At 44.5% G+C, this 1,153,433-nt stretch overlaps 1 protein-coding gene across 6 annotated transcripts; it reads left to right on the top strand.

The window, feature by feature from the left end:
• The first annotated feature begins 599,140 nt into the window (after nt 1–599,140).
• PCMTD1 (protein-L-isoaspartate (D-aspartate) O-methyltransferase domain containing 1) lies at nt 599,141–1,106,829 on the top strand. 6 transcript variants are annotated; one of them, XM_086965739.1, is made up of 8 exons: nt 599,176–599,324; nt 652,866–652,958; nt 737,204–737,411; nt 748,887–749,316; nt 812,599–812,701; nt 854,219–854,390; nt 964,669–964,792; nt 1,104,090–1,106,829. In XM_086965739.1, exons 4-8 carry the CDS (start codon nt 749,010–749,012, stop codon nt 1,104,458–1,104,460), a joined length of 1,077 nt encoding a protein of 358 aa, XP_086821865.1. In that variant the 5' UTR covers nt 599,176–599,324; nt 652,866–652,958; nt 737,204–737,411; nt 748,887–749,009; the 3' UTR covers nt 1,104,461–1,106,829. The 6 variants fall into 6 exon arrangements, with proteins under 6 accessions (XP_086821864.1, XP_086821863.1, XP_086821868.1 ...); XM_086965737.1 differs by lacking the exon at nt 652,866–652,958 and having other exon boundaries at nt 599,147–599,362; XM_086965740.1 differs by lacking the exon at nt 652,866–652,958.
• Nucleotides 1,106,830–1,153,433: the final 46,604 nt, after the last annotated feature.

Genomic DNA, 1,153,433 nt, shown 5'->3' with positions numbered 1-1,153,433 from the left:
CCAATAAAATGTCATCCTTTACATTTTAGTTGCTAGGCTCCTATTCAATTGTCTTCTTTTCAAATCTGTCTCATTCTGTTGCAGCCTTCTCCTGTGTGCTGCTGCTCCTTGCAATCAAAATAGTTAGATTGTGGATTGTGGGCCACAGCTTTGTGTTTTGGTCTAGAAAGTGTGCTAGAAAGAGTAGCATTGACAGGGACTTGGGTTTGTCTAATGTGGATATTACTTAGGTTGGTCATAGAGGGTTAAAGTGACATCAGTTGCTTCCATTGGTTGAAAGGATTATTGATTGCCAACATCCAGATCACACGATTGTGCACTGTGGTGGCAATGACCTGGGCACTCTTACTGGGGTAGGGATTGAAATCCTAATAAAAGATACCTGATGGTCAATTAATGAAACTTTACTCTCACACTGCCTTGGTGCTTACCAACATACCTCAGAGACAGAAACTGAAGTGTTCAGCTGAATTTTGTCCACAGATAGACAATGTGTCATGTCGCTCCCACAGACATTGGTCGCTCGCATGCCTCTACTACAGACTAGAGGGTCATACTAGCTAAATGCTCATAATATACTGGGTGTCAATGCTGCACAGGACTCATCAGTAGTAATAACACTGGCTAAAGAGTATAGCATACTAATAGATGTTTTTCAGTATGCATCAGTGGAAATGCTGCACAGAAGCATGGAGGGGGTGGTACTGGCTATTGGTATGATACATTGACAAATTCTGAAAAGTGTAACTGCTGCATAGAAACATAATGGCACTTTCTTGGTATGTTACAACACACTGTACAATGCCCAAAGTGTCCTCACCTAATAAAGCCCAGCTCACACAGCACAATAATGCCAGCGCTAAGGCTGTAGGTCATCTTTATTTTGTGCTTCAATCTCATTGTCCTTTGTTAATTTTCATATCCTGCTTCATACACACTTTGCCTCTAGTGATCTCACGCTTGTTGTTGTAAGGGTGTCCAGGCAACACTTTTGTCCCATAAATACCAGCCCCACAATGCACCAGATGCTTGTAGTGAAGCGTTTCAGCTCCAGCTGGCACCACAAGCGTTTTTGGGACTCTGTATCCCGGTAAGGCATGTCTTTTCACATGCATTTTTGTTTTCACTATTGTCACAGTTCAACGGACTAAGTAATTACAGTTCTAAGTCTTTATGCTCCATTTTGGAGCATTTTGAGCAAAAGTGGGAGCGCACATGACTAAATTTGATGTAGCACTCATTCGACAAGGAACATGTCTCATGGAGTCTAATACACACATTACATGGTTAGTTTTCACAACATTGGGCTGAGTACAGAGATTGTGTTTAACACATTGGAGAGTTGTGAAGGTGCAATGGAACAAAAGCTATAATACTTGTTTATGCTTTTCAGGAGTGCCTGATTCTAGTCCATTGAGAACTTATCACTAGCACAGCTTTAATTGATCCAAGTAATGAGAAGGTTTTGATGCCACAGATGTTGACAATTCTTGATTATGTTACCTCAAAAGGCTTCCAGTCGCTGAACTGTTGTTGTCACTCACGACTCTAAGAATATGAAACTTCCTTGAGTTAGACTCAAAGGTTTAACAAATTCTTTTGGCAGGTAAGGATGTGTAGTGTATAACACATGCTGACACCTAATATCTGTTGTTGTGAATTTGCTTGTATCCTGTATTAAACACCCGATGCTGTCTGTTTCAGGTCTCCCTCCCTGCAGTACCCTCGCTAACACCCTTCCCCTCATCAAGCCACTCTGGTCCTCTGGTTGTAGTTATTGCACAGAGTTAGTGCTGCTGGAAAGTGGGCTTTGGGGGTTCTGCTCTTGAGGAACTCCGCTCTTGCCTGTAAGAACAGCAAGCCCAACTGTATACTGTTCCTCCTGAGCAGTATCGCCAAAATGCCCACTCTAGAGAATCTCTGTGAACTAGTGTGTAATCTTCAGAAGGAAGTAGTGGCTGCTTGTGCTAAGACTACAAGGTTGGCCACCAGGGTGATTCAGCTACAGCAGTAAGTTACACTCACACGAGATGGTACAGTGCCCGTTAGGAGTAATGTACTAGATTCTTAGCCAGTGGTGTCAGTCACCATGCTCACGTCAGTTCATTTAGCTCCTCCCGAGTGATATGCCAGAGATCCCATGCATGTGCAGACATTTTTGAATCAACTACAGTTATATTTTATGGTGTGCAAACTGCACACCCAGATGCACAGTCAAGCGTCACCTCCTTGATATCCCACCTAAGTGGTTATGCGGCCAAGTGGGCTTCTTTATAACTGGTGAAATTTCAAAAAAGAATTTGAAGGGGTCTTTGACCGCAGAAATTAGACTGGCTCAGCGGATAGAGAGTTATTGGAACTCAGACAAGAGAACAAAGACCTGGTAACTTATTTGACACAATTTAATCATTTGGTTTCTAAGACTTGGTGATATCAAGGCTGGACTATGCCAACGCTCTCTATCATGGCATTCCAGCATACAGCCTGCGAAGACTCCAGTCGATCCAGAACCAGGCGGCCCGGCTGGTGTATGGCCTCCCACGCTATCACCACTCCAGCCCCCTTCTTAGGGAGCTCCACTGGCTTCCCGTTAAGGAACGCTCCCTTTTCAAGACCGGCTGTATGGTCTTCCAGGCCCGCCAGGGCACTGCCCCCGCTTTCATCTCTTCATTAATAAAAACCTTATGTTCCCGCAAGAGAGCTCCGGTCTTCCTCTAAGTCCCTTCTTCAGATCCCACGCTTCACACGCAAAAAGTGGGGTGGGGCCAACTTTTCCACCCTGGCTCCAACATTTTGGAACTCCCTCCCTGACCATCTCCGTTCTGCTACCCAGTATCTCTCCTTTCGCAAAGATCTAAAAACTTTCCTCTTCAATCAGGCCTTCCCCGCTTAGCTCTTCATTCCTTTCCCTCTTGTCTTTTCCCTCAGTTGCCGAACCGCCCACTAGCGCCAAGAAACCGCATGGTGTACGCTGCGCTCTAGAAATGTTTTAAATTAGAAATTAGAATTGCTGGCCTCAAGAGAAAAAGTAATCTCTTTTTCATCAGGGCTTAAAAGAGAAGCTTAAAGATATGATTGCATAAATCGATACACAGCTGATCAGTTGTGACAACTTAATCGCTCTAGCCCTAAGGTTGGATCACTGAATGCATTAAAGAAAAGGTTGATAAAAGAAAAGATTAAGCTGTGGCCATTCCCTCAACCAAGAGAAAGAGTTAACCCAGGGACAACAGATGCAGGAGAACCCATGGAGATAGGAGGCCTTAGGAAACATCTGACTGCAGAGGAAATGGAACAACATAGTTGCAATGGATAATGTCTGTATTGTGGTAAAAAGGGCCACCTTGTTAAGGTATGACCAGCACACCCCAAACATTTTGGTCCCAAATAAACCTATGCTTCTACTATGCCCTGGAAATTTGTAAACTAACCTGCTCGGTAAACAGGCAGGAGGGTTTACTGAGACTCTTTAAGTTCACTCATGATCAAGCCATAGCAAACACTTAACATGTTTCTGCTCCACATTTGACATTAAAATGGCAATTGCATATCAATGATGAGTGAAGAACCATAGTTCTTCTGATGGATTACAAAGCAATCAGGAATTTTATTGATCAGCATACTGAGCCCAACTGCAGATACCGACAGTCAAGCAAACCTGATCAGAAAAGTGAGGTCTGTGGACTGCGCCTTATTAATGCCAAGGCTCATTACTCAAATGATTGAAGTGGAATTGTGGTGTATACAGGATACTGATTATCACAGGGAATACATCCATTTTGACTTCATTGCTGCTCCTCAATTTGGCATCATAGTTGGAGGCCATGGCTAACAAAACATAATTCATTAATTGATTTGGCCAAAAGGAGCATAACATTCACTTCATATTGGTATCAAATAATTGTTTGGTCCATCCAGCTTCAAAAACGAGCACAACACACTCTGTAACCAACTTCAGTAATTTGATCACCATGGCTGCTGAACAAGATTTTGACTTACCTACAGAGTATGCAAAGTTCCAGGATTCGTTCAGTGCTTCTAGCGCCGAGACCTTGCCTTCACACAGGGCACATGACTTCCAGGTTGATCTGGTTCCGGTAGCAAAGATCCAATGTAGTCTTATTTATGTGCTGATAGAACAAGAAAATCAGCATCTCTGAGAATATATCGACAAGTACTAGAAGAACTGGTTCAGAGTCACCTGCAGCTTCTCCATTATTCTTTGTACCCAAGGCAAATAGCGAATTAAAAAGATGTATCGATTATAGGGCCACAAACTGTATCATGATCAAGAACCGTTACCTTATTCCACTCATTCCTGTACTATTAGACGATGTACAGACCGTCAAGATCTAGATCAAACTGAATCTAAGAGGTGCGTACCATTTGGTGCATATCTGGCGAGGTGATTAGTAGAAGACAGCTTTTAGGACTTTTCGAATACTGTGTAATGCTGTTTGGCCTTTGTAATGCACCAGCAGCGTTCCAGTTCTTTGTAAACGATTTCCTCCACGAATACCTTGACCCTTTTGTCATAGTTTTCATCAGTGATATTTTTGCCTTAGTCGGACTCCCTGAAATCCCATGTAGATCATGTGCAAACCATCCTTGCAACACTATGAACCGATGGTCTCTTTTGAAAGCTGACTAAGTATGAATTCCATACAACGAAAGTGGAATTTTTAAGGTTCATTCTAACACCTGATGGTATCTCAATGGCAGACAGAAAAATACAAGCCATCACCACTTGGCCTACCGCTACCCCAGTGAATTATATTCAGAGATTCTTAGGCTTCTCCATTTTTATCAGTGGTTTATTGATACGTTCTCTGATAAAGTTATGCCTTTAACTAGGCTACTCAGGAAAGAAACTAAATTCCTTTGGACCACTGAAACTGAGCATGCCTTTTGTACCTTGTAACAAGCCTTTATTATGGCACCTATCCTAAAACATCTAAATACCACTCAGCCATTCAATATGGAGTTGGACGCTTCTGAGAGATGCTAGCTCTGGTCAACTACATCATGTGGCTTATCTCTCCAAGAAAATGTTACCTGCAGAACAAGATTATACAGTCAAAGAAAAGGAACTACTTGCCATCTGTTCCTCCTTCAAGGAATTGCACCAGTATTTGTTAGGCACCCACCACCGAGTCATACTTTAAACAGACCATTGTATCCTCCAATTCTCGCAATGTGCTAGAGCTCTAGCACCACAGCAATTGCATTGAACCTCATTCGTCGTGGAGTTTAATTTTATCATAACCGATTGTTCTGGCAAAGCCAATAACAAAGCAGATGCAAGACAAGTGCCCACACCTGTGAAACAGGTTTTCCACATACCACCAATGATTTCACGTCTAAAGACGCTGTAAACAAAATCAGTCAAGCCTTGCCATTGTCACAGTTGAACTCTTAGAAATAAAATGATTTGAGTCGATCAATCAAACATGATGTACCTTTTCAAGGAACAAAACTATATGTCTCCGCACTGTCATTGCAAAGAATAGCCCTTAAATGGTGTCATGATGATCTCAAGTCTGTTCACCCAGGCCAAACTTGAACTCTGGACCTAGTCAGTAGAAGCTTCTGGTGCCAAGTTGGAGGCTACACACCATACGCTATATGAGTCTTTGTGATATATGTAACAGAATCAAATCAGATTGCACTCCAAAAAAAGGTTATTTGCAACCATTGCCTACCCAAAACAAAGTCTGGGAAGATAAATCAGTGGACTTCATCACTGCATTGCCCAAAGACCAAAAGAAAGACTCCATTCTACTGGTTGTAGATCGATTATCCAAGCAGGCTCATTTCGTACCATGCAGAGGGTTACCCATTGCAGCATAAACTGTGCTAATCCTATGCTTAAAAACTTTGATAGAAAAGCAGACATTTGAGGTGAGCAAATTTAGAGTGTGGCTGGTGTTGAGGGCGCTCTATACAGGAGCTGCCTTCCACCTAAACTTCTCCTTCTTTTTTGCATAATTTATGCATCACTCTATGCCTGCAAGGGTATTGTTTTGACTTATACTGGGCGCTCCCTTGTGTCTGGACAAAGCTAAACCTCTCTGAAGAGCTGTAATTACAGCGAAGCACATGTCAGGAGTTGCTTTTATTCATTTCAGGTTGGCTTGGATGGAATTTTACCAATCCAAAGCTGTAATATTGTGCCTGGAGTAGTAAATGGCTTTTGTTATTTTACAGCTCGGCGTGGAAAGCACTGTGCTAATCCTATGCTTAAAGACTTTGCTGTACAAATGGCAAAAGACTTAGTCCATTTCTATCTCGGCGTGGATAGCACTGTGCTAATCCTATGCTTAAAAACTTTGATAGAAAAGCAGACATTTGAGTTATGCAAATTTAAAGTGTTGGTGGTGTAGAGGGTGCAATATACAGGAGCTGCCTTCCACCTAAACTTGGGAACTACCCAGAGTTTTCTCCTTCTTTTCTGCATAATTTATGGGTCACTCTATGCCTGCAAGGGTATTGTTGCAAGGGTATTGTTTTGAGTTATACTGGGTGCTCCCTTGTGTCTGGACAAAGCTAAACCTCTCTGAAGAGCTGTAATGACAGCGAAACACTTGTCAGGGGTTGCTTTTATTCATTTCAGGTTGGCTTGGATGGTATTTTACCAATCCAAAGCTGTAATAGTGTACCTGAAGTGGTAAATGGCTTTTGTCATTTTACAGCTCAGCGTGGATAGCACTGTGCTAATCCTATGTGTAAGGACTTTGCTGTACAAATGGCAAAAAAAATTTGTCCATTTCTATCTCAGCGTGGATAGCACTGTGCTAATCCTATGCTTAAAAACTTTGATAGAAAAGCAGACATTTGAGGTGAGCAAATTTAGAGTGTCGCTGGTGTTGAGGGCGCTCTATACAGGAGCTGCCTTCCACCTAAACTTCTCCTTCTTTTTTATATAATTTATGCATCACTCTATGCCTGCAAGGGTATTGTTTTGACTTATACTGGGTGCTCCCTTGTGTCTGGACAAAGCTAAACCTCTCCGAAGAGCTGTAATGACAGCGAAGCACATGTCAGGGGTTGCTTTTATTCATTTCAGGTTGGCTTGGATGGTATTTTACCAATCCAAATCTGTAATATTGTGCCTGGAATGGTAAATGGCTTTTGTTATTTTACAGCTCGGCGTGGATAGCACTGTGCTAATCCTATGCTTAAAGACTTTGCTGTACAAATGGCAAATGACTTTGTTCATTTCTATCTAGGCGTGGATAGCACTGTGCTAATCTTATGCTTAAAATTTTTGATAGAAAAGCTGACATTTGAGTTATGCAAATTTAGAGTGTCGCTGGTGTAGAGGGTGCAATATACAGGAGCTGCCTTCCACCTAAACTTGGGAACTACCCAGAGTTTTCTCCTTCTTTTCTGCATAATTTATGGGTCACTCTTTGCCTGCAAGGGTATTGTTTTGACTTATACTGGGTGCTCCCTTGTGTCTGGACAAAGCTAAACCTCTCTGAAGAGCTGTAATGACAGCGAAACACTTGCCAGGGGTTGCTTTTATTCATTTCAGGTTGGCTTGGATGGTATTTTAACAATCCAAAGCTGTAATAGTGTGCCTGGAGTGGTAAATGGCTTTTGTCATTTTACAGCTCAGCGTGGATAGCACTGTGCTAATCCTATGTTTAAGGACTTTGCTGTACAAATGGCAAAAGACTTTGTCCATTTCTATCTCAGCGTGGATAGCACTGTGCTAATCCTATGCTTAAAAACTTTGATAGAAAAGCAGACATTTGAGGTGAGCAAATTTAGAGTGTCGCTGGTGTTGAGGGCGCTCTATACAGGAGCTGTCTTCCACCTAAACTTCTCCTTCTTTTTTGCATAATTTATGGGTCACTCTTTGCCTGCAAGGGTATTGTTTTGACTTATACTGGGTGCTCCCTTGTGTCTGGACAAAGCTAAACCTCTCTGAAGAGCTGTAATGACAGCGAAACACTTGTCAGGGGTTGCTTTTATTCATTTCAGGTTGGCCTGGATGGTATTTTACCAATCCAAAGCTGTAATAGTGTGCCTGGAGTGGTAAATGGCTTTTGTCATTTTACAGCTCAGCGTGGATAGCACTGTGCTAATCCTATGTTTAAGGACTTTGCTGTACAAATGGCAAAAGACTTTGTCCATTTCTATCTCAGCGTGGATAACACTGTGCTAATCCTATGCTTAAAAATAGAAAAGCAGACATTTGAGGTGAGAAAATTTAGAGTGTCGCTGGTGTTGTGGATGCTCTATACAGGAGCTGCCTTCCACCTAAACTTGGGACCTACCCAGAGTTTTCTCCTTTTTTGTATATATATGAACCCACGTTAATCTGCAGTAACACAGAAAGTTTGATATCGGCGAGTACAGTGTGCACATCGGTTAGACCGGAGGTCAACACAGTGATCAACCTATCCGATAACATCTTAGATAAGGCTGAATTACAATTATTATCCTTAGGTCTTTCATACTGCCCCAAAAACTCGTTCAATTATGTCCAAACTCGTGTTGACGTGTTCAAGTTCATCCGCAAACTTAAACTTAAAAAACATTTGAAGTTATCGAATGCCCATGTGAGAGCTTCTGAAATTGTGGAAAAATCTCATCCTTCCAGTGTGTTTTCAATATCTGACACTAATGCTTTGAAAGTTGCACAGGAGTTGGTTCTGGAAGAAGATTTTTTGGCTGGTACCACTCTACAGAATTTGGCTATTGCTGGCATCATTACAAATCAACCTTGTGTCACCAAATTCAAACCTCCTTCCACATTCTATCCTGTGATGCCTAAGGACAATACAGATGCCTTTGGAGATATAGTTGTGGAGGATTTGAAAAAACAACAGTGTACCATCTCACGGAGAACCAAACGTATTAAATACGCAGAGAAACAGTACAATAAATTGATGAAGAAAATAAGAAGCAACTCCAATCTCATAATAAACAAAGCAGACAAAGGGGGTAACACTGTTATCTGGCCCCCTACACAGTATCTGGCAGAAGCTGAAAGGCATTTGAGCGACCAAGCATGTTACAGAAAAGGCAGCTTTATTGATATCATGCGCCTAAAGGACATGGTTCACAAAGAACTCAATCAATGGAAGCGGGAAAGATTATTAAGCAAACAAGAACATGTTTTCTAAAAAATGATTTCCCGGTTACACCTTTTTTTTATCTGATCCCTAAAATTCATAAGCAGACTACTCCGGTCCCTGGCCGTCCCATTATTTGAGCTCAGGGCAGCTTGTTGGAATCTATCTCACGTTATGTAGACCATTTTCTTCATGAATATTTGGAGGCATTGCCTTCGTTCATCAAAGATACGGGACATTTTTTGTCTAAAATTAATGATATTGTGTGGAATAGTGAGTCTGTATTGACAGCCTTAGATATAGACTCTCTCTTTACAAGTATTGCCCATAAGGATGGATTAAATGCAATCAAATTTTATCTGGGGAAACGAAACATTGCGTTTAGTCAGCACAGTAATATGCTATTAAGGATGTTGGATATATGCCTCAATAACAATTATTTTCTGTTTGATAGGGAAATGTATCAACAGTTGAGAGGAGTGGCTATGGGGGCATGTTTCTCCCCTACCTATGCATGTTTACATGTTGGGTGGTGGGAGGAGCATGTCCTCATGGGTTCACTCGCTAGGTTGTTCCCTAATAATATTGCCCATTTCTGGCATTTCATTGATGACATTTGTATGATTTGGAGGGGTTCGGTAGAATCAGCGGCTGAATTTGTCAGAGTAATCAATGATAATCAATTGAATCTCAAGTTTACATCTCAAATTAGCACCACCATGATTTAAATTTTTAGACGTTGAATTATATGTCTTAGATGATAAACTACATACCCGACTCCACAGAAAACCAACGGTGGGCAATTCTATCTTGCACGCAAACAGTGCACATCCAGGTCATTTAGTCAAAAGTATTCCGTACGGGGAATTTCTACGTATACGTAGAATATGTCGTTCTAATTCAGATACGGAGAAATGTCAGAATGAAGCGTTTTTAAGATTTTGTGCAAGAGGCTATCAGACATCCTTATTAAAGGAAGCTTTGACTAGAGCAAATAACATGAACCGGGAAGAATATCTCACTTCCACTAGTGCTAACAGAATTGGGCAAGAGCTCACATTAGAAGCCCCTGACAGGATAGTTCAAGTTCAAGTTCAAGTTCCAAAATTTGTATAGCGCACTACTCACCCAGAGGGTCTCAAGGCGCTTAAGGGAGGGAGGTGCTTTACTTATCGAATATCCAAGTTTGTAGTCGCTTTCTGAAGGAGAGGTGGTTCTGTGTAAGGCGGAGGTGGGTGGGGAGAGAATTCCAGGTTTTGGCCGCTAAGTAGGAGAAGGATCTTCCCCCCATGGTGGATCTGTGGATGTGCGGAATTGCGGCGAGGGCTTGATTGGACGATCGTAGTTGGCGGGATGGGGTGTAGAAGGATAGTCGCGTGTTGAGGCATTCGGGTCCTAGGTCGTAGAGGGCTTTGTGTGCGTGGGAGACGGAACGTTATTCTCTTGTTGACAGGGAGCCAATGGAGGTCTTTCAGGTGGACGCAAATGTGAGCTTGCCGAGGGATGTCCAATATGAGTCTGGCTGAGGCGTTTTGGATGCGTTGGAGTTTTTTCTGTAGTTTGGCTGTGGTTCCGACGTTATGGGTGTTTCCGTAATCCAGTCGGCTTGTGACCAGTGCGTGGGTGACCGTCTTTCTTGTTTCGGTGGGGATCCAACAGAAGATTTTTTGAGCATGCATAGGATGTTGAAGCATGATGATGAGACGGCGTTGACTTGTCTGGTCATCGAGAGGGAGGAGTCCAGGATGAAGCCCAGGTTACGTGCGTGGTCCGTAGTTATGGGTGCGGATCCCAGGGCCGGTGGCCACCATGAGTCGTCCCAGGCAGAGGGGGATGACCCTAAGATGAGGACTTCCGTTTTATCCGAGTTTAGTTTTAAACGGCTGTTCTTCATCCACTCGGCAACTTCTTTCATTCCTTCATGTAAGTTGGTTTTGGTGGTGTTTGGGTCTTTGGTGAGGGAGAGGATCAGCTGGGTGTCGTCTGCGTAGGAGATGAAGTTGAGGTTGTGTTGGAGCGCGATGGATGCGAGGGGACTCATGTATACGTTGAAGAGGGTGGGACTGAGAGATGATCCTTGTGGTACGCCGCAAATGACTTCGGTGGCCTCCGATTTAAAAGGGGGGAGGCGGACTCTCTGGGTTCTTCCGGCGAGGAACGAGATGATCCAGTCCAATGCTTTTCCTTGTATTCCGACGTTGCTGAGGCATTGTATGAGGGTGCTATGACAGACTGTGTCGAAGGCTGCGGAGAGGTCAAGTAGGCTGAGGGCAACTGTTTCTCCGTTGTCCAGTAGTGTTCGGATGTCGTCTGTTGCTGCGATGAGGGTGGTTTCGGTGCTGTGTTTGGCTCGGAAGCCGGACTGTGAAGGGTCGAGGGATTTGTTGGATTCAAGGAAGGCGGCGAGCTGACTATTGACGGCTTTCTCAATGACTTTGGCAGGGAATGGGAGGAGCGAGATGGGGCGGTAGTTCTTAAGTTCAGTGGGGTCTGCTGTGGGTTTCTTCAGAAGGGCGCTGAGTTCGGCATGTTTCCAGTTTTCCGGGAAGGTAGCTGAGTTGAAGGAACAGTTGATGACATTGCGGAGATGGCGTGCAATGATGGAGTCTGCTTTGTTGAAAATGTGGTGGGGACATGGGTCGGTTGGCGATCCTGAGTGGATGGAGTTCATCAGGCGGATGGTGTCTTCGGTGGTGATTGGGTTCCAGGCGCAAAGGTTGTTAGAGTGCGGTTTTGGTTCGGAGCTGGGTGGAGTGGATTGGTCTTCGGACTGGTTTTCAAAGCTGTTATGTACTTCGGCAATTTTGTTGTGGAAGAATGAGGATAGAGAGTCGCAGAGGTCTTGGGAGGGAGTGATGTCGTTGGTGCCAGCGGTGGGGTTAGTAAATTCTTTGACGATCATGACCATCTTGACCTCATAATTGGCTTAACATGTTTAACCACATTGTCTTCCCTCTTTATTAATCAGTCAGTGACCCATGAGATATAACTGAGGCAGGGATCTACCTCTATGTCACGGCTGATATTGCACTTTGCAATTTGTACGTTTGTTTGCACGATTTCTTCATGAATTTTAGCACTTGCACTTTAAAGAACGTTGGGGCAGTATGTCAGTATCAATTTCATCTGGTACTACATAACTCGTTTTTATCCTGTCAGGTTTTGCGCAGAGTGTTTCACAGTTATGAATGTAGAAATAAGTAGGGGTGGGCGGCCAGCTACGCTCCGTGCACGGAGTGTGCGTAGTGCCGCCCACTCCGCATTTTGCGGAGCTGGCCGCCGCGTTCCCCGGGGCTCGTTATCTTCCGTCTTCCGTCTTTTTCAGTAATGCGCATGCGCGGGCGGCCGCGCATGCGCATTTTCACGAGAAAATGCGCATGCGCGGCCGCCCGCGCATGCGCATTACCGAAGAAGACGGAAGATAGCGAGCCCCGGGGACGCGGCGGGCAGCGGCGGCAAGGTAAGTGCTTTTTAAATTATTGCATTCCTTTATTTTAAAGTATTTAGGGAGGGCGGGAGGGAGGCGGGTGGCGGGGCTGGCGGCCAGTGGTTTTGCGGTGTGGGGCTACGCGGAGTGCGGAGGTGGGCGTAGTTTCTCGCCCACTTCGCGTAGCTCCGCGAAGCCCCACTCCGCGAACTCCGCCCAGGGTTAGAAAAAAGTATGGAAATTCGCGCTATCCGTGGTCCATTGTAAATAGTGATTATAATCTTATTTATAATGTTGTGAAGACAGCTAAAGAAAATAGAGAAAAAAAATTGTCATTTTAAACATATAAGTCAAACCCGGATCATTTATCAAACAGGATATTTTGTAATCATTGTATGTTTTCTATGTCCATGGATGGGAACGCCACTTGTTTGTTAATTGTGCACAGTATTTAAACACTGGTATTGGTTCCGCTAGGCATGTGATCAAGTCTACAGTGACGTAGCCGAAACGCGTCATGCTGGCGACAAGGGGTCAATAAACAACCTTTGAATTCTACTTGCAGCGCTGTGGAGTGGTCTGTACCTGTGTTTTCTCTTCTTCGGAAGTCACGAAATATCACCCAGATGTAGCCCAAGTATAGCCCAATGACAGAATGTCCCAGAGTGTTCTAAAGAACAATTAGAGCGCTAACAGTCCTACTTATTACAAAGGTATAGCACACCTGGAGCCATCGTGATGGGAATAAAGTGGTAACTCTTAAAACATTTAATTTAAAAAGGAACAAAATGAGGGGGTATATTATGCAATAGAAGGTATTATTAGTGCTGCAGAAAGAAAAATTAGGGCACATTTTGAGTGACTTTTCAAATCCTCTTCTATTTCATTAAAAATTCTGACATGCAGTCTCCCAAAATGGCCACCAGAGACAAAAGAGCCCAAATGTAGCCCAAATATCACCCAGATGTAGCCCAAGTATAGCCCAATGACAGAATGTCCCAGAGTGTTCTAAAGAACAACTAGAGCGCTAACAGTCCTACTTATTACAAAGGTATGGCACACCTGAAGCCATCTTGATTGGAATAAAGTGGTAACTCTTAAAACATTTAATTTAAAAAGGAACAACATGAGGGGGTTAATTTTGCCATAGAAAGTATGATTAGTGCTCCTCTTCTATTTCATTAAAAAAATTCTGACATGCAGACTGAAACATGCACTTTGAATACCAGCAGCAGACGTCCCTGGTGAGCAGTAGCTTTACTACAGTGATCTAATGTGCAACTAGAGTGCTAACATTCAGAATTTATGGCAAATGTGTGACACATCTGAATGCCTTCTTGATGGAACCAAAGTAAACAAGCATTGAAAATGCAATAGATCTCGCCCTCGTTTAAGTTAAAGCCATTCTGTTTGTAATGAGGGGGCTTTTTAGCTTTGCTTTTATTAGTGTTTTTTCAACTTTCATGTAAATAACATGCATCTGTATGCATATAAGTATATGTATGCATGCATTTATGTTTGTATTTATATAGATATGCAGATGATATATGTTTATATATGTATGTATATATATATATATATTCACTGAAAAAACCATAGGTTATAGACCATATATAGTTAGGAATTAGCATTTACAAAACCTTGAAAATTCACTGAAAAAACCATAGGTTATAGACCATATATAGTTAGGAATTTGCATTTACAAAACCTTATTTTACTCACACAAAACCATTGAAATTCCATATATAGTTAGTTGCACTAACTATATATCGCGCACCCGCAATCCACTGCTGATGATGTCACATATTACATCATTCATGACATGGTCAGTGACATCACTGATGACATCTCAAATGACATCACTGATGACATCACTGATGACAACATCCAGTGACTGTATGTTTCTGTAAAGTTAAAATATGTCTTACATATTGAAGAATGAGTGGATGTATAAGTGTCTGGATGAAGGATTTAGTAGGTGCATGACTGACTGTATGAGTGAGTGATTAAATGTGTCTCACTGAGTGCATGGGTTAGTGACTAAACTGTCTTAATTTGTGCATCATTATGTCTGTTGTTCTGTAAACTGTTGCATGTGTTGATAAGTAGCTATATGAGTAACTATATGGGTTATTGATTGGTTGCCCAAGTATTTGTATGGGAGACTGAGTGTGTGTGCGGGTGGCTGGGAGGTGTATGACTCTGTGCATAGATGTGTGAGCAGTTGATTCACTAGATGTATGGTTTCAAAAGTGCATGTGGAAACAGCTGTATGGGCGGTTGACTGTGTGCATGAGTGTATTGGTGAGTAAATGGATATCTCAGTGCTACATGTCAAAGTAAGTACATATGTAAAACACAGTACATGTGAGAGTTGACATATATAAATAACTGTGCATAAGAGCCAGTGAATGTGTGAGTGGCTGTATGGATCATTGTGAACTTGTATCAGGGATTGTATAAGAGAGTAAATATGTGTTAGTATATGTTTGAATAAGTAAAGTTTGTATAACTGTATAGTTGAGGAAATGGAGGTGTGATTGATTCTTTGCATGACTGACTAGGTGTGTGAGTAACTCCATGGATGAGTGACAGTCTGTGAGTGTCTGTTTACACTGATTGTATCTAAGGTTATATTAGAGTCTGAAGAGGTTCATCGTATTATCACATGAATGATATCATCAGTGATGTGATCAGTAATGTCAAATGAGATGTCATCAGTGATGTCATCAGTGATGTCATTTGAGATGTCATCAGTGATGTCATTTGAGATGTCATCAGTGATGTCATCAGTGATGTCACTGACCATGTCATGAATGATGTAATATGTGACATCATCAGCAGTGGATTGCGGGTGCGCGATATATAGTTAGTGCAACTAACTATATATGGAATTTCAATGGTTTTGTGTGAGTAAAATAAGGTTTTGTAAATGCGAATTCCTAACTATATATGGTCTGGTGATAGCCAGTAGGTATATATAGTTAAGATTTTTTCTCTATGGAACTTTTGAAAATTCTATGTCTAATAACTTTGGCGTTTGTGGACGGAATCGGCTGAAATTTTCAGGAAAATGGCACATTACGTTTTTAAGCAGCCTCTGAAAATTTGGGGGGGGTTCCGTCAAGGGGGGGCCGAGAAAAAAGGGGGGGCCCAAAACGCGTTTTTCCCATTCATTTTTCCATAGGGCCTTTGGCCTCACTTTTAGCTCGAACGGCTGAATGGATTTGCACAAAACTTGGCAAAATTGTAGGGACTGTTAGTCCGATGTGCCTTTGCTGGGTCTCAATATATGTGCTCCAGTGGATTTTGAGAAATTAACGTTTAAAAAAACAGATATATCTGTGACAGCGTCCCAGATAGAGCACCAGATCGCGTACTTTTCGCGTAACGGAGCTTTGCGAAGCGAAGCTGATTGGCTCTCCGGTGTCTGTCAACATTCTAAACAGTCCGGTGCGGCCGCCATCTTGTCTCTCGGTAGGATCGAGAGACAAGAGGAGGAGAAAAACGAAGGGGGAATTTAATGAAAGGGGGCAAGTAGATCCTTCTTGACCCCCTAGGAATGATGTTGGGGTTATTAAAGGGTCCCGTGGGGCAAATAATAAAAATTTGATTTTTCGCGGTAGAAGCGCTTCTCGGTTCGCGAACCGGGCCGCAAACTGGTAGCGAAACGGGAATTCGCCATTTTGTGTTTCGGTTTAATTAAATTACAGGGTATAAGGGGGTACGGGAGACGTATCTCGACCCCTGATGTTTTCTGAGGGTGGCTGAGGAGGCTCATATATGTTGATACATGTCTTCCAGCGGCTGTGCGTGAGCGTTTTTTTTTTTTTGCTGCGTGACGTCTGTTAACGTTCGATTCGATGGAAATCAGGAACTGTTGACCGCCATTTTGTCACTGCGAGTAAATATTTTGTTAAAAATAATTGTAAAAAATTAATCTTTATTGATCAACATTGTCTGCGCCATCTTGCCTTTTTTCCAATGCCACACTTTTGTTGAGCATGGCAGCCATTTTAGATGCCTTGACCAGACCCACTCTCTGCACGCCGCCGATCCTCAGCATGGCTCCCCACCCTCGCAAACATCTCCCCCACGCACTGGTCACCCCCGCTCTCTCTCTCATGCATGGGCCATAAACCTGGCCCCATTTGCGCTGCTCTTCCCTGAGAATCACACCCTGTGCCCGCCCGACACCTCCCTTTCACCCTATTCACTACCGCACCCTCTGACACTCCTCTTCCCCTGTGTCCGATTGTCCAGGCCGGTCCCAGGCTATCACTTAGCCCTGCAGATGTAGTTTATGGCTCCAGCTGTAGAGAATCACCCCTCTTCAAAGGAGTTACAGTAGATCAAGGCCCCCACCCGATGAGATCCGTCACACCACACGCGTTCCTACTATCTGATAACCATCCTGTATTGTGCTTGGGGAGGGGATTCTCACTGTGAGGGTGTGTGGGTCCGAGCCTGAAGCGGAAGATTCCAGGGATACGTTTTTGTACATCAAAGTCTTCACAATTATGTGTCACATTAAAAATATATAGCACTCCAACAAAGTTGTAGGATTATAACACTTTAATAACTTATAAATATATACAACGCTCCAACAAAGTAAACACGTTAAAAAAACTTTTTAAACAACTATTCACATGACATTGCTTTAACCAGGATAGACAAAGAAATGACACAGTGATGTAAAAGTTTCTGAAAGAAATGCCAAGAACGTCCCATGTGAAAGTGAATTTTATCTGGCAATTTTTTTCTTTTCCTTCTCATGAAAAGAAAGTTAATGCCAGGTTCGTTACCTGCCTCATCTGCCAAAAAAAAACTCTCGAGAGGGACCGAAAAAAAATATAGCTATGGTAATCATACCATGCATCGGCACATGGAGAGGTGGCACCCTCTTAATTATTGTAAAGCACAACTTCGAGATTTGATGGATAATCCGCGACCGGCAAAAACATCCACCAATGACTTAGCAATAAGTGAGTCAGAGGCAAAGGAAACGGTCCCAAATCTGTAAAAGAACTTTAGGCGGATGAGATTGACTTGTGTAGCATGTGGAAAATTAATTTCATGCGGAGAGATGAGTATTACTTTAATAAATAGATCATATGAAAATCATCAATGTCCAAAACGTCCTAGAAAGTAATTTTTGTCATTTTTGAGGAAGAGAGATAACCTACAGTGGTACGGGGTCGTTTTCGTTCGTACTAGGGGGGCCAGGTGACATTCGTTCGGGTGGCTTAGGGGCATTTAAAACAACTTCCCTGATACAGGTACCATATAAAGTAGAGGCTAAATACCAGGATCTTTATCGATTGCTTTATGCTGTAGAAAAATGAAAAACACACAACAAACCTGCACCATTCATATTTTCAATGTTTCTGCGTACTATACTTTTTAACCCTTAACTAATTGAGCTGCTTCATTTCACCTGCTTTTTAAAAAAAAATAAAAAAATCGGAAACAGTGGCCATTTCTTTGAAACTTACCAATCTACGCGTTACAACTACGTTTGCTTTTTCAAAAACCTTTAATAAAAATGTTGGTGCCCAAATACGGGCGTACAACCCGGTGGGCCGGCCACGCAGCAGGCTGGAACTGTAAATGGGGGGGGGGGGGTATTTATTTGTGGAAAACATAACAGAGAGTCAGTGGTCGTTGATTTCATAGTAAAAAGTGCGACAAGTGCAACAAAATCATATTGATAATTCATTGTGAATACCAAAAGTACCAAAAGTGTCGACAATTCGAACCTTCAATAATAAATACAGTAATCAATGATGCATTAGAACTTAATATCAATTCATTGTTCGAACGTGTAATCAGTCTTATCCCATATCAATTCATGTGCTAAAAACTGCATACATATCTCATGATATCAATGCTGAGCAATCGGGGCACAACAAGGAGTTGAGAGTTTCATTTGTACCGGCGCCATTTTGGGTGAGGTCAGGATGGTCTAAGTATAGTCAAAATGTCTCCACCAAGTCGTTCGGTAGTCCAAAAGTTTTTGTTGAAGGGTAGCAGAGGGGACTGGTGACATGAACCATCAGTGAATGTGGGGTGGGAGGAAACAATTTCTCCTACCGGGTCATACTGGTGTCCCACCGAAACTGATCAAGTTGGTAGTCTTGCAGGATTTTGATCATTTCAAGACTGAGGCCGGCGCCGGCATGAGCGCGCCGACGTCCCGCGGCTACGTCGTGGTCGTTCCGTGGGTGATCATGGCAGTCATTCCCCATCGGGGGTCGGGGGCCCCCGTGGCTCTTATAGAATCTTCAAAGTTGAGGAGAAGGTTTCTGGACGCAGGAAACTAGAAGCGTCGTTGCATCGCAACAGTGGACGAGATCCTCGCTGGGTGAGCGGAGCATCATTGCCTCGCAATAGTGGACGAGACCTTTTGTCGGGTGAGTGCAGCGCCGCTGCATCGCAAGAGTGGAGGAACCCTTTTGTTGGGTGAGTTGAGCGTTGGGGGTGCAGCTGAGGGGCCCCCACCTGTGGGGGTGGGAGAGGCTCGTTCGCGCCGCCTCTCCCTCCTAGCGCACCCCACGCCGACACTTGGCGTTGATATCTGTGATGTCCGGATCAGGCGATAAGAGGGGCGGGTCGGAGGCAGAGGCAAGACATCCCCCCCCCGTGGCCTGCAGGGCGTTGCTTCAGGCCCAAACGGGGAGCTCATATCAAGCACACGTTGACTGAAACTTCATGGACTCACGTCAGGAATTCAAGGCAGCGAGCACGTCGCCAAGTGTAGGAAAACCTTTACAGTATTCAGCAAACGTGGCGATAAGAGGGGGGGGGGGTCGGAGGCAGAGGCAAGACATCCCCCCCCGTGGCCTGCAAGGCGGCAGAAGAAGGGAATCGGGAGACCAGTACATTTTGGGCCATCCACCCCACGGCTGATGGCGGTTAGGCGGGCCCCGCCCTGCACGTGTCTAGGCCTCATCTTCCGGATGGGCGTAACCGTGGTCCTGTTGCACTTCGGGAGTTTCCGGAATGGGGGTAGGTATCTGCTGATTTGTATCTATTTCATGTTACCGTTAATGGGCGTTGCGGCGACAGACATGCTTGGAGCAGTGGGGGGGTGGCGGAGCCTAGCTACCTCGTGGCTGCCGTAACGTCAAGCTTGGCTTTTTTCACCACTTCCATGTTTCTTAAGGTTTTGGTGAAATTGTTTTTGATGGTAAAATGATGTGACTCCTGCAATGTGTCGCTTTTGCGGAACAGATATATGATGTAATTGTGTTGTTCATGTTACGGTGTACATGTAAAAAATGATGCATAAGTGTTGCACGGGAATTGTAGATACTCTCCTATGTGTGCTTGGCAATTTCAAGTCACTTCCCCCGGGTTCATGTGCCTTGTAAATACGTCCCCATGTGTGTCTGGTCATTTGAAGTCATTTTCCTTGTAGTGTAAGGCTCTTGTAAATACGCCCCCATGTGTAAAATTAATTAATTTGCCCTTAAATGTTGCGTTTTCGGTAATTTTACCGATTCGGTAATTTTACCGAAAATGCAAGATTGAAATGTGGGTAGCCAATTTTCCATTGGCACATGGCTTACAGAATCGGTATTTTACCATGGAATACAAATCCATGGTAAAATATCGATTCCTGTGTACATGCACATCTGTGCATGTACACATATGCCATGTGACAGACAGACGTGTCCTTAGGGCATGTCTGTGTGCCACATTGCACACAGGTCCGTTTTGGGGGTGCTAGATGGTGTCAAAGTGATACCCCCTGCACCCTTGACAAATTCGGTATTTACCGATTCGGTAAATACTGAATCGGTATTTGAATTGAATCCTATGGGCTTCAAGGCCCATAGGATTCAATAGCAAATACCGATTCGGTATTTACCGAATCGGTAAATACCGAATTTTTAAGGAATCGGTAATAAATCAGATGTTTGTACTTACATCCCATTTACCGATTTTGAAATACCGAATCGGTAAAATTCGGTAATATTCGGTATTTCAAAATCGGTAAATGTGATTTACCTACATCTGGCCCTAGGTGTATTATTGTTTTACATAAAATGTTTTAAAACTTTGTTTGAAATCAAATGCATGCACACTTAGGGCCAGATGTAGGTGGTCATTTCAGGCCATTTACCGACCGGTTACGGCCGTTTTCGGCCATTTCCGATCGTTAAATGGCAAATCGGTATGTAGGGGCTTAAATCCAAGGCCACGTGTAGGTAAATCTACATTTACAGAATCGGAAAAATTATTTGTTCGGTAAAATACCGAATCGGTAATTTTACCGATTCTGTTAATTTGTTATGTAGGGGGGAGTCTTCTGAGTCCCAAAGGCCTTAACGAATCGGTATTTTAGCATGAAATCAAACTTCATGGTAAAATACCGATTCCGGTGTGCATGCACATGTGTGCTCGCACACCTATGTCATGTGAAAGGCAGACCTGCCCCTAGGGCTGGTTTGCTTGCCACATGGCACCTGTTCCTGTTTTGAGGGTGTCAAAGTGATACCCCCTGCACCCTTGTGCATACTTTTTTTTTTTTATAGCATTGTCGAATCTAGTTCTTACTGGTATTGATTTACTGTTTGGTAATAGTGGTTAATAACATTTTTTATTATATTTCACCAAAGATTCAACTCAGATTATTTGGGAATTAGACAATGCCGTCTAAGGATAGAATTCGAAAGGCTACAAAACGTCAAAGACAGCTTGACCCCGGGAGCCGGCCGCCTATGTCGGGTGCGATCTCAGGCTACACCAGGGCTATAAGACTTGGGGAGGGGGTCGGAGCCAAGCGTCTTCTCCGAGTCCGTGCCATCACGCCGCCCCTCGGGGGCCTCTGTCAAGCGGTTTAGGGAGGTACCGTATCACATTGTTTTCAAATGCAGTCAGGTTCACAAACGGCCCCCACTTACTTTGAGAATAGTGAAGCTGCAGCAGGTGCAAATAAGGTTTAGACAGTGTTACAAGCGCTGCTCAGAACTCTGAAGAATGGCACCCAACATCCAGAACTTACGCCATTTGTGCAAGGCAGTGACATCGAAGCAACTCAGGTACCAAAACCATGAACGAACACTCATGTATTAAAATTTTAGTATTGATGCTTGACTGAGGCCAAGGAGATCAGAGTGCATGAGTCTCATGCTCGATCGATTGAGCTAGCCGGATCGGGCAACTAAAAGTATAAAATAGTTATGTAAATAGTTATTTAATAAAATGTTTTACCCTGTTACTTTGCTGGTGTGCTGTATATATTTATAATATTTGCATAGGGTTTGTTGTTGTTTTGGGTGGAGTGGGTGGCGGAGCCGAGCTGTCTTGCAGCCATCATCGTGTGGAGCTAAGTTCATCTCACTAGTTTCGTATTTCTCATGAGGGGTTGTTCTTAATGTTTCTATTTTAGCTAGGTCAAAAAGAGATCCCATTAGCGGCCTATTGATTTTGCTCGATTCCTTTTGTTTTTTAAAACGATTTTTCACTATCTGCAAAGACTAAACAGAGTATTGCGACTCTGTGCTTGTTTGTAAATAGAGAATGAACCAAAGAGAACCAATTCTAAAACAGTAAATGCTTGGATAAAAATCAATCAAATGGAGAGAGAAGCAGACATGACGGATTAGAACGGGGGCAAAGGCCTGCGTTAACTACCCTTCACTATCTGCAAAGAGAGAGTGCTGCTAAGAGAAAAGCGAGGGGGGGAGGGGGGGCAGCGTTTAAAGTACATCAGCGTGCATAAATACGAAAATGTTTTTACCTATCACGTACTTCACATTTGACAGCTTTTGATATTTACTATTAAAAAACCATTGAAATTCACTGAAAAAACCATAGGTTTTAGGCCATATATAGTTAGGAATTAGCATTTACAAAACCTTAATTTACTCGCACAAAACCATAGAAATTCGCATATATAGTTAGTTGCAATAACTATATATCGCGCACCCGCAATCCACTGCTGATGATGTCACATATTACATCATTCATGACATGGTCATGGGTTTGCGATATAGTTCTGATTCAAGGCCAGTGGGGGTGGATGTAATCAAGAGGTCAAGAAATGCCAGATGTGATCTGCTTAGTTCCATTGTGAATTTAAGGAAGCGGTTTCTTTCGTTCAGCCAAACGTGGAAGTTTTAAAGTTCATCCTCATTACCTCGCCACACTACTAGAACATCATCGATGTAGCGCTTCCACAGGCGCAAGCTGCCTGTGAAAGGATTAGTATCTGCAAAGATGCTTGAATCTGTGTACATACAGATTAGCGAGACTAGGGGCAAAAATACTGCCCATACTAGTCCAGCTAATTTGCAAGAAGAGAGAGTCCTCGTACTGAAAAAAGTTCTTAGTCATGACCAGATTAGCCAAGGTCATAATCAGCCTGACTGGAGTGATGGTGTTAAGATCTCTCTCAGCTAAAAGAGCCTCTACAACCTCAAGTGTCTCAAGCTGGGGTATCGAAGTGTATAAGCTCTCTACATCGAACGATACCAAGATGTCTAAGTCTCTATCGTAGTCTATCTCAGGAAGAAGCCTGAGAACATCCTTCGTGTCCTTTAAGTAGGTGGGCATTTCCCTCACCATGGGTTTCAGAAAGACATCGACAAAAGTCGATAAAGGTTCCATTAGGGAACCTATCCCCGAGATGATAGGACGACTGGGGGGCGGACGTTGTGTCTTATGTACCTTTAGGAGCTGGTAAAAATAAGGTGTCCTAGGATTCACAGTGCACATGTATTGTCCTTCCTTGACTGTAATCCACCCCTCACTGAGGGCTTCCTCCACTATCTGGCTAATCTCTCTGGTGAGTCTCTCTGTAGGGTCTATAGTTAATTTACGATAGGCCCTGGCGTCATTCAGTTGGCGCAGGCATTCATTCCGATAGGTGTCTGAGTCAAGTAACACTATTGCACCACCTTTGTCCGCCGATTTGATAACCACGGATTGGTTATTAGCCAAGTCTCTGATTGCTTCTTGCTCCTTTCGTGATAAGTTGCTAAAAGGTTTTTGATCCTGGCGGAACAGTTCTCTCAGATCATGGTCCACTTCTTCCTCAAAGGTGAGCACTTTCGCCGGCAGGCCCACTGTAGTGGGGTGGAAGGTTGATGGTTTTTTCAGACCTGTGTTGTCGTCAATGCTCTGGCTCTCTCCAGGAGATAGGTTCTTGTTGGCAAATAGGTAATGCAGCCTGATTTTTCAAAAAAACTTGCCCATTTAAATCTGGGCAATGAAAGGGTCGCCTCTGTTTGTGGAGACAAAGCCCAAGCCCTTATTGAGAACCTGTTCTTCAATGTTAGTAAGTTGGTGAGAGCTAAGATTAATCACAAGGCTGGCCCTGTCGAAGTCCCCGCTTGGTCCTGTATGATTTCCTTCCCGCTCCTCAGATCCATAGTCTGGGGGAGCAGGTTTCAGCGAACCTGGCCTTGTTGAGGTGTTTGTTGTCGGCACCGTGTCCTCCGGCCAGACCCTAAAAAAGGCTGTTGGTTGTAGTTTTGATAGAGTTGCTGTGGGCCGTAATGTCCCATCATGGGAGGATAAGGTGGAGGCCCCCACGGTGTAGGTTGCCACCAAGGGGGTCCTTGTGGTTGAGCAAATTGTTGGTCCATAACATCTCCAATTTCTCCTGTTGTTTCCTCTCCCCCGGAACTTGGTCTGGATGTTCCCCTGGTTAGATGAATCCGAGTCACTTGAACCACCATCAGAGCTGGAGGTGCCATAGCTGGATCCTCCTTTACAACCGTTCTTATTGAATGCTGTTGGAGTGTACTCATCGCTGGTGTAAGGGTATACTTTTCCATAGCAAAGTTCGCTTGGTCCTTTTTAAATTTCTCCAACTTTGTGAACAAAATAGAGTCACGGAATTCTTTACTGGTCTTGTTGCCATCTTCCTGATTCTTAGAGAACACCTTGCTGGAAGAGATAGTAATCTTGATCTGACCTTCTAGGACTTGAATCTCAACTAGAATTTTATCCATGTTTTTTTTAGCTGTCTTGATGATCAGTACCAGCCAGTCGCATGTACATCTCCACGCTATGAGGGACCAATCTTTTAAAAATTCTTTGTCGTCTAAGAATAGGCGCGGAGCGTTGTTCATTATAAGTCCGCTTGGGGCACAATTACCACGTAGGTATTCCACCATGGTGATACCATGCACGCAAACCCTCGCCTGATTCTTCTTCAATATGAGGACTTTAGCCCACCCCTCATCTGTGTTGACCTGTACTGTAGGTAAGAGATCCAGCTTACTAGGATTCTCTGAAAGTATGTTCTGTACCTCTGCTTCGTCAAATGCCAGACCCAAATTGGTAGCCATCATCGGTATTGGTAGTATAGGGAAATGAATAAATAGTGGTGTTTCTACGCAGCTAATACAATGCCTCAACTCTAACGCAAATCCCGTGTAGCCGGAGTGCAGTCTATAATAAATTAAAAGAGAGAAAGGATGAAGTGGTATGGATGCGTGCGAGTAGTTGGCTACTCTGGCGACTACAGGATACTAATAGTGCTTACATTAGAGCGCAACATATACGGACGTTAGTATTCCCTTTTGACTGCCTCACACCAGGGTTGTAACCCGCAACACATAGCTGATTTTCAGAAGACACGTTTGGCTCACAGCGGCTCGCATTGATATCAGAGCTAGACTCGTGTGGACTGCATTTCACCGATATGTCTAGTAATATGCATCCACTCACAACGGCACATGCCAAGTCCATGCGGCATGATTGACATTACCAATGCGCCAAAGGAAAAACGTTCACCACATTATGGGCATATTGATAAGGCGGGGAAGCAGCAATAATCTGATAAACCCATATGGGGCAATGAATTCAATTTGAACAAAGTTAGCCTAGCTAAGGCGGTTAGTGTTATTTTAAATCGTAGCTTCAGAATTCTTTCTTCTGTTTTGCCTGAATAGAGCGGTGCTCCGTTTTACCTGCGCTGTGGCCAGGTGAAGTGGGGCTACATTCTCCTACTAATTGGGTGAGTGATTCATATTTTTAGTATACTCTATAGATATCGCTCTCATGATATACCAATTACAGGTAACATGATACCTTGCAGTGTACATCCCTGACTTGTTAAACCAAATTAGCAGGCATATGATCATATAAAGACATCACTAATGATATGTACATATCTTTTCTCTCTTTATGTGTGTGTGTGTCTGTCAACTTGTTGCACTCCGGGATTTTGAAAACAGGAGAATTTCAGGTGACAATTACTATGTTACTTCACATTTACTTTTTTCACAACACTCAGTAGTAGCATACTAGGTCATGATGAAGCAGTAGGTGACCTATGGGCCCAAGGTAAACTGCAGAAACATGTCGACCATTACTTCCATCCGAGTAGTTATTTGTTAACACTACCATTTGCACTGTTTTTTATCGTTGGGAAAAGGGAGGTGCCTATTAAAATATTTTTCCTCCTTCTTACCCAATTTTATATTATCTCACTTTCAACACTTTTTGATTTACACTATTCAGCACTGCTATTCAGTTACCACCTGATACCTAGTTAATATCATACATACATTGGGACTTACATGTCTTCCACTAGGTACGTTTTCCCACTTGCTATATGAAGGTTCCCAAATGATGTAGGGCGGTACAGGTTGGGATTCTGATGGGGATTTCTCTATGCACTAAGAGAGTACCCAGTGATAGATTTTGCTGTCTCATTGTCGCAATTGAGATCACTGCCTAACAGACACACTGCATTTATCTTGTTTCGACCCCCTGCTACTTGTTAGTTGGTAGTTACATAGTTATAAGGGTTTTAGCATTGTTTGGTTGTTAAATATTCCCTTGGACCCCCCTCTTTTTTGTTGTTATAATCTTAATGAAATTTTCCAAACTAATGCTTCGTTCATATCAGCTCCTATTTTGAAATTTTGGGGGTAATTCGTCAAGGGGGGGCCGAGGAAAAAGGGGGTCCCAAAACGTGTTGTCTCCATCTAGTTTCCATAGGGAACTTTAGACAAGGCTACAGGTCGAACGGGTGAACAGAATTACCCCAAATTAAGCAGGGAGAAGGGTCTTGGTCTAGAAAGCATGCTTTTGTTTATTTGGTGTAAATCCATTCAGCATATGTGGAGAAATATCAAAATTTACAGATATCGAAATTTGAGAATTCTGCCATCTGATTGGCTGTGGTGTTACTAGCACAAGCTTGCTGCTTATTGGCTGCGAGCGGTTGCAACTAGGAAGTATTGGCAGCCATTTTGTGATCCTGTTGAAGCAAGTAAGTGGGAAAAAAAGACAAACAAAGTAGGAAAGAGGAGGGTAGGAGCACTGTAACCCTTCTCCCTGCCAAATTTGGGGTAATTCCATTCACCCAGTTGACGTGTAGCTTTGCCTAACAATTCACAAATGGGAGGTTCGTATTTAAAGCACACTGTATTTTACTTGAAGTTCGTGCTATCTGAAGTCAATACATTTATTTTGCAGAAGTGAGGGACACTTCTGTTTGAAACAAAAGCGCTTTCAGTTTGCTCAGTTTAATGTAATCTGTTTTCAAAGTAGGAATTGAAAGCCAAGTTGAACTTTGGGAGTTACTTTGTGCGGGTGGGAATAATCACATACAACATGACAAATAACATGTACACCTAGCAGACACAACAACACTACGTACTGTGGGAACCGTGACTAGCCATGTACACAAACCAAACATGGCATGGCACCTGTTCCACACAATGCAGAATGCGGGGAGAGAGGGTAGCAAAGTATGTGCGAAGGTGGCAAGTGACTATTGATTATAAAAGTATACAATGCAAAGTGTTTATGGGATGTGCCAGACAGACTTGAGTATGCAGAGCATAGCCATGTACATGCCAACATACACTGATGGTTTATTGAGTGAAGTGGACAGTGGACACAACCATGATAGTACAGTGACTAGGGAAGATTACAATAACATAGCGCGTACGTGTCCCCTCCCTCCCAAAACTGTAGCGTAGTGGGCTGGCTCGGCGTACGCAAGGCTGGCGTAGGAGTATCAATAAAAGGCCTGTTTCTCTGGGTGTTGTTCTCTTCTGGAATGGCGAACGTGTCTGCCAGGTATGTGTAGCTTACACCGCCACGAGGATGATGCCGTGAGCAAAGGTGGCTGCGTGAATGATGCTCTCAGCCTGATTGTACTGAGAAACCGTCATGGCCACTGCAATGCACATATGCCCCACAGTTCACCTTTTGACACCGCCGCATGTGAAAGAGGGCCCACCACGTGCTGGCGGAAGCTGCTGGGCCTAGGTCTGCGAGCTCAGAATGCTCCCGAGATCAACTGCGACACAGGCAAACAGCACCCAGCCTGAGGCCCAGCACCGTGGATTGCTCTGCATACTATTAATACAGTAGTCCAACAGGTACCAACAGTGGAAAGGTGTCATGATTCCACAATGGACGATGTTAGAACTGCATCTGAGAGTGGAGGTGAATGTACTCCCTTCAACCAGGTGCAACCAACTCTAGGTCCGAACAGTGGAACGTTGTCTTGATCCCACAATGGACGATGTTAGAACTGCATCATAGAGTGGGAATGAAGGTACTCCCTTATACTAGGTGCAACCAACTCTAGGTGCCAACAGTGGAACAGTGTCTTGATCCCACAATGAACGATGCCCAATATTACTTGCTGCTTGGTTTTACACAACTCCCTCCGTTGAGGTGCATCAGACTCTGTGCTTCTGTAGCTAACTGCTGCATATGATTATTGTGCTTGGTTGATAGCAGTCGGTGGAGTACACCGCGTACAGCAGGTCCGAACACTGAAACGGGGTCTTGATTCAAAGATTGAGGATGTCAGAAGTTAAAGTGTGTGATGATTTCTGTGTACCCCCTCCAATCAGGTGCAACCAACTCCGTGCTTCGGAATCAAACTGCATGTGGCTGTGAAGCATTAATGACCACTGCCTCCGGCCTGCGCTGCAGTCAGCAGGGCAACAATTCAGATTGAGTGGTGATTGTTTAATTACAGAATCCAGTAGGCAACAAACTACAACGTCTATTGAAATATACACTATATCCTTTTAGTATACTTGCTTGAATACCTTTTTTGAGATAAGTTATAGGTTTAGTACAATGACCAAATTCTTCTTGGTAGTGGAAAAGAACACTGAATAACAGTCTACGCTTTGGACAGCAGAGATCACAATTCAAATTGTTTTTATTTTTTATTGCAGAGTTTTTTTGTAATTTACGTTGTTGTGTTTTGTGAAGAGGAACTGAGAAAAAGTATTCATGGATGTCTGTGCTAGCTACTGCCTTCAGTTTACACAGTAGACAGCAGTGTTCACAATTCAGATTGAGTCGCTATTGTATATGACGCAGTCCTGTAGGCAAAGGGCATTGCTCCAGTGAGCTCTGTCAGCACCACGCATACGCATCATCGCAGGCTCCGCACACGCTTTTTGTTGCTTTGTTTATTACAAACTGGGCAGCTCAAGTCAATGCCATGTGGCTGTGGGCCCTTGATGACCGCTCTCTCTGGCCTACACTGTAGACAGAAGTATTCACAATTCCAATCGAGTCACTATTGCAGATGATGCAGTCCTGTACGCAACAGACATTGCTCCTAGTAGTTACCGCCCTCAGCACGCATAATCGCTGGCTGTGCAAATGCTGAATGCTTTGGATGTGGCTATCTTAGTGCACTAGAACTGATGGACCCTTTATGATACAATCTTTTTGTGTATTATTTCAGATCTAATGCCTGTATCTCAGTATACCACAAGTAATGGTTATTTTGCAATAGAATCTATTGTGTATTATTTCATATCTACTGTCCCTACCTTACTGCAGCACAAACTAATGACCCTTTTATTATTGAATCTCTGTGTGTGAACCAATGATTACTGTTGTAGTTGATGCTACAAGCAACCATTCCCTGAGGGCTGGTTTACACTCACCCCACATGCATTCAGCACAGACGTCACTGGATATGTGACCCTGTTAATGAAAAGGAGTCATGTGCACATACCCGTACCCACTACCACTATCTTTCTCTGTCCGTGTGTTCATTATCTATGCATGATACTGCCCCTGGGCCATACCATGCTACATTGTGCTGTGGACAGCGTATGCACCCATGTTACCTCTGGTAGTGGGGAAAACTTGGGTTATGTAACTTTTAGGTGCATGGCTATCACAGGTGGAAGGCTACTTTACAGACCATGAATATTGATGAAGCTGATGGTTGCATGTTGTGTGTAGTGTAAGATATGTGTACATAGCAAAACGTTTTCAAAAAATCTCTTTAAGCAGAAGAGGTATGTCTCACCAAATGCTGTAAAGAAAATGACTAAAATGGGTGGCGTTCTCCAACTGCTACAATGGGAAATGTTATGAACTGATCAAATGCTTTTTGTAAGGTCACATGGCAATCGCGCACCCAGCGCGCAAGGAGACCGCACCTAACGCGATTTTGAGAAAATATATTTACCATAATTTAAGTGTATTACAGTTAGAAATATATAAATGTTTAAAATATTTTAGATTATTGCTTGCTCTCATGTACACTTTAAAGTTATTCAGATATAGATTTGAGACTTAAAAAAACTAACACCCTATCAGCGTTTAGGACGTATTTCTTAAAAGAAAGGCAAAACTGATTTCAACTGCGTTAGGAGCGTGTTTACAGTAGTCAATAAATGGTTGACCGGCCATCTTTAAGAGTGCGTCGTACTGAGCTATGAAGCTCCGCTGGGTGGAGTCGATGCTACATAAGATATTACAGAAATAAATATAAGGGGGCTGTTAACTTTGTTATTCTGTTCAGAGGTGGGGGTCTGTCCTTTAACTGAAGATCCAATAAGAGATGGTAGCTAACACTTGAATGAAGAGGCGACCCCGTTCACCGGACCTAGAGCCGGCCCCGCTGTCCCCAAACTAACCCCTCTAGCCACCTTTTCTGATCTCTTATCTGTCACAAGCGGCCTCAGCCCATGCAGGAGACATTAAACCTCTGTTTGCGCAGTCGGTCGAGTGTCTGGTGTCAAAGGATGGCTGGTTATACAGCGACTGGTTCACAGCACCTCAGCACCCGCTTTGAAGAGAAGTGAGGCAAACACGCCTGCATCCTGCAGCCAGCCAGCCGAGCGTGGTTCGAGTCACTGCGTGCTGAGCAGGAGGCAGCCGCTGCACTACTAACACTTTTGGCACGCATGCGCCCGATGTAAAGCATCACACGTATGAGAGAGTCTGGACAGGTCCGGCAAAAAAAGTGTGAATGCAGGCAGGTAATCATGAAAAAAAAGCATTTACAAATGCAATAGGACTCGTATTTATGTGAGTCCTATTGCATTGTAAACAAAAATGCGTGCGCTGAAGAAGGCAGGAACGGGAGTGGGTGGGGGTGGTGGTGGTCAAAGAAGTCACAGACTTTGGGAGGGAAGAGGGGGAGGCAGGGGAACAAAAGAGTTGCTGAAGTAAAGGGGATAATAGCCATGTAAGGATAAAAATAACGTCATGGCAGTAAGGAGGCGGGACTACTACGCCGGCAACAAAAGAGAATGCAGCATTTCAGATTTGAGCTAATCAAAAGCATGGGCAGAAAGTGGGTGGAGTTTCCCCCACAATACTGTATACAGCATCTCTTGCTGAGACAGCGCATGCGCTGCCTAGGCGAAACCTAAACATGAGGGAATGGCGTACCCGGCGCGACTCCATACGTCTATGATGTAACACAGGGCCTGACAGCGTGCATTCATCATATACGCAACGTGCAGCGGGTGCGACCCCATACGTTCATGACGTAATGCACGGCTTGGTACTGCATACCCTTAACATACCACTGTAACAGTTGGCGCGATCTCATATGTATATGATTTTTCACGGGATGCGCTGCCACTAGCCTGTCGGATACGAAATGCGCATCCTTTACGAGTTTAGAAATATGGCGGATAGGATTCGCTTGCAGATGGAGCATGGTAAACTACTGGTACGGGACATAAATAAATAGATATACATATTTTTTGGGAAGATATAAAACATTACATCATTTTTAAAGTTAAAAAAAGATAATAGAGTTCCAAAATATTACAATTCTTTTTATAAATATTAAAATATGAAATTAAAATTTAAAAAACCATTGAAATTCACTGAAAAAAACATAGGTTTTGCAGACGTTATAGTTAGGGATTAGCATTTAAAAAACCTTTGAAATTCACAAAAAGAACATAGGTTTCAGGGACGTTATAGTTAGTTTGACAATTGACTCATATAAAACCAGAGAAATTCCCAGTTATAGTTAGTTTAGCTAACTATAACTAGTGCGCCCACAATGCACTGGTGATGATGTCACATATTACATCACTCATGATATGCTCAGTGACATCACTGATGACATCTCAAATGACAGGGATTTTGGTCGTCTATACTTTAGTTCTGGTGTCCTCAGTGATGATATCAGTGATGTCACTGACCATGTAAATATTGATGTAATATGTGATGTCATCAGCAGTGCATTGCGGGGTTACGAGTTATAATTAACTCAACTAAGTATAACTAGAGAATTTCTCTGGTTTTATATGAGTCAAATGTCCAACTAACAATAACGTCCGAATTTCTCTGGTTTTGTATGAGCGAAATGTCCAACTAACTATAACATCCCTGAAACCTGTCGTTTTTTCAATGATTTTCTAAGGTTCGTTAAATGCTAATTTCTAACTATAATGTCCCTGAATCCTATGATTTTTTTCAGTGACTTTCAAAGGTTTTATTACGTGATAATTTCTAACTATAAAGTCCCTGAAACCTATGGGTTTTTTCAGGGAGTTTCAAAGGCTTTTTAAATGCTAATTTCTAACTATACCATTCCTGACACCTATGTTTTTTTTTGTGAATTTCAAAGGTTTTTTAACTGCTAATTTCTAACTATAACGTCCCTGAAATCTATGGTGTTTCAGTGAATTTCAAAGGTTTTTTAAATGCTAATTTCTAACTATGCCTATAGAGGTAGATCATGTGCAGAAAGAGGAAGAAAAGCGCAGAAAGAAGCAAGAGAAATGCTGAAAGAGGCAACAGAAGTACAGAAAGACGAATAAAGGTGCAGAAAGAAGCAACAGATATGCAGAAAGACCAACAGAGGTGCAGAAAAAAGCCTTGTTACAAAGTCATCCTTTGTCCCCAACATTTTGCTGACTGGTACTGGTGGTAACTGACTCTGACTAACCAGGCCCGGAGCCAGTGCTATGCTGAAAGAAACTTAAAATACAGCGAAAACACCTATATACACTAGGGTACACTATGGGTTGGGTTACCCTTGTGAATGGCATGAGGCCTTAGTACATAATAGGGCAGGGGGATTAAAACAACCTCTAAGTCAGAGGTACAGAAATAGGCAAGAGAGGTGCAGAAAGAAGAAAGTGAAGTGCAGAAAGAGGCAAGAGAAGAGCATAAACAAACAAGAGAAATGCAGAAAGCGGCAAGAGAATTGCTGAAAGAAGCAACAGAGGTGTAGACAGAAGCAAGAGAAGTGCAGAAAGAGGCAAATTGAGGTGCAGAAAGATGCAAGAGCAGTGCAGAAAGATCAAACAGAGGTGCAAAAAGAGGTAAAAGTGGTGCAGAAAGAGGTAGGAGAGCTGCACAAAGAGGCAAGAGAGGTACAGAAATAAGCAGGAGGGGTTCCATAAAGAAGGAAGAGAGGTACAGAAAGAGGCAAGAGAATTGCTGAAAGAAGCAACAGAGGTGTCTAATGAAGCAAAAGAAGTACAGGAAGAGTCAGGTGAGGTGCAGAAAGAAGCAAGAGCAATGCAGAAAGACCCACCTGAGGTGTAAAAAGAGGCAAGAGGGGTGCAGAAAAAGGTAAAAGGGGTAAACAAAGAGGCAAGAGAGGTACAGAAAAGGGCAGGAGGGGCGCAGAAGTTTTGGAAGAGAAGTGCAGAAAGAAGAAACAGAGGTTCACAAATAGACAGGAAAGGTGCCGAAAGAGGGAGCAGGGGTGCAGAAAGAAGCAAGAGAAATGCAGAAAGAAAAAGAGGGGTACAGAAAGAGGCAAAAGGAGCGCGGAAAGACGCAAGAGAGGTACAGAAACAAGCAAGAGAAACGCAGAAAGAGGCAAGAAAATTACTGAAAGAAGCAACAGAGGTGTAGAAAGAAGCAAGAAAAGTGCAGCAAGAGGCAATAGATGTGCAAAATATGGCAAGAGAACTGCAGAAAGACGTAAGAGGGATGTAGAAGGAGGGAAGATGAGTGCAGAAATAGACAACAGGGGTGGAGAAAAAAGCAAGAGAGGTGCAGAAAGAGGCAAGTGAAGTGCAGAAAGAAGCAACAGAGGAATAGTAAGAAGCAAGAGAGGGGCAGATAGAGGGAGGAGGGGTGCAAAAAGAGGCAAAAGGGGTATAGAAATTAGCAAGAGAGGTGCAGAAACAAGCAAGAGAAGTGTAGAAAGAGGCAAGAGATTGCTGAAAGAAGCAACAGAGGTGTAGAAAGGTGCAAGAGAGGTACAGAAGGAAGCAAGATAAGTGCAGAAAGAAGCAAGAGAGGTGCAGAAAGAGGGAAGACAAGTGAAGAAAGAGACAACAGGAGTACAGAAAGAAGCACAAGAGGTATAGAAAGAGGCAAAAGAAGTATAGAAAGAAGCAACAGTAGTATAGAAAGGAGAAACAGAGGTACAGAAAGAGGCTGCTAGAAGGGTGCAGAAAGAGGCAAGACAAGTGCAGAAAGAAGCAAAAGAGATGCAGAAGGAGGCAATAGAACTGTAGAAAGAGGCAAGAGAGTTGCAGAAACAGGCAAAAGGGGTGCAGAAAGAGGCAACAGGTGTGATGGAAAGACGGTAGAGGGGTGCTGAAAGAGGCAAGAGGGATGCATACATTTGAAACAGAGGTGCATAAAGAAACAACAGGGGTGGAGAAAGAGGCTGCTAGAAGGGTGCAGGAAGAGGCAAGACAAGTGCAGAAAGAAGGAAAAGAGATGCATAAGGAGGCAATCGAACTGTAGAAAGAGGCAAGAGAGTTGCAGAAACAGCCAAAAGGGGTGCAGAAAGAGGCAACAGGTATGACGGAAAGATGAAAGAGGGGTGCTGAAAGGCAAGAGGGATGCATACATTTGAAACAGAGGTGCAGGAAGAAGCAAGAGAACAGCAGAAAAAGGCAAGAGAGGTACAGCAAGAGGAAGGAAAGGCGCACAAAGAGAAAAGAGGGGTAGAGAAAGAAGCAAAAGGGGTGGTGAAATAAGCAAGAGAAGTGCAGAAAGAAGCAACAGAGGTGCTGAAAGACTCAAGAGACATGAGAAAGAGGTTTGAGAAGAGCATAAATAGGTCAGAGAAGTGCAGAAAGAGGCAAGAGAGGTGCAGAACAAAGAGAGTGAGGTGTAGAAACAGGCAAGTGAGGTGCGGAAAAATGCAAGAGAGGTACAGAAGGAGGCAAGGGAAGTGCAGAAACAGGTAAGAGAAATGCACAAAGAGGTAAGATAGGACCAGAAAGAGGCAAGAGGGGTGTAGAAAGAAGCAAGAGAAGTGCAGAAAGAGGCACGAGATCTGCAAAAATAAGCAAAAGAGGCAAGAGAACTGCAGAAAAAGGCAAGAGAGGTTCAGAAAGAGGAAGGAGAGGTACACAAAGATGCAAGAGGGGTACAGAAAGAGGCAAAAGGGATACAGATAGAGGCAATAGTAGTGCAGAAAGAAACAACAAATGTGCAAAAAAAAGCAACATGGGTGCAGAATGAGGCTAGAGGGGTGCAGAAAGAGGTAAGACAAGTGCAGAAAGAAACAACAGAGGTGCAGAAGGAGGCAAAAGAACTACAGAAATAGGCAAGAGAGTTGCAGAAACAGGCAAAAGAAGTGCAGAAAGAGGGAACATGTATGCAGAGGCAAGAGAGGTACAGAAAGACAGAAGAGGGGTTCCAAAAGAGGCAAGAGGGACGCATGCATTTGCAACAGAGGTACAGAAAGAAGCAAGAACAGTGCAGAATGAAACAACAGAGGTTCAGAAAGAGGCAAGAGTGTAGTGAAAGAGACAAAAGAAGTGTAGAAAGAAGCCAAAGAGGTACAGAAAGAGGCAATAGAACATCACAGAGAGGCAAGAGGGGTACAGAGCGTTAACAACTTTAACGCTCCCACCAAGTCACAGCAAAGGAAATCGCTTCCAGCAAGCAAGAGCTGACAAAATGCTCTCCCTAGCTGGAAGCGGAGCAGAATTGCTTTCATACAGAGGGAGCTGCATGTTTAGCTGTTCTCTGTCTCTGAAAGCAATGCTGGCTTCGGCAGGAGGCAGGGAGGTGGCAAGGATCGTGGAGGCATTCAGGCTCCCTAAATGGTCCGCTTTCCTTCATTTGAAAAAAGGGCGGGCCCGAGTGATGGGGTCCCCTTCGCCACCCTTCCACAAAAAATATTATATGAAATTAAAGGCCAGGCCCCAGGGGATTACAAATCATTATGTATTTATTTAAAAAAATATATTTTTATTTAACAAAAATGACAGACATTTCACTCAAGTGCTGAAAATCATTATGTATTTAATAGATAAAAAATATGAGATGTTCTGGCCCACTGGAGGGTTGAACTCTTTACTCTCTAAATGGTCACTGACATTTAATAATTGGTTGCAATTTGTGTATATATTTGATCAGAATACGTGAGTATTTGTCCCGATTTAGTATTTTAAGAACATATGAAATTACAAATAGGAAATAATGTATGCTAATTTTTATTTGTTTCACTTCTTGCACTATTATCACTTATGTCATTATTTTGCACGTAGGAAATTTTATAAATTACATACTCCCAAATGCTTAGCGAATATGGAACAGGAAGTTGTAGGAAATACATGTGTATTTAATTGGCCCCAATAATCCGCTAAACTCAAACCAAGAACAAGGTCTCAGGTAGACTGTAACGTGCTGGTTGTGGTATTTTGCCCGTAAAAGAATTGATGTGAGGATTAAAGTTTTCAAAACATCTTGGTGAGTGCGATCCATCTTTCTTTTGGGGAAGGTTTTGTGATATAGATATATACGCATTTTCAAGGTACGTAAATGTGGTGTTAGGAATATTAAATCTAGTGAAGTATGGCAGCCTGTGTGGGACACCAAACATCTACAATTTACATCCAGCACACGAAAACATACATTAAATGACCCACTTCCCATTTATTTATGTGTAAATCTCATGCAATTAAAATACCATGTATAACATTAGTTTAGTTGTTATGGTCACATATGGGACCCTGAAGAAAATGGCACTGATGACTTAGAGCATACCACAGGAATTCTTGGAGCAATTAAAAACAAAAGCAGTAGAAAGAAAGTGTAACCTACTTTTATCTGTCATTATACTTAATCTTCAGCCTAACTTATTAACTATTGCTTGTTATTTCCTCTTTGGATTATTTTTGTGCAGGAAAGTATCCCATCTTGCACTAAAACAATTGTGCCTGTAACGCAGGTACTCTTCCGCTTCAGTTCAAGTTGCCTGAGTTGTCACTAGGCAGCACACAGTGTGCCAGCGGAAGGAGAGAACAGAAATCCTCCACAGCTTTATAAATATGGGCTGCACCCCGTTGCGTGAAATAATGGTAAATGTGCCCCATGTGTTTACTCTTCTGGCCACGCAACAAGTTCTTCTCAGGTGATTTGAAGAAAGCAGAAGAGCAAAAGTTGGCTTAGACACATGGCAAAAGAAACAATGGATGATTGATTTGTTTTCCTACAATCAGCTAGTTTTAGAACAAAATGATGTTTTGTTCAGGATAAAATCTGGTAGCCTATCATCATCTTGTTAGCCTGAAAAAAATGTAAATATTTGAAGACATTTCATCTAAACACTTATTATGGAAAGCATTCCCCTAATAATTAGAGTTTGGTACCCAACACATAACATTAAGAAATTAGCTGAAAGAAACAAAATAAATAAACAACAAAAAAATAGAATTTCATTATATTTTCCCTATGGCTGAGTTACCAGTTTTATGCATATCAGCCCGGGATCTGGAAAACAGCCGTGGTCCTTAGAAAATAAAAGGCATGTGCTGATTGCATGCTTTTGTCGCTGGCTGCTTTGTACCACGCTCTGTAATTATCATCGGGCAGAGAATTTTCTTTATGCCTGTGCCGCACAGCTGTTTATGAGTGAAACAGCAACTGTCAAGGACTGCGCAGATGGGCCCAGTTTAACCATTTCCTTGCAGTATGTGAAGCTGGGGCAGACGTGTTCTTGAATTACAGAAGCAGCTGGTGGCACCTGCGTTCGCCTCGAGCACTTCCTGTTCCGAAGCTGGCAAGTCTACAACTTCTTCTCTGAGCACCCTTTCAACAAAGTACAGGGCTTTGCAATGCAATTATTGCCACCTGATATTTCTTTCTGCTAGCTGGAACATGAACGCCATGACTCTGTGCTTTTAACCGGCCTGTGACAGAAGAGCGACATTTTAACTTAATCCATTGTGGAATGAAAAAGGAATAGTTTGAGCCACATGCGGAAAAACACAACTTAGTTTGCTTTGTTGGATTTCTCCTGAAGTCATGTCTAAACATTGGTGGGTTTATCCAGATTCGGAAGCGGGTGACCTATGTACAGCATAAACAAAGAGTGTATCAATCACCTTTCATCTGGGGGTAGGTGGAGAGACATGTAGCAAAGTCATACTTCTTGCCCTGATCACCTCCATTGTTTGACAGATGCTGATGGTTACTGACTCGTAGAGTGCCCTGGGATCTGCTAACCAGTCCAAGTACTCTGTCCTAGAACTGTATATGGTAATTGATTTAATTATAATTGCCCAAGACAACCATCCTATAAGTCCCTAGTATATGGTAGAGCATGCAGGTTTAGAGACCCCAGTGGACATAATTCACTTAAGTGTAAACTGGTGCGTTGTCTGGTGTCATTTTAAAGTCAGGCCTACCTTGTATCCTAGTTTTAAAATATAACTTTGTCCAAATTCAACTTTGGAATTATAAGTACTTCCAAAGTCCATATATAAAGTTATATGAAGCAGGGACATTATAAAACACATTTGAGATGACCTGGTGGGCAAAAAACAGCCAGTCATTTTTCCCCATTGTAGTGCTGCTAGCTCCGTAAGATAACATGGGGAGGTGTTAATAAACTTGAAAAAAGTCTAACTTTAGCTAGCAATACAATTCAAGTTATCAAAATAATAGTTACAAAAAATCCAATAACTTGCCAATGTCAGATTCCTTATAACTATTGCAGGAAATTTGTTTTAGAAATTACTATCCTGAAGATACCTAAACCAGCCCATAGAAGCCTCTTTTGTTTGGACAGCCTCTGCCAGCCTGAGCTATACCTCTCCAAAGCGCAGGTTTGAAGAGGCCTGGGGCTTAAACAATACTGCCATTTGGTGGGAGGAGATTTGCTTCCTGGTGAAACCAAGGCCAGGAAGTGGACTGGGGAGATAAACTGAACTGCAAGAGGTAGAAGACCAGATATCTCAAGACCCAGGCCAGCCCCACTTCCTTGATCTCTAGTCAGATGGGAGTCCCTCTAATTAGATTTGCAGAGGTTCTGGAAAGGTTAGCTACGCCTGTAGGTTTGGTTAGCGAGACCCGCACTCCAAGGAGAGAATTTCTCCATTTTGATTTTTGGAGAACTGTGCAACTGTGACAAAGATATGCTACATATCCCAGGAACTTGTCATGACAGAGGGTGGCAACTTGAATCCCATTGGTTCGGGTGTCCCCCTTCTTGTCAGCCAGAATGGGAAATACATATGGGAGATCTGCAGTGGCCTGTCAGCTCCTTGCCTGAAACATCTGGAGAAGAAGAACTTCCCTGCTGGACCCTTGTACTGCACCACAGAGGACTGCACCTGCTACACTCAAAGGCTCAACACAAGAATGACTTTGCCTGTCTCTAAGGATAAGTAGTAGACTCCCTGAGCAGCAAAAAGGAGAAATGTGCTGGAAGAAGTCACCTGAAACATCCACTGAAGAGATAATTCCAGCTGACCAGCTTCTCCTGGATTTTCCTGGACTGACCACATGCATTGTGGGAGTTGGAGTCCTACACCACAGGATGAAAACAAGAGCTTCTGAACCCTTCGCCGGTGCTATTGGACCCTTCATGACCCTCAATGAACCTTTCAGAATAAGATCTGAAAGTTCGGGAACTTTTTGCCAACTTTTGTGTAAAAGCTCCAGAAGAAGACAGGCATTGACGACAAGAGTCAGGCCAGCAACATCGAAATACAACTCAGCCTGACCACGCATGTTCGCTCCGTTGAAAGCTCCGGAGTTCCTCACCATTAACGACAAAGACAAACACCTCCAGGACCCAGTGAGGCATTGCACTGCAGCAGGCTTATCCGAGGACCTGATCACTCAACTGTAAGTCAAAAAGCTCCATAAAAAGTGACTAAGCCTGAAGGCAAAAACTTGACCGGGCCTGACCGCTCATCATATTCGTCCCACGTTCAATTGCAGTCATCCTGAAACTTTGATTTTTTGCCCCGGTCCAGAACAACCATATAGTCACTGTTGGCGCTTTACAATTTTTGGCGCAAGAAAACCCATTTTTTAATATTTAACTTTAAAAAATAATTTGTCGAGTTGCTTATATTGGATTTTGTTATACATTTTTTATATAAATATTCTCTATGTTTATAAATTGATTTTTGTTGTGTTGTGTCTTTTACTTCGTTACTGTTTTGGTGATATTAAATGCTTTACACACCTGTTTCCTAAGTTAGGCTTATCTGCTTGTCTGCCAAGCTACTAAGAGTTGAGCAAGGATTAACTAATTGAGACTTGACTGGACCTTATTAGTGATTGTGGTATTATTAATTGTTGTAAGTACCTACCTGCACCTACTAATAACCCGCCTTCCAACATTTGGTGTGCAGTGCTAAGATTTTGCACTGGTGTTTGATAACATCATTCAGTATTTAATGGAGGCAATTAAAAATCCTCTCATCTAGGACAAGCATTGGTTTTGCTTTTTAATTTGGACTAATATTAATTAACTTTTTCATTTCGTCTAAATTGGTCTAACTTCAATTTGTGCAACAGGTTTTTGTGTGTGACACAACATCCTTATGCGTTACAAAGCATGCCATTACCCCGCTAATTTTACTAAGCAAAATCTTTTCCAACACAGGGCTTTACACCGCAAACCATAACAATGCATCCCCAAAGTAATGCCATGATGGAGTTAAAATAGTGAATTAGGTTGTAATGAGGAATGCATTGTAATGGATTGCGTTGTAAAGCCCTACATTTTAAAAGATTTTGTATGGGTGAAAAATGTGAGGTAATGGCACATGTTGTAAATGCTTGTGGGGTAAAGTGTTATATTCTGATCTGGCTAGTCTACCCACTCTCACAGTAGCAGAGCTTCGGAAACTGCCTAAGGCAATGAGGGTACCAGCTCCCTCCAATTCTACAAAAAGCGAGCTGATAAAGGCCCTTACAGCCTGGACAGAGGGCCAGCTGGCAGATCCATCCTCTGACACAGAAGAAGCTCTAGAAATAGAGAAGAAGGTGGAAGACGATGCCTCAGACCTCAGTGATATGGAAGCAGAATGCCTGTCCCCCCATACAGTATCCAGGGCCCTGCCAGAGTAATTGGAATGGAGGGGGCAGAGGATCCACCACAGGAGGAACAGGACTGTCCTTCAGACCAAGAGAACTTGTGGCCCACTTAGCATATACAGCTCTAGAGGCATAGAAGTTGACACTGGTCAAAAAGTACTGGGCACGTGAAGAAAAGAGATGGTGATAGTGAAGAAGAGACAGAGGTGTCCAGGGTAGTGGGCTTGACCCAAGACTGCCAAAGGGGATTATCCCTAAATATTAGGAAGGTGATGACACTGACAAGCAGCTGACAGCTTTTGAGAGGGCCCTTAAGATGAGGAGGGTTAACTCTCTATATTAGCCTGCACTCCTGTGGGAGTTGGTTCTAGTAGCAGAGAGAGACAGGCTTTTGACCCTCGAGGGGAAGGAAACGGAGTCCTACTTCCACATGAAACAAAGCTTAGTCAGGAGATTTGGTCTCACCCCTGAGCAGTATAGGGTGAGATTTTGTGACACCAAGAAAGTCAGTACCCAATCCTGGGTTGTCTTTGTAGACACATCTATGAAGGCCATAGAGGGCTGGATACAGAGTAACAAGGTAAGTACCTATGAGGGGTGTAGGAGAGTAGGGTCAGCTGTCCTATGGTCACCCCAAATTCTTGCTTTTTACTTTACTGGTTTATGACTTAATGTGGCTGTGGGCCTGCTATACAGACCCACAGCCTGCTGTTCTCTCTCTAAATTACTGCCAATGCACCCTAGGTGCATTACGAATTGGAACTGGTTCACCTTATAGGCCCCTGTAACAGTGTACCATAGGTACCCAGGGCATAGGTGTAGCCAAGGCCTACCAGGGGCTGCAGCATGTATTATGCCACCCCTGGTCTGGCCTCCATATTTGACACAACTGGCAGATCACTCAGCTGGGGTAAGTTGGTGTAATCACCTCTTACTTAGATATAGTATCCCTATATCTAACCTTAACTGGACACATGTTAACCTATAAGCCACTCCTATGGAAGGCCTCTGCAATCCTGGAGGCAGAGTGCGTGGTTTCATGTGAGACGGTGCTCTAGCATGAGCTGAGCCTGTCGGCAGCTGTCGGGAACAACTCCCTTAGCTGTTCCGGGATATTGCCATACCATATACTCTTAAGTGCATTATAATCCTCGCGGTTATATGCTAACTTTGGTTTGGCTTTATCAAAACATGTCGAGTAAGGTGTCATACGATTTGGAATACTATCCCCTCGACAGTTCTGTTGACGGGGATAGCATTCCACCCTTCTAGAGGGACACGACATGTACATAACCTGAACCCCGGTTAAAGTTAAACTCGAGCCTCAGCATCACAAAATGGATACTGCCACCACAGACACAAGTCTGACCTCCTGCTGCTGGGAGTCCTTCCAGCGAGGGAGGCTTGAACAAAGGGTTTCCTGCCTTGGGAGGTGCGAGCACCACCCCAGACAGGATTTTGTGTATTGGGTAGGACAGGGCTGAATAGATTGAGACATGCCTGGGGCACACAAGGTGTCCCCGTGCATAAGCCAGTCTAAACCGGTGCTGGGGCTTCCCAGCCCCAGTCCTGGCGCGGAGCTGGACAAAGGAAAGGGGGTGTAACCGCCCCCCTTCCTGGTCCCACCCAGAGGACGGACCTAGCAGGTGATCCACCCCTCAGATTGGAAATAAGAGTGGGAGCAGTGCCATAGCACCTCAGATCATCCTGAATCAACTTGAAACTAAGAAGACGACTGGACTTCGACATTCTGCTGCACGTAAGACTGAAGAGCATCTCCCTTGTGGCCTAGGAGTGGCCACCCTGTGAATACAGGCACCATCCAGCAACTCGACATCGGCTTTGCCGCAGTCTCCTGCCGGAGCCAGAGGCCAGAGCCTGACGAGACTCAAACTCCCAGACTTCTCAGAGCCCGATCCACAGTCCCTGCAAAGAAGGGGCCCGTGGAGGCACAGAGAGACGTGGGACCGGACATCTTGAAAGACCCCTGAGAAGCTGACTGCGCAGCACTCGAGGCACCCTTGACGCTGTGCTTTGGGGATTGAGAAGCCCCACAACCGAGCAGACCTTGCATCGAAGATCAGCCCCTCAGCATCTCCACGATCTGCGTGGGGCCCTTTTGTATCGTGCCACTCGACAAGCCATCCCGGCCACTTGCCACGTGGTCAGCGGCCATCTTGGTGCTGAAACCTACAATTTAAACTACGGGTCTGGTTGCTCCAGACTTGCCCTCACTCCTGTAAAAAGGAGCACCCGCTCTGACCTTGCTGGTCCGAGTGAGAAGCTTGCATCAATTCCTGCGTGGCTTGCATTAGCCAAGGCCTGTTTGCTCTGATCAAGAAGCCCACACCGCCAACAGCTATTGCCTTTGTAGGACAGCTAGTGACCAATGCCTGGACATCCTTGACCTCTTCGTGTCCACGTGGCTGCAGAGACAATCTTCACCTCATCGCCTGTTTGCACCCGACATCGCCTGGTTCCATCCTGGTTCCACGGTAGTCACTGGCTAGTGACTTTGAACATTGTCCCCTCTGCTTTCAGGTCTTCATCACTTCAGATCCACCCTTGGATCCATCGGAACTCTTCTCGTCTCGACGCCTGCAGCATCTTCAGCTCCAAGCACCATCGACCTGCGTGACGAAACCCAACACTATTTCGCACCTGTGCACCCGCTTCCTGTGGGTGAGGTAACTCAGCAACGCCAGTGTTCCTACACTGGTACACATCTCTAGTGCTTAGGTCTAAAGTTTTGTCCTTCTAGGTCAGCCGGAAGGTTCCTTAAACACCAACTTTGTAACCTTTAGGCACCATTGACATTACATTGGTATATGCGTGCACTTTCCGCACTGCACCCGAGTTCCGCGGGCCTTTCCCAACTTCTTCACTGTTAGTCCTGAACAGCTCCAGCGATTCCCAAGGCCCTAGGCCTACTTCCTTTCAGCTAGGTGGTTCTTATACCACTATTTTAGTATATGGTTTAGGTGGCCCCTAGGGCCCATCCATATTGTGCACTTTTGTGTATTTAAACTGTGTTTTGTTTTAACGCATTTGCTTCTGTGCTCATAAAGAGTATAGGGGATTTTGTAGTAAAAAAAAAATATATATTTTCAATATATATCTGTGTGGTGTCCTTTCATTTGGCTTTCAAGGGGATTGTGTATGGTAAAACAGCTCGCTTCACATGCCTTTACAGAGTTTAGCCTAAGACTGCTTTGTGCACGCTACTAGGATAGCTGGTCTATAAGGTTGACTTACAACCAATCATAATAAGGGTTGCTTGGCATGGTACAAGGTGATCACTAGAACTAGTGAGCATCATATACCAGGCCAACTTCTCACATTGGTGAGCAGCGGTTGGGATTTGAGCTTGCTGTTGTTTTACCATTACAATCTTTGAGAGTATCATTTGAAAGATCATACAGTTACCTGCTAGGTACATATAAAACAAGACTAGTATACTTAAGTTCTACTGAACTTAGTTGTTGTAGAGGATAGGGAGTAGCACACCCTGACTACAACTACTAGATAGGTTTAGTAGGTAAACACCAGTGTAGGTAGATTGCAACATATCCACCCACACTAGAGCATTGTCTGGAGCAGAGGGGTCCACTGGGACTGTCCCTGTTGAGAGTGACCCTCCAAGGGCACCATCCAAATTTGCTATGCTTAATTTCAAGGAATTGAGGCAGCTTTGTGCCTCAAGAGGTCGCAAGACAGGGCCAACCCCTACTACAGACCACCTTAGAGAGCTGTTAGACCAGTCTGAAGCTCTAAAGACCTCTAAGGCAGACCCCACAGGGAATGCTGATGGAGGCTCTCCCACTGAAGATGACAATACTGACACCCCTATCCCTGTAGTCCAGATAGATGAGGATGACCAAGTCACTGGAGATACTCAGCCTGATGAGGAGGAGGAAGAAGAGGAGACAGAAGGGGGAGCAGTGACTCTGATGATGGTAGAAATAGTCAGGTGCCAGCCAGCAGGCTTACCCAGGCTAACTTAAGTGTATTTGGGACTGGGCTAAGGATGACCTTACCCAGACCCCCAAGTGAACTTAACCAGGAGCATAGGAGGAGGAGGAATCACTCAGGTGAATCCAATACCTCCCAGGCTTCTAGAGGTTCTCATGGTCACTCCAGAAGGGGGATGACTAGCCCTCAGAGAAGGGAACATGAGGCCAAAATGAGAGAGGCTGAGCTTAGGATCCAGAAGCAAGAATTAGAGGTCGCCCTGGCCCAAGAGAAACTTGCTGGAGCAAGACAGCCTAGAGAGAGTGGGTTAGTACCCACTGGTGGCAGCATTATCACAAAGGATAAAGACAGGTCCTATGACAATAGAAACCTGAGTAAGATTGTGCCCCCCTACAAAGCTTGGGATGATATCCACAAATGGATGACTGCACTTGAGAGAGCCTGCAGAGTACAGCAGATCCCTCAGGTGCAGTGGGCAGCAATCTTGGGGCTCTCCTTTGAAGGTAGAGGCCGAGACAGACTCCTCACAGTTAGTGATGGGGATTCTAGAAACTACCTGGTCCTGAAGAGTTTTCTGATTGATGGGTTAGGCTTATCCACTGAACAGTACAGGTTAATGTTCAGAGGGATCCAGAAGACACAGACTCAGGACTGGTCTGAATTTGTTGAATGTGCCACTAAGGCTCTGGAGGGATGGTTGCTGGGAAGTAAGGTTACAGACCATGAAGGATTGTACAATTTGCTTATGAGAGAACACATTTTAAATAATTGTCAGAACCAGCAGTTGCATCACCATTTGGTTGACTCAGATCTGACCTCTCCCCAAGAATTGGGAAAGAGGGCAGACAAATGGGTTAGAACCAGAGTTAAGCAAAAGAACCAGAACCAGAACCAGGGTGGTGACCAAAAGAAAACAGACCAGAAGGGTGGGGAGCAGAAAGCTAAAGACCAGAAGTCTTCAACAGGGCCCCAAACTAATACTGAGGGTGGGTCCCAAACTTCCAAGAAGAAGAAGAAAGAAGTTCAAAGAAAACCCTGGTGTAGTACATGTAAAAACACCTCTCACTGGACAAGTGAGTGTAAAAAGGGTGGAGCCCCCAACACTGCAGCCCCTAAGGCACCTCCACCCACTGGTACAGTTAGCAGTGTTGGTCCACAAACTAAGGGGGTAGTGGGTATCACCTTGGGAACTGAGGGAGATTCTAGCCTAGTCAGAACCCCTACACAGGCTGTTCTGATTTGTGATGGGGAACTAGATTGGACCCCTACTATAAGCCCCAGTAATGTGGGCAAGCACAGACAGACACCTTTGATTATGAAAAAGTGGCTCAAGCATACAGGGACACATGTGCCAGTGTCACTATGGTGACACCTAGCTTTGTGGACCCTGGACAATACATACCAGGTGATAATTACCTGGTGACCAATGCCAGCAATGTCACTACTACACATAGTGTGGCAATTGTTAATTTCTCCTGGGGAGGGGTAACTGGCCTAAAAAGAGTTGTGGTTAGTGCTGATCTCCCAGTTGAATGTTTGTTGGGCAATGACCTGGAGAGCTCTCTATGGTCAAAAGTTGAGTACAGGACTCATGCAGAGATGTTAGGGATATCATCAAATGTCCTTGCCGTGACCAGGTCACAGGCCAAAAGTGCCTCTCTGAACCTCAGGGCTTGGATCCTGGAACAATGGAGCAAGCACCTTCCAAGAAGAAGAACAGGAGGGTAAAGGCTGTGCCTTCCCAACTGCCTACAAGTGAGGATCAGCCTTCACAGGAAGATGATCTTGAGACCCCTGAAGAAACTGTCCCTGAAGAACTTGAACCTGATTAGGTTGAGTTTCTGGGGACAGGGGGGCCTTATAGGGCAGACTTGGGGCAGGCTCAGTTAACCTGTCCTTCTCTTGAACCCTTCAGACAGCAGGCTGCTGCTGAGGCTGCTGGGAATGCTCAATGTACCCATAGAGTGTATTGGGTTGATGGGCTCCTTTATTCAGAGGGTAGAGACCCCAAGCCTGGTGCAACCAGGAGGTTGGTTATACCTCTGCAATTTAGGGGCTTCCTTCTTACCTTGGCCCATGATATTCCCTTAGCAGGACACCTAGGCCAGAATAAGACTTGGGACAGGTTTGTCCCTCACTTTCACTGGCCTCACATGTCTGAAGACGCCAAGGAGTTTTGTCGCTCCTGTGTAACCTGCCAAGCCAGTGGTAAAGCAGGTGGCACAACAAAGGCCCCCCTGATACCACTACCTGTGGTGGAGGTTCCCTTTGAAAGAGTGGGGATTGATATTGTAGGTCCAATGGATCCCCCTACAGCATCTGGGCACAGATTCATACTGATGGTGGTGGGCCATGCCACCAGGTACCCAGAGGCAATTCCACTTAGAACCACAACAGCTCCTGTTGTGGCCAGGGCCTTATTTGGAGTTTTCTCCAGAATGGGGTTTCCTAAGGAGGTAGTATCTGACAGAGGTGCCAACTTCATGTCAGGATACTTGACAGCTATGTGGAAGGAATGTGGTGTCAACTACAAGTTCACCACTCCTTATCATCCACAGTGTAATGGGCTTGTTGAAAGATTTAACAAGACCCTAAAGGGTATGATCAAAGGATTACCAGAAAAGCTCAGGCGGAGATGGGACATCCTTCTACCCTGCCTTCTGTTTGCTTACACGGAGGTCCCACAAAAGGGGGCTGGCTTCAGCCCCTTTAAATTGTTGTTTGGGCACCCTGTAAGAGGACCCCTATGTCTGGTGAAGGAAGCATGGGAGTTACCTCTCAAAAAGCCTAAACAAGACATAGTGGACTATGTACTTGGTCTCGGCTCCAGGATGGCTGAGTATATGGGGAAGGCATCCAAAAACCTTGAGGCTAGCCAAGAATTACAGAAAGCTTGGCACGACCAAAAGGCTGTCTCGACTGAGTATCAGCCTGGACAGAAGGTGTGTGTGTTGGGGCCAGTGGCCCCAGCAGCACTCAAGACAAATGGTCTGAGTGTTGAGAAAAAGGGAGAGGTTACCTACTTGGTGGACCTAGGAACTCCCAGGAGCCCCCACAGGGTGCTCCATGTCAACAGACTGAAGGCTTATGTTGACATGGCAGACATGGGCTTGCTCATGGCAACAGATGAGGGGCAGGAGGAAGAGAGTGACCCTCTGCCAGACCTGTTAACTCAGAACCCTGAAGATGGCTCAGTTGATGGTGTGGCCTTAGATGGCAGCCTCACTGAACATCAGCAACATGACTGTAGACATGTTTTGCAGTCATACAGACATATGTTCTCATTGACACCCAGTCAGACTAACTGTTGTACCCATGTGGTGGACACTGGTGACAGTCTTCCTGTAAAAAGCAAGATTTACAGGCAACCTGACCACGTCAGGGACTGTATAAAGACTGAGGTGCAAAAGATGCTGGAATTAGGTGTTATTGAGCCTTCAGAGAGCCCCTGGGCTAGCCCAGTGGTTCTGGTCCCCAAACCTCACACCAAAGATGGCAAGAGAGAGATGAGGTTCTGTGTGGATTACAGAGGAGCAACTGGGTGTCTCCCAATAAAATGACCCTCATACACGTGTGTTTCTCTCTTGTTTGTTTTCGTTAGCGGTATATGAGGTGTCCCCGCTTGTATCACACGTGCGTGCGTAATCACAGGGTCAAGTCATTTGTGTGCACCCTCCACCAGGAGGTTTTACCTTAAGTTTTAAGGCAGTAGTGATCGTGGAAAAAAGTGATTAGGATAGTGATAAGTGATTTAAAAAATAGTCCAGATATCCAAGAACGAAAAATTTATTAAATTTGGAATCGGGCTATTGTTAAAAAGAGGTAAGTTCGTGCAGCTCTGGAGTTTTTCGCAGGACAAGTGATCCTTTCCCCCCTTTTTGATGAAACGCAATTCAATGGAGTCTGAAAGGATCTAATCTCTCACTCCCCCCAATTGATTACCTGGATTACAGAGGACTCAATGCTGTCACTAGGACAGATGCACACCCTATTCCAAGGGTAGATGAGCTCATTGACAAGTTGGCTTCTGCCAAATATTTGAGCACATTTGATTTGACAGCTGGCTATTGGCAAATCAGATTATCTGAGGACTCCAAAGCCAAGACAGCATTTTCTACCCCAGGAGGACATTACCAATATGTGGTGATGCCCTTTGTTTTGAAAAATGCACCTGCCACCTTCCAAAGGTTGGTAAATCAAGTCCTTACCGGGTTTGATGACTTTTGCGCAGCATATTGTAGTGTAGTTCCTAGTTTCCCACTAGGCCCTGCGCATTGGAATAACATAAACAGTAGTATCGACGTGGAACTGCGGATATTCCAGGCCTCCACTGACTATGCTAAACTTAATTGGGTTGTGTTACCAACTAGCTCAGAGGTCACTGGAAACTTTCTTCTCTGCATAGGAAGTGATCAGCTTCCTTGGCACCGACAAGAAGGGATTCAGTTTTCCAACAACCGTGCAACATGACAACTTTGCTCCTCAGATCAAGAGTCAATCTCTAGGGTCGTGTGAAACAATAGACATGTATTTCACTCAGTCAGTCTAGTGCAGTTTACTTTCACGAGATGTAGAGAATAGAGAGACGGGCGTGTATCAATAAAGGGTTAACATTTATTGAACAGTCTTTCTTCTCGTACAAGAGAAATGTATTGCCACAATTGCAATAATTGTTATTATAAAAAGTACGTACAGTAAGATAAGTATTGCGAAATAGAACTGTAAAAGCATTGATATGGTTTCTTAGCCATACAATGGTTTAAAAGTAATAAAACATATATACAGTCATATATACATTAGGCTAACATACTCAACTGGTGCTTCTAACTAAGCCTACCCCAGTGTGCCTGACCTAAGCCTAACACGTGAAAGGGGAGTAAGAAAGTAGCTTTAAGTTAAGTTGGTTTTGCCAAGGTTTGTTTCAAGAATTCTCGTCTAAGGGTTTAGTCAACACCATACCTCTGAATAGAATGATGGAGGATTGGTATCTCCTTCAGGGGTCTCTCTCGATATCCCAGTCACCTGCGAGGGTAAACCGGAAACGCCGTGGCTGGATTTCTCTGCACGAGAAAGGCAGCGGGTCTCTTCGGCGCGTCGAGGAAGGAGGGGGGACAGCGTCCGCGGGCAGCTGGAATCTGCTGGATGTCTTCGCAGAGGGACGGCTATTCAGCTCCTTAAGCGTACTGCACCATAGGTCGCGCTTTAGCAGCGATAATGGTATCAGCAGCTTCACCACCACAGGATAGCAGGCTGCAGCGACAGAGTGCTAGATTTACCAACACGGGGTCGTGCAGGCAGCTGGCTTCAGTAGCTCGTACAACAGGCATTGCTTAAGGCAACGTTGGTAATATTTATACCTGACAGGTGCCGGGTTTGACGCAAGTTTGCTGGACATAAGACGTCAATTAAAGATGTCACTAGGAAGTGATAGTTATCAGTTGCTCATTAGAGTTCTATTACTAATCAAAACATAGCAAGCGGGGATTTCCAGGTTTGCTGAGTTTTTATCTTGTTGAAGAACTCGGAGTGTTATCTAGGAATATCAGATAGTGACTACTGCTCTGTCATTGCACTAATTGGTCGCAAAGGAAGTGGCAGAGAGTCATGCTGGAATGTGGCTCTGTTCGTGTGAGGCCAGAGATGACTTTTCAGAAAATCGCACTTGAACGGTTATGCCAATATAGGGAATAAATGGATTTATAGCCGAATAGGGGCATAAGGTCACAGTATCGATCAGGAACCTAGATAAACACGCAACACCCACTCCACGGGTTAATGTCCATCAAAATTACTAAAACTAAAGCAATTAGATGCATGTGTAACATTGCCCACCCCAAAATACATAAATGCATTTGAAATAGGCGTACTTGTAATACATGGAATATAGGTACTGTACGTTTTTTTTAAAGCATAGTAATCATTCAAAAAATTATTGCATATGAGATCAATGAACGATTATGCAAAAAGAATTACACATGAAGTATCTCTGACAGAAGAAAGGCGAGATAAATCATCACATAAAAATGCATTGTAATAACATGTGTGCTAGAGGCTGGTGTAATGTTGTTATGTCTCTAGATGTGTTTAGAAATAGAAGTGTGAAGCTTCTGTTCTCTAAGAATAGTTTTTACGTTAAGCAAAGAATTGTTCGTGCCAAAAAAGGGTCAATATTAAAAAAATTGTCCAATTCAAAGAATTATTGCTTCAACGGGGAAAAATAGATTTCCAAAGCTCTTGGCAGTTTTTGTTGATCAAAACTGAAGGCCGAATTCAGAGTTCATGGGAACGCTGTGTGTCGGAAAGCTTCTCAAAAGTTATTGTTTCTCTATGGGTGAGAACATCGTATCAGACAGGCTCTCAAAGAATTGGTCTACAAATTCAGGTGATAGTTCAACCAAATTAGATAGCGCTGTAACTTGGCAGGTGTGAGAATGATTGCTGTCATCGAAGGCAGGACCAGCAATGCTCACAGAACGTTGTACCTGGATGATGTTGCTTTTGTCACTCGCTCCACTGTTACCACTTGGTTGTAGCACAGGAGTCTCCACGAATGCCGTCATCAGGATTGGTAGCCGCTGGGGACAACACAATGCGTGAGCCGTTATTGGACTGAGCAAAGTATCGACGTCCATTGGTACTGCTGATGGAAGTGAAAGACAGATGTCCAACACGCATTCATCGCCGCAAAGCATACACCGTAGCACAGGTAAAATGCAATTTTGCCATATCGGTCTGAATGAAAGGAACCAGGTCATGTTTAGATCTCTCAGCCTGGCCAATCCGAGGACGTTAGTTATCCTGTCCCGGTAGCGCATTGCTAGGATTGTCTCTTCCATTCCCATGGGAGCTATGTCTGAGCCGAGGCTTGCCATAACGTAGCAGGAGGGTCAAAAATAGAATCCCTGCAACGAGTCCCAAAAATAATGGTATGCTGCCAAAAATGGAGTGCACAAAATTAGGAAAGATTCCCAAAATTGCCTGGAAGGGTGTTAGCAGTCCCATAAAGACTGTCTTAAATATGCCTGGGATGCTTGTAGCACTAGACATGTTAAGGAGTTGGCTGAACATTTCTACGAAATGCACGGGGCAATTTGTTGATAAAAGGTCATGAACCTCAGTAGCCGTCCTTGCGACTAGAAGATCATACGTCTCTTTAGATGACGTTATAGGCACAGTTGTCTGTAAAAGTACAGATTTCATTTTCCTTAATGTATCAATTCGTATAGAATAGAGATTCAGACGAGGCCAGATGGGAGTCACTATGTCTGGAGGCCCGCTCGGGAACAATGCTTGCATACAACATTTGACCATGGACGTAACTTGTACTAGATAACTTTTCCCTGGCGTCAGGCCACAACATCTGTGATCCGTTCTAAGAATGTAACTCCCGTTTGCGAGTTGCATAAAGAAGGGCTCTATCTGAGTTGCAGGTGTGACTAGCTGGTGGCATGAAAGGTTGTTTGAATTTCCATCACATGCTCCGTGTAAATTAATACCCTGACACAAAAGTATACCGCTTAGTGAATGTTTACAGTTCTCACCACTAAGAAATACATTTTTGTCACTGTCACTATAGCAAGAATGAGTGTATGGTAATTTCCATTCGGATTTTGCATGTCCTTTACCCAATTGTTCATACTGGCCAGCAGGTATGTACTCAAGGCACTTTTTAAATCGGAAAGTTGTTATCGGAATTGTGATAATTCCGTGTATTATCCATTCAATGACAGGACTCTCTGACATTGTCAATGGTAATCTCTCGAGTTTTTCGATGCTCAGGATTGTATAGTCTGCTCCTTTCTGTGCCAAACTGATCTGTTTATCAGTAAGGTTAAAACTGGAAAATAATGACGTTGTGTTGATTAAACGCCAAGGCACATAGCCTGAACGAAGATTTTGCAGCGTCCAGCCTAGTTCTATAATAGAGCGTAATTGAGACTGGCCATGTTGTAACATTAGCAAATCTCTGTCTATCACATCAAAGGCAGAGGATACAATATTGTCCAAAGAATATATTCTGGAAGACAGAGTCGTTAACCCATTGTCTACCACAGAAAGTGATTTCTCCAAATTAATACGATCAATTTCTCGTATTTTTTCAGCAGTTTCAATTTGCTTTACTTTCCAAGCCTCGTTGTAAGCAGCATAGATACTGGTCGCTATGAAACGCTTTTGACGCTGTTTGCGTGGTCCAAGAATGAAATCGCGCAAATCAGCACCCTCTTTTAATAAAGACAAGTGTTGCTTAATTTCAGCCAGTGTGGACGAAGTTTGCCATTCTAGGCAGAGTTTCCCTACACTGTATGTTGTTATAATCCCTGGATGTTGTCTCTGGGAGTATCTAGGGTCTAATCTGGTCAGTTTTAACCCCTGTGTTTTATTCAGGAACCTATCTTGACAGCTATTTGTGTCTGTAGGCCAGATTAACCACTTTTTCCAATCAGGATGTGTTCTGTTGAAATGCAAAATTTGTGACACGTCTAACTCAATATCTGTGGTGGTATTCTCAGGTATTGGCTTCGGCATAGACGGTGTTTTAAGGTCTTTGATCTTAGCTAGGCCAAGACAAGATGTTTGGTGTATTGTGTCATTTAAAAATAACATTTGTTCAGGTATCATGCAGGTTCTAAATAGTGCTTCAATGCCTTGCACCTGCCAATCTTTTGTACCCCAAATTGTTTTCGTTTCAATATTATTTTTCCAATAATCAAAACCAAATGTCATCATTTTGTCATAAAATGCTTCTGAATATATCAATTTAGAATTTGTCAGCATTGTTTTCATTCCTGTTTTATCTAACAGTTTATAATAAAACGTTTCTGCATCACTGGTGTTAAACCGTGAGAAGTATTTGAATCTCTCAAAAAATGCTTTAGAACTGCTTTTAGGTGGTGTAGAACAATGTTCCCATTGATTATACATAAAAACAGTTCTAGGCTGTGCAGATTTATGCAAGTAATGATCCCCATAGTGGGTGTAACAGAATAACTGCTCATAACTAGATGAACCTTGTAAATAATCATGATCTGTGAATCTAGCTGACATTACTAAATCAGACATCATGTCATTAATACTGTTAAAGTCCCAATCATCAGAGAATGTACTAGGTGTCACAAAGTCACTTAAGGAAACCTTTAGTTGATGAGGATACTTCAGGATTTCGACCGGACCATAGATCTCATAGTCTGTCTTCTCCCATACTACCCCACCAGGTATTGGAATTGCTGTGACATTTACTGTTGACAGTTCTCTTTTCTTCACGTGGGATGATCTGTGTGGTTTCAGGACTAGGTTGATGTTCTGACTTGCTGTGTCCATTGTAATATATTTCCCTTCAATGAATTTTCCCAAACATAGTACCATGATGACCCAAAGCAGGAGGAAAAATACACCTAGACCGAACCAGAACTCTAGCCAAGGGGAAATAAGGTAGATTTCCTTCAGTTGATGAAAGAGTTCTGTTGCTTTTTCTTTAAAAGTCTTTTTAGTTTCTGGCATCACTTCGGGGTCATTTAAATCTTCAGAGAAGTTGTCGAAGTTGATGAAATAACCAGAGGCAGTTCTGTCAATTGATGGGATTGTTCTTTCAATCTGTCTCTCGGTAGCACTTTCTGATGCCACATCATTGTAGACCGGTGTTGTTTCTTGACGAACTGTTTCAATCTGTGTTTCAAGAGGCACGAGTTCCATGGCATTATTGCATAGTCCTTCATTATGCACTGCAGGCTGATCGAATGTGATTAGTCTTTCAGTTTGAACCTCTTGGATTGTTGCAAGTTTGGGTATTCTGTTGTTTCTTGGGAGTCCACTGGGCCTACTGTTGATTATAGGCCACATGCTTGTGGTTTTACCAGATCGATAGACACGACTCTGTTCTCCTTTTTACCAGCAAGGGGCGGTAGCACAACTGATCTTGTTCCGGTGACTGCTAAGACAGGTACTGCTTTTCTGTAAGAAGGCCCAAATTCCTTCTTAACCGCAATCTTTTCTCTGACTAGATCCCCAATCTTTGGAATCCAGACAGGCCTTGCTGGGGCTGTTGCGGGTGGTGCCTCGTCAGTGGTACTTGGCTGTTGCTTTAACTTTATGTTGCTTAATGATTTTCTTGTTTCATTCAGTTCCTGTAAAACAGCCAAACGATCTTTTACATCAAAGTGCGTTGTTTCTTCTTGTACCACTGACATCTGACTATCGAGGTCCTGAACTCGCATTCTAATTCCGAACAATAGTTCGTATGGGCTGAAACCTTTTAGAGAATTTCTTGGCATGTTGTTAAGACTAGTCTGGACACTTATTAAATGTTTGACCCATCCAGCGCCTGAACCTAATACCTTTGCTGTTATAGATTGCTTTATGTCCTGGTTTTTTCTTTCTACCACACTATTCCCTTCCGGGGTATGACGGACAAGAATACCGCAACCCAATTCCCATGCTGGCCATGGCCTCCCTATAAGCTCGAGAGCTGAAAGCAGGACCCTGGTCAGAATGGAACGTGGTAATTGCGTATGTGCCGATAAAGACTCTCAAATCTTTTATAACCGTTCTAGCGTCAGCCGAGCGCTGGAGGCCTCATTTTTTAAGTGCTTTTCGTCTTAACTGTTAATAGGACGCAGGATGGGGTGTAGGCAGCGTTACGCTCTTTCTGACTGGTAGCCGGTAGCATGGTTCCTTACTGCGATCCCTATTACAGTTTTCACAGTTGTTTGCATATATTTGGTGTTCTACACTCATTCCCGGCCACCAGAATACTGATTGTAATTCAGTCAGTGATTCCTTGATCTCTCTGTGCCTTAGACCCAAACCCATGTGTGCGTCTGCTATTAAAAATATTCTCCTGTTCATGTTTGGAATTACTCTGTCCCCCACTCCAGGGATTCGAGCAAAAGGAACGGAGTTTGCATCGATTATGTATGCATAATTGAGTGGATAGTTTACGGGTAGTGCTGCACAGTCGCCTTTTACGGTCGTTTTTACTGCCAGCATGGTTTCCCCGTCTATGTACTTATCTGTACGCTTTTTTGTGGCTACGGAAGCCGGTTTAGTTGCTTCCGCTATGGCTGTTTTAGCCAATGAATTCCCTGCAACGTGAACGCCATCACGTCGAAGACTCTGTGCGTGAATCACGTGAGTCTTTTGTAGTTCTTTGTGTAAAAGAGCTACCTCGTTCCAGAGCAATTTATGCTTTATTGTGGCACCTGTGTCATCTTTGTAGTCGTTTTCGATCCAACTCTGCAGTTTGTTATTGTAAGAGTTGACGCAAAAATGAGAATCGCACACTATAAGTGTCGGGAATTCACGTTCTGCATTTTCGAGCGCCATCTTTAAAGATCTGATTTCAGTTCTCTGAACCGAACAGTTTCTTACAGATTCAGTTTTTGTTACTTTCGGTCTGAATTTACCGCACAGCCAACGACCTTTAATGATCGCACATGCTGCATCGTAGGATTTTCTCTCTACGTTGAAATGCTGTACAAAGCTATCTGTATAGATTATACAGGCGTATTGTGGGAGAGGCAGAATTTCGATTGGCAGAGGATATTCTTCTTCATATTCTAAATCATTCAGTTCTCCAAATTGCGGGGCGAAATAGTATTTCACGTCTTCCGCTCCTAGAGAATCTATGCACTGTATCCATTTTGGATCCAGTGACACTGTAGGCAGGTTTACTGGGCTGAATATCGCCTCGAAGGCGGATTCCGCTGTAAGGATATTAATCCGTTTGCCGTGTGCTAGTTCTCGTTCATTTGCTAATGCGATTTGCACTGCTTTCACAGTTCTTTCTGTGTGACTGAATGTTTTTTCTGCTTGTGTGTACAAGTGAGATTTAATTGAAATTGGTACCTTTTCTCCCTCATTAGAGGTTAGGTATGTGAATCCGCATCTTCCTGGGATGACTCGGATTACAAGATCGATCGTGTTGTCACGTGTATCTAATTTTGTTTTTGCTAACATGTCTGTTTGCAGTGATCTCAAAATTTCTGTGTGTTTTTGAGTCCAATTGATTTGTTTAAAATCAGGTTTAATTAGTTCGTAGAGAGGCTTAACCCTCTCTGCGTAATTTAGTATGTAAGTTCTTCCGAAATTCAGAAAACCTAGAATGGATTGTAAATTCTTCAGCGTTTTTGGAGCTTGGAGTACAGCGCACTTCTCTAAGAAGTTGTCCGCTAGGCTTTTCCCTCCACTTGATAATTCGTACCCTAAAAATAGTACCGTCAGATGGGCAATTCGGGACTTTTTAAAGTTGAATTTGTAACCCTCTGCTGCGAACCCAAGTATAATGGTGTTCACTCTTTTCAAGTGAGTATCCAAGTTGTCGTCTGTGAGATAAATATCATCTACGTAAGATAATGCTTCATCATCATAGATTTGTAGTAACTCTGCTACCCTAGCTGAGAATAGTCCTGGGCTGTTCTTGAACCCCTGTGGGAGTCGACAGAATTTTTTCTGCGACCCAAATGCAGAGAGAGCGGTCAAATATCTCCTTTCTGGTGCAATGTTTTGACAAAAGAAACCATTAGAAATGTCTAATGTCGTTTTATATTTTTTCCTAACTATGTTATTCATTAGGGCTGCACTATGCGAGTTTTGTACTGCAAAAGTTTTGCAACATGTATTAAGGTGTCTGTAGTCCAAAACTAGACAATATGAATTGTCTGGCTTGGAGACAGGAAACAAAGGATTGTTCATTTGAGAGGTGCATGTTTCAATCACCCCCTGGTACTCAAGTTGATCTAAGATCTCCCTGACTTGTTTTTTAGCTTCTTGCTTTATGGGATACTGCCGTTGGGCAGTTGGTTCACTTTTTAGTTGGATTTTGTGAGGTGGTGAATCCTCATCCCATCCTACATGATTTTTATATAATGCAGGTGCCTGGGCCACTGCCCATTTCCTTGCATATGTATATTTTTTGTGAATCGGTATGTGATTCGAGAAGGCAGGCATAATCACTTCTTCGCCACGAGGGCACTCCCTGACAAACTCTGGGGGCCAATCTTTTTCAGCTAACAGAATATCATAGCCTTTTGAGAGCTTATCCCAAAATAGACCCTTAATTTTCCTAGTCTTATCACCCTCTATACGCAATGTTATTTCGTATATTTTATGGGGCTCGCTAAGTCTGGCGTCGGCAGTTTCAACCTGAATGTATTCATTCGTGTCCACTGTCTCCAGATGACTCATCAAGATCTTGCGCGCTATACTGATTTCTGCTGCACTGTCCAACATTGTCAATGCCCAATCCCCGTTTTTCAACTGTGTCCTCAGTATTCTCGGCATGGTTGATTATTCTAATACTGGCTACCTTATTTTTCTGAAATTGAGATTTCTTATTTTGAGCAGGTTCCTTGTCTTTGGACTTGGTGTGCTCTCCTGGGTCTGACCGTCCTCTTCTTTCCGAATTCTGTGGAAAAGATCGAGAGGGACGTGTATCAATACTTTGATATCTATCAGGTTTTTTCAGATTATCCCTATTTCTAAGGTTATATCTTTTCTCAGAGGGCTCCCTATGGGGAGACTGGTGTTCTCGAGTCGGAGTTCTTTCCCTCCGTCGAGGAGACCTTCCTCTGGACTGGAAAACTTTTTCCTTGGGAGTGGATTGTTTATTTCCATCCCAGCTCTTTTTAGGAGTGTTTGAATTATTTTTAAATAATTTTACTAACTCTCTATATGCTTTTGTTAATTCTCCTATGTTAACTAAGAGTTCTTCTTTAGACATTTTTGTAATGTCAGGATGTGGTGTGTAGCTGGCTAGAATCGGCCACGTGGCTCCTGGTCTACCTAGTGGACCGAGCCTAGTTATGTGATCATTGTGTTTTAGGGCGCCATTAAACCAGAGCAGGTGCTCTTGAAATTTAAGTGGAATTTCAATCTCCTCGAAAGGAGCGTACTCTTCCGGAGGTTTCTCTATTTTGTAATAGTGAAACTCTTTTGTTATAGCGTTTACCGCTGGAAAGTTTATCCATGAATAGAATACCTCTGTCTGCCGATACTCGTGAGCCTCTATCACGAAAATTACTGTACCACCTTGAGGTGTCAGTCCGTTTACTATAAGTTTTGAAGTTATAGATTTTCTTAAATGTGCCGGGATGATTATTGCATCCGGGTCTGTGTATTCGGGACCTTGCTGAGTCGCATCTGCTGCGGCCCCAGTGGTTCCGTTATTTTCTACTGACATTGTATAAATGCAGGTTTTGCAGAGTAGGTCTCCAAGGAGACAAAGATTAGGTGCACAATATTTTGGAACACTGTATCCTTCAACGTTGAATAAACCAGAGCTTTACATAGGAATCTCTTCCTACTAAGGTCGGGCGGATTTTAACCTTTCACCCACTCCAGACGTCTATTGGAGTATTTACGGGAGAAAGGGGTGTGAAATATGCACGACTGAGTTACTCTATAAGTCTTGCGTTAGTTTATCGCCTTACCAAACGTTTGGGCGCCATGTAGTGTAGTTCCTAGTTTCCCACTAGGCCCTGCGCATTGGAATAACATAAACAGTAGTATTGACGTGGAACTGCGGATATTCCAGGCCTCCACTGACTATGCTAAACTTAATTGGGTTGTGTTACCAACTAGCTCAGAGGTCACTGGAAACTTTCTTCTCTGCATAGGAAGTGATCAGCTTCCTTGGCACAGACAAGAAGGGATTCAGTTTTCCAACAACCGTGCAACATGACAACTTTGCTCCTCAGATCAAGAGTCAATCTCTAGGGTCGTGTGAAACAATAGACATGTATTTCACTCAGTCAGTCTAGTGCAGTTTACTTTCACGAGATGTAGAGAATAGAGAGACGGGCGTGTATCAATAAAGGGTTAACATTTATTGAACAGTCTTTCTTCTCGTACAAGAGAAATGTATTGCCACAATTGCAATAATTGTTATTATAAAAAGTACGTACAGTAAGATAAGTATTGTGAAATAGAACTGTAAAAGCATTGATATGGTTTCTTAGCCATACAATGGTTTAAAAGTAATAAAACATATATACAGTCATATATACATTAGGCTAACATACTCAACTGGTGCTTCTAACTAAGCCTACCCCAGTGTGCCTGACCTAAGCCTAACACGTGAAAGGGGAGTAAGGAAGTAGCTTTAAGTTAAGTTGGTTTTGCCAAGGTTTGTTTCAAGAATTCTCGTCTAAGGGTTTAGTCAACACCATACCTCTGAATAGAATGATGGAGGATTGGTATCTCCTTCAGGGGTCTCTCTCGATATCCCAGTCACCTGCGAGGGTAAACCGGAAACGCCGTGGCTGGATTTCTCTGCACGAGAAAGGCAGCGGGTCTCTTCAGCGCGTCGAGGAAGGAGGGGGGACAGCGTCCGCGGGCAGCTGGAATCTGCTGGATGTCTTCGCAGAGGGACGGCTGTTCAGCTCCTTAAGCGTACTGCACCATAGGTCGCGCTTTAGCGGCGATAATGGTATCAGCAGCTTCACCACCACAGGATAGCAGGCTGCAGCGACAGAGTGCTAGATTTACCAACACGGGGTCGTGCAGGCAGCAGGCTTCAGTAGCTCGTACAACAGGCATTGCTTAAGGCAACGTTGGTAATATTTATACCTGACAGGTGCCGGGTTTGACGCAAGTTTGCTGGACATAAGACGTCAATTAAAGATGTCACTAGGAAGTGATAGTTATCAGTTGCTCATTAGAGTTCTATTACTAATCAAAACATAGCAAGCGGGGATTTCCAGGTTTGCTGAGTTTTTATCTTGTTGAAGAACTCGGAGTGTTATCTAGGAATATCAGATAGTGACTACTGCTCTGTCATTGCACTAATTGGTCGCAAAGGAAGTGGCAGAGAGTCATGCTGGAATGTGGCTCTGTTCGTGTGAGGCCAGAGATGACTTTTCAGAAAATCGCACTTGAACGGTTATGCCAATATAGGGAATAAATGGATTTATAGCCGAATAGGGGCATAAGGTCACAGTATCGATCAGGAACCTAGATAAACACGCAACAATATCTGGATGATATTGCTGTCTTCAGCTCCACCTGGGAGGATCACCAGGTCCACCTGAAGGAAGTGCTAGAGGCTCTGCAAGAGGCAGGCCTCACTATCAAGACCACAAAGTGCCAGATAGGGCAGAGTAAGGTTGTGTACTTGGGCCACCTTGTAGGTGGAGGCCAAGTTCAGCCACTGGAGAGTAAGATCCAGACCAAAAAGGACTGGTCCCCTCCAACTACCCAGACTCAGGTCAGAGCTTTCTTGGGCCTGACTGGGTACTACAGGAAGTTTGTTAAGAACTATGGGTACATTGTGACGCCTCTTAATGATCTGACATCCAAGAAGATGCCCAAAAAGGTTCAGTGGACAGTAAACTGTCAAAAGGCATTTGATGACCTGAAGAAGTCCATGTGCTCTGCACCTATCCTGAAGAGTCCTGACTACTCAAGAGAGTTCATTGTCCAAACAGATGCTTCTGAGTTGGGAGTGGGAGCTGTGCTTTCACAACTTAATGTAGATAGTCAAGACCAGCCCATTGCTTTTATTAGCAGAAGGCTGACCCCCAGGAAGAAACGTTGGTCAGCTATTGAGAGGGAGGCCTTTGCTGTGGTGTGGGCCCTGAAGAAGTTGAGACCATACTTGTTTGGCACTCACTTCAAGATTCAGACCGACCATAAGCCCCTCTTATGGCTTAATCAGATGAAGGGTGAAAACCCCAAACTACTCAGGTGGTCCATTTCCCTACAGGGGATGGACTTTACAGTGGAGCACTGCCCAGGGACTGACCATGGCAACGCAGATGGTTTCTCCAGGTACTTCCACTTAGAACATGAAGACACAACTGGTCAAGGTTGGTCTAATGTCCCTGCATTTGAGGGGGGGGGTTGTGTAGGAGAGTAGGGTCTGCTATCCTATGGTCACCCCACATTTTTGCTTTTTGCTTCACTGGTGTATGACGTAATGTGGCTGTGGGCCTACTATACAGACCCACAGCCTGCTGTTCTCTCTCTAAATTACTGCCAATGCACCCTAGGTGCATTACGAATTGGAACTGGTTCACCTTATAGGCCCCTGTAACAGTGTACCATGAATGTCTGACATAATATCGACAGACAGAATATCGAAATACAAAAATATCGGCACAAAAATATCGACATCAAAAATATCGGAGTCATATCTTCATAAAGGTAAGTACAAAAATATCGAAAAAATACTATCGTAGTACAAAAATATTGAAGTTAAAAATATCGTTTTTTTAAATGTATTAATAATAATGTAAAAATAATTTTAAAATACATATAATTTTACAAATATTAAATAAAAATATTAAAACAAAATTAAAACTAATATATATACATTTAAAATAAATAAAACACTTAATAATTTAATGTCATTTTCTTTTTTTTTTATTTCATTTAATTGATTTAATGTAATTTTTTTTCATTTTTACCCTGTACACCTGTACCCCAAAACCCCAAAACTGACCCTGAACCCTAAAAATATCCCTGTACCCCAAAAACCCCAAACTGACCCTGAACCCTAAAAATATCCCTGTACCCCAAAAACCCAAAACTGACCCTGAACCCTAAAAATACCCCTTTACCCAAAAACTGAAAACTGACCCTGAACCCTAAAAATACCCCTTTACCCAAGAACTGAAAACTGACCCTGAACCCTAAAAATACCCCTTTACCCAAGAACTGAAAACTGACCCTGAACCCTAAAAATACCCCTTTACCCAAAAACTGAAAACTGACCCTGAACCCTAAAAATACCCCTTTACCCAAGAACTGAAAACTGACCCTGAACCCTAAAAATACCCCTTTACCCAAAAACTGAAAACTGACCCTGAACCCTAAAAATACCCCTTTACCCAAAAACTGAAAACTGACCCTGAACCCTAAAAATACTCCTTTACCCAAAATTAATTAATATTATTTAATTACCAATTAATTATTAATTAACAATAACAATAAAGTAAATATATTAGCACATTAGCTGTAATTAATTTAATTTAATAATTAATATTATTTTTCCCAATTAATTAATTAAGAATAACAAAAAATTATATATTAAACAAATTACTCTAATTAATGTAATTAACTAATTAATATTAATTAATTACCAACTAATTAATAATTAAAAATATGTACAAAATTATATTAATTAATTAACTAATTAATATAAATTAATTACCAATTAATTAATAATAAAAATCTTTACAAACATATATTAATTAATTAATTATTATTAAATTACTTCCCACCCTATTCCCCTATAAACCCATAACCCGCTACAGAACATATTTATCAATTAATCAATTAATTAAAATTAATTAAAAATTAATTAATTAATAATTCCTACTAATTAATAATTAATTTAACATAATTAAATTACTTCCCACCCTATTCCCCTATAAACCCACAACCCGCTACAGTAGTAATAGACAATATTTAATTAAATTACATTAAAAATAAATAATAAAACATACTAAATACAATATAATATACACTAAATTTATTTCAAAATTGATATTAGTAACATCGAAGTTATTATTTCGATATTTTTGACATCGATATTTAAAACTTCGATATTACTGATATCATACTAATATCGATATTAAGACTGTCGATATTACTTACCTTCGATATTTTGTCCCATCGATATTTAAACTTCGATATAATTGTATATCGATATTTAAAAATCGATATTTTGTCTGTGTACCGTGTACCATAGGTACCCAGGGCATAGGTGTAGCCAAGGCCTACCAGGGGCTGCAGCATGTATTATGCCACACCTGGTCTGGCCTCCATATTTGAGACAACTGGCTGATCACTCAGCTGGGGTAAGTTGGTGTAATCACCTCTTACTTAGATATAGTATCCCTATATCTAACCTTAACTGGACACATGTTAACCTATAAGCCACTCGTATGGAAGGCCTCTGCAATCCTGGAGGCAGAGTGCGTGGTTTCATGTGAGACAGTGCTCTAGCATGAGCTGAGCCTGTCGGCAGCTGTCGGGAACAACTCCCTTAGCTGTTCCGGGATATTGCCATACCATATACTCTTAAGTGCATTATAATCCTTGCGGTTATATGCTAACTTTGGTTTGGCTTTATCAAAACATGTCGAGTAAGGTGTCATACGATTTGGAATACTATCCCCTCAACAGTTCTGTCGACGGGGATAGCATTCCACCCTTCTAGAGGAACACGACATGTACATAACCTGAACCCCGGTTAAAGTTAAACTCGAGCCTCAGCATCACAAAATGGATACTGCCACCACAGACACAAGTCTGACCTCCTGCTGCTGGGAGTCCTTCTAGCAAGGGAGGCTTGGACAAAGGGTTTCCTGCCTTGGGAGGTGCGAGCACCACCCCAGACAGGATTTTGTGTTTTGGGTAGGACAGGGCTGAATAGATTGAGACATGCCTGGGGCACACAAGGTGTCCCCATGCTTAAGCCAGTCCTAACCGGTGCTGGGGCTTTCCAGCCCCAGTCCTGGCGCGAAGCTGGACAAAGGAAGGGGGCTGTAACCTCCCCCCTTCCTGGTCCCACCCAGAGGAGGGACCTAGCAGGTGATCCACCCCTCAGATTGGAAATAGGAGTGGGAGCAGTGCCCTAGCACCTCAGATCATCCTGAATCAACTTGAAACTAAGAAGACGACTGGACTTCAACATTCTGCTGCACAGAAGCCTGAAGAGCATCTCCCTTGTGGCCTAGGAGTGGCCACCCTGTGAACGCTGGCACCATCCAGCAACTCGACATCTGCTTTGCTGCCACCTCCTGCCGGAGCCCAAGCCTAGAGCCTGACGAGACCCAGACTCCCAGACTTCTCACAGCCCGATCAACAGTCCCTGCAAAGAAGGGACCCATGGAGGCAACGAGAGACGTGGGACCGGACATCTTGAAAGACCCCTGAGAAGCTGACTGTGCAGCACCAGAGGCACCCTCGATGCTGTGCTTTGGGGATTGAGAAGCCCCACAACCGAGCATCCCTTGCAATAAAGATCAGCCCCACAGCATCTCCACAATCTGTGTGGGGCCCTTTTGCATTGTGCCACTCAATGCACCATCCCGGCCACTTGCCACGTGGTCAGCGGCCATCTTGGCAACGAAACCTACAATTTACACTGTGAGTCTGGTTGCTCCAGATTTTCCCTCGCGCCTATAAAAAGGAGCTCCCGCTCTGACCTTGCTGGTCCGAGTGAAAAGCTTGCATCAATTCCTGCGTGGCTTGCATTAGCCAAGACCTGTTTGCTCTGATCAAGAAGCCGACACCGCCAACAGCTAGAGCCTTTGTGGGACAGCTTGTGACCAACACCTGGACATCCTTGACCTCTTTGTGTCCACGTGCCTGCAGAGACAATCTTCACCTCATCGCCTGTTTGCACCCGACATCGCCTGGTTCCATGGTAGTCACTGGCTAGTGACTTTGAACATTGTCCCGTCTGCTTTCAGGTCTTCACCACTTCAGATCCACCCTTGGATCCACCGGAACTCTTCTCGTCTCGACGCCTGCAGCATCTGCAGCTCCAAGCACCATCGACCTGCGTGACGAAACCCGACACTACTTCGCACCTGTGCACCCGCTTCATGTGGGTGAGGTAACTCAGCAACGCCGGTGTTCCTACACTGGTACAGACCTCTAGTGCCTAGGTCTAAAGTTTTGTCCTTCTAGGTCAGCCGGAAGGTTCCTTAAACACTAACTTTGTAACTTTTACGCACCATTGGCATTACATTGGTATATGTGTGCACTTTCCGCACTGCACCCGAGTCCCGCGGGCCTTTCCCGACTTCTTCACTGTTAGTCCCGAACAGCTCCAGCGATTCCCAAGGCCTTAGGCCTACTTCCTTTCAGCTAGGTGGTTCTTATACCACTATTTTAGTATATGGTTTAGGTGGCCCCTAGGGCTCATCCATATTGTGCAACTTTTGTGTATTTAAACTGTGTTTTGTTTTAACGCATTTGCTTCTGTGCTCATAAAGAGTATAGAGGATTTTGTAGTAAATAAATATATATATATTTTCAATATATATCTGTGTGGTGTCCTTTCATTTGGTATTCAAAGGGATTGTGTATGGTAAAACAGCTCGCTTCACATGCCTTTACAGAGTTTAGCCTAAGACTGCTTTGTCCACGCTACTAGGATAGCTGGTCTATAAGGTTGACTTACAACCAATCATCATGAGGGTTGCTTGGCATGGTACAAGGTGATCACTAGAACTAGTGAGCATCATATACCAGGCCAACTTCTCACAAGGGGCACTACAATTTGTTCATGAAGGAGCACATAATGACAAATTGTCCCTCAGAAAAGTTATGCCACTCTCTAGCTATCTAGCCCCAGGAAACGGGTGAGACAACAGATGAATGGGTTCACACCAGGGTAACCTAAAAGAACCTAGGAGGTGATCAGAAGAAAGGAGGAAATGTCCCCTTCCAGGGGAAAGCCCTGCTAAAGCCCAGCTATCTCATAAAAAATAAAAAGACTCCTCTAAAGGTCCCCAAAAACCTGCAGAAGGAGGGGGGGGGAGTCCCTTACCCAGTCCACTTTCACGGGGACAGAGTTCCCAGAAAAGTTTTTTGATCCTACAAAGGCAGGGAATTTTTTTAAATGCTTGCAGCTTGGACAGAAAAGGGGCGATGAAGTCTGCTCAAAGAAGCCCCCCACTGATGGGCAGTCCCAGGTGATTGCTAGTGTAGATGTAGGGGTGGAATTTGGCCCAGAGATAGGGAAGGGGTATACAAAGGCGACCTTAGTTTCCATGGGTGGGGTGGAAGTTGCAGCCCTGACAGCCTTGCCTCCAAGCATGGAGAAGTACACACAGAGGCCACAGATGAAAATTTTGAGGCAGAGGCATAGGATCTTGGAATGTAGGAGCCAGTGTTACCCAGGTGGAGGACACATGGGTATCCCCAGGGCAGAGCCTAACTGGTATATTCCACCAGGTTACCTACGCAGACAGCAGAGCCAAGCTCCATTGCATGGCACTGGTGAATCTGGAATGGGGAAGTATGACTGACCCTAAGAAGGTAGGTGTGTCTCCTGCCCTCCCAGTAGAGTGTATACTGGGATATGATCCTGAAGCTTCTAAATGTTCAGAGGTGGAAAATAAGGTCCAAACACAAATTCTGGAACTCTCTAAGTGGGTATGTGGTATGACTAGGTCACAGACTGGACACCAGAGGAGTGCTAGACACTTGGACCCTGTGACGTTCAGTCAAGCCTCCAGAAACAATAAATAGGGCACAGGGTCTGGTGAGCCATCCCAAGCAGATCAGGAGGTCCAGGAGGAATCAAACCCTGAAGGGGAGGATCTGCCTCTGAGGTAGGGACTCCACCCCTGCAAGATGTGTCTGACTTGGTAAAATTGCAAGGAGCTGGTGGTTCCCTCAGAGAAAAGTTTTGCCAGAGGCAAACAGATTGTTCCACTCTTGAGCGCCTGAGATAGACTGCGTCCAGGCAAGAGAAGGGTGATGTTAGTGAATTCCATAGTTTTGAAAAATGGGTTATTGGTAAAGGTACATATGTACCTAGCGCTAGTAACAATGCCAGCAACATAGTATTGGGCCCAGTAAAGTTCTTTGTAAATTAGCCCCTTGCGCAACCCTTGGTAACTGACAATGAGCAGTCAGACCTAACTTAGGAGACTGGAGTGTAAAGCATTTAAAAACATAAATTCAACAAATAAGTAAGACACAATACAAAATAAAAAACTCACACCAATTTACAAAACTAGGAAATACTTTTATGAACAAATGGACACCAAAATGACAAGAATCCAATGCAGGGAACGGGAGATATGAATTTTAAAAGATTTACCACTTTATAGTGCTTAAAACATATAGCGCCACTCTAGGACAACTGGTCATGCTTGACAGGGAGAAAGTAAAATTTGAAGCCAACTGCGATGGAGCCCTGGTCGGATACACTAAGCGGGTGGCCCCAGCCAAAATGTTACCTCCTCAAGCTTTTTCTTCCGACGTCGCTTGACTCTCCACAGCAGGTTGGATTTGATGAGGGTTTGCTTGATTGCCTTTCTGCGAGGCCCTGTAAAATCCTAGAAGTCTGGAGTTCAGGATGTACCAGTGGATGAACCTGAAATCCTGGCCGGGTTGCAGTTGAAGATAGTTGAATATCGACGTTGGGTCAGTCACCCCATAGAGCTATGTGGGTTCCAAGTGTCCTAAACACCAATCCAAAGGTCTGGAATCTCCTAGATGTTCTCTGGGATGTCTGGGCTACAGTTTCCACAATGCATCTAGCAAAATGCTTAAAGGTCCACTGGAAGCACTCCAGGATGGGGACACTTGGTCGAGATGATGCAGGTGGGCTCTTTTAACCTGTAACTTGCAGGGAGTCCACTCCTTAATCTTAATACGTCTTGAAGCAAGGCGCTGTCCCCAGGGCTGCAGTACCAGATTCTGCAGCAGGTGCAATGATTCAGAGTACAGACATTTGGGTGCCGATCCAGATTCTAGCAGGGCACTCCTTCATCTCCCTGTAGCTTCAGGCAGCAGATCTGAGAGACTCTGCAACTCTCACACATTCATTCAGTGTTCTGAAGTGACAGGCAGGGGGGAACCTCTGTCCAATGAGATGCATGACAAGTTCCTCCAAAGTGTGGCATCTTCTTGTCCCACAAAACACTGCACTTCCAAAATCCAACATGTATGATTCATCTCTAGAGGAGTAAGAGCTGGCTAAACTAACCCATAATGTGACTCATTTCCATTAGCTCTCCTCCACTTGACCTTGGCAAAAGTCTAGGCCTAAATCTGGCCTGGCATTCCTTACTGATCTGCTCTCTCTTTTAGCTCAGTTTGATTTACCCAGTCCCTTCTGCATGACACATCCTCCTCAGCATCAGAGCTCTCGTCAAATCTAATCAAAGAAGCCTGGCTAAGCCTGTTAAGACTTACCAGTAAGCAGAGACCACTAGAATCCTGGATTTTAGCGTACAGAAGAGAATGTTCCCTCTTCTGTACTAGTTATGATAAATTCAACAATGGCAAGTTGTTGATTTTATCAATGTCAATCTGTTAAGTCTTTGAATTAAATGTCACTCCTTTCCTAGCAATAGTTACACATATATAAAACATTGCAATGTTATCCTATAGACCTAAGTATCTACAATGGGGAGGAAATGAAATGGTCAGTTTTACCCTCACCAGGGCATATAAAAAATATTTTCTATAGTACCTGTTTATAGGTAAACATCCCCTCCCCACTCCTGGGACACCTAGAGGAGACCTTGGGATTACCTAATATTTAGAAATAAGATCGATTATCACTTTTAAAGTGTCCATACTACTGAAGTTGAATTTGCATACAATTTACTCTTAACCCCTCCCCTGCTGGTGACGGAACCGCTCCGTCATCAGCCGCAGTCACGCTGTGCTGATGACGGAGCGGTTCCGTCACGGCCCGATCGGCGCCTGCGCGGATTCCGCGCCTGTGCTGGGCATTCAGTTAAGCAGGCGGGGGCGTGACGGAAACGCTCCGTCATGAGTACAGCTCAACTGAGGCTGGTGACAGAGCGGTTCCGTCACCAGCATGGGCGCGCCGCGCGGCCCCCCCGCCCCCTTAGCGCTGCGGCAGAATAGCCGCCGCAGCGAAGGGGTTAAAGACAATCTGCAAATCTAGGCTGTATTTAAAATGACAGCAGACTCTCAGCAGTGCACACATGTAAGTGCAGAAAATCTGCTTGGCCTCTAAACTTTCCTGCCATATTATATACTAGTGACTTATAGGTAGTTTGAGCTCCCTAGCCCTATTATATACTAGGGACTTATAGGGTCCGTCCATACCAATTGCGAGAATTAGCTTTTAAAGACATGCTGCAAGGCAGGACTGCCTTTAAAAGGTCAGCAGCTATACAGCAGCACACACATGCTAGTACAGGAAATCTGCCTGTCCTGTACACTTCCATGTCTTATTACTAGGCAGATTTCACCCCCTCACCCCATTATCTACTAGGGACGTATAAGGTCAGTCATTGTCAATTGTTAGGGTACCCTTTAACATGTACCTTTTTAAAACTAGCTCGGGCTCTGGACTTTGATAGCTGAGTCCAGAGTACAGTCAGAGTCAGTTACTACCAGTATCATTCAGAACAAAATGGGGCTGAACAGGGCAAAAGGATGACTTTCCAATACAAAGGTTTTGCTGGTAGGATGGAGTCCTCGATACTGAGGACAGGGTCCCCAAACCAGGAGCAACCAGGAGAGTGGTGGTCCCCCAGAAGTATACAGAGTTCCTCCTCACCTTAGGTCATGACATCCCCTTGGCAGGACATTTGGGTCAGACCAAGATTTGGAATAGTCTGGTCAACCAAGTGAAGGAGTGCTGCAACTCCTGTGTCACCTGTCAAGCTAGTGGGAAGACAAAGGGCAAGCCAAAGGCTCCCTTAATATCACTTCCAGTGGTTGGGACTGTGTATGTGGGGATTGACATTGTTGGTCCCCTACATCCACCCACTGCCTCCGGGAACATAAATATCTTTGTGGTAGTGTACCATGCCACCAGCTGTCTAGAGGCAATACCCCTTAAAACTTTAACTACTCCCACAGTGGCCAGAGTCCTACTTGGTATCTTCTTCGCCAGAGTGAGCATTCCAAAGGAGGTGGTCTCAGACCAGGGGAGTATCTCTATGCCCACCTATCTGAAGGCAATGTAGGATGAGTGTGGTGTTACCTATAAGTTCACCACCTCATATCATCCCCAGACCAATGGTCTGGTGAAAAGACTTCCAAAGACCCTGAAGGGAATGATTATGGGCTTATCCAATGAGCTCACTCGGAGATGGGATGTTCTCCTCCAATGCCTGCTGTTTGCTTACAGAAAGGTGCCACCGAAAAAGGGGTAGGTTTTAGCCCCTTTGAGTTACTGTTAGGGCAACTTATAAGAGGGCCATTGTGTTTGATGAGAGAAACTTAGGAGAAGCCTCTCAAGGAACCAAAACTAAAAATGCTGGACTATGTGCTAGGCCTGCAGTCCTAAGTGGCAGAGTGCATGAGTAGGCAAGAAGTAACCTGGAGCGTTGTAAGAGCTCATGGAGCTCTGGTATTACCGGAAGGCTACTATGACTAAGTTCCATCCAGGACAGTTGGTATGGGTATTGTTAGAATTGGGGGTCTCTGGTTGGCACAAGTATGCACTTGTGACAAGCAGGGACCATCTCCTCTAAGTCTGGGCGAAGGATGACCCCTTTAGAATGACCCTTGCTCACCCTCTAGGTGCGTGGCGTGAGCAGCCAAGGCTATTCTCCAGGCGTTGTTTAGTTAAGCACTTGTAACCATACACACAGTAAATACACTAATCCCCCCACAAATGGACACCAGGCTTGTGGTTGTATCAAAATATGGCTTCTTTATATAAAAATATGTATGCAGGCAGATATTTAACACAAGACCTTAAATAACGTTTTTTATACCACAAGTTGTCAATAGGCAAAGCTTTTTCTTCTGTTTCAGTTCAAATGGAAAGTTCTTTGATAATTTGCTTCTACTGCGGATTTCTTAACTCCAATGTTCCAACAATAGTTCTGTTACACGTTATCTCTCTTGGGGTCTTAAAATCCACAGTTCTCTCAGTGTTATCCCCCTTTAACAGATAGTCTCTTTCCGTCCCGTGGCTTTGGGACCCTCCCCGGGCCTTCGGCGTGCCTTGCAGCGCCTTTCCTGCCTTCCGCGGGGAAACTGACTCGGCTTCTACCGCGGCTCACGCATCGGGTGTGAGCACGCCTGTGCCGGCCCCGGCTCTTCCTCTCGGCTCGAGGACAGAGTTAAAGGCGGGCCGGCCCAGCGGTGCGGGAGGGCTCCGGGAGCAGCGCGGCCGGCAGGGGGAGGCTCGGAGTCCCTGACGGGGAGTACAGACAGAGCACTCAGCTCTCACTCACCCGCGGGGGCTCCGGGCACTCGGAGACTTCTCTACTCGGCTCTCCGTCGAGTAACAGCTGGCTGACGGGGAAAGAAAGCGTTGCGGGCCCAGAGCCTGAGGGAGACTTCGATGAACACTTCAGTCACGTGGATCAGAGTCTGCACAGGCTTGTGCGACTCCAACGATGGGGGCACTCTTGGATCCTGACGCCAGCGGGCGTATGCAGGCAGGCAGGCGCGGCCCACGACCCTTGGCACGACGGTGCGGGGGTCTCCTCAGCGGGGGCAGCATGGCCTGTCAAAACCTCGGGGATTGCGAAGCGGGGTCACAGGGCACGGACTGTGCAGCTGTCGACCCGGCGTGGATAACAATCCACAAAGGAAATTCCGGCGGGAGGGGTGAGGGCACTTCAAGGCACTCCAGTAGCAGGCAAAGGGGCAGAGGAGCAGGAAGCCAAGCCTGGAGGCAGAGAGCGACTCCAGTCGGAGCGAGGCTCTCACAGGGCAGAGGCTGGCAAGCTCCCGAGTGCCACAGCCCTAGGAGGGGGCGATGAGGGGCGCAGTCTGGCTCCAGCAGGGAAGCACACACGGCTCGGAAGTCAAGACGAGCAAGAGCACCAAGGACCCACTAGTCCTGGGGTCCAGATCAGGGGGCAAGCTCAATCAAGCCCTTGGAGAATGTTTAGAGCACAAAGCAGCAAAGTCTTTCTTCTATAAGTCTTCTCCTCTCCTTTCTCAGCAAGGCAAGCAGCAGGCCAGTCCTTCCAGCGTCTTCTTCTCCTTCTAGTCGGGTAGAGGTCCTTTGTGGTAAAACAGGATTCTGATTTACAAGGAGCAGGGCTCCTACTTTTATACACAGTTTCTTTTGTTCTCACAGGCAGGGGGGGCTTTGCATACCTGCTCTCAGCCTCTGAGCACTTGTTGGGGGTACTTCTGGCTTCTGCATTCAGTGTGAGGGCAGGCACATTAGACGCTCCCAGGGGGGTGGAGCCAGCATTGTGTGGACAGGGCCAGCCAGGAGTACCTTGATGATGGGGCTTCGCCCTTCCTGGGCCAGGTGCAGGCTGAGTCATCAGTCGCTCCACAGGGGGGTGGAGCCAGCATTGTGGTGGCAGTACACAGCCAGATTAAGAGTCAAGGGCCACTCCTACCTCCCATTAAGGTGTAATCCTTGCATCCACCACCTGTCATCCCCCAGCCCTGTCACTCACACAACCCAGACAGTCAGATACACATACTGCAGAGGCGGGCTGAAATGGTTAGGCAAGCAAATGCTATCTTTCTAAAACCTTTTGTCAGTGGAGTAAGGTCCTATCTGAAGGACACTACGGATTTTCTAGCTAAAGTGGAGGATACGGAATTCGACCCCGAATCTGAAATCATGGTCACAATGGACGTGACGTCCTTATATACACAGATCCTTCAAGACGAGGCGCTTGAGGTGATAGAGATGTATTTGGACACCAGAGAGAGACCGCATAGAGTACCGACCAAATTTATTGTACAACTGGCTGAATTGACATTAAAAAAGAATTATTTCCGATTTAATGATCAATTTTATATGCAAATCAAAGGGACGGCCATGGGCTGTCCGTATGCTCCGGAGGTAGCCATTTTGTATATGGCGCAATATGAACAAATGTTCATTGAAAATAACAATCCCTTCCAGAAACACATTAAACAATGGCTACGGTACATCGACGACGTGTGGCTCCTGTGGCAGGGGAGCCACACCGAGTTGATGTCCTTCCACCATTGGCTTAATAATAAACATCAGGATATCAAATTCTCCCTCGAACAGAGTAAAACTGTCATGACGTTCTTAGACGTCCAAATCACTTGTTCAGAGGGGCACCTCAAATCTTCTCTCTATCGCAAAAAAACAGACAAAAACACCATCCTCCATCACCGGAGTGCTCATCCACGGAACTTGAAAAGTAATCTACCGTACGGACAATTACTCCGGATTCGGAGAAATTGCTCAAGTCTGGAGGACTTTGACCACCATGCCGAAAAGTTCTGTGATGAGATGATCACCCGGGGGTACCCCAAGAAGATGCTAAAACACTCGTATAAAAGGGCCCGCTATACGCCAAGAGAATGTCTTCTGCAGAATAAAACAAAAAGTGATCTTGAACAAATGGTGTGTGTCATGACCTTTGGGCCAGACACACATCGGGTCAGACAAATGGTCCTAAAGAACTGGCATCTGTTGGAAGAACTGGAGTGCCCCTTCCCCAGGCCTATTTTTGCCTATAGAAAAAATAGGAGCATCGGCCAACACTTAGTACGTGCCGATATTGCTACGCCCAGACCCAAACAAGATCTGTTATCCAAATGGGGTCTCAAACCGGTTGAGGGGCACCACAAATGTGGTAACTGCGTGTCCTGTGGGTCCTGCCTGGAGGGCTCCGAATTCCAACACAAGCAAGTAAAATGGACCAACAAAGGGTTCTCCAACTGTAGGACCAAAAATGTTGTGTACGCCATCACCAGTGGTTGCCCCAAACTCTATATAGGGAAGACTAATCAGCAAGTAAACACTAGGATAACACAACACCGATCCCGTATCAAAAATAAAGTGCTCAGCGCGCCAATGGTCCAACACTTTGTTGATAAATCACATGCAGAAACTGACTTCTCTTGGACAGTGTTGTATACAATGCCCACCAAAAAAGGTCTTGTCGATATTGAGGAAACCCTGCTGCGCAAGGAGGCCTACCTGATCATGAGATTTAACAGTGCTCAAACTGGACTGAACAGTATGTCTGAAGTATCAAGGCTCTAATCCTGTTACTTCGTAATTTGTGCAACTTGTCCCAAACTACATGTCCCAGAATTCCATGCGCCAAATAAAGGTTTATATCCCCGCCCTAAACATGGCGTTGCTGTTTCTGAATCGAACCTGGGAGTTTGACGACGGAGCGCCTACTGAACTGGTGAGTGCTCCGCACAATAACCGGCGGCTAATCTCACATCCGCAAACGGAGACGACAACTTACTAGTCTCTCGCCTTTGTTTGACAGGCTGCAGGCCGAGGTATGGGAAAAAGTGCGGCTTTATTCGAATCCGCTTCACCTTGATGTACGAAGTATCAGCAGCTTGATCGCGATCTCAAGACGCGCAAGTTAAGGTAATTTAGATATGAATCTATTCCGCGTGCTGCCTGTAGCGCAAATAGTATGGATTTGAGCAGGCTCTAAAACATTGCTACGCTCTCTCGCCCCCTTATCAGATCGATCAGCACGCCTGAATACCTGAGACCTTTGAAAAAACGCTGTGTCTCCAGGTAGGCGGTTTAAAGTCTAAAGCCTAAAATCTTGGTTGTTGAATATCTTTGCGCATTTTAAATGTGTGAGTCGGTGCAATAATCTAATGTGGCGACTTTGGTTCGCACTTTACAGGTGAAAAGAAGGAACGACAGGACAATGGAATGAGAAAGGGACAGGGAGAATACTTGGTACTGTCCTAGGTATGAACCTGAATTTTTCTTTGATGTTTTGCGGGTTCGCCCGCGTGTGAACAAACTTAAAATGCATTGTTTGCTCGCATTCTAAGCTTGATGTTATCTTACAGATAACAAGGTCCCGCTACAAGTATTGGTGCTAACAGATCCCCGAGATAAGGCCTTCGGAGTCACTTTCAGGTACTAAAAGGGCCAAGAGGGGCATTGGGGGCAGTCACCCTGGTAATGAGAACATTTGGTGACATGTCGCTCTCCTTTTGTCTTTCTTTTTAACACACACCTTTAGAACTACATTGAATGAGCCCTGATGAGAGTCCGTCAACCTGTCTTACGGTCTCGAAACGCGTCGGCATCATTGGAGGAATTTGTAAAGGATACAGAATTTATTTCTGAGTCTCACTGACTACTGATTAATTTGTCTATATTCTTCCAATGTTTCTCCTGAACGTGTCTCTTTCACTGAGTTGATATACTGTTTTTGGTTGAGTAAATGTTCTAATTAGTTTATTGAATGTTTCAACACGACCATTTACTATGAAAGGTGTATCATATTAATTGTGTGTTTTTGTAACTTGTTTTGTGATGTATATTCCTTTTGGTTGCATTATTGTATAGAAGTTGTTACATGTTGAGTGTCTTTCTCAGACAACCCGTCTGAGTTTACATGTTGAAATTTCTAAAGTAAAAGGTAAAAATAAATATACCGAACAAATCTGCAATTCATTTTCGATTTGTTTGCTCGTAGTAAAGAGCATTGAGAATTGGTGGGGGTGGCACTTGTTTTTCAAAAAATTGTATATGGTCCAGCCTACCCTACGTCCCGGGACCTACCTCCTTAACTTTAAACATCTTTCTAAAAGTAGCATTTGCAAACACAGGATATTAAAATAAACTTTACTAAAAGAAGTATTTTATTATTCTGAGTTCAGGCATACTAAACATTATTTTCTACCATGCTCCCTGAGCCTGCTGGGATTATAGAGTGTAATAATTCCAGCAGCCCATCTTGGCCAAAGAGAACAGGTAGCCTTACAATAGTGAAAAAATGAATTTGGCTGTAATTCACTATTAGGACATGCCACACACATGAGGGCTTGTCCTACCTTACACTTACAATGCACCCTGCCCTAGGGCCTACCATAGGGGTGACTAATATGAAGTTAAGGGAAGGTTTAGGGGCTGGCAAGTGTGTGCACTTGCCCAGCCAGCATGACAGTACCAGACTGCACACAGGTTCTGTAATGGCAGACCCTAGACACATTTTAAAAGGCTGCTTGTGTGGGTGGCGCAACCAGCGCTGCAGGCCCACTAGCAGTATTGGCATTTACAAGCCCTGGCACTCCTGGTGCACTTTACTGGGGACTGACAGTAAATCCAATGAACCAATCAGGTATACCAAACACAGTTACACTTTATATAGGGAGAGCATATGCACTTTAGCACTGGTCAGCAGTGGTAAAGTGCCCAGAGTCATTAAACCAACAAAAACAGGTCAGAGAGAGTATTGGAGGAAGGCAAAAAGTTCAGGGATGACCCTGCCAAGAGGGCCAAGTCCAACACAACCCCCTTCCAGCCAAAACGCAGGGTAGACCAATCACCACTGTGATGGGCTTCCCTGCTTTGGGCGATAGAACCTGGACCTGGCCCGCAACAGCAGGGGCACATTTCAGTTCTACGCCAATCTGAACCTATTTCAAATCCTCTGTCCATACTCTCAGGGTCCACCCAGCTACTCCATGGGGCACCCTTCTCTTCCCCTGTGGACACCACCTGTGCAGCCTCTAACCTTAACTTGCTCACAGGTGGGTCCCAACAGACAGTCATCAAATCACAGTGGCCACTGACAGTAGTCAGGGCTGAGACCCAGGCCTCATGCCTCTCAGGGCTCCCCAACCTCTGTGGCCTCAGAGAGCGGGGGGCAGTAGCACCAGGTGCTTGGCACCCTTTGTCCACTCTCCCTCCTGTCAGGTCAGGTATGTAATCCTGGCACTGACCCACCAGCTCCAGGCCTGTACCTGGCAGCTGGACCAAAGACTTGGGTGGGCTCTCCCACACCCGGTCCTCCTCCTTGGGGCTCTGTACCCTCCCACCTGGAGTGGTACCCCCTTCCAGAATTGTCAGGGCACCTGTGGCAGGTGATCTGCACAATTCTCCCACCAGTTCAGGGGTGCTATCCTGCAACTGGGGTACCAGGTCAGGGGGGACACCCTGCACCTGGCCCTCTATCATCGGGTCTAAACCCTCAAACTGCACCGGGGTCAGAGGCAAGGACTCTCTCCCTCTGCACCCCCTTCCAGAGTACTGCCCACTCCCCACTGGAGTGGTACCCTTAGAAGTGACATGGGTCAGGACACTGATTATAGTGGTCCCACCCTCCAGGTCAGACAACACCTGAACCTGGCTCTCCAACTCAGGGACCCAACCCTGCAGTTGAACACTTGCCTGGCGCACCAGGACTTCCCGGGGAGCACGCATGCCCCCCCCTGAGGGTGGCACATAGCTCATGTGCCGTGCGACAGTCTGCCTGGCGCAGATCTCCCAGCCTCTGTCCCTCTGACAGTGCGGGAAGATCCCCCAGGACAGAAGTGGTGTCCCCATGGTCATTCACTGGGGACGCAGCCCTGATGGCTGGCCCCTGACCCACTGGTTCTTCCACTGGGGACTCTTTTCCCCTCTCGCCCCTCTTTCTGGACTTCTGCACCCTCCCAACTGGAGCGGTACTGCCAGACACCAGAACTACTGGAGCTCTGTCTACAGAGCCTCCACGTTCTCTAGCCACTGGGGGATCCCCCTCAACAAACACAGTTACACTTTATATAGGGAGAGCATATGCACTTTAGCACTGGTCAGCAGTGGTAAAGTGCCCAGTCATTAAACCAACAGAAACAGGTCAGAGAGAGTATTGGAGGAAGGCAAAAAGTTCAGGGATGACCCTGCCAAGAGGGCCAAGTCCAACAGGTATTGAAGGCTGAAGCTCACAGGACCCTCCAGAACAAATGGACTGGGCCCAATCCAATACTGGAGAAAAAGAGTGAAGTTGCCTACATGGTGGAACATGGCACCCCCATGAGCCCCCACAGTGTACTCTATGTTAAGAGACTGCAACCCCACCACAACAGGACAGACATGACCATGCTGATGGTTACAGATCAAGGAGGGGAGGAGAAGAGTGAGCCTCTACCAAACCTCCTCTCCACCAATGTGCAAGATGGGGAAGTATAGGGAGGAGTAAGGGCTGGCTAAACTAACCCATAATGTGGCTCATGTTGATAGACCAGCAGCAAAAAGGCTGCAGACAAATGTTGAAGCAGTATTTGGGGCTGTTCTCCCTGGCCCCTGGGCTAACCATTTAGGGTTGCCATGGTGTTAACACTGGTGACAGCCTAGCTGTCGAAAATAAGTTGTACTGGTGGTCTGACCAGGCCAGAGCCAGCATTATGGCTGAAGTAGCCAGGATGCCTTCGCTGGAGGTAATTGATCCCTCTGACAGTCTATGGGCAAGTCCAGTAGTATTGGTGCCTAAATTTAATCCCCAAGGGGGGAGTAAGAATTAAGGTTTTGTGTGGACAACTGATGTTTGAATGCAGTCACCAAGACAGACGCTAAACCCATACCTAGAGCTGATGAGTTCATTGACAGGTTGGGTGCAGCAAAGTACCTGAGTACATTTGATCTGATCTCAGGTTACTGGCAGATAGCCCTAAGTCTAGAATCAAAGGAGAGGTTGGTATTTTCCACTCCAAATGACCACTTTCAGTTCAAAATGATGCCCTTTGACTTGAAGAATGCCCCTGCAGCCTTCCAAAGGTTAATGAACAGAGTTCTGTCTGGGATGGAACTTTCAGTGCTGCTAATGATGATATAGCTGCATTCAGTTCCGCCTGGGAGGACCACCTAGTTCAACTGAAGGAAGTACTACAGGTCCTGCAGCAGGCGGGCCTCACAATCAAGGCAAGCAAATGCCAGATACGGCAGAGTTCAGAGCTGTCCTTGGGTCACAATGTTGGTGGAGACCATGTACAAGCCTTCCAGCCCAAGATCCAGACCATCCTGGATTGGGAGGCTCCTGAAACTAAGTGTCAGAAGGCCTTTGACACTCTGAGGGAGGCTATGTGTTTAGCGTCAGCCTTACTGGCCCCTCATTATTCTAAGGAGCTTGTGGTACTGACAGATTCTTCAGAACAAGGAATTGAGGCAGTGTTGGGAAAAGAAAAGGAGGCGGGTCAGGCTCAGACAATTGCCTACATTAATTAGCAGGTGACTACTCCACAGAGAGCAAAGATGGAGTATCATTGAGAGGAAAGCCTTTGCCGTGGTCTGGCCCCTGAAGAAGTTTTAACCATGCCTGTTTGGTACGCACTTCCATGTTCAAACACACCACATACCTCTCAGATGGCTCATGCAGTTAAGGGGGGGAACCCAAAACTGTTGAGGTGGTCCATTTTCCTACAGGGGATGGACTTTACAGTGGAGCACAGAGCTGGGACTGCCCATGCCAATGCAGATGGACTTTGCAATTCTTCCACTTAGATGATGAGGCCAAGCAGGTTGTAGGTTAGTTAGCCATCACCTTTCATCTGGAAGGGGCCTGCAGGAAGGTCATCCTTCTTGCCCTGATCACCCTAATTGTTTGACGGATACTGTTGGTTACTGACTCTGAAAGTGCCCTGGGCTCTGATAACCAAGCCCAGGGTCAGTGATCTATCCTTAAAAGTTATATACTAATTGGTTTAATTATAATTGGCAAATACAACCTACCTGTAAGTCCCTAGTATATGGTAGGGTATGGCAGAGACCCCAGTGAACTTGATTTACTTAAGAGTGCACTGCTATGGTGGGTGGTATAATTTTAAAGACAGGCCATCCTCGCAGGCTGGTTTTAAATTAAAACTGCGTCCAAATTTGACTTTGGAACTAAAAGTACTTCTAAAGTCCCAAACTACTTTTTTATTATGTATAAGTCACCTAAAGTCTGCCCTAGATTCCCAAAGGGTAGGGTGCCTTGTTATAAAAAGCAGGGACATTATAAAATGCATTTTAGATGCCCTGGTGGGCAGAAAACAGCCAAAGTTATTTCCCCCATTGTAGGGCTGCTGGCTCAATAGGCTAACATGGGAAGGCATTATTAAACTTTAATAAAGTCTAACTTTGAATGGAAGTAGCTGGCAACATAATTCAAAGTATCAAAATACTAGTTACAATAAATCCAATACCTTGCCACTGTTATATTTATGATAGCTATTGCTGGAAAGCAGCTTTTGAACGTACTATCCTGAAGTTAAAGTACTGTGGCAGCCTTTTCTGTTTGGCCAGCCTCTGACAGCCTGAACGAAGCTGCTCTCTTGAGCAGGAGTGAAGAAGCCTGGGCTGAAACAATATAGCCGTTTGGTGGGAGGAGATTTATTTCATGGAGACGCCAGGGTATAGGAAGGGGATTAGGGAGATAAACTGAACTTCAAAGATAGAAGAACAGATGCCACAGGACCCAAGCCAGCTCCTACTTCCTTGAACCCCAGCCAGATGGGAGTCCCTCTACTTAGATTAGGACAGGAGCTGGAAGGAGAATGTATGGAAAGGTTAGACAGATCTGCACTCCAAGTCTCAATGTTTTTGAGAGGTGATTAAAAAAACAGAAGCCACCTCCCTGTGTGATTCAGCGATAACTCTATCAAGTGAGCAAGAAGCAAGCATGTCGCAGGTCTTGGCCAGGACCTGCTTTCCTTCAGTACAAGTCCTCTCTCTTTTATCTTTCATTCCCCAATATTTAATATATTTGCTTGTAGTTGTGTACAGTTTTGAATGTTCCTTCCTGATTTACATTTATATTATATGGTCTTAAAAGTACAAAAAGCTGACTGCCAATAGTTCATAATAATCAATATAAACTGTAAACAAATCAATGAAACCATTACTAAGTTAGAATAAATGTCTTTCATGAGTTGACCAATTCAGAGACCATAAAAATCACACCTTGCAGAATGTAACAACATTGTGCAAGCTTGCTAAATGTCCTTAGCAGAAAAATAGCAAAACTATGGAAGAGTTTAATGAATAACCACAAAGCATTACAACCTCCTCCAACCCCGCCAGTACCAGACTCACCATCATCCAGACCTTAGTCACCAGCCACGTGGACTAAGGCAACACTCTCTATATGGGAATCACCTCACACCTAGTAAAGAGTCTTTAGACCAAACAGAACTCAGTCACCAGACTTGTACTCAATCTTCAGAGATGGGCCCACATCAACCTGCTCCTTGGGAATCTCCACTGAGTCCCTGTCAAAGAGAGGTGCCAATTCAAGATGCTCACACAGGCTTAAAAGACCCTACACAATAAGGCATCGGCCTACATTAATCACCGTCTAAATTTCCACCAGCCCTCTAGACACCTGCCTCACTCTTCCTTGCACACACCTCTGTATCCACCAAAGCAAGAGCAGCAGACCCTCTTTCTCCTACCTTCAGGAAGGATATGAAGACCTGGCTGCTTGACTGATCCCATCCAGTAGCGGAAACTTCAAGCACCTGGATACCCTCACAGGTGATAAGCAGCACTCCACACATCCTATTTGATTGGTTAAAATCCTACTTCTTGGCAACCTTCAATGCCCTGGACATGAACAGTATCAGAAAACTAGCTAACAAGCTTAACACCTTCAGCGCGGCGCAAATTTTCGCGCTGTGCTGAAGGTTCGAAAAACGGGCGTGGTCGTGACGGAACGGTTCCGTCATCAGCACAGCCCAACCGACGCTGATGACGGAACTGTTCCGTCATAAGCATCGAAGGAGTTAAAGGCTATATTCTTCAAGCAGATTGCATGTCTAAAGCTGAATGTATTCTGACTACAGGTCATTGCTGATTGCTCTAATGATGAAACATCCAGAGGGTCAAGGCTCACAGCATTGTCTAATTTGTACATGAGTTAGAGAATTGGTGCTGGGGCCCAAAGGTTTGCTCAGAAGTCCGCAGCCAGATCCATTGAAGGTCCCGCTGCTAAATACCAAGGTTGCGTAGTCTTGATTCTACCACATACCTCTTTAATCCACTACCACGCACTCCCTTCCTCTTTATCACACTCTTGCAGATTTTATCATCCCTGTTTTGTTCCTTTGTCACTGTTTTTCCATTTTCTCATCCGCATCCCTTCCCCTTTTCTCTCCCTCTTGCTCTGGATCAAAGTCTATTGAGGACAAACAAGTGCCAGTTCCCAAAAAATGAGTACTAGTAGGCTACACATGCAATAACCGTCTCAATTGAGCTCTGAGCCATAGCATGGGTAACCTCATGGCCTGTGCTTAAGACATGAGGCACTTGTAGCAGGACAGGCCCTGTGGTTACTCTAAGCAGTTACGTTTGACTATTTCAGATCCATTAATTACTGTGACATTATTCAGATTAACTAATTCAGAGATCCAAGATTTTGTTTTTATTAATATTGCATTATGTTTTGTTTTACATTATTCTTTATCAGATAAAAAAAGGAAACAACATACAGCATAGTATCAGTTGGAAACCATATAGGTCTATTCAGCAGAACGGAAATACCACTGTAAAATGTCTAATATATGGATCACAGAACATGAACAATAAAAGAAAAAGAAGATGGGGAAAAATAGAATTATAAAACACTCAACTTTCAGTCCCACACAAAAACAACGGTACAAAAGGGGGTGGTGATGGACGGAGCATCTGAATCAATCAAACACTCACACCCAGTCAAAAGATATGGGTTTAATCCATCACCGTTCTTTAGCCCAATCTGCCACCACAGTTCAGACATGGCTATATGCAAATCAGTCTGACCCTGTGCCTCATGGGAACAGTCCAGCCCGAACTGCCAAGCCATGTCTTCCCTGGACCCGAAACAAGCTTCCGAGGACCGGTTTCTGGCATTCCAGCCGTCTTCAGCCCGGCTTGCTTGAATCCAGTGGCAAAGTGAGCAAGGGACTCACGTCTGAGCATACCCTGCCACACCTATGGCGGCCAACAGCGGTACAAAAGGGGGTGGTGATGGACGTAGCATCTGAATCAATCAAACACTCACAGCCAGTCAAAGGATCAGGGTTTAATCCATCACCGTTCTTTAGCCCACTCTGCCACTCCAGTTCAGACATGGCTATATGCAAATAAGTCTGACCCTGTGCCTCATGGGAACAGTCCAGCCCGAACTGCCAAGCCATGTCTTCCCTGGACCGGAAACAAGCTTCCGAGGACCGGTTTCTGGCATTCCAGCCGTCTTCAGCCCGGCTTGCTTGAATCCAGTGGCAAAGTGAGCAAGGGACTCACGACTGAGCATACCCTGCCACACTTATGGCGGCCAACAGCGCTACAAAAGGGGGTGGTGATGAACGGAGCATCTGAATCAATCAAACACTCACACCCAGTCAAAAGATCTGGGTTTAATCCATCACTGTTCTTTAGCCCACTCTGTCACCCCAGGTCAGACATGGGTATATGCAAATCAGCCTGACCATGTGCCTCATGGGAACAGTCCAGCCCGAACTGCCAAGCCATGTCTTCCCTGGACCGGAAACAAGCTTCTGAGGACCAGTTTCTGGCATTCCAGCCGTCTTCAGCCCGGCTTGCTTGAATCCAGTGGCAAAGTGAGCAATGGGACTCACGTCTGAGCATACCCTGCCACACTTATGGCGGCCAACAGCGGTACAAAAGGGGGTGGTGATGGACTGAGCATCTGCATCAATCAAACACTCACACCCAGTCAAAAGATCTGGGTTTAATCCATCACCGTTCTTTAGGCCACTCTGCCAACCCAGTTCAGACATGGCTATATGCAAATCAGTCTGACCCTGTCGCTCATGAGCAGTCCAGCGAGAATTGCCAACCATGTCTTCCCTGGACCGGAAACAAGCTTCCGAGGACAGGTTTCTGGCATTCCAGCCGTCTTCAGCCCGGCTTGCTTGAATCCAGTGGCAAAGTGAGCAAAGGACTCACGTCTGAGCATACCCTGCCACACTTATGGCGGCCAACAGCGGTACAAAAGGGGGTAGTGATGGACGGAGCATCTGAACCAATCAAACACTCACACCCAGTCAAAAGATCTGGGTTTAATCATCCATCACCGTTCTTTAGCCCACTCTGCCACCCCAGTTCAGACATGGCTATATGCAAATCAGTCTGACCCTGTGCCTTATGGGAACAGTCCAGCCCGAACTGCCAAGCCATGTCTTCCCTGGACCGGAAACAAGGTTCCGAGGACCGGTTTCTGGCATTCCAGCCGTCTTCAGCCCGGCTTGCTTGAATCCAGTGGCAAAGTGAGCAAGGGACTCACGACTGAGCATACCCTGCCACACTTTTGAGGACCAACAGTGGTACAAAAGGGGGTGGTGATGGACGGAGCATTTGAATCAATCAAACACTCACAGCCAGTCAAAAGATCTGGGTTTAATCAATCACCGTTCTTTAGGCCACTCCGCCAACCCAGTTCAGACATGGCTATATGCAAATCAGTCTGACCCTGTGTTTCCCTTATGAGCAGTCCAGCCCGAACTGTCAAGCCATTTCTTCCCTGGACCGGAAACAAGCTTCCGAGGACCGGTTTCTGGCATTCCAGCCGTCTTCAGCCCGGCTTGCTTGAATCCAGTGGCAAAGTGAGCAAGGGACTCACGTCTGAGCATACCCTGCCACACTTATGGCGGCCAACAGCGGTACAAAAGGGGGTGGTGATGGACGGAGCATTTGAATCAATCAAACACTCACAGCCAGTCAAAAGATCTGGGTTTAATCCATCACCGTTCTTTAGACAACTCTGCCACCCCAGTTCAGACATGGCTATATGCAAATCAGTCTGACCCTGTGCCTCATGGGAACAGTCCAGCCAAAACTGCCAAGCCATCTCTTCCCTATACCGGAAACAAGCTTCCGAGGCCCAGTTTCTGGTATTCCAGCCGTCTTCTGCCCGGCTTGCTTGATTCCAGTGGCAAAGTGAGCAAGGGACTCATGTCTGAGCATACCCTGCCACACTTATGGCGGCCAACAAGGGTAAAAAAGGGGGTGGTGATGGACGGAGCATCTGAATCAATCAAACACTCACACCCAGTCAAAAGATCTGGGTTTAATCCATCACCGTTCTTTAGCCCACTCTGTCACCCCAGTTCAGACATGGCGATATGCAAATAAGTCTGACCCTGTGCCTCATGGGAACAGTCCAGCCCGAACTGCCATGCCATGTCTTCCCTGGACCGGAAACAAGCTTCAGAGGACCAGTTTCTGGCATTCCAGCCGTCTTCAGCCCGGCTTGCTTTCATCCAGTGGCAAAGTGAGCAAGGGACTCACGTCTGAGCATTCCCTGCCACACTTATGGCGGCCAACAGCGGTACAAAAGGGGGTGGTGATGGATGGAGCATCTGAATCAATCAAACACCCACACCCAGTCAAAAGATCTGGGTTTAATCTAACCCTGGGCGTAGTGGGCGTAGTGGGGCTTCGCGGAGCTACGTGAAGTGGGCGAGAAACTACGCCCACCTGCGCACTCCGCGTAGCCCCACTACGCACCACAGGCCTCCCTCCCGCCCTCCCTAAATACTTTAAATTACATCTGTAAAAGAATTAAAAGGCACTTACCTTGCCCGCCGCTGCCCGCCGCTGTCCGCCGCGTCTCCTCGGCACCCTCTCTTCGTGGCTTCCGTCTTGGGTAATAATGCGCATGCGCGGGCGGCCGCGCATGCGCATTTCTCGTGAGAAATGCGCATGCGCGGCCGCCCGCGCATGCGCAATATTACCCAAGACGGAAGCGACGAAGAGAGCGAGCCCCGGGACGCGGCGGGCAGCGGCGGGCAAGGTAAGTGCCTTTTAATTCATTTACAGATGTAATTTAAAGTATTTAGGGAGGGCGGGAGGGAGGCAGGTGGCGGCCAGCTACGCTCCGTCTGCGGAGCGTGCGTAGTGCCGGATTCAACGCCTGCTACGCAAAATGCGTAGAAGCCGGCACTACGCACACTCCGTGCACGGAGCGTAGCCGCCCGCCCACCCTTAGTTTAATCCATTACCGTTCCGTAGCCCACTCTGTCACCCCAGTTCAGACATGGCGATATGCAAATCAGCCTGACCCTGTGCCTCATGGGAACAGTCCAGCCCGAACTGCCAAGCCATGTCTTCCCTGGACCGGAAACAAGCTTCTGAGGACCGATTTCTGGAATTCCAGCCGTCTTCAGCCCGGCTTGCTTGAATCCAGTGGCAAAGTGAGCAAGGGACTCATGTCTGAGCATACCCTGCCACACTTATGGCGGCCAACAGCGGTACAAAAGGGGGTGGTGATGGACGGAGCATCTGAATCAATCAAATACTCACACCCAGTCAAAAGATCTGGGTTTAATCCATCACCGTTCTTTAACCCATTCTGTCACCCCAGTTCAGTCATGGCTATATGCAAATCAGTCTGACCCTGTGCCTCATGGGAACAGTCCAGCCCGAACTGCCAAGCCATATGGATCACAGAACATGAACAATAAAAGAAAAAGAAGATGGGGAAAAATAGAATTATAAAACACTCAACTTTCAGTCCCACACAAAAACATCAGCATGTCTGAAAAAACCCCGCCATACATATCACACATTGACCATAGGGCGATATAAATCACTCTCCCACCTCCAGGACAGCCATATTGATGATGAGGAAAAGAAATAATACCATTAGGAAGAAACAAGCAGGTGATTGATATGCCTCACAGAGTTGTTCAATGTCATCTCTTACTATCTAAGAGGTGAAATGGATGATTCTGCACATGAACCCCCAATAACTCATATACCAGCATCCCTATGTAGGTGTGGAAGGAAGGAAAGGAAAAGAAACAAGAAGAATGAGAGAAGCAAGAGAGAAAAGTAGGTAGGTGGCAACAGTCCTCTTGACTACCCTGTATGATTCTTGTAGGTGGAGAAAGGGGCCCCACACATCGTCAAATAGGGATATTTGATCTTGAAGTTTATATATGTGTCTTTCGTAGGTGGCCAAGCAATACAGATCAATTAGCCAATCCTGTTGTGTTGGCACCTGTGGAGACCACCATTGTTGATGTATACGTATCTCGGCAATCATCGCCATCCACCTCCGCCAGTGTGAGGTTGTGTCATCTATTCCAAAGCGTTGTGCAAGAGAGCAAGTTTGACCGAGGATCGAAAAGGGATAGCAAGAAGGGTCGTGAAGTGTCAGCCAGATGTCCTTCCAATATTGTCCTAAGTGAGGACATGACCACAGAATAAGATGGAGTTCACCGCCTTCCTCAGCAAATCTCCAACACGTGTTGTGCAGTAGTCGTTTGACTCTGTGCAACTTGTAAGGAGACAAGTACCAGTCATGTAGAATTTTAAAGTGGGAGAATTTTACCCACACCTCCTGTAGCAGGCGGTTGTGAGTGGTCAAGAGTTCAGCCCAGCCTTCGTCAGAGTAATGACCCAAAGACATGCCTGCCAGGATATATTGAGTGTCTGCTGCGTACTACAGGAGTACATATTGTCTATAAGAATCTGGTTCAAATTAGAGACTGAACCCTGCAAGAGGCCACAGAACTGTATGTAACCCCAGAGATTAGAGTCCTGAGAGAGACTGGGTCCTTACCAATACCTCAAAAACAATGCCATAATTGCCAATGTTTCCAAAGTTGTGATTAGGACAAACCAAAATCCGATCGCAATGACAAAAAAGATCGAAACGTGTCTTCCACAAATAGTTCATTGATCATCAGAATCACCCTTCCTTCCCATTGTGGTCATCGAAGCATCACCCAACCTCAAGTAATCATTCCAGTGGAGAAGTGTGTTGTGTCTTTATGATTAGATTTGTTGATATGCAAGAACCTCTGAGAGTCTTTCCATTTGGATCAGACGGCGTTCAATGTGGGTAGACATTGGTCTGAAACAGAGGCACTAGAGTTGTATCAGTATTCCCTAATTGACGGGAATTGCTTTCCAAGGACACCCATACCAGTTGACCATCGGCAGGTATTGATAAATAAACCAATTACGAGAGATGGTGTGCTAAGTATTATAAGTATATATGCAGCAAGTGTAGACCCCTGGCTCATGTATTGGTTTGGAGCAGGGCCGGTTTAAGACTGTGATTCCTTCCTGACCATACAATGCCTTGATGTGCTTGTTCAATGTACTCAGGATTGCGTTTGAGACCAGAAACAGCAGCACGTCAAAGATAAAGTTAAATCTTAGCACCATCGCCATCTTTACTATCTTTACCCTTCGCCAGAGGAAAATATGCAGGCATGGTGGGCACAGGTAACAGTGTGGGGAGGGGCAATAAATGACGGGATAAGGAAAGTAAAATAAAAAAATTAAAAAACACTTACCTTGCACTCGCTGCATCACCGAGTGGATGAGGGCATGGTAAGATGTTTTATTTATTTTGCTTTCCCAATACCATGGTCTGTCAACAACCCCCCCCCGCCCCAACCCGCCCACTGCCACACCCCTCGTAGCGCATGGAGATATGCACGGTAGACCCTGGAAATCATGTTCCATTTTTGTCATCAAGAGGTCTAAGTAATCAGTCACAATGTTGGCGGTCCCTTGGAAATGACAACACCTAAATCCTTCAGCCCATCTTTTTCCACATGAAACTGAAGCAGTCATCCAGGGGTTGAGGCCCTCTGTAAGTCATAGGCAAGGCATCACATTTAGACCAATCAATCTTGTAACCAAAGACAATGGAGAAGGCATCAATAAGGGCCATTATCTGTGGGAACTATAAGCCAGGGATGCTAAGGGTCAGAAGGATATCGTTGGCATTTAACAGTTTTATTACATCCCGCCGGTTTTTCCACACCAACTATATACTCATCTTTTCGAATAACAGCTGCCTGGGGTTCTGGTTCTGTAATCTCCCCATCCAGAAATGCTCATACAGAGTAGGTAGATGGTGCTCAAAGAAGCACTCTTCAGACGAGAGGTCTGTTGGTGCCTCAGAACAATAGAGGGAGCCAAGAAAGTGGATGAAAGCATGCGCCATTACTATGGATTTAGTCACCAGCCTTTCCTCTGCATCCCGATCACTGGAATGACCTGCTGAACCTCTGACGGTCGCAGCGGCACTGCAAGAAGTCCAATAGCCTTTTCCCCCTGTTTACCTAAGGCATAACAGCACTTGTTTGACTTGTGTTGTAAAGTATGCATTTAAGACATATTTGACAGTCTCTAAGTGGTGGAGAAGATGGGTTGTAAGTTTGCTCTTGTACCATTTGGTAAGGGTGCTCACTTCCCGCTCTAAAGAGTGCTAGCTTCTCCAAAGCCTCCTAATTGTGTAAGGCTGATTCCTTCAGGAGGTTGCCTCTCAGAGTGGTCTTTCCAGCTGCCCATAGGAGTTGGACCAAGGGGGAAGGTGGGTTTGTTGTCTGTCAAATATTGATGGAGATAGGTCATGTTTTTTGTTTATCCTTGGGTAGTAAGTAATGAGCCAGGTTTAGCCTTCACCTTTTGGAGGTGGGAGAAATTTGTCCCAGATCCAGCATTACCAGGGCATGGTCCCTGATCCCACTCGCAGCTATACTAAATCCCACAGAAAGGATAAAGCAGCGTGGTTCATAAGGAAGATATCTATCCTGGAGCAAGCGTGTGTGCGCTGGACAAAAAAGTATACTCTCTATCCCATGGGTGCATCAAGAGCCAAGGGTCAGTCAAGCATGATCCTGTAAGACGTTGCCCAGAAAGGCCTGGTGTTGTGCATTAGGCGTGTCTGGGGGACCAGCATGGTCTAAGTGCGGTTCAAGCACTAAATTCCAATCTCTCTATGATTACGTTGACATTGCCCAATTCTGCCAGGACTCTAGAGAGGTAGAAAAAAAGGGCGTTCTGTTCTGACTGGGGTCATAAATGGATCCTACTACTAACGTCGTGGCCAGCATTTTCAGTTTTTCGAAAATGTAGTAACCTTACACGTCTTTGAATTGTGTGGGGGAGGGTTTAATGTATGGGAATGACTCCCCCCGCACATCTTTATGGATGAGGATAGTTTTGATGAGTACATTATGAAGTGGGGATCCCTAAAGAAGCTGCTACTAACACTCTTTCCCAGCCAGTCTCTCTGCAACTTCTCAGATTCCAGGTCCAAAAGGTGTGTTTCCTGAAGTTGGGTTATGGCAGAAAACTTTGAGGCGAGATATGTGATATGAGATAGTAGCGAGAGGGAAGCACCCCTCTTGCTGCCGCTTTTGTTACAGGCGGTTGATTTTGCAGCACTGCTGCAAAACCGGCCTCCTGTAAAAAAAAATAAACGGCTCCCAGGGGTCCAAAACCAGCTCCCACCCTTCCAGGACACCAGAAAAAAGCCCGGTGCCCGCTATGGCCAGACCGGCCCTCTGTGTGTATGTATGTTTATGAGCGCTGTCATTTAAGTCACTCTGTGCTCCTCGGTTGAAGTAAAAGTGTAGTCCTCCTCAGACTTGAAAGTAAAATGTTAGACTTGCAAGTAAAATGCAAACTTGCAAGTAAAGTGCCATTATTTGATTTTGTAATACTAGTAGCAGAAAAATATGTAAGCTATGGGCTAAATCGGAGGCCCTGTGGGGTTTTTCAAGGAACTGGATAAAAGTGCTCTCGGTTTTTGAATCTGTTAAAATATTGAAGATCTCTCTGTCCAATGATTACACCCTCTCATTTCAGTAACTGGGAGGGCAGAAAAAACTTCGAAATAACCCAGTAATTCTGATTGATCGGTATCCGATTTTTGGCACTCGGAAAGGGCGTATTGACTGGTGCTAGTCGGTGGTGAAATGTGGACAAAAAAAAGTGTATGTCTCGTTTTTGTTGCGAAATGTTGTCTCGGTTTTTGGTTTCCACGTTCTAGTCGCCATACCTAAATGCTTCGTTTGATTTTCAAGCACATCTATGGATTAAAATCTGTATTAATCGTAGAGTAATGGCTGCTCTTGAACATGCCCGCTGTACGAGAACACAAATGTGGCTCACGAGCTAATATTACACCCTTGATTCCTCTATCCCACACGTGTTTCCGGTTTCTGTTCGTGGATGCAATGCAAGACTACGCTCCATTGTGGACGTTCGAAAGGTCACTCTAATCACTGCCTAAAAGGTTGCCATGGCTGTGAGAAAACAAATCTCTGCGCAGCAGCAGCTACCTCCCATTTCTTCATACATAAACACAGCATTTGCATTGTTTAACCTGCTGCCCTGAACAGTTTAAACAGCAGCAGGCACCAACTGTCTACTGCCAGACTGACTACCCGCTGCTCAATACAGCTGAGGCCCAGAAGTTATAAATATTCAGTCAAAATCAGTTATATTAAGTTAACTAAAGTTCATGTAATATGAATTCACACACACTAGCTGATTGATGGGCAACGAAATGTGATGGAGCCATAATCATAAGATATATTGTGCATCGCAGAATCTGCTACATCCCAGCCAGCTGAGCCACTGCAAGAAAAACGCAACGCAATGTCAAACCCAATTGGTCTTTCGATTGTAGAAGTCAACATGGTGTGTATGTGTCTGTGTGTGTGAGAAAGAATGTCTAGGTAAATGTACAAATGAGTCCATGGTTGGAGAGATGTGGGAGCATAGCTAGTTTTAAGTATGTTTTATTAATGAGTGCTGGATGAGGGTAAGTAAGTGCATGGAGAAGGCAGGGAAGTTCAAGCAAACGTACAGGCTGAAACTGCACATTGATAAGGCTATAGCAAGCACATGCAATGCAATAGGTCTCATGTTCACATGAGTTTGAGCTATTGGCATTGTAAATTACATTGTTTTCTATTTATATTTTGGGTTTTTAAACACAAATATAAAGCAATGTTATTTATAATACTAACAGCTTAAACTCTCACAAATGCGAGACCTAGAGCCTACTTGACCGCGTGTTAGATTGTAAATATCAGAGGAAGAGACCAGCCTGCAGAGTCTTCAAAGTAGTAATAAAGAGTGAAGAGAAGAAGATGTGTATGTGTTGTAAATTACACAGACACAAAGTGTGAAGTGAGAGTTACATATGATACGAGCTATTAACACTAACAAAGCACTCCAACACCTTTCGCTCTGTGATTACACTGTGGCGGCTCCGGCGGAAGAGCGGGAGGGAGCTATTTCCTGCCCTCTCTGTGATTTGAGTGTGCAGTGTGGCATTGCGTAATGCCATTGCTATCTTTGGCCTCATAAAAATACTCCAGCTGTAGTAGGGCCCTGGCTTAACCTCCTGGTGCAGGACGGGCTATGCTTTATGGCAGGCATGGACGGAGGTAGGGATGGTCTCAGCTGCAGCTCTGTCCTTGTACAGTGCCCCTGCTATTACCAGTGTGCGAGAGGCACTGATGTGGTGGTTTTGGTATTGGTGGTGGTGATATTGGTGGTGGTGGTGGTAGTGGTCATATTGGTGGTGGTGGTATTGGTATTGGTGGTGGTGGTACTGGTTTTGGTGGGAGTTGTGATGGTATTGACAGTGTGGTACTGGTATTGTTGGTGGCATTAGTGGTGGTATTTCTATTGATGGTAATGGTGGTGGTATTGGTGGTATTTATGGTGGTATTGGTGGTGGTTGTGGTGTTGTATGGCGTTTTAGGATCCGAGTTAATTTTCCCGATTCATGCCCTTATATAGGTACAATTCACATTGCCCTAATATAGGCATATAAATCATTCCCTTATTTTGACATAGCCCATGCAGTCCAGATACAACCATACCAAAATGTCACAACGATTTCTTAGGAAATCGGCTTAAGCAGTCAGGGACCTCCCCTTGCTTGAATATTGATTTGTCCAAGAACTCAGGTACTTTAAAAAGAACTACTATTCTCTTGGGGTTCTTTACTGACGTTATTATGCCCGACTTTACATCAAATAGGCACCTTCAAGGTATAAATATGCCTTCACTTGCTCTAACAAGACGCGGTGGTTCGGAGCAGTTCGACTATCTACTTGCCCGATGCAGCTCGCTACAGCAAGTGCCGAAGGAAGCCGACCCTCTGGCTGATGCACTGATTGAGAAGCTGTCCTTTCTCACGCTGAGAATCCAGCTCCAGCCTTTCCAAGGCCCCTTCACGGGGTGTTGGGAAATCGAGTCCCAAGACAGAGATACCAGACCTCCTTCATTCTAAACTAAGGTATGGAGCTGATTAGAACCTAAGAGAAATCTTGGATATATTCTTGGCAAAGAAAACGAAACCTATGCTACACCACACTTACTTCTTCCCGCGTACTAGACTTAGGTTAGGTACACTGGGGTAGGCTGATTGTAGAAGCACCAGTTGAGTACTTTTAGTCATTATTATTTATGTATGTATTCTCATATGGCTTAGAAACCATACAATGCTCTTACAGTATTATTTTATAATATTGTTCTTGCTGTACACATTATACTTTGCAGCCTGCATTACGACTGTAGCAGTTCACTTTACTTGCATGAGAAAGAAGACTGTTTAATAAATTGTTTCATTGAAATTGCCCATCTCTTTATTTCTCTGCACCTCTGTTGAAACGAAGCATGCACGATTGACTGAGTGAAATACTTATCTATTGTTTCCGCGACTCTAGAGATACATTTCTTATTCTTGGGAAACAAAGTTGTCATGTTTCTGCGGTTGTCATAAACTAATCCCTTCTTGTGTATTCGAGAACGTTTCTAGTGACCTCTGAGCTAGCTGGCACTCACTATTAAGTTTAATATATTCAATAGAGACCGAGTCGACCTCAGTCCTACGTCTAATCTATAAGATATATTATTCCAATGGGCAGAGACTATTGGGAATATAGGAACTACACTACATGGTGCCCAAAGTTTGGTAAGGCACTAATTTAACGCTAGATACTGAAGTAACTCAGTCGTGCTTTTCTCAGAGACCCCTTTTTTCCCGTAAATACTCCAATAGACGTCTGGAGTGGGTAAAAGGATAAAATATCCACCATAACTGAGTAGGACGAAAATCCTATGTATTAGTTTTTGGTTTGTTCAACATTGACGGATACAGTGTTCCAAAATATTGTGACCTTATCTTTGTTTCCTTGAAATTTTTGCGCAAAAATTCATTAAACAATGTTGCTTAACAACAACAAAAAACGTGACCAGTGGACCTGCAACAGTTGCAGCCCTACCAGGCTTAGACATTACGGGCTTTAATGAAGATGACCCGGATGCTATAATCATCTCGGAAAATTTAAGGAAAATCATCACTATAAAACTTATAATAAATAGCCTATCATCAAGAGGTAGTAGGGTAATTTTTGTCATAGAGGCACATGAATATCGGCAGACAGAGGTATTCTATTCATGGATTATGTTCCCTGAAGGAAATCCAGTAACACATGTGTTTCACTTCTACAAAGAAGAGGAACATCCAATGGAATACATTCCTTTTGAGGATGTTGAAATTCAACTAACATACCAAGAGTATGCGCTCTGGTTTAAAGGCACCCTACAACATCAAAATCACATTACCAGGCTCGATCCACTTGGTAGACCTGGAGCAGTATTGCAGGTTTTAGCCAGCTATACACCACATCCTGCCATTGAAGAAATGACAGGTGCAGAACTATCAGTTCAACTGAAGCAACTAATCAAAATCCATAGACAATTGGTTCAATATGTCATGCAGACTCTAACAGTCCAACTTTCTATAAGGATTCCACAACAAACCCCTTACCAGGTGAACACAAATAAAATCACACCACAGACTATAAAATCAGTCATTGGTAAATTGCACGCAAAACTGGAACAAAATTCCATTCTGGATAGCTCAAAAAATTACTCACATCGAGGCAGTATTTCCCGATACTAGCCCTCATGAGAAACACAGGATTCTAACAATCTGTTTACCAATGGGGATCACACCACACCTGGATGACTATGACACTTGGGGTACAGTCTTTGCTGCAATCTATACAAAAACACATGGTGTTCCATCTATGGCGGTTATACCAGATGTCCTGAAACAGATTCAAAATGAATAGGGGGCAGAGCCTGCTTTAAATCTAGGTATGAAACTACTGAAAGATTTTCAATCAGGTCTCAACAATAATATTAGCTAATATTAAAGGTGAGGCAGCATTCGTGGCAATCCACCAAAAGTTAAGAGAATTTGATGTGACTGAGCAACCATATGAACTGGCCAGAATTATTGAAAAATCCTATGAAGAACTAGGTAGAGATAGTTTGGGTGGGAAACCAGTTAAACCCCAACTAACTGAAAATCCTGAAAAGGTCTTTATTAAAACTCTCTCACTGTTCCTAAAAAGAAGTGGGAGAACACTAAACAAACTTCTAAAGAGAAGCGTTCTCAATCCCGAGTATGTCTACTCAAAACAAGCCTCTGAAAGGAGGTAAACCTCAGTAACAGGGATAATTTGAGAAAACCTGATAGATATCAAGATACTGATACACGTTCCTCTCATACCTTTCAGACTTCCTCACAGAAATCGGAAAGAAGAGGATGGTCAGAACAGAAAGAATAACGTGTGAAGTTCAAAGACGATCATCACGTTCCAAAAAATAGGAATACCCAATTCACCAAAAAGAAGGTAGCTGGTCTAAAAATCCGACATGCCGAGGATCTTGAGGACACAACTCAAGAATGGGTAGTGGGCCCAGACAATGTTGGACAGCGCAGCAGAAGTAACCATAGTGAGTAAGATCTTGAAAGATCATCTGGAGACAGTGGACTTGAATGAATACATCCAAGTTGATACTGCAGATACCACGGTTAGTGTACCCCATAAGTTATATAAAGTAACACTCCAGATGGAGGGAGATATAAGTAGAAAAATAAGAGCACTCTTTTGGGAGAAGCTCTCTAGGGGTTATGACATTATTCTAGCTGAAAAAGACCGGTCATCTGAATTTGTCAGGGAGTGCCCACATGGCAAAGACATCATTATGCCAGCCTTCTTCAATCATATTCCATTCATTATGCCAGAAAATGGGCTGTAGCCCAAGCTCCTGCATTATGCAAAAATCATGTAGGATGGGATGAGGATTCCCTTCACCATAAAATACAATTAAAAACTCAACCAACTGCACAAATGCAGTACCCAGTTAAGCAAGAAGCTAAGAAACAGGTCAGGGAGATCTTAGATCAACTTGAATACCAAGGGAAGATTGAAACATGCACATCGTCCATGAACAATCCTTTGTTTCCTGTCTCCAAACCAGACAATACATATCGTTAGTTTTAGATTGCAGACATCTAAACTCTTGTTGCAAAACTTTTGCAGTATAAAATACCAACAGTGCAGCACTAATGAATAACGTTGTGCGTAAAAAATATAAAACAACATTAGATATTTCTAATGGTTTCTTCGGTCAAAATATCGCTCCAGAAAGTAGGTATTTGACTGCTTTTTTAATAATGGGGACACAGCGTCATTTCTGTCGTCTCCCCCAGGGATTCAAGAATAGTCCAGGGTTATTTTCAGCAAGAGTAACAGAGTTACTACAAACATATGATGATGAGGCATTATCATATGTCGATGACATCTATCTAACGGATGATGACTTGGATAGGCACTTGAACAGGGTGATCACCATAATACTTGGCTTCGCATCTGAAGGGTACAAGTTCAATTTTAAGACATTACAAATTGCCCATTTAAACATCCTTTTTCTAGGATATGAATTATCAAGTGAAGGCAAAAGCCTGGCAGCCAACTTTTCAGAAAATTGTGCGCTGCTCCAACCTCCAAAAATGCTGAAAAACGTACAGTTGATTCTAGGTTTCATGAATTTTGGAAGAACCTACATTCTAAACTACGCAGAAAGGGTTAAACCTCTACGTATTAATCAAACCTGATTTCAAAACAACTAATTGGACTAAAAAAACACAGAAATTTTGCGTTCAATGCAAACAGACATGTAAGCAACAACACATTTACAGACTTGCGTAAACGTACGCAACCTTGTAATCCAAATCATTCCAGGAAGATGCGGATTCATGTACTTAACCTTTAATGAAGGAGAAAGGGTACCAATAGCTTATAAATCACACTTGCACACACAAGCTGAAATGAAATTCACTTCTACAGAAAAAATTCCGGCAGCGGTTCAAATTGCTGTAGCAATAGAGAGAGCCATGGTACAGGGAAAATGCTTTATGGTCGTAACTTCTGTACCTGCCTTAGAGGCAGTGACAAAAGCGAGCATTCCAAATGCAAAGGTTTTACATCCGAGATGGATACAATGGGTTAATTCTCTTGCTGCAACAGACGTTGAATATGTTTTTGACCCCTATTTGAAAACACAAGAATTTCTACAATACGAACAAGAATGCCATCTGCCTACTGAGATTCTGCCTCTAGAACAGTACGAATGTATAATTTATACAGACGGATCAGCACAGCCCACAGTTGGGGGATGAACAAGCTTATTGTCAGACTCCACGCTGCCGGATCCGGTTGATGCACATATGACTCCACCTCCCTATCTCACCAACACGCCCGTAATAACAACACAGCGTGTTCGAGTGATAAGGCGAGGGAAAAAACAGGAAACAAACAAGGAGGGGACGGAAGGGGGCTGCAGGGAAGGGACAGCTGGAAGACAAGAAAACAATAATACAGGTTATTCGTATTCACCTTGCCACCCTACACTCTCTAGGTCTTACTGAGCAAGTGTATCTGTTCACCTTTTTGAAAAGAAGAATTCTCCTCCTCCTCCCTGTATTCCTCAATGTTGATGTTCGCCACACTAGTCCCTAGAGAACACAAACACTGTTAGTGTCAAGCCACTTCCTGATTCAACATATAATACTGTTCACAGTGATGAACCTACCCTGCCTTGTATTGACGAGTGTCCAAATTATAACCAAGTGAATATCCCCAAACCCTATGTGAAAATTGCTACAATCCTTTTCCTCAAATGAGTCTGTTTGCATATGTACAATAATCTCCAAACGATACTTGAAGGACACGGTAAGACGTAGCCTCAATACTACTGTCTTCCGCTCTCAATTTCAGTCCCTGCTTTCCTGGTTGTCCAGCTCCAAATACGGAAAGGTGTAGGATCTCCCCCCACTACCTTCCGCTTTGGCACTTGCCTTAATAAGCACTAGTGTCTTTCTTCAGAACGGAAGTACGCAGAAAGACCAGACCGCCGTACTCCGTTCTCTAAGGGGCAATCACAATCCTTTGATTCACTCCCACGATCTAGCGCCTTACTCCTTAGGCTTCAGAGCCAGTCCGCCTGAGTCAGGATACAACACAGCCTTTGACAACAGACGCGTTAACTGCACGCGTTCTTGCTCTTTTACTCACGGTACTGTAGCGGCTGAGTAATCCTCGGGGGATCGAGATAACCTGGAAACGCCGAGCCCACACTGCCGGTGAAATGTCTTAGGGCGCCGAACCTCGCGCTCCGAGGGAAACAAACAAAAGCGCCGACCTCGCGCTTAACCAGCTGTTCTTCGCGCTAAGCGCCAAACGAGCAATCCAAAAACCAAAGTCTCCTCAACCAGGATTAACCTGCAGTTCTCTACTCTAGCATCTCCCAAACACGGGAGAAACACAAAATCACGAACAACGTGATGAGGGGCCGTCCTGCTTATATGTTGCCCCGCCCCCACTCAAGAGTTCTGGGAGATGTAGTCCTGGTTTAGGTGGCGCTGCTTGGCCAAGCCTGACAGAATGTCCCCCTCTCTAGCGCCTTTTAGGGCCCGGCTTATTTGGAAATCTCCTGTGGAAAGAACGCACAGCAGCAGGAGCATGCACGTCCGTGCTTCGCTCCCAAGAATCATCCTCAGCGGAATACCCCTTCCAGGACACCAGGTATTTCAGCACACCCCGGCACCACTTGGCGTCTCTGATACTCCTCACTTCATACTCCATACCACCATCACACAACACTGGCGGGGGGGCTACTCTACGTGAAGTAAGGGCTGGTTTCAACAACTGCACATGGAATACTGGGTGTATGCGCATCGACCCTGGCAGTTTCAACTTATAGGTCACGGGGTTCACCTGTTTCACTATGGTGTATGGGCCTATAAACCTTGGGTGAAACACGCTGCGCAATTTAAACCTGATGTTCTTTGTAGACAGCCATACCTTATCCCCCACTACATACTGGCGACTCTCTATCCTGTGACGATCCTCCCATCTTTTGTACACCTCCTTTGCTTTGTTCAGATGTACCTGCACCCCCTTATGGACCCTTCTCAGCATCAAAATTCTTTCTTTCACTGCTGGCTGGTCGCTAAGATCAGAGGGTATGTCAACTGGCAGTGTATTAGCATCGAAACCATAATTGGCCTTGAAAGGTGACATTCCTGTCGAGCTGTGCCATGCGTTGTTATAGGCCAGCTCAGCCATCCATAACAGATCCACCCAAGACTCATGAGCTTCCCTAGCATAGCATCTCAGGTATTTCTTTAGCGTCTGGTTCAAACGCTCAGTCTGCCCATCAGTCTGTGGGTGGAAACTGGTAGATAAGTTGGACTCTATTTTCAGGGCACTACACCACATGCGCCAGAAACGTGCAATAAACTGCGGTCCTCTGTCGGACACGATTACCCTAGGAATACCGTGTAGTCTGACCACATTGCTAGCCAGCAATTGGGCCGTTTGGCTGGCATTCGGGAGAGTCTTACAAGGGATAAAGTGTCCCATCTTGGTGAGACTATCTACCACTACCAACACGGCGGTTGAGCCCTTATCCGTTGGAAGACCCGACACAAAGTCCAAGCTGATATGCTGCCATGGTTGACTGGGGGTAGGCATAGGTATCAGTTTCCCTGCTTTCTTGGTGGTCATCCCCTTGGCTCTAGCACATACCTCACAACGGGCCACCCACTCAGTAACATCCTTACTCAGGGTTGCCCACCAGAAGTGTCTTTTGACAGTATCGAGAGTTTTACGTATACCAGGGTGTCCTAACAGTTCCCCTTCATGACACCAGCCAATAGCTTTCTTCTGCAAAGGGATTGTGGGTAAATACAATTTTCCTTGAAAGAATGGCAACCCTTCTCTCAATTTGCAATCCAGTCTGTCATGCGCCCATGACCCCCATCCACCCGGATACTGATAGTTCCTCACCTCCTCCAAAAATGATTCCGCCCTCACCACACACAGGACCTTCCCTGATGGTATAATGGCCTGTTTTTCATCCCCACACTCCGCTGGCATTGTTTGTCTAGACAAGGCATCAGCCTTCCTATTCTCAGACCCAGGGCGGAAAGTGACCACAAAGTTAAACTCTGCAAAAAAGAGTGTCCATCGCATCTGTCTCGCTGTCAAGTGTCTAGCAGAGGACATAAATTGTAAATTCCTGTGGTCTGTGTACACAGTAATGGTATGCAGGGCCCCCCATATATAATGCCTCCACTCCTGGAATGCTCTCTTAATGGACAGCAATTCTTTTTCGGCTATGGTGTAATTGAGTTCAGCCGAACTCAATTTCTTTGACAGGAAGGCCACTGGGTGCAACTGACCTGTACTACTGTCCCTCTGTGACAGTACTGCCCCTATTGCTTCGTCCGAAGCATCCGCCTCAACCACAAAAGGGTGTTCTAAATTGGGATGTGACAGCACCGGGGCAGAGATGAAAGAAGATTTAAGAGTTCGAAATGACTCTCCTGCAGCCTCTGTCCACTCGAAAGGAACCCCTTTTTTCAACAATTTCGTAATGGGCACTGCCAGCAAGGAGAAATGCAAAATGAAGCGCCGGTAGTAGTTAGCGAAGCCCAGAAAACTCTGAACTTCCTTCACATTCTTCGGTACCGGCCAATCTCTCACTGCCTCCACCTTGCGCTCAGACATTTGCAACCCAGAGGGACTAATCATCACTCCTAGGAACTCCACACAGTATACTCCAAACTCACATTTGCTGAGTTTAACAAAAAGGCTATGTTCCCTCAATTTCATCAACACCTGTTTGACCTGTTCCACATGACAACCTTCATCCATTGAGTACACCAGGATGTCATCGATGTACACTACAACGAACAGGTCAATGTACTCCTTCAAAACGTCATTGATCAAAAATTGAAACGCCGCCGGGGCATTACACAGCCCAAAGGGCATGACCAGATATTCATATAGGCCCTACCGCGTCTTGAATGCCGTCTTCCACTCATCCCCCTCACGTACCCTGACCAAGTGATAGGCTCCTCGCAAATCCAAACGAGTATAGATCACTGCCTCCCTCACTTGATCAATCAGTACCGTGATGAGGGGGAGAGGGTAACGGTTACGAACGGTGTTTTTATTCAAGACGCGGTAGTCCACACATGCCCTCAGATCACCATTGGCTTTCGCGATAAAGAAAAGAGGAGAGGCTGCCGGGGAACGGGATGGTCTTATAAAACCTATTCTTTCATAATGATCGATGTATTCCTTTAAGTGCACAGTCTCAGGAACAGATAAAGCATACACACGGCACGTAGGAATCACTGCCCCGTCAATCAAATCAATCCGGCAGTCATAAGGTCTATGGGGCGGCAACTCCTCAGCTTTGCTTTCGCTGAATACATCCCGAAATGCTTCGTATTCTTTCGGGAGGGTCACCTCCTTCTCAGCGGCTGTAGCCACCATAAACTGCAAAGCCAACACTGCTACAGGGGAATGCACATACGGTACCAGGTGTTCCTTGCAAAACCCAGAAGAGAAAAGCACCGTACGAGACTTCCAGTCGATGGTAGGGTTGTGGAATGTAAACCACGGCATCCCTAAGATGATTTCATACTGGGGTGCCTCTATGATGTTCAATTCTACCCTTTCCACATGCCTTCCCTCTGACACCTCAATAGACAACTCTACCTCAGCCGTTTTTTCCGTTATCAGACCGGATTTAATTGGCTGACCATCTACGGCTAAAACCTCCTCTGGGTTGCCTCTTGGTATTCTAGGTATCATCAAACGAGCTACCAACCCATTATCTATAAAATTACCAGTGGCCCCAGAGTCCAGCATGATCATCACTTGATGGGATTTGTGTTCACACTCCAAGGTCATGTCTAATACCAGGTGGGACTCGGTTTCCCCTATGCCCGAGGAAGATAGAGATGTAAGCTTCCAATCGGGGTTCTCCTCTTTAGTAGGTAACGATACCAAAACCTCCTCACTCTCTCTGGCTGTATTGGACACCGCTACCCTTTGGTTCCTATTCCACGTGTTCGAAGTTTTGGGTTTAGAGGGGCACTCGCGTACATAGTGGCCCTTCTTCCCACAATACATACAAAGGCCTTTTACCCTCCTACTCTCTCTTTCAGTTTTAGACAATGGGGGTCGAATAGCTCCTATCTCCATAGGCTCTGCCCCTGCCTCTGCGGAACCCAGGGCTCTCGTAGGAAAACTCACGTTACGGGCGTAACCCCTGTCCCATCTTCTTCGATCCCCACTCCGCTCCGTTAGCCTACCATCCAATCTCATGACCAAATTCACCATATCCACACACGTCGTAGGTTGAGGATCTATGTGTGCAACTGCGTCCTTCAATTCCTCCCTCAACCCCTGATAAAACAGAGTCATTCTTTTGCCCTCTGGCCACTCAGTTTCGGCAATCAGACGATTGAATGTAGTCAGGTAAGTAATCAAATCACTCCTACCCTGCCGCAGGGACAACAACTCTTTATCCGCACTGAAATTTGTGGCCCTCCTGTCAAAGACTTTTTCAAATTCTTCTCTGAATGCTGTCCAATTGGACAACATGGCATCGTCTCGTTTTATTAGAGGGACTGCCCAATTGGCCGCATCACCCACCAAATAAGATATGGCAAATGCTACCCTAGAATGGTTATTGGGAAAAGAGGCAGGCTTACAAGAGAAATGGAGCATAATTTGCGTCATAAAGGCCTGCGTTTTACTCGGATCCCCCCCATACCTCTCAGGGGTGGCTAACGGGATAGGAGGGGGAACCGTAACCTGTATCTGCGCAGGACCTGTAGAAAAAGGGTTCTTAGATAATTGTTCTACCCTATCTTTAAGTAGCACAGCCTCTGCTTTGGATGCTGCCAGTTCCTGTTGAACCAAAACCAAGGCCCTCAACACATCATCCAAGGTGGCCATATGTACTCTCCAACCCGACCCGGCAGAATGCAATTCGTGGGTTCGTGATTCTGTCAGACTCCACGCTGCCGGATCCGGTTGATGCACATATGACTCCACCTCCCTATCTCACCAACACGCCCGTAATAACAACACAGCGTGTTCGAGTGATAAGGCGAGGGAAAAAACAGGAAACAAACAAGGAGGGGACGGAAGGGGGCTGCAGGGAAGGGACAGCTGGAAGACAAGAAAACAATAATACAGGTTATTCGTATTCACCTTGCCTCCCTACACTCTCTAGGTCTTACTGAGCAAGTGTATCTGTTCACCTTTTTGAAAAGAAGAATTCTCCTCCTCCTCCCTGTATTCCTCAATGTTGATGTTCGCCACACTAGTCCCTAGAGAACACAAACACTGTTAGTGTCAAGCCACTTCCTGATTCAACATATAATACTGTTCACAGTGATGAACCTACCCTGCCTTGTATTGACGAGTGTCCAAATTATAACCAAGTGAATATCCCCAAACCCTATGTGAAAATTGCTACAATCCTTTTCCTCAAATGAGTCTGTTTGCATATGTACAATAATCTCCAAACGACACTTGAAGGACACGGTAAGACGTAGCCTCAATACTACTGTCTTCCGCTCTCAATTTCAGTCCCTGCTTTCCTGGTTGTCCAGCTCCAAATACGGAAAGGTGTAGGATCTCCCCCCACTACCTTCCGCTTTGGCACTTGCCTTAATAAGCACTAGTGTCTTTCTTCAGAACGGAAGTACGCAGAAAGACCAGACCGCCGTACTCCGTTCTCTAAGGGGCAATCACAATCCTTTGATTCACTCCCACGATCTAGCGCCTTACTCCTTAGGCTTCAGAGCCAGTCCGCCTGAGTCAGGATACAACACAGCCTTTGACAACAGACGCGTTAACTGCACGCGTTCTTGCTCTTTTACTCACGGTACTGTAGCGGCTGAGTAATCCTCGGGGGATCGAGATAACCTGGAAACGCCGAGCCCACACTGCCGGTGAAATGTCTTAGGGCGCCGAACCTCGCGCTCCGAGGGAAACAAACAAAAGCGCCGACCTCGCGCTTAACCAGCTGTTCTTCGCGCTAAGCGCCAAACGAGCAATCCAAAAACCAAAGTCTCCTCAACCAGGATTAACCTGCAGTTCTCTACTCTAGCATCTCCCAAACACGGGAGAAACACAAAATCACGAACAACGTGATGAGGGGCCGTCCTGCTTATATGTTGCCCCGCCCCCACTCAAGAGTTCTGGGAGATGTAGTCCTGGTTTAGGTGGCGCTGCTTGGCCAAGCCTGACACTTATAGTGCCTCGTGCGCGATCGTTAAAGGTTGTTGACGTGATGGTAAATTCTGATCTATGGTCACTAAAACACAATCTCTCGGAGATTGTAGAGCTCAGCAAGCTGAACTACAAGCATTCAATATGGCGCTTGAAAATACTGATCGCAAATTCCCCACACTCATAGTGTGCGATTCTTATTACTGCGTTCAATCTTACAATGAATACTTGCAGACCTGGATTCCAAACGGTTTCAAAGATGCAAAAGGTGGCACTGTCAAGCATAAATTCCTTTGGGAACAAGTAGTTCAGTTACAAAAACAATTACAAAACACTCAAGTGATTCATATACTGAGTCATCAACGTGATGGCGTTAACGTTGCAGGGAATTCATTGGCTGATGAAGCCACGAAGGCAGCTGTGCAAACGGCTTCCGTAGCTGCAATCACTCGTTCAAAAATGAATATAGACGGCAAAATAATGATAGCTGTCAATGCCACAAGCAAAGACAGTGGTAAAACATTACCAAAAAGCTTTCCACTCAAATACTGGTATATAACTGATGCAAATAGATAGAGTCATTCCAAACATGGAACATAGATTAGGACTAATCTTAGCAGCACACGAACCGCTTGCCTCTGTACACGCAGGTGTTTCCGCCACAGTATCGTTATTAAAACAGAGATACTGGTGGCCGCGCATGAGGAAAAAAACAAGAAACTATGTTTTGGAATCTGTTATCTGCCAAAAGATAAAAGTGTCTACAGTGAAACGTCCTGCGCAGACGCCCTTGGTAATATCAGATAAACCATTAACTTGTGTTTACCTGGACCACTGCGGTCCCGCCACAGTATCGTGATTAGAACAGAGATACTGGTGGCCGCGCATGAGGAAAAAAACAAGAAACTATGCTTTGGAATGTGAAATCTGCCAAAAGATAAAAGTGTCTACAGTGAAACGTCCTGCGCAGACGCCCTTGTTAATATCAGATAAACCATTAGCTTGTGTTTACCTGGACCACTGCGGTCCTTCACAGAGGGATGGCAACTATAAATATATCATGGTCGCAGTGGATTTGTGTTCAAGATTCATTTGGATGTGGCCTCAGCGCTCGGCTGACGCTCAAACTGTAATAAAAGATTTGCGAGTCTTTATTGGCACATACGCAGTCGGCACGCTATATTCTGACCAGGGTCCTGCATTTAGCTCAAAAGCTTACAAGGAGGCCATGGCCAGTCTGGGCGTTGCATTGCTGTATTATAGTCCATTGCATCCTGAGGGAAATTCGTTGTGGAGAGAAAAAAACGGGACATAAAGCAGTCTTTAACAGCTAGGGTATTAGGCTCAGGTGACGGGTGGGTTAATCATCTAATAAGTGTCCAACGTAGTCTTAACAATCTGCCAAGAAGTTCACTGGGAGGAATCACTCCATATGAAATCTTTTTTGGAACAAGAATGATTGTCCAGGACTTTGATCGTCACACTTCAGTGGTAGAACAAAAACCTTTTGATATCAAAGACTGTTTGGCTGTTTTGCAGGACTTAAATGAAACAAGGAAAAGTCAAAACAACACATTACAGAAGCCAACGACCACTGAAGGGGAACCACCCATCCCAGCAAGGCCTGCCTGGATTCCAAAGATTGGGGATCTAGTCAAAGAACAGATCGTGGACAAGAAGGAATTTGGGCCTTCTTGCAGACAACCAGTACCTGTACTAGCAATCCACGGATCAAGAACAGTGTTACTACCGACCCTTGCTGGAAGAAAGGAGAACAGGTTTGTATCCATCGACCTGGTAAAACCACATCATGTGGCCGATCATAAGTAGTACGCCAAGTGGGCTCCAAAGATGTAGCAGACGACCAAATCTGGCTACTATCCAAGAGGTTCAAACTGAGAGACTCATCACCTTTGAAAATCTGCAGTGCAAAAAGAAGGACTATGCAACGAAGCCATGGAACTTGTACCTCTTAAGACCCAAATAACAGTTCGTCAAGAAACGCCTGTCTACAATGATATAGCGTCTGACTATACTAATATGACAAGCGATCAAGTAACTCCAGCGATTTCAAATAATCCTGATGCAATACCTACAATTGACAGAACTGCCTCTGGCTATTTCAAAACCTTTGATATGTTTTCCAAGGATCCCAGTGAATCAGAAACAATGCTGTCACGTCGTCCCCACAATGATGAGGCAGACAACATGCTTTATTTAACGAGCTTTATTTAACATGACCCTTCCTCTTCTATCCCTACTCTATACTGCCACTTTCCTTTCACCTCCGCTCCTCCCTTTCCTGTCCCTCCCACATCTCCTCCCACCAACTACTAGAATGCTAAGTCACGTTCTTACATCTCCCCTCTTCTTGAACAAATACACAGTCAATCATGCTGGCAACAGCTTGCTGCCTCAGTGAGGGTGTGAACATATGTACAGTTCTTCAATCAGCCGTGCAGGTTTGCAGATGGTTTGTCTCGGTTTTCAATAAGCTTCTGAGTTCCCGCCTTCAGACTCAGCGAGATTCTCGGGTCTCGGCCGAACGTCACCAGCTATGGCACTCTCACCAGCCAGGGTCCTCGACAGATTAGCAAGGGCGTTTTCTACTGCAGATGGGCACTTTTGACAATCTGACACATTTCTCGCAATCCTCTTATTTTCAGACTCCGATGTGATCATAGTTCCCTTTTGTTGGATGACTATTAATGGCTCAGCTCGATAGCGGCAGTCTGTTTTCCTTTGTGGATCTTGTATGACTAACACCCGGTCTTCTTCATGAATGGACGGGGTTCTGGCTCTCTCCCGAGCATCCTCATATGATTTCATTTTCTCTTTGTCTTTTCTGGTCAGTGGCAACAATGTCCTCATGTTCAAAGTCACGCATATCAGACTGTAAGACATCATCTAAAGTGGGTATCCTGGTCCTGATTGGTCGCCCCAACATGAGAGTAGCAGGGCACTTGTCAGTGGTCGCATGTGAAGTTGTTCGGTAAGTTCGCAGGACTTCGTTTGTTTCGATGCTTCACGAGAACAACAGTCGGCTCTGGGACCCATTTACTTGCTCTGTTGGCCTCACCCATTCCCACTTGCGTTCGGGACTGTTGAAGTCTTTGACCATCCGGGCATCTGCATGTTCCTTTCTCATCCCCTTCTCCTTGAGAATGACCTCCTTCTGTCAACACATTTTGCCTTTCTTACAGAGTCATGAGACAGCCTTTTCTCCACATTTTGGGTAATGTCCCATACATTCATTCTCATTCTGCAAGCCCTTTGAGTCAGCCTAGCACACCCCCATCAGGGGGAAGGTATGTTATTCATGTCTTGATATGAATGTAACTGACATGACATGTTGCTTGGTGGAGTAAGTGAATGTTCTGAGTCATCAGCATGTGATATTGTGCTCTGGACAGGGAGAACGTTCTCTGATTCCATTGTCCATTCGGGTGATTGACGCCATGGGCGTTTTCTTGATCTTGATTCTGTTGACCCGAGTGATTGTACAGACATGCTTTCTGAATCGGAGGAATATTCTACTGATTTCCTTTGAGGACGTTCTTTTGGGTGTGTTTTGACTGGTAAATGTCTTGAGCTGGTAGACTGTGATGAACTGCTCCTGGAGTCGGAGCTATCTTTGGGACATTTCTTTGGGTACATCTCTCGAAGTGTCTTATGTGCTCTTGCAATGAAGGGATTGTTTGATAGCCAAGTGTTTATTTCTTTTGTTTGGTCCCAGGGCATTTTGTTTCTGCCCTGCTCATGTGATGTTAATTGTCTCCTCTAAGATTTCTCATTGTCATGAGTGTCTTGAGTGCTTTTGCATACCCATTTCCGGTGTCTGAGTGAATTGCCTAGTCTTATGTGGTTTGTTTCTTCTTCTCGCTCGTTGGGCGCACTGATGTCTGTGTCATGTGTGTGATGTATCCCACGGCTTGCTGCTTCTTCGGAAAAGTCTGAGAAGTTTGATGAACAGTGGGTTGCTCGGGTGTGTTTGTATACCGGTTTCCAGAGTTGGCGTGACTTGGCAAATCTTCTGTAGTTTGTCTTTTCTTCCCACTTGTTGGGCATGCTGTCATCTGTTCCATTTGGGTGGTCTGTCCCACTGCTTGATGCTTCTTCCGAATAATTTGGAACGTTTTGTGAATGCTCCATGCCCAAGCACCAAATACAAATATGGGACTTACTACAAACATCTCAAACCGATCTGTTTTTTTTTACAGAGACCTGGCTTAAACCCCATACAACACCTGCCATAGCTTTAGGGGTTTCTCAAGGGTACAAGTTTTTAAACATGGATCGTCCAGATAAAGTAGGCGGTGGAATAGCCATTGTATACAAAGACTATTTGAAAGTTACTATCTTAGAACAAAAATGTAGTCCACATATGGAAAAATTGGTTTTTAGAGTAATTACTGCCACAAGAGCAACTTGGAAGGGAGCGCTAGTTTATCACCCACCAAGACCTAGCTCAGGTTTTACTCTTTCTCTTATGGAGCTTTTAGCTCCTCATTTTAGAGCTAATGAAGATTTTTTTGCTCCTTGGCGATTTTAACATTCACACAGATATCCTAGAGCTTCCTGAAACTAAACCCTTGCTTGCTGACCTGTCCACTCTAGGCCTGGAGCTGCAGAACAATGGACCTACACATAAGGGAGGCCATTCTCTAGACCTGCTTTTCTCAAACAGCACCAAAATTCAGTGCCAATCCACTGTCCAGCTAGATTGGTCAGATCATTTCTTGCTGGATTTTTGTATATCGGAAGTGGGCAAGCGCCCTAAAAAGAATACTCTTCCACCAGCATGGCGTTGACAGTGGCACAGAGTAATGGTGGAGGAGTTACAAAAGGTCTGGGAAAAACCTAACCTTATGGCAACAGATGATGTGGAGGGCGCCAAATTCAATCATTCTATAACTGTAGCAATAGATAAATTGGCCCCCCTGAAGTTGCATAAGCAATTTCCTATAAGTAAACAAGAAAAATGGTACACTGAGGCACTGAGAGTAGAGAAGCAGAGCTGCAGGAAGATAGAGAAAAAATGGAGGAAAGCGCGCACAGAAGAAAATAGTAGAGCACATCGCGAAGCTCAGTCCAATTATTATAAGAACATAAAATTGGCACGGAAGAACAGCTTCATTCAGCAACTCGCAGAGGCGGGCAATTCCTCTAAGGAATTATATAAAATATTACAAGCATTTGTAAAACCGACAGCCTGTGATAGCCCAGACGACAATTCTCAATCCTTATGCAAGAACATCTCTCTGTTCTTTGAAAATAAAATCAACTCAATTTACGAGAAAATTCTGAAGGCTCCCAGCCATCAAAGTAACATTTGTGCTCCTATTCCTCCACCTATTCAAAGAAACGTCTCCCTGACAGCCTTTCCACCAGTCGGTGAATTAGACCTCCCCTCCCTCATTGCCAACATAAAGTCAGGATCGCCCGATGACTTTATACCAGCAAAAATGATGGCCCCCCTGAGCACTCTTCTTGGACCTCAAATCCGAGATATAATAAACCAATCTCTCAGGGAAGGACACGTGCCTGGGGAATGGAAAAAAGCGGTGGTGAACCCTATCTGGAAGAGTGCCGCACTTCCATGGACAGACCTTTCTAACCTCCGACCCATCTCCCTCCTGCCATACCTTAGCAAAATGACTGAGAGGCATGTGAACACCCATTTGTCGAATTACATCGAGACAGCGAAGGGCCTGGACCACTCTCAATCTGGATTCAGGCCCAATCACAGCACCGAGTCGGCCCTCATCTCAGTGACCGATAACATCAGGATGTCACTGGATGAGGGGGGATCAACGATTCTGGTGCTGTTAGATTTATCTGCTGCCTTCGACACGGTGTCGCATGAAATACTTCTTGGTCGTTTGAAGGAGGTGGGCTTAGGAGGCATGGCTCTGTCCTGGTTGGAAAGCTTTCTTTCGGGTCGTCTACAAGGAGTCAAGTTGGGCTCCCATAATTCAACCTTAAGGAAGCTCACCAAGGGAGTGCCACAGGGCTCATGCCTAAGCCCCACGCATTTTTACGTGTATGTGGCCCCCTTGGCGCACATTGTAAGAAAATACGGGTTCACCCCGGTGTCGTATGCTGACGACACCCGACTCCTGTTCCCCTTCCAGACCCTCACGCCCGCAATTCAAAAATCTTTTGCAGATGGGATGAGAGCAGTGTCAGATTGGATGGCACAAAACTACCTCCAGTGTAATGTAGCCAAGACGGAAGTCAAGTTGTTTGGTGGGGCTACTCTCCTATGGTCCCCAGAATGGTGGCCCTTGGAGTTGGGACCTGTCCCCAGCCCGAAACAAGTTGTTAAAAATCTTGGAGTACGTCTGGATCAAGCACTCCTATTCAAAGAACATACCAACCAAGTCACAGGAGCATGCTTCCGCGTTATTGGGCTGTTACGGCATGTTTTTCCATTCCTGCCAAATAACCATAGGAAAACACTAGTCCAGACATTAGTAATCAGTAGGATGGACTACTGCAATGGCTTGCTTATCGCGGCTAATGAGGAACAAATAAAAAAACTACAAGTGGTCCAAAATACTGCTGCGAAGCTGGTTCTTAATGCTCAACCTAGAACCCCCTCTCGTCCTCTTCCTCACCAGCTTCATTGGCTGCCAATAAGGCAATGCATAGAATTCAAGACGTGTTGCATAATACACAGATGTCTGTTTGGCACAGGACCCAAATACTTGAGGGAAAACTTTGTACCATATATCCCTGGATGCACTTTACGCTCCAGTAGTCATCAGTTACTACAGGTCCCAAAGTTTAGAAGAACCAGACAAGGAGGTCGCGCCCTCTCCTACAAAGGCCCTGTTCTCTGGAATTTTCTCCCACCCATGCTGAAACAAATCACCAATCTAGAATCCTTCAGGAAAAATCTCAAAACCTATCTATTCACTCAGTTTTGAGAAACATTTTTCTGCTACCAGCATATGATCATGTTTGAGTCTACCAGATAGGAGCACAAGCGCGGAGATATCCCTTCGGGAATTGACTCAGGCGCTATATAAGAAAATAAATAAATAAACAAAAATAAATATATCAGTTTGGCTGTCACAGTCCCGGACTGTCCCGGTCTGCCGTTTGCTATCCTCCACTGCCTTTTGTATTGTTAAATCTGCCTTTTGTATTGTTGAATATGCCTTTTGTATTGTTGAATCTAAGTGTTTCTTGTCACTATGTCTATCATGATGTCTTGTCTCTGGTCTGCCTTTGCCCTCACTCCTTCTGGCTTTTTTGGTTTCTTGGGCTTTGTTCTCTGACCTGAGAAACATCTCCTCTCTCTTGTCTTCCTTTCTTGCTTTGAGGTGCAATTCTCTTGCTTTGGCCTGCTCTCCAGCTTCGGCCTTCCTGATGATTTCCTTTAGCGAGAGCTGCTTTTGAAGGATCTTGCGCTTCGTGTCTGGTATTTAACAGCCCTCAATCACCCGAGTCAAATTGCTTCCTCATTTGTGAATGTATTGAAATGGCAGTATTGTAACAGACTTTGTAACCTTGTTATGAAGTTTGGTAATGATTCCCCTGGTTCCTGCCGTGCTGCGTTGAAGATGATGCGTTCATGATCCACTTCTTTCTTTGTGTTGAAATGGGCGCGTGGTGTCTCTTTGAGTTTTCCATATATTTCTGTGTCCTATGCTGAAAATGTTCTGATTAGGCGTCGGACTTCATGACCCACCAGCTGAAGTAGTAGTAACAGACGTTTTCCATCTCTTCGCTCACCGGGTGTTACAAGAAATTCATCAAGTGACTCCAGCCATCGGTTCCATTTGGGATCCAAACTCTGGATACCGGTCTGTGATACTGGGGGTGGCACTTCAATGCAGGGGTTAGATTTTTGTGTTTCTTTTCGCACCAACATGATTGAGGAAAGTTCTAGTATGATAATGTCACAGGACTGCTCACTTTGCTTTCTGTATTGTTTGCTGGCCCTCTTCTGTCGAGATCTTGCGTATTGTTGTTTTCCTTTGATTTTGGGAAAACTCACTCACAGGTGACCACTGTGTTTTGTCCGCCAGTTTCACCTTTTCCTTATAGAGATATTCCAGCTTTTATGTCTGTCTCAGTAGGCTTCAGTAAGTTAGGCTTGGATTGCCTTAGTTCAAAATGGTCGCCACTCAGCTGCAGGTGATTTATGCTTCCTCAGCACTGGCACTTGGTGATGTCGATATCTTGCTCCTTTTCTCAAGACTTACTTTGGGTTAACAGCCACTTTGGTTGATGAGAGAAAGCTTCCCTGACACTTGTTTACTCGTGTTTCTAGATCATTTATTTTCTTTCTTCCTTTAATTTCAGTTACTTATCTTCACTTGGTGCTGAAAATTTACTTCGGGACTTGCACTTGCTCGTGCTTGTTACACTCAGGATTTGCTTTTGCTTGTGCTTGTTGCATTGCGCTCTGAATCCCTGACAGGGGATTGGAGGAGTTGCCTGACTCCAAGATGGCCGCCGCTTTTGAAATCTCGTTTTCAACGAGATTTGGCTCTACATTACTCCCAGCTCTTCTTCATGCCAGCGATCACTCACCACGCTGAATCTCCACTTCGGCACACTTGCGAAGGCCAGGACCACTGCACTTCCTCACAGGCAAGCCTCTCAGGCGCAGGTAGGATCGGGGTGGGCTCCCGACATCGGTACCTTCTCACCTACGCTGTCCTCAACTGGGGTGGGCACCCAGGCTTAAGCGCACAACAGCGCCTGCAGGGCCACGCTCCACACGACCTCCAGGTCGCGGAGCCTCAGTTCGCGGAACTCGGATCCCAGGGATGCGCTGCCGACGGTTGCACCTCTGCCACGGCACACGCTTGAAGGAGGGGGCACGTTTGTCACGACGGCGACACTGCATAAACCACACAGGACCGGGTCAATTACCTCAGGGAATTAGCGCATTTGCACAGCGCTCTCATCCCAACCTTTCTTCGCCAATTGTAACGTTGTCCCCACAATGACGAGGCAGACGACAGGCTTTATTTAATGAGCTTTATTTAACATGACCCTTCCTCTTTTATCCCTACTCTATACTGCCGCTTTCCTTTCGCCTCCGCTCCTCCCTTTCCTGTCCCTCCCACATCTCCTCCCACCAACTACTAGAATGCTAAGTAACGTACTTACAGATGCCAGTAAAAATGTCTTTTAAAGAACAAGCTACAGAACTTTTTCGTCAACTTGAAAAGACTTATCTGGTTTCACCATGGGTTGAACTCTGGATTGTGTTGGGTGTACTTTTTCTTCTACTTCGGTTGACTCTTGTATTAACTTTGGGAATGCTGATAAATGGAAGATATAGTAAAAAGGACACAGCAAGTAAGAAAATCAACTTACTCCTCAAACCACACAAATCTTCCCATCGTGAACAACGAGACTTGTCATCAGTAAATATCACAGCCGTTCCTATATCAGGTGGTATAGCTTAGGACAGAACCGATTATGAAATCTTTGGTCCGGCGGAGATGTTGAAGATTCCACACCAATTCAAGATTTCCTTGAGTGACTTTGTTTCATCGAGTACCTTTTCTGATGATTGGGACTTTGAGACTGTTATTAATATGATGTCAGACTTAGAAATGTCTGCAAAATTTACAAATCATGAATACTTAGAATGTTCATCAGATTATGAACAAATGTACTGTTATTATCTCTATGGTCATCATTTTTTTAACAAATCTGAAAATCCACAAAATGTTTTTACTTATAACCAATGGGAACATTGTCCTACGCCACCAAAAGGTAGCTCAAAAACATTTTATGACAAATTTCCATACTTTTCAGGTTTTATTGTCTCAAATCCAGAAGCATTTTACTTAAAAAATGTTAATTAGACAGGACTGAAAAGTATGTTGACGAATACAAAGAAAATTTATTCTGCAGCTTTTATGCTCAGCTGTCTAAAGTTAGGTTTTGACTTTTGGAAAGACAACATTGAGACAAACACTGTCTGGGGCACAAAAGACTGGCAGGTGCAGGGATTAGAAGCTTTATTTAGAGCCTGCATTATTCCAGAACAAGTCATGTTTTTAAATGACACTGTTCAACAGACATCTTGTCTTAGATTAGCTAAGATAAAAGATTTAAACAAACCGTCAATACCTACACCTACACCTGATAGTAAGGATACTACAGAGGGGGTGGTCGACGTAAAAACTATTTTACTTAAAAATAGAACTTTCCTGATTGGAAAAAATGGTTAATCTGGCCCACAGACACAAGCAGCTGTCAAGATAGATTCCTGAATAAGACACAAGGGTTCAAAATCATCAGGCCAGATCCAAGATATGTCCAGAGACAACATCCATGGATAGTAACATCATACAGTGTAGGCAAACTATGCCTTGAGTGGCTACAAAAATCTACACTAAAAGAGGTAAAACAACACTTATCTTTACTTAAAGATGGCATTGATTTAAGGGACTTCTTACAAGTACCTAGGAAACCGCGTCATGAACGTTTTATATTCGCTGGTATCTATGCCATTTATAATGAAGCACGGAAAACAACTCAAGCAGAGACTGCAGAACGAATAGGAGAAATTGATCGTATTAATTTAGAGAAATCTCTCTTTGTAGTTGACAATGGGTTAACAACTCTGTCATCCCGAATGTATTCTTTGGACAGCATAGTATCCTCTGCCATTGACATAATGGAACAGTACTTGGTCATGTTAGAGCATGGTCAGTCACAATTGCGTTCTATAATGCTTGTAGGCTGGACGTTACAAAATCTTCATTCTGGCTATGTGCCAGGGCGTTTAATCAACACCACGTCATTGTTTTCTGAATTTAACCTTACAGATGAACAAATCACTCTGGCAAAGAGAGGAGCAGACTATACGGTGCTGAGCATTGAAAAACTGGAACGATTACCATTAACTGTTTCTGAAAAACCAGCGACAGAATGGATAATACATGGGAAAATCACTCTGCCTGTGACAATTTTTAATTTTCAGTATTGTTTGAAACATATACCAGCAGGAGTATATGAAAGGTTGGGTAAAGAATACATCAAGACATCCTGGGATTTACCTTATATACACAGATGTTGGAGTGGGAGAAAAGAAGTGTTTCTTAGTAGTACAAACTGTAAAAATGCACTAAAGGGTACACTTTTATGTCAGGGTATTAACTTACACGGGGCCTGCGATCGTTCTTCGACCAACTTATCCTGCCACCTGCAAGGTTCTCCAGCTGCAGTGATAGATCCAATTTTTAGGCAGCTTTCTAATGGAAGTTATATTATGTTGAATGATCACAGCTGCTGTGGCATGTTGCCAGGAATACCCTATCTCGGTAACATGTCAGCCAGGTTCACTTTCTGTATGCAAGTATTGTTTCCTAAAACCAAGACAGACGGGGAGTCGCCGTTATGGCCTTCACTGAACATCTCTACTATACGAATTGATACTTTAAGCAGAATGAAAGCCATTCTTTTACAAAAAACCGTGCCACTGACCTCGTCCAAAGAAACGTATGATCTGCAAGTTGCAAGCACTTCTGCAGAGATACATGCCCTTCCAACGACAAACTGCCCTATACATTTATTAGAAATGTTAGGTCGTATCTTAAACATGTCTGATACCAGTGGTATTGTACATGTATTTAGGACAATTTTTTGGGGACTGTTAGCACCTTTTGAAGTTGTCCTTGGCCTATTTCCAACCTTCGTGCACTCTCGTTTTGGGTCTCGTAGCAGGAATACTATTTTTATTCTTTCTGCTCCGATATGGCAAGTCAAATCACCAGCGACACCCAGTGTACCTTAGAGAACACTCTCCTGGCAATGAAGTGTCGTGAGCGCATGTTACAGATTCTGGGCTTGGCTCGTTTAAGAGATCTAAATACCACGTGGTTTCTATCATTCCGACCAATCTGGCAAGATTGTATCTTACCTGTTCTACGATGCCTGCTATGTGGAGAAGAATGCATGCTAGACATCTGTCTGACACTCCCATCAGTCCTGCCAACAGATGTTGATGCTTTGCTTGAACCGGTAACAGCGCATGCACTGTGTTGTCCCCAGCGGCTACCAATCCTGATGACGGCATTCATTGGAATCTCACAGACGCAAACTGCAGACGGTGAGATACGTGGAGCGACAGGCCCACAGGTACCATCTACTTCAAACATTGCTAATACGGCTGGCAAGGATGCTTCTCATCTTTGTACAATCAATCTGCTTAAAGAGGTAGTCCAACTTTCACCTACAGTAGTAGATGAATTCTTTACCAGCTTAGAAGATTTGATGTTTTCTCCAAAGAATAAGAATGACTTTTGAAATTAGCACACAGTGTTCTGTGGGATTCTGTATTCAACCTTCACTTTCCAAAACAAACTTCCAACTTTGGAACACTTTTTCTCCATTATTTGACTTTTTTCCAAATTGAATTATTATTTTTTTGAGCACAGAGTAATCTGCTCAAAGTAGAACTATTCCTATAGAACAAGAATTCTTTGAATACTTCCAAGAGACAATATTTCACGTTGTCCACAACCAAACGAATTATAAATGAGGTCATGGAATTGTCTCAATTTTTTTCATCTGTATTGAAGAGCCATTTCATAAATATTTTTTTTCATGGTTCTTCGTTTCTTTTAAATGTCATCTATATGCTTTGATTGAAACATTGCTTTAAAATGCATACAGCACAAATGCTCTTTTCGTGTACAACCATTTCAAATGCATTTTTTTGTATTTAGGATGGGGGGTTTTAACGCGTCATGTTTTAGATATGTTTTATGTGCTTAGAACTTAGTAATGTCTTCCATAATAAAGTGGAGTGGGTGTTGTATGGCGTTTTAGGATCCGTGTGAATTTTACCGATTCATGCCCTTATATAGGTACAATTCACATTGCCCTAATATATGCATAGAAATCATACCCTCATTTAGACATAGCCGATGCAGTCCAAATACAGGCATGGCTACTTCCACCCGTACCAAAATGTCACAACGATTTCTTCTAAAATCGGCTTAAGCAGTCAGGGACCTCCCCTTGCTTGAATATTGATTTGTCCAAGAACTCATGTACTTTACAAAGAACTACTATTCCCTTGGGGTTCTTTACTGACGGTATTATGCCCGACTTTACGTCAAACTAGGTACATTCAATGTATAAATATGCCTTCACTTGCTCTAGCAAGACGCAGTGGTTTGGAGCAGTTCGACCATCTACTTGCCCAATGCAGCTCGCTACAGAAAGTGCCGAAGGAAGCTGATCCTCCAGCTGACACACTGATCGAGAAGCTGTCCTTTCTCTTGCCGAGAATCCAGCTCCAGTGTTTCCAAGCTCCCCTCGCGGGGTGTTGGAAAATTGAGTCCTGAGACAGAGATACCAGACCTCCTTCATTCTAAACTAAGGTATGGAGCTGATTAGAACTTAAGAGAAATCTTGGATAGATTCTTTGCAAAGAAAACAAAACACTACACTTACGTCTTCCCGCGTACTAGACTTAGGTTAGGTACACTGGGGTAGGAGTATTTTAGAAGCACCAGTTGAGTACTTTTAGTCATTATTATTTATCTATGTATTTTTATATGGCTTAGAAACCGTACAATTCTCTTACAATATTATTTTATATTATTGTTCTCGCTGTACGCATTATACTTTGCAGCCTGCATTACGATTGTAGCAGTTCACTTTACTTGCATGAGAAAGAAGACTGTTTAATAAATACTTTTATTGAAAATGCCTGCCTCTCTATTTCTCTGCACCTCTGTTGAAAGGAAGCATGCAAGATTGACTGAGTGAAATACTTATCTATTGTTTCCGCGACTCTAGAGAAACATTTCTTATTCTTGGGAAACAAAGTTGTCATGTTTATTTGGTTGTAAGAAACTAATCCCTTCTTGTGTATTCGAGAAAGTTTCTAGTGACCTCTGAGCTAGCTGGCACTCACTATTAAGTTTAATATATTCGATAGAGACCTAGTCGACCTCAGTCCTACGTCTAATCTATAGGATATATTATTCAAATGCGCAGAGCCTATTGGGAATATAAGAACAACACTACAGTGGTATGGGTGGTGGGGATATTGGTGGTGGTTGTATTAGTGGTGGTATTAGTATTGGGTGTTGAGGTATTTGTCGCATTGGCGGTGGTGGTATTGGTGGTGGTATTGGTATTGGTGGTGGTAGTATTGGTGGTGGTGTTGGTATTGGTGATGGTATTGGTGGTGGTGGTATTGGTGGTGGTGCTGGTGGTATTGGTGGTGGTATTGGTGGTGGTGATGGTATTGGTGTTGTTGCTAAAAAAATAGGCTTTTGAAAACAACTGTCAGGTGGCTTTAGTGCAGATGAAATGCAACAGATGTACTGTTGCCAGCTTCAGCCCATTATGTGCTACGTGGAATTCACATGACTTAATTTGCGAATCAATTCTAAATCCATTTTACTAGGGGTGGTGGGGTTGAAACAGACAGAAGATAATGCTGGCTACAAATGATTGAAAGGGTGCGCCCTTGTTATGGGGGCAGCTGTGCTGCTTAAAAAAACACACAAACGGTTTCAGCTCAAGCAGCGCATTTACGGCCTGCAGTAAGAGAATCTCTATAAAGTAAATAGTGCTTACAGACTAAATAACAGGTCCCATGTAACAACCAAAGTATGTGCTACCTGGAATTCACATGACTTAATTTGCTAATAGTTTCTAAATTCATTTTACTTAGGGCGGGCGGGGTTAAAACAGACACAAGTAATGCCAGGTTAAAGTGATTGAAAGCGGGCGCTTGTGTTACGGGGGGCCTGTGCTGCTTAGAAAACACACAAGCTGTTTTAGCTGAAGCAGTACATGTACAGCCTGCAGTCAGAGAAACTTAATATAGTAAATAGTGATTAAAGACTAAATAACAGATCCTGTGTAAAAACAAAAGTAAATAGGTCAGTAGCCATGGGTGGGTACACATGAAGACAAGGCCATACTAAGGAAGGACTAACACGCCTATGAATGAACTCGAAGGCAGCATTTATGAAAGACAGTCGGAGAGTGGGTGCTGGCTTGTCTCCTATTCTCTACTTGCGCGCTGCCATTAGGCTTGACCTGAAAATGACAAAAGTAGAATGTTATGCTAGTTAAAGCATTGCACCAGTGCGGCGCATATCAGTTGAAGCATTTACTATAGCAACATCAACAATGGGCAACTGAAGCAATGTAAGTGGGAAGTCGCCAACTGTAAACAGTCAACAACACATGCTGAACATTCTAATGGATCCTTCTCTCACACCAAAGTGGCCCGCACCTCTCTCCACATGGGAAAGGGTGCCTCATATTCTTTTTTAAATCAATTTTCCATTCAAACAAAGAAGTCAAATCAATAGAAGATATTGGCAGTTTCAACAGATAATAATAATCCTCATTTCTGGATGCTGAAATAGAGTTACCTACCAGTGAACCTTTCAATGCACAGGGTATGAGGAGAAGTCTGAGGGCCAACAAAGGCCTAACCCTGTGCATCATCTTGATCTGTCCCAACTATCAGTTTGTAACCCAAAGACACTACTTGTGAACCATGGACTTCACTAAAAAGTGAGCTGAAGTATAGTAGAGCAATGTCTCTCACTGACAATGGGCAGAAGTGTATTTTAACAATAATGATTCTGGCCACGGGAACCTACACAAACCTATGAACTTAGCATTGATTGCTAGACACCATTGATATGCCACAAGTTACGAGTTCACACAAGTCATTAATCAATTGCTGATTACTTGACATTTAAAATTAGTATTTTCAAATGATTAGGCTATGTTGTTATACTAGTGCTGTTTAATATTCTCATCTTAATTTACCAAACTCTTTGCAATTCCAAGTCTGCCAGATTGTCAATGTTCTGGTAACGGCAGGCTTTCTTGCAGCACGCATCTTTATAAATATGAGATTGCTGCCTAATCATGTACAGCATACCAGAGGCGGGTGGATGTTAAAATAAATCAAATATCTAGAATAGCCATTTTTGGAATTGGGAAAGCACACCAACATTTGGTTTGATACCAATTAATTGAAAGCAGGTAAGTAAAGGCACACAGATATATGCATAGTATGGGCCAGATTTATCAATCTTTTACTTTAATTAGAGTATCAGATCTATGGCACGTAAGAACAAGATCAGCACATGCTGTCTAAAGGGAATGTTCAGGGAGCAATATAGAGAATTACGGTCTCTCTCAAATCTAGATAATATCCCCATATCGACTACCTTGTGCCAAGTTGGAGGGGTAAAACTAAGTTGTCTATCATCTCCTTGTGTATGCTTTGTTCACCCTAAGTTGGCAGGGTATGCCCAGATGTGGGTTCCTTGCTCAGTATGACACTGGATTAAAGCTAGCCTGGCTGATGATAGGTGTTACCTTGAAACCGGTCCAATGAAGCTTGTTTCTGGTCCATGAAAGACCTGGCTCGGCAGTTCGGGTTGGGTTGTACTTATGAGGAACAGGGTGAAGACTGATTTACATATGGCTGGGTCTGAACTGGGGTGGGGAATTGACCTAAAGAACAATGATGGTGTCTGAAATGCTTCAGCGCTCCGTCCATCATCTCTGTATGTTTGCTTTGTTCATCCTAAGTCAGCAGGCTATGCCCTGACGTGGGTCCTATGGTCACTTTGCCACTGGATTCAAGCTAGCCTGGCTGATTAGGTGTTGCCCAAAAACCGGTCCCAGGATACTTGTTTCTGGTCCAGGGAAGACCTGGCTAGGCATTTCAGGTTGGGTTGTTCCCAAGAGGAACAGGGTCAAGACTGATTTGCATATGGCTGGGTCTGAACTGGGTTGGCGAAGTGAGCTAAAGAGGTATGACAGAATCAATCCAGATCTGTGACTGGGGGTGAGTGTCTGAAATGTTTCAGCACTCCGTCCATCATCTCCTTGTGTTTGCTTTATCCTACTAGTGGCACCAGGGCGATTGAAAGTATGGGCAACTGTGCAGTCAGACGGGGTGCAGTCATTGCATGCCCTCAACCCGAACATGGGAGAGAATGATAGAAGCTGGTAGGCTACATCTGTAGAGCGCCTACCAGGGCAATGTCAATAAATGGAATACCCAAAGTTTCATCCGCTGTATCAAATATTGCAGAGCTGCTATTGTCCAGGGGCTCGTATGCTCTATTAAAATCCCTGACAATGATAAGGCCATCATTTGACACAGATTTTCTATGAGGAGCAGGCTTGTGTATGGGCTGAGATTCGCCACTCCCTGTAATCCCTTGGTTATAAACAATATAGTTTTAGTATGGGCAGGAATCGGCCCCTATAACCGGGATACCTAATATATCCTGGGACACAGTATCAAGGAGGAGAAGTTTAACATTCAATGTAATGCAAACCCAGATTAGAAGTCCCACCAACGGATGGCCTTTTCCCACTGTAAGAAGCAGGTTTAAAAAAGGTGACAAACCCAGACCTGTGGACGGATTCAGTACGCCAAGTCTCCCGAAGGAAGTACAACAACGGAGTTTGGTCCTGGGACAGGGGGCAGCTGGACCCAATTTACAAGTGGAAAAAAGAAATATTGCTGGCCCACCTCATTATTTAGTCTCACTATAAGTTTTAAGAGACAACAAACAAATAACAACGTCTCTTTGTTTGTATGGGGAATTTTATTTAACCCTTTTGTTCATTATTTTTGGAATGATTTAACAAATCAGTAGGCGAGAAGAACACACCATACACCTATGTACAAATACAACACATTAAGACATATTTCACAAGTGCTAACAAATATCACATAAAAAATAAATCAAACATTCATCAACAAACTCCTCGTATGAGAAATCAATAACAATTCTATGTGCGCAAATAATTATTCTTTGCGAGATAATCAACAACCGTTATTGAACCCAAAAGGTTGTAAAAGATTAGACAGACATCAGAAATTGATCCATAATTAGTCTTGACCATCAGAGCTGCACCCAAAAAGTGCAATTATTTAAAACTCTCTATCTGTTGTTTGCCTTGCCAACGCGTTTCGAATCTGTCAAGGATTACAGATTCTCCTCAGGGCTCTCTCAATGTTTTCAATCTAAACAAAAAATATAAAACGAAGTTTGTTTCAGTATTTACACCTTATTTACAAAAGAACGTTTTTACAAGGACCCCTAGGGCTGGTTTGACTTTGCTGAACTAATTACCTCTATGGAGAATGCGGGGGACTCTCGTGGTGGTGTTTGTTCACGAGGGGTTGCCGCAGAAATCAATGATAATGGGAGGTATTCTGAAAAAATAGTAGTAATGAAGACTTAAAAAGCCATCTGGGCCAGTGCCAAGCGACTACAACAGACCTAAAGCAACACGTTCATACCTTCTTCAAATGCTGCATTGAATGCGGTATTAAATTCTCCGTGTGCTCCTTTTATGCTTTCTTTGCGACCTGTAAAGTATAAAGGTCCGGCTCAGTATTGGCATAAATTGTGTTAAAGTTCGTTAAGTATTGCGGGAATGGTTAAAAGCCACCTACCCAATTTATTGGTAGTAGACACGGGGCGTCAACGACCGCCATTCCGTGTGTTGATTGTCTAAAACTTGCTATGTCAGTCGCGTAGTCTTGTTCCTCACCGTTCTATCAAGAAACTTTTCTCTCGCGCTGAAAGACAAAACCGGGGCCTTATGGTCATTAACCCAGTATAATGTGAGGGCACCGCAGTCTCACGCATAAGGAGTATCGCGGACGCTCACCTTCCTTCGACCAGAGCGAACCAGGAAATGAAAACGCAGGAGCAGCCGGGCGGCTGTTCAGGGCTCCTACATCATTGCAAGCCCACAGCTAGGCATTGTGGGTATTGTAGTTTCCGACCTAGTGGGTGCATGAATACATTACAATCTCGAAATTTCAGAGACTGAGTTCAACCCGGTTTGGGTACTGTTGAACTTCAGTATTAAATAAGCCTCTTTTTTCAAGAGGATGTGATCAATATTGATCCCCGTTTTTGGTTGATTGATACTGAAAAGTACTGTCCAAGTGAAATCATTTTCCCCGTGTTGTTTTTCGGAGAAATGTTGGACCAGGGGCGCAGTTAACACTTTCTTTTTAATGCGTGACCTATGTTGTGTCATGCGTACATTGACCTGCTGATTGGTCTTGCCAATATAAATTTTTTGGCAGGAACAGATTATGGCGTAAACAACATTTTTTGTTTTACAGTTGGTAAAACTGGTATGGGTCCAGGATATGTTAGAATGTTGAAAAATCGTGCCCTCAATAGTTGAATCGCAAGCGATGCAATTTCCACATCTGTGGTGTCCCTCAATGGGTTTGAGACCCCATGTTGATAACAGGTCACTTTTAGGTTTGGCCAATCTTACGTCCGCACGGACTAGTAGTTGGCCAATATTCTGGTTTCTTTTGAAAGCGAATATGGGACGGGGAATCGGTGTCTCTAATTGTTCCAGTAGATGCCAATGTTTCAAGACCATTTGGCGTATGTTATGGGTTTCTGGGCAGAATGTCGTCACGCAGACCAGATTCTGAAGGTCACGTTCAACTTTTGTTTCAAGAAGGGTCTCCCTTGGTGTACAACGTGCTCTTTTAAAAGAATGCTTTAGAAGCTTTTTAGGGTACCCGCGTTGCGTTAGTTCTTCACAAAATCTTGATCCATGTTGTTCAAATTGTGTTAGCTCTGAACAATTTCTCCTTATTCGCAGGAGTTGTAGAAATGAGAGGTATTGACGGGTCCTTAAAGTCCACACTTTTTAAGAAAGAAACGGACAGGAATACCATACTCCATTATGGGAGTTCACATCCCAGAAATTTGAGAGCAAATTTGCCATATGGCCAACTCCTGCGAATAAGGAGAACAATTAGAGACACCGATTCCCCGTCCCCGTAGTGTGGGACCGCCGCACATCTGGCGGGCGGTCCCAGCACTGCTATGATGGCGGGCAGACTGATGTCTGCCCGCCATAATAATGAGCCCCTAAATGTCAACTCTTCGGATTTCACCAGTTAGGATAATATTAATTCCCATCTTGAAAACCCCCATGATAATGATTCAGACCATATTTGTGACTCCTTGGCTAGCTTAGGTCTAAACCAATGGGTGGAGGGCCCATTCAATTAGCAGGAAAGCAGGGCAGCTATTCTTCATCTAAATCTAGCTAAAAAAAAACCTGAACAACTACAATTGATCCTCTCATATGACATGTCACCTTGGCATAAAAATAACTCTGAAACACTAAATACCGTTCTAGTGCAATCATTGCCTGAGACAATCAGGGATCTTGATACTGCTTCTAACAATCATCATCTATGGATCAATTCCACTCAATCTTCTTGTTCCAGTCAAAGCTTATAAAAACCACAGAACCTCCCTCATAGAACCTTGGTATGATGACAAACTTGGCTTTGACAGGAAAGGAATTTGCACATCAACTACAACCCTCTAGAATTACTAACTTTCCATTTCAGCATATAAGGAGATGATTGCAAAAGCAAAATCCAGCTATTTTACAGCTAAAATCCAATCCTCCCTAAACTCCTCTATGCAACCTTTTAAGGTGGTAAAACAACAAACCCAAAGCTAAAAACACCAGCACTGATCAGGCATTTTTTTAATACCTTAGCCTCTTTTTACGAGAACAAGTTTGAGACTGTCTACAACCTGCTCTCCTCTAATTCTCCACTCAATGTCCCTTCTGAAAGGCTGGATTCTTTGGCTGCTCAGGATTCAAATGCACCTATCTCAATCAACTTGGCCAGACTAGTCAACATCACAATCTTTTTCTAACGTGCCTGAAGGCATTGTCCCATTAGAAAATGCCATAATGGCCTCTCTTTGATCCCTATCTATAGCATCTGTTAAGTCCCTACCTAGGTTAAGTCAGGTGCGCCTTTTGATCTCCGTACTCCCCCCCACCCTGAATACTTCAGCTTGCACCAGATTTCATATTCAAGCACCTCACAGATATCTTTTATTCTGATGTTTGGTATACAGACAGAATATCGAGTTAGAAATGTTGACTTACACAAATATCGAGTTGGAAATGTCGCGACACAGAAAAATCGACAGCAAGAATATCATGGTCAAGAATATCGACTTTAAGGTAAGAAGTCATTATTATCGATTTCAAAAATATAGTTGTTTAAAATATTGATTTTTCTATCAGTGTTAAAAAATTTAGCATGTAATTTAAATGTTTGTGATCTATTTTTTTGTATAAGTATTGTTTTTATTTTTTATTATATGAGTTACATTTTAGTAGTTATTAATTATATTTCATTTACATTTTGTGTTTTTTACTTCTGTAGCAGGTTGTGAGTTTATAGGGGAATAGGGTGGGAAGTAATTTAATCATAATAAGTTAATGATTACTTTTTATTTATTCATATTTATTTAATTTATATTTTAGAATGTTAATTATGGGAATTAATTTATTATTAATTAATTAATATTTGGTTGGTAATTAATATTAAATAATTAATTGGTAATTAATTATGGTAATTATGTTATATGTTTAGGCGCTGGTTGTGGAGATTATAGGGATAATGGGTGGGAAGTAATTTAATTATAATAAATTAATGTTTTTTTATTTATTAATATTTATTCAATTTAGATTTTATAGTGTTCATTTTGGGAATTAATTTATTATTAATTAATTATTAATTGGTTGTTACGTATTAATTTATTAATTAATTTGTAATTATTTTAATTGTGTCATTTTCTTAGGCACGGATGGTTGGGTTTATAGGAGTAAAGTGTGGATAGTAATTTATTTTTAATTAATTCATAATTATTTGTTAATTAATGGTAATTAATTATTAAAATGTAAATATGGCAATTATATAAATAATGTAAGATGTGAGTTGTGGGATTTATAGTGGTTAAGGGTGGGAAGTAATTTATTTTAATTTTTTTTAATAAGTAGTTGTTAATTTATAATAATGTATTAATTTAAAATTATTTATGGAAATTGTGCAACATTTTTTTGGGTGTGGGTTGTGGGGTTCATGGGGTAGAGGATGGAAAGTAGTTTATGTTTAATTAATTAATAACTAGATGATCATTAATAATAATTTCATCTATTGATACTTAATTAGGGTAATTGTTTATTGTCTTTGTGTGTGGGTTTTGGTTTTATCGGGTAATGCTTGGGGAGTAAATTAAGTCTGGTATGTTTTAATAGGTTTTTAAATAAATAATATTTCTTTAATTGATAATAAATTATGTTAATCATTGAGGTAATTTTTTTTAATTAAGATGTGTTTCGTGAATTGTGTGGTGTTATAGGGTAGGAAATAAAAAAGATTACATTTATGTAATAATTAATGTTTTGTTTATAACAAATGAATAATAGTTATTTGTTTGTAATTTTTTTGTTTATTTAATATATTATTTCTAGGTATTTGTCATGTCTATTTAAAATTGTTAATATTTTTATTTGTTTTATTTTTTGTTTTCTAAAATATTTTGTGTTGTTTTTTTATATTTTGTTTGTTTTGAATTTTGAACTGACTCGAGTGGGAATATCAATTTTTACCCCTCTCCTATCCAACACTTTCCCTATTGTTGCACTAACTGGAGTGGGAATAGTATTTTTTGCCCCTCAGCTATCCAACACTTTCCCTACTGTTGCACTGACTGAAGTGGGAATAGCATTTTTTACCCGTTTGCTATGCAACATTTTCCCTACTGTTGCACTCACTGGAGTGGGAAAAGTAATTTTTATTCCTCCGCTATCCAACACTTTCCCTACTGTTGCACTAACTGGAGTGAGAATAGTAATTTGTACCCCTCTGCTCGCTATCCAACACATTCCCTACTGCTGCACTCACTAGAGTGGTTTTAGTCATTTTTACCCCTCTGCTCGCTATCCAACACATTCCCTATTGTTGCACTAACTGGAGTGGGATCAGTAATTTTTACCCCTCCGCTATCCAACATTTTCCCTACTGCTGCACTGACTGGAGTAGGAATAGTAATTTTTACTCCTCCGCTATCCAACACTTTCCTTACTGTTGCACTCACTGGAGTGGTAATAGTCATTTTTATTCCTCCGCTATCCAACATTTTCCCTACTGTTGCACTAACTGGAGTGGGATTAGTAATTTTTACCCCTCGGCTATCCAACACTTTCCCTACTATTGCAATCAATGGAGTGGAAAATGAAAGTTTAAAGACTTTGATATACTTTAATGTTATAATTTATAATATAATGTTTTATTAGATTTTATGTTACTGGTGTTTGTATGTATTTATTTGATTTGTATATATTTATAAAATTATCAAATAAATAAAAAATAATAGTTTATTAAAAGTAACATTTTATATACATATGTTTAAATGTTTTTAATTACATTTATGTGTTATATTATATGTATATTAAATCTTATAATTGTAATTATATTATTTAATATATGTAATATTATTTGTATATACACATTAAAAACGATATGTTGTACAACTATATCTTTTACATATTTTGGGGTCAATATTCTATTAGTGAATCCTGATATTTGAGAGCGGTTATGTTGAATCTTGATTTACTTATTTAGCACTGTTCCTTTAACCTGTGCATTCTCTTGGATTCTTCATTATCTTTGTGTTCTTTCTCCTTGCTTTGTGGAGTCAGTTACCTGCTAGCCTGGAGAGGGACACCAGTTGTATTCTGCAGCTTGTCATTAAGTATACTTCTGTTTTATAAGTTTATTGTGGACATCCAATCTTTTCCACTACAACATTTTGGCGATTTTTGGCTAGCAGAAGATGAAAGAAAACTGAAGGGAAAGCTGAGAAGAAATAACAGATGGTGAAAGAAAACAAAGGAAATGCTAAAAAAAAATAATCAACTGGGGAAGAGAACGAGGCATGATTTGGAAATTTGCTGGAGGAATTGACAGTGAAGTTCAACTATTTCAACTTAGTGCGCTGTAACCGTGTAACTGATGGACCGTTTTGGGAATCAAATGGATTTTAAAAGGTTATGGAAAGCGTCATTAAGAAGTCTTCATGAAGAACGATACAATGAAACCTACGTACATGCGTGAGTAAAGTCTGCGTGTGAATTTAATATTCTTTTGGAAATTTGTTATTTTCCGATAACGCAGCAGTGCTAGTTACTCAGTGTGCGACATTTAAAAACGAAGTTAACGCTTACCACGAGACTCCATCTCTCAGAACACTGCCATTGCTATTGTTTCTTGAAGACGCATTGAGTTATGACTCGCCTCGTCACGTCCTAACGTAGTGACGTCTCTGCGTCCAACGTAGTGGCGCCCCTTTTGTAAAGACATGTTTGCTGAGCAATGCGCCGAAGGAAACTTGGTGTGAAACGCTGAAGAAAAGCCGTGTGAAACGCGGCGTAATACTGAGGAAGAAACAAGCTGGGCATTTCGTTTTCGTTCAAAACGGTAACGTTTTAATTTTAAAACTTAGTTGAGCAAGAGAAAAGATTATTTTTTTTATGGGGACAGCTGGTCATTGCGTGTACGATCATTGAAACTTCCTGCATTCCTACCAAGTGCATGTATTACTGCAAGAATCTGTAACGTTTTTATTTAAAAGCTTTGCTGAGTGAGAGTAAAGAGGAATTTACAGTGGAAATCGAGGTGTGTACTACTACAAGGAAGACAAGGTACACCCTATTAACAAAAATGGATAGCAACAGTGTGGTAATGCCACCATTATTTTTGCAACAAAGCGGCGATCCTCCCATAGAGTGGGAGGAATGGATTGAAGTTTTTGAGAACTATATTGAGGCTATTGATGGAAAAGATTTTAGCGCTACAAGGAAACGAGCATTGCTATTGAGCACTTTGGGGAAAGAGGGCCAGCATGCTTTCAAGTTTTTATCTCCTGGCACAAATGCAGAAGGGAAAGTTTTATCTAATGTGTATTTGGAGGCGAAAGCAGGTCTAAAAAAAAGATATTCGAAGGAAGTGAATATTGTCAAGGCAAGGCACAAGTTCTATACACAACCTCAACGACAAGATGAAAGTGTTGATCAGTTCGTTACTCGACTACGTGAATTGTCCTTGAAGTGTAATTTTGGAAATATCAGGGATGAAATGATAAGAGACCAACTTATTGTCCAATGCAAGAACAAGAAGATGCAAGAAAAACTGTGGGCAGCAAAGAAGCCCTCTTTGCAGAATGCAATTGACATTGCAAAAGTTGTTGAAGAGTCGGGTGCATGCATGAAGGAGATGGAACGGAAGGAAAATATGAAGGAGAATGTATCGTGTATTGATTCCTTGGAGGAAGTGGGTGCTGTTGGTAGTAAGAAATCCTATGAAAGGAACAAGAAGAATGTGGGGAAAAGGTTTAATAATACCTATAGTATTAATGAATCATACAGAAATAGAGAAAAGATGTGTTCATGGTGCGGTAGTACGTACCATACTGCTGAATACAAAAAATGTTTTGCGTTAGACAAGGATTGTATGAAATGTGTGAAGCGGGGACACTTTTCAAGAATGTGCAAGTCTTTGGGAAGAGGAAAGATTGCTGTTGTCCAACAAGAACCGGTGGATGTGGCAACGATTGTTGGCATAGAGGGAGCTGACAAGATTTTATGTGTGAGTGATGAGGAGTTAGAGATGAATCCCAGGAGGAAGATAAGACCCAAAGCTATGTTTGTGATTGATAGTGAGCAGGTTGAGTTGATGGTTGACTCTGGGTCATTCTGGACCATCATTCCTTTTTGTTTATTTATTATGAAGTGGCCTAAGGTTGAGTTAGAACCAAAGGATATCAATCTTGGTGGGTTTCAAGGTGAAAAGATTGATATAATTGGATTTATGTCCGCCAACATTTCATTCAAGGGCAGATCGGTTAGGGGAAAGGTGTATGCTGCTCAAGCGGGCCCACCTATATTAGGCTGGGGACATCAGTATGATTTGCATATTGTGTTGAATCCGAGAGCGAAAGACCAGGTGATGATGGTGGATGAGGTACCTACACAGTCGATTGTTGATGGAATGCCTGAGATTGGTGAGTTGAAAGGTTATGCACACAAGATCATGCTGAAACCGGATGCTGTTCCAATGCAACGTAAAGTTAGGAAAGTACCCATTGTAGCTAGGTGCGAAGTCAAGAAGATGTTGGGTGAAATGTTGAAACAGGGGGTTATCGAGCAGATTGAAACCTCAAGCTGGATTTCGCCAGTTGTCATCACGACCAAATTGGATGGCAAGTACAGATTCTGTGTTGACTTGCGCACATTAAATCGCAACATTATTGTAGATAGTTTTCCCCTTCCGAATATTAATGAGCTGGTACTATTATTAAAGGGAGGGAAGTTTTTCTCCAAATTAGACCTGCATAGTGCCTTCCATCAGATCAAATTGCATGGTGAGTCGAAACATCTTACGGCGTTTATCACATCTGAGGGCATTTTTCAGTTCACAAGGATGCCGTTCGGGTTGGCATCGGCAGCAGGAGTGTTCCAGCGAATGATGGGTTCTGTGTTGAAAGGGGTGAATAATGTGGTACATTTTCAAGACGATGTGTTGCTTTTTGGGAAGACAAAGGAGGAGCTTGATGTGATCTTGAAAGAGGTGTTGGACAGGATGGAGTCTGCAGTTTGACGTTAAGGAAGGATAAATGTAAGTTTGCTGTGGAAGAGGTAGAGTATTTGGGTTATACCTTGTCAGCTGAGGGAGTGAGACCTAAGCGCGATTTGTTGGAATCTATAAGGAAAGCACCGGCGCCTGTTGATAGAGATCAGTTGAGGTCATTTTTGGGCCTTATAGAATACTAGCGGCCCGTCCCGACGTTGTCCGGGTAAAAAAAGGCTAGGCAGCAATGGTTTTAGTATTGAAAATAACATTTACTTCAAAACTTCATGGTACACCACATTTCGTGTTTCATGAGAATCAGGAAGTAGAATAAACTGGTTGTCGGAATTCCCCGACCTCGATAGCGCGACATATAACTGTCCATGAGTGAAGCAGTCCTCTCGTACGTCTATCCCAATGACTTTGTATGTCTGACCTTGTGATTTTTTAATGGTGGATGCAAAAGCAATGTTAATAGGGAATTGTAAGCGTTTGAATTGAAATGGTAGAATAGTAGGGATCATGGGTATCCAGGGAATATGGGCTAACTGTCCTGCAGCAGGGCCAGTGAGAATAGTAGTCTCTATTACATAAGGTAAAAGAGATTCAACTTGTAGGCGCGTCCCATTGCAGAGATTTGGTGGATGTAGGTTTTGTAATACCATGATAGGAACACCTACTTTCATTTGGAGTGTATGAGGGGGAAGCCCTGGTTAAGTGAGTGGAGGAATTCTTGGGGATAATGCACAGCGTCTTGTGTATCTAATACTGTATCAATGGAATTATATATTGTGGTTTCACCTGGGAATAGTTGTAGTATGTGTTCATTAATGTGATGCACTGCAGAGTTTCGGGCGGCAACTTTAGACCTTTCGCACATCCATGTGTAATCTTTGCTGAGAAGATGCTTGATGTCTGGGTAAACATGTTGTATGAGTTCATGTAGTGTACAGAGACGCTTACCTAAGTTTTGTATGTTGGTAAAGCCATTTGTGTCAGGTATGTCTCCGTTGGCCACTTCTATTAGAAGATCTGCAAATTGTGTATCTCCACCTCCTAAATGTGTCCTCATGTTAGTGCGCAAGGTAATAGATTGTACAGAGTTCCATAGGTGTGATGCTTTTAAGCATGATTTTAGTATATCAGCCCGCGTTCCTGTAGGCACCACAGGAAGAGTTTGTCGGAAGTCACCAGCAAACACAAAAGTAACACCTCCAATTATGTTGTATGAATTTCTAATGTCTTTGAGAGTTCTGTCAACTGCCTCAACATGTGAGCGGTGTGTCATTGTACATTCGTCCCACATGATAAGAGACACATTTTGAAGCAGTGTCCCCAAAGGTCAGTTTTTCCGAATAGAGCATATTGAATCCTTTTCAAGGGAAACTGTTAGAGGCAGTTCAAAGGTAGAATGTGCTGTTTTCCCAGCTGTTAGCAAAGTGGCAGCTATTCCAGAGCCAAATTCCCAGAAGATCGAACTTTGGCAAGTATGAGGCTACTTTTCTTCCTTCTCTCTTTTTGCATTAAGTGAAGGAAAGAGGATATGTTGTATCTTGATTTACTTATTTATCACTGTTCCTTTAACCTGTGCATTCTCTTGGATTCTTCATTATCTTTGTGTTCTTTCTCCTTGCTTTGTAAAGGCAGTTGCCTGCTAGCCTGGAGAGGGACACCAGTTGTATTCTGCAGCTTGTCATTAAATATACTTCTGTTTTATAAGTTTATTGTGGACATCCAATCTTTTCCACTACAACAGGTTACTATCAAAAAGAATTGAAAAGAGTCCTAATAACTATGGCCCGATCTCTCGTCTTTCTTTTCCTGCAAAGATTGTAGATAAGGCTATTAATACAGACTTCTGGAAGATACCCAATTCGATTTCAGAAGCCAGCATAGGATTGAAATGGCCCTAATCACTGCCTCAGAGGAAATTAGACAAAACTTGGATGCTGGTTAATGCTGCTCTGACGGTATTAGATTTCTCTGCAGCATTTGACATAGTTAATCATGTCCTGCTTAATGACCCTCTTTTTACTCTAGTAATCAGGGGCAGGGTTCTTCAGCTCCTGAAATCTTTCCTCTCAGATCAAGAGGAATTTATCGCCCTGGACGAGTTCAACTTCTCCTCTTTCTCTCTACCATGTGGGGTCCTGCTGGCCTCATCTCTGAGCCTTGCTCTCTGTACGGGGTTCGCTTGGCCAAAATGATCAAATCTTTTGGCTTTGCAGTGCTGTCCTATGCAGATGGCTCCCAGATTGTGGTGTTCATGGCCAGAAATCCTGATGGCACAGCATACAGATTACACAACTACGTGCTACAGTTAGGGACCTTGATGTCCCGCAATTTTCTCAAACTAAGCTCGGGTAAGACCAAAGTGCTCTTCTTTGGCCGAAATACATCATTTTGGTCTCCTAGATGTTGGTTTGATGGTCATATCAATGCCATCACTTCGTTCTTTTTCATGCTAAGAAATCTCAGGAAACCCCTTCCCTTCATCCCATCCGATTTATGGAAAGAAGTAATCTCTACCCTCATTATTTAAAAAATTGTTTACCTTAATGCCTTATTTACCAGCATCCAGAAAAGATGCTTACTAAAATTACAAATTCTTCAGAATGCGGCTGCCCGATTACTCCTGGGAATTCTCAAGTTTCAATCAGTTTCCCAAGGACATTCCCAGCTTCTCTGGCTTCCAATAAAATACATATTGACTTCAAGACTCTCTGCATCACATTTAAGGCGCTGCATGACTTGGGACCCAAGTATCTTAGATAACGGTTCCAATGGTACATTCCCAGTAGACCACTCGGATTGTTATTAGTTCATAATCTTGTAGCACTCAGATTTAAAAGATCTAACTGAGGTAGGAGGAGCTTTATTGCCCATGCTCCTAAGTTTGGAACTCAATGCCTCCAGATCTTAAGAGAGAAACGGATTTGCTGTCTTTCTGCAAAGCTCTTAAAACCTGGATTTTCAATACTTAGACCTCCTGTTTTCTGCTTAGATTTTGTGACCTGTCTACTAGAGCTTTAGCACCTATACATCCTTGGGTAGTACAGTGGTCTAAATGTTTGCATTTTCATTTCATTTCAATAGAAATTATTCATAGATGCTCCCCAGTCAGGATCATCCAACTTAGATTATACCATGGCCACATTCCAAGATAGCAGCTTAGTTATCAGCAGTTTCTTGGCTTGGGCATCCAGGGGATGGGTCGAGGGGACCAGATTCCTATCACTTGCATTTAGTCCATCCCTCTTGAGCCTGGGATCTGATGTTACTACCTCCCTACGGGCTGGGTATTCTGTAGCCTCAGCAGAGGTTAATGGGGGCCTAGTTCCCAGTGGGTCCACCATAGAGGTGCCCAAGATAGTAATGGGGTAAAGATTTTGTTGTGGGGGACCATCTGGGGCTGGATTTAACTTTAAATAAATGGTAGTGCCTGAGGGAGGATCTTTGTGTAGTTCCAAACAGACTAACTCCTCCACTAAGGTTTTTGTCTTAAGTGTTAACTGTATCACATCAAAAGACTCTAATTGGGACAAGGTGTCACAATGACGCCTGGTATATCAGAACGTATAATCGAGTAGCAATGCGAACATCCCTGATGTAGTGAATACACTTGTTGATCAGGGAAGGCTCATCCTCATATGTGCCTTCGGGTAACTTAGGGGTGCTACCATATACGAGGTGCCTGAAGTAGTTTCCTGTGCAATTCTCTTCTTACCTATGGGATGGGGACTGGGTGGAATATGCTTGTGGGACTCTACTCCTCAGCTCAGCTGGAGCTTATTAGCTGCCAGTGGGGAGGGCACTGTAGGAATGGTCAGTGGCAAAGATCTAGGAGGGGGACTATTAGGGTGCATGCTTTTTGTGTGTGGAATGGCCCTCTTTGTTTGGTTGTCCCCTACATATTGTCTATGCACCTATTGAGCTCTGAAATCAGGGCAGAAAAGGTAGAGGACACATCATCTGCGACAGGTGTATGTAAAGGTCACTCGAGCCTTAAAAGTTATAATCTATTCTTAGAGCTGCTTAATTAGGGTGAAAGTGCCAGCAGAATCCATACAGGTGCTCCCTAGGTGTGACCCTATCATAGTTGATGGTGGTGCAACATCCAAAGTAGGACCTAAAGATGACTCCTCATTTTCTAGTTCAAGTGGTTTGCATGATTTGAAGCCAGTGGGTACTCTTCTGGGCTATTTCCTTGCTTTATAAGAGGATATGGTAGCAAGAGAAGCAAACCTATTAGAGTGCATGGGTATTATGACCGAGGGTCATGCATCTTTAGTGGACACAGAGATTTAATGGGCAGGTGGGGAGAAGGTTGAAAAGGGGTAACTTGGGCATCTACAACCTGCTCAGTGGAGCTAGTGGCAAGAGATGTATCCTTCTTTTTCCTAGTGAATATGAGCGTGACTTTATCACATGTTTTTAGAGGTGTTCCAGCCTGATCCCCCCTCCAGAAATGACTCAACTCCTTCGATTAAGGTGTCAATGTCATCAACATTTAGAGTCGGGCATGACTTGGCCAAAACGATGAATGCCAACAGCTAGCTGCTTTGGATTTTCTTCCCCACTAGAGACTCTGCTGCTTTCTGTTTGCCCATACCTGGGTCTCCCATGGGCTGCAGCTGAAAAACATGTGATATGGCAAAAATTAGTGTAAATGGACGACACTAAGGGGCGGTTAGTCTCTAGATTGTCATTTGACACTCGGGTTACAAACACACAAATAAAAATGCTTCTAAACCAATGTACTACCGCACCCAGAAATATAATCAGCTACACAAGCTTAAAAAGAGAGGTATGAGATGTTCCTATGACTTGTAAACAGAGACTCCACACATCACAGGGCCTGGGGTGGGTGGCCCTCCACACATCACAGGGCCTGGGGTGGGTGGCCCTCCCCTGCCTTTCTGCCTCTTAATGGGCTATGGGTTTGCCCTTGGCGTGGGCTTTGCCCTTCACCACAGTTTTATCCAGGTGCGGGCCACAATCGTCCAGTACGGAGGCAAGTGTTGGTGCTAAATTGCGATTCTTCATTGGCAATGCTGCTGCTTGCAAGGTCCTCCTCCTGGTGCCCTCGTTGATGCAGGTAAATGAAGTCCTTGGCTGTTGTCCTCATACCCGGTGAACTAGTGCTCGGGCTATATAACGCTTCCTGGTGTGCACAGCTGCTCCTACTTGCAAGGACTGCCTCCTGGGCCCTTGGTGATGCTGGAAAATGAAGTCTCTGGCTGTTTCACTTTTGGGTGGTGGGACATGTGTCCATGGCAGTTTTTTCCTTCATGAGCTTCTGCCGAAAACTGCCTGTGTGTGCACATAACAGGAGCACTGGTTTAAAATACATTTTGTAAAAGTGTTGTATTAAAAAAACACACATTGGCCCACCGCTTCTGTCAGTGAACATGGTTATTTTTACAGTGTATGACCACATTGTGCACAAGCAAAATGCCATCACTCAAAGTGACGGGAACCAGTGCCTGAAGTGGGATGACCTGTTGTTCCATTCAGTATGCTGTGTTGGGCGAAGCAAAAATGTGAATGGCAGCTGAACGGACAATAGATGAGGACGGGTGCCTGAAAGCCCTTATATGAAAGTATATATTACAGGTTTTCTTTGTAAAATCAAAAGGTCTTAGTTAATGCCAGACCTAACTACTTTACCAACTAAAACAGTGTTTAACTAAGTGGAACATAATTTTTAAACTTGAAGCAAGGGGTGGGCGTGCATCAGGTAATGAAGCCCTCTCCAGTGTCGGTATTTTGTCTTTTGGTAAGCTTTACACCAAAGCGCCAGCGAGCGCTTACATCCAGTTAATGGCTACGCGATCGCTTGTGCATGACGGTAACCCACGTTACCCTTTCTTTCCCCAGCTAATGTGACGCCGTATCCGATCCCTCGGACGCGCACGTCCCGACTGGGAAGCATCTTTTTGAGCATACACGCGCTACTCAAAGGTAAGCGCATAGACCCACTGCAATAACCAGCCTAGGCACAGTCATGTTGGAAACGCGCAGTGAGATTGAGAACACCTTATTTTTCTTGCAGCACCTTTCGCTCCCTCTTCACTGGGAATACATCTGTTTCCTCTCGTTTTCTGTGGAGACTCGTCCCACTTGTCGAGGTAGGCTGAGGGAAACTGTGCATTGGTTGAGATGTTGATCTCGCAGGTTTTGGTTAGTGATGATTTTTTCCTCTTTTCTTTCTAGTTAGACTGTGGTCCTGAAGAGAACCCCCAGAATTATAGGGTTCGAAATGCGTCGACCTGACCCGGTCCCTTGTCATTTGTTCTATATGGAATGCACCAATTGATTGAAATATCGCTTTTTTCTAAAAAAAATTGAAAAAATTTGATTTATGTGTAAAAACTAACAAACAGGATTGTTTTTCATTTTACACAATTGTTTTCATGACACTGGGACCAGTATGAATGTGGTTTTTGTATGATTGGATGGCCAAGAATGTGTTGAGTGTGAGTTTGTTGGAACTATGTACATACCAATGTGTGTTTTTTGTTTGTATATAAATGCATAATATTATTCATGTTGTTTTCTCATGCACTAAAAAGACAAAAGACTAAAAATAATAACAGTCTTCAGAAAAGAATTAAAGTAAAAGTTGCAATTCTAGAAGCAAGTGTTCATGCTATTTTTTCATGTATGCTTTATTAACGGTTGTGTTCTAAGAAATAGTTTCTCAGCACAGGCAGGTGTATTGCTTTCTCAGTTTATTGTTGACTCAGCCTTGCTGAGTTTTGAGTCAAGACCCTTTTTTTGTTATTTAAAAAGGTATTTTGTCTGAGAGCAGATACTCTGGGACACAATACCGACATTGGAGAGGCCGGACTTGGCCCGGGGAAAAGCCTTTCTGCATCCAGAATGATTGCCTGGAGCACCAACCTTGTACATCTTCTATATTACTTTTATTCGCCTTAGAATCTTGATCACAGGCCGGACCCGGCCCTGTGAATTTCCTCTGCACCCAGTGTACCTATGTGGAGCACCTCATCATGTTACAATTTTACATTACGCTATGCTACTCACCCTAATGTAAGCCCTGATGAAGTTCTCCATGTGAGAACGAAATGCGTTGGCTGAGTGTAATTCTCCTATATAGTATTGACTACTCAATTTGAAATAAACCACATATCGATTTTCTGGACTTCCTTTCCTGACGCACGCCCACCCCTTGCTTCAAGTTAGGATCTGGAACACAGAGGCATCATTTAACAGCTGATGCCTGGGCTTGTTGCGCAGGACTTCTACTGAATATGAAACTAGCGTCAGGTGCAGAAACAATAGTCTGCCATTCAAGTCTCTCTTTTGTTGCAGAATTTTAAGACTACCTACTTGCTTATAACTACTTATTTAAATGCATATATACCCGCACCATCCTCAAAATGTATATTGATTATTTATTAACCATTATGAACCTTAGCCATTGAGGTGAAGTCTCTGGGGTTCCCCTAGACGTTATTCCATTGGGGAACATAAAATTAGAGTACCTGGGAATGATAATGAGTCATTGATATGTAATTCTGAAGGCAGCTGCATGCCGTCCCACAACAATGCCCTTGTGTTTTAATCAAGCAAGTGATTAATGTATCCTCTCTATTGTTGCCCTTTGCCTTGCTGCTCAGTCTATGTGACGTCATCAGAATAGTTGAAGAGGATTTGAGTGGAAGAAGGAAACAGTTGGTGTGGAAGGGTTGAGCGGCCAGGAGTCTGCTCCTGGTGGGGCATAGTATGAGGCATAACTTGGATTCCATCTGAAGAATAAAGCTGGAAGAACCTTACGCGTGGAGTAAGTAAGACCAAAGGAACTAAAGACATTAAGGACTCTAAGGTAAAAGAATTTGTTTCACAGTGAAACATGTGTATCTCAAGCTATCTGGCACCAGAACCCCACCAGTGACCACTCCACCGGTCGCCCACTACCCTGAGGTGCTAGTTCTTACCTGCCTGCCTGCTGTCTACTGCCTGCCTATCTTGGAGGAAGTGTGCGTCTCCTGCTCCTTGGGACAGTCGTCCCCATCCTGTTACTTGAGGGGAATCTGTCCATAAAGTGCAGTTCCCTGAGCAGCGACCTGCTCCTGCCTATTTGTTTTTTGCCTCCTCCAGACTGCCAGTTCCTGCCTGGTTCTGTGTTACCCCCCGCTCTGCTTATTACTTTAAATATGTTTCTGCCTGCCATCGTGCTGGTTTGGACCTCTCACTGCACAAGAGAGCTTACGTGAAGACCCTTCATTTCTAGACCTCATGGAGCTTGGGTTTATTTGAGCATGTTGAACTTTCTTTTGCATGGTGCTGCTCATTGGACCTTTATTCCAATTCCTGGTAGGGAATTTTTTCTTGACATTTTTATTCCTTTGATTGTTAGTATCTGGCCAGCTTTACACAATTGGTGGTTTAACCGCAGCCCTGGCATTTGAAAATAAACTGTGCCTGTCTTTCCGCGCGCCCTTGCCTACTTCTGTGATGGCTTCATGCATCTCTTTTGACTCTTGTTGCTGGGTTCCATGGACTCAGTGACATCGCTTCCAGCTCACACCGCATTGCTGATTCTGCACGTTCTGCTTCTCCAGTTCGCCATGAGCCACATGCTCAATGTCTGGAGCATGCCTCCATCTTGTGGTTGTATGAAGCTGTTTGCATTTAATGTGTTTCCCTGTTCCTTGCCAACCATGTTCGCGCAATAACCACTCCACTCTGATGTTTTAGCGTGAAAGGCCATTTATTAGGACAGGGTTGATAATCAATTCAACATAACACCCATAAACAGTTAACAATCCCCCCTCAATTATTCCGCACATCATCCACTCTCATCCTCCACTTACTCAACTCCCCAATTCACGCCATGACCTCTTCACTTATATCATTTACTTCCACCCTTCTCATTTAACCTCCTCCAACATCTACAGTCATCGCACTCATGCCTGCCTCACCCCCATCCTGCACCTGTATCCCCCTCCCCGGAAGGGTGATTCTGCCTGTCATGGACTCACCACCCCTCCCAAGTACCGCCAACCAGGGAATCCCCGGAGGGCGGTTACCTACCCCACCCAACTAGTGCACCTTTTCGTCCTCAGTCACGCCGACACCAGATAGACTCATTCCACAACAGACTGATAGCATCCCGCATTCCCATCAAATAATACGCATTTCCCATGTACGAAAGGTGCACTCCGTCGTCTCGGAAAAGAAGAGGTTCCTCCAGCCACAGGCCTGTGTGAGCAATGACTTTGATCCCTTCCTCGGCACAAAATAGTCTCATGGCCCTATTCAACTTACGCCACGCCCTTTCAATGGCTGCCGGCTTCAATGCCCCCCTCCAAACACGTCGTGGCACAAACTCTGTCCAGACAATACAGGCGCCAGCCAGATTGCTCCTCATGGCTTCCAAGTCCAGCTGCATCAAATGTAGCAATGCCACTCCCCACTGCTTGACTAGGTAATTTTCCCCCAAATGGAGCACAATCATGTCTGGGCAACCCAGCTGGGCCACCTTCCTCATCAGCCAGGGCAGCAAATCGCCCTAAAGCATGGCACTCTTACCCCACCACTGGATCTCATGATGGCTGCTCCTCAGTCCAAGGCTACGGCTGTATACAGTCTGTCTGCATATTTTGAGGCCCTGTGAACAAAGGAGTGCCCAACGATCCAGGTAACCGTCTTGGCCCCTGGCCCCCGGACGCAACCAACGAAGAAAAAGAGATTAGCACACACAGCAAAAGCCATAACCGTGCCAAAATGGATGCCCCAAACAACTCCCTCAACACCCTCCCCCCAAACTCAATTGCGCATGTAGAGTTCACAGCAGCGAGACCGCCAGCGCCCAATCCTCCTAATGGCATCCCAGGACCACCCCAAATGCGCCGCCGCCGTGGCTGCACCTATCCGGAAAGGAATGAGTCCCGTACGGAGAAGGCTCCCTACCCACGTGTCGCAGCGCCATCCGCAACACCGCCAACATCTGAAAGCAAGACACCCTCCGCTGAGATGCACGCCAAAATATCTGCCCCCCTGCTGCAAAACTCTCTCCACTCGCGTACCGGAGACACGTCCATGCAACCATTCTCTCCCAACCATACCCGCTTGCCACGTCCACCTTGATCTGTCTTGGAAGGCCCCAACCAGATGCCCACACGTGACTCCTCCAACCGCACGACCTCAAACTGCCGCCAAGGTGCACCCCTCACTCCCAACAACTCAGACACCCGAAAAGCCCCAAAGAACATCCAAATCATGCACAAACGAAACAATGCCACCTCCTGGTCATCATAACAACACAGGGGCAACTCCGCCAACAGGCCCTGCAACAACTCAAATGCGATGGCCTCCCATGGCCCCTCCCCGCCAACCCCCCTGCTCACGCCCCCCACCTTTTAGGATTCTACTCAGTGAAGGAGACTTAGCTGGATCAAAACCCAAATAAACCATGCTGTAAAAGGAAATCCCTGCCAGTTTGCCTGAAATTGTAGTCTGAGACAGCCCCTTATCCATGCAATGTAACACAAAACGAAACACACCCCGTTAAAATTCACTTTCAGGCATATGCCACGTGCTCCTGGTCCAACCCAAAAACGCACCAAATTCAGACCATGCCAATCTGTAGGAGCGCCTCGTGGAGTCTGCTATGGATTTCTCAACCAACCCCACTACTCTCACTCCCCCCAGGCCCAGATACCCTCCGGCATCTTGGTCTTGCAAGCTTCCGCTCCCGGCGCCAGCCTCCTGAAACGCTGCCACTGCGAACGAGACAACGCATCCACAATGTCATTGCTTGCACCTGGGACATGTTGCGCGCGAAACAGCACATTGAAACGCAAACACAGCAGCATGAAGCTTTGCAGCAAGCACAGCACCCGCAAATCCCTCGCCCTCTGGTTGTTCACCAAATCCACCACCGTCCTGGAATCCAAATGAAAAAGCACCGACCTGTTCTGAAATTCCGGCCCCCAAACCTGCAACGACACCAACAAAGGAAAGAAGTCCAGAAAGGCAACTCTCCTTCCCTGCCACAACCAATGATCCGCCACTGCTCTGCACACCATCTCCCGTCCCAGAAAGTTCCAAAACCCGCTGCACCTGCCGCGTCCGAATAAAGCTACACCTGCCACACCATCTTATCATGTCCAAAATCCATTGACACTCCATTGAAATCCTCCAAGAAGGCCAGCCAAACTCGGAGATCCGACCGGACCCCCAAAGTGACACGAACCCTGTGGTGAGGGAGCACTGTCCCTGACATGGCCATGCCAAGGCGCCTACAAAAAGTCCTTCCGGCCCTCACCACCCGGCACGCAAAGTTCAGCAAACCCAAAAGACGCTGCACTGACCGCAAATCAATCTTCCGGACCTCCACCACCTGCAACAGAAACGCCTGAATCTCCGACACCTTCTGATCCGGCAAGCGCGCCGGCCATGCCAGTGAATCAAGCTCGATACCCAAAAAGGTCAAACAGCAACTAGGCCCTGTTGTCTTCTCAGGCACCAAAGGAACTCCAAACAACTGTGCCAAACTCTGAAACTGCGCCAACGCCTCCCCACACTCACCAGTCTCTCCACGTCCCACAAACAGAAAATCATCCAAATAGTGTGACACCAGCCGGTGTCCACTCCGGTCCACAAAGGCCCGCAGCAGAAAGGAACTGAAAGTCTCAAAGAGCGCACAGGAAATCGCACACCCCATCGGCAAGACCCTGTCCACAAAAATGGCCCCCCCAAGCTGCATCCCGAGCAAAGAGAAATCCATCGGATGAATGGGAAGGAGGCGAAAGGCCGACTTGATGTCACATTTGGCCAATTCCGTCTCCCCATCCACACCTCCGCACCAATCCAATGGCATCATCGACCGACGCATACAACACCCTGGAGTCTTCTTCCGCAATGAAATCATTCACCGAACTCCCCTCCGGCCAAGACAGATGATGGATCAGCCTGAACTCCCCTTGCTCCTTCTTAGGGACCACACCCAAAGATGAAATAATCAGGTCCGACATCGGCCACGTGTCAAACGGGCCCGCAATCCTGCCTTCCCTCACTTCCTTCTGCAATTTCTCCTCTACGCCTTCGGCAATTCCTTCCTAGATCTCAGATTCTCTGCCCACCTTCTCTCCCGAGGACCCTGATACCCTACCCAAAAACCTTCTGTAAATCCCCAATGCAACTTCAAAGCCGCCTCTCTATCAGGGTACCGAGAGAGCCATGGACCCGTGGCCACCACATCAACCGGTGTAGGGGCCCTTTGGCCCAGACTGTCCCCGGCCCCTTGTAATCTTCCAATGTTCGGAAGGAGTGGCCAGCGTGAAACACTGCATAACCGGGTGACGCCTCCCACACTTGGAACACTCATGCTTGAATCTACATGGGTGTCACGTGCTGAAGCCTTTATTAAAATTCCAACATGCTCCAATTGTGACTCCCCCAGACTTGGGCTGCTGACCAGCATTCCCTGTGTAGGTAGATTGACTCCCTCTTCCTGTGGAAGATCCCTGACCACCCGCCCAAGACTGAGCGGGACGCGACTGAAAAGACCGGTAGGCAACCGGAAGGCCACTCGCCGTGTGAGTAGATGCCGCTGCCTGGGTAGATGACATCCATTGAACCCAAAGCTCCTGATCAATATCCCCTAAGGCTTGTCCGGGTTAACACTAATCCTGGCCCTAAACTCCTCATCATAACTGAGCCAGGCAAATCCCCCAAAATGCAACTGAGCTTTCCTGATGACAGCCATATATTTGAAAAGAGCTATCGCCCTGTCCCCATGCTTCTCACAATAAATACTGGCATAAATCAGGAACCCCAACGTCCAATTTTCCATCGTAACAGGCACCCACGGCCGCCGCGTCAACTCCCATTCCTCCTCCTTGGACCCCTCCTTGGCATGAATCTCTCTGTGCAACAGTTTAAAGACATCTATGTACGTATGCTTCCATATCCTCGACCTCGTTTTCTCCGACAAATGAGACCCAAGTGGCATCGCCAAGCCCATATAAGGCAACTTCTTCTTATGCTTATCAGGTTCCTCAGGTTTATCAGTTTGCACACTGGCGACCACCACCTGCACTTTCCCATCCCCCACTTTCCCCCCAGAAACCTCCTGTGCCACCCCATCTCTGACAGACCCATCGCCTACCCCCACTGACCTGCACGCCTTCTTAAGACCCCCTTTGGCCCCATCTACCCACACATCCTACCATGCGCCCTCACCTGAGAGTTTGATGGGCACCTCCCGGTCCGTCCACCTGGCCTCCGCTGTCTTCAGTCCCACCTGCGAGACCCGAAGGGTACCAGTCTGTGTCCCCTGAAACACACCAAATGTTGCTGTTGCCACTACATCCGACCCCAAGCATCCGTCCTCACGCAACTCCCCTTCTACCAACTCCTCATCACCCTCATCATAGTCCAATTGCTCCTCATCTGCAACTTCAACGACAGCTCTCCGCACCTCGCTCACCACTCTCTTTGCACCCTTTCCTCTCACACCAGGCAGAAACTCGCACTCCAGAACAGCTCCCGCCCGATCCTGTGATGGAGGGCAGGCCACCGCGGACCCCCCTGCTGCTTCGCCCCGGCGTTTGGAGGCCATTTTGCGCCACACCGGCCTGCCCTTGCCTCTGCCAGCTGTCACCACTGGCATGTGTCCCCCTCCCCCCAGGCTGTTTGCGCCTGAGGGGGCCCGAGCGCCTTCAGGTTTTGATGCTGCCAAAGCATTCCCTGTCCCCTCTACCAAGACCCATTTGCCGCAGTGCCCAGTGGCCCCCCTACTCTGGCCCCTACCTGCACCTATGCCCAGCCCAGGCGCCAGGGGTACCAGCCCCCCGGGCACCCCCCCAACCAGATTCCCTCGCTGCGCATAAAGCCTGCCATTTCTGCTCTATCTCCTCTATGATGCGGCGCTGATTCCGGGCCCTCTCCTCCGGGGACATGCCTGCCCACCATAACGCAAAGGTGTCCTGGCCCACCCCACCACCAACTGAGCCTGCACCCAGGGAGGGGCTGGGGGCCCCCCCTCCGATGTGTCACGCCTGCCTGCCTTGTGTTCACCCTCAGGGGGCCCTTCCCCTTGGAACCCTGTAGCTTGACCACCCCTTTCTTCCCACAGGACAAGTCCACAGGTTGCTCCACCGCCTCAGACCCCTCCTCGGAAAGACACAGGACAAACTCCTCCCCTGCAGGCTCCTCAGTGGCACTCTCCCCCTCACTGGCCACACTAGAGTCCTCCTCTACCTCCCCAAAGTCCTCCCCGGACAGCACCTGGACCTGAATGTTCCTATGGGCACTGTAGCCTACCGGGCCCCCAGACCACCCCTGACCACCTCGTGGTGCCGGCCCCCCCTGCCTGTTATTAAAGGATGCTCCAATGCAGCCGGCTTGCTCTGTGCGTGCGCGGGCAGGCTCACACGCCCCCGCTATGCTTCCCCACCTCCACTGGTTTGCCGCCCTGGCCTATTCTCGGCGGCGGCGGCTCATCCTGGCAGACCGCTACCGCCGCCGCCACCCCCGCGGAAGCCGAGCAAGGCGTCTGCATCATTCTGACCCACGCCTGCTTGAGGACACCGGGCTGAAGGAGATCAGATCTCCCAGCCCGGCTCAGCACCAGAAGCACGGCGCGAACCGCCGCCGCATCAGGTTCCGCCATAACCGCCCCTCACAAGCGCGTCACCGCCTACCTGCCTGTCGGCTTAAGTAGATGCTGCACCGCCTACGAGGAACCACGCTCACACCGGGGCACCGGAGGATCGTGTACCTGCCACCTCAGCACAACTCCACCTTTAACACCCAAGCCAAGGCCTACCCTAACGCTTCCATCTTAAACTTTTCCTAACCTAACACTGTTGGTGCTGGGACAGGAAGAGGAAGGACTTCCTCCCCTATCCCCTTAAATAACCTAGCCCTAGCTCCCACCCCTAATCCCACCCCTAGCCTACCTCCACCCTGTCCTAGCTATCGTGCAAACACCCCAGGGGAAGACTGGTCTGCGGACCTCACTTCCCCTGGAGGCCACATTCTGCCAAACAAGTTTTTCCATCACTTCAGTGTTACAGCTGTCTTACGGTTTACATCTTGAGGAGGACAAACTGTGAGGCGTTTTCTGATGTCTGGTGACCGCCTCCTAACCTTGTGGACATATGGTGAACCAGCTGGATAAAGGAGGAAATTAGGGATATTTTGGCAACCACAATGTTTGTTTTAAACTGATGAAGTTTTCTGCTGGTCATTCCTGTCGGATAAACATGGAAATTAGTGAAGCGCAGGCAAGTCAGACTTTCTTATGTTTAAATATCCTTCTATTTTTGAGACTTTCGGGAGAAGCAGACTCTTCATGGGATCCTTTCCTTGCCAGCATACTTTTCTTTCAATCCTTTGTCATTGCAGCAATTTGGCAAGTTCCAATAAGGAAAATCTTTTAAGTGGTGATGTATAGGGTTGTGTTGTATACCTGATTCTGTATGTGTATGTAATTGAGGGTGAGAGAGTGCAGTGTCCTCGTCTTCCATCTGTATGAATAGAGGGAGAGGGAGTGTAATGACCCTGGTCATGTTAGTGTATGCCTTTGAGTAAGTTTTGTCTTGTGTGAGGTGTTTGGATAGTGCATTGTGGGTGCGCACGTAAGAAGACTCCTCCTTATGGAGCTTCCCTGACTTATTGGTTTTGGTGATACCCTTTGTTTGGTTGTTGCCTCGTGTTGTGGTAAATTTAAATTACCTATACTTAATTTATGCGGTAAAGTTCAATAAGAATAACTCAGTCAAAAATAAGAGGCAGAGTCCGTGGCATCTGAGTTTAGTAAGGGTTTTATTCCTTAAAAAGGAATTGGTTCGAACCAGGTATCATGTTCCATCACCACAAGGGTTCAGGAAGGGAATGGACATGAACATGTACAATGTTTTATTAACGGAACATCATATATATAGTCAATGCATTTACAGTAGAGATTGATGCAGAAGGCGTAACAGCTGAGAGATACGAGATAAGAACACATGTACGTAACAGAAGGCGTGCATGAGGGCGTACACGAAGGTGTGTGCTAGACAACGTCACTTGAAACTTATCACAGGTGGGTGGATCCATAGAAGAATCCTGCAGTGTCAGCAGAAATACATGGCAGAGATGCGCGCGCAGCAGCATGACGTGTGATTGACGTGGAACTGGAGGGTGAAGGGGACTTGACATTTAGCCCTATATGAGGAGACAGAAGTCTGGGGTGTCAGAACAACCTAAACCCAAATCATATCTATATCTTGTGTTTGAGGAACTGTATTATCTAGAAGGAAAGGTCTCTCGGGCAGAGGCTATTTTATACTGACAGCTAGTGCGTGCATATGCGACTACGTGTCTACGTGTAAAGCAAGGGGGCCATGGGCCTACCATGGTAACAGGAGCTATGAATTACTTGCATGGAGACAGAAAAGCCGGGCCCTTTGCTCTGCAGCTGGGAAGGATGTTTTCCTAAACTACTAGACAGGAATGTATTTTCGAGGAGCGGAGCAGATAACTTGAAGGCCGAATACAGTCTTGGCAGGCAGGCAGGCCGAGCCAGGCACTGCTCGCCGCACAGGGAGTAAGGCAGAGGTCAGGAAGCAGCAGACTGTAGTTTTCAGAAACAGAAGGCAGAAAGGGCTCGATGGCAGGAATCAGGGCCTAACTCACCAGAGCTAGTAAAACATGAAAAGTGCACCATGTAAAGACGTTGGCAAGGCACACTTAGGAACCGAATATCCGACCCATTCATGGTGGATCTGAAAGAGGACATGTTAACGTTGGACGCAAATGTATTTGCGTCTTCATAGCTGGAAGTGGAGGGAACATACATGTACTTGAAGCACGTACATGGAGCCGTTGGGGTCTACGATAGGGGACACAATTGACCATAAAATTCATATTACCTCATTCCCTCCTTGTCCCCTACGGACCCTTCATGATATATCAATCCTCATTAATCTATCAATCTGTTCATGTAACATCATTTGCTCTTCTTTCTTCTTACGATGTTTTGAATGGGGACTTGAATGAGGAATACATGATGTGGCGCACAAGCCGCAAATCGCTAGCCCACATTGCAAACATAGGCAACAACTGAATACTATGAGAAGGGCAATACCTAGGAAGGATAGGATCTTCCATCCCCAGGCTGATAACACGCTCCAGAACCAACCGGACCAAGTCCAGGTGCCTGGATCCTGGTGTATCTGACTTGCAATCTTGTGAAGACGAGTTATGGCTCTATATACTGATGGCGCGTTTTCTGGAATGAAAACACAGCAGCTCGATCCGATGACTCTACAGGCTCCGCCCCTATCGGCCAGGATGACGTCAAGGACGAGACGATTTTGAAGAACAACAATCCGCATAGCAGACTGCTCCTCTGTTAAGTTACCTAGGGCGGAAGTAGTTTCATTCACTACTGCTTCGAGGGTTCTGGTTAATTTACGTATCAGTTTACTATTAAAGACAGTACCTAAGTAGGGAAAGAAACCTTTATTGAAATCTGTATACTGCTCCCATGCCGTTTCAGTATAGTCGACAATCGGGAGATCTCTCTGTGGTCTATTGTGTACTAGATGGGTGTCCCTATGATAATCAGGAGGGGCTAGGAAAACGGGTGGCAGAAGGAATGCAATGTAACAGGTGCCATCCCAATCTAGAGGTAAACGTATATATGCGGTATGACTACAAACGAAGTAGGAATGACGGGAAGCTTTAAATGTAGACTTGCCCTTATCACTGAATTCGATCACAGTAGTACATTTACTATGACCCAGGTGTACTGAACCATTCTTTCTGACACATAATTCACCTTTGACTGGTAATACTGACATAGCGGGCAAGACTGGTTCGGTTTCGGATTCAACATTCAGGATCATGAGGTTAAGTGTAAAATTACCTAATCCATATACTTCGTTTTCCAAATCAGTCCCTGTCCTTTTGGGAAGACCCTCCTTGTCAGGGAAACATACTTTATGCAGAACTGTGTTCAGATTTCCCCATACCCAGTTGCCCTGGTAAACTACGGAATCAGAATCTAAGGAATTAATTAAACTAAACCATGCACCACAGGAACCATTATGTGTGAACGGGTACGGGAAGAGGGGCAGAACTCCCTTGTATTTCTGATAGGGAGGGAGTCGGCCACATATCCAACAATTGGTAGCATTGCTGGTCTGATGGGAATGATGTAACATACTAATGAATGTGTTGTTGCGCAGCGCAAGTCGATAAGATAACTCATGCGGGGGCAGTTCACTGAAAGAGTGCTCGACACTGTCATTTGAAGAAGAATGTCCACGTTTGAAAATAGGGTGATATATGTGTAACAGTACACTTGCAGCAATAATCATAAGACTCAGAAAAAACATAATCAACAATGTCACTATACAGTGACTACGAAGAGATTTACAATATTCACGTTTCTTGAGCTGTTTCTGTCTATCTCTCTCTCTGTTGGGGTCTAGGGGATACATGTCAGAAACACGTCTAACCGATTCACCTAGGGGAGGACTTAAACAATCAAACTGTCTGACTTGCTAGACCTCAATTTTAATTTATATTCTTGAGAAGAAGTTTTCTCGGCCAAGGGGAGTTTGGAGTCAGTCTGTGGAGGAGGGCAGGGCTGGGAGTTTAGATCTGGCTGTAGTCCATGGCATTTTTTGATATGACTCGAGTGAAGCCAACCCTTGCGGCCCTCGACTTTGATCGCTGTCCTTGTGGTTAGAAGCACTAGCTTCGGTGCCTGCCAACGGGGCTCCAGCGGACTGCTCCTGTCGAAATTCCTTACGAAGACGAGGTCCCCCGGAACAACTTCATGCGGCTTCACCTCGGTGTTGTCGGGAAAAGCTGCAGCAACCTGTGAACGACATGATTGTAGTGCAGACATCAAGGAAGCAAGGTAATCTGTCAGCATGTTACAGTCAACATCAGTGATTTTGCGAGGCAGAGGCGTCCCCCACATATTCGGTGGCCTACCAAAGACCACCTCGTACGGGGATAGCCCTGTTCTAGAGTGCGCGACCATTCTCATATAAAAGAGTGCAACTGGTAAAGCTACTATCCAGTCGACACCTTTCTCTCTACAGATCTTGGCAAGACGAATTTTCAGAGTCTGATTATGTCTCTCTACGAGACCTGCTGCCTCGGGATGTCGGACACAGTGGAACTTCCATTGATAGCCGAGCAGGAGAGATACCTGCTTCATAAGCTCGGACGAGAATGGCTGACCGTTATCGGAGTATACGATGCGGGGCAAACCATATCTGGGGAAAAATTCACAAACCAGCTGTTTGGCAGTGGTCGGAGCAGTGTAATCTGGGACTGGATATGCTTCTGTCCAACGGGAGAGTGCACATACAACTACGAGGACATATTTGAATCCTCGACAACGTTCCATCTGGATATAATCCATCTGGAGGACTTCAAAAGGGTGATCGGGAGGATGAAATCCACCTTGCTCTACGGGATTGCTTTTACCTGGGTTGAACTGACAGCAGATCATGCAAGTACGCACTTTCTGTTTGGCTGCTGCTCGTAAATGTTTATTGAACCAGAGGTTTTGAATACTGTCTAACATGGCTTTTTCTCCTAAATGTGCAGGACTGTGTACTGTGTTAATGATAACTTGAACCATAGAGTCAGGGAGGAACCATATAGATTTTCCCTTCGTCATCCATCCCTGTTCTGTCTGGATCCCTCCTAGTTCAATCCATTTCTTGATTTCGTCTGGTGTAGCATGTGTCTGTATGTCAATTACATCTAAGGCGGGATCCTTAACTGTCATACAATGTGTCGGTGTCTGGACTATTGTCTTTGTCAGGTCAGTTGCGTAAGTCTGAGTCTGAGCTGTATGTTTGGCTGTTCGGTCTGCCAGGTCGTTACCCTGGGAAATTGAATCTGTGACTTTCGTATGTGCCTTGCACTTCATGATGGATATCGCTGTAGGCAGATGTATTGCATCTAACAGAGTTTGAATGAGGGGACCGTGCTGAATTTTGGCTCAGTGAGAGGTCAAAAAACCTCTCTCTCGCCACAGTACACCGAAGTCGTGTACGACTCCGAATGCATAACGTGAATCTGTGTACATGTTAACTCTCTTGTTCTTTGCTTGAATACAGGCTTGGGTCAGAGCGATGAGCTCTGCTGCTTGAGCTGACAAGATGTCTATACAATTTGTTTCTATGACTTCAGTTTCTGTCGTGACTGCGTAGGCTGCCACTAATTCTCCTGTACTTGTTCTCATACATGAACCATCCACATAAAGTGTCAGGTCTGGATCTAGTAATGCGGTGTCTGTCAAGTCTTGTCTGGGTTTCGTCGTGATGGTAATGACTTCAATACAATCATGTGCCAATGGGTCTGCCTCACTTAATGGCAAAAGTGTAGCAGGGTTCAATGTGTTGCAGCGTCTTATTTCTATGTGTGGCTGAAACAATGTCAATTCATAACCTGTCAGTCTTGCTATAGTCAGGTGCTGAGTCTGTGTTCGGTTTAAAAGAACTTCCACAGAGTGTGGAACTTGTACTGTCAATTGATGTCCTAACACTATGGAATCACTTTGTCTGATTGCTAGAGCTGTCGCTGCTACTGATTTCAAGCACGCAGGCAGAGCCTGGGCCACTGGATCCAATGTACTAGAAAAATAAGCACACGGTTTGTATGAACCTGCTTGATCCTGAGTAAGTACTGACAATGCAGTACCTTCACGTTCTGTGACAAAAAGTGTAAAAGGCTTGCTGTAACATGGTGTCGCTAAAACTGGTGCTTGACATAAGGCTTTCTTTAAGTCGTCAAAAGCTTGTGTATGTTCCTGAGTCCAAGGGAGGACAGTCGATGTCGCTGCCTCCTGGGTTGTCAACTGTATGAGTGGTTTCGCTAGAAATGCATACTGAGGGATCCATTGTCTACAGTAAGAAGTGAGGCCTATAAAGGCTCGTACCTCCTTTTGTGTCTTGGGTTGTGACATGTTTATAATTAACTGAATGCGGTCAGGTGTTAGCTGTCTCCCCCCTTTGGACAGCAAGTGCCCAAGGTAAACCACTTGCTGAACACAGAATTGCAGCTTCGAAGGGGACACCTTGTGTCCCTTGTCAGCCAGGAAATGCAAAACCATCAGTGACGCTTGCTCACATTCAGGTTCGCTGCGGGCGGTGATCAGTAGATCATCGACATACTGTAACAGGGCAGTGTTGTCAGGCATGTGTATACTGTCTAGTTGTCTTTTCAGTGCTTGGCTATAGATGCTGGGGCTTTCTGTGAATCCTTGAGGTGCGCGTGCAAATTTGAAACTTCGACCATTTAAACAGAATCCGAAGAGATATTGGCTTTCTGAGTCAATGGGGACACTAAAGAAGGCGTTCTTCAGATCAATTACAGTAAAGAACGTTGCTTCTGAATCAATGGCAGTCAATAAAGACGAGATGTCTGGGACCACGGGGTACTGTGGTACGATGCATTTATTCAATTCGCGCAGATCGATATCTAATCGATAAACTGGGGGTGCATTTGGGTCAGTACGTTTAAGAATTGGAATGATGGGGGAGTTACATAGATTCGAGTCGGTTTCCACAACCACTCCTTGTGCAATGAGCTCATCAATGATTTTCAGTAAAGCCGCTACAGCATCTGGAGGTAACTTGTATTGTCGGATTCGTGGTAAGACTACTCCTGGTCTGAGTGTGACTCGATATGGTGTAATGTGCATACAACCTACATCAGTGGGGCCTTGTGCCCATAAATGTGCAGGAACATTCTGTAATCTGGGATCAATATCTCTCAACACATAGTGACCCTTAAAGTCACGTAAGAACAATCTTACTCCTTCCGGAGAGCAACATATCACAGCTCCTAGAGCTTTCAGTGTCTTGATACCTAACAAGTTTTCTGGACATGATTTCGTTAATAACAAATCTGTAGTGCGAGACAATGGACCAACTAAAAGAGGTACTGGTTTCGATACTTCATTTACAATAGGTTTGCCTGAAAATCCAAGGGAAACATTCTGGGAGCCTGAGAGGGGTGCCCCTGGGACCTCGTCATGACTTATCGTTGTTCGGCTTGCCCTTGTATCAATCAAAAACTTCCTATCTTTTCCTAACACTTGGCTATGTACGTAAGGACCCTCTTGATCTACAGGAACCTCAATAAGAGGCAAGCCAACCTCCCTCTCTAGGCTGTTTCATGTGTATCGCTGGTAATCGGGATAATCTGTTTGCGCATACTGGTACATCTGTTGCGTTGCATGTTGTGTTGCGGCAATGGGCTGTGGCTGTGGTACTGCTACGGTCTGTACTGTCTGTTGTGAAGCTTGCATAGGCTGGATATTCTGTGGTACTTGTTGTTGGGCCTGGTCCTGTCTAGGAGGACGCGGTCTTTCTTTAGTTTTACCTGTAGCTATATTGTGTTTCAAAACTGCACAATCGTTTATATAGTGACCTGGCTGTTTACAATAGTTGCATGTCCCTTTAATAGGGGCTGCTGAATTATTGGACTGTGTCATACCCTTTTTCTGGCCGTCAGCTGGAACTGACTGAGCAACTAACATTTTCATTTTCGTGTCTTTCATACGTCTTTGTTCGTGATCATGTTCTTCTCTAATTCTGTTCTAGTGATACTGTAACATTTGTAACATTTGTGAAGGCGTGTTTGCTTGCCATGTGCTCTCGACTTTCAGTACACGATTCTTAACTTGGGGCAGAAAATTTTCGACCAATTTGGATACAAAAAGATGTGGATATGACTCACTACTTGCTTTCAGGCCACTATTAATAACAAAACATTTCTCAAATCGGGAATAAAAATCACTAGTGTCTTCATCGGGTTTCTGTTTGCAGGCTGAGATTGCATCCCAGTCCTCCTTTTTCGTTGCTAACAAACGTGGCAATACTTGTACTAACAATCCTGGTAATGCTTTAGTTTTGTCCCCAAGCCCTAAACCTGGGGTTCTAGTATTTTCTTCGTTCTCTAATGCAGCCCAATCAATCTTTGCGTCACCCACCTCCCATTCCTTTTCTTTGAGTTTCTCATAAATACCGGCAGGCAATAATACTTTCAATATTTTCATGACGTCGGGATAGGTATAATCACCCATGAGTAACATGTCTTTTATTTCACGGTGAAAACCTGCAGGGTCTTTATCGTGACTAGGCACTAGTTTCTTCATTTCTAATAGTTCCATTTTAGTTATGGGCGTGTACACAAACACACGTCTAAAGGTATTATCATCATTCCTGACTGGATACACTTCTCGCAAGGGATTCTGTCTGTCTATGTAATACATTTTTCTTTCTACTGGTGGAGCTGGAACAAACTGTGGATTCAGGAAAGCACTGTATCTGTGCCGGTGCTCTAGAATTACCTTAATTAAGTCTGTACCTAGGCCTCTCCATTTATTCATGAGTAGCTCTATTAATATATCAGGTAGGGGCCCCGGATCAGAATGTTGGCTTTTATACAATATAAGGAGATGTTGTATCATGTACATACCAGCTAGTCACTGTTCGTCGGGCGAAAGATTCAAAAAGGTCTGTGCTAATGCGTCATCACTATATTTATCGGAATTGTCAGCCCATTGGACTGCAGATCTGGGTAATTCTTGTTCATCCATGGAATCGAGTACATGGTACCCCATTCGTTCTTGAAGTACTTTATCGGTAGCCTGAAACAAATGTTCAGGAGTCTTTGGATTTGACATAGCAGTGTGAAAAGGTCTCTTACTTTCTGGACGTATCGGTTTATTAAAGGGTCTACCCCTCCCTACATAGGCTATTGTTCCTCTATCTTCTGTCTCATCCTCGGGTTCCTCCTCTGAGGATTTATTTGCATCAGATTCTGCTTCTCTTTCAGCTTTCGCTTTTGCATGGAATACTACTATTTCTTTACGAATCTTTCTATACATGCTCTCTATACAATTTTGTTTATCGTGTTTTCCATCTGAAATATTCTGACTCCATGTAGTTAGTACCTTCATCTCTTCTTGATTTGCACCAGGCCTGTCTCGTTCTCTTATGAAACAGTTTATGAGGAATCTTAGTATTAGGCTCTGAATATCGACTTTCTGGTGCGCCATGGCCTCGTGAACACATTCCGGACCCTCCCCCGTCTGAACGAACTGATATATCCTGTCTAGATTAGCTTTTATTCCTGGAAGCAGAACTAAGAAATCTGCAGCACGTCTTATACGTATTGAGGCTAATAACATGTGACCATCTTTGCCTGGTATGGGGTCATATCTACAATATGTGATAAGTTCTTTCGCTTTTTCACTGGTAATCGGTCTCGGAGTACGTTGCATTGCTAGTTCTCTAACATCTAATCGATGTACTGGTGGCGGGGTCTGGAAACCTCCTGATGCACCTCCTGAAGCGGAGGCTTGACCATGATCTGTCGGTAGGGCCGTGTCAGGCCCAAAAGGATTTTGCGGATTAATAGGATTAATGGGGTTTGCAGGAAGTGGTGGAGGAGTGTCCTGTCGTTGGGGATGGCGGTCAGGGGGTGGTATGCGTGCAAGCGGAACATTGATATATTCGGGAGCTACATCGTCTAAATAGGAAGAAAGGAAAATATCCTTTGTGGTCTTGTGACGTAATTTAGTCGGAACCAATGGAGGGGGAAGATCTTTTGGTACTTCCGGGGTCGCCTTGGGCAAGCCCTCGGCCAGGACTGGATACAATCCTGTCATAATTGCATTTCTACGTCTATCGTGTTGTTCTATTCTAACTCGTTCTCCTTCTTCTAGTAGTTCTTTTTCTTTGGCTTTTTCGGAATCCTCTTTACTTCTCTCTGCTTTTCTAAGTGCTTTCTCTGTCCGTCTGTGCGATTCTTTACGCCATAATTCAATGGCAGCTTTTTGTGACTGTCTGGCTTTCTTTTTCCATAACGCTTCTTCTACTCTCATGATGCACTCGGCATCCCATGTCCCTGTAGCAGGCCATCTCTGATTCTCTGCTAAATCTTTGGTGTAATCCACCCACAAGTCGAGATATAATACAGCATCTAAGCCGTGTTTGTGGTACATAAAATACCCTGGAGTGTCCCTGGGTGGGATGGGAACAGCTTCCTCGAGTATCCCTTTTCTAGTTCCTATCTGTCTTAGTTTGGAAAACAGCGGCATGTTTCAGCCGTGCTACCTGGTACTTGATACTTACTAGGACTTGGACACAACTAATACATTAAACACGATAATGTAGATCGAACAATCACTCATACCACGACATTAAAAACACATTTAAACATTTTGAAAACGAACAACAATAACTAGAGTAAAACTAGCTACCTCCATACTTGATATACTGCTAAACAGTACAGATACACCGCTAAACAGTGCAGACCGGGTCTGTGTACCCAAACCCGTCTTGACCGGGCACAAACTAATGCACCCGTCTAGATGCGTCCCCAGCAACGGTACTCACCGGGAAGCACGGAACAGAAGGCCTCGGAAACTCGACACTGGACTGGACCCTGGACTTGACTGGACTGGACTCGACTCAATTCGTGACGTAGGTACTTCAGAACTTCGGAACTGGTGGGCCTCTGAATACCTCGGACTTTGCTCTCTCAGCTAGGCTCTGGTCGGGATCCTCCGCACTCCTCACCGCCTCGTCTGGGTGTCGATCGCAGCCTCAGTCACCTCCGTTGGCCTGAGGGAGATACAGGAAATCCTGCGGGTACGCGTAGTTGTCCGTCCGGCTGTGGCAGGGGACCAGGCCTGCAACGCACCGCCGGCGCGTAAGGTGGGGGAGGGGTCCCTGTTCGGGCGCCAATTATGTGGTAAATTTAAATTACCTATACTTAATTTATGTGGTAAAGTTCAATAAGAATAACTCAGTCAAAAATAAGAGGCAGAGTCTGTGGCATCTGAGTTTAGTAAGGGGTTTATTCCTTAAAAAGGAATTGGTTCGAACCAGGTATCATGTTCCATCACCACAAGGGTTCAGGAAGGGAATGGACATGAACATGTACAATGTTTTATTAACGGAACATCATATATATAGTCAATGCATTTACAGTAGAGATTGATGCAGAAGGCGTAACAGCTGAGAGATACGAGATAAGAACACATGTACGTAACAGAAGGCGTGCATGAAGGCGTACACGAAGGTGTGTGCTAGACAACGTCACTTGAAACGTATCACAGGTGGGTGGATCCATAGAAGAATCCTGCAGTGTCAGCAGAAATACATGGCAGAGATGCGCGCGCAGCAGCATGACGTGTGATTGACGTGGAACTGGAGGGTGAAGGGGACTTGACATTTAGCCCTACATGAGGAGACAGAAGTCTGGGGTGTCAGAACAACCTAAACCCAAATCATATCTATATCTTGTGTTTGAGTAACTGTATTATCTAGAAGGAAAGGTCTCTCGGGCAGAGGCTATTCTATACTGACAGCTAGTGCGTGCATATGCGACTACGTGTCTACGTGTAAAGCAAGGGGGCCATGGGCCTACCATGGTAACAGGAGCTATGAATTACTTGCATGGAGACAGAAAAGCCGGGCCCTTTGCTCTGCAGCTGGGAAGGACGTTTTCCTAAACTACTAGACAGGAATGTATTTTCGAGGAGCGGAGCAGATAACTTGAAGGCTGAATACAGTCTTGGCAGGCAGGCAGGCCGAGCCAGGCACCGCTCGCCACACAGGGAGTAAGGCAGAGGTCAGGAAGCAGCAGACTGTAGTTTTCAGAAACAGAAGGCAGAAAGGGCTCGATGGCAGGAATCAGGGCCTAACTCACCAGAGCTAGTAAAACATGAAAAGTGCACCATGTAAAGACGTTGGCAAGGCACACTTAGGAACCGAATATCCGACCCATTCATGGTGGATCTGAAAGAGGACATGTTAACGTTGGACGCAAATGTATTTGCGTCTTCATAGCTGGAAGTGGAGGGAACATACATGTACTTGAAGCACGTACATGGAGCCGTTGGGGTCTACGATAGGGGACACAATTGACCATAAAATTCATATTACCTCAGTGTGAGGTGCTTGGAATGTGCGTTGTGGGTGTGCACTTGAAGTGACTCCTTCTTAAGAAGCTTCTCTGACTTATGGGTTTTGGTGATACCCTTTTTATGGTTGTTGCCTCATGATACCCAGTGAATGGTTGTTGCCTCGTGTGAGGTGCTTGGACTGTGCGTTGAGGGTGTGCATGTGAGAAGACTCCTTATGAAGCTTCTCTGACTTACAAGTTTTGGTGATACCCTCTGTATGGTTAATGCCTCATGTGAAGTGCTTGGACGGTGCATTGTGTGTATGCACGTGAGAAGACTTCTTCTTATGAATACTCACTGTTTCAGAGAATGGAATGTTTTTCTTGTCCTTTAACTATCTTTTCTAGGTGGGGTTTGGGCAAGTGATTTTTTATGAATTAGTGGGACATGTTTAATGTGTGTGTTTCATCTTGTATACAATCAACATCTGCTAAACATGTCTTAAGTGTGTGCTATGAACTTGCATACATTAGTTTTTCTATAATTATTATAAGAGGGGAGATTTGTTGTAAGCTATTACTTGATTAATGCATATTCCCTATTAATGTCCTTTGCCTTGCTGCTCAGCCAATGGTGATGTCATCGGAATGTTCGGAGTTTTTGAGTTGGAGAGAGATTGCGTTGGAATGGATGGGCTGAGCAGCGAGGAGGCTGCTCCTGGTGGGGCCTAAAATGTATCTAACTTGTTTCTTGTAAAAAACCAGCAAGGAAGTAACATGATGAATAAATCTTCTATCCTGCTTTACATCACTCGGCCTACATATCATTCTTCCTTGCAACACCTTTCTTCATCAGTTTTCCTTGTGTAAGCCTCGCATTCAACCTTAACCGTATTTCCCTTGTCAGATTTGGGACATTTTGTACTGGGGATCGAAATAAAAGTTGTTAGGGTTGGCCATAGACCTTGTGTGACTGGTTTTCTGTTTTTGTCCATCTCAAAGAACAAACTTACATGCATTTGAAAGCATGGGCAAAGTGGCTCAGGGCCTCAGTCTTTCAGGAGGCCCCCTGATAGAGCCAGCTCTGTCTGCAGAGTCTTCATCTGATGCCCTTGAATACTTCTTAAACAGATTGTTTTAAATACTGTTTTCCTGTTGAAAAAATGTTTTTGTTTCTTCTATAAAATGTTTATTGGCATATTACAAGAAAACACATACAATAGACTAATATTGCAGAGTCTGTGATATAAACAGAAGCTGAACACCCCAAAACCAGAAAAAAACATAGAAAATGGCAATGAAAATTTACGTATATGAGTACATTTGGTAAATATCCTTCATTTTCCAATTAGGATACAGAAATACAAAAAATTGATATTATGGTATATGATGTGAATGTAATCATTCATTTCCAATCTTTATTTCGGCCATTGGCCATAAAAGATAAACAATACACATATACAATCACAATAGAACAATACATTAAAGATGTAAAACATTGGAAATGCATATGCTAAAAATACTGTAAAAACTATGCATCTAAAATTTAGGAGGGACACCTTTAAAATACGGTTGCGAGTGTGCCAGACATTAGTAAGAAATTTTGTCAATGCAAAGACAGTTGGGCCTGAAACATCAGATTTTAAAATCCTGTACATTGGGGCATATTCCCTACAGCCCATGTTTCTAATCAATGGGAGGAGCCAATGTTTTCTCGCTACCATGTAGGCTGGGCAGAAGAAAGCCACGTGTAAGTCAGTTTCCTCCATGACATCACAGGCCGGACACTGCTTTGTGGTGGGAGGCGATGACCAGGAACTAGTAAAAGACCGAAAGGGCAAAGTGCCGTATCTCCATTGGAGAAACAGCTTTCTGGCAAGCACAGGGGAAATATGATCCAAAACCCTCTCAAACCTATAAAGGTCTTTACTTTGCAAAAACACAGAGGATAAAGACCCTTCTGCCTGGCCATCTAGGGCCCTAGCTAATTTTTGTTCATGATATACGTTAGCCAGGGACCTTTTGGAGATGTTTAATGCGGCATTGGCAGGGTCAATCCATAGATCCGGGAGCCCTATTTCCATACAAGTGGATTGGATGTTTTTAATCCAGGGGATCCGGAGCGCTTTTGGGTGGGTCAATAGTTCCACCAATTCCGCCCTATATGCTGCAAGATCATTACTGCTCCACAGCCTATGCCAGAAAGCTATGGGTCTCAAACTTATTTCATCAGCTATTGGTCGTAGACCCAGATCAAGCCTCAAGGGAAGGAGCGGGGTGCTGGGCGGAAGCGCGGCTATCTGTCTTATGAACTTGTTTTCCGTTAGTGACAGGCTACGGCAAGGTGTGTGTCCCCACAGTTCCGCCCCGTACATGGTCGCTCCCCTGGCCTGGGCCTTGTATATCTGGATGAGCGCCCCCAGCGGGCGGTATGAGGAGCCGGTCATCATCCGAGCGATGCCCCCAGTGGTTTGTGTCAGTTTGAGGTTCGCCCTACTCTGATGGGATCCCCAAGACATGGTTTCGTTAAGAGTCACACCAAGGTATTCAAAGGTGGCAACTCTCTCGAGCCGTGCTGCTCCCAATTGCGGATTCGGCCGCAATTTTTGGCTCAGATTCAAAACCATGAATTTGGTTTTGGCCGCATTAATTTCTAGCCCCCTGTCAGTGCTGAAGGCTACAAATGAATCGAGGATCCTCTGTATCCCCATAGGGGTTTTGGATAGCAGCAGGGTGTCATCCGCAAACATAATTGCGGGCACCCTGCTGCCATTCAATTTGGGGGCGTCGGTGTAGTCAATGGCATTCAGGTGGGCGATTACCCCGTTGACGAAGAGGCAAAACAGGGTCGGTGCCAACACACAACCCTGCCTTACCCCTCGGTCAACGGGGAATCTATCAGTAAGTTCCCCGGACCTCCCACACCTCACTCGGGCATAATTATTATGGTGCAGCCTCTGTAGGATTGATAGAATGTCCGGGGGAACGCCCATCTCTGCCAGGACGCTCCAAAGTTTTCCCCTGGGCACCAGGTCGAAGGCGGCCCGTAAGTCCACAAAGATTGTGTAGAGACTAGCGCCCTCGAATATTGCTGCCCTCCAATAGATGATGTTCAGTCTAAAAACCTGGTCCACTGTGGATACACCCTTCCTAAATCCCGCCTGATAGGGACTAAGGACACCCACCTCTTCCATCCAGTCCTGTAGCCGATTCAGCAAAACCCTGCCAAACAGTTTCTGTGCTACGTCAATTAAGCTGATGGGTCTGTAGTTGGCTGGGAGGAGGGGCGAGCCCTTTTTGAAAATGGGCACCACCTCTGCCCCCAGACAAGTACTGGGGATTTCCATGCCGCTAAGAACTCCGTTGAAAAGAGCGGTAAGGTAGGGGGCCCGAACAATGGGCTCCTGTTTAAACAGGTCCCCAGGTAGGCCATCCAGTCCCGGCGCCTTTCCCGAGGCAAGTCCTGCAATGGCAGCAGTGACCTCACCCAGCGTTATTAGGTCCCCTTTATAATCTGGCCAACCAACCCCGGTATCAGCGAAAATTTCTCCCGGCTCAGAGCTGTATAGGGACTGGAAATGTGCCTGCCACACCCCTGGAGCAATGTTAAGCTCAATTGCCGATTGGAGGTTTCCAGACACCCCACTCACTATCCTCCAAAACAGACGGTGATTTTTGATCGCTAGGGCCTTGGTAATTTCTTCCCACTGATTTTCCTCCCATTCGGCCTTAGCATGGGCAACGAGTTTCTTGTAGGCCCGCCTACTTTCTCTTAGATTGTCCCCCCCTAGACCCTCCTTGATAAATCTGAGGAGTTCTCCTTTTGCCCGTCTGCATGCTGGATTGTACCATGTTGGTTTGCCTTGCCGCCCCTTACTTGGCTTCCGTGAGCTACTAAAGAGATGAGGGGTCGCAGCTTTTATAAGGTCCTCATGAGCCTTATACAATTTAGCCTGGGACTCTTTATTGTTAGCCTCGGTATCCAAACTCCCCACAGTTTCCAGGATGGGAGTTATCCCATCATAGAGCATGGGAAGTTTGTTCTTACTTGTAACCAAATGCTCCCACCTGATTCTTCTCCTGCTATTTTCCAGGAGAAGCGCAGGTTTGTTCCCTTCCAAAGTGATCGTGGGAGTTTGGAGACCAGGGTGGACAAGGTCGAGCTCGAGTGCATTATGGTCGCTATCGGTCCTCTCCGATACCCTAAAGTCTCGGATTGTCGGCCACTTCACTATTTGGGCCAGGACATAATCCAAGCGAGACTCTCTTCCCACTCTATTATAGGTGGTTCTGCTGGGAATGTCAGATTTCATTCGCCCGTTACAGGCTCTAATTCCGAACTTTAGGGTAAGGGCTGTGATTTGTAGTGCAAGTGGGGTCCATGCCTTCGGGGGGGGAGCTTCTACCGAGGGCACTGCCCGGCATCTGGCCTCTTCTTCCGATGAAAACCCCTCCAGAAGACCAGGGAGTGGCTCAAAATGAGAATTGAAATCCCCTCCCACCACATAGAATGAATCACTCGGTAGCTCAGATATATAGTTCGTAAGTTCATCTATGGTCGGTGATTCCTTGGCAATTCCCACTGGCCTAGAATAGATATTGATTAACACAAGTTTAGCTTGGTTGGGCCAGGATAATGAGACCACAAGAATATCATCAGAGGTAGCCGGTAACCGTGTTGCCTCACAGCCTAGATGAGATGCAACCCAGGTCGTGAGCCCCCCTGACGGGCGGCCTTTGCCCTCCCACCTTGCTGGAATGAAAAATGACAAGTAGCCTTGGTGACCATAGTCTTCTCTAGCCCAGGTTTCCTGGAACATACAAACGTCTCCAGTCTCAATGTAATTTGCCCAGTCCGGATCGGCCAGTTTGTTAGCCAGTCCAGCAACATTCCACCAGATTAGCCTCAAGTGTTCAGGGGTGTCAGTTGCCGTGCCAAGGGGGTTGGAGGGGGTGGTTTTAGACACTGGATCAATCAGTAGTTCAGGAACATTACCAACAGTGTCAGGAACATTACCAACAGTGGAGGCGGATGGCTCAGGAAGTCTACAAGAGCCATTATCCAGAGTCACTGGTTTGTAAGCAGAAAGTCAATCAACCCCATCCAGGCCATTCAAACAGTTAAAACGGTTAAAATGAAAATAGGGTGTCTCAGGCAATTGAAAATTTGGGCGTTGCGCATAATCCTTGTGTCTGCGCCTACGTTCCACCCTTGTCCATTCATCATGCGGTGGATCAAAGTGCATGCGGATAGGAGGGAAGAAAAAGGATACTGGCAGAGTTTGAATAGTAGAATCCAATGAACGATTCACTCCTTCACAGATATGCAAGACAGTGCCCGGATCTATGAAAGTTACCAGAATACAGTCCCCTATTATTGTTTTTCTGGTCTTCCCTAGCCAGGGGACCCTTCTAACCATAATAATCTCATTGTTAAAATGTGGTGGTAGGGGTCGGTTCCAATTTAGCCATTTAATGACCTTTTTCTTCAGGGATTGGAAGTCTTCATTTTCTCCTGTTCGTAGTTGGGGGGCGCCTGCTAGCACCACAGTTAGCCTGTTAGCTTCTGGAGGCAAATCTGGTCTCCGTGGCCTTGGGACTGGCCGGACCGGAGAGGGAGAGGAAGTACTGACAGCTTGGGGGAGGCCAGCATTGGTCCCTGTCTGTAAACTGTGAGGGGCAGGGTCTATTGATTGTAAAGGCCTATTAGTTGGGTTATTGCGCGGTGCCTGGACTGGAATAGCCATTAGTGGCTGCAGGGGGTGGGCAGTGGGAGCGCCCTGAGGAGGGACTTTAGTGGCACCCTGTAAGACTCCTGTTTTAAGAGGGTTGCCTACGGGGTGATTAGGTCCCACATTTTTGGATTGCTTACTAACTAAGGTGTTCAAGGTAGTAAGAGATGCCTCTAGAATGGTAAGCCTGATCTCAACTTTTTTCAAGCTATCACTAATGGGCTGCAAAAAGGAACGAAATAAGAATTCTATACTCCCTAAAGATGTGAGAGAGGGGTTTATATTAGATGTATTAGCCACTAAATCGCTGTTAGTAACAGCTGTGTTGGGGCTTGAATCCTTAGGGGGGGCAGCGATAGGCGAGATATCATTATCCTTGCCAGATGGAAGTGCGGTTTTATATTTTTTACCAAAATCTAGATGAGATAGTTTGGTTTTCCCCAGCCCCCCCTTGACTTCCTACTGCGTTTGCTAGGTGGAGGCCTGTGCAACTCCACCACAACACTTTGCTTTGGCTTGCTCTTCTTATTTATGTTCAGAGGGGGAGTTTGGGTAACCAAGTTCACTGGGATATTGGATGGTGGGGATGGAGTAGTCTCTATAATCTTTTCAGACGACATACCAGGGGTGCTTGGAATATCCTGTAGTAGGAGGGGAAAGTCCTCCAGAGTTGGTAGATTTAGGCTATTGGAGGGGGTACCCTCCTCTTGAGAAATGGGATACGGGATAATTTCTGTCAAGGGTCTACTCTTCATTGATTCAATGGAGCGCCGACGCTCCGCCCTACGCCTCTCCAGAGAGTTTTCTTTGCCCCCATCTCCTTTGGCGGATTTAAAATAATTGTCCAGCGTCCCTGTATTGCTTCCCCCCTCCCTTAATGGAGTTTCACGGGGTGCCGGTGAGGGCATCACCCTAATCAGAATTTCAGTTCAGCTGAGGTTGTAAGGAAAAAGTAAGGGATATGGCCCAGCCCGGCCTCCTTTGGCCCCTGACGGCCACAGACGGTCCCGCCCTTGTCCCGGGCTTCTCCCGGGCGCGCTCCCGCTGAGCGGGATTAGTGGTCGGCTTTAAACTCAGTTACTGCTTGCTGATTGGTTGGAGGACAGGGGGGTGTGGCCAGCGGGGAGAGCAGCCCAGGTGTGTCGAATGGGCGCGCAGGGGCTCCTGGACACTGGAGTCCCTGTCTGCGTGCTCGCAGCCCCGCCGGCTCACTCACCTGTCCGCGCCTCCTTTTCCCAGCTCAACACAGGATCAGCAGCAAAGTTGGCAGCCTCTGGGGGACAAGGCGCTGCGGGACCCGTGAAGCGGGTCCGGCGAGGTAGGATTCAAGAGTCAGCTGCGGCTGCAGCAGTCTAAATAGCGCGGATTCCTCCAAAGGGGCAGATTACAATCCAAGGGTCAGCTCTGCGGTATAGAAGGGTTCCCTGAATGTGAATGTAATAATTGGAAGGATATTAAGATAAGACTCATTGAGCTTGTAAAAGCTAGGGTACCATGAAAGCTGTGTCGTATAATCACCGAGTGTGTTAGAACACTAAATAAGGGAAGTATCTAAGAGCATAATGGATTAAAAGAGGAGGGAATAGAAGTAGCAGCACAGGGACCAGGGAAGGGGGGGTGAGTGGGAGTTGAAACTCAGCGTACTATGCATGATGCCCGATGCACACGTGTCTATGTTCTTCTGGTTGTTGTTGGGAAGGGAGAGAACAATGTCCCTGCAAACTGACAGTGAGAAGATCATCATTTATTACATGAGGAGTTCATTAGTCAGCAACAAATTTGCTCCAGAGGCAGTTAATAAACTATCATTTTACTCCAAATCTAACCTTTTCTTTATATGTTCCTGACCTGCTCAAGCGGAGTGAAGGTAGCTTGTAGCGCTATATTATCAGGTGACCCAAATGTCATAGAAGAAAATAGCATGCCAACAGAACACAGGTAGAGACATAGGGTTTGACCAAAAGGAAAAAAACAATTCATTTCTGCCAGCTATTTTCCCATGAAAGATTGTAATTTGTTATAAAGAGCCCTGATGTGTCCCTGAATCCTAAAAGCTTCAACTATTTTATGTGGTTTTAAAATAGTGACATGTTTGTTTAGAAAACACATATCTGAAGATATTTTTAAAAAAATTACATTTAGGAAGCTCATTTTTACACGATAAATCAGAAAAGGAAGTAAGATGCCCTTCTGCATCCATAAAATGACCCAGTTGTGTGATTCCAGAGAGGCTCAGTTTCCCTTCCACACTATCTTGAAAAATTGCTGGAAGAATACCTTCAGCTGACAGGGGTGTGTGAAATGAGAGTCTGTTCATCTGAAATTTTTTACAGACAATCCTCCAAACTTTAAATAAAGACGTCAAGATCTTAAAGCGAGTTCTTTTATAGTAACTACCATCGACCCTTAAAAAGAGACAATTTTTTGCCTGAGACCCAAGAACCATCTGATAAATTAATGGAGCTTCAGCAGGATTAACCACTGCCTCCACCGTTAACATAAGTCGAATATTGGCTAAGATACAGACGTAATAATAAAATGTAAAATTAGGAACAGACCACCCCTCTCTGTCACGGGGAAAAGTCATAAATCGTGCTGCCCTGCGTGGTTTCCCTGGGGCCCAGAAAAATCTGGAGCACAGAGACTGGATTTGTCATAATTGTCAGTGTGATATTTCCAGAGGTACTGATCTAAAAAAGTATAACACTTTCGGCAAACCATTCATTTTGAGCACATTTGCTCTCTCCACCAGCAAAAGATGAAGGCATTGCCACCTGTCAAGAGCTTGTTTAATGCTTCCCATCAGAGTCCCCCAATTGATTTAAACCAGCTCTCTTAAGCATGTCCGTATCTTAATACCAAGATATGTAACCTCCTTAACGACTCTTGGATCATTATTGATGTTCTGATTAGTACAGAGAACCTGGGTTTTAGATGTATTGAGCTTATAACTGGCAACACGGCCAAACTTATACGCAAGGTTTTCAATTTTGGGTAACGCTGTCGTTGGGTCAGATGTTATAATGGAGATGTCATCTGCATATGCACAGACTCGATACTGATCCTGGCCCACCATAAAGGGTCTTATCCTGCTCCTCCACTCAAGCATGTCTAAAAAAGGATTGATATAAAGCTCAAACAAGAGCGAAGAACAAGGACAGCCCTGACGTGTACCTCTCATAATCTGAACTACCCTAGATGTTAAACCCATTGAGCAAAGCTGAGCAACGGGGGAGTGATACAGGACCTGCAGAGCCTGGATATCACCAGGAGGAAAACCCATCACAGATAACACTTTCCACATAAAGTTCCACGAGACCTGATCAAACGCCTTCTCGCGTCGCGAAGCACTATTCCAACATCTCTGGCCTCAACTTGGGCAATGTCCAATAAGGTGATAAATCTTGCTATACGATTCACCGTCTCCCTCCCAGGGATAAAGCCATGCTGTCTGAGGGAGACTAAGGGGGAGATAACCTTAGCTAGTCTATTCACTAGAATTTTTGCATTTATTTTCACATCACAATTTGTCAATGAGATTGGACGGTATGACCCTGGGATATCAGAAGTCTTATCCTTATTTTTAAACACAATAATGGTAGCTTTGCTCCATGATTTAGGTTTAAATCTTTTTATTATTGGAAGACAATGCAAAGTAGTAAAGCAGTGTGGTTACACCAGGTACGCGTAGGAATGCTCAGCGGAGGCATGATGTGCAAGGCTATACTGGTAGTAACAGCAATGTCCAACCTGTCGGGGACGAAAATGCACGGAACCAAAAAAAATATTAGAACTAAAAAAAGCCAAGAAAAACTCCCCCCGCCCTTAGCCCAACCCCCTCTTCCAAACCCCCTTCCTCCCTCCCCCCACCCAGTCCAGAGCTCCCAACAGTCTCTCTACTGCTCGTTCGTTCAACTTCTGAGCGTCTCATGCCTCGAGTACCCAAGGGTCTGTAGCTAAGGTGCCATCAGGCGCAACAATTTGAGATATCTAGGACATGTTAACTCCGTGAATTCAGTCAGCAGTAGGGCCCTAAAAAGTTGCCAGAGTTCCTCAAATTGGTCCCCCTTCCCTGCTGCGGTGAGTGACAGCTTCTCCATACCCAACACATGCCACATCCGGTGGAGCCAGCCTGTGGTGGTAGGGACATTGGTGGTACACCAGTGCGTAAGGATGTTCTGCAGGGCAGACCCGAGGGCTATGGTCATTTGACGGCCCCTGCGAGAGCGCAGTGGGTAAGTTAGTGCGTTGGGAAGGCCAAGCAGAATATAAGCAGGAAAGCGGGGTATTTCTGTCTGGAAGTGTGCATCTACTTCATCTAAGATGTATGTCCAGTATGATTGGATGAGCGGGCATTCCCACAGAATGTGTATCAAAGTTCCGGTGTGCCCACAACCTCTCCAGCAGAGCTTATCTTTGGAAGGATCCATTTCGGATAGCCTCTCAGGGGTGTAGTACCAGTACAGAGATATTTTAGTAAGTGTCTCAGTGAGTCCCATGTGGCTGAGTGCCTAGCCCAATATGCAATGTTCCCCCATTCCTTATGACTCAGGGATCTACCCAGTTCCTTTTCCCATCGTACCCTCCCAGGATTGTAGATGTGTGTGGTTGGCGTCTGAATCAGTTTATAAAGGTCTGAGATGAGCTTGGAGTTGGAGGTGCACGAGAAGAACCAGCGTTCATATGGGGTGAATTTCCTGTCAGCTGATTCTCGGTCTTGCGGCTGCAGCGCCCAGTGACGCACCTGCAAATATCTCATACGCTCTGTTTCGGGGAGGTTGTATTCCTGCTTAAAGAGCTGGAAAGAAAGTATCCCCTCCGAGCTGTATATATGATACAGGAAGCGGCAACCTGCCGGCCTCCAGTGTGCAAAGACCCCTTTAGCCGTCCCAGGGGTGAAGTCGGGGTTGTCCACCAGGGGCGTGAGTGGAGAGGGGAATGTAGTCAAGCCATGAAGTATGTTAGTCGCATCCCAGACTTCTAGGGGAACCCGGGTTATGGAGGATGCATAGAGGTTGGCCGGCCTATAAGCTCGTGGCAGAAACGGTATCTCCTGCAGCGGCGCCCGCCACTGCCTGATCCTGAAAGAGCCAGTGTCTGTCGGACTCCCATTTGCTCCATTCCACCAAATAGCACAATTGTGCTGCCTTGAAGTATTTATACAGGTCAGGAACGCCCAAACCTCCCTCCTCCGGAGCCAAAGTGGCGAGTGTTCTCTTCAGCCGGGGCTTCCGACCTTGCCAAATAAATTGGGCTAGGTCCGATTGGGTTTGTCGTATCCAGCCTGCTGGAGGCCTAAGTGGTAAGGCACGAAAGAGATACAAGATTTGCGGCAGGATGGTCATCTTAACTGTCGTGATGCGGCCCAGCCATGATAGGGGAAGATGTCTCCACTGATCTACTTCCCCTCTGATGGGGGTGCGCAGAGTAGCGTAGTTGGCCGTGACCATTCTGGTCAGAGTTGAGGCTAGTTGGATTCCCAGGTATGGAACTGTATCTATAGCCCATTGAAGGGTAGGAGGGTCTGTAGATAATCTCAGGTCGGGACAGTAAGGGACAGGTCTAACGCTATAGATTTGTCTGTGTTCATCTTAAATCCAGACACCGTAGCAAACGCCTCAAGCTCAGCAATGCAAGCCGGCAACGCCGTCCGCGAATGATCCAAGGTAAGTAGGACATCATCCGCATAGTGGCTGATGGTGTGAAGATTGCCGCCGAATTTGATGCCATGAGCATCCTGCTGTTGCCGAATCCGATAAGGAAGGGGTTCCATGTAGAAAGCGCAGAGGAGTAGTGACAGTGGACACCCTTGTCTCGTCACTCTCTTGATAGGGAACGCGGTCGATGCGTACCTATTGACTCTCACTACTGCGGAGGGCGCGCTGTAGCAGTTGAAGATTAGGGTTCGAAATTTCTCCCCTACCCCGAACTTGGCTAGTACCATTTCCAGGTAGGGCCAGTGGACACGGTTGAACGCTTTCTCAGCGTCGACCACCAATATCATGTGTTCCCCAGGTATTCGGGAAGCTTTTTCAATCAGGTGGGTGACTCTCTTTGTATTGTCAACCGTCTGACGGTCAGGGACAAAGCCCGCTTGGTCAGGTCTACTAAGCCTGGCAGGTGGGCGGCCAGACGCGTGGCGAGGATGCTAGTGTATAATTTGATGTCAACATTAAGGAGGGAGATTGGTTGATATGCCCCGCATTTGGTTCTGTCCTTCCCTGGCTTTGGGATGACCGAGATAGAGGCACGCAGGAGATCTGGTGGGATGGCTCCTGGGTCCGTGAACAAATTAAATAGGCGAGTGAGCAACGGTGCTAGGGTGGTGCAGAAGGTCTTGTAAAAGGAGGAGGAATAGCCGTCTGGCCCAGGTGCCTTCCCCACCTTGAGACGTGCGATCGCTGCGACCACCTCCTCGATGCAGATGTCTCTCTCTAGCCATTCCGACTGTTCCGGTGCCAGGGATGGGAGTTTGACCAAGTACAGATACCTAGTTGCGGCAGCGACATTCGTAGGTGTGCCCTCGTAAAGTTTAGCATAAAAATCTCTGAACGTCTCTGCTATTTGCGCATCCTCTAATACAACAGACCTGTCAGTAAGTGCGAGTTCCTTCTATTCTGAGCCGATTGGCCAGTAACTGCCAACATCGTTCCCCACCAGTGTAATAGGCCTGTCCTGCATATTCCGCCCGGTCAGTATCAAGAGCCGCAAGGTGACCCGGGCCACCTTGAGCTGTTTCCAGAATCTCGGGGGCCCCGTCTGCTGGTGCATGTGTTCGAGTTCCTGCACTTTTAGAGTGAGTTCTTCCCTTTTTTCTTGTCGCATTCGATTATCGGCTGAGGAGATAGCAATAAATACCCCCCGAAGGACAGCCTTCAATGCGGCCCACTGAGTTGCTAGCGTGGTGTCTGAGTTTGCGTTGTGCCGTAGGAAGTCTTGTACGGATTCTTTAATCTGTTTCACTACATTCTGTCTATGCAAGAGCGTGTCTCGGAGTCGCTACACTCTAGGAGACGTTGGAGACTGCGACACTCTAGGAGTCATGGAGACCGGGGCATGATCCGACAAGGATATGACTCCCATATCAACCAACGAGGTGAGAGAACTCACCGGATTCGTCACTAGAAAGTGATCTATGCGTTCGTACGATTTGTGTGCCGCAGAGTAGTGGGAGAATTCTCTTTCCCCAGGATGCCGTTGTCGCCACAGATCGTGTAAATCAAGGTCTCATAGCCTATCAGTGCAAGCGGCCGAGAGGCTTCTAGCGTGGAAGGTGCGTGGGGAAGACCGGTCTAAGGTCGCGTCAAACACGACATTCATGTCTCCGCCTATTATAATGTGTCTATCCGAGGTCGCCGCTATTTCTGTGAGGGCAGTGTGTAGGAATTTCTCTTGACCTTCATTGGGACTGTACAAAGAGCCTATTGTGAAAGTCACCCCTCCCAGGGCCACACGGTACACCAGGAGTCTGCCCCTTAACTCTGCTATTTTGTGGAAGTGCTACCCCGGCAGTTTTAGTGGTCCTGCAGGAGAAGTATTGTCCCGGGAATGCTCGTGAGCGAAGCCTGTGACAATCCCGGGCCAGCAGGTGCATCTCCTGGAGGAGGCAGATATCTCCATGTGTACTTTACAAAGAGGAGAGGATTGCTCGTCTTTTAACCGGGTTGTTGAGTCCCCGCACATTGAGTGTCAATACTTTAAAGGTGTTAGGCATCGCGGTGTGTGAGGTGGTGGGATGAGGCTATGGCATCCGGCAAGCGACCCATAGCAATGAGTGAAAAGGAGTCTCTCCGAACAGCAAGTTCCAAGCAGTGTGGAGGTGTAACCAATGTGCTTATACAAGAATTGAGCTCTGGACTCCCCCCTCAGTCCCCCCAACTCCCATCTGACTCCCTCCCTAACCCCAACTGGCAGACCCCCAAAGAGCAAAATTATCCCCTTACCCTCAGTCTCAATCAACTCCCCCCCAACCCCCTCGTCCTCCTACCAATCCCCCCACACCAACCCCGTAGAACACTACTCATAGTCTCGGGCCTATAGGAACAACGTTCAGGTCCGTAGAGTGTCAATGTGGAGGGTAACGTGGCAGCGGCTGACTCAGCGCCCCCCCGCCCCTCTCCCCGACAGAGCTACAACATGAAGGCATGCCCCTTGATAATAACACCTTACAGTTTGGTCGTTGTGTTGTCGTCCACCTCCTGTACTGCCGCTTCTCGCTCCTGGGCGGCTGTGATGGGGTCAGGCCTCAGAAGAGACCTGGGGACCGCCACCTCCGCACAGTCTGTCACCCGTCTCCGGTGCGCCGCGGGCCCCCGTCCTGTGATCTATGCGGAGAGGCCTCTCTAGATCCAGCTCCCTCCGGTAAATCAATGTCCAGCAACAAACATGTGTCTCAGAGTGATCTGAGTTGGTGTAGTGACCCCTTCCACCTGAAAATGAGGGGAAACGGGTGACCCCAAGAGTATGGCACTCCATTGTCCCTTATGAAGTTTGTGGCAACTCTGAAGGCCTTCCGCTTTTGCAGAGTAATGGTTGAGATATCTTGGAAGAGGGCCACAGGGTCTCCCCGGAAGTGGATAGGCTGTTTCAATTGGGCCTCTCTCAAAATGCGTTCTTTCAGTGATAAATCGGGGAGGAAAGCCAGAATGTCCGGAGGGGGGGGGGCGGCGAGCGCCGCGCTAATCCGACTCTATGTGCGCGGTCGATACAAATGTGAAACTCACCGGATTCTCCGAGGATCTCCCGGAACAGCTCCTGCAGGTAGTTGACCACGCTGTTTCCTTCTGACTTCAACGGCACACCCCGGACCCGTATGTTGTTTCTCCGGGAACTGTTCTCAAGATCCTCCGAGTGCGCTTGAAGGTCCACCTGTTGTTCCTGAAGACGGAGGATCTCCTGTTTCAGCCGTTCTGCCTCCATTCTGCGGGTCTGGTCCGCTTCCTTCACCGCTGCCACGCGCTCCCCCAGGCCATCTACATCTCGGCGGAGCTCTCGCTGCTCCCCGCTAGTTCCTGCTTCAGGGCCTGAAAGTCGTCCCTAAGGGTGTTGGAGAGGGAGGCCAGGAAAGCTTTTGTGATGGGAGCAGATTCGTCATCCTGGCCTGAGAGGCTGACAGGCGCCTTAGGGGATGATGACACCTGGGCCTTCTCTCCTTTTGGAGCGTTTTTGTGGAGCATATCAACGATGTTGCGGGACCCCCTGCGCTCCGCGTTAGCCATGACGCCGGTGGTCCGCAATCACCTAGTGTCCAGGAAAGGCTCTGTGAGAGTCTGCGGGTGGCACCACGGCGATGTCGGGGCAGGAAGGACTCGCTAGGCCTGTGAGTTCGTGTCGGTATCCAGGAACGTGCTCTGTCTGCTCCACTGGGGGACCTCGGGTATTTCCGTGAGCCGGACAGCGCAGATCCAGGTCTGTTATACTCCTGCGATGGCAAAGAGCAGATGCCCGATGTCTGCGTCGAGGTCCAAGTCGCAGAGTTGTGGGGTCCTCCCACTTGGGTCAGCCGTGTTCCCCTTATGTATTTCAGCCACTCTTGCGGCCAGTACGCTGGGGCGGGTGCCGGGTCCGAAGGGCATCCACCGTTATGCCGCATCCTCAGGGGTGCTCCGGTCTCCCCCGGGGCCCCCCAGCGTGAGGGCGGACCACAAGGGGTCAACCGCAGGAAAAGGGTCCAATGGGCCTCGGATTAGGCTCGGGAGCGAGCTCCAGCGCACGCAACGGCTGCTTAATGTCTCTCAGGGCGAGCGCCTGGCCTGCGGGCTGTGATCCCTCCAGGCTGGTATGGATCCGCTCAAGTGGCCGCCGGTGCAACTTCGCTGTAGGCCCGAAGCCTGGGTCTCAATTTTCAGGCCTCACCTGGACGGTCAAGCAAGTCGGGCGCTGGCTTCTCTCTTGTCGATTCCGAGATTGGTCGCTAGGCGCCCAGTGTATAGGGCTGTTCGGGCACCGGCGCTCCGCAACCTCGTCTTTCCTGGGCCCCCGGATGGCAGCCGGGCTTTCCACTGGGCCGATGCCCTTGTCTCCGCCTCTGCCGCTGCCAATCTCGCTCGCCTCAGCACAGGACAATCTCCAGGAGACGGAACCAGCCGCTACATTCCAGACCGGAGGGCCAGGTGTTCCTCAGAATGGCTCGCGCCCATGCCGGGCGCCAAGGCTGTAGCTCCGTGTCGTTCTCCTCGGGCGCCAGGCCCCAAGCTGGGGGCTCGAGTGAGTAAGTAGCCCGCCCAGTCGCCACCGGGTGCCATTGCGGTCGGCCTCAGCCGTGCACCAGCCACGGGTGGCCCGGGCCGTCCGTCTGCTGTTCCGAGGGTGGCAGTGGCTGCAAGCGACCCCCCCGCTCACGCCGTACCGGCCACAGGGGGCAAAAGTCACTCCAGGCGCTGAGCACATTCGGGTGCCATTTCGCTGTCCTACGCCGGCAGGAGCTCCCGTTGTATGCCTCATGGCTCCGGCGGGAGTCACAGCTCAGATCATTGAATGGAAAGCACCGGAGCAAGGTACCGTGCTTTGGGGCCGTGAAATATGTGATTTACTGTGTGTATTGCCCTTGTGATCTCCCGGCTGAACTATGCCAATGCCCTGTACAACGGCATTCCGGCCTATAGCTTACGAAAACTCCAGCTTGTGCAAAATCAGGCGGCTCGGTTAGTGTACGGCCTTCCCCGCTCCCATCATTCAACGCCACTACTGAAGGCGCTACACTGGTTGCCTGTTCGGCAACGTTCCCTCTTTAAAACCGGTTGCATGGTTTTCCAGGCACGCCAGGGATCAGCCCCTGCCTTTATCTCCTCCTTGATAAAGGAATATGTCCCCACCAGAGAGCTCCGATCATCTTCCCAATCCCTCCTACAGGTACCCCGCTATAAGAGGAAAAAGTGGGGAGGGTCCAATTTCTCATTTCTGGCACCCACCTTTTGGAACTCCCTCCCCGACCATCTACGATCGGCCAAACATTACTCCCTCTTCCGCAAGGGCTTGAAAACCTTTTTGTTCAGTCAAGCTTTCCCACAGTAAATCCTTCTCTTCTTATCTCTCTGCTCCTGCCTTCCATGCCTCCTAAGCGCCAAGAAACCGTTTGGTGTACGCTGCGCTATACAAATATTTTAAATTCCAATTCAAATTGAATTTAAGGGGCAGATCACGCTATTAGAAGGGCGATATGGGGTTCAGGGCCGTGGAGCCTCGCAGGCCACGTCTGGTCAGGCCGCCATCTTAGCCACGCCCCTCGCTCCATGATTTAGATGTAATACCAGTTTGAGCAGCCTGACATACTGGCAAGAAATATGTTTTAAGGTCTTGAAAGAAAATCCGATACAGTTCTGATGGAAGCTTATCTGGCCCTGCCGCTTTGCCCCGAGTCATAGAGTTAATGGCCTGTTCTAATTCATTCACTGTGATAGGACTGTCTAATGCTCCAACCTCCTCCTGCACTAACTGCTGACATTGAACATCCAAAGCTCCAAAACCAGAGTAATCAATTTCTCCATCCTGTTCAGTATAGAGTTTTTATTAAAAACTATGAAAATTCTCTAGCATCTCCTGGCGGTTATGTGTAAGTCTACCCAACGCATCCTTCATACCTTCTACCCTTTGTGATGCTTCTTTGGAGTGTAGCCTTTGGGCTGAACAGCGCCCTGTAGCCTCCCCAAACTCATTGCGCTCTTTCTTAAAAAGCTGATATTTCATGGCAATCTCCTTGCTCCATGTCAGATTAATGTTGGCCTTACATCTGGCCACTTCAGTTTGCACCTCAATAAGATTAATTCCAGACCGAATCTCACGTAATAGGTTTCCCTCTGCTAGTTTCAATCTATCATATAGCTCCTGAATCATACTTTGGCTTGTTTCTGTTTGTACGATCCGAAACTCAGCACCTCCCCTCTAAAGCAAGCTTTAAAAGTATCCCAAATGTTCCCACAGTTTGTAGAATAACAGTTTACCAAGAAGAAATCTCTGATCCATGTACTCATATGCTCAATAAAACCACTATCCAACAGAAGCTTTCTATCAAACATAAATACCCTTGGTATCATGTTGCCACCCAATGCTGGGATATCCACAACAACTGGAGAATGATCAGAAGTAATTCGGGGAAAGACTTGGATTTGAGCTTTAGTTAATAATAATGGAGATATAAAAAAATAATCAAGCCAAACTAGTTTATCAGGTGGGTAAGAATGAAACGTATAAAACACCTTAGGTTTCCGACCCTTATACTGCTGAGTGCCTGCTAATAACTCAGCGAGCGCTCAATTAATGTTAAAGTCCCCGCATAACACCAGAGGAGTGGGCCAAGATGCAAGTTAAATATTTAGGTGTTCAAGAACTAGGGCTTCATCCAGATTAGACCCATATATTGCACATATCATAAATTTAAAGCCCCCCTGTTATGCATTCAACAATTGCCTACCTCCCATAACTATCTACCACTACACGTCCTGGCATTTGTGTGCCAGGTTTAGCCAGTACGGCCACCCCCGATTCATAGTTGTTTGTTGTGAGGTGGCTGAAAGTGTATACCCTAAGAATAATAATACTTTGCGATTCCACCAAAGGTATGTGTGACTCATGAATGCATATAAGATCTGGTTATATCACGATGAGCTCAGCAGCAACTCTTTGCCATTTATTAAAGTTATTGAGTCCTCAAACCTTAAATGAAAATATTCGAAGCCCTACTTTAGCCATATGATAGCTATGGATACAATCCCTTAAATAATTCTTTTACAATAATTTTAGTATTGATCATTTTCACCAAGTCAAAGATACTGTGGATTAATTTTCTTTTTTCCTCCCCCCTTCCGCCCCCCTCTCTGAACCCACTCTCCTTTATTCCTCCCCCCTCCCCTTCCCCTTCCCAACAAAGAGGCAGTAGGACTCATAGACCCAGTGATGACAAGCTCCCGCTGCCCGGGGTCCCCGGTCCCACACTCAAAAGACACGCTATGAACAAATAAATCGAACAATATATCAGCCATTCGGCATATAAAAAAAAACAATGCCCAATTCGTTAACAGCGCATACTTTGCTAAAAGCCTAAGTACTTTTGAACCAAAAAGCAATTGAAAAGAGAGAAAAAAGAACAAAGATTGTCAGCCATACAATGCCCATACTTAAGCAAGATATAGTCATTATGCTGGCCACCCCTCAATATTAGAGACCACATCATCGTGTATAGATCATTCCATTTTAGATAGAATTCAGATATTCCTTAGCTTGAACTTCCGAGGTGACAAATCTAGTATGGTCTTTAAACAACACCTTTATCTTCGCGGGGTTAAGCAAAAAGGTTTGTGCCCCCTTGGCCTGAAATAATGAAATAGGCTGGCGAAGCTGCCATAGTTTTCCGACCGTATAGTGACAGAAATCAGGCCGAACAAAAAATTCCACACCCTTTCCTACTCTCTTTCTATCAGAGCGGGCAAGCTCATACAATTCCTCATGAATAGAAAATTATGAAGGGAAATTTGAATTGCTCGAGGCTTTCCAGATTGATTAGCGTGAATAGAAAAGGTAATCGGTGCGCCCTCTGCACCTCTCTCTGCCAGTCCCAATAATTACAATCCGGAAAAGCTTCAGAAAATAATTCAATTTCAAACTTGCGAGGATCTTGGCCCTCCACCCCCTCTAGAATCTGACAAATTCTGAGATTATTGCGACAAGCGCGGCTTTCTGAATCAACTAGTTTCCATTGGATGTCGTCTTTTGTAGAGCGCAAGGTCTCTGTTACCATCTTCTGTACAACCAGTTCATCCTCTAGGGTTGAAATCCTAGCCTCCGCTTCATTGAGCCTCGTTGTAAATTCATTACAAGTCTTTGCTATCCGCCATACTATGTTCTGTAATTTACAGCAAGAGCTCTGTACCTTCTGGCTTTCCATCTGTGTTTCCTCCCTATGCGCCATCATAGTTTGATTAATCAAGGTTAGCAAGATCTCTTCAGATGAGTCTATGGGTTTACCTTTACCCACTTCTGCACCGGTGCAAGGGCCATTTTTATTCAAGAGGGAAGTGTTCCACTGTGGAGCGTCATCAATATTGGTACTGTCCACTAATGCAGGGCCCTGTCTATTAAGCATGGGCGCAAAATCCGTTCCGCTCGCGGATTTTGCGGATTTTCGGCAAATTCGCAATCCGCGCACTCCCGCGAATTTGCCAAAAATCAGCGAATCCGCGAGCGGAACGGATCCGGGGGGCAAAAGTTCAAGCTTCAAGCTTGTAACTATTTTAGAACGGCGCCAGCAAGCTGCCAGCACCATTCTAAAATAGTTACTAAGTTAGCTACAACAGGAAGCACTAATAGATAAAATGCAGGTGCTCGAGCACCTGCTTTATTTTATCTATTAGTGCTTCCTGATGAAGCTAACTTAGTAACTATTTTAGAATGGCGCTGGCAGCTTGCTGGCACCATTCTAAAATAAAACAGGAGTGGGGCAGAGGGCAGAAGGTCACAGAGTGGGGCAGAGGGCAGAAGGGCACAGCAACGAGTGGGGCAGCGGGCAGAAGGACACAACAACGAGTGGGGCAGAGGGCAGAAGGGCACTACAACGAGTGGGGCAGGGGGCAGAATGGCACAAAAACGAGTGGGGCAGAGGGCAGAAGGGCACAAAAAATGAGAGGGGTGCAGTGATGAACCAGAGGGCGCATCGGGGTCTCGAACAAAAAAAAACCCGCGAACACGCAAAGCGCCCCGCGAACACACCAAGCGCCCCGCGAACCCGCAAAAATAAAAAAATCCGCAAATTCGCACAAGTTCGCGAATTTTGCGGATCACAAATTCGCAAATCCGCAAATTCGCGGATCGCGAATTTGCAAAATTCTCCCATGCTTACTGTTTATTCTCATAATTTTTTCGCACTGTACCTGGGCTAACATCAGACATATTCCACTCTATGTCATCTGGCTGCGTACTGTTGAAATCGCTACCACCTGCTCATTGTGGTTCTTCACAAATCTTAGAGCCCAGCTCAAGATCATCGCTAGAGTTAGAATGTTCTGATAGCAAATAAAAATGATAACCAGAATCAACTTCCTTCACAGGTACCTCTATAGTCTGAGAGTCTACATCAAACTCTGTGTGTAAAACTGTTGCAGAAGTGGTAATTGCATGTGCCAATTTTCCCTCGCCATCAGGAACGCTCCCCCCTTACCGATAGTTATTAGCGGTAGAAGATTCATGTCAGTGCCACTCATATTCTGAGCCGTTCGGGAGTCAGAACTTTTTTCCCCTTTCCTTTAGCACTGGAAAAAAGCTGGGGAATAGAACGTCTACAACTGACACCTTTGTGTTTATCTATGCTAATTTGTTCCTGAGCCGTGTCCCCCTTGCTGCCTTTATGACCTTGACTTGCCTGCACAGGATTACTGGGGGGACGGCTCCAGCCCCTGCTCCACCACCATTTGAGTCAGCCAGGGGGCGAGCTTTCCCTTTCGCAGCCTTCAACGGCATCTCTGGACCTACGCAACGTGATCCTAATCGGCCTCCGTGGAAATCTTCCGCCATGAAGAAGTCCAGCCGATCACTCCCGCAGACTCTCTGCAAACGTCGCTGAACCCCAGCCACGGCAAAGCTCAGTGTAGCAATGATGATCACAAGATTCCAGTAGATAAGTAGGTTCTTTATTAGGACCTCCTGTGCTGGATAATTCAAAGGTTTGTACAATGCATCTGTTACAATTCTAGATTGTACTTACATCATACTTACACGCATAGTATTCCATCTTAAAGCGATATACTACACAATCCCCCTTCTTAAAGGGAAACACAAAAACAAAAAATAAAATAAAAATATATAACTTCAACTACAATCAAACATTTCAAAACATTTAGGCTTTTTAACTATCCTTCCACTTGAGGTTTTGACAATATTATCATCAGGAACAACCTTTGCAGTAGTAGATAACTCCAATGAATTTTCCTTCAATTGTGACTCAGAATCAGGTACAGGAATACAATCAGAAATTACTGACTCTTCATTCACAAAATCAGGAATAGCATCATGAGAAACACCAGGTAGAATATTACCAGAAAAATCAAATTTCTGACTGCTACTAGGTGTAGTGTTATTGTATACATTTTCAGTAGCATTGTCATCACCATGGGATACTGGTGCAAGACGGCTAAAATGCCAAACTTCGCTATTTTGTAACAAAGCAGTGTTGTTCATAACTTTGACAACCAACCTAGGCTCACTAAATTTACTCTCACCTTTAGTAACCTTCCTAGCATTCTTTACTCGCACCCATACACCTCTACACAACTTTACTTGCTTAGCTCCATGTTTAGAATCATAGTATATTTTGTTCTTCAATTGAGAATCTTTGATGGAGTCTCTAATTTTAGGTATATCACAATTGGTCCTCCCACTTTTATTTAACCAACCAGGATTGATTTTTGAATTGGGAATCCTACCTCTCATTAATGAAAATGGACTTTAACCCGTGGAACCATGAATGGTACTTCTGTAATACCACAGCAATTTTTGTAATTCACCATCCCAAGATAAATTACTTCTATTTGCTAGTTGTAGAACCCCTTTAATACTACGGTTAGCGCTCTCAACTATACCATTTCCACTGGGATGGTAAAGAGCAGTGAATCTTTGTTGTACACCAGAAGCAAATAAATAATTCTTCATCTCAAGTGATTTGAATTGTACACCGTTGTCAGACAAAATACATTTGCGAAAACCTTCTCTTAAGAAAATTTAATCAAGAAATGTACTAACCGTTTTAGTATTGATTACATTAACAACACTGATTTCTAACCACCGAGAAAAGGTATCAATCAACACTAAAATATACTTCTGCGTTCCATCTTGCCAAGTTACTGGTCCCATGAAATCAATAGCAACAAGTTCCCAAGGAAACTTGGACAGTCAGGAGAAGCTAATGGTGGATTGAAAGTTTTAAGTGTCTTATCAGAAACCTCACACTTTTCACATGATCTTACACACCTTTCAACTTCTACCTCCATTATAGGACACCAGTACAATTCTTTTACACGTAACTTTGTGCGGGTAATTCCAGAATGTCCCTCATGGCAAAGATCAATAATTTTCTTCCTAAGATATCTTGGTGGTACAATCCTATCGCCACGAACAACTAGCATATCTGAGAGACTGAGTTCATCCCGAACTTCCCAGAAACCTCTTAAATCACCATTGACAATTTTTTTATCCATCCCACTCCAACCTTTAATGATTAGCTGTTTTAACACAAGCAGAATCTGATCAGAATTTTCAGCATCAAGCCATTCATCCTTAGTAAAACTACTTAGGGTATTGTCAAAAGAGATATGAGCCACAGAGTAATCATTCCATGAGTTCTTGTCTAATTCAATTAATGGCAAGGACATACGGCTCAAAAAATCAGCAGTGAAGTTTTTAGTACCAGGTACATACTGTATATCATATATGAAATCCTGCAACCTCATAGACAATCTTGCTATCCTAGCCGTGGCATTAGTGAGACCATCAGTTGTCAGTAACTTAGTTAAAGGTTTGTGGTCACAGCAAACTACAAATTTCCTGCCCCACAAAAACTTCCTAAAGTGTTCCAATGCCCACACAACAGCAAGTGTTTCTCTCTCAACCACAGAATAACGTTCCTCCGTAGCAGTGAGTGAACGAGATGCAAATGCTATAATAATTTCTTTGTTGCCTTCGTCAATTTGGGTTAAAACACTACCTAGACCTTTGCTACTGGCATTGGTTGTGACAATGGTTTTCGCACAGGGGTCAAAGCTTTGTAGGCTAGGTGCTTGAGCAATAGCTCTCTTAATCTCCTCGAAAGACTTTTGGCATGACGTACACCAATTGAATTGTGCTTTGTTTTTAAGCAGGGACCTCATGACATGCGTCTTTTAGGAAAACTTATCAACAAATTTTGCATAAAATTCTGCAAGTCCTAAAAATGATCTAAGATCATCTTTGGACTTGGGTGCAGGGGCATCTTTGATTGCACTTACCAGACTAGCTTTCGGCCTAATAGCAGAAGAACTAAATTCATATCTTAGATACGTGACACTGTTTTCAGCAAATTTACATTTTGATGGTTCTGCCGTGACACCTTTACTCTGTAAAATACCAAACACGCTTCTCAAACGCTTATCATGAGTTTTCTTGTTTGGTCCCATAACAAGGATATCATCCTGAAAAAATACTATACCTTGCATATCACCATATAATTCCTGCATGAGTCTTTGAAATGCCGCCGCAGCGGACGCCAAACCGAATGGCATGTGGCAGAATTGGAAACAGCCAAAAGGAGTGCAAAAAGCTGCGAGGTGCTTGCTCATGGGGTGTAACGATATCTGGTGGTACGCACTAGATAAATCAATGGTCGAAAACCATTTGGCTCCTCTGGACAAGGTGAGCATTGCATCTATCCTCAGTAGAGGAAATTGATCAACAATAATGTTATCATTTAAATATCTCTGATCAATGCACATGCAAATTTTGCCATTGGAGCGTCTAGCAATCATGATTGGAGAAATCCAATCGGACGCCTCAATGGTTTCAATTACACCTGCATTTAACAATTTGTTAAGTTCTGCCTTCACTTCATCGTGAACAATTAATGGAATGTGTCGCACTTTATGAATTTTGGAAATAGCATTGGGTTTTACTCTTATCTTATGGGAAAATCCTTGAAGATTACCAATGCCACTACCAAAAACTTCAGGAAATTCTTCCAAAAAGCATTTTTTTGTGTTTTCAGATTCACATACAACTAAAACTTGTTCAGGACTGTTAGGATTTAGTATTATATCCAGAGAACGTTGGTCCTTCCAACCCAATACAGGTGGTCCATCCTTAGCTACATATATCTTACATACAGACCTTCTACCTTTAAATTCAAACATTAAGGATCTAAAACCCTACATGTCAATTGTTTGTCCAGTGTAACTCTCTTGATCTCACATCAGTCGGTTGTAAATATGGGCCAATGGTAGTAGCAAATTTTTTATCCCACGTAGACTTAGGGATAATAGTGAACGGAGATCCAGAATCTGCAGCAACTTGTAAATCTATTCCACCAAAAGAAACTATACACAAAGGTTTGTTACTGTCACCGCCTGTGATGTTAACCACAACATGTTTCGAAGAATGTTCAAATTTTCAAAAGAGTAATCATCATCAGATAAATCAGAGTCATTGTTGGTTTCACAGCTCACTCTTGGTTTCTTTTGAGATTTTCTTCTGCATAATTTAGACAGATGACCTACTAGTCCTCATACTGAACACTTAGATGACTTGGCAGGACATTTATCAAACCTCACCGTGTGTGATGTACTGCCACATCTGTAGCACACAAAACATTGAGCTGTGTTCTTTCTTGGGGTAAACATTATGTTGAGGTCTCCAATTTTGGTATGGTTTGGATTGTTTGTAATTATAACTTTTATCCTTTCTAGTATCATTAATTGTATTCACAGTTACAGGATCACTGGAAAGAGAAATTGCTTTAGCACATCTTTCTGAAAGTTCCGCTTTTTTAACTAAGGTTATTATATCTTTAAGACATGCATCACCCTCTATCCATAATATTTTTGTTCTTTGTACACATGACTAGTTGATCTCTAATCATATCGTCATGTAAAGAACCAAACTTACACTTAATGGCTAGTATTTTCAAAGCAGATACATAGTCTTCAACAGACTCATTGACGTTTTGTTTACATTTGTAGAAAGTGCATCTGGAAACAGCAACACAAACAATTGGTGAATAATGATTATCTAAATCAGTAATAGCACATTTGAAAATATCTAAATCACCACTTGCTTCAGTTTTTTGCATTTGTAAATATACTCTTAACCCTTTAGGTCCTAAACAGTGCATTAAAATGATTTTCTTTCTTTCAGGAGACAACACACTGCCATTATCTTCTAATGTAGCTATATAATTTAAAAAATATTCTTTCCAGTCTTGCCATTTAATAATTGGTTCTCCCGGATTAATTAAGAATTCCTTTGGATCACTTAAAGTAATGCTGGAATTAGTATTTGAAGTAGAGGCTGTACTGTTTTCCCCATTCATTTTGTATAATTTATGAAGATGATGTGCCCAACAAATAAATAAATAATAATAGTCTTACTTTTCTTTTCAAAGTTACCTTCTTTCTTTTTTTTTTTAAATGCGATCCAGTGCCAGTACAAAAATAATGTTGGTAGAGACGAGTTTAAAAATGTTGTTAACAATGAGCCGGTATTAATAAAATTGAAACGAGAAACAAAAAGAAAATGGTTGTTCGTGTCACGTGACAGCGTGACTCTTGCGCTAGCTCAAAAGCGTCAGCACGTTGAGGAAAGGACTCGATCCCAAAGCATCAGCGTCAGCGCGTTGAAGTAGTGAAGAAATGGAGTGCCTCCGTCACAGAAGAAGCTTCGCAGAAGCATGTGTGGAGCGCGTGTTGCAAATCGTAAGTAAACAATGGCTGTGCTGGTTGGAAAGAGTCGTTTGAGACACGCATACGCTCGCCGATGGCAATCAAAAGTAAACAGCTTTTGTCAAATGAAAAGCACTCGCTCACCAGTCTCAAGTAGTTGATATAAAAATGTTAGGAGTCAATAAAAATTGTACATGACTAAACTTACGAAAAAGTTGTCGAACATGCTCCGCTTCTGTGAAAAGTGTATTTTTTACCGGGATCAGGTTGTTGCACTGTCGATCAAGAACACTTCAAACAGTGGAAGAATTTCACTTTCTTGTTACTTGTCTTCTTCACTGGTTTTGGGCACGTTGTCCTTTAAAGAAGCTTGAAATTATCTAATTGAAGATAATGAAGTACCGGAGGTCTTCCGTCCTCGTTGCCAAATCGGTGTAGCAATGTTGATCACTAGATTCCAGTAGATAAGTAGGGTCTTTATTAAGACCTCCTGTGCTGGATAATTCAAGGGTTTGTACAATGCATCTATTACAATTCTAGATCGTACTTATATCATACTTACACGCATAGTATACAATCTTAAAGCGATATACTACACTCAGCATTCCAGAGGAGGTATTCACCCGTCACCACCGTACCCGGGTAGGGTTTCCTGTGAATTCTACCGGTGTGTTCACTCCCACGCTGACATACCACTGTATTTTCCAGCTCCTTTCTGTGGGCAAAAAGCTCAGAGCAAGAGATAGGCACCTTCGTTTTTAGCCTCCGCATAGACCGAGGAACTTATGCGCTCCTTTGTTCAAACAGTATTTAGTTACATTTCAGTTGTGAAATGTTTCTACAAAGTACATCCAAAAGAACTGACAAGCGCCGTGCAGTGCCGAGATTGAGATAGCTGTCATTTTAAGTTTGAAAAGCTTTATTGAGTTGAAGAAAACAATGTAAAACATCTGTACAATAGCACACATAAAGAGCAATAGGAATTAAAATAATTGTGGAGAATAATGTGCCAATAAACAAGAAAGGCCCCAAAAGGGGAAAACGCTATACAAAGAAAAAATGCTTTTATAACTTTTCATTTTGTGGGGAAGGAAGAGAGAAAGAAAGAGGAAAGAAAGGGGAAAATGGGGGAATGGAAGGGGAACAGCAATAGAAAAATATATGGTAAGAGAAATAAAGAGGTATGAAATACAAAGAAGTTCACAGTAATAATAATAACAGTAATACTAAATATAACAATAACATGAGATCAAGAGGCACTTTTAGATAAAAAGTCTGTTAAAGGGGACCAAAGTAAATCGCGTTTTATCAACAATGGAATAGAAGAAGCACATGCACGATCTAGTCTATGATGATGGCAGAGCAAATTCCACCAAGCATTATAAACCACGTTTGTAGTGTCTTTCCAATTAGTGGTTATAATTTGAAAAGCGATAGCTATGCAAAGATCAATAAATTTACGAGTATGGAGTGGGACATCCCAAACTGGGGCCAAACCACCCAGGAATACAGAAGAAATAACAAAGGGAACATTAGTAGATAAAATCTTATTAAGTGTAGACCAAATGTGGGACCACATAAGTTGGACCTTAGGACAAAGAAAGAACATGTGAACAAAGTCACCAGGAGTGCATGAACAGGACCAACACTTCTTAGTGTCTAACAATTTAAATTTAAACAAGTCACAGGGAGTATAAAATAATCTATTATAAAAAAAATAAAGGGTTTGTGTGGTACTAGCGGAACGAGAGGTGGAATGAAGTTTGGACCAAATAGAGTCCCAGGTAAGTGAGGGGAAAGTTTGATTGAGGTCCGATTCCCAGATAAGTTCAAGATTAGTTTTAGGCCTGTCAATAAGTGAGGGAGAAAGTAATTTATAAATAGCAGAGGCCTTAAGGGGAACCTGAAAGTTAGGTGGAGAGGCAAGGAGGGGAGGTAAAGAGGATGAAGGAGTGTTGTGTAGGATAACAGTGGATAGTTTGGGCAGAAGTTCATGAAAGTGTATGCAGTATTTGTTAGAGATACCGAAGGAGTCACGAAGTGCTGGAAAGGTTAATACGGAATTGTCAGAAATAAGATGGCGGTAAGTGAGAATTCCTTTGTCAAAAGCTGTCGGTTTTAACACTCCATTCTATGTGGGGACAGGTAAGCTCATGAGCGGTCAGCTCACATGTCCAAACTCTCGGACGCCATCTTGCCCCTCCAAGCCCGCTCTTCAATCTTTGTACTGAAGCAATACACTACTATCTAGTCTCTGATATAATGATCAACAGTAGCATCAAATTCACAATGTCACTCCAAAACTTTGATCGAAGCTACAATAGATACAAGGGGCTCATTTGGTAGATGACAACATGTTTAAAGTGTGCCTGGTCTGGTGGCTCAGTGGACTAATGCGTCCATTGCAGAGGGCCTGTGTTTGACCTCATAGTCACAGGTTAAAATCCCGGCAGGGCCTTTCATCCATCTCAATAAAATGAGTACCATTGAGTTGGGTAACAATAGCGCCAAGAGACCTCTGGGTTAACAGAACCTAATTAGCTCTGACACAAGGTTTCTTCAGCTCCAGTTCCTCCCGTTCCAGTGATAACCTACCCAAAAGAAATTTCTTAGTCCAGCTCAAATCCTCCCTTTTAATAAAATCAGGTGACAAATACATTTCTGGGCGTCCCAATTTTGTAAACATTTCTTTGATATAAACTAACCAGGGTACCCTATCCACCTTCTCCAATGACATACAATCTCTTAAAATAAGGTGATTCAGTGAAATCTTATGATTCAACCAGGTTTTGACCCAGCAAATCAGAGGGGCAACTTTCAGATGATCAGTAACATAACCCAACCCCAGTTCGGAGTGCAGAGAAAATGCAGGGGGAAATTGGAGAACTACCAGTAGGGATCTTAACAATTTGTTTTCTGCAACCTGTAACTTTTCTTGAGGTAAAAAGCCCTACAGTGAGGCACCATATGAGGCTATAGTCGACATTTGGATTTATAGACCTTTAAAAGTGCCTCCATAGGTCTCGACCCCAACCGCTTCGCAAAGCCCAATAACGCTGCCATTGACCTAGCTACGGCGTTACACTTTGTCTTCTGCTGAGGTCCCCATGTGCCTCTTTCATCAAAGAGGATCCCAAGATATGTGAAGACAGGTACCCTTGATACCTCTGTGCCGTTGCATAAAAAAGGTTTTCGTTTTAGGCCCCTGGGGCGTCTACCAGCAACCATGATGTGTGACTTTTTGTTGTTAATCTGCAGATCTAAGGATCCCATAAAGTCCCCAAAGGAATCCAACAGCCTCTGGAGACCCAAACCAGTTTGGGCCAATAACACTGCGTCATCTGCGTAAAGGAGGACTGGAATTACAGAATCTCCTACACGCGGAACATCGAATGATGCCCCCTCTAAAGACTTATCAAGAGCATTATTATATAAAGTAAAAAGAAGGGGCGCCAGGGTGCAACCCTGCCTAACACCCCGCTTAGAGTTAAAATGACTAGTGCATCCCCCCTCCCTTGAAAACCCTGACCGATGCTAAAAGCTCTTGGTGAATTGCGGCTAAAAAATTTACTAAAGATGGGTCAATCCCTATACTCAGTAAAATTGCCCACAGCTTTGCCTGGTTAACCAGGTCAACGGCCGATGAAAGTTCCATAAATCCCATGTATAGCAACCCTTCCTTTGCCTGAGTATATTTACTTATTAAAAGATGCAAATTTAAGCATTGATCAAGGGTGCTTCTTTTCTCCCTGAACCCGTATTGGAGATTAGAGAGGACCCCTCTCTCCTCCAGCCAATCTCTAAGCTTATGCAGAATGACTGTGCCCAAGATTTTAACAGCAGAGTCTATCAAAGAGATAGGTCTGTAGCAGGAGGGGTCACTCCTCAGGCCCTTTTTAAAAACTGGGATTATTATTGAAGTAGCGCAAGATGCCAGGAACCCATCAATACTAGACGCATTAAAAACGTTAGTTAAAATCTTTGCACAGTATTTGGATAAGGTCCCATATAGGTCCGCTAGGACGCCATCCGGGCCTGGGGCTTTATTTTTGGAAATCTCCAGGATCGCTCTTTGAACCTCGTCTTCACTAAATTTAAGAGGTGGAGCTGGTTAATATTATTATTTGGGTTTTGTAAAGCGCGTAGTAACCCATAAGCCTCCCAGCGCTAAGATCCGGACAGTCAAGAGGGTGACGTAGGGAGGAAATCAGGGGAACAGGTGGGTTTTCAGAAGTTTTCTGAATCAAAGGTAGTCTGGTTCCATCCTTAGAGTGCGGGGGAGAGTGTTCCACAGGCGGGATGCGTTCACAGAAAAACGCCGTCCGCCAGTGCGTGCCCTCTTCACTCTAACAGTGGTGATAAGGTGTTGGTGGTCAGAGCGAAGGGATCTTGTGGCTTTGTAGGGCCTAATAAATTTGCTAAGGATGGGAGGGCCTTTGTCCTGCAGGAACTTGTGGGGCAGGCAGAGGGCCTTAAATTTGACTCGCCCTCTCACTGGGAGCCAGTGAAGATGTTTCAGCGCTGGTTTGGCCGAGGATCTGGCCGGAGTGTTCGTAAGGATCCAAGCTGCGGCGTTCTGGATCCTTTGCAGTTTGTTAAAGGTTGCTTCGGGGGAACCCAGGTAGATGGCATTGCTCTAGTCCAGCCTTGACAGGATGAGGCCTTGGATGAGCAATTTCTGGGAGACAGGTGGGAGTAGGGGCAAAATCTTCCTGATGGATTTAAGGAGCCCAAAGCAGGTCCCAGCGATCTTTTTGGCTTGGGTCTTGAAGGACAGATCTTTTTCGAGCCATATTCCTAGACTCTTGATCTCGGTCTTGGGGGCTGGGGGTTTGCCAAACAGGGGGGGCCAGATGTTAGGGGGGAGGGAAAGTCCCTTTTGGCCCAAGAGTAGAATGTCTGTCTTCGATCCGTTGAGTTTCAACGACGAACTATTCATCCATCCTTGAATTTCTGAGAGGCAGCTATGGAGGTTGGATGGTTCCTGGTTGGGATGAGATAGAGACACCACTAATTGAGTGTCATCGGCGTAACTGATAATTTTCACTCCGAATGGGATGACCACCTCCTTCAATGGGGACATTTAGACATTAAATAATGTCGGGCTTAATAACGAGCCCTGAGGCACTCCACGTTGAAGGGGGGTTGCGGGGGAGCGGGTGTCGTTCTCCCAAACCTGGAAGGAGTGCTGGTCCAAGAATGATGCGAACCAGGCCAAGGCGGAGCCGTCCACCCCGATGTTTTTGAGTCGCTGGATTAAGACCCAGTGGTTGACAGTGTCGAAGGCTGCACTGAGGTCCAGGAGGATCACTGCCACTGATCCTCCTGCGTCCAAAATGATTCTGGCCTCCTCCAATGCCGCAAGCAGGCGGATGTCCGTGCCCTGTCCCGGGCAAAAACCTGTTTGCGAGTTTCTGAGAAGGTTGTTAGTCTCTAGAAACTGCGAGAGCTTTTTGTTGACTAGTTTTTCGGTAATTTTACTGGTTCCGGGGAGGAGGGAGATTGGCCTATAGTTGGCCATGTCCATGGGGTTGAGTGAAGGTTTTTCAAGGAGCGCCTTGACAACGCCCGCTTTCCAGCTGGGGGGGACTTTTCCCTGGAGCAGTGATGAGTTGATGAGGTCAGTTAGTGGGGGGGGCGATTGTGGGGGCCACTTTTTTTAGAATGCGTAAGGGCACCGGGTCGCTAGGGGAGCCGCTTTTGATTGTCGCTAGCGTAGTTAGGACCTCTTCAGAGGTAACCGGGCCGAGAGAGTTTAGGTGAGCGGTAGTTGGGGACGAGTTGGTGCAACCCTCCTCAGTAAGACTGGGGTCGACAGGGGGTAGGGAGGTGAGAATTTTCTGGATTTTCTCATCAAAGAATTTGGCTAGATTGATACATTTCTCTTCCGAGGTGTTGGAGTCTGGAGGTTTCTCTGATCTTGGATCTGGAACTTTGAGTAATTCCTTTAAGATGGTAAAGGTTTCCCTGGCGGAGCTGGATGAGTTTTTTATCCTTTCCTCAAAGAATGTGCTTTTGGCGTTGCGTAAGGCTAGTTTGTAGTTTTTCAAGGCGGTGCAGAAGGCCATTTTTTATCTGTGGATTTGTACTTTCTCCATGTGCGTGTTGTACAGTGCTTAGTTCTTCCCTTGGGCTAGCACTCTAGATCATTGTGGATGTTCCTAGTTCTGGAGTTCTCATTCGCCCTGTTGGCGGTTGGAGCTCTGGTCAGTAGAGGGATGGTCCTACCTGTTCTGTGCTGCAATAAACCTGTTTCCTGGAATACCTGTTCGTGGCATCTTATTCCTACTTACATCATTTAGCGACTTGGACTGGTGATACATCTGGCCACAGCTTCCATGTCTGCAGCCCAAGAAGGATTTATGGAACAGTAGCCTCCAATTTCCTCACGAACCCCGTGTGGTACATAGCGTGGTGCGACTCTCTTGGTGCGACTCTTCTTTGCTGAGGCGATCGTTATTATCGGATCATTTAGGAATATTTCCCTTCAGAGATCTCCGATGTCGGGGTGAGTGACGTCAGCCCCTTCCAATGTCTCCTCAATGACACTGAGCGCGATCTTCGCGTGACTTGGTGAGTCCTGTTTGATGTAAGCGCTTATTTTTACATGTTTAAAAAGTAATAGAATAAGCGGACTATTTTCCTTTTACCTCAATTATATACTGTATCCTAGTTTTCTTGTTACAATTGCTCCGTGGTTTACATTCTCCATTTTCACTTGTGTCCATTTAAGACTGACCTCATGGCTCAAGCAGTCAATGTTGCTCTTCCGCCGCAATTCTTGAGTGAGCCAGGGAATCCGTCTTTAACATGGGAAGAATGGATAGTCATGTTTAATAATTACATCCAAGCTCTAGATGGAGAAGAGTTTTCGCCTAAGCGGAAAAAAGCTCTTTTAATGACCACTTTGGGCAAAGAAGGACAGCGTCTTTTTAAATACTTACCGCAAGCATTACCTTCTGGGTCAGAAGCTGATTTTGACAAATTTAAAGAAGCGGTGACAAGTCTTGAGATCAGATTTGGTAAAGAGGAAAACCTTGTACTACAAAGATATAAGTTCTATAAAAACAAACAGTTGGCAGATGAGAGCATTGACGAATTCGTTGCACGACTATGTGAACTATCTGTAAAATGCAACTTTGGTCAAATGGCGGATGAAATGATTAGAGACCAATTAATTGTTCAAGCCAACAACAGGAAAGTCCAAGAACGATTATGGGCAGCGAAGAATCCAACGTTGAAAGTTGCGATAGAACTGGCTAAAGTTGTAGAAGAAAGCGAAAAATGTATGAGAGAGTTGCAGAAGAGTGGTGTGGAAACAAAAGTTGCGGAAATTTCCAATAAGAGTGTCCATAGTGATATTAGTGATGATGAAGCAATGGCTATTGCTATTGTCAGGAAAACGGGTTATATTCTCCAAAAAAAGAATATGCAACAATCATCAAGTAACAAGAATACTCAAAAAATGTGTTCAAAGTGTGGAAGTTTTTCGCATGCCTCAGATGCAAAATTCTGTTTTGCGAATAACAAGGAGTGTCTGCTGAGTGGAAAGATGGGGCACTTCGCAAAGATGTGCAAAAATAGAAATAGCTCAAGAGTGACTGTAGTCAGTGAGTGTGGCGATTTGAAACGTGATATGAACAAGATATTAGTTCTACGTGACACAGTATGCTCTTGCAGGGATCGAAGGGGAAATGCTTTTAAAGCTGATTTTAAAATTGATGAGAAGGTTGTAATTCTCATGGTTGACACAGGTTCAAAATGGACCATCATCCCACTATCTTTGATGAAGAGTGTTTGGGGTGAAAGAGTCTTGAAAGAGTGTGACATCTTTCCGTCTGGATATCAAGGTGAAAAAATTGATTTGTTGGGCTACTTCGAAGCCAAGATTGAGTTTAAAAATAGATCAGCATCTGGAAAAATATATATTTCAACAGAGGGACCGGCCATAATAGGTCGTCACCACCAGTATGATTTACATATTGTAGTTGATCCCAGGTCTGATGATCCAGTGTCTATTGTTGTTAACCCGTCAGTTGATGAGATACTGGACAAATTTAGAAATGTTTTTAGAGATCAGTTAGGAGAACTCATAGGCTATTCCCATCACATAATTCTCAAGGAGGATAGTTGTCCTGTCCAACATAAGGTGAGGAGAGTTCCTTTCGCATTGCGAAAAGAAGTTAAGGCTACTTTGGAAGATATGCTTCAAGGTGGCATTATTGAACCTATTGAAGCGTCCCCATGGATCTCCACAGTGGTGATTTCACAGAAGCCAGACAATAAAATTAGGTTCTGTGTAGACCTGCGCTCGTTGAATAAGTGTGTAGTTGCTGATGTGTTTCCCCTACCAAACATCAGTGAACTAGTCTCGGCACTCAAAGGGGCCAGGTTCTTCAGCAAGTTAGATCTAAAGCATGCGTACCACCAAATCTGCTTAGATGACAAGTCAAAACATTTGACTGCTTTCATTACCAGCGAAGGGACCTTTCAATTCACGAGGTTACCCTTCGTACTTGTCTCAGCCGCTAGTGTATTCCAAAGACTTGTTTCTGAAGTTTTTAAAGGTCTAGATAAAGTGTCATACTTTCAAGATGACATCCTGATCTATGGAGATTCGTTAGAGGAGCACAATAGGATCCTGCAAAGTGTATTACAAAGAGTGGATGATGCTGGCCTAACATTGAGGAGGGAGAAGTGTGCGTTTCTTTTGAAGGAGATAGAGTACTTAGGTTTTTCCCTATCTGAAGATGGCATTAAACCTAAGAGGAACTTATTAGAGGCCATTGAACTAGCTCCCTTCCCCGTTGACAAGGATCAACTTCGGTCCTTCATGGGTTTGATTGAGTTTTACTCGAAATTCGTTAGGGATTTCTCTTCAAAGACTGCTCCTCTGAGATACTTGTTAAAGAAAGGTGTTAAATTTAATTGGACTGCTGAGCATGAATCTTGCTTCAATATGATCAAAGGTGAGCTTAAGTCTGCGAATGTTCTTACCCCTTTTGATACTGCTCGGTCCTCTATTTTGATGGTTGACGCCAGTGCTGTAGGTCTCGGTGCTGTCCTTTTACAAAAACATGGAGGTGTGGAGAAGACCATAGCATTTGCGTCTAGGCCGTTGTCTATCTCAGAATCCAATTACTCAGTCATAGAGCGTGAAGCTCTTGCTGCTGCTTGGGGCACGAGCTATTTTAGGACCTATTTGTGGGGGTACAAGTTTATTCTTCGTACGGACCATAAACCCCTTTTAAATGTCTTGGCTCCAGGTGGTGCTGGAAAAGGGTCTCCAAGGTTGGCGAGATTGGCCTCTCGTTTACAGGACTACCAATGTGAGATTGAGTTTGTTTATGGTTGGAAAAACATCCAAGCGGATTGCTTGTCGCGTCTTCCTGCGCGATCCACTAGCTGTGATGGTTCTGCTAAGGATGATATGGATGATCTAGCCGTTGCTATAGCTGAGGATATTTTGTTTGTGGGAGGTGGTTCCTTTTCCCATGACGAGTGGGCAAAAGGTATGGAAGAGGATCAAGTCTTAAAGGCTGTAATTAATCTTGTCTCGAAGGGTGCAAGGAGGGAGAGCACTGTCGATCCTCAGGTTAGACCATTCTTGAAGGTCTTGGATGAACTTTCCTTGGAGGGGAAAGATATTCTGATGCGGGGTGATCGCTTTGTTCCTCCTGGTCCATTAAGGAGTAGGATTCTTGACTTAGCTCATGAGGGCCATTTGGGCCAAAGCCTCACACAACGTCGTGTTAAGGAAAATTTTTGGTGGCCCTCTGTCGATAGTGATGCGGTGGACTGTGTGCTGAGGTGTAGTTTTTGCAAAGAAGGGGAGAAGCGTCTGAAAATTTTGGGTTCACAGTCACCTCAGAAAATTGGTTTTGAAAGTGTGCCTTGGCACAGTGTCTGCTTGGACTTTATAGGCCCTATGAGCGAGTTACCCTTAAACCAACGCTATGCCATTGTTATGATTGATTGTTACTCGAAGTGGTTGTGTGTACAATTTGTGAGGGAGATAAACACTGATACCACCATTAACTTTCTGAAGGGTGTTTTCTTGAATGAGGGTTATCCTTCTGTTCTTATCTCGGATAATGGCACTCAATTGACGTCTTCGAAAATGGCTTCGTTTATACTTGAGTGTGGTATCAAGCATCAAAAGACAAGCCTTTACAATCCGCAAGGAAATGGTCTTTGCGAAAGAGTAAATCGCCTTGTGAAGGGGGTGATCCAAATGTTTGTAGAGGGTGGTTGTTTTTCACATGAGCGTGTGCAGGAGCTTGTCTGGGTGTACACCTCATAAGCATGGTGAAAAATCTCCTTTTGATAATGCGTGGGCGTGCTCCAGTGACAAGGTTGACCCCTGCTTGGTTAAGATGCTTAGATGATGAAGTACCCCTATCCCATAACAATGTTCCCTTGCCTATCTCTGTGGGTGATCTTGTTAAGGTAAAGCCGGGTAGGTGTACTAAGGGCCTTGGCAAGTTTAGAGGTCCCTACAGAGTTAAGAAAGTTTTTCCACATTTTGTTGATCTGGCCAATGGTGAAAGTTGGAATTATAGGAGAGTGGCACTATACCAGAAAAAAAAAGTTTTTTCTTCTTCTTCTGATGATACATTGACTAGTGAGTCGGGAGGGTGCAATGGATACTTGTTGACTTCAGGTGGTGGTTCTTCTTCCACCTCTCTGCCAACTGCACGGGGGGAGGTGGGTAGTGGTGATGCTTCGACTTCTGTCCCTACTAATTCTGTTCCCACCATTTCCCCTTCTTCCTCGTTGGATGTCATATTGAGGACCCCTCGTTCTCGCCGTCCACCCACCTATCTGAATGACTATGTACATTGATTTGTTCTGTACTTTCTTTTGCATTTTTTTGTTTCTTTATTTTCCTTTCCTATTAAGGGGAGAAGATATGTTGTACAGTGCTTAGTTCTTCCCTTGGGCTAGCACTCTAGATCATTGTAGATGTTCCTAGTTCTGGAGTTCTCCTTCGCCCTGTTGGCGGTTGGAGCTCTGGTCAGTAGAGGGATGGTCCTACCTGTTCTGTGCTGCAATAAACCTGTTTCCTGGAATACCTGTTCGTGGCATCTTATTCCTACTTACATCAGTGCGCTCTGTTCTTTTGCACTCCTTCCGCGAGAGGTTAAGATCAGGAGTGTACCAGGGAGCCGGGTTCACTCTTTTGGCTCTTTTCAAGGTGGTGGTACTAGGGAGAAGATTGTCCAATGAGCGGGTGAGCCAGGAGTTAAACTGACTATCTGCGGTGACTGGGTCGGAAGCTAAGGGGGGGGGGGGTAGTGATCCTGAGTGTGGCAGCCCATTCTTCTGGCGAGAGTCTGTGCCAGCGTCGTTCGGTAACCCGGGTTTTAGACAGAAGGGTAGGTGGGACAGAAAGGGGCCAGTGAATGGGTATAAAAAAGTGACCTGTCCAGGGTAGGGGAAGAGGAGTGAGAGTTTTGAGGTCAGAGATGTTAGTGCGGACTGGATCCAGAAGGTGTCCTTTTTTTAGAATGCGTAAGGGCACCGGGTCGCTAGGGGAGCCGCTTTTGATTGTCGCTAGCGTAGTTAGGACCTCTTCAGAGGTAACCGGGCCGAGAGAGTTTAGGTGAGCGGTAGTTGGGGACGAGTTGGTGCAACCCTCCTCAGTAAGACTGGGGTCGACAGGGGGTAGGGAGGTGAGAATTTTCTGGATTTTCTCATCAAAGAATTTGGCTAGATTGATACATTTCTCTTCCGAGGTGTTGGAGTCTGGAGGTTTCTCTGATCTTGGATCTGGAACTTTGAGTAATTCCTTTAAAATGGTAAAGGTTTCCCTGGCGGAGCTGGATGAGTTTTTTATCCTTTCCTCAAAGAATGTGCTTTTGGCGTTGCGTAAGGCTAGTTTGTAGTTTTTCAAGGCGGTGCAGAAGGCCATTTTTTATCTGTGGATTTGTACTTTCTCCATGTGCGTGTTGTACAGTGCTTAGTTCTTCCCTTGGGCTAGCACTCTAGATCATTGTGGATGTTCCTAGTTCTGGAGTTCTCATTCGCCCTGTTGGCGGTTGGAGCTCTGGTCAGTAGAGGGATGGTCCTACCTGTTCTGTGCTGCAATAAACCTGTTTCCTGGAATACCTGTTCGTGGCATCTTATTCCTACTTACATCATTTAGCGACTTGGACTGGTGATACATCTGGCCACAGCTTCCATGTCTGCAGCCCAAGAAGGATTTATGGAACAGTAGCCTCCAATTTCCTCACGAACCCCGTGTGGTACATAGCGTGGTGCGACTCTCTTGGTGCGACTCTTCTTTGCTGAGGCGATCGTTATTATCGGATCATTTAGGAATATTTCCCTTCAGAGATCTCCGATGTCGGGGTGAGTGACGTCAGCCCCTTCCAATGTCTCCTCAATGACACTGAGCGCGATCTTCGCGTGACTTGGTGAGTCCTGTTTGATGTAAGCGCTTATTTTTACATGTTTAAAAAGTAATAGAATAAGCGGACTATTTTCCTTTTACCTCAATTATATACTGTATCCTAGTTTTCTTGTTACAATTGCTCCGTGGTTTACATTCTCCATTTTCACTTGTGTCCATTTAAGACTGACCTCATGGCTCAAGCAGTCAATGTTGCTCTTCCGCCGCAATTCTTGAGTGAGCCAGGGAATCCGTCTTTAACATGGGAAGAATGGATAGTCATGTTTAATAATTACATCCAAGCTCTAGATGGAGAAGAGTTTTCGCCTAAGCGGAAAAAAGCTCTTTTAATGACCACTTTGGGCAAAGAAGGACAGCGTCTTTTTAAATACTTACCGCAAGCATTACCTTCTGGGTCAGAAGCTGATTTTGACAAATTTAAAGAAGCGGTGACAAGTCTTGAGATCAGATTTGGTAAAGAGGAAAACCTTGTACTACAAAGATATAAGTTCTATAAAAACAAACAGTTGGCAGATGAGAGCATTGACGAATTCGTTGCACGACTATGTGAACTATCTGTAAAATGCAACTTTGGTCAAATGGCGGATGAACTGATTAGAGACCAATTAATTGTTCAAGCCAACAACAGGAAAGTCCAAGAACGATTATGGGCAGCGAAGAATCCAACGTTGAAAGTTGCGATAGAACTGGCTAAAGTTGTAGAAGAAAGCGAAAAATGTATGAGAGAGTTGCAGAAGAGTGGTGTGGAAACAAAAGTTGCGGAAATTTCCAATAAGAGTGTTCATAGTGATATTAGTGATGATGAAGCAATGGCTATTGCTATTGTCAGGAAAACGGGTTATATTCTCCAAAAAAAGAATATGCAACAATCATCAAGTAACAAGAATACTCAAAAAATGTGTTCAAAGTGTGGAAGTTTTTCGCATGCCTCAGATGCAAAATTCTGTTTTGCGAATAACAAGGAGTGTCTGCTGAGTGGAAAGATGGGGCACTTCGCAAAGATGTGCAAAAATAGAAATAGCTCAAGAGTGACTGTAGTCAGTGAGTGTGGCGATTTGAAACGTGATATGAACAAGATATTAGTTCTACGTGACACAGTATGCTCTTGCAGGGATCGAAGGGGAAATGCTTTTAAAGCTGATTTTAAAATTGATGAGAAGGTTGTAATTCTCATGGTTGACACAGGTTCAAAATGGACCATCATCCCACTATCTTTGATGAAGAGTGTTTGGGGTGAAAGAGTCTTGAAAGAGTGTGACATCTTTCCGTCTGGATATCAAGGTGAAAAAATTGATTTGTTGGGCTACTTCGAAGCCAAGATTGAGTTTAAAAATAGATCAGCATCTGGAAAAATATATATTTCAACAGAGGGACCGGCCATATTAGGTCGTCACCACCAGTATGATTTACATATTGTAGTTGATCCCAGGTCTGATGATCCAGTGTCTATTGTTGTTAACCCGTCAGTTGATGAGATACTGGACAAATTTAGAAATGTTTTTAGAGATCAGTTAGGAGAACTCATAGGCTATTCCCATCACATAATTCTCAAGGAGGATAGTTGTCCTGTCCAACATAAGGTGAGGAGAGTTCCTTTCGCATTGCGAAAAGAAGTTAAGGCTACTTTGGAAGATATGCTTCAAGGTGGCATTATTGAACCTATTGAAGCGTCCCCATGGATCTCCACAGTGGTGATTTCACAGAAGCCAGACAATAAAATTAGGTTCTGTGTAGACCTGCGCTCGTTGAATAAGTGTGTAGTTGCTGATGTGTTTCCCCTACCAAACATCAGTGAACTAGTCTCGACACTCAAAGGGGCCAGGTTCTTCAGCAAGTTAGATCTAAAGCATGCGTACCACCAAATCTGCTTAGATGACAAGTCAAAACATTTGACTGCTTTCATTACCAGCGAAGGGACCTTTCAATTCACGAGGTTACCCTTCGTACTTGTCTCAGCCGCTAGTGTATTCCAAAGACTTGTTTCTGAAGTTTTTAAAGGTCTAGATAAAGTGTCATACTTTCAAGATGACATCCTGATCTATGGAGATTCGTTAGAGGAGCACAATAGGATCCTGCAAAGTGTATTACAAAGAGTGGATGATGCTGGCCTAACATTGAGGAGGGAGAAGTGTGCGTTTCTTTTGAAGGAGATAGAGTACTTAGGTTTTTCCCTATCTGAAGATGGCATTAAACCTAAGAGGAACTTATTAGAGGCCATTGAACTAGCTCCCTTCCCCGTTGACAAGGATCAACTTCGGTCCTTCATGGGTTTGATTGAGTTTTACTCGAAATTCGTTAGGGATTTCTCTTCAAAGACTGCTCCTCTGAGATACTTGTTAAAGAAAGGTGTTAAATTTAATTGGACTGCTGAGCATGAATCTTGCTTCAATATGATCAAAGGTGAGCTTAAGTCTGCGAATGTTCTTACCCCTTTTGATACTGCTCGGTCCTCTATTTTGATGGTTGACGCCAGTGCTGTAGGTCTCGGTGCTGTCCTTTTACAAAAACATGGAGGTGTGGAGAAGACCATAGCATTTGCGTCTAGGCCGTTGTCTATCTCAGAATCCAATTACTCAGTCATAGAGCGTGAAGCTCTTGCTGCTGCTTGGGGCACGAGCTATTTTAGGACCTATTTGTGGGGGTACAAGTTTATTCTTCGTACGGACCATAAACCCCTTTTAAATGTCTTGGCTCCAGGTGGTGCTGGAAAAGGGTCTCCAAGGTTGGCGAGATTGGCCTCTCGTTTACAGGACTACCAATGTGAGATTGAGTTTGTTTATGGTTGGAAAAACATCCAAGCGGATTGCTTGTCGCGTCTTCCTGCGCGATCCACTAGCTGTGATGGTTCTGCTAAGGATGATATGGATGATCTAGCCGTTGCTATAGCTGAGGATATTTTGTTTGTGGGAGGTGGTTCCTTTTCCCATGACGAGTGGGCAAAAGGTATGGAAGAGGATCAAGTCTTAAAGGCTGTAATTAATCTTGTCTCGAAGGGTGCAAGGAGGGAGAGCACTGTCGATCCTCAGGTTAGACCATTCTTGAAGGTCTTGGATGAACTTTCCTTGGAGGGGAAAGATATTCTGATGCGGGGTGATCGCTTTGTTCCTCCTGGTCCATTAAGGAGTAGGATTCTTGACTTAGCTCATGAGGGCCATTTGGGCCAAAGCCTCACACAACGTCGTGTTAAGGAAAATTTTTGGTGGCCCTCTGTCGATAGTGATGCGGTGGACTGTGTGCTGAGGTGTAGTTTTTGCAAAGAAGGGGAGAAGCGTCTGAAAATTTTGGGTTCACAGTCACCTCAGAAAATTGGTTTTGAAAGTGTGCCTTGGCACAGTGTCTGCTTGGACTTTATAGGCCCTATGAGCGAGTTACCCTTAAACCAACGCTATGCCATTGTTATGATTGATTGTTACTCGAAGTGGTTGTGTGTACAATTTGTGAGGGAGATAAACACTGATACCACCATTAACTTTCTGAAGGGTGTTTTCTTGAATGAGGGTTATCCTTCTGTTCTTATCTCGGATAATGGCACTCAATTGACGTCTTCGAAAATGGCTTCGTTTATACTTGAGTGTGGTATCAAGCATCAAAAGACAAGCCTTTACAATCCGCAAGGAAATGGTCTTTGCGAAAGAGTAAATCGCCTTGTGAAGGGGGTGATCCAAATGTTTGTAGAGGGTGGTTGTTTTTCACATGAGCGTGTGCAGGAGCTTGTCTGGGTGTACACCTCATAAGCATGGTGAAAAATCTCCTTTTGATAATGCGTGGGCGTGCTCCAGTGACAAGGTTGACCCCTGCTTGGTTAAGATGCTTAGATGATGAAGTACCCCTATCCCATAACAATGTTCCCTTGCCTATCTCTGTGGGTGATCTTGTTAAGGTAAAGCCGGGTAGGTGTACTAAGGGCCTTGGCAAGTTTAGAGGTCCCTACAGAGTTAAGAAAGTTTTTCCACATTTTGTTGATCTGGCCAATGGTGAAAGTTGGAATTATAGGAGAGTGGCACTATACCAGAAAAAAAAAGTTTTTTCTTCTTCTTCTGATGATACATTGACTAGTGAGTCGGGAGGGTGCAATGGATACTTGTTGACTTCAGGTGGTGGTTCTTCTTCCACCTCTCTGCCAACTGCACGGGGGGAGGTGGGTAGTGGTGATGCTTCGACTTCTGTCCCTACTAATTCTGTTTCCCACCATTTCCCCTTCTTCCTCGTTGGATGTCATATTGAGGACCCCTCGTTCTCGCCGTCCACCCACCTATCTGAATGACTATGTACATTGATTTGTTCTGTACTTTCTTTTGCATTTTTTTGTTTCTTTATTTTCCTTTCCTATTAAGGGGAGAAGATATGTTGTACAGTGCTTAGTTCTTCCCTTGGGCTAGCACTCTAGATCATTGTAGATGTTCCTAGTTCTGGAGTTCTCCTTCGCCCTGTTGACGGTTGGAGCTCTGGTCAGTAGAGGGATGGTCCTACCTGTTCTGTGCTGCAATAAACCTGTTTCCTGGAATACCTGTTCGTGGCATCTTATTCCTACTTACATCAGTGCGCTCTGTTCTTTTGCACTCCTTCCGCGAGAGGTTAAGATCAGGAGTGTACCAGGGAGCCGGGTTCACTCTTTTGGCTCTTTTCAAGGTGGTGGTACTAGGGAGAAGATTGTCCAATGAGCGGGTGAGCCAGGAGTTAAACTGACTATCTGCGGTGACTGGGTCGGAAGCTAAGGGGGGGGGGGTAGTGATCCTGAGTGTGGCAGCCCATTCTTCTGGCGAGAGTCTGTGCCAGCGTCGTTCGGTAACCCGGGTTTTAGACAGAAGGGTAGGTGGGACAGAAAGGGGCCAGTGAATGGGTATAAAAAAGTGACCTGTCCAGGGTAGGGGAAGAGGAGTGAGAGTTTTGAGGTCAGAGATGTTAGTGCGGACTGGATCCAGAAGGTGTCCTTTGTCATGGGTGGGCTCTAGATTAACTAGTCGGATACCAAATGACATAAGGTCAAGGAGGAGTTCGGAGGCAGGAGGAGTTGTGTGGGCATGTGAGCAAACTCTTGGGAGGCACTACCCTCACTGCCATAACTTCGACTAAAGTGTGAGAGCCATATTTCGTCTGGAATCACACAGTCTAGAATTGAGTTATCCTGACCTGAGAAGAAGGGATGGTTGATGGCTGCCCAAAATTTGCTGCTGTCCCTTAGAATATCTGATGACAAAAGATTGTTCCAGGCCTCAGATTTAATTTCATTTTTCCGGTTAGCAATTACCAATTTATATGTCCTCTTTAAATTGGCAACAAACTCTCTATCTCTAGGTTTTTGTTTTAATGATTGAAGGAGAGCCCCGTGAGCTTTGGAGCAGCTACCATCAAAACATCTATATTGGTTAATAAATTTCCCTTTAGTTTTTACCTTCAGATCCTTTTCAATCTGAGTGCAAATGGAGACGTGCGCATCAATAATTTCCCTACTTGGGGCAGAACTATCTAGACATACAGCCAAAAGTGCATCAGCCTTAATTAAAAGATCCTCCATAAAGGCTTTTGGACCACCCTAGCCCAATTGAGCCTCCTACCTTGGTCTTTTGGGGTTAAGTTGCTAGTATCTGTAAAAGTCTTATTCCTGCTGTCATTAACCTCCCCAAGATCCAATTCCAGGGTTACTGGGTTATGGTCACTATACACAGAGGCAACTACTTCATAGAGGGTTGCCCTTGCTAACACATCAGATGAAACAAAAATATAATCAATGGCCGTTTTGGTTTCTTTACCCTTGAATGTAGGAACCCTCACCTCCCCCAGATCACATGCTACCTCGAAGAGGCTCATGTTGGCTAGGAGGTCCTCCAGGGCCTCTCCCTGCCTACTATGTCAAAATGCGGGACCACAGACCCTGGGGGTCCTTGATGGCTATCTAGAAAACAATCCCAACTACAGGAATGGATATTAAAATCACCCATGATGATGATTTCGAATAAAGTCTCATGTGTTAATTTATAATCAGTCAAAAAACCCGCCAGGGAACCTAAATGTTGATTCCTCAGGTCCTTCTCACTGGCGTTATAAAAATTAATTAATAAAATAGTAGGGAGATCCGGACCAGTCCACTCAAGAATTAATATGTTATTGGAACTGGACACCAGCATTTTCAGGGGACCACTAAGTTTTAAAGATATAAGCAAAAGTAAGCCTCCTTTTGGTCTACCCCCTAATCCAAGAGTTGCTCCCACAACAAAGCTAGAATGCCCATCCAAACTAAAGCTTTTAGATGTATCCCATGTTTCTTGTAGGGCAATGATATCGCACTGTTTTATAAAATTAACCCAGATGTCATCAGTGCGTTTTTGTCTAATTCCAGCCACATTCCAGCTAAGAATTTTACAAGTAGAAACGCAGCCTAGCACCCTGATGGGTTCCGCGAAGTGTTGATTTATATCCTGTAGTCAATCATTATCATTCATATTAGATAATGGGGAAAAGTGATTTACCAGAGCTATGTCTGTACCCCATTCAGTTAGTGAATTGGCAGAAAGACTAGGAGAAGTCGATACTAGTCTCTCCTCTCTCTGGGTGGGCCCTCCTGCTGGGTTACTTTGGGAGACAGCGTGAGGCTGAATCAGCCTAGGGGCTTGATTTTTCTGTGCGGGCAATGATGGTTGTGTATTGGCTACCAGAGGATAAAAGTAGCCCAATGGGAGTGGCCAGATACCAGAGCCACCGATAACTGAGGCATCCAAAAACAGTCTATTCGCAACATTGCAACTATTGAAATTGACCACCACACAATCCCCCAATATGGTCTTATTACGCTTCCCGACCCACCCGACCCGTCTCGCCATAATAATATGGGATGAGATATCTAAACCACCACTACTAAGCTGGGTACACCAGGTTTTTTACTTCCCAATAATATCTTGTGTGGACTCTACCATGTCGGTACTTAAGGGGGGTACCCTACCTAAAACAGCCACCAAAGGAGCAGCTTCTGGTGGCAGATGTAAGGTAAATCCCCTAGAGGGAATAAGCCTATTACTGCTATGGCATGTCCTGGGAGATTCCACCCCCCCAGTAACCATAGTCCTAGCTTCAGCCGTAATATTTGGGTGCATGCTTCCCTTTGTCATATTAGTAACCCCCGACATTTCGCAATTAAATGCGGTTATAGGGCGCACTTCGGGAAGGGTGATTTCGCTATGGACCTGATGCGTCCTCATAGGCCCATTACAAACAAGGTCCTCACATGGTTGTTTAGCCAGACGTTGTCGATCCCTATACTCTTTTATAAAATTATCGATATGTTCACATTTCTTTAATAAACTAGCAATGCAAGTGTTAAGTGTGTCCACAATGTCTTTGGCTATGCCTGTAAGAACAGGCTCCAGCCGTGATTCAAACAGTTCTTCCACGAGCACCGCCAGTTGGGCAGGGAGACTAGAGTCAATGGTTTATGGGACGGCTCCTGCTTTTGGCTTTTTAGTGGTCTTCTTAGGCCGCCTTTGTTTTCCCTCAATGCCCGATAGTGCTTGACCGGAGGGATCCCCCCCTTTGTCACTAATCAGGCCTTCGAATGCAGCTACACCACTATTAGACACATGTGATTGATTATTATTCACCACAAGAGGGTCAACAGGAATAATAGATACCGGAGCCGGTATAGGCATGTTAGATGAGTCCTCACATATAGTGGCAGGGATATCCAGGCCAAGTTCCTTCTCAGCGTTGGCAATTTCAACACTTAGAACCCCCACCGCCGATGTTAAGTACGAAATAATGGACTCGGATTTCCTCAGAACTTTCACCTTCTTACCTTCCCCTTCACCATTGCTGTCCTGCTTACGCTTCCCCATCACTGGAATCAAGTGGGGGGCCCATCCCGGCCTCTTCTGGCCCCTGATGGCCACAGATGGCCCGCCCTTTGCCCTGGCTTCGCCCGGCGCCCGCCCTCGTGGCGGGAGGAGCTAGCTCTTTAAATCCCCACCGGTAAAAGGGGAAGGGGCCGGCAGCCCGGTTGTGGCCCCCGCTGGCAGCTGGGAGGTGTAGGCGGTCTGTTTCCCCCTGCGCTGGCTCTCCTCTCCGTGAAAATCACACCAGCGATGCGTCTCCCGCGGAGAGCAGTTAATAAAGCACTCAGTGGAAGGGGGAGGGGCTGGCAGCCCAGTCGTGGCCCCCGCTGGCAGCTGGGAGGAGTAAGCGGTCTGTTTCCCCCTGCGCTGGCTCTCCTCTCCGTGAAAATCACACGGGCGATGCGTCTCCAGTGTGCACTGTTTTTACATTAGTATTCAAAATGTAGTTCTTAGTCACACTTTTATTTGTGCATCCAAAGTTACTTTACATTTATTCCAAGTTCAGCATGACTCTAATGCTGAATTTATTTACTTACGTGTCATTAATTTGTAGTTGTATGTGCACAAACAACACGTATTAATGTGCACAAATGAATACTATGCTTTAATTGATGCAAGAAGACCAATATTTCGTTCTGCATCAAATATAGTGTTTACATTTCTGCTTGCATGTCTTTTTTCTAGCAGGTACTTTCACATGGTTTGTTAGCTTGAGAATAGATGTACCACTGTACTAGCAATAGAGAGCCTGAGAAGAAGACTCTGACAAAGAACATGGAGAGCTAGAGCATTAATTGTAGTAATGTATTGAGGTGTCACAGGTGCCCAAGGGAGATGTTGTTCTCAGGACTGGCCTGGGAGGGTCTGCTAATGTTGCAATTCACAAGGAGAGAATGGAAAGGACATTGGAGCCCCTGAAGGTGTGAGCAAGAGGTGTTACCCAGAAGATTCTTGTGGCATTAACTAGTGTTCCCACAGGTTGATGTTGGTCACTTTTCCCTTTGACTTTGAGTGGTACAGACCTTTATGCTTACCCCTCTGAGTCTTTGCAAAGTGTGGCTTAGGCTAACACTTATTTTCCTATCCCTAGAAGACTTTTCACTGAGCTTCAGAAATGCTGACACCTTCCCGCATACTTCGAAAATTTTTCTCTTTTTATGAGTTCCCCCGACTTGATGAGACTCTTTTAGATTAAATTACCTTTAATAGTTGTAGGCTCTAGATTAGAGGACAATTAGATACCACTTATGTTTAAGACAGATCGAAGACTCTTCTCTGACCATGAGATTCTGCTGTTAATTCTTTATATTGCTCTGAATTATCTTGTTTTTCTCATACTGATTTGCCTGAACTTCTATTGGAGGTTTAGCTAGCAAGCTGGTTTTCTGTACCTTTACAGCACAGTATTGAGATCTATTTACATTAAGTTAACTTGAAATAAATCTTCTTCACTTTATTTACAGATTCCTGGGCCTTCTTGTGAAGCCCAATGGGTTACACTGTTAATTAGATGTGTTTGACGAAGTGCAAACTCCCTTCCCCTCTCAGTCGACAAAGAAGATCGTCACAAAACCAACGGTAAGAGATTGGCCTAGCATTGGATCACATACAATGTGGCCTTCACAAGACAAGCAAGATAGCACAATCGAAGAGCTCCTCACAGCCACAATGATTAAGCTTGAGGGAGATAGTGCAACATCTTCCAAAATATAAACAAGTAAGCAAAACAACACCACTGAGTAACCGATCTGCAGGGATGAGAAACTCAACAAGAGCTTTATGACCCAAATATTCAAGGACTTCAGGAAAGAAATAGGTTCAGGGTGGACAAATATGACATAAAACCTCTCAGAAGTTTGTAAAGACGTTGATGATTTGAATCAAAGAGCCATCTCACTGGAACCAGCACAAGATAAGACACATGTACATCTTGAAGAGGTCTGCGATCACTTTTTTGGATTACAGGACTAAGTGCTACAGATGCAGGAAAAACAAGAGCACCTGGAGAACAGATCCCGGCATTCCAATTTACGCATTTGAGAAGTCACACCGGGGATAGAAGGTAAAGACATTAAGCAATATATCCAGTAACTCGCAGAGATGCTCTTAGACAAATATAGCTTGGATCCCCTCTCCATCAACTGAGCACAAAGGGCAGGCCTGCCATCCCAGAATTTATGAACAGTGTGGTTCCATCACTATACAGATATGGAGGGAATACTGGAAGCTGCGAGAGGAAGGGGCCTGTTTTGTTACAATGGTGATTCTCTCCCAAGTTTTCAAGATGTGTTCTCAATCACACTTGCCTACCAACCCTTCACCATGTTCCTCAAAGAGCACAAAATAGATATTAGACCTGTCATCCCTCAAGTGGTCTTCCTCCAGACTTTTTGTGTTTTACCTCCTGTTTCCTGATTCTTTTTGTTGAACATAGAACTCTAAGCACTTTACCTGTGCTAAAGTGCATTTGCTTCTCCACTAATTATAGTGACATTGGGGTATACCTGATTGGCATATTTAATGTACATGTAAGTCACCTGTAAAGTTGTATATCATATGCCCAGGGCCTGTAAGTTAAATGCTACTAGTGGGGTGCAATGAACTAGAAAAAGTTGCTGACCCCCCACTTTGATTTTTTGTCTCCAAAATTAAGAGCACACAAACAAAGAAGAATCTTCTGTTTGTAGTGTAACTTTATTTTAACCCTTTTGAAGTTGTCAATTTTTTTTCAAGTTTTCATGAGTGAGAAAAACACTATAAAAAACATTTACACATATATACATAACTACTTCACATCATGCATATATACATTTTATACACAATCTTCTTCTCAAATATTGCGATTTTTTATCCACAAATAGTTATTCTTTGCAAGATAAATATCAACTAAGATGACCACAAAGAGAAATAGCAAAAGAAATTGCTTAAAGAAAGATCAAAAACCAACTTTGAAAACTACGTCAAAGTGATATACAATAAAATCCTGTTGTCTCTCTTTTATGCCTGCCGACGCGTTTCAAATCCGGAGTTTAAAATTTCCAGATTCTCATCAGGGCTCTTTCGTTGTGGTCAGTCTTCGTGTATGGACAGGCGGTCCCGCGGGTCCACTTTTTCTAATGAAACTGATACAATCCGCGACCTTTTATTGGGACGATTCACCTCTTTTTTGGTGAAACATATGTTTGAAGAACTCGGTTGTTCATGTGTCGCTCTTCAAATGATCTGGCTTGCTTATAATGAAGGCGGGGGTTGCGGATGTTTGACGCTATGGCTCCTCCGCGTAGCTAACACCAACTAGTTCGATTCAGACACGGGGGTTGTGGTTTAGACTCCTCCGCGTTGCTGGCGACAGCATTACTTAGTTGCGCTGAATACCTTTCAATCCCTGCTACGAGCCGGAGATGCGAACCTTCTTTCAACCAAGGTGATTACAAGCCAATAATCTAACACTCTGCTCCAATGCCCCTAGACACGTCAAAGTAACCAAATACAATGTGAGGGGACTTAAAGATCCCCTTAAGAGGCATTCCATTCTACAGGTGCTGACTAGTCTACCCACAGGCATAGGAATGCTCCAGGAGACCCACCTACTGCATCAGGACTGGCTTCCCTTAACAATATTGTCAGTCTATTGCCCCAATCACGATCAGGAATGCTTCCTCACCTACAGCATACACACCCTACCAGCATAGTCCCCCACCCTGATCCTGGTAGAGGGTAACTTTAATCTTCGCTTGGATGGTACAGTAGTCAGGGACAGAATGGGCCATGGAGGAACGGCTATCCTTTCTCCAGTCGGTAGATCCCTGTGATGAGTCTTACAGATGCATGGAGATACAGACATCCATGGGGGTTGGACTATTCACACTACTCAGGGGCCCACAAGACATATGCACAAATGGACAATCTCCTAGTAAATAAAACAGCTCTTATCTAATTTGATTGAAGCTGAGCAAGAGTCAATGACGTTTTTTCGATCATAGCCCAGTCACATGTTCCCTCTTGTATACCCTGACAGGATCCCTCAGAATAGGGATGTCCTGAAAGCTCAAGGAAGCCCTTCTTAAAGACCCAATAACAGTAAACAACATCAATAAGAACATCATTTAATACATTACGCACAATGACACAGGGGACACAATGACAGTGACGCAGTGGGATGCCCTAAAGGCTGTGATCAGTGAGTGATTTATCACAGATGCGTCTCACTTATAAGAAATGAGAGACGACCTGCGTCAACGGCTCCTGATGGACCTGAAGGAACTAGACGGAGACCAAAAACATACACACTCCTAAAAAACTTGGTGGAAAATCTTCATGTTCTGAGGCCAGCTCAGAATGCTTGAGATAGACAGGGCAGCTTGCTGTCTAGCAAAACTAGAGAATAAACTCTATGAACAGGGCAACTAATCAAGCAAGCTACTGGCTAACCTTCTGATAGCCATGGAAACAAGTAATGCAATCACAGAAGTGAAGTGACGCTTGGACATTTCCACATGCTTGACTATGATGAAGCAGAATGCTTTTTGACATACTATTTTACCCTGTACACTCAGTGACCGACACACTTTCTAGCAAAATAGGCTTTCGTCTATGGAGTGGTTCTCCCCAAGCTTTCCAGACCACATAGAGACAAACTGTATAAACCCCTAGCTAAAGAAGATATTATGAAGGCCATTGCCAAACACAAGGGGGCGAAAGCCCTAGTCTCAGATGGCTTAATGACATCATTTTACAAATGTTTTGGCCCCATTCTACTGCACCTCCTGCATAAAGTATATCAGGAAATGATAGGGGGGTGACACCTTCAATAGCAGAATCCCTGATATCACTCATACTTAAACCAGATAAATAACCCAGCAATGGTAGTCCAAACCACTCAATATGCCTGCTACATGTCAAAGGAAAAATATTCATAAAAATTGCATCCCTGCGCCTTCAATCTTTGATCATCCACCCAGACCAATCAGGATTTATCTTAGAATCCAAGCGAGTGATTGCATCGAGAAAGCCATACACTTGATAGATATAGATAGAACAGGAGCCAAGCAGTCAATCCTAGTCTGTCTGAATGCTGAGAAAGTTTTGACTTGGTAGACTAGGAATTCATGCCCGATATCATCCACTGGATGGGATTCAGTGACTCATTTATTAACTGGCTACCAGCTGGATACAGGGGCCCCAAGGCGCACATCAGAATGAATGGGACTCTTTTGGAATGGTTGCCCATCTCAAGTGGAGTGAGGCAGGGATGTCCTCTCTACCTACTCCTGTTCACAGCAACGCTAGAGCTGTTGGCCCAAAAGATCAGGTACAATCCCAAGATATAAAGTATTTGGTTTAGGATGCCGAATATTAAACTATGTTGGCTGACGAAATCCTTGTTTTCCTGATAGATCCAAGCCACTTCCTCCCCCACCCCCTAAAAGAATCAACAGACTATCAGACTGTAACAGGTTTCAAAATTAATCTCACAAAATCGGTGATCTTCAACCGCTCCACCCCGCAACAGCTAGTGGATAAGCTGCAGCTGACAACCTAGATTCGATATGCAGCCTTATATTTGAATATCTGGGGATAGCCTTGGCATCCATGTTGTATAAAACTAAATACTCAAACTCCAGTCGCTGAAAAATTCTGTCCAGCTGGACCATAACAATTGGAAACACAAACCCCTATCCTTATGGGGTGGATAGCTGTATTTAAAATATCGATCTTTCCTAAGATCCTTTATCTCTTCTAAACCCTGGTCCTATTGTTCCCCAAGGACTAAACTTAGAAACTACAGTCTACCTGCCATACGTGTCTCTGGCACAGTAAAGTGACTAGTTTGGCCAGATACTAGAGCTTTCTCAAACCCCGGGAGGGAGGACTAGCTGTTTAAAGTCTCTCATACTATTATGCAGTTTCACACCTCTGATATCTCTATCATTGGACATGTTGTAATGCCAACAAGGGATGGTGCATGGTGTACCATACATTGTCAACAGGCACCCTTTGGGGAGGACAGTGGAGTAAAAAGACATAGAGAAATCCCACACTATACAAATCCTTTGTTACAAGAGCGCCATTGGAGTTTTAGGATAGATGGGCCGTGAGAAGGAGGCTTAATACAACTTACCCATCTACATTTACCCCTCCTGTGGGGAAATATGGACTCCACACCGGGAACGCCCAGGGAGCCGTATCGGCTCTGGCAGAAAGGCGAGCATGAAACCCTATGGGATATATTTGAAGGAGTGTTGGACAAAATATTGAATTAAAAATATCATGTAACGAGGGGAGGAGCTACGCTGGCAAACAAGATGGCTGCGTAGGTTCCCGGCTCCGCCGACCTCCGTGTCCCACCACAAGATTCTGTACATTATCCTGATTTTACGCCCAGCCCTTGTGTGAATGAACTGTTCCGCACTCCGATGGTGAAATCCGGAAACTTTTATCGGCTGGTTTGACGAAGCTGCATCGAGTTGAAGATTGTGGCCTACTCCAGCGGGGAAGCCGGGGCCTCGAGTACTTGCAAAGCCGGGCTGCAGTGCAACAACATCGGCCAGGAGACCCAGGCAGGGTCCGGTCAATCGGAGTGGAGGCTTCTTTTATGCCTGAATTTGGCGGCGATCGTTTCCTTTGCTCAGCATTGATGGAGGAGTGACTTTGCTTGCTGTTGACTGTGGGTGGGGGTCCCCGTCCCGCAGACCCAGTGTTGGTGGATCGGTTGGTCGGGGTCCCGGCCTGCGGCATTAAACGGGGTGACCGCGGCCGCAGATAACGACTGGTCACCCTCTACACTTGCCCGTTCGTGATCCTGTTAGTCCCCCCCGGAGATGCCAGATTCACCGGATTGTGATTGGTGTCGGGCGTGAGACTATGGATCGAACGGTGCCTGAGCCATCGCTGAGGTCAATATTGGCAGAGATTTGGGCGTTTCATTCACATGTGGATGTCTTATTGAACAAATTGGATGCAAGCCTATCTGAGATGCTGCTTGTGGAACCGGACCCTGCCTCACTGTTGGAACAGCAATCTGCAGTCATTCAAGCCGCGACCATTTTGACTCCGTGCGAGGACCCTGTGAAGAAGCGAGTATTGAAACCATTGGATGGTGCCCTGGAGGACGGTGTTCCCGAGGTTGTGAGTGTACCACCGAACCTTCCATCACTATTGACTTTGGAGGTATCGAAAGGCGTTCCCCTCCCGGAGACTATTGTTGTTGACTTTTCTTTCATCTTGTGGTCGTCTTCTCCCTTCTTGGTGACTTTACGACTCCGGGGAAAGATACATTGGGACTGTCCATCTAGGAGTAAGAGATTTTCTGCGTCTGAAGTTCTCGTGGACTTACTGTCTACGAGTTGTAATGGATTGATTCTCGATGACTTCCTTCTCCTCTATGACTCCTTTGTGTGCTTTTGGGTCTCGCTGAGGGGGGTTTGTGTGCTGGTTCGGAAGGGTCAAGGTTAAGATCAATTAGATCGGGACGGTTTGGAGTGGCTTTTATGGGTGTTCGACCTGCAACTGTTTGATTTATGAGGCTGGGCGGTGTATCACTGTGCCCCCTAATTTCTTCTATAAGGGCTGTCATACATTGGTCTTTTTTGCGACAGGGGGTATCTGTTTCTGGCTGGGGGACTAAGGGGGCTGGGAGCCCATACGGATATGCCCTCTTCCATTCTTTTTCCTACTTTTAGGGTTTTAGTTACTTGGGGCGACAGGCACCCTGCTAGTTGGGTTAGGCTGTAAACATCTGCAGGGGTGCAGGGTGGGGGGTTGGAGGTTTTTTTTTTTTGCATTTATTAATTTCTATAGCCTTTTTCTTCCTACCTTTTCTTTCCTTTAGGATCAGTATAGCTCGCGAATCATTCTGATTTTTATCGTGTACTGGTATTTAGTGCTCATGCTTCTTACGTTATCCTGATTCCCGGGTGGGCACGCCCTGAGAACTGGCGCTTTACGTAAAATGTATATTGTATTGTTGTTCATATGCTTTGGCGCCAGCGTTCCAATTATAGCTGTTCCTACATGCATATCCTGTCTCTTGGCCTGTCCCCCGTATTTTTCTGTTTGATTGTATGGCACCTGATCTGGGTATTTAGATAATATAAAATGAAACCTCTGTCTCATCCTGGGACTTAGTTGTGCATTCTAATACAGGTTCTATCCTGAATCGCTGCCAGACCTCAGGGTTGTCGGCTGATGAGCTGTGTCGTACCGTGATATAGTGGGTCCCAATTGTGTTTAGCGGCCGGCCCCTGCGGTTGTAGGCCCATGCTTGTATTTTTATTGAATGCTACAATAAAGGTTTTCCCAAAAAAAAATATATATATATCATGTAACATAAATATTGTATCAAGAATATTGTGACACAAATATCATTGTCAAAAATATAATTTTTGGTGTTGTATTTAATATCTATGTAGTTAATATCATTGTTTTTAATATCAATTTTAAGTGATAAATTGTGTGATATATAGTGTATTTTTGTTTTTACATATTTTTTATGTAGTATAGTAATTGTTTCAATTTTTTTTAGAAGATATGTTTGCAATGTATTTTGATTTATTTTTTTGTTTAGTAAAATATGTTTTAGGAGCGGGATGTTGGGTTTTTAGGGAATAAGTGTGGGGCATATTTAATAAATAATGTTTTACTGTATATATAGTGTATTGTTTATTTTTAAATTTTTTGTAAAAAAAAATCGGAGCTGGATGTTTGGTTTATAGGGGATGAGGGTAGGAAGTGTCTTATAAATTTAAGGGCTTTATTACGAGACTGTTGGTCTAGGGACCGCCAGACTTGCAGGGGCACAGCGGTGGCATTTTCCGACCACCCCATTATGACTAGGATGGTCAGGCTGCCCTGGAACCATCGCAACCAACCGATATCAGAGGTCCATGCTGGTGGTGCAGCAGTCTTGAAGCCTCAATATGCAGGGGCCCACCAAGCATATTACGAGTTTCCTTAATGCCACACTTTTCATGGCAGTGTGAGTGCCATGAAAAGTGCGGTGGTGGGAAACAAATTAGCCACTACAGGCCCCCTCGTGCTTCTGCAAAAAATGGCTGCACACAGGGGGGCACAACATGTCCCCCTCTGCGTGCATGCACCGCAGTACCTGCCGTGCCGCCCATGCCGTGCAGGTACTGTGGTGCATGCACCACTCCCTGCTCTTAAAAACCATTGTCGCTGCCAATCTAAAATTGGTGGTAAGGCTATTGTTCTGCGACCACATTTGCGGTTGCAAAACAATCTTACATCACCTGCGACTTGCTATTAGGAAGAAACACCCTTGGCATGGCCCTTCCTAATATTGACTCGCAAAACATATTTTGCGAGTTGGTAGTAGGTTACTGACTCTCAAAATAAATTTGGTACATGCAACAACCCTTTTTAATGGTTGCAAACGGGCTGATTTCCCGTTTTTTTCAACATACATTTATAAATATTTTTCACAGATACATTTTACATGCATTTTCATACTGTTATTGAACATAAATAGTTTTAATATATATTAAATACTATTATAGATATTATATTAATATTTAATATATACTTTATCATTTTGTATTAATTTCTGGAACATTGCTGTAGATGTGTTATATTTTTTAACATTTGTAAACATTTTAATCATCATTTTTATAATACTTTTGCAATTTTCCTCATTGATTGTTTTTATTTTCACTAGGTAGCCATTTTTTTCTACCGCCTGCTAAATTTAGTAGTCTCTTGCTTTTCTTTTTGGATCGTTTGTGGAAGAAAGAAATCACAGTTGGGTGCTGCTATTCATTGGCAAAGGTAAGTACATTTTTACCGGTTTTTAAGGTGTTTGTAAGATAGAGAGGAGGTAGGACAGTGGGAATAGGCAATTGTAAGTGTGTTGTGCTATTGATATGTATTTACTTTGTAGTGAAGTAGGCCTAGTTTTTTTTTGGTCCTCATACATGGCATAAGACATGTGGCTGGGGCTGTGTACATATGAACTGGGACGACCATAACAGCACATCTACCCCAAAAACTAAGGCCTTGTTGAACTATATATCTGGAGATATAAGCGATCTGACTGAACTCCAGCATCGTTTAGTATGCCTTTATCATTGGACTTTACTATGTCACCTCTTCTTTATAAACTCCCAAGTTTGAGGCGCCCCTATTTATCTTCTTCTGATAGCATCTCCCATATTGGTCTCCACATTTTAATCCGTCTGGATGAGCCCTTAGCACAGTCTAATCTACAGGTATTTTTAACATACAAAATCTATTCTCTTAATGATGGTGCCATCTGTATTACCCCTTTCATGCATATTTCTCTACGTGCCATAATTATCAATGCAAATAGTAGATGTGCTTGAGGTATGTTCGCTATGTAATTTTTATTACTTCTATGCAATATCCCAAAAAAAACAAGTTCAAGGCTTACCTGGATTTTAACTCCTAGTGTTTTAGAGGTAAACACACCCACCTCGATTCAGAAGATCTGGAATAACGGACATTGCCTTAGCATGTGAACATCATCTGCATTTTCCAACCCACACTTAGGATAGTATCTTCTCGTGCTTTCACCCATTTTGTCCAGCTTCTTTGTGGACCAATAAGCTCTGTATAAAGTAAAAAGATGATTTCTTCTTAAAGGTGCGGGTCTAATAGTTGACCAAAGTGCTGCATATGATACTTGCCATAAAGTGTGGATATCTGCGTTCAGCATGTCCGTCCCCCATATCTCCTCTGGTGCAGGTAGCGCATTGTCCATCCGCCTCCACAAGCATCCAGTACCACTTGGACACTTCCTTTTTAAAGGCTAGATTTTTCGCAAATTCTCCCTCCCATTCTGACTCCGAGCCAATCTGGCGTTCGTTTCGGGCCCAACTTATCAATTGAAGATATTTAAGTCTTGGTAAGGTATAGTTAGTTTTTGACGCAAGTACATTCCAAGAAATGAGAGAATTATTTTCAATTACCTCCCACCAAATTGTCAGGCCCGCCCTCAATAAAGGAAGAGCTAAGACATCTGAAAGACATTCTGGAGGGCCTGGGGAATTCCAAATTGGAGCTTTACCGCTGTAGTATAGTATGCCTATGACTCGTTTAATTTGTACCCAGACCTCACAGGCTGCTAACAAGACCTTGAACCTGATCTTTTTAAAGAGTTTTGGATGACCATATTTGAAAAGGAAAACAGTTCCTTCCTCCGGGAGATTCATTTTAAGACCCGTAGATAAAGTGGAGTATTTTGTGCATTATCCATAAGAATATGTCTGGTGTTTTAAAAAAAAAAGAAAGCCCAGTGGTATAATTTAAAATCCGGCAAAGCGATTCCCTCATCCATTTTCTTTTTACGTAATTTTTTCCATGCTGTTCTCACAGCCTTGTTTTTCCACACAAAGCTGGTCAAGTCACTTTTCAGTTTCTGTAACCATTCTGTTTTAAAATGTAATGGTAAAGCATTAAAAATAAAAGTAAACTTTGGGAGAATCATCCTTTTAATCAAATCAACTCTGCCCAGAACAGATAACGGCAAATGCATCCTTAATTCTAATAAAGCTTTGGTTTCCAGGAGCAGTTTCTTAAAATAAATAAGGGCTATACTGTCCAAGTCCTTGGTTATCTTGACCCGCAAATATCTAAACTCTGGTTTTTCTAGTTGAGAATTTGTTAGCCCATTCCAAGTCATAGTTTCGGTTTTATCCTTATTTACTAGATAACCAGAGATTGTTACAAAAATTTCCATCATGTCCATTTTACGGGGTAGTGAGGTCCCGGGACTCGGTGTATATATCACCAAGTCATCCGCATAAAGTGCTGTTTTTATATTGCAATCTTGGGGGCCCATTAGGATGGCGGGCGGATTGCCCCCGCCAGCCTGGCGGGTGCAATCCGCCCGCCATCGGCACCTAAATTCCCCCTGCCATATTAGGATGGCGAAGGGGACCACGGCGGACGGAAAGACCGTCCGCCACTTTTCCACCCCGGTCGCCTTGCGGCCGTGGCGGAAAAGGTTTAATATGGTAGCGGTTTCTATGAGACACCGCCAGCCATATTAGCATGGGCTTAGTTGGATGCCTTTCCATGGCGGCGAGTAGTCCACGGAAAGGCATGCAGAGATACCCTGCGGGGGCCCGTTGCGGGTCCCCAGGGACTCCGGAGGGGTGGGGGTTGCACATGGGGGGTACCTATGGTACCCCCCAGCATTACAAAGTACAACGTGGCAGGCACCTCGCGGTGCCTGTCACGTTGTGCTTTGTAATGCATTGCATGTATCTTCAGCATTCCGGCAGGCGGTGCATTCAGTACCGCCTGCCGCAATGCTGAAGATACAGGATGCACCCGCCACTATGGCGCATCCTAATGCCCCCAAAGGGACCCTCGCCATTATGGCTGGCGGTCCCTTGACACAACAGGATGACGGGCGGGCAAAGTCCGCCCGTCATCCTAATGGGCCCCTAAGTATCTAAAGGGGGTAAACTTAGTTTCCGATCTAATCCTTATGGCCAATGGCTCTATATACATATTAAATAATATTGCCTAGTCCCACGCCCTATCTTTATTTGTGATGAAAGTGATCCATTTACCACTATCCTAGCTGTTGGTACCCTAGGTTGTTTTGTTTTATAACTCCATACAGTCGGGCTAGTTTGTGTTAGGTTTGTAGCATTAAATATTTGTGAAAGTAGTTTTTGCATTTGTACTGTATAAAACCATAGTGTTTGCAATTCAATATTATTTTAACATTAATAAGTATTAGAGAAACATAATACTCAAATTTTGTATTATTTTGAATAAAAAAACACTCAGGGGCAGATGTACGGCCCTCGGTGTTTGCGACTCACAATGAGCATTTTTTCGCGACTCAGAAACACTGATGTACAACAGTGTGCGAGACACTGTCCGCAATTCCCAAATGATTCGCAAAGGACCTGCTTCTTCATGAGGTAGGCCACATTTTCCCATGTCTGTGACTGCTTGTTCAATAAAGCAGGTTTTAAAATTTAAATGCCACCCGTTTTCTTAAGGGAAAACGGGATGCATTTAAAAAATAAAAATTAAACATTTCAGTTTAATTTTCTAAGACCAGCCAGTGGTCCCTGGGACCACTTCCTGCTCTTAAAAACCATTATAGCTGCCAATCAAAAAGGAGAAGGGGTACCCTGGGAACCCCTTCCCATTTGCTACTAGCTTACCACCAATTTAAAATTGGTGGTAAATGTGATTGTTCCGCAACCACATTTGCGGTTGCAAAACAATCTTACATCACCCTGCGACTTGCTAATAGGAAGGGACAACCTTGGCATTCCCCTTCCTAATAGTGACTCGCAAAACCTATTTTGCAAGTTGGTAGGAGGTTACCAACTCACACAATAAATTTGGTACATGCTACAACCCTTTTTAGTGGTGGCAAACGGGCTGATTTCCCATTTGTGACTATCAAAAACTGTTGTACATCTGGCCCTAATTGCAATTTTTTCATATTTTATATATATATTCGAAAGGAAAATTGTTTTTTAAATGTAATATATAACACATTTTTAATAATTGTTAAAAAAATACAGAAGAAATGTTTCCGAATACATTTTCTCAATATACATGTTCATAATTTTTGAAACATACATTTATAAATATTTTTCACATACACTTTACAGACATTTTCATACTGTTATTTAACACAAATAGTTGTAATATATATTAAATAATATAGATATATTATTATTTAATATATACTTCACCATTTTTTATTAAGTTCTGGAACATTGCTGTAGATGTGATATATTTTTTAACATTTGGAAACATTTTAATCATAATTTCTATAATATTTCTGCAATGTTCCTCATGGATTGTTTTTGTTCTCATTGGGTAGCCATTTTTTTCTACCCCAAACTAAATTTAGTAGTCTCTTGCTTTTCATTTTGGGTCGTTTGTGGAAGAAAGAATTCACGGTTGGGTGCTGCTATTCATCGACAAAGGTAACTACATTTCTACCGATTTTTAAGGTGTTTGTAAGATAGGTAGGAGGTAGGACAGTTGTGTATATGATGTGTGGTGTTATTGGTGAGTTTACTGTGTGTTTTATTGTTTTTTGGGCTGCTATTTAGTATTGTGTAGTTTCATTATGTGTTCTAGGAAATAAAGTGTTTTTAATGTAAGTTTTGTGTATTACAGGTATTAATGTCTAGTTTTGTGTAGAGTAATATTATGCATGTGCATATTTGGAAATGGAGTGTTTTGTGTGGGTCGATGTTTTAAATATTTATTTGAGGTTTCATCTTCCTGAACCTTTCTAAGGAAAGTCGGACATTCTTCTTTTTTTTTTTATGAAATCTGAATTTGTTTAAAAAAAAAATGTATTTAAAAAAATATATTTCCTTGTTTTCTGGGTTTCTTGGAGTGGTTTGTTTTTCTAAAAAAAATTTAAAAAATTATGGAACCTACAAACTGTGGATTGCCTTTTGGGATTGGTTGTTTTTAAACAACGTTTTTGCTTTTTTGGGAGGCTTTTTACTATCATTTGAACAACTTTTTGCTGGATTACTCTTTTGGAAGTATGCAGATTTGGAGAGTGATCTGCAGCAACAAAATCGCAAGTTAATTTTATTAATTTACTGTGGGTGGGAAATGTTATAGATTTAAAATTATGTCATGTTGATATATTTATTATGTTGTTCAGTTGAAACTATGTGATGTATTTTCAAAATTATGTGATGGTAGTTTGTTAGTTTGTTTAATGTATTAAAACATGTAAAATATTTTCCAAATAATAGTAATAATATTTTTATTATCTCAGTGAGTAATCAACATTTTGAATTTTTTCCACTGATATAATATTAATCATTTACTACTTTTTAAAATAAATATGTTTACATGATTTTGGTACATCATGTTGTAGTTTCTTAGATGCATGGTAGAGTTTATATGTGGTTTAGAGGACAGATTTGGCTTCTAAGTAGTCTAGTCCTTTGATGTTTATAAATATGTTTACTTTGAGTTGCAGCATTTCATAAATTTTCCTTGTTTGGTTAGTTTAGGACAGATTTCGGAAACAGATTGTTCTATACTAAGTTATTTGTAGATTTGCTCTTGACATAAAGATGAGTCCCAATGGACTGGCACATCACAACACTATTTGTATTGTAAACTCAGATTGCCTTGTAAGGATCAATGTAGACACTCACATATTATCTCAATAGTTCTACATCTCACTTCCTTATGCATGTCACCAGTTAGTGAATGAGTGTTCGGAACCACTATTACAGATGAACCATCGACTTGCAAATGCACACTGGCCAACATGTAGGCACTAATTCAGATGGCAACAGTGATGTTTCAATAGTAACTATTGAAGAGTCACTGCATGTACTGTTCACTACATGTCCATGTCACATGTAATAGGGCCACCATCACCTGAGAGACATTAGTTAGGGGAGTTCACTCCTCAACAGGGAAGACAAGTTGCATGTGTGTTATCATTGTCACCCAGAACAACTTACAACATGTGATGATCACTCACTGCCCCTAGCCAGGTGTCTGCTCCAAAAATAAAAAGCGGATGTGGACAGGAGCCTTCTGTGTTCCTGGTCATAAAGACAATAGGCACAGCATAGCAGCAGGCACCTACTACTAGAGCTACACAACCAATGACTCATCTTGTGTGTGGCATATGGGCCACCACCCGTCTTGGGTTGATCATGCCATCCTGTTACACACAAAGTTGTCAAAGTAACATGTATGACTCTGGCTGGGACACCTCCCTTTGCCGCTGCTGTTGGGCCCTCAACTGCCCATCAAGCTCTGGATAGGCCACCACCAGTATTCGGGCCTTAAGGGAGGGCAGGGTTCGGCATGCGCCCCTTCCATGTTCCATGTTAGGAGGACTACCCCAGCTGAACCTCCATGATCTTCCGGTTCCAGCACGGCAGGTCCTCCCCATTCCCCCTGCAGTGGACACCATCCCGGTGGAAGGCCCCCAGGGTTTGCATGGCTATCCAAATGGCTTTCTTCTGATGGGCGTTGACCTGTTTAAATGCAATAGATGTAGAAACAGATTGTAACTGGAACTTTAAGGATATCTGTATGCATGATACACATTTCTTTTCACCTAGAACAAACATTTATCACGTGTCAACACAATACATGTGTAAATGTCACATGCTAAGCACTACTAACATGAATACACACTTTTGTGGTCATCTGCTGACTCACCTCAACCCTGGTCATGACCTACACTGATTGAGCCAGCCCAGTGACATCATGTAGGCCAATGCCATCCTACATGCACTGTGAAGTGAGGTACAAAGGCACACAACCCACCATTTTTACCTTCTGAAGGATGAACTACTTGTGCATGAGTGTACAGACACCTTCAATGATAGGCCTATTGACTCGCAGCAGAAGATCAATAGAGCCCAGTGCCAGAGTATACACAACATCCTAACACTAAGTTCACATTGAACGGGCTGGCATGTGTGTCCCTGAGAGATTTCTTCTTGGGGGATGTGTGGACATGTGGACTACTTATTAGGATATCTAACTATGTAACAATATGTTTGCGTGGTATTTTCTGCCATCACAAGATGCACCTTTTGCCATATGTGGCACTATAACATGGATGATATTCAACATACCATGATATGTGTTGTATGAGTGGATGTACTTAGGCAAATCTAAGGAATGACATTTCAAAATCTATTCAGAAGTTACCAACTATCTGAACTGTTCATGTGTCAGATGTGCAATACAGTGTACAGTGGAAGCATGACTTATGAGGAAGTCATAACAGACTTGTGTGAATATAGGGAGTGTCATAGGTGAACCCCAGTGAAAAGAAATATCAGGTCAGGGGGTTATCTCAGTCACTATTCCAAATATGGTCCATGGAACAGCTATCAAGGGTTACTAGTGATGTCAAGAAACTCATTTTGGGAACATTGATGTGTCTGCATAGCTACAGGGAGATTAAGCATAAGTTACCTTGCCACTGCAACTCTGCTCCAGCCTGGCCCATGGTTTAGACTGTCTACAACTCATTGTCAGAACTTTCTCTCTGCAGGCTGAGCATTGTGACATTACATGAACCTCATGTTTCCAGCAAATTAATACATAAATGTGATTATTCCGCCCATCTAATATGTGACCATAAGGCTGTGTTGCACCCTGAATGGGTCTGTGAGGTATATCTCCCTCCTACACAACAGTTTTGCCATGTCAGATTTGGGCTGAGTGATCTGTGGGACTGTAAACATGGCTAACATACTCCTCAAATGCTCCTACCAGTATACAGAAGAACTCATGTTGTAGTCTATATATATCTTTGCACATATACAATGATGTGATGTGGGAAATCATGATAGGTACAACAGAATGTAGACATACATATATATGAGCATATAACACATGTCCAATATAGGGATTGTTGGAAATGGCCCTTTTTGCAGGGTTATCCCCAAACTTTGTTTGTTGGCTATAGGGCTCTGGGCACTTTACCACTGCTGATCAGTACTAAAGTGCATATGCTCTCTCTGTAAATTGGTATTGTGATTGGTTCTCCCTGATTGGCATATGTTTTTACCAGTAGGTCCCTAGTAAAGTGTACTGAGTGTGCCAGGTATGGTAAATTAAATGCTACTAGTGGTCCTGCAGCACTGATTGTACCACCCACACGAGTAGCCCTTAAAAGATGTCTCAGGCCTGCCACTGAGGTGCCTATGCGCAGTTTGTTAACTGCCATATCGAATTGGAAAGTGCACCCACTTGCCAGGCCCTATCCTTCCCTTTCGTATATATAGGGTACCACTATGGTAGGGCCCATGTACGCCCTGGGCAGGTCGCAGTGTATGTGAAAGGTAGGAAATGTACTGGAGTGTGTAACATGTCCTGATTGTGAAATACTGCCAATTTTGTTTTTCACTATTCAAAGGCTATCTTGCCCCATAGGACAGAATGGTAGCCCTGAACTAAGAATTTAATAACACATCTTTTTAGTAAAGATGGTTTTTAAATTGTGTGTTTGAAAATACAACTTTTAGAAAGTGGCTATTTTCTTGTTAAACCAACCTGTGTGCCTCTGCCTGTTTATGGATTGACTGGCTTTGGAGTGACGGGCTGGGGAGGTGCAGTGGCTCCAGGAGTCTGGATGAGTCAGCACTAGGCTGAATAGGCCTGATCTGCATTTGGAGTGGTGGGAGGAGTAGCACCTGTACCTGAATAGGACTGTGCCTGCCTTCTAAAATGCTGTCCCCGCCCGCTGTGGTGTGTCTGGAGCCAAGGCTCACACTGACAATGTATGTTGTTTTGCACTTGCAGCGTGCTCCCCAGAACTGTTTTGAACTGGGCTCAGAGCCCTTGCACAAAGAGAATAAAGACATTTTGGGGTATAAGTATTAGACCTAAAACCCCTGAACTTTATATCATTCCTGGAATTCAAGATGAACCTTTGCCAAGGGGAAGAGCTGGAGGGACTGAGGAGAAGCACTGACCTTGCTGTGTGTTGTCTGGGGTCGGCCTGCAGTTGCTGTTTCTGCCGAGGAAAGGAGAAGGACATTGCTGTGTACTATGTGCCCTCCTTGAAGGAGATCTCCAAGGGCCTGAAGTGAGCTGGCCTCCTGTTCAGAAGTCTCAGGGACACAAAGACTTCATACCTGAGCTCCTCTGAACTCTGCTGCTGTGCGTTCTAGCCTGCCAAGAGGTGCCTGTACCAGTTTTGGGCCACTGGAGGTTGTTGCTGCTGTTTGGGAGCTGGATGAAATAAGAAACTTGAAGATCTGCAATAATGGATGCATCAGTCTTCTTGTGGCTGTTCTCTCGACCCACCTCCATGCCGCTGCAAAAACTGTTGCAGTGCTGCCGCCGCTGCAAGAATCAGCACATCGAGGGATCGCGGCTGAAGAGGACCGACGCAGAGCCGCTCAATGCCGCCACATTGATCACTGATCCATCCTGGAATTCCACGCATCACTCCCCATACGGACCGGATTTGTTGCAACTAGTCCTCTGCATGTCACAGAACTGCTAAAGAAACCAAATCTTGACCCCCAGCTGCTACAAGAATTACCGACCCATCTCGCTCCTGCCATATCCAATTAAGATCACGGAACGGCTGGTCAGTAGGTCCCTGTTCCTCTTCCTGGAGACAAACAACATCCTAGAAGACGAGCACTTTGGGTTTAGACCAGCCCATGGGACCGAGTCAGCTCTGTTGATAGTCCTGGACAACCTGTGAATGAGGGCGGACAGGGGTGATTTAGCAAATCTAATTCTGCTGGACCTGTCCGCTGCGTTCGACTTGGTGAGCCATGACATCCTACTGACAAGGCTGGAAACCTTTGAAGTAAAAGGAACGGCACTCAACTGGCTGCACTCGTATCTGGCAGATAGATGGAAGGCAGTGGCACTCCCTCCATACCAGTCTGAATTTGCCAAAGTCCCACATGGGGTCCCACAGGGGTCCGCCATCAGTCCCATCCTTTTTAATGCCTACATGCAACCCCTGATCGGCATCATCAAGGCTTATGATATCAGCGTGATCAACTTACGGGTGACACGCAGCTGATGATCTCCCTTGATAGTGCCCATGCAGACTCACTTGAGACCTTTCACACCTGCATGCAGGAAATGGCAACATGGCTAAAAAGAAACTCGCTACAATTTAATAGCGGAAAAACAGAGATCATGCAATGTAAAGTGGGGAGAATTGCCAGAAGCCTGCCTGCAGACTTCTGGCCTTTAGCCTCAGATGGACCACTGACACCAGTGCAAACGGTGCGGAATCTGGGGGTCAGCTTCAACGAGAAGTTAAACCTGGAGAGCAACGTCAATAAACAGGTGAGCAGCTGCTTCACCTTCATGCGGGGCCTCCGAAAGCTGCTGCCTCTTCTTCCTGCAAAGACTAGAGCAACTGTAGTCCGGAGCACCATTCTTAGCCGCCTGGATTACTGCAATGCTCTGCTACTGGAATCTCCTACATATCTGATTTCCAGACTCCAGAGTATCCAGGCGGCAGCAGCTAAACTGGCACTTTCACGAGCCCGCCGATCCTCCACCACTTTAGCACTGGCCGACCTACACTGGCTGCCCGTGCCTCAGAGGATCCTCTTTAAATCTCTATCTACTGTTTTTAAAGCAGTACACGGTCAGGGTCCTAAACCACTACAAAAAAAGTTCCAATGGTATGAGCCCACACAGGCCCTTCGCTCCTCATCTACTAACCTTGTCAGAATACCCAGAATCAGGAAAGCAACCCAGGGTGGCAAAGCCTTTAGCATAGCAGCAGCTAACCTCTGGAATAGCCTTCCAATTGCGATTAGGAAAACCAGTAAATTGTTGCCTTTCCGCAAAAAGGATTCACAAAAGGGGGTGGTGATGAACAGAGTGTCTGAATTAAGCAGACCACTCTTACCCAGTCCAAAGATCAGGGCTTGATCCATCACCGTTATTTATCTCACTGCACCATCCCAGCTCAGAACCTGGCTATATGCAAATCAGTCTGTCCCTGGCCCAGTGCATCATGGGAACAGGGCAGACTAAATTACCAAGCCAATTCTTCACCAGAAAGGAGACAAGCTACCGGGGACCGGTTTCTGGCATTTCAGCCGTCTTCGGCCCGGCTTCCTTGAATCCTGATGGTGCAGTGAGAAAGGGACTCATGTCTGAGTATACCCTGCCACACCTATAGTGGCCAAAAACGATTCACAAAAGGAGGTGGTGATGAACAGAGTGTCTGAATTAAGCAGACCACTCTTACCCAGTCCAAAGATAAGGGCTTGATCCATCACCGTTATTTATCTCACTGCACCATCCCAGCTCAGAACCTGGCTATATGCAAATCAGTCTGTCCCTGGCCCAGTGCATCATGGGAACAGGGCAGACTAAACTACCAAGCCGATTCTTCACCAGAAAGGAGACAAGCTACCGGGGACCGGTTTCTGGCATTTCAGCCGCCTTCGGCCCGGCTTGCTTGAATCCTGATGGTGCAGTGAGAAAGGGACTCATGTCTGAGTATACCCTGCCACACCTATAGTGGCCAAAAACGATTCACAAAAGGGGGTGGTGATGAACAGAGTGTCTGAATTAAGCAGACCACTCTTACCCAGTCCAAAGATCAGGGCTTGATCCATCACCGTTATTTATCTCACTGCACCATCCCAGCTCAGAACCTGGCTATATGCAAATCAGTCTGTCCCTGGCCCAGTGCGTCATGGGAACAGGGCAGACTAAATTACCAAGCCAATTCTTCACCAGAAAGGAGACAAGCTACCGGGGACCGGTTTCTGGCATTTCAGCCGTCTTCGGCCCGGCTTGCTTGAATCCTGATGGTGCAGTGAGAAAGGGACTCATGTCTGAGTATACCCTGCCACACCTATAGTGGCCAAAAACGATTCACAAAAGGGGGTGGTGATGAACAGAGTGTCTGAATTAAGCAGACCACTCTTACCCAGTCCAAAGATCAGGGCTTGATCCATCACCGTTATTTATCTCACTGCACCATCCCAGCTCAGAACCTGGCTATATGCAAATCAGTCTGTCCCTGGCCCAGTGCATCATGGGAACAGGGCAGACTAAACTACCAAGCCAATTCTTCACCAGAAAGGAGACAAGCTACCGGGGACCGGTTTCTGGCATTTCAGCCGTCTTCGGCCCGGCTTGCTTGAATCCTGATGGTGCAGTGAGAAAGGGACTCATTTCTGAATCATTTTTGTCCACCATAAGCGGGGAAGGGTATACTCAGATGTGAGTCCCTAGCTCATTGCACCATAAGGATTCAAGCAAGCCGGGCCGAAGACGGCTGAAATGCCAGAAACCGGTCCCCGGTAGCTTGTTTCCTTCCCAGTATAAGAATTGGCTTGGTAGTTTGGTCTGCCCTGTTCCCATGATGCACTGGGCCAGGGTCAGACTAATTTGCATATAGCTAAGTTCTGAGCTGGGATGGTGCAGTGAGCTAAAAAACGCTGATGGATCAAGCCCTGATCTTTGGACTGGGTAAGAGTGGTATGCTTAATTCAGACACTCTGTTCATCACCACCCCCTTTTCTGAATAATTTTTGTCCACCATAAGCGTGGAAGGGTATACTCAGATGTGAGTCCCTAGCTCATTGCACCATCAGGATTCAAGCAAGCCGGGCCGAAGACGGCTGAAATGCCAGAAACCGGTCCCCGGTAGCTTGTATCCTTCCCAGTATAAGAATTGGCTTGGTAGTTTGGTCTGCCCTGTTCCCATGATGCACTGGGCCAGGGTCAGACTAATTTGCATATAGCCAAGTTCTGAGCTGGGAGGGTGCAGTGAGCTAAAAAACGGTGATGAATCAAGCCCTGATCTTTGGACTGGGTAAGAGTGGTCAGCTTAATTCAGACACTCTGTTCATCACCACCCCCTTTTCTGAATCACACCCCCCTTTTCTGAATCATTTTTGTCCACCATAAGCGTGGAAGGGTATACTCAGATGTGAGTCCCTAGCTCATTGCACCATCAGGATTCAAGCAAGCCGGGCCGAAGACGGCTGAAATGCCAGAAACCGGTCTCCGGTAGCTTGTTTCCTTCCCAGTATAAGAATTGGCTTGGTAGTTTGGTCTGCCCTGTTCCCATGACGCACTGGGCCAGGGTCAGACTAATTTGCATATAGCCAAGTTCTGAGCTGGGATGGTGCAGTGAGCTAAAAAACGGTGATGAATCAAGCCCTGATCTTTGGACTGGGTAAGAGTGGTCTGCTTAATTCAGACACTCTGTTCATCACCACCCCCTTTTCTGAATCATTTTTGTCCACCATAAGCGTGGAAGGGTATACTCAGATGTGAGTCCCTAGCTCATTGCACTATCAGGATTCAAGCAAGCCGGGCCGAAGATGGCTGAAATGCCAGAAACCGGTCCCCGGTAGCTTGTTTCCTTCCCAGTATAAGAATTGGCTTGGTAGTTTGGTCTGCCCTGTTCCCATGATGCACTGGGCCAGGGTCCGACTAATTTGCATATAGCCAAGTTCTGAGCTGGGATGGTGCAGTGAGCTAAAAAAACGGTGATGGATCAAGCCCTGATCTTTGGACTGGGTAAGAGTGGTCTGCTTAATTCAGACACTCTGTTCATCACCACCCCCTTTTCTGAATCATTTTTGTCCACCATAAGCGTGGAAGGGTATACTCAGATGTGAGTCCCTAGCTCATTGCACCATCAGGATTCAAGCAAGCCGGGCCGAAGACGGCTGAAATGCCAGAAACCGGTCCCCGGTAGCTTGTTTCCTTCCCAGTATAAGAATTGGCTTGGTAGTTTGGTCTGCCCTGTTCCCATGATGCACTGGGCCAGGGTCAGACTAATTTGCATATAGCCAAGTTCTGAGCTGGGATGGTGCAGTGAGCTAAAAAACGGTGATGGATTAAGCCCTGATCTTTGGACTGGGTAAGAGTGGTCTGCTTAATTCAGACACTCTGTTCATCACCACCCCCTTTTCTGAATCATTTCCGCAAAAAGGTCAAGACCTGGCTCTTTCCTAAAGTATAACTACCATAGGAGCAACAGTATCTTCCCTCCATCCTTGCCCCTATGCTGTTCACTTCTTAGTTGCACCTTTTTCCTAAGCGCCAGGATTCCCGTAGGGTTGCAGTGCGCTCTATAAATGATATAAATAAATAAGATATTACAGGCATGTGAGGGTCATATTGAGGTGGATGGTGGATGGTGGATGATGGATGTAGATGTTTAACAGTAGACATATATGGAATGCTTCATGAAGCTGTTGTGTTTTGTTAAATGACTTCAGCCTAACTCTTCATATATATTACTCTGGACACAGTGACCAGTGTCCAAATATATTTTAACCCCTCACATAGGTACCATGGGAGAGGGAGGAGATGACCGCCTCCCCTGTACCGGTCATTTCCAGACTTTCAGACCATTGAAGAAATTGTGTTTGAATCATCAAACAAAACTGAAGTTATGTTATCAGTTGGAGCATGACCTCCTACCTCACATCAATTATCCTACATAACTCACACCAATTGTGAAACTCATGTCAGTATTGCATTTTCTGGCCATAGGTTCCTTTCAATTCACTGTCGCTATTTCTGGTGGTATGTTACAACCAATGATATGATATGATATGATAATAGGATTTTATAGAGCGCTCGTTCACCAATGGTTTCTTGGCGCTAAGTTTGGGGAAGCGTGGACAGACAGAGCGTGTAAGTTATTGGTCGTAGGCCTGGTAGAACAGCCATGTTTTAAGAGCTTTCCTGAACATGGGGTAAGACTCAATTTGACGTAGTGCAGGTGGTAATGTGTTCCAAAACTGGGGTGCCAGGAATGTGAATCGAAGTCCACCGTGTTTCTTACGCTTGAAAGACTGGGGAATCAGGAGATTGGAGCTGGCGGAGCGAAGGGTGCGGCGGGGGATGTAGTGCTGAATTCTGTTAGCTATAAAGACTGGCCCATGGGATGAGAGAGCTCTGTGGATCAGACAGCCTAGTTTAAAGAGGCAGCGTTGGGCAACTGGAAGCCAGTGAAGATTTTTCAGAAGGTGTTTTACGTGGTGTGACCTAAATTGGCCGTGTACGAGTCTGGCCGCTTGGTTCTGCACCAGTTGAAGCCGCTGTAGCCGATAGGCAGGAATCCAGGCATATAGGGAGTTGGAATAGTCTTTTCGTGACATGACTAAGGCCAGAATGACCTGGACGAGGGCCTCAAAGGAGATAAATCAACTGATTTTTCGAATCCTGCATAAGTGGAAGAAGCAGGAAAAAACCACAGAATTAACCTGTGTCTTTAGGGAGAGATCGCTACTGATTGTGACCCCGAGACTTTTGACCGCACTGACTGGGACGGGTGGAGGGCCCAGGCCAAAAGTTATGGTTCCAAGGATTAAGTGAGGGCCTAGTGAGTACAAGCTCCGTCTTGCCTGGATTTAATTTTAGTTGGCTTACGTTCATCCAATTTCTGATGGACGTCATCGTGGACTGGAAGGTTTCAATTGAGGATGGGGAGGGATCAATGGTAAAGATGAGCTGGATGTCGTCGGCGTAATTAAAATTAGCTATATCTCTCCCCCGTAAATCTGCTATCAGTGGCAGGATATACAGATTGAATAGAAGCGGGGAGAGGGAAGAGCCCTGGGGGACCCTACAAGTGAGTTTCTTTTTCTCCGTGGTGAAGTCGGAGAGGCCGACGGCTTGGTGGCGGTTGCTAAGAAAAGAGTTGATCCATTTTAGGGGGATGCCCTGGATGCCGGCGCCCTCGACTCGTTGGATTCAGTGGAGTGTTCGGGTCTGAAACCCGCTTGGTGTCGGTCCAAGTAGTGCGAATGTTCCACAAATGCACTAAGGCAGCTTGTGACGTAAGCTTCCAGGATTTTTCCCAGGAAGGGTGAAAGCGAGATGGGTTGGAAATTGCTGGGTACAGTAGGGTCGGCCCCTGCTTTTTTGAGAATGGGTCTTACTTCTGCCATTTTAAAACAGTTAGGAACAATGCCTGTGGACAGGGAGTTTTGAGGAGGGACAATGGAATTTCGGGGAGCTGGAGAAAGATCTCACTGGTAATGTGAGGGGGGCAGCTATCTGTGGGGGAACCGGAATGGACTTTTTTCAGGAGGGAGAAAAAAGTATCTTGCGTGATGGGTGGAAAGGAGTCAAATAGGGACGGGTTGTGATATGTCTGAACAGATTCCGCGGGAGATACGTTCTTGGGAATGCTGGCTTTGATTGTGGCATTTTTATCAAAGAAGTAAGAGTTGAGAGAGTCGCAGAGCTTTTGTGAAGGGACTGGTTTGGTGGTGATCCGGTCAGGCTTGACAAGCTCGTCGACGATAGACAAAAATTTCTTTCGCTTTGTTGTCCGAGTTACGGATTTTTAATGAGTAATAATTTGATTTAGCTTTCAGAATGGCAGCTTTGTATTCCTGAAGAGCCTTCATGAACGAGGAGTTTTTTTATGGGGCAATATTTCTGTCTCCACTTGCGCTCCAATTGAGGCAGGGTCAGTTTCATCTCTTTTAGGTTGTTTGTGAACCAGCGTTGAGCGTCATGTGGTCTCCTACAGTTTATCTTCTTGAGTGGGGCCATCTCTGCCTGCGGCCAGCCAGGCATTGGTCATGGAGGGATGGTTGGGAATCATTGGGCAAGGGGCTGGGAGGCTTAGAGGGAGCAGAGCTTGGCAATGTCAACCCTGCTCCAGTTCCTTGCCTGACCGGTCCCTGGGAGAGGGGTTTTCACAGGGGAGAAGATCGGGAGGGAAAAGGAAATGAGATGGTGATCCGACCAGGTGCAAGGGGTGATCTGTATATCTAAGATCTCCTGATTGGATGACCATACCTGGTCTAGTGTGTGCCCTTTGATGTGAGTGGCTACCTTGATGTGTTGTGTGAGGTTCATCCCGATCAGTAGCTCCGTAAAGGCCACTGAGGAAGGGCACTCGCGTGCATCACCTGGCCAGTAATTGAAGTCACCTATGACTAGTAATCTGGCATGATAAATGGCAAGTTCTGCGATTGTGTTACCAAAAACTTGGGGAAAAGTGGGCATATGACTGGGAGGTCTATAGACTAACGCACACACCAGGGGGGAGGCGGAGGAGTCAAGTTTACAGAAAAGGCAGTCTACCAAAGGGAGTTTAGAGGGAGGTAAATTTGTGGGCTTGTGATATTATGGCCGCCACTCCACCCCCTGCCTTTGACTCAGATCTATTGGCCTGAAGAGCGTAGAAGTTATTTGGGATGGCTGCCAACATATCTGGGGATGATTCCTCAGTCAACCAAGTTTCGGTAAGGAGCAGGATGTCAGGCTTATGGGTGTCTAAAAGATAGATCTCTAATTGATGCTTGACCATTGATCGGGTATTAAGGTAACAGATGCACAAGCTGTTATGGGTCTGTGTTCTCAAAGAGGAGGGGCGTGAGGGGAGATCCAGTGGTAGGGGGGGTGGTTTCCCCAACCATGGTTTTAGGCGATAGTATCCCATATTCCAGCATGGTTTTCCTGGTGTCAGTGGGATCCAATGTGCAGTCGTGTATGGCAAGAGGTTCTTACAGCAATGTTGAGACAAGTGGACAGCTACAACCTGTTCCACAGACTTGAGGATATAGCCACTGTGAAGGCTGATTTCTATATTTTTGGTTGCATCCCACATGTGACTGGATCCATCGATGGCATACATATTGACTTAGTACCACTGCATACCAGGGACAAGTATACTGAAACAGTAAATACTATCATTCTATCAACGTGCAAGTTGTCTATTTGTATATTTCAAACGTCTGTGCCTGGTTCCCCTGGTATGCACATGATTCCTTCATCCTGTGGAAAAGCACCATACACTAGTTGATATCACTACTACTACATAAGAGGGCCTGGTTTTTAGGTAAGTGTGATCCTTCTTAGGTGTTTGTGGGTAATGTCAGGTATTCTAATCTGAAAGTGTATAACTCATTGTTGCACATCTTTCATCTAGGAGACCCAGCATATCCCAATTGTCCATGGTTGTTAGCACAGCTGAGGAATCCTACCATGCCAGGGGAAGTCCGCTTCAATGAGGCCCATCGAAGAACATGGCAGCCAGTGGAGGTGACTCCTGAAAGCCAGATTCAGATGTCTTGGCAAGACTGGTGGAAAACTTCTCTACTCACCCAGGAAGGTGTTTAAAATCGCCTTGGCCTACTGCATTCTCTACTACATTGCCCTGTGATGAAACATCCCTTACATCATAGAAGATGCAGTCCAAAAAGAGAAACCAGGTGAGGAACCTGAAAGGCCAAATGATAAGGATGATAGTGGTGAAGAAGAAGGAATGGACTTGTGTCAAGATGTCATCAGAAACCTCTTCTCCTGAGTCTAAGTATTGTGCAAGATGTGATGACATTGACTATTATGGCAACATGTGTTGTGATGTGAGGACGGTGTTAACGCTACGGACTATGAATATAGGGCTCTGGCAATATCTAGGGAAAGATGTTTGTTTTTCAAAGTTACAAAAGCAAAAGTGGAAGGTGCACACAATTAGAGTCCAAAGGAAGGATAGTGTATTGTTTATCTTCTTCTTTATTTAACAGTTTTTTTCAAATACAGGCACAGCCAACGCGTTTCGTTCCATTAGCCTTGTGGAACTTCGTCAGGGCGAATTGATTCAATTTTGGGATTGGAATCTATTCAGACCCACCTTGTGGATCACAAAATAGCAGATTCTGGGTCTTCAAAGGCATGTAACCTTCGTATATTCAGAGAAGGTGTTGAAACTGGATACAAGTGGGTACGCCCAGTAGATGTTCACATGCTATATCCCGCAGTGTTCAGAGTAAAAAGGAACTGGGTATAAAGATAGTTCAAGGTGGGGTGGATATACGCAGGGAATCTAATAATCGCAACGATAATTTCTTGCTCTTCCCTCTAATGTCAGGCTCCAGTACGGGCATAAATTGAAGAAGAAGAGGCCACCGGTCCGTAGTAAAACTCGGTGTTCGTGGTAATAACCATTGAGCACCTGCAGTCGGGTGCTCCAATTTCGTGTATCGTCTCGTGGCGGCGTCCCGGAAGAGCAAGAAATTATCGTTGCGAATATTAGATTCCCTGCGTATATCCACCCCACCTTGAACTATCTTTACACCCAGTTCCTTTTTACTCTGAACACTGCGGGATATAGCATGTGAACATCTACTGGGCGTACCCACTTGTATCCAGTTTCAACACCTTCTCTGAATATACGAAGGTTACATGCCTTTGAAGACCCAGAATCTGCTATTTTGTGATCCACAAGGTGGGTCTGAATAGATTCCAATCCCAAAATTGAATCAATTCGCCCTGACGAAGTTCCACAAGGCTAATGGAACGAAACGCGTTGGCTGTGCCTGTATTTGAAAAAAACTGTTAAATAAAGAAGAAGATAAACAATACACTATCCTTCCTTTGGACTCTAATTGTGTGCACCTTCCACTTTTGCTTTTGTATCTTTGACTTAAACACCTATTGGTAGCAGGTGTAGGAAGAAGTGTGCACCACCCAGAACTTAGAAACACAGAACTAGTAGTGCTTGACCTGGTCTGCTGCCTTGACCCTTTTTGGTATTTTGTTGTTTTTCAAAGTGTAGCTTTGTTTAGCTGTAAAATGTTGTCTTTGACTGTGTTCTCCAGGAGTTGACTATGCAATTTGTGCCATGTGTATAGCTGTGTATAGCTAATCCCTCCCTGTGTTGGTCTGTTTTAGATTCCTTCGCCTTGGCATCTTTATTTGAGCATTGCAGAGTTGTGACATTAGCATGTACATGATGCTGTTCAGACATATGAAGTGGGCATGGATTGGTCTTGGGAATGCCAGTCACAGAGTTTGGGTGGACTTTGCCAGTACCAAGACAGCTCGAACAGCGATAGGATGGAAGTTACATGGCTTCCATTTGACTTGTTCCTTGTGGTGTGTTTGTCCTAATGCAATATGTGTGCCAATTTGTGATCCAATACAATATTGTGTTGGGCATAAAACAAGCTAATTAGTCTTTACATTGGCTAAATCTCCATTGTGTACAAACTGCATGTATCTGATGATGTGTCTCCTCATTGTAGGCCAAATCGCTTGTGGCACATCACTGACATTTGTTAGTCAAGTTCATCCAAATGCAAGCAATACTCGATTGGAATTAATCCGTGGACAGAAACCGTTCTACTTACAAGTCGGTTTATTCTTTATTTGATGTGAGGTTCCTTTTGTGAGGTAGGCAATATGGCTCCAGATGATTATGCAGCCCTAATTTAATGTTGGGTATTGTAGAGGATATTGGCAGATGTATGCCCTCCTTCCATGTTGTGAAGCTCTGCAACTACGTGATCACTGACACAGAAGAATTGAGTCATGTCTTATTTGGTATGTTTCTGACATCATGTCAGCCTATGATTTGAACAATGGAATAATGATGTTATCAGACCAGGCACTTGCATGTATGTGTTGCTGTAACATGCTAGTGGTCCAGAGTTGAACATCATTTATATACTACATACCCATGCTTCCAGAAGTACCTAGCTCTGGCATTGCAAATTTCACATGGTACTACATGCACAGTGTTATATGTGAGTTACAACAGGAGACAATGATTTGGTGACTTGTGTATTTAATTAAGCGAACAAAGATGAAACCCAAAGTATGCTAAAAATTCAACAGTGGAAACCAGAACTGAAGTAGTCAGTTATGGTGAATGTAACCACATTGTTTGGAGTGCAAAGTCCAACATACTACTCCCATCAAATATGGCAGAGTGGGAAGAAATAGTCCACAAATTAGGGTTGAGGGTTCTTACTGGTAGTTGTGGGTATCTTGCCATCATCACCTCCTGGATTTTTATATGAACATCACCTCTTTTTGGTGGAGGGAGGTGCACAGCTGCTAAGAAAGGGGTGCATGCATACTCCTTTGAGAGGGCCTTCCATCCTGTGGGTACAGCAGATGTTGATAGCCTTGTTGGACGTTTATCACAGGAAGAGGGAGATACAATTGGAAAAGCCCTGCATAGGGTGGTAAAATCCCCCAACCAGGGAGGTCATGTTGGTGTTGAGGGCTGCCACCTCGGTGTGGATGCTGGCAAGCTCCTGATATGTGTCCCCCATCTGCTTAATTTCCTGGATTTTGGTAAGTACCTGGCCCATCACACCATGGGTGATGGCAGCCTGGGTGTCTGTGGCCTCAATAGGGTCATTTTGTAGACCCACATTTACCCTCCCACTATCTCTATTCCCACGGGCCTGTGTCCTTGGCACAGGCTGAAACCTCCCACTGGGCCCTGGTTCCTCAGTGACTGGGGAGGTGATAGCCACCTCAGAATTCAGGACTGAGGGCATAGAATGGAACAGGGGTTGCCTTTCTTGTTGCAGCTGTGTTGGGAGGTGTTGTTGTGGGTACATTAATCCCCACTCTTACCGTCTACCTAGGCTGACCAGATGGGCGAGGACTGTCATCCACGTCCACATATTCAATAGTGTTGTCATCACTGAAGGCTTCATCCTTGTGTGGAGCGAAAGTCTGTTCGGTGTCCAACCTCTGGCCATTTGCTGTGAGCGATTGACCGTTGAGAAATAGAGAACATTGTTATTGGTAGAAGTGAGGTATCTACATCCACGTTGTTTGTGTCAAAGTAAGTAGAGACTTAGGATGCAACATAATAGGTAGGGATTAGTATTGTCATCTGTTTGTGTGGAGTTAAAGTTGGTTACTAGACATTTTAAGACATTCAATACATATAGTAAATGTGCCGATATGTAACATTTTGACTTTAGGGATAGAAATGACATCTTCAAACATTTCAACCAAAACAGAGTAGTTGTCACGTGTATTTGACCATTCCAAGGCATAGTTATGTACAATACAGGCAAACACACACCTTGGTTGTATATGTAGCCTTATTCATCATGTGAGGAATGCTGAGTCAACGGCTCACCTGCCGCTGCTAATCACCTGAGTTTCCTTAATAGCTTAATATATATTAGGAGATCCTAATCACATCAGGGGGCGGAGCAAGGTGTTCTTATCTACATCGAGGCAGGTTTGCCTACGCCACAGTACACGAAGCAGTTGGAGAGGAGCGCAGACGAAGGCAGACACGCCGAAATGCATTCACTATGAACAATTCTTCAATAAAGTGCTTCTTTGAATTCTCCTCATGGGTCACTATTCTTTTTCGAAGGCCACACATCTGTTCCTCAGCGGCCTCACTTTGCTACCCCCCGGCATTGACCGAAATTCTTTACCTAATCACGGGTACCATATTTCTTCATTTAGAATACGTTGTACCGCATGAAGCACCTACCCCCTGCCCGCCGAAGGGTAATAGGAAAATCTCACAAGTAAGCCTGCCACATGCCATGCAGTATCTGTGACCATCTCCATGTTACATGTTTGTGAGTCTTGTATGTCTTATGATGACGTAATAATCACAGAGGGCTACCATAATGTGGCCCTAGCCCTAAAATAATGCGCATATGAATGTAGCAGCGATGAAACCTCGCAATTCCGCAAACTTCTGAAATATGGCAATAAACATAGCGATATTGCATGCAAAGTTGCACACACCTATAGACTTTGATATAATACTATCCTAGCCCTAATGATAAGCGCTCACGTTCACAATATGATCACACTTTTCGTCTTTTGAAGCTTTTCCAAACACCACTGTGGCATGCAGTATGTATGCACTGAGAGTCTGCACGACGTAACAGGCTAGTAAGGACAATTTGCGCCTGATGCCCTTCTATTTTATTTTCTCTCCCCACAGGTTTTTGTATCTATGCTCCTCATTTTTGAGAGCACCCCACCTTTGGTACACCTTACCTCTGGTCTTTTAAGGATTTAGGATAGGGTGGGTCTTTTAGGGTCCTCATACCGTCCATTTCCTTGGTCCTGATGAATACCGGGAATCTTCCCTAACGGTTGAAACATGTTGACCAACGCACTATGAACACATATTGAGATACGTAGATCGTAACTTCCCTTCCAGTATCTCACTTTTATTATTTTATCATTGTCCGGTTGCTTTTCAATAAAATTCATTCTTACAAAGTTAAACCAGGACAATTTTTAACACCTTTTTTGCACTTACACCCCACATCCTGGTCCACTGTATTACAGGTGTCGAAGCACACCCTGGTGACGCTAGGCCACCAGGGTGGACCCCGATGATGAAGCATGTCACCACTAGGTGGTGAGTGAGGGTTTTTTAGAAAAGGAATAAATATTCCAATTTTGGAAAACCTTCAGCCTACACATCGGGTGATACTCCTTCATTTGTTTTTCAATATCCAAGACCAGGGGAACAGGAGTATTCCTCGTCCATCATAAGTGGACACAATCCCTTACTCTCTCTTTTGTTTTCTCTGAAGGAGTTTCCTGCCATATTTCCATGCGACAGCCAGTACGCATTCAAGTGAACCCATGCAGCACAGGAGGTCAGGACGTTCTGGCAGGCTCGGTCAAGCTTTTCTACATTTTCATTGTGGTCTCAATCCCTCCAGAACACACCACGACGCCCAGGTGACACAGCGGTTAGCAGGTACTCATACTTCCTTTTCGGGTGACCGGGATTCCTGTGCCAACCCCCGTGAAAGGCTCCAGGCGAGAGGGTTGCAGCGGGTAAATGTGGGGATTTGAGGGGGCACTGGACTGTCGGATTGCCTCACTTCCCAACATGCTTTCACTTTGTGCCTGCTCATGATGTCCATGCAGTCCGTACTCACAGGACAACACAGGAGAGCCCAATCACATCAGGGGGCGGAGCAAGGTGTTCTTATCTTCATCGAGGCAGGTTTGCCTACGCCACAGTACACAAAGCAGTTTGAGAGGAGCGCAGATGAAGGCAGACACGCCGAAATGAATTCACTACGAACAATTCTTCAATAAAGTGCTTCTTTGAATTCTCCTCATGGGTCACTGATCTTTTTTGGAGGAGTTTACTGCCATATATTAGGAGTATGCAGTTGGTATGTTGTCACTCATGACTTCAAAAGTTTAAGCTGTTGAGACCAGGACACAAAAAAGCAAAGTATTCAGACATGTGTCTCAGCAGAGCATGATTACTGACGATCAACTGTAATATGCCAGACAAGGGAGAAGGGGCTAAAGGAGTATTACATACTGGTTAGAGTTACAGTCACAGAGCCTCATGGTAGTTGTAGTGCAATCTAGGTAGATTTGCCAACTCTTGACAAATGGTGTCTTGCATGATGAGTGAACATAAGTTGTAACATGGCAGAAAAGTGAGAAGGGGGAAAAAGAGTATAGCATATTGATTGGAGTGCCTGTCACAGGGCCTCATGGCAATTATAGTACGATCTATTTCAACTTACCAACACTTGACAAATGGTGACCTGTATGATAAATAAACATCAGTTGTAACATGGCAGACGTGAGAAGGGGCAAAAGATGTAAAGCATCTTGTTTGGGGTTACATGAACAGGGCCCTTATGGTAGTTGTAGTCACCACAATCTCACATTGTGAACACTTGAAAAATGTTTAGTGTAATATACCCTTTGGCAACATGCATTTGGGATGGGTCATACATAACATATTAACACATATCATGGGCCCTAGGATTATATTTTTATGGTATTCCACTTACAGACACCATTTTAACATGTGGCATATCATGGAGATTGAGACATGTACTCATATATACATTGACACAGACAATCCAACATCTCTGATACTTTGAGTATTGCACAAAAGCAAAAGCATAGTTGAGAACAAACAGAACATTGTGATATTGTTACAGTTATTGAAGTGTAACTTACCAGACTGCACACCCTCACCCTTACTGTCAAGCCCTCAGAATGTAGGATGGCCAAGACCTTCTCCTACATAAACAGAATCTGGTGGTCTAAGCTAAAAGTCAAGGTACAATCACTGATTTAGTAGCCCCCAACCTGTGTATGTCACCCATCAACCCCTCACTCATTTGGTCAGTCTAATACATAGGAAAGTGACTGTTATGAACAGAGTTGGATTTCCATCAACTGCCCTTCGTGGCCAGTGTCATCATCTGGATCTCCTTCCTTCCTACCACAGCACCTCTCAGTCAAAGAGAGAGAATTTGTGGATCATATATCATACGAATCACTCACAACTCTTAAAAAGATACACATGAGACCCAGTGACCCGCTTGGTCCATAGTTTGTAAAGTGTAAACCTGGAGTCTACACTAGGACAGATTATTGAAAGTGTTAGTGCAGTGCAGTGCATGTGAAGGTTTAAAAAGGATATGGAGGAAACAACCTATTTTATTTTAATATCACTTCCAAACCTATTAAAAAAGTGCAGGAGAGGCTTGTACCAAATACGCCGCTGATCTAATTGGTCTACTAGTTTCAGCCAACATGGGTCAAAAGCCCTGGCTTTCTTCAGGACCCAAACTTTATCAAGCTACTGCATTAATGACACAAAATGTTTGTGCAAAATATAATTATCTAATTAATACCTCCATACAGAAAGGGCGACCTTCACGCCTGTAAAGAATGGTGACATAAAAAAGAGTTTTGAGCATAAGAAACAGTATACACAATTCTTCTACTATGTCTTGTAAAAGTACCTTATTCTTAGTGTGAGGACAGATTAACTCACCTGTCTTGTGCGAGGTATTGGCCTCACCTCACCTGGTAATCACTCAGGTTTCTGAGACCCCGCCCTGTAAGAAAATCAATTTACTTATATGGAACATGTCTTCAGTCATGCTACTGGGTTAGTTCCACTAATATTCCCAGTCCTTAGTTTTAAACTAACATGAAAAAAACTTTTTCTCTTGAAAAACAACGCCTCTAACTTCATTCTCCGGCCAGCCAGCCTCAGTGTCATAATTCTATAAACAACTACTGTTCTACATTGTGCATTGATTTTTCTCAATGCCGCAGTCTGTGCCCCTTTGCCAGCCTGCTTTGGACTTAGGTATGATGTGTTTTAAGGCGGGTATTGATGGTAACTGGCCTTTTTATATGTTTTGGTACGTGGGGTAATATATTGTTTTTAATATTTGTGCTGTGGGGTCTTGGGAACTGGTGCTTGCTTCCCTTATATTTTCTAACACTTCTCTCACTTCTATTTCTGTTACATTGGGAGGGTGATTGTGCTCTTTTATCTTAATTATTACAGTTCTTTGGTAGTTGCCCTCCAATAACTTGCATTAAAATAATATTTGTTATATTTCCATTTAATATGTTGAGCAGAAGCATTTTCTTCACTACATATGTACTCCATATAACAAAGTAAAAGTTTCCCCTTTTATGATGTAATACATTTTACACCATGTGTCATTATGTCTGCATTTAGTATAAACATGTCTTTTCGGAAGATTTTTCTTTGACAAGCTTCTTGAAACTGTTTTTTTCAGTTTGAAGAGAAAAGGTAGTTTTATTAATTGCACATATTATATTTTTGATGTTAAATAGATTAAGCGTATTCAGAGTTTTAGCTGTTGCTGTTTGAATACGCTTAAAGCAGTTATTTAGATATACTTACATTTTTTGTGGTCTTTGATGTGTACTTGTTGATGGAGTTTAGTGGAAGGTTGAATAATCTGTAGAAATGATAAATGTAAATAAATATGTTAGTAACTGTTTATGAAGAATTTTTTTTTAAAGTTAAAATGATTTAACTTCCTATTTTAAGGATAATTGTTACTTTCTTGGAGAAGTGGATGTATGGTTGCATTTGTTGCATGCTTCTCTTTTGCAGGGAAAAAACATCAGAGTTTCCTCCTCTTCAAATGTTTAGGATTTTGTTTAGCTATTTTTTGGTTCAATTACTATGGCTTTTATATTGTTTGTTTAATTGTTTAAACAATTGTATTGATCACAGTTTTGTATAGCTTCATATGATTGGCTGTTTCAGCTTCCTTTTAATTATGTATTCTATTATGTAATTATTTGGGAAATGCCAATTAATCTTTTTATGCTATTTTTCAATATAGCTCATTTTATTTAATATTATATATATATTTACTTTAAAGTAAAGAAATAATATTGTTGGTAAATATAAATATGTTTTGTGTATAAATTGGATATAAATATGTGCAATTTATAATTTAGAGGAGCTTTATGTTGATATATATTAAATACATTATTGTGGTTAAGTAAAATGTTACATTTTATTTATAAATTGTAGTTATTATTGTAGTATACATTTTTTGTTGTTTGCTTAAATATTATGTTTTTTGTATTTTTTCACTGACACTTATTAACTCTGTTAACAATATTTATTTTGTTGATATTGTTGATTTCTATATTTTTTACATAGTCTATGGTTAGTTACGTCACAATATTTTTGTTCATGATATATGTTAGATTAGATATTTTTACGTCTTTATTTAATTCTATGATATTAGTGACTTTGTTAATTAAGTATAGGGTCTTGATTTTTTAGTTTACAATATTGAAGTTTTGATAATTCTTTAAATCAATATGTGATGTCTCGATATTGACAGTGAGCCATTTGAAGGGGACCAAATCAAACCTGTTGACCTGTTTAGGGAGGAATATGCCCTCCCAGAGGGTGCGTGATACTGATATTGACAGCTGCATCACTGGCTCTTCAACCCAACAGTCAAATTAGAAGGGACACAACCCTTGACACCGTTCAAGAAATACCTTATCATGACCACAAGTGACAATCCTGTTATATTTAGAATACATCACATCCTCAATACACAGCATGTGAGAGACAAATTCACAACTTTTAGATGAGTCACTGGGAGGAGATACTCCAGCATGCGACTAAAGTGGACTCACACATGGCCGGGTGGAAAACAACACTCAGCCTAACTAGGTGGCACTATACACCAATGCTTTTGGCCCAGATAAATAATGAGTGAAATGCCAAAAGTTGGAGGGGGGCTGGGGAGAGGGATCACTAACTCCCATAATTTGATCTTACCCAAAGATCTAACCATTCTGGGATGGGGCTCTCTAGGCAATACAACAGATAACAGTTTTGGAGCGGGCCTGCTATTTCAGACGTAAAATGGATCAGAAGATTATGGTGGTTTAGTGCGGATGGAAAAGCTCTCTAAAGGTGCAAGAGGATAACTTGATGTTTTTACTAACCAATAGGGGCCGCTTTTACAGTGCTTTCAATTAGACTATAAGGAACTTAAATGCCTGAAAATACATGTTCATGTGTGTTCTCAATGATTTTCACTCAGTTAATTTCCTTTTCTCATCAACAGTTATTGTCATGATTGTTTCCTGATGGGGCATTTTCTGCGATTGTTACTGGGCTCAACACCTCACATTGCACGACACTTCCGATATCCATCCCTGGCTGGCTGCAGTGTGGGTGTGGTTTTAACCACTGGCAGCTCGTAATGAAGAACTCTGGGAGCTAAATAAGCGCCTGAGGCTGGAAGTTGCTGATTTTGCAGGTCCATTCTACAAATATTGGTGCTGAGTGGCTGTCAGACCTTCAATTCAATCAATCCATGTTGTATGTGCCCTGAGAGCCAAACAACGCTGGATTGACAAAATAAATCGCCCCTTGAACAACTTTTGGAGAATACTGAGTCACAAGCGGAATTTCAAGATGGCTGCTGACTCAGAAAACCCTTTTGCGGTCTAGTTGTTTTGTCCCCCCACATGTATACGAGGTCTTGGTGAAGCGCTCGCTTAATGACAAATGCGCACTTCACGAGTTAATTCTGGAGTCGGACCCTAGCCTTAGTGCTCCGTGACGAACCTGTTATTCTTGCCCTAATAGACTCGCGTTGGGTTCTTTGAAGTTCCTCATCCGCTGATTCTCGTCGGGCCGTTGTCTTGCCTGATTACATAGCATTCTGACAATTCCTGCAAGAAATAGGCGTTCCTTCAGAACTAGCCACTCCTCTCACTATTTTCCTGTCAACAGTTGAGTTGTTGATAGAAAGGTCTCCACCGGCAGCTGGAAAAACAGAGAAAAGAAGAAGAGAGATAAGTAGTTATATGTTACGTACCTCCTTGAATAGCAATGTTGAATAAATAAACAGGGACTTGATATAAAAAATAAGAAAAGACTAAAAGAAAAGTACTCACCAAAATATATGTAATGTTAATGCTAACAATCTGTACAAAAGAAGAGATAGTTAGATAATAGGTTTAGTGTATAATTAGAGAGAGTAGGCTATACATTTAAGTTAGAATAGAATAGGATAAGTTCTGGTCATTCACACAGAGAACAATATTGGAAGAGTAAAAGCCAACTAAAAGCAGGAGATAGTGAGAATCTAACAGTGCATTAAAATATTGGCAATAATAAATTAGATAACATAAGTAATCACATTCTTGTTTAACAGTTAACATTCTCCAAGGAACAAATAAGAGAACAGAAAGAACAAAGAAAGAAGAGAAGCAAGTTATCTGGAACATTAGGTATGCTGTAGATTAGAATAGCAATTATACAATTAGAGTACAATAGGAAGTACATTACTTTATTTCTTTAGTGTTATTCAGGACTTCTCAGAAGTATCAGTCTGCGGGATGGACTAAGCAAAAGAAGCTAAATAAACAATTCCAGAGCAGTCTCTTCTGTTGTTTCTTATTTTATCCACTCCACCTTCCCCCCTAGAGGGTCCTTGAGAGTCTCGTTATATAACGGACTCTGATGTACCTTTTGAAGGGATTCAGGAAATTAGCAACTTTCTGTTCCTGTGCAAGTTTGGTGGTAAGGGTTAACTTATAGTTCTTTACAGTAGCTATGGATTGCATGTTTTGTGAAAGCAGCATGTCTTTTTGGATGGCCTTGCTTACATATATACCACTCCTTCCAGAATATCCTTCACTAGGCAATCTTGCAAGACAGAGGTGTTGAAGTAGGTCACCAACACTGTGCAAGTCTTGCAGACACAGAGGAAAACCTACCTCAACCAAAGCTCTAAAGAATCTCCCCATACCCTTACAGGAACTCAAGGTGAGTTTCAAGCTTGAATTTTTGAAGTTACCTGCCTGCAACCTTGACGCCCGTCAGAGCCAGCATCAGAGGGAGAGGGGGAAGGACTTCATTGCTCAGACTTCCCGACTCCACCATCAACGCAATGGCGCCCGGAGGCTCATAAATTACAGTGGCGGCTCCCGCAGCGCGGACCATGCCTGGGCAAAGCCTGGGCCAAGCCTGGGCCAAGGGCGGGCCTGTCTGGCACCCGTCAGAGCCCGGAGGAGGCTTGGCTGGGCCTCCCCTCTTGAATCTGTCTTCCAGGGTTTTGCACACCCAACACCACTTCATTTCATTAATGAGGCTGCAGTACAGGGAAAACAGGGAACAGCAAGCCAGGCTCTTGACGTATACAGAACGGTCCTTACAGGCCCAGATCTATCAGACAGCACCACAACAAGGTAAGCACTACTGGGGCACTACAATAATTTTAACAGCTTGGTTTCCAATGTATCTATGACTGTGTGAGAAAGGGATAGAGGATTAAAGAGGCCCCTAATGTCCATTCATGTCAACTAGGAACATCTGGATATCCTTATTTGATACCCTTATTTGACATCTGGACTTTATCCTCTTATTACTGGTTTTCCTTCTTTGGAGTTTAGCAGAGCAAGGATACGCGTCGGCTGTACTGTGCTTTTTCTATTTGATGAAATAAAGAGATCAAACTGAGGAACATCTCTTTTCGTTACTTATTGGATTTGTACTATATATTTGCCTTTACTGAACCATGTGTTGTGGTGCACCTGTGCTTTGTAGTTTAATTTCTTGAGTTCCTGAGGGAACAGGCACTGTAACAGTGGGAGCTTTTTGGTGTGCTCAGAGACCCCTGTGTAGACAGAAGAGTTATTTTTAGGTTAGGTGCTGGCATTGAGAAGGTCCCACTGCTGGCTTGAGTTTTGTCTGTATCTTTTTCCCTTCACTAGCACTAACCAGCTCTGTATTTGAAATTTTGATAGATAAGGTTGAGTCTCCACAATCTACCTGGAGTTGAACCATGCCTAGCTTTAAAGACAGACGGCAAGAATTGGCTCAGGACCTCTTTGCTACTGGTTCAAAACCAGTTAGCAAAAATATACCAACTATAGAGGGCCTGAAAAGTAAAATTTCAAATACTAGAAAAACAAAAAAAACATGAAATGTCTGGATGGTAGGACAGCACTACTCTGGAAAAATATATAGAATTTGAAAAGATACCCCAGGGCCTCAGAATTTTAATCTTCCCCACTTTCGAGGACCTTGATAAAAACAACTAGAGGATTGGGAAGGAAATCTTCAGAACGCCTCCTTTAATATGATATGGATACTGATTAAGAATGCAGAAAAGAAGGGGGCAAAATTACAACAGGAAATTGAGGAGCTAGAGAAAGAGATAGAGATGTCAGAAATTAAAGAAACTGTTAAGAAAAACTATGCCATTTTAGATGGAATCCTTGAGGGTCATCAAATGTACCTAAGGGATAAGAAGGTCAAAAAAATCAAAAGAGATGATAAGGACTTTAAAGATGGGAGAGTCTACACCTTCTCACATAGGTACGACAATGTTAAGATACCTGGTGAAGGCAAAAGACCTTGGGAAGAAACTCTGGAACTAACCTCTGCTAGTAGCTTAACCTCCCTATCGTCTGTTGCTAGCTCTGTGGCTACGGAAGACTCAGTTGGGATAGTGGAGACTTAAAACAGGCCCAATAATTTTTTATTGGAAATGGAAAGATTGGGACTGGGTGCAAGACCAGCACCCAAGATCATCAAATACAAGGAGGGGGAGGAGATGGCAGGAATGTAAACAGAAAGAGAAAACCAAATTCAGAACCAGTGGGAAGAATGACCAGGTCAAAGAAAACAGGGAACTAGTGGGTCTGAATCATAAAGAGGAAATGGGGGTAGAAAAGCTAATAATTGTGAACCTGTCGGACAGAGTGTTGTCTAATGATGAAGTGTCAGTTTTAAGTAGGGGACTGGGCTTCCGCCCCAATCAGATGGGGGGGTGATGTTGATTTATTTGTTGACTTGTTAAAATTTACTAGAATTGAAGGATATTTTTGTGTGGAATCCCACTACTAGTGTTAAACCCATGATTGAAGTTGTCTCTTCAACACATACTGTACATGATATAAATGTCATTCAAGCAATGATGTCTGTCAAGTTGGAAACTTCTGTTGAAATGGATCTTATTCGAAATGAATTGGATATTGTGGAGGATGTGACTGTTGATAGTGGCTTGAAACCCAAGTCCAAATGTATCCCTGTAAGTACACACCCCAATATAGATATATTCAGAAGTAGGGTAACTCAAAGGTTCCATCAACTGTTGGAACACCCCATTCGCCCCAACCTACGTAGCGATAATCTAACTGCTAATGAGGATGCAGCCCTAGGAAACTTGAAATCTGACACTTCTATTGTCATACGTGAGGCTGACAAGGGGGAAATGTGGTCATAATGGATAAGATAAGTTATATGAGGGAAATAGACCGCCAATTAGCAGATACATCTTGCTATACCAACTTATCAGGTAACCCTATCAATGCCTTAAGTGCTCACATTGATATGAGACTTATAGAATGACATGAGGTTGGTCTATTAAGTGAAGAGGAGTGTAGATACCTTTCAGTTCTGGAACCATCCTTTCCTTGCATTTACGTGCTGCCCAAAATTAATAAGGGTGGCCCCTTTCCACTGGGTCGACCCATTATTTCTAGGGTTAATTCACCCACAAAAAAACTTTCTAAGTATGTGGACCTCTATATATAGCCTTTGGTGCAAAACCTTCCGGCCTATATAAAGGACACCAACTGGGACCGACATGCATCTGCATGGATGGAGCATGTCATTTTCTGGGACAGGTACATCGATGATGTCATGCTTTGGGATGGGCCTGGCCTATATCTGATGTTATACTATACTTATCTGAATGATAATCCATTCAATGTCCGGTTTAAGATCAATCACAGCAAACACGCAAATGACTTCCTGGATGTCACCCTTTTTATACAAGACAACCGTATACACTGCTGGACACACAGAAAGACAACTTCCTGTAACAGTACATTGCACTTTTAGAGCTCGCATCCCCAACATGTCATTGACAACATCCCCTATGGGGAAATTATCCGTATGCGACGGAATTGCAGCACAGAGGAAGCCTTTTTATCCAATTTAAGGGAGATAGAGGAGCGTTTTATAGAGAGAGGGGATCCTGAGAGCATATTGAGTAAAGCACATAGAAAGGTAATGAAAGTTCAGAGAACAGCAACCTTAACAACAAGACCAAATAAAAGAACAAAAAAGCCCCAATTGCTTTCAGCACTTAATTTAATAATAACAGCAGTAGGGTATACAATGTCCTGAGTAAACACTGACACTTACTGGTGGATATACCAAGCCTACAGGGCACGCTTGCTACAAGACCGAAGTTGATGTATAGAAAGGGCCAAAATTTAAGAAATATGTTGTGCCCCAGTTATGTTACCACCCCTAAAAAATCAACCTGGCTCACGCCCACAACTAAAGGCTTTTACACCTGCAGAGAATGCAATGTTTACAAATTGGGTAGAAATAAAACCGAAGTGTTTTACTTTAACACCAAACGCAGATACACTATTGAACACCTAATAAACTCCAATTCCAAATATGTGACGTATATTTTGGGCTGCCCATGTGATAAGATCTACGTGGGTGACACCAAAACGGCTCTAAAGATAAGAATACAAGAGCATGTTCGAGCACCACGCAATGGGGATCTCTGATACTCCCTTACGTTTCATATGCAGGAAAATCATACAGCGGAAGAGAATCTTTGCTTTATTGGAATATACCATGTACCTGACCACCCCAGGGGTGGAAATAGGGAATTAGCCTTGAGAAAAAAGGAAGCAGGCTGGATATGTAGATTGCGATGTGTGGAAGTGTGTCACAATAGTTATGATGAATTGCACTTTTTAGAATAATTCTGACCAGTTCACATGCCTGTGTTCCTATCTGTATATGAAATCTGTTGCTTCTTATTTGCCTTTGACCTATATGGTACCCTGTGAAGTAGAACAAGATAAATGAGAAAACGAGGTTGACAGGACTTACTGGCAGCATTGCGCGCCCGACAGTTAGACAATGAGCAACATAATATTGGCTACCCCTACTAGTAACAAAATAATTATGTATACTCTTTCTCCTCATTAACTCTATTGTCTGTAAACTGCATAAATGATCAAATTTATGATGACTCCCTCTCCCTTTCCCTCCCCTTCCTCTTTTTGTTAACAAATATGGGATCATATTTGTATAATGTCTTACTGTTTGGGAATCCTGTATGTCAATGTGTAATGTATTCATTATGTATGTAATTTTGTGAACAGTGGTTTATCTTACCATTTCTCTCTTGCTTTCCCTACATTCCTCTTTCTTTGAGCTTATTTCTTTCTGTTTATACACCATGTCTGTCTCACATCACTCTGGTCTTTTATTGAATACTCTGGTCTTATATATGAATACTATTAGCTTGCCCTCACCCAGGTCTAATCCCTCAAGGCAACTAGTTTATCTCCTAAATGTCATTATGTCTCTCAATATTCCTCACCTAACATATACAAATTGGGGACATAACGTTGATCTTTTAACACCAGAACCTGGGCTGCTATGGAAATTCACAAGGTCATATCATCAAGCCCATTATCGCTGCTTTAGCAGCAGTTTCCTGCTGATAAAAGCGGTGATAATGTATTGCCTTTACTTGATAATATGGCCCTTTGTTAACCTATTTTGTTACCTGAATATCATAGCTCTCAGTATCTTCACTGGGAGCACACTAGGCGCGAGAACAATTTAGACCAAGATGGTGGCAGCGCTCCTCCAGGCTTGGGAATCGGATTTATGTTGTAAGTGAAAACCTGCGTTTTTAACATACACAGGAACTTTGTTCGTCTTAATTTCTTTCAGACTTTCTTGCAGTCTGAACCGGCACATTGTCAGAAGGATTTGGGGGCCCACTTATACCGTAACACAGTTTGTGGGGCGCCATGGAAAATCGGAAGTTTGTAGATATGTAGTGCGTATTATTTATTCCTATTTCGATACATCATTATTACGACGTTATTTAGTTATATTTAAATGGAAGGCTGTCTTTTTATATTACAACTCAGCTTTCCGGATAAAACTATATGATATTTTGACCGTTACAAGATGGCCGCCGTATTATTAACAACAGTCACATGATGTGGACGCAGTGCCTTGCGTCGGCCTGACACAGGTGTTCGAGTTTGTCTGCGCTCCGCACGCTATTTAAATCGACTGGAGGAACAGGGATTTATTGCTTGCTGGAGGGATTTCCGTTTGGATGCCGATCTTGCAGGCTACTGGTGCTGATCGTAACTATCAGATTGCGGTGAGTGTGACATTTGGGCATTTTGTTCTGCGCTCTATTTCCTGGGGCGACGTGTACGTTATTTATAGTATATTACAACCTCTTGTCACCTCTTAATCCTCCGAGGTTGGGGAGGTTTGCGCCCTCTCGTTTGACCACGGGTTTATGTACCACCCTCTGGCGATCTCAGGGGGGAGCTCTTGAGTTTAGAAGTCAAGCCATGTCGGCATTACCAAGTCTCTTGCATTTCGCCAAGGGTGGAGTTAGTGGAAGGTTTTCATACTGAGAAAACTCTTTATGCACCTGAGGGGGTGAGGACTTTATATGTTATACAGGGTGTTTTATTGACCTTCACTTCACAAGCTTAAGGCACAGAGGGGCATTCCTAATAGTCTTGTACGATGTTGATAATGTACATGCTTAGCAAGAGATTTCTGATGACCTAGGCACCTATCTATCTTTTAGATACTGGTACTCCAGCTGTAACAGGCATGGTCTGTATATTTGCATGCTGTTGGACGGTCGCCACTGTTTTGAACCGCTGGTAGGTAAGAGGGCACTACCTAAAAAGAATCATAGGCTTTTTCGAACAAATTTCTACATAGTGGGATCTCGCTTAGTGCAGTCTTTAAACAAAGGAATTGTGAGTCTATTGAAATAAGATGCTCGCCTTATTATGTTGACACTTGGTCAGAATTATTGAAATACAATTTGTAGGCTTATGTCACCATGTGAGTCTCAGTACCTTGAACATGGGAATGGTCACAATTTTAATATAATTCTCTAGTCCCTGCACAACTACACTTGATTTGGGTTGAAGGTATTTACCATGTGAGGCTTTTAATGGGTATATTTTCCTACATACAGATTGAAATCTAAAATCGGCAAAAACAAGAGGGCGGTGCTGCTTGTGGGCCTCTTATTTGCGGGTCGAATGCCTCACTCCTTGGGACTCAGCTTTTAGTACACCTGGACGGCTTCCGCCTCATAGTGTTATTTTTAGTGTGAAGGTATGGGACATTTCATAATATTATTTATAGCATGTCTACTAGATGATTTACTGCCACCAGGCAATCTTAATAGGCCTTGTCTAAAATGGTCATATTCTGGGTCCCAATTATTGGTTTCACTTTTCTACTCAAAGAATGAATCCTGACTTCACATAAGCCCTCAAACGGAATTGTGCTTTGACCTAGTATTTGCTTGCCGGATTCTTTTACTTCCTGAGATTGGTCGTGACCTGTGTCTGGACGGCCTCAATATTTTCCTTGTTCAGTGAGTGTGGAGCATCGGGACTATGTGTAGTAGAGCATACCTTACCTTCAGTACCATTGACAAGACTGGGGAATATTTATTTATCTTTCATCTATTACTGTTTATATCGTAGATCCTGCCAGACGATTTATTTTCCTCGTGTGCAGCACTCTGCTTATACCCCCGCTTATCCATGGAGGTTCTCTAAGAATTTCCACTCAGCAGTGGGTATATATGGTTGTAGATATTTGGACCTGATTTCATGTTTGCCTTGATTGCCTTGATGGTCAACATAATAGGAGTACGTATGCTGATGGAATATGTAGCACAGGAATTGTCATTTTTTCTGCTGACCTTTGGAGAGACTCAAGATGTATGGGTGGTCTAAGCTCTAAATATTTCTTCTTCACCTCATGCGTACTTTCTCCGTCTTGAAGCATATATAGTCCCTCCCCTTAATGTAGTCTCTGTCTGCCTCTAAATCTCTTTCCTCATAAATTGCACACTTCCTTGTGGCTTCGCCAGGATGGAGGCAGTGCAAATTGTAAGACTATATCACAACATGTAAATTGATATCACTGTAATGCCTTTTTAGAATGCAACTGCCATTGTGGCTCATGAGATCTGTGAGAATTCAGAACATGGGTCTGAGAACTCAAGAATGAACATCAGATGGAAATAGGAAAAAGTTTACTGATCAGGCTGTCTGTCTATGTATGTCATCTTATCAGTAGATTTGATCAATATGATGTAACATTGTATCAAATGTAACTTGGTCTAGTGTGTTTTTAAAAAATGATGTTCGTCCTTGTTTGGTCTTATATGATGTCCTTTTTTATACATGTTTTTATATGTATTTTTTATATATGTTTGTTATGTGTTTGCATTTAACAACCCTGAAGAAGTCCTGCACTGGGAAGAAACGCGTCGGCTGTATTTGATGAAGTAAAGAGATCAAACTGAGGAACATCTCTTTTCGTTACTTATTGGATTTAGACTATATATGTGCCTTTACTGAACCATGTATTGTGGTGCACCTGTGCTTTGGAATTTAATTTGTTGAGTTCCTGAGGGAACGGGCACTGTAACTGTGGGTGCTTTTCGGTGTGCACACAGACCCCTGTGTAGACAGAAGGGGTAATATTTATTCTTTAGTTATTTTTAGGTTAGGTGTTGGCATTGAGAAGGTCCCACTGTTAGCTTGTATCCTTATTTGATACCCTTATTTGACATCTGGACTTTATCCTCTTATTACTGGTTCTCCTTCTTTGGAGTTTAGCAGAGCCAAGGATACTTTTTCCTGGGAACTGAATAACAGCCTCACTACCACACACCCTATTGAGTTGGAAGCCATGAGGAAACGTAAGACAGTAGTAGTAAATCATGCAGCTCCAGCTATTACGACCATGGACTGCTTTTTCCAGAGAGCAGCAGGGGTTCTTGACAAGGAAATAGAACTGGGGGCACGATGACTGTCACGGTCACCGGTGAACCATCTGTACCCCCGTCTCTGTTCCTGCATGCGGTTTACACTGCTCCCCGGAGGTGGCTGATCTGGTAGTTTCTTCTTCATTCGCCCCGGTCCATAAAAAGCAAGGGCTAAACAATTCTTGGAGAGATCGATCTAAGGTTGCAGAGAAGTGAGCCGGCAGGCAACAGTCAATTCTGGTGCCCACATCAGGTAATAAGGTACCTGTCCAAAATCAACCTTCTCTCCTTCAAATTTGATGTGCAGGAGGGGCAGACTCGAGGGGGGTTGGATTTGGAGCCAAGGGTAAGTGTACCACCCTAGGGGCCAAGGCAAAATTTCTTAAAGTGGATAATCCATTACCCTGCACCCAGGGAGAGGCTCCCATCTCGAAAGATTTATTGGCAGCTATGCTGGAAGCATGTGTGGGTTCCCTTCTTGAGGGTTCGGACACTAAACTAGAACCAATGAAGCAAAGACTGTCCTCCATCAAGAGAGAATTTACCAACTTATCTCAACTTATCAAGACCTCCAACTTTATCCCTAGCACTAGTGATGCATCTGCAGGTCCGTTAACTACTACAGATGAGGCCCGTAAAACACAGACTATGCAAAACAGGAGCCTCATCCCTCCATCTACGCCCCCCTCATTTTAATGGCCTGCATCTATTCTATACAGATGGAATACAGGTGAGGGCATGCCCCCAGGATTGTTCTAGTTCCGAGACCTGTCATCTTAGCGAGTTGACTTACAGCAAGAGGCTGGTAGGAGGGGAAGCCTTGACTACTGCTACCGGGGTACAGGACACACCGTACCAGGGACCAAATTCTATCCATCTCCCTCCAGAAGCAACTCCTTATGTGTTGCCCTGGGAAATGTGCCAGTGTTGAAGCCGGGTGTTACTGTGGACTTTTCTCAGTTAAAGAATAAAGTCCTTCACTTTCTCAATAACAATGCACCCCTGGGTTTCAGAGTGGTGAGGCACATCATCATGGTACGGAGGGTGGCCTGGATAGGAGGTACAAAAAAGTGAAATGGTGGTGATTGTTTAATCATCTACTTTAACTGGCCCCACATGGCAGAAAGAATTTTTCATGCAGCTAGCCGCTGTAAAAGTAAGGGTCCATTTACCTACATTATGGTACTCCCTTTGGGCTATTTTTACACACCTTCACCCATGGCACCACATTTAAGGAAACCAGTTACCCCGGCTCTTTTCAAGTGGGTCATGCCTCTTCCCAAGTCCCACTTTTTAACACATTTGCACCACTGGGGCAACTCGACAATTGTGATTGCCTGGAAGGGCCAGTATCTACAATCTCCAAGTCCCCTGTCCCACAACCAGATCTCATGTGCCAGTCGGCTCAATGGAGTTTCAGCAGTCATGATCAAGACATTATTCTTTGTAACATTATTTCCTGGAACAAACGTGGCTTGGCCAGTAAGTTTGTAGATGCAGAATGGCTGAGTTTTATCGACAATTCTGATTTTTTGGACGGATTCAAGTTTTTTTTTACATACCTGCAACCCTTTCAAGGGCTGGACAACCGAAGGGGGCCTTTGCAGTTTATGTGTCGCTTAGGATAAGGGGTGGTATTATGGACCTGAATACCGACAACATATGCCTTCAGGCATTATTATTTTCACTGGGGTCATGCAGATTACTGCTTTTGAACTTTTATAATGCTGCATCTTCCGTTCCCGAGGTTTGTAATGTTACTCGACTGGGCACTTTTTTGACTAATTTCACATGTGGAGACCCAAGGCGGCAGGGTTCTGGAGGAATTGAGGGTTCCTCCTGCCCTCCTGCTGCAGATGAGCACTTTGAACATAGTGGGCATGGGAACAAATTAAATTCCCTAGTTTGTGACCTGGATTTGCAATCAACTGTGGGTAAATTGGATTCAGAAGTTGGGTTTGGAATGGAGGAGCAGTGGAGATGGGGTACTTCAGCCCCTCGGATGGAGGGAGAAGGCTCAAATGGGAGCAGATTTGCCCAGACTCCTTGTATGAGTCCCTCTTGAGTGAGATTCAGATTTGTCGGGATGTGGAGGTAGAGTCTGACAAGTACATCATCCGCGCCTTCAAATCTATCTCCAGCTCTGTTACCGAGTTATTAACTGTCCCTGCACCTACAGCTAAACAGGAAAAGGCACCTAGATGGTTCAATCCAGAATGCTCATTTGCTGCAAAGGGAGGCTTAGATTAGCGTTGCATGCCACCCCCAGGAACAGCTCCTTAGTTAGAATTCGAAGGAAGCAATATAAGATAGCCATGAGTAAGCATAAGGAAGCCCTGATGGAGAAAGCTTGGGATAAGCTCATGGAAGCATCAACTACCAAGTGTAGCACCAAGTTTTGGAGCATTATCAATAGCCCTTTTTTGAGAGTAGAGACCGCAAATGTACTCGATGCACACAATACAGAGAATGATTGGGTTAACCATTTTGAGGGCACGTTTGAGGGAGCTTTGACTTTCTACCATCGAGAATGGAACCAAAAACAATTCTATCTGTAACAGAGGATGTAGTAAGGTGTGGCATCACTGGTATTACCCACAACAAGGCCCGGGGACTTGACGGAATCCCTCCTGATCTCTATTTGTCAGATGGGAAGTTCTGGGCACCACTGTTTACTTCTGTAATTAATGCGGCCGCGAGGTCTGGCATTTCTGCCTCCTGGGCCACTTACATGATTGTACCGCTCTGCAAAAAGGGAAACAGGTACAGTACTCTCTGTTATAGGCCTACATCCCTGTTCGATTCAGTGGTCAAAGTGATCGGGCGGTTCCTGCTGGGAAGATTATCGTCTTGGGCTCTTCACAGTAACATCTTGTCGGAGACCCAATACGGCTTCCGTTCCGGCCGCTCTACAATTGATCAATGTCCAAATCTTTTTATGACAATGAATAAGTACACAGTAGCCTGCTCTGGTACCATCTTTTTGGCCTTCATGGATTTGTCTTCTGCATTCGATTGTGTGAATAGAGGTAAATTGTGGCAGACCCTTTCCTCTTTAGGGTTGGAGAGGGAAATAGTCTTCTTCCTACACAACCTCCATCAAGACACTAAGGCGGCTGTGCGTTATTTGGCCGGCTTGATTGTGCCACGCTCATTTCCCATCAGGGTAGAGTCCATCAGGGTTGTATTTTGGCTCCGTTTTTATTTAGCCTTTATAATAACAATCTAGAGAAAACCCTCTTGGAAACCAAGGTGGACTTCCCTCAGGCAGAACAGCTGGCCTCCCAGTCCTGTTATATGCAGATGATACTGTCCTGATGGCCAGGACTGAACGAGGTTTGCAAATACTTATAACCTCCTTCACGCAGTTTATGAGGGTACTTGGATCTGAGGATTAATAATTCCAAATCATATATCATACAAGTAGGGGCTCGCCAAGTAGGCTATACACCTTCAGGTTAGGGCTTACCCTGATTCCTAGGGTAAGTGTGTTCTCCTACCTGGGGGTACTCCTGGATAAGGATTTGGGGCCCCAACTGACACGCAAGAGAAATCGTCCCAACTGGAAGACTGCAGCAATTTTTTATTTTGCCACCAGACTAGGGAAAAGACCGGTGGGGGACCTTCTTAAGCTCTACTGGGCTAACTGTATCTCACAGGCTCTCTCCAGCAGTGAAATATGGGGATACAAAGACACAAACAATATTCAAATTCCAAAAAATGAATTCCTGAGACGTTTGTTATCATTTCCTCGGGGTATCCCCTCTTTCACTACGCATGAGAAGCTTGGTATGCCCTATATCTCCAATCTGATAGCTTTTCGACCAGTGTCACTCTGGCTAAAAATCTGGATTGGGGTGGGGACCTCGCTAAATAAAGTAATCCTAAAAGATTGTCTGGCTGTTGATCACGCACCTAGGGTACCATGGCTTAAATATATAGAAAGGAGCCTTATGAGTGTGGGAAGAGGAGATCAATGCAACGTGCAAGAAAGATTTAGCTCACATTAATATGACTTTTATTGTATGCCAGACCATGGTAAGGGAGAAGAGGGAGCTCCTAAACCCCAGCGCACGTCACTTCATCATGTTAAGGACCTCCGTGATGGCGGAGCCATATTTGCTGGGGCTCACAAACTCATATGATCGCTTCCTCCTGACCAGGTTCCAGTTCGATCTGTTCCATCTTCTCCTAGCACATCCCAGGGGTCAGAATAAAGGGCAAACTGTCTCGTCCTGTGGCTGCGATGGTAAATCTCCGCAGCACATGGTTCATTTTATGATGTTCTGCACAATTTATGATATACCTAGAAAATCCTTTTTAATTCCCATTTTTTACAGGCCAACTTTAGACAAGTACTGCCTGCTTTTATATTTCTTCAGATGTTGACGGGCAATACAGTTTTTTATGTGCTTAATTTTTTCAATCTGCTATTAGGCTTAAGGCGATTTGTGACTAACCCACCTGACCATACTCACTAAACTTGGCACTATGCACTTTAGATACTTTTAAGTGCTAACAAAAAGTAAAAATATATTTTTTTCAATGTTTATGGGATGTTGAATTGGGTAGGTTCCCGTTTGGATTGTATGTATAATATCATATTTTATCCTGTGTTTTACTGTGCTTTTATGGTTTTATCATATGAGACCAAATAAAGATGTTTGACTTGACCTGAGTGTCAACTCATAGAGATTGAACCCAAAGATATAGATATTTAGGGATTATATCGTACAGATCTTTAAGCAAAGCAATAGTGTGATAGGAGTCACACTAGGAAAATGGAAAGACTGAGACAATCAAAGGCATTCTGTGAGAAAACTTGAAACTGCAACTATAATAATAACTGGAGACAATCTGTGTTCCTATTAGACAATAGAACAAAATCAAGGAGAAACAAAAGAATCTAGTGCAAACGCTATGGATCAACAGATGTGAAAGTCTGTTTGTGGAATTCGAGCAATCAGGTGTTAAAATTGAAAAGACTGAAACTTGACAACGATTCACTCCATTAACTCGACTTCATGAGCTGTACCTCAAAAGATATCTTTGAATAACACTTGATCCAGTAACAGAGAGGAGTAAAGCCAGAGCAATGAAAAGAATTGAAGAACAGGACCCACATGTTGAAAATAAAAAGTGTACATTGCCACACTATAACGTTGCCAGTTTATGAGTTTGAAATACCAAGGAACGTATGTGTGCCTTCTAAACAGTCGAATGAGTAAGAGTTTGTCCTCCTTCCTCCCATTACCCTTTCCCCTGTAGAACATTTGTCAATTAAGTGTGCCTGCTTAACCAGTGATATGTTGTCCTGAGAAGGAGAAGGAAGGGCAGGCATTCTTTGTTTCCATCAGAGCTAAAAATCCAGGTTAGAGCTTGTTACAGATTTCCTAGCCCACATTTTATTTCCGTCCCAAGTAATGGATACTGTTGCTGCTTTATGAACAATAATGGGAACCCTGGCTGTCCTCCAGGTGGATGTTACATCTGCACGTGTAGAAACCAAAGGCTGTGGGCAGGGTTATATTAAATAAAACAACCAGAAGGGGATGTTAGTTTAGAGGCAGAGGTGAGAGCCAGCATAATCCATTCAGACTTGAATAGGGGCTTGAAAACATGTTTTTGCTATTTATAAAAAGCAATTTGTTACCTAATCACTATTATGAAAAGGCACAATATGATGTACTGTGCATTCCAGTTAACAAATACTGATTTCTTAAGATTGGCTTTTTGGAAAATACGATTCCTTATTTAAGATTCTCTTTTAATTGCAAACAATGAATCAGTGTTCACAAATTGGGAAAGTGGTAGTGCCTGCAAATGATGACATCAAAGATTCAGGAACTGATCTGGAATCATTCATTCTGAGCATGGAAGAGGTGCCGATCTGTGGAGCTCCTAACTACAATTGAAAGGATAGAAAATGTCCACCCAGGGGCCACAGGAGGAAATTAGCAGGAACATGAAAAGAAAATGTAATAGGTAGTTGGAAATCCTTCTGAGGTAGTGGAAAAGGTTGTTTGGGACGTCCTCCCTTACAATTCAAAGTCAACCAAAAAAGAAATCTGGAGAGAAATCCAAAGCAGCATAAATGATGGAGAACCCAGGTCACAGGCAACAACATCACATTGAGTCAACTCTCCAGCCTCAGGAGTTTGCAATATCAATTCTTCTGCAGTAAGGAAGTAAATTACTGGTATTTACATGTTAAGCAGTTTATTAACTTTCAACATTTAGGGGCCTATTACGATGGTGGTTGAAAAGCCTCCGGCCATCAGTCGGTTTCAATTCCGACTTGCTGATTATGAATCAGCCGGTCGGAATTGAAATCGGCTGGTCATTCCGGCTGGCTTTTGACGGGCTCAAGGAGCCCGTCAGCCAGTCAGAGAACAGTACATAATACCAAAGGTGGTCTTTCCAGCCTTGGGATTATAATGCAAGGTTTCCGGCAGGCTTTACATGTCGGTCTTTCTGACATGGAAACCCTGTTGGAAAGCATGTTTGGGGCCCCTAGCAGGGCCCACCTTGTGTGCGTGGCCTCCGGCAGGGGCCGATGGGGCCCCTATGGTGCCTACTGTTAATCCCTGCAACCCCTGGCAGGCACCTTGAGGTGTCTGCTAGGAGTTGAAAGGATTTACACCATCTCCCATTTCCCTATGGGAGCATGTACTGTGGCTGGTTCACAGCTGTAACACGTGCTCCCACAGGTAAATGATGGAAAGCGACCAAACAGTGTTCGGTCACATAGAAATCAGGAGGTCGGGACCGCCGACTGGAGGTCAGTCGGTCCCGTTTAAGAGAAGGTGTTTGGCGCAAGCAATTCCACCCGGCATCGTAATTGGCCCCTTATTATTAAAATATGGAATGTACATAACTACTCACAAAACTTCATTATAAATAATTACAAATAACAATCCATGTCTGTTAACAGAGAATTAGAAATGTAGTCCATCATTTTTTAAAGATTTAAGTAAAAACAAATATTTTGCAGATACCTGAAGAAAAAGTTCATGAGATGTAGTTTATTTTCAAAAAATGTATTACAAAAATTAAAATGTTATTCAGTATTAGAAATTCAAAATGTATCTGTAGATTATCTGTTAAATATAAATCCAGGGACATATTAATCTTCATACCATGCATCTCAGCAAGTCACCTTGCTGTGTGATAGAGAAAGGGCATAACTATGCTGTACTTAACATTGTACAGCGCAGTCCTGCCTTATCCCAGCGCTGGCACACAATGGTTGCCTGGTGCCAATGCAGGCATTCTTGCACCATGGTGCAAGGGTGCCTGCATTGCTAGGAGGATTATTTCCTCCTGCAGAAAAACAATCCCCTGAGGCATTTTCCTACTTCTATGTGTGCTGCAGAATGCATCATTCATAGAAAGAGAAAAAACAAGGATAAATAAAAAGAAATTCTTTGTTACGCGTCATCTGGGGAGGCTTATCAGTTTTGGTGCATTCCCAGGTCTACCACTTATGGTAAATCTAGGAATGCGACAAAATCTATGTGTTTTATGTGGGAACACCCACGCACCACCAAAAGAGTGACTCCCTGGGGCATAGTAACACAACACAGTGATTTGCATTGTGCTGTGTTGTTACCCGGCTATATCAAGGCACTCAGGGACATGCAAGGCGGACTTGCATACTTGATAAATCACAGCTTAAGGGTTTTTTTGCTTTTGCACCCCATTGCCTCATGCAAAAGCAATTCAACCCTTGATAAATATGGCCCCAATATCGGCAGAAAGGCATATGTCCACAGATAGAACTGTCATCGCAGATCAGACAGACAGAAACAGTAGATAAAACATCTTGCATAGAAGATCTGTATGTTATTGAACATTGGAAGGTAGAAGGTTCTCCTACCAGCAGAGATGATAGACATGTGGAGGAAATGGTCACTATGTTGCCTACTATTAATGAACCTTCATTGATGCACCTTATATTGCCAAGGTACCCCCTATAGAAAGTGCTACATTTACATCTAGACATCAGTATGAACTGAGACAGCACAAGGAATCTAGGCAAGTGAGGTGTGTATTACTGGAAAACATGCCACTAGAGACTCTAAGAGCATCTTAATTTCAAGCCCTGAAACATCAATATTAACATTTCTGCAAAAACAACATATAGCAACTTGTGAGTTCAAAGGATTGCCTAAATGAACAAAACTATATCCGAGTACACTAACGTTATCCAATCTGGTATGTAAAGTACTACTCCGGCAGTGATGGATTTGTTGTGTTGAATGCTCTTTTACAGCCATTCCATGAGCATGCATTGAATGGCTGAGGTAGGATAGTTACTTTTTGAGTCTTTGAAGAGCTGGCTGGTGAGAAGAATCAACTGGCTGCTCTGGGAGGTTGCTTGCTAACAAACTGGAATGATTGCATTGCTGGCTACTAACTTTCCCTTAAACTGAACATAACATAGCAACGATTTAACCTCCCAGAAGAAGAAACACATGCTTTTTTTTAGAAGAGCCCAGAGCGAACCCTGCACCTGCTGCTGACAGACAAGAGTAAGGACTGATGCAGCGTTTATGGGCCCGTTTGTTGTCCCGGGGGATTTGATCCCCTCTGTTACGGAATCACTAAGGGGTAGATTTACGAGAAACGTTGGGAATGTCCACCCTGCATACATTATACCCGACGCATGAATAATGTGATGCAGGGCATTACAATGTGATGCATCTCCCTAGATGATTCATGTTGTAAATTTGTTGCATTGTTTACCCCGCTGTGCGTCACAAAAGTGATGCAACAATGGGGGAAAAGTGTCGCAAGGGGCTTGTAACTCGGTCACTCAGAGTTAAGGAGTCAAGTAGCTCTACATAAAACGATAGGGATAAGGCACAAGAGTATTAGCAACACTAGCAGTAGTATTGAATGACTGACAAAATATCGAGTGCCACAATATCAAGGTACAAAAATATTGTAAAAAACTATCTAAGTCAAGAATATTGACATCCTATCTACATCATGGTAAGTACAAAAATATTGGCAAAAAAAATATTGATGTCTAAAATATCGTTAAAAATATTGTTTTATTTTAAATGTTAAAAAAATTAAAATAAAGTAAATGATAAATATAATTAAAAGAAACATAGTTAAAAATATTTTAAAATGTTTAAAAATCATAACTAATACATATAGGGGTCGAATCCGATTCGGTAAAGTCCCCTACGAATCGCCTTAAGGAGCATTTTTCCCATACGAATCGTACACCTTCAACGTCCCCATATGTACGATGAAGTACGATCAGAACCCATAGCAGTTCTCCGTACGATGAAGTACGGAAGACCATGCGTCCTAAAAATACGTACAAATCACATTCGGAACACGACGTCCGTACAGATTGAAGCAGCTTTTCACGAACCAGCAAGTACGATTCGTTACGACAACACTCCATACGACTCTTTTTCTACGGGAGTATAAAACGTCAGTAAAAGCATATTTCGACTTGTACCGCGTGTGACACAGACCCCCCCTGGTACGCGAGTGCACCCCATGATTGCAGGGGTACAGTGCTTAGGTGTATGGTGCATCGGGGTACGGTGCATGGGTGTATGGTGCATGGGGGTACGGTGTGTAGGTGTACGATGCATCGGGGTATGGTGCATAGAGGTACAGCGCATAGGGGTACAGTGCGTACCCCCATGATTGCAGGGGTACAGTGCATATGTGAATGTGTGGTTCTCCGTACGAATTGTTCATACAACGTTCTCGTTCCCCGGTCCAGATCGTACTTGTCGGGCCGTACAGCATGTTTACGATTCGTACGGTTCACCATGAAGGTCCTGTATCGTACGGATTTTCCCTTGCTTTTCGTACGGTTCGCACACATTCGCACGTATACTTTTCCTACGGATCGTACTACGCGATTCGGATGGATTTGTACGATTCGTACAGAAACGGCTATGAATACTATTCATCGTACGGATTTGTTTCCCGAATCGGAATCGACCCCATAATGTTAACATGAATTAAACATATACATATAAAATATAATATATATACTGACTTTAATATTCGTAAATAATTTAATAACTTATACTTTGTTAAAAACATTTGATAAATTATAAATACATATATACACATACAAAAATAATATAAAAATTATATATAAAAATATAAATTAAAAACTACAATATTTTTAAAACTTTTTAAAATCAATTATACACAACATTAACTAAAAGAATACAGAAAAATATTGGATGGCAGAGGGAATAAAATTACTATTCCAATTCCAGAGAGTGCAACAGTAGGGAAAGTGTTGGATGGCGTGGGGGTAAAAATAACTATTTCAACTCAAGAGAGTGCAACAGTAGGGACAGTGTTGGATGGCGTAGGGGTAAAAATTACTATTCTCTTTCCAGAGAGTGCAACAGTAGGGAAAGTGTTGGATAGCGTAAGGGTAAAAATTACTATTCCCACTTCAGGGAATGCAACTGTAGGGAAAATGTTGAGCGATAGGGTGACAATTATTATTCCCACTGCAGTGAGTGCAACAGTAGAGAAAGTGTTGAATAGAGTAAGGGTTTAAAATTACTATTCCCACTCCAGTGAGAGCAACAGTAGAGAAAGTGTTGGATAGTGAAAGGGTTAACATGATTATTCCCACTCCATGGAGTGCAGCAGTAGGGAAAGTTTTGGATAGCTTAGGGGTAAAAAATACTATTCCCACTCCATAGAGTGCCACTGTAGGAAAAGTGTTGGATAGCGTAGGGGTAAAAATAACTATTCCAACTCGAGAAGGGTGCAATAGTAGGGAAAGTGTTTGGATAGTGTAGTGGTACAAATTACTATTCCCACTACAGTTAGTGCAACAGTAGGGAAAGTGTTGGATAACGTAGGGGTAAAAATCACTATTCACACTCCAGTGAGCGCAACCGTAGGGAAAGTGTTTGGTAGCGTTTGGGTTATATTTGCTATTCTAAACTCCAGGGAGTGCAACAGTAGAGAAAGTGTTGGCTAACGTAGGGGTAAAAATTGCTATTTCCACTCCAGTGATTACAACAGTAGGGAAAGTGTTGGATAGCATAGGGGTAAAAATTACTATTCCCAATCCAGTGAGTGTAACAGTAGGGAAAGTGTTGGATGGCGAGGGGTTATAATTGCTATTCCAACTCCAGAGAGTGCAACAGTAAGGAAAGTGTTGGATAGCGTAGGGGTTAAAAATAACATACTTATCAATTATTTTCTTTTTTAATTAAATAATGAATGAATAATAAATGAACAATAAATTATTTACAAATACCAATAAAATAAAATAAATGATTGCTTTAACAACATTAAAGTACTTCCCACCCTATTGCCCAATAATCCCCTACCCCGCTCTGCATAAAAACGGACACAATTAAAATAATGATAAATTATTAAAAATGAATTACGAATTATTATTTAATTAACAATAACTCAATTATTATTAAATATTAATTAATAATTACCTAATTATAATAAATTATTCCCACCCTATTCCCCTATAAAAACACAACCCCTCCTAAACTAAATTAACACAATTCATATATTGATCGAGTAATCAATTATTAAAAATGATTTAACGATTAATAATTAATAAACAATAAAATAATTATCAATACCCCAAAAAAATTATTCATTCATTTATTATAATTACTTTACTTCCGACCCTATTCCCTTATAAACCCACAACCCGCTCCAATAACAATTTAACACATATAATATAATGATCAATTAATCAATTAATAACAACTAATTACCAATTAATAATTAAGTAACAATAAATGAATTATCAATCCCAATAAATTAAAATAATCATGACTTAATAACAATTAAATTACTTGCCACCCTATTCCCCCCTAAACCCTTAACCTTCTACGGAACTAAAATGCAAAATGTCATTAAAAATAATTAATAATTTCTATAAATTATGATTTAATTTACTATAATTAAATTACTTCCCACCCTATTCCCCTATAAAACCACGAGCGGCTATGGTACTAAAAGGCAAAATTTACTTACAAAAAAATGATTAACTTCTCAACATTTACTACATATATTTAAAGAAATACAAAACATAACAAAATATGTGAAACACATACATAAAAAATACATACTAAAATACATAACACTAACATAAACATCGATATTTTTGCTATCGATTTTACTAACTTCGAAATGAACAAAAACAATATTTCTTACCTTCGGGTCGATATTCTGGTCGCCGATATTCTTGATGATATTCTGTCCCTACAATATTTAAAACTCAATATTTATGTAGGTCGATATTAAAAACTCAATATTATGTCTGTGCACCGTAGTATTGCAGAAGCTCAGTCAGGAGTCCTCAGTAACATCGAAAATAAGTGTAGGTCCAAAACACATTCAGGAGAAAGTACAGGACATAGGGGAATATCTTAAAGAGTCCATTCAAAGGTAATGGGGATTTGGGTTGTGGTACATGTAGGGGTCCAAGGAAGGTTCTGCACAGGACATGCAGAAAAGGGGGGTCGGCAAGGAAAATCTGAAGTTATCTGCAGGATTCAGGGCACGTCTAAAGAGACAGTAGCTCCAGAGAATGTTGGTATCCAACAGGGTGGTTAATAGGTTATAGCCTTCAAATTTATGGGGGACACCTTTTGGTTGCATCATCAATAGAAGTCCATTTTATGTAGAATATTTACAACAAGGGGTGGTGAGGGACAGAGTCTCTGAATTAAGCAGAAATCTCTCACCCAGTCAAGAGATCAGGGCTAGATCCAACACCGTTTTTTAGCTCACTGCACCATCCCAGTTTCAGAACCTGGCTGTATGCAAATTAGTCTGTTCCTGTCCCAGTGCATGATGGGAACAGGGCAAACCAAACTACAAAAGCCAATTCTTACACTGGCTTGGTAGTTTAGTCTGCCCTGTTCCCATGATGCACTGGGCCAGGGACAGACTGATTTGCATATAGCCAGGTTCTGAGCTGGGATGGGGCAGTGAGATAAATAACGGTGATGGATCAAGCCCTGATCTTTGGACTGGGTAAGAGTGGTCTGTTTAACTCAGACACTCTGTTCATCACCACCCCCTTTTCTAAATCATTTTATGTAGAAGCCATACATTGCAGGGTGCAACAGTAGGGAAAAATACCACACTGAACACGTTGTTGAATTCCTTTCCCAGATATGTATCTATTGCTGTTACAAGAAATGTATCTATTCAAAGTATCAGCGATTATCAGCGGGAGTGCGGTACGGCTCGGCGGTCACTTCGGGACGCGGTGGCAGGGCATTGCAGAAAGGACAGAGAGCGGTTGGCTGGCCACCATCTTGGTGTGGTATTCTACGCAGCAGCTGCTTGGCCTTATCTCGAGGTGACTGGGGTCCCTGGTGACGCTTGGAGCCTCATGTCCCGGCTGACAGCTGGGCCTTGTGAGTACTCTCTTGCCTCTGGCTGTAGTGCTTGGTAGTGGCCCGCATTCCTCATCGTCTCGGTGCCCGGACTTTCTCTCACCACCCGCCCCCCTTGTGCACATGTCAGCTGGGGGTTCGGTGGTCTTGTCAGGTCGCACAGGGGGAGCACATTGCTCACCTATAGCGAGGGAGGCCCTTGGAGATGGGGGTGAGGCGGCCCGCCAGCGACCTGGTGAGCTAAGATTTGTACCGGAGGAACCCAGGCAGGACTTAACTGACTTTAATATGGCGCCCAGGCAGGACTTGCCTGACCTTAACATGGTGCCCGCCGCATAGGGAGGCAGCATGCAGGTTTGACACTGACTTCCACGCTGGGAATCTTCATACAGGCCTGCTTGGAGTTGTTGACCAGTTGCAAGCAGGAGCTTTGAGCTCTCTACCCCCATCAGTGGAAATGGGTGTCAGCTTTGGATTTTGCAGGTGTTGAACCTGGTCCCCAGTGTTGGGGAGGGGCACATGATTGTTTCTTCTGAAGAAGGAGGAACGCCCCCCGGGGAAGTGGTGAAGTACCATCACTATGGAGGTGCCTGGGGACCCAATACACTCTTTATTCTAAGCCGAAATATTCCTTAGAGAGCCCTCTCAGGACAGTGCCTGACCTCAAGATGGCATCTGGTTTTTGTTTGGACTGCGGTATCTCATCTCTCCAATTCCCCCGCTTTATTATGACATTCTCTGATTGCACCTGATCATTATCCTGACAGCGGAGTCCAAGCACTATGTCCGATGCCCAGTGGAGCTGCTCCGTTAAGCTATAGAGGAGTCTGGCCTGGGTTCATCCCCTCGGCCGTCACCTGCCCAGCCGGACTTTGGGCAAAGTTTCTCCCCGTCTCCCTGTTTTTTCTCACATTCTTCCCCTGACGAATTTCCGTAACTTTGCTTTCTTTTTTCCTATGTTTATTTTGCTCTTGGAACAAATGTAACTTGTAACCTATAACTCTGAACCTCATGTAAATACTGCCTGTACCTGCCTAAAATGACTGCCGCAACAAACCCTCCTGCGTCTCTCCTGACCTTATTTCCCTCCTCCCCTACCCCTCTCCGCTCTACCCTTTTCCAGTTTCCTGCTAATGACCTTTGCCCTCACCTGTCCTGATCCTTAGTCCCAACCCTGTTTATCTGTGAATTTTCCCTCGTCAATTGAGATCTAGCTATTTTGTCTGATGCCCGATGGAGCTACCTGGTTTAGCTATAGGGGAGACAGGCCGGGGATTACCTCCTTGGTTGTCACCTACCCAGTCGGTCTTTAGACAGACTTCCTTTCGTCTCCTCCCGCATCCTCCCTCTATTTATGTCTCTCCTTCTCTCCTCTCTCAATATATTGAGACTGAACTATTTTGTCTGTTGCCCGATGGAGTTACCTGGTTTAGCTATACGGGATATGGGCCGTGGATTCCCTCCTTGGTCGTCACCTACCCAGTCGGTCTTTAGACAGACTTCCTTTCGTCTCTCCTTGTTGTCTCTTCCCTTTTCCCCCTTTCTCATCTCCCATGTCCCCTCCACTACTTTTCTCTCTCCTTTCTCTTCTCGCCTAATTGTATTGCATATTTTTCGATGTATTGTGTACTTGTTGATCTTTTTCTGTTACATTGTTTATTCTCATGTAAAGCGCTCTGATACCTTCAGGTTTAGCCAGCGCTATATAAAACTCTTTAAATAAATAAATACATGAGAACACTTTCAAAAAGAGCAATTCAGAAAAATACAGGAGCACAGTGAATTATACAGAGAAGAAAAGCCCTATGAGAACAATGCTAACATAAGAGTTCAATCAATGATGCACATTTAATGTGTGTGTGCACATTTAAACATATTTAAATATAATATTTCTTATATTTACTTTTGAATGTACTTTCATATACTTTTAGTTCATATTGCAAGTCACACAGTAAAAAATGAAACTTCACAATAGCAAGTATGCCTAGGAACGGCATTAAAAGTACATACATGTAACATTGATGCATACATTCAATAAACGTTGTTGTTTGACCTGTACTTATAGGCTATATTCATTAAGATCATTTAAAGCTAAGAACAATATCCCTAAGATTTACACAGACAATATAGCACACGTTTATAAATCATGTGCAAGGCTTCAGCAACAAAGTAAAGACAAACTTACTAAGGTTTAATCCTTGCAATATAGCACACATTACAATCCATGAATCTTTTAGTTGTTATGAAGCTTATATGTTTTATTATTACATGTTATTCACTGTATTTATCAACATCAATGATTATTTCCTAATTATTTTATGAAATGCATCTCTTATTCAGTAAAGATGATTCTTAAGTTAAACATTCAAAGGTATTTCTTTTCGACACTAGTAAACATTCCATAGGAGAACTATAAATTCAACAGCAGTGTCAAACATGTGCATGGATCATTATGACACGTAGGACTCATGTGCAAAGTGCACATTCATTTTATGGGCCAGGTATAATTTACATTTATGTTTTAGTGAGGTGTAAGGAGTCGTCAATTTTGCGCTGCACCAGCACTGAGGCAGAAATAACGCTTATTAAAGTCACTCTAAGCAAGCACATCCTCAGTTTCCAAGGCATACCATGTTGTGTCACACAGTGATCTGCTCATTGGTAAGTGTGAATGGTGCTTAACTAGTTAAAAATCCCCATTGAATAACCCCCACTAGCTTGTGCTGCCTGCCTTGGTTGGAAATTACCTCTTGCCTGCGTAATCACAATATCAAATGGACGTACATCCTTCCCTACACTGAAAACATGATGTCTATTGAGGAAACAGTAACTTGTCAATTTGGTCTATGGAGTAACACTGCAGCACTCACTGATATCTCCACGTCATCTTTCACAGACACTGAAGAGCATTATCTTGTAATAAAGAAACAGTTCGTGGCAATATGAATAGTACAGCAATAGTGCGCCATCTGCTGGTTGCTTTATGTCAGTCTATAAACTTCCCTACTGACAGACGACAGAGCCACAACTACAAGGAATTACGAAGAGAGACACTGCAGCCATTCTTTCTTTTATAACAGTAAACATTAGGATGTACTCTATTAACTTTGTTTTTTAAAGGACATATTTTAGTCGGATCCCAGGACAATGGCGACTCCATTTTTTTATTTGAATTTATTGTTTTGTGCCTAAAAACTCTAGAGGTGTAACAAAAGTGATTTCGTTTTTTATTTTAGTTCTTTATATTAATTCATCGTTTATGGTGTTAGTGTACATGTATATATTATTTCTTAAAGACATTTCAGTTTAACAAAATTGATTTGATATTTTGTTATATGAGGCACACTTTGTGCCTAAAATATAGAACAATATGTCTCAAAGGACGCCTCCTGTAAGTTTCCTACCTTATCCCAATGAGCCTGAAACCTCATGGGAGGCATGAGTGGATGCTTTTATGGTGGTTGTATTAGCCTCTGGGAGTGAAGTTTATACAGGCTATAGAAACCATCTTACTACCATGTCTGAGGAAGTAAGGTTTAAGAGTTTATCTAACTCTTCCAGGTTTAGATGTAGGTCAAGTGGGTGATAATTTGTCTCTGTGTGCCAAAACGTTAAAGAAATTAGAAACTCATTTCGGGTCTAGAACCAATGTTATTTTAGAACTATACAATTGTTTGTCTGGGGCTCACGGTGACAATAAGACAATGGATTATTAAGAGTTTAAGAGCTCAGATAGTAGATTGTGCATTTACTGGGATGCAAAACCAATATATTAGAGTATAAATGATGATGCGCACACCTAACAAAGTTATTCAACAAAGTTGCAGAATGAAAGAGACGCCCCTCTTGTAGAGGTTCTATACTGTGCCTGGGGGCTTCTAAGTGTATTAAAATTATGAACGAGAAAAAACATAAACTATCTAAATTTGCATGCAACAGGAACGAAGAAAATGACGATGATGATGGATTCATTAATGTTGTTAAGCCCATGAATCATGAATCAAGGTTTAACAACAATGTAGAAAAACAGGTACTAACATAAAAACAGCTGAATGAGGGCCAAAACGTTTGTTTTAGATGCCTTAGCTCGAATAACTGGACACATGATAAGCAAAAAAATGTACTGCACGAAGTGCAGGCAAATTGATTTGCAGAGTGTGCAAAAGCAGTACGGACATATTTTAGTAATCAAAAGGTTGTGAGCACTATAAATGGTATGATCTAAAATGTTAGAGATTCGGGCAAGACTAACTTTCATGTATTATATGTGGAGGAGAAACAATGTGGTTAAGGAAAAAAAGAGAGGATTATAACTCACATTGTGAGAAAGTTATATATGTGGTACATGATATATGTAGGGAGCTGGCTCTTTATATGGTGTACCAAAAAGACGCACACCATGCAAGGAGTCCAGGTATTCCCTTACTAGTGGATAGTGGTGTACTCTAGCAATCCCAAGGTGCTCTTCTAGGGGGTAGTGTGGTCGAGCAGCCCAAGGCTTATCAGAGAGGAGTGTTAGACATCTGTTGCACACACCGCCAGTAAATGGTACACACGGCTCAATAAGGAGTGCCACACCAACTTATAAAAATAATACTTATCTTTACATAGCTTTAGGCATCAAGATCATTAAAATCATGTCAGCATTTTTTAAAACAGAAGGTTTGAAGAAAACAGGTTTTTGATACTTTAAATCGCAATTTAAAATACACGCTGCATATGGTCACTTAACAACTAATTACGGGATCCTTCCCCGTGTCTTAAGGTTAGCGTGGGGCAAGGTCCAAGGCAGCACCAGCAGGTCACCTCGGGTTCCACTGGAGCGTCCAGGTGCAGAGGTGAGTTTTTTCAGCGTCAGGTGATTTTGTTACTTTAAATCGTAATAGAAGCACTTCGGGGTAATGTTAACCTCTGGAGGAAAACATGTATTGCATTTGGGCACTCAAAAGTGACTTACGGGACCAATCTTTTCTGCGTAAGGGGAGTATGTGGCATGGTCCAAAGCAGTACCAACAGTTCACTTTGGGGAGCACTGGGGTGGCTGTTACAACCAAGCCTTATGCTACTAGTGAAGGGAGAGGTGTGGCGCCGTGGCCAGGGCGACTGACGCTGGAATCTGGGGATCACGGTTCGATCCCCCGCTCTGGCGGCAGGTTAGCCCAGCACCATGTGACTCTGGGCAATAGCTTGCTTAATCTTCCCGACGGCCCCCAGCGCCTAGAGACCCTTACGGGTGATTGTGCGCTTTACAAATGTGGATTATATTATATATATACTAGAACACCTAGAAGTCAAAGTTTGCATGGAGAATCTAGTTTGACATCTCGTCCAGTTGAAAAATCTTTCCCAAGAGCTGTGAGGCATAATTCATATATTAAAATATTGTACAAAAAAATTTACATTAAGGGCCCGATTCCGATCCTGTCTGAGAAGCCCTCCGTATGGCTCGGATCCAGAGGGCTTTCCAGATGAAACGTGTGCCAGGCGTCCAAGCCAGAGAGTACAATGCATCCATAAGCATACGGACTCAATTCGCTCAAACTTCTATTGAAGTCTATAGAAGCCTGCGTACAGATGCATACACAGGCTCACATTGCAGAAAATAGGTGGGTGGGGAAAAGCATACACCCTGTGGTGGGCGTCCCATGGTGCCTGCCAGACTGTGCATGCTTGGATAGGGGAGACCCATGGGCACCCCCCCTGTGACCGATTGAGAGGGCCCCGGTAAAGGGGGACCTGTTACTGCCCCCCGAAGTACACTTCCCGGAGCTTTTTCGAGTCTGGATCCTGCTGATCGACGTGTGCATTGTACTTGGTCGCTCGGAAATCAGACCCATTGCGCTGCACGAGTTGACCATGTTGTAGTAATCTGGAGGGCTTCTCCGATGGGTACGAGTCGCTCAGAGCGCGAGGCGTTATTCACATCGTACTTGCTCGGACATACAGCGGTACGAGTCGTTCAGAAACCGGGGCTGCGAATCGAACTTGCTCGCTACGGATCTCGTTTGGACTTTGGAGCCCTTCTGAGCGAGATCGGAATCGGGCCCTAAGTAGTCACAGAAACGGGTATATTTTGCTTTACTGTTATGGTATAGAAATTCATTTTGATTTCAAAGATAAAATTAAGAAAATACAAAATTATTGCAGGAAACAATTTTTTGTGTTGGGTTTTTTTTAACCTAAAAAATAATTGTTGGTCACAGAAATTCTGTATTGTTGACCTGCAGCACCTCTGTAAAAATCTTGTTAGGGAGGTGGAAGTGCAATCATTGTTTGAAACTCATTGCCAGAATCATTGGAGACTATTTCTGAAGTCATGTCTTTCAAAATTGCTGTGTTGTGTAGCTCTGCATATGTAGCAATAATTTCATAATAAGGTGCTGGGTCATACACTAATGTACCATCAGACTCATGAGGACAAAAAAACTCTCTTTAGGTAATCCAAATGTGCTTTCTATAATTGATCATGTTTGCTTGACTTGTGTACATTATTGTGCCTCCTCTCTCTAGCCAATCTTGGTTGGAATAAGGCTTAGGAATCAATGGTCATAAGCATAATGGGCTGTTACCACTGTTCCCAATAACGTGCGCTCATGCGCGCGCGCACCTCTGTTACATGTAGCGCGCAGTGTTGTGTGTGGAGCGCGCACACACACAGCACATCAAACGAGAACGTTTGCGCCACTGCTTTTAAAAAGCGAGTAATTTTGTACAACAACAGTGGTCCTTACAAAATGAACTTTAAGAGCATTCAGATCAATTATAGTCTTCAATAAGCACTGTAAACATTAGTGTCCAGCCGGATACATTTAATCAATCAAGGAGAATATTTTGGGTAATCGTAATGTTGACATACAATACAGTGGGACACAATCCTGCATCCAATTTACATGGAAAAAAACATAGGACGAGGCACAATCCTGTGTCAGGTCCACACAAAAGTTTACATAAACAAGAACAATGTAAAATACAAACAAGGGGTATTTTCAGGCAAAAGTGGTGAGGTTTATCGGTGAGTGATGTTTAAAAAGGGCCTGGCTCGTGGGGTAAGCTCAGTATTCATTTTATTGGGCCCCCGGGCTGGCGCTATTAAAAGGTGAAAGAAGTGGAGGTGTGGTATACAGGGCAATGTGCATCACCTCCTGTGTGTGTGTGTCAACATGTTTCAGAGTCGGAACTCCTTCAGGACGGGGTCCACAAATCCCCACCTTACTCATGTTTCTCTACTTTAAAAAGGTGTTTTATTTACAAAAGTGAGATCTAGTCAGGTTATGCAATGTACCTACAAATTCTGTTATTTGTCGAAATTCAGTCGACCTGCAAAAGAAGGGGACAAAACATTTTTTTCTGATGGTCCACTCCTCAGCAAAAACTAGGCTCAGTGACCTGTGGAAAAAATAAAATGGTGCGGGCTCCGATCTCTAGACAGGAATGTCATTCTATTCCACAAATAACAGAATTTGTAGGTACATTGCATAACCTGCACTCACCGATAAACCTCACCACTCAAGCACATAAAATTAAATATAAAACCTTCACACACACCACACATAGTCATCCAGAATAGTGCTCCCGCGTAGTCGCAGGTCGTAGCACGCCGCATCCCGTAGAGGGGTGCGAAGACCCCAATGATGAAGCATGACACCAAGGGTCCTTTTGGTGTGTGAGGGGTATTTTACCAACACTGGGTGCTCCCAACCAAAGTAGGGAAGCCCTTCCATTGTAAGAGTGGATTCCTGTTGTTTATACACAATGTCTGTGTATGGATTTGCCTAATGGATTAGAGATGGGGGAGAAAGTGTTTACACAGGCAATTCTATTGACCAGGTCTCTGGTTTTGGGACTTAGTAGGACCTCCCTTGGGCAGTACCAGGCTCTTTTGAGTGCGTTATGAACCAGTTTCTTGGGGTAACCACGATCCGTCAACTTACTGGAGAGGATGGAAGCCTCTTGGAAATAATGTTCTTTGGCCAAGCAATTCTGTCTAATTCTTAGAAACTGGGAAAGTGGCAGTGAATCCCTAGGAGCTTGTAGGTGATTACTACTATAATACAAAATACCTTCTGAGTGATAGATGGTCAGGTCTAAAAAAGCTATTGATAACTTGTCAGCCGTGAGGGTGAAGGTAAGTCCAGAGCAATTGTTGTTCAGCCAGTGTAGAAATTGGTTAAGAGTGTCTGTGTTGTTGTGCCAGATCAGAAATATACTGTCGATATATCTTTGCCAGAGTATGATTTCAATGAAAAATGGGTTGGTGGGTGAGAGGATGGTGTTTATTTCAATGTGGTCCATAAAGTGGATGGCCAATTTGGGGGCAAAAACTGCACAATGGATGTAGAATCGTTGTACACGAATATCCCACAGAAGGAAGCACTGCTGGTTATCCAAGATGTACTCGATTCAAGACCCCGCCCGCATCCAGTGCCAACCATTTTCATTCTCCAACTTTTGTAATTATGCCGAACACGCAACTTCTTCATGTTCGAAAATCAGTTCTACCAACAGGTCAGGGGAACTTCTATGGGGACAGTTTTTACAACTAGTCCTGATGATGATCCCAACATACGCTTTTTTGAGATCGAAACGCCGTCGACCTTGTGTATAGTTTCACGCAGTTGACCATTGTGTCTTAATTTGTGTGATAACTATTGTGGATAGCTTGTCTATATCGCCATTTTACCTTGAGCTGCCGTCCAACTGTTGCCTGAAAATACCCCTTGTTTGTATTTTACATTGTTCTTGTCTATTTAAACTTTTGTGTAGACCTGACATAGGATTGTGCCTCGTCCTATGTTTTTTCTATGTAAATTGGATGCGGTTAGAAACATAAGTAATATTGACCGTCTCACCTAGAAAAGACTGATTTCCTTTCTTTAAGACTATGTTAGAAATCTGGTTTCTCATTGCCAAAAGTATGAACCGTGTCTAAGCAGGAACCACAATCCAAATCAGGGTAAGTCAGTACCACTCTAAATTAACCTGTGCTCGCCGTCTGGTAGCCTGGCACAGAGCAGTCAGGCTTAACTAAGAGAGAATGTGTAAAGTATTTGTGCACACAACACAGAGTAACACTGTAGAAAACCACAAAAGGACTTCACACCAGTTTAGAAACACAACCAATATTTTTATGAGTAAAACAAGACTAAAACACTGCATACATTAGCAGATACGGACACCCAAACTTTGGTGACCCTGAATTCTTTTGTCCAACTGGTAACACATATTTTCCCTTTCACCTGTTAACATTCTCCGGGGAGGAGATTTAAATACATACCTAGATCCTGATGTAGATCGGTCCATGACTGTGGACTGGCAATGACAAAAGGCAGCGTGGGTGGTTCGGAATGGGATGGAGGAATATGGGCAGGTAGATTTGAGGTTCTTGAGTCACCCAAATCAGCAAGAGGGTTGTTTTTATCTTCTGTCCTTGTAATGTGATCTAGATTGGATTGCTGGCTTATCTTTGCAGAAACTTGCCCATGGGTGAAAGACGTACAGCACATGCCCAGGACACTATCTGACCATGATGAGTTTAACACTGCCTAACATAGTCCCTGCTCCATTCACATGGCAGTTATTTGCCACATCAGGCTGAGGTATTGAGGGCGATCCGTAAAGTGCGTGTGCAGTCTGAGTGCGTGTGGTGAGATTGGCCTGCCCTCCCATAGGAATACATTGGGAATGTGTGTGTCCATGGTAGTTCCTGATGTGTGGGGAGTACAGGGGCGAGTTTGGTATGTGCGAACTTGTGAGATTAAATGCTGTGCGATGGTGTGTGCATGTGCAGATTTAATGTGTCTAGTGTGGAAGTGCCACTTTTAGAAGTTGCAAAAACCACAGTTGATGGACAGAATGTAGAACAATGTCTTACATTCACCCCAGTACAAAGATCTGGGCCTAAATCCATCGTTTTTTTGCACTCCACACCACCCTAGGTCAGACAATGGCTATATGCAAATCAGCCTTGACCCTGTGCCTCATGGGAACAGTCCAGCCCGAACTACCAAGCCATGTCTTTCCTAGACCGGAATCAAGCATCCAAGGACCGGTTTCTGGCTATCAGCCTTCTTCAGCCTGGATAGCTTGACTCCAGTGATGTGGAGAGCCTGGGACTCACGTCTGAGCATACCCAGTCCACTCGGGGTGAAAATTGCAAAAACCACAGTTGATGGGCAGAATGTAGAACAATGTATTACATTCATCCCAGTACAAAGATCTGGGCCTAAATTCATCATTTTTTTGCACTCCACACCACCCTAGGTCAGACAATGGCTATATGCAAATCTGCCTTGACCCTGTGCCTCATGGGAACAGTCCTGCCCGAACTACCAAGCCATGTCTTTCCCAGACTGGAATCAAGCATCCAAGGACCGGTTTCTGGCTATCAGCCTTCTTCAGCCTGGATAGCTTGACTCCAGTGATGTGGAGAACCTGGGACTCACGTCTGAGCATACCCAGCCCACTCGGGTGAAAATTGCAAAATCCACAGTTGATGGACAGAATGTAGAACAATGTCTTACATTCACCCCAGTACAAAGATCTGGGCCTAAATGCATCGTTTTTGTACCGCTTTTGGCCGCCATAAGTGTGACAGGGTATGCTCAGACGTGAGTCCCTTGCTCACTTTGCCTCTGGATTCAAGCAAGCCGGGCTGAAGACGGCTGGAATGCCAGACACCGGTCCTCGGAAGCTTGTTTCCGGTCCAGGCAATTGCTGGCTTGGCAGTTCGGGCTGGACTGTTCCCATGAGGCACAGGGTCGGACTGATTTGCATATAGCCATGTCTGAATTGGGGTGGCAGAGTGGGCTAAAGAACGGTGATGGATCAAACCCAGATCTTTTGACTGGGTGTAAGTGTTTGATTGGTTCAGATGCTCTGTCCATCACCACCCACTTTTGTACCACTTTTAGAAGTTGGCATGTCTCTGCAGTGAATGTGAATTGACTGTCTGGCTTGTGATTGGCTGGGGCTGGCTGGTGTGCCTGGCTCCAGGAGTCAGGATGGGTCTGGCCGGTGGTGAATGGGGAGATCTGCATGTTGATGGTAGGGAGGAGTTGCACCTGGGACCTGAATAGGGCTGTGCCTTCCCTCCACAGTGCTGGCTCTGCCCCCTGTGGTGAATCTGATGTCCCTAGCCTGTCCTGTGAATAGGGAAAGGGGCTGAGCAAAACAAAGTCATCAAGAACCAGTTTTAACTGGTCCTCCCCCTGCCCTACAACTTTAGACAAAGGGAAATTGTGTATAAAAAGGGGCTGTGACCCCACATGAAATGTTCACTCTTGATCCTGACTTGAGGGGAGCCTGCTGCTGCTGCTGGGCATTAGTAGGAACTGCCACTGGTAACTGCCTCCCTGCTAGAGGGCCCTGTTAGCAGGCCCCTCGGCCCAGCCTTTGCCCCTGCCTTTTTCCTTCTAAGACTTGCACTGGAGACTTTGGACTTCAAGCACCTGGGAAGCGCTGTACCTTCAGCCTGGGAAGTGTCTGATTGTGGTGCCCCCCCCTTTTTTTAGAGGAGCAGTGCTGCAGATCTTCACAGCATCATGGAGCTGCGATCAATTTACAGAGGGAACCTCTGGTGTGGGAATCCCCTGCAAGGGCTCTGATCGAGCGGGTGTCTATCCCGCAATCTGCCATAGTTGGCGCGGATGCCAACCCGTGGATTTGCCAGTTTTATATCCCTAGCGGGTGCCCACCCCACCAAGGACCTTGTGCCATTGTTTTTTTATATATATATACCCCTAGCAGGTGGCCACCTCGCCAGGGGCTTCATAGCAGAACGGGAGCCTATCCCGTATTGCACTGCATCACCGCCGCAGCCCAGGAGTTAAAAAAACATTGCGGAATGCTGCCGCCGTGACCCGGAAGCCAGGCGGCCCTGCCTGGTTGGGGCGGGGCCGCGTGACGAAGAGGAAGTTGCCGGTGAAAGGGAGGATGGGAGCCTACCCCATCTCCCAGGGCGTCCCGTGCCGAAGAAGAGAAGCCAGGCCAGAGTCAGCGGGGCTCTCATGAGTGGGAGAGAGCCCCTCCTGAAGAGGAGGAGGTCTGGGGACACGGAGCCCCGCGGTGTGGTGCCTGCCCCCTCCACCTTGCCGATAAGAGAGAGCCCCAGAGGAGTGGGAGCTCTCTGGAGACTGCCGTTCTGCACCAGAGGAGTTTGGTAAAGAGGGGGCTCGGGGTTGTCCCTGTTGGTTGTACGAGCGGCCCCACTAAGCAGCGGGCCGCTCCAACAGTGATGGCAGTCTTTGTTTCAAAAGCCCATGGGTGGCTCTATCCTGGCCATAATAGTTGCCCCGGGCCCAGAGGGGTCCAAGCTTAGTGATTAGGGGGCATAGTGGTTGCTCGTTCCCCGCTGCATTATTTAATTACCAAGGCCCATGTGGCTTCCATGCTTCTGGCCCCATTATTTTTAGAGACTGAGGGCTCCAACCAGCCAATCTTGTTTTCAGAGCCTAGAGGGCTCCAACATATGGCGCAATCTGTTTAAAAGGGCTACTGAGAGCCCAGGCCGCGTTTTCTACCTTTCACAGCTGCCCAGCAAGTAGTGGGCAGCTGCACCGTTTAAGCATTCCATTTTTAGGGGACATGATCTTTGGGATTATCCAGCTGCCCAGCAATTTGTGGGCAGCTGCCACGTTTAGGCTGCTCTTTTCCCTTGTTGCTTTCGCTGCGTGCGCAGCCAGCCCGGACATTCTGGACTAAGGGCATTTGAGCCCCATGGAAGGCCAGTTGGCCTGGGGTCAGTATCCTATGTGATTTTGGCGCAAGGTGATTGCCTACTGTGGTTGTGATAATGAGGTTGTATAGTTTATGCTAGTGAGTTTATGTTTCCTTCGTGATCTATGCCTAAATTGATTAGGATTGCCTAGTGTGTACCTACCTTCTTACCAGTGGTTACTGGTTGTGTTCTACAAATGTTATTTTGTGCTACAGTTATTCTAAGTGCTATTTCTACTAAGTGCTATTTCTGATAGTGGCCCATGTGGCCCTGTCCTGTGTATATAATCCCCTGTAAATACTGCCCAGTGCCAGTTGGCACAGTGTAATTATGTGATTATGATCTAATGTGTTTATGGTAATACAAAGGCTATTTTCATATATAACCTTTTGTGGAGTTCCCTTTTGTGGTGTGCCTAGTGTGTTGCTGCTGTGTGTGTGTGTTGCGCAAACGCTTTACACATTGCCTCCGGGATAAGCCTGACTGCTCGTGCCAAGCTACCAAGGGGGTGAGCAGGGGTTATCTTGGCGTGTAACTCCCTTGCCCTGACTAGAGTGGTGGTTTCTGCCTGGCTTTGGCACAAGCCTTAGCCAACCGGAAATCCCATCTCCCTAAAAAGACAGTGTGAGCACCACCCAGATGCAGCAATACAGTCTTCCATCAGAGAACACCTAATTAAGCTTGATATGCTCACATTACAGGATTTGCAATATTGTCCTAAGAGCCAGGTCTCAAGAACTTATCGGAAGGGTGGTAGACACGGTCACAGCATTGCACAAATATTTAAAACGCAGAGAGGAGCATATCCTATTGTAAAAATCATAGACACAGAAGCGCATACACATTATTCTACTCCATCTATACAATAGGTCGTTCAACAGTTTTATGCAAGACTATATGATATCCACTACTCCGCCACCCTGGCTGAAATAGATCAATACTTTGGGGATGCAGCACTTGCTTGGCTATCACCTGGCCAGCGACAAATATCTCCTCCAGCCTGTGACGATTGAAGATATTAAAGATGCTATATGCACTCTCCCTAATTGAAAGGCATCTGGCCGAAACAGGCTGACAGGAGAATTTTATAAAGAATTTACAGAGCTACTCGTGCTGCCATTGCATGCCATGTACAAGGAACCATATCAGAGACAAATCGTGACAATATCCTTATGCAAGGCCATGATTGTGACACTACTAAAGCCGGATAAGTCTCCAGGCCACTGTGAGTCTTATAGACCACTCTCCCTCATAACTATTGACACCAAAATATTGCCTACGGTGATAGCAGTGTGCCTACAGCCGCTAATTTGGAATCTTATTTTACCAGATCAATGCTCTTTTGTACCCGCCCGCTTGACTTCCCGTAACCTGCATACTATCTTTGCACTGTTGCACCAAGTAGAACCCACAATGCAGAGGCAGCTGTACTTTTAGATGCTGCTAATGCCTTTTATTCCATCACATGGGACTACATGTTCAAGGTTATGGGCGGTATGAGAATACCTGAGACATTCCTATGCTGGATACGCCCTCTATATTGGGAACTGATGGCCTGTGTGCAGGTTAATGGATATGCAGCATATGGCTTCTGGATCGCAGGGGGGCACGTCAAGGTTGCCCTCTTTTGCCACTTATGTTGACACTTACTATAGAGCCACTGGCATGCATCATTAGGCAGAAACATGCAGATGCCGCACTTAAGTTCCTCTTACAGCCACTGAGCATATTATCCTTATATGCTAATGATATGATGCTATTTATCAAAGATCCATCCGTGAACCTCTACCCAGTAGTTTGCGAGTATATTACATTTGAATATTATTCCGATCTATGTATGAATTGGGAAAAATCCATCAAAATCCTGTTCCCACTAAAGCTTGCTACGCTTGCTTGCTATTCAGCAGTGTGCATTGGAGTTCCCACTAGTGGGGAAAACTGACCCTGTCAAATATCTAGGGGTCTGGATACATAGGGACCCAGAAACAGTCCTGAGGGCGAATTATGGTAGGGTGATTACCAAGCTGGAAGATCAAATTACCAGATGGATGGCACTCCCTCTATCATTGGCAGGTAGAATCGCTGTTATTATGGTCCTGATTCCGATGCGGTTAGGAAGGCCTCCTAACGGTATTTGCTCCTTCCGAATCGGATCAGGAACGTGTCTTTCTAACAGACTCAGAAAGGTTTACAACCAACCGAGTACAATGTGAGTTAGGCATTAGGCATATCCCAGTCGGAACCCGACAGCATTCAGAATGACCGAGCTGTACGGAGCAGAATCGTACATCCCTATTAGCTGCATTTCTGAAGGACCCAGTACGATGCTAAATTCAGACAGCCTTTCTGAATCGTCTCAAATCGGTAGAAGAAATCAGATTTTGGGGGCCTGTAGTGGGCCCCCCTGCACCCGGAGCCTTCCTAATTGGGCCCTTGGGGGTACCCATTAGTCCCCCTTTACCAGTCATGCACAGTGGGGCAGGCACCAGAGGGTGCCTGCTACACGGTGCCCAATTTTCCCCAGCCACCCCTTTCTTCAATGAGAGACTATTCATTTGTGGGAATATAGGCTCCCATTGAAGTCAATGGGAGTCAGACCGAATCGTATTTGGAAGCATCCGGATGCATCGTACTTGGTCGGTCGGACTCTCCTGATCCAAGTCGGTCGGAAAACATTCCCAAACCCATTTGCTCTGTAAGATTTCCAAATTGCATTGGAAACAGGCCCTAAGATGGCAGTCTTACCAAACGTTTTATATTTATTTATTAATATCCCTATTGTCCTCACAGAGTCCTCCCTTAAAAAGCTGCGATCACTGCTGGTCACATTAACATGGGTGTATAGGAAGTCAAGGATTAGCTAGAATATTCTTTTGCTACCCTATGCTGATGGAGGGTTCTGAGCCCCGGCCTTCCATCTGTATTATCTCTGTGCTCAGGCGTACTTTGCCCACTTTTGGTATGCAGCACATGACGTCACTCCACATGTTGTGGTCGAACATAATGACCCCTACCCGGAATTCTGCACTCAGAGATAAACACACTACATACCACAGTTAATGGCCTGGTGTGGACTGGCAAAGCGAGCAGGGAAATTTCCAATATATGCTTCAGCATTCCTGCTACAGAACCACCCTGAAATATCAGTAGCTCAGGAAGACAAGTCACTTTCGCTATGGAATGAGGCGGCCTTGAAGACCATGGAAGATGTATACCCTAACAGCACTTGTTTGGCACTTGACGACATTATAACGTTGCAAGCAAACACCCCGTTACTGAGATTTTTGTATTATCGTCTTCGTGTGCCCAGGTGCACCATTAACCCACAATTTCCTGATGAGCCCCCATGCTTGCCACGCTACAGGTCCTCCTTACCAGCACTATGCGCCAACATCTCATCACAAAACTCTATAATGTGGCACAAACAGACAGGAAACATGTAGCTGGGGAGGTGCTCGTGGAATGGAATGCTGTGCTTATACAGCCCCTGGCTGATACTGATTGGAAGTTTTGTTATGTGCAACTACACACACTCACCTCCAAACTTCAATCTGAGAATAATTAATTTACATTTTCTACATCAAATGTGTTATACCCCCATGAAACTCTATAAATATGGAGTAAAAGATACTGCAAGCTGTGTAAGATGTGTTGCAGTGGCTGCACATTTCCTGAACCTGGCCTGGACGTGCTCATTGGTGCTACAATACTGGACACACGTCACAAACTCATTGTCGGATATGTTCTCAGAGCGGGTGGGATGTGAACCTGTGGTTTGCCTATTGGGACTACTTAAAAATGTCCAACCACTCAATCTGAGATTTATATCAGTGAGCCTCATTCTGGCTTAGAGAAGGATAGCAATGTATTGGGGGAGCAGGGCTAAGCCTACAAAGACAGCTTGGTTATCTGACATAGTCTATTGTAAAGCACAATTAGAATTAAATGTAGAGGGGCTGCAAAGAGCATCACAGTCTAGAGATTACTGGGGTCTTCTAACCGCATATTTACTGTCCATGTCTGAGGAAGAAAGTGATGTGTCTGTCATGGGTAGACCAAAATTCTGTACTTATGGAATTGTGGGGTGCATTGGAGTAATGTTATTATCTAATGTCCTTTCCAAAGTGGTGTTAGTGGGCGATGTGGGCCTGGGCGATGTGTATGTTGCATGGGTTATATCTCTCTTGTGAGTGCAACATGTTATCTGTATCCTACATGTAATAGTAATAAAAATGCAATAAAAAAAGAGATTTTTACACAAACATGGAATCTGACAGCAATGTGTAGCACATCAATCTAATAGATAGATGGAGCAATTCATCCGAACACTTGAATTACTACATTGACACCGACCAACAAATGTTGATGTCAGGACCCAAGATGAGATTCACTACTGATGTTACCTCCTCTTATGTTAGGAATGTCTGGAATAAGGAAGAGTTCTGGCAAGCCACCCGTGCATTCAGAGTAATTGACCTTCTTGGTGCAGATTAGGACATGGCCCATGCAGCTCCCAAATGTCTCTTCGGCATGTCAGACGTTCTTCTGTAGCAAAATGGGGGCTCTGCAATTACTGTGCCACATTTCCAATCCAAACTCTCACAGAAGCACTTTCCTAACTTTACAAGATGACATAATAAATGAGGCTATGAGATTTACACTTTGCCTGAAAACTGTCTCTTGCTGGGTTCTCTTTTCAGTGTTTTCATTCGCACCCAGACTCCTTCGAGGGGCATGTTTGTTGTTTTTATATTTCCTCCAGAAATTCCCTTGCTCAAAGTCATTCTTCTGTACATTGTACTTTACTCTAGGATTTCCTCTCCCTGGTACTGTTTCCTGGTGGTGTCATTCTCCTTCTGTATTTCATTAGTTTGAGCAGTGCAGCACCCCAGGGTATCCTGAAGGACTCACAGTAATGAATGCATTATATATTGAGCACTACATTTTAAATATAATAGAAATATTTCAATCTGTATGAAAATGCTGATTTATATTTTTGAAGTCTTGCTGCAGAAATCTTTATCTGTTTATCACAGACATTGTAATCAATACTTCTAAACTTCATATACAGGGGTTCAAGTTCTAGGCTAGCTTGGGACGACTCCTGTTGGCCCACATCACTGGGGACACCCCCTGCACCCACCAACCACGCATGCAACCTCTGTGTCATCCTCGACTCGAAACTCACCATGACCAAACAAGTCAACGCTGTCTCCTCCTCCTGCTTCAACATCCTCCGGATGCTCCGCAAAATCTACAGATGGATCCCGACAGACACAAGGAAAACAGTCACCCAGGCCCTAGTCAGCAGCAGACTCGACTACGGAAATGCCCCCTCCGCCGGAGCCCCGACCAAGCTCATCAACAGACTGCAAAGAATCCAGAATGCCTCTGCACGCCTGATCCTCGACGTCCCATGCCACGACCACATCACCCCCCACCTGAGGAACCTGCACTGGCTCCCTGTCGACAATAGAATCTCCTTCAAGCTCATGATCCACACACAAGGCACTCCACAAGACCAGCCCAGCCTATCTCAACAGTCGACTCTCCTTCTACGTACCCAACAGGAAACTCTGCCCTGCAGACCTCTCCCTGGCTACCGTCCCACGCATCGGTAGAACCACAGCCGGAGGCAAATCCTTATCCCACTGTGTCGCCAAGACCTGTAACACCCTCCCCCTCATCCTACGACAAACTGAAGACCTTCTAACCTTCAGGAGACAACTCAAGACCTGGCTGTTTGGCCAGTAGCAACAGCACCCCTTCCTCCCCACCCCTCAGTGCCTTGAAATCCTTGCGGGTATGTAGTTCGCTTTAAAAATTATATGATTGATTGATTGATTGATTGATTGATTGCTGCCTATTCTTATGGAGAATTTAGGTTTCATCCTTGTTTTTGATATTTTGTGTGAAACAGTCCACTAGTAACGTCAGGAAACTATGTTTTCTTTTTTTTATCCTCATCATAGATTTAACACTTTATGGAAGTGCATGCCCTGTTCCTTTCTGTCTTTCTTTTCTCTTTCCATCTCTCTCTCCCATCCCTGTTTTATTAAGCATGTCCTCATGCTCTTTCACTGGTTCACCCAACCTCTGCTGCTCTCTCCCCACCTTGCAGTCATGTTTCTCCTCCTTCCAACACTAAGCACTGCTGCAGCTAGGCATTGCTCTCTCTCTTTCTCTCTCCCTGTCTCTCTCTCTCTCTCTCTCTCTCTCTCTCTCTCTCTCGTGTGATGTAAGAAGATGCAACCTACAGTTAAGCAAAGTGGCAGCCATCTTGGAAGTCTATTTTTTTTAGACTTCTAAGCTTACTGTCAAGTTGCAAGATGTAACGTGGTGATGCACATATTAGCAACCATCTTGGATGATGAACAACAAAATCTACACGATGGCCACAGCTTTCTGTCACCCAATGTTGTATCTTGAAATGTGGCAACCACTATGAAAGTCAAAAGTAAACTTCCAAGATGGCCTGTCACTAGTAATGACTCTGCTATTGCCGGCTCAATTTAACAATTCAGAAAAATGGCTCTTTTTGCATGATCATCACATTTTCTGTGGACTGATGATGCTTGTCTTTTTAGTATGTGCACATGGACTGTGCTAACCAAGCCCCAGTGAATATGCTCAGATCATTAAAACATATTGAAAATGATTACTCTCCTAGCTAGCATACTTAACTTACATATAAGTCACTAGTATATGGTACAAAGTGTACCCAGGGCCTGTAAGTTAAATGTCACTAGTGGACTGCAACACATATTGAGCCATCACTAAAGTAACAGTGCAAAACATGATTGCAGGCCTGACACCAGTAACCTGACTGTACAGGTTTAACCTGCAAATTCAACCTGTCCAAATAACCCCTTTGACAGATCTAAAACTTCTTTTTAAATATTAGCATGTAAACACCCTAAGTAACCCTTAATGATCAGCAAGACACGGTGCATGGTATTTAAAAGTTAGACGTGTAAAAATTTAGTGTAGAACATGTCCTTTTGATGACAAGGCCCCAAGCGCTATTTTCACTGTAGCAGTGGTAGCTGCTCCAAAGGAAACCATTGGGAGTTAAAGTAAATGAATATTGTTTTCTCCACTTAGGGACCAGCTAAGAAGTTCATTTTTAGAGTTCTCAAAATATTTGTTGCAAATTCAATTTATTATAAAGTCGGATTTATACTAAATATTTTGTAAGAGTTACTTGTGACACCTTTCAGATGTATGGTGGTCTTCCCCCAAACCATTTGCTTTTGCCCTCCACTTTTTGCTGAAAATAGTTTTGGTTGGTTTTAGGACTCTGTGCACTTTACCATGGCTAACCAGTTGGACACAGCCCCACTTGCTGCTGTATAGGCTGTGCTCTGGATTTACATAAAATACTTATCAACTCTGCATTTTTCATGCAGCCAGTTTGGTGCCAATGCAGGAGAAGCATGAACCTTCAAGCACTTCAAAGGGAATACTCTAGAAATGTCTCCTACTTCAAAGAAGGCACCATGTATAAAAGGCCGACCCTCAGACATACTCTTCAGTTCAATTTCTGGACCTGTGAAAGAACTCTCAGAAGACTGCCTAATTCCGTGCCTGCTGCATACTCCACAAGACTCCTTTGCTGCACCTTGAAAGACTGCTTTGCTATTTGGAGTCTTCCTTGCACCCTCAGTGGCCTGCCTGATGCTTAAACCCTGTTTCATCACTTGAACCCAGGACTTCCAGAGTGGCTCCAAGGGCTTGTTGGCTGGCCTTTTTGACAGAGCCTCAGGAACAGACTTCAACCATACTGAACCCGCACCTGGACCTGCCTGAGTGAGTCCTAGCCCCCCGCTCTCCCCAAGTGGTGACCCTCTAATTCTAAACCCTTGGTGGTAGTGGTGCTAAAAGTGCCCAGATAGCCAAAATCAAGAACTTGGGACTTTAAAGCTTTTGGATAAAATCTGCTCTGAAAACCGCTGAAAGACCAGGACCAACCTGCTTGTTTATCTACCCAAGTTGCAGCGCTTGTTGGCCTGACTTTGTGGCAGTTACTGCTATATTCTTCTCCGCAGCAGCACATCTTGTTTAGCAGACCTTCCACCAAGGGGTACCCGACCTTGTGGAATTCTTGTCAGCTACAGCCTCCAGCTGCTTCCTGCTGGAGATCTTCAATTTCCACAAAAGGGACTAAGGGGCATATTTACAAACCCCTATTGCCACAGGAACGTCAGTTTTAGCAACGTTCTGGGCTTCGCCTCATTTACAAGGCAGTTTAAAGCCACTTAACGTGGCTTAACAGCGCCTTGTAAATAAGGTCCCCTTTAATGCTATACTTGGCGTGAAAGGGGAGCGCAATGGGTTTTGTGGTGGTAGTTCCACCGCAAAACCCATTGATTTTGATGCTGCCCCATATTTACAAGGGTGAAGTACATCTGGGGCAGCGCCAAAATTAAGACCAGGGCAAACCTGGTCTTACCCAGGAGAAAGGAGGAGAAATGTTTAATTTCTCCTCATTTTTGCTGTTTCCATGTGTGCTGCGTAGTGCAGCACACCTAGAAACTGCAAAACGCCATTGATTGTTTATGTGAAGGAAGATGTCCCTTCCTGCACATAAACCATCATAAAAAAATTGATTTGCAACTTCTTTGTGTGCTGCTTAATGCAGCACACATAGTTTGTTTCAAAATGCCATTTCAGATTGTGTAGAATGGGTCACCTTCCTGCATATAAACAATAATTCCCTGTAGCGTAGTTCCTATAGTATCCTTCATGCAGGATCTACACAGTTTTTGGATAACATATAATGTGAGTCTGGTGGCAGACTGACTCTGTACACCCCCGTCAAGTATGTTAGACTATTTTTGCATTAGCTAGCTCACAGTGCCACTAGAATCTCCTTTTATCAGAGAGATTAGTTTTTGGCAACCTCCAAACAAAACAAACCCTAATTCCTTGGACTCGTGGAAACAATATACTACTTTTCACCCAGTCACTCGTGCTTGCTCGTTTTCTCTTATTTATTTATTTATTTATTTTTTGCATTTGTAATGCGCGCTGCTACCCACAAAGGGTTTCCCGGCGCCGAGACATTGTAGATGAGCAAAAAGGTATGGAAAGCAGAAAGTGGACAAATCATTTCTCAAAAAGCCAGGTCGTGATGTTTCTCCTGAATCTTGCATAAGTGTCCTCTTTACGGATGCGAGAAGGGAGTGAGTTCCATAGGATGGGACCTAGATGGAAGAAGGACACCCCTCCCATTCTTGCCAGTTTAACTCTGGGCACCCTAAAGTTGTCTGCTGATAGGGAGCACAGATTACGTGTAGGAAGGTAGGGACTGGCTAGCTCTTGCAAATATTTAGGTGCCGTGCCGGCTTTGATCCTGAACATGTAGCTCAGGGCTTTGAATCTAACCCGGTTCTCAACCCTGAGCCAGTGAAGTTCCCTAAGGTGTTTTGATACCCTGGCGGTTTTCGGGATTTTACACAGTAATCTTGCGGTGCAATTTTGGACAAGTTGCAGGCGTCTTAGGACCGCCTGATTTGAGCCCAGGTAAAGGATGTTGCCGTAGTCAAGCCGAGATGTTATGAGAGCGTTGACTACAGTCTTCTGGGTAGCAGGGGGCAGCATCCACAAGATTTTACGCAGCCATTTCATGATAGTAAAGCATATACCAACGACTTTATTTGCTTGTTGTTTCATAGAAAGTGCATTGTCGATGGTAACCCCCAAATTTCTAACTTGAGTGGCTGGTGTAGGGAGATCACCTAAAATGGCCGGCCAGTGGGAAGAACTCCATAAATCTTTGTTTTTCCCCAGAAGGAGAATCTCGGTTTTTTCCCCATTTAGCTTCAGCTGGTTGTTAGACCTCCAGCCGAAGATTTCATGGAGACCGAGTTTAAGTAGGGAAGGGGCAAGGGGATCGGATTTTGATGATGAAAAAATGATTTGCGAATCATCCGCATAGGTCATTAGGGAGAGTCCAGACCTTTCTGCTAGATCAGCCAATGGGCGAAGGTAAAGGTTAAAAAACAAAGGGCTCAAAATCGAGCCCTGGGGGCACTCCATGTGGGGCACTAAACGTGTCAGAGCATGCAAGGGAAGAAGCAATCTGAAACGTACGTTGTGAAAGGAAGGACCTAATCCATTCCAAAGCTGCACCCCCGATACCATTTCTCTTGAGTTTGGCCAGTAGGTTATTGTGAGAAATGGTATCAAAGGCCGCACTCAGGTCTAGCAGAATGAGTGCGACCTTAGAGAGATACACAGAAGAAACAGTCTGGCATGTTTACAAAAAGAATTTTTTCTACCGTTGTTCTTATCATGTAAAATATATGCGCTGCTACAACTGTTACAAAGTATCAATCAATCAATCAAAAGAACTTTATTCGAATGTTCATAGTAACATCCATAAAAGCACATTTCAGTAAACATACATTAACACATAAAATCCAGATATTGTTAAAAACGACATAGAATAGAGGATCGCAAGCAGAATATACAATCAAAAAATTTTGGGGGATATAAATAATTATGTTGGTTAAAATATTTCTCTCAACAACACAGTTACCCCTCCATGCTTTTCCTAAATTTAATTGCAAGTTTTAAAAAGCTACATACAAATAAGGTGCAATCACAGCTTAAAAGTTGGAGGTAATAAAGTGCTGGTCTAATTTGTGCAAAATTCATTTGTTTGAGGCATGGTTTTAAATATAGCTTCCGTGGTACAAGATAGAAGGGACAGATGAATAAAAAGTGTGCCAGGTCTTGCGGAGACTTTTCGTCGCAGCCGCAAGCTGGCAACTCTTGGCCTCGATGGGCCCCCCTCAGTACGGCCAATAAAAGGTGGAATAAATCTAGGCGAAACCTCGTGAGAAGAAAGCGATCATAACCTGACAGGGGCCATGACAGGTATGGTTCCATGCGCACAGAGGTTTTTAATAGCACATGTTTCCGGACGCTGTCTTTCTTTAGTTCGACCGCCTCCCGAGCTAAGTACCTGGGGCCTCATTTATGAAAAGTGACGCATCGCTGCGTGAAAACAGCGATGCGTCACTTTTCACTGCGCACTCCTTGCGACACCAATGATGCGTCATATTTAATGTATGACGCATCATGTCGCAAGGACTTACAGATACGTTAGTATTTCTGATGCATCTGTAAGCGCAAAAGTGACGCATTGCTGGAGTGTGTCACAAAAGTGACGCATCTCCAGCAATGCGTCCTTTCACATGGGGAAAGCCCCATGTGAAAGGGCTTGCGTCAGTCTTACGCCTGCTGTGAGGCAGGCGCAAGATTTTGACGCAACCGCATCCTAAAAGTGACGCAGTGAAATCTCATAGATTTCACTGCGTCACTATTACAAGGCTTTTTGCGGGGGAACGCCCCCTCTGCATACATTATACCTGACGCAGGTATAATGTGGCGCAGGGGTTTAAAAAGTGACGCATCTACCTAGATGCGTCACATTTTAAATATGGCGCAACAAGGCGCATGTTTTACGCCGCAGATGCGTCACAAAAAGTGACGCATCCGCAGCGCAAAACTGACGCAAGGCCTCATAAATGAGGCCCCTGGATGCAATGAAGGTCTTCTTCACAACAATTACATCAGATTTAGTGATAAGCTCTGGGGTTGCAAAAAGGTCGGGACGCCCTAGTTCAGATAAACATTTACTGATATATTTAATCCAGGGGACTTTGGACCCGTTTTCCCATGTTAGTGCTTCTTTCAGGATTTTTGGGTAAGGGGTATGTCAGTATTTATCCAACAGTTTAGCCAACAAAGTAAGGGATTTACGGCTATCCTGTCGCATAAATAGGGCATGCCCAACTCTTCATGGACAGAAACGTTTGCTGTTCCCCTCGGAACCCTCAAAACCCGTTTTAAAAAACTATTTTCTGCAACTCCCAGGCCTCTAGAGGAGGTGCACCCCCATAGCTCACTTCCATAGCATGCAATAGCGGTGCTCTTAGCTTGGTAAAGTTGGAGCAATGCGGCCACCGGACTATAACCCATTTTTCTTGCGAAGTCAAGTATTGCTGCGTTGGCTCTGGTTACCTCTCCCAATTTCCTCTGTACTGCGGGTCCCCAATTTAGCTGGTGGTCAAAGAGGACACCGAGGTAGGAAAATGTTTTGGCTACAGGAATTTTTCCCCCATTAACATTAAATGAGTTTGGCTTTTTATTCTCAAGGCCTACCTTCATGACATAAGATTTTGAGTTGTTGATACTCAGGTCCCGGGACTTCATAAAAACATGGAAAGAATTTAGCAGGACTTGTAGGCCTATTGCAGTCCTAGATATCAGGACTGCGTCGTCCGCATAGAGAAGAACTGGCGGACCTTTCCGGCCGACATAGGGGTAGTCCACTCCTGTACTTAAAAAATGCTCTTCTAGATCATTTATGTATAGGTTGAAGAGGAATGGGGCTAGAATACACCCTTGGCGGACGCCCGACGTATTCCAAAATCCCTCGTTACTTTTAAGTCTTGTGTATATCTGACATTTGCTCTTGTGTGAGAGTGCATGTCGGCTAGTAAGTTAATCAGGTTCTGCTCTACGCCCATTTTTGCCATGGCATCCCATAGCCTACCTCGGTCTACACAGTCGAAAGCCGACGATAGGTCCATGAATGCCATGTGAATTGTAACTTTTCGGGCCATAGTGTATTTTCCTATGATCATGTACAGATTCAAACACTGGGTAACCGTTGAGTGTCCAGGCCTGAAGCCGTATTGAATTGGAGAGATTACATTATTTTCATCTGCCCAAGCTACTAGCCTTTTTAAAAATTCACCCCCCACTACTTTTACTACAGAGTTAATTAGAGATATTGGTCTGTAGCAGAGTGGGCTGCTGCGGTCTCCTTTTTTAAATACAGGTACTATGGTGGAAATCCCCCACGACTTAGGGCAACCAGAAGCTGCCACTGCATTGACTACAGCGGTAAGAACAGGAGCCCATAGTGATGGACAAGATTTAAAAAGATCAGGGGGAAGGCCGTCAGGCCCTGAGGCCTTATTGCAGGTTAGGCCTTGAATTCCTTTTTCAACCTCATTAATTGAAAAATGCAGAAGTTTCTCCATAGGAGTGATAGAGTTATACTCAGCTTGTGGCTCGTTGCTTTTAAAAATAGTACTAAAATGGGTGACCCACTCTTCCTCTGGGATATTTGTGCCAAGAACAGTGTTACTTGGATGATCAAACAAAGGTTTATTGATGATCTCCCAGAACTTGGCACTGTTACCCAAAATTTTAGGATCTAAAAGGGACTCCCAGGTGCTTGCCTTTACCTCTTTTTTCCGTGTCGCAAGGGATTTATTATAGTTGGCGCGCATAGCCTTGATACGTGCCGAGTCTCTAGGTCTAGCTTTTAGGGCCGTCTTAAGGTCTCGGCTGGCTTTGGAGCAGGAGTGGTCAAACCATTTTGGGTTATTTCCAGCATGCCCATTTGCTGGCACCATCAACAAGGACCCTACTGTTGCTACGACCCCCTCAAATACAGACAAAGTTTGTCCAGGAGATGATGTAGGTGACACACAGATTGAAAGTTCGGAGCTGCATAGATTATTGATTGAGGTATACAAGTTATCACAATTCACCATTGTCCATTTCAGGTGGCGCTTTCCATTTGTGCACTTAATAGTTCCCCGGCCTTCACAGCGCTTTCGCAGGTCAAAAATGCCACTACCCAGTTTGATGGAGATGGGGTTATGATCACTATGGACGTTCATTTGAATACGAAAATCTGAAGCAAAGTTGGCAAGATCCGTAGATAATAGGATATGGTCTATATATGATCCGTTTGAATTACTTTTATATGTGGGAACATGGAAAAGTGTGTGCTCCGCCGTCTCAGACATAGCTGCAACTAAGTTGTTTTCATTCATCAAAATGTTAAGTTGAGTTCCAACTTGAGAATGGTCAAAGTGAAAACCTTTCATGCTATTACACCCTAGATATCCCATGGGCGTCACTCCTGGATTCCCACAGGGATGGGTATTAAAATCACCAGCAATCAGCAATTTGCTTGACAAGTTCCCCACATTTTCTCTCAGAAAGTCTCACAGCTGCAGTAAATTACATTCTCCATACTGGTTTACTGCATTATAAAAATTGATCAGGGTCAAGGTATGTTTACCCCTCTTTAGCTCTAAGACTTGAATATTCCTGTTGCCTGAGTGACGGATGTTTTTGTGACAGATAAGAGCCAAATTTATGTAAATTGCCAGACCCCCCTCTGCTCTTCCACTGCTCGAAGGTTCGGCTGGGGTGAGGAAGCTTTGATATCCCTCGATGTGAACATATTTTTTTTCTGCCAGCCATGTTTCTTGGAGGCATATTACTGTGTGTTGTTTGGCAAAAGACAGCCAAGTAGGATCGCAAGCTTTATTGGCCAAGCCTATCGTGTTCCAGGAGACCAGGCTTGTGCTGCATGATGGTGTTGTGTCTGCATCTATCGCTATATCTATGTTTACAGTGTTAGATATATTTGAGTCAATAAACTCTGTTCGTGTAACTACCTGTTCTTCCATAGTATTTTGGTTATGTTCTATATTGGTTAGTTCGCGGCTAAGGGCCTCTGAATAGTCTATGGACGAACTTGACCGATTTTGTAGAAGCGGACTCTCTAGTGAGGTTCTTGTTTCTGGGCCCATCTGGTCAATTAATAATAATTTCTCAGTAATGATAAGTTCATTCAGTCCCTTTGTATCAGCGTCTTTGTCAGGTGTTATATCATAGTTTACGTGATCATTGTATACAGGGGGGGTTTGCGTTACAGGTAGTCAGTCGACCCCCTCCAGGCCACACTGTTCATAGAAGGCATTAAACCTGTTTGAAATAGGAACATTGTATTGGTTATTCAGATAGGTTGAATAGGGATATTCGTGTTGGAGTACTTGGTATGATCCTTTCCTCCTCTCTGGGTACAGTGCAAGGTGATTTATGGTTCTATAATCCCTGGGTATGGCCCGACCTGAATATAATAGGTCATCTGGGGTGTAGTGGCCATAATTACCTATAGTATCCCAGTTTTGGTGTTGGTTAGTGAGGGTATAAGGTCTCCCCTGTTCCGGTAGAAGATGTGTGTGCATATTATTTGACCCGGGACCGTTTGAGGGATAGAAGTAACTGAGGTCCATAGTACGAATCTGACTATTGGTGGGGCCATCCCTCCATCTGCTAATATGACTTGCCACGCGAATGTCTCTAAAAGTTACAGTAATGCACTCGTCCTCAGTAGACTTAAATCTATGACCCACCCAATCTACCCTCCTGACATGGGATATTTGTCCCATGACAAATGACCGTCCTGAGTCTTCCAGAAGCGGTCGCTCCCCACGCAGCTCCTCGCACCGACTGCTGTGGTATCGTAGCGCCTCACACTACCAGCGCATTGCCAGCTTGCCTTTACTCGCATTGCTATTAGTTCACTGCTGCCTGTTTAATATTCAATCAATTGAGCCTTGAATACGCGCTTTAGTGCCTGTCTGCTGCCGTGTGAATTTAACTACCGGAGCGCTATATTTAAAAAGCGCGCAGTCAGTAGAATTGCATTGTGCCATTGGATTAGATTATTTATTTGCATTATTGCAGAGCGTTGTCCTCAGGTTGTGCCCCAATCCAGTTTCGTTTTTTTGCCTGCTGCCATCTTGTAGTTTGTTGTTGTGCATCCCTGCCCGGACCTCCACCCCGCCCCCGCCTCCAGCTGACCCTCCCTCGCCCCTCCCCCTCCACCATCCACTTATGACAAATGCATCTGCGCGCAGCGTTCACGCGCAGCGGTCGTGCCCCAGTCGCGCCGAAGGTGCGCCAAAGGTAAGCCCGTCTATGCCCGTCCGCACCTGGGCCGCGCCCAGCGCCATACCCCCTGATACTCTCAAATCCCACCTCACCTGCATTACGTATGATTCCGCCACCCTCTTTGCCCTTATCCCCGGTCGCACACCACATTGCTGCAAAGCGACCCCAGGACACACCCACGGACCATTCGCCTGCTACTCCTGCAAGTTCACCAGCACCAGGACCCACACCAAATCCACTTCCTCCAAACACAGCTCCGACTCTAATCACCTGAAGTGCATCCTACTGAACACCCGCTCGGTCCACAGACACGCCACTGAACTCTGGGATTTACTCGACACTTCATCGCCGGACATCGCCTTCCTTACAGAAACATGGATGAATGCCACATCAGGGCCCGACATCGCCATTGCCATCCCGGACGCTTACAAAATCATCCGAAAGAACCGCACCAACCAAACAGGAGGAGGCATGGCCATCGTCCATAAGAACACCATCCGAATCACGACCAGCTCCGACGACAACCTCGCGACCGCCGAACACCTTCACTTCCAGATCCACACCGACCCCAGAACCACACCTAGAGGCACCCTCATCTACAGACCACCAGGAACCCGCACACAATTCAACGAAGACATCACTGACTTCATCAGCCCACATGCCCTCACATCCGATAACTACATTCTACTGGGGGACCTCAACTTCCACCTGGAAAAGAAAAACGACAACAACACCAACACACTTCTGGATAACCTGGCCAACCTCGGACTCAAACAACTTGTGAACACCCCCACCCGCTTAGCCGGACACACGCTCGACCCCATCTTCATATCCAGCAAACACATCTCCTTTGATCACACCACAGCTCTCCATTGGACGGACCACAGCTGCGTTCACTTCAGCTACAAAAAGACCACGACCCACAACCCCCCACAACCTATTCCTTGAAGAAACTGGAACAAAATTACCACCGACCAACTCTTCACATCGCTCAACCATAACCCTCCTGCCATATCATCGGACCCAAACCAAGCTGCCACCAAACTCACACAATGGATCACCCACAGCGCTGACGAACTAGCACCTTTGAAAAACCACCAGATCAAACAAGGCTGCAAAAAGGCCCCCTGGTTCAACAATGACCTTAAGAAATCCAAGAAGTTATGTTGTACCCTCGAGAAAACCTGGAGAAAAAACCCAACCACTGATATCCTGACCACCTTCAAGGATGCCACCCGCAAACACCACCAACTGATCCGATCCACCAAGAAATCAGCATTCAAGGATCAACTCGACAACAACACCACAACAGCAAGGAACTATTCAACATCGTCAAAGAATTTACCAACCCCACCGCCGACACCAATGACATCACTCCCTCCCAAGACCTCTGCGACTCTTTATCCGCCTTCTTCCACAACAAAATCGCCGACATACACAACAGCTTTGAAAACCAGTCCGAAGAACAGACCACTCCACCCACCCCCGAACCAAAACAGCATTCTCACACCCTTTGCGCCTGGAACCCAATCACCACTGAAGACACCATCCGCCTGATGAACTCCATCCACTCAGGATCGCCAACCGACCCATGTCCCCACCACATTTACAACAAAGCAGCCTCCATCATCGCACCCCATCTTCGCGACGTCATCAACTGTTCCTTCAACTACGCTACCTTCCCGGAAAGCTGGAAACATGCCGAACTCAGCGCCCTTCTGAAAAAACCCACAGCAGACCCCTCTGAACTTAAGAACTACCGCCCCATCTCACTCCTCCCATTCCCTGCCAAAGTCATTGAGAAAGCCGTCAATACTCAGCTCGCCGCCTTCCTTGAATCCAACAACTCCCTCGACCCCTCCCAGTCCGGCTTCCGAACCAAACGCAGCACCGAAACCGCCCTCATCGCTGCTACAGACGACACCTGAACGCTACTGGACAACGGAGAAACAGCTGCCCTCATCCTACTCGACCTTTCCGCAGCCTTCGACACAGTCTGTCATAGCACCCTTATACAACGCCTCAGCAACATCGGAATACAAGGAAAAGCTCTAGACTGGATCATCTCGTTCCTCGCCGGAAGAACCAAGAGACTCCTCCTCCCCCCCCATTCAAATCAGAGGCCACCGAAGTCATCTGCGGCGTACCACAAGGATCATCACTCAGCCCCACCCTCTTCAACGTTTACATGAGTCCCCTCGCATCCGTCGCGCGCCAACACAACCTCAACATCATCTCCTACGCAGACGACACCCAGCTGATCCTCTCCCTCACCAAAGACCCAAACACCGCCAAAACCAATCTACACGAAGGAATGAAAGAAGTAGCCGAATAGATGAAGAACAGCCGCTTAAAACTAAACTCGGACAAAACAGAGGTCCTCATCTTAGGATCATCCCCCTCTGCCTGGGACGACTCATGGTGGCCTCTGGCCCTGGGCACTGCACCCTTACCTACAGATCACGCACGTAACCTGGACTTCATCCTAGACTCCTCCCTCTCGATGACCAGACAAGTCAATGCCGTCTCATCCTCATGCTTCAACATCCTACGCATGCTCCAAAAAATCTTCCGTTGGATCCCCACCGAAACAAGAAAGACAGTCACCCACGCACTGGTCACTAGCCAACTAGATTATGTAAATACCCTTTACGCAGGAACCACAGCCAAACTAGAGAAAAAACTTCAACGCATCCAAAACGCTTCAGCCAGACTCATACTGGACATCCCCCGTCAAGCTCATATTTCCGGTCACCTGAAAGAACTCCACTGGCTTCCCGTCAACAAGAGAATAACATTCCGTCTCCTCACCTACGCACACAAGGCCCTCTATGACCTAGGATCCGAATGCCTCAACACACGACTGTCCTTCTACACACCCACCCGCCAACTACGATCGACCAATCAAGCCCTCGCCACAATCCCGTGTATCCATAAAGCCACCATGGGAGGAAGATCCTTCTCCCACTTAGCGGCCAAAACCTGGAACTCTCTCCCCACTCATCTCCGCCTTACACAGAACCCCCTCTCCTTCAGAAAACAGCTAAAAACCTGGCTTTTCGATAAGTAATGCACCCACCCTCCCTCAAGCGCCTTGAGACCCTCTGGGTGAGTAGTGCGCTATACAAATTCTTGAACTTGAACTTGTCTATTAAAATGTGAGGGAAGAGGCCTATGTGTAGTTAGCCAATGGCTCACTTTATTTTTTAATTCCCCATATGTTTCTGTTTTCCCCTCACCCAGTTTCGGGACACCTATCATTACTATTGTGTAGGGGTGAGACACAGGGGGAAGATTGATGTGGATTGGCTTTTTAGCTGGTATCCGGTTTGGTTTCTCAGGGAGGTCATTTGTGGGGATATTTTGTGATACTGTGGGCCTTAGAGGCCCGGGCTGGTCATTTTGTTTATCAGTACATAGACCCTCTGCCGCCCATTCGCTCTCATCATTTTCAGTTGGAGGGGACTCAGAAGCTATATTGGGGTCTACTCTACAACTACTACTGGTGCAGTATTTTCGTGAGCGCTGGAGTTTTTGTTTGAGACGTTTGGGGCTAATGCTGCAGATAGAGGGGGTAGTGTCTGTTTGGTGTTACCATTGTGAGGTGGGTTCTTCGATCGTACAGTCTTATTATTAGTCGGTTTTGATGGACATTTAACCGACGTGGGGTTCTCTTTTGATGGCGGTGATCTAAGTATTTTTAACATTGTTGCAGTGTTTTTGTTTTGTGTAACTTCAAATTTCTCAATGATTTCCTCCAGCTTAATAATTCTTTCTCGTATAGGGAAAAGGAGGGACCTTATTAAGTGTTCCAATTGGGTCAAAAGTGTGTTATCACTTAAAGTTAATAAATCAGTCTGACATGACTGGTCAATGCTAACTATTATGTTTTCTGCCTGTGGCTCTTTTGGCTGTTTGGACGCCATCAGATTAGGTGGTAGTGGGGTCTGATGGTTAGGTATATTACTTGTCAGTTTGGTCGATCTAAAATTAGACCAAACGTCCTTCGCTAAGAGCTTGTGTTTACAAAGGGGTCGGGATATTATCCTCACGTTTGATTTTAATTTTTTCCCTGTTCCGCCTTTTGGGCTTAGTTGTCGAGCTGCCTTTACCGCGGGCGGAAATATTTATAGGTGGTGGTCCCCCCGAATATTCCTCACGTGGTGAAACTAAAGACATAGCTCTAGAAGGAGAAGAAGGGCCCGAATTGTCCTGTGGGCTACAAGTCGGCAGCAGACTACTCTCCCCGCTGTTACAAATTATTGGTGTACTTGTATCTGGTAATGAGGTTTCTCTGACTTGGGTGTTAGGCAACCCTGTAAAGGATTGCATTAAAAGTGACTCCTGGCAGTTTATTGTGATGTCAGAGGTATTAATGGTGGTTGTGTTTTGTAATGAAAGATTGGGGAAACACAGATTAGGAGTTAGCGAAAGACGTCTCTCTGTAGTTTGAATAGCGTCGGCCACAACACCTATAGTTTTCTGTAGCATTATGTCAATAGCAGTGAGGGTAGGAAGAGGTGTAGTAGGGGCCACTTTGTTCCTAGTGGAGGATCTTGTGGCGATGGGTGTTTTTTTGACTTTCATCATGTTATTGGTGAATGACGTTAATTATTAAGTTTATCTGCTTTGATACAGTTGCCTCTAATTTGATTCATAAAAATGAATCAAAATTAAAGTACCACTGTGCATTCAACCAAGAAGAGAAGTATTTGTTTTTAGCGTACAGTCACCTGGTGCCATGGGTCACGTAGCTGGCTGAAAGGGGGGTAGCCCATCCCGTCCTCCTTGGGCCTCTGAGGGCCACAGAGGGCCCGCCCTTTGCCCGGGCTTCGCCCGGCGCAGACCCGCGCGTGATCCCGCGGCGCGGGGCTGCAGTGAATTTAAAGCGCCTCCGGGCGCCAATCAGCTCAAGTTACTTCTGGTGCTGGGGCGCTGGGGAGCCTGGTAGATGTGGTCTCCCTCCGCTCGGCGGCCGCAGGATGACGATCAGCGGCGGCGGTAGGGAGACACAGCAAAACAACAGTCACCAAGGGATTAGGGGTCCAGAAATAAGCAGCAACACAGGTACGCAATGCCCCCAAAACAGTTTCGCCGCACCACCCGCTCCACCGGGGCTGCAGTGAATTTAAAGTGCCTCCGGGTGCCAATCAGCTCAAGTTACTTCCGGTGCTGGGGCGCTGGGGAGCCTGGTAGATGTGGTCTCCCTCCGCTCGGTGTTACAAAGTAGCAGAGATATAATTTCAGCAGTACAGTGAATAAAAAGGAATAGTACATTTCTACCATGTTGCAATAGTCATGAACAGATACATGAATATAAAATGGATTTATAAAAGATAGTGCGAACTCCTACGATGCCTGTCTAGATGTACCTAAGTGTACCTAGCATGTGAGTAGGTGCGAAAGAGCCTAAGCCTAAAAGCCTAAAAGCCAAGTATCCCACTAGGATTTAGTCGAACCTCATTACCTGAATAGTGAGAGCGTGGGACTTCGTCCTGGACTCGAATTGGACACCACGCAAGGGATAGTCAGGCCACTGTAAGCTGGAGCGATTGCATGACGGAGCTGCAGCATCTCTGGTCAGTGTGTTGGTGTGAAGTGTCCGCCCCTCTTCCTTACTGATAGCATGTTGTGCTGTATTTATACAGTCCATGTACATGTATTATCTATTGTTTAGTTTGATGATGACATTGGGGATTAAACCTTGTGCGTGGATAGGAGAGGTGAAGTATATCCCCCGGGTATCGTTCTCTTAAATTATTCATATGTGCCAAGGATGACGTCTTAGCAATATCGACTGGGAAGAACCCTCCCTCAGCATGGAAGTGGGTGAAAGGTTAACAGCCTGATTCATTAAAGGTAATTGCGCTCGCAAAGCGCCAGATTCTGAGAATCTGGCCCTTTGCGAGTGCAATTTTTGCATTTGGGATTCATTATCCCAAATGCAAAACTCGGTAATAGCGAATTCGCAAATTTGCGAGGAATTACATTTAAGGAATCTCTATTTGAGATCCCTCAAATGCAATTCATCATCCATTTTCAAATTGCGAAATCGCAATTTCGGGCCGCTATTTACTGCGAGGTCAAACCTCGTGGTAAATAGCGAAAACTCAGAAAAATGCTTTTAAAAGCATTTTTCTAAGTTGCATGTTGCACACACACACATGTCCTTTGGACATGTGTGTGCGCAACCCCTGTTTATATTAGCATTTAAGGGGTGCTACAGGGTGTCCTCTGGACACCCCTGGCACCCTTTAAATTGCTATCTTATTTGCGATTAGCTAATTGCTAATCGCAAATAAGGAATACTCCCCATTCATTCCTATGGGCCTTTTGGCCCATAGGAATAAATGGGGAGTTATTCCTTATTTGCGATTAGCAATTTGCTAATCGCAAATAAGGAATCTGTAGGAATCGCAAAAAATGTTGCTATTCCTACATGAATCCCGTTTTGCGAGTCTGAAATAGCGATTCCTTATGATTCGCTATTTCAGACTCGCAAAACCTCCCTATGATGAATCAGGCTGTTAGTCTATTAAAGGCATCAGTCCTTATAAGGTGTTCAGTCCCTATAAGGCAGTATGTCCTTATTAGGAGTTATGACCTTATAAGGCTTGTTTATATGAAATGAAGGGGAGATGTAGAGAATGTGTACGATGTTCTCTGGACCTATATTAGGGTACCAATTTGAAATATAACATCCCTTCAGCGCATGCACTCTTGCACTATGGAGCTAAGGTGCCTGTGTTGGCACTAGGCAGCTAAATTAGCGCCAGAGCAGGGGGAAACGCAATGCTGCAATGTATTCTTGCAAATGCGGTGCAGCCCTGAGTTTCAAAAGTGGCAGAGCATGCCGTCAAGCCAAGGAGGCTAAAGTCACGCTCTGCGACTTCCTTGCAAATATGCCCCCAAGTCTGAATTTAGAAATCTTCAAACAACTTCGTCCAGCGGCCCCTCGACAATGAATCTCCCCCCTCGGACACTGCCTGCAGCCGTGCTCCACTGAACTTTACCTTCTCAGAACATTTTCTTGGAAATTTCTTCTAAGTCTGAAGTAAGCACCCAATCCACTCTAAGAGGCATATTTACTTGTAAAGTGGTGAAGCATGTCGTTAAGCCAAGAAGGCTAACGTCACGCTCTATCACTTTAGAAACGCAGGGCTGCACCATATTTACAAGAATATGGTGCAACCTTGCATTTCCCCTTGCGATGGCGCTAAATTTAGCTGCCTAGAGCCAAAGCAGGCTCCCTTTCACAATAGTGCAAGGGTGTCTGCATTGCAAGGGAACATTGTTTATGTACAGAAGGTGTCCCTTCCTGCACCTCAACAATATTTAAATGGTGTTTTGTAACTTCTATGTGTGCTGCTCATAGCAGAACACATATAAGTTGCAAAATGTCATTTTTTTTAAATGATTGTTTATGTGCAGGAAGGGACACCTTTCTGCACATAAACACACAGAAAAGTTGCAAAATGTCATTTTTTAAAAATGATTGTTTATATGCAGGAAGAGACACCTTCCCGCACATAAACAATACTTGGCATTTTGCTGTTTTCATATGTGCTGCACGCTCAAAAACAATTAGAACTCAAACATTTCTCCTCATTTCTCATGAGTAAGACCAGGTATTTCCTGGTCTTAATTTTGGCGCTGCCCATGTTTACTCCACCCCAGGAGGGCGATCCCCAAGCAGGGATCCACCCAGTAGACACCAGGGACGGGGGAGCGGCCCCTTGGGCAAAGGCCTTCAGACCACCCCCATGAAAAAATTGGCATCATTCAGTCTTCAGTCTTCTGCCCACCCGGGGGGGGGGGGGGGCAAAAAGCCCACTAAACGCTAGGGTCTTTTTTTTTGCTCATTTGTTTTCAGGGTGGGGGCTGCCTGAAATGTGCACGCCAATGCCCCCACCCCCACCACCATTACAGCCTTTCTGCCCGGGAAGATGGGAGCAGTACCCCCAACCCACCCACCCCCTGGGGGGGCAGAAAGCCCACTAAATACCAAGGGATATTTTTGGGTGCATTTGTTTTATACCGTGGGGGCTGCCCGAAATGGGTGCGCCTATGCCCCCACCACCATTACAGCCTTTGACGCCAGGGATTTTACGTTGCCATATGCAATTAAGGAGGGGGCTGCCAAAAATGGGCATGATAATGCCCCACCCCCCTGCCACCATTACAACCTTTCTGCCCCACTGGGGGGCATATGGGGGCAGTAGCCCTCAATCGGCCCCCTGGGGGGCAGAAAGCCCACCCCTCACCAAAATTACAGCCTTTCTGCCCTCCTGGGAGGCAGGTGGGAGCTGTAGCCCCCAATATGAACCCCAGGATTTTTTTTGTTTTAATCGTGTAGGGGCTTCCCAAAATGGGCATGACAATACCCCACCCCCAGAGAAACTCCAGTCTTTATGCCCCCAGGAGGGCAGATGGGGCAGTGGCCCCTGATCTGCCCCCTGGGGGGGGGCAGAAAGCCCACTAGGCGCCAGCAATTACGCTGACTTTTTTTTATGCGTGGGGGTGGAGCTGCTCAAAATGGTCATACCAATGCCCCACCCCTACAAAAAGTAGCCATAGTCTTTCTGCCCCTTCTGGTTTCAGAAATCAGTGGGTTTGGTAGGTTTCCCTAGCTGGCCGCCGAGCACAGGGCCAAAATCCCGGGACACCCCCCCTTGCAAAACAAGGTCATTTTGTGATAGGCAATTTTGATGTTGCCTCAATACGTTTTGGGCCCTTGCCTGTTGCGGGTACTTGGGCCTCCCGCACGAGTATGGCTTCATTTTTATCGGGAGACCTGGGGGAATGCTGGGTGGTAGGAAATTTGTGTCAGCCCAGTGATGCCACAACTTTCCTGCACAAAAATGTGTGGGAAAGGTGATTTTTTCAGCTAAATTTGAGGTTTGCAGGGGATTCTGGGTAAGAAAGCTTTGCGGGTTCCATGCAAGCCATATCTCCCTGGAATCCCCAGGGTGTCTAGTTTTCAGAAAAGTTTAGTAGGTTTCCCTAGGTGGCCGCCGAGCACGGGGCCAAAAACCCAGGTGACCCCCTTGCAAAACCATGTTGTTTTGTGATAGGCAATTTTGATGTTGCCTCAATACGGTTTGGGCCCTTGCCTATCGTGAGTACTTGGGCCTCCCACACGAGTGAGGCACCATTTTTATCAAGAGACCTTGAGGAACGCTGGGTGGTAGGAAATTTGTGTCAGCCCGACGATGCCACAACTTTACCAAACAAAAATGTGTGGGAAAAGTGATTTTTTTCAGCTAAATTTGAGGTTTGCAGGGGATTCTGGGTAAGAAAACCTTCAGGGGTCCACGCAAGCCATACCTCCCTGGAATCTCTGGCTGACTAATTTTTTGAAATGTGTGAGTTTTGTAGGTTTTCCTAGCTGGCCGCCGAGCATGGGGCCAAGAAACCCAGTGGACACCCCTTGCAAAACCAGGTCGTTTTGTAATAGGCAATTTTGATGTTACCTCAATACATTTTTGGCCCTTGCTTGTTGCGGGTACTTGGGCCTCCCACATGAGTGATGCACCATTTTTGTTGGGAGACCAGGGGGAACGCTGGGTGGTAGGAAATCTGTGTCAGCCTGGTGATGCCACAACTTTTCCACACAAAAATGTGTGGAAAAAGTGATTTTTTTCAGCTAAATTTGAGGTTTGTAAGGGATTCTGCGTAAGAAAATGTTGGGGGATCCATGCAAGCCATACCACCCTAGCTTCCCACGGGTGTCTAGTTTTCAAAAAATGTATAGGTTTGTCAGGTTTCTTTAGGTGCCGGCAGAGCTAGGGTTCAAAAACTACAGCTAGGCACTTTGCAAACAAACATTGCCATAGCCAATAGGTCTCGCCTTCGGGGCCTTATAAGTGTATAGTTATCCAGCACAATATTCTTGGTGCAACACCATCAACTGTCGCATGGCAAAACACTTATAAGGTCCCGAAGGCGAGATCTATTGGCTATGCCAATGCTTGTTTTAAGCAAGTAGGGGAACAAAAGGAGGCTGGAAGCAGCAGGAGGGCACAGTGGGGGCCAAAGGAACATGTGTGGGTGAAGTTTTTAAAGCAGGTGGGTAGCGGATTCAATATGCGGATGAGTGGGTAGAAGCAGCAGTGGGGGCAGGAGTGTGGGGGAAGATTTTTAAAGGGGAAGGCAGCACTGGGATGTGGGGCAGAAGCAATATGGTGGCACAAGTGAGGAGCAGAAGCAACATGGGGTGTTGGTGGAAGAGGCAACTTGGGGGTGCCATTGGGGTGATCAAACGGACGAAAGATCGAAATGTGGAACTGGCATGGTAAAAGGACAAAGGGAGAAGGCAGCACAAGGGGATTGAGGGTCAAGTACACAGACCAGAGGCAAGAACAGAGAGCCCAGCATAGGGCGGAGAGTTTGGGATGAGGGGGGCATAAGGAAGGAGATAGCTGGAAAACACATGCACTCTCGTAGAATGATTGAAAAAAGTAGGTCACTGAAAAGCTGCAGGGGAAGTACTTAGTAATGCATCCATGCTCCAGGGAAGGGACAACCAAAGGACAAGAAAAGGAAGGAAAGCCAGCAGTGATAACAAATATGAAGTAGGCCAATGAGTGACATTGAAGCCAGCCAATAGAAAGCAACAGACGAGCTCTAAGCCAGCTGTAAGATACCAGTATGTCTAGCAACAGACAGCGCATGTGCTGTCTTTGATGAAACCTAAACCAGTTTCAAGAATGAGGCTATTGAAGCATGGAGGACAAAGGGTTACTAATTGAAACTTAAGAATCCAGGGGTTACAGTAGCTAGCCTATGGGTGGTTTAGCCATGATGTGCACAGTTTGAATTCATGGAGGGAGCAATGATTTGTGTTTTAGAAATGTAAATAGTTTATTTTTGTGGAATAACCAACTTGCTATTGTGACTGTCCAATATATCACCTCTTAAGCATTTCAAGGAAAAGTTCAAGTTGGACCCGCATTTTATTGTTGCAGGGTCCTCATTTCAACGCACACAGCCAGAAAGCTCTCAAGTCCTGACAGATTACCGCCCCATGATCATTGCATTGTTTGTAAAGCGGCTTCCGTTGCCGGATGGCGCCTTGCAGCTTCCTGTGCAAGGAACTGGAACAGATTGTGTATCTGCCTCCAGAATCGAGTGCCCGCTTCGTGCCCCGCCAAGCTTCCTCTGCCTGTAACATTGTTAAACAAGCAGCAGCTGTTTTCAAGCACACTCCTGCTTGTGGCGGCATCCGCCTTGCCGGAGCGAGCAGTGGCCAATTAGCCCTGCTCGCTCCCGCAAGGTGAATGCCGCAAGCACGTGTGTGCTTCCAAAAAGAGCAGAGCGACGGCTAAGGGTCCTCCTATGTAGTGCACGCATGCTGCGTAGGCAAGACCTAAAAAAAGGGTAATTTTTCACTGTGGAAATGTGGTGTGTCCACCTTGCATTTTGGGCTGTTTCCTGTCGCGGGCACTAGGCCTAAGCACATAAGTGAGGTACCATTTTCCTTGGAACGTTGGGTAGGTGGAATTTAGTGGATCCATGCAGATTCCATAACTTTCCACCACAGAAATGTGAGGAGAATGTGGGTTTTTTTGCACAATTTTTTCAGGTTTGCAAGGAATTCTGGGTAACAGAACCTGGTGAGACCCAGTCAAGTCACCCCATACTGCATTCCCATGGGTGCCTAGTTTTGAAAAATGTATTGGTTTGCTAAGTTTCCCTAGGTGCCGGCAGAGCTAGGGTTAAAAAACTACAGCTAAGCACTTTGCAAAAAAAGTGTCCTTTTTTTCGTGGTGAAAATGTGGTGTGTCCACCTTGCATTTTGGGCCGTTTCTTGTCGCGGGCACTAGGCCTACCCACACAAGTGAGGTACCATTTTTCTCTGAAGACTTTGGGGAACGAGGTGTTGGAATTTTATGGATCCACGCAGATTCTAGAACTTTCCACCACAGAAATGTTCGTTGGGTTCTTGGTGAACCTACAAGTCCTGTATATCCCCACAACCAGAAAGGTCCAGCAAGTGTAACAGTATATTGTTTTCATACAGCTGTCATAATTGGGGAAGTTACAGGTGAAAACGTTGACACAAATGGCTATTTTTTCAACTAATTTTCAATATTTCCTATAATTAACTGTTAGTTTCTATAAAGAAACCTTGAAGGATCTACACAAATGACCCCTTGCTGAATTCAGAATTTTGTCTACTTTTATAAAATGTATAGCTCTCTAGGATCCATTATTGATTTTATACCCTTTTCTACCTTTAACTGGAAGGAGGCTGAAAACACAAAAAAATAGCAAAAATAGGCTATGTCCCCGAAAATTGCCAACACTGTGTAAAAAATTTTGGTTTTCTGACAAAAGTCTGCTTGTCCCTGAAAGATGGACAGATGGTGATTTCAGCATGACAACCCCTTTTTTGATACCATTTTCAGGGAAAAAAACAGACAATTTCATCTGGAGCCCTTTTTCCCATTCCCCCCACCCCCCCAAAAAAACATGTTGCTTTATTTTGGCTATTTTCTGGATTTCCCTCCAGGGGAATCCCCATGATGTTGGAAAAAATGACCCAAATTTGGCGTGGATATCTTATGTGGTCAAAAAGTTACAGGGGCCTATGCGCAAACTACCTCAAATAGCCAACAAAAAGCTTAGCACAGGGAAAGAAGGCCTAGCAGCGAAGGGGTTAAGCTTAATTGCTTTTGTGCCAAGTTGCCAGTTAAGCATAGGTTAATTTAGTGACTTTTGTGATTCACCCTGACAGGGATTGCAGTTGTTGCTTGACCAGGGTTACCCCCCTGGGCAACCAACAACCTAATTCCTACAAAAGTCACCTTTTGTCTCCCTAAAACCTCAAGAAGCCCATCTGTATGGGCTTCCAACTGTCACCAAGGAGCTCAAAAACTCCTTGATTACATGGGAACATGCTCCTAGGGCTGAGACAAAGGCCTTAGTTGTTGGTGGGAAGTTTCTGTACTTTTACAGGATGACTATCAGAGTAGACAATTCCAATTAATATAACTATCTTCATAAAGGTGGATACTGTCACTGGCAGATTTAGGTAACTGTGGTGCCTACCCCTCTTTTGTTCTTTTAGCCAGCCAGACAACTATCCCAGTGAGAGAGGATCTACCCCCAGGGCCACAGTGGAGGCGTTCCCTGCCATAGATCAAGGGTGGCTCTCCACAGGGGAAGAAAGGTTCTGCCATGTTGAATTTAGGTAATTAAACAACAAGGGGTGGTGATGGACAGAGTTTCTGAATTAAGCAGAATACTCTCACCCGGTCAAGAGATCAGGGCTAGATCCAACACCGTTTTTTAGCTCACTGCGCCATCCCAGCTCAGAACCTGGCTATATGCAAATTAGTCTGTTCCTGTCCCAGTGCATGATGGGAACAGGGCAAACCAAACTACAAAGCCAATTCTTTCACTGGGAAGGAAACAAGCTTCCGGGGACCGGTTTCTGGCATTACAGCCGTCTTCGGCCCGGCTTGCTTGAATCCTGATGGTGCAATGAGCAAGGGACTCACATCTGAGTATACCCTTCCACGCTTATGGTGGACAAAATAATTAAACAACAAGGGGTGGTGATGGGCAGAGTTTTTGAATTAAGCAGAATACTCTCACCCAGTCAAGAGATCAGGGCTAGATCCAACACCGTTTTTTAGCTCACTGCACCATCCCAGCTCAGAACCTGGCTATATGCAAATTAGTCTGTTCCTGTCCCAGTGCATGATGGGAACAGGGCAAACCAAACTACAAAGCCAATTCTTTCACTGGGAAGGAAACAAGCTTCCGGGGACCGGTTTCTGGCATTACAGCCGTCTTCGGCCCGGCTTGCTTGAATCCTGATGGTGCAATGAGCAAGGTAGCTTGTCTCCTTTCTGGTGAAGAATTGGCTTGGTAGTTTAGTCTGCCCTGTTCCCATGATGCACTGGGCCAGGGACAGACTGATTTGCATATAGCCAGGTTCTGAGCTGGGATGGTGCAGTGAGATAAATAACGGTGATGGATCAAGCCCTGATCTTTGGACTGGGTAAGAGTGATCTGCTTAATTCAGACACTCTGTTCATCACCACCCCCTTTTCTGAATCGTTTTTGGCCACTATAGGTGTGGCGGGGTATACTCAGACATGAGTCCCTCTCTCACTGCACCATCAGGATTCAAGCAAGCCGGGCCGAAGACGGCTGAAATGCCAGAAACCGGTCCCCGGTAGCTTGTCTCCTTTCTGGTGAAGAATTGGCTTGGTAGTTTAGTCTGCCCTGTTCCCATGATGCACTGGGCCAGGGACAGACTGATTTGCATATAGCCAGGTTCTGAGCTGGGATGGTGCAGTGAGATAAATAACGGTGATGGATCAAGCCCTGATCTTTGGACTGGGTAAGAGTGGTCTGCTTAATTCAGACACTCTGTTCATCACCACCCCCTTTTCTGAATCGTTTTTGGCCACTATAGGTGTGGCGGGGTATACTCAGACATGAGTCCCTCTCTCACTGCACCATCAGGATTCAAGCAAGCCGGGCCGAAGACGGCTGAAATGCCAGAAACCGGTCCCCGGTAGCTTGTCTCCTTTCTGGTGAAGAATTGGCTTGGTAGTTTAGTCTGCCCTGTTCCCATGATGCACTGGGCCAGGGACAGACTGATTTGCATATAGCCAGGTTCTGAGCTGGGATGGTGCAGTGAGATAAATAACGGTGATGGATCAAGCCCTGATCTTTCGACTGGGTAAGAGTGGTCTGCTTAATTCAGACACTCTGTTCATCACCACCCCCTTTTCTGAATCGTTTTTGGCCACTATAGGTGTGGCGGGGTATACTCAGACATGAGTCCCTCTCTCACTGCACCATCAGGATTCAAGCAAGCCGGGCCGAAGACGGCTGAAATGCCAGAAACCGGTCCCCGGTAGCTTGTCTCCTTTCTGGTGAAGAATTGGCTTGGTAGTTTAGTCTGCCCTGTTCCCATGATGCACTGGGCCAGGGACAGACTGATTTGCATATAGCCAGGTTCTGAGCTGGGATGGTGCAGTGAGATAAATAACGGTGATGGATCAAGCCCTGATCTTTGGACTGGGTAAGAGTGGTCTGCTTAATTCAGACACTCTGTTCATCACCACCCCCTTTTCTGAATCATTTTTGGCCACTATAGGTGTGGCGGGGTATACTCAGACATGAGTCCCTCTCTCACTGCACCATCAGGATTCAAGCAAGCCGGGCCGAAGACGGCTGAAATGCCAGAAACCGGTCCCCGGTAGCTTGTCTCCTTTCTGGTGAAGAATTGGCTTGGTAGTTTAGTCTGCCCTGTTCCCATGATGCACTGGGCCAGGGACAGACTGATTTGCATATAGCCAGGTTCTGAGCTGGGATGGTGCAGTGAGATAAATAACGGTGATGGATCAAGCCCTGATCTTTCGACTGGGTAAGAGTGGTCTGCTTAATTCAGACACTCTGTTCATCACCACCCCCTTTTCTGAATCGTTTTTGGCCACTATAGGTGTGGCGGGGTATACTCAGACATGAGTCCCTCTCTCACTGCACCATCAGGATTCAAGCAAGCCGGGCCGAAGACGGCTGAAATGCCAGAAACCGGTTCCCGGTAGCTTGTCTCCTTTCTGGTGAAGAATTGGCTTGGTAGTTTAGTCTGCCCTGTTCCCATGATGCACTGGGCCAGGGACAGACTGATTTGCATATAGCCAGGTTCTGAGCTGGGATGGTGCAGTGAGATAAATAACAGTGATGGATCAAGCCCTGATCTTTGGACTGGGTAAGAGTGGTCTGCTTAATTCAGACACTCTGTTCATCACCACCCCCTTTTCTGAATCGTTTTTGGCCACTATAGGTGTGGCGGGGTATACTCAGACATGAGTCCCTCTCTCACTGCACCATCAGGATTCAAGCAAGCCGGGCCGAAGACGGCTGAAATGCCAGAAACCGGTCCCCGGTAGCTTGTCTCCTTTCTGGTGAAGAATTGGCTTGGTAGTTTAGTCTGCCCTGTTCCCATGATGCACTGGGCCAGGGACAGACTGATTTGCATATAGCCAGGTTCTGAGCTGGGATGGTGCAGTGAGATAAATAACGGTGATGGATCAAGCCCTGATCTTTGGACTGGGTAAGAGTGGTCTGCTTAATTCAGACACTCTGTTCATTACCACCCCCTTTTCTGAATCGTTTTTGGCCACTATAGGTGTGGCGGGGTATACTCAGACATGAGTCCCTCTCTCACTGCACCATCAGGATTCAAGCAAGCCGGGCCGAAGACGGCTGAAATGCCAGAAACCGGTCCCCGGTAGCTTGTCTCCTTTCTGGTGAAGAATTGGCTTGGAAGTTTAGTCTGTCCTGTTCCCATGATGCACTGGGCCAGGGACAAACTGATTTGCATATAGCCAGGTTCTGAGCTGGGATGGTGCAGTGAGATAAATAACGGTGATGGATCAAGCCCTGATCTTTCGACTGGGTAAGAGTGGTCTGCTTAATTCAGACACTCTGTTCATCACCACCCCCTTTTCTGAATCGTTTTTGGCCACTATAGGTGTGGCGGGGTATACTCAGACATGAGTCCCTCTCTCACAGCACCATCAGGATTCAAGCAAGCCGGGCCGAAGACGGCTGAAATGCCAGAAACCGGTCCCCGGTAGCTTGTCTCCTTTCTGGTGAAGAATTGGCTTGGTAGTTTAGTCTGCCCTGTTCCCATGATGCACTGGGCCAGGGACAGACTGATTTGCATATAGCCAGGTTCTGAGCTGGGATGGTGCAGTGAGATAAATAACGGCGATGGATCAAGCCCTGATCTTTCGACTGGGTAAGAGTGGTCTGCTTAATTCAGACACTCTGTTCATCACCACCCCCTTTTCTGAATCGTTTTTGGCCACTATAGGTGTGGCGGGGTATACTCAGACATGAGTCCCTCTCTCACTGCACCATCAGGATTCAAGCAAGCCGGGCCGAAGACGGCTGAAATGCCAGAAACCGGTCCCTGGTAGCTTGTCTCCTTTCTGGTGAAGAATTGGCTTGGTAGTTTAGTCTGCCCTGTTCCCATGATGCACTGGGCCAGGGACAGACTGATTTGCATATAGCCAGGTTCTGAGCTGGGATGGTGCAGTGAGATAAATAACGGTGATGGATCAAGCCCTGATCTTTGGACTGGGTAAGAGTGGTCTGCTTAATTCAGACACTCTGTTCATCACCACCCCCTTTTCTGAATCGTTTTTGGCCACTATAGGTGTGGCGGGGTATACTCAGACATGAGTCCCTCTCTCACTGCACCATCAGGATTCAAGCAAGCCGGGCCGAAGACGGCTGAAATGCCAGAAACCGGTCCCCGGTAGCTTGTCTCCTTTCTTGTGAAGAATGGCTTGGTAGTTTAGTCTGCCCTGTTCCCATGATGCACTGGGCCAGGGACAGACTGATTTGCATATAGCCAGGTTCTGAGCTGGGATGGTGCAGTGAGATAAATAACGGTGATGGATCAAGCCCTGATCTTTGGACTGGGTAAGAGTGGTCTGCTTAATTCAGACACTCTGTTCATCACCACCCCCTTTTCTGAATCGTTTTTGGCCACTATAGGTGTGGCGGGGTATACTCAGACATGAGTCCCTCTCTCACTGCACCATCAGGATTCAAGCAAGCCGGGCCGAAGACGGCTGAAATGCCAGAAACCGGTCCCCGGTAGATTGTCTCCTTTCTGGTGAAGAATTGGCTTGGTAGTTTAGTCTGCCCTGTTCCCATGATGCACTGGGCCAGGGACAGACTGATTTGCATATAGCCAGGTTCTGAGCTGGGATGGTGCAGTGAGATAAATAACGGTGATGGATCAAGCCCTGATCTTTGGACTGGGTAAGAGTGGTCTGCTTAATTCAGACACTCTGTTCATCACCACCCCCTTTTCTGAATCGTTTTTGGCCACTATAGGTGTGGCGAGGTATACTCAGACATGAGTCCCTCTCTCACTGCACCATCAGGATTCAAGCAAGCCGGGCCGAAGACGGCTGAAATGCCAGAAACCGGTCCCCGGTAGCTTGTCTCCTTTCTGGTGAAGAATGGCTTGGTAGTTTAGTCTGCCCTGTTCCCATGATGCACTGGGCCAGGGACAGACTGATTTGCATATAGCCAGGTTCTGAGCTGGGATGGTGCAGTGAGATAAATAACGGTGATTGATCAAGCCCTGATCTTTGGACTGGGTAAGAGTGGTCTGCTTAATTCAGACACTCTGTTCATCACCACCCCCTTTTCTGAATCGTTTTTGGCTACTATAGGTGTGGCGGGGTATACTCAGACATGAGTCCCTCTCTCACTGCACCATCAGGATTCAAGCAAGCCGGGCCGAAGACGGCTGAAATGCCAGAAACCAGTCCCCGGTAGCTTGTCTCCTTTCTGGTGAAGAATTGGCTTGGTAGTTTAGTCTGCCCTGTTCCCATGATGCACTGGGCCAGGGACAGACTGATTTGCATATAGCCAGGTTCTGAGCTGGGATGGTGCAGTGAGATAAATAATGGTGATGGATCAAGCCCTGATCTTTGGACTGGGTAAGAGTGGTCTGCTTAATTCAGACACTCTGTTCATCACCACCCCCTTTTCTGAATCGTTTTTGGCCACTATAGGTGTGGCGGGGTATACTCAGACATGAGTCCCTCTCTCACTGCACCATCAGGATTCAAGCAAGCCGGGCCGAAGACGGCTGAAATGCCAGAAACCGGTCCCCGGTAGCTTGTCTCCTTTCTGGTGAAGAATTGGCTTGGTAGTTTAGTCTGCCCTGTTCCCATGATGCACTGGGCCAGGGACAGACTGATTTGCATATAGCCAGGTTCTGAGCTGGGATGGTGCAGTGAGATAAATAACGGTGATGGATCAAGCCCTGATCTTTGGACTGGGTAAGAGTGGTCTGCTTAATTCAGACACTCTGTTCATCACCACCCCCTTTTCTGAATCGTTTTTGGCCACTATAGGTGTGGCGGGGTATACTCAGACATGAGTCCCTCTCTCACTGCACCATCAGGATTCAAGCAAGCCGGGCCGAAGACGGCTGAAATGCCAGAAACCGGTCCCCGGTAGCTTGTCTCCTTTCTGGTGAAGAATTGGCTTGGTAGTTTAGTCTGCCCTGTTCCCATGATGCACTGGGCCAGGGACAGACTGATTTGCATATAGCCAGGTTCTGAGCTGGGATGGTGCAGTGAGATAAATAACGGTGATGGATCAAGCCCTGATCTTTCGACTGGGTAAGAGTGGTCTGCTTAATTCAGACACTCTGTTCATCACCACCCCCTTTTCTGAATCGTTTTTGGCCACTATAGGTGTGGCGGGGTATACTCAGACATGAGTCCCTCTCTCACTGCACCATCAGGATTCAAGCAAGCCGGGCCGAAGACGGCTGAAATGCCAGAAACCGGTTCCCGGTAGCTTGTCTCCTTTCTGGTGAAGAATTGGCTTGGTAGTTTAGTCTGCCCTGTTCCCATGATGCACTGGGCCAGGGACAGACTGATTTGCATATAGCCAGGTTCTGAGCTGGGATGGTGCAGTGAGATAAATAACAGTGATGGATCAAGCCCTGATCTTTGGACTGGGTAAGAGTGGTCTGCTTAATTCAGACACTCTGTTCATCACCACCCCCTTTTCTGAATCGTTTTTGGCCACTATAGGTGTGGCGGGGTATACTCAGACATGAGTCCCTCTCTCACTGCACCATCAGGATTCAAGCAAGCCGGGCCGAAGACGGCTGAAATGCCAGAAACCGGTCCCCGGTAGCTTGTCTCCTTTCTGGTGAAGAATTGGCTTGGTAGTTTAGTCTGCCCTGTTCCCATGATGCACTGGGCCAGGGACAGACTGATTTGCATATAGCCAGGTTCTGAGCTGGGATGGTGCAGTGAGATAAATAACGGTGATGGATCAAGCCCTGATCTTTGGACTGGGTAAGAGTGGTCTGCTTAATTCAGACACTCTGTTCATTACCACCCCCTTTTCTGAATCGTTTTTGGCCACTATAGGTGTGGCGGGGTATACTCAGACATGAGTCCCTCTCTCACTGCACCATCAGGATTCAAGCAAGCCGGGCCGAAGACGGCTGAAATGCCAGAAACCGGTCCCCGGTAGCTTGTCTCCTTTCTGGTGAAGAATTGGCTTGGAAGTTTAGTCTGTCCTGTTCCCATGATGCACTGGGCCAGGGACAAACTGATTTGCATATAGCCAGGTTCTGAGCTGGGATGGTGCAGTGAGATAAATAACGGTGATGGATCAAGCCCTGATCTTTCGACTGGGTAAGAGTGGTCTGCTTAATTCAGACACTCTGTTCATCACCACCCCCTTTTCTGAATCGTTTTTGGCCACTATAGGTGTGGCGGGGTATACTCAGACATGAGTCCCTCTCTCACTGCACCATCAGGATTCAAGCAAGCCGGGCCGAAAACGGCTGAAATGCCAGAAACCGGTCCCCGGTAGCTTGTCTCCTTTCTGGTGAAGAATTGGCTTGGTAGTTTAGTCTGCCCTGTTACCATGATGCACTGGGCCAGGGACAGACTGATTTGCATATAGCCAGGTTCTGAGCTGGGATGGTGCAGTGAGATAAATAACGGCGATGGATCAAGCCCTGATCTTTCGACTGGGTAAGAGTGGTCTGCTTAATTCAGACACTCTGTTCATCACCACCCCCTTTTCTGAATCGTTTTTGGCCTCTATAGGTGTGGCGGGGTATACTCAGACATGAGTCCCTCTCTCACTGCACCATCAGGATTCAAGCAAGCCGGGCCAAAGACGGCTGAAATGCCAGAAACCGGTCCCCGGTAGCTTGTCTCCTTTCTGGTGAAGAATTGGCTTGGTAGTTTAGTCTGCCCTGTTCCCATGATGCACTGGGCCAGGGACAGACTGATTTGCATATAGCCAGGTTCTGAGCTGGGATGGTGCAGTGAGATAAATAACGGTGATGGATCAAGCCCTGATCTTTGGACTGGGTAAGAGTGGTCTGCTTAATTCAGACACTCTGTTCATCACCACCCCCTTTTCTGAATCGTTTTTGGCCACTATAGGTGTGGCGGGGTATACTCAGACATGAGTCCCTCTCTCACTGCACCATCAGGATTCAAGCAAGCCGGGCCGAAGACGGCTGAAATGCCAGAAACCGGTCCCCGGTAGCTTGTCTCCTTTCTGGTGAAGAATGGCTTGGTAGTTTAGTCTGCCCTGTTCCCATGATGCACTGGGCCAGGGACAGACTGATTTGCATATAGCCAGGTTCTGAGCTGGGATGGTGCAGTGAGATAAATAACGGTGATGGATCAAGCCCTGATCTTTGGACTGGGTAAGAGTGGTCTGCTTAATTCAGACACTCTGTTCATCACCACCCCCTTTTCTGAATCGTTTTTGGCCACTATAGGTGTGGCGGGGTATACTCAGACATGAGTCCCTCTCTCACTGCACCATCAGGATTCAAGTAAGCCGGGCCGAAGACGGCTGAAATGCCAGAAACCGGTCCCCGGTAGCTTGTCTCCTTTCTGGTGAAGAATTGGCTTGGTAGTTTAGTCTGCCCTGTTCCCATGATGCACTGGGCCAGGGACAGACTGATTTGCATATAGCCAGGTTCTGAGCTGGGATGGTGCAGTGAGATAAATAACGGTGATGGATCAAGCCCTGATCTTTGGACTGGGTAAGAGTGGTCTGCTTAATTCAGACACTCTGTTCATCACCACCCCCTTTTCTGAATCGTTTTTGGCCACTATAGGTGTGGCGGGGTATACTCAGACATGAGTCCCTCTCTCACTGCACCATCAGGATTCAAGCAAGCCGGGCCGAAGACGGCTGAAATGCCAGAAACCGGTCCCCGGTAGCTTGTCTCCTTTCTGGTGAAGAATGGCTTGGTAGTTTAGTCTGCCCTGTTCCCATGATGCACTGGGCCAGGGACAGACTGATTTGCATATAGCCAGGTTCTGAGCTGGGATGGTGCAGTGAGATAAATAACGGTGATTGATCAAGCCCTGATCTTTGGACTGGGTAAGAGTGGTCTGCTTAATTCAGACACTCTGTTCATCACCACCCCCTTTTCTGAATCGTTTTTGGCCACTATAGGTGTGGCGGGGTATACTCAGACATGAGTCCCTCTCTCACTGCACCATCAGGATTCAAGCAAGCCGGGCCGAAGACGGCTGAAATGCCAGAAACCAGTCCCCGGTAGCTTGTCTCCTTTCTGGTGAAGAATTGGCTTGGTAGTTTAGTCTGCCCTGTTCCCATGATGCACTGGGCCAGGGACAGACTGATTTGCATATAGCCAGGTTCTGAGCTGGGATGGTGCAGTGAGATAAATAACGGTGATGGATCAAGCCCTGATCTTTGGACTGGGTAAGAGTGGTCTGCTTAATTCAGACACTCTGTTCATCACCACCCCCTTTTCTGAATCGTTTTTGGCCACTATAGGTGTGGCGGGGTATACTCAGACATGAGTCCCTCTCTCACTGCACCATCAGGATTCAAGCAAGCCGGGCCGAAGACGGCTGAAATGCCAGAAACCGGTCCCCGGTAGCTTGTCTCCTTTCTGGTGAAGAATTGGCTTGGTAGTTTAGTCTGCCCTGTTCCCATGATGCACTGGGCCAGGGACAGACTGATTTGCATATAGCCAGGTTCTGAGCTGGGATGGTGCAGTGAGATAAATAACGGTGATGGATCAAGCCCTGATCTTTGGACTGGGTAAGAGTGGTCTGCTTAATTCAGACACTCTGTTCATCACCACCCCCTTTTCTGAATCGTTTTTGGCCACTATAGGTGTGGTGGGGTATACTCAGACATGAGTCCCTCTCTCACTGCACCATCAGGATTCAAGCAAGCCGGGCCGAAGACGGCTGAAATGCCAGAAACCGGTCCCCGGTAGCTTGTCTCCTTTCTGGTGAAGAATTGGCTTGGTAGTTTAGTCTGCCCTGTTCCCATGATGCACTGGGCCAGGGACAGACTGATTTGCATATATCCAGGTTCTGAGCTGGGATGGTGCAGTGAGATAAATAACGGTGATGGATCAAGCCCTGATCTTTGGACTGGGTAAGAGTGGTCTGCTTAATTCAGACACTCTGTTTATCACCACCCCCTTTTCTGAATCGTTTTTGGCCACTATAGGTGTGGCGGGGCATACTCAGACATGAGTCCCTCTCTCACTGCACCATCAGGATTCAAGCAAGTCGGGCCGAAGACGGCTGAAATGCCAGAAACCGGTCCCCGGTAGCTTGTCTCCTTTCTGGTGAAGAATTGGCTTGGTAGTTTAGTCTGCCCTGTTCCCATGATGCACTGGGCCAGGGACAGACTGATTTGCATATAGCCAGGTTCTGAGCTGGGATGGTGCAGTGAGATAAATAACGGTGATGGATCAAGCCCTGATCTTTCGACTGGGTAAGAGTGGTCTGCTTAATTCAGACACTCTGTTCATCACCACCCCCTTTTCTGAATCGTTTTTGGCCACTATAGGTGTGGCGGGGTATACTCAGACATGAGTCCCTCTCTCACTGCACCATCAGGATTCAAGCAAGCCGGGCCGAAGACGCCTGAAATGCCAGAAACCGGTCCCCAGTAGCTTGTCTCCTTTCTGGTGAAGAATTGGCTTGGTAGTTTAGTCTGCCCTGTTCCCATGATGCACTGGGCCAGGGACAGACTGATTTGCATATAGCCAGGTTCTGAGCTGGGATGGTGCAGTGAGATAAATAACGGTGATGGATCAAGCCCTGATCTTTGGACTGGGTAAGAGTGGTCTGCTTAATTCAGACACTCTGTTCATCACCACCCCCTTTTCTGAATCGTTTTTGGCCACTATAGGTGTGGCGGGGTATACTCAGACATGAGTCCCTCTCTCACTGCACCATCAGGATTCAAGCAAGCCGGGCCGAAGACGGCTGAAATGCCAGAAACCGGTCCCCGGTAGCTTGTCTCCTTTCTGGTGAAGAATTGGCTTGGTAGTTTAGTCTGCCCTGTTCCCATGATGCACTGGGCCAGGGACAGACTGATTTGCATATAGCCAGGTTCTGAGCTGGGATGGTGCAGTGAGATAAATAACGGTGATGGATCAAGCCCTGATCTTTGGACTGGGTAAGAGTGGTCTGCTTAATTCAGACACTCTGTTCATCACCACCCCCTTTTCTGAATCGTTTTTGGCCACTATAGGTGTGGCGGGGTATACTCAGACATGAGTCCCTCTCTCACTGCACCATCAGGATTCAAGCAAGCCGGGCCGAAGACGGCTGAAATGCCAGAAACCGGTCCCCGGTAGCTTGTCTCCTTTCTGGTGAAGAATTGGCTTGGTAGTTTAGTCTGCCCTGTTCCCATGATGCACTGGGCAAGGGACAGACTGATTTGCATATAGCCAGGTTCTGAGCTGGGATGGTGCAGTGAGATAAATAATGGTGATGGATCAAGCCCTGATCTTTGGACTGGGTAAGAGTGGTCTGCTTAATTCAGACACTCTGTTCATCACCACCCCCTTTTCTGAATCGTTTTTGGCCACTATAGGTGTGGCGGGGTATACTCAGACATGAGTCCCTCTCTCACTGCACCATCAGGATTCAAGCAAGCCGGGCCGAAGACGGCTGAAATGCCAGAAACCGGTCCCCGGTAGCTTGTCTCCTTTCTGGTGAAGAATGGCTTGGTAGTTTAGTCTGCCCTGTTCCCATGATGCACTGGGCCAGGGACAGACTGATTTGCATATAGCCAGGTTCTGAGCTGGGATGGTGCAGTGAGATAAATAACGGTGATGGATCAAGCCCTGATCTTTGGACTGGGTAAGAGTGGTCTGCTTAATTCAGACACTCTGTTCATCACCACCCCCTTTTCTGAATCGTTTTTGGCCACTATAGGTGTGGCGGGGTATACTCAGACATGAGTCCCTCTCTCACTGCACCATCAGGATTCAAGCAAGCCGGGCCGAAGACGGCTGAAATGCCAGAAACCGGTCCCCGGTAGCTTGTCTCCTTTCTGGTGAAGAATTGGCTTGGTAGTTTAGTCTGCCCTGTTCCCATGATGCACTGGGCCAGGGACAGACTGATTTGCATATAGCCAGGTTCTGAGCTGGGATGGTGCAGTGAGATAAATAACGGTGATGGATCAAGCCCTGATCTTTGGACTGGGTAAGAGTGGTCTGCTTAATTCAGACACTCTGTTCATCACCACCCCCTTTTCTGAATCGTTTTTGGCCACTATAGGTGTGGCGGGGTATACTCAGACATGAGTCCCTCTCTCACTGCACCATCAGGATTCAAGCAAGCCGGGCCGAAGACGGCTGAAATGCCAGAAACCGGTCCCCGGTAGCTTGTCTCCTTTCTGGTGAAGAATTGGCTTGGTAGTTTAGTCTGCCCTGTTCCCATGATGCACTGGGCCAGGGACAGACTGATTTGCATATAGCCAGGTTCTGAGCTGGGATGGTGCAGTGAGATAAATAACGGTGATGGATCAAGCCCTGATCTTTGGACTGGGTAAGAGTGGTCTGCTTAATTCAGACACTCTGTTCATCACCACCCCCTTTTCTGAATCGTTTTTGGACACTATAGGTGTGGTGGGGTATACTCAGACATGAGTCCCTCTCTCACTGCACCATCAGGATTCAAGCAAGCCGGGCCGAAGACGGCTGAAATGCCAGAAACCGGTCCCCGGTAGCTTGTCTCCTTTCTGGTGAAGAATTGGCTTGGTAGTTTAGTCTGCCCTGTTCCCATGATGCACTGGGCCAGGGACAGACTGATTTGCATATATCCAGGTTCTGAGCTGGGATGGTGCAGTGAGATAAATAACGGTGATGGATCAAGCCCTGATCTTTGGACTGGGTAAGAGTGGTCTGCTTAATTCAGACACTCTGTTCATCACCACCCCCTTTTCTGAATCGTTTTTGGCCACTATAGGTGTGGCGGGGTATACTCAGACATGAGTCCCTCTCTCACTGCACCATCAGGATTCAAGCAAGCCGGGCCGAAGACGGCTGAAATGCCAGAAACCGGTCCCCGGTAGCTTTTCTCCTTTCTGGTGAAGAATTGGCTTGGTAGTTTAGTCTGCCCTGTTCCCATGATGCACTGGGCCAGGGACAGACTGATTTGCATATAGCCAGGTTCTGAGCTGGGATGGTGCAGTGAGATAAATAACGGTGATGGATCAAGCCCTGATCTTTGGACTGGGTAAGAGTGGTCTGCTTAATTCAGACACTCTGTTCATCACCACCCCCTTTTCTGAATGTTGAATTTAGGTAGCAAGAGTACGTTGGGCACACAAGAACTGCTGCAAAAGTGGATAAAGTTACCCGGGAGAACCTTTTTCCTATTGCTACTGCTGATGATGTCACATATTGCATCACTCATGACATGGTGAGTGATATTACTCATGACATCACTGATGACATCTCAAATGACATCACTGATGACATCAACCAGTGAATGTGTGTTTTTCTGAAAATTAAATATGTTTTATATAAGTATATCTGAAGGTCGATGGAAGAATAAATGGGTGTATAAGTGTCTAAATTGATAACTTTTTTGTAAAATTGATTGTATAACTGAGTGATTAAGTGTATGTTAGTGAATACATAGGTTAGAGAGTAATGTTTAAATATGTAAATATCTGTATCATTTTCTCACTTTGTGTATAAGTGGCTGCATGGGTTGGTGAGTAGCTACATGAGTGTCTATATGAGTTATTAGTTGGTTTTTTGAGTGTCATTATGAGTGTCTGAGTGCCTGTATGGTTTAGTCGGGGGTATTATTTAGTGTATAGATGCATGAATGAGTGACTCACTGTTTGTATGTGTTGAAGACAACATGTGTGCAGGACTGTATGGGTGGAGGAGTGTGTGTATGGGTGTGTTAGTGAGTGCATGACCGTATCAATAGTGTCTTTATGAGTAACTACATATGTTTTAAACTAGTATATGTGAGTATTGGTGTATATAAGTGAGTATATGTGAGAGTGAGCGATTGGAAGAGTTCCTGTATAATTAAGTATGTGTTTCTATAAGTGATTGTTTAAGAGAGTAAGTATGTGTAAGTTTCTGTAGAAGTAAGTGAGGTGGTGTGTGTATAAGTGTATATGCAAGTAAATGGATGTTTAATACTTTGCCTGCATGTGTGACTATGTGTGGGGGTAACTCTATGGATGAGCGGCGGTGTGTACAGGATGTATAGGTGTATGGGTACATATGATGAGTGAGCACATGTATGAGTGACTGTATAGGACTTTGGTGAATGAGTGGATATGTGTGTAGATCTTGGAATTACTGAATAGGTATGTTGTAACTGGTATTGGTATGTCCATTGTTTTGAAAATTTTAGTTTCTATTTTTGAGTGTGTGTATCAAAGGTTATATTAGGGTGAGAGGAGGTTTGCCCCTATATCACAAGGATGATGTAATCAGTGGTGTCATTTGAGATGTCATCAGTGATGTCATGAGTAATGTCACTGACCATGTCATGAGTGATGTAATATGTGATGTCATTAGCAGTGCATTGCAGGCGCGTGAGTTATAGTTGGCTGAACTAACTATAATGGGGAATTTCCATGGTTTTGTACGAGTGAAATGTCCAACTAACTATAACGCACCTGAAACCTATGTTTTTTTTAGTGAATTTCTAAGGTTTTTTAAATGCTAATTCCTAACTATAACGTGCCTGAAACCTATGGTTTTTTACGTGAATTTCTAAGTTTTTTATAATGCTCATTTTTAACTATGACTACAGAGGTAGGACATGTGAAGAAAGAAGAAAAAACGCACAGAAAGAAGGAAAAGACATGCAGAAAGAAGCAACAGAAGTCCTCAAAGACAAAGAAAAGTGCAGGAAGAAGCAAGACACGTGCAGAAAGAACCAACAGAGGAGCAGTAAGAGGCCTTGTTACAAAACGATCCTGTTCCAATAACTTTTTCAGACGGGTACTGGTGGTAACTGACTAACCAGGCCTAGAGCCAGTGGTATGATAAAAGTGAAAACACCTACATACACCAGGGAACACTATGCGTTGGGGTACCCCTGTGATTAGCATGACCTCCTCTGTAAGCCCCTAGTACATAATAGGGCATGGGGATTACAACTACCTCTTAAAAACGTGCCATGGGGCGTGTTTGCACACTGGTGAGGGGGGGCTGAGGTGACATGTGTGCAAACTCGCCCTGTGGCCCCCCCTCCTACTATTTGCAAAGCCCCGGGGGTGGTGGTCCCCTTGGCGTGTGGGGGAGCCTGAGCCCCCCACACAGGAATAATTTAGAAAAAAAAGAGCCAGAGGGTGGGGGTCCCAGGGGCAGCAGGGGAGCCGTATGGCCCCTGCAAATTTATTAATAAAAGCTGGTTGCCAGTAGGTAATATATATATATATATATATATATATATATATATATATATATATATATATATATATATATATTACCTACTGGCGGTGTTGAGTAGGTAGTTATAGTTAGGACATAGGTACCATAGGAAAATCGCAACATTCTATTCCAAATAACTTTGGCGCTGATTGACTAATCTTCATGAAATTTTCAAAACTCTTGGGGCGCTCCGGTCCGCTCCTATCTTGAAAGTTTTGGGGTGATTTGGCAAGCTGGGGCTGGGAAAAAAGGGGGGTCCCACAATGTGTTTTCCTCATGCAATTTTCCATAGGAAACTTTAGACACGGCTACAGCCCCAACTGCTGAACGGAATTACACCAAATTTGGCAAAAAGATAGCCCTTGTTTCAGAAAGAGCCCTTTTTGTTAAATGGTATAAATCCTTTCAGTAGTTGCTGAGAAAATTGAAATAAAAAAATATCCATATATAGAGGCGCGCAGGATCCTCTCACCCTGCAGATCAGGATCTGCGCACCCTGCTGATCACAAGCTGCAATCTAATTGGCTGTCAACACTCCAAAGCAGGAACAGAAAAAGCAAGGCGCAAAATGAGAAAAGGGGGCAGGGTAGAAACACCCTGACCCCCTAAGCATGCTTAGAGGGTCCCACAAGGACCTCCAGTGCCAAAAAAACATTTTTTGTTTTAAAACACCAAGATGCTCGCTGGGTGTGCGGGCCCAGCCACGAAAGTGAAAAAAATAAAGCGCGGGCACCCGCGTTTTGTTAATAATTAGCCCCCGGGTGGGCCAAGTCCCGGGGGCATCACTAAAAAATATGTGCGGGCCCAGGGGGACCCCTGCAGCACCGAGGACCGCTACTCCCCGGGGCTTTTAAAAAATATTTGGGGGGTACACTCAGCAACCCCCTAGCGCTTGTTTTTTAAATGGTTGGGGTGCCTCAAAGGCCCCCAAGCCTCCGGGACCGCCACCCCTGGGGTTTTTCTAAAATATTTGCGGGGGGCTCATGGCCCCCCAGCCCTGGAGACCGCCACCGACCGTGCTTGTTTTTTAAAAAAAAATAACTAACCTGTGTGGGGGGGCTTGAGCCTCCCCACACGCTCGGGGGACCGTATCTCCCCAGGGCACTAGGTATTCAAATTGGTGGGACCACCAGCACCCCGGGGCTTTTCAAATGTTGTGAGGGGGGCCACGGGCCCACCTCCTGGAGTCTTTAATGACCCTGGGGACTGCCACCCACCAGGGCCGGTTCCTGCAGTGTCTTGGGCTGCCCACCCTCGGGACACTGCTGTTTGCTACTGTAGGGCGGGAGCATGTATCTCGCCCTACCGTAGCAAGCTATGCTTTAGATTTTGGAAGAGAGAGCAGGGACACCTGCTCTCTCTTCCAAAATTGAAAGCAGAATTGCTTTTCCACACAGGGAGCTGCATGTTAGCAGCTCCCCATGTGGAAAAGCAATGCCGGCTCCTGGAGGGGGGAATAGATATTAGTGGTAGGAGCCAGTTCTTTTTTTGGAAAAATGTGGAGTCCCAACTCCAGAGCGACGCTCAGCGCAGCCCCCTGGTGTGAACGTGCTGGATGCGCGACTCCCAGTGCAGCCACCTGGTGTGAAAAGCACTGGGTGCGTGACTCCCAGCTGGGCCCCCTGGTGGGAACGCGCTGGGTGCACAACTCCAAAACACGCTGGGAGCGCGACTCCAAGCAAAAACATTTTTATATTTTTGTAATATAAATCTAGGTTATATGTTTGGTTCTTGGGTGGCTCTAAAAAGAGCCCTTGTGTTTATTGGGTGATTGTGGTAACTACAAGTAAGTGCAATAAACAAAAAACTTTCATGGAGGGTCCAAGGGGAATTGAGATTACCGACCCTCTAGTGTCCTATCCCCCAATCCAACTGTACTAACAACAAAATGGGATACTAGTGGTCAAATGATATGTGGCTAAGAAAGAACCAAAGTGGCATAGGCTGTGTCTTCTGTGTGTGACTCCACAGTGTACAGAAAACCCATCAGCCCACCCAATGGCGGAGCATCATCATCTGGGATTTTATACAGGCAAACTGGTTTCTCATCCAGGTGTCCCACTAGTTATTATCGTGAGACATCCTCTGAAGGATCCACCAGTGATGTAAAACAGCCAAAGATAAAGATGCTGTGGTGCTGAGAAACAAATTGCAGTGTTGAAAAAAGTGAAAAAAATGAAAGTGAAGCTAAAATTAACTATTATGATGCCAAAGAACAAATTTATTGAGGGGTCATCATAATTTCAAGATTAAAAATAGTGTTTGGATAGTATGAATAGATGGTAACTATCTTGTAATGTTTAAATAGGTCGACATGTTTCAGCCATTTAAGGATGGTAGGTAGCCCAGTGGCATTCTTCAGGACCAATAATAGAACACTACTGCAAAAAGTGCGAAAAGGTAAATAATTAGAGAAACCCTACCATTTTGCAGAGTTCCAGATTCTGGAAATGGTGTCTCTGAAAGATAATTCGTTTCCTGCAAAATAATGTAGTTATACCTACTCAGAGGAACTTTTTTTTCAATCATTGTAACTTGTGTATGGTGCTTAGGGGGTGTTATACTGGTAGTGAGAAAGTAAATTTGTGCATATCAAATCAATTTGGTATTTGTAAAGTGCAAACTACTCACTCCTATGGGTCTGATGGTGCTGGGGGAAAAAGCTGAGCTGCTGCTGGACTCGGGGATAAAGCCGCTAAACTACTGACCCCTACCAGTCTGAAAGTGCGGGGTACGGACTTTAAGTGAGGTATTGCCTAGAGTGTTATGCTACTAAATTGAGCTGCTGCTGGACTCAGGGATGAGACGTGAGCCCAGACTGTCTGTTCTATGGTGTGAAGTCATGTGCTCTGGGTGCTGTGCCACACCTGTCCAAGTAGTGTCAGCAATATTTTATACGTAGCAGGAGGAAGTTTTGTTTGGAACACAGTAACTTGAATATGGTGCTTATGTGGTGTTATAGAGGGAGTGCGAAGGTAAATCAATGCAGTATTTATAAAGCGCAAACCCTATGGGTCTGAAGGCCCTAGAGGCCAGCGTGGAAATTATGTGAGCTATTAAGTGAGCTATTGCCCAGAGTCACATGGTGCTGAGCTGAACTGCTGCCAGAGCAGGGGATTAGCTGTGAAACCTGTGCTCTGAACTCATGTTTTCTGGCTGCTGGGCACACCTGTCCAAGTAGTGTTAGCATGTGTGCATACGCACTAGGAGGAACATTTGTTTTAAATAGTGTGACGTCTGTAGGTTTATTGGGGTGCTACCAAGGGAATGTGAAGTTGAATTCTGCCATTTTGAATCAATCCGGTATTTGTAAAGTGCAAACTACTCACTCGTTTGGCTCTGCAGGCGCTGGGGACCAGCTTGCAAATTAAGTGAGCTATTGCCCAGAGCCACATGGTGCTATCCTGAGCTGTTGCTAGAGCCGGTGATCAAAGCGAGAGCTCTGTGCTCTAAAGTTAGATGGGTTGGACGCTGTGCCACAGCTGTGTGGACAATACATTTTGGCAAGGGTTCGGGATTTACCATTACCTGGCCCTAAAATAGTGGGCCTAAGTTGTCAGGTATAGGGTGGCTCTAAAAAGAGCCCTTGTGTTCATTAATTGGAGCTACATGTAGGTGCGAATGCACAACTTCAGGGTATTCAGAAAAACTTGATTTGTGACGTGTACTCCATCACTTCTGTAGATATCAGCCATATCAAACCTTATGTTGTTGTTGTAGATCAACCCCATTCTATGGTCTCTGAGGTATGAGGACACAGCTTTGTTGACATTCTTCATAGATTTTTAATCTGAGGAGAAAATTGTTCTGACCATTTCCACTTCTGTCTTTGGCATATATTGGAATACACAAAGACAGTTTTAGGGGAAAAGTAACATCAATTGTCCAAAGATGTCTTTCATAAGCATTTCCAAACCTACCCCAGTCAATGTGCCTAGGTAATTTCCACCACAATGCACTATCATGAGATCTGGTTGTGGAAGATGCAAGGAGGTTTTAACCAAAGGTAGCAATTGGTGCCACTTAAATCCTCTCTGTGCAAACCATTTAATGACCACATTTTGTAAACCTAGGTCTAAGTCAATACGTCTTTGTTCTGCATACCTCTTGCACCAGAAAACATAGCTATGTCCTATGATCCACTTTAGCATTTTGAAGATATGGCTTGAAGGTATGGAAAGATGTCTGTAGCTCATGCAGTTCCTTTGTAGAATAAGAGATATGTTTAAAGATGGGGAACTACTTTTTTTTGCAATACAAAACGTTACCTGATTGGGATATGAAAAGCAGTGTTTTTTAAAAGTAGGGTGCACATTCGTTTTGTGGAAAAGCATCTTTGTGATTGGTTACGAAAAAGCAGTTTCAACGTGGAGTACATATCAAAGGATAACATTTGCTCAACTCAACAACACCTGCTACTTGCGTTTGGAACAAAGCGATACCAAAGGGGATGATGGACAGAGAGGTAGAGCAAATCAAACACTCACCCCCAGTCAACTGATCTGGGTTTAATCCACCATCATTCTTGAGCTCACTCCACCACCCCAGTTCAAACATGGCCATATGCAAATCAGTCTGACCCTGTGCCTCATGGGAACAGTCCTGCCCTAACTGCCAAGCCATGTCTTCCCTGGACCGGAAACAAGCATCCTGGGACCGGTTTCAGGTTTATAACCCTCATCAGCCAGGCTATCTTGAATCCAGTGGCAAAGTGAGCAAGGGACCCATGTCTGGGCATACCCTGCCAACCAAGTGTGAACAAAGCGATATTAAAGGGGATGATGGATGGAGCGTTAGAGCAAATTAAACACTCACCCCCAGTCAACTGATCTGCATTTAATCCATCATCATTATTTAGCTCATTCCACCACCCCAGTTTAGACATGGCCATATGAAAATCAGTCTGACCCTGTGCCTCATGGGAACAGTCCAGCCCGAACTGCCAAGAAATGTCCTTCCTCTTCCGGAAACAAGCATCCTGGGACCAGTTTCGGGTTCATAACCCTCATCAGCCAGGCTATATTGAATCCAGTGGTAAAGTGAGCAAGGGACCCACGTCTGGGCATACCCTGCCAACTTAGGCCGAACAATGTGATACCAAAGGGGATGATGGACGGAGCGTTAGAGCAAATCAAACACTCACCCCCAGTTAACTGATCTGGGTTTAATCCATCATTCATTAGCACATTCCACCACTTGCATTTGGAAGGCACTGTTCGAATTTAAAACAATTGTGAACTTCTAACCTGCATGTGCGATGTAATGTTCGAGAAAATGTTGCAAAAAAATATAGTTAGGTTTAAAAAAATAGATGAACTTTTAACCTGCAAGTGTTGTGGAATGATCTAGAAAGTGTGTTGATAGAATATGTTGCACTGCTGACTTTTATGTGTCGTTGAATATGAAAATAACTGTTTATATGGAAAATTAAAAAGAAACTAATAGAGAGAAGTTTTGAAACCTAAAAGTATCAAGGAACTATTCTAATTTGTTCTTTCCATTTATTTATGTGTGGAGGAATACAATTATAGACACAACAGCACCAGGAAGAGGAAGAAGCAGGGAGTGGGGGGACGGGGGGAGATGGGCACAATGGCAGACATGCACAATTAAGTGCAGCACAAGTATAGACAAACAATGGCCAAAATGAAACACACCAAAAAGGAGCACAAGTCACACAACCCGGCAATATCACACCACTGAATGAGCTTAGAAGTGAAAAACACGCTGCATTCATACAGGATATGTACAAAGGCTGGTCGTGGGTGTTGTGGGATGTCTACGACCGTGGTCATCATGGATGAGATGCCCAGCACGTGGAACATGGGCCGGTTCACTGTGTGTTACATTGCCAAACAGCTGCTTCTCCTTCCCACGAACCCCCACACTTTTGTACGGTGCGCTGTTTTATCCTGTGCACTCGAAAGGCACACCATTATAATGGCTATTGGTGCATGGGCAGATGCATTCCAACGACAAATGACAGTGCCGTTTGGTGGTGGTGCATGCCAATTTACTGTAAAACAAAATTGTCCCACATATTTGCCACTAAGTTGGTAAGCAGTGGACTAATGGTACCAGGTTAATTTTCTTTATTTAGCAATACCAATCACACAGATGTAAATGGAACAAGAAGCTAAATTCTAAGACATAGGCCAACCAATATAATCATTTAACCACCGAAAAATAAACCACTATAGCACACAATACTTCAATTCAGGTCACGATATTAAAAAGAAAAGCCAGAAAATTGTTTTTGGGAAAAATATATATACTTTGTGTATTTATTCAAGTATTAACAGTTTGTCACAGTCATAACAAATCATTTAAAAAATATACATGAGGTATATTGAACATTTCATTAAAAGCATAAAAAGTCACGAAGAATAGACAAAACAAACATTTGTTTAAAAGTTCGTAAGAACAGGGGTCGACGCGGCGTTTCGGTTACGGGCTAACAATAAACAACCTTCTTCAGGACCAAGTTCTAAAAGGAAACAGAAAATTACTTTTTTTGCATTTCCAATTTTTTACAGACAAAGCATATTTCCAAAACAACATTACTTAATGGCTAAACTGTTCGGTGGTTGGCAGTAGACAAAAACTGGTGATTTTTAAAATTATTGGTATTGTTAAAGCACATAACCTAATAATAGGTGCACCATTTAGTGAGTCCCAAAGTTTATTTATTGTGGAGACCTATGTGTTGAAGACATCTTATTCTTCATGTCTAACAGTCAACAAAAGTTACCTGTATTTAATAAAGGCTTCCAGATATATCCTGGAGTGCCGGGAGCCGGTTGTAAAATCCGGTCAATAACTGATGTGAATTTGCGATGCTTTTGATCTAACATACGCTGTATTGATCTCTGGAAGTGATAATAAAATATGGATCAATAATTTGTGTGCTCTTATTTATCTTTTCTGTAACAAATAAATATAGCACGTCACTACCTTGTATTTGTACAGGGAAGAATCACACTCTGGTAGTAGGAGCCACCGATATTGGTTTTCAAATATGCTGTAGATAAATACACATCTTTTACCATATTGTAATCAAAGGAGTGATTGTCAATTGTCATGTAGGATTCTAATTGTTTAGACTTACCCAGATTTCAATGACTGGCAGCTTAATATTTTCACGAGCTTTTCAATTGGCTTGTGTATCAATTTTGGCGTTCATACCCTGGCGGGGATTCTCCTGCCACTATTAATATAAAGGATGGAACTTTTGTTAGGATCGCTATTTGTTTAATGATACTCATTTGTAGTTTTAACGTAAAATATCTAATCACTGCCTCTCTATTGATTCAGTATATACTCTCATAATGCAAGTTTAAATAACAGATTTGTTACTGGCTGGCATATTATCAGTACTATTTTCTATTTAAGACATAGCGGTGCAGTTGCACCCATTGATGTGACCTTTACATCCATTGATCACAATCATTGAACATATGTTAATGATGTTACTTTTTGTGTTGCTACTCTTATATACGTTGTTATATACTATATATTTAGCGTTGGTATCTTGCCATGGCATAAAAATAAATAGCGCGTCTCATTCATTATTGTGTCCAAAACTCGACAAACTATATTTGGGTTTGTGGCACCGTCAGAGTTAGGATGCAGATTTTAATCCTCAAGCGTATGATAGTAGTTTATCCGCTAAGGGTTTGCCTAAAGCATTTAAGTACCCACCCGCCGATCTGATAGGCTGAAAATTTATAAAAACCGATGATTCATTAGGCACAGAACAGCCGGGAGGCTAAACCGATTCTGTTCAGCGCGAGGCAAGTTAGCTCGGGACAGGGTCGGTCGCGCTCTGCTTACCTGGTACTTAGGATTCGGCCTCCCTGCTCCTACTCCGTCAGCGTTTTCTCGGTTCTGGTCGGTTTGAAAGTATTAGGGACACGCAACTATTGGCTTATTTATAATACGGCGTTCCTGATTGGGCGGTCAGTCTCCTGCTTGTCGGTTGGTTGACGGGATGTCACCTGACATTTCGTTTGTAAACAAACACCCGTGAGTGGCGCGTTAGATAGCGTGATTACCGCGATATAATTAGTTTAATATACGCGATAATCTAACGCATTTAGGTGGTAATATATGGAAATTGGGGGTAGTGTGCAGGGCTCGAGTGATGTCTGCTTACAACTCGAGTGTAATCTATAGGAAACGTTCTGTATTGTCTCATAGACCAGAGTGGAAGCCATCGGTTATTGGGCTTACTCACTAGTCTATCCCCTACATTAGGGTTGTGTCCATCATAAAGACGTGTGGGGCATTAAAAAGCATTAAATGCTGAAAGATACGTTAGCGCTCAGTCTGCACATTGTACAGCTAGGTGCCACGGTGTCATATATGGTGACATGCTCGCGCTCAACACACTGTTGGTGCAGCTAAATGCTGCAAATTCATTACTATAATTTGAGATACTTCAATCTTTGGTTGGCACATATGTGTTATCCCTTAAAAAAATATTTGAAGAGTATCATATGTTAAAGGGGTTGATATCACTTTATAATGCAAGTATATACATATTAAGAATTTATTGATATTACACCCTTGATATAAACATCGGGACTGTCTCATGCCTAATCTGATTTAATCATAGTTTTCCTGTTCAGTTAAATTATCTTTTCCCAATCTTCTCTGCTGTTGAGGCCGGCGCGGACACTGTTACACTTAGACATGTAAAATTGCTCGCGTCTTTTTCTTTTTTGGGTCAAGTTACCGCCTCTTGTGCTTAGACTAACATGCTCAAGGCAGCACCAGCGAAGGTCATTAATTTCATGTTTGGCCATCTTCCAGTGTTCAGTTAGAGGGGCCCCTACCTTACTTGTACGAAGAGCTGATCTGTGCTCATTCAGTCTTGTTCGGACTTCTCTGGAGGTTTCCCCTATGTAAATAAGTTTGCAAGGGCAGCTGATGAGGTAGATTACACTACATGTTCTACAATTCATGAAACTCGTTGGTTTTAAGACAATATCTTTGATGGTGATAGCATTTCCACGAATGATGTTTTTACAGTTACTGCAACCTGAACAGGGGAAAGTGCCTGTTGGCATCGGTGCATTGTCAATACAGGGTTGGATTGCTCTCTTGGGTTCCCTATATGTGTGAACCAAACTATTTCTGATGGTTCTGTTCCTTCTGTAGGAGAACATAGGTTTGGGTAGTCTGTTTTGTTGTTTGTCGTTTACTAGATGCCAATTTCTATTGATTATGTTCTTGAGTTTGTTGCTAATTGGATTATAGTTGGTAGCAAAGATAATAGGCTGGTTAGTGGGTTCTTTCTTTTCTTTGGGTTGGAATAAGTTCTCACGGTTGAAATATTTGGCACGCTTATATGAATGTCTAATGAGTCGTTTGGGATATCCGCGTTCTAAGAATTTAGTTCTAAGGACACTGGCATGTTTTTCGAAATCTTGGGATGTTGTACAGTTTCTCTTAAGCCTCAAAAATTGACCGAATGGAATATTGTTGGCTTGACTAGGTGGATGGTTACTTTTATGATGGAGCATAGTATTTCTGTCAGTAGGTTTTGTGAAAAGTTCTACGTTTAGTGTTCCATTGGTGTTTTTAATGATCAGGTCAAGGAATTCACAACTGTTGTTATCTATGTGTGAGGTGAATTTAAGATTATTGTCACCAAGATTGAGCCATGTGATAAACTCTCTAAGTGTCTCTATAGGGCCCGTCCAGATGAAAAAGACGTCGTCTATGTAACGAGACCACTCAGAGATGTTTTCATAGAACGGTGATACTGTATTGAAAATGTGGTGTTCTTCAAAGTTTGACACATAAAGACATGCCAGACTAGGGGCACAGGTGGCCCCCATGCTGGTCCCCTTAGTCTGTCTGAACAGTTGTTTATTGAATAAGAATAGATTATTTTTCAATACCACAGAGATACAGTCTATGATGAACTGTTCGTGGGCTGTGAGGTCCCTATCGTCTTTATTAAGCATAGAGGTGATAACTTCTATTGTTGCGTTTTGGGGAATGTTTGTATATAATGATTCAATGTCTAGTGTAACTAGAAATTGAGAGTGGGGGTCAAAGGTTAAACCTTCTACCTTGTGAATGATATCTGTTGTGTCCTTAGTGTACGCTTTTTGGGTGGTGACCAAAGGTTGTAGAAAGACATCTGCGTACTTACTAAGTGGTTCCGTGAGGGACCCGATACTGGAAACGATAGGCCTCATTGGGGGGTTCAGGATATCCTTATGGACTTTTGGAAGTCCATAAAGGGCTGGGATAATTGGGTCCTGATTGAGGAGGAAAGAAAATTCCTCTTCGCAGATTACATCGTCATCTCTGGCATGTTTCAGTAGGTTAGCAATTGATAGTTTCAAAGATGTCCATTCATCCATATGTGCTAACATATAATGTTCCTTATTATCTAATAAGTTCAGCATTCTATTGTTATAATCGGGGGTGTCCATCACCACGATGCCACCCCCCTTGTCTGCCGGTTTTATGGTTAGTTCAATGTTGTTTTGTAATGTCTGTAATGCTAATGTCTCGTCTTTACTGAGATTGTGGCAGATCCAGTGTCTTTGTTTCAATAAATCATCCACGCTCTTATCAACGCTACGCTCGAAGGCTTCGATGTCTTTAGGAATCATGTTAATACTGGGGGTCCACACTGACTTGTTTTTGAGGCCTGATTTGTTGTTACTGGGGTGTTTTTCTTTTCCCTCAAAGTACATAGCTACCCTGATTTTTCTAAAAAAACTTTGAAGGTCTCTCTCCAATGAATATCTATCAATGTTGGATGCTACTGCATATCCTAATCCTTTTTCTAGTAAGGTGATTTGTTGGTTGGTAAGTGTATATTTGGAAAGATTGATAATTGGTGCTTTGGTATGACTAATTAGTCCCAGTGTTTCTGACTCCGTGTGTTTGGACGTCGTTGGAATTGGGGTGTCGCATTGTAATTCCCTCGCCCTCGGCCTCTTCCCTTCGGGGGACCGAAATTTTGTTGGCGCTGTTCCAAAAAAGAAAGGCTATTGGGGTTGGACATGTTAGGTGTTTCTCTATCTTTTGTATTACCGTTATCATTTTGTTGTTCCCCCTCCGAGTCCGAGCTCGTATATGAAGTATCAAAGAACCTGACTTTTTTCTGGAAAGTGCGAGGTTGATTTTGCCATGGTCTACGTTGTGGATGGTTCTCCCTACTTCTCTCATAAAAGTCTTTCTGTAGGTACGGATAGACATACTCCGGGTTGTAGTTAGAGATGTCTTTACGTAATTTATTACTTTTCTTATTGGCTAGGTAGTCAGTATAGCTGGAAACATCCTTCTCTATTTCATCTAGTTTCTGCTTTGCTTCTTGGAGTGCTGAGCTGTTTAGTTTGGTTTCCATTTCTTCTATTTCTTTGCGCTCCACTACTAGTACCTCCTGGGCAGTCTCTATAATAAGGATAATCCAATCGCGACTACAGCGATTTGCCACCAATGTCCAATTTTCTATAAATTTTCTATTATTTATAAAAATCCCGGGTTCATTACCTACTTGAAGACCTTTGGGAATCACTCCTTTCTTGCAATACTCTACTAGGAATTCTGCGTGTAATTCAGCCCTAACTACCTTCTTTTTTAAATTCCATAGAGCACGCCACTGCTCTTCGTCTGATTTATCCAGGCGGACTGTGGAGATGTTTTTCACTGAGGGGCCATTGATTATCTTATTGAAATGATCTTCCGTGTAGCTGAGTAATTTTATACCTTCCATGTGATCCCCTATTTAGGTGTTTTTTTTCTAAATGATGGTCTAACGGTACAAGAAGGGTGAAGGAACCGTAAGTGGTGATCGTGTAAATGTGTGTGTCATGAGATGTGCCTCCTCAGCTAACTAGCTGGGTATAGATCATAAAAAGTAAAAGGAGGCCGCCTTATCTGTCAAATTTGGGACAGGGGAGGTGTATTGTAAAACAAAATTGTCCCACACATTTGCCACTAAGTTGGTAAGCAGTGGACTAATGGTACCAGGTTAATTTTCGTTATTTAGCAATACCAATCACACAGATGTAAATGGAACAAGAAGCTAAATTCTAAGACATAGGCCAACCAATATAATCATTTAACCACCGAAAAATAAACCACTATAGCACACAATACTTCAATTCAGGTCACGATATTAAAAAGAAAAGCCAGAAAATTGTTTTTTGGAAAAATATATATACTTTGTGTATTTATTCAAGTATTAACAGTTTGTCACAGTCATAACAAATCATTTAAAAAATATACATGAGGTATATTGAACATTTCATTAAAAGCATAAAAAGTCACAAAGAATAGACAAAACAAACATTTGTTTAAAAGTTCGTAAGAACAGGGGTCGACGCGGCGTTTCGGTTACGGGCTAACAATAAACAACCTTCTTCAGGACCAAGTTCTAAAAGGAAACAGACAATTACTTTTTTTGCATTTCCAATTTTTTACAGACAAAGCATATTTCCAAAACAACATTACTTAATGGCTAAACTGTTCGGTGGTTGGCACTAGACAAAAACTGGTGGTTTTTATTATTATTGGTATTGTTAAAGCACATAACCTAATAATAGGTGCACCATTTAGTGAGTCCCAAAATGTATTTATTGTGGAGACCTATATGTTGAAGACATCTTATTCTTCATGTCTAACAGTCAACAAAAGTTACCTGTATTTAATAAAGGCTTCCAGATATATCCTGGAGTGCCGGGAGCCGGTTGTAAAATCCGGTCAATAACTGATGTGAATTCGCGATGCTTTTGATCTAACATACGCTGTATTGATCTCTGGAAGTGATAATAAAATATGGATCAATAATTTGTGTGCTCTTATTTATCTTTTCTGTAACAAATAAATATAGCACGTCACTACCTTGTATTTGTACAGGGACGAATCACACTCTGGTAGTAGGAGCCACCGATATTGGTTTTCAAATATGCTGTAGATAAATACACATCTTTTACCATATTGTAATCAAAGGAGTGATTGTCAATTGTCATGTAGGATTCTAATTGTTTAGACTTACCCAGATTTTAATGACTGGCAGCTTAATATTTTCACGAGCTTTTCAATTGGCTTGTTTATCAATTTTGGCGTTCATACCCTGGCGGGGATTCTCCTGCCACTATTAATATAAAGGATGGAACTTTTGTTAGGATCGCTATTTGTTTAATGATACTCATTTGTAGTTTTAACGTAAAATATCTAATCACTGCCTCTCTATTGATTCAGTATATACTCTCATAATGCAAGTTTAAATAACAGATTTGTTACTGGCTGGCATATTATCAGTACTATTTTCTATTTAAGACATAGCGGTGCAGTTGCACCCATTGATGTGACCTTTACATCCATTGATCACAATCATTGAACATATGTTAATGATGTTACTTTTTGTGTTGCTACTCTTATATACGTTGTTATATACTATATATTTAGCGTTGGTATCTTGCCATGGCATAAAAATAAATAGCGCGTCTCATTCATTATTGTGTCCAAAACTCGACAAACTATATTTGGGTTTGTGGCACCGTCAGAGTTAGGATGCAGATTTTAATCCTCAAGCGTATGATAGTAGTTTATCCGCTAAGGGTTTGCCTAAAGCATTTAAGGACCCACCCACCGATCTGATAGGCTGAAAATTTATAAAAACCGATGATTCATTAGGCACAGAACAGCCGGGAGGCTAAACGGATTCTGTTCAGCGCAAGGCAAGTTAGCTTGGGACAGGGTCGGTCACGCTCTGCTTACCTGGTACTTAGGATTCGGCCTCCCTGCTCCTACTCCGTCAGCGTTTTCTCGGTTCTGGTCGGTTTGAAAGTATTAGGGACACGCAACTATCGGCTTATTTATAATACGTCGTTCCTGATTGGACAAGCAGGAGACTGACCGCCCAATCAGGAACGCCGTATTATAAATAAGCCGATAGTTGCGTGTCCCTAATACTTTCAAACCAACCAGAACCGAGAAAACGCTGACGGAGTAGGAGCAGGGAGGCCGAATCCTAAGTACCAGGTAAGCAGAGCGCGACCGACCCTGTCCCGAGCTAACTTGCCTCGCGCTGAACAGAATCCGTTTAGCCTCCCGGCTGTTCTGTGCCTAATGAATCATCGTTTTTTATAAATTTTCAGCCTATCAGATCGGCGGGTGGGTCCTTAAATGCTTTAGGCAAACCCTTAGCGGATAAACTACTATCATACGCTTGAGGATTAAAATCTGTATCCTAACTCTGACGGTGCCACAAACCCAAATATAGTTTGTCGAGTTTTGGACACAATAATGAATGAGACGCGCTATTTATTTTTATGCCATGGCAAGATACCAACGCTAAATATATAGTATATAACAACGTATATAAGAGTAGCAACACAAAAAGTAGCATCATTAACATATGTTCAATGATTGTGATCAATGGATGTAAAGGTCACATCAATGGGTGCAACTGCACCGCTATGTCTTAAATAGAAAATAGTACTGATAATATGCCAGCCAGTAACAAATCTGTTATTTAAACTTGCATTATGAGAGTATATACTGAATCAATAGAGAGGCAGTGATTAGATATTTTACGTTAAAACTACAAATGAGTATCATTAAACAAATAGCGATCCTAACAAAAGTTCTATCCTTTATATTAATAGTGGCAGGAAAATCCCCGCCAGGGTATGAACGCCAAAATTGATACACAAGCCAATTGAAAAGCTCGTGAAAATATTAAGCTGCCAGTCATTAAAATCTGGGTAAGTCTAAACAATTAGAATCCTACATGACAATTGACAATCACTCCTTTGATTACAATATGGTAAAAGATGTGTATTTATCTACAGCATATTTGAAAACCAATATCGGTGGCTCCTACTACCAGAGTGTGATTCTTCCCTGTACAAATACAAGGTAGTGACGTGCTATATTTATTTGTTACAGAAAAGATAAATAAGAGCACACAAATTATTGATCCATATTTTATTATCACTTCCAGAGATCAATACAGCGTATGTTAGATCAAAAGCATCGCAAATTCACATCAGTTATTGACCGGATTTTACAACCGCCTCCCGGCACTCCAGGATATATCTGGAAGCCTTTATTAAATACAGGTAACTCTTGTTGACTGTTAGACATGAAGAATAAGATGTCTTCAACATATAGGTCTCCACAATAAATGAACTTTGGGACTCACTAAATGGTGCACCTATTATTAGGTTATGTGCTTTAACAATACCAATAATTTTAAAAATCACCAGTTTTTGTCTAGTGGCAACCACCGAACAGTTTAGCCATTAAGTAATGTTGTTTTGGAAATATGCTTTGTCTGTAAAAAATTGGAAATGCAAAAAAAGTAATTTTCTGTTTCCTTTTAGAACTTGGTCCTGAAGAAGGTTGTTTATTGTTAGCCCGTAACCGAAACGCCGCGTCGACCCCTGTTCTTACGAACTTTTAAACAAATGTTTGTTTTGTCTATTCTTTGTGACTTTTTATGCTTTTAATGAAATGTTCAATATACCTCATGTATATTTTTTAAATGATTTGTTATGACTGTGACAAACTGTTAATACTTGAATAAATACACAAAGTATATATATATTTTTCCAAAAAACAATTTTCTGGCTTTTCTTTTTAATTTCGTGACCTGAATTGAAGTATTGTGTGCTATAGTGGTTTATTTTTCGGTGGTTAAATGATTATATTGGTTGGCCTATGTCTTAGAATTTAGCTTCTTGTTCCATTTACATCTGTGTGATTGGTATTGCTAAATAACGAAAATTAACCTGGTACCATTAGTCCACTGCTTACCAACTTAGTGGCAAATGTGTGGGACAATTTTGTTTTACAATACACCTCCCCTGTCCCAAATGTGACAGATAAGGGGGCCTCCTTTTACTTTGCATGCCAATTTACAACATCGACTGCTGCAGCCCTTGTGGCAGGCCACACTAGAACACAGAGACACACTTACCGCACTTCCTGTACACGGACATGTCCGAGATACCCCATTCCCCTTGCCGGATAGGCACACCCCTGCACAGACCTGTGTACGCCAGACCAGCACACACCGGTTGTTCATGCAGGAGGATGCATGCGTAGCTAAATGTCCAGGGTCAATGCCAACGCTAAGGTGACAGCACACTGTGATGTGGCAGTGTCCATGCCCATCATGCTAACACATTGACCACAGGGACACACTTGCTTAGATGCGGGTTCAGGGGACGTTGGCAGTCCTTGGGTTGTTGCGATAAGTGTTCTGACCCTCATGGGTATCCGTGTATCATGCTCATTGGCTCTATGGCACCTGTGGGTGTTCCAGTTTGGTTCTTGGCTATTTTCCCTTTCATGCTGCAGGTAGTCGTCCTGCTTAACACCAGCAGAAAGCAGGTGTAAAATCCCTGGTGCTAACGTGGCTTATCGCCGGAATTTGTTTCGCATTGCAATACAATGAGATTTATTCATTGATTTTGTGTGTACACTGTAAGTGCAGCCACTACCTCACCGCAATTCAATACAGGATTTTAGCACTTAGTATAAATAAATCGCAAAGGTGCACCTCGTGTCTTTTTGCACAGGAATGGCTAGTCTACATTTCATTATCAGCACTTTAATGCAGGTAAAGTTGAGATAAATCTAACACACTATTCAGAAGTTGGTGCAAACTGCAGATTCACCAGTATTCCCGTGATAAGTGCCCCAAAATGTAACATCATCAAATAATATTAATAAGCACAAGAAAGAGTCACACAGCAGTTAAGAAAACAACCAAAAACGTTATTTTTTTTTTTCAAACTTTCTTTTTTTATAAACATATATATAAACGATAAACAATTTTCAAAGTTTATTTTTTTATTAACATATATATATATATATGAACGATAAACTAATAAACAAAATGTAACAAAAATAATACAAAACAACAAGGCGGAACACTCCTGTTGGGGCCATGGATGTCGACGACAGAGCCTGGAAATAAAGCACAAAATAAGGACTGTGTAATGCGCATATCAAAGGAGTGAGACAGAGAAACAGAGAAGGAAAAAAAAGCCAGAGAGAGACTCTACTGCCCACGCGCATCCATGAGCAAATAATTACTAATTACCTGGTGCCACCAGAGTGTGCAGCAGTGGGCACTCCACGTGCTCGTCTAAACTCCGCGGATCTCACATATGTCCCTGAGTCCTGAGTCATGAATGACGGAGACCACATCAGCTTCTCCGCGGATCTCACAGATGTCACTGAGTCCTGAGTCATGAATGGAGGAGACCACATCATCTTTTTCATGGCCCGGCATGACAGCAGACAACAGTTAGATCTCAAATACTCTGGTGAATAACCAGGTCTTCAATCCTTTGCCGAACTCCGTGTAGATTGAGAAAATCGAAGATTAACAGGGAGGGCATTCCAAAACCTGGGGGCCAAAAAAGAAAAGCTTGAACGCCCATGTTTTTTCCTGACAAAATGTGGGACAACCAGGAAATTCTTGGAGGAAGACCGTAGATTCCTTGAAGGAGTGTATGTTACAAGCCTGGATGCTACATTTTGGGGAGCCAAGCCCGCCAATGATTTGAAAATGAGACATCCAAGTTTAAATTGGCATCTATGGGCAACCGGCAATGAGTGCAGTTGCCTCAGAAGCGGAAGGGCGTGGTGGAATCTAGTCCGACTATAGATCAGCCTAGCAGCCTGATTTTGAATAAGCTGTAGTCGGCGTAGTTCAAAGGCAGGAATGCCAAAATATAGAGAATTGGCATAATCAACCCGAGAGATAACAAGGGCAAGAAAAATAGACTTGAGTGCCTCGATCGTGAAAAACTTGGAAACCTTCCGGATGGTACGAAGTCATAAGAAACAGGAGGAAACAATCATGCTTATTTGGGTGTGCATGGAAAGATCAGCACTGATTTTAATGCCCAAACTATTCACCGATTTATCCGCAGAAGGGGCTGGTCCGAGACAGAAAGGCCAGAAGTTAGAACACCAGGGATTGGGTGAGCCTCCAATCAGGACTAACTCAGTTTTGTCGGAATTTAACTTCAGATGGTTCATGCTCATCCAATCCTGGATAAAAATCATAGTATTCTGGAAAAGGGCAACAGAGCCAGGAGAAGAAGAAGGAGAAAATATAAGTTGAAGGTCATCAGCGTAATTAAACACTGTGACCTCCCGGAGATGCGGAGAAAAAAGTAAAGGGAAAATATAAAGGTTGAATAAAAAGGGGGGAAAGGGCAGAGCCTTGGGGAACACCACATGTTACCGCTCGGGGAGTAGAGGAAAAGGAAGAGAGCTGGACCGCCTGTTGGCGGTTCTCCAAGAAGGAGGAGTCCCAACTCAAGGCCACATTCGAGATACCAGCACATCTGACACCGTCGACCAAAAGGAGATGGTCGACCGTGTCAAAAGCGGCCGATAGATCTAGCAATATCAGGGCCTGTGCGGATCCATGATCAGCACTCACTCTCAGGTCATCAAAGACCGAGAGGATAACTGATTCTGTAGAGTTTGAGGGGCGGAAGCCGGCCTGATAGGGATCCAAGTAATTGGAGTCCTCAATAAAAGAACTCAGACAATGGGTAACATGTCTCTCCAACACCTTGCCCAAAAATGGAAGCAAGGAGATGGGGCGGAAGTTAGAGGGGATAGTAGGGTCAGCCCCAGCCTTCTTCAAGACAGGAACGATCTTAGCTGACTTGAAGAGATTAGGGACGACACCCAAGGCCAAAGATTCATTGAGGAGGGCCAGAGGTAGATCGGAGCAAAGCTCTCACACATGTCGCTGAGTCCTGAGTCATGAATGACTGAGACCACATCAGCTTCTCCGCGGATCTCACAGATGTCGGTGAGTTCTGAGTCATGAATGGCGGAGACCACATCATCTTCTCCACAGCCCAGCAGATCTCACATATGTTGCTGAGTTCTGAGTCATTAATGGCGGGGACCACATCAGCTTTTGGTGCCGCTAAGCCTGTGAGATGGTTACGAACGAACAGGTAAAATCCAAGAATACTTTCTTTAACCCCCTGACTCACCGCATTGAACGTGGCACAAGTGTGGCGCTCAAATACTATTTTTGATCGCCGTACTGTTTTTTCAGGAGGCAGTCTAACCCACGCATTGACCGTGTCCTCCTCTGAGCGACTGACTATTTATGGAGGTAAGCGACCCGACATAGTCCAGCTTACCTTGCTCCTCCGACACACCCCCCTTTCCTTTTTTGTAATTCAATACGGCATGAATATGTACAATGACTTCTTTATATATATATTCTTTTAGGCTGAACCTAGAAATCACCTCTTCTACCAACATGTAAACTGCTGATTAATTCTTTTCATGAGAGGTAATCAACAATAATGTTAAGCTGACATTAACCAATCTTAGACATTATAATAACTCTTGAAAAACCTCTAAAATTGTTTCCACTTTATGTTCTTTATGTGCAGGCAATCCGTTTTTTAGAATCTATTTGAAACGGGTTTTAACAAATACCGAAGCGCAATTCATGTGCTATGTGAGGAGACTTCCACTCTGCCTTATTTTGTTAATGAGAGCAATAGTGGTAAGTTCACAGAACAGAAGTACATTTTAACATCTAGAACCAATATGTATAAAATGTAACGGTGTCATTATCCTGTCTCCAGAACCTAGACGACAGCACTCAACTAGTTTTATGAACTTCTCCAGCTCGACTTGTTTGAACCAAACAGGTACAAAAAACTACTTGTGCCATCTAGAATTAACATGCAAACTATATGCGAATGAGATTGTATTATCCTGCCCGATCCATCCACAATTTTTATAAATTGGATAATATAAATAATTCCTCCAAATTCATAAATCGTTTTCTGTTTTATGTGCAGGCAATCTCTTGCTAGTATCTATCTGTACCGCATGGTAACTAGTATCGAAGCGCAATTCATGTGCTATATGAGAGGAATCCACTCTGCCATTTTTGCTAATAGGAGCAACAGTGGTAAGTCGACAGAACAGGATTTTGCTTCGACATTTGAAACTAACATGTATATAATGTACCAATGGTAACATCCTGTCTCCCTACTTAAGGTGACAGCATCCAGTCAGTTTTTAAGAACCCAATAATCCCTCCAGTCTGACCTGGCTTTGATTTCTAAAAAGTACAAGGGGTAAGGTTTTGAAATAAAACCACTTGTGTTAATTAGAATCACCATGTACATAATACCTCAATGATATGTGAATACCCTATCTGATTAATTTAGGTGATCCATCCACCACTCATATGATCTGACCATTGGGCCATCATGACTGTTTGAGAACTTCCAGTGAACTGGGCGCAACAGTGACCAGACGATTTCTCATTTTCCACTAACCCAGCCTCTCTCGCCTGTGGAGAAAGGTGAGCCAAAGTTAGATTCAGTGGAATCTTTAACGTAAAGGTACGTGCCTTTGGCACAACGTGACAACACGTTTTTAATCAATGAACTGTTCTTCAATTACCCACCCTCCTTGTAATTAATCGACAGGTAGGGTTTGTTCTAATTTGGTTCCTTAACTATTCCCTAGGAGGCGCCCACCCACAACGTTCTACGCCCTGACGAAGACCCTACTTGTAAGGAAAACTATCCTACGGCTATTCTGGGTCGAAACGTAGACTACGTAATCCTTGACCGACTCCGATCCCAAGCAAGACATTAACAGCTTCAGCGGAGTTAGGCATTTGTCTATCATCAATATTTTAGGACTCTTTTGAGCCTCCTGTGTGGCCTTCCATCTAAAGGACCATATATATGCAGTCTTGAAAATTTATAATGATGACTTGTCACTGAATGATACAGATTACCCCTACCCTTTTTGACACTTCCCTCACTGACCCCTTCCCCCTTCCTGTTGTGTATGTGGGCACGTATATTTAAACCTGAGATGTTTATAATGAAATGTATTATGAGTTATAACCATTGAATGAGATGGATATGCAAATCTGGATTAAATTCATTTGCATCCAATAGCTTGGCTTTCTGAGTTTATTGTATACTAATTGGAATTAAGTTTGAATCATTTTGTTTTTGGTCTTGGACCCCTTCCCTTCATACTGATAACTTACCCAGGTCCTATTGACTTTAGTGGGTTAACCCTGTCTTTCCTTCACGTACTGAGTCATCAATGGCGGAGACCACATCAGCTTTTGGTGCCGCTAAGCCTGTGAAACTCAAGTCCATGCCACGTGGTGGTAGACCCCTGATGGCCACATGAGCTTCGGGTGGCACTAACCCGGTGCATCTGAAGTCCACACCAAGGGGATGGTAGGCCCCTGACGGCTATACAGATCAGGGTGTGACTAACCCTCTGCACAACTTTTCATGGTCTCTTTGTGATTGAGACTTGTGGAGCGTCTACCATCCAGTCAGCACCGGCAATAAAGGATGTGACGTTGTCGATCTATTATATTTGCATGGTGACATGGCCTGTGACGCATGTGGCGGATGGGTGTAGTGTGTGTGCAAACCTGCCCTCAGGGAGTGGCCGTGAGATGTTGAGAACTAGACCACTAAACTGCACAGCAACAGCGAGTACGCCTGTGACAGCTAGCTATGTGGGGCCACCGTCGGAACATAATCAGAGTAGCATGGCGTGGTGTATGACGGAACAGGGCAGGGATAGGTACAATGATGTGGATGGCTTGTAGTACTGCGTCTGTGAGTCGAGTGGACTGGCCACAGTTGTATATATATATATATATATATATATTCACTGAAAAAACCATAGGTTATAGACCATATATAGTTAGGAATTAGCATTTACAAAACCTTGAAAATTCACTGAAAAAAACATAGGTTATAGACCATATATAGTTAGGAATTCGCATTTACAAAACCTTATTTTACTCACACAAAACCATTGAAATTCCATATATAGTTAGTTGCACTAACTATATATCGCGCACCCGCAATCCACTGCTGATGATGTCACATATTACATCATTCATGACATGGTCAGTGACATCACTGATGACATCACTGATGACATCTCAAATGACATCACTGATGACATCTCAAATGACATCACTGATGACATCTCATTTGACATTACTGATCACATCACTGATGATATCATTCATGTGATAATACGATGAACCTCTTCAGACTCTAATATAACCTTAGATACAATCAGTGTAAACAGACACTCACAGACTGTCACTCATCCATGGAGTTACTCACACACCTAGTCAGTCATGCAAAGAATCAATCACACCTCCATTTCCTCAACTATACAGTTATACAAACTTTACTTATTCAAACATATACTAACACATATTTACTCTCTTATACAATCCCTGATACAAGTTCACAATGATCCATACAGCCACTCACACATTCACTGGCTCTTATGCACAGTTATTTATATATGTCAACTCTCACATGTACTGTGTTTTACATATGTACTTACTTTGACATGTAGCACTGAGATATCCATTCACTCACCAATACACTCATGCACACAGTCAACCGCCCATACAGCTGTTTCCACATGCACTTTTGAAACCATACATCTAGTGAATCAACTGCTCACACATCTATGCACAGAGTCATACACCTCCCAGCCACCCACACACACACTCAGTCTCCCATACAAATACTTGGGCAACCAATCATTAACCCATATAGTTACTCATATAGCTACTTATCAACACATGCAACAGTTTACAGAACAACAGACATAATGATGCACAAATTAAGACAGTTTAGTCACTAACCCATGCACTCCGTGAGACACATTTAATCACTCACTCATACAGTCAGTCATGCACCTACTAAATCCTTCATCCAGACACTTATACATCCACTCATTCTTCAATATGTAAGACATATTTTAACTTTACAGAAACATACAGTCACTGGATGTTGTCATCAGTGATGTCATCAGTGATGTCATTTGAGATGTCATCAGTGATGTCATCAGTGATGTCACTGACCATGTCATGAATGATGTAATATGTGACATCATCAGCAGTGGATTGCGGGTGCGCGATATATAGTTAGTGCAACTAACTATATATGGAATTTCAATGGTTTTGTGTGAGTAAAATAAGGTTTTGTAAATGCGAATTCCTAACTATATATGGTCTATAACCTATGTTTTTTTCAGTGAATTTTCAAGGTTTTGTAAATGCTAATTCCTAACTATATATGGTCTATAACCTATGGTTTTTTCAGTGAATTTTCAAGGTTTTGTAAATGCTAATTCCTAACTATATATGGTCTATAACCTATGTTTTTTTCAGTGAATATATATATATACATACATATATAAACATATATCATCTGTATATCTATATAAATACAAACATAAATGTATGCATACATATACTTATATGCATACAGATGCATGTTATTTACATGAAAGTTGAAAAAACACTAATAAAAGCAAAGATAAAAAGCCACCTCATTACTAACAGAATGGCTTTAACTTAAACGAGGGCGAGATCTATTGCATTTTCAATGCTTGTTTACTTTGGTTCCATCAAGAAGGCATTCAGATGTGTCACACATTTGCCATAAATTCTGAATGTTAGCACTCTAGTTGCACATTAGATCACTGTAGTAAAGCTACTGCTCACCAGGGACGTCTGCTGCTGGTATTCAAAGTGCATGTTTCAGTCTGCATGTCAGAATTTTTTTAATGAAATAGAAGAGGATTTGAGAAGTCACTCAAAATGATCCCTAATTTTTCTTTCTGAAGCACTAATCATACTTTCTATGGCAAAATTAACCCCCTCATGTTGTTCCTTTTTAAATTGAGTGTTTTCAGACTTACCACTTCATTCCAATCAAGATGGCTTCTGGTGTGCCATACTTTTGTCATAAGTAAGACTGTTAGCGCTCTAGTTGTTCTTTAGAACACTCTGGGACATTCTGTCATTGGGCTATACTTGGGGTACATCTGGGTGATATTTGGGCTACATTTAGGCTCTTTTGTCTCTGGTGGCCATCTTGGGAGACTGTATGTCAGAATTTTTTAATGAAATTGAAGAGGGTTTGAGAAGTCACTCAAAATGTGCCCTAATTTTTCTTTCTGCAGCACTAATCATAATTCATATGGCAAAATATACTCCCTCATTTTGTTCCTTTTTAAATTAAATGTTTTAAGAGTTACCACTTTATTCCAATCAAGATGGCTTCAGGTGTGCCATACCTTTGTAATAAGTAGGACTGTTAGCGCTCTAGTTGTTCTTTAGAACACTCTGGGACATTCTGTCATTGGGCTATACTTGGGCTACATCTGGGTGATATTTGGGCTACATTTGGGCTCTTTTGTCTCTGGTGGCCATTTTGGGAGACTGCATGTCAGAATTTTTTAATGAAATAGAAGAGGATTTGAAAAGTCACTCAAAATGTGCCCTAATTTTTCATTCTGCAGCACTAATCATACTTTCTATGGCAAAATATACCCCCTCATGTTTCTTTTTAAATTAAATGTTTTAAGAGTTACCACTTTATTCCAATCAAGATGGCTTCAGGTGTGCCATACCTTTGTAATAAGTAGGACTGTTAGCGCTCTAGTTGTTCTTTAGAACACTCTGGGACATTCTGTCATTGGGCTATACTTGGGCTACATCTGGGTGATATTTGGGCTACATTTGGGCTCTTTTGTCTCTGGTGGCCATTTTGGGAGACTGCATGTCAGAATGTTTTAATGAAATAGAAAAGGATTTGAGAAGTCACTCAAAATGTGCCCTAATTTTTCATTCTGCAGCACTAATCATACTTTCTATGGCAAAATATACCCCCTCATGTTGTTTCTTTTTAAATTAAATGTTTTAAGAGTTACCACTTTATTCCAATCAAGATGGCTTCAGGTGTGCCATACCTTTGTAATAAGTAGGACTGTTAGCGCTCTAGTTGTTCTTTAGAACACTCTAGGAGGCTGCAGTAGAACACAAAGGAATCAACTGACAGTCTCTGTCCTTGTTGGATGTACATGTTTTACTGAGAATGTCAGACTTCATTTTCACATGACTGAGAAAGATAATGTGAATTTACAGAAAATATGCTTTCAGTTTAGCTTATAGATCCCCTTTAAAACCACTGTGGGAAAATCATGAGATATTAGTTTTCTTTCAAACAATATTCATGATATCACAGCAGAAGGTTTTTTCACATGGTAAAATCACCTTAGAACCCACCACAATTCCTAAAACGAGTATGGTACCATCAACAAATGATTTATAATGTAACTAAAGTCCTAAAACCCTCTATTAACTACAATGCTTTTTAATGAGGTGCTATCATGTATATTGGTCCAAGATGGCTGCCAACACTTCTTGGATGAAGTGCTGACAGCCAATCAGATCAGATGTGTGGTTAGGCTCCGCCCAGATATATATCTTTTTTTGAACCTAAATTACTCAAAATCCACTGGAGCACATATATTGAGACCTAGCAAAGGCACATCGGGCTAACAGTCCCTACAATTTTGCCAAGTTTCGTGCAAATCCATTCAGCCGTTCGAGCTAAAAGTGAGGCCAACCGCCCTATGGAAATTAACATGGGAAAAACCCGTTTTGGGACCCCCTTTTTTTCTCGCCCCCCCCCTTGATGAAACCCCCCCCCAAATTGTCAGGGGCTGCTCAGAAACAAAATGTTCAATTTTCCTGAAAATTTCAGCCAATTCCGTCCACAAACGCCAAAGTTATTAGACATAGAATTTTCAAAAATCCCATAGAGAAAAAATCCTAACTATATATACCTACTGGCGACCGCCAGTAGGTAATATATATATATATATATATATATATATATATATATATATATATATATATATATATATATATATTTATATATCCATGAAGCTCATCACACGTCACAGATAACAAACTGCCAAATCACAGAGTGACGAAGAGTCGACCCAAAGAGTGCTGGTGCAGAAGTGATTTATTCAATCAATGCCAGCGCTGCCGCCATGACGCGTTTCGCCTCTGAGGAGGCTTGATCACATGACAAACTGCTCGCCATAATGCGGAACATTTAAAGTGACAGTGCTTCAAGTTAATTCATAGACAAGGTAAAAATACTGTGCAAAATAACGCCGTTATCTCTTTATTGCTAGACAAATGCTAGAAATAGAAATAAAAACTGTTGATCGGAGTAGATAGTATTTAAGACTGTTGATCACATCCTAAAACCAACTACACATGATACATATCTGTTTACACAATATAAGAAAATGAAGTTGATCTACCTAACTGAACATGACAACCAACTGTGTCTATGTGAGGAAATCAACGGGATATGCATATATATCAAATATAAATACTATTATTGTGTAAAAACAGTTTTATATACATATATACAGAGAAACAGCGTTAGATGTAGAAACACTGATAAATAAATATCAGAGATGCTACTTCCTTGTCAACTTGTTTGGATCATTTAAACAACAATCTAAATAGAGCCCAAGTGGGCCTGTCACCTTAACAGTGCCTGCTAAGACATATGTAGTGCAAATTAGTGATTCTGCAAACTAACAGTATAAAGTGCATTGTTTTTATATAAAACAGCTGATTCCTAATATTAAAAATAGAAGGATTAAAAAATTAGTTACCAAAGAGATACAAAAGAGCCACCACTCTGTCAAAGTTTTAAATTGCAGAAAAAAATGACTGTAACTAGGGTAGGGTTATATATTATCCGGACAGGTCTTATGGGCATACAGTTGGAATCTAAATGCAGGTGTAAAGGTCTTCCCTGTCATTTAATCCATTCGGATTCTTTGTATTGAGCTCCAGTATATATCTGGTTTCAAGAAGACGGAGTTTGGCCTTGCGGTCCCCTCCTCTTCTTGAAACCTCCACTGAATCAATTAGAAAATACTGGAGCTGATCAGGTATGCCTTGGTGTTTAACTTGAAAATGCCTGGCAACCGGATAGTTTTGATCATGTCCCGAAATTGCACGTATGTGTTGGAGTATCCGTTTGTGGGTGGGCAGTTTAGTGCTGCCCACGTATTGTAGCCCACACGGACACTCCAACACATAAATGACGTATTCGGTTCTGCAGGTAAGCCACTTGGAAATGGCAATGGGATTTTCACGAAAAGGGCTTTTAAAATGTGTCCTATTGCTACTGAAACGGTGGGCTTTACATTGCGGACAAGTTTTGAAGCCCTTCTTGAGTGCCATCCAAGTGTTAGAAGCCCTCGGTTCTAAGGTGTTGTTGACTAATGCTTTAGACATGGAGGGGGATTTGCGGAAAGTGAGCACTGGTTTGTTGCTCACTTTATGCCCGATGACAGGGTCACTTTGTACCAAATTCCAGTTCTTATATAGAATTTTCCTCAGATCCCCATGCTGTCGATTATAAGTCAAAATGACTCGTGGGGAAGCTGTTTGAACCCCAACTGCCAACTGGTTGTCTCCAAGGATGGTTGGAGCTAAGCCTGTGAAACTCAAGTCCATGCCACGTGGTGGTAGACCCCTGATGGCCACATGAGCTTCGGGTGGCACTAACCCTGTGCATCTGAAGTCCACACCAAGGGGATGGTAGGCCCCTGACGGCCATACAGATCAGGGTGTGACTAACCCTCTGCACAACTTTTCATGGTCTCTTTATGATTGAGACTTGTGGAGCGTCTACCATCCAGTCAGCACCGGCAATAAAGGATGTGACGTTGTCGATCTATTATATTTGCATGGTCACATGGCCAGTGACGCATGTGGCGGATGGGTGTGGTGTGTGTGCAAACCTGCCCTCAGGGAGTGGCCGTGAGATGTTGAGAACTAGACCACTAAACTGCACAGCAACAGCGAGTACGCCTGTGACAGCTAGCTATGTGGGGCCACCGTCGGAACGTAACCAGAGTAGCATGGCATGGTGTATGACAGAAAAGGAAAAGGCCAGGGATAGGTACAATGATGCGGATGGCTTGTAGTACTGCGTCTGTGAGTCGAGCGGACTGGCCACATTTGTATATATATATATATATATTTTCGGCATAGAACGTCCGTGGCCACAGCATGCAGCAGCAAAAAAGACGAGGCAAACCCGATTTCTGTGGTTGTGGTAAGTTTATTCAAGTTCAATCCTCATCACCACTCCGCCATGACACGTTTCGGTGCAAACAGCACCTTGATCACATGACAATCATTGCAAGGCGGGCGTGCTCATTTTAAATTGCCTGGAGCCAATCAAAATAGCGTCATAGACATAGACGACATATTGTTAAAACCAATTACTGCATAAATGCAATCACTGTATATGTACACATAAGTGCGGCAGAAACTCATATTTTTACACAATAAAATACAATTGGTAAAATTACTGAGTGATGTGCAAAATCATGCTGTGCAAAATTGAATTTAAATATAAATATAAAATCCACTAAATAAATAGATACATATAAATATATATTGCTAAAAATTACAAAATTCATATATATACACATATTTGCATATGATTGAAAATGTCTCTTATAGGTAGAAGACGGTTAAAATAAATAAATATATATAACCAATCCGCTAAAAGTTAAAAACCCTATCTTTTAAAGAGTTCTGTACTACCTCAGAGAAATGCATGATACAGGAAAAAATTCATTATTGCATAGTGCATGTACTAATCCTGTTATGTACACATATTTGCCTGCTCACGTATACAATGCATTGGTGGTATTTAATCAGTTCCCAACTCCATGGCAATTGTGCTACCCCGTGAAAATATGTGAAGAAAAAAAGTGCAATTAAAATGTGATATATGGTCTGAGGCAGCTACTATTCATTTAAAATCATGGTATGCTAAAATGGACTAGATACAGATTCTATTTACAGGTAAGTATGGCAGTCTTCCCCTGCATTAAGACCATTAGGGCTCTTTGTGTCGAGTAAAATAATATGTCGTGTTTCTAATCTGCGCAGTAATAGATCTCGGTCCCCACCTCTCCTCTGGGGAGGGACTGTGTCTATCACAAAATAGCGCAGATCTGCAGCCTTCTTATTGTGCACAGACTCAAAATGTCTAGCTACTGGATACGCTGCGTCACCATTGGTGATGGCTCTAAGGTGTTGGAGTATCCGTTTGAATACTTGTGGCCTTGTACTTCCCACATATCGTAGGCCACAAGGGCACTCCAACACGTACACAGCGTATTCAGTGCGACAATTCAGCTTGTACCTGATGGTAGTTGGTATTAGGTGAAAGGGTGTAGTGTATTCCTTCTTGCTGACTCCGTTCTTGCAAGCCTTGCAAGTAGGACAGCGCAAGAACCCTTTGCTCATGTCCATCCAAGGAGTCACTGCGCGGATTTCTGGACTGCTTGAAACTAGAAGACTGCCCATAGATCTATATATATATATATATATATATATATATATATATATATATATATATATATATATATATATATATATATATATATATATATATGTATATATATATATATATATATATATATTATGCGGCCTTGATCACATAACAGCGCTAAGTGAATGTAGCAGCTTAAATAGGCAGGTAAAAGATAATGTTGCAATATGTGGTAAAGCATACAAGGTGCAAATGCTTTACGGTAATACATTTAGAATTTGTGATGGTGACAGTGCAAAAATATACTTTACTGTATTTATGACAGTTTTGAGGCAGTGACTGTGTGTAGAATTTGTGATGGTGACAGTGCAAAAATATACTTTACTGTATTTATGACAGTTTTGAGGCAGTGACTGTGTGAACAACTGGTTTACTGTAATGCCAAATGCAGCAAAACAGTGTTAGCTGCTTCAATGCCCTTAGAAATGGTAGAGTTAGTCGGATTAACCTCAAAGCTGAGGAAACCAGGAGAAATGAAGACAGACTCACAGGTGCGACGTGATGTTACTGAAAAGAAAAGAAAATGGTGAGAAGTAAGATTTTAAAATTTGAAAAGAATAAGACCCGCATGCCTCGCTGATTTGAGCCACACGCAGTGAAATGACAAAGTGAGATGCGAGTGCCATCCCATGGTAGTCCAGGGCATGTGCCCCACTGTCTGCATAATACGAGATCATAATGAGCTAGACGTTTATCACAACAATGTTGAAACCCACAGAGGGAAAAAAGATTATGTATGCAGCAAGAGGAATGAAAATTAAAGGAAAGTGGCAGAAACATAATGATGATCGCAACACGTCCTACTAGGTATATAAATAAATACCGAAAACAATATTAAAAAATGAAACACAAGAAGGGCATCGGCCACGGAGAGTCATAAGACTAAAGACCATAGTGCAAAACTCTAAATACATATTGTAATAAACCATAAAAAGGAAAATAAATATATAAATAAATATCACAACAGGTCCGCTGTGTGGTATCTGGAGGAGTACGTCACTAGGAGAGAAGTAAAGCTCCATGTATGTAGATGAGTTCTGTCTGTACAACCAGGAAATGCCTCATAAGTTACTGTTAAAAGTGGTTAGTGAGTTGGCGATAAGTGGTGCAACATAGTATAATGTGGCAATTAAGTGTAAAATGCAACGTCTAAGAACACATAAATATATATACCAAATGATAAAGTCAAGAGACAAGGTTCAATACTGAACTATGATCAAAAACACAGCCGGATTTCTAGAAAAACAATATCTCTATGGAGAAATCGATATAACTATGTACAAACACTGACCGCATAATGCGCAAAAATACTAACTCCATAGTGGAGGAAACAGTCAAAGCACAGACGCGTGAAAGTGTACAAGGCAATAAGAAAGACAGAGAGCAGAGCTGAAAAAGAGACACATATGCATCATGAGAGGTAGCAGCAAGGTACAGCAAATGAGACAGTGAAGATAAGATGGTCATGATTTGAGAGCAAACAAGATGAAACGAGAAATCAGTACGTCAGAGGAGCAATAGGCAAATAAGGAACTGATGTCATTGGTAACAAGGCAAACCAAAGTAACAGCGTGATGCAATGACAACTCAGAGGTAATTGTATAAATCCTCACTACTGTTGAGCCCATAGGAGGCCTTAGTATCAAGCTCTAGAATGTAGCAAGTTTCAAGTTGCCTCTGTTTCTTTTCGCGGTTACTACTGCCTCTCAGTACTGGTACACTGTCAATCACAATGTATTGAAGGTGATGAAGGTTGTTGTTGTGTGCCTTTCTGAAGTACCTAGCCACAGGGTAACTCGGGACGTTATTGACGTTTGCCCTAAGATGTTGTAAGATTCTTACATGTACTTGGAGCTTGGTGCTGCCTATATACATAAGATTGCAGCTACATTGGAGGATATAGTGTAGTGAGGGCAGACCTCTGTTTGCACACATTGTTATGTTAGCATAAGCTTATTCGAAGTTTGAACACCATTTTGTCTTTTTGCTGCTTTTGCATGAGACATTGCAGGTAGCTGTTATTGCAAGTTTTGAATTTGTGAATATCTTCACATGAGAATGGGTTGTTTTCAACATCCCTAGACTTACATCGCAACCTTAGTCTGCACAATGAGTTCTGAAGCCTCCAGGTTATCATAACAATGTTTAGCTGTTGTTTGGGCTGATCGGCTCAATCTTAGACACAAAATACATGCAGCTGCAGTTTACTGGAATTCCTGTGCCTTTAATATGGCACTTCATACATGATTTTAGACACTTGGAAGAATTCTGTTTCCAGAGAGACAGAGAGCTTTGGAAGATCCTGATGTGGTACATTCCTGCTAAAGACCTTCTATATTTTATAAAACATTTTTCCTAGCTAGGGGGGGGGGGGATATAAGGCACTATAGGACCTGTTCCCACCATCATTATAATATGAGTTCCCCTTTTGTGTTTTATGGAATTGTAACAATGCTGCTTGTATTATTTTTAATCATATGCCTGTTTATGTTCACAAAAATACTGCATCTTAGAGCATGTGAGTAAAAATAAATATTTTAAACGTTACCATGTCTCTTTTTAACCCATGTTGCGGACTGGTATGAGAATAACAAACAAAAGAGTGTTCTTGATTCCCACCATTCCTGAGAGTAACCTAAGTTGCATGTTCTGGGTTGTCTAATCATTAGTTACTTTGCTATAGGACAAAGAGATAATGTGATGTTGATGCTAGTCGGTTAGGGGTTCTAGGTACTAAGGTGAGTTTTTTGGTCCACCACAATTCACTGAGGTCCTGGGACTCTGTGCACGGTTCTGTGTCTGAGCAGAATCCCTGCAGCAGTAGACTGCGAAGTCAGTTCTACTGGTGTACTTACGTTGCAAAGTGATGGGCTTATTGCAGAATTTGGCAGTTACTTGAGTGGTGTTTATGTCACACCTACAAGCTCTACATAAGTTACACTTGCGGAAGCACTTGACATCAGAGAGCCAGTTAGATTTATTCATGACCTCAGGACTGCTTTTGACAAGAGCGTCTCTCATGGAGAACGCTCTGGGGTAGGTGACAATGGGTCTATTGGCAATCATAAGGCCAAGAACTGGGTCAGTTTGGACAATACGCCAATGTCGATTGACGATGGCCTTAATGGCTCGTTCCTCTCTGCTGTAAGTGATAATGAGACATGTGTCTACTATGCCCCGGCCTACATCACCAGTGTTGTTATCAGAGTAGTCTAACTCAGTGAGACACTTGGGAGCTAGGAGTATGTTTCTAGGTACTGAGTTGGCCCTGGTTCTGTTTTTATGGAGTGATGATCAGCTGTAACCTCTGGCTACAAAGCGATTGTGTGCCTCATCCTGACAGTTGATGAGATCAGATTCTGAGCTACATAAACTCCTCAGTCAGAGCATCTCACCATTAGGTTCCTAGCTATTAGGTGTTTGGGGTGATAGAGCATTGAGTTCCCTGCAGTGCTCTTGCGATGAAGTTTGGAATGTAGTTCACCTTCCTCAATGTAAACAGTGACATCAAGGAAATCAAACTCACTTTTGCTGATGTGGGCATTACACTCTAGTTTAGAGGTGTTACAGTTTATAGATTTAACAAATTCCTGGGCACTGTCAATAGAACCATTCCATACAAGAAAGACGTCGTCAATATACCGGAACCAACTAACAATGTTAGTACTACAAGCCTCCCTGTGGTCAACCCTAAGTACCTGTTCCTCCCACCAGCCAACTTGCAAGTATAGCTGGGAGAGAATTAGGCACCCATGGCAATGCCATGCAGCTGTTGGTATACAGTTCTGTCAAACAGAAAATAGTTATTATTGAGACACCATTTGATCATAAAAAGCAATAGATCATTATGACAATGTCATGTAATAGGGCGTTGCTGTAGAAAATATTCACATGCCAGTAGGCCATCACAGTGATTTATGCTGGTATAAAGGAACGTTATGTGCATCAATATCAGGATGTAGTTTTCAGACCACTGTAGGCCCACAATCTTGTTCAGGAAGTCACCGGTGTCATGCAGGTATGAATGAACAAGAATTGTGCCTCCACAACTGTAAAAGTAAATATGTCGTTTATGGCATATTATGCCCTTGTCTACTGTTGTATATAGGCAAAACCAGCCAAGAGGTGCGGCAGCGCATCTCTCAACATAAATCGAGACTGAGACACAAAACTGAGAATGCACCATTGGTGCAACATTGGACACAACTTCAACATAACATCAGTGACCTCAAATGGACGGTGTTATCACGGATTGAAAAAGATCCCCGTGGGGGAGACATGGATTCTCAATTATCCAAAAGAGAGGCTTATCTTATCCTTAAATTCGACACCGCTACATCCGGCTTGAATGAATTGAACGAAATATTCAAACTATGAAATCCTTCCCCTTTTTTTTGATCTGTCAGTATGTTAAGCCTTATTCCATTCCGGGTTTTGGTTCCGTCCTTAAAAGCGCGCGATGGACTCCTATATAGTTGAGCTAGCCACAACCGTTAGGTGTGTGAGACGCATGCGCCAGAGAGTAGCACCACTTACAACGCCAGTAGACCGGCGGCTGCCGGCTGACCGCACTAGTAAGTAAACGAACCATCTTCGGCTTTTTTCTCCTGATAGTGCCACAAAAGTTTTTTACAATCCTGCCTGTTTGTTTCAGGTCGGACTTAAATTTTCTGAACGTGACAAAATTAGCAATAGTAGAAAGCCTGATTGATTCCCTAGGCGGTAAGCGCTTGTTGCTTATATATTATTTCAAATTATGGCAATTCTTTCGTGCTCGATTACATCCTCTGCCTTATCCCTTCGATATAGGTTTGTTCAGCCCCTTCAGAAACTCGGAGCGTTTCCGTCCTCCGTTGTGTAGAATTTAGCCAATCTTCGTTAACGCACCACGCTGGAAAATCCCAGGTAATATGAGTTCGACAACCATACCCCACTAAAAAGGTGGAAAGCGTAGTGCAGTCGATAAACCGCTCTTTTCTCTCTGTTCAGAACGGACGACAAATCCACCGTGAAACTTCAAGGCCAGCCCTCATTATTGAAGGAACTTCGTCCTTTGTTCTTCAAGCTCCTGCCGGTCGTTTTGTAAGGACACCAGGCAAGTACGATTGCCGACTATGTTCCAATCTCTCCACTCCATCGAGTTACATAAGGTTAATCTAGATACTTGCATTTTTATTTTTAGACATCAAGACCTCTGCTTCTACCCACGCACCAGCTCAAAGTTTACGTAGTCTCTCGTGGTAAGAAAACAGAAACACGGAGAATCACTTTGTTGGGTTGTCTGATGCTGAGTCTGTCGATTGCTTTAAAAACATTTATGTCTTGTCGATTAATTTTTCTTGTAAATACTTGTTTCCTGTTGGTAATTTTTTCCTTTTTGCATGGTTGTTTTTCCCTTTTATTCAGATACTACAGAAGGCCCTGAGGAGAATCCCTTACAAACCATCGGGATTCGAAACGCGTAGGCCCCTAGCCACAACGTGTCTGCCAGAGCGACAAGAGTTGATTTGTTTTTCCTTAGTCGCTAGTACAATACTGTCTCCTATCATTAAGAAGTTTTTTTGTTTGTTAACTTGTATAGGATTGTACAATACACAACTGTTTTGTTATTTGTGCTTTGAAAAAAGGTTTTTTCGCAGACAGTGGCCTATTGTTTGATTTTGTAGTATTTCTTGGTGTACAATTTTTAATCGTGTTGCTTATTCCCCTTGTCCCTGAATGGTGTGATTGTGTTTTGAATGGATGTGACATGCGTGAAACCCTGTATGATTGATGGTTTACAAATTACGATCTTAGCTTCTTGTGTCCTTTTGTAAATACGTCCCTGTGTAAATGAAAATATGAAAATTTTCTGCTTGGTTTAAATTTTGTTTAAAATAAAAAAACTATTAAATAGTGCACCCCGTTCATACATTTTTTGAGTTCAGGCTTGGACATTAGTTGTTTAAATAGTATCCATATCAGCACTGGCAATTCTTTCTGTTCTTTTGATGCAGGTATGAAGGCAGAGAGTCAACAAAATCCTGTAAATAAAAATCCATGCATCTGGACATGTTCTCACAGAGGCTATTACATACTGAGATGATAGGGCGCCCAGGTATAGGTGAGGTACCCTTGGGTAATTTAGGGAGAAAATACAATACAGGCATAGTTGGTGTCTCATGGTGGAGGAATGAAAGGGGGCTTGAATGGACTGATTACTTTGGCAGCAGTGTTAAATCCTTCATCACGCAAGAGTTGGGTGGTAGTAACAGGGGTATGCTCAGATTCAAGTTCACTCATAGTTTTAATGGTAGCAATGTCAGAGACTGTGAGGTTGCTGGTAGTGCCAGCTGAGCTGGGTGGGACAGCAGTAGGAGGAGTGTTAGAGTGCTTGTAGATATCTACACATGTCTTGCTGTAGTTAAAACTACTCTCATCACAGTATGTAAGACCCAGGGAAAGAAGCAGATTCTCGGCTTTGGTGAGAACAGTGTCAGTAAGATTAATCAGTGTGTTGGCTTTGTCCTTCATTAGCGTTGTTCTGTCTCCTGTTGTTGTTTGGCCTTGTGTCATTGTGCTTCCTCCTTTCGCGCCTTCTTTTACTGTGCCGGTGTCTTGTTTCTTTGGCGGTCGTGGGCGCAGTGTTTGGTCCTGATCCAATCTTAAAAAATCAGGCTCTTCGGCTAAGGAAAAGTTATTAGCTGTTAACTCACCATGAGTTGGTGTGTCACGGCCCTCTTCAGAGTTGGTGCCACTGCCCACTGCAGAGCTCAGATCAGACATTGAGGAAGCATCAGACATCATATTGCCACCCTGAGCCCGTGCATGGTTGCTGTGAGTTTGTTAATCCGTTGGCGTTTCACAGTATCAAATGCATGCAAATGTGAAAATGTGCCCGGTCTCGTAGTACGATTTGTCCCATACAAATGTAAATGCTTTTCTTGTCTTGATAACTTTTTGCTGTTACTTTGGCCTTGCAGTGATCTCCTCCTGTCCTTTGGTGATGAGATCTTGGTGACTGAATATATACAGTTCGCCATTTACTTTCTCTATTTCCTTTATTGTGGCGAGACGATCAACGTCAGGGTATTCGATCAGGATGATGATGGTAAGCCTCATGGAAGCGTCCAGGTTACTCTCGGCCCACTCCTTCAGCACGAGTGGGTTATATATATATTCATTTATTTAATGTATATTTGGCACTATAAGCCTGAAAGGGTATTGTTTTGAATTACACTGGGTGTTCCCTTGTGTCTTGACAAAGCTATACCTCTGGTATTTTACCAATCCAAAGCTGTAATACTGTGCCTGAAGTGGTAAAAGGCTTTTGTCATTTTACAGCTCATCATGGAAGGTTCTTTTCTAATCCTATGCTTAATGACTTTCCTGTAAAAATGACGAAAGGCTTTGTCCCTTTCTATCCCAGCATGGATGGCACTGTGGTAATCCTATGCTTAAAAACTTTGCTAGAAAATTAGACTTTTGAGGTGAGCAGATTCAGAGTGTCGCTGTTGTTTCAGGGTTCTCTACATTGGAGCTGCTCTCCACCCTCATTTGGGAACTACCCAGGGTTCTCTGCTTTCTACTTTGCATAATTTATTCAGCACTGTAAGCCTGAAATGGAATTGTTTTGACTTATACTGGGTGCTTCCTTGTGTACGGACCAAGTTATACTTCTCTGAAGAGCTTTAATGAGAGCAAAAGACATGTCAGGGTTTGATTTTATGCATTCAAGGTTGGCTTGGATGGTATTTTACAGAGGCTTAGCTGTAATACTATGCCTGGACTGGTAAAAAGTTTTTGTTATTTTACATCATTCATGACAAGGTCATTGGCATCACTGATGACATCATCCAGTAAGTGTGTTTCTAAATGTTTCTGAGACTTAAAGATATAAAAAGCTGCTATATAAGTTATATGACTGTTTTTTGTACTACTAATGAGTGATACAACTTTTAATATATGTCATCTGAGTAAAACTGTGATTGTCTGTATCAGTGTGGGAGTGCGTGTCTGAGTAGCTGTATGGGTGTATGAGTGGCTGTATGAGTAACTGTATGGGTGAATAAGTGGGTGTGTGAGTAGCTGTATGGGTGAATGAGTGACTTTGTGAGTGACTTTATGGGTGAGTGAATGGGTGTATGAGTGGCTATATGGGTGGGTGAGTGGCAGTTTGAGAAGGTGTGTTTTTGTGTTATAAGCTATATGTGTGATAGAGTGGCTGTGTGATTGGCTCTATGGGTGGATGAGTGTGTATGTGAGTGCCTGTATGGGTGACTAGGTGGGTGTATGAATGGCTCTATGGATGAGCGACTGAGTGTTTAAGTAAATGTATGGGTAAATGAATAGCTGTTTGAGTGGGTGTACGGGTAAGTGAGTGGGTGTCTTAGTAACTGTTTTGCACAGTAAGTATCTGTATGAGTGGCTTTATAGGTGAGTGAATGGGCCTGTGGGTACTTGCATCAATGTGTGAATGGGTATGTTAGTGGTTTTGTTGGTGAAAGAATGGGAGTGTGAGTGGATGTATGGGTGAGTGCGTAGCTCTGTTAGTTGCTGTAAGGGTGAGTGAGTGGCTGTATGGGTGAGTGAGTGGTTGTGTGATTGACTGTGTGGGTGTGTGAGTAGGTGTGTCCATGGTTGTCTGGGTGTGTGAGTGTATGAATGGGAGTAAGTTGCTGTATGGGTCTGTGAGTGGGTATGTGAGTGGTGTTGTGGGTGTGTGCGTGGCTGTATGGGTATGTGAGCAGCTGTGTGAGTAACTGTATTGGTGAGTGGTTATGTGAGTGGCTATATCATTGAGTATGTGTGTCTGTCAGTATTTGTATGGGTCTGTGAATGGGTATGTGAGAGGTTGTGTGGGTCTGTGAATGCATATATGAGAGGTTGCATAGGGGTGTGTGTGGATGAGTGAATGGTTCTGTGTATGGTATCAGTGATGGGATTTGATAAGTCTCCAGTGACGTCACTGGCCATGGCATGAGTGATGTAATATGTGAGGTCATAAGCAGTGCATTGCGGGCCATACGTAATAGTTAGCTCAGATAACTATAATTTCTGAATATCAATGGTTTGGTATGAGTGAATTCTGAGCCTAACTATAACGTCCCTGTAACCTTTGTTTTTCAGTGAATTTCCAAGGTTTTTCATGTTGTTCCTAACTGTAATGTCCTTGTAACCTTGGGGTTGTCTTAGAGCATTTCAAAGTTTTTTGATTTTATTTTCTAACTGTAACCTCTCATCTTTATGAGTGAGTATGTGAGGGGCTGTATGGGTCTATGAGTGGGTGTGTGAGTAGTTGTATGGGTCTGTGAGTGGCTGTGTGAGAAGCTATATGGCTCTGTAAGTGGGTGTGTGAGTGGCTTTATGGGTGTGTGACAACAAAGATCTAAATCTCTAGTAGCTGCAACTGGGGCACCTGCTATGTTTATATTTGTAAGTGCTTCCCCTTGAGGTTTCATTTATGTGAAATGAGAATCAGGGTCAGCACGGAATCTCATCGGCCCCCTTTAAAACAAAAGTGCACAGTTTTGCATATTTTTAAATTAGGAAGGGAACCACTTGGACCCTCCGGAGCTGATTTCGGCCCTGGGGACCCATCCCCCATTGCCAGGCCTACACTTAATGGGGCTCATGTGACCCCCTTCCCGGGCACATTGTAGCCCCGGGGACCCCATTCCCCAGGAATCAGAAATGATGCGAAGGGGCCTGCAAGGCCCCCCTTGCTGGGCCAATTTTGGCCCATGAGATCCCAACAACCCATCTCCAGCAGAAGCCGGCTTTGTTCCTTCACATAGGGAGCAGCCAAGAAAGCTTCTCCCTGCACTCAGAAGCAATTCTATCATCGGTTTTCCTGCCCACTTGACAGTGAGCAGGAAAGCAGATGAAACGTCTGCTTCCAGCTGACGGGAGCAGTTTTCCTGCTCCTGCCCATTGGAGTGGAGTTACTATTTGCTCTCACTTGGCAGGAGGTGTCATAGCTCCCACCAAGCAAGAGCAAACTGTTTTGGGCACCCTGGGACATGGGGAGCCGGTCCTGCAGTGTGGCGGTCACCAGGGCCTTTAGTGGCCCCAGGAAGGGGCTGCCTGTCCCCCAACTTCATTTCCCACAGGCTGTCCCTGGGGAGTTGGTGGTCCCCTTGGCTGTATATGGCCAGAGAGGAGGGGCCCTGTGGCCCCCTCCCCCTTTGCATCTGGCCATGCTCCAGGGAGATGATGGTCCCTGGGGCCAAATATGACCCAGGTGGGGGGCAGCGCAACCCCCTTCATTCTTTCCTGTATTTCTGTACCCTAGGGAGATGGTGGTCCCCAGAGAAATTATGAAGTATGAGGGTGGTCTGCGCAGCCCCACTCTTTTATAATTTTTTAGCCTGGGTGAGCCATTGGTCACTAGGACCTTCAAAGACCTAGAAGGGAGGTTGCGTGCCATCCTCCTAATTAATAAATAAAGCCCTGGGTAAGGTGGCAGTCTCCAGCATCAAAACTGGAAAACTGGACTTGGAGAGAGGGCCCCATGCGCCCCCCCCCCCATTTGTTAATAAAATGAATGCCCCCCGGGACCTGGCCCATCCACGGGCTGAAAGAGAAACAAGTGTGGGAAACTGCAAGATTTTCAATTTTTGTTGTGAATTCGCGAATCCTCACAATTTTGTGGCAAACCTTTTTTTTTTTTAGAAAAATACTTTTTTGCCCTGGTGGGTTCACTTGGTACCCCAGCACCAGGGCTAGGGGGTCAGGGCATTCCTTCCCTCCCCCCTTTTGTTTATTTTTACATTTTTATTTTGGGACTCTGTTGATGCCGAGCCCAAAAACGGCTGTTAACACTTCCTGGTTGAAGTGTTGGCAGCCAATCAGATCTCTGCACAAGATGGTCAGTGGTCAAGAATTATTCGTGCACCTAGATATATACATTTAGATTGTATTTATTATCTCCAAAACTTGTGCACAGATTTAAACCAAATAACAAAAAGGGCGCCATTTGGACCAAGAGCTACCCTTCTGCTAAATTTGGTGTAATTCCGTACAGCGGGTCAGGCTTTTGTCATGTATAAAATCTCTTTGGGAATAAATAATGGAAACACACTTTTTTAACCCCGCCTTTATTTTGGTCCTCACCTCGCCCCAAAACTTTTGATGCACAATTAGAATCAACTGCACACTTTTTTAAGGGAAATTTCATGAAGATTCGTCAAATGGCGCAAAAGTAATTGGCAAGCCAAAAAAAGTTTTTCCTATGGAAAATAGGTCCTAACTATAACTACCTACTGGCGACCGCTAAATACATACATCTAAAAATGTATGTACATATAGTTATTCATGTTTCACTTACCTTACCATATACTTAACTTGAGTTGTAAATGTATGCATGGTAAATATATATGCTTGGTAAAGGCATGCATGGTAAAGTCATTGTTTTGTAAAGGGACTGCCTTGTAAATGATGCATGCTAAAGGCATGTGTTGTTCGATTGTACACCTGCTGTTGAGACCTGTTAAGAGAACCCAATGAGCTGGGCCATTTATACCCAGGATATAGAAGTGGACTCCAAGGGTCAGATGGCTGGCCTCACATTAAGCTACAGGGTCACAAAAGTTGCAAGAATCCCACTTTGCTGAAAGAGCCCAACTGCCTAATTTCAATTGGACCTGCCATACACCCTGCTGGTGGCAACTATTGGAGTGAGTCCTGACCTTCAAGGGCTCTTTGCTAGGTCATTGAATGTTGGTGAGTGTTGTAATGTACTCCTCACTCCTTGCCGCAACTTAAAACTCTAAAAAATCATCTCTTTTTCCCCCTATTGGATTTTTTTGGTTTAGCTGTCATTTCATTCATAAAAATATTTCTTTATTTGCATAGAAGTGGCATTTCTATTGTGTTGTGTGGTTGGCATTTTGACTGTTTTGGAACTTCTATACTCCTTATACATTTTCTTGAGTTAGGTCTGTCTGCTCTATGCAGTATCTACCAGGGTTTGAGCTGATGTTTAAATTAATGAAACCTTTTCTCGACCTAACAAGAGCAGTAACATTATTATTTGTGGTGGACTACAATTTATTCCAACTAATAATCAACTTTCTCAAAAACCAGCAGTGGCCAAGCCAAAAGCGGTAAAAAGCATTGGCAAGGAAAACCATTTGACACTGCCACTGCTTGTGTACATTATTACATACATGGTAGATTTGCTTTGGGATGTGGACGAGCCATGAATGAGTATCTAGGACTACTGTCTGTCCCTTTCCTACCCCTTCAGACCTGACTCCCTTTAGTATGATAAAAAGTACATTTGCCTTGAACAAATTATTAGTATTTTTGTTGAGAGACAAGGGGGGTGACTGTGGCATCCATCTTAACTTATAAGTCCTAACAGTCAAACTGACGATATCTTGGTTTGTAAAGGAACATGAGGACATTCCCTCCCACCACTCCACCACTCTTGTCAACTCATCTGCTTTTCCCCTGGGCTACACAATACGAGTGGCCCTGCCCACAGCTCCCACATGGGCCACTGATATGATAGAGACAGGAGAGGTGGGCTGCCAGCAAATAAAGACTTTCGACAAATGAGTAAATTAGCAAAAAAGGTGGGAGTTTACCATATTGTAGGCAGTCAAGTACTCAGGATGGATCATCTCTGAGACAGGAATTGAAAGATGCCTACTGAAACTATGATTGGAACTATTAAAACTGCCAGGAGTTGTGCCATAAGGGTCACCAGTAACATCTTAGCGTTGAAGCAGTATGAAGGGGACCCAATCAGAGAATGAAGTGGACACCAACCAAGGGAAGGATAAAGGGAATGTATTGCCTTAATCATTCCATGCTTTGAACAGTCCAGAGGGGATGCAGATGGCCGCAAGAACTGGAGAGCGATGATATGAAGTTTCAAGTGAACTCCTTTCCCAGCTTAGTCCTCAACAGCTGTAACATCACTGCCATATTACCAGCCATGGGGATTCAGCAACAGGGCTGGATGATACCTCAGGAGAAGCAACAGAACCCACTTAACTTCTTCTTGACTTTCCAGCCCTTTGCCCACTGATTTGTCCCATGAGGTTATTTCAAGAACTCTTGAAGGAGGGATAGTATGTACTACCTAAGATCCTATTATGTCATCATGGGATGCGCAGCAGGGCAAGCTCGATTCCAGACATGGTGCTCACAGTAATAATAAGCTAAACTAAATCTGAGTACATGTGAGTGTTTGTTCATGTGTGCATGCATCCACTTGTTCCCGCCACGGAGCACAGAGTCCAACAGCTCCGCCATATCACTGTCATCTAGAATAGAATCAATGTTCAGGCAAGCAAAGGGGATTGAGGCTATTATGCCCGCACCGGTGACCAAGTTCCTAATGTATGCATATATGTGGGTGCAGATGGTCTGGGATACAGTCCCCTAGATCCCAAAAACATAAAACAAAAATCCTTTTTGTTTTACACATCAAATTACACAAGTTGACCCTGCACACCCGAACAATTAGTTAACACAATATAAATGCTTGATATGCATATGTTCACAACGAGATCCAATTGTTCTCCCAAGAATATCCAAAGTCAGGTTTCTTCTTTAAGCAATCCTTTTATTCACAATTGTAGATAAAAACCATAGCCAATGCGTTTCGTCCGAAACCGGACTTCTTCAGGGCTTAATTTAAATATATCTGTATGGCACAGCTTCAGGGTGGTCTTTAAACTTGTGTTTTCAGAAATGATTCGTATGTGTGGTCCCGGCGTCTCGTAGTTCGTGCGGTCGTCTGGTGGGCAGTTGACTACAGTTTGTCAGCCGACGACTTCGCTACAGCAATGACGACGACGCTGCTTGCACCGTGAACTGCCAGCGCCGCAATGAGCACCGCATCACTTTGCACTGCAGCCCTGGTCTCACCGACGCTGCTGGACGACAGTCACCGAGCCGCTGCCTGCAACATGGCCTGAGAGAACCGCACGCTGCACTTCGCATCGTAGACCCAACGCCTGGTGATGCCGTCGCTCCAGACTTAAACTGCAAGGAGTTCGATCTGCAATGCGTGTGACTTCAAGGGCCCGATGACTCCTGCACCGACCTTCGGAACCAACGCATGCGGACGTCGGCTCTTCGGGGCTCATCAAGAAGGGGCCCATGCCCTGCCTTTTTAAAGGTACTGTTTTGCGGGTCTTCCCGACACCTTAGCTGGCCCCCGATGCCTCGATCAGCAAGAACTGTTTGGATTTGTTGTTCACAATGCCGTGATAGCCCCAGATGGAGCTATTGACTTCAAGGGACTTTATTTCAAGTCTGTTTTTGATTATTGAAGATTTCTGAGAAATGTATGGTGGTGTTTTATCGTTTTTGGTCTTGTTTCGGATATATAGAGATATTGAATATTTTTCTAAACTGTTGTGGTGTCCTTTTGTAATGTCTTCACTGTATTACTGTTGGTTATGTGCACTTGCTTTGCACCAGCTGCCAAAGGGGTGTGTAGGGGTTATTTTAGGAGTGTAACTCCCTTATCCTGACTAACAGAGCGCTTAACAATTACATTGTAGCAAAATTACGACAGGAGGGAGAGGCATCAACACAAAGACAAAAAGAAAACAAAAAGAAGAAATGCACTTGTCACAAGAGACATGAGGACAACAATGTAGATAATAATAACACAGTAAAAGCGATATACTTAAAAACAATATTAAGCATTGAGGACATCATAGGCTAATAAATAAGAGTAATCAATGTGTGATAACTCCCAGCTAGCAAGGAATTTCTCTTATGCTCCATGCAAGGAATAATGGTGTTATGATCAAACTAGATGGAGAGAGCAAACTCCATAACCAATGGACTAGGGGGACACTTAGGTTAAAATAGATGTCAAGGAATATGTTTAGCCATCAGCTATGGAAGGAATTTAATCATAAGGAAGATACTGGCTTCCTTCTTGAAGGATGAAGTAGAGTGAATTCTTCTAATGTAAGGAGGAAGCGAATTCCAGATTCTCGGGACAGATTTTCAGAGCGCTTTACAGGAGCACCAGTTGGATACAGATGGAAACATTCATTTCTGTTAGGCACAAGGAGATTAAGTGATTTGCACAGAATCACAGGATGTTGAGTGTCCATACCTAAACTCGAACCTGGGTCCCCAGCTTCCATTACAAGACGGGAGGCTTGATTATGGAGTCTCTTTTCTGCTATTTATTTTCAGTAGCACATTTAAAGCAGAATACATTTCTCCTGGGCAGGAAGTAACATATGCTTTGGCAGAGTGCAAGGTGCTGGCAGTATTGTTTGTTTTGTTTCTAAACATCACTTGCCTTTTCAAGGGTAGTTTCAGTTGACGCTGAGGCTCCATTGAATCAGAATCAGACTAAAGTTTATTGTTTAGTTAAACAAAACCATAACAATTTGTTGATGAATCGTGATACATAGCATCATTAAAATGTACATTAAAACATATGCTTAAAGAAGTTTTGTATCACATAAGTTCCCTCTACATTCAGTTACAAATAAGCGAGGCATAGGATAACAGATAAGAAAACAAAAACGGGGGTTGGAGGGTCTAAGGGAAGTTTATAGACCTACCCAGGTTGTTATCCCCTAATGTACAATATATAAATACACAAAAACTTGGGTGTCTGATAGGAAACAAATGTGTTTCAGGAACCATACATTATATTGAGTCAACAAAAATGTCTGACTAAATAACCAGATGGATTCTAAATAAAGTTTTGACAATCCAACTCATGTGACCACCAGCAAAAGTAGGTTAGATCCAAGATCCAGAGATGGATTACCATCAAAATCTTGTTGGTGATCTGATTTTTCTCATCTGGTCATCCACAGGGCTGGGCTGGTGTGTCTCCAGATCAGCGAGACTACTCCCAGGACCGCCTGGTAGGACTGGGGTCGAACCCACATTCGCCCGTTTGACCATGCGTGGGATCACCAAATGGAACAAAGAGCAGTGCAAAAATGTAAAGGTGTACGAAAAAATGAAGTTAAAAAAGAATAGAAAGCTCACAGCAAGGGAACTTTAATGACCGTGAGTTTCTTTCTGTTTAAAAACCAGAACAGCGCAAAACCACAGTGTAAACAAATGACTGCTTAGGGGCCAACATGTTTCTGCCATACAGGGGAAAACTCCCTTGGCTTTCGTCAGGGCCTCTGTTCTTATGGACTATTGCTACTGCTAGTGAAATTCACACTCTTAAAGAAAGGAAAAAGGAAATAACAGTGACAACTTTAAAGGATATAGGGCCAGATGTAGGTAAAAAATTTTTACCGACCTCTTAAATACCGAGTCATACCGACTCGGTATTACCGTGTCGGAAAATGAGATGTAGGTAATGAAGGCGGTAACAAATACCGACTCGGAACCAGTCGGTAATCGGAAACGGTATTTACCGTCTCGGAATATACCTACACGGTAAAATCCGAGACGGAAAAGCCCAAACCGATCCACCGGTGCCACGGCCCATAGGAATGAATGGCAACTTCCGACCCGGTAAATACCGAGTCGGTAAACACCGACCCGGTAATTACCGTGTCGGAACTACCCGCCGAAGATTTTGAAACTGACAAACATGTGCGCCTGTGAACCAATCAGGTACTTCAACCACACCCAAATTTCAAGCCACAGGGGAACTAACCAATCAGATCCAACCACCACACCCCAGTACTTGGGACAGGCCACGCCCATGCAGGTGCAGAAACAAACAGTCAGGAGAGCAGGAGGACAGAGTGTGGAGCAGCCTTACCTGAGACAGAAATACACTGCAAGATGGAGAGCCAGGAGGCACAGAGAGAAGCTGCAGAGCGCAAAAGGAAGCAGAAGTTCAGCCAGGAGGAACTGCAGGTGCTGATTTCGGAGGTCGTCAGACATCATGGCAGAATTCTAGGAAAGCAAACTCTGCATGTTGCAGAATCCATCAAACGCAGCACCTGGTTGGACATACAAGGCAAGGTAAATGCCATTGGTGTCACCCACCGTGACCTAGAAGACCTCAAGAAACGGTGGTATGACATCCGCATTATCACCAAGAAAAAGCTTGCTGCCTACCGCAAGGAATGTGATGGTACAGGCGGAGGACGTAACAGAGGCCCCAGACTCACCGACATCGAGGAGATGGTTGCATCCACCCTTGAGAAGGAATGTATACACGGAATAGGAGACGCAGACAGCTCAGCAAGAGGAGCCAAGAAACCAGGTAAGATGCAAGAACACTATCATTTACCCTTTTACCTATTCCCCTCACATGGCAAATCAGACTCCACAACAGGTTCAACTAATGTCCTGCAATGCATCCTGTGAAATGTAGTCACGTGTAGATCAGAGCAGTCAGCGTGCATTGCAGCAAGGGGAGCAACAGACAAGTAGCATAGGCAAATGAGAGACAGGCTAAAGTGCAATAGAAGTGTATTTTATCACATGACACAGGTGATCAACATAACTGACTCAATGTCCATGTCTGTCCACAGGAGAGTCAAAGCGCAACACAGCTGAGGTCAGAGAGAAGAGGAGGGAAGGAGCCGGACCTAGCACATCTCACGCAGGCCAGGACCAAGAGCAGGCAGCCCCGATACCTGAGGAGGCAATTGCTGAAAATCCACAATCCCCTCTCCTATTCGGTAGTCAGGACACAGGAGCGGCAGAACTATCACCCACCCCCACATCACCATCCCCAGTGCTGGGAAGAGTCAGGAGCCATGATGTGCCCCCTCGCAGAATACTGCAAACATCATCGGAGGAGGAGGAGGGTGGCACACAGGACAGAGGCAATACCGAGCAGCAGCCCACTCCCAGAGTCACGCGGGCCAGTGTCCGAGGGCGACGTCCACGGGAGGAAGAGGATGTGCGGCAAGTCCAAGGTGTCTTCTGCGGACTGGAGGCCACCATGGTGAAGGTGCAGCGCCTGCAGGCGAAAGCAATGATGGGGGTTCAGAGGCACGCACGCACAACAAATGAGAAACTGGATGCAGTAGGCAAGGGCATAGGGGACATGGCAGAGAGCATGCAATCCATGGCGACAGGAATATCGGATATCACACAGTGCATGACTGTCCTGTGTGACAAATTGGACAGGGACCATTTGGCGAGACGCAAGGCCCGTGTGGATGCGCGCAAGCAAACCACGGCCCTGAACACCTTTGCAACTGCCATAGTGCAGTGCTGCAACAATTTAAGTGAAGGCATGGCCAGGATGACCTCTGCAATGGAGCTGGTGCTCGCGCAACAGACTGGCACTGGAGGCGACACTTGTGCTGCCGAAAGCGAGGGGTCCGCCAGCAGGAGTGGTGCAGGCAGTCCTGTGCATGAGTTACGGAGGAGTGGCAGGCGTGGTGGAAGTGTGACAGGCCAGCGTGAGGACATAGATTCACAGCCACAGCAGCCCCGCCCTGTGGCCCGTGCCCACAAACAATGACTTATCACTCCAACCAAGGCTGTAGTCACGGTGGTGTTAACCGTGACATCACACTCATGGAGTGTTTGTATTAGTGAGCCCAATGTGAGCTAACAATGCTGTGGCGTAGTGAATATTAAACTACTTCAACAAAGTTACATTCATGCCTGTGTCTCTTTACTCACTCAGAAATATTGTTGTGTAACCTCTGCCCGTCTCAGTCTCCCATCTGTAGCTGCTGCTGCCACTGAAGCTTGGGGCTCTGCCACCTCTGGGTCGTCATCAATGTTCTCATGATATGTGAGCTCCACCTCAGTGCCTTGCTTGGTGGCGAGATTATGCAACATTGCACAGGTCGCTATTATTTTGCAGCAGATGATTGGGGTGTACTGCCGTGCACCTCCACTCTTGTGGAGGCAGCGAAACCTGCTCTTTAGGAGCCCAAATGTGCGCTCAACTACGTTTCGTGTGGATCTGTGAGCCACGTTGTATCGCCTTTCACTCCTGGTGGATGGGTTGAGGTAGGGAGTGAGCACGAAGGACCGCAGGGCATATGCACTGTCGCCTAGGGGGAGAAAGATAGACATTAATTGCAAGTACATGAGACGTAGATCTAATGTGAGTGTCAGGGTGTGTCAATGTGATTTACCTAGCAGGTATCCATTTCGAATTCTCCGGCAAGTAGGCGCGTGTATATTCCACTGTTCTGGAAGATGAATGAATCATGGCTACTTCCGGGGAACTTGGCTACGATGTCAGTGATGAGGTTACCTGCATTACATATGACCTGGACGTTGATGGAGTGCGTCGATTTGCGATTCCGGTATATGTGCTCTGTGGCTGCAGGTGGACAGAGTGGGACGTGGGTGCCATCGATGCAGCCGATCACGTGCGGGAAGTGTGCCAGGTGATAAAAGTCAGTCTTGGTTTTGGCTAATTCTGCCGGTGTAACAGGGAATGAAATATAATGCCCCATCCTCTGCATCATGGCGTCAATAAACCGCCTGAAGAAGCGGGACAGGCAGCCCTGGGACACGCCACCCACTGCAGCTATCACACTCTGGTAGCTACCTGAGGCCAGCAGGTGTAAGCTACATAGCACCTGGACATGAGGTGGGATCGCATGGGCCCTGGGTGTTGGGTGGTCCAGGAGAGGGTGTAGGTCCCTGATCAATTGCTTGATGGTGTCTGGGTGTAGCCTGTACCTCTGCAGTATTTCAGGCTCTGTCAATTGGAACAGTGTAATCCTCTGCCTGTACACTTGTTCCTCCCTTAGCCATTCTCTCTGTCCTGCTGCCTGTAGTCTCTGCCGTCTTGCTATGACGTAAAAAGCCGCCATCATGGGTCCTGAGGTGCATTTTGGGACTTTTTTTATAGCCCTCCCTTGGTTACCACCTGCTTTGAATGCATGGTAAATTCCGACTAATTAATACCGATTTTTCGGCGGAATCGGTATTTTTCTGCTTACCTACATCTCCATGGCTAATTTTTACCGTTCCTGATTTACCGAGTCGGAGAATACCAACTCGGTATTTATGTATACGGTATATTCCGACACGGTAATTTTACCGGGTCATTCTTACCGAGTCGGTATGTTTCCGACTCGGAATTTCACAACTCGGTAAATCATGGCCTCCTACATCTCATTTTCTCGGTAACGGCCGATTTTACCGATTTTCGGCCGTTACCACCCGGTAAAAGCCTACCTACATCTGGCTATTAGTCTCTTATTCCTCCTTGTCAGCTGGTGTGTGCATCACCTACAAAAGTGAAAGGTGGTGTAAGTGCATTGGATATAAACAATATAATATAGTAAGGAAGGGAACATAATAGTTCCTTACTCACCCATCTTGACAGGGGAAGTTACCTCACCTCACCTGGACCAAACTCAGAGTAAGGGAGGCCACGCTCTAGGGACAAGAAAAGAAAGTCCAAATCAAGATTCAGCTAAAAGACTGGGCTTAATTACTTATTTGGAATCCCTATCAGTATCTTTTCCTGAGCTCTATTTTCTGACAGCCGAAAGTTAGCTAAGCTCACCCACAGGTCCTTAAACTGTCTCAACTGGATAATTAGTTATCTTGAGTAATGTAAATGAGCTCTCAAATTACCATGTCTCATAATCACAGGTTACACTCACTTCTCCGTCGTTGCCCCGAGTGAAATCTGAGGTTGGGGGAGGCAACGAGTCGGAGGGGAGAGGCTACCCTTATAGGTACATCTTGCTCAGTGTGCACCTATCGCCTGACGCTATCTTAACCCGCCTCTATTCAGCAATAACGCCAGCAGCGCGCCAAAACTGATCCGTTTCGTGGTTTGTTATTAGTAAAGACTCACGTAATCGTAAGGGGCTTAGGTAGTCTCTTGCGGCCATTATCGAAGGTTTGTTATGGTTTACGCGGAGCCAAGATGCGTATTACCGCGAGATTTCGACTGAACTACAGAAGGAGGAGAATGTAGTTCGTAGAGATCGCACGCGAGTGAAGGGTGCATTTGTATTTCATATGCACGGCGTGCATGTCTATTGGACACAAGGCTCCGAGATAATGGGAGTTGTAGTCCAAGGTAGAGTTTGTGCAACACCCAAAGGTGCAATGTTTAGTTATTTCAAGCACTAAACGATCGAAAATACCATGCCTCGAAATATTGGGATTAGTGAAGCCAAAGATGCAGGATAGATATAAGATTGTAATTAATGGTAGATGATGTGTTGTGATCTATGACTTAACAATGGGCTGATAATATATTTCAATCTATAATTCAACCACAGTATAATGGAGGCACGGAACACATTGTATCCAGAGGGAAAATCCACTCATAGACTATGTAAATGACAATAAAGATCTGAATACTAAACTTCTTTTGTTGAGAAATGTCAATAGCAAATTTAAATCAGAAGTTGTTTAGGGGTCAAATTAGGGGAACGCCCCTCACAAGATAATGTGAATTCTAAGCACAGTGAGGTGGAAGATACCCTTCATGATAGTCTGAAAATGTATACAAAAAGAGATTTCTTTGCTCTTATATAGATCTATATGTCTCATTCAAGGAACCATGGTGGCCTGATGTTATATTCATACACCAAAGAATGTGGCTGGAGAGCTAAGGCTATAAGTGCAACAAGTATGATGTGCTATCTTGAATCATAATGTGGTCCACGGAATTTCATCCTTCAAACCCCGGGAATCCGTGGATAATCGAAATATCCATTTTTGTTCTTTTAAGAACAAGTATCTAGCTGTGTCTCCAATGTGTGACGGTATGAATGGCTTCTCAAGGACTGTCCAGGAGAAGTCAATTTCACTGAGATTTAGCTCTATCCAATGTTTGGTCAGTCTGGAAACGCTTTTTTTGCAACTAAAAATATATATACCAAATGATAAAGTCAAGAGACAAGGTTCAATACTGAACTATGATCAAAAACACAGCCGGATTTCTAGAAAAACAATATCTCTATGGAGAAATCGATATAACTATGTACAAACACTGACCGCATAATGCGCAAAAATACTAACTCCATAGTGGAGGAAACAGTCAAAGCACAGACGCGTGAAAGTGTACAAGGCAATAAGAAAGACAGAGAGCAGAGCTGAAAAAGAGACACATATGCATCATGAGAGGTAGCAGCAAGGTACAGCAAATGAGAAAGTGAAGATAAGATGGTCATGATTTGAGAGCAAACAAGATGAAACGAGAAATCAGTACGTCAGAGGAGCAATAGGCAAATAAGGAACTGATGTCATTGGTAACAAGGCAAACCAAAGTAACAGCGTGATGCAATGACAACTCAGAGGTAATTGTATAAATCCTCACTACTGTTGAGCCCATAGGAGGCCTTAGTATCAAGCTCTAGAATGTAGCAAGTTTCAAGTTGCCTCTGTTTCTTTTCGCGGTTACCCCTGCCTCTCAGTACTGGTACACTGTCAATCACAATGTATTGAAGGTGATGAAGGTTGTTGTTGTGTGCCTTTCTGAAGTGCCTAGCCACAGGGTAACTCGGGTCGTTATTGACGATTGCCCTAAGATGTTGTAAGATTCTTACATGTACTTGGAGCTTGGTGCTGCCTATATACATAAGATTGCAGCGACATTGGAGGATATAGTGTAGTGAGGGCAGACCTCTGTTTGCACACATTGTTATGTTAGCATAAGCTTATTCGAAGTTTGAACACTATTTTGTCTTTTTGCCTCTTTTGCATGAGACATTGCAGGTAGCTGTTATTGCAAGTTTTGAATTTGTGAATATCTTCACATGAGAATGGCTTGTTTTCAACATCCCTAGACTTACATCGCAACCTTAGTCTGCACAATGAGTTCTGAAGCCTCCAGGTTATCATAACAATGTTTAGCTGTTGTTTGGGCTGATCGGCTCAATCTCAGACACAAAATACATGCAGCTGCAGTTTACTGGAATTCCGGTGCCTTTAATATGGCACTTCATACATGATTTTAGACACTTGGAAGAATTCTGTTTCCAGAGAGACAGAGAGCTTTGGCAGATCCTGATGTGGTACATTCCTGATAAAGACCTTCTATATTTTATAAAACATTTTTCCTAGCTAGGGGGGGGGGTGGGATACACGGCACTATAGGACCTGTTCCCACCATCATTATAATATGAGTTCCCCTTTTGTGTTTTATGGAATTGTAACAATGCTGCTTGTATTATTTTTAATCATATGCCTGCTTATGTTCACAAAATACTGCATCTTAGAGCATGTGAGTAAAAATAAATATTTTAAACTTTACCATGTCTCTTTTTAACCCATGTTGCGGACTGGTATGAGAATAACAAACAAAAGAGTGTTCTTGATTCCCACCATTCCTGAGAGTAACCTAAGTTGCATGTTCTGGGTTGTCTAATCATTGGTTACTTTGCTATAGGACAAAGAGATAATGTGATGTTGATGCTAGTCGGTTAGGGGTTCTAGGTACTAAGGTGAGTTTTTTGGTCCACCACAATTCACTGAGGTCCTGTGCACAGTTCTGTGTCTGAGCAGAATCCCTGCAACAGTAGACTGCGAAGTCAGTTCTACTGGTGTACTTACGTTGCAAAGTGATGGGCTTATTGCAGAATTTGGCAGTTACTTTAGTGGTGTTTATGTCACACCTACAAGCTCTACATAAGTTACACTTGCGGAAGCACTTGACATTAGAGAGCCAGTTAGATTTATTCATGACCTCAGGACTGCTTTTGACAAGAGCGTCTCTCATGGAGAACGCTCTGGGGTAGGTACAATGGGTCTATTGCCAATCATAGGGCCAAGAACTGGGTCAGTTTGGACAATACGCCAATGTCGATTGACGATCGCCTTAATGGCTCGTTCGTCTCTGCTGTAAGTGATAATGAGACATGTGTCTACTGTGCCCCGGCCTACATCACCAGTGTTGTTATCAGAGTAGTCTAACTCAGTGAGACACTTGGGAGCTAGGAGTATGTTTCTAGGTACTGAGTTGGCCCTGGTTCTGTTTTTATGGAGTGATGATCAGCTGTAACCTCTGGCTACAAAGCGATTGTGTGCCTCATCCTGACAGTTGATGAGATCAGATTCTGAGCTACATAAACTTCTCAGCCAGAGCATCTCACCATTAGGTTCCTAGCTATTAGGTGTTTGGAGTGATAGAGCATTGAGTTCCCTGCAGTGCTCTTGCGGTGAAGTTTGGAATGTAGTTGACCTTCCTCAATGTAAACAGTGACATCAAGGAAATCAAACTCACTTTTGCTGATGTGGGCATTACACTCTAGTTTAGAGGTGTTACAGTTTATAGATTTAACAAATTCTCGGGCACTGTCAATAGAACCATTCCATACAAGAAAGACGTCGTCAATATACCGGAACCAACTAACAATGTTAGTACTACAAGCCTCCCTGTGGTCAACCCTAAGTACCTGTTCCTCCCACCAGCCAACTTGCAAGCAAGCAAGTATAGCTGGGAGAGAATTAGGCACCCATGGCAATGCCATGCAGCTGTTGGTATACAGTTCTGTCAAACAGAAAATAGTTATTATTGAGACACCATTTGATCATAAAAAGCAATAGATCATTATGACAATGTCATGTAATAGGGCGTTGCTGTAGAAAATATTCACATGCCCGTAGGCCATCACAGTGATTTATGCTGGTATAAAGGAACGTTATGTCCATCAATATCAGTATGTCGTTTTCAAACCACTGTAGGCCCATAATCTTGTTCAGGAAGTCACCGGTGTCATGCAGGTATGAAGGCAGAGAGTCAACAAAATCCTGTAAATAAAAATCCATGCATCTGGACATGTTCTCACAGAGGCTATTACATACTGAGATGATAGGGCGCCCAGGTATAGGTGAGGTACCCTTGGGTAATTTAGGGAGAAAATACAATACAGGCATAGTTGGTGTCTCATGGTGGAGGAATGAAAGCTCATTCTTGCTAATAAGGCTCTCCATCTTGTAGCCGTGGAGTTTCTTTTTTAAGGAGACTCTGCTTTTGTTGTACTCCACTAAAGTAGTTTCCTTATAACATGTAATGCCACATAAGTGTCTTTGCGCTTCTTCCAGGTACAGATGCTTTGGCCATAGAACAACATTACCCCTTTGTCGGATTTGTTCACGACAATCTGAGTATTGCTGCGTAGTTTTTTGATAAGGGCAAATTGTGGTATAGCACTTTAAGATCCTCTATGACGACATCGTTAAAGGTATCTATACCGGCACTTGGCATCATATAGGTGTAAACGTGGAGGGGGGCTTGAATGGACTGATTACTTTGGCAGCAGTGTTAAATCCTTCATCACGCAAGAGTTGGGTGGTAGTAACAGGGGTATGCTCAGATTCAAGTTCACTCATAGTTTTAATGGTAGCAATGTCAGAGACTGTGAGGTTGCTGGTAGTGCCAGCTGAGCTGGGTGGGACAGCAGTAGGAGGAGTGTCAGAGTGCTTGTAGATATCTACACATGTCTTGCTGTAGTTAAAACTACTCTCATCACAGTATGTAAGACCCAGGGAAAGAAGCTGATTCTCGGCTTTGGTGAGAACAGTGTCAGTAAGATTAATCAGTGTGTTGGCTTTGTCCTTCATTAGCGTTGTTCTGTCTCCTGTTGTTGTTTGGCCTTGTGTCATTGTGCTTCCTCCTTTCGCGCCTTCTTTTACTGTGCCGGTATCTTGTTTCTTTGGCGGTCGTGGGCGCAGTGTTTGGTGCTGATCCAATCTTAAAAAATCAAGCTTTTCGGCTAAGGAAAAGTTATTAGCTGTTAACTCACCATGAGTTGGTGTGTCACGGCCCTCTTCAGAGTTGGTGCCACTGCCCACTGCAGAGCTCAGATCAGACATTGAGGAAGCATCAGACATCATATTGCCACCCTGAGCCCGTGCATGGTTGCTGTGAGTTTGTTAATCCGTTGGCGTTTCACAGTGTCAAACTTGCATGCAAATGTGAAAATTTGCCCGGTCTCGTAGTCCGATTTGTCCCATACAAATGTAAATGCTTTTCTTGTCTTGATAACATTTTGCTGTTACTTTGGCCTTGCAGTGATCTCCTCCTGTCCTTTGGTGATGAGATCTTGGTGACTGAATATATACAGCCCTGATCTTTGGACTGGGTAAGAGTGGTCTGCTTAATTCAGACACTCTGTTCATCACCACCCCTTTTCTGAATCGTTTTTGGCCACTATAGGTGTGGCAGGGTATACTCAGACATGAGTCCCTTTCTCACTGCTCCATCAGGATTCAAGCAAGCCGGGCCGAAGACGGCTGAAATGCCAGAAACCGGTCCCCGGTAGCTTGTCTCCTTTCTGGTGAAGAATTGGCTTGGTAGTTTAGTCTGCCCTGTTCCCATGATGCACTGGGCCAGGGACAGACTGATTTGCATATAGCCAGGTTCTGAGCTGGGATGGGGCAGTGAGATAAATAACGGTGATGGATCAAGCCCTGATCTTTGGACTGGGTAAGAGTGGTCTGCTTAATTCAGACACTCTGTTCATCACCACCCCCTTTTCTGAATCGTTGAATATATACAGTTCGCCATTTACTTTCTCTATTTCCTTTATCGTGGCGAGACGATCAACGTCAGGGTATTTGATCAGGATGATGATGGTAAGCCTCATGGAAGTGTCCAGGTTACTCTCGGCCCACTCCTTCAGCATGAGTGGGTTATATATATATTCATTTATTTAATTTATATTTGGCACTATAAGCCTGAAAGGGTATTGTTTTGAATTACAGAGGGTGTTCCCTTGTGTCTGGACAAAGCTATACCTCTGGTATTTTACCAATCCAAAGCTGTAATACTGTGCCTGAAGTGGTAAAAGGCTTTTGTCATTTTACAGCTCATCATGGATGGTGCTTTTCTAATCCTATGCTTAATGACTTTCCTGTAAAAATGACGAAAGGCTTTGTCCCTTTCTATCCCATCATGGATGGCACTATGCTAATCCTATGCTTAAAAACTTTGCTAGAAAATTAGACTTTTGAGGTGAGCAGATTCAGAGTGTCGCTGTTGTTTCAGGGTTCTCTACATTGGAGCTGCTCTCCACCCTCATTTGGGAACTACCCAGGGTTCTCTGCGTTCTACTTTGCATAATTTATTCAGCACTGTAAGCCTGAAATGGAATTGTTTTGACTTATACTGGGTGCTTCCTTGTGTACGGACAAAGTTATACTTCTCTGAAGAGCTTTAATGAGAGCAAAAGACATATCAGGGTGTGATTTTATGCATTCAAGGTTGGCTTGGATGGTATTTTACAGAGGCTTACCTGTAATACTATGCCTGGACTGGTAAAAAGTTTTTGTTATATTACATCATTCATGACAAGGTTATTGACATCACTGATGACATCATCCAGTAAGTGTGTTTCTAAATGTTTCTGAGACTTAAAGATATAAAAAGCTGCTATATAAGTTATATGACTGTTTTTTGTACTACTAATGAGTGATACAACTTTTAATATATGTCATCTGAGTAGAACTGTGATTGTCTGTATCAGTGTGGGAGTGTGTCTGAGTAGCTGTGTGGGTGTATGAGTGGCTGTATGAGTAACTGTATGGGTGAATAAGTGGGTGTGTGAGTAGCTGTATGGGTGAATGAGTGACTTTGTGAGTGACTTTATGGGTGAGTGAATGGGTGTATGAGTGGCTATATGGGTGGGTGAGTGGCAGTTTGAGAAGGTGTGTTTTTGTGTTATAAGCTATATGTATGATAGAGTGGCTGTGTGATTGGCTCTATGGGTGGATGAGTGTATATGTGAGTGCCTTTATGGGTGACTAGGTGGGTGTATGAATGGCTCTATGGATGAGCGACTGAGTGTTTAAGTAAATGTATGGGTAAATGAATAGCTGTTTGAGTGGGTGTACGGGTAAGTGAGTGGGTGTCTTAGTAACTGTTTTGCACAGTAAGTATCTGTATGAGTGGCTTTATAGGTGAGTGAATGGGCCTGTGGGTACTTGCATCAATGTGTGAATGGGTATGTTAGTGGTTTTGTTGGTGAAAGAATGGGAGTGTGAGTGGATGTATGGGTGAGTGCGTAGCTCTGTTAGTAGCTGTAAGGGTGAGTGAGTGGCTGTATGGGCGAGTGAGTGGTTGTGTGATTGACTGTGTGGGTGTGTGAGTAGGTGTGTCCATGGTTGTCTGGGTGTGTGAGTGTGTGAATGGGAGTAAGTTGCTATATGGGTCTGTGAGTGGGTATGTGAGTGGTGTTGTGGGTGTGTGCGTGGCTGTATGGGTATGTGAGCAGCTGTGTGAGTAACTGTATTGGTGAGTGAGTGGTTACGTGAGTGGCTATATGATTGAGTATGTGTGTCTGTCAGTATTTGTATGGGTCTGTGAATGGGTATGTGAGAGGTTGTGTGGGTCTGTGAATGCATATATGAGAGGTTGCATAGGGGTGTCTGTGGATGAGTGAATGGTTCTGTGTATGGTATCAGTGATGTGATTTGATAAGTCTCCAGTGACGTCACTGGCCATGGCATGAGTGATGTAATATGTGAGGTCATAAGCAGTGCATTGCGGGCCATACGTAATAGTTAGCTCAGATAACTATAATTTCTGAATATCAATGGTTTGGTATGAGTGAATTCTGAGCCTAACTATAACGTCCCTGTAACCTTTGTTTTTCAGTGAATTTCCAAGGTTTTTCATGTTGTTCCTAACTGTAATGTCCTTGTAACCTTGGGGTTGTCTTAGAGCATTTCAAAGTTTTTTGATTTTATTTTCTAGCTGTAACCTCTCTTTTATAAGTGGGTATGTGAGGGCTGTATGGGTCTATGAGTGGGTGTGTGAGTAGTTGTATGGGTCTGTGAGTGGCTGTGTGAGTAGCTATATGGCTCTGTAAGTGGGTGTGTGAGTGGCTTTATGGGTGTGTGACATCAAAGATCTAAATCTCTACTAGCTGCAACTGGGGCACCTGCTATGTTTATATTTGTAAGTGCTTCCCCTTGAGGTTTCATTTATGTGAAATGAGAATCAGGGTCAGCACGGAATCTCATCGTCCCCCTTTAAAACAAAAGTGCACAGTTTTGCATATTTTTAAATTAGGAAAGGAACCACTTGGACCCTCCGGAGCTGATTTCGGCCCTGGGGAACCCATCCCCCATTGCCAGGCCTACACTTAATGGGGCTCATGTGACCCCCTTCCCGGGCACATTGTAGCCCCGGGGACCCCATTCCCCAGGAATCAGAAATGATGCGAAGGGGCCTGCTAGGCCCCCCTTGCTGGGCCAATTTTGGCCCCTGAGATCCCAACAACCCATCTCCAGCAGAAGCCGACTTTGTTCCTTCACATAGGGAGCAGCCAAGAAAGCTTCTCCCTGCACTCAGAAGCAATTCTATCATCGGTTTTCCTGCCCACTTGACAGTGAGCAGGAAAGCAGATGAAACGTCTGCTTCCAGCTGACGGGAGCAGTTTTCCTGCTCCTGCCCATTGGAGTGGAGTTACTATTTGCTCTCACTTGGCAGGAGGTGTCATAGCCCCCACCAAGCAAGAGCAAACCGTTTTGGGCACCCTGGGACATGGGGAGCCGGTCCTGCAGTGTGGCGGTCACCAGGGCCTTTAGTGGCCCCAGGAAGGGGGCTGCCTGTCCCCCAACTTCAGTTCCCACAGGCTGTCCCTCGGGAGTTGGTGGTCCCCTTGGCTGTATATGGCCAGAGAGGAGGGGCCCTGTGGCCCCCTCCCCCTTTGCATTGGGCCATGCTCCAGGGACATGATGGTCCCTGGGGCCAAATATGACCCAGGTGGGGGGCAGCGCAACCCCCTTCATTCTTTCCTGTATTTCTGTACCCTAGGGAGATGGTGGTGCCCAGAGAAATTATGAAGTATGAGGGTGGTCTGCGCAGCCCCCCTCTTTTATAATGTTTTTGCCTGGGTGAGCCATTGGTCACTAGGGCCTTCAAAGACCTAGAAGGGAGGTTGCATGGCCATCCTCCTAATTAATAAATAAAGCCCTGGGTAAGGTGGCAGTCTCCAGCATCAAAACTGGACTTGGAGAGAGGGCCCCATGCGCCCCCCCCCATTTGTTAATAAAATGAATGCCCCCCGGGACCTGGCCCATCCACGGGCTGCAAGAGAAACAAGTGTGGGAAACTGCAAGATTTTCAATTTTTGTTGTGAATTCGCGAATCCTCACAATTTTGTGGTAAACCTTTTTTTTTAGAAAAATACTTTTTTGCCCTGGTGGGTTCACTGCGTACCCCAGCACCAGGGCTAGGGGGTCAGGGCATTCCTTCCCTCCTCCCTTTTGTTTATTTTTACATTTTTATTTTGGGACTCTGTTGATGCTGAGTCCAAAAATGGCTGCTAACACTTCCTGGTTGAAGTGTTGGCAGCCAATCAGATCGCTGCACAAGATGGTCAGTGGTCAAGAATTATTCGTGCACCTAGATATATACATTTAGATTGTATTTATTATCTCCAAAACTAGTGCACAGATTTAAACCAAATAACAAAAAGGGCGCCATTTGGACCAAGAGCTACCCTTCTGCTAAATTTGGTGTAATTCCGTACAGCGGGTCAGGCTTTTGTCATGCATAAAATCTCTTTGGGAATAAATAATGGAAACACACTTTTTTAACCCCACCTTTATTTTGGTCCTCACCTCGCCCCAAAACTTTTGATGCACAATTAGAATCAACTGCACACTTTTTAAGGGAAATTTCATGAAGATTCGTCAAATGGCGCAAAAGTAATTGGCAAGCCAAAAAAAGTTTTTCCTATGGAAAATAGGTCCTAACTATAACTACCTACTGGCGACCGCTAAATACATACATCTAAAAATGTATGTACATATAGTTATTCATGTTTCACTTACCTTACCATATACTTAACTTGAGTTGTAAATGTATGCATGGTAAATATATATGCTTGGTAAAGGCATGCATGGTAAAGTCATTGTTTTGTAAAGGGACTGCCTTGTAAATGATGCATGCTAAGGGCATGTGTTGTTCGATTGTACACCTGCTGTTGAGACCTGTTAAGAGAACCCAATGAGCTGGGCCATTTATACCCAGGATATAGAAGTGGACTCCAAGGGTCAGATGGCTGGCCTCACATTAAGCTACAGGGTCACAAAAGTTGCAAGAATCCCACTTTGCTGAAAGAGCCCAACTGCCTAATTTCAATTGGACCTGCCATACACCCTGCTGGTGGCAACTATTGGAGTGAGTCCTGACCTCCAAGTGCTCTTTGCTAGGTCATTGAATGTTGGTGAGTGTTGTGATGTACTCCTCACTCCTTGCCGCAACTTAAAACTCTAAAAAATCATCTCTTTTTCCCCCTATTGGATTTTTTTGGTTTAGCTGTCATTTCATTCATTAAAAATATTTCTATATTTGCATAGGAGTGGCATTTTTATTGTGTTGTGTGGTTGGCATTTTGACTGTTTTGGAACTTCTATACTCCTTATACATTTTCTTGAGTTAGGTCTGTCTGCTCTATGCAGTAGCTACCAGGGTTTGAGCTGAGGTTTAAATCACTGAAACCTTCAATCGACCTAACAAGAGCAGTAACATTATTATTTGTGGTGGACTACAATTTATTCCAACTAATAATCAACTTTCTCAAAAACCAGCAGTGGCCAAGCCAAAGCGGTAAAAATCATTGGCAAGGAAAACCATTTGACTTTGCCACTGCTTGTGTACATTATTACATACATGGTAGATTTGCTTTGCGGTGTGGACGAGCCATGAATGAGTATCTAGGACTACTGTCTTTCCCTTTCCTACCCCTTTCGACCTGACTCCCTTTATTATGATAAAAAGTACATTTGCCTTGAACAAATTATTAGTATTTTTGTTGAGAGACAAGGGGCGTGACTGTGGCATCCATCTTAACTTATAAGTCCTAACAGTCAAACTGACGATATCTTGGTTTGTAAAGGAACATGAGGACATTCCCTCCCACCACTCCACCACTCTTGTCAACTCATCTGCTTTTCCCCTGGGCTACACAATACGAGTGGCCCTGCCCACAGCTCCCACATGGGCCACTGATATGATAGAGACAGGAGAGGTGGGCTGCCAGCAAATAAAGACTTTCGACAAATGAGTAAATTAGCAAAAAAGGTGGGAGTTTACCATATTGTAGGCACTCAAGTAGTCAGGCTGGATCATCTCTGAGACAGGAATTGAAAGATGCCTACTGAAACTATGATTGGAACTATTAAAACTGCCAGGAGATGTGCCGTAAGGGTCACCAGTAACATCTTAGCGTTGAAGCAGTATGAAGGGGACGCAATCAGAGAATGAAGTGGACACCAACCAAGGGAAGGATAAAGTGAATGTATTGCCTTAATCATTCCATGCTTTCAACAGTCTAGAGGGGATGCAGATGGCCGCAAGAACTGGAGAGCGATGATATGAAGTTTCAAGGGAACTCCTTACCCAGCTTAGTCCTCAACAGCTGTGACATCACTGCCATATTACCAGCCATGGGGATTCAGCAACAGGGCTGGATGATACCTCAGGAGAAGCAACAGAACCCACTTAACTTCTTCTTGACTTTCCATCCCTTTGCCCACTGATTTGTCCCATGAGGTTATTTCAAGAACTCTTGAAGGAGGGATAGTATGTACTACCTAAGATCTTTTTATGTCATCATGGGATGCGCAGCAGGGCGAGCTCGATTCCAGACAAGTTGCTCACAGTAATAATGAACTAAACTAAATCTGAGTACATGTGAGTGAGTGTTTGTCCATGTGTGCATGCATCCACGTGCTCCCACCACGGAGCACAGAGTCCAACAGCTCAGCCATATCACTGGCATCTAGAATAGAATCAATGGTTCAATGAAAAATGTTAGAACCTTTTTTCCAATCTGGAGTCTAGTAAAAATATAATCTTCTGTCTGTGAAGTATGCGTAGTGTTGTGCATATGTAAAACTGAGCTGGTGCCATGATGTGTAGATCACTAGGGGCAAAACCCCAATGTTTGGTTCTGTCCTGGTAATGTGGAAAATGAATAAAAGGGCCTCCACTTGTGGGATCAGCAAATGGGCAACAGAAGTAGAACAAGAAGTCACCTACCACTATCACTTGGAGCACCCATTGGATAAAGAAGCGGCGAACATAGAGAAATGCTGAACGGTTGAAGTTGTTAAGCTTGTAAAGAAACTGAAAAACTGCAAGGTACCACAAAGAGATGGAATACCTAATCAGGCATCAATGATACTCCCAAATACACTGATGGATTGTCTAGCTGAGCTTTTCAAAATATGTATGCAGAACCAGTACTCCAAGAAAGCCTGGAAAGAAGCAAGAGTCATTGTATTTACCAAGCCTGTGAAATCACTTAAAGATCCTTATAAATCTTCTATCTGGCTTATCAAAGCTCCTCAAAAAGGTAATTCTATCTTGCCCCAACAACTTTGCATCTAATAATCTATAAAAGGAACAGTTTGGGTTCCATAACAACATTTAGCAGCTCATCAACTTATCAGAGTGGTGGCCACAATAACCCCGGGATTTATAATCAATAAACAAACTGGAGTAGTCTTTCTGGATGGAACCAAATTAAGTGACTGAGTATGCCACACGGGACTGATCTGCAAGCTCATTACGCTCAAATTTCCAAGTACCTGATAAACCTGCTGACTAGCTACTTGTCAGAATGCACTGTTCATGTTACAGTACAAGAGAAGTGTTCAACAATATGCCCTATTCTTGATGGAGTGCTTCTGAAGTCAATTCCTGGAAAATTTCTCTTCAATCTATTTACAAATGATGTTTCCACAGACTTTAGGAAAACAGACCTTGTGCTTTGTAATCTCCCAGTCTTTTAGTGAAACTAATTGTATAAGAACCTTGAAACATCCCTCATCATAATACCGGGATGGTATAGCAACTGAGAGATAAACCTCAACACAGGCAAATCCAAAGCAATATTATTCACCAGCAAAAGGATCAAGGAGCATTTACAGATCTGCCTCAATGGAGAGAAGATATAGTGAAAAAACAGCAGTTCCTACTTCTGGGCTACACGTGACTTCACATTCAGCTGGAGAAAAAAAAATTGAGGTAACTCACCAGACAGCACAAACCAAAGTGGCTGCACTATACCCTCTTTTGCTGCCTACGGCAATGCCCATGCAGAGCAAGGTGTGCACAATCCTCAAAATTATTCAACCCACAGTGAGATGTGCTTCACCAGTTTGGAGCAGTTGCCTGGAGAAGAATCGGAAATTTCTGCAAAAACTACAGAACGGGCCCTTCAGACAGCAGCTGGTGTTCCTTGCTTCACAAAAACAGCAGACCTCCACAGTGATTGAGTGTTGAGATGTTGTATGACCATCTCCACATACTCAATGAGAAATGTTACGAAAGGCTAGATCAAAAGGAAAACTCACTGATCGAAAATCTTGCTGACATTTCTGCAAATCCTTTTGACTGCTATCTGCACCCCACACAGTGATGACTGTGTGAACCAGTTCACCTGTGACAATAAGTCACAGATCAACAAGAAAACTAATGTGTGACTGTTAAAAATCCAAAGTGAATATGAAGTAATGGAGCTCAAGCCTCAGTCTCCAACAACACCACAGTCACATAGAATGTGACAGCCAGAGAAGAACAGACCAGAGCCGGGTTCTAGTGAACAACACCAACTGCATACACCATCAGTGGAGGCTCCTCCACTATGGAGGAGGAGCATTGCTTCACTGCTTATAAGCAGTGCCATGTAGCATAAAATGATAATAACTTTAAATTATTAACATGTTATGCTTCCTGCTGCTTTGCAGGGTGGGCGGGCTGGTGGGCAGGGCTGCTATGTACTTTGAGCAGGGCAGGGAAAGAGTGGTTTGCCCACTCCTAAGTATGCAATGACTGTTTGGTAGGCCCTCTCGGGATGCCCAAACCAGTCATGCACACTTTCCCCGTACTCCATGTAGTCTACATTACAGCCTGCATGGAGAACAAGTCCAGGCTCCCATTCCCTGGTTGAGCGTCCAACCAGGACACGCTAAACCAATCACAATGCTGCATTGCAGCGTTGTGATTCCTCAGGGGAGACTCGGTGCCTACCAATCACAACGCTGCATTGTAGCATTGGGATTGGTCAGTGGAGCCTGGCTGTGCTTTCGTCCGAGACGGAGAAGAGCAGGAGCGGAGGCACGGGGCCTGGTGCAAGGGTAAGTTTATTTTATTTTTTAAATACTTTTTTAAAAATATGTGCGACCCCACGACCTCCCCCTCCCTGCGACCCACCCGCCACACCATCTGCAAACCACTCCAGCCGCCACTACACACCATATTGTCTGCTCAGTCATTTACCATGCAACAGTACGGTATGCAATGGAAAACATGAAAAGAATTATTGTGACTTGTCAACTGCCCGGTTGGAAATAAACTAAACTAGTTAAAATTCATTCAAATAGCAATCCTGAATCAGATTACTCACCCATGCAAAAAATCCCAAAACAAGCATAACCAAAGCAATATTATTCACCAGCAAGAGGATAAAAGAGCAACCACAGGTCTTCCTCAATGAAGAGAAGATATAGTGAAAAAACAGCAGTTCCTAATTCGGGGTTACACTTGGCTACAAACACTGCTGGAGAACCACATTGAGATAACTCACCAGGGAGCATCAGCCAAAGTGGCTGCACTGCACCCTCTTCAGCTGCCTACATCAATGCATATGCAGAGCAAGATGTGCGCAATCCTCAGAATTATTCAACCCCCAGTGACATATGCTTCACCAGTTGGGAGCAGTTGCCTGGAGAAGACACGAATATCCTTGCAAAACCTACAGAACTGGGCCCTTCGGATAACAGCAGGTGTTCCTTGCTCCACAAAAACAGCAGACCTCCACAGCGATTGGGTGTTGAGATGTTGGCTGACCATCTCAACAAACTCAATGATAAATGTTAAGATAGGCTCACCAGATCAAAAGCAAATCTCACTGATCTAAAATCTTGCTGCCATTTCTCGAAAACAATTTTGACTGCTATCTGCACCCCACACAGTGATGATTGTGTGAACCAGTTCACCTGTGACAATAAGTCACAGGTGAACAAGAAAACTAAATTGTGACTGCTAAAAATCCAAAGTGAATATGAAGTAATGAAGCTTAAGCCTTAGTCTCCAAAAACACTACAGTCACATAGAATGTGACAGCCAGAGAAGAACAGACCGGGGCAGGGTTCTAGTGAACAACACCAACTGCACACACCGTCAGTGGAGGAGCATCGCTATAGTGGAGGAGCATTGCCCCACTGCTTTTAAGCGGTGCCAAGAGGCTGGAAAAGATTACTTTAATTTATTATCATTTGCTTCCTGCTGCTTTGAGGGTGGGTGGGTGGGGCTGCTCTGCTCTCAGAGCATGGCAGGGGAGGAGTGGTTTGCCCACTCCTAAGTGTGCAATGACTATTTGGTCAGACCTCTTGAGCTGTCCATACTAGTCATGCACACCTTCCCCATTGTCCATGCAGTCTGCATTATAGCCTGCATGGAGAACAAGCCCAGGCTCCCATTCCCTGGTTGAGCGCCCAACCAGGACGCTCAAAACCAATCACAAAACTACATTGCATTGTTGTGATTGGTCAATGGAGCCTGGCTGTGCTTTCGTCCGAGACGGAAAAGAGCAGGAGTATAGGCACGGGGCCCAGCGCCAAGGTACGTTTATTTAACTTTGGGGGTAACATTTATTTAACATCATCCAACATCTCCCAAGAGCAATAGTGTGAAAATGCACAAAGGAGAAAGACTGAAAAACTGCCATAAAGATACACAGCAGGAACCGGCAAGAAAGAGATAAAGGAGGAGGGGATGTCTGGAAGTCGGTTAAAGAAGTGCTTATTTTGAGACTGTGTTTTCCGGTGCTCAGGACCAGCACTTAATTGGCAGCACTGGCACTTATGATAGTCTTCCACATGGTGGGCTGTGTGTCTGATTTAGAGTGAGCACGGGATGCTGTTGTTTACTGATTCAATATACCTTAAAAATGACAATTACCTGCCGTCCATGCTAATCTTATAGATTTGGGGGCCTGGAATAGTTAGAATTGTAACACTTGTAGGGGTGTGATGGCTGGTTTCGTACTGTCATTGGTAGTAGCCCTACCAGAGGTAATGGATGGTGGAGGCTGCAGTGGTCTCCTGATGAGGGCCCTGACACTTAGGGGCAGATTTATGAATGCCTTGCGCCGCCGGTGCGTCATTTTTAACATGGGAAAAAGTGACGCACCGGTGGCGCAAGTCCTTCATAAATCTGCCCCTTAATGTTTTACAAATTAAGCACTCGGTTAAAGAGGCAGGCGATTGATTCCAGAATATTCAACCTCGGGTTTCTGAGCAAAGCGCTATTTTTCTACAAAATAAGCACTAACAACAAAGATTACTAGATCTTCTTTGCACTTGTATCTTCTCACATCTTGCGGTTACGTTTCTACTACGTCAGGTTGCGTCTAATTTTGTAAATGGAGGCTGTTGTTCTAAAACTGAGCAGTAGAACGAAGAAACATTACATCTTTTCGTAGAAAGTGAAACTGGTCGCACTTTAATACCTATTCGCTCTACAAACACACTGCACAAAGTTCACCACGACCTAAATAGAAATTAACAAAAAAAAAGGTAAAAGTACTTTTTTTCGGGATTATGTTCCGACAATTCATGTATATGTATGTGCCTACACTGCCACCTTGTGGGTGAAGTTGAGCTGAAGTCTTAAATATCGGATGTTAGCAGAACGAGGTAAATAAATGCAGAACTTCAGAGCGAACTCTAATTAATTCATGTCCGTCTTTTCAATATGTTAAAGAGCGCCACCAAACGTGTGTAATAAAGAAGTGCATAAACTATATTTATGTGAAAAGGACTGTTTAAGTTCCATCTCATCTTATTGGAAGCCTCAAACATGCTGTAAATCGAACTCTGAGCGAACATGTCTTTCAATTTATCTCTCCTGTCACTCACACCTGTGATGCATGGAACAACGTTTTCAGTGTCTATACCTCTCCTCTACCCCTACGAATTGAGACTGTAGTGAACCATCCGTTTCCAGTCAATGAGCAGGGGAAGGCCGTCCTTTGTGCCTCAAACACGCATGACGGCCGACAAATCCATTTACAATAATAAAAGGAGCTGGCATGCTCGCGGCTCTTTTTAACATTTTTTTATATATATAGCGCGAACATTACCCAAGGAGTATCAGAGCATGTTGGAAATGGCCCTTTTTGCAGGGTTATGCCCAAACTTTTTGTTTCTTCCTGCTAATTTTTTCCTGACCAGCTGTTGTTGGTTTCAGGACTCTGGACACTGTTCTACTGCTATTCAGTGCTAAAGTAATGTAAATGTAAATTGATACTTGTATACCGCACTACTCACCCGCAAGGGTCTCAAGGCACTTGTACGAATACCGCTGTGGAACCCATCCTGTCTTTCCCTGTGAGGCGTCCACTCCTGGGCACCACCAAGGTGGAGGCCAGGCATCCTTAGCGTTGTGGGGGCCGTTGTGGAGATTAAGCAAGCTATTGCCTAGAGTTGCAGAGTGGGACTCCATGATTGGAATAGGCACCGAGGCGAGAATTATCAGGTCCGTGGAATTTTGAGCCCAAGATCCACCGAGGAGGGGAATTGAACCCTGGTCCTACGCTAGACCTCTGTATTAGGGTCTGCGGCTCTAATCATTGAGCCACACTTCTCCTCTAAAGTGCATATGCTCTCTATGTAAATTGTTGTTATGGATCGATGATTGATGATTTCATGACTGGTTATTTGATTTACTTGTCAGTCCCTAGTACAGTGCACTGTGTGTGCCCAGGGCTTGTAAATCAAATGCTGATAGCGTTCTTCCAGCACTGGTTGTGCCACCCACAAAAGCAGCCCCTCAAAGGTAACTCAGACCGCCACTGCAGTGCATGTGTGAAGTCTAGTACTGCCATGTCAACTTGGCAGGTGCACCCACTTGCCAGGCCCCAACCTTCCCTTTTCTTGCATGTGAGTCACCCCTAAGGTAGGCCCAAGGTACCCCTGTGGGGAGGGTGCAGTGTATGTGAAAGGTAGGACATGTCCTGATTGTGTGGCATGTCCTGATAGTGAAATACTGCCAATTTGGTTTTTACCTATTGAAGGGCCATCTGGCCTATAGGAAAGCATGGTAGTTAATTTATAACATCTTATAAATATAACTTCCAATCGGGACCAGATAGGAAAATAAAAATAAAGTTTAGTATGCCTGAACTCAGAATCTAAAGTTGCATCTTGTAGTAAAGGTGATTTTTTACGCTCTGTGTTTGAAAATACCACTTTTAGAAAGTAAGTATTTTCTTGCTTAGCCATCCTGTGTGCCTCAGCTAGGATGTGTACTGACTGTTTGGCTTTCGAGTGACATGGGCTGGGGATGTGCAGTGGCCACAGAGAGTCTAGTCTGGATGAGTCAGGGCTGGGCTGAATAGACCTGGGCTGCATTCAGAGTGGTCGGGGAGATTTCCCTTGCACCTGAATAGGCCTTTCTGCCTTGGACAATGCTGTCTCCACCTCCTGCTGGTAAGCTGGACCAGAGATGATCAAACTGGTTTGGACTAAGCACAAACACTCTCTGCCCCCAGAGAAAAAAGGATTTGGGGCTATAAAAAGTGGGGCCCAAACCCCTAAACTTTAGAACTATTTTCAAACCAAGAAGATTGCCAAGAAGAAGAGCTAGAAAAACTGTGAGGAGAGAATACCACTTTGCTGTGTGCTTTGCTGTGTTGACCTGCAGTGGCTGCTTCTGTCTTGGGCAGTGAAAGGACTGGACTGAACTTTCTGTAACTTCTTTTTTGTGAGTTTCTCCAAGGACTTGAGGTAGAGATTGTCCCCTGTTCAAGAAGTCTCAGGAACAGTAAAGACTTCTAGTTTTTCTGCCATCAGCACTGGGGACTGTGTGTTTTGTGCTGCAACAGAAGAAAAAGCAATTGGACACCATCAACAACGCCACTGCCGACTCCATTTTCCGAAAGCACCACAGAGGGCACCGCCACACTGCATCCCTGGTCTCACCGAAGCGGCCACCTGACGCCGCCATCAAGCAGAGGCTTGCACCGCAACCTGTGAGCACCACACTTTGCACCACCTCGCTTCATGCCGCTGCCTTGGTATTCGCGATGACTCCGCCCTACACCAACATCTACGCTGCTGCTTGCACCGTGGTCTGAGGGCACCGCTCGTAGGTTACACGACACACCGCAGTCTTGGCCCATCGACACCGGCGCAGTTGACTCCAGTTTGTCAGCCGACGACTTCGCTACAGCAATGACGACGACGCTGCTTGCACCGTGAACTGCCAGCGCCGCAATGAGCATCGCATCACTTTGCACTGCAGCCCTGGTCTCACCGACGCTGCTGGACGACAGTCACGGAGCCGCTGCCTGCAACATGGCCTGAGAGAACCGCACGCTGCACTTCGCATCGTAGACCCAAAGCCTGCCAATGCCGTCGCTCCAGACTTAAACTGCAAGGAGTTCGATCTGCAATGCGTGTGACTTCAAGGGCCCGATGACTCCTGCACCGACCTTCGGAACCGACGCATGCGGACGTCGGCTCTTCAGGGCTCATCAAGAAGGGGCCCACGCCCTGCCTTTTTAAAGGTACTGTTTTGCGGGTCTTCCTGACACCTTAGCTGGCCCCCGATGCCTCGATCAGCAAGAACTGTTTGGATTTGTTGTTCACAATGCCATGATAGCCCTGAACGGAGCTATTGACTTCAAGGGACTGTATTTCAAGTCTATTTTTGATTATTGAAGATTTCTGAGAAATGTATGGTGGTGTTTGATCGTTTTTGGTCTTGTTTCGGATATATAGAGATATTGAATATTTTTCTAAACTGGTGTGGTGTCCTTTTGTAGTGTCTTCACTGTATTACTGTTGGTTATGTGCAATTGCTTTGCACCTGCTACCAAAGGGGTGTGCAGGGGTTATTTTAGGAGTGTAACTCCCTTATCCTGACTAACAGAGCGCTTAACAATTACATTGTAGCAAAATTACGACAGGAGGGAAAGGCATTAACACAAAGACAAAAAGAAAACAAAAAGAAGAAATGCACTTGTCACAAGAGACATGAGGACAACAATGTAGATAATAATAACACAGTCCAAGCGATATACTTAAAAACAATTTTAAGCCTTGAGGACATCATAGGCAAATAAATAAGAGTAGTCAATGCGTGATAGCTGTAAACAAAGAGTATTGTACAGAGTTCCCCGGTGGGAGCCAGTGGTTTAGCTCAGGTTGATTTTTCTCTCACTGATTAAGGGGGGTGAGTGCATGGTGTAGACCCTTTACAGAATATAAGGATACCTCACACAGGTTACCGGCAGGATAGCAACTGTCATCCCAGCCGATGACCGTCCAGCGTCATCATTGGTATCCTGCTCCAACGGCAGGCTGGCGGTGCAATGCCCGTCGGGCAGCGTGGGGAGCTGCACTTTGGCGGAGATCTTTTATTCCGAGCCAACGGGTGTATGCGTGTGAGGGGCCTAAAAAAGTGCAATAGTGAGCGTGAGGGAGTGTGTGTTAAAAAAAGTCAGTAGAGTCCATTGAGGAATACTTTAATGGTACGGCTCACTGCTTTGTTAAAAATAAAGGGTTATTAAGGAGTGATGGGCAATGGGACCAATCCTTATTCAACCCTTAATGTAAATGCGGTCGACATGTTTCTTGCCGTAAGGGCAATTCGTCAGGACCTTGGTGCTCATATGATTGCTGGGGTCCTCTCAAATTAGAGGACTCCGGTATACGACCTGTACAGTGTCGCACAGAAAGTAGTTCCTTGCGAGGGACCTCCTGGGAACTAGGGAGAAAATAAGCAAAAGTTACTAGTATTGAAGTTTATTGTGCCCAGAGTACATCATAATGGTGCCTGTATTCACAGTATTTACAACAAGGGGTGGTGAGGGACAGAGTCTCTGAATTAAACAGAATACTCTCACCCAGTCAAGAGATCAGGGCTAGATCCAACACCGTTTTTTAGCTCACTGCACCATCCCAGTTTCAGAACCTGACTGTATGCAAATTAGTCTGTTCCTGTCCCAGTGCATGATGGGAACAGGGCAAACCAAACTACAAAAGCCAATTCTTACACTGGGAAGGAAACAAGCTACCGGGGACCGGTTTCTGGCATTTCAGCCTCTTCGGCCCGGCTTGCTTGAATCCTGATGGTGCAATGAGCAAGGGACTCACATCTGAGTATACCCTTCCACGCTTAGGGTGGACAAAAATATTTACAACAAGGGGTGGTGAGGGACAGAGTCTCTGAATTAAACAGAATACTCTCACCCAGTCAAGAGATCAGGGCTAGATCCAACACCGTTTTTTAGCTCACTGCACCATCCCAGTTTCAGAACCTGACTGTATGCAAATTAGTCTGTTCCTGTCCCAGTGCATGATGGGAACAGGGCAAACCAAACTACAAAAGCCAATTCTTACACTGGGAAGGAAACAAGCTACCGGGGACCGGTTTCTGGCATTTCAGCCTCTTCGGCCCGGCTTGCTTGAATCCTGATGGTGCAATGAGCAAGGGACTCACATCTGAGTATACCCTTCCACGCTTAGGGTGGACAAAAATATTTACAACAAGGGGTGGTGAGGGACAGAGTCTCTGAATTAAACAGAATACTCTCACCCAGTCAAGAGATCAGGGCTAGATCCAACACCGTTTTTTAGCTCACTGCACCATCCCAGTTTCAGAACCTGACTGTATGCAAATTAGTCTGTTCCTGTCCCAGTGCATGATGGGAACAGGGCAAACCAAACTACAAAAGCCAATTCTTACACTGGGAAGGAAACAAGCTACCGGGGACCGGTTTCTGGCATTTCAGCCTCTTCGGCCCGGCTTGCTTGAATCCTGATGGTGCAATGAGCAAGGGACTCACATCTGAGTATACCCTTCCACGCTTAGGGTGGACAAAAATATTTACAACAAGGGGTGGTGAGGGACAGAGTCTCTGAATTAAACAGAATACTCTCACCCAGTCAAGAGATCAGGGCTAGATCCAACACCGTTTTTTAGCTCACTGCACCATCCCAGTTTCAGAACCTGACTGTATGCAAATTAGTCTGTTCCTGTCCCAGTGCATGATGGGAACAGGGCAAACCAAACTACAAAAGCCAATTCTTACACTGGGAAGGAAACAAGCTACCGGGGACCGGTTTCTGGCATTTCAGCCTCTTCGGCCCGGCTTGCTTGAATCCTGATGGTGCAATGAGCAAGGGACTCACATCTGAGTATACCCTTCCACGCTTAGGGTGGACAAAAATATTTACAACAAGGGGTGGTGAGGGACAGAGTCTCTGAATTAAACAGAATACTCTCACCCAGTCAAGAGATCAGGGCTAGATCCAACACCGTTTTTTAGCTCACTGCACCATCCCAGTTTCAGAACCTGACTGTATGCAAATTAGTCTGTTCCTGTCCCAGTGCATGATGGGAACAGGGCAAACCAAACTACAAAAGCCAATTCTTACACTGGGAAGGAAACAAGCTACCGGGGACCGGTTTCTGGCATTTCAGCCTCTTCGGCCCGGCTTGCTTGAATCCTGATGGTGCAATGAGCAAGGGACTCACATCTGAGTATACCCTTCCACGCTTAGGGTGGACAAAAATATTTACAACAAGGGGTGGTGAGGGACAGAGTCTCTGAATTAAACAGAATACTCTCACCCAGTCAAGAGATCAGGGCTAGATCCAACACCGTTTTTTAGCTCACTGCACCATCCCAGTTTCAGAACCTGACTGTATGCAAATTAGTCTGTTCCTGTCCCAGTGCATGATGGGAACAGGGCAAACCAAACTACAAAAGCCAATTCTTACACTGGGAAGGAAACAAGCTACCGGGGACCGGTTTCTGGCATTTCAGCCTCTTCGGCCCGGCTTGCTTGAATCCTGATGGTGCAATGAGCAAGGGACTCACATCTGAGTATACCCTTCCACGCTTAGGGTGGACAAAAATATTTACAACAAGGGGTGGTGAGGGACAGAGTCTCTGAATTAAACAGAATACTCTCACCCAGTCAAGAGATCAGGGCTAGATCAAACACCGTTTTTTAGCTCACTGCACCATCCCAGTTTCAGAACCTGACTGTATGCAAATTAGTCTGTTCCTGTCCCAGTGCATGATGGGAACAGGGCAAACCAAACTACAAAAGCCAATTCTTACACTGGGAAGGAAACAAGCTACCGGGGACCGGTTTCTGGCATTTCAGCCTCTTCGGCCCGGCTTGCTTGAATCCTGATGGTGCAATGAGCAAGGGACTCACATCTGAGTATACCCTTCCACGCTTAGGGTGGACAAAAATATTTACAACAAGGGGTGGTGAGGGACAGAGTCTCTGAATTAAACAGAATACTCTCACCCAGTCAAGAGATCAGGGCTAGATCCAACACCGTTTTTTAGCTCACTGCACCATCCCAGTTTCAGAACCTGACTGTATGCAAATTAGTCTGTTCCTGTCCCAGTGCATGATGGGAACAGGGCAAACCAAACTACAAAAGCCAATTCTTACACTGGGAAGGAAACAAGCTACCGGGGACCGGTTTCTGGCATTTCAGCCTCTTCGGCCCGGCTTGCTTGAATCCTGATGGTGCAATGAGCAAGGGACTCACATCTGAGTATACCCTTCCACGCTTAGGGTGGACAAAAATATTTACAACAAGGGGTGGTGAGGGACAGAGTCTCTGAATTAAACAGAATACTCTCACCCAGTCAAGAGATCAGGGCTAGATCCAACACCGGTTTTTAGCTCACTGCACCATCCCAGTTTCAGAACCTGACTGTATGCAAATTAGTCTGTTCCTGTCCCAGTGCATGATGGGAACAGGGCAAACCAAACTACAAAAGCCAATTCTTACACTGGGAAGGAAACAAGCTACCGGGGACCGGTTTCTGGCATTTCAGCCTCTTCGGCCCGGCTTGCTTGAATCCTGATGGTGCAATGAGCAAGGGACTCACATCTGAGTATACCCTTCCACGCTTAGGGTGGACAAAAATATTTACAACAAGGGGTGGTGAGGGACAGAGTCTCTGAATTAAACAGAATACTCTCACCCAGTCAAGAGATCAGGGCTAGATCCAACACCGTTTTTTAGCTCACTGCACCATCCCAGTTTCAGAACCTGACTGTATGCAAATTAGTCTGTTCCTGTCCCAGTGCATGATGGGAACAGGGCAAACCAAACTACAAAAGCCAATTCTTACACTGGGAAGGAAACAAGCTACCGGGGACCGGTTTCTGGCATTTCAGCCTCTTCGGCCCGGCTTGCTTGAATCCTGATGGTGCAATGAGCAAGGGACTCACATCTGAGCTAGCTTGTTTCCTTCCCAGTGAAAGAATTGGCTTGGTAGTTTGGTTTGCCCTGTTCCCATGATACACTGGGCCAGGGACAGACTAATTTGCATATAGCCAGGTTCTGAGCTGGGATGGTGCAGTGAGCTAAAAAACGGTGTTGGATTAAGCCCTGATCTCTTGACTGGGTGAGAGTATTCTGCTTAATTCAGAAACTCTGTCCATCACCACCACCCCCTGTTGTTTAATCATTTTGTCCACCATAAGCGTGGAAGGGTATACTCAGACGTGAGTCCCTTGCTCATTGCACCATCAGGATTCAAGCAAGCCGGGCCGAAGACGGCTGAAATGCCAGAAACCGGTCCCCGGTAGCTTGTTTCCTTCCCAGTGAAAGAATTGGCTTGGTAGTTTGGTTTGCCCTGTTCCCATGATACACTGGGCCAGGGACAGACTAATTTGCATATAGCCAGGTTCTGAGCTGGGATGGTGCAGTGAGCTAAAAAACGGTGTTGGATTAAGCCCTGATCTCTTGACTGGGTGAGAGTATTCTGCTTAATTCAGAAACTCTGTCCATCACCACCACCCCCTGTTGTTTAATTATTTTGTCCACCATAAGCGTGGAAGGGTATACTCAGACGTGAGTCCCTTGCTCATTGCACCATCAGGATTCAAGCAAGCCGGGCCGAAGACGGCTGAAATGCCAGAAACCGGTCCCCGGTAGCTTGTTTCCTTCCCAGTGAAAGAATTGGCTTGGTAGTTTGGTTTGCCCTGTTCCCATGATACACTGGGCCAGGGACAGACTAATTTGCATATAGCCAGGTTCTGAGCTGGGATGGTGCAGTGAGCTAAAAAACGGTGTTGGATTAAGCCCTGATCTCTTGACTGGGTGAGAGTATTCTGCTTAATTCAGAAACTCTGTCCATCACCACCACCCCCTGTTGTTTAATTATTTTGTCCACCATAAGCGTGGAAGGGTATACTCAGACGTGAGTCCCTTGCTCATTGCACCATCAGGATTCAAGCAAGCCGGGCCGAAGACGGCTGAAATGCCAGAAACCGGTCCCCGGTAGCTTGTTTCCTTCCCAGTGAAAGAATTGGCTTGGTAGTTTGGTTTGCCCTGTTCCCATGATACACTGGGCCAGGGACAGACTAATTTGCATATAGCCAGGTTCTGAGCTGGGATGGTGCAGTGAGCTAAAAAACGGTGTTGGATTAAGCCCTGATCTCTTGACTGGGTGAGAGTATTCTGCTTAATTCAGAAACTCTGTCCATCACCACCACCCCCTGTTGTTTAATTATTTTGTCCACCATAAGCGTGGAAGGGTATACTCAGACGTGAGTCCCTTGCTCATTGCACCATCAGGATTCAAGCAAGCCGGGCCGAAGACGGCTGAAATGCCAGAAACCGGTCCCCGGTAGCTTGTTTCCTTCCCAGTGAAAGAATTGGCTTGGTAGTTTGGTTTGCCCTGTTCCCATGATACACTGGGCCAGGGACAGACTAATTTGCATATAGCCAGGTTCTGAGCTGGGATGGTGCAGTGAGCTAAAAAACGGTGTTGGATTAAGCCCTGATCTCTTGACTGGGTGAGAGTATTCTGCTTAATTCAGAAACTCTGTCCATCACCACCACCCCCTGTTGTTTAATTATTTTGTCCACCATAAGCGTGGAAGGGTATACTCAGACGTGAGTCCCTTGCTCATTGCACCATCAGGATTCAAGCAAGCCGGGCCGAAGACGGCTGAAATGCCAGAAACCGGTCCCCGGTAGCTTGTTTCCTTCCCAGTGAAAGAATTGGCTTGGTAGTTTGGTTTGCCCTGTTCCCATGATACACTGGGCCAGGGACAGACTAATTTGCATATAGCCAGGTTCTGAGCTGGGATGGTGCAGTGAGCTAAAAAACGGTGTTGGATTAAGCCCTGATCTCTTGACTGGGTGAGAGTATTCTGCTTAATTCAGAAACTCTGTCCATCACCACCACCCCCTGTTGTTTAATTATTTTGTCCACCATAAGCGTGGAAGGGTATACTCAGACGTGAGTCCCTTGCTCATTGCACCATCAGGATTCAAGCAAGCCGGGCCGAAGACGGCTGAAATGCCAGAAACCGGTCCCCGGTAGCTTGTTTCCTTCCCAGTGAAAGAATTGGCTTGGTAGTTTGGTTTGCCCTGTTCCCATGATACACTGGGCCAGGGACAGACTAATTTGCATATAGCCAGGTTCTGAGCTGGGATGGTGCAGTGAGCTAAAAAACGGTGTTGGATTAAGCCCTGATCTCTTGACTGGGTGAGAGTATTCTGCTTAATTCAGAAACTCTGTCCATCACCACCACCCCCTGTTGTATTCACAGTGACAGTGATGTGTGCTCAGCGGATAAAAACTGCATGATTCATGGCAGTGTATAGAGGTACTGTGAGAGAAGAGAGATGACAGATACAGAGCGGGAAGGGACTACGTTCTGTAATAGACTGGAATGCTGTTCAGTTGTAGCATGCGTCATGGTGAAAAGGCTGGATTCACGGCGGTGAGACATGCTGAATAGGGTGTACTATAACCAGTTGAAGCCAATGTTGAACCCTAACAACAGTCAAGTGGCGTGAGGAGCCTGTGTCTAAAATAAAAAAAGACTAAAGATTTTAGAAACAATAGCAAAAACCGCACAGCAAGATTGATCATGAATGATTTGACACTCTGTCTTTACATTAGGTTCGAGGTGCGCGCCAGTGTGATAATCGGGATCAACCGGGAGGACACAAATGACGTGCCATGCTTGCCGTGTGCACGTGAGAGCAAACACAATATCACAACATCAGGGATGCGCCTACCCGTTTGGTTCCTTCTGAAGGTCTCACGAGCTGTCCAGGTGGGGCCAGCAGCGAGTGAGGAGAACCTACAGGGAGAGTAAGGCATCCCGCGGGACCGTTAGGAAAGTGAAGCCATACGGTAGCCCGTGGAATGGAGTGCAGCTGAGTGGTGAGCTGCAGCGCGTCTGTCAGAGCACACGCGGAGTTCGGGAAATGGCTCCACACCTTACCTCAAGAATTGCTGTTGGCAGGCATCTAGGCACCTACCCCTCCCACGAGTCCGCCAAAGTCGGGACAGCCAGCGAAATTGTGGACCCCTGGCCGGTGCAGATAAGGGAAAGTTGCGCGCGCACCAAGGGGGTGTGTCCCTCCGGTTGCTAGGCAGCGGCACGCGGGAGAAGAGAGCAAAGAAGGAATTGCTCAGACAGCGAGGCAAGTGTGATCCAATGCGGGGGCCATCTTGGAAAGGGAAATGTGATCTAGTCAGACGTGATGGTAATCGTCTGGATGTGGACAATGTAGTCCCGAATGAAGACTATCTGGCGAGAGTCGTCCAGGGCACCCCATCATTCAGCCCCAGTTCATCGCAATGTAGGCGATGTACCCATCTTTGTTCGAGTCTGAAGAGGGCTTGTTGATTGATGGTTGGTAAACATTCGAGGACAGTCCACCGAATGTTTTCTGGGAAATGATTGTTCTCTTTACAGTGTTCATAAAGCTTGGTGTGTGTCTTATGACACCGAATGTTGCTGTTGTGCTCCATTATCCGATGTTTAACAGGGCGCATGGTCATCCCAATGTACATCATCTCGCAGGGGCAAATCAACACATAGATGCACCTGGAGCTGTTGCAATTGGTATGTTTGTTCATTGTCCATGTGAAGTTGCTTTGGAGTTCAATGGTTTTGCCCTGGATGGTCTGGGGGCACACGACGCAGGAACCACAGCGATAATGCCCGGTTACTGGAGGGAGGTCCCAGAGAGTATTAACGGCTTGGGTGTTAGATTTCTTAGGACGGGTGTGAATTAGGGTATCCTTTAGATTTGCAGTCCTCTTAAATGCAAAACGTGGGCGCGTTAACTCCATCCCAGCAGAATTGAGAATGCCCCAATGTGAATTGACGGTCTTTTTAATGAATGATGAGTGTTTCGTGAACTAGGTCACGCAGGTAATCGTGTCGTCTTGTTCTTTGGGATACACCTCTAGAAGGGATTCTCTATTGTTGTTGAGGGCTCTTTTGGTGGAAGTTTTCAGAAGACGTGTGGGATAGCCCCTATCCCGAAGTTTGCTCTGTAAGGAATGTGCTTCCTGTTTGAAGTCAGTAGTAGAGCTACAATTTCTCCGAAGGCGGAGAAATTGACCGAAAGGTAAATTGTCCCTCAAGGATCGCGTGTGGTGGCTTGTATATGGCAATAGACTGTTTCTGTCGGTGTCCTTCTTGTATAGAGTGGTACTGATAATGGTTGGTTCCAGGGATATGGTAAGATCCAAATAGGGTATTGATTCATTGGAGATTGTGCCTGTGAACTTTAGAAATGGGTCTTGTTGGTTTATCCACGCACAAAAGGCCTCACATGTCGCTCGGTCACCCTTCCAGAACACCAGGATGTCATCGATGTATCGTCGCCAACACGTGAGATTTTCACGGAATGGATTGTGTTCTGGGGGGTAAATGCAGTTTTTCTCAAATGATGCCATGTAGATACACGCCAGGCTCGGCGCAAAGGTCGAGCCCATCGATGTTCCACGCACTTGGTGGTATAAATTTGATTCATATTTGAAAAAATTCTCAGTTAGTGCAATGTGTGCCAGCTCCATTATGAATGATATCGGAGTAGGGGACACCCAATCCTCTTGTCGTAGAAGTGAGTCTACTGTTTCCAGCGTTGCTTGTTGAGGTATATTTGTGTACAACGCTTCCACGTCGAGGGTAAGGAGGAGATCGATATCTTCTCTGCCGTCCATATCGTCGATGAGACGTAATACATCTCTGGTGTCTTGTAAATAAGACGGGATGAGTTTTACCAATGGCTGGAAAAATGCATCGCAAAATTGAGACAGGGGTTCCAGAATAGAACCGATGCCGGACACAATTGGTCTCCCCGGGACTGGAGTGGTGCCCTTGTGTATTTTGGGCAGGGTGTAAAAATACGGTATGACTGGGTCCGTTGTCACCAGGAATTCTGCCTCTTTCTTGCTGATCCACTCATTTGTCTCTGCTTCAATTACAAGAGCCATCACGGTAGTGGTCAGTCGTTTGGTGGGGTCCTCCGTCAGTAGTCTGTAGTGGGTTGTATTCGCTAATTGGCGTCTACACTCCCGGTCATAATCGTCATAGTTTTGTATTACCTTAGCTCCCCCTTTGTCAGCTTGCTTGTTGACAATTGAGGTGTCCTTACCAAGGGAGGTTGCTGCCTGTCTTTCAGCATTGGAAAGGTTGTTAAAGGGTTTGATAGAAGGTTTGGTCTGCATGGTTCTCAGGACTGCTCTTTTGAAAGTCAGGACTTCCGGTGGTACCATCCCATCAGAGGGGGTGAAGGTGGAAGGTTTCCTTAAACCTGTGTCTTCACTGGGGACTTCAGGCCGGTTGTCAAAGAAGGCCCGGAGGCGTATCTTCCTGAAGAACTGCTTGAGCTCAATCATTTCCTGAAAGGAGTCGGGGATCGGGGTGGGGACAAATCCAAGGCCTTTTTCCAGGACGCTCTTCTCTGTCGGGGAGAGGGTTCTTTTTGATAAGTTGACGATCAAACTCGTCTCCCTCTGGTTGTTGCGCTCCTAGTTTCCACCCCTGTTGGTTCTGGCGTCTGGTCCTGCCACTGTACTCCCTTGCGCCCGCCTCGCTTTCGCCCTCTTCCTCTGCCCCAACCTCTGCCTTGAAAAGGAGGCGGATTAAGAGGGTAGAATTGCGGGGGACCTTGTGGGTAGAAGGGATATTGCCACGGTGGTGTTAGATGGGGTGGGCCGTGGAACACTGGTCCTTGGTGGTATCCTTGTTGCCAGGGACGCGTAGGTCGTACATTCCTCGCCGGGTAGCCCCCACTTGAGTCACTGCTTGTGGAACCACGTCTGGTGTCCGTGCCAGAATTATCGTCTGAGGAATAGTTACTCTTCTTCCCTTTAAAATCATCCTTAAGGTAGGGATATACCTTCTCCTTAGCGAATTTGGCTATGTCCTTCTCCAATTTAGTAGTTTTCTGTTTGAGTAAAAACTCATGGTGTTCAGCCATCTCTTGGTTGATCTCGGAGAGTTTTGTGGTGAAAGCTGTTTTACTGTTTTTTGAAGTGGCGTTCTTCATGGTTGCTTCCAGGGCAGAAATTTTCTCCTGTAACGCTTCAGACAATCGTTTCGCAGTTTGGCTAATCAAAAAAAGTAGGTCCTTGGTGCATTTCCAGGAAACCTGGCACCAGTCTACTTTGAAGCGTTTATTGTCCAGAAATAATCTAGGGATAATATTTACAATTAAGCCCTGTGGTGCTATGTTGCTCCTCAGGTACTCTGTCATCATAATCCCATGGATCGTTATTCTAATTAGTTCTTTCTTCATTTCACTCAGTATGGACCACTCATCAGAGGATGCTCCAGATGTGGCAGCAGGGGGATTGTTGAGTAGTGATGGCGTATTCCGTAGCGCTTCAGCTATAGTGTCTTCATTAAAGCTAAGACCCGGGACATCCTCCATGTTGAGGTGTGGTGTGGATAGGGTGCCCTGTACTACGTAAGCCAGAACAGAGTGTCAAAAGCAGAGTGGTGTTATCACAGTGTATACTGTTGCGGTTTGGCCCAGAGTGGCGAGAACTCCTCGCCTCTGGTAACCTCAGACAAAGGATTCCCATGCAAAACGCACGCTGAAGTTGATATCAAACAGGGGGAATAAAAGTGGACGATTTTAAGTGGGTTCCAATGTACTCGTCCTAGGAAGCAGTAAACAAAGAGTATTGTACAGAGTTCCCCGGTGGGAGCCAGTGGTTTAGCTCAGGTTGATTTTTCTCTCACTGATTAAGGGGGGTGAGTGCATGGTGTAGACCCTTTACAGAATATAAGGCTACCTCACACAGGTTACCGGCAGGATAGCAACTGTCATCCCAGCCGATGACCGTCCAGCGTCATCATTGGTATCCTGCTCCAACGGCAGGCTGGCGGTGCAATGCCCGTCGGGCAGCGTGGGGAGCTGCACTTTGGCGGAGATCTTTTATTCCGAGCCAACGGGTGTATGCGTGTGAGGGGCCTAAAAAAGTGCAATAGTGAGCGTGAGGGAGTGTGTGTTAAAAAAAGTCAGTAGAGTCCATTGAGGAATACTTTAATGGTACGGCTCACTGCTTTGTTAAAAATAAAGGGGTATTAAGGAGTGATGGGCAATGGGACCAATCCTTATTCAACCCTTAATGTGAATGCGGTTGACATGTTTCTTGCCGTAAGGGCAATTCGTCAGGACCTTGGTGCTCATATGATTGCTGGGGTCCTCTCAAATTAGAGGACTCCGGTATACGACCTGTACAGTGTCGCACAGAAAGTAGTTCCTTGCGAGGGACCTCCTGGGAACTAGGGAGAAAATAAGCAAAAGTTACTAGTATTGAAGTTTATTGTGCCCAGAGTACATCATATGGTGCCTGTATTCACAGTGACAGTGATGTGTGCTCAGCGGATAAAAACTGCATGATTCATGGCAGTGTATAGAGGTACTGTGAGAGAAGAGAGATGACAGATACAGAGCGGGAAGGGACTACGTTCTGTAATAGACTGGCATGCTGTTCAGTTGTAGCATGCGTCATGGTGAAAAGGCTGGATTCACGGCGGTGAGACATGCTGAATAGGGTGTACTATAACCAGTTGAAGCCAATGTTGAACCCTAACAACAGTCAAGTGGCGTGAGGAGCCTGTGTCTAAAATAAAAAAAGACTAAAGATTTCAGAAACAATAGCAAAAACCGCACAGCAAGATTGATCATGAATGATTTGACACTCTGTCTTTACATTAGGTTCGAGGTGCGCGCCAGTGTGATAATCGGGATCAACCGGGAGGACACAGATGACGTGCCATGCTTGCCGTGTGCACGTGAGAGCAAACACAATATCACAACATCAGGGATGCGCCTACCCGTTTGGTTCCTTCTGAAGGTCTCACGAGCTGTCCAGGTGGGGCCAGCAGCGAGTGAGGAGAACCTACAGGGAGAGTAAGGCATCCCGCGGGACCGTTAGGAAAGTGAAGCCGTACGGTAGCCCGTGGAATGGAGTGCAGCTGAGTGGTGAGCTGCAGCGCGTCTGTCAGAGCACACGCGGAGTTCGGGAAATGGCTCCACACCTTACCTCAAGAATTGCTGTTGGCAGGCATCTAGGCACCTACCCCTCCCACGAGTCCGCCAAAGTCGGGACAGCCAGCGAAATTGTGGACCCCTGGCCGGTGCAGATAAGGGAAAGTTGCGCGCGCACCAAGGGGGCGTGTCCCTCCGGTTGCTAGGCAGCGGCACGCGGGAGAAGAGAGCAAAGAAGGAATTGCTCAGACAGCGAGGCAAGTGTGATCCAATGCGGGGGCCATCTTGGAAAGGGAAATGTGATCTAGTCAGACGTGATGGTAATCGTCTGGATGTGGACAATGTAGTCCCGAATGAAGACTATCTGGCGAGAGTCGTCCAGGGCACCCCATCATTCAGCCCCAGTTCATCGCAATGTAGGCGATGTACCCATCTTTGTTCGAGTCTGAAGAGGGCTTGTTGATTGATGGTTGGTAAACATTCGAGGACAGTCCACCGAATGTTTTCTGGGAAATGATTGTTCTCTTTACAGTGTTCATAAAGCTTGGTGTGTGTCTTATGACACCGAATGTTGCTGTTGTGCTCCATTATCCGATGTTTAACAGGGCGCATGGTCATCCCAATGTACATCATCTCGCAGGGGCAAATCAACACATAGATGCACCTGGAGCTGTTGCAATTGGTATGTTTGTTCATTGTCCATGTGAAGTTGCTTTGGAGTTCAATGGTTTTGCCCTGGATGGTCTGGGGGCACACGACGCAGGAACCACAGCGATAATGCCCGGTTACTGGAGGGAGGTCCCAGAGAGTATTAACGGCTTGGGTGTTAGATTTCTTAGGACGGGTGTGAATTAGGGTATCCTTTAGATTTGCCGTCCTCTTAAATGCAAAACGTGGGCGCGGTAACTCCATCCCAGCAGAATTGAGAATGCCCCAATGTGAATTGACGGTCTTTTTAATGAATGATGAGTGTTTCGTGAACGAGGTCACGCAGGTAATCGTGTCGTCTTGTTCTTTGGGATACACCTCTAGAAGGGATTCTCTATTGTTGTTGAGGGCTCTTTTGGTGGAAGTTTTCAGAAGACGTGTGGGATAGCCCCTATCCCGAAGTTTGCTCTGTAAGGAATGTGCTTCCTGTTTGAAGTCAGTAGTAGAGCTACAATTTCTCCGAAGGCGGAGAAATTGACCGAAAGGTAAATTGTCCCTCAAGGATCGCGTGTGGTGGCTTGTATATGGCAATAGACTGTTTCTGTCGGTGTCCTTCTTGTATAGAGTGGTACTGATAATGGTTGGTTCCAGGGATATGGTAAGATCCAAATAGGGTATTGATTCATTGGAGATTGTGCCTGTGAACTTTAGAAATGGGTCTTGTTGGTTTATCCACGCACAAAAGGCCTCACATGTCGCTCGGTCACCCTTCCAGAACACCAGGATGTCATCGATGTATCCAACACGTGAGATTTTCACGGAATGGATTGTGTTCTGGGGGGTAAATGCAGATTTTCTCAAATGATGCCATGTAGATACACGCCAGGCTCGGCGCAAAGGTCGAGCCCATCGATATTCCACGCACTTGGTGGTATAAATTTGATTAATATTTGAAAAAATTCTCAGTTAGTGCAATGTGTGCCAGCTCCATTATGAATGATATCGGAGTAGGGGACACCCAATCCTCTTGTCGTAGAAGTGAGTCTACTGCTTCCAGCGTTGCTTGTTGAGGTATATTTGTGTACAACGCTTCCACGTCGAGGGTAAGGAGGAGATCGATATCTTCTCTGCCGTCCATATCGTCGATGAGACGTAATACATCTCTGGTGTCTTGTAAATAAGACGGGATGAGTTTTACCAATGGCTGGAAAAATGCATCGCAAAATTGAGACAGGGGTTCCAGAATAGAACCGATGCCGGACACAATTGGTCTCCCCGGGACTGGAGTGGTGCCCTTGTGTATTTTGGGCAGGGTGTAAAAATACGATATGACTGGGTCCGTTGTCACCAGGAATTCTGCCTCTTTCTTGCTGATCCACTCATTTGTCTCTGCTTCAATTACAAGAGCCATCACGGTAGTGGTCAGTCGTTTGGTGGGGTCCTCCGTCAGTAGTCTGTAGTGGGTTGTATTCGCTAATTGGCGTCTACACTCCCGGTCATAATCGTCATAGTTTTGTATGACCGTAGCTCCCCCTTTGTCAGCTTGCTTGATGACAATTGAGGTGTCCTTACCAAGGGAGGTTGCTGCCTGTCTTTCAGCATTGGAAAGGTTGTTAAAGGGTTTGATAGAAGGTTTGGTCTGCATGGTTCTCAGGACTGCTCTTTCGAAAGTCAGGACTTCCGGTGGTACCATCCCATCAGAGGGGGTGAAGGTGGAAGGTTTCCTTAAACCTGTGTCTTCACTGGGGACTTCAGGCCGGTTGTCAAAGAAGGCCCGGAGGCGTATCTTCCTGAAGAACTGCTTGAGCTCAATCATTTCCTGAAAGGAGTCGGGGATCGGGGTGGGGACAAATCCAAGGCCTTTTTCCAGGACGCTCTTCTCTGTCGGGGAGAGGGTTCTTTTTGATAAGTTGACGATCAAACTCGTCTCCCTCTGGTTGTTGCGCTCCTGGTTTCCACCCCTGTTGGTTCTGGCGTCTGGTCCTGCCACTGTACTCCCTTGCGCCCGCCTCGCTTTCGCCCTCTTCCTCTGCCCCAACCTCTGCCTTGAAAAGGAGGCGGATTAAGAGGGTAGAATTGCGGGGGGCCTTGTGGGTAGAAGGGGTATTGCCACGGTGGTGTTAGATGGGGTGGGCCATGGAACACTGGTCCTTGGTGGTATCCTTGTTGCCAGGGACGCGTAGGTCGTACATTCCTCGCCGGGTAGCCCCCACTTGAGTCACTGCTTGTGGAACCACGTCTGGTGTCCGTGCCAGAATTATCGTCTGAGGAATAGTTACTCTTCTTCCCTTTAAAATCATCCTTAAGGTAGGGATATACCTTCTCCTTAGCGAATTTGGCTATGTCTTTCTCCAATTTAGTAGTTTTCTGTTTGAGTAAAAACTCATGGTGGTCAGCCATCTCTTGGTTGATCTCGGAGAGTTTTGTGGTGAAAGCTGTTTTACTGTTTTTTGAAGTGGCGTTCTTCATGGTTGCTTCCAGGGCAGAAATTTTCTCCTGTAACGCTTCAGACAATCGTTTCGCAGTTTGGCTAATCAAAAAAAGTAGGTCCTTGGTGCATTTCCAGGAAACCTGGCACCAGTCTACTTTGAAGCGTTTATCGTCCAGAAATAATCTAGGGATAATATTTACAATTAAGCCCTGTGGTGCTATGTTGCTCCTCAGGTACTCTGTCATCATAATCCCATGGATCGTTATTCTAATTAGTTCTTTCTTCATTTCACTCAGTATGGACCACTCATCAGAGGATGCTCCAGATGTGGCAGCAGGGGGATTGTTGAGTAGTGATGGCGTATTCCGTAGCGCTTCAGCTATAGTGTCTTCATTAAAGCTAAGACCCGGGACATCCTCCATGTTGAGGTTTGGTGTGGATAGGGTGCCCTGTACTACGTAAGCCAGAACAGAGTGTCAAAAGCAGAGTGGTGTTATCACAGTGTATACTGTTGCGGTTTGGCCCAGAGTGGCGAGAACTCCTCGCCTCTGGTAACCTCAGACAAAGGATTCCCGTGCGAGACGCACGCTGAAGTTGATATCAAACAGGGGGAATAAAAGTGGACGATTTTAAGTGGGGTCCAATGTACTCGTCCTAGGAAGCAGTAAACAAAGAGTATTGTACAGAGTTCCCCGGTGGGAGCCAGTGGTTTAGCTCAGGTTGATTTTTCTCTCACTGATTAAGGGGGGTGAGTGCATGGTGTAGACCCTTTACAGAATATAAGGATACCTCACACAGGTTACCGGCAGGATAGCAACTGTCATCCCAGCCGATGACCGTCCAGCGTCATCATTGGTATCCTGCTCCAACGGCAGGCTGGCGGTGCAATGCCCGTCGGGCAGCGTGGGGAGCTGCACTTTGGCGGAGATCTTTTATTCCGAGCCAACGGGTGTATGCGTGTGAGGGGCCTAAAAAAGTGCAATAGTGAGCGTGAGGGAGTGTGTGTTAAAAAAAGTCAGTAGAGTCCATTGAGGAATACTTTAATGGTACGGCTCACTGCTTTGTTAAAAATAAAGGGGTATTAAGGAGTGATGGGCAATGGGACCAATCCTTATTCAACCCTTAATGTGAATGCGGTCGACATGTTTCTTGCCGTAAGGGCAATTCGTCAGGACCTTGGTGCTCATATGATTGCTGGGGTCCTCTCAAATTAGAGGACTCCGGTATACGACCTGTACAGTGTCGCACAGAAAGTAGTTCCTTGCGAGGGACCTCCTGGGAACTAGGGAGAAAATAAGCAAAAGTTACTAGTATTGAAGTTTATTGTGCCCAGAGTACATCATATGGTGCCTGTATTCGAAGTGACAGTGATGTGTGCTCAGCGGATAAAAACTGCATGATTCATGGCAGTGTATAGAGGTACTGTGAGAGAAGAGAGATGACAGATACAGAGCGGGAAGGGACTACGTTCTGTAATAGACTGGCATGCTGTTCAGTTGTAGCATGCCTCATGGTGAAAAGGCTGGATTCACGGCGGTGAGACATGCTGAATAGGGTGTACTATAACCAGTTGAAGCCAATGTTGAACCCTAACAACAGTCAAGTGGCGTGAGGAGCCTGTGTCTAAAATAAAAAAAGACTAAAGATTTTAGAAACAATAGCAAAAACCGCACAGCAAGATTGATCATGAATGATTTGACACTCTGTCTTTACATTAGGTTCGAGGTGCGCGCCAGTGTGATAATCGGGATCAACCGGGAGGACACAAATGACGTGCCATGCTTGCCGTGTGCACGTGAGAGCAAACACAATATCACAACATCAGGGATGCGCCTACCCGTTTGGTTCCTTCTGAAGGTCTCACGAGCTGTCCAGGTGGGGCCAGCAGCGAGTGAGGAGAACCTACAGGGAGAGTAAGGCATCCCGCGGGACCGTTAGGAAAGTGAAGCCGTACGGTAGCCCGTGGAATGGAGTGCAGCTGAGTGGTGAGCTGCAGCGCGTCTGTCAGAGCACACGCGGAGTTCGGGAAATGGCTCCACACCTTACCTCAAGAATTGCTGTTGGCAGGCATCTAGGCACCTACCCCTCCCACGAGTCCGCCGAAGTCGGGACAGCCAGCGAAATTGTGGACCCCTGGCCGGTGCAGATAAGGGAAAGTTGCGCGCGCACCAAGGGGGCGTGTCCCTCCGGTTGCTAGGCAGCGGCACGCGGGAGAAGAGAGCAAAGAAGTAATTGCTCAGACAGCGAGGCAAGTGTGATCCAATGCGGGGGCCATCTTGGAAAGGGAAATGTGATCTAGTCAGACGTGATGGTAATCGTCTGGATGTGGACAATGTAGTCCCGAATGAAGACTATCTGGCGAGAGTCGTCCAGGGCACCCCATCATTCAGCCCCAGTTCATCGCAATGTAGGCGATGTACCCATCTTTGTTCGAGTCTGAAGACGGCTTGTTGATTGATGGTTGGTAAACATTCGAGGACAGTCCACCGAATGTTTTCTGGGAAATGATTGTTCTCTTTACAGTGTTCATAAAGCTTGGTGTGTGTCTTATGACACCGAATGTTGCTGTTGTGCTCCATTATCCGATGTTTAACAGGGCGCATGGTCATCCCAATGTACATCATCTCGCAGGGGCAAATCAACACATAGATGCACCTGGAGCTGTTGCAATTGGTATGTTTGTTCATTGTCCATGTGAAGTTGCTTTGGAGTTCAATGGTTTTGCCCTGGATGGTCTGGGGGCACACGACGCAGGAACCACAGCGATAATGCCCGGTTACTGGAGGGAGGTCCCAGAGAGTATTAACGGCTTGGGTGTTAGATTTCTTAGGACGGGTGTGAATTAGGGTATCCTTTAGATTTGCCGTCCCCTTAAATGCAAAACGTGGGCGCGGTAACTCCATCCCAGCAGAATTGAGAATGCCCCAATGTGAATTGACGGTCTTTTTAATGAATGATGAGTGTTTCGTGAACGAGGTCACGCAGGTAATCGTGTCGTCTTGTTCTTTGGGATACACCTCTAGAAGGGATTCTCTATTGTTGTTGAGGGCTCTTTTGGTGGAAGTTTTCAGAAGACGTGTGGGATAGCCCCTATCCCGAAGTTTGCTCTGTAAGGAATGTGCTTCCTGTTTGAAGTCAGTAGTAGAGCTACAATTTCTCCGAAGGCGGAGAAATTGACCGAAAGGTAAATTGTCCCTCAAGGATCGCGTGTGGTGGCTTGTATATGGCAATAGACTGTTTCTGTCGGTGTCCTTCTTGTATAGAGTGGTACTGATAATGGTTGGTTCCAGGGATATGGTAAGATCCAAATAGGGTATTGATTCATTGGAGATTGTGCCTGTGAACTTTAGAAATGGGTCTTGTTGGTTTATCCACGCACAAAAGGCCTCACATGTCGCTCGGTCACCCTTCCAGAACACCAGGATGTCATCGATGTATCGTCGCCAACACGTGAGATTTTCACGGAATGGATTGTGTTCTGGGGGGTAAATGCAGTTTTTCTCAAATGATGCCATGTAGATACACGCCAGGCTCGGCGCAAAGGTCGAGCCATCGATGTTCCACGCACTTGGTGGTATAAATTTGATTCATATTTGAAAAAATTCTCAGTTAGTGCAATGTGTGCCAGCTCCATTATGAATGATATCGGAGTAGGGGACACCCAATCCTCTTGTCGTAGAAGTGAGTCTACTGCTTCCAGCGTTGCTTGTTGAGGTATATTTGTGTACAACGCTTCCACGTCGAGGGTAAGGAGGAGATCGATATCTTCTCTGCCGTCCATATCGTCGATGAGACGTAATACATCTCTGGTGTCTTGTAAATAAGACGGGATGAGTTTTACCAATGGCTGGAAAAATGCATCGCAAAATTGAGACAGGGGTTCCAGAATAGAACCGATGCCGGACACAATTGGTCTCCCCGGGACTGGAGTGGTGCCCTTGTGTATTTTGGGCAGGGTGTAAAAATACGGTATGACTGGGTCCGTTGTCACCAGGAATTCTGCCTCTTTCTTGCTGATCCACTCATTTGTCTCTGCTTCAATTACAAGAGCCATCACGGTAGTGGTCAGTCGTTTGGTGGGGTCCTCCGTCAGTAGTCTGTAGTGGGTTGTATTCACTAATTGGCGTCTACACTCCCGGTCATAATCGTCATAGTTTTGTATGACCGTAGCTCCCCCTTTGTCAGCTTGCTTGATGACAATTGAGGTGTCCTTACCAAGGGAGGTTGCTGCCTGTCTTTCAGCATTGGAAAGGTTGTTAAAGGGTTTGATAGAAGGTTTGGTCTGCATGGTTCTCAGGACTGCTCTTTCGAAAGTCAGGACTTCCGGTGGGACCATCCCATCAGAGGGGGTGAAGGTGGAAGGTTTCCTTAAACCTGTGTCTTCACTGGGGACTTCAGGCCGGTTGTCAAAGAAGGCCCGGAGGCGTATCTTCCTGAAGAACTGCTTGAGCTCAATCATTTCCTGAAAGGAGTCGGGGATCGGGGTGGGGACAAATCCAAGGCCTTTTTCTAGGACGCTCTTCTCTGTCGGGGAGAGGGTTCTTTTTGATAAGTTGACAATCAAACTCGTCTCCCTCTGGTTGTTGCGCTCCTGGTTTCCACCCCTGTTGGTTCTGGCGTCTGGTCCTGCCACTGTACTCCCTTGCGCCCGCCTCGCTTTCGCCCTCTTCCTCTGCCCCAACCTCTGCCTTGAAAAGGAGGCGGATTAAGAGGGTAGAATTGCGGGGGGCCTTGTGGGTAGAAGGGGTATTGCCACGGTGGTGTTAGATGGGGTGGGCCATGGAACACTGGTCCTTGGTGGTATCCTTGTTGTCAGGGACGCGTAGGTCGTACATTCCTCGCCGGGTAGCCCCCACTTGAGTCACTGCTTGTGGAACCACGTCTGGTGTCCGTGCCAGAATTATCGTCTGAGGAATAGTTACTCTTCTTCCCTTTAAAATCATCCTTAAGGTAGGGATATACCTTCTCCTTAGCGAATTTGGCTATGTATGCGTTATAGCTCCCAGCTAGCAAGGAATTTCTCTTATGCTCCATGCAAGAAATAATGGTGTTATGATCAAACTAGATGGAGAGAGCAGACTCCATAACCAAAGGACTAGGGGGACACTTAGGTTAAAATAGATGTCAAGGAATATGTTCAGCCATCAGCTATGGAAGGAATTTAATCATAAGAAAGATATTGGCTTCCTTCTTGAAGGATGAAGTAGAGTGAATTCTTCTAATGTAAGGAGGAAGCGAATTCCAGATTCTCGGGACAGCGTTTCAGAGCGCTTTACAGGAGCACCAGTTGGATACAGATGGAAACATTCATTTCTGTTAGGCACAAGGAGATTAAGTGATTTGCACAGAATCACAGGATGTTGAGTGTCCATACCTAAACTCGAACCTGGGTCCCCAGCTTCCATTACAAGACGGGAGGCTTGATTATGGAGTCTCTTTTCTGCTATTTATTTTCAGTAGCACATTTAAAGCAGACTACATTTCCCACAATACTGCTCTCCTGGGCAGAAAGTAACATATGCTTTGGCAGAGTGCAAGGTGCTGGCAGTATTGTTTGTTTTGTTTCTAAACATCACTTGCCTTTTCAAGGGTAGTTTCAGTTGAGGCTGAGGCTCCATTGAATCAGAATCAGACTAAAGTTTATTGTTTAGTTAAATAAAACCATAACAATTTGTTGATGAATCGCGATACATAGCATCATTAAAATGTACATTAAAATATATGCTTAAAGAAGTTTTGTATCACATAAGTTCCCTCTACATTCAGTTACAAATAAGCGAGGCATAGGATAACAGATGACAAGAACATAAAACATGGTCCTACTCTCATAACGTTTTATATTATGTTCAGTGATTGTTAATTTATTAGTTTATTATACAGTTCATTGTCCATTCTCTCTCAAAAAAAAATAAGGCCGTTTTGCCAGGCCACTAGCCTTGTTTCAGTACTTCATCGTGATTAGTTGAGCATTTTATTAATCAACAGTTAAGCTTTTGATCATTCCGATCGAGATATTTTAATATTGCAGTTCTACAAGAACGAATGCCTCTTGCGTTAAAAGGTTCCTTTAGCAATTTATGGCGATCCTGGATTAGAGCTGGGCAGATGGAAACTAAGTGAATAAAATCCTGTATTGGTGATCCACAAAGACTGCATGACATTGGGCTCTGGTATTTCCAGCTTGGCTGGTCTGCATTAGATGTTAATTTTCCAAAACGTATTGCTAAAAACTTGGACTTTAAATAAGAAGAAAAAGGCTGACCCAAGTATGTTACTGGTTGCAATTTTGTATAGGATTGCAAAACCATCCATGCGTGGGCTCGCTTGCTTAGGATGGCTTATCCTCCATTAATGAGTTGTTTTGCCTCCTTCTTTAAGATTTGCTGAAAGGAAGTAAATGGAAGATTCTGCTGCCAAATGTGTACCGTGTTAGTGGACTGTAAAGATGATTGAAGATACTCGAAGTAGGAGGACTGTGGTACGCCTTGTGGTGAACACCATAAACCGCCTGCCAGAGAGCTGGAGAGGCTTAATAATAAATCCATTATTTAAGGGTGTGGAGCGAACCTTGCATTCCAAGGTGCGTTGTTGATGTCGTTTTTTAGGTTGCGCCAGACTTTGTACCAGGTTTTTATTGTTACGTAACTTCTGTACAGCTGTGGCAGCCCAAATTCTAACTGGACCTGCGCCCGGTGAGGCATTAATAAGTAGCAAAAATACTTTTTTGTATGCTCGTGCTTGGCGGCTTTCTAGCATTGCAGAATCTTTCCCATGCTGAACTTCACTTCCCTATGCTAAAGTGGGTAGAAGTTTTGCTTTCATGATCGCTAAAAGTGGAGTGAAAAAGGGTCCTTTTAGACTTTTTGATATTGAGCAAAATGCAAATGTTAGGCCATTTCCCCTTTTTTGTATTGCCTCATTCTGTTTTTGAACGTTAATCTTTTGTCCAAATTTATCCCTAGATATTTGTAGCTGCTAATTACTTCCAGTTTCCTGTTACTGAGTTTAAATGGTGATTGTTTATGGCTAGTGCAACCTATAATCTTAGCTTTCATTTTTATAACATTTATCTCCAGCAAGTTCTTCTTGGCGAAGGTCCCCAATTCATCTATCGATCTTTGCAGGCCAATTCTAGTGCGGCTTACAAGGACTATATCATCGACATAACATAAATGTCTAATACGTAGTGTTCCCAAGCGAGGAGGATGTGAGTTGATTTCATCTAGCTTTGGTGATAAGTCAGCCATGAATAAATTAAATAGGTGTGGTGCTAGAACGCATCCTTGCTTTAGGCCCTCATTTGTGTAGATTTTAATTGTGAGCCTCTTTCAGTCAGCGCGTTTCACTTGCATTCTTGTATCCATGTATAATTCCATTAATGGTCTCAGTATTGCTTCTGGCAGGCCCCATAGCCTTAGCTTATGGCATATGCCTCTGTTGACTCAATCGAATTAAGTTTTAAAATCGATGAAGTATTAAAACATGTTCTTTCGTTGTCGTAAGCATTTGTCTGCCATTAGACCCAGCGTGAGAACATTCGTGATGGTGCCCGTGCCTCGTTGGACGCGGGACTGGTTGATGGGAAATATTTTATTACTCTTGGACTAGCTTATTAAATCTGCCAAGATTAAAGAGGTGTAATACTTTGCTTCAGCATCAATTAAGGCTATCAAACAGTAGTTGGCTGAGTCAGTTCGCTCCCCACCCTTAAATAATGGATTTATTATTAAGCCTCTCCAGCTCTCTGGCAGGCGGTTTATGGTGTTCACCACGTGAAACAGGCGAGATAACTGTACCACTCAAAAGTTGGGGTCTTGCTCGTAAATTGCCTGGGGTATGCCGTTTGGACCTGGGGCTCTGTCTAACCTGCCTTGGCTATTACTTTGGCAATTTCATCTTGGGAGTAGTGTATGAATGAATGTTTTATACTTCCTGAGTCATTGGAGGTCTTAATTGTGATATACGTTTTGTCCTCCTGTTTTTTGTGTTCCTGCAAACTCTATTATTTGTGTCTGTTCTCGTTGATTAGTTGGACTTAATTGTACTAGTATGATTTGTTTCTTTAGTAGTGGGAGATATGGAGATACCTGCGCTGCAGTCACTCTCTCATATGTTATTGAGAAGGTTGTGATTAGATAATGTGCCCAGTCTTGTTCTGTGACGCAGGTCATATTTATTACTTTTGGTGTTCTTGCAAGGGAGTTTACTTGATTCCAAAAGGCTTTGGGATAGATCTTTTAGTGTTATACAAAAGCTTTGACCAAAAATTGTCCTGCTGCATTTTGGTATCCTCCCAGATTTGATTTTTTAAACAGTTTTTTAGGTAGTTGTATTTGTTCCCATTTAATATTTGATGGATTGTTACCCCTTGTGGATCTGATAGCAGCTTGTAGTTTTTTCCTTAAAATTCTAGCTGTCTGACTCAAAAATCTGTGTTGTTTAAGCGTCGTACTTCGATGTAGATTTGTTATTTTAGCATCCTCAGAGAGATTTGTTATAATGGTAGCCCAGGTTTCTATCATCGAACTGTTTTGGGAGTCTTGAGATGCCATCAGTTCCTGAAGCCCTCTCTGTGATTTGGGAAACTGTGCTACTAGTCACTCGTAATTGTTTAATAGTTATCAATGTTGTAGTACCAACCTCGGGTGCTGCTTTCGCGTGCCTTGGAAATGAGTTTAGCAATTTGAGATGTTGATTGGAGTGGTCACTTTCTGTGGAGTATATAATCGAAAATGCCTTTTTTTGCGCTAACAGTGGTAATGTAACAATCATGTTGTCTAAAATAGAACTAACATTGGAGGGACTTTAACCCCTTCCGTGCTTTGAACGTCCAACGGTCGTCGCGTGCACTACCTCGCTGGTGCTGCGCACGACCGTTGGACGTCCGAATCCCGTTAGCGCGATCGAACGTCCGTAATGGGGCGGAATGTTCGACACGCGAAACGGGTTAATAGCGGTATAGCCCATCTACAAAGGGCTATAGGGCTATTAGAACATTCTGTTACTAGAGGACAGAATGTTCTAACAAAAAAAACAAAGCCTTTTGGGAGCGTGAGGGGAATGGAATCCCCTCAGGTTCCCTGAAGCCTTTGTTCACAGTCAGAGCAGTGAACAAAGAAACATTGGAATGTTGGAGCTCCAGGCTGATACCAGCCATTATAAGCCGGAGCACTCCATTGTTTTCAATGGAGCTCCCAACATTCCAATGTTCTAATATTTCATAATGATTCTAGTACTCTGGGGATGCATTGTCCTGCAGCTTGCGCTTTGCCCCTGCTATATTCCATGACAGGATGTTTATCGGCCAATGTTCATCTATGCTGTGCGCCCATCTGGGTCATACTCTTTGTGCTGGCAGTAGGGGGTCTTTATTATCCTCTTTACCTCTTGTGCCACATAATACTGAATGAACTGGCCTTGTGCTGGAATGGTTGAGTGTGGTGCTTTTCTGCTGTATCAGGGGTAGGGGGTAACCTTTTTGGTAGGAATAGACTAAGATATGCCTCAAACTTCAAATTGAGAAGAGTTGTTAAAAATGGCTGACACCATTTCTTCTGACTTCCAAGTTGACAGAGTTTTTTCCATTCCTTTGTTGACCACTTGTTTAATGATTCTATTGATAGCAGGTCGGTTGAAGATAGGGGCTTTATTGTTGGAATAGTTGCCATAAGGCTCAGGACATTGCCTCTATTTAAGTAGTCTTGTGGACCTTGTTAGGTATATTGTGGGGTTAATAATATCTGATTGTTTAAATGTTGTGTTCGGTCATTGGTTCTCAGTTGAGCTGTGAGGGCTGGGCTACTGCTTTGATTTCCAGGTTGTCCATTAAGTTCTTTGCCTCGCTCTTTAGCACGCTGTGGATTTATTTTTATCAAAACCCCGTCACTCTGTTCTCTACCAGGTTGGAACCCTTTCTGTAATCTGATTTCACACCTTCCTCTACGGGGGATATTTGTCACCAGGCGAGGACGTAAATCATGAACTGTACTATTAGACTAGGGGCCAGCCGCTTCTACGTTTTTTTTTTATAGCTTTATTAGTTGTTGTCCGGAGTAGGTTGGTAACTTCCCTGCTGATTCTATTTGATGTGCCATCAGTTGCATTTGTGCTATTCGTGGTGGGCGACGTTTTACTGTCCATAGGATTCCTTGTTGTTAAATGAGTTGCATTTTGTCCGGGCCCACCGCACGGGGAACTCTTGTGTGCCTTTTTAAAACCAGATGAGTTGCTTGAAGTAAATTATTCTCCAGCTAATAGGCTTGACGTTTTCAGCATCACCTGTTCTTTAAAATGCGTCACTCCTACTTCTTTGTGACCTCTGTTTGTTGCAATAATGGTTAAGGACTGATTATTTCCTCTTTAAAGTTAAAAATTGGGTAAAGGCCATTCACCTGATGGTCTATCTCCTTGTTATTATGGAGGTGCTTTCTGGCCTTCCTAGCACGCTTCTTCTGTCTTTTCGTGAAGCGGCTGGAGGTATTTGAATGGTCAGTCTGGAGTTTATTGGCCGGTCCGCTACGTATCTATGCGCGTTGTCACAAGTAACAGATGGTAATGATAGTGGTTCTAAAGTAAAAAACGTTGTCGTCAATTCCTTGTCTGTGTATCCCTTTATCCATTATTTGTTCAGTTTGTTTCATGATTATGATTTACAGGGTTTATTACAACTTTCTCAAAGTGCTCCTGTAGGGCTGATATTTCTATTACTGATTGTTGTTGGCCTTCCAATTGAAGAGTAAATTGTGCCTGCCATGGGTTCAAAGTGATGGTTCCAATCGCCTGCATTAAATCTGTGTTGTTTGTTATTGAGAGAGATTCAATCCAGGAATCGTTAGGATTTTGTACAGGATTGGTGACTGCCTGGGTGTTGTTTCACCGGTTGTTGTCTAGGAGTGGAGTGGTCATTAAGTTTACCAGTGTTGCCGGTGTTGCAGGTAACTTCCAGAATGTTGTCTGTCACTGGTGCAATCCTAGGCGTGGACTCGGCTGTATTGATAATGTGCACTTGAACTTGGCTGATTTGCCTTTTACTGCCACAATGATTTATTTTTTCTGCATCTGGTTGCATTTAGATGGTGATGGTGGCTTGAAACTGCTCCCTCTTCCGTTGCTATCGGTGTTATTACGGCGCTACCCTTTGAGACCTCAACCTGTGTGGATTTTCGTTTATACGGCGTCAGGGGTTTAGGAAGTCCCTTGATTTTGACAGGTGTAGAATAGATAACTGCTGTTGGATCCTTAAGGAAAGTAAATTTCCCAGTGGGATTCATTGATCTGAAAATTTAGTGCGTTGGTGATATTAGCGTAGCGTAGCGTAGCGTAGCGTAGCTTCGGGAGTTTGAGTTAATTCTGTTGAGTTTCCCAATGGGATCTTAGTGCTTTTTGGTTCTTGCTTCGGCTTGGGTTGCTTTCTGACCCTGCCTGATCTTATTTTTCGTTAGCTGAATAGTAGCTGAAAGGTACAGTAGTGTAATTACAAGGGACAGTCGCAGTCCTTGCTGGCTCTTCTACCAGGCTTTAAATAGATGGTAATAATTATTAAAATGGCAAATTGCTTGTTTTTACTCCTAGTCTGCTTATGTCTGTTCAATTCAGCACCCCCTTATAGGTACTTGTTGGACTGCACCCACTCCTTGCTTGCCACTACAATATAATGCATGTGCCTTCATGGATGCTTTAGCCCCTGAGGAGGGGGATGTGGCTGGAACGGTAGATCTCAGGGTCCAAGCGCGCTGGGCACTCTGGGTGGAGCCTCAAGCTGCACCCTACCTAGCTGGGCCGCTTCTGCCGCTTCACCCTGGGCTCACTCCCAGCAGCCGCCCGCTAATGGCGCTCACCACCCCCAACAAGCCACCCCAACCACCTAACGCTGTGCTTGCCGCCCACTGCTGCCGCCTGGGCTCACAGCTCACAGCTCCTACATCGACCGAAGGATGCTTCCACTCTCCAGCAACAACACGGCACGAGACGGGGAGAAGTGCGGTGATGACAAGGGATCCACAAAAAGTGAATAAGGCTATCAGGAGCACTGTGGGGGGGGGGGGCGAAACTCGGTCGTGCTTGGCTGCCTGTAAAGAAGCAAAAATCAGCGGAAGCCGCAAGACTGCGAGGCTGCGGTTCTGCATCCTCCTCCACATTCACTAGCTTACTGCAGTCCGCGGTCTGGGTGAAAACTCCATTGGATTGAATCTGTAATTGGCATGTGTCTGCACTAAGGTCTGGTCAATTTCAATGAGTTTCAATGTTCATGCAAGGTTAGTTTGTCTAGCATGATTGTTCTTTTTTTTAAATGTTTTTATTAAAAAAAAATCATATAACAAACAGTGTGAGTCTACAACATGAAGCATATAGCAGCAGGGTATACATTTGTGTGGGTTTAGCTCCAGTGTTCAGCATCCAGCACACTCGTACATTTTAATATTTTTTTATCCTCATCCCTTATTGGCAACTCATGATCATATGAATGGCTTTTCTTTGAATAGCCTGAAAGCCTTTTAACAGGTTAGCAATTGTTTTTATGCTATCGGTTATAGTCACTTGTGCATTGGGGACGTTAGTTATAGATAGCTCAGCTAACTATAATGGCTGAATTTCTTTGGTTTTATACAAGTGAAATGTCAGCCTACCTATAATGTCTCTTTAACCTTTGTTTTTTTCTGTGAATTTCTAAGGTTTTTTAAATGCTAATTCCTAAATATAACATCGCTGAAACCTGTGTTTTTTTCAATTAATTTCTAGGGTTTTGTAAATGCTAATTCCTAACTATAATGTCCCAAAAACCGGTTATTCTTTTTCAGTGAATCACTATGATTTTTTAAGTAGCAGTCATGTTTGCAGAGTGGTGGAGAAAGGGGGCTTGGCCTCCAACCTGTGCTCAGGAATTCCAATGCGTAGTACTCACTGGAGGTACGAGGAGGGCCCCTTGGCCCCCAAGGGCCCTCAGGAGTGAAGTGGACTTCCTTTCCCAAACAAGTAGTGCCCAGGGGGCACATTTCCAGAGTGGTGGACAACAAGATGGTGGTCACCGGGGCTTTGTAGGGGGGCTTGAGCCACCCCACAATTTAATTTTAAATGTAGCCCACAGGGCTCTGTGGAGGGGGAGGAACCCCCCAAAAGTATCTTTCACAATTCAGCCCCGGAAAGGTAGCAGTCCCCGGAGCTGGTGGGCCAGGTGGCATAGCTACCACGTTGAATAGATAAGCTCCATGGAGGCGGCGGTCGCCTGCATGTGCTTTCATCATTGCCTCCGAGACCTGGCCCACCGTGTGCCTAACTAAATGAAGCGCAGGAGGCAGAGCTTCATTTTTTTTCCGGCTGAGTCCGCTGACCCAACGTGAATCCCGCCAAAATGTTGTTTTACAAAAATATTTTTGGGCCTTGTGAGACCCAGAGCAGGTCTATGGTGTCAGGGTGTTTCTATCATGCCCCTTTTTCTTAATTTTTTATGTTTTTTGGCCTTATTTCTTGTGACTCGGTTCAACCAAAGCAAAATGAACAATTGATGGACAGAATGCAGAACAATGTCATACATTCACCCCAGTACAGAGATCTGGGCCTACATCTATCATTTTTTTGTTCACCATGCCATTCCAGTTTGGACCCAGCCGAGTCACAAGATGGCTGCCAATACTTCCTGGTTTGAACCAGGATCGTAGGTTCGAGATCGGGAGGGTTTGCGATCCTCCGCGGCCAAATTTGTATAGCTGAGAAATGTTTACATTTCTGTTGACTACTGAATGGATTTACACCATTTAACAAAAAGAGTGAACTCTGGACTAAGAGCTACCTTTCTGCAAAATTTGGTGTAATTGCGGTCAGCAGTTCGAGCTGTAGCTGCTCCAACATTTTCCTATGGAAATTACAAAAGAAAAAAGCGTTCACCTGCTTCAGCATACTACGGGGACTGAGGCCCATGTTGGGTTTCTTCGATCCACTCACCCACCAGTTAATAGTCCAGACGACTATTCTGTCCAGGCTCATTGATTCTAACTCTCTCATGTTAGGTGACAGAAGTGACTCGTCTACAGCGAGTCCAGAATGCAGCGCCCGAGTCCTGTTGAGGCTCCCTAGAACGTGTTCCGTGACGGGTGCAATGCGCTGCCTGCACTGGTAAACCTGACTTTCAAAATACTAAAGCTTTCATCCCCTGAGATTCTGTCCAATCTGCTGGTTCCCTATGTACCCACCCGCCAGCTAAGCTCTGCTGAGCAATACTTGGCTACGGTCCCTCGAGTGAAGCGCCTCAGAGAGGGGGCCGGTCCTTCCGGTATCTTGCTGCTAAACTATGGAATTCCCTCCCTATTCACATCCGTTGCATGGATTGCTTGCTGTCCTGAGTGATGTCACTGACCATGTCATGAGTGATGTAATATGTGACATCATCAGCAGTGCATTGCGGGCCCGCGAGCTACAGTTAGCTGAACTAACTATAACGGGGGAATTTATATCGTTTTGTACAAGTGAAATGTCCAACTAACTATAACGTCCCTTAAGCCTATGGTTTTTCAGTGAATTTCAAAGGTTTTTTAAATGCTAATTTCTAACTATAACATGCCTGAAACCTATGGTTTTTTCAGAGAATATATATATTCATTATCTACTGGCGGTCGCCAGTAGATAGTTGTAGATAGTTATAGTTAGGACCTAGTTTCCATAGGAAAAGCTTTTTTTGTTTTCCCAATAACTTTGGTGCCGGATGATGAATCTTCGTGAAGTTTTAAAAACTCGTGGGGCACTCAGGTCAGCTCCTATCCTGAAAGTTTTGGAGTGATTCGGCAAGCGGGGGCTGAGAAAAAAGGGGGGTCCGAAAACATGTTTTTGACAGATTAATTTCCATAGGAAACTATAAACACAGCTACGGCCCGAACTGCTGAACGGAATTATACCAGATTTGGCAAAAAGGTAGCCCTTTTTTTAGAAAGAACTCTTTTGTTAAATGGTGTAAATCCATTCAGTAGTTCCTGAGAAATTAAAAAACATAAGAGGTTGAAAAATGCATTTCCCAGAGGAAACTTTAGACACGACTACAGCTCAAACTGCTGAACGGAATTACACCAAATTTGGCAAAAAGGTAGTTTTTGTTTTTTCTTAAATGGTGTAAATCCGTTCAATAGTTCCTGAAAAAAAAATATTTAGAGGCACAATGATTCCGTGGACCATCTCGACCACACACTTTATTCTAATTGGCTGTCAACAATCCAAACCAGGAAGTGTCGGCAGCCATCTTGTGCCTTGGTAACCGAGGCACAAGAAAACAGAAAAACCAAAGGTGAAAAATAACAAAAGGGGGCAGGTTAGAAACACCCTGACCCCCTAGGCCTGCTCAGGGGGTCCAAAGGGGACCCCCAGGGCCCAAAACAAAAGTGTGGGCTCCTGCGTTTCATTGTATTGAAGCCCCCGGGTGGGCCAGGTCCTGGGTATTATAAAAAATGGCTGGGGGGCCAATCCCCCACACTGCCATGGGGACTGTCACCTCCCCGAGGCTTGATAATTGAGTCAGAGTCAGTTACCACCAGTACCCGTCTGAAAAAGTTGTGGGCACAGGAGGATTTTGCAACAAGGCCTCTTTCTGCTCCTCTGTTGGTTCTTTCTGCACATGTCTTGCTTCTACCTGTACGTTTCTTTGTCTTTGTGGACTTCTGTTGCTTCTTTCTGCATTTCTTTTGCTTCTCTCTGTGCGTTTTTTCTTCTTTCTTCACATGTTCTACCTCTGTAGGCATAGTTAGAAATTAGCATTTAAAAAAACCTTTGAAATTCACAGAAACAATCATAGGTTTTAGGCACTTTATAGTTAGAAATTAGCATTTAAAAACCTTAGAAATTCAAAGAAAAAACCATAGGTTTTAGGGACGTTATAGTTAGTTGGACATTTCACTCGTACAAAACCATATAAATTCCCCCATTATAGTTAGTTGAACTAAGTTTAACTTGTGCCCCTGCAATGCACTGATGATGATGTCACATATTACATCATTCATGACATGGTCAGTGACATCACTGATGGCATCACTGATGATGTCATCCACATGAAAATCTGATCCTTTTCCTCACACTGTAATATAACCTTTCCTACACCCCCTGTACCAGTTACTACATACACACTCCTAAGTCTACATACACATACACATCCACTCGTTCACCCATAGAATCGCTCATAAATGTAGTCACTCATCAAAAAAGACTATCATAAGCACTCATACATGTATACAGAGACTCACAATCCACCACTCAGCCAGACTTACACACCTAATCAGTAATGCAGAGAATCAATCACAATTTCATTTAATGACCTAAACTGTTATAAACACACATCAGTTATTCAAACAGAAACAAATCCATACTTACTCTTTTCTACAATCACGGATACAAGTACACACTCATCCACGCAGCGACTCCCACAATTACTGACTCTCATATATAGACATTTGTATACTTCAACTCTTACATATGCAGCCTTTTATATATGTAGTTACTTGGACATGTAACATTCAGACATCCATTCTTTCACCAACACACCATACACACACTCACACTCATACAGCTGTTTCCACATGCACTTTTAAACCCATACACACAGTGAATCACCCATTCAAACATCTATGCACAGGCTCACACACCTCCCATGCACTCACACACACACACAGGCACCCATACAGATACTCAGACAACCAATCAATAACCCATATATATATATCCCATTTAGCTACTCACCAACCTACGAAACTGCTTACACACCAACTATCAAACTAAACTGTGTGAATGTCTGTGTCAGTCACCAACCTGTGCATTCAGTAAGACACATGTAATCACTCACTTAAACAGTCAGTCACATACCTACTAAATCCTCCATCCAGACACTTATACACCCACTCATTATTAAATACACCTTGGCATATATATAATACATATTTACATTTTATACAAACACACATTCACTGGATGACGTTATCAGTGATGTCATTTGAGATGTCATCAGTGATATCACTGACCATGTCATGAATGATGTAATATGTGACGTCATCAGCAGTGCATGGAGGGGCGTGAGATATAGTTAGATCAACTAACTTTAACGGGGGAATTTCTATGGTTTTGTATGAGTGGAATGTCCAACTAACTATAACGTCCCTGAAACTTATGATTTTTTCAGTGACTATGTATATATATATATATATATATTCAATGAAAAAACCATAGGTTTTAGCCCATATATAGTTAGGGATTAGCATTTTCAAAACCTTATTTTACTCGCATAAAACCATTGAAATTCGCATATATAGTTAGATGCGCTAACTATATATCGCGCACCCGCAATCCACTGCTGATGATGTCACATATTACATCATTCATGACATGCTCAGTGACATCACTGATGACATCACTGATGACATCTCAAATGACATCACTGATGACATCACTGATGACATCTCAAATGACATCACTGATGACATCACTGATGACATCACTGATGACATCACTGAAGACATCTCAAATGACATCACTGATGACATCTCATTTGACATCTCATTTGACATTACTGAGCACATCACTAATGACATCATTCATGTGATAATACGATGAACCTCTTCAGACTCTAATATAACCTTAGATACACTCAGTGTAAACAAAAACTCACAGACTGTCACTCATCCATGGAGTTACTCACACACCTAGTCATTCATGCAAAGAATCAATCACACCTCCATTTCCTCTACTATACAGTTATACACACCTTACTTATTCAAACATATACTAACACATATGTACTCTTTTATACAATCCCTGATACAAGTTCACAATGATCCATACAGCCACTCACACATTCACTGGCTCTTATGCACAGTTATTTATATATGTCAACTCTCACATGTACTGTGTTTTACATATGTACTTACTTTGACATGTAGCACTGAGATATCCATTCACTCACCAATACACTCATGCACACAGTCAACCGCCCATACAGCTGTTTCCACATGCACTTTTAACCCATACATCTAGTGAATCAACTGCTCACACATCTATGCACAAAGTCATACACCTCCCAGCCACCCACACACACTCAGTCTCCCATACAAATACTTGGGCAACCAATCAATAACCCATATAGTTACTCATATAGCTACTGATCAACACATGCAGCAGTTTACAGAACAACAGACATAATGATGCACAAATTAGGACAGTTTAGTCACTAACCCATTCACTCAGTGAGACACATTTAATCACTCACTCATACAGTCAGTCATGCACCTACTAAATCCTTCATCCAGACACTTATACATCCACTCATTCTTCAATATGTAAGACATATTTTAACTTTACAGAAACATACAGTCACTGGATGTTGTCATCAGTGATGTCATCAGTGATGTCATTTGAGATGTCATCAGTGATGTCATCAGTGATGTCATTTGAGATGTCATCAGTGATGTCATCAGTGATGTCACTGAGCATGTCATGAATGATGTAATATGTGACATCATCAGCAGTGGATTGCGGGTGCGCGATATATAGTTAGCGCATCTAACTATATATGCGAATTTCAATGGTTTTATGCGAGTAAAATAAGGTTTTGAAAATGCTAATCCCTAACTATATATGGGCTAAAACCTATGGTTTTTTCATTGAATTTCAATGGTTTTTTAATAACAAATATCAAAAGCTGTCAAATGTCAAGTACGTGATAGGTAAAAACATTTTCGTGTTTATGCACGCTGATGTGCTTTAAACGCTGCCCCCCCCTCTTTTCTCTTAGAAGTACTCTCTCTTTGCAGATAGTGAAGGGTAGTTATCGCAGGCCTTTGCCCCCGTTGTAATCCGTCGTGCCTGCTTGTCTCTCCATTTGATTGATTGTTATCCAAGCATTTACTATTTTAGAATTTATTCTCTTTGGTTCATTCTCTATTTACTAACAAGCACAAAGCCGCAATACTCTGTTTAGTCTTTGCAGATAGTGAAAAATCGTGTTAAAAAAAAAAATAATCGAGCAAAATCAGTAGGCCACTAATGGGATCTCTTTTTGACCTCGCTAAAATAGAAACATTAGGAACAACCCTTCATGAGAAATACGAAACTAGTGAGATGAACTGAGCTCCACACCATGATGGCTGCAAGACAGCTCGGCTCCGCCACCCACCCCGCCCAAAATAACGATAAACTCTATGCAAATATTATAAATATATACAACACACCAGCAAAGTAACAGGGTAAAACATTTTATTAAATAACTATTTACATAACTATTTTATACTTTTTGTTGCCTGATCCGGCTAGCTCAATCGATCGAGCATGAAACTCATGCATTCTGATAGCAAGCGTTGCTGCTGATGCTATGCAAACAAAAACTGGTTTTCAGTTTGTACATTCTTCAAGATTTTTCATCCAAGGCTGGTTGAGAGTTTGTAGAACGATGGCTTCAGATTTTCAACATACGGTGTCGTGGCGCGGACTGGGAGGGTGCGCTTGACTTCTGCCCCCTCCCCAAGTCGTGTTGCCCTGGCGTGGCCTAAGATCGCCCCCGACATAGGCGGCCGGCTCCCGGGGTCCGGCGGAACTTTTTGCCTTTTGATGACTCTTCCATTCTGGACCTTATCCCACAATCCGTTTGACCTGAAGACACGCTGTAGTGGGGCGCCCCTTTACCGTTTCAGTTGCCATTCCGCCCGCTTTTGCTACACTGTGCCTCTTTCGCCATTCAGCTGTTTACTGCCCGCTCTTGCGACTACAGCGTCTCGCTCACCATGTAGTTGAGTTGCTCCCGCTCTTGCGATGCAACTATAGGCGGCTGCCACAGGACTCTCAAAATGGCGGCCGCCTCTTCAGATTTGGGCGTGGTCCACTAAAATGGCCATGGGACACCTTGGAACTCGGACGCTTGTCTGCTAGGGCTTGGGCCCCATTCTCGAAAGCGTCCACTGAGCCTTGAAGATTCTACAAAAGTCTTGGGGGCCCCCGACTCCCGCAGGCTTCTGGTGGGGAGCGGCTGCCATGATTGCTCGTGGAATAGCCACAACTGAGATACGAGATGGTGGTGCTCTCATGCTAACGCCAGCTTCAGTCTGAAACATCCAGAAACACTGTAGACTACCAATTCGATCAGTTCCGGTAGCGCCCCAACGTGACCCGGTAGGGAAGAACTTGCCCTCCCCTCTTTGACTGATGGTTCTTGTTGCCTGTCCCTTCTGTTGTCATTTAACAGAACTTTTTAGACTGCTGAAAGGGGTTGTGTTCCGACCGCTGGTTGGTGGAGACATTTTGACTATATTCTGGACCTACGTTGTCGCGTAATGCGTTATATGACACGCCGCGTTAGCGCACCCGGAAGTACTCCAGTGCGCGAAGCGCAGCTTCCCGGAAGGGATCCGGGGCACGGCGCGCAGCGCGTAACGTAAGCATAACAGGTCATGTGACTTGTTAATAAAACTTTTCATTGGTTCATTTTACTTTTGTTATACTAATGATGAAAGGCTTGGTCATATGACCTAAAAATTACGCTTTTTATTGCTTTCGAACATTATTTTTTCTTAAACATATATATTATAATGTTCCAGCTAATGTATTTTCCCGGAAAATTTACAACTGTCCTGCAAGTAAAATATATTCCTTTTTCTAGCAAAAGGGCGTTTCTTCGTCCCATGACGGAGCCGTTGAGCAAAAGATGCTCGGCCTGCTGTCTTAGTCACCGATACGCCCGAATATCAGATTCTTATCGATCACTTTATGTTGCAGGAGTAAAAAACACAACAGCCCTTGACCATTTATCTTTACTGCGTTCCTGCGTATTATACCTTTTATCCGTCATGTAATTGGACTGCTTTATTTCACTTGCCTTTTACTGATTCGAAAACAGAAACTAAAATTTAAAACTTTACCAATGTAAATACTACTACCATGTTTTGTTTTAAAAACCTTTATTGTGAAAATGTCAGTATACAAATACGGGCCTATTACCACGTGGGCCGGCCACGGAGCAAACTGGAATCGTATATGATGAGGAGACATTTACACTGTAGAGGAACGCAACGAGCGGGCCATTAGGTTGCAAGAACTAAGGTGTCTAACAGTTGCGGAATCGGTGGACGTACATTTTGTAATTAAAATACGACAGGGCCACTTACAATAAAATTATCTAGATATACATTTGCGGGCAAGTACCATGGGTGACGTTAATTCAAACTTTCAATAGTACAGTAATCAATAACACATCAGAACTTAATATCAATAGGGATGTCGAAATATTCAATCAATTCTCATTCCCGCCCGCCATGTGCTTCAAAACTGCATACGTATCTCGTGATATCAAGGTTGTGCAACCAGTACACAACAAGGAGGTACGAGTCCCATTTATACCGGCGCCATTTTGGGCGAGGCCGGGCAGGTCCAGGATATAGTCAAAATATCTCCACCAACCAGCGGTCGGACCAGAACCCCTTTCGGCAGTCAAAAAAGGTTCAGTTAAATGACAACAGAAGACATAGGCAACAAGACCAACAGTCAAAAGAGGGGAGGGCAAGATCTAAAGCCATTGTTCTACAAACTCTCAAGCAGACTTGGATGGAAAAATCCTGAAGAATGTACAAACTGAAAACCATTTTTTGTCTGTATAGCATCACCAGCAACACTTGAGTCAGCTTTGTGTGAAGCCGCCATTTTGATTCAATCAATAGCGTCCCCCTGCACACATTCAGGGACCTGGTCGTGTCTAAAGGTTAAACAGATTGTGGGACAAGATGCAGAAAGGAAAAGGAAAAAAGTTCCGCCGGACCATGGAACTTTCGGCGCAGCATTGTAGGATGGCCACACCAGTGCGGCAACTTGCTAGACACCACCTCGGTGCCATCCAGATCTCGGCGCGTTGTGCTTCCTTCGGCCTACTGTAGCCGCAAGTGCGGACGCAACTCAGCTGGATAGCGAGTGAAACACCAAGGGGCGCCCCACTGCAGCCGAGGAGCCTCCATCTTGGGGGCGACGCACAGCATCACATTGCTTTCTCAAACAGCCCCCACTGACTGACGCGACCTCACAGGCCAACGGGGCGCCCACGCCGAATTTCGGCGCAGCATTGTAGGATGGCCACACCAGTGCGGCAATTTGCTGGACACCACCTCGGTGCCATCCGGATCTTGGCGCGTTGTGCTGCCTTCGGCCTACTGTAGCAGCAAGTGCGGGCGCAACTCTGCTGGACGGCAAGTGAAAAGATAAGGGGCGTCGCACTGCACATCAGGTGCCTCCACCTGGGGAGGCGAGAGAGGCCAGTTTGCACCACCTCCCCCCCCCCCCAGGCACCCCACGCCGACTTTCGGCGCAGCATTGTAGGATGGCCACACCAGTGCAACTTGCTGGACACCACCTCGGTGCCATCCGGATCTCGGCGCGTTGTGCTGCCTTCGGCCTATTCGCACATCGGTCCGCTACTGACGCCGCCTCATGTGCCAACGGATTTTCTACGCTTTTTATAGCAGCGCGTAACGTAAGCATAACAGGTCATGTGACTTCTTTATAAAACTTTTCATTGGTTCATTTTACTTTTGATTTCCTAATGATGGAAGGCTTGATCATATGACCTAAAAATATCACTTTTCATTGGATTAAAACATTTTTTTTTCCCAAACGATGAAAGCCCCACCTTGTTTCTAGATGTTTCAGACTAAAGCTGGCGTCAGCCTGAGAGCACCACCATCTCGTGGCTCCGTCGTGGTCATTCCGCGAGCAATCATGGCAGCCGCTCCCCACCGGAAGCCTGCAGGAGTCGGGAGCCCCCAAGACTTTTGTAAAATCTTCAAGGCTCAGGGGACGTCCGAGTTCCAAGGTGTCCCAGGGCCATGTTAGTGGACCAGGCCCAAATACGAAGAGCCGTCCGCCATTTTAAGAGTCCTGTGGCAGCCGCCTATCGCTGCACCGCAAGAGTAGGCGCAACTCAACTACATGGTGAGCGAGACGCTGTAGCCGCAAGAGCGGGCGATAAACAGCTGAATGGCGGATGAGGCACAGTGTAGCAAAAGCGGGCGGAATGGCAACTGAAACGGTAAAGGGGCGCCCCAGTACAGCCGACAAGCCTCCACCTGGGGAGACCCGTTCACGCCGCCTCCCCCCCCCCCCCCCGGGGCGCCCCACGCCGTTTTTCGGAGCAGCATTGTAGGATGCCAAAACCAGTGCGACAACTTACTGGACATCACCTGGGTGCCATCCACATCTCAGCGCATTCTGCTGCCTTGGGACTATTCGCACAACAGACCGCTACTGACGAGGCCTCCCCGCGCACCCCCCCGGGACGCCCCACGCCGTTTTTCGGAGCTGCATTGTAGGATACCAAAAACCAGTGCGGCACCCAGGTAACATCACCTGGGTGCCCTCCAGAACTCAGCACGTTGTGCTGCCTTGGGACTATTCGCACAAAACACAGCTACTGACCATTGTTGCTTCTTTTTTCAAAAAAATGTTTAAATGTATTTACTGTTTTTGTTGCGTTCTATATATTTAAAAGTTATTAAAGTGTTATAATCCTACTTTGTTGGAGTACTATATATTTATAATGTGACACGTAATTGTAAAAACTTTGATGTACAAAGAGGCATCCCTGGAATCTTCCGCTTCAGGCTCGGTCCCACACACCATCACAGTGAGAATCCCCTCCCCACGCACAATACAGGATGGTTATCAGATAGTAGGAACGCGTGTGGTGTGACAGATCTACTGTAACTCCTTTGAAGAGGGGTGATTCTCTACAGCTGGGGCCATAAACTACATCTGCAGGGCTAGGTGATAGCCTGGGACCGGCCTGAACAATCGGACACAGAGGAAGAAGAGTGTCAGAGGGTGCGGTAGTGAATAGGGTGAAAGGGTGGTGTCGGGCGGGCACAGAGTGTGATTCTCAGGGAAGAGCAGCGCACATGGGAGGAGGTTTCTGGCCCATGCATGAGAGAGAGAGCGGGGGTGACCAGTGCGTGGGGGAGATGCTTGCGAGGGTGAGGAGCCATGCTGAGGATCGGCGGCGTGCAGAGAGTGGGTCTGGTCAAGGCATCTAAAATGGCTGCCGTGCTCAACAAAAGTGTGCCATTGCAAAAAAGACAAGATGGCGCAGACAATGTTTATCAATAAGGATTAATTTATAACAATTATTTAAAACAAAATATTTACTCGCAGTGACAAAATGGCGGTCAACACTTCCTGATTTCCATCGAATCGAACGTTAACAGACGTCACGCAACAACAAAAAAAACGCTCACGCACAGCCGCTGGAAGACATGTATCAACATATATGAGCCTCCTCAGCCACCCTCAGAAAACAAAAGGGGTTAGGATACGTCTCCCGTACCCCCTTATACCTAGTAATTTAATGAAATCGAAACACAAAATGGCGAATTCACGTTTCGCTACCAGTTTGCAAACCGAGAAGCGCTTCTACCTCGAAAAATCAAATTTTTATTATTTGCCCCACGGGACCCTTTAATAACCCCAACATCATTCCTAGGGGATCAAGAGAGGTCTACCTAGCCCCCTTTCATTAAATTCCCCCTTCGTTTTTCTCCTCCTCTTGTCTCTCGATCCTACCGACAGACAAGATGGCGGCCGCACAGGACTGTTTAGAATGTTGACAGACACCGGAGAGCCAATCAGCTTCGCTACGCAAAGCTCCGTTACGCGAAAAGTACGCGATCTGGGACACTGTCACAGATATACCTGTTTTTTAAACGTTAATTTCTCAAAATCCACTGGAGCACATATATTGAGACCCAGCAAAGGCACATCGGGCTAACAGTCCCTATAATTTTGCCAAGTTTCGTGCAAATCCATTCAGCCGTTAATTTGCGAACCGAGAAGCGCTTCTACCGTGAAAAATCAAATTTTTTAAATTTTCCCCACGGGACCCTTTAATAACCCCAACATCATTCCTAGGGGGTCAAGAGGGGTCTACCTTGCCCTCTTTCATTAAATTCCCCCTTCGTTTTTCACCTCTTCTTATCTCTCGATCTCACCGAGAGACAAGATGGCGGCCGCTCTGGACTGTTTAGAATGTTGACAGACACCGGAGAGCCAATCAGCATCGCTTCGCAAAGCTCCGTGACGCAAAAAGTACGCGATCTGGAGCGCTATCTGGGACGCTGTCACAGATATATACATTTTTTAAAACGTTAATTTCTCAAAATCCACTGGAGCACATATATTGAGACCCAGCAAAGGCACATCGGGCTAACAGTCCCTACAATTTTGCCAAGTTTCGTGCAAATCCATTCAGCCGTTCGAGCTAAAAGTGAGGCCAAACGCCCTATGGAAATTAACATGGGAAAAACGCGTTTTGGGACCCCCCTTTTTTCTCGGCCCCCCCTTGACGAACCCCCCTCCCCCAAATTTTAAGGGGCTGCTCAGAAACAAAATGTGCCATTTTCCTGAAAATTTCAGCCGATTCCGTCCACAAACGCCAAAGTTATTAGACATAGAATTTTCAAAAGTCCCATAGAGAAAAAATCCTAACTATATATACCTACTGGCTATCGCCAGTAGGTAATATATATATATATATATATATATATATATATATATATATATATTCACTGAAAAAACCATAGGTTTCACAACAGTTATAGTTAGCTGGAAATTTTACTGACATAAAACCATTGAAATTCCACGTTATAGTTGGTTGGACTCACTATAACTTGCGCGTGTAATGCACTGCTGATGACGTCACATATTACATCACTCATGACATGGTCAGTGACATAACTATAACTGTTGTGAAACCTATGCTTTTTTCAGTGAATTTAATAGGTTTTTGAAATGCTAATTCTTTTTTTTCTTTTTTTATCCTCATATTGCGAAGCTCTATGTATTTGGAGTTTCAGGTTTCTGCCTCTTGTTCTCTTACCAACACTGCCCCTTGGTCACTCGTGAATGGGGAGTTTGTCATCTACACGATGCTTTCAGAGGAGTACCCTTAAGCCATTACATAGTACCAAATCTGGTTTGGATGTGTGGGAGTGAGCTAGCCATCTAGGCTACTCGACAAGTATCATACTTGTCCACCAGATGTTGTTTCGCATTAATCATGGGACCGTGCGTACTAACCCTATATTGGAGTTTAGATGATTTTCAAAGATTTCCCAATATTTAAATCTCTTACTGGTGTTTCCCTTCCTGTCTAGTTTGTTAATCCTTAAGACAGAGTTCATCCAGTCTCTATGTGTTGGTGGGGATGGCCCAACCCAGTTAATACAAATCTCCCTCCTTGCAAGAACAATTAACACAAAGAGAAGATTTTCCTGACATTTGGTTAATCCCCCTCCATCTATTGTGTCTTCAATCCCAAAAAGAGTAAGGGTTGTACTTACAGTTAGCTGTTTATGCATGATCATGCTCATGGTCTTACCCACTTCTTTCCAATATTCTTCCAATAGGGGGCAGTTTCTGAACATGTGGACGTCGTCTGATTTTTCTTCCCCACATTTCGGGCATTTTTTTACGCCTGCGATTTTAAATATGGACTACTTTTTCGGTGTCCAGTATGCGCGATGTATTGTGTATAGATGGTTTCTTTTTAAAGCTGCAGACTTTAGAGTTGACCAGCATTTTTCCACAGATTTTTCCCAGATTCTATCCAGATCAGCTAAGTGTATATCTCTCCCCCAGATTTGGTCCTCTATCTTCATGTCTCCCTCTCCTGCAGCTATAAAAGCCCAGTACCACTTTGCCACCTCCTTGGTTATGGGTAGGTTTTTTACCATTTCCCTTTCCAATTTTTCGTTCTCTTGATTGTTTATAGGGATGGTTTTCGCCCAGCTTGAGATATATTAAACGTACCAGAAAATCAAGAAGGGTCAGACATTAAAAAATATGTGGTAGAACTTTTGGCAGAACATTTTCCCTGGGCTGACAAAGCACTGTTAGAGGAAGACATACAGAGAGCACATAGAGACCCATTTGGTAAAAACAAAGAAAGGAAAACGTTGAGGAAATTACTTATTAACTTCAAAACCTATGTGCTAAAAGAAAAAATCTTGGGAGAGGCACTGAAAAAGGGAAATTACAACAAAGACAACTGGACTTTCAGAATCAGATCTGACATGTCGAAAGCCTCCCAAACCAGACAATGGGAGCTGGGAAATCTAATGCCAGAACTACAACAACTCAGTGCCACGGTACAGATGAAATTCCCTCCATCACTGAGAATAATGTGGAATAAAATGAGGAACATAAGAGACCCAGAAGAAGTTAAATCCCTCATTGAACTCATTGAACTAATAAGAGAGCAAATCCGAACCGAAGAACCAATAAGTTAAAGAAGAAATTTTTCGAGAACCATAAGAACAGTAGAACATAAGTAGAACAATGGTGCAAGGCTTCGCAACAATCATAAGACACACACAGGTCAAGAGTCACGAGTCAAGAGCTACCAAGGGTTATGAAGATAACCCAAAGAAAAGAAGATGGAGGCTTCCCCTGGGAGGGTAACGACAAATCACAAAAAAGAAAACATAAAAATTACACGGAATGGAAAAAGGGTGGGGAGCAAAATAGGGAAAAAAACAAGAAAACAATCCTCATAAGTCGAAGAAGATGGAAAATCAATAAGGAGTTTTTTATCATGAACAACAAAACATACATTAGATTAGAGGGGAATGTGACAAAGGGAAACAGGATAGATGAGGAGTACAAATAAAGAATTTAAAATACTCTTCTGGAATGTAAACGGTATGAGGACAAAAAGCAGGAGAAACAAAATCCTGGAGTATCTCAGAACATCAGAAAGTGAAATAATAATATTACAAGAGACACACCTACTGAAAGAGGAATGGGCCCAAGTAACAAAGACCCTAAGATGGGTAGATTCATACGTATGTACCACACAAGAATGCAACATTAAAGGGATAGTGATAATCATTAAAAAATCTCTCAAAGCTACCCTGGATTCAGCAGAAGTAGACTGTAAGGGAAGACGGGCAATAGCAAGAGTCAAGATAGGAAATAACCCATTCACAATAGCAGGATATTATGGACCTAATCTAGATGACGCAGACCCTCTACGGAAACTCTACTCTCACCTACTACAAACTACCTCCCCAATAATTTTGGGAGGTGACTTTAACCTTATAATGGACCCCAGCATTAATAGGTCCCCACCAGGGAGGCAGGCAAACTTACCGAGAATGAGGGAATGGATCGGTATTTACAAAAGAGACCTAGAACTGATAGACATCTGGAGGGATAAAGGAGAAAAAAATCAACCATTCACGCTTCATAACAAAAAATTGGGGCATAGGTCGAGAATTGACTACTTCATTATTGACCGAGATCTGTCAGGAAGTGTAAAAAACCTAGCTCACCTCCCAGCTCACTTATCAGACCATTATGCTGTCCAGCTAACACTTCAAGTAATGTCAACTGAAATTCAAAGAAGATTCAAGGTAGAGAGAGCAATATTACTTGACCAGCAAATTATGAAGGAAATTGAACTGGAAACAAAAAGGAAGGAAATTGAACTGGAAACAAAAAACTTTTTCGAAAATAATAAAACTGGTACGACAAAACAGGTCACTTGGGACACATATAAAGCTGTTTTAAGGGGAAAGGTATTAAGTTTGGGAGCATATAAAAACAAAAAAATGAGACAAGAAATAACAGATCTGGAGAAAAGTATTAACTCCTTCGATACCCAAATAGTAGCGGAACAAGACACAACTAGGAAAAAAGAGCTAGAAATAGAAAGAAAAAGCAAGAAAGAAAAATTTGAAGACATCCTAGAAGACAGAGTGCGTACAAAGTGGGAATCAAGCAAACTAGCAAATCATGAATACGGGGAAGGCTATGAAAAGTGGCTTTCTTGGAAACTAAAAACAGACAAAGCCAGGAATAAAGTAAAGAGAATCCATCAAGAAGGTCAAACAAACCAAAGCACAGAGGAAGACACAATCAGACGAGAGTTCATGAGATTTTTTGCTGAGCTATACACGGAAGATACAAACCCATAAGAAAGCCAGATAGACTCATATTTAGAAGGCATCCCATCTTTAGCCCTTACGGAGGAAGAGAAGGAAGAACTAAATAAAGAGATCTTAACAAGTGAAGTAGAGGAGGTTATTAGAAGCCTAAAAAAGGGAAAGGCAGCAGGGCCGGTCGCCCTACCAAATGTGATATATATATTGCATTAAGAGATATCCTGCTTCCACACATTACGGAGTTGACAAATTTGATCCTCAAACAACAAAACAAAATACCCGATTCCTGGAATGACGCAATTATCACAATCATTTTAAAACCCGGTAAGGATCCTACTAGGTGCGAATCATATCGTCCTATTTCGCTGCTCAATGCAGACTACAACATTTTTACAAAAATAATGGCAGCCCGATTAGGAAGGGTAATGACCCAACTTATAAATCCTGACCAAAAGGGATTTGTCAAGGGGAGACAATTACATGAAATTACACATGAACTTTTGAGTTCTATTGACATAGCCACGCAAAAGAAAGTCCCCCTTACCATACTCACTGACGATGCCGCTAAGGCATTCGAGCGGAAAGGGTCTGGAGGAAACAGTACCTAGACTCTGAGAAAATTGCATTTAGGTCTGCTATGCATAAATATAAAGCTCAAATTAAGATAGCGAAAGCGACCTTTCTTGAACTCACTCTGGATCAGGCCCCAAACAAGGCTCAGGCCCTTTTTAAAATCGTTAAGGACCTGGCTCACCCTACGTGTGTGGCTAGTGCTGTCCCCTCGTCGCAAGCTCTTTGTGACTCTCTTGCGGATGCCTTTGAGGAAAAAATCCGTAAAATCCTAGCAGGTCTGCAGGACCCACGGAATTCCACCACTGAGGAGGGAGCTCTGGAGGAGATGGCCAGTCGACCCCTGCAGAGGGCTACTAATCTCTGTCAGGAAGCTCCGGTCACGCCCTCCAGTCGACGCCGACCAGATGAGCAGCCCCCCAGCTTGGGAGCTCCGGCGGCGGAAGCCAGTCGACCCCAGCTGAGTAGCCCTCCTTTCTTTCTTTTGGATCAGGCCCTCAGCTTGGGAGCTCTGGCGACTGCGGCCAGTCGACCCCAGCTGAACTGTTCTTCCCCCGCAGCCCCTGATTCGGCTCCCTGCTTGGGAGCTCCGGCAATTGTAGCCAGTCGACCTCAGCAGGGTAGCCTTCTTCTTCTTCCTGTGGAGCCAGCTCTCAGTCTGGGAGCTCCGGCGAGCGAGGCCAGTCGACCCCAGCTGAGTGGCCCCTCCGTCCCCACTTTGGATCAGGCTCTCTGCTTGGGAGCTCCGGAGACCGTAGCCAGTCGACCCCAGCAGAGGAGTCCCTTTTCTCCTTCCTTGGAGCCGGCTCTCAGTTTGGGAGCTCCGGCGAGCGAGGCCAGTCGACCCCAGCTGAGTAGTTTCCCCCTTCCATCCCTGAAGGAGTTCGGCGACTTAGCCCTGATGATTTCTTCTGGTTCGCCTTTGGATCCTCTCCCTCCAAGACTATGGAAGGTGTTTCAAGAGGACCTCTTCCAGCCCCTGCACGCCATCTGCTGTCAGTCATTCGAGACAGCTACTGTTCCAAGCTGCTGGAAGAAGGCAGTGGTATCCCCGCTTTTAAAAAAACCTACGCTCGACCCTGCTTGCCTCTCTAACTACCGGCCAATTTCCCTGCTCCCTTTTCCGGTTAAAATTATGGAAAAGCTGGTCACCCGCGCTCTGTCCAGTTTCCTAGAAGGGAACAGTTGGTTGGATGAGACGCAATTCGGCTTTCGCCCAGCGCATGGGACGGAATCCGCGTTGGTGACCGTGCTAGACAATCTGCGGGCGCGAGTCGACAGCGGTCGGGCAGCATTCTTGGTGCTGCTCGACATGTCGGCCGCGTTCGACACGGTCAGCCATCCCACCCTGATCTCTAGGCTGGAGGAATGCGGGGTCAGTGACAAGGCCAGGGATTGGTTAATCTCCTATTTGGACTGCCATCAGCAACGGGTTTCGTTACCCCCCTTCAGTTCAGAGGAGCGGAGAGTGGGACAAGGAGTACCTCAGGGCTCGGCCATCAGCCCCATACTCTTTAATGTCTACCTCCGCCCCCTAGTCCAGCTCATTAAAACCTTTGGTATCTCCACATTTAATTATGCGGATGATACCCAGCTGGTCTTTTCTCTGGAGGGACAGGATGCAGTCACACTGGAGACCTTTCACCGGTGCATGCAGGCGACAGCGAAATGGCTCCGGTTGAACTCGCTACAGTTCAACGGAACAAAGACGGAGGTTTTACACTGTTCCACGGATCGAGTTCCTCGCGATCTCCCAGTAGACTTCTGGCCTCCGTCCTTCTCAGAGACGGTGTCTGCGGCACAATCAGCGCGCAATTTAGGCGTCACTTTTGGGCCTAACCTGCAGTTGGATCTACATGTGAATAAGATCTCTTCAACATGTATGATGCTGATTCGCATGCTGCGCAAGGTCCTTCCTCTCCTCCCTGCGCAAGCCAGACCAGAAGTAGTGCGTTGTACCATCCTAAGTCGACTTGACTATTGTAACGCACTACTTCTGGAGGCCCCGGTAACACTCCTGGGCAAGTTGCAAAGGGTGCAAAATATTGCTGCTAAACTCGCCCTTTCTCGCCCCTACCACAGTTCTTCTACGGCAGCACTGCGAGAACTTCATTGGCTGCCAGTTCATCTACGGGTGCGCTACAAAGCAGCATGTATTGTGTTCAGGGCTATTCATGGCCTGGGCCCCATTCCTTTGCGGCGAATGTTTGCCTGGTATTGTCCATCTAGAGCTTTACGCTCCTCGTCATCCAGGCTACTGGTAGTTCCACGATTCCAGAGAGTGAGGATGGGGGGCCGCTCTTTCAGAGTAGCGGCAGCCAAACTCTGGAACTCTCTGCCTATATCCTTGAGAAGCCTTGGTGATCTCTTATCTTTTAGAAAGGCTCTAAAAACTCATCTTTTTCCCAGGATAGGCTGAGCTACTGTTTTCATTGAGTACGGGTCAAAGCGCCAGGATGCCCTTGGTGGTGACAGGTTGCGCTATACAAGTATGCCACAATACAATACAATACAAAGTTAACTGGTCCTTCCTAGAAAAAGTCATGACCAAAAACAACATAGGTCAACCTTTCATGCACGTCGTGAAACAAATCTATAAGACACCAAGGTCAAAAATCCTAGTTAATGGCAGTCTCACAGAGGATGTGAACATAGGAAGAGGAACTAGGCAGGGATGCCCTCTCTCGCCCCTGCTTTTCAACCTATATATTGAACCGCTGGCGAACAAATTAAGAAATACCAAAGAGATTACCCCCTTCAGACATCAAATGTGGGAAAAAAAGATCGCACTATATGCAGATGACCTGATGATTTTTACGGACAATTATGTCAACTCTAAGTCAGCTATAGAAGAGACCATAAGTGAGTTTGGGAAAGTGTCAGGTTATTTGGTAAACCATTCAAAAACCGAAATATGACCTGGAACACTCAGTTCAAAAGTCCAAACATCAGGAAGGAAATAAAATACTTAGAGATTCTAGTGAACCATGAACTAGAGAAGATTCCACAACGTAACCTTAACAAGGTCACAGGAGAGGTGAGAAAGTTACTTAAAGTGTGGTCCAGTTTACCATTAAGTCTTATAGGAAGATCGAATATCATCAAAATGTCAATTCTGCCCAAGTATACATTCCTTTTTAATACCATTCCTCTGGAATTTGGAAATTCCCTTTTAAAAAAAACACAGGGGGATATCACCAGCTTTATATGGGCCTCGAAGGGAACCAGGATTTCATGGAAGAAACTCAGGAGGGGAAAACAAGATGGAGGATTATCAAGCCCAGATCTGGTGGAGTACTATAAGGCGTTTCAGTTTAAAAACATACCCTGCTAAAAAGTCATCAATACTACCCTAAATATCTACAAGCAATGACAGAAACAGAGGATCTTTTCAAATTTGGTCATCCTAAGTACTTTAAAAAAGTTAAACTGAAGACTTTAAGGGAGGCAGCAAAGTTGTGGGTACAAATCAGAGCAAATTTAAACATCCAATACTGCAGTGCAATGGCCCCTATATGGGACTCACCGGGAACCCCAGAATGCCTAAAAGACTCAATGGCAACCCCCTTGAAACAAGCCAATATCAACTTCTGGGGTCAACTATTAAAAGGATCAACTCTGATTACATGGGAAAAACTCCAAACAATTACCAATGGATCAGTCTCCAAATTTAAATATTAAATGCTAATTCTTAACTATAACTGGTGTGAAACCTATGGTTTTTTCAGTGAATTTCAAAGGTTTTTTAAATGCTAATTCCTAACTATAACTGGTGTGAAACCTATGGTTTTTTCAGTGAAGTTCATAGGTTTTTTAAATGCTAATTCCTAACTATAACTGGTGTCAAACCTATGGTTTTTTCAGTGAATTTCATAGGTTTTTTAAATGCTAATTCCTAACTATAAGTCTCACTTTATAAGTAAGACTGTTAGCGCTCTACTTGTTGTTCTTTAGTTCTTTAGAACACTCTGGGACATTCTGTCATTGGGCTATAGTTGGGCTACATCTGGCTGATATTTGGGCTACATTTGTTTTTTTTTGTCTCTCGTGGCCATCTTTGGGCTACATTGGGCTACATTTGGGCTACATTCGGGCTCTAACATATATATAGCCCAATGTAGCCCAATATATATTTTTTCAAAGTTAATTTTCTTAAAAACCACTGGAGCATATATCTTGAGACATAGCAAAGGCACATCGGGCTACCAGTCCCTACAATTTTTTCCAATTTTTTTTTATATATATATTTTTTGTTTTCTTTTTTTTTGCCCTGAAGCGCTCCCGGTGCGTGCCCCGGTGAGCGCCCCGGAAAGCGTAGTATTTTGAAGCGCCCCGGTGCCCGAACCGGGAAGCGTCCCGTTAGCGCCAATGTCACGATCGAAAAGAACATCGTGACGTGTCGCGTAAGCGTGACGTATTGCGTAGCCGCGCGATGTGTCTTATGACGCGCTGCGTAAATGCACCCAGAAGCGCTCCGTGGCGCGGCCCGGAGCGAGTAACGTAAGCGCGCCGGAGCGCGTAACGTAAGCGCATCGGGTCATGTGACTTGAAAATAACACTTTTCATTGGTTCTCATCATTTTTTTTCTCCAAATAATGAAAGCCCCCTCCTTTTTTCCTCATTCTTACTTTCTTCATTGAGAGAGCAAGAGCTATTTTTCAGCAAACAATGGCATCACTTGTTGCTGCAGCTGGTGCACCCCCACCACCAAGAATAGAAGGTCCACCACCACAGTTTCTTGGAGGACAAGAAGAAGAGGAGGAAGAAGAGGAGGAGGATGAACAACCAAGGCGCTTCCTGCCTGAAGAACCAAGACAAAGGCACGTTAAAGTGCACTTTATTTGGCAATTCTTTTCTTTTCCTGAAGACCAGAAAAAGGTGAACGCCCACAAAGTCACCTGTCTTATTTGTGGCAAAGTTCTCTCCAGGGGCAATCCCAAAAAGAAATATTCTTTTGGTAATTTTACCATGATCCGCCACATGGGGAGGTGGCATCCCAATAACTTAGCCCAGGCTGAAGTACAGGAACTTCGAAACAACCCACCCCCTGTGGCCAGCACTTCCTCTACTGAACCCTCACTTTCTGGTCGTGAAGAACGCCAAATGGTGCCAAATATTCAGCAAAAATTTAGCAACCTCAAATTTGTTTGCATTTTCTGTGGCAAAACATTATGTTATGGTGAACTTAGTGTCACCTTAATAAATAATGCTGTAGACAACCACCAATGCAGCAAGAAAAGGAAGCAGTAATTATTTTCTTTTTTTTTGCTCCTGTTGAGCCATTTCCAATTCCCTGTTTTTTGTTGTTTCCCTTAAAAAAAAACCAAAAAATATAAAATTGTTCAAAAATACAAAAAAAATGTTCAGAAAAATATTAAAAAAAATATCAAACAACCAAGAGAGTAAAAAAAAGTTCTTTTCAGAACTACCTCCCATTTATAAAATATTGCAAAAAATTTTAAACTCTGGCATTCTTTTTTCTCTTTTGTCCGCTTCCCGGTGCGCTCCCCGGTGCGCGTCCCTCCGCGACAATCGAAAAAAACCTAGGGGGTCAGGGTGGGTCTACCCTGCCCCCTTATGGTCATTTCCCCCTTTGTTTTGGCCACCTCTTGTGTCTCGATCCTACCGAGACACAAGATGGCGGCCGCTCCGGACTGTTTCGAATGTTTACAGACACCCGAGAGCCAATCAGTTTTCTGTGCGCAAGTAGCGTGGCGCGCCCGGAGCGCTCCCCGGAGCGCGTACCGGGGCGCTGCCATAGATATATATATTTTTTTGAACCTAAATTACTCAAAATCCACTGGAGCACATATCTTGAGACATAGCAAAGGCACATCGGGCTACTAGTCCCTACAATTTTGCCAAGTTTGGTGGAAATCCATTCAACTGTTTGGGCTGAAAGTGAAACCGTCCGCCCTATGAAAATTAACATGGGGAAAACACATTTTGGGACCCCCCTTTTATCTCGGCCCCCACTTAACGATTCCCCCCCAAACTTTCAGGGAAGGAGCGGAGCGGGCCATTTTCTTTGAGAAATTCGCGAAGATTCGTCCACCGGCGCCAAAGTTATTCCCAATAGAATGTTGCGGATTTCCTATGGAAAGTAGATCGTAACTATAACTACCTACTGGCGACCGCCAGTAGGTAATATATATATATATATATATATATCCACGAAGAACTCCAAACACGCCACTTCCAACCACACAGATCGGTGAAGCGCTAAGCAGGAGACAGACCACCAGATTGGATAACAGATCTTTAATCCAGGTTAGAAGTTATTTTGCAGGAAATGCATAACGCGTTTCGGGCTACAAGCCCTTGTTCACATGCATAAAACTGTCTGTAACATCTTTGCTTTTTATAATGCCAAGTGAACACCGGTGCAAGCCCCTCCCACACATCATGTGATCATAGACAAAGTAGATATACTTCTTGCCGCGACATGTGCAAACAAGCTCAATAAATAGTATAAATACTAGTATCAAACATGTTATCATTGTTTGTTTAAAAGCAATAAAAACTATTACCGGATAAATCCGTTAATTGCTTTGGTTCTTTTCTATTTTGTCACAAACAAACACCCATGTAAATCATGGGTGGGGCGGACCCTTATTTATTGTATGTCACTAACTTACTCAGGGGTGGGCATAGACCAGTGAATAAAGTGTAAAGTGCTAAAAAAGTGTAAACAGTGCATGTCCTAAAGTGCAAAAATCACATTGATTTTACAATTTATTTACAAGAGAAGAAATAAAGTGCATAGTACATGATATAACTATCTGCATTTAGAAATGGTTATTCCATGCTAGCTACACAGATGGACAAAAGTCTCATTCTGTATGATAAAAGCTTGATAAAAAACATTTCATTTTATTAACAGGGTTCATCATAAAAAGTGATAAAAAGTGATACTACCAACACCCTGTGTATAAAATAGTGCTAAAAATTGGAAATATCATAAATTATTTAATATAAATAAATTTGTACAAAGGGGTTGATACTAATGAAGATTGAAATCCCTGGCTAACAGGGATCCTGACTAGCCAGGGCAAACAGAGCAAATATATGTCCAAATAGATAACCTTAACAACTGGTTCTGCGTATCCCTTGGTAACAGGGAACCTGACTACCAAGGGTGACATAAATCATATTGGTTCACAGGAGAAACACAAGAAATATTAGACGGTAACAAACAAGGACCAGCCTACAGAAAAGTGTGTAAATCTTCAGTGTTGTTGAGGCCGTTCGGCCACTTGCCATCGAATTCCAAGATCATATTTGATTTGAGTTGTCTGAGCCTCAACTCTCTGTTACCGCCTCTTCTCGGTTTAGGCACTGCCCCTATAACAAAGTATGTTAAACAGTTAATATCTTTATTGTGTTTCATCTCAAAGTGGCGAGCCACTGGGTAACTGGGGTCAATATGTAAAATTGCACGTAGATGTTGCAGAATCCTAACGTGCACCTGCTGCTTGGTACTACCAATATAATTCAAGCCACAGGTGCACGTTAGGACATAAACTGCAAATTCTGTCTTGCAGGTGTATTGGCCCACAATATCAATCGCCTTATCACTGAAAGGGGTAGTGTAATTAGTTTTATTTACCCCAAATTTACAGGCGCAGCAACGGGAGCATTTACGAAAACCACCTGCAGATTGTAACCAATTTGTTTTTTCTTTTAATTCTGGACATGGTTGATCCAGAACCGCGCCCATGTTTCGCGCTCTACGAAAGGTTACAGTTGGTTTCTGTGGTAAAAGGGCCCCCAGGATGTTATCAGATAAAACAATAGGCCAGTTCTTGTTAATGATTTTTCTGATCTTGCGCTCCTGGTCACTAAAAGAGGTAATGAATCTAGGGCAAGATTCGAATTTCTCCTCTGATGAAGTAGTAGGAACTACCTCTTCACCAATGACAGGTAACAGGCTTTCACGGGTCTTTAGATCGGCTTTAGCCAAAGCTCGATCAAAAGTTTTCATTGAGTATCCCCGCTCCCTCAGTCGTACTTCTAATTCCAGTACACACTGCCTGAAATCCCTCTCAGAGCTGCAAATCCTTTTTAGTCTGAGAATTTCTCCGTAAGGAATGCTCTCAATAGTGTGTTGTGGGTGTAGACTGGAGGCATGCAGGGTAGTATTACCTGCGGTAGGTTTTCTGAATAATGTGGTTTATAGTTTCATTGAGTCATCAATATAGACTTTAACGTCTAAAAACTCCACCTGGCTTGCACTAATGTGCGATGTAAACTTTAAATTCAGGGAGTTGTTGTTGATTTCCTCAATGAAGGAGACAGCTTCCTCCTTTGTACCTTGCCACACAATAAAAACATCATCGATGTACTGCAGGTACTTAATCACTTTTTCATTGACCCACACTCTGTGTGTCACATTGAGGACCCACTCCTCCCACCAGCCGACGTGTAAACACGCATAGCTGGGGGAGAAGCAGGCCCCCATTGCCACGCCTCTCACCTGTCACCAAATCTCCTTCCCAAAGGAAAAATAGTTGTTTCTAAGACACCACTCTATGAGACTCAAGATTGCCTTGTGTTGTTGGTAGTAATGTGCGGGTCTCTGGCTTAAGAAGTATTTTTCTGCATTAAGGCCATCTTCATGTGCTATACTCGTATATAAAGATTGCACATCAAGTGTAATCAGCAACATGTCTTCCTGCCATTTAATTGATTCTATTTTCTTAAGAAAGTCCGTGGTATCACGGACATAGCTGGGTAGCTTTTTAACAAAGTCCTGGAGGAAGAAATCTATGTATTGGCCCACCCTTTCACCCACACTATTTAGTGCAGATATAATAGGTCTACCAGGCATCGGTCTAATGTCTTTATGCACTTTTGGTATCAAGTAAAATGCAGGGATGGTCGGGAACTCATTATGCAGGAACTTGAACTCATCCCCTGAGATGAGTCCTTCCCTGTGCCATTGAGGTAATAACTTATACAGATTCTCACAAGCTTTACCATAGTCCTTATTGCTAGATTTAACATAGCAATTGATGTCATGTAATTGTCTATGGGCTTCCCTGATATATTCTGTTTTAGGCCATAAGACCAAGTTCCCACCCTTATCCGCAGTCTTGATAACAATGTTAGGGTTAGTACTTAGCTTCTTCATAAGGGCATAGTAATTAGCATGTTGTTGATTAAATACTTGCCTCTTGTTCCTGTTAGTCGATTTGTAAAGAGATTTGATTTCCGTGGTGATACAGTCATGGAAAGTATCAATCGCATCTTTTGCCATCAAGGGGACAAAGTCTGAATTGCCTTTAAATGGGGTTAGCCCTGCTCCTTGCTGTGTCATATGTATTTTACTCAGTCTTCTTTGAGTGGACAAATCCACTTCGGGTCCCATTGGTTGTGACTCCGTCGCTGCATTGAGATCGTGCATGTCAAGCAGTACGGGGACATCCGCTGCTGAGACTTCAGGATCCCCTGAAGTTGCACTCGTAGGGCGGGCATTAGTTCTAGTTGTCAAGGATTGTAGAGTGAAGAACTTTTTTAATTTTAGATTGCGTATAAACTTGAATACATCAACTCTTGTCGGGGCATATTTAAACGATTGTGCCGGGCAAAAGTTCAATCCTAGCGAAAGTAGTTGTTCCTCGGCTTTACTAAGAGTAACATCAGTGAGATTGATGACAGCATTATTTCTTAATGCTTCTTGTTGCGCCATCCTTGTTCTTTCTTTTTCTGCACATTTTTGTTTTTGTTTTTTTCGTCTTTCGTGCCTCCTTCTATTCCTTCGGCTCTAATTGCCTTCTTTTGCCGAGGGCGTAAGGTTGACAGTCTTTCCGCCACTAAAAAATCCAACTCTTCCTCCATATTAACACCTTGGCTGCTAGGCGTTTTCCCCCTCCTGTGCTGAAAATTGCCATTTTGCTGGTGTCATGACGAGCTCAGCTCGTCATCAGCACAGCTCAACTGTGCATCATGACGAGCTGAGCTCGTCATGAGCATCGAAAGGGTTAAGGATGGTTAGCGGTTGCTCATTGAATAGCGAATCTCCACTTGAAGCGCTAGAAAAGGCATCAGACCCTTCAGAAGTCACACTTCCCGCATCGTCAGCTTCTTTACTGCCACTTGCCCCTCTATTAATAGGATTATCCGGGGTCTGTTTTTTATTTTCTTTTGCGCTGTACTGCTGGCGCTTGACTTTGTTGAATTTACGCGAGAAGGTGAAGATCTGGCCATTAGCATAATCCACCTGATCTCGTGCAAACTTGCTTATTTTTCTTGCCTTAATTTTGTCCCTATGTTTTTTTAGTCTGTCCATCATTTCCTCTTTCAACTTTTTTATGTCTTCAGTTTCGGTTATTTTATTTATTTCCTCTTGGATAGTATCAATGTTTTTCAAGATCTCTGCGCGGTCAATTGCAGCATATTTAATGAGAATCCGAACCAAATTCATAGAAGCATCAAGGTTACTCTGCCCCCATTCCTTGAGCATCTGCGGGTTCGGTCTTTCAAAGCTCGGAGCGAGCAGGATTCGAAGACCTCGCGGCACACGCCCGGCAGCCACATATTTTGACAGGGAGTAATGTTCCCACCACTTGGTGATTTCCTGGCGTCTCTCTTTCTCTACATTTCTATATAACGTTTTGATATTGGTCTCCTCCCGGGTCGCCGTGTTCACAGGAGCATGATTAGTCATAGCGTTTCCCGACGCAGAGATCTGTTCAAACAACCCCTCTGCCTCCTCCTCTCTCGCAAGGAATTCCTCAGCGGACATGCTTTCCTGCTCTTGAAACTTCAACACTCCGTAATCGCTGGTAAACCCATGCTCTTCAGCTTTCTCTTGCAGCGTTAGTTACAACAATCCCACACAGGTGTGTGACCTCCCCACCTCAGCACTGCCAATTGCCGCTTCAGGACTCACCGCGTCGCTGCACCCGTCAACCGTACGTGGAGTCCTCCGACTCAGCTGCAGACTGCCGGTTGCAGGCGTACGCTGTAGAAAATCTCTTTGGGTGCTCTAGGGGGTGTTCGTTTGATATCCACACGGATTAGGCAACGAAAAAGCTTGAGGACGAACACCGCTTCAGGGGAGGGGGTCCGTGAACGAAAGCAAGCTCACTATATATGTGTGTGTGTCTTAGTGAATGCATGGATTAGTCAATAAACTATGTAAATATCTGTATCAGTCTGCCTGTTGGTATGCCTGTTGGTATGTAACTGGCTGCATTGGTTGGTGAGTAGCTATGTGAGTGTCTATATAGGTTATTTCTTGGTTGTCTGAGTATATGTATGGTTACCTGAGTGTCTGTGTGGGTTGGTGGGAGGTGTGTGACTCTGTGCATGGATGTGTAAGTGGGTGATTCACTGGGTGTATGGGTTCAAGAGTGCATCTGTGAAGGGCTGTGTGGGTGTGTTAATGTGTGTATGGGTGTGTTGGCGAGTTAATGGATGTCTCAGTGGTAGATGTGTGAGTAACTGCATATGTGAAAGGCAGTATATCTGAGTGTCGGAGTATATAAATGAACTTGGTGTTGAGAGTGAGTGATTGTGACAGTGGCTGTATGGATGAGTGTGTGGTTGTTGGACCTAGGGAACACCCAAGTCACATAAGGTAGCTTGGCACTAAATGGGAAGGCCTAACTCCAAAGTACATGTGTTAAGTTTGCTTCTCACCCACTCAGTAACTCAGTGCCCATCCATTCAAAAATGACATTACACCTTTCTTTTTATAAAAGTAGAAAAGCTTTATGATCTTTTTTGTTGTTAACTTCTTACTTTGTGTTCAAATGCTAAATCAGTACCACAGTTACAATGAATTCAGTGCATTTACGCTTCTTGTTTCTGTAAACTTCCTCACTCCCTCCTTCTTCAGTTACTTTTACATTTCTGGCTTTACAATAAAACAGTTTCAATCATTAATTCACAATACACCCTGGCTTAACACCCTGGGAATATCCAAGCAATAGGAACCTGGAATGATACCTTGGTACCCACTGTGTGACACTTTCCCTACCATCAGGTGAGTAACCCCAGGGTTTCAGATGCCAGGTTCAATGCTGCAATCAGCTCATTTATAGCTGACTCAGGTGTTTGAATTAGACAAGGTCAAGGTTTTTCCTCCCCTTCTACCTCTGAAAGAGAATACAACATTAGACCACAATCCCCATCTTTATCAGCCACAGGGGTTCAGTTCTCTTCTTCAGTTCAGTTGTTTTCCCTCGCTTCACTTATTCTTATTTACTCTTACTCCTGATAACTTTTAGTCTCAGTCTTCCCCAAATCTGTCAGGGCTGGCCTCTCAGTTATCCAAGGTATTAGGGGGCAAGAAAGATCTCTCTTTCGGTTTCACGGTTGTTCCCCAGTCATACAGCAACCCTCCCCTGTCTCCACCTTACTTGGGGGCCAGTCGAGTAATGAGCCGTTTCAGCAAACCAGCCCTTAGTCACCAGATCTCCTTTCCCAGCGGCTCCTCCCTCGTGGGCCGGGTCACTTGAGCTCCAAACCGGCACCGAGGGGAGGCCTGCCTGGGACTAGCGGTGATTCGGCCGCTCGCGCCGTCTCCTCAGCTTTCCTGATGATCGCGCCACTGAGCAGGCGCAGGGAGCAGTGTCTCGGCAAGGCGCCGCCTCTCTTCCTTCCCTCCGGCAGTCAGCCTGCGCGCTGATCGGCGCTAACTCGCTCTTCCACAACAGTCGGCCACGCTACCCCTGGGACTGCGCACTGGACAGCGCCACCTCCGCAGACACTATCCTCTTCACCAGTGACTCTCCGGGCAGCACAGGTCGCCTAACTTATTCCTGACTCCTTCTCTTGGGAACCGGTAAGGCGGACCCATGGGGCTTGCCACAGTCAGCAGGCAGTGTCTATGAAGGCAGGGGAAGAGGGGGACTCGAGGGAGGCCAGCAGTAATTACGAAGCCGCTTCCCTCAGATGTAAAAAACAACGACAGGGCTCGGTCAAGGGCTAGGGGGGAACGTCCTCACGAAGAGGTTGTCTACCTTACAGATAAACGAACTACTTCTTGCGAGCCCACCTCCCCACGCCACTGCCTCACTCCTAAAACTCTCTGGACTTCACAAAATGGCTACCCTGTCCCTGGCCTTTTATAGGCTGACCACCAAGGGTCCAGCAGGGTCCAGAAGATTCTGGAAGGTCCCTATTCTACCCTATGGGTCTTTCTCCTAGGGTGGCAGTTATGGCAGTTAATGGCCACCATTTTGTGTATCTCCTAGTTTCTAGTCGGGAAAGGCACCTAGGCCTCAGGAAAAAGGACTATGAGGACAAAGAACACCTAACCCCTAGGACAACACCTCAAAAATTCAGTGGACATAAAAAGATAAAAAAAGGTTTGAGGGGCAAAAAGGGGACAAAATAAATAATTAATTAGGAGGGACTACCCAAAGGCAGACAGGTCTAACAGTGGTTATATCAGTGATTGTATAAGAGAGTAAGTATAAGTTAGTGTCTCTATGAATAAGTGAACTTTTTTTGTATCACTGTATAGATGAGTAAATGGAATTGTGATAGATTTTTTTCCATGACTGACTAGGTGTGTGACTAACCCTATGTATGAGTGGCGGTGTGTAAGTGTCTGTATAGGTGTATAAGTGCATATGATAGTGCTGTACTGATGAGTGACTGCATGTATGAGCCACTGCATGGGTAAATGAGTTGATATGTGTGTAGACCTAGGAATCAGTGAGTGGGTATGTTCTAACTGCTATTGGTCTGTCTATGGTTTCCATATTGGTAGTCTGTATTTTAGAGTAGGTATATCAAAGGTTATATATGTGATGTCATCAGCAGTGAATTGCGGGGGCGCCAGTTATAGTTAGCTGAACTAACTATAACGGGCAAATTTCTCCAGATTTGTATGAGTGAAATGTCCAACTAACTATAACCTCCCTGAAACCTATGGTTTTTTCAGTGAATTTCTAAAGATTTTTAATGCTAATTCCTAACTATAACGGGCCTGAAACCTACGTTTTTTCAGTGAATGTCAGAGGTTTTTTAAATGCTATTTCCTAACTATAACGTCCTGAAACCTATGATTTTTTCAGTGAATTTCAATGGTTTTTTAAATGAGAATTTATAAGTATAATGTACCTCAATCCCATGTTTTTTTTATTTACTACATATATATTTATAAATGAAACAAAATCTGAGAATAATTAAAAGTTTGGAAAACTATATTAATTGTTTTTTTAATATTCGTGCACCGTTTGCACACCCTAAATGATGTGAATACCTCGCTACAGTACCTTTCAGAAGTCGTGCCGGCATCGCGCAGTGGTTGCAACTTTGGCGTAAATCAAAAAGTAAGAAACAGTATTAAAGAAATTATCAATACATATTTTAGTAACAGTGTTTGACTAGTTTAATTTGGAAATCTTTTTAGAAACAATTTTTTTAGTATATATAAACGATATGAAATTTGACGTGTGCGTGAAGTATGCATGTACTGTAAGCGACTGTCCCTGCACGTATTTCCTGGGTCGCGCCTGGATCGCGACTTTGGCGTATTTTCAAAAGTGTGAAATCTTACTATATAAAGTTCAAATGTCAGATTTGTAAAAACACTTTCACTAATATCCTTTGTAAAATATTGTATAAACATTTATTTATAGTTTATAATTACGTATACAATATTTCACTGGTGCGAATTCGTAAGCAATGGGTGTGCGCACCCTAAGCGGCTTTGTGTTAGAAGGAAAATAAACAATCCGATTGGTTTAAAACATTTTTATTCTGTATGAGGGAGGATCTAACCTTGTGATATTCCTCTTATTATTTGGCTTTCTTGGTGACAAATCCTGTTTCTTGTTACTCTCTTCCTTTTTTCCAATTGTGTGTGTTTTTTTTAACACTATGGCTTCTACCCAGCAAGACATTAACCCCTTGGATTTGGAGGAAGAAGAAATTGTTGAACCGGTGAAGAAGAGGAAGGAGAGTATTGTAAGGACCTTCTTCTCAGTAGCAGAGGGTGAGAAGAAAAGAAACAATCTGAGTGGTTTAAAAATGTTCATTCTGAGTAAGGGAGGATCCATCCTTGTGATATTCCTCTTATTATTTGGCTTTCTTGGTGACAAATCCTGTTTCTTGTTACTCTCTTCCTTTTTTCCAATTGTGTGTGTTTTTTTTAACACTATGGCTTCTACGCAGCAAGGCATTGACCCCTTGGACTTGGAGGGAGAAGAAATTGTTGAACCGGTGAAGAAGAGCAAGGAGAGTATTGTATAGGCCTTCTTCTCAGTACCAGAGGGTGAGAAGAAAGTTAACACCCGTAAGGTAACTTGCACAATCTGCGAATGCAGATGGTCCAAAAAAAAAATACTTGTGCGGAACCAGCAGTATTAAAAAGCATCTATAAACTCTGCACCTGGTGCACCTGGCTAGAGAGCAGAGGAGGAGACAACTTAATGAGGAGGCACAACAGGACCCAAACTCCCCTTCTACCTCTTCACAGCAAGTTCCTCCAGCACCAGGGCTCCACATCACCCGTGAACCTTTTGAAATGGAGATCAGCTGTAAGAAGCGTGACACCAAACTCTGCATTGCAGAACATTGCATCGATGTTGTTACAGCTGCCTTAAAAGCAAATTAATGTTTTTTTAAATGTGCTTTTCTTTTTGTGAAACAGCATATTTCCTGTTTTTAATTTTGTTATGTTCTTTAAAAAATGAAAAACACACAAAAAAGAAAAAAAGGTTTAAAAAATGTATATATTTAATTGTTAAAAAAAACGGTTCTTACGGAACCACATCTATTGGTTAAAAAAAGAAAAAATTCTAGAATGATTGCATGAGAGCAAGGGCACTGTGTGCGTGATTGTGGTACTGCGTGTGTGATTGCATCATTGTATCGGTAATGCTTGGGTTATTCCATGAGTACATGGGTAGTGCTTCGGTGAGTGTGACAGTCATTGGTCAGTGCCTGGGTCATTGCATGACTACATGAGTACTGACTGGATGATTAGAGTACTCCAAGGATAGCGCATGGTGAATTTGCAAGTGCTTGGGTATTGGCGGAGTGATTGGATAAGTACAAAGTACTGGCTGGGTGATTGGATGAGTGCATGGGGAGTGAGAGGGTGATTGCTGGACTGCATGGGTACTACCTTGGTAATTGAAGGAGCGAATGTAGTGTGTAGGTGGTTAGGGGACTGCAAGGGTAGTGCACAGGGGATTGTAGCGGTGCATGTGTTAGTGTCTAGGTCATTGCATGAATACATGGGTACCGACTGAATGATTAGAGTACTACAAGGAGAGTGCATGGCGAATTTACAAGTGCTTGGGTATTGGCAGAGTGTTTGGATAAGTACATAGTAGTGGCTGGGTGATTGAAGGAGTGCATGGGGAGTGACATTGTGATTGCTGGACTGCATGTGTACTACTTGAGGAATTGAAGGAGGGAATGAGTAGTGAGTAGTTGGTTAGAGGACTGCATGGGTAGCGTGCAGAGGATTGTAGCAGTGCATGTGTTTAATTGTCTGGGTCATTACATGAGTACATGGGTACTGACTAAATAATTAGAGTACTGCAAGGAGAGTGCCTTGTGAATCTATAAGTGCTTCGGAAATTGCGGAGTGATTGGATGAGTCCATAGTACTGGCTATACCAAAAACAAGAGTAGAAAATACCTTAAGACAACACTCCACTGAATGCGCATTACACATTGAAATTCACACTGATGTTTATGATCATTAAAGTGTGGAAGTACTTATGAATGTAGGGTCAGTGATTCCCTCTTTTACGTCCATGTTGCTCAGGGTTTGGGACTTGAGTCACAGGGTGTAACATTATCGATTGTGCTCTGGATGGTGCCGACACTACAACGGAGACACACCCATCACTTACTCGCTTTTCCAGCCCAGGACAGAACCACGCCCAGATCTCAGGGGTCATTGTTCACACCCCTATGCTGGACTGGCATACGCCAGGCTAGCCCACTTCACTTACGCTTACAGGGGGAGGGAACAACAACGCTATATGTCCCAGGTCGTCCCTGAAGTGATATGCTAATCACAGGTCTAGTTATCAGCATGCCACAGCCACTCTCTCAGGGCTGGTTTACACCCACACCACATCCATCCAGCATGGGTGTAACAGGACATGTGACCTTGTCAATAAAAAGGGCCGGGTGCACTTGCTTGATGTCGTTTCCACTCTATCAGAGTATGTTTGTGCGGTTATTATTTATGCATGAGGGCCTAGGGACCTACCACATCACATTCCCCACTGTCAGAGGTGACATGATGGCGTCCACACCTTAATATTCAATCTTAAAGGGCCCATGACTTGAAGTGCACATAGTTAATGGCAGCCGAGGCACTTTGGCCGACTAGGCCTCCCGCAACGTGTCGATTACTTGAGGTACACATAGTTGTTGACAGCTGAAGTATTTTGGTCAAAACGGTCCTGCCGCCACGTGCCGATGACTTGAGGTATGCAGAGTTGGTGACAGCCAAAGAATTTTGGCCGACACGGTCCTCCCGCCACAAGGCGATGCCTTGAGGTACACAGAGTTGGTGGCAGCTGAGGCACTTTAGCAGACACGGGCCTCCCGCCACGTGGCGATGATTGAGGTGCACAGAGTTAAGGGCAGCCAAGGCATTTTGGCCAACACAGGCCTCCTGCTATGTGACGATGACTTGAGCTGTACTGAGGTAGTGCCACCAGAGCTGGGCGGGTGTGCAGCCTGCGATGATGCATAGGCCTCGATACGCCATCCTGGCTATCAAGACCTAATTTGAATTGTGAGCTCAGCTGGACCGCGTGCCCACCAAAGGCAGCAGCTTGAACAAACAAGACTCCTCTGCACGGTGCAGCAGGATGCGCGGGCCTATGCCGCAGAATTCAGCGACGGCTGAGGAGGTTACGCCAGAGTAGCCCACTCCACTTACGATTACAGGGGGAGGAAACAACAACGCTATATGTCCCAGGTCTTCCTTGTAGTGATATGCTGAACACAGGTCTAGTTATCAGCATGCCACAGCCACTCCCTCAGGGCTAGTTTACACCCACACCACAACCATGCAGCACAGGCGTAATAGGACATGTGACCTTGTCAATAAAAAGGACCGGGCGCACTTGCTTGATGTAATTTTCACTCTATCTGGATATGTTTGTGTGGTTATTATTTATCCATGAGGGCCTAGGGACCTACCACATCACATTCCCCACTGCCTGAGGTGACATGATGGCATCCGCACCATAATATTCAATCTTAAAGGGCCCATGACTTGAGGTGCACCTAGTTAATGGCAGCCGAGGCACTTTGGCCGACTAGGCCTCCCGCAATGTGCCGATTACTTGAGGTACCCAGAGTTGTTGACAGCTGAAGCATTTTGGCCAAAACGGTCCTGCCGCCACGTGGTGATGACTTGAGGTACACAGAGTTGGTGACAGCCAAGGCATTTTGGCCGACACGGGCCCTTCCGCCACGTGGCGATGACTTGAGGTGCAATGAGTTAGTGCCATCAGAGCTGGGCGGGTGTGCAGCCTGCGATGATGCATAGACCTCGATACGCCATCCTGGCAATCAAGATCTAATTTGAATTGTGAGTTAAGCTTGACCGCGTGCCCACCAAAGGCAGCAGGCTGAACAAACAAGACTCCTCTGCGCAGTGCAGCAGGATGCGCGGGGGCCTATGCCACGGAATTCAGCTACTGCTGAGGAGGTTACTCTGGCATGTGGTGGGCCCTCTTGGAGACACACCGCTGGTTGCAGGTGAGCATTGAGGTCTGGGTGTGCAGGGCCGGGCAGTCATCGCTATGCGGCGACCCGGTCTGGAAAGTAGGGCTGGGGTGCTTGAGGAAGATGTAGAAATCATGCACACTGTCTGGGAAGTTTGCGACGACATTAGTGTACAAGCCCCAGTGGTCCAGTTTTGCCTTCACATTGTTAGAAGGCGTGTGGTTTCTGTTGTGATGATTGTGTGCAGTGTCGGCAGGGGGCACAAGTAGTACATATGTGCAACCAATTGCCCCCAACAACATTTGGGAAGACTACTATGGCGTGTTACCTTGCTTTGTCTCCAGCTGTTCCTGCACAGTGTGGGTGAAGTGAAGCTGCAGGTGTATCAAGCTGAGATGAACCGTGATGCTTACAGGTATGAAAAATCCTGCATAATGAGACCGTAACAGAAGTTTGTGTGGTCCTAACCTTCCTTTTCTTTCCTACGAAGGTTACGACCACACAAACTTCTGTTACGCTCTTTTTGTGCAGGATTGATCGTACCTGTAAGCATTCCGGCTTGTCCAAGTGCAACATATTGTACCAGATTACGTTTGTGACCATACTACCGCTTCACCATTGTCACCATTTATCCAACAAGTTTCTGAATCGGGAATTTCTGAATCTTGAATTGTATTGGGATTTCCAGGACGATCTGCAGTTATTTGGATCCACAAGTTGCCCTGATGATGTTCCCCGTTGGGAATGTCACTTATTGCTTGATGTTTTCATGTTGTTAATTTATGTTTTTGTAATAAAGTACTGTTTTTCCACTACTGTTGACTACTGGACTTCATGACCTGGCGCACATCCATTTCAGAAACCACATTCTTGGATCTGGAGAACAGAGGCGCAATTCAACGGCTGGTGGTTCGGGTTGGTTACGCAGGAAGAGTACAAATTGGGACGAGCGTGTCATGAGGATACAGGGGCCTGTCGTTCCTTTTGTGGGCATGCATCCAAAACATGTGTGAGGAAGTTTAATAGGGCTGGCTGAGATACTCCTCCAACTGTGGCAGTTGTTGGTTCGAAGGCACCAGAGGCCATCAATTGCAGCACAGCCACCAGCTTTGTCTGCGGAGGGGTGTTGGTTGTCTGCTGTGTTGGTACCGTCAGCCTGTGGGCAATGTGGCAGTGTGCACCAACTTGAGAATGGGGGGATAATTCTTTTGCCACTTTTGCTGCACTAAACTGCCAATAACTCAGAGATAAGTCCCCACTGTTGGGTTATAGGGTGGCTCTAAAACGAGCCCTTGTGTTTATTAGGAGTTTGTTGTAGCTACATGCGAATCACATTAAAAGATTTAGTTTTAAAGTGAACAGACAAGAAAAGTGGGCAGGGCACAAACCCCCTGACCCTCTAGGCCTGCTTAGGGATCCCACAAAGTCCCCCAAGGCCCAGAAAATCTTTTTTTTTTTTAAAAAAGCAGCTGGGTGTGCAAATCTGGTCAAAAAAAAAGATGGGGTGTATTCTCAAGGACTTATCACTGAGTTATCTGCACTTTAGCACAGCAAAAGTGGTGAGAGAATTATCATTCCATTCTCAACCTGGTGCAAACTGTCAATATAGCCAGTTTTCCAGTGATAGCTTCAGCAAAAAACATCACCATGGATGAGAGTGAGAACTTACGCTAATGATATGCAGAGTAGCCGTTCCCATGCAAAAAAACACAAAAACGCCACTTCCCGATATTTTCAACGACCAGCCAAATCTGCAATGCAATCCAAAAACAGGCAATAAGATGCTTTAGCAGTAGGAATTTAACACTTGCCTTTTACTGGTGTAAAACAGGACGACTACCTACATTATGGAAGGGAGCAAAGCCCAGAGCCACATCTGAAGACCAACACATGTCATGGAGCTACTGATCATGCATATCGGACACCAATGACGGCCACAACACCTACTGCCACCACCCCCAGGAACCCCCCGATTGCCACCGAGGCAGAACAGGACAGCGGATGTTCCAAAAACAGTGTGGCCCCTCTGCCACATAATAGCTGAATGTTGGGAGAGGTGGGAACCAAGTATGTGTGAACGAGGCAAGTCACCCATGAATTAGAATGCACACAATGCCAAGTGTGGCAGTGATGTGCTGGACAGACATCACTATACAGAGCACAGACCTCTCCATGTGGACATATACTGCTGGTGTTTGTAGTATTGTGGACAACCATGCAACCATGTTACCTCAGACAGTGGGGAAGATCTCGGTCATGTAGCTGTCCCCCACTGTAAGCGAGGAGTGGGCTGGTCCAACATACGACACTTCAGTGCAGGAGTGTGAATAAATAGGCCAGGTCTCTGGGCGTGGTTCACTTTTGGGAAGGGTGGTGGCCCTCACCCTGCCACAAGGCCAACGCTGTACCGCCAGCCTCCTCGGTGCAGCCCCCCTGCGAACCCAGCAGCACAGCACTGCACAGTTATGCCTGTGCTAACTACTGCCTTCACTCTATACTGCCGACAGCAGGGCTCCCAATTCACATCGAGTCACGATTGCATATGATGCAGTACAATAGGCAACAGACATTGCTACCAGTGCGGCCCGCCCGGACCACACATCATCGCTGGCTGTGCACACGCTGAGTGCTTCAGGTGCCGCTAACTCTGTGCAGCTCAAGTCAACGCCACGTGGCTGTGGGCCCCTTTCTCACCACTGTCTCTGGCCTACACTGCGTTCAGAAGGGCTCACAATTCAAACTTAGTCTTGATTCATTAATTGTAGAGTCCATTAGGCAACAGACATAGATATCCAGTGCAGCCCGCCTGGACGACGCATCATCGCTGCAGCGCACATGCTGAGTGCTTCAGGTGCCACTAACTCTGTGCAGCTCAAGTCAATGCTATATGGCTATAGGCCCTTGCTGACTGCTGCCTCTTCCCTACACTGCGGTCAGCAGGGCTCACACTTCAAATTCTGTCTTGATTCATTAATTGCAGAGTCCAGTAGGCAACTAACTATAACGTCCCTGAAACCTGTGTTTTTTCAGTGAATTTCTAAGGTTTTTTAAATGCTAATTTCTAACAACAAGATTGTACTCAGAAGATCCAATATTTTGACATTGTATTCCATACATATTTAATCTTTTGTTCCATACACCTTCACTGCGGTCACAAGGGCTCACAATTCAAATTCAGTCTTTATATATTAATTGCAGCTTTGCTGACTGTGCACACGCTGAGTGCTTCAGGTGCCACTAACTCTGTGCAGCTCAAGTCAACACCACGTGGCTGTGGGCCCTTCCTGACCGCTGCCTCCAGCCTACCCTGCGGTCAGCAGGGCTCACAATTCAAATTATGTCTTGATTCATTAATTCCAGAGTCCAGTAGGCAACAGACATTGCATTCAGTGCGGCCGGCCGGACGGCGCATCATTGCTGGCTGAGCACATGCTGATTTCCTCAGGTGCCACTAACTCTATGCAGCTCAGGGTTGTGGGGTCTTGCTGACTGCTGCCTCCGGCCTACACTGCAGTCAGCAGGTCTCACACATATCCAATCCAATCCTGACCTGCAAGAACACACCTTCATCGCTGGCTGCGCACACGCTGAGCTCTTCAGGTGCTACTAACTCTGTGCATCACAACTCATGGACCCTTTATGATTGACTTTCGTGCTGTAGATACCGGACGTAACAATGTCACCTCAGGCAATAGGAATATCCCAAAGGGACATTAACATTTTTCTCACATAAGCATGCTCTTCTCTAGTGGACCAACCTCGGTGCACCACAAGTCATGGACCCTTTACGATAGAATCTTTTGTGTGTGATTTCCGATCTGTAACCCCTACCTTAGTGCACCATAAGTCATGGACACTTTATGATTGCATCTCTGTGTGTAATCCAATGATCACTGTTGTAGTTGTTGCCAGCACCAACTATTCCCTGAGGGCTGGATTACACTTACCGCACACGCATCCAGCACAGGCGCCACTGGACATGTGACCCTGGTAATAAAAAGGGCGCACGTGCACATAGCCAGTTCCACTATCTATCTAAATGTGTCCGTGTGTTGATTATGTATGCATGATTGCCCTGGGCCCTACCACATTACATTGTGCTGTTGACTGTGCACACAACCATGTTACCTCTGGCAGTGGGGAAGTCCTCTGGTTATGTAATTTTGTCTGGGTTATTCTAGGAGAACGTGGGTAGAGACTGGATGATTAGAGTACTGCAAGGAGAGTGTATGGTGAATTTATAAGTGCTTGAGGATTGGCAGAGTGACTGGATAAGTAGATATGTTGGCAGAGCCTAACTCCAAGCACGAGCTTGGCTCTAATTGGCTGCCAACCAGCGGCAACCCCGGCGGAGCATCAGGATTGCAAACCAAGCCTCTGGAGAGCCAACGCTATGCACAGAGCATGAGTAGGCACTGCACCGGTTCCTGAGGCACCTGCCTTCTTTGCCACGGGATCTCCACAGCCTTTGCTCTAGTACCCTGTGTTCCCGCCCACTAAAATCTGGGCCACTGGCTAACAGGACTACCGTACGGATGCCTGGAAAATCGAGTCCAGGAGTTTGGAATTCTCATTGTGGTATACTGCAATTCTTTCAGTGGATAACCTCAGAGGTCGTTGATCCCTGGATCAAGGGATTCTGAATGTTGCATCCCCGGAGTCCCTCCCACTGGATCCCAGCCCCACAACTAGATCATTGACATACGGCGGATAGAATTTACGGAATTCTGTAAGCATAAGCGGAGTCATCAGTGCCGGCATACACCAGTCAGGGGCGCAACTACTGCAAAATTTCAGGGGAGGCTGATAAAAATTTCGGGTTGGGCTAATTCTTCCAGTGATAGGCAGAGTTGAGATGCAGGGGCTCTAAGAAGTGGTGAAAAACACAACAAAGCCTCTTTAACATGTAAATGGTCTTTTAAAGACCTGTGAAGTACTTGGGTGTTGCGCTGAAAGCCGCGCACCCAGCACGTTTACATTAGGGGGCCGCACTGAGAGTCATGCACCCAGAGCGTTCACACTATGGGGGTTGCACTTACAGCCGCGCCCCTAGCGCGTTCACACTAGTGGGCAGTGCTGAGGGCCACGTTAGGATCGCCACTCCAAACCTTCCTTAAAAAAAATAGTCCACTTCAATAAATTTATATTCACCCCGAGGACCCCATCCCCAGGGGCATGCCCAAATTCTCAAATATTTTTATTAATCATGATAATGGGGGACTGTGTGGTTCCCCTCCCCTTATCCACTTCTGGCCCGGGGGACCCCATCTCCCGGGGCGTGGCCTCTTCGTTGGGGACCATTGGGGGAGCCCCTATGCCCCCACGGTCCCCCCGGCTCCCTGCTTCCTGCAGGAACCGGCATTGCTTTTGGGCAAGGGAAGCTGCTAACATGCAGCTCCCCTTGCCCAAAAGCAGTTCCGCTTTCCTTCATTGAAGCAAGAAGAGGTTTTCCTCCTCCCGCTCCAAAGTAGGGTTTGCTATGACAATGCGGGAGACTTGCTTCCACCCTGTCATAGCAAACTACAATGTCCCGGGGGTAGGCTCCCCAGGACATTGCAGGAGCCGGCCCTGGGGGTGGCAGTCCCCAGTGCCATCAAGGGCGCCAGGAGGGGGGCCCTTGCCCCCCTCCCTCTATTTTCAAAGCCCTGGGGAGGTGGTGTCCCCAGGCTTCGGGGGGCCCATGAGGCCCCCCTGCATATTTAATTAAAGCCCCGGGAGTGTCGATCCCCATTGCTTGGGGGGCCTAGGAGGCCCCAAAATAATTACAAAACAAGCCCCGGGCAGGTGGTGGTGCCCGGGGCTGTGGGAGGTCTGTTTGCCCTCCGGTACCTAATTTACATAGCCCCAGGGAGGTGACAGTCTCCAGGCCTGCAGAGGTCCCGCAGGCACCCGCAATATAATTATACAATTGCCCCCGGAACCTGGCCCACCCGGGGGCTCATTTAAATGAAGTGGGGGACCCCCAGTTTCTTTTTTTTATGTTGTCCAGATTCGCGCACCCAGCGCGCATTCAGACATTTTAAAAAAGGGCCTGGGGGTCCTTGTGGGACCCCCTTAGCAGGACTAGGGGGTCAGTGTGTTTCTACCCTGCCCTTTTCTTCTTTTAAATCTTTTTTCGACTGCTTTCTTGCAACTCTGTTCTACTGAGTCACAATATGGCTGCCAACACCTTAGTGGTTTGGAGTGTTGGCAGCCAATCACAGTGAACCTTGTGGTCATGGCAGCCAATAACAGTGAAGCTCGGAGTCGGGAGGGTGCGCAAACCCACCGCTGCCCCAGATATCAAAACTTTTCTATTTTTATTTTCTCAGCAAATACTGAACGGATTTACACAATTTAAAAAGAAACGCTTCATGAATCAAGCACTACCATTATGCGAAAGTTGGTGTAATTCCGTTCAGCAGTTCGGGCTGTAGCCTTGGCTAAAGTTTCCTATGGGACATTTATTTTTAGACTTTTATTTTTTGAATTTCTCAACAACTACTGAACGGATTTACACCATTTAAAAAAAGGTCGCTTTCTAAACCAAGCGCTACCTTTTTGCCAAATTTGGTATAATTCCGTTCAGCAGTTCGGGCTGTATCCTGTAATAACATTTCCTATGGAAATTAACATGGAGAAAAGACTTTTTGGGACCCCTTTTTTTCTCAGCCCCTGATAGATGACTCACCCCCAAACTTTCAGGATAAGAGCTAACCTGGATAGACCGTTTTTTGGTTCGATTCGTCAAAAAACGCTTTTCCTTTGGAAACTAGGGTCTAACTATAGCTACCTACTGGCGACCACCAGTAGGTAAGATATATATATATATATATATATATATATATATATATATATATATATATATATAAAGATTCCTAATACAGGTATAATTTGTGAGGACTTCCATGTGATTACAAATGCACTGTGGGAATTGAAGTTGCTTTATAAAGTCACGTGATGTAACCTATTTGAGGACACGCCCGAGCGCAATATGGCGTTTGTTACATACCCGTGAGCAAGGCTCCTACCTTACCTGGGTAAGGTTACGGAGAGGCACGTGAACACCTATCTCTCTCAACATCTTGAGGCGACGGACGGCCTGGACCATTCTCAATCAGGGTTCAGGCCAAACCACAGCACAGAATCAGCTCTTCAGACAGTGACCAACAACATCAAAATGGCACTGGATGATGGCAGCTCAATGATTCTGGTGCTGTTGGACCTCTCCGCCGCTTTTGATACGGTGTCTCACACGGTGCTCCTCAGCCGCCTAGGTGAGGTGGGAGTAGAAGGAGTGGCTCTGGCATGGATGAAGAGCTTTTTGACTGACCGTTATCAAGAAGTTAGGCTGGGCTCCCACAAATCCACCCTTAGGGAGCTCAACAAGGGAGTGCCGCAAGGCTCGTGCTTGAGTCCTACACTCTTCAATGTGTATGTGGCCCCCCTAGCCAACTTAGCAAGATCTTTCGGCTTCACCCCTGTGTCGTATGCCGACGACACCCAACTCCTTTTTCCCTTTAAAAATCTTACACCTGCAATAAAAAGATCTTTTGCAGATGGCATGAGAGCCATTGCAGAGTGGATGTCATCTAACTGCCTGCAGTGTAATGTAGGGAAGACGGAGGTCATGTGTTTTGGACAAGCGGCGACACACTGGGCATCCGATTGGTGGCCATTAACGCTGGGCCCTGTCCCTACTCCCAAGAGTACAGTCAGGAACCTGGGAGTACTTTTCGATCAGCAGCTCACTTTCAAGGGCCACGTTAACCAAGTTGCTGGAAACTGCTTCCGGGCTATTGGTATGTTAAGACGTGTCTTCCCCTACATACCGGACCATCATAGAAAGACGCTTGTACAGGCTCTTGCCATCAGCAGGGTTGATTACTGCAATGGTTTGCTCCTCGGAGCTAACGAAGAACAACTCAGTAAACTGCAGGTAATCCAAAATACAGCTGCAAGGATTATCCTGAACGCCCCCCCAAGGACACCCTCACACCCCCTGCTGATGAGACTCCACTGGCTTCCAGTGAGGAAACGAGTCCAGTTTAAAACACTGTGTACTATCCACAAGAGTATGACAGGGGAGGGTCCAAAATACATGACCACGATTTTTCAGCCCTACGTTCCTGGGCGCCTTCTGCGCTCCAGTCATCAGCAGCTGCTGCAAGTACCCAGAGTAAAAAAGACCAGACAAGGTGGCCGTGCATTAGCTTATGCCGGACCAATACTCTGGAACTCTCTGCCCCCGGAATTAAGATCTCTCTCCAGCCACCTGACCTTCCGGAAAACTTTAAAAACCTACCTGTACCCTACAAATAATGCCCTGTAGTTTCCTTTTAGGTGGGACCCACAATTTATTCAGAACTCTCCCTGTTGCAGCAATAGCGCGGAGATACCCCTCCGGGGGTCTAGTCTGGCGCTTTACAAGAATATAAAATAAATAAAATAAATAAATAAAGGCTATGGAGCCGAAACGTTGGGGCCAAGATAACAAGCGCTGCTGGACTGAGAAATAAAATTCTGCTTCAGTAATGGGCCTCACTTTGTGTCTACATGGTCATGTTTGGAAGGGCTGCTCCGCGCCCTTGTGTGAGTCCGCCCTGTAGGGTCCGGGGCTCTGGTAACGCAAGACAGTTTGTTGGGATATATATATAATATATATATATTTATATATATATATATTCATGAACAGTCCACTCCACTCAGGCTAGACAGAAGACCAGCACGCCATACCTTCAGCTTCCAAAGTTTATTAAATTAGAGCCCCTACCCCCACAACAGACGCGTTTCGCCCGGAGGCTTCGTCAGTGTTCACCCGTGTTGCAATACAGAACGCCATTTAAAGCCAACTCGTCATAGAAATCAACGACGGTTTGTTATTTTCAAAATACAGTATTTGGCAGCCATCTTGTAATATGCAAATAACGCAAAGATTGTAAACATTTCATGGCGTACAAATGACATAAAGTGCTCAGTGCAAATTTTAAAAACATTAGGTAACCAATAAATGTATTTATCTAAAGTGCATGCATGTTTCATTTTTCGACAAACATAGGTACATCCTGCCTATTGTACTGTGAGTACTCAATCTCACTAACGTTATATTTTGCCATTGATATTACATATAGGCAGAACTACTTCCCCAGATTTGAGCCCTGAATGGGCTGTTGTACCCCTTCTCAATTTACTAAGTCCCTATCGCCCTGAATGGGCAAAAATTCAGAAGGGGGGGGGTTGTTTTATAGGATGCAAAGGTTTCATAGAGAGTGTGGAACTGCAAGGCCATTCTGAGAGGTGTGGGAATTGTATGATGTTAGACAATATATAGTTCTTATTCCAGATGCACCCACATCTCCTCATTGTTGTTCAAACCCCAGGGAACTGTAGTTTTTAACCCGATTATGTATTTTAACTCTAAAGTGCGGAGTCTTTTTTCTCTGTCACCACCCCTTTCGCTGCGTTCCACTTGGTCCATACAATAGAAGATTAACAGATCCCTGTTGCTTTTGTGGAACTCAGCGAAGTGTCTCGTTACGGGGTAGGCCTTATCCCTGTTAGCTATTGCCCGAAGATGTTCTAGGATTCGCATCTTGGTAGGCTTGATCGTGCTGCCTATATAGCGTTTTTTACAGGGACAGGTAAGACAATAAATAGTATACTCAGAGTTGCAATTGAGTAGTTTCTTAATACATCTCTCGGGTTCATTTTCATCAGTTTTACCTGGGTAAGTTTTTGTTATCTTACTGTTTTTACAGGCCTTGCAGGCTCTACATGGAAAGAATCCAGTGGATCTTGTAATTTGGACAGGTTTCTTCTTTTGTGGCACAAAATGGCTATGGACAAGATGGTCCCCCAGAGATTGGCTCCGTTTGTATGTTAAAATGGGTCTTTCTGGAAGGATTTTGCTCATTACCTGATCTGTTTTGAGGATATGCCAATTTTTTTGAAAAATGTGCATTATCCTGCCTGACTTAGAGTTAAATGTGGTGATCATTCTAGGATTATCCTCATTCTTCAACACCTGTTTGGGTATCAGTAGTTCATCCCTTTGGATTTTATTTGATTTCTATTCCGCATTGAATAATGCGTTCCGAGAATATCCTCTGATCTTGAGCCTTTTTGTGGCATCTTCCTTGGCCCTAACGTACTCCTCCTCATCCGAGCAGTTTCTCTTCAGGCGAAGGAATTCGCCATATGGTATGCTTCCTACAAGACATTTCGGATGTTGGCTCGCTGCATGTAGGACCGCATTACCGGCCGTCGGTTTTCTATACAGCCTGGTCTGTATTTTGCCATTGTCTACATAAAAATATATATATATATACATATATATATATATATATATATATATATATATATATATATATATATATATATATATATATATATATATATATATATATATATATATATATATATATATATATATATATATATATGTAAATAGCAAATGTCCTTTTTCGGGGGAGCAACAAAATAGCTGGTGCCGGCGGCGGGTTCAGGACAATCCGGCAATTATTTGATCAGCAAAGCCTTTTCAAAAAAGGACGCCCACTCTATCTGGATGATTCAAAGAATAGGTTTATTGACCCATCATCTTCCTCTCACTCCTACGCATTTCGAACTTTAACAGTTCCTGTTCATGGTAGCATTACAAGTCCTTCATTATTTTTTAGCTTTTTATACCAAGTCACCACGTCTACATTTAAGAAGCAATATGGGCTTGGTAGTTATGTACTTCTCAAATTATCCTGGGACTTCACCAGTTCGCTTAACGTTTTTCAACCGCATATCATGTTTACCTGAGTGGTGAACTGTGCGTGAAGTTTGTGCCTGCATTATTTTGCATGATGTATATATTTCTTCACGCTTTAAATGCCAGTCTGAGATTATATGGCTGAGTGCCACCTTGATACTCACTTGCTAGTGAGTCGATTTATTTTAATCTAAGTGCTTGTGTGATTTGCGGTATGTACTCAACGTCTCACTTGACGGCAATGTCCCGGGATACAAATCTAACTACCAATCAACATATAACATTTAAGGATGCCTACAACTCAATGTTAATTATTCAATACTATAAACGTAGAAGTGTATTAAAACAGTCTTTTAAGTCAATGGTCAAGAGTTCATGCAAGGTTCCTAAAAAGATATATATAACAGAGAATTATTTTACTTTGCTTTTCATAACCCCTTTTGCAACCTTTGATGTATATTCCTTGCATATACATGTCAGAGTGGCATGATAAGATAGAGTTTTACATTTATTGCTTTCGAAAGTTCATATCAAGTAGTGAAAGTATTCACTTCTGCTGTTCTAATTCTAGTTACAAATGTACATACATTTCTTCGTCCCCATTTAGACCTTGCGGAATTTTGTTTTTAAAACGAATGATTAGTTTTGATTCTAAGCGTCTTAATTTTTGCAGTTGATTACTTCCTCTTTCATGCTCCATTATTGTTGCAAAGCCTGAATATTTGATGTTTTGCCATGTTTTGTTATTGTGGCTGATCATAGGTTTGGCTATGGCATATGATATATCTTTGTTCTGAATCGCTCTAATATGTTCAAAAATTCTTTTTTTTAAAGCGCAGATCGTTGACCCAATATAACACTTGCCATAGTCACATTCGATGAGATAAACTACAAACTGTGATTCACAGGTAATTTTTGATGATATTTCAAAGATTTGTCCCTTATATAGATTTCAAATTCCTTCCTACCTTGCATGCTTTGCATGACATGCATTTAGTGAATCCTCGCTGCCGCTTTGGTAACCAAGTTTCCGTTTTTTTGATAGTAAAATGACTGTTCACCAAAATGTCTTGGATGGATGGAACTTTTCTATATGAGATCAGTGGTTGGTCCCCAATCATGTTTCCAATATCCGGGTCCTTTTTGAGCACATTCCAATATTTCAATAAGGTTTTTTTGATCTGATAGCTTTCTTTTGAGTAAGTTAAGATTAGTCGAGGTTTCTCCTCAATATCTCCTTGATTTTGTTTATCCTTATCAATCATAGTTTCCACTCTGGTTTTTGCTCTGGCTCTTTGTTCTCCACGGATGATATCCCTATGTTTGTAGCCTCTTTTTGAGAACCATATTCTTGTTTCTTTGAATTTGTTCTCCTCTTCAGTTGTTTCCGAACAATTTCTTTTCATACGGAGAAACTCCCCATATGGGATACTTTGTTTTAATGATATTGGATGAAAGCTTGTGCCATGCAAGACACTATTCGTTGATGTTTTTTTACGAAATACAGTAGTTTGCAATTTACTGTCTCTTATGTACACTCTTGTATGCAAAAAGTCTATTTCTTTTTGTTGTATATTAAATGTGAACTTGAGGCCCACTTCATTTTCATTCAAAATTGCCATGTATTCGAGGAGTTTTGATTTTGTACCTTTCCACAGAAGGAAGAGGTTGTCTATAATCCTCAACCATAGTACCACATGTGAGGTATATGGATCGTTTTCTTCTCTCCAAGCTATGCATCTCTCCCACCAACCCATGGTGAGATTCGCATAGCTTGGAGAGAAAGAAACTCCCATTGCTGTTCCACGCTTTTGTAAATACATTTTGTTGTTAAAGGTAAATACATTGTTCGTTAAGCAAATTTTGATCATCTCCATGATCATTTGTGTGTGTTTAAGCTCTCCAATTGGTCTTTGCTTTAAGAAGTAAGAAATGGCATTTAGACTAATTTGGTGGTCTATAGATGTATATAAGGAAACAACATCTATTGTTGCCAGCAAATATTCAGGTTGCCAGCTTGTGTCCATCAATATCCTTAGAAAGTCCCCCGTATCCTTTATGTAGGAACTTATTGTGGGGACTATGGGAGCCAAAAAGAAATCGACATAAGATGCCAGATTCTCAAGTAAGGAGTCAAAACTAGATATTATTGGTCGTGCCGGTGGATTGTGAGATGTTTTGTGCACTTTTGGTAGGAAATATATAGTAGGGGTTATTGGATTGGTGACTGTAAGAAAGTTTTTCTCATCTTGATTTAATAGCCCCTCTTCATACCATTCCATAATTCGGTTGTGTATTCGCTTTGTCATTTCTGGAATTACATAACTTGATATTATTGTGTAAATTGTTTCAACATTCAATTGTCGATTAGCCTCTTCTACATAGTCTATTGTGTCCAAAATGACAATATTTCCACCCTTGTCGGCTGGTTTAATTTAGATGGTGTTGTTTTCTCTTAGTAATCGTAGTGCCTGTCACTCATTCCATGAAAAATTTTCCTGTTTTGTTTTTATGTTTTTCATGGTATCCAATTCCGCCACTACTAAATCATGAAATGTATCGATGCGATTTCCCGGGTGGAGTGCTGGACAAAATTTTTATTTATTCTTAAATTTAGTTTTTGCATGATAGTTGAATTCTATTCCCATATGGGTTAGGACTTGAGTGTTCGTTATTTCTGTTTCCTCTATTTGGTGTGCCAGTTCATAGGCCGTTCTGAGGCTTGGTATTTCAGAAATAACCAAAGTTTGTGGCTGGTTATGTGAGTCAACGTATTCCTCTATTGTCGCCGCTGTTGTTCTTGTTGGCATTTTTTAAGCTTTAATTTACAAATGTATTTATACATATCTATTCGTGTTTCCACACTGTCCTGATGTTTGTCTGGACAAAATGTAAGTTTTTATTTAATAGTTTTTGTTCTGTTTTTGAAAGGTTGTAACTGGACAAATTTATGATCAGATTGTGTTCCATATTCTCTTCATTTTCAGTGTTTATTTCCTCACTGTTGTCCGATTGCGCAATGGGTATCTTTGTTTTTCTTCCTCCTCTGGTTTTGCGATTTGATCTCTGTTTCCGAAGATGCTTAGAATCAAAACTAATCATTCATTTTATAACCAAAATTCCGCAAGGTCTAAATGGGGATGAAGAAATGTATGTACATTTGTAACTAGAATTGGAACAGCATAAGTGAATACTTTCACCACTTGATATGAACTTTCAAAAGCAATAAATGTAAAACTCTATCTTATCAGGCCACTCTGACATGTATATGCAAGGAATATACATCAAAGGTTGCAAAAGGGATTATGCAAAGCAAAGTGAAATAATTCTCTGTTATATATATCTTTTTAGGAACCTTGCAGGAACTCTTTACCATTAACTTAAAAGACTGTATAATACACTTTCAAGTTTATAGCATTGAATAGATAACATTGAGTTGTAGGCATCCTTAAATGTTATATGTTGATTGGTAGTTAGATTTGTATCCCAGGACATTGCCGTCAAGTGAGACGTTGAGTACATACCCGCAAATCACAGAAGCACTTAGCTTAAAATAAATCAACTCACTAGCAAGTGAGTGTCAAGATGGCACTCAGCCATATAATCTCAGACTGGCATTTAAAGCGTGAAGAAATATATACATCATGCATAAAAATGCAGGCACAAACTTCACGCACAGTTCACCACTCAGGTAAACATGATATGCGGTTGAAAATAATTAAGCGAACTGGTGATGTCTCAGGATAATTTGAGAAGTACAAAACTACCAAGCCCACAATGCTTCTTAAAGGTAGACGTGGTGGCTTGGTATAAAAAGCTAAAAACTAATGGAGGACTTGTGATGCTACCGTGAACAGGAACTGTTAAAGTTCGAAACACGTAGGATTGAGAGGAAGATGATGGGTCAATAAACCTATTCTTTGAATCATCCAGAAAGAGTGCGGCGTCCTTTTTTTAAAAGGCTTTGCTGACTTTATATATATATATATATATATATATATATATATATATATATATATATATATATATATATATATATTTTAAACACACAAAGTTTGCCACGATTTGAGTAGCCCAAACAGCTCCGTATTTTATGCAGTGAGGTCACAGCCAGCTCTCAGTCACCAAGCTGGCAAAGTGCAATTTTCATGGCTCTACGCGTTTCGAAATCCCTTTCTTTTTCACGAGCCTGGAAGGTACTGCAACAACAGCCAAGGTTTTGGATCAACTGCTTTTTTATTTAAATAGACCCCGCCTTTCTGAGCAGAGTCTGCAGCTTGCACAGGTGTGTGCCTTAGTGCATCATGGTATTTGCAGTTCAAAAACCTCACAATATTTCCCAAGTGGGTGTCGCAGTTGCAGAAAATTAAATTCAAAGTGTCCCCCAAGTGGGTCATTGTCAGTCTGATAACAGAGCCGGCTGCTTTAAACAGAGCACTCACTGGTAAACGGAATTGTCCTTAGTGCAGCGCCAGCATTTTCAGCGCCGCAGGTCCGTGTTCAGCGGATGGGCTTCCTCGCGACTCGGACAGAGCCGCTGTTAATTAAACACACAAAGTTTGCCACGATTTGAGTAGCCCAAACAGCTCCGTATTTTATGCAGTGAGGTCACAGCCAGCTCTCAGTCACCAAGCTGGCAAAGTGCAATTTTCATGGCTCTACGCGTTTCGAAATCCCTTTCTTTTTCACGAGCCTGGAAGGTACTGCAACAACAGCCAAGGTTTTGGATCAACTGCTTTTTTATTTAAATAGACCCCGCCTTTCTGAGCAGAGTCTGCAGCTTGCACAGGTGTGTGCCTTAGTGCATCATGGTATTTGCAGTTCAAAAACCTCACAATATTTCCCAAGTGGGTGTCGCAGTTGCAGAAAATTAAATTCAAAGTGTCCCCCAAGTGGGTCATTGTCAGTCTGATAACAGAGCCGGCTGCTTTAAACAGAGCACTCACTGGTAAACGGAATTGTCCTTAGTGCAGCGCCAGCATTTTCAGCGCCGCAGGTCCGTGTTCAGCGGATGGGCTTCCTCGCGACTCGGACAGAGCCGCTGTTAATTAAACACACAAAGTTTGCCACGATTTGAGTAGCCCAAACAGCTCCGTATTTTATGCAGTGAGGTCACAGCCAGCTCTCAGTCACCAAGCTGGCAAAGTGCAATTTTCATGGCTCTACGCGTTTCGAAATCCCTTTCTTTTTCACGAGCCTGGAAGGTACTGCAACAACAGCCAAGGTTTTGGATCAACTGCTTTTTTATTTAAATAGACCCCGCCTTTCTGAGCAGAGTCTGCAGCTTGCACAGGTGTGTGCCTTAGTGCATCATGGTATTTGCAGTTCAAAAACCTCACAATATTTCCCAAGTGGGTGTCGCAGTTGCAGAAAATTAAATTCAAAGTGTCCCCCAAGTAGGGGCTACTCAAATCGTGGCAAACTTTGTGTGTTTAATATATATATATATATAAATATATCGCAAGCAAATAACTCCTTCCACTTCCACCAAAGCCAAAGCCTCGGCGGCGAAGAAAGAGAAGCGAACCACTTCTTTGTCAGGCAAGATGTTTATTTCAACCTAGCAGCAGTCAACAGATGACGCGTTTCGGGCTCAGGCGCCCTTGATCACATAAAGGCTGTAAGTGTTTGGAGCCATTTTAAATGACATGCCCTTCCCACCCAGGTCACATGTTCAGTAAGTTTAATGATGAACATAGCAAACAGACTGCATGATTCATATACAATCGATGTAATTTTGCTACTCCTTAATGCCATAAACCATATTAACATGACCTCAACAATATTTCCGAACATATCTATATAAATAACGGAAACTTATATTATTAAAGGTTGACGTCAAGAAATCTTTTTGAAATCGCAATATAATTTCAAAACTAAAACGTCAATTTGGAATTCCTGGATAAATCCAATTACACGTTTAAAAAGTGCAATAATTCATTATAGCTGCATAAATGCATATAATCACTAACTGATTTGTGACTTTGGTTTTTAGAAGGACTGTGCATAAAGAATAAAGTGCATAGCAGAGCTAATTATAGAATTTATCTACAAGTATACCATGTGCAATTGATGTGTTATTTCGTGTGAAAAATAAAATGGTTACAAAATAAAAATACATCTTGTAACCAAACCCCGGCTGAGACATGACCCAGAGTGGATATGCTAAGAGATGGCATCAGCTTTTGTTTGGAAGTCATATTCTTCCCTCGGAACAAGTCCAAGGTGACCACTTTTCTTATACCAATAATGCCTTCCCTCTTATATAATGTCTCTGCCATAGTGTGAATAAGTGATACAAAAGAGTGACCACCGTCATAAATCATATGTCAAAGAACACTAAACATTCTTATATTGACTACGAAATTAACAATACAAACACAATTAAAGAGTAGAATATCTGTATCCAGGCCAAAAACAAACTCAAAAATATACAATATGCCTCACTACGCTTAGGGCAACAATCAGAATACATAATTATAGGCATGTGTACATGTCTTCGGTGTTATTCAGACCATTTGGGAATTTGCTGTCGAAGTTAAGAATAAATTTAGTTTCCAATCTCCTAAGCAAAGCCTCTCTATTCCCTCCTCTGCGTGGTTTAGGGACGGCAGATACCACATAGTATTTTAAACAAGATAAATTATTACCATGAACTTGTTTGAAGTGGCGTGCCACTGGGTAATTGGGATCACTATGCAGGATGGCACATAAATGTTGAAGGATTCTCTCATGTACCTGTAGCTTTGTACTTCCGATGTAATTGAGTCCACAGGTACAAGTGAGAACGTAAACTGCAAATTCAGTTTTACAGTTATAGTTTCCCATTATCTTGTGTGGTATAGGACTGAATGGAGTACAGTATTCTGTTGTGCTTGCCCCAAACTTGCACGCCCGACATGAGGAGCATTTATGGAAACCATCTTTAGGTTTAACCAATTAGGTTTAGTTCTAACCTCAGGGCTTGTGGGGTCTAACACAGCTCCCATGTTTCTAGCTCTGCTGAATGTTATAGTGGGGCTAGATGGCAGACTCATCCTCAGAACGGGGTCAGTGAGTACTATTCCCCAGTTCTTATTGATGATGGATCTGATTTTACGTTCGTTCTCAATGTACGCTGTGATTAGTCTAGGACATTGGACCTTTTCGACTGTCCCGGAGATTGTTGGTAGGTCAGATAAATCATGCGGGACAGGCTCTTCCTCTCTGGGGGCTGGAAGTAGACTGGCTCTAGATCTAGAAGATGTCTTAGCTAGAGCCGATGTCAGGATCTTGTCAGAATAGCCTCTAGCTTTTATGCGTCGCATGGATTCTGCCGCACAAACGTTGAATTCGACATCCGTGCTGCATATCCTTTTCAGGCGTAGCAATTCCCCATAGGGGATGCTCGCAATCAAGTGCCTGGGATGGGCACTTGAGGCACTCTTTACCATTAACTTAAAAGACTGTTTTAATACACTTTCAAGTTTATAGTATTGAATAGATAACATTGAGTTGTAGGCATCCTTAAATGTTATATGTTGATTGGTAGTTAGATTTGTATCCCAGGACATTGCCGTCAAGTGAGACGTTGAGTACATACCCGCAAATCACAGAAGCACTTAGCTTAAAATAAATCAACTCACTAGCAAGTGAGTGTCAAGATGGCACTCAGCCATATAATCTCAGACTGGCATTTAAAGCGTGAAGAAATATATACATCATGCATAAAAATGCAGGCACAAACTTCACGCACAGTTCACCACTCAGGTAAACATGATATGCGGTTGAAAATAATTAAGCGAACTGGTGATGTCCCAGGATAATTTGAGAAGTACAAAACTACCAAGCCCACAATGCTTCTTAAAGGTAGACGTGGTGGCTTGGTATAAAAAGCTAAAAACTAATGGAGGACTTGTGATGCTACCGTGAACAGGAACTGTTAAAGTTCGAAACACGTAGGATTGAGAGGAAGATGATGGGTCAATAAACCTATTCTTTGAATCATCCAGAAAGAGTGCGGCGTCCTTTTTTTAAAAGGCTTTGCTGAATATATATATATATATATATATATATATATATATATATATATATATATATATATATATATATATATATATATATATATATATATATATTATATATAAAATCAGCAAAGCCTTTTAAAAAAAGGATATATATATATATATATATATACGCAAAAAAGAAGAAGAGAACTCTGGGTAGTTCTCAGTTTAGGTGGAAAGCAGCTCCTGTTAGAGCACCCTCAACACCAGCGACACTCTAGATCTGCTCGCCTCAAATGTCTGCTTTTCTATCAAAGTTTTTAAGCATAGGATTAGCACTGTGCTATCCACACCGAGATAGAAATGGACAAAGTATTTTGCCATTACTACAGCAACGTTTTTAAGCATAGGACTAGCTCAGTGCTGTCCTTGCCGAGCTGTACAATGACAAAAGCCATTTATCACTCCAGGCACAGTATTACAGCATTGATTTGGTAAAATACCAACCAAGCCAACCTGAAATGAATAAAAGCAACCCCTGACACAGTGTTTCGCTCTAAATAGATCTGCTCGCCTCAAATGTCTGCTTTTCTATCAAAGTTTTTAGGCATAGGACTAGCACTGTGCTATCCACGCCGAGATAGATATGGACAACGTCTTTTGCCATCCCTACAGCAAAGGTTTTAAGCATAGGATTAGCTCAGTGCTGTCCTTGCCGAGCTGTACAATGACAAAAGCCATTTATCACTCCAGGCACAGTATTACAGCATATATATATATTTATTCACTGAAAACAACGTAGGTTTCACATACGTTATAGTTAGGAATTAGCATTTAAAAAACCTTAGAAATTCACTGAAAAAAACATAGTTTTCACACACGTTATAGTTAGGAATTAGCATTTAAAAAACCTTAGAAATTCACTAAAAAAAAAACATAGGTTTCACATACGTTATAGTTAGGAATTAGCATTTAAAAAACCTTAGAAATTCACTGAAAAAACCATAAGTTTCACATACGTTATAGTTAGCTGGACATTTCTCTCATACAAAACCTTTGAAACTCCCCCGTTATAGTTAGTTCAGCGAACTATAACTCACGCGCCCGCAATGCACTGCTGATGATGTAACATATTACATCACTCATGACATGGTCAGTGACATCACTCATGACATCACTGATAACATCTCAAATGACATCACTGATGACATCATCCAGTGAATGTGTGTGTTTCTGAAAATATTATTTTTTTATATATGTATATCTAAAGGTCGATGGAAGAATAAATGGGTAAATAAGTGTCTGAATGGATTTTTTTTTTAAAAATGATTGCATAACTGACTTATTAAGTGTATCTTAGTGAATACATGAATTAGCGAGTAATGTTTACATATGTAAATATCTATATCAGTGTCTCACTTTGTAAGTGGCTGCATGGGTTGGTGAGTAGCTACATGAGTGTCTATATGGGTTATTAGTTTGTTTTTTGAGTATCAGTATGAGTGTCTGTATGGTTCGGTGGGGGATATTACTTTCCATATAGATGAATGAATGACTGACTCACTGTTTGTATGTGTTTTGAAGACAGCATGTGTGCAGGACTGTATGGGTGGATGAGTGTGTATATGGGTGTTTTAGTGAGTGATTGACGGTCTCAATAGTATATTTATGAGTAACACATATGTTTTAATCTAGTATATATGAGTATTGATGTATATAAGAGATTGTATGTGAGAGGGAGAGATTGGACGAGTTCCTGTATAAATAAGTTTGTGTTTCTATAAGTGATTGTTCAAGAGACTAAGTATGTGTACATTTCTGTAAAACTAAGTGTAGTGGTGTATGTCTAGATGTATGTGCAAATAAATGCATGTTTGAGTATGTGTGTGAGTAACTCTCTGCATGAGTGTCGGTGTGTAAGGTGTATGAGTACATATGATGAGTAAGTACATGTATAAGATACTATATAGAACTGTTGGTGAATGAGTCGATGTGTATGTAGATGGTGGAATTACTGAATAGGTTGTTGTAACTGTTATTGGTATCTCCATTTTTAAAAAAAGTTACTGTCTATTTTTGAAGGTGTGTATCAAGGGTTATATTACACTGAGAGGAGGTCTGCCACTCTTTCACAAGGATGATGTCATCAGTGATGTCATCAGTGATGTCATTTGAGATGTCATCAGTGATGTTATGAGTGATGTCACTGACCATGTCATGAGTGATGTAATATGTGACATGATCAGCAGTACATTGCGGGCGCGTGAGTTATAGTTAGCTGAACTAATTATAAAGGGGAAATTTCAAAGGTTTTGTATGAGAGAAATGTCCAGCTAACTATAACTTATGTGAAACCTATGTTTTTTCAGTGAATTTCTAAGGTTTTTTAAATGCTAATTACTAACTATAACGTGTGTGAAGCCTATGTTTTTTTCAGTGAATTTCTAAGGTTTTTTTAAATGCTAATTCCTAACTATAAAGTAAGTGAAACCTATGGTTTTTCAGTGAATTTCGAAGGTTTTTTAAATGCTAATTCCTAACTATAACGTGTGTGAAACCTATGGTTTTTTCAGTGAGTTTGCAAGGTTTTTTAAATGCTAATTCCTAACTATGACGTGTGTGAAACCTATGTTTTTTTCAGTGAATTTCAAAGTTTTTTAAAATGCTAATTCCTAAGTATGACGTGTGTGCAACCTATGTTTTTTTCAGTGAATTGCAAAGTTTTTTAAAATGCTAATTTCTGTATCAATTAATATATTTTTTATATATTTATTTTTCAACAAACAGCCTATGTACATTGTACCCTATAATATGCAATGGCTCACCTATTTTTTATGATTTGGATAAAGTTGAACAGTATAACGACATCTTCAATCAACATATAAACAGTCAAATTTGTAAAGTTTTTGTTTTTTGTTTTGTTTCCGACGTGCGCGCACCTCTCGATTTTTTTTAAAAATATATGTTTTTTTGCCCTTCGGGGTCCTTCAGGGACCCCCTGAAAAGGCCTAGAGGGCCAGGGAGTCTCTACCCTGCCCCCTTTTCACGTTCTCCACTTTTGTTTTTGATTCACTTCTGCCTCGAGGGTGAGTGCAACGTGCACCCACCTCGCGATTTATGTTATTTTTTAAATGTTTTTTTTGCCATTAGGGGTCCTTCAGGGACCCCATGAGAAGGCCTAGGGGGTCAGGGAGTCTCTATCCTGCCTCCTTTTCACGTTTTTAAAAGTGTTTACGAAAATCGGGTAAAACGTCATTCATATGCGACGGTCGAACAATGTGCGCGCGCCCGTGCGTGCACCTAAGGTCATGTGACTTGAAAACAACACTTTTGATTGGTTCATAGTAGTTTCTTTTCCTGAATCTTCAAAAGCCCCACCCACTTCCCTCACTATCTCTTTCACTTTGCTGGGAGAAGGATCTTTGGAGCTTTTTTCCTGCTTTTTTGAACCTGAGAAAATGGCAGAGCAACACCAGCCAGAAGATTCGTCATCTGATTCAGATGTGGGGTTTCTTCAAGAACAACCACGTGCAAAGAAGATTAAGGAGTCCTTTATTTAGCAATTCTTCAGCTATCCAGAGAGGCAGAAGAAAGTAAATGCCCTGAAGGTCATGTATAAAATCTGTGGGAGTGTGTTGTCGAGAGGGAATCCTACCAAACACTACTCTTTCAGCATACACACAATGATTCACCACGTGAAGAACGTCCACCCGAACAACTTTGCTAGGGCTTCAACTAGAGCCCTTGCAGTGGATGCTCCAGCTGCTGTCCCCAGCATCTCCACTTCTGCTGGACTATCTCCTTCCTCTTCCAATTTGGATATCCGGCCACTTTTTTCAAATGTACATATCCATTGCAACTTTTGCAATGGAGTATTATGTAATGGTGAACAGAGTGTCAACCTGATCGAGTCGAAGATTAGGCAGCATACCTGCTCCCGCAGCTAAAAAAAAAATCATAATTTGGTTTGTTCCTGTTGAGCACTTTTTCATTACCTGTTTTGTATTTTTGTAAAAAAAAAAAATACAAATTGTTTGGAAAAAAAAATTTACAACCAGAAAAAAAAAGGTTCTTTTAAGAACTAACTTCACTTCTCCAAGAAGAGCTGTATTTCTTATATACTGTGTCATACTTTTTTTGAATGAATGTGTAGTGTATAAATGAATGACTGAAATGACTGAGTGAAGGAGAGGAAGGGACTGAGGGAATGAGTGAGGAAAGGGGAGTATGATGAGTGAGGAAAGGGGAGTCAAAGAGTGACTGAAACAAGAGGACTAAGGGTAGGGGATACAGGTAAGGGGAGTGAAAGAGTAAGGAAATTGCAGTAAGGAAAGAGGAGTGAGGGAGGGGGAGTGAGAAAAGGGGAGCAATCAATAAGATTGTCTTTAAAAAATCCATTCAACATTTTCATTAAAAAGGTAACAACTAGAAAAAAACATATCTTAAATGTCTTTTTTGAACAACAATTTTTTTACGTAAGTAAGGAATGTCACCAACAATCACAAAGTAACAAAACATTATTACTTCTTTGATATACTCTCTAAATAAAGTAATGTACAAACATATGCTAACAACATTTAACCGAAATAGTCATTTTTTGTTTCACATATCATTCCTCATGGCCAAATAGTATGTGTTAAATCCTTAGTTTGGAAGTTACTTAATAGTACTCTTAAGCGACCGTTTCCCAACCTTCTGAATCAAAAGCACCAACATCTTTTGTACCATCTAACAATGGTTATACCTCCACCCAATGCTATGTATCATCTACATAGAACTTTAAACAACTAGCATGCTATCAGAACCTCAAGATCATCTGGTATGCCAATCACACTCTGCTCATCCTTTTATCTTACCAAGGAGCTGTATACCATTAAAAGAAACCTCTACAAAGGAATGAAAAATATCAGCAACATCTCCAACAACTACAACAAACCTAAAACACCTTTGCCTCACTGATGATCAACATCTCCTGTGATAGCCACATCACCCACTATCTGATACACTTACACTACCTCTACGTCAACTACAAGACTTTTTTTTAACCACATCACCCTCACTCTCAAAGTACTTTTCAACACCAGACTACCCATTCTTAACAGCAGTAATTTTCCCAGGCAAATTATTTTGCCTAAAATTTCGGTTGTAAAAACACTAGGTAAGAACTTGGTAAGTCATAACGCAAACATTGTTTAAAAATCAGTTGAGTATCATTACAATGAGTCCAGCCTTTCGTACATTTTAAATAATCAGTGTAATGTCCTGATGTTGTAGAAGGACCATCATGGAAAATAATTCGTACAGTTACAAAAGTTCTTCCTGATATTGATAGTTGAGAAGCCACAATTTTTTTTATTAAAGTTGTCAGTTTTCTTCCATCTGGTCTGCATCATTGCAGCATTAAAATTACATACTGTCCATATCTTTGTATAAATAATGTTGATAACATTTGTGAGTTACATTGGGTACAGACCATGTTTTGATTTGCTTCTCTAACTAGATTATTAAAAGTCACTGATTTGCAGTCTGGTAAAGTTATATACATAAATCTTTCAGTGTCTATTTCAGTACTACTTGAAAACAAACAATTATCACAGTCATGTTGCCATTTATAAGAAAGGCCAAAAAGATTTTCAACCTTCATCTTGCAATACAACAAGCATATACATTAGAAATTCTTGACAATCTTGCTGAATATTCTGTGAAAGTTCATTTAAACTACAACATATATCTAAAAGATTTTGAATATCAGCAACACTTTCAATTTTAGTTTTATCACTACTACATTTCTCAAACACAGAATTCAACAAACAACAAAATCTTTTGTCCTGATTTTCAATAATTTGTTGTAGTAAAGTTTCAAGAAAAAAACAACATTAACCACTACATTAGCATAGCAGTTGACACCAAAACTTGTTTCTAACTGAAAACCAGCAACCTCGTCAATAGAATCCTTTTTCTTTTTGCTTACTATCACTTGTTCATCTAGTTTTTTTTCTTTTCTCTGCAACCTCGCAACAATTTTTCTCACTTACCACATGCTTTTCAAGTACTGGATATTGAGGTAAATTGGGAGCATGTTCTCTTCTTAACCTATCATACTCTTTTACACAATTTACATCTGCACTAATCTTTGTGTCATCAAAATCAATCAGGTATAATACAGATAAAGTTCTGACTTGAGATAAAGCAACATATGCCATACCCTCTTTAAACACCGTACTTCCAATATTTACCAAAGCACAATCTACACTTAAACCTTGAGATTTATGAATATTCACCACATATGCCAAACAAACAGGAAACTGTTTTCGGCTGACATATAAATCTTTTACAAGCAAAAATCGTGCTGAACAACGACTCAATAGTTGTACTTCTTCAATTTCATCAAATTTGATTTTCAAATATTCAATGTCATCTCTATTTGGGTAATTCACAAAATCAACAACATTACCCATTGCTCCAATTACTAAACTTCTTTCCACATGTAAATTACGTCGTAAAATTATACGACAATTTATACATACATATAGATTCTTTTCTAAACAAGCAGTTTTAGATATTGATTTCTCTAAAGAATCCAATTTTGACTTCAACTTTTGTGACAAAATAATAGTAGCTCCTTCAAGCTCTATTCTATCAATAGCTTCCAGTTTTATAATTTCTTGATTTTCCAACTTTAACATTTTTTCATTGAATATTGAACATTCTTTCAGAGTTGGCATCAAGCATATCACTGATTTCTTTTCAGCAATTTCTCTATATATATTCTCTGGGAGAATATTTTTGTTTGGAAACAAATTTGTAAGTAATCGTGCCTGTAAAGCATCTTTGCGATGTTCACTCACTTTTCCAATTCTTATATCTTTAAGAATACTTTCATAATCAGCGTCCTTTGCCTGTCGCATATTTGTAATGACTTCTGAATATTCGAAATATGACCAAATATTAACATTTCCAATGCTTCCCAAGCACTTTCTGGTGTCTTCATGTGTAACTGTTTTAAATACTTGCTGTCCTTTCACAGGAGTTAGTTGTAGTAGATCTCCAAAAACTATGACATGTTTGCCTCCAAATAACACATCATACACTGTTTTAAGGATGTGTTGCATTCTTAAATGCACAAAGGCAAGCATTAAATTTGATACCATGCTTACCTCATCAATAATGAGAAGTTTTGAGCGATGAGGAAGATGGCGGCCAGCTAAGAGGTCCGGTCGGGAGCTCTGCGCTCGCCGCACCTATCATGAATTAAAAACACAGGACTTCACCTACCTTGATGATCTTGACTACAGAGAGGTGGCGTGGAGTGTCTACCGGTGGGCCGGGTTTGGTCTAGTGGCTCCGACGACCTGGGGGTGAGATTTCAATCTCGCCGGGCGGATGCGGCGACTGGCGGCTTTCTCACGGCGTACTCCGGGCTGTGGGCAGTGGCTTCTGGAGGTTGCAGAGGCTGCCGGAGTGCGATCGCGAAGATCTCCTTCCTCTTTCGGGACATAAGCGGCAGCGCAGACAGTGCAGAAACCGCGGCCGCTCTACATTCACGCTTCCGGGTGAGGAGTGGAAGCGCTATCGGGCAGAGGCAGATGGAGGCAGATGCAGTGTGCTGTGAAAGGGAGTGCAGGCTAGAGGAGCAAAGTAAAGGAGAAGGACGAGGAGGAAGTGCTGTCTACTCCGAAAGTAAAACAACTGGATCCCATGAGCAAGGTACAGGGAGGGAATGGAGGTGAGGGCTTTTTTGCTTTAGATCTACTTGCTGGATGTAGGGGAAACAAGCAAGCGAGGGGTGACACGGGAGAAAGGGAAAGGGAGGTGGAGGTTGAAATAACAACTACTACAGAGGCTGCAAAGGCTAAAACTGCAACAGAAACGATAACCCTACATGCAGGCTCAGAGGCTAGGGGCAGAGGGCACACCCTAGGAGGAACAGAGGATGGAGTAGGGAATAGGACAAGATCCAGCTACTGCCTTAGGAATAGGCAGTTTTCCAAGCATAGTTTCCACACCCCGTCAAACAAACTGTGATACCCAAGAACACAAAAAAGAAGCAAAACCCCAACCCACAGCAGAAAAAGGGCAAAACTGCAAAGGGAAAAGACCAAACAGAACAGAAAACTAAATAACCTCCTCTCTTAGATCCTTTTTCAAAGTACAGCAGTTGGCCCAAACAGGGGGTAACCATTCTGATCCACAGGATAAAACCACTCCTCCAGGCATGAACACAGGTTTAAACATAGGTTTTAATACAATCTCCGCAACAAACCCCTGCGCAAGAGTGGATCTGAGCAGTATAGAATCCCGTAAAATGAGCCAAGAAACAGGTAATCCCACAGGTCTGCAAATGGAGGCATCAGGAGGCTCCAACACGATAAACTCGGCAGACTCACTGGAAATAGACCCTCACTCCGTGCTAGAACAAACAGGGAGGCTCATGGAAAAATTCATGGACAAAATGCTAGGTGAAATGAGAGAAAAGTTCTCAGTCTCAGAGGCAAACCAAAACAAGATACAGGAGGCATGTGAGACCTTGGACCAAAAGCTGAACACACTTGGAGATAGAGTGACTGCAGTCGAATCAGCAGTAGAAGATCTTAGTAAGAATGTTGATATCAACCAGAAGGAAATAAGGAAGCTCAGGGACAATGAAAAAAGCATGAATGAGAAGCTCGAATCGCTAGAGAACCAAGTGAGAAGGAATAACCTGAGGATTTTGAATGTTCCAGAGAACCTGGAAGGAACGGACATCAAAAAGTTCATTATTTCACTCCTTGAAGAACACTTTTCATGGGCCAAAGAAGCCAACCTCACAGACGACCTACAGAGGGTACACGGGGATCCTTTCAGGAAAAACAAAGAGAGGAAGACGCCAAGGAAAATCCTTATAAATTGTATATCCTACACACTGAAAGAAAGAATTTTAAGCGAAGGCTTAAAATGTGGCACCTTAAATAATGACAACTGGTCCTTTAGGATTCGCTCAGACATGTCCAAAGCCACTCAGGACAGACAGTGGGAGTTAGGGCAATTTATGCAAGAACTAAAATCCCTTGGAGCCACTGTTCAGATGAAATTCCCTGCCTCTCTGTGGATCATGTGGAGAAACAAAATGCATAACATTAAGGATCCCAGAGAGGTGGAAATCCTCATAGGACAAATAAAAGATCAACTGCGGTCCAAATCAGAAAGTCAAGCAAGGTGAAAATCGCAAATCTAGGCGAAGCAAAGAGCTCAAACGGGGTGAATAATACCGCCCAAAAAGAAGAAGGGAGGCTTCCTCAGGGTGGGAAACAATGAACCTCACGAAAAACACAAATACTTCACAAAACGAGAGCACGGGTTGGGAGCAAAATAGGGAAAAAAACTGAAAAATGTCCCATAAACATGAAATAAGCAAAGGTACTCCTAACCCCAACAAATGAAATGGCGACAATTTCTAAACAATTCAGAGTTCTCTCTTGGAACGTCAACGGACTTAGAACAGCCAGTAAAAGGAGAAGGATTCTCGAATACCTGAAGTAGGTAGATAGCGAGATAATCATATTACAGGAGACGCACCTCTTAAGTGCAGAATGGGACTGAATAATGAAAAATCTCAGCTGGGTTGACGCCTAGGTCTGTACCAACCAGGACTGCAACATCAAAGGCATAGCAATAATCCTCCAAAAAACACTCAAAGCCAAAATTGAACACAAAGTAGTTGATAACAAAGGAAGATGGGCTATAATCAAAGTAAGAATATATGATAACTCCTTCACAGTAGCAGGTTACTATGGTCCAAACGTGGACGACCCAACTCCTCTGCAAAAACTTTACACAGAACTACTATCAACAAATGCACCGATAATTTTAGGGGGCGATTATAACATTTTGATTGACCCCAGTCTGGATAGATCTCCCCCAGGAAGACAAACAAACCTACCCAAAATGAGGGAGTGGCTAGGTAATTACAAAAATGACCTGGGACTGATGGACATGTGGAAAGAAAAAGGCGACAAAAAATACCCCTTTACCTTCCATAATAAAAGGCTTGGTCACAGATCTAGAATTGACTACTTCTTGATAAATAGGAGCCTACGAGCTAATGTCAGGAGTATAGAACATCTACCAGAGCATCTGTCCGACCACTCGGCAGTCCAACTAACCCTCCAAATAACAAAGAACAATACACAACCTAGGTGGATGGTCGAACGTACTATACTACTAGACCCCCAGGCAGTAGAAGAACTAGGGATAGCCACAGCAACTTTCTTTGAGGATAATCAAATTGGCACATCAAAACAAAACACCTGGGACACGTATAAAGCTGTCATCAAGGGAAACCTACTAAGTATGGGAGTCTACAGTTCCAGACGTACAAAGCTAGAAGTTGGAGGTATGGAAAAAGATATAAAAGCGCTCGATCTTCAAATTGTGGCGGAGAATACTCCAGATATCAAAGACACACTAGAGAAGGAAAGGCTATAACTAAAGGAGAAACTAGTTGACCTCCTTGAAAATAAAGTGAGGAAAAGATGGGAAGCCAGTAAATTATCAAACCATGAATATGGAGAAGGATGCAGTAAAATGCTGGCTTGGAAAACTAAGAAAGACTAAACTAGAAATAAAATAGTCTGTATTCAACAAAACAACCAAAATGAACCAAGCTCTGAGGACTCTATAATAATGCAGGAGTTCATGAACTTCTTTTCCAACCTATACAAGGAGTACACAAATCCTACAGAGGAACAGATTTGGAAATACCTAGATCTCCTACCACTTCCTCTACTAACGGAAATGGAAAAAGAGGAACTAAACGCTGAAATCACAATTGATGAAGTAAGAACCATTATGAAAGGACTGAAAAAAGGGAAAGCAGCAGGCCCAGACGCATTACCCAACGAGCTCTACAAAATCTAGAGAGACACCTTGGCCCCACCATTAACAGAACTGCTAAATTTAATTTATAAAGAACAGGATAAAATTCCTGACTCCTGGAACGATGCGACCATCACCATAATCTTAAAACCAGGAAAAAAACCAGGATTCTGTGAGTCGTACAGACCTATTTCACTACTGAACTGTGGCTATAAAATCTTTATGCAGGTCATGGCAAAGAGACTAGCCTCGATAATGACAAAACTGATTAACCCCGATCAAAAAGGCTTTGTAAAAGGAAGGCAACTACAAGAAATAACCCATGAGCTCTTTGCTGCAATAGACATAGCCATCTCCGAAAAAGTCCCTTTGACCATAATCAGCTGCCAAAGCATTCGACAGGGTCAACTGGACATTTCTGAACAAAGCCATTAGTAAATACAATCTAGGGGAGAATTTTGGCCACATGGTGGCAGAGATATAGAAAAAACCAAGGGCGAAGATACTAGTCAACGGGGGCCTTACCAGCAACATTGTAATACAAAGAGGAACAAGGCAAGGATGCCCGCTATCACTCCTACTTTTCAACTTATATATCGAGCCGCTGGCAAGCTCCCTTAGAAACCATAACTCAATAACCCCCTTTAAACATCAGGAATGGTCCAAAAAGGTGTCCCTATATGCAGATGATCTGATGATCTTCACAAATAACTATCAAGGTTCCTCTGCAGCAATAGAGCACACAATAGACAATTTTGGCAGAGTGTCAGGGTATCTGACAAACCAAGAAAAATTTGAGGCCATGAGCTGGAACACGCACCACAGCACCGCTTACTCTAAAGATAAAATAAAATACTTAGGCATTACCTTGGTTAAGGATATAGAAAAAGTACCCCAAATAAATCTTAACAGAATTGCTGTAGAAACTAGGAAACTACTCAAAGTATGGGATGGTCTTCCTCTTAGTTTCCTGGGAAGATCAAACATAATAAAAATGTCCATTGTCCCCAAATTCACCTACATCTTTAGCACTATACCATTGGAATTCAAGAGAGATGCCTTGAAGAAAATTCAGGGAGAAATCACAAGCTTCATATGGTCATTTAAAGGAACAAGAATCGCATGGAAAAAATTAAGCAGAAGAAAATAAGAAGGGGGAATCGCCAGTCCCGACCTTCTCGAATACTGTAGGGCTTTCCAATTTAAAAACATGAGACCTCTTCTCAAGAATTACCCGTTTTACCCCGATTTCCTACAAAATATGACAGGCAGAATAGATCAATTCCTATATAAATTTGGACACCCAAAATTTTTCTAAAAGATAAAACTAAAGATCCTATTCAATGCAGCAAAACTATGGTATCAATTCAGAAGCACACTAAACATACCTTACTATAGTTCTCTGGCCCCTATTTGGGAAACTCCAGGCACACCACATTGCCTAAAAGACTCCTTGGCCCTACCCCTGAAAGCTGCAGGAATCAAAAAAAGGGGGCCAGCTGATGACAAAAAATTGCATAGTCTCCTGGGATCAAATGGTCGCTAATACAAGCTCATCTGTGTCCAAATTTAAATATTACCAACTTGTAAGCTGGGCTATATACGCTTACAGAGGAGAAAAAGGGAAATGAGGACATAGAGAAAGAAATGTTGAAAAACATCCCAATAAAAAAGAAATATCTAGGTGGTATTGGGCTCTAATTACAGCAGGAGAAGAAGATGTTCTGATCCCAGATGCAGTTTGGAGGAAAGATATACCAGAACTAGACCTACAAAATATCTGGTTAAGATCACTGGAAAAGTGTTGGACCATCATAAAACTGGCTCCTCTGAAGAGAAACCACCTATTTACTATACATAGGGCATATTGGACCCTGAAAAGATTATCAAAATTCAAGGGAGCCAGCAAAAAGACCTGCCCTAAATGCGGATTGTAAAGGGCGAATGATCTACATATGTTCAAAGAATGCCCCACCATTGAATCCTTCTGGCAGGAAGTCGGTAAAACGATAAGACTAGTACTGGGAAAACAACTAGAAGTAAGTATAACTCTTATTATCTTTGGGATTGACTCTAATATTGATCGGGGTAAGTTAACAAAAAAATAGGAAAAACTGCTGTTTGTACTGATACTACTAGCTAGGCGAGCGATATGCATAAATTGGATTAAACCAATATCACCACTACATGGGGACTGGCTAAACTCCATAATAAAAACAAATAGAAGTGATAGAAAAGGGAAACCCAGTAAAAAGTTTAGTTTTTGGGAAATCTGGGAACATTTTTATGAATCAGGTACTTTAACGTATTAATGTGGCCCCGGAAAACAAAGTCCAATGATTAAAGCGGTGACAATAATTCAGACGGGAAAAATTCCCGCCGAGTAGCCAGGAGGGCTAGCTCACCTTACAAAAAACTGAATTATTGATTATGATAACGGTCACAGGAGACCCCAAACCAAAAACAACCGGTAAAGGGAAACTCCCTACCTCAGGATGGACAATAAGGGGCTGTGAAGGCACACAAGTTGAAGGAATGGGCTCCTGTCATAAGCCTTACGCATATAATCGCAAAATGAGGACAAAAATAAAATATATAATAATGAGAAGTTTCTTTTTTTTCAAGACTCTAGAAACTTCACAACAAGCTTCTCCAGATAGCATGTGGTATTCTAATTTATTTTCATGCTCTACTGGCAGCATCAATAAACAATGTAAAGTAATCCCTTTAATGTTATGTGCTGCCAATCCAGTTGGAGCAGTCACAACACAAGACACTGACGACTCAGTTCTTTTCTGTAGATAAGTTGCAATTCCTTTAATTGGAAAACTTTTTCCAGTTCCTGCTTCTCCACTCACGTACAGTCAGATAGTTTTAAATGACGTACATGAGCACTCTTTTTTCTCATGATATAAACCATGCTCAATCTGTTCTGTCACTTGATCGTATATTTGTTTTTGCTCAACATTTAGTTGTTTTTTCAAAGCTTCTAAGTTTATTACATCCTCTTGAGCTTGTTGCATTGCTCTTTCCATCTCATCCATGGCAGTTGCTGATACATTTTGGATAATTGGTTCTCCTAGTGGATCCTGACTCAACAAAATAGAACTTTGACTGTCTTGAGAACTGTCTCTAGCAATCTCTGCTGCAATTGTAGCTTCTTGCTGTATTTCGTCATTCAACATTTTCAGATAATTAGTAAAAACAGGACATTCTATAGTATTTTTAGTTGCGTTGAATGAATCTTCATAACTGTCAAAATCTCCAAGTAGTTCCAGTTTTGTACACCATGGCTTAAAGAGTTGCAAAAGAGCTAAATAGTAAAAGTCCCTTTCGTCAGGAGTTTCGCAACTCCGTTTTCGGTGATTAATCAAATGTCCTTTTCTTTGTTTCACTAAACATCCTTCAGATCCAATCACAGCAAATACTCCTTTATTGATATCTTCTGTAGTATTCCTCATTAAAGTATAGGTTTGCAGTACTTCATAGAGACAAACGTTCTCAAGATGATTACTTCTATTTGGATAGTATGTATCCAACATATTTGTCTTCAAAATATCTGTACTGTCTGGTTCTCTCTCTGCTAAATACTCAATTTCTTCTACAGATTTCAAAACTCGGTGTCGTGATCTTGCAAGACCTAAACACACCCAAATGATTGTTCTAGATTAGGAGTATAGACTTGCAGGTGATAAGCGATCTGAACATTCATATGCTCTGATTTCTCGATGAGACAACATCTTCAGACTGTAGCTGTACAATTTCTTACTTAGGCTCCTTTAATGAGAAATTTCTTCCCACATTTCCTTTAGTTCCGTCTTTTCAGATTTAGTAATGTAAGACGTTACATATTGAGCCACAGCAATGGAGTTGTCTGCAACATATTGAATATCCATGTTAGCATTCCACATGGACAAAATGACTGGGTTATAGTCATTTATGTATTTTGACTCTTCATTTCTTCTTAAGTTGTAGGTATTTTTTGGTGATTTTCTTGTGACAGTATGTCGCAAAGATGACATAAAATTGTTCACTCTTCCTTTTGATATTAATGGATGTGGAAATCCAAATCGACATTTTGTGAAGAACTTATTCTTAGATTTGCACTTTCGCCGATAGTATTTTCCACAACGATGGGTTTGAAACCGTAAAACTTGATGTCTTAAATTCTTTTGTTCTGTACTTTTTGGTACAGCACATGTAGAATATTGTTCATTAAAACTCATCACTGTATCATCTGAATCTGTTCCAAATTTGGGTGCATCTTTGATCCATAGCAGCATATGTATGTGAGGAGCACCTCTAGCTTGATACTCCTTTCTCCAAAAGAAATCCTGAACCTCTCCAAGAGGTGGATTTTTTTTGTTTGTGATAAAAGACATCATAGCTTCAAATCTATGAATGAAATACCTGCAACATTATCTGGATCCAAAGAGCACAGTTCTCAAAGTGTCTTGTATTCTATATTTTCTATGTTTGCATTTGGCTCTCGAAGAAATTGAAGTAAATCTTCCCAAGCATACTCTACACAGCTTAGAGTAAGGAACCATGTAGGAATTCCTAAGTTTCTTAGCATACATTTCAATTCCCCATGACAACGGTACAAATACTCATTAGTACCACGCTGACTTGCCATGAGATTAATTAGCTGAGATTCCAAAACAGTATCTTTCTGTTGGACGTTATCCATAAAGTCCTTTGCCGAAATATTTTGCAAATGTACTCCACTTTTTAGTATATGGTTCACTGCATAAGAGAGTCCAGACAAGTCACTCTCAAACAGAAGATGAAACAAATGTGGAATACATTGGCAAAACCTTGGATCTTCTGCATATAATTTTGATGTCCGGTATTCAGATGCAGGAATCTGCACAGGTCGTTCATCATATCGTCCACCTTTGCCTGTTGGAAATAACTGAGGGAAACAACGAGCTTCCAAGCTTTCTTCCCATACACTAATGGGACTTCCTTTCGCTTCTTTCATTTGAAATAACTCAATAGTATTCCCCATCACTTCTTTAGAGTGAAGTGGATGCACACTATAATGTTCATAAATTTCTTCAGTTCTGGACACATCCACTTTTTCAATTTGTCCAGTTGACAAACCACTGTCCTCTTCTACAGTTGTTTCCTCTTCTCCTACATATACATTTTTTATAGTATGGATTATTTTTTACCAAATACAACATTGCCTTTTTCACTTTCCTAACATCCACTAATTCTTGCCAGATTTTCTTACTCTGCGCAGGAACGCCATTAACTATAATAACTAGAGGTTCTTCTTCCACATTTTCTACACCAATTGTTTTAATATTTTTCTTTAAATTTAGAGGTAAATAAACAACTCTTCCCTTTAATCCTCTCTGTAAATCTGAAGGAGACAATTTCCCTGTCTTAGGCTCCATACGAACAATAGCCTGAAATGGATGCACACATTGAATAAGAATAGACGCATAAGTATTTAAATCCATCAGTTCAGAAGGAATATTTACCAACTCAAGAATATTATGTACAGCTCTAGCAGGCATTTTGTTTTCATTTAATTTATTATAACAATATTTACAAATACGTTGATCTGAACCCAAATGAAAACAATTCTCTACCATCAAATACGTTGCAAATTCCTTCCACTCATTATTATTCTTCTTTTAACTTTTTAAATATAGATCAACTAACCTGGTCTGATTTTTATAATGAATTCGTCTACAACAAATACAAGAAAAGTTTGGCGTTTCACCCGAAATTACCTTAAACCTTGTTATTTCTTGCTCAAAATTTTCTGTACTAAAATTCTGTACATTTTCTTCCACATTGCCTTCTATTAATGTATCTGTTTCTGCACTGTCTTCTTCGGGACCAAAATAATTAACCTCAATTTCTTCACAAATGTTGATCACATCTAATACAGATCCATGCAAAAGAGCACTGTTTAACTGTTTTAGCTTAAGTGCTGGACTTTTTGCATAATACAGCCTTCTCACTAATTTCCTCACTTGAGTATGATGCACTGCTAACATCCTGAAATGGTGAAAAACACTCTGACATTCTTTTTAGAAAGACAAGCCAGAGAATGGCCTTGCAAACCTGTTTTTCCTTTCACTTTGCAAGGATCTAATTCTTGCAACATCTTATTCTTTTGTTTAACACTATTCTTACTATACTTAAGTAAGAAATTGTGAAAAAAATCAATTGAATCCTGCCGTACACTAAAAATACTACTTCCATTCCAAGCGTACACTGGAGCCTTAGGACATCTCCCTAACACTTCATCAGCTAACACCTCTTCTGCATTTCTAGGGACAATTTTCTCTTTTTCAATCGGACAACCATTCTTGACCTCATAAGCTCGACCACTGGTGTCAACTGCATGCAACAAATCATTACTCTGAAGATAACTCTCTTCATTAAAAAATGGCTCACAACTTGAACTATGTTTCCATTCTCCCAAAAAAAATTACAAAAAATAGTTCTATTAATTGGTCTTTTCCACTTACTTTTAGCCTTCATATCATTGATTGGCTTATCTAGTGTTCGAATCCTATTGATTACTAATATAAATTTTAAAAAATTTAATTCAAAAGCCTTCTCGACAATTGATTCAACATGTTTTTTTTTCTTTCAAAAAGCTGTTTTCCTTTTATAATTCTTTATATTTTTCAATATATTTAAAACAACTCTGTTATAAAACATTCTCTTGCGAATTTCAACAAACTGATTTTTTCGTCTATTACTATGCACTATGGGGCTCATTAGGATGGCGGACGGAAGTGCCTCCGCAGCCCCGGAGCATGCGAAACATGCCTATTCTCCATCCGCCCGTGGCAGACACTCCGTCCGCCAAATCAGGATAGGAAATATGGGCCAAAATCCGTCCGCGGCGGTAGATCACGGTCCGCCGCACTACCACACCCAACCACGCGGCGGACGTAACTTATCCAGAGACTCCGCCGTACGGACTGACGTCTAGGACCGTCCTCCAAATCAAGATGGCGGAAAATACACATAAAAGCGCTGCGGAAAAACAACCTGCCTGAACACTGCGGATGCCCCACAGCGACCATACCCACCACGAGCCGCTCGCCGACATGGACCCTGCACTACACGCTTACCCGATACTCTTCGCTATCCACCACGTCCTAGTCTTGGCCCACCATCGAGGACGACGCAGATAGGCTACAAACCATTCGCTGTCTGGAGAGGAGTACCTGCAAGGGCCGTGACGTAGGGAGGGGGGAGTGACATGTACCGGAAACCACAGATTCGTGTGGAGGGCAGCGCCTTCAAGGGTCGTGACCTAGGTAGGGGGGAGTGACATGTATCTGAACCCACTGCCTTGAAGTAAATACAAATACACACCACTATCACACACGTAAGAATGACTCCGACAACCCACGACACATGATTGTCAATTTTATTTACACATAATCGGAGTAACATTACAGTCTAGGCTCGAGCATGGGCAGTGTGGACACCAGAGCAGATACATCAGAGGGCATACATTAGTATCAGAACAGCAACAGGGCAGTGTGGACACCAGAGCAGGTACATCAGAGGGCATACATTAGTATCAGAACAGCAACAGGGCAGTGTGGACACCAGAGCAGGTACATCAGAGGGCATACATCAGTATGAGAACAGCTACAGGGTAGTGTGGACACCAGAGCAGGTACATCAGAGGGCATACATTAGTATCAGAACAGCAACAGGGCAGTGTGGACACCAGAGCAGGTACATCAGAGGGCATACATCAGTATCAGAGCAGCAACAGGGCAGTGTGGACACCAGAGCAGGTACATCAGAGGGCATACATCAGTATGAGAACACCAACAGGGCAGTGTGGACACCAGAGCAGGTACATCAGAGGGCATACATCAGTATGAGAACACCAACAGGTCAGTGTGGACACCAGAGCAGGTACATCAGAGGGCATACATCAGCATCAGAACACCAACAGGGCAGTGTGGACACCAGAGCAGGTACATCAGAGGCAGCACATGAGAGGGGCCAGGTGCATCAACAGTCCATGGCATCGAACAGCTACATCAGAGGCAGCACATGAGAGGGGCTAGTTGCACAAACAGTGCATGGCAAGGCACAGGTCCAGCAGAGGCAGTACATCAGAGGGGCTAGGTGCACAAACAGTGCATGGCAAGGCATAGGTCCATCAGAGGCAGCACATGAGAGGGGCTAGGTGCCTCAACAGTCCATGGCATCGAACAGCTACATCGGAGGCAGCACTTGAGAGGGGCTAGGTGCATCAACAGTCCATGGCATCGAACAGCTACATCAGAGGCAGCACATGAGAGGGGCCAGGTGCATCAACAGTCCATGGCATCGAACAGCTACATCAGAGGCAGCACATGAGAGGGGCCAGGTGCATCAACAGTCCATGGCATCGAACAGCTACATCAGGGGCAGCACTTGAGAGGGGCCAGGTGCATCAACAGTCCATGGCATCGAACAGCTACATCAGAGGCAGCACATGAGAGGGGCCAGGTGCATCAACAGTCCATGGCATCGAACAGCTACATCAGAGGCAGCACATGAGAGGGGCTAGGTGCACAAACAGTGCATGGCAAGGCACAGGTCCAGCAGAGGCAGTACATCAGAGGGGCTAGGTGCACAAACAGTGCATGGCAAGGCACAGGTCCATCAGAGGCAGTACATCAGAGGGCATACATCAGTATGAGAACAGCAACAGGGCAGTGTGGACACCAGAGCAGGTACATCAGAGGGCATACATCAGTATCAGAACACCAACAGGGCAGTGTGGACACCAGAGCAGGTACATCAGAGGCAGTACATCAGAGGGCATACAGCAGTATCTGAACAGCAACAGGGCAGTGTGGACACCAGAGCAGGTACATCAGAGGCAGTACATCAGAGGGCATACAGCAGTATCTGAACAGCAACAGGGCAGTGTGGACACCAGAGCAGGTACATCAGAGGCAGTACATCAGAGGGCATACAGCAGTCTCAGAACAGCAACAGGGCAGTGTGGACACCAGAGCAGGTACATCAGAGGCAGTACATCAGAGGGCATACAGCAGTATCTGAACAGCAACAGGGCAGTGTGGACACCAGAGCAGGTACATCAGAGGCAGTACATCAGAGGGCATACAGCAGTATCTGAACAACAACAGGGCAGTGTGGACACCAGAGCAGGTACATCAGAGGCAGCACATGAGAGGGGCCAGGTGCAACAACAGTCCATGGCATCGAACAGCTACATCAGAGGCAGCACATGAGAGGGGCTAGGTGCACAAACAGTGCATGGCAAGGCACAGGTCCAGCAGAGGCAGTACATCAGAGGGGCTAGGTGCACAAACAGTGCATGGCAAGGCACAGGTCCATCAGAGGCAGTACATCAGAGGGCATACATTAGTATGAGAACAGCAACAGGGCAGTGTGGACACCAGAGCAGGTACATCAGAGGGCATACATCAGTATGAGAACAGCAACAGGGTAGTGTGGACACCAGAGCAGGTACATCAGAGGGCATACATCAGTATCAGAACACCAACAGGGCAGTGTGGACACCAGAGCAGGTACATCAGAGGCAGTACATCAGAGGGCATACAGCAGTATCTAAACAGCAACAGGGCAGTGTGGACACCAGAGCAGGTACATCAGAGGCAGTACATCAGAGGGCATACAGCAGTATCTGAACAGCAACAGGGCAGTGTGGACACCAGAGCAGGTACATCAGAGGCAGTACTTCAGAGGGCGTACAGCAGTATCAGAACAGCAACAGGGCAGTGTGGACACCAGAGCAGGTACATCAGAGGCAGTACATCAGAGGGCATACAGCAGTATCTGAACAACAACAGGGCAGTGTGGACACCAGAGCAGGTACATCAGAGGCAGCACATGAGAGGGGCCAGGTGCAACAACAGTCCATGGCATCGAACAGCTACATCAGAGGCAGCACATGAGAGGGGCTAGGTGCACAAACAGTGCATGGCAAGGCACAGGTCCAGCAGAGGCAGTACATCAGAGGGGCTAGGTGCACAAACAGTGCATGGCAAGGCACAGGTCCATCAGAGGCAGTACATCAGAGGGCATACATTAGTATGAGAACAGCAACAGGGCAGTGTGGACACCAGAGCAGGTACATCAGAGGGCATACATCAGTATGAGAACAGCAACAGGGTAGTGTGGACACCAGAGCAGGTACATCAGAGGGCATACATCAGTATCAGAACACCAACAGGGCAGTGTGGACACCAGAGCAGGTACATCAGAGGCAGTACATCAGAGGGCATACAGCAGTATCTAAACAGCAACAGGGCAGTGTGGACACCAGAGCAGGTACATCAGAGGCAGTACATCAGAGGGCATACAGCAGTATCTGAACAGCAACAGGGCAGTGTGGACACCAGAGCAGGTACATCAGAGGCAGTACTTCAGAGGGCGTACAGCAGTATCAGAACAGCAACAGGGCAGTGTGGACACCAGAGCAGGTACATCAGAGGGCATACATTAGTATGAGAACAGCAACAGGGCAGTGTGGACACCAGAGAAGGTACATCAGAGGCAGCACATGAGAGGGGCCAGGTGCATCAACAGTCCATGGCATCGAACAGCCACATCAGAGGCAGCACATGAAAGGGGCTAGGTGCACAAACAGTGCATGGCAAGGCACAGGTCCAGCAGAGGCAGTACATCAGAGGCGCTAGGTGCACAAACAGTGCATGGCAAGGCACAGGTCCATCAGAGGCAGTACATCAGAGGGCATACATCAGTATGAGAACAGCAACAGGGCAGTGTGGACACCAGAGCAGGTACATCAGAGGGCATACATCAGTATGAGAACAGCAACAGGGTAGTGTGGACACCAGAGCAGGTACATCAGAGGGCATACATCAGTATCAGAACACCAACAGGGCAGTGTGGACACCAGAGCAGGTACATCAGAGGCAGTACATCAGAGGGCATACAGCAGTATCTGAACAGCAACAGGGCAGTGTGGACACCAGAGCAGGTACATCAGAGGCAGTACATCAGAGGGCATACAGCAGTATCTGAACAGCAACAGGGCAGTGTGGACACCAGAGCAGGTACATCAGAGGGCATACATCAGTATGAGAACAGCAACAGGGTAGTGTGGACACCAGAGCAGGTATATCAGAGGGCATACACAGCAACTTACATCACACTATCAGGTGGATTGCGTGAAGTACCCGCATCGGACAGACTGGCAGCACCAGAAACCGGAGTGTGACACACAGCCACAGATGCAGTGACTGACACGTGAGCCACAGACCCAGATACACTGCCAGCACCTGATACATGAGTGTGAGACACAGCCACAGCCCGAGTGACTGACACATGGCCCATAGACCCAGATACACTGCCAGCACCTGATACAGGAGTGTGAGACACAGCCACAGCCCGAGTGAATGACACATGACCCATAGACCCAGATACACTGCCAGCACCTGATACAGGAGTGTGAGACACAGCCACAGCCCGAGTGACTGACACATGGCCCATAGACCCAGATACACTGCCAGCACCTGATACAGGAGTGTGAGACACAGCCACAGCCCGAGTGAATGACACATGGCCCATAGACCCAGATACACTGCCAGCACCTGATACAAGAGTGTGAGACACAGCCACAGCCCGAGTGACTGACACATGGCCCATAGACCCAGATACACTGCCAGCACCTGATACAGGAGTGTGAGACACAGCCACAGCCCGAGTGAATGACACATGTCCCATAGACCCAGATACACTACCAGCACCTGATACAGGATAGGGCTCAACTGATACAGTGCCACTACATGATGCATGCCAGCAAACAACAGACACAGTGCCATTACCTGACACATGCGAGTCAACTGCAGCGGCACCACTGGGACCACTGAAATGATGAGCCAATGGGCTGTAAGGTCCAGGAGGCAGGGTGGCTCTGGGAGCGGGGGATAGTTGCAATTGGCCGTCATCGGGTTGGGCATGTGTCAATGCTGTGTGTCTACGTTTCTTGGGGACATGTGACTGCACCCTGGACAGGACAGGACTGGCAAGTGGGCCGGACTGAGAAGAAATATCACCCACCATGGGAGGTGCATCTGCTGGTGGGGGAATGCTCTCTGGGGACGTGCTGGAGCCTGCTTGTCGTTTGCTGTGTGGCTGCCTTGTGGCCTCTGCAACATGTGTCATGGGGGATGCTACTACAGGGTCCACCTGCATCCGTTCCTGACGGGCCCTGATGGGATTGGAGGTAAGGGGTGACTCCACTGCGGAGACATCTGTATTCTGTTTCCCAGAAAACAGCAGCCTCAGTGCATCAATGGGTGATGTATGCCTGTCCTTGACAGCGCCACTGTCCATGGGAGATGCCTTGGCCCTTGGATGTTCCATTTCCGTAAGAGGAATGTTGTCTGTGGACTTTCCCTGTTCCCTGGATGGTGCCCTGTTCCAGGCAGCAGACTTGTCGTCTGTGGTGTACCTATCCCCAGGACACACCTTCTCCCTGTGTGTGTCCCTGCCCCTGGGAGTGTCCGTGCTCTTCTTAGGTGTATTTGTCTTGTGACTGTCCTTGTCCCTGCCCTTGGTAGAAGCTCCTTCCTTCCTAGTCTCCCTGCCCTTGGGAGTGGCTCCTTCCTTCCTAATCTCCCTGCCCTTGGGAGTGGCTCCTTCCTTCCTAGTCTCCCTGTCCTTGGGAGTGTCTCTTTCCTTCCTAGTCTCCCTGCCCTTGGGAGTGTCTCCTTCCTTCCTAGTCTCCCTGCCCTTGGGAGTGGCTCCTTCCTTCCTAGTCTCCCTGCCCTTGGGAGTGGGTCCTTCCTTTCTAGTCTCCATGCCCTTGGGAGTGGGTCCTTCTTCCTAGTCTCCCTGGCCCTGGGAGTGTCCCAGCTCTCAAGAGATGCCTTCGTCTTCTGAATGTCCTTGTCCAAGGTAGTGTCAATGGAACTGGGAGTAAGGCTTGCCTTGGGAGTACCTTGTGTGTGGGATGCCTGTGCAGCATGTGTAGCCATTACACCCAACCCCTCTTTTGGTTCACGTGTGTGTACTCCACTGTATCTGACGTTGTCTTTGTGAACAGATTTAGCAGACCTAGGGGATGGGGTCTGAGGCCTCCGTGCCTTGACGTGCTGGCTGACGCTGCTTCTAGTGCAATAACCTGTATTAGAGTCCTGGTCAGAATATTCACTCCCCCCTGAGACATCCAGTGTTGTAGATGGTGGAACAGAAGTAGCACCCAGTCCATGCGACTGTACAATTGCAGACAACACACTGTTAGCCAATGACTGCACTGTCCTGTGTAGACCAGCCAGATCGCCATGCATACCTTCCATGAAAGCCACCACCTGCCCCAACTTCCTATCGTGGTCTTGGAAAGCATTTATCATATTGGTCTGTCCCACACACAGCTGTCGCAGCAGATCAACAGCCTCTGCACAAAGAGCATTTTGGCTCACCGAGGCTGGGGCAGCGGTGCCGACACCGAACGCCACTCTGCTCCCCTTACTCCTGCGTGCACGAACAGTACATGGTGCAGTTGGCGGCAGGGTGGGCCCTGTGTGCTGTGTCCCGACCGAAGGTGTTGATTGCCCACTCCCAGTCTGTGACAACAGTGCTGACTCACCAACACTGTCGGAAGATGATGACGATGTTGTCTCCACATGCGAGTCCTCCGGGACGGTCCTGTCCCCCTCTCCGGCGCTGGCCCCTTCTGTGTCAGTCTGCGTGTGCGCGACGTCTGATCCGGATGCATTGCCTTCTATCATCTCCTCCGTCTGTGGCTGAGTGCCCTCTGCCAAAGCTGAAATGCACAGGAAATGGGTGTAAGTCATGTGCACACTCACGTACAGTACTGCTACGGAATCCCTAAAGCCACTGATGACAATGTACATCGATCCCCCAACCTGCACACGGGCCACCCCTACCAGTCATCCTCACAGGAATTAAGTGGCATTGGCCGTGCTACATGTACAGCATGCAGACAGGGCATGAGCAACTACATCTGCACACCAGTCTTGCCAAGGGGTGACGGAGCACTACAGCAGATGCATCAACACTCAACTGCTTAGCGAGTGGCGTCTCAACATGCCGCATCGGAAAGTGACATTTAACTGCGCCAATGTCACCAACATGCCATTGGAACAAGCCACGCGATACACGGAAGTCTCTAATGTGTCTGGGCAACAATACATGCATTGCACTCACAAGCAACATACACTGACAGTATGCTTACCGCCACGTTGCTGTTCATCCACACACAACCGCTCGGACAGGTCAGGATGCGTCACAGCTATGATACGGTGCATGAGAGGGGTCATTGAGCGTCGGGCCAGACGTGCCGTTCTTGAAATCATCCCTAGTGTCACTTCCGCTACATTCTTGCTCAGCCTGGAAATGTCGTCCCAGCGTTTGTGGCAGTGTGTATGTCATCTATTGGACACCCCCACTGCTCGTACATCACGTGCAATGCTCCTCCACACGTCCTTGCGAAGGTGCAGCTTGACCTACCATGATGGGAGACAAAAGGGTGCAAGTCAGTGGACAGTTGGCCAGTCACACAGATAGGGGCAACACATTTCTCTCTGCAGCCATGCACATTTCGACTCATGTGTTGGTCCCCCATCACACCGCCAAGATTCCAGAGCCCAGGTGTCATGGAACACCTCATGCACAACAACTTGTCCCCCACTGCACTTACCACCTGTCCGGGTGCGCCGTACAGGCGTCCGTAGTTGCGGAGCACACCGTCCACGAGGACATCCAGCTCCGCGGCGGTGAAGGGACGAGACCGGATCTCTTTGACTCTCGACATGCCAAGGTCACGGAATATGGCACTAGAGCGGCAGTCGGTGGTCAGCTCCGCAGCAGCAGGTGGAGGTGATGGTCACAGGCAGCAGTCGGTGGTCAGCTCCGCAGCAGCAGGTGGAGGTGATGGTCACAGGCAGCAGTCGGTGGTCAGCTCCGCAGCAGCAGGTGGAGGTGATGGTCACAGGCAGCAGTCGGTGGTCAGCTCCGCAGCAGCAGGTGGAGGTGATGGTCACAGGCAGCAGTCGGTGGTCATCGTAGAATGTGTGCTTTTGCACATAACACATATATAGGGCCCTGTGGCCATGTCAGTGGCATACGGCGCCAGCCATTGGTCAGCCCTGGAAGCGTGTTTGGAAAAGGGCCAATGACTGGCCCTGGTGTTGCGGTGCACAGCATACGGTACATTCCATTGGGCACACGTGGCCCTTGTTCACACCTCCCATTGGCTGCACGTGCACAGACCGTCACGCTCACACACCGGCAAGTGCATGTGGAAGGTTCAGGGACGGATGCTTCATTTGCAACAAAGTTCGATCACTGGCGCCACCATGGCGGGGCACGTATTCGGCGGGGGAGGTGCAGGCCAACACATCCATAAGCTGATGTCAATGCACATGGCAGGTCATGACCCCCCTTACAGTGACATTGCATCATCCAGCCTACACCGGCCGGCCCAGCCCTGCCCAGGACCGCCGTGCCGGCCATGTCAACTTCCGCCGTTTCAGGTCCCTTCCACTACCGCCGTGCCAGGCCCTGCCCAGGACCGCTGTGCCGGCCATGTCAACTTCCACTGTTTCAGGCCCCGTCCACTACCGCCGTGCCAGGCCCTGCCCAGGACCGCTGTGCCGGCCATGTCAACTACCGCCGTTTCAGGCCCCGTCCACTACCGCAGTGCCAGGCCCTGCCCAGGACCGCCGTGCCGGCCATGTCAACTACCGCCGTTTCAGGCCCCGCCAGGGCACGGCGGTAGTGGACGGGGCCTGAAACGGCAGAAGTTGACATGGCCGGCACGGCGGTCCTGGGCAGGGCCTGGCACAGCGGTAGTGGACGGGGCCTCAAACGGCGGTAGTTGACATGGCCGGCACGGCGGTCCTGGGCAGGGCTGGGCTGGCGTAGGCTGGAGGATGCAATGTCACTGTAAGGGGAGTCATGACCTGCCATGTACATTGACATCAGCTTAGGGATGTGTTGGCCTGCACCTCCCCCGCCGAATACGTGCCCCGCCATGGTGGCGCCAGTCATCGAACATTGTTGCAAGTGAAGCATCCGTCCCAGAGTCTAGCACATGCACTTGCCGGTGTGTGAGCGTGACGGACCGTGCACATGCAGACAATGGGAATGTTGAACGCGGGCCGCGTATGCCCAGACGTAAACAGCGGAAGCAGTGCACCGCCATGACGGGGTCAATGATTGCATCTCAGCTGACGATGCACCTTGTTCCATTGTCTGCAGCTGCCTGATGACGGTTGTGTGCGTGATTGCGTGACTCCACGTGTCATGCTCTATCCCATGTTTGTCCATACCATGGTCATCGGTGTGCCACAAATGTCCATCACATGTGCATGTCGACATCGGTTATTTCCCTACACAAGTTTATCGTACCTTACATCTACACAGTAGATCCCGGATGTATCGGCACATTGTGATTCAGTTGTCAGTGAGTGGTATATGTGAGATATTGGCTATGGTGGGGGTTCACTTGTGTTCAGTGCATGCGTGTTGCCTATTGTGTCACCATGCATGTGATGTCCGTATGGCCACCATTATTGGTGTTGCCATTGGTGCATCAAGAAATGGTGTGTGTGTGTATATTTTCGTTTGTGTGCATGCACTTGCATGTGTGTATGTGATGTTGTGCATACACATGTGGGTCATGTCACATGTCTTATTGGCAGTAATGTTGAGGTGAGACAAAGTGCATTGCATATGTTGCAACACATCATGTTGCTAGTGGCTGCACATTGTTGCTACGTCAATCCATGTTGTAGTGACAATCAGAGATGTCACACATATGACAATTAAACACTGCCTATTACATGTTGGATAGAGTGCGATGACATGTGAGTGAGTTGCACAGACATGCGTTGTATGTGAATTGACTTCCATTCCATCTACTCCCACACAGGAGGGCTCAAAATGTCCATCGCCCATACACTGTGCTGGAGGATATGGTGGACGAGAAGGTGATCAGGAAATTCAGGCTGGATCGATGTCGATTGCTGGAACTTGTGAACCAATTGTCTCCTCACCTGCAGCCGCGAAGAATCTATCCAGGTTCCATTTCACCCACAGGTGATGGTGGAACTCCATTTTTTTGCAACAGGCACATTTCAGTACACAGTTGGACATGCCTGGGGAATGTCACAGGCCATGTTCAGCACGGTACTTCGGGATGTACTGACAGCCATGATGCTGTACAAGCATGACTACATTCATTTCCCACAGGCGGCAGAGTTGGCAGCGGTCAAAGCAGACTTCTATGCACTGGGTCGCATACCACACGTTGTGGCTTCCTTCGATGGCACGCATATCGCGATCATTCCACCACGGGCACGTGAGCAGGTGTTTAGGAATCGGAAGCACTTTTATTCCATCAACGTGCAGGTGGTGTGCCAGGCCGACAACATAATCTCACATGTGTGTGCAAGATTTCCTGGCTCTGCACATGACGCCCACATCATGCGGAGCAGCATTGTCCCCCAACTGATGGCAAATCTGTGTCCGGCACAAGCGTGGCTTGTTGGTGAGTATGCTGTGGTGACAGGAGTGATATCTGTGTGGCATGGTGTGCCCACCTATTCAGGTTGTGATGTTTCTCTCTCTCTCTCTCTCTCTCTTTTCAACCAACACAGGCGACTCGGCTCACCCAAATAGGCCTTGGCTGCTGACTCCCATACGCAATCCAACGACAGCGGGAGAAATGCGATACAATGATGCCCATGGAAGGATACGTCGAGTGGTAGAACGCACATTTGGCCTGCTTAAGTCTAGGTTTCGGTGCCTGGATAAGACTGGAGGGGCCCTGCCTTACTCACTAGGCAAAGTATGCAAGATCGTGATTGCCTGCTGCATGCTCCACAACCTGGCTGTGCGCAATAACATTGAACTGCTCTTGGACCCAGATGAACAGCAAGTTCCTCGCCCTCCTGACCCACCCATGTCGACTGATGAGGATAGTGGTGAGGAGGAAGGTGTGGACCAGAGGCGCCAGCTCATTGATCGCTACTTCCCTTGATTGTGAGTGTGCTCCTCTTGTGCTGCTTGTGTATGCCCTGTGTAGGTTTGCTGGTCTTGTGTCATTGTGGTGGGCATCATCTATGTCTTCTGCAATGTGATGTATGCATGTGTGTGTGTGTGTCTTCATTTATGAGTACATGCACGTCTCCATGATGTGTGTAGTCTCATCCATTCCTGTTGTGATGTGTGTGGTTTGTTGAATGTTGCACTGCAGTGTGTTGGGATGAGTGTGATCATGTTTCCTAACGTGTCTTTGCGGTTTCTATGTTTCCCTAGGTCACTCCCTTGCGGCATGATTCTGTACCAGTTGGATCCCTGAACCTGGTAACGTCTGTTTCTGATGCAATCATGTGAATAAACATGGAGGCAACACATCATTGAGTGAGTAAGTGGTATTTATTTACAGATTGTGCATAGGTGTAGGTGCATATTTACAAATGAGTGAAGGGGTGGGGGAGTGAGAGTTAAAGGTTATGGCAGATGAAATGTCTGTGCTGACACCACATAGGGGGGTGTGTGCCTAGTGCAGCAGGCCTGTGCCAGGTGGGACCGGATAGTTGGCAGGGTGAATGGCAGGCTCAGGTACTGTAACAGTCATTGTCGGCTCCTCTTGGAGCGTGTGGAAGGAGCTTCAACACTGCTCTCGCCCACTTCCAGCCTCGGACGGCCCCTCCGTCTTTGTGTCGGGACGGAGTCAGCTGGGGGCGCAGGCTGATCAGGTACCACATCCGCCGCCAGGGGCGCAGGTGGCGGTGGCGGTGGTGGTGGCGGTGCCGTTGTTTGAGGGGGTGTGGGGAGGGTGGTGTTGGCGGATATCCATGGCATCCACATGGTATTAGTCATGGTAAATATGTCCACTAGTTGGCCAAGCCGCCTCTCAATGGCCCCCAACATTGCAGTGTTCTCAACAAAGTCCTGGTGGGCCCGGTCTGCCTGTGCCTGGCCACGTAGATAGTTTTCCTCCACCCTGGCTAGTGCTTCCAGTGACTGTTGCACGGCATTGGGTGTATTTGTTTCATCATGCCGTCTTTGTGCTGTGCTCCTGCCTGCCGGATCTGGCCTTGCATCTCTGCTTTGCCTCACACTCTCCCTGCGTGGCTGGGATGGCGCTGGCCCGGCGTTGGGCGGTGGGTTGGGCAGGGTGGCAGAGGCAGAAGTGGTGGTAGTAGTGGTGGTGGAGGTTGTGCTGGTGGTGGCTGTGCAGGTCACAGTGGCCGGTGTTGTGGAAATGGCAGAGGCCGTAGTAGTTGGTGCAGGTGTGACCTTGGAGCCAGATGTCCCTGGCTACCTGCTTGAGTCGGCACCATCCTCAGCCCCGGAGGTGGCTGGCCAATCGTCCCCTGAAGCTTCTGAGTGTGGCGAGTCTGGAGGCCGGGTGTTTATTCCAGCTGTCAGATTAGGATCACCTGCAAAACAAAAATGTGAGTATGAGTCATGTGGTCATTACGTGTCATTTTCTTTTTGTTGGCAATTCAGTCGGCACTGGCACACACCCCGACCACCACCACCGGCCTCCCTATGGACATGTGGGCCTGTTGGAAGTTGGTCTAGTGACCACTCACACACCCCACCCACCACCACCACCCTCCCTATGGACATGGGGGCCTGTTGGGGGTTGGTCTAGTGACCTCTCACACACCCCACCCACCACCACCGGCCTCCCTATGGACATGTGGGCCTGTTGGGAGTTGGTCTAGTGACCTCTCACACACCCCACCCACCACCACCACCCTCCCTATGGACATGGGGGCCTGTTGGGAGTTGTAGTGCCGTCCCCTCACACACTCCACCCACCACCACCACCCTCCCTATGGACATGGGGGCCTGTTGGGGGTTGGTCTAGTGACCTCTCACACACCCCACCCACCACCACCGGCCTCCCTATGGACATGTGGGCCTGTTGGGAGTTGGTCTAGTGACCTCTCACACACCCCACCCACCACCACCACCCTCCCTATGGACATGTGGGCCTGTTGGGAGTTAGTCTAGTGACCTCTCACACACCCCACCCACCACCCTCCCTATGGACATGGGGGCCTGTTGGGAGTTGTAGTGCCGTCCCCTCACACACCCCACCCACCACCACCCTCCCTATGGACATGGGGGCCTGTTGGGGGTTGGTCTAGTGACCTCTCACACACCCCACCCACCACCACCGGCCTCCCTATGGACATGTGGGCCTGTTGGGAGTTGGTCTAGTGACCTCTCACACACCCCACCCACCACCACCGGCCTCCCTATGGACATGTGGGCCTGTTGGGAGTTGGTCTAGTGACCTCTCACACACCCCACCCACCACCCTCCCTATGGACATGGGGGCCTGTTGGAGTGGTTTAGACGTTGGTGAGTATGTGGACTGCATGCATGGGTTGCGGTCTGGGAGATGTGTCTTAGAATTATAGACCACTATTACCATACTACATAGCAATTAGAAACACTATATGTTGTAAAGTGTTGTTCACTCCACAAGTAAGTTAATGGTACAGCAGCAGTGTACAGGCAGTGTAGGAGATCATGCAAAGAGTGCTGTTTCAGTGTTTAGGGCAGTGCAGTGGTGTTTCAACATTATAGGGGCATTCACTGAGGATGGTGTTTCTGGGTTTAGAGCAGTGCAATAGTGTTGAAAGAGTTTAGCAAGTTTTGCTAGGGATGGTGTATCAAGGTTTAGGGCAGTGCAGTGGTGTTCAGGCAGTGTAGGGGGTCAAGGTGGGACTGAGAATGTAGAAATGAGAATTCACTGACATGATTACTACATGCTACAGAGAGAGTTGGTATGCAATTTCTACAGCACACACAGGCCTGACTCACACCATGACTACATGCATTGCCACATTTGTAAACACATCAACTAAGCAAATTAATCAGCCACCATTTTGTGAAATGAAGTCTGACTCACATTGTGATCTTAGACACATGGCAGTATGCCTTGCAATTCAGTAAAATGATTACTACAGTGAAAGAGAGTCTTGCTGGGAGTGCTGTTTCAGGTTTTAGGACAGTGCAGTAGTGTTCAGGCAGAGTAGGGGCTCAAGGTGGGACTGAGAATGTCGAAATGAGAATTAACTGACATGATTACTACATGCTATTGAGAGAGTTGGTATGCAATTTCTACAGCACACACAGGCCTGACTAACACCATGACTACATGCATTGCAATATTTTTAAACACATCAACTAAGCAAATTAATCAGCCACCATTTTGTGAAATGAAGTCTGACTCACACTGTGATCTTAGACACATGAAAATATGCGTTGCACTTCAGTAAAATGATTACTACAGTAAAAGAGAGTCTTGCTGGGAGATCTGTCTCAGGTTTAAAGACAGTGCAGTAGTGTTCAGGCAGAGTAGGGGCTAAAGGAGGGTCTGAGAATGTAGAAATGAGAATTCACTGACAGGATTACTACATGCTACAGAGAGAGTTAGAATGCAATTTCTACAGCACACACATGCCTGACTCATACCATGACTACATGCATTGTCATATTTTTAAATACATCAAGAAAGCAAATGAATCAGCCACCGTTTTGTGAAATGAAGTCTGACTTACACTGTGATCTTAGACACATGACAGTATGCCTTGCAATTCAGTAAAATTATTACTACAGTAAAAGAGAGTCTTGCTGGGAGTTCTGTCTCAGGTTTTAAGACAGTGCAGTAGTGTTCAGGCAGAGTTAGGGCTGAAGGTGGGACTGAGAATGTAGAAATGAGAATTCACTGACATGATTACTGCATGCTACAGATAGAGTTGGTGTGCAATTTCTACAGCACACACGGGCCTGACTCATACCATGACTACATGCATTGCCATATTTTTAAACACATAAACTAAGCAAATTAATCAGCCACCATTTTGTGAAATGAAGTGTGACTCACACTGTGGTCTTAGACACATGACAGTATGCCTTGCAATTCAGTAAAATGATTACTACAATGAAGGAGAGTCTTGCTGGGAGTGCTGTTTCAGGTTTTAGGACAGTGCAGTAGTGTTCAGGCAGAGTAGGGGCTCAAGGTGGGACTGAGAATGTAGAAATGAGAATTCACTGACATGATTACTACACGCTACAGAGAGAGTTGGTATGCAATTTCTACAGCACACACAGGCCTGAATCACTCCATGACTACATGCATTGCAATATTTTTAAACACATCAACTAAGCAAATTAATCAGCCACCATTTTGTGAAATGAAGTCTGACTCACACTGTGATCTTAGACACATGACAGTATGCCTTGCAATTCACTAAAATGATTACTACAGTGAAAGATAGTCTTGCTGGGAGTACTGTCTCAGTTTTTAGGACAGTGCAGTAGTGTTCAGGCAGAGTAGGGGCTCAAGGTGGGACTGAGAATGTAGAAATGAGAATTCACTGACATGATTACTACATGCTACAGAGAGAGTTGGTATGCAATTTCTACAGCACACACAGGCCTGACTCACACCATGACTACATGCATTGCCACATTTTTAAACACATCAACTAAGCAAATTAATCAGCCACCATTTTGTGAAATGAAGTCTGACTCACACTGTGATCTTAGACACATGAAAATATGCCTTGCAATTCAGTAAAATGATTACTACAGTAAAAGAGAGTCTTGCTGGGAGATCTATCTCAGGTTTAAAGACAGTGCAGTAGTGTTCAGGCAGAGTAGGGGCTCAAGGAGGGACTGAGAATGTAGAAATGAGAATTCACTGACAGGATTACTACATGCTACAGAGAGAGTTGGTATGCAATTTCTACAGCACACACATGCCTGACTCATACCATGACTACATGCATTGTCATATTTTTAAATACATCAAGAAAGCAAATGAATAAGCCACCGTTTTGTGAAATGAAGTCTGACTCACACTGTGATCTTAGACACATGACAGTATGCCTTGCAATTCAGTAAAATGATTACTACAGTAAAAGAGAGTCTTGCTGGGAGTTCTGTCTCAGGTTTTAAGACAGTGCAGTAGTGTTCAGGCAGAGTAGGGGCTCAAGGTGGGACTGAGAATGTAGAAATGAGAATTCACTGACATGATTACTGCATGCTACAGATAGAGTTGGTGTGCAATTTCTACAGCACACACAGGCCTGACTCATACCATGACTACATGCATTGCCATATTTTTAAACACATAAACTAAGCAAATTAATCAGCCACCATTTTGTGAAATGAAGTCTGACTCACACTGTGATTTTAGACATATGACTGTATGCCTTGCAATTCAGTAAATTGATTACTTCAGTGAAAGAGAGTCTTGCTGGGAGTGTTGTTTCAGGTTTTAGGACAGTACAGTAGTGTTCAGGCAGAGTAGGGGCTCAAGGTGGGACTGAGAATGTCGAAATGAGAATTCACTGACATGATTACTATATGCTATTGAGAGAGTTGGTATGCAATTTCTACAGCACACACAGGCCTGACTAACACCATGACTACATGCATTGCCACATTTATAAACACATCAACTAAGCAAATTAATGAGCCACCATTTTGTGAAATGAAGTCTGACTCACACTGTAATCTTAGACACATGACAGTATGCCTTGCAATTCAGTAAAATGATTACTGCAATGAAAGAGAGTCTTGTGGGAGTGCTATTTCAGGTTTTAGGACAGTGCAGTAGTGTTCAGGCAGAGTAGGGGCTCAAGGTGGGACTGAGAATGTAGAAATGAGAATTCACTGACATGATTACTACATGCAACAGAGAGAGTTGGTATGCAATTTCTACAGCACACCTAGGCCTGACTCACTCCATGACTACATGCATTGCCATATTTTTAAACACACAAAATAAGCAAATTAATCAGCCACCATTTTGTGAAATGAAGTCTGACTCACTGTGGTCTTAGACACATGACAGTATGCCTTGCAATTCAGTAAAATGGTTACTACAGTGAAAGAGAGTCTTGCTGGGAGTGCTGTCTCAGGTTTTAGGACAGTGCAGTAGTGTTCAGGCAGAGTAGGGGCTCAAGGTGGGACTGAGAATGTAGAAATGAGAATTCACTGACATGAAAATTAATATCTCCTCAAAAACATTAACATACCAAATTCAACTAACACAATGTTTTTCCCAAAGCAGACAAATTCAGATTTACACTCTATGCAAATAAACTCCTGCTTCCACATTAGAACTTAGTTTTCTTTTTAACTTAAACTGCACAACATAGATCCCCTTACAAATTAACAACTCACCTTTAAAAATGCTTTTGTAGATTTAAAACAGTGACAATCACACACCAGATTTTCTTAAGCAGAATCTTCCAATTGTGCACCAGTCACTGGAATCATAGAATGACATAGCTTACCTCTCATTCATTTTACACACATATTCTTGTAGATAACCAATTAAAAATCTTCCCACACAAATTCAAAACCAAACTAACATTTTAATTGGTTCTACATTTCTACACTTTCAAACTCACTTAATGTTCTTCCTTCCCCCACAGCTCTCTCTGCCTGTTACCATGGTAACACTCCATAGAACACCTAACTGTACTCACAGGTGAAAAGTTCATCACCAAATGTTGCAAACCAAACCAGCAAGGGTGTTTGACTTCTCAATATACCAGCTTATCCTGAGCAATGCACCTTTCAATGACTTTTTCTCAACCATTACCATTTCTCCTTTTAAAAAACAGTTGCATGCACCCTAGTTTTCAATGTTGAATTCTCAGAAACCACTAATCATTTATTTTTTTTCAAGTGCACTGAATCTCACCCACATTTTTTCTAAACTCCTACTTTTCAAACTGCCATTTCATTTCCAGAGCCCATCTGAGTACAAGCAGATCTCCCTTCAAGATTCTTTCAGTGTGGATTGTAGGACATAGCTATATTTTCTGGAGTGAAAGGTATGCAGCAAATAGATTCTTTCTCAACGTTGATTTACCAAATGTGGATATTATGGGATTGGCCAGAGAGGATTGAGATGTCACCAATTGATGCCATTGGTAAAATCCTTTTTGCATCTCCCATACCCTGACCTCATAATTGTGCACTGTGGTGGCAATGACCTAGGCACTTTCACTGGGGTAGGTCTGGAAATGCTTTTAAAGGACACCTTTGGGCAAATGATGTCACTTTTTCCACAAACTGCCTTTGTATATTCTAATATATGCCAAAGGCAAAAATGGAACTGGTCCAACCAATATTGTCCACAGATTGAGAAAGCAAGGAAACATGTGAATAAGTCTTTATCTGCTTTTCTCAGAGACTATGGTATGGGTTCTATATACCACAACAACTTGCTTTACAACATGTAAGGCATTTATAGAGGAGACGGAGTACATTTCACAGATGAGGGGAACAGAGTCTTCCTCTGTAACTTTAGACTCTGCATCTGTACTTACTTGTAGGTATAAAAAACACTCAATGAACACAACAGCTCTTTTTTAGAGCCAACCAACATATAAACACTCAAACTTGTTATTTAACTGTATTTTTTTCTGATGTGCGCACAACGTGCGCGCACCTCTTGATTTAAAAAAAGTTTTTTTTGCCCTTCGGGGTCCTTCAGGGACCCCCTGAGGGGGTCAGGGAGTCTCTACCCTGCCCCCTTTTCACGTTCTCCACTTTTGTTTGAGCTCTCTTCTGCCTCGAAGTTGCGTGCACCATGCGCGCATCTCGCGATTTAAAAAAAATTAATACTTTTATGGGTCTTCGGGGTCCTTCAGGGACCCCCTGAGAAGGCCCAAGGGGTCAGGAAGTCTCTACCCTGCCCCCTTTTCACGTTTTCCACTTTTTTTTTGGCTCTCTATTGCCTCGGACACAAAATGGTAGCCAACACTTTCTGGTTTCCACTGAGTAGAATGTTGACAGACGTCTAACAACAAATCAGAATTCAGCTCGCGCACACCCAACTCGCGCACCCTGCGCGCACGGCTGCGCGCGCGGTGCGCGCTTATAGATATATATATTTTTTTCTTCTGATTTTCTCAGGAACTACTAGAAGGATTCACACCATTTAAGCAAAAGGGTGATCTGCAAATAATTTTTTCCAAATTTCTTGTAAGTCCGTTCAGCCGTTCGGGCTGTAGCTGTGTCTAATCGTCATATGGAAAATAACATGGGGAAAACACGTTTTGGGACCCCCCTTTTTTCTCAGCCCGCACTTGACGAATCCTCGCAAAACTTTCTGGGAAGGAGATGAGGGGAGCAGGCCATCTTCTTTGAGGAATTCGCGAAGATTCATCAACCGGCGCCAAAGTTATTCCCAATAGAATGTTGCGGATTTCCTATGGGAACTAGGTCCTAACTATAACTACCTATTGGCTTGGCAGTTCGGGCTGGATTGTTCCCATGAAGCACAGGGTCAGACTGATTTGCATATGGCCATGTCTGAACTGGGGTGACAGAGTGGGCTAAAGAACGGTGATGGATTAACCCAGATCTGTTGACTGGGTAAGAGTGTTTGATTGGTTCAGATGCTCCGTCCATCACCACCCCCTTTTGTACCACTTTGTTCACCATAAGTTGGCAGGGTATGCTCAGACGTGAGTCCCTTGCTCACTTTGCCACTTGATTCAAGCAAGCCGGGCTGAAGACAGCTGAAATGCCAGAAACCGGTGCTCGGAAGCTTGTTTCCGGTCCAGGGAAGGCATGGCTTGGCAGTTCGGGCTGGATTGTTCCCATGAGGCACAGGGTCAGACTGATTTGCATATGGCCATGTCTGAACTGGGATGACAGAGTGTGCTAAATAATGGTGATGGATTAACTCAGATCTGTTGACTGGGTGTGGGTGTTTGATTGGTTCAGATGCTCCATCCATCACCACCCCGTTTTGTACCACTATATATATATAAATATATATACATGTAAATATATATATATATATGTATATATATATTTTTTCAAGTACACGAGTGCACCGCCACCACCGGAGAGTGGGAAACGGAGGTTTAAAGCTACATCACCGCGTTGGATTTGCTGCGGATCAAACATAAAAAGGACTGCATTATCCGGCTGACCAGCAACACGGTAAGCTGGCTTCTGATAATTTGGCAATCCTGATTTGTTTGCAAACTCTATTTTTGGTGGCTTAGCGAGAGCCGGCAGTTAACCCACAGCAGGGCTGTTTGTTGGATCCTGGGACCAGGTACCAGCAACAACTAAAGAAACAGTTCAACCATGTTTAATATGTCAGAGCGCAGAGACGCAGCTGGTGGCATGTTCAAAAACAAAAACCCGGACATTTCTAAACCGGCACCAACCACCAATGTGACCACTCCTAATGCCTTGACTGCGCAGTTCCATAAACTGGAAAAGCTTTACGAACGTGAACTTCGTAAATGGTGGGAGGGGACTTCTTTACAGGGCTACGTTGAGGTGCAGAGGGTACCTAGAGGCCTGAGAATCTTCACTGTCCCCGCGTATGAGAACCCAGATCCCCTCCTGTTAGAGACTTGGGCTGCTCATATCGCCAGTTCATGTAAAGGCATGTTAGAAATTTTAATCCAATTCGCATGGAGTGATCGCGATAAGGTGGTGAAGGAAATTGAAGAATTGGAAACTCTAATAGCGCAGAACACGGACAAAGAGGAGCAAGAAGCGCTTAGGGCTAGTATGAAGAAAAGACTTCAAAAGTATGAAACCAAAATCAAACAGCGTAAACAGGAAAAGTTTGACCGTGACGAGCGGGACTATGCAATGGGAAGGGTCTTGACATTTTCCAAAAAGTACGATCAGCCACGTAAGGAGGTGGCAAGGAAAAGACAAATGCCCAAATCAAATGCGGAAACCAGAGTGGAGACATCTGATTCCGACGTGAATGCTAGTGAACTGTCGGGAGATGAAACATCTGGCCTGTCGACCACCACTGATGCATTGGCCATGCAGACCCCTTTTCAACAGGAGTTCACAGTAATACAAGAGAGTTGGCTAAGAGACGGCAAGAACAAACCACCAGAAGAGGCCGCCAAACCCGACGTGGGGGCTGGAAGGGGAAGAGGCAGAGGCACCAACCAGACCAAAACGAACACGAGGGTTACCAGGAGCCAGAGGAGAGGGAGATGGTGAACCCCTCGGAACAACTCACCATTGTCAACCTGTCAGATCGACAATTAACGACTGCTGAAGAGTCTGTTTTAAAACTAGGACTCACCTTCTGTCCAAACAAGAACTTGGAATACACGCAGACGCGCATAGACTTGTACAAATTTGTTCGAAAAGTCAAACTGCACAAGTTTCATAAAACAAAGCCAACAGCTAAAGAAGTGAAACAACTAAGATTTAATCGAAAGGAAACGGACCTCCTAACAGTGAACGATCTAACAGCTTGTGAAGTACTACATAACTTAAGACGAGAGGGAGACATGGAAGCGAGTCTAACGGAAAATTCACTAACGCAAAGACTGACTAATGTTAACATTGATCAGGTCGCACCAAAAAGCGACTTTAAGTTGGCTTCCAAATTTGTCCCCCAACTAGCTGTGGATCCTATTGATGTCTTCTCTGATGTGGTCATCAGGGATCTGATGGCCATGAGAACTGAACAAAACAGTAAGAAGACACACTACAATACCACCAAAGAACAACAATTGGCTATCAATACACTCCTGGGGGACAAGAACATAGTATGCAAACCCTCCGATAAAGGGGGAAATATTGTGATCATGTCGAGACCTAAATACGTTGCAGAAGCAATGCGCCAACTTCAGGATGCTTCCTGTTATGCTGTAATAAAAAAATAGGAATATTCAGCCAGCATCAGTGATCTTCATGTCGTGCTTAAGAAATGGTACGACAAGCAAATGCTAGACTTGGAGGAATATCTGTTTCTCAAAACTACTAACCCTACTCTACCTTGTTTTTACCATCTACCCAAGGTCCACAAGAACATCAATGAACCCCCAGTCAGACCTATAATTTCCTCAATGGGAGGATTGACAGAAAATCTTTCTAAATTTTTGGATCACCATCTGTTCAATTTTGTACTGTCCCTGAGATCGTACATAAGAGACACTACGGACTTCATTGAAAGAGTGGAACTGTTGGAATGGCAATCGTCGTATATACTGATCACCCTAGACATCACAAGTTTATACACTTGTATAGACCACAAACAGGGTCTCCATGCAGTAGAATATTTCCTGAACAAGAGAGAACTTAAATACGCAATGCACAATAAGATGCTGTTGGAACTCATAGCATTCTGCTTACATAATAACATTTTTCTCTTTCAGGACACTATGTATCGCCAACTCTCTGGTACAGCCATGGGTTCCTGCTTCGCCCCCAGCTACGCGAATTTATTCGTGGGCTGGTGGGAGGAGCAGGTAGCCTGGGCCCCCAGACTTGCCACCTGGAACACCAAGGTGGTAACTTGGAGCAGATACATAGATGATCTGTTCCTGGTGTGGAATGGAACAGTAGATGAAGCCAACCAGTATATCCACATGCTCAATGAGAATGAATATCATCTGAGATTCACTAGTGAGATCAGTAGTGAAAAGGTCAATTACTTAGATCTTGAAGTCAGTGTCAATGAGGGACGCATTTGCACACAACTTTACCGCAAACCCACGACTGGGAATAGCGTTTTACACGCCTCCAGCGGTCATCCCCGCAAACTGATTAACAACATCCCTTACGGGGAATTGTTGCGGTTAAAGCGCAATTGCAGCCAAAATGTACATTTTGAAAAAGCAGCTGGTGAATGCTTAGAGAGATTTTTAATGAGAGGATACAATCCTTCCTGCCTTCAAGAGACCCTTAATAGGGTAAGGAGAATACCCCGTGCTAATCTTTTTGTCAAGAAATCAGGTCGCGAAGCTGAAGGAAGATTCCGCATCATAACACCTTATGCTGCTGACTCTTCCAAACTGAGATCCATCTTGTCCAAACACTGGCATATCCTGAAATCTGATCAGATTGTAGGGTCTGACATTCCCAACAAACCACTAATTACGTTCAGGAAGGCCAGATCCCTGCGAGATCAAATAGTTCACAGCTATTTGCAGCCCATACAGAAACCATTGGGCACTTTGAAGGATACTAAAGGCTTTTTCCCTTGCGGAAAATGCAAAGCCTGTGCAGCAAGTAAGAGGACATTGACATACCAAGTCCAAGGCATAAAAAATGGGAGGAGGATAACGAAATTTATGTCATGTCACACAGACTTTGCAGTCTATTGTTTAATGTGTCCTTGTATGTTACGGTACGTTGGGAGTACCATTAACCCTGTCAAATTGAGGATATTAGAACACATGCGGGCCATTGTAAATAAAGACTTTGCGTACCCTGTGGCCCGACATTTCTCTCTAAAATACAACAGTGACAGGAATTTTCTCAGGTACTTTTGTTTGGACCAAGTAGCAGATAATCCGAGAGGGGGCAATAGATTGCTCACACTCAGGAGACTAGAGACTCGCTATATCATAGACCTGGAGACTAAAGCACCTGGAGGCCTAAATATGGGAGAAGAACTGGCCTCACACTTGGGTTAATAATGTGTATTTCTGTGTCATGAAGTCCATTGTTGTTGAATACTGAGTTTCCAATATTGAGGGAAACGCCTATGATATGCCTTCAGTTATGTTCCGAGTGTCTTTTGTTTTTGTTTTTGTCTGTTGTTTTTTTTTTTGATGGATGACGCTACTATCAGCAACATTCAGTTAGATGAATTGCTTCAGTTTTTGACTACACCGAAGTTGTGGCAGTCCTATTGGGCTGCAATTGCCGATCCACGGCAAGATCTTGTCCGACTTTATCACATTATAGTTTTGTGTTCTGTTCGGGAGTTGAGTTTTTCTCACCTATGCATTGTTATCCTAACCATGATATGTATTAAGATTGTGTACTATATTTCGGTTTGGTTTATAAGACTTTGCTTTTGCCGATACACAGCAGTATTTTGGTGTTATGAATTCGATAGCAATTCAAGTGAATTCGTGTTAAAAACATACACTATAAGATGGCGCCCAAAGCTGTGTAAATATATCAGTCCTTTGTTTGTTTTCATTTATTTTTTGCAAACATTGAAATTGACACCGCGCACGGCATTTCAGATGTGAACATTGAGAAAGGGAGGGCTCTCCCGAAACGCGTCTGTTGTTTGTGAAATAAACCGCCCTGCTAAAAGTTATTGCCGTGCTCGAGAGTGCTTATTTGTCCTGAGACCCGGCTGGGTATTTTTAGGATTTGGAGCTTTGATATATATATATATATATATATATATATATATATATATATATATATATACATATATATATATATATATATGAAGCACAACATGAGGCCCAATACCGGATTGAAAGGCATTTATTAACAAGCACATCAGCGCAGAATGTCTCCTTTCCTTACGCGTTTCGGCGTCAGCCTTGCTCACAGGGGGAGAGTGTCATTTGCAAAGTGCTTTGAGCGCGCTTTTAAAATATTCAGAGTCACGTGACAGGCATATACAATACAAGACCCATGATGCATTGCACTGGTAGTCAAAATCAAATCACATCTTTATAGATCGTTTTTTCATTTTTTTCATCAAGTGTCTATTAATGTTCAGTGCAAGTTTCAAATGCAGTGGGGTAATAACTCACATTGTCACGTTGGTATTGCATGTTTGCATAGTGCTTACAATCCTTGATTGCTTGAAAATATACCTCCGCTCCGGCACGATCAGAGTGAGAGAGTCCCCCTCTCTCTGAATCCCTTCCTGCAGCCGCCGTGTGCAAGCAAAATAGCTTTCCTTAATAAGGGTCACGGTGGCGAGTGGGTCTTGCTCCAGATTCAACATTTTTCCAAAGGTCTCCGAGCAAAGGAGCAATACACCCTACAGGGCGGCCTCAGAACATCAGGCACAGAGCAGCCTGACCATTTCACATCCAACTAAGCACAACATGAGGCCCAATACCGGATTGAAAGGCATTTATTAACAAGCATATCAGCGCAGAATGTCTCCTTTCCTTACGCGTTTCGGCGTCAGCCTTGCTCACAGGGAGAGAGTGTCATTTGCAAAGTGCTTTGAGCGCGCTTTTAAAATATTCAGAGTCACGTGACAGGCATATACAATACAAGACCCATGATGCATTGCACTGGTAGTCAAAATCAAATCACATCTTTATAGATCGTTTTTTCATTTTTTTCATCAAGTGTCTATTAATGTTCAGTGCAAGTTTCAAATGTAGTGGGGTAATAACTCACATTGTCATGTTGGTATTGCATGTTTGCATAGTGCTTACAATCCTTGATTGCTTGAAAATATACCTCCGCTCCGGCACGATCAGAGTGAGAGAGTCCCCCTCTCTCTGAATCCATTCCTGCAGCCGCCGTGTGCAAGCAAAATAGCTTTCCTTAATAAGGGTCACGGTGGCGAGTGGGTCTTGCTCCAGATTCAACATTTTTCCAAAGGTCTCCGAGCAAAGGAGCAATACACCCTACAGGGCGGCCTCAGAACATCAGGCACGGAGCAGCCTGACCATTTGACATCCAACGAAGCACAACATGAGGCCCAATACCGGATTGAAAGGCATTTATTAACAAGCACATCAGCGCAGAATGTCTCCTTTACTTACGCGTTTCGGCGTCAGCCTTGCTCACAGGGAGAGAGTGTCATTTGCAAAGTGCTTTGAGCGCGCTTTTAAAATATTCAGAGTCACGTGACAGGCATATACAATACAAGACCCATGATGCATTGCACTGGTAGTCAAAATCAAATCACATCTTTATAGATCGTTTTTTCATTTTTTTCATCAAGTGTCTATTAATGTTCAGTGCAAGTTTCAAATGTAGTGGGGTAATAACTCACATTGTCACGTTGGTATTGCATGTTTGCATAGTGCTTACAATCCTTGATTGCTTGAAAATATACCTCCGCTCCGGCACGATCAGAGTGAGAGAGTCCCCCTCTCTCTGAATCCCTTCCTGCAGCCGCCGTGTGCAAGCAAAATAGCTTTCCTTAATAAGGGTCATCGCCTTGATGAAAAAAATGAAAAAACGATCTATAAAGATGTGATTTGATTTTGACTACCAGTGCAATGCATCATGGGTCTTGTATTGTATATGCCTGTCACGTGACTCTGAATATTTTAAAAGCGCGCTCAAAGCACTTTGCAAATGACACTCTCCCCCTGTGAGCAAGGCTGACGCCGAAACGCGTAAGGAAAGGAGACATTCTGCGCTGATGTGCTTGTTAATAAATGCCTTTCAATCCGGTATTGAGCCTCATGTTGTGCTTCGTTGGATGTGAAATGGTCAGGCTGCTCCGTGCCTGATGTTCTGAGGCCGCCCTGAAGGGTGTATTGCTCCTTTGCTCGGAGACCTTTGGAAAAATGTTGAATCTGGAGCAAGACCCACTCGCCACCGTGACCCTTATTAAGGAAAGCTATTTTGCTTGCACACGGCGGCTGCAGGAAGGGATTCAGAGAGAGGGGGACTCTCTCACTCTGATCGTGCCGGAGCGGAGGTATATTTTCAAGCAATCAAGGATTGTAAGCACTATGCAAACATGCAATACCAACGTGACAATGTGAGTTATTACCCCACTGCATTTGAAACTTGCACTGAACATTAATAGACACTTGATGAAAAAAATGAAAAAACGATCTATAAAGATGTGATTTGATTTTGACTACCAGTGCAATGCATCATGGGTCTTGTATTGTATATGCCTGTCACGTGACTCTGAATATTTTAAAAGCGCGCTCAAAGCACTTTGCAAATGACACTCTCCCCCTGTGAGCAAGGCTGACGCCGAAACGCGTAAGGAAAGGAGACATTCTGCGCTGATGTGCTTGTTAATAAATGCCTTTCAATCCGGTATTGAGCCTCATGTTGTGCTTAGTTGGATGTGAAATGGTCAGGCTGCTCCGTGCCTGATGTTCTGAGGCCGCCCTGTAGGGTGTATTGCTCCTTTGCTCGGAGACCTTTGGAAAAATGTTGAATCTGGAGCAAGACCCACTCGCCACCGTGACCCTTATTAAGGAAAGCTATTTTGCTTGCACACGGCGGCTGCAGGAAGGGATTCAGAGAGAGGGGGACTCTCTCACTCTGATCTTGCCGGAGCGGAGGTATATTTTCAAGCAATCAAGGATTGTAAGCACTATGCAAACATGCAATACCAACGAGACAATGTGAGTTATTACCCCACTACATTTGAAACTTGCACTGAACATTAATAGACACTTGATGAAAAAAATGAAAAAACGATCTATAAAGATGTGATTTGATTTTGACTACCAGTGCAATGCATCATGGGTCTTGTATTGTATATGCCTGTCACGTGACTCTGAATATTTTAAAAACGCGCTCAAAGCACTTTGCAAATGACACTCTCCCCCTGTGAGCAAGGCTGACGCCGAAACGCGTAAGGAAAGGAGACATTCTGCGTTGATGTGCTTGTTAATAAATGCCTTTCAATCCGGTATTGAGCCTCATGTTGTGCTTCGTTGGATGTGAAATGGTCAGGCTGCTCCGTGCCTGATGTTCTGAGGCCGCCCTGTAGGGTGTATTGCTCCTTTGCTCGGAGACCTTTGGAAAAATGTTGAATCTGGAGCAAGACCCACTCGCCACCGTGACCCTTATTAAGGAAAGCTATTTTGCTTGCACACGGCGGCTGCAGGAAGGGATTCAGAGAGAGGGGGACTCTCTCACTCTGATCGTGCCGGAGCGGAGGTATATTTTCAAGCAATCAAGGATTGTAAGCACTATGCAAACATGCAATACCAACGTGACAATGTGAGTTATTACCCCACTACATTTGAAACTTGCACTGAACATTAATAGACACTTGATGAAAAAAATGAAAAAACGATCTATAAAGATGTGATTTGATTTTGACTACCAGTGCAATGCATCATGGGTCTTGTATTGTATATGCCTGTCACGTGACTCTGAATATTTTAAAAGCGCGCTCAAAGCACTTTGCAAATGATACTCTCTCCCTGTGAGCAAGGCTGACGCCGAAACGCGTAAGGAAAGGAGACATTCTGCGCTGATGTGCTTGTTAATAAATGCCTTTCAATCCGGTATTGGGCCTCATGTTGTGCTTAGTTGGATGTGAAATGGTCAGGCTGCTCCGTGCCTGATGTTCTGAGGCCGCCCTGTAGGGTGTATTGCTCCTTTGCTCGGAGACCTTTGGAAAAATATATATATATATATATATATATTAAATTGGGACTCACCTATGCGGCACCTTGTAATTTTAATTATCCAGCAACAAGATGCGATATTTACAAAGCAGTGAGGAAGTTGAAACTTCGCAAATTCTATACTATGAAGGAAAAATCTGGAGACATGCAATTTACTGCACCCACAACTAGTAATGCTAATACAAATGCATCTCAAGGAACACGAATGATCACAGAACTCTGGGAGACTGATGGAGAGGGTTATGAGGAGTCATGCAATACAATTGAAGAAACTAAGGAGATTGATCAATGGGGGAATAGAGTCTCATTGAATACCCAATTCAGGCCACCCTCAACCTTTTACCCCATCCTATCACGTGATAACCTTGATATATTTCATGAAAATGTGGTTGCAGACCTAAAAGAACTTCAAATTTATAATGGCAAAAATAAAAGAAAATTTGATGGTCAATCACAGCAATATGCAGCACTCACCACCAGATTGAGCAAGGAAAAGGATCTAGTGGTGAGAAACAGTGATAAAGGTGGCAATGTTGTCCTAATGACTAAAACTGACTATGATAAAGAAGCATATATTCAGCGAAATGACCGAACCTGCTATGAACGCATACATACTCGAGTGTTGATGACTATTAAAGGAGAGTATCATCGCAAACTGTCAAAGTGGAGATCATCCAAATTAATCACCGAGGCTGAATTTAAATATCTTAAAAATGATAATCCCATTACACCTATATTGTACTTTATCCCCAAGGTACATAAAGACCCTTTGCATCCACCAGGAAGACCTATCATCTCTGCCAGAGGCAGTCTCCTGGAACACACTTCTGTATATATAGATTACTTTTTACAGGGGTATGTGCAACAACTTGGGTCATATGTTCAAGACACTGGGGATTTTTTTATGAAAATCAAAGATGTGGAATGGGTTACTGGTTATTGGCTTATTGCATTGGATGTTTCATCACTTTACACGAGTATAGCTCATAGTGATGGTTTAAATGCAGTTGAACATTATCTATCTAGAAGGAGCCCTGAATGCAATGAACACAACACAATGCTTCTAGATATGTTACAATTCTGCTTGGTCAATAATGTTTTTCTTTTTAACCAGCAACTATACCGCCAACTACAGGGAGTAGCAATGGGGGCCAGCTTCTCTCCAAGCTTTGCATGTTTGCACATGGGGGCTTGGCTATGAATACCAGCACAATATTCGTAATAACTTAGTGGCATGGTTTCGTTTTATCGACGATTTGCTGGTGATTTGGAGGGGTAGTCAGGACGAGGCATTGAAATTCATTCAGGACATCAATGACAATAAATTAAATTTGAAATGTACAGCCACCCTCAGTCAGGAGAAGGTCACATTCCTAGACACTGAATTGTATATCAATAACGGACATCTTGAATCCAGAATTTTCCGTAAAGCGACTGCTGGTAATAGCATTTTACATGCTGCAAGTGCACATCCGGCACATTTGGTTTCCAGCATCCCCTATGGGGAAATGCTATGACTACGACGTGTTTGTAGCAATTCCGTTGATTTAGAGAGGGCTCAAGGAGAAAGCAAGATGCGCTTTCTGGAGCGAGGATATTCGAGCCAATTAATTGAGAGGGCCAAACAGAAATCCATGGCATTATCTAGGGAAGAACTTTTGGTGAAGAAATCTGACAGACAGGCAATGTCTACTAGTAACACACAGAATGTAGGGAAGAAGGGAGCCAGTTGTTTCCGGATAATAACAGGATACAACAAACAGCACCATCAAGTGCGTAGGATTATTGACAAACACTGGCCGTTGGTGATGAAGGATAATATTATTGGTAAAAGTGTCCCTAATAGAGTATCCCTCACCTTCAATAAAGCTCCCTCCTTACGTGATCATATAGTAGTAACAAACCCTGAACCCTTTGTGAAATCTGCATGGTGGCAGGAAAACAAAGGTTTTTACAGATGCAAGACCTGTAAAGCCTGCCTCCACGGAGAGAACACCAAAACTTACAAAGATGGTTTTTCAGATATTCAACATCCGATTACACAGGTCCTTACCTGCAAAACGGAATTTGCGGTTTATATTCTACAATGTCCCTGTCAACTCAGGTATGTGGGCAGCACTTAACATGCTGTTCACAAGCGTATCCTCCAGCACCTGCGTGCAATCACGAATGGCGACAACACCTACCCAGTGGCGTGCCATTTAGGGATTTCCATCAGAGTGATAACACCAGCCTAAAATATTGGGTGATTGACGCAGTTATAAATAGCAGAAGGGGAGGGGACAGGGACGCCAGATTAAGAAGGCTCGAAACTAAATATATCCTTTTGCTCAATACAAAGACCCCTGTAGGCCTTAATGTTACAGAAGACTTATACACGTGCTTGCCATAAGAGTTTATCTATTTGTTAGAGGTCTCCTCCCTGTGGGTTGCACGTGTAGGAACCACCCGGCTGGGTGATACCACATGTGCACCATGGGGAGGCTGCGACTAGATATACATCAGAAAATAGAACTGAACTTTGCTGCTACTTATATTGAAATAGAATTTGATTTTAATTTCACCACTGAAGGGCACTTTATACAGATAGGGACTGTGTGGACCCTTACATCCAATCAGTCCTCTGTGATTTAATTTTAGGGATTTTTTCTTATTTTCATCACAGTGTATGGACTATGAAGTCTGTTTTTGCCTATATTATTTACGGTAAGACTGTGAATTATGTGGGTTGTTGAATTGTCTAACTGATCTAGAAATAATAGGTTTTTATGGGATACAAATTCAATATGTTTTGTATTAATTGACTATACCAGGCGTATATTTTATACCTAAGATTTGCTGGTTAAGTTATCAACATTGTGTATGAATTTGGACTCGGGTTTTGGATTGGAGATAGTAGCGTATTTTGCACATGAAGATGGGGGATATTATGCCCAACATGCTATATTTTGCACAGTTTGCGATATTTGCACAAGAAGTGAGCACTGAAAGCAATATTTGCACATCTTCAGTAAAGCATATGCACTTTAAATTATTCCCTTACCATGAGTTCAGTCAATTGACCAAGATATGTTTTATGAGACAAACTGCTTTTTAAAGTTATGTAGCATGTGAAAACCTGAAATGTAATGTTTTAGAGAAAATGTATTTTACTGAGATTCTTTTTTCAACCAACCCGCAAGAATTTACACCTTTTTATGATACATTACCAAACGAATTTAATTATGGTATTTTACAGAAATTTAAATGTAGTAACTGATATCGGTTGCTGTATTTCAACTATGAAACTGACGTAGTATGTCTTTCATGTCCATACCTAAAACTCACAGGTGGTGTCAATTTTGTTATCACTGGCACTTTAAAAGGGCTGTCCGTTCGAAGAAACGTTGTCATGTGAACAAGGCTCCGTTGAGCCGAAACTTCTTTGACTTTTTCTGCATCGCAATAAATTTCAGCACCTAACTGGTCCGTGTCCGTGTGCTTCTTGCTGGCTGGCGAGATCCCAGAGCGCATAAGGAAAGCGGAACAAATGATATATATATATATATATATACATATATATATGCCAACAATGCTCGAATCCTGATCCCCAGCAATCTCTGCAGTATTTAAGACACCGCCAGAGGAGGAAACGAAGCTGACCCAGAAGTGCAGGTGAAAAGAAATATTTTATTTAGGTTTTCTTGCGCCCTGCCAGCATAACGTTTCGGCCTGCTAAGAGGCCTTGGTCATATGACACATGCTGCGAAGCAAGCACATTTTAAAGTGCAAAGTGCAGTGCAAGCCATTATTTCATTGGTTAATACAGAGTGTATGCTTCAAAAAAGAAGAAATGAAAAACATACTGCACAAAGGTCAGTCCACATCAATAAACAACCTTTTGTATCTTGGTGTAGAAGATATATACACACAGTCATAAAAATACGTTTTTTTCTTATCATAAAAGACAGCTAAAATAACAATCCTTTAAAAAGATATTAAAAAACGTATTAAAAAAGGCAATTGTATTCATATATGAATAAAATTCATACTAGCCCGTTTTTTTAGAGGAGATAAAAAACAAATGCATGGATTTAAAGAGCAATGTCATAAAGCCAATAAAACCCAAGTGGGTAAAGTCTATATCAACCTCTATTTTATGCTATAAACATTGACTGACAAGCCCCTCTGTAAATGCTAACAACAAGTAACTTAGTGCAAACAAATGTGCAAAGAAGTGCATGGAATATAAAAAATCGACGGACTGGTCTCGCGGGCGGAGAACATGGCCGCCGCAGGCTAGTGCGGTGCGCGCGCTGAACGCCGAGCTCTGCACCACGGAGCTACTCTTCCTGCTTCATCTCTTCTAAAGCCCTGACATGACGGAATCCACGCCGTCCTTACCTGCTGGGGGTCCGGGCATGTAACCACGGTGTTGTATGCCGTGTGTGTCTTGGTACGATCATCGTGTCTCCGGAGCGTTTGCCTGCACGTCTGTCTGCAGCCTGCGGGGGCCAGTGTTGGCTTGGTGTTCTTTCACTTCACGGATGTGTCACGCTTCACGATCTCCTCCCAGCAGCTCTCCGCCCCTCCAGGGCTTGTGGCACAGGGCAGCCGTGGAGCTACGTCGGGGGCGCTCGGCGAGGGGACAGCAGAGAGGTAGGCTGGGCTGTGCAGGCTCAGGGGGAGCGGAGGTTCAGCTACTTCAGAAACAAGGTGGCGAAGCTGCTTTCCCTGTTCAAACTAGACGGGAGCAGGAGACAACGACTGGAGGAGACTTAGTCTCAATAATTAGAGAAAAGAGTCGGGAGGGGGTTAATGTTAGCCCGGGAGCTTTTGTGAACCAGAGGAGTGAGAAAGACAAGACAGACAATGAAATCTCCCAGAGAGGGGGCTGTGCCAAAAATTTTAGCTCGGTAATAGGGAACCTGGAGAGGATACAAGGGGTCAGTAGAAGGCTACTACAAATCCCAGAATCCCTTGTTTTAGGGGCAGCGGCAGCAATTGATCCCTCTACATCCACTCTGATAGCAACTGAGCCCTTAACTTCTACTTCTACTCTCAAGGATTTAGTAAAGGGGAAGGAGAAGGAGAAGCCAAATCAGAAATCTAAATCAAAACCCAAAGGGAAAAGAAATAAAAAGCACAGTAATTCCGGTTCTCAGGGGGGCACGAAAGCTTCGAGCTCAGCATGCAACGCTGGGAAAGTAACTCCCTCTTTGCGCTCTTTTTTTAAAGTTTTGCCTCAGGTTCTAGATTTGGTACCTGTTAATAATCTGGTTGAGAGTGTTGAGAGTGTCGACATAGGTGCCCCATCTGGTAGTTTGCCGGTAAATAACACTGACTCGAACATCTATAGCCCCACCAGGGTCCCTGAAATTCCTGGTTTACCCACTTTAGTCACTGTAATGGCTAATTCACTGTCACCATCTAGTACGTTAGTAGACACCCTGGAAAACGACGGAGAGGGGCAAGCTTCGATCCTCACAGGCGATTTACGAAGTTTAACAGATCAGGAAGAAAAGCGAGACAGCCCTATTAACTTAACCAACACCGAGTCTGCATTGGAGGCTCTGGTTGCCTCGATTGCCTCAATGAGAGTCGAGATCCGCAACGATTTTTTGGTCTCCAAAGCCAACCAGAACGATATTCGGGCATCATGTGAGGCACTAGAGCGGAAAGTAGATGGTCTGGGAGAAAGAACAGAGGCACTTGAGAGCTCAGCCGGAGTAATGAAAGCTAACTTAGATGCAGCTGAGTCCAAGATCCAATCTCTATGGAGAGAAGGGGACGCAATGAAAGACAGACTGGAATCATTAGAGAATTATTCACGCAGAAACAACTTGCGCCTCTTGAAAATTCCGGAGGGGAAGGAAGGTGGAGATCTCAACGGATATACAGTTAAACTCCTGAAGGAATCCCTAAACCTCGAGGAGACAGTAGAGGAGTTGGACAAAGATATACAGAGAATCCATCGAGATCCTTTCCGTCTGAACGCTGGTAGAACTAAACCCAGGAAAGTTCTTATAAATTTCCTGACTTACGCCTTGAAGGAGAAAATTCTGAATGTGGCACTCAGTCTTAAAACTGTAAAAGGCCCTGATTTCCCTTTTGAAGTCCGCTCTGATCTGTCTAAGACCACGCTTGACAGGCAGTGGGAGCTGGGCCAAATGATGGACAAATTTAGAGCGGCTGGTGCAACAGTTCAAATGAGGTTCCCGGCGTTCTTACGTGTTATGTACAATAACAAGATGCATAATGTTAGATCCTCCTTCGAGGCGGAAGAACTTTTGGAAACTATTCGTAACCACTCTCAGAGTAAACTGTGACCAGAACCAGTAAGCCCCTTTTCTCTACTGTATTGCATTGCACTAGCACCAGTTGTATTATAAAGGGGCAATACATAGGCTTATAAGGGCTACATGAAGCCTTTTTAGGAAGGAAGGATGAGAAGACACAGATATGGGCATCTCTTCTACCAAATTAAAAATGGAAAAAAAAAATATATAAAAAAAAAAAAGAATAAAAAGGTAAATAAGTAATTAAATAACAAATAAATAATCACATAAAGGTAAAAAAAGAAGATTTTTTTTTTTTTTGAATAAACACAACTAAAAGAGAAAATAATGAAGCATTAGGTATAAGGCCCTGTACAGGAAAATATACAGGTAAATTCTTCCTTAGTGTTTGCAGGATGAGCACTCCGTGGTGAGGGAGGAGAAGGCGCAGTCGGCGCAAAGCCGGCCTGACATCTGGTCGGAGTAGGTATGGGAGGGTTCTCCAAGGGTGGGGGGGAGCTGGAAGCTGGTGGGGGGGGGGCATAAAAATCGAAAATAATCCTCAGAAGTCAGGTCCTCGAAGACTAGGCTCTTTAATAAACAACTCAATTGCCATAAGCAAGATAAATAAAGCTCAATCAGGCAATAACTTTAATGCGGACAATAGAGAGTCAAACGCTAGGGAGGGATGCGACAAATGACCTCAATTCAGTTTTTATCTTGGAATGTCAATGGTCTGCGCGTTCGAGGGAGAAGAGAACGCATCTTACAATATCTACGAGATTCCCCAGCGCAGATCATTGTCATCCAAGAATCACATCTTCTAAAAAGCGAGGCCAGTGAGATACTGAAAAAACAGAAGTGGATTGACAAATTCACCAGTACTGATCACAACGCCAATATAAGAGGAATTCTCTTAATTTGTAAAAAAGCTGCAAAGGTGCAGATTCTTAACTTCAACGAGGACAACAGTGGAAGATGGCTGTTAGTTAAGTTGTCTATTGATGGATGGGTGTGTAACCTTGTCGGTTACTATGGTCCTAACATAGACGACCCATCCTTCTTAGAAATAGTCAGGAACAATTTCATTACCACCTCGGAACCTATAATATGGACGGGGGATTTCAATGTCATATTGAACCCTAAACTAGATAAATCCACCTATCACGGGAGACATAAAAGTCATCCTCCATCCAAAGCCAGGCAGTCTCTCAAAGAGATTATGGAGCAAATAGGTCTGGCAGATTTATGGAGAGAAAGGGCGGGCTCTAAACAAGGGGTATCTTTTAGGAACCTAAAATATAAACATACCTCAAGAATCGACTTTGCCTTGTTCAGTTATAGCCTTCAAAACTCTATATCCAGCATTAAGTATCTGCCCTCCCACTTATCTGACCATTCGGCACTCTCATTTACATTAAAACTCCCAGGTCAAGTCAAACATCCCTCTTGGTCATTTGATCGCACCATTTTACTAGAATCGGAGGAAGTGACATACTTAAGGATGGAAACGAGCTCATTCCTTGAAACAAACCTAGGTTCAGCCTCTCTTGTTACAGTCTGGGAAGCTTTAAAAGCCTACCTGAGAGGGTGTATCACAAATAGAGCCTCGTATCTGAGGAAAGTCTATCTATCGAAAATTCAAACTCTCGAAATGGAATTAGAGAAAATCGAGCAGAGACTGGTGGCATCATCCGGGTCAATACAAGATCAAAATAATCTCTCTGATCTGAGAAATCGGCTGGACAATATATTACAAGAGAGAGTAACTAAGAGGTGGGAGGCTAGCAAAATTTCAAATTTTGAATTCGGGGAAACAGCGGGCAAGATTTTGGCATGGAGGGTTAAAGCAGATCAGGCCAAAAGTCATATTAGAGGGATAAAGGCTGAAGGCGAAAATGATCTTAGAACATCAAACCAAGAAATTAGTATCGCCTTTAAGGAATTCTTTGAGGAAATATACAGGGAAGATACCCCTGATAACCAACAGTTAAGAGATATATGGTTAAACCAGATTACTTTACCTTCCCTGTCACCCATACAACGTGATGGGATCGAGATGGATATCTCTGAAATAGAAGTAAGGAGGGTCATTCTGTCACTTAAACATGGTAAAGCTGCAGGTCCGGATGGACTTCCCGGGGAATTATACCGTGTTTTGGTCGATGAAATCGCCCCTACTTTAACAGTCCTCTTCAACGATATCTTGAGGGAGGGCTTCGAGCCTCCTCGATCATGGAGTGAGACTACCATAGTATTGATTCCCAAATCCGGCAAAGACTCAACCCTATGTGGATCATATCGCCCAATATCTCTATTGAACAGTGATTATAAGATCTTCACGTCCATATTAGCATCTAGAGTGGGCTCAGTAGTGGGGGAAATAATTCACCAGGACCAGAAGGGATTTATTAAAGGCCGCCAGCTTTCTGATCTAACGTACGACCTCGTAGGGGCAATTGACATCGCCTCAGCCTTCTCCCTCCCGTTGGCAACACTCACCTTAGACGCAGCTAAAGCCTTCGATAGGGTAAATTGGGCCTACCTCAATGACGGGTTGAAGAAATTCAACTTCGGGGAGAGATTTTGTCGTACTATCAAACTTATGTACAACTTACCATCAGCCCGGCTCTTAATAAAAGGCACACTGTCTGAGGCATTGGGGATTTCGAGAGGCACTAGGCAGGGTTGCCCGCTTTCCCCCCTCCTCTTCAATCTGTACATCGAACCGTTTGCAGAAGTCTTAAGACGAGATGTACTCATTCCATCTTTTAGGTTTGGAGAGTGGGAAAAGTGGGTAGCTCTTTTTGCAGACGATATCATAATCTTTACTTCAGACCCAGAGACAACATTCCCAGAGGTAATAAGGAGAGCCAAAGAGTTTGGCCGTATCTCAGGCTATGAGATTAACCCAAGTAAAACCGATATCATGGCTTGGAACATTCCTGACTTACAGTTAACCGTAACCAACTCGATGAGATATCTGGGTATTCGGATAGTCCACGACATCGACAAAATCGCTCAAGTTAATCTCGCGAGAGTTTCTAATGAAAGCAAGAAACTCTTAAAATCCTGGGCTAGTCTTCCACTGACTGTCCTCGGCAGAATAAGTCTGATGAAGATGTCCATTCTCCCTAAATTCACTTTTATTTTTTGCACTATCCCTCTCGCTTTTGATAATGTGGCCTTGGAGAAATGCCAAAGAGAGCTTAATTCTTTTGTATGGTGTTACAAATCGGCAAGAGTGGCATGGAAGAAACTGAGAAGGAGGAGGGAAAAGGGGGGATTGTCTCTGCCTGATTTGCAGTATTATGCGTGGGCTTTCCAATTGTCTCACTCAAGAATGCTCTTAAAAGTCCCAACTAATACATCTGTAGGTCTCATGTTTAATGCGATGCTGACCGGAGCAGGTTTACCAACTAATGGCTATATGTTCAAATACGGTGATCAGAAATATTTCAAAAAAGTTAAATTAAAAATTCTTATGTCCCAAGCGAAGACCTGGTTTCATATAAGGAGGAAACTAGGATTGCAATATTACTCTAACTTTGCACCCATTTGGGAATCTCCGGGTTTGCCGCTTTGTCTGGAAGACAGGCTGGCAACTCCGCTGAGAGAAGGAGGAATAGCAACATGGGGAGATCTGTTGGTAGGCGAATCATTGAGGCCTTGGGAGGAGTTCAGGGACCAACTGGGCTCAGAGTTTTCGAGGTTTAAATTTTTACAAATAAACAGTTGGTTTAAAGCAATGAACAGGTCAGGGGTAACGTTTGGGAAGTGCAGCTCCACTGAAGAGAAATTGGTAGGAAGACCAGGAGGGGGTAAAGAAGCCTCGCAGTGGTACTGGAGTCTGTTAGAAGAGATAGATGGAGAATTTATCCTCCCGGAACAGCTATGGGGCATAGAATTTGGGGCCCAGAGTATTGAAATCTGGCAGAAATCCTGCACCCTGCTATATAAATGTGTTAAACCGGCATGGCTTAGGCGCAACCATTTTTTTACGATACATCGAGCCTATTTTACCCCCTTAAAACTGTCTAAATTCGCTCCAGGGAAGAAATGCAATAAATGCAATTACATCGCAGCTTCAGACATTCACATGTTTTTAGACTGCCCTAACCTATTGCAGTTCTGGAATGAGGTTAAAGCGACCCTGGATTCTATTCTTAACATCTCGATTTCTCTAACACTCCCCCTGGTTATTTTCGGGTGGGATAACAGTATAAAGGGCCATGCAAGGACATTTCTGTTTTATGCAATACTACTTGCAAGAAGAGAGATATGCAAGGTTTGGATTGAAAAAACACCACCAACACATGCAAACTGGTTAACATCTTTGTATACAACCTCTAAAACTGACATGTTGAGATCAGGTGGCTCACGTAACCGGGCGTTTTGGAACTATTTGGTTCAGTGGAAGCAATAACCGGGGTTCTTTAAAAAAAAAAAAAATTCTTCCCCGGTCCAATGATTATGCCTTAGTAACTCCAAGAACTAGGCCCCCTCCGGTTGGCTCCAAGGCTAGTTCAACTGGTGTAAGGTTGGAGTCACACCCCGTCCTCTCTTCAGGCCATCTCTGCCGAGGGCAACCAATCGCATTATCAGGGGCAGCAGGAGGCCTGCACTCTGAATAACAAATGCTTGGCAATTGGAGGCTGAATAAGAGGAGGATCAGGCAAATGAGGATTAAAAAAAAAAAAAAAAATCCAATTCATGTAAATATAAAAAGATGTATATAAGAAAAACAGATTTTAAAGATCTTAAAAATACTGTCACTGGGAGAGGGGGGATAAGCAAACGAATAAAAAGGATGTATGCTAATCTGGGACTCCCCAATTAAGAACGTTGTTAATACAGTTCAGGGGGTTGATCTCATTGGTCCCATTATTGCTATGACTTTTGATAGCTAAGGAGGTTTATAGGCAAGTATAAAAATCCTCGCTGGCGTTGAGGCCAAGCGGGCATTTGCAGTCTAGGTCCACAATGTACCTGGTTTCCAGTGCTCGTAACATAGACTCACGATTACCACCCCTTCTCAGGGGCGGCACTGAGTCAATAACAAAATACTTAAGCAACTGGCTGTTGTTACCATGATGTTGCTTAAAATGACGTGCGACCGGGTAAGCGGCGTCACTGGTGTTGATGGCCCTGATGTGCTGGAGTATCCATTTGTGGACCTGCAGTTTGGTACTCCCAACAGAACGTAGGCCACACGGACACTCCAGCACATACACCGCAAACTCAGTTTTGCACGTTAAAGGTTTGTGGATCACACGGGGGATGTCAGAGAATGGTGTCTTATATTCCGTCCTGTTCACCGCGTGTTGGCAGGCTTTACAAGAGGGACACTTTCTAAAACCCTTGCTCGTCTGTAACCAGTTAGTATTTATGGAAACCTCAGGACTAATATATATAGGCCGAGGTGTATTGAAGAATCAGTGGGTGTATATGTGTCTGAATGGATCATTTAGTAGGTGCGTGACTGACTGTATAAGTGAGGGATATAATGTGTCCTACTGAATGCATGGGTTAGTGACTGATACAGACATTCACACAGTTTAGTTTGTCAGTCGGTGTGTAAGCAGTTGCACAGGTTGGTGAGTAGCTAAATGAGGGTCTATATTGGTTAATTATTGGTTGTCTGAGTATCTGTATGGGTGCTTGAGTGTCTGTGTGGGTGGGTGGGGGGTGACTCTGTGCATAGATATGTGAGTGGGTGACTCACTGTGTGTATGGGTTCAAGAGTGCCTCTGTGAAGGGCTGTATGTGTGGGTTGTAAATGTGTGTAGGTGTTTTGGGGGACTGAATTGTAGCCTCAGTGGTACATGTGTGATCAACTGCATATGTGAAAGGCGGTATGGAGAAGTGTGGCTCAATGGTTAGAGCGGCAGACCTTGATGCAGAGCACTGGCCAGGGACCAGGGTTCGATTCCTGCCTCGGTGGGATCGGGCTTAAATTCCTCTGACCGGATATTCTCGCCTCAGTGCCGAATCTAAGCATGGGCCCCACGCTGCAACTCTGGGCAATAGCTTGCTTAGTCTCCACAACGGCCCCCGATACACAAGGGATGCCTGGTTTCACCATGGGATGCCCAGGAGTGGACACCTCACAAGGAAAAGCCAGGAGGGGTTCCCTTGTGGTAGGAGTACAAGCGCCGGGATGCTTACGGGTTACTGTTCGCGCTATACAAATACAACACATTTACATTCACATTTATTTGTGAGTGTTGGAGTATATAAATGACTATATGTGAGAGTGAGTGATTGTGAGAGTGGGTGTATGGATGAGTGTGTGCTTGTATTACTTATTGTATAAGAGTGTAAGTATGAGTTAGTGTATGTTTGAATAAGAGAGGTGGAGTGTGTATAACTGTATAGGTGAGTAAATGGGAGTGTGATTGATTCTTTGCATGACTGACTAGGTGTGTAAGTAACTATATGGATGAGTGGCGGTGTGTGAGTGTCTATATAGATATGTGAGTGCATGTTAGTGCTGTATTGATGGTTGACTGCATGTATGAGTGACTGTATGGGTGAATGAGTGGATGTGTGTGTAGAGCTAGGAATTAATGAGTGGGTATGTACTAACTGGTGTTGGTGTGTCTATGGTTTCGAAAATTGTAGTCTATATTTTAGAGTGGGTGTATCAAAGGTTTTATTATGGTATGAGGAGGTGCATCAGATAATCATGTGGATGATGTCATCAGTGATGTCACTGGCCATGTCATAAATTATGTCACCATCAGTGCATTGCATTAGTTAGATGAACTATAATAACAGCCGAATTTCTCTGGCTTTGTACAAGGGAAATGTCCAACTAAATATAACGTCCTCAAAACCTGTGGTGTTTTTAGTGAATTTCTAAGGTTTTTTGAATACTAATTTCTAACTATAACGTCCCTGAAACCTTTGTTTTTTTCAGTGAATTTCAAAGATGTTTAAATGCTAATTTCTAACTATGTCTACAAAGGTAGGACATGTGCAGAAAGAAGAAGAAAGGTGCAGAAAGAAGCAAGAGAAATGCAGTAAGATGCAACAGAAGTCCAGAAAGATGGAGAAAGGTGCAGAAAGAAGCAAGAGATGTGCACAAAGAACCAACAGAGGAGCAGAAAGAGGCCTGGTTGCAAAGTCATCCTGTACTCCCAACTTTTTGCCGACAGGTACTGGTGGTAACTGACTCTGACAAACCAGGTCTGGAGCCAGTGCTATGCTGAAAGACACTTAGAATACAGTGAAAACACCTATATACACTAGGGTACACCATGAGTTGGGGTACCCCTATGATTAGCATGACCTCCTAAGTATGGCCATAGTACATAATAGGGCAGTGGGATTAAAACAACATCTAACTAACAGGTGCATCTACAAAAAGAGTCAGGAGAGGTGCAGAAAGAAGAAGATAAGTGCAGAAAGAGACAAGAGAATTGCTGAAAGAAGCAATAGAGATGTAGAAAGAAGCAAGTAAGGTGCAGATAGAAGCAAGAGCAGTGCAAAAAACACCAACAGGTGCAGAAAGAGGGAAGAGGGTGGAAAGAGAAGCTAGAGGGGTGCAGAAAAAGGTAGGATAGGTTCACAAAGATGGAAGAGAGGAACAGAAAGAGACAGGAGGGGTACAGAAAAAAGCAAGACAGGTGCAGAAAGATGCATGGAAAGTGCAGAATAAAGCAAGAAGTGTGCAGATAGAGGCAGGAGAAGTACAGAAGCAGGCAAAAGAAGGGCATAAAAAAGCAAGAAAAGTACATAAAGAGGCAAAAGAAGTACATAAAGAGAAATCAGGGGTGTGGAAAGAAGCAAGACAGGTGCAGAAAGAAGCATGAAAAGTGCAGAGTGAAGCAACATGGGCAGAAAGAGGCAAGAGAAGTGTAGAAATGAGCAAGAGAGCTGCAGAAAGAGCCAACAGAATTGTGAAAAGAGGCAAGAGAGGTGCTGAAACAGGAAAGCAAAGTGCACAACGAGGCAAGAGAATTGCTAAAGGGAAGCAACAGAGGTGTAGAGGTGTAGAAAGAAGCAAGAAAAGTGCAAGTGAGATGCAAAAACAGGCAGGAAAGGTACAGAAAGTGGGAAGACGAGTACAGAAAGAGACAACAGGGGTACAGAAAGAAGCAAATGAGGTGCAGAAAGAGGCAACAGACATGCAGAAAGAGGGATGAGAGGTACAGAAAGAGGCAAGAAAATTGCAGAAAGAGGCAAAATAGGTACATAAAGAGACAACAGGGGTGCAGAAAGAAGCAAGAGAGGTGCAGAAAGAGGCATGGAAAGTGCAGAATGAAGCGACAGGGGTGCAGAAAGAGGCAAGAGAAGTAAAGAAAGGAGCAAGTGAGGTACAGATGTGCCAGCAGAGGTGCAAAAACAGGCAAGAGAGGTGCAGAAACAGGCACGAGAAGTGCAGAAAGAGGCAAGTGAGATGCAAAAACAGGTAGGAAAGGCACAGAAAGAGGGAAGACGAGTGCAGAAAGAGGCAAGAGAATTGCTGAAAGAAGGAACCTAGGTGTAGCAAGAAGAAAGAAAAGTATAGAAAGGGGCAAGTGAGATGCAAAAACAGGTAGGAAAGGTACAGAAAGAGGGAAGACAAGTGCATAAAGAGGCAGATGAGGAGCAGAAAGAGGCAACACACATGCAGAAATAGGAAAGAGAGGTGCAGAAAAACGCAAGAAAAGTGCAAAAAAGGCAAAAGAGGTACATACAGATACAATGGGGTGTAGAAATTAGCATGGAAAGTGCAGATTGAAGCAACAGGGGTACAGAAAGAGGTAAGGGAAGTGTAGAAAGGAGCAAGAAAAATTCAGAAAGAGGCAAGAAAAGTGCAGAAAGAAGCAACGGAGGTGCAAAAAGAAGCAAGAGAGGTGAGGAACAGACAAGAGAAGGGCACAAAGAGGCAACAGAGGTGTAAAAAGAAGCAAGAAAATACAGAAAGGCAATTGAGATGCAAAAACAGCCAGGAAATGTACAGAAAAAGGGAAGACAAGTACAGAAACAGACAACAGGGGTGCCAAAAGAAGCAAATGAGGTGCAGAAAGAGGCAACATATGTGCAGAAAGAGGGAAGAGAGGTGCAGAAAAAGGCAAGAAAAGTGCAGATGAGGCAAAAGAGGTACATAAAGAGACACCAGGGGTACAGAAAGAAGCAAGAAAGGTGCAGAAAGAATCATGGAAAGTGCAGAATGAAGCAACAGGGGTGCAGAAAGAGGCAAGAGAAGTATAGAAAGGAGCAAGTGAGGTGCAGAAAGTGGAAACAGATGTCCAGAAGGAGGGAAGAGAGGTGCAGAAAATGGCAAGAAATGTGCAGAGAGTCAAAAGAGGTACATGAAGAGACACCAAGGGTTCAGAAAGAAGCAAGACAGGTGCAGAAAGAAGCATGGAAAGTGCAGAATGAAGAAACCAGGGTGCAGAAAGAGGCAAGAGGAGTGCAGAAATACGCAACAGAGGTGCAAAAAGAGGGAAGAGAGGTACAGAAATAGGCAAGAGAAGTGCATAAAGAGGCAAGAGAATTGCAGAAAGAAGCAACGGAGGTGCAAAAAGAAGCAAGAGAGGTGAGGAACAGACAAGAGAAGGGCACAAAGAGGCAACAGAGGTGTAAAAAGAAGCAAGAAAATACAGAAAGGCAATTGAGATGCAAAAACAGCCAGGAAAGGTACAGAAAAAGGGAAGACGAGTACATAAAGAGACAACAGGGGTGCCGAAAGAAGCAAATGAGGTGCAGAAAGAGGCAACATATGTGCAGAAAGAGGGAAGAGAGGTGCATAAAAAGGCACGAAAAGTGCAGATGAGGCAAAAGAGGTACATAAAGAGACACCAGGGGTACAGAAAGAAGCAAGAAAGGTGCAGAAAGAATCATGGAAAGTGCAGAATGAAGCAACAGGGGTGCAGAAAGAGGCAAGAGAAGTATAGAAAGGAGCAAGTGAGGTGCAGAAAGTGGAAACAGATGTCCAGAAAGAGGGAAGAGAGGTGCAGAAAATGGCAAGAAATGTGCAGAGAGTCAAAAGAGGTACATGAAGAGACACCTGGGGTTCAGAAAGAAGCAAGACAGGTGCAGAAAGAAGCATGGAAAGTGCAGAATGAAGAAACCAGGGTGCAGAAAGAGGCAAGAGGAGTGCAGAAATACGCAACAGAGGTGCAAAAAGAGGGAAGAGAGGTACAGAAATAGGCAAGAGAAGTGCACAAAGAGGCAAGAGAATTGCTGAAAGAAGCAACAGAGGTGTAGAAAGAAGCAAGAAAAGTGCAGAAAGAGGCAGGTGTGATGCAAAACAGGAAGGAAAGGTACAGAACGAGGGAAGATGAGTGCAGAAAGAGACAACAGAGGTGCAGAAAGTAGCAAATGAGGTGCATAAAGAGGCAACAGAAATTCAGAAAGAAGGAAGAGAGGTGCAGAAAGTACAAGATATTTTCAGAATGAGGTCAAGAGAAGTGCAGAAAAAGAAAGAAACGTGCAGAAGGAAGCAACAGAAATGCAGAATGAGGCAAAAGAGGTGCAGAGGGAAGCAAGAGTGGCTTGCATACCATTAGTACCAATTTAACATCCACATTTAGCAATAAGTATCAGGTGACCATTCTAGGTTTGCAAGGGGCCTTCCACTACGCTGTAAAACTTGTCGCTTCATTTTTGGTAACATTTGACCTGTTTCAGCCAGAAACATGGCTTTTTTGTTCAAATCTGCAGATTAGGGTGCAGATGATGAATTATGTGGCTAATTCAGAAAATGTATAATTGTGGTGCGAAAGTTAGTGCAGCTAAACAGTCAAATAATCCCAGTGGCCCTGCTCATACCTCTGACTAGGTCCACAAGTGCTCCTCAGTAATTCCATCTTTTTTTTGTCTCACTGAGTTCATAGTTGAGCTTCTATGGAAATGAGGAAGACTAAACCTGAGGTTACCACTCTACAACACAGACTACCATACCCCATAATTACTCTCCATAACACAAAATCCCACTCTACATAATTCCTATACATTAAATACCACATATTTTCTATCCACATAATTTCACTGCACAACATATCACATAATTCCACTACACACAACGTAGATCCACTCCACTCCACTCCAAAAAATCATTAGTAAAACACGTTTGCATTCACGCCAATAGCTCAAATTCTCACAAATGCGAAACCTGTTACTTTGCAAACACTTTTTTAACTAGTAGTCGCGTTTGAAGAGTGGTGGAGAAAGGGTGCTTTGCCTCCGACCAGCGCACAGGAATTGTAGTGCGTAGGGCTTACATGAGGTACCAGTAGGGGTTCTTGGCCCCCAAAGTCCCTCAGGAGTAAATTGGACTTCATCCCCCATCCCGTAGTCTGCCAGGAGGCACGTTTGCCGAATGGTGGAGAAGGGGGGGCATGGCCCCCAAAGACATCTTAGCAATCCCACTGTGCAGAACTTACTGGAGGTAATAAGAGGGGTAGCTGGCTAACTGCAATTTCTTGTGCACTGAAAAAAACCAAACGTTACAAGGATATTATAGCTAAGCTCAGATGTCACTCATGTAAAACCAGTGAAATTCAGCAGTTATAGTTTCCTGAGCTAAATATAACTTATGCCACATAAATCACTGCTTATGACCTCACATAATACATCACTTAGGACTTGGTCAATAACATCACTTTTAACATCTCAAATGACATCACTGATGACATCATCCACAGAACCAGTCACATATCTACTCACATACCCACACAACCACTCACACACCACCTTACATACCCATATAACCACTTACATACTAACTCACTGATTCAAAGAGTCACTCACAATGCCACTCACATATCCACTTACTTTCAATATACATACTCACTTACCACTCATTCATATAACCACTCACTCACCCATACAGCTAATTACATACCCATGTATTCCCCCTTACAACACATCCAATCACTTACCCATGCAGCCTCCCAACAGAGCCACTCACTCCCCTACAGAACCACTCAAACACCCACTTAGACACCCACACAAGCACTCACCAGTATACTCACTAACCTATAAGCCACTCACATAGACATTCAATCTCCAGTACAGCCACTCACACAACCAATCAGTTAGCCAAACACTTACTCAAACAGCCACTGAGGCACCCAGGCATCCATACAGCCACTTATAGACACATTCACTTACCCATACAGCCACTTAGTCACTAATACAGCCACTCTAGTCACTAATACATCCACTCTCATATCCACTCAGAGAGCCATACAGCCATTCACACAGCAACTCATATACCTACTCACTCATCAATACAGATATTCACATACCTTCTCACTCATCAATAGAGGCACTTAGATAACAACTCACTCAGCCATACACCAACTCACTCACCAATACAGTCAGTGACACAGCCACTTCCACACCCAAACAATTACTCACACACCCAGTTATTCACCCATACAGCCACTCAATTACCCACTCACACACCTATAGAGCCACTCAGATATCCACTCACACCCACCGCCTGGATTCCATTCTAAACGGTCGCTCCCCCACGCTCCCTTGCTCAATTGATTTGCAGCACCTACACCGCAGCTGTAGCCCCTTGCACCCGCGACCTCCAGACTGCGCCTGGTATTGTAGCGCCAGACAGATTAATCGCGCTTTGAAGATCTTGCTCGTGCAGCGTTTTGGATACTTTTGTATCACTCATTTGCATCGCGCTTTGTGCTTTTAGCTCTGTGAAAACAACAGCGGGTATCGTAGCTTGTTTTCAATAATTGTACTTAGTAGCTGATCATCGTGTAGCGCTTTGGAAACCTAGGGGTGCTCATTTGCTTAGCGCTCTGTTTTGACTGCTCTAACATCATTTCTGTGTTACGCTTTTAAGGCTGACTGTTTGGTGAATAGCGCTTTAAGTGGAGAATTAGTCTGCTGTACCTAGGAGCCTTAGACTGCTTGCTGGCGTGCATTGTGCTGTGCCCTTGCAGTTTTCACTTTCATTTCTGCCCTCCATTTTGTTGTTGTGATATCCCCTGGCCCGCCTCCACGATCCCGCCTCCCAGCTGACCCTCCCACACAGGAAGAGTAGACCGTCCTCAGCCCGAACCTAGCTGTGACCGCCTGGATTCCATCCTAAACGGTCGCTCCCCCACGCTCCCTTGCTCAATTGATTTGCAGCACCTACACCGCAGCTGTAGCCCCTTGCACCCGCGACCTCCAGACTGCGCCTGGTATTGTAGCGCCAGACAGATTAATCGCGCTTTGAAGATCTTGCTCGTGCAGCGCTTTGGATACTTTTGTATCACTCATTTGCATCGCGCTTTGTGCTTGTAGCTCTGTGAAAACAACAGCGGGTATCGTAGCTTGTTTTCAATAATTGTACTTAGTAGCTGATCATCGTGTAGCGCTTTGGAAACCTAGGGGTGCTCATTTGCTTAGCGCTCTGTTTTGACCGCTCTAACATCATTTCTGTGTTACGCTTTTAAGGCTGACTGTTTGGTGAATAGCGCTTTAAGTGGAGAATTAGTCTGCTGTACCTAGGAGCCTTAGACTGCTTGCTGGCGTGCATTGTGCTGTGCCTCGCTGTTTTCACTTTCATTTCTGCCCTCCATTTTGTTGTTGTGATATCCCCTGGCCCGCCTCCACGATCCCGCCTCCCAGCTGACCCTCCCACACACGAAGAGTAGACCGTCCTCAGCCCGAACCTTGCTGTGACCGCCTGGATTCCATCCTAAACGGTCGCTCCCCCACGCTCCCTTGCTCAATTGATTTGCAGCACCTACACCGCAGCTGTAGCCCCTTGCACCCGCGACCTCCAGACTGCGCCTGGTATTGTAGCGCAAGACAGATTAATCGCGCTTTGAAGATCTTGCTCGTGCAGCGCTTTGGATACTTTTGTATCACTTATTTGCATCGCGCTTTGTGCTTTTAGCTCTGTGAAAACAACAGCGGGTATCGTAGCTTGTTTTCAATAATTGTACTTAGTAGCTGATCATCGTGTAGCGCTTTGGAAACCTAGGGGTGCTCATTTGCTTAGCGCTCTGTTTTGACCGCTCTAACATCATTTCTGTGTTACGCTTTTAAGGCTGACTGTTTGGTGAATAGCGCTTTAAGTGGAGAATTAGTCTGCTGTACCTAGGAGCCTTAGACTGCTTGCTGGCGTGCATTGTGCTGTGCCCTCGCTGTTTTCACTTTCATTTCTGCCCTCCATTTTGTTGTTGTGATATCCCCTGGCCCGCCTCCACGATCCCGCCTCCCAGCTGACCCTCCCACACACGAAGAGTAGACCGTCCTCAGCCCGAACCTAGCTGTGACCGCCTGGATTCCATCCTAAACGGTCGCTCCCCCACGCTCCCTTGCTCAATTGATTTGCAGCACCTACACCGCAGCTGTAGCCCCTTGAGCCCGCGACCTCCAGACTGCGCGTGGTATTGTAGCGCCAGACAGATTAATTGCGCTTTGAAGATCTTGCTCGTGCAGCGCTTTGGATACTTTTGTATCACTCATTTGCATCGCGCTTTGTGCTTGTAGCTCTGTGAAAACAACAGCGGGTATCGTAGCTTGTTTTCAATAATTGTACTTAGTAGCTGATCATCGTGTAGCGCTTTGGAAACCTAGGGGTGCTCATTTGCTTAGCGCTCTGTTTTGACCGCTCTAACATCATTTCTGTGTTACGCTTTTAAGGCTGACTGTTTGGTGAATAGCGCTTTAAGTGGAGAATTAGTCTGCTGTACCTAGGAGCCTTAGACTGCTTGCTGGCGTGCATTGTGCTGTGCCCTCGCTGTTTTCACTTTCATTTCTGCCCTCCATTTTGTTGTTGTGATATCCCCTGGCCCGCCTCCACAATCCCGCCTCCCAGCTGACCCTCCCACGCTCCGCCCCCTCCACCATCCATTTAAGTCAGATGGTCCCAAGCGCAGCGTCCACGCGCTACGGCCGCGCCGAAGGTGCGCCAAAGGTAAGCCCGTCTACGCCCGTCCGCGCCGAGACCGCGCCCAGCGCCAGACCCCTTGGTCCACGCAATGCCCAGCCCTCCCGCATTACTTACGATGCCTCCACCCTCCTAGCCCTTAACCCTGGCCGACTCTCCAACTGCGCCCAAGCCGCTCCTGGACACACCCATGGACCCTTCACTTGCTACTCCTGCAAGTTCGACGGCACCAAGAAAAACCCCTCATCCACGATCACACAACCGAGATCTGACTCCAACCACCTAAAATGCATCCTGCTCAACACCCGATCAGTCCACAGACACGCCATCGACCTCTGGAACCTACTAGACACCATTTCTCCCGACGTCGCCTTCCTAACAGAAACATGGATGAACGCCTCATCAGCTCCAGACATCACCATAGCCATCCCGGAAGGATACAAGATCATCCGTAAGGACCGCACCGACCAAACAGGAGGAGGCATCGCTATCGTCCATAAGAAATCCATCCGCATCTCAACCAGCTCAGACGTCAACCTTACCAGCGCCAAACACCTTCACTTCCAGATCCACACCGACCCCAAGACCACACTTAGAGGCACACTCCTCTACCGACCTCCAGGACCCCGTGCACAATTCAGCGATGTTATCACTGACTTTATCACCCCACACGCCCTCCCTTCCGAGGAATACATTCTGCTGGGAGACCTCAACTTTCACCTAGAAAAGAGCAATGACAGCAACGCCACCTCCCTTCTGGACAATCTCGCCAACCTCGGACTCAAACCACTTGTCACTATGCCCACCCACATCGCTGGGCACACACTCGACCCTATCTTCACCTCCAGCAAACATGTCTCCTTCAGTCACACCACTACTCTCCATTGGACGGACCACAGCTGTGTTCACTTTACCTACAAAAAGACCACAACTCACAACCATCCTCAACCTACTATGCAAAGAAACTGGAACAAAATCACCATCGACCAGATCTCCTCATCGCTTCTCCAAAACCCCCCTGCCCACTCCTCAAACCCCGACCAAGCAGCCATTAACCTCACCCAATGGCTATCCAACAGCGCCGACATCCTAGCACCGCTGAAAAAACGCCAAATCAAACTAGGCAGCAAAAACGCATCCTGGTTCAACGATGATCTCAAGAAATCCAAGAAACTCTGTCGCTCCCTCGAGAAGGCCTGGAAAAAAGACCCAAACACCAGCACCAGGGACGCCTTTAAGAACGCTACCCGCATACACCACCAACTAATCCGATCTGCCAAGAAAGCCGCATTCAAAGACCGACTAGACAACAACGCCCACAACAGCAAGGAATTATTCAACATCGTCAAAGAATTTACCAACCCCGCAGCCAACTCCAACGACATCACCCCCTCTCAAGCCCTCTGTGACTCCCTAGCTTCGTTCTTCCACAACAAAATCGCAGACATCCACAACAGCTTCGACAACCGTCCCGGAGACCAACCCACCCAACCTTCTGCAGGACCTTCACCCCCCTTGAATATCCTTAATGACTGGAACCCAATCTCCACTGAGGACACCATCCTCCTGATGAACTCCATCCACTCAGGATCCCCCACAGACCCCTACCCTCACCACATCTTCAACAAAGCAGACTCCATCATAGCACCACACCTTCGAGACGTCATCAACTGCTCCCTCAACTACGCCACCTTCCCGGATAGCTGGAAACACGCAGAACTTAGCGCCCTTCTGAAAAAACCCACAGCGGACCCCACCGAACTCAAAAACTACCGCCCCATCTCGCTCCTTCCATTCCCAGCCAAAGTCATCGAGAAAGCTGTCAACAACCAGCTCGCCGCCTTCCTCGAAACAAACAAATCCCTCGACTCCTCACAGTCCGGCTTCCGAGCCAAACACAGCACGGAGACCGCCCTCATCGCAGCAACAGACGACATTCGAACTCTCCTGGACAATGTAGACACAGTCGCCCTCATCCTCCTCGACCTCTCCGCAGCCTTCGACACAGTCTGCCATAGCACCCTTCTACAGCGCCTCAGAAACATAGGAATACAAGGAAAAGCACTGGATTGGATCACCTCGTTCCTCACCGGAAGAACCCAGAGAGTCCGCCTCCCACCATTCAACTTAGAAGCCACTGAAGTCATCTGCGGCGTACCCCAAGGATCCTAACTCAGTCCCATCCTCTTCAACGTATACATGAGCCCCCTCGCGGCCATCGCACGCCAACACAACCTCAACATCATCTCCTACGCGGATGACACTCAACTGATCCTATCACTCACCAAAGACCCTAACACCGCCAAAACTAACCTACATGAAGGAATGAAAGAAGTAGCCGAGTGGATGATTCAGCGAGGACATCGCCGACTTCGTCAGCCCGCATGCCCTCCCCTCCGCTGACTACATCCTCCTGGGAGACCTCAACTTCCATCTGGAGAACAACAACGACCGCAACACCAGCACCCTGCTCGACAACCTCGCCAACCTGGGACTCAAGCAACTGGTGTCCACCCCCACCCAACTCGCCGGACACACACTCGACGCAGTCTTCTCTTCCAGCACAGACATCGACTTCAGCCACGCCACAGAGCTTCAATGGACGCTCCACAGCTGCGTCCACTTCACCTTCAAGAGAACGACGACCCACCAACACCAGCAACAGGCCGCCCGCAGAAGCTGGAACAAGATCACAGCAGACCAGCTCGCCACCTCCCTGAGCCAGCACCCTCCTGCCAGCTCAGCGAACCCCAGCCAGGCCGCCGACAACCTCACGAAGTGGATCAGCAACTGCGCGGACGAACTCGCCCCACTGAGGACCCCGCCTAGCAGACCCGGCAGCAACAAAGCCCCATGGTTCACCGACGAACTCAAGAGCTCCAAGAAGAACTGCTGAGCCCTCGAGAAAGTCTGGAGAAGGGAACCGACACCGGACAACAGGACCTCCTTCAAACTTGCCACCCGGAAACACCACCAGCTGATCCGCGCCGCCAAGAAAACAGCATTCAAGGACCGGTTGGACAACAACGCACACAACTGCAAGGAACTCTTCAACATCGTGAAAGAGCTTTCCAACCCCAGCGCAGGAAACAACGACATCACCCCATCGCAAGACCTCTGCAACTCCCTCGCCTCATACTTCCACAACAAGATCGCGGACATACACAACAGCTTCAACAACCAACCAACGCACACCATGACCGAGCAACCACCCCCCACCACCACCCTCCACGCCTGGACCCCGATCAGCACCGAAGACACCATCCGCACGATGAACTCCATCCACTCCGGATCACCGACCGACCCCTGCCCTCACCACGTCTTCAACAAGGCCGACGCTGTCATCGCACCCCACCTGCGAGACATCATCAACACATCCTTCGACACCACCATCTTCCCTGAGAGCTGGAAACACGCCGAACTCAGCGCTCTACTCAAGAAACCAACAGCGGACCCCACCGACCTCAAGAATTACCGCCCCATCTCGCTCCTCCCGTTTCCAGCCAAAGTCATCGAGAAGACCGTCAACAAGCAGATGGCCGCTTTCCTCGAGACGAACGGATCCCTCGACCCCTCACAGTCCGGCTTCCGAGCCAACCACAGCACCGAGACCGCCCTCATCGCCGCCACCGATGACATCCGAGCCCTGATGGACAATGGAGAAACAGTGGCCCTCATCCTCCTAGACCTCTCCACGGCATTCGACACGGTCTGCCACCGCACCCTAGTACGGTGCCTCAGCAACATCGGAATCCAGGACAAGGCGCTGGAATGGATCATCTCCTTCCTCGACGGAAGAACACAGAGAGTCCGCCTACCACCGTACAAGTCAGAGGCCTCCGAAGTCATCTGCGGCGTCCCCCAAGGATCATCTCTGAGCCCCACCCTCTTCAACGTCTACATGAGCCCCCTCGCGGCCATCGTACGCAAACACAACCTCAGCATAATCTCCTACGCCGACGACACCCAGCTGATCCTCTCCCTGACCAACGACCCCGCCGCCGCCAGAGCCAACCTGCATGAAGGGATGAAAGAGGTAGCCGAGTGGATGACGACCAGCCGCCTGAAACTGAACTCGGACAAGACGGAGGTCCTCATCCTGGGCTCCTCCCCCTCCGCCTGGGACGACTCCTGGTGGCCTCCCGCCCTGGGCACCGCACCCAAACCGACAGACCATGCACGCAACCTGGGCTTCATCCTGGACCCCTCCCTCTCCATGACCAGGCAAGTCAACAGCGTCTCCTCGGCGTGCTTCAACATCCTACGCATGCTACGGAAGATCTTCTGGTGGATCCCCACCGAGACCAGGAAGACCGTCACCCAGGCTCTCGTCACCAGCCGACTGGACTACGGCAACGCCCTCTACGCCGGTACCACCGCCAAGCTCCAGAAGAGACTCCAGCGGATCCAGAACGCCTCAGCCAGACTCATCCTCGACATCCCACGAACCAGCCACATCTCCGGACATCTGAGAGACCTTCACTGGCTCCCCGTCAACAAAAGAATCACCTTCCGCCTCCTCACCCACGCACACAAAGCCCTACACGACCAAGGCCCGAGCTACCTCAACAGCCGAGTCAACTTCTACGCTCCCAAACGCCACCTCCGATCAGCCAACCACGCCCTCGCCGCCGTCCCCCGCATCTGAAGAGCGACTACAGGAGGAAGGTCCTTCTCCTACCTGGCCGCCAAGACCTGGAACTCCCTCCCTCCCGACCTGCGCCTGACCCAAGACCACCTCTCCTTCAGGAAGAAGCTGAAGACCTGGCTGTTCGAGCAGTAGCGCCCCCCCCCCCCCCCAGCGCCTTGAGACCCTACGGGTATGTAGCGCGCTTTATAAGTGTCACTGATTGATTGATTGATTGATGAAGCACAGCCGTCTGAAACTGAACTCAGACAAAACAGAAGTCCTTATCTTAGGTACATCCCCCTCCGCCTGGGATGACTCTTGGTGGCCAGAGGCCCTTGGAAAAGCACCCATCCCGACGGACCACGCACGGAACCTGGGCGTCATCCTGGACTCCTCACTCTCTATGAACAGACAAGTCAACGCCGTTTCATCATCTTGCTTCAACATTCTTCGCATGCTCAAAAAAACATTTCGCTGGATCCCCACCGAAACCAGAAAAACGGTCACCCATGCACTGGTTACAAGCCGCCTGGACTACGGAAACACCTTATACGCCGGTATCACCGCAAAACTCCAGAATAAACTCCAACGCATCCAGAACGCATCAGCCAGACTCATACTAGACATCCCGCGTAAAGACCACATCTCTAGTCACCTGAAAAACCTCCACTGGCTCCCCGTCAATAAGAGGATTACTTTCCGACTCCTAACCCACGCACACAAAGCACTTTATGAAATTGGACCTGAATGCCTCAACACACGTCTTTCCTTCTACACCCCCTCCCGTCAGCTACGATCCTCCAACCAAGCCTTTGCTACCATACCTCGCATCAATAAAACCACCATGGGAGGTAGATCCTTTTCCTACCTCGCAGCTAAAACCTGGAACTCACTCCCCACTCACCTTCGTCTCACTCAGAACCATCTAGCCTTCAGAAAGCAACTTAAAACTTGGATATTCGACAAATAACTCCCCACCCTTCTTCAAGCGCCTTGAGACCCTCCGGGTATGTAGCGCGCTATATAAATTTTTTGACTTGACTCACACATGGACACACAGTCAAACAGCCACTTACATAATATATGTTAGAAATGGTATCACTGATTAGTAGTACACAAAGTATAGGTATTTTACTTTTTTAGTACCTTAGTATATATGTTTAACACTCATAAATGTTTAGAAAACACTCACAAATACTGGATGATGTCATCAGTGATGTCATGTAAGATGTCATCAGTGATGTCATGTGTGAAGTCATGAGTGATGTAATAAGTTAAGTCAAAAGCAATGCATTTTGGTGGCGTAAGTTATAGTTAGCTCAGGTAACTATAACTGCTGAACTTAATTGATTTTGTACGAGTGAAATCTGAGTCTAACTATAATGTTCCTGTAACCTTTGTGTTTTTCAGTAAATTTCTAGGTTTAAAAAATAACTTTAAGTAAGATTCCAATTGCAACACATGGTGGGAGAGGGTTGGACGCAGGGCCTGGCCTGGCACTGGGCTGCTCCACACAAGCTTGATGACCTGCCCTCCCTCCTTACAATCCGTTGTTCAAGTCCATGCACCTGCTCCCTCTTTACAGCTCTTTTTTGTGGCTCTTGTTATGTCACTGCCCTTCCCACCTGCCCTGAACAGTTAGCTTGATGCCCATCTATCTCTGCCCTACCCTCTGAGTCCATGCACCAGCCCCCTCACTCCTGCCATGCATGGTCTGATGTGCTGCCACTGCCCTCCATATAGCTTGATGTCCCTACCCAGTCCTCCTGCCCTCATTTGCCCAATTATATGCCCCACCACTGCTCTCCTGATTAGCCTCTGTGCTTAGCTTGCTGCCTACTCTGTTTCCCCTGCCCACCGATGTCTGTATGTATGCTCCTGCTCTGTCCTTTTTTGCCCACCATGTTCCACAAATCTGCCACTGCCCCTCCTATCTACTCTGAGTGTTCTGTTGAGCTGCCACTGCCCCTCCCACCTGCCTAGCATGGTCAACTGGCTGCCACCTGTCCTTGCCACCTCCACCTCCATCTCCACATCAGGTATCCATGCCCCAATCCCCTCCCTCCTGCCTTCCTTGTTCCTTTATGCTGCCACTCCTTTATGCCCTCCATGCTCTGTTGTTGTGCTGCAGTTGATCCTTTAGCCAGCCCTGCCTGATCTTTTTTATTTTATTTTATTTTATTGTTTTATAGAGTGCGAACTTGACCCTATGGTATCCGAGCGCTTTACAAGGGAAACATAGCAGTGTACAATAGGAGGGAATCACCATAGTAAGCGGACACGTATAAAAACAGTTTACATATAATTAACTCCGGATAAGGACCCCGATTTCTTGAAGAGGTAGGACGGTAAGCATCTCCTCTCATTGTTGAGTGGTCCAGTGAAACAGGGGTTTCTATCTTTAGTTTGGGTTCTTTTTAGCTTTAGTGGGGCTAGGTCATCCATAATGTTTGAGATAGTTGCGGAGTAGTGGTTGTTGAGGTCATTGACCATTGAGCAATGTGGGGGGGAGAGGTTAGATTTGCAGCAAGCCTCTAGTTCATTTTGGTCCAGGTTTCTAGTATCTCTAATCAAGCGTTTGGAAATCACTGGTTGAGGGGCCCTTATCTTGTGGGTGCCCTGTAACTGCAATGCAATGGCGTGGTGGTCAGACCAGATGCATGGGTCTAGGGAGATAAGCTTGACTGTTGATTCCTTGGATGATCCAGTCAAGAGTGGTCCCTTTTGAATGTGTTGGGAGAGAGCAGGCTTGGGTCAGGGCCTGATCGGACAGGAGGTCTTTGATGGCGTTGATTTTTGGAAACCAGAACAGTCGTGAACAACAATTTACAAGCCAAAACCCAGGGGAAACACACACAAATTTTTCAATTAATTACTGTAACATGTAAACATTATTGATAGAGACCAAACATGTTATTTGTATACAAAATAGTGTTTATAGTTTATTTATATTATTTTCTTCATTTTTGTTGGTAATTTCTTTTATAAAAATACATATGTTCAATAAAATGATCAATAACATACATTTTATAATACAAAAAGTGTAAAGACAAGTCAAAAAACAAGAAAAAAGGGGGGAAAGAAAAGGAAACCACAAATGACTAAGCTGTTGGGATGGGCTAGTGGAGTTAGCAAAGGGGTGGATGGGAACTTTGATGGCGTTGACATGAGGATCCTTGGGGTCATTCCAATGCAGGTTGAAATCGCTCAGGATGATACCTTTGGTATTGGAGGAGAAGTTAGCAGTAATAAGTTCCATGATGTGGTCCGTGAAGGAGTCGTTCGTGCCAGGGGGATGATAGATGATGTGTAGGTTGCACAATAGGGTGGAGTTGTTGCAAATGGAGAGTGCGCGGTATTCACAAAGGTCAGAGGAATCAGCCAGACGTTCAGATACGCTGAGTTTAGAACAATGCCCCTCCTTTCTTGCTAGATTGTCTGTCCAGCCTAGCGATGTTGTAGCCGGGAGGGACTAAGAGGTCCAGGCAAGGGGATGAGGAATCGTTGAGCCATGATTCTGTTAGAATAGTTAGGTTGAGGTTTTTGTTTAGGATGAGTGCAGCAATGTCAACAGCATGTTTAAATGCCGATCAGCAGTTAATTAGGAGGCCAGACAGAGAAGAGTCTTCAGGGGTGTCGGGAGTCAGGGCGGATAAGTGAACAGGTGCAAGGTTACTCTTGACCACATTTCTGTTGCGGAAAGTAGCCGATCTGTTGGTGTTGATAGAGACTGTACGGATGGCATGTTCGGCTCTCGTGCCTAGCGGGCAAAGGGTGGTTGGGTCTGGGTTGTAGTTTCTAAGGATGGCAAGGATTTCCTCTTCAGTAAGGTCCAGTGGACTAGGAGTGTGCTTGTAGTTGTAGTCTCTAAGGTTGTAGTCTCTAAGGATGGCAAGGATATCCTCTTCAGTATGGTCAAGTGGACTAGGGGTGTGCTTGCGCGGGCGAAGGTGTCTCAAGGGTAGTGGTGGAGGGTGCTTGGGTAACCCTGTGGTGTGCGGGGTGGAGTTCCACTGGGTTTTGATGTTGGTGAGGAAGAGTTCAGCAAGGTGAAGGAGGTTCATAAGATCTAGTATGGAGGTGTGGATGCTCTGAGTTAGTTTGCCCGCTCTAGAGTGCAGTGTTTCAAAATCCCTATAGGAGGGAGACGTTAGCGGTAGGGAGGCAGTGGTTCTGGGATGGTACTATGAGACTCACGGTATAGGGGGGCGTTAGGGGGGAGGGTGGTAGATCTAGAGTCTTAGTATAAGGTGTGACGTGGGTTTCCTGCGACTGACCTGTCTCATGGTCAGCGTGTTGGACTGACGGGAAGTGGACCAAGAGTCTGGAGAGAGGTCTATTGACGGGGCTAGGAGATGAGTTAGCGATGTTGGGCGTAGCGGTGGTAGAGACTCTTAGAGAGGTGGTTTGTGGGCTGGGTGGGCAGGTTCGATCAATGTTGCAGGTGGGTGGGGGTATCTCAGGCTCACAGGTGGAGTGGGGAGCTGAAGGGGGGGAGATCAGGGGTGCAGGGATAATGGTTCTCCAGGTACGGTCAAGAGCCATGCGAGGGGGGATGGTATGATCTGTGTTGTAAGCCCAAGGATGGCTGATTGGGGGGTGTCTGGGGGGCGCTAGTCGGGCTGGTCAGAGGGTCATCTGGTGAAGGGATGACTATTCTCTTTGTACGGCCAGGAGCCTTGCGAGGGGGGGTGGGATGATCTGTGTTGGGAGCCAAAAGGTGACTCGTTAGAGGGGGTCTAGGGGCACTAGTCGGGCTGATCGGAGGGTCGACGGGGTAAGTGGTAGATACTCTGTTAGACTCGCTCATATGGATGTTGAAGTTTGAGAAGAAGCTTGCAAATTTGTTAAGGTTCCTGGATGAGGCTTGGATCAGGACAATGCCGCTTTTGTATAGGGTGATTGTGAGGTCAGCTCATAGGGTTGCGGAGAGTGCTATTGTAAGCTTGGTACCATGTCGGATGTTCCTGGTTGCACGTACGTTAAGGAGGTGCACAAAGGTATTGAACCAGTAGGGAGATCTTCTGGAGTAGAAGATAAGGTCATTGATGACTGTGCCATTGTCTGTGCTGTAGAGTAGGTCAGACATTAATGTCTTGGGGTGACTCTTCAGGTTGGAGTGCTTGAAGGTCTTTGTGGCAGCTTTGGAAAGTTTGGGAGGATAGACCAGAGTAGGAGGGAAATTCCCAGTATCATTTAGGCTGGGCCCAGCCATGTTGGCTAGTGTGGGAATTATAGGAGCGACATCAGTCAGTAAGCAGTTGCCTGTTGCCTGATTGTAAGGGTAGATGTCCACACGTGCTCACTGTGCTCAGATGAGGCCATGTGTGGGTTAGGACTGCAGTGGAGAGCTGAGTGGTTAGTCCAGTCCCAGGCCTTGGTCCTGGGTGGTGATAAAGCGGACGGGGAGTAGACTTCGGAACTCTCCGGACCACAGGGGGTGCTGGGATCCTGTTATCAGAGCAGTGCAGCATGGGCAATGGGGAGGCGGGTTTATGAGGCTTTGGGGTCGGGTTGTAGTTTCAGCAATTTGCTAGGCTTGGGAAGCTGTTGGTGTTAGCAGTGTGTGGATTATGCTGTTTTAAGGTCAGGCATAGGTAGGCTATTGCAATGTCCACATATCGCCGCCATCTTAGAGTCAGGCAGCAGGCCAGGTTGCTGGGATTGTTTGATGAGTTCAGGGTGTGAGTTAGAATCACATTGGCCAGTCTAGTGTGCAGCAGCAATACTGCGGGGGAGTAGATGTCTGTTGAGGCACCACCATTTTAGGTCCAAGCAGCCACCAGCAATAAGACACTTGATTTAGTGTAACCATAAGCCATAAAACCCTCTGAGTAAAGCAGATCTGTGGAGAGCGCTGGCAGGGGGGGAGGTCGCCTAGATACGCTCCACTGCGGGCAGGATTTGTGGATTGTAGTGATTCACGAGATGGTGGGGCGCCGCCATTTTGAGTCCAGGCAGCCCCAGCAGCAATTGGTTTGCAGAGATTCACAAACTTGGAGTCACCCACCTCAGTTAGGAGATCAGGCGTACTGGGGGGGCCACCGCGAGGTGAAGGCTCCCAGCGTGGCACCACCGGGCTCCAGGCAAGGGATTTATAGGGCAGGTCCATCAGAAGGGCACAGCCGCTGCCCCATCCAGGGGATCGCTTCCTCGTTGGCCTCTTGTCAAAGTCGAAGGGGAGTCCCCAGGGACGGCGGCCGAGGTTGCAGGAATTCAGAGCTCCGGCGACTGGGCTGAGCAAGAAGGGGCAGGCAGTACACCAGCCCCCGCGGTGCTGACCCACGCTATGCTCTCTCCGGTCTACGGCGAGAGGCAGTCGCTGGTTTGTCGGAGGTGTCGGGATCAGTCCCAGGCTCGCCAAGATGGAGAAAGTCCCTAGGCGGCAGGCCAGACCCCACGCATCCGGCATCAGGGCACAGCGGGGGGCAGGCAGCACCCCAGCCACCGCAGTGCTGTGACCCGCTGTGCTCTTCGGTCGGAGGCTCTACGTAGTGTGTGGGAGAGCAGCCAGCACACCATCCGTCGCGGCAGTCGCCCAGCAGGTAGGATGGTTGTTGATGGGCTCCCTGGTCCGTTCAGGCAAGCAAAGTAGGTGGACCAGGGCCGGGAGCGAGCCGATGGTCGGAAAGGAGCAGTTTGTATGGGGATTACTACCAGAAGGTAATCCCCAAACCGGGGGCTCCTTGAGAGGGCGGAGTGTCTGTGCCCAGCTCATACCCCTCCCTTCTGTCCTCCATGGTCCGTTGTGCATGCCCCTGCCCCTCCCTCTTGCCCACCATGGCTGGTGTGCTGCCACTAACTCTCCTTCTTTCCATGCATGGTCTTCTGTGCTGCCACAGGCCCTCCCACCTGCCCTGCGTGGTTGCCTTTCTGCCCTGACCCCCAACACCTTCTCTCTGCTGTCTGTGTGTTGGCCATTATAGTCTCACTGTTGCCCTTCATGGTGTGTTGTGCTTCCGGTGTCAATCCTGCCTGCCTTCATTGGTCAGCTTTCTGATCCTGCCCCCTTGCCCCCTGACCTATGTTTTCCATTTGCAGACCCCTATCCCCTCTCTCCTGCCTTGTCTTTTCCATTTTAATGCACCTGCTCCTTCACTCCTGCCAGACATAGTCTGTTATGCTGCAATTGCTCCTCCTGTCTGTCTGGTATGGTCAGCTTGCTGCCCTTTCCTCTTTCCCCATTGCTGTCTGTAATCCATGTGCATGGCCCTGTTACCACTGTATTGCTTTCCCTGGTCGGTTGTGCTGCACTGCCATCCTGCTTGCCCTGGGTGGTGGATTGTGCTGCTGCAAACCCTGTAAGGTCCGTTTTGTGCACCTGCCCAACTCCCTCCTGCATCTGTTATCCGAGTCCATGTCCCTACCCTATTCCTCCTGCCCTCTGTGATCCAATGTACCATACTTAACAACATTTTGAACTTCTTATAAGGGGGATTTTGAGAAAAAAACTGGGGAATTTATTTTCCCTATTGACTTACATTGAAAAAGAGGAGACTTTAGTTAGGAGACAGATAAAATAATGCACTTGAGGGCTTAAAAACATCAGGAGTCTCCTGCCTGAATCTGGTCTGTTGGCATGTATGGTTGTACTGCCACTGCCTCTTCCTTCTGTCCTCAATGGTTTGTTATATTGCCACATCCACTCTTGCCTGTCCTGCATGGTTGGTTTGTTGCAACTCACCCCTTTCCACTGCCCTCCATGGTCCCTTGTGCTGCCACTGCCCCTTCCGCCTTCCCAGCATGGTCAACTCACTGCCTCTGCACCCTCCTCCCTGCCCTTAATTATCCAAGTCCATGCCCAAGACCTTGGTCTTCCAACAGTATTCTAATGAACAACTAGATTGGTAACATTCTATATTATTACAAAATGGTGGCACACCTGATGCAACGTAGATGTAATCACAATTGAAATAACTACAGCATTTCCTTTAGAAATTATAAAAATGACAGGGGCTTATTCCCATAGATATTATGGTTGGTGCTCTAAAAAACTAAAACAAGAACATATTGTTTTGAGTTTTCACGTACTGACAAAGCACTTTTAAATTATTTGTCATTTGTTATTATGTTTTTTTATCGAGTTGATCACTTGATTATATTTTGCACTTAGGGGAGAAGATGTGGCATGACGACCAGAGCTACATACGTTTCAACCGTGGAACGAGGTTCGAGTTTCAGAATCAGCTCGACATCCTGTAATTATGGTAATTATGGGTAAATTACTTAATCTCTCATGCCCCAAACCAAAATTAATGTGTGTAATGTAACTGATGTTTATTTAAAGCACTGCAATGTCTTCGTGTCAAGTCTGCGCTATATAAAACTGCAAAAAACTAAAGAATCAAGTGTTTTGTACACTTCTGTAATTGGGCTATACTTGGGCTACATTTGAGTGACATTTATGCTACATTTGGGCTTCTTTTTCTCTGGTCTCCATCTTAGGAGACGTTTTGGTATGAAGCTGCCTAATTTCTTCATTTACTGCAGTCACATCAGTAGAAAATGCTTTCAGTTTTACTGCTTAATGCCAACACTGTGTGAATGTTCTATATTCAATGAAGAAATTTTAAAGTTGGAAAATGAAGAAATTATACAATTGGAAGTAAGTATGGGCGGAAAATTTGTTCCGCTCGCGGAATTTGCGAATTTTTGGCAATTTCTCGATCCTTGAATCGCACGAAATTGCCCAAAAATCCGCAATTTGCGACTTGGCGGATTTTTTTTCTTGTTTGCGCTTCAGAAATACAATCTCACGCGCGCGGCATTGAGTTACCATGATTCTGCATTCGCTGATGAGTTTTCCTCCCTGTTCGTTTCATTTTCTTCCCCACTCTTGAAACTTCACAACAAGCTTCTCCAGATAGCTTGTAATATTCCAAGTTGTTTTCATGCTCCACAGGTAGCATCAGTAAACGATGTAATGTAATTCCTTTAATGTTGTGTGCTGCCACCCCAGTTGGAGCAGTTACAACACAAGACAAATGTGAATCAGTTGTTTTCTGTAGATAAGTGGTGATTACTTTAATTAAGAGACTTTTTCCTGTTTCAGCTTGTCCACTCACATACATTCGGATAGGTTGAAATGATGTGCATGTGCATTCTTTCTTTTCATGAAGAAATCCATGGTCAATCTGTTGCTTCACTTGCTGATATATTTCTTTCTGTTCAACATTTAGTTGTTCTTCCAAGTTTGCTAAGTCCATTACATCTTCTTGAGCTTGATGCATTGCTGTTTCCAGTGCATTCATGGCAATTGCTGCTTCATTTTCAACAATTGGTTGTCCTGGTGGATCTTGAGTCAGCGGAGCAGAACTTTGACTGTCTTGAGAACTGTCTCTAGCAATCTCAGCTGCAATAGTAGCTTCTTGATCAATTTTATCGTTCAACATTTTCACATAATTTGCAAAAACAGTGCACTGTATGGTATCTTTACAAGCATTGAAGGAATCTTCATAGCTCTGAAATTCTCCAAGTAATTCCAATTCTGAACAACACGGTTTGAACAGTTGCAAAAGGGCTAAATAGCAAAATTACATTTTATCAGCACTGTCACAACTCAGCTTCCTGTGATTAATCAAATCGCCTTTCGTTTGTTTCACCAAACATCCTTCGGAACCAATAACTCCATATTTTCCATCATTATTCTTCTCTGTAGTATTCCATTTAAAAGTGTAGTTTTGCAGCACTTCATAGAGACACATGTTCTCAAGATGATGACTTCTGTTTGGGTAATGTTTCCAACATATTCGTTTTCAAAATATCTGTACTTTCTGGATCTTTTTCTGCTAAATATTCAATTTCTTGTACAGATTTAAGTACTCGATTTTGCATTGCAGCAAGACCTAAACTCGCCAAAATGATTCTTTTATATTTGGAGTATAGACTTGCAGATGATAACCGATCTGAGCATTCAATAACATCTTCAAACTGAAACTGTATAATTTCTTACTTAGACTCTTCTCGTGAGATATCACTTCCCACATTTCTTTCAATTCCGTCTTTTCTGATTTTGTAATGTAGGATGTTACGTATCGAGCAACAGCAATGGAATTGTCCACAATGTTCTGAATATCCATGTTAGCATTTCACATGGACAGAATAACCGGATGGTAATCATTTATGTATTTTGATTCTTTGCTTTTTCTCAAATTATTTTTGGAGACTTTCTTGTGATGGTATGCGGCATAGCTTACAAAAACTGTTCACTCTTTCTTTGGATATTACAAGACGTGGAAATGCAAAATGACATTTGGGTATAGAACTTATCCTTAGACTTGTATTTTCGTCAACAGTATTTTCCACATCGATGGCTTTGGAATTGTAGGACTTGTTGTCTTAAATTGTTTTCTTCTGTGCTTTTGGGTATAGCACATGTAGCATATTCTTCAATAAAAGACAAAACAGTATCATCCGAATCTGTTCCGAATTTGGGGGCATCCTTGAACCATAACAGCATATGTATATGAGGATCACCTCTTGCTTGATACTCCTTTCTCCAAAAGAAATCCACAACTTCTCCAGGATGAAGATTTTTTTATTGCAGATAAAAGATATCTCAGCTTCAAATCTATGTTTGAAATACCTGAATACATTAACAGGATCCAAAAAGCACAATTCTCCAAGTGTCTTGTATTCAATATTTTTTATATTAGAATTTGCTTCTCGAAGAAATTCAAGTAAATCATCCCAAGCGTACTCAGCACAGCTTAGGGTAAGGAACCATGTAGGAGTTCCTCAGTTCCTTAGCAGACATTTAAGTTCTCCATGACAACGGTACCAATATTCATTAGTCCCTCACTGACTTGCAATCAGATTAATCAGCTGAGATTCTAAATGATCATCTCTCTGGTGCACTTTATCCATGAAGTCCTTTGCAGAAACATTTTGCAGATGTACTACTGTTTTCAATATGTGATTGACTGCATATGAAAGTCGAGACAAGTCACTTTCAAACAAAAGATGAAATATATATGGGATACATTGTCGAAATCTTGGACCTTCTGCATACAATTTTGTTGTCCGATATTCAGATACAGGAATCTGCACAGGTCGTTCATCATATCGTCCTCCGTTTCCTGTTGGGAACAACTGCGGAAAACAACAAGCTTCAAAGCTTTCTTCCCATACACTCATGGGACTTCCCTTCATTTTTAACATTTGGAATTACTCAATAGTATTCCCCATCACTTCTTTTTAATGAAGTGGATGTACACTGTAATGTTCATAAATTTTTTCAATGGACTTTTTCAATTTGTCCACTTGACGTTTCAGTATCTTCTGCTAAAAGTATTTATTCTTCTCCCATATAAACTTTTTTATAGTACTCATTTTTTTATCAAAAACAAAGTTGCCTTTTGCACTTTCCTAGCATCCACTAACTCCTGCCAGATGTTCTTACTTTTAGTAGGCACGCCATTAACTAGAATGACTAGTGGTTCATTTTCTACACACTCTACAAAAATAGTTTCAACATTTTTCTTTAAATCTAGAGGTAAATATACAACTCTTCCTTTTAATCCTCTCAGTAAATCGGAAGGAGGCAATATACCTGTTTTAGGCTCCATACAAACAATAGCCTGAAACGGGAGTACACATTGAATGAGAATGGACTCATAAGTATTTAAATCTATCAGTTCTGGAGGAATAGCAAATAACTTTAGATTATTATGGATAGCTCTAGCGGGCATTTTATTCCCATCTAATTTGTTATAACAATATTTACAAATACGCTGATCAGAACCCAAATTTAAAACAATTCTCTACCAACAAATAAGTTGCAAATTCCTTCCACTTATCATTATTTTCTCTTTCACTTTTTAAATACAGATCAACAGTCCTAGTCTGATTTTTATAGTTAGTTCGCCGACAACAAATACAAGAATAATTTGGCCTTTTACCTGAAATCACCTTAAACTTCATCGTCATCGCCAAGACATCGCCTCTCGCCTGTCCCCCTGGCCAAGCTACACAGGAAGTCTACCACTATGATAAAGAACGCCTTGTCGCCCTGAACCCTGGAAAGAGCTGCGAGATGATATCGGGACATCTCGGACAGTCATACCTTCAATGTAAGTCCTGTCATTTTTCTACACCCAGCCCCTGTCTACCTAGGCACCTCTCAGTTGCGCATAAACAAACCCCTCTCACCATCTTACAACTTAATGTTAGGTCTCTCTGCAAGCACCACCCAGAGGTTAACACTCTCCTACTCGAAGAGAACCCTGACATTCTCTTTATTTGCAAAACCTGGCTCCATGATGATATGACTAGTGTATCTAACCTCACGCTCCCAGAGAACTACCAAATGAAATCGATGAATAGAGACACCAGAGGTGGCGGCATTGATTGCCGTCATCTACAAAAAGCAATTTCTCTGCTCCTTTACTAAAGAAAATATCTCGAGCTGTGAAAGTGCTCGCTTTAAGATCACGGCGGGCCCCCATTTCTCCCTATCCGGCCTGTACATTTATCGACCCCCCGGACGTACGTCTACATTCACTGAAGCTCTCCTTGAAGTGGCGAACGCCTTTGTGGTGGGCTCAGCAAACTTCACCATACTAGGAGACCTCAATCTTCATTTCGACCGGAACCAAGATTCCACCATTAAAAACCTTCTGGCCGACCTGTCAGCCCTACAACTTTACCCTCTGATCCAGGATGCTAACCACTCTGCTGGACATATACTAGACCCTGTCTTCACCAACATCCCAGAGTCTATAACAGAGGTGCCCAAACCCATGGGATGGACAGATCATTACTTAATTAAATTCACCATATTGATTAATGAAACGTTCAACAGGGCTGAGCCTACCCGCCGCCTAAAAAGATTGTGGCACAAACTCTTAACCAGTGACCTGCACTCCACCCTAGGAGAATTCCATCAAGGGGCACATATGAACATCAATACAACATATGCTGCCTTCCATGACTGGATCACTAAGGGACTAGATGCCCTCATCCCTCTCAAATGGACCAAGGGACGCAGCTGCCCCTCCAGCAGTGGATTGCGGGTGCACGAAATATAGTTAGTCCAACTAACTATATAGGAGCAATTTCAATGGTTTTTTAAATGCTAATACCTAACTATATAAGGCCTGAAACCTATGGTTTTTAGGTGAATATATACACACACACACACACACACACACACACGTGCCCATGGGTGTCCGCAGACATTTTTCCAGGGCGGAGCAAAATGTTAACGTCATCACCATCCTCCGACATTATGTGTGCCAGGTGGGGCACAAGAAACACTGGTGCGCAGAACTAGGATAGACTCAATTAAATGCCAGGAATCCAGGACATGTGACTGACCTTGCCACAGGCCAACAAACACCACCTGTAGGGAAAATGCTAAACTTTCTGACAAGGTGCTTTATCTCGGTCTGCAAGGTGTGCAGACTTCCGGGTCCTCGATTCAACACCAATCAAGGCTGTCTTCAGCACGATTCGATTTTTATCAGAATACTTTAAAACAGCCTATGAATAAAGCACCAGATTAAATATACTGTATGCACAGTGTATGTTAGGGATTATTTGTAGCACACATATTTACCAATATTGGCTTCTTGGTGCTAGAATTCATGATAACTTTTATCCAAAGTTAAAGCACAACTTCAAAGTTAGTAATAAATAATGCAGCAATCACACACGCTAGTGATTCGTCAATGGGTGCTCCCTTTAATAGAATTCCCCGGGCATTGCAACATTTTACACACATTCAATTAATTTATACAAAATAAAATTTATAGGTCCAAATGTTAGCTATATTTTTGAAAAGAAACTTAGAGTCCCTCTACGTGTAGTCAATGTCAAAATGACAATGTGCGCACGTTTAGGGTTACAATAATGGCCAGCTCCCTTATACGGAAGCCCGGCATCGTAAATGTGTAGCACATGCGGCGCCCGCAGCGACGGCACATCACAGGTCCAGGGATGCTGAGTCTTACACAGTCGTCGAAGTGTGGGAAAAAAGTGGGGAACAGTGGGCGGAGAATCAGAGGGTGGGAATAACCCAAGGATTGGATCTGTGGGTGGAGCCAGAGGTGTGGCCAGAATGTGCAGACATTCCAATTTTTAGTAAATGTTTGGCATTTCACTGCCCAGTTTAATCAACCAATGGATACACATGATTATTTAAGGTTATAATGAGTTATTGACATTAAAATATATTCACAAAGTGGGATATGCTTCTAATCACAGAATGTACCAAATACGATAAAATGTGGAAACACAAGCCATTTGTCTCCGAGCCATGGAGTTTTTCATCAGCACTTCTCCCTTTTTCAACAACAGCAGTTCAAACATGAATGGCAAAATATCCTAGTTTACAAATGTTTTCTCTAAAATTATGGCTCTGCCATATTTGCCTCATAATGGAAGATCTGCTGCATGATCTGACCATTTAAACTACTAAATTGTTTGGCGCTCAAACGTATCAAAAGTTAGTATAAAATGTGACTTGTGTTGCTGCGGAGTGGATGGCCTATTGTAAAAGTTGACTGGTAACCTTTCTCACTCCTGCATTTGTATGTTACACTGGTACTAATAAAGCAAAATCTTTCCAGAGACTGTTAGCATGTGTACACACGTCAAAATAATAAAATATCTGAAAATATACTGCATTACGCTGCAGCCTTTTTTTAATGCATAATTTAGTCAACACTACGGCATAATGTTGTCATCCTTTGCTGAATAATTAATTCCAGTGGCCCCACAGCAGGCAGCACATGTTAAAAGTGCTTGTTAATGAAGCAGGGAGACTGTGAAGTTTGCGAACTTAGTTTGGTGTGCGTGCAAATCCTGCATTGCCAATCTCTGGTGAGTTGCAGCTACTACTGCTGAAACATGCGAATGGAGGTACCTATGGGTGAGGCAGACTGGCCTCAAGGGCTGGGCCAGCAATAGCACTGGTGGTGTCCTGTACATTAATGTTTGTTAGTACCCCCCAATGACCACCTCTGCCATGGATTCCCTCACTACCACCCTTTAACTCTGCCCCCCAAGTCTCCATAACCACTCTCTCTCAGATGCATTTAATTTGATTTACAGCGCCACTCATACCAGTGTAGGGCATCAGAGCACTTTACATTATACACATTACACAGAGACAATCAATATGTGTGTAAATCACTGTATAGAAAATGTTACCTAAGACTAAGGACTACAAGGTGTAGGAGTCACATGACAACCATTCTAGTAGCCCGTATAGTTTTATAGTGATTGGTCTGGAGAAATACAATACACGGAATTAAAAATGTAATACCATGGTTGGGGGTTCTCCTTAATAATCAGAAGTGATTTCTGTCCAAAAGAACACTTTTTGGGACATTAGGATAATCAAAGACTGGGGGAGGGGGGGACATAACGCTCTAATTTATACCTTGCAGTTTGTATGCAACTCTTAGATGACAGTTAATAGCTCACTGTTCTAAGTTACGATTTTAACTTATAAACTGCAAGCAACAAAAGGATCTCTCTGACAAATGCAGTTGCCCACTGGCCTGTTTACATTATGTGCACTTTGTGATCTGCATGGCGCATGTTCTTTGCAGCCGGTACATTAACCCTCTAAGCTACCTTTCCATGAGTCAACACTTCCACTAGACAAAATTCTGATCTCTCTCTAGGAAGAACATTAATCAACAGAGTCATCATGACATTTGTATTGTTGCCGAAAATTGCTGGAGGCCAGTAAGGAGGAAGCAAGCATTTTTAAAACCATAATAAACTTGCAAACATGAAGCCTCCACCTAAAGTCGGCACCCAGTGCGGTCCCACTGGTTGCACCGCCGTATAGCTGGCCCTTCTCAAGGGTCCTGCGACCTCAGTGACTGTTGTTCTATGGTGTGCTGCTTCATAGGCCTGCCCGCAAGACTGGAGGTGAACTTCAGTATGGATAGTGGTGGACAAGCCTTGAAGGTTAACCTACACTTGTCATGCTAGGGTCTACCTGCTGGTGCGAAGACACCAGGACTTCTAAGGTGTTGCCAAGCCTTCTAAGGTCTAGCATGTGATTCTGCTCTCTCAAGAGAGTGGTCTGGTGGACTGGTTATTAAGGCTGAACCTGGTTCCCAGTTCCAAATTCAGCAGCTCTGACCATAGTGCCACATCCCCCCCCCCACTGAACACTGTACTGCCGCACTGAGAAAAACTCCCACTGTCTTCAACTACAACCCAATTGTAACCCGCTATAAACACCTGGATACTGCTCAAATTTAAATTACGCACTAGACAAGAGCAATATGCGGCCTACAACAAAAAAAAGTACCAACATCCTGGAAAAAGCAAACATTTATAGGGAATGCAAAAATTAGCAAACCATGGGAAATGTAAGCAGGAACAACAAGGTTACCTTAATGCTTTTACACTCACTATTCAAAAATCAGTGAGTGCTTTTGCCTGAAAAGTTAAGGACACGACTACAGGGCCCTGAATGGACTCATTTCAATGGCCATTGTTATATCCTTACAAAACGTAAGCAGTATGGTAAAAAGACCACATCCTTGGACGCAGAGCCGCAGCACACATTTTGTTATCCAATCCACACATTGCAGTAAATCCTGGATTGGTGCACTAGTTCCAAGTCCAGGGAAAACAAAGACAAGAAAACAAAAATAGCGCTTCACTGGCAAACTCTGTAAAAGTGGCGCTAATGTGTTTCGGTGTTAATAAAATCAGTTTGTCCAGTTTGCTACCACTCTGTCTTGCTTTATTTAGTTATTTATCTATTTTTCATATTTTTAGCCTTTTATTCCCAATGCTGCACTTTGGAATTAAAATGTCAGAAAAATACGACATTTCCAGCAAAAGAGTCTTTCTTTTTTGGATCCATTTCACAGGGAAGCAAATAAAAGAAAGGAGAGGAATGAGAGTGAGAACTCCGTCTTGAAGTCACGGTTTTCATGGGCGTCCGCAAGGGGGGCAAGGAGGGTCACCCCAGGGGGGGGGGGGGCAGGCGCCCCTCCTTCTCCCCCCCCCCCCCCTGCGGACGCCCACGTGCCTGGTCGTGCACATGTTTGCCCACACAGGCATTTGTCTCAATGTTTTTTTGTGATAAAAGAAGATTTACAGTTTCATGCGAGAACATCACAAAACTATCCTAGTGCTTCACACGAACACGAGTTAGATTACACAAGGACACATTCTTTCTTTTTTTTTATTTAGGCATGGGGACTTTCAGTGATATATTTGATATGCCCAGAATCACAGGATGTTGTGCTGCACTGAGACTTGTTTAGCGATGTAGCAGCAGTTATTTCCACACAGCAAACAGGAAGCTGCCATTTAGATATTTGGGATAGTTTTGTCTCACATTTTCTTTCTTCTCGTTAAGCACAGTGTGCTGGCCCCTCCTCCTGGTCTGGGCTCCTCAGCCTAGTCAAGGAATTTGCATCCCGCTGAAGCCCCGCCTCCCCGGGTCCTCCAGCTCGCTGCTTCAGGTAAACAACCCTCCACTCTATTTACAATCAATAGAATGGTTGCAAATTGTTGTATTTGAGGCAAGTGTTTCGCAGGAATGCAGGCAAGTTCCACTCAATATTCTGAGTCTTAAAAACAGCACACTCTGAGTCTGGCCCCTCCTCCCGGTCTGGGCTCCACAGCCTAGTTGTGACATTGACGTCCCCCAAAGCCCTGCCTTCCCAACCCATCCTGCTGGCAGCTTCCAGTTTGATACTCCTCATTCGCTTTCACCGTTTCAGTTCAGCATAGTGGTGCTGGAACAATACAGTTTCAGGCTTTTAGTGTGATTCTCTAACGCCCTGCTTCACTCTAGTCAGTCTTAGGTCATAAGCTCGAAAGTACCAAAACATGGAGAGGTACGAGCCGCAGCCAGCACGTCTCCAGTTGCTGTGATCATATTTAGAGTCTTTATGTCCGTTTCACATCTTTAATGAGCAATCATTGTAAATGTTGTAGAATATATGATTTACGCAATGAGACTTAGTAAATTTGCTTATGAAACTTCTTTATTACCGGAGCGCCGGGAATTGCGACCTCTCTGCTAGCGGTCGGCGCCTCTAACCAAGATGTCCGCCTTCCGCTTCCTCCCGCTTCCCTTCCTGTTCCGACTGCGGAACAACTAGAGCGCTACCACATATCTCCCCCCTTTTAACCAATACAAACAATGTAACATAAAGTCCTTACTTCCAGTTCATATCAAAGTCCTTGAACTTCTCCGGTACCTTTACAGTCCTTCCCGCTCTGGTTTTCACCCCTTCAATACCACCTTCTCCCGGTTCCTTCCTGTTCAGACTTCCTCCATTACTTTCTCCCTCTCTTTCAATCACTTCCTCACTGCTTTCTACTTTGCACCAGCTCCTCGTTCCCTCGTTCGTTCCTCCTTCACCTTCACTATCTTTCACTTGCTGCAGTCCTTCTTCGACCTCCTCATTTCGCCTTATGTCACTTCCTTCTTCGTCCTCTTCTCCTACATACCCTGCACCTTCTTCTTCTTCGTTACTCCATTTGATGATCTTGCTACACCTTGCCATTCTGTCCAGTGACCACACTTTCCCGTCACTGAGCAAGGCCGAGCGTGCGTAGGGTTCCAGTACCTGCAAGGGCGGTGAGAATTTGCTCTCTCCCTTCTTCTTGAGAACGGCTAGTTTTACCCTTACCCAATCGCCCTTCTCCAGCACTGCACTCTGTACGTTGCGTTTCTTGTTGAAGTGTGTAGTGTAAGTTTCTTGAGCCTTTTTCAGATTTCTTCTGACCACTGCAGGTGACCATTTGCTCTGCACCACTAGTTTTCTCCATGCTACGTTGTCTCTAGTGAATGCTTCTCTTCCTCTTAGAACTTTGAACGGACTGTAGCCCGTGCTCCCTGGGGTGATACGATAGGCCCAGATCATTTTCTCCAGTTCTTTCTCCCAGTCCAACCCATCATTGATCGCCGCTTGAATGGTGCCCATGATCACTCGATTGAAACGCTCTACCTGGCCGTTACCGGACGGGTGGTAGATGGGTGTGTGTTTGACCTCTATCCCATTCCTGGCGGTGAAGGCCTCCCATTTGGCTTAGGTGAATTGCGGTCCATTGTCGCTCGTGATTACCTTCGGAATTCCTTCCCTGACAAACGTGGAGCGCAAGAAATTCACTACTGCTTCCGTGTCAACGCTCTCCGTCACCTCCACCTCTGGCCACTTGGAAAATCTATCAATGAGAACTATGACGTACTTCTGTGTGCCTGCACTATTGAGGATGGGGCCCATAATGTCCACCGACAACATTTCCCAAGGACCATCCGGGACTGGGAACCTTCCCAAGGTTGGCCGCAGCATGCTCTGTGATTTGTCCGCCTTGGCACAAGATTCGCACTGACGCACATATCGTTCTAATTGAGCATCGATGGCCGGCCACCAGTACGCTTGTCTAGCAAGGGCCTTAGTCTTTGTGATGCCCTGGTGTCCTTCATGCATTAAGGCCATAAGATGATTAAGAATGCCTCTGGGTGGAACCACTTTGTCGCCTCGCAATAGGAATATCGGGTTCTCTGCCAACGACAGTTCCTCCCGTACTTCCCAGAATCTCCTGAGATCCTCCCTGAGGTGCCTCTTTTCTGGCCACCCATGGATTACATATCCCTTGATGGCTTCCAAGTCGTCGTCCTCTTTGTAGGCTTCTTCCCATTCCTGAGCACTGATTACGTTCTCTGTCTCCTGTATGGTGGCCACCACAAATCCTTCCCACTTATGCTGCTCCGGGCTATTCGCCTCTTCCATGGCTGCTGCTCTACTAAGGAAATCTGCCACTTTGTTTTGTGGCCCTGGGATGTGCTCTACTTCATACACATAGTCCAAAAGTCTGAGTGTCATTTTCGCGATTATAGGTGTCGCATGGGCATGGCCACTGGAGGTCAGCACCTTGACCAAGGGTTTGTGGTCCGTCTTCACCAGGAATTTTGCGCCCCACAAGTACTGCCTGAATCTTTCCATGGCCCAAACAACGGCCAGCATTTCTTTTTCCACCACACTAAACTTTTCTTCGTTGGGCGCAAGCGATCTTGAGGCAAAGCTGACTGTGGACACGTCTCCGTTATCGGATTTCTGCATCAGCACCGCCCCCAAACCTCGGTCACTGGCGTCTGTCGTGAGGATAGATGCTGCAGTTGGGTCAAAACCTTTTAGTGGAATGGCAGCTCCCATTTCTCTTTTGAGGGTGTCAAATTCTATCTGTTCCTCCTGACTCCATACAAACTTGTTCTTTTCCTTCAGTAGTTGGCGCAGGAGATGAGTTTTCGTTGCAAAGTGAGGAATGAACTTGCTGTAGTATTCGGCCATTCCCAGGAATGACCGAACGTCCTCTTTCTTGCTCGGGGTGGGGGCATGTAGGATGGCGTCCATGTTGGCTTTCTTCGGTTCAATCCCCCTTTCGCTCACCTCATGACCCAGGTAGGTGACAGATTTCACTCCAAACTTGCATTTGGTCCATTCCGCTGTCAGTCCATTGTCTTGTAATGTGCGCAGCACTTTGTGAAGCTTCTCATTGTGGTCCTGTTTCGTTCTTCCCATGACTAAGATGTCGTCTTGAAAAAACTGTACATCTTCAACGTTTCTTAGGATTCTGTGCATCATCTTCTGAAATACAGCCGCTGCTGAGGCTAGGCCAAAGGGCATTCTCACAAACTCGTAGCAGCCGAAGGGCGTGATGAAGGACGTGAGATGACAACATGATGGGTGCAGTTTCACTCGGTGGTAAGCCGACGATAGATCTACTGTGGAAAACCACTTGATGTTCTTTGTCTTCGCCAGCATCTCATTTATGCGGGGCAGAGGGAATTTGTCGAATACAATGTTCTTGTTCAATTCCGTGAGGTCGACACATAGCCGCACTTTACCGTTGGGTTTCTGGGCTACCACCAGTGGTGAAAGCCATTCTGCGCTCTCTATGGCTCTGATCACCCCCTCTTTTTCAAGCCTGTCCAGTTCCAACTGTACTGCTTCCCTACAACGGAACGGGATGTTTCTCACCTTGTGAACTACGGGTTTGGCCCCTTCCTTGAGTTTTATTAGGTGTTTGTACTTCGATAATTCTCCGATTTGTCCATTGAAGACTTTGGGGTATGCTCTGTGCCATGATTCCGCATCATCTTTCTCTTCCCAATCCATTAGCAGGATTTTCTCTATGCCTCCTGGGTTTAGCTGTATCCCCAACGCTCCCTGGTCCTTCCAGCTCAATACTGAGGGTCCCTTCTCTGCGATGTATAGCTTGCACTGTGCGTGACGACCCCTGAACTCGAACAGGAGGGGGCAGTATCCCAACATGGGGATCTTCTGTCCCGTGTATGTGACCGGCCTCAGGTCCATCGGGCGCAGATCCTCCTCAATGTTGGAGACGAATTTTTCTTCCCACACTCGCCTTTGTATGATGGAGATGGGGGCACCGCTGTCTGCAATCATTTCTATTGGAATCCCTCCTATGTGCTTGTCCAGCCGGGGTTTGTCCGACTCTGAGCCATCCATCTCCAACACTTGCACGTCAATGTAGAGAACCTCTTCTAGGTCATCCTCTTCGTCTTGGTTGTCCACATTCTCTTGTTGCTCTTTGTCGACGTACCTGACCATAGCTCCCTTTGGCTTCCGGCGGCACACTTTCTCGTAGTGTCCGAACACGTTGCAGAAGGAGCATCTTGCTCTGAATGCCGGACACGCTTTGTCGTTCCCTAAATGTGCTGTGCTCCCACACCTGTAGCAGCTTAGTCGCCCTCCTTTAATCGTCCTCTGGTCCGCTTGATTGGTTGCGGCCGGGCGTCGTCCCTCTTGATTCTTCTGTTGGTCTCTTGGCTTTGTCCGCTCGCTCTTCCCCGGTGTCATTATCTTGCACACGGTCGGCGATCCTCCCGTTTCTTTCTTGGCTGCTTGTGCACATCGTTTGGATAATTCGGCCTTTTTCACCATCGCCCAGATTTCTTTGAGGGGTGCATCCCCATTTACCCACAGTTTCTCTTGGACGTGAGTGCTTGATGTGTGCATGATGATTTGGTCTCTGATTAGTTCGTCATGTAGGGTGCCAAATTTACACGATAGGGCCAGCTTTTGGAGGGCCACCACATACTCGTCCACTGACTCACCGCTCTTTTGCTTCCTTTGGAAGAAGTTGTGTCTCTCAATGGCGACACACACTACCGGCCGGTAATGTGCGTCGAGGTCAGCAATGGCGTGGCTGAATACGTCTGTGTCGTTGGCGTCCCTCGCTTCTTTTACTATGGTGTCGTATACTCTAATTCCTTCCGGGCCCAAGTTGTGTAGCAGAATTTTCTTCCTTCTCTTGCTAGAAAACTGGGCACCACCTTCTTCCTCGAGGGCGTCAAGGTAGTTCAAAAAGTAACTCTTCCAGTCTTCCCATTGTCTTTCTGGCTCCCCGCTGTTCGTTAGGAATGGCACCAGCTGGGTGAAGGAGGAGGACTGGACCGCCATTTTGGGAACACCTCTCTGGACTGCAGTAGCAGGGATCGCCCGACTGGGTGGACTCCCTGGCTTAGTTTGCTCAGCTGCGTCCCTCTCGCTGCGATCGCCGTCACTATCTTCCCCACTCTCCCTTTCAGTGGGGCTGGGTGACGCCTGCACACTACCCCTCCTGTCTGGGTCTGAAAAGCCAGGTGCTTCCGTGCCTGATTGCAGCTCCGCCAGCTTGCCGGTGTAACTCCGCGTGGCCTGGGATGGGACTCTCCTAAAGATGGTTCAGGCGTCCCCTCTATGCTCCTCTATGCTGCCCCCGTCTATGCTTGCAGCCTCACTGCTTCTACTGTATGCCAGGGTGGGGAGCTCCATTTCTCAGGGCTCAGTGGTGTGTCCTGCGTTTATTGTACACCACAAAACATTTATTTCTCCCCCCAGACTTTTTCCTCGAAGGCAGAGCCCGGTACCGCTTACTTGTTGGCCTCGTGGTGCCTTCTGGAGGGCTGGCGCCGATTCGCGCCCTTTTGCTGGGTCAGGTCGGGACCTCTGCCACGCTCCGGCGTTTTCCCCTGATGGTGGCGCTGCACTAGTAAGCAGGTGGAGCGCGGGGTTCATTAACTTCTCCTCGTCGCCATTGTAGAATTATGATTTACGCAATGAGACTTAGTAAATTTGCTTATGAAACTTCTTTATTACCGGAGCGCCGGGAATTGCGACCTCTCTGCTAGCGGTCGGCGCCTCTAACCAAGATGGCCGCCTTCCGCTTTCTCCCGCTTCCCTTCCTGTTCCGGCTGCGGAACAACTAGAGCGCTACCACAAATGTTGATGTGGAACAGTCTTAAACAAAAATTGCTGATATTTTTAAGAGCATTTTCTCTTTAAAATGGTTCAAGATGCGCAGAGAGAAGCACGGCAAGAATGCTACTCTTCAGGTTGTAGGACAGCTTGTGTGCGCAAACTCACCTCTACCGGCATAAATGTTATTAACAATAGCCTGAGTCATCAAATATAACCTATGTTGGAGCTAGCTAAAAGTTTACAGCAAGACACCTGAAGAGGATTGAGCGTATTTTTTGTATTAAAATTCTACATTCGATTTTACTCTTGAATTTTTGGTAAAACGTTCGGTATCAAATGTATCCGCCTCTTGAAATAAAAGTAATTCAAAAGCTTTCACCAAAAGGAGCAGTGTTGGTACTGTATCTCCACGAGTGCTGCCTCCAGGAAGTCTGCTACCTAAACGACATGTGCCTCCCCCTCTCCTTTCCACAATCTCTGAACCCACCCCCATCGTACTCGGCATCACAGTTCCCACACTTTTTTAATGCACATCGACCGTTGCTCTCTATCGACCCAAGTGCATTAAACATCCAAATCCAAAAGAGCAATCTCATACTCATCCACATGGAACTGCGTCAGGGTCCCCACACAACACCCCCCCCCGCCCCCACAATCCATATGAGTTTCATCTCCTAGCAGCTTCTGGCTGTGATATTTATTTGTGTACTTCTATTACATCGTTGGTACATAGGGGCAAGTTCACTTGTGAACAAGGTAGGAGCAGCCAGAGCATTTATCTATGCGCAATCAAAGGAACATTTTTGGGCGAAAAATTAACACAAGCGTACAGATTGTAGCATCGTAGCCCCCTTATGGTCATGCCTCCTGTAGTGGCCTGCTCCTAAAATTGGTGAATTGTACTTAATTTTGTTTGCGTTCCCTAACCTATCGCAATTAACTTGTGGTGAATGTCCCGCCTTGAACACCGACTGACAATTTCTGTGTTTAGTCGGATGGCTGCTTAGCTGCTTCCAAGTGTGCTGTGTGTGTCACTGGTACCATGGGCGCGGGCTGAAGCCAGCAGATAACTGATGCTTCTGAGTTGTACCGAGCATTATGCAGTCATGTGGGTTCTACCTTGGTGGGTGAGTTCACCTACCTCCGTAATGAGTCCCCTTCACCTCCTGAGCCATCAGCTATCATGTATCTCTGAACTGTGCTCAAGTCATGGCATGCATTGGAGCTGCTTCTCACATACACATAGGTCCCTGGCAGCAAGACATTACATGTGCATGCCAACACATTGCATCTTCGCCAACTAAAAACATCAATTTTTAATTGAAAACAGTCCATGCTATATGCAACACGTTCAGACAGCGCTGGCCTTTTAACAATACTTTACATTCTGGGACTTGTACCATTGCTTTTAATATTGTTGTATACGGTATAAAAACCATAATATGCTAAATATTGGTTGGTTGAGCCCTAGCTCATTGAAGATGTGGTGTGTGATATTGATTGTCTTCACAATTATAGTACCATACCTTCAAATCTGTATGAAGATGTAGTAAAATGTTTAAATAGGTAGGTGCAGTACTTGCCGAGAGGTTTGGCTCACGAGTCCCCTTTTTGTTGATTTAAATAATAGGACAGGGAAGCAGGGCGAGTGAGATTTGTTACTAGGTCTTGCACTTTGCCAAAAGCTGGTTGCTTCTGTAGGGTGCTGCTTTTGACAAGTTAGTGGTGATTATCCTCACATTTCCACACCACACAATTCAACTACACACCTTTCCTGTCCACACCACATCATTTGAAACCAAACCACATAAGTCAACTAAACAACCCAATTAGACAACATTCCACATAAATCCAATCCACACCACAAAATACCACAAAATTCAACTGTACACATAATTAAACTCTACTACATACCACTGCACAAATACCATTACATATAATTACACTGCATAACACACAGTCCCAAGCCACATAATTCCAGTACACTCAATGCCACATAAATACTATCCACTTATTTCAACGGCACACAATGCCACATTATGCCACTACACAAATACACTCCACACCACTCAATTGCACAACTAACAATTTCAATCCAACCCACATAATTCCACTACACACAACTTGCATACACTCCATAACACATAGGTAAAAAACATTGTCATTTACAATGCCAATGCCTGCCAACACTCCAAACCAGGAAGTGTTGGCAGCCATCTTGTGACTCAGTAGAAACGAGTCACAAGAAAACAGTAAAATAAAGTTAAAAGTGACGAAACGGGGGCAGGGGAGAAACACCTGACCCCCTAGGGCTCCTCAGGGGGTCCCATAAGGACCCCCCAATTTTTATTTTTTATTTTTAAAACTTCAGAATGCGCAAAGGGTGCGCGAATCCGGATGAAAATTGTTTTTTGAAAATGAAGTGCGGCTACCCCACTTCATTTGAAGGACCCCCCCAGGTGGGCCAGGGGCAATCGTATAATTATACCGCCACCTCCTCTGGGCTATGTAAATTAGGTGCTGGAAGGCACACGGCCCTCCCACAGCCCCGGGGACCATCACCACCTTGGGGTTTGGAAAATAGAGGGAGGAGCAGCGCGGCCCCCCCTCCTGGAGCGCTTGTTGATCCTGGGGAACGCCACCCTCCATGGCCGGCTTCTGCAATGTCCCGGGGTGTCCTCCCCCGGGACATTGCTGTTTGCTATGACAGGGTGGGAGCATGGCTTCCACCTTGTGATAGCAAACCCTGGTTTGCTTAGTTGAAGCGAGAGGAGGAAAACTCCTCTCGCTTCAATAAAGGAAAGGAGAATTGCTTTTTGCCAATGTGTGACCCTGAGACCCACAAATCCCACAACATGGCCAACAAGGAAGGTAGGGGGCACCACTGAAAGTACATTTATCCATACTTCCACACAGGAAAGATCGTGGTCATGACATATCTGTGTGGATATGAATGTTTATTGCACATTCAGTGGAGTGTTGCAGCTGAAGCAATACAGGGCCATGCAACGTCCAAATCTCAGTTGTTGGCGCATGAAGGGCAGCCAATTAGAGCCAAGCTCGTGCTCGGGGGTTAGGCTCCACCAACATATGTACTTATCCAATCACTCCGCCAATCTCCAAGCACTTATAAATTCATTATACACTCTCCTTGCAGTACTATAATGATCCAGTCTCTACCCATGTACTTATATAATGACCGAGACAAAGTTACATAACCAAAGTCTTCCCCACTGCCAAAGGTAACATGGTTGCATGCGCTGTGCACAGCACAATGTAATGTGGTAGGGCCCAGGGGCATCATGCATATATAATGAACACACAGACACAGTTAGATAGATAGTATGGGTACGGGCACGCTCAGCTCCTTTTTATTACCAAGGTCACATGTCCAATGACGTCTGTGCTAGATGCGTGCGGGGTGAGTGTAAGCCAGCCCTCTGGGAATGGTTGGTGCTGGCAACATGTACAACAGTAATCATCGAATCACACACAGAGATTCAATCATAAAGGGTCCATGACTTGTGCTGCACTAAGGTAGGGGCACCAGATGTGAAATAACACACAAGAGATTCTATTGTAAAGGGTCCATGACTTGTTGTGCACTGAGGTTGGGGCAGCAGATCTGAAATCATACACAAAAGATTCTATCATAAAGGGTCAATGAGTTGTGATGCATTGAGGTAGGGGAATCAGAAGCATTCAGCTTGTGCGCAGCCAGCGATGATGCCTGGTGTGGGAGGGCCGCACCGGGACCAATGTGTCTTGTCTACTGGACTGCGTCATCTGCAATCGCGACTCAATCTGAATTGTGAGCCCTGCTGTCCGCAGTGTAGGCTGGAGGCAGTGTTCAGCAAGGGCCCACACATGAGTGGCATTGAGTTGAGCTGTACAGTTAGTGGCAATTCAGCATATGCGCAGCCAGCGATGATAAGTGGTGCACTGAGTTAGTGGCACCTGTTGCACTCAGCGTGTGCACAGCTATCAATGATGTGTGGTCCAGGCGGGTCGCACTGGTAACAATGTCTGTTGCCTACTGGAATGCGCCATCTGCAATTGCGACGTGATCTGACATGTAAGCCCTGCTTTCCGCAGTGTAGGCCGGAGTCAGCCGTCCGCAACGGCCCACAGCCACGTGGCGTTGAGTTGAGCTGCACAGTTAGTTGCAATTCAGCGTGTGCACAGCCAGCGATGATAAGTGGTGCACTGAGTTAGTGGCACCTAAATCACTCAGCGTGTGCGCAGGCAGCGATGATGCGTGGTATGGGTGGGCTGCACTGGTAGCAATGTCTGTTGCCTGCTGGACTGCGTTATGTGCAATCGCAACTCGATCTGAATTGTGAGCCCTGCTGTCTACAGTGGAAATCGAAGGCTGTAGTCAGCTCAGACATCGAGGAATGCTTTTTGTCACTTCCTCTTGACAAAATCTGAGGACATAGAGTACAGTTCACTCTGCAATTAATAAAGCAAGACTGAATTTGAATTGTGAGCCCTGATTACTGCAGTGTAGGCGCATAGAACAAAATCTATGGAATACATTGTCTAAATATGTAGGTTTCAGGGACGTTGTAGTAAGTTACCTACTGGACTCTGAAATTAATGAATCAAGACTGAATTTGAATTGTGAGCCCTGCTGACCGCAGTGTAGGCCAGAGGCAGCGGTCAGCAAAGGTGCAGAGCCATGTGGTGTTGAGTTGAGCTGCACAGTTAGTGGCAATTCAGCTTGTGCTAAGCCAGCGATGATAAGTGGTGCACTGAGTTAGTGGCACCAAAAGCACTCAGCGTGCGCGCAGGCAGTGATGATGCGTGGTGTGGGTGGGCTGCACTGGTAGTAATGTCTGTTGCCTACTGGACTGCGTTATGTGCAATCGCAACTCGATCTGAATTGTGAGCCCTGCTGTCTACAGTGGAAATCGAAGGCAGTAGTCAGCTCAGACATCGAGGAATGCTTTTTGTCACTTCCTCTTGACAAAATCTGAGGACATAGAGCACAGTTCACTCTGCAATTAATAAAGCAAGACTGAATTTGAATTGAATTGTGAGCCCTGATTACCGCAGTGTAGGCACATAGAGCAAAATCTATGGAATACATTGTCAAAATATGTAGGTTTCAGGGACGTTATAGTTAATTGCCTATTGGACTCTGAAATGAATGAATCAAGACTGAATTTGAATTGTGAGCCCTGCTGACCACAGTGTAGGCCAGAGGCAGCGGTCAGCAAAGGCGCACAGCCACGTGGCATTGACTTGAGCTGCACAGATTGGGAGCATTTGGTCTTCTTAACCGATTATAGTCTCTTACACAATTTGCATTGGTATTAATCTTGAATTGTGAGCCCTGCTGACTGCAGTGTAGGCTGGAGGCAGCGGTCAGCAAGGGCCCACAGCCAAGTGGCGTTGACTGGATCTGCACAGAGTCAGTGGTAGCTGAAGCACTGAGCGTGTGCATAGCCAGCGAGGATGCGTGCTCCGCTTGGGCCGCACTGGAAGCAATGTCTTTTGTCTAATGAATTCTGCCTTAATAAGGTTACGTGGCGATGACTTGTCGTGCACCGAGTTAGTGGCACTTGAAACACTGAGCATGTGGAGAAGTGTGGCTCAAATGGTTAGAGCAGCAGACCCTGATGCAGAGGTCTGGTCCGGGACCAGGGTTCAATACCCGCCTCGGGGGGTCTTAGGCTAAATTTCCTCGGACCTGATAATTCTCGCCTTGGTGCCTATTCTAATCATGGGTCCCACTCCGCAACTCTGGGCAATAGCTTGCTTAATCTCCACAACGGCCCCAACAGCGCTGGGATGCCTGGCTTCACCTTGGGGGTGCCCAGGAGTGGACATTCCACAGGGAAAAACCAGGAAGGGTTCCTAAGCGGTATACGGACAGCGCCGGGACACCTCCGTTGGAGGTAGCTGTTCGCTTTACAAATGGCATTTACATTTACATGCTCGCAGCCTGTGATAATGCCTGTTCCAGGTGGGCCGCACTGGGAGCAATGTATGTTGCCTACTGGACTGCGTCATCTGCAATCGCAACTCAATGTCAATTGTGAGCCCTGCTGTCCGCAGTGTAGGCCGGAGTCAGCGGTCAGTAAGGGCCCACAGCCAACTTGATCTGTACAGCATTAGTCCCACCAGTATGGTGTATCGAGGCCTACGCATCATCGCAGACTGCACACCCGCTCAGCTCTGGTGGCACTAACTCAGTGAAACTCAAGTCATCACCACGTGGCGGGAGGCCTGTGTCGGGCAAAGTGCCTCGGCTGCTACCAACTCTATGTACTTCAACCCATGGGAGAGAATGGAAATGGCTTCGAGCACGTGCGCCCGGCCCTTTTTATTGGCAGGGTTGACATGTCCTGTGACGCCTGTGCTGCATGGGTGTGGTGTGGACGTAAACCAGCCATGAGGGAGTGGTTGTGGCATGCTGACAACAAGAGCTGTGATCAGCAGTTCACTACAGGGAAGACCTGGACATGTAGCGTTGTCGTCCCTTCCCTGTAAGCGTAAGCAGAGTGGGCTGGCTGAAACGTGCGTCCTCCATGACTTCACCAAAATGGCAGTTTGAATCTGCGCACCCAACGAGATAGGAAGACGATGTGTGCGAGACTCCACTTTTTTCTCCAAAAATAAAATATTTTAGTATTTCATAAAAAAGACATTATATACTTTTAATAACAATCACAAAAAATAATATAAAATATTTTTAGGATATTAAAGTTACAAAATATCACTAAAAAATTCAAAAATGACTAAAAAAACATATTTTAATGAACAATATAATATGAAAATAGTATTTAAAAAACCTTTGAAATTCACAAAAAAAACATAGGTTTCAGGGACGTTATAGTTTGAAATAAGCATTTAAAAAACCTTAGAAATTCACTGAAAAAAACCATAGGTTTCAGGGACGTTATAGTTAGTTGGACATTTCACTTGTACAAAACCAGAGAAATTCAGGCGTTATAGTTAGTAGGGCTAACTATAACTTGGCCTCGCAATGCACTCACGATGACGTCATATATTACATCACTCAAGACATGGTCAGTGACATCACTGATGACATCTCAAATGACATCACTGATTACATCATCCAGTGATTGTATGTTTCTATAAAGTTTAAATATGTTTTATATATATGCCAAGGTGTATTGAAGAATGAGTGGGTGTATAAGTGTCTGGGTGGAGGATTTAATAGGTGTGTGACTGACTGTATAAGTGAGTGATTTATTGTGTCTAACTGAATGCATGGGTTAGTGACTAAACTGTGTGAATGTCTGATCAGTCTGTCTGTTGTTGTGTAAGCTGCTGCATGGGTTGGTGAGTAGCTACATGAGTGTCTGTATGGGTTATTTATTGGTTAAGCGAGTATATGTATGGGTGCTCTACTAAATATAATGGCCGAATTTCTCTGGTTTTGTACAAGTGAAATGTCCAACTAACTATAACGTCCCCGAAACCTATGTTTTTTTCATTGAAAAATATATATATATAAATATACAAGTATATATACAAGTTCCGGCATGCAATTGCGAACTGAGTTAATTAAGAATGGCACACCGGAGGCCAAACAAATGAAATTGAGCACGCTGGGAACTGTGGGTATGTGCTAAAAGAGATGTGCTTTTTTCAACCTGCCTCTGATGAAAGAGCATGAATGCTCTGAAACGCGTTAGGTAAATGGACATAAAAGTGGAGCTGTAATCCTGGTTTCTCAGCAATAAAAAGTTTGAAACTCACCGGCTGGAGGAGTGCGTTCTTCGATGCAGGGCATCTTTGGGTGAATATTTTAATGCGGCAGGTCCAGCTGTAGAAGTTCGCACCGCCTTTGAAGAGGATAAAGGGATCGTCAAACTTGAACGAGTCAGGACACGAACGGCGCAGCTGGTGCTGTAAATTCAAAGCAAGCTTTCAGCTCTGGGGCCCAGTGGAGGGCTGTTATCGGTCCAGTAAATGTTGAATAAAGGCACACAACCACTGGAGGTAACATTGTGCATTCAATAAAGACTACAAGTTCCGGCATGCAATTGCGAACTGAGTTAATTAAGAATGGCACACCGGAGGCCAAACAAATGAAATTGAGCACGCTGGGAACTGTGGGTATGTGCTAAAAGAGATGTGCTTTTTTCAACCTGCCTCTGATGAAAGTGCATGAATGCTCTGAAACGTGTTAGGTAAATGGACATAAAAGCGGAGCTGGAATCCTGTTTTCTCAGCAATAAAAAGTTTGAAACTCACCGGCTGGAGAAGTGTGTTCTTCGATGCAGGGCATATATATATATATATATATATATATATATATATATATATATATATATATATATATATATATATATATATATATATATATATATATATATATATATATATATATATATATATATATATATATATATATATATATATATATATATATATATATATATATATATATATATATATATATATATATATATATATATTCATATATATATCGCTCCTGCTTGTCCCCAACTTGCGAGATGCCCTCAAGCATGATCACGGGCCTCAAGCTGCAGCCCTGCTCCCAGGGGGAAACGCTGGCTTGCCGACTCCTTTCGCAGCCATTGCACCCCTGCCTGACGCGTTTCCAATTTCTTCATCAGAGGCTGGTGGTGAAAAGGAAATGACGCACAGTCCGATACTAGCAGCTTCTGAAATATGCAATCGCGCGCCCCCAATGGGCTGCTCTAGATGAGCCTGGGCGTTGCTTTCTGGAGGCTGTAGTCGTGGAGGGATGTCGATATCCCCTTGTACTGTGTGCATGAATGTTCTGCTGGTAAATTAAAAGCCCGCTGATGGGCTTCAGCATGCGAGCGTTGCCTATTTTCAGCAGTCATGCTCCACTTTTGTGGCCCCATTTCAGTGGGTGGGGCATCTCGGCTGACGGGGTGCCGCCTGTATATATCGCTCCTGCTTGTCCCAAACTTGCGAGATGCCCTTGGGCACGATCACGGGCCTCAAGCTGCAGCCCTGCTCCCAGGGGGAAACGCTGGCTTGTCGACTCCTTTCACAGCCGTTGCACCCCTGCCTGACGCGTTTTGAATTTCTTCATCAGAGGCTGGTGGTGAAAAGGAAATGACGCACAGTCCGATACTAGCAGCTTCTGAAATATGCGATCGCGCGCCCCCAATGGCTGCTCTAGATGAGCCTGCGCATTGCTTTCTGGAGGCTGTAGTCGTGGAAGGATGTAGATATCCCCTTGTACTGTGTGCATGAACGTTCTGCTGGTAAATTAAAAGCCTGCTGATGGGCTTCAGCATGCGAGCGTTGCCTACTTTCAGCGGTCATGCTCCACTTTTGTGGCCCCATTTCAGCAGGTGGGGCATCTCCGCGGTCAGGGCGCCGCCTGTATATATCGCTCCTGCTTGTCCCATACTTGCGTGATACCCTCGAGCAAGATCACAGGACTCAAGCTGCAGCCCTGCTCCCAGGGGGAAATGCTGGCGTGCCGACTCCTTTCGCAGCCGTTGCACCACAGCCTATTTCTTCATCAGAGCTGGCGGTGAAAAGGAAATGACACACAGTCCGTTACTAGCAGCTTCTGAAATATGCGATTGCGCGCCTCAAATGGGCTGCTCTAGATGAGCCTGCACGTTGCTTTCTGGAGGCTGTAGTCGAGGAGGGATGTAGATATCCCCTTGTACTGTGTGCATGAATGTTCTGCTGGTAAATTAAAAGCCCACTGATGGGCTTCAGCATGCGAGCGTTGCCTATTTTCAGCGGTCATGCTCCACTTTTGTGGTCCCATTTCAGCGGGTGGGGCATCTCGGCGGCCAGGGCGCCGCCTGTATATATCGCTCCTGCTTGTCCCAAACTTGCGAGATGCCCTCGAGCACGATCACAGGCCTCAAGCTGCAGCCCTGCTCCCAGGGGGAAACGCTGGCTTGCCAACTCCTTTCACAGCCGTTGCACCCCGGCCTGACGCAGAGAGTCTCCTTAGTGTCATCACCCTGTCTCCTCCTCTGGGATGTGCGGGGACGTGATCTAAGGCAAAGAAAGTCAAAAGATGATTCCTGTCACTATTGTGTTGTGTTTGAAAATGGCAGGCTACTGGGTATAAACAATGAAAGAGGTGGTATGCACACTGTGCTTCACACAATGTAACCCGTTTTATACAGTCCATTTTCCAAACTTTTCAAGTTGCGTGCAGAACTGGGTAGCGCTTTGCCCTGAATGCACTTAATGAATACAAACATGTGGGGAGCGCGTGTTACACGCTGCACTCCCAGACGCACTGCAGTTTATGGATACCAGACCCAACCTTATATTTAACCATTTGTCCTTGCTCAAAATTCATCCAATATTTTTCAAAAATGTTTGCCAAAAGTTCTTCTTTTCACTTATCCGATCCCCATATGCAACGCACTGCATTTTGGAAGCTTTTCGTATTAACTTGCGCCCATCCGGACTTCTTCAGTAAATACGGTCCAAGTACACTGGTAGTTCAGAGCAGCATATCTTTATTTAAAAACCCAATGCATTTTGGACTCCTTTGCAGCCCTTCGTCAGGGGTAACTGTAAATTAACAAATTACAAATAATGCATCAATTTTGGATAGTCCCAACATCTGTTACAGTAAGATTTCAATGTCAACACACATTCAAACAAGAAATGGTCTATATTAATGGAAATATGTTCCAGAAGACTGGATTGTGAGGAAAAAATCGGCCTTCCCGGTGGTGTAACTGTGTCCTTGTGGACCTTGGGCAAATGGTAAAAGCATGGTGTGATGGGATTAAGAGTTCTTAAAAACGAATACTCCTCTGTGATTATCAAACCCCTTTCATACAAACTCTTCAGCATTGTGTGATACTTGTTGATGCTTGAGAGATACACACTTTTATTAGATTTTTCATAGAAAGAACTGGGTAGCGCTTTGCCCTGAATGCACTTAATGAATACAAACATGTGGGGAGCGCGTGTTACACGCTCCACTCCCAGACGCACTGCAGTTTATGGATACCAGACCCAACCTTATATTTAACCATTTGTCCTTGCTCAAAATTCATCCAATATTTTTCAAAAATGTTTGCCAAAAGTTCTTCTTTTCACTTATCCGATCCCCATATGCAATGCACTGCATTTTGGAAGCTTTTCGTATTAACTTGCGCCCATCCGGACTTCTTCAGTAAATACGGTCCAAGTACACTGGTAGTTCAGAGCAGCATATCTTTATTTAAAAACCCAATGCATTTTGGACTCCTTTGCAGCCCTTCGTCAGGGGTAACTGTAAATTAACAAATTACAAATAATGCATCAATTTTGGATAGTCCCAACATCTGTTACAGTAAGATTTCAATGTCAACACACATTCAAACAAGAAATGGTCTATATTAATGGAAATATGTTCCAGAAGACTGGATTGTGAGGAAAAAATCGGCCTTCCTGGTGGTGTAACTGTGTCCTTGTGGACCTTGGGCAAATGGTAAAAGCATGGTGTGATGGGATTAAGAGTTCTTAAAAACGAATACTCCTCTGTGATTATCAAACCCCTTTCATACAAACTCTTCAGCATTGTGTGATACTTGTTGATGCTTGAGAGATACACACTTTTATTAGATTTTTCATAGAAAGACTCGGCAGACAATTGTCTCAGGGCTTCCTTATTGTATGCTTTATATGTCTGAAGCACTACATTTCTGCCCTTATCAGAGGGCTTACACACAATCGATTTATCACTTTTTATACTTTCGACAGCTCGAAATTGTGCATAATTACAATTGTGTCTCTTATTTCTTCTCCGTTTTTTACATCTCATTTTCATAAGTTCCTTGATATCTACATCCGAAAAAGTATCAATGATGTCATTCGGCATCTGTGGTAGGAAATTAGATGCAGGTTTAAATGATGTCACTGCATTCTGTTTGGCTATACAACCACCCCTATGCTGTCCTGTTGTTCATTCGACAGCTCACTTTTTTGCATTAGATCTTCTTCAGAATCATATTCAATTCATTAACTAGCATTATATACTGATCCAGATTATTATAAACATATGTATGTATATAATAATCTGGATCAGTATATGATGCTAGTTAATGAATTGAATATGATTCTGTATGTTTATCGTATCACAAGTGTATAGTTTTAGAGGTTATGCCCATTCAGGGCTTTATAAGGTTGTCCATATAGGCCAGTAAGATCACAGTTAGACATCTGATACTGAATACAATAGTGTTAACCAACAGAAAATGAGCATTATGAACTGACATTAATTGGATCATTCATTTTTGTGTATAAATTTAGGATTTGGTAGTACTCGGCACTTTGCACTCTGTATATATTTTGCATCTTATTGCCCTGCAGTTCAGTTACAATTATTTATTCATTTGTGGTATTTTGCAATCTGTGCTGAATCATTGGATCAATTCTTGGATACAGTACAATCTGTACTTAGGGAATGGGGTAGAGTAACAATGTAAATTCTAGCTGCCACAAGTTAATCACAAACCAATTTGTATGACAATCTAAGAATTTATGACGTGCTCCAAAGAGAAGATTAATGTGCAACAAGGGTGAAAACACTAGGTGGTTTGACATCTAAATTTAGAATTTTGGATGAAATGTCGCCACAGAAGGATAATAGCCGATCCACGGCTTTATGAAAGTGCTTTTTCAGGTCTATAAACACATTGAGTGCATTAATTGATTTGCTGTTAATTTGGATATAATCATTATGTTTGGGTCAATTCAAAATCATGTATTTATTCAATTTAAGCAAGTTTTGATATATGAACTGCTTTCTGTATTTTGTTATAGACCTGGTTTGGTTAATATTTATCCACTACAATATGGCTGCCACATTTGCAAAGGTGTGCCTGTCCTTTAATGTTTATCACCTTGTTTTGCGGGTAAAAGCATGGCGTTTTCAATGTGCCGGTACCATTGACAAAGGCACTTCCGCCGAAACGCGTCTGTTGTTTGTGTGGTCCCCGGTCATTATGAGCTAAATAAAGAAAGTTGAAGTCACTCTGGGAGTGCGGTATGTCTCTTTGTGAGGAGTTGGAGCTTATATATATATATATATATATATATATATATATATATTCCAGAACTCTGTTAATTTTTTCTTGGCGTTTCCAGAACTCTGCTTAATTTGCTCAAATAAATCCTGTTGGCAAGTCAGCATATGTCGGGCTCATTCATAATTGAGTGGGCATTGGGTGCATATATATATATATATATATATATATATATATATATATATATATATATATATATATATATATATATATATATATATATATATATAGATATATATATAGATATATATATATATATATATATATATATATATATATATATATATATATATATATACACATACATACATACACACCCACCCACACACATACATATATGAAAAAAACAAAGGTCAAAGTAATGTTATAGTTAGATGTAAGTTAACATCTAACACTTAAATTCACCAGTTACAGTTATCTCAAATAACTATAACTCCTGCCCTAAAGTAACTATAACTCACACCCATGTCATTTCAATGTTGCAGTGATGTCACCAATGATGTCATCAAACGTATCATAAGCCCTGTAATATTGGAGGAAATTAACATTCCATGCTAGGAATGGAAATGTGTATGAAGATTTGTCAAACAGAGCCAGAGATATAAGCAAACCAAAAAAAATGCATTCCCTATGGAAACACAATCCGTTTTAACTATAAATACCCAGTGCAAACCACCATTTACTGAGTGTTATTAGGTCTGTCAGTGCCTACATGGATTTCTGAGTGGGAGTGTGCGTGCCTATGAGGCTCTGTGAGTGCCTGTGTGGTGCTGTCAGTAGGTATGAGAGTACATGTTTTGGCCTGTGAGTATGTGAGACTGCCTGTCTGGGTCTGTGATTAGGTGGTTGTAAGAATTCCTGTGTGGATCTGTGAGTGGGTGTTTGAGTGGCTGTGTGGGTCTGTGAGTGCCTGAGTGGGTCTGTGAATGGGTGTTTAGCGCCTGCATGGGTCTGTGAGTGGGTCTATGAGAGGCTGCATGGGTGTGTGAGTGGGTGTGTGACTGCTTGTGTGGGACTATGTGTTGGTGTGAAAGTGCCAACATAGAACTGTGAGTGGGTCTGTGAGTGCCAGCTTGGGTCTGTGAGTGAGTGTGTTAATGCTTGCGTGGGTCTGCGAGTGGGTATGTGACTGATTATGTGGGTCTGAGAGTCCCTGCATGGCTCTATGAGTGGGTCAAAATTCATGCATCCGTTCTGAATTTACATGGGGGCAATGCTGAGCCTTGCGGGTTATCCACGGATTCCCGAAGTGGACAAAAAAACACTCCTCTAACAGCGGTCCACATATAAGACGTAATTATTCTTGAAGCAGAATGTAACAACTCCGTACGATATGATGCATCATTTGGACTACATGTCGCAGGATGCATCAGGATGTGAGTTTGAATTGGCGAGTAGTAAAGATTGCCCCTGCGAGCACGTCACAGGTTACAGAATCATGAAAAAAACTCCCACACAACCTATATACTTTCTCTGTAGGCTTATGACATGCTCTTTGGGCTACTCTCTGCTTCAGATAAATCAAACACCTGTTTGTATGAATTTATTCACTCTGATTGCACAAAAGTTAAAAACATAATAATGAAACCAAACCCCTAAACATTCCTGAGTAGAAATATACAATTATTTAATTTAGACATGCATGTCACATTTGTTTGAGTGCATTATCACAATAAAAATTATATGTCCGCATTATTCAACCACACAATCATCCTGACCTGTCACACACAACACAGCACACACACATCACATACATACAAATGTATGACGTTACAACATATACATTTACAATGCATGCCTTTAAAATGCAGTTTTTACACGCAACATCCCTTACAATGCATACATTTACATCGCATGCCATTACAACTAATTTTTTTAAACTACATTTACAACGCATTTTATTACATCGCATTATACCTTTACAACGCATACCATTACAATGCATACCATTACATTGCAATTAAGGTAAGAGTTGCATAGTGTAAGGGTAAAAATGACTATTGTAACTCCAGGGGGTGTAACAGTAGGGTAAGTGTTGGATAGTGTAGGGGTAAAAATTACTATTCTAACTCCAGGGGGTGCAACAGTAGGGTAAGTGTTGGATAGTGTAGGGGTACTATGCATTGTAATGGTATGCATTGTAATGACATGCGATGTAATGCCTGCGTTGTAGTGTCATGCGTTGTAATGTCATGTGTTGTAGTGACATGCAATGTAATGGTTGCATTGTAGTCACATGCGTTGTAAAAGATGTTGCGATGTAATGACTGTGTTGTAAATGTATTGAGATGTAATGACTGCGTTGTAAAGGTTGTTTCCCCATACATACACTTCTCAGCCTAAATTGGCATACACTGTTAAAAGTCACGGAGAAAACACTTTATAAGATATCTGTGAATATGTTGCCAGCACGGGTTACATGCCAGCATGGCCTATGGCGTGTGTCAGATACGCCACGGGTGACGTATTGGTGGCACCCCAAAAGTGTGTCAACAGCTAAGGGTAGATACACCATCAAGAATGGAGGGCTCGAGAATCGCGCCTCCCCATACACAAAAAAAATCGGTAGATGCGTCCCATTTACAGTGCGGGAATGGGAGCGGTTCGGTATTTGACAAAAGAGGACTGCCGTTGCAGTGGGGGGTTGAGAAACTCCTCACTCCGCCCCGCAGTTTAGTATGGGATTCTCCTGCTCTCTGGCATGAACAAGAGGTGGGGACGCTTCACAAAATAGAAAATGCCCTTGTGCAGGCGGTTCATATGAAAGCAATTCCCGACGGGGATTATCCACCAGTCGGCTGTTCGAAGGGGCATGACAGGATACATGTGGGTTTTCTAAGTTGATGAAGTAGGTGAAAGAAATGTAATTACAGATAAGGCGCAAAAGGCTCTTTGATTTGACTGTGGAAAAAGTGTTAGTTCTAAGCTAATGATATGATCTTAGAATTGTTTTGTTTATGCCTTATTGCTAATAAGTCCACATGATATATGTAACCCCACCACTAGAGTGCGACTTCAGGAAAGACCTACCCAGACCAGACCATGCAGCAATTAGCGCAACTGTACTAAGTAAAAATAACCCTCTGTGTCTTCACGTGTTGCGATGACACTTATGTATGTCGTGTCAATTAATGCTTTTTATTATCACCTGATCACATTTAGTTTTAACGTCATATATTGCAAAGGTTTTTAATCACAGTCTATCTCAGGGTGTACAAACAATAGGCTTCCCAGAGCATGTAACAAAGAAAAAAGAACTGAATTATTCTTTTTCCACTGTTTATGTGTATCATATTTTTCCTGCTACTTCTCTTTATTCTTTGTATTGTTAGGTGATTCCTAACTGAAAGACCTTAGGTGAGAGGTACGTCCTCTTCATAAATACATTCTGTCTCTATGGGTACTCTGCACTGATTACTTGCAGTATAGGAACTTATAGATACAGCCCTAATGAATGCCATAGGCGAATAGGCCAAAGGAAGGCAGAAACATCTTGGCATGAATGTTTACTCATATGCAGTGACACATATTTGTCATACACCCATATATGCCTCCTACCGTTACCCCTTTGGTAACGTTTTAATATATCTAGGATACCACTTGAATAAAGGACACGTTTGTGGTCTATCTTAAGGTATTTTTAATTAGTCAACTCTATCATAGTACTATCCAGATAAGATAAGTAATAGCTAAGAACTCCCTCAGGGTAGCCCAAGTCTGAGGTCAAGTCGGCCCTGGTAGCACCACCTTACCAGGGTGGGACGAGGTGGCAAATGATGAAGCATCTCTGTTAGACCTGGGGGTCTCTAGTTGGCAATGCTATTCACCTTTGTCCAAATAGGGACCCTTACTTCTAAGTAAGGATAAGGGGAATACACTCCTAAATAACCCCGGCTCACTCCCTTGGTAGTTTGGCATGAGCAGACAGGCTGATCTCAGAGGCAGTGTGTTAAGCATTTGTGAATATACACAGTAATACAGTGAAAACACTACAAATTGACACAACACAGGTTTTTATAAAAATAAGTATTCTTTATATAGACTTAACACAAGACCACAAACGACAAAAATCCACAATACTACACTTAACATTGCTTTAAAGATGATAAAAGTTACTTAGTTCAAGTTGATGATAAATGCGACAAAGTTCTCAACAAACTACCTGGGTGCGTATTGCAAAGTGAACAAAAGGCTCGCAAAAGGGGAGATGCGTAGGTTCCATGATCCGGGGGAAAGGATGCATCGTGCCTCAATGCTTGCGCAGAGTAGGGGATGCGTTGTTATCCTTACCTGTGCAGAGGTGATGCGTAGATTCTTGGCCTGCGGGCCCGTTGCGGTGCGCAAGATGGCATCTTGATGTGATAATCCGGTTACGATGCGAGAAGATGGCACCCTTGATGCGATGATGCTGCGATGATGATGCTTAGGCGCGCTGGCAGCTTTGCGACGACTCTGTATTTTGGAGCCACGACAGGCCCTGCGACACGCTTCTCCGGTGATGAGATGGCGACTCTCTCGATGGTGTCACACTTCTCCGGTGATTCGACAGCAGGCAGCTTCGATGAACACAAGCTTCTAGGGAGATGCGGCAAAGGCTCACTTCTCCGGTGATGCAACGATTTCAGCTGCGGTGGCGACACCCTTCCTCCCGATGCATCTTGCTTCCAGCTCCCAGCGACATGCAAATGTCTGTAGATAGAATTCCCAGCAAGGAAATTCACAGGGGGGGCTGGAGATGAAGTCTTTTGTCCCTGAGACGTCAGCAGGAGGCAAGCACAGTTCAAGCCCTTGGAGAATATTCTTTAGATGATGAATGTTCTTACAAATGTCCTTCTCCTTTCCTTGGCAATGAAGCAACCACTGCAGAGCAACCCAGGAAACAGCACACTGGCAGAGGGGCAGTCAAACTCCACTGCTTCCTTGGTTCTTCTCCTTGGTAAAAGGTTTCTTGTTCCAGAAGTGAGCTAATTTCTTGGGATCAGGGTCCCAATATTTATACCCCAAAATCCTGTGTTCTCTGAACTGCCTAGTCCAAACCAGTTCCTAAGCACTTTGTTTACATGACTCTCTTCTTCCTTTCACTGTGCAGGGCAGAGACATCAGCCGCCCCACAGGAGGTGAAGCCAGCACAGGGTAGGGAATGTAGTGTAGTTCCTATATTCCCAATAGGCTCTGCGCATTGGAATAATATATCCTATCGATGTGACGTAGGACTTATGTCTACTAGGTCTCTATCGAATATATTAGACTTAATTGTGAGTGCCAGCTAGCTCAGAGGTCACTAGAAACTTTCTCGAGTTCACAAGAAGGGATTTCGTTTCTGACAACTGCATAAACATGACAACTTTGTTTCCTCAAGATAAAACTGATCTTCAGAGTCGTGGAAACAATAGATATATATTTCACTCAGTCAATCCGGCATGCTTCGTTTCACCAGAGGTGCAGAGAAATAGAGAGACTGGCGACAGTCTTCTTTCTCAAGCATAAGAAATGAACAGCTACAATCGTAAAACTGGTTGCAAAATATAATGCATACAGTAAAAAGAGTAGGATAAAATAATACTGTAAGAGCATTGTATGGTTCCTAAACCATAGATAAATACATACTTAAATAACAGAGGCTAAAAGTACTCAACTGGTGCTTCTAAAATACGCCTACCCCAATGTACCTAACCTAAGCTTAGTAGGAAGGAAGAAGTAAGTGAGGTGTGGCATAAATGTAGCATTCTTTGCCAAGAATCTGTCCAAGATTTCTCTTAGGGTCTAATCAGCTCCGTACATTGATTTGGAATGAAGAAGGTCAGGCTCAGGACTCGATTTCCCAACAACCCGCAAGGGTAGCTTGGAAACCCTGGAGCTGAATTTCTCGGCAGGAGAAAAGACAGCGTCTCTCTCAGTGCATCTGCTGGAGGGTCGGCTTCCTTCGGCACTTGCAGTAGCAAGGCGCGTTGGGCAAGTAGATAGTCAAACTGCTCCAAACCACCGTGTGTTTGCTATGGCAAGTGTGGACATATTTATACCTTGAAGGTACCGAGTTTGACGTAAAGGTGGACATAAAAACATCATCAAAGAGTCTCAGTTCTTTGAAAACTCCATGAGTTTTTGGACAAGTCAGTTTTCGATCAAGGAGAAGTCCCTAGCTGCTGAAGCAGAGTTTTCCAAGAAATCGTTGTAGATTTTCAGAACTAGTGAAAGTAGCTCTGCCGTATTTGGACTGCATGAGCTATGTCTAAATATGGTTATGATTCTTATGCCTATATAAGGATATGGTGATTTATACCTATATAAGGGCATGAATCGGAAACATTACAATAGGGTCCTAAACTGTTATACAACAGGAAGGCACAGCTCTAGAGCACTTTGTTGACAAGACTCCTTCTCCCCTTTCACAGTGCAGGGCAGAGACATCAGACACAACGCAGGAGGTGGAACCAGCATTGTAGAGGGAAGGCCCAGCCCTATTCAGGTCCCAGGTGTAACTCCTTCCTCTTATCTAGATGCAGATCTCTCTATTCACCACTGGGCTGCCCCAACCTGTCTCCTGGAATCCCCCAGCCCTGTCTCTCACAAACCCAGACAAGGAATACACAACCTAGCAGAGGCAGGCCTGGACAGTTAGGCAAGAAAATGCCTACTTTCTAAAAGTGGTATTTTCAAACACAGAATATTAAAACAAACTTTACTAAAATATGTATTTTATCATTCTGAGTTCAGGCATCCTAAATTCGAATGTCTAGCATGTTCCCTGAGTCAGTTAGGATTATAAGAATGTAATAATCTAATTGCCCATTCTAGCCTATGGAGAACAGGTAGTCTTGCAATAGTGAAAAACGAAAATGGCTGTAATTCACTATTAGGACATGCTACACATTATCAGCTCAATAAAAAATTACAGAAATCAAAGGACATGCTACAAACACCATAGCATACCCTACCTTATACTTACAATGCACCGTACCCTTGGGCCTACCATAGGTGTGTCTAATATGAAGTAAAGGAAAGGTTTAGGGACTGGCAAGTGCACAGCACTTGCCAAGTCGACATGGCAGTACTAGACTGCACACAGGCCTTACAATGGCAAGCATGAGACACATATTACAAGCTGCTTCTGTGGGTGGCACAACCAGCGCTGCAAGCCCACCAGCAAAATTTGACTTACAAGCCATGGACACACATGGTGCACTGTACTAGGGGCTGACAGGTACATCAAATAACCCAATCATGGAATCACCAATTAGTACATCAATTTAACATAGGGAGCACTTGCACTGTGGCACCGAATAGCAGTGGCACAGTGCCCAAAGCATATAACCAGCAAAAACATATCAAAACAGAGGAGACAATCCGTCAAAATGGAAGGGAGACTCACGTCAATGATGCCAGGTCTAACACGTGTCCCCTCCAGCTGAAATGTGGGGAGAAATACCCTTCCCCTTGGGAGTTCTCACCTCTCATCTGCATTAGCCATCTGAGGGGCCTGTGGGTCTGAACCCACAGGCCCCTCAGATGGCTAATGCAGATGGAGATGGAGATGGGGTGTGCGTCAGTCCTGGTGACTGAATTGAGCCTTCTGTAGTCCACACAGAACCGGAGTTCAGGTGTGGCACCCGGCGTGACAGCCTTTGGGACCAACACCACTGGGCTAGCCCAAGGACTGTTTGAGGACTCAATTAACCCTAAAGCAAAGATTTTGGAGATTTCCTCCTTAATGTAAGCCCTAACCTTGTCAGTCACTCTGTAAGCCTTGTGCTTCACAAGAGGACTGTCTCCAGTGTCCACATCATGGACACACCACTCTGTGACACCAGGTACCAAGGAAAATAGATCAGCGAATTGCCCTAACAGTTGGCGACAATCTTGCTGCTGATCAGGGGTCAGTGTGGCAGAGAGTCTGACACCATCCATTGACCCATCTTGCTCTGTTGCAGACAGGAGGTCAGGAAGAGGCTCGGTCTCCTCCTCTATTCCATCATCTTTCTCTATGAGCATGCCCACTTCGGACCTTTTTAAGTGGAGTTTCAGGCGGTTAACATAAAGGACCCACAAGGGGTTCCTGGGAGACTGCAAGTTCACCAGATAAGTGACATCACTTTTGCGCTCCACCACCTCATATAGACCGGTCCACCTGTCCTGGAGCGCACAATGCTCCAAAGGGGCCATGACCCAAACTTTCTGTCCAGGCTGAAGCTCAATCTGAGTGCCATTCTGATCGTACTACTGCTTCATTTCTTCCTGGCTGGCTTCCAGATTCGCCTGAGTGAGATCTCTGAATCGCTGAGTCTGGTTCCCGAAGGCCAGCATGTAACTATATACATCCTGGGTAGGTTTCCTGGGAGATTGCTCCCAGCCTTCCTTGACCAAACTCAAAGGTCCTCTTACCGGGTGACCATACAAAAGTTCAAAGGGGCTGAACCCTAGGGACTTTTGTGGCACCTCAGGGTAGGCAAACAGAAGGCATGGCAAGAGGACGTCCCACTTACGCCTCATTGGTTCTTCAAGACCCATGATCATGCCTTTAAGTGTCCGGTTGAATCTTTCAACCAGCCCATAACCTTGTAGGTGGTAAGAAGTGGTGAACTTGTTGGTAACACCACACTCCTTCCACAGAGACTTCATATAATTAGAACTGAAGTTTGTACCTCAGTCAGGCACCACGTCTCTGGGGAACCCCACACCGGAGAAGATCCCCATCACTGCACGTCCCATCACGGGGGCCGTCACTGTCCTTAGCGGAATGGCTTCTGGGTGCTGGGTAGCATGGTCCACCAAGACCAGGATAAACCTGTTGCCCATGGCTGTCTTGGGGTCCTGTGGCCCCACAATGTCAATACCCACCTGTTCAAAGAGTGTACTGACTGCAGGGAAAGGTTGGAGAGGAGCCTTGTGCCTCCTTCCACTTTTCCCACTTGCCTGGCAAGTTTGACAGGTCCTACAATGAGTATCTGAAGTGAAAGTTTGGGGCCGAACGGAAGAGAGTTGTGGAAACGGCGACCAGATCCGATTTCACCCGAGACCTGACTGCAGTACGGCGGATGCACAGAGTGGGGAAGAGCGCCAGGAAAGCCCGGGGATTTTGGAGCGGAGAGAAGGCCTCCAGACGAACGGCGCGAAAGAAGGTGGGGCGGCTCTGAATGACAAATGTGAGGCTGCGGGCACTGACGAAATTGAGAAGCTTTGCGGGTGCGCGCCCCCCCCCCCCCCCCCCCCCATGAAGAATAGTGGCAAAAAACAGCGGAGAATAGCGGGCCTAAGAGGGGAAGGCGAGGAGATGAGTGGCGTGATACTTGAAGTAATCCGAGGCCTAGGAAGTGCGCGCCAATGCCCAGAGTGCTACGGGGGGACACTTGCACTTTGCAAAGTTGCAGTGAAATAGCGAGAGGCGACGCTGGGTGCAGTGAAGCGGAGAATATTACAGCGGTACCCCAGGCGGTAAGAGACGGGTTGACAAGATTAGTTGTGTGCCATTGAGAGGCATGAGGAGCAAGATACAAACGCTTTAGGAGCGTATTACGAAACCGTCCAAAAGCGCGGATCGGCATATAGGACTATATAAATGGAAGCACAGGCCAATTGAGGAGCGCGCCCGTGGGCAATACCAGGTTCAGGAGACTTTGGGCACGAAATCTAGAGGCATTGACTGCTCATGTGAGAGAAGGTGAAGAAACTTATAAGCCCAGCATTGGGGACGAGGAGACACAGGCTGAGGCAGCGTACCGGACGGAGCACTGAATACAGCGCCACGTGGCGATCGAGGCAGTAGTGGACCAGTGTATGGGGACGGGGTGAGGGAAGAAGCCCATAACACGGCCCAGCTTAGCACCCCCCCTTCCGCCCCCATTTTATCTAGCAGACCAAGGTGACTGGCTGGCTGGGAACAAACGAGACTGCACGGAGAGATTGTGCAGATGAATGGGAGAAAAAGCAGTAATTGCAAGAGCTGTTGCATAAGGCCAGACACGCGGAACATTTTGGAGAGATTGCCACGTCCTTTCATTAGCCTGCACTGAGCGTCGGAATACTGGGCGCCCGCTGCAATAGTGGAGGTTTAAAGTCTTACTGGCAGAGCATATAGTTGGCCACAGTAAGGGTACAGTACGAGGTGTGCAGTGTGACGAGCTCTGTCACTGCGCAGCAGAGCTGAGACTGGATTAAAGCGGACCCTGAAGCACTCGGAGAGCCATAGAAGCGAGAACGTGCACTAGCCCCATCCCACAGAAGTGAGAAACTTGTTAATAAAATGGGGAAGCCGGACACTAGGCAGCCGAAAATACATTTTGAGTCAGCCAAGAATGTGACCAAACACAAACAAAGTGAGACGGAGCTGACAGAAGAAGAAAGAGGGAATGGCGGTGCCAACTCGCAGAACGCAGGCATGCTTAATATACTGCAGGAAATGAGATAGGGGTTTGCGACGGTGGTGGATAAAGTTGATCGCATGTCGTCTAGAATGGACGCTATAGCACACAAACTGGATGCACATGAGGAACGCATTAAAGATACAGAAAGGCGAATATTGGACAATGATGACCCTATGGCTGGGCACACAGCTCAACTTGCGCGCATGGATAAGATCCTGAGGACCACAGCGGCCAAAAATGAGGATTTGGAGGCACGCAGCCGCCGGAATAACATACGTGTGATAGGTATTCCAGAGACAACCAACACCGGCAAAATGGAGGAATATTTGGAGAAAATGTTGATAGCCACGATAGGAGTGGAGGCGTTCTCCCCGCAATTTATTGTAGAACGGGCTCACAGATCCCTTGGACCGAGACTTGTACCAGGTGCCACACCTAGGCCCATTATCGCACGGGTATTGAACTATCGAGATAGGGATGTGGCCCTTCGAGCAGCTAGGAACAAACAATCTATGTCATACGAGGGCAATGCTTTTTCGATATATCCAGACTTTACACCTATATTGCAAGAAGAACATAGGAAGTTTATTGAAGTTAAGAAAAAACTACGGGAGGCACAAATTGATTATGCATTGCTTTAACCGGCGAAACTGCGGGTCACGCACCAAGTCAAACAAAGGTTTTTCACCAACCCTAATGAAATGGAAAATCTCCGTACAGTGAAACGTATGCACCGAGAAGGAGGAAGCCGTGGCAGTTCACAAAGATCCTCCCCTACTAGAGAGGAGGAAAATCCACAGTGACTGAGAAGTAGACGAGAAATGGACGCTGTATTGGACTTGGCAAGTACAAAAGGAATAAGGTAAAATTACATAGATAAGTCTTTACGAATGGTACCAGTTATTAGAAGATATGGAGTTCCGGGCAAGCGTCCCCAGGGAAGAGGACCCGGCGAGGTACGCCACGGAGGGCCTCAAGGGGGAAGGAGTGACTGTGTAGCCCTCTAAAGATGGCCCCCAGAGGGTGTACCCCCCGAACGGAAAGCAGCACACAAGTTGCTGCGTAACTAGTGACTAGAATGGACTTGATGTTGGGGAAAGGGGAGGTGGGGGGGGGGCGACAGATGCTGGCAAAATTGGGTTGCTTCAGTGGGAGGAGGGAGGGTGGAGAGGGGCATGGGTTGTTGTAAAGTGGATAAGTTTGGAGTTAACAGTACACATGAGTGAGTACGACGGGGTCCATAGGTACGAATATGATCAATCTATACATCGCAATGTGATTACTGGAAGTAGTGTTTCGGTGGGAGAGGGGTGTCCTTCTGGCCTGCAGTTAAAAGGCAATGCAAACACACTGAGATAATGGCTGAGACACAGATGAATGAGCTTAATATAAATACATGGAACGTGCGGGGACTGGGAGACCCCAGGAACATGAGGCAGATGTTGTCTTATCTGGATAGATACCATGGGCACATTGCTATGCTACAAGAGACTCACTGTCCACGTAATGCACCGGTTACATTTGCTAGTAAATGGGCGGAGACCAGAGTATTCTCTTCTTATTCCACTTATGCCCTTGGCACAGCAATATTGGTTAGGAAGCATGCACCGTTTAAGATGGCTGGAGCTACATGGGACTCGGAAGACAGGTACTGTATAGCGTGGGATCGACTGGGCTCCCAATCTATTACATTGGTATGTTTCTATAGGCCAAACGTAGATGACCCCGGGTTCTTTGAAGTGCTTTGGGGTAAGATTTTTGAAACAGTGGCTACACATGTCATATGGGGGGAGATTTCAATGTAACGTATAATCCCACCTTAGATACATCCCACTCAGCACCGCATCATTACACCAAGGCTCAGGCAGTGGTTAAGGAAATAAAGATAAACTACCAACTGATAGATGCCTGGCGACATGTGCATCCGCAGAAAAGGGAAGGCACACACTTTACGGCACATGCACAATCTTGGGCTCGACTGGATTATTTTTGTGTGACTAGGGGACTGGCCCCTGCGATAGCTGACACAAAGCATCTCCCCAGGGCTTATTCTGATCATGCACCGGTGCTACTGTCGCTCTCCTCCGCAGATTTTAATATACCGCATAATCCATGGAGGTTATATCCCACTATCCTACTGGATATGGTTTTTCAGGAAGAAGCGTCTTTTGAAGCATTAAGGTCCTGAAGAAAGATAGGGAGTTACACCCCCCCCCCCACAAGCTGAAACATGTCGACCATAAGAGCAGTGCCATATTTCAACTGCTCTTGACTTATCCTTCTCACTGTTTTTAGCTAGGAAGACATCCTTGAGGCAACCGATTCCGACTTAGTATCATTGGTGTCTCCGATGTGTATCCCTTTTTAAATCACTCTTTTTCTTTTTGATACTGCACTAATCCTTCAAGGGAGTCTTGTTCTCTCATTCTACTCTCTTGTAAAAACTCTACAAAGAGGGAAAAACTATATATTTTATCCATCCTCCTCCTGGTTGGAGGTATGGCGAAGTATAGTTATTTGGTAGCCCAGATGATGACACTGGACACACAAAGTGTAATGATGGGACACCAATGATCCCGACTGGGTTTTTTCCTGTTTTTCTCTGGTTTTTCCTTTTGCTTTTCCTCTTTGAGGTCATCCACTTGTTTGCCGTTGTTTTTCTGCATCTCTAACCAATCAAAAGACCTTTCGTTCTTTTGTACTACAGTTTTGAGTACCTGAGATCTGGAATGCTCATACATTGATGAACATTCCTCTTTGGATAGACTCTAGGACTTTTTTGTGTACTGATTAATTGAAATAGGGGATTGAGTCCGCAAGTCTTTAAATGTATCCCTTCAGGCCCTCCTTTTGTGTTTTATTGGGGCTACCTTGTCAAAAGGCTTGGACAAACTTGAAGCCTTCATCAGCCGGAGGCTACCACCCAGGGAACGAAGGTGGAGAGCAATTGAAAAGAAGCCTTTGAATTGGTCTGGGTCCTTAAGACTTTAAGACATACTTGTTTAGGAGTCACTTCCGAGTTCAAACTGACCACATGGCCCTCAGATGGCTGATGCAGATGAGTGGTGAGTATCCCAAACTGTTGAGGTTGTACATCTTCCTACAGGGAATGGACTTTACGGTGGCCGATCGCCCTGGGACTGACCACATCAATCCTTATGGTCCTTCTATGTTTTTCCACCTTAGCAATGAGAACTTCCATGAGGGTGGGCAGTTCTCCCTGCATTTCTGCTATGGGTGAAGGGGGCACATTTTGGAAAGGACTATCTTGTGTGAGGTCTTCTCCCAGATTTTTGCCTTCACTACCCTATTTCTGCTGAATCTGTTTTAGTTAGGTCTAAGAATCTGCACACTTTACTCCGGCATCTCAATGGTAATGTGATTGTGCATTCCCTTCCAAACGCAGTAAAATTGGTATACACCTGTTTGCCACATTTAATTTACTTATATTTCCCTAATAAATGGTACTACATGTACCCAGGGCATGCAAATGTAATGGTACAAGAGTGCCACCCATTGGTGTAGCACTGAAAAACATGTCTCAGGCCAACAAATGCAGCCTGCAATGCAGTTTTTAAAACAGCCATTTCAACCTGACAAAATAAACATTTGGCCAGGCCCAAACCTTCATTACTAATACTTTAAGTCATCCTAAAGTGGGCCCTAAAGGCTCATACAGTGGGGTGCATAGCATTTAAGAAGTAGGACATGTGTACTTAAGTTTTATATGTACTCGTAGTGAAACACCTCCAAAGTAGTTTTCACTGTAGCAAGACAAGCTCTTGCATAAACTAACACAGGGTTACCTTATCACATTTAATAAGTGAGAACTAGAGTTTGGGACCAGCTAGAGAAATAATTCTTCCACTCATTAAAATTGTAATTTGAATACCTATAAAAAGGTAAAGTCGAATCAACCCTGCACCACCAGGGTCTGTCACGAGATGTGAGAATATCGCCCACCTCAAATGGTCAGCTGCTATTTACTACAAAAATATGCACATACAGGAAGGCGATGAGAGGCAATAATAGTTGATAGTAGAGAAATGCAATACATATGAAACAGTAACACAAACAATAGTCGTATTATTGTAGTCTTTGCTGATCTTTATTGTAGGTGCGCTTGGTTTATGCCTTTGAAAACAGCCAACGTGTTTCGTCCAGACATGGGCTTCTTCAGGGCTGCAATAGTATACAAGGTATAAGTATTTTAGGCAACAGTGGGGCAAAGACAACATTTTACCGTTTTGTGATTAAATAAGGTAACGGCTCTCCTGTTGTGAGATGGGTATGCCTTCCAGATGTGGACAAAAGGGTATTGAGTGCACTGAAGGGCGTTTCTCTCCTAAGCAGGATGGCCTGGGGGTTGAACCCAGAACCTTCCTGACTTCAGAAGTTGCCTGCCTGTCACTGGCAAGCCCAGCCCCCATATGTGCCGGTCTACCCTTTCTTTCCCTAGACAAATTGGAGCCAAACCTAGGAGAAGAGGAAGATCTGAGCAAAACTAGTTTAAGGTTAGACAAAGGGTATGTCCCACACATGGACAAGCACCAGGAATAAAAGTGGCAATCGCAGAACCCTCCAATCAGAACACTCCTGGACCTGAGAAAATTATGAAGGACTGCCCTGCTGACTGAAGAAAGAAGAGTGGACATGCTTGCCTTGAACCCTAAACCCAGAAGTGACTTCCAGAGTTAGTTTGCTGCCCTCCTGTAGGAGATACACGGGGACAACAAGCTTCTAGAGGACTCACCTGCTTTCCAATTGGCAAGACCCAACTGGACCTGATCCTCTCTTATGGCCTCGATGAGAATGAGTCCTGATCTCCCAAGTATTATCCTCAAGGTCCTGGACCCTTGGTTGGAGTCAGAATGCACACCTTCCTGCTCAACTAGAGGTTTTACCGGATCTGACGAACATAGTGCAGAACGATCCAGAGGTTCACACTGCAGCCACTCGCAGATCTGAATCAGCGGCTCCACCAGATCCAACAGAGGGCAGTGCACAAGCCTCGCATTGTAGCTCTTTGCACCTGCTAATCGACGGCTTCGCCAGGTCCGTTGCAGGACGACGCAGGGGCCTTGCATCACAGGACTGCATCTCTCCTGATCGGTCATTCGAGGGACCCAATGCAGAGCGACGTAGAAACTCGCATAACAACACCGCGCAGCTCCCGAGGGCAAAAGGTACAACTCCCAGTGGGCCCCAGCTGGACCCATATTCATCGGCGCTTTATTGTGGTCAGCCTGAAATTTTGACTTTGTACCAGTTGGGTGTGATCATATACCCGTAGTTGGCGCTTTGTACCTTTTTGGCACTATTTTTACCGTAAACTTTAATAACTCATAATTCTAGTTCTGCTGATTTTGGTGTCATTTTATTTATTAAAATATTCTCTATTTTTCGCATTACAGAAAGCAAAATAAATGGCAATGCTTTAGGCAGTCATTTGTCATTTAAAAACGTAGTGCAGAATAAAATGTAATATGCAAAATAGCAGAACAGTAAATAATTCAGTCCTGTAAACAAGTCATAAAGAAGAGAACAGACTGATAGTGACGCAGTTCTAAAGATGAGGGGAGAGCTAATTCAACACTGTTTGGGTAATGCTCATTTTACAGATTAAATACAATTTGACTTATACATTCGGCGTGAACGTGTAAAGGACCTGTAATTCCCCTATTGAGGTAAAAGGAAGAAAGATTGTTTAAAATTCCATTTATCAGTATTGTCCCACTGACTCATATTTTCCATCCCCAGTGCTCCTGTGACAGCCTTAGTGCAGATTCAGCTATAAGTCAAAGTTAAGATATCAAGAAAATAAAGGTCCCAATAGGTGAGACCTTGGGAAAGCATTCCATATACGCTAACGCAGCAAAAGAATGAAGGTTGATAACGTGTTTCAAAAATCATTCACAAGTTAACAATTGTGTGCTGAGTGAGTGGTGAGGATAGGACAGGAGCTGACAAGGAAGATGGATGCTGACTGCAACAACCATTTTGAAATGGAGGCCTACATTATTCATGATAAAATAAACACACTTTTTCGAACTCTAGAATTGATTAGGCTGACCACACCCTGTAATGGAATTATGCATTTTCATAAACATCACTTTACCAACCTCACTATAGAGGAAAAGCCTCAACGCTTACTTAGATCGCTGTCAATGTTCCCAGACTAGGCCAGTCCCTTACTTTTAATTAGAACTCTGAGACTGGTACTCCTGATTTTATGCTGGGCTAAGTAAAACTATAAATCCCATAATTCTAAATTTTAAAAAGGGACTGGCTTAACTAGTCACTCGTGGAATTAAGAAATTCATTGGCAATGCACTTAAGGGATTAAAGACATGCGCATAAACATTGGCAGTATCGGACGCGAGATTGTTGTTGTTAGTGAAAGCGTTGTTACTTCCTATCGTATTATAAGAAAAGTGGAACTCCTTTACTGCCATACCTAATGTAGCTATACATTAACTATTATGTATGTCGATGCGTCTGACAACGTGTGAAACAGAACTTCCGGTGCCTTCAAAACAAGGGCCCACGCGCCGGCAGCCAGCCTTTCTTTGCAGACAAGGAGGGGTGAAGTCGTCCCAATGTTGACAAGCGCTCAGCTGCCGGAAGTGCGTACTTCATGTCCCGCCCCTTCTCCCTGGTGACGCCGCGCGGCCATTGGCCGAGTCTTGTAAACACAGTGGCGGCGCCCGCCTCCCCCCCCCAGGGTTATGTTTTTCATCTTGTTCGTGAGAGCTGAGGTACAGGGGGTGCCGGTGTCGGAGCCCAGTCCACGGTCATGGCCTACATGCTTACGCCTCGCCGGAGTTACAGGTAACGTGGAGCTGCCAGGCAATCAATCCAGGGAAAAGGTAACTACAATGTTGTCATCCAATATTTTTTTTCGGCGGGGGAGGGATGGGACTGCAGTTTCCTCTCTTTCCTAGAGCAGGACAGCTGTCCTTTGATTGTGTTCCGACCCTTAGCCGAGCTTTCGTTGGCAACGTAACTGTCTGGCTATCGCAGTTTTACACATTGTCGCTTAGTACAGGTGAATTGGAATTGCTGAACCCTGCCGGGAGAGAAGCTGCGTTTTAGGATATTGTATGCATGGAGGTGGGATGCGGAGCCTGTGTTGTGGAGTTATGGGCCTCAGCAGGCGGACGGCGGTGCTGCCAGACAGCTTCCACCTGGCTGCGCTCCAGACTTGTGTAATGTGCTTTCTTCTAAGCCCTGCCCTTAGCTCAGTGTTTGTAATGCAGCGCCATCTCCGCTTGTATTTGTTTTGTCTGTGGCTGTCGTTAGCGCTGTCTTGAGGGTTTGCTGCCGGTGTTCTACACCGTCTTTGTCTCAAGTTTTTACTGTCTGTGTCCCAAAGGTCCATCTTGTATCAGAAATTTGACAAAAACCCGTCCGTACTGACGCGGGGGCCATTTTGGTAGCAGGTACCTGTAACCGTGTAAGTTAAAGAGACATTGTAATGTAATGCATGGGCAATATAGATCTTTGTGCACGCCGTGTCCATAATAGGCCAACAGCCCAGTCCTCACCATGTTGGTGTTTTGCGGCAAAGCATTACCAGAACCGGTCCTTCCGGGCTCCCACAATAGAACAGAGGTGTCGGTAAGATCAACTTTACAGCTACATAAGAGACAAGATAACTGCGAAAACGCAACAAAACATTTTTTCCGCATTGATTCATGTAATTGAGACAGTGAAAATGTAGTTTGAGAGCCACCAGGACCACTTACACCTTGCGCACCGAAAAGCCTGTTGCATATTGGCGAGGTTGAAATCATGCCAAAAGGGCAAACGCTGCTGAAAGCAGCTATTGTGTAACTGCTGTGACGAGTTATGTTGCCACTCGCCTCGTTGATATTATGCCTTCTCTATCTCACTCCTTAAGCCCTGTATAGAATCTCCTCAGCGACGTGATGCACTTTTAGTTACCAAGCGCTTTATAAATGAATACATATAACAATAATTAACAATAAATATAACACAACAAATAAACTTATGTCCCCAGGGAAGTGGACAAAAGTCTGGGGTCGGTGGGAAGGCTACAGGAGACATTCTGGAGAATCTATTCTATCCTCAACATGATGCGTGGACTGCTTTTGGGCCCACTCAGATAGACCACAGGTTGCAATACTAGGCATCAGTGGTCCTTTGCAATTCCACGGGCATGGGTAGGGAGACAACAGTGGGTGTTTAAACCTGTGTTTAACTGACTGTACATAATTAGTGTAATGTATCTGAGCAAATTGTTGAATAAACAGAATAAAAAATAAATATAAAAAAAAACTTATGTCCACCACATTGCTAAAGGTCCTCTCTTCGTATTACTGGGCTTTAGTGCAAAGGTGTTCGGCATACGTCTGTGATGGCAAGTTAGTTTCTAGCTTTTAAAGATAAACACTGCCTGAATGCTTTCCATTTAGATGAATGTGTATGGAATTGTCATAGGTGGATAGCCAAAGCTCTGGCGTCAGTCTGACCCGCCTCGATTTGCTTTGGTTACAACTGTGTTAATGGAGCGGTTTTTACACTCATTGCTGTTCTGAATTTGACTTCTTTACCATCCTCTGCTACCACTGTTTTCTTTCCAGGATTGAATTGCTGACATATCAAACACCTCTGGCAGAGTGCCTCTGCTATGTTTCTGAATTTCGAATTGAACCATGTCAGTCTAAAGACACGGACCATTGCATCTCTTCCTAAATGTGTATCTCCATGTATCAATCTAGCCATACGAGCAAGCAAGCTGTCTGGCAACACAGGCATATCATCAGTGTAAACAATGACACCATCCTCATTCCTTCGCTGACAACCACATTTTTTCCACCTTCTCTTTTCCTTTGGTCCTGCTGCATTCTGCAGTTCTCTCAGTTCTTCCCATGTTTGTACATCTTCAAACACCATAAGTTGGCAGCTGTTTCCACTTACTCCCAATTTGATATTGATTGATATTTTATGTTTTGCACAATGTTGGGCCAGTTGGTCAGCATATCGATTACCTGCTGTCACATTGTCATTTCCAGATTTGTGAGCAGCACACTTGACCGCTGCCAATTCTTTTGGTAGCTGGATTGCTTCCAGTAATCCTTGCACAATATTTCCATTTCTGATAGGAGTACCTGAAGAAGTCAGAAACTCTCTTTGCAGCCACAATTGGCCAAAGTCATGCACAACCCCATAACCATACTGGCTATCAGTGTATATGGTTATTCTCTTGCTTTTCCCAAATTTACAGGCTCTTGCCAATGCAACCAATTCGGATACTTGTGCAGACTTAACTCCATACAAATAGGATGCTTCTACTGGACCGTCTAATGTACACACAGCATAGGCAGCGCTTAGGCCTCCATCTCAGACATGAGCCATCTACAAACAGCTCAAAATCTTCAACAGTCAGGGGCATTTCGTTTTGTACTAAACTCAGTCAGGTCAAGGCAATCATGCCCGACCTCTCCCTTTACCTCTGCCATGAGTGAATTTGGTAATAGGGTAGCTGGATTCAAAATATTACATTGGGAAATGGTTACATTTGCTGCACCTACTAGAATTCTCTTATACTTAGTCAGCCAACTGGGTGTGAGATACTGGGTTTTAGTTCTGGTCAGTAAGATTACAACTGCATGTGGAACATACACAGTTACAGGATGTCCCATAATGATGGATTCGCTCTTTTCAAGACTCATGCAAGTTGCAGCTACTGCTTTCAGGCATCCAGGTAATCCAGCTGCCACTGGATCCAAAGTAGCGGAAAAATATGCCACTGGGTGTCTAGTCAAACCATGCATTTGTGCTAGGACTGAAAGTGCACAATTGTCTCGTGTGTCACAAAACAGTGCAAACTCTTTCGAGTAATCAGGCATTCCTAATGCAGGAGCTGTACACAGACATTCTCGTAACTTTGTAAAAGCTGACATGCTTTCATCATCCCACTCTACTGGGTCTTTTGCTCCTTTCTTTGTCATTTTTATTAATGGTCTGGCTAGGACTGGAAATCCCACAATCCACTGTCTACAATATCCTACAACTCCAAGAAACATTCTGATTTCCTTCTGAGTATTTGGTATTTCCATGTTTCGAAATATTCTAATCCTTTCTGTGGTAACCTTCCTGATAACTCTCTCTATCTGGTGTCCCAGATATTTCACTGAGGAGGTGCAGAACTGTAATTTGTCTGGTGATACTTTATGTCCTCCTTCACCTAAATGGTTCAGTAAGGCAATGGTGTCAACAACACAGTCTTTCCGACTTTAAGACGCCACCAAGAGGTTGTCTATGTATTGGACCAGGACTGATTCTCTAGGTAAAACCAAGGATTCAAGGCACTTCTTCAGAATCTGATTGAAAATCGAAGGACTCTCTGTGTACCCTTGAGGGACACGATTCCAGACGCAAACATGACTGTCGAATTCAAATGAGAAAAGAAATGTGCTGTCTGGATGCAATGGGATTGAAAAGAATGCATGGCACAAATCAATGACCGTGAACCATCCAGCATTCCATGGTATTTGGTACAAGGTCACTGCAGGGTTTGGCACAATAGGACAGCAAGGAACGAAAATTTTATTTACCTTGCGCAGGTACTGCACTACCCTGTACTTACCACTCTGTTTCTTTATTCCAATTATGGGCGAATTACAAGGACTGCTCATTACCTCTAGTATGATACCTGCTTCCAACAACCTTTTTATTTCAATAGCAACCCCTGCTTTCACTTCTGCACTCATTTTATACTGTTTAGTATTCGGGTAAACTGCATCTTCTTTTATGGAAATTTTAATTGGGTCAACATTTGCCATTAATCCTATATTTTTCCCAGTAAAATCCCATACCTCTGGTTTCACTGTCTGTTGGAGTTCTTCAGGTAAGTCTTTTATTGTCAGTCTTTTGATTTCTGAGTCAGGTCTTATTAACATTAATTTGTAAATTCCGTCTTCATCTGGGGTCTGAATTTCAATGCCTTGTGGTGTGCAAAAGATGGTACAGTTCATTTTGCACAGCAAATCTCGTCCTAGTAAGTTCACAGGACTTGAGTCACAGACAAAGAATCTATGCATTTCTTTGAAATTCCCTATTTTAATCTCCATGGGTTCTGTAACTGGGGTACTAATTAATTGATTAGAAACGCCCACTACTTGGATCGCTTCTCCCGAGAGGGGTAGGTTTGGAACGTCTGCTGTTCTCACAGTAGAACGGGTAGCACCAGTGTCCATCAGAAAGGTGACGTCATTTCCTTCAACCTTTCCTTCAATGTATGGCCCTGACTGCTCCACCGGCAAGGAGGCGCCAAGCACGCACTCCTCGTCCTCCCCCCTCAGGCACCGTCAGAAAGATTCATCACAGAGGAATGTGTCATTCAACAAAAATTGCGAAGTTGCTGCCTTTTTATCCTCCCTTCCTTCCCAAACCTCTGCTTCCTCTCTCTGTTGTGCTTTGCTCCTATAGTTTGGCCTAGGTGCACGAGGCAACTGATTCTGTTTTACCTGTTGCTGTGTCTTTCGTGGTCCCTCATTCTGCACCTGCAAATGAATAGTAACTCTTCCTCACTAAGGGTGTTCAGCCTGTCTAGTCCCACGTTCCCAGCCGTTAGTTCTTCCAATTCTATTCTTAATTTGTAAATATCTAATGGTTTTGGCTGAGGATTTATTTTCTCTAATTCTCGGGTCCATCAATCTATTTCTTCCGGAGTCACTACTGTGGCACTTCTAGTACCTGAAGATGACTCTATCTGGACTTCTCTTGCACCAATCTGAGTGTTCTTTCTCTGTGAATTACCTTCTGGTTCCCTTATGGGCAAATCCATTAGGGAAATTACAGACTCGCATTCACTTGCCTGATCATCAACTATTAAGGGCTCTCTTCTTGGCTGCACCACAGCTGGAGTAATAACTGGAGTCTTTGGATTAGCCTGTTTATCCCTGTAAAGAGGAACAACCTGGCCAATAGTTACTGGAATTGTCAAAGCTTCAGGACTTGTGTTTAACTGGGATATCTTCTGGATGAGTTCAGTTCTCTGTTTAATTATAGCCTCTCTTTCTCGGTCCTGTAAGACCTTTTCCATGGTGGTTTCATGTACTACTTGTGGAATCAATGGAGGGTACTAATTCGGTGCAGTCGGATTTGTCATACTTGGTCCCTCACCACACCACAGGATGGCCTATAATATGGAACAGTCAGTTCGGACGTACTCGACCCCTCATTACAGGGAGGCCTAAAGAATGGGTTTTCCATACTCCGGGACCTAGATTCCTCATTATATGGTGGTGGATTTTTCATTAATAAATCCTCCAGGTATTCATCCTCAGAATCACTAGTAGTCATTAGGTGTCTAGTTTTCTCAGTCTTTTTTCCTCCCACAGGTTCGTCTACAGTTAATACTGGGAACAGTCCTTCTATCATCATGTTCTGTCTCCACTGCTTCATCTTTTTCTCTTTTGCTTCTCCATGCATTTTCGGATACCATTTGCTTATTCCTTTGCCAATTCTAGGTCTATCTCGCTCAAAGGCCTCAATCTCCCATTCTTCTAAAGCCTCATATTGCGTTAATCTGGGTCTGGGATGTAAATCATTCATTCAAGTCCTCAAATTAAACAAATTCTACCATTAAAGGTACCGTCTAAAGGAAATGCTAAAATTCCGTCCTCTTTGGTATATTCCACCCAATTTTCCAACCATACACAGGTATGATACCCTTTGTCAAATAACATAAATGATGCGAGAGTATTAGGTGGTAGAATGATTATACCCTCTCTAGTTTTGATGGGTTTATCCTTCTTGAAATAATTCTTTACTTTGTCTACAAAAGTCCTCTTTCTCTTGCTTCCGTACATATTATAAGGTCTGCCTTTTAACATCTTTTCTTTAGCAAAACTTAAGTATTTCGGATCAGGTAAAAATTCTGGATACCACATATACTTTGTAAACCTAGTTCGTGCGTGAATTACGTACTCCTGTTTACTATATTCTTCCAATGCTAGTGCGTCTTTTAATTTTTAACAACCAATCAACACTGTGGTTGCAAATAGTTTCGACCAATGGGAGCGCGGCCTTTCCGTGAGATGCGGTCTCACGCTCCAGCGCTCACCCCTCCCTTTACAATACCAGCTCCGTTACACACCTGCGGTTTCGACCAATACCAGCACGGCACAGAGTGACGTCAGAGCAGCTCCGCAACTGACTCCCTCCTTTACAAGGTAACGGACACACTCTTTCTTAAAGTGCAAGCGCTCTATTTAATTTACAACGTATAACATTCGCCACTGTACTAGAGTGTCTAAAAAGGAAAGATTTGTTTCACTGCAAGTAAACTTCTTCTGTCTACTTTTCATATACTGCGGATAGATCTCGAATGCCTATCCTTCATTCAAGCATTAGAGAACCTGCTACTTATCCACTCTTTCTGGGATATATACTAAGTCTAATGTTTCACTAGCGAACTCTTTTGCTATCACTCAAGCTCCGACGAACCTACTACTCCTACTACTCCTGCCGTGTGACCCTTACTAGGTTATATCACAATTGAAGTTTCGTTAGCGAACTCGTTCCTATTATTTATTCAACTATTCATACAGAAAGCCCTAATTAGTGCTTCCAGTTCTGCCTAACCATGCACTAATTTTCCTCGAGCCACTGACCTCACCGCGAGGTGGATTCTCCTCACCACCCGCTTATTCTGCCCCCGGGGATTCCAGACAACATATAACAATCACTAACGAGTTGTTAATACATAAATCAATATCACAGCATTTCATCAAAATATATCAAAAACATTTCATAACAATTTTTCATTCGATCGATACTTTTAGCAGCAATAACATTTTAGCAGCAACTTTATTTTGCACAGTTATCAACAAGTAACCTATCTACCTATCTTAACTAGTCCTTAACCATACTACTGCTACCAGAAAATTACTGATAGAGCGCGCAGGTCACCCGACTAATTTTCTTACCAAATAGTGCACACTTGGGCCCATAAAAATAATATTTCCACTGTACTTTAATCAGGTAACCTACACACTATTATCAGCAATTCAGCCTCACTTCTTTTCTATTTCCGTGTACCTGACTTACCAATCCTCGAAACAGGTACCTAAGATCACAATGGATCAAGGAGCTAGCTGTGGAGTAAGTAGACAATACCATACAATATACAGTTTAATTTTGTTTGTACTCTTTATAATGACCACAGACTCAAGAAGTTTTCAAAACCTTTATCTAATCATCATCATCATCATCATATGCCATGAGCCAAAGATTGACACAGATCAAACTGTCTATAACTAGAATTAGAAATATCGTATAGCTATGAATGAGGGTAAGAATCATTTAGAAATCGGAAAAATAAAGGGAAGGAGAAATAAGGAACACGCTATTTCAGATTAACAGACTTTCACAACTTTACTAAAGGCGGGTAAAGAAAGGGAACCTACTAATCAAAGTAAACTTTTGAAATTCACTAACGGTTCAGTGGAAACAAAACTTAGGCTATTTGCTTTATCCAGATGTACTTATAACTATAGGGAGGGTAAGAATGGAACATAAACTATATATGCAAACAAATCAGTATTTGACTAAAGGTAGATAGAAAAGTGGAACATGCTAATAGACAATAATGCATGAAAAATCTCATTTATAGAAAGATAGGGGAGAAAAGGAACGTAGGCAATTATGCTTTTTTCCAGACGTTAGGAAGGAATTTTAAAAAAACGAACAACCACACTGGTTTATATTTACCTAGGATAGGTTGAAGACTAACCATGGCCACGGGTCAGTTTGGAAAGACGGGAAAGGACCCTCAAGGACTTAGTTTGCCAGTAGGCGAGCAGGTACAGCTAAGGGACAGTCAGGACAGGATAACCCCAGGATTTGGATCAGGACCGGGTTCATCAAAGGTTACGACCAACACCCGCAGCTTCGGTTGCAACGCCTGCGCTCCTCCCTCTCTGCAAGGAATCTGCCAATAACCCCGATTGGGTTCTCGAATTTCCCAGCATAGTGCTTCGCCAGCACTTAACGTTTCCAAAACCCCGAGTGGGTCTGTGGAAGTTCGGACAGAGTGCTCCGCAGCTCTCTGTATCAGTCACCTATAGAGTGCGTTGGGTCAGTAACAGGTCAGCTATTCGGACAAGTCGGACAATTTCTCTTGCTAGGCTAGTTATACTGTTTTTCGGGTCAGTGTAACACCCCCCAATGTTGCAAGTGAAAGAATACCCAAGTTCTGATTGGAAAAAGGAGGAGGTTAAGTCATCAAACCACCAACATTTTAGACTTTCTCAGACTTAATATTCATTTTTGTACCCACCCCTTACATTCTAGTTTCCCATGGCATATGTTTTACAGAGGACAATGGGGTATACAGCAGTTTAATACAATTGTTGCGATCTGAGGTACAGTTCAGCTTCGTCCTGCTGGGTTACAGGAGCATCTTGGGCGAGGCTGCCAGTTGGCTGGGTTCCACTGCTGCATGGCTTTCTTTTCCCCCATCACGTGACTGGTACCATACGGGCTTCAAAAATTGAGTAACAAGCGCCTCCCAGGCCCAAAGAATACGATACATGAAAAGCAAGCGAAAACAATTTAGAAACACAGAATAAAAGATTACACTGTATACCAGGAAATGGCTATACTATATCCCTTACTTTAAAATAACTATTGCATTAGGGTAAGTGCAGAACAAAACAGCTTTGCAAAAGCGGCTATGCAAGCTCGGAGCATGTGAGAACATAAAGCAGCCATCGCATGACCAACAAATTCCCACCAGAACTGCGAGTGCGTCACATCACATGGGTATGACCGACGCATGCGCAGACTAAATTCCTGCAAAGCAGCGGCCATTTTAGAGGCAAGCGTATTACGTTTTAGAAAACACATAGAAAAGCGTCTCTGGGACACCCCGTGTAGTGTAAAATGTGCAATATTAGTAAGACAAACAGGTTGATTTAGTCTATTAAAGTTATTTGAGGTTCTTGATACAAGCAAGTCGCTTAATGTGCGAATCCTTGCTCCATCAATGCCTCCTTGAATCTAAGGCAATTACCACCTTGAATTTGTTTGACTATTCGTTATTTATGCTATTCTACATGCAAGTGTTTTCAGATAACGCTATTGGGCTGTGTACTGCTGAAACCTTTTGGACATTTAAATGGGAGTATACATTTTATCAGTTAAACAAATGTGGAAGAATACCCATTGCAGCTTCATTTATACAGAAAACACAAAATAAAAATGGATAAATAAAGAAAAAGTGAGCAAAAAATAAATATGGCTTTATACAGATGGAACTGTCAAAAAATAAATACCATAAAATCGGGAGCCCTAATCCTAAGGTATCAATGTCAGCAATGTCCAGAAGTAAAACAACTTCTCTACATCGAGTTCATTCAGTTCTACAATATCCTTGGGTTTTTAGGTGTCTGTGTACACATGTAGTACAATCGTTCAATCACATCCTTGTTTAACTTCTTCCTCATGCACCATTTAGCTCCATGCCCTTTTTTCTTGCAGAGTTTGCAGGAGGCACCTACAGCTGGAAACCCTTGCAGATTTGCCACCTGTTCTTTCTCACTGTACAAGTAGCACACAGCCTTGTAATTGTTAACAGACTTGCCTACTTTTACATTTATGATGTCCATCATTATTGCTTTCTGTCCAGTTTGACCACTTTCAGCACTTGTTACTCCAACCTCGTTGATCTTCTTCTTGTGTCTAGTTTCATCAGTGCGCGCACACAAATGTAACACTTTCTTTGCCGTTAATAGTTCCTTGTTCAGAGAGGAATAGATTATTAACCACTACTCCTGACACACTTTTTCTCTACTACATCTTAATTTTAATTTGTCTCTAATCCTCTCCTTGAGTGCCAGTCCAAACTTTCATTTTGAAACCAGCATCTTAAACCTGGTCACATGTTCTTCATCCATCTCCCCATCTGTTTGCGGACTTTAAAGAGGTACCTTTTTAAGTATAGTGAATGGTTGTATGACAGAACAACACATACCTAAACCATACCTTAACAACGCAGTCTGAACAACAACTGTGTCATTACAACATGTTCCTTTAGCATGCACTTAGTTACAGCGACTTGCCTTACAGAAGCACTGGACTTTGGAATTGTATAATTTACTATTCCAACTCCAGTCTGTGTATCGTTAGGGAAGGTGTTGACTTAAAATCCAACACCAGTCCAACACTGTTCCATAAAGCAAGTCATTGTAACGACCTGCGTGCTAAAGGGTTGCATGGTAAAAGCACAATTGTTGTTCAAGAGTGCATTGTAAAGGCACTGCCTGGTAAATTATGTTTCCCATAGTGCATACTTTCAGCAGAAAGTGTTTGGCTTCAACAGACAAATTTCGTACTCACTAAATTCGTAGTCTCATCAGAATCTAATTTTGGCAAGTTAACAAATTAATTTGCTCCCTTAGGACCCAGACAAGGTTTACCTCTGTGTCGAAATGCTTGTCCCACACACCATTGCATAAAGTGTGAAAATATTTTTCTACTTGCTCCATTTTTTATACGGATCTCCAGGAACCAAAAGAAACAAGTATTTGCAAAGCAATGCATCTCATATTTGCGAGAGTTTAAGCCATTGGCATTGTAAATGACAATGCCTTTTATTTATCTGTTTTGATTATTAACCCATAAATAAAAGGTATTGTCTTCACAATGTCAATAGCACAAACTCTTGTAAATGCGAGACCTATTTCATTTAAAAGAAGTGGCCGCCATTGTCCTGGTCTGCTTTGAAAGTGAAAGCACGCATGGCACGCTGAATGTTGCAGGAAAGCATGTGGTGCCTGCTGTAGGAGAAACTCGTTAAAGAAAATAGTGCTTTCAGACAAAATAAGAAATACCATGTAACAGAAGTAAAAGGGGCAGTCCTCATGGGAGGTTACAAAGAAAGACAAGGCGGTACTAAGGAGGTACTAACAAGCCTATTAGCGAATCAGAAGCCAGCATTTACAAAAGACAATGACACAAGCCAATCAAAAATATGGGTCCATACTCGAATACAGCATGCGCTGCCCAGGCTCGACCTAAAAATGACAGTGCTGTGATGTTTTGCATAGTGCCCAAAAGTTATGTATGCACTGACCAACTGAATTAATGTCAATATTCCTGAAACAGAATCCAGCTCCACCACTGTTATAAGAAACAGCAAAGATACATTCTTATTACCAGAGCTAATATAACATATGCTGGTGCTCAAATGTCAAAGTCATGCCACAAAATCACCTAACCAGTGAAGCAATGTAGGTTAGACTACCCCATTTTAAGTGAAACACACAGTAAACAACCCATCAAGTGGTTGATGAAATGGTTTCATTGCGCCCAGATTACCACACTTTTTAAGTGTTCTCCAGACCACTGCTATACAGATTGCAACCCCTGAGAGTAGAAAACCAGGGACCTAGCTCCTGACACTGATAGCGGTCGGTGGCCTCAGTTGATTGCTCGCTACTTGGGTAGAGCTTGCCCCGGTTGGGGGTCAGAAGTCTGACTTGGAGGGAAAAATGGGCCTCATCACCTTGTTGATAATGATGGTACTGTTTGCCTACTGGTATGTACCAGTTGTGAGCAAGCTAGGGTTAGTCACCTCATAGGTGGAGCCAGCACATGAGGAGAAGGGTGCCCCATGTACAGGGTTAGTTGCTAGGGAAGATGTTGATAGAGGATTACTGGTATGTTCAGAGGGACAGAGGTAGGTTCAGAGGTGCACAATTAGGTTAAGAGGGACATAAAACAAACAAGTGCCTCTACAAAGGCAGCAACTTGTCCATGTTCTACCGCCTGAGCAGGGAAGCCTATCAACAGTTTGATTATTCTACATTAGCTCTTGGTCTTTTCTGCATGGTCACTCGATTTTTCACCTTCTGCTTGACCCTATATTTCTGCTGGGTTTAGAACTCTGTGCATTTTATCCCTGCTAACCAGTGGTAAAGTGCTTGTCCTCCACATGTTATCATGGTTAAAATGGCATATTCCTAATTGGTATGTTTAACTTGCCTATTAGTCCCAAGTATGTGGTACAAAATGTACTCAATGCTTGGAAGCTGACTCCTTCGCTACTTTGCCTCCCCCCCCCCCCTCTTCCGTGCTAAGCATTTTTTGTCTATTTGGGTTAGTTTGCACTTAGGCCCCTGTACACTTTTTCCACATATGGTATCCATGCTGAATTTGCTTCCTTTTCTTCCAACATCCTGAGGATTCTAAAGATACCCAGGGTTTGTTGATTTCCCTGGAGGGGACCAAGAAATTAGCCAAAATACAAATATGGGGGGGGCGTGGCTTGGAGGGCGAAGATGGCGGTCGCAGCCTTGTAGAGCTCCCGCCGGCCCGGACATAATTTGCTTATTTATCCTGGCTACCGAGCCCGCTGACGATACCACGTGAGTGGCATCTGTTCCTAGAGGTGCCTTAACCTTTCCGGTGTGCTGACCCCGCAGTTCCAACTTTCCTGGGGTCCGGAGACGCCGGCGACTGAGTGCGGCCTGGTGGTTGGCGGTGAAGCCGGGACCTCGATTTTCAGGAGGCCGGGTGGTGGTCGGTGGCGGACTGCCGGAGATCGCATCGGCTGGGTGGGTTCCCGCCCGTCAGTTGCAGTCCCGAGAGCCGACGAACAACAGAGGTGCCCTACGATCTGGCGCCGTGCTTTGGGGAACCTTCCTAGACGGCACGGCGTGGTGGAGGCCTGTCCCGCCCTTGTGAGACCGGGGCCTCGAGTTTCGCGACCCTGAGACCGGCCTAGACCTGGGCGCATTGGTTGATGCTCTTCTTCCAGAGACACTAGCAGCTGTGCCCTAGCCCAGGGCTCGGAGCCTCCGGTGCCCGACGCTGTGGGTCTGCTCTTGGGGATTCCCTGGGGGCCGCTGCAGACGGTGTTCGCCCTGATCTCGAGGCCGGGTGGAGGACTCCGGAGACGGTACCAGAGACGACCGCCCAGGGAGTGGTGCGGCTGGGACTGCAAGCGGCCATGACCAGAGGTGGTGGCGGAGGCCCGCCTAAGCAGGGTCCTATCGACAAATTTACAGGGCCTAGTGGTGGATCTGGAGCGCCCGGCGGTGGCGGCGGAACAGGGCCGGACAACGCAGCACTCTTGGTGGCCATCACCCAGTCCCGGGACATGCTCGACGCTAAGATTGGGGCTGTGGGTGCAGACGTTACACTACTGCGCCAGGACCTTCGCAATGCAGTGGAGCGGATCACGGAGACAGAATCCAGAATCTCGGTGGCGGAGACGGACATTGGCACGCTGAAGCAGAAAATGGCGGAGATGGAGCGTGTCCAAAAGACTCTCGCATCCCGAGTGGAAGATGCCGAAGGGCGCGCACGCAGGAACAACCTTCGCTTTATAGGTTTTCCGGAGAGGTGTGAGAAGGACAATATGGAGCAGTTTTTGTCCCAATGGCTGGAGGGCTGGCTCCCGCCGGGGGCCCGGTCTTCTTGTTTTGTGATCGAGCGTGCACACAGGGCCCTGACACAGCGGCCGCCGAAGGGTGAGCGTCCTCGGCCTGTCATTGCAAGACTTCTAAATTACCATGACCGCGATGTCATACTGCGGGAGGCAAGGATCAAAGGCCCACTTTCTTATGAAAATCACACCATCATGATCTTTCCTGATTATACTAGGCTTGTGCAACAGCAAAGACAGTCGTTTGTATCCGCCAAAGCCAAGTTGCGGGGCCTGAAGCTCCAGTACTCTCTGCTGTACCCGGCTCGCCTACGGGTGGGGTACCAGTCCCGGACACATTTCTTTGATTCACCTCAGGAGGTCTTTCAGTGGACGGACGAAGCAGTGAGGATTAGGCCGCATGCCCAGCCGGGGCTGGATCCGGGCGGGTCAAGGGGATCATCGCAGGAGCGGACGAACCGCCAAACCCGAAAAAGACGACATCGGAGGTCCAGATCACGCAAGAGATCAGCCTCTGCCAGTGCGACACAGACCAGTGGAACAATGGACTCTGAACACTCAGATACTGGCAGTTGAACCCTGTCGGGGCCTGGGCCCTGGTCTTTCCTGGTAATGTGTTGCCCTACTTTGTAATGGATCATTTCGTGGGGCTGTTTGTGTGGGGGAACCGTTGATGCCAGGCTGCCTACTTTTGAGACTCTTTGTGGCTATATGTGGTGACGCTGTAGGGGCTCGGGAGGCGACTTCCAAAGGGCCTTTGACCCTCACGAGTTGTGGGAGTTGTCGGGGGGGGGGGTGTGTGTGTGTAGAGAACGGGATGTTGGGATCCTTTGGTATGGCTGGCCCTGGGTCCTCGGTTCTGGATCCGGGTCTATCCATGCCGCGACAGATACTTCAGTGTTCTATGAGGTATAGGGGTGGGGGGTGTTGGGATGGGGATATGGGAAGCGTTGGTATGTTGTTGGGGGGGGTCAGGACAGGGATGGGGATGGGGGGCCTGGGGATGGGTGGGTGAAACCGCACGTGTATATTGCTGCTGGATTGAGTGAGTGGTGGGGTGTGTTGGGGTGGCGCAGGGGGCCAGGTGGGGGAGACTACCTAGATAATGGTTGATCGAACTGCTATGCTTCCCAATAAGTCCATACGTGTTGTAACATGGAATGTGACGGGGATGCTAGATAAAATCAAACGTGGAGCAGTGTTGCGCTGGGGGAAAAGGGAAGTAGTGGATGTGCTGTTGCTCCAAGAAACGCATATGTTGGGCTCCAAGGTCCTTAGCCTTCAGAGGTTTGGCTTTCAGCAGGTCTACCATGCCGGCTTTACGAGAGGATCGAGAGGGGCGGCCATCTTGGTTCATCGCAGGGTGGCCTATGTTCATGAAAAGCAGTGGGTGGACCCTCCGGGTCGCTTTGTCTTTATCAAGGGAAGGATGGGTACTGAACCTGTGGTTTTTGGTAGTGTTTATGCCCCCCCCCCCTTTGCAGTGGGCCCTATCGGAGAGAATATTTGTGATATGGGATGAAATCCCAGATGTGTTGACGGTGGTTGGGGGTGATTGGAATGAGGTTATGGATGTGGGCTCGGACCGCCAGAGGCGATTGCCAGTGGCTGTGGATCCTTCTCCCCCTGCCCCGCATACTAAGCTGCGAGCGACAGTAGACAGTTTGGGCTGGGTGGATGTGTGGCGCTATCTCCATCCGGCTGCACGCGAGTTCACGTATGTGTCGGCTGTGCATGGCTCCTTTTCGAGACTCGATTATATCTTTATGCCTGGTGCCTGTTTGAGTCGTGTGAGTGACGCTGCTATCCTGCCCAGGGGTCTGTCCGATCATTCCCCCCCGTTGTGGCTACCATAGACCTTCCCACGAAATGGCAGCCGTTCCGTTGGCGGATGTCCTCATGGCATTTACAGCAACCCGACTATGTTCATCACTTGCGCGAGGCGATTGATAATTATTGGCGCGATAACCTCGTGGGCGACACTGACGCGGTAGTGGTATGGGAGGCGCTGAAGCCCACAATACGGGGGATAGACATCGCTTGGTGTGCAGCCGCCCGCCGGAAGCACCGTGAGGCTATTACCGCCGCGGCCGCTCGGGTGGAGACCTTGGAACAGCGTGGCCGAGAGGGGGGTGATGAGGCTGTGATACGGCTGCTCCTGCAGGCGCAGCAATCCTATGCCTCAGTCCTACATGACGAGGCCAGACAAGCGTGGCTTGCCACACGCAGCAGGATTTATCAATGGGGTGACAAGTCCTGCACGATGCTCCAAAGGCTGTGTCAGGCAACTTTCCAACCGCTCACGTTACCGGGCCTCACGGCGGAGGATGGCTCGGTGGTGACAGACCCGGCCCGCCTCGCGGCTAGCTTTGCCCACTATTTTGAGACACAATATGCCCCTCGAGATTCCCTGGAGGCGGAGGAGGTATCCGCATTCCTAGATGGTCTGTCGCCACAGGCCGTCTCAGATGACACCAGAACTGCACTGGACGCTCCGCTCTTTGCTGAGGAACTCGGAGAGGCGCTGGGGCAGCTCAATACTGGGAAGGCGCCGGGACCGAGCGGCTACCGGTGCGAGTTTTACAAGCAGTTCCACCTCCAGCTGGGGTCTCAGTACAGAGGTGCGCTTGAGGCAGCGCGGGTTCGGGGGGAGCTACCGCCGGATTGGTGCCACGCCGAGATCGTGGTGTTTCTGAAGCCGGGCAGGGCCCCTGACAGACACGACTCGTACCGGCCCATTTCGCTATTGAACATAGAGGCCAAAATCTTGGCGAAGGCCCTGGCGAACCGCCTTCTTCCCTATATTACGGACCTGGTCCACCCCGACCAGGCCGGGTTCATGCCCCGTAGAGCCACTCGCCATAACATCCGGCGGGCACAGGCGGCGGTGGATGCCATGGGGGCCCGGGACGAACAGGCAGCACTCCTACTGGCGGATATAGACAGGGCCTTTGACTCTGTAAGCTAGGCATACCTGTTCGCACTCTTGCCCCGCCTTAACCTGGGCCCGGTGTTCCTTTCGTACCTGAAGTTGCTATACACCAATGTCACGGCCTCGGTCCGGGTGGCTGGTGTCACGTCCGGGCGCTTTCGGATTGGTCGGGGGACCCGACAAGGTTGCCCACTGTCCCCGTACCTGTTTGCTCAGGCGATGGAGCCCCTGGCATCTCGGGTGCGTGCTGATGCACAGATACGCGGGTTTGTGTGGAGTGGGGAACTGGTGGATAGAATTGCACTATATGCGGACGATATCCTCTTTTTCCTCACGGACTTGCAGCGCTCAGGACCCCGGGTTTTAGAGGTCATGCGCGTATTTGGCGAGGTCTCCGGCCTTCGGCTCAATCTCCACAAGTCCACCCTGTGGGTGCTAGGTGGCGGGGTTGTGGTGGACCCCTGGGCGGCAGGACTGTGCGTGGCGACGGATGGGCTGAAGTACCTCGGCGTCTTTCTCTCGGAGTCGCGCGCCGTCGCTTGGGACCGCAGTATTCTGCCAGTGTGGGAACGGGTCCAGGCCGATATTAAAACATGGTCCAGGATGCCTCTCACTATCTTTGGGAGGTCGTCCATCTTTAAAATGGTGGCGCTCCCACGCCTGTTGTACCAGCTACAAAACTTCCCCATCCCTATCGGCCCGCAGTGGTTTCGCCAGGTTAATTCGGCGCTAGGCTGTTTTCTGTGGGCTGGTGGTGCGGCCAGAGTGGCGTTGAAGACATGCTTCCTGTCTACTTATTGCAGGGGCCTAGCCACCTCTGATCTCTTATCTTACTACCAGGCTTCTCAACTACTTGTCCTTAACGAGTGGTGGTATAGCGACAGGGGAGACCCGGCCTATGCATTGGAGCGATCGCTTATGGGCGATAACACGCTCCACACCATTTTATACTCAGCCCGCTTGCGACGTGCCCTGCCGTCGGTCACAAGAGTGGTCTTTGCGGTATGGAGACAGGCCCTACGCCGCATGGGTTGGTGGGGCAAACTGACGGCGGAGACGCCGCTATGGCATAATGGCCTACTCCCGGAGCTTTCGGCCCTGACCGGGTTTGAGGAATGGGAGGCAATTGGTATCTCGCTGCTGGGCCAGGTCATGTCCGGCACTACCCTTAAATCTTTTCAGGAACTTCGCACGGAGTTCCAAATGCCTCAGTCCCAGTTCTTCCGCTATTTACAACTGCGCCACGCCCTCACCCCGAGCATTGCCCATCTGGACTCTCTTCCTGAGTTTAGCCCGGTCGAGGCGAAAGTCTTTATGGGGGATTTGGGGGATAAAAAGGTATCCCGTATTTATCAGACACTGGTCACTCACTGTTCCTCTACCCTACTCCCTCTTCGGGCGGCATGGGAAGTGGATGTAGGCCCCCTGGATGAGGACGATTGGAGGGAGGACCTAGAATCCCCGCGCGGGACCGCTATCGCTGTACGACTCCGGCTTATCCAATTCAAATACCTGCACAGGGCCTATTACACCCGTGAACGCTTGTGGAAAGCTGGGTTGATTGAATCCCCGGAATGCCTGCGCTGTGGAGCTGTGCCTGGATCCCTGTTGCATACTGTGTGGTCGTGTGGTCGATTGTCTGGCTTTTGGAGAGGTGTGTGGAGCTGTTTATCCGAAGTCCTGGGTTGGGATCTTCCCCGCACTCACCGACTGGGGTTGCTGCATATTATGGAGGGCATTGGTGGGAACATCTATAAACGCCACCTGCTGCTTTTGGGGCTTGTCGTTGCCAAACGGGATTTGGCCCGGGCGTGGAAGGGAGTGAGGGCCCCCCCTTGTCTGTGTGGAAAGCTGGATTGGACTATTACATGGGACTTGAGAAACCGATCTTTGAGGCGAGGGGCTGCCCGCGCAAGCACTACAAAATCTGGAAGCGGTGGGCCGACTACAGAGGACTAACGCTGGATCCCCCAGCGGAACGGGAAGAGGACATTTGATTGTACGGACATTGTTGGCCTGATTCTGCGACACGCCAGTCACACTGCACCTACAACCTTTATTTGCTGCTTCATGTACACGTGCGTGGGGGACGGGGGATGGGGGGTGGTTCTGGGACCTGGGGAGTTTGGGGAGTTGGAGGGGTAGGGTGGGTTGGGGTTTTATTCCTATTGAGCCTATTTTCGGTGCCTGATTGAACATTTGCTATACGTCTGATACATTGTGTCTTCACTGTTGGTGGTGGTCTCCGCTCTGTGGGGTGCCACGATTTTATTGTCTACTTTGCTCAATAAAATTGGTTGTGAAAAAAAAAAAATACAAATATGGGATTTTTTGGGGAGGGGGGGGAGGGGAAAAATGCTGCAAAAGAAACCGTCTGTTTTTTCACCCTGCAAATGGCATCAATGAAGCGTTTGCGGCACAAAAATCGCCATCTTCCCAGCTTTCAGGGAAAGGCAGACTTTAGTCAGAAACAAAACATTTTCTACACAGTCTTTTAACGTGGACATAGCCTATTTGTCCTATTTTTTGTGCTTTCATCCTCCTTCCAGTTAGTGGTAAAAATGGGTGTGAAACCAATAATGGCTTTTGGAAAGCTATACATTTCTTAAATGTAGACAAAACTCTGAATTCAGCAAGACGTCATTTGTGTAGATTCTTTAAGGTTTTCCTATAGAAACTAACAGTTAAAATAATTTTATTTGAAATTGAGTGGGAAGGACATCCATTTGTGTCTGTTTTCACCTGTAACTTCTTCGAAGTATAGCAGATTTTTTTAAACCAATATACGGTTACGTCCGCTAAACCCTTCTGGGTACGGGGATATGTAGGACTTGAAGGTTCACCAAGAACACGAGGTACCCACAGCCAATAACTGAGCTGCACCTTTCAGTGGTTAGTCATTGTGTACTGGGTATACAGCAATTCATTTGGTACAATATAGGTATCAAGGAAACCTATGTATTTCTGAAATGGGCACAAAATATGGAGTTTAGAAGCAGTGGTTATTTGCATATCTCCGAATTTGTGAATTAGAGGGCATTTTTCAAAATGACTTTTTTACACATTTTCTTACATTTGGAAGGCAGAAATGCATAGAAAGTCAATCGGTAATAACACTTGCTCTGCTACTCTGTGTTCCCCTAAGTCTCCCAATAAAAATAGTAATTAACTGGTGTGTAAATGCTCTATTAATATACAGAGGGTTAATAGATGCTTCTCAGTGTTTAGCATTAAGTATACGTGACATACCACATAGTTTAAAGCTCCTAGATTACTTGTATTCAGTATAGGCTTGCTATGAACTGTCGGGAAACCAGAAGCATGGCTGCAGCTGGAGCAAAAAAACTCACTGGGACTCTGGATGATTTCATCACCCGTACCCATGCACTAATCGACGAGGGAATAATTTTAATGGATAGGAGAGTATCCCAAGATCTAGCCTTGGCCAAGAGATCTTCTTTGGGTCTCATCGCCCAGGCACAGACGCCTAACAGACTCTCGCTCAAACACTCATGCCATTGTACATAGTACCAGGGTCAACGGAGACCTTGAGGGTACTAATTTACAACTGGATCTGGAAGCCTCCCCCAATCTTAACCTCTTGATAGATAGTGGAACTCACCAAACTGAGCCAAACCCCCCTGCCAAGGTAACTGACATCAATGAAAGGGGTTTAAAAGAAGGGGCAATCCCTAAACAAAAACAGAAGGTCACCAAATCAGTCACTAACAAGGGGAAGAAAGCCCACACTGCTCCTACTCATCATAATGTTACTTCTGACACTGTCACTATGAACAACAACTTAGTAGCCTCTCCCAATGACATAGGGGGGTTGATCCCGAATAAGAACGGCCTACCTCTGAGTCTTCCAGACGATACAATTATTGACCATAGTCTGGAGGAAATCCTGGAGCTGAGTGGGGAAGTTGCTAAACTACCTCAGGAGGGGAGCAGATTAAGTATGGACAATAATAATATTCTTAACATGCTAAAAGTCTTGCTTGAACCCATAGAGGCTAGATTACGCTGCCTGGAAACCATCCTAATGAACATACATAAGGATATTAGTGCTCCTAGTTTTACTTCGAACTCTAAGACACCCCAGGTCGCCAACACAGCTAATACAGCCATTAAGTCATCTTTGAATGGTATTGGCGTACCTGTGTCTAAAAACAACGTGCCTAAGAAAGCTAGCAACACTCCAAAACAGGGTGGTATTAAAGCAAAGCCTCTCGAAACAGGACAAGTTTCGAATGTAACCAAATCCAATCCAACCTCGCAAGTTACATCTAACGAACCCACCCCACAGATTTCCAATCTTGATGCAGCCCCAAGACCAAAGGCAGCTGCTCACAGAAATATCCATCTCCCTCCCGATGCCTGTCCATACGTAGTCATCCTCACCGGCGTCAATGAAATTTCTCCATCAGAGGTAGAATCTTACCAGGCTCTCAAAAATAAAGTATGCCACTGGTTGTCCAAAAACCACCCCCTTCCGCCTAACATACCTAGCAACATCCTAATGGTGGAGAGAACTCCGTGGGTGGGAGGCAACAGAAAAAACCTACAAGGGGACTGCGTTGTGGTCACCTTTGAGAACACTGAAGTTGTTGATTATATATGTACAGGGGTGTGGAATTTTATAAAATATCTTCTTGTCCGAAGGACAAAATGTTTCAGAAATCTACTTGTCCTTTAAAAAAAATCTACTTGTCCCATTTGGTACCAAACAATGAGGTTTCAATTTATGACTGCATTCTCATATAAGAGTTTGGATAGCAACCTTTCTGATTATGTCAGGGCTCATTTTACTACATTATTAGAGACAGCGGTCCCGGTCATGGGAAATATAAGAACATATCCACAAAACTGCAATCAGCGTTTGGTGTACTATTGTCCCAATGGAACGGATTACATTTATTTACTTTTTCAATAAACACGAAAAAACATACAGTAACATATAGTGAGCAAAACGTAAAGGGGTTCTGGAAATCAAAAGATTTCCTGACCTCAGGCATGTATTAGTAGGGTGACTTTTAAGTGATACATGGATTACAATAGTCACGATAAAAGAACATCTTGCACTCCACATCAATCAAAAGTTGGAGTTAAGATGTAGTTGTCAACGTCGTTTTAATCCCCAACAACGGTTATGGGATCATCATCACAACAGGTCAATCTAAATGCCTGCGAAGTGAGTTATGGTAGGGGAGAATGAGAGAGCGAATGGAGGGGGGACGGGAGGGGAAAAAAGGGAATGAGTGAAGTTAGGGAAGAACATAGGAGTATGCCAATAAGAATTCTTAAAACACAAGCAAGGGTGATGTTAGTATAAGCATAACATTTTACATCACTATTTATATTCTTACTTTGCTCTGTTCATGCCACCTTTCTGATTGTACAGGACTCTCAACACACTAGGTTTTTATGTAAAATATTTGAATATTCAGTCTCTGTTTGAGTGAGCTCTGCTCACGATCATGGTAAGCCTCTGAATATATCAGCACTTTCATTATATTGAAGTTCACTGCCCTAATTGTATCAATGCTCTCTTTCTAGTCAGAGGAAGAGACTAGTGGACCACCCTGACAATTATATTTGTAAACATGCACTCATTTTCACAAAATGTTACTGTAAATAAACTTAGATTCTACTTCCAGTCCAGTGCCTCAGTTACCAACTGAGGATCAAGGAGACTGCCCCTGTCTGACACTATTCACATTGTAATTTGTGGACAGTTCCCTTCATCTCACTCTAGCTTGGTTCCCTGGTTTGCTAGAAATGTGATCATATGCCAAGCACTATATCCGTATCCAATATGTAGACTTCCATAGTTTGGCAAGAATTTGTAGGCAATCTAGTTCCAGAGTCAAAATGTAAGCTATCAATACATGTACGTTTGGCTTAGACACACAAAGATTGTATTTGTACCTATAAAAGTATTCACTAGCAAAAAGAGTTGTTTTTTCTAGACCTGGATTGCAGTGCAAATGTGTGCATGCGTGCAACATACATTGTTTAACGGCACCATAAAGTCCTCTCTAACCCCCTCTGCACCCTGAAAAAGGTAATACATTATATGTTTGTAAAGAGTGTGTTTACGAACATGGAACTGTTGTAGGTTTCCAGGCCAACTTATGTAAACGCTTATGAATTTCTGAAAGTCCTAATTCTGCACCTATGCAATTTAATAGATCTTGCATGCACATTTGTTACATTCTTTTATGAGTGGGGTCCCTAATTATTTTTCTTTCAGTAGTTTTACTTTGATTTGCCTTTATTTTATTTTTAAAATATTGACATGCACCAAAGGTGATGTATTAAATGATTCCTTATTGGAATGGTAGTTAATGTTTTCAAACTCTGCATTGTAGCTTTCTGCACACTACAACCATTTTTAAGTTGCAAATATTGTGCTCTCTTCATCGCTTTTTCAAGGAGCACATTGTTTGGGAGTACATTGTCTGTTTTCAAAATAAAATCACCAGTCTTGAGTTCCATTCTTCTTTATACACTTGCACATAATAAAGGAGCCTTCTTTAAGCTATACACATAGCCACAACTTGTAAATGTATCAGACCATGCACACCTGCTTTTATTGGATCCCCTATCAGTAATGCAAGCGGAGATTCCTGCTGACTGTGTTTGAATGTATCTGACTTGAATTCTCTGCTCGACTGAACTTTAATGCACTTGACCCATGAACATGTTACACAATTTTGTTTTAAACATTAGCACCCCGACAAGCCGAATAAACTGTGGGCGACCTTACCTCTAGCAAACAAATGCAAATGTGTCACTATATTATTTCCCTAAGAAACTACCAATTTGTTTCAGAGGCGATGGGGGGATTTGAGGAAACCAGCAAGAAAAAATGCATCAATTAGAAAACCCCGAAGACGGGCCATTTAACAAACTATTAAGGTACTATGGTTACAGCAGGCACTGACTTGTTATTGAAGATGTTAAGAAAGGTCATGCCTTTCACAGCAATTTACTTATTTGCCTCTTCCAAGTCATACTATGCAGATTTCATGCAAAGTAAAGCTCAAACTCCACACAGCTAGTGTTCTGCATAGCTCCTGCACAACCCACTGGCATGACACACCTCATCTATAGACCAACTTATATCCTCTATAGTGCATCTCATACACTTTACACCTTCAATTTACCAATTCCCTCATGCACTATCCCTTCCCCTTACATGAATCATGCACAGCACTGTTCATACCTATTATACAGCTCATGTACTGCACAGGTCACTGTAAAGATCATACGCAGTGTAGCTCGGGTACCATGTGGATCTCATGTAAGACATAGTTGAGCCTTGCATTACCATTGTTCCTAGCATCTTCAGTATAGTGCACAAATCAAGCTCTGCACAGGCCACACTTGCACAGCTTATTCCATTTGCACAGGTAGTATCCTCTATGTGATGAGTGATACGAAGGTGGGGTTCTTATAAAAAGAAAAGATTATGGTGTGTGATTTACAGTCGTACTCTGCTGCTAAGTAAACGGAAAAGCCCTTTGATGGTTTTATTCAAGGGAATAGCCATAAAGTTAAAATACCCCCCACTTTGAACAATACTCTGACAGCACCAAGCAAGTGATGTAAGTGAGCTCAAACCTCCCTAAAACTCCTTTGTCACTTCCATCCAAGCTTCTGTCCATTATTCTTTCATGCTACATCTATCTGCTCATGTCCATTTCACATTTCCATTCTGTCATTCATTCTTTCATTCATTCACTCTTCCCCGTTCCATCCATCCATTGGCCATTCCATACATCTACCCATCTGTTCTCCCATCCACAATCTATGCACGCATCCATCCACCCACGCATCCCTCATTTGACTTGCCCATCAATCAATAATGCCTTCCAGCCATCAATTTTTCCTTTTGCCATTCATTTATTCATCCATCCGCTCAGATTTTCATTTACTTTGCCATACATCCATCCTCTCAGATTTTAAATTACTATGAAATCCTTCTATCCATTCAGACTTTTATTTATATTTATTTACTCGTCCATCATTTTACCCACCGATCCATCCATCCATCCCTCTCAGATTTCCATTTACTTTGTCAACCTTTCATCCACCCAGCTACACATTCTTTCACTCACATACACAGAGCAACCCATTCTCTTACCTATCCATCTTTTCACCCACTCATCCACCCATCCTGTCCCCAAATATCCATCCACCCTTTCACACCCATCCACCCTTTCACACACCCATCCACCCTTTCACCCACTCATCCATCCTTTCACCCAATCATCCATCCATCCTTTTACCCACTCGTCCATCCATCCTTCCATCCACCCATACATTCACCCACTCATCTATCCTTTGCCCCTCTTCCATCCTTCACTCCCTTTTCTAGCAACCCATCTTAAATTTCTTTTAGTTTAATCATCTCTTATATGCCAAGTTGTAGATGAAAGGCCCATAAAAACTCACCTCTGCTGTAGCTGCTGTAGGCAGGGTTTCACTATGCCTCAGGTTTTATTGGTGGGGATCCCTTAATCAGTAGATTTAGCTTTAGAACCTCACATGCTTTCAATTCACTAAAACTTTAAAAAGTGTTGTCAAAATCCTATAAAATAATGCGCCCATGCTCACAAACACACGCATAAATAAGTTTAGTGTGGTATTTTATCAGAGCTCAGTCCACTAAGTAGGAGAGTCAGCAACAGCGTGGTAAAAATATAAATATAAATGCTTAACTCGCATTTGTAAAGATGAATTTTCCATAAACTTAATGTTATAATATTGTGCGAGGCCCCACATCAAAAAGTGGATTTTGACAACACTTTTTTGACGTGGGGCTGGGCACAATATTTTTTCGACCGTCAACGTTTATGGAAAATTCAACTTTACAAATGCAACTTTTATCATTTATATTTTACTACGATGTTGCTGCCTCTTACCTAGTGGGCTGAGATCTGACAATAGCTCCGATGATCACAGTAATAGCCACAGTGGGAGGGGGTTTGGGGGGGAGAGCATCCGCGATCTCGGCCGCTGGTGGTGATGGGCCACATGCTTTACACCAAGGGCAATGACCTCTGAAGGAAGGGGCCACCGAGGCAGGCTTTGGGGAGCGCAGAGACTCGGAAACACAGGATTATTGTGAAAAGCAGTACCTGCGCATTCTGCTTGCAAGCAACAGTGACGGACCTAAATGCTTTCAGAGTGCAATTGTGAGTGGCAGCCTTCGTGCTAAATGAAACCGTGTAAGCAGAGAGATTTTTTTTTTCTTTTCCAAAAGCGTAAGCCAGACCAGACCTGCAACCTTCAAAGAGATGTCAGTGCCTTGCGCTGTGCTCAGAAAGGAGGAAAACACTTCTGTGCATTGTCAGTGAAGCAAAGGACTATTAAGTCGTACAAAGTTATCATTAACTCGGCACGCAATTGGAAGCAGCTTGGCAGGATTTTGAGAGTTCTGTTCTGGGAAAGGTTTCTGCTGCAGGAAGTTGAGCCTACTTGTCCGAGGGACAATAAAAACATAAAAACTTGTTGTCCCTGGCAGCAAACAATATGTCCTGGGCGTCGGGCGATATGAATTCCCCACCCCTGATGTAGCAGCGGTGCACCTAGATACCAAGCAAGCACTGTGACCGCTAGGCCTCTCTCCTATTTCTATCTACCAGGTAACCAAGTTGACAATAGATGGAGCTGGCTAAAGGGCCCACAAGACTCAAAACTCAGACAGAGATTTAACCCCCCATGGGAAATACCACCTTATGGCTGGGAGGAGGGGGGGGATGTGGAATGGAACTTGGTCAGGAGAAGAAGGGGTAGACCGCGACAAGGAGGTTTTTACGCTGGGCCACATAATACTCAACCTCACCATTACCACCATTTTGCATACGGGCAGGATAATCTTAACAACTTTCCAACTGCTAATCGCTATGATTGTCTGTCGACCACGGACTGGGTCGACTGACAAACACAGGACTCTCCGAATGGTCAAAGGCATCATATTACGTCTATCCAATTGTGAAAGGAAATTAGTACCCTGGACTTGCAAAAGCCAAATTCATCTCTATCTATTGATAAGGGTCCTGTAGCTGGCGAGAGTAGAGGATTGCCTAACAGGCTCGACCTGCCTAATTCTGGCAAACCCATCTGTAAAATTCTTCCCTGGAATGTTGCGGGACTAACTGCCAAGGCTTCGGACCCCATATGGCAGGGGTTTGTTAAACATTATGACATCTTGGCGTTCCAAGAAACATGGGACACATCACCTAGTTTCTTATTGGATGGTTTTAATAGCTTTTCTGCCCCAGCAGTCTCAAGTGCAAGAGGGAGAGCCAAGGGTGGTCTGCTCATATTGTTCTCATTGAATTTGGCGGGGGTCTTCAAAAAACTTGACTCAGCGCCCACAAATACACTAATAGTTGAGTGGACGATCTCGGACTCTCATATTTTATTATTCATTAATCTTTATAACTCCAGGGAGGGTTCTTCTGTGAATGAGCATTTGACTTCCCTGCTAGATTTTATGTCAGTCTACAGTCACGATTGCACTTCCTCCCCAGAGATGGTTATCCTTGGTGATTTTAATATACATCCCTGTGAGGGGGATTGTTACAACGATAGATATGGGGGAGTACCGGTCGAGGGCATTCCCCACTTGGAACATACAAAGGAGGGTGAGTGGCTCGAGACCTTTCTTGCTAATTTAAATCTATTTGAACCAGGTCAAGGAAATAATGAGTATAGAGCGCCCACATTTATTGGGAGAGAGGCAAACACTGCCATTGACTATATCTTCGTCTCAGCAGGGGTCTTAGTGAAGGCTCTAGAGTATAGGGTCGTGACTGCTACCTTTAGCGATCATAACCCTGTCCTTCTAACGTTGGACCTAGATTGTTTCGTAAACGGCAGCAAAACAGGCGTGGCAGCTCCTAGAGATCTGTTATCAAAGGACCAGGGCAGGCGGATAAAGTGGGAGAAGATTGTCCCCGAACAGTTCTTTCATACATTAGCACAGGAAACTGAGGTAAATATGGCAGTCTGCTTAGATCCCACTTCCTTGGGCTCCGACGTTGTGGCCGCCTATGTCGATATATGCACAAGGATCTCTAAGAACCTGGAGTTAAGGAATGGTGCACAAGGTATTAAGAACACCCACAAATGGTTCGATAGGGAATGCTCGCGAAAGCACAGTGCCCTGCTGAAAGCATTAAAACAGAGACCTAGAGACAGGATATTAGTGGCAAACCTTAGAAAGGATTATAAATTTGCACTCACCAAGCGCAAGTCTCAAATTAAGGAGGAAGCCTAGGAAAGCTTATTAGCCACAGATGTATTAAGAGACAGCAAAAAATTTTGGGCCATTGTCAATCAGCCTTTCTTTACCGAGGATGGGAAAACTGATATGGACTGTGTGATTGAAGTCAAGTCAGAGAATTTATATAGCGCACTACCTACCCAGAGGGTCTCAAGGCGCTTAGAAATGGGAGGAGGATTACTTGTCAAATATCCACGTTTTAAGTTGCTTTCTGAATGCTAGGTGGTTCTGGGTGAGGCGAAGGTAAGCGGGGAGTGAGTTCCATGTTTTAGCAGCCAGGTAAGAGAATGATCTGCCTCCCATGGTGGTCTTGTTGATGCGAGGTACAGTGGCGAGGGCTGGCTGGAAGAGCGAAGTTGGCGGGAGGGGGTGTAGAAGGATAGTCGTGAGTTGAGGCATTCTGGTCCGATGTCGTAGAGTGATTTGTGTGCGTGGGTTAGCAGTCGGAAGGTGATTCTCTTATTGAAGAGGATAGATGGCTTCACCACTTCAAACAGATTTATGAAACCACGGTACCAAATTCACTAGTTAGTCCCCTTGTTCCAAGCAATATGGATATGGATATGGAATTCAACAACACTGAGGTGGAAAGGGCAATTAAAAACACAAGTAAACGTAAGGCCCCTGGACCCGATGGGGTCCCTGCTGATCTCTATATTCAGTATCCGCAATTTTGGTCAAAAATACTAACAAATGTCTTTAATGCGATACCTTCGGCTGGTTTCCCTTCTTCCTGGGCTACCTCTATTATTGTTCCCATTTTTAAGAAGGGGAACAGGGGGGACCCCGCTTGCTATAGGCCAATCTCCTTGCTGGACTCTGCCGTTAAAATCCTGGGCAGAGTGATTCTTCAAAGACTCGGGGATTGGCTGGAGGAGAGCGGGGTTCTCTCCGACTTGCAGTATGGTTTTAGAGCACATAGGGGGACCATAGACCAATGCTTAAACCTTCACCTTATCATTAGTAAATACACTGTGGTGAAGAAGGGGCTTTTACATTTAGGTTTTATGGACTTATCTTCCGCTTTTGATTTGGTTAATCGCTCTAAACTATGGATTATTTTGCGGGACCTGGGGTTGGACACTACTTTGGTTAATTTTTTGCATTATCTCCACCAGAACTTATTTGCTTCTGTAAGGGTAACAAGGGAAGGTAGGTGTACGGAGAAATTCAGATCTGGGAGAGGGGTCAGACAAGGCTGCATCCTGGCCCCTCTCCTATTCACACTCTACATTAATTCCCTGGGCAAATCCCTGAATTTAGCCACCCCGGACGTCCCGCGTATGGGAGGATCACCTATTCCGGTCCTCCTATACGCGGATGACGCCGTCCTTATAGCCCGCACAGGCACGGGGCTTCAAAGACTGTTAGACCATTTCGGAGCATTTATGGAAGCTTTGGATCTAAAGATCAACACAGCAAAATCCCATGTCATGGTAACTGGCTCACGTAAGAAAAACATGAAGATTAAAACCTTTAGTTGCAACGAAACACCAATATCGAGGGTACCTTACTTTTGTTATTTGGGTGTCACCTTTGACGAAAGAGGAACTTGGGGTACCCAGTTGAAACTGAAGGAAAACGCAGTCACTAGATCTACTACAGCTCTCATGCACTTTTCCAAAAGACTTGGGTCAAGACCCATGGAGGCCATGATTCGTATTTTTAAATCCAAATGCGTAGCAATTGCATCGTACGGGGCAGATATTTGGGGGTATGCCTCATCACAAGGCATTCAAATCATAGAAAATAACTTTATACGAGCTCTGCTGTCACTCCCAAAGTCATCTCCCACATACTCAATTCACAATGAAGTGGGCTTGGGCTATATTACTGATCTCCTAAAAATGTCCCCGCTGCTATGCTGGGTTAAAACTTGGACAAATGAGGAGATCACGTTGAATCACCGCATACTCAAAGACTGTATGGCCCTGGATAAAGCGGACAACATACCCTGGTTGGCGTATGTTAGAGCGGCATGCGCGAGGCTGTGGCGTCCGGACATGTATTCCCAACCACAGGGCCTTAAGAAAGAGGATGTAAGGTGGGTCAAGTTGCACTTCCGAAATGTGTTGGAGACAGAGAGGGAAGAGGCTGAGCTCAGAAAACCAATGGTGAGGACAATATACCAACTCTCTACCTCCCTAGCCATGGAACCTTACCTAAAGTATGTAACCAAACCATACCACCGTTTTCTCTTAGTAAGGTTTAGGTTCAACCTCATACATCTCGTGCTTGGATCCTACACTAAGTGGGGGACTCCGGAAAATATCCCACCATGTACCTGTGATAGCTTTTCTACACAGGACACGCTTCATTTAGTGATGCTTTGCGAACGTTATCTGCTGGCCCGTAAAAAATATTTGCTTCCAATCCTAAAAGACCTAAACTTTGTTCAGGTGAGGCCTGCTCTTCTACACCTGCAAAGGCTTGACTCTGTGCAGGTTACATTTGGTGTAGCTAGCTTCTTGGTTACAGCAGCTCGTTTAAATAATATGAGTCCCTCCCAGACAAATAATCACTAAAGTAGATATTTTGTTAAATACGTACTGGAGAAACGTGCCAAATATATTAGGAATTGGCACCTTAAGTGACTCTAGGCTGCTTAGTATCTTCTCTCTGTATCTAATCTTTTTAAAATGCCCTTTCCTTGTTTTTATATTCCTTTTTTAATGAATTCATATAGGAACTGCAATCATGTGTATATTTGTTTAATTGTAATCTTATCTCTGTTTGTTGTGTGGATGTTTTAAATTTTGAATTGTGTACTGCTTTTATGGTTTTAATTAACCGAAATAAAGATATTTGACTGACTGACTAATTAACTGGTGTGGGTATGTCTTGGGCCCGCAGCAGAAAATGGCCCAATACTTAATCGCGGACACATCACATTTTCCCAGTAAAAACTGACCCTATTTTTTGCCTAGATGTGGATTTTGGACCATAGCTCCACCTACGGAATCCTTGCAAACCTGTACACTTTTGAAAACTAGACACCCAGGGGAATCCAGAATGTGGTGGCTTGTGTGACTCTCACCAGGTTCTATTACCCAGAATCCCTTACAGAGGAAGTCACCTGTGTTTTTGTCCCGGGCTCAGTGGGCATCTGGGGAAATCTACCAAACCCAGAAATTTTTTGAAAACTAGATAACCATTGAGCGTGGATCTCCAATGTTTTCCTACCCAGAATGTCCTGCAAACCTCAAATGTAGTTTAAAAAAAAAACATTTTCCTCACATTTCTGTGTCGGTAAGTTGTGGCATCCCCAGGCCGACACAAATTTCCTACCACCCAGCATTTTGTCAAGTCTCCTGATAAAAATGCTACCTAACTTGTGTTGGTGGGACAAGTTGACATGTCAGGGAAGGGCCCAAAACGTATTGTGGAGACATCAAAATTATCAGAAAAATGATCCCCTGCGAACCTCCAATTTAGCAAAAACAAATCACATTTTCCTTACATTCTGTCTGGGATCACAGTGGTAGCACAAATTTCCAACCACCCAGCACTCCCCTTGGTCTCCCGATTAAAAATGATACCTCACTTGTGTGGCTGTCAAATGCAAAGTCAGCTTAAAAATGTGTGTATATATAAAAAAAATAGCGCTTGGAGCTCACTGTGCTATCCCCATCACCCTCTGTTGTTGGCCCTTCCCAGTCGTAGGCCCTTGACGCACCCACACAAGTGAGGTATCATTTTTTAGGGAGACAGTGGTAGGAAATTTATGCCAGGGCGGTTATCTGATGTAGACATGTGAGAAAGGTTTGATTTTCTTTAAAGCTAAATTTGAGGTTTGCAGAGGATTCTGGTTAAGAAAACATTGGGAAATCCACGCAAGCCACACCTCCCGGGCTCCCCCGGGTTTCTAGTTTTCAGCAATGTCTCTAGGTTTGGTAGGTTTCCCTTGATGACAGATGAGCCAAGACCAAAAAAGCAGGTCCCCCCTTTGCAATACCAGGTCCTTTTTGTGATCCATTTTATATCTCCACAATATGCTTTGAGCCCTTCCCTGTCTACTTGCATCAATCCTCATCCAGTACCACAAGTTCAAAGGATTCCACGAGGTTTACGTTTATCAATCAAACCTAACCTATGCTCCTCAAATTCCAATTCAACAAACACTTTATGGACAAATTGTATGCGATATTATACAAATGTTCGCTAGACCTCTTTGTACTGCTTGTAGAAAAATTGTCCAAAAACTATTAAGGATCTAGAAGAAGAAATAGATATTTTGAAAACCGAAATATCAAGAAAAATGGAAGCTGAAGAGCTGGAAGCTACTTTAAAAGAACTCAATGAAAAACTTGACAAATATGGCAAAGAGACACAAGATCAGACACTTTGCAAGTACAAACGAGACACAATAGACTACAAGCTCAATGAGGTGTACAACTGGGCTGAGGTGTACGCCCAGAGGAGACCCCCCCCCCCCCCCCCCCCAAAATCAGCAACATCGTCACAGGGGAGTGTAGTTTCAGACAAGGAATTATCTGCCTCGCGACAACCAATAACAGTAGAAACATCCCTTATCACAACTGAGAGATGGAGCTTGAGCATCCAGTAGTGAGGGCATAATCCAACTGCAGTCTGTTTTTTTTAGAAAGGGGTCCTACAATAGGAAAACCTCCAGAACCAATCGACTAAAAAAAAAACGTAGTGGGAAAAGAAACGGTAAGTCAGAACTTGCGGAGCAAAAACAAACACTAGTGATTAATATTTCATCAAAAACTTGAACAAATAACTACTACAAGTACTTGAGAAAGGGACATCTTTTGTACCTACTTACAGCAGCAACAAATTCGAAACGGATCAGTTTCTTTAAATTCATGTGTACATTGAGATTACGCCACTTTTTCAACATCGTTCCGACTTTACCTGTGTATTCACAAGCAAAAAAAATGAGTGATTACAAGGAATTCAGAGCACCGAGCACTTACATGCTACCCATGTCCCATAAGATATTGTATACTTTTGAAGTATTGGTCAGACAAGATCTACAGAAATTGCATTGGAATAAACAAATCAGGAAAAACATCAATAAGCATGAACAAAATATCATCAAAAATTGGCCAATGACACTACAATGCTATTCAAAAAGCAGACAAAGTAGGAGCCTTAGTGATCAAGGATACTTCATTTTATGAGACCAAAGTCCGGACACATGTCATTGATGAGACTACATATCTGAAATTAAACACATAATCCAGTCACAGAGATCTCGCATACTCTGGAGCTTATTTTAAGCAAAGCCCTGGAAATGGAATGGATAAAATGGCAACACAAAGAGCTTTTTGACTACTCCTCATCCTAGATGCCGCAAAATGTATATGCTTTGGAAGATCCATAAAAGCTTACAAAATCCTCCATTAAGACTAATCGTAAGTGGCTGTGGGTCTATTTTTGAGCCATTGGGCCAATACATCGATTAATTTTTGCAAACCTTCGTGCAAAGTTAGGTCACGTACGTGAGGGATACAGCACATTTTCTTCAACTTTTTCAATCAGTGGATCTAGAACATCAGAACATACTTTTGTGTACAATTGATTTTACCGCATTGTATACATCTATCTCATTAGCAGAGGGATTGGAAGCATGCGAATGGGCACATGTGGCTGCACGCAAAGTGTTCATGCTGGAGTTGTTACAATTTTGTCTACGGCATTCGTACTTCAAATGGAAGGATGACTATTTTTTACAGATCAGTGGTACATCCATTTTTTGTTTTCGGGAGCCCCTTCATTTGCTAATACCTTCATGGCAAAATTCTTGAATGATTTTATCCTTTCTGAAGTATGGAATGAACACACTATCTTTTTCAAAATATTCATTGATGATCTTTTTTTTACTATGGAGAGGACCTGAATCTTTGTTAATCATCAAAATTGAAGAACTCAACACGAGAAATAGGGGAATTCAATTTACGCATACCATTGATAACTCGGAAATCCTTTTTTTGGATGTATTGGTAGCTGTCAAGGATTTCAAATTCGAAACTGCAGTTTATCTTAAGCCCACTGATCGTAATAATGCTTTATTGCACACCAGTTTTCATCCTATAGCATTGTTGCAAAACTTGCCTTATTCACAATTTTTGCTTATTAAACGCATTGCATCCACTGAGCAAGCATTCACACAAGAAGTAGAAAGACAAAGACACAGGTTTTTGGCTCGTGGGTATCCTTCTAACATCATACAGTCAGCAGAAAAATGAAAGGAAGCAGTACCACGAGATGCTTTAATACAAGTGAAATCTAAGACGAAACGAGATAGGATGGTTTTTGTCTCTAAGTTTTCTACAGAATCCCCGCAAATCAAAAGAATTTTGAATACCCGTTGGGAATTATTGCAACATGAAGAAGATTTTCAAGGACTGTTCATAAGTAAACATTTATTTGCGTATACAAGGAGTAAGAACTTAAAGGAGTTGGTGACTAATCCCACAATCCAAGAGAAGACACAAAGCCGTAACCTGGGGATGAGAAAATGTCAAAACTGCACACATTGTAACAATGTAATCGAGGGATCATTTATTTTACATCCTCGAACAGGCAAAAGTGTGAAACTCAAAAGTCAGACAGATTGCAATTCTTCATATGTCTTTTACAGCATTAAATGTCCTTGCAGTAAACTACGTAGGCAAGCCTGAGCGCAAAATAAAAGTGCGCATCACTGAACATAAGAGCAGAATCAGAAATAAGACCACTACTTCAAGCCTTGCTACGCATTGGGTTGAAATGGATCATTCTATCCCACAATTGCGGTTCCAAGTTTTAGAGCAGATTAAGTTAGAGTCAGATCGAGATAACGCTAACTGGCTTTCGCAAAGGGAGATCTGGTGGATTAAATACATTGAGACAATGATGCTAAAAGGGCTTAATGATAAGCTCAATATGATTTGCTTCCTCTAAAATTTTGAGTGCAGCATAGGCACATACTGATTATTTGACTTCACATCAAACACATTAGATGAGAGCATTACGTGCTCCATTAGCATTAGCAGCAGGGAGATGTTGCTAGGAGTTCAGTTTACACCTTTGGAGTCAAGCAGTAGACACTGTTAATTGTAAATGCAAGAATAAGAGTGGACATCTTGTTACGGTATACTGATTTCATGATATCATTGACACTATGATACACTGTCCATTGACATGATTGTTGAACAACGTTGTATAATAATCAAACGCAAGCTGTTGTCATACTCATTTGAATAATGAGGCATAATATTTGTATGGATGTTCTTATTTTTAAAAAAAAATAAGGTCATGATATGAACACAATTTCGGGTGATCAACTCACTAGCACTTTCTTAAATTCATTTACGTATTACTTTTGTTCTGTTTCCTGTGTTTTGCTGAATGTGGATAAACTAGAAGCATTGGTACACTGGCGCTGTATTTGAACGTGATAATCAAGGAAGTGAGCAACCCGGAATACCCTTGAGGGCTTGGGTAATGAAAGTAGAAGGGTAAAATTGCCTTCAAGGGACTTATTCAGTCTATATTTGTTAGTTGAAATTATTCTAGAAAGGATCAATGGATCATCCTTGGGGTGAATTAATCAAAACTGATCAATTTATATTATCAACATATAACATATAAACAAAGACACAAGGTGTATACGAAAAGGTTTTTATCAAATAGTTCATTAAATCAACTTCATATACAGATAAATAAACAAATAAGATTTTAGGACTGTGGGTACACATATAAATAAATTGCTAAGTGACTCAACAGAACCTAAAAAACACCTATCCCAAAACACATTGAGTAAAACAAAGAGGGGGATGAGATGTATTGTCGACGTTTCGGTTTCTTAATAATGATTTGATGAAACCATCCTCAGGACCATTATCAGTGCTGATCTGTATAGAAATATTGTAATCTAGTGGATGTGGAAAGCACTCATCAAGGCTGGATATGAAGTCAAATCTTCACCCCCATGCATGTATATAGAACGCAGAAATTGCCCGGTGTCACTCGTGCGGAGTCTTATCTGCTTTTTAGACACAGTCTGAAGTAATTGTGACCAGTATGAATTTTAAACAGGTCAGTAAACAGTCATTTGCCCTGCAGCGCCTAGGATTCTGGCGAAGTGGAATCACAAACACGTCCCGTCTGAATTGAACGTGGTCACTTCGCTTGGGAGATGACAGGTCGGCAATCATGATTGCCTAAGATGGCGGGCGGTTTTTGCTGGAGTCACATGGGTGTCAGTTGTCTTTCGTTTATGATTAGGACATTGTGTATTAGTACCGCAGCGTTTAGCGACGGCGTTGAGAAGCTGGTCGGTCTGTTGTTGAGGAGCATTGAACCAGATAATTCGAGGTACGACTTGTGGCCATCACCACGATTTCCTGTTTGACTGGTTTACACCGAAGTTATCATTTGATAAAGACGGGGAATTGACTAAGGTACCTGGAATAATTGAGTACAGTTTTAAACAAAAAACTGAGTGATATAATTGTTTCATTAGTTTTATGTGTAATTCGCGTTGACTCACATGCTTATGATCATTCTTCTGATTCGTCTAACCACCAGCTATGTGTGTATTTGGTTAAGACATATTGAGTTAGTTGGAAATTACACCCTGAATAGATCGTAAGATCATCAGATAACTATTGGTCTTATTAAGCTTGTGTATTTATTATTCAGCAGAGAATGCTGAACAATGCCTATTGTTTACACCGCGATTCTTGATATTTACGACTATATTCAGTTTCCAGAAATAGGTTTTTGTATTATTTCTCAGATGCCAGTTTCAGCTGGTCGATCCTATAGATGTATTCTATCATAGCAGCAAGATGTTGGTAAGTGGTTTATTGCTTGGTCCACTTTAAACAAAGGGTGTTTTCACAACTTCTATTTTTTCTGTTTTTTTGTTTCTTTACACTTAGTGCTGGCTATTAAATATTTTTCAACTGGTTCATTTTGACATGACTTATTTAACTTGAAACACTGTGACTGTTTTTGCCATGTAATGTGCTGAATTAAGGTGCTTGTTGATAAAGTTTTTATAAAACATTTTTTTTTAGTTCCCCTGAAGACGGGATCCCATCCCGAAATGCATTGGGACTTGCAACAACATCAATATTTCTTCAAGATTTGTAATTGTATTAGTGATTAGCAATTATTTGTATAGGTTGTGTATTTCTGTCTCACATTATTTATGTAGTGGACGAGAATTTAATGTTTACAAAAATTGAAATGTGAAAAAAAATCTATGTTTCTTTGTGTAACACATTAAAAGTGTTAAGATTGTACTTACAGACTTGTGGATTAACTTGTGCAAACGGTTAGTTTGCTACCAACAGTGCGGGTAGGGTCAAGTGATCGATGATACTTGAAGGTTTTTTCTTCCCTGTCGCAGGCATGTGGCCCATGCACACAAGCGAGGTAGCAGTTTTATCGGGAGACCTGGAGGTATGCTGGATGGTAGAAAATTTGTGCCGGCCCTGTGATCCCATAGTTTTCCCACACAGAAATATGCAAAAATGTTATTTATGTTAGCTAAATTTGAGATTTTCAGGGTATTCTGAGTAAGAAAACATTGGGGTATTCACTCAAGCCACTCCTCCCTGGATTCCCCCTAGTGTCAAGTTTTCAGGAATGTTTGTTTTTTGTAGAAATAGTCCCTGGTGGGCTTCCCCCCCCCCCCCCCCCCCCACTCCTGGGGAAGGAGGGCAGATCGGGGTCTATGCATTACCTGCCCCCAAGGAGAGACAGAAAGACATTGTTCCCCATTTATGTGGGTGGAGGCATTACCATGCCCATTATGGGCGGCCCCATCTGTCTTTTATAAAAAAAAAAATAAATCCCTTGTGTCTAGTGGGCTTCCCCATGTGCCCTCCAGGGTCAGAAAGCCTGTCTCATTATTGTTTGAGGGAGTGGGGGCATTGGCCTGCTTATTTTGGGCAGCCCCCTCCCCTACTTATTAAAACAAAACATAATCCCTGGTGCCTAGTGGGCTTTCTGCCGCCCCTGGGGGTCAGATTGGGGACTAGTGCCCCATCTGCTCCCGGGGGCTGGGCAGAAAGACTTCACAATTTCATTTGAGTGGGTACTCGGGCTTGCCCATTGTGGGCAGCCCCCACTTCTCTTTTGTAATAAAAAAATAAAACTGTGTTTGGTGGGCTTTCTGTCCCTCCATATGGGGCAAATCTAGGGTACTAACCCCGTCTAGCTCCCAAGGTGGGCAGAAAGACTCCCCCATATGTGTTTTTTCGGGGGGGGGGGGTGAGTGCATTGGTTTGCCCATTGTGGGCAGCCCCCACCCCACATATTCAAGAAGCACATAATCCCTGGTGCTTAATGGGCTTTCCTCTGCCCCAGGGGGGCAGAAACACTGTCTAATATGTGTTTTGGTGGGCGTGGGCACTGGCATGCCCATTTTAGGCAGCCCCCACCTCTACGAATAAAGAATAAAAAAATCCCTGGTGCCTAGTGAGCTTTCACCACCTACCTCCCCGGGGGGCAGATCAGGTGCTGTTGCCTCCATCTGCCTTCTAGGGGGAGGGGGGGGGGGGGGAGACGGAGGCAACATTTTTAGGGGAGTGGGGGTATTGGCATGCCTATTTGGGGCAGCCCCCACCCCTGAACTACAAAAGAAATAGTCCCTGGCTTGCTAGTGAACTTTCTAGGGGGCATAAAGACTAATTTAATCCAAGAACGTTGGGGGGGGGGGGAGCAAAAACAACCCCCACCTCTGAACTACAAAAGAAATAGTCCCTGGCTTGCTAGTGGGCTTTCGTGGGGGCAGAAAGACCAATTTAATCCAAGAGTGTTGGTGGGAGCAAAAGCCCTTGCCCAAGGGACCCTTCCCTGATGTCTAGTGGGTAATCCCTGCTTGGGAATTGCCCTCCTACAGCAATCCCCAAGCAGGGATCCACTAGGGAGGGGTTCCATCGGAAAGGGCAGATTTTCCCCTTTCCAACGATACCTCTCCCGTCTGCCTTGGTGCTCGGGGTTGAGATAGCCTTTTGTGCACTGAAGCATTGAAAGTGAAATGAATCGAGCAACTCATTTTATTATTTTTTCAGCGAAATTACGTCAGCGGGCCATGCGCGCTGATCGTCATTTCACTGAAAAACCAGAGAACAGCCTCATGAGCTAAAGGAGCTGTTCCCCCAACTCCCAAAGCTGTTTTGGAAAAAAGCAAATCCATCAGGTCCTTGCACCAGAAGGATTCCCAGTGTCATGTGTGCGGACGCCCGGGAGCCGTTTGAAGCACACGAGCACTTCCGCGTTGGGCGGCTCCCAGCCGTCTAACGTGCCAAAGGGGTTAAATTCTACTAGTGGACTGCAGCTCCTATTGTGTCATTTACTACAGTGGAGGTGGAAACATGGGGTCAAGCCTAACATTTTAGCTTGACAGTAGCAGTCCAAAAACTGCTATTTGCCCCGTCAAACCCTTTTGATAGGTCAAAACCTCGCTTTTAAGAATTAATAAGTCGCCATCCCCAAATAATAATCCATTTTACACCAAGTATAAAGTTCTCTGTGTTAGATTATTTGGGGTTAAATTTTTACAGCCCTTAAGCTCATGTGCTTTGTGCAAACTGGAAACATTTATTTAAGAAGTTGAAATTGTAATATCTAAACTCTATAAAAGTAAACACATTGCTGTAAAATTAAATGCCTTATTGTTTAATTTTGCTTGTAGCAGGGTCATGAGCATTTATAATTTTTTCTGCCGGCTAGCTTTGAAGAACCAAATCCTGTTAACATCCATGTGTGCAACTTTATTAAGCTTCTCGGAGTACTAGCAGCAGTTGCAGTACTCTTATATTGTTATTATTTTTAGTTTTATTGTGATTAGTTGTAGTAGCAGGACTAGCAGTAGTAGTATCCATGCGTTATTATTTTTATAGTTGTTATTACTGTTGTTTATATTTCAGCCTTCACCATTTGTGTACCTCCTTTTGTATTTATTACTTGATAAATAGTTATTATTGTGCTATCGATAAGAATTGGCTTGTAGAAGCTGTTCAAGGCACTGGATTGCTTGGTTCGCCGTTTGCTGCTAAGAGGGCGTGTTAGCTCATAGAAAGTGCTCAAGGTGTTGGATTGTAGGGTTCGCCATTTGCTCCTAAGAGGCGCGTGGTAGTCCAATCAGTGTGACCGGGGCCGGCGGGCGGCAACAAAGCTACTGCTACTAACGGGCAGAATATTGATGGAGTCAGCGCTTCTTAGCGCTATAAATGGTTTTCTTTTCCATTTTGAGTGGTTTAATTAACTTTGCAGTGCAAAGGAGACACTTCGAGTAAAAACTATTCTGAAATGCTGATAGATTAATACAAGGTGTAAACATAGACCACACTGCTGCGCATGCCCTCGACATCCCAAGAAGAACCCACTTTGTTATGGGAGCAGAGTCACCACGGGTACCAGGAGGCTGTGCAAGGGGGGCACGGGGGTTAGCTTGTGGTACTGCAAATCCGGACCCCGCTGTTTCACAGATATCGAGGTCCAACACTCGTGTCACAAAATATCGTCGTACCATGACGAATTTGGTATCTACAGACCGGTAATGATTAGGGCATTATCCCTATGCATTTGCGTCACGATTGAGTGATGCTAACACCCTTAAATCGTAGTTTCCGTCCCGAACCCTCAGACTCCATTTTGTAAACGGCATCCATCTTATGACTTGCCCTCATATAAGTCAATTGATTAAAGCCGAGCTTGATCTAAAAGGACACGTCCTTTGTAGCTGACTTCCCCATGACCTGGCCGAAGCTGCCTCCACTGCCTCCAGCCAAGCCTGTTTGGGCAGCTCCTCGCCCAGTGGCCGAGCAAGATATCATCAAGGCACAACATGTCATAAACCATCCACTACATACAGACCCTGTTTTCCATACACATACACCTGTCCATGACTCCTGTTTATGACCCGTTTATGATGGGAGGGTGCCCGACCTTATTGGTGTTTCATCGATATCTGATGGGAGTTCTGGATCTGGCGGGGTAATCCATCACCAACTGGACATCTAAAATATGTGCTGACCAGCATGACTTCGCTCTTTGTATTATTGTGGAAATATTTGTATAGCCATATCATAAACTCAAGAATTCTTGCCTGCAGCTGTTATTTATGTATATAAGGAGAAGGCTGGTTCAGTAAAAACGAACAGTCTCCTGAGAGCTTACGGCCTGTGTTGTCGTACTTCTAGGACGCATGTTACTTGGTTGCAGCCAATAAAACTCGATCACTGACTTCAACTAGAAGACTCTGTGTTTCTGTAAGTCCAGAACAGGGAGAACTTAGAGGTCTTCGGGTGTGGTCCCCTGGCACCACCGGGTCTCTAAAAACCCGGCACCTCAGTTGGCGCCCAACTCGAGGCGATATCAAGCGGTGACGGTCCAAGCCAGATGTTCGTGAGGAGCTTCGTGTGAAAATTCCGGAGGACGGCCAGCCACTTCAGCGACCCCTGCATGTCGACGTTGTTCCGAAGGTCTTTGCTGCGAGGTTCCCCGCGTCCCGACGGCTACGAAGGACTGCTGCCCTGACTATCGCCCTGTTTTGGACCCAGTGATCCTTGGTAGAGCGAAACGATAGACGAGTCTTCTAGTGACGTCACCGATCTTCAATATTCAGTTAAGTATAAGTGGAGCGTCTCCCAGTTCTTAGTTTGGTTCTTAGTTTGGTTCTTAGTTTTGGTATCCCAGAGATACGGTTTGTATTGGTTCTTGCAAGCACCAAAACCGAGGGATTCGTGTATTCACGACAATATCATAATTAGATAATCCCTTGAAGTTTGAAGCTAGACTAGTGAGCGAAGATGCCTGGTCTCAGCAGACTTGGAAACTTGTTTTGTCTTGGTTGTAGTAAGGACTCCTGATTAGAGGACTCGTGTCCGGTTCCTCTGATTGGAACTCCAACATATGAGTTATATATAAAGCACGGAGTAGGTCCTATCACATATAATGAGGTATGGATAAAATACACCCGCAAGGATGGTGTTTTAAAATGGCCCCAATATGGTAGTTTTGACTCAGAAATATTAGATAACCTCGAGGTCAAATTGTTCAAGAAGAAAGCCCGGCTTATGGCGCAAAGAAGCCAAACAGAAAGAAATAAAATTAGCAAAGAAAAATAAAAGAGGCATGTCGATGGTACAAGCTGCCATCGCATACAGGGATAATGAGGAAGAGCAGGAAAGTGAACAAATGTTCAGAAGCAAGAAACTAGCAATAGATAAATGCTACCCGATGTTACCACATGGGGGACAAGACTCAAAGGGAACATCCGAGAGAGATCCATTAATGTCCCATTTATTGAACTCACCACCCCCATATACATCGAGTATTGTTGGACCCCCGAGACGTATTGTTATACCGCGCCCTGGCGCACGAAAAGCAGCTCTTGCGCAAGCACCAGCTCCTCTTCAGCTGGTTCCTACTTCTCCGGCGCAGCCTTCTCAAGGGCCGCCGCCTTTGCTACATACTCCATCTACTTCTACAACTTTGCCTACTGCTCCAACTATTCACTACGATACTACGTCTGCTACTGCCTCGACTTCCTCTGCTGTTGCTTCGACTTCCTCTTTACATCAGCCTGTCTTTTCTGGCGCATCTGCCTCACCGCAAGCTTCTCCTTCTGTCAGACAGAGAGTGACAAGTACTGTCACTGGTCTATTCTCGCCCTTCTTTGGGTCGCCTAAAACGACCCCTAAACCAGAACTTAGACAGTTGCGTAGTCAACTACCCGACTACGAGGAAAGAGAGGTACTGAATGAGTTAGCACGCAAATGGGTTACTGATACTGTAAGATATGATGTTCAGTCTGTTATGGAAGTCTTCCGTCAGTGGGATCCATCCACTCAAAGATACGTATTCGAGGAAATGTGTGTGTACCTCTGGGAAGATTTACAAGACAATGACCCAAAACGTAGGATGCAGGAACTAGCCCGCATGCGATTCAAATTTTACGAAGGCATGATTATAGGTGTAGATGTTGAAAAAGCAATGGATCTGTTGTTATCTTATAGGAGTAAGGGAAACAGCTCTAGATCGTTTAATGAGGATGATGTGTCGGGTAGGAAAAAGGCGCGACAGTACCCCATGAGAGAGGTTCCTCCGGTATGGAGGGAAGGTGATGCGAATGCGCAACCGCCTGTTCCACCGCATTTCCAGCGTGTATGGGTACATGTCCCCTGGAAAAGATCCGACGTTTTAGCACTCAAACAGACACTACCCGATCCCCGTAAAAACCCAGCAGGATATTACAAGGAATTATCACAGACCGCCAGCTCATGTATAATGAATTTAGCAGATATAGACATGTTGTTCGGGAATGTTGTTCCGCATCCTTTATGGAGTAAAATTCGTCATGTAGATCATGATCAAGAACTAGGTGACTCATGGGCTAATATTACTGCTACAGATGCTAGACAAGTTGGTGGTTCTAAACCCGAGCCTTTAATAGCAGATCTTCCCGGTAGGATTATCGCGTACATGAAAACGTTGATGCCTGAATTACGTGTAAATTGGGACAAGCTATCTGCGTGCAAGCAAAAGAAAGATGAGAATGTGTCTGACTTTTTCACGAGATTTGAGGAGACTTTCACTGATCATAGTGGTCAGGACATGGCTACCGAGGGTGGCCAAAGATTGTTTGTAGACAAATTTGTACATAATCTGCTTCCTGAATTGTGCAATAAATTGAAAGATTCAGAGAGTGCTTGGGCTGTTTCCACGTCAGCGCAGATTTTAGCCACAGCCCAGTACTATGAAAATAGACGCAAAGACGAGCTAGATAAGTCAGACAAGAAGACTAAAGAACTAAAAACTAAAGTCCTTCTCCAACAAGCCTATCCGCCTCGCACTCCTAGTCAGCCCAACTATCAGCAACCACAGCAGTATTCGAGAAACGCGCAAGGAAACGAGTTTTCCCACCAGCGTTCTCCGTATGGCCCGAATCAATGTGCATATTGCATAGAAGCGGGCCATTTCAAAAGTAATTGCCAAGCTCTTGCACGACGTTTAAACGGTGTCTCCGGCGCAAGAGGTAGAGGTGTTCAACAGGCTCCTAGAGGTAGGGGCCGTGGAAATTTCTCCCAGAATACCATTTCTTTTCCGCCTCAGAATTTTATGAATAGCTTTGACCAACAGAACAATGCATCTTCCAGGTCAGCTCAGTACTATGCAGATGACTATTACGCAGAAAACGAGAATGAGGGTAATAATTGCTAGGACAGCCATGGACAAAGAGAGGGAGTTGTTTCAGTTCCAGTAGATCAGAATGGACCCTATGTCGAGGTAATTACATCCGGAGTGTCGGAGCCATTTCTGCTGGATACTGGTGCTACAAAAAGTTCCATTATGCACTCAAAACTTCCTGGCGCACCTTTGTCCGGCGAAATGAATGTTTCAGTAGGTTTTTCTGGCGCCCCTGTTAGAAACCCGATCTCCAGTCCCATGCCCCTTTCTGTTGGCCCATGCGAATTAGAAGCACCCCTCATCCTTACAACAGGTTGTGGCGAAAATTTGTTAGGTTTGGATTTACTGAAGAGATTATATGCAACTTTGTATTGTTCTCCTTCGGGAGTACAACTCACCCTTGGTAAGAAAGTGATTTCCCCGATGTATTTGTCAATGGAAAGAATTCCGACTGAGTTGTCATCTCTTCCAGATGTACTTTGGGCGAATGGTTCAAATGATGTAGGTCGTTTGGAGATAGCACCGTATGTCATAACATTGAAAGCTAATGTCAGGTTGCCACGTATTCCCCAATATAGAATGTCAAAAGAATGCGAAAAGGCTTTGCTAGAGATAGTCCACGATTTAATTGCGAAAGATGTCATCGAAGAGACTACAGGCAACATTTGTAACAGTCCTGTTTTGCCGGTCTTAAAGCGTACCGATCCTTCACAGCCCCCTGTGTACCGATTTGTGATCGATCTAAGGGAAGTGATTAAGATCGTTGTACCGCAGTTTCCAGTCGTCCCCGACATTACCGCCTTATTGACAATGGTTCCAGCCTCAGCTAATTGGTTTTCAGTGATTGACCTGAAGAACGCCTTCTTCAGCATCCCGATTGCCGAGTAGAGCAGAGATATCTTTGGCTTCAATTTAGGAGGACAAAGCTTCCGCTTCAGACGCGCTCCTCAGGGCTACTGTGAGAGTCCATCAATATTCAGGCAGGCTCTGAAAACACAACTAGATACGATTGTTCTACCTGGTGGCGCGACTCTGATTCAGTATGTAGACGATTTACTGATCGCTGCAGATACTGAAGAGGTTTGCAAGCAAGCCACATTGTCATTGTTGCGTCATTTATGCGACATGAAACACAAAGTCTCGCTTTCCAAATTACAATTTTGCCGACAAGAAGTAACCTACTTAGGTCACATCTTATCGAAGGAGGGAAGGAGACTGACCCCAGAAAGAATACAGGCAATTGCGGAATTGAGTGTCCCAAAGACACAAAGAGAAGTGCATGCCTTCTTGGGTATTACATCATACTGTAGACAATGGATACCGAATTTCTCACTGTTGGCCAAGCCCTTGCTGGCATTAATGCGTAAAGACACACCCAATCCTTTGCCTTGGTCTGAAGATTTTCAGGCGAGTTTCCATGAGTTGTGTGAGGCATTATGTTCGGCTCCTGTGTTGGGCAACCCCGACTACAGCAAGCCTTTTACATTATACGTCCATGAGAAGGAAGGTTGCACATTATCAGTCTTGACACAGCACTTTGGGGACAAACAACGCCCATGTGCATATTTCTCCGCGACTCTAGATCCTGTAGCTAAGGCATTACCAAGTTGCTTGAGGGCCACTGCCGCAGCGGCTGTCTGTATTCGACAGTCGGCTGGGTTAGTCCTGAATAATACTCTGACCGTTATGGTCCCACATGCAGTAGAAATCCTACTAAACAGGACGAAAACACAACATCTAACTAGTGCTAGACTATACAGCTATGAATTAACCCTGTTAGCAAGTCACATTCACATAAAGAGGTGTGATACACTCAACCCTGCTACATTACTACCCATTCCACCAGCAGAGACAGAAGAGGTCGACAAACATGATTGCTGCTTTAGGACAGAGAAAGAGACAAAAGGGAGAGTAGACTTGCAGGACACCCCCTCCCTGAATGTAATGATAATTTATGGGTTGATGGTTCATGTTTCAAGTTGCCAAATGGTGATACGACTGCAGCATATGCCGTGACAACATTCCACACGATTGTAGAGACAGCTCGCATCCCCCAGAATTCTGCACAAGCAGCAGAGTTAGTCGCACTCACAAAAGCGTGTGTGTTGGCGAAAGGAAAACGAGTGAATGTGTACACTGATAGTCAGTACGCCTTTGGCGTAGCCCACAGTTTTGGAAGATTGTGGCGTGAACGTGGGTTCCTGACGTCACACGGTGCGAGAATCCAACATGGCCAGCTAGTACACGACCTTCTTGAGTCACTGACCTTGCCCCTACAGGTTGCGATTGTGAAGTGTAGCGCGCATAGGAAAATCCGAGATGATGTTGGCCGAGGGAATGCATTTGCCGATGAGGTCGCGAAAGAGACTGTAAGGAACACAATGAGTCGGATGTATGTTGTAGGTCCTGCTAGATGGACCCCTGATGTGGGTATGTGTGAGGACACCATCGAAAGCGTGAAGTCTATACAAGCTGATGCTACCGAGAAAGAGGTGAATGAATGGAGAGAAAGCATGGGTAGGTTAGACGCGAATGGTTGTTGGGTCGAACTGTCAGAACATCAGCGATGGTTGTTACCTAACGCCTATGTGCTCGCAGTGGTAACGATGGCCCATGGAATGGCACACATCAGTGTGAAAGGAATATGTAAGCTGTTGGCCCCAGTATGGCAGAATAGTGGTATTCCAAAATGTGCAGAGAATCTGGTCAGAAATTGTATGGTGTGTTTGAAGCACAATCCCGGTAGGGGGACCCCAACCCCAGCTGGTCATTTTGCACCTCCAACGTACCCGTTCGAGGTCTTGCAACTCGATTTCATTCACATGGAGAGGTGCAATAACCTGAAATATGTCCTTGTTGTCGTTTGCGCCTTCTCTAGGTGGGTAGAAGCGTACCCCCTTAAGAACAACACTGCATTGTCAACTGCCAAAGCCCTTGTCAAGGAATTCTTCCCTAGATTTGGCATGCCTAGAATTGTCTGGAGTGATAACGGAAGTGAATTCGTGGGACGAGTGATGAAGAGAGTGTGTGAGTGTCTAGGCATCCGCCAAAAGTTCCATGCTGCAAACCATCCCCAATCGGCAGGATTGGTAGAGTGCTGTAATGGCACGTTAAAATTGAAACTGGCCAAGATCCAAGCCAGCACAGGTCTCAAGTGGCCAGACGCCCTGCCTTTAGCACTCCTGTCTACCAGGATGATTGTCCATTCCAGATTAGGACTTAGCCCACACGAGATCGTGTTCGGGCGCCCAGCAAATATATGGGGAGTACCGAGACCCAGGAGGCTCAGTGAAATAGAATACCCTGCACTGTTTGACTATTTGCACGAACTGACAACTAAACTGCATGCTTTACATCAACAGGTCCACAGCTCCTCTCCACCGGCGTCTGACGATCCAGGCCACGCCATCGAACCCGGCTCCTGGATCCTGATTCGGAATTTCAGACGGACCAAGAACGAGGAGCCTCGCTGGACCGGACCTTTCCAGGTTTTGCTGTCCACCCGCTCTGCAGTACGTGTCCTCGGGAAGAAACACTGGGTGCACGGCGCCCCTACAGAACCTGAAACATTGTTTGAAGATCACACCGTGCCTGGAAAGGAACGATATAATCTGAGGCCAAGACCAAGGAACTGACATAATCGAATTTGTGCGATTTTTTTCCCCCCCCTTTCCCATGAACTATTTTTGATTTCACAGCTCTCTCGCCCAGGGAACTAGCTCATTTTTGATTTTCGAACCGCCATCCGGTTCTGCTGCTAGGGCCGCGGTTGAAGTCTGAGGAGTGCAGCCGGGGACGCCTAGGTCAACGGTTCTGGTCAGTCTGAGGGAATTACCCCGGACTGGACAGAGCGCACATCTTGGCAGAAGCAACTTCCCACCGCGGGCAGCAACCAGAGGATGGAGTTTCCAGGGGTTGAGAGACCTGCTAGACACATGACCTTCGAAAAGAAAATATGTACTGTAATGGCAAAAAGACGAACTCTAGTGTTAAGCATCTTAATGTTGTGTAGTATAATAATGTTTTTAAGTGGCTATGCTCTGTCCATTTTTCGAGTTCCATTCATACACAACACACAGCTCGCACCTCCTCCTACTGTTCCCACACACTCCTTTCACCCTCTACCTGAACATGAGTCTGCCAGAAGACTAGAATTCGTAAATAACTCCTTTATCCAGCTCCTACACCAGCACCAGTCTATAATGAACACATCGAATTGTTGGATATGCGGACTCATGCCACACACTACAGATAAGGGCATCCCTTACTTTGTCCTGCCATTTAGTTATTTCGGTTCTCTATGGGCTTTCCAGACTATGTTCCTGTTTTCCCTTGAACCATACGTTCTAAGGGAGAACTCAAACAATAAGGCACTAGTGGCAGGGATCCGCAATATGAGTAGAGACATTGACACGGTTAGAGCAACTCCCAAAGACGAGTTTACCCCATACAGCAGGTGGAACATCACCAAGTATGGGATTTCTTTAAGTGAGAGACAGAAATCCAAGAAATCCTCCCCAGTCTGGATAGTACCCCACCGAGGTCACTTATGTCTGCAAGGTATTGGCAGGGATCCCAAAGCGCAGTTGGGGAAGAGCATATGCACGGAGACGTATGTGTTTACCTCCCGAACTTCCCCTCCATTCTTGGCGGCTAAAGGCACTTATTTCGTCTGCCATGACAAAGCCTACACGTGGTTGCCCCCTGACTTCTCGGGCACATGTTTCATCTCGTTTCTGCTGCCACCCACCTACACGGCCCGGGCAGATTACCATCGGACAAGGACAGTTAGGGGTGTCGTGAGTCAAGACGACACTGCGGGTCAGGAGTTTGGAGACTTCGCAAAGGGTTTTCTGCCATTTTGGGGGCCCATGGTGAACAGCAGGAACATTCGACAATTGGCGAGAATAGTTGAATCCGCCGTGACTGAAACGGCCGGTGCCCTTAGCAACTTGACAGCTGAGCTTCAGTCGGATCGACTTATGACCCTTCAGAACCGGGTTGCTCTAGATGTCATACTTGCAGACCGTGGTGGTGTATGTAGAGTGATCCAATCTAGTTGCTGCATTTTCATCCCCGATAATGCTCAGACGGTATACCAGGCCATCTCCAAATTGCACAAAATCTCTGACTCCCTTCACATGGAGAAAGGAGACTGGTCTCTGCTAGGGTGGTTCTGGGAACTGATCTCTGCCTGGGGATGGAAAACTCTGATCTTCATCGGGATGATCTTAGCCGTTCTGTTTATGTTCTGCCTGTTTGTGCAGTGCGCTCCTGCAATATGTGGCCTCTGCGCCACTTCATGTGTAAGGAAGCCTGTGTCAAGGGACGAATTGAGCAACAGAATGATGCTACAGCAGCATCTCAGTGAATTCATCAATACAGATTTGGACTCAGATTAGCGTGAGTTATTGCCTAATATGAGGGCAAAAGGAGGGTCTGTGGTACTGCAAATCCGGACCCCGCTGTTTCACAGATATCGAGGTCCAACACTCGTGTCACAAAATATCGTCGTACCATGACGAATTTGGTATCTACAGACCGGTAATGATTAGGGCATTATCCCTATGCATTTGCGTCACGATTGAGTGATGCTAACACCCTTAAATCGTAGTTTCCGTCCCGAACCCTCGGACTCCATTTTGTAAACGGCATCCATCTTATGACTTGCCCTCATATAAGTCAATTGATTAAAGCCGAGCTTGATCTAAAAGGACACGTCCTTTGAAGCTGACTTCCGCATGACCTGGCCGAAGCTGCCTCCACTGCCTCCAGCCAAGCCTGTTTGGGCAGCTCCTCGCCCAGTGGCCGAGCAAGATATCATCAAGGCACAACATGTCATAAACCATCCACTACATACAGACCCTGTTTTCCATACACATACACCTGTCCATGACTCCTGTTTATGACCCGTTTATGATGGGAGGGTGCCCGACCTTATTGGTGTTTCATCGATATCTGATGGGAGTTCTGGATCTGGCGGGGTAATCCATCACCAACTGGACATCTAAAATATGTGCTGACCAGCATGACTTCGCTCTTTGTATTATTGTGGAAATATTTGTATAGCCATATCATAAACTCAAGAATTCTTGCCTGCAGCTGTTATTTATGTATATAAGGAGAAGGCTGGTTCTGGAAAAACGAACAGTCTCCTGAGAACTTACGGCCCGTGTTGTCGTACTTCTAGGACGCATGTTACTTGGTTGCAGCCAATAAAACTAGATCACTGACTTCAACTAGAAGACTCTGTGTTTCTGTAAGTCCAAAACAGGGAGAACTCGGAGGTCTTCGGGTGTGGTCCCCTGGCACCACCGGGTCTCTAAAAACCCGGCACCTCAAGCTTCAGCCCAATGTCAGGGTTCACCATGTGATGGGGGTGCTGAGGACCCGTCATAGACTCTGCCAGAGTTGGCATGTGCTGCGTTTTGAACATATATTGTGCTCTTACTTGTAATATCAGCCAAGCAGCATTTTCATTTCATTATTTATGTGCAATTGCTCTAGCTAAACACATAAATTTCCGAAAGGTGAGACCTGTTGGCTATACCAATGCTTGTTCTTCTACTCTTTTCAAATTACCTAGTAGACAGTGCCTCGTATGTTACAGCTAACCTTTTATTTATTTGCATGCATACATACATATGTACGTGTGTGTGTCGCTTCTGTTGGCCTTTTTATAAATTAAAGTTGTAATTAGTGCCTGGCTGTAGTACTTTATGTTCCACCTAGTAAGTATGCAGTATGAAGAACAGCGCTATGTTCACTAAGGACTGGATTGGGAACTAATACATCACCCTAGCGAATTTTGTCTTTCCTGCCACCATGCGGAACATAATGAATGAGCAAGCCAGACTAGTGCAGTGCCAACTTGGGGAGAGCTGCCATTTCCTGCAATAGAATTCAAAGAATGTATATATTCTAATAATGCTGTAATACTCAGTGGACAAAGTTACTGTGGCAATAGCAAGAAATGGCAGACCCCAAGCCTGTGTTTGCTTTAATGCTCTATTGATGAAAAAAGATGATGTAAACTTTTATCCGAACACTTCAGGACATAATTGCAGTTACTTATGAGGGACCTCCGTAACCCATAACACTTATTTATAATTCCTTCTGTAGTTTTTAACAGAAGGGACAAGCATAGATCTGAACATATTGTTAGCACGACAAATTTTTTGGGACGTTAGTCCAAGGAACAGTGGAGTACCTGCAGAGAATATTTTTATAACTACACAAGCATCTTAAACATGAGGTCCTTTTCGGGGTCTAGTTGAGAGAGACTACAGAAGCCTGGGTATGAATATGACTGTCACCTCCGGCTGCAGCACAGGCAGGCCTGCCTACCATAATGAGGGAAAGGGCCAACCACTAGAATCAGCTGCTAGTCCTGGCAATACAGCAAAATACCCCGGATACAGCAATACAATTAATCAGGGAGTGGTCAAAAGTAGAGACTTTGTGATAGTGGTAGGGTGGCCGCACCAGATCCTAAACCAGCCTCATTGGCTCACACACAAAGTTCATGGTGCCAGACATACACCGTCCATCACTGTCTTCCCTCTATATGAGCGAAATTGCTGTGATCCTAAAGTGAAGCCACTTTTGTTCTGTGATGGCCATGTTTGTTGACCTGGAGATAAACGTAAATATTTTGCTTTTAGCCAAAGTGGCTAGCTTTGTCAACACGCTGAGCATGCTGACTGTGCATCAGTACAGTAGCAATGTCCTCATCAGCTCTAGAGGAGCATGTTGCGTGGTGTTGGTCTGGACTGTTTTTTGTGTATTTGTGTTTTCTTTTTTTTTTTTAAATCAAGGAACCAAAATCTATGTCAAGTTGCATCAGGCTAGGACTTAGCTATAAGGCAAACATCCAGCATTCATGAGCACTCCTCCTCCTCCTCCCCGATACGCCCCAACCCAAAAATTGGTTTCCTCTACTTGCCATAGGCGTAGTTATGATTTTGCCCTCAGATTTGGTACAGGGGATTGCATATTATTCATCAAGGTTTTGTACATCTTTCAAAAATGGACTTGCTGATAACTCCAACCATCAACAACTTGTGTTCAAAATGCAAACTATCCAGGTTAACCAACTTCTTCTCCCCAAATGCTTCTTCAGGGGGTGGGGGAAGATAAGATCTAAATAACTCCCAAAAGTCTCATGCACTGTGGATACTTTTACACTTTTCGGGAAGACCATCAGCATATTTGCAATCATGTATTTTTTTGTACTTTTTTGAAATTGGAAAACTACACATAACTGCAACCCAGTGGAATTATTTTACTTGGGGGAGGGGGGCATGGCAATAAAACGTTTGAAGACCTTTGACTTAGAGTGAGATGCAGTCTTCCCTCCGCCTAAATCAATTTACCTGTCGATCTATCCTGACCCATCACACAACCAGCTCTTTGGTCAGGAGAAACACACTGGGAAAGGGGAAAACCTATTTTGCCCATCACTCTCGGTAGAAATCTGGGGACAAGTCGCCACTCGCCCACTACCAATTCTAGCTTTCGCTTATCTTTTTGGCAGTTTTCATTTACCTCCGAAGGCTTAGGCCATAGTTCCTCTTTTTTTTTTTTTTTTAACAGATTTTATCATGTCAATGGTCATGTACAGTACAGTGCAGTGCTCCGTGACCCAGGAAACTTCTGCCATATTAAACATTGCAAATGATTGTCATTGACAATTAGTTTGTACATTACGAGTATCATAGTGAAAACAATATAACATGGACACATTGAAACCCCCTCTCTCCCCTCCTGTTGCACTAACCCACTACTGCGCTTCTTTGGCCACCACATCGCCATCCCAACAAATCAAGTCTCTCACTACATAACTGATCCCTTACCCATGAGACCTACATATCAACCCAGACATAGATACATCCACCCGTGGCACTGGGTTCAAGTCAAAGCCTCAGTAGTCTGCCCATCTTTTCCAGATTTTGGGGTGCTTTTACGGGCAACCCCTGGCTTTAAATATTGGGATCTCTAACCCCATACAGAAGTCCAGACCATTCTTCCACCCCGAAAGAGAAGGTGGAGCCGTCGCCTTGCACATCCTCGCTATATCCTGTTTAGCCAATGTCAGCCCCAACAGTAGCAAGTGCCTCTTGTAAATGTTACCTCCTATACCCTCCATGATATGTACAATTGCCAATATTGGCAAAGAGGGAAGCTCCCACCCCAACACTACTGCCAGACAGGCCAAGACCCCCTCCAAAATGTCGTGAGTGCTGTGGAATGCCAGATTGTATGTATTAGGGGCCCCTCCTCCTGACCACATCGCAGGCATATCAGGGATGTCACAAGGCCTGCCCTCCACAGCCTGAGCCTGGTATAGTAAACCCGGTGAACGTATTTAAATTGACTAAGACGCAACCACGTTGCTATCGCTACTTCCCTAGGGGAGGCCAGTGCGTTCATCCAATTGTCGCCGTCCAGTTGGCCAAAATCACTAGCCCATGCCTCTCTAAGTTTATCCAGTAAAGTGGAGCAATGGGTCACCAGTGACTGATAAATCTTCAATATTTTATGGTCCTGTAGATCACCCATGAAGACTTTGGCCTCGATTGGACTGAATTCGGGAAGAGCCTCTAATATGGAGATGCTGGAGTAAATGGCATGCCGAAGTTGAAGGTATTTATAAAACGGGGTTTCGGGCATGTGGTATTCTTGTTGAAGATCTTGGAATGATTTTATCACCGTGCCTCGCATTACATCTCCTAATGTGGAGACTCCTATGTTATCCCGACCTCGAATCCGGATAACGCAGCCAGCTGCTGCAAACGACCATTGTGCCATAATAGGGTTTCCCTAGTCAATTTGTTCCACCACCCCATCCTACGGAGGGACTGTTTCTTTCCACACTTGGAATACCACCCTAGTGGCCGGCGGCAGAGAGTTGCGTAGGGATGCCGAGTACAAAGTGGTATGTAGGGTGGACTCTCCCACTGCATAAGCGGGGTCATGCCTGTCCCCATATTACCATTCATTCACCATCAGGAGATGCAATGCCATATAATATGATTGGATATCAGACATGGCTAGCCCCCGCAATATGTCGGCTGAAAGCAAGTCCGCAGCGCCACTCCAGACACCCCCACCCCCCCCCCCCCCCCCCTTCCCCCCCTCCGCCCACAGTAATTGTCCCAGCGGCACGTTGACCTGTCAAAACCACAACGGAGGCACCAGATTCGGATCGTTCTGCAATTGATATATTAGGCGCGGCAACAACCCCATCTTGAAAATAGCCATAAATAGAAAAGGGCATGTGCGACCAAGTTTTCATCTCATTGTGTCCATACCGTAACAATATTGTTGTCCCATGCAACTCTCGGCCGATCTGATAGGAAGACACCAAGGTACTTCACTCCCTCCGTCGTCATCTGCACTGCAGAGGCCCAGGGCCCCAGACCCGCGATTCCCCCCAGCGCCCACAAAGTGGATTTTACGCGGATTCATGAAAAGGCCTGAAGATTCACAAAAATGTGCATAATGCGAAGCGGCCTCAGTCCCATCTTATGTATGTCTGTTAAAAAGAATAGGACAACATCCGCATATAAAGCGATGCTTTCCGAGAGCCCCTGGTCCCACTCAAATCCCACCACCTGCGCGTCCATCTGCACCCATGCCGCCATGGGCTCAATGGCTAGAGCGAAGAGAGATGGCAACAGGGGACACCTATTGAAAATGTGAAAGAGGGGGATCCCGCAGCACGCACCGACGCTGTGAGATCTGTATATAACCGCTTTAGATAGGACAAGAATCGCGGACAAATATTAAGACTCAAGCATCCTAGGACTGGTTTCTGGCTATCAGCCGTCTTCAGCCAGGCTAGTTTGACTCCAGTGGTGTGGAGAGCATGGGACTCACGTCTGAGCATACCCATTCCACTCGGGGTGACAAATGCAAAAACCACAGTTGATGGACAGAATGCAAAACAATGTCATACATTCACCCCAGTACAGAGATCTGGGCCTAAATCCATCGTTCAGACGTGAGTTTCATTCTCTCCACACCACTGGAGTCAAGCTATCATGGCTGAAGACGGCTGATAGCCGGAAACCGGTCCTAGGATGCTTGATTCCGGTCCAGGAAAGACATGGCTTGGCAGTTCGAGCTGGACTGTTCCCACGAGGCACAGGGTCAAGGCTGATTTGCATATGGCCATGTCTGAACTGGGGTGGTGTGGAGTGCAAAAAAACAATGGATTTAGGCCCAGATCTCTGTACTGGGGTGAATGTATGACATTGTTCTGCATTCTGTCCATCAATTGTTGTTTTTGCATTTGTTACCCCGAGTGGGATGGGAATGATCAGACGTTAGTCCCATGCTGTCCACACCATTGGAGTCAAGCTATCCTGGCTGAAGACGGCTGATAGCCAGAAACCGGTCCTAGGATGCTTGATTCCGGTCCAGGAAAGACATGGCTTGGCAGTTCGGGCTGGACTGTTCCCATGAGGCACAGGGTCAAGGCTGATTTGCATACGGCCATGTCTGAACTGGGGTGGTGTCGAGTGCAAAAAAACAATGGATTTAGGCCCAGATCTCTGTTCTGGGGTGAATGTATGACATTGTTCTTCATTCTGTCCATCATGTGTTCTTTTTGCGTAGCCCTCTGGTGCATAAATCCAGCCTGGTCGGTATAGCTCAAGGTGGCAATATAAGGTTGGAGGCGGTTGGCCAATGCTTTGGGCTGAGTTTTGGCCTCAAGATTCAATAACTAGAGGGGTCGATATGAAGCGTGCTGGACGGGGGGCCGGCCTGGTTTATGAAATACAACCACTCCTGCTTGTCTCCAGTTGTGTGGTAGATGATCACGGTCCGTTGCTTCATCAACCACTTGTAGGTAATGAGGCCCCAGTTTGGAAAAGTACCTTTTAAAAAATTCGCAAGGGAACCCATTCGGACCCGGCGCCTTTCTAGAGTTCGCCATCTTTCCTCTTTTACAAAACTTGACACCATATGTGCCATTTTAAACCTTTAAAATACTTTTACAGTGTCCAATTAAATGATCCTGACTGGCTCCTTAATAATAGGCATCCAATTTAGGCAGTTGCAAAGTCTCTGAAGGTTCATCTTTGTTCACCGTTGGGGCATGAACCCAGAATGATTCTCATGATTCAACGAAAATTTGGAATCTGTTGGCTAAAATCTTTGCTAAAATATCCACTTTTATGTTTAGCAAGGAAATGCAGGTACATACGCCATCTAAGCAGCTGGGTCACATTCAGTCTCCAATTCATCTTTGCTCTCACGGTTCACTTAAACTCCAGCTCTGTTTGATGTCGGAAACGACACTAACTTTCTACATGCAGGTGAGCCAAGGGTTGTCTCCCTGCACCCATTTCACCTCTGGGTAGTGGAACCAGGAGATCCTATGCTATTTGAAGGATGCACCCGCTTGTCACTTCAGGCAACAGCATGGCAGGCCTCTCCTTCCATCTTTCGTTGGTCTGTTTTGTAACTTCACTAACCTTTTCTTGTGCTCTCACCACAAACCCCAGCATTAGTGCGCCACCATCACAAATGGGACGATGTTTGTCCATGTAATAATCTCGCCCCTTTCTCAGTCCGACAGTTCGTCCCCAGTCGTATGTACGCAGTCCAGTTCACTTGACTTTCATCTTTGTTCCTCAATGGGATCACGTTCTGCCTTTATCACATGTCTGTCATCATGTGCCTTGACTCATAGCTCCCATCAGAGCCTCCAAACTTGCGTCAAGTTGGGCAAAAATAAATGAGGTTCTACCCCAGTCCCTCCCTCAGTCGGTTAAGAGGATTTTTCCACTGCACACTGAGCTACTTTGGGACACCAGATAGGCAGGTTACTGGGCAGATTTCAAGGTAGGAGTGAGGTTTCTTAGCCTCCCCATCTGTACAGCATAGCATTGCTGGCTTTGAACAGGGCTAGATCAGCCTGCCATCCCTTGTATATACCTCTAGTTGAGTACCCAGTCTCTAAGTGCAGCCCCTCTCCTCCATCCGGCAAGGAAACTGAGGACGAACAGGTGATGAAGGGTTGATGATACTAATGAATTTACCAGTTCCCACCTAGTACTTTTGTGCTTGGTGATAAAATGTTAGTAAAAGCATGGTTTTCTATAAAGAAGTTATTACTCAGTGAGTGTTTTAGATTTTCCTTCACAAAAACCATATACTTAAGGCAAAGAAAATGTACAGCGTACATTTTATTAGCTGTAACATCTTCGGAATTAGTTTGACTGGAGTTGTAATCCTATCCATTAAAACCCTGTACCTTGCCCTGTAGCCACAGTGTGTTCTCATATACCACAATATTATATTTTGCATCCACTTAGTGACTAAGCAGCAAAGGTTTTCTCACAGCAGGCGTGGAGTCTCCTCTTTTTCAATATTGTGAAGTGCCAGTGCGTAAAGTAATGGTTTTGAAAGGGGAAACAAGCAAACATTGTGTGGTCGCCCAGGGTTAACCCATAGAATGGTACCTCACATTTAAATTGTACATTATTTATGTAGTTGGTGTGTATAGTGTCTCAGAAGTTCTCCAGTTCTTAGTATTCTAAAGTTCAATATAACTGGGGCGATCATCATAATTATCTGCATCCTCTTAACATACCCACTAATAATCATTCCAGTAGAAGCAGTGGAATCCCAGCTGTCTACCAACATTGTACTAGCTAAATCTCGCGGGCAGTGGATTCCCTTTGTCCAGAAAGGTCTTTCCCATCAAAGAGCCACATGTGACCTGTCCTCTCCTGTTAACCCACCCTAACCCATGTACCAATAGTTAAAAAACTAAAATGGATGGCCCAATTAAAGATCTGAGTGTCCAAGGCCAAATTCCATTTGGAATAAACTGTTGGTGCTTGCTGCACGTACCAAAACTGATATTGAAATTAATGGGAGGATACCATTTTGTTCAGCAGGACATGTCTGCAGCAAAACAACTGACAGACCTGAGTACAGCTGTTGTGTTTCTGAAAGGATAAAATGAGGTATGACTGGTCGGCTACCCTGTTCTCAGTTGTTAATAGGAGTGCACATTTTTGTTTTCATTTCCATTCAGCTCTAATATTCTTTTCATCTCTTTAAACACAAGCTGTTTCTCTACTACCTCTGATATTCTTGTCTATATGGCTAGGGTCACCATAAAAAATCACCCTTTCTGGATTCAGTTGCCTAAAGTGTTGACCTTTTGTGGTATAGCCAAGTATTCAACTACCATTAACACATATTTAGCTACCTCCAATAGAGCTGAATAGGCTCGGTATGTGTAGTGCAAGTCCCTACCCTAGTTCATCCGGTGTAGTCCTAAAGATTGACCCTTTCTCCATGTCTCTAGTTTGTCTAGCACACTGACCATGATCAACCTAATTTTTTATATCTGTACATATTCATTGGTATCACAACGTCTCTAATGAATGCCTCACACTCACTAAATCAGGCCAGTAACCATATCGCTTCCTTATATTAATGATTGATACCTACATACCCCTGATATTGTGTGTTGTCATTGTGCCTTTGCTTCAGCACGAGCAGTAGTTTGTCTGTTTCCAAGACACATTTGCCTTCTACCGACAATTCATGCTACACCTCACATTTTGTTTTCTAATGTACTCGTTCAGAGCAATACTGTTTTCCCTCACGTTGAGCATTTCTGCAACATATTGTTTTGTTTATTTGAATTTTCTAATATTGATTGTATACAGTCTTGTCTGCGCCTTTTGTAGCACACTTCTGCAGTGCACCACTTTTGATATATTTACTTCTCTGCGGAAGCGTAATTTTACAAACATATAGATGTGTGTTACTAACTGCACTGCTTTCACCGCTTCATTAGGGCATAGACAACTTTTCGTTGATGTCTTGTTGTTAAACTAATGGGTTTTTAGGCATGGCATTAGGACCACTTTGTCTGAATTTGCTACAACATCACCACCTGCCACAAAAACCCACAGAGCATCTAATTCAACAACCTACTCTCCATTTCCACCTCAAAATACAACCAGACGGCTCCTCTAAACCCCACACACTAATATCCGTTATGCCTGTACCCCTCCTTCCATGCTAGACAACACTGCATCTTCAATTACCGTTGCATGAAAGGAAAAGAGACAAAACAACTAAAATGCTTAATTTTCAGTGAAAGGTCCAAGAACTACTTAAACATATAAAAATGCGGACTCCTCACCCACTTTTCATGAAGCCATCCCACTTGAATTTGGCGTAAAAAAAAATCATAGTAGCAGAATTGGAGGAGGCTTAGCAGTCATCCATTGAAAATCACTAAAAATATCCCTCATCGTAAACATTGGCATGGTCAACTGAGAATCCTTCCTTTTAATAAATAGACCACCACTCAGCAATGCAAAATGTAAGGATTTTTTACTAGATACAGTGACGAAGGCTAATGTTAACCACACTTAACCCCTTCGATCCTTATGACGGAACGGTTCCATCATCAGCGTCGGTTGGGCTGTGCTGATGACGGAACCGTTCCGTCATGACCACACCCGTTTTTCGAATCTTCAGCACAGCGCGAAAAAATCGCGCCGCGCTGAAGAGGTTAATCTATAGTTTCTAGTAGACACAAGCATTTGGTTTGACGAGAAGAATCTAACTGTCATGACCAACACTTATGCTTTCAACTCTCCAACATATTGTTTCTGGTCCAAGTCACTTCACTGGACACACTATGGATGTTATGTTTGCACCCCTAGGACAGGCAATAGTGACAGGCCACACCAGGTCTGGAATGACTTCAACATCTTTACCTTCAACTTCAATACACCTAAAAATAATACCATTACAAAGACAGAAATAATCACAACAATAAATTCATACACACATTGGAAAAAGCGGAACCTTATAAAACTCAACTACCATCTTTGAAGAACCAAAGTAAATATGCGACCTTAAGATACACACTACTTCTACAACTGTATCTCCACTGCATTGGACAACCAGATACCATTAAAGATCATATATAGGTGTAACCAAAAAAAGAAAGACATATGGAATAATGACCGTATCAACAGAATGAAATCAGAGACCTAACATACTCCAATGCAAGTGGATAAATTCAAAAGATGAGACATGTATACATGCTTAATTTCAATATAGAGACCAACATGTTATGCCAGTATGACGAGCCTATAGAAGAGTGATACAACATGCGTAATTGAAGCCAATCCCTCTTCCCAGGTACACCACAAGAGTCTAGCAGAACTCTGCATCCAGAGTGGCAAAACAAATAAACACCATAATCTCAAGGCTTCAACAAAAATCTCTATAAAATGTATCTCAGAAATTAGAAAGACAGAAAACTACTTCAAGGAGAACACAGATATAACCACCGCAACCCACAACTCTGTCAATCTAAAGAGATGAAAGCAGTCTTCCACACCCAATTGCTTTCAATACCCTACCAGGAAAAGATTTTCTCAATAATATAATTGCAAACAATCCATAAGGATCACCTTTAGACGTAGCACTTCCGAAAATGATATCCTTCGCACAACCTGTGCGGGAGAAGACAGAAGTATATTCAGCAAGTCCTTAGAATTCACCCCTCAGTTGAAAAAGTCCTACTTTAGACCTCCCCCCAAAAATTCCACCTATCTGACAAACAATATTGAATGACCCATTCCTAGGAAAAATATTTGAAGAAGCAGTATTTACTCAACTTTGCAAGTTTATGGAAAAAAATTACTTCATTCCAGTACCGGAAGTCCCACAGGTTCAGACCAAGCAAAGGCACAGAATCAGCCATCATATCAATTAGTGGCGACAAAAAACAGTGAAAAAGAATGGCAAGACCATTCTTTTGCTTCTGGATCTTTCAGTAGCTTTTGACTAGGGGTGAGAGTAACTTGCGTAATTTGCTGTAGCATAATTATGCAAAATTTCAGCAAAATTATGCCAGGAGCAGAACCTTGCATTTATCTCTATTTTCTTGGTGAAAAATGCACACTTGTGTCCAAATTGGACCTGAGGATTACTTTTGTGCTAAGGAAGCAGTGCTAAATGCAACAGAACAGGAACAGAAACAGCTGCTCGAGCTTGGTTATTTTTTAGGCAATTGTGCCCGAAAGGATGTACAATTACGCAAACAGGCGTAATCGTGTAGTGTTCAGTCATTCTGAATCACAGGAGTAATGCGAAATCGCCAAAATTACTCCGATTACTCTGGCATAGTAAACATTTTTCCCAGACCTACTTTTAATACTGTCCACCACCACATATTACTACAAAGACTCCATCTTTGAATATGTGAAATACTTATTATTATTATTATTATTATGTTCTTATATAGCGCCTGATTCGACCCCCGAAGGGGTATCTCCGCGCTTGCCTTGGGAACCCGTCCTGGCTTTTCCCTGTGAGATAGCCCCTACAGGGCATCCCCAAGGTGAAAGCCAGGCATCCCGCCGCGGGGGGCCGTTGTGGAGATTAAGCAAGCTTAATGCCCAGAGTTGCAGAGTGTGAACCCATGATTAGGTCAGGCACCGAAGCGAGAATTATCGAGTCCATGGACATTTGAGCTCAAGACCCTGCCGCGTCTGGAATTGAACCCTGGTCCCGGGTCTGACCTCTGCTTCAGGGTCTGCCTGCTCTAACCAGTGAGCCACACTTCTCCACTACTTGACTCTTATCTTGGAAAAAGGCAACCTATTGTATACCTACCACCCATCATATTAGATCCTTTCAGCCATTACTGAGGCGACCCTCAGGAGTCCATAATTTCTCCTCTATTATTCAACATCTACCTATCCCTAAGGCACAGCTAAGGGCCACATTGAACTCAGCTGCTAGGCTCATCACAGGATCCGGAATATTCAAGCACATTACATCAGACTTAAAACAGCTAAACTGGCTCCCATTGGAAGCAAGGATCCAATTGTAGATAGCCCTTATGACACACACAACCCTTCACCACAATACTCCAGTCTACCTGGCCAGATAGCTCCAACTGTTTGGTGGTAGTCGTTCATTAAGAAGCACTAACTACCTACTGCTGAACCCACAGAAGTTCATCAAAAAAATTACAATTGCTCCTTCTCCGGTCTAGCCCCAAGTATATGGAACACACTTCCACCTGAATACACCCTCAACTATGTCCTTAAAAAAAGAAGTAAAATCTCTTCTGTTGAAAAATGTATTTTAATAGGAGCCCTGAAGCGTGTCTTTTTTTTTCCTATGGGCACCTCTGGATCCTGAATCTACTAGGCGAGTGTTTTATTGTATCTGTATCACTGCTTGTTTGTTCCTCATTGCATTTCTCACTGTATGTATAACTTTTCTACTATTTTGACCAGCGCTAAAATACTGTGACAGATCATGTTTGCGGTATATAAAACCCCTCAAATAACATAACTCTCTTACCAGACCTTATTAGATCATTGAACTTTGAACATTGAACTTCATTTCCTACAGCTATGTCGATGACAATTCATTCTAAAAATACATGGTCCAGAAGACCTGTACAATATATGTAGGTGCTCTGGGTCAGAACTACTTTAGTTGGTCTCTTAAAGTCAGCCCACTTTAGTCATTGACTTCATTGCACCACGAGATGATGACTGTTTGTGTGGTTACATTGCACATCCAGCTAAAAGGCATGCTTGGCAAACCTACTGATTTCAGCGGTATGGAAACATTTTCACAATTCCTACTGACTACTGAGTTTGCATCACATTCCTATGGCTTTATAAAAGTGGCCTGCAATCTAAAAACATTTTCTAGAGTGCCGGTGCATTAGCTTTCTGAGCTTTTCACTTACTGTAAAAGAAACACGCTGGCCTAGCCAGAGGTTCATCTGTAGCTAACAATGATAAATCTGTCTTCTAACTAATTTGAACTATCAGTTACTAGCCTATTGCCTCTGGAGCCACTAGGTTACTTCAATAGTTAATGCTGCTGATCATGCCTCTGGGACACATCATTGTCTTATCACCACCGTGCACCAGAATGGCATTCTTTTGTGTGCCCTCTGGCACTTGTGGGAACTACAACTAAAAACAAGCATTTACAATGCAATGGTTTCGCCTTTGGAAAAGTTAGAGCTATTGGCATTGTAAATGACAAAATTTGTATTTATGTGTTGGTTTTGAAAACAGATAAATAAATGGCTTTGTCATTTACACTGCCATTAGCTTAATCTCTCGCAATTAATGCATTAATACACAAAGCAATGTCCTTTTTACTACAAAAGTAGACTGTGCAGATACCTCGTGTGGCTGAATAATGCCAACTGAAAACCTAGGCTCAAAACCCAGCGTCCACGTTTACCCAAATTGTATGATCTAGCTTAATCTCTCGCAATTAATGCATTAATACACAAAGCAATGTCTTTTTTACTACAAAAGTAGACTGTGCAGATACCTCGTGTGGCTGAATAATGCCAACTGAAAACCTAGGCTCAAATCCCAGCGTCCACGTTTACCCAAATTGTATGATCCTGGGCAGACCACCCTGCAGCGTAGTGCCTCGTGTTTCTTCACTGGCAAATTTGGGAACAACAAGAGGTGGTTCTCTTCATGTTATGCACTGTAAAAACGTTATTCATATGTGTTTAAAGATATTATGATGTTTATACAATGTGATATACAATTTGGGCATTTGAGCTTTTATGCGCCTATGTATATATAAATAACGCAGATATTCGTTTAATAATATGGACATTATTATACGGAAATATATTGCTTATATTAGTTAATACACAGACAATAACATCACAGAACAAGCAATAGCGACTCTGTAGGCATAACATCATTTTACTTAATCTACCTACACTTCATTTTCTGTTCCACTAAAGAATGTCTATACTTATCAGATCACGTTAAATGTTGTGGCCTGTATTCATTTGATATATTCGCTCAGTCTATGATATGGAATCAGATGACGTGTTTGCTTCTTGTCCATTACAGCATTCCCATTTCATGTGTTCCTTAAATACCATGCGGGACAAAAAATTAAGCGATCTAAAATAAAAGACAAGGAGGAGACGAATTCTGTTTCTGCTTTGTTCGGATAAGCGCGTCAGCAAAACCTATTGCGAAGTTTCATATAATTACATTATGTGATATTGACACACCAGGGCGCAGATAAGGAAAGTGAGGCAGTTGGAGGCAGCGGGAAAAAGGGATAAAAAGACAGAAGGAGGTAACCGAGAGAGACAACGAGAGACAGAGTTGGAGGAGCGAGAGACAGGGATAGAAAAACAGAAGGAAGTAACAGAGAGCCTCGAAGTGCTCTGACAGAGGCGGGGAGACTGGGGCAACCTTAGAAAAAAATCCAAAGGTAGCTAGTCTGCTCGGTGCTGTTTTATCAGATTATAGGATGTTATACAGTGAGAGACTGGAGCAGCGCGAGAGAGAGCGGGTCATGGAGACACTGGTGTGTCCTTCTGTCTCCTCTTCCACCCCAATACTCAGTGCTTGGAGGCTGTCTGCTTTCAAGCAGCGCTGGTCTCTCTCTTCTCGCCCTGGGGCTTCTAGGCACCGAGCTGAGAGCTTTCAGTCTCCCTCCGAAACACCAGGAGGGCGGTGCACGCGGGGCTCAGGGGACAGCTTGCATCTAGCACTGCCAGACTTCAGCCCGCTCGGCAGTAATGCCTGCGAGTGAACCCGATGCAGCAGCGGCTCCCAACGGAAGCAGGGCTCCCAAATCATTGTTAGACTCCAGGCCAGCAGCAGTAGAGCAGGGACGGGGGAGCGCGCTAATTACAAACACATGTCTTCTGCGCGTAACAGACACCGTTGGAAAATGGGCGGTTACAATTGGAAAGGAGATGGGACATTCACACACCTTTAACGAATGGCGTGCTGCCTTTTTCACAAATGCAACAAGTCCCGTAGCGATAGCGCATCAACTAAGCAAGTAAATTACGAGTAGTATCAATTAACTACATGCACTAGCGTGTGCACTTGAAATCGTCACATTTTTGGGCTACAATCGTAACCAGCATTACAGGCAGAGCTCACTCTCCTGCGGGATACAGAGCAGGGGCTGAAATCACTCTCCACCGGGCGCCATCTTCAAAGAAATGCCGAAAACGAACGTATTAAAAAAAACAAAAGAAAAAAAAAACGCCCTCCGCCGGAATGACGTGCTAAAAGGGGCTGGATGAGAAAAAATCGCCGGAACGCCCACGAGTCGCCTCGCAGAATGACGGACGCCTCTCTCTTCCAATGGCTAGCCTCCATTTATGGAGCTAGCCAATGGAAGACAGAGGCGGGACAAAGCCCACATACTTGTAAACAAAAGATTTCGCCTGCGCGAAACGCTGCTGCGCAGCTTTCGACAGGCGAAACCTAAAAAGCATCTGGCAGCCTTAATCATGCCGAGATGAAGGTTGTTTGGGCAGGCTTCTGTTCTGTGTACAAACACTTCATAGCACTTGATGATGGTGAGACATGCTGCACAGCGGCTTTATATTATATTTAGTGTAACCGATACATAAAAATAATTTGAAGAATTTCCAATATTTTATTATTCTTTTGTACCATTGGCTTTTTTGCATTAAATACTTAGACTGAAAAGCCTATATTGTATAATTTTCTGGTGGCATCATCGTTATGCTAAAAAAATAATTTTGAAACCTGAAAACCCTTCTCTCTTTTTGGGCAAAGAATTTTGGTAAGTATGAAAACAAAGTGCACTTCAATTTCAAGACTGGTGGCATTGAAGTGTCAATATTTTTTTCCCCTTTCCGTTGTTCTTTATGTATTTTTATTGTTGAGGAAAGACCCTTTTAGCAGGGTCACCCTGACTGTTTGCCTCGCACTTTTTGCTAGATTTAGTGCTGGTTCACTTACGCTGGGGCACTGATGTCCAGCACCCAGCGTATGTGCTCTGAATCCCTAAATCATGTAGAATTAGCTCATCCTGATTGCCTTTTTTAACCTGCCTGTAAATTCCTGGTATATGGTACCTTGGGTACTCCAGCCTTATGGGTTTAAATGTCATTTGTGGACTGCAGACCCTATTGTGCCACCACTTAAGTGGCATTGGAAGGCATTTCTTCAGGCCTGCTCCTGCAGTCTGATTGTGCAGTTTAAAACTGGATTTCGACCTGACAAAATACAACTTGCCAGGTCAAAACCTTCCTTTTTAAAAGTCACCTTTAAGGTAGGCTCTATTATGGATAGGGCATAGTGCATGGTACTTAAAAAATTGGAAATGTGCACTTAAGATTTACATCTCCTGACAGTGAAACATCTCCAAAGAAATTTTTCACTATGGCAAGGCTGGCTGTTCCAAAGAAAGTACTGGCTTACTTTAGAAAACCTTATACTGTATAACCTTGGTTTGAGAATAGCTAGACCCAATTTAAAATCCAATCTGATTGTAAAACCAGATTTTGAATTACTACTTTGAAAATGGCACTTTAGAAATTTTGTATTTCCTTAACTAAATCATCTAATGGCCCTTTCTGTGATAATCCCCAATGTCACCAGGTAGCCTGCTCGGAAAAGTGAATTGCTTTCAGGAAAAGGGACAAAAGAGCCTTGGCGGGGAGGAGGTGTGCATTCCTCCTGGCAAGATGGCCTAAGGGAAATGTGGCAACCAGCTCTACAAGCTTCAAAGGGGCAGCCCCTGTTGCAGGGAGATGTAAACCAGACATATACCTGTCCCTGCCATTTTATAAGAAGCCGTAGTAGCACCAAGCCCAGTGTGGGGGGTCTGTCCCAGAACTGGTTTTACAGGGGGAGTTCCCTAGATGCCCATAGCTCTGACCCAGGGAAGAAAGATTTTGCCATGTTGGATTTTGGCAGAGTAGGGCACTGTGATATTGTGTAGCACCATAACGCCAGGAATTAATTTCAAAGTGGGTAGAAGTGCCCCTATAAACTTTTTCATGTTGGTTACAAAGTCGCTCCCACTCACAAACTAGTGCCAGGCATAAACTTGGCACCCCTGGCTACCTCCCTCAGAACACTGTTGGAGCAGTGGAAAACTGAAACAGGACTGCACCTGCTGAACCAAAAGACTAGAACTCAGAAGAAGGACTGAACCTGCTGTTTTACCTGTGGGTAAAACCACCTAATACTGGCTTGCTTCCTTACACTTGAACCCAAGAGTGAAGAGTGGTCTCCAAGGGTTAGTTGTTTAGTCTTCTGGTAAACCTCAGAAACAAAAAAGGTGCAAGAAACCTGCAACAAAGAGCCCAGCTGACTAGTTCCAACTGACTGGATTTGCCATGGACCCTGCTGGTGGCTTGTGTGGAATGTAGTCTTAACTCGCCAAGTGGAGCCCAGAAGGTCCTGGACCTGTGGCTGGTGTTAGAGTCTTCTGTTTACTCTATCACCCTCACAACTGCAAAAGTGGATACTTGGAAACATTTCCAAACTTTTTGAGAAAGAACCAGCGGTTACCACCAGACTGCCGACGTCGAATCACCGCTGACGTCCAATTTGCTGATTTGCCCCACTCAAAAAGGTTTGACTTCCAGAAAAATGTCTAAATCCGAAGGCATAGGTATTCCACCAATGCCGACACAGAGGAGCAGCCAACTAGCCCTTCCCGGGCACAGACTTTGGACTTTGCCAGCTCTGAACTTTCCTGCAATCCTGCAGCCTGACCCTTCGATGACCTAGTCAACAAGACTTTCCCCCCTAAAAAACGACTTAGTCAGAAGGTAAACTTTCCAGCGGGGCGAACATGGTCCCAATATCCGACCCACGGGCTGTCATGGTCGGCCTTCACTTTCACTTTCGACTTTGTCCTGGTCTAGTTTGGGAAGAGACTCATGGTTGGCACGTAGTGCTTTTTGGTATTAGAAAAGTCTAAAGCTCCTAAAAATCTTATATCCGGTTCCCCAAATCAGAGTTTTGTTTTTTGGTGTCTGTTTGCTCAATAAAATGTATACTACTTTTATAAATTGGAGTCTGGATCTTCTTGTGTTGTATGTACAACTTACTACTTTGTACTGATAATTAATTTACACTTGTTTCCTTTGAATTAAGCCTGACTTATCTGTGCCACAGCTACCAGGACGAAGCTGAGGTTTAAATAATAGTAAACCAAACTGGACCTCATATGGAATAGTGATATTATTACTTGGTGTGGTCTCACAATCACCCCAACTAATAATCTACTTTATCACAATTTTACTTTTTGTCATTCTAGTTTATTTTAACTGTGTCTTTGGGTTACTGTAATTCAAAGCAAATAGTACCTAATCCTATTTTTCTATGATGTGCGTTACGTACACCTATCTATTCTACTCACATTGTTCTGTTAAAATTAATTGCAATGTTTGTTTTTACTACTAAAGTTTTTATTATGAGCATATGGGCACCATGTTTAGGATGCAGCAATTTGTTTTTCTCCTTTACATTTTGTGGTACATGCTTGTAATAAAGAATTAAAAAGGAATGTAAAATTACACCAGCTTTCCATGGGCAGAACTGCTTGCTTCGCCAATATGTCAGTTAATGAAAAGCTTTCTGGAATTTATCGCATCACCTAAACAATGCTTACTGCTTCAAAAAACACCTCAAGGGTTAAATACATCCATTAATATTTTTACTTCTTTTCTTCACAATTGGCCTAACCACAGTCAGGATCTGAACTCTTTTTTTCATAATTGCCTTAGGTGTATGAATTGCTGCTTTCACAAAATGTTCCTTCACCGTAACCATTTAAACTAAGATTATGCGGACTAAATACTTTAATCTCCGTCTTTCCAAACTTGTTCAAATTTTATTCATTAGTTAATCCTATTTCTTCCAGTCTGCTTAGATATGTTCGTGAGCTTCCAATTCACTCTGTATGTATGTAATGATATTTGTGTAGCACAAACCTAGCTGTGAAACACTGGCACACTATACGTTACATAAGGGGTTTGGAAACCATCTACATTTTGCACACATTTAGGCACAGGGAGATTAAGTGATTTGTCCAGAATCACAATGCGTTGAATTTAGCGCCGAAGCTGGCTTTGAACCTAGGTCTTCGGGTTCCTAGTAGCAACTTGAGCCACTAGGTCACGTCACCTTCTGAAAAATATCAGATGATAGCCACCCTCTTGATCATGCTGTGCAATAAATGGTAAACAAGCTTTGTTAATGCCAATAGGTCTGGCATGTGAATAAAAGTGCCTTCATGCATGCACTCTGTCGCTCATGTTTGCACTCAGATCCGTTCTTCCATCCAGTGACTCATTCTTGCATTTACCCTCTGGCACAATAAAACTTGTACATACTCAACAACTTATGCAAGATAAACTAAAGGAATACAAGTAGTGAAAATCAGTCCTGTTGCTCCCAGTAACCAAGTTAAACATGGCAGAAAGTGTCTGTCTTGCATTATAATGTAAATATTTTGTTGTTGGTTTAAAGTTCCAGCATGGCCACCACGTTTATAGCCAATGTGTCGGCTGTAATGGAGTCGTAAAATAAAGATACACTATGCAAAACAGCATTCCCTAATGGTCACCTGGTTTAGAGGAAGTGAGCGTGCTGGATGGAGCACACTGTACATGAAATGCATGACAAGCAAGCGACCTGTTAGCATTTCCTGGAGAGCAGTAGTATCTGCTTAAGAAAAAATCAAATATTATGAGAAGAAAATAAATTAAAAGGGAATTGTAAAATGAGAAAATTGAAAACTAAAGGACCAGCCTTTGTCACTGAATCATATTTTCAGAATGATGTGCAAATGTGCTCAGGAAATCCTGTCATTCACAGGAAAAGAGAACTAGTTACTTATGTTGACTGAACTATTATAGCCTGCAGTACTCTGTCGTGGATGCAAGCAGTGTGTAAATGACACTCCTCTTAAACAAAGGTTCTAGTAGGTTCGAGAAAGGGGTAAGAAACTGAAATATCACAAACATTTGTGCTCAACCTATATTTCTTCTAATTGTAACCTCGTCCACTAATGATCCAAATATATATTTTAAAAAATCCTTTATTTTTTAAACAAACATAAATTTCCTTCCTCAGTACATACCACCAACAATGTATAGATTACAATATTTTCAAGTATATCAATATTAAAATTCGATTGTCGCAAGGCCTACATCCATACCTCAAACATAAACATCATTCACACCTTTCACTAATTTGCAACAATTTATTCAGCCTTCTTCAGGACTGGTGGATGTTAAAAAGTTTTCCTCTATTGCCGTTCGTGCGGGGATTACAGCATCTGTAAAACATATATACATTGTGTTCAACATTTTTTCTAGATCATTGTTTTTTCTTTCTTACAATTCTTTTAATTTCCTTTTATAGCTGTATTAATTGACTTGCCAGTAGAACCAACCCTATCCTTCTGCATTAAGTGTAAGCTTTGCCACAAGTCAAAACATACAATGGAAGCACTCTTTTCAACGGAAGCACTCAGTTTTGGCTCAATACATTTCTGCACTCGGGGGAGAAATTATATGAGTGGGACCTAAACTTCTCTCTCAGTAGGACTTTGAAAACTCTGTTTTGTTGATTTATATAAGGTCTGGTGAAATCTTCTCTTTGAAACGGACCTCAAAATAACCCTGGTGTCCATGCCAGAAGAAACACGTCTATAAGCCCGTCCAGGTAGCATGAAAGACTTGTGATAAAGACCTTCAGTTGACTGGTCTGGGATTGCAATGGTACATGACAGTATGCCTCTGAGAGGTCTGCCACTTATAACATTGACACCTTGTTTGGTCACAGCCTTTCATTTGTATTATGGGGGATGCTAATCAATACAAAAGATGTTATTTAGGTTCCCCATTTCAAAACATATTTTCACCTTCCCATTACTTTGTTTTTATGACCACCAGAGGCTTGAGCCATAAAGAGGATATGTAACCTATATTATATCCCCCTGCAGAAGTCTTTATCGTTCTATTTAAACTTCACAGTTAGTTAGGTCTCCATCAGCACTCCATGTTTTGCTACAATTCCTTTCTGTGCACCCCCAACGTACATGCTTGTGTTTCGCTCACTTTATCAATTAGTCACCTTGCCCAGAATTCAAATAAACAACTTAGCACATGGAATCCATTGCCTGTTCTGCAATTGTTCAGGCTAAAACGCATGCTTGAGAAACAAGAGATATTTGCTGTTAATGTCCCATGATATATGTTCTACTTACTTTTGCTTTATTTCACAGTATTCCACCTGTGGAACCATGAAGGTGGATGGATACTTGGGAGGGAGCAGGAGTTCTGTTATATAATGTATCTTGCACATTAGTGGATAAATGCCATTCAATTGGCCAATCATTGCAGATAATTTGATTACTTTTTGTGGATATTTAAGGTTTAATCCTGCATCGCCATTTACTGTAAAACGTGACCCTTCAAGAATAGCCCTTTGGGGTGAAAATCAAAGTACTAATGGAAAGGGCAGCTTTTCTCTCAACTTGGACATAATTATTTGTCTCTTTTATAATTATATTGGAACACAAGACCTTCAGAATTGTGACCTCTTTCAGTTAATTTTGTTTAAGCCAAGGGTTTTCTTTTATGTTGCCTACCTACAAAATATCTATCTTTTTTCACTGCTGTCGTTATGATCTTTACCACTACTGGTTCAGTCTGAGATGGAAGAGTGGTTGTAACTGGTAGTTTAAGTGGCTGAGAAGGCCAATGGATCCCTGCACTTAGTGGGTAGTAAGTTGGCGGCTGCCAAGTGACCAGGTTCACCAGTGGAAGTCGGAAATCAGCCTCGAATTTGCAGAGCCAAAGGAACATTTTTTTAATGCACTGATTCATTGTGCCTACAGTGAGCATTGCATTTTGTTTCGATGAGCTGCTTTAGATATTTATATCATAAAGGTCGGGGTGCACATGAACCATGTGGGTTAAAATACATTCTTGGAAGGAATTTAATTGGAGAGCATCAGATCAAAATCTGAATTGTGGATAGTCATTTCCTCATAGGGTTAATATTGAGGCATCTGCTGGTTCCTTTGAATTGATTTCTCACTGTTTCTTCTCTTCTAAGTGTTGTGAAATCTGTAATTGCATAACTCCATAGTTCAACTTTTTCCACAGGGAACACAAAAATTGATTCAGAGTGAGACTCCACCCCGGCCCCTAGTTTTAAAGGATTAATAAAGCATCCATAGGTAACCTGTTCAATATACCAGTACAGAGGCCATGTGGTTGTTTCTTAACACATTAGATATTTTGACACGGAAGGTACCTAGCTATTGCTTTCAGAAACTGGAGAGAGTGGTGTCTGACAGAGTTTCTGCACATCAAGCAAGAATAATGCTGGTGCAGAGAGCAGCTGTGGAAGATAAAGGGTCAGAGAGAGGAAGCAGTTCACAGAATAATATAGAAGAATGGCTCATTGTATTTCGCTGAGTGGAAGGCGCAGTGGGGTCAAGTCAAGAGACTCCACTGAGGTTCTTAAAATGCCCCCTTTGAGGCATGGGCCCGATCTGTAGGAGGAATCCAATAAACAGAAAAACAAAAGCTGAATCAACTCATAAAGTCAATGAGACGTACATGGTTGACCCTGATGCCACTGATACTTGACATGATAAAACCCCTGCCGAGCCATACCTGGACTCTAAATCTCCAGACAATGCAGAGTTCTCAAGCAAACATCAGCTGGAAATGACCACCATTCTGTAGATGCAGGATGAAAATGTTTGTTCTGTAACACATCCTCTATTCTTCTTACTCAAAACAGATCTCGTCAGAACAGCTAGTGAGAGGTTTCCTTAGGAAACTGTAAACACTTGGACAGGACATGTGCAATAGGTTGAGAGCAGGAACATTTTACAGCAAGGTAGCTGCAACACCAGAGGTGTTTACAAAAAACGTTATGAATAAGTATGCCAAGCTGCAATAAGGGAATTGCCAGAGTGTTTTACGCATACCAACACCCTCTGGCTTATGGCAAGAATTCTGGATACAGAAAATAAGTTTGCCTGGGCACAAAGAGCTGTCTGCTTTTTACATAATGTGAATTGTGCAATAGCAGCACAAATTAGGGAGTTTTGTCCGCATCACGTGTTTGTGATCCTTTCATTAAGAAATGTCATAATTTGTGGGAACCTGTACTACAATAGAAAAGGGGCAATTGTTTCAGAAGAAAGTCTTTGGACACAAAGTATTCAACAAGGACTGCCTGCAATCTGTTGTTGTGGTGTTCTGTGATAAAAGCCCTGACAAAGGCTTGGTACAATGAAGTCTGCTCCTGAAGATGGACAGCTTTTCGCAATTATGGTACATGCATCATTTGGGAGTTACCTATCTAGAACATTGGCAGGGTTAGCAGAAGTCTTGTTTTGCCAGAATCCTTATATGTCTGCAGTATCAGGATATCTACCGGAGTTGAGCAGGTAGTAGATTGGTGCATTTAGTATTTCATGGACCTGAGAGATCCTGCAAGTACACTGGGGCCGGTGGCATATGAAACTTTTAATCTCACAGTACTTCAGACAGATGGCCAGATTTTAAAGTTGGTGACTCGTGCCAGAAGCAAATGGCACAAACCTGTTTTTTTTTTTAACCCTCAGAAAGTGAGGGTCATGTTAGGAATAATAGTTTTCTTTTTTTCTGGATGACCTTCAGACCATGATGCAAGTCGGGAGGTAGAGGACCGAATTGATTCGGATGATAATGAAGTGGACACTGCAGACCTCGTTTCTGAATATCCTTGAACTTTCCAGAGCCTCTGCTATCCTTTTTTCATTGAATCCTCATCTTCTGAGGAATTCTGAGGGGTATGTTATTTTTCTTCTGGAAGAAGGTCGGCTGCTGAAGTATTTGTCATCAGGGGAGAGTCTCAGTAAGGTGTCCTTGCTGCCAGGTCCCCCCTTATGAGTTCTAGGACAGCATAGTGAATCTAATGTAACTAGGATTTGGAAAGGGGTGCACATCTCACATCTCCAGGTGTAGTGCTTTTTAGGTCTCGTGGCGTTTAACAGCGCGTAAGCGCTGTGTCCGCCAGAGATCTATTGTCGCTGGGTCTGCTTCCCAGGAGACAGCACCTGGCCGCGAGCATTGCCTCTTCAAGGAGGCGATTTGAGCAGGTCACGCGCTCGCGAACGCGCTCAGCTGCTGTCTCCTGGGAAGCTCCAACACCACACACGCATGCGCATACACAGAGACACACACATGCGCATACACAGACACACACACACGAGCGCCCATGCACGCACGCACCCACAGAGAACCCACCCCCTCATTCGCATACACACACGCGCGCACACACACACGCCACACACACGCGCGCGCACACACACACACACGTGCACCAAGCACCCCCCCCCCCCCCGGCCACTTACCGCCACTCCGGACTTCAGCCGCCACCGCGGGGCTCTCTCTCGGGCATGGGAGCCCCGCGTCACCAGTCACCAGCACTGCTTCTCTCCGTAGGCGCGGCTTCTCTCAGTGGGCGCGTGCGCGGGCTTCCGAAGCCGGAAGTCCCGCCCTCTCGGAGACGAGAGGCAGAGGGGCTCGTGAGAGTCTGCTCCGCTTCTGGTATTTTGTATGGCAAAAAAAGGACTTTTTCAGAAAGCACTCGTCTTGGTAAGTGAGAACACTAATTGAAACTAGAAAAAGTTTTTTCCCCGTAATGCAGCTAGCTGACATTTTTTAATCAAAGGAGTAACCGCTAAGCTATAGCATTCACGTGCGCGGGCTTCCGAAGCCGGAAGTCCCGCACTGTCGGAGACGAGAGGCAGCAGAGGGGATCGTGAGAGTTTGCTCCGCTTCTGGTATTGCGTATGCAAAAAAAATGACTATTTCAGAAAGCACTCGTCTTGGTAAGTGAGAACACTAATTGAAACTAGAAAAAGCTTTTTTCCCGTAATGCAGCTAGCTGACATTTCAGAATCAAAGGAGTAACCGCTAAGCTATAGCATTATCTTTTTAAAAGCATTCCTGAAATAGGTTTATTAATGAAAGCTATGGTCTGTAGGTGCACAATGAACAGTTTACTGTAATCCTATGTGAACTCATGGCTTTTATGGAATAACATGTTTCATTCTTGGAATAAGCAGCTCCAAATGTAGGGACACAATGAGATTCTGAGTTTGCTTTAAAATTTGGAGAGAAGGTTGGCGCCCACTCTCGGGGTGGGTGGGGGGGCTACAAAAGGGAGAGTGCAAAACATCTGGAGGAGTGAAAAGGAGAGGGAGAAAAGGGAGACACAAAGGTGCAAGAGAGTAAAAGACCTTGAAAAGAGACAGAAGGGTAACAAAAGCAGTGGGAGAAGAGTTGGAACATGGATGAAGCAACAGACAGTCCTCTTAGTATGAGACAGGAAGAGGGGAGCCTTGGAGCTGGATTGGAGGGGTGGTAGGAAGGAAAGCAAGAAGGTGATGAGGGAGAGACGTGGCCACAGTATTACATCTCTAATGGTAGTAGAGAGAGAGAGAGCGATAGGTGAGACCCTAAGCATGACGCGAGAAAGTCCGAGGCCTTGGTGGGAAGAGACCTGCAGCAGAGGGCAGCAGCAACATCCGGTAGTAGGGGCCTGGGTGCTACTATATACAGTCCATGATCAGTTTCTGCAAGCATGTTACAAAAAATATGAATTATTCACAGAGCCACAAAAGTGATGATAATAAAAAATAAGTCTTCTACTGGGATTCGAACCCATGATGGCAGTGGCAACCTTTTTCAGAGGCTAAAAAGTAACTGATAAACTCTAGCATTTACTTTCAAACTGAATATTGAAGCGGGGAGAGGGTGGGGGAACGAGGTCTAATTGTAATACTTAGTGGTGCGTCTTTGGACGGTTCTTTTGTCGTTGATTTTATTTATGATTTATTTTATATTTTTTGGGGAATGTGCTTCCAAAAGCCAAGCGTATATCCAACCAACAATAGATACTATTTGGCAATACAAATCTTTTCTCCAATTATCGGAATAGACAATTCACTAATACAAATAACTTGCTGCTCTGGGATTTAAATACACAGTGGCGGGAGCGGACTAACATTGTGTAGGTAGACGAGTAACTACTAAACTACGGTATTAGCTTCAAAGTACTCTGTTAATTGGTTACTAACTCGAAATGCACTTGGTCGGCGCTTAATACAAAGTTTCTTGGTTTTTCGGGAATAACAGTTTACATTCTTGAACAACTCAGCACCTAACAAAAACTTTATTCTGACTTAGCGGTCAGATTTTGCTTTGCACCTATGCATTTAACTTTCGAGTTTGGCTAGTGCCTGCTATCTGGGGGACATAAGAGAAGGTGCAAGAGATCAGAAGTGATTGGGCGTTAGCAGTGCGCCAGGAGCTGGCAGGACCTCATCCCCTCCCCCAAAATAAAATAATAACAAAATAGTAGACACATATTCAAATAATAAAAGGAGACATTAGCTTAGGACCTGACCCAGAAATGCGCTTTAGCGGGAGCATCAGATATGCTGCTACAGTCCGCTCAGTGTCCTCAGCAATTCACTGTTTCCTACAAGGGGAGTGCTGGCTAAAAAGGTAGCTATGTATTAGGGGCAGATGTCCTTACTTGGATGACGGTGCAGCGCTGTCTCAAGAGTCCCGCAGCTGCCCCAAGTGAGTGTTCTGGCTCCGCTCTTTTGAATTAGGGTATGATCCCAGGCCTCCACAATGCCGTGCTGCTACACCCCCGAGACATCCCAGCGGGCACAATCACTGTGTTACCTCAGGGGTTCTTTGCTTCTTCGGGCTCTGCTGAGTTGATCTGGGGCACACTAGACCAGCTACTGGCCACCGTCTGGCTGTTGTAGCTGCAGGCCACCGCACAGCATTGATGGTGCCCACTTCGCTTCTGCCGCATGGCCTACTGCGCACTGGGGCGCCCAGGGGAAACAAGTGCTAACTGCCGATATGGCACACTACGTGCCCCCAGAGATTCCCAGTGGTCTTAAAGGAACGCCAACTGGAAGAGTATTCACCAGGGGCAACATCACTTATTTGGCTGGTGGAGAGGTGCTGCCATAGGAATCTGGCAGGCCGGTTTCTTCCCCGCCCAGTCAAGGTGGGCCCCTAGCCCTCCGCAGTGCTGCGTCACTACCCCCAAAATATGTTCCAGCGGGAGCAGTCACTCCCCCTGGGAGCAGGGGAGTTCCACTGCCGCCTTGCCTCTCTGGTCCTCGTTGGTTGGATTGGGGGCATCCAGGTTCCTCTCCCGCGGCGGGCCGTCCCCTTCCTTGGGTTGTCCCCATGTGCTCAATATCTCTCTCTCCTTCCCTCTGTGTGTGCCAATCTGCTCCCCGTGCCTGTGTGACACCTCTCAGCCTCTCTTGTGCGCATTCTTTTGTGCCTCCAACTGTGTGACCTCGGTGCCTCCCTATGCACTCCTCCTGGACTCTCCTGTATCCTCCTGTGTGCACCTATACACCCCCGTCTAAGTCCCTCTGTCTGCCCCAATCTGCCCCATCCCTCGTGTTGCACCACTCAGCCTTGCTTGTGTGCGTTCCTATCTCCCTCTCTGTGTGACTTCTGTGCCTCCCTATGCCCTCCTGTATCCTCCTCTACACCACCTGTCTCCGTCCCTCTGTGTGCAACAATCTGCCCCCTCCTTCGTGTTCACCCTCTCAGCCTCTCTCGTGTGCAGTTGTCTCTGCCTCCCGCTGCCATTCACCAACAATATTTATATACCAATTGCAAATTTAATTTTTTTTTATGCAAAACATTGTCATTTACAATGCCAATAACTCAAACTTTAATGCTGCGAGACCTATTGCATTGCAAATGCTTGTTTATTTCTGAGTTAGTTTGAGAGAAGAATCCAACAGCAATGCTGTTCCATTCAGCCCTCTGCAGAAAATGCATGTATAGACAGGGCACTAGTAGGAGAACATCGCCTGGTGTGCAAGTTATGAAAATGTGGTCAAGCAGTAAGTTACTCCCCAGCATTGGTGTTCATACTTCTAGGATGTTAGCCAGAAGTTCTGTTTGTTTTAAAATGCCAGACAGAAATCCAATTTCAGTTAAAGAACAGCTGAGGAAGCTGGTGATATGACACAGTCTGTTATCTTATCGCAGAGTTTGAGATATCTGAGCCTTTGATTTGACAGGGTGGCCTTTTTACCTGAAGGTACGAGTTTAGGTATTTCTGGAAGAACTAAAACAAATGCTAGAGCAGTTTTAACGATTTACTGAACTAAATTAAAGAAAGTCTAGATTACGTATCAGTAGTCTAGATTATGTTAAAACAGGTGATTATTTATTTTCTGTAAATTCATATTTACAGAAAAAATGGGGATGATACAGTCTTTCTGATAATGAATTGAGTTATTTGGAAGTAATTTAGGTATTGTATGTTAAAAGTTGGTTCAGTGAATGCAATGGTATTTTGCAATATGTTTTTCCCCCGTGATCCAACCCAAGTTCAAACCAATGGCGGCTTATTGTAGTTAACCCCTTCGCTGCGGCGGGAATTCCGCCGCAGTGCTAAGGGGGCGGGGGGGCCGAGCGGCGCTCGCATGCTCGTGACGGAGCCACTCCGTCACGAGCCGCGGTTGAGCTGTGCTCGTGACGGAGCGGTTCCGTCATGGCCCGCCCCGCTCAATGGAACGTCCATCGCAGGCGCGAAATTGGCGCCGCGCCGGCGCGCCGAGCGGGCCATGACAGAACCGCTCCGTCATGAGCACAGCTCAACCGAGGCTCATGACGGAGCGGCTCCGTCATGAGCATAGAACGGGTTAAAGCTGGAAAGACTGAGTAGGTTTAGAGGATGTTTGCAGTTTGGAAATGGCAAGGAAAATGAAGAAATTAGTTACTAAGTTTGAATTATTTATGAGATTCACCAAAGAAAAGAGAAGCAGGATTTCACAGAAAGTGATGTTATGGAAAGTTGTAAATGTTCCATTGTTGAAGTAGTTTGTTTCCACAGCTGATATTCATGGGCAAAAAGACCAGATGATAGACTGAACGGTAAACAAATCAAACACTCGCCATGCCATTCCGGTTTGTGCCCAACCATATGCGAATAAGTCGTGACCCTGCTCCCCACAGGAATAGCCCAGGTCGAACTGCCTAACCAGGTCCTGCCTGGAAGAGAAACAAGGATCCTGGGACAAGTTTTGGGTTACCACACTTCATCAGCCAGGCTAGTTTGAACGGGGTGGCATAGCTAGCATGGGACCCTCGTCTGGGCATACCCCTCCCAAATAGTGCGGCAAATGCAAAAGAACAGATGATGGACAGAATGCTGAACTAATCAAACATTTACCCCCAGTCACAGATCTGGATTAAATTCATAATTTCTTTGCTCACAATGCCATTCAAGTTCGGACCCAGCCATACTTAAAACATTCTTAATCCTGCTTTCCTTAGGAACCATCCAGCCTGTACTGCCAAGCCAGGTCCTCCCTAGACCAGAAATAAGCATCCTGGGACCGGTTTTGGGGTATCACTCCTCATCAGCCCAGGTTAGCTTGAATCCGGTGGCATGGCATCCATGGGCCGACGTCTGGGCATACCCTTCCCACTTAGGCCTGGCTGATGAGGGGTGATACCCCGTAACCGGCCCCAAGATGCTGCTTTCCAGTCCAGGGAGGCCTAGCTGGCTGTTTGGGCTGGACTGTTTCCATGGGTCAGCTGGGTGAAGGCTGATTTGCACATGGCTGGGTCCAAATTGGGGTGGCGTGGTGAGCATGAAAATGGTGGATTAAACCCAGATCCATTGCCGGGGGTAATGTTTGATTAGTTCAGAATTCGGTCCATCATCTGTTCTTTTTTGCTTTTGTCACCGTAAGTAGGAAGGGTATGCCCAGACGTGGGACCCTTAGCCACTGTGCCACTGGATTCAGTCTGGGCTGGCTGCTTAGGGGTCATGTTTCGAAACCAGTTCCAGCGTGCTTGCTTCCAGTCCAGGTAGGACTTGGCCTCACAGAACGGGCTGGCTGTTCCCATGGGGAGCAGGGTTAAGACTGATATGCTTGCATCTGGGTTCAAACTGAGGTCACGTAGTGAGAAAAATAATAATGGATTAAACCCAGATCTGTGACTGGGGGTGAATGTTTGATTTGTTCAGTGTTCCGTCCATCATATTTTCTCTTTGATACTCATGGGAGTTGTATTTGTTCGAGGTTGTGTATGCTTTTGTACTACTCATGGAGTAGTACAGGCAAGAGCAATCGTAATACTGCTCTGACTCTTTAATAAAATGTACACTTTATTTAAATTTGGTGAATAGTCTTTATTATGCAACTGAAATGTACTCCAGCCTGCTAGCCTGTGCTGGAATTGGGCCGTAGCATGTCCAAAATGGTACTGGTTTTGAACTAATGCAATTTATCGGCAAAGCTCCTATTTCTCCGATATTGGAGGCTTGCACTAACTTCCACTGGGCCAAACCATTCAATTTAAACTGACAATGTTGACTTGCCTTTAGCAGAAAAAGTCCCAATTTTCTTATCACGAAGTTCAAAACCTTTGTACCTTCCAAAACCATGCACCCTGGAGATGCTCATTTACTTAAGTTTCACCCAATCAGGAGACAGGTCAGGGATCCCTTCCTTGGACGTCACCTACCCAGTCGGTCTTTAGCCAGACTTCCTTTCGTCTCTCCTGTCGCCCCTTCCCGCACCCTCCCCCTATTTTTCTCTCTCTTCAATGTACTGAGACTGAACTATTTTGTCGAATGCCCGATGGAGCTACCTGGTTTAGCTATAGTGGAGATGGGCCGTAGAATCCCTCCTTGGTCGTCACTTACCCAGCCGGCCCTTAGACAGACTTCATTTCGCCTCTCCTTATTGTCTCTTCCCCTATCTCCCCTTTCTCTACTTCCATGCCCCCTCCCCTCTACCCTCCATCTATTTTGCCCACCACGTTTCTTTAAATATTTTTCCCACTGAGACCGAGCTATTTGGCCAATGCCCGGTGAAGCTACCTGATAGCTATAGAGGAGATGGGTTTTGGGACTTCCCCTTGACCGTCACCTACCCAGCCAGACCTTGGACAGACTTTCCTTTCATCTCTCTGCCGCTTCTCCCTCCAATCCCTTTGCACGTACCCCTTCCCCTCTACACCTCAATTATCTTGTCTCCTATGCTCTTGTTATTGTTTGTCTAGCAACTGATGTAAACTGGAACTGATTTAATCTTGTAATGTAATTTTTGTGGGACCTCATGTAAAGTGCTCTGATACCTCCGGGTCTAGCCAGCGCTATATAAAACTCCTTGAATAAATATAAATAAGAGGGGGGGGGGGGCAATTCTTTCCTTAAATTTTTTTTTTTACACAAAGTGATTTGGAATAAACGGGCAATAATTGTTCATTAAACCAGCCTTTTCACCACACCTTTTGCACATATGTTCATTATTCCTCTGTTAGCTAGCAACAATCTAACTTTAGTAGCAGACACCACCCCAATACCACATACTTAAGGTTTCCAGCAATCCATTGCTATTGAACGCCTGGTAATGCTGTCACAGAATCCCTAATGTGCCATGCTTCTCTTTGAAAGGCTGGAAATACTGGGCAGATACATTGAGTGTTGAGCCAGCAACTCATAGTCCGTTTGAGACGATTTAGTCCTTTGTTAGGATTGTCTGGAAAATGTGTTGGGGAAGAGTAAGCCTCACTGTTGTCTCTCTGAAAGATTGGTAGCTTTTTGGCTAAGTCGGTCAGATTTCAGACATCCGAACATATGACTGTTTCCGACTCCAGCTCTACTGCTTCACATGGTGCATCTACGTTCATTAGGAATTTATAAACTTGGGAGTGGAGGAGGAAGTTTTCGGGTCTTTTAATTTAGATAAAAACACGCACATAGAGATGCAACTTTTTCTATCAGTAATGAATTGTTTTCCCGAGCTGATGTAGTTTGTAGTGCCTAGTTCGGGTAGAATGTACCGACTCTCAGTACGGTAGAAATATTTCTGTGGTTAATGGTTATTGAGCACTGAAGATCTATTTTCATTTGGTTAAGGACAGCAGTACCACATGTTGGAAAAGCAAGGGAATATAAAATGTGTAATGATTTTTTTTATCTTGCCCCTTTATCTCTTTTATTAGGTAATATTCGTGTAGCCCAGTAAGGCCATAACGCAAACATTTACATATTTATTCAATTCCTTTAAGAGCGTAAATAAGGAATTGCTGCTGCTTTTGGAGTTGAGGGCAAGCTATAAGAACTAAATAAGGAAAGCACTCAATTTAGTCATTCCGTCACTATGCACATTGCTATTAAGGCCTCGTCAGTAGGGTGAAGCTTGAGTCCTATTGCACAGTTAGCAATGGGCCTACGCTTGGTCATACCCGTTGCACTGAGGGAGATAAAACCACAATGGGTGAACTGTGGCCCAGAGTAAGTACCAGTGGCTGAGATGAAATCCTCAGTGTAAAGCCCTAAGTGCAATGGTTATGCCCAGACTGTATGTATGGTACAAAATGGCAAAAATTGCTTTACCCTCACTTTTTACATTGTTGGTTAAGAATACCCAAGCATTGGGTGTGAAGATATTAAGTGGTGAGGGTCCTATGCACCAGAGATGAGCAGAACAAAACACTGTGTCTGGCTCTGTATATCAAGCTTCATTTCCTTGTCCTAATCAGTACAGGTGTTCTTTATGATTCAGTAAGAAGATCCCATGTTCAAGGCCTCTTCCACACAGTCACTTGATTTTACACCTATTGATCCAAGTAGAATGCCCAGTCATACTGGAGAGGCTTGGGAGATGCGTTGAGTTTTTTGTGTGGCACCTTATGATGAACAACATCTTCAGTTTGAGAAAAACAGTTTCACCGACAAGGAATGATTTACCTCTGCATTAGTTCAGAGGTACTAAGTTGAAACCTTCTGAATTAGGTTGCGAGGGAGGGATGTTGTGCTCCTTATTTTATTTTTGCAGGTTTTCCTTTGACCTGATTTCTTTGGCCTGCACAAGCATTGTTGTGATGTTCTGAGAAGTTCTGGTGATGCTGCTTTGATCCACCAAATGTGATTCACATTGTGTTCTGCCAAATTCTATTAGTCAGGGGCTCCGCAGATCGCTTATTTAATCTCTGAGCAGGAGGTCGGACTGAAGTTGTCAGGAGTGGCTTGAAGTACTTAACATCGTGAGTAGTTTAGTTTTTTTCGTAAGTAGAGTCTAGACAAAGCTCAGCTTAATTGCTCTGATCTGGGTAACTATCATTTAAATAGTCATTTGTGGGTGATACTTGAATATTGCACAACTGCAAGATACTGCTTGGCTTCTGAAGGTATTGCACTGTGGGTTTTTGCCTGTGTCAGTGGCACTGTTTCGCTTTACTACCAGTCTGTATAGTGTTACAGTGACTTTGTTTTGCCAGTTGGGTTAACACTGGTTGCGGATGAAATGCTCAGATTGTAGACTGATTTCTGAAACAACAGCAACATCAAGTTGTTGTTTGGAATGCATAATATATTTTGAAATTTCATGTAAGTAGAGTAAAAAGTGATTGGATTTTAGCTATATGAGTGTAATAAAAATGCACCTATACTCTTCACTGGGCCACTTGAGAGCTATGTGTTTCCTGTCTACAACTTAGCATGTAAAAGTAGAGAAAGAGTATCTCTTAATATCCCCTTCTTCCAGGATGAAAGTTTATGGTTTAAATCTTTTTATTGATTAATTTGTAGACAGACAATGCACAAAGAACAAGGCTCACAGCTCCGTAAGACTGTGCAAATGTGACCACAAGGTCACAAAGATCAATATTACGTAGGAGAAAACAGAAACATACCCCAAAACAGGGAACACAGAAAAGAACCCCCCCCCCCCCCTCCCCACCAACGACTGCACCCTCCACCCACCCTCGTCCACCGAATCAATCAAAAAAGGAAAGGGAGAGAGGAAAGGAAGAAAAGAAAAAGAGACAGGGAAAATAAGAGAGGAAAAGGAGAAGAAAACGTAGACTAGTTGTCAACACTAGGAGGGACTTGTCCCATTAGAGGCAGCATTTGGAATTTGCGTGTCCGGAAGGCGGAGGAGCCGCAAATATGGAGGGCATGTTAATTCTCAGAACTCAGACACCAGCAGTGTAAGGAAGGGTCGCCACAATTCAGGAAATTCAGAACCTCTGCCACCCAGCGTTAGGGTCAATTTTTCCATGCCTGGCACGGACCACAGTCGCTGGAGCCAGCCGGTGTGTGCAGGGAGTTGAGCGAAGCGCCAGTGTATTAGGATGTTCTGTATAGCAGCCCCTAGAGCAATAGCTATCAGCCGGCCCTTCCGTGACTTAGGGTATGTTAGTGGATTAGGGAGGCCTACAAGAATGTATGAGGGGAAGCGCGGGAGCTGCGTTTCCATGTGTAAGTCTACCTTGTCCAGGACTTGGGACCAGTATGGTTGTAGAGCAGGACAGCCCCATAGAATATGCTCGAAGGTGCCCAACCCCCCGCAACCCCTCCAGCACCGATCGCTCGGACGCTGATCGAAGCGATGAATGCGTTCAGGCGTGTAGTACCAGTATGTGGCCACTTTGGTTAGGGTCTCCGTAAGGCCCATGTGGTAAGCAGAGTGTCTCGCCCTGTAATAAATACCCTCCCACTCCTTATGGCTTAACGTCCTTCCAAGATCTCTCTCCCACCGTGAGCGGCTAGCATTGTACGTGTGCGTGATTTTAGCTAGCAGCATGAGATAGATATCTGATATCAGTTTTTTATCAGTGGTGCGGGTCACTAGCTATTTTTTGTATGTTGTCAGTAGACGCTGTGCTTGCGGTTTAATCGTCGGATGTAGTGCCCAATGCCGGATTCGCAGATAAGATAAGCGCTCACGTTCTGGAAGACCGTAGTCCTCCCTGAGCTGTGAGAAGGGTATGATGCCATTCAGATCAAATAAATGGCCCAATGATCTATAGGGGGAGGAGCGCCACAACCTGAAGGCAGAAGCAATCGTGCCGGGGTGGAATTCCGGGTTGTCGAAAAGAGGAGTAAGAGGGGACGGGAAGCTAGTCAGTTGATGGGAGACGTTGGTATGGTCCCAGGAGTCCAGCATTGTGCTAGTAATGAATGAGGCGTACAAGTTCGGGGGCCTGTGAGTTTTATGAAGAAAGGGGACTCCCTGTAATGGTCTACTGGCCACGGCTTGATCCTGGAACAGCCAGTGTTTTTCGGACTCTAGGCAACTCCACTCCACCAGATACCTGAGTTGCGTGGCATGGAAACAAAGCTGAATATTGGGGACTCCCACTCCTCCCTATTCATGTGGTAATGTTGTGATTTGATGTTGGAACCGTGGCTTGCGTCCGTGCCATATGAAGCGTGAGAGGTCCGTCTGTGTTTGGTGTATCCACCCGCTGGGCTGCCGAAGGGGAGGGGTCGGGAAGGGATATAGGAGTTGAGGGAGGATTGTCATTTTAACAGCCGCAATTCGACCTAACCAGGACATTGTGCAATTTTCCCATCTATGGAGTGCCGCCTGGATGCGTGTGCAAAGGCTAGAGTAATTTAGTCTTTACAGTAGCAGGGATTGTGGGAGCTAGTTGAATTCCCAGATAAGGGACTGTTGTGGAGGCCCAAACCACCGGGTTTTCCTCTTTCAGATAAGCAAGGGTAGGTGGCGACAGAGAAATATTCAGGGCCACGATTTATCCATGTTAATCCGAAACCCAGACCCCAGAGCAAAGCAATCTAATTCAACAAAAAGGGCGCGAATAGATGTGATCGGGTCCGATAGTGAGAGAAGTATATCGTATGAATATAGGCTGACTGTGTGAATGTCGCACCCGAATTTGATCCCAGATAAGAGGGGATGCTGCCGGAGTCTAAGGGCAGTGGTTCCATGTATAGAGCGAATAGCAGGGGAGACAAAGGGCATCCCTGCCTAGTGCCTCTCTCGATGGGGAGCCTAGAGGAAGTGTGACCATTAACCCGGACAGTCGCCCAGGGAGAGCAATAGCAGTTCAAGCTGCGGGACCGTAACTCCTCACCGAAGCCCGCGGCGATCAGGGCCAGTTCTAGGTAAGGCCAGTGTACCCTATCAAAGGCCTTCTCCGCGTCTATAGCTAAAAACATATACTCTCCCTGTGTGCGGGAGGCCCGCTCCAGCAGATGTAGAATGCGCTTCGTGTTGTCACTGGTTTGTCGTTGCGTTATGAATCCCGATTGGTCAGGCCCAACTAGTTGAGCCATATATGGGGCCAACCGGGTCACAAAGATGCTGGTGTACAGTTTGATGTCAATGTTCAGCAGTGAAATAGGCCTATATGCACCGCAACTCGTCCTATCTTTCGCTGGTTTGGGGATGACCACTATCGCTGCCTCCAGCATTTCCCTAGGAATGGCTCCTGCGCATTCAAAAGTATTAAACAACGCTGTCAGGATGGGGGCTAGTTGGCTACAGAATGTCTTATAAAAGGCCGCCGTGTAGCCATCTGGGCCAGGTGATTTGCCCAGTTTAAGGCGTGAGATGGCGGAGATAACCTCTTCAGTCTGTATCGGCCTGTCCAGAAAGTCGGCTTGTGCTTGTGTGAGTGCGGGTAGGCGGGCCCTAGCTATCTAGTCAGCACTGGCTTGAGCATTGAGGGGATCTCCTGTGTAGAGAGCAGCGTAGAAGTCTCGAAATGTTTCTGCAATGGTTGCATCGTCCGAGACGGGCACTCCCTGTGGTGTGAGGATTGTGTGAACCCCCTGCTGTTGCCTAGCCTCCCATAATTTGTTAGCCAAAATGCGACCACAGCGGTCCCCGCCCGTGTAGTAAGAATGGCGAAGCCTAAGCTCTACGTATTCGGCCTTGTCCTGATCTAAAGCTGCAAGATGTTTGCGTTCAGTACAAAGTTGCCGCCATGCAAGGGATGCCCCAGTACGTTGGTGCATTTGTTCCAGATCTGCTACTCTTTGCGTAAGCTCCGCTCTTTTACGCGCCCTTTCTTTGTTATCCGCAGCGGAAATAGCAATGAGTTCCCCTCTCAGTACCGCTTTTAATGCTTCCCATTGTGTAGCTAGTGAGGTGTCGGGGTTAGCATTGAAAGCAATATAGCTCTCAATAGCTTTCCGGATCTGATCCAACACTGAGGTGCGGTGAAGTAGTGTGTCTCGTAGACGCCAGTGTTTAAGAGGTCTCTCCGAGACCGGCAGGAGGAAGGTAGCTCGGACTGGGGTGTGGTCGGAGAGGGAGGCAGTCAGAATTTCAGCACTACGCGCAAGAGCCTGAAGAGAGGAGGAGCAAAGAAAGTAGTCTAACCGCGCGTATATTTTATGGGCCCCAGAGTAGAAGGTGTAGCTGCGAGTGCGAGGGTGAAAGAAGCGCCAGAGGTCGTGTAGCCCCAGGTCGTGGAGCGCCCCGACCGATGGGTCCTCTGGCAAGACCTGTCCATGTTGTTGTCGAAAACGATATTACGGTCCCCTCCCAACAGCAAATGGCGGTCCTTCGTTGCTGCTGCGTCTCGGAGGGCTTGAAGGAGGAATTTGACCTGGTTATCATTGGGCGAATATATGGAACCTACTACAAAGGTAGTCCACCCCTACCCCTCCCCCCCCCCCCACCCCCCATGGAAAATTGATAGGTAAGCAGGCGACCCTTAATTTCGGCTTCCTTTTGGAGTACCCTACCTTTAAAGGATCTGGAGACCAATATGGCGACTCCGAACGATTTGGACGCTTTGGATGGGAAAGGCTTGGGACTTCAACCTGAAGTGGTCTTTGGAGAGAAGGAGTGTCTCTTGCAAGAGACCTATATCAGCCTTGGATTGTTCCAGATAATTGAGGATCGCTCTGCGCTTAATAGGGTTGTTCAGGCCCTTCACGTTAAGCGTAAGGTAAGCGTAAGGATTCTAAGCGTGCCTGTAGACATCAGGGGTAGGAGTGGGATCTGAGTGCAAATGATACTGCTGTAGCATGAGCAGAGGGACGTCGGCCGCAAGAGCAGAGAGCGCCCCAAGGGATAAAAAACCTATCACATTACTGAAAAAGGTGGACGAGGGAAACCACAAACAAAACAAGAAATCTGTGCAGGGCATAGCCCTCAGCAAATTCGTAAGTGCAACAGGGAATAGGGTAACCAGGAGCAGAAACAAGGTCCAAATGTAAAGTCTGCCATCCTGGAGGAGCCAGGAGGTCAACATATTGGGGTTTACGAGTTATCAGTCCAGGGGAGTGTGCCTCCTCCAACCCGTGTCCGGAAGCCACATCCGGCTCCCAAGGAAGGTGCCATTGGCGAGGGTTCTACTTAGCCAGAGCCAGCCAGGGCCTCCGAGGCCAGAGTCAGGGCATCTTGCTGCCCCTTTGCAATGTCTGCTGCCGCCTGCCTCTTAGGTCGCCGACGTCGTCTCTGGAATTGCCATCCTAAGGTTGAACTCTCTGGTCCGGACGCAGTGCTGCGGACTTCATCATCATCTGTGGAGGCCGCTATGCCCAAGAGGAAGCGCATCTGATGGAATATTTTTTGGTTGTACCGAAATATCAGGTGGAATGGATGCCCCCATGAATACGAAATGCCTTGTTGGCGGAGGGATTCAGTCACTGATCGGAATTAACATCGGCGGTGTTAAGTGATCAGGGCCAGGTCCTGATAGAGCACTGGAGCATGCCCATTATAAGAGATGGGATGGAGAGTTCGAGCCCACGATAGGATGGCCTCCTTGGTCTTAAAGTCTTGAAGGCATACTAGGATGTCTGCCGGGGGGCACCAAATGCACGTGGGGCCCCTACGCGGTGCGCCCTGTCCAGGACAATGTCGATATTGCCAGAGGCCCCCAAGATGTGCTGGAAGAGGCCTGTTGTGAATGTGAAGAGGTCTTTGGTATCCTCAGTGACTTTAACTCCCCTAATTCGAATGTTGTGCCCCAGGACCGGTTTTCCAGGTCCTCCAGATGTAGTTGGATGTCCAGGAGTTGGTCCTGCAGGCGAATGATCTCTTGCTGTAGCACGGCCACATCCGACGTGGTATTGTCTTGCCTGTCCTCCAGTGTAGCAACCTGTTCTTCTACTCCATCAACATCCCTGCGTATTTCTTTTAATTCAGCAGTCCGGTCTGTCTTCACCGTCTGAATATCAGCCCGCAGTGTGTTGAAGAGGGATTCCAGAAAGTCCTTAGTGATAGGATCGCTCTGTGACCTGGGGGACTGTGGAACGGTAGCTGGCGTCTTAGGCGTGGAGGGAATCCTGGGGAAGAGATCCGTGAGGGCTTTCTGCTTGCGTGTCCTGACCGTGGACATGCTCAAGTGCGCCACTTGTCAAGCGCACCACCGGGGGATCGACAGGGGACCCACGGGGCCGGTACCTCTTTACAACTGTCCCGGGGATCCGGTCTCCATCAACGGGAACCTGAGTCCTGGAGGGAACCCCAAAGCGACAGGCCGGTAGCAGGCGCACGCAGGCAGCTGCTCTATCAAGGTTTCAGGTGTCGTGGGGTGTTTCTGCGCAAGCCACTCAGTCCGCCGCCCCAGGAGTCACTGCCACCCCCGAAAGGCCGATCGCCACGCAAGTTGATTGTGTTGTCTTCGGCGCCACTGCACCCTGTGCTTAAGCCAACAGTGCAGCTCCTCCCTTCCACCTCACCATCAGCAGTCCGTCGGCCACCGTCGTTCCTACGCTGGGTAAGCGCTATGGGAAAGCGGCAGCTGTGGGGGTCCAGGAGCACCGGGGTAGTGCTTCAATGGCTGGATGGGCTGATAAGGTGTCTTGCTTCCCCCCTCCTCAAGGCCAGGCCGGGAACGCTCCCGTCGCGTTGATGCACTTCAGTCGCCTCAGACAGGGAAGGAGGGACAGTCTGGGTGGCGCAGCGAGCGGGGCCGGATCACAGCAGCAGGAAGGAGTTAGGCACACATCCCATGTATCTCCACTGCCATTTCCGCCCCTCGCCTGTCCCGGTACCTTAATCCACCAGGCGGGCTGGGCACATACGCCATGTGAGTCGGACAGCTCTGCCGCACAGCGACCGCCCCGCCGCGTCTGCTCCTTTTGTTCTCGGGCTTCTCCTTAAGCCCAGTAGGCTACTGGGTCCAGCCGCGTCTTCGTCCAGGCGGCTGCTGTCGTCTCCCGACGCTGAGGAGTGGACGTGCGGCTAGTGGGGGAAGGTGCAGGCCTACTGCGTGAGATCCAGCTAGTCAGGTCCGCGATCCTCCGCTGGCCACCAGGGGCCCCCCAGGGCCTCTCGCTGTCCAATGTGGCAATGGGGGGGCCACCTCTGATGCGTGTCCCACTCTGGTGCGGGAGGAGGAGGTCACCGTCACTGCGTTAGCGCGCGACCCGCCAAACACTCTGTCTGCGCACGACAGGCCCTTGTGTGGTGTCCGGCCTCGACTACCCCAGGGCGGGTTCGCCCCTCACGCGAGTTCGCTGCCGCAGCGCAGCACCGGGCCGGCAGGCCTCGCCTCTTGTTGTCCGCCGCTCCCGAATCAAACCTCGATCGTTCGCCACCGGAGCACACTCGGGCAAGATTAGAAGCTCCTCAACGCCGTGGGACGTCGGCTGGGCTCCCGGGGAAGCTAGCAGTAGCTATTTGGGTGGACGGCGAGAAAGAGCCACGATTCAAGCGTCCTTCCTCGCCGCCATCTTGGCCCCTTGTCCAGGATGAAAGTTTAAGGCATTGTAATATCAGGAAGATTAAACATATAGACTGTTCAGAAATGTTCGGCTCTTCCAAATAGCCCTAATTAATTCTTTGCCTTGGGCATCATTGGAAAGAGGCTTTAGACAGATTATCCCATCTGTGCCTTTTACCTAGAGTGCAGTCGTAGGAAACTAGTTATCAAATCTGAATATTCATAAACCTTTCAAACAGATCAGGTCACATACTTGTTTAGTAGGTCTCCACAATTTACAGTATCTGTGTTAGGGACATTATATTGCTTTTAAGTATTTGATTTACAATTTTCCATGTTCCCTATTTTTTAGTCAAGAGCTTGCAAGGCTCCAAAAAGTGGACGTGCATTGTCCCAAATTGGAAATGTGACAGCAACATAACCAGTATTGGCAAAGTCAATAGGTCTGGTCTTGACAAACCTGTATTTTTTTATTTACTTTTATTGTTTACAAACATATGTAGATGACATATAAACGTGTGTCTGGCACTGTGGGGACTGAGGTCATTTGCCTGTAGTTTCCCAAGGGCTCTGCAAGTCTGGGCAAAGTACCAACCATCAACACTTGAATCTCATAGGTAACAATGGCGAACAGTTACAGGCTTCTTGGGGGATGAGTACGCTGAGCATACAACGGTCACCCAGCAGCTCAATAACTGATACTCCAAGCCAGTGTTTCACTTTAGTAAAAGAAATGTACTGTAATCTGCACGCTTAAAATGTAACATGGTCTCTCCTCTGCCACTACTACCCCAATGGAAACCCACAACACGCTACAGTCCCGGGTGCCTGGCGTGTTCCCATGGTCATAGAACTCAGTGGAGCACATTATCCTGGACCAGGCACCTGAAGGGGTAATAGCCACCTAGCATGGTGCAAGTTTTATTATGGTCATGGTGCTGCAGCATGACTACTGGAACTCTCTGGTGCTTTGGTTCCAACTAACAGTACTTAGGATAAAGATGATGTTTTGAGCCACGAATAAAAGGAGGCACCGACACCACAAGCTAGCTCGCCCATCTCAAACATTCGTGAAATGAAGTAGAGGTGGTATAGTGCTTGCGCCCTGACCAAGAAACTCACTGAGGGGTGCCTAGGTGTCCCTGCCATTGGCATTTTGCTTTCAGACTCAGTGACTGCCTGCCCATCTGTAGTTCTCAGCAGCCAGCGGTTACAGTTCCAAAATGGCAGGGTTAGAATAAGTATGTCGTACCTGCCTCACGAGATACCAGCCAAGCACAGTGCATGAGTAGACTGAATGTCGGGCTATTCCACTGCAGTGGCAACAGCTTATGAGCAGTGAGGCGTGTGAGACCACAGTAAGTAGAGGCCTCTCTAAGTGTAAGCTTAACACCTGGAACTGGTGGAGGCTCAAGGTCACTCCATGCGTCCTTGGTGAGGCAACCGGCAGTGCTGTGTTTGAAAGGGACCATACATGGTGCCAGTGAAACAGGGGGGTTCCATTGGGCACCGAACACCAACACAATGTGATGTGCTGGTTTGAACATGTCTTCCTCTTAGTTTGCAAACGCTGGTAGCTGCAAAATGCATCCTGGGCATGGATCACTGGCTGGTATAATGACTGTTAAGATTCAGTATGTGTGAACGATGCTTAATTAGTGACCTGGTCTACCCACTGGTCCTAGAGTTAGTGTGCGCTGAAAAAAATGTAAATTAGTAAGTCTCAGGACCCAGCCACTAAAAGGGAAGAGTAAGCTTCCAAATGGCTATAAAAGATAACTGGCATTTAATTACCTATGAAGAGGAAAAAGTGTCTGCAATGAACTGCCCCATACAAGAACTGAAAGGAAAAGTGTTGCTATAGATGAAAAATGGGTGCTAGTTCAAAGGCACATAAAAATTCAAGATTTTGGATGATATGCGTAGATGCCTCAGAAGAGCCTACACCTTAGACTTGAAAGCTGCTTTTGTGAGGATGAGGATGCTTGAGATAAGGGAAATATGGAAAATATAAACTTTAAGTAAGCACTAGAACTTATTGGACTGTGTAGTGCAGAATGAGAGCACTTACAGCAGCAACCCATAGGCTATAATGAATGGCTTACTAAAGAGGTTTTCACCATCTCGGGAAGTTGAAGCAACCAAGTATACTCCTCTTTTGTTCATGTGAGTAGGTTAGTTTGAAATAAAGAATTGTATACAAGATACAGAGTTGATACTTCCATATTTCAGAAGATCAATTGAGACATGTCATCTAGTGTCTTAAATGACAGAGTACAAACAGGTTAGTAGACCCCCACAGGGAATCAAGCAACCTCTGTGTCCCATAAGGAACTGACCTTTTGAGCTGGTTCTCAGCCCAGTCCAAACACTGCAAAGAGGTTTTCCCTTGAGGTAGCCTTGGCTTATTTTTAGGAATATGACTTTAGCAGCCAGGTTGTAAACTAGGAGAAATGCATATCTCAGAGTTGACAACAGTGGGTTTAAAAGGTATAAAGATCACATTTAAGATTAGAAACCAAGAAAAAATGTTAGCTAAGAAAATGCTCCAATACAAAAAAGGTTATGTAGGCCAAGTCATTGCTCACCAAAAAACGTCCTTGTATAGATAACTGGTTTAGATGTCTAGTTGTTGCCAATTCCAAGTTCCAATTGGCAGTTATTCCTGGCAAACTGCTTGAGCCTGGTGATGAAGAGTTCAATCGTTGGTGGATAAGAATACAGCATTTGATACAAAGTGTCTGCTTTGTCCAAGACAAGCTTGTTCGGAATTTAAAGGTGTCTATGAAGTTGGCTCAAGACAGGTTAATCAGATCTGAGTCCGAAAACTGTGAACTTTGCCAAAGTTGGGTGCAGCCAGTTATTTGAGTTTCTTTAGACTTTGCGGTCTCACAGAAAATGTTAAAGGGTAGGTTTTGAACTTCTAGCGGAAGCAAGGAACACCATATGGCATAAGGTCATGTGCTGGGTTCGTACCATTGGTTTGAGTGGGACGTTTTTGAGATCCATCAAGCTGGGATCTCTTCTCAGTATCTGTTATCCAACCTTGTTATGTCCCTAATGAGGCCACATCTGACTTTGCAGCAGTGACTACAGTTTAATTTATAAAGATACTGACCAGTTGGAAGCCTCCCTGCATAATACAGTTTAGGCTCTCTCCATCACTCTTAGGCCAGCAAATTAGGAACCCTGCAGCAAAGACAAGACCTTGGGTACAGACCACTTTAAAATCCTCTCAACAAGGGATATGTGTGCTGGAGTAGTTTTTCATTCATTTAAACTAGATCTCATAGAGGCGGTAGGTAACTCATAGTACTTTACTAAAACCTTTCTGTACCAATAGAGTTGACTCCTTTGAAACCAGAGAAAATCGGTCTTCAGATATGCTGAATGGAAGCCTCTTTTTGGTTATTAAAAAAGAAATATGACAGCTGTTAATGAGAATGAGCTTCCTCTTGAAAAACCACCATCTAGAGATGTATCCGGGCATCCTGGCAGCACACTGCTGTAAATATTTGGATTATTATATGGGATAGGTGACTTGCCACCTCAAGAAATAATCACAATCCTTGTCAGGGTGAACCACTAAAGTCTCTAAATTAACCTCAGCTCAACTCCCTGGTAGCCTTGGCACAGAACAGACCGGCATAACTTGGAGGCAATGTGTTAAGTATTTATGCAGTACTAAAACAGTAGTAAAGTCGAAATGCAACACAATAAAAATCCCAGACTGAATCAGTAAATGTTAATTAAAAAAGTGACAAAAATACAATAAGGGGAACCGGCAATATGAATTTTTAAAGTTCTAAGTTAAAATAGCACCTAGAAACACAAAGTGCCAAGGATAGTCAATGGTCCCACTAGACCCAGGAGCAATTTTATTGTGACTACGATGAAGCGTAGGTGGGATACACCAACCAGGTCCCGGTCAAAGATTTTACCTTCTGACTTGAGTCTTTAAAGCCCCAATCAATCACAGGAGTACATGTCTAAAAAGAAAAACATACATGAGTAGAGGCACTCTCCGGATGTCAGGCAGAGGCTAAACAGTAGGGTCCAGTCCAGGTTCAGTTGCCACTGGTAAGCTGGGCTTTAGCAGGAAAGGCCTCTTATAGCTTGTTGTGTCCCTCTAGCTTTTAACAGGAGGCCAGCCTTGTGGCCCTTGAAATCCACTTCGTCCAAGGTAGGGGTCAGGTCCAGTCTTTCAGGGCTCCCTTGAGGTCAGACAGCAGGTACATCCTCTTCTGTTCTTCCTCAGGTCCAGGAGTGTGCTGAAGTGGGTGCCTGGAATTTTCACGTTTATAACTGGCATGAGCTAGTATGTGGGAATTGCTCTTGGGCATGTCCTAACCAATGGGGCAAAGGTTCTCAGGGCCAACAATATCCACTTTGAAAATGTTTGACAACTTGAAAATTACCAGACACGCAAAAATTGGGGTCCGAGCTCTTGTGTGTTTAGGATTGGGGAGACAAGTGTACTTTGAAAATCCTATTATCCTCCCACCTCTAACACTAAAATCCAGTTTGTCACAGTAACTGCACCTACACCTACAATAAAGCCAGCCAGAAATCTGGTAGAACAAGGCAAGGTTTTACAGTAACCAAACAGTGGAAATGGAAGATTTGTTTTGGCATCCTGTTTCCATCTTCTGAAATGTGCCCCAAGTGTTATATGTAAATTCCCAACAGACCTGTCAAGCAGGATTTGACATTCAGGCAGGATTTTACACTGTAATGTCAACATGAGACTTGCCTGACTAAGGAGGACAATGGAAGGGCCCTACCCATGTATCATTTGCCTAGGGCAGTGGAGATCTGCTTTGAAGTGTACCCTAAGTTTTATATGTAAAACCACAGCAGATCAGTCAAGCAAGGTTTGAAAATCAATCAGGATTTAACACTGCAATGTCATAAATGATGCTCACAGCCCCCCGCATATTCTGCCCTGTCCGATTCAGAGGATAGGACCCATTTAAGTCTGCCTGTTGGTTTCTCATTTGATGCATTTCACACCTATTCTAAAGCTAATTAGTGGTTGGCAGAAGTGGTAGAGCAAATGTAAATGAACCTCCACAGACTTTAACAATGGAAAAGGTAACCTTCTCAAAGTGCATTTTCCCTAATAATTATCTACAATCCAACTTCACCATTGAATTTGTCGTTTTTAGGTCGAGCAGACGTAAAAAGCAGGCTTCGCCTGCTTTGTCTGCGAAGACATCTTTTGCTGGCGTGTCTGGAGGAATGTGAGACAGCGATCGCCCACGCGCTTCGCTGTCTCAGATTCCTCCTCGAGGGCGAGCACGTCGCTGTGCACATCCCCTTCCTCGCATTCTATCTCAATCACACACAGTCACGCATGCGCACACACATTCCCTCGCGCACACACATTCCCTCGCGCACACACGCTCACACACATACACACATACACACATACACAGCTCACAGGCCCCCCCTCCCCCCGCCGCACGCGCACACACACACACACATGGCTCCCCCCGCCCTCGCAGCTCAGCAACAAGGCGAAGCCCCACTCACCGGCTTCCTTGGTGCGGCGGCTCTCCTCAGGGCCCGGCAGCAGGACTCTTCCTCCCTCCTTCGGCACCGGGGCGCAGGGTAGGCTCCAGCCTGCTCCGGTGCTCAAAACCGCTGCGGCTCTTCCGTAGGAGGCAGGGTAGGCTCCTGCCCTCCTACTTCCTGTTTCCGGTTGTCCCGCCCGGCCTGCCTGACTTCCTGGTCGCAGGCCGCTGGCGCGAGCTCTGGACGGACTGCAGCACGCGCTCTCGCGAAGATTTCCCTGCCCTCGCAGTTGTTGTAAGGTTAGAAAAAACTGCAATCCGAGTGCTCGTTTTACTTTCTTTTGACGATTGATCTGGTGGACAGATTAGCACAAAATTTGGCAATCACTTGTTAGGGTTGTAAACGAGTGGGATGTGTTGTGGGCTTCTGGTATGTGCCCGTGGTATGTAGTATCTTGTATGCTGTATTTTAATTCCAATGAAATAAGATGGTTCTAGCGAGCACTGATGGAGGTGGTTAGAACTGTGAGGGCGTTATTGCTGTGGCTATGTACTTTGGTAATAGCAATACCACTTCAGCATCCTGTTTAGATTCTATTACTACATTTCAGCACTTTTCAGCAGCTGAAATAGCCGGGTGAAAGTAAAGTGATCTGGCAGTGTTCCTTTCGATCTCATAATTCTGGTGGGCCAGGAATAGTAGTATCCGCACTCCATTTTCGTCTCTCTCTATCTCTCCTTTTACGGGTGGACTAGGTGCTCCCTGGACTGTGGCCCGAAATTAGACTATGAACTTAACCTCAACATCGGTCTGTAGTACACACTCTGATTGGCGACCAGCGGTCACTCACTTTCACACTACTCAAGGCCTCCTCCTCCCCCTCCCTGCTAAGAGGGGCGCAGCACTAAGCCTTTAGTCCCCTTACATTTGCAGCCCTGAGCTTCCATCCTTGGGGGGAAGATAGCCCTATAGAAGAGAACGCACTGAGCACTGGCGCGTAGAGCACCACTCTAAGCTTGTATGAAAGAGCAGGGTTTGAGGGGAAAGCACATTTCACATTTCAGTCATACAAACCAAAGAACATATAAAAAACAATGACTAATCTATTTTTTAAATGCTTTAATATAGTGAAATATGTGTACAACATTTCTCTAACTCACGTAGCACAGATAGGACATGGGCAAATAAGCTTCTCTAACAAACAGAACCACCCATAGCACAGAAAACAGCACTATGGCAGATTTCCTTCATACACATACAGCACATCAGTCTGCAGATTTCCTTGCACATGCAGGGCATGCGCAGAAGCAGTGCACATACACACATGATACAGGACAGACAGGGTCGGGCCATCTTCCCTTGTCCTTGAGCGTGTTTGCCTTCTTACATTGGATTACCTCACAGTGCGGAAACCAAGTGACAAGGCAAGAGGGCGGAAAGATCATGAAAGCTGAAAAATGTCAGGTACCGTTAAAAAATATTGGACACATCAATAGGCCTCAACAGAGTCTTCTGCTGGAGGTCCCTTTGGAATCTTGTGTTACATTCTCTACATTTCACCTGTAGCATTGTTTATCCAATTTTATGGCACAATTGATGTACTATGACCAGTCCTATAGGCTACTTCTGCAGTTTTGAGTCGAGTTTTGGAGACCACTTGTGCTATATTGCACCCATTTCTGGTGGACAGTATTCTGGAGGCAACATCTGGATGCTGTGTCTTTTCTGGTGTTCGGTTTTCATCGATATTCATAAAATCATGTTGACGGTAGTGTGGATAAGGACTGATTCTCTGTTGAATGCATTGCATTGGGTGTACAATACTTACTCCCACTAGATTTGCTCAGCATATTTATGAGTGACTCTGAAGGAACCATTGTCCATTTGTCATCGTTAATGTAAATGAGGTTGTCACACCCAGTTACTTAGCGCAAGGACTCTACTCAGTATGCCAGGAGGTGGTGCCGGGGCCCAGGGATATTTCTCAGATTGCTAGCAGCAACCAGTGTTACTTACTAACCCTCCAGCTGCTGATCTTAGAGGCTCAGACCAAGCATAGGATACTGTAAAAAGGTGTTATTCAGTTATTGCATCTGCACTGCCTCAGTTAGCATATATTACCACAGAAATACAATTATACATTGTGTGCTCTTCACTGAGTCCCCTTCTATTCACCAGCTATGTGAGGTCTCTAGTACAGCACACCACAATGTTTGGGCTACATCAACCATGCAGCCATTCCCATATTATGTTCTACATTGACTCTGATAAACTCATGGCCACCAGATTGCTAAAATTCTGCTTAGTGACAGTGGGCCATTTGATGCACAGTAATTTTCTGAGTGTAGACGATGTGGAAGATCAACCTCCTGTCTTTGGTGATAATTTACAACAGGCACCTTTTGGCGTGATATCTGGGCAACCAACCTTCACTTTTGACAGTAGTGTGCAGTTTGCATGCATTGTTGGATAGTAACCTATTACCTGCTCCTGAGATAAAAGCTGTGGGCCGCTTCTGCCACTGCCAGCTCGAGATCCTGCATCAAATGTTACCTTATGTCTACAAAGCTGTTTATTCCATCATCACCCGTGATTTCATTAAATCAAGACATGTCTATTGCAATCAAAATTTAATTTGTCTTCAAAAGGTTTGTATTTACAATCAAAGAGGTAAATGGAGGTATCTCCTGGGCTTGCCCTCACAACAACGCGCCTAAACTAGTAGATAAGTGATCTTCATCTACTTAAGGAGAGTTGAAATACTCCCCTATACTTTTTAGGTATACACACTGTGGACTTCTATTAAAAACATGCTGTCCACCAGGAGCTAGTTTAATTAGTTTCCTACTCTCTATATCAAACAAGCATTTGCAATGCAATAGGTCTCGCATTTACTCGAATTTGAGCTATTGGCATTGTAAATAACCGAAAAAGGCCCCAGCGCCGACGCCGAAGATAAGCTCGGCGCCGAAACCTTCGACGCCGAAAATAGGTTCGGCGCGGAATTTACCGCCTAAGAGACCGGTCGACCCATTGGACGCAGATCTGGCTGCCGAAATGGAGAAGAAGAAGAAGAAGAGGCGTCTCGAAGCCGAAATGGAAAACATCCTGCAACGAAAAAAGGATTTCGACGCCAGGATGAAAGACTACATAATCCCGACGAAGCCCAAGCCACAGGTGCATAAGGTGGTCGAGGAGGAAGAGGATGAAGTCGAGGAAAAGTCGGGGAATGTCGAAACATTCGACGAACCGGACGAAGACGAGGCCTTCGACTACTATGAGGAGAACGACGACCGCAGGACGCTCCTGGGTTCGGCGACCTCGGAAAGTCAGGAGATCGACTGGCAAGATGTCGACACAGAGAGTCCTGAAGAAAGCGTCGACACGTATCCTTCGAGGCCTTCGCCGCCAGATGACATTGGGGTGTACAACACAGTCATCAGGAATGCAGCGGCTGTCTTCAAGGTGAAACTCGACGAAGAGCAGCAGAAGGCTGACTTCCTCCTCGAGACATTGCTCCCCACACAGACCAAGAGCCAGTAACTGCCAATGCCGGAAAGTGTCATGGCACAAGGGAAAGAAGCCTTCAAGGAGCCGGCTACATGCAAGGCAGTCACCCCAAGGATTGAAAAGAAGTATAAACATTCATCCAAGGACCCAGCCTATATCCAGGGCACGGTCTCAGCTGACTCAATCATGGCTGCCACAGCAAGGAAGAGGGCTAATGTGCCTACTACCTCAGGGCCACCTCCAGACAAGGAGAGCAAGAGGATGGACTTGGTAGGGAGAAGAATTGAAAGGAATGCCGCGATGCACTGGCGAATGGCCAATTCCAACGCTAAACAGGCATCAGTACCAAGTCATGGAGGAACTGGGCAAGTTGATAAAGTATATGCCTCAGGAATTCAGAGACAGAGCTGAAAACCTAGTCGAAGAGGGGAAGAATGTGGCAAAATCTTGCATCAAGACAGCTCTTGACGGAGCTGACACCTCCAGTAGGCTCATGATGATGGGCATCACAGAAAGAAGACCCCAGTGCAGACAACCCAACCTTGCAAACAATGTGTGTCCTCTAAAACCAGAGGCTTTTGTGAACATCCTGGACGTCGTTTTTAACATACACAAGTGGAAGTGATCATCATCTTGAGTAAACAGTGCTGGTCAACAAAGTTAGAGCACTCTGCACGATCAGGTTGGCAACCAGCGGAGACCAAACGCCCTCTGGTCCTGAGTGTGCAGGCATCAATTCCTAGTAGGTGTCCAATTGTTCTTGGCCGTAGGCAGCATTGCACAGCCAGCGAGGCACAGGGTGTCTGCCACGGGGCATAGCTACTCTTTGCTTGGCTAGCAAGAGCAAAATAGCCATGAGTTTTTATGTTTCTGAGGGGATGTCCTTCACATACCCCAGCAGGGCTACCAACGGGGTGCATTATTTGTGATCAGTGCAATAACATTGAAAGTCTTGGACCAAAGTGTGTGGCTGCGGACCATTCCCAAGCCAAATTCAGAAAGTTGGCATCAGGCATATCACAGACCATGCATTTCACCAGCCAGACCCATTGCTTGCAATTGCTCAAGCGTACAGTGCTACTTGATGCAAATATTTAAAGTGAATCAAGTGAAGCCTATAATTTGGGGACAGGTCTCTAGATTGAGTGCAACAATTGCTCCACTGCTCCTCCCTGATGGGTATGTTCAGGTCCATGGATCAAATCAGGCGGGCTGTGGGCCTGCAAATACGGGCTCTCTGTCTACATTGTAACTTAGAGTCGGGTAACTAGTATGCGTGGGGTTGGGTTAGTGAGCAGCATTTCTAATAAGAGTAATGTCGGGGACGCAGGAAATGTTGCACTTATAGCTCACATGGCTGCCCGTAATTGATATGGTAGGACGTCAAGGGGGTTAGAATAGGGTCATCAAGTATATTCAACGGGGAGAGGCAGTGCCCCTCCAGGTACACATCCCCAACAGAGTCGAGAGCCGCAGCTTACGGAGACGTCTAAATTGCCAGTTTCTGCAGTGGCGGATATCAAGGGGTGGCACACTAGTGGCACAGCCAAGGTGTGCAAATGATCTATTCTCACCCGATGTCGCAACTTGTCCCACACCTATATCATGCAAGCCACTGTATTGATCTTTATCTGGGGTCGTCCAAAAGGGAGCTACAACGTGGCCCTCAGAGTGCAGGTAGCTAGTTGATCATGTTTGGAAGCTATGTGGATTTGGAACCATGTGGGATGCAACCAGTAGTAAGCAAATTGTGCTTGTGCGCAGAAATTGTAGAGGTCATGTCCGAAGCACATAGGCCACCCTGTTCAAAGGGAAGAATCAAAACTTCACAAGAAATCCGGGGCTGCTAGCTTTCCCATGTCAGTGTGAGTAGTTGATGCCTGAAGTGGACAGTCAGAGTTAGGGGTAGGTTAGTGAAGTGGTGCAGGAAATTTGGGAGCACAACCATTTTGGCCACGCTTAATCTCGCCGTGACGGACATTGGTAGTCTTATCCATGTCAGTTCTCAATCCTCCAGCCACGTCATAAGTTCTGTAATTTGTACTCCAGAGTTTGTCTTAGTCACGGCTTAGCCAGACTCCCAAGTATAGAACTGGTCCCTCCACCCATCTCAAAGGGCACTCCGTCCCAAAGGGCTTAGTGGCAGCAGCTAGTGGAAATATGATATGCTTGGATCAATGGATAGTGATGCCAGCAACCAGCTGAAGCTAGTGAGTTCACTTACTACAGGAATTAGATTGAATGGGGGGTCTCGCACAGGTAGCACATTTAATAACAGAAATACAAACTCTTGAGTGGAATTTTTATGAAGAATCCCACCTTGAACATACAGGGATCCAGATTAAGATTAGGCTTGGAGTTTGTAAAGGAGAAGGGTGGTCAATGTCACACGCTACAAGTCCACTTATTTGATGTTTTTCTAACTATTGTGTTAAACAAGTCATTATTTACTATACCTTTTTCCTCTTGTAAATTAAGTAATTGTCAATATTCAATATTTATTTGAGGGAATAGAGAGCCGCCGTAACATGTAGTTCTTTTTGCTCACCTAGAAGAGGAAAATAGGGAATGTAAGAGAACATGGAATCCTGCACCCTGTTGATAGAAGGAATATCTTTGAAAGACCAGTTAGTTAGCCCCACATTGCTAAATTGAAAACATCTTGCTACGGCCCAGGGAAATATTGATAAAAAAAAATATATTTGGTCATAAGGTGGCATTCATGGCAATCAACAAACTATTGACGATTATGTTTTTTAGAAGACATTTGCTCATTTTATCTCAATATACTGCTGACAATCTACATGTTTTTTCAACTTTAATGATTCCTGTACTAGGGAAGATGTTAAAGCTCAAAAGTAGAATACAAGGCTGTTAACAAGATCAAGAAAACACTTTAAAAAAAATCATTAAATCATAAATAAATCAAAAAGTGCACAAACATTAATGTAGAAGGCCATACTTCATATTTCAACGCCTTGTCAGGGGTAGTAAACACTATATAAATTGAATATGTGGAAATGGCATTTGACAAATCTCTGTTGCGATCCTGTCTACTCCGTGTGAGTAGAACAATCTAATGGAGTAATTAACATCACACTAAATTTAATGGATGTGTAATATGCCATTCTCAAGAGGCTGGGCTTAACTGGGGGTCAAGATGGACATGTTTTGCTGAGAGCTCCAGCCCACCTCACTGCCTATTTGCTTTATTCTGGCACATACACTTGAGATTTCCTGACCCAGAGCAGTCTGATGAACCATGGAAACACTTAGGCACTCATATGCTGCTGGACACATGTCTGGAAGACCAGTAGCTTAAGTGGGAGAATGTCTCCCGCACAGTTTGTGGACAAACTACACCATGGAGAACGCTGCTGCAGCTGCTTGGACCTCAAGGTATGGACTGGTGCCTGCAGACAGACCCCTTCTCTGCTTCCCTTCCCCACAATTGATACCATTAACTAGCCTGTGATCGAAAATGTTCGGGTGGGACACAGCAGCCCGTGAGGCAATGCTTGGGCGCCGCAGGGCCCTGCGTTGCTGTTTAATGAGATTTGGGTTTGTGCAGTGTGGATCTAACCTCTTGTTGATGGAACAGCTGCTAATGGTCCCAGGAGGCAGACACATCAATCAGTATTTTCATGCACAACACAGTCCCCCAAGGGGCATCTGTGTGGTCTGGATGTGACGTCTGTCGAAAAGCCAGGTCTTGAGTTGCTTTCTGAAGTCTGTCAGGGAGGGGGCAATTTGAAGAGTCTTGGCGGCAATGTAGGAAAAGGAGTTGCCCCCACTGTAGCTGTGACAGATGTGGGGGCTGTGCGCACTGGCTAGTGAGAAGGAACGCAGGTGTCTTGCAGGTTGATGGAAGTTCAGTCCATGGTTCATGTAGGCTGGCCCTTGGTCGTGTAGAGCTTTGGAGGCATGCATGAGGATCTTAAATTGGCATCTCTTCTGAAAGGGCAGTCCGTGGATGTTTCTGAGGTGGGGGAGATGTGGGTCTGTATATGGAGGTCCAGGATGATTCTAGCTGCGGCGTTCTGTGTGGTCTGGAGTCTTCGAAGGAGCTGGATGGAGATGCCGGCATAGAGAGTGTTGCAATAGTCAAAGCGGCTGGTGACGAGGGCCTGAGTAACGGTTTTTCTGGTGTTGATTGGGATCCATCTGAAAAGTTTGGGGAGCATGCGAAGGGTGTGGAAGCAGGAGGAGGCGACTGCGTTGACTTATCATTTCATGGTCAGTTTGCTGTTGCGAATGATGCCTAGGTTGCGTGCATGGTTTGTTGGTGTGGGTGTTGGACCGAGTTCTGCTGGCCAAGATGAGAACTTCTGTCTTGTCAGAGTTGAGTTTAAGGCAGTTTTGCAGCGTGAATCTTTCTGGATTCACTATGCTGTGTATTATTCCGCTGTTTTATGGTTGGGTCCCGAATCGTAGTCTTTTCTTTCAGTTTTTTTTTTTCTTTCGTAGCCCAGGTGGGCGTCGACGTCCCACCTTTTGGTGTATTTCTGGTGACGTCGGCGCGCTTCCTGCGGAAGCACCCACTCTTGGGCGCCATCTTCAGATTCTTTTTTCCACGGTTGGGTCTGGATCGTTCCCGAGGGGGCTCCAGACATTTTTGGAGAAAAAAGAAGAAAACACGCAGTTTTTGGATGAAAAACATTGGAGAAGACTTCAGGAGAATACATCATCGAGAAGAGGAAAGGAAGTTCAAGAACTTCGATTTTCCACCGAGGAATGTGAGCGCAGGGGGCCCCCTGAACGCATGAGATGTACAAGACTTCTTTCAAGTTCTGCGCAAATTGCCACCACAAGTATGCACAGAAGGACCAGCACCCGGTTTGCAACCTCTGCCTACCGGTAGACCACGAGAGCAGCACCTGCTACGCCTGCTCCGCCTTTACGCCGAAAAGTCTTTGAGTTCGAGCGAGACAGAGAGTAGCCAACGCCACAATGCAGGGCAAGGGCCAGCCTCCATCCCTTCGAGACCTGGACCTATCTTCAGACGAAGAAGACAACGCCGCCGAAGACGACAGCTACACAGTCGTAGAGACCGATATTATAAAGACTCCAAAGAAGGTAGGAGACTCTACGGCCCCTAAAGCCCAGAGAGACCAAGAGTCTCGAAATATCGAGGGAAAATCCTCGAAAGCGCCGGCGCCGAAAAGCTTCGGCGCCCGCGCCTAAACCCAGGCCCAGCGGATCCTCTGAGAAGGAGTCCCCGGCGCCGAGAGCTGAAGAACCGCTAAAGCCGTCGAAAAACGTCTCCGAAAAGGAAGTCCGACGCCGAGGGAGAAGGACCCGAAAAAGGCCCCAGCGCCGACGCCGAAGATAAGCTTGGCGCCGAAACCTTCGACGCCGAAAATAGGTTCGGCGCGGAATTTACCGCCTAAGAGACCGGTCGACCCATTGGACGCAGATCTGGCTGCCGAAATGGAGAAGAAGAAGAGGCGTCTCGAAGCCGAAATGGAAAACATCCTGCAACGAAAAAAGGATTTCGACGCCAGGATGAAAGACTACATAATCCCGACGAAGCCCAAGCCACAGGTGCATAAGGTGGTCGAGGAGGAAGAGGATGAAGTCGAGGAACAGTCGGGGAATGTCGAAACATTCGACGAACCGGACGAAGACGAGGCCTTCGACTACTATGAGGAGAACGACGACCGCAGGACGCTCCTGGGTTCGGCGACCTCGGAAAGTCAGGAGATCGACTGGCAAGATGTCGACACAGAGAGTCCTGAAGAAAGCGTCGACACGTATCCTTCGAGGCCTTCGCCGCCAGATGACATTGGGGTGTACAACACAGTCATCAGGAATGCAGCGGCTGTCTTCAAGGTGAAACTCGACGAAGAGCAGCAGAAGGCTGACTTCCTCCTCGAGACATTGCTCCCCACACAGACCAAGAGCCAGTAACTGCCAATGCCGGAAAGTGTCATGGCACAAGGGAAAGAAGCCTTCAAGGAGCCGGCTACATGCAAGGCAGTCACCCCAAGGATTGAAAAGAAGTATAAACATTCATCCAAGGACCCAGCCTATATCCAGGGCACGGTCTCAGCTGACTCAATCATGGCTGCCACAGCAAGGAAGAGGGCTAATGTGCCTACTACCTCAGGGCCACCTCCAGACAAGGAGAGCAAGAGGATGGACTTGGTAGGGAGAAGAATTGAAAGGAATGCCGCGATGCACTGGCGAATGGCCAATTCCAACGCTAAACAGGCATCAGTACCAAGTCATGGAGGAACTGGGCAAGTTGATAAAGAATATGCCTCAGGAATTCAGAGACAGAGCTGAAAACCTAGTCGAAGAGGGGAAGAATGTGGCAAAATCTTGCATCAAGACAGCTCTTGACGGAGCTGACACCTCCAGTAGGCTCATGATGATGGGCATCACAGAAAGAAGACAAGCCTGGCTCAGGGTGTCAGGCTTCAAGCAAGAAGTACAACACAGCATCCTGAACACCCCGTTCAACGGACAGACCTTGTTTAGGGCCCCAGTAGACGGAAAGCTCAGGCAAATAAAGAAAGACAATGAGACACCAAGGTCAATGGGGGCATTGCAGTTCAGAGGGTCGAAAAGGGGCACCCCATCACGAAGGCCCAACGGCAGGGGTGGTAACCAGCCAGGAACATTGCACCAGGCGTTCCAACATTCCCACCAGATGGAGAACCAAACACAGCAAGGCCAACAAAAGCAGTCCTGGCAATACCAGCAGAGGGGCCAGTCCTTTCGCGGGAGAGCAATGGACGTGGCCAGAATAGGAGGGGAGGTCAGCAACCCCTGCCAAGTGACTTGGTCAGGCAATGTGTGCCCCCCCAAATCAGAACTCCCAGGGTGAGGCACCAGGACAACACGCAGGGGTTAAGCGCACTAAGTACCTGCGTGTATGTGAGACCAGTGGGAGGAAGACTAAAACATTACTTCCAGGAGTGGAAGGCAATAACTTCAGACAAATGGGTTCTAAACATCATGCAGTTAGGATACTGCATAGAACTGGGAAAGACACCAACAAGTAGAAAGCCAAAGAGAAGGCAACTAGCAAGGAAATAGCTGCCGCTACTCCAAAAGGAAGAGAGAGAGCTCCTGCAAAAACAAGCCATAGAACCAGTACCTTACAGAGAAAGAAACAGAGGAGTGTATTCTACGTACTTCCTGGTGCCAAAGGTAGACGAAACAATGAGACCCATCCTGGACCTTAGGTTCTTAAGCAAATTCATAAGAACGCAAAAATTCAAAATGACATCCCTGCAAGAGGTGCTCCCTCAATTGCAAAAAGGAGACTTCATGGTCACCATAGACCTAAAGGATGCCTACCTGCACATACCAATGAACAGAAGTCATAAATATCTGCTCAGATTCGCCATAGGGGAACACCACTATCAGTTCACAACCCTAGCGTTCGGTCTAAAGTCGGCGCCACGGGTCTTCACAAAGTGCCTAGCAACAGTCGCAGCACACCTAAGAAGGGACGGAATACACATATACCCTTACCTGGACGACTGGCTAATACCAGATATGCAAGGGGCATGCACAGAGAGTGACAAGAACACTGATGGACCTGGGATTCTCCATACACTGGGGGAAATCCTCAATGGAACCAGAACAAATAAAGATCTTCCTTGATGAGGTTGTGGTAGGAAACTGTGTCGAATGTAGCAGAAAGGTCAAGGAAGATCACGGCCACAGTCTCTCCACGGTCGAGGAGGGTTCTGATATTGTCTGTAGCAGCTATCAGCACAGTCTCAGTGCTGTGGTTGGTGCAGAATCCTGATTGTGAGGCATCGAGTAGGTGGTGTTCTTCCAGGTATTCGATGAGCTGTTGGTTAATGGCCTTCTACAGTACCTTTGCTGGGTGGCGGAGCAGGGAGATCGTTTGATACTGTTTGAGTTCACTGGGGTCGGCATACGTTTTCTTTTCCTTTTTCTCCTATAACAAGATCTGATAGATTCATTAGTTCATATCCTCAAGGTAACCATTGGGCTATAGTTTGCTGACCTCTGCATGTTTCCAACTGTCCCTGAAGATTGCTGTGGAGATGGAGGTATTGATGATACTCGTGAGTTCCGTCCTGATGGGGTTGGTTCCGAGGTTGAATAGATGGTTGGGGAAGGTGTCGGTTGGTGCCCCGGAGTGGACCGAAGACATAATGGCAGTAGTAGCATGCATGATTGTTACTCCCTGACTGAGAACCCTCCAGGCCAGCGCAGACCACACTACTCAAATATCAATGTTCCCACAAGGAAACAGCTTGGCAACCCTGAGCATTAACACACCGGTAATCATCAGCGACCTTATTTCTAACTGGAACATCTAAAGGCATTATATTAACAAAATAATGCTAGGTGTCTTGCTTTCTTCAGTGATCTACCATACCATCTTTGACTCCATGGCCCATGTCATAGCAATCCTCCGGACTGTAGTGATCTGATGCCCAGTGGAAATGCATGCCTTTTATAATGCCACATCACACTCTTCTCTGGTCAGTCCGGTATCCCATCTACCATATTTAAGAACTCCTGTGTAGCTTCTTCATGCATCCTTCAGGGGTAAATTGATACTTGTATAGCGCACTACTCACCGCAAGGGTCTCAAGGCGCTTGTACGAATACCGCTGTGGAACCCATCCTGGCTTTCCCTGTGAGGCGTCCACTCTTGGGCACCCCCAAGGTGGAGGCCAGGCATCCTTAGCGATGTGGGGGCCGTTGTGGAGATTAAGCAAGCTATTGCCCATAGTTGCAGAGTGGGACTCAATGATTGGAATAGGCACCGAGGCGAGAATTATCAGGTCCGTGGAATTTTGAGCCCAAGATCCGCCGAGGCGGGGAATGAACCCTGGTCCTGGGCTAGACCTCTGCATCAGGGTCTGCTGCTCTAACCATTGAGCCACACTTCTCCACAAGAACAAGGACAAGATTGCTCCTTGGATTAACTCCTTTGCAGTGGCCCTGCTCTTTTGCCAAACACCCCAACACTCTCCCTTCGGAGACCCAAAGAGTCCCACACAGTATCCTCATGAAGCGGAGTCCCCTCTCAATTGGGAACAGGATGTGATAGATTTTCACACTTTAAACTATGAGCCTAATGGTCTTCCTTCACGGACAAGTATAGTTTACTGTAGGATGTGAGGAGGGCGTCCTCTGAATTATGACTATATCTAGTCCTCCTTGTTGTCTGTTGCCAGCCTAAACACAAATATTCCCTCCAGCAGCTCTTTTTTTTCGGCTTTTGTGTGGAAAGCCAACATTACTACTGAAACTTGACAGACTTAACCCTTAAAACAGTGTTACAGTGACTTGAATCAAACGAATCCCTTTAAGTCCTGTCTGGAAAGACACTGTGTTCCCAGAGACAGTGGTCAAGGTGCTGAAGCAAAACCTAGCTTCCCTCCTAGCCAGACTAGACTCAACAGAAAAGGGATTAGCAGCAGTAAAGATCCAGCTGAACCACATGGATGGCGATCCTGACCTTGGGCAGGAAATGTGACTGACTCCTGGGAAAGAAGGAAATTGGCATTGAAGGTTGCAGTCGTAGTAACACTTCACTGTTTCTTAGGCAGCATTCTGGAAGGATTCAAAACCAACCCCATGTCAACCTTTCTGGGATCCTTTCTGGTGTAACTAAATAAACAACCTTTCATCCCACCATTGGAATTCCAAATGTCACACACTCCAGTCCAGAAATACTCAGGCAAGCTTTGCCCACCCTTGAAAAGTAAATGCATGCTTTTCTATACCTGTGCTAGGCCCCCCAATTGATATTCCTGTCGCAGACACAAAAAAATATCCTCCTTCATGGTCAGCTGTGAAGCAGGAGAAGTGCCTGGCTCTATGCCCATTTGTCTGCAACAGTGATGTTTGATAAAGGCTATTGGAGCAGATTGCAATCTTTATGATAAATGGCAAGAACAGAGACTTCCCAGAACCTGAAGACCTGGAACAGTTTCTGGAGGCCAAGGAGTTCCTTGCCATTGGCACCTTTCTACCTAGAGGCAAGAAAGAGAGGCTGTCACAAGGAAATGAGAAGACAGCAACATGCATGGTGCAGGACCCCCTAGAGTCTGAACCAAATCCATATCCCTGATCAAAGTTTAATGATGGGTCCTTCCTAAGGCTCAGATATCCTCAGATGCCCCCTCATCCCCCCCTCCCTACACAAGATCCTGCAGAGAGGTTATGACCTTGGTGAGTCCAACGTTGATGTCTTGTAGAGGAGCGATGTCTGTTTGTTGACCATGTGATACCCCTCTCCCTTCTAATTTTCAAAATATATCAATCCAATACTTTAGGGTTCACCTTCCAGAACATCTGTTGCTGTGTGGATGGTTGAGTGGCTTGGTACACAAATATATTCACTTGGACAACAAGTCCAGTCTTGTACTGTCCTTCTCCCATTTGTAGAATGACGTCTTGATGCTCCTCTGGACATACTTCTCTGGACTTGCAAGTTCAATTTTCTTGTTTATGGTTTGAGCTATTAGCGGTTGTGTTATAGAGGAGATTCAATTCTCAGTCTCATCCTCCTTTTATCCTCCTACCCTATGTATCCTTGGTTCTGACACTGGCAAACCCTTGTTCACACTTAACACCCTAAACACCCTACATAGATCCCCTGTTACTCATTCACACCTTAGACTTCCACACTCCCCTCATATCGCCCTTATTCCATTCCCTGGTCAGATACCTTTGTTTCCTTGTCCCGACTATTTCCATCCTGGTAATGAAACAAGACATACCCCTATTCACGGCAGTTGCATGCAATATATTCTAGACCAATAAAACCGCTTGTTCTGATCTCCCTTAACATTAATGTCATGACTCCTTTAAAAAAAGCCCCTAACATTGCATTTATCGAAGGAACTGACCACTGCCTTTCTGAATCAGAAAAATCGAAAAGAGACTGCATAGGAAGGGTGTTTGGTAGTAGCAGGAGTAGACCTCAAGATGAGCCCACACACAATATACCCCACTCATCACCCTCGAAATGTTGTAATGTGGCAGTACTACGTTGAAAATCCCTACCTCATGATACACGATATTGAAAACAGAAAAGTGTGTCTGTGTCAAAATGGATACCCTGAATACTGCTGTGGTTGCTGCTTCCTTCTGCACATCAAAGTTCTCCAAGTCCCCCTTCTTATTGGGCAACTGAGGATCTTATGAAAAGCTGCCCCACAAAGAAAATCTTTGAAGGTGACTGGTGTGCCCAGGTGACAATCACATTGCAAAGGATAGGGTTATCCCTAATGGTATCGTGAATAGACACTGTCTAACCATTCCCTATTGTCCAACTTAACCCCAGGACAGAGAGTTTTGCTCTGTGCCCAGGGCTTTTGCTCTAGAATATAATATTTCCTTACATCTAACTGAATCCTCAAAATGCTCTTGAGCTGTTCCATACTGGAAAGGCATAATTTCGAACTACTCCCCAGTTCCATTGGAGCTTTAACTGGCTATGCCCCTTGAGAGGACATATTTGAACATACCTGGCACAAACAAAGTTTCGGTGACCTACACGTCAACTGTTTGGAGTGAGGGTAAATTAGCCTTGAATGATAAGATGAGGGATTCCGCCTCAAACAGACACAAATTTAGACAACTGCAGGACACACTAAAAGCTGACAGGACTTTAGGTAGTCCCTAGCTTTACCAGAAATGGATCCTAGAGTGCAAAATATTTGAATGTAATTCTCTGTTCACAAATAACTGTGGTTTGACAGGTCAAAACCCCTTTGGAAGGGCCACATAGCAGGCAGGGGTTACCTGCCCCATGGTGGTTGGGGCCTTTCAATCCTCCAGTCCTGGGGCCCACCCTACTATGAGCTCTTGGCAACTTGGCCAAGTACTACCCCTTGAGCATTTGACTCTTAGTGCCTGTGTTGCTTGAGCAGTAGAAGGCTTTCGAAGTGGAGGTAAAATGCCAATGCAGGTGTAAGTCCACAACTCAATGCGCCCTTCAACAACACCAATAAATAAAGTTCAGCCCAATATTGAGTTTTAGGAAAAAATATGTGTTTACTACACACAATAGCTCAAATCTATCACAGTGAAATAATCAAAACAATCCCATGTAAAGCCATGTCTAGTGCGTTGGGTGAATTTACCGGAGTCTCTACCGTCTGGTCCCACTCCCTTACTCTGGAGTGTCTAGGTCAGATATGGTGCACAGGTGCAACCCCCTCTGCTCTAAGCTTCTGTTCACAAAGTTCATAACAAGTCTCTTACACAGTTCTCACTTGTGGCACATTGTGCCTTAGTCCCTAAGTCTTAATGAGCCCTTGCTCGATGTGCCTTACCCAGGAGATAGCAATAATGTAATAGTCCGCTTCTATCCTCTGATGCTTGTTCCAATGATTTCAGAACTGGGACGGACATGCTGTGGCCTTGTGTCTGCCAGTGTACCTTCGGCAATGCAGGAACGTTCTCTGGCTGGGCGGACCCATTTGTCCACATCTACCGCATTGCCTCCATCAACTTCACGTCTATCGTTTAATGATGATGAAATTTCATATTGAATAGCATGAATTAATTTATATGAATTGTGTTATGTATCTATCTATATCTATATCTATATCTATACTAATATAATAAAGAGATAGCCCAAACCTTTGAGGCGGGTAGTCTCAGGAACCACAGCACCAATCACAACACCCAATACAGCATGGAGAAGTGTGGCTCACTGGTTAGAGGCGGCAGACCCAGAAGCAGAGGTCAGCCCGGGACCAGGGTTCAATTCCCAACGCGGCAGGCTACGGAACCAATGTCAGCAGGCTCGATAAATCTCGCCTCGGTGCCTCTCTAACCATGGGTCCCACGCTGAAACTCTGGGCAATAGCTTGCTTAATCTCCACAATGGCCCCCTCGCTGCCGGGGATGCCTGGCTTCACCTTGGGGATGCCCAATAGGGACCATCTCACAGGGAAAGCCAGGACGGGTTCCCCAGCGGTACATAGCGCCAAGAAACCCCGGGGTGAACGTGCGCTCTACAAATTCATACTAACGTAACGTAACATAACAGTTGCAGCAGAAGGACATAGGCTATGCAGGTGAAAGAACCGTGCCAGCAAAGTAGTCCCTTGTGGGCGTGTCTGCGTTGTGCTGTAGGTGTGTGCTGGGGGAGTGACAAACGCTAGGGGCGTGTGGTACGTTCCTCCCTTCATGCCATGTCTCATATCGTGTGCTGTGGGCATGTGCTGGGGCCGTGGGCGTGTGCGGGGCGCGGGATTATGGAAAAAAAAAGCAAGCGGTGTGCCCAATATTTCATTGTTTTTTCTTCCCAGGTTCTGTACATTCCAGCTCCGGGTGACCACCCTGCTCCCTTTAAATACCCCTGCACCCCATAATCATACCCCACCCGTACTCCTTAAAATACCCCAACACCCTTAAACACTAACCCATCTTAACCCTATAAATATACCCTGTACCCCAAAACCCAAACCTATCCCTAAACCCTAAAAATACCCCTGTACCCCAAAACCCAAACCTAGTCCTGAACGCTATAAATACCCCTGTACCTCAAAACCCAAACCTATCCCTGAACCCTAAAAATACCCCTGTACCCCCAAACCTACCCCTGAACCCTAAAATAACCCTGTACCCCAAAACCCAAACCTAGCCCTGAACCCTTAAAATACCCCTGTAGCCCAAAACCCAAACCTACCCCCGAACCCTAAAAATACCCATGTACACCAAATCCCAAACCTAGCCCTGAACCATAAAAGTAACCCTGTACCCCAAAACCCAAACCTACCCCTTAACCCTAAAATACCCCAAAACCCAAACCTAGCCCTGAACCCTTAAAATACCCCTGTACCCCAAAACCCAAACCTACCCCTTAACCCAAAAAATACCCCTATACCCCAAACCCCAAACCTAGCCCTGAACCCTAAAAATACCCCTTTACCCCAAAACCCATACCTATCCCTAAACCCTAAAACTACCTCTGTACCCTAGAACCCAAAACTATATCTGAACCCTTATACCCAAACACCCCAAAACATATCCCTCAGTACCACAAAACATATACCCCTATACCCATACTTACCTTATCCAAACATTAAAAAAAAAACATGCATTTACAACAAATTTCGTTGTAAATGTATGCGTGGTAAAAGCATATAAAATGTAATGCCATGCGTTACGATGGCATTGCGGATTCATGGTACTTTCGTAATTAAAGTATGCGGAGTGATGGTATGCGGAAAGAAAGTTGCGGAATAATGGGTGTTTACCCTCCCCTGGTAAGTACATTGGTGGCACGGCGGCCCACATCTCCAGCAACATACTCCTATTTTTTCACCACCCATTTGAAAAATGCACAGGTCTCTCTCATTGATGGCCAGCACCGACTTACACTTTTAGACACACCTCCCGCCACAAGTTCTAGAATTGCGAACTTTAGAGCTGGGGAGCTATGTTCGAATCTCTGCATCAGCTCAACATCCTGTGATTGCAGGCAAATCTCTTTGTCTCCCCGTGCCTACCACAAATGAACGTGTTCTTCTCTAATGTAAATTGTGCTCATGCCATTTTGTCGAGTTCGCACTATATAATATTGCAAGGAAAAATAAAGTAGGGAAACTCGAGTTCACACACTACTGAACGCGCACTCTTAAGTGCATCAGCAGTGCACTGTGAATCGGAGCATTTCACAGGCCTGTCACAGATAAGAAATGCTATCAAAACGAAATCCTACAAAACAATATACTACTGGCCGGCAGCAATTCATACCAGGACAACGTCGGGACGGGCTGCTAGTCATTTATACAATTGTTTTGAAAAAAAAATTTCATGATATAAATAACTTGTATACATATATATATATATATATATAAAATAAAGAAAAACATGATAATCCAAAAGCAATAATCAGATTTAATAATAAAATGAAAAAGATTATCTTAGACCTATGTGTGTTAATTTTGGTTAACTTGTGATGATTCGACTGAGATCAACTAGTGGTTGCACATTATGAAGAGACCTAGAACTGTTCATGTCAATTTTTTGACCTAACTAGCTATAGACCTTTACTTAAAGTGGGAGGACCCATTTCAGCAGGAGTCGGCGGTCTGCTGGGAAAGTGGGAACCTCCTGATCTTGCAGAATACTCCTTAGTTTGGGCAGATCTGGAGGTTGAAAGCAGATAAACAGCTCTCTGCCTCTTTGGGCTTGGTGGCACCCACTTGGGGTCATGAATGGTGGTCCCAGAGTAGAACGGCCCCCCTCTCTTGGCAGACAGTGGTAGGGGTTCCCTAAGTTCATTTGGTCCCTTGGGTCAAGGCCCCAATCGAAAGCACTTGGGTGGCGGTCTGGTCGTCCAATGACCCCTACTCGAAGCTAACTACCCAACTACCCCCTTAGCCCGTGGCTCACCAAGCACATGCAAACTGCGCTCCGTGCACTGCAGCATATCACAACATAGCCTGTTCCAATGGACCTTTGGCCTCGCACCTTGTTCACCGGCATCTTCGTTCCTGGATTCCAGCTGGATCGCATACCCTCAAGGCTCTCCTTCTCACAAGGCATACTGGGCTTTGTAGGCATGTTGGCTACACAGGATCAGGGAAGTGTTCATGGCGCCCTGAGCAGTGTTTTCCCCTGCCCAGCTGTGAGACCAGCAGACCTCGATCCCTGGTCCTTGTTGCAGTAGTCATGGTGATCTTGTCACATCTCTAATTAAATAATGAGTGGGGTTTCAGCCACACTTGTGAATTAGTGCCTGGCCCTTTGAAATTTGTGTTGTGGGTGTCGGGCTGTTTGAAGTGCCTACTCCCTGGTTCTTTTCTTTTTCCATGGACCCGTTTACCACAGGAGGGGTGGCACCAGAGCTGATGGATCTACAACTGAGGTCATGGATGCAGCAAAGGGTTACACCTGGGTGCCAGCCTTCAGCGACATATCCCTCTCAACGTTTTAAAGCATTAAGCTGCCCATCTTTTTTGATTCTTTCTTCCTGTAGTGTGTACCTTATCAGTCCAACTATCTAACATAAACAGTGTGCTTTGGTCTCCCTGCCCTGCACCCTTCTTGAATCATAAGATCCCTTTACTATGCACAGGAAGATGCTCTGTTCCTCTCCCAGTGTAGCTCTCCCCCAAGCCCAGGAAATGTCAGCAATCCACATCTCCTTTCTGGGTCTGCAGTCCATACCTCCATCTTGGGATGTTCTAGTGCCTGCACTTCCCAAAGTGGAGCCCACAGGACTCCATGTTCTGTAGTCCCACTTTCACTCATTAATGCATTCTCTTGCACTCATGAACGTGTGTGCTTCACAGTACTACAGTCCTCTCACATAGGTCAAGCGAGTTGCGAATACAACTGCAGCACTTTAACTGAGTGGGCCAGTAGGCTCCCCTCCTATGATACAGAGAAAGGACCAACCATCATATCAGTCTCCGCCTCCACCTATGTCACCTCCTCTACAGCCATTTCCGCCTCTGCCCCCACTACCTCCATCAACAGGGCAACCTCAACCAGTAGCACCTCCTTCATTAGCACTACCTCCTCAGTAGCACCTCTTCCAGGACCTCTACCTCCAGGGACTAGACTGCGCTCTCAATTGCACCACCACTTTCTTCATCATTGTTGCCACAGATCTAGGCGCTTTTCCACCTCTTTGTAACATTCTCATCTTCGCCAAATGTTTCACCAGATCAAGGTCACAATCTCATTGGCACCAAAGTTATACTTCCTCCACTACTACAGGAAGATATTCCCCAACTTTGACAGACTCCCTACCGCCCTGTGTCTCCCCTGCTGATGACATTACAACCTTCCATGAGCTTGTAATCCGAGGAGCGACCAAGCTGAACATACCGATGTCGGATCCTACTCCTTCCACATCAGTCATTTTCGAAATGCTACATCAGCGTACAGCCTCATGACCTTTGCTTGCAGTGGTTCCTAGCCTCCTCGAAATTGCGATGGAACTCTTTTTGACGCCAGTCATAGTGAATTCTGCTCCATCCAAGCTTCAAAAGAAGTACCAATCTCAAGATCAAGACCCTTTATGTCGCCGATCTTATCCTCCACCAGTCATTTTGACTGCTGAAAATATCATTCCACCTCTCCATCAAAATCTTCTTTTCCAGATAAAGAGAGCAGAAAACTGGATTCAGCAGGCTGCAAAGTCTGAAACACAGCAGCCGCATCTAGGAAGGTAACCAGCACTCTTGGGCAGATATGATTCGGCCCTGTGGGATTCCACCCAGCATTTTGCTGAACATCTTCTGAGAGATAAGAGAGGATTTCATGGAAATCGTCATTGAGGGCGCAATGGTCTCAAATTAAATCATTAGCTCTGCAGTGGATACTTTGTTACTAGCTGCTCATGCCTACTGTCTCAGATTGATTTTAAGAAGACATTCTTGGCTCCGGTTCACATCTCTCAAACTGGAGGCGCAGCATCGTATTCAGAACTTGCCATTCTCAGGCTCTACTCTCTTTGCAAGTTTTGCGGACCACGAAAAGGCAAGAATGAAAAAACTGAAAAGGAAACCCTAGAAGCTGTGGGTTTCGAAAAATCTAAAAATCTACAGAAATTATTCCAACCCTACCAACATTGGTTCTATCCACAGAGTGTTCAAACCCCCTCACTGGATAACCGGGAGATCTCAGCAGCAACATCAAAGATCTTACCAACCACATTGAAAACAGTCAAGAGGATGCTCTGCCCAAAAGCCTTCCCTAGGCGGTAAGCAGGCAACAGGAACCAAACCATGAGTCCCACCCTTCCCTCTCTTCCGTTATCCATTCCGGTAGGGGGAGGTATTTAGTATTCCCTAGCAGAGTGGCAATGCATCACAAAAGACGCCTAGGGTCTGAATATTGGGCAAAATGGCTATTGTCTCAGGTTGACCACCCCATCTCCATCCATTCCTCCAAAGCCGCCCACTTACCATCTCAGCTCGCTAAGGTTGGAAGTCAACACCCTTTTGCCGAAGAATGCAGTGGAAGCTGTTCCCCCACAGGCAATGGGGGAAGGGAGTTTGCTCCTGGTACTTCCTGGTACCAAAGAAAGATAAATACAAATTTAGACCCATTCTTCACCTCAAAATCGCTAACAAATTGACTCGGCAGGAGAAGTTGCTGGCTTTGCATCAAATCTACCCCCATTTACACCAGGGATATTGGCTTTGCTCCATCGACCTTCACGATGCATACTTTCACATTCTCATCGCAAAAAAGCATCAAACGTTTCTAAGGATCTTCGTGGGGCTCGACCAGTACACAATATCCCTTCTGGCCTGAAGTCAAAACCCAGAACATTCTTAAAGGGCATGGCTGTGGTGGCAGCATCGGATCTTCGTCTACCCATATCTAGACGACTGGCTCATAAAGACGTCCTCTTCTCAAGAAGCCCAACTACATTTCAGTTGGACTTGCGATCTCCTTCATCGGCTGGATCCTCACGTCCACCTCAACAAGTCCATGTCCACACCAGTTCAGACATTACTTAGGAGCCTCTATCGACACAATTAAAGCAAAGATGTGCCTTTGTCAGACGCTCATGAAGTTCCCTCATCCGACAGTAAAAACATTATCATCTCTTCGTGGCTTGATGGCCTCCTGCATCTTTTTCTCTCACAATGCTCTCCTCCAGGAATATCCAGAGGACAAGTGGGATAAACTGACCGGCAACTGGAAGGCCAGGATCACGCTATCAATACATGCGACACAGTCCCTGAATTAGGCTTCATACCTGTAAGTCCAGTTCTCTCGTAGGGGAATCTCCATTACAGTCATAGGCAGCCCTCCCTCCTTCCCAGTAAAATGGACAGAGGTATTCATATAATCTGCATCGCCTTTAAAAAAAAGTAAAGCAACAGAACCCTGCAGTGCATGGTGGGAAACTGGTGGTCTCTGGGTTCTTAAAGCCACAGTCTTTTTAGCCATATAATGACTCTATCCTGCTCTCCTTCATCTCTATCATACAAAAAGGCTTGTGAGGGATATTATGCTGTTTGCAAATCATCTAAAATTATCCTCAAAACCTTTTTCTGTTCTTTTTTTTGTCTTCATGATGAAGAATGTGGCTATTGCAGTCTAGTTATAATGGCTGCATAATATGTATCTTTCTTAATTGCCCTTGCAGGCCTTCCAGAAGAAAGGGGAAACTCCACACATAAGAAGATAATTTGAAGAGCTGCTCCAGGGTCCCCGAACATGGGCGGGACTATTGGGTGCCTATGACTGTAATAGAAATTAAATAATAAAGAGAGAAGGATCACTTGTCCTGCATAACCAGGGTATGCAGGTTTCGTTCTAGCTAGTCCCAATAAAAAACCCTCATCCAAGTGTAGAGTTGGTAAATTTAGCGGTATATCTTGATTCTCCGCTATTCTTGACACGTGTCTGCATAATCATAGGGTTTAGTGGTTATCCATCCTCCACCTGGAGGTTTTACCCTTGGTTAAAAACAGTAGTGATCAGTGACTTGAAAATGTGAACTGAAAAGGTAAAAATCTCTTCCTGCCAGAGTAGTAATTTTATTCGTTCTGGATTTGAGATGTTAAAATAAAGTTGTGTGAATGAGAGTGATTAGGGCTCTCACACACTTAGTTTAGTGAATGTTGTAGGTCGACATGTTTCAACCCTTAACTGCCGATTAGGTCAAGTGGGCTTTCTTCAGGACCAAAGTGCAGGGTGTGTAGAAACCTAGGGCGTCTTACCGGCATAAGTATCGGCATAAGTACAAATGTACACCTTGGTATATTAAGATCTTGCCGTGGATCGGCTGAGGTCCCTAATTTTCAACCTTTTGTTAATGCACTGTTATGGTAAATACCCATATTTTTTGGAAAGAATTAAGAAACCAATTACAGGCGCATCCTCTCATCACGCTGTGTATCAGCCAAAGCATGGGGGAGTGTGTGACATTGTGACATTGATCCACATTCAGTCCATCAATTGTTGTTTTTGCAATTGCCGCCCTAAGTGTACTGGGGATGCCCAGACGTGGGTCCCAGGCACTCCACACCACTGGAGTCAAGCTAGCCGGGCTGATGAGAGGTGTTACCTCGAAACCGGTCCGGTCCTCGGATGCTTGATTCCGTTCTGGGAAGGACATGGCTTTTGTAGTTCGGACTGGACTGTTCCCATGGGGCACAGGGTCAGAGCTGATTTGCATATCGCCATTGTCTAACCCAGGGTGGTGTGGAGTGCAAAAAAACGATGGATTAGGACCCAGATCTTTTGACTGGGTTGAATGGGTGACATTGATCCTCATTCGGTCCATCACCTGTTGTTTTTGCAATTCCGCTATAAGTGTACTGGGGATGCCCAGACGTGGGTCCCAGGCACTCCACACCACTGGAGTCAAGCTAGCCGGGCTGATGAGAGGTGTTACCTCGAAACCGGTCCGGTCCTCGGATGCTTGATTCCGTTCTGGGAAGGACATGGCTTTTGTAGTTCGGACTGGACTGTTCCCATGGGGCACAGGGTCAGAGCTGATTTGCATATCGCCATTGTCTAACCCAGGGTGGTGTGGAGTGCAAAAAAACGATGGATTAGGACCCAGATCTTTTGACTGGATTGAATGTGTGACATTGATCCTCATTCGGTCCATCACCTGTTGTTTTTGCAATTCCGCTATAAGTGTACTGGGGATGCCCAGACGTGGGTCCCAGGCACTCCACACCACTGGAGTCAAGCTAGCCGGGCTGATGAGAGGTGTTACCTCGAAACCGGTCCGGTCCTCGGATGTTTGATTCCGTTTTGGGAAGGACATTACTTTTGTAGTTCGGACTGGACTGTTCCCATGGGGCACAGGGTCAGAGCTGATTTGCATATCGCCATTGTCTAACCCAGGGTGGTGTGGAGTGCAAAAAAACGATGGATTAGGACCCAGATCTTTTGACTGGGTTGAATGTGTGACATTGATCCTCATTCGGTCCATCACCTGTTGTTTTTGCAATTCCGCTATAAGTGTACTGGGGATGCCCAGACGTGGGTCCCAGGCACTCCACACCACTGGAGTCAAGCTAACCGGGCTGATGAGAGGTGTTACCTCGAAACCGGTCCGGTCCTCGGATGCTTGATTCCGTTCTGGGAAGGACATGGCTTTTGTAGTTCGGACTGGACTGTTCCCATGGGGCACAGGGTCAGAGCTGATTTGCATATCGCCATTGTCTAACCCAGGGTGGTGTGGAGTGCAAAAAAACGATGGATTAGGACCCAGATCTTTTGACTGGGTTGAATGTGTGACATTGATCCTCATTCGGTCCATCACCTGTTGTTTTTGCAATTCCGCTATAAGTGTACTGGGGATGCCCAGACGTGGGTCCCAGGCACTCCACACCACTGGAGTCAAGCTAGCCGGGCTGATGAGAGGTGTTACCTCGAAACCGGTCCGGTCCTCGGATGCTTGATTCCGTTCTGGGAAGGACATGGCTTTTGTAGTTCGGACTGGACTGTTCCCATGGGGCACAGGGTCAGAGCTGATTTGCATATCGCCATTGTCTAACCCAGGGTGGTGTGGAGTGCAAAAAAACGATGGATTAGGACCCAGATCTTTTGACTGGGTTGAATGTGTGACATTGATCCTCATTCGGTCCATCACCTGTTGTTTTTGCAATATCAGCCAAAGCCCACATAAATTGACAGATCATGAACCCAAATGTGAGGCCAATTCTTCCCCACTATTTAATCCTCTCGGGAATTTGGTGAGCAGGTCTATGGTATAGTGGGACTCTAATCTACGCAATTTGCGAGTTCTATCCCATCCTCTCACACTCATCGGAACAGAATCCAGACCATAATACTGTAGCTTATTTCTATCGCTCGAGTTTTTGTCAGCAAAGTGACGTGCCACAGGGTATGCTGCATCCTTTTTAGGTTTCGCCTCGCGATCCGCTGCGCAGCAGCGTTCGCGCAGGGCGAAAACTTTTGTTTACCAGTATGGCTGTTCGTCCCGCCTCTGTTTCCCATTGGCTAGCTCCATAAATGGAGGCTAGCCATTGTAAAACAGAGGCGTCAGTCATTTTGCGAGGCGACAAGTTGGCGTTTCTGAGAATTTTTCTCATCCGGCCCCTTTTGTCACGTCAGTGCGGCGGTGGGCGGGGTTTATTTTTTTGTTCGTAGAGGTTTCTTTTCGTCATTCCGCGGCCGACCGCCGCCGGAGGAAGTCCAGGTCCAGGTGAGTGCTTTGCATGTGCCCGTTCGTTCCCGCACCCCCCTCCCGCTGTCTGTCTTCCCACTCCTGCCCCCCCCTCCCGCTGTTCGTGTCCCCGTTCCCGCCCCCCCCTCCCGCTGTCTGTTCCCGCCCCCCTCCCGCTGTCCGTTCCCGCCCCCCCTTCCGCTGTCCGTGTGCCCGTAGGTGCTTGTTCATCCTTGTCTTTTTTTGCCCACGGCCTTTTGCCCCATTCTGCACTCCACCCTAACGTCCCCGTATTTTCCCCTCTTTAAAAGCAGCTGATGGCTTTATAGTTTTCTGCTTAAAGAGAGCCTCAGACTAGATAACCACCATCTTCACTCCCTCCTATCCCCCCGCCCCCTCCCTCCCTGATCACCGAGCAAGGCAAATTCCGAAGTCTCCTGGTGTGTGACGCTTGGCCAGCACTCCATCACAACAGGCTATTGGGACGTGTGGTGTGTCTGCCCGCCCCCATCCCGCTGTCCCTGAGCAAGGCAAATTCCGAAGTCTCCTGGTGTGTGACGCTTGGCCAGCACTCCATCACAACAGGCTGTTGGGACGTGTGGTGTGTCTGCCCGCCCCCTCCCGCTGTCCGTGTGTCTGCCTGCCCCCCTCCCGCTGTCCGTGTGTCTGCCTGCCCCCCTCCCGCTGTCCGTGTGTCTGCCTGCCCCCCTCCTGCTGTCCGTGTGTCTGCCTGCCCCCTCCTGCTGTCCGTGTGTCTGCCTGCCCCCCTCCTGCTGTCCGTGTGTCTGCCTGCCCCCCTCCTGCTGTCCGTGTGTCTGCCTGCCCCCCTCCCGCTGTCCGTGTGTCTGCCTGCCCCCCTCCCGCTGTCCGTGTGTCTGCCTGCCCCCCTCCCGCTGTCCGTGTGCCTTCCCGCCCCCCCTCCCACTGTCCGTGTGCCCGCCCCCCTCCCGCTGTCCGTGTGTCCATGGGCATCTGGCTTCACTTTCACATGAGTGCACTGTGTGATTCAGGACTGCTCTGTAAGACCAGCCCTCACGAGAGATCATCAACGTTATGTGGTACGGACGCTGACATAATCACCCCTTCACGTTCTCCTAACACTCAAAAACAATTAGCCCGTTGCTAGGCCTAAAATTCAACAGAGATGCTCCTTTTTATTAGACATGCCTCTCAGCTACCCAAAGCGATCATCCTGCTTGCCCTCGTGATCGCCCAACAAACGCCGCATAATAAGCATGTCACCCTGCCAACTTCCAGCAGTCTCTGAACAGTCAAACATAATAATCTCCTCACCCCAGGGCACTCACCAGCGTGACATGTCCCCAGTTTCTCCCCAGCACGGAAGGAATTTCCCGGAAACGCCAGGCCAGCACTCCATCACAACAGGCTATTGGGACGTGTGGTGTGTCTGCCCGCCCTCTCCCGCTGTCCGTGTGTCTGCCTGCCCCCCTCCCGCTGTCCGTTTGTCTGCCCGCCCCCTCCCGCTGTCCGTTTGTCTGCCCGCCCCCTCCCGCTGTCCGTGTGCCTGCCGCCCCCTCCCGCTGTCCGTGTGCCTGCCCGCCCCCCTCCCGCTGTCCGTGTGCCTGCCCGCCCCCCTCCCACTGTCCGTGTGCCTGCCCCCCTCCCGCTGTCCGTGTGTCCATGGGCATCTGGCTTCACTTTCACATGAGTGCACTGTGTGATTCAGGACTGCTCTGTAAGATTCTCACGGAAGGCACTGGGTGTATTCTGTGAACATTTGAATCACTTAGAAATGGCACTTCCTTATAACGTATGTAAATTGATGACAACCATTGTCAAAGTTAACACTAGTCCGGACTGTTGGAAAGTCGGAACTCGGAAGATTTTATCACACGTCACCAGCGCTCAAAGAACAGGTACAGCGAAGAGGTGCAAGCTTCCCACCCTTGGAAAAGGTTACGCAGAAGGAGCTTGCTTTACGTGGGCCCACCTATTGCAAACATCAAGCAAGCTTCCCTCAGGCACACTGAACAGGCGCAGGCTCAGCTGTCCACGGTACAAGCTTCTCTCAGGACACATACGAGTGGACAAGACAGAAAGTTCACAGAGAGAGCAGAGGCAGAGCCAGGGGCTGGCTTGACTCTATAAGCCAAAACACGAGCCGAGTCATAAAAGGTTATGCATGTAAAATACACAGCAAAAGTCTTGTAAAAACGCGATAAAGACTTTCAGGTTAACATTTTAATTCTACGAGCGAACCGAGGTGTCAATTTATCATGTGCACAGTATACATGGCCACCGCTGTTATATGTCGAACATTATCTATCAAACCACACGCGTGTGTTTTTTATATAGCATGCACCCAAGTTTCAAGTTTAAGTTTATTGTTTAGTTATTTAAAACCATAACATTTGTGGCAAAGAAAACCGATCTCAACTACATTTATCAGATAGAACAGATTACTTTGAATGCACATGATCCTGACTGGCCTTAACACAATATATTCAGACCTTTCATTCGTGATTTCGCATTCCTACATAACTAAAGTGCCATTGTGCATTATAAAAATAGTTAGTTCCTAATCCTTCACACCTAATACTTCACAATCAATTGTACGACCTATTAAACCTTATTTAAACCTGAAAACAATAGGAAGCTTTCTTCTGCAAAGGAGACAAATGAATGTGCAATAGGAGACATTTCGACCGCCTGAATATATTGCATGGGAGTAAAGGCTGGGCATACAATTAAAATCTGACATTTTGCTAAAGTGCCTATGTGCATTACATAACTCATCCTGCTGTTTCAATGTTCTTGGCCGAGTACTTTCTTGCCCTTACAGAACGTTTTAAAATAGTCAGCATTAAAGCCTTAGTTACGGGAGCGGGTGTGGCATAACGGCTAGAGCGGTGGACAACGAAGCTGGGGAACCCGGTTTGAGGCTCAGCAGAGAGGATCAACATTTTGTCTGCCTCTCCTTGCATGCTACAGAATATCGTTGTGTACATTTACACGACTAAGGTATTAGGGGTGGTTGACGAGAGTCTCTCACTACTTCAAGCATTAAATATTGGAGCGAACGGGACGCTCTGCAGCCCTCTTCTTCGGCTGCAGTTTACATTTTCTAGAAAAACCTTCTTTGGAGACTTGCATGTGCCGACAATCATTACGTTTTATATTTGAAATTCTTTGAGGTCGGATGTCATTCGGTGCTGTAAAGATATAAGATAAGGTTTCTCCACAGTACTGTAATCACCAGTACAAACGCAATGCTTAATAGTGCCTAATAATTCCGTCTGCCCGTTTGTCTATAATGCTTGCATTTGATTATGGGGCCTTCACGTTTCCCACTTCCTGCGAGGATCCTTTAACTTAAGGTCCGAGAGAACTTCTAAAAGACAGGAACACTTTGGCATATTAAGCGTCTGCTGCTTGTTTATTTTTCATGTGTGCTTATTTGCATAGTGCATATACCTTCAAGTGCACATCTTAATGTTTTTGAGTTATGTTGCTAGCTGGTGAAGGCTTCTTCTGCGGTAACTCCTTGTAGATCATGGAAATATGTGCTGTGGTCTGTAAAACTACGCAGGTTCTAATCCCTGTAGAAAATCAGGTGATCAGTGAAATTTGCCTGCAGGTTGCATGTTTACATCTGTGAGTTAATGCGCCTGCTGCAAAGATCTGCCTGGTACCCTGAGGTAGCTGATTCAGGCTTTCATCCTTCAGCAGTGGATAACTTGTATCATAAGTTAGGTAATGATAACAAACTATCTGTAAAGGAATTAAGTTTCTGCGTTCGTTCTAAAAATTAATTTTATTCGTTTTTGTGTAACACTTTTAAATAACTCCATGTGTTTCATCTAGAAAGGGGGGCACCTTTCCAAAAGGCTAGGAGGGTCGAAATATGCGATTGGCTAAGCGTATTGACGGAAACCAGTAGTCGATAGTTTGCAATTAAAATTTCAAACATTGCACAGCTCTACAAATCATTACGTTTTATATTTGAAATTCTTTAAGGTCGGATGTCATTCGGTGTGTGGCTCAGGGTGTGTGTATGTGGCTATGGGTGTGTGTGTGTGGCTCCTAGTGTATGTGTGTGTGTGCCTGACTCTGGGTGTGTGTGTGCGTGTAATTGCTGTCTGCTGAGCTCATTTATAGGGTACAATAGGTCTCACATTTGCAAGAGATTAAGCTAATGGCAATGTAAAAAACAATGCCATTTGTTTATATGTTTTCAAAACCAACACATAAATAATAATTTTGTCATTTACAATGCCAATAGATCAAACTTTTCAAAAGGTGAAACCATTGCATTGCAAATGCTTGTTATCTATGGTCCTAGGATGTTCTAGTATTCTGATCTTGAGTGGATGGATCGTACTGCCTATATAAAGCAACCCGCAAGGACATGTTAATCAGTACACTGCATAGGTGGTACTGCAGGTTATGAACTTTATTTTTCTGTTTTTCCCTGTGCCTGGTATGTTATATTACAGGACCCTTTTACTGTTTGTGCAGGATTTGCACTTTCTGCATGGAAAAACCCCTTCCATTTCCTTCAGGGTGCTTGTTTGCTGTGGTACTTTGTCAAGGTGGCTTTTTACCAGCATATCTCGCAATGATCTCGCCTTTTTAAAGGTCACCAGGGGATAGGCTGGAATGTCATCACGGATAATGCCATCTGTTTTTAGAATATGCCAATTTTTTTTAAGCATGCCTTTCAAGAAGTTAGCTTCTGCTGAGTATGGAGTTACCATCCTGAACTTGCCCTCATTTTCGTTTTTCCAGATGTTTATTCTTTTCTATCAACAGTTTACCTCTAGGGATCCCTTTACTCTGTTAAATGTTTTTTTCTAATGCTGCCGGCTCATATCCCCTCAAGACAAACCTATCTATACAGTCTTTGGCAGCCGCTTTAAAGTCCTCTTCTCTGGTGCTATTCCTTTTTAGTCTAAGAAGCTCGCCATGAGGAATGCTACATATGAGTTTTGGTGGATGGTTGCTGGTCGCTAATAATATCGAATTCCCTGCTGTGGATTTACGATATAAGGCTGTAAGTATCATGCCATCTGCTACAAACACCCTCAAGTCCAGATAGTCCACTGCCACTGGGCTAACTGTGCCTGAGAAGTGTAAATTTAGTTCATTCCTGTTCAGGACTTTGATATATTCATGGGCTCAATCAATTGTCCCCTGCCAATGATGTCATTTGAGATGTCATCAATGATGTCACTGACCATGTCATGAATGATGTAATATGTGACATCATCAGCAGTGGATTACGGACGCGCGAGCTACAGTTAGTACAACTAACTATAAGGGAGGAATTTCAATGGTTTTGTATGGGTGAAATATCCAGCTAACTATAACACCCCGAAACCTATGGTTTTTTCTGTGAATTTCTGAGATTTTTTAAATGATAATTCCTAACTATAACATACCTGAAACCTATGGTTTTTTCTGTGAATTTCTAAGATTTCTTAAATGATAATTCCTAACTATAATATAGCTGAAACCTATGGTTTTTTCAGTGAATTTCAAAGGTTTTTTAAAAGCTTTTTTTCCTAACTATAACATACCTGAAACCTATGGATTATTAAGTGAATTTCAAAGGTTTTTTAAATGCTAATTTCTAATAATAATCTTCATTAAGCATATCTGTTTTCTCTGTCTTTTTTAATTATCATCCCATTCTTAAACTAGTAAAAACTACAAATATTACCACTCTTCAATTGATTCCTTCCTCCAACAAAATCGCCACAAACCAGAACCACAACTAACATTAATAATATACAAACTAGGCGTTCCTGTTGAAAGAAAAAAAAAACACCACTTCCCCATATTTTCAACACTGTAATGCTACTTAAAACAACAGGCGATAGTTCCACCTACCATTAACAACTTAACATTAACATTTAACTAGTGTAAGGAGGTCGACTATGTACTGCGTAAATTACATCCAACTCACATCCATATTTAAAGACAACTATGTGATAGAGGTACTAATTATGCACCTCCGACACCCAACAAAATCAAAACACCCAGTGCCACCCCTCCTGACCCCTCCCCCTCTACTACCTCAGAGGCAGCGCAAAACCGGACAATGAACCTTCCCAAAATAATATATCCCCTCAACAGCACACTAACAATGTTCAGAGATGTGGCAACCAACGATGTATCAGGGAGGGCGTTCGCACATCAACAATAATTTACACAATGTCAAGACTACCGGTGATATGCTAAACAGAACTCACTATACAAACCAAAAACTTTTTTGTGTGCAGATATAGTATTGATACGTTTAGTGTACTGCACAGTGGACGCAACCATATTATCTCAGATTCTGGGGAATATCTCGTTCATGTAGCTGTGTTGTCCCCCCCCCCTTGATGCAGAAGTGGAGTGGGCTGGTCGAACTTGCGCAACTCCAGTGTAAGAGTATAAATCACATAGGCTACGCTTTGGCGTGGTTCACTTGTGCGAAGACAAAAGACTCTGTCACAGCGAAGGTCCTGTCCCTGCCACGTGGCTGCCGCCATGACCATTTGCCTCTTCAATACAGGCCCATTGCGAACTCAGCGCCACAGCACCGCAGACTTCTGTCTGTATCGACTTATGCCTTCGATCTACACTGTGGACAGCAAGGTTAACAACTTGAATTCAGATTTGGATCTACACTACAGACAACATTGAATTAAGCCTTTCTTTATTTAATGCAGAGACAATTGTACTAAATGTCTGCAGATTTTGTTAAAGGATGTGACAAAAAGCATTCCTCGATGTCTGTCCTGACTACTGCCTTCGATCTACACTGCGGACAACAGGGTTCACAACTTGAATTCAGCTTTGGATCTACACTACGTACAGCATTGAATTTAGCCTTTCTTTATTTAAGGCACAGACAAATGTACTATATGTCTTCAGATTTTGTTAAAGGATGTGAGAAAAAGCATTCCTCGATGTCTGTGCTGACTTCTGCCTTCGATCTACATTGTGAGGGCTCACCATTCAGGTGGAATGGCAATTGCACATGACTCATTCAAGTAAGCAAGAGACATTGTACCAGTGCGACCCGCCCGAACAACTAATCGTCACAGGGTACGCACACGCTGAGTTCTTCAGGTACCAGTAACTCACTGCACCACAAGTCATTTTTATGTGGCCTTATTGAAGCAGAATTCACTAGGCAAAAAACATTGCTACCAGTGCGGCCACCCCTAGACCACGCATCATTACAGGTTATGTACACGCTCAGTGTTAAAGGTACCACTAACTCAGTGCACCACAGGTCATCTCCACGTGGCTGTATTCAGTCAGAATTCAACAGACAAAAGACATTGGTCCGAATGCGCCCCCCCCCGGACCACGCATTATCGCAGGGTACGTACAAGCTCCACGCCAAATATACTACTAACTCAGTGCACCATAAGTCATCGCAAAGAATAGTGAACAGTTTTATGTCAGCAATGAGGCATACTATCACTTTTAAATCGAATTGATGCAGAATTCAATAGACAAAAGACATTAGTCCAATTACTGTGCCTCCTCCCCCCGACCACGCATCATCGCAAGGTACATACACGGTAAGCGCCAAAGGTACTACTAACTCAGTGCACCACAAATCACCGCCACGTAGCCCTATTAAGGCAGAATTTAGTAGGCAAAAGACATTGCTACCAGTGCGGCTTGGCCGGATCACGCATCACCGCAGGCTCCACAGAACATTGATGCTTTAGGTGCCACTAACTCAGTGCACCACTTATCATCGCTGGTTGCAGACACGCTATCTTACCAATACTGTGCAGCTCTACTCAACGCCACAAGGCCGTGGGCTCTTGCTAACCGCTGCCTCCTGCCTACACTGCGGTCATCAGAGCTCACAATTAAATAGACTCTTGATTCCTTATTTGCAGAGTGCAGTACAAAACTAAGTATAACGTCCCTCAAACCTACACAATATCCCTTTAGTATCCTTCCTTCAAGAACTTCTATATATATGTTATAGGTTTAGTTGAATAACAAAATTCACCCTGCAAGTGCAAAGGAACACTGAATGGCAGTCTACACTGCGGACAGCACAGGTGACAATTTGAACTATGTCCCTGAAACCTACATATTTCGACAACGTATTCCATATATGTTTCGTCTTTTATTTAAATCATGATTACCGATGATTCAGTCCAGTAGGCAACAGACAATGCTTCCAGTGCAGCCCGTTCAGACCAGGCATCATCATCGCAGGGTGAGCACACGCTGAGCACCTGATGTACTACTAACTTAGTACATCATAAATAATCGCCACGTGGCCTTATTAAGGCAAAAATCAGTAGTCAAAAGAAATTCTTACCAATGTGGTCTGCCTGGACCATGCATCATCGCTGGGTCCACGTAAACCGCCCCTACCTCAGTGCACCACAACTCATGAATCCTTTACGATAGAATCTTCTGTGTATTATTTCACATGTAGTGCTCCTACCTTTGTACAGCAGAAGTCCTAAACCGTTTATGATGGAATATCTGTGTATGATAAGATGATTACTATTGTACTTGTTACCAACAGCAACGTAATAAAATGGAGTCGAGCGTATGTGCCCGTACCCTCTTCAACTACCTATCTGTATATTCATTATGTTTGTAAAATGCAACCCCTGGGCCCTACCACATTATATTGTGCTGTAAAGAGCGTATGCAACCATCTTACCTCTGGCAGTAACAAAAACATTGGTTATATAACTTTCTCTTGCTCATTCTCCAAATACTAACGTACAAACCGGATCATTATAATACTGTAAGCAAAGTGTATAGTACATTTATAAGTGTGTGCTATTGCTCGAGTTTTTTTGGTAGCATATTTAAATAGCGCGTAGTCGACACAAAACTATGTCAGCGATTTACATGAGCACCGTATTTACAGTACATTTTCAGGCACATGTAAATGACATGATTTGTCTACAATAATAGGATGTGGGCACGACTCCGTGGCTCGAACACTGATTTCCAGCACCAAGTTCGACAGTATAACCGAATGACCAGATAAGTATATATATTAGCTACCCTTCATGTGCCAAAACTGCAACCTAAAGCTGTCATATCCCTGTACTACAGCGACAACACTCCACTGAATATACAACTACCATTCATATTCACAGAAATACGCCATGTCCACCATCTTTTATGTGTGGAACTATGGATGAATGTAGGGTCAGTGATTCCCTGTTGGCCATGTTGTGGGACTTGACAGACATAATGACACATTTGGGTTTAAGACCCGGGTGACGGCAGCACTACAACACAGACACCCGAATCAGTTGATTTCTCATATAGCTCACGACAAAGCCATGCCCATAGCTCCGGAATCATTGTTCACAGCCTTGCGCAGCACTGGCATACGTCAGACCAGCCCACTCTGCTTATGCTTAAAGAAAATACAACAACGCTACATGGCCCAGATTTTCATGGTAGTAATTAGCTAGTTCCAGATCTAGTTTTCAGAACCGCACACATACACTACCTCATGACTGGTATACACCCACACCACACCCATCCAGCACAGGCGTCACAACACACGTGACCCTACCAATAAAAAAGACCGGGTGCACGTGATCTACGCCATTTTGGAGTTGCTCCCATCGCAAGCACTGTGATGGCCTGTCCTGGTGGGTCGGACTCCTCATGTAGGCCCGAACTACTGAACAGGGGGGCCCACCACCACGTGCGTGGCCTCTTTGGTCACTGAGTTAGTGGTACCGCAAGGACTGAGCGGGTGAGGAACCTGCGATGATGATGGGTGCATGAGTATGTCCTTTGCCATAGTGATATCAAGACTTAGCACCAAATGTGAGACTTTTTGGTGGCAGAGCGGGACTGCATGATGTAGAAGGTGCTCTGTCCGCAAAAAGGTGAGCAGTGAGGCCTGGGTGCACACTGGAGGGAGTGGATGCGATACAGCAGACTGGATACAAAAAAGTGACGCAGCGATTTAGGTGTACGTAGTCCTACATACCCTATCTTATTGCATTTGTATTTTTTTTTTCCAATAGCATGAACGTTTTTATAGTCTGTCAAATATCCGTTGCTCCCACATGCGTAGCGAAGTAGATGAGTATTCATTTTTTTATACTATGTACACTTAAATTTACCATCTTATTTTGACAACCTTTCCTTTCTCAATTTATTTAGGACTCATGCCTCCGTTGCTATGCGCAGTACAGCTCATGCCTTCGTTGGTGTGCACAGCACTGCTCATGCAGCGCGAGACATTTTCTATGTGAAAAAAAACGCGATATGAACCTAACCTATGAATCGCACATGCTCGTGCATGGCTGTTTCCTTCCGTGCTAAACCATTGGCCTTTGCATGCGACTTATTCTAAAAGACTGCATGCAATTGGCCAGAGGGGGGCGCATTGCTCCGTCCATGACCTATTGGTATCTATTACGACTCCAATAGCACATGAGGTTTCAATTATCGTGCCCAGACACGGGTGTGATGATTGAAACCATGTGTATGACTGCGCACCATTTGTTTTCTAGAACCGGATGGAAAACATTACTACTCTACTAATTGTTCATAAATCGAATCCCATTAAACAAGTTGGAACCGTACAAATGGTTGTATTTTTAATGGGGGAGGGAAGGTGTGTGAAAGGGCGATGGGATTCTACTACACATTGAGATAGTGGCAATTACCAATCATAACATCTTTCTTTTACTATCTTTTAGATGTGGAGCTTCAGGTTGCACTATGTCCCGGCACGTGGTGGCAGACACACCGGTGACAGAAAGGTGAGCTGCGAATATTCTTTTCAGAGTCAGTCTCTCACTCTCTCTCTTCCTCTCTCCTTTGATGAACAAATGATGCACAATTGTATCTTCCTTTTTATCTAGCAGGTTGTGTTTCACAAATTGGCGTCCCACCCCCCTCAACACCTCCAAAGATCAACGTTTGAGGAATCTGCGATGATGCGTGGCCATCGTAACAACGCCTAAGAAGGTTGTTTCGACACGTGGTGAACCCTCTTTGAAACACGCCGGTGGCACAATGTGAGCAGAGAAACTTGATTCCGAAGCAACAATAAGTCACCTGTGGGCGGAGAGAGTGGATAGTGTGCAGCAACTTGAGTGCGCAGGAATGTACAATCACCTTCGGCCAATGGGAGTGGATAGGTTGCAACAGTTTAGGTGCGCAGGAAAGGGCACTCACCTCCGGACACTGTAAACCGGGTGATATCCACTGGGAGTGGATGTGGTGCAGCAGTCTGGGTGCGCAGTAATGAGAACTCACCGCTATGCAGTGAGAGTGCATGGAGTATAGCACCCTTGGAGGAAAAGGGCGCACAGACACCTCCTTGCAGTGGGAGTTGATGTAATACAGTAGCCTGGGTGTGCAAAGGCGTAACGACTGAGTGCAGTAAGCTGACACTCTATCTCCTCCTGCCTCTCTACTTTTAACTCTCCCCCTTCTCACTTCCATCCACTGCCTCCCTTCCATTTTCACTATGATCCTTTAATTTGAACTAGCTTTTTTTTTCTTCGACATAGCACACATACTTATGTTTCATTTTTGTTTTGCAGAGTACCTACGCTGCTACCCCTGGAGTCCATCTCAAGTTTTGTTTATTATACTGTTCTATTAAAGTTATGTTTCTATTTATTTATTTCTGTTTTAATAAAGGATAATTTAAAAAAAAAACGAAGTGTACACGTCTTCTTTTTTGACAACATTTGACTATTATTTAGTGTGATAATCATCTGCTTAGAGAAGATTTTAAAATCAAAACTATTTAACATTGCAGTGCACCTACAAAACATAATGTAAATAACTCTTAGGCACATAAATTCTGAGTAATTATACAACTACAAGAGTTCTATGAGTGTATCAGTTTATAACACCATAAGTACTGTCTGTGTGATTACAAAACAAATAAGACACTGCCTAGCACCACTGAGGCTTAAGAGACTGCCGAGGCAAACCTTGCATATTAAAATTAAGAGCCTGAGTATGACAATTCCCGGACTTAAGTTGCCTCAAACTCCTCGAACAATTAGTAAATAAGTTTCGGGAAGGTGGCCGTCTCCTAGACTACAAAACGTCTCTGGACCCTTCTGCTTCCAATTCACATGTGACATAAACACAGTACTTGTGGGCATATTTACAAGGAAGCCGTTAAAATGATACCCCTTAATTTGTAAAGGAATAACTGACGGGGCTCAAAGTTTTACTAAGAAAAGAATGATGTTTATAACTAGAAGTGTAACACTGGGGCTAACTCTATACCAGCTCTTTACCGGAGGCTGTCGCTGCGATTAACGGTTCCTATGGAAAAAATGTAAAAGTCAAGCACACTTGCTGTTTGGATTAGCAACATTGTGTGCTGAACTTGTGACCTGTTCTCAATTGAGTGTTCCATGAACTGTTACTATGGTAACAGGCAGTAAGTAGTTTAGGGGTAGAGTTCAAAGGTGCTGGCTGTACAGAAATCGAAATATTTACCCAAAGTCCTCTACATGACAGAGGAGAAAGCAAACTGAGACAACAGAACACTGTGTACATTAGGAGCAAAAGAAGTACACAACTCTTCGAATTAACCTCAAGAGAGGGCGCGAGCAATAGCCACTGGCATTACGAAACCCCATGGACAATTTGACTACTCTGTACTCAACAATGGCCAATTCTTTATCGATCCCAATCAGACACTGCTGCTTCACGTTTCACAGTGTGCACTTCTCTAAATACTTTGTGGCTATTTAAATGGGATATGGGATTGTCGACATTCCAAAACTTTCGGGCATATAACAAGGATGGCGTTAAAATTATCGCCGCTTTAGCTGCTGCAAACTGACGCTAAAACGGCGATAATGGACTTAAATCCTTTGTGTTACCGGAATATTTTTTCTACACTGCTGTTTGCTATGGCAGGGTGTGAGCCGAAGCACCCGCCCTGCCATAGCAAACTTGGTTTAGATTCTGAAAGAAAGAACAGGGAAACCTGCTCACTCTTTCAAAATGTAAAGCAGATTGCTTTTCTCCACACAGAGCTGCATATTAGCAGGTCTCCGTGTGGAAAAGTAATGGCGGCTTCAGAAGGACGAGAGGAGCTGGCTAGGACCATTGAGACATTGGGGCTCCACCCACGGACCTTAACGTTGTATATATGCCTAAACAGTAAACCGGGTGATATAATTTTCACCACATTTTTGCCTTTTAAAAAAAAATGCGGCAAAATGACCCTTGTTAATATGCCCTCAAGTTTGCTATGACAGAGTGGGAACCTCGACTCCCGCCCTGCCATACCAAACAGCAGTCTTGCGCATATTTATCCGTTTAAAAAAAATTATAATAATTTTCGGCCCTAGGGGTCCTTGTGGGACCCCCTAAGCAGGTCTAGAAGGTCAAGATATTTCTAACCTGCCCCCATTATACGTCTTGAACTCTTGTTCCACTGATTTCTAGACCCTCGCATCTACCGAGGCACAAAATGGCTGCCAGCACTTCCTGGTTTCGAATGTTGACAACCACTTGACAACCAATTAGCATTCAGCGCGTGATCGTGACGGTGCGTTCAGGATGCGCGGATCCACCGCGACCATAGATATATATGTACTTTTAATTGTGATTTTATCAGTAACTACTGAACTGATTTACACCATTTAAGCAAAAGGCACGAGTCTGAACCAAGGACTACCTCTTTGCCAAATTTGGTGTCATTCCGTTCAGAAGTTTGGGCTGTAGCCCTGATGAACGGTTCCTATGGAAAATTGCATGGGGAAAACACGTTTTGGGACCCCCTTTTTTCTCAGCCCCGCTTCACGAATCACCCCAAGACTTTCAGGATAGGAGCAGACCGGAGCGCCCCACTAGTTTTGAAAATTTCGCAAAGATTCGTCAAACGGCGCCTAGGTTATTCCAAATAGAATGTTGCAGATTTCCTATGGAAAATAGGTCCTACTAGAACTACCTACTGGCGACCGCCAGTAGGTAATATATAATATGTACACACACTCTACTACCCTTTTAAATTTACCCCTTCCTATCCTTATGCTTACATGTACCTAAACATCAAACCCTAAAAACCTCTTTCTAACACATACCCTTAGTTATCTAACGGCGCCTAGGTTATTCCAAATAGAATGTTGCAGATTTCCTATGGAAAATAGGTCCTACTAGAACTACCTACTGGCGAACGCCAGTAGGTAATATATAATATGTACACACACTCTACTACCCTTTTAAATTTACCCCTTCCTATCCTTATGCTTACATGTACCTAAACATCAAACCCTAAAAACCTCTTTCTAACACATACCCTTAGTTATCTTTGATCCCTAAAAAACAGTTTAAAGCCCATACCAGCTTTAAGCCTTACCCATCCTTTAACCCTTGAATCCCCCTTTTGGTTTTAAATGACAGAATAATTATGCCATCAAATAAAAAAAAAACTTGCCTGCATGGTAAAGCTCAATAAGGGAGTTCACCTCAAGTAAATCCCTGTAGAACACTAGGGAATATTTTTGTTTTACGGGTGAGGGCCTGTCGTTCTCCGCCACCGTCAGGAACAGGAGAATTTCTGTCCCCCAAGGGGTGGATAGGCAGTGTTAACTTCCAGCTTGTCACTCCAGGGGTCAGAGAGCACACCCCAGGCACAGCAGCCTTTGACCCAAGCTAAGGGATGAATAGATGGTGATTATCACCCAACCCCCGGGGATCATAAGGCCGACTAGACCGCCAGGAAATGATTTTATTTGATAATAGCAGCCCCCCCCAGCGTTGCCTGGGGCAGAAGGGGGCTTGGGGCAGCATTTCAGGCTTGCCCGTCCCTCGGCCCGTCCCTCCGCCTATCCCTCCGCCTGTCCCTCCGCCCGTCCCATGGCCCGTCCCTCCACCTGTCCCACGGCCCGTCCCTCCGCCTGTCCCACGGCCCGTCCCTCCGCCTGTCCCACGGCCCGTCCCTCCGCCTGTCCCACGGCCCGTCCCTCCGCCCGTCCCTCCGCCCGTCCCTCCAGGTTCACGTACCTCACTCGCCGCTCCTCCTCGCGCTGCTGATTTTACTGCTCCTCCGCTTCTCGCTGGTCACGTCCCTTGGCCCGTCCCTCCAGGTTCACATACCTTACTCGCCGCTCTCACTGGTCATTACTGCTTGTTCGCCGCTCCTCCCCGCCTGTCCGCAGCTCCTCCCCGCGATCATGTCCTCCGCTCTTCCTGTTGCTCCTGAACGCCGCTCCTCCCCGCGCTCTCCATGTCATGACGCAGACGTCGCGGCCGGCGCTTCTTTCAGGGGACTACTTTGTTTTTAAAGTTAATTTTTTTAATTTACGTTTTATTTTTATTTTATGTAGCCTATGTCCATCTACACACCCTGACAATTTCAAGGATGTATCGAGTGTGTGGATTGGCACTGTGGTTCCCGAGTTTACCTTGCCAAAAGGGTTGTGTTCTCTCTTTATAATAGTAGTATAGATATGGCTGAGGGTGCCCTTACTGGCATGGAAAACATGTTCTGTAAAAAAGAGCATGGAGGAGTGGAGGTGACCTTCTCCCGCTGGCCCAGCAAGGCCTAGCTACATGAGTAGGTTACCATTTTAACAAGTAGAAGTGTGGGAACATTGAGTGGTAGCAATTATATGGACCTTCACAGATTCCAGAAGTTTCACACAGTTTCCCTTGCAGAAATGAGAGAAAAAATATAAGGTTTTTCCCAGAGTTGGAGGTTTGCAGTGCACAGTTATTGAGTTCCAAGTGTAAGCTAATGAGCAAGAAATCACATTTTGAAAATGTCCTCTGAATCAAAAACAGAGGTATTAACCAGTTTCCTTTACTCAAGAAAATACATAGGTTTCCTTCATACCCATGTTTAATTTATTAGATTTTACAATATGATTTGTTGCATCCTTACAAGCTGCAGCAGTTCAGTTATTGGCTTGCAGTATTGCATGTGTTTGTATAACAAAGAAACACTAATCTGTATAACAAAGAAACACTAATCCTACAACCAGAAGGGTCTCACGGAGGTAATGGTATGTTAATTCTGTACATCGGCCATCTGGACAAAATATTATTTATTTTCTTCTGGCTTTTATCAAACAGTTGTTTTTTTGGGGAAAACCCAAACAATCTGCACAAATGACCCCTTACTGAATTCAGAATGTTATCTAGTTTTCGGAAATGTATAGTTTTCCGGTTTCAGCCATGAGTTTCACACTTGATAACACCACAAACTGCTAATAGGTTGAAACAGCAAAAAATATATGAAAAGGATTTACCTGTTAAAAAAATGCAAAAAAACTGTGGTACAAAATAAACTTTCTTTTATAACTCTGTTTGCTGCTGGATAGATGGTGATCTAAGCCCCAGAAACCTTTTGTTGATACTATTTTTAGGGAAACACATATGCATTAATGCACAGCTCTTTTTTCCAACCTATCCAGCAAATAATAAAACCTTCTACAGTTTAACTTTTTTCCTTGTTCCCTTTAGGGGAATTTACAGATCCTAGGTAGCTTCTGAAATCCTAGTGTGCAGTGGAAAAAAGGACTCCTATTTGGACTGTAAACATTTTGTAGGAAGAAATACGAAGGCCTAAGTGTGAAGTGCCCCAACCATCAAAATGGGCTCAACACTGGGCGGGACTATTGAGTGCTGATGACTGTAATAGAATTACCCTACAAGAGAATAGGAGTTACAGGTAAGATAATATTCCATATTATTGTTCTCAAACTAATAGATGATCCATCACCCATTCTCTATTTGTCTGTATCATGTTACTTTGCCAGAGAGCAAACTATGTATTGTCATTAAACTACTCTAATGTGTCATAAATAGTCACAATAACGATACAAAAAATGTTATAATTAATAGTGAAAGTTCAAATGCTGTAGGGCAAAAACAGTTGGTCTAATCATTCTTTTAAAACGGATCAATACTGGTGTGGTATTATTTTATTCCAAACTTTACATACTATATTGAATTAAGGTACGTGCTTGATGTATGTAGAGGGCAGGGTTTCTAATTTATAAAACAAAATGAGATACATCGCTGCCCACTGGCAATAGAATAATTGCAATGCTACAACATTTTTGACGTTGTTGCTTGTACGTCTCTGGCAACAAAATCCAGGCCACTCAGGGATGACATCGTTTTTGCTTGTGGGAATCCTTGCCCTCAGCTCAGCTAGTAGTGTTGATGTTAGCTATTCTGAATGGAAAGAAATTGGCCTCTGCTCAACTTGATCAAAGAGGTGACGGCGCAATAGCTGCCAGAGACTTTGTTGACCCCATATAATGCACAATGTACACTACTCGTTTCACGAGTCAACAGAATTGTTTGTAGAGTTTGTAATGAAAATAGAAGACCCATGAGCTAGTAATACAATTGCAATTTGTTGACAGTGACTTCCTTTAATCTGTTAATATAAAAGGTATTCCCACAATACAAGAACAGGCACATTTGTAAACATATTGCTGAGTTTAAACTGAGTGGCACCTGATAGACTCTAAACCTTCTTTCAGTTTGCAACGTTTCTTAGAGTTTCAAGGCAAGATTTAGTTTTGTCCCCAGCCTCTGGCCATTTCCTCCTTTTTTGACTTTACTGGCCATGAGGAGAAACGTCCGTGGTAAATCAAGCTCCCCCCCCACCCCACCCCCTCCACTCTCGATGGCAAACAAAAAATCCAAGTGACTTCCCTATAGTCCAAATGTTTCATCCCACTATCTCAGGAGACATGTGACTCCGGTGTGGTTGGGTAATGGGAGGTGAAGTCGAGCAGGCTTATATTCCTCAACCAGTTTTTTGACCAAGATCTTTAAGACTCCTGAATGCTTTTGGTCAACAAATTGTAGACACTCCAGCCTCCCTTTGCTACCATGTTCAGAGTAATTTTTGTTTTAGTTGGTGTCATTAGCACTTCTAGAAGAAGTGGAGAGGGTCCTCTTTGGGGCTATACAACCAGTCCCTTGCCTTGAAGGTGGCAGAGCTACAATTCCTAGTCTTCTAGAGAGAAAAACCTTTAGTGAGAAATCAACTAAATTCTGGTTTTGTGCCGTGTCAAACAGTTCAGTTCCATGGGAATGTCAAGTTGCTAACCTTGGCCCGTGTGTTGGCAGCAGTCCATTTCAACTGGTTGTATTCAGTATGTATACAGGAGGCTTACCTTTACATTTCTCTGTGCCAAAGTCATAGGTAGTTCAGTCTCTGAAAGGACCAGCATTTTCAGTTTAGTAGGCTCCCGTTTGACCTAAATTTATGGCTTTGCATGTTTACAAAATTACCACCCTGGTGATACCTTTCTTTGATTGCAGAAAGTTCATAGCTGCCATTATCTCGATGATTCAGAGAGCAGGCTGTTCCCCATCCTCTGTAACGTTTTCAGTCTTGGTTTTACTACAAGCTTACTGAAATGATCTCACATTCCTGCTGAAAATATTCAGTTTGTAGTATTATCTCAGACCATAGATTACAAGAGTTTTTCCTCCTGCAGAGTTAGAATCGTTGTACCATTAAAAAAGAATCTGTGGATCTCTTCACAGCTCACAGCCAAATGTCTTTATTTTTTTTTTTTTTTCAAGACCCTCTTGGAGTTGCAATTTCTTAGCATAAGGCTGAGTCCTCAAGTCTAGCTACAAATGTAATCTTTTGTTTCCATCTTATTCTGCCACTGTCCTCTTCTATCTCTAAGAAGATGGGCCTGTGCTACCACTTAATCAATAGGGATTTATAAAGTGTGGCTAATCACCGAATAGGCACTTGCAGGTCCTGGAGGCTTATTCGAACAGCCAGGTCTTGAGGGCCATTCGGAATTCTGGAAGTGAGGTGAATACCCTGAGTTGCATTGGAGGATGTTCCAGGTCTTTCCTGCTATGTGGGAGAAGGAGAGTCCTCCACTTCTGCTTTGGTAGATGTGAGGAGTATGGGCAAGTGAGAGAGAGGCGGAGCGTAGTCTTCTTGACGGTTGGTGGAAGTTCAGGCGGTGATTGATAAAGACGAGTCCTTGGTTGTGTAAATTCTTGTGTGCATGGATCTACAGCTTGAAGTGGTATCTCATCTGTTTGAAGAGTGGTCCTGGTGAGTGATTGTATATCTGTCAGTGGTTGCTGTGGCAAAGTCTGGGGCGGATGTGGGGGTTAATCCATGTCTTGAAGAAGACTATGTCGGGTGTGAGGGTGGCGGTTAGGTTCCATAATTCGTGGATGGCTTGCATAGTGCACATGTGATGAGAAGGGCTCATGCAAGTTTTTATTTTTTTATTTTAAAGAACGGTGAGTGAGAAAAGCTGGGCGGGAAAACCCAGGCAGCAGCATTTTCACTGGATCAGTCTGGAACAAGCAGGAACTGGAGGCCACAGGCAAGTGGCAGGCTAGGTGACCATATGCCTACTGGTGCAGTTGCAGTTCACCCTGCATTAAGTAGGTCCTGGGGTGGGTGGGACTTCTGTTGGTGGAAAGAACGGTGAGTGGGAAAACCTGGGCAGCGGCGCGATCACTGGGTCAGTCTGGAACAGGCAGGAACTGGAGTCCACAGGTAAGTTTCAAGATAAGTGTCCAGGTGCCTACTGATGCGGTCACAGTGCAACCTACATTAAATAGGTCCTGGAGTGGGCCAAGGTTCTGTTGGCGGGAAGAACGGTGAGTGGGAAAACCCAGGTAGCAGTGGTGCCACTAGATCACTGTATCAAATATCCAATCCGAGCACATCAAAAGTCCTAAGTTGAATAATGTTCATAAACACAGTTATTCTCGTTGTCCACTTTTAATCCAAAGTATTCAATCCAGGGCAATCAGTATCCAATTCCTTTACAGCAAATGCAAATTCCATACAACAGTTCAATATTGATTAGTTTAATGTAGTCTGCATATATTTCTTCAGTTCTGATACAGCAACCTATTTCCAGTTTGGCTTCAGGTAATGCTGCAGCATGGAGACCGCTGCCTTATACATCCTAGACAATGCTTTCTATCTGCAGTATGAGCATGGTCCCCCAGCGACTCGAGACCCTCATGGGTGATGCAGCTGTGCTTTATAAATCCTGACTGATTGATTGATGAAGGGGAACCCCTGCTTCCTGATAGTGGTAAAACTCAGCTGTATTTAGCAGTTGGCTATCCCACCCTCATATGCACCCTGAAGCCTTCAACGGGATTCACAGTAGCAGTGTACTTCATTGGTTCACCTTCCACCTTTTTAACCAACACCAATTGTTTCACATGGGCACGCTAGGTTCTTAGAGATCTGTATCACATGCAGAGTCCCCGGGTTTCCATGCTATCTCCTGTCATCTTCTACCTCTACATAGAGCTTCTTGATGCCCTATGCACAGATAACCCCATCACGATTCACAATTAAAATTGTTCCCAGGCCTACTTTTGATACTGTCCACCACCATGTTATTACAAAGAATCCATCATCTTGGAGTTTTTGAAAAATGGTCTAAAATTGCTTAACTTCTATCTTGGAAAAAGGCAACTCGTAGTATGCCTACCATCCATCAGATTAGCTCCTCACACCCAACACTTTGGCATCCCTCAGGGGTCTGTTATTTCACTATTATAGAACATCTACCTTTTCATTGGCAGGGAGGCATGTTTTGTTACCTCCCTGTCTCCTGCTCGCCGTGCCTGCCCTGACAGGAGATGTGCACGCGCACGGCGTCTCTGGCGATCTGATACACATTTATTTTTCCTTTCTTTGGTGGCATGCCACGTTTGAGCTTGCATGCAAGTCCTGAAGGGGCCTGGGAAATAGCCTGTCTCTCAGCTCCCGGTCGATGCCCCCCAAGTTCAGTCTTGGCTCCCGCCAGAAAGCGCCGCAACTCTCCCTCTAAATGTGGGCAGGGACAAGTAGGAATATGGCGTAGCGGCTCTTCTGAGAGTTACGCCCAGGAGTCTGTAGTGGCTCCTCGGAGAGACCTCGCCTGATTCCCCCCCCTCCTAGACCGCAACAGAGATGGCTTGGCTGGCGAAGTGATGTCCGGCCGATCCCACTGGTAATCCAACAGCGTCTCCTTCACTGCAGTGTGCGTCAAGAACACCAGCGGCGGGACTCTGGTGCGGGTAGTATGCGAGGTCTCCCGATTCCCTCAACTCTCCAACTCCTCTTCCAGCTCCTCAAAGCTCCAGGCCAGAGCTTCCCGAAAGGGCAGAGATGAGCGGGCCGGCCATGGAGCCCACGTGAGTCGAAGCACCAGGAGCCCCAGCAACCTGGCCGGGTTTGCAGGCAGGAGCCCATATAGTTTAAAAGCCACAAAGCGACCAGCCGGAGTCGCAAGCGGTGCTCTGGGCTCGCGAGGGATGTGCCAACCAGCAGCATTGCAGTATAGGTGGAAGCCTTGATAGCCGCGTTGCAACTCCCTGGACAGCTCCAGAGACCGCAGCCCTAACTCTAGTCAAAAATCCACTCCTCCATGCCCCCTTCCAGTTCTAGGGCCACTTCCACTTCACAGTGATCAAACATGTTGCGCGCTCCTCTGCCCCAGGCTTGCAATTGGTCCACACGAAAGATGCGTTTGTCTGATTGGGCCAGCGTTCGTTTGCTCTCTCCAATGAGCACATAGTAGTATGAGGAGAGTGCATAGTTTCAATTGGAGGGTAAATCTCTTTGAAACCCTTTTATATCGTGCGTCCGGTTTGGCTGCCTCTTTAGGCCAAGTGCAAAAACATTTGGGTATAATACAGATGAAAAGGATCAGCGCTAGGGTGCCCGTGCCACAGTGAAGTTATCATGCAACACTGATTTTAGGTCCCAACACCGATAAGGCTAGATTTATTGGAAGGGTGCCACAGTGTTTTGTTAACATAATGCATTCGCCATTTAAATTGCATTTCAGGTCACAGAAACATACTCCAGGCTTTAATAACAGATGATAGATAGATAAATCAGCTCAATGTCGTCTTTTCTGTTAAGCAGCGGCCGAAGTCCATCAAAAAAAATGCACCGAAGGCTGAGTCATGGGCATCCCCGCTTGGTAGTGTGTCTGGGTCGGCAACTGCTGACCGCTTTCATGGTTCCAGCATGTCTGTGTTCCTATCACAATGCCACAGAAGTGTAGCCTGAAGTTGCGCCAGAGAACACCGACATCTTGCAAGGTATTGCTTTGTTTGTTTTGGCTTGTTCATCGAAGTGTTTTCCTTCAGTAACTTCCTGTTGCCCCTCGGTCCTGGCTTCACTTTCCCAAGCTTGTGTGATCCGCCACTTCAGAACCGCTGTTTACCTAGAGGCTGTGGTAGAGTTTTCAGGGTGGAGTTTGCAGAAATCAATACTGTCTTTTCCAAAGTGAGGTGAGCGGCCGCAGAATCATCTATGCAACTAATACTACAAATCACAGAATGCTTTAGGCTTACTAAAAGCCCAGTAATAGAGCAACGTATTCCCCTCTACATGTAGCAACTGGTTGCCCAACAGCATATCGTTTGTTGCCCCTACTACTACTTGTTATTTAGAGTTACAAGTCGTACCGATGATGACCAGTGTGGCCTGAAGCCAGACTCTCTGGGCAGGAGTAACCACAGTGACGTGGCTTTTTTTCTAAATAAAAACTGTGCAGTACCACTGTAAACTGTGGCTGTTCATTGGTCAATTAGCTTAGTAGTCCCTGCTTAGTACCACTTTGTCTCATTTTGTAACCTCCCATGGCGGCACTCCCTGTTACGCGTGTTGTTAATCTGTAGGCTTTAATTACAGCCTCTGTGCACTAGCAATAGGTCTCGCATTACATAAAAGGCATTGCCATTTACAATGCCAATAGCTCAAACACCCATTCATGCGAGACCTATTGCATTGCAAATGCTTGTTTGGACAGGGCTCTGATACCCTGACTGGTCATGTTCGCGCTATATAAAACTCCTCAAATAAAAATAAAATATGCTGATGATATGCAACTCCAATTGCAAATCTCCTCTGCTTCAGACATTCAATACCTTCACCAGTGGAGGGCTAAGCACAGGTTAATTTATTGACTTTTGTGGTTCAGCCTGACCAGGATTGTGGTTGTTGCCTCGGTGGGGCTTCCACCCCCTCAACCAATAACCCAATTTCTTACACATAAAAATATCTTCTGCATCACAAAGCAGGGTGAGGTCTTCACCACATCTTTGTTAGCTGGCAGAGTTTTAATGGGAGTGGGCTGATTCCCATTACTAGTCGTTACTTAGGGGCTGATTATGATAGCGGATAATCCGCATCCTCTGGGCCGGCGGAAGCCACCGCCGGCCCGGAGGATGCGGATTAACCGTTGCGGACTGAGAAAAGACCCCCCGCCAGATTGGGATGGCTGGGGCATCTTTTTTCCGTCTGCCACTTTTCCGCCGCAGTCGCCTTCCGACCGCGGCGGAAAAGCTCTAACATGGCTGGCGGTGTCTATCAGACACCACCAGCCATATTAGGATGGCGGCGCTCCTATGCCTTTCCGCGGCGGCATTTCCGCCATAGAAAGGCATACGGTCTTTTCTTTGGGGGGCCGTTGCGGGCCCCCAGGGGTGAAAGGGGGGCGGGGGTGCACATGGGGGTTTTTTGCGTGCACAAAACGGCAGGCACCACGCGGTGCCTGCCGCTTCGTGCATGCAAAGGTAAACATGCATTTTTTAACATTGCGGCGTGTGCTGCTTCAAGCAGCACCCGCCGCAACGTTAAACATACAGGATGTGACCGCCAGAGTGGCGGTCACATCTTAATTCGCACGGAGGGACCGCCGCTGGCCCTGCGGACGGTCCCGCCTCCTCTGGGGTGGCGGACGGACGCAAGTCCGTCCGCCATCCTAATAGGCCCCTTAGTTTGGTGCATTAATTGCTTCCAGTGAGAAGTCCCATTTTTGGGTGAGACCTAAAACTATCCCTATTTTATGCACAGGTCTTTCAAACCAATTTCTTCCTGTGCCTTGAAGTCTCTTTCATCGAAACCGATATTATGGATTATACTTTTGCTAGATTTATGAGTGTGTTGCGCATTATGCACCTCAAAACCAACATGCACTCGGACAAGATCGAACTCTAATCGCCCTTGGTTTGTGCCTGTATGAGGAACTCTTGATCTACATTCTGCAGTCTCTCACCTCAGCTGGGTGGTTGGGAGCACAATATCAAGGTAAGTACACTTTCAATTTATCACTAGATGGAGATGTACGTTTTCCTTATATTTTAGTCACTTACAGTCGTCTGGTTGCAGCGAGCCTGGCTCTTAAACCACAAATGCCAGGAATAGCTCCCTGATCTGTTACTGTCAATCTTACAGCGGATACTCCTTCTTTAGAATGACCATAATTAGGGCTTAGGTTGGTTTATTAGATTCTCTAGTCGTGTTGCCGTCACTGAGATATTATTTGACACTTACACAGCGACTACTCCAGGGTACCCCTGCAGCACTACCCTCAATGTTTCCTCCCAGAGTGGTTCAGAATTTGACCAAGGTGCCTTAAGAAATTATTTTCAATAGGCCATTGGATGCCATATCCTACTGTTTTCTCCATCTTGTCTTCGATCATTATGTTGTGTCGTTTTCCCACAAGGTGGGATTAGGAGAGAGCCATGATATATTTTTTAGGACTTCCGTACTCCTATTCCATCTCCACTTTGTCAGATTCAAAAGCTGCAAAGAGATTTCATCTTTTTTATACAAATCCGCATGCGCATAAATGCCGATTTAGGGCTTTTGTTGTCCGTGTCTGCAAAAACAGTTTCTAACTGCTTTGCAGGGCGGCAGGGAACCAGCAGATTAATAGGGAAAAGCCCACGGATCAGGTGTAATATTTAATGTAATTTTATCCTTCTTGAAGAAAGCTTTATGTGCTAGTGATCTCTAAGAAAGATTTCTATATAAACCAGATTCTTAGTTCAACTGGGCAACCTATATTTTTATGCTCCAAAGGTGCTAAAGTCGTGGCCCCCTTTCCTGTAAATGAACTAGAATGTCCTTTGTGGAGTTCTGGTTAAAATAAATTAACAGCCTGCCCTTGCGGTTGTTGGCAATACAGCATTGTATGATCCTTCTCGAAAGTCAGCTGCCGGCCTCCGGGTTGTAGGTGAAAGGCAGTGTATATTGTGCATTCTGCAATAAACTGTTAATAAAAAATAAAATAATAATAAAATAATTAAATTTACAGAACTACTCTATATAATAATTGGCAGAATTGATCGTGAATGTTGGTGGTGTATCAGAGCCACTTTCATTATCTTGTTTGCTACAGTTGGAAGTTGGGGTGTCTATTCGAATGATCATTGTGTCTAACAGGATTGCAGAACCAATTTCACTTTGAACTGAAATGGACAACTAGAAACACATTGTATTTCCTGGGATTACATCCATGTCATTGCTTTAATCTCTGGACAAATCTGGGTCTGGAGTCTTGAACTGATTGGCTTTATACAAATATGGAGGTGACATATCGCTGCCATTTAAAATGTGTTTTCTGTTGGCTTTGCCTATATGGACTTTTCGAAATATTGATTATTCTGTACTCTTGTACTGACTTGGATTTGAGTAAACCGGAAACTTCATCTACAGGCTGTATATTACATGGACTGCAACTGTGCTTAAATTCTGTTCTGGATTGGACTTGATTGGGCGCTATCTGATCCGATTGCCTATCGCTTGGAATGCTATATGGTCCACTCATTATACTATCCGCCCTGACGAAGTTCCTATAACAAGAAACGAAACGTTTTGGCTGTTTTCTTATCTTTAAAATAAGAAGAAGAATAAAAGAATATTGACAAAGTTTACATTTGCCTCTTCTGTGACTGCATCGCTGGTGCTGCCTCCACGCTATTTGAAATAGCTGAAAACCTTACCAAGTCCTCTGTATTTTTGATAATAGCTACAAATATTAACATTTGTGAGAAGGGAAGATGGGGGAGGGGGTGCAGAAACTAAGCATACTGTTTCCATTATCTTTTGAAAATGTTTCTTTAGTGGAGGATATTTATTTATCCGAGTAAAAATGAGTATTAGAAACAGCCTACGTAGGCAATCCCACAGATTGTGGGAATGTTTAGAGAGGTTAGATCTGAATGGAGCCTGTGCCCATGTCTAAATTAGGGCATTGGTTTTTTTCCAGCCTGTGAGAAAACAAACTTTGTCCCATTAGATGTGACTATAGGCTGTGACTGTAGTCTTTGGGGCTTATTCGCATAGACCAGTAGGAGTTGAGGGCATAACTGCCATTGGTGCAGTAGGGTCATTGGCATTAGAGCCCTGAAGGGCCCATTGAACCCTGATAATTTTTATACGTACTACTTCAACTGCAGTCAAAGTGGACATTTTCCTTGCTTAAACAAAGGCCCACAGCAGCCTTGCTACACAACTGGTTGGAGTATTTAAAATCACTCTTGTTTGTATTCTTTTACATGTTTGTATATGCTTTTTGTGTGATTTGTGTACAGTTACCACATATAGAAAGGACTTGCACTTTTAGTAATGTGGAATTGGGCGTTTCTGGGCAGATTGTCTAGGGCATGTAAGAGTATGTAAAAGAATTCTCATACAGTACTATGTCCTTTACCAAGAGAGTAGCCAGAAAATGAAAATACCCCCCACTTTTTGACAAAGCTGTGATGGCACCAAGCTAGCAAGCAAGTGAGCCGGCACCTCCCTAGAAGAGTTCCCTTGTCTTTCCATCCAAGAATCTATCAATTCACCCTTACATCCACCCACTCCAAGCCACCATTGCACTTTTACATTCTGTCATCCATTCATTCTTCCATCCATCATACATTCTTTCCTCATCCCATCCATCTGCTACTCCATCCATCAATTCAGTTATTGATCCATCAGCAATCCATGCATCAGTCCATACATACATACATCCACCCATATGTTCGTCCTTTGACTTACTCATCCATCCATAAAGGCATCCATCCACACTCTGATTTCCCTTTACTCTGCTATTCCACCTGTCTCCATCCACCGATATATTCACCTATCTTTTCACTGACTCATTCATCGACCTACTCATCCACCCACCCACTCATTCATTCATCCTTTCTATCACGCTTCCTGCCTTTCACTCTTCCTTCCACCCTTCCTTTCAGTCAGTATTCCTTCTTTCCCTTTTCTATTTACCCCTCTTTCGTTCTTCCTTGCTCCCACTCCTATCTTATTGTCACTAGTTTGCCCTTAAAAGGGTTGTATGACGGAACCACGCATGCCTATACAATGCTGGCAACACAACAAGCGTGTCGTTACCATGCATTCCTTTACCAGGCAAGTTGTTACAATGACTTGCCTTAGGGAAGCGCAGGACTTTGGAATAGTATAATTTACTATTACAACCCCAGTCTGTGCAACAGTAAGGAAAGTGTTGGACTCAAATTCCAACACCTGTCCGACAACATGTTCCCTAAAGCAAGTCGTTGTAAAGACTTGCATGGAAAAGGAGCTTGTGGTAACATTGTTGTATTGCCCGGGCTGTAAAGGCATTTTGTGGTTCTGGCTGCGTGGTTAAGGTTGTTTTCCCTTTAAAAGGTTAATTGTGAGCTTTTGTCTGCTGAGTTGCAGACCAAAGAGGTCCATAAAGAATCTCACCCCCGGCGTAGCTGCTAAAGCAGAGGGTTCACAACGCCCCTGTCCTTTACTCATAAATGCTTTTGTGGTTTGGCCCCGTTGTATTTGATATGTTCGGACTCAATAGATATTATTTCACTTCTTTGTTGAGCATGAAGCAAATACTTGATGTTTTATTATATGCATTTTTATAGAATGTTTGTCAAGTTTCTATTTTTGAGTTGTCAGTATGCATCTGTCAACAAATCTTTCACCAGGGTCTAGTCTGTATCGATTGGTAGTGATTACTAAAATAAGTCTTGGGGCCCCATGATCTTTGATAATTCATAACCCCCTCCCACCCAAGTGAGATAAGTCCATGCTTTTAGCCCATACGTATACCACAGTACTACAATCCTCAGTGCATAAGTTGTTAAATGTTCTATAATTTGATAAATAATATTCTTTGTGTGTCAGCCTCAAATATTCCCATCACTCTCCACCTTAATGGGCATAGTGTGTTGTATCCTACAGTTATAAGAGTTCTAATCCGAAAGAAGCTGTTAATTGATCATTGAAAAGTAGATCTGTTTCGCAGATTCAATGTGACACTCATTTTCATGTATTTCTATCAATTATTGCAAACCTAAGCACATATTACTAATGTAGCATATTTTTACTATTTTGCTGTCCCAGGTGGCGTTGCTGAATTCTTGAAGTAAGGAAAATCACATTGCTGACATGAATTGATTTCTTCAAGCAGACCTACAGTCCTACTAATGGATTTTGGAGTTATTTGAAACATCCTTTGGCGTTGATATGGGGGGAGCAGTAAGCGCTGGGGAAGACAATGATGATTTAATTGACAACCTGAAAGAAGCACAGTATATTCGTACTGAAAGAGTGGAGCAAGCTTTCAGAGCCATTGACCGGGGGGATTATTACTTGGAAGGATACAGGGACAATGCCTACAAAGACTTGGCCTGGAAGCATGGAAATATACATCTATCAGCCCCTTGCATATATTCTGAAGTCATGGAAGCACTGAAGCTTCAGCCTGGATTGTCATTCCTCAACCTGGGCAGCGGGACCGGGTATTTGAGCACGATGGTGGGCTTAATATTAGGTAATCCTGATTATTTATACTCATATATATATATATTTCAATATTATGTTCCATTATGTAAAGAGCAGGCATTTTTTTCTCAGCTGTTGTGACAATACATAATATGTTTATAAATTACTGAGAGCTGCTTTTGCTGCTTGTTTTGTATACACAACTTGGATCAAGCCACCGATCTGTTCGGATTACACTATCCATTTGCATATACCCAACAGCATTCATTTTGTTACGTCTGTATATCATTTATTGCAGCAAGTCCTACTGGGCGGGTTAAAAACAAGGAAATAAATAACAACTTGAATCACACAAGTATGTGTATCTGTGTTCAAACGTAATATGTGTTTGTTTATGCCATATAATTGCGTGTTGATAACTACAAAGTTGAACTTAAAATTGTTCCACTAAATCAGTTTTTTGAGTAGCCTTATAACCAAGGTCACATAACTATATGACGACACAGTATTACATTAGGACTCTGGGTCTACTGAGCTATACAGCAAAGAAATTGTAAATTATAAGGCACAATATTTGTTGTTATTATTATGGTTATTGTGACTTCGTAACTCACACAAGTATTAGCAAAAATGGACTGAAGGCTAAAAAGAAAATGTTTTATGTAGAAGAAAGACTGAAATGATTTGGCAGCTACTTTATAGAATATTTCTCGCCCACAATTGCTGAATATCTCTCTGTGGAATTATATACATTCTTTTTTTTAAAAAAGACTGCCATCGCTGAATTACAGGGAACAATAGTTGGTGCGAAACATTCATTGTTGTTGTTGCTAGTACAACACAAAGCTACAGGCACATTAAGGTTAGTCATATTTTTGCATACCTCGTTAATTGCTTGAGTCACTTTCTCTGGTTTTAGATGTTAGTTTTCCTTTAACCAGCTTTTACTCTGGTATTGGCTCTGGTCAAAAACAACTTTTAGCAATTTTTTAGACTCCGGAAAATATGCGCTCTATTATTAAACAAAAGCCAATTCTAGTGGGAATAGGATTATTAATGCAGAGTTAACTTGCAACAATGTCCCTGCTAAATTGCTAGCTTGGAAATAATAGTTAGATCAGTGGGAGGATTTAAGAAACAGTATTGTGTAGTTTATGCTAGGAAAAACCTCTACTTGACTGCCATTGAAATCTTTATAGTTGGTCACAGATTAAGGTGCCTGCCCTGCCGAAAAAAAGAAAATGTACATTCCTAAAATAGGCCACTGTCCTGTATAATTGCAAATACTCCATAATTAATGGTCTAGATGGGTCTGTGCCTGTGGAGACCACAGATTTAAGTACTGACGCAAATAAAATGAAAAAGATTACGAAAGAAGCTGTTATGCTGGTAAGACTAGACCATAGCATCCCGTGTTGGATGATGCAAAAGGAGCTCCTTACAGAAACTTACACTGAGCAGCGGTTTAGGTCCTGCAGTATTTGTAGCAGTAGCAACAAGAGGTGACGTAAAAATTGGTATTCAGCAATAACCAACCCAAGAAAACTGTCCAAGCCAAACCAGTCGCAAGGGCCTTTGAACCTTTCATCATGCACAACTCTGTAATAATAATAATAATAATCTTTTCAGCATTTTCATTAAACACCATAAAAGTACAATAAAAACTTTTGCGCTATACGAAGCAAAAAGGGTCATAATGGAAGACGCATCGGGAACAAAGTACTATTCATAATGATATAATTCATTTGAAGAACCCCTTCACCCCACAGTGCATATTTAACTGATACCTCTAGTATCCCTGAGTTTAACAGCTGATCTTAAAACATGTGTGATCGCAAACAGGGTCAGATAGTCTCGGGTCATTTGTAAGTATATGAGGGCTTCAAACACATGTACAAAGTTAGCCTCTTTTAACAAATTTATTAAAAAACGACGCCTGGGCATTGAATAAAAAGGGCATAAAAATACAAAATGTAGGGTATCCTGCGGAGATCGTTGATCACAGCCGCAGGGACCCTTTGACTCAACAGAATTTGTAAAACCTGCTGGCTCAGCAAGCAGGTAGTGTAAAAGGTTGAGCCTAAACCGAGTTATTAAAAATCTATCATGGGCATTGTGTATTAGTGCTAGATAGGGTTCCATTCCTACACATGACCTTATCTGCGTGTATGCCTTAACTGATTGTTTGGTACTATCCTTGGCTTCTCGTGTATTGGCTTTATGTTCGAAAAACATCTTTTTAACTCTTGCCTGGTCCCCTTTTGTGATACAGGAAGATGTCAGGAAAAGGCCTTCACACCCGATGCTTTCCAATTCACCCTTAACATACTTGAACCAAGGAATAACAATTCCCTTCTCCCTCCCCAGGCAGTCCATAATAATCTGTCTTGACAGACTTGCTTCTGGGTTGATCCAGATCTTTAGCCATGCAATCAGTGGCCGACACCCCACCCTATCTACTAGAAAATCACAGCCCAGTTCTTCATGAATAATGTGGGGGGAACTCCCTGGGGGATTTTGAGGAGCCTTCTCAGATATTAATTCTCCTCAATTTGCAATTTGGTTGCATTCGCCATTCCCCATAGTTCCGCCCCATATGCCATTTTTGCGTAACAAATAGAATTATAAAACACCATCATCTGCTCAGGAGACCATCGCCCAAGTCTGCGACCAAAATTCATTATGGCCCCTGAACTAGCTACTAATTTGTTACAGCGTTCCGCAATCATAGGTTTAAAATTAAGACCCTGATCAATTAAAATTCCCAGGTAAGAAAAAGACTGAACCATTGTCAAACTAAAAGTACCTATTTTATAGTTGAACTTTTTCCCCGAACTTCTTGGACCCATCTCCATGACATACGATTTAGACAAATTTGCAGTTAAATCCAAACCGTTCATGAAGTCCACAAACCCATCTATCAGTCGCTGCAGTCCGAGTGGTGTGCGTGCCAGAAGGACTGCATCGTCTGCATAAAGCAAGACCGGAATCGCTCTTCTTCCTATTCTAGGTGAATCCACTTTTAATTACATGAGGGATTGTTCAAGACCATTATTGTATAAGGAAAACAAAAAGGGGGCAAGAATACACCCCTGTCTGACCCCACTGGAACAATTGAAGGGTTCAGTGTTTTCTCCCTCTAAATTGTACCTCACTCGTGCAGATGTATTGTGATGTAGGGATCTAACTATATTAATCAGGTCAATATCTACCCCCAATTTTGACATTATGATCCATAACTTCTCCCTATTCACGCAATAAAATGCAGCCGCTAGGTCCATAAACGCTAAATAGACCTTTACCTTACTGGCCACTGTATATTTAGTCACCAACAGATATAAATTCCAGGAATTGATCAGTGGTGGATCTACATGCCCGGAATCCATATTGCACATCCGAGAGAATATGATGCTCCTCTTCCCAGCTCATCAGGCGGTTCAAGACGACTTCCCAAGACCTTAGCTGACACGTCTATCAGGGAAATGGGGCGGTAACAATGAGGGCTATCCCTGCTCCCCCTTTTAAAGATTGGCACTAATATGGCCAGGAACGTGGTAACCCCGTGACTATTGACTCATTTATTACTCTAGTTAGGATAGGCCCCCACAGATCTACCTCGCTTAAGAAGAGATCCGGCGGGATCCCATCCGGCCCTGGTGCCTTATTACGAGTCAGCCCCTTTATACCCTCCACAATCTCCTTCAGTGTGAATACTAGGGCCCCTCTATCGCCTCTCCCAATTGCCATGTACTCTTGGGCAGCGGTGGTTCCTCTGCCACTAGCGCCTTGAGACCCTCCGGGTGAGTAGCGCGCTATACAAATGCCTTGATTGATTGATTGATTGTACAAAACTCTAACGTGTTCCACCCACTGCTCCGGGAGTACATTGGACGCTATCTGTGGGCTGTTACCATCCTGGAAACAGGGGCTATTGACTGTCTTTCAAAAGGCTGAAAGATCTCTATTTTCAGCTGCCTCCCTAAGATCTTCCCACGTCTTGGTCTGGATCGCATTCTTTCTTCGCCTTACCGCCTGCTTATAGGTTAGTCCACAATGCATAACCTTTTGGGTGTCTTGTGGCTTCTGTTTGATGGCTGTTCTTAAGTTTTTTTGGGCTAGGGAGCACCCTCTATGAAACCACTTAGGGTCTGTGTGTATCTTACCCTTTCCTGTGTGGCGCATTAGGGCATCTACTAGTCTTCCTACGTCTTCAAAGGCCTTCACCAATGGAGGACCAGTTACCGAAAGATCTAGACATGTCTCTATCTGATCTTTCCCCTTTTCCAACAGGAATTTATAGAAGCTCTCGCCATTTAGTTTAGCCCATTTAAGTCGCCGTCCTAGAGCTATAACTGTCTCCCTAACATCCTCAGCCCCCCTCCTTTTAGCCTTTCTGGTCTTAGAGGTGGCCACTGACAATACTAGTGGGTTATGATCACTAAACCCATTATAGTCAATCGAGAAATCCACTATTCATTGTTTTAACAAGTCTGATAGGAGTATGAAATCGATGTAGGAACTACATCCTCTTCCTTTATATGTTGGGTTAACCTGCTCATTTTGTTTAATATTTAGCAGATCTATTGAGTGCTCTATGCTGTGGCCCTTCATCACCCTGGTTAAGACGCTACCTTCCGGGGTATGTTCAAAGTGTGCCCCTTCATCAAAATTACATGTTGTCCAATCTTCTGTCAACTGTAACAGTTTTGGACATAGGCGGCAATAAAACCCCCTGCTATTAAAAACACTGGGGCCATTGCGCCCTTATTCGCTACTCTTTGTGACCCGCGTTTTTCCTCCAACTCTCCTGCTTTGCATCCTCCTGCATTGTAAAAATTTACCAAATATTAAACTAAATTCATTACTCTTAAAATGTACCACCATCATGCAGTCTGAGTTCCATTTCAGATCTGTCCAGACTCCATCGAAACTCAACTGACCCCAAACTAGCTCTTCCTGCCGAAGAACTACCTGCTGGAACACTAAAGGACTTGTACCCAACCAAGTTAAAGTTAGAGGTATCCAATTCCCAGGTTTCTTGAATACAGATGATGTTAAACCTGTTGATGTATTCCAGCCATTCAGTGTTCTGGAATTTAGCTGATAAACCTGCTACATTCCAGGATTCTAGTTCTACGGTACTTCACTGGTCTCTAAGTGGGGCCGCTGGATTCCCAAAGGGCTCATTATCTGTATGCGTGTCTGTTGGTGCTACTTGAATTGGAATATCTGATTTTAATTGAATACTGTCCGGGGTTCCTTCATAAGGGGGTTTCCCTCCTTTGTTCCCTATCTGTGATTCTCCTTCCGAACTCACCTCGCCCTCGGGCAGTCAATCTACATCACTAAGCTGTCTATCCCAAGCCAGCAGTGCATATTTATTGCACAGCGGGAGAACAAACTCTTCTCTTGTTTGGGTTATTGCCCTCTCTTGTGAGTGTGCCTCCTGAGCATCTATACCTTGGCACTCACCCCTCTCTATCAGGGCCCCACCACACCATCTGTCTGGCTGCAAGGTCCTCCCCATTCGGTCATCCCAGCACCCTCCATTAGATCCGATATTTACGGGCTTATAGAAATAACTTAGTTCAAATGTCTGTATTTTTGAACGTCCGAGGACCGCGAATGATGTGTTGGACTGCCTTGGGGTCTCTAAAATTCACCACGATACAATCCCCTGCTGTGGTCTTATATCTATGTCCCACCCAACTCACCCTTCTTACATGTAAAATTTTCGAGGGCACTTCTTGGGGCAGAGGTCTATTGTAGTTCAGCCAGTGTATTGTTTTATTTTTCAACTGGTCATATGATTCCTCTGTCTCCCCTTTTAGTTGGGGCACTCCCGTCAAGATAACCACATAGGGTGAACACTCGGGAGGCAGATCCAAATGGGGATACATTTTCCTAGCGATGTTTCCTTCCCTTTCCTCATTCCCTCCTGCCCTCATTTGGCTACTGCTATCTATCCTTCCAATGCCAACATTATCTCCCCCCCCCCCCCGATTTTCCTTAACAGGAGGTTGTGCCGTGCTAGCTGGTGCAACTGCCACGGAAGAGTTTAAGATAGTTGTACCACCATCTCTTTCGCTTCCAGTGCCTGTATTCTTAGGGTTAGCAATCCTCTCAACCTTCTCATGAATACTACCCAGGGTACGCGTTATCCCACCCTCCACTTCCCCCAGCCTCAATTCGATTGCAATTAGTCTGTCCATAAGAGGCTCCAGCTGAGATGTTAGGAGGGCTTCTATTCTCTTCCAGATTGCTTCCTCCCCATGCAGTGGGTCCAATACAGTCACTACATCAGGGCCAGCCTTTGCAGTACCCCCTGACTGGATTCCACTGGCAGTCTCATCCACTGGTGAACCCATAGAGGGAGTCTCATTCTCCGCATTAGTACGACAATTTTTAGACTTCTTCCCTGTCTGTAGTGACACTGCCCAGTTAGCTCCTCTCTTTCTTTTCGTCCTTGCGCCCTTCAGATGTTCCTCTGGTGACCGTCAATCCTCGGGGGTAGATAGTATAGTTACCCCAGAAACAACATTTGTGGGTGAATGCGGCCCTATGCCCCGTTGTGCCGGGGGCCGCTGCTCCACCTGTGGGCTCTTCCTGCGAAGCGACTGTATTGTCCTCACAGTGTCTATTAGGGCTCTGTGTATTCTGGATGGTCCCCAGAGATTACCTTTTTAAAAATACTGGGTCAATCGAGAGGCGACGTTCTGTAAGGACTATTTTGTGGGCCAGTACTGAGGAAGCCCTCGTAATAAATTGATCGAATGTCCCCGCTACGTACCCTGTTCCCATTACTTTTCTCCCTCCCCCATTACGCGTTGACATGGTTTACTCGATAGGATGACCCGCAACTTCATAGTTTACATAAAAAGCGTTACCTTTTTCTTCGAGTCTGAGGGCTTAGAGGGGGGCCCAGCCCGGCCTCTTCTGGTCTCTGACGGGCTCAGACGGGCCCGCCCTTGGCCCGGGCTTCGCCCGGCGTGCGCGTCCCGCGGGACAGGAACGAATAACTAGTTAAATACACCTGGTGTGAGCAGGTTGTGTCGGTAGGGCGGCTCTCTGCCCCGCTGCCTCCTGGGGAGCGTGGTTCTCCCCTCTCGCAGCGTGGTTCTCCCCTCTCGTGTGCCCCGCTGCTGCTGCTTCCAGAGTCCGGTGCAATCAGTAGGCGTCTCCCGTGAAGCTGGAGACGCAAGAGGTAATATGCACCTGGTGTGGTCAGGGCGTGTCGGTAGGGCGGCTCTCTGCCCCGCTGTCTCCTGGGGAGCACGGTTCTCCCCTCTCGTGTGCCCCGCTGCTGCTGCTTCCAGAGTCCGGTGCAATCTGCGAGCGTCTCCCCAACTCTGTCATAGAAGACTGGGACAAATCATGAAATCAACATCTCACAGACAAACATATACTTTGAATGAATCAGTTGAAAACACAACCATAACCTTATTTAAAAAATCTGATGTTATCACTTCTCAATGATTCTTGTAGCTTTTACTACTAAGAGACTTCAAACTCAAAAATGGCCCTTAGAGAAGTTTATTTGCATTACTTTCTGGTAAACAAAAAAGGTCAAACAAATGCTTGTATTTCAGACGCAAAAAGGGCGATTGCTATTGAAAGGAAAATACAGGATGATCACTATGCCTATCACTCTGACATGTCTTAAAGTAAAAAACAAAAGTCTCTTTTGAACTAGGGCCTACCTAAGGTCATATCCCATACCCAAAAATATATTTTTATAGTGCATATTTTGTCCAGCAGAGTCACTGTTTTTGGAGCTGTCCCCTGGTGTAAGACACATCTTAGACAAATGACATTGCTTGCTCACAGAATGAAAGCCTTTACATGTCACTCTCTCTCTCTCTCCGCACTTCTCTCTCTCTTTCTCTTTCTCTCTCCCCTCACTTCTCTCTCTCTCTCTCTTACACACCCACACACATACACTCTCTCACTTAGTGGTTAGTCCTTTAAGACTCAAGTACACTGTGGACTTTATCTACTAAACCAAGTTAAATAAGAACATTAATCATATTTCAGAGGATTCGATGGAGTCTTTAACACCTACTTGAGGATATACTCTTTATAAACAGTTCAGGGACAGGAACAACAACAAACAGTTTTTCTGAAGTGTCTATTAAAAAAAAGGAAAAAAACAATAAATATTGTAATATCAGACGCAATTCCCATTATGTACATCCGTCAATTTTATTGGATTATAATCCATGGTCATTATACATGCATTCAATTGTACACCATTAAGTAATGAAGAAAAATTTTTAAATGTGTAGTGAGAAACAAGTCATTCTAGATTCATGATCATGTCCCTCAAGAATCCATTGAAGAAGAGACCATTATCAGAACCCATGTGCAGATCACATTGGGTAGCTTGGCACAAAGTAGGAAGTCCTAACTCAAAGGTACATGTGTTAAGTTTGCGTCTCACCCACTCAGTAACTCAGTGTCCATCCATCCAAAAAATGACGCTACACCAATTTTAGAAAAATATGAGCTGTTTATAAAAATAATATTATTTTCTCTTATTGTTCCTGTCTGTCAACTTGGTCATTGCTCAAATCAAATACTTTTCCATTTGCACTTTTACATAAGTTAACTCCCCAGCAATCAATTCACAGTATATCATTACTTGACTCTCTGGGGACACCCCGGCCTCCTAACTGGTCTGGTACATTGGTAAACAGAGCTTAACGCTTTTCAAGGCACAGGTGAGTAACCACAAGGCTTCAAATGAAAAAGAATTACATATTTCATTCAGCTTAATCAGATTATTTCAGAGGTTTGCCAGAAGACATGCCGTAGTTTCCTTCCCCGACCACCCCTGAAAGGAAAAGGTTAAACAACAATCTCCGTCTTTTTCAGCCTGAATAGAGTTCAGTCACTCTCCTTTACTTTACTTATTTCCCCTCCTCACTAGACCTGGTGACTTCTTAGACTCAGACTTCCCAGTCTCTTCAGACCGGTACAACCAACTTTATTCGCTGGGGTAAAGAAAGATCTCCCTCCTGGGACCTGGTTTCAACAACCCCCGGCCCCACAACAGCCCCCAGTTTCCACCTTACTTGAGGCCAGCCGAGCACCGCTCTGTTGCCACTAACCGGCACTTGCCAACAGTCGTCTTCGCCTAGCAGCGCCTCCCTCGTGGGCCAGGCCAAGCGGAACCCAAGCCGGCATCGAGGGGGAGGCCTCACTGAGCTTACGGCGATGCGGGTTCCTCCAGACGGCTCCTCTGACCTTTTGACTTCCGCGCCACTGGGCAGGCGCGAGAGAGCAATGGCTCAGCTTGTTGCCGCCCCTCTTCTTCCCTCAGATGATCGGAAACTCCTCTTCGGGTCTGCGCACCAGCTGACGCTTCTCCATCGACGCTCCACCCTTCTTCCTTCAAGCAGGCGGATCTTTACAACAGGCCTGCGCGGAATCGCGCCACCTCCTCCGACGCTTCTCTCCTCACCCGGATCTCTCGCAGCAGACCTGCGCAGTATCGCGCCACCCCCGCAGACACTTCTCACCCTGCCAGGGTCTTTCAGGGCTGGGAAAGGCACTCCGCTCCTCTTCCTCTGGCTGAAGGAGCACCACAGCAAGCCTGCGCCGTATCGCGCCACCTCCTTAGACACTTCACTCTCTTCCGGGTTCACCCAGCGCCAAGAGGGACACCTCCAGATGCCCTTCCAAGTGCCGGTAAGGGGGAAATTGTAGAGGGCCAGTCACAGACGGCAGGTATTGTCTTGGAGAGGAGAAGGGGGAAAGAAATCCAATGTCGCCTCTCCCAGGAATCTCTTTAAGAGCTTTGGCGATCAATGTCCATAGACCAATAACAGGGCTCGGTCAAAGGCTAAGAGGGGAACGTCCTCAAGCAGTGACTGTCCACTTGTAACAGGAACTAACCACTTCTAGCGCGCCCACCTCCCCAAGCCACTGCCTCACTCCTCAACTCTCTGGTCCTCACCAAAATGGCTAACCTCCCTCTGGCCTTTATATAGGCAGGCCCCCGGCTTCTGGAACCAGCTAGAAGGTTCTAGAGCACCCCTATTCTATCCTATGGGCCCCTTGTCTGGTGTAGCAGTTATGGCAGTTACTGACCACCATTTTGTGTGTCTAGGCTTTCCCTCAGAAAATAAGGGATTTCTGGGTCTGTGAGGAACCATGGGGTCAAGGAGCACCTAACCCCAAAGTCAACACTTGAAAAATTCAGTGAAGATAAAAAAGTAAAAAGATTGAGGGGTATAAAGGGGACAAAATAAATAAATAATTAGGAGGGACCATCAAAAGGCTGACAGGTCTAACAATAAGGTATTAATTTAAAAAGCATATATATTATATTGGATAAAGAACCCCCTGCTGTTCATTTTAAGGGTCTTGCAAGTCAAGCTAGTTTATGAACTTATAAAGGAACAGGACTGAAAACCAACTTCTTTCATAAGGTCATGGAACACACTTGATAGAAGTCAGTTATATATGTAATATTACTAGCAATCTCAATATTGTTACGAGAGAAAAAAAAAACATGTGACCCATATCTTCCACAGACCGCTCACTCATTACATACAAGTGAGCATACACTTGTTTTGTCAAAGCATGTCTTCAAAATTGCCCATATAATACACATCCTAAGACAATTCCTATTTCCCTTACATATTTAGCAACACCTAGTAAATATATCATGAAGTGTAATATATAACTAAAAGGTGCTTAATTTATCTTAACACAGTGCAAAGAAACTGTGTTCTTGTTCACAATATAACTAGAATATTATCTTGGTATTCAGAATCGAGCCTCAAAATTATCTTGGTAGCAGCTATATGGATACATAAGGCTAAAATAAATAGGAACCTTCAACAATTTGTAGTTTTTTTAGTTGTGTTACTGGGTATTAGTATAAAAGAGCAACATGTCTGTAACTCACTTGTGAACTCGACCAGCCACATACTTAATGTCCCTCAAAATAGAAACAGGAAAAGTTCATGCTGTCCTTAAAAACAGCTGGCTCCCAGACTTACAGCTGACGTCTGGTGTCCCCATGTAACACATTAACCCTAAGCCGCTGGAAGTTAAAATGTAACTTCCAACATCTAAAACATAATCCAGTTAACATAGGCTATCCTGGCATATGAAACTTATAACCTGACTCACTGACTGAACCGCCATTAAAAACATTAGGCTTCCAATAAAGGAATAAATCCTTGGTGGGGGGGGGGGGAGCACACTATCTCTCATCCCAGCACAGTTCACCCCGTTGAATACTGGTAAATGCAGTATGCTTACTTTCAAAGTTGCTGTAGTCTTTCACCAAAGTTGATGCAGGTACTGCTGTTATCTCTAGACACGTGTTTCTGGGTTTAGCCCGTCTACAGAAGAGAGCAAAAAGTAGTAAAGAGCAGAAAAAAGTCCTCGGGGGTTGCTGAAATGGTGTCCAAGTCTTCACAGGTCAAGGTACCTCTCCACAGGCGAACAGGTGCATCCCAGGAGAGCTCGTCCGCTCGTTGGCTCAAGGGAGCCCTCTGAACACAAGAGGGAGGGAGCAAACTGCCTCTCATCACAGCACAGTTCACCCCATTGCATCCTGGTAAATGCAGTATGCTTACTTTCAAAGTTGCTGTAGTCTTTCACCAAAGTTGGTGCAGTTAGTGCTGTTATCTCTAGACACGTGTTTCTGGGGTTAGCCCATTATCAGAAGAGAGCAAAAAGCAGTAAGGAGCAGATAAAAGTGATCAGGGGTTGCTGAAATGGTACCGAAGTCTTCACAGGTCACAATACCGCTTCACAGGCACACAGGTGCATCTCAGGAGAGCTCGTCAGCTTGTTGGCTCAATTGAGCGTTTTGAACACATAGGGATGAGGCAGTGTGCCCCCCCCCCCTGTGTTCAAAAGGCTCCCCTGAGCCAACGACCTATCCTTAAATGCAAATACAAAAAGGAGTAAATCACCCAACTATTGGAAATTAACTTTCCCATAACTTTCCCATAAGGTCCTTTCATTTAAGCAAGATTCATACACCCAATAAGTAAATGTCAATGATTCCTCAGCAGTCCTTTTTTTTCTTCACACTACCTTTGCTGTTTGTCAAAATGTCCTTCTTTGTTTGTTCTAATTCGAGACCAAATTGGACCAAAGTAGCACTATGTGTTTTGGTTTTGGTTCATATAGCGAACTAATGTTCATTAAACGTACTGTCATCTCTCAGCCATTTTCCCTTTCATAGCTCCTTATGTAGGAAACCATGATGAGGTAAACCACTTTTTAGGTCCTACAGTTTATCTACTTCAAATGCTTGATGTTCCATTGAAATCCAAGTAGTCAATAACCATGACAGATTTGTATGCTTGGCACTTTACATGTCTATGGTTATCCTTTGTATTGGGCAAACTGTCAACAGTATTTTGCACATCCTTCTCAATTTTTCAACGGTCAGTTTGCACTAAATGTTTTGTCAAATTACAGAATACATGGAGCTGTCTGTAAACTATCTTCTGCTCGTACCTTTAGATTTTGCCAGTTGGCATTTATCAAGTTCTTGATCCTATTCTTCATATGTGAATCTCCAGTGACATACCGATCAATCAATCAATCAAACAAGCTTTATTCGACCAGTATATTCATAAAAGCACATAAAAACAGTTATACAAATATAAAAACATATTTCCATTTAAAAAGGGAAAGGAACCACACAGCAGCTGATAGATCACAGATTCTACGAAATGTAAACATAATCATGGCAGATAAGATTTAGTTAGTAATTGATTTTGCCCTGATTATCCATATCCACCCAAAATATCTAGCAACTGCTATGGAAATAGAAGGAGCAGTGTTAGTACATAGAATTCTTTCTGCTACTAAGCAGCTTCTTGCCCCAAGGTTTTTACATATACTGAACAGCCAGACCCTGCGTGGCACCTTGTATGCTGGACAGATAAATAACATATGTGCAATTGATTCGTTAGCTGCCTGGCAGCTAGGGCACTCACTGTCACCATTTCTTTTCCACCTAGATGTAAAAGACCCGAGTGGTAGGGAACCTGCTCTCAACTGGAAATATAACTTCCTATCCAGTGGCTTAGTGATAGGATCCCAGTATGGTTCCAGTCTCGGGGTAATTTTAAAATCCAGAAACCTTCCTGATAACGAGGAGGAGCCACTAGCTATTAATCTGTTGTGTGTGACCATTTCCCAATACCTGGCTTTCAGAATCTTTTTTGATGGAAAGCAGAATAAAACAGGGTCTTCCCAAAGCATTAGCAAACCCATTTTAACAAGAATGTCCTTGATACCTCGAAACCAAGCAATTTTATGGAATGTGTCAGATTTTATTACTTCCAAAAACCCAGCAGTATATGTTGCCAGTTCAGACGTTGTCCACAGTCTGGGCCAATATAGCACAGCACGTAGCTTTACAATATCAGCAAGGGGATACCTCCCCAGATCGTACAACAATGGGCACAGAGGCGTACTTTGTGGGAGATTGCTAATCCCACGTATGAATTTATTTTCAGACAGACTGAGTTTGGATGTATCATCTAGGCCCAATAACTCAACACCATATAGTGCAGAGCTAACTATTTTAGTGTCATATACCTGTAGAAGCGGACTGATGGGTTTCGTGAAAGACCTATAATGTTCCAGACGTAGGGCCCCTGAGAGTTGTTCATGCTTTAGGGTGGCCAGATCAATCTGATGATTCCACCTGAGATAATTTTGAATGTTCACCCCCAGATAAATGAATTCCTTCACTTGCTCCAGAGGACGATCGTTCATTGTAACACCCCCCTTAAAAACTTTATGTTGATTAAAAGTCATAAATTTCGTTTTCGATACGTTGACTTCGAGACCACGAGTAGCACAGAACTCCTCAAATATTTTCAGAGCCTTCTGTAATCCACTCGGGGTCTTCAAAATTATCACTGTTTCGTCCGCGAACATTAAAATCGGAAATCTGGTTCCTGCTAAAAACGGGGCGTCAGTGTTCACACAGGACATACAGTCAACTTACTGTACACAGTAAACAGGGTAGGCGCCATGACGCAACCCTGACGTACTCCCCTTTCCACGGGGAAACAACTAGTCACTTGTCCTTGGGAGCCCCCAACGTATCTTCGCATAGTTGTCCTCATGTAATCTAATTAAAAGGGTCAATAAATCAGTAGGCCTGCCAGGATCATGTAGGGTTGTCCAAAGCCTTGAACGGGGAACCAGGTCAAAAGCACTTTTCAAATCGACAAAGGCAGCGTACAAACTACCTTTGCCCGAAACCACCACTCTCCAATATAGTAATACAAAGCGGAACACCTGATCAATTGTGCTTGTGGCAGAACGAAAACCTGCTTGCAAAGGTGATAATATATTGCTCTCCTCGATCCACACCTGTATTTTTATTAAGGATCATTCTCCCTACTATTTTTTGCACTGAATCAATCAGGCTAATGGGACGGTAGTTCCCCGGAAGAGCCTTTTCACCCTTTTTAAACACTGGGATAATTTCCGCTCCTTTCCACGAAGCCGGTACAGGGGCTACCTGTGCAATCGCATTAACCAATAGTATAATATATTTACCCCATCTATATTTATCATGAAGAAACACGTCAGCAGGGATACCATCTTGGCCAGGTGCTCTCCCACATACCACTGCTTCAAAGGCACTCTCCACGTCCTTTATATTGAAAGCCTCACCAACGTAGAATACATAAGTTACATCTGTCAAAGTAGACTCAAGTGGACTACGTTTGTATTGAGGCTCAAAATATGTGACCCATTCATTCAGCAAGACATGGTTTTGTGGTTGATCTGGGATGCCCTCCCAAACCGATAATGTGCCAAATTGTTTTACTGTCTTTCTTGGCGCACGTCTCCTTGAGATCCTGCCATCTTTTGTCATCCCAGAGGCGATTAGCCAGGGACATGGATTTTCTATATGCCTGCCTAGCTACACGGACGGTACAAAAGGGGGTGGTGATGGATGGAGCATCTGAATCAATGAAACACTCACACCCAGTCAAAAGATCTGGGTTTAATCCATCACCATTCTTTAGCCCACTCTGCCACCCCAGTTCAGACATGGCTATATGCAAATCAGTCTGACCCTGTGCCTCATGGGAACAGTCCAGCCCGAACTGCCAAGCCATGTCTTCCCTGGACCGGAAACAAGCTTCCGAGGACCGGTTTCTGGCATTCCAGCCGTCTTCAGCCCGGCTTGCTTGAATCCAGCAGCAAAGTGAGCAAGGGACTCACGTCTGAGCATACCCTGCCACACTTATGGCGGCCAAAAGCGGTACAAAAGGGGGTGGCATGGGAATGGACATGGTGGGGAAAAAAATGGAAAAAGAAGCAGCAACACAATAGCGCATTGCAAATTCCAGTGCTCTAATTAACATGTATGGCCATCAACAATGGGATAACATTGAGGAACTCATGAACAAGCTCCCAGAAGAAGACCGAAAAAGAGAAAATCCTATTATCAAGAAGGTAAAAACATAGCTAATACCTGCCATTAAACGTCTCTTAACACTGCTGATACCGCCAGCTGACAAATGTGCACATGTACCACGTTACGAAGGCTTCCCTGGCTACGAATATCGGGCTTCAATTATTAACAGACCTTTCACAGGGGACGCCCTCTTTGTAAAAGAAGTAGATGAGTCATTACAATAAAGATAATGAAATGGCCAGATATATGGGAGCCCTACAACTGAGAGGCACATGCAAAAGGGGAGGTTTTAACACCAGAAGACCCACAGGAAGAGGAGTCTTCTCAGCAGGCCAGCAGCAGCAACAACAAAATCAAGGCAGCGGACAGCAGTCAAATCAGCAGTCTGGATACCAAGCCTGGCAACAGCAGCCAAAGCAGCCCTTTCGAGGCAGAGGAAGAGGTAGGGGGCAACCCTTGAGACATGGAGAAGCAAATTCAAAGTGACTTGCCTACTACAGAGAACCCACACACAAGACCGGTAGGAGGCAGGATAGCACACCACCTGCAACAATGGTAAGACATAACAGACAGTTGGATTTTAAATTTGATACGACACAGATATTGTATAGAATTAGCAAAATAGCCTCCAGCAAACGCTCAAAAGAAGAAAAATGTACTCAAATCACAACTCGTACAGTTAAGATTAGAAATAAAGGAACTCCTGCAAAAACAAGCAATAGAACAGATACCAAAAAGGAACCCTACAAAGTAAACTACTCACCATACTTATTAGTCCCAAAGCAGGACCTCACACTAAGACCAATCTAAGGTAATCATTAGGCTTTCCCGCACGGTCAATTATGATAACATTGTGGCGAGTGGTGCTCACAGCACCTCTCCCACAATGTTGTGAAGGGCTGTTGTGCATTAGCATGCACAACGTGATAGGCACAATGCCAGCCACCTTGTCCATGCCAATGTTGGGGGGGGTACCATTGGTACCCCCCAAGTGCAGACCCCCCACCGCCCCCGAGGGCCCGCAACTGCTTCTGTGCCTATCACCCGCATAGCATTCTGTAGTATCCATTCTATCGAGGTCTTTTTTTCGGGAGGGATGTAGATGGCGTTACCTTCTACAACTTTTCTCTAGCTCATTTCCTCCAGTGCAATAGATGTCAAGGCAAGAAAAGAAGAATATGAATAGTTACCTCCAAAAAACAAAGGCCTGCCTGATGAAAGAGAGCACAGCTCTTTGTAGCACCTGCAGGTATTCAGCACTCCTTTCCCAGATGGCAGCTGGCGCCTCCTGATGCTTAGTTCTCTGGGACCTGGAGTCCTCCAAGGATTGCAGCAGCAGGCACGACATTTCGCCTGTCAGGAGCGTGCGCAGCACTTTGTAGAACCTGCAGGTAATCATCTATTCTCCCGCTGATGGCGCCTGGAACCTTCTGGCGATTAGTCATCTAGTACCTGGAGTCCTCAACGAATGCAGCAACGGGCAGGGTATCCTCTAAGGTCATTGTTGACCTCCAATACTGCTGTTAGTGATACCTGATTTCAGCTTCTGCACATGAAACTTCAATTGCCAAATTTAGTCGTAGATGATTCAGGAAAGGGAACAAAGCTGAGCAGTTCACTGCTTATTGTGTGACTCCTGGTCCCACTCCCCAAAGATGATTCAAATGAAACACTTTCCCAGCTGTTGTCAGGAGGCCACTTGATAAGAAGAGTAATGGGGTTGTGATTCGTTATCAAAAAAGTACAAGATGCACTTTAGGTCTTGGACCCTTTCATCTTCCTTGAAATCACTGTTCACAGCATGAGAGATTTAGAGGGTGGGGTTGCCCTTGTGCCATTTAATTAATTGTTTTTTCTTCTCTGCTGAACTAATTGTGGCCTCCGAGAAGGTTTGACCAAAGTAGGTACCTTTTCCCTTTCTGAGTGTAGACACCTCACAAATAAAATATTTTCAGGATGCTATGCTGCATCGAGTCTTCTTCCACCTTTTCAGACTTTGAGGCAATCTCACTGGAACACTCATTGATGGAACTGTCTAGATGCCGCTCCGGCTCACCACTTGACCCTTGGCCAGCCAAGCAATATAAATCATTGGCCTCTTTTCTTAATCCCTTCCTCAACTACATCTGGAATGACTCGCTCAAAACCGGAATTTTCCCGGAGTCTTGGAAACATGCCCAACTGGTCCCGATTTTAAAGAAAGCTAATACAGATCCTAATGAGCCGGTGAACTATCGACCCATTTCTCTGCTCCCAGCCCCTGCCAAGGTCCTTGAAAAGCTAGCGCAGCAACAACTGGCAGGTTTTCTTGAATCCCACGGCCTACTTCATGAATCCCAACATGGTTTTAGAAAGTGCCATAGCACTGAGTCTGCCCTTATAGAAATGGCCGACTCTGTGCGGTGGAAACTGGATGGGGGTTCCAGAGCGGTGCTGGTGCTGCTCGACTTGTCGGCAGCATTCGACACCGTCTCTCACCCCATCCTGATTGACTGTCTTCGGTCGAAGGGTATTCAAGGGAAGGCCCTGGAGTGGCTGACCTCTTTTTTTGTCTAATCGCACCCAGGCAGTCTATACTCACCCTTTTACCTCTGTTAGCCGTACCCTGAAATGGGGTGTCCCTCAAGGCTCGGCTTTGAGCCCACTATTGTTCAATGTCTATTTTTCTCCTATGGCTGAACTCATTGCTAGGTCGGGCATCATAGCTACTTCCTATGCAGATGATATTCAGCTGCTTTTCTCCTATGAGAGTGCCACGCAGACTACTTTTGATCCTCTGAAGGATTGTCTGCGGGACATTTCAAAATGGATGGACCATAACTGCCTCCGCATGAATGCGGCGAAAACGGAGGTTCTCTTTTTCCATCAACCCTCCCCTCTTGATGCAACTCTCTGGTGGCCACTGGAACTCAGCATTCCCCCTGTCCCTAAGGACTCTGTAAAAAATCTAGGGGTCAAGTGGGACTCAAATCTTTCTTTTAGCAACCAAATACAGACCGTTTCAGCCGCTTGTTTTTCCAAGATCAGGATGATTAGGAAATTCATCGCCTATCTCCCTAGTGACACCAGGAAAACCATAGTCCAGGCATTGATTACATCTCACCTGGACTATGCGAACGGCCTGTATTTAGGGTTGCCCGCGGGCCTCCTACATCCGCTCCAGACAGTCCAGAATGCGGCTGTTCGGCTGGTCTGCGGGCTTTCCCTAAGCACCCATATTTCGCCACATCGCAGAGCATTACATTGGCTACCAATCCATCAAAGAGCTGCATTCAAAGCCATGACCTTAGCCCATCGAGCAACTAGGGGTAGGGGATCGGCCTACCTCTCTGTTAGTATCCGTTTTTACTGTAACTCTCGGAACCTCCGTTCCAACTCCCAATATCTGCTTTCCATACCAAGATTCAGGAAAGCACTTTCTGGAGGTAAAACTTCCAGGTCTGTGCCACAACTCTCTGGAACAAACTCCCGATCGCAATTAGGATGATCGAGGAAGAATTACCCTTCCGTAAGGCACTAAAAACTTTTCTCTTTTGTTAACCCTCCCAGGACTATCACTCTGCTTTCACTCAGAAGCGCCGGGACACCCCGTTGGGGTAGCTGCGCGCTATATAAAATACACAAAATAAAAAATAAATAAAATAAGATGGGACTCTCCAAAAATAGCCAGCCTATTATCTAATGTAGTGTCAAATGCAATAATCTTTTTTCCAGCCCAAAGATGTAATTTTTTTTTAACTTTTGTTTTTGCTTTTGAGAACAGGACACTACACTTTATAGTTAAACATCATCACGCAGTATAGGTTACTGAGTCATTACAATTGGTTACAATATCAGCTCCTGATGTAACATAGGTCATTTCTAGTCAAGAAACACAGTATATATACAGTAGCTGAGAAGATGGAGACCTAGATCAAGGTTGCTCATTTGTACTTACCAGGAATGTGTGGAGAGGAAACCAGATGTTTTTTGCACAAGAGGAGGGGGGTTGGTGCATGTTTTGTTTCTAGATGTTTATTACATGTTAATTTGTTATGCCATTGGTCATAGCTCAAGAGGGTGTTACTCCGCCAATTTAAAGTCTTCCTGCATGTGCCCAGAAGCAAGGCTATAGCCACAAATGTGTGATAAGGTTTGGAGACAACCTTCACATATGCAAAAATAACAGTTGATGGACAGAATGCAGAACAATGTCATACATTCACCCCAGTACAGAGATCTGGGCCTAAATCCATCGTTTTTTTTGCACTCCACACCACCCCAGTTCAGACATGGCCATATGCAAATCAGCCTTGACCCTGTGCCTCATGGGAACAGTCCAACCCGAACTGCCAAGCCATGTCTTTCCTGGACAGGAATCAAGCATCCTAGGACCGGTTTCTGGCTATCAGCCATCTTTAGCCAGGATAGCTTAACTCCAGTGGTGTGGAGAGCATGGGACTCACGTCTGAGCATACCCATCGGGGTGACAAATGCAAAAATAACAGTTGATGGACAGAATGCAGAACAATGTCATACATTCACCCCAGTACAGAAATCTGGGCCTAAATCCATAGTTTTTTTGCACACCACACCACCCCAGTTTAGACATGGTCATGTGCAAATCAGCCTTGAGCCTGTGCCTCATGGGAATAGTCCAGCCCGAACTGACAACCTTCACATACCCCAAATCGACCTTGAGCGGGGTTACATCCAAATTTGCTATATTCATGTTTCTTAAATAGTCTTAAGAGTTTTTGCCAGTAGTGATGCTGTGCACGGCAGGCCCAGATCATATGCACCAAATCAGCATTGAGACATTGCACCTCCAGCAAAACTCTTATATCATCTCACCATACATAGAGAATGTATATCTAGGGGATGCATTTATTGATTATTTGAGGTTTGCAGCAATGCCTACCCCTTTCCTAGTTTGTTTTTTTCCAGTTTTCTTTTTAGGTCTCGGCAAGCGTAGGATGCTCATGCACAGTCTCGCTGGTGAGATCTTATGTCTCTAGTAGTGGAGCTTGAACCCGCCCCTCTTCTCCATTGGCTGGCCTCCTAAACGGCGGCCAGCCATTGGAGAAGAGGTCTCTCTGACGTTGTGTTTTCACTGTAAGCCCCACCCTTTTCGGATTGAGGGGCGTGTTTATTTCGTTTCTTTCTCTCAGAGGGGAGAAAGAAAAATAAGCCCCCCAGTCTGAAAAGGACGGGCTTACAGCGAAAACACAACGTCATGGCGAGTGCTTGCTCCGTTCATGGTTCACACCGTTTACACCCATTTAACTTCCCTTAAGTTTAAATGACCTCTTGATAATATTTGATAGCTTTATGCTGGTGTGTTCATCCATTATCATCCATTATCAAGTTACATCCACGATTAACTCCCCAGCAGGTAAGTAACATAGCCCCTGGCCTCAATATGGCTGACTTTTGTTGTGTGAATCTTATCTGAAATGATGACGAATAAGTAGAAGACTACTAGGAGGGAATAGAGAAGTGGCCAGGTTTGTTCAGCCCGTTTCTTGAAGTCTCCCCTAGTACGGTAACCCGGGCCCTGGAACGGAGCAAGCGGAGGGTCAGGCTCTGCCTGCGGGGAGGCGCTGCGGATGCCGTGGGTTTGTTTGAGTCACCGGGGCGTGATTGCTCTCCCTCCTCCCTAGTGTCTCTCTCCCTCCCTTTTCGCACTGTGAGCCGGTCGTGCACGTCACCACTCCCCCACCGGCTCCGGCAGCAGAAGCAGGCTCCATTCACCAGCCGGCCTGATAGTCCCTCCAACCGCCGCCTGGGCCATGGAAGAGCAGCCCCCACTCAATCCCCGTTCATTTCCTCCAGCGGCGTCTTCCTCAACACCGGGGAGCGGGCCCAACCGCCGCCACCTGTGCACCGGGAGCCACAGGATGAGGAGGACGAGGACCCAGCTGAGAGAAGGCCCTGGGAGGAGGATGACTTCGGGGACAACGAGGTGCTGGACCGAACTACTCGCACCTGCCCTTCACTGTTCGCTTTCCCGGGGCTGAAGTGCCGCCCCGAGCGCTGGCTTTCAAGGAGGAGGAGGAGGGGAAGAAGCCAGCTTGGGAAGAAGAGATGAAACCAAAGCCGTCTTGGGAGGAAGAAGCCCCAGAAAGGCTGCAGCCTTCGGCCCCATCTGAGGAGGAGGAAGTGCCACCCGACCGCAGACCCACTGCCCCGGTCATCACTCCCTTGGCCCCACTGCCGCCTCCCTCTCCCCACCAGGAGGAGTCGGCCCGGCGGAGGGGCCCCTCCGGCTCTGTGCATCACTCTGGACTTGGGCTGTCTGGGAAGTTTCTGTCAGCCTCCTCCTCCTCCCTGTGCGGTAGGCGTAGCCCTGGATGCACCCTGTGCCATCTCCCGGGGGCAGGCGACTCCCCTTAGGGTGCGGCAAAGCCGCCTTGTTGTGCACCCAGCATATATCATTTATCGCGTTGATGCGCCTACATGGTGTGTGTGTGTGGCTTTCTGTGTGTGTGGCTTTCTGTTTGTGTGGCTCTCTGTGTGTGTGTGGGGCTGTGTGTGTGGCTCTCTGTGTGTGTGTGTGGCTCTCTGTGTGTGTGTGTGTGGCTGTGTGTGTGTGTGTGTGTGTGTGTGTGTCTCTGTGTGTGTGGGTCTGTGTGTGTGTGTGTGGCTCTGTGTGTGTATGTGGCTGTGTGTGTGTGTGTGTGTGTGTGTGTGTGTGTGTGTGTGTGTGGCTCTGTGTGTGGCTCTGTCTGTGTGTGGGTGCGTGTGGCTCTCTGTGTGTGTGTGTGGGTGCAAATGCAATAGGTCTCGCATTTGCAGGAGATTAAGCTATTGGCATTGTAAATGACAATGCCATTTATTTATATGTTTTAAAAACAAAAATAATGTTATGAGCAATGCCAAGCTCTAACTTTAACAAAGACGAGACCATTGCATTGTAAATGCTTGTTTTATTTATTCTTATTGCTTTTACAACTGCAAGCAAGGAAAAACAGCAAGGTACACATGCACATTGCGATATGTAGGCATATCCTTAAAATAACATGCCAACATATCAGGCATGTGATCCCCGCCCAGCCTATTTTGTTCTCAACTTGTCCATCACCTTAGATCAGATCCCAATTTATGTCAACCTCCATAGCGTGCTATAATAACCCCTCATCCTATATCACCTTCTCATGGCAAGCTGTGTCCCACAATACCACTTTAGTCCAGCCTAGTGAGGAGTTCCCCGTTCCATCCATATGCTTTTGCTTTCAACAAATCTGTATGATGTCCATTATAATGGAGTAATTGCTACCCTCTGTTTTACCCCTGTTCCAAAGTTTAGGTGATTGTACTTCCACGGGGCCTGGTACAGAGTGGGTCTGAAAGAACCCATATCAGATCAGTTCATTCTGTCAGGTCATCTGCTAGTTTATTGTCTCTGAACATTCTGCATGTGCAACTCCTGTGCTGCTTCCCAATCCAGTAAAAGTTTAATCCCGGCCTCTCCCAGAGGTGCCTTTGGACTTGTCCAATGGCTAGCAATACATCTCTTTGCCAGTATTGTACCCAGCCTAAAAAACCTTGTTTCATACATTTTCATCTCCCCAACCTCGGGAGAACTCCTAGTATATAATGCTTCAGAGTAGGAGCCGCCCTCAGTAATGTATGCACTAATCGTGCAGGCTACCTCATCCCATAAAGCGTATATAATAGGGCAGTACCAAACCATGTGTAGGAACTCAGCTTGGTGTGGCAACCTCTGCTGCAGCTTGCTTAGCTGGAGTGTAGTATGTCATGTGTATATAACTGTACTCAATTTTTTTTTAAATGTGCATTACTAGATATTGTCTTCAGCCCCTTGCAAGCTCTTGCCCATTTTTTTTCTGTAACCATCTGTCCTCTGCTTTCAGTGTCTGTATTTGTTTATCGCTCGCAATTAGTGATATAAATGAGAAACCAGATGTCTACAGTGGGGTAAGGCCAATAGCATTGTCAATGTCTGTGAATACAATTAAGTTTGTGCTAATCTTGGATATTTGGGATAATTTAGCATAGTTAGGAATTATCCTGGCTCCATCTCAAAATTACTTGCGACCTGTTCTTCATTTTACAGGTCCAAGACTATTAGGCAGCCCCACTTTTTCAAAGTTCCATGGACATGATTGATGCTATCTGCGCAAGGGAGGTATGTGTCATGAGGCATTTCTACTGCAGAGGGCTGTCTTTTGATTATGGTCATTATCACTCTGTACCAAACCCAATAAACATGACAAATCAATTGCAAGAGATACCCATGGGCCCCGCTTTAATAAGGCGGGGATGGGGTTGTCACCATGAGTTCCTTAAGGAGGCGCTTCTTCCTGTTAGGTCCTTCATCCTACCAATAGACTGAATGTTGCATCTGGGCTCCATATAGTGAAGTTCTAAACCTGGGACCTTCTGCTCACGTACCCTCTTCAATGTATCAAGTTTGACTCTGCCCCTCCAGCCTTTCCATATCAAGTCTACCATGAGTCTATCAAGGGCCGCAAACACCTGTCGGGATCTAATATGTGGCCCCCTGCAGTACCTAAAGACACCTGGGTAATAATGCTATTGTAGCCACTATTACCCTGATAACTGGAGTGTCTTCCAAAACCACGTACGACTGCAGACTGTCCACAAGCCTACCCATCTTATGCTGGTTGCTATGATCCTTGTCTAATCTAATGGAAATGCTGAGACACCAGAAATCAGGATTCCATGTCAGGAGCAACTTGTGAGCTAAGCTCCTCAGCCTGTCTGCTCTCCTGAGCGTGCCGGTCCCCCTCTGAGTCCCTGACAGACCCTCATTCTGTGCACCGTGATTTGGCACAGATTTTTCTTTAGCTAGTCCACACTTTCGATGATCCTCGACCTCTAGGGCAAAGAGCATTCCTCATTGAAGATTGTGAGGGTCTTGACGAAGTCCCCTCAGTTGTCCCCGCACAGGATTCCAGCCACTCCCATGCATCCTCTGACACAGTAAAGAAGCGGGCCCTAACATCAGGCTGCACTCAGAGCTTTGCCAGTTATATTAGGATGTATTGAAAATTAAGTTCTCTCCGCTTTCTTTTTATAGCAAGGAACATATTCTGCTTATCTTGGACGTTCTTTTATAGTTCAGAAAAACTTGTATTGCTAAATTCTTGTATCATAACGGCGTCACTTTCAGACATGCTGTAGAATAGCTTCCCGTTCTCTGTAATTAAAGACTCTTGTGATCAAATCCCTCGGAGTGTCCTGGGGGAAGAGGGGTAGGGGGGGGCGGGATACCTCTACATTAAAAATAATTTAGAGCGCTTGGGGGCTGCAGTGTTTCTGAGATCCAGTCTTCCAAGAACATGTCAATTGAAAGCTCTTCACTCTCTCCTGAAAACCAGTGAACTGAAGATTACTATGCCTTGATCGCCCTCCATGTCCTCCAGGTGCTCTCCCATAGTAGTTGTTTCAGTCATCAGTGAAGTAGCAGCCTTCTTCAAGGTGTTGACCTCTTGTTGCTGTGATTCAATCTAATCCTCCACTTCTGACTCTGTCGACAACTCTCTCATGTCCGTTCTCAAATAAAGTAATCTCAGTTGTGACTGTGCACATCTTTTCTTCGGATGCCGTCCGCATTTCTCTGCTGGCAGCTAAGATGCTCACTGGAGTATGTTCCTTGTCCTTCTCCTGCCCATTTCCACTGCTTTCCCTCTGTGCTGTGTTTGTGTCAATTCTTGGAGCGGTGTACTGTATTTACTGTTAAATAGTACCAATGAACTGTGATACATCGCTTAGGATCGCAGCCCAGGCACAGTGTGGGTTGCTAAATTACAGACAAGTTGCATCTTAGCATTTCAAACTAAACTTGTTTTTGAAGTTAGCTACAATGTTTTAATGAACGCATCAAAAATATGTCATCCCTAAATACAGTGATTTTGCAATAAATGTCTGTATTTTACAGAGTCGCTGTTTTTAAGGTTGTACCCTCACTTCATAGGATATCCAATTTGTACGCCTCCCCCAGATTTTTAGACCCGTCGACCAATCTGCACAGAACTTGGCTAAGCAGTATTTTGGAAGACATCAGAGTGTGCCGAATTTGGCAATGATTGAACAAGATGTTCAAAAGCTATAAGGTGTTGTACCCAACATGTTTTCCTGTCTACAATTAAATGTTAATTTTTCATGGAAAATGTTTTTGCGCCTAACTGCACAATCAATGCACTTTTTATGGTATTTTGACCTTTGGCTTTTTGGTGCTTTTCTTGCATGTTTTGAAAAATCTTTTCAGCAGTTTTGGAGATGTGAGACAGATTCCTGCTGTTCAATGCACAAGGTGTGTCTCTTTTCTTTGTTTGTTTGCATGTGTCTGACCAGGCATGGATGGTCTGTAGGAGCACACTGCTTCTGCAAAACACTATGTGAATGTGCTCTAGAGGTTTAGAATTATATCCCTGCCAATGTTCACAAACACTGGGAGGTATACATAAGAGAAAGCTGCAGTGGTGGGAAACTCAATGCTTTATTGTGTATAGGTGGGCTGGTTAGACTTCTCCTGTTCTCCCCTTCCCTTGCCTGCCTAGGACGATGGGGACTAATCACAGTCTCCTGTCTTACCCAAAGGAAAGGGCAGTTAACCTACTCCCTCCTTGGCTTGGCTAAAGGCTGGAGAGAAGAGGATGGTGCCCATTTCTTCCTGCTTTGCCCAAGGGCAAGAGTACATTTTAAAGTTGCACCAGGGCACCAAAAGATTACTCAAAGTTGAGGGGTTAGGTGTGGGGAATAACACTCATTCCTTCCCCTTGCTAGTGGCCAATGCAGAGGCCCCCTTACCATGCTCAATGACTAGGAGGAACCGCAAGAAACCAAATTGCATATAACCATCAGCTCTTCTGCTTCTGACCTACATTGAGAATGTAAAAGAAAGTTAAAAGTATTTTATCGCTGCATTCTTATTTCACTATTGTGTATGACCGTTGTTGGTGTCTGCATATAATTCTTTTTGGACAATATTTATTGCAGTCAATGACAGGCATATTTGGCAAATATGGTATTCTTTTTTTTTTTTTATTATCATGCCTTGGGTGGAAAAAACGTTAAACGATAAACATCACTATTTCGTCAAAAACTATGTATTTACATTTTAATGATGTTGATCATCTTATTCTTTTTCCTATCCTAACCTGTTTTATTTAGCCTTGCTAAAAGACAATTCGTTCTTTAAAATGGGCATTGATCTTCCTGTTGAAATCGAACAGAATATTTTGCTCTACTACTTTTTTTTGTTTTCATCATTCATATTTCTTGTCTGTCATCTAGAACATCTACCTCATTTATTTGAACAGCAATGTATCAGAACCCAGGTTGATTACAATTAAGTACTTTCAAGTATTTACAGAGCTGGACTGTTTGCAGATTTGGTTGAAGTTGTACTATTTGATTGTGTTTCCTATTATTGTTATGTTATGTTATGTTATGTTATATGTTGTCTCATATAGCGCACGGCTACTCAAAAAGAGTGTCCCAGCGCTTTTATTGAAAAACCTGTAGCAGAGTAACACAACATAGTGATATAAAAGCAAATCAAAAGAGACAAAGAAATAGGATAAGTAGCCTAAAGGGCAAAAAGCCAGGTTTTAAGGCCCTTCCTAAAGGTAAGCAGATTAGTGGCACCACTTATTTATTATATGTATTAACAATTTGTGTTTTTTGTTAAGACGTTTATAAGTCTTTCTAGGTTTTCCCACATTTTACGAGAGTTAATTTTCAATTTCCTTTATATTCTCTATTTTTATTGTAATTTGTTCTTTTAACTTTATTACTTTTTTAATTCAAGCTTTTTTCCCTATTGTGTTTATTTTTTTCTGTACCTTTGTTATGTTTTTGTTACATTGTAGTTGCATGTACCTCTTTTGCCATTGTATTCAATTCAATCTACTTGTTATTTATAGAGTAGGGGCATACCATCGGTGGCATTGCCTTACAGTTATTTTCTCTGGTATAGTTAAGAAGTGAGGGAAAGTAGGATCTGCTTTTTATAGTTACCCCCACTTTTTGTTTGATGTGATTACTTTTTTTGGACTAGTCTGACTGGGATCCTGCTAATCTGGGCCCTCGTCTATCTGCTTTCTCCCTACACTGTTGTGTTCAGTACCTAAGCACCTCCCAGATTAGATACTGGGGTACCCTTATCAGTCCCTAGTATATGGTACCCATGTACCCAGGACATAGGTACCCCAGACCTCTCACATGGGCTGAATCATGCATTATTTCACCCATGAGAGACCATGAGAGACCATTCAAAATGGAACAACAGGCCTTCCTTTGCAGCCTGTGTAAGTTGGTGCATGCACCACTTAAGATATAGGTTTACTGTATCTAAGGGTCACTGCACTTAAAACCTATAAGTCACCTCTATAGCAGACCTTTACAATCCTGAGGGCAGGGTGTTTGGTTCTAAGTGAGAGAGTGCCCCTGCATGAGCAGGACACCCCTGCACCCTACGGAGTCCATTCTCCCGGGTTGTCAGTGAAGCAGCCATATACAATTTAGAGGGGCACTGCATTATCACGCGATGACCATGTCGAATACGGCTGCAACGAATCCTATCATGTTTGGTGTCAAACATGTTGGAATCATACCCCACACCACTTAACGGTGTGGGAGATATGATTCCAAGCACCAGAAGCGCCCTATGCTAGGTTGTCAGTGTTACCAGTACCAACCTTCTAGTCTCGCACAGCACAGCACAAAATGGTTGCTGCCTAACAGAGAAACATTTCTGCCCTCCTGCTGCTAAGCCAAGCTCGAACAGAGAAAGGCAGGACAATAGGCATCCTGTCACAGGGAGGTGTGACCACCTCCCAGACAGGGTTTATGGTATTAGAGCTGGGTGGGTGCGCTTGTCAGCACCTGAAAGTCTGCATGAGGGGTACGTTTGGTAGTCCAGTTCAAACAAGTCCTGAGAGACGTTGGCTCCCGCTCTGGCACAAAACTGGACAGAGGACATGTGAGTAACCTCCCCCCTGGGAGGGTCCCCTGAATCTTCCCAACCATTTCCTTAGGGTACTTAAGGGCTTACCTGGGTGTAGGTCCCTAGATTCATTGTGGGATAATATTCAGAACTGAAATCACTGCAATTCTACCATCTGGGCGCTCTAGAGTTCCCTGGACTTCGTTTGGGCCTGACTTCGCCTCCCTTCCAGTCTGCTGCATCGTCTGTGCCTGTGCATCATACTGGAACCTTCCAAGGCCTGTGAAGCATCAAGGACAACTGAAGTAATCGCCCTTGGAGTGAAGAAGTCACTCCCTTACATTTGTAGGCACTGCAATGAAGACGACCGGTCTGCAGATCCCAAGCTCCTCCGGACTCCGTGGGCTCTGCAACACAGTGGTGATTTTCCCCTGCTCCCGAGGCCTGCTCTACCCTCTTACCAAGTTTGAGGCCATTAGTTCTTGTGGGGGTTTCAAAAACCGAACCCCTGGGTACATCATCCCCCTTGCAGTTGTAAAGGCTTGTTAACATCTTTGCAAGAAGATCTTCGTGCTCCAAGTAGCCCCCACCTTGAGCACCTCCACTGACCAGAATCTTCGGCCACACCACATCGTGTGCATCTTGGCCTGCATATTTTGGTGAGCTGCTTGAGGTCCTCTTGCGACTACTGTGCCTTTGGCCTGTGGGTCTATTTGAGGGTCTCCTTTGTGTTTCTTGGGCTCCCCTGATTGCTCAGGGCCTGCCCTGACTTCCCTGCTTGTGGTGAGTCTCCTTCACCTTGCTGGACCAACTATGCACCTTCTTGATTTCCTGCGTGGGTTGCATTTGTCAAGGCTTGTTGGTGCTCCCGACGGACACTGACCCCTCAGCACTCGACATCCTTCATGGGACAGCTTGTATCCGTGTTCTGGTCATCCTCTGTGTCACATGGTCCTCGCAGCTGCAGAGTCAAGGTCACGTCATCTTTCCTGAAGCATACAACATCCGAGGACATTAGTCTTCCAGGGCACCTGGTCACTCCCGAGTGACACAGACTCCGTTCCCTCTGATTTCAGGTACTCCTCGCCAAGAATCCACGTTTAGATTCCTCCGGACACTTTCTCCTCTTCCAGCTGCGGTACTTTCCTGTAGTCTTCCATTTTGGGTTTGGCGGTTTCCGATGCCACTTCACACCTACGGACCAGCCTTTACTGAGATAGGTAACTTGGGTACCAAGGTATCCATGATTGGGATGGCTCTCTAACCTTCTAACTTCCATGAGGTTTCTTCAGGGTCCACTGTGAAGGGTCCCTAATCTTTAAAATTCCAACCGCGACTTACACATAGACTTGTATGGAGCACGCGGATGTGTTCACACATTGCACACTTTTTCCTTGGGGTCCCTATTTGCTTACCTTGTGTGTTTCTGTGGGGTCCCAGCAATTCTACATCCTGTCGACACTGTCTTGACTCGAGTCGTGGTTCTTATTCCATTTTCTTATTATATGGTTTGGTCCTCCCTTGGGGTCCACCGTGTATTAGTGCTATTTACTGTGATTTCTTGCTACGGTATTGTGTGCTTTGTGTCTATCTCCCTGTAGGAGATACTGTAACGTACTAGAGAGAGTTGTATGATAAATACATATTTTTATAAATACTTTGTGTGCTTCTTTTTTATTTAATCTATACTATAAGATTGCATTCTGGTAAAACAAGCTACTTTACACTCATTCAAGACTAAGCCTAAAGGCTGCTCTCCACATCTACCAATTGGATATCTTTCTAAGGTTTATGCAAAAAACAAAAGCACACAGCAGCAGACCAAGGTTTAGCACATCAACTTCCTCTGTTTCGTAAGTTTGTGTGGTGCAACCACTCTCACCATCCGCTGCCAAGGATGTCTACTATACAAAGTTCATGAAGTTTGTGAATCTTCTGTTCTTTCTTTATTGAATTCTTTTTTTCCTCTTTTTCGTCGCACACGGAGGAACGCATTTGGATTCCTTTCCAGCGAATTGTACACAATACAGGAATCTCAGGCTCAGATCGCTGACAACACTTTTGTCTTGCGTCTATGGTGAATGTGCATTTTTATTTCGGACCATCGGATTGAAATGATCCCATTTGTAGCCCTGACGAAATCCCCACGGCACTAAAGGGAATGAAACGCGTTGGCTGTGCCTTTGTATCTTAAAAAGAGGAAAAAAAGAATTCAATAAAGAAAGAACAGAAGATTCACAAACTTCATGAACTTTTTTCGCTATTTACGCCACCGAGTGCACTTCTCAAATTTCTTGTAAAATCTTTCTAAGGTTGTCTGAGACCTCCTAATCACCATAAGGTTTGTCTGGACTGGTGCAAGGTGCCCACCTATATTAGTGGACATCATATACCAGGCCAGCTTCCCACAAGCGGTTAATCAGTAATTATAAAAATCTCAGCATGTAACATTCATGCAGGTTGAACATATGCCAAGCCAAAGCTCTCCCTTATCGAAATACATTCTCTGTCTAGTACTTAAGAAATAACCATCAAGGAATACTAGACATCTTCACAAGTCTTTAAGGAGTTCTTAACTTTGCCAATACAGCAGCCCACAATGTGTCTAATTGTAGAGGCACGTTTTGGTTATGCTGCACACACTAATGCTGACTGGTAAGTGTGCCACAAGGAGTTTGTATGTGATTCTGAATTAGCAATTGAGCCTTTCTTTCGTTTCAAAGAGTCTGTTCATGGTAACATTGATGTAACAATTCCTTCCACTCTTCCCTTGTGATGGAATGCAGTTAGTTTAGGATTTGTCTTAATCTTTGAAGTAGTCGTTTCCGTCTGATAACATTCCCTATTTCTATTCTACAGCTTTTTTCCTTCTTCAAATATGCAATTTTTGTTATCCTTCAGCTTTTATTCTTCCTGCAATAATGCGAAATGTTGAGAGGATTGAGTGTTATGCCTCAGCGTACAGCTGCAATATTAGTACACATGACAATATGGTCCTATATCCTACCAGATGCAGTGAGACGGAAATCGGTCCACTACAGAGAAAGAGGAAGTTCCTCAAGATTGAAAAATGGACACTTTGTTGTTTATTAGTATGGTGAAATACATTGTCTGCTTTCACACACCCTCAATGAAATAGAGAAGGTAGTCATGTGGCAATTTATCTCTGACAGAGTGAATATTTTTGGGGGTATGTGTGCCTCCTAGGGGTCATCAAGAAAATATGACTGGATAAGCATAGGTGGGTAAAGTATAAGTTTGCAAGGATACGTATAACCGCTGTAAGCTCTTATGCTGAACCCGGATTACATCTCGGTCTCTCCCCTGACCAGTATATTCTGTCCCCCATGCATCCCCCACAAGCTGCATGACCTGCCTGTTCAAGGGAGAAACATCGTCAAGTCAGGTCAGGTAAGCTGAATACATTCTTACACGTAGCAAAACATCAGGTTAACTACTAATATCACTGTGTCTACACACCTCACCTGTGGCAGGTCCTACATAAACCCTTGTCCCTGTCCCTTCTTCAGGACACATACCCAGACAAAAACAAGACATGCACTTGATGGCCTATGTCTCTTTTTCTCTTCCCAAACACCATGTGTGCACAGTTGCAAGGGGCAATAGCAGAAAACACACATATGGTAGGAGCACAACCAGGACTGGCATAACATGTCATCCCCAACAAACAGCCAGGTATGTGTCAAAACAATATCTGCCTCAACCGCATACTACTGACAATTACAACATAATTGGTCTAGTGTCAAACAGTGTCTCAACAACAACCAGGTCTGTCTGGGCACATTCTTCATTGTTTCATCATAGGTTAGGCAAGATGAAGCCATCCTCACATCTATATGTTTTCATTGTATAAATGTCACCTTTTCAGACCCTGTGTTTTCAGCCTCTCAGCCACCTGCTCCCTCCTTCACTTATGTTTTTTATGTCTGCAGTGCCATGCACACTGGCCAATCAAATTACATAGATGACAGAGCCTGGTAAGTTTACAATTACATGAGCAAGGAAATGCCGCGCATTTTCGAGTTTTCACTATGTGAAATTCACAAACGATCTCAAAGTTGCTATCATATCTCTATTTCCCTCACCCACTGCTGGGGGAAATTGACTCCGAACAACAGCAGGATATTTGAATGCAGTCTCCTGGAGTGCAGGACTCTGGATTTTGTTACACTTATTCACCAAGTTCTATGAAGGCAAAAGTTCACTGCATAGATTCTGAAAAAGAAACAAAAATAGAGAAGACATAAAGGAGGAAGTATGGAACAATGCTTTACTCAACCACCACTTGTAACACACTTTCACCAAAAGACTGTTTATCTGGCACATAGGTGTAAATATGCAAGAATTAGGTGATAAGCCTTACACAACATATGGAGTGAGATTTACAAACTATGGGGAAGGGGACAATAAATGAAATTTGTAAGTGACCATATAACAATTGCTCATAACTATGTAATTGAGATGTGTTCATATGTGCTGTGTGTTAATAAGGCTATGTGTGGGTATTACACCATGGTGTGGTTCAACATGGTGTTCGAGGATATTGAATGCGGACTGTGACATGGTACAACTTTCATCATAGACTGAACCCTTCCCCTGCCAGAACTGCAACCACACCTTCAGCCACACCAACGCACCAGCTCCTCTCCCCGCCCGGCCGATCAAAAGCGCACCTGTCTGGTTCAACTGCATCCTCCTCAACTTGCGGTCCCTTCACAAACACGCCAAAGAAATCTGGGCCCTCCTCGATGCCACCTCTCCTAACATTGCTTTTTTCTCAGAAACCTGGACCAACCCCTGCTCCAGACATCGCCATACCCAGGGCTACATAGTTACCGGCAAGGACTGCGAGATTCCCTGTGGAAGAGGCATGGCCATCCTCCACAAAAGCACACTTCGACTGATCACGCACTCTAATGACCCAACGACGACCATAGAACACTTCCACTTTCAGATCTCGACCAAACCCAACTGCATCCTCATCTACAGGCCCACTCAGAACCCAGAACCCCCTTCACGGAAGCCATCATAGACCTCATTGCACCTCAGGCTCTCGCATTCACCAACTACATCCTACTCGGAGACCTCAACTTCCACAAGGACAACCCCAGTGACCAGAACACCCCCTCCCTTCTGGAAAACCTCAACAACATCGGATTCAAGCAGCTAGTGACTGCACTGACCCACACAGCCAGACACATGTTCAACCCAGTCTTCTCCGCACATCATCTACAGCCACACCGAAACTCTCCTGGAACAACCATCACTGCGTGCAGCTTGCCACGCCCACTGTACACCACCATCATCATGGCACACCCCATATGGATCTGCCCACCAAAGACCTTCTCGTCAATTCCCTGAGCACAACCACTCCACCAACAGATGCCAACATTTTAGCAATCGACCTCCACCGATGGATCTCCAACTACACCAACACCCTGGCACACTTCACGAAAAGACCAGGCAAGCAACTCTCCAAGAAGGCCAGCTGGTTCACTCCCGCCCATCATGAGTCCAGATGCACCTGCAGAGGACTGGAGAAGAGATGGAGGAACAACAACGCACTCCACATCCTCCTGAAAACCACAAAGAAAAAAAGACCTTCAAGACTGAATCAACGCCAACACACACAACAGCAAAGAACAGAAAAGAACTCCGACCGGCCCAACAGCGAGGCCACAGACGTCCCCCCCCCTACCAAGACCTCTACAACAAACTCAGCATCTTCTTCACCACAAGATCAGGAAGATCTATGACAGCTTCCACACCCTAGGCCCAGCCACTATCTATGCCACCGTTGCACACAACCAAGCCGCACCCCAACAGACCATGCTCTGCTGGACCCCGCTCACAACCGAGTACATGTTCGAGAACATGAAGAGCATCCAATAAGGAGCCCAGACGGATCCCTGCCGATACCACGTCTTCCACAAAGCAGCCACCCCCATCACCCCCAGCTTCGCCACGCCATCAACTGCTGCATCAAAACTGCCACCTTCCCAGATGACTGGAAACACGCAGAGATCAACCCGATACTGAAGAAGCCGTCCTCAGACCCAACAGACCTCAAGAACATCAGACCCATCTCCTTCCTCTCCTTCCCAGCAAGGTCATCGATAAGGCCAACAACGCCCAACTGTCCTGAACACCTCCCAATCCGGCTTCCGAAGCAACCACAGCACGGACACCGCACTCCTTTCCCGTACTGACGACATCCGCTCTCCCCTCGACCGGTGCAAGACCACAGCCCTCATTCTACTAGACCTCTCTGCAGCCTTCAACACCGTCTCCCACCGCACCCTAAGCACTACACTCCATGACGCTGGCATCTGTGACAAGGCTCTGGGCTGTATCCATTCCTTCCTCATCAGCCGGACCCAGTGAGTTAGACTACCACTGTTCCTCTCAGAACACACAGAGTTCAGCGGTGGAGTGCCCCAGGGCTCTTACCTTAGCCAGCGTCTATATGGCCCCCAGCCATCATCAGAAGCCACGGACTCAACATTGTCTCATATGCTGATGGCACCCAGCTTATCCTCGCCTTCTCCAATGAACATACAACCACCAGAACCAAATTCCACAGTGGAATAAAAGCCTTTTTTACTTGAATGAAAGACCGCTGCCTCCAGCTCAACTCGGACAAGACCGAAGTACTAATCCTGGGACCCACACCTTCAGCTTGGAACAACTCCTGGTGGCTAGCCGCTCTGGCATCCCCCCCCTCCCCGACGCACCACACACGCAACCTCAGCATCATACTGGACTAATCGCTCACCATGAACCACCAAATCAGCTCAGTTTCCTCCGCCTGCTTCCACAACCTCGTCCTGCTTCGAAAGACATGCAGATGGAGCCCCACAGACTCCAGAAAGGCGGTCACCCACCCACTCATCACCAGAAGACTCGACTACAGCAAAGCACTGTACACCGGCCTCACCCAGAAACAGCTCAAGAAACTACAGAAGGCCAAAAACGCCACAGCCAGACTGGTTCCTAACATCTACCGCCGCAGCCACATCGCGCATCACCTCCCACAACTCCACTGGCTCCCAGTCAACAAGATAATCACTTTCAAGCCCATCAATCACGCATACAAACCTCTATATGATGAAGGACCAGCATATCTGAACCACAGCCTCACATTCCACGTACCCACCAGACCACTCTGATCCTCCTAACTCGCCCTTGCCTTTGTCCCCAGGATCCACAAGACCAGAACTGGAGGAAGGTCGTTCTCCTACTTGGCTGCTAAAACCTGGAACACCCGGTCCCTCCACCTCAGACAGTCCGCGTCGCTGACAAAATTTAGGAAGGTCCTCAAGACCTGGCTCTTCGAATACCACCCAGTCCGACCGGCAGCCCTCCTCCCCGGCATCTTGAGAACCTCACGGGTGAGTAGCGCGTGCTATAGAAACCTTGATTGATTGATTGAACACTGTCCTGCTACTGTACCTTTGTGTGTAAAGCCATACCGCAAGGCGATGGTCTGCAGCATGCAATGGCAAAAATTATCTTACACCATACTTAAGAGCAATACATTTGCCCCCTGTATCACCTGCAGTACAGACAACTAGAATTATTTCAGTTGGCACGAATACATATTACAGATAAGAATAAGATCAGAGTGTCATCATGGATCTTTTGGAAGGAGGCATAATATATAATATTCTTTGTAATGCAATGCTCCAGCTGCATAGCCTATCAAGTATACGTTTGCAGTACTTACTGAATTGTCACATGTCTCTGTGATCTCCAGCAGTTTTCCGATGTTAAGTCATTGACTGGAGCTAGTATGTGCTGAACGAGTATACAGGGGCAACATGGGAACAAAGTAGCCCCTTGCATCGCAGACATCTTGCGTGTTAGAGCCCTAGCAGTGTTTGTGACAATAGTGTTCCCTGTATCATGGAGGTGCGTGCCACATTTGTGCAATCAGTGGCACACAGCACATGGGAGAAATAGTCAATAGCACAGATGTGCCTTGAAACACATGGTTTGTTTTGCAGTGACTGTGGCAGGGTGGCCTGTGATGCATGCCAACTTGTAGTTCAGGTGCTGTGTTTGGTTTACATGTGAGATGCCAATGTCACCCCACTGGTCCGCCCTAATGATCTAGAGGCAGAAAGAATTTAGTACTAAAATTTGAGCTAGTGGGTGGCAGTGCCCACAAGCACTTATTTCTGGCGACCGGCACTTATTTTTCCCTATCATTTACTGAGAGCTAGAGAAGAAAAACCCAACTGGGAAGGAGGATGCGAAAGAAGGAAAATACCCTTAAAAGAAGAAAGCAGGAACCTGCAAGGGTGAGACCAAGGGGAAGCGAGTTCCTGGCTGGAGATTATAATTAGATGGGGTTCATTCATAACTACACAGCCTTGGTATTCGGTGCGCTGCCATTTAATTGTGCCAGCCTCTGGCTTCTGAGCAGAGGCACTCATTCTTTTACAAATTAGCTCTGCCAGGGATGTCATGAGTGATATAGTTGTTTGTTTGATGAGGCCTACATAGTAATGGCCGTAACGCTTGTTTAGTCATTGTCGCTATCATTAGCGTTTGTCTTTTACACAAAATGTGACGTTAGAAAGATTTCAGCACTGCGAATCAGATTACTTTTTATTTTTCTTCTTTCTGTTAGTTTTATGTCATGATTGTGCTCAGTTTGTGGTTTTAGTGCATTGCCTCAGAGTGGCTTAGTTTTGTATTTGACTAATTTCAAGACTCAGCTAGAGTTGGTTTGAGCCTCTTTATCGTGTAGCACTGTTGGTGAAGATGTAACTTTTTTTTAATGTTCATCTGATTTTTAAAAAATTTTTTTATTTGAGAGTGACACTTTTGTAAGGGTGTGCTTTTTTCGTGGCCCTCTGTGTTCCACTTATTTTGGAGGCAATATTTCCCTTTATCGGAATACTCTCCTTGCTGCTGCCACATTTAGACACCAGTAGTAGGTTTACATGTGTAAATGAATCCGAACACGAGGTACATTATACCATCATGGAGGCATTTGTGCGTAGATGTATGCCTGTGCTGTGAAACAAGATAACAAAAATGACAAAGGGAACAATTGGGGTATTAATTACAGAAACGACTCGCAGCAAATGGTTCTAACTTGTTTAATGGGAGGGGTGCCTTAAGAGTAAGTCACCACACAATACTACCTAGAGAAAATGCGATAAAAGAAAAATGCACAAGCATTGATGGGAAGGTATAGTGCATTATCCAAATGGTTTATGTGAATAGGAACCATATTGGCGTTCTCATGACACTGACACTTCTCGAGAAAAGCAAGAGCACCATTGGGCAACCACAAATGAATTTTTTCTTGCTTACATAACTTTACTTCGCAAATGGAACTATATTGTTTTGTATTGATATTTTCATTAACCTTTTTTATAATGATAGATAAATTCATGGTCTCCAATGATTAATAGATTTGGTGATGGGTAGAAATGATTCCCAAAATGCATCGGACATTGTGTGCTGGGCTCCTCAGGACGCGCTGAGTTCAGCGGCGCCCGTTCCTGCATTCGTGCGCAGAGACACAAGCCCCGCCCACCGTTCCCTGTCAGCAAGCGAGGGCTTGGGCGTGGTCTGGCCACGCAGGAAGATGGCCGCCTGACGGGTGAGCTCCGCCGAGGGACGGACCCCAACCGGACTTAAATCGGCTCTTACCGTCTCTGGAGCCTTCTTTTGCCACCCTACTGCAGTCAGAAGATGTGAGGTTGCCGTCTGCCTGTTTCCAAGTCTTTTTACGGTTACGGAGCTACCTTTACCAGCGTACCTTGCCTGACACTTCATTCCAGCCCGCTTCACGCTCTCCAGGACGCCGCGCCTCCTCAGCTGACGGAGAGCACAAGTGTGCTTCCGCCCTAGCCGCTCCTCCTGCTCTCGCCTGTAAACGCACCCTCTTCAGGCGAAATATATTTTAACGCATTACACTGCTCAGACTGTTCAACATAGCAGGGAGTGTGCCTTTATTCAAGACGAGGCCAGTTCTTCCCATAATATTATCATAGCGCCTTCACCACACATTAGTCAGTCAGGTAAAAGCGTTTTATCCCCTCGCATACTTAGTGGACATTTTGCATGTACAAGCTCCGATATAATTAAGGGTCTGTTCCTGTCATTATATGCGCGCTTTGATAGATGTGTCTTCTCACCATCGTCACAGTTATTGCTGCGTGTTCTTTCAAAATTCTACACATTTATGCCTTGTTTCTTCATGGATAAAGTCTCCTTAATCTCACAGTTTTTTACATCACCAAACATGGAGTGCTAACCCTCTTACTAATCTCCATAAATGACGCTTTCTGCTGTATATTTTTTCATACATTTAAATATTCCTGCAAGTGCTATTATTTATATGCCTGTTCATAGAAGGAAGGGGCGAATGTTGTCTCTAATGGTGTTCCATCTTCATTTTTCCTCGGCGCGTATTTTTCAAGTACTTTTCTTCCAGTCTTCGCATAAGCTATATTTAATAAATTTGGTCTAGTTTATACTGCTGCTAAATTTTAGTATCCCAACCAAACGGTGATTCCCTAAATGTTTCCTCCCCCAATGAAAATACCAACCTTACACTAACTACATTCCCTCCTATTAACACTGAAGAGCTTGATACAATAATGACCCAAGTAAAATCTGGATCGCCGGATGACCTTATCCCTGTTAAAACCTTAACCCCTCTCCGTACCCTGTTAGCCCCCTACATTCAGGATATTATCAACCAGTCTCTTAAAGAGGGAAAAGTACCAACTGAATGGAAAAGAGCAGTGGTGAACCCCATCCGCAAGAATGCGGCTCTCCCATGGACGGAGCTTTCCAACCTCCGCCCTATCTCCCTTCTGCCTTACTATAGCAAGATGGTCGAGAAACATGTCAACGCACACCTGTCCAATTACATCGAGGCAGCGGGCGGCCTAGACCACTCGCAATCTGGTTTTAGGCCCAACCATAGCACCGAATCAGCCCTCCTGTCAGTGACAGATAACATCAGAATGTCACTTGACAGAGGGAGCTCAGTGATTCTGGTGCTATTGGATTTGTCCGCTGCCTTCGACACGGTGTCGCACAAAATTCTTCTCGACCGTCTGAAGGGAGTAGGAGTAAAGGGGACCGCTCTTGCGTGGCTGGAAAGCTTTCTAGAAGACAGACAACAAGGTGTTAAACTAGGCTCCCATAAATCTGTCTGCAGGAAGCTTACCAAGGGTGTGCCACAGGGCTCATGTCTGAGCCCCACGTTATTCAACGTATATGTGGCCCCCTTGGCAGAGATTATAAGATCTCACGGGTTCTCACCAATCTCTTACGCTGACGATACTCAGCTGTTGTTTCCCTTTCAAACCATTACACCTGCAGTCATGCAATCTTTCCAAGACGGTATGAGAGCGGTGGCAGGCTGGATGGCCCAGAACATCCTCCAATGCAACGTGGCCAAAACGGAGGTCATGTTGTTTGGAGGGGCCACCCTGCTCTGGTCCCCGGAATGGTGGCCACCGGAGCTTGGACCTGTCCCAGCGCCAAAACAAACCATCAAAAACCTGGGGGTACGCCTAGACCAAACTCTGATTATGAAAGATCACGTCAGCCAGGTCACGGGAACGTGTTTCCGTACAATTGGTCTTTTACGGCGTATCTTCCCTTTCCTACCAAACATCTATAGGAAAACGCTGGTTCAGGCACAAGTCCTCGGACGGATAGACTATTGTAACAGTCTACTCATTTCCGCCAACCAGGAACAACTGCGAAGACTGCAGGTGGTGCAGAACACCGCGGCAAGACTCATCCTGAATGCCCCTCCCCGTACCCCCTCCCGTCCTCTTCTTTCCCACCTTCACTGGCTTCCAGTGCAACAGCGGGTAAATTTTAAACTCTGCTGCATCATGCATAAATGCATCTATGGGTCTGGTCCCAAATATCTGAAAGACATTTTCTTTCCCTACTCTCCCGGACGCACTCTACGCTCCAGCAACACTATGCTGCTATATGTACCTAAAGTCACCAAAGCGAGACAGGGTGGTCGAGCCCCCTCCCTTAAAGGTCCCTTGCTGTGGAATTCCCTCCCTCCCCAGCTAAGACAAACTCCTAACCTCTTTAACTTTAGGAAGAAACTAAAAACTTACTTGTTCACACAAGACTAACCTAGCCTTCCCTCTGTCACTCCTCAACTATAGTTTATCTAACTCATACAGAAGCCACGCGCGGAGATACCCCTTCGGGGCTGATTCAGGCGCGCTATAAGACCATAAATAAATAAATAAATAAATATATAGCAGTGTTTATCTCTGCTTCTAGTGATCAACTGTGAGACTATTTTTAACCGCGCCATCTCACGCTGCAATATTAATTCATTATGGTTAAGAGTCTATGAAGCGCAACATACAAATGTCTAATAAAAACGGAAGCAAACTCCCTAAACAACCACTCTTCACAGAAGTTTTAAAACAATCCTCTACTATGCCAACGAAAGGAAATAGGTCTTCTTCAACAAACTTTCCTCAAACTTCACCTTCTCATAGTGAACCAGCATTAACCGACACCATGCAACATATTCAGACACAAACTCTCTGGTGTCAATCGTCAATTGGAGGGTATGGATATCACAATTACATCCCTGGCTGAAGAAACTAAATCAATCGGAGCAGACCTAACAACTTTTCACTCCAGAATTGAAAGTCTTGACTCTAAAATATTGGTGATGGAAGGTCATCTTGATTCAGTCCAAAACAAAGACCAAGATCTTCTCTTTCTGCACAGCAAACTAATTGACTTAGAAGATCGCAGTAGGAGTGATAACATTAGCTTTTTTAGATTTCCAGAAAACATTGAAGGTCAGAGTACAAAAATATTTCTCTGTGATATGCTTCCAGTAATGACAAGCATCTCCTTCACCCCACCTCTTGAAATCCAACGGGCTCACAGAATCGGTCCTCCACGCTCAGAACAAGCAGTACGTCCGAGACCGATCATTGCCTGTTTTCTCCGTCATGAGAAAACTCAACAATTATTAGCTGCAGCTCGCTCAAAAGTCTCCTTTTTCTATAAGGGTCATAATATCCATTTGGCTGCCGATTTTTCCAAGGAAACGAATGAACGACGAAAGGCATTTCTCTCCATGTGACCTCAATCACGTTAGTTGGACATCAAGTTTGGCCTGTTTGAACCTGCACGCTTTTGTATTACCAGAAATGGAGAATCCAATGACTTCTATGATCCAGAACTTCTACGGTCATTTCTAGAAGACATCAAATCACAGGACATGAAAACATAGTCCATCTTCTTCGTATTCCTCACAACTGCTGGTACATAATCCACGTGCACATAGCAACTCTAGGCAGAGGGGCAGAGATTTGAACTGAGTCAATCATTTCTAGGAAGAGAAAGCCTCAGCTTTACATTCTGTCTCTACAATTACAAAAGAATCGCAGAGCGACAAATCTAGATCTCCTCTTAAAATCCTTCCGATGCTGACTGAATATTTTAATGTTATCTAATTGCCTATTAGATGTCTAGATATAGACGTTACTATATCTTCTATTCAATTTCATAATTTTTTCCTCAAGATTATTATTAGAATTGTTAGATGAATTATAGTTAATATTACCCTTCTGACGTAGAATGCTCATTTACCTGGTATTATTAAAAATTGGGTGTTCATATGTTTAGATACAGTTCATGACAACTTCTATATTTATTCCTCATTAACGCTTAATCTTAGAAGTAGCAGTGACATAAATCTAGATCACCTCCTAGCACTCCCTCGGATGTTAACTGAATAATTTTCAGTTATTTAATTGTCTCTTTCTATACCTTGCTATAGTTTTACTATATCTTGACTTACTCCTGGCTTCTCTTTAACAACATTATTAGTAGAATTGACTTGTTTGCCTTTTTTATGTTACTATATTAATTTATGTATTGTTAAATAACTTAGTCAGTATTATTTTTATGATGTGAAATGTTTATCTGCTTATTATCAAATAGTTTGGTGCATGTTTAGACATATTTCACAGTAAACTGCATTTTTATTCTTCGTCCTTAATTATTCTTAGGGAATTACTTTATCTATATTTACATGTTTTATCCTTCCTAAATTGCTCAGTGAATTATGGTTACTATAGTTATTTTATTTCTTTATATTTCGGATTTTTCCTTTTTATTTATAATTATGCATGTTTCCCCATTATTCTATAGTGTAGTTCGCTACCTTTCATTGTAGTATATCATTTTAATATGTATTTCTTTAGCTATAGCTTGGATATTAAGTTCTAATATGCTTTATGCCTTTTGTGCCCATTTAATTGGAAGGGCTCATACTATCAGTAACTCGCTTTTTATTGAGAGGTTGATGTTATTTGTTCTCCTCATAATTTTGCCATCATATATCGCACTCTTCCCATACTACATTTCTATCGTTTTACCATGCAAAGGTTTTGTTTGTTGCTATTTCATTCACAGGATATGACAAGATACTATGGGGCATGGTCTAATGTAGTCATTTGAGTATTCGGTTGATTAATTACTGCCTATTGCATTCTCAAGTTGTCTTCATTCCTCCTCTATCATCTTTTCCTATACCTATAGCTCTCAATTAACTCATCATTCTGGGCTCCCTACCTTACACTGTCATTTACTCTGCAGATTTATACTTTTTTTCTATTGCTAAATGGGGTCCTACCCCATGGTGGTGCTTATGTGCGCCCATACCTGCGGTTCACAGTCTAGGTTTCCTTACTTTCCTCATATCTACTTATCCCATCCACTTCTTCTAAATCCACTATCCCCTACTTTCCTCTTTTTATATTTATTCTTCCAAATAAACAATATTTTATTCATTTCTACTTGAGTTCTCACATAACTCTATTTTGTTTGATCTTCTTTATTTTCTCTCCTTTTCTCTCCTTTCCTTTTCTCTTGCAGTATCTCTCTTAATAGCCAGAGTAACTCTTCCTCCAATCCTGCCCTATTCCCCCCCTTCTCTCCTATTCTTCTTCTTTATCATTGTGTGTTTACTATACTAACTTTTACAATCTTTTGAATTTTTTCCATTATGTCTCATGCTCATCCTTTATCTGTTATTACATGGAATGTACACGGCCTCACCCATTACATTAAAAGGTAGAAAGTTCTTTCCTATCTACAGTCTAAACATGTGGACATAGCTTTATTGCAGGAAACACACCTGGATGAAATCGAATCTAACAAACTCAGTAGAGACTGGGTTGGGAAGGTTATTCATAGCAGCATACATAAAGATGATTCCACCAATTCCAACCGTGTCCGTAAATGTGGAGTGGCTATTCTCATCTGGAGATCGCTTCCTATTATCATTTCCAAGACTTGGTCAGATCCTGATGGCCAATATGTCTTCGCTCAATTACGCGTTAGGAACTCTTCAATTTGTCTTGGATCAATCTACGCTCGATTGGTACTAAAAACAATTTTTCCTTCAAATGAATTGTCTTCTTACAGAAATGAATGCTTCCCAATACCTTATCGACTGGGACTGGAATCTGATACAAGAGCCTATCCACGATAAAACTGGTCAATTTGACAGGGTTAATGCAGCAGATTGGGCCATTTGACAAGATATCCTTTCTGTTAATGGTTTGGTTGACCATTGGCATCTCAGTCATCCACATGATAAGGAGTATACATTCTTTTCTTCCTTACATGGCACATTCTCCCATCTAGATTATTTTCTTCTATTGCACAAAGCGGTTCAATTGGTCACAGATTCTAAAGTTTTGGAAGCTGCCCTATCCTATCACTCTCCTGTTCTTCTGTCTCTAGATTTAGGTCTATCTAAACCAGGATGCAAACCATGGCGAATGAGTTTAGAGAAATATAGAACCCCTGAGGGCAAACTTCTTTTGCAATCTCATCTCCAAGATTATCTCACTGTCAATGAGGACTCTGTCTCTTCTAAGAGAACAGTTTGGGCAGCAGCAAAAGCCACCATTAGAAGCAGTTAATGCGAGATGCTGCTCTCATTAATAAGAACAATATTGCAAAACAAACCGAATTAGATCGAGATATTCAACATTACTCCTAATTATATTTATCACACCCTACTTTACAAAACCGGAAATCATTGGAGCAAGCACGCATGTCTCTTAACGGTCTCATCACATCTAAAGCTGAATAAGTGTTACAGAGGATGAAGGGGAGACATTATGAACAAGGAGAAAAGGCTGGCCGACTATTGGCTGCACAATTACGTCAAAGACAAGCTGCTATAGCTATTCCAGCTATTCAGTCGACTCAAGGTGAAATACTCACCAGACCTCAGGAAATGGTTAACAGATTTGCCTCCTTTTATCAAACCCTATATACCCCAAGTAATCAACTTGATTTGGATAAGATGTCAACCTTTCTACAGAAGGTGAATCTTGCGTGGCTCTCTGATGATGGCAGAGCCTTACTGGAAGGTAATATCACAAGAGAAGAGATCTCTTTGGCTATCACTGCTCTGCCTTATCATAAGGCTCCTGGTGAGGAAGGTTTCCCTGACGAAATTTTTAGATGGACTGGTCAGAATATGAATGATACTTTACATGCTGCGTTACTAGAGGGTGACAAAGAATCCTCCTTGGGACCCCTTTCTAATAAAGCAATCATAGCTGTTTTACCCAAGCCAGGCAAAGACCCTCTTCTGTGTGGAAGCTACAGCCCAATCTCTTTATTAAATTCTGATATTAAAATCCTAGCTAGTGTCCTTGCGTCCCGTCTTCACAAAGTATTACCCTCCTTAATACATAATTCCCAAGTAGGTTTTGTCCCGGGCCATTCCTCCTGTAATCATTTTCGTACATTGGCTCAAACACTATGGTCTGCTAAACATCTACCAGAAGACTTTCGCTTGATGCTGAGACAGCTTTTGACCGCATTGAATGGGAATATCTCTTTACAATAATGCACAGATTTGGATTGGGCGACCAGTTTATTAATAAAGTACGTTTATTTTATGATAGCCCATTAGCTCAAGTCAATTGTGGGGGTTTTCTATCTACAAGTAGTCTACAAGTGCAGTTATAATTTCAACACCGAAAGAAAGAAAAGTTTAAAGAATACCTTAAATCAGAGATAATAAATTCTGAAAACTAAAACTGAATTAACCCTGTTTATGGAGTCTCCTTGTGGAAGAACCTAAGGAGTGCCCTACCCAGGGATGCAACCAACTCTGTGTGGCTGCACTTGTAGACTACTTATGGATCGATGCGACAGGACAGACGCGTCACCTGAAGGAGCACCGAACCATTAACTACACTACGCGTAATCCTATTTTTTATTTAACTTTTTTATCCTAGCGCTGTGCACCCTGCCTCAACCTTTTCTGCTTGGTTTTCTATCTACCCCATTTCCAATTCGTAGAGGTACACGCCAGGGTTGCCGCTGTCCCCTCTTCTTTTTCTCTTAACGATGGAACCTCTCGCAGCTGCCATTCTACAATCTACTAATGTTATAGGTGTCCCCCTTCCAATTGGATATTCCAAAATTTACTTATATGCAGATTACATTCTTCTTACTCTTACCAATCTCCCCCTGTCTCTCCCAGCCCTTCTTCAAATTATTAGCGATTTTTCCTCCTTTTCCGGTTATAAAATAAAGTGGGACAAAAGCGAAGCACTACCTATTTCAGTTGGCACTACGAATTCAGCAATTTATGGATTCCCTTTTCACTGGCAATCTTCTCACCTTAAGTATCTAGGAATTCTGATTAATAGAGGTTTGGAAAATATGGTTGTGGATAACTTAGCTCCTCTACTTTCTCAAATGCAGAGGGATATTGACAAATGGAAAGCTTTAGGTTTATCTTTATGGGGCAGACTCCAAGCGATCAAGATGGTTCCTTACCAAGATTCATTGATGTTTTCGGTTTGCTTCCCCTCCAAATTCCTTTAACTACTCTTAGATCAATTGATTCCAAGATAAAACTCTTTATTTGGGGCACAACTAAACCACGTCTTGCGGCTGCTAAATTAAAGGCCCATCAGTTATATGGAGGTATGGGTCTTCCATCCATTGAACATTATTCCCTTGCCTTACACATTTCGCAACTCTCATATTTTTATCCAAATCTAAAGACATCCCACAATGGGTATCAGTTGAACGTCATCTTCACTCTCAGGATCCAGGAATATCTCTTTTATACGGTAGTGGTACTAGTTCTTCTGATCCTAAAAATCCAATCTTATCAGCCCTAAATAGATCTTGGCAAAGGGGACATCGAATATTACTTTCAAATTCGCGAATTCTCCTTAAAGCGCCCTTATGGAATAATTCAGCTATTCGTATCAATGGTCATACTTTATCCTGGCCTTTATGGAAAGAAGCAGGCTTTTATTCTCCAGATCAACTTCTACTCAATGGAGATTTTAAAACTTTCCCCCAACTGTGTGAGGAATTTAATCTTCCACTCAAACATTCCTCTAAATACGTCCAACTTCAAAAATGTCTTAAAAAACAATTGGGTTCTCCACCTTCGTTGCTCCAGGTTTCTCCAATATTATCTTATCTGCAAATATGGAGGAAGTTTAAGGGGGTGACATCTGGTCTTTAAAAAACCTTTTTGCTTCCTCTTTTTCGACAACCTCGTTCTCATACTTTTCGGACCAAATGGCAATCTCGCTTATCTATTTTGTAATTGAATGCTCAGTGGGATCAAATCTTGGAGGGATTGCACAAGGGTGTTCGAGAAGTGCGTCTCAAATTCTGTATCTTTAAAATTCTTCATGGTTGGCACAGGTCACCGGTTAATTTAAATCGAGCTGAGTTATTATCGCATACTTCTTGCTGGAGATGTTCTAGTCCTGGTTGTGACATAGCACATATCATTTGTGAATGCCCCCTCATTAAACCCTTCTGGAACTTTGTTAACAAAACCTTGTACTCTACAATGGCACTAATTCTACCTCTTACACCAGCCATCATAATTTTACATGACTTCCGCGGTTTTCCAAAACTTTTTAAGCCACAGACTCGTCTTCTTCATACTGCTTTGGCTACAGCCAAAATTTGCATTCTTCGCCATTGGAAGTCTCCATCTGCTCCTTCTCGGGAAGAATGGTTGGTGGCAATGATGCAGACTGCCTTACATGAGCGCACAATTTACAATCCTCAGGACCAAACTGACATTTTCCTTCAAACTTGGTCCCCCTTTTTGGAAACCACATTGGATGACGACCCTAACCCAACTCTTTCTTCTAATGTACATACTTTCCCTACATAATTTTATTTTCTCATACCCTTTTTTATACTATTTCACTTTCTTTATCTTTCCTCTCCTCCCCACCTCCTCCCTGTTACTCTGGCGTTTTTCCATTTCATTTTCCAATTTTTTCTCTAATTTCTTTTTAATTTTGATTATATTTATTTAGTCATTCCATTACTTATGTATAAGATATATCCATATATTATGTATTAATATTTCCTATAACAGTTTTAGAGTAGGCAATGCTACCTTTTTTCCTTATTCTTATTACTAAGTATATATTTCATAATCTATAGATTTTTTGATTCATATTTTGCTATTTTAAAAATGCTGTTTTCTCATTACTCTATTTACATTATTCATATGTTTTATTTCTCATGATATTATGGGTTTCTATTTTTTTACTGCTTTTTTTGTTTCATGAAATTGACATCTCCTATGCACTTTATTGCATAATTCAATAAAAAATGTCAACAGAAAGCAAGCAAGGGCGGCGATTAATGGGTATTTAAAGAAGGGACCTGCGCTGGTAACGCGCTTTGCGTTCCAGCACGGATCCCGCAGGTCCCCCACCATTTTAGTTTCCAAACTTACCTGACTCCATGTTCAACCGCAGTTTCTTCCCCAGTCTCTTGCTTGTGTTGCTGGGCTCTTGGTGTGTCCTTCTGCTTCCTGGGTCCTCTGGTATTCATCAGGGGCTTCTTGACAAGCTGTTCCTTCCCAGCTGGTAACTTTGTTGCATAGGAGCTTCTGTTTCTTATAACCCTTTGCGTCCTGGTATTCTGTCTCTGAAAGACAAGAAAATAGACAAGGGTTTTAAAGGATCATATTAGCTTTGTTTCCGGTTGTTTTCAGAACTGCTTTTTGATATAGGAAAAGGCACTTATCTGATGGTACTCTGCTCTTGATGGGTACTTCTTTACTTTCTATGCATTTTCTGGTAAACTTCTTTCTGGCTGCTATAAAGAAAGAAAAAGCTTTATTGCAAAAACTCCAAAAACCTCACTATTGTGTTTTGCATTGTTTTGACCCTTGCTTTTGTTAGCCTTTTTTTGTCCTGTGCTTCCTCCTGACTAGGGAAATGAGTTTTTGAGGTTTCCTCTAATTGCAGGAGTAACGGGTACATTATTATTTTTTGACTTAAGGGTCCTATCCACTCCTATGGTGTCTCTAACCTAGGTTTGTATTTTATTGTTCCTTTCTTGTTTCATATGCAAACATCCACAGTCCTATTATATATTGAACCGTGTCCTTCCTTATAGACAGTGGGAGTGTTCTATTGTCTCTGGGAGTCGTTTCTTCGCACGCACTTGGCATATTCCATTCAAGGTATCTCATTAGAAATAAGGAGAAATGTAAACTAAAGCCACCTCCTTTTACCCATGTATAGTACTCACCTTGTGCTTTCTCCTTCAGGGTTCTATAACACTATTCCCACCGAAGGTCCAGCGGACGTCTACCCCTTCCTCCTTCCCTACCTTCCCTCCTTTGCTTTGACTAAGTTGGGCGTAGGTGGTGGGTGAGGGAAGTTGGGTTTTTAGCTCCACTTGCATCCATGTCGTTCCTGCAGTAAATCCAGGCGAGCATTACAATATGAAATAAGCAATGGCATAGTCAATAGGTCTTGCCTTTGGGACCTTATAAGTCTGGGTGAGAGCAGGAGAGGGCAGAGAGCGTAGAAAGGGATGGGCAGCGGTGAGGTTAGAGCTGAGGGAGGTAAGGGAGAGTGAGCATGACACCAGAAGCACAGGGTGAGAGCAGGGGCGGGAGGCAGAGAATAGAGACAAGGAGCAAGCAGGGTGCTGTGGCATAGAGCGAGACAGGCATAGAGTACATGAAGCACAGGGTGAGAGCAGGGGCGGGGGCAGAGAATAGAGACAAGGAGCAAGCAGGGTGCTGTGGTATAGAGCCGGACAGTAAGAGGGCACCGGAAGCATGGGGTGAGAGCGGGGCAAAGAGTAGAGACAGGGAGCAAGCAGGGTGCTGTGGCATAAAGCCAGACCGGCAGAGGGCACTGGAAGCACGGGGTGAGAGCAGGAGAGGACAGAGAGCAGAGACCGGGATGGACAACGGTGGGGTTAGAGCTGAGGGAGGTAACGGAGTGTGACAGTGCCTGCTGTGCTTAATTTGTGCCAGTAGTATATAACAATAACCACATAACTACCAAATGCGATTGCATGCATTGCCTTTGCACGCGTTTCCCTTTTATGCACCCTCACTCAATTTGTTGATAACCATTTTGCACTGTTGTTTTATTCTCCATCACCTCGTTTGGCTTCTGTACCCCCATACTCAGGTCAAAGTTATGGGTCATATTAAACATTTTTTGCCCCAGTAGCGCCCCCCGCCCCCCCCTGAAATTGATTTAGGGGGGCTACAATGCGCCCCGACCAGGTAGTGATGTTTATATTATTTTATTCACCGTTGGTTTCCTGAAAGCGTTGGAGACTTGGAAAACAAACTGAAAACACCACTATCCAGCAAAGATGGGAAGGTCCGACAAAAAGTGTGGATTTAGCGCCGACCACCATCAGGAGTGTGTGTGGGGGGGAGGAGAGGGTGGGAAAGCCGCATCTATGGCCGCTGTTGAACTTCTACAATGAAAAATGCAGATTTCTTAAATTGTACTTTGTGAAAAAGTTTGTAGCTGGAAACAAACTGGGTGCAGGGGCATTTAATAGCGTACCACAAAACCATCGCGGAGATGGCAAAACCCGTACACTGCAGAGAAGCCACAATCGTGGCACCATGCATTATGAAAAAAAGTTACCCAAGGTGTTGAAAGTGAGTGTACTCCATGGAGAGAACATTAATGACCTAAACGGGTAAACGCGATTGTCTTAAAGCACTGGACCAATGATTTATCTGAATATTGTCAATATCAGCTGCCACTCACGTCAACTGCCATAGCCGCTTCTAGCGCCTACTACAGGGGCGTAACGTTTCTAAAGCACTTCCAGTTTAGTAGACACGGTAACCGATGCAGAGAGGCATTGATTTCTTTACATTAAGGCAGAGGTCTTCAAACTTTTGTAGGTTGAGCCCCCCCAGCTGATTTTTTTTACATGTCGGGCCCCCCCCCCACCACCTGAAAAATTTCTGGAATCTCGTACACCACATAATGGACCGCCACCATCATTTCCTGGGCCATATCTGGCAAATAATGTCCAACACAATAAGTGTGTTTAGTTAACTGCAGGTTTGTGAGTGGGTGGGGTTAAATGACAAAGGCTTATTACACAGCTCAAAACTCAATCTTCCAGCAGGAACATTAGTCACCTGACCCCGGTGAACCACACCTGAATATAAGCGATGCCACTTTTATTGTTGCCTAAAAAATGCTAGATATACAAGGAACTTTGCAGTGTCAGCCCCCAGTAACAAACCCGCCCCCACCTTTCCAGCCTCCCTGGAAAAAACCTGATACCCAGTGCGGCCAGTCAGCCTTGCTACCACCCTCCAATGGTGCCCCTCATCTTCGCATAGACCGTCCCTCATGTGTATTTGATTTCTTTTATAGTGCTACTCATCCCAAGTATGTACGTCAGGGTGTCGAAGTGCTTTAAATACCATACATTATATAAAGACAATGACTCCTTGTCAATGTTAAACAAGTAGAGTTTTAGGATACTTCCGCTGAACCTAGAAGGACAAAACTTTAGACACAGACCCTAGAGGTGTGTACCAGTGTGGGAACACCGGCGTTGCAATGTTACCTCACCCACAGGAAGTGGGTGCACAGGGTCGAAGTGGCGTCGGGTTTTGTCACGCAGGTTCTTGGTGCTTGGAGCTGAAGATTCTGCAGGCGATGTGAAGGAGAAGTGTCCGGTAGATCCAAGGGTGGATCTGAAGTGGTGAAGACCTGAAAGCAGAGGGGACAATGTTCAAAGTCACTGACCAGTGACCACCGTGGAACCAGATTGGAACCAGGCAAAGTCGGGTGCAAACAGGTGATGAGGGGTTGCTTCTCTCTGCAGCCACGTGGGCACGAAGAGATCAAGGACGTCCAGGAGTCGATCACGAGCTGTCCCACGAAGGCTCTAGCTGATGGTGGTGTCGGCAACTTGATTGAAGCAAACAGGCCTTGGCTAATGCAAGCCACGCAGAAAGTGAAAAAGGCTTATAACTCGGACCAGCAAGGTCAGAGCGGGTGCTCCTTTCTACTGGCGCGAGGGCAAGTCTGGAGCAACCAGACCCGCAGTGTAAATCGTAGGTTTCGTCGCCAAGATGGCGGCTGACCACGTGGCAAGTGGCCGGGATGGCGCGTCGAGTGGCACAAAGCAAAAGGGCCCCACGCAGATCGTGGAGATGCTGGAGGGCTGATCTTTGGTGCAAATGCTGCTCGGTTGTGGGCCTTCTCAAACCCCAAAGCACAGAGTCAAGGGTGCCTCGGGTGCTGCGCAGTCAGCGTCTCGGGGGTCTTCTAAGATGTCCTGTCCCACGTCTCTCGGTGCCTCCACGGGTCCCTTCTTTGCAGGGACTGTGGATCGGGCTGTGAGAAGTCTGGGAGGCTGGGTCTTGTCAGGCTCTGCACTCGGGCTCCGGCGGGAGGCGGCGGCAAAGCAGACGTCGAGGTGCTGGATGGTGCCTGTGTTCACAGGGTGGCCACTCCTAGGCCACAAGGGAGATGCTCTTCAGGCTTCGATTCATCAGAATGTCGAAGTCCAGTCGTCTTCTTAGTTTAAAGTTGATTCAGGATGATCAGCTGTGCTAGGGCACTGCTCCCACTCTTATTCCAATCTGAGGGGTGGATCTCCTGCTAGGTCCCTCCCTATGGGTGGGACCAGGAAGGGGGGCGGTTACACCCCCTTTCCTTTGTCCAGGTCACACTGGAGCTGGGGCTGGTGTGCCCCAGAACCGGTTTGACCGGATTATGCAAGGGGAAGCCTTTTGCTCCCCAGGCACGGTCTGGTTTCTTTCAAACCTCCCTGCTACAATCCACTATCTCCTGTCTGGGGTGGTGTGACACCTCCCTGCGACAGGAAAGCCTTTGTTCAGGCCTCTGCTGAGTTTCGGTCAGCAGCAGGAGGTCAGACATGTGTCTGTGGCAGAAGCATCCATTTTGTGGATCTGAGGCTCTTTTAAAAATCAACCGCCTTTTAGCAAAAGTAACATGTCGTCCCCTCTAGAGGGGTGGAATGCTACCCCTGTCGCCAGGACTGGCGAGGGGGTAGTATTCCAATTCGTATGACACCTTACACGACATGTTTTGATAAAGCCAAACCAAAGTTGACATATAACCGCGAGGATTATAATGCACTTAATAGTATATGGTTTGGCATTATCCCGGAACAGCTAAGGGAATTGGTCCCGACAGCTGCAGACAGGCTCAGAGGACCAAATCTGGGTAACTTGTCACATTTGTTCCCAGAGGTCAATTGCATTACAGTTAGGTCGAGTAGATATTTTAAGTTACTAGACATGCCGGTCTAGTAACAGTTTTTTGATTTTTCGAGCCCTGGAGACAGAACCTTCACATCTCTTTCCCTAGGATTTCCAGAAGAAATACTTTCAGGAATTTTTAACGCTAGCCATACCTCTTTCATAACCACATCAAGCTCTTCAAAAGTCGATGTTTCATTAAAATCCCCCCTACCACCAATAAAGCGTTTGAATAATTACATTTCAATTTTTCCACATCATTAACCAGATTCAGCAGTTCACACTCAGGCAAGGGTGAATTGGAGGAACCTACACATTAAAACAGATCATTTGTTTTAACCCCTCATCATTCTTGAACAAATCAATTAAACAAGCAAGTGCCCATACACAAGTAGTTTGGAGGTTTGTTACCTTCTTCCCACAGCGAACAGATACCAATAAAAGCAATCCACCCACTGCTCTCCCTCTTAACAAGGCCTTGGCATTTCGAGCTATAGCAACAAATCCCTCCACTACAGGGCACTCCAACAAGCAGGTCTTTTGGAGGAACAATATAGGGTAATTTGTTGAGACCTATTCATGGGTTTCCATTTCTTTAAACTATTTCAACCTATGAATGTTCCAAACCAGGACACAACCTGGAGGTGGATGACCTGACTCCTACCATGCAATTTGCTCACCCCCCCCTGCTCCAAGCAGAAATGAAGCAATCCTGTGTTTTTGAAAAAGTACCTCTTTGTTCTCAGGGGGTAATATACCCCTGGCCACCATGTCTGCTTTTCCTACTATGCTAATCTAACAGAGGGCGGTGAAGGCAATGAGACACATTTTTACTCCTTATGTCAAGGACTCTATCATTATGAAACTTTTTAGTAACTATACTTTCTTGCGAACCATCTCGTCCCACCAATTCTTCTAGCACTTATTCTCTGTCCTACACCAGGGGGCCTTGCAAGAAAAACCTGGTTACATTTTAACCCTCCATGGGCCTCGCAAGAAAAACCTGGTTACATTTTAACCCTCAATGATCTTTTACAAATGGCAGTAAATCAGTATAAGAGCCCTCCCCCGGTTAGCCAACATGTGCAAGCATTGCCTCTCTTCCATAACTAAGACCAATGCCATTTTCTGCGAAGGCTGAGCCAGAAGACTCTACTAAGTTCCTTGTCTCCTTTGGAACAAACAGTACACTGATTAGTTCTTCCCCTGCAATCTACCTGAAACCAACCAGAGCCAAGTCCTTTGAAGAAATCTTCCTTAATCTTTTAATATTGTCAAATACACTTGGCAGACTTGATCTATTAAGGAGCTGACTAACTGAGTTCTGTGTTTTCCTGTTAGATTGTCAACTTTAGGAATAACTGTGGTGGTGCCAATTGCTTACAGGTGCCTGGCCTCCTGTCTGGACTAGGGAGGAGTTGTTTGAATCAACAAATGTTTTTTTGTCATACTTAACTGCTATGATGTGCGGAGTTATTTAGAGATCTCCCCTGCGAATTTTAATACGTTAAGTATTTTTAATGTTTTTTTAGTTTTTTTTAATTGTTGTCCCCAGAAACATTTTTTGCCACTTTTGAGCATTCCTTCATCTGCCCTCTCCCTTTCTCTGGAAGCTTCCTTTGCTTGTCTTGCCCATAGTGGTTAATTTATTTTAGGGTCGCCCTTGGAGCTGGAGGCTTGGGAGTCTGGCTCAGGGACTCTGCACCACAAGACCTCAAACAACGCTTATGCTTTCTGCCTCCTCTCCTATCTTGAACCCTCTTTCTCACCCCTGTACTCAACAATATAGTGAGGCTGCACTTAGAACCCTTTGTTTCCCAAATGCACTTCCTGTTTTTAAAACTAGGTAGGGACATCTAGAAACCTATATCTCAACATTTACAGTGCAAGTAGATAGATGGACCCCTTGGGGGGGTGGGCTACTAGAGTTAGGAATAACACCATTTAAATCTCCTCCCAAGATCACATCCGTAGAACCATCCCTTAGTGATTTACTAATACTTTCAAGTAGTTGGATAAGCTTAACATTTTGAGTATTTTTTTAAACCAATACCTTTAACATTCCCTGAAAGTTTGTTTGCATTAGGGAGAGAACATTCAACATTGACAAGTCTTGGGTGAAATCAGAAACATTTTACATGAAATTTGTCTTGTTTGTTAGTTCATGTTTAAAATGCTTATCTTCATTATCGTCATCAATCCCCCTCATAGGCCCAATCATCGATTCCTCACACTCCTCGTACATGGTAGAAATATTACATTCAGGTTGTCCATTACGCATTTGCCTCAATCAAGGCTACACCAGACCCAACTACTCTCATAATTATTGGAGAGGATGAAGACCTTGGCGTTCTAACTCCTAGGGCTCCCCCTTCTACCCTTGAAAACTCTAGATCAGCTTAGAGTGCCTTAATGACTCTAGGTACCTCAGACGTTGTCACACACTCAAGCAGGAGATTTAGGGGCTCAGAACTGTCTCTTTTTCCATTTTTTCCGCAGGTTCCACATAGGAGGGAAGCTCAACTATGGGGGCCTCATGCCTCCTAGCACCACTTTCTATTACGCCACAGATAAATGTCCTCTCCGACAGATCCATTCTTGACATCAAAATAACATTGTTTCTGACCACAATAAAAATACTCTCCCCCTCAGCCAGGGAGGACATTGGGCTTTTCTGACTTTAAAATGTATTGCAAGAAAATCCTGCAAGGAAGACGATAACCCAGCAACTGCCCTGACTCACTTCTGCCTACACGCTAAAGACTGGGCCCTTTTGGCCTCAGAGGAAAGAGGAACAGGGGCGGCAGTAGTCGTGGTGGTCACAGTAAACTCAACAGAGAGTCAACTTCCTAGTGAAACAAATGTAAACTTCGGCCTTGAATCCTTATTGGGACAGACACCTCACCTGAGTCTGCTTGACCTACCCAAAGGGAGAGAGGTTAATGAGATGATCATGATGATCCTCCTGGAGGGACAGCAGGATCGCAGCAGTCAAACTCTGAGACGGAGAGTGAGACAGGGAGCCACAACACTTAAGTGGTCACCACCTGCCCACCCTCTGGTTGATTCTGCTGACAATCCATTATTCTCTATAATTGGAGGCAGGTAGGGGACAAATACAAGGAGCATTGGCATCCAGAGTGCCCCCAATGCTTTCTTTAATACCAGCCAACATGTTGAGCTCCCCTGAATTAGCAACCCTTCTTTGCTCTTGAATAGAAGCGGAGATCACAAAGACATCTGAGGGTAAGGACGATAGGCTCTGGGTGCCCAAACAGCGCTCTATGCCCATCTCCTGGGCGTTCTCTGATGGCACTTTTATCCCCTCTCAGCTGACCAAAGTAGTCAGCCCACTTCTCCTTCCTCTTGGCCTCAGTATATGCTCTGCATAGTCATATGTTCCATAATCATGAGCTATGAGTTTGCCAAGACCAACAGTTTTACATGAATGCTTGCTCCAAGAGTTGATGTATTGCTGTCTTAGTTGGTAACACTGCCATCCAGTAAAATAGCACAGGGAGGAAAATCACTCAGTCAAAGTAGATAGGTACTAACAGCAACGGGAGCCAGAACCAGCAATCACTGAGATCCTACACGCGGTGCCTCAAAAGCAAAATCCACACCTGCTCTATAAAGAGCACTGTAATGCCTAAATTGTGCACCCGCTCCCTCACCTCCAACACAGGCTTGAAAGGAATCCTTGTGTGAACACATGAGGTAAAGAAGGAGCACACCTCACACGGGGTCTGCATGTCATGCAGAACACTGCAGGCTCCATGGGCTCTTTGGACTCATCTTCGTTCTGTGGTCGCATACTCACACCACCGTTAACCCTCTGCTGCCTCTCAGCAATGAAGCTGCTTGCTGGAACCCACTGGGACCCGCTCAAGCATCAGAGCTTTCCCCCATAGCGACAAGCGAGGGCAACGACAGCAGCAGAATCCTCTGGGGGAAAAATACAGAAGACCACTGGAAGTTCCAGCAGCACAGCTCCTTCTTGCTCCACCTCCTCCTTCTCAGCGCGAGTGGCATCGGTGGCAAGATCTTTGCACAAACAGGCCCATTCACAGTGGCAAAGAGCCAAAAACTTCAGGATTTCTCCATTATGTCCAGAGGAGTGCACTCTGATGCCAATCAAGGGCCCAGGACTTGGGGAGGCACCTGATGAATATTCTGGGACTTATCCTTGTAGAGACCAGCAAGGCTCAGGTAGGTCCAGTTGCAGGTACAGGCACGGCCCGTTGCAGCAGTTCAGCTGCACAGTTGCGGGGAGGGGACTGGAGCTTATTGACAGGAAGTCATCCAGCTGACCCTTGGAGTATATTTCAACGGACGGGATATCTTCAACTGTTGTGACAAGTAACCCGTCTGCTGAGATATAAATCAGGGCCTTAGTGATTTGCCCAATATCACATTACTTAGAGGCAAATACTGTAACTGGATTTGGAACCCAATTCAGTAGCTTAACCACGAGACCCAGAGTGATTACTGTGGCAAGCAGGGGTGTCACAAACCAACGCTTTTCAAAGATAATGTAAATTACCACAAGTATATACAATAAAAAGTCATAATTTGGTCAGTAGAAAATAATTAGAACCAGGAGTAACAATAGTAATGTATTCGATGTATGGAATCCACTCCGTTTTAAGGTTCAAGCATAGATGACCCAACTTTGCACAATGAGGTCAAGAACTTTCAAATTTACAGTAGTTTATGGCCCCAGACAGTGGTCTGGGGCCATAAACCAATGTTGGTACAACTTTCAAGGTACACGGTTTCAAAATACATATTTTAGCATACTCTACCTCCCAAGCTTCCATATTCCTCCGAGTACACATTCTTACCAAGCTCCCTAGTGCTGCAGGTAGTTCAGCATATTGCATTGTAATAGTGTATGTATAGGTAGCATTTTAAATGCTTCCAAAGGGCCTCTGGAGGCACAGACTGTAAGCATCCAAACTCCCTAGCTAATAAAACTGTTTTTTTAGTAACTAGTTGTGCCAGTGCTAAAGTCAACAGTCTCTGGCATCTGTATAAAAATTCTGGAGCAGATTGCATTTCATCCTCTCAGACCTTTTTTACACTAGTAAAGACCAAGTGGATCTTGCTGTACACAGATATCACAATGTGCATGTGTAAAGACAACATTTACTCAGTCTCTTCTTGAAATAAGCTTTATTAATGCTACATCTCCAGCTCAACATCTTCCAAACTACCTTCTCTAGTTCTCCCAACCAACTCCCTCTCCACATTCCATCATGATATCACTGTAACATTCCCACAGTTCTGTTCCCTTTCCATTATCTTCGACACCATCTCCTCCTTTAATCCTCCAAAACAAAACAAAACATAGGTACAACAGTAGCTAAACTGAACATACAGGAAACATATGTATACAAAACATCATAAATCATAATACACATATTCATGAATAAGTTACTTCCAACATCCCTGCACAATATAATGTAACGTACTTACATGCATCATTACGAGAATAAATTGGCACATCAACTTATTGTGGTTTGTTGATTCTGCATTCATTGCCCAAACTCCATGTAGTTCCATCATCCAACAAAACTACTTTGTGTTTAGCCTCCTTGACTTTATATGGAAAGGAATGTTTGCTATTAGCCTTTCAAACTATTCCTCCTTTTCTTATGACCTTTCAATCTCAAGTTTCTTCACATTCTGCTTTTTGTTATAGTGCTCTCTAGCCATCATCTGCACTCCACTGACTCACTTCCTTACCTCCTCACGATCAACTCAAACACTCTCATTTCCGCACAACTACACAGGGCACTCCTTTCTTCTCGGTTCTTCCTTTCAAGGATATGCATTGTGACAAACCTGTCATAGAATGAGGAGATATGCCCATATGATCTTTCTCAACATGCTTTTCCAAGGAAGCCCATTAACTAAAGAGATCTGTATATTTTCTTTTACAAGACACTTAACTGTCTCTACCAACTAACTCCCTTAGCTAGGGGTCTAAAATTACCTCCTCTCTCATGAATGATTCCCATTCTGGTAAGATAATCAGTTTTCTTTCTTGGAAGTAAACTTCACTCTATTGCCAGAAACTATAGTCTTTGATACCCTTTCATCTACAAAAACCTATTCCAAAAGTTAAATGGCATCTGCAGTGTTTACTTTGAATGGTAATCAACAAGTGCCAAAATGTATCTATTTCTTGACCCTAGTCTTGCAAGAGAATCGATTGTCAATCTTTCTCTTGATCACTCTGGAAGTTAGTACACCTCAGCAGAGGTTATCTTACAGTCTTAGTGTTCTTGCTGTTGGCACATGGATGATCATTCTTCACAATTTCCACTATATCAACATCCATGCCAGGCCACCAGAATAACTTCTTCACCCTTCTCTTCATCATATTGTGCCCAGAATGCCCCTCATGTGCAATGGTGACAATGCGTTCATGGACTCCACTAGGCGAAACAATTTCATTCCTTCTCATCAATTTCCCTTCCATTACACGTAATTCAGCCATTACTTTGAAAAACTTGTTAATCTCTTTATTCATAACACTCATATCACCCATCCTTGTACCACCGTGAGTTACAGATGTCTCATCAAGGAATCATTTTCCTTTGTCACATCCCAGTCATCACTACTCATTTCCATTTCTCTATCTTTGCTACTCTCAATTTTACCATACACCTCTTCAGTGGTTTGAACTCCACTCACTGGCATTCTTGATAAGCAATCCGCAATTACAATTTTAGTTCCATTTACATATTCTAAAACAAAATTGCAGTCCAGCACTTACAACATCCATCTTGAGATATGTGGAGTGACATTACCTTCAAATCCTCTACCACCCTTATCTAAATACATTATGGGTTTATGATCAGTCCTGACTGTAAAAAGCAACCACCTCACATAAAATCTACACGGCTTGATTCTCCAACAACAAGCCAGAATATGCAATCTCTAATCCTCATAAGCTCCTTTATGCAAAACCAAATATGCATTCTTCTCCATCCACGACTTGCATCAGAACCAATCCAACTTCCACACTACTGGCATTGTGTGGTAATATATTCGTTTTCTTAACACATCAACGTTCCTTAATGAAGGTGCTGTTATTATACTCTATTTCACTACCTCAAAGTTCGATTACAATTTTCACTTCAAACAAACACAGCATTTTTCTTCATAATCACTCTTAGAGCCTAGACTATCTCAGCAAAGTTTGTCACATATTTTGAACAGTACTCCACAAGACCAAGACATTTTTCACTTCATCCTTATTAGATGGTTTTGGTTCCATTTCTACTGTTGTTACTATACTCTTCTTTGGTTTGATGTCTTTAGCAGTTCTATCATGTCCAAAGTATTACCTCTTTCCTTCTTAATTGACCTTTTCCTCTCTTTATTGCTAGGCCATGTTTTTCTAACCATTCCATCACTTTCCCAAATATGTCATGTTTGGATTCACTTTTCCCCTCAATAAGTATATTATCCTGGCAGCAAAGCACATATTCCAGGTACCCACATATGCTTTTCATTATCCTCCGAAATACAGCAGTTACTGAAGGTTATCCAATCAGCATTCTCCTGTAGTGGAAAGATCCTAGCTGTGCTACAAATGATGTTAGGTCCTTAGAGTCTTCATGTAAATTAACCTGGTGATAATCAACAGACATGTGTAGAACACTAAATACAAGTCTATCTACTATAGTTGCTAACATTTCCGATATGTTCAAAAGAGGTTGTCTGTCCACCCAAATATTCCTGTTTAAGTCACATAATTTAATACAGAGTCACATCTTGTCTTTTTCCTTTGCTGCCATTACCACAGGCGCCCACTATTCAGATGCCTCAGTAGTCTCATTTATTTCTTGGTGTACTAATTTATCCTACTCTTTGCTGATTCTCTGGAACATTACTTTGTGAACTACTAGTTTAACAACATTCTTTAGTATAATTATGTCAGAAAATCCTTTCAATAAGCCAAGCTCCTCCATGAATACTCTGGGATACCTTACCATTAGATCACTCTCATGGTTATCTGTTACTTCCTTGGTTTCCATTCTTTCTGTTACAATAACTAGTTCTTCAAATGTAAATGTAAATGTACATGTATTTATATAGCGCAAATCGCCCACATCGCAGGCATCTATGCGCTTGCTTAGGGAACCCGTCCTGGTATTCCAGGTGAAAGCCAGGCATCCCGCCGCAAGGGGCCGTTGTGGAGATTAAGCAAGCTATTACCCAGAGTCGCAGAGTGTGAACCCGTGAGTCAAGTAGGCACCGGAGCGAGAATTATCGAGTCCGTGGAATTATTGAGCCCAAGACCCGCCGAGGCGGGGAATTGAACCCTGGTCCGGGGCCGATCTCAGCTTCCGGGTCTGCCGCCTCTAACCCCTGAGCCACACTTCAGCCATTAGATTGATAATAATAATCAACTCTTTCTAATCGTGCCACCATAACCAGTTCAATCCATAATTGGTTACATACACCCACCCATTCACAGCTTCCCCCTTGAATTTAGTCATCATCCATCTCATTCCCAAGATTTCTAGTTTCTTCTCCACATACCACACAGCTCTCATATCTGACTTAATAAATGGCGGATCACTTCTCCCTGACCACTTTGCTCATATGTTTTCTTTGACAGCAGTGTTTATAAACCTCCCCAGTCTACCAATATTCTTGTAGCCGTATCATCTTTAAATATATCACAATTTAGTTTATCTCTGATTTCACCTTGTTTTACTGACACAATTGTATTTTCCTCACTATTATCTCCTACTTCATCCTCAGACTTCATCTACAGTCAAAATAACCTGCATCATTTTAGTAGTACATTTCTGTTTTAGATACTTTTGTAAAATGTCCTCTCCTTCCATAGTTATTACTTATTATTTTCCTGGTTGCACACACATTGTGCTGGAAGCACTGTGCCCAGGAACTCCACCACAGAAAAATATTATCTCCCTAATAATGTTATCCATTTGTTTTGTAATTGTGTCATCTTCGACCTTCGCAAGTTGTTTTTATCCTTTCTTACTGATGACAACACCTTCCACCTCATCCACCACAACTCCTTTTCTATTGGAAGCATAATCCATTCCCTTTAACCAAATTGCTGTATGTTCCATCCGTTGGCTTTTTGAATATCTTCTGACAAGTTAGGGTCTTCGCGAGGATACTGTCTCCACACAGTTAAAAAATAATGCTCAATGAGATAATTTTCCATAATCAGTGAAACTCCGAGGTACAATTCGCTGTCAGAACGTAGTCATTCTTAGTGTGACGTGAAAAGAAACAAAACTCACCAATGTCCAAAAGGATGTGTAGAAAATTCCCTTTTCCTCTACCTCTTGTAATCCAGAGGTGGAGGTGCAGCATTTGTCTGTCCCCTTCACAGACTACACCTCGTCACCAATAAAAGACGAGCTTTACTCCGTTTCTTCTTGAAATAAGTGTTTAATAATGATGCATCTCTAGCTCAACATCTTCCTTACCTCCTTCTCCAGTTCTCCCAACCAACTGGCTCTCCACAAACCATCATGATGTCACTGTAACATTTACACAGTTGAATTCCCTGTGCATTGTCATCAAAACAGCTCTACAGTATGTTGCTCATAAAGAAACAAGGATGCACTGAGTCTCTGTGTGAACAGGCCATGGAGCGCTGATAGGCTGAGAGCATTCACCAGCTTGCCTCCATTGAATCTACAACCTGGAAGCTGGGAAAAGGCAAGAGTTACCTATTCAACTTAGAAGTGGGAGCTTTAGCACCAGATGAATGCAACCCTAGAGATATTGATCTTTTGACACTGTAGCACATTGTAAGTATGTGACTTTTGCTTCCAGAATGAGGCTAGGACCTTGCGATTATATGTTATTATACAGTACTGTCAACCTCAGATATACGCGTAGCAAACTGTTTACAATTACCCATGTTATTATTAGCACATGATTATGATTCCATTGAATTCTTGAAATATTAAAAGGTATCTTGTGAGAGAAGCCAGAAGGCTGTTTTGCTACTTCGTTTAAACAAATATCTTTAGCACTGTCATACTGTGAGAAAGGTTTCAAATGATATTTCAGATTCTGGATAGTTAGAGCAAACGTATTGAACTTTTCATTAGAACATCTTACACATGGTCTGTTTGGCCTACCTTCATTAATTTAATTGAATCTCATGTGTCAGTCAATACAATATTTTAGTTGTTTAGTTGATTCTAAATCTGGCAATTAGATATGCTTAATGTTTGTGAAAATTAGTCTGTATGTGTTTGTGGTTTCTTTAACACTGGTACAAAATACTCAGAAGACTGTGTACACTACATTTGTTTTCTGTCATGATCTCTAAATGTGAGTTATTCTTCCTTCACTTCAGGTCCTTTTGGCATAAATCATGGTATTGAACTTCATACAGATGTAGTGGAGTATGCGAAGGAGAAGCTAGAGAGTTTTATCAAAAATAGTGATAGCTTTGACAAGTAAGTGCATTCCATGTTAAGATTAAAAGTAAGTAAATATCTTGAACATGTATAAAATAGAGACTATTACATTGTTTACAAGTGAAATGTCACAGAAAATTCAGAAAACACACTCCTGGCTAGCAATAAACATGTGCAAGTTTTTAAAGTTCCGGAATATAAATCTGATCACATCTGTGCAAATGTATACATTAAGTAACTTGTAAAATGTCACAATACCAAACCAATCATCAGTCAGTTCTTTCACCTCTATTTAAATCAGAAATTGGCTGTCTGCATACACTGATGAATATGATTGAAGCTATTTCCACAAGGCAACTTTGTATCCACATTGGCTTATGTCTGCAGTAAATGGAGAGTATGGTCTAGTATGAAAACATGAGTGCAAATTTCTCACCTCCATGGTTTCTGTTACCAGCAGGCATTTCTTTTTTTGTTGGTGTAATTAAGTTTCTAAGGGATACTCCTTCGTGCAGATTCCTTATGTGGACTCCAGCAGGTTCCAATACTGGATCCAGATGTTGTTGTTGTTGTTGTAGTACTGTAAGAACGTGGCTCTATATATACTGGACCAAAGTCAGGTACAGTGTATATAGTGTCCCCAATCCCCAGAAGTATAACAGAGGTTAAAGCCATATCTGATATTACTCTCTAAAGTGGTAGCTTGGTCGAGCAGTAAGGCAGTACCAGAGGACAGTGTAAAGCATTTGTTGTACATACTCAGTCAACTAAAGGTTTCACACACTCAAGAACAGAACTCTAGGCCAATTGTTTTTATATCCAAAGAAATAGTTGTTTTATTTTAGAACCAATAGGTATCCAAATATACTTTTCTCAATATGAGTAACTTTAGGTAATTACTTTGCAGAATGGCAATAGACTTGGTAAATACAATAGTTACTGGTGCTGCAATAGGCAACACAATTCTAAACACAATTTAACATTGAGCTCAATGGTGTTTTCTACATAAATGCAATTATTTACTTTCAGGATTACTTTTCTAACCACAGGACTGGATCCTGGATTCAGTCCCAGGACCTAAGCTGTAAACAGTTAAGTAAAAGCGTTTTGGTTACAGTTGTAATTTTTAAAGGATATAAATGTATTTTCAAAGTTGACACTTCAGAGAAAAACTAGCAGTGTTATCCTATGGAAGGAAATTCAAGTCACAGGTAAAGTAGGTTCCCGTTACTTTTGTAATCCAGTACTGAACTCCTAGGTTCAGCACTGGGACCTCTACCTAAGACAGATAAGTAATTACGTTTCAGTAGTTGGTACAATTTTTAAAGAATATTTGTAATTTGCAAAAATCAACAAAGAAATTTCTGAGAAAATCAGTCAATGGTTTCCTATGGAAGAAAATGCAGGCAACTGGTAAGTACAGTTAAGATAACTTTTGCTGTTCAATACTGAACTAGAAAGTACAGCACTGGCTTCTCTCCTGATCCCAGGTGAGTATTTCGGAAATTGTTACTCGGCTGATTTTAGAAGAATATTTTAAAGTTTCAAAAATCAACACTTAGAATAATTTTCAGTGGAAACTAGTCAATGTTAGCCTATGGAAGGAAAGTGAGTTATCGGCTTTCAGGTGAGTACTCGACTGGTGAGGTTAAGGTTCTGGGCATAGACTCGGGGGTCTCCCAGGGTCGGAAAGCTACAGTTGTTACACCCTCTGATCTGAGGAAGGAAGGTTCAGGGTGCCCCTAAATACTGAATTTAGGGGCGTTACAGGTGGGGCAAGGTCAGGGACCAATAGGTCCCTGTCCTGGGGTGGGTACACCCCCTAGCCTGCTCCTCTCCTGTGGGAGGGGGGTAGGGGCCTAGCTGTGATTGGGCAGGCCTCCCTATCTTCAAGATGACCGGAGCCCGGGGTCGTGCTTTACTTCGCCTCTCCCACCTAAGGGGTGGGGTTGGCACAGGCTGGCACCCCCCCCCCCCCCCCCCCCCCCTTCCTGACGTAGGGTTTCTCGCCAGTCTTCCTGCCAGAGTGGGGGTCAGAACTGGTGGGGGCCAGTTGCTCAGTACAGCAAGTGGTCTGGAGAAGCTCACAAAGGCGGCAGACCTTTGAAGGTTCCCCCTGCCAATCCTGGGGGATGAGACCTAGCACCTCGCCCAGGTCGTGCATTTTTGCCGGCCCAGGAGAGTGGGGGCTCTCCACCCAGGGGTCCAGCAACATGTCAGCTGTGTGGCAGTCTAGGCAGCCTCTCAGACCAGACGTTGATTGTAGGTTAAGTTTTCAGGGGGCATCTCTAAGATGCCCTCTGGTGCATTTTACAATAAATCCCACCCTGGCATCAGTGTGGGTTTAATGTGCTGAGACGTTTGATATCAAACTTGTCAGTCTTAAGTGTAGCTATTATGGTGCTGTGGAGTTCGTAATGACGACCTCCCAGCACCATATACTCTTAATGGCCCTGGGTACTGTAGGGGCACAGGGCTCGTGCACCCGTGACCACACCACTGGCATAGAGCAGCCAGCTAAGGGGTGACTGAAGTATGCCAGGGCAGTGAGTCTTGTGGGCATGGCACACAGGGGTGTGTACTTTTAGAAATTGAACAGGTGCACAGCGAATAATCTTAATGGTAAATGAATGTTCCGTATTGTAAGTAGGTGCTCCCACAGTATCGTCTCCTATCCACGTGACAATTGATTTAGAAATTGTTAGAAGTGCATTCAATTGAAAATTGGTTGCATTCCATGGGGCGCACAGAAGAGAATGTTCAAAAAAGGTTCAAAAGAGTTATGAATGAATGTCGTTGAACGAAGTTTTTAGTTTGTCAAATTCATTTATTTTTCTTATGGTTCTTTTTTTCAAGTGGTTATTTCATATTCATCGATAACAATTACACATCTGATCAGCATGAGCTCCTATGCAATTCGGGCAATGGCCCTTCGTCCGGGAGCATATCTATAAATGAGAATGATAAAGCTCATTGAATCTATTACATTCATAGTGTTAGCAATAAACAATAATATCTACAATGGTGAAAAAATGGTGAGAAAACGTTAAGTATACGATATACGTGCATGGAGTGCAATCAAACGGTGAAAAGTGAAAAAAACAAAATAACTAGTACCGCTCAGGGGAACTTACTCTTTTAACAGATGTGTAAAATTAAGGCTATCAAAATATCTGAAAATAATGGGAAGACAGGGTAAGTCTAGCGTCCTAGCAAGCTCCAAAGTAGCTGCGAGAACGGTTGAAATATAATACTCATGAAAAAAAGTTAAACGCCGATATTCAAGTTTGAAACGCTCGCGGTTAGCAGAGCTTCCTGGTAGTAGGCGAATCCGGAAAAGCGTGCAGTGGCGTTACGTGCACCAGGTAAAGAACGTAAAGGTAAAGCTAAAAAACTGACTAATCAAGAAAGTTCATCTGAAGACATGAAAGACCGACTATAAGAACTGAACGGGTAAAAGAGGGGTGACTGAAAATGTGACTCTAAAAAAACATAAAATGAGAAAATAATAAATGAGTTCAACAATAAGGTGCAAATATATCAAAGTATATACATAATATGAATTAAATCACCATTCTAGGAAAAATAAAAGTTAATGGTTAACATTAACATTAACATGTGCTTTTTTAAAACATTTGCCCCCACCTCAAGGCGAGATTAATTCGCCGAGGCTCTTGCACTCTGCCTCCCACAGCGCCGCTGTTACCAGGCGCTGGGAAGCCTTGAGCACAACTTTAGGCGCCATCTTGGACAGGGAAGGATGGCCGGAGAGCTCTGCGCCCCTCCCGCCCTCCCAGGATACTTAAGGGCGTTACCCTCATTCCCCCGAGGTTCTGTTGCTTTTTTTCCTCTGAGGCGGAAGCCGGAGGTTTTCTATGCTCGCTTGCACATTGTGAATGATTAGAAGGTGATTGAGCTCCGAATCGCTTTTTAAATCCCCTCTGAGGCGGAAGCCGGAGGTATTCTATGCTTGATTGAGTGTTATGTGATTGATCGAGAAATCGCTTTTAAACACTGTATCATATTTTAAATTGTGCTTTTTTAAAACATTTGCCCCCACCTCAAGGCGAGATTAATTCGCCGAGCCTCTTGCCCTCTGCCTCCCACAGCGCTGCTGTTACCAGGCGCTGGGAAGCCTTGAGCACAACTTTAGGCGCCATCTTGGACAGGGAAGGCTGGCCGGAGAGCTCTGCGCCCCTCCCGCCCTCCCAGGATACTTAAGGGCGTTACCCTCATTCCCCCGGGGTTCTGTTGCTTTTTTTCCTCTGAGGCGGAAGCCGGAGGTTTTCTATGTTCGCTTGCACATTGTGAATGATTAGAAGGTGATTGAGCTCCGAATCGCTTTTTAAATCCCCTCTGAGGCGGAAGCCGGAGGTATTCTATGCTTGATTGAGTGTTATGTGATTGATTGAGAAATCGCTTTTAAACACTGTATCATATTTTAAATTGTGCTTTTTTAAAACATTTGCCCCCACCTCAAGGCGAGATTAATTCGCCGAGGCTCTTGCACTCTGCCTCCCACAGCGCCGCTGTTACCAGGCGCTGGGAAGCCTTGAGCACAACTTTAGGCGCCATCTTGGACAGGGAAGGCTGGCCGGAGAGCTCTGCGCCCCTCCCACCCTCCTCCCGCCCCCGACATAATGTATATAAACAACAGACCCGCCCGACCGCGCAGCGGGCGCGCCGGCGGCGCGCCGAAGGCGCGCCAAAAGCAAGCCCGTCTGCGCCCGTCCGCGCCTGGCACGGGCCTAGGGCCACCCCCCCTTGTCCCCTACCGTTGTCCCAACAAATTTGTTACTCTGCTACCCAGCTCCTGCATTTACGTCCCCCGACCCTTCAGGCTTGTCTTATATGCAACCCTTACTCCCTGCTCATAAATCCAATCACGCATTGCTCAGGGTGTCATGCTTTGATCCCTTTTACTCACAAACCACTGCCCGGTAAAAAGTACAACCAAAAAAAAACCTATTCTATCGCTCTTACGAATGTCCGCTCACTGGGCAAGCACAACCAAGATATCTACGAGCTGATCCAGGATCACAAAATAGACCTACTGTTTATGACAGAAACGTGGTTGGATCAGGCGTCTGATCCAGATCTAGCCATTGCCGTCCCCACTGGGTTTGCCATACACAGACTGGATAGGCAAGTAAAGAAAAAAGGCGGCGGTATTGGCATTATTGCCCGTGACACTTTTGCGGTAAGAACTAAAACTATTACTCGAACCTCAAGGGGATTCTTCTTTACCGACCTCCTGGGCCCAGGAATGAATTTATCGTTGATCTTAGGTCCACTCTGGAAGCATCTGCTCTTGACAACTCCCTCACCATCCTAGGTGATTTTAACTTTCATTTTGATATACCAGACAACCCTGATACCGTCACTCTCCTAGCAGATATGTCCACCTTTGGTCTCTTCCTCCTGGTTCACTCTCCCACGCACGAAGGGGGCCACACACTGGATGGCATCTTCACTAACGCCCCGGGTTTTCAAGTCACCCAAATACTCCCCCTTACTTGGTCCGATCACCACCTTATCTTGGCATCCCTGTCAGCGCAGGATCCCTTGGCTGGCAAATCTAGCACCAACTCTCGCCAACCTTATCTGGCTTGGGACGATATAGACGTAACAAGGCTACAAACTCGGCTTGATGATACTTCTCCTACACTATCTACCGATCCCAACATTGCCACCTCTCAATTTCATAATTGGGTGAGCTCGGCGGCCACTGACTTGGTTCAAATTAAACAACGGTCTCGCAACAGACAGACCCCGTCGGCCCCATGGTATTCAGAGGCACTGCGCACTCAAAAGCAACAATGTAGGAATAGAGAGAGACTTTGGCGGAAAAATTATACAGACAAAGCCAAATCTAGATACAAGGAATCAGTGGCCATATATAAAACCATGATCTCTGAGGCAAAAAAAAAGTACTATTGTGATAGAATAGAAACAGCTAAAAACTCGAATAAATCACTATATGAGACCACTAAACAGCTAGCTGGTCTATCCGTCGATCTTACTCCTCCCCCCTCCCAGGCTCTTTGCGACGCGCTGTCCAACTTTTTCTTTAGCAAAGTTGATGACATTTATCGGGTTTTTGCCAATAATACTACTACCTCCTCGAGGCCTTCAATTCATCATCAGGGTCCCACATTTTTGCAGTTCAACGAGGTCACCTGCTTGCAGGTACAGAACATCGTGTCATCCATTAAATCGGGCTCGGCTCTAGACCCATGCCCCTTGAAGGTCTTACGTCCGATTATGGAAGTAGTTCTTCCGGCCATGACTGCAATCTGCAACTCCATGTTTTGCACAGGCATCTTCCCAGAGACGCTGAAAAAGACCTTTATAAAACCTCTCCTTAAGAAACCTAACCTCGACAAGGAAGAATTTAAAAGTTATCGCCCTATTGCTAGTCTCCCTCTGATGGCAAAAATAGTGGAGAAAATCATGAACTCCCAACTCTCATCCTTTATTGAGGAACACAAACTCCTGGACGAATCACAGTTTGGGTTCCGTCAATTCCACGGAACTGAGACTGCCCTGGACAAAGCGGCGGACGATATAAGATCCATCCGGGATGCCGGAGGTACAGCTGTTCTTATCCTGTTGGACTTATCGGCGGCCTTCGACACGGTCGACCATGTCACTTTGGTCGACCGTGTCGAGAGCACAGGCATTCGAGGCAAGGCTAAGAATCTTCTTGCCTCTTTCCTGGCAAATAGGTCCAGGTCGTCACTATCGGACCTTTTGAATCTTCCCCCCTGTCACTGCCATGTGGAGTTCCTCAAGGCTCATCCCTAAGTCCGACACTATTTAACATTTATGTGTCGGACCTTGCCAAAGTCATCAGGGCATACGGGATGAGCCTTACCTCCTACACAGATGACACTCAACTGGTCCTTGCCGTCAAGAATGACAGGCTCAAAATAGCCAACAATTTTAACCAAGGCATGCTGGCTATTGGGAGTTGGATGGCTCATAATTGCCTGAAATTAAACTCTGATAAGTCGGAGGTTGCGATTTTTGGCAATTTATCCCCGGAGTGGTCCCCCCTTTGGTGGCCATCATCCATGGGCCAGCCTCCGGACCCGACTAACAAGGTGAGGAATTTGGGAGTCATTTTTGACAACCGCCTAAACTTTCTACCACACGCCAACCAAATCTCCTCCTCAGCTTTCCATAAATTAAGGCTTATTAAGAAAATCTTGCCTTTCTTACCTGAGAGTGCCGGAAAAATGTTGGTGAGCTCCCTGGTTTTGTCGACCCTAGACTATTGCAATGCTTTGTTTCTAGGTGCCCAGGAGAGAGTACTATGGAAAATGCAGGGTATTCAGAATGCTGCCGCCAGGCTCCTAGGGCGCATTCCCAAATATCAATCGGTCTCACCCACCATAAGACAGCTCCATTGGCTACCAGTGAGAAAGAGAATTATGTTTAAGTCTCTTTGCCTTGTATACAAGGCTCTACATAATTTTGGACCTGCATTCTTCACCCAAAACCTCATCCCTTACTGTCCCTCAAGAACGCTACGCTCTTCCAGTCTGCATGAATTGGTGGTACCTCGAACCAAATCTGTCACATGGGGGGACAGAAGATTCCTGGTAGCCGCACCGAAATTGTGGAACACATTGCCACACTCAATCAAAATCAGCACCTCCCTCTGGTCGTTCCGCAAGCAACTTAAAACTTGGCTTTTTAACCAATGAACTTCTGCCCCCCTTGTGGGTTAAACACTGCAGCAACCTTAGCGCCCAGATGCCCAAGGGCCTTCGTTCGCGCTTTACAAGTGCTTTTATAAATAAATATAAACCACTGTGGTAAACCTCATCAGGTCAATTGTACAGAACATAACTGCCCGTGTGGGCTCACAATTAAAGATAACAAGAAAATTCGATGCGATCATTTAGCCCATGGGGTTTTAGAGTATTCAGTCTATAAATCCAGTAATTTTCTCGGCGAAGTAAATATTTGCTGTGGTCTCTTCCTTCAATTTTTTGTACTGTTTCTAGTACCATGAATTTTAACTGAGATATGTTGTGATTCATCTCAAAAAAATGTGCTGCTACCGATGTTCTGTACAATTGACCTGATGAGGTTTACCACAGTGGTTAACCATTAACTTTTATTTTTCCTAGAATGGTGATTCAATTCATAATATGTATATACTTTGATATATTTGCACCTTATTGTTGAACTCATTTATTATTTTCTCATTTTATGTTTTTTTAGAGTCACATTTTCAGTCACTTCTCTTTTACCCGTTCAGTTCTTATAGTCTGTCTTTCATGTCTTCAGATGAAATTCCTTGATTAGTCAGTTTTTTAGCTTTACCTTTACGTTCTTTACCTGGTGCACGTAACGTCACTGCATGCTTTTCCGGATTCGCCTACTACCAGGAAGCTCTGCTAACCGCGAGTGTTTCAAACTTGAATATCGGTGTTTAACATTTTTTCGTGAGTATTATATTTCGACTGTTCTCGCAGCTACTTCGGAGCTTGCTAGGACGCTAGACTTACCCTGTCTTCCCATTATTTTCAGACATTTTGATATCCTTGATTCTACACATGCGTTAAAAGAGTAAGGGCCAGATGTAGGTCGGTCGGTAACGGCCGAAAATCGGTGTTTTCGGCCATTACCGACCGGTTTGCAAGATTTGGCATGTAGGTGGCAATATTTTACCGAATCGGTAAAATTACCGATTCGGTAATTTTACCAATACGGTAAAATAAAAAAATCGGTAAATTTACCGATTTGAAGCCACCCATATGTAGGTGGGACTCTTCAGAGTCCCAGGAGCCTTTACAAATCGGTATTTTACCATCCAAACCAATTTGATGGTAAAATACCGATTCCGGTGTGCATGCACATGTGTGCATGCACACCTATGTCATGTGACAGGCAGACCTGCCCTTAGGGCAGGTATGCCTGCCACATGGCACCTGTGCCTGTTTTGGGGGTGCCAGAGGGTGTCAAAGTGACACCCCCTGCACCCTTGTGAATTCTTTAATTACGGATTCGGTAAATACCGAATCGGTAATGCCTAATCATTCCTATAGGCTTCAAAGCCCATAGGAATGAATGGACATTACTGATTCGGTATTTACCGAATCGGTAATTAAAGAAGTGTTAAGGATTCGGTAACGAATCCAGATGTTGTCACCTACATACCATTTACCGATTTTGAAATACCGAATCGGTACAATTCGGTATTTTAAAATCGGTAAATGTTATTCACCTACATCTGGCCCTTGGTTCCCCTGAGCGGTACTCGTTATTTCGTTTTTTTCACTTTTTCACCGTTTGATTGCACTCCATGCACGTATATCGTATACTTCACGTTTTCTCACCATTATTTCACCATTGTAGATATTATTGTTTATTGTTAACACTATGAATGTAATAGATTCAATGAGCTTTATCATTCTCATTTATAGATATGCTCCCGGACGAAGGGCCGTTGCCCGAAATGCATGGGAGCTCATGCTAATCAGATGTGTAATTGTTATCGATGAATATGAAATAACCACTTGAAAAAAAGAACCATAATAAGAATAAATGAATTTGACAAACTAAAAACTTCGTTCAACGACATTCATTCATAACTCTTTTGAACCTTTTTTGAACATTCTCTTCTGTGTGCTCCATGGGATGCAACCAATTTTCAATTGAATGCACTTCTAACACAGGGGTGTTTGCCATGTCAACGCTTTGTTTAGTACTGTACTTAGACACTCAGCCTGTAACAGCAGTGTGTGGGTGTCAAGGTACAGAGCCCCTAAGGGTGGCACAATAAATGCTGCAGCCCTTAGGGGTCTTTCCTGGTCACCATGCCCTGGGTACCTAGGGTACCATCTACTAGGGGCTGACAGGTGGCCAGAGATGCCAATTGGGTTTTAGTTTCAACTCAGTTTTAGGGAAGGAACATAGGCCCTGGGCACCTGGTTGGCAGGAGCTCAGGGCACACTCAGTCAAAGCACATCAGCAGTTCAGCAAAAAGTGGGGGCATACCAATGCAAGAAAGATGGCACTTTCTCACAAGTACTTACTCACTAGCGCTGGGTAGTGCTGGTCAATTCCACTATCGATACATGATGTTATACAAAGTGTCACAGGTGTCGGTGATGTCAGTATCTTTATTTCCATGCTCTAACTGATTTTTATCTTGCACAGTCAATTTCTCAAGGGTTTTTAATACTTTTTCTATCTAGGAAGGTTGTCTGTCAGAATATCGAGGTCACAAATATCGACCAACAAGAATATCTTACAGGCTACCAAATACCAATATATCCTCATGGTAAAGATAAATAGCCATGTATGTATATGTATATATATATTCACTGAAAAAACCATAGGTTTCACACCAGTTATAGTTAGGAATTAGCATTTAAAAAACCTATTAAATTCACTGAAAAAACCATAGGTTTCACACCAGTTATAGTTAGCAGGAAGTTTTACTCGCATAAAACCATTGAAATTCCCATGTTGGTTAGTTGGACTCACTATAACTTGCTCGAGCAATGCACTGCTGATGACGTCACATATTACATCACTTATGACATGGTCAGTGACATCACTCATGACATCACTGATGACACCATCCAGTAAATGTGTGTCTTTTAGAAAAATAAATGTGTTCTATATATGTATATGTAAACGTTGATGGAAGAATAAATGTTTAAATAAGTGTCTAAATGGATGTTTTTTTTTAATAAAAATTGATTAGTTAACTGGCTTATTAAATGTTTCTTAGTGAATACATATATTAGTGAGTAATGTTTAAATATTTATATATATATGTATTAGTGTTTCACTTTGTGTCTAAGTGGCTGCATGGGTTGGTGAGTAGGTACATGTGTAGGTATATGGGTTATTAGATGTTTTTTTAGTATCAGTATGAGTGTTTGTATGGTTTCGTGGGGGTATTACTTATCACATAGATGCATGAATGACTAACTCTCTCTTTGTATGTGTTTGGAAGACAGCATATGTGCAGGACTGTATGGGTGGATGAGTGTGTATATGTGTGTGTTAGTGAGTGAATGACTGTCTCACTAGTGTCTTTATCAGTAACTACATATGTTTTAATTTAGTATATGTGAGTATTGATGTATATGAGTGAGTATATGTGAGAGTGAGATATTGAAAGAGTTCCTGTTTAAATAATTATGTGTTTCTATAAGTGATTGTTTAAGAGAGTAAGTATGTGTAAGTTTCCTTAGAAGTAAGGTGGTAGTGTGTGTATAGCTGTATATGCAAATAAATGGATGTTCAATAGTTTACTTGCATGTGTGAGTATGTGTGAGAGTAACTTTTGGATGACTGTCAGTGTGTAACAGGATGTATAGGTGAATCACTACATATGATGAGTGAGTATATGTATGTGTGACTATATAGAACTGTTGGTGAATGAGTGGATGTGTATATAGATGGTGGAATTATTGAATTGGTTGTTGTAACTGGTATGGGTATCTCCATTTTTAAAAAAGTTTTAATTTATATTTTTCAATATGTGTTTCATGGGTTACATTACAGTGAAAGGAGGTCTGTCACTCTGTCACAAGGATGGTGTCATCAGTGATGTCATGAGTGATGTCACTGACCATGTCATGAGTGATGTAATATGTGACGTCATCGGCAGTGCATTGCACGCGCAAGTTATGGCGAGTCCAACTATCTATAACGTGGGAATTTCAATGGTTTTATGCGAGTAAAACTTCCTGCTAACTATAACTGGTGTGAAACCTATGGTTTTTTCAGTGAATTTAATAGGTTTTTTAAATGCTAATTCCTAACTATAACTGGTTTGAAACCTATGGTTTTTTCAGTGACTTTCATAGATTTTTTAAATGCTAATTCCTAACTATATATAGGGCCTCAAACCTATGAAATTTAATATTTTTTATAATGAATCCTATATTGTATATTTATATAATATATATATATATTTTTTGGCCCTGGTGCGCTCCCGGGGCGCGCCCCGGTGTGCGCACTGGAAAGCGCATTTTTTCGGAGCGCCCCGGGTCGCGCACCGGTGAGCGTCCCGTTAGCGCTATTGCCGCGAACAAAAACATCATGACATATCGCGTAGCCGCGTCCGCGTGATACGCACGGCGTAAGCGCACCTTGAAATACTCGAGCGAATACGATCGCGCAACGTAATCATCTGACGTGCTTACGCGGCGCGCCCCGTGGCGCGTTGCGTAATAGTGTCGGGTCATGTGACCTAAAAATAACACTTTTCATTGGTGCAGAACAGTTTTGGTTTCTAAATGATGAAAGCCCGGGTCATGTGACTTTAAAATAACACTTTTCATTGGTTCAGGATAGGTTTTTTTCCCAAATGATGAAAGACCCCACCTTTTTTCCTTATTCTGACTTTGTCCTTTGACTGAGGAAGACCTGTTTGAACATCTTTGAGAACATTTTTTTACTTTAAAATGGCTACAGTAGCAGCAGCAGCTGGAGCATCTGCACCACCACCATCGAGAGGACCACCACAACATTACATTGGTGGTCAAGAAGAGGAGGAGGAGGAGGAGGAGGAAGAAGGGAGAAGGTGGCTGCCAGAAGACAATACCCCATACAAGCCAAGGCAGCACATCGTATGGGAGTTTTTTTCAATCCCAGAGGAGAAGAAAAAAGTCAATGCGCCCAAGGTGACTTGCCTAATCTGTGACATGGAACTTTCAAGGGGGAACCCTAACAAAAAATATTCTTTTGGTAATAATACCATGATTAGGCACATGCAGCCCAAGCATCCGAACAACTATTCTGCTGCAGAGGTGAGAGAACTGGCCAGTAACCCTCCCCAATCTACAACCACCACCTCCAAAAGAAAGCAACCCACTCCATCGGACCTGAGACAAGGGAGACGATCCCTTGCATACAACCACGGTTTGGGGAATTCCGAATTACATGTATTTTTTGTGGAAAGACCATCTCCTATGGTGAACAGAGCATAAAGCTCATCCTCCTTGCTGGTGACAACCACAATTGCCCCAAAAAACCCTAATTTTTTCCAGATTTTTTTTTGCTCCAGTTGAGCCATTTTCAATTCCCTATTTTTTGTTTCTCCCCATAAAAATAACAAAAAAAATATAAAAAAGTTCATAAAAGCCAAAAAAAGTACAAAGTGTTCAAAAAACATTAAAAACATATAAAACAACAAAAAGAAGAAAAAAAACAGTTCTTTTTAGAACTACCTCCAAATTATAAAAAAAGGCTAAATTTTTAAAATACTCTATCATTCTTTTTTCCCATGGAACGCTTCCCGGTACGCTCCGCGGTGCGCGTACCGGGCGCTCCCCCCCGCGCAAATCAAAAAAATAAATAAATGTTATAGCCCCCACATTAAACCTAGGGGGTCAGGAGGGGTCTACTCTGCGCCCTTATGGTCATTTCCCCCTTTGTTTTTGCCACCTCTTGTGTCTCGATCCTACCGAGACATAAGATGGCGGCCGCTCCGGACTGTTTGGAATGTTTACAGACACCCGAGAGCCAATCCGGTTTCCGCGCGCGAACTCGCGTAGCGCGCTGGTTAGCGCCCTGGTGCGCGCCATAGATATATATATTTTTTTGAAACTAAATTACTCAAAATTCACTGGAGCACATATCTTGAGACATAGCAAACTCACATCGGGCTACCAGTCCCTACAATTTTGCCAAGTTTGGTGGAAATCCATTCAGCCGTTCGGGCTAAAAGTGAGGTCGACCACCCTATGGAAATTAACATGGGGAAAACACGTTTTGGGACCCCCCTTTTATCTCGGCCCCCGCTTGACAAATCCCCCCCAAACTTTCAGGGAAGGACCGGGGCGCCGCAAGGCAAATTTGAGGAAATTTTCAGGCAGATTCCTCAACCGGCGCCACAGTTATTCACAATAGAATGTTGAGATTTTGCATTGAAAATAATCCTAACTATAACTACCTACTGGCGACCGCCAGTAGGTAATATATATATATATACTGTTCTATGCTGAGCAGTTATGTACCTTGAATATGTATATTTATCATCTATGCGACAAACTCGGTATTCTGGAAATACAAATATTTTGGAATTCTGTCTCCCAAAAATATTTTGTGTTTAAATCCTGTTCTCGGTACCAGAATCAAATGTCACTGTCCGATAAAGCAGTATGTGATGCATTCAAAGGTATTGAAGGAGCATAAGGCAAGGCGTCTCCTTTCAAAGTGCACACCCCACTCAAGTAAAATGTCAGAAAATGCCAGTGATTGTTCTTCTCCTTCCAAAAGGGGTATAAAGAAAAGAGAAGTCAAAAGTCAAGTCAAGTCAAAAAAGTTTATTTGTACTGGTACTCAACCGAGGACCACAAATATATATCAACATGTTACATAATTAAAAAGAATTTCAATTTCTCAATACAAAGATAAAAACAGTTTCAAGAATTTATACAAATTATAGCAGATGAAAAGAGAAGAAGAACTGCCATTGAGGACACAGACTCCTCCTTCTCTGCTCAGATTCTGAAGAAACTAAGGTCTAAGGAGCAGGCTTCTGAGAAAGTGCAGGGCTTTCAATAGGCTGTGTTGGCAATATTTGCAAACCACCAGCCCCCTGACACACCCATGGTCGCTCCTAATGTCAAAGTGATGGTATGGGTCTGAGAGGGTATGGAGTTCGGAGCTTTTACATTGACTTTCGGTCCGGTGTCTAAGCTTAAGCCTTTGACGACAATTTATGTGAGTGTCAGGAAAGACTCTAAGGTATCCGCTTCACATATGGTGTGGGAGTCCACATCGGTGGCGCCTTATAAGAGACCTGTTAGTATTTTCAAAGCACCATTTTCTGTGACCATTTTAGTGAAGGAAGAATGATATGTATTTGAGAGAGAATGAGACTTCAAATGGAAAACAGTAACTTTTAAGATGTTTTATGATCTGTTAAGATTAGATTTTGGTGTGCTAGGGTTTAAGCCCTGGCAACAGTATCAATAATTAACCTGAAGGAGGGTGAAGTAAATTCGTCCAACACGCCGAAAGGTTCTTTGTCAACCAAGAAAGATTTCAGAAGTGAGACCTCCAGACCTCTTATACCTATGGAATGAAAGTGGTCAGTCAATAGATTGACATTGACTGTGTCAGCTCTCGGTCAAGGAAGAAGTATTTCAGAAGTGAGAGCCTAGATCTCTATACCTATGGAATGGAGGTGGTCAATCAGTAGATTGAGATTGACCGTGTTGAACGCTTCATAGAGGTCTAAAAATATTATTCAGAGTTTCCTCCTTTCTTGACAGAGTATCTGATTCATTCGGAGGCTGAGTCCTATTTTTCAAAGCACTTCGACAATAAAGTGCCAATTAAAGGTGTTGAATGCCATCTTCAGGTCTAAGGACAACAACCCCATTTTAAGAACATGAAACAGTCTTCTTATGTTTGGAGAGATGTTTAATTCTGGCATGAAACCACTCTGATCAGGGTGTATGACTAAGGTCAGCAATTTGTGTATATGATTTGTTATGAATTTACTTAATTTTACTGTCCAAGAACAAGAGGGATCTGAATGCCTATCTGCATAGTGTATCACTGCTTGGTTTAGGGATTGACACTCTCAAGGCCTCCTTTGTTATGGGGGCAACGTACCCCATAAGAGTGCCACCCCATACAAAACTTGGAGCTCAGTCATCAGGGTTTTGGCCTCTGCTGAGAAAAATTACATGGTCACACCATCTGCCTTGGATGGTTACCCTTCGCCAAGTCAGCTGTTGATGTTACAATTCCTTGCATTCAACACTGGCAACTTTGCGTGTTCCTCAGATAAGCAAGCCATATTTATTATGAGAAGGTAGATAAAACAGTTTATCAGTACCATCCCTTTCTACATACAGTTCAACATTCTAATGAAAAAGTTTTTTTTTTTACCTATACAGATGTCGATTGCTGCCCAGTGCCATTTATTTTGGATATGATCGGGGTCTTCTTATACTGATTGAATTAATCAGGCAAGGAATCTACCAGATTTGTCTCACTTGTTATCAATGTTAGTGGTATTGTTCCTATAATCCACACATCGTATTGTTTGTAATAGTTGTGATCCTTTATCTGTACCTTGCCTCTGCTCTTTTCTAGTCGATAGGGTACCAAGGTATGTGTTCTCCAGGTCCCTCAACCTGCCTTCCATAACGATATCTGGCGTGGAACCGAAAATCGCACGTCCATTCCAGGCTTCCATGTTGGAAAGCCACCATTGAATCTCCTCCCTGGCTTCCGCAGAGAGGGACACCTTCTGAGAGTAGGAGAGGCCTTTGGAAAGATGCTGGGCCTTGAGGCGTTGCAAGGCCCTGTAATGGAGAGGGCCTGGGAAAATAGCTAGAATGGACTCTGACAGAAGTCCTACGTTGCGGGCTAACTGTCCGAGAGAGAGCTGGTGCTGGGTGAGAGCTCTCCTCAACTGTAAATGTAAAAATTGGTACTGGTATAGCGCACTACTCACCCGCAAGGGTCTCAAGGCGCTTGTACGAATACCGCTGTGGAACCCATCCTGGCTTTCCTTGTGAGGCGTCCACTCCTGGGCACCCCCAAGGTGGAGGCCAGGCATCCATAGCGTTGTGGGGGCCGTTGTGGAGATTAAGCAAGCTATTGCCCAGAGTTGCAGAGTGGGACTCCATGATTGGGATAGGCACCGAGGCGAGAATTATCAGGTCCATGGAATTTTGAGCCCAAGACCCGCTGAGGCGGGGAATTGAACCCTGGTCCCAGGCTAGACCTCCGCATCAGGGTCTGCCGCTCTAATCATTGAGCCACACTTCTCCACTCCAACTTGTGACAGATTTTCGTCATCTTCCGGGAGGGAAGCCTGAGAGTAGCAGCGACGGAGTCGATGAAAAACCCCAGGAAAACCTATTTCTGGGATGGAATGAGCATGGATTTCGCCTCTTTGATCACAAAGCCCAGGCTTTGGAGCAGATTGACCGCTGTATGAAGCTGTTGAGACAGAGCCGTGTGGGTATTGTGCCATGAGTAAAATGTTGTCCAAATAAACTATGAGTCGTATCCCGGGCGCACAATGACGTTCGATCACCGGACGCAGTTCCTTGGTGAAGCACCAAGAAGCGGAGGATAGACCGAAAGAAAGTGTTGTGAATTCGTACGCCTTGCCTCGCAAAAGAAACTGCAGGAACCTCCGATGTGGGGGAAAATTAGTATGGTCAGATATGTGTCTTTTGGGTCTCGATGCGCCATCCAGTCGTTCGGTCTGAGAAGATCACGAATAAGATGGATTCCCTCCATCTTGAAGTGGCTGTAAACCAGCCACTCGTTGAACTCGTGCAAATTGATGACAAGTCTCTGGCCCGCGTATGCCTTGTCCACCACAAAAAGATTGCTGATAAAGCGTAGTAAGTGGTCTGCATGACCGCCCTTTTGATTAAAAGGGACTTGACCTCCCGGTCAACCCAAGTGTCATCTACTACCGAGAACACCAGAGGACGCAGCGGAGCCTCTGGAAAGCCTCCCCGCTAAACTCTGTATGAAATCCTCGGACAGTTTGGAGGACCCATGCGTCGCCCGTGACAGAAGTCCAAGCCTGGAAGAAATTTGCCAGCCTGCCCCTCACTTTTAGTTGGGAAGAAAGGAGAACACTCACTGGAAGAACTGGAGGTGCCGCCGCCTTTGCCACCACGGTTCTTTCCTCGCTGTCCCCTTGTAGGGTAGAAGTTGCCAAATCTGGCTTGATCCTGGGAAGCTGCTTGGTTGGAGCCTCCTCTCTGCTGGTTAGGACGGCCGGACGAGCGGCCCCTGCCTCGACCGGCCCCTCAGAAAACTTGCAGGCGAAAGACCTTCCGAAAAGAAGTTTGCGCCCTGTCCAAGGAAGTAAATGTATTCGCGAAGCGCCCCAGTTCCTTCATAAAGGGCTCACCAAAAAGGCCTCCTTGGGCGATGGGTCCCACCTCTGAATCTGCCAAATCCCCAAGTTTGGGGTCCACTTGTATCAATAGGAATCTTCTCTGTTCTGTCCATATGGCATTTCCCAGAAATACCACCACGTGCTGTGCCCAAGATGAGAGGTTCTCTGGGGAGATCAGGGCACCCGATGATTTGGCTTCCTCAGCCATATTGAGGATTTTCGTTATGGGCCCAGTATATCAAGAAGCTTGTCTTGGCAGGCCCACCAAGACCAATCGATACCATTTTTGGGGTTCTTTATGATTTTTTTTAGTAACGTCGCCATGCGAGGGTCGATTTCTGGGGTTGCCGCCACATTACCTTCTAAAGAGGGGCGTTGACACTCCGCCCTAAGACAGTTCTGCACTGAGGCCTCCAACGGCCGGTGAATGCGGAAGGCGATGTACTGGGAGACCTTGTCCCAGGGCGCCCAGTCTGAGGATCTAGGGTGCAAGATGTTGTCGGGATCCAGCATATCTGCGCAGAGATTCTGCTGATCTGTGCCAGGAACAGGAGTGGCAGGCACTGGTTGCGAAGGACGCCAGGGACGTGAAGGACCAGCCCCCTCATCATCCCCTTGAACAGAGTCCCCAGGAGTGGTTGTCGCTGGGCGGGTCTGCTAGCTAAGAAAGCCTGCTTAAGGCGAGCGAAGGCATCAGTGCCAACCCCTACGTCTTTGGCCCGCTTGGCAGGAGGTGGTTATGGGTCAGCGGTAGCATCACTGGTAAGGAGAGAGGCTGGAATGACCTGAGCTGCCTTGGCCAATTTATTACAGGCTAGCTCAATTTTAACGGGAGAGGCGGTCTTCTAAGGGGGCCATAGCCTGCTCCACCCCTTTATGAATGGTAGAAATCCTCATCCCACTGCAATGCTGTGAGCGGATCTTCCTCCCACTGGCCATCCTGGTCATCCAGGTAAGTATCCTCTTGATAGCACTCCATGAGGATAGAAGAAAAGCACTACGTAGGTAAGGAACCCCGCAATATGGGAGGCTGGGTGAACCAGAGCTCGCGTTTGGGAGCCAAGCCCTGGGACCCAACAGCCCTTGTGCTAGAATGATACGGTAGCCTGCCAAATAAATTGGCCCCAGCAGGACGCAACCTGCAAATAGACTGCAAGGAGCGTGAAGTAGGCCTAAAATTACGGACCCCTGAGACTGGGCACAATCCTCAGCCAACAGCCTCACATACAATTGTATCGACCTTGTTCACTTAAGGCGTTCAGGGGGCGTTAAATGAAACAGCTGCCTAATGGCAAGAACAGACCGTAAACTGTGTCATGGCAGGCGGAGGCTCACTCGCTGCTATGCATTCCGAGATTCAAAATGCGCGGCATCTCAGAAACGCACTCAGCGCGGAAGACACAGACACGCGCCCTCAAGCGGTGAAACAACGCACCACAAGCCGCACCAAAGCACGCAGCCGCTATGGAGGAACTCTCCCGAGGCTGGAAACGAGTCAGCCGAGTAGCGGCTGGCTCGTGCTTGACAAAACCTCACAGAAAACACACAAAAGAATACACAGCGAACCGCCAGCAAAACAGAAACGGCAATAAATCAAAAGTAAATGGTGCGTGACAGTCAGCCGCCGGTGTGCGCCGTAATCACAGACCGCGAGCGCGAATGCTCAAGAAAGCGCTGGAGGGGAAAAAACTAGAAAACCCCTTGAAACAGGCAAAACAGACACAAATCTAGGCAAAATTGAGTATAGCACTTAAATTATCACAACAATGTCAAACAGCAAACACTATTGCAATAAATCACTGAGAGAAAAGTAAGCATGACTTATCTGGCTGCAAGCAGCAAAGAAAGAGGGAGATTGGACAGTGAAAGAGGACTACCACCACCTCGGAGACCTGTGATTGGTTCAGAGAGCAAGGGACACTCTAGCCATGGACATTCTATCGTTTTCTTGTGATATTCCCGATGTTTCAAGGGAATAGTTGTTTGTTTGGATGACTTTAAATTGGCTGCTGTCATTAAAGTAAAGAAAGGTAAAGCATAATACTCTCCTTCGGTCCTGACATAGAATGTAACCACTGAAGAGACAGTTTTAAAAGGGAAGTGTATTGCATGAAGTGATGATCGCACACACTAAATGTGAACGACAACAGCTGATTCATTGAACTGTTGACTTATGATTGATACATTGGTTTTCTTCACAAATATTGTGTTTGTTAGAGCAAGTGACTTTTTTCATGCATTTGATTATTAATGTAACAAAATGTATTTATTGTTTATTGAGGATGTGATGTTGTTTTGTAAGAGCTTAAGGGTGGGTTTCTGGTTAATTTACAATCCGTTTCATTTTAGCCACTACACTGGGGAATTCATTATGGGACTCCTAGTTTGTCATGTTTTTTGAATATTTTAGTATAGCCTTAGGGGTCATAAGTCACGGGCCGTGGTTGAGAGGAACTGCATTTTGATTGGGCGCACGCAGGGGAGGGTTTGCTTTAAAATGAACGGTTTGACCGCTAGTGAGAGCAAACAACGTTATCAGGAGGAAGAGAGCACAAGGAGGTCAGGCTGCTGGCGGCAACTTTTACTAGGTATTTATGATAATTTTGAAAATAAGGGACATGGGGAAGTTGGTTTGACGGAGGGTGAATTCAGAGTAAAATCAGGAGATCGATTCACGTTATTAGTTTGAGTGTTGCACACTAGTTCTTCACATTTCGATTTCAGTAGTGACTTCCGTAGTCATGCGAGGAACAGGGATTTGTTTGGTTTCCTGAGGACATGAATTTTAATGAGTTAGGAACAGGAGTTATGGTATAATGAGGGTGGGGACATTGTGAGTGTCTTGTTTTGTATTGTGAAGGTCAGCAGTGAATGGTCAGCTTAGTGGTTTCTTGTTGCAGAGACCCCTGATGAAGAGCCAATCAGGCTCGAAATGCATTGGGCACAAGTAATGAGTCTTCTCTGTTGTACATTTTATCTTGACCTTTATTTAACGTGTCACTGCAGAATGCCTTATGGGCACTCAGTAGACATATGAAAATATTAAATAAAGAAACAAGATGAAACCTTGCTGTCTCTGCAGTGATTCAATAACGTTTTGAAGAGTGATGGAATAAGGAATCGTAAAATCACTGGTACTAAATGGTGGAAATGGTTCATTCTACAATGAGCGGTTTACTATGAGGGATGTTTCCCACATAGCAGTGCGACAGATGGGTGTGCAAGTTTGTGCCCAGATTTATTGCTTTTGCATTAACTGTGACTGGGGGCGGTTCACAGGAACTGATCGCACGCATTTACAGATGAAAGCTATTTAGAACAGTGAAGTTTGACAAGGGAAGGAGTGCAATCCTACAACATATTTTACTTTCTAAAAGTGGCATTTTCAGAATTGTAATTTAAAATCTGGCATCACCCAGAAGTTCATGTCCTGCCTTTTAGGTCTCGCTTAGGCAGTGCTTGGGCTGTCTCTTCGAGTCATGCCATATTCAGGATATGGGCATTGAAAACGACCAGCACTTCTGGTTGGTTTGTTGGCCAGCCTTTCTAAATTCCTTTACTGTGTTTGTCAATACTGTCCATCTGTCCCGCCTTTGTGTGCTTGGTTCCCTCCCAGCGGACGTCACCAATTATTTTTTTTTTTTTTTAGGTTGGCCATCTCTGGCCATCTGTTGCCTCCTCGCTCGCACCCCCTCCTTCCCATCATTGCTGCTGTCCTTCCTAATTTGCTGCTTGTGATTTTAATTATGACTTGATCTTTGGGATTCAGGCTTGTTTTCCCTTATCTCGCCCTTTTACTACCCCATTGCCCTGCCTCGTCGCTCACTATTGTTCATTCATACCTCTCTACTCTGTGTCTTCCTCATAACATAGGGTGACCAGATTTTGAGAACCGAATGCCGGAATATTTTGCAAAAAAAGGACTACAGTGCTATATCAACGGAGCTCTGCAAAATGACAGCTCTCATCAAGTTAGGGAACACAGAAGAGGCACTAAGAAAATAAATAAAATGTAATTTCTAAAACCAACATCATACCTTTTAATTTAATTGCTTACTTACAACAGCTGTTAACTAGCACAGCTTTACAACTCCTAAAAGGTGCCTCTCACGGTTTTCAGTTGACCCCCTCAAAAAACCGAGACATGAGCCAAATTTGCTAAAAATCGACCGGGACAGGTGGTGAAAACCAAGGACTGCCCGACAAATCCGGGACACATGTTCACCCTATCATAACGGCAAGCCCTGTAGTCTCCCATTCTTCGCTTCAGCATACTATGAATTGCACCCAACACATTTTTGATGTTTTAATGCTACATAATTCAACTTTTTCTTCGTTTTCCTTGTGCACCCTCTTGTGGCTTTTTCCAGTATATCTAGCTCAACTAACATCGCACTGAGTAATCAAAAATATATATGTAAAGCTTTCATGCAAGGATTACAGTGCATTTCCAGCTTTTAATAATGTTCTATAATATCTGTATAAAATTTAAAGAATCAAAATGTATAGAATCAAGCACCTGGATGCTTTATTACCATTTTGTAAAAAGCACACTTAGACAGATGTTGAATTTACAGGAAACGCCCTCCGTGCAAATAAATGGAAAAATAAATCTTTGTGTATTACTATGTTCTCGACCAGCCAATATACACATGAAAAATAAGAGACCTTTTGCATTGCTAATGTCTATTAAATATATTGCAACCTGCCCTCTGGGCTGTCCAGGGCCTAGCCCATGGGTGACTTATATGTATTGAAAAGGAATGTCTGTGCTTGTCAAGAGGTTTAACTTGCCAGGTCGACATGGCAGTTCAAAACTTCACACAAAGGCTCTGCAGTGGCAGGCCCAAGACATGTTTAAAGGGACTCATTAAGTGGGTGGCGCAATCAATGCTGAAGTCCCACTAGCAACATTTATTTTACAGGTCCTGGGCACCTGAGGTTCACTGTACTATGGACTTATAAGTAAATTAAATATGCCAGTTGTGGATAGGTCAATGTAACTACCTTTTAGGGAGAAAGCACAAGCACTTTAGCATTGGTCAGCAGTGGTAAAGTGCTCGGAATCCTAAGGCCATCTATAACGAAGTCTACAAAACAGGAGGTCTGAAGGCTGAAAGTTAGGGGAAACCCACACCAAGAATGCCAGCTCTAACTTTTACCAAACGAGAATTTTATTTTCGAACTGGAACACGAAAAGGAATGGACTATGCTAATGCAGAGTAATGGAGAAGAATGTTTGGTATAAGTCTTCGTACCATTGTATGTATAGGCATTTATATAGCGCACTACTGACCCGTAGGGTCCCAAGGCGCTTCGACCGCTGCGAAACCCTTCCTGGCTTCCCTGAGAGATGGTCCCTTAATGGGTATCTCCAGGGTGAGACCAGGCATCCCCGGCGGTCTGGTGGGGCCGTTAGTGAAGATGAGGCAAGCTAATGCCCAGAGTTGCCGAGTGTGATCGCTGATCAGAGTGGGCACCGAGGCGAGAGAATTATCGAGTCCGCTGACCCTGGTCCAGAAACCTGCCGCGCCGGGAATCGAACCCTGGTCCCGGGCCGTCCTCTGCTCTCGGGTCTGTCGCCTCTAACCAGTGAGCCACACTACTTCATTCTACATCTGTTGGAATCGTGAACCAAAATATTGCTGCATTTGAAACTGGAGAGACAACATTAGTAGCTCTGTTGAGGACTCAGCAAAATTGTCAATGTATTTTCAGGTGGGGCACTCGCTGAAGCACCCAGAACTATAAGCATAGTCAATCCCCTCCCTGTACACTTGTACCTTCTCCTGTTGCACGCATATGAGATAGCATAGTCCCTGTCTCCAGATTCTGTTGGTCTATGGAGAAGGTCTGGAATTAAATTAATCATTCAACAAGGTAATTCTTTTCATCAAATCCCTTTCTCGGCTTTGCTTCTCTAGGTCTCCCTCATCACCTTTTTTTTTGTCTATCTTCTCTTTCATTATTGCAGGAAAAACACTACCTCAATCATATCCTTTCCACAGCATCTCTGCTGATGATCCCACCTGCCCTCAAGTCTTTGTCTTAATCAACCCTTCACCTACTTCTTATTCTTTCTCTGCACAAAACAATATAAGTTCCACAATAATATCTCGAAATCTTGGATTTTGACAAATCTAATAGCCAAAATACAACCATAATAAATGAGATCAAACCACAAGCTGAACTCAAAATCAACATTATATAACCAAAAACCTCACATGTTGTATAGCAATCAATAAAAGCATACAAACCTGAACACTTCAACAACCCACCAGAATAATTCCGCCCTATTCATACTTACAATCTGTTTCGTTCAATACCAACACTGCCATAACCTTGGCAACATTTACCTGGGAAATACACAATGGAAAATTCACTATCACTTAGGAGACGCCAAAAAGGGACTTTACTAAAGCAGGAAGTCGGTTCTGTTTACTCACCATAATCCTCTGCTACCGTAAGTTAGTGGACAAGGGGAACCCCTAAATGTTTGACAGCCCAAAAATGTACCTCACCAGAATGCCTACAATTTGTTGAATTGGAGACAGTGTTAAACCTCCGTTTCATAAGGGGATGTGTCCTCAAGTTAAGGCACCTCCCAAAACATCAAAATATCATTTAATGATTAGTTATGTTAAAGGGTCCACTTAATAATGAAGTTCAAGATTAGCCGAATATTTTAAACAATTTATTACAGTGATTAAAAATGGAATACAGAATAATCGCCTTGAAATATCATTAACAGATAAAGCATAACAGAGAAGTGCAAGGTCAATCATTTTTTAAAGTTCCAAATGGGCAGTAAAATCAAGGGCGAAAAGGATAGCATCCCTAGCAGCATCTAAGTCTTCATAAATGTTTTCCGGCATACTCCCAAAATTGAAGGTTTATTTATCAATCAATTCATCAATCAAACAGAATTTATAAATGTGCTGCTAATCACCTTATAGGGTATGCAGGCGCCTGCAGGTCCCGGATGATTATTTGAATAGCCAGGTCTTGAGGGCCAATCTGAGTTCTGGAAGTTAGGTGATGGTCCAGAGTTGCTTGTGGAGGCTGTTCCATGTCTTTGCTGCGAAATGGGAGATTGAGCAGCCTTCACTTCTGCTTTAGTAGATGCGGGTAAAATAGACAAGTGAAAGGGAGACGGAGTGTAATCTTCTCGTTGGTTGGTGGAAGTTCAGGCAGTAGGTAATGTAGGCGGGTCCTTGGTTGTGTAAGGGCTTGAGTGCATGGGTCAGCAGCTTGTTTTGGCATCACTTCTCCACGAGGAGGCTGTGGATTTGCCTGAGGTGGGGGGGATGTCGGGGAAAGCCGAGGATGAGTCTGGTTTTGTATGGTTTGAAGTCTCTGTAGGAGGTGTGGGGCGATTCCTACATTGAGGGCATTGCAATAGTTCAGTCGGCTGATGATGAGGGCCTGTGCCATGGTGTGTCTCGTGTGTTTGGGTATCCACTTAAAGATCTTACGTAGCATGTGCAGAGTGAGGAGGCAGGTGGAGGAGACAGCGTTGATCTGTGATTTCATGGTGAGCTTGCTGCCATTGATGATTTCTAGATTTCTGGCAAGGTATGAGGGAGTGGGTGTAGGTCCTAGGTCTGATGGCCACCAGGAGTCGTTCCATGTGTTGCTGCTGTTGCCGAATATCAGTACTTCTGTCTTGTCTGTGTTCAGCTGCAGCCAGTTGTTCTTCATACAGTCTGCAATCTTTATTTCACATACAAAATTACTAAAACTGATATTAGTCGTGGTCTGATCAAGCACGTTACATTCTCAGGAAAATCAGAGCACAGTTTTATGGAACCTCATATTTTTTAGCACCTAATCGTTATCAGACTACATGAATATTGAGTCTGCCCACTCTGTGTTATTGTCATCCGTATATAGTGGAACAAACTAGATACAGGAACAAGAGTAAGCGATTATGAATGAATAGAATACAGTGTCCTTGCTGAATGACCTTGAAGTAAAGTTGCAGTTTTGTGACTGCAGCGAGGAGAATTAATTGAGAACAGCATGAACAATGACAATGAAAATAAACAGGACTCTGCTTGACTGCTTGCTGCAGCAGTAAACACTGAGAAGTTCAGGGGAAAGACAAGAGACATCCGTTTTGAAAAACATAACTGCTGGGCGCAAACTGAGGTCTAGTTATCAAGGGTCAGAAAAACACACTTCTGTGTAGCATAGGATTTTAGTTGTAAAGATAACAGTTCCATATCAGTGTATACATTTTTAATCACAGGAACAATCGCAGTGTGCCTCTTATTAATTGCTTTTTAAAATTTACTGTCCCAAAATACTTCTGCGCTAATTCTACTCACCGGACAGAACTGCCGTGTACTCAGCGGAGCCAGCGCTGACGTCACATGCGTTCTCCCCCTCGCGCCCTCCCGCCACGAGCGGAGGCCACGCCCCCAAACAAACACTCGCGCATAAAAAGCGCCGTGATAGGGCACCAAGCAAAGACTAAGGGTCGACTCCTGAGGCGGAAGCCGGGAGTAAGGCAACTTGCTTTTTAAACAATTTGTGTCACTGAATAACTTGCTTTTTAAAATTTACTAGACATCAACAACAAAAGAGTGTTCCTGTTCTGTTTAAGGTGGAAAAAAGCACAGAGCACAAGGAACCAACAAAGCCCATTTAGTTTGTTAGGAAAGCCTTCACTCACCGACCTGGTCGGTGACTTGCTTCATCATCGGGCCCCACCGGGTGTGACCGAATGCCACCCCGGTGTGCTGCGACGCCAGAATTACTGCGGAGCTGGTCTTGTGAGGGTGGGAGGGCTATGTGAAAAATTACGTGAATAGTGTGAAGTGGTGACTTAAAGTTGCCTTGTATGTATCAAAAAATTTATTTAATCAAAGATCATCAAGGACAAGGTTAAAAAATGTGATGGTGAGTAAGGCCAACTAATTGGATGGTCTACTCCCACTAGCATTAAGTGACAACGTGAATGGTCAACATGAACATGTTTCAGCCGGTGTGGTATAATTAACCTGGCATTCGTCAGGACCTAGAGTGTAAACCTCGGCGGTATGGGCACTCTAAGGCCCACCCAACCAGAGGACTTGAAAGTTAAAAAGTCTGTGAAGTGCGAAAAAAAGGGGGGCGGGCTTCACCACCCGAAGGTAGGACGCACACACCTCCGGTCTCTAAAATTTAGAGACAAAAATTAAAAGCACCTGCGGGGATTAAAAACAGACAAACAAAACAAGACAAACAAACAATTAGAATTTTTTGTCGAGAGATTTAGCCGATTCAAGCTAATTACTTGTGCTCAAGGTGCCAGGGTGCACAACTCTTACATAATAGCAGAGGTGCGTGGCTCTGCCTGTGGCTGAGACTAAACGGTAGGTAGTATAGTTTTATACAGTGACACTCTCATGGTAGATTGCCAAATTGCAGAATCTAACAGTGTGAGTGCGCAGGGAGGGTAAATAGGTGAAAAAGGAGGCGAATGGCAGTGAGAACATTCAGGCAACACTAAATCACTCTGCGATCAATGGGCCAAATGGCCAGTGACCATTCAACACAAAAGCGGCAAAAGAGGTGAGAAAAGGTAAGTTCTCACTTCACCAGGGATGAAAATCCACCCCATAGACCGCGGGAGGGAGGGGACGGCGCATTTGGCACATCCTAAAAGGAAAGCATAAAATGGGGAAGAAAGAGGGACAAAACACAGTCAGCAAGCAGTAACAGTACTTAGCTTAAATGGTCCTTTGCACCCAGAGTAGTACTCACGCCCACGGCGCCCGTCTCCTGCAGGTACGCCTATTCAGCCCTCGGGACCGGGTCTCGTCGATCCGGATTTAGAGAGTGTTGGTGGTTTTATGAGCCTCCGGTAAGGAAACCCGCGTCCGCGCTTCCGGGAAGGGAAGCGTGCGTACTGCGCATGTGTGAAAAAAGCGGGAGAGGAATAGAGCGTGAACCTATTCCGGTAGAGGATACTCACTTCCGGAACGGAAGGGCTGTATGACGCGCGTGCGTGCCTGATCGGCTGTCCTGGCCGAAGCAATAGGACTCGGATATTGGTGATTTTGATGCGCATGCGCGGGAGGTGTGGGCCAATGCGGGGAGAAGTAAACAAAGTGGGGTTTGTTTATGGTGCGCATATAGTTGGAATAAGGAATAGGCAGACATGGCCCATGGGATAGAATTACAGTAAAGAAAGGGATAAAAAATGTAATAACCCATATGAAATGAGATGGATATTCGTCTTATGGGTCTAACTTATATTAGTTGGATAGTTGTGGAACACAATCACCACAGACAACAGGAGTTTTGCGGAACAGCTACGGGTCAGGGGATTTTTCATTACTTGAGGACAGAGCCCCAAGGTATATCGTCATTGAGGCCATTGATATGGGTGCCCAGGCGGTATACCCAACGTTGTTCCTTTTCAAACAATCTCTCAGAGATGTTGGTGCCCCCAAGGATTTGTTCAATCACAGTCCACTTTAGGTCGTTGGTGGTGTGATTAGTTTGTAGAAAGTGATCACTCATTCTTGTCGTCGTTTTTTTACACCTAATGTTGCTTCTATGCTCACATATCCGTTGTTTAATTTTTCTGGTTGTCATGCCCACATACCGAAGTGAGCATGGGCATGTGACAAGGTACACAACATTTATGGAGTTGCAATTAGTATGTGCTTTTTGCCACCATGTTTTTCCGGGTTCAAGGGTCAGGGATTTGGTAGGGGCTGTCAGGTGACAGACAGAGCAGTTTGAGCAGGGGAAATGGCCTGTGACTTTGGGTAGGTTCCATGCATCAGTGACACTCCTCACAGGGGTTGCGGGTAGTTCTTTGGGTCTGGTGTGGACCAGGGCATCTTTGAGGCTGTGCCCTTTCTTAAAAGAAAACAGTGGTTTCTGCCAATCCTTCTTGCTGCTTGTGATAATTTTCCAATTCTTGTTTATTGATTTTTTCATTAGATTGGATAATGCACTGTAGGTGGTTACACAAGTCAAGGGGACTTCCGTTGTTGTTTTTATGATGGGTTCTAAGAGGGCTTCCCGTGGTTGGTTCCATGCCCGTTTAAAACCTTTGTTGAGCAGGTGACTTGGTTAACCTCTTTGTGCCAGCTTGGTCGTTAGATCAGTTGATTGACGTTTGAAATCAACTATATTGCTGCAGTTCCGGCGGATACGTAAATATTGTCCGTAAGGGAGATTCTCCCTTAACGGGCGAGGGTGGAAGCTAGAGAACTGTAACAAGTTGTTTTTGGCTGTGGCTTTGTAGTGGGTCTTGGTAGTCAGAGTTGTTCCACTATTTGTGATTACCACATCAAGAAACACCACCTCCGTGGTGCTCACTGTATGGGTAAATGTCAAATACCTGTTGAGGGTGTTAATCCAGCAGAGGAATTCCATTAGTCGTTCCATGCTGCCCTTCCAGATGAGCAGCACGTCATCAATGTACCGTTTCCAGTACGAAATGTTTCTGCCGAACGGGTTGTTGATAGACTGTATGTTTTTAGCCTCAAAATCTGCAACATACAACCCCGCTATGCTAGGAGCAAATGTACTGCCCATCGAGGTACCAGAGCATTGCAGGAATAGCCGTCCTTGGTAAGCGAAGAAGTTTTCTTTGAGTGCGATTGTAGCGCATTCTGTTATGAATTCTCTGGGGGTATTGTATTCCCAAGTGGCAGAATTCAGAGCAGCTTTTAATACCATGACTGTCACAGAATACTTGTGCGCTAATTCTACTCACCGGGCAAAACTGCCGTGTACTCAGCGGAGCCAGCGCTGACGTCACACGCGTTCTCCCCCTCGCGCCCTCCCGCCACGAGCGGAGGCCATGCCCCTTTTAGGCCACGCCCCCAAACAAACACTTGTGCATAAAAAGCGCCGTGATAGGGCACCAAGCAAAGACTAAGGGTCGACTCCTGAGGCGGAAGCCGGGAGTAAGGCAACTTGCTTTTTAAACAATTTGTGTCACTGAATAACTTGCTTTTTAAAATTTACTGTCACAGAATACTTGTGCGCTAATTCTACTCACCGGACAGAACTGCTGTGTACTCAGCGGAGCCAGCGCTGACGTCACACGCGCTCTCCCCCTCGCGCCCTCCCGCCACGAGCGGAGGCCACGCCCCTTTTAGGCCACGCCCCTCTGTCCCACAACCCCATAGCATCATAAATTATGTGTAATTCTCGGTCGCGCAGCGGGCGAGCGCAGCGGGCGCGACGTTGCGCCTAAGGCAAGCCCGTCTGCGACCGACCGGGACTAGGGGCTATACCCCCTACAGGCTCCAGCTCATCCACGGTCAAACCCATCTGCTACACTCGCAACGAATTACTAGCTCTTAACAAAACCACCACGGTTGCTAGATCGCACCCATGCATCCAAACCGGCCCTGGTCTATCTTATGGACCTATCTCTTGCCGCTCATGCCGATGGTCAAGCCTGGGTCAACTCCCAACTGATCATCACACATTCTCTACTAGTAATCAGCTGGAACTGAAATGCCTATATTTTAATGCCAGATCTCTACCTAAACATGCACTAGACATCTGGGACATATTGACATCTAGGACCCCTGACCTGGTCTTTATTACCGAAACATGGTTATCTGATGCCAGTGCTCCAGACCTGGCCAACGCCCTTCCCCCTGAATACAAAATAATCACACAAAATAGACAAAGCAAAAAAAAAAGGAGGTGGAGTCGCTGTGATTTTCAGAGACCACCTAACATGTCTCACGGAAACGATAACTGTCTACCCCGAACATGAGATACTACCATTTAAAATTCTCGTGGAGAACCTTATCATACTAGCCGGTGCAGTTGTCTATAACCCGCCAGGACAACAAGCCAGCATAGGCACCAAACTACTGAACCAACTGCTTCCATCCTGCCTGAAACACAAAAATTACATGGTCATTGGTGACTTCAATGTCCACTATGAAAATACTAATGCCCCTGGATCGTCACAGCTGAAGTATGACATGGAAATCTTGCAACTCAAGCAGTTGGTTGAGGGCCCCACGCACTCAGCAGGACACACCTTGGATCTCCTTTTAACTAATATTGAGTCGACTACCATGAAGGAAATCCTCCCCCTGTCCTGGTCTGATCATTCCATGCTATCTTTCTCTTTTAAACTTCTCGGTAAACCCTCGAAGTCCAGACCCACCCCCCTCACCACCAACAGAGCCTGGAGACTAATCAATGACTCCAATTTTCAAAATCACTTTCTTGAGACAGATGTCACATTGCAGGATGACTCCTCCATCTGTAATAACCTCACTCTGCTAGAAACCGGAATTCGCCAAACGTTAGACAAACTAGCACCCCTGCGGGAATCAAAAAAAAAAACAACTACCAGGGAAAAATGGTACACCCCTCTCCTCAAAAGCCTCAAAAAGGAATGCCAGAAAACGGAACATCGATGGAGACAAACCAAAGATTCAGAAACTAGAGCAAACTATGTCACCAAGCGGAAACAATATATTCTTGCCATTCGAGATGCGAAAAAAGCATTCTTCACGCAACGAATCCATGAAAACCACAACTCCGCAAAAGAACTGTTCAAAATTGTAAAGGAGCTTAGTAATCCATCCAGCACCTCACAAACCCTCACCCCTCAACTGAGGCCTGCGAACGTATTAGCACTTTCTTTGCCGAGAAATTAATAAAATTTACTCTACCTTCACCCCCTCACATTCCCCTTTCCTGCCCGACAACCCTGACGAAAATTCGCCAACATCAGACAAAGACAATGTCCATCCAGACGCAGACAATTCCCCACGTCTAACTAATTTTCAACCACTTTCCGAAAACGAGGTATTATCGGTTCTAAAGACAATCAAATCCGGCTCTCCTGCAGGCCCATGTCCCCATTTTGTGTTTTCCGAAATTGCACCGACACTCTGCCCTTTCATCACCAAACTTTTTAACCAGTCCCTCACCACCGCGTCTTTTCCAGAAACCTGGAAACACGCATCTGTAACCCCCCTCCTGAAGAAAGCCGGATCCGACATCCTCAACCCGGAGAATTACAGACCAATTTCCCAGCTCCCTTACCTCTCCAAGGCTTTGGAGAAAATGGTTAATATACAACTATCCAGATACCTGGAAGACAACTCACTTCTGGACCCCACCCAGACCGGCTTTAGAGCCAACAACAGCACCGAAGCAACGTTGCTGGCAGTGTCGGACAGTGTCAGATGCATCACAGATCAAGGGGGATCTGTGGCTCTGATACTGCTAGACCTGTCAGCAGCGTTTGACACGGTATCACACGACTGCCTACTAAACATCCTCCTGAGCAAAGGAGTGCAATCTACAGCGTTAAGATGGATTAAATCATTCCTTAGCAATCGCACCCAAGCAGTGCACATGGGCCAATTTCATTCAAAACCCTGTCCCATCGGCTGTGGGGTCCCACAAGGGGCCTCACTAAGCCCCACTCTCTTTAATGTCTATGTTTCATCTCTGGCCGACATTGGAAGAAAGTGGGGCATCAGCATATTTCCCTATGCCGATGACACACAGCTGATGGTGACAATGGATGAAGGGTCGGAAACAACTAAGAAAAAACTACACAGCTGCCTCTCCGAAATGGCAGAATGGATGCGCAACCACTGCCTAAAACTAAATGCCGGAAAATCGGAGATACTTCTGTTCGGAGGAGCCAAACTCTCATGGAACGACACGTGGTGGCCACCGTCTCTGGGATCAGCCCCCATCCCGAAACAGTACGCCAGAAACCTTGGTATCATGATGGACGATGCCCTGTCCATGAAGGACCACATACGCATACTCTGGGGCAAAGGATTCGCAATTCTCAAACTCTTGGCAAAAATTTTCTCTTGGATACCTCTGGATTGTCGACGCACAATCACCCAGGCCCTCCTGGTCAGCCGCCTGGATTACGGCAATGCCCTGTTCGAAGGGATGAACGAGCAACTGTTCTCCTGCCTACAGGTCCTACAAAACCAGGCGGCTAAACTGGTCTGTAACAAAGGCAAGCGAGATTCGGCATCCGCATGCCTTAAAAAACTTCACTGGCTACCAATGCGTCAGAGGGCCACCTTCAAACTACTCTGTCACGCGCACAGAGCCCTTCACAAAACGGGCCCTACCATCCTTCAAGGGAAAATCGAATTTTATATCCCCAACAGGAATCTAAGATCCAACAACTCAGCCCTGGCGAAATCTAAGCGCATTTACAAGGCAAGGACAGGCGGACGCGCCTTCTCATACTTGGCGGCTAAAAGATGGAATGAGTTACCTGTGGACCTCAGACACACCACAAACTACCTTCAATTCCACCAAAAATTAAAAACTCACCTCTTTCCCAAAAACTAACTCCCCAGCACAGTTTCAGCAGTCTCCTTTTTCTTACAGCGCCGTGATATCCCATGGGATGAGTTTCGCGCTCTACAAATACCAGAAATAAATAAATAAAATTAATAAAGCACAAAAACATCAATGCATGCAAATCTCTAACACTAGTAGAGGAACGGCGACTGAAAGAGGTGGGAGTGATCAAAGAGACGCTAATGATATAGCCTGGTGGATAGGAATGACTAATCTCATATCTCGCCCAGAGTCTGAGGGGCAATTTAAAGGGCAGGAGTCAGATGTCACCCTGGGAGATGTACAAGAGTGGTCATTGTAGATATAGAGCTGCGCATGACACACTTATTTCAATACCTTGTGAAACATAATACTAGGTCCCTACAGGCAGTCTTCATGTATAAGAAATCTTATCATTCAGACACGGCATGAGCCCAAATCTACCCCCCTCCCCTCTTCCCCATTGAAAATGTACAGCCGTTCAGAAGCTACTAGTGTTTGTATAGGAGATACTTTATGAAGATTCATAATTGTATGACCTTTTCTTTGCTCATTGTTTTTGTTTATTGTACGTTTCTTTTTATCTGTTTAGTTATTTGTAACTATATATATATACCTTCTTACTTATTTCTCGTAAAATAAAGCTCAGATATTGAGAAGGTTGCTAGTTAGTTGTGCAAACTAATGTTTACATGTCTGTTATACTGCTAAAAATTATAAAATCAAATCTAAAAAAAAAGTATTACAAATTTCATCTAGTGTACAGACCCCCCTGTCCCTGCACCCTGTCCTCAGAGTGAATGAGCTTACTAAACCTCAAGCCATATTGCCTATATCTTTGCATCCGATTCACAAGTTTGAAAATAAAACTGTTTCCTAAAAAACAAACATTATTTGTCATTACTTCAGAAGGACAGTGAGATTCAGGTTCACTCCACCAACGAGCCTTTGCCCAAGTTCTGCAGCGATGATATGGTTCCAATAACTCATTGCAAGTTTATTTCTGCAATTTGTTTAGACTTTCATAATGATCACATGACCCTGTTATTGTGTTTTTCAATATAGTACCTCTCTCTTTAAAAATGCTACCCAGTTATTAGTGTTTATAGAGGCATTGCTATATAATAGGTATTGTATAACATTGTGTTATTTTAAGGCAAACTGACCCATGCCTAGATATGCATTGCCCACTTGAGAATAAGCAAAATCACTATTAGACGTGACAGCTTTGGCATGGTATTCCCCCAGACTTTTTGTCTTCACCACCCTGTTTTTGTTGAACCAGTTTTTTTGGCATTAGGACTCTGGGCACTTTATCTCTGCTAAACAGTGGTAACATACTTGGGCTCTTACCTTAAAGACATGGTAAAATCAATACACTTAATTGCCATATTTAATTTACCTACAAGTCCCTAGTAAATGGTACAACATATACCCTGCGCCTGTAAAACAAATGCTACCAGCAGACTGCAGCATACATTGTGCCACCCAGTAGAGTAGCACTGAAAAACATTCTCAGGCCGGCCAATACAGCCTGTAGTGAGATTTAAATTACAATATTGACCTGGCAAAAACGTTTGCCAGTCCTAAACCTTCCTTTTAATACTTAAAAGTATCCACTATGGTAGGCTATAAAGGCTCATACAACAGGGTGCATGGTATTCAAACGGTGAGACATGTGTACTTAACTATTACATGTCCTTATAGTGAAAAACACCTTTAGATGTTTTTCACTGTATCAAGGCTTCACCTCCCATAGACTAACACTGGGTTACCCTATTACACTTAATAAGTGGCAACTTCAGTTTCGGGGCAGATAGAGAAATATTTTTTCCACTCATTTGAATTGGGATTTAAAATGCTCTTTAATGGTACAGTTGAATATTAACTGACTAATCTGAAAATGCCTCTTTTAGAAAGTTAAGGGAAATCGAGGGGGTGTTTAGGACGTGCACTGCTCTAGTTATACTTTCAGGAATCACCACCTTTAGTCATTAAGTGGTTGTGGTGCTTTTATTTCACCTTTTCTTATTTCATTCAAAGTTCAAACTATTACGACATTTGATTCATGTCATGGAGGAAGACACTGTACAATATTCATAAATACAGATAAACATTGACCTAAAGCACATTCCAAACAAAAATACTTGAAAAAAACAAATCAATGAACTAACAAGTATATACAAAAAACAATATGACAAACATCAGACCAGACCCTATTTGTATGGCAGTGCAAATAATTATTACTTGTTAGACGAGCAACATGCCAGATGCTGCTAGCTTAACCAAGATTACAACAGACAGAAAGTCCTGTTTGTATATGGTACATTCCATAAGCTGGTAGTGGCAGTTACTAGCTGTGAGGGGGATCAACGCGTTTCTGAACCCAAAACATTCTAAGGGTTCTCTTCAGGACCAAGACGGGGTCAGACACTACAAATCATAAAAGGGAATTGTACGTGATTAGGGAATCCCTGCGTTATATAATGGGAAAATTATTTTGAGCTGGAAGGGCCTTTGCTCATCTATTGAAGTGGAGGAATCAGGATTTTGTGGTGGCGCGCTGTAGTTGTTGCACGTCACGCCGCAACGTGACGTGCTGGCGGCCATATTGCGGCTGCGCGCGCACCGCGCATTGAGAGGCGCGAAAGCCGATGAGACGGCAGGTCGGCTCGGCGCTCTTTAGGGAGATATATATATGAATAAATACCGTTAACCTCACCACTGCTGCAGCGTCTTTATTGAGGCTATCAATAACTTTACAATGGCGACAAGGACGGGATGCTGAACCCCTGCATACCATAGGGGACGAACTCAGCAACAAGAAGTCACCGAGGGAAATATCACTTACACCGGTGAACAGAAGACACACAGCAGTAAGCAGGACCACTGAGCCAGGTGGCCAAGGGAAGCACATGGGCAAGAAGAGACCAACAAGCTACCACACAGGTACCCTACCCTAAAGAGCGTGGCAGAGCCCAGAATCACCCCGGAGGGAAAGGACAATTAAGCTAGGGGGGAGTGAACAGACCCCAGAGGAACAAAGCAAAGCGCGCCAGATCACACAGGGGGCTGACACAGGTAGTCCCCAGTCCCACACGGGTAAAGAAGAGCAAGACAATACACCGGGCAGTCCCAGAAGTCAAGGGAGCACACCACCCTCGAGAAGATGAGTGCGCAAGCAGGATATGCAATGGCGCCAGTGCAATTTCTGCCCAGACCAGGTGAACCACTAATGAAGTGGGAGGACTGGAGAGAGTACATTGATAACTTCATAGGGGTTTTGGAAGACGAAACCGAGGTACAGTTCAACCCCAAGAGAAAAAAACGCATCCTATTGCTCAACCTAGGCCCGGAAGGACTGAGAATTTATAAGAGCCTGGTGCCTAAACAAAGAGGATGAAAGGGTAAGAGTGCCTTCAAGGGACTTTGTTTTCTCTGTATTTGATAATTCGGATTATTTGAGGAAGGATCAACCAATGGTCCTTGGAATGAACTAATCCAATATCATTTGTCTCAATGCAAAACATAAATACTTCGTATTGTCAAAACACAACATACAAACAAAGACACAAGGTGTATACGAAAAGTAGTTTTATCAAAAAATTCATTAAAATAAGTGACTTCATATACAGATGAATAGACAAATAAGGTTTAGGACTGTGGGTACACACATAAGTAAATTACTACGTGACTCAACAGAACCTAAAAAGCACCTAACCCCAATACATTGAGTAAAACAAGAAAAGGGATAAGATGTGTTGTCGACGTTTCGGTTTCTTAAGAATCAATTGCAGAAACCATCCTCAGGATTGTTATCAATTGTGATCTGTATAGAGGTATTGTAATCTGTTTACAGTAGAACTGCCACTTCGTCACTCAAAAGATTTGTTGAGGATCGTGGTATCTTTAACGATTAGCTGTTACTCATTTTAAATCTGGACTCAAAGTTAAACCAGGAGTGGACGTGAAGTTGTGTCTGATCTTCACTTGTAGGAGACAAGAAGTGGCTAGAGGCGATAATCCGGTTAAACTGGAGTGCAATTTTATCAACCACCAGGATAAATAAGGAGCAATCCAAATCGTTTTAGGGGAAAGACTTTTTCATGAGGCAGTCGTCAATCCTGCATCATTTATCTGATTTCAACGTGAACGGAGTGGAGTCACAGAGCGTCTCGTCAGTTCGGAGCAAAACCTGACACTTCTTGTCTCCTACAAGTGATTTTTTCCGGGAAAGTACATTAGCCTGGAACATTATAACATATATGTTTAAGAAAAAATAATGTTCGAAAGCAATGAAAAGCGTAATTTTTAGGTCATATGACCAAGCCTTTCATCATTAGAATAACAAAAGTAAAATGAACCAATGAAAAGTTTTATAAACAAGTCACATGACCTGTTATGCTTACGTTACGTGCCGCGCCCCGGATCGCTTCCGGGAAGCTGTGCTTCGTGCACAGGAGCACTTCCGGGTGCGCTAACGCGGCGTGTCATATAACGCATTACGCGACTACGTAGGTCCAGAATATAGTCAAAATGTCTCCACCACCAGCGGTCGGAACACAACCCCTTTCAGTAGTCTAAAAAGTTCTTTTAAATGACAACAGAAGGGACAGGCAACAAGAACCATCAGTCAAAGAGGGGAGGGCAAGTTCTTCCCTACCGGGTCACGTTGGGGCGCTACCGGAACTGATCGAATTGGTAGTCTACCGTGTTTCTGGATGTTTCAGACTGAAGCTGGCGTCAGCATGAGAGCACCACCATCTCGTAGCTCAGTCGTGGCCATTCCACGAGCAATCATGGCAGCCGCTCCCCACCAGAAGCCTGCGGGAGTCGGGGGCCCCCAAGACTTTTGTAGAATCTTCAAGGCTCAGGGGACGCTTTCGAGAATGGGGCCCAAGCCCTAGCAGACAAGCGTCCGAGTTCCAAGGTGTCCCAGGGCCATTTTAGTGGATCACGCCCAAATCTGAAGAGCCAGCCGCCATTTTGAGAGTCTTGTGGCAGCCGCCTATCGCTGCATCGCAAGAGCGGGAGCAACTCAACTACATGGTGAGCGAGACGCTGTAGTCGCAAGATCGGGCGGTCAACAGCTGAATGGCGGAAGAGGCACAGTGTAGCAAAAGCGGGCGGAATGGCAACTGAAACGGTAAAGGGGCGCCCCACTACAGCGTGTCTTCAGGTCAAACGGATTGTGGGACAAGGTCCAGAATGGAAGAGTCATCAAAAGGCAAAAAGTTCCGCCGCCTATGTCGGGGGCGATCTTAGGCCACACCAGGGCAACACGACTTGGGGAGGGGGCAGGAGCCAAGCGCCCCCTCCCAGTCCGCGCCACCACACCGTATGTTGAAAATCTGAAGCTATCGTTCTACAAACTCTCAACCAGCCTTGGATGGAAAAATCTTCATGAATGTACAAACTGAAAACCAGTTTTTGTCTGCATAGCATCAGCAGCAACGCTTGCTATCAGAGTTTGAGTTTCATACTCGATCGATTGAGCTAGCCGGATCAGGCAACAACAAGTATAAAATAGTTATGTAAATAGTTATTTAATAAAATGTTTTACCCTGTTACTTTGCTGGTGTGTTGTATATATTTATAATATTTGCATAGAGTTTATCGTTATTTTGGGCGGGGTGGGTGGCGGAGCCGAGCTGTCTTGCAGTCCTCATGGTGTGGAGCTCAGTTCATCTCACTATTTTCGTATTTCTCAAGAAGGGTTGTTCCTAATGTTTCTATTTTAGCGAGGTCAAAAAGAGATCCCATTAGTGGCCTACTGATTTTGCTCGATTACTTTTATTTTTTTACACGATTTTTCACTATCTGCAAAGACTAAACAGAGTATTGTGACTTTGTGCTTGTTTGTAAATAGAGAATGAACCAAAGAGAATCACTTGTAAAACAGTAAATGCTTGGATAACAATCAATCAAATGGTGAGACAAGCAGGCACGACGGATTACAACGGGGGTAAAGGCCTGCGTTAACTACCCTTCACTATCTGCAAAGAGAGAGTACTACTAAGAGAAAAGAGGGGAGGGGGGGGCAGCGTTCAAAGCACATCAGTGTGCATAAACACGAAAAAGTTTTTGCCTATCACGTACTTGACATTTGACAGCTTTTGATATTTGCTTTTAAAGAACCATTGAAATTCACTGAAAAAAACCATAGGTTTTAGCCCATATATAGTTAGGGATTAGCATTTACAAAACCTTAATTTACTCGCACAAAACCATAGAAATTTGCATATATAGTTAGATGCAATAACTATATATCGCGCACCCGCAACCCACTGCTGATGTCACATATTACATCATTCATGACATGGTCAGTGACATCACTGATGACATCTCAAATGACATCATTCATGACATGGTCAGTGACATCACTGATGATATCACTGATAATATTTCAAATGACATCACTTGTAAAATCACTGATAACATCTCATTTGTCATTACTGATCACATCACTGATGATATCATTCATGTGATAATACGATCAACCTCTTCAGACTCTTATATAACCTTAGATACAATCAGTGTAAACAGACTCTCACAGACTGTCACTCATCCATGGAGTTACTCACACACCTAGTCAGTCATGCAAAGAATCAATCACACCTCCATTTCCTCAACTATACAGTTATACACACCTTACTTAATCAAACATATACGAACACATATTTACTCTCTTATACAATCCCTGATACAAGTTCACAATGATCCATACAGCCACTCACACATTCACTGGCTCTTATGCACAGTTATTTATATATGTCAACTCTTACATGTACTGTGTTTTACATATGTAGTTACTTTGACATGTAGCACTGAGATATCCATTCGCTCACCAATACACTCATGCACACAGTCAACCGCCCATACAGCTGTTTTCACATGCACTTTTGAACCCATACATCTACTGAATCAACTGCTCACACATCTATGCACAGAGTCACACACCTCTCAGCCACCCCCACACACACACTCAGTCTCCCATACAAATATTTGGGCAACCAATCAATAACCCATATAGTTACTCATATAGCTACTGATCAACAAATGCAGCAGTTTACAGAACTACAGTAATAATGATGCACAAATTAAGACAGTTAAGTCACTAACCCATGCACTCAGTGAAACACATTTAATCATTCTCTCATACAGTCAGTCATGCACCTACTAAATCCTTCATCCAAACATTTATACATCCACTCATTCTTCAATATGTAAGACATATTTTAACTTTACAGAAACATACAGTCACTGGATGTTGTCATTTGAGATGTCATCAGTGATGTCATTTGAGATGTCATCAGTGATGTCACTGACCATGTCATGAATGATGTAATATGCGACATCATCAGCAGTGGGTTGCGGGTGCGCGATATATAGTTATTGCATCTAACTATATATGCGAATTTCTATGGTTTTGTGCGAGTAAATTAAGGTTTTGTAAATGCTAATCCCTAACTATATATGGGCTAAAACCTATGGTTTTTTCAGTGAATATATATATATATATATATATATATATATATATATATATATATATATATATATATATAAATGTAAGGTTCATTCTTCTAGCCGATCTTTGTACGTTTGATGGCAGAGAGGTCAGTGCGTCTAGGTATATCTAAAATTCTCTATATTTATTATATTTAATAGACTCAGTTGAAAACATTCCTTCCTCGTAGGATCTAAAATAGCCTTAGGGGGCGAAGCTAGAAGCCCATTGCCTCGTAGGCTGCTGTTGAAAATACCCAATTGAAGTGAGTGGTATCAATATTTTTAAAACCATTAACTACAAATTTAAATGTTTAGAAACTTCACACCTTACCTAAAGGTAAGACTTATCATGAATCTGTGGTAGATGACTATCCCTTAGAACTGTAGTTATAATTCAGTAATTTCCTGTTGATGTCAAACCTCTCATTATATACTGCTCACCCAGAGTTTTATATTTTGCATTCAATTCTGTTTCAAATGAGTGCACTAAGCGGTACCCTTTATAGCTCTTGTTTCCATGAACTCACAACTAGAAAATGATAAGACTGTTGTAATTGCTGACCAGTCCGAATTTCGGACGATATTCTGAGTATGTAAAATGTTGCTTTCAAGAGTTGTGATATTACAAATCTTTTAATGGATACAAATACTGAAATGCTTAACTTATACAAATAAAAAACATTTTCTAGGACATGATATCCAGTCCTAAGACAATACAGATCACGAATAAGGTTGACATGTCGTGCAGGTGCCCTAAAACTTGTTCCATACATAAATGTGTGTACTTGAGTTTAGAGTTGTAAAGTTATTTTTGAACGCTGCTTTTTGCTAATATTGCTTCAAACACTTTTTTATATGTTTTAAAGGTTTGAATTGTGCGAACCAGCCTTTGTGGTAGGAAATTGCCTGGAGATCTCATCTGACAGTCATCAGTATGATCGGATCTACTGTGGAGCTGGTGTGCAGAAGGACCACGAGAACTACATGAAAATATTACTGAAAGTTGGAGGCATTTTAGTCATGCCTATAGAAGATCAGGTGATTTGTTACTTTCCTTTTTTTTTTTTTTAATACAGATGGTTTTCACACTAGGAATATCCCTTCCTTGCATGCATACGTAATTAGACCTCTTTCTAGGCACACATATGCAACATTTCAGAAATACACTTTTTGAGGACCAGCTGCATGGTAATTCACATGCATTTTGTTTCTTTATTGAGGATGTATGTTTTGGTGGTATGCGGTGATGTTGTAGCTGTGCATAATACAGAATCAGTATGATTATACATCATGGAGAATTTTGTCAACTTTTAGGTGCCATTTTTATAAGTCCCTATAAGAAGAAAGTCAGGTACACCTGCCTTTATTGTTGTATTTGTGATTCCAGTCAATGGACATATAGTCTAACATGAAGTTAGTTTTGGTAACGTGCATCACAGTAGCCCTTACACGTACCAGTATTCCAAGTCTTTTTAAAACAAGCATTTGCAATGCAATTGGCCTCGCCTTTGGGTCCTTATATGTATTTAGCAATGCAGCACATTAGTCTGGGTGATTCAACATCTACTGTTCTTTAGCATGTCAAGAAAGTAAGCATCAAACTGCGTGACAGGCCAGGTATCGGAACACATGTAGATAAATATTGCGTTGTCGAGGGAAATGGTATAGTCCAAAGCTCTGTTATTAATATAAAATCAGGCCCTTCGGTGGTCATATCACTGAAAATGCAAGATTTGAAAAAGCATTGTTTACAGGTGCTTGTGGAAGACCATTTGTATGGACTGGAATTTAGAGAATTCGAAAGTGATTCTGGTATTTCACTGACCTTTTCTGGTCATTTTCTGTTAAGAAAAAGTTAAATGGAGGCAGTTGCCGGAAACATTTACATTTGAAAGTCCCTAAGCAGAAAGCAATTCTGGTATATTATTGACCCCTAAACTGTAATAAAAAAGAAAATCTAAGTGAAGTTAATAGAACATGCCCCCTACCCCCTTTCTTCTCATGCAATTTCGCTGAAGCAGTGTTTTGCGATAAGGCAATAAGCAAATGTGGGCCACTTTTTTTTGGTGTGCCCGGGCTGATTTTTTTCATCCCAATCCAACCCTGTCTGCAGTCATCTGGCCGGGTGCTTGCGCTATACAAATGCCACATGCATACTTACACATACATACAATGTAAACACATATGACATCTGTAGAGACTGAACAGTGCTGATTTATGACCCGAATTAGTATAGGTAAGTTGTGCAAATATGCAACAATGATTAATCATTCAATGTATATTAGTCACAGTAGGTGATCAAAGCATAGAGAACAAATATAAAACAGGTGTATATGAAATATTTGTATTTAATACTTTTCAAAAAATTAAAAAGGGTACAGAATCAATATCAACAATGTTACAAGAAGTACATATTAAAAAGATAAATCAAACACTTCTTTGGAACAATTTTCTACGCTTTTCTTCCTTGTTACAAATGATGTACTGGATTAAACAAAGAAAAAGTGTCGGTCGACGTTTCGGTCTCTATAAATTGATTGATATGACCATCTTCAGGACAAAGGGATATTTCTGAAGACCCTAAAAATGATATAGAATTTTCATTATTATCATATTCTATCTCTTGTCTATCAAATAAAAACTTTACATTATATACATATAACACCGGAAATCTGTTCACCTTGAACAGATATTTGATCAAAATCCGTGTTTTTTATGGCTAATTGGAGTCTTGGCCTATTTTTGAACATATGTCATCCACTATGAGTTACATGTGATCAGAAAAAGCTCATATTTTATACATGCATTCAAAGTGTCATTTCTTATTCGTTATGTACATAATCCATTTAGCTTAAACACTTTATTCAAATCGGTTACAAATCTCTATTGATTGTCCGCGATAGATGAACTAAATGGCGAACAAGCTCAATTTTCAGTATTTTGTGACAAAGCCTAGTGCACTTCCTTGCTTAAAAGTGGAAAAATCTTTTTTATATATCTATATATACCTTAGCTGCAGTGTGACGCATATCCTGTGACTGAAGGCTATTATCTTCGCCGATGTTTCACACGGTACAGGTTTCTGCAATATATACATGTATAGACACTCTGTTGTCACAGGGCATTGTCATAAAGAGAGAAAATATTAGAGGTGCGTAAGTGTTCATGCTACAGCTCGTGGACATGGATGAAAGAGTCACAGCATTGTACATAATTGCAGCATGCATGTCGCCTTAGTGCAAATACATCAGAGCGGTGTCTTGCAAGATATAATCATCTGGCATTGCAATCTGTCCACTATAAAACACCAGATTAACCCGCAGTATATTTATTTAACTCAGGCCTCACATAGTTATAATGCCAGACCCTAGAACTTCACTGGCTTGGGTCAAACATCATTCTGGGTTATTTTAACTGTGCTAAGCTCATTGCTGCTGTATTGTTAAGCACACGTGCGGCACTTGTTAGCTTAGGCTATTGCATGCACAAGTGAATTAGATCAGCCCTATTTAGTTTGCCGAGGTGTATAAAGCATAAATACATGCAAATGTATATTGACGTAAACTGGAAGCACTAAATGAATACCTGAGATTGAAAAAATCTTCAATCAGAAACGTAAGAGCTTATCGTATTAATCAGCACTGTCAGTATCGGTAGGTCACCTAGATGAGAAACCATGCCGTGTGTTAGGATGTTTATTATGCCTATGATATGTGCCAATCTTATTCTTAATTATAAATCCTTATTCTACATTCAAAAGGTCACATTATTTATCGTTCAGACCATACTCTACGTTCAAAAAGGTCACATTATTTATTGTTCAGACCATAAACCTTGTTGAAAAGTTAAGGAGCGGACATATGTTTTATAACTTTGCTGTTCAAACCATAAACCTTGTTGATAAGCTGAGAAACGGACATCTGTTACACAACGCAAATATACCGCAAGAATTCATAATCAGTGATATATACCTGCTGTATATGTGCATAAACTCTTCAGCAATTTTAAGGGGAAGGCAATAAATGTGCCTATGTGAAAAGAATAAACACTGTTATAGTGTTACATCAATAATATCTGCAGTCTAGAAAGTAAAGATCAAGGAGTTCTTAACATGCAGTCAAAGGGTCCCCTTATTACTCCTCACCTTATTTAATAAATGTACTGTCGTCTCATCCGAAAAGCTCAGGTAGTAGCAAGAAACTTCACTCGTAACCGAGCTGACTTTATTCGGTCGTTTGGAAATCAAAAGGGGACTGGCTTTGCTCACAGCGCCCTCAGTGGTGATGTTCTATTGGGAAAGTGTCGGCCATGTTTAAATGCATAATTTTGGTAAAAATATGGTATCACAAGGCGCCTGACTATTTCAAAGGCACTTTGTATGGTACATATATTGAAAATCAAGGGAACCTAAATCCCTTACATAGAAACACAAATGAAAGAATCTACATTAACGCTTATCGATTATTTTTGTCTCAATACCGGTCTGACTAACCGTTAGTTAAGTGTCCGTTTTGGACGCTAGTATTACTGAACGGATGAGGATAACGATAACTGTGCAGCACATAATTAAAACGGCCGGGTAACCTAATCAGTCAATCCTAGAATTAATGGTTGATTGTATAGGTGAGTCCCTCCTTGTACTGTTTTGTCGAACAATAACCTGATGACATCTGTAAATAGCTTTCCTTATACAATTAGAGATGTTTAAAGTCTGCTTTTGCTCTGTTGTCAAAATTGAATGAATAATGTGGCACACATCCGATTTAAATAGATATTTTGACATTCAAAAAATCGTATGTCAAATGCTCTGTTTCTCATAATTTCATATTGCCGAGTACGTTTATGACTGTTCATATTTTTTTAAATGAATTAATAGCCTAAATATGTATATGACATATATAAACAATACAGCGTGTCAATGAATAGGTTGTTCTTTTTGAATACAGTTTTAGTTGAGGTTATAGGCAACAAAGCACTACAAGGAGGGGCTCACCTATACAATCCACCATTAATTCTAGGATTGACTGATTAGGTTACCCGTCCGTTTTAATTATGTGCTGCACAGTTATCGTTATCCTCATCCGTTCAGTAATACTAGCGTCCAAAACTGACACTTAACTAACGGTTAGTCAGACCGGTATTGAGACAAAAATGATCGATAAGCGTTAATGTAGATTCTTTCATATGCGTTTCTTTGCAAGTGATTTAGGTTCCCTTGATTTTCAATATATGTACTATAGAAAGTGCCTTTGAAATAGTCAGGCGCCTTGTGAAACCATATTTTTACCAAAATTATGCATTTAAACATGGCCGACACTTTGGCAATAGAACATCACCACTGAGGGCGCTGTGAGCAAAGCCAGTCCCCTTTTGATTTCCAAACAACCGAATAAAGTCAGCTTGGTTACGAGTGAAGTTTCTTGCTACTACCTGAATATTTCGGATGAGACGCCCGTACATTTATTAAATAAGGTGAGGAGTAATAAGGGACCCTTTGACTGCATGTTAAGAACTCCTTGATCTTTACTTTCTAGACTGGGGATATTATTGATGTAACACTAGAACAGTGTTTATTCTTTTCACATAGGCACATTTATTGGCCTTCTCCTTTAAATTGCTGAAGAGTTGATGCACATATACAGCAGGTATATATCACTGATTATGAATTCTTGCGGTATGCTTGCGTTGTGTAACAGATGTCCGTTTCACAGCTTCTCAACAAGGTTTATGGTTTGAGCGGCAAAGTTATGTAACATATGTCCGCTCCTTAACTTTTCAACAAGGTTTATGGTCTGAACGATAAATAATGTGACCTTTTTGAACGTAGAGTATGGTCTGAACGATAAATAATGTGACCTTTTGAATGTAGAATAAGGATTTAGAATTATAAATAAGATCGGCACATATCATATGCATAATAAACATCCTAACACACGTCATGGTTTCTCATCTAGGTGACCTACCGATACTGACAGTGCTGATTAATACGATAAGCTGTTACGTTTCTGATTGAAGATTTTTTCAATCTCAGGTATTCATTTAGTGCTTTTAGTTTACATCAATATACATTTGCATGTGTTTATGCTTTATATACCTCGGCAAACTAAATAGGGCTGATCTAATTCACTTGTGCATGCAATAGCCTAAGCTGACACGTGCCGCACACGTGCTTAATAATACAGCAGCAATGAGCTTAGCACAGTTAAAATAACCCGGAATGATGTTTGACCCAAGCCAGTGAAGTTCTAGGGTCTGGCATTATAACTTTGTGAGGCCCGAGTTAAAGAAATATACGGCGGGTTAATCTGGTGTTTTGTAGTGGACATATTGCAATGCCACAAGATTATATCTTGCAAGACACCTCTCTGATATATTTGCACTAAGGCGACATGCATGCTGCAATTATGCACAAAGCTGTGACTCTTTAATCCATGTCCACGAGCTGTAACATAAACACTTACGCACCTCTAATATTTTCTCTCGTTATGACAATGCCCTGTGACAACAGAGTGTCTATACATGTATATATTGCAGAAACCTGTACCGTGTGAAACATCGGCAAAGATAACAGCCTTCAGTACACAGGATACGCGTCACACTGCAGCTAAGGTACATATAGATATATAAAAAAGATTTTTCCACTTTTATGAAAGGAAGTGCACTAGGCTTTGTCACGAAATACTGAAAATTGAGCTTGTTCGCCATTTAGTGCATCTATCGCTGACAATCAATAGAGATTTGTAACCGATTTGAATAAATTGTTTAAGCTAAATGCATTATGTACATAACGAATAGGAAATGACACTTTGAATGCATGTATAAAATATGAGCTTTTTCTGATCACATGTAACTCCGAGTGGATTACATATTTTCAAAAATAGGCCAAGACTACCATTAGCCATAAAAAACACGGATTTTGATAAAATATCTGTTCAAGGTGAACAGATTTCAGGTGTTATATGTATATAATGTAAAGTTTTTATTTGATAGACAAGATATAGAATATGATAATAATGACAATTCTATATCATTTTTAGGGTCTTCAGAAATATTCCTTTGTCCTGAAGATGGTCTCATCAATCAATTTATAGAGACCGATACGTCGACCCAAGCTTTTTCTTTGTTTAATCCAGTACACCATTTGTAACAAGGAGGAAAAGCGTAGCCAATTCTTCCAAAGAAGTGTTTGATTTATCTTTTTAATATGTACTTCTTGTAACATTGTTGATATTGATTCTGTACCATTTTTAATTTTTTGAAAAGTATTAAATACAAATATTTCATATGCACCCATTTTATATTTATTCTCTATGCTTTGATGAACTACTGTGACTATTATAAATTGAATGATTAATCATTGTTGTATATTTGCATGACTGACTTATACTAATTTGGGTCATAAATCAGCACTGTTCGCTTTAAGCTATAATTAACACAAACAAAATCCCTTGAAGGTACCTTTACCCTCTCATATTTCTTGTCCGAACCCTCAAGGGTATATTGGGTTGCTCGCTTTTTTGATATCTGTAGAGACTGGCTGACACTTTAGTACTTATCTAAAAAAAAATACTGTCAAAAGGTAAGGTCTAGCAATTATTCCCACGGTTTTTAGCAAACTGGCTTAAATAAACAACACGTAGCAGTTTAAATAAAACCCCATCGTTTTATAATGAATGGATTGGCAGGCATAAATGTTACTATAGTGCATGCATAAAAGAAGGCAGTGCACGCAAAACCAAAAGTACTCTATACAGATCTTTCAGTTGCAGCATAACTGAATGTGTTCACGGGATAGCTCATTGATACGCTGCTTTAGCAACAAGGATTTGCGTATTCGGATTGACTCATTGCCTATTCCAAAGTTGGAGTTGATGAGTTTTGTTGTTCACAAGATGGGGCAACGGCAGCAGCAAGAGTCTCATTACAGTCCCAGAAAGAGTTAAAAATAAATTGTTCTACTGCAAGCCCAGACCTTTCTATATTGGAGGGTGAGAACACACTGCAGCTCTCTGTGGCTTGCTACATACAACGCTCAGCGCCCGAGCCTGAATCCAAGGTGCGGGTCACCAAGAGACTGTCATCCAAAGCACAGCGCTGTGTGACCTTAAAGTAAACAGTGCCACGGTTATACAGGAAGCAGGTGTTTTGAAGTCGAAACAAAAACAGGCATAGCACTAGATTGCTGCCGTGCAGTGGGGTTTGGTAACACCCTGGCACAGCACAGCATAACCAGTTGATACCAGTGACATTAGTAGCCGCATTGTGTCCCAAGACCCATCAAACATTCCGGGAGTCATGTGGATGAAACATAAAGCCCTGGTAGGGGCAACATTTTTCAACACATTTTTATAATGCACGTAGAGAAGAGCGGCAGGGCGCTAGGTATCGACGGTGGCTGTGCTGAGTGATGAAAGGTGGTGGACAAGTGAACTTGTATCCCTCAGTCGAGAGACCACAGCCGTGTCCTCATCACCCCTAGAGTTCTAAGTTTAAGGTGGGGGAGCAGGCACCTGACAATTAGATACAATACCCGGCGCAGGGCAGCACTCGTGAAAGAACATGAGAGCAGAGAATATGAGCCAGGCCATGGCTGAAGTGATGTCACTACCTGTGTGCCCACCCGGTAACCCGACCTGGCGTTTCCCAGTTTAAAGAAGGGGAGGGAGCAGACAGTCTGGAAATAAGAACATGAGGGCGGAGGGGGTGATTGGCAGGGGTTGGACTGATATCAAAAAAGGGACCGGGCCCTAAAAAATGTGACCCGTACTCTTTCCTTGTTCTGCGCTCTGTTAGTATTTATATGTACTCACGGTTATTGTCTGATTTTTGATACTGGTCCTTTACTCTGTCCTGTTTCAAAAGGCTGCCTTTAATCCACAGGCCTTCCTTATCTCCCTTTGAATACATACTCAAGCCCATCAAAAGTATGACAACAAAGTGCGAGCCATCCTTAAACATTTCCTTCAGCGAGGGAAGATGGTTTCCCAGCTAGAACGGCATGCCGAAGTGGATGCCTGCTTGTGCCCCGAGGGACCGCATAGTGCGTTCTGTTAGAGAAGCACTCAAGAAGGTCCCTGCTTGTGCCCCAGGGGCACTGTAAAGTGCGCGCTATGCTGAAGACAGCATGGCGCTGCAAATGGAAAGGCAGCGACTGCGTGTTCAGCGGCAATACTCCAGGGGCAGAAGCTTTGCTATGCACAGACGAAGAAAGTGCATGAACAGGAGTACGGCTGAGGGGCTGAGAATGACGGACTGCGGGAGAAGGGGGGGGGGGCGGTAGGGAAAAAATAGTGCCTGAAGTAAAGGGGCCAATAGTCGTGGCAGGATACAAATGACGACATGATCGTCGTGAGGCGGGACTAAGAAGCATAACACCTATGGGAGGGCTGCATTGAGGGGAGTAGCCTTAATAAATATGGACGGCTAGTGGGCGGAGCTTCCACAAAGCTTCCCCACTATAGTGTTTACTGCATGTCTCGCAAAGGGAGCAGCGCATGCGCTGCAACGCTAGCCGAGGCCTAAAAAAATATATTACTCCAGATAGTGCCAAAGGGAAGTTTAACCAAATTTAAGGACTTTGAAATGTTAACTCAAATTCTATGTCAGGACCGGAGGCTTCAGATTATGCTATATCTTCCTTCGCTTTATTAACATAAAGAAACCACAGCAGCTTAGGAAAAGATATAATAAGAACAAAAAATGCTTTAAACATAAAGCATTGACGTAATGTTCAACAAAAAAATCAACAACAACTCCCAAGAGTCTCTTTGTTATAATCATAGTCCACAGTCCTTTGTCACTGTTCATCATCCCTATATAACCGGACTTCCCATCATCTTCCTCCTCTTTCTTCGCTGCTGCCGCAGCCAGATAAGTGCTTTTCTATTTTGTCTTCTTTATTGTGCTTGATTGTCTTGCGGTCTTTGGGGACTCCTTGTATGGTTTATTCCCTTTCAGAGTCCCTGGTTGCGGGAACGTTCTATCGTTCCTACGCGACTTTATTCCCACTCGTGCGCGGTGTGTACATAGACCGCAAGGGGGCGGCCTGTCGCCTCGCCGACCCTCCGGCGCGCCTCCGCAGTACGAGGAGCCGCGCCGTGAGGTCTGCTTGCGCAGGGGCCGACCCTCGCGTACCCCTCTGACACCTGGTGATCCGGGTCTGTACTTTCACAATTTGACGCCCTCTGGGGTCTGTATAGCGGTTTTGACCGCGTGAATCGCCTTCGGGCGAGATCTGTGCACCTCTTTAACAGTGTGTGGCCTAGCGCGCTTGAGGGGTACGTAGACCCGGTCCCGGCGAGGAGGGTCTGCGCGCTTGGGGGTTGGTGCAGCCCACCTGCCACGTCAGCTGGCCCAAAACGTGATCGCAGCCGCTGGGCCTGCCCACATTCGAGAACTTTCTCGGTTGCCGCCCTCTTGGGTGCCCCGCATTTGCCCTTGGTTCCGACATGGAAGGGGAGTATGATGAGGAGGCCTGCCCCTATCTGCAGGATGATGAGTTTTATCAGGCGGTGGACAGCTCCATCTATCGTTGTGTGACGGAGGTGGTAGGGCCCATGGAGGACCGCCTTTCGGCCCGCATCGTAGAGGAGTGTGCCAAGCTGGCAGCGGCGCAGGTGCTGCCGCCCCCCGAGCTCCCGGGGACGTCCGGCGGGTTGCCGCCCGCTCCGAAGAGACCCCGGGGTGAGGGGCCTTCATCGGAGGCCCAAGGCGTGGATAAGGACGCCTTCGAGCGTCTTCGTGACGCCTTCCTGGCCAAGGCGACGGCGGTGCCTCCGACGCCCTTGGTGGACCCTGGCACTTCGGGCGGTCTGTCAACGGCGCCCGCTTCCCCGATCTACGACTCTCCGGACATGGATGACGACGGGGAGTCGACCCGGTCTTGGCTCCCGGCGCCTTCGGGAAAGGAGATGCCCCGAGATGAGTCGGGCATGCTGGACCCGGACGAGATCGTCCACCCCCGATCCGCGGCCTGGGCCCCGGGGGAGACGGTGGCGAAGTTTGTCGCGGGCCGGCTGCGCAAGCCCCTGGAGAAGGAGGCGAGGGGTTGCCTGCGCGGGGAATGCCCTCGGCCTACTTTGGAGGGGAAGGTGGCTATGACCCCAGAATTGGACCCCAAGATGGCCACCTTCCTGGCGAAATTCATGAAGGACCCCAGGAAGGGGATCGATCGGTCCTGGCGGGCCTGCCAGGACAAGCTGTTGGACGCGGTCGGGCCCGCCACGAAGATCCTCGATATGGCGGAGGAGGCTCGAGCGAATGGCACCGCCATTTCACCGGAGGTGCTCTCCAACTGGGCCCAGAGGGTGATCGTCTTCTTGGGCAACGCCAACTGTGCCCTGTCCACGGAGCGGCGGCGGTCGCTCCTTATTAAACTGGACCCGAAGCTGGGGGACCTGGCCTCGTCGGAGGCAGGTGCAGTGGCCCAGGGTGGCCTCTTCGGTGAACCTTTCATCCGCGAGCTTGGAAAGTTCGTGAACACGTTCACGTCGCTGGACAAGGCCCAGTCCAGCATCAAGAGGGTGTTCCACCAGCGTTTTTCTGGAGGGGCCGGTCGCGGCAGGGGCCGCGCGATCGGCCGTGGTCAGCAGACCAACAACCGTGGACAAGGCTCCGGAAGAGGTCAGTACCAGACCTCGGCCAACTACACCAATTTCTACCCCACGAGGGGACAACGCTATGGTGGAAGAGGATTCCAAAAGAAGTCCGGACAAGGACATGCCCCCGGTAAGTGTACTTTGCTTGGATCAAGTTCCGATTGGGGGGCGGCTGGCAAGCTTTTACGGGGAGTGGGAGTTGCTCACTGCCGATGCTTGGGTTTTGCAAACTGTGAGAGGTTTCCATATAGAGTTTCGCGACCAGCCAACTCAGGTGAGGCCCCCGCGCCCAATGGTTTTCTCAGATTCCGACGCGCGATTGATAGACGGGGAGGTCTCGGACTTGCTGCACAAGGGAGCCATCCGCCTATCAACGCGCCACCCGCATGGGTTCCTCAGCAACGTCTTCTTGGTAGACAAGACGGATGGGGGCAAGAGGCCTGTGATCAACCTCAAGGAATTCAATGGGTGGTTGGTCTACCGTCACTTCAAGATGGAGGGGATCCACCTCCTTTGGGACGTGCTCCTCCCTCGGGATTGGATGGTGCGACTGGATCTCAAGGATGCCTACTTGGTCGTTCCCATCCACCCCCCTCATCGTCGTTTCCTACAATTCCTGTGGGACGGCAAGGTGTTCGAATTCACCGCCCTGCCGTTCGGTCTTTCTTCGGCCCCGTGGTGCTTCACGAAGGTCCTTCACCCGGTGGTGGAGTTTCTCAGGAGCCAGGGGGTCCGTATGATAGTATACCTAGACGACATCCTCCTCATGGGACAGTGCCCAGAGGTGCTGGCAGGACAGCTGTGTCAAGCTGTCGGCCTGCTTCAGAGACTGGGGTTCGTTGTAAACGGCTCCAAGTCGGTCTTGGTTCCCACTCAGCAGATCACCTTTTTAGGTTTCGTGGTGGACTCGGTACAGGCGGTCTTGAGCCTACCGGGTCGGAAGGTCGCAAAGATACGACACCTGCTTCGGCAGACGATCGCGAGGGATCGTACGTCACTGCGCCATGTCGCCAAAGTGGTGGGCCTTCTATCGTCCTCCATCCAGGCGATTTTCCCAGGCCCGCTGCACTACAGGGCTCTTCAGCGCCTGAAGGCACAGCATTTGCGCCGTGGGATGTGTTACGACCAGTGGGTTCCCCTCACGGACGAAGTGAAGGAGGAGATGTCATGGTGGCTGTCTCACATGGAGGCATGGAATGGGCGAGCGATCTTCGGGTCGGCTCCGGACTTAATTATAGAGTCCGACGCCAGCAGGTCGGGCTGGGGCGCCCGGTGCGGGGATTTTTCCACCGGCGGCGCCTGGTCGTCAGAAGAACAACAACTGCATATCAATTGTTTGGAGCTCCTTGCGGGCTCCTTCGCGGTTCGCTGTTGGACCAAGGATTCGGTCAAGGCTTGTGTCCTGCTCCGGATGGACAATGTTTCGGCGGTCCGATATGTGAACCACCTGGGAGGTCCTCGGTCCCGCGCCTTGGCGGATTTAGCGAAGGACTTCTGGGATTATTGCCTGTCTCGTCACATTGCGGTGACGGCGGAGTATCTGCCAGGCCAGTCCAATCAGGTAGCGGATTGGCACTCTCGACATCTCAGGGATGCCAGTCAGTGGAAACTGGATCCGGGAGTCTTCCGGTGGCTACACTCCCTTTGGGGCCCCTTCTCGGTGGACCTCTTCGCGTCCCGTCTCGACCACCAGCTGCCGCGGTTTTACAGCTGGAGGCCGGACCCTCTGGCGGAGGCCACGGACGCGTTCTTGCAGGATTGGAGTCGGGAACAGCCGTTTGCGTTTCCCCCGTTCTCCATGATCATGCGAACGGCGGCTCAAATACGCCGCCAGGGTGCGGACCTGGTGTTGGTTACACCGCTGTGGAGGTCTCAAGTGTGGTTTCCGGTTCTTCTGGAACTTTCCTGGGATTTTCCAATCCTACTCCCCCTGTTTCCTCTGCTCCTGACGAGCCCGGATCGGGAACCTCACCCTCTCGTCATGCAGAACACTCTCCGCCTCGTGGCATGGAGGCTCTCAGGAGACGCTGGACGCTCCCGGGCCTTTCGGGGTCGGCTGAGCACTTGCTCTCCAAAGCATGGGCCGATAGTACGACGAAGCGTTACAGATCCGCTTGGCTTAAGTGGATGCGTTGGTGTTTACGAAGGGATTTGGATCCCATGGTCGCCGGCCTTGTTCCCGTGCTGAATTTCCTGGCTCATTTGGCCGACAAGGGTTTGGCGTATAGAACGATCAATGCTGTCCGGTCGGCGATTTCTGCGGGCCATGATAACATCGATGGCCATCCGGTAGGGGAACACCCTTTTGTGTGCCGGCTTCTGCGAGCGGTTCGCCTCGCGCTGCCGCCAGAGCCCAGGTACTCCGTCCTTTGGGACGTCAATTTGGTCCTGAACCTGTTCCTGTCGTGGCCAGCGAATTCTTATCTGTCTCTGAAGGAGCTTTCGGCGAAATTAGCCATGTTGTTATGTCTGGTCTCTTGTAGGCGCGTCTCGGACGTGCGCGCGCTGGATGTTTCTGCACGCATTTTTTCCCCGGAGGGGGTTACTTTTACGGTGGGTCGACGCACTAAGACGTCGTCGCGCTCCATTTCTTATCCAGCCTTTACTGACACTCCTAAGTTGTGTGTTGTGCAATGCCTCAAAGCATATGAGGACCTGACATTAGATCTTCGCCCTCCGGGCGAGCGTCAGTTGTTGATTGCCCTGCGGAAGCCACACAAAGCTGTCTCCTCCCCCACTATCGCTAGGTGGGTGCGTTGGGTCATGCAAGAAGCGGGCATCAATACTTCTCTCTTTGGAGCACACTCCGCCAGGGGGGCCATGGCCTCTAAGGCATTCTCGGTGGGTGCTCGTCTGGAGGACCTTATGCGAGCGGCGGACTGGTCCTCGGATTCCACCTTCAAGAGGTTTTATTTTAAGCCGGTGGTGGATTTAGCTCAGTTGGTGGTAAGTAAGCTTTAAACTAGCATAATCTGAAGCCTCCGGTCCTGACATAGAATCGAAATTTGCCTAGCTTACGTAACGGTAAGTTTCAATTCTATTAAGGACACGGAGGCGAGGATTATCCCACCCGGACTACGGTGGTGTCTCTACCCACCCGTATGGCAGTAAGTAAAGCGTTTTCCTTTACGTTGTCTGTACTGTGTTGTTCACTGATGCTCCTCGCCTTGTTGTAACTTTTTCCTGGGCCACCTCGCTGATGCTGTTCCTTTTTTGGCAGGCAACGACGGTGCTAAACAGGACCAATGAGGCTTAGCGTGATCTGCGCGAAGAAAGAGGAGGAAGATGATGGGAAGTCCGGTTATATAGGGATGATGAACAGTGACAAAGGACTGTGGACTATGATTATAACAAAGAGACTCTTGGGAGTTGTTGTTGATTTTTTTGTTGAACATTACGTCAATGCTTTATGTTTAAAGCATTTTTTGTTCTTATTATATCTTTTCCTAAGCTGCTGTGGTTTCTTTATGTTAATAAAGCGAAGGAAGATATAGCATAATCCTCGCCTCCGTGTCCTTAATAGAATTGAAACTTACCGTTACGTAAGCTAGGCAAATTTCGATTCTCTCTCAAAACACGACCTGGCTAATGGTACATGTAGTGGCTTCATACCCCGCCCCCCCCCCCCCCCCCTCCAATCCTCTAGCAGCTTAAGTGGGGATAACTATTAACAGTTTAGTAGTTACATTGGTCTCTGCTGGGCTGCAGGCAAAAACCAGGGCAAGGCTTAAACGTGCTGCTATGCTATACATGTTCAGCAAAACAGAGGAAAATAAATCATGCAATCAAAGACAAAAATTACAAAGAGAGCAGAACATAGTGTTTAAAAAGGCACATAAAAACAGTCATTTGCAATTAAATAGCTCTCGCATTTTTTCGAGAGTTTAAGCTACTGTCATTTTAAATGATAATGCCTTTTAGGTATCTGTTTTGCTAATTAATACATAAATAAAAGGCATTGTCATTTACAATGACAATAGCTCAAATTCTTATAAATGCAAAACCTATTTCCTTGCAAAGAAGCGGCAGCCATTGTCCCGGGCTGTTCGGAAAGTGAAAGCACTCATGGCGCACTGACTGTTGCAGGAAAGCACAAATTTTGCTTAAATAAACAAATAAGTCAGGCACAACATAAATAACTCTGCCACAACATCAAAAATGTAGCACTCTAATGAGAAAACTTAAATACTGTTTATCAAATATTTGGAAATCAAATAACTGTGGTTGCTAAAGCTTATTTATTTATTAAAAATGGTGCATGTGTGCTGGTGTAAAACATAAAATAGCGCCCAGCCCCTCAAAAAATCAGATATTTGTGAAACGATTTTCTCAAAGGTAATACGTAAGTGTTCCTAAAATTTGCAAAAGCTATCAAATTTAGTATTAATTCAGTGTCTAGTATTTTAAAAGTATCTGTTTTTTGGGGCGCAAAACGAAAAAGCAAAGTAGATTAAATACAAATAATGCTGTTGCCACAATAAAAAAAAACAACTAATATTAACCCAAATTTAGTTGCTCCGATCTGAAGTCAATTCCTGTGAGTTCAAGGGTTGTGGTTCCCCTTCCTGTGATGCTACATGCTATGTCACGCGCTGTGAATGTCACTTACATAAAGACTAACTTGGTTAGTCCCTCCACTTCTTTTTTTAGGACTTGGCTCCAATTCCAAGGATTTCCATTTCTAAACTACAACTAACAATATGATGTGTATCAAAAGCAGTAGTGCATTTATCTACATAAAATGCAAATGGGTGATCAGGATTCCAAAATATTTTTCAGTACGAGTACCACATTTACATTAGAAAGAGACTAGTACTCGCCCACGTTTCCATGAACTTTCTACAGTAATTCTAACCCTAGAACATGCATTTGAAAGGAATGTCACTTGAAGAAGCCATGTTAGGTGTAGCAGCATCAATCAATGCACTAAGATACAATCTCTGAAATACTGCTACCCATGGAAAGCAAGCCATAAAGCATTTCAGAAGCATGTGTAATGAATCGTTGAGTGGAAGGAGGGTTAACAAAATCTCCTACCTCTTACATCCAAAGGGGACCCCATTCTTGTGGTGTCTGTTCAGCTGTAGCCAATCACACTTCACAAGCTGTTTTTGAATGCGCTGAAGGGCAAGTGTTTGCAACTGCGGGAGTGTCGTCGGTATCGCAAGAGTTGTAGCTGTCGAGCCGCCAATAGGGTAGACCAGTTTAACGTCACTGTTAAAGACACAGGACTGCAGTTGGAAACTTCAATTTTGGAGGCGGTGAACCTGTAGTTCATATTATTTCTTTAATAATGCTAGGAATAAACCTGGTTCAAGTTCCCTCTCTCTATTAGATATTAAACCAACTCGTTGCTCGCATTGGTGGCTGTGCCTGCTTTACACCCCAATGTAATGTCAGAAGGTTGCAATGTCCTGGCTCCCAACTGAGACCACCGAATGGAAATCGAATGTAGTCTCACACACACACATACCATAGATGTTCTTTAGGTTAGACTCTTCAAGATTGAAAATACATGTGTTGCCCAAGCTCATAGGTCTGTGTGAGAAACGTGAAGAGTACTCGAAGCAAGGATGAGAAACTTACATTTATTACTGTTGTCACGACGCCATAAGTTTTACTGTCTTTAAATCCACCAAAGTTGATTGTAAAACATCCCTTAAACTGAGGGATGACACGGATTACAGGTGCATCGACCCCCCAGACACTGATGTGAGTCCCTTCCCCCGGGCCTCGCAATGCTGGAGAATAGGTGTGACGCCTAGGTCATGGAAGACTCTGGCTAGAGGCCCCTTGTTAGTGGGCTGAGCTCAGTGTCCTGGGCAGCTGCCCATGCCTTGCGCCAGCCATGACTCGGTGTGCAACAAATAATAATAAATTATGTGTTGAAGAAAAGGGCACAAAAGCTGACAGGATAGTTTTTTCTATGAATCAAACTGACAGAATTGTGCTGCTTGTGTGAATCACGCAAGCAGATATTTTGGAAGCCTCGTGTGACTCTAGTTTTATATCTCGTCCAACGGTGGACATCAGAAACAGTTAACCGCAAAGGAAAACCTTGTAACTATCCAGAAGGGAAAGTGGGCGCGGGCATGGGGCATGGGGGGGTGGGGGAGGGGGGGGTTTTCTAGTGGGGTGCTGAAACATGAAGCATGGCACCCGTGTAGATTAAAAGTTATGCTCAGGCACTGTGATGATGAAAGGAATGGCAGCACACAGTAATAAAAATAAGCAATCAGAACACAACAGAATCAGAAAAAAAGTAGTCCCCAAAATGACTTTAAGAAACTCTCAGCGTAAGTAAACTGTAGTTGGTCTTTGCTGCTGACAGATAAACGGAAGTGATGTATTTGGAGCACCAGGCGGGATTACACTCCGTATTGTAAATACTACAGGTCTTCCACAGCGTATGTGGGCTGGCTAGGCTCGACCTAAAATATTTATGAGAAAAGAATGAATTGTGGTAGTTAGAAACTGGTAAGGGCAAACTGGAGAAGGCAGAATTTGAAAGTAATTAATGGTGCAAAGAAGGAAGGAAATAGCAAAGTACAAGGAATGGTGATTGAAACGAAAAAAGGAAGAGTGAGTGCTAGGGTGGATGGTTGAAAGGATGAATGGATGGAAAGAAGGGTGAAAGGATCCATTGGTGAAAGGATGGAGGAAAGGATTGAAGAAGAGACGGCTAAGCTGATAGAAAGAGAGACCGAAAAAGTGAAAGGATGAAAGGCTGGTAGAGTGAAAGGATGACCGACTTATGTGTGAATTGAAGAATCATTGGATGGATGGATGCATGGAAAGGTTAGAATGTGGATTGATGAATAAGTTAAAAGACAAATCTAATTTCGGTAGCTAGTAAGGATAATGAATGATGGATGGAAAGGTGAAAGGCAGATGGATGGGTGGCAGGATGGATGGACAAATAAGTGGATCCATGGATGAAGGAACCTAATATATTGGAAGGACCAGGCTTATTTCCTTCACTTGCTCTGTTTTGGTACAAGTATGGTTGAAAGTGAGGAGTATTTTAATTTCATGGCTATTCCCGGCATTTTCATTGGTGTGTCATTTCTTCTCTGTTCTATCCAGTAGGCATTAGTCGTCTGTTCTTTTCATCTGCATTTGTGGTGATGTGAAACAGCTGTCGACACTCTGCTAACCAGTAGCTTGGCGCAGCAAATAGCTTCAGCTACTGCGGTTTACAGCAATACTATTGCTACTACAGTCTATACGACTGTATTGATAGCAGACACAATCTACCTGTTTTGCCTCTTGCTGTTCCCGTTTAAACCCTAAGCGCCAGATGTAGGTAATCTCAATTGACCTATTCATAAATACCGAATCATACCGATTCGGTATTTAAGAATAGGTAAATGGGATGTAGGTAATTTTTAGTTAAAAATTACCGAATCGGTACGTTTCGGTAATTACCGAATCAGTATTTACCGATTCGGTAATTGCCATTTATTTCTATGGGCCTGGAGGCCCATAGGAATGAATGGCAATTACCGAATCGGTAAATACCGATTCAGTAAAAGAGGAAAACATTGAAGGGTGGCAGGGTGTCACTTTGACACCCTCTTACACCCCTCAATTGTGTATGGGTGCACATGTGGCACACATACATGCCCTAAGGGCATGTATGTCTGCCACATCACACTGTTGGAAAAGCAAAAAAAATGCTTTTTCAAAGGTTTTTATTATTTACCACCAACTTGTAGTTGGTGGTAAATAAGAAATCCTTAACTGAGGAATGCGCCAACATGAGTGCTCGCTACATCCTGGATTCAGTAATTTACCGAGTCGGTATGTTAAGAATTCGGTATTTTACCGAATCCTTACATTACTGATTCAGTAAAATACCGACTCCTAAAAAAATGCCACCTACATCTAAAAAGCCCAATACCAGTTGGTAACGGACGAAATTCGGTAATTTCGGCTGTTACCGACCGGTATTGGGTGACCTACATCTGGCCCTAAGTCTCCACCTCCATCTTTACTCCATGATTCTGGGAACTTTCTGGACAGACTGGCAGACCTCACATGACTGGAATAAAGAAAGAAGTTGAACAGTTTGTCTTCCAACAGGTTGATAGTAAACTTTAATGACCATTTCAGTTCCTCCGGTATTAGAATCTTAAAAGATATCAGATAATCTGTGAACACAGTGGGTGTACTATCTCAAGCAAAAATCTTAGTATTTGTTAAATAATTATGTGTTCCTAAATGTGAACAAGTCATTTTGGGGTCTAAAGCATTATAGCAGTGGTATTACTAACATCATAATTTGCCCTCAACTTGAAACTAATCCGTTTGCCTGTGCTGTCTCGCTCTGATGGTATATCGGTACTAACTCATACACGGAATTCTTTTTCTTAATTCTGTTTATTCGGGCTCAGAAAAGGAAAACACAAACCATTAATTATCATGTCACATACTGTAACGACCGGGTTCTAGACTAGATGGGATCAGCTCCTGAGAGCCCCTCCAACCCAGCCGGAACGTAACCACCTCCCTCCTCAGGACCATCTATCCAGGCACCTGGGTACCTACCTGAGGATGGGGAACTCGCATATACAAGCTCATATCATCAGAAACACCACTAAATCTATAGGGATACTAAGAATACTCACTGATTACTAAGGACATCCATGCCCTACACCACACTCATACCTCATAGTCTCGCGACCACATGGGTCCAGACTAATCTACCCTGGGGCAGTTCTGATTATCTACCATTACACACTGATTACCCTCAGTGCTCACTCGACACGCAATCTGGCGTGCCATACACACTGAGCTGCAGCCTCAGTGCTCACTCTCTTTCTATTGTGTCCACAATCCGGCAGAACTAAACACCGCATCCCCCCGGTGCTCACTCACTTACAATCCGATCTGCAATCCGGCAGATCTACACACTGACCACAATCCGTGCTCTCACTAACGCCACTTACCAATGACGACCACTTTCCTATGAATACCTTTAGCTCTCTGTCTCTATGTTGGGAAGTCTCTCACACTATTCACTAAGGGTTTGCTACTACAATAATATTATGGGATGGCCGAATTACTTAGTATATCAATTATTCCTTAGTTGCAGGTCTCCTCTCTCTCCCTACTTATTCAGTTATCACTTACCTGATCAGGGGTAACATCTGTTCAAACAGTAATACCTGACTAGGGGACAAGGTTACCCCCACTGTGTGAGGACAAAAGATATACACACTGTGTGTAAGAGTTATTCCCTGATTTAAGCGCTCCTACTCCCTTTTGATCCTTCAGTTGCTACACAGCATCTGGTTAGAAGAAAGGTTAGCTCTAACTTAAGAACAACACATGCACACTAGTTCACTAAGAACTGGGGTATCTTTATTACAATAAACATAAAATACACATACACAAATCTGCGGGGTCTCTATGACTAACAGGAACTTTATCACACTGCTGAAAGAAAAGGATTAGACATACAGTATGAGGGCAAGATTATCTATGGGGTCTCTTGATTAACAGGAACACACCGCTGAAAGAAAAGGATTAGACATACAATAGCCTAGGGAATAAGGACAAGATTAAGGTGTAAGTGTAAAGGGGACTAGTTTAGACTACCTCACCTATTAGAAGGAAAATTTCTCTCTGTCTCTGGTGGGATCAGGGCTCTCTCTCTGTCTCTCCCTCCATCACCACAGCTACACGCCTCTAGCTCAATTGCTCCAGCTGACAGCCTCAGCTCCTCCATCTGCTTTAATGCTCTCTGACAAACTGGCAGTCCCAGCTAATAGTTACTGCTCTCTCTCTTCTGCTTCAGCAATCATCTGCCTTCTTTCTCCATTCCAGAAAGCCAATAGAACTGCACGGTATTCTGCAGCTCCAGCAGACATCCTACTCTTCACTCTTCAAAGAACCAAACTGAACTGACCACTCCTCCTCTACTGCACTTCGCTGATATGGATTCCTCTCCCCTCATGGAAATTTCCAACAGAGGGCTGCCTCCCACCGAATTCCTGTGCTAGCTCCAGAGCTCTCTGCGCAACCACAGTGGCCATCTGCTTGTTACGTCTGGGCCCAAGAGACAAACACATTCTTCCGATAAGAAGCAGTCCTGACTGGTTTTCCCCTAGCTGTCAACAGCCTTAACTATAAACTTTACCTTTCCCCTTGAAGCCTCTCAGCTCCATCAAAATGGAGTCTATCTAGTTCTGGGCCTTGTAGGCCTGAGAAGGATGAAATACCCTTAGCTCTGCCAGAGTACCTACACAAACAATACTAATGTGTAATATAAAGTCAGGACCACAGGATCCACCCTCTACCATAGGCAAAATAATGAAAGGCCAAAGCCAATAGGCAATAGATGGCCTCTTCTAGGTCTGGAAGAAAGGGCTTAAAAGGGAAGAATACAGCCCATAGGTGTGAGCAAGCATAAAGTCTTTATCACTCCCAAATAGAGCCAAAAAGCCTGTCAAGACACATACATAGGTACATTTCCTGATCTGTACACAATCTTTACAATCACTACTTGCATTACATGACCCGTTTTATCTCCTCAAGCTTGCATACATCTCACAATCTCCTCCTCCCAGTCACCCACGCCTCGATTCATTGCTGGAGAACCCGGAATTATTGTGTGAAGGAGAGTTTATATGGTGCCTGGAGCTCGACAAAGGACAACCAGCCCTGTGGGCCCCATATATCTCCCAACTTTGAAATTCCCAGCATGTCCCAATTGTGGAACCCTTGCAGTCCCATGACTTCTCCTAGCGCGTCATGTGTCCCACAATGGTGTTTCAAGTTTGTTTATTGCTCGATCCAAGGCCCTTGGTCACCTTTTTTCGCATCATACCTACCGAGGCTCTGTTAAGGGCCTACTTGTCAGCCTAGTCTGCCATATATTTCCCTAAGATACCCCCTTACAGCTATCCCCAATGTAGCCGCCTAGTATAGATGGCTTCCCTTAGTTTGATGTTCAGAAGACCTATACCACCCTCATATTGCCCTCTGGTCAGCATTCTGAGCACTCTGCGCAGGAATCCCCAACCCAGAGCAGTCGACAATTAACCCTTTTCACCTTTCAAAAAAAGCTGTCTGGCACAGCAAACCGCTTGTTCTGTAGTGTATAGAGCAATGTAGGTAACATGATCATCTTGAAGCGGTCTGCCCGTCCCAAGAGCGACAAGCGGAGCCTGCTCCAATTCTCCATGTCAGCCTCGTATTCATCCTGTATTTTCTCCAATATATTATTGATAAAGGCATGCAGGTCTGTTGTGATGCAAATCCCTAGATATAGGAAGTGGTGTTTCGCCCACTGCAGGGTTTTCCCCAGCCTGTCCTGGGTTTTCGACACACTTCCCACGAGCCACCAGCCACGCAGCCATGCCACTTCCAGTGTAGGACAGAACCAGGGTCTTCCTTTAGAGACGTCCCTCAATTTTGCTGGGAAAATCATCATGTAATTTAAGTCCCATTGTCATTGTTCCTGCTTGACCTCACAAAGAAGCGTCTCTTTGTGAGGACTTCTTGGGTATAATGACTAAATATCATAATTATCTGGTTCTTGAAGTGATGGGAGCCATGCCTTCGTGCTGCCTGGAGAATCGGGTCACAATCTGCGTAATTCTGGACTTTTGTGATGAGGGGTTGTTCCCTGTCCTCTGATTTAAGGTGGCACTCCCAGTATGTTTTGTGACCACTCGATCACAAAATGAGGGGACAGAGCGTCAGATGAATGGTTCTTTTGAAAAAGTGTTCCAGGAATCATTCTGGGTCTGTACCCTCACATCTCTCAGGAAGACCAATTAAGCGGATACTATCATGCCAGGATCGCTTCTGTGTGGCCTCTGCCCTTGTGTGCAGGTGGCACATAACATCTGTGAGATGCTCTTCCTTTCTGTGCAATATTTGCAGGGATTCAGTATGGTCCTGTAGGGTGTATCTGTGATTGCTACGCTAAGTGAGAATTACTGAAAGTCTGCTCTTATCAGTGTAAGATTCAGAGCCGCTGTGTCAATTGTCTCCTCAAGTATCATTCTGATATCCCTTACAGCTATCAACAAGTCCTTCATGGGTGGGTCTTGGTCCCCTATAGCAGGGGGTGGCATCTTTTCCTCCGGTTGCTTTAATGTTTCTGTGCGGAATGCGTTTTTCTCCAATTTGATGATTTGAGAGTGCCACCCCCCTTGTCCTTCACTATGGTGGTTCAGTTTTGGTTCCCCGTCCTATCAAAAGGACTGTTCTGGCAAAGAAATGCAGGGGATTTCTTTGAAGTAGTATAATTTCTGGCCCACACCCAGAAAGCCTCTGGTGCTCCACAAGAGTAGTTTCAGAAGCAGCTCTAAAGTTTCTAGTGGGCTGCCAGGTTCCCGGCAGTCAATATCATGCCCTTGCCTCACGTCTGTCATGGGCTTTGCACAGCTCCCACCATCAGAGGGTGTTCCCTTGTTTTCAGGAGATGCTGTTTGTACGAATGAAGGGGATACCAAAGGGGATGATGGACGGAGCGCTTGAGCAAATCAAACACTCACCCCCAGTCAACTGTTCTGGGTTTAATCTATCATCATTCTTTAGCTCACTCCACCACCCCAGGGTCAGACTGATTTGCATATGGCCATTTCTGAACTGGGGTGGTAAAGTGAGCTAAAGAATGGTGATGGATTAAACCCAGATCAGTTGACTGGGGTGAGAGTTTGATTTACTCAAGCGCTCCGTCCATAGCCCCTTTTGGTTTTGCTTGTATGAATCAAGCAGGAGTTTTTCAGGATTTTGAGCCAGGGAGAGCCATTGCTATCCAGAGCTCCTCACAATCGTGCCATCTTGGCGTGTTAGCCATACCCCACATACTGTTTTCAAATCTAGAAAATTTCCCTTCCAGTGAGCCATTTCCATGCACTGGTCTTTTTAAGCATTAGTTGTAGGCATTGATCTTTAACCAGGACATTCCTATTGGAAATGCCTACGCAACTATTTAATTCTCTACGTCTCTGTGTGCCAGATTTCTTGAGAGCCTTTTAAGAAGTACTGTAAGTTGCCAATCTAGTAGATTCTGCAGGGACCCTAGACTTCTCATTCCTCTGCTGTCCTTTTGAGAAAGGTACATTTCCACTGTTGACCATGCGTAGAAAATACACACCGATATAGTCAAGTCAAAAGAAATGAGAGGTTTACATTTGATATGATATAAAGATTCATTAGTGGACCACTCCTTGTGTCTGTGAGGAATGCTTGCTCATCTTTGTATGGCTGGCTAAAGATGCAGGATTTTCATAAAGAAATTCCTCTGGTAAATGTGCAGCAACAAAAACAATATCAATACAATTTACAATAACTTAGGGGTGGGCAGAATTCGCGGAGGTTCACTCCGGTTACTTGAAAACTTCATGAAATTCTAAAGGGTTCCACAAATGAGTGGCAGTCGGCACATCGTGCTGCTTCTGCTGATTTTTAGTGCCAGGAGCTTATTCCACTCTGAAAAATCAGAACAGCACCAAGCAGCGTACCAGAGGGAGCTGCCCCTCTTGTTGATTTTGCCGCTGCTTGAGTAGATTTTCTACTCGAGCAGCAACTTTCTCACTGTGAAGGGTTGCAACTGCACGCTTTGGGAAAATCCCGCCGGGTTGCCTACTAGCTCTTGAAAATCATGCTCAGGATGCCAGATCTCACTTAGCAAACTTACCATTGGTGAACCTCATGTGAGAATAAACTACAATGTACAGTGGTTGGTGGAATTTGGCTTGAACTCTGCATTACATGTGTAACGCGGAGTGGGCAAAACTCTGCCATCAGAGCGTAATTTATCACCTACCCTTACAATAATTTAAAATGTTCAAATCAAGTTAAATGGAAAGAGAAAACTGTAATGAGCAGAATAATACAGAGAAAGAAAAGTGAAAGGGGCATTTTCTCTTGTGGTTAGAGTGCTGTGTTCCCATCCCAACAATCTTCCAAAATGAGATGCAGAAGTCTGGCATCAGCAGCTGTACAGTCCCAACCCACACGCCCTTGATGGCGTTGGACCCTCTATTTGCCCAGATCTGGAGGCCTGGGAGCCGCAGTAGGTGAGACCTCTCACGATCCAAGCTTGCTTCCTGTTTCTTGACCTGCTTGGTGCTGTGGCCACTCTACCATTGACACGAGACTCGGCCAGCAGGAAGGAGGGCTGTGGTGGAATTACGGCCTCAGTCACAGCTCCCTTCACAGCAGGGACCGCCTTCACACTCTCAACCCTGTTCCAGAGGCTCGGGCCATGACAGTTAGATAAGGTAATGGCCGGGATCTATTTGTAGCCCCAGACTGATAAGTCAGCCATCTCGCTGATGCAGCAGGCCTGTGGCACCCTCCCCGGGCGGGAAAACAAACGAGAGAGCAACGGAGGCTCTGCACCAGATGACACATCAGTGCACAAACCTTGGCCCCCTAGAGTCCACTGGCCATCGGCTCTGGCAAAGCTGCTAGACTCCAAAATAGGGGGGGTCACCTGCTGTGCGTCTGAGATGTCCCAGATCCATCGCCTTGTCCCTGAAACCAGGAGGCAAATGAAGCAAGAAGAAATAGATGAGGCTTGAGACCCTGGCCCCCCATTTAACCCATCATTAAATTTAGTCCCTGAGATCTGGCGGCCACAAACAGACAGCCCAGGTGGAGGCCTTAAATCTGAGACAACCTCCCCCACTCTAGACCTTTCTCCTGGGCATGACAAAGGATCTTAAAGTCCTGCAACACCCCTGCTCCTGCAGTGTGGTAGGTCACCACTGCTACTGGACTCCATCTGCGGGAGTGAAGACCGTGTTCCAATCAGCACACTTAGACTCACTTGCTGACCAGGCCTACCACAAACTGGCCTGGGGTCGTAGTGAAGGGCACCCAATTCACATCTTGAATCCAATGGGGCACCTCGTCTGCTGGCATCCAGGAATTGGCACCGCCCTGCAAAACGAACAAACTCCCTTACTGCCAACACTTGGTCTCTGCTACTGGAAGAATTCACAAGACAGATCCTGCCTTACCTGCTGCACTGCGCTGCCATCCACGGCGGTTCAGGAGTACCCACGTTTCAACTGTCATCGGGGCAACACCCCCCAAAATTAGCTGGACACCAACTGATCCTTCTCTCCACCAGCCCTGCTGTTTCCCCCCAGAGATGGGCAGCTCAAGGTGCACCCTCCCACCCACACAGGTACCTGCTCTGGTAGCTCCACCGAAACTGGTGGGGAAATTCCAATGCTTTTGGCCATGCAGCATTCCCCAGTGACCCCAGATGACAAACTGGACAAGATCCTTCCAGCTATTGAACACTCCTGGATCTCCACAGAATATAAGTTTGCCACCCTGGTGGCGGAGCTGGGTTTTCTTTGTGGCGATCATCGCAAACTTGCGGACGGGGATGCAGAGGGAGAAAAGACGCTACCTGAACTACAGCCACTGTCCACACCAACCACCTGGCTATCTGAGACCTCCAAGAAAGAGTGATCATACTCTAGGGGAGAGCAAAGGACCCTCCTGTAGAAGCAACCTTCAGATCTTGTGCTTTGCAGTGGGAGTGAAAATCCACAGTTTTTCTTGGAGACCTGGCTCAAAACTCCCCCACCCTCCAGGTTCACCCCATTCTTCTCACTGGAAAGTGCCTACATGGTGCAATCATGCAGACCTCCCTTACGGGCGCCGCCATGCTCGATGCTTGCCAGACTCCTTCACTTTAAGGTCCGGGATGCTATGTGGTTCTATAATGTTGTTCCTGGATTATACCCAGGTGATGCAATTCCGGCAGGCCTCCTTCCTGGAAGTGAAGAGGAAACTATGCCAACTGTGGTCCAGTATTCCTGCTGTTTCCAGCCTTGTCAAGGTCCCAGCAGACTGCAAATCCCTCTTCTTTACTGACGCGCAAACTGCTTGGGACTGGAGTGCTGAATGCATCAGTGATGCTTCTGCACCAATGAAGGGAACCCCACCCTTACCTTGCCTTTAAACGACATCGGAGATACAACCGGTTCAGACGGGCCTACCCCTCGAGGGCTCAGATTATCCAGCCACTAGCCCTGGATTGAAAACCGACGCTGGGTTAGGAGGACGACGGCTTCCATGGAATACGGCACTAGCACCTCAGAGGGTGAGAGTTGCCACATATTTTCTCCTTGGTTGAAGACTCCACCATGACTGAGATCTCATGGGTGGGCTCTCAGACCCTGCCATTTGTAACGACCCAGACTGCCTACAACCTCCTTTGACCCAAACCACTGTGCATTATACCCTGAACCAGGGGCACCTCTTCCTCTATACCCACGGATAAACCCCTCCCCCCCCCCCCAAGTCACATAAACCCCTCCCCCCCCCGAGTCACAGCCAGGGCACACTGACCCATACGCGTGTAGGAACTGTGTGATTCCACCGTCCAATTTCACAGTTGCCGAGCACCATGCCACTACATTGTGCTTACACCATGCTTCCCATGCTCCGACACTCTCTACTGCCGTTCAGCCACTACCCCACATTTACTCTGATAATTAGCTGATTCAGTCAGTCTGGACATGCTGCCATTTGCAGTAGGCTCTATTCGTTGTTGGCTCCCCTTCTGACCCCCTGATTCCTACGTTTCTACTCCTCCAACTAGGCCAGGTGGGTTTACCCCAAATTACCGATTGGGGTCGGTCTACCACAGGCGAAACATACACGGGTGTGCCTGTGGTACCAACTGTACACAACTCATCTCCTTTTCCCTTGCTCTCGCCGCTAAAACACGATTCTGCACTCTGAATGTGCGCTGCATGCATTCTGCCTGGAAGCAAGACTCCATTCACGCCAATGTCAAATGGCATAACGCACAAATCGTCTTTCTCCAGGAAACCCACATCACAGCCTCCTAGCTACATTGGCTGCGTGGGAAATGGTAGGGGAACATATTGGCCATCACTTAGTCTGCTTATACCCATGGAGCACTTATTTGGTTCTGGCCGGGCATCCCCTTTCAGGCACTAGATGCTATCATAAATTTTGGAAGAAGGAGCCCCTACATGCAAAAATGTATCTTTTCGGTCATTACACCTTTCTAAAATGACGCTGATATTTCATCCCATAGTACTATGTAAAGAAAGTGGTTTCTTTTGCATACCTTCAACCAGTAAATTATGGCACCTTCGTCCCAGTCCGCTCTCTATATTTTATTCTAAATTCGGCTGCGTATGTTAATGACGCAATTACACAGAATTTAGTTACGTATGTTGTGGCATTCAGTTTAAATGGAAATCGAACACGTGTCTCGTATTCTATTGACCGGCCAGACAGACAGACTTACATAAAGACGTCAAGGAAGTAGGGAATGTACTCTGCCTTATCTATTTTCTATACAGCATCAGTTAGTTTTTATATCCTGGGTATTTGTTTTGCCAGCACGGTACAGTAACCACGGCTACGTGGACCTATTCAGTCATCCAGAATCAGCCTCAGTGTCTGTTGTTGTAAATAAAATTGCCATACCACACTAAACACTCATGTTTTCAGCACATAAGATATGTAAGACTCTTAAATGAGACTCTACTATAAAACTATCCATTTTGCCATTAGAGCTTTATACTTGGTATTGCTGAGGACGAATTGAGCTGCACTCAGTAACCAGAGTCACCTAGGATTAACCCTGTAATTGGTGACTGTGAGTATTATACCTCAAACATATAATCACTTTGCCACACTAGCATGTATTATATTATACCTCTAACTGATAGCTTATTATAAAACATTAAACATGAAGGGTAATGGAATATATATATATATATATATATATATATATATATATATATATATATATATATATATATATATATATATATATATATATATATATATATATTCACTGAAAAAACCATAGGTTATAGACCATGTCATGAATGATGTAATATGTGACATCATCAGCAGTGGATTGCGGGTGCGCGATATATAGTTAGTGCAACTAACTATATATGCGAATTTCAATGGTTTTGTGCGAGTAAATTAAGGTTTGATAATAGTTGCACTAACTATATATCGCGCACCCGCAATCCACTGCTGATGATGTCACATATTACATCATTCATGACATGGTATATAACCTATGGTTTTTTCAGTGAATTTTCAAGGTTTTGTAAATGCTAATTCCTAACTATATATGGTCTATAATCTATGTTTTTTTCAGTGAATTTCATTGGTTTTTTAAAAGCTAATATCTATAGCTGTAAAATATATTCTTTATTACGTGACGTATCACGTAGCCATGTGAGACGCCTCATGACGCGTCGCATAAGCGTGACGTATCGTCTCTGCAGCGCAAACAAAACCCGTAACGTAAGAGCACCGGAGCACGCTTACAGATATATATATATTTTTTTTAACCTTAATTAGACAAAATCCACACATGCACATATCTTGAGGCCTTGCAAAGGCACATCAAACAAACAGTCCCTACAATTTTGCCAAGTTTGGTGGAAATCTATTCCTTTAAATTTTATTTTACTGTTTCTCTTGGTTTTCCCCTTGTTACGCTTACCGGAACGCTACCCGGTACGCAAACCGGACGCTCCAAAAACACAAGATGTCGGACTCCCGTTACACTGCCAGTTAGCTGCCCGGTTGGCGTACCGAGAAGCGCCTCTACCGCGAAAAATTGCAATTTGTTTTTTCTTTTGCACCGCGGGGAACTTTAATAGCCCCCTCATCAATCCTAGGGGGTCAGGAGGGGTCTACCTTGCCCCCTTTCCTTCATTTCCCCCTTTGTTTTTCACCACCTCTTGTCTCTCGATACTACCAAGAGACAAGATGGTGGACGCTCCGGACTGTTTACAATGTTGACAGCCAATCAGCTTCTCCTCAGACTCCCGTTACGCTGCCGGTTAGCTGCCCGGTTCGCATACCGAGACGCGCCTCTACGACGAAAAATCGCAATTTTTTTTTTTTTTTTTTGGCCCCGCGTGGCACTTTAATATCCCCCTCATCAATCCTAGGGGGTCAGAAGGGGTCTACCTTGCCCCCTTTCCTTCATTTCCCCCTTCATTTTGGCCTCCTCTTGTCTCTCAATCCTACCGAGAGACAAGATGGCGGCCGCTCCGGACTGTTTAGAATGTTGTCAGACACCGGAGAGCCAATCAGCTTCGCTTCGCAAAGCTCCGTTACGCGAAAAGTACGCGAACCGGTGCGCTACCCGGGACGCTGTCACAGATCTGTTTTTTTAAACGTTAATTTCTCAAAATCCACTGGAGCACATATATTGAGACCCAGCAAAGGCACATCGGGCTAACAGTCCCTACAATTTTGCCAAGTTTCGTGCAAATCCATTCAGCCTTTCGAGCTAAAAGTGAGGCCAAAGGCCCTATGGAAAACTCAATGTTAAAAACGCGTTTTGGGACCCCCCTTTTTTCTCGGCCCCCCCTTGACGAAACCCCCCCAAATTTTCAGGGGCTGCTCAGAAACAGAATGTGCCATTTTTCTGAAAATTTCAGCCGATTCTGTCCACAAACGCCAAAGTTATTAGACATAGAATTGTCAAGAGTTCCATAGAGAAAAAATCCTAACTATATATACCTACTGGCGACCGCCAGTAGGTAATATATATATATATATATATATATATATATATATATATATATATATATATATATATATATATATATATATATATATCTATATATATATATATATCCATATATATCCTTCATTTTAGGTCTAAGATAAGAGCACACTGCATGCTTAAAAAAGAATCCTGTATGTTTAAACATGAAATTGTCAGTAACTATTGTATCCTCAAATAGTTATCCATACAATCTGACTAATATTGAGATATATAGGATTATATGCTTGACATCGCATATGTTTTGCAAATAAGAAAATATTTACAATATTCAGGGCTGTATGACCTATATATATTGAGATCAAGCCCTCACCTGCATTAACTCTCTATGCAAGATATCTGATATACTTTGTCTATTCTTGTCTTCTGGTAGTATACCCACAAATTCTAATTGGACCCCAAAGTGTGCAGCTCCCATAATCATCTTGACGTTAGTGTACAGCTATTGAACATGTTCCTTTTTAGACCATCCTAATATAAAATCAAGGTACCATCATGGTCATTATTGTTTCCTATTAGTGAGCTGTTCAACCATTTCTCTACAATTAAGGCTCTACTTTCTGTCTTACTTCCATTTTGAACAGGAAGCTTTGTCAACAGATTTATATAGTGAAAGTGACATAATTCATTGTAGCCAATCACAACACAGTGATAGGTAATTTGGACATCCTTTACCTCACTAATGCGATTATGATCATTGGGCTAGCATGGGATACCAACTGCCTTGTATAAACAATGTTGATGCATGCATAGTGCACTAACTAGGAACCTGTCATGAACTCTAAAATGTTAAGGTATAGAGAGTATCACAAAGTCCTTACTCACCCTATTCTATTCTATTCTATTTTTTTTGATTTTCACAGTTCTTTTTCGGTATAAGGGCATTTCTGGTGACTATTCCTAATAAGCATGCTAACAAACACTTCATCCTCACATCATACTTTTTTTTGTATGTTACACTATTTCAAAGCACCTTTCTCAACCGCACTGAACTTAACCTTAATAAATAACACAATCTGTTTTAGACGTCAGTAACTTTGAAATGAATTATGGGCAAACAACAAGATAATGTGCATATATATCCCTTCTCTCTTTTTTCTGTCATGTGTCCCATGCAGTGAATGTTGTGACGGTCCCCTGATGAAGGCACCTCAGCCGAAACGCATGTAGTGTGTTTAACCTACCGCCAGCCATCTCTCTCTTTACGGTTATATTGGATCTCCCCATTTGTTTATACTGTGTAAGGTTATAAGAACATCTATGAATGTAAAACAAATTGTTTTTCATATACATATAACTTTTGCATAATGTTCAATTTTGTATTGATGGTTTTAACAATATAAATTCATTACAATATAATTTTTGATAAAAGCATTAAAAAATAAAAAAGGTTTTTCTATCAAACAAATCAATATTGTCATGTTTAAGATTTGTAATTACTGCACATTGTTGTGTATAATGTAATTAATGTGTTACCCGGATACTCTTTTCTATTGTGTACACTTGCTTAATAGGTTCTTTTCCTCATACCACTTGATGCTATCATAGGCAAGGTGGGTCTGTACATGTTGACAGGCCACCACCTAGATGGTACTCGCATACTTATAGCCTGTACTTACAACCACAACACCGATCAGGGTTCTGGACGGCGCTTTCGAAAACATTTTCTTTTGTCCTCCTATAGCAATAGTTTGTCATTGGAGTTATCGGATGCCCAGTTTTCTTATTGTTGCAGACCTCTTGGGATTTCTCTTAGGTACCCGCGACATATTCGTGGAGAATTTCTACTTCCCCTTATACTCCGAGCCCCTTTTTGTCCATTCCAAATCAATTTCGATTCTGGGTTGAGCTAGTCATTTTGACTACTCATTCAAGTTTCTCCTTGAAATGTTCTATTGCAATCCTTAAAATCATTGGACATTGCAATGCTTACGGCGTTGTTACCTATTGGTCATATAGTTTTCCCAGATTATCCAAAATGTATTTGCTCTCCCCCTGTGCCCGCTTCTTTCTATTTTATTTATTCTGTGAACAGAAGCCACCCAATTATTTGGTATTTTTTTACCCAATTAATACAAATCTCCTTTCTTGCTAGTAATATTAATCCAAACAAGATATTTCTTGGTCTTTACTTAGTTTAGGTACCTGAACCAATTTCCGACTTCTCCCACAAATAATCAAATCCATACTCGCGTCCACCTGTCTTCCCAGTACCTTGGACAAGATTTTACCTGTTTCTTTCCAGAATTCCTCGAGATGGGGACCCTGGCCAAACATGTGTAGAGCATCTGCGCCCCACTCCCCACATTTGGGACAGCTCCTCTCACTTTGACCTCTAATCTTCGACAACCTCTTGGGGGTCCAGTACGCTCTATAAGCTGAACATATGTGATTCTTTCTCAATGGTGTAGATTTTACAGTTTTCCAACAAGTGTTCATAGATGTTTTCCATTCGTTTACTATGTTGAGCTCTGGAAATATTTCTCCCCAGATCTTATTGGGGAGAACATAATGCTCTTCCCCTTCTTCAACCAGTGCCCAATACCAGCAGGCTACTTCTGTTTTGATGTTCTTGTTTTCCTGTATAGTTTCCTCTGTTATCCTCTTCAATGTCTCTAAGGTTCTTTTTTTTTTTTTTTTCTGTTTTTTAAAAAAAAAAATTTTTTTGTATTCCTCATATACCAGAAGTGGGTATTCTAGAAAGGGTATCTCCTCCTCTCCTCAATGCGATGTTCCGTCCAACTGGACCAAAACTACCGTCTTGGCTCCAGATTGGGAGAGAAGGTCGGATACCCCTCCAGTCTCCACTGTGAGCTAGGTCCACTCCATACCCTATAGTCGATACGGCCCCCAGTTGGGTAGGATACCAAGCGTCCACAGGACCCAGGTGAAATCATAGGAATATATATCATCGGTTCCGCCAGGCCACCAGGGCCGCCCAAGTTTTGTCAAGGCAAGAATTATCACATGCAAGATCAGCTTCACTGATATATATAATATAGCTTAAAAAATCTGCAAAGGTAGGAATGATCTCTGGCTTCCAAAGTTTACATATTTCTCCTCTAGCTATAATCATTGCATAGAATATAAATTTAGTCCTCATCTCATTAAGCGGAGATCCAAACTCTAACCCAAAAAAAATGGTCATCGGAGTAATTTAAAACCGTATATTACACACTTCTATTATAAATTCCTCTATTTTGGACCAAAAGAGAGATAATTTAGGGCACTCAGCGAACATGTGTATGTCGTCTGCCTTGGAAAGTTTACAGCGCAAACAAGAGTAATCCATATTCGTAAACTTGGACAGCTTCTTGGGTGAAAAATACGCTCTATATAATGTAAACAGATGGTTTCGCTTCAAGGGGACAGATTGAACAACCGTATGCAACAATTTAAAAGAATCTCCCCAAAGACCTTGTAGTTCGCCATGTTGTAGAGCTATTTCTTCTCCCCATAATTTGTTAAGTTCAGATTCCGTGGCTTGATCTTTCTCATTTAGTGCGTCGTACCAAAAGGCAACTTCTTTTTTCCAGTTCCCTTTTCTCTTTACTAGATCAAATTTAGGATTAGTTGTGAGATTCCAAGTTATAGTACTACACCAGTTGGATAATTGATCAAATTTGAATCTAGTAAGGGTTCCATTTGTTAAACTGGATAATGAATCCCACTCCATTAGTCTAGAGTCTACGATGAGGTCTTGCCACTGTCCAATGCCCGCTGTTCTAAGAGGAATCGATAATTGATCTCTCAGGCATTCCGGTGTTCCCGGCGAATCCCATATGGGGGCAAGGGGAGTGTAGTAAGAAATGTCCAGTTTTTTCCTGATAAACACCCAATTTCGCAAAGCTGTTCCCAAGATTTTTAATCTGACCTTCTTGTAGAACTTCGGGTCTCCGAACTTAAATAAAAAAAATTCTTTACCTTGAGGAATATTATGTAACAAAGCTTGAAATAGTTGACCCAAACAGGATGAGTCAGCTTTATCGGCCATTGACCTAAAGTTTTTAAAGTGAAAAGCTTGACAGTAGTGGAGAATGTCTGGCAAAGCTAGCCCGCCTGTTTTAATCTTTCTTCTAAGTTTTTTCATAGAAATTCTGGGCGATTTGGAGTTCCAAATAAAGGACCCTATCCGTCCCTGTATTTTGGCAATGTCTTTAGGGCTAAATGAAAGAGGTATTGAGTTAAAAAGGAAGGTGATCTTTGGTAGGATGATCATCTTCAACAGATTAACTCTACCAAAGATGTTTAACGCCAATCCCGACCATCGGTGTAAAAGTGTGTTGATATCTTTAAGTACCCTCTCCAAATTAACTTTAGGTATGTCTGTAATGTTCTGTACAAGCTGGATACCAAGATATCTCATACGGGTCTTTACACCAGGAAACCTAACCTCCTGGTTCCATTGCATGACCTCAGTCTTTTCTTTATTAACTTTGTACCCAGAAACTTCTCCAAATGCTTCTGCTTGTTGAAATAATTGAGGGATTGACGTTTCGGGGTTAGATGTGAACATTAGGAGATCATCAGCGTATAGGGCAAATTTCAAATTTAGCTCATTCAGGCGAAAAGGTTCGATTAGATTATCTGATCTTAATTTTATAACAAAGGGCTCCAAGTATAAATTAAATAATCAGGGGGATAGGGGACAACCCTACCTAGTACCACGTGTAATTTTACCCCAATCTGTAAGCAAGTTATTTACTAAGAATTTAGCTCTGGGTTGGCAATATAACGCTTTTATCGATGTTATAAAGTTAGTCGGTATGCCAAACTTTGACAGAGCTTCCCATAGGTACATCCAACTTACTTGGTCAAAGGCCTTAGCGGCGTCGATGGCTACTATACTTAATGGTACCTCCTCCACTGAAACAAAATCAATTGCCGCAATGGCCTGAAAGGTCAATTCATTTAATTGTCTGCCCGGCATAAAGCCCCTCTGGTCCTCATGAACAATAGTCTTAATAACTTTGGCCAATCTCGCTGCCAAAACCCCTGCAAAGATTTTATAGTCCACGTTCAGCAGCGAGATTGGCCTAAACGACTCAACCAGTGAGGGGTCTTTATTAGGTTTCAAAACCAGGGTTACTGTGGCCTCTGACCATGTCGGGGGTATAGGATCTCCTTCTAAATGTATTCGATTAAAAAGGGCTGTTAAAATGGGACATAAAATTCCCGCCCCTATTTGGTATATTTCGGCTGGGAGCCCATCTGGGCCTGCAGCCTTGCCGCTGGCCATCCTCTTAATTTGATCATGTACCTCTCCCTCTTTAATTGGTGAGCTTAAAAAAGAGCTATCCGTCTCTGTTAGGCGTGGTATACTTACTCCCTCCAACCATTGAGCTACCTCTTCCAAGCATATTTTGTCATTGCTCCCCATATATAGATTTTGCATGTAGGTTTGAACTTCACTCAAGATCTCACTGCTATCTGATGATATATCGCCAGAGCTCTGTATCCTCAAACCGGATATCTGATTCCTAACACGATCTGCTCTGGCCTTCCAAGCTAGTATTCGCCCACATTTCTCCCCATAAGAAAAATTCTGGAGTCTACTCGTATCCCACCTTAATTTAATAATTTTATCCAGGTTGGCCCGGTATTTAATTTTTAAGTTCTCTAACTCTTTTTGAATGGATGTCACATCGATCCGTTGTTCTAAGCAAGCTTTCTGTAAATCTTGCTCTTTTTGCTTTATAAGAGATAAAGAGTCTTCATTTTCCTTTTTTCTAATTTTATTTCTTCTTATCAAGTCTCTAAGGTTCTTAATCCAACTACTTTTTTGGTAATATTTGAATCTTGAAATTGTTCCTTTAGTTCTTTCACTCAGTATTTCCCAGTCTAATGCAGAGTCAGTATCTTTATCTCACCCCACTTGTTGATGTTATTTACCTTCAAAGCATTTGCTAACTTATCTTTTAGACATTCAGGTGTTCCTGGGGAATCCCATATGGGTTTGCAAAGAAATGATGTGAATGGGTGCACAGCTAATGTTATTCAATGTTAATTGTCTTTATGGGTTCTCCACAGGTGGCGTTGTGGCCCCTAAACACGCCCTGTAAAACAAATAGAAGTGGTACCAGTGGGTCACTGGGACCATCCCTGGGGGAACTCCGTTTTTCCTCTCGGTGAAATAAGAGGATACCACACAGTTTTATCCATAGTGTGAATAAAGATCTGTTTATTCTTTATATTATTTTTCAGAAAAGTTCATATTGCATTATTCAATACATCATTGTTTTATCATCATATCCAATGCATTTTGGGCCAATGCATAGCCCTTCATCAAACAGGTCTGTCAGATCTCTAAGATCCAACAACCTGCGCCTCCTGACTGCTCCCCACTTTCGACGTTCCAGAATGGGCGGCAGAGGGTTCAGCGTAATCACTGCCAAACTATGGAACTGCCTCCCCCTCGGCCTCAGATTCTGTCCATCTGAATCCATCTTCCGTGCTAAACTAAAAACCTGGCTGTTCTCCAAATTATGATCCCTATCTTGTAATAAGCTTGCTCCACTCCTCCGTCTCTGAGGTTCCGTTTCTAGCGCCGGGACACCCCTCCGGGGGTAGCTGTGCGCTGTACAAACTACTTAAATAAATAAATAAATTAAATAAACAGGTCAGTTTACCGCCAAACCACATCTGACGCAAACATTTAAAACCAGAAATAGCTACCAACGATTGTCCCCTTATCTTTACCCACAGCATTCAGGCAACCACAAGTAAAGGCAGGCATGTAAGTCGCACGCTATGGAAGCGTCTTGTTCTCTTTTTGCTTGGTTAATGTATTACTGAGTCCTCATTATTTAACATTTTTAGCCACACAGTGATGTTATGCCTTTTTCTCCGTATACTGCGAATAGATAGCAACTGTAATACTATGTATATCACTGTTACTGACACAATGACTTTAAAACATGTGACATTGTGATTTGTTTTTTCAGTGTTTTCCCTGATGAAGGGCTATGCATTGGCTTGAAATGCATTGGATATGATGATAAAACAATGATGCTTCATTAACAAAAGTATTGAATAATGCAATATGAACTTTTCTGAAAAATAATATAAAGAATAAACAGATCTTTATTCACACTACGGATAAAACTGTGTGGAATCCTCTTATTTCACTGAGAGGAAAAACAGAGTTCCCCCAGGGATGGTCCCAGTGACCCACTGGTACCACTTCTATTTGAATGCCATATGGGTGCATATCTGCTATAATAGGGTATTTTGAGTATCTTTCTCATTTGATACCAGAGTGATGCCGCCGCCTTTAAACGTTTTAGTCTTATCTTCTTAAAGTACTTAGGGTGACCGTACTTGGATAGAAAATTACTTCCCTCCTTGTTAAGTACCGTTTTAAATGATCAGGGTACAGATCATAATATCCTAGTTATATCCTGATGTTTTTAAATTGGAATGCTCTGCAGTAGTTAAGAATATCAGGGCTGGCTATCCCTCCTTGTATTTTTTTCCTCCTTATTTTCTTCCAGGCTATCCTAGCCTCTTTTGCAACCCAGATAAAACTGGTTAGTTCCCCTTGTAACTTTATTTGATTATGGTTGAATTTCAGTGGAATGGTACTAAATAAGTAGTTGAATTAAGGGAGTATTGCCATCTTTATTATGTTGGATCTTCCAATAAATGATAGCGGAAGGCCTCCCCACTTACTTTTAGCAACTTCTTTACTTTAAGAGGTTTATGTATTCTCTCAAAGTTTTGGCTTGGGATTTCCCTTAAGATCTACTGAAATGTTGATGCCCAAATATTTTCTTTTTTCTTTTATTCTAGGGTCTTGGAAATGATTATTTCACTGGGAATAGGGAAAAGATGGCGGTCGGCTAAGGGGTGCTCGGTCGTGAGCCCCTCGCTCAACAAACAAAGCAGAAAATATGTGCGACGGAAAAAATAGATCCTACGGTAAAGCATTTGAAGCTAGAGTATACGGATAGTTAGGAAAAAACTTTAAACTAAAAATACACTACCTTGAGGCACGGGACATGGGATTCGCGTTATGAAAGCTCCAAGGCTGCGAGACTGAGAGGCCGGAGAGGCGGAGGGCACAGGAGGCGGTGTGCTTGCTGTTCGGGTCAAGGCAGGCAGCAGCAACGTTAGAACGGCAAAACAGCATTTCGGAGCCATGCAACGAAAGGAAAAAGGGAGGTGAAAGGAGTTCAGCACAGCCTCGCTATTCAGTCGTGGACTGAAACTGCAATAGCTCTCCAGAAAAGCAGGAGAGTTACTACAAGACTAGCAAGTAGAGGGAAAGCACTCAAACAGCCCGTTGCTTTGTGCAGAGGAGTTGTAAATCAGAACTATCAGCTTGCTCGGGTAAGTGAAGAGGAGGGGGGCTGCGTTAAAATATTGAGCGCAGTAAGGGGCAGTGATTGGCTTGATAAAACTAATAAATACTCTATAAAGTGCAATCTAAACACAGGGTACAGAGTACAAGATAGCTATATTTTCACAGTAACTTTTGCAAAGTATAAAAAGCAAATTAAGTTACAGGAGATAATACAGAGTGCAGAGCTGGATCTGCTGGAGACAGAAGGGGTTAGAGTGGCAAATGGTAAAGGGAGTGTTAAATCTAAGGCACTAACGCCCCCTCAAGGATTAACTGACACGAAGAAGACATTAAAACAACAAAGGGAAGGCATAAGCTACTCTTTAAGGAGCAAAAAGTCCCTGTTAGAAGAGGGAGAGTTTGAACACCCTCCTGAGATAACAAAGTTGTCTGACATTTCACCCCCTGTAGTCCCCAAAAGTAAAAAAAAAGACAAAATACAACTGGAAAACTACAATACCCCGTGTCTAGAGCAAGTCAGGCAAAACTAAAAACACTTGGCTCTACAAAACAAAAGATAACACCCTCTCTGAAGTCCTTTTTTAAAGTGCAGGAGAATCAGAAAGAGGAGAAATATCAAGCTAATGCCCAAGCTGAAAAACAGAAAGAAACATACAACCAGGAAGTATTTGAAAACATGTCAAATACCAAGTACTAGTAATAGGTATGCTGCCTTAGAAACATCTGATCAACAAGAGATAGAAACATGCGCCTCTAACTCCGCTAATGTAGAGAAACCTGAGGATGATGCAACTCCGAAAAAAAACACGGATTGTTTGAAAAAAATGATGACTACTATGATGGAGGAGATAAGATCCAACTTCGAAAAGTCAGAGAAAAACCAGACTAAAATTTAGGAAGTATGCGTAGAGATGGACACAAAATAAATACTCTTATGGAGAGAGTAACCTCAGTGGAGTTGGAGGTAGGGGCATTAAGCAAGAAAGTGTAAGAAAACAGAAAAGAAATAGAGCAACTTAAGGCCACAGACAAAGTGGTCTGTGATAGATTGGAAGCAATGTAAAACCAAGCGAGAAGGAACAATCTAAAAATTTTAAATGTGCTAGAAGGCGAAGATATTAAAGCATTTATAATCAATCTATATGGCGACATAATACCATGGACAAAGTCCATTGATCTTCCAGAGGATATACAGAGAGTCCATCGGGACCCATTTGGTAGAAATAAGACAGGAAGAACCCAAGGAAGATTCTTGTGAACTTTAGGACTTACACCCTTAAAGAAAGGATGCTGAGCGAGGGCCTGAAAGCAGGCTCATTCCCCCAAATGACTGGTCTTACAGAGTCAGATCGGATATATCCAAGACAACGCAAAACAGGCAATGCAGCTAAGCCAGTACATACAGCAACTAAAGTCACAGGGGGCAACAGTTCATATGCGATTTCCAGCAGCACTAAGAATAATGTGGCAAAATAAAATGCACAATATAAGACACCCAAAGAAGGTAGAATGCTTTATAGAGCAAATTAAGTCACAGAAGTAGGATCAATATGACATAGCAAGGAAAAACATGTTAAAAAAGCGCGAGGAGTTCTAAGAGGGGCAAAGGAATGCCCCAAGAAGAATTAGGCAAGGCTTTTCCAGGGAGGGACAGGGGGTGGCAAGAAAAAAGATAAAAAAAATAAAAAAAAGTGGGGAAAAAATATAAACAAATACATGTCCAAATAAAGCAATATGAGGAAGAAGGAGCCCAGAAAACTACAACAAAGAAATCAAGGAGGATACAAAGTAGAAAGTTAAAAAAAAGGAATAAATGTCCGTTAAAATAATGTCATGGAATGTCAATGGCCTCAGATTGAATAAAAGAAGGGCTAAGATACTGGAATACCTAAAAATAGTAGACTGTGATATGATATTGCAAGAAACACATCTGTTGAAAAAAGAATGGGGAAAGTTTTTTAAAAATCAAAAGTGGATAGCTAGCTGGGTATGTACAAAACCAAAATTGTACTGTGAAAGGAGTCGTGGTCTTAATAAAGAAATCAATAGGAGCTCAGATTGAAGCAGCAGAAGTGGATAAGATGGGTAGTGGTGAAACTAAAAATACGAAATGATATATATAGATGTGGTTGGATATTATGGGCTCAATCAGGACGACCCAGAACTTCTTCAAAAACTTTACTCTCAGCTTCTGACTGCACAAGCCCCGATAATAATGGGAGGGGATTTCAGTATAATTTTGGACTTAAAAAAAGATAGATTCCCAACGAAACATGCTCCTAACTTACCCAAAAGGAGGGAGTGGGCGAACCACTGTATTAGGGATCTTGGTATCATGGATGTCTGGAGGGAGAAAGGCAATAATTCCAAAACAAACATGTTGTAAAACAAGAGGTTGGGGCACGCATCAAGGATAGATTATTTTTTAATAGATAAGGGCCTATTAAAAGCAACACAAAAAATTGAACATGTACCAGCATGTTTCCCTGTATTACCGGACATTTACATGTTTCGCTGTATTGCGGGACCATCTGAACCTTACCAATTGGAACTGAACACTATATGGAACAACGGAAACAAAAACAATTTTAAAAAATACCGAGTGTTTTCCGTTAAGCCTCTCACCATATGCAGCGATCCGCGACGTCCGGGTGGGCCAGCTCCGGATCCACCCCTCTGCTTGTCCCCTGCCTGGACTTGCCTGTGGCTGACACGTTGATCCATGCAGCCGTTCTGGGTAGGTGGATGGACGCATCGATCTTTTCCCCACCGCCTGTAACGACCCAGGACCTGCTGAGCATGCTCCGGACCCTCCTATCTGCCTGTTGCCTGCGTGATATGTCCGTCGGCGACCCGGCGAACAAGGCGGTTTGGTCTGGGTCGCGGACAAATCCTGAGGCACCCGATCCTCTGGTCTGGCGCTACGACGTGCTCCATGAGATGCCTACTGCGATCCACGACGACTTGATGTACACGCTACTGAACCGCCCTCCAACGTGCCGCCCAGTCTGGAACCGCTTAACTCCCAGCCTTGTGTCCCTGCTTATACTGCTCCAGTAAATCAGGCGACCCAGACCCATCCCGTAGTCTGCTCTAATCCCGACTTGTTTCTTGTCTGACTACGCAGGATTTTCCTGCTGATTTGGGCCACCAGCACTGCCTCCTCGATCTATGAGCTGCCTTGGCTCATCCCGCTGTCGGTGAAAATCCTGTCAGTACCCGGCCGAAGAGATCGTGTTGCTCCACACAGCTCTTGACTGCTTTTGTTGATGATCTGAAAGTAAACATTGATTGATCCCTCGGACTCCGGCTGCCAAGAGTTAACTTTGATTCTGTTTATTTTTTCAAAGTAAACATGATTGGCCCCACAGATCCGGCTGCCGAGTGTTGACGTGCCCTCCTGAAATCTGCTCGTCGATCCAAAGCACTTGTCGTCCTTGATTCCGTTTTCCACCCCTCAGCTGATTCCTGTGCCTCACCTCCTCTATGTGTCCTCACGGCACCCGGTAGTTGATTGCCCTGCTCCTCTGCCTGCTTTTCCTCAACACATCTTCAAGTGTCTCTGCCTCCATTAAGCCCCAAAATGGCGAACTCCGCCTAGCCCAATCAGACCCTAAACGAGCTTCTCCAAGCTCCCAGTTGGAGCATATGACAATTCCCTCATCTAACTAAACAGTATGTTATGCCAATGTCTGAACTACGCTTGATATACACCCTTGCTTTCCACCTCTGCCTCCACTATAGTTATGGGAGCGTGAGTAAGCAGTTTATAATTTTATACGCCTGAATAGTGGGTATGTGTGCATGAGTTAACCTTTCTGATGTATCGACCTCTGATTTCAATTTTCCTCATTTGTTTAAATCTGCATGAGTCAACCTTTCTGATGTATCTACCTCTGATTTCAATTTTCCTCATTTGTTTAAATCTACCCCCTATATTTTGCCACTATTATTATCAGCATATTTATCTGTTATTTTAACTATGTTATTGACTCCATTTTAGCGATGTAACCTGTTGTTGCTCTCGAATTTACGCCTGATCTTTCAACTCCTCCCTTGCTTACACTACTTACCGTTCCTACCTCTATTTTTCTCTCTCCCAGCATCCCCCCCTCCCCCTAGTTTTTGGTGTCTAATTACTCACTTGCCTACCCTATGTCCGGATCCCGCTCTACCTTTACTCTCCCAACGTCCCCCCTGCCCCCCACTTTTTTGGAGTTCCAAACCCCCTCCCCCCCTCTACCCTCATCTCCTTAACTTCTGTGTCTTCACTCTGTCCTCCTCCCTCGTCCTCCCAACATGCCTCCTCACACCACCGTCCATCAACCCCCGGACCCTACTCTCGCCAAAGATGGCCCCAACTCTTGGATCTTTCTCTATCCCCCCAGTCTCTCCAAACATACTAGAAAAAACTGCAAACATAAACTCCTAATCCGTAACCCAGAAACTCTCACTGTTGACAACTACATTAGCCTCACCTCCCCCATTGTCACCAACTACATCTTTTACTCTAAACGCCCCTCCAAATGGAAGAGCATCTTCCTTCAACACCTCCCAATCTCTAAAATAACCAAAATTCCACATGGATCCAAACTATCCACCACTCCCTCCCCAGCCTTTCATGGTGATGTTAATATCTCCATGTACAAAACTGGTAACATCCTCATACAAGCCAGGTCATCCTATCTCTCCATCTTCGAACTCCACTTCAGCACTATGTCCCTCCTCCTCGACCACTCAGCACCTAACACTCCACCTCCCCAAACGAATAGCACCCCTAACACCTCACCCCTCCCTCCCTGCTCCACCCCGACTCCTAACCACCCAATTAACACCGTCACCCAACAATGGACTTCACTATCTCCCTCCTGGGACCTCTCTACTGATAAGGACATCCCCCATTCCATACCTGACATCCCCCTCTTATCTCTCTCTCTCCCCCTACCCCCATGAACACCCTCTCTTCGGACTCCTCCTTCAGAAATGATAGCCCCCACTCCCAATCACCCACCTACCACTCCCCTCCCACGACCCCACATCCCCTCGACTTGTCAAACGCCCTAACCCTGGTCCAGCCACTCACGTACTCCTCCGCACCCTCCCCTCAATCACCCGCTTCACCGGAAATTCTATGCCCCCCAAACAACCTCACCCTTCCACCGACACTTAACAGCTCTGTCACCCCCCTCTCCTCACCTACCCACTCCCAATCACCCACTTACCACTCCCCTCCCATGACCCCACCTCCCCTCGACCCGCCAACGCCCTCCCCCCGGCCCAACCACTCACGTACTCCACTGCCCTCTCCCCTCAATCACCCGCTTCACCGGTCCCCCTATGCCCCCCAAACAATCTAACCCCTCCACTGACGATTAACAGCTCCGTCACCACTCACTCCTCTCCTACCACCCAATCTCACCACACACTCAACATACCACCTTCTGCAACTATTCAAGACCACCCCCTTTCCCCAGGCCATATTCCTCTTTTCTCCTACCCCCCTCTATCCCTCCCCGGAACCATATGCCTCCGAACCTACATAACATACATAACACCAAACTTGACCGTTCTAATTTGACTACCGAACCACTCAAAATTCCAAGCCCCATCACCTTCCACCACACGTCTCCAACCCCATCTCCCCCTCTCACATAAATCTACCCTCCGCAAATAACTCAGACAGCGCCTTCTCGATTTCTCTCCTCTCCTTTATTGCCCAAAGCCTACAAAAAATTGAACGTGACCTTGTTAACGTAGCTACTGAACTGACCCGACTCAGGATAGATTTCATCCACCTCAGAGCTAAAACCCTCACCCACCATAAAACCCCCGCCCACCCTCCCTCAAAAATCCCTCACACCACATACAACAGTTGGAGATCACTCCCTTTCCGCCGCGATACATACAGACCTCGCTGCACCTCTAGCCATCTCTCCCCATCTGCCATTGCCGACCTATTATACTCCTACCTTCCTAATGTACCAACTACAAACCCCCTACCCCCCGCGCCACAATCCCTGTTACTATAGGTACTAATAGAACCCCTTCCTCCCCCTCTTCCCTCAGACCACTACCACAACTCACATTGATCCCCTCGTGCCCACTCTCCATATTCAACCCCACACCACTGAAGTGCATGCTCGTCAACTGCCGATCCGCTGTTTTACACGCCACGGAGATTTCAGAAACAGTCCTGAGTGAATCCATTGATATCGCATTCCTCACAGTAACCTGGCTAAATGACCACTCGGCAAGCATACTCGACCGACTCTCCCCTCCTGGTTACTCTATTCTTAGAAAAGACAGACCAATCAGAGTGGGGGTGGTCTCGCCATTGTCTTCAAAAATGATTTCCAGTTATCCTTATTACTAACCCAGGCTACTCCTCCTGCGAATACCTAGAAGCGGAACTATCAACCCAAAACTCTCTCCCAATTCGCCTACACAACATCTATCACACCTCTGTCAGCTTCTTCACTCCAGGAAGAGAGTTCCTCTCCAAATGTTGCGGCTGCACCATAGGAAAAAGCAGTCAACACAAGGTTGGTCCCAGAAGATCAGGACATAACTAGATCAGATGTGCCACAATTAAGGAAAAGCCAGTACTTCTTCCGGCCCAAGATATACTCGAAATTTTCCTTTTTGAAGGACCCAGGCCCAGCTATATTCTCCAAAAGCGGGACCATAGAGGGGCTCCAATCACCTCTACTCCTTTAGCAACACACAGCTTTGATCAAAAACAACCTTTAATAATAAAGGATACCGCAGTATTGACTCACCCTAACGGCAGGCATCAAGCATCTATTGGAAGTAACGCCAAGGGCTCTTCCAGCAGTGATGAGATCCTTCTACAAGTTAATCATGAACAAATACATGGCGCAGTAGTCGGCGCAACGCAAGCAGCCGACAATACAACAGAGCTCTGCACAAACAAGGGAAACAATAGTAAACAACTGCAATACCAACTTGCGCATCAGACGGACAGTAACATAGAGCAAGTTACCTCCTTACAAAACACATCACTGGACAGCTTACGAACTGTTTCAAACTCTACTCCACATTCTCAATTGTGCAGGCCAGTACTTGAGAACTCAATGGATTTGCCAATTCTAACAACTACATTACCCCAGCGCCAGGAGGGCTCAACATTAGGTTCAGATCGGTCGGATTCTCTGCATTCTCAAGATACTCCTTCTGCAACCGCGACAACTTCTATTGAAGAAATTCTAATACCCACACAACAAATAGACATTGAACAAAGATCAAACGACAAAGCATCATACTTAACAAATTCACCTTGTCAACTTTTGGCAATCATCAGCCAAGACGCATTAGCTAGAGGGTCTCAGGCAGGCTTGTCGCAAATGGGGAAACTCTACGGTAAATCGCAAATAGGAAATGGTCAATCGCTCTTCAAGGAAGAACTGTCCCCCTCCAATAGAGATATATCCTTTTTAGCTTCCAAAGAGTGGGAAGACTTAGTTGCTTCTTACAATCAGGACTCTAATACCACCCCAAAAATATCACAGACAGACAGAATCAATATTGACCATAGTAATAAAAACCTGATATGGGAATCATTACTAAGTAATATGCAATATTCAACTGCAGCTTTACAATATCAGTCCCACAAACTGGACCTTCAACTTACAATTCTTCAAACACTGGCTGACTTCACCTCTGGGATTTAAAGAAAGTTAGCCGATCTGAATGCCCTAATAAAGAGAGGGCAAGAAACGGCCTTCAACACATTGCCTGTGCAACAAGAATGTTCCTGTGCTCCAATTGTTGATACACTTCTAACGCTCCCGACAATTTTGGGAGATGTACTAACTGCTCTGAAACCAGCAGCTACAACTTTGAATAATGTTAACAAGGAAAAAATGACGGTAGACAATACAACACTGTCCCCGCAATTGACAGGGCCATCACCGTCAAGTAGCAAAAACCTAACAGGAGGAAGTGCTCCACTGCAAGTTTCTAATAGTGGACCACAAAACGGAAAAGAAATCTCACTAAAAACAGGTCGTAAGCAAAAAAGGAAAGGCAGGAAAAAGACACCGAATATACAGGTTCGGTATCTGGCTACTCATCCTCAGCCCTCTCTAGCCCTAACGGACAGAACAAGAGAGGATACACCAGACTTAGCAGCTGCAGCGCTGACCTCTGAGAAAAAGGAGCCGTCTAATGCAAGACCTAATCTCATAGAAATACAGTGTAGGTCTTCCAGCCTTTCAGGCGGCGCCAGCACCCATCTTGAAGTCGACAACGATTCAATCAGGAAACCTTTCAATAGCATCCCCCTTCTTAGCTCTTTTACCCAAACTCCAATCCAAGTCAAGAGTCACTCATAACTACCTTAGACAGGAAGGCATTTGCTGATGATCCACAGGTAACAGATTTGAAACATTTAGCCCCACGGGACATCTGTGTTGAACCTTCATTATTGTTAAGTCAAAACTGTGAGCAAGTCGTTATCACGCAAGATAATGCCCAGTCCTCCTTTGGCAAACCCATACCTTCCCACAAGAGTCAAAACCAAGGAAGTGACAAAGTTAATCCTATATATCAAGGGGCTGTTGTTCATACACTACATAATCGCACTACCTCACATTGCCAGCATCACGAAAAACCTGTTTGCACAGTAATAAATAGTGAAGGTACAATGCTTCAAGCCAACGACACAACAAAGGAAGAAGACTCCGATACAATAATTTTCATCTCTCAATATGAAACACTGGGGCGAGAGGACACGCTAAACAGAGGGAATATTCTAAGGCTCTTACATTCCAACCCATCCTTAGCCAACATTGATACATCGGACCTACTATCAGTTGAATTTATGCAACCTAACAATAGCCAGAGCTCTGAATCGACTAAAACAAGATGGCAAACCCCGAAGGTTGCAAGCAGAATTTTGCGGGAAATAAGTAGATTTCAAAATTGGGGAATAACTCTGAAATCAATTCCAAAGCCACTATATCCAACTCCTTTTCTCACAAAAGAAACCTGTTTTCCACAACAGACTACTTTCTCGGTTTTGAAAGGAGCAAGGAGTAAAACACCTGGCATAACCACTTCAGCAAATCTGACAATTTCAGTATTACCAACTCAAGGTCGACCTGTTCCAATTCATCCCTCAACAACTGATAACTGGACAGGTACCCAACGACTAATAACATCTGCACGACCAAATTGACAACAGAAGACTGCAGCACAGCCAACCTACACAGCGAAAAATGGAACGTCAATTTGTATCTGGAACATTAATGGCTTGGCTTCTAAAATGTGCGAGCAGGAGATTCTAGATTTCCTGAATCTTTTGATATGATTTTACTTCAGGAAACCTGGGAAGATAAGCCATACGTTCTACAAGGCTATACCTCTTACTCACTATCTGCAATCAAGGGATCTGACTATGGCCGTCGCTCAGGGGGGGTTACTGTTCCTAGCTTCAATAACAGAAATTGGGGACTTTCTTTATATCACAACACACATATCACCACCAAGCTGTATTCAAGCCGTAAAAGTAACACTTAAGATCAATCAACACAATAAGGATATAATAATAATGAACGTCTATCTACATCCTAAACAAAAAGGCAGCAAAGGAGTTGATAATGGAGCTGAAGAGAATAATGGATGAAGAGAAAACAGAACTCCTTATCCTGGCCGGAGATTTCAACATGCAGCTCCTAGGGCCCACCCAGGCCGATGAAATAACACAGGCCCTTTCGTATGTTTGGGAAATTCCAACACAATGTCAACTAGAGAACAAAAAGGCCTCAAGAACAGCGAAGATCTTGCTCCAGGATTTGGAGCACCTAAATATGAGAGCTTTAAACGGCCGGTTTAAGGAGGATATCCCCCCAGCTGCAACGTATTACTCGACCACAGCATCAACTCATCTAGACTATACCTTCACGACCTTGAATTTGTTCAATAAAATTGCAACTTTTAGGATAGGCAATAATGAATTCAGCAACCATCTTCCACAAGAACTGTCTCTTCAAACAACAGCATGCAACCCACCAGAAATCAGACGACCAATTGTGCCAGAGGAGAGCAACAATCTTAAAAGAATAAGGTGCAACTCTAGTAACATAGAGAAAATAACAACATCCACCAAAGCTCTATTCAACCAGGCAGGAGCAAACTCTGAGCAGCCCGTCGAAAGTTGGGCAAACTTTGTTACATCCCTCAGAGGTAAATTCGCATCAAGGCAAGTCCTGAACCAGAGGAAAGCCCCAGCAGCCACGACCGAAGCTGGAAAGAGCCCTGCTTCTAAAAAATTGAAGCAATCTATAAACCGAACGTTGGAAATTTCCAAATAATTGGTGCCTGCAAGATACCCTTCGGGAACTAAGGAAATCGCTTAAACAGCGGAGATGGGAGAACAAAAGAGTAAAGGAAAACGTACTATGGGCACAACTTCTTTCTGATGCAAAACAGCGAAATAGTGCTAAGTTCTGGGCATCCGTACACAAACTGCAGCGGCCTAACCACCGTGGCATAGACTCCAACATTACAGAGGCAACCTGGGCCGATTATCTATCCCAACACTTTAACGGCCCTGTACTGGCCCTTGCTACCCCTCCGTTTAATCCTGGACACGTCAATGCCGACAAATCAATAGGGGCAGTGGTAATCTATGAGCATCCAAGTAATGGCGACAGTATACAATTAAAGCCCACGCAGCATGAGACAGAAGTGCAACCAGATCAGCACAATCAACCCAGTGCATCAGATGAGCAAAATGACCTCCTGGCCTTGGCTATAAAGAAACAAATAACAAGAGGCAGAAGGGCTGGTGCACCTGGCCCAAACGGCATACCTCCAATGCTGTATAAACAGGACCCAGAATTTTGGGGCAAGGCACTAACCCCAGTGATAGGACACGCTTTAAGAAACTCTGTATTTCCATAGTCATGGAGAGGCTTAGTCATTAGCACAATACATAAGCAGGGGTCAAGGACAGCTCCAAACAATTATCGATTGACAGCCCTCATAGACACTGAAGCCAAATACTATGCGGGCATCATTTTAAACGATCTGACCAGCTGGTCCTCTGCGAACAACATCATATCCATTACTCAAACCTGTTTCCGCCAAGGGCACAGCACCACTACCAACATCATGGCCCTAACAATGATTATGGATGCTGCAAAGCAGGGCAAATATCCTTTATACCTCTGCTTCATAGACTATTCAGCAGCCTTTGACCACGTTGATCGTAAGAAGCTCTGGCATAAGCTGGATAGATGGGGCATACCAGCACCCCTTTTAGATCAGCTCATTAAACTGCATACTAATACGTGGATAAGAATTAAATTAGGAGCTGGGACCCACCTTTCTACCAAAATAACCACAACAAAGGGCCCAAAGCAAGGATGCGTTTTGGCCCCTCTGTTATTCAGTCTTTTCCTGGCAGACCTACCTGATAAGCTCAACTGCTGCTTCTCCCACGCTCCAAAATTAGGCGGCATAACACTAACAAATCTGCTATACGCCGATGATCTGGTCTTGATCAGCCGGACACCCATTGGACTACAGCGCCTTCTAGACGCGACTCACAAGTTTTCGCAACAGAATGGCCTAAATATAAACTTTTATTAAACCAAAACCATGGCAGTAAACCATCACAAGAAGGCAAAACCTAGTTGGTATCTGGCCGGTAAGCATCTAGACCAAGTAACAATCTACAAATACCTGGGTGTGTTGTTAGACCATAACAACTAATTTAAGCCGCAGCTGGAATCCTTGCGAAGGAAGGGAGTCACAACCTATCTAGCGCTGAAACCTTTGAAGAAGCTGCTTCCGGACTTAACTCTCGACCCCTTTCTAAAATTCCTCCAAGCCAAATTGAAACCTATAATCACCTACGGAAGTGAATCTATGACCGGTAGAGACGCCGCAACTCTTGACAGCATAATGGCATCCTCCTATAGAGCAATTTTCCATCTTCCCAATTACACTTCACCAGCTCAAATTAGGCTGGAATTTGGGCTTCAAAGACAGGCAGTAGACATGATGGGAGCCTTTATTAAGAGCTGGCAAAAAATTAGAGCTGCAAATTTAGGTTCCTTAAATAATCTTAAGTAAGTAAGCATTTTATTTGTAGATTAATTAAAATCATTACAAGCAAGAAAAAAAATAAGAGCCACCAAGAAAAACAAGCATATACTAGACACAGAGTTTTTAACATGTTAAAATGATCCACCAATAATGCGATAATAGATGGCCATTCAATTAAAACATTAAAACATTACACGATAAGTAAAATACATACAAATTACTAAATTGCCTTATAATTTGCACCAAGAACTATTATAGCAACATTTACCTGAAGTGACTTATGTTAACAGTTGGAATTACAAATACACATTTTTAGCTGTTTTTCATTTACAAGCGGTAATAAAGTGCAATGTGCGCGCCTATATTAAATTATACTCATAGTCCCTTAAGCTAGTTTAACACATTGCCTCTAATGAATCTTAAATTATGTTTCTTAAGTATTTTATATCGCAATACAGTTATTTACCCGTTCTACTACTTTTAGTTTATTCTCTGCAATAATGATAAATTTAACAAAACAATAAGTAAGTTTAATATTGGCTCCACTCAAACAGGTAATAATAGCTTGCCTACATGTTTTAATTCCTAGTTCATTAAAGATCGGTTTTAAGATGGACTTCCGGGCGTCTTCCAGAGCTGGGCATAAGGGTACTATATGAATTATTGTTTCCTCCCCTTGCCTACAAAGCCTGCAAATGCTTGATGACCATTGATTCTCCCATTTTGGTATGCCATCCTTTGTCTGATATCTTCCCAACCTTAAATGCATGAATTTATTCTTAAACCTAGGTTTTATATGATATGCCAAATAAGGTTGAGGCGACAGCCTATCAAAGGAATTAACAATTGTCCAGAAATTATTTTTTTTCCTTAATTCCTCCTTGTCACCTATAATTGTTAGCAGTGCGGCCATTTGATTCATTTCTTTTTTTTAAAACTACTTTACTCCTCATTTCATCCTTAATCATCTCTGGGTAGAGTTGCACCGAACTGCAAAATTGCCAGCTTACATGTATCTCCAAGAATCTATTAAAACCTTAGGCTTGACAGATGCCTGGAACATCTCAATCAGCCACTTGGAGTTTAAAAAAATTGTAACAAAGACAACAAGGTTAATATCATCAATAGAGGACAAGAAAACATTGTCCAAACGTGCTCACAGTTGGGCTGTGCTTAATAACTATGAAGTCCTCAAACTCCAACCCTACCTTATGGCACATGCAAAGACTGCCACTAAGGAAAAGTTCTTAAGACTTCGACTGGGAGTTTGCCTGATTAATCCATTTCTACCGCCATGGGAAAGAAAGGGAGGCGAACAGTCTTGTCGTCTGTGCACCTGCGGCACGGAAAATCTTATCCATATTATATGTATTTGCAAGAACTTAAAGGACATACGGATCTCCTTGTTGAAACCATTCTTTAACCTGCATGGCGTCAGGTCTTGCAGACAGGCGGTGATGCTGTGCTTTAATCCAACTTTAGTACAGCTCAACTGCCGTCTTGTAAAATTCTTCGAATTAACAGAAAAAAGGCTGAAAAATGCATCCTCAGTTGTCATTGACTAGATCCGCTCAACGGCCCTGGCTCTTTAAGATCTTGCCTAGTAAAGGTATCTCATGGCTTCCTAAATTGGTACTGCAAATTGCAAGCAGGGCCATCAGACAGCTGTCTCATGCCGCGCAGATGCTTCTCATCAGTTCAAAGTGATATATTTTATCAAACTGACTTTTCAGTGACTGAGTATTAATTGCACAATTGATTTTTTTTTATGTAGTTATTTTAGTCTTGTAAACTCCTCATTTATTGTAACCTTGATTTTATTGTTATGTGCTATATGCAAGGTTTTAATTAATCAAGCATAATACATTTACTTACTTACCCCCCGGGTCCACCACAGCCCTTCATTGATGACTTATCTGAGCTCCTGACGAAATTTGCATTATCCAACTCAAAAAATATTTTCCTTGGGGATCTTAACCTCCACTGGAATGATACCAATGACCCCAATATCTCCCTCCTCACTACTCTCCTTGAGATCAGTGAACTCAAACAACTTTGCTTATCCCCAACACACTCCAAAGGTTCCATACTTGACGTCATTCTGTCTAATGACGATCTGACATCCGTGACCAATGTCATCCCCATTGACTGGTCTAACCACCACCTTATACTGTTCACCATAGATACCTCGGCAAGCCTTCCCTCCCCTAAAGTTAACAGACCTAGGAAATTAACAAGGAACCTAAAAAGTATCCCCCAGACACTCTCCAATCTAAACTCCAAGCTCAACTCCTTCTCATTCCCGACTCACAAAATGCAAATGAGCTCACTGAACTCTTCAACAATACTGTCACTGGTATTGTTGACGAACTGGCCCGTCTTAACACAAAACCCAAAGAAACACCTCCTCAAACTCTTGGTTTAATACTGAGTTAAATAATAAAAGACGGGCACTTAGACTAGCAGAAAGAACCTGGAGACACCAACCCTCTCCCTCCCATCTGGCTCAACTTAGACGTGCTAGAACCACGTACAAAAAGCACATCTTCAAGCAAAAGGCATCCTTCTTCCGCACTCAACTAGATCGTGCCAAAAACAGACCCAGGGAACTCTTCAATATAATTCGTAATCAAACCTCCCCAGCACCTCCTAATATGACACCCTCCTCGGCCAGATGTGACGAAATAGCCCATTTCTTCTCGGAAAAAAATGCCAAAATTGATCAATCCTTCTCGCCCACAAAACCACCCTCCAACCCACTCCCTTATGACCCCTCTCACCCTCCCTCTTCTCTACACCCCCCCAACCACTCCAATGGCCTCCCTCCTACCACTTCACCGGCTACCAACCCCCCTAACTCACAACTAAAGAACAATGCATCCTTGCTCAACTGCCTCCCCGTCACAGAGCTAGAAGTCCTCAAAATAATTGGCAATCTTAAACCGTCCTCCCACACTAAAGACCCCACCCGTAAACACATCATCGCCCCATTCTGGACAAAAAATATTAACACCTCACTCTCCACGGGCTGTGTCCACACCTCTCTTCAACTTGGTCAAATCTCGTCCATAATTAAAAATCCAAATGCTTACCCAGGTGACCTAAACAATATCCAACCTATCACCAAGCTCCCCCTTGTGAAATGTGTCCTACTACAACTTGACAAACACATCGAAAACTTTAACCTACTCGACCCCCTTCAGTCTGGCTACAGGAGAGGCTGCAGCACCGAAGCGGCAATGCTCAATGTCTCTTTATAATGGTGAGACCTCCCTTCTTACCCTCCTTGATCTCTCTGCAGCGTTCGATACAGTCAACCATTCAGCCTTACTCAATGTCCTTATGACCCGCTACGGCCTTAACGACACTGTCCTCAAATGGTTCACCTCATACCTTCAACACCGAACTCAGCAAATAAAAATCCAAAATTGTCTATCTAACCCCTCTCCTGCCTCCCTTGGAGTCCCCCAAGGTTCTATCCTCTCCCCTTCCCTCTTTAACCTCTTTATGGAACCCCTCACTCTCATTCTTAAACAAGCAGGCATCAACTACCACCTATACGCTGATGACACCCAAATCTACCTCAAGATTAAAACTCACGCTGACATCTTACACCTGAACAACTCCCTTCACAAGATTCAATCCTGGTTCTAGTCAAATCATCTCAAACTAAACCCAAATAAAACTGAAATTATCCTTTTTGCCCCTAAAAAGAACCGTCTCCCCATTCAATCGTGGATCTCAGACTTAACGCACTCAACTGCTCACTCACACTGTCCAACTCCGTCAAATCTCTTGGCATTACTATCGACAACACCCTCACCCTTAATGTTCACATCAAAAACTCTGCCAAAGGAGCCCTCTTCACTCTCCGTCACCTCAAGAAAATCAAACCATTCTTACCCATCGATGACTTTAAACTTGCAGTTCAATCACTGGTTCTTTCACGTATTGACTATGGCAACGCCATCCTCAACAGATTCCCCAAGGTCCACCTTGCCCCGATTAAAGCTGTGCTCAACCTTGCAGCCAGGCTCATCACAGACTGCAAACGCTTAGATCGTATCTCCCCAGCTCTCAAATCGCTTTAATGGCTCCCTATCGAAGGAAGATCAAGTTTCTTATAAAGCACTCCACTAAAACACTCCACAGTACCTATCGAAGAAACTCCTTATTGCTGGTACCACTCGTCCTCTGAGAAGCTCCAACGCCCTCCTCTTAATCCCTCCTCTGCACTAAAAGAAAACCACACAATCGCGCTCCTTCTCTGGAAATGCCCCTACTATCTGGAATACCCTCTCGAAAAACCTGCTCTGTAACCCCTTGTACGCCAGCTTAAAAAAGTACCTCAAAACCCACCTCCTTAACTACTACTGGGGATCTTAACATGTGCCTGACTCCTGATCTCATTTCACTATTCCTTATTTGTCTCTGTAATATTTGGCCCTCTTCCTGTAATCCACTCTACCTATTTTACCAGTATTATTTTGCTTCAACTCCTGTTTCATCCCTCCTTGATTTTGTAATTTTGTTGTTTTTTACTTTGTTATCATGCATTCTATAGCATGTTTGCCGTATTCTATGCTGTTCATGTAAAGCGCTCTGATACCTCTGGGTCTAGCCAGCGCTATATAAAACATTAAAAATAAATAAATAAATATCAGACCACAGCTAGCAGTGATCTTACATCTTAGTTTTAGTTGTTCAGTACCTACACACAGATAGACTGTAGATAGGGGAGTCTTTCTAGATGGAAGTTGCATTGAAATACTGGCAAAAGATACTAAGGAGTTTTTCCAAATGAAGGGACCTCGAGGCAAATTGTATGGGACGCACACAAAGCCTTTATTAGGGTTAGAATAATTTGCCTTGCAACCTACAAAAATATGACCAGAAGAAACAAGATTTGAGAATTAGAGGAAGGTATAGCAGCCTTAGAGGTTGAACCTAATAGGATTTCAAATCTCAAAGCAAAAATTAGATTTGAGGAAGAGAGGAACCTAAAAAACGGAATTGGTAGTTTTCCTTGAATCAATTCAATGCTGTTCACCCTGTATATAAATTCACTTGAGGAAACTCTTTTAAATGCAACCTTGGACATTCCGCGTGCAGGGGAGACTAGAATTCCCGTTCTACTGTACGCGGATGACGCAGCCTTGATAGCGCGTACGCCCATTGGTTTACAAAGACTTTTAAATGGTTTTAATGATTTTATGTCTTCACTGGACTTAGTGATAAATAACTCTAAATCGCACGTCATGACTTTTGGGACTGTTAAAAATAACTCTAATCAGTTCTATTGCAATGGCGACGTAATCACTAATGTCAAAACTTTTACTTATTTGGGTGTGATTTTTGACTCCAGAGGAAGCTGGGTTCCCCAGATTACAGCTCAAACTAAAGCAGTTAGGAGTTCGGCTAACGCCATTTTAAGCTTCTCCAGGAGACTGGGCGGGAAACCAACTGGTGCTTTATTAAATATCTACAGGGCGAAATCTGTGGCAATAGCCAGGTATGGTTCAGGTTTGTGGGGGTATGTGAACAGTGAGTCGATCCAGAGGGAAGAAAATAAGTTTCTTCGATCAATATTAGGGTTACCTCAGTCCACAGCCACGTTTTCAGTCCACCAGGAACTTGGTCTCGGGTACATTTCTGACACCCTTCTTATGGCCCCAATTTTGTTATGGATAAGGACCTGGACTAACACCAATCTAGGCCTGAACCATAAAATGTTGGTGGACACTCTAAAATTGGATAATTCTAACAAAATAGTTTGGCTTTCTTATATTCAGAAGTGTTCTTTGGTTCTTGGACGTCCCGATATTTTTTCGGCTCCCCAAGACCTAAGGAAATCTGATTTGGATTGGGTTAAGCTCAACTTTATTAAAATCAAAAATATGGAGAGGGAGGAACAACAATTGACCAAAACAACGGTCAGAGCTCATTATCTGACCATCACTTCCCTCTCTATACAACCATATCTTACAACTGTTAACATCCCCTTTCACAGGTGGCTTCTGGTTAAACTCCGGTTTAATCAGATTTATATGGTGCTCTGTGATAGTCAATGCTGGTATAGGGAGGAGGACGCCCCTGTCTGTAACTGTGATAACTTTTCAGTACAAGATAATATGCACTTTATGTTGTTTTGTCATTTCTTTACTGTGCCCAGGCAGAAATACCTGGTTCCATTTTTAAAGGATAAAACCTTCCAACAGGCAAAACCAGCCCTCCTGTATCTTCAACTTTTAGATTCTGCTTTAGCTATGTTTAGCGTGGCAAATTACCTTGTTGCTGCAGTTAGGATCAGGAGGAAAAGACTTAAGAATTAAATATCAGGGTTTTTGCATGGAAGACAAAATTGGATAATGTATTGTGTATTTGTAACTTGCTAAAAGCGTAATATGTACTCCTATTCTTAGCTGTATTTTTAAGTATGAATCATATGTTTTTAATTGATGCTTTTTAACTTTTTAATAGTGTGAATTTGTAAATAGTATTGACTCAATGAATTTGTATTTTCTCAAGTTGTAATATTATCACCTCAATATGAATGTAGTATGCTTTTATGATTTTTAACTAAATCGAATAAAGTGGTTTTTGACTTGACTTGAATCAATTGCAAAGGATAAAAGGGATGCGAGCAAAATATCACACTACGAGTACGGAGAGGGGTGCTTGAGGCTACTAGCGTGGAAGCTGAAAGCAGAGACAATACGTAACAGGGTAGAAAAGATTCATGTGAAAAATCAACAATGCACCACCGAAGAAGAAGGCATCAGAAAAGAATGTGTAGCTTTCTTTAGTGAGCTATATACAGAGGAAGAAGCACCCGCGGAAGATAAAGTACAATCCATGTTGGAAAAAATAAACCTTCCAAAATTCTCTCAAGAACAAAGAGTTGAGATCAATAAGGAAATAAATAAGGAAGAAGTGTTAGGAGTACTGAAGAAATTAAAGAAAAGTAAGGTGGCAGGACCAGACCCACTCCCAAATGAATTGTATAACCACCTATGTGAGGAATTAGCCACCCCCTGATGACACTGTTCAATGACATATTTATAACAGAGGGGACACTGCCAGCTTCTTGGAATGAGGCCACTATCAATTTAATACTTAAACCAGGGAAAAACCCAACGAGAACTGAATCATACAGGCCAATATCACTTATAAATACAAACTAAAAGGAATATACACATATTTTAACTAAAAGGCTTTGGGAGATTGCAGATTCAGTGGTCCAGAGGTATACAAGGAAGCCTTGCACCTCCGGGAATCCCTCCTGGAGACCCTCCTGAAACCTGACAGAGATTATATGCACCTCTCCTCAAACAGGCTGATTGTGATCCTGGATGCCTACTTTAAAATCCTGTACAACGTTGTAACGGATAGGTATACTTAATTTCTCCTGGAATTAATACACCCAGTCATAGTCACATATAGCTTTATTCGGAGCCATGACCGAACACCCATAAAAGCATTTACACACTTAAAAGCAACAAGCTTCAAATTCATGTAACTACATTTCTAAAAGGAGTTAAAAGGCAATTTCATCATGAAAACAAATTCTTAAAAAACAATTCATTCGTTTCAACTGGATGCATATAAAAAGTTATGGACAGAAATTGCAAAAAAACCCACTATACAGAGTTCAGTAATACAATCCTAAAAGGTTTAAAGTGCATTTACCCAGCATTCTTCATTTCCCACTTTCCATTATTATTATTCATGATTAGCTTATTGATCATGGCTCTTGGTATATGTTCCAATTAGTGATCATCACCTCGTGGTCTCCGCACTGTCTCTTTGTCGCAGGAAGGGCAGAACTCCCCTCCTTCAAAACAGTTTTTAGGAGTCTGTTCAGTGTGCCTGGCCACCGCCGCCAGTGGCCTACTCTTTCCTGATCACCTCCAAATACCACTAATCACAGCAGCTGTCAAGCCAGAGGGCCGCAGTTCACATTTGCTGCTGCCACACCACGAGGTAGGTAGCATAGCTTATCACCTTTCGCAGCAGGCAATTCAAGCCTCGTCCGGGCCAGCAGCATTATGTGCCAGGGTCCAGGAGGAGTGGAGGGTCATCACCAGCAAACACGAGCGCAGAGCCCTCATCGTACTCAGTCGTCCTCCTTATGCCAATCCAGGAGCAGGGTCCCCTACTTCCCTATGCCCCCAACCTGGTCGCTCTCAGCATGCCACCATCTAGGTCTCCTCAGTCAGGCAACTAAATGTATGTCCTTCCGTATGCCTGACCCAGCCACAGCCCACATAGATGGCAGTATACAGTCCCAATTGTGGCTACGTGTCCTGTTGGCCCAGGATCAATGCACAGTGGCTCCCAGGTGGCTAGCTCATATCGGCCAAAGCCTCAAAGCCGGGTCCTCGCGTAGGTCCTCAGGCACCCGATCTTCCCACAGGGTGTTTCTGCAATCACCGCGGTTCCTGCCCCACAGCCGCAGATACCAGCACTCAAGAGTGGGGGGTCAATACAGTTCCTAACTTGGCTCAATCCTGTAATTAGGGGCCCATCATTCCAGTACCGCTTCTCGACCGGGCCTCAGTATGATATCCCTTCTGGGCCGCCCCTGCAGCGCACACCCCGCCCAACCGGAGCAGCAATATGCGACAGCGGGTGCCTCCTTCTACCAGCGATTACCTTCACAGGCGTAGCTCCGCACCCGGATCTTTTGAAATCACCTCAGCATTCGCAGCCGCCTTTATCTTCGGCTAGGCCCCAAAGCCGGAGCCTCACGTCATCATCCTGGCAGCCGGTGTTACAGCCGAACGTGCGTGCAGTCGTTTCAGGCCGCCACTCATTCTGCGGCTGCCAACAGCACGTAGCCACACCAGTCGCGGCCCCTCAGCTCTGCAGACTCGTCGCCCGGCACCCCATAGGATTTATGAGCGGTCCCATCTTCACCGGGGACCCGCCATCAGCACTGCAATCGGGAGATCGGTAACTGCTCCGCCCCTGCTTAAGCACCGTCTCTTCCACTGAAAAGGTACCCGGAGGTGGTCTTGGGATGCACCACTACAATTTCAGAGTAATTTCCCAACAGGATGGCAGCAGATAGTGCGGGATCGTCGCCAGGAAGGTAGGAGCTCCTTTAGGCTGCGGCCATTGCGGTTGGCTGCTACCCCCCTGGCGCTCAGTCTTTGACTTGCTCACGAAGTTGACCAAGCTCGCTGATCTTCAATCGTGGGAAGCCTGCGCACTTGGCATCTTCAAATGGAAGAAGCAACACAGGGTACAAGTATTCTTCGCTAGTCTGGCCCTCCTGCTGGCCAAGAGAACCCTAACCTTGCATTGGAAAGCTGCACAAGTGCCCTTGGTCTCCGCCTTGCAGGGAGTGCTGTGAAGGGTGAGTAAGGTTGAGGGTGAGACCTTGTTCTATAAAGAGGTCTGCCACCTCCTTAAAGCTCTGATCTTGGTAGATTGGGGCACCCTCCTCGACCACTTCCATCAAATCACTCACAACAATGACTTGCCGGGGCAGAGCTTGCCTAGAAACAAGATGGCAGCTAACAGAAAGCTCTGGCGGCCGCCACAAATATCTATCAAAATCCTAGTACAGATTATGCACTGATCTCCTCGAAACAAGCTGCATGTTGTGGAGACAGACCGCGCCGGCACCAGAACCCAGAACTTCCGTGTTCTGTGGGCAGCCTCTGGCACGGTTGCTGCAGGACGACAGGGGCCTGCGGGTGACTGCTTGCGGCCTGGAAAGCAGAAAAAAACGAACACTGCGGAGGTTAAGATATACCTTGCAGATAAAATATCATAATCCTGGTTGGCTGCGGGCGATCGCAGTGAGCTGATCTGGTGTGAGGAACCACGGCACCCCCGAGTGCAAACCTGCAGAAAGACTAGCGGACACCAGCACCACGTGAGAGCAGCCAGCGTGCGGGGTCACTGAGGAGCACTTATCAGCTGTGACTGGCGGTGTGTAATTCCCAGAACTACTCTCCAAGTAAGCAGCAGCATGGTGTGTGGATGCAGTAGTGAGGTGGGACAGCAACAGACTCCCAAGACCTCCTAAAGGGAACTGGAGGCCCGCTCCGGAGCATCTGAGGAGCTCGGCAGGTGACAGTGCTGTGTGGTACAATGGGCAGTGCGCCGCGGAATAGATTGGCCTCCTACTGCTGCAAGCGGTGCACCTGACTCGGCCTGTGCATGCCGGTGGTCAAGTTGGGGCGAGGCACACCCCAGGTTATAGAGTTACTGCATGACTGAATCCCAAGGAGTGGCTGCCCTGCCATTCCTGGAGAGCGGGGTGAAGACATAGTGTCCCGCCATAAGGGGCGGGCGAATCTGCGCATAGCGGACTACTGCACAGACCTGTAGCCATCAGCCACAGTGAGGCCTGGTGTGCAGGGGCATTTCAGCGGAACCTGGTCTGGCAGTCATACGTGTACCTCGGGCCTCATCTAGACCCCAGGTATTTGAAAGTGAAAAGCAGCAGCAGTGAAGCTGTTGGTGTGACCCACTGAATCCGAATTCAGAATTCAACCGATCCACCACCATGCACTGAAGAGGGGTGAACCAAACAGAAAACGCTCAGTGGGACTCGAACACTAGCCCATATCGGCCAGACTGGCAGAGTAAGGCAGGCAGGCATATGCTGAGGTGGAGGGTCACTGAAGGCAGCACAGGGATGGTAAGGAGCTCTTAGTATTCAATACATCACCACAGTCTTCCCACTTGCAAACTGGCGCCTACAGCCAGGCTTTTGGTTGATGCGAACGTTCCCTGAACATAAATTGAAAGGCGCAGCTGGCTGACGAGGTATACTACATGTCAAGTAAGTTTTCACAAGACTTAGATCCTTCAACAGGCAGACTGTTTCCTTTCAACAGGCAGACTGTTTCCTTTACCGTTACAACACAGAGTATTCTAGAGATGCAAAAAATATCCGGTGTCATGCTAGCAGAGGTAGGAGCCTTAACCATTGTTTCCCAAAAGACAAAAAGGGAACAGCAGACCAGACTCAATCAAAATTGCAATTCGATTTGCATAAAACCCCCAGTTCGTGAGAAAATACCCCCACAGATCCAGTGGCAAATCTGAAGAACATGAGGAAGCCACAGACCAAGACCTCAAAAATTCCTGTGCACCATGCAGCAGAGCTTATCGAAAATAGACAGCAAAATTGATGCTCTATCGTTTCGAATGGACAGGATGTCGGAGCGCCTCGACAAGCACAGTGATAATTAGATATGGTGGAACAAAGAGTCTCAGATCCTGAGGGCACGTTACGCACAGAAGTCGAAGCACGCAACGCAATGGGCAAAATCTTACAGCCGCTTCAATTCCAAAGTCGAAGATCTTGAAGCAAGATTGAAATGGGATAATGTCCGCATCCTGGGAACTGCGGACTTGATGAATGCAGGACATATGGAGCAGTACGTAGAATTTTTTTTTATCAACTTCCTAAGGAGAGACACTTTCTCTGAAATATTTATCGTGGAATGCAACCATCGTTCTTTGGCACTGAGGCCAATCCCCGGGGCACCGTCGAGACCGATATAGAGATGGTTTTAACAAGTCTTTATTGAGGTTTAAAGTTGCTTACAGCTCTTTTACCTTAGCTGCATTTTTGTGAAGGTAATTATAAACTAATAATAACTTGACATTCAACTCATAGCTTCTCTCCTTGTCCATCCCTCCCCAGTCCCAAACGATCTTTGGTCTGGATAGAATTTCTTCACATGGTCAACATTAAGAGAATATCACTATCTATTATAATCTTATGAGCAAGAACACCATGTAGCTGTGAACATTCTAGGGGTTTACAAATACTGCGAACAGAAAGGACAGAAGATGGTGTGGATTCCTTTTAGTCAATTAGTTCACTCATTGAACATCAACATCAACCTATGACATAACATGGGGTTATGTGCACAGCCATGACCTAGAGACGGGGGCACATCTGTGACTCACTTATGTGTTTTCTAATGTACTCTCTTCTGAATCAGTTTGTTGGATAGTCTGGTAAATGCAAAAATTCCCCTCACATTTTAAGATCCCAGACCCAATTTCTGCTCTGTCATGGTTCACTCATAAAGTTGCTCCGCACTTCTTGGAATTTTTCTAGTTGATCATTTAGACTGTATATCACCCTTTCATATAATGCTGTTTTGTACATCCCTTGTAACCATATGTCAACACTGGGGCTCCTATCAAATCTCCACAGTCTAAGTGTGCAACGTTTTGTCATTGCTGTGGCCATCACAAACCATCTCAAACATTAGACTATGACGTCTAGATAAGAGTTAACGTCCTGTCAGAAATTGTTTGACATGGCAGAGCACCGATGTTTCAACCATTTCATTAATTGTTCTCCATACTTCTGTCCAGTAATCGTAGTTCCAGAAGTGATGGGGCTGAAGATGACCTATTACCTATAATTCTGCAGAGGTGTTCAATTTTTCATCCTTCAGTAAGTGGTTTAAATTCTTCAATCTCTGGGATTCAAAGACCTCCAATGTTGCATCCCTTCACCTGATCTTTGTTGTACCATTACTCCATAGGCATTTTTATGCATTCTGCCGTTTTCACTTAGGAAGGAATGTGCTCCATGGCAAGCATAAATAGTTGCGGAGAGAACAGAGTTTGAGGTGATCACCCACCTTGTTCAGTAGTGCTTTCTCCATTTGAACCCATGTAGGAGTTTCTAGAGTTTGGTGTATCATAGATTTAATTTGCAGCAGTTGGAATGCTAGCCAATATGACTATGTGAGGTAACTGCAATCGCCTATCTTTTATTGATGCATGGACCTTGGACATTTTAGGTTTATGACCTTCCTAGATAAATGATTTTAGTCATTTGGATGTCTCAGCAAATAGTAGGGACAAGATCAGTTGTGTGCATTGAAAATACAGCAGAGCATTTCATTTATTCTGATCACTTACCCCATAACGACAGGCGGAGGGAGGACTATGTATCTAAGTATTTTTAGGTTGTTGCAAGCAAGGGGTGAACATTGTCTTTTATCATGTGAGATAGTTCCTTTTTTATGGTAACCCCTAGGTATTTTAGATTGGATGATGTCCATTTAAATGGTTGATAGCCAATAGCTGCAATGGTGGTATGTCTGGTGAATGGAAGTGCTTCACATTTTCCCCAGTTATTTCTGTAAGCAGAGAATAATGAGAAGCACCTAACGAGGAATCTGACAGCATTAATGGACGTCTTCGGTTTGGATGAGGGTAAGCGCCACTACTGCTGTCAGTGCAGTGTGTAGCCATTTCACCTTTGTTAAATATTTCTCTCCCAGACCTCCCTTTTCTAATACCCAAACCAGGTAGTCCCTCTCCACTCGGTCAGAAGCATTCTCATCATTTAATGAGACAACCACCTTATCAGCATCAATGTGTTTTTGCCAGATCATATGAGTGATTGCTGTCAAGCGGGATGCAGGGAGGCAGTGTGGGACAAAGCCTATCTGAGCTCTGTGGGTGAGGGAATGTATTACACGCCTCTATCTGTTGCCGTGTTCATTAGCCAAGACCTTAGTATCCGCATTCAGAAGGAATATCCGTATTTAACTGGAACAGTTCATCAGGTCTTTACTGGATATGTGTAGGAGCTCAATTCTAGCTTTGTTTGTCTCTTTCAAAGGTGTGGTGCTCTCTTTGATGTCACAGAAGATCTTGATTTACAAAAGAACTGATATCTTGCCTTAATAAAGCTCTGAAGGGTAGCCATCGACCATTGGAGCCTTGTTAATTGGGTGGGCATATAATACTGTGCTAATTTCCTCTTCAACCTGATCAAGTGTTAGTTTTAGTTTCTGGATAGTGTACATAAATGTATATGCTTCGAACATGATATCCTGGGATTTGGATCAATACAGAGCATTATAAAAGTAATCAAATGTAATGAGCAAAATCTTGGAGGTGGGTGGGTGTTATGTGTAGGACATTTTTTTTTCTTCAAGTTGTCATAAAATGTATTATGCAGATTAATGCATTTCCCCTGTATAACTATTGTGCATTAGCAGGACTTTTCAAATCTGAGCTAAGGTATTCATTAATATTTTTTTAATTGATTTTAATGTTTGATTACACAAACATACATATAGAAACTATCAGTATAATTTTACATAAAAAGTTGAGAACTTGACATGGGTCAGGATTTAGAAAGGAAGAGTATCAGGAAAGAAGAAAGAGAAGAGAGGGATGCGGTAGGGGGGGAAGATCCACATACGCGCTCTGCATACGCAGAGATGGAGGTCATGAATGAAACATGACAACATTATTTCTAAGGGGGATGTTAAGAGGACTGAAACGCAGCAGGTGCAATGGAGGTATGAGATCCAATTAGGTCGACTCTGAGTGCGGATGCGACGGCTCATGTATAAAAGCCAATCCAGATTAAGCAGGTGTGAAGGCGATAGGGGAGGTGACACCTGTCAAATCGCACACCATCCGACTCTGCCCAACACTGCAGGAAGAGGATTACCCCACTTCTCTGCCACCACCCCTGTAACGTCCACTGAGTAGTAATCACAGTGAACCTATCACTGAGGTAACGGGAGAGGGTGGGAAAAAGAAAAAAGACAAGACAAAGACACGGAGAACAGGAAATAACACCTCTTCTGGCCTCCTCCTTCCCCTATTGTATATTGCATAGGGCACGGACAGCACCTGTACAAGGAGACAAACAACAGCCCTTATCCATACAGTAGGTGTCTCAATATTCATGCAAATACAAGCTCAGTGTGGAGTATAACTGAAGAAACCCTTACCAGTCCAGGCTAGCGATTTGTCCTCTAACTGGGGTCCAGGGAAACTTTAAAGACATCAATGTCCCACTCCTTTCATAGACAGGACTAAATACCATTCCAGGGGAAAAAACTCTGCAAACAGAGCAAAACCCCTACTATTTCCAGGCCAAAACTGAACCAGCCGGAAAACAAAACAAAAATAGTGGCCACTACTAACAAGCATTTACAATGCAATGGTTTCTGCATCATTAAAGGTAGAGCTATTGGCATTGCTCATGACATTTCTTTTTTTTTTAAATCATCAATGGCATTGTCATTTAGATTGCCAATAGCTTAATATTTAAATAAATGGCATTGTCATTTACAATGCCAATAGCTCCTCATTCCATCTGACCTCCTGTCCCCTGAATGGTCTGACTTAATTCCCAACAGATAAATATTTTGGCGTCCCTATTTTTCTTCTTTTTTAGCAGTTGTTAAAGAGAGGGACGAGGAGAACAGTTTGTGGTAAGTGAAGTCCCAGGCATTGTCTAATTCAACATGAACACCAAGCCTCCAATTAAACCATAACTCTGACTCACCCCACACCCCAACCCAGCGCTTTGTGAGTACACAATGAATGGTGTCACGACAAACCTCAACATCCCAGGTGACGTCACCAGAGGAAGCCACATTCTAGCGTGCCTGTTGCTGGTGACTGCTAGTGACGCAGCAGTGGGCAAAGTGGTGTGTTTGTGTTCCCTGGGTGGCCCCTCGAAGACAACTCTGACGGCTAGTACGCCCTGAGCCCTAGCACTTTATCCCTAGCATCAGTATCACCCCTGGGTAGAGCTAACACTGCTACCACCCCGTGCTGACCCTGACAGTAACAGTACCCCACATCTAACCGTGGGGATAAATAAACCTTCCCAAAAGTAAATCTGTCAGTAGATCAGGTGTCCGAACATGTCTGGAGTGCACAGGACTGAGTCCCACAGCAATGCTCTTCAGCCGCAGCCCTCTGCCCAGTGTGCCTGGGCCTCACTCACATGGCAGACATTGCGTACCGCGCTGTGTGCCCTGCAACACACCTGTGCATAGATGTTCCTGTCATCGCCAGGCCATGTGAACATACATTGAATGACGCTGCTATCAGTAATTAATGAACTCAACAACAATTCGAGTAAGATGCAAACGTGTATCTGTTTCCTCACACAGCGGCCTTAGTTTCGGTGCTTTCAAATTTACATGTAAGAAAAGCATGGCTCTGCCCAGGTCCGACTGTGGAACCAAAGCAAGTGGGGAAAAAATCTCACCCCCCCTCTCCCCGCCCCCCCTTCATCTCTTTCAGTGCATCAGTTCTCCCCCCTACTCTCCTCCCTCGCTTTCCCCCTCTCTCGGCTTCTTGTCTCCCATTCCTCTTTCTCTCCCTTCTTCAGGCTGCAATTTATGTGTGGACTTGAGGACAGAGAGAGGCCCCGGCTGGAGCCAGGACTTTCCAAGCCGATCTCTGGCTCCAGCCCACCGGGGAACCAGCCGGTGGAATGAAAGGCCAGCCTGCCCAGCCCCGCCGGCTCCACCTGAACTGCAGGGTGAAATAACTCAGGTTTGGGAGCCCCCCCAGAGAAGAACAGTGGAGAGGACATTTACTACACCCCCCACCAAATCACTCAGTGCCTCAGTGAGGTAGTGTTATCCGCATTGCCGACCCTTTATTCGCGCTTAAACAAATACAACGACTTGTGACTGTTGCGCCCGCTACTGAACGACGTAAATCCAGGAACATTTGGTGATAAATGCATCACATATAAATAACTTGGTCTGTCGGTACTATAGCACTGGGAAGGAGAGGGCAGGGCTAGATTTCCGAAGGAAGCCGGCCGTGCCCACAAGGAAACGCGAAGTGACACTGCCAGGTCACAGCGAAAAAAAAACATGAAGCCGAGAGCGAGCCGCATTTAAAGGTCTCCCGGTCTGTGTTATCAGAATCCAGCAAGTCTGCTCCACTCGGGATCGGTGTCAAAACACAGGGCCAGGAACAAAGGGGAGAAGGAATGCGATCAACTCCAGCCAGGATAAAAATACACGAAAAAACAATGACTGGAAACTTCACTCCTTTATAAAAACAAAACACATACACAACAAGCAAAATGTTGACAATATGACAACATATCATAGAGGGAGAAACGGTGGAAATAAACTATGGTTTCAATAACACATCATTTTTTTTTTTTTTAAATATATTTTTATTGCAGGAATTAGCAAATTGTTACATATTCGACCAGCGTTATAGATCCAACAAAATCAGTGGAATGCAACCCTCCGTCCCCCAGCAATATGTGTCCTTACACAGCCATTCAGCCCACAACCAAATGGTCGGGCGGCGAAATCCAAAGGGGGCACAGAAGGAAGTTGAAGCTGGCCCGGATGATCCACTGTCCGTCATCTGCTTTTCTAAACAAGCCTACAAAACCAAAAGAAAACCCCTCCCTCAAAACACTATAAGCCAAATTAACCCCTGCCCAACCCCGCCATCAGTGCACGGCAATGACCGCAATAGGATGTGTGAGAGGACCCATGAGGACAGTAACAGATTTGTAAAGTGCAAACGCCTATCGGGACTCGGGGCGATCTGCTTCCTCGCTTTCGGAGTCGCTGGGGGCGCAATAATCCCTGAGAGCCTGCACTAATGTCTCCCACTCCAGCGCTGCTTCCTGTGCCTTCTCGTTATGCTGTCTCCTGGCTAACTGGTATCTCAGCGTGCTTTCTCCCGCTGCCCACTTCAAAAGTTCGCCGTGCCATCGGCTCCCCGTCGGACCAGCCCGTGCCTTCCAGTTCCTGGTCACCTCTCGTTTAGCAAGGAGAAGCCCCAAATCAATGAATTTACTAGTAATTTTGTTTTTAGGGGTATGTGGAAACCAGTGTAGGAGTCCCACCGCCGCGTCAACCGATAAAGACCTCCCTGTCGCCTCTTCCAGGGTCTTCCCCACTTCCATCCAGTAGGAGGACAATCCTGGGCAAGACCACAACATGTGGAGGAGGTCTGCCTCCGGCGCCTGGCATCTGGGGCAGTCCGCCGACCCCGTAGCAAAATACTGTTGGATTTTCGCCGGGGTCAGATACGCTCTATGGAGTACGTAGTAGTGGACCAATTGAAAGCGGGCTTGGCGCGTGACCTTCCAGGCTCGCCGTACAAGCTGGGACCAGGTCGTCTCCGGGATCTCCTTACCTATGTCCTCCTCCCAACGGGTTCTTAAGGTAGTGAGGGGGGCCAGCCCCTCAGTGATCAGTCTACCGTAGAGGCAAGTGACCGCCTTCACCGTTCCCGCAGACATCATGACGTATTGGCACACCAGAGATGTAGGGGGTTCCTCCTGCCCGTGCTTCCAGTGCGCCTGGATCGCTCGGACCAGGGCCGAGTGCAATAGAAAGTCGCCACGAGGAACTTCGAAGCGATCAATGAGCTCCTGAAAGGGCAAAAGCGTCCCGTCCTCGTAGAGGTCACCCACCAATTGTAGGCCCGCGTCCTCCCAGTCCGCTAACCGCGACCAATCACCGCCATGTGGCAAGGCCGTCAGCATACCCAAAGGTATTTCGGGCGCATACGGTATTCGCAATTGGCCCCGGGCGTGGACTCGGTTCCAACACAGGCGAATGGTCTTCTCCTCCAGCGACAAGTCCTGTAAGGCCAAACGCTGTCGCAGCGCTATGAAGGAGAGAACATGCCTGGCCATCCCCCTGCCTCTCCTATCCACCGGACCTCGGAATTCCCTGGCGATCTCCTGGGTGAGGGTCTGTAGTTGCGCCGCCAAGTAGTACTTTTCAAAGTCCGGCACCGCAAGCCCACCCTCGGCTTTCGGCCTCATCAGGGTCTTGAGGGCCACTCGTCTGCGGCCCGAGCCCCAGAGGAATCCGACCACCATTGACCGTAATAGTCTAAACGTGGCAGGCGGGACCCAGACCGGTAGCGCCCAGAAATAATATAGCAACCGGGGGAGCGCCACCATTTTGAGCAAAGCGATCCGTCCTGCCACCGAGAGCGGTAGCGTAGCCCAGAAGTCCATACTTCCCCTTAACGCTCGAGTGCTGCGAGCAATGTTCCCATCCAGGAGGTCAGATGGTTCATGGTAAATGTACACCCCCAGGTATTTAAAGCAATCAGGTTCCCATCTAATCTCCCTACTGATAACAGGACTAGGTGTGCCTTTGCGAACCGGGAAAAGACAGGTCTTGGCCCAGTTCACACGAAGGCCCGAGACCTCCCCAAACGCCGTGAGTGTCGTTGCGGCCCCATGCAGGGCAGCAATCGGGTCCTCAAGGAAGAGCAACAGGTCATCGGCGTACAGCGAAATGTAGTGTGGGCCCGAAGGTGTCCACAAGCCATTATAATGGGCTCCCGATCGGAGTAGCAGCGCCAGAGGCTCCACCGCCAACGCAAAGAGAAGCGGGGATAACGAACAACCCGGTCTCGTGCCTCTCTCCACCGGGTATTGTGAGGAAATCAGCGGGCCTGCCCGAACCCTGGCCAACGCCGAGGCATATAGGACCGTGGTCCATCTGATGAAACCCTCGCCGAGGCCGAACCGCAGTAACACTGTGCGCAGGTAGTTCCATTCCAGGCTGTCAAAAGCCTTCTCCAAGTCAACCGATAGGACCACTGGGCACGGGGCGTCCACGAGCGGTTCTCCCAGCAAGCGGAACAACCTACGGATGTTCATGGTCGTGTTTCGCTTAGGGATGAATCCAGCCTGGTCTTCATGTACCAGAGAGCTCATGTGACCTAGCAACCTCGAAGCCAAGATGCTGCTCAGTATTTTATAGTCGACCGTCAGCATTGATAAAGGACGGTAGGACGCCGGGTCGGACGAGTCCCTTCCTGGCTTGAGGAGGGGAACCACTAAGGCCTCGCGCATCGATTCGGGGAGCCGACCAAGCCTCTTCGCCTCTCTATACACTATCAATAACCTTGGTGCTAGGCGATCAGCATAAGCGGCATAAAATTCAACAGGAAGGCCGTCCAGGCCCGGAGTCTTATTCCTCGCCATCTTTTTAATGGCGCTGCGGATCTCCCCCAGTTCTATGTCTGATCCCAGTGCTTTCGCCACGTCAGGCTCCACTGTCGGGAGCTCCAGGGGTCGTAGATAATCCTCGAGCAGGTCAGGGTCTCTGGCAGACCGACTGCGGTACAGGCGTTCGTAATAGTGCAGATAACAGCTCAGAATCTCAGGCTGAGTGTATACTTCAGTCCCATCTGCCATGCGCATGGACGTCGTCAGTGAGGCCTGGCGCGTTGGGTTAGCCAGCCATGCCAGCAATGCGCTCGACCTATCCCCCTCTGCGAGGGACCGAACCGTATAGGCCTTGTAGTCGAAACAGCGCAGCCGTTCGACCTCCGCCGCTACCGCCTCCTTCGCCTCTACCGTGCGTTCCTGGAGTTCAGGGCGCCCGGGGCGGCGGAGTTCCATCTCACGGAGTTTCCGATCAGCTGTATCTAAGCCGTCAAGGATAACTCGCCTCATGCCCACCTTCTTGGAAATGCAGTAACCCCTCACCACCACCTTAAAAGCGTCCCATTCCAGCGCTCTCGAGCTCGCAGTGCCCCTGTTGGACGCAAAGTATTCTGAGATCTTATCTCCTAGGTCCGCTTTGAATACACCGTCCTCAAGGATCTCGGGACGCAACTTCCAGGTAGGCACCGCAGGCACCCCAGGAAACCAGCGAAGGTCCAGTAGGAGGGGATTGTGATCTGAGATGGTCCTGGTCAAATATTCAGAACGGACCGCCGCTGAAACCAGTTCAGTCGAGCCAAGAAATCCGTCCAGTCTAACGTGCAACTCGTGCAGGCCCGAGAAGTAGGAATAGTCTCTAATGTCGGGGTGTTGCGCCTTCCAAATATCCGTCAAGCCCCAGTGCGTCTGCCAGTCCCTACGACCTTTAGCTACACGACGGACCGGAGAGTCAGGGAGCGGCGGGTGCGAGCGGTCGGTCTCCACATCCACTACCGAATTGAAATCCCCACCGAGCAGGAGGGGCCCGGAGAAAAAGTGGGCCAGCGAGCCCGATAACCTGGAAAGGAAGGCAATCTGGTCCACATTGGGTGCGTAAACACAGCAAACGTTTAGGTCCCTCCCCCCAAGAGTGCCCGAAATGGCCACATACCGCCTCTCCGGATCCACCACTGACTTCGTGACCCGAAGGGAACCCCAGCTCTAATCCAAATTAGCGCCCCCCTGGCATACGCGGAGTACGAAGTGCAAAAGACCTGGCCTCTCCACCTACGCTGTAGCGCCGCCCCTTCCGCCTTGTTCAGATGGGTCTCTTGCAGCAGCGCCATTTGTACCCCTCTACGCACTAAATAAGCGTGGACTTTGTGGCGCCTAGACATGGTGTGAAGCCCCCGCACGTTCCAAGTAATACATTTCACATTAGCAACATCAGCCATTGTCCCATATTGTTCGCACAATGTCCCCCCATCTGGGTCCCAACAAAGCAAGAGCAACAATCAACCCAGCACTGATGGCGGCCATTTTCCCCAACCAAAACTCAACAACCCCAATTCGACCCAAACCCCTGCCCACCCTCCCCAGAACAGGACCCAAATAGCACCATCTAGTTCCCATCCAAACCATACCCTCAAAAAAACCCCTGTCCCCGACTAATCCTGCGGTCGCCACCGTAGGAAGGCCTTAAGGGCCAGGTGCGGGCTGGGCGTTGGCAGTGGGCCCTCGATGCTCAGGCTACCAGGACTAAAGCAAGCCCAAAACAGTACAAGAAACCCTCAGGGCTCGAGCGTGGCACCCCTCCCCCTCTTCCCCGGAGGTCATGATCAATCGTCGGCTCCCGCCACCCCCGCTTCGGGCCCCCACCCAAATGGATGCAGCTCACCCCGTCAACCCTGTCTATCCAGAAGGTCCTCAACCGATTTCGGTGTGATCACCGGCGTGTGGACGCTATCAGTCACCGATTCCTCCGAGTCCGTTGGCACCCCCTCGTCACCAGGGTCCGCATCCTCGTCGATGGTGCCGTCCCATGAGCCAGATAGCGCAGATAACACCTCCAGCACTCCCCTCCGCTCCGTCGATGTCTCCGCAGTTGAGGGTCCGCCTGATCGGCCACGGCGACTCCGAATCCTCTTGGACCGCCGTCGCTGTCCCGGCTCCACCTCTAGCTGCGATGAGGAGCCAAAGCCATCCTTTCCGGCTCTATAGAGTTCAAGCCAAGTACAGACATCCTCCGGGGTATCAAAGAATTGAGTCTTGTCATCGACAATTATGCGGAGCCTTGCAGGAAATAGGAGCGAGTATTGGATGCCCTCGCTCCGGAGCTTGCGCTTGACCGCCAAGAATGAGAACCGCCTGCGTTGGGTCTCATAGGTGTAATCTGGGAAGATGTTCACCTGGCTGTTCGCCACCTTGAATGGGCCATTTTTCCTGGCGGCATTGAGGACAAGGTCTATGTCCCGAAAGTGCAATAACCGTGCCACCACTGGTCGCGGGGCACGGCCCTGTTGTGGAGGCCTCGCTGGGACTCTATGCGCTCGCTCCAGGGTGTAGAAGGAGGATAAGCCCTTTGGGGCCACCGTGTCTCGGAGCCAGGCTTCCAAGTAGGCCACCATGTCGCCATCCTCAATCTTCTCCGGCAGGCCCACCACACGAATGTTGTTGCGCCTGTTACGGCCTTCCGCATCTTCCGCCCGCTGGTCCAGGGCAGTAATCCGGGAGAGGGCATCCTTCATTGTCGCGGCCAGGGTTCTCTGCGCCGGCTCCAAGGTTTTCACCGAGCCCTCCACTTCCTTGACCCTGTCCGAAAGTTTGCTGTGATCCGCTCTGAGGAGGCCCAGGCTCCCGCCACTTGGGCAATGTCCTGCTGGAGGGCCGAGCGTGTGGTCGCAATCGCCTCTAAGACACGGTCAAATTGTTGTTGCAATGGCGCACCACCAGAACTCTCCTGGTCTCCTCGTTCCTCCTTGTCCGGGGCCTCCGAGTCTAAGGCGGCTGAGGTAGTCCCCTTGGCTCCCCTTGGTTTCCCCATGTCGCCGGAATCACACAGTGAGGACCCAGGCAGAGGCGCCACCGAGTGCGGGCTATGTCTCTCTCGGTTGTTGGTCTTCGGGTCGAGGGCCGGTGATCCTCGCCTCCAGGGCCCGCTGGATCTCCACAGCTTTGGTCCGCGCCACCACCACGTCGTCGGAGGGCACTGAGGCGGAGGCGGAGACAATTGGCGCCAAGTCGGGCAGGCCCGTCTGGCTGATGAGGACCCGGAGCGAGGGTCACCAACACCACCGGCGACTTTGTGGCGCCAAGGGGCTGTGCCTCCCATGGGAGTGGGTCGATCGGGGAGATGCGGCCAAGTGCGACCTAAGGGGTCGGCGGCACGTCCCGGGCCTCCAAGCGTCCGTGTGCCGAAATCCACTATAGTGAGGGCATTCGACCATCTAGGCGCGATCCCCGTTGCCAAAGTCCAATCGGATCGATACCCAGACCCTCATATCGAAGGGAGATGAAAAGGTGGAGGGTACGTTATAGCTAGCGCTGCTTCGCCAGTCTAATGGTCCCGTCCAAGGGGACAAAGAGGTCCGGGCGCCATGTTGGGTCGCACTCCGCGGATCCACAAACTTCGATTTTCCGTTGGATCACCTCCTGTTCAAGTTGCGCCAGGTGCCCAGGCAGGTCCCAGCCGGTCCGATCAACAGTTTGCGGGGGTGAGGGTGCCCCACGGCCTCCGATTTACAGGATAATCCCGGGCTCAGTCCCGGAGCCGAGCTCTCAGGCGACCATCGCCATCGGCGCCCAAGCCACGCCCCTCAATAACACATCATGAGAAGAAACTGACAGCTGTCACGCTCCAGGCAACGACATTGAAGAAGAAGCCCATTCACACATCCTTATCCAGGCGGATGAGAAAACGGAGCACTGCCCAAGAAGCACAGCGCACCCACTGACACACACTGCGCTGCCGGACAGAACTGTCCCAAGCACAGGGCTGGGGTTGTCCCAGAAACGCACTGCACTTTCCTAGCTCGATAACATCTTCGAGGCTCCCTCAGACACTTCTTACCTACCCACGCGTACCCAGGAACAACCACACTCCTCCGACTGACAGAACCAGCGCCCTCAGTGCGATGCCGGGATTGCCGCTAGCAATAATTTCTCAGTTCCTACCTTGAACACATCTCCTACCAGGCGTCTTCACGATATGTCACAAAAAAACACTACCCACACATACCCACCCAGGAACAACTGCACACCACCACCGGGCCAGAACCGATACATTTTCGTAGCTCCACAACATCGTGTTCGTGGCGCCCATCCGTTCCCTCACAACACCCACTGCTCACACAAACCCAGCGCACTCGCCGCCGGACAGACCCACTCTCTCGGATATTCTTTCTTCTAGCACCAGTTGCACTTTCATGGGGTCTATAACATCTTCGTGGCCCCCTCCTCCGGGGGACCCCTCGCCACAGACAGGCCGGGCCTTGTACACAAATGCAGGGAGAGGTGTGAGGGTGGGTACCTGTGCTTCCTGTCAGTCATGCAGCCACAAACGCAGCACAGAGGCCCCATGAGTGCCCGGAAATCTAAGCACACAGGAGTGTAAACAAGACTCTGCAGTTAAACAAAACAACCCCTTCACCAGCGGGGTTACTGCACAGAGTGCCAGCGCCTCCAAGCCGGCCCCTCGTCCAAGCACAAGCCCACAGGCAGCTCCCTCGGGCACAGGCAGCCCCCTCGGGCACAGGCAGCCCCCTCGGGCACAGGCAGCCTCTTACTTACACTGATGCGGGCTGGAAATTCACACCATTCGCCACTCGGAGCTTCAAGTACAGAAAAAAGTTCTCTTTCCTTGGCATGGAGGGCTGAGCCCCGGCTGCAGCTAGGGGAGAAACCAGGGATGGGGGTTCTCTCCGGATATCCAGTGGGAGCGGCCCGTGGACCGGGGAGCCCAGCGAGGGTCTGCAGCAGGCGGCGGAAGGGGATCCTCTGCGGCGGGTGGATGGGTGGGTGGACGCCTCCTGGCACCGCTGCGGGCTGAATCCTTGCACTGGTGGTGCCCAGGTGGGCACGAGGGGGGTGGCCTTGCAGCGCTGCCGGCGATGCAGGCGGTGCAGGCAGGGTGCTCAGGCTAAGCTGCCGGTGATGCAGGTAGGGTGCTCAGCGGTGCAGGCAGGGTACTTACAGCCGGGAACTCACGTACGCTCCTACCCGACAGATCAGCACCAACACCGGCCACCATTCCCTAATCGAGGCCGGGGATCCGCGATGAAAAATAGAAGAGTAAATAAAAGCGTCAAAGAAAAGAAAAGAAAACACCGAAGCCCTCAATCCAAAAGACGAGGTGGTGTTGTGTCGGAGGATATCAACGACGTTGTCGCAAACGGAGACCAGGAAACAAAGCATCAAACATCCGATAAACAGCAGTGCCCTGTGTGACAGTGTATGCACTAGAAAACTAGGAAAGCATTCGGCATTCGAATCACGCTAATCAGGAGAGAGGAACAGGAAATATACAGTACGGCTGATACAGAAACAAGTGGTCTACAGGGCAACTTCTGCACCGTTCCGGGCAACAGCAAAAACAACTAAAAAAAAAATGGCGGCCGAAGATTTTCGGATTCGGGGGCGTGTTTTTTGCGCCCTGAGTGACAGACGACGTCACAGGGCTAAAGAACGCAAAAAATCACGCCCCCGAATCCGAAAAAGACGGAGCCTATTCAGAGGGACTGCTCTCTCCTCCAATGGCTGGCCTCCTTTTAGGAAGCCAGCCAATGGAGGGAGAGCCAAAAAGAGGGAGGGATAAAGCAGCCCTCTTACTGACAATAATTCTCGGACTTCCGGTGATATTACCGAGACCTAAAAAAGAAGGAAAAACACGATGTAATCACACACTCGAGTTTTGACCCAAACTCCACACAACGACGTGGGGCGGATACAAAAGATCAGAAAATGCAAAAGTCGCGTGTCACCGGTAAGGCAATATCACATTTTATCTGTCCAGAAACAGGGTAATCCAATTTCAATGCGCCTTATTAAAAAATCATAAGGCTCCTCATGGCTGCCTCAATGCTTCTAGAATAGTTCAGGACCATCTGCGGAATTCTACGATTTTACCGATGGCCCCATATATTGTCTGACTCGAAACCAAGAGCAGACAGGAATTGAAAGGATCCCAAAACGAACCACAATCCTCAGGAGGGGGGGGGGGGGCACTGAAGAATCCAGAAACACAATCCTTCGGGTTTGCATCAACAAAGTAGATAACAAGCACCGGGCTCCACACAGACATTCCCCTTTGTATGCTGCTCTAGACATGTGACCAGTGACCAAATGTGCAGGAAAACTAAGACAGGACTACGGGACTGCGGGAACCTAACCTAATTCTATTACAGGACCGGAGACTTCAGATTATGCTTCTCAATCTTTACTGCAATAAACACAGCAGCCAATGAAAATTAATATTTTCATAAATAACAGTGAAACAAACTACATTTCCCATGAGTACACATGAGTATAGGCACGCCCCCATAGTTCATAAGAGCCCCTTGCGTGCTCCCATCATCCTCTTTCTTTGCTGCTCACAGCAAGAGTTAAATGCACCTATTTACTGGTCCCCTCACTCTGCTTTAGCATGGGGTTATATCTATTGGTATTGACAGATTTTGATATGGCATTTTGATATATTCAGTTTGTATAACATTGTTGGATTATTGAATGTTTATTTGACTTGCTAGCACCTATTCTGCTTACTTGTTGTGCAATTTGGGCTGCTCGCGCTCCGAAGCGCTCAGGGACTCGTGCCTGGCGTCGCTAGGTATTTGCCGGCTTCCGACGCCTATTCCCGATCACGCGCTTTGAGCGCTTATTTCCGCGGTCTCTGACCGGCAGGGAGCAGGCTTCCCTGATACGCCCCTCACGTACAGGCCGGGTGGCTCACGGTCGAAGCGCGCGCCCAAACGCTGACCAATTTGGGCTGCTATTTAGTAGGATTTGGTCGCGTTTGGGCTGCGCGCCTCGGCGCGATCCCCAAGCAGACACGGGACGCATTTTTCATGCGTACCACACACCGGCAGGCTCCCTGTTAGATCGGCTTTGGCATTTGGCATAAGGTTGTAAAATAAAAGGCCTTTGGAGTGAGCACACGCTCCTGGGAATAATTGTCCCGGTCTCTGACCTTATTGAGTACAGCTTTGCTGAAGGGGTTTAGGTAACGTTCCGAGTGTCAAGTGATCAATCAGTAGGGAGGAGGAGAGAGAGGTCCATTCAGTTCCCCATTCCAGTAGTCAACCACAAGAAGAGGACGTAACAACTTTCGATATCGCCGTCCACGGAGAGGTAATAGAGGACAAAGATCATCTTTCTTCCATGGCAATCACATCCCTTTTTTCCAACCCTATATGCCACAATTTGGCGGATGGTTCAATCCCTACAACCAGGATATGCGACAACCACCACAAACGGTGAATCAACACATGACTGACATGGGACATCAACATCAACAACAGCAGCCTTTTTTATTGAGAGGCCCGAACCAATCCCGGGGAAGAAAGAAAAATCTAACATGGCAATGTCCAAACGCAAAGCATGTCATCAGCCCAACCAGGGACGAGCAAAAAGAATCACTAATCGTCAATCTATCAAATATAACTTTAACAAGAGACCAAACCAACATCCTCAACAAGGGATTGGGATTTGTCCCTACTCCTCCTTTTGACACTTTCAAACTGAAATGTGAAATAGCAGAGTTCTGCAGAACACTGAAATTAAAGGCTTTCTTTTCTGGTATGGAACAAAAACAAAATGAAGGAGACACCACACTCAGGAGAAAATCTACATTCAACCCCCCAAATAGTTCTGTCCCAGTGGAAATACAGACATTCGAAGAAGCTCTTCTGAAAGGGATTGATAACATTGACAACAAGAAGAAAAAGACTTTTCAAAATCTGAGCAAAAAAGAGCGCTTAGCCCTGCCAGAACTACAAAACAACGATACCATAATTATCAAACCGGCGGACAAGGGGGGAGGGGTAGTAATTCTGTCAAAGGAAGGATATGACCAGCAATGCCTTGCACTGTTATCTCATACAAAATTTTACAAGAGTCTAGATACAGACCCTACGGACAGACTGACAAATACTGTCGCGATTATGATCCACGAGGCAGAACTCAACATGTGGATCTCCAAGAAGGAAGCCGACTTCCTAACACCAAAAGAACCTAGAACACCGTTCTTTTATTCACTACCCAAGAACCAAGAACCACAAAAACAAATCTCCACCCCCAGGACGGGCATTGGCTCCATCTTAGAGCCATTATCAAAATTCGCAGATGAATACCTGAAGCCGATTGTACAAAAGACACCCACATATCTGCAAGATACCCGTGACCTCTTGACTCATATTGCAGGAAGAGATTTTGAATCAAAGACAATGCTACTTGTAGGGTTAGACGTGGAGTCATTATACACCAGTCTCCCGCAAGATGACACACTGCAGATGTTGGAAGATTTCTATTTATGGAAAACTGGACACACAACACCCCCAGACACTTTATACTTGAATGTTGTCGACTGGCTTTGAAAGAAAACTATTTCGAGTACAATGGTAATTTGTTTTTGCAATGCCATGGTACTTCCATGGGTAGTGCCTTTGCCCCTTCGGTAGCTGGACTCTATGTGAGCCAATTTGAGAGCCAATTTGTACTCAATAATAACAATCCTTACGCTTCCAGTATCTTATACTGGAAACATTATATTGATGATATTCTACTGATTTAGCAGATTGATAAGGACTTGAACCTATTCATAGAGTGGTTGAATGGCAGAGACCGCTGGTTAAAATGTACTTTTACCTCAAGCAACCAGAAGATAGATTTCCTACATCTAACCATCTTCACCGAGAACCGGAGACTGGAAACAAAAACATACACCAAACCTACGGCAAAGAACAGCCTTTTGTCCTATAAAAGTTACCATCCGAAGCCTTTGCGGGACAATCTCCCCTACAGCCAATTTTTAAGGCTAAAACGCAATTGCAGTAAAAACAGTGATTACTTACAACAAGCACAGGAACTGAGCCAAAAATTAATAGCTAGAGAATACACAAGATCCACCATCTCCAAGTGCCGCAAACGAGCCAAACACCAACCAAGGGAGTGTCTCTTACAAACTAATCACAAGGAACCAATTAAGGATCTGGTCACATGTGTAACAACTTACTGTCCAGCTACTTATGAAGTACAAAAATTGATCAGGAAAAACTGGCAAATTATTTAATCTGGAAAACACAATTGGCCAAAACCAAGGTTCGTAAATAAACGGACAAAAAATCTTAAAGATGTATTGGTACATACACGTCCTGTGAAGAGACAAACTACACCAAGCATCAGAGACTTGACCATGACACCCATCACAGGACACTATCTCTGCGGGACATGTGTAGTATGCAAACTAACAAAAACAACAAAGACTCTGCAACTAACAGAGACATTAATCTGGACCCAGAGACATCACACCAATTGTAATTCCACACATGTGGTTTATTTGGTGAGCTGCCCATGTCAACGAAAATATGTGGGCATGACCTGCAGAAAAGTCAAGCTTAGAATTGGAGAGCACAATAGCAATAGAAAAATGAAGAAGAACACGACCAAACTGTGCTCCCATTTCATAGAAGCAGGCCATACTTGTGAAGAACTGAGATGGACCGTCTTGGAAATGTTGACAGACAAAACCAGGAATGCGGAAAAGGAATTGTTTGAAAAAGAACAGAGGTGGGTGAATCGCCTCCAGACACACCTTACAGGCCTGAACGACAATGTACCATGGCATCAGTTCACATAAACATATATTGTCCTTTGTGTCCCTATCATAACTTCTTTAGGAACAGATAGATTTGAATGATACACTACATAGAACACATAATCATTGATACTCAATCGTTTTTACTGAAGTAAAAACTTCCAGTAATTACTGTGACTAGTGACTTCCTCCTTCTTGTTTACTCCCCCAAACAGTCTTAACATTATTCTTTACACAATTTATTAACAATTCTTTCCAATCCTTTTTGACCCTTGTGTCAAGGAACTCGGGTCTGCCATCGCGTTTTGTTTTACTCACCCAAACAATCTTTATATAATTTATTAACAAACCTTTCCAATCCCTTTTGACCCTTATATCAAGGAACTCGGGTCTGCCATCATGGATAGAAAGGGATTTTTTTGCTTTATAGCAATAAATATCGTAAATTGAAAATGTTTGTTTAAATGTTACCTTTGGCCAAAGAATAATTGTGAAGTCTATTTGAATCATAACTACGATTCTTTTTAAATCAATCACAATGCGACATACACTCAGGCAGCGTGATTGATTACAGTCCCATCTCTACTGAGACTTCAAAAACAGGAAGGGGACGGCCTCTCGCAAGTACCGGGGGCAGAGTCAGCACAGGACACAGAGACCTGTACACGCGGGTAAGAATGGCGGCAGCGCGTTATTTTATGTAACATTACAACTCTGTACCCGAGCGTGCATACATCGAGTTTGACTCCACGCTCTTTATTCCCCTTAGCTCGGGCACACTACCCACGCACCCTGAGGAAGCAATCCAATTCTGCTTATCAGGTAACTTTCTCCTGCATGTGAAACCGAGTGCCTCAGAACAGATTCAAATGCGCACCCGATTGACTTTGGGAGTAAATGGATTAACCTCTCTATTAATAATACGCTTCTTTACTACCTGTAATGAGGACAACGCTGTACTATTATCATTCCTGTCTCTTACACGAGGCTGTCTTTAGTTCTGTGAGCACATTAAAATGAACCTTGCCCCCTCGACTCAGTGAGAATTTAACAAGAATTTTTACATACTCATGTGCATTCAATCGTGAATTAATACATTTAGTGATTCATAGATAGGGTTTGCATATTTGTTTACTTGATGTTTATAACTGCTTGCATAACAACATTTCCATAAAACCTCACTCCATTCAACAAGGACCTACTGTACCTCTGTGGCCCTCTGTCCTGAGTGCTAAAAATGTGATGCATGTCTTTCTCTCTTAAAATAGAGAACATTTTCAGTGCTATATAGTACTTACTATCATAATAAAGATGTTTGTACTTTTGTTTTCTTTTGTTTCTTGCAGGAACCTATAATTTGAGTTCAATCAAGTGTTGAGAGTGTACACACTTTTATGAATACTACACAAATGGTGTAAGTACTTACCTGTTATCTTGTTTGTCCTGACAAATGCTCTACAGACCAAGCTGGGCCAGAAAGAGCAGAAACTTGTCGACCATTTTCTTATAGATACAAGGAGATCTAGTAACTCGATTTACCAAAGTATCCATGCTACTTTTTAACAAACACCAACTCTCCTTTTATATTAAAGTTTCTTCTGGAGAGATTCTGTTTTTTATCTCACAAGAACAATCTTTTCACTTTGACTTTTTTCTTGCGCCTTCCCTCTGGGGGTGTCCTTTATTCTCTAGACACTGCTACTCAGACCAGAGGTTGCCTCAGGTTGAGGCTGGCATATAGCACGCAATTGGGCGCCCGATGACTATGCCATAACGCTGATAATGGGCGGATAATAGATATACACCGCAAATAATATCTAAGCGTTTATGAGGGTGCACCATCACAACCAATGGTTATGAAGCTACAAGTGTCCATTCTCTTTTCTGATTAAACGAACATTCCGAGTGTGTCAGTGTGCAGTGGGCTGACCCCCCCCGCCCCCCCATTATCCCTCCTCAGTAGGGCACAGCAAGGATCTGTCCCTGGTATTAAGTACTACAAGCATTACAAGATGGAAGAGTGGGCTCAGGACCCTGTGGACTACTATGGTGGGGAGGAAGAAGTTGGTGAGAGTCAGCAGGAGGCTGTTTTGGAGGACAACATTGTTGAAGCCTTAGATGCTTCAGTCCAGGCTTCGGTGAACAAGGCCATGGAGACCAAAGTTCCTCAAACGGGGCAGCAGGCACTAGCTGCGGCCCTTCGACCTATTAGAAAACAGTTAGAAGGGTTTGCCAAGCGGCATGGGTATGATAAACCAAAGAAACAGAAGAAGGAGCAAGCCCCTTCCACAGCCACTACTTCAAAGTCCCAAGATCAGTGGCCACATTCGCAAACTCTAGCATCTTTGCCAGTGTCAGGTACGGCAGAGCACGCTTATGCAGGTGGAAAGGCGAAAGGGAAGCGCCCGGCTCAGGTGGATACTGACACTACAACCACCAACACAGACACAGACACTGACACTTCGGAGGAACCTCCTCCCCAGAAAAAGGCCAAAGTAGCCCCTAAGGCTATGCAGGACAAGGTCAACACACCTTTCACATTTGATCCGTCAGACATTATGCATCCCCGGTCCTCGGACTGGATCCCGCCTCCGTCGATGTCTGAATACCTGCATGATATTTTACGGAAGAGCTTCTCTAGAGGAGTCCACAATCAGTTGAAATCTGAATGTCCCCGTCCGGAACTGCCAGATAATGTGGCAGAAACTCCAGGAATTGATGCCAGCATGCTGACCTTCCTGAAAAAGTTCTCGAAGGACCCCAAGCGTAGACTCGACCGAGCTTGGCGAGGGTGCCTAGATAAAATGTGGACGTCGTGGGTCCCTTAGCAAAGATACTAGAATTGGCTCTGGTGGCTAAAGAAGGTACGACACCAATCGACCCGGACATTTTAGCAGGCTGGACTCAACGCGCAATCTTGCTCATAGGTAACGCAAACTGTGCGATTTACGCAGAGAGACGCAAGTCATTGCTCCTTAGAATGAACAGCAACCTGGCGGAGCTGGCCGAGGCAGAACCAGGCCCCCTGGCGGATGAGCACTTGTTCCGAGACCGATTTGTCAAAGATGTGTCCAAATATGTTGGAACATTCACGGCTTTGGACAAAGCTCAGAGCGGGATCAAACGAGCCCTTACACAGGGTGTTTTCAACAGGACCGGGCAAGGCGGGGGCCGCTGGTCAGGCCGGGGCTATCAACAAGGCTCTCGGAGAGGCGACTATGGTCGCGGTAGAGCAGACTTTGACTCCACCCGGGGTAGTACCTCCTACCCGTTCCAAAGACGCTTCAACAGGGGACGTTTCCAATCGGGAAACAACAGAGCTAACTTCAAGTCCCAGCATAAAACAGGTGAGTGTAACAGATATCTCCCAGTTTCCTCTGGGGGGGTCGTACAAGGCACTGCCTTCCGCAGTGGCAAGCTCTGAATCAGGATGCTTGGGTTCTGCAGACTGTACAAGGTTTTCAGTTGGAATTTTACTCTCATCCGACACAAGTGTTCCCCCCCCCTGCTCTCCATTTTTCCTGACAAGATCAGAATTTCATAGAAGAGGAAATTGCAGACTTGCTGCAGGAACACGAGATCACGCAATGCCAAAAGGGACCTCGCGGTTTCTGCAGCAACGTCTTTATTGTTCAGAAGAAAGGAGGTGGCAACAGGTTAGTGCTTAACCTCAAAGACTTCAACCAATATCTTACTTACAACCATTTCAAAATGGAAGGTATTCATCTGTTGGCGGATTTGTTACAGGAAAGGGATTGGATGGTCCGGTTGGACCTCCAAGACGCTTATCTGTCCATACCCATTTTCCCTCCACACCGCAGGTTCCTGCAGTTCCTCTGGAACGGCCAGTGCTACGAATATTCGGCTCTTCCTTTCGGGCTCTCCTCAGCTCCCTGGTGATTCACCAAGGTGATAAAACCAGTGGTAGCTTACCTCAGAGAGAGAGACGTCAGGCTGATAATTTACCTGGACGACATACTGATTCTGGCGCAGAGCCAGTCCATGCTCTAGCAGCACTTAGACATGACAACGTCGCTGCTTCAGAGCTTGGGGTTTGTTATCAATCAGAAGAAGTCAGTGATGGTACCGACACAGGTAATAGACTTCTTAGGGTTCACGATAGACTCCCAGATAGCACAACTGTGCCTTCCTCAGGCGAAGTTGAGAGACTTGAAGAAGGAAATTCGGAAATTACTGGACATCCAGACGGTTACACTCAGAGCGATTGCCAGAGTGGTGGGAATACTGGCCTCATCCATTCAAGCGATATTCCCGAGCCTTCTTCATTACAGGGCACTTCAGCGCCTGAAGATAAAACATCTTCAGAGAGGTCTGTCGTACACGGACTCCATTCCACTGTCGGATGAGGTCCGAACCGAGTTACAGTGGTGGCTCGGACACGTGGAGGCCTGGAACGGCAGAACGATCTTCGGATCACAGCGAGAGGTGGTAATCGAGTCAGACGCCAGCAGATGGGGCTGGGGCGCGCGCTGCAGAGATATCTCCACAGGAGGCAGATGGTCAACGCAAGAGCTCGAGCTACACATAAATTGCTTAGAACTGCTAGCAGGATCGTTTGCGATCCGCACGTTATCCCCTAAGCAGACATCATGTTGTATCCTACTGCGTTTGGACAATGTGTCCGCAGTGAGATATATCAACAAGTTGGGCGGCAGGAGGTCGTCCCTTCTTGTTCAAATGGCCAAGGACTTCTGGCATTATTGCCTCGAGAATCAGATCACCGTGATAGCGGAGTACATTCCGGGGCAATCCAACCAGGTAGCGGACTGGAATTCCAGGCACCTCAGGGATACCAGCGACTGGAAGCTGCTCCCCCAGGTCTTTCAATGGTTACAGACAATCTGGGGTCCATTTCAGACGGACCAATTCGCCTCCAGGCTGACCTATCTGATTCCCAGGTTCTTCAGCTGGAGGCCGGATCCGATGGCGACTGCAACCAATGCCTTTCTCCAGGATTGGTCGCAGGGGATTCAGTATGCCTTTCCCCCGTTCTTGTTAATCCCCAGAGTAATGACACAGGTGATCAGACAACGGGCGGAAGTGGTCATGGTGACGCCGTGGTGGACGTCTCAAGCTTGGTTCCCCAAGCTGTTGCAGTGGAGCTGCGTTCGCCCACGGTTGCTACCGGACTCAGTGGTTGTTGCAGGGCCCTCGTCAGGAGCAGCATCCTCTGCTGCTGGAGGGCAGGCTATCCCTGATGGCATGCAGGCTTTCAGGGAGCAGTGGCATCTGCCAGGAGTTTCGAGCGAAACTTCACATTTCATCAAGCAGGCATGGGCACCATCTACCAGAAAGCGTTATTCCGCGGCCTGGAAGAACTGGGTGGATTGGTGCATGGGAAGACAGGTGGATCCCGTGGGGGCAGAGTTACCCCACGTATTAAATTTTTGGGCAAATAAGGCAGCTAGTGGCCTAGCCTATCGCTCAGTGAACAATTTCCGTTCAGCCATTTGTGCGGGGCATGCCCAGATAGACGGGAAACCAGTAGGCATGCACCCGATGGTGTGTAAACTTCTAAAGGGGATTAGGGTAGTTAATCCCCCAAAACCCAAATATATGGGTTTGTGGGACGTTTCGCTAGTCCTTTCATTGTTCAATAGATGGCCGGATAATGCACTTCTGTCTAGGAAACAATTATCAGCAAAATTGGCCATGTTACTTTGCTTATCAGCATGTAGAAGATCATCAGACGTGAGAGCACTCGACGTTACAGGTAGAGTGTTTACCCCGGAAGGGGTTTCTTTTACTATTACTGGTCGAACCAAAACGATGTCAAGACACATTGATTATAATGCATTCCCTGATAATGACAAAGTGTGTGTAGTCAAATGTTTGAAAGCATATGAAGAATGTACAAAGGCCTTGAGGCCTCAAGGTTGTTCAAAATTATTGATTGCTGTGCAAAAGCCATTTAAACCTGTGGCAGCCGCCACAATTGCCAGATGGCTTCGCTTCATAATGAAGGAAGCAGGTATTGATACGCAGATTTTTGGTACTCACTCAGTGAGAGGCGCTATGGCGTCAAAGGCTTATGGTTTGGGATCTAGTATCCATGATATTATGCGATGTGCAGATTGGTCTTCTAATCGATGTTTAAGACGTTTTATTATAAGCCGGTGGGAGGTATTACTTCTGTGGTTTTTAATGAGCATTAAACTAGCATAATCTGAAGCCTCCGGTCCTGTAATAGAATCAAAAATTCGCTAGCATTCGCGCCAAGAATTTTCAATTCTATTAAGGACACGGAGGCGGAGATTATCCCACCCGACTTAATTTTACAGTAAATAAGCTTACCCACCCAGTTATGCAGTGATTACGGTGGTATGTTTCCTTTCTTTCAGGATCAGATAAGAAGTCTGATTGATCGACGACGGACAACAGGACGTTTGGCCTGAAACCTTGTTTCTTCCATGTTGGAGGAGTTATTCATTGTTCAAGTTTTAGTTGGACTTAGTTCGTCTCAAAGAAAGAGGATGATGGGAGCACGCAAGGGGTTCTTATAGACTATGGGGGCGTGCCTATACTCATGTGTACTCATGGGAAATGTAGTTTGTTTCACTGTTATTTATGAAAATATTCATTTTCATTGGCTGCTGTGTTTATTGCAGTAAAGATTGAGAAGCATAATCCTCGCCTCCGTGTCCGTAATAGAATTGAAAATTCTTGGAGCGAATGCTAGCAAATTTTTGATTCCTAACAACACCTGGCGTGCCGGGCATAGATAGTGACAGTATCTATGCCAGATATCTTTGGGTCATGCGGTGGGGAGTTGTAGTGAGGTGATATGTCAGTCTGCATATCACAGTAAGTCATGCTGCGAAGCCATGCTTCCTTCTTGGGACATTGCCTAGTGCCCCAGTGTAACCAATTGTTTTTGTTGCTTGTTGCTAACAGCACTATTCTACAAACCTACGGTAGCAGAGTGTTAAACCGCTGACTATTCCCAGCAAAGCTAACTTAGGGGCTTATTATGATTGCGGATTTCCCGCAGGATGTGGGAAAACCGCTGCGGAGCCTCCACAGACCCACCGCCAAATTAGGATGGCTGGTGGGTCTGGTATTCTGTCTGCAGCTTTTCCGCCGCAGTCGCCTTCCGACCGCGGCGGAAAAGCACTAACATGTCTGACGGTGTCTATCAGGCATATTAGGATGTCTGCATTTCTATGCTTTTCCACGGCGGCTTTTCCGCCGTGGAAAAGCATACGGACCTTCACTTCGGGGGCCCGTTGCGGGCCCCCTGGGTAAAGGGGTGGTGCACATGGGGGGTACCTATGGTACCCCCCTACATTTGCGTGCACAAAGCAGCAGGCACAGCGCGGTGCCTGCCGCTTTGTGCACGCAAATGCCGTGCATGCATTTTTAACATTGCGGCGGGTGCAGCTTGAAGCTGCACCCGAGCAATGTTAAAGATAGAGGATGTGACCGCCACCCTGGCGGTCACATCCTAATCTGCACAGAGGGAACGCCGCAGCCCATGTGGATGTGCCCTCCTACTGTGGGGTCGCAGACGGACTTGAGTCCCCCATAGTAGCATTATAGAAGTTATGTCGGAGACCACTTGAAACACTTCAGTCCAGTATACAGTTACAGGTGGACATGTCCAAGCTACGTGAGCAAGATCAGCGTCAACGGCTTGGCATTTGGGGCGGTTTGATGATTTGGTGGGTTCATATTTGGCCAGCTGCAGCGCTGTGATGTAGATTTGATGTATAAACTTAAAATGAATTAATTTATGTCTGTGATTGGGGGATGGCCTCTTAATTTGTTCCTGGCTACAGGTCCACTCCTTGTCAGTCAGTGGATGGCCCAGATCCTCCTCCCAGCCACGCTGCAGCCCCCTGTCCTGCACTTCTCAGTGCGCCATACACGCTCGATATAGCTTGAAGATCAAATTCGCACCATTGTGGTCTGCTATAAGCAGTGTAAGAGGCGTGAACTCTTCAGGAGGGAGAGTAAAGAAGGAGTGGCCGAGCAGGGAGAGCACGCAGTAATCTAGTTGCTATGAAATTATCCATGTAGGACATCTTGGTCCGCGTAGTCGGGTCCTCCATGGTTATCGCGTGGTCGTCAGGGAATAGGGAGCCAATGGTATGCAATTATAGCTTGTTAAGGATGCGCTGACCCACCTTCTTGAAAGTTAGAGGTAGAAATGGATTCTGTGGTAATGAGATGTTAGGCGAATATAGAGAGCCAGATCCCAGTAGCCGGCTGAGTCTTTGCCAGGCCCAGCAAGTGGTGGATAAAGGTTGTATATCGTTTGGGTCAAGTCGTATGCCCAGGGGGTCCTGTATGGAATTGAAGGGCATGGACCATATGTTTTTTTTGCAGATGCCTAACTAACGGGTCCATTGTTACTATTAAAATTAAGGGGGATAGAGGGCAGGCCTGGCATGTGCCATGGGAGACCGGAAAAGGAGGAAGAGAACCGTTCACATGAAGCCTGGCCATGGGAGAGGAGTATACAAAGGAGTATAAAAGAGCAGTTAAATTAAAATTGTTTACTAGAATACCAAGCTAACGGAGCATGGCAAAGGGAAATGGCCATTCCAGAGAATCAAAGGCCTTCTCTGCCTCAAGAAGAGCCACTGCTGCTGGGAAAGTCGGCGATATCCTATTTATCACCGAGAATACAGTCTGGAGATTCAGCGCAGTGGATCTATGTGGAACGAAGACTGACTGTACCGGTGAAAGAATTTGGTCCAATAGCAGTGATAGTCTGGTGGATAACATCTTGGCTAGTACTTTGTTGTCAAAAGTTATTAAGGAGAGGGGGCCATATGAGGTGCAATTAGTGGGATCTTTACCAGGTTTCAACAAGAGGGATATGGCTGCTTCCTTCATTGAATGGGAAAGAGTGCAATTTTCGAGTGCGCCAGCATATACCCCGAGAAGTAGAGCTAGTGTTTATTTGAATGTTTTGTAAAAAAACCCTGATAGACCATCAAGGCGGGGGCCTTTGATGCGTCTAGGGCGTCTATTGCCTGGGCAATCTCCACGACGGTAAAGGGTTCACTTAGGAATTGTACCTGCCCTGTGGTTAGCCATACCATTGTGATCTCTTCCAAGTAGGCGAGATGCTGTGTAAAACCTGTGGGGAGTTTGGTCGCATATAGGGACCGGTAGTCTGAGATTAGCTCTGCCATCAATTATATCAGCATTGTCAGTAGCTGCAGAGTTGTCAGACCGTCACAGCAATGCAATATGCCCAGTTCCACAGGGGGACGCACCAATCGCGCATGAGTCCTGCCAGGACGTTCCCATTCTCTGTATCTATGCACCGCTTGATATTTGCCCAATAAGGTGGCCTCTCTATCAGCATCTTCATTAAATTCAAATATGAGAGCATTGTGTTTGTTAAGAGTGTTTGGTGTGGTAAATGAGTTGTCCAGGTGCGCCAATTCAGCGCCAATTCAGCTTCAGTTCGTCAAGACTGATTTGCATATGGCTGGGTCCAAACTGGAATGTCATGGTGAGCAAAAAAACGATGGATTTAGATCCAGATCTCTGTACTGGGGTGAATGTATGACATTGTTCTGCATTCTGTCTATCAATTGTTCTTTTTGCATTTGCCCCTTGTTATTCTGTTTTCTTCCAGCTCTGGCACCTAACCTAGACAAAACACACATTTGCAGCTGTTGTTTGGGAACACTTACTCTTTGCCATATAGGTATTCACAGACATGCAAACAAACACTTGGAGAGAGTTTACACAGAAGAGATCACGACTACACCTCAGATGTAGAACTTTTATCTGTGCATGCTAAGGTACAGGGTCTGCTGCAAACATCCAGAGAGCTTCTGATATATAATCACCTTGTTTCTGTCGAAGGGGAGGAAGGTTAGTTTACCCTGTCTAATACCATGACAGCTCCCTTTCTGATTTATGGACTACTTGCTATGCTGACCGTATTTTTGTTAGGCATCTTCTTACTTATTGTGGCATGTATACTGCACTCTAGAGCACAATAGTTAAAATAAATATTTTGAACATTTCTCATGGCTCTGTCAGATCTTGTTGTGGACAAGTGTGAGATTGAAAGGGTGTGTTCCATCGCTGTGATCCCTGGGACCGTCTGGAGTGTTGTGTAATCACTTGTTTCTCTGTGGGTGAGTAGGAGGGCAAGTGAGACACTATAGCTAGTCGGTTCCGGGCTCATGGGTACTAAGGTGGTAGGATGACTCAGTCCCTCTCTACTAAGGTTCTGTGGTCCCAAGCATAGTTCTTTGATTTCGCACAATCCCTGCAACACCTTGAACAGTAGACAAAGTGCTTCTTGGTAGTGGGCAAAGGAGTAAAAGGTGGTTAAGTTGGTAACCTTTTGTTTCAGGCTGCATTGTGCATGTTGTTGCACCCTACCTGTAGAGAGCCAAGTCTTGCATAGTCCCTCCCCATAGGTATGCCATACCTGCCTCGTTTTCATCTATGTATGTGCGGAGTGTAGCTTTGTCTTGTGGGAGCTTGTATCTGGACATATTCAGTCTCCATTGCCCATAGCTTGGTGGCCCTTGATATCAGGTCTTGTCCTGCCCATAACTCAAATATTCAGCTCAGATATCATTGGGCAGGTGACAGTCTTCCTAGGGCCTTGCGTAACTTTAGCCTCTCAGCACTTGGATCATCTCCAGTGCACAAAGTTGATTGACTACTTCCTAATAATCCCCTTTTACAAACTTTACATGTTACAAAGTTACATGGCAATGGCCCCCTCAAATTTTCAGCAAGCCTCCATTTGTCCTACTAAGACAACATTTTGTGTGAACGTTATTCCAGCTAATATTCAACCAAATGGTGCTGTGTTATGTCTACCAGCAAATAATCCAGTTAGACCTATTTCCGAAATCGGGGTTCATAGATGCCCTCGTATTGCAATCATAATAGAGCCTAAGAATCCACTGGTTGCAATTGTTTCTTGGAGTGTGGCCGGTCTCAAGTCGAAAGTAGCCTCACCCAATTGGAACGAGTTCATGTTTTCAAAGGAGATTATCATGGTTGCAGGATTTTATAAACCATATTGGATGTTAATTTTCTTTAGACAGGGTATTAATGCTGGGAATCTTTTATTTCACTTTATAGTTTCTTAGGAGGTGAAGACATGATGTTCACTAAACTTAAATAAACACAGTAATTTTGCTTGATTGATATTCAGTCATGTATCCTGGTGTCTGAGAAAGCAGAGGCTCACTTGGCATATGCCCTCTTTGCCTATGTTACATATGGCACTAAATCTGAGGTTGGAGCAGTTCCATTGGGGGTTCAAATGTTAGGTTAGTGATTTACAGAATGAAGCGATTCAAGAAGGTTATGTCCCCACCTTCCAATTGTTTTGGTATCCCAGAGAAGCCGAGAATCTCTCAGCAATTCCTGTTTTCCTGCTTCTTTAACAGTATTTACATATGCTAATGAGCCTGTTCCCTATAATTGAGGATGCTACCTCTCTTCTTGTGCGAATCAATCTTCTATCCCCTGCTGATGAGCATTGAAGGATGCTGTATCCGACCTCCAAGGGAGAATTGCTGCAAATATTTTTGGTGCTGTTAGAATTGGGGGTCTCTAGTTTGCACAGGTAGGTACTTGTGATAAATAGTGACCCTCTCCTCCAGTCAGGGTAAGGGGTACACTCCTAAAATAACCCCTGCTCATACCTTTGGTAGCTTGTCACGAGCAGACAGGCTTATCTCAGAGGCCGTGTAGAAAGCATTTGTGAACACATACAGTAATCAAGTGACAACACTACAAATGGATGCCACACAGGTTGTATATTTATAACAAGCATTTGCAATGCAATAGGTCTCGCATTAGGAAAGTTTGAGCTATTGGTATTGTAAATGACAATTTTTTTATTTATGTGTTCGTTTTGAAAATAGCAAAATTAATAGCTTTGTCATTTACAATGCCAATAGTTTTAACTTTCGCAAATGTGACACCTATAGCATTTGTACTGCAATATGTGTTGTTTTACGTGACTTAGATGTATTGATGTTACAAATAACAATGGCTTTTAATTTTTTTAAATAATACATAAATAAAAGTTATTGTAATTTATAATGGCAATAGCTTAAACTTTTGTAAATGCCTTTTGTGAAGATTATGTTCAGTGTATTTTATTGTGATGAAAATCCAAGAACATAAGTGAAATAGTAACATCTTTTTGTGACATTTGTAATGAAGCTTGAAACATTGAGAGAACATATTTGAACCATTTGTTGTTGAATGGTTGAATAGATTGATGCTGTGGTGGCGCTTAGTGATGTAGCGGTGGCGACGAGTTATGCTGTGGCGTTCAGTGATGCTGTGGCATAGCATAGTGATGTTGTGGTGCCCCTGAGTGATGCTGTGGTGGTGCTTAGTGATGCTGTGGTGATGCGATAGATAGATAGAGTGAGTGCGAGAGATAGATAGAGGGAGGGCGATAGATAGATAGAGTGAGGGTGATAGATTTAGTGAGGGCGATAGATAGATAGAGGGAGGGCGATAGATAGAGGGAGGGCAATAGATAGAGTGCGATAGATAGATAGAGGGTGGGTGATAGATAAATGGAGGGAGGGCGATAGATAGATAGAGGGAAGGCGATAGATAGATAGATAGATAGATAGATAGATAGATAGATAGATAGATAGATAGATAGATAGATAGATAGAGTGAGGGCGATAGATAGACAAATAGATAGACAGATAGGCAGATAGACAGAAGAGACAGACAAGACAGATAAGATAGATAAGATAGATGGATAGAGTGAGGGCGATAGATAGATAGATAGATAGATAGATAGATAGATAGATAGATAGATAGATAGATAGATGGTTGTGTGTGGGGGGGTTGTGTGGTTGTGTGTGTGTGTGAGGTTGTGTGTGTGTGTGGGGGTTGTGTGTGTGGGGTGTGTGTGGGGGTTTGGGTATGTGTGTGCTGGGGTTGTGTTTGAGGGGTTGTGTGGGGTTGTGTGTGGGGGGTTGTGAGTGTGTAGTTGTGTGTGGGGGGGGGTTGTGTGTGAGGTGGGTGTGTGTGAGGTGTGTTGGGATTGTGTGTGGGGGGTTGCGTGTGTGTGTGGGGTTGTGTGTGTGGGGTGTGTGGGGGTTTGTGTGTGCGGTGTGTGGTGTGTGTGTGGGGGGATTGTCTGGGTGTGTGTGGGGGTGTGTGTGTGTGGGGTTGTGTGTGTGTGGGGAGACTTTTGAAAGCATTACTATAATCTCGCCAAACAAGCCTTACTAAAGCAATGCTTTCAGCAAGACCTAAAAACGCAGGTAATTGTTTAGGTAACACTGTGTCAAACTGCACAGCATTTGTTGTCTTATTTTCTGATGTCAGCTATCTAAAACCGTGGTTGTGTACCGAGCAGCCTGCTCGAGGCACTCCTTCCACTTCTGTCTTGATAAATGATCATATAGCTGATTTAGTTTGCTTTTAACTAATATTGGACGGGTTACCGCCACTATAGAAAGCAATTTAGAAAACACCTGCCCCATGAAGTCGGATGTCAAACAACAAAAAAATCGAAAGCTTCTGGTGGAATCTCTGACCTCCGAGGCTGACACGGTTTGATGGGAAATTTGATGTAATAGGTAGCGAAAGCCAAAAGACCTGTTGTCAGCAATGAAGGCTGAAAGTTAGCAGAATTCATATAACTGTACAATGGAAGGGCCCTCCAGGAACCCGCCTGGAGAGCGAGGGTAATGATGTGAGTGGAAAAAAAACAGGACTACAAAAATCGTTTGGCCCTGACATTCTGTCACCTTTGCTAAACGGGGAATAAACAAAGGAAAAGAAACTTAGTCTAAAATCGCTAAGCGTTCCTTAATGTCAGCGCTTGAAGCGGGGACAAAAGAAAGGGCTGCTTCCTCCACACTTGCCACTTAAAAGTATGGCCACAGGGCTGAGGGGCCTGATAGGGCCTGCACGTAAAAACACTGCTTACCTGCCCTCACCGAAGCCAATATAAAGCAATAACTTACATCTCCAATTCAGCCTAGGACTGCAGGGGACGTCCCCGTGGGACAGTGAAGCCACCATTTTGAATCAATCCACACAAAATGAAGGAGTGGAAGTCTGCTTAATCAGCTAATGATGCCTGGGTCTGTGGCCCATCAAAGCACAATAAATCGCTGAAGTCGGAAGTGCTTCTCCCTGCAAGCAGAGCCAGGGTGAAATCTCCTCAGAGCCAAAGGTTGCGTATAAATATATATTTTTCTCTATTTTGGAGATGATTTTTGTCAGGGAAGGGCAGTTATTTAACAAACTGGCTGATCATGATGAATCGGATGTGAAGGAGAAAGAGCAGCCGGGGAGCCCTGGGCTCTGTGGCAGCGCTCAGATAAACAAAACACTTCTAGAAGGCGCATGCCATCCCGGGTTGCAATTAGTCTAAAGCTGTCACAGGCACATGTAGCAAGAAGTACATCCTAAATTATCACACATAATTTATTGAGCAACTGCTACACTCCAATTTGTGAACTCCAGTGCAGGCGAATTTCAGCCCCCTGACACAGACAGCAAATTATTTAGTTTTCAGATTTTGTGTTTTGTGCGCATTGCTCATGTTCCATAATCAAACAATAAAAAAAAAAAAACATATTGAGGTTAAAAATTATCCCATATGGCCTTTTCCCTTCCTGCTTTCATGTTGCCGTCGATCATACTTACATTTGCAGTTTGAGAGGGAGAAGTATGAGACAAAAACATTATTCGCGGTCTCTGGTGATGGCAGTAAAAACCAGTGTGTGAAACGAAATATGATTGAGTGAGCGATTCGACTCGAGAATGCAAAAGTGGCAGCAGTGCGCTATACAAATGTTGAGTATAAAAAAATAACTAGTCCGGACATGAAAATAATGGGAAGAGCCCTCTTTTTCAACGTGGAAGGCAGATAGAACCTATGAACCGCCCCCCCACCCCGCCCCTGGCAACGAATCCAGCTGAGAGGAGAGGCGGCCCGCTGTGACCGCAGCGGCTGGGACAGTGCACGCAAAGCTAGTAGTCAGAAGGAGGCGTGCTCGCGACAGGCTGGGGAGCACGCGCACACGTTCCAGGCAGCCACAGAGGCCTGGCGCGCACCGCCTCCCTGTGCCGTGTTGCGCGTCGTGGGTCTCGTCCCTTTTTCCTCTTCCGTTTGGAAGACTCCGCTCCTGGTAGTGCTCCCCGCCCAGTGTGTGCACCGCAGGGCCTGTTTCCTATGCTGGGGGCCTGCAACCGCTGCTCCCTGCGATGTTGGCGGAGGCTGGCAGGGATGCGCCCCCGATCTGGGGGACGCTGCCGGTTTTGCAGCCACTCTCGCCACCTTCTTCCCCAGCAGGAGATGATACTATCGGTCCTTCCCCTGAAGCCGGGCCCGCCTTCTCACCACTGCCTCCTCCACCTGGAGCCTCCGGAGCTGCAGAGGAGCCTGACTCTCTAGACAGGCCAGAGTACGAGGAGTAAGAGGTGGAGATTCCGCTGACCGCTCCGGCGCCTAACCAGTAAGTACCGATTCAGGGGTATGGCAGATCTCCCGGTGCATGGGGCGGCGGTGTGTGTGTGTGTGTGTGTGTGTGTGTGTGTGTACAGGGGGGGTAGGGGGCACCGGTGTGTGTATGCGTGCGTGTCGGTGTGTGTGCGCATCTGTATGTGTGTGTGTGCAGGGGCCTGGGGGGGCGGCAGCGTGTGTATGTGTGCGCACGCCTGTGTGTGTTTGTGTGTGCAGGGGGGTGGGGGCTGGCTGTGGTTGTGTGTGCGCCGTTAGTGCAGGCGAGCCAAGCAAAAGCAGGGGATGTGTGTGCGTCTGCGCAAGCGCGTCTCAGAAGCGCGCTCCCGCGGTCAAATCTGAGAATGGAAAAGCGCTCGTCTGACTCGTGTCTACATTCCCAGAAACGGGTGACAATAGTTGTCGAGCAGACAGCAATCAATGCTTCACATTGATTGCACGTCTAGGCTCGACCTAAAAATAAGTATATTTTATATAGATTTACCACAAGACCATAACCGCTAAGAACAATCCACAATACTATTCCAAATTAAGAGTTCTTGTTAAGAAAAATGCTTGAATCCAAGTTCTGTGCGAGTAGGTAGCCCTGTCTAGCTACAGCGTTGATAAAATAACACAGAGTCTAACAATTCCAGCGCACGGCATCAATACGGGCCCACTCAAGGGTAGACAGACGTGGTCACAGTACCTTTACTTGAAGCGGCATACACGGGCTTGCGAGTCGGTTTCGGCGTTCGTCGCGTTGCAGACAAGAAAGCATTGCAGGACGTATTGTCCCTTGATGCAGTGCAGGCGGCGACAGAGCCGGAGTTTGGGAGCTGACGACGATCAGTCCGGACAGCTGTACGAGTCAGGTGGTGCGTCGCGAAGCGTGCGAGTGGTGCCCAACTACGATGTGTTCACCGGGCTCGAAGTCCGCAACCGTGATCACGTCTGGCAGGCCAGTACGAGTCGGTGCACGTCGGAGTGTCCACAGGTTACTGTGTAGGCAACAGCTCGGTGACGGCGTCAGGACGAAGTCGGTGAGCTCCGAGCTTACGTTGAAAGATGCGGACGATGTTCGATGCTGTGCCTACAGGACACCGGGCCGGTCGTGAGAATCGGTCACAGCTCCCTGCCTCTGTAGCCACTGAAACAGCGTTCCCAGCAGCAATCCACAAAGGCTGGTGAAGTCTACTTGTCCTGAGACTTCGGTCAGGGGGCAAGCTCTTTTCCAAGCCCTTGGAGATCCTTCACAAGTTGAATAAAGTGCACACAAAGTCCTTTCTCCTTTCTTTGGCAGTCAGGCAACCACTTCAGGCCAATCCCCCAAGCAGCACGTCAGCTTATGGATAGTGTCTCCTCAGTTTCTTCAGGTTCCACTACTCCGCAAAGGTTTCTTTTTGTTTGTCCAAAAGTGATCTAATTTCTTGAGATCAGGGTCCCAATATTTATACAGCAAAATTTGTTGTCCTCTGAGGGCAGAGGGGCCTTTGCCAAGTCCAAATCAGTTCTGGAGCACTCTGTTGACATGACTCCTTCTTTCCTTTCACAGTGCAGGGCAGAAACATCAGACGCCCCTCAGGAGGTGGAGCCAGCATTGTGGAGGGAAAGCACATCCCTGGAGCACTTTGTTGACATGATTCCTTCTCTTCTTTCACAGTGCAGGGCAGAGACATCAGACGCACCACAGGAGGTGGAGCCAGCATTTTGGAGGGAAGACACAGCCTTAATCAGGTCCCAGGTGCAATTCCTCCCGCCCATCTACATGCAGATCTCTCTATTCACCACTGGGCTGACTCATTCTGTCTCCTGGAATCGCCCAGCCCTGTCACTCAAACTCCAGACAAGGAATATACAGCCTAGCGGAGACAGGCCTGGATAGTTAGACAAGAAGATTCCTACGTTCTAAAAGTGGTATTTCCAAACACAGAATGTTAAAACCAACTTCACTAACAGATGTATTGTATCATTCTGAGTTCAGGCATACTAAACAAGAATTTCTACCATGTTCCCTGAGTCAGTTAGGATTATAAGATGTAATAATCGAACTGCCCATTCTGGCCTATGGGGAACAGGGAGGCCTTGCAATAGTGAAAAACCAAAATGGCTGCAATTCACTATTAGGACATGCCACACACACCAGGACATGTACTGCCTTATACTTACAATGCACCCTGCCCTTGGGCCTACCATAGGGGTGCCTGATATGAAGAAAAGGGAAGGTTTAAGGACTGGCAAGTGGGTGCACTTGTGCAGTCAGCATGGCAGTACCAGACTTCAAACAGGCTCTGCAATGGCAGACCTGAGACACATTTTACAAGGCTGCTTCTGTGGGTGGCACAACTGGTGCTGCAAACCCACCAGCAGCATTTGGATTTACAAGCCATGGGCACACTCAGTGCACTGTACTAGGGTCTGACAAGTAAACCAAACAAGCCGTTCATGGAATCACTATTCCATACATCAATTTACAATAGGGAGAGCATATGCACTTTAGCACTGATCAACAGTGGTAAAGTGCCCAGAGTCATAAAACCAACAAAAACAGGTCAGACAAAATACAGGAGGAAGGCAAATAGTTCAGGGATGACCCTTCAAAAAGGGCCAAGTCCAACAGGTGCATTACCTCCCAATGACGCCATTGACATCCTTAAGTCTGTTCACTCAGTATGGTTTCCAGTGCGGCCTACTTAGTCGGTAATGGGGGCCTTTCCTGAAACAGCTTCAGTGAAAAAGTGCTGTTTTGCTGGCTTAGACATCGTGCCTGGTCTTTTGGAGGGTAGTATGCTGTATGACGATGCAGTGGTTTCAAGGGTCTGCAGCTATCGGCACATTAATTGGTGGTGAATGAGCAGGTTAGGACAGCTGGAGCTTAAGAAGGTGACCAGTTGAGGGGAAAACCCCTAAAACTCTCTGATTGGGACCAATGGGTCCAAAATGAATATAGTCCAATCCTATGCACACGTTTTCGTGTAGTTTGAAAGTTCAATCCAAGGTATTTTAAAGAACATAAAGATTAGCGATCCTTAATCTTTGGACACAAAACACTTAATTGGAAAGACCTAGCTGGGTCAGAAGTATTACCGGGAACTAGGCATAGAACTGACATGTGGGTAGCCATACAGCCCTGGAGAAGTCGAGAGTTATTACCCCAGCAACGAAACACGTGTTGGCTGGACCGTGTGATGTTCTTTGGAATAAAGAATATGAATTCTTACAAAAGACTGCACTTGCTTTGATTTCAAACTTGGATTAAACTTTCAAACTACACGAACATGTGTGCACAGGATTGTAATATAATCATTTTAGAGCATGAGCATGCTCTTCAAATACTGCCTGAACTGTCACAGAAAGTTTGCCATAAATGAGGACATATATTTTGCCACCCAATAGGCCATACGTCATAGAACTTCCCATGCTCGTGTTTTAAAGTCTAGAAACCTGGTGCCATAGATATGATTCCTCAAGCACATGGTGAGGTTGTTGAAATCAGAAAGATATAAGAAAAGTACTCTGTCAATGGAGCAGATGTTTTTCTCAAACATTGATGCCAAGGAGTCTCACAGGAAATATGCACATGCAGTTGTTGAAGACACTCTTCAGGAGGTCCTACAGCATGACACTTAAACCTACACTGCCCTTTGTCCGAAAGTCATTAGGGGGATCCAAAAATTAGACACCCAGGATTCCGTCTAAGATGGCAAAACACAAGTCTTCAAACCCCTGACCCCCAAACAAATCATCAGTTGAAGGAGCTCCTTCCTGATGAGACCAGAGTACCGGTATGCCAAAGTGTATCGCCTCTACTTCGGAAGACGATCGAGGACAAAAAGGGAAGATGGACAGGCACTTTTCAAAGGAATGTCCCAAGGGTACAGCAAAACATATGTTGTCAAAATAGAGAGGAAGAGAAGGGCTTTGGAGGCTGAAATTAAAAACCCTTTTAGGAAAATGTGGCTCCTTTCAGAGAACCTAAGGTGTTTGGTATTACAAGACCATAATGTGACACAACACAGAACAGGAGACAGAGCAGGAATTCGAAAATGACCAACCTAGGGCAGGAAGAACACACACTCACACTGACTCAGATGGAATGGGGTTTCCCATTGCTGTGTAAGATAGTTGGTGAGAGGATATTGAGGCAGACTCACCGCAGGAAGAAACTGACAAATATTCCTTGAAGCCAAACACCCTAGTTTACATCACAGTGTACATTGGGTTTAAAGAAGTCAGCTGATGCTTTTGGGGTGGAAGTGGAAAAGGACAACACATGCTTTCATCTGGAATATGTTGACACACTATACAGAAACAATCAATAGTAGAGCAGGGTAGAAATAGGCCAGTTACTGGTAAGGCCATGACACCTCAAATTGAAAAGAAATATAGAGCATCCACCTTGGACCCCAAATATATCCAGGGGCAAATTGAGGCAGACTCACTGAGAGTAAGCATAGCAAGAAAAAGGGCTAGGTCGCCAGCATCCAAGGGGCCTCTCTCAGATAAAGGAAGAAGAGGCTAGAGTAAGTATGTAGGAAAATGAAAATGGAAAGAGCAGATGCTTCTTAGTGGTGAATGGTAAATTTGAATGCCCTGTTAATTAGATATTGCACATCAGCACTTGGAGGACATGGGGGGACCTTGGGTCTAATCTCCCAGAAGATTTCCAGACAGGTGCAAGAAACCGGTTGAAAAAAAGGACAAATATTGCCAACCATTGTCTAAAGTCTGCGATAGATGCATCTGCTAAAGCTAGCAAAAAATGATCATGGGCCTAAGAAGGTATGCATGGTTACATATTGCTGATTTTAACCACAGTTGCAGTCCAACATTATTGACATGCCACTAACAGGCGAGCACCTCTTCGTCCCAGGAGTAGATAAATCCCTCGAAGCAGGGAAGATGTCAGATGATACAGCAAAGCCCATGAAGACATTGCTGGCCTATAGACTGCCTTTTATAATAGGACTTCCACCAGGCAGAAGAGGCCAAGCGAAACATTTTTCTGGTACACAACCCAAAGGCAGATTGTGGGAAACCAGTTCTCAACATCCACACAGTGCGGGCCGCAGCTGCACCAAAACCCTTTTTTCGAGGCAGAGAAAAAACATGTGGTGGGAACTCTAAGGGATTTGCCTCCAGCTCATCTAAATGACTTACATCTGGGGGGGTAAGGAGTTTGTAGATACCCAGTTTTCAATCACCACTAACGTATGGGTTGTTAATATTGTTGAACATGGATACTGTATACATTTTCTGAAAAAGCCACCAACCAAACCTCCAAAACACCATTGGCACAAGACCAACTAGAAACCCTAAAGGCAGAGGTATAACATCTACTGCTAAAGGATGTCACAGAGAAGGTCCATCACAAAGAAAAAAACACAGGAGTGTATTCGGTTTACTGTGCACTCTCAAACATGACTTAACAATGTTAAGCTTGTTAGAAATTGTGTTTAATATTCCACAAGCTACCCTTTCTTCCTTGATATGTTCCTGTCCTAAAGTGTACTTGTCATGTGTTTATGTAGGGTGCAGCATTGTGTCCCACTGTATTGCTGTTTTTTTATACGTTTGGTTTTGAAATTTTTGTATGATTAAATTGACTGACCGGCTGGACACTCTCGATATAGCATTGATTGGAGTCTATATTTATCCTGATGACCATACTGTTCTTTTTAAGGACTATTGTTCTAATACTAAACTAGCAATGGTGGCAGCACACCTGAGGAGACAAACCATCCATGTCTACCCTTACTTAGATGACTGGCTAGTAAGGACATGTGCCTACTAATGTCAACAAAAACTCACCAGGGTGTTGTCACTTTTAAACAAGCCAGGATTCACTTTAAATCTGGCAATGCCATTTCCCATCTCAGACATAAGGAACACTTTTCTGTGAGCAAACCTGGACACAGCCAGGGAAATAGCTTACCCAACTGCAAAGAGGGTACAAGCAATCCTAGGACAGGTTCATGTTTACAAGACGTAACAAGCTCTGACAGTGATGACAATCATGAAGCTATTTTAGCTGATCGAATTTGAGTATGTAAAAAAAAGTGCTGGCTAGAATGCTTGAATTTTTTTCAGCCACTGGTAATCACTTGGGCTGCATCACAGTCTATCATTATTTTGCACACCATGTCACCACCTCAGTTTGGACCCAGCCAATTACAGATCAGTCTTGACCCTGTTGCAACAAGAGTGGTCCAGCACAAACCGCCAGACAAGGTCCTCCCTAAACCAGAACACAACTAACACAATACCCCAGTTTATTGTTATTTTGCAAACAATGCCACCTAAATCTGAACTCCTAGACGTTATAGAACAGTCCATTACCGTGCCAGTGTTTTCGCACTGCCTCATCCATATAAAGAGAAACCTCATTTCCTAGTTCAAAGAGAGGTCTGAGCTTTTACAGCAATCCAACCAAGGACCTTAGAGTGGACAATCAGCATCGTCTAGGATTCTTTGGAGCAAAGAAGGGAAAAACTGTGCAGAAGAAAACCTTCTCTAGATCGATTGTCCTTTGTATCAAAATCTGCTAAGGCATGGCCAGAAGCAGCCTCCGGAAGGCCTATGTGCACATTCTACCAGAGCAAAGGCTGCTACCTCTGCACTGGTGCACAATGTTGCAGTCTTGGACATCTGCCAGGCTGCTACATGGGCATCAATTCAGACATTCACAAAGCAGTACTACCTGGATAGCCAGGTCTGACCGGAGGGGCATTTTGGTCAGTCTGTCCTGTGGGAATTTACAGACCCTCCACATGGGGAGGTACTGCTTTGATATCTATTAACAAGGAGAGGAATCTGCATTTAGAAGAACCCATCAGTTACTTTCCTTCGGTAAGCGCTCTATCTGGTAGGGAATCTAATTCCTTACCGATCCACCCTCCTCCTTCTGGGAAATTGGATTATTCTAATCAATGGCAATAAGATGGGGGACGCCCGTGAAGCCCTTGCCTGCATAGGACCTACTTGCCTCTTTACGAACAGTCCCGGGGGCACTGCAACGTCCGTCTGCACTGCTCCAACAGTCCCGGGGGGGCGAAGGCTGTGCATCCATCTTCGCGTCATGCCTGCCTTGCTGCCGCTTTCGTAGAGGGGACTACAATTCCCACAGTCCCTCTCGTCATGCCCACCACCGCGTCAGTGCAGCAGCGCCAGGAGGCGCCATCAAACCACTTGTGGGCCCCCGCGGTGCGGGATGCACGTGGGTCTGCCGGGCCCTGCCCGGGCCAAGGGCGAGCCCGTCCCGCGCCCGTCAGCGACAGGAAGAGAAAGGGCAGGGCCACCCCCCGGTCTTTTTTATTATACATTAACCACCCAAAGACTACTCCCTTGGAAGTTACTGCTGGACCAGAATTTTACTCCATCGCAAAAAGGGGAAGGGCAAGCAGACAGTTGGGAGGGCGACCACTAACAGGAACGCAAGAATAGGGTGTGACTCAGGAGTGGAAGTTCCTATTCATCGGGACCTCCTAATAGAGCCTCCAATTGTCCCTAGTGCTGCAACAAAGTGCCCAGCCTGGGCTCAGTCATTAATAGCTGACCTCTTGACTCAACTTGGCGACCTGATTAGGCAAGAGGTTGCTCCATTAGTGAGCAACTAAAATAATCGACAACTATGGTACCAACGAGGCAAACACAATCTACCCCTATTGAAACATCCTATGGGGTAAAGGGGGGAGGATCAATTGTCAACCCAAATTCTTTCCCTGGGGTGCCCACAAACAAACATGTGACTATTAGCAGCCAAAGTTCCATCTCAAAGCAGTCCACTAGCCAGGGCCCTAGCAATATTCCACAGCCCTTGGTTGCACAGCGCAAGCATGACCGAATTACAAATACTATACCGAGGCCAGCTCCTGCTGTGACAAGGGTCTGCCCCCCCTCCCAAACCCACTAGTACAGGGGAGGATCGGGATACGAGGAGCAAAGAGACAGGGGTAAGGGTGATGCTGTTTTGCCAACTATAAACCTTCCTCCAGAATCATTACCTTATGTAGTTGTTCTAACTGGGGTCCCTCCCTTACATGGTTCCCAGAGGGAGTTACAGCTGGATCTTAGGAACAAGAGTTTATTCTGGCTCGCATCACTCAGGCACTTTCCCTATGAGAGGGCAGGGGAAATTTTGATGGTACGGAGAGTGGATTGAGTGGGACCTAACAAAAAAAATATTTTGGGTGATTGTGTGGTCGTTAATTTTTAAACCCCCATACGGTAAGCTCTTTACTCAACAATAGAAGTATTTCTGTTGAGATTCACACAGGAGTGAGAATGCTCCCCCTAGATCACTTTTACTCCAACTGCTACAATCATGATAGGCCAATGACTCTCTTAGGGCACACCAAACAGAGGGATGAGTGACAGCACCTGACCCGTAGACATTTTTCCGACAGGCCTCTCCTTTATGACCTGCCGGTAAATAATTAATATGGACCCTTGGAAGGAGTCGATTGACCATCAACCACAGAAGCCTTGAGCTCCACTAAGGTTAGCAAGGAAAATCAGGAAGGGAATGTGCTGACAACTATAAGGAACCCGCAGGGGACATCTTCTGTTGTTTTGAGTACCGAACTAGGGACACATGTGTGGCTGACCTCGAGGGATGGGGCTGTGGCATGTCAATATTCCCCCTCTCCATCGGAGATTACACTAACCACCCCCATTAATCTCCCTAATGACACTGTAAAGTTGCTAAACTGCCAAAAGATAACTGAAATTCCCCATAAATCATTGAGTGGAGTATCCAGTTCTGGTAGAGTCTTGAAGATCTTATCCTGGAATGTGGCTGGCATCAAGGGCAAACTCTCTTCTCACGAATGGGGCTTGTTTGTCGATCAGTTTGATGTGTGCCTGTTCCAGGAGACATGGGCATGTGAGGATTATGCAAGGGTGGGTTTTGTCACATTTAACATACCATCTACCACCAGAGAGAGTGGAAGGCCGTCCGGTGGATTATCTATATGGGTAGCCTCTCATGTGGGCTGTAATCCTACCACCCTAAATAGCTACTCCCATGATATCCAATCAGTAATGCTCACTTTTCCCTCCAAACTGAGATTTGCAATTATGAACATTTACTCACGGCCTGTAACCCTGGCCCAGGAATCTAAAACTCTTGAGGAGTTAAACCTCCTCATCCCGAAGGTGCCGCTCAACTCAGGACTGATAGTGGGGGGGCGATATAAACTGCCACTTTGAACCCCTTGCAGGCACTCTTGATGCTATTACCAACGTGGAGGACCTGCAGTGGGCCATACCTGATCCACAAACTCACCCAGTTAAATCTTTGTCTCCCTTAGTTCTCCAAAGCAATGCCATCTTTTTAAATCACTCCCTGAGGGCCTGTAATGGCCATACTTCCTCGGATAGACCGAATAAGCCTACATTTAATAGAACTGGACAGGCTTCTCACATAGACTATATTATGGTAGAGTGTAGGTCATGGCATAGGGTCATGGATTTTGATGTCATCCCACGTCTGGATAGTGACCATAATGCTTTGACATTAACCTTTAAGGTCCCGGATTCAGGTACATCTCCCGCTAGTAACGTTCCCATTGATGATAGGTTAACCCTCACCAATAATAGGAGAAGAACAAAGTGGGGGATAATGAAACAGACTCCAGAGAAGCTGTGAACACTGTATGAAATGGTTATTCCAACATTGCAGGAACTTGGTATTGCTCTGACTGATGGGGATAATTCAGCCCACACTCACTTGGTTGCAACACTCCATAATCAGCTGATAGACAACTAGGCCGATATTTTAAATCCTATTAGCCGCCCAAAAAAACCAGAACGTCACCACATATGTGGTATAATGACAGCTGTCGCAAGGCTAAACGAGCGATGCTTGCGGCTATCAAAGGGAAAAATAAGTCCCTAACAAAAATTAGGCGGGCCCAGTATAAAGATGTTGTCTTTAGCGCTAAACTGTCCTGGGAAGAAAATAAATGGTCGGATATTAAAACCGCCCTGTTGACCTGGGGCATGAAAACATTCTGGGCCATAGTAAGAACGTGTAGTAAGGAGGGTAATCTTGCGGGTGAACCAAATCTACCAGCAGAATTGTGGAGCGAGCACTTCAAAGCATTGTGTGCGACCGACCCAGAACAGGATGCCCAAAGAGAACCCACGGGCACACCGTTTACAGACTAGTTGCACAGAGGATCAACCAGTACTAGCTTCTAGACAGGTAAATGAGGTCTATGAAGGGATAACACTGAGTGAGGTCGTTTTAGCGTTAGAAAAACTACCAGCTGGAAAAGCACCCAGTTTAGACAAACTCCCCGGGGACCTGTTTCGGGAGAACCGACTATCTGGGGCCCTTATTTGTGGGTGCTATTTAGTGCCATCATGAACGGTATGCCCATCCCTGACACCTAAGCTGGGGCCAAAATAGTCCCAATCTTCAAAAAGGGCTCTCTATCACACCCTGCCAACTATAGACCGATCAGTTTGATCGATGTCACGCAAAAACTGTTTGCTCGGGTAATACTAGAACGGATACAGGGCTGGCTGGAAGAAAATGACATCATTAGCCCCTATCAAGCTGGATTCAGGAAAAACACCTCCACAGTGGACCAAGTATTTGGATTCCAGCTGATTACTTGGAAGACTGTATCAATAGAATATCTATTTGATATTCGTGGACCTGAAAACGGCTTTTGATCTCGTACCCAGAACCAAACTCTGGAGGGTCCTAAGAGACATGGGGATTCCATCTTATCTACTTGATCTGCTCATAAAGCTGCATGACGCCACCTATGCTCAAGTAAGATGTGGAAGGGGAGGAGAATTAACGAGTGGTGACTGATGGGTGCCAGAGACCAGACACCGATCTTGATCTGGCACTTCTAATACCATTTCTTTTCCAGTTATATGGCTAGTGGGAGCGTTTCACCTTCACTGTCCTCAATATTTGCCTGTCGTACTTTTGACCCTCTGATACTTTTTTGTGGTATATGTCTGTTGGGCGTGTATTAAGAGCAGGTCATTAAATTGCCCTTGGGTCCCCTCTAATGTATGTAGTTTGGATGAGGAGAATTAACCAACAGGCTCCCAGTTGGTAGAGGCGTGAGACAGGGCTGTGTGCTCGCACCAACCCTGTTCTGCCTCTTTGTCAACGCACTCATCCCACTACTTGCAGAGGTCGTAGATAATGATGCCTCAAAGTTGGCAAACACCAAGGTGGCAGCATTGATGTTTGCTGACAATACCCTCCTGTTATCCAAGACGCCAATGGGTATCCAGAGGTTATTGGATAGGTTTGCCGTATTTTGCAATTCTAGGGGTTTGGCGATTAACATCACCAAAACCAAGTTTATGATTGTTAATCTGCCGAAGACAACACGGCCCAATCCACAACTGAATGGGATAGCATTGGAAAGGGTGTCTGTCTTTGAGTATCTGGGTGTCACCCTCACAGAAGACATGCAGTGGGTGGCCCAGATAGCCAAAGCCAAGCTCAAACTAGTCCAGATTGCTGGGAGTATAGCCAAAATGGTAAGGGAATCACCAACTAAACCCATTGGTCCAGCGATTGAGATGTATAGGGCGCAAGCGAGGGGAGTCACATAGTATGGGGCGGAACTCTGGGGACACTGCTCATCCACTCCTTTAATTGCAGTGGAGAACAGTTTCCTCAGACAAATCGTGGGCCTTCCACCTAGTACCCTGCTAATTCCCTTGCGATTAGATCTTTGCATCTCCCCGATTGAAGACAAGGTCACCCTAAGACCTTTAACCTTTTGCCGAAGACTGTGGGCGACCCCGAACTAGTAACATTTCAGGCAGAAACCAATAAGCTACTATCCTATCCTGGGCTACTAAAAAAGGTTCCTTGGTTTGCACATGTGAAGTATGAATGCGAAAAGCTAGGTAAACCAACCCTGTGGAGTAGACCAGGGGAGATTAGTCCTTCGGTTCCTCGAGCTATATTACCGAGGATCTATCGAACTCAAAAGCTCCAGGCCATTCACTTAAATCCAAAACTAGGCACTCTTACAATTCAGTTTTTCACTGTGAAGGATAACTATAAACTTGCCAATCGGCATGCATCATTAACATAAAGTGACCAGCATGAGATTAGTATATCTGAGATACAATCTTTTAAAACATATTTTTTACAAAAGCTTTTATGATGAACGTGATTTTCTTGTAATCTGTGTATTTTAAATTATTTATTGAAATATTTCTGCTAGCTCTTGTCTGCTGAGTACACTAATATTAATTGAAATAATTGCTTTTCACTTATGCCCATTTTTATGTCCCCCTTATCTTCTACCCTATTCGCCAAAACTCTTTTTCATGACTTCACATACCTGTAACTGAAATATTTTTAGAGTTGATGTCCTGAATTGTATGAATTGCTTATATTTGCTGATTATTGTATTGTTTTGTGTAAACTTTTATGGTCCTAGTGACCGAAATAAAGGTTTTCGAACGATTCTATCTCGGAGATCTGCACGGTAGCACAGTCTGGTTACTAAGGCTCTGCGTCCGATGACACAGACAGATATCAGAATGAAACTGGCATCCGGGCGCAGAGGTGGTGACTGTAGAGAACCCATGTCACATTTAGTTTGGGACAGATCCGACGCCACTGTTCGAAGCTCTTATGTATCTCCACCTACAGGTCTGAGTCTTGGGGGACCTGGAACTGGGCTAGGAAAGCTGTCTTCTATCCCATAAGGAGAATACTGAATACATATCAATGAGCCTTCCAGGAAATGCTTACCAAGCCATCATGTAATGGAGTGTGTCAGTGACCAGAAAGAAGAGGTTACAGATAAAAACCCATTCCAATACAGTCACTGTATTTGAAATTGTTCTAAGTCTGGATGAAAGAAATGCCACCTGCTTGCTGCATTGACTCTCAAAATACATATTACTGAGTGTATTTAGCACAGAGTACTGAGGGCAAATATATGCATCCGCAAGAACAAATGGTTAAGGTTGCTTGATCTTTGTGACCTCCTTCATTTATTTTAGTGTTTTATAGAGCGCAAACTTGACCTGTTAGGGTATCAGAGCGCTTTACAGGAACAAAACAGTATACAATAGGTTTGAAGTCACAAAAGTACACAATAATATAGGAAGGGGCATGGTGCTGGGTACATAAGGGATAGAGGGTATGTATGGACATTATACATTATACATATTACTCAAGGTGATAGTCTCAAAAGTTTACAATAGGGTAGGAGGTGGCGGGGTGCTAGGTACAAAGGGATAGAGGGTACGTAGGTACATTTTGCATTATACATTTACTAATGGTGATCGCCTCAGATGTCTGGGGGGTTGAGGCGAAAATTAAGCGAGGAATTTGCCCATAAGGAATGTTAAGTCTTTAATCTGAATTACATAATTAAGTATTGGCCTTTTCCTATAGACAATGAAACAGTATATTCCAGTATTTAACATTCTTTTGTATATAAACACCCTTCTTTGAGAAAAAAAACTTAATTTTTAAGCAAACTACTAAAAAGAAATATGCGTTATAAAAACAAATACATAAAAGGTACCGAGTAATATTCCCTCATCTAGTGTGATCTTGAGTTTCTTGTGAAGTTTACAAAGCACTCTGCCATCAGCCTGGTGATTTATTATGTCACCAGAACTCCTCTATACATTGGCCCACACAGTTACCCATTGTAGTCTAGTTATCTGTCTATGAAATACTATTAAAAGTTAGCCTGAGATTCAGTTGTATTCCTGATGTAGTGACGTTTGAGGCTGTAAGTTAGGATTTGTAGATAAGCAAAAACGAATCCACTAACTGGACATTGATTCTTGGAACTCGGTTAATGGCAACTTATCTTGTCATTGTGAACCAGGACTAAGGATGAAGGTGGAGTGCAGTTCCCTAGACCTATACTTGGGATAATATGGATTGTGCATGCCAGGATATACCTTTTTTAAGGGACAGCCCACATGTAGCTGCATCTGGTTCAACTAAAATGGTGACTCTAATAGTTGGAGGATACAATCTTTTACATATAAATATGCTAGCTGTGGAATGACATCTCTAATTCACCTGAGATCATGGCCCTCTCTGGAAAACAAACACCTATTCCTAAGTGCCCTTGTTAGGAGTATGATGTCCAAGACAGTCTTTCATAAGTTTCTACAGTGGTTTGCAGGGCCGGCTTTAATGCAGTTCAACTGGTGCGGCCGCACTAGGCGCTGACCTATGGAGGGGGCGCCGACCTCATGAGGAGGCGCTGTGTTTAGCAATAACTTATGTATGGCACATATGCCTGGTGGTAGTGAGAGAATCAGAGGAGGCAGTCATAGGGTGTGGGTGCACCAAAAGTGATTCTCGCACAAGGCGCCACCAGTGCTAAAGCCGGCCCTGGTGGTTTGGATACCTCAACCTTCTATCTTATTGAATCTAGAGTACAGTACAGTGTTTTCAGTCTGTCTGCTCAAGTTGAATCAGCACTTAGGGGAAGTGTACAGTATTGCTTACACATGGCCCTGATTCTCGTTCGTTGTGAGGGCGACAAAATTGTACCAGCCTGGCAAGTGGGTCGACATAAAAATCACTTTCTACATGCTCCAGGTCAGCCCTCATGCAAGCAGTTAATATGCTAAAAAGTGACCTCAAGTGAAATAAAGTGAAGTAAATCATACTCTAGTCACCTACACTGGTCCTTTCTGATTTGCTGAGTATTGTGCCATGTTAGTGTATTATGCTAAAAAGGTTTTAACGGTGTTGAGAGGATGATAAGAAATCGCTACTTTTCTGTGGCCTCGTCTCTAAGTTCCTGTACTCTTTTTTTTCCCTTTTTTGCGTAGTTAACTCAAATCTTGAGAACTGGGCAGAGCAATTGGGAAAGTAAAAATATCCTGGCTGTGTCATTTGCTCCTTTGGTGCAACCAAATAAGAATGACAACAACAAGGCTGACTTCGTTAGATTACGTAAGTCTATAACACATAATTATCCTATTAAAGTCTGTTTTTTTCTCTACTAGTAACTTTGTCCTCGGAATGCAATGCCTTGAATCTTTGTTGCAGATTTTACATACAGTGATATCTCCAAATCATGTTTAAAGGAACGCCTAAGCGCTCATGAACTGCTGCAATAAAACATATCTCCATTTACAACTATATCCCCGTTGAAGCAGTCCTTAGCTCCCTGATTTGGTTCTGTTTTTTAATCCTTCTCTTTTTGGGTCTGAAATGTGACCTCCTACAATGTTTGTAGTGTATTTTACCATTGTAAAATTCGCATAATCATCTTGAGATGAAAACTATTAACATGTGTTCAGTTTGTATTTTTTTGCATTTTGACCTTGCTCAATAGGATTAAATATAATTTTAGTACAATTTGTTACGAAGAAATCATGAGCTCAAAACCATATTTCTGTTGCATTGAAGCGTTGTCATTATTTTTGCAAACATTACTTCTGAATTTACTGTACAAAAAATATTTACTCCTCCAGTTCTAACTTCCTTTACTTCTTGATGGAATATATTTTTGTACTCCTACTTTGCCATCCGACCCACAAATCCCCTGTTTAAATTCTGATAATTTACATTTGCACCATTACCTACAAGTTATTATATTACCCTATCCATTTCTTAAAATTAAAAATAAGTCTTTGTCTTCCTAGTATGATACTCTTCTAGGGTATGATTGTTGCTTGATAAGTCATGGATGTCATGTGTAGAGGCATGGGTAGCACAGCACTAGGTTATTCTATGAAAACATCTTGACACTAAAAGCTCTCTCGCATGGTACACCTTTTGCTCAATTTACATCCTAACACATTACATGACCCAGTACTTTTTAAAACGGTTAAAAGGCTTATTTTACTTGCGGGTAGAGGTCGTCAGTGATATTTGGGATTACAAGTTTATTCATTTTCTTAAATGGATGTGTGGTGAGAGTGAGGGTGAGAGTGTTTCTCCCAGGCCAATACATATCAACCCCAACCCTTTGCTACCTAAGCCAGGTCCATAGCATGGATCAGGGGCTAGTGATCCCCAACAAACTTGTGGACTCTACGTATTTCTTGTTTTTAGAATGTTTGTCACACTAACTACGCAGTGTTGAATCAGTGATAAAATGGTGCAAACTTATACTATTCTAAGATGCCATTGTCTGTTTTGTAGTAGATCCATACCTACTTAAAATTTATACATAAATAGTCCAATGTGCATGTGGCCATGTGGGATGATTTTTCCCTGTTGCGAAACAGAAACATGTTTCTGTGTCTTCCTATTAGTTTTGGGGCATTCCTGGTGAAACTTTGAACGCTGGCTGTCCTCTTGTGTCCTTGCTCTGCAGCCCTCCCGCCGCCGCATTCTTGACCATCGCGGCCGCCGTGAATAGGACTGCAATCCCCAGGGGGCATAGCGTCTGAAGCCGCGCATGCAATCTCCCGTGCCCGGAGGCGCTTTAAATCCGGCATACCCCCGGTGGAGCGGGTGTCTTCCTATTTGTTTTGGGACATTCCTGGTGAAACTTTGAACGCTGGCTGTCCTCTTGTGTCCTTGCTCTGCAGCCCTCCCGCCGCCACATTCTTGACCATCGCGGCCGCATTGAATAGGACTGCAATCCCCAGGGGGCATAGCGGCTGAAGCCGTGCACGCAATCTCCCGCGCCCGGAGGCGCTTTAAATCCAGCATACTCCCGGTGGAGCGGGTGTCTTCCTATTTGTTTTGGGGCATTCCTGGTGAAACTTTGAAAGCTGGCTGTCCTCTTGTGTCCTTGCTCTTCAGCCCTCCCACCGTCGCATTCTTGACCATCGTGCCCGCAGTGAGGAGGACTGCAATCCCCAGGGGGCATAGCGCCTGAAGCCGCGCACGCAATCTCCCGCACCCGGAGGCGCTTTAAATCCGGCATACTCCCCGCATCGCGGGAACGCGCGCGGGACATGCCGGGCTAAGCCCGGGCAAAGGGCGGGCCGTCTGTGGCCGTCCGGGGCTGTCCGAGGCTGGGCTAGGCCACCCCCCTTGGTTCCATCTCTGTATCGCGACCCAAAAGGTACTCATTTATAGCTTACTGTTGTCGTTGGTTGAATCATGGAGAAAAATACTCCTGTTCAAGCAAGATCTAGCTCCAGACTCAAAAAGAATGTTGCAACCCCATTGCCTACTCTAACCGCTATTGATAGGATGTTACAGAAGACAATTGGGATGGTTGTCACCGCCATCGAGAACACAGAGAGACGCCTTTCGCTCGCTCCAAACATGTGTCTGCAGCAATTACAAACTAATACCACTCTGACACAGGCAAACAATTCTATCTCAATACTCGTGGATTCGTACATAGATCTCCCCAGGACTGAAAACAGCACGAACAACTTACCTACACAAAATACTTCTTTGGGGTTACATCATATTGATAGCAGCCTTTCGCAAACGCCAAACCTGCAGTTTGAAGATCTTAGTGCAGATCTCTCCCTTTTACTGAACTCCTCCCCATTAGGGCCCGTATCCCAGGCTGACTTCCCAAATGTACTGGTGGGACCAGCGGTGTCATTCATTAGCGAGGGCTCTCGCCGGTCGGGCACTGCTGAACAAACAAGGGTGTGGGAGACCCCCCTAGTTAATGATACTCCTATACTCGAACCTGTTAGTAAACAAGCCCAAAACCGAGCGAGTACTAGAGATACCGTAAAAAGAAAAAAGACCAAAACCACACAGAAAGGGAGGCAACAAAAAGTTTCGAAAATGACGGATTCTGTCATTCTCGAACCAGGTGTACAAGCAGATAGAGTGCTAGTAAGGCCTGAACTCAAAGGGAACCCAGCCAAAATATCAGAGATAATTATGTAGGGAAGGCCTCTTCTGCTCCCATAGAGGAGGTCGAAGTGTCAATGGCACAGATAGAAAAGGTTGTCAAATCATTGATTCTCCCTCTCCTTGAAAGGATAAAAATGGTAAATAATAAACTGGAGAAACTTGAACAGCTAACCCTAGATAATTTCACTTCGCTAAAAAATCTGGTAAAACTCGAAGTCCGAGGACGAATGGAGAATATGGTGCCTCCTCCAAGGGAACCCGCTATAAACACTATAGGATCTATAGCAGGTCCAACTACTAATAAAACTACAGAGGTTGGAATCCCAAAGGGCCCTAGTACTAATAGGAATAGCTTTTAGGAAAGGCCTTACAACTTGGCTGTTCACTCAGTAGCCGGTCTCTCGTGAATCTTTGGCTCACACTTCTTTTAGTCTTTTATCTGGTGTTATGTTAGTATGTCGCAGTTTTTTCTCTTTCTCCAATAAAGCGCCGGGACACTCTTTTTGAGTAGCCGTGCGCTATAGAAATGAATAACATAACATAACATAAACAGTCGAACAAACTGAATAAAAAGCCCTCTGAAAAGACTGCTCAACACGCCACACCCTGTATAGCTAACGATGCATCAAACAATGTTGCGTGCCCAAAAGACATTGGGAAGTCTAAAGAGAAAGACACTAGCACTGTAAGAGCTCCCTTGATCACGGTTGACCTACCACCCGAATCACTACCATATGTCATTGTACTCACGGGTGTCCCTGAACTAAAAAATGGGAAACCAGAATCTTACCAAGAACTAAAAAATAAGGGGACATTCTGGTTGAATAATAACAGGCTGATCCCCAGACATCTGAATGGCGAGGTACTGTTCGTTAGAAGAGTCAACTGGATAGGTAGAAGGCCAAAAGACATCCAGGGAGATGTAATTATCGTTAACTTTAGAGAGAGTAAAGTAGTGAGCCTAATCTGCAAGGAATACCATTATATGGACAGGGGCCCAATTTCCAAAAAAGACCTCACTTATTTTTACAGCCCAAGGGCAATGGGACCCTACGGGAACCAGCAAATCTCCACCCATAAGAAGATGTCAGATGGCTTTGCCACCCATCCCTGGGTGGCCACAAATAACCGTTTTGCACCACTCTTTGGGTTAACTTAACTTTGACTATCTGTAGTACGTTATTTGCCCCCCTAAGGGAGGTAAATCTCTGTGGAGACACTCGATCTGAGGACCCTCTAGAATCCAATAATCGTAGGTCCTTAAAATGGCCTGCTGTTATGGGCAACACGAGTATCATTAAGAAAATCTATGATTCCTATGTAACTCTAATGTCCCCACTAGTTGATAGTAATGGAGAGGGTATTTCCTTAGCTGAAGTGCATGAGAATTTGATGCCAGAGCTTAGAGAGATTTTCTCAAAAGGGACCAAGCAAGCACAATCTGGCCAGAAAAAAATTAATTTGAAGAAAGGCCGCTGGTATAACAAAGCTTACCGACGTGCTAAAACCGATTTAATTCAAGCTGTAAAAGTTAATTGTATTAACATTATTAGAGATAAAAGGATGCAGTATAAAAATACACTTGACCTTGCAAAAAGGGAATGGGATGGTAGAGTCTGGTCGGACCTGCTTTTAGCATGCAAATTGAAAGATCAATCTTCCTTCTGGAAGCTGATTGCGTCTGGTACTAAAGATGGAAGTCCATCGAGGGACAGATTCCTTGAAGAAAGTGTCTGGGTCAAGCACTTCTCATCCCTGTATTCGTGTGGTGGGGAAGACGAAGTTGAGTGGACACAAGGGAATTTACAATTAGACCCGTGTATCACTCCCCTAACATTTAGTTTTTCTGATACCATACTAGCAATTAATGCAGTCAAACAGGGTAAAGCTCCGGGCCCAGACAGAATACCTGGCTATCTCTGGAAACACGAAAATCTCCTGTGGACCCCGTATATCAATTTACTTAGTAATGACATCTTAAGAGGGGCTCCAATACCGGAAACGTGGCGGAGTGCCGAAATCGTAACCATCTTTAAGAAGGGAGATAGACTTAATCTATCCCACTATAGACCAATCAGTCTGTTAGATGTTCTTCAAAAGATTTTTGCACCCTAACTCTTAAATAAGCTAAATATTTGGATCGAGGATAATTCAATTTTAACAAAATATCAGGCAGGATTTAGTGTTAAAATTAGTACAGTGGATCAAGTTTTTAGATTTTTGTGTTTAGTATGGAAATACATTAATATAAGGAATTCTCACCTATACGTAGCCTTTGTGGACCTCAGGGAGGAAAACTATGGAAATCACTAAGAGACATGGGAGTCCCCGGTGACATACTACAACAACTAGTCAGGTTGCACGAGGGGAATTACGCAAGAGTAAGGTGGGGACCTAATGGGGAGCTGACGGAAAAAATTTACATAAAGAGAGGGGTAAGGCAAGGCTGCGTCATGGCGCCAACCCTCTTCTCTCTTTATGTTAATGTCATCCCAGACACCCTCTTGGGCTGCGAGCATGACTCTCCCAAGTTGTGTGGTCAAGCCGTTCCGACATTACTATTCGGGGATGACACGATTTTAAATCCCCAGATGCCCAAAGGATTACAGAATTTACTAAACAAATTTCACTTATACTGCTTGGACAAAAATCTTGAAATTAATTCCTCAAAAACTAAGATTATGTCCATCAGTCCACATAAGGGTTTTAACAAAGTTTTTAGTGTAAATTATGAGAACATCGAACAGGTCCAAAACTTTAACTATTTGGGCATCAGCCTCGATTCTAAAATTAATTGGAATTCGCAAATAGAAAAATCGAGGCTAATGTTAATACAAAACCAAGTGCCCATAATAAGGAAGCATAAAAACAGCTTCCTTAAGGCAGTATCACCAGCAATTGAGCTATTTAAATATAAAGCTCAATCGGCCACATTATATGGGGCTGAACTGTGGGGCCATGTAGTCATAAACTATTTCTCAGTACAGGAAAACAACTTCTTCAGACAACTTTTAGCTGCCCCCGGCTGTACTCCTCTAATTCCTTTATTTTGGGACTTAACATACGACGCTCTGATGATCACGCTTCCTTACTCCCGCTGCTTTACTGGGTCCGTCTGTGGTCCACTGATGAGCTAGTGGACTACAGAGCAGCACTAAAGGAAATCCTACAGATAAAAAACTTTGTTAGAGTAAGCTGGTTACTGCATATTGAAGAATGGTTTTTAAAACTAGGCCTATATAGTTTTTGGACCGATCCTGATTCTCTTACCCATTGTTCTAAAAAGCTATTGAAGGTACGGTACTGGGATTATATCCGCAGCTACCCACTTCAAAACTCAAAAATTGGGAAATTGACACTCAAATTCTTTGATGTTAAAAGTGAATGTAAATTTGAATGTTTTATGGATGAAATTCTACCTTCATTGGCAAAGTCACTGCATCTAAAGAACCGTTATGGCATTTTGCAATTAAAATCTAGAACTTCTAAGTGGGCGTGTAAGATAGATCTTATGAGTGGATGTGATAGTGATCTTTGTGAACTTTGTGATATGGGCGTTAAAGAGGATGAGGCCCATGTCCTATTTATATGCTCTACATATCTGAGAGCAAGGAGGAAGTGGATTAAGCCTATCTGCCTTCTTCTTGGCTTTCGGAAAATCAAAGAGGGGGAAAGAGTATTCAAAGGGGATACCGCACAGACCATAGTATTTAGTCTGAGTCGGTTCCTTCTTGCAGTAGCAATAGTCAGGAAGAAAAAAGGTCTAAAAATGTAATAGTACTCTTAGGTTCTGTACTAACTTGCAGTATACCAAAATAAAATGTATTGGTATTACAGCTACCACCATACATTTTAGTCCGAACTGCCCCTTGTAAAATGGCCTCTGACCTCCTAGAACTAAATTTTTGTAATGCTGTTTTTATAAAAGAAAAATATTTATTGTATTAACTTATTTTTTAATCATGTATTACCTCGAAGATGGATTTATACTGTATTGGAAGAATTCTAAACCCTCTATAAACTGTTATTAGTCAATTTTTTTTACATATCCAAATGCTGAAGTATATATGCATATCTTAAACAGCTTTTCTTCGGATTACCAGTACACGATGTATATGTTGATGTTTTTAATATTGTATTGTACTCTTTTATGGTTACTTAACCGAAATAAAGAGTTAATGAATGAATGAATATGAAACATGTTTCAACATCAATCGTGCATTTATTAACACAGCTTTACATACTTTTGTGCCTTAGTAATTATTTTGAACTGATATATTTTATCCTATATTAGCAATTTGAAATAGTAAACTGCAAAGCATAAGATTGTATCTATTGATAGTAATGTTCTGAATATAGTCTTGTTGTCCGCTTATATATTTGCATCTTTTTTACTTTTGTTTTCTATCACGTTCAACTTTCTGCTAGTTTCATTTTACTTAAAGATCTACATGGTGTAACATCACATCATTTGATTATAGCCAGATATGTACACCATAAAAGTGAAAAAAACTGTCATTGGTGAGTAATCTGTTTCACAGTAAATGGGGTCCAGCACCAAAAACCATGTTACTGCTCTCATGTGCTCTGTGGACCGAGATATGGATAAAGTCCACAGAGGACCTTCATCTTTGGTGTCAAGAAGGGTGAGATGCACGCTCTGGATTGCACACCCCCTCGGCAACAACACCGGACGCAATCGGTCCTTACGGACTTCCTAGATGCCATAGGCATGGTAGACATTTGGCACTCTCGCTTTTCTCGAATGCAACAATGTACATATCACTCAGGTGCACACAATAGCCTCTCCAGAATAGACTACATACTGGCGCCAGCAGCAGAACTTTGAAACTTTTTAACGGTAGCACATTTACCATGGGGCATTTCTGATCACTCCCCGGTCAGCACTCTATACCGTTGGTATTCCATAGCGCAGAGTCGCATGGTCCCCATATACCCCCGTATACCTCAGGGCCCCTGAGATTGGGAAGGGACTGACTGACACCACCATATACTATTTAGCGAAAATGCACCTTCTGTCTCTTCTCCACTGGTCCTCTGGGAGGCTTACAAGACAGTGCTTCGTGGGCAGGCGGTCTCACTCATAACCCATCATAAAAGAGAGAAAGTCAGAACTGTGGAGACACTTGTACAGGAGGTGGATGTCCTTGAGCAAGCCCACAGTCAGGACCCCTCTGACACGAACACTAATTTATTGCAACTTAGGAAGCAGGAGTATAAAGAGCATTTGTGGGAGGCAGCAAAAACGCGACTCTCCAATACTCAACACACTATATACGAAAGCAGAGACGAAGCTGGCAAGCATTTGGCCTGGCTTGACGAAAGGAAAAAGGGGAGATAGACAGATCGCAGAACTCCAACTCCCCGCAGATGACACCACTGGGAATCTCCAACGTATAGCAGAACTACTTGCACACTATTACGAACAGATCTACACTTCCATACTCACAATTACACCAATGGACGCAGAGGAGTTTCTCCGTCATATTAAACTTCTTAGACTAGCGGAGGCAGAGTCTCCGCGGAAGAAATAGCATTTGCAATTGGTAAACTACAGTCAGGAAAAGCACTGGGCCCAAACGCTATTCCCGTAGAGTGGTACAAACGTAACACGACGACACTCACATCGTATCTGGTTGCCATGTATTAGGCCAACTTGGACGGGTGGAACTACCACGGGACCAAAAAACAGCAACAATTGTGGCCATTCACAAACCCGGCAACAGACTCACGCCGCACCTAGCAACACTGATACATCCGGATCAATCCAGGTTTATGCCAGGGAGAAATACATCCTTAAGTCTTAGGCACCTCCACAACGTGTTGGGCCGTAGACATACCGTCCAGGTAGAAGCCATGGTGCTGTCCTTAGACACGCGCATGGCCTTCGACACAGTCGAATGGCCCTTTTTCTTCGCTGTTCTCTTAAAATTGGGGTTTGGACCGAAATTTTGCTCCTGAGTTATGCTACAATACACTGCTCCCCTGGCCCATGTAGTGGCCAATGGGCATAGATCGGGTTAGTTTCCATTGCACTGAGGCACGGGACAGGGCTGCCCACTGTCGCTACTTCTCTTCGCCCTGGTGCTGGAGCATCTGGCGGCCTGGGTACGACAAGACCGTGTCGTCCGATGGCTTAGATGGACTGAGGGGTATGAGGATCGAATATCCCTATATGCGGACGATATCCTTCTATATATGGACTCTCCTAGACGCTCCCTGTCCTGTTTATTAGATATTTGTAGCTCCTATGGGAGGTATTCAGGATATACAATCAACTGGTCGAAGTCTGTGCTATGCGTCTTGAGGGGTCCCCCTCCACCCCTTCCGGATGGCTGCGCTGTAACAATAGTGGAGGACACCTTCAAATATTTTGGGATTCACATCATCCATGACCCGGGGGTTATGACGCCAAGAGCCAGATGTAGGTCACCAATCACCGGTCGGTAACGGCCGGTTTCGGCCGTTACCGACCGGTAATTGGTTTTTGAGATGTAGAGGGCCCGGATTTTACCGAATATGTAAATTTACCGAATCGGTAAATCAGATTCAGTAAAATACAGACTCTGTATATTTACTGAATCGGTAATTCCAGATGTAGCTGGCACTTCAAAGAGTGCCACAGGCCCTTTAGGAGTCTGTATTTACCACCCAATCCTATTGGGTGGTAAGATACCGGATTCAGGTGTACATGCACATCTGTGCATGTACACGGGTGCCATGTGACACACAGATGTGCCCTTAGGGCATGAATGTGTGCCACATGGCACACAAGCCTGGAATTTGGGTGCTACAGGGTGTCAAAGTGACACCCCGTTCCCCCTTGCAGGAATCGGTATTTACCGATTCTGTAAATACAGAATCGGTATTTCCCATTGATTCCTATGGTTTTCAAGGCCCAAATCTTACAGAATCGGTAATTGTTAAATTAAATTAAAATGACCTACATCTGCCTCCTTCCAATTTACCTACTCTTAAATACCGAATCGGTATGATTCGGTATTTAAGAGTAGGTAAATCATAATTACCTACATCGGGCCCCAAATCTTCAAGCCCCCCTGAAACGATTGCAGAGGGATACCAAGCACTGCCAGTCGCTGCCTTTGTCACTCCTAGGAAAAGCAGCGCTTTTCAAAATGATGGCGCTCCCCAGGTTTCTTTATGCCCTCCAAAACGCGCCCTTCTGTGTCCCCCCAGTCCTACTTCAGCGCCATTGAGGCAGAAGTTACAAAACTCCTCTGGGATAATAAGCCGGCCCGCATAGCTATGGTGAAACTGTACCGCACCTGGTACGATGGAGGCATCGCACTCCCGAACATACAGACATATTACTGGGCCTCTCAGCTGACAGTGATTAACCACTGAATTCTTGTCCCCCTCACGGGCCCAGCCTATGTATGCCCTGGACAGGTTGCATTTGGGTGAGACGGGGAAGCACTGGGCACTCTATAACAAAACCCGGACCCTAATGGGCCCCACACACCACACACTCCAGGTCTGGAATATAGTTAAAAAAAAGTTAGGGTGGCTTAACATACTTACGCAAGCAACACCCCTCTGGGTCACGGAAAGGCTGGGAAGATTAGAAAAAAGTAAAGGTTTTAGCCACTGGGACCTTATTGGAATATCCAAGGTAGGCGACCTCTGGGTACGGGGTAAAATGATCACATTTACACAGCTCAAAACAAGTACAAAATGGCATTCACAAAGCATTTCCGTTACCGACAGATCAAGCACACCCTTGAAGCCGCAATTCCCTCTGACACCACCCTGCCTGAGGCCTCACCACTAGAAGATAGGCTACTGACGGATCACATGGACAAAAAAGCAATTTCTATGACCTATTGGAAAATTATTAATAACATACCAGATCCGGTGCAGAAGCTTAAAAAGACAAACGGCAGGCAGACCTGGGAGAGTTAGACGATACGGATTGGCAGGAGGCGCTGGCATTCCCTAGAGAGGTGGCGATCGCATCTACATTACGTCTTGTACAACTCAAGGTCTCCCATAGAATTTACTACACCAAAACTACTCTGTATGATCGGGAGAGGGGATGTTGGCAATTTTTTTCATACTATATGGACATGCCCTGTAGTGACATCATACTGGGAATCGGTTATGTTCCTTATCATGAGGGTGAGCGGAAACCTAGTCCCTACAGAGCCCAATTGCTGTTTGCTCAATATCTGGTATGCGACAGACCTGAATTCAACATTACAGACCTGGGCTACCCTGGGTATTATGCTAGCTAAGAGGAATATTGCCAGACACTGGGGTGGGACAACCGCCCCCACACTTGTGGACTGCTGCAGGAATATGGGCACGGCCATGGTGGCTGAAAATATTGTATATATTCACAGGGGATGTCCCAAAAAATGGATAAAAAAATGGGGAGGCTGGAACACATATAGAGGAGATATCCTCTTATAACTCAGGAATTGGAATGGCCAAATGCAAATGACACTGAATGTTGTAATGCTGTATATACAATTGATCAGGTATATATATATATATTCTTGAAATATACATAGAAGGCGACAAATAATTAATTCTATATGGACTGTATTTCTTATATTGATATATGAAAAGAAATGATAAGTGTGTCTTTTATTCTTGCATAAATAAAAGTAAAAAAAAAAAGAAGGTGGAGATAGTTTTTGAGGGGGTCTTTGAGAAGGGGAAAGAAAGATACAGGTTTAGCATGATCCACAAATGCAGACTTCCAATCCCTGTTAGTGTTCTATTCTTTATGCAAGTACCAAGTACATGCATGAGAGTGGAAGCAAGGCTAGTCATAGTGATACTGTCGTGGACTGAAATTCTGATGGTACCTTCCCCAGTGGTGATTACCTATATTTGATTCTGGTAAATCTAGAATCTAAATAACACTGTATGTCAACACTTTGACAAACTGTTACTAGTATGTGAGACTTGAGTTAACGATCATGATTTGTGGATCAGATACGAAAATCCTGTTCTTTGCCCTGGCTTATACTGCTACTGCCTAGGAAGTACATTTGCAGATGTGCCATGTGGCTCTGCTGGTGTGTTGTCAGGCTCTGCCACCAAGTACAGTAGCCATGACAGTGGGTGATCATTGTTTCTGATCATCACTCCTCCCCGTGCAGTAATTATTAACATGGGTGCTTGAATCAGCATTTTTTGGGCCATATTGGACAATAGTATGGCTCCCTTCATATTTTCACTGCCATATGACAGCATTTCCTCAATTTAGAACTTTCACTCTTTAGTGTATGTACTCAGTGTTGCAGCCATGACAATTCTTCTCAGACTCGAGTACTGTGACATATAATGATACATGTAATGCTTGTCATATCAGCTAGACCTTTCTCTCTACTTCAATTTCAGCAAGCACCAGCCAGGGCAAAGTAATCCAGCAAGGCATCAGGGAAGTAAATGTGGACGAGGGTCACTGGTGGGTAACCACACACTCTGATAAAGAGAAATTGGACAGCAAACAGTGAGACTGGTCCTTGCTTGATAGATGACAACCTGGAATTACCTAATCCTTAAATCCTATGTAGGGAGCACTCAAGTGAGTGCATTTTTGGTTAAAGGATTCGTTATGTACCATCAACTACAAGTTGGTGGTAAATAACGAATACCTTTAAAAAAGCAATTTTGTACTTTTTTAAAAGTTCCATGTGGCAGACATACAGGCCCTCAGGGCTTGTATGTGCGCTACATGTGCACACATGCACGATTCAGGGGTGCAACAGGGTGTCAATGTGACACCCGGGTGTCAATGTGACACCCTGCCACCCTTGAATATGCTCTCCCTATTACCAATTCTGTATTTACCGAATCGGTAATAGTGAATGGCTTCCCATTCATCCCTTTGGGCCTCCAGGCCCATAGGAATGAATGGGAAGGTATTCCTTATTACCGATTTGGTAAATACCGAATCAGTAATAATGAATATTACCGAATCGGTAAATTTTACCTACATTCTATTTACCGATTCTTAAATACCAAATCGGTAAAATTCTGTATTTAGGAATCGGTAAATAGAAATTACCTACATCTAGCCCAAAATCTTTTAGAGTGACCAATAGGGAACAGAAGATATGGCTCAATTCTTTCAGTACAAACCAGGGGGAAATAATCGGCTACATACTTTTTGCTAAGTTCCATGCGTTCTCTACGCTCCATTAGAACATTTAAAGAATTCTTTCTTTAAGTGGGGCTTCGTAATGGAAGTTAATAAGTTGTGGGTTAGAAAAACAGTCATGCCTCCCCATGAGTGCCAACTGACTTTTAACATAGCTAAGCCACGGTATTTTGTGAGCATAATCACAATTTAAGCAATTCTGTATTATTGCTCAATTATTGCTCAATTAAGAGCTGATTCTTCATGTGTCCAAATCGAGTGCCATAACATTATAGGGGCAATTTAAATTTGATGTATTAAAGGGATTAGCCCAAATTCCTTATGACATAGGATACTCAGGAGACTGGGGAGAACAGACATTAGTCTTCTGAGAAAAGCGTTTTCTCGCAACGGGCTAAATACCGGTCGGTAATGGGAAATTTACCTATTTTTGGCCGTTACCAACCGGTATTTTCCAACTACATCTACCCCTATATCTTGTTAGATTTAGTTTATCATCGTTCACCTATGGTGTCATATCCCAGCAAAGCATATTGGGATGCTCACCTGGGACCCTGCCTACGCTACTGCAATTCAACCCAGAATATGCTACATTTACTTTTTTTATGCCATCTATATGATAAACTACAAATAGAGTTTATTTTACCGCGTGTGTTGAATATTAGGAAATGCAGGCTAGATTTATTTTACCTTTAGCTCCTTGAAACAGAATATGTATATGAAATGATATACAGATTCATTCCTGCTGCAGTGCGATAAAGGAGCCTTGTACAAAAATTGTTATTAACAATTTGTACTGTATCTGATGCTTTAACACTGCTTTTATAGATTATTTTTTTAGAGTTTGATATAGCACGAATTTGACCCGAATCGGGTATCAGAGCGCTTTACATAGCACCAGTTGCATTTCATGAGGACACATTATTTATTGTTAGGCACAGAGAGATTAAGTGATTTGCCCAGAATCACAGGATGTTCAGCGTCATTGCCGAGACTCGAACCCAGTTCCCCAGATTCAAGGTCGACCACCCTAGCTGTGTGTATTATAACTTTTACGATTGCATACTTTTCAAACCCTAGTAGAGCTATAAAGTCGAAAAATATGGAATTTATTTAATGTTTAGCTTTTTATCCCACCTTAACAAGGATAATGAATTTCAAATGACTTGATATTTCTGGGCACAGTGTGTTTTATGAATTTTTAATCATGTTTTCCTTCTTTCTATGTATCTTACGTATTTATTTTATGAGTGACTTTTGTGGTTTGTTAAACCGAATAAAGATTGTTAATGATGAGAGGTGACCCAAAGTCCTTATATGTATGAATGTACATACGGTAATACTTTTTAATCAGTCTTTTTGGTGAAATGAGGCTGATACGACTTCTGAAACGGTCTTTAGACCAGCCCTAAAAATTGAACTCTGTGAGTTCTCCTTTTTAAGTGTCCTGAAGCACTAACCCTAGTACCCTAGTAACCCTAGTACCCCAAACCACGTCTTCCACCAGTCGTGGCAGACTCCAGCTTGGGAGAAACCCCCACCTCCTGCTTCCTCTTTGGGTGGACCTTTGATCCCAGTCACCTGCTGGTTCTTCTGTCTGAGTTTTGAATGGTGAACGTATCTTTCATAAAAGGCAAGACTCCGAGTTCGGAATTGACTTTGTGTAACAACACTGTTGGGGTTGAAGCGAAACTCGTCTGTGCTGTGATGCGAACCAAAAGATTATCCTCTGTTACTATTCCCCTATTCCCCTATCACCAACCCATTGCTTCAGTACACAAAGATGGACCAATATGCTCTCTATCTCAGCATGGTCATACACACTTAGAGGTAAATTCTGTTCTGTGTTGTAGGATCCTCCCTGATAGTCATAAATGGATAATAATGCCCGGAAGCATGTGTGGACTCCAGGACACTTCTGCCATATCACTTAATAGACATATATGCAAGTAATTGAATGTAGGTGGACATTTAAAAAAAAAAGTATGTGACTTCTCTATTACGATGTGCAGACAGAATATTGAATACAAAATATTGAGTTGCACAAATATCGAGTAAAAAAATATTGTGATTCAGAAATATCGACAGCAAGAATATCGTGGTCAAGAATATCGACTTAAGGTAAGTAATATTGACTTTAAAATACTTTTTAGTAGTTATTAATTTTTTTTTATTAGAAATTTGTGTTTCTAGTTCCTTAGCGGGTTGTGGGTTTATAGGGGAATAGGGTGGGGTGTAATTTAATTATATTAAATTAATTGATTCATTTTTATTTATTAATAGTTGTTTAATTGAGATTTTATAGTTTTAAATATGTAAAGTAATTTATTATTAATTGCTTGCTAATCATTTTAGTTAATTGGTAAATAGTTATGGTAATTGTGTAATTAATTTTAGGTATGAGTTGTGGTGGTTATATCTGTAAAGGGTGGGAAGTAATTTATTTTTAATTTATGAATTATTTGGTTGTTAATTGGTAATTGTGTAACTTTTTTAGATGTGTGTTTTGTGGTTTAAAGAGGTAAATGGTGTTAAGTAGTTTATTAATGTTTTCATTATTTATTGTTAATTAAAATTTTATTATGGTAATTTGTAATTAATTTTAGGTAGGTGATGTGGTGTTTATAGCAGTTAAGGGTGGCAGTTTTTTTGTGTTTTTTGTGTTTAACACCTTAGCAGCTATGGAACGTCCAGCTCCAGTGCTGAACGTTCCATTGCGCAGGTGCAGTTGAAATGTCCAACGCCGACGGCAGCACTCCCGAGGTAGTGGTGCCGTCGGCCGTTGGACTAGGCGCAGCACTTAAGGTGTTAATGAATATATAGTTGTTAATATTTATTATTTAATATTTATTTTTGCTAATTTATTTTCGAGTTTTGTTTTTACTTTCAAAGGGGTAAAGGGTGGGAATAAATCCATTTTAATTACTTAATTATTAGTTGTTAGTAGTAGTTTTTAATGTAAATATAAGTTTTAATTGTGTTTTATTATTTTATAGTTTAATTTAGATATGTGTTGTGGATATTGTAGTGTTAAAGTGTGTCTAGGCAATGTTTATTAGTTTTTTTGTCAATAATTTGTTTTAATTGATTATTATTTTAATTATGAAAGTAGATTTAATATAAAATGTTGAAGTGTTTTGTGCTTTTTGTATGCTGTTATAGGGTAGGAAATAAATTAAATACATGTATGTATTACTTAATGGTTTTGTTTGTAAATATTTTCTAGTTTAAAAGAATGTATTTATTCTTTTATTTTTTTTATATTATTGTAGGTTTTTATTATATGTAATTAATATCATGTTTTCTTTTTATATGTTTATTATATTTTATTTAAAAAAAATATTATATATATGTGTATATATATATATATATATATATATATATATATATATATATATATATATATATATATATATATTTAGTCAAAAGTTCCTTCGATATCCCTTGGAAGAAAACACACGAACACTTGGATCTCCCAAAATCCTTTTAATTCGACAGTTTAAAGGCAATCACTCTACGCGTTTTGGGTCTGTGACCCTTGCTCATGAGTAAATTTCAACATCCAAAGTGCAACTTAAATAGTCATGTGATAGTTGTACAAATAATGAAACAGAAAAACAGACTATAACTGTGATTCTAAAATAAAATAGCCAATGTAAATAATTCCTTTACCTCCTTATGCATATATTTTCTAGCGGCATATTGAATATTAAACCATATTCTTTTCAGTAACCAACATCTATATTAACTCTTTTTAATGGCATAGGGTTTTAGGGGATCTCAACATGAAAATGAAGACAGGGGTATTTGAAAACAGGGGTAACTTTACATAGGTTACTTTCGTCTTAGTCCTTTATTAATCAGGACAGACTCTAGTGACTGTAAGGTATCTAGCCCTAGTGGGCATCCTCAGCTATACATCACAGCATTGATTAAAAGCCTTATTGTATCCCCATGTCACAATTTCTTTTTCGCTCACTCTGAGCGACCAATTTAGAAAAAGTTATTGTGCCCAAGTGGGCATTTCATTCCTCCAATTCACCACAATTTGAAGTATACATGAAAAGATTCTCTCGGTATCTGTAAATTCTACTGCTTCTTTTCTTCATATGCTCTAGAGTAAAGAAAACAAATAAAATTATAAATAAAACAACCTGTGGCCAGATGTACTTATTAAAATTACTATCTAGGAGAGATCAAAATAGATAATCACAATTTCTTATTAGCAATTTGGATACCATGGAGACTGCTGCTTCTAAGCTCCTAAAACCAAAATATGATCTTTATAAATCAAATTCTCCAATGATGTAAGCCATTTTTGTCCCCTATTATACAACAAAACAGTAATATTTCATTTTTAGCAGGTTAACCCAAATGTACTTCAAGCTCTTCTTCGCAATTGTGCCCTAATGGAGTCATTGTCTTGTACTGAATGATTATTCTTGACTCTAGCCTCCGTAGGTTTTGTACTCTATTCCCACCTCTTTCATCAAACTTAATCGTGTCCAACACACAAAAGCTTAGTAATGATGTATCCTGTTTATGCTGGCTTTGAAAATGTCTGGCGATCGGGTATGACTTATCGCCATTCTTTATTGCTCGTAAATGTTCCAGGACTCTGAGCTTAGCCTTTTTGATAGTACTGCCCACATAACACCTGTTACACGGACAGAATAGAGCATAAACCACAAATTCTGTGTTGCAGAATGCGTGTTCTTTTATTTGGAATTTTTCAGCTTCTGGAGATAGTTACCTCTTTTCTATTGTGACTGTTCTTACAAGCTTTACAGCTTCTACAGGTGTAGAAGCCTTGTATCCCAACTGTTTTTGGGTTTTTGGTTTCCACTGCTTTGCAGAGTTGATCGTTTAATGATTTAGTCCTTTTGAAAGGCACTTGAGGGAATAGATCAACACAGTCTGTGATGCCCGGGTCAGTTTTCAGAATTGGCCAAAACTTAGTCAGACTTTTTCTGATCATATATGATTGATTACTATATGTAGTAATAAATCGGGTTGTGTTTTCTTCCTTATCCTTCTTCGTTCTTTCTAAGAGCAAAGTCTCTCTGTCTTTTCCTGCCACTGCTCTCTTTGCTCTGTTAATTATCTTCTCCGAATAACCCCTGTTTCTGAATCTATCAGACATCAGTTTTTCCTCTTCTATGTAACTTTGCGGTGTACTACAATTTCTATTTGCCCTTAATAGTTCTCCCATCGGGATACTTCTGATGAGCGCGTTAGGGTGACAACTCTGGGCATGAAGTAAGCTATTCCCTGCCGTGCTCTTTCTGTACAAGGTGCTCTCTAGTTTGTTATTAGTGACTCATAGCTTCAAATCGAGAAATTCCATATTGTCTTTCCCCCAATGACTCGTGAATTTCAAATTATATTGATTTTTATTTAGGGTTTCAACGAAGGTAACTACTTCTGACTCGGTTCCTCTCCATATGACAAAAATGTTGTCGATGTATCTTAACCATCGGACGACTTTCTCAGTGTATGTGGGCATTCTGTATACCACTTCTTTTTCCCACAGGCCCATGAAAAGCCCCGCAAAGGATGGCGCAAAGCATGTTCCCATACAAGTACCCAGGTTTTGTCTATAAATTTTATTGTCGAATAGGAAGAGGTTTTGGCTAAGACAGGTTCTCATAATTTCTATCAGCATCAGTGTGTGTTCCGCATAAGAGATGGATCTTTCTGATAGAAAGTGTTCACATGCATCCAACCCTTGTTGGTGTGGGATGCATGTGTATAATCCCACTACATCTAATGTTAACAGTGAGTAGGATGGTTCCAAGTCTGTGTTTCCTATTTTTCTCAGGAAATCCCCTGAATCTTTTAAATATGCCGGTAGTTTTTGAACTGTTCCCTGGAGGAAGTGGTCTACGTATCTAGACGCATTTTCAAGATTACTCCCTCATGAGGAAACTATTGGTCTCCCTGGGGGATTATTGGCGTCCTTGTGAATCTTCGGAAGAAGATACAAGGCTGGGAATTTAGGATATGTACATTCTAAGAACTTAAATTCTTCACTTTGAATCAAACCTCTCGTTTTCCACTCATTTAACTGAGTGTTGAAGCTTTTCAATGATTGTTCGTATTCCATACGACTACTTCTACTGTAATTGGTGATGTGTCTTAGTTGTCTTAAACCCTCTTCAATGTATTTGATCTTTGACATAACAACTACATTCCCCCCTTTGTCCGATTTTTTGATAACAATGGAATTGTCATTTCTTAAGTTTTCTAGAGCCTTTCTTTGTGCGGGTGTTGTGTTGTTCCAGCCTTTTCTTTTAGTATGGTTGACTATGTGTTTTAGCTCTTTATTCATGCCTTTCTCGAAGACATCAATTACATCACTTTTTTTTTATCTGTGGCAGAAAAATAGACCTAGGTTTGAAACCGCTTTCTACACTCATTGTTAATGAGATATTGTTCTCCTGGAATTGGTCGTATATAAATATATATATATATATATATATATATATATATATATATATATATATATATATATTCCAACAACTTCTCCTTTTCACGGAAAGGAAAACATGAGTCACACACGAGCTTGGATTTTTCTCCAGTTTAATGACGAGTTGCAAACAGCTTCTTGCGACTTTATCCTGACTAGTTTCGTTCCTGGCTAGGAACTTTCTCAAAGGTGCGCCGTTGCAGGAGCCTCTGCTGATCTTACCACAGTTCGTTTTTCACTTTGCTTATATGCCCCCAATGGCGATGTTTTGTGGAATCACTTCCTTTGTAGATTAGCATTGTGGGAACTGTAGTCCATCCCGGCAGTGTCTTTTGGGCTCGATGTATTAACAAAGATGCTGTTCTCTGTTACCGCAATCTTCCGTCATATCTGGCAAGTTCCCCATTTTCAGCCGACTTTTCCGGTTGAATTGGATCCACGACCGAGGTCCAGTCCTCGGGAGCACCTAATCTCAATTCGTTTCCGATTCTGACAAGGGGGTTCTGGGTCGAGATTAATGGCGCTTCTTGTGGCGGTGTGTTCTCTTCGGCTGAACCACGCCGATATTTTATTCCAACAACTTCTCCTTTTCACGGAAAGGAAAACATGAGTCACACACGAGCTTGGATTTTTCTCCAGTTTAATGACGAGTTGCAAACAGCTTCTTGCGACTTTATCCTGACTAGTTTCGTTCCTGGCTAGGAACTTTCTCAAAGGTGCGCCGTTGCAGGAGCCTCTGCTGATCTTACCACAGTTCGTTTTTCACTTTGCTTATATGCCCCCAATGGCGATGTTTTGTGGAATCACTTCCTTTGTAGATTAGCATTGTGGGAACTGTAGTCCATCCCGGCAGTGTCTTTTGGGCTCGATGTATTAACAAAGATGCTGTTCTCTGTTACCGCAATCTTCCGTCATATCTGGCAAGTTCCCCATTTTCAGCCGACTTTTCCGGTTGAATTGGATCCACGACCGAGGTCCAGTCCTCGGGAGCACCTAATCTCAATTCGTTTCCGATTCTGACAAGGGGGTTCTGGGTCGAGATTAATGGCGCTTCTTGTGGCGGTGTGTTCTCTTCGGCTGAACCACGCCGATATTCTATTCCAACAACTTCTCCTTTTCACGGAAAGGCAAACATGAGTCACACACGAGCTTGGATTTTTCTCCAGTTTAATGACGAGTTGCAAACAGCTTCTTGCGACTTTATCCTGACTAGTTTCGTTCCTGGCTAGGAACTTTCTCAAAGGTGCGCCGTTGCAGGAGCCTCTGCTGATCTTACCACAGTTCGTTTTTCACTTTGCTTATATGCCCCCAATGGCGATGTTTTGTGGAATCACTTCCTTTGTAGATTAGCATTGTGGGAACTGTAGTCCATCCCGGCAGTGTCTTTTGGGCTCGATGTATTAACAAAGATGCTGTTCTCTGTTACCGCAATCTTCCGTCATATCTGGCAAGTTCCCCATTTTCAGCCGACTTTTCCGGTTGAATTGGATCCACGACCGAGGTCCAGTCCTCGGGAGCACCTAATCTCAATTCGTTTCCGATTCTGACAAGGGGGTTCTGGGTCGAGATTAATGGCGCTTCTTGTGGCGGTGTGTTCTCTTCGGCTGAACCACGCCGATATTCTATTCCAACAACTTCTCCTTTTCACGGAAAGGAAAACATGAGTCACACACGAGCTTGGATTTTTTTCCAGTTTAATGACGAGTTGCAAACAGCTTCTTGCGACTTTATCCTGACTAGTTTCGTTCCTGGCTAGGAACTTTCTCAAAGGTGCGCCGTTGCAGGAGCCTCTGCTGATCTTACCACAGTTCGTTTTTCACTTTGCTTATATGCCCCCAATGGCGATGTTTTGTGGAATCACTTCCTTTGTAGATTAGCATTGTGGGAACTGTAGTCCATCCCGGCAGTGTCTTTTGGGCTCGATGTATTAACAAAGATGCTGTTCTCTGTTACCGCAATCTTCCGTCATATCTGGCAAGTTCCCCATTTTCAGCCGACTTTTCCGGTTGAATTGGATCCACGACCGAGGTCCAGTCCTCGGGAGCACCTAATCTCAATTCGTTTCCGATTCTGACAAGGGGGTTCTGGGTCGAGATTAATGGCGCTTCTTGTGGCGGTGTGTTCTCTTCGGCTGAACCACGCCGATATTCTATTCCAACAACTTCTCCTTTTCACGGAAAGGAAAACATGAGTCACACACGAGCTTGGATTTTTCTCCAGTTTAATGACGAGTTGCAAACAGCTTCTTGCGACTTTATCCTGACTAGTTTCGTTCCTGGCTAGGAACTTTCTCAAAGGTGCGCCGTTGCAGGAGCCTCTGCTGATCTTACCACAGTTCGTTTTTCACTTTGCTTATATGCCCCCAATGGCGATGTTTTGTGGAATCACTTCCTTTGTAGATTAGCATTGTGGGAACTGTAGTCCATCCCGGCAGTGTCTTTTGGGCTCGATGTATTAACAAAGATGCTGTTCTCTGTTACCGCAATCTTCCGTCATATCTGGCAAGTTCCCCATTTTCAGCCGACTTTTCCGGTTGAATTGGATCCACGACCGAGGTCCAGTCCTCGGGAGCACCTAATCTCAATTCGTTTCCGATTCTGACAAGGGGGTTCTGGGTCGAGATTAATGGCGCTTCTTGTGGCGGTGTGTTCTCTTCGGCTGAACCACGCCGATATTCTATTCCAACAACTTCTCCTTTTCACGGAAAGGAAAACATGAGTCACACACGAGCTTGGATTTTTCTCCAGTTTAATGACGAGTTGCAAACAGCTTCTTGCGACTTTATCCTGACTAGTTTCGTTCCTGGCTAGGAACTTTCTCAAAGGTGCGCCGTTGCAGGAGCCTCTGCTGATCTTACCACAGTTCGTTTTTCACTTTGCTTATATGCCCCCAATGGCGATGTTTTGTGGAATCACTTCCTTTGTAGATTAGCATTGTGGGAACTGTAGTCCATCCCGGCAGTGTCTTTTGGGCTCGATGTATTAACAAAGATGCTGTTCTCTGTTACCGCAATCTTCCGTCATATCTGGCAAGTTCCCCATTTTCAGCCGACTTTTCCGGTTGAATTGGATCCACGACCGAGGTCCAGTCCTCGGGAGCACCTAATCTCAATTCGTTTCCGATTCTGACAAGGGGGTTCTGGGTCGAGATTAATGGCGCTTCTTGTGGCGGTGTGTTCTCTTCGGCTGAACCACGCCGATATTCTATTCCAACAACTTCTCCTTTTCACGGAAAGGAAAACATGAGTCACACACGAGCTTGGATTTTTCTCCAGTTTAATGACGAGTTGCAAACAGCTTCTTGCGACTTTATCCTGACTAGTTTCGTTCCTGGCTAGGAACTTTCTCAAAGGTGCGCCGTTGCAGGAGCCTCTGCTGATCTTACCACAGTTCGTTTTTCACTTTGCTTATATGCCCCCAATGGCGATGTTTTGTGGAATCACTTCCTTTGTAGATATATATATATATCCAAGTGATTCCTCAAACCTCCACGCAGCGTGGCGAAAGAAGAAGACGGACCCCACGGCTTCAGGCAAGATGTTGTTTTATTTTTTGGAACCTTTCAAGCAACGCGTTTCGAGTACCAAGTACTCTTGATCACACACCTGTTTAGCAGTCAGCTTGCTTTTTTTAAATGCTGTGGTTCCCTGACCCAACCTATGGGCCACACTTCCTAAAGTGCATCACATAACTGATTCATGAACATAGAAATAGTGCACATTATGAATGGGAAATACTGAACGACCTTAGCGTACAATTCAAGTATATACAATTCGCCTGAATATATACATACATATTAATGAAATACATTGCATTTTCTTTCATTTAAAATGATTCTCCCATGTATTTGATAGTTTAAAATCACTCAATTGCACACATTTCATTGACGTGCATCTTTCAACAAATATCTTCACTGCATGAATGCAAATACCAACCGGTATGTAAAGTGACTAGTGCTAAATTCTATGCCAAAACAATATATTCAATAAATTGTTGATCACCCTTATTTACAATTTCTCATAACTGCATGAATGCAGATACCACTGGGTACATGAAATCGCTAAAACTATGGGAAGCTGACTAACACAATTGAATAAATACTGTATTGATCATAAATCATGTGAAAATGTTTTTATTTTTTTTGTGGAAAGCAACCCCTTGTTTACCCACGAGCTTATGTCCTATATACTTATTCAAAATTTAAAATATTAAATTTCATACATCATAAATATTAAGACCTATTTACATTAATTTTTGTATTCAAAAATTAAAATAAAAGTGCGAATCTGTGCATGTGCATTTTTAGTGAGTGGAAAACAATTGAAAACACTAAGAAAAAAAGGAAACTGATATAAAAAGAACATTTTTTTTGAACTGTACAAGATATTTAAAAAAGAAAAAATAGGAATTTTTATATACACATATGTAATTCATGTATAGCTATGATTAAGGTGCATTAATTTCATAATATGCCCTTAATATTATATACATATGTGTAGCTCTATGGGTTTGTTTCATCGTTGACTCAAGTTAACGATCTTGATCAAAAAAAAAAAGTGCACATAGAGTTTCCAGGTTTTGCGATATTCTCATGAATTCGCCTCGGACCAATGCTGACAGTTTGGGGGCCTTTATAAAAAATTATGCAGATCTTCTGTCTCATTAAGACCATGGGGCTGTTTGCTGTCTAGCTCGATAATATATTTTGTTTCCAGCTTTCTCATCATTTTGTCCCAGTCCCCACCCCTTCTCAGTGGGGGCACCGCATTGATGACCTAATAACTCAAGCACGACAGACCTCTGTTGTGCTTTAAGTGAAAATGCCGTGCCACGGGGTAGGCCGAATCATTGTTTACAACTGCCCGGAGATGCTGCAGTATCCTTACATGCACCTGCGATCTCGTGCTTCCAACATAGCACAGACCACAGGTGCACGTCAGGACGTATATAGCAAACTCCATGCTGCAGTTGAAATTGCCTCTGATTGCTGTTTTGGTACTGGTAAATGAAGTCTCATAGTGTGTGGTGTTTTGTCCAAATTTGCATGCACGGCATGAGGTGCATTTGAGCCAGGCACTGCCACTGCCTAGCTCAGGGCTGGATTTAACCAATTTGCTGTGCATGCTATAGGCTCTTCTGAAGGTAACAATAGGTCTGTCAGGGACTCTTGAGCATAGTACACCGTCTGTTTTTAAAATGTACCAATGTCTATTGATGATGATGGATCTGATAAAAAAACAGAATATTGGATATATATACAAACGTATGTACACATGAAGAAGCTGAAGAACTGATGGATACATTACAATGGCTAACAGGGAGCCTGACTAGCCATTGTGGAGCACAAAATCCATCTAAAGGGTCAAGAAATCTGTCATAGGTAATCATCCCCACAGGCAACAGGGAACCAAGTTATTCAAGTCCTCAGTGTTATTCAGTCCGTTGGGCCACTTGCTGTCGAACTCGAGGTTCATGTTAGACTCCAATTGTCTCAATTTGAGCTCTCTATTGCCTCCCCTTAGGAGTTTAGGTACTGCTGCCACTACATAGTAAGTTAAGCAATTCACATCCTTATTGTGTTTGCTTTGAAAATGGCGAGCCACTGGATATGAGGTGTCGCTATGAAGAATGGCTCGAAGGTGTTGTAAAATCCTGACGTGCACCTGTTGTTTGGTACTGCCTATATAATTCAGGCAACAGGTGCACGTCAGGACGTAGACCGCGAATTCCATTTTACAGGTGTGATTGCCTGTGATGGGAATTTCAGTGCAACCGAAAGGGGTGCGGTAATGAGTTTTGTTCACACCAAACTTGCAGGCCCTACAACTAGAGCATTTGCGAAACCCAGCTGCAGGTTGCAGCCAATGCACCTTATGTTTCAGTTCAGGACTGCTTTGATCACATGAGCATTTGTTGAATCACATTATGACTGTTTTTTAACCCTGTGGCATGTTTGTAACCACTATGTGAGCATAGCTGATAGCTATATCCTTTTGTTTTCAGAGCTCCTTGAGAAAGGGCTTGTTAGCCCGAAATGCATCGTAGCATTTATGAATATATGTACAAATAATGATCAATACATTGGAATCTTATTGAAGAAACTATCAAATTAATATGATGAAAATATCCAGCTAAAAGAACCTTGACTTTATTGATAATAAAAAGTGAAAAATCAAAAGAAAGTTTGCATGGAGTCTTCTTTAGAAGAACCAATGGTGTTCCCTACTCAGGGATGCATTCTTAGTATGTGTATGCACAAATAATAATTAGTGACCGACGTGTTAGGACGGACAGGCCTCCTGCAGGAGCACCCTACCACAGATTATATTTTCAAGTTTTCGGTGAAGATTCAGTTCAACATTCCTATTGTTGTGCACCTCCCCTATTCTTTGTGATGTCATTATGTACCAGCATATCCCTGATGTTATGGTTCGCCGATAAGATATGCTGGGTCTTTCTGGAATGTTATTGCTAATCACATTGTCAGATTTGAGTACTCCCCAATTTTTGGCAATAATTTTCCTGATGGCCTGTGCATCTGATCTGTACGTGAGTATCAGTGGTGTCTTCTTCAGATTAGCTGGGTAAGGGTTTGTCAGCAAGCGTAAATAACCTCTCAACTTTATTAGCTCTTTTGAGGGCAGTTTTTAAAACCCAGTTAGGGTAGCCTCTAACCCTAAATCTTTCCACAATAACCTCACTTTCTAAACTGTAGGACAGATCGGTGTTACAGTTCCGTTTTGCCCTCAGCAGTTCACCGTACGGGATGGACCATTTCAGGTTGTCCTGATGACTGCTGAGGGCATGTAAGATACTGTTACCGGCAGTGACTTTGCGATGTAAAGTAGTGTGAACTTTGTTGTCAACAATTTCTAGTTTGACATCCAGATACTCCATTTCAGTTTTACTCATATTGCCACTGAGGACAATATTGGAATCATTGTTGTTCAATTTATTGATGAAGATATTAGCCTCATCAATGGATCCACGCCAAACAATGAAGAGTTTGTCGATGTAGCGAAGCCACATCCTCACATTCATGAAATCCTGATGTAAAGTAGGGTCAGCACGTAAATTTTCCTCCCACCTCCCCAAGAACAAATTAGCAAAACTGGGGGAGAAACATAACCCCATGGCAGAGCCCTTGGTGTGTCGATATGGCATGCCAATAAATAGAAAAATATTGTTGCTCAAACAATATTCCATCATATCTAGAAGCATACTAGTGTGCTCACGAAATCTGATCCCAAATACACAAACAAGCCACTAGACCACCAGGCGTCCTATAATATCGGGGATAGGCTCTCTCTTAGAACCGCTTTCCACCTTCGTGGATTTTTTCTTAAGACACATGGTAAGAGAGATGCCTACGTTACTGCAGGACACCAAAGACGTCCTAAGGATTTTGCTCGAAATCGAATTTCACATGGACACTGATTTGCTAGTGTCGTTCGATGTAGAGTCTCTTTATACATCCATTCCACAAAACGAGACTCTGGATGTTATAGAGAATCTCTTGTTAGCAAGTGAACTGAATTCAATCACTCCAGTTTCTCTGATTATGAGTCTTGCCAGTCTGGCGATGAAAGACAATTTCTTTCAATTTGAGGGCACCCTATTCTTGCAAACATCTGGGAGCAGTATGGGGAGTGTCTTTGCCCCCAGCCTGGCTAATCTTTACGTGCATAAATTTGAACAGGACCACTTACTCACACCCACCAACCCATATTACAGCTCCTTACGTCTTTGGAAACGCTACATTGACGATATTTTGGTGGTGTGGCAGGGGACAGAGGAAAATCTTGTCAAGTTCCATGAGTGGCTGAATGGCAGAAATTATTTCTTACGATTCACAGTTGAATCTAATAAACACCATTTGGCGTTTCTTGATCTACTCCTTTCGGTTACTCCCGAGGGCTTGCAATCAGAACTTTATCGCAAACCCATGGCCCGTAACTCTTTATTGAGTTATGACAGTTGTCATCCCAAGGCATTGAGAGACAATCTGCCCTATGGGCAATTCTTGAGGCTACAACAGAACTGTTCTACCAAAGATACTTTTCAAAATCATGCGAAAACACTGGAGAAACACCTAGTGGCTAGAAGATACCCTAAGCATCTGGTATGTCGGTCTAAGAAGAGAGCCTCCTACAACAACCGGGAAGGATTGTTAGAGCCAGCCGTCCCCAAAGAGAAGCAAAATGCGTCAACACGTTCTGTACACGTTAAAATAGCATACAAAAAATTGTGAGAAAACATTGGCTATCCTCAATACTGGCAATGACAACCTGCCAATGCCATTGTTTGAAAGACCAATTAGTACATAGTAGACCCAAGACCAGCCTTCCCCGTGCAGTGGGTACCTTGTGGGATCTGCCAGCCATAGAGGGACATTATTCGTGTGGTAGCTGTGCTGCTTGCCTACAAACCTCTAGGTCTACAAGCATTGATGTAGGGAGTGACTGCCCTTGGCAGCAGAGACACTTCACAAATTGTAATAGCCACAACCTGATATATTTAATAACCTGTCCGTGTCGCCTAAAATATGTGGGTATGACAACTAGAAAAATCAAGACTCGCATTTCCGAGCATAAGAGTACCATCAGATGCCGGAAACAGGCCACGAGTTTGACTAACCACTTTCTGGAAGTAGGCCATGCACCCACCGATTTTGTATGGACAGTCATTGAGCAGCCCTTGATCCCACAACAGGTCACTGATGTGAGTACATTTCTGTTTAAAAAAGAACAAAAGTGGATATATAAGCTGAATTCTGACAAAACTGGACTGAACGAAGACATCCCCTGGATGCCCCTATAATCTACAGACAGGGGAACCCCCTTTTATATAATACCACGGTATGAGAGGATGGCTCCAAAAATGAAAAATAAGTTTTCCAAATCTATCTCACCTTTTACCCAGTACATTGTCATGATTGCTCAAGCTAAGTGTTATGTGAGTAGGACACAATGGTTGTGTCCATAAGGAACACACACAATATGTATTTCCACTTTATAACAACTAACCTATGAGGTAACTAGATGAACAGCGTTCACACACACCCTGCTTGGTTGTCCCTAGATGATCCACCAACATTTGTGATCATGGGTCAGGTGATATCACACAACGGTGCTCCAGCACTGAGCATATATGCCCCTCAAATAACTTAGACTCATCTACTGATCTGACTACATGTCCCATGATGCTCTGGGACGGGTCGCAGTGTTGACGTTCTGATAACCATGAGAATGGTCTGTGTAAGACTTAAGCTATATCAGGCCAGAGAACCGGCATCTGACCACTGGGGTCTCTCACAGGTTGGCTAATAAGCGTGAAGCAATGCTTCAACGCATTTTGAATAAGTGAAGCACTTTTTATATTACAAATTTTATATTACAATTTGAAGCGCTAGGAATATCGCTAAACAATAAAAACAAAATTTGGAATAAATGTGCTAAGCGTAACGGGGCACGAGAGACAAATACATAAACATTTCATGAAGTCCTCGAATGAATCTGCCGATACAACTACACTTCCCGTGATCCTCCGGGACGGGTCGCGCTAGTGACGATAGTGACGTCATCATGCAGCGCCAAAACACGGCACTTAACATGAAGCTTGGGGCGGACCCGGTACCTCCCCGAGACGGCCCAGAGGGACGCCCGGAGTACCAACGGTCAGGTGAGCAACCTGACAGGATTAATTTTAACTGCGCAGTGAGATCGAGTTTGTTGGTTCAGTGCACGAGCGTTTCACGGGTACAGAAGGGTGCCTGCATATGAACGATCTAATGTTTCCGAAATCAGGTTTGAGGCAATTATGGCGGTAATATATAATTCCACTATACCTCCTCGGTTTGTAGCCATTTGTTTTCGATCCTGAGCAGTTCTTGATGGATGGCCAAATACTGCCACCATGCTGAGATAAGAAGTGTGTCCTCTTGGACTGAGCTAATGCAGGGCCGTGATTGAGTAATGACATGAACGGTATTCCTCTAACCCCCATGTGGATTACTACAACGGGGTCAGCTCTAAATAATCAGAGCGACCATGGACATCAGATAGGTCCAGCTGGTTGGTTCTCGTGACTAGATGACCACTGTAATATTAGTGACAGTGTTACTAACTGAGGGACACCTTCGAGTAACAACGCGCAAAACATCTAGTAACAAGTCAGTATGGGTGTGCTGGCAGTGAGTGTGGATGTATAGTCCATGGCTACCAGTTTAATTGCCTAACTCTCTTTTTCTATATCTTTTTTATACATTTTTCTACTAGAGGTGCTCCATTTGCCTGCGCCATAGCCAGGTGAGGTGGAGATGTTCTCTCCTGCCAATTAGGTAAGAAAGGGGTTAATATTTGAATGACATATGGGTGTTTAAATAATCAACACCATGGGTGACACAAGAATTGGTTTATAGACTCCCTCATTTGGTAAAGAGTTGGAAACAGTCGCCATCCAAATGCTAATGATTATTTGTTTGTATTTTGTCTGTCTTTTTATGTATCTGACCTCGTTCATCCTGCACACCATTAGGAAGGAGAATGGAAACACATGAGATACCCAGGTGATATCCATTTTAATTCCTTTTTCACCTTTTTGAGCAGTAGCGATTTATTTGGTCCTGAAGAATGCAGCGGACACCGACTTGGGTCCACTTAACTGCAGAAACATGTTGACCTTGTACTTTACATAGTAGATATTTGTTTGAACTACTAGACTATCGCACTGGTTTTATTATCTTGGAAGCAGAGAGGTACTGATTAAACATATTTTCCTATTTTCTCTCCAATTTTAGTTTTATTCACTGTTTTCCTTACTTTCACATTTTCACGCACTGCTGTACAGTTACCTCCCCTTGCCCATATACTTTTAGCTCACTGGGATACCCTTTCTACAACCAAAATCAACGTTTGAATGGCCAGGAGCTGTTACCCTTCCTGCTGAGAAGGATCCCAGATGATGATAAGGGTGATATCGGTCGTAAACTGATGGGTATTTTTCATAAACGGAAAGTATCCAGCTGATCTAGTGTCACAGTCTCCTGAGTCAGGTACATGTCTAGTCGATAGAGTGTGTTTGTTTGACCCACAGCTACTTTGTGTTTGCTAAAAGTATTGTACTTGGGGGTTGTAGCTGTGCAAGGTCGGTAAACATCCCCTTGGACCCTCTTCTTCACTGTTTAAAAAACCCAGTAACACTCCCCACGGAGGAATATCACGCAAATATAAACTTAGGCGAAGCCAAAATATCAATAAAGAAGCAAAAATTCACGAGATTAGCTTTGCACCAAATTAACCCAGGCTTAAAGAAAGGGTATTGGATGTGGTCAGTCAATTTGCAAGTTGCTTAATCTCAAATCTTACTCCGAGAAAAACACGGAAAATGTTTTAAATTCACCATCAGAATGGCACATTGCCAGTGCATAGTACTTTCTTTCAATCGGAATACTGGACCAAGGCCCTTTGCCAAATACATGGCGGTCGTACCAGTTTTTCTCTGCAAAAGTAAAATCTATATTTCCCATACCTCGATGACTGACTGATAAAAGCAGCCACTACAGAGTCAGTTCATCAGGACTATGACTTTACTATTCATTTACTATATCACCTGGCTACATGTTAAGAAAAGAAAGTCGAAATGGACACCAGTTTAGATTCTTTTTTTGCTTAAATATATATTTTTATTGGATTTTCTATGCAAGCACTTACGATGCATCAGAGACTATAAATACATAAGAATTAAACTTAAGGTCAATCAGTCAGTCGGTAACACAATTAATCATCATTACAATCATGCACAGCACATGATAATGGGAACCAACCAGTCTACCAATTTCGCTCATGTATCAGAAACGTCATGATGATGGAGATCCTTCAGGCGCTTCCCCCAACTCTAAACCATAATATTTCAGGCAGGGGCTCTAAACCTTGTGGATTTTTTCAGGCAACCTCTTGCTGTATACATAGCTTTTTCAGATCCCATATAAAGGTCCATCCCAGTTTTCCCTTACTTAAGAGTATGGAGTTCTGGGGCACCACAATGCTTTGCTACATTATTGTTAGCGACCACCAGGCCCAAGTTACAAAAGAGTTTGACTCTGGTGATGTCCACATCTGTGGGTATTCCAATCAGAACAAACTTTGGGTCCTTCTGTATGTATTATCCTATTATCTTGTGGAATTCCGTTATTATGGTGGACCAATAAGAGTGTATTGTAGGGCATTCCCATACATAGTGTATGTATGTATGAGCCCCTGTCCACTCTGCAACGTAGGCAGTTGGAAGATTCTGCCTCACCAAATTTGTGTGAGTGGGCCCTATCATTCTATATCCTATGTAGGATCTTGAATTGGATCAATCTTAGTCTAGAGCTACCTCTCTCTGGTGCATTAGAACCACGTCATAGTCGGTGTAATTCAGGCTGCGCACCGTAGTTTGCCACTGGGCCCTCAACTTTGTCAGTGAGTCAGACATATTATTAATTAGTGTCTTGTAAGTCCATGAGACACCTTTCTCTGCAATTTTCACCTAGGACAGTCGTCCTTCTTGGTGTGCGTATCCGGGGATATCAGCCGTATCTAGGTTTTCGGCCCCACATGCTTATTTCATTTGTAAGTATTTGAAGTGTTGGGTGGCACTCAATTGTTAGTCTCATTGAAGGGAGCCGAAGGGAAATATGTCTCCTTCTCCTAGGAGGTCACCTACTCTGGAAATCTGTATTGTATCCCAAGTTCAGAATACCCTCCGCTGTTGCGGGGATTCTACTCATGCATCAGTGTCTCATTCGTTCTCCGTGCTACAGCGAAGCTACCAATGATTAGACCACCCAGAACAAGAGATTTAGGACCCTTTCAGGAATAGTGGGAATCAAGAACACTCTTTCGTTTTTATTCTCATAAAGGTCCACAACATGAGTTATCAGAGACATGGTATAGTTTAAAATGTTTATTGCAACTACGTGCTCTAAGATGCAGTATCTTTGCTAACATAAGTAAAAGATACATTAAATCAATACAATCAGCATTGTTACAATTCCATAAAATACAAAAGGAGAAATCATATTATACTGATATTAGAACCAGGTCTATAGTGCCTTGTGTACCATCCTCCCTTTCTAGGAGCTATGTATTATAATAATAGAAGGTCTCTAGGCTAAATCGGGGAACCCTAAACCTCCAAGATCAGGTGAAGTGAATCACATCCCAGATCAGCACAGCTCTTCGTCGATGGGGAGATGTTCTTCAAAAGAATGCCTCTCTAATGCATGCATTGCAAATATTAAAAGCACCTGAGTTTCAGAAAAAGAGCAGATGTGTGAATGTTGTATCTAGTGCGTGGGCCGATCACCCTGTATCGACAGAATACATTGTGATTTAACCTTGAACACTTTGTGCAGACTTGAGGTCACAGTGTGAGTCTAGAGATGCGAAAAATGGACCAATCTCATGTGAAGGAAAGCAAGCAGTTTGTCTTTACAAAAATGGAGACATTTAGTGTCATGTGCAAAGGCGACAAAATGGCATTTGAGCAACTAACTTACTATGCTAACATAGAAATGTGTGCAGGCAGAACCGTATCCTCACTACACCGCTTCCCAATCTCAGTCAGGCGTGTTACGTCCGATAGTGGAGTTTGTCGGATGATTTGTTTGTCCCATTCCATCCATCTCTCCGCCTCTTTCCATGCCTCTGTAGTCCTCTGGGTTGCTAGAAGCAATTGTGCCACCACCTTGCCACCGTAAAGGTAGTGTAAGTATGTGGTACTCAAAATATGGGCAGTGGACCAAAAGCACAAACAGCACCGAAACTGTTAATCATCTATGTTATTTATGACCAAAAGAATGTCCTTGTGTGCAAATCTCAACATGCACCCCCTGCCCAATGGTGCCTCCCTTCCCAAGGGAGTATAGAACAATACACAATTGGAGCTGCACCACACACAGACAAACATATAAATTGAGGCAATGCCTGAATAACACAATGTAGTATGACACTTCCTTATGAATACCAGTGTCTATACGTCCATAGGTTATTGTTTCTTCCCTTATTAAATTGTGTTCCATTCATAAAAAAACATCAGTCATGGTTTTTTATGAATGGAACACAATGTATATGTTTGTCTGTGTCTGGTGCAGCTCCAATTGTGTATTGTAGTGTAAGTATGTGCAGGATTGAAACTGGCTCCTTTCTAGGGCATAAGTCGGGTGATCTCCGGGTAGGTACCTCCAGTCCATGATAGAAATTAAGTGTGCCACTTGATAATAGGCTCATATGTTTGTAAGAGCAATGCCCCATTGTATTGGTTTCTCTGAAGTGGCTTTAGTGCCACTCTTGTCCGCTGTCCTATAGAAGCGTACAGACTTCTCTCTCAACTGTGTCAGAGATATCGCCCTGGATTTTGTGGCATGTGTTTGGGATAATGTAAATGAGTTTTGTCAATACTACCATCCTATATATCACAGCCCTTCCTAGGAGTGTTATTAGCAATGCTCTCCATCTTTCTACATCTTTATGGAATTCCACTATTACCCTCCAGATATTGCGTTCGAAACTGACCTTTACATTTTTGGTCACGTACAGGTCTAGATATTTAAATCCCTCATTGTCAATACGCAGACGTCCTGGGAGGTGCCTTGTATCTAGATGTCCGTCCACTGGATATAGGCTTGACATGTCCTAATTGATATTATAACCTACGTGGGCAACATATGTTTTAAAGATTCGGAACATCCCTGGTAGAGGCGTGATTGGGTGAGTGACATATAGAAGGATGTGGTCTGCGTAGAGTCAAATTTATTTGTCTTCTAATGCCCCCGGTCTGTCTCTAAAGCCAACGTCCTACTGTGTACATTCAAAGATTCGCTAAAAGGGGAATTACGTTTTTTGTCCCTCGTGGCACGAACAGTGGACTGGAGATATTTATGCTCTCTGACTACATATATATACATATATGAGGAACAATAGACACTTTTGAGTAGAGCATAATTGTATATAGTAATCCCCTCCTACACTCCCTAGGACCAGAGATATAGTATAAAAATGAGGGACAAAAAACGTAATTCCCCTTTTAGCCAATCTTTGAATGTACACAGTAGGACGTATTGGATGATATTAATGCTTCTTTGAACGATCTGATTTAATCAACCAAATGTAAATGTACATAAGGACCGAATCAGCTGCATATAAAGTGCATATATGTTTTGTGTATAGTTGAGTGTTTTGTGATGTAAATACACTTTGTGTTGTGATAATAATATATGATTTGATTTGATTTGATTTGTAAAAAGGAGAGCCTTTGAAATGAATGTAGATACCAATATATAATAAGAAACACAAAGAAAAGTTAAATGTGTAACAACGCAGAGTCAATAAAAGGGACTACTGTGATAAAAGTAACTATTGTTATTTATGGTGTCAGAGGTATTTTTGTTGTGAAATATCTTTTGATAACTTGGTCAAGCAAATTTCTATATATTTTTCCAGTCTTACAATTAATTTCGACAGTACTCCTGATGCTAAAGCACTTCAATGCCAATGGTAGTTCCCGCAACTCCTCTATCTGTCAATAGAACCATACAAGAAACTGCAGTGTCCCCCGAATTTATTATCAAAAATACAAAGGAAAATCTATCACCCCAACTGTACTATATTTCATTTTGGCTGCATGGCTTTTGAGGTTGTACAGCATGGCTACTCAAATGTGATAGAATGTATGCACATCCTAAAGGAAGTCAAACGCCGATCATCAAGAACACAATAAAATCTTAAATAGAAAATATTCGTAATATGGTGTTTGCAAAATAAATATGACCTAATTCATTGCCAAGAAGATGCAATTTTCCCAATATCTGCTATATTTGGCAAAATCAAAACTACCACGCTTTTCAAATTCAGGTTCTTCTGGCTGCCATCGCATGTTTAAATGCCCACCGCCTTTCTAATATACAAGTATATCTATGGTGTGAGATGACAGGAGTGTTCAACGGTCCCTGAAGGCTGGCAGGAATAAACATTTACAATTTAGGCAAGAAATTCTATGATGGGGAACCAGTTTCATCAAAGCCGGATGACGTGGCAATAAAATTTAACAACTGTATGGTCCCCACCATCAGATGGATGCGTGACAACTGTTTAAAGTTAAATACCAATAAAACAAAGGTGGTACTAGTCGGTAAGAAATACTTCTTTCTGGAACACTTTTTGTCCTTATCGGACCAGGTCAATCTTAATACATCGTCCTGCTTCTATACGTTGAAGATCCTAAGAAAATCTTTACCTTTCATTCCCATGGATCTAGGGAAAACAGGGATTGTTCCTTTGGTGTTATCAAAGATCGATTACTGTAACTCCCTTTATTTGGATGCAAACAAGATGACCTTATGCAAGCTCTAATCACTTCAAAATACGGCAGCATGACTACTGCTTTAGATCCCCAAATTCAGCCCGGTGTCCCAAAGTATTCGAGATCTGCATTGGCTGCCGGTTCAGGCAAGGGTTCAATTCAAATCTTTGTGCATTGTCCACAAGACCCTTTATGGGGTCGGACCTGCCTACTTCAGCAATCGCATTAGATGTCATGTCCCACAACGCAATCTTAGGTCGTTGTCTGCCTCTCTGCTGGTCATTCCTAGGGTGGAAACAATACAATGGGGTGGCAGAAGCTTTTTTCATTTGACCTCTAAACTTTGGAGCACCCTGCCTTTTACACTGAGAAGCCAAACCAATAGACAGCTGTTTAGAAAATCCCTAAAAACATGGCTGTTTGCATCGAAGTCCTAGCCTCTGCCTGCTCTCTCTGCTCAAGATTTAATGACAGATCTAGCGTTAAGACGCCTCTGCGTACATGCGCTCTACAAAACCTTAATTTCTACAAAACCTTCTTCATTTAAGTATTAAAATAAGTAACATTGTCATATATGTGTGAGAAATAGATACTGATGACTTAATACTGTATCAAGATTGATGAGGCTTTACAGACAATTAAAGCGGATACGGAAACTGCTAAATCCCTGAGGACTTTACAAAATGATAAAATGCCTTTTTGTGGGGCTCGGGGCTCGGGACATCGATCTTACAGAGGATACCAGCAGTATCGATACCCCGTATACACTTACTCAAATCAAAAATATGGGCCACAATTTAGCTAACGTCGGTCATTTATGGCTACCTATAACAAGTCCTCTTTCAGAAGAAAAACAAAATGACAGGACAAAGAAGCTAATCGTCACTAATGACTTTCCCCTGCCGAAGGCGGAAATATTTATTTCCCTTTATCTCCAACTTTGGAAGAAAATCACCACGTATCAATGGGTCTTAGACCTAATTCAGTTCGGTCATTCCCTGAAATTCATACAAACTCCACCCCCTGCCCCTCCTCAGCCTCTTATCCAGAAACACCTACACCTTTTAAGGGTTAGAGGTTGTTACCATGTTAAAGAAAGGAGCTATAGAAAGAGGTCTATTTGGTTCAAAGGAGAAAAGTTTCTTCTCCTGTTTCTTCTTGGTTAACAAGAAGTCAAAGAAGTGGAGACCGGTTTTGGACTTAAGAAGTCTCAACAAATTCCTCAAGAAACAGTCCTTCCTCATGATCACTAGCCAAGATGTATTACATCTCCTCAACGTCAACGATTACATGTCGTCCCTAGATCTCCAGGGCGCCTATTTTCATATACCCATACACCAAAAACACAAGAAATTACTCTGGTACATGGTGGCCAGCAGGCTGTATCTATCAGATCCGAATATTCTCATTTGGCCTCAAATCCGCCCCTGGCATGTTTACAAAATGCCTAGCGCCAGTTGCATCATACCTCATGCAACAACATCATCACATTTGTCCGTACATCGATGACTGGCTAGTCAAGGCCCCAACCTTCACGGCTGTAAGAGCATCCACCAATCTCTGTATGCACCTCTTCAAGCAACTAGGCCTAACTCTGAATCCAGGAAAGTCAGTCCTTCAACCCATACGGCAACAAATTTTTCTAGGAGACATACCGGATACCACTCTAAAAAGGCATATTCCACGCTGGAAAGACAGCAGAAGCTATTGACTTTGGCAAAACGTTTGCAAAAAGAAAGTATGTTTCCATACGCCTTCACAGATCACTCCTGGGCATGATGTCCTCCTGTATTCATCTCATTCCTTACTAGTGCCTTTACATGCGTCCTTTCCAGGAAGCTTTGACCAGCCAGTGGGTGCAGGTCAAGGCAACATTAGATGGCATGATTCAAGTAACTGCAAGAAGCGGCGGCGCTGGTTTCAGCGACGGCCCCCTGGGCACAGCGTATATGAGCCTAACGCAGTGAGTTATTTGTATAAATCATAAAACAATATATACATCCAATGTCCCAGGATTGGGATTGTCAAAGTGGAATTTTATTAATTCACTTCAAATGAAAGTAATCCTTCAAGATGGTGTTATTCATCATCAAATATCTTCACAATACCACCAAATCCTATGCATTTCGGGCACAACGCCCTTCATCAGGTAAATAATAAGCAAAAATGAAACAGCATATGATGCCTGAGTATTGTTACACACTAGCTTAATTAGTGAATCAGTGTATCAGCTTGCATATCAATTAACAAAAAAGTACTGCTTGAAGCACGATAAGGAATCAACAAAGTAAAATAGGAGGGTGTTATAATCCAAGGAAATGAGCGTGCTGAAAAAGATTTGTGCACCTTCTATAACAAGAACATGTCGCATTGAAAGTACAACCAAGTGTCTAAGATATCAACTATAAACATATCTACCCAATTGTGAACAACATATACGAGTGTGGGCTGAAAATAGTCCATGTGGATTAAGTACTGCCGTAAATGTCAGGAAAACTAATAACAGAGTGAAAAAAAAGTGCTCACGAACGTGCTGTGAAACGAACATTAAGTGTCAACGGATACAACTCTAAACGATAAAAGCAGAGTTCCACATTAGTATTAAGGTGCAATCAACCAAAGGTAATAGTGGACATGTCGGAAAAAGTAAATTGAACTTACGGTTCGGAAAGTGAAGTGCTCGTAGTGTAGTGTAGCTCCTATATTCCCAATAGGCTCTGCGCATTGGAATAATATGTCCTATAGATTAGACGTAGGACTTTGGTCGACTAGGTCTCTATCGAATAAACTAAACTTAATAGTGATTGACGTTGTGTTGATTAAACGCCAAGGCACATAGCCTGAACAAAGGTTTTGTAACGTCCAGCCTAATAGCATGATAGAACATAGTTGCGACTGACCATGTTGCAACATGACCAAGTCCTGTTCCCTTATGTCTACGGCAGAGGATACTATGCTGTCCAAGGAGTATATCCTGGATGACAGAGTCGTTAACCCATTGTCAACTACAGAGAGAGATTTCTCTAAATTAATACGATCAATTTCTTGTATTTGTTCTGCAGTCTCTGCTTGCGGAATCTTCCACGCTTCATTATATAGAGCATAGATACCGGCGTATATAAAACGTTTGACACAGTATTTTAGGTCCTTGTAAGAGGTCCTGCAGGTCAGCGCCATCTTTAAGTAAAGATACGTGTTGTTTTACTTCCTTTAGTGTGGACTTGTGTAGCCATTCAAGGCACAGTTTCCCTACACTGTATGATGTTACTATCCCTGGATGTTGTCTTTGAACATATCTTGGATCTGGCCTAGTGAATGGGAACCCTTACGTCTTATTCAGGAATCTATCTTGACAGTTGTTTGTGTCTGTGGGCCAGATTAACCATTTTTTCCAATCAGGATCTGTTCTGTTGTGAAGCAAAATAGTATTACATCGACCTCCCCCTCTGAAGTGTTACTGCTATCAGTTGTAGGTGTAGGTATGGACGGATTGTTAAAATCTTTTATCTTGGCTAACCCAAGAGAAGATGTCTGCTGAACAGTGTCATTTAAAAACATTATTTGCTCTGGGATGCTTTAGACTCTAAATGAAGCTTCTAATCCCTGCACCTGGCAGACCTTTGTGCCCCAGACCCTTTTTGTCTCAATGGTGTCTTTCCAAAAGTCAAAGCCTAATGTAGACAGCTGAGCATAAAAGGCTTCAGAATAAATTTGCTTTGTATTTGTCAACATACTTTTCATTCCTGTCTTTTAACATTTTTAAAGTAAAATGATTCTGGATTTGAAACCTTATACCCTGAAAAGTTTGGAAATGTGCCCAAAATGTTTTTGAGCTACCCTTGGGTGACGTAGGACAATGTTCCCGTTGGTTATAAGTTAGTTCATTTCTAGGATTTGCAGATTTATGCAAGAAATGATGACCATAGTGATTGTAACAACACATTTGTTTATAATCTGATGAACCTTAAAAGTATTCATGATTTGTAAACTTTGCAGACATTTCTAAGTCTGACATCATATTATTAACAGTCTCGAAGTCCCAATCATCAGAAAAGGTACTAGATGAAACAAAGTCACTCAAGGAAATCTTGAATTTGTGTGGAATCTTCAACAGCTCCGCTGGACCAAGAATGTCATATTCAGTTCTGTCCCAAGCTATACCACCTGGTATAGGAACAGCTGTGATGTTCACTGATGACAAGCCTCTTTGTTCACGATGAGATAATTTGTGTGGCTTAAGAAGTAAGTTGATGTCCTTTTTAACACATCTTCCATTTATCAGCATTCCCAAAGTAAATACAAGAGTCAACCAAAGTAGAAGAAAAAGTACACCCAACACAATCCAAAGTTCAATCCATGGTGAAACCAGATATGTCTTTTCTAGTTGAAAAAGTTCTGTTGCTTGTTTTTTAAAAGTTCTTTTTACTGGTGTCGTTTCAGGTTCGCTGGAATCCTCGGAAAACGTATCAAAGTTAATTAAATAGCCAGAGGCAGTTCTGTCAATTGTAGGGATTGCTTCAGGATTCAATGTAATCGCTGGAACCACTTGATCACTTGTTACATTTGTATAGTCAGTTGCTATTTTTTTGTAGACCGGTCTTTCTTGACGAACTATTATTTGGGTCTCAAGAGGTACAAGTTCCATGACTCTGTTGCATAGTCCTTTTTTTCGCACTGCAGATTCTTCAAAGGTGATGAGTCTCTCAGTTTGAACCTCTTGGATAGTAGCCATATTCGGGCTACATCTTTGGAGTCCACTTGCCCTACTAATTATAATCGGCCACATGATGTGGCTTGATCAGGTCGATGGACACAAACCTGTTCTCCTTTTTACCAGCAAGCGGCAGCAGTAATATTGTTCTTGATCCGTGGATGGCTAGGACAGGTACTGGTTGCCTGTAAGAAGGCCCAAATTCCTTCTTGTCCGCACTCATTTCTCTGACTAGATCCCCAATCTTTGGAATCCAGACAGGCCTTGCTGGGAGAGTCGGTTTCTCTTTAGTGGTTGTGGTCATCAGGGGTACGTTACTTTGTCTGGATCTTATGTTGTTTAAATCCTGCAAAACAGCCAAACGATCTTTGATATCAAAGGGTTTTTGTTCTACCACTGAAGTGTTTCAATCCAGGTCCAGCACAATCATTCTAGTTCCAAAAAGGATTTCATATGGAGTGATACCCCCTTGAGAACTTCTTGGCAGATTGTTAAGACTACGTTGGACCCTTATTAGATTTTTGACCCACCCATCACCCGAGCCTAATACCCTAGCTGTTATAGATTGCCTTATGTCCCGTTTTTTTTTCTCCACTACTGACGCCCAATTTGGCGACGGGTTCCTTGTAAGCTCGAGAGCTAAACGCAGGACCCTGGTCAGAATTTAGCGTGCCGACTGCGTATGTGCTGATAAAACTCCCAAATCTTTTATAACAGTATGGACGTCAGCCGAGCGCTGAGGCCACATCCAAATGAATCTTGTCTTAATATTTGTGGGACCGCATTTGTCCATAGGGACGTCTGTGTGTAAAAAGTGTAATGCTGTCTAACAATGGTTGTCTGTACTGGGCTGGCTACACTGTAGTCAGGTATCTGGAGGCGTTCTCTGCTCCGATCTCTGTTGCAGTCATGGCAATTTATTCAAATGTGTGAATGTGACCATTCATCCCTGGCCATCAATGCGTCTCTTAATTCTAGTATAGATTTAGAGATTTAGAGATCCCCTGATGTATCAGACCTTCTCCCAAATGTGCTTCGTGTATCAAAGCTATTCTGCGTTTCCTGTTTGGAATCACCCTATCCCCCACTTCAGGGATTCGAGCAAAAGGAACGGGGTTTGCGTCAATTATGTATGAATAGTTGAGTGGATAGTTTTGAGGTAATGCTGCATCGCGGCCTTTGCTTGTCGCGTGGACAGCTAGCATTATTTCGCCGTCTATTTTTGTTTTTGAACGAGTGATCACAGCTACGGAAGCTGTTTGCACAGCTGCCGCCGCGGCTTCATTAGCCAATGAATTCCCTGCAACGTGAACGCCATCAAGTTGATGACTTGTGTATGGATCAAGTGAGCTTTTTGTAGTTCTTGTCGTAACTGAACTACTTGTTCCCATAGCAATGTATGCTTAATTGTGCCACCTCTTGCATCTTTGAAACCCGTTTCAATCCAGTTCTGCAAGTATTCGTTATAAGATTGAACACAATAATATGAATCGCACACGGAGTGTTGGGAATTCGCAATCAGTATTTTCAAGCGCCATCTTGAATGCTTGTAGTTCAGCTCGCTGAGCTGTACAGTCTCCTAGAGATTGTGTTATAGTGACCATAGGTCGGAATTTACCATCATGCCAGCGACCTTTAACGATCGCGCACACAGCACTATAAGCTTGTTTACCCCCAATAGCGGATTGTGTTGATCCGTCAGTATAAATGATACATTCATACTGCTCTAGAGGCAGACTTTCAGCAGGCAGAGGGTTTTCTTGTTCATATTGTAGAATTTCTTGTGTTTGCAATTATGGGTCATCAACGTATTCAACGTCTGTTGCAGCAGGAGAATTAACCCATTGTATCCATCTCGGATGTAAAGCCTTAGCATTTGGAATGCTCGCTTTTGTCACTGCCTCTAAGGCAGGTACAGGAGTAATGACCATTATGCACTTACCCTGTGCGTGGGCTCTCTCTTTTGCTACTGCAGTTTGAACCGCTGTCTGAATTTTTTCTGTCAAAGTGAATTTAATTTCTGCTTGTGTGTACAAATGTGATTTGTAAGCTGTTGGTACTTTTTTCCCCCCATTAAAGGTTAAGTATGTGAATCTGCATCTTCCGGGAATGATTTGGATCACTAAGTTGCGTACATTTACGTGTGTTTGTAAATGTGTTGTTGCTAACATGTCTTTTTGGACTGAACGCAAAATTTCTGTGTGTTTTTGAGTCCAATTAACTGTTTTAAAATCAGGTTTGTTCAGTTTGTAGAGAAGTTTAACCCTTTCTGTGTAATTTAGAATGTTAGTTCTTCCCAAATTTAGGAAACCTAGAATTGACTGTAAGTTTTTCAGCGTTTTTGGAGGTTGGAGCAGCGCACACTTTAATAAAAAGTTGGCTGCCAGGCTTTTGCCTTCACTTGACAACTTGTATCCTAGAAAAAGGACTCTTCAGAGGCGAAGCTCAATATTATGGTATTTCTAGCAGAGGTATATTTTTTATGAATTGGAACATGATTGGAGAAAGCTTGGAATAATGATGTCTTCGCCATGTGGACACTCCCTGACAAATTCAGGTGCCCAGTCTTGTTCAGCTAGAAGAATGTCATAACCCTGCGAGAGCTTCTCCCAAAAGAGTGCTATTATTTTTCTGGTTATGTCCCCCTCCATCCTGAGTGTTACTTCATATAACTTTTGTGGGACACTAACCCTGGTATCTGCAGTTTCAACTTAGATATGCTCATTCAATCCACTGTCTTCAGATGATCCTTCAAGTTCTTACGAGCTATGGGGACTTCTGCTGCGCTGTCAAACATCGTTTGAGCCCATTCCCGTTCTTGAATTGTGTCCTCAAGATCCTCGGCATGTCTGATTTTTAGACCTGCTACTTTCTTTTTGGTGAATTGAGTTTTTTTTATTTTTTTGGAATGTGTTGATCGTCTTTGGACTTCACACATTCTTACTTTTGTTCTGATCGTCCTCTTCTTTCGGATTTCTGTGAGAAATTCTGAAAGGTACAAGAGGAATGTGTATCAGTATCTTGATATCTATCAGGTTGTCTCAAATTATCCCTATTCCTGAGGTTATGCGTCCTTTTAGAGGGCTCCTTTTGAGGAGCCCTACCTCAGGATTGAGAACGCTTCTCTTTAGAAGTTTGTTTAGTGTTCGCCCACTTCTTTTTGGGAGGAGTACTAGTGTTTTTAATAAAGACCTTTTAACTGTATAATTCTACTAATCTTTATATATTACTTAGTAATTCATTGTCTGACATTGCTTCAATGTCAGGGTCTGGTCTGTAGTTGGCTAAAGATAGCCATGTTGTTTCTGGTCTACCTAGTTGACCGAGCCTGGTAATGTGATGTGAATGTTTTAGGGCGCCTTTAAACCTGAGCACATTCTCTTGGTATGTTAGGGGAATTTCAACATCTTCGAAAGGAAGGTATTCCTCTTGAGCTTCATCTTCTTTGTAGAAGTGAAACACTTTTGTTCTTGGATTTACTTCACAGAAGACTATCCATGAATAGAACACCTCTGTCTGATGATATTCGTGTGCCTCAATCACAAAAACTACCCTACCACCTCTTGCTGATAGGCCATTTCATATAAGTTTCATAGTGATGGCTTTCCTTAAAGTTTCTGTAATGCTTACTGCATCCACGTCGGTCTCTCGGAAATAACTAAAAACGAATACATAGGATTTTCGTCCTACTCAGCTATGGCGGATAGTATCCCTTTACCCACTCCAGACATCTATTGGAGTTTTTACGGAAATTGGGATCTCTGAGAAAAGCACGACTGAATTACATTAGTATCTAACGTTAAATTAGTGCCTTACCAAACGTTGGGTGCCATGTTGTGTAGTTCCTATATTCCCAATAGGCTCTGTTCATTGGAATAATATATCCTAAAGATTAGACGTAGGACTGAGGTCGACTAGGTCTCTATCGAATAGACTAAACTTAATAGTGAGTGCCAGCTAGCTAAGAGGTCACTACAAACTTTCTCGAATTCACAAGAAGGGATTAGTTTCTGACAACCGCATAAACATGAAAACTTTGTTTCCCAAGAATAAGAAATATATCTCTCAGAGTCGTAGAAACAATAGATAAGTTTTTCACTCAGTCAATCGTGCATGTTTCGTTTCAACAGAGTTGTAGAAAAATAGAGAGACAGGCGTTTTCAATAAAAAGGTTTTTTGAACAGTCTTCATTCTCATACAAGAGAAGTTAACTGCAACAATCGTTAAGCAGACTGCGAAGTATAATGCGTTCAGCGAGAATAGTATTATATAATAATACTGTAAAAGCATTGTATGGTTTCTAAGCCATATAAAAATACATACAAAAATAACATTGACTAAAAATACTCAACTGGTGCTTCTAAATAAGCCTACCCCAATGTACCTAACCTAAGTCTAATACGCGAGAAGAAGTAAGTATTGTGTAGCATAGGTTTAGTTGTTTTTGCCAAGAATCTAAGGTTTCTCTAGATTCTACTCAGCTCCATACCTTAGATTAGAATGAAGGAGGTCTGGTATCTCAGTCTCGGGACTCGATTTCCCAACACCCCGTAAGGGGAGCTTGGAAAACACTGGAGCTGGATTCTCGGCGAGAGAAGGGCAGCCTCTTGATCAGTGCGTCAGCTGGAGAGTCGGCTTCCTTCGGCACTTGCTGTAGCGAGCTGCGTCGGGCAAGTAGATAGTCGAACCACAAGAGTTTGCTATAGCAAATGAAGGTATATTTATACCTTGAAGGTGTTTAGGAATGCCATAGTTTGACGTAAAGTCAGGCATATGAACGTCAGGAAAGAACCCCCTAGGGAATAGTTGTTCTTTGCAAAGTACATGAGTTCCTGAACAAATCAATATTCAAACAAGGGGAAGTTCCCTAACTGCTTAAGCCGATTTTCCAAGAAATCGCTGTGACGTTTGGTACGGGTGGAAGTAGCCATGCCTGTATTTGGGTTGCATGGTCTATGCCTAAAACGGGATTGATTTCTATGCCTATATAAGGGCAATATGAATTGTACCTATATAAGGGTATGATTTGTGAAAATTCACTCAGAGGTCTAAACACCAGACAATAGTAGGAAATGCCGTGGTGTTGCTGTAAGCGTCGGGTTCAGAGTGAGTTACCGGATATAGTATTACCGATCAACGCAGCATAAAAGACGGACTGAAATGTGTGCATCTAAATGCGCAAGGGCGCCATTTTAAGATGGGGAAATCATAAACCAAGATCATGCTGACTATAGGAGTCACGGTCTGTGAGAACAATTACGCGGTGCTTACATAATGCAAAAATAAAGCGTAAACATGCATATTTCAAACTCAACCGGGTATTAGCAACCAAAAAAAGTGCGCAAAATACACAAACATGTATACAAAGTGGAGATTAATAAAGGGAGTACGAATATTAGAAAGAATAGTCGCGACCAGAGAAGAATAAGGATGAGAATTGGAAATTGAAAGTAAAAATAAAAACGTGAGTGAAACAGGACAAATACCTTGATGTTAAAACAAGGTGACAGTAGCATTAGAGATAACACGAAAACTCCATCCGATTATTGAGACCGGTGGGTTTCATTGAGTTCAGATATTTAATCCAGTAATTCTCGTGTTGTAAGAGAAAGTTTTTACAGCCTTCACGTCTCTCCACCACTTCAATAATCGCATACGGCAGTTGACTGATGTTATGACGATATTCATTGAAATGTACGGCTATTGTGGAATTGACGCTGTCAGTTCTGATATTACTTTTATGTTCATTGATCTGTGTTTTGATCTTTCTCTCTGTTATCCCAGTGTAAATCAGCCCCGCATGGGCACTTCAGGATATAGATGAAGTTTTTGGTGTCAGTAGTAGCATTCAAATTGAGTTTGATCTTGGTCCCCTTAATGGGGTGTGTGATTGTGGGTCCTTTTATGATATTATTACAGTTGTTGCAGTTGGGACACAGTGCGTTGCCTGTAAAACTGAATTCTCTAATGGATGTTGTGATGTTGGTGATAGTGTCTTTAATGTTCTTTCCACTATTAAATGCAAAAATTGGTGGTCTTTGAAAAATGTCTTTAAAATCGAGTTCAGATGCTATGATGGGCCAGTGTTTTTTTAGGGATTTCTTGTATGCATAGCTGATAGTAGAACATTTGGACACAATCACTGGACGTTTGGATATTTGCTCATGTTTGAAGGTGAATAGATCAGACCTGTTGATTTTCTTTTTTAAACTCTTTATTCAAGACTGATTGCATCAAGGTGACAGCAGCACATATAATCACATGGTACTTTCATCAGTCCCATTTTTTCTTTTCACCCTCCCCAGGAACTGCATAGTTAGTTATCTGCAAACATATCAAGAAAATAACAGCGTCTATCTCCCTCCCTCCCCTCCCCAACAAGCCCACCCCGTCCCACCCTCGTCTCCTGGTCGCAGTGATACAGCTATGGTATAGTGTCTTCTGATTCCTCACAATACTAAGCATATCCGAACATAGGCCATTGTGTGTCCTGTACGCTGCCCTGGGTGCCGGACTAACGTATCCTACCAACTTCACTCTCCGTGTAGACATCACTCCCCACCTCCTTGCGCCTGTATAAGGTCAACCCTCTCCAAATCCATTTGCATAACCTCCCAGTCCTGTGCTATAGGATATTTCCTCTGTCCTTTCTCTTCCTCCCTTCTTAGGGCCGACCCCTCCGCCCGGCCCCATTTCACTAGGTAGGTCTGCCATACGGTCGTTTGGGGTGTCCGGGCGGATTTCCATCTCACTGTCAAGGCCCTGACCGCTAAAAGGAGCGCCAGACCTAGGAATTTAAATTTGGCCTTCAACTGTTTAGGTCTTTTACGGAGTCCCACTAAGCAGTATAGGGCGTCTTCCGGTACCGACATCTGAGTAACTGTCCCCAGTACCTGACAGATTCCTGCCCAGTATCCCCGTAGGCGTGCGCAGGCACAGAGCATGTGGAGGAGTCCGGCCTCTTCTTCCCCGCAGCGCAGGCATGTATGTTGGGAGTTCGGGAACATCCTGTGCTATCTCTTCGGGGTTAAATACGCCCTATGCAGCACCATTGTTTGTATGAACCTAAATCTAACATTCCGTGACACACGCCTGGGGTGCTCTACGATAATTTGCCAAGCCTTATCAGTCAGTGCTTCATCCGTGGCCAGGGCCCACATGTCTCTAAGTGTATTGAGTGGGGTGGCCGAATGTCCCCTGATCCCTGTGTACAACCATCTTACCAAGTGTCCCCCAGTTCCCATATAGTATAGTAAGTGAACCAACTCATGTTGTGTGGGCTGGTGTCGCTGTGGCGCCCAAGTGATCCGGATATAATGGGAGACTGCAGCATGTAGTAAATACAGTCTGGGGGGCACCTGTGATCTGTTGGAAGGACTCTTGATCCAGCAGGGTCCTGTCCCCAAAGAATGCCCCCACATCCTCAATCCCATTCTCTAACCATGGGTGTAGTACCTGCCTGGTAATCCTACCTTGCAGTATCGGGATACCCAGCAGAGGAATGTTCATCGCATATGGCTTTGTCGACGAGGTGTATGCCAGTGCTCTTCTCCAGCATATCAGGGCTGTGTGGAGAAGCGGGTGACTGTCCAAAGGGGTCCTGGTTTTTGGCAGCAACAGTGAGTGTAACTCACCACGCGCCAGTCTCTCTCCGGCGTGAATTCAATCTCATGTAGGTTCCTGGCGGCTATCCAGTAGGATGGCATAATAATACCCTCTGAAATCAGGGACACCCAGGCCCCCTGTTCTGGTTCCCAGTTGCAATTTCCGGAGACTGATACGTCGTCGCCTAGAGCCCCATATAAGATTAAGCTGAATAGTGTCGAGCATGGTAAATATCTGTCGCGGGACTACTACGGGCAAATTTACGAAGTAATACAGTACTCTGGGAAGCATGACCATCTTAGAAAGTGCGACTCTCCCCATAACAGACAGTGGCAAGGACATCCAGAACCCTACACTGCTCTTAAGGCGTGTTATAGCTTGCCTAAAATTACCATCTCAAGTATCCTCCTGTGTCCTGTATACCTGTATCCCCAGGTACTTAAACGTGGTCTGGGCCACTGGTATGCAGTACCTGCCAAAGCTTATTGAGGCAGGGTGTTGCGCGTCAAAAAAATAGTAGCCGTCCAACTTTGCAGGGTTAATTGCCAAACCGGATAGCACTTCAAATCGGTGAAATATTTCAGAAAGTATCTCGTGGTCTGCCTCCAGGTCTTTCAGGTACAATAAAATGTTGTCCGCATATATAGATATTAAATTATGTGCGCCTCTGACCGGGATACCCATCTGAGTCTCATACGCTCGTAGGGCTATAGCTAGGGGCTCTAGTGCGAGTACGAACAGGAGCGGGGAGAGAGGGCAGCCCTGCCTGGTGCCCCTATACACCAGGTAACTATCCGACACATATCTACCCGTCCGTGCCCTGGCTGTAGGATTTGTGTATAATAACCTGATCCACCTTAGTAGGGGGGCAGGAAAGCCAAATCGTTCTAAGGTAGCAAACATGAATGTCCATGTCAGGGAGTCGAACACCTGTTTCAGGTCCAGCGCTATACAGCCCGCCCGGGGAAAGTCTTGCGGCGTAGTTGTCATAAGTGCATGCAGCCGCCTCGTGTGCTGCTGCCCGGAAGAAACCCACACTGGTCCCGATGTACCAAGGTAGGAAGGTGTGACTGTATACGTAGGGCTATTATTTTGCTGCCAATCTTATACTCCATTGAAAGCATGGACAGAGGCCTATAGTTCCCCATATCTGCGGCATCTCTCCCCGGTTTAGATATCGACGTGACCAGAGCCTGCATCATCGATGCAGGCAAACATCCCTCCTCGAACGCAGTCCTATAGATCTTTCCCGGACCGGGGCTAAGGTATCCGCGTAGACCAGGTGTCTCCAACCAGTCGATCGCGAGCTACCGGTAGCTTGCCGAGTGCCTGCCAGTAGCTCGCGCTGCATTGTGCTCAATTTGCCTTGCCTTGGTGGCATCTTCAAAATTATGCAATTTTAAATACCCTTAATGTATTGTGCATGCACGGGTCTGAAGCAGGCATTCCTACCCGTTATATTTATTACAGTACACAGATCTGGCTCGCGATTATTGTGCATACATGTTGTTTCTATGGACCCGCCCACCTCCGTGATCAGTCCTGCACATCCTCAGAGCCCGCCGTCACCCAAAACAGCTGCTAACATTGGCCGGGCTTAGCTGGGGCGGGGTGAAGAGGATGACGTTCCTCTGCTTCCTGCGACGTGACCAGGCCTCTCTAAGCGCCCCTGCCTTCTCCTCGCATGCACCGTGCTGTTCAGTGACGAGTGCGAAGGTGCAGCGGGCGTAGTAGGGCAGAGCAGCAGGTCGTGCAAGCGGTATAGTACTGCTGGGCCCCGCGCCATCTGCCCTCTATTGCAGAGCCTGCCGCCTTCTATCCACCGAGCAGCAGGTAAGCAAGGGAAGCCATGTTAGAGTTGCCTCTCGGAGGTGTTCACACGGATTTCGAAACTTTTGATACCTTGTCACACTCAAGGCGGTCTAGTGTCGCAGGGTGTACCGCTCCACGAACCCTTCTTCCAGCCAGCGCGTTGTGTGCTGAAGCGTGCCCCCCAAATCGATGCCTGCATGATAGTAGCCAGCGCTAGGCCAGGTCTTAATCATGGTTTCTGTCCGCGTTAGCCAGGCCCTGTATAAACTACATGCGCTGCTATACAATTTTATCGCCGTTATTTCATTCACAGCACACACGTGTAGAATGGAATCAATGGTGGATTCACCCACCTCCCCCTTTTTAACCTTAATCACATTATGCTGCTATCACACAGCGTATCCCGCCATTCGTTTGTAGTCTCCTTTGCAGTTCCGTTTGACCTCGGCTAACCCATGGTGTTTTCCCTGTGTGGTTTGTTTAACTCTGTCAGCCCGCACTCACACTTGAGTTCGGCGATTTAGTAGTAGGCGTCTGTTAATTGGTGTCAGTCATCTCCACGCCACTTGTACCCTCCTGGAGATCGCGCTTGCAATACCCTGCCACCCTGGAGTTATGTATGTATATTAAGCAGGTCTGGACGATTAGTGTGCATGCTTGTTGTTTCTAATGGCTTACCCCGCGATCAGACCTACTGCACACCTAAACCAGCTGCTAAGATTGGTCTTAGCTTAGCTGGGGCAGGGTGGGGTGAAGAGGATGACGTTCCTCTGCTTCCTACTGCGACATGATCAGAGTCTCGTGACCAGGCCTCTCTAAGCGCCCCTGCCTTCTCCTCGCATGCAAGGCGCTGTTCAGTCACGAGTGCGAAGGTGCAGTGGTAAAATAAATAAATAGTTTCTGCCCTGTATAAACCCCATGCGCTGCTATATATTATCTTATGTTATATGTTATTTCATTCACAGCACACACATATAAAATGTTTATTTGTCTTCTGTGCGCCCCACTACAATTAACACGTTCATCAGATTTAAGGCTGTATCAGTCTTTCAACCATTTCCTTCTTGGATGACCTCCCTGCGTGCCAGTTTGCACTCACAGCTGACTTGGGGCAATGTGGAGACTGAATGAGATTGTAATAAATACAAATTAAAATTGCAGTGAAGCAGCATGCTATGCAGCGCTATGATGTTATGACTGTGGTAAGACTAAGTAGTCAGCCCTGTAAATTCCGATTCATGCACTCACACATATGAGAAAAGTGTGTGAGGTTGTGAGGACTTTTGCTTCTGCTCAGCTTGTGACTTTCCTTTGCAAGTAATTCTGTTCTACGTCGTACCACGTGATCGGTGGTATGATTTTGAAGCTATTATTGTGAAAGGTCTTAAAGTGGTTTGACAAGACAACACAACACAAATCCAAAGTCAATCCTTTCAGTGTTTCAATCTAGGGAACTTTAAGGCTTGTGTTCAAACCACAGTATGGTAGGCTCTGAAGAAAATAGGTTTTTTAACCTTAACATCAATGAAACTGGGTGTGGGAGGTCTCGCGGAAAAATGCGAGAGTTGCTTGGGGTTAGGTAGCTCACGACGATTTCCAATGACCAGAAGTAGCTCTCACTACAGAAAAGGTTGGAGACCCCTGGCGTAGACTGAATAGAATTCCACCGGGAGCCCGTCTAGGCCCGGTGTCTTGTTGCGGTTGAGAGACTTGATGGCCATGCGTATTTCCTGCTGTGTTATTGGCCTCTCCAGTTCCTTTCGCACATCATCAGACAGCGTCGGGAAGGGGAGGTCCTGCAAACACTCAAGCACCCTTTCCGGGTCCTCGCAACCTGAAGGAGCGTAAAGCGTTCTCAGGTGGTCATGGAACGCCCTGTTAATCCCGGATTGTGATTGAATCAAATTACCTGCACTATCGATAATCCAAATTACCTGCACTATCAGTAATCCGTGTTATCACCGGGGTTTCAGGTTGGTCCCGTATCAGACGGGCCAGTAAAGTGGCCGATCAGTCCGCCTCAGAGTGTTGGCAACGTAGGTAGTCTTTTTAATCAATGTTCCTGAGTGTTTCCAATATTTCTGCGAGTTCTATGTTAGCCGCCTGCAGCTCCCCTCGTTTCTCCGGGTCCACACTCGCCGCCCTCTCTAGTATTTTAAGGCGGTCCTCCGCTGCACATAACCGTTTGTGTACTTCTTGTCTCGCCCCCAACAACTTGGCCAATAGCCGCTCCCCTCACCACCAACTTCATAGCGTCCCACACCACTAAGTTCGAGGAGGCCGTATCCCAGTTGTCCGTAAAATACTTAGCCAGAGTGTCTGACAGTGTTGCTCTGAAGGGGGCTTCCTCCAGGAGGAGGGGATTAAGCCTCCAGGTAGGCACCAGAGTCGGCACCCTACCCCATAGGAGAGTGAGTGTAAGGGGTCTGTGATCTGAAAAGTTCTTCCGGGCTATCCACAGTGTGCATGAGCGCCCCCGAGCACATGAACCGGTCAATTCTAGTATGCAAGTCATGTATGTGTGAGTAGTGGGAATATTCCTTGTGGGCCGGGTTCAGTATCCGCCATGCATCCGTCAGTCCCCATCCTTCCGCCCACGCCACGAGCACCTCAATCAGACGGGAAGCCCCGGCCATTTATAGGGGTGGGTGTGATCTGTCCAAATCCAGGTCCAGTACCATATTTCAGTCCCCACCCAGGACCCAGGGGATGTCGGCCCAGTCTGCCAGTACCCTACCCACCGCCCGTAAAAATGTATCTTGATCGAAATTTGGAGCATAGATACAGCCCAGCACTATCAGTTCACCAACTAAGGTGCCCTTCACTAGGACATACCTCCCCTGATCATCCACCCTATTTCTATTTCTACAAATGGTGTCCCGTATCGAATCCAAATGGTCGCCCCCCTAGAGAATGCTGAATAAGTCGTAGAGTAGATGGTTCCTCTCCATTTTTTCCGTAGTTTCTGGGCCTCTGACGCTATTAGGTGGGACTCTTGGAGGAATGCAATCTGGGTATGATGTCTGAGCAAGAAGGAGTGAATCCTATGACGTTTCTGTATGGCCCCCAGCCCTCGTACATTCCATGTTGTGAAACGATAAGAGCCTGTGGTATCAGCCCTGATCACCTGTAAGTGAGTGTGTGCGAATCTGAAGTGCAGCAACGTAATGTCTCATACCTCCCGACCAGGAGACTACATACCCTCAACTCCCCTTCTCGAACAAAACAATTCTGGCGCAGCAACTCAACCTTGCTGAGCCCAACATAGTAATAAAGAACAATAAGATCCAAACTACAGTGCCTACGCTATTGGGGGGTGGCTAGACACCATCTCGGTCTTCTGATCGGTCGCTCCTGGGTGCCACTGGTTCAACGGCATCCTGTCTCGGGGGCTCTAATGAAGGATCACACCAATACTGTATGTCCACAGGCCCTACTTCTGTGTACTGTTACGAGTCTATCTGGATCTGACTACCCTGCATTCTCACACTCCCTGTCCTCCCCCCCGCCCAGGCAAGGGGTGGCAACAGTTCCCATCAAGCATATAGACAGTTATAATCACAGTTCTGAACCGTCCCTCTATGCTAGCCAGCAGGGGAGGGGCACACGGAGTCTCCAACAGTGTAAATAAGATAAAGGATATCGGCAGATGTAGGCCAGCCAGACTGCTTTAAGCGGAGTCTTCTTCTCGTTCAGTTGTCTATTAGGTCATCAGCTGCTCTGGGCGTAACAGTGGGGAACAAAATCACACTATCTTCCGAGTCGGAGTGGACCGTGCCATCCTCGGAGTCTGTAGCAATCTGTCCGGAGTCCTCACGGAATGTGCCCACCATCGCCAAAGCTCACAGCTGGCCCTCCTTCTGTTGTTCCCGCAACGGGCCACGCTGTACCAGTCTTTCCTCCGCCCGACGGTCCACCCCCTTCGCGATCAGAGCCGCCTCTCGAGCCTCTGGTCGCAGATTCGTGAGTGGCCTCTCGGCTCGTCTATATGCCCATGACCTCGAGCCAGTCCTCTACGTCCGCGGGGCTCTCGAAAAAGTGCCTTTTCCGCTCATGGATTACCTTCAGCCGGGCAGGGAAAAGCAGCGCGTATTTCAGCTTGGCCTGAAGGAGCCGTTCCTTCACCGCCACATATGAAGAGCGTTGTTTTTGGACCACGTGGGTGTAATCCGGGTATAGGGATATTCTGTGGTTCTCATAGTGAATAGGGGGGTTTTCTCTGGCCTTTTGTAGTAAGCTGTCCCTATCCCGGTAGTTAAGTATCTGGACAATCAGGGGACGGGGCGGGTGACCCCGCCTGGGTCTTCCCGTCGGGATCCGATGCGCCCGCTCAACACAGAAATACGGGGATAACCCTTCCTTAGCAAAATGGTCCCTAAACCACTGCTCCATAAAGTCTGCAGCACGGTCCCCCTCGCAGCGTTCCGGAAGGCCTGTAACGCGTATGTTAATGCGGCGGTTACGGCCTTCCGCGTCCTCGACACGGTCCACCAGGGAGTTGACCTGCTGTTGTAGTTGTTGGATAGAGGCGGAGTGGTCGGACACCGTCGGTGTAAGGTAGGCAATGGCGAGGCCCTGTTCCTTAACCTTGTCTGCTAATTTGCCATGGTCCGCTTTCGGAAGCGATAGGTTGGTCGTGAGGGGACCCAGCTGTTGCTCCATTGCCGCCCTGGAGTCCCTTATTTCCTGTAGTATTAAGTCCAGTTTATCAGCCTGGGGTCCCCCGGAGCAGCCCGAGTTAGTCGCGCCAGACGCGGTCCGTTCCTCTCCAGCACCCCCGGCCAAGCGAGTGACCACAGGATCACCCGGCCCATCCGATCCCCTTCACTCCTTTGCGTATCATGTTCAATGGCTAGTAGTCGAGTCCAGTCGCAACAGGGTGAGCGATTCAGTAACCAGCCCCACAAGGGGACCCTCCTCTGGCAGCTTTCACAGGGCGCTCCCTTCCATTCCACGCAGTAAACACCAGCGGGGGGGTTGCAACTATTCGCAGCGGCGGGCAGCCAGTGTCCCAACACAGTCCAGGACCACAATTCGTGGGTTACAGGCCCCCAGTCCCATCGAAAACCTGCTCGTTTTTGAGATAGGTAATTTTCATGTTGCCTCACTACGTTGTGGGCCCTTGCCTGTCGAGGGTACTTGGGCCTCCCACATGAGTGAGGCACCGTTTTTATCGGGAGAGCCGGGAGAACGCTGGGTGGTAGGAAATTTGTGTCAACCCAGGGATGCCACAACTTTCCCTCACACAAATGTGTGAAAAAAGTGATTTATACAGCTAAATTTGAGGTTTGCAGGGCATTTTGGGTAAGGAAACTTTGGAGGATCCACGCAAGCCATACCTCTCTGGACTCCCCGAGTGTCTAGTTTTCAGAAATGTGTGGGTTTGGTAGGTTTCTCTAGATGGCCGCCAAGCCCGGGGCCAAAAACTCATGGGACTCCCCTTGTAAAACCAGGTTGTTTTGAGATAGGCAATTTTCATGTCCCCGCAATAGGTTTTAGGCCCTTGCCTGTCGCGGGCACCAGGCCTACCCAAGCAAGTGAGGTACCATTTTTCTCGGAAGACTTTGGGGAAAGAGGGGTGGGTGAAGTTTATTGGACCTACGCAGATTCCAGAACTTTCCACCACAGAAATGTGTGGAAAATGTGTTCTTTTGGACACATTTTTAGGTTTGCAAGGGATTCTGGGTAACAGAACCTGGTGGTTGCCAGTCAAGTCACCCAATCCTGGATTCCCTTCGGTGTCTAGTTTTCAAAAATGTACAGGTGTGCTAGGTTTCCCTACTTGCCAGATGCGCTAGGACCCAAAATACACAGGTAGGCAAATTGCTAAAAAAAAAGTCGGAGCCCAGTGGGCTTTCTGCCGCCCTGGGAGGGAATCGGGGGAGGGGGTTTCATCCCGATATGCCCCTAAAGGGGCTAAAAAGACTGTGGTTAATTTTTGTGGGGATGGGGGCATTGGTGTGACCATTTTGGGCAACCCTCAACCCACGCATAAACAAACCTGCATACTCGCTGGTGCCTAGTGAGCTTTCTGTCCCATCAGGGGGCAGATCAGTGGCCACTGCCACCATCTGCCCTCCTGGGGGGGCAGAAAGACTGAAATGTCTCTGGGTCTCTAGGGGTGGGGTGGGGGGTATTGTCATTCCCATTTTGGGCAGCCTCTACCCCTATACTAATACAAAAAAAATCTATGGTTTCTAGTGGGTTTTCTGTGCCCCCGGGGGGGGCCAGATTGGGGGATACAGCTCCCATCTGCCTCCATGGGGGCAGAAAGACTGTCATTTTTAACTGGGGGAGGGTGGGGGCATTGGCGTGCCCGTTTCAGGCAGCCCACACCCCAATAAGAATAGCGCAAAAAAAAATCCCTGGTGGATAGTGGGCTCTCTGCACCTCTGGGGGGGCAGATTAGGGGCTACTGCCCCCATCTGCCCCCGGGGGCAGAAAGGCTGTAATGGTGGTGGGGGGTGGGGGTATTGGGGTGCCCATTTTGGGCAGCCCCCACCCTAAAAACAAATGCGAAAATCTAATTCCCTGGCGTCAAGTGGGCTTTCTTCCCTCCCCCGGGAGCAGATTGGGGTTACTGTCCCCATCTGCCCCCAGGGGGAGCAGAAAGGCTGTAATGGTGGCAGGGGTTGGCGGCATTGGCATGCCCATTTTGGACAGCCCTCACCCTAAATCAAATTGTGAAAAATAAAATCCCTGGCATTTAGTGGGTTTTCTGCCCCGCAGATTGGGGGTTACTGCCCCATCTGCCCCCCAGGGGGGGCATTAAGGATGTAATGGTGGAGGCATTGGCATGCCCATTTCAGGCCGTCACCACCCAAAATAAAATTGCACCAAAAAAAATCCCTGGTGGCAGGTGGGCTTTCTGCCCCCCCCGAAGGGGCAGATTAGGGCCAATGCCCCATATGCCCCCACAGAGGGGGCAGAAAGGCTGTAATTGTGGCGTGTGGGTGGGGGCTTTGGCGTGCCCGTTTTGGACAGCCTCCACCCAAAAAGAAACTTCTAAAAACAAATCCCTGGTGTTTAGTGGGCTTTCTGCCCCCCCCCCGAAGGGGCAGATTAGGGGCCAATGCAATGATGTAATGATTACGGGGTGGGGGCATGGGCAAGCCCATTTTGGGCAGCCCCCACCCTTATTTTTACTTTCTAAAAAAATCCCTGGTGTCCAGTGGGCTTTCCGCCCCCAAAGGGGCAGATTAGGGGCCAATGCCCCATCTGCCCCCCAAAGGGGGAGGCAGAAAAGTTGTATTGGTGTTGGGTGGGTGGGGGCATTGGCGTGCCTGTTTCGGGCAGTCACCCCCCTAAAAAAATCTTCTAAAAAAAATCCCTGGTGTTTAGTTGGCTTTCTGCCCCCCCCAAAGGGGCAGATTAGGGGGCTAGGGGGTGTGAGGGGGGGGGGGGTCATGGGCCTGCCTGTTTAGGGCAGCACCCACCCTTATTTGTACTTTTTTTTTTTAATCCCTGATGTCTTGTGGGCATTTTGCCCCCACGGGGGGCAGATTGGGGGCTACTGCCCCCATATGCTCCCCATGGGGGGGCAAAAAGACTAAATGTATCCAAATTAACCTGTTGGGAGCAAATGCCCTTGCCCAAGGGGCCACTTCCCCCTCCCTGGTGTCCAGTGGGTGGATCCCTGCTTGGGGATCGCCCTCCTGTGGCGATCCCCAAGCAGGCAGGGATCTACTGGGAAGGGGTGCCATTGGAAAGGGGGGATTCTCCCCTTTCCAATGATACCTCTCCTGTCTTTCTACGTGCTCAGGGGGCTGAGATAGTCCCCTGAGCAAGTAGAAAGGGAAACTGAAATGAGCCTCTTGGCTAATTTCAGTTTCGGTTTCACTGAAATGACGTCAGCACGACTTGCGTGCCGATCGTCATTTCAGGGAAACCAGGGGGCTTGGCTCTGGAGCTGGGGAAGCTCTTCCCCAACTCCTGAGGCTATTTTGGTAAAAAGGGAATCCCTAGGTTGCATGACGAGCTGGACTCGTCATGGGCACAGGAGCACTGTATCCCATGACGAGTCCAGCTCCTCATTGGCATACAAGGGGTTAAGAGTAGTCTGATGAACTCTGGTAATGCAATAAATTATTGTGATCAGTGGATTTTCTGAATAGATTAGTTTCCAGAATGTTGCCTGATCGGGTGATCCAGACATCCAAAAAGGTGATAGTATGTGCGTCATATTCATATGTAAATTGAATCCTTTCATTTATGTTATTGAGCGCATCCAGTGCTCCTCGCAACTCCTGTAGGGGTCCCTTCCAAACGACAAAAATGTCGTCTATATATCTCAAGAAACTGGTGCCGTGTGTCATCCATGTGGTAAGATTCAAGATGTTGTTTTCTTCAAAGTACTCTATAAAGATATTTGCGTATGAAGGCGTGGCACAGTTGCCCATTGATGTACCAGACATCTGTATATAATGTTGATTCTCCCATCTGAAGTAACTCTGATATAGAGTGAAATGTTTCAACTCCATTAAGAATAATTGAACAACCAAATTGAAATCAGAATGCAGTAAGGTGTCTTCGATGGCCTCCATCCCTCGATCATGGGGAATTGACGCGTTTAGGGATTTCACATCTACAGAACATAGCCAAATTTCTTCATCATTGGGGAATGTGATTTTGTCAATTTTGGATAAAAATCAGTTGTGTCCTTCACATAGGTGTACATTTGAACCACAAATGGTTGTAAATACCTGTTGATAAGTTTACCGACGGGTTCATGAAGGCTGCCCTTGGTTGATACGATAGGCCTGAAAGGAAGATGTAAAATGTCCTTATGCACCTTGGGTAGCATGTACAGACTCTTCGTTTTGGGATCTAATTGTACAAGATATTTCGCCGTTTTAACATTGATGACACCTGTATCCACAGCTCGTTTCACAATGTTCTAAAAAATCTCAGAGAATTGTTCCTTGGGATTATAGTCGATGGTACAGTAAGTGTTGCAATCAGAAAGATGTTCTATTACGTGTTCTCGATAGAAACTGGAATTCATTATAACGAAGGCTCCTCCCTTGTCAGCAGACTGACAGATGATATCAGGGTTGTTAGCCAAGTTCCTTAATATGACAAATTCTTTGTTAGAAAGATTGCCGTGTTTAGAAGTGTGTTTGTAGTTCAATTTGTGTAAATCGGATTTAACCAACTTCTCAAAAGTGTCAGAACTCTTATGGCTGACAGGTGCCATGTATGTACTCTTGGAACGCAATCCCCTTAGTTGATGGTCTTCAGTCGGATTGATGTCAGTGACCACATACTCAAAGAAATGCCATAAGCGTAAACTGCGCATGGATTTAAAAAGACTGATCTCGAATTCCAGTTATTTGGTGTTGCTAGTTGGCACAAACGAAGTACCTTTTTGTAAAGTAATGATTTCACTAGTGTTGAGTTCATAAGATGAGATATTGATTACTAGGTTACTGTCTTCTTCCCGTTCAATCCTTTCTACAGTGCTTAAGTGCTCCTTGTATCCCTCTCTGCTTCCTTCTCTTTTTCTTTAACCCCTCCTGGGTCGTCTCTGTCTTCGGGGCCTGTCTCTAAGAAAGGCACACCAGTGGTATGTGTTGATGTTATATTAACTGCTGTACGTCGTAGCATGCTGTGTGGTACTAGACTGAGATTGAGGTGTACCCCTGGTGTCATCTACGGCATTTGCTACGAGCACTTCACTTTCCCAACCGTAAGTTCGATATACTTTTTCCGGCATGTCATCTATTACCTTTGGTTGATTGCACCTTAATACTACAGCGTGTTATAGGCAGGGGAAACCCAATCAACCCTTGTAGGCTTGGGCGCTGTGTAATTAAAGTCAAAATATGCTACAATGGACTTATTTGGGAGATGTTAAGTTTGTTTGGTGAGTTGTACAAGGGTATCACACTCAATAGTATCCACAGGATAACAATCTTGATTCCAAAAAAGTAAATAAATTGATGGGAGGAGAAAAGAGAACACACAGAGCAGAAATTATATGATGACAAAAGAAATTTTTACTGCAACAGAATTGGGGAGATAGATACAGACAAATTAATTAAAGCAAGAAGTCCTGAACAGATGTAGACAATATTTTTTCACTACAGTTCATAACTTAAAAACATCAACTCCAATTGGTAAAACACGCAACCTAAATTAATTAATAAACATGGTTGTGAGTTAGTGTCAAAACAGCAATAAAGGAGATGATAGAATGTCGACGTTTCGGTCTATAGGGCAGTCGTCAAAAAGACCATCATCAGGACGATATTTTTCTGTGCTGAAGAAACTCCCTGGAATTTCCAATAGAATGCAGAGTAGAGTCAAAAAAGGCAAGAAACGTGGGGCGCAGTGTCAAGCCACGAGTGAGATCTTGGATGTTTGGAAACTCGGGCCACATCCGTTGACCTAGTTTCAGTTTGGCTGTTTAATCAAGTCCAAAGAAATATCCAGACACTTTGAAACACGAGCTATAGCGGCATACAATGTATCTTTGCAGGTTCGTCTGAGACTCAGAGGAACCTGCAAAGATACATTGTCTGGATATTTAATTTAGGTTGCGTGTTTTACCAATTGGAGTTGATGTTTTTAAGTTATGAACTGTAGTGAAAAAATATTGTCTACCTCTGTTCATGACTTCTTGCTTTAATTAATTTGTCTGTATCTATTTCCCCAATTCTGTTGCAGTAAAAATTTCTTTTGTCATCATATAATTTCTGCTCTGTGTGTTCTCTTTTCTCCTTCCATCAATTTATTTACTTTTTTGGAATCAAGATTGTTATCCTGTGGATACTATTGAGTGCGAGACCCTTGTACAACTCACCAAACAAACTTAACTTCTCCCAAATAAGTCCCTTGTAGCATATTTTGACTTTAATTAATACTACAGCGGCACTTTGCTTTTATCGTTTCGAGTTGACATTTAATGTTAGTTTAACCGCACGTTCGTCAGCACTTTTTTTTCACTTTTTTTCACTCTGTTATTCGTTTTCCTGACATTCACAGCCGTACTTATTCCACATGGACTATTTTCAGCCCACACTCGTAAATGTTTTTCACAATTGTGTAGATATGTTTATAGTTGATATCTTAGACATTTGGTTATACTTTCAATGCAACATGTTCTTGTTATAGAAGGTGAACAAATCTTTTTCAGCACGTTCATTTCCTTGGATTATAACACCCTCCTATTTTACTTTGTTGGTTCCTTATCACGCATCAAGCAGTAGTTTTTTGTTAATTGATGTGCACCCTAATACATTATTCACTAATTAAGCTGGTGTGTGACAATACTTAGGCATCATACGCAGTTTCATTTTTGCAGATAATTTCCTTGACGAAGGGGGTTCTGCCCGAAATGCATAGGGATTTTGGGATATTGTGAAGATGTTTTGATGATGAATAACACCATCCTGAAGGATTACTTTAATTATCAAGTCATTTGAAGGGAATGAATACAATTCTACTTTGACAAACCCAATTCTGGAACATTGGATGTACATATTGTTTTATGGTTTATACGAATAACTCACTGCGTTGTGAGCATATACGCTGTGCCCAGGGGGCTGTTGCTGAAACCAGCACAGCCGCTTCTTGCAGTTACCAGGATACCCCAGTCATGGGGTGAAACCCCAGGAGCACGCTACAACTTTACAGATCAGTTTGAAATATTTGGAGTGCGTGTCCAATCTTCTTTGATCATTTATGATTCAAGTAACTCCACCCATGATCTCATCTCTAGTCTGGTGGACACAACCTTGTCATCTGTAGCAATTCTTACCATTCCTGCCACAAGCCTCCCCTGTGGTGATCACAAAGGATGTCTCGTTGGACAGCTGGGGAGATTTCCTTCAAGAGCTCCAGGTCAACAGAAAATGGCCATTATCTCACCAGAACCTTCACATCAACCTCCTCCAGCTAAGAGCAGTGTTCCTGGCTCTGCAAGCCTTCCTGCCCAGAATTCGGAATGCTTCGGTGCTTGTCAGAACAGACAACACTACAACAATGCACTACCTAAATAAACAAGGAGGCACATGATCAAGCTAAAATTATCTGGAACTGGGCAGTACAGCACAAGGTATCTCAGTGGAGTATGTACCAAGAAAACAAAACACCGTAGTGGACCTGTTAAGCATGCTGACAACAACCTCCCACGAGTGGGAATTAAATCAACACACTCTCAGCAATATCTTCTCCCGGTGGGGCAAGCCAACCACAGACCTTTTCGGAACTCCCAACAATACCAATGCCGATACTTTGCAAGTTGGTATGCCCATCAGTGATCATGGGGTAATTCCTTTTCAATTGCATGGTCCAGCATATTTGCCTATGTCTTCCTCCCATTCCTCTCCTACCAAGGGTGTTAAATAGATAAAGGTAGAGCCCTGCAAAATCATTCTAATAGCCACAGCTTGGCCTCACCAGTACTGGTACACGGAGCTTCTCCTCCTCTCAGCGCAACCTCCGATACACCTCAAACCGCTTCCATCTCTGCTGACAATGAGCCAGGGACAAGTACAAAATCCAGATCTCAGTTCTCTGAGATTGTGTGCCTGACTCCTGAGCCCCAAAAATGACAACATTTAAAGATTCTACAGGAATTCAGAGAGGTTCTGGCTAGGGCAAGAGCAGATAGTACTAATAAAACATACTGCTTGAAGAGAAAAAGGGTCTGCGTTTGGTGCAGATCGGCTAAAGTGCACCCTGTCTCGTCATCCCCAGAAGAAATGTTGCCTAATCTCCTGTACCTGGCATGTACAGGTTTGGCTCACGCTTCCATTTAAGTGCATTTAGCGCCTTTTCCCGTTTCCGGAGGTCATCCAATGTTCCAGCTTTGTAGTCTAGCAGGCTGGTTAAACAATTCCTTAGGGATTAGTCAAATCTTTTCCGCCAGTGATAGCTCCTCCTTTCATGTGGCAACTCAACACGGTGTTTGAACAGTTGATGAAACAGTCATTCGAGCCTATCTATAGAGCAGATACAAAGTTCCGGTCCTGAAAGGTCGCTCTCCTCCTAACTCTCACATCAGCAAGGAGTATTAGTGAACTCCAGGCTTCACTATCCAGGAGCTATTCCTACAATTTAGACAGAAAGTTATTCTATGCGCAAAGTTTATCCCTAAAGTTCCCTCGGACTTCTATCTAAATGAGCCAATCGTGCTGAAATCATTCTTTCCAGATCCTCAAACATCAACTGAACGTGCTTTGCACTCCTTATATTATTTCAAAAGACTACGGTCCCTAGACAATCAGGGATAATCAAGGAAAATAAATATAGAACAAGAACCGATTCTATATTATCTGTCCAGCCCGACAGGGTTTAATGCCATATAAAGTTATGTAGTCCGTTATCTACACAATATCAAGTGGGACACGGCCTGTGTCCTACTACCACATATAGACAGGTGTGACATACATAGAGGGAGGGTATTAGGCAAGAGGGGGCAGTCTGCCTACAATCCAAATTTAGCAGACTAATGGTTTAAGAGTACACTATTGTGACTTTACATGTGATATAGTAAAAAAACATATAGTGTAGGGTGTCGACGACATTTCGATCCCCATTTAAGGATAACGAGATCATCTTCAGGAATTTGTGATTCATACCTTAGTTACATTCCTAATATAAAATTAATAAACCCAAACATATTGGAGCAAGACATTACAGTTGGTGTTTACATGGAAGAAAATAGGTCGGGAAATGGGGAAAAAAAGGGGAAATATGTACATGGGATTAGTGTTATATACAATAAACACATAGTATAGCCATGACTAACCATCAGAGTATATCAATCACATTGGAGAATGGCTTCATTTGTTAAATTGGTGGGTTTATATATGAGTGAGAGGATCGGCGAAAATCAACATAATGTGGACATTGTGGTTCCTTGTTGGCGCAGTGCACAAGGTGAGTCTCTCACATGAAGGATGTTTCGGTTCTTTGTTACGGTTGGTGCAGTGCACAAGATAAGTGTCTCCCATGAAGGATGTTTGAAGTTACACGTGCAGTGGTAAAAAGGCGAAGGTTCGGGGCGAGTATAGTGGGGGCGGTAGTAAAACGAGAAGTTTAAACGAGTGCCTAGCAAGTTTATTAAAACGCATGTGGTTCGAACATTCAAACGGGTCCCGTGGTGCACATAATATCAACAGGTCGGAGTGGGTACCTACCTCCAAGAATGTAGATGTGCAGAAAGGGATCTGGGAGGCGTCAGTCTGTATGGAGCGCCAGAGGAAGAAGTCGGACCTGCGGGCAGAATTAGAAAGTAAATACACGGTATCGTGTACTTGAGGCCCATATGGAACGCAGGGAGGGTCGTGCTTACCTCAGCGGGTTTCCGAAGCGCGTTGGTCAGGGTTGGAGATCCGACGATAAGGGTAGTGAAACCTGTGGGCGGTATTAGCTACAGATATCCGCATGTTAAAAGGACATAACCAGAGCAAAGTTAAAAAGCAGGCGGGATCTTACCACAAAATTACTGTATGCTGGGATTCAAGCGAAATGGAGAGCCTTGGAAAGTAAAGGCGGGAGACTGGTTAGGGTGAGGGATTGGAGGGTTACGATAATTCGGAGGACCGGAATTCAATGAAGCAAGCTTACCAAGGATAGTTGCCGAGGAAGGTCCTCGATGGGGATTCAACCAACAGTCGAGCCGATGTTCGTTTAGACTGTGCGGCAGAAGGAAAGAACCTCCATTATGTTTAGTGACAGCTCACGTGACTAAGCACATGTGACCGGGCGGCGCTGCTAGTAATGCTTGCAGGAAGTCCAGTCCTCGAGACAATTAAGACCAGTGTGGATACTTTTTGTTCTCAATATCCATTTGAGTTCTTCTTTGTTCATGAGTGTACTTAGGTCACCACCCCTCGGTGGGATTTTGATTGCATCAATGATTGTCCATTGTAGGTCCAGTTCATTGTGGTCTTTTTCAGTGAAAAGGTCCACCAGTGGTGCGTTAGGTGTCCTGCACCAAATCCTGCTTTTGTGTTGACAAATTCTTATCCGCGCTTTTTGCGTAGTTTGTCCTATATATCAAGTGGCAGGAACAGAAAATTGCATATATAACATTCATGCTGTTACAGTTCATGAAGTTTTTTCTATGGAAGGTTGTTTGTTCAAAAGTGAAGTCTGTTCCTCAATCGAGCAGTCACATATGCTAAAAGTGCCACATTTCACATGCCCTGTCAGTCATGGGAGCCCCCATAGTTCATTTAAAGTTCCTCTAGTAGTCTTCTCAGAGGGCAGAGCAGCTCTTACTAGGTGGTCTTTTATGTTTTTAGATTTCCTGAATGCAAAGGCGTTTCAGGCTTAGGGTGCCTGCATGGAGTGTGGCCCAAAGCTTTTAATGCTTTTTTTGATGACATTGGAGGCAGGTGAAAAAGTAGTCACACATACTAATCGATTCTAAATTCTTTTTTCTTTTGGTTCGAGTAGTACATCCCTGGGGCAGTACCAGGCTCTGTTCAAGGAACTACAAATTAATTTTCTTGGGTATCCTCTCATTTGCAGTTTGTTACACAGGATGCTCGCCTCCTTAAAGTAGTCACTTTTAAGAAAGCAATTTCTCCGAATACGGAGAAACTGCGAGTAGGGAAGTGAATCCCGTAGTGCCCTCGGGTGGCGGCTTTGGTAGCTAAGTAGCGTGTTTCGTTCTTTAGGCTTCCTATATAGGCTAGTTAGTCATTTCCGATCGTTGTGGAGAATGTTCAGGTCAAGGAATGGGATTGTTTGTTTGTTAGTAGAAAGTGTGAATTTGAGTCCACTGCAGTTATTATTTAGCCAGTGTATGAACTGCAGTAGATGATCTTTGGATTCCTGCCAAATGAGTAAAATATCGTCTATGTATCTCTTCCACAGGTCAATGCCACTGTGGAAGGGATTCATAGAGGATAGGATGCGATTGCACTCCAGGTTATCCATATACAGAATTGCCAGGTTAGGAGCAAAAATAGCCCCCATAGATGTACCTCTGACCTGGCCGTAGTATTGTTCATCGAACATAAAGAAGTTTTTGGTTAAGCATATTTCCAATAATTGTAAAATGAACAATGTTAGAACTGCGTGAGGGCGAGGGCGTGTTTCCATAATTTATTCTATGACCAATAGTGAGTCATTCTGGGGGATAATGGTATAGAGTGACTCCACATCCAAGGTACATAATGTCTTGGATGTGGGGACAAACGGGTACTCCTCAATCAAATTAATCATTGCCATGCTATCCCGTATGTAGCATTGCGTTTTGGGCACAAAGTCCTTTAAAATATAGTCGACGTATTGTCCTAGGGGCTCCAGGACGGAGCCACTTCCAGAGACAAGTGGTCTGCCTGGGGGATTGTCAATGTTTTTATGGATTTTTGGCAATGTATATATTACCGGAGTCCTGGGCGATTTAGTGTTAAGAAATTGGAACTCTTTTTTGCTTAGATACCCTGCATTGAGACCAGCAGTGGTAACCCGGCCTATAAGACTTTGTATCTCCTTAGTGGGGTTAGTTGGTAACCTGCAGAAATGGGCTGTATTACTAAGTTTACATAGGATTTCAGTTTGGTATTTGTCTTTCTCCTGCAGGACTATCCCACCTCCTTTGTCTGCTGGCTTAATGACTATACAGTGATTTACTTTCAAGTCAGCCAGTGCTTGTTTCTCAGCCAGTGAGATGTTGAAGGGGATGAATGTGTTGGTATTTTCTAATTTGGTCAGATCTCTTAATACCAATTTTTCAAATATTAATATTTCACTTGCAACCATGCCTCCCGTGGGGGAAAAAATGGATGGTGGCCGAAACGGAGTATTAGCATTGGTCGGAGTCGAGGGATTGAGGAGAAAAAAGCTGTGTAATCTTATTTTTCTAAAGATCCTTAGGAGCTCTGTCTGCAGGTCAAAAGAAGTTAGGCCGGATGGTTGGAACAAACAACAGTCCCTTGTTGAGAATTGGTAGTTCATGGGGGGAAAGACAGTGTTTGGTTAAATTGAAGATGGGTAGCAAATTACCTAGTGGTGTCTCCGTGTATTTACTTTCTAATTCTGCCCGCAGGTCCAACTTCTTCCTCCGGCGCTCCATACAGACTGACCTCTCCCAGATCCCTTTCCGCGCATCTCCACTCTTGGAGGTTCGTACCCACTCCGACCTGTTGATATTATGTGCACCACGGGACCCATTTGAATGTTTGAATTTTCGAACCACATGCGTTTTAATAAACTTGCTAGGCACTGGTTTAAACTTCTCTTTTTACTACCACCCCCACTATACTCACCCCGAACCTTCACCTTTTTACCACTGCACGTGTAACTTCAAACATTCTTCATGTGAGACACTTATCTTGTGCACTGCGCCAACCTTAACAAAGAACCGAAACATCCTTCATGTGAGACACTCACCTTGTGCGCTGCGCCAACTGTAACAAGGAACCACAATGTCCACATTATGTTGATTTTGCCGATCCTCTCACTCCATTATCAACCCACCAATCTAACAAATGAAGCCATCATCCAATGTGATTTATATACTCTGATGGTTAGACATGTCTAGACTATGTGTTCATTGTATATAACACTAATCCCATGTGCACATTTCCCCTTTTTTCCCTATTTCCCGACCCGTTTTCCTCCATGTAAACACCAACTGTAATGTCTTTCTCCAATATGTTTGGCCTTATTAATTTAATATTAGGAATGTAACTAAGGCATGAATCACAATGTCCTGAAGATGATCCTGTTATCCTTAAATGGGGATCCAAACGTCGTCGACACCCTACACTATATGTTTTTTTACTATATCACATGTAAAGTCACAATAGTGTACTCTTAAACCATTAGTCTGCTAAATTTGGATTGTAGGCAGACTGTCCCCTCTTGCCTAATACCCTCCCTCTATGTATGTCACACCTGTCTATATGTGGTAGTAGGACACAGGCCGTGTCCCACTTGATATTGTATAGATAACTGACTACATAGCTTTATATGGCATTAAACTCTGTCCGGCTGGACAGATAATATAGAATCGATTCTTGTTCTATATTTATTTTCCTTGATTATCCCCCTGAGTGTCTAGGGACCATTGTCTTTTGAAACAGTATATACACCCAAGGTCCTTGACCAATTGTCCATTTGGGTTCCCTTGTACTATGTAACTTTGCACTCCTTATTTGTCAGACAAATACAATTTTATTTGGACAGCACCAAATCCTTTCAGGAACTAAGATAAGTAGTACACTTTTAACATGATAGCTAAATTTGAATAGGTATATTAGCCATGATCTGTTATTCTTATATATCTTGTTTATAAGATGCACTTTTTCTTTGTACTTTATATTCTCAGATTAGGGAGCCCCAAAAAGCTTTTATGATAATATTAAATGGATTGATCTTATCGACAAAACGTTTTTACTTTTATGTAATTATCATAAGGACTTTTTTTATGTTTGGGTGTTTTATTGAATAACCTTTTGAAATAAACATTATTGATTGAAATCCTTTTGTGAATGCAATCAACTGTAGCCTACAGTGCAGAGAGAGAGGGTTTCCCTCTCACGAAGCCAAGCATTTCTAGGTGGATATTCAATGCAATTCTTTTCTGTGATCAGCAAGCGGGCCACCCATTAGCTTTAACAATCTGTGCTCATTCCACAAGCACCATGTCCACGTCTATTACACTGTTTGCTGGTGTGCCCCTACCAGGGATCTACTGCAGCAACCTGGAGGTTGGCCCACACATTCACAAAGCATTAATGCTTGGACTCTGAGGTCATGCAAGATGCTGCAGTAGGACAAGCAATTTTAAGACCTCTTTTTCAACAATAAAGGTGAGCCATTTCTTTCTTCCCACCATCTATTTTATGGTTCACATTTTCTCTGTTATATATATATATATATATATATATATACATACACATGTATTGGTATTCTATCTGCACACGTAATATGATCTATTTCATCAAAATGTGCTTATTACTGCCCTCTACTATGATTCAAGCATGTGAATCTATCAAAGGTCCAATACTGGAGTAAGAATCCAAGTTACTTCCCTGTAACTAGTTCTCCAGTATTGTAATCTTTCATAGATGCACATGTGACCCACCCGCCTCCCCGGGAAAAGATCACAAATATTTCTCTCGGATATTTTTATCTTACACACTAGTGCATGTAAAATCTGAGGTACTGGAGCTTCTCTCAGGAAGGTTCTACAGAGTTGTGTCATATGATTGGTTGTTTTCTAAGTTTGGTCCTTTTTAGGTTTCGCTGGGGGGCGGAGCCGTTAGGCTCCTCCTCCAGAGAAATCTGTAGTTTCTAGTATGGGTGACTTGAACACGCCTCTCTGCTTCATTGGCTAGCTCCATAAATGGAGGCTAGCCATTGGAACAGAGAGGCGTCCGTCAATGCCGGACCAGACACGGGGGCGTTCCCGAGATTGTTTGGCTTTTGCCGACGTCACGCGACGCCGGGAACGCCCCCGAGTCTGGTCCGGCCCGGCCGTGATTCCTGCTGTCCTGGGCATGTTTTTCCCCGGCACGTTTCCCTCCTCCCTCCCGCCGTTCGTGTTCTCTCCCGCCCCCCTCCCCCCTCACGCCCCCTGTGTCCTCTCCCGCCCCCACCCGCCGTCCGTTCCTCTCCCGCCCCCCCCCTGTCCTCGTAGGCCTCCCTCCCGCCGTTCGTGTTCTCTCCCGCCCCCCTCCCCCCTCCCCCCTCACGCCCCCTGCCCGGGAGTGAGCCGAAGCTCTGCCTGGGCTCCTGAGCCGCTGGTGGAAGCAGCCGCGGAAGAGCTGGCTTCGTATCTGCTGAGGAGTAACCTTCTGCCCCGGCCGGCCGTCGTCAGCTCTCCCCCTCAGCCCGGCGATTGGTCCTCGGCCGCCGGGACTCCCCCGCGTCATTCCTGGGCCGGGCAGAGATTGGCCCGACCTGAGAGGCGTCCCCGCGCGCGCCCGGAGGTATCTGGAGTCCGGCCGTCCCTCAAAGCAAGTCCGGAGAGAAGGAGCAATGAGACCCCCGCAAGGAGCCCCCGCCAGAGTGCCCGGTAAGTCAAATGGGCTAGGGAAGGCTCCGTGTGGCAGGGTGTCCGAGCCCTTCGTGCTCGCATGCCGGCACCCGCCTTCCTGTGCCCCGTTCCAGCCCCCCTACCTGGTAATGAAAGCCTAAGCAGTCCGGTGAGTTTTCAAGTTCTCCTTGTCCCTCCTCCCGCCGTCCCCCCTCCCGCTCTCCCCCCTCCCGCTCTCCGTGTGGTCCTGCCAAAATACACTTTTGTTGTGCTTTCCTTCGTGCTCGCATGCCGGCACCCGCCTTCCTGTGCCCCGTTCCCGCCCCCCTACCTGGTAATGAAAGCCTAAGCAGTCCGGTGAGTTTTCAAGTTCTCCTTGTCCCTCCTCCCGCCGTCCCCCCTCCCGCTCTCCCCCCTCCCGCTCTCCGTGTGGTCCTGCCTAAATACACTTTTGTTGTGCTTTCCTTCGTGCTCGCATGCTGTTCTTCGGAGAGTTAATACGGACTTATCAATGCTTGGCTTAGCTGATTGTGATTCATTTGGAAATATTTGGCTCAGGGGCGTTTAGGGCAGTGTAATTTATGTGTTATGGTTGAGAGTGCTTTATCGGAGTGTGGTTCAGTTGAGTGTGGTTTTGCTGCGTGGGTTAGCTGAGTTTACCTTAGACAGGGTGTAGTTTAGCGGCTGCACATCAGCAGATCGTAGTTTAGTTGATTACCTCTAGCTGGGCGTGCTTCAGCTGCCAGTGGTTCAGCCTGGCACGGACCTGCCGAGGGTTGTAGACTTCTCTAAACGGGCACAAGCTCTGCTAAACTGCTCAGTGTAGCTTACATGGGAGCGCGTTGGTGTATTTTGGAAGGTGTGGCTAACCAGAGTCGACTAGCCGAATGTGCTTTAGACGAGCGGGCCACATAAATGCGGTTCGGCTGGGAGTCGTATGGCAGAGGTTAGTTTAGTTGACGGTGGTTTAACCAGAGGCGCTTGTCAGGGGGTGGGGCGTATTTAACCTGAATGTGGTTTAAAAGAAAGTGGTCCGACTGAGTACTGGAGAGCTGAGAGCGACTTGTTATGACATGGTTTCGCCGACTGTGGGGTTGTGTGTGTGAGTGCTCCAGTTAGTTCTGGGTTAGCTGAGAGGGCTTTGGCTGAGTGGTTCAACTGAGCTGGGTTTATGGGATAGCGGTCTGTTTAGTGTGCCTCGACATGTAGCCTGAAAGTCGTTTAGCTGAGTACAGGTTGGCTAAAATAATTTGTGTGAGTGTGGTTCAGCTGAGCTTGGCTGAGCTGACATTGGCTTATCCGAAACTCGTTTGGTAAGTGCTGTTTCACTAGCAAGGTTTAGCAGCCCTTGGATTACCTGAGAACGGTTTAGATGAGAATGGTTTGGTTGAAGGAGGTTTAGGTTACTATGATTTACCTGAAAGCGGGTTAGATTCGTATGGGTTAGCTAAACGTGATTTGCTTGAGCACAGGTCAACTCAGGGGGCTTGGCTGAGACTATCCAAGGGGGCCTTATGGGCAGTAATTTAGATTGGTGCAGTTTGGATTAGACGAGTGCCTGGTCTGCGGCTGAATTGAAAGTATCTCAAATGAGAGGGGTATGGATGACAGGGGTATGGCTGAGAATGTAGCAGCGATTCAAAGGAGATGTTTGTAATTTAATTAAGTGCTGGTTACAGGAGAAGGATAAATGCGATTGTGGTTTAGCTGAGAGTGCTTTACATGAGTGTGACTTGGCCGAGAGTGGCTTCGATGAGTGCGGTTTGGGTTAGATGAGCAGTGGTTCGGAGGAACGGGATTGAGGTGTGACTGAGAGTTGTTTACATGAGTGCTGTTTAGTTAATGGCGAGTAACTAAGGGTGGTTTACATGACAGAGGTATGGCTGAGAGCGGGTTCAATGAGAGTGCTTTAAACGAGATTATTGAGGTTCAGCTGGGAGTGGTTTACAGGAGAGGTGGCTGTGGTTTGACCAAGGGTGGTTTACAAGAGAGGGCTTTAGGTGATTTTTGTTTAGCTGAGAGTTGTTTACATTATTAAAGTTGAGCTATTAGAGTGTGGCTGAGAATGTTTTCATTGAGAGCAATTTAAAGGAGATTGTTATGGTTTAACTGAAGGGGGTTTACAGGAGAGGTGGTTTTGTGGTTTAATTGAGGGTGGTATAGCGGAGAGGGGTTTGGGTGCTTGTGCGGTAGTGTGTTGTGCCAGTCTGTGAGGGGTGTGACTGCTACTCTCGGAGGGCTGTTAGCGCTGCTGGTAGTGTGTGGTGCTAGTCTGTGAGGGGTGTAAGTGCTTGTGATAGTGTGACTGCTACTCTCGGAGGGATGTTAGCGCTGCTGGTAGTGTGTGGTGCTAGTCTGTGAGGGGTGTGAGTGCTTGTGATAGTGTGACTGCTACTCTCGAAGGGTGATTTTCGCTTCTGGTAGTGTGTGGTACTAGTCTGTGAGGGGTGTGAGTGCTTGTGATAGTGTGACTGCTACTCTCGGAGGGTTAGCGCTGCTGGTACTGTGTGGTGCTAGTCTGTGAGGGGTGTGAGTGCTTGTGATAGTGTGACTGCTACTCTCGGAGGGTTATTAGCACTGCTGGTAGTGTGTGGTGCTAGTCTGTGAGGGGTGTGACTGCTACTCTCGGAGGGTTGTTAGCGCTGCTGGTAGTGTGTGGTGCTTGTCTGTGAGTGCTTGTGATATTGTGACTGCTACTCTGTTAGACTTTTAGTAGAGTAGGGTTGCTGGTCTTTGAGAGGTGGGAAAGTGCTATTGGTAGAGTAGAGAGAGTGCAGAGTAGAGAGAGTGCAGAGTAGAGAGAGTGCAGAGTAGAGAGAGTGCAGAGTAGAGAGAGTGCAGAGTGACTAGGGAGTGCTAGGGACTGCAGAGTGACTAGGGAGTGCTAGGGAGTGCAGAGTGACTAGGGAGTGCTAGGGAGTGCAGAGTGACTGCAAAGTGACTGCTAGATATTAAGCTAATGGCAATGTAAATGACAATGCCATTTATTTATCTGTTTTCAAAACCAACACATAAATACAAATGTTGTCATTTACAATGCCAATAGCTCTAACTTTTCCAAAGGCGAAACCATTGCATTGTAAATGCTTGTTTAAATAAGGATTATGTTATGTTACTAAATAAGGAGGCTTTAGGCCTCTATGTTCTGTGTCTGTTGGTCATTACTTATTTAAATGTACAGAGGACACCCATCTCGACGACTGGGAATGATTCAAGCATGTGAATCTATGAAAGATTCCAGTACTGGAGAGCTACAGTTACAGGTAGGTAACTTACTTTCCTTTGTGTAAGTTGTTTCCTTTGAAGTACACTGTTCCATTCACTATTATGCTCAAATTCTAAATGTATACTGTCTGTGTGCATTCCTGCCATAGGATTTGTTACAGATGCAATGTACACTCTAAAGCAAAGAGAACGTCTGGTTCAGCCAGTCTTCAGTAAAAGTGGCATCCTGCTTACCTAATAACTGGATAGATCGGATAGTTATGGTGTTAGGCCAATATGTCATCTGTGATTGTCACATCACTTAGCACACTAAAGTAGCCAACTTCCACCACGGAATGTTGTGGTACAGACACCTCAGCTGTTTGGGTTTATGCCTGGAACAATATGTGTGGCACATGCCCAGTACTCCTTGGTTAATGTGTTTGCAAAATCTGTTATAGTTTGAGCATCACAAGTCCAGCTTGAGTAGGTCAAACACGTGTGAGTAATCACAAGTTCCACTATATATAAAGCAATTCACTGCATTGTATTACTTTGCACCAGAGAGGGGTTCCTTGAGCTGTGCATGTGGGTAGTCATTCATTCCAGATAGTAAGATGTGCATTTACTGGCAGATGCACCTGGCAAATCTGTAAAATACTAGTGAGTACAACCTTCACAGGAGTGATATTGCATGTAGTTAGACCTTGACATCTTATCTTTACTTCAATGTTGTATGTGTCCTGTGTACAGCAGCACACATAGATGGAGCACTATGACTCAAAGCATTTTTGGGTTATCAGTAAGACGCACCATCACGTTCACACCCATTCCTGCCTGCATTGGGATTAGCACCCTTACTAATCTTGCTATGTGTTTACAAACATTACTGTGACATAGGAAAACTATTTGTGCTTCACTGTGTGGCCATGCCCTTTATATGCCCCTCTGTTTACACTCACAGGACACCATTGCAGTGAAAGATGGTTAAATAGTCTGTTGCACTTATGATGTTCAATTAACAAGATGCTGCAATTCACACATGATCTGTACCTTACACTTGTCAATGTTAGTAGCAGTACATAGACTCCGAGGGCAGGCCTTTATGTGTGCCTCCTGGTTCAACGATACTGCATTCCATGACACGGGCATATGTATTGCCATACACTCAACTTACATTTCATCTTTGGGTAGATACTATATTTGTGATCTGCTCAACTATGCACTTGTGCACGCAAGTCAGAGTCTAAGTCTATCCATCTAGCGATGCACATGCATTTATGTCTTTTGATCCAAGTGAAATCACACTCTTGACATCTCAGTATCTTGCATGTGTTCAGATATTTGCTTATAACCTATTTAATTTCATACTGCTCTGGCCATTTACGCACAATACAATGTCATCTGATCGTGTTATGTTTTTACAGCCCTTTGTCCCTCATTGCATTGCTGAGCAATGCATAGTAAATGCTTCTTTTAACCACTGTAGTATGATGTGACCTTGTAGCCAGGAAAGAGTTCACAGGCTTTTTGTGATAACCTACACATGCATGTGACTGCTTTTACACGTTTGCATGACTGTACGCCATTGTCCATGACAACTGTCCCTCATGTTCTCTGTTGGTATCTGCAACAACATGAGTTCCAGCAAAATGCCGTAATTCTGCATGGGAACACATTGGTGAGACACACTGCAAAGTGAGGTTATTCTCAGGTATGGTATTTTGTGTTCCTAACGGCACTGAGTACCATCTGTTGTACTCTTTTGGTTCACTGCCGACCCCCCAGAATCCAGACGCACTTGCAGACGTCTCGAGAAGAACTGGAGAAACAGCAAATCCTTGGAAGACCGCACCACCTACAAGAACACCATGACAGAATACCACCAACGGATCAGATCCACCAAAAGGACCTTCATCCAGAACAAGATCCAGGCCAACTCCAGCAACTAAAAGGAACTCTTCAGCATCATCCAGGAATTCACTAAACCCCCCAGCAAAACCACGGACATCACCCCCCCCCAGAACCTCTGCAACTATATGGCTCCTACTTCCTTCTGAAAATCAAGAGCCCGTACGACAACTTCAACGACCAGACACCTGACTCCGAAACCGCTCCCTCCCCCAGCAATGCCAGCCAGCCCACCATCTCCTCCTGGACCTCAGTCACCACCAAAGACACCGCATCAACCATGAAAAGGCTTCCACTCAGAGGCCCCTATGAACTCTTGCCCCCAGCACAGCTTCCACAGAGCCGCCGCTGCAATTGCACCGGAACTACGATGCACCATCAACGCCACCTTCAAAAGCAGCTCTTTCCCGAGCTACTGGAAACGTGCAGAAGTCATGCCCCTTCTCAAGAAGCCCTCAGCAGATCCTACAGACCTCAAGGACTACAGACCCATGTCCCTCCTCCCCTTCACGGTAAAGTCACTGAGAAGACTGCGCCCAAATAATGAAATTCATGGCAGAGAAGTTCAACCTCGACCCCTCCCAATCCGGATGTCATAGCACCCACAGCACTGAGACTGCTCTACTCACCGCTGCAGATGACATCCGCACCCTCCTCGAACAAGGACACACCGCGGCCCTGATCCTACTCGACCTCTCTGCCACCTTCTACACAGTCTCCCACTGCACACACATCACCAGACTACACAAAGCCAGCATACAGGGAACCACCCTCGACTGGCTCCGCTCTTTCCTCACCAGCAGAACCCAAAGAATCAGACTTCCACCCTTCCTCTCTGAACACACAGAGATCAACTGCGGAGTACCCCAAGGATCCTCACTCAGCCCCACGCTCTTCAACATCTACATGCCCCCCATGCCGCCATTATCAGACATCCTGGACTCAGCATAGTATTCTACACCGACGAAACCCAGCTCATCGTCTCCCTCACCAAGTACCCCATCCCCACCAGACTCCGCTTCTAGGAAGGAATGAAGGACGTTGCATCCTGGATGAGCAGCAGTTGCTTGAAGCTCAACTCGTAGAAGGTCCTCGTCCTCGAACCCTCCCCCTCTGCATGGGATGACACCTGGTGGACAAAAAAAAACCAAAGGAAATGATGGACGGAGCGTTGACAATACAAGCACTCACCCCCAGTCAACTGATCTGGGTTTAATCCATCACCGTTCTTTAGCTCACTCTGCCACCCCAGTTCGGACATGGCCATATGCAAATCAGTCTGACCCTGTGCCTCATGGAAACAGTCCAGCCCGAACTGCCAAGCCATGCCTTCCCTGGACCAGAAACAAGCTACTGAGGACCGGTTACTGGCCAGCCTTCTTCAGCCCGGCTTGCTTGATTGATTCCAGTGGCAAAATGACACCTGGTGGCCCACTGTCCTCAGCAGCACCCCTCCCCAACGGACCACGCCCGGATCCTCTGCATCGTACTCGACTCCTCCCTCTCCATGAGCAGACAGGTCAACGCTATCGCCTCCGCCTGCTTCAACACCCTCCGTATCCTCCGAAAGACCTTCAAATGGACCCCCACTGAATAAAGGAAGACTGTCACCCACGCACTACTAACCAGCATACTGGACTACGAAACACCCTCTACGCCGGGATTAACACGTCTCTGCTCTGCAAACCCCAGACCATACAGGACACCACAGCCAGACACGTCCTTGGCATCCCTCGACACGTACACATCACCCAACACTTGCGAAACCACGACTGGCTCCCCGTTGAGAATAGAGTAACTTTCAAGATACTCACCCACGCCTACAAATGCCTCCTCAACTTAGGACCCCAATATCTCAATGATAGAAAATCCTTCTACGTACCCAAGAGAAACCTCTTATCCGCTGATCTCGCCCTCACCAAACCCCTGTGCATCCGCAGAGCAAGAACAGGTGGAAAATCTTCTCCTACATCACAGCCAAGACCTAGAACAAGCTGGCGATCGACATCAGACACGCCCCCACCCTGCACATCTTCAGGAAGACCCTCAAGGCCTGACTCTTTGATTGACCGGAGCTGCTTCCCCCCCAGCGCCTTGAGACCCTCACAGGTGAGTAGCTTGCTTATAATCCCCTGATTGATTGATTGATTGATTGACTTTGCTGTTGCACAACACAGCAAGACTGCTAGCTGTGCAGATTTTCACTGCTCACGTGCAAGGGGAGAGTAATGATCAATTTGGATCTTGAAATGTGGCATCTCTAGCATGTCCCTTTAATGCAGCGTACTGCTTCACATAGCTGTTCTGTATGTGTGCAAATGATATATGTGAGGCAAGGCACAGTATTGGTCAACAGATCTGATGACATAATAGTTACATTTTGATGCCTACTTCTAGTTGACGAGCTGTGGGTGAGTAAATGTTGATTGGGGCTGTGACCTACACACAACACAAATAATGAATGCAAGCTTTTATTTCCTTGTTGAACCTTCATGTTATGTTTTGAAATCCTGTCTGTCAAAGTACACGTAAATCAAGAGAAGACATTTTGCACAATGTGGGTGCAACACCTATTCCCAGCCGCTGTATTTTAAATCCCTCCTCCATCAGGTCCTATTCATCATGGTCCGAATCGCATGGGACATTTGTCTGGACACAGATGTGGTCTAGAATGGCACATACTAGTATGACCCTGCTGACCATAGGGGAAGAGTATAGCAATCTCCCACTTGACATGTCCAAGCGTCTGACCCAGGACTTCAGCACACCGAAGGTTCTTTCCACAATGTTCAGTGCCTGAATGTAGTATTGGTCAGCCTCAGTCTGGGTATGTGCTATTGGGGTCATGACCCATGGCTGGTGATCATATCCTTGGTCAGCTGAAAGGCGCAAATACGTAATGCCTGTCAATGCTTTGGCTCTCTGTTGCAGCTGCATTCGTGTCAGTGTGTGTTATGGGTTCTGAATCACTCATACCCATTTCTGATGGTATTTCACAATGTTACTAATACAGTTGGGTATAGGTTTACACATCTATCTTCCATTTCTCTGTCGAATGGCAAATGATCAGCTTGGAATGATATTGTGGGGCATCTTTCAGTGGGACCCTGATGATTTTACTAGGATCTGTCCACTACAAAAGTAGAGTTGCATAACAATGGGGAAACCCAAAAGGCACTGGACTCGGGTCATATACAGTACAAAACAAAGTGGTCCCAGTGGAGATACATTAATCATTAGAAACAACATCACCTAAAGTAATTTGATTATCCAAATAAATTATACTTGAATTATTCACATCGCATTTTGATTTGCAAAGGATAGACAACAGCATTTGATTTACTGTATTGATCTAAATATTGCACATTGTCTTTCCCTTTCTTATCACCTGCACCTGAGCACTTCCTCGAGCACTCATTTCCTTCCTCTTTGGAGCACCTTAGTATAAATATGCAAATACTTTGCAAATCAAAATGCGGATGTGACTATATTTAAGTATAATTAAATTGGATAATTGAATTACTTACAGTGATGTGTTTGTAATGATTAATGTATCTCCACTGTGACCGCTTTCTTTTGTACTGTAATACAAAAGTAGCCACGATACATTGGTTTTATTTCATCTTTGTGTATGACTCTAAATTGTAGGGGATTGTCTACTTCTATACCTTGATTTTTTTTCTCATTGTTGTGGGACATAATGCTGAGATTGGTACCCTGAGTACAATGTGGTTCCTTGCCCAGACTGGATTTTATTCTGTGTTGATGAATAATGTATGGCATGTTTGGTAGCATTGTGTTTGACTTTGTGAGTTTCGCATTGCTGGATTCTTATGCTTTTCATCTTGGCTACTTACTACACAGAGCAGGTGAGCCATCACATTGGTTACATCATTTAATGTGGGTGTCTGCCTGTGTATGTATTTCTGAGACGCGTTTGTTTTGGACTGCTGATATCACAATTCTATACTGTATTGACATTTACACATGTCTGGAGCCTACACTGATATGGCATGCCACACATGGCCTTTCCACATACTTCTTCCTGTGTTGTTCCTGAAACTTTGACCAATATACATGTATACTGCCACGTGTACCACACTTGCTGATTTCCATAACACTTGTTCTCACACCACTAACCTTGTAGACCTTGACTTATACCAAGAGTTGTTAGGCTATAGAGGACACACTCACCCCAGACTTTTCTCTTGGGTTGCCTTTGTACTCATAATTAGCTCTGCTGCCATGCCACATTATTTCATTCATGGTTTGTTACCCATTGCAATTTATGTGTTTCCATCCATCCGCAAAGAGTGAAATGACACATTGCTGCACACTGACCTTCTGTCCCTACTGCCATTGACAGATTAGTGAGTTCATATCAATGTGGCACATCGTTGTGTACATATTGTAGTGCATTGCTTCCACTATATGCGCACAACACAGGGGCCCAGATATTTGACATAGTGGCACTGTGAAGTAAGTCACCTGTCTGCAATGTGTCACTGAGAAAGGACAGTAGTGCACAGTATTTCGGCCACGCAACTCATTCCTGACCTTTCACCCTACACAGGCACACAATGTGTGCCTAGTACGAAGACAGACACACTTGCACCATGGTATTCAGTGCCTGCATTGCATGCAGAATTGTCTTTGTGCAGTAGGGGGCACCTTCCTGCACATGATGAACCCTCGAAGGCCTGATAGTCTATGTATGTGTACCACAGATTGAAGCACACAGGAAGTGGGAGCGACTTGGATTACTTCAGGGAGTTATATGGAGAATCCCCCACAATGCAAATGGACGGCCTTGCACACAGTGATTCTACACTGCATTTTACACAGTGCTGCATTGCTATGTACCTTTACCCCATTCAAAGGCACACATTTACCAACAAGTAGGCCATTCCGATCGCACTATTCTGGAAAGCTTCATTGATGATGCAGTGCCGAAGATATAGTCATCATGCACACGGCCTGGGTATTTGGCTAGCACATTGGTGAACATACCCCTGATGGTCTACAATGTCCTGTCTGTGTCAAAAGTAGTCATCCCTCTCATAAACAAGCCCCTAAAGATGTGCGTTTGCGGAGGAGTTACAAGGTAAAGGCCAGTCATACAGCACTTCTAACAATTTCAGTTGCCTGGCTTGGCATTTTTGAGATTGTGTTTTATTGCGTGTAGCTATTATTTAAAATTCATATGTTCAGAAAAGCAAATTTAATGTACAAACATATATTCTAGGATTCTCGCTTTATGGCAACTACTCATGCAGCCAGACTTGAAACTTACTGCTGCAGGTGACTACATTTTCTTTCTAACGTAGTGTGCAATTTTGAGTTCAAGAACGCTGCTTCTGAACTAACTGTATTGTATTTTAGTTTTAGACAATGAATGCAATGAATTTTCCTGATTAACCATGGACCATTCTCTTGTGGGAAACCAGTAACAATGTCAAGTGAGTGACAGAGTAGCATGACTAAACAGCATTATGTACAGTTGAATACCACATTCTTCATAAGTCATCGGGCTTCTTTCCAATAAAAAGTCATATTATAGTTATAATAGTTCCTTCCAGCATGCAGGGCCCCCACACAATACCAGCAAGGGTCTACAATAGAAGATACATTAAATGGTTCATTACATGAGAAAGAGAGAGATGTACGAATAATCTACTAATATCTCTGTGGTAAACCACGCTCTCCTGGGCGCTGTCATCGGCAGGCCAGCCATCGGCCGCCATCACTGGTGCAGTCGCGAGCCTCAGCTTGCAGCAGGCTGCAGACGATGGATTGGCACACTCCTGTCATCTCCGCGCCGGGACGAAATTATGTGAGAATCTGGATATCAAACCAGCCGTACGCGGGAGATGGCTTTGCTAGAAACGGGTGTCACTTTATCACAGCCAGCTGCGAGGTGACGCGTTATCACAGAGCACTGCCTGATCATGGCAGGGACACCCCATCACAGCAGCTACGCATGTGTGTTGTGTTATAGCATGGATACTCACAAACTTTCTCTCTGGGCCAAATTTACAGTGTGGTTTGTGGCCAAGGGCCGCACCAGTGGGGGCGGCGTCAGAATGGCAGGGGAGGTGCCAGAAAAAAAACTGTGACCATGAGGTTGAACTCGGACCTCTGCAGCAGATGCCTTCGTCTACTGAGCCACCTGACCTGGCATACACACATCTTTCACTCTCTCTCTCTCTCTCTCTCTCTCTCTCTCTCTCACTCTCTCTGTCTCTCTCTCTGTCTCTCTGTCTCTCTCTCTCTCTCTCTCTCTCTCTCTCTCTCTCTCTCTCTCTCTCCCCCCTCCCTCTCTCTGTCTATCTCTCTCTCTCCCTCCCTCCCTCTCTCCCTCTCTCCCTCTCTCTCCCTCCCTCTCTCCCTATTGTCTACCTCCCTCTGTTTCCCTCTCTCTCCCTCTGTCTCTCACTTTCTCCCTCTCTCTCTCCCTCTGTCTCCCTCCATCTCTCTCCCTCGGTCTGTCTCCATCTGTCTCCCTCTGTCTGTCTACCTCCCTCTGTCTCCCTCTATCTGTCTTATTCCCTCTGTCTCCCTCCCTCCGTCATCCTCCTCCCTCTTTTTGTCTCCCTCTGTCTCTCCCTCGCTCTGAAAGTCTCCCCTCTGTCTGTTGCCCTATGTCTCCGGCTCTCTGTCTCCCTCTCTGTCTCCCACTGTTTCTGTCCCTCTGTCTCCCTCGCTCTGTCTCAGTTACTCTGTCTCCCTCCCTCTGTCTCCCACCCTCTCCCTCTATCTCTTCCTCTGTCTCCCACTCGCTCTCCCTCTGTCTGTCTCCATCTGTCAGTCTCCCTCTTTCTCTCTCCCTCTGTCACCCTCCCTATTTCTCCCTCTCCCTCTGTCTCCCTCTCTCTCGGTCTCCCTCTGTCTCCCTCCCTCTGTCTCCCTCTCCTTCCCTCTGTCTCCCTCTGTCTCCCTCTCTCTGTCTTCCTCCTTCCGTCTCCCTCAGTCTTTCTCCCTCTGTCTTTCTCCCTCTGTCTGTCACCCTCTGTCACCTCACCCCAGCTTCACGGGAACACACACAGCCGCACCGAGTACTTTGCAGGTCTTTAAAAGACCATTTATTTGTTAATGAGGCTTTGTAGTGAAGCGCCCGGCCCCCATAGACCAGAGCGTCTTGGAGTCTGTGATGCTGCGGCGGTGTTTACTGACACTCTTTCAAAGGAATGCCTCATAATTAGCAGCAGTCATGTGCTAAGTGCCCGTTAATACTGGTGCCATTCGGTGAAACACCCACCATTTGCAGGCAGCACAGTACTGTGTCGGGACACACAGTTTGGAAAGCTCTGCATTAGTCCATGGATGATCCTATATGGTAACTGCATGTTTTTTACAGTTTACAAAATTCTAGACAGATATATGGTGGCACACAATTTCCATGCACATGGGCTACATAAATAGTAAATACAAAAATGTTACTTACTGTTTAGATTTCTTCAGTAACCTCCCTTACATAAGGAAAACATTATGGACTGAGAAAAGTTTTGGGCTGAAACAGGACTATATTTAAAAGCCTTTAATGATAACCAGGGTACAAATGGAGGATGGAAGACATATCTTATTTTGAGGGGAGGTGACCTGCTCTCCCACCTGAGCCCAGGAACCAGGAAAGCACCCACAAAACCCCCCAGAAAACTTGGGAATATTCACCTATATCACAGAGTTGATCTCCACAAAATAGTTCACAACTTTGTCCACCTGCTGACTAAAAAAACGAATTCCCAGCTAATATTATCAATACACATTCCACCTACTGGAATCTAGTTTACACCTTATAATAAATGCCTTAGTAATGCATGGTACCTGCCCAAAACCGTAACCTTCACTCCACTATCCAGACCAAGCATACTAACCAACTACAGTCCCAGTTACCATCCTTTCTGACTAGGAAAGATAATTGAGCAATGTGTGTCCGTCCAGCTCACAAAATACTTAACGAGCAACTCCTTGCTGGCAGACTACCAGTCATGTTTCTGTGGCGACTGCAGTGCTGAAACAGGCACTTTGAAAGTATTCTGTGTGACTTCCACCCCATCCTGGATAAAGGGAGGCAGATCTATCCATCCATCTAACTGAATGATAAGGATATTGCTAGTCATCTTGGAGTTTCATAACTTTATAAAGGAACTCGGCCTTTAGGCTTGTTCCTCTATATCAGCCTTCTCCAAGAAGTAGTTTGTGAGCTACTAGTGGCTATAGTTCTTTTGTGTGTTTCCCAAACCACAATATTAGAAGTTTTTGCTTGTTTGAATTAAAATATGTATACCAAAATTGAATAGTGTCTTTAAGATGTAAATGTCTTCAGTATTCCTAAGCTGATGTTTATAGAAAAATGGTTGAATTTCAAAATTTATTTAAAGCTGATATTTGAGTGATACATCATAGCTTTGGGGAGATTCATTACTGATATTATTAATTTTGACCCAGAGGCATTGCAGGCTATGACTGTTATGTACTTGCCACTTACAGACATGCCACATTGATAAAGTAGTTTTACAATATTACTAGCAATCGTGCTTGATGCACTGAGGTGATCTCTGTGGTAATCTTGCATGTGGTGGCCACTAATTAAATCTTGTCTGATGTGGTCACTATTTCAACTTTAATATTAGTAGCTTAGGATGCTTTGAATGAAACATTAGTACCTCTTTTTGCAGAAAAGGTTGGAGACGCCTACTTTATATGGCCATAGAACTCCCCACAGACTTACAATGTCCTTACAATGTACAGCAAGGGGTACTCTTTCTCATAAATAGTGAGGGACTTGTGACACACCCTGTTGCCAATTATAAAGAAATTACATTATAACTCAAATGTAATAACTTCAGTTCTAATGCCAAAATGCCTGCTTCCAGAGCCAGCAGTCAAGGGGAAAGGTAGGCAGGTTCACAGATTATAATTAAAGCAGCTATTTAAAGAACAAAAAAGTGAAACCTTGCTTTTCATTCTTCTGATATGTTTTTCTAGCTGTACATTGACAAAAAGAAAGGAGATGATTATGTTAGCATGCTTATTTTTGCACTCCTTGTGTAATAATAGCATAGCTGCCAGGGTTTCAGATTGCCTTGTGTGACATTTTCATAATTTCAGTGTAATTATGAGTGACATTTCAAGGATTATGAGTGACACTTTCTCACGAGTGACATAAATATTAGAAATGACACCAGAGAGTGAGGCTGTGGCACACATAGGTCGCAGCCAGGCTGTATGTTATTATTTCAAGATTACTACAGCAACCCTAGCTGAGCAGTCCTCCCCATTTGGCGAGCGGTGCCTATGTGCCCAGCCCTGCAGCAATCACCAGATCACACCAGTCGCAGTCAGCCTGTCGCAGAGCTAAAGGCTCTATTGACAGTGAGGTTGCTGATCAGTGCTGAAAGTAAAGTAGTTGCTGTTGGACCCAGGTTGACCGGCATATTAATGAAGGGAAAAATGAGAGGGAGAAGGTTCCAGCCGCTTCGGACAGCTCTCTGTATCTATAAGCACTGCTTCTGTGACTGCAGGTTGACAGATCCATGCTCGTACCTGTGCAGCACTCCTACCTGTGCAGCGTGGATGCCTCAATGGTGAGGAGTGCTGCCTACTTTCTTCTGGAAGACATAAGAGTTTGAGGTACAGCCCATCCGATATATAGGGAAGAGATACTATAATGTAGTTAGAGATGAGAAAACGGGGATCCAATGACAGACATGTTACCAAGGATGCCTTGCTCCTGTTGTAGATTTTCATTCAACAATGAATCTACTGCATTCTGGTAATTACAGTCCTGGCTCGCATTGTTTGAACTAACAGAAAATCCCAGGACTAAAGCATTGTGTCCCTACTTACATGGAGTCATCTAATTACTTTAGACATCAGAATAAACAGGAAAGTTCTGTTACCCTGTAGAGGCCTTAAAACACACCAAGACCCACCAGAGGCAGCAGCCCTGATGTGTGGGAGAGTGGGGAAAAGTGGTATATCATCACACAATGTTCTTTTAGGGAGAAAAGTTAATATCATGACCCTAGCAAAAGGAGGATCAAGTGCAGGTAAACCCTTCCCACAGAAACACAGCTGCAGTGGTGTTTGTACTGCATGTCTCTGGTTATGTGCAATTTTAATTGAATCTCTTGGCCCTGTTTAGGAACACAGTATTTACATGCGAGTCAAGAATGACTAAAAGTAGCATTAGTATAAGGAAACTACAAAGACTATCAGGGTTTTAGCTAGTAAAACGATTTTGTATTTAGGAACACCCACATACAAGCTTTTTAACGTTTTTAATCAAAAGATAAGCACCTGTACTCTCATCAAATAATTATTGTGATCTTGTTAATATCATGTGTTTTTTAATCGTGAAAATAATATTTCTTTATATGTTTTTAATATTCTAATTGGGGGGGAATTGTAATGATTTTAATTAATCAAACAATAAATTATGACTTGACTTGTCTACAAAGACTGATGCAGCTCACTTAGTCCTTGATATACTCATCTTACTTCTGAGCACAGCACAACATATTTCTGTGTTAAAAAAAAATTCTTATCTGAAATGTATACAGCATACGTAAAAATTAATTTAAGAGAATTAATCGAGTGTGTACATATCACAGCAATGCAGAGGTCTAGCCCGGGACCAAGGTTCAATTCCCCGCCTCGGAGGGTCTTGGGCTCAAAATTCCACAGACCTGATAATTCTCGCCTCGGTGCATATTCCAATCATGGAGTCCCACTCTGCAACTCTGGGCAATAGCTTGCTTAATCTCCACAACGGCCCCCACAATGCTAAGGATACCTGGCCTCCACCTTGGGGGTGCCCAGGAGTGGACGCCTCACAGGGAAATCCAGGATGGGTTCCACAGCGGTATTCCTACAAGCGCCTTGAGACCCTTGCGGGTGAGTAGTGCGCTATACAAGTATCAATTAACATTACCTCTGAGGGGTGCTTGCTTGTGATTGTCAGGACCCTCACGCCTCAAGTGTCCACTGTGACACACACAAGGTTGTGGAATAAGAGAATAACTCCGGCGCAGGGTTCCTGGTCTAAATTGATGCAAGTTCGGCACTCTAAGATGGCGGCTGACTGCGCGTTCAGCCCAGTGGTCTAGTCTTCCACCTAGTTGCCGCCGCAGTTCAGGTGAAGCGCGCGCTGATTTTCAACTGCGCACTTCACCGAGACGTTTGGTCGGAGTAGATATGTAGTTCATGGGAGGAGAGATTCGTAGCGCAAAAGTATTAGTAAATCTAATTTTCTAGTCAGAAGACTAGTTGTTGAGGCTTTCCATCTTGGTGAGCATTTTTCATTTGTTTTTCAATCAGTCCTGGGTTACGCTGTTGGAGTCAGCAGTTCCGCCGAGAGTCTCAGACTCTGTCAGGCTCGTCGGGTACCTGAGGAGAAGTAACCAAAAGCAACAGAGATAAGTGACATTAAGGAGGTTACTGCAAATAACTAAAGACTGTATCTATGTAAGGTGTTGTTTAATCGAACTTACCACAAGACAAAATTGACTTCACTGAAACCTACAAAGAAAGGAAAGAGAACAGAAAGTTAGTTTAAAGAAAATAATAAGAGGATACATGCATACACTGATAGTTTAAGTAAGTATAGAGTTTCTAGTCATAACAGATTAGAGAGTTAGAATAGAGAAGCGGATAGCTAATAATCTTTTATAATTAAATATACAGGAGAGTATACACCAAGAAAAGAGAGCATTTAGAGGATAACAGACTACAGAGTTCCTGAAGAAAATAGAGGAATAGAATAGTTATCATACTCCTAACAAGCAGCACTGAAGAGAGGCACTATCTTGTAAGCATTCTGGTAGGTGTAGAGATAGAAATCAAGTATTCAGTTAGGTAGAGTAGGAACACAACAGATATTAATGTTACTTTTCCCTACAGGTTCCAGCCCAAACTAAAGGTCTGCGGGTCGGACAGGGTATAAGGAGCCAGCCATGGCAGTCTCTTCTGCTTCTCTCTCTCTCAGTTTGTTATTTTATCCAATATCCCCATTCCCCTGGGATAACATTTGAGAGACTCGTGCCAATTGAGCTCTGGGTTGTTGTTCGGGGTGGTTTGGGGAATAGGCATCTCTGTTCCTGTGCTGCCAAATTAGGAAGGGTTTTCTCGGTTCCTGATAGAGTGAAGTGCCCAATTTGCACCTAGCACCCGAACAGAGATGGCAGAAGGTATAGACATACAAAGTTTAGGAGCTATTCTTGACACCATCCGAAAAGAGTTAAGTGCAGTTAGGGAGGCAAATCAGAACCTTAGATCAGAAATAATAAGTTCAAGAAAGGAAACAGCAGAACTGGCACAAAGGTTGAGACAGCCCTTTAGTTCAGGGCAAGATGGGCAAGGGTCTTTATCAGAGAGTGCAAACAGAACGACCACTCAAGTTATACATTCCTTGTCTCCCGTAATTCCTCTAGCAGCTCCGGAAAGGTTTGGCGGAGACCCCCAAAAGGCACAGATATTTATTACACAGTGTTCCCTGCACTTCCTGTGTCGTCCTTCAATTTTCCCAGGCGCACAGTCCAGAGTCGCCTTCGTGTTGTCGTATTTGAGCGGTGACGCAGCATCATGGTCCTTGCCCTTAATCACCAAAAATGACCCAATTCTACGGAATTATGAAGAGTTCAAGCAGGAGTTTCTTCGAATCTTTGACAGAAGAAGAATTTCTCAAGCAGTAGACAACAAATTGCTTGATTTGAAGCAAGGGAACCGGGACCTAGTGTCCTATCTGGCCCAGTTTAACAAACTGGTATTGTAAACGGAATGGCCGGCAAGCAAGAGAGCAGCAGTTTTCTATCGCGTTCTGAAAGATGAGCTAAAGGATGTGTTGGCGGCAATACCCAATCGACCCACAGAGATTTCGGCGCTGGTGGACCTGGTGCTTGAAATAGACTTTCGGCAAGGCGAAAGAAAAGGTGAGAAAAGGAAGATTTTAAACCAACAGTTCCCAGGTTTGACGGGGTGAGAACAGAGAATAATCGAGGTCAAGATGGAGAATCTGGCGGGGAACCAATGCAGATCGGAACTGTGCGTGGTCCTTTGTCAAAGGAAGAAAAAGAGAAAAGAAGAACCAATAATCTCTGCATGTATTGTGGGTCTGGAGGCCATTCGTGAGAAACTGTCCGAAGAAACCTAAGACGACCTTCAAGCTGAAGGAAAACTAACAGCACCACCTGTTGAAGGAGTTGTAAAGGTGGATGCTTTACAAAACAAGACTCCGGAGGAACACTGAGTGGCCAATACCTTACAGTCGGCGGCGCCTCATCTTATTATGTCAATGGAGATAAGATTTAGAGACATCGTAATGACAGAAGTTTCTGTGATGATTGACTCTGGGGCCACAGGGAACTTTTGCGACCTAAAATTCGCGAATAAGAGGGGAACACAAGCAATCAAAAAGTCCAAGAGTGAACCGGTCATAGCAGTCGATGGGACCAACTTATCATCTGGTCCAATAGTGAGTCATACGGAAGTCATACACCTTCTTTCAAATGATGGGCATGAAGAAAAGATCCAATTCAACCTGATCGACGCTCCTCAATTTGAATTAATACTTGGGCTTCCCTGGCTCACTGAACATAACCCGATGATTAATTGGAGTACTAGAACCATAAGGATGAATTAAAATAATTGCCTAGAAAATTGTTTTGGAAACCACAAAAGAAACTAAGAAGTAAATCCAGCCTATTCATTGTGTCAAACTGGAGAGTCTATATGTGTCATCGACACTCAAGAAATCCCAGAGGAGTATAAGGAATTTGAAGAAGTGTTTAATGAAGTAGAAACAGAGCAACTTCCCCCCCATCGAACGTACGACTGCAAGATTGAAATTGAGTCAAGTTTGAATTTACCTTGCAGTAGGGTGTATGCCCTAACAGAGAAAGAACACCAGCATCTAAAAGAGTACTTGGACAAGTACTTAGCCAATGGATTTATTCGACCCTCGCAATCCCCGGTGTCGTCGCCATTATTTTTCGTGCCGAAGAAGGAGGGGGAATTGAGGACGTGCATCGACTACCGCGCCATCAATAAAATCACCAAGAAGAATCGGTACCCCTTACCCTTGATTTCAGTCTTGTTGGACCAGGTAAAAGGAGCTTGGATATTCACCAAACTCAACTTGAGAGGAGCCTATCACTTGGTTAGGATGCGGGAGGGTGATGAATGGAAGACTGCCTTTCGAACGAGATTTGGATTATTCGAGTACCAGGTCATGCCCTATGGGCTGTGTAACGCCCCGGCAGCCTTTTAACATTTTACAAATGATGTCCTGAAAGAGTACATCGATCAATGTGCTATAGTATACATTGATGATATTCTTATCTACTCCTCTGATACTAAAAACATCAAGATCAAGTCAAAGGAATTTTACAAAAGTTAAAAGACACTCAATTGTTTATGAAATTGGATTGCGTTCAGTGTCACACAAGTAGAGTTCCTGGGTTTTGTCATTTCGCCAAATGGAGTCCTCATGGATAAGAAGAAAATTGAAGCAGTGACTAAATTGAAGTCTCCAACGAGCGTCAAGGAGGTCCAGAGTTTCATTGGATTTGTGAATTTCTACCGACGGTTCATTAGTGAATTCTCACAAAAGATTTTACCTCTCACTAAGCTGTTAAAGAAAGGAATCCAATTTGAATGGTCAAAGGAATCAGAGGAAGCCTTTGAAGCCCTCAAGCGGAATTTCACTTCGGCACCCATTCTACAACATCCGGACCCGGCTGAACCTTTCTATGTTGAGACAGATGCCTCAGATCAAGCGGTAGGAGGAGTCTTATCCCAGCGGAATAAGGTAACTGGACAACTACATCCAGTGGCCTACAGATCAAGAAAATTGACTCCTGCTGAAATTAACTACACCATCACGGAGAAGGAATTATTAGCGATCAAGGACGCCTTCAAGGAATGGCGCCACTATCTCATGGGAGCTCAGCATCAAGTGACTGTGTTTACGGACCATCGTAACCTGAAGTTTCTAAAGACCGCCAGACACTTACACCCCGGTAGCTGAGATGGTCATTGTATTTTGCGGATTACGACTTCGTGATCACTTATAGACCAGGAGCTCAAAACGGAAAGGCAGCTGCTTTGTCCAGGATAGATACGGAGAATCGGAAAACCCCTCTGGAAAATCAGAAAACTCCTCTGGAAAATCAATCAATTATCCCGAATGACAGAATAATCGGAGCTGTAACGTCAGTCAATCTAGAAAGAAGCATCTTAGAAGTGATGGATTTGGAAGCCATGCAAAATTGGGTGAAGGAAGGAGAAGGTAGAGAAATCATTCATCAACTGCCATACTTTCAGAATAGCGTGTTCGTGCCCACCAAAGAGTTGCAGTTGCAAGTTATGCAAGATTGTCATGATGCGAAATTAGCTGGACACAAGGGAGAAGCGAAAACAAAGGAGTTAATAAAAAGACATTATTGGTGGCCAGAAATGTCCAAGAACATTGAGGAATATGTTAAGACGTGCGAGGTTTGTGCTCTGGGAAAATCCGAACTACTGGCCCCAAAGGGACTGCTTCAACCATTGCCCACCCCACCCTATCCTTGGCACAGAGATAAGTGACATTAAGGAGGTTACTGCAAATAACTAAAGACTGTATCTATGTAAGGTGTTGTTTAATCGTACTTACCACAAGACAAAATTGACTTCACTGAAACCTACAAAGAAAGGAAAGAGAACAGAAAGTTAGTTTAAAGAAAATAAGAAGAGGATACATGCATACACTGATAGTTTAAGTAAGTATAGAGTTTCTAGTCATAACAGAATAGAGAGTTAAAATAGGGAAGCGGATAGCTAATAATCTTTGATAATTAATCTAGCAACCCGTCCCGACCTTGTCCGGTAGCAACAGGCTTCCCCGACCCCCGCCCGCCCTGACATTGTCCAGCTGCCCGGGCCCCCGCCCGGCCCGTCCCCCGCCTGCCCCGTCCCCCGCCTGCCCCGTCCCCCGCCCAGCCCGTCCCCCGCCTGCCCCGACATGGGTCCCCTTACCTCAGCCGCCGCTCCTCCTGCCTGTCCGCTGCTCGCACCTCTGCGGGCCTGTCCGCTGCTCCTAACGTCACCGCTCCTCCCCCATGCCATGTCCGCCGCTCCCTTACCTCAGCCGCCGCTCCTCCAGCCTGTCTGCTGCTCGCACCGCCCTTGGCCTGTCCGCTGCTCCTCACGTCACCGCTCCTCCCCCGCGCCATGTACGCCGCTCCTCGTTGCGCTCCTGGACGCCGCTCCTCGCCTCACTCCTGACGTGAGCACGCACGTCGCGGCCGGCGCTACTTCGGAGGGACTACTTTTGTTTTACTGTAAATTTTTTAAATAACGTTTCTTTTTAAATTTATATAGCCTATAACCATCTACTCACCCTGACGATTCCAACGGTGTATCGGGTGTGTGGATTGGCACTGTGGTTCCCGAGTTTAGCCGCCTCAAAGGCTGAAAGTTCTTCCTTTATTATAGTAGTATAGATATACAGGAGAGTATACACCAAGAAGAGAGAGCATTTAGAGGATAACAGACTACAGAGTTTCTGAAGAAAATAGAGGAATAGAATAGTTATCATACTCTTAACAAGCAGCACAGAAGAGAGGCACTATCTTGGAAGCATACTGGTAGGAGTAGAGATAGAAATCAAGTATTCAGTAAGGTAGAGTAGGAACACAACAGATATTAATGTTATTTTTCCCTATAGGTTCCAGCCCAAACTAAAGGTCTGCGGGTCGGACAGGGTAGAAGGAGCCAGCCAGGACGGTCTCTTCTGCCTCTCTCTCTCTGTTTGTTATTTTATCCAATATCCCCGTTCCCCCTGAGATAACAATTGAGAGACGTGTGCCAATTGAGCTCTGGGTTGTTGTTCGGAGTGGTTTGGGGAATAAGCATCTCTGTTCCTGTGCTGCCAAATTAGAAAGAGTTTTCTCGGTTCCTGATAGATATATAAATAAATAAATCGTAAATCATACGTTATTATATAGAGCCTTTTTACCGTAAGGTCTCAAGGCGCTTGCTTTGGGAACCCGTCCTGGCCTTTCCCTGCGAGATTACCCCAACTGGGCATCCCCAAGGTGAAGACCAGGCATCCCATCGCAGTGGGGCCGTAGTGGAGATTAAGCAAGCTATTGCCCAGAGTTGCAGAGTGTGAACCCACGATTCGAGTAGGCACTGAGGCGAGAATTATCGAGTCCGTGGACATTTTGAGCTCAAGACCCTACCGCATTGGGTATTGAACCCTGGTCCCAGGACTGACCTCTGCATCAGGGACTGCCTCCTCTAACCGGTGAGCTACACTTCTCCACAGATATGCAATGAAACTCTGTCTGCATATGACAGAAAAAGAGAATAACGTAAAAAAGTTTATGTCCTATCAATGAAAACTAAACAGGATAGACAGTCGTGTTTCTTGCAACACAGAGAATGTATTCCTACCACAAACAGACTCGGTGGTAAGGTACGCCTCCTGGTTGAAATTAACAGCCTAGACAAGCCGAGCAAAGGCTTGGTGGCAGACCCTCTTCTCTATTTTTTTAGTATAATAAGTGACGGTCTGCACAGACTCCAGCCACTGCATTACCCAACAACCAGGTGACCCCTTAACCCACGGGTACGATAGAGGGCAGCACAGGGCAAGTACAACACAACCCCCATTAGCCCTTACATTTTTTAAAGATCCAGATGACCTCTGGGGTTCTGTGCACTGTAAACGCTCTCAATTGCTTGACCTGTCCTTTCAGTTTCAAATTAAACAAATTGTAGTGCGACTTGTAGATTTCATTGCAATTATGATTACCGCAGTGATCTCCTGGTCCTTCGAGCTGAGCCCGTCGCTGGTCCGTCCCAAGCGCAGCCTTGCCTGAACAGTCAGAAGAGTGGTATCAGGCTCAGAGTGAGTCAGCAGTGAATTTACTCAGGGGTGGCCACTTGCAGGCTTCCCGCTGACTTATTTCATGGCAGGGCAGAGCAGCGCACTACCAGGACCCCCCCGCTTCTGAACCTCACTTACTCTTCCGGACGAGACGACTTGGTAGGGGTGAGGTCACATCCGGATAATAATTCCCCCCCCCACAGGGTGCCAGACCACCCCATTAGTAGCAACTAGTGCTGAGGGCAGACCCAGCCCCCGGGTCTGATTCGGCAGTGTCAGTCAGTGACTGACAGCCGCACCGCGGGCAGGATTCAACAGCAGATGGGTGGCAGATTTGTAACATTGTAGCACAGACAGACTCTCAGCCAGAGCAGCTTAGCAGATTCAGATTTTAGTTAACTGTTTATTAACTAAACAGTCTGTGCCAGAGCTGCTGGCAAGTCTGCAGGGAGCAAAAGAGCAGTCGCACAGGTGCACAGATGAAATGCGTGACTATGCATTTCAGTGCGGTGATGCGGAACACCACACTGAAATGCGTTAAAGTCACACCTGATGCGTGATACTTGGCAGGACTGTAATAGAAAATGATAATCTTTCTGGCTGTTTCTACTGCGCCTATTTTTAAAAAACTAACTTTTGTTTAACTGCTTCCAATATCTTGTTCCAACTAATATCTCACAGCTTTTTTTATGTGGTTAATTTTGCACTAGGTGTTCTTTCTATATTCTTTACGGTACCAAACATGCTTTTTCTTTCATATGAAAGAGTTGTGCACCAAGGATTTAAGTGGTTTATGGTAAAGGTGATGGTGTGACCATTTTTTGTAAGGAATAACATATTCCCTTCCATACATTTTTAGGATGTTGCAAGTTACCTCAGAGTCCCATGAACCTTATTAAGGAACTCTGCCTTTAGCCTCGTTTCTCTGTACGGTCATGGAAGTCCTCTGTGACTTGCAATATGTATGGTGGAAGATACTTTATCTCGCATATAATGACACTAGCTCGACTAAAAATTTCCAACTACCAAATTACATGTTTCACCGGGGAGCAAAAGATTTCAAGAAGCAATGAATCCCTGCAAATCGAAAGCTCTAAATTGAGAACATCGCAATCCTGGAAAGACTTTCACAGGCTGGAACTCCCTCCCCACAGCAATACATATTCTTATTAGGGAACCTACAAAGACACCCATTACTCTGTAGTACCATTGATCTTGACTGATCATTTTTCTGCTGTTTATTCGTTGATTTCGGAAACTTCTTGATTTGTGTATTTTTCTCGCTGTCCCACCTACCAATCAAACCTTACCTATTACCCGTTCAGTTGTTACAGAATGTGTTACCTACTTTACTTGATTTTACTTGGTTGTCCTCATGTAGAGTGCTCTGTTAGTGTTTTATAAAGCTGCGCCATATAAAAGAGTTAAGTAAATAAAAACGAGGTGACAGCAACTCCAGATAGTGGTGTTTGACTGTAGCTACAAAATACCACTGAAAACGTATGTAACTCACTTTTAAAATAGAGACCATCTATCATAAAATGTGTTTTTGATAAAAACAACTTTTTCTAACAAACTTTCATTATAACCTGTCTATATGCGGCTCATATTAGCTAATTGGCACTTCCATTGTGCACACATGGCTATTAGTTTGGCATTGCAGCACCATTTCATTATTTCACTGACCTTCAATCAATCAGTAGATTTGTACGGCGCAGCTAATCAGCGAGAAGGTATCCAGGCGAAGGCTTTGGACCTTCGGAAGTTGAAGGCTGAGATGCCCGTGACAGATTTGAACATATTACTTGCATTTCACACCAAGTTCTCTGATGAGAGTACCTAACCCACTTAGCATGTTTTTTAACCTGCATGTGGATTTACAATGCTAACATATTTAAGAATGAGGCTAATAATAGTATAAGAGCTTGTGTGCTGTGACATATATGCGTCCCTACACTACTTTATTTTGACTTTAGGCACCCATCAGCACTTTGTGGCAGAGGGAGTTTAACAAAACACTTTTATTGACTGGCCTCACAGTAAACGGTGAATTTATTTAGGATATGCCCAGTAGCCAGAACAAAATACAAAAGAAATATTAATGATGGAGTCGCACTGCCACCTAGTGAACACATTTTCGTTTAGAACGGCACATATAATGGCTGTTTAGGTCTCGCCTTGGCAGCGCATGCGCTGTCTCAGCGAGAAATAAAGTAATCTGTCCTACCGCTTGCGACACGTTAAACTGTGGAAATGCTGTTCTTATCTTGCTTTCTGTTGGCTGTTGATCCAATACTAACTTCTGTGTAGCCCGAAAGCAGCATGGACCAACTACAGTAAACTTACACTGCAGGGCGGTATCTTTCAATGTAAGCACTACTTCGTTGTTTTTTTAGTCTTGCATGGGAAGCACATGCGTGCACCGCTCAATGTCCTCTGTGCCTTGAACCGCAGCTCCCTTGGCCCTCCATTACTGCCCTGTCCCCACCGCTCGCAATGTTTTCCCCCTCCCGCTGTCCGTGCTCTCTCACCCCTCTCTCCCCTGCACTCCAGAAAGCCAGACATGAGCAGTGCTTGATCTGAGTTCACACCCAACCACAGCAGCTGGAGGAACGCCATGTGGGTGCAATACGGATTGCAAAAGCTTGTTTTCCTTGTTTTAAGAGCACTGAAATGTTGCGCTTTAACTTCAAATATGTCTTTTATTTGTCTTTTTGTTTCCTTTAAACATCGGTAAGACACATGGATTCATTATCAGCACGGCACCCTTTTACGAGCGCCACACTGTTCATGGTTTCATTGTTTCCTCCACCATGCCCTCCGCTCTCACTCCCCCTTCTATAAATACAGAGCGCCTGCACAGATTCATCATCTCGAGTGCCATTATTCTCAGCCAAGGGTGCACGGTTCAGAAGCAGTCTTTATTGAGCTCCTACAAAGCTCCATTGTAGGCAGGAAGATGGAAGCGTTTGTTCTATAATCCATTTGTTTGAAAGCAACTTTTGAATCTGGAGCGTCGTGCACAAAAGCTATTGACAAAAATAATGCCGAAATGAAAATTACTTTATGTTCCATATTTATTTAATCTCTTTTTGTATTCCTGTCCTGATCAGGGGAGAGGCTGCAAAGGAAAGAACCTGCTGCCCAAAGGCAACTTGCTGCCGCATTTGTTTACTTTCACACTCGTAGATTTCTGGACCTTGAATAATTATAAATTGAAAGAGTTCCTTTCTAAGGCACAATATTGTGTGCACGTTTCTGTTGTTGGCACTTTATGGGCCCTAGTACTGTGCTAGAATAATCCTTATTTGTAAAGCATGAACATATCACCCCTTGAGGTTTCCCGGAGCTGTGGGGTGTTGGGGAGATTAAGTGAGCTGTTGTCCATAATCACAGGATGCTGATCTGCCACCAGCGCCAGGATCGAATCATGATCCCTTGCTCATAGGCAGCCAGTCTGGCCGCTACTCTACACCTCTCGCTAGAATTAACCAGGATCCTATATGAAGAAACTGCACAGCACAAAATAAGGATTTGCAAATCTATTCTTAGTTGCAGAAATGATCAGTAAAAGAAGCAGCCATAGCCTCTCTGTGAATCCTAAAACTTAACGCAGAAAGAGTTTGCCGACCTTTTCTTGATGACTGCTGACGATGCAACCCAGCTGGCTGAACATTCATTACATTTAGCTTCGAAACTCCTATGGCGAGTCGAGGAAAACCAGACCCTTGGCCTTCAGCAAGACACCGGGAAGCATTCCTAACAGTGTGGAACTGCGAGCTGAAAGCAGCCCTGGAATAAGTTTTTATTATGAGACCATATTACACTGAACAAGCATTTGCAATGCAATAGGTCTTCCAATTACGCGAGTCTGAGCTATTGGAATTGTAAATGATAATGCTTTTTCTTTTGTCTGGTTTTTCAAACATAAATGAAAGGCATTGTCATATATAATGCCAATTGCGAAAATGCTGGGGCCTATGGCTTTGCAAATGCTTGTTTTGAATATGGCACTGTGACAGCGGAGAAACAATTGAAATATAATAACAAGGATTTGCAATGCAATAGGTCTTGCATTTGGGAGAGTTAGTGCTATTGGCATTTTAAATGATAATGTATTTTATCTATGTGTTTGCCTTTGGGACGTTATAAGTGTTTAGCCATGCAGCACATTATCCATAACTTCGGCACACACAGATCGGGAGGTGCACTGCAGACGGAGTAGTACTTAACAAACTGGAGCAGACAAAGCATGCTCAGTGTATGAAGATGTCCCTTTAAAGAGACGGAAATGGCACCAATCCACCGATCGATGTTCCTTCTGAAAGCTGCAAGTGAGGCCCTTCGCTGCTAGGTATCCCTTCTGGATGAAGTAAAGCATGTTGCAATACCACTGCTGGTCCCTAGATGGTGTGTTAGGTGAAACACAGCAGCCGCATATCTTTAATATATTTGACTTTAGGATGATGAAAATCGAAAACATGCATTTGAAGTGGAATAAATGTGAGGCCATTGGCACTTTTCAACATCATCAGTAGCAATAGTTATACTTAATTTCTATTAGGGTGCTTCTGTAAGGAGGCTATGCAGGGAAACAACCTTGGGGTTAGAAATACCCCAGGGGTCTAGTCGAATTATATATATATATATATATATATATATATATATATATATATATATATATATATATATATATATATATATATATATATATATATATATATATATATATATATATATATATATATATATATATATTCACTGAAAAAACCATAGGTTATAGACCATATATAGTTAGGAATTCGCATTTACAAAACCTTATTTTACTCACACAAAACCATTGAAATTCCATATATAGTTAGTTGCACTAACTATATATCGCGCACCCGCAATCCACTGCTGATGATGTCACATATTACATCATTCATGACATGGTCAGTGACATCACTGATGACATCACTGATGACATCTCAAATGGCATCACTGATGACATCACTGATGACAACATCCAGTGACTGTATGTTTCTGTAAAGTTAAAATATGTCTTACATATTGAAGAATGAGTGGATGTATAAGTGTCTGGATGAAGGATTTAGTAGGTGCATGACTGACTGTATGAGTGAGTGATTAAATGTGTCTCACTGAGTGCATGGGTTAGTGACTAAACTGTCTTAATTTGTGCATCATTATGTCTGTTGTTCTGTAAACTGTTGCATGTGTTGATAAGTAGTTATATGAGTAACTATATGGGTTATTGATTGGTTGCCCAAGTATTTGCATGGGAGACTGAGTGTGTGTGTGGGTGACTGGGAGGTGTATGACTCTGTGCATAGATGTGTGAGCAGTTGATTCACTAGATGTATGGTTTCAAAAGTGCATGTGGAAACAGCTGTATGGGCGGTTGACTGTGTGCATGAGTGTATTGGTGAGTGAATGGATATCTCAGTGCTACATGTCAAAGTAAGTACATATGTAAAACACAGTACATGTGAGAGTTGACATATATAAATAACTGTGCATAAGAGCCAGTGAATGTGTGAGTGGCTGTATGGATCATTGTGAACTTGTATCAGGGATTGTATAAGAGAGTAAATATGTGTTAGTATATGTTTGAATAAGTAAAGTTTGTATAACTGTATAGTTGAGGAAATGGAGGTGTGATTGATTCTTTGCATGACTGACTAGGTGTGTGAGTAACTCCATGGATGAGTGACAGTCTGTGAGTGTCTGTTTACACTGATTGTATCTAAGGTTATATTAGAGTCTGAAGAGGTTCATCGTATTATCACATGAATGATATCATCAGTGATGTGATCAGTAATGTCAAATGAGATGTCATCAGTGATGTCATTTGAGATGTCATCAGTGATGTCATTTGAGATGTCATCAGTGATGTCATCAGTGATATCACTGACCATGTCATGTATGATGTAATATGTGACATCATCAGCAGTGGATTGCGGGGGCACGATATATAGTTAGTGCAACTAACTATATATGGAATTTCAATGGTTTTGTGTGAGTAAAATAAGGTTTTGTAAATGCGAATTCCTAACTATATATGGTCTATAACCTATGAAATTAATCGAGCTTGACTCTATTTTTGGCCGGTAGAACTCAGGATGCATTAGTGGAGCCCACCGCGGCGAATCACGGTAAGAACCTGACCCTCCCTTCACCGATCACGGAGCGTTAGCCCGCAACTGTTGTCAATAGCGCGACCAAGCACACCTTGGCTTAGCCTCCTCTCCCCTTTATTTCACAGAACGGACAGCGTTCCCTCACCAACACCGGTCAGGATATCCCGCCCGTGTTGAACAAACTAAAAAGTAAGTGTTCCCATTGAGGTGCCAACGCCTCTGTGCATGTCCTTTCATCGCTATGGCTGAATCATTCCAAATATCGCCTTTCTTATTTTGTCCCCGCAGCGATTATTACACTGAAAAGTAATCCCAACCACCGGCATTTCTGACTACAGGTTCTGAAGACCTAAGGTAAATTCAAATGTTACCGCTTCGCTACCTGTCAGCATGCAACCAGGCATTTTCAATTGGTGACACTAGTTTCGCTTTTGTTGCAGCCCAGACCCGCCTGTCATAAACGATATTGCCAAACAGAAGCCACTTGGGGCTAACATCCACAAGGTATGCCGCACTTTCATGCGGTTCTATTTTTCATTAAAGAAAAATGGCGAGAGTACGAAGTTTGTTAATCAAACTTTTCATTTATTTCTTTCGCAAAACAGTTCCCGTGGACTAGAATCACCGCCCTGATGAGAATCCTGTAAATAACGCAACAGGATTTGAAACGCGTCGGCGTTTGACTTGACACTAATGGCTTTTGTCAGTCATATATAAAATGGGCTTTCTTTGATTATTTGATATAAACGAATCCAGTTCATGAGCCAGGAGTTGATCCTTTGAAAATATTCACTCCCGCTCTTTCACTTTGTTGCATTTATAATTTTCAACTGTGAATTGTTTATCTGTTTTTTCATTTCACTTTTGATTTATTTATGTCCATGTATGTATGATTCAATGCAATGTTCTTGCTTTAAATTCTTTCACTGTAAATATGCACATACCGTCTTACTGAATTACGTATGGCTAGAAATGAAGTCGATGGTAATTCTTTGTCTGTTTTTTACAAAGCAAATTGTTTAACTCACGTATTGATTCAGTGACAAAAAGTTTTGTCGGGATAAACTAATAAACTTATGGTTTATCTTCAATCATTCAGTGCTTGTATTAATGTAAATTGGAGGCATAGGCAATTTTTTGGATTACGTTAGTGTGGCCCTGCCTACCCTCCCTCCCATTGGGCCCAGCCACCATTGTGGGTCTAATTTTTCATTCAGCAGCACTAACTATACTTTCTATGGCAAAATATACCCCCTCATGTTGTTTCTTTTTAAATTAAATGTTTTAAGAGTTACCACTTTATTCCAATCAAGATGGCTTCAGGTGTGCCATACTTTTGTAATAAGTAGGACTGTTAGCGCTCTAGTTGTTCTTTAGAACACTCTGGGACATTCTGTCATTGGGCTATACTTGGGCTACATCTGGGTGATATTTGGGCTACATTTGGGCTCTTTTGTCTCTGGTGGCCATTTTGGGAGACTGCATGTCAGAATGTTTTAATGAAATAGAAAATGATTTGAGAAGTCACTCAAAATGTGCCCTAATTTTTCATTCTGCAGCACTAATCATACTTTCTATGGCAAAATATACTCCCGCATGTTGTTTCTTTTTAAATTAAATGTTTTAAGAGTTACCACTTTATTCCAATCAAGATGGCTTCAGGTGTGCCATACCTTTGTAATAAGTAGGACTGTTAGCGCTCTAGTTGTTCTTTAGAACACTCTAGGAGGCTGCAGTAGAACACAAAGGAATCAACTGACAGTCTCTGTCCTTGTTGGATGTACATGTTTTACTGAGAATGTCAGACTTCATTTTCACATGACTGAGAAAGATAATGTGAATTTACAGAAAATATGCTTTCAGTTTAGCTTATAGATCCCCTTCCAAACCACAGTGGGAAAATCATGAGATATTAGTTTTCTTTCAAACAATATTCATGATATCACAGCAGAAGGTTTTTTCACATGGTAAAATCACCTTAGAACCCACCACAATTCCTAAAACGAGTATGGTACCATCAACAAATGATTTATAATGTAACTAAAGTCCTAAAACCCTCTATTAACTACAATGCTTTTTAATGAGGTGCTATCATGTATATTGGTCCCAAGATGGCTGCCAACACTTCTTGGATGAAGTGCTGACAGCCAATCAGATCAAATGTGTGGTTAGGCTCCGCCCAGATATATATCTTTTTTTGAACCTAAATTACTCAAAATCCACTGGAGCACATATATTGAGACCTAGCAAAGGCACATCGGGCTAACAGTCCCTACAATTTTGCCAAGTTTCGTGCAAATCCATTCAGCCGTTCGAGCTAAAAGTGAGGCCAACCGCCCTATGGAAATTAACATGGGAAAAACGCGTTTTGGGACCCCCCTTTTTTCTCGCCCCCCCCTTGATGAAACCCCCCCAAATTGTCAGGGGCTGCTCAGAAACAAAATGTTCCATTTTCCTGAAAATTTCAGCCAATTCCGTCCACAAACGCCAAAGTTATTAGACATAGAATTTTCAAAAATCCCATAGAGAAAAAATCCTAACTATATGTTCGAGGCATATGGGCTGCAGATGGTATATTATGAATAGATCGCCATCTGGTGTTGGGCTCGGATGATTGCACTTTGTTTTTCTCTTGGAGAGTCTTTTGTCTCTTGGTGACTCCTCCCTTGGTTGGTAGTGCGCATGGGCATCGGCTCCATCCTTAGATTGTTTTTTTTCCGCCATCGGGTTCGGATGAAGATCGAGACGCTCCAGATCAACTTCACAAGAAAGTGATTTTCGGCGCGTATTCCCTTTCCAATTCGACGGTATTGTTATTCGAACGCGTTCATTTCCATTCCGACGCGTTACAAATTCAAAATAGAAGAGAAAAACTTGGATCTACGTCGAAGAACAGGAGGCCTTTCTCGACGCAGTCAAGCCCGGAGTCCATGGAAAGGACTCCATTCAAAAAATGTCCAACATGTGGTGCTAAGTTCCCACACAAGGACCTACACGAGGTGTGCAACCTCTGTCTATCGCCTGAACACGAATCCAGGGACTGCGAAGCCTGCGCAGCATTCTCCTCCAAGCTAACGATTAGAAATCGTCGAGCTCGAAGACACGAGGTTTCCAGAATGCAGGCGGAAGCGATCCCGGAGCTGTTCGGAGACGAACAAATCGAGGAAGAAGAGGACCAGTCGGGGTCGGAAGGGGACCAGTCGGAGGTTGAAGAACTCATCGAGCAACAAACCGTGAGTGACGACGTCCCCTTACCGAAAAACCGACCCCGTGCGGTAACGACCCCGCCCTTGGGCCCGGTCAAACCGCTGAAAAAAGTTTCCGACGCCCCGCCCTCGGGCCCGGCAACGAAACCGAAACTGAAACCGAAACACTCGGACTCCCACCATGTCGGATCCGAGAAAAGGGCGACATCGACTTCGGCACCGAGGCTACATACAAAGGAGAGCTCGGGATCGAAACATTCCATGTCGAAACATAAATATGACTTATCGCCCAAGAGACACTCGATACCAAGAAAGTCGGAATCGAGCAAACATTCGGTGTCGAAAACAACAAGATCTGACGATCGAAAACAAAAGCACCTCTCGGAACCAGGACCCTCGGTACCGATTCAGGAGCAACAGACAGATCCCAAACAAAAGATCTTGTTTATTGATCCACAAACTGGGAAAGTGGTCACGAAGAAGAGAAAGAGTGAACAGTCAGAAGATAAACCTCTTCCTTCAAAAAAGAGAACAATGGGGACGAATATAACTCCTCCTGCTTCTCCTCGTCCTAGAGTAACACCCTCTTCTCCTATTCCTCACAATAGGCCAAATATTCCTACACCTTCCACACCAAGACCAGCTACACCTCAGTCAGATGTAGACAGTGATCTAGGGGAGGGAGAACCTCAAGGGGATGACGAAACTATCCCAGATGAGGAGGATCCATGGGAAAATTATGATGTAGGGTCAGATGAGGACAACGACCCAGAGCTATATCCCTCAAAGCCTTCACCACCTGATGATAACACAGGTTTTGTGCAGCTCATTAATAGGGCAGCAAAATACCACAAGGTAGATATACATACAGAACCTCAAATAGAGGATTTCTTGTTAGAGACTCTACCTAATGCACAGAGAACATCAGGTACTCTTCCTATGTTGAAAGGTCTTCTTACTCACACAGATGAGATATTCGAAAACCCAGTGAGAGCCAGGGTGTTAAACCCAAGAATTGATAAAAAATACAAAGCGGCTCCAAAGGACCCAATATTTATTAGAGGGCATGTACCGCTAGACTCGCTGGTGGTCTCAAACGCTCGTAAAAGAGCAAACTCATTATCTACAGGAGAGGCTCCTCCACCAGATAAAGAGTCAAAGTTAATAGATGCATCAGGTAAAAGAGTAGCATCACAGGCAGCGAATAGCTGGCGTATAGCCAATACACAAGCACTACTCTCACGTTACGACAGGGCACATTACGATGAGTTAGAAAAACTTCTTACACATCTCCCAAAAGAACATCAGAAGAGGGCAGACCAATTAATACAGGAAGGTAAAATAATAACAAATACTTCCATTAAATGTGCATTAGACGCAGCAGACACTGCAGCAAGATCGATTAACACTAGTGTCATGCTAAGAAGGCACGCATGGCTTAGAATCTCAGGATTCAAACAAGAGGTACAGACAGCCCTACTGAACAAACCATTTGATCAGAAGACATTGTTTGGTTCAAGTACAGACGAGACATTAGAGAAAATGAAGAAAGATACGGAAACGGCTAAGTCAATGGGAGCATTGCAACAGCCAACACACAGAGGTTCCTTTCGTAGATCCACCTATAGAGGGGGCTCAAAGAACACAGGAACGAATCAGCAATCCACATCTTTCACACCAACATCACCCAGAGGTAATTCAAGAGGCAGTTACAGAGGTAACAACAATAAGGGAAGAGGCCGCGGAAATAATAATAACCGCAACGCCTCAACACCAAAACAGTGACTTCATAGAACTCCCCCCAGACCACATAACACCGGTCGAGGGACGTCTATCACAGTTCCTACCTGTCTGGGAAAACATCACGTCAGACAAGTGGGTGAGACAAATTATCCAACATGGTTATTGCCTAGAACTCACAGATACCCCACCAAACATCCCCCCCAAACAGCGTCCAATGAGTCAGGATCATCTGACATTGTTAAGAGAAGAAGTGCTAGCACTTCTACAAAAGCATGCAATAGAGAAGGTCCCAAAAGATCAACAGGGCACAGGAGTATACTCTCTATACTTCCTGATCCCCAAAAAGGATGGGTCCCTACGACCAATATTAGACCTCAGACTTCTCAATGCTTACATAAATTCGGAGCACTTCCACATGGTCACGCTCCAACAAGTACTACCTTTACTGAAGAAAGGGGACTTTCTTTCTACACTGGATCTAAAAGACGCTTACTTTCATATCCCAATTCACAAAGCCCACAGAAAATACCTAAGGTTTGTGTTAGAAGGACAACACTATCAGTTCAAAGTCCTTCCATTCGGTGTCACAACAGCACCGAGAGTTTTCACAAAATGCCTAGCTGTGGTGGCAGCACACCTGAGAAGACAACAAATACATGTCTTCCCATACTTGGACGATTGGCTAATAAAGGCCAAGTCAAAGGAAGAATGTCTTCACAACACACAGAAGACAATTCAATTGCTGCACCACCTAGGGTTCACGGTGAACTACAAAAAATCACACCTGCAACCAAAACAGATTCAGCAATACCTGGGGGCTACAGTAGACACAGAAAAGGCAATAGCATACCCCAACCCAATCAGAGTACAGACAATGGTCGGGTTAATACAAAGATTTCAACCACAACACTCACTACCAGCACGAGTGTTTATGCAACTATTAGGCATGATGTCCTCCTGCATACTGCTAATACCACATGCCAGACTACAAATGCGCCCACTACAAGAGTGTCTAGCGACACAGTGGAATCCGGTTCAAGGTCAGATTACAGATCTGGTGTTGGTAGACGACCGGACGTATCGCTCTCTGAAGTGGTGGAACACAGAAAACATTTCCAAGGGACGGTCGTTCCTAGAGCCAATTCCACAAGTGATAATAACAGCGGACGCATCGCTCTCCGGATGGGGAGCGCATATGGACAGATACACAGTACAGGGGAAGGGGAGTGTGCAGCAAAAGAAACTGCACATCAACTACCTAGAGCTATTAGCAATATTTCTAGCACTAAAAGCTTTCCAAATGCAAATAACAGGCAAAGCAGTCCTGATCAGAACAGACAAAATGACTGCAATGTATTATATTCAAAAACAGGGGGGGACACACTCTCTCCAACTGTCCAGACTAGCACAGGACATATGGAGATGGGCAATTCCTCAAAAGATCTACCTGTTAGCGGAACACCTACCAGGAGTTCAAAACCAAATAGCAGACATCCTAAGCAGACAGTCAGAACAAGTACACGAATGGGAGCTGCACGACCAAATACTACAGCCATTCTTCCAAAAATGGGGGCAACCAGAGATAGATCTGTTTGCCAATCATCAGAACGCAAAATGCAAAGAATTCGCATCCAGGTACCCACACCAAAGGTCCCAGGGCAATGCACTGTGGATAAATTGGTCCAACAGATTTGCTTACGCGTTCCCTCCTCTACCACTAATTCCATTACTGGTTCGGAAACTACAGCAACATTCAATGACAATGATACTAGTGGCACCCACGTGGGCAAGACAGCCGTGGTTCACCACGCTGCTACAACTCTCACAAGTACCACATCAAAAGCTAAGGTTATTACCCATGCATCTTACACAGAACCATGGAGAAATAATGCACCCAGATCCCAAACAACTGAACCTAGCGATCTGGCTCCTGAGGTCATAGAGTTTGGGTATTTAGATTTACCACCAGAATGCATGGAAATCATTAAACAAGCAAGACGTCCTACCACCAGAGCATGCTATGCAGCAAAATGGAAGAGGTTTGCTATACACTGTAACAGTAAGCACATCAACCCTCTGGACGCATCCACTAAACAAATCATTTGCTATTTGTTACACTTACAGCAATGTAACCTAGCATATACCTCTATCAGAGTTCATCTAGCAGCCATAGCGGCATACCTACAAAACAGACAACATCTGTCACTGTTCAAAGTACCAGCAATTAAAGCTTTCATGGAAGGACTCAAAAGAGTCATTCCACCAAGAAGACCACCTTCCCCAGTCTGGAATCTCAACATAGTGCTTACCAGACTAATGGGGCCACCATTTGAACCTATGCATAGGTGTGAAATACAATTCCTCACATGGAAGGTAGCCTTCCTCATAGCTATCACGTCACTTAGAAGGGTAAGTGAACTGCAGGCTTTTACAATTCAAGAACCATTTATGCAGCTACACCAAAATAAAGTGGTTCTTAGAACAAACCCAAAATTCTTACCGAAGGTTATTTCAGCATTCCACATCAATCAGTCAGTGGAATTACCGGTTTTCTTTCCAAAACCACAAACAGTAGCTGAAAGAGCCCTACATACACTGGATGTTAGAAGGGCCATATTGTACTATATAGAAAGAACACAAACTTTCAGAAAGACAAAACAGCTATTTGTTGCGTTTTCTCCCACACATAAAGGCAATCCCATCTCCAAAGCGGGCATTGCCAGATGGATTGTAAAATGCATTCAAATATGCTACTTAAAGGCAAAGAGAACATTAACTGTTCCTCCTAGAGCTCACTCTACACGTACACTAGGAGCATCTATGGCATTTCTGGGAAACATTCCTCTAGATGACATATGCAAAGCGGCTACCTGGGTTACACCGCACACCTTCACAAAACACTATTGTGTAGATGTGCACACAACACAACAAGCTAGAGTGGGACAAGCAGTATTAAAAACATTGTTTCAGACAGTTGCAACAGACACGGGCGACCACCGCTAGGGAGAGAACTGCTATATAGTCTATTCATAATGTACCATCTGCAGCCCATATGCCTCGAACGGAATATGCTACTTACCAGTATGCATCTGTTCTTGGCATAGAGGGCTGCAGAGTGGTACATGATCCGAGCCCAACACCAGATGGCGATCTATTCATAATGTACCACTCTGCAGCCCTCTATGCCAAGAACAGATGCATACTGGTAAGTAGCATATTCCATACCTACTGGCGACCGCCAGTAGGTAATATATATATATATATATATATATATATATATATATATTATACAAGGACTTAGCTGAGAATTGTAAACCAGCCACAGTCCTACTGAACAGATCTTGCACTGTTGCAATGTTGAAGTTGTGTCCCTAAATCTCTGTGCCCATAGTGAGCAGGTCGTGCTGTGGATGGGTAGAAGAAACTGAGTGCGGCAAACGAGGACGAGTGTGCCTTGACTGTCTGCCAGTGCCATGCACCACTCCCTCATCCACCCTGGATCTCAGACTGTGGCTCTCAGTGATTTATTTGCTCGTGGCTCCATCTGGACTCTCACCAATCGCAATCAGACGGGTAGCCGGACAACACACATCCTCTGCAATTGGATGGACATTCTTGGACAACTTTAGCCCAAGGCACAAAAAAAAGGCTACGCAGGGGTGTGCTATGAAGTATGACGTCCAACTCCATTGGCCATAGTGAAATGTACTATTATCTAATAACACTGAATCATTTTATTTTATTAAAAAGATAATATAGTGAAGGAGAAGCAAAGGCCCAAGCATAGTTGTCATGTTCAATATAAGGATAGAAAATACTGAATGGGAACGTGCAGGAAACCATTTTTAAAATGGCACCGAAAATATGGGCAGGGCGCTCAAGTGTGCCAGGCGTCCCATTTGCTGATGTAATCCCAGGAATGCAGGCAGCCATGTGCTGAGTGCAGGCAAGAAAAAACAAAGTAGTCCTTAGATCGACACATAAAGGCAGAAAGTGTAAGGAGACAGTACTTGGTCGGTGCTTGCTAACAGGAAAGCAGAAACATAAAGGAGGGAAAAGAGGATGGACTGCCTAGTAGCAAGCAAGGATTTCTGAAGCACACTAGTAGAGACAAAAAAGCAATGACAAGCAATGGGCGGAGTTTAACTCCACAAACCATTTACAAGAGTTTACTAAGCAACAGCGCAAGCGCTGTCTAAGCTCGACCTAAAAACTGGATGTTTACAAACCAGATTTTTAAAAGCAAAGAGTATAAATAAGCCTACTTTTGTCATATGGCCGTTAGGGTCATTATCGACATTGGTAAGTTAGCATGCGCTCTGTTTCCATGATGCTGCTTTTGTGCACGTTACTACATTACTTTATTTTGCAAGACTCTGTTTGTGCCTTTCACGTGAGAACCGTCTGCTTTGTGCGTTCTCTGCCTGTTCCTGGAGTTTAGTCTGAACACGGTGTGCAAGGTCGATAAACAATGCCCCTTGTTATTTTGTTCTGGTCAGTCCCTAGCACCTAGACAAAACATGCTACACAGCTGCGGCTGCTGGAAACTCGTGCTTTGATATTATGGGGATGGATGTTGGTTTAACACACACTTGGAGAGGGACCTTTCCAGGGAGAAGAGCTATATTGTTCCTATAATGTAAAAATACCATCTAGGCACTAAGGTATGGGGTCTGCTGACAAAGTCCAGAGATCTTGTTTTATATAATACTACTTCTTGACAAGGGGAGGGTGGTAAGGCCTTATAGTCCTTTATTTGTATAGGATGATATCCCCCTTTATAATCAATGCACTTGCTACAATGCTAACTGTTTTAGGTTTATGCGTTTTGCTGCTGGTAGTGATGCCTATACTGAATTATAGAGCACTATAGTTAAAATAAACATTTTGAACTACAACTGTAACTCTGTCAATTCTTATTGTGGACAGGTACAAGTGAGTGAGCGAAAGGGTATGTCTTGCTACCGTTATTCCGGAGAGAGTCTGTACTGTTGTGTTTTGGGTGTCTAATCATTTGTATCTTCGTGATTATGTAGGACTTCGAGTGAGACACTATACCTAGTTGGTCCTGGAATTTTGGCTACTGAGGCAGTAGGAAGGCGCAGCCCCTATACACTGAGGTCCTGTTTTCCCGCACATAGTTCTGTGTATGTGCAGAATCCCTGCAACACGTTATGTTGCAATAGCAGATTAAAAATATGTAATCGATCTAATATGTACTTAAAACTAATGGTCACACTGTGCGATAAAAGAGCAATATAGCTCTTGAGCAAGAAACAGACAAAATTAATGGGTGGTCTCTGAAGAAATGTTTCAGTTAAACTGGATCCACCTTGCAGACTAATCTCTCCAAATGTGTCTGTTGGGATATCTGTAAATGGGCTAGATACATTCACTGATGTTTTTGAACAGAAATACAACTTAATTATTGGTGTGGCAGGTAATTTAGATATGTAGCAGAAAGAAAACATATCATTTATTCTCAATTGAAAAATAAACACAGAAGTAATATTGATTATGACACAGTATTCTCACTAAATTTGAGAGTACAAACAAAGGGAGATCCCTTGCTGCACACGCCATTTACTTGATTTCCAATATTTGGTTACTGATTTGTTATATGTTTAGATGTCAGTTAAGTAAATGCATGAATATGCATGGATATGCATAGATTGGTTATTTGCTGCACATCAGACATTTGCATTTTATATGCATAACCACTAAAAGGCTCTAAAAGGCTCTCGGATATATACACAACAAAATATATTCAAGCAGCATTGTTCATTTAAAAAATTGGATTTATTTTTTCTGCAACTCCATGGTGCAAACTGTCATTTTCCACTTCCAGTTCCTTGCACCCTTTTGTTGAGAATGTTCAATTATTTATCCCCCATTTCAAAGACAGTCTTTATATGCATTTGCCACTTTAATATTAGTGTAACACTGCCGCACACCCATTTGACACTAGGTTCACATCCAGGACATCAGCGTTGGACAGTATCATATTGTGACTGCAGCATACTGCGCCTGATAGCCAGGTGGATGAATGATCAGTTTAGGGCAAAGAAGTAACAGGTGACTCAGAGCCACTAGGCAAAACAAGCATTGGCAATGGCCATAGGACTGCTTTCTAAGTGAAACTGCTTGTGGAGTCACTGGTGAGTTTAGCCACCCAGTAAGGCATCATAGAAGCACTGTGTGACTCATCCTTGCACCCACACTTCCACTCATTCTCCCAATGACTGATTCTCACACTTTACCTTCACAAACACAACAAATATATGCAAGATAAATTAAAAGATAAAAAGTATTAAAAAAAATATGCTGCAGTTTAAATGTCATTGGTATATGCTTGCAATAAAAAAATTGAATTGTACAGAGCAGCGGGCAACTACTTGTCAATGGCACTGTACATATTGTATAGTTGTTTTAAGGTTCACACATGGCTGCACGATCAGAAGCAACACCACTGTATTGTATATATAAAAACAATTAAACACTACGCACAATGCCATTCTAAGATGGCTACACAATAAACATCGCACTGGGCAGTCGTCTTGGAATGGTATCTTCGTGCATGGTGAGTAATTGTTGTACAGTTTCAAGATGGCCAACATAATGCTTCTATAGTGGCAGTGTCGACAACTGAATGCGAGAAAGTCAGTGGAGTACGCTTCTGTCTTCTTTAAAAGACCTCTGGAGAGAAAAACACACAAAGAGTACAAAGAAAAACTCCTTTGACAATCTTTTAACTCTTGATAGGAGAAGAATATAGCACTAGAATAATCCAACAAGGCATCCAATATCTTCAAAAAGTAGAACAGAGAATAGAGCCAGGCAAGTCTAATACAACATTCAAGAGGAATGATGCAAACTGCAAGAAATACAATTCCGGGGCAAAAATAGAAGCAAGAGACAATACATCAGGAAGCAAGTGTGTTGCCACTCATATTACTCTTGTAATAGCCTCCTTTTATATACACTTTCAACAGAAAATGACGTCAAAGGACTCCAGTACATCTTTGATTGGGAACCTCAGACATCTTCCTATGATCAAACCACCATCTAGGAAAAGGATGCTTATAAGGTTTGACAACACCTCTTTCCGAACTCCGGGCGCTCATGAAATGAGCCTAGGTTTGACTTCCTTCAAGCCATCTCAATTCTGAAGCAATGCCACTGCCATTAATCTAACGTCTTGACAGAAATGCTTCAATCGAGAGTCACCCCTTCAAAACTGCTTCTCCTACTTAGTAAAGCCCTTATGGGTGTCCTGCTCGGGGCCTGGTCCAAAACCTACATAGGGGTTCATGTGGACAGGACAATTGCCCTCCACCATCACCCCGCTTTCCTCACCCAGCACCCTACCCCGCAGAGCTTGCTGATCCAGGCCTCCACTTCCTGAGTAAAACTTGGCACATGCTCTACTGTCCCACCGGATATCGAATCTAAAAGGCTGGATAGCTTGGGTAAAACAAATGTTGTCCTCTGCCAGTCTGGCATTTAGTCTATGAACACTTTATGCCTTTTGGGCCTGTATTCCCATTTCCTTTGGGATTCAGTTGTACAGGTTGCTTCCTATGGCCCTGGGAGATTTAGGCCCAGATCTCTATACTGGGGTGGATGTTTGACATTGTTGAGCATTCCGTCCATCACTTGTTTTTTTTTGCTATGGTCCAGGAGGAGGCCAGGGCCATACTCTCTCAAGCGATTGTTGATGAGAGAGACTCAGCGAAGTTCACAATCAGATGTGGGCTGAAAATCACCAACTCGCTAGGAAGATCGTTTTTTTCATCAGTGACCTTACGGGGCAATGCCTGGTTGTGAACAACTATATTTTCAGGAGATGTCCAAGCTTTGCTTATGGACATGCCATTTGATGGCTGCCGTCTCTTCGGAGACGAGGAAGACGCTTCAAAGAGAGAAGAGCTACAACCAGGTTCTTGGGCTTTTCCATGGGCGCCCTGTCCTCCTCAATCAGCCTTTAGCTCCTTTTGTGCCCATTGAGGGGTCTTTCAGCTACATATCTACCTGTCCAACTACCAAGGACCGCAAGCTTTTCAGCGGGTGTGTGGGCAGGTACGCAGCACCCTCAGAACCCGTGGGTCAGGCAGCCAGAAGTTTGCTCAATCCACCCCCCTCGGGCAGTACCAGCCTCCAAGCGTCTTTAGTTTGCTCCTCTGATCATTATGGGCAACCAGTGGGTGGCAGGACACACCAAAACCTGCTCCACTGGATGTCAAAAGCATCAGACCACTGTGTTCTCCAGATTGTCCGAAGAGGCTACTCTGTTCCCTCCATGAATATTCCTCCACTCATGTCACCCAGAGGACCATCTCTTCTTACCCCTCCAGCAAGTGCCAGCTCTCTAGCCCAAGGGTGCCATAGAGAAGTAGGTAGTGGTTGCTAATCCCTCTACTTTCTTGTCCCCAAGAAGGATGCAGGCCTTCGTCCTATCCTATACCTGCACCCTCTCCATTTCTTCCAGAAAAAGAAAAAATTCAAAATGCTCATGCTCACACAAGCTCTCTATGCCGTGGCCTGAGAAAACTGGATGGTGGCACTTGACTTGTAGGATGCCTATTTCCATATCCTCATCTTGCCTGCCACAGACGTTACTAGTGGTTCATGGTAGGTCACGAGCACTTTCAGTTTGTAGTGCTACCCTTTGGCCATACCAGCCTCCCTCTGGTGTTCACAAAGGTGATGGTTGCAGCTAGCTTATCTGTGGAGATATGGGGTGCTAGTCTTCCCCTATTTTGATGACTTGCTGTTGAAGGTGGGCTCGTCCAAGGGAGTCATTTCCCACCTCTAGATTAAGGCGGACCTTCTGCAGTCGCTGGGGTTCACTAACAACATGCCGAAGGCACACCTGACCCCTTCTCATAAGCTCCCTTTCATTGGATCTCTTTTGAACACAGTGCAGTTTTTGGCTTATTCTCCTGAACAGTTAGTCAATGGAGGACTACATCAAGGTGATGTTCTGCTCCTTCTTTGGGAAGGTGCTCAAGTTCATGTTCTCTGTGGAGAGCATGCACACCTCTCCCTTGGACCTCTAACCCCTTTGGGAGCACTTTCCTGACCTAGCTTTCCTCGCTTCCTGAATTATAAAGAGCTGCTCCTGCGAGAGAAATGGGGTGTTAGAATTTGCGCTTGCGGACTACTTTTCACACTGTACCTGGCCTTAGAGGGCTCAACACCAAAGAAATAAATGAAGATAAGAAGATTCCTGAAGCCAGTCACAAGAGGAGCTGCACTAGCTGTGGCCGTTGGAGGCAGGGCTTAAGCTCTCATAGAATATATTTCAAGAGGCCACTTGGCGGTGCATCTAGGAAATTCCCCAAAATTCCCAGAATACAGTGCAAAAGGGTTGGAGGAGGGTCAGAGTGATGTTGAAAGAACTCGGATCACTCTGGGGCTTTCAGTCCTCCTGAAAGGGCCAAACCTGCAGGAACATTGTTGGGTGCTTACCCCCACTTCACATGCCAGTGTCTGGATGGAGCAGGAGGCATCTAGCTTACCTTTACAAAAAATGACAAAAGAAACAAAGATGGATTGCTGCCTGCAAGGCCACAATATAAAAAAAATTAAAAAAGGAAAGAAAATGGAGCTCAAATTCTGGCCAGTTAAATAGTATGCGACCCATTTGTCTACACTTATGTCCTCCAGTGTACTTTGGGGCTATGAATATACCCATTTTCGTGGGTATTCTTCTGTAGCAAATGGTCACAAGTTGGATTGGGTTCTCTCCTTATACTCCATTCGCCAGTTGACCACAGCCACAGATTTCCTAACTTGTAGACCACCTATTGGGCCCTTTTCCTTTCCCATCCTGCTTCTACAGCAACATGGGGTCATGCGGAAAAGGTTTTCTTGGGCCTCAGATGAGGGATATGCTGCTCTCCACCTGTCTTACTGGGCCACCACTCCCTAAAGATGCAATTGCAGGCTCCTCGCAGGACCTTTTACCCTCACCGCACAGGCTAAAGTCTATAGCTGCCACCACCATGCTGTACTATCTATAAAACAGAAAGTCCCCTGCCCTTGGGCCCTTGGTCTATTTCCCTCGTCTGACAACATGGTCCAGCTCTTGACATTAGGAACTAACAATCCTCCTGGGCCATTGGCGGGTTGAGTTCTCCCATGCTGAAAGCCTACAGCACACTTCGCTTGGAAGCTCCACCTATGAGAACCACCCTGGGAACCTGAGCCCCCTTGTCCTCTTAGAGAGCAGAAGGTTGTTCTCCCATCCAAGGTTTCTGATGTCCACCCAGGCCTATTACTTGGGGGCAGCCTCACCTGATACTGACCCACTTTGGACCAACTTCCTGATTTCCAAGCAGGGAGTTAGAGACCAGCTAGGGACCCAAAAGATCCATCAGTGAAATTCGACAGGTCTGCCTGAGAGATTATACTGTCACTTTCCACCTCACTCAGTTCAGTGGTTGCTCCAAAAGCTGTAAAGCCTGGAAAGCCAGGGCTTCTGAGGAGGCTTCAAGTCCTTCTGCCATAATGCTGGTAAACTTAAAGTGCACCAGGGAGAGTTCAGCCAAGGCAGAGTCCTCAGTCACCTGTGTTTTAGCAGCTTAGAGCAAGGATCCCTAGCAGAGGTGTCTACCACCAGATCCCCTCTGTCTGGAACAGGCACCATGGTGCCACCTAGTTGTGCCACTGAAAGATCCCCCTGCATCCTGCACCTCCTTTTCATGGCTATCCGTCTCTTATCCATAGGGTCTGAGCCCACTGACCTAGCAAGTGTACATCAGGCAAGCATTGCCACAGCTGTTGCCTCAGGATCTGGAAAAATAGTGTAAAGGATGACATTCTTAACTGTACTCAGGGAGTCCGCTACTCTAGCCTGATCTCAGGGTCCACCTTCGAATACATCCCGTTAATCTAGGGAGTCCACCCCCCCCCCCCTCAGATCTTCACAGGGTCAGTCACTAGCCCACAGTGGTAAATTAGGGTAGCCAATACCATCTCAGGGGCTATCACTACATCTATCACCCCTGGAACAATCCCCTCACTGGATCTCCTACTTCTGTGGGTATCTCTAGGACAGTCCTTATCCATTCAGAACTATGAATTTTCTCTCACCCTCGTTTTGGGAAATGTTTTGAGGACCACCCTACTCTAATGGTGATAACTACTAGGGGTGCCACTGGATTTCCTGATATTCTCCCACCACATATTTTGTGGTTTTTGGCCTGCACAAATGGCAGGCAAGTCACTGCAAAACAAATGGCTCATCTTAGACTTCTTTAGTTGAAATTTGTATTGCCCATGACAACTGTGAAAATTTCCAAGAGCTCCCCAATCATCTACAACCCTGGTAGTAGAGTTTATCCCCTCTTACCAGCTTCTGTTGTGTGAGTACTTCTAGACCTCGCTAAACCTATAGAGACCTGTACTCCTTCTAAAGTCCTAGTGTTTGTACTGTTGGTGTTTAAGGGGCACTAGGGCTTGAATTCCCCTACTGGAAACAGCCCTATAAAAACCTGACCTGCCTTCTCCTCATTTCAAAATAAAAAACAGTCACAGTAAACACAGTTAATACAAACAATCCACATTGTCTTCACATGGAATAAATGTGTGTGGGATTTTCTTTCCCACATCTTGAGTTCACACAACCAAACTTTTGAACCCACCCTCAGTGCCTTTTAGCACATTTGCACATGTTTGCGCAGGTGATGTGTGCCAAAACTGGACTTATAAACTGTTATTAGTGCATTCTGAAACTGGATAGTACTGATCCGAGCTCTGGACGTAACATTGTCTTTTCCCAAAGAATAATCCACTTTATTACATCTTGTCTATCTTACTGTAATGTCAAAGACGGGATGCGCCAAATGCATGAATTTGGAGTGCAATCTACATGGGGCATGGCAGCAACAGCTGCACTGTTTGCTAAAGTACCTATTTTGGACATCTGCTGAAAGTAATCTGGTCATCAGCGCACACCTTTGCCAGCCCCTATTATCTATATGTCCAATCATTGGCTGAGCCAACAATTGGTCAGTTAGTGTTTCAAAGCCTTTTTTGATAAGGTAAGCCTAATTTCCAATTTAATCTAATTGATAAGAAGTCTGGCTCACTGGTTAGAGGAGGCATACCCTGAAGCAGAGGTCCGACCCGGGACCAGGGTTCGATTCCCGACGCGGCAGGGTCTGAGGCCAAGTGTCCACGGACTCGACAATTCTCACTTCGGGGCCTACTCGAATCATGGGTTCACACTCTGCAACTCTGGGCAATAGCTTGCTTAATCTCCACTACGGCCCCCCCGCGGCGGGATGCCTGGCTTTCACCTTGTGGATGCCCAGTACGGGTTATCTCACAGGGAAAAGCCAGGACGGGTTCCCAATGCAAGCGCCGAGATGCCCTAGGGTAAGTCGAGCGCTATATAAGAACACACATATATACATAAATACTGCTTTGGTAATTGATTTTCAAGCACGTGAATCTATAAAAGATCCATTACTGCAGGAGAAAAGTTACTTACCTCTAACTACATTTCTGCAGTCTAGCTATCTTTTATAGATACACGTGTACCCCTCCTCTCGGATCATGAGGATATTAGTTGGTGGTGCAAACTGTGAAAATATGGCAGTTAGAGCCGCTGAGTGTGCCTGGAGCCCCTCCCCCTGATTAACTGGACATTGGGTCACATAACGAGGTGGGTGTGCTAAATGTGTCAATGAAGTTTAGTCCTTTGTTTTCTGTGTCAGTTGCTGTATTAAAAAATTCCTCTGTTAAACATTCACTACTGCAGGTTCCCAGCCTAGTGTTGGAAGATAGTTCAGTCATGTGAATCAATGAAAGATACCAGTGCTTCAGAATAGCCCTTACAGTTAAGTAATTCCTTCAGCTCAATGGTTGCACTGCTTCTATTCTTGAGAAGAAGAATACTTTATTGTGCATGGTTATTTAAAACCTTTACAATATAAATCAAAAAGGATTCAATAAAAACATAAGTCAAATTTAAGCGTGTTAAAACAGAGATTCCGTCCTTAAGACAAGACTGCTTCTATTCAACATTTAATTTGACGCCTCTTCTGAACATCATCAATTTCTTCAAGCTTGCATCCTACAACTACACCAATGACAAGCTGGCTATTGCACGGTCCCGGTATTGCAGTTTGTCCACATATTGGATTGATCTTCCGAGAAAGATCAACTTTGCACCTAGCATTCTATAAGGACCCTCCAATAGAGACTGGTGCCACTTATGACCATTCCTTGGTTCTTAAAGTTTCAAACTGTTGGAACATCTTTAGGAGTCCTCCCAGCTAAAGTGCTGAACTCACTCCCTACACATATATGGCCCTCCTTCCACACACTAATACATTTGTATGCAATCATCAGTGATTCACCCTAAATTTACATTACTTAAACTCAGAGGACTAGAGGATGATGATATGTATGGCCACTCCAATGTTAATAATTAACAGTCACTTTTAAAACAGAAATCGATTATGGAATGCTGAAAAAGTACAGTTCTTCCTATTTTGAGTGGGTCTGTGAATGTGTGCATGAGTTAGAGAGGGTCTGTGAGTGGGTGTGTGAGTTTCTGAGTGCATCTATGACTGTGCATGAGTGTCTGAGTTGGTGTGTGAGTGTCTGGGTGGGTCTGTGAGTGGGTGCATGAGTGTCTGAATGGGTGTGAGTCTGAGTGGGTGTGAGAGTGTCTGAGTGGGAAACTGAGTGGATGCATAACTATCTGAATAAGTGTGTGAATGTATTTTTATTTAATTTTTTTCGTCAAAATTTGTGAATACGCCGCAACGGCACACAGGGCTTGTGCTGAGCATTGACAGATTCAGGAATCCCCACACATGGGAAAAAAAATTGGGGCATCTTGATGCCTATAAGAGGCCCCACGGAGACCCCTACAATGCACCGATGTGGTCTGGGTACCTCTTCCCTGAACCTTTCTATAATTTACAAGCTTTATTTTCAGCTCTACTGGAACATGTCCTGTTATATAAAATGGTGGGCACTATTTTAACACATGTTGCGGTCACCCAATCACTTCAGTGCTGTTGGCGTGTGGATTCATGACGCACACCGAGGGATTTGCGGGGGATTCGTGAAATACAAATTTGTTTTTCCTTTATTAGCTCAAACTACTGACCAGGTTTACACCAAATAACAAAAAAAGTCTCTTTCTAGACCAAGACGTACCCTTCTGCCAAAAGGTATGCAATTCCGTCCAGCAGTTTGAGCTGTAGTCATGTTCAAAATCCCTAGGGGAATAACCATGGGATATGCACCTATTTGACCCACCACCCTTTTTCTCGGCACCCACTTGACCAAACACCCCGAAACTTACCATACACAATAAAAAACGCTGGGCAAAAGTTATAGGTAAGTCAAAAAACGTTTTTGCCTATGGAAGCGAGTTCCTAACTATGACTACCTACTGGTCATCGGCGGTTGGATAGATAGATGGATGGATGGATGGATGGATAGATAGATAGATATTTTATATTTCACATTGATTCGTAAAACAGTCCTACAAGAAATCCAGAACCAATTATTTCAATATACAGCCCCAGTATTTTACTAGGAAAAGTACAGAGCCTTTTGCACATTAGTAGTTCTAACTGGGCATGGAATGGGCCTTTCATGGTCTGGCAAGAAAATGGCATATTACTTAGGCGCCTGAGAGAAGAATCAAAATCATCAAACTATGAGCTGTTTTCAGCCAACAAGGTTGAGGGCACTGGTTACCAGAGAGTGTAGCTAGCAAAAGACCATTATATGAGCCGCCCTGGCCCCATACAGCTTGTAGTGCAGTCTGCCCTCCTCCCTTACTGCTGTGGTACTCCAATGTTCCAAGATGGCAGCGGGTGTATTTCTTGACATTTTGGCACTTGCCTAATTGCAAGACCGTCTCAACTGGGGATACTGCTTTTCGGCATACAAATGCTGCTGGGAAGCCTGGAGCATGAAGGTGGTATTACTCCAACACCAGCATGTGAAACTGGCACTGGTTGGACATTCCTTTTATGGTAGCCCCTAGTTGGTGAAAGAGAGTGTTTAGAGGTGTTAGCTGGGCAAGGCATCATCAGAGGAGGCAAAGGAATGATATAGGCCTTAAGTTGCCCTCAACTGGATGAACACAGTTATATTTTACTCAGAACATGAGAAGACAGTAATGCTTCTGGGGATCATTTGCCTTCCTACCCAGGGCCTGACCACCACCTCTAGAAGCAATTGCGATAATTGACCAATAGGCCATTGCTTCAATGGAAAATAAACAGAAATATTAGGGCACAGTACTCTTTTTTTTTTAACATGCTCCTCCTCTACCAAGGGCCACACTAAGGAAATTGTGGAAGATGGAGATCACTATGTAATCAGAGCAATAATTTGCTGGAAAAGGGAAATTAAACTAAAGTAATGGCTTTTGGGAAGCTGAAAGAAAAATCAAAAAAAGTCTGGAAACTGGGTCCCTCTAGAATAGCATACAGTAAAACGTACAACTTTCTAGGTGAATGGCTAGCTGAGTCGTACAAAGAGCACACACCTAAGATCAGTGGAAACCAAAGCATGAAATATAATATTTGCATTATACAAACTAAATGCAAACTGCAAAGTTGATCTGCAGAAGTCATAATAAGAGTAATCAAGGCCAAACTGATCCCAACGCTCTTGTATGGCCAACAAGGCTTTCCATGAAAAATGGGCACGGTGCTAGACAATCGCCAATAAAAAGATCTTCCAAGCTACCTCGCTATATTAGATGCTCTCGGATATGTCTGGAATTTGCCTTGGTAAAACAAGATCTCAGAAGGCAGTCCCAGTTCCTTAAGTATTACCACCAGATACTTCATTCCCCAGCAGGATCACAGAAATAAGTTTTGCAGGTCTTTTTCTACGGCCAAGCTAATAACTGGATCAGATATCTACACTCAGCATGTGCTGATGTATCCCTGGAACTTGAGAAAATAAAAACTGTAATCTTTCAAACACAGCATTCAAGGAACTACAAAAGAAAAAACTAGTCATGGCGAAATCCGGGGAAGTCAACAAACATAGCTTACAACAGCAGAAACAGCTTAACATCATGCGCGCTAGCGGAATTCCGCTCCTGCGCTGAGATTTTCGAAATCGCACTTTTGGTGACGAGCTGGGCTCGTCATCAGCGTGCGAGGAGGCTACGCCATGACGAGCCCAGCTCGTCATCAGCCTGGAAGGGGTTAACATCCTCCTCCCCTCCCATGATACTAAAGGGCTACAATGCTACCTGAAACTACCATTCAGTAGAAAATACAGGAGAAACATCTTGGTTGCAAGGTTACTGGCCCTTCCAACCAAAGACCTTCAACCGTAATGGTGTCACGGACCAGTAACAGCCCCAAATTGTAGATTTGGGGCTGGTAATGATAGGTTAAAGACAACCTTTATTGAAAGCTATCCTAGTGGTAGCTATGCAAAGCAGCCTTCAGGCTAAGTCTTGACGGAATGTAAAGCAGCTTGTTTTGCCAGTTTATAATCTTGTGAATGACCAAATGAAAGGAGGACCACTCCAGGTAGGTATATATATATATATATATATATATATATATTCAATGAAAAAACCATAGGTTATAGGCCATATATAGTTAGGAATTAGCATTTACAAAACCTTATTTTACTCGCATAAAACCATTGAAATTCCATATATAGTTAGCTAACTATAAGCGCTAACTATATATCGCGCACCCGCAATCCACTGCTGATGATGTCACATATTACATCATTCATGACATGGTCAGTGACATCACTGATGACATCACTGATCACAACATCCAATGATTGTATGTGTCTGTAAAGTTTAAATATGTTTCACATATTGAAGAATGAGTGGATGTATAAGTGTCTGGATGAAGAATTTAGTAGGTGCATGACTGACTGTATGAGTGAGTGATTAAATGTGTCTCACTGAGTACATGGGTTAGTGAGTAAACTGTCTTAATTCGTGCATCAGTATGTTTGATGTTGTGTAAGCTGCTGCATGTGTTGATCAGTAGCTATAAGAGTGGCCATATGGGTTATTGATTGGTTGCCCAAATATTTGAATGGGAGGCTGAGTGTGTGTGTGGGTGGCTGGGAGGTGCGTGACTCTGTGCATAGATGTGTAAGCAGTTGATTCACTAGGAGTATGAGTTCAAGAGTGCATGTGGAAACAGCTATATGGGCGGTTGACTGTGCATGGGTGTGTTGGTGAGTGAATGGATTTCTCATTGCTACATGTGCAAGTAAGTACGTATGTAAAACACAATACATGTGAGAGTTGAGATATATAAATAACTGAACATAACAGCCAGTGAATGTGTGAGTGGCTGTATCGATCACTGTGAGCTTGTATCAGGGATTATATAAGAGAGTAAATATGTGTTATTATATGTTTGAATAAGTAAGATGTGTATAACTGTATAGTTGAGGAAATGGAGGTGTGATTGATTCTTTGCATGACTGACTAGGTGTGTGAGTAACTCCATGGATGAGTGACAGTCTGTGAGTGTCTGTTTATACTGAGTGTATGTAAGGTTATATTAGAGTCTGAAGAGGTTCATTGTATTATCACATGAGTGATGTGATCAGTGATGACAAATGAGATGTCATCAGTGATGTCATTTGAGTTGTCATCAGTGATGTCATTTGAGATGTCATCATTGATATCATTTGAGTTGTCATCAGTGATGTCATTTGAGATGTCATCAGTGATGTCATCAGTGATGTCACTGACCATGTCATGAATGATGTAATATGTGACATCATCAGCAGTGGATTGCGGGTGCGCGATATATAGTTAGCGCTTATAGTTAGCTAACTATATATGGAATTTCAATGGTTTTATGCGAGTAAAATAAGGTTTTGTAAATGCTAATTCCTAACTATATATGGCCTATAACCTATGGTTTTTTCATTGAATTTTCAAGGTTTTGTAAATGCAAATTCCTAACTATATATCCACTATAACCTATGGTTTTTTCTGTGAATTTCATTGGTTTTTTAATAGCAAATATGAAAAGCTTTAAAATGTCAAGTACGTGATAGATAAAAACATTTTCGTATTTATGCACGCTGATGTGCTTTGAACGCTGCCCCCCCCCTCCCCTCCGTTGTAATCCGTCGTACCTCCTTGTCTCTCCATTTGATTGATTGTTGTCCAAGCATTTACTGTTTTAGAATTGGTTCTCTTTGGATCATTCTCTATTTACAAACAAGCACAAAGTCGCAATACTCTGTTTAGTCTTTGCAGATAGTGAAAAATCGTGTAAAAAAAATAAAAGTAATCGAGCAAAATCAGTAGGCCACTAATTGGATCTCTTTTTGACCTCGCTAAAATAGAAATATTAGGAACAACCCTTCTTGAGAAATACGAAAATAGTGACATGAACTGAGCTCCACACCATGAGGGCTGCAAGACAGCTCGGCTCCATCACCCATCCCGCACAAAATAATGACAAACCCTATGCAAATATTAAAAATATAGACAACACACCAGCAAAGAAACAGGGTAAAACATTTTATTAAAAAACTATTTACATAACGTTGATTTATAAGATGATGTCAGTAGTGGACCGATGTGTGAATAGATCGAAAACAGCACAAGGCTCCAAGATCCGGATAGCAAGCTCCTGGATGTTGGGTGCCATAGTTTAGAGTTCTGAATTTCAGCCTTTTTCAATGCCTGTGCTTTGTTGAATCAAAATGGCGGCTTGACACAAAGCTGACTCAAGCGTTGCTACTGATGCTATGCAGACCAAAACTGGTTTTCAGTTTGTACATTTTTCTAGATTTTTCAATCCAAGTTTGGTTGACTTTGTAGAACGATGGCTTCAGATTTTCAACATACGGTGTGGTGGCGCTGACTGGGAGGGGGCGCTTCGCTCCTGCCCCCTCCCCAAGTAAGATTTTCATACGTGAAAGTACGTTAATGGTTTTGGTCCCTGAGATGCTTCGATGTCACTACCATTCTCAAATAGCATAAGTTCTAGATGTTGGGTGCCATAGTTAAGAGTTCTGAGCAGCGCTTGTAACACTGTCTGAAGCTTATTTCCACCTACTGCAGCTTCACTATTCTCAAAGTAAGTGAGTGTCGTTTGTGGACCTGACTGCATTAGAAAACAATGTGATATGTTACCTTCCTAAACAGCTTGACGGAGGCCCCTGAGGGACGCTGTGATGGCCATGGACTCGGAGAAGACGCTTGGCTCCGACACCCTCCCCAAGTCTTATAGCACTGGTGTAGCCTGAGATCGCCCCCGACATAGGCGGCCGGCTCCCGGCGGTACTTTTTGCCTTTTGATGACTCTTCAATTCTGGACCTTGTCCCACAATCCGTTTGACCTGAAGACAAGCTGTAGTGGGGCGCCCCTTTATCGTTTTAGTTGCCATTCCGCCCGCTTTTGCTACACTGTGCCTCTTCCGCCATTCAGCTGTTTTCCGCCCGCTCTTGCGACTACAGCGTCTCGCTCACCATGTAGTTGAGATGCGCCCGCTCTTGCGGTGCAGCGATAGGCGGCTGCCACAGGACTCTCAAAATGGCGGCCGGCTCTTCGGTTTTGGGCCTGGTCCACTAAAATGGCCCTGGGACACCTTGGAACTCGGACGCTTGTCTGCTAGGGCTTGGGTCCCATTCTCGAAAAGCGTCCCCTCAGCCGTGAAGATTCTACAAAAGTCTTGGGGGCCTCCGACTCCCGCAGGCTTCTGGTGGGGAGCGGCTGCCATGATTGCTCGTGGAATGGCCACGACGGAGCTACGAGATGGTAGTGGTCTCATGCTGACGCCAGCTTTAGTGTGAAACATCCAGAAACACTGTAGACTACCAATTCGATCAGTTCCGGTAGCGCCCCAACATGACCCGGAAGAGAAGAACTTGCCCTCCCCTCTTTGACTGATGGTTCTTGTTGCCTGTCCCCTCTGTTGTCATTTAACAGAACTTTTTGGACTGCTGAAAGGGGTTGTGTTCTGAACGCTGGTTGGTGGAGACATTTAGACTATATTCTTGACCTACGTTGTCGCGTAATGCGTTTTATGACACGCCGCGTTAGCGCACCCGGAAGTGATCCGAGGCGCGGCGCGCAGCGCGTAACGTAAGCATAACAGGTCATGTGACTTGTTAATAAAACTTTTCATTGGTTCATTTTACTTTTGTTAATTTAATGATGAAAAGCTTGGTCTTATGACCTAAAAATTACGCTTTTTATTATTTTCGAACAATATTTTTTTTTCAAACATATGTTATAATATTCCAGGCTAATGTACTTTCCCGGAAAATTTACAACTGTCTTGCAAGTAAAATATATTCCTTTTTCGAGAAAAAGGGCGTTTCTTCCTTCCATGACGGAGCCGTTGAGTAAAAGAGATTCGGCCTGCTGTCTTAGTCGCCGATACGCCTGATTATCAGATTCTTATCGATCACTTTATGTTGCAGACATGAAAAACACAACTGCCCTTGACCATTTATCTTTACTGCGTTCCTACATATTATACCTTTTATCCGTCATGTAATTGGACTGCTTTATTTCACTTGCCTTTTACTGATTCGAAAACAGTCACTAAAAGTAAAAACTTTACAAATGAAAATACTACTACCGTGTTTTGTTTTAAAAACCTTTATTGTGAAAATGTCAGTATACAAATACGGGCCTATAACCACGTGGGCCGGCCACGGAGCAAACTCAAATCGTATATGATGAGGAGACATTTACACTGTAGAAGAACGTAACGAGCGGGCCATTAGGTGACAAGAACAAAGGTGTCTAACAGTTGCGGAATCGGTGGACGTACATTTTGTAATTAAAATACGACAGGGCCACTTACAATAACATTTTCTAGATATACATTTGCGGGCAAAGAGTTACGAGTCCCATTTATACCGGCGCCATTTTGGGCGAGGCCGGGCAGGTCCAAGATATAGTCAAAATGTCTCCACCAACCATCGGCCAGACCAGAACCCCTTTCGGCCCTTTATGTTACAAGATGGTGTCTTCTATTCAGAAAATATTGGTGGCAGCATTTTGAAAGGAAACAGAAACAGCCGTTCTCCTAGTGAGTTTCACATTGTTACATTTAGGAAGAATGTTGAAGAGTAGTATGTGGAAAATCTGAAGCCATTTTTCTACAAACTCTCAATCAGACTTAGATGGAAAAAAAAACCTGAAGAATGTACAAACTGAAAACCAATTTTTGTCTGTATAGCACCAACAGTAACGCTTGAGTCAGCTTTGTGTCAAGCCGCCATTTTCATTCAATCAATAGCGTCCCCCTGCACACATTCAGGGACCTGGTCGTGTCTTTAGATGAAACGCATTGTAGGAAAAGAAGCAGAAAGGAAAAGGAAAAAATTTCCGCCGGACCTAGTGAAGCTGCAGCAGGTGCAAATAAGCTTCAGACAGTCTTACAAGCACTGCTCAGAACTCTCAACTGAGGCACTCAACATCCAGGACTTGCCATTCGGATCTTAGCGCCTTGTATTTTTGTTTTGTTCTTGATGGAGGGGAAACAACAAAAAACAGGCATTGAAAACGGCTCAACTGGAGCAAAAAAAAAATTACTTTTTGGGTGCATTAGGGCATTTATGATTTTCGAATGCCGTATTCATCAGGTTGATGCTCATGTTGCCATAGGACAGCATAGCACCACAGTGTATACCAGTTAACTTCATATGTTCAGATGAGGCAGGTGGCATATTTAGCATTCACCTTCTTTGATCCAGGAGGGATGGAGAAAAACTGCCAGATGAAACTTGAAACTTGGCCATCCAGATCTCGGCGCGTTCGACTCACTGTACCGCAACAGTGACCGCAACTCTGCTGGACACGCCGTCTTTCGGCGCAGCATTGTAGGATGGCCACACCAGTGCGGCAATTTGCTAGACACCACCTCGGTGCCATCCGGATCTCGGCGCGTTCGAGTCACTGTACCGCAACAGTGACCGCAATACAGCTGGACACGCCGTCTTTCGGCGCAGCATTGTAGGATGGCCACACCAGTGCGGCAATTTGCTGGACACCACCTCGGTGCCATCCAGATCTCGGCGCGTTCATTCATTCAATAGCGTCCCCCTGCACACATTCAGGGACCTGGTCGTGTCTTCAGAAGAAACGCATTGTAGGAAAAGAAGCACAAAGGAAAAGGCAACAAGTTCCGCCGGACCTAGTGAAGCTGCAGCAGGTGCAAATAAGCTTCAGACAGTTCTACAAGCACTTCTCAGAAATCTCAACTGAGGCACTCAACATCCAGGACTTGCCATTCGGATCTTGGCGCCTTGTGCTGGTTCCGACCTATTCACACATCGGTCCGCTACTGACATCACCTCATAAGCCAACGGGGCACCCCACGCCGACTTCCGGCGCAGCATTGTAGGATGGCCACACCAGTGCAGCCACTTGCTGGACACCACCTCGGTGCCATCCGGATCTCAGCGCGTTCGAGTCACTGTGCCGGAAGAGTAACCGGAACTCAGCTGAACACGCCGTCTTTCGGCGCAGCATTGTAGGATGGCCACACCAGTACGGCAATTTGCTGGACACCACCTCGGCGCCATCCGGATCTCGGCGCGTTCGAGTCACTGTACCGCAACAGTGACCGCAATTCAGCTGGACACGCCGTCTTTCGGCGCAGCATTGTAGGATGGCCACACCAGTGCGGCAATTTGCTGGACACCACCTCGGTGCCATCCGGATCTCGGCGCGTTGTGCTGCCTTCGGCCTATTCGCACATCGGTCCGCTACTGACGCCGCCTCACGTGCCAACGGATTTTCTACGCTTTTTGTAGCCCTATGTCGCATAACAGGTCATGTGACTTGTTTATAAAACTTTTCATTGGTTCATTTTACTTTTGGTTTCCTAAAGATGGAAGGCTTGGTCATATGACCTAAAAATAACACTTTTCATTGGTTTAGAACATTTTTTTTTCCCAAACGATGAAAGCCCCACCTTGTTTCTGGATCATTCAGACTGAAGCTGGCGTCAGCATGAGAGCACCACCATCTCGTGGCTCCGTCGTGGTCATTCCGCGAGCAATCATGGCAGCCGCTCCCCACCGGAAGCCTGCGGGAGTCGGGGGCCCCCAAGACTTTTATACAATCTTCACGGCTGAGGGGACGCTTTTCGAGAATGGAGCCCAAGCCCTAGCAGGCAAGCGTCCGACTTCCAAGGTGTCCCAGGGCCATTTCAGTGGACCAGGCCCAAAACCGAAGAGCCGTCCGCCATTTTGACAGCCATGTGGCAGCCGCCTATCGCTGCACCGCAAGAGTGGGAGCAACTCCACAACATGGTGAGCGAGACGCTGTGGCCGCAAGAGCGAGCGCAACTCAGCTAGATGGCCGCCACCTGGGGAGACCCGTTCACGCCGCCTCCCCCCCCCCCCCCCCCGGGCCGCCGCACGCCAATTTTCGGAGCAGCATTGTAGGATACCAAAACCAGTGCGGCAGTTTACTGGACATCACCTGGGTGCCTGTCGTACATGTTGTGTCAGCCATGTGACACTGGACACAGACCGCTACTGACGAGGCCTCCCCCCGCACCACCCGGGACGCCCCACGCTGTTTTTCTGTGCTGCATTGTAGGATCCCTAAACCAGTGCGGCACCCAGGCGACATCACCTGGGTGCCGTCCAGAACTCTGCACGTTGTGCTGCCTTGGGACTATTCGCACAACAGACCGCTACTGACGAGGCCTCCCCCCGCCCCACCCGGGACGCCCCACGCCAATTTTCGGAGCAGCATTGTAGGATCCCTAAACCAGTGCGGCACCCAGGCGACATCACCTGGGTGCCGTCCAGAACTCTGCACGTTGTGCTGCCTTGGGACTATTCGCACAAAAGACAGCTTCTAACCATTGTTGCTTTTTGTGTTAATAAATGTTTAAATGTTTTTAGTTTTTGTTCTGTTCATTATCGTTAAAAGTTAATAAAGTTTTATAACCTTAATTTGTTGGAGTGTTATCTATTTTTTGTAAAACGGGTGAATGGGGCCTTGAATCGGGTTATTGTCATGTGTGGGCTTTGGAAGTGTGCTGCTGCAGGATCGGACATTTCAAACTCAAATGCACGTTCTTTTTCTTACCTTTCCGAAGCATGGAGCGCAATAGCAAGCAGAGAAACGGTGATGCACGTGTTGAACACTACCTGACCTGGCAAGTTGCTGGCAGTGCCCCCCCGCCCGCTCCTGAAAGAGGGCACACACACACCGCCGCCCCGAGTACTTCAGAAATCTTTAAAAGACCATGCGCTTGTTCATGAGGCTTAAATGGTTTATCACCTCTTCTAGAACCCCTACATCGACCCTCTGACGTTTCATGGAAAAATTACCATGTAACACAATACCAAGCCCTATCAGCTGAAACCCCCAAGGAATCGTGGGGCATATTAGCAAGGGGGTTTATCTCCCCTTTTTTGGCTTTAAAAACCATGAAAGCGGAGATAAAATTATTTCCCTATTATCAAGCTGTCGCTAACACCAGTTAGTGACACCTAAAAGGAGATAGCGACCATCTTGGGCCCGGCTTTGCATGTCAGTGATACTTATCACTAATGACATGCAAAGTGGCGTGCCAAGATGTTAGCGACTGGAAACAGTCCCTAACATCGCTACCTTCTATTACCAACTTTTGGAGATATTCGCACTAAGCGCGAATATCTCCAAAAGCTAACACCTGCCCTGAGCAGGTTTTAGCCATGTTATCCAATGGGAGGTGGATAACATGGCTAAGAGCATTAGGTCGATAATACATGAATATCGCTGACTTTTCTGCGATAATAGCAAGGTTTATCTGCGATAAAAATCGCCGATGTGCGGCGATAATTTTTGTCTCTAAACAAGTTATAGACAAAAATTATCGCTAGTTGTTAGTAATATGCCCCCGGGTTTTTGCTTGCAGAAATCGGGAGGCGGGAGACTAGCACTGAAATCAGTACTCACACGCCTGAATCAGGAGGATTGGCATGTCTGAATTCTCTACAGCTGGGGCCATAAACTACATCCGCAGGGGTAGGTGATAGCCTGGGACCAGCCTGGCATCTAAAATGGCTGCCGTGCACGACAAAATTGTGGCATTCGAAAAAAGGCAAGATGGCGCAGCCGCTGGAAGAGATGTATCAACATATATCAGCCTCCTCAGCCACCCTCAGGAAACATAGGGGATTAGGATACGTCTCCCGCACCCCCTTATACCTAGTAATTTAATTTACGAAGCACAAAATGGCGAATTCCCGTTTCGCTACCAGTTTGCGGCCCAGTTCGCGGCCCGTGAAGCGCTTCTACCGTGAAAAATCATTTTTTTTTTCTTTTCCCCACGGGTCCCTTTAATAACCCCAACAACATTCCTAGAGGGTCAAGAGGGGGATACCTTGCCCCCTTTCATTAAATTCACCCTTCGTTTTTCACCTCTTCTTCTCTCTCGATCCTACCGAGAGACAAGATGGCGGCCGCTCCGGACTGTCACGCAACAAAAAAAAAAAAAAAGCTCACGCACAGCCGCTGGAAGAGATGTATCAACATATATCAGCCTCCTCACCCACCCTCAGGAAACATAGGGGATTAGGATACGTCTCCCGTACCCACTTATAACTAGTAATTTAATTTACGAAGCACAAAATGGCGAATTCCCGTTTCGCTACCAGTTTGCGGCCCAGTTCGCGGCCCGTGAAGCGCTTCTACCGTGAAAAATCATTTTTTTTATCTTTTCCCCACGGGTCCCTTTAATAACCCCAACAGCATTCCTAGGGGGTCAAAAGGGGGATACCTTGCCCCCTTTCATTAAATTCACCCTTCGTTTTTCACCTCTTCTTCTCTCTCGATCCTACCGAGAGACAAGATGGCGGCCGCTCCGGACTGTTTAGAATGTTGACAGACACCGGAGAGCCAATCAGCTTTCTGCGCGCAAAGTTCCGATAAGCGAAAAGTAAGCGGACCGGATCGCTGCCCAGAGCGCTGTTACAGATATATATCTTGATTTAAACGTTAATTTCTCAAAAACTACTGGAGCACATATATTGAGACCTAGCAAAGGCACATCGGGCTAACAGTCCCTACAATTTTGCCAAGTTTCGTGCAAATCCATTCAGCCGTTCGAGCTAAAAGTGAGTCCAACCGCCCTATGGAAATTAACATGGGAAAAACGCGTTTTGGGACCCCCCTTTTTTCTCAGCCCCCCCTTGACGAAACCCCACCAAATTTTCAGGAGCTGCTCAGAAACAAAATGTGCCATTTTCCTGAAAATTTCAGCCGATTCCATCCACAAACGCCAAAGTTATTAGACATAGAATTTTCAAAAGTCCCATAGGGAATTAATCCTAACTATATATACCTACTGGCGATAGCCAGTAGGTAATATATATATATATATATATATATATATATATATATATATATATAATCAATTTAGTTTCCACCAGCGCTGAAAACGCCGCTTCGACACGACCTCTTTCGATGTGGGCTCGTGCTGGGTGGCGAGCCCTGCAATACCTTCGTGATTCCACACGCTCCTCTCCGTATGAAAAAACACGAGCCCAAGTGCATCCAGAAGTGTTTATTTTAGCAAAAGGACAACAGGACAACAGGACAACAGAAAAACTCAACGCGTTTCGGGATTGTCTCCCTTGCTCACGAGTCAAGCTGTATGGTATTCACTTTAAATGAACCGATTAAATTTAAATCAAACACATGAGCATATATCATGTTGGAATGGTTGCCAGGACAGGTGACATTGATTTGCCGAGAAGGTTTAAACAAGGTCTATTAACGTTTTGTAATTGCCCACAGGGGCTGCATTCTTATTGGACAGTGCTGCGCTATGGTATTACATAACAACAAAATAACCCCATATGTATAATAGAATTGCCTAGGAGGCAACACATATATATTATCTTGTGTATAGTAAGGGGTTAATAATACGAGCTATGTTTATGATGAAGCGCAACACTTACCAGCAGATTGTTTTACAAAGTTGCAACCTTGTGTTTGATTTAAATTTAATCGGTTCATTTAAAGTGAATACCATTTGTTAAATTCGCCAATGTCTAAAATAGTATGCATTTGTATTAAGAAAGAAAACATTCCCCAGCTACCGCTTTGTTTACTAAAATCGCGGAAGTCTTTTGTTTATGTTTAGAGATCACATGGTGTTTAAATTCTTGAACCAAACTCACACAGCTTGACTCGTGAGCAAGGGAGACTATCCCGAAACGCGTTGAGTTTTTCTGTTGTCCTTTTGCTAAAATAAACACTTCTGGATGCACTTGGGCTCGTGTTTTTTCATACGGAGAGGAGCGTGTGGAATCACGAAGATATATATATATATATATATATATATATATATATATATATATATATTTATTCTTAACACATTCTTTTTCTTTTTATGAGGCTAGAGGCAAAAGTACATACGGAAAACTTAAGAGCACACATTCAATTAGCACAGTATAGGTTGAGCCCTAGGGGCGTACCAAACCATATATTAAGAAAGTGGTATAACAACAACGACATGACTAGACACAAGGCATATAGCCTTTAGAATCGATGGGCTCGCAAGAAACCACCAAAAGTAGTGACACAGGGGACCCACGTGCAGTGTGAGAAGACAGCGGCAAGATGCCGTTAGCTTCTATGAGGAAAGTCACGGTTGGAAATTTAAAGGTAAAGGGCACTTAGAGGATAACTTTGAGCAAACCTCTTTTTTGTCTTAAGGGGTTCCAGGGCCAACACCCAGGGGAGCACCAGAGTACTCGAGTTACCTCTCCCAGGGAAGCTGGGTGCATAGGTGTATTTTGGTGTCGGGAATCTTCGTCTTTTCCAATGGCGATCTGCTGCACAGTGCTGCTGCCATCAAAGTGGAAAGTGTCTGGTGCGATCCAAGCCTGGATTGAAGATGAGAAGAACCTGAGAGCATAGGGGACAGAGTCTGGGTTACTTGCCAGTGACCAGGGGCATGATAGTCGAATGCCTGCCGATGTCGGATGATTTCAAATGAAGGAGATGAAGCTTGGCTCTTCAGCCACGAGGACTAGGAGACGTTGACGACCAGGATCTGGAATCGAGCTGTCCCACTAAGGATGTTGAGTGCTGCGGTGTTGTTGCCCGGATTGGACCCAACAAGCCTTGGCAACAGCAACCCATGCAGGAATGAATGAAATGTTTAGGTGCAGACCATCAAGGTCTGAGGATCTCAACACTCGGTGGGGAGTCTGGTCACATGTAGAGCAACCAGGGGAGCCCAAGGAAAATCAGAGTTGACTTCACAGTGACCCACCAGTCGAAGGACTTGGGATCGCGAAGGAGCCTCGAGTGGAAATGCAATAAGTGAGCTCACGGAACACTCGTGGAGTGTAGGCCCACAGTCTTTGGTGCAGATGGTGCTTGGGCATGGGCTATAATTAACCCAATGCACAACTTCAAGAGACGTCGAGAAGTCAATGCATTAGCAAATGTGCACAGTGTCCAGGAGTTCCGGTTCAACGTCACTCGTGAGGGCTGCGGGTCTCAGCTTTGCTGGGGACTCGGGTCGGCCTCTGAGAAGTCTGGAAATCCTCTTCCTGGGCTGCAATACTTCGGAGTCCGGCGGGAGCTTCAGAGATGCAGACCGGCAAATGCTTCATTGGTGCCTGCCAAGCAGGGGAGTCACTCCTTGACCTCAAGGGAGATTCTTCCGTCCGTTAGTCTTTAGTAGAGCTTCGAAGTTCCAGGATTCAGTTACCAGAGTTTCGTCCAGGTGTAATCTATAGTCCTATTTCCAGGGGTTCCTTACTTATAACTAAGAAAGGGGTTGGACATACTATGGGGCCCCGCCTATAGGAGGGTCTGGAAAGAGGGGTGGCTACACCCATTTCCTTTGTTCAGCTTCGCGCCAGAGCAGGGGCTGGTAACCCTTGCAACCGGTTTGAACTGGGCTATGCACAGGGACACCAAATGTGCCCCCAGTGCAGACTTCAAAGCACTCTCAGAGTGCACCCACCCATCCCCAATACACTAAAGCCTGTGTAGTTGGTGGTTACACCTCCCTGTGACAAGAAACCAATTTTCCAGGCCTCCCCTGCCGGAGTTTCGGTCAGGAGCAGGAACCAGACTCGTGTTTGTGGCTGTAGCATCCATTTTGTGATGCCAGGGCTCGTTTAAACTATTACCAGTTAGACCAATGTGTACATGTCTCTCCCTCTAGAAGGGTGGAATGCTACCACCGCCGCCAGGTTTAGGATGCCAAAGTGTTTGACACCAAACATGACATGTTTCTATGCAGCCCTTCCAAAGTTAGCATTTACAACGAGGTTATAATGCACTTAAGAGTATATGGTCTGGCTGCATCACAGAACAGCCCCGACAATAGATTCCGAAGGCTGCAGCGGGGCTCTGCTCATGCATGGGCACCCTCTCACACAAAACCAAGCACCATGACTTCAGGATTGATAAGGCTTGCCATAGGGGTAACTGGAGTGTACCTACAGTACATGCAATCAATTTAGAGAGGAAGCAGCTAGGCTGGGGTCCTGAATAGCAGGGCCCCAGCCAGACTAAAGTCGAAAAGCAGTGAAACACCAGCAAAAAGTGGGGGTAACCATAGTAAGCAGATCCTACTCTCCTACACCCCCCCCCCCTCATCACTAACGCAGGATCATTAAACTAACCTTGACCAGTTGAGTCTTCATGTTCTAAGTGGAAATATCTGGAGAGTCCATCTGCATTGGCATGGTTATTCCCAGTACTATGTTCCACTGTATAGTCCATCCCCTGTAGGGAAATGGACCACCTCAAAAGTTTGGGGTTTACACCCTTCATTGGTTTTAGCAATAAGACCGGCTTATGGTCAGTCTTAACAGTGAAGTCAGTGCCACAGAAGTATGTCCTCAGCTTCTTCAGAACCCAAACCACAGCAAAGGCCTCCCTCTCAATAGCTGACCAACGTTTCTCTCTAGGGGTCAGCCTTCTGCTAATAAAAACTACTGGCTGGTCCGGACCTTCATCATTCAATTGTGACAACACAGCCCCTACCCCCAACTCAGATGCATCTGTTTAGACAATTAATTCTTTGGAGTAGTTAGGACTTTGTAGAATTGGTGCAGTGCACATTGCCTGCTTCAGGTCATCAAATGCCTTTTGACATCTGACTGTCCACTGAACTTTCTTAGGCATTCTTCTGGAAGTTAAGTCATTCAGGGGTGTCACAATGGATCCATACCCCTTGACAAATCTTTTGTGGTACCCAGTCAGGCCCAAGAAAGCTCTGACCTGAGTCTGGGTAGTTGGAGCAACCCAGTCCATGATGGTCTGGATTTTGCTCTGTAATGGTTGAACCTGGCCTCCACCTACAAGGTGGCCCAGGTACACAACCTGTCTCTGCCCTATCTGGCACTTAGTCGCCTTGATAGTTAGGCCTGCTTTCTGCAGGGCCTCCAAAACATTTCTCAGGTGATCCTCCCAGGTGGAGCTAAATACAGCAATATCATCTAGATGTGCTGCACTAAAGTCTTCCATGCCTGTTAGGACTTTGTTGACCAACCTTTGAAAAGTTGCAGGTGCATTTTTCAAACCAAAGGGCACCACCACAAATTGGTAGTGCCCACTAGGGGTAGAAAATGCTGTCTTGGGCTTTGCATCATCAGCTGATCTGATCTGCCAGTAGCCAGTTGTAAGATCAAATGTGCTCAGAAACTTGGCTGAGGCCAAAGTATCTATAAGCTCATCTGCTCTTGGGATTGGATGGGCATCAGTCCTAGTGACTGCATTGAGACCCCTGTAGTCAACACAAACCCTCATCCCTCTCTTACCACTCTGGGTGTGCGGTTTAGGTACTATGACCACTGGACTAGCCCAAGGGCTATCTGAGGGTTCAATAACTCCCAAATCCAACATCTTCTGGACTTCAGTCCTGATACAGTCCCTGACATGGTCAGGTTGCCTGTAAATCTTATTTTTAACAGGCAGACTGTCCCCAGTGTTCAGTTCATGAGTGCACTAGGTAGTCTGACTTGGAGTCAGAGACAACATGTTCCTATACTGATTGAGCACCTGTCTACAATTAGCTTGTTGCTGAGCAGTGAGGCTGCCTGCCAAGGCTACACCATCAACTGACCCATCATCAGGGTTCTGTAAGAGCAGGTCAGGAAGTGGATCACTCTCTTCCTCCTGTCCCTCATCAGTAGCCATGAGCAAGCCCATGTCTGCCCTGTCAACATAAGATTTCAGTCTGATAACATGAAGCACCCTGTGGGGGGCTCATGGGAGTTCCAAGGTCCACTAAATAGGTAACATCTCCTTCTGTTCAACAATTGTATGGGGGCCACTCCACTTGTCTTGAAGGGCTGCTGGGGCCACAGGCTCCAACACCCACACTTTCTGTCCTGGCTGGTAAACAGTCAGCACAGCCTTTTGGTCATGCCAGGCCTTTTGCAATTCCTGGCTAGCCTCAAGGTTTTTGGTTGACTTTTTCATATAATCAGCCGCCCTGGAGCGGAGACCAAGTACATAGTCCACATTGTCCAGTTTAGGGGTTTTGAGAGGTAACTCTCATTCCCTCATTCACCAGACACAAGCGACCTCTTACAGGATGCCCAAACAGAAGTTAAAAAGGGCTGTAACCAACCCCCTTCTGAAGAACATCCTTGTATGCAAACTAAAGGCAGGGCAGTAGGATATTCCATCTCTGTTTAATCTTTTCTGGGAGACCCTTGATCATACCCTTTAAGGTTTTGTTGAAACTTTCAGCTAAATCATTGCATTGCGGGTGATAGGGTGTGGTGAATTTGTAATTCACTACACACTCCTTCCACATTGCAGTCAGGTAACTAGACATAACGTTTGCATTTATGTCTGAAACTACCTCCTTAAGGAAACCCACCCTTGAGAACACTCCCAAGAGGGCCCTTGCCACCACAGGTGCTGTAGTGGTCCTAAGGGGAATGGCTTCTGGGTACCTAGTGGCATGGTCCACCACCACCAGGATAAATCTGTGCCCAGATGCTGTCTGAGGATCCATGGGACCAACTATATCAATCCCAACCCTCTCAAAGGGAACCCCCACCAGAGGTAGTGGTATCAGGGGGGCCTTTGTTGTACCACCTGCCTTACCACTGGCTTGACAGGTGACACAGGGGCGACAATACTCCTTGATGTCTTCAGACATGTGGGGCCAATGGGAGTGAGGGACAAGCCTGTCCCAAGTCTTGTTTTGGCCCAGATGACCTGCTATGGGAATGTCATGGGCTAGTGTCAATAGGAAGCCCCTGAACTTCAAAGGTATAACCAACCTCCTGGCTGCACCAGGCTTGGGGTCTCTACTCTCTGAGTACAGGATTCCATAATCCCAATAAATCTTACAGGTTCCACTAGCATTCACAGCAGCCTCAGCAGCAGCCTACTGTCTGAGGGGTTCAAGGGAAGGGCAGCTCAGCTGCTTCTGACTCAGATCTGCCCTGGAAGGGCCCCCTGTCCCCAAGAACTCAACCTGATCAGGTTCAAGCTCATCTGGGACATTTCCTTCTTCAAGAATACAATCATGCAAATCAGTCTGGACCCTGTGCCTCATGGGAATAGTCCAGCCCGAACTGCCTAGCCAGGTCCTCCCTGGACCGGATACAAGCATCCTAGGGCCGGTTTCGGGGTTTCACTCCTCTTCAGCCAGGATAGCTTGATTCCAGTGCCATAGTGATCCCAGGACCCACGCCTGGGCATACCTGCCGCACTTAGTTCAAGAAAGCAAAAGACACACCATAGATGGACGGAATGCAGAACAAATCAAAACATTTACCCCCAGTCAAGAGATCTGGGTTAAATCCATCGTTCTTTTGCTCACCATGCCACCCCAGTTCAGATCTGGACATATGCAAATCAGTCTTTACCCTGTGCCTCATGGGAACAGTCCAGCCCGAACTGCCAAACCAGGTCCTCCCTGGACCGGAAACAAGCATCTTAGGACCAGTTTCGGGGTTTCACCCCTCTTCAGCCAGGATAGCTTGATTCCAGTGGCACAGTGAGCCCAAGACCCATGTATGGGCATACCTGGCGCACTTAAGTGAGAACATATGTGGGATGTCACTCATTTTTGAGGGTGCAAATCTTAGCGCATGATCCGTTGGTACAACCAGACATACGTAAGGCAGTAAGGATGCAAACTAGAGGCCCTAAGATGATGACAGCTAGTGCTGGAATGGTAATGGTTGAGCTGGGGGATCCTGCTCAGAGATAAATAGTGAGTAGAGTAGCTGCCATGAGAAAGGACCAGAAATTTAAAGAAAATTGATTCTTTTTTCTGAGTTTAGTCTAATGACAGATATAAAGAGAGAGGAAATGTAGATTATTACACAAGATAATGCTCATAAATTGGAGGCCCCACTTTTGTTCCTGGCCAAGTTGAAAGTGATGGTTAAGGTCAACGATTTTTGCATTTCACAACCAAGAACAGTCTGAGAATGATTAGAGGCCAGTAAACTAGGGGGGGGAGGGGGGGGGGGGCGAATCTTGTGAAGCTCCAAAACCTAGAATACTTACATGGTTATCCCATATCACTTAGTGATGTTGAAATTCATCGATATACCTGGAGATTACAGGACCATTGTTTTGTTCTTGATGTTTTTCAGTTTGGGAATTTTTTTTGTCAATTTGCACACCCTTGCCTCCCATTGCCTCTGTGCCGGAGGGTTATAAAAACTTGAGCTTGTGCTTTTGGGTCTGCATTTTGAATATGGTTTATTGTGCTAAATGGTGCAATAATCCATAGATGGCTAAGATCTATACTGTTTCCTGCTGAAAAGTGCTTCAATAAAAAAGGGTGTTTGAAAAAAAAGGAAAGGTTTATAAAAAGTGAATTTTTGTTTTTCAATTCAAGGTGTTTCATGCGAATTTATCAAATTACACTAAAGTTATTGGCAAAACAAAATGCTCTTTGCTATGGAATGACATCTAGCTATAAATACAAGATCTCTCACTTTTGCAGTCACTGATTGTCCCTCATGGCCACTCTTTTTTTCCTGAGATGACATCAGAACAGTAACTTTGATCAAATACCTCTCACACAGGGTATTGAGTCTCAGGTTACCTGTTATCGGCTGAATGTAGGGAGCATGCTGATTTGGAAACAATTCATCAAATGTACCCATATTGTCATGCATTGTAATGCCCTGTGCCTCAACACATCCTTTTATATCACATGTTGGTGTTTCTAAGTGCACAGTTACTATTTCACTAATAAGTAGGATTCAATTAACCAAAATCTGCAGGATAAAAGTCTGTTTGTCATGCCGAGGTTTGAACTTGTGACCTACTGGTCATACCAGATGCCAGCAGCCTGTCCAGCAATGGTGGTAATCATAATCAATGGTATTCTAATACACATCAAAAGTTAATTTTATTTTAATAATGTTTGTCACTCTTTTAATTTTAAGTCTTTTTCTTTTCCCTAAAGTCTAAAATATCATGAGTGCACAGATGCGAAGGGAGGCTATATGATGAAAATGGAATGATACTACTTGCTTCTGGACTTCTCGTCTCCTGACATCCAAGTCGTTAAGCAAGTAGTATCCAACTAACTTCTCATCTCCTGCCCATAAGTCAGTTGGGGTGTGGTTAGTGGACAGTTGGCATTCCACACTATTTTATAATTTACTCTTTTAAGTCAGAAATCTGTAGCAAATTTGAATGTCCTTCATAGCATGTTTTCCCACTAAATGGTATGTTGCACTAATGCACCTCAGAAGGGGAAGGCCTGTTACAGCACTTCCTTGTTCGGTGGAACTTCTGGGACAAATGCTGGAGTCATCATTATCAATAAACTTTATTTGGCTTTAAATATAACACCATAAAAGTCATACTAACATCACTATACCATCATTAAGGAGTCATTTCCTGGAACCTTACCTCTTGAGCATGGTAACTCAGAGAGAAGTTTAACTCAAAGGGGCAGGATGGTGGATCTGTCATAAAACAGAAATATTCCTCTTCCTGAACCATTATCACTGAGGTAGGATATGTGGTCTGAGTGATACCTATTCCCCAGTATTGGATATCTGTATCAAGGCTCAAAATGTCATGGCTTGAAGGGGACGGGTCACCTATCTTTAAGTTTATTAAATGTATTTCTGTGCAGTATTATTGTCAAATTTAGTTGGTTATGATTTTCAGTGCCGGTGTGTACTGAGAAGAGCTAGTGTTTTCTTTGGCTACAATAGGACACTCCTAATGAACTTCGCTTAAAACCTATCCGATTCTGTGAGATTGGGTGGTGCAAAAAGTCAACAATATCTTTCAAATATATTGTGTTCGCCATCATGGCATAAATGTAAAGTTAAAAATGCACTGAAATCATATTTAAAATCTCTACGGACTAGTAAAAAAATATATTTCTGTTCTTTATTTTAGCTGAATGTGCTGTTAGAAATCTGCAAGACTTGGCCCGAATATACATCCGCCGTACATTAAGAAATTTCATTAATGAAGAAATGCAAGCCAAGGGTATCTATCAGAAAGCACCACCAAAACGAAAGAGAAGAAGGTGTCGTAGACGTAGAATTAGCACCTATGTGTTTGTAGGAAATCAACTCATTCCCCAACCTCTGGACAGTGATGATGAGGAAAAGATGGAGGAGGATAACAAAGAGGAGGAGGAAAAAGAACACACTGAACCCTTGAAGCCAGAAGAACCTCCTCCGAATTTACTCAGAGAAAAAATTATGAGTCTGCCTCTGCCAGAATCTTTAAAGGCATACTTGACATACTACAGAGACAAATAACGTGCCTGAATTGGAAACTGATGCCTTTTGATGTTTCATTCCTTAATGAAAATGTAGCATTTATCAGGAAATAATTTAGCTCAGCAGATTTCACTGGTGTTCAAACTACAAACAATTTTAGATATCCTTTCTTGACTGCATACAGACTCTAAACTCAAAAGTCCTAGTGTTTTTTGGGTCTTGAGCAATGATTATCGCTATTTTAACTTACAAGAACTACTTGATTTGGTATGTGACATTAACACACCTTTTGCATGGAACATCTTTTTTGATTTGCAGTTGATAGGCACTGGTTAAGGACAAGTCAAATTTCCAAATGTTTTGTACATGATGCTGGTTGAGGGATGAATTGACTTGAATTGCCACAGTCTGCATTTTCTAACACCGGGAAAGCTTTACACATGCAAACCATATATAATCTGATAGCGTGGGCATTGCTTTTCAATTCTTTTTCGTAGGATTGTGATGTGCTCCTTAATTCTATTTCACGTGTTTATGTATTGTAAGGAATACCCAAGTACTATAGGTGTATGGGATATATATACTCTGACATTATTGAGTTGTTTATTTTGATTATTTAAATCCTTTAAAAAAGAGTGAGGTAGCACTACCTGCATCTACCCTATTTGATCACATGAATTAATTAACAATAGCAGCATCAACTGATGTAGTTGGTGATAAAAGCAATTCAACTTTCCTGTAGAAGATCAGTACATTTGGTTTGCAATGCTTTATTTTTTGATTATGCCGTAGGCCTAAAGAAGTATTTGTATAGTTTACTATGCCCGCCATGAAAATAGGATGAGATTCTTGAAATGGAGGCTTAAAGATATTTAAACAATACAACTTTTCTACCCCTGTCCCTTGTAAACCTCAGTGTTTATTGCAAAGTTTTTGAGCTCCCCACCCATGTTCAGAGTCGTAAGCACTGCACTTTGTGAATACCTATTTAAATTTGAGTGTTCTTCAATGATAAATATATTTGCTACTTTAATAAGATAGAATTTGATCCTAGTAATAACCATGTTTTTGTTTTTCATGGGACACTGTAGAAGCGGCACTTCTAAAGTATTTTCAGATGCACTTTAGTCGATGGATTTCATACTTTATTAAAATATGTTTCCTTCATTAAGGCAGAACTGAACTGACCCAGTTTTATTTAGGGGAAATCTGTCTTAGCATTGAAATGGTTTGATGGTAAATCTTATGTATATACATTTGTACTTGAAAGATTAGTAAGAAGTATACATTTATTTTGATGAGGACAGTCACAGTGCTCATCACAATTCTTTGGCAACCACTTTTTCCAATCACACTGGTCCTGCAATTTCTGTCCCGCTTATTTTCAGATTTATTTGTGCTTTGTCATACCTAATTGGCTGGTATTTTTACACTCTGTTGAAATAAAGATGACAAGGCAAGTATGTTTGTATGTTTGGCCTGATATTCTGTTGATCTCTAAATGAAAAAACTTTCGAAATAGAGCAGTGGCATAAGACATTCCTTCTGTGGTACAGTAATCACCAGCACATTTTAAGTGTAAAATGCTGTCAGATGCAGTGTAATATTCTTAGATTAAAGCAATAACAAGCCATATTCTGGAAAAAGAAGTACACATTATTTCTTAGACATAGAACTCATTTTGTGCCACTGTATGGATCTTGAAACTCTATCATGAAAATTAATATTCTGCAGCCGATGGTTTCTAGTTGACTCCTATATTATTTTATAGGCTATGATAGAACTAGTCTGTATCCTTCCCAATGTTAGTCACATTGCATTAATTTTCTTGCAAGCATATTTGTAGGCCGTTGGTCGCATGACCTTGTTTTTGTTTTCAAAGTGCATGCTTTGACAGTTATTGTGAGTTTGAACTTTCAAGTTATTTTTACGATAAGTAAAAAGACTACTATTTCACTTGGTGGCCAAATGGCACTTTATATTATATTCTTGTGTATTATATTTTTAATCAGTGTTGCAATTTTATTTTTTCTTTAGTGTTTCTTTTTTACTGCTAATTTCTTTTGTGTTCTATTTACATTTTCAAAAACATTCTTAGTTGTCATGAAGCCTACTCATATTAATTGCTCCCTGAAATGACAGTCAATTGAGGGTTACCCCCTAAGAAAGATGCAATCTTGTATGTTACTAAGACTGTTGGTTCAAGACTGTCAGTAGAGGAGAATGTTGTTTTCTTTTGAATTGAGAAGGGCTGATTGCATCTATTTGTTCCCTTTTCTCCTTAGACATTTGGATGCCTAATAGGTGCCTCAAGGACCTTCTCTACAAACATAGATGATTCTTCTTTTCAGTTCCTAATAATATATAGTACTTTCCTGATTTTTGTTTGTTAAATAAAGGATGAAAAACATTGGGTCGACCGTGGTGGACTTACTTCCTCTGCAAATCTCTTTATCCCTATATTCAATTAGAGCAAACAAATGTATAAAGTATTTAGTTATGGACTAATTTTTTGGACCGACTAACTCCCTCTCCCCTCTGCTTTTCTTCGAAATGATTAATGCTCAAACAGACTTCTGCACACCTGATGGCTAAATACACTTTAGCACATAAACTTAATTCAGCATTCAGGGTGGCAGTTATCCTGACGCAGTTACTGTTCTCCAGACAGCATGTACTTTTGAGGCTTTTGATGTTGGAGCTGACACAAGGTTGATATCTATTGTTGCCTTGTCGCCAGCGAACTGTTCAAGAAACAGGTTTTTAGACTATGAACCAAAACCTGATCAACAGCTTTGCTGGGCCCTTCCAACAGTTAGATATGGTCGCAGGACTCTGTCTCCTATTGAATTCTACTTTTCTTCCCTGAAGCTTCTGATGATCACATGGCAGCATTTTACTGAGTCCCCCATCAACAAATGTTGTCGCAGAAGTGCATACTCCCAAACTTGACACCTATCTATTTAATGAAAAACCTGTAACAAATGACTTTTTTAAAATTTTTAAATGTAGATCTGTTCATTCAATGTTTTGACCTTAACCCTCTGAGGGAAAATAAGAAGTTGGACCCTTCAATAAAATATTCTCTGTGACCTCTTCCCCTTATGGCATTGCAAATCATAATGCCATTGTTGTACACTAAAATACAATTTCATTGAAGTAGAACATGTTTCGGATTTTTTCCGTACGACCCTCTAATATGTAACACTTTTACTAATGCACTGGATAAAGTTATGATGAGAAAAACATGGGCTCCTCTGGAAGCAACAGCAATTCCTTCAAAGATAAGAGTTGTTTATGAGCACATCCAATTTTCAGTTATCTTAGGTGAGCAAAATGTCAGTTTCTCAAAAAACATTCTTGAATGGGAAACAATTCAGGAGTAGACCTCCCCAAGCCTGCACTTCGATAAAGTGAGTGTAAAGGCATTCCACAACCTCAGAACGAGATACAAGACTTACATCTACAGCCCCAGTGTATGTAGCATTACCAGTATAGATGACCACTAACCACTGCTCGGATGGGATTGTTAACCTCTGAGTCAGAAAAGTGCCACTGCCAGTTCCCTAAACAGTAGTTTTTAAAATAATGTGCTACTATTTGGTTATGCTAAAAAAGCCAAAAGTCCAATCTAAATTATTTAAATATATTATTCAGAAATCAGTGTTGAAAGCCAACTAAACAGATTGTTGGCTGAACCTTTCTTAGCAATAGGTGCCTTCCACATTCCAGCAAGTAAAAACTTACCAGGCCTTGAAGTCTACAACTTTAACCCCTTAAGCGCTGCCATCGGCCTATGGCCGACGGCAACGCTACCTCCCCAGTGCTGCCGTCGGCCATTGGCCGACGGCATTCCACCCACGCTCGGAAACGCCCGCACTGCGGCAGAATTACCGCCGTGGTTAACGGGTTAAAGGCTAGGGGTTTTAGAAGTTATGCCATACTGATATAACTGGCTCGTATGAGGCTCTTGAGATGACTAACTGCTGTGAGGGTGACAGTAACAACTTTGATAAAAACTGACTTGCTTCATAATGTAGTTAAATCCTCTTTATTATACAAAAGAAGATCCTTACGGGAAACCTTTAATAATGAAATAGTTTGTCTTTTTATATTACATGAAATTATCCAGTATATGGTATCAAATATTAAGTCTTTTTATTGAAATGCTAAAATTAAAAAAGGCTATTCAATTTCACTTTTTCTGATATCTTTCTAGTTACCGATTATTCTATCAGGATGTCTGCTTTTCAGGGCTATGGGGATAGTTAGATTATTTACCTATTAAAGATATTGCTGGAAATGTCAGTCAGTAAGGATAGATGCTTTTATCTTAGACCTGGTTACTCATATAAGGGCCACTCCTTTTTATTTTATTTTTATTTTGTATTCACATCTTTTTAGCCAACTAGCTTATTACTGAACATTTACTGGGGATACACCACTAGCAGTTTACCATGTCAAAAATATGAAAACCATTAAACGAGGCATGTAAAAAGTGCATCACAATAACAAATAGATAAGAAAATATAAAATGTTGTATTCTGTTGTTGGTTTGTGACTCCAACCTCCTTATTAGTGGGCTAAGGACACAGTATTATTGGAGAATGGAACAACTATGCCTGCACACACTGGGCCAGCTGAAGGATAAAGTGCATGTCCAACATTTTTTTTTCGTTTAAAGACCTTTATTGAAATTCTTGCACATCAGGTTACAAGGTAAACACGCAGTGCTTCTGCAAATAACAAGGGGAAAAAGAAAAACCACATCAGTTACAAACATCATAAAGGCAGTGGTACAGCAGGGTCACATCATTGAGTGTAAGGAGGAGTGGCAGGATATGAAGCAGGAAAGGGCAGAGAGGGGCATTAAACGGGGCAGAGTGCTGGCGGGGGGTGCGAGGAATCGTCAGAATGCAGAGAGAGGGACGTAGATCTCTATGGACCAGCCTGACGGCTGCCGCTGGCGGAGTGCCAGCAAGGAGCGCGGGAGAGGTCGCTGAGGGAGAGGCATTCCAACGGAGGAGGTATGAGACAAGAGGGCGCCAGATATCACTTGGCCGACCACTAGCCGGCGTTAGCTCCCAAAATTCTGACAAGAGCATCTGGCAAAGCGCAGCATCTTCGAGCCAAGCACTAACCTTGGGTGTAGGCCTCCAACCCCAATGCATGGCAACTCTTCAACGCGCGAGAACGAGCAGCATAGCTGTAAGCTGACGGGAGGCGTCAGGACAGTGCTTCACCTAGCCTAGGTTTATGGTTTAGTGATTTGTATAGCGCGCAAATACCCTGGGGTGTCTCGGCGCTTAAGATCTATGAATCCAGACAGGGGGGGGGCGCTAGAGGAGGAGGTATTGGTTAAAAAGCCAGGTTTTTAATTGTTTCCTGAAGGCAATGAGAGTGGGGCTTGTTTTGATGGGGAGAGGAAGAGAGTTCCAGAGTCTGGCTGTGGCGACTAGAAAGCGCCTATCTCCCCAGGAGGATTTTTTTGTGCGTGGGACCGGTTGGAGGTGAGCTGAGGAGGAGCGAAGGGGTCTATTGGGAGTATACATGGAGAAAGCTTTTTTTAAGAACAGAGGTCCTGAATTGTTGATGGCTTTGTAAGCGATGCAGAGCGCTTTGAATTTAGTCCGGCTTCTGACAGGGAGCCAGTTAAGTTGTCGTATGGCAGAAGTGATGGATTTGGATTTGGGGATGCCGGTGGCAGGTCAATGGATCTGGCGAGACAGACGAGGAGGTAATCTCAGTGATTGCTGTACACACGTCGCGCCAGTATGCAGAAACCAAGGGGCACACACAGCCAGGCAAGGTGAGAAAAGTCAGCCGCGGGGGACGAGCACTGGAGACATCTATCACTCAAGGGGACGGCCCATTCTGTACAGCTGAGCGGGGTAGCGGTACAGTCTGTGCAAATATTTAAAATGTATGAGGCGCAGGCTGTATTGGGAGATAAACGTTTGGTCTGCTTACAACAATACAGCCAGTTCTCATGAGAAAGATCAGCACCTAGATCCTCGCTTCAGGCAATGCGGGCGCGATCAGCAGATATTGAGGATGCCACTAACGTGGGTGCGTTTCCTATATTTTAGTGTGTTCTTCAGACCACTGTCCTCCACAAATTTTCTTTCAGTGTCTCAAACTTTCATTCCTCTTTTTCACAGAGGTCTTAAGTGACTTTTAAAGACCCATGAGCAGTAGAAGGCAAATTGTAATGGGGTGTCACAATAGTCATGAGTGGGGCAATGCAGTTACTGCACCTCAATTGTGCAAGAGGCTACAGCAAATAGTATAACTCATATTGAACAGATACTCAACAGAATAGGAAACTGCTAGGGCCAATAAGGACAAAATAGAGAAGCATTTGTAAGGAGTTGCATATTATACAAATAGCACAATGAAAAGCCATGGGAGGATAACCTCTATAGAATCCAGCTGCGCTCCAGACCGTGAGCACTGAGGACAAGAGAAATGGCTTGTTAACCTAGTTGTTTCATAAAATGAACAATAAACCTTTTATCATTGTCTCACAAAACACATTTCGAGTGTGCATAATGGATAGAAACAGAACAATAAGTGAGAAAACTGAAATGTTCTAAAAAAAGGCATATTAATAAAGTCCCTTGATGATTTATACACTGGTATTGGTTTATGACTGTGTAATAGTCTCGCATTCAGTTTTAACTACCTGACCGACACTTGCCTACTGCCTAATCTGAGGGCACATGGCAGTTTACTCTTCTAACATGTGAATAGTGCTTCACTAACATTTGACTGGTATAGGGATTTCAACTTCCTTGTAGTTTAGTGACTTTACATCCCAGATCGAGAAATGAGTATATTTCAACTGAAAAATACAATGTAAAAATGGCCTAGGTGCTTAGGGGCGTAGCAATAGGTCATAAAACTAATGAGAATCAAAACTCCGAAGGACAAAGGAAAAAAAGTTGAAGACTGTCCATACTGGAAAAGCACACTTCAAATTCTTTTAGATTTCAGTAAATTCCACTGTATATGTTGGTCAATTAAATCAAAGAGAGATAGACTGAGTAACAGATCATACATAACTCCACTCTATGATGGGTGAAACATTTTGTAAGTATCAGTCCAGTTTATGCCAAATACTCCAGTCCCTAGAAATAAGAGCGTATTGTATCAGTGAAATGCTGTAAAACACAGTCCAATGCACCAAGTATGAATCAAATGTTTAGAAAACAATTCCCAGTTGGGCTTAGGTTCCATACTCATAATGAAACAAAAAAGGCAAAAACTTATTTGAACTGTCAGGATTTCAAACGAACGGGGTGGGAGGGGGTAGGATGTACGGGCAAGTGAGCAAAAGAAAACACTTTACTACTGTGCCATTACTCCCCATTCCTAGGGATTACGCCTCTTAGCTCTCCCAGCTCTGTAACCTCTGTGTGTTTGTCTCCTTTGGCTCTGTGTTAGGTGGTAGCCAAGTAAGCCCCACCAAGTTTGATTTGCACCTGCCATGTCTTAGAATGCAGGTTTTTGTTTTGATCTACATTTGTCTCACCTCAAGCGATGCTGAATGCTTGCTCAAGCCCCACACCTCCACCGGCCATACTCATCCGCAGCTTACCTGTCACTGCATTCTAAGCATGTTCACTGTACAGAGCCTGCTACCAGCTCCAACAAGGCCCTCAACATGTTCTACAAAATAATCAACTCAGTTGGCTGAAGAGGTGTACAAGCCACACTGCTTTCACATTGCCCCCTTTGTTTTGAAGTCTGTATGTGGTATGCAAGCTGCTCAGTTTAGGAAGTATGCTTCCAAGAGCTCCATTAGGCAGGTTTCTTTTACCTGTTCTTTTTCTAGTTACTGAAGGGCGATTTTTTTAAAATCTTTTACTTAATATGATAATATTCAAAATCAGTGAAGTATGTCATGCGCACGTTGGACTAATAGGCAACACATATTTGACCGCCCCAGCAGAAATTAAAATCAACTTCCAGGTAATTTACAGTAGAAACATCAAAATACAAATAATTGACATCTAAACCTAGATCCTTTGGACACAATTTATAAGCTGTACAAGCCTACTGAAGGAGGAAAATATTAAGGCTACAAATTCTGATAACTAAAACATGGATCACCCTTCATTGCGATTTTGAATAATAGATCCCATTTTCCCACATTTCCCTTTCAAAATATTGTCTGCACTCATGGGATAATGTATACTTTAAATTGGCCGGTCCATCTCCTAGTGATATGCTTGTACTGAGCCAAAACTTCTGCAAAGACTTAGCAGACTTTTTTCAAAACAAAGTCGAAACTGTCTATAGGTAGCTCCTGGCTATTACAAATATTACCCCCCCTCCCTTGTGAAGTGAATACGTCAAAGGAATTTAACCGCCCTAAGCTCTTTAATTTTCCCTCTACCTCCATTGAGAGAGCACTGGACTTAGTTAAACAAACTAAATCTGACACTTTCATTCCGGTCCTCTCACAATACTTCAGGAGTTTGTAAGTGTGGTGTCCCCACATCTCACTGCACTTAGTAACCTTATGATCAACACAAGCTCTTTTCCAACGGAATGCAAAAAAGCCTCCTTCTTGTCTTTACATAAAAAAAACACATTGGATCCTAAGGATGAAAAGAACTATCGGCCCAAAACAAGTCTTCCCTTTCCATGCAACAATTCAAGACAAACACATCAAAATCACTCTATCCGAATATCTCCGTCAAAATGGGATTTTGGATGAAACTCAATTTGGCTTCAGAAAGGCGCACAGTACTGAATCAGCACTCATAGTGGTCAGAGAAGAAATTAGGGATATCATAGATAATGGAGGCAAAGCCGCTGTGGTCCTATTGGACCTATTTACAGTAATTACAGTCGATTTGTTTTTATTTGGTTCAGACCTCACCTGAGGTCAACAAATACATATAAAAAGTTGTTATTATTGAGTTTAAAATAATTGAAATCGTAAAACTTTTAAAAAACACTATAAAATGGAAAAGTAATAATGTTTTATCGCCTACTTATACAACCTTCAATAAAATAAAACACAATCTTGAGATTATGCGTTTTTGCTTTAGAACAACATCAGAAAACTTTTTTAAAACTTAAACAAGTTATGGCATACAAATTCATTGACTGGAGAGTTACACAACGAAATTAAATCTTGGGCCAGGATAGCATTATACTTTGTTTGGATTGGAATTCTATATCGTTGTCGCGCCACTACTATACTCGCATTAGGGAAGATTAATAAAACGTGAAGCGGATCTTGTCTGCCTCCTTTGCACAATTTACATATGCCTTAGGAGTTATTTGTACCGTCCGAGCTAGCTAAGAATATTGCTAAAGGGAGTATACCCAGACGTAAAAGTAGAATACAGCACCTTACCCTGTGTTCTAGTTAAAATCGTAAATAGGGAGCATAGGATTTAAATTCTATATTTACTGCTAACCCTTTATAATGCTTCAATTGAATGCAGTGCTCTTTATCCATTTCATAGCTAATTCTAGGGGCCAGATGTTTTAAAAAAGTTGCAAGAGCGCTGGAGGAGACTCCTGTAAAATTGCAACAGTGCATTGTGAGACCTCAAAGGCTTTTAACATATTCCTATTAAAGGTATACCCAGACACTTCCTCTCTAAAGGTCTCCAGTTTTAACAAATGCCTAAAGCTGTCTGTTGCTGCATGTAATAGGTTCTACGCCCAACTAATGATATTAGTAATTACTAGAGTAGAAATTCATGTTATAGATCGCTCAAGACAAAGAGCTTGGACTGGGAATGACTGCAACACTTTTACCAATTTTCAGAGTACAGTTCCCTCCTTTACTTTTATAGATTGCCATGTTTTAATTTGTGTGTGTTCCATGGCATATGATAGGAGAGGAGGGATTTTCATGCCATGAACCTCCAACATTGGTATAAAATGTTTATTTCCCGTAGAGTGATACAGTCTCTGTAGAGCCCCAACGTGGGATTCTGCATTCCGACTTAGGTGTTGGAGGTGGGCTTTATGTTGTACCTTATGAGTGAAAGCACGGCCCAAATAGACAGACTCGATTGGTTCACCTCCTAATGACCATATATAAGATAAAGGTTTCCTTCTGCCGCTGAAAGGGAGTGCTTTATTTTTAGGTGTAAAGCATTTTTATTAAGATAAAAGAAACATGGGGTAGGGGAATAGGAGGTTAAGGTTACATACAGTATAGTGAGAAAGAAGCGTATCTCAGGAGCGTTGGCCAAAGGTAGTTCGGTGGTCCAGAAGGAAAATACAACAAATGTAAGGCAATTAGGCAGTTTGTGTAACCCTCTCGTGCACCCCAATACCTCACCCAAAGCCAAGCGCGAATAGCCATCAGCGATCCATCAAGGCACAACCCAGTCCCTCCGAGCCCCCCACCCCCAATAAAGGATAAAGAAAGGAAACACCCCAACTCCCTCGTCCAATGGCCCTGTATTAGGATTACCCGCCCCAAACAGCCCACACCCCATCCCCTAAGATCTTATCCTCTATGCGTTCTAATCCACCGGGGTCGCCGGTGTCGTCAGCCTAAGAAGTCGAAGGTACCTCAGGCAGGTGAGTTCCCGGAATTCCGTGGACAGTAGTGCTAGGAAGGGTTGCCATAGCTCCTCAAATTGATCTACATCCCCAGCCACTGTAAGCAACATCTTCTCCATACCCAACACCTGCCAGAGTCTATGCAGCCAACCAGTAATGGAGGGGACAGCGGCGGTGCGCCAGTGGACCAGAATATTCTGGACCGCTGAGCCTAGCGCAATAGCAATCTGTCTACCCCTGCGGGACTTCAACGGGTACATCAGATCATTGGGAAGGCCTAACAAAACATACGCTGGGAAGCGCGGCAGCTCAATCTCAAAGTGCCTATCTATCTCATCCAAGACCTCCCTCCAGTAGGCAGTCAGCACCGGGCAAGCCCAAAGAATGTGTGAGAGGGTATCCTCCTGTCCGCAACCCCGCCAGCACCCCTTGTCAGTGTGTTTATGCATTTCATATAGCCTCTCCGGGGTGTAATACCAATAAGTAGGCACCTTAGTGAAGGTCTCCGTAAGTCCAGTGTGGTATGCAGAGTGCCTGGCCCGATATGCAATTTTGTCCCACTCCTTATGGCTAAGTGTCCTGCCCAATTCTCTGTGCAAGCGCTCCCTCCCCGGGTTATGATAGTGGAACGTCGGGGGTTGAAGGAATTTATACAAATCGGTAATTAGCTTGGCGTCCGAGGTCCGGGTCACCAACCACCGCTCATATGGTGTGATTTGGCGAGCTGCGGTGTCGCGCACCTGGGGCTGGAGAGCCCAGTGTCGGACCTGCATATAGCGCAGTCTGTCCATCTCCGTCAGGCCGAATTCCTGTCGAAGTTGTTGGAAAGGAATCACGCCTTCCGGCCCGTAGATCTGGAAAAGCGCCCTACAGCCCGCGCTCACCCAATGGGAAAAGGCTCCCGGCTCCAGGCCTGGGGCAAAGTCCGGGTTACCCACTATGGGCGTGAACGGCGAGGGGAAGGTGGTCAGTTCACGAGCCTCGCAAACCACATCCCACACCCGCAGGGGGACCCGCGTAACAAAAGAGGCGTAGAGATTAGCAGGGCGATGCGCGCGGCGCAAGAACGGAACCTCCTGGAGGGTGCGGCCCGCCACCGCCTGGTCTTGAAAAAGCCAGTGTTTGTCGGATTCCCACCTGCTCCACTCCACCAAGTATCGCAGTTGCGCCGCCTGAAAGTATTTCCGGAGGTCCGGGATACCAAGACCCCCTGCCTCCGGAGCAAGCGTGGAGAGGACCCTCTTCATCCGCGGCTTGCGGCCTTGCCAAACGAAGCGGGAGATGTCAGCTTGCGTTTGCTGTATCCAACCCACAGGGGGTTGGAGAGGTAGAGCGCGAAAGAGGTACAGAATCTGGGGCAGCACCGTCATCTTAACCGCCGCGATACGACCCAGCCACGACAGCAGGCCCTTGCTCCATCGGCCAAGTTCCTCCTTGATCTTCCTGCTGAGGGAAGTGTAATTGGCTGTCACCATCTCAGGCAGTGTGGGCGCCAGCAGGATCCCCAGGTATGGCACCGTAGACGAGGACCCCTGCATGGGAAAAAGACGCTGATGGTCCCTCCTGGTGTCCGCGGCCAGTGACACATCCAACGCCACCGACTTGCTCATATTCATTTTAAAGCCGGCCACACGCGCAAAGGCGCCCAGTTCCTGGACGCAAGCAGGGAGTGACCTCTTGGGGTCGTCTAGGGTCAGCAGGACGTCGTCCGCGTAAAGGCTGACTGTGTGGACATATTGGCCCATCTTAACCCCAATGGCGTCAGGGTTATTGCGAATCCTCTGAGCAAACGGTTCCATGTAGAGGGCGAACAAAAGCGGCGAGAGGGGACAACCTTGTCTCGTACCGCGTTCGATGGCAAAACTACCGGAGCTACACCCATTGACCCGCACCGACGCCGATGGACTTTTATAACAGTTGAAGACCATGGTGCGGAACTTCTCGCCGATACCCAGTTTCCCGAGAACCAGCTCGAGGTACGGCCAATGAACTCTGTCGAAGGCCTTCTCCGCATCAACTGATAGCAACATCCGCTTCCCCGGGATACGCGAGGCCTTTTCCAGTACATGCGTCACTCTCTTGGTGTTGTCTACCGTCTGTCTACCGGGTACAAATGTAATGTAAAGATAGAGAGGAACCCCTTGAAGCGAACAAGGGAATTGGGGTGTTAGACCAAAGTAAAAGACAAATTGATTCCCTTGGGTTGTGTACAAGAAAAGCTAGAAAATTAGCTATAACAAAGTGAAATTATGCTCCTCAAGTTAAAAATATAAACAACATTAAGAGTACATAACAATTTATTGAAACATTAAAATAGCATACAGTACATTTGTAAAATAATATGAAAACACAATTAAAAACAAATTTATATTTTTGTGACCTGCACAAAAGTATGGGACAGACAAAACTAAATTGTAAAACATGGGACTTGAAAGTTACAAAGCGTACATTCACAGAAAAAGTTTCAAACAGCCCTGGTGTTATAACCTCACAATCTTATATGCATCAGGGAGGAAAAACATGAATTGTACTTAAACTTGCGTCGACGCGTTTCGGTGGTTTTGCGTGTAATTCGGTGCCACCTTTATCAAGACTGTTATTTTCGTTGTCTGTCATACAGTTGGATCCTCATAAGTTTCCTAAGATGGATATACAGGAAATTAGATATCTAATTTTCAAAACAGGGTAACTCAATCTAGAACAGCGATTCTAATCTGTCTGTCATCTAAACAAACAATGCTTTATGGAGAATGAATGAAAGCATCACTTATTTCTTCTTAGAGCTTAGAGGTTCTCTACACCTTAAGGTTATAAACCTTGTTTAGACCGATTGTTGGAGCTCAGTTTCAATTAAGTGCCCTGTTTAGGGTTATTAATCTAATGGATGAACTGGAGAAGTAATTTGAGCTCTATTATGGGGAAAGCTAATGGAAAACTTCCTGTCTATATATCATTTTCTTTAAACCTATTTGTCTATGCATACCTGTAGGTTTCCTTTACGTAAAGCTTCCTTTAGGTTGTAGTGGCTGTGATTCTCAGGTAGTCAAAAAAATTTTACCATCTACAAGGGGAAGCACATATACCCACTTGATTAGTTCTGTGTTGACATATATTCAAAACCTTTTAGATTCTAGATCTATCTTGCAAAGAACCTACCTGCGGATTATTATTGTCATTCCTATCCAGTAACCATTTTGGGATTTGGTTCAAGTCCGTCGGTCTGTGGACACTTTTATATGACTGGCCGACCGCTATAACTGGCATGCGTCAGGCTGCACTTCTGAACCGATTCTGGTAATAGCCTAAGTAAGCCATTCTACAATGAAAGAAAAAAATGGACGAAAACTATTTAAGACTGTACATCTATGTTGATAACTAGGGTGCTACATTGAGAACACATGGGCATAAGTAAAGTCTCTAACGGATTCTTACCAATATATGGGGACAACTTGTTTTCAAAAATTGTTTTAGAAGGCGCGGTGTGCTGCCTTGTCTTGGTTGTAATCTGGGGTATTTCAGATAGTCGTATCCCCTGAGAAGGCAAGAATTAAGTTCTAATTAGTACCAAATTTGTAAAGATTTTAACGTCTAGCCCATTCAAATGGTCCCTGCTCGAATGATTCTTACCTGTTTAGGCTGTAGCGTGGCTTCACTACGGGTGTCTGTTTTTCAAATGAGAGATTGCGAGTGTTGACCCGCCTCTTCTCAAATACATCCTGCTTAGTGGTGATTGGCTGAAAAGCGGCTGGCGTGGTAGCCAATGGGAGCGCGCTGCTACCAAGTAACTCTATTTGCATTGTAGGCTATCCTACCGTTGCGTTGTATTGGAGGGCACGTCTCTGGTGGGCGTATCCTGGCGGAGTTAAGTACAGTTCCCTTTTAGGTCCTCACCCGAAAACGGGTTTCTCGCGAGCGTCTCGATGACCGCTGCAGGGAAATAAGTGAAAACCGGAAATACTCACTGTTGGATCCGGTAATAATGGCTTAGTTGTTGTACTGACCGGGGCAGTGTCTGCTTATTGTTGGTATCTATAAAATATTGCAAAAATGCCGGTTGTGCTTAAATTTTTAAGGAAAGTCGCAAATCTACAGATAACACCATCATCTCCCAAATTGCTAAAGGCCGCTTGTTTCTATAATTGGAGCTATAACACAGCTATCAGATTAAAACTGTGGGAAGACTGGATTGTTTGCATTACAAACACTTCGCCCAATCTTCTCTGGTGTTCAGACCCCTATCTATTGTATCAAGGTAGCAAAAATACCATTGTTCTCTTCTTTTTCTTAATCTATCTATGTCGCCACCTCTTCTGGTATGTCTTACCTTTTCTAGTATGAACCATCTGATATCTTCACAAGAGTGCTGCTTGTCTTTGTAATGTTCAGTAAGTGGCGCATTAATTTTAGAAGTGCGTATCGCTGATTTATGCTCCAGCACTCTGGTACGGAGCTCTCTACTTGTTTCACCCACGTACCCTAGATTGCATGGGCACAACAGTAGGTACACTATATTCTGGCTACGACAATTATTAAAAGTCCTGGGTTTTAGATCCTTATCGTTGAATTTGAAATTGCTGCCTAGAATGCAGTGTGGGCAAATGGAACAGGTTCCGCATTTATAGTTTCCTAAAGCAGGATTGCCTGACAGCGTGAGCTGTTGTTCTTTTACGGTGGGGTAAGTATGTACTAAACTGTTTTTGATGGTCTTATTCCGTCGAAACGAAAAGAGGGGTTTACTTAGTTGGGTTTCTCTATTTTGATTCAGGATTTTCCAATTTCTGTTTATTATGTTTTTAATCTGATTGCTCAGATGAGAAAATTGAGTCACAAAAACTATTCTATTTAGGGGAGAATTATTTTTTGACTTCCTTTCTGGGTTCAAGAGGCTATCACGGTCATAGAATCGTGCACGTTTAAGTGCATTTTTTATAAGTTTCTTGGGGTAACCTCTATTTAGTAATTTTAATTTGGTGTTCTCCGCATGTTTGTAGAAGTCGTCCAAATTGGTACAGTTTCTGCGGAGCCGCAGGAATTCCCCAAATGGTACATTGTCCTTTTGGGACTTGGGGTGGTTACTAGAATATAGTAAGAGGGTATTCTTATCGGTAGGTTTGGTAAATAGTTCGACCTTGAGGGTCCCTTCCTCTTCCTTGATAATTACATCTAAGAAGGTAACTTGCTGGTTGCTGTGTTGCCCTGTAAACCTTAGGTTAGGGTCCCCCAAGTTGAGCCACTCCAAAAAGTTGCAGAGGGTCTCGCTGGCACCGCTCCAGATGAAAATAATATCATCTATGTAGCGGTGCCAGCAAGAGATGTTCTCATAAAATGGGGCCATCTCATTGAATATATGCTTGTCCTCGAAATTACTAACATACAGGCAGGCCAGACTTGGGGCACATGTGGCCCCCATACTGGTCCCCTTAACCTGTAGATAGAGGTCTTCTTTGAAAAGGAAAAAGTTTTTTTTGAGAATCAAGTATATGCATGACATTATAAATTGGTCGTTACCTCCTTTCAGATCTTCCTGTTCTAATATTGATGCTATTACTTGTATTGTATCATTTTGTGGGATATTGGTGTAGAGGGCTTCAATGTCCAAGGCGACCAAGAGCTGGGTCGCCTTGTTAAACCCTCTACCTTCGAACGTCGTGATCGCATGGGTGGTGTCCTTAAGATAGGATCTTTGTTTTTTGACGATCGGCTGGAGAAAGAAATCTACATACCGGCTTAAGGGTTCTAAAATTGAGCCTATGCCACTGATAATGGGTCTCATTGGTGGATTGTCAAGCTGTTTATGTATTTTTGGGAGACCATATATTGCCGGGATTGTTGGATGATTATTGTAAAGGAATTTGTATTCATTGTCACTTATCAGTCCGTCTTCCCTTCCTTTCTGTAGTAATTGTGCAACTTCAAGTTTTAATGAATCTAAATCAGTCAATCTAGCTCTTTTGTAATGTTCCTCTACGTTTAGTAAATTTCTGATGTTTTGTTCATAGTGTTTCGTGTTGAAGACAACAACCCCCCCCCCTTTATCAGCCGGTTTGATAGTAATCTCCTTGCTATTTTGGAGGTCAATGAGGGCTGTTTTTTGTTCTTTAGTTAGGTTATGATCGATTTTATTTCTAGCTGTTCTGTCATACAGGGATTTAATCTCCATTTCTACTATATGTTCAAACACCTCAACTTTTTTCTCTAATTGGTTAAGGTTTGGAAAGAAAGTTGACTTCGGTTTGAAACCCGTTACACTTTCAGGGGGGTTATAGTCACGATTTTCAAAAAAATGGTTGAGTCTAACTTTTCTAAAGAAATTCTTCAAATCACTTTCCAGATTAAATAATGGGTAGAAAGTAGTAGGAGCAAAACTGAAACCCTTCTGAAGTACTTCTTCCTCTATTTCTGATAAAACCTTACTTGAAAGATTAATGATGGGGAAATCTTTTATCGCCAGTATTGTTTGTTCCTGGTCGTGATATATTCTTTTGTGGTGCTCTGAGGTGGATGGTTGGGGGGAGCATCCTGGCGATTGTAACCTCTGAAATTTCTGTTGCCCCGATAAGGGCGTTTCCCTAAAAAAGGTTCCCTTTCATAATTGCGGCCGGATCTGTTATCTTGAGCTCTCTCTGGTTCCTCCTCACTACCCGATCCTGAGGTTTCTGAGAATGTTATTCTCCTATTGTCACCTCCTCTGGAATATATTGGTCTGTGTTGGTAAGGTCTATCACTTCGGGGTTCATTTTTATTAGAGAAGTAATCTTTATTAGTATAGGGGTAGACTGCTTCTACTGAATATTTCTCTACGTCTTTTTTAAATTTTCTAAGTTTTTTGTTTGTCAGGTACTCCCTATAACCATCTACATCATGTTTAATCTCTTCTAATTTCTTTTTAGCGTCATCTAGAGCTGGTGATTGGAGTATTTCTGCTTCCATTTTTTCTATCTCCTTACTCTCTATCTCTATTATTTCTTGTGCTGTTTCTATAATTAGTATAAGCCAATCTCTACTGCAACGATTAGCTATCCTAGTCCAAGTTTCTATAAATTTAGGGTGTTCGACAAATAGACCTGGCTCATTTCTAACTTGCAGTCCAATTGGGATTACTCCTTCTTTAAGGTAATCTATCAGAAACTCGGCATGAAGCTCCGTTCTGATTAGTTTCTTTTTTGTATTAAGAATTTTCACTAATTGCTCATGGCTACTGTTGTTTAGGCTTTTATTACTGCCGCCTTTGGGGTTTAGACTCATCAGTCTATTATATTGTTCCTCGGAGAACCCAAAGGTTTTGAGCTTGTCCATACTGGTTAGCAGTTATGGATTAGCAACTTATATACGACCCTATGTTATGGGTAAAATGAGACTGACGCCTCTCCAACCGACTGGTTGTGCAAATGTAATGTAAAGATAGAGAGGAACCCCTTGAAGCGAACAAGGGAATTGGGGTGTTAGACTTATATACGACCCTATGTTATGGGTAAAATGAGACTGACGCCTCTCCAACCGACTGGTTGTGCAAATGTAATGTAAAGATAGAGAGGAACCCCTTGAAGCGAACAAGGGAATTGGGGTGTTAGACTAACACCCCAATTCCCTTGTTCGCTTCAAGGGGTTCCTCTCTATCTTTACATTACATTTGCACAACCAGTCGGTTGGAGAGGCGTCAGTCTCATTTTACCCATAACATAGGGTCGTATATAAGTTGCTAATCCATAACTGCTAACCAGTATGGACAAGCTCAAAACCTTTGGGTTCTCCGAGGAACAATATAATAGACTGATGAGTCTAAACCCCAAAGGCGGCAGTAATAAAAGCCTAAACAACAGTAGCCATGAGCAATTAGTGAAAATTCTTAATACAAAAAAGAAACTAATCAGAACGGAGCTTCATGCCGAGTTTCTGATAGATTACCTTAAAGAAGGAGTAATCCCAATTGGACTGCAAGTTAGAAATGAGCCAGGTCTATTTGTCGAACACCCTAAATTTATAGAAACTTGGACTAGGATAGCTAATCGTTGCAGTAGAGATTGGCTTATACTAATTATAGAAACAGCACAAGAAATAATAGAGATAGAGAGTAAGGAGATAGAAAAAATGGAAGCAGAAATACTCCAATCACCAGCTCTAGATGACGCTAAAAAGAAATTAGAAGAGATTAAACATGATGTAGATGGTTATAGGGAGTACCTGACAAACAAAAAACTTAGAAAATTTAAAAAAGACGTAGAGAAATATTCAGTAGAAGCAGTCTACCCCTATACTAATAAAGATTACTTCTCTAATAAAAATGAACCCCGAAGTGATAGACCTTACCAACACAGACCAATATATTCCAGAGGAGGTGACAATAGGAGAATAACATTCTCAGAAACCTCAGGATCGGGTAGTGAGGAGGAACCAGAGAGAGCTCAAGATAACAGATCCGGCCGCAATTATGAAAGGGAACCTTTTTTAGGGAAACGCCCTTATCGGGGCAACAGAAATTTCAGAGGTTACAATCGCCAGGATGCTCCCCCCAACCATCCACCTCAGAGCACCACAAAAGAATATATCACGACCAGGAACAAACAATACTGGCGATAAAAGATTTCCCCATCATTAATCTTTCAAGTAAGGTTTTATCAGAAATAGAGGAAGAAGTACTTCAGAAGGGTTTCAGTTTTGCTCCTACTACTTTCTACCCATTATTTAATCTGGAAAGTGATTTGAAGAATTTCTTTAGAAAAGTTAGACTCAACCATTTTTTTGAAAATCGTGACTATAACCCCCCTGAAAGTGTAACGGGTTTCAAACCGAAGTCAACTTTCTTTCCAAACCTTAACCAATTAGAGAAAAAAGTTGAGGTGTTTGAACATATAGTAGAAATGGAGATTAAATCCCTGTATGACAGAACAGCTAGAAATAAAATCGATCATAACCTAACTAAAGAACAAAAAACAGCCCTCATTGACCTCCAAAATAGCAAGGAGATTACTATCAAACCGGCTGATAAAGGGGGGGGGGTTGTTGTCTTCAACACGAAACACTATGAACAAAACATCAGAAATTTACTAAACGTAGAGGAACATTACAAAAGAGCTAGATTGACTGATTTAGATTCATTAAAACTTGAAGTTGCACAATTACTACAGAAAGGAAGGGAAGACGGACTGATAAGTGACAATGAATACAAATTCCTTTACAATAATCATCCAACAATCCCGGCAATATATGGTCTCCCAAAAATACATAAACAGCTTGACAATCCACCAATGAGACCCATTATCAGTGGCATAGGCTCAATTTTAGAACCCTTAAGCCGGTATGTAGATTTCTTTCTCCAGCCGATCGTCAAAAAACAAAGATCCTATCTTAAGGACACCACCCATGCGATCACGACGTTCGAAGGTAGAGGGTTTAACAAGGCGACCCAGCTCTTGGTCGCCTTGGACATTGAAGCCCTCTACACCAATATCCCACAAAATGATACAATACAAGTAATAGCATCAATATTAGAACAGGAAGATCTGAAAGGAGGTAACGACCAATTTATAATGTCATGCATATACTTGATTCTCAAAAAAAACTTTTTCCTTTTCAAAGAAGACCTCTATCTACAGGTTAAGGGGACCAGTATGGGGGCCACATGTGCCCCAAGTCTGGCCTGCCTGTATGTTAGTAATTTCGAGGACAAGCATATATTCAATGAGATGGCCCCATTTTATGAGAACATCTCTTGCTGGCACCGCTACATAGATGATATTATTTTCATCTGGAGCGGTGCCAGCGAGACCCTCTGCAACTTTTTGGAGTGGCTCAACTTGGGGGACCCTAACCTAAGGTTTACAGGGCAACACAGCAACCAGCAAGTTACCTTCTTAGATGTAATTATCAAGGAAGAGGAAGGGACCCTCAAGGTCGAACTATTTACCAAACCTACCGATAAGAATACCCTCTTACTATATTCTAGTAACCACCCCAAGTCCCAAAAGGACAATGTACCATTTGGGGAATTCCTGCGGCTCCGCAGAAACTGTACCAATTTGGACGACTTCTACAAACATGCGGAGAACACCAAATTAAAATTACTAAATAGAGGTTACCCCAAGAAACTTATAAAAAATGCACTTAAACGTGCACGATTCTATGACCGTGATAGCCTCTTGAACCCAGAAAGGAAGTCAAAAAATAATTCTCCCCTAAATAGAATAGTTTTTGTGACTCAATTTTCTCATCTGAGCAATCAGATTAAAAACATAATAAACAGAAATTGGAAAATCCTGAATCAAAATAGAGAAACCCAACTAAGTAAACCCCTCTTTTCGTTTCGACGGAATAAGACCATCAAAAACAGTTTAGTACATACTTACCCCACCGTAAAAGAACAACAGCTCACGCTGTCAGGCAATCCTGCTTTAGGAAACTATAAATGCGGAACCTGTTCCATTTGCCCACACTGCATTCTAGGCAGCAATTTCAAATTCAACGATAAGGATCTAAAACCCAGGACTTTTAATAATTGTCGTAGCCAGAATATAGTGTACCTACTGTTGTGCCCATGCAATCTAGGGTACGTGGGTGAAACAAGTAGAGAGCTCCGTACCAGAGTGCTGGAGCATAAATCAGCGATACGCACTTCTAAAATTAATGCGCCACTTACTGAACATTACAAAGACAAGCAGCACTCTTGTGAAGATATCAGATGGTTCATACTAGAAAAGGTAAGACATACCAGAAGAGGTGGCGACATAGATAGATTAAGAAAAAGAAGAGAACAATGGTATTTTTGCTACCTTGATACAATAGATAGGGGTCTGAACACCAGAGAAGATTGGGCGAAGTGTTTGTAATGCAAACAATCCAGTCTTCCCACAGTTTTAATCTGATAGCTGTGTTATAGCTCCAATTATAGAAACAAGCGGCCTTTAGCAATTTGGGAGATGATGGTGTTATCTGTAGATTTGCGACTTTCCTTAAAAATTTAAGCACAACCGGCATTTTTGCAATATTTTATAGATACCAACAATAAGCAGACACTGCCCCGGTCAGTACAACAACTAAGCCATTATTACCGGATCCAACAGTGAGTATTTCCGGTTTTCACTTATTTCCCTGCAGCGGTCATCGAGACGCTCGCGAGAAACCCGTTTTCGGGTGAGGACCTAAAAGGGAACTGTACTTAACTCCGCCAGGATACGCCCACCAGAGACGTGTCCTCCAATACAACGCAACGGTAGGATAGCCTACAATGCAAATAGAGTTACTTGGTAGCAGCGCGCTCCCATTGGCTACCACGCCAGCCGCTTTTCAGCCAATCACCACTAAGCAGGATGTATTTGAGAAGAGGCGGGTCAACACTCGCAATCTCTCATTTGAAAAACAGACACCCGTAGTGAAGCCACGCTACAGCCTAAACAGGTAAGAATCATTCGAGCAGGGACCATTTGAATGGGCTAGACGTTAAAATCTTTACAAATTTGGTACTAATTAGAACTTAATTCTTGCCTTCTCAGGGGATACGACTATCTGAAATACCCCAGATTACAACCAAGACAAGGCAGCACACCGCGCCTTCAAAAACAATTTTTGAAAACAAGTTGTCCCCATATATTGGTAAGAATCCGTTAGAGACTTTACTTATGCCCATGTGTTCTCAATGTAGCACCCTAGTTATCAACATAGATGTACAGTCTTAAATAGTTTTCGTCCATTTTTTTCTTTCATTGTAGAATGGCTTACTTAGGCTATTACCAGAATCGGTTCAGAAGTGCAGCCTGACGCATGCCAGTTATAGCGGTCGGCCAGTCATATAAAAGTGTCCACAGACCGACGGACTTGAACCAAATCCCAAAATTGTTACTGGATAGGAATGACAATAATAATCCGCAGGTAGGTTCTTTGCAAGATAGATCTAGAATCTAAAAGGTTTTGAATATATGTCAACACAGAACTAATTAAGTGGGTATATGTGCTTCCCCTTGTAGATGGTAAAAAATTTTTGACTACCTGAGAATCACAGCCACTACAACCTAAAGGAAGCTTTACGTAAAGGAAACCTACAGGTATGCATAGACAAATAGGTTTAAAGAAAATGATATATAGACAGGAAGTTTTCCATTAGCTTTCCCCATAATAGAGCTCAAATTACTTCTCCAGTTCATCCATTAGATTAATAACCCTAAACAGGGCACTTAATTGAAACTGAGCTCCAACAATCGGTCTAAACAAGGTTTATAACCTTAAGGTGTAGAGAACCTCTAAGCTCTAAGAAGAAATAAGTGATGCTTTCATTCATTCTCCATAAAGCATTGTTTGTTTAGATGACAGACAGATTAGAATCGCTGTTCTAGATTGAGTTACCCTGTTTTGAAAATTAGATATCTAATTTCCTGTATATCCATCTTAGGAAACTTATGAGGATCCAACTGTATGACAGACAACGAAAATAACAGTCTTGATAAAGGTGGCACCGAATTACACGCAAAACCACCGAAACGCGTCGACGCAAGTTTAAGTACAATTCATGTTTTTCCTCCCTGATGCATATAAGATTGTGAGGTTATAACACCAGGGCTGTTTGAAACTTTTTCTGTGAATGTACGCTTTGTAACTTTCAAGTCCCATGTTTTACAATTTAGTTTTGTCTGTCCCATACTTTTGTGCAGGTCACAAAAATATAAATTTGTTTTTAATTGTGTTTTCATATTATTTTACAAATGTACTGTATGCTATTTTAATGTTTCAATAAATTGTTATGTACTCTTAATGTTGTTTATATTTTTAACTTGAGGAGCATAATTTCACTTTGTTATAGCTAATTTTCTAGCTTTTCTTGTACACAACCCAAGGGAATCAATTTGTCTTTTACCGGGTACAAAGCCCGCCTGGTCCGCCTCCACCAGTCCCGGTAGGTGTAGACCAAGCCGGGATGCTAAAATCCCTGTATATAGCTTGAGGTCAACATTTAAGAGTGAGATGGGCCTGTACGAACCACACAAGGCCCGGTCCTTCCCGGGTTTCAGGATGACTGACACCGTAGCGTTAAGGAGGTCCGGTGGGATAGCGCCAGGCTCGGAGAAGGAGTTAAACAGTCGAGCCAGGATTGGGGCCTCAGCGGTGCAGAAGGTCTTATAAAACAAAGCTGTGTAGCCATCCGGGCCCGGGGCCTTACCATGCTTCAGTCGCGCTATAGCGGAGATGACTTCCTCAACATGGATGTCCCTCTCTAGATGGTCCGCCTGTGCGGAATCCAGCACCGGGAGGGCCACTGACTCCAAATAGTCCTCGGCATCTCGCGGCGAGGAGGGCTCCCCAGCATACAGTGCTTCGTAGAAGCTGCGAAAGGATTCCGCCACCTCCGCGTCACCAGAAACCATAACCCCGTCCGTGCCTACCAGTTCCTTCACGACATTACGCTGCTGTGCAACCCGGAGCCGATGGGCCAGGAGTTTACCACACTTGTCCCCCCCTGAGTAAAAGGCATGCATCAGGCGCAAAGCAGCATACTCCGCTCTATCAAGATCCAGTGCTGATAGGAGCTTCCTCGCCGCTTTCAATTGCCTCCAAACTCTTGAAGCCCCTGTGCGGCGATGAACCTGCTCAAGCTCCCTGACCTGCGCAGTCAGTTCGTCCCTCTTACGCTGCCGTTCCTTATTTTCGGCTGAGGAGATGGAAATAAATTCCCCTCGGAGGACCGCTTTCAAAGCAGCCCACTGCGTTGCTTGAGACGTGTCGGCGTTGCCGTTGTGAATCAAATAATCCTGAATGACCTCCCCTATGCGTTTCACAACAGACTTCTTATGTAAAAGAGTATCGCGCAGACGCCACGTCCCTCGAGAGGGAGAGGCCCCCGGCCACTTGAAAACACTGGAAACTGCCGCATGGTCGGACAGGGACAGGACCCCGATGTCCGCCGCCGTGGCGGCAGTGCGCAGCGGTCCACTCACCAGGAGGTAATCCAGCCTCGAGTAAGTGCGGTGCGCATGGGAGAAGTAGGAGTAGTCCCTATCAGTGGGGTGCATAGAGCGCCAGAGGTCGTGCAAATCCATCTCCACAATCCGATCCTTCACCGAGCGGGGAAGTTCCCCCGTCTGCGGGGAGCGTTGCGCCGACCTGTCCATAGCAGAGTCGAAAACGATGTTAAGGTCCCCCCCCAGGATAACATGGCGATCGGGCGAGGCAGTGACGTCCACCAACACTGAATCTAAGAAACGATCCTGGTGATCATTCGGGCTATAAACGGAGCCAACCGTAAAAGCTATTCCCCCTAGTCGCATGCGATATGCAAGGAGCCTCCCCTTTTGTTCGGCATATTTAAACAGAACCTCGCCTCTAAAGGAGCTAGCTAAAAGAATGGCCACACCCGCAGTCTTGGTCGCTGCTGAGGAGAAGAACTGAGTGGGGAACTTGGCAGAGCGCAGCCTATGGCAATCCCTGGGCAGTAAATGGGTCTCCTGCAGGAGGCATATATCCGCCTGCGTCCCCTCCAGCAGTGATAGGATCGCCCTACGCTTCACAGGGTTATTCAGACCCTTAACATTAAGGGTCACTACCTTTAAGGACGGCATTCCTCCCGGGGAACCGAAGCGCTATGCAGCAGGCAAGGGATCAGCGGGCGGGGCGCATGGGGCAGGCGCGCGGGAAAGGCCAGGACAGGCCAAGCGTAGGCATGGACAACATCGGACGGGACCCCCCCCACAACAAAACAACCCTTACACCCTCCCCAAACACACTCATGGCAACTAGCCAAAAACAAAAACAAATGTAAACACCCCATTGTCTCAGTCAAGCCCAAAAACGGGCAAGTCCGTAGAAAACAGCAAAGTGGACGTTCAGCCACTCACCTCCAACCGCCCCTCCCCGACCCCCGGCCCCAAACCCAGCATCGTAGAGGCTAAGAATCTCTCCCCCCGGAGTGAATTTAGGCCGTCATGGCCACGCCATTGGAGTCGGCCAAGTCCCTGGCCGCCGCCCTCAAAGCATCTGCCATGTCCGCCCTGATAGTAGGGGAATCAGGGCGACTTGCACTCGCTGGCGACTGTCTCCTCGTCGACCTCCGTCGGCTCCGTCTCTCTGGGCGCCTCCACGACGGTGTTGCTCCGTCCTCCTCCGTGGCCGTGAGTCCCAGTACTCCGTGTCCCCAGGAGTAGGGCGTCTCGTGTTCGCGCAGAAAGTCAGTGGCAATCCTGAAGGACCTGCGCTTCTGCAGCGTGATGGCGGACAGGTCTTGGTAAAGCGCTACAGGCCGCTCCCTGAAAGTTAAAGGCTGCTTCTTTCGGGCCTCCGCCATGATGTGTTCCTTCAGCGGAAAGTCGGGCAAGAATGCCAAAATGTCCGGAGGGGGTGCCGATGACTGGCGCTGTCGACCCACCCTATGCGCTCTGTCAATGCGGACAGGGAAGTCTGCATCTTCCCCCAAGATCTCACGGAACAGGTCCTGTAGATAGGCCACCAAATCGGCCCCTTCATCCGCGGATGGGACACCCCGCACCCGGATGTTGTTCCGCCTGGACCTGTTCTCAAGGTCTTCAGAGTGGGCCTGGAGCTCGACACATTGCTCCCGGAGGCGGAGAACGTCCTGTTGAAGATGGACTATCTCTTCGTCTTGGCGCTGGCCCGCCGTCTCTACTGTTTCAACTCGCTCGCCAAGGCCCTCCACCTCCCTGCGTACTTCACGGACTTCGCTGGCCACCTCTCTCTTCAACGTTTGAAAGTCTTCCTTGAGGGAACTAAATAATTCCTCCATAAAGGACCTCGTGACCGGTGGCTCGCCCCCAGCCGCATCCGCCGAGGCCCGGGAGGATCCCGGCGACGGCTGTGTTCTGTCCCGCAGCTGCTGGGCCCTGCCAAGCATATCCGGCAGGGTGCGGTCCCCCTTCCTCGAGCCGCCTCTTCCAGTCATCGTGGTCGCTGCAGTGGACGAGGCCCAAGTCCGGCCGCTGCAGAGTTGCCTAGTCGCCCGTGGGCGCCGAGTGTGGAGACCGCTCTGCAAGCAAGGGTGCTGCGTCACCAGCGACAAAATGGCGGTCCGGCCCGGGCATTACCAGTCCCGGCGCCCGGCCAGGGCGGCGACCGGGAGCCAAAGCAAGGGTCTCTCTTCAGCACGTCCCTCGGGAAGTTAGTCCAGTAGCGGAGTCAACAGCAAGCGCCCGCCAGCCAAAGGCACAGACGGAAGCCACCAACACCAGCTCTTCAGGGACAAGATGGCGGCAGGGCGGGGCCAGGTAGAGCGGCCTGGGCTGGCGACATCGCTGGCGACTCCCGGGATACAGCGATCAAAGAAAGTCCGCAGCCAATGTCACACAGTTTCACCGGAGGGCCCAGATGGGCCGATCCCAGTGTTGAGGCCTCCGGTCGTCGTTCACGGGGCCGGGGCCCGCACAGCGCAGTGTGTCGCCGTCGCTAGTCGGAGGGCTAAGGCGCGAACTCAAATCCAAAGTCTTCCGTGACACCAAGACACCGTCCGTAGGGCTCCGTTATCCTCCGGTGCGCGGCGGGCCGATCCCCTCCGGATCGTCAGCTTTCAGCACCAGGCCCAGCCGAGGCGCCTGGACAGCACTGCAGTTCGCTCCGCCTCCCAGGCTCTCCTCCGTACTTTGATCTTTGACCAAACTTTCGAAGTGCTTCCTCCGAGGCGATGAGGGCCAAAGTGGTATCAATGTGCGCACCAGGCACTCCGGCACACTCCTCTCGCTCGCTGAGCAGCAGCGGGGGGAGAGAAGCGCAGAAAAAGGGGCTCGAGCTGAGCCGGGCCGGAGGAGCTACGGGAGGAAGCGTCCGCTCACCCCGCCATCTTGGCCACGCCCCTTCAGTGCTTTATTTTTAGTAATATTTGGCACCAGAAAATTTTCGGTTGCATATTGATTTAACCTCTTCGACGCTCATGACGAGCTGAGCTCGTCATGAGCTCCGGTGCTCATGACGAGCTCAGCTTGTCATGGCCCGTGGAACGCTCACACGTGGGGATAATTCCCCTGCTGTGCTGAACGTTCCACGGAGCCAATGCACCTGTGACGAGTTGAGCTCGTCATGAGCACAGGAGCACTGTAGCTCATGACAAGCTCAGCTGTGCGCGCCCCCTCCCCCAGCACAGCCGGGAATAACCCCGCAGCGAAGGGGTTAATTCATTCAGGTTTCTTTCCAGGCCTATCTGGGTACGATCGAGTATGAAGATATCATTGGCGTACATTAAACAGTGAATGTCAACTTGTGCTAATTTCGGAGGGTAATTTTTAATTTGGGAGAGACGCCCCGGTAAATTGCTAATGTAGATAGAGAATAATAGTGGAGCTAATAGGCATCCCTGTTTCAGCCCATTCATCGTGGGGAAAGGTTTGGTTAGGCCTTTTTCTCCCCCATTTGGACTCTACCCCATGTAAATGTATGAAGGGAAATTATTATTGTTAAAAGATCTTTAGGAATCCCCAAATTCACCAATTTTCTCCATAGGGTGGATCTATCTACACTATCGAAAGCAGTCGAAAAATCAATAAAAACACAACATAAAGTTTAAGCATTTAACGTAACATACTTGTCAAGTACTGTTTAGAATGCTTTGGGCAAAACCCAGCTTAAAACATAGGGTTCACTTTTCTTGAAAAAGCCCAGTCTTTTAAGTGTTCCCGGGTGCAAGGGCAAAGATCCTACCAGTGGCGGAGAGAAGAGCTATTGGATATATTTGTGGCCTTCGACACTGTGAGACACTCGCCACTGTTGCTAACGGAGATAGGAATTGCTGTGTCAGCCCATGATCTTTGGCACTCTTTCCTTTGAAACAGAGAGCAAACAGTCATGTTTGGTGATTGTTTCCACTCCCTTCCATGCGGCCTACCTCAAGGGTCGTCGCTTAGTCCCACTTTATTTAATATCTATGTGGTCCCACTTGCCAAACTCATTAGATCCTTTGACTTTTCAACTACCTCCTATGCCTGTTGACACACAAATTGTGGTGTCCATCACGAGTAAAGTCGAGGAGGTGGCTCAGTTTCAGTAGTTGTATGTGAGCAGTGGTTAGCTAGATGGGCAGCCATTGTCTCAAACTGAATTTGAATAAAACCAAAGTACTTCTCTTTTGGAGTGGATACCTGGTTTGGGCCCAGTTGTTGGTATCTCTCCCAAAGCCAGCTCCTCAAGTTCGAAATCTCTGAATAATTTTTGATTCCAAACTTTTTTTCGTGAAGCAATTAAACTTACATCTACCTGTTTTCACCAGTTACAAATCCTCAGGAACATCTTGCCCTCTATCCCGAAAGATTTGCAAAAGACTGTGGTTATTGCCCTGTGTTTGCGCTTGCAGAAGGGCTCTCTCAAAAAATTGCAAAGTCAGAACGCAGCTGCTAGGCTGCTCAACAACATCAATGAATGTAACCAGTCTCAAAGGCCCTGGAGGAGCTACACTGGCTCCCCATAAAAGTGGTGTTTAAGGCATTGTGCATATCACATAAAGCAGGCCACGGCGTTGGGGCAGAATACCTGAAACACAGTATTGCTTCCCGGGTAGAAGTCTTCATTCAGAGACTGCTGAAAATGTCAGGTTGCTAAATAATTGCACAGCTCCCTGGGGTGGTAGAGGCTTTGTACATTCAACTTGCAAGCTTTGTTACCTACTCCTTGGCTCCTAAGAAGCCATCAGAACCAGATGATATTTCAGAAACAGCTCAAAGCATGGCTTTTTCCACTCTCCATCTAGTTGCAAATCATTATAGGAGTTGATTTACCCTGGTTAAAGTCACACGTGCCAAGACGCCTTGGGGCATACGTCGGCTTTATAAAAATAAATATCAAACTTTATTGTGTCTGATGTTTGTGGTGCAAACATAGGCAACTAGGCCACACACTCTACCCTGCTCTTATTTTAAGCACATCACTTAAGAGTACTCGGTAGACAATACTTGCTTAATGAGAGGAAGTAGAAGTCTTTTATGTGCAGTCAAAAGGATCAATGTGTGTGTATGTGTGTGTGTGTGTAGAGTCCAAAAATGCAAAAATATGTTCCACAACACTTAAAGCTTTAATTGTCAGATATTCTGTACTGTTTTATACATTTTCATCTATTACAGCATCTTTCTGAGAGATAAACATTCCACTAACATGATCATTATATATACACTTCAGTGCATGTGTTAGCTGCAATGGTCTCTAAATTTAGGCTTAGTCAACAATTAGGTGTTAAGGTACTGATGAGTCATATTTTGTTGATCTGCCTAAAAGAAAATATATTATATTGAGGTTTCATCCATCTACTTGAAGATAGGACATGTCTTTCAAAATTCATGTAATTTCCTATATTTCAGTGCAGGCTACATAGAACCGCAAGGTTCTTACTTGCAAGGTGATGTTTTTGTTATTAATTCTGTTCATGAGAAAGTTACTCTACTATATATGTATACAGTAGGTCTTACATCAAGTTCGGTCATCTGGGAGGTTTTATGTTAATGAGACACTTTGTTTTCAGTTTTCCTGATTCAACAGCAATATTTTCAAATTTGTCAGGTCAAGCAAACAAAGTATGTATTTCTTTGTGTCCCATAATTTCTAAAAAGGTAGGAATATACTGGTTGATTAAAAGTTTTGAAGTCACCTACTTCCATATAATTCTAGGGCTTACTGTACAAGAAGCAATACCATTAATGCATTTGTTTATCCTGGTTGTTGCAATTCACAACACATACTTTTAAATCCTCCTGCACCTTCTGTAAACAGTTTCCTTTGTCACACCAAAATACATTCTCAAAAACACCTGGGCAGGTGAAGATCTATTCCTGCAGTGACATTCTCCTCTTCTGTATTTTACTAATGTGCACTTAATTCTAACAATCGTATAAATCCATAGACCGCACCATGGTGGAGTAGAAAGCATGACTTATCTGCAACAATATTTCTCTAGCTGAGGCTTCTTCCATAGATTCATGCCATCCTGATTCTTATCTACAACTGGAGCTATGCTAAGCTATAATAGCTTAGCAGCATTGGACTTTATAGCCATTCTATATTTACACAGATGATTATTTAATAGCCTAAATGAAGTCAATGAAGCTGTACAATTATTTATGAGAATCGTCCATGATTCTCCACTGCACTGCAATGGTTATTTGACCAACAGTATAAGGCTAATGTAGTTGGGTATCTTTTGATCCAGGTAAGTAAATTATTTAACAAACATAAATTGTACGTTAGCCTAATACCACACTTTTATACCTAGGTGAAGTTAATGCTGTTTAAAAAAAAACATTTGGACACAGTTGGTAGGTCATAATTCCCAATATATTGTGTTTACAGACAAAAAGACATGTCCTGTGCATTTTTATCATGGTATAGGTTGTGTCAGGAGATTTTGCATAATGACTTTTAATTATATGGCTGACATGGGTAGTTTTTCATTGATTTCCTATTGCATTAAAATGTTTACTGGATTCTTTTAACATACAGTGGGCTTTTTATTTCTTCACATTACATGTTGTTTAACAACTTCACCCTGATCTTGGAGAAAGGTAAACTCCTATACAATGAAGAGTAACAGCTGGCTGTTTTTATGGTGGTTAAATGGCAAGCAAACATGAAGATGCTGTTCAGAACAAGGCCTGTTTGATATAAAGAGCTGTGGCCATTATTGCTTGTAATTAATTTGATATAGCTGTTTTATTGTGAAGGTTAGGATACCTGAAGTTCTTAAAGTTTAAATATTTTCACTACCCAAGCAGCATTAAGGTTGATTTAAAATGTTACTTTCTAGATAACCAATAACCTATAAGAGTTATATGGTTTCTTCTAGGAGATATCTTTTTTATGAAATACTTTTGAAGAACTAATTTATTGAAACGTCATAAATTCTACTGCATGTATGGTAAAATGAAAGCTGTTTGTTTGTATGATGTCTAAATGTGTTTCTTTTATAAAAACTGTTTTCTTTCAAAATATGAATTTTCATGTTCCCATTTACATTGTTGACTTGAAAATATAGATTCATTAAAGCAACTCATAACATAATACTTCCCCTGCATTTAAAAGCAATGAATTGGAACAGTATTGCAATAAAACAAAATTAATGTATGTGATATTGTTCATGATTATTTTTGTTCCTTTTTGTAAAGAATCTATGCAGAATTCTTTTACGAAATATGCATCCACTCAGTCATCAGCATATGTGTTCACTTCTTTCTGTACTAAGAATTGAGACAAGCCAAATCTGTTGTGTATTTACTGTGCAAATATAGATGTCCATATTAAAAACAAGATAGTTGAATCATGCCAGAATGGAGTTTCATTTTTCCTTTTCCTTGAAATATAGCTAACCAAAACATGTTTACTGTATTGAATGTCATGGATCAGTCAGCAGCTGCCTATTTTCCTCTGGACGAGAAGGACTTTGGAATCTAATTTTTGTTTGTCAAGCTATGGCCATTCTGACATGTTATGTCTTTGTATTTTTGTTGACTACAGAAATAGGCATTCCCTTTCTTGCTTGTTTGCTCATTCTTCTGTTCCCCTCACCTCCTCGTATTCACTGTTACCATTTAAATAAATATATATATATATATATTTCCTACAGGAGATCGCCAGTAGGTAGTTATAGTTAGTACCTAGTTTCCTGTGGAAAAGCATTTTTTGAATTACCTATAGCTTTGGTTTTGTTTCACCAATCTTCATGAATTTTTCCCGAAATAGTGTCAAAGTAGGTTTCTCTTGTGTGTCATGGAAAGTTTGGGAGTGATCCGTGCAGTGGGGACTGAGAAAGAGGGGTGCAAAATAAAGGTACATTTGTAATGTTAATTCCTGTAGGAACGCATTGTCTAACCTACAGCCCGAATCGCTGGTTGGAATTACACCAAATTTGTCCAAAAGGTAGATGTTGTTACACAGATTGTGCTTTGTAGGTCAAGCCTAGCGGCAGCGCACTTGCACTGCTCGCTCTGCGAGGCATGCTGAAGTAGAATATACACTGGAAGCCCGGCACACTCTCCGCCCATATTTTTAATTGCCTTGTGTCATGGACCTTCGCTAATGCTAGATTCCAATTCATTATGAGGCTTGTTAGTTCCTCCTTGGTACGCCTTGTCTCCATTTGTTACCGCCCTTAAATACTGGATGTTTTACTTGGCTCGTTGCACGGTCTGCTTTATTAAGTAGAGCACGCCCACATGCATTTCCAACGTCCTTCATTTTACAACTATTAACCCTATGACCCATGAGGAAGTTTTTTATATTTGATGACCAATTCTACCAGCAGATTAAGGGTACATCTATGGGGGCAGTTTTTGCCCCTAATTTTGCTATTCTTTACATGGACCATCTGGAGACTACCAAAATACTTACCACGACAAATCCGCATCAGAGTAGTATACTAACCTGGAAGCAATAGATCGATGATATTTTTATAATCTGGCTTGGTGATCAAATCACACTAATCAGTTTTCTAGAATGGCTCAACAACAACAGTAATGGCTTGAGATTTACACAGCAAGACGGAGATCTCCTTTCTAAACCTTATGATTAGACATACAGATGGTGAACTTTTCACTGCCTTATACAGGAAACCCACTGAAAGAAACGCATTACTACTAAATGGCAGCCAACATCCTCGTGCCTTACGTGACTCAATACCCTTTTCACAACTCTTCAGAATTAGAACGAACTGCACATTCAAGGCCAACATCTTAGCAGAGAAATTACTGTCAGAGGATATCCATGTAGATTAGTAAAAAAAATCTATTAAGAGAGCATGGTACTGCCTGACAGAAAGTCTGCTCACACCTAAAACCAAGGACACACACAATGGGTTAGTTGGCGTGACCACTTTTTCCCCATATCAAACAGGGTCAAGAAAAGTGTTTTAAAACACCGGCCAGTACTCAATGCCGGTGACTGTAATTTAAAATGGCCTCTCTTTGTATTTCGTAAAAATAAAAACATTAAGGATCATTTGATCAGAGCCAGCCTCCCCCCCAAAAAACACACAGACACTTAATGACGTCAGGGGCCTCCCTCCCTTGGAGGTCCACTCGAAATGTGGCAACTGCTTGGTATGTGAATACACTATTGAAAGCAAGGAGTTTGTATTTAATGCTATCAAAGTTTCTTTTGATCAATTCTCCAATTGTATTACTTGCAATGTAAGCTATGCCATCATATGTCCATGTAATATGATCTACATTGGGCAAACTACCCAGAAAGTGAGGATTCGGATTTGCCAGCGCTGTAGCAGAATTTGGTGTAAGGTCCTAGGTGCTCCTCTGGTGGATTACTTTACTACAAAAGGACACACAGAGGACGATATCCGGTGGCAAGTCCTAAATGTGATTAAACCACCACCAAGAGGAGCTGACATTAAGACATTCTTCGACAAGAAGAACTTAAATGGATTCTTCGGACGAAGAGTCTATACACTGATCTCAACCATAGTGAAGACTGGACTATCCTTGTTTTACCTATATTCCAAGTGCATCATGATCTATCATGCTCTTCTCTCAAATCGCCCCTTGTACAGATTTGTTGATTAACCAATCACCTCACAGACTATGTATCCCATTACTGTAACCAATCTTGAAGGTGATTAGTGCATCAATGTCACTAGGCAACAAGTATCTATTATTTTTAATTTGATTTTACTGTGCACCTATGACCATTATATTGCTGTATGTGGGTAGATCCCCGCCAACTAAAGCGGTGTCACATGCCTGTTCTACACTCGATGTAGTTTCATACTACTACAATGTGCTCGACTAAGCTGTGGAATATGTCCCCTGTTGAACTGCACTATGATGATCACCATTACCAGTAATAATGTCTATTTCACTTGCTTTTGAATGTACTTGTTTGGGCTACACAATGTGCCCCTCATGGAATTCAATGAGTTCCCAAGGAGTTTATAACTGCAACCTTACATTATGAATGGGCTCTCAATTAGGTGAAACTTATTGTTTCCATTTCATTAAGTCACATGCTATGTTCCCGTGGCATTATGTGTAAATAACAGACACTTCTTCCCCCATTTCTCTAATTTACAGGTTGTTTTCCTCCCTTGATAATATGTGTAAATAATAATGTACCCTAACTTCCCCAATATATTTTTCACTCACAAATATTGAAGCCTAGTGTAACAAAATAGACTACCAATGTATTAACAATGATTATGCTTATTCTCAGTGGATCTGTCTCTACTTAACTCCATTGTAAGATAGCCGTTGCATTCTACCTTAACCCACACTGCCTCCACCCACTCCACATCATTACGGCCCACAGCATAGTCATAGTCATGTACTCGCTCTGCCCTAATGCTCTATGGCACAGCCTCCCTGGTGCTGCATTATCTTTGAACGCCAGCCACAGATCGGATACCAGTCATGCTTGGGCACTGATCCTAAAAGGTAAGATCACCACACGGGCTAGGGATGCTGGCTTTGACTGCACGTAACCTGTCCCCCTTACCTCTAATCAGACTAATTTTACCCTTTTTCCGCAGAGGCTATCCTTCTGGCTTGCCAGTACAGTGGACCTTTGTTGTTCCATCGAGGACCTAGCAACCACCGTCTCTGGATTTTTGACCTACGCGCACCCCCGCAAAATCCTCCACGCTGTAGGGAACTTCACCTTGACATCTCTTTTACAGCAGGACTTGCACGTCCTTGCCATACTAACTCCGCTTCCTATCTGTTACAGGTCCATGTGACCTATATTGGCCTTAGCATTTCAGCCCACTGCCCATCCTCAACAGGGCTTCACTCTGGCAACTTGATTCTTTGATTCAACAATAGACTTCCAAGCTACCCATGTTTTTCGGCATCACTCAGTAATTACCCCATCACTTCCTGCACCTCACAACCTTGTTCATTTTTTTTTAATTTTTTTATTGGTATTTCAAAACACGACACTTTACAGTAAATATCACAGACAAATTCAGCAAACTTTCCATAACTCTACTGCATTACAACACTCCTCCTCCTTCCTGGCCAGTGTAAATTTATATTAATACTATAACGTTATACTCTATTCGTTTACATTTGAATCTCCGTTGCCGTTAAATAGTCCGTTAAGTGTTGGCAGTAGTCTTTAGATCTTGATCGCGTTGGTAGTTCCTCCTCATATGTTTTTAAAGCGTCTTTACAATATACCAACTCCTGTATCCAGTGCTTGCTCTTGGGTGTTAGCTTCCCACCCCAGCACAGTGACACTCAGCGTTTGGCCATGAGTAGCGCAATAACACAAAATTTACATTTCAGGGCACATACTCCTTGCACTAGACCCAACAAGCACGTGCGGATATTGCAGTCGATCTGGCTGTCTACCATCTCCCCCAGTATCCGTGTCACTTTCTGCCAATACTCCGCCACCCCTCCACAGTACCATGCTAGGTGTATAAAGTCTGCTTCCTCTGCTCCACATCTCTTACATCTTGAGTCAACACGCAGCCCAAATTTGAACAACCTTTTCGGTGTGTGATAAGTTTGGTGTAGGTACTTGATGTGTATCATATGCAGGTTCCCATTTGGGGTCAGTAGGCCCGTAATTGTACCTGCCATGGACCACTCTTCTTCCGTTAATGGTGTGTCCAGACAGTCATCCTATCTTAGTATAGCCTTATGTGCTGTGTATCCTATCTCTGCCTGTATTGCCATGTAGAGCTTGGAGACTAGGTGTGTAGGCTCTGGGGACGTAATCAGGAGTTGCAGTGTTGTCATAGCTGGTGGTTCTAACGGGTGCGTAGGATATAATGCCCTTAGTGCCCTTTGCAACCTGTAGTATGTGAATTTGAACACCATTGACTGATTTGCCACATATGTCATATCCTCCAGTGTTTTGAAGTGTCCCTCGTGGTATAAGTCCCCCATGGTATCTATACCTACTTGTTTTAATAGTTCCATTCCCACCTTTTCCTGTGTTACCGAAAGGCCCGAATGATGGTGCAGTGGCAATTCGGGTACATATAGAGGAAGCTTTCGCGCCTTACCGCCCATTATTTTCCAAGCTTCGTTAGTCGCATCGATGGTGTTTATGTCTTGCCTATGTAATGGGTGTCGCATGTGTGTTATCACTGCATCTAACGGAATGGGCAATGCGTCCCCTTCTTCAATTGCCATGTGTGTGATAAAGGGTGTCTAGTGATACCAGAAATGCGCATATTGCACCTGAGCGCATAGATAGTATAACAGGAAGTCTGGAACCTTGAACCCTCCCCTCTCGAATGGTAAAGTCAGTGACTGTAAGTCTATTTGAGCCGTCTTACCCGCCCAGATCAGTTTTAGTGCCATGGTTGTTATTCGTCAAAATACTTCTGTCGGTGGTTTAATTGGGATATTAATAAATAAATATAATAATTTGGACGAGAGTACCATTTTTACTATCGCTATTCTCTCCGCTAATGTTAGCAGTAATTGTATCCATCTGGCTATTTTTGTTTCCAGCGTTGTTACTACTCTGCCGTAGATCGTACGGATTACCACTTCTGGATCTCTGTGGAACCACACACTGAGGTATCTCACCGGGTCAGTCTGCCAGTCCAGCAGGTATTCCGTCAGGACTGGTTGTGTCGCATCTGTCAATGGTATAATAGACGATTTCGTCCAGTTGATCCTGAGTCCTGACTGTCTCTCAAATCTGACATACTCTCTCAGTAATGGGTTTTGGTTATGTTTCGGGTTTCTCAAATATAACAGCATATCATCCACATATAATGATATGTGTAGCGGTCTTTGGGGAAATTGGAGTGCTGAGTAGTGGTGCCTCTGTCTAATTTTGCAGGCTAATGGCTCCAGCGCGATGGCGAACAGGAGGGGAGACAGGGGGCAGCCCTGTCTGGTACCCCTTCCTATAGTAAGTGCTGCTGATACGTATTTGTTCATCCGGATGCAGGCGGTGGGGGCCGTATATAACAGACATACCCACTGGAGAAACCTCTGTGGGAAGCCCATTCTACCTAGAATCGTTTGCAAGTACGTCCACGCTATGGTACCAAAAGCTTTGGCAGCGTCCAGTAAGACCGCTGCTGCTCTAGTGGACGGGAAAAGATAGTGGGAGATCACAAATAGGGTTCTGGTATTGTGTGCCGTTGATCGTGTTGGAATAAAGCCTGATTGGTCTGGCAGTATTAGTTTAGTCATCAAGTGTCGTAGTCTGTTGGCCAATAACTTAGATAAGATTTTAGTGTCCAGATTCATTAGTGACAGCGGCCTATACGATTCGCAATCCTCCGGATCCTTGTCCTGTTTTAGGAATGCCAGAATTACTGCTTCTCGTAATGTCTGTGGTAGTGTTTTTTTCTCATGCGCGTCTCCCAGCATGGCCACTATGTGCGGAGCTAAAATATCCGCATAGGCATTATAAAACTCCCCTGTGTAGCCGTCAGGCCCAGGTGCCTTCCTGTTGGAGAGTGATTGGATGACTTCAGTCACCTCTTCCACTGTCACTGGTAACGATAGGAATTCGCTCTGTGCCTCCGATAGCCACGCAAGAGCTATGTCGTCACAGTATTCCGCAATCTTCTCTGCCGTCGCCGTATCTTACGCTGCATACAGTTTCCCGTATGTGTGCACAAACGCCTGCAGTATTCCCTGCGTATCATGCGTGAGCTTCGCCCTCTCATCCCTCACTGCTATCACTACGGGTGGCGGTTTCTGTGAAAAGATTTTGGCTGCTAGCATCGCACCTGGTCTACCTCCCTCCCCGTACCGCCTTACTACTTGTCGTTTGTTGACATATTTCAACTCCTCCTCCGCGCTTTGTTGGTATTCTGTAATGGCTGTTCTAATCTATGCTAATACTGAGGTATCCTGTGTGTTATCATATTCGCGCTCTAGTCTGTGAATCATGTCTTCTTTTTTGGACAGCTGTTGTCGTAAGTCTCTAAGTGTCCCTGCATTAGTGCTGACGCAGAGGCCCCTAATGGTGGCCTTAAATGCTTCCCATAGAAGCCCTTGATCTTCCGTGCTTGGCGCATTTATATCTAAGTATTCTATTATGGCTTTTCTAATTGTTTCCGAATATATCGGGTCCAGCAAGGCCTTCCCATTAAATCGCCAGCTAAACGGCGGTGGCACATACCTCAGTAGTTTGAGTGTCAACACCACCGGATTGTGGTCTGACAGAGTCCGAGGGTGATGTTCTACTGAATCCACCCACTGCAACACATCTGGGGACCCCAACCAGTAGTCAATCCTGGACCGGCTAGCATGCGCTGCAGTAGTGTGGGTTGATTCTAGTTGCGCCAGGTGTCGCATTCTCTAGAGATCATTGAGGCACCTATCCTGCATCGTGTCTTGCAGCATTTTCAACGCCCTCCTATGTGTCTCAACTGAGGATCTATCTACTTCGTCGTCTAATGCTATGTTAAAGTCCCCTCCCCATACTCTACATTTGGTAGTTCTATGAGTTTCCGCCAGATAGCACGATAGAATTCCGGTGTGTCTGTGTTAGGTGCATATATATTGATTAGATTAATCCTCTGCCCTCTGAGCGATCCCGTGACCGCAATGTAACGCCCTTCTCTGTCCGAATGCACTTGTTCCGCCTGAAAGTGTAACCCCTTCTGGAATAATATTAACACCCCTCTTGAGTATGACGAGTATGCTGCCCCGTGTACAGATTCTGCCCATCTTTTCCCTATCTGTGACGTCGCTTTAGGGTCAATATGTGTTTCTTGAATCATTGCAATGCCTATTTCTAACCTCGTGAAATAGGCCAGCACCAGACGGATCTTTTTCGGGTTGTTCAGACCTCTCACATTCCATGTAATCAATTTCAATTTATCTTATGACAATGTCTCAGCCATTGCCGAGTCGGATCATATATCTGTGCACCAGTTTTAGTTGTGTACCACATAAATACTTCCAGTACTTCGTCCTTTCTATGCGTACTTTGTATACTGACCCTCCTAGGAGTTTGGCAGTGTTTCTCAAATACAGTAGTATAAACTGAACAATCCTTGTCCCCCCTTCCCACCCCCTCCCACTTTAGCATCCCAATCATGCCAAAGACATTCCCTCCTGAACTCAACCGATATAACAGAACTTTGATAGGGGAACTCCCTGTGGGGGGGGTCCACTCAGTTCACACATTCTCATCCAACATAGTGGATGTGGCCAGGTTTTGTAATCTCATAACCTTAACACGGCAACGACCCATTACCACTTGAGACCTCAGATATACCGTGTGTTGGTCCCACAAATGTGTAACTCATTTACTCTCATTGGAGTGTTTTGATAGGTCAGCCCTGTTTTTACTGCCCAGATACAGACTCACATCCAGTCGCCCTCCCGGCCATAGCAAGCAATACATTGTATCAGGTCCGCTCCATGGAGTCTCGCTAGCCCAGGCACCGTTGGCTCTAGGGGTCCGGCAACCACATTCCTTATCTATCATCAATTGCCACTAAGCGGCTACAGCATTTGTGCTATGCCGAACCCAACATTGCACCCGTGCACTAGTTTTCTCCAGTGATTGGGCTCCTGTTAGTCCCCATTGTATAGTTCTCACATATCGCAATCCAGTTCGGGCTCTGGTGTCTCTCCACGATGCTTCGCGGCACCAGTCCTTCGGAGCCGGCTCATCTATCTGGCGATAACTGATATCTGGGCGTCACGTATTTTCTCTGGTGCACGTGTGTCATTGTCGGAATCACGCAGTCCTCTCACCACTGTGTCTGGGTAGGCGCTGGTCATCTCTGCTAGTCTTTTCCCATCCGTAGTTACTCCGAATCCTGTTGTTGGTTAGCTTTACGTTGCTCGCGCCTTCGTTTGCCAAGCTTTTTGATAAACTCCATCGCTTCCTTTGGTGTCTGACATATCACTGTCTTGCCATCTTGTGTTATTCTCAACCGGGCCGGGTAGAGCATGGAGTACTCCACTCCCAACTCCCGCAGTTTCTGTTTGGCTGTAGCAAATTCTTTCCGTGCCATTTGTACATGCATGGTAAAGTCTGGGTAAAATTCCAGTTTATTACCCCGGTATTCGATTGCTTTCTTTTCCCTTGCCAGGCGCAATATTACATCTCTATCTCTGTAAATCAGCAGCCGTGCTACTATTGGCCGTGGTGTGGCTCCCGGTTTTGGTCTCGGTGCTAGGGTCCTGTGCGCTCTCTCTACTATAAATACAGTGGACAGGTGTTCCGCTCCGAATATATTTTTCAGCATTTCCTCAACATAACTCTCCATCTTACCAACATTTGTGGACTCTGGAAGACCCGCTATTGGACGTTATTGCGGCGGGACCTCGCTTCCAAATCCTCTGACTTGCTTCTGATCTTCTCCAGTAATCTGTCCATCTCGGAGCATTTCTGTGTTGTGCTGTGTGACTCATCCTCCACCGCAGAGAGTCGGGTCTCCGCTCCCTCAAGGAGCTCTCCATGTTTGTCGAGGTTTGCCGCCATGTTGTCGACTCTTTGCGTGATAGTGTCCAGTTTGCTGTGCACATCTTGCAAACTTTTGTGTATAGCTCTTAGCACTTTCTCCATGGCGTTTGATGCTTCGTTGTCGGTATCAGGTTCCGCTTCAGATTGAGCACTCATTCCGTTTGCAGTTTTCCTGGTGTCAAAGGACAATTTGGGTTGTAGTTTCTCCGGTTTCCCCATGATTGCGCTGTATTGGGCTCCGTTTGTACGTTAGCTTCTGAGGTCTCAGACTTCGGGCTGTTGGCGCCGGGCAACATGCAGTGCTATTATCGCCCTGCTCGCTGATTGCGTAATTTTGCTGTGTCTGTGTATATGCGAGTTGTGGGCGCTCTGCTAGCTAGGCGTACCCAATGTGTGCGCAGGTTTCACTGCATTTTACCGCGATATTGTCCTTGCTGCTGGTACCTGTCGCCTTGTGGGTGGTCGCTATTCGCTGTCCCTTCGCTTCGCCCTATTCTATGGGTGTTCAGCTCCGATGTGGGATCATATGTAGAAGTGGTGTAGTATACCCCTGTAGTTGTGTGCAGTGGGTCCTTATTGCACGCAGGTCAGAGCGCCAACTTGTTCCATCAGTGATGCCCGGGTGCTTTTTCACGCCTCATTCTGCCCATTCTGCACCCTGGGCACCGCCATCTTAGGTGGGACAGATCCTCCTCGTTGTGGGCTATTTGAGCCAAAAGCCTTAGTTGTCCCCGCTGACTGCGGGGGGCTTAGCGGGTGTACTTGAAAAAATGGATGTTTGACTCATTAGATTTATTCCATCCGAGACACATGATGATTACATGCAATTCTTTATTTTAAACCAAATTTAATGTCGATTAGAAGTTACATTGGATTGACATAATAAAGTTTTACCAGCATCATAGAAAAATGGATTTACTACCAATTGTATTATATTGTAATTAGACTTCGCTTATTTATTTATTTATACCATTTATAAAGCACACTATTGCCAACCGGTGTCCTGGCGCTGAAGTGGTAGCGCCATGAGTTTCAAGCCTCTCGTCTAGCTCGTGAACTGCCATGTTTACAGCTTTTTCCGAAATGCCAACAGGTTAGCACTTTGCTTTAGGGCCAGAGGTAGAGCATTCCAAGCATTCGCCGCCCCTCTGTTGAAGCTTCTGCCCCTCCAGCGCGCCTTCCTGATACGGGCAGTCTTAATCAGCCCCATGTTGGCCGACCTTAGTTGTCTACCTGGCATGTACCATTGGAAGTGCTGCTGGAGAAATGTTGGGCCTATTCCCTGAAGCGCCTTATAGACTAAACCCAAGGACTTGAACATGATCCGTTTCCGCACCGGGAGTCAGTGCAGCTTCTCCTGCTCCCTGGAAACGGATGAAAATTTAGGCAGAGCAACGATAAGACGGGCAGCCACATTTTGTAAAACCTGCAGCTTGTTAAGCAGCCCCTGTTGGGCCTCTAAGAGAAGACTGTTACAGAAAATCGAGGCGGGAGAGCACCAATGCTGTCACCACCGTCTTTCTGCTCCCTACCGGAAGGAAGGGGAAAATCTTCCTGATAATTTTCAAAGTTTAGTGGAAGGAGGAGGTGAGCGCCTTCACTTGGGGTTTAAAGGAGAGTTGATCGCCGAAAAGCACTCCTAAATTCTTCACCTTCGTGGCAGGGGAAGGAGGGGATCCCATATCTTCCGGCCACCACTTAGGGCTCCAAAAGTTGGTGTTGGAGCCAAAAAGTAACACCTCCGTTTTGGTGGAGTTCAGTTTAAGGGAACTTCTTTCCATCCAAGTGCTGACTGCCTTCATACAGTCCTGAAACCTGGCTGCAACACCCAGTTCTTTCCCTGGGAGCAGTGAGACCACGATCTGTGTGTCGTCTGCATAAGATGTTAACTCAAATCCATAGGATCGGATCACCGGGGCAAGAGAGGAAACATAGATGTTAAATAAAGTGGGGCTTAGGGAGGATCCCTGAGGGACCCCCCCTGGAAGTTCGAAGGGTCTTGACTCAAAATCTCCCATCGCCACCACCTGGACCCTGTTCCTCAGGAAAGCTTTCAGGATACTCAGCGCTCTCCCCTGAATCCTGCAGTCCTCTAAGCGGTCCACCAAAACACTATGGTGGACCGTATCGAAGGCCGCGGACAGGTCGAGGAGAACCAGCACCGCTTGGCCCCCCGCATCCAGAGCCTTCCTGATCTCCTCCGTAGATTTGATCAGGGCGGTCTCAGTACTGTGACCTTCCCTGAACCCGTGTTGGGCAATATCCAAACCCTGTGAGATACGCAGAAATGCGCAAAGCTGGAAGTTCATAACCTTCTCAATTAGTTTGGCAGGAAGCGGCAGCCTAGCGATGGGCCTGTAACTATTAGGATCAGCGATATCCAATGAGAGTGAATTGCTCTCAATTGATATTATATATATTTTAAGGAGGCAAACAAAAGACTACTAATGGCAATAAAGTAACCTATGATGATGTTTAGAGAGGGCAAATTAAAACGTTTGTCAGACACCTTATAAAGAGTTTTTTCAATGAAGGAAACCACATTTTAAACATAGATTCTAGATGGCTTTACTACAAGCTAAAATTTTTAAATGAATATTGACAAATCTAATATATAATTATCAACACATTTTAGCAAAGAGTAGGAACAGACCAGATCTCCTGGAGGACTCTGTCATTAATACAGCTACTGGGATGCATTAGGACTGACACAGAGGCAAAGCCTGCTGTATTTGAGGACAATCATGGGATTATTCCTTTCAATGCTAGTGAATCTAAAGTTGCACTGACGATTCGAAAACCAGGAAAAGTATGAGGCCACGCCACACTCTTTGAATGTGGTAGTAGTAGTAGTATTGACTTTATTCCATTCTGTCTTAAAATCATAAAAGTACAGATACTAAAACATTTCAACCATAAAAAGAGTGTGTGACTCTTTGAGTAAAAACAAATGTATCCACTAAAACAACTTGATTATTGCATAAATACAGAGGTAGAATACACATACACAAAGATAAAAAATGTAGGAACAGGGATGCTGGTCTCACCTGTGTGAAATTCAGGGGTAGGAGTAGTGGGCAAATATACTGATCAAGTAGAGTATTAAATCTGGGGCAATTCATTACAATATGTGAAGGATTGGTAATGGACATATTATCACAGATGCACCTTTCTGACTCGAATACTTTGGACCAGCCCCCCTTAGGAAGCATCAACTGATGAAACTGATTTAACCTGAAATAGGTTAATGGCAGTCAATGGTAGCTGGACGTCCCCAGGTACAAATGGGGTTACATCCCATTAATGATTTGATAATAATAAAAAGGTGCATCAAGCGCTTAGTCAAGACAGAGGCCTCTCGCTCCGCTGCCTTGGAGTGAAAGGCCCGTATCCGCCAGGCAACGCCACCTTTCACAATACGGTCTGGATCTGAAAAACGTTATGGTCTGCCCAGTTCAGTGAGATTTTTTCTAATAAATGAGAACCGTGGAATATGGGAAATATTTTCCTGGCTCAAACAGTCTCGCACTATACAGCTGTTGAGTTTCAGATCACCTTCAACCAGAGGGCTAACCATAAAAACAAAGGGCGTAAACAAATAAAATCAGAAACTCTTTCAGTGACCTGCTAATACATATCCGAAATAAGGGCACTAGGGGCTAGATGTAGGTAATAGCAAATTACCAAATGGTAAATACCGAATTTTACCGATTCGATATTTACTAATCGGTAATTGCTATGTAGGAAAAAAAATCGGTAAAAATACTGAATCGGTAAGATTCAGTAATTACCGATTTGGTAATTACCGAATCAGTATTTGCCATTGATTCCTATGGGCTTCAATAGCAAATACCAATTCGGTAATTACCGAATCAGTAAAAATACAGAATTTCCAAGGGGGACAGGGTGTCACTTTGACACTCTGTTGCCCTTCTGTTTCTGGCTTGTGTGCCATGTGACAGAAATTCGTAATTTACCACCCAATAGTATTGGGTGGTAAATAACGAATTTCTAAGGGCCTGTGGCACTGTAAGCTGTGCCACCTACATATTGAATTACATAATCGGTATATTTACCGATTCAGTATTTTACCGAATCGGTAAATTTACCGATTGTGTTATTTTCTAGCCCCCTAATTACAATACCCAAATACCGGTCGGTAACGGCCGAAATCGGCCGTTACCGACCGGTATTTGGGCTCCTACATCTGGCCCCTAATCATCTAATAAACAAGTCTCTAAACTCAATATTCCATTTTCTGTAAAATGCTGTGATTGGGATTTTGAAAGAGCGCATCCTAGTAAATGCTGACTGTGCAGACAGCTTGGGTTCAATGCAGTCGTGCAGCACAGAAGTTTGTCGGTAATAATGCGATTTGTAGTGTACAGCATTACAGCAGCAGCCTCCATCAGCCTCAGAATGGCTGTGTCTGCTCTGCTCTACACGGCATTAGTGCTTCCTGCTAGCCCCCTCGAGTGTAGTGCTGCAGTGTAGCAGCCTGCAGGACAATAGCCCACACTAGGAATAAAGAAGGCAAAGCCTACGGAATAGTTAGACACCTAACTAGTTATCAAAAAAATGGATACCTTAAATTATCCATTCTTGGTTTTGATCATTTCCACCATAACTAAATTAAAGATAATTTTGAACAATAGAGTTTCTCCTGTAGAACAGCCACCACAGTGGAAGGTACAAAGTGAACACACAGAGAAAGGAAATATATTTAGAAAAATGTACTAAAGAAACACAAAGTTGGGGAGAAAAATGTAGAAAAATGAATTCAAGCAATAGTAATGAACAGAGATAAGCAATAGTTCCTCTACAGTTCACAACTAAAAAAATCAACTCCTAGTGAGTACAACAAACAACCAAAATTAATTAATAAAGAATGGCCGTGAGTTTGTGCCAATGCAACGTTTCTGGAGATGATGGAAGTGTCGACGTTTTGGTCTAGAGGGCAGTCGTCATGTAGACCATCATCAGGACAGAATATTTCAATGCTGAAAAACTCCCTGGAATTTCCAAGAAAGAGCCGTATAAAGATAGCAGTGAACGGCAATTGATGTGGAGCACAATATCAACAGAAAAGGAATCTTGAAAGTAGATTAGTGGGGCCACATCAGTTGGCCAAATTTCGGAGCAACAAATTAAGCAGCGTAATCAAGTTATTTTCTGTACGATCACTCGAGTGGCGTCCTATTTACGTTATCAGGTTCGTCAATGAATAGCCCTTGACGATACATTTTTCTAAATATATTTCCTTTTTCTGTGTGTTCACTTTGTACCTTCCACCGATTTATTTCGATTATGTACTAAGATTGATATCCTGTGGATACATTTGAGTGTGTTACATATGTACAACTCGCAGTTTAGATCGACTATTTTCTTAAATAAGTCCCTTGTAGCATACATTGGTATGCCTAATAGGCATTGGATTTACAGAGGTGATATATGAGGATTGTTCAGCATCCAACTGGCGTTTGAAGAGTTCCCGCGATTTTGAGTGCTGCCCTGAAGAAGTCCCATGTGAATAGGGAAGTAGGCTGTTTTCATCTTGGATTTGTCATCCTGTTTTATCCTAACATTTGATTCATTTTTGAATAAAGATTATGAAAAACAATCCGATTGTGAAAATAATCTGTGTCTTATAAGATTAATGGAAAACTTTTGCTGTCATTTGCCCTAGTACAAACAGTGTATAAACTCGCTTTAGACTCTTTCATGAAAAGTTCTATTGTGCTCCTCAAAATTGTGGAGTTGTATGTATAGATTTGGGTTTTTTCGGTTGGCCCAAAAGAGTGAGCACATTTGAAAACGTCTTGGATAAACGGTGTGCAGGCAGAATTTAGGCCAAAACCTCTATTCTGTTGTGATGTAAATTAGCATTGTATTAGTAACATATATTTTTCTTTGCTGGGGAAGGGGAGCAGTTTATAGTAATAAGACTCTGAGTACACAGGGTTGTGACTAGTAGCATATGCAAACTTCTGTGGAAATGTCTTGGAGCGACCCACTGGTGGATTAGGGCAGTGTTCCCATTGTGTGTAATTAAAAATTCTGCATGTGGAGTACTTGCTTTGTGTGAGAAATGGTCTGCATAATGGTGAAATCAGAACAGTTCATTTTAATTAGATGTATCACTATGCATATCTGCACTTTCAAATAAAGTATAACACTCTAAATCATAAAGTATTTCTTTCACTGTACGAAAATCCCATTCATCTGAGATGCTGCCAGGATTGACTGAGAGAAATGTTTTAAACATATGGAATTTGTAAAATCTCTGACGGTCCAAATATATCATAGGGTACCTTATCCCAAACAATTTCATAAATTACAGGAACCGCTGAAATGATATCAAGGGACAGGTCTCTACGCACATTATGTGATGAAGAATGAATCTTTAATACCTTGGTTACCAGTTCAACAGCAGAGCTTTCTGGGAGATAGTGTCTATTTTTGAAGATTGACACAAAACTCATCGAATGGAAAAGGAAAAGCAACGAAATGGAATTCCAAATGTAGATCCAAGGAGGAACAAAGTATGAGGCATATTATCAAGCACAGCGTTAACATTATCGCCGCTTTAGCGGCAGAAAACTGCTGCTAAAACGGCGATAATGGGCTTGATAATACACCGTAGAGAATTCCCATAGAAGCCCATGTTCACACCAGAACATGGGCTTCTATGGGAATTCACTAGGGCATATTAACAAGCCCATTATCGCCGCCTTAGCGGCAGTTTTCTGCCACTAAAGCGGAGATAATGTTTACGCCGTTTCTTGATAATATACTCCTACGTCTTTTTGAGCCAAATTATAAATGCATGTGCTCCATACAGTGGTGTGTCCGACGACTTGGAAGAAAAGTCATCAATGTCAGCAAAATAGCCTGATGCAGTTTATGCAAACATAGGGGGCTCATTAAGATTTGTAGAAATGTGTGAACTCCAATGGTGGTGTATAATAAATAGCTTTGTTGTTTGCTTGGGTTGTTAAACTTTATGATTACGCACACAGTGGTTGTGGCAGTAGATTTGCCTGGGAGTGGCAACATTTCAGTGTCCGATGTCCCTAGCCAAGAAGAAGAAACTTCAGTATTGGTTAAAGCTTGTAAAAGGATTTCCTATAAGGTAGGTAGAGGAGGCAGGTAACCCCCAGAAGCCCCATTGGCTTTCTATGTAGAATCAGCCACATGGTGAGGTTTGATGAGAAATATAGACACAAGTCTCTTGTGTTTACTACCAGCGAGGGGTGGTAAAAGTATTGTTCTGGTACCTTCAACAACCAGAACCGGCACAGGTGCTCTGTAGGATGGCCCCAAATTACTTTTTGTCAACAATCTTCTCCTGCTCTAGATCACTGATCTTTGGAATCCAACTAGAAGGTGCTGATACTGCCTGCACTTCACCAGTGGTAGAACATTTCTGTAGCTTGTTCCTTTGCTTGTCTCAGCGTTGTTAATTTCCTGTAAGACAGGAACTGAATATTTCTGCCGCCACTTTACTTGGACTGTCAAGGTCTGGAACCCACATTTGAACCCCGAACAGTACCTCCTAGGGAGTCCAACCTCTCAAGCATCTTCTTGACAGATTGTTTAAGGCTCTCTACCTCATAGAGGTGGTAGATCCACCTGCGGCCTTAACCTACTTATCTAGCTATTAAGGAATGCTTTCAGTAAAGTTTTTTCCCTCTCCACTACTGTGTTTCCCTCATGATGGTATGGTGAGGAATAGTGCAGAGTCACACCCAATTATTCCATGGTGTTTCGGTAAGCCCAGGGGCAAATGCAGGACCCTGGTCTGAATGGAATGCGGCTACTGCGTCGATGCCAATGAACAATGAAGAATTGCTAATCTTTTATAAGAGTTTAAGGGTCAGCCAATCACTGTGGCCATACCCATAGGAATCAAGAGCAGGATCTACTGCTAACATGATGTATTTAAAAAAGCCATCAGAGTGTAGGGACACACAGTGGTCCAAATAAACACAGGCCAGAGGCTTGTTTGAGGTCAATAGAGGTGTCTAAGGTAGGCGGACTGTGGTGGAAACCTTGATTTGCTGGCATATGTCACATTTGGGGACATAGACTTTTGTCTGTTTGTTGTAGAAACCTGGCCACCAATAAAGTTGCTGCAATAGTGAAATTGTAATCACCACCC

This window comes from Lissotriton vulgaris, chromosome 4_1 (genome assembly GCF_964263255.1).
Source record: "Lissotriton vulgaris chromosome 4_1, aLisVul1.2, whole genome shotgun sequence".
NCBI lineage: Eukaryota > Metazoa > Chordata > Amphibia > Caudata > Salamandridae > Lissotriton > Lissotriton vulgaris.
Note: the sequence above shows the minus strand (reverse complement) of the source record. Positions and strands in the feature narration are given on the sequence as shown.

Coding starts and splice junctions, on each gene's coding strand:
- PCMTD1 (XM_086965738.1), top strand. CDS start 749,010: ATGGGGGGAGCAGTAAGCGCTGGGGAAGACAATGATGATTTAATTGAC. Junction 812,702..854,218: donor AATAGTGATAGCTTTGACAA/GTAAGTGCATTC, acceptor TATGTTTTAAAG/GTTTGAATTGTGCGAACCAG. Junction 854,391..964,668: donor TCATGCCTATAGAAGATCAG/GTGATTTGTTAC, acceptor TTTTTTGCGTAG/TTAACTCAAATCTTGAGAAC.